At 43.8% G+C, this 1,100,217-nt stretch overlaps 7 protein-coding genes, 1 long non-coding RNA gene and 4 pseudogenes across 56 annotated transcripts; 6 read left to right on the top strand and 6 right to left on the bottom strand.

Annotated features, from left to right (window-relative positions):
- The first annotated feature begins 26,767 nt into the window (after positions 1 to 26,767).
- Positions 26,768 to 28,587, top strand: LOC101138940 (eukaryotic initiation factor 4A-II-like; annotated as a pseudogene).
- A 33,481-nt stretch (positions 28,588 to 62,068) lies between these two features.
- SEH1L (SEH1 like nucleoporin) lies at positions 62,069 to 99,143 on the top strand. 4 transcript variants are annotated; one of them, XM_055368403.2, is made up of 10 exons: positions 62,187 to 62,476; positions 66,075 to 66,125; positions 69,685 to 69,831; positions 76,900 to 77,111; positions 78,176 to 78,235; positions 85,229 to 85,327; positions 92,861 to 93,001; positions 94,149 to 94,306; positions 95,653 to 95,803; positions 98,467 to 99,143. In XM_055368403.2, exons 1-10 carry the CDS (start codon positions 62,366 to 62,368, stop codon positions 98,660 to 98,662), a joined length of 1,326 nt encoding a protein of 441 aa, XP_055224378.1. In that variant the 5' UTR covers positions 62,187 to 62,365; the 3' UTR covers positions 98,663 to 99,143. The 4 variants fall into 4 exon arrangements, with proteins under 4 accessions (XP_018869759.1, XP_055224378.1, XP_004059258.2 ...); XM_004059210.5 differs by having other exon boundaries at positions 62,190 to 62,476; positions 96,849 to 99,143; XM_019014214.4 differs by lacking the exon at positions 78,176 to 78,235 and having other exon boundaries at positions 62,069 to 62,476; positions 96,849 to 99,143.
- Positions 99,144 to 102,884: 3,741 nt separating this feature from the next.
- Positions 102,885 to 285,872, top strand: CEP192 (centrosomal protein 192). 13 transcript variants are annotated; one of them, XM_019014173.3, is made up of 46 exons: positions 102,885 to 103,034; positions 103,688 to 103,856; positions 111,319 to 111,486; positions 113,360 to 113,485; positions 120,368 to 120,543; positions 125,200 to 125,252; positions 127,553 to 127,673; positions 129,395 to 129,543; positions 130,677 to 130,812; positions 131,279 to 131,403; positions 141,914 to 142,253; positions 142,718 to 142,861; positions 149,176 to 149,240; positions 150,317 to 150,526; positions 153,080 to 153,206; positions 154,467 to 154,597; positions 161,130 to 161,952; positions 162,036 to 162,162; positions 165,196 to 165,367; positions 168,051 to 168,969; positions 169,853 to 170,001; positions 171,355 to 171,585; positions 180,136 to 180,261; positions 180,399 to 180,542; positions 180,664 to 180,727; positions 181,152 to 181,291; positions 181,389 to 181,481; positions 182,038 to 182,156; positions 183,342 to 183,515; positions 185,061 to 185,151; positions 185,315 to 185,491; positions 199,339 to 199,599; positions 199,853 to 199,968; positions 201,779 to 201,888; positions 204,692 to 204,842; positions 207,817 to 207,995; positions 208,498 to 208,621; positions 210,151 to 210,256; positions 210,980 to 211,187; positions 214,262 to 214,341; positions 215,735 to 215,830; positions 224,235 to 224,354; positions 224,781 to 224,902; positions 227,027 to 227,153; positions 228,234 to 228,292; positions 235,266 to 235,670. In XM_019014173.3, exons 3-46 carry the CDS (start codon positions 111,323 to 111,325, stop codon positions 235,402 to 235,404), a joined length of 7,614 nt encoding a protein of 2,537 aa, XP_018869718.1. In that variant the 5' UTR covers positions 102,885 to 103,034; positions 103,688 to 103,856; positions 111,319 to 111,322; the 3' UTR covers positions 235,405 to 235,670. The 13 variants fall into 13 exon arrangements, with proteins under 13 accessions (XP_018869718.1, XP_055224366.1, XP_055224370.1 ...); XM_055368391.2 differs by having other exon boundaries at positions 227,024 to 227,153; XM_063699366.1 differs by lacking the exon at positions 235,266 to 235,670 and adding an exon at positions 285,782 to 285,872 and having other exon boundaries at positions 102,909 to 103,034; positions 227,024 to 227,153.
- Positions 250,315 to 251,446, bottom strand: LOC101144827 (mRNA turnover protein 4 homolog; annotated as a pseudogene).
- On the bottom strand, positions 258,563 to 259,722 carry LOC101145203 (WD repeat-containing protein 89-like; annotated as a pseudogene).
- Positions 285,873 to 324,460: 38,588 nt separating the features above from the next.
- Positions 324,461 to 758,782, top strand: LDLRAD4 (low density lipoprotein receptor class A domain containing 4). Of its 27 annotated transcripts, none has more exons than XM_055368371.2 (8): positions 324,465 to 325,099; positions 384,701 to 384,784; positions 385,173 to 385,229; positions 494,218 to 494,639; positions 545,272 to 545,412; positions 727,134 to 727,288; positions 749,399 to 749,452; positions 751,176 to 758,782. In XM_055368371.2, the coding sequence occupies exons 4-8, from the start codon at positions 494,600 to 494,602 to the stop codon at positions 751,704 to 751,706; spliced, it is 921 nt and encodes a 306-aa protein (XP_055224346.1). In that variant the 5' UTR covers positions 324,465 to 325,099; positions 384,701 to 384,784; positions 385,173 to 385,229; positions 494,218 to 494,599; the 3' UTR covers positions 751,707 to 758,782. The 27 variants fall into 27 exon arrangements, with proteins under 27 accessions (XP_055224352.1, XP_055224346.1, XP_018869551.1 ...); XM_055368374.2 differs by lacking the exon at positions 324,465 to 325,099 and adding an exon at positions 325,334 to 326,003; XM_019014006.4 differs by lacking the exon at positions 385,173 to 385,229 and having other exon boundaries at positions 384,704 to 384,784.
- Positions 567,317 to 568,496, bottom strand: LOC129528330 (uncharacterized). The gene is made up of 3 exons (XR_008673575.2): positions 568,404 to 568,496; positions 568,064 to 568,320; positions 567,317 to 567,670 (listed from the first exon to the last, which is right to left on the bottom strand). It is a non-coding gene; the product is annotated as an uncharacterized lncRNA (long non-coding RNA).
- A 12,833-nt stretch (positions 758,783 to 771,615) lies between the features above and the next one.
- On the bottom strand, positions 771,616 to 837,153 carry FAM210A (family with sequence similarity 210 member A). Of its 4 annotated transcripts, none has more exons than XM_063699363.1 (5): positions 836,814 to 837,151; positions 801,925 to 802,052; positions 785,991 to 786,491; positions 777,794 to 777,905; positions 771,616 to 772,642 (listed from the first exon to the last, which is right to left on the bottom strand). In XM_063699363.1, exons 3-5 carry the CDS (start codon positions 786,461 to 786,463, stop codon positions 772,409 to 772,411), a joined length of 819 nt encoding a protein of 272 aa, XP_063555433.1. In that variant the 5' UTR covers positions 786,464 to 786,491; positions 801,925 to 802,052; positions 836,814 to 837,151; the 3' UTR covers positions 771,616 to 772,408. The 4 variants fall into 4 exon arrangements, with proteins under 4 accessions (XP_063555433.1, XP_018869687.1, XP_030859672.1 ...); XM_019014142.3 differs by lacking the exon at positions 801,925 to 802,052 and adding an exon at positions 792,123 to 792,262 and having other exon boundaries at positions 836,814 to 837,087; XM_031003812.2 differs by lacking the exon at positions 801,925 to 802,052 and having other exon boundaries at positions 836,814 to 837,153.
- RNMT (RNA guanine-7 methyltransferase) lies at positions 837,019 to 896,465 on the top strand. Of its 4 annotated transcripts, none has more exons than XM_063699362.1 (12): positions 837,019 to 837,217; positions 841,102 to 841,230; positions 841,955 to 842,413; positions 844,915 to 845,050; positions 847,448 to 847,573; positions 850,607 to 850,719; positions 851,958 to 852,139; positions 852,934 to 853,098; positions 856,182 to 856,299; positions 862,274 to 862,375; positions 864,060 to 864,093; positions 894,540 to 896,465. In XM_063699362.1, exons 3-12 carry the CDS (start codon positions 841,997 to 841,999, stop codon positions 894,611 to 894,613), a joined length of 1,467 nt encoding a protein of 488 aa, XP_063555432.1. In that variant the 5' UTR covers positions 837,019 to 837,217; positions 841,102 to 841,230; positions 841,955 to 841,996; the 3' UTR covers positions 894,614 to 896,465. The 4 variants fall into 4 exon arrangements, with proteins under 4 accessions (XP_063555432.1, XP_004059263.3, XP_004059264.3 ...); XM_004059215.5 differs by lacking the exon at positions 894,540 to 896,465 and adding an exon at positions 869,873 to 874,487; XM_004059216.4 differs by lacking the exons at positions 841,102 to 841,230; positions 894,540 to 896,465 and adding an exon at positions 869,873 to 874,487 and having other exon boundaries at positions 837,139 to 837,217.
- A 35,572-nt stretch (positions 896,466 to 932,037) lies between these two features.
- On the top strand, positions 932,038 to 936,001 carry MC5R (melanocortin 5 receptor). Its single transcript, XM_004059218.3, has 2 exons — positions 932,038 to 932,163; positions 933,614 to 936,001. The coding sequence occupies exon 2, from the start codon at positions 933,653 to 933,655 to the stop codon at positions 934,628 to 934,630; it is 978 nt and encodes a 325-aa protein (XP_004059266.3). The 5' UTR covers positions 932,038 to 932,163; positions 933,614 to 933,652; the 3' UTR covers positions 934,631 to 936,001.
- A 54,919-nt stretch (positions 936,002 to 990,920) lies between these two features.
- Positions 990,921 to 1,024,466, bottom strand: MC2R (melanocortin 2 receptor). 2 transcript variants are annotated; one of them, XM_004059220.4, is made up of 2 exons: positions 1,024,389 to 1,024,466; positions 990,921 to 994,533 (listed from the first exon to the last, which is right to left on the bottom strand). In XM_004059220.4, the coding sequence occupies exon 2, from the start codon at positions 994,403 to 994,405 to the stop codon at positions 993,512 to 993,514; it is 894 nt and encodes a 297-aa protein (XP_004059268.1). In that variant the 5' UTR covers positions 994,406 to 994,533; positions 1,024,389 to 1,024,466; the 3' UTR covers positions 990,921 to 993,511. The 2 variants fall into 2 exon arrangements, with proteins under 2 accessions (XP_004059268.1, XP_004059267.1); XM_004059219.4 differs by lacking the exon at positions 1,024,389 to 1,024,466 and adding an exon at positions 1,024,247 to 1,024,295.
- A 3,858-nt stretch (positions 1,024,467 to 1,028,324) lies between these two features.
- LOC101145935 (large ribosomal subunit protein eL42-like) lies at positions 1,028,325 to 1,028,694 on the bottom strand (annotated as a pseudogene).
- Positions 1,028,695 to 1,100,217: the final 71,523 nt, after the last annotated feature.

The following is a 1,100,217-nucleotide window of genomic DNA, read 5'->3' as shown; positions in this document are numbered from 1 at the left end:
TACCTTGTTAAGAAAACGCTCTACAACTTACGAATTAGATTTAACTGTAAAAAATAGCACGTCCTCTTTTACCAAACAAATGTACTAGTTAGGGAAATCATCTTGCTTCAGATTTAAGATAGTTCTTTTTTTAGTGCTTGTTATATCCTGCTATATAATCTTCATAAGAAACGTGAAGGGTTAGGAAAGGTTTAGCCGTGCTGTCGAGTATTGGGGTTTAAATTTTAAATATTAACTTAATTCCTCAGTGGCACCAGCCACATTTCAGGTGTGCCATAACCATGTATGGCTAGTGGCTGCTATGTGGCAAAGTACATATGTAGAACGTTTCTATCATCGAAGACAGTTCTTTTGGACAGAGCCGGCCGAGAGGATTACAATACTTGGGGCAGAAAAGTGTCCTTAATCACATAAAATAATGAAAACCCTAGCCAGAAAAAAAAAAAAAAAAAAAAAAGTTGGCTACGGAAGCTAGAAGAAATCGTATTAACAAAAAAGCAGTCAGCAAGCTTTCTACTTACATAGTGTGATTTAGAGATACAGGAAAGCTTCCCCCGAAAGACCTCACAATGTCTAATGGTCCTTGGTTTTGAAATTCTGTCATTGAATCTGATTATTTTGATTAAAGGCATGGTATCTCCCAGAATATCCTGTGAATGTTCGCATTAGTCTGCTCATCAGATTGCTTTCCAACCAAAAAATACTGTGTTCTGCAAAGGAGGGGCATCTTTATCTCAAAGCAGCAGTTCTTATCGCCAAGTATTCAGCATCTCTTTGGAATTCATTTGTCAGCCTCTCTGGTTCCGGGAGCTGTATTTGCCTATCTTAGTTTGCTGAGTGCAGCGAAGAATCTAGAACAGTGGTTCTCACACCAGCATCATTTGCATCCAGTGTGAGCTTCTTTGAAATGCAAATTTGAAGGCCTCACCCCAAACTACTGAATCAGAATCTCTGGTGTTGGGGCCCCGGGAGACTACTTAAGCAAGCTCTCCTGGGGATGCCTGTGCCCCCCCAGAGTTTGAGAACGATTGCTCCAGAAGAATACCTATACAGGGCTGCACTGAAGCCCGGGGGTAAAAAGAAAACAGAGGTTAACTTGCTTCGAGATATCCTGCTGACAAGATATGACTTGGTCTCTCTGACATATGTGACCCCCAACCCAACTAGTTCCTAGCTTGCTGTTTCTGAAGGACCCCAAATGTAGACTTTTGCCCCTTTTGACGTCAAGATCAGAAGTTCTCAGGATTTTAAAATGTCAAGCTTCCCTATTGCCCCCAAATTGTTCAAATTCCTTTGATAGTAGGCATACTTTTATGTGCATACTGTTTATATATTTGAGGAAATACATAATGAACAAAGTCTATTAATTTAAAAAATTACAAATTCATTTAAAAGAATTATGAAATTAAGTAGCCATGTGTATTTTTAAATAATAGTACATATATGTATGAGATACTCATTTTACAGATAATGCTTGGTGGATTATATATTTGGATTCATAGCAATGTCTTCAACTTACTCCTTGGCCCCTTCAATCCCTGTTTGGGAACCACTGCTCTAGACCGAAGGAAATGAAGCATAGCGAGAGTTTGGAGTCCCTTCTTTCACTGGAACAAGGCCTGCCTTCTGCACTTCAGTATACTGTTTAAGAGGCTCTCTCCCCTCAATGTATAATTTATACCCCTTTCAGAGAAAACTCTACTTACTACCCATAGCCCCTCCTGTGGTTTGAATAATGGTGTCCCCTCCAAAATTCACGTTGAAACTTTATCCTCATGGTGGCAATATTAAGAGGTTGGCATTTTGGGAAGTGATTAAGTTATGAGGGTTCTGCTCTCATGAATTTGATTAGTGCCTCATAAAAGGACTGGAGGGAATTAGCTTGGGCCGTTTTTGCCCTTCTGTCCTGCCATGTGAAGGCCCCTAGGTGGCACCATGAGGAATGGGCCTTCAGCAGACACCAAACCTGCTGGTGCCTTGACCTTGGACTTCTCAGCCTTCAGAACTGTGAGAAATAAATTTCTGTTATTTGCAAATGACCCAGTTGCAGCTATTTCATTATAGCAGCACAAACAGACTACCCTTATAGCTAGAACTTCAGAGGCACAAGCATATCAAAATACAGCCTAAAAGCCTAGTGTCTACAAGAGCTGTACATTTATAGAGCTGGGCAGATATTTGTTATACAAATTCAGATTGTACAGATTACAGTGAGAATGAACTTCAGTTAAATATATGTAGTTTTTAATAAACTTTTAATTGAAATATACACAAAAATGCACACAAATCACAAGTGCATAGCTCAGGGAGTTTTTACAGAGTGAACATAGCTGTCTATCAATACTCAGGCCAAGAACAGGAACTTTATCTGTCCTCCAGAAAGCCCCTGGAGCGCCATCCTAAATCCTCCCCCTTGAGTAACCAGCCCCATGCCCTCTAACACCGTAGATTAGTTTTGCCTTTTTTGAACTTTGTTTAATTATATAATATGTGCTTTTTAATGTCTGACTGCTTTTGCTCAAGTTAGTGAGAGTCATCCACGTTGTAGGAATAGTTTGTTCATTCTTGCTGCTAAATAGCATATGATTGTTTGAGTCTACTACCATTTATTTGTTCTGAATTTGGTTGTTTCCAGTTTGGCCTTATCATGAAGAGAACCATTAAGGACATGTTTGTCCTTGTCTTTTGGTAGACATACACTCATTTCTTGTGGGCATATGTCTAGGAGTGGGATTGCTGGATTGCAGTGTATCTATATGTTCATCATACACTGCTGAACAGTTTTCTGAGTGATTGCATCCGCACTTGAGCTTGGACACAGGATAAGGATGGCCACTATCATCACTTCTGTTCTATACTGTATAGTTATAGCAACAAGTGAGGAAAATTAAGAAGTGGTATAATGATTGGAAAGGATGAAACAAAGTTGATATTATAGCCAATATATTGTACACGTAGAAAATCCAAAGTAATCTACAGGTAAACTATTAGATTAATAAGTGAATTTAGGCTAGGTACAGTGGCTCACACCTGTAATCCAAGCACTTTGGGAAGTCAAAGTGGGAGGATCACTTGAGGCCAGTAGTTGGAGACCAGCCTGGGTAACATAGTGAGACTCCATCTCTAGAAATAAAAAAATTAGAAAAATTGAATTTAGCAATGTCTTTGAAAACAAAGTCAATATAAGAAAAAGCAGTTGTATTTTTTTTTTTTTTTTTTTTTGACGGAGTCACTCTGTCGCCCAGGCTGGAGTGCAGCGGTGCGATCTCAGCTCATTTCAACCTCCGCCTCCTGGGTTCACGCCATTCTCCCGCCTCAGCCTCCCAAGTAGCTGGGAATACAGGTGCCCGCCACCACGCCTGGCTAATTTTTTAGTAGAGACGGGGTTTCACCCTGTTAGCCAGTATAGTCTTGATCTCCTGACCTCGTGATCCGCCCACCTTGGCTTCCCAAAGTGCTGGGATTACAGGTGTGAGCCACTGCGCCTGGCAGAAAAAGCAGTTGTATTTCTACATAGCAACAGCAACTAGAAAATTTTTAAACATTGGAATATAAACTATTCTGAAAAATTCTTAACAAAAGATTAGCAAAACCTCTAGTCTGAAAACCACAACATATCACTCAGAGGAATGAAAGAAGAGCTAAATAAATGGAAGGATATATGATGTAATGTCTTGGAAACTTTAGTATTGTAAAGTTGCCAATGCTTCTCAAAGTCATGTATGAATTCAGTGCAATCTCAATCAAAATCTCACCATATTTTTGTAGTGGAAATTGACAAGCTGATGCTACCATTACAAATAAAAATGCAAGGGGCCAAGAATAGCCAAAATAATCTTAAGGAAGAAGAAAATGGAAGTTTTACCTCACCAGATAATAAGATTTACTCTAAAGCTACAATAATTAAAACAGCGTGTTCTTAGTGTGAAGATAGACAAATAGAAGAATGGAACAGAATAGAGTCTAAAGAGGAACTCAAGGGCCAAAAGTAGCCAAGAAGAACAGATCTGGAAGACATTATCCCTCCAGATATCAAGATCTCTTATAAAGATATGTGGTATCGATGCAAGGAAAGGCAAGCTGACCAAGGCAAGCTGACCAGTGGAACTAAACAAAGTCCAGAAACAGGTTCACACATATAGTCATCCAGTGTGTATCTTTGTGTGTGTGTATTTCACAAAGGCTAAAGTAATGTGTCTTCAATAAATGGTGCTACATCCAAAAGAGCATAACTATATGTTTCCATTTTATATGAAGTTCAAAAATAGACGACAGAATAGTGTTTACCTCTGGAGGCAGCTGGGGGCTGCCTCTGGTAGGGTGGGGGTGTTGCCTGGGAAGAAGCATGAGAGAATCTTCAGGGGTCCTGGAAATATTCCATATCTTGATTTGGTTGGTGGTACACTGTTGTGTATAATATACACGTATTTGTACATGTGTGTATAAAATGTCATTGAGCTCCACATTTAAGATTTTTTGGACTTTATTATATGTATGCTAACCTCAATAAAACTAAAAAATTCCTCACTCAAGAGTGAAAACTTTTTTAATTTAAATAAAAATAAACGCTATTTCATTTAGAAATGGAAACCAGGCACATTATCTTACACAGTATTTCATAAACTACCATCACCTAGTGAATATGGCAAAAGACTGTATATGGCTTCAAAGCCACATAATGCACCTAAATTCTCTAAAATTGCCAGCAATTACAAAGTGATAGATATGAGCCACATAGGATCAAGATGGGGATTCACTCATTCCATATTCTGGAGCCACAAAGTATATCTGCTGCCTAGGTTTGGACCAAATGCAATTAATGTATCAAACAAAAAATCCTAATATTTATTCAGCTTCATCCACAGCCTCCAAAAATGGTTTTAGTAAAAGACCAAATAAATTACGGTTTTTAAAAAAACTTTCGGGGCTGGGTGCAGTGGCTCGCGCCTGTAATCCCAGCACTTTGGGAGGCCGAGACAGGCGGATCACGAGGTCAGGAGATTGAGACCATCCTGGCTAACACGGTGAAACCCCGTCTCTACTAAAAATACAAAAAATTAGCCAGGCGTGGTGGCGGGCGCCTGTAGTCCCAGCTACTCGGGAGGCTGAGGCAGGAGAATGGCGTGAACCCAGGAGGCGGAGCTTGCAGTGAGCCGAGATGGTGCCACTGCACTCCAGCCTGGGCGAAAGAGCGAGACTCCGTCTCAAAAAAAAAAAAAAAAAAAAAAAAATTTCAGGCTCGGTGTGGTGGCTCACACCTATAATTGCAGCACTCTGTGGGACCAAGGTGAGTGAGTCAGCATGGCCGACATGATGAAACCTAGTCTCTACTAAAAATACAAAAAGAAGCTGGGCGTAGTCACGCGTGCCTGTAATCCCAGTGACTCAGGAGACTGAGGCAGGAGAATCACTCAAACCTGAGAGGCAGAGTTTGCCGTGAGCCAAGATTGCGCCACTGCACTCCAGCCTGGGCAACACAGCAAGATTCCGTCTCAAAAAAAAAGCTGGGTGTGGTGGCACATGCCTGTAATCTCAGCTACTCAGGAGGCTAGGCATGAGAATTGCTTGAGCCTGGGAGGCAGAGGTTGCAGTGAACCAAGACGGCGCCTGTTGCACTCCACCCTGGGTGACAGAGTGAGACTCTGTCTCTAAAAAAAAAAAAAACTTCCAAAAATAACTACCTAACCCAACTACACAGAATATGTGGTAGGCCTTCCAATGAACTATCATAGTCCCTAAATATGTCAGTTATCAATTTATTGACATTAAGCTCAAAGCTTACTTTTTCACCTTCTCTATGAAAATGGATCTGGGCCCTTTAAATATTTTTCCTTTGCCAGCTGACAGTGTTAAGCTTTGTCAGTAGGGGAAGTGGAGAGACACTTAAGGAGAAAGGGCTTGCTGGGAACCGCACGGGAACTGTGCTTGCTGGGCTGACTCCAGTGACCAGCAGCCTCCCCCAGCACCTTGCTCCTGGGGGTGCGTCTGTAGCAGAGTACCTCCCGTGAGACATCTCCCCGTGAGCAACTTTCCCATACACCCAGAGGGCAATAGAGTAGATTGAATGGGGGCCTCTCAAAAATGTGTCTGCCTGGAACCTGTGAATGTGACCTTCTATGAAAAAAGGGTATTTGCAGATTGAGCTACGAATCCTAAGATCAGATCATCTTGGATTATCAGGGTGAGCCCTAAATCCAATGACAACTGTCCTTCTAGAAGAAGGGCAGGGAGAGATTTGAGACAGGAAAGGGCCATATGAAGATGGAGGCAGAGGTTAGTCACTCAGCTACGGGGAACACCTGGAGCACCCAGAAGCTGGAAGAGGCAATGAAGGCTCCTCCCTGAACCCTTCCGAGGGAGGAGAGCCCTGCAGACACCTTGGTTTTGGACTTCTGACCTTTAGAACTAAGTGAGGATAAATGGTGTTGTCTTAAGCCACCAAGTCCATGGTCATTTGATATGGCAGCCAGCTGTACAAGGTTTCCAGCTAGTTCCACAAATGCACCCCCACAGGGAGGGCTCTCCATGCAGCGGGCTAGAGGCACGCCTTCTCTAAGAAGGTCTGGGACTCCTTAGAGCTTCATCCCTCAGCTTCTCAATGAAAAAAAATCCTTAAGCTTCTCAATGAAAAAACTTTTGAATGGAAGTACCTTAAAATTAAGGATTTCTGTTCAGCAAATGACAGCATTAAGGAAAAGGGTGAACTGCAGAGTAGACGTTTTGCAATGAATACATCCCCAAAAGACTCAGGCCCAAAATAAAGAACGCCTACAAGTCAGTATGAGAAAGATAGCTTAATAGGAAAACGGGCAAGAGATTTTTGAGTAGGCATTTTGTGAAGAGGATATCCAAATGGCCAGTAAGCATATGAACCTTACCCTCATTAGTCACTAGAGAATGCCAGTTACCCCTATAATGAGATAATACCTCACCCCACCAGAGTCGCAGGAACCGGAAGCAGCTATAGGTCTTACACCTGCGGGGTGAATGAATGTTGACTGGGGGAGTGAGGAGTGTAACCGGGCCCTTTGAGATTTCAGCACCCCACATTTTTAGTGGCTGAAACCATGAACATTCTGATCAGGCCCTTGCCTGCTTGCACATGTTAACTGCCCGCTTTCTGCCAATATCCCTTGCTCCCTCAATATAATGATAAACTGCTGATGTGCTGTTTCTTCATCAAGAGGAGAAGATAACTTCAAGGTCACAAAACATTTTTGCAGAGGGAATGGATGCTGTTAAGGATGTCATGACCGGCTGTTGATGCCCAGAAGTCTGGTTGTTCAAGGCACTATCTGAGACTGAAGAAACACAGACTTTCCCATCGGTTCCCTGAAACTCCCCCTCCCTTTTGTCTAGCTGCACAAAAACTCCCTGCTTCACCTTTTTGTTAAGACGGATTTGAGAGATACTGCCCTCCTGCCTTCTCGCCTTGGTCAAATTGAATAAAACTTTCTCTGTCTCCAAGCACCGGTGTCTCAGTGTTTGGCCCCAGCTGCTCATGGGGTACACAGGTCTGAGTTTGGGGTTCTACAATAGAAGTACAGTCCTAGCAAATCAAGCTGCATTGAACCATTCCAGAGGACAAAGGGTGGCATAAAAATCTGTTGGAAGAGAAGTTACCAGAGAGTGACAGATATATACTTTACCACATTGTTAAGATAAATATCACAATTTTGCCTTGATTGGTCTTGGAAGAAAGAATAAATAATGGATAAAGGAAGATGAAAACTAGGTGACTTTGATCAGTATTCTAAAAATCATTCATGTAGCTTTTGTTGTTGTTGTTTTAGAGACAGGATCTCACTCTGTCTCCCAGGCTGGGGTACAATGGTGCGATCATAGCTTACTGCAGACTCCAACTCTTGGGCTCAAGAGAGCCTCCCATCTCAGCCTCCAGAGCTGGGACTACAGGCATGTACCATGCCCGGCTAATTTTTAAATTTCTTTTGTAGAGATGGAGTCTCACTATGTTGCCCAGGCCAGTCTCAAACTCCTGGCTTCGAGTGATCCTCCTGCCTTGGCCTCCCAAAGCATTGGGATTACAGGTATGTGCCACCATGCCAGGCCCTAAAATGATTAGTTCTTGAGTACTTTGTTAGAACCATATTCCTTTGTATGTGTTAGGTGGTTCTCAAGTCTCCTTAATTCTTGAAATCCAGGGCTTTTTATTTATTTTGATAATTTTGAGTCTGCATCCATCACTGTCCCAGAGGATGTACAGTTGTGAAACCGTTGGCACACTAAGAAAGGTAATTAAAGAGAGTTTAAGGACAGAATGATTTACAGAGTTGTGGACAAGATTAGAAGAAATCAGTAAAGCAGGGCTAAACACTCAGGGTTAACAACTGTGTGGAAATTCTACCAATCCATGGGTCTGAAGGTGCAGGGGACAGGAGCAGTTACCAAAACCCAGAGAGAGGGCAGGAGAGGGCTACCAGATGGGCAATGTGGCTTTCTGTGAAGGAGCACAGCCACAGCAGGCCCATGGCTTTGGCAGGAACACACACTGTATTCCTTTCCTACTGCTGCTGTGACAAATGACCACAAGGAGTCCAGGGGCCCTGACTCATATTCAACTAGTATGAGGGCTCATAGAAGTGAAGCAGTGTTGAAGCAATTAAAGCTTCTCCAGCTCAGCTTATCACATCTGAATTCAAGACCTTGTCTATAGGCCAGGCACGGTGGCTCACGCCTGTAGTCCCGGCACTTTGGGAGGCCGAGGCGAGTGGATAACCTGAGGTCAGGAGTTCGAGACCAGCCTGGCTATCATAATGAAATTCCGTCCTACTAAAAATACAAAAATTAGCCGGGCTTGGTGGTACGCCCCTGTAATCCCAGCTACCCGGGAGGTTGAGGCAGGAGAATCGCTTGAACCTGGGAGGCGGAGGTCGCAGTGAGCCGAGATTGTGCCACTGTACTTCAGCCTGGGCAACAAGAGCGAAACTCCATCTCAAAAAAAAAAAAAACAAAAAAAACCTTGTCTATAAAACTGTCTTCTTTCCCTGTTTTCCCTATCACAGCTAATGGCATCACTTATTCAACCAAGCTACAAACCTGGAAGTCATCTTCAACATCTCTCTATCCTTTATCTTCTGTGTCTAATGGGTCGCTGGTTTCTGTTGCTTCTTGCCTCCCAAGAAATCTCTCAAATCAATGCTCTGCTCTCTGTCTCCCCCTGCTGCTGCCTTAATAAAGATTTCATCCTCTTCCCGTCTCCTGCTCTATCCTGATGCTCGACCTTCCCTTGGGTACCACCATTGGGTACCAGTATGGTGCCTGATTATAGTAGATGAAAAGTCAATGTGGCCGGGCGCGGTGGCTCACGCCTGTAATCCCAGCACTTTGGGAGGCCGAGGCGGGCAGATCCCGAGGTCAGGAGATCGAGACCATCCTGGCTAACATAGTGAAACCCCGCCTCTACTAAAAATACAAAAAATTAGCTGGGCGTGGTGGTGGGCACCTGTATTCCCAGCTACTCGGGAGGCTGAGGCAGGAGAATGGCGTGAACCCAGGAGACGGAGCTTGCAGTGAGCCGAGATCGCGCCACTGCACTCCAGCCTGGGTGACAGAGCAAGGCTCCATCTCAAAAAAAAAAAAAAAAGAAAAGAAAAGAAAAGAAAAGAAAAGAAAAGTCAATGTGATTGCAAGAATAACAGTGAATATTTGTTGGACATTCTATTGTTTCCAAATTTCCTATTACATAAAAATGTTGTAATATCTTTTTCAGACATAACTCGTCTCTTCTTTTTTTTTTTTTTTTGATGGAGTTTCGCTCTTGTTGCCCAGGCTGGAGTGCAATGGCGCGCTCTCGGCTCACCACAACCCTAGTCTCCCGGGTTCAAGCGATTCTCCTGCTTCTGTCTCCTGAGTAGCTGGGGTTACAGGCATGCGCCACCACGTCCGGCTAACTTTGTATTTTTAGTAGAGACGGGGTTTCTCCAGGTTGGTCAGGCTGGTCTCGAACTCCCGACCTCAGGTGATCCGCCCGCCTCGGCCTCCGAAAGTGCTGAGATTACAGGCGTGAGCCACCACGCCCGGCCCACCTCTCTTCTTTTGAAGGACTTTTCCTTTGGATAAATACCCAGAAGTGTAATTATTGGTCCAAAAGTTTATTAGTTATCTCCATTTGGGTTTGTCTAGAAGCAAACCCTGAGATGGAGATTTGAGCAAGTGTCTTACATGGGAGGTGATGCCGGGAAACACTAGTAAGGGAGAAGGGAAGGGAAACAGGGAAAAGAAGAAAGCGTGTTTATTAACAACCAGTTAGCACTGTGGGCAACAAGAGGACTTCCAGCCTGCTGGGAAACTCTGGGGGGTGGGGGACAGTAAAGAACATATTGTCAAAGTTTCCAGACCAAAGGGCAAGGAAACTCAGTTTTAACCACCAACTCCCCACCTGTCATGGTTTGAAGACTGTTTCTAGAGCTACTTAGCTCTCTGCCACTCCTACTTTGCCCTGTATGTAAGCTGAGCTTGTTTCCATGGCCAGAAAAAAAAATTAAAGCAGAAAATAGCCTCTGGATGTAGAAGTACATGCTGAAGGTATGTGGGAAAGGTGCTTAAAGCACCTGCTGCTTTTTTTTTTTTTTTTTTTTTTGAGACAAGGTCTTGCTCTGTCACCTCGGCTGGAGTGCAGTGATATAATCTCAGCTCACTGCAACCTCTACCTCTTAGGCTCAAGCAATCCTCCCACCTCAACCCCCTGAGTAGCTGGAACCACAGGCGTGTGCCACCATGCCCAGTTAATTTTTGTATTTTTTGTAGAGAGGGGATCTTGCCGTGTTGCCCAGGCTGTTCTTGAACTCCTGGACTCAAGTCATCCACCTGCCTTGACCTCCCACAGTGCTGGGATTACAGGTGTGAGCCACTGTGCCCAGCCAGATATTTTTATAGCTTTTGAAATCCACTGTTAAATTGCTGTATGAAAGAATAGAATCAATGTAATGCTATAGGCAGCGATTTAGAACTATATGTTTGCCCACATCCCTATGAACCCTCCCGCCTTGGCCTCCCGGAGTGCTGGGATTAAAGGCATGAGCCACTGTGCTTGGCCTCGTTCCTTTTTATCCACAACTACTTCCCACTTCTTACTATTTTATGCTTATGTGCATATCAGGCTGCTTCTGAAATGAAATACTATTATGTTAATAAAAAACACAAAAGAATTGATATTGTTGCAAAAACATACTTTCTCCCAGGTGAAACAGAGTCCAGACAGTTTTAATTAACATTTCTTTGACTAGAAAAATTTACATGAAGTATATTGTATATTCTTGTTATTAGAAGACACATTCAAATCCCTGAATCTTAATTAGTTCATAGCCGTATGAATGATCATCTCTGAGCACCTTTCACTTTCCGCTCTGGGGCTTCTCTGATGTTGTGACTTGCAACACCTAAACGAACACACAATTCACTGAAACATTCTTAACTCAGATGTGCAGAGGAGTTAGCACCAGTGGCACCACTCTTAACCGATGTTGATTTCCCCTTTCACACCCCAGGAAGGCAATTATTTGATTTTTTTTGTTTTGCTTTTGTTTTGTTTTGTTTTGTTTTGAAACAAGGTCTTGCTCTGTTGCCCAGGCTGGAGGGCAATGGTGTGATCATGGCTCACTGCAGCCTTGACCTCCCGGGCTCAAGTGATCCTCCCACCTCAGCCTCCTGAGTAGCTGGGACTAGGTGCATGCCAACATGTCCAGCTAATTTAAAAAAAGTTTTTTTGTAGAGATAAGGTCTCACTATGTTGCCCAGGCTGGTCTTGAACTCCTGAACTCAAGGGATCTTCCTGCCTCGGCCTCCCAAAGTGCTGGGATTATAAATGTGAGCCACTGCACCGAGCCTCCAGGTGGCCGATTCTCGGATGCATTTCTTATGGCTCCTTAGAAAGTCCCAGTGGGGGCCGGGCGTGGTGACTCATGCCTGTAATCACAGCACTTTGGGAGGTCAAGGCGGGTGGATCACCTAAGATCCAAGGAGTTTGAGGCCAGCTTGACCAACATGGTGAAACCCCATCTCTACTAAAAATACAAAAATCAGCAGGGTGTGGTGTCAGGCACCTGTAATCCCAGCTACTTAGGAGGCTGAGGCAGAAGAATCTCTTGAACCCAGGAGGCGAAGGTTGCAGTGAGCCAAGATCGTGCCATTGCACTCCAGCCTGGGTGACAGAGTGAGTCTCTGTCTTAAAAAGAAAGAGAGAGAGAGAGACAGACAGACAGAGAGAGAGAGAGACAGAGAGACAGAGAGAGAGAGAGAAAGAAAGAGAGAAAGAAAGGAAAGAAAGAAAGAAAGAAAAGAAAGAAAGAAAGAAAGAAAGAAAGAAAGAAAGAAAGAAAGAAAGAAAGAAAAGAAAGTCTCAGTGTGAACAAGCGTCATTTGTGCCTGGTGATGGACGTGACAAGGCTTTCTTATGTTTGCTTTTCCTCCTCACCTGTTCATCCTCCTTCCCTGCACTGCTGCTCTCTAGAAGCGCTTTCCCAAATAAAGTCCTTGCAACAAGCCTTGGTCTCAGGGTCTGCTTTCAGGGAACTCAGGCTAAGGTAATTAGTCACAGAAATGGGCCTAGGAAGCAGATTCTCAGGATGGGATTTTGGAGCTGGAAAACACAGAGCTAAGAAACACATGGCTGGAGTGAGTGGCATCTGGTAACATCACGATTGCTAAGGATCTCACCCTGGTGGCTTGGGATGAGGTGCAGGTGGAAGGTAAAGCCTTGGGCTGTGTGGCAGCTCCGGCACCTAAGTGGTATTGGGGCGAGGCGAACTATAATGATTTTGGAGGTTCCTGGTCTTTGTTAAATGCTCTGGACGTCTTGAAAAAAAAAGTCAAACAGGTTTCCACCTGCAACTGTCAGCTTGAGGCAGATTGTGGAAGCAAAGGGGCTCCATAACTGCATTCAAGGAGACGCTCATTTTATTCATAGAGTGTGTGGATGAAAATCAGGCACAGCACTGTGTTATTAGGAAAACAGAGATGCAAAGGAGCATGAATGCATAGCCATAAATGGTCTCGTCCTCAAATCATTGACTTGAGAAATACCTGGGTGGACTTGGACCAGCCTGAGAACCTTGCAACCCCAGGTTTTTTTGGCTCCCCCAGGCCAGCAGATGTGCGCCCCCATTCTTACTAGATTCACAGAAGCCCTCACATGAGAAAGTGTCTCAAAGGGCAAGGAAACTCAGTTTTAGCCACTAACTCCCCAAAAGCAACGTCTGCCACCACTTGTTACCTCCATACTAAGAAGCAGGGTCTGATCCCAACACAGCTTAGGTAAACAGTCCAAACTCCAGGCAGAAATCTTATATATCCAAAGAATTGTAAGACCTGTCTAATGTGGACCAACAGGAAGGAGAGGAAAATGGGCAATTATAAAGCTTAAGGTGTTGGGCCAAGGAAGAGACAAATATAAGGATGAGTAGAGAAGGATTTATTGATATAGGAATATACCCCTTGGTTTGGGAGTCCTAGTCAGGGCATCTGAATCCACTTCTCATCCACTGCTCGGATAGTTTCCTGAAGCTTGGGCAGGAAGATGACCTACAATGAATGAGGTGACGATGCTTTAATTTCCTTGGCAGAATACTAGACGAACTCAGGGAAATTGGACATTAGAATAGGCTTAGTATGTGGTATCAGAGAACCCACTTCCTGGCTGTGTTCTTTGGGAAGACTCAGAGGAGACTCCCTTCATATAGCGCAAAGACCCACTGGTGAGGGAGGCATGACCATCTTTGAGAAGCTTGGTAGGAATTGTCCTTTGTAGGCCAGAGCCGGCCAGTGGAAGATGCTGCCAATGGATGCCAGGTATCAATGGGCATGACGGGATTCTGAAATCGCAGAGAGGAGGCAGCAGCAGAAGGGGAATGAAGTTAGTATCATGGGCAGCAAGGCCAGCATGGCAGTTATGCTGCTGTGACCTGCTAGGATCTGTGGGCTCTGTTCCAGGGGCTGAGACGGGTGAACAACAATTAGGTTGTGACTTGACTTGGACAATTTGAAAAAAAAAAAAAAGAAGTGCTGGGAAGCTGAGGTTTGAAATTAGCCACTGCAATGGAAAATCGCGATCCTTCATTCAATTTCCAAAGCTAAGTCAGTTCACAGATCTAATGCACATTGATTGAAGGGAAGCCTGCCAGTTCTCTGTAATGAAAGACTCTGCACCACCACTAAAAATATAGATGATAACTATTACCCTAGTCCTTCACCAGTGGAACCTACAGCCACCTAGCAGCCCAATGGTGCCAAGGAAATGGATAGAAAATCTGAGTTGAAACTTCAGATACCACGGGACCTGAAATCCTGTTATGTTCCTCCAGTTACACTCAGAGCTTTTGAAGGGCAGATGATACATGGAGTTCTGACCCAAGTATACCCTGCAGTGGGTCCACTGGGTCCAGGAACATGGCCTGTGGTTATTTTCTCAGCTCCCACATGTATAATTAGGATAGATATATACCTAGTAGTTGGCAGAAACCTTACAATGATTTCTAGACATCTAGACATAGGGGGAAAGACACAGGGGAGAAGTCCCTGAAAAATCAGAAGCAATACTAGAAGGAATTGCAGAGATTAGCACCACCATAAGCAACTTCAAGGATGGAGGGTGGCAGTCCCCTTCAATTTACCCAAGTGGCCCTTACAAAAATTACATAGATCATGGCAGATAAGGGTGGACTACTGTAAACCTAACTAAATGGAGCCCTGCTGGGCGCGGTGGCTCACACCTGTAATCCCAGCACTTTGGGAGGTTGAGGCGGGCGGATCACCTGAGGTCAGGAGTTCGAGACCAGCCTGGCCATCATGGTGAAACCCCATCTTTACTAAAAATACAAAAATTAGCCAGCTGTGGTGGCGCATGCCTGTAGTCCCAGCTACTCAGAAGGCTGAGGCAGGAGAATTGCTTGAACCTGGGAGACAGAGGTTGCAGTGAGCAGAGATCGTGCCACTGCACTCCAGCCTGGGTGACAGATCGAGACTCTGTCTCAAAAATAAACAAATAAATGAATAAATAGGCTTGGCGCGGTAACTCATACCTGTAATTCTAGCACTTTGGGAGGCCGAGGTGGGTGGATCACGAGGTCAGGAGTTTGAGACCAGCCTGGCCAACACAGTGAAACCCTGTCTCTACTAAAAATACAAAAATTAGCCGGGCATGGTGGCGCACACCTGTAGTCCCAGCTATGCAGGAGGCTGAGGCAGGAGAATTGCTTGAACCCAGGAGGTGGAGGTTGCGGTAAGCCAGAATCAGGCCACTGGGATCCAGCCTGGGCAACAGAGCGAGACTCCATCTCAAATAATAATAATAATAATGATAATAAATAAATAAATAAATAGAGCCCCAATCATAGGTGGTATGGACTGTAGCATGGAGTACACAATGTGGTATACAGTATGAACAATCAACACAGTTTCCAAAGCTTGTTATGTGGCTACTGAACCATTAATATCATACTTCTCAATATCTGCCAATAAAGAGGATCAAAATAGTTAGTTTTTACTTGGAATGAACAACATTCATCACACTCACTGTCTTGCCCCAGAACCTCTACTTTCTGTCACAACATAGCCCACCAGGGTCTTGATCTTCTTGGCATCTGCAGAATGTCACATCAGCCCACTGTTTGAGGATGTCATGTTAACTGGACCTGGTGTGCGGGAAGTTGCAAGTCCTCTGGCTGCCTTGGTGAGACGTATGCATCAGAGTGTAGCAGGTACACTGTAAATATTAAGAAATCCAGGCTGGACGCGGTGGCTCACTCTTGTAATCCCCGCACTTTGGGAGGCCAAGGTGGGCGGATCACCTGAGGTCAGGAGTTCGCGACCAGCCTGACCAACATGGAGAAACCCCATCTCTACTAAAAGTACAAAATTAGCCGGGCATGGTGGCACATGCCTATAATCGCAGCTACTCAGGAGGCTGAGGCAGGAGGATCCGTTGAGCCTAGGAGGTGGAGGCTGCAATGTGCCATGATTGTACCACTGCCCTCCAGCCTGGATGACAGAGCGGGACCCTGTATTGAAAAAAGAAGATAAAAGAAAAGAAAATTCACTCCCTGTTAAAGTTTTTAAAAGATGAAATGGTCTGAGACATGATGAAACATTCTAGTGTAAAGAACATATCATTGCACCTTGCCCTCCCTACCACTGAGAAAGAGGCAGAGCATTTGGAAGTCCTCTTTGAATTTTGGAGGCATCATGTGCTACACTTAGAAACTTTGCTTCAACCCATTTATCAGATGACTTACAATTCTGAGTGGCACCCAGAGCATGACCGGGTTTTGCATCGAGTCGAGGTCCTGGTGCCCCTCCTCTCCTCACTGCTGGAGGTTTCTTAGCTGCAGTTCATGCCCTCCATCTGGTTCCCTATGACTCCTTTCTCAGCCCATCGCCATCTGACCGTACACGGTCATGTGTTGTTGTCGTTGTTGTTTTTTCCTGCTGTTGCCTCCTCACTCCTCCAGACATGATCTGAGACCACCCCAGCCAGCTCTCTCTTTCACATGGCCCACACTCTGGCCACAGAAAGCAGCCACGCATCTTTGCCCTGGCAAGCTTGAGATGATACTTAATTTTATGTGTCAATCTGACTGCACCATGGGGTGTGCATATTAAACACTATTTCTGGTGTGTCTGTGAGGGTGTTCAGGATGGGACAGACATTTGAATCGGTGGCTCAGAAAAGTCGATTGCTCTCCGTCCAATTCGTTAGGGGCCTGAGTGAACCACAAGGGGAGGGTGGGGGAACTCACCCATTTTTTTGGTCCTGCCTCACTGTTTGAGCTGGGACACAGGTTTCATCCTGCCGTTGGGCTGGAATTTACACCACTGGCTTCCCTTGTTCTCAGACCCTTGGACTTGGATTGGAATTACAGCCGTGGTTTTCCTGGGTCTTGAGTTTTCAGATGGCAGATCGTGACACTTTTTACCTTCATGCTCATGCAAGCCAGTTCCTCATAATCTCTCTCTTCTCTCTCTCTCTCTGTGTGTCTACAATATGTGCCATATAACAAGGTTTTGTTCAACAACAGACCGCATATATGATGCCAGTCCCCTAAGATTATAATGGAGCTGAAAAATTCCTATCACCTGGTGATGGAGTGGCCATCGTAACATCTTAGCACAGCTCATTGCTCATGTGTTTGCAGTGGTGCTGGTGTAAACACACCTGCTGTGCTGCCAGTCATATAAAAGTCTAGCATACAATTACATAAGGTATGGCACGGTGGCACATGCCTGTAATCCCAGCACTCTGGGGGGCCGAAGCAGGTGGATCTCTTGAGGTCAGGAGCTTGAGACCAGGCAGACTAACATGGTGAAATCCCATCTCTACTAAAAGTACAAAAATTAGCTGGGCATGGTGGAGCATGCCTGTAATCCTAGCTACTTGGGAGGCTAAGGCACGAGAATTGCTTGAGCCCGGAAGGCAGAGGTTGCAGTGAGCCCAGATTGCACCACTACACTCCAGCCTGGGTGACAGAGCAGGACTCTGTCAAAAATAAAATAAAATAAAGTAAAATAAAATAAATACAATATGTAAGGTACATAATACTTGATAATGGTAATATATGACTATGTTCCTGGTTTATGTCTTTACTTTTATACTTTTAATCATTATTTTAGAGTATACTCCTTCAACTTATTTTAAAAAAGTTAATTCTAAATCAGCCTTAGGCAGGTCCTTCAGGGGGTATCCAGAAGAAGGCATTGTTATCCCAGGAGATGACATGCATGTTACTGTCCCTGAATACTCCCAGTGGGACAATATGTGGAGGTGGAAGACAGTGATGATGATCCTGACCCTGTGTAGGGACAGCCTAATGTGTGTGTTTGTGTCTTAGATTTTTTTTCTTTTTTCTTTTTTTTTAAGGTAAGGTCTCACTATGTTGCCCAGGCTTGTCTCAAACTCCTGGGCTCAAGTGATCCTCCCTCTTCAGCGTCCTGAAGCTCAGATTACAGATACACGCCACCATGTCCAGCTTGTGTCTTAGCTTTTATCAAGAAAGTTTGAAAAGTTTAAAAGAATTAACATTTTTGAAAATAGAAAAATAAGCTTTCAGAATAAGGATATAAAGAAAGAAAACATTTTTGTACAGATGTGCAATGGGTTTGTGTTTTATTTGCTTATTCACTTTTTTTTCAGTTGCCCCAGAACTGAGCAGGTATTTATTCATTTATTTTTTGAGACAGGGTCTCACTGTGTTTCTCATGCTGGAGTGCAGTGGTGTGGAGATAGGAGTTCAGCAGGACTGATTTTGCAAAGTAGAGGTCACAAAGACCCCGATGCAGTAAAAAAGCTGGCCCAAACCCACCAAAGCCAAGACGGTGTGGAAAGCAACCTCTGGTCACCCTCACTGCTCATTATACAATAATTATAATGCATTAGCATGCTAAGAGACACTCCCACCAGTGCCTTGACAGTTTACAATGCCATGGCAACGTCAGGAAGTTACCCTATACGGTCTAAAAGGGGGAGGAATCCTCAGTTCCAGGAACTGACCGCCTTCTTCCTGGGAAACTCACGATTAATCCATTCCCTGTTTAGAATATGGTCAAGAAGTAACTGTAGAAATAGCTGACCAGCAGCCCTCAGGCTCCTCTGCCTACAGAGTAGCCCCCCTTTACTCTGTTGGCTCACTCTTGAATTCCTTCCTGTGTGAAGCCAAGAACCTACTGTGGCCTCCCAGGCTGAACCCCAATTTTGGGTTCGCTCTGTGACAGCACAACTAAGGCTCACTGCAGCCTTGACTGTCCGGGTTCAAGCCATTCTCCCACCTCAGCCTCCTGAGTAGCCGGGACTACAGGCATGCACCACCACACCTAGCTAATTTTTAAATATTTGTGGAGATGAGGTTTCACCATGTTGCCCAGGCCGGTCCCAAACTCCTATGCTGAAGGAGTCTTTCTGCCTCGGCCTTCCAAAGTGCCGGGATTATAGGCATGTGCCACTGTGCCTCATGGGTTTATGTTTTAAACTATTATTACAAGAGTCACAGAGTTTAAAAAGTGGCAGTGTGCGGTGTCTCACACCTGCAATCTCAGCACTTTGGGAGGCTGAGGTGGGAAAGATTGCTTAATCCCAGGAGTTCAAGACCAGGCTGGGCAACATAGGGAGATCGCCGTCTCTATAAAAAACAAAAACAAAAACAATAACTAGCCGGGCATGATAGTGTGCGCCATAGTCCCAGCTACTTGGGAAGCTGAGGCATGAGAGTTGCTTTAGCCCAGGAGGTCGAGGCTGCAGTGAGCCATGACCATGCCACAGTACACCAGCCTGGGCGACAAAGCAAGACTCTATCTCTACAAATTTTAATTTAAATTTAAAAGATGTTGTGGTAAGCTAAGGTTAATTTATTATTGTTGTTGTTGTTATTTTGAGACATGATCTCACTCTGGCACTTAGGTTGGAGTGCAGTGGTGCAATCACAGCTCACTGCAGCTATGACCTCCCTCCTCAGGATATCCTCCCTCCTCAGCCTCCTGAGTGGTTGAAGCTACAGGCACGCCCCACCAAGCATAGCTAATTTTTTAGTTCTTTTTTTTTTTTTTTTGTAGAGACAGGGTCTCCCTATATTGCTCAGGCTGTGTTGAACTCTTGGCCTCAAGTAATCCTCTTGCCTCAGCCTCCCAAAGTGCTGGGATTATAGGTATAAGCCACCGCACATGGCCTAGGCTTGAGTTTTAGCAGTTTCATTTAAATGTCCTGCTGCAATGTATTTATTCAATCCCCTGTTGTTGGACATTGAGATTGTTTCCAACTTTTCACTATTAGAATAACAGTACAGGGCCGGGTGCTCACACCTGTAATCCCAGCACTTTGAGAGGCCGAGGTGGGCAGATCACTCGAGGCCAGGACTTGGAGACCAGCCTGGCCAAGATGGGGTAACTCCGTGTCTAGTAAAAATATAAAAATTAGCCAGCCATGGTGACATGTGCCTGTAATCCCAGCTACTGGGGAGGTTGGGGCATGAGAATCACTTGAACCCATGAGGTGGAGGTTGCGGTGAGCCAAGATTGCACCACTGCACTCCAGCCTGAGCGACAGAGCAAGACTCTGTCTCAAAAAAATACAAAACAATCACCCCCTCAAAAATAAAGAAATAACAGTACAATTAAGAGCATTTGGATAACCGTCGTCCAGTTTCCTTACAGAGACACCATACTCATCCCTTTCCAATCAGTAGTGTGCTCTGTGTGACTAGGGCAACCAAGCCTGGAAATACAAGTCAGCCTTGAACACCAGGACTACTCCTGGTGCGCAGCATCCCGGACAAATGCACACAGCTTGTTCTAATACAAATATGTACACAACTTGTTTTTAAAATGTATTGCAACATTCATAGGCCCACATGATGTATATAGATTTATTGACAAATTATGATGGATTTAGAATAATAGAGAGATAAGAGGGACTTCTGTATTTAATCATCCAGCCAATGCACATGAAGGTTCTCTGTAGTGTCCAGGCGCCATCTCTTCTTGCTCTTTATTGTCAAGTGCCTTTCCTGGCTAAGGTCATATCTCCAGGAGGAAAAGGTAGCAAAGCTATCAGCACTGCCCATGCTGTGGCTCTCAGGAACCCGTTTGTGCTGAAGCAGTGTCGACCTTCCTGTCTCTGCAGCTGCCTGGGACTTATATACCCTGCTGGTGGCATCCCCTCTCGTGAGGTTGCAGCATCGCTTGCTGTCATGCATACTGGCTTCTGCTGATGCTCTCAAAGCTGCTTCTGGACTTCCTTGATTATCACCAATGCCAGTCCTACCTGCAGGGTGCATGAGAATACAAAGGCTGGTGCCACTTCTGGTCATTGTCAATTCACCACTGGGGATTTTATAGCATGAAGGTAGAAGAGAATCTTCCATCCATGTCTTTTGAACTCTTTAGCATAATCACTGCAGTCTTAGAAAGTGATCTCTCTCAAGGTGGAGCCCACCATGGTGTCCACACCCTGCCACAGTGCAGTGGCAGGTAGCAAGGAGCCTACACCTTCCCAGCAAGCCAGAAGCTCATCCTGAAGGACCTGAGCCTGACCAGGTAAAATGAGAGATGGTCACATTGACTGCAGGCAAGAGAGGACAACTGCAGGTCCCATTAGCAGTGGATAGCAAAGGTCACGCAAGTCCTCAGAGGACACAGCATGTGGCCTGCAGAGGGGCTGAAGCGACCCCTTTGGGTGCTAGAGGCAGGGGCATAGGGTATAGGACACTGCGGCCACCCCCGCCACCCTCAGGTGCTGTGGCCTATGGGCAGCATCGCACCCAGATGGGCCACGCTCGTCCACACACATGCCTGTCAGTAACTCAGTGCTCTGAGCTGGCCATGAACCTGAGGCAATCAAGAGTCACCAAAGCCAGTGTGTCGGTGACACTCCGGTGGCCCGGCCGCTTGAGATTCCAGGGGAGAGGCACTATGCCAGTAACAGCTTGCATGGACTCACTGCCCTCCAGGAACTGTCCGTGGACAGGGAGTCTTCCCCACCCTCTTCCCACCCCTCCAGCCCTGGCCAGCACTTTGGGCTGTGGATCTGCACTCACGGTGGGAAGTAGAGGGTCAGAGTGTGCTCTGAAGAAGAGAAATGGGTACAGAAACCCCTGAGAGTCCTGGTCTGGGCCTGGGGTGCCCACCCAGTCGTCCAGACCCAGTGGCGGCTTGGAACATGTTACGAAGGTGGCACAAAGCAGGCTTCTGAGGCACAGCACCTGCCTCTAAAGGCTGAGTCCCACCCGCAGCAGTCGCTGAATGGTGACTTTTTCTGTCTATTCACTGGAGCGAGGGGTTGTTCTTATTACCACTGTTGGTGGGGGGGGGGGGAGCAAATGTGGAAAGCCTTGTGCCTTCCAGCCAGAGGTACCCCAGCACTCTGTTTAGCCAGACTGCTGGTAAATGTACAGTAATGGCTTATAGAATAAAGAAACAGAAGTTCAGGAACACATCGTTCTCATCCACTAAAAATAACATTGAATGCTTATTTTTTTTAGTAATACTCTTTTAGCTATAGATTTGCTTCATAGGCTCTTGAATCCTTGACTCTCTCCGGCTAAGCTCTGAGACTAACTTTTAAAATGTTGTTTTAAGGAAGGCTAATGTTTTTACAGGGCTTGCCAAAATAGATAGGGATGACTTTTTAAAATAACAGTTCCAGGAAATATGTAATGACTTTTTTTGAACAAAGGATTCAGAATCTGGATTGTGGAAAATGCTGTATTGATGCTTCCTACAACATTTTTGGGAATCTTTTAAAATGAAAGTAATGATTTAATTAACAAAAATATGTGGCTTAAGGGACTGTTTGTGGGGCACTTTGGATTGTTTAAAGCTAATTTTTCGGCTGAGCGCTGTGGCTCACGTCTGTAATCCCAGCACTTTGGGAGGCCGAGGCGGGCGGATCACCTGAGGTCAGGATTTCGAGACCAGCCTGACCAATATGGTGAAACCCTGTCTCTACTAAAAATACCAATATTAGCTGGGCGTGGTGAGGGGCTCCTGTAGTCCCAGCTACTCGGGAGGCTGAGACTCAGAGGTGGATGTTGCAGGGAGCCAAGATCGTGCCACTGCACTCCAGCCTGGGCGACAGAGAAAGACTCCGTCTCAAAAAATAAAATAAAATAAAATAAACCTGATTTTTCATCTTTTACAAGCGGGAAAGAAATTTTCCATACATTATGAGAGTGAACAGTGATTGTTTCTTTATTACATGGATTTTTAAACTCGCTCAAATTTTAAGTATTTACCCATCCTGGGTTTTTAGACTCTAGCATCAGCTTTCAAATGAAAACTTTATGCAAGCAGTTTTGCCTTTCTAATGTTTTTCCAAGGAAGAAAGAAGAGAAGGAGATGGAAGGAAGGAAGGAAGGAAAGAAGGAAGGAAGGAAGGAGGGAGGGAGGGAGGGAAGCAAAGAAGAAGAGAGGAAGGGAGAGAAAGAAAATAGAAACTTCTGGATTCATAATTACGGACCACCTAGCTAACCATATCCACTTTATGTGTGTGTTTAAAGGACAGGACAAACAGACTATGCTTTCAGCCTGATTTCTCAGTGACACCGCCTTGCAAAGACTACTTGTATGTTACTCTCTGCTTTACATGGCTACGTTGTTTGAGGGCAGGAGTTGGTGAGAATTAGTTTGGAAAACTGACTTCTCTCATTCAGACATAGCTTTTCTGGAGCAGAGTTTTCCAGAACATTTACTGGCAGCATAACACAGATGATGTCACAGAAGTAATTCCCGCACTGCCAAGCTGCTTAATTCCCCTGTTAAATGCTGCCCTGATGTCAGCTGCCCACGCCAGGAAGACTGCCAGAGGTGTGCTGCATTCACAGACTCCTTACCACCCCCAGGAAAGCCACCCTTTTCACTAACATTAATTTCAAATAATAAGTTATATTTTTCTAATCAATATTTGATATATTTGAGATTTGAAATGTTAACTAAGACTTTTAGAAGTTAATTCATTTCAAATGATAGAGCCTGATCTCATGACACCAGTGTCATCTATAGTGGGGCTGGGAAAAGACATGAAGTTGTGGTTTTCGTATGTTTGCCACACACAAACATATAAAAGGCAAGGTGGTACTGAAAAATACAGAAGAATCAAGAATGTTAGCATTTTTTAGAAATGCATATTCCCCGCCCTCAGAAAGATGTTTTAAAAAGATATCTAATTCCCATATATATATATATATTTTTTTTTTTTTTGAGATGGGGTCTCGTTCTGTTGCCCGGGCTGGAGTGCAGTGGCGGGATCTCGGCTCACTGCAAGCTCCACCTCCCAGGTTCACGCCATTCTCCAGCCTCAGCCTCCCGAGTAGCTGGGACTACAGGCTCCTGCCACCACGCCCGGCTAATTTTTTGTATTTTTAGTAGAGACGGGGTTTCACCGTGTTAGCCAGGATGGTCTCGATCTCTTGACCTCGCAATCCACCTGCCTCGGCCTCCCAAAGTGCTGGGAATACAGGCGTGAGCCACCGCGCCCAGCTAATTCCTTTATATTTCTAGTCCTAACTTTCAACGTTTTGGATATAAAATGGCATTTTGTATAACAGAAGACCTTGAAGGTCTTTTTATAGTTCTGTTATTCTAAGAACTCATTGCTTCATCAAAGGAGAGAACTGGACACAGGAATTTAGTGGCCAGGAAAGACCTTCGCTATTAACACTCTTATTCACGTTATATTGCAGTACTGCGTGGGGATGAGTGAGTATCTGGGCTTACTTAGAAGGTACTCTGGTATTTATAAGAATGAAGAGCACCAGTTCATTTTCAGTAAATCTACTGCCATAAATCATTGTGTTCACATCTCTATCAAACATAAATCAAGCCAGGTGCGGTGGCTCACGCCTGTAATCCCAGCACTTCGAGAGGCCGTCACGGGCGGATCACGGGTCAGGAGATCGAGACCATCCCGGCTAACACGGTGAAACCCCATCTCTACTAAAACTACAAAATATTAGCCGGGCGTGGTGGCATACCGCCTGTAGTCCCAGTTACTCGAGAGGCTGAGGCAGGAGAATAGCTTGAATCCGGGAGGCGGAGGTTGCAGTGAGCCGAGATTCGGCCACTGCACTCCAGCAGCCTGGGCAACAGAGCAAGACTCCGTGTCAAAAAAAAAAAAAAAAGAAAGAAAGAAAGAAAAGAAAAAGTCCCAGACACGAGTGCCTTCTGTTTTTTTTTTTTTTTTTTTCTCGAGACGGAGTCTCCCACTGTCACCCAGGCTGGGGTGCAGTGGTGCATCTTGGCTCACTGAAACCTCCGCCTCCCGGGTTCAAGCTATTCTCCTGCCTCAGCCTCCCGAGTAACTGGGATTACAGGCGTCTGCCACCACGCCTGGCTAATTTTTGTATTTTTAGTAGAGATGGCGTTTCGCCATGTTGGCCAGGTTGGTCTCGAACTCCTGACCTCAAGTGATCCGCCTGCCTTGGCCTCCCAAAGTGCTGGGATTACAGGCGTGAGCCACCACACCCGGCCAATACTATTTTTTAATTCTAGCTAATATATGCAAATTTTATTGATCTAGATGTACTTTAGAGTAAATTTTAAAAGTCCACCAAAATCTTGTTGGTCGAAACTCTTTTAAATATATAGATTAATTTGGGGGAAATTGCCTTTACAGTATTGAATCTTCCTTTCCACTTGTTCAAATCATTTGTGCATAGTGCAGTGCTTATAGAACTCTCCACATATGAATTCTGCGTAATTTTTCTTAATAATAACAGCGAATACGAATTGAACTCTTACTATGTCAGAAACTGTTTTAAGTACTTTAAGTGTATTAACATTTTAATCCACAACCCTACAGATAGTTCCATTGATTAATATTATTCCTACATAAGAGCCCGCGCTGCTCAGCAGACTGGGAGGCCCGGCGTCCCCGGGCGAACGGAGGCTACAGATTGGGGCAGGCCGGGTGGGGCCTAGCGAGTGGGCGGGGGCGGGAGCGGGAGCGGAAGCGGGCCCGCGCCGCACTGCTGCCGCGTCTAGCCGCCTCCCAGGCTGCCTGCGCCGCGTGGCTCGCCCCTGGGACTTGCCAGCAGTGAGTGGGGCCCGACTAGCTCTTCACCACGCTCCACTGCATCGGCAAGGGCTGGTTCTGGGAGGGGCGCAAGGGCATCGACCCCCGCACCAAGCAGGTGGTGGCCATCAGGGCAGTGGACCCGGAGGAGGCCGAGGACGCCCAGCAGGAGATCCCTGCGCTCAGCTGTGCTACAGCCGCGAGTCACCGCTGCTCCTGCTGCCCTCTGTGAGTTTCCCCCGGAGGGCCATAGCGGCGGCAGCGCGCAAGACTTGCAGAACTCGGGCCCCCCAGAGGAGACCTGCCCGCCACGGTCTTGGGGAGATTCCAGAGGGCCTCGGTTGTCGGCACTCCCAACACCAAGAAACCCCTGAGACGCGAAGCCGCCAGCGTGCTGCCCTCAGAGCAGGGCGACGCAAAGCCAGCGGACCCCGGGGTGGCGGGGCAGCCCACAGACACGCAGGTCGACTGGAACAGTTCTTGGCAGCCTCTTCTGGAGGGCGTCTGAGGTCGTCAGCAGCGGCCTACGACTTCAAGGCAGGCTTCTGACCCCTCGGGATCACGCCCATCGGACTAGCCAAGGAGGAGCCTTCGCGCTCCGACCTGCACCGCATGCGCGCCCAGTTCCTGATCCCCAAGAGCAGCCCGTCTGCGCTGGAGGACCGCGGCAAGCCCTTGGAGGAGCTGGCAGGCCTGGCCCGACGAGGACCCCGCGTCCTGACACTGTCAAGGAGCTCCGGGAGCGCAAGGCGACCGCGCGCTCCGCCAACACCCTTTCTTCCGGGGTTCATGGGCGCTGCCGGCGCTGGAAATCCCAGGGGCACGGCGAGGAGCCCAGCTCCTAGGATCCCGACATCGCCAGCGCGGCAGAGGACGCGGATCAGGCCTCCCCCAACCCCGGCGTCCCTCCACAGTCCGGCCGAGTCCACGCAGCAAGCTGTACTGGAGGACGGCCCTGCACGGCTCGCAGAAGCCCGCGGAGCCCGTCGAGAGGCCCCGTGTTCGTCCACGCTGGGCGGCGCGCCTTCCGGGAGCGCAGAGAGAAGCGCAGGCAGAGCGGCGGCCGCAAGACCCGCCTTGGAGCTCCACGAGCCGGTGCTGCACACGGCAGAATCCCCTCGACGTGGGCCCGCAGAGCCGGGGACAGAGAGAGTCTGAGCTCTGTTAACAGTGGTGCTGACTTGGAAGGTGCCTCGTGTGCGTTGGGCCTACAGGCCACGTCTCCTCCCACCCCTGCGCTGTGCCGTCCTGCACGCGGGGATGCGGGTCCCTGCGACCATCTCCCCTCCCCTCCTGGCCCCACTGCAGCCACACCAGGCAGCGGAGCCCGACCCGTCTGCGGGCCCGCGCGGCCCAGTGGCTGCTCAGACTAAGGAGCACAGCAGCTATCGGGCAGCTCTGCCTCCTTCCACGGGTTACTGGGGAGGCGACAGGGCAGCCCCCAGAGGAGCGCCCCAGCCGGGCCTTCTTCTCCTGCCCCGGGCCGCTGTGCTCTCGGCCCGTGATGGCCATAGATCTGCCTTGTGGTGTTGTATCAGGAACTGTGTCTGCTCTTAAGTGCTTGTGTCATCCAGAATGTTTTGTTTTTTAAGAAAATTGGTCTTTTCAGTTGGGTGTTGAGTGGTTTTCCAGATCACGTCTGATGGATCCTTGGATTATAACAGAGAACATGGCGGCCCAGAGGGAATGGACCCAGATGGTGTCATCTAGAGCAACTGGGATGAGATTGTTGATAACTTTGATGATATGAACTTAAAGGAGTCTCTTCTTCGGGCCATCTATGCTTATGGTTTTGAGAAGCCTTCAGCTATTCGACAGAGGGCTATTGTTTTCTGCATTAAAGATCCAAAAAGTAATTCCGGCACCTGGAGACTATATGGGAGCCTGCATTGTCTTGCATCGGTGGAACAAATGTTCGAAATGAAACGCAAAAACTGCAGGCCGAAGCATCACATACTGCTGTTGGTACACCAGGGAGAGTGTTTGCTTTGTTAAACAGAAGATATTTTCTCCAGAATGGATCAAAACCTTTGTTTTGGTTGAAGCAGATGAAATGTTGAACCAAGGGTTTAAGAATCAAATAATGAGATTTTCCAAAAATTAAATACAAGTATTCAGGTTGTGTTGCTTTCTGCCACAGTGCCAACTGATATGTTGGAAGTGACCAAAAAATTCATGGGAGATCCAATTTGAATTCTGGTGAAAAAGGAAGAATTGAACCTTGAAGGAATCCGTTTTATATTAATATTGAGAGAGACTAATGGAAGTTGGATACACTTTGTGACTTGTACGAGACACTGACCATTACACAGGCTGTTATTTTTCTCAATACAAAGCACACTGTCAACTGACTGAGAAAATGCATGCCGCGGACCTCACAGTTTCTGCTCTGCGTGGTGACATGGATGAGAAGGAGAGAGATGTTATCATGTGTGAATTCCAACCAGGGTCAAACCGTGTTCTGATCACTACTGACTTGGTTTGTGGGACTGATGTGCAATAAGTGTCTTTGGTTATAAGCTATGATCCACCTACCAATTGTGAAAACGACATTTGCAGAATTGGCAGAGGTGGTTGATTTAGGAAGAAAGGTGTGGCTATAAACTTTGTTACTGAAGAAGGCAGGAGGATTCTTGGTGACACTGACACTTTCTACAGTACTACAGTGGAGGAAATGCCCATAAATGTGGCTGACCTTATTTAATTCCTGGGATGTGATAGTTCTGGATGCAGTACTCAATGTTGTTGAATGGGTGATCACAACCTGCATTATGCCTCTTCCTTTGGGAATATTTGAATCTTGTCTCAATGCTCATAATGGGCCAGAAATACAGATTTTGATAGCAAAGCGACATTAGTCATGAGGTCTTGTGAGGAAAGTCATTGGCTTTATCCTCTTTAGAGGTAGACTGTTGGGGTGGGTATAAAAGATGGGATTTGTAAAATCTTTCTTCTTTAGTAATTTATTTCTTAGTTCTGTAGAAATGGTTGTATTCAATGTTCTCTATCATTTAATAATATACTTGTGGACTAAAAGATACAAGTGCTGTATAAAGTCAGCTAACTATGTTAAATGACCATATCTGTCTTTACTGCGTTTGTCATTAGCCTGAGTAGAAAGGCCTTTCAAATTGTTTTTTAAGAAAGCATTTGAATGCATTTTGTTTGGTATTGTGTTTTTTGTTTTTTGTTGTGAGACAGTGTCCCGCTCTGTCACCCAGGCTGGAGTGCAGTGGTGCCATCTTGGCCCACTGCAGCCTCGACCTCTTGGACTCAAGTGGTCCTTCCACCTCAGCCTCCCCAGTAGCTGGGAATACAGGCACTGGCCACCACACATGGCTGATTTTTGCATATATTGTAGATACAGGATTTCACCATGTTGCCCAGGCTGGTCTTGAACTCCTGGACTTGAGGATCCTGCCCACTTCAGCTTCCCAAAGTGCTGGGATTACAGGTGTGATTACTGGCGCCTAGCCTTTGGTATTGTATTTATTCAATAAAGTATTTAATTAGTGCTAAAAAAAAATTGAGTTTGTTTCCTTAAATATCCTTAGGTTAAGATGTTAGTTTTCATAAAACATTGAGAAGCCTCTGCCAATTTCAATAAAGACCTGACTTGGAAAAAATATATGTGTATACACACACACACACACACACACACATATAATTCCTATATAATTTATATTTTTGTTGCTGTGTTGAGTGGGATGATTCCCCTTTGCATTTTCTAGCTGAATAATGATGATATAGGAAAGCTATTGATTTTTGTAAATATGTTTTGTGACTGGTGCATATCTCTTTTTTGTTTTAACAAGTTAAAGAAGCCTGGGCAACATGGCGAGATCCCACCTCTATAGGAAATTTAAAAAATTAGCCAGGCATGGTGGCATGGAGTGAAGTCTCAGCTACTCAGGAGGCTAAGTGGGAGGATTGATTGGATCCAGAAGTTTGAGGTTGCACTGAGCTATGATCACACCACTGCACACCACTTGCTCCAGAGCAAGACTCTGTTAAAAAAACAACAACAAAAAACAAATAAGTTAAAGTAACAGCCCTATAATCCCAGCACTTTGGGAGGCCAAGGCGGGCGGATCATGAGGTCAGGCGATTGAGACCATCATGGTTAACACGGTGAAACCCCGTCTCTATTAAAAATACAAAAAATTAGCCGGGCGTGGTGGCGGGCGCCTGTAGTCCCAGCTACTCAGGAGGCTGAGGCAGGAGAATGGCGTGAACCCGGGAGGCGGAGCTTGCAGTGAGCCGAGCTCTCGCAGCTGCACTCCAGCCTGGGGACCGAGCGAGACTCCGTCTCAAAAAAAAAAGAGAAAGTACCAGCTCAGCAACCACTTAAGAATGCTGCTCTATAATAAATAACGTATGATTATACACACTTATATTAACATAAGCTTTTTAGTAAACTTTATTTGAATATTATTAGCCACATATTGATGTTTTTGTCAAGAACAGACCACGTATACAATGGTGGTACCATAGAATTACAATGGAGCTGAAAAACTCCTTTTTTTATTTTATAATTTTTAAATCTTATTTCATTTATTTTTTATTATTTTATTTCTTTTACCTAACAGCAGTAACTTAAGCAGAAAAATTCCTAATGCTTAGTGACATCTTGATGATCCTGACCCTGTGTAGGTCTAGGCTAATGTGTGTATTGTGTCTTAGTTTTTAACATAAAAGCTTAAAAAGCAAACAATAAAAATTTCTTAAAATAGAAAAAGGCATATAGAATAAAGATATAAAGAAAAGTAATATTTTTGTACAGATATACAATATATTGTGTTTTAAGCTAAGTGTTATAAAAGAGTCAAAAGTTTAAAAAATTTTTAAACGTTTATAAAGTTAAAAAGCTGGCTGGGTGCAGTGGCTCACTCCTGTAATCCCAGAACTTTGGGAGGCAGAGGCAGGCAGATCATTTGAGGTCAGGGGTTCAAGACGAGCCTGGCCAACATGGAGAAAGCCCATCTCTACTAAAAATATAAAATATTGGCCGGGTGTGGTGGTGGATGCCTGTAATGTTGGCTACTCTGGAGGCTGAGGCAGGAGGATCACTTGAACCCGGAAGGTGGAGGTTGCAGTGAATCGAGATCCCGCCACTGTACTCCAGCCTGAGCGACAGAGTGAGACTCTGTCTCAAACAAGCAAACAAACAGAAAAACCCAAAAAGTCAAAAAGTTACAGTAAGCTAACGTTAATTTATTACTAAAGAAAGAAAAATGTTTTTTACGAATGTAGTGTAGCCTAAGTATAGGGTGTTTGTGAAGTCTGCAGTAGAGTACGGTGATGTTCCAGGCCTTCACGTTCCTTCAGAGCAACTTCCAATCCTGCGAGCTCCATTCATGGTAACTGCCCTATACAGGGTTATTATTTTTATCTTTTGTACTGTATTTTTACTCTATCTTTTCCATGTTTAGATATGTCTAGATGCACAAATACTTACCATTGTGTTCCAATTACCTACAGTATTCAGTACAGGCACATGCTGTACAGGTTGATAGTTTAGGAGCAATGGGCCATATCATATAGCCCAGGTATCTACGAGGCTATACCATCTAGGTTTGTGTAAGTCCACTGTATGGTGTTCACACAATGACAAAACCTCCTAATGACACATTTCTCAGAACATACCATTAAGTGACATATGACTGCTTTTGTCATTAATCATATTTAACAATAAGAATTACTATCATCTAAGATTCCACTAAGTGACAACACTGTATTTGATACATTACATATGCAATCTCATTGAATCCTTGCCACAACACTGTGTAGTAAGAATCGTCATATCCATTTTACAAATGAAAAACTGAGGCTCAGAGAAAATCAGTAACTTCTCTAAGATCATAAATATCTACTCTGTTGCTTTGTATAGAACTTGTAAACATACACCACCTGTTCTCAAGTTTTAAAATTTTTACCAGGCATGGTGGCTCATGCCTATAATCCCAGTGCTTTGGGAAGCCAAGGCAGGAGACTCACTTGAGGCCAGGAGTTTGAGGCCAGCCAGGGCAACAAAGCATTTGTCATTAATTATAGAGACCTCATCTCTACAAAGAAATTTTAAAAACTAGCTAGGCATGGTGGCACATGCCTGTGGTCCCAGCTACTCAGAAGGCTGAGGTGGGAGGACTACTCGAGCCCAGGAGTTCAAGGTTGTAGTGAGCTTTGATGGCGCCACTGTACTCCAGCGTGGGTGACAGAGTGGGAGCCTGTCTCTAAAAAAAAAACCTAAATAAATAAAACTGTTAATTATAAAAGACTGTAATTCGACTTTGGTAGTCTAAGATAAAGAGAAGTGAAGAGGGCCCAACGTGGGTGAATTTCTGCAGTGCTGTGTTCTTAAAACCTGGGTTTTAGCGTGCACATCTTCCTCTCTATAATTTGACTATAGTTTGAGACAGGGAGGTGCGATGTTGTTGTCTGAAGGTGGCTTCTGAGTCCATGAGTCTATGAATGTCTTATCTGAGTCTCAAAAAGCTTTAATTTCTCAGTGTGGTGAGAAAAAAAACTCAAAAGAAAATTATATTGATCACTTCCCAGACTCAAAAGTATTAATATTTGCCTTTTCTATCTCTTTTATTTTTGTCCAAGACGGAGTCTTCCTCTGTGCCCAGGCTGGAGGGCAGTGGCACAATCTTGGCTCACTGCAACTTCTGCCTCATGGGTTCAAGCAATTCTCCTGCCTCAGCCTCCTGAGTAGCTGGGATTACAGGCATGCGCCACCACACCCAGCTAATTTTTGTATTTTTAGTAGAGATGGGGTATTTTTAGTAGAGACCATGTTGGCCAGGCTGGTCTTGAACTCCTGATCTCAGGTGACTCACCCACCTAGGCCTCCCAAAGTGCTGAGATTACAAGCATGAGCCACCGTGCCCAGCCTGCCTTTTCTTTTAAAGTCTATTTTAAGTTGTGCTAAGGCTTTATTTCAAGGTGTCTCATAAACACTACCTTTCTCCTTAACGTTTTCACTTTGTTAGCTACACTAGAATTAACTCAGACCTGTTAGCAATGAGACTATCATGTTCTTCCATTCTCCTGAAGTTGCCCGTTCTCAGGCAGAGATTGTGACAGTTTTATGAGGTGGTGCCATTTCTGGTTTTGTTTGTTTGTTTTGTTTTTTATGAGACAGAGTCTTGCTCTGTCACCCAGGCTGGAGTGCAGTGGTGCAATCTCGGCTCACTGCAACCTCCACCTCCTAGGTTCAAGTGATTCTCTTGCCTCAGCCTCCCTGGTAGCTGGGGATACAGGCGTGCACCACCATGCCCGGTTAATTTTTGTATTTTTAGTAGAGATGGGTTTTACCATGTTGGCCAGGCTGGTCTTGAACTCCTGACCTTAAGTGATCCACCTGCCCCAGCCTCCCAAAGTGTTGGGATTACAGGCGTGAGCCACTGCACCCAGCCTATTTCTGGTACCTAAAGCTTTTGTGTTTCTTTCTCTCTCCTCCTAGTCTAACACTTTTAGAAATTTTATCATTTCTTTTTTCTTATAATGAAATACTTAACTCCAGCTTTTCATAACATGCCAGGTGTGTAACCAAAAAAAGTGCTTTCTCCTTCTACTTGGAAATTATAACCTTTCTTTCTTTAAGGCAACTCTTCTCACAGCTTATGTTTATGATCTACAGATCTTTATGGTAGTCTCAACTCAGAGTTGCCCTTAAAACAAAGTAGGGTCTACCAGTCATGTAAGTTATTTGACTTCATGTAGACACACAGGAAAGGTTGATTGTACTGAACTCAGGCAGGTCCGTTTGTTGAACTGAAAGCCTGAATCTAGCCAGTGATATTTCCAACCCAGTTCTGTTGAGAATTAGTTAATAACCTTCAGCTTGGTATAATGCTTATAAAATTTATTAGATTTGAATAAATAAATTGAAGAGAACCCTGGTTTGGAAATTCAAACATACATATACACGACTATGGGAGAGAAAGGTACAATGAACTGTGATTTTGTAAAATGTCACATTAAAGAATCATTATTTTATAACTTTAGTGGCTTTAATAAAAGCAGCTAAAAATAAACTCAAGATGGATCAAGGATTTAAATCTAAGACCTGAAACTATAAAAATTCTGGAAGATAACATCAGAAAAACCCTTCTAGGCCGGGTGCAGTGGCTCACGCCTGTAATCCCAGCACTTTGGGAGGCCAAGACGGGCAGATCACGAGGTCAGGAGATCGAGACCGTCCTGGCTAATATGGTGAAACCCCGTCTCTACTAAAAACACAAAAAATTAGCTGGGCACGGTGGTGGGCGCCTATAGTCCCAGCTACTCGGGAGGCTGAGGCAGGAGAATGGTGTGAACCCGGGAGGCGGAGCTTGCAGTGAGCCGAGGTTGCGCCACTGCACTCCAGCCTGGACGACAGAGCGAGACTCTGTCTCCAAAAAAAAAAAAAGAAAGAAAGAAAAACCCTTCTAGACATTGGCTTAGGCAAAGATTTCATGACCAAGAACCCAAAAGCAAATGCAATAAAAACAAAAATAAATAGCTGGGACTTAATTAAACTAAAGAGCTTTTGCACGGCAAAAGGAATAGTCAGCAGAGTAAACAGGCAATCAACAGAGTGGGAGAAAATCTTCACAATCTATACATCTGCAAAGGACTAATATCCAGAATCTATAATGAACTCAAACAAATTAGGAAGAAAAAAACAAACAATCCCATCAAAAAGTGGGCTAAAGGACATGAATAGACAATTCTCAAAAGAAGATATACAAATGGCCAACAAACGTATGAAAAAATGCTTAACATCACTAATTATCAGGGAAATGCAAATCAAAACCACAATGCAATACCACAATGTGATACCACAATCCTGCAAGAATGGCCATAATAGAAACAATTGAAAAATAATAGATGTTGGCATGGATGCGGTGAACAGGGAACACTTCTACACTGCTGGTGGGAATGTAAACTATACAGCCACTGTGGAAAACAGTGTGGAGATTCCTTAAAGAACTAAAAGTGGAACTACCATTTGATCCAGCAATCCCACCACTGGGTATCTATCAGAAGAAAACAGTCATTATACGAAAAAGATACTTGCACATGCAAGTTTATAGCAGCACAATTCACAATTGCAAAAATGTGGAACCAACCCAAATGCCCATCAATCAACAAGTGGATAAAGAAACTGTGATATGTATATATATATATATATATATGCAATGCAATACTACTCAGCCATAAAAAAGGATGAATTAATGCAATACTACTCAGCCATAAAAAAGGATGAATTAATGGCATTTGCAGCAACCTGGATGAGACTGGAGACTATTATTCTAAGTGAAGTAACTCAGGAATGGAAAACCAAACATCATATGTTCTCACTCATAAGTGGGAGCTAAGCTATGAGGATGCAAAGGCATAAGAATAACACAGTGGACTTTGGGGGATAAAGGGGAAAGGGTGGGAAGGGGATGAGGGATAAAATTCTACAAATTAGACCAGGCACGGTGGCTCACACCTGTAATCCCAGCACTTTGGGAGGCCGAGGTGAGGTCAGGAGTTCAAGACCAGTCTGCCCAACATGGTGAAACCCCATCTCCACTAAAAATACAAAAATTAGCCGGGCGTGGTAGCAAGCACCTGTAATCCCAGCTACTTGGGAGGTTGAGGCAGGAGAATCGCTTGAACCCGGGAGACGGAGGTTGCAGTGAGCCGAGATCGTGCCACTGCACTCCAGCCTGGTTGACAGAGCAAGACTCAGTGAAAAACAAACCTACAAACTGGGTGCAGTGCGTACTGCTCGGATGATAGGTGCACCAAAATCTCAGAAATCACCGCTAAAGAACTTATTCATGTAACCAAACGGCACCTGTTTCCCAGTAACCTATGGAAATAAAAATTAAAAAAATAAATAAAGCTGCTGAAACCACTTAGCCTCCTTCACAGTAAAAATGGTGCTATGTTTTTCACGCCTATTTGCAAACTTTGTGCCAAACTAAATGTTAACAAGAACTTTAAAGAAAAGTTTCACCTCCAAACCACAAACAGTGCTCTGAAAGTGCAAAAACAGCAAAAAGTCAAACACAAACAAGCCTAAAGCTTTGTGAGGTCAGAAGAAACCACAGGTCATAGAAAAATACACTTTCCCTTTCACACTCTCAGTATCATACTTGGGGGCTGTCGTGAGAGCGAGGGTGTCTGGGCTTAATACAGTCACCTTGCAGCACCTAAGCCATGACACCTCAGCCATCTGCCTGTAGCACAAGGAGGACACCGAACAGGGATGGAATGTGCACATCACTGAGAGCGTTTTTATGTTGACTTTCCCCTCTGTATCAGCACCAGAATGTCTTCCTGTTAGCTTCAGTGGTCTCTGTGTTGTCAAGGAAAATGACCCACAGTAACTGTCTACTCACCAGCTTCGCCTAAGTCACACTTATAAGGCTCTTGATGCATAACAGGTTTATTAGTTTCCAAGCAGGTAGCATTGATTGGTAAAGGAGGAAAAGACTCCATTTATACTATCAATCAGCCTCTCTTACAGTAATCTTTTAGGCATTTCAACAGCAAAATAGGCAAGCGTTTACCAAAAAAGCCTTCATAAGCACATCAAAGTTCATATTTTAGCTGCTTAAGAAAAAAAATTAACTATGGGACATTTCCATAAACAATAGACCAGGCACGGTAGCTCATGCCTGTAATCCCAGCACTGGGGGGCCGAGGCAGGTAGATCGTCTGAGGTCAGGAGTTCTAGGCCAGCCTGGCCAACATGGTGAAACTCTGTCTCTACCAAAAATACAAAACATTAGCTGGGCGTGGTAGTGCACGCCTGTAATCCCAGCTACGTGGGAGGCTGAAGCATGAGAATCACTTGAACCCGGGAGGTGGAGGTTGCAGTGAGCTGAGATCACACCACTGCACTCCAGCCTGGGCAACAAAGTGAGACTCCATCTCATAAATAAATAAATAAATAAATAAATATTTTGTCTTAATGACTCATTTGCAGAAGTCAATGTATCACTCAAGGCAATGAAGTTTAGCACTACAGAGTTCAAGATCATATACAAAGACCTGTCCTCAAATTCCCTTCAAATGAAAAACAGTATGCCAGTAAGCTTAGTAAATAATTTGTGGAAAAAAAATACATCTCTAGAAAATGATTTTTTAAAAATTTTTATTCATTAGATTGCACTGTTTATAACAGCAACAAATTGGATGCCCACCAGTAGAAGACTGGTTAAAATACTGGCACATAGTAAATGCTCACTAAATGCTTACTGAATGAATACATGAATGATAACAGTTTCCATTGCTTCCAAAGCTCCCTTCCTTCCCTCCTATTCTCTAGGCTCCTGTTGATTCTGTGAGCTCCAAAAGCTCTCCAGTAAATCTTGTCTCTGTTTATGATTGCAACCCAAAAAAGCTGATGGATACATAATATTAAATGTGGTAAAAAACCAAATTCACTTTATACCAATTCCATTCTATAAACAATATTATATTTCAGTTCAATATAATTATAAAGGTATAGCTTTAGAATTAGTTTGGTTGTTTCCTGATATACCAAATCCTACTTCAACCCTTAAGAGGTTTAAAAATAAAGTGAGGTCTCGTCACTTGACATATGTATCAGAATGGAACACTGGTAATTAGAAGACTTATCAGAGATCATAAGCTCCAATGGACAGAGATGTCCCAGACAGTCACAAGGTGAAAAAAGGCACACCAGTGACAATTAGGAAGACGCACAGGTTGGTGGTAGGCATATTGATTTAGTCGCAAGTAGAATTGGCCAAGTAGGACAACAAAGAAGGATACTGAAGGATATTGAAAGGATACTGAAAAACAGGATCAAGGAAAGCAGAAGGCGCTCTTTACTGGAGGACTTAATACAAAATAGGTAGCAGGGAAACCCAAGATTATCCTATTCAAAATATGGGACCTGAAGGACAGATCTAGTAGGGGAAAGCAGTTCTACGCTGTAACTTACACTCCACAAGTACTGCCATCCAAATAACCTGTATTTGGGCCGGGTGCTGTGATTCACACTTGTAGTCTCAGCGCTTTGGGGAGAATCATTTGAAGCCAGGAGTTAAAGACCAGCTTGGGTAACAAAGTGAGAGCCCATCTGTACAAAATAAAAAGTTAGCTGGGGCCAGGCGCTGTGGCTCATGCCTGTAATCCCAGCACTTTGGAAGACCGAGGCAGGTGGATCACCTGAGGTCAGGAGTTTGAGACCAGCCTAGCCAACATGGTAAAACCCCATCTCTACTAAGAATATAAAAATTAGCCGGGCGTGGTGGCGCACACCTGTAATCCCTGCTACTCAGGAGGCTGAGGCAGAAGAATTGCTTGAATCCGGGAAACAGAGATTGCGGTGAGCCGAGATTGCGCCACTGCACTCCAGCCTGAGAGACAGAGTGAGACTCTGTCTCAAAACAAAACAAAAAAAACAAACAACAACAACAACAACAACAACAAAACTTTAAGATAAAAGAATGTATGAGTTGGCTTTCATTCATTTATGGTTTGAACAAATATATTTGCATTTGCCAAGATGTGTTAGTCGCTTATTCTACCTTGACAAAACCATGATCCAGGTGCAATGAGGCATGAGAAACCTTGGCAGCAATTGCCTTCATGCTGTCCAGAGGCAGAAACATTGTTTCTAGATGGGAGCTCCTGATTCCAAACCTCTCACCTGGAAGTGACCTTGAGTGGGTGTTAAAATCTCCCTTCTCACCTCCATCTTTTACATTGAAAACACCCTTAATTTCAGTGAGAAATGGAATCAGTATAATGATGGATGAATCACAAATACACACACACACACATACATACACACACACACACGTGACCCTCTTGCCTCAGCCCCTCAAGTAGCTGGGATTACAGGCACCTGCCACCACACCTGGCCTAAAAAAAACTAAGGTTTGTTTTTTAATTTCATTTCATTAGTACTGCAGATTACTCCATGAATATTGAGTTACTATTAACAAGTTCTGTAAGTTGACTGGAAAACATCTATCATAAGACAGGGCAGCCACTAATGGGCAGAAACAGGAGCCATGCAGAAGAATCCATTATGTTGTCCTCCAGCGTCACTGAGAAAAATGCCTGTATGATAATTCATTGTGAAGGGCTGGACTCTACAAGGACTTTATAAATACCAATGTCAGCATATCCATTCATCACATAGAGTGGCTAATATATATTTTTCATGCAACTTTCTAAGAATTAAAATGTATTTGTATAGAAAAATATCTGTCATTTATTTTTGTTGGATTCTAATTTATAATCATGAAAATCAATAATCTAATTTGAATTTACTTGCTCTTCTTACCATCATCTAAATCATTATTAAATGAAGCCAAGTGATATGCTTCTCTTCATCTCTAAGTGGAAATGCACATTCAATTTATTTTAAAACATTTTGCAAAGCAACATCGCTTTCGGAAAACACTTAATAATTGCCTGGCAAATTATTCTCTATGGCCTAGTGCTATTCTTGTTGAATTCAAGAGCTCGATGCAGGAAAACCTCAGGGGACTGAATAAGGAGCATACTCCTGTTCTAAAGATGGGCCAAAGGGAAAGAAGCCCAGACTCCACAATCTTTCTCCCAAAACTTTGACGTTCAATTAGCTAAGTTTAGCTGTCCTGGCCCTTCTTGTGCTAAGCTTGGTTTGTTCCTATCTCTCTGTTGCACTCAGGAGCTGAAGATGCCCTTTTCCATGCAGCATAGACATAGTTGCGGAAGCACAGGGGAGACAGGGCACCCTGCTACGGGAGGGTCTGAGGACATAGTGCTGCCTGCAAAGCCTGTGCTCGGCATGGCTCTTCCTAGTTCAGCACAGGACCTGCTTGCCCTTCTTCTGTGTCCCCAAACCTAGAGGAGATATTCAAAATATGTAAGGGCCAGGACGGTGAGGGCACTGATGAATCAGAAGAGATGCCCACCAGTAAGCTGAACCGGGACTTCCCAGCTAATGGTCAGCCCTGTTCAGACCCCTAACCCCTAACCTACCTCCTCAGCTCTCCATCCACCCCAGCCCCTTGAGAGTGTTTCTAGATACCAAAGAGTAGCCAAATGTGTCAGGAGACATGGCCTAGGGCAAGACATGCGGGAGCAGCATTCTGGTCTGGACAAATGACAGGGGAGGATGAGCCTCAAGGAGGAAGGTATGAGAGAGAGAGAAGTGCCAAAGAAATTAGAATTAAAAAGAGACAGGCTGGGCCGGGTGCAGTGGCTCACGCCTGTAATCCCAGCACTTTGGGAGGCCAAGGCAGGCGGATCACGAGGTCAGGAGATCGAGACCATCCTGGCTGACACGGTGAAACCTGGTCTTTACTGAAAAAAATACAAAAAAATTAGCCGGGCGTGGTGGCAGTCGCCTGTAGTCCCAGCTACTCGGGAGACTGAGGCAGGAGAATGGCCTGAACCTGGGAGGCAGAGCTTGCAGTCAGCCGAGATTGTGCCACTGCACTCCAGCCTGGATGACAGAGCAAGACTCTGTTTCAAAAAAAAAAAAAAAAAATAGAGACAGGCTGGGCGCAGTGGCTCACGCCTGTAATCCCATCACTTTGGGAGGCTGAGGGGGGGACGGATCACTTGAGGTCAGGAGTTCAAGACCAGCCTGACCAACATGGAGAAACCCCGTCTCTACTACAAATACAAAAATTAGCCAGTCCTGGTGGTGCACGCCTGTAATCCCAGCTATTTGGGAGACTAAGGTGGGAGAATTGCTTGAACCTGGGAGGCAGAGGCTCCAGTGAGCCAAGATCATGCCACTGCACTCCAGCCTGGGCAACAGAGGGAGACTCTGTCTTAAAAAGAAAAAAGAAAAGAAAAAGGAGATAGACACACACCCCGCTGCTGGGATACATGCAGTTGGGCCAGGTCTGCAGGGACTCAGATGATCTGCTCTGGCTCTCGCCCAACAGCTTGGAGTGGTCCGACTCATCTCACAGGCAGTGGGCAGTTAAAGGGTCTGCTGTTTTGCATGTTTCCTCCTGGGGCATGGTCCTCAGAACACGCAGGAGTGCACAAGAGGGGGTAAAGCCCCTCAGAGTGCCAAAGGGTGTGTTCATATGCCTGACAATATGCTCTTCTGGCAGGGAGATTGGCAGCTGCATATGCCTGGGAGGATTTGGGGAACCCAGGGACCTGCATGTCCAGCTAGAAATGCCACACTTCTTCCTCCCCTGTGTAGCCTTCTCGGGGTGGACATGTTTCTGTGTCCGCCGCCATTAGAGAAACTTTATGCCATTTCACTGTTTGTGTTTTGTGAATCGCTGTCTATTGTGGCAGCAGCACACATACACATTTGCAGACAGATTCCAGAACAAGAGTGGTAATTGACCGTCCACAAAAGCACTTGGCTCCCAGGTTATAAGCCACATTTTCTATATTATTTATCTTTCTTCCAAGACAGAACTCCCGTGAGGAAAAGGCTGACTCACAACCATTTCTCCAGTCACCTCCCTTGAAGAACATTAGGGTAGGAAGCTTCCTGGTGAAAGGACCTTTGTTCACCTGGATGCAGTCTTTGGCTCTGTCTCCCCTAGACATTCCTAGGAAAAGGGGAGCACATCTAAGGAAAACAAAGCTGCAGTTTGGCTCATCAGTGGGACTTACCCTTGGAAGGTGATACCTAGCTGAAAGGCAACCTGGAAGTGATTTTTGTTCAGCAGTCAGCTGTGTATAATGGCAACTATTGAATAATGAGGCCTACGGCTAGTTGACCGATTAAAATGGAGCATGGTGTAGTGCCTGGCCACTCAAAATACGATCCATGGATCAGTATCAGCACTACCTGAAGCTTATCAGAAAAAGAAGCACTTGGTCCCATCCAAGACCTATGTGTGAGAATCTGCATTTTAACAAGACCCCCAGGTGAGCTGTAGAAGTGAGCTGCAGTTTGAGAAGCCCTGGTGTGGTGTGCAAAGGTGCTGGACTTGGAGTTGGAAGATCTGGTTCCTTGTGCCAGCTCTGAGCCTTACTAACCACGTGACCTCTGAGCCTCAGCTTCTTTATCTGCAAAATGGAGATGATCCTAATAATCTCTTCCAATATTTCCTTACACGGTTGTTATAAATCAGCCTAAAATAAATATATGAAGGCATTCTGTAAATGTACATCACTCTGATTAAAGCACTACGATAATAAGGCCACGTACGTTTAGTGTGGATTTGATTCCTGTGTTGATGTTACCTAAAGCTGTATGTTGTTGCAGGCCTAGACAGTTGCTTGCAGACATGAGCCTTGATTCTCAGAGAATCCAAGTATGAGAGTGAACTGATTTAGGATTGCTGAATATGTGACATGTCTCATGCCAATTTCAGCCTCGAAGTTTTGCGTTTAGGATATCTGCGATGCCAGACTGCGTGCTACTGCCAGCCCATGCTGCCTGCACTGTTTCTGTCCTCCATTCCTTTCTTTAACTTGCAGCACAAGGCATTAAAAAAACAAAGGCCGGGCGCGGTGGCTCACGCCTGTAATCCCAGCACTTTGGGAGGCCGAGGCAGGCGGATCACGAAGTCAGGAGATCGAGACCATCCTGGCTAACACGGGGAAACCCCGTCTCTACTAAAAATAGAAAAAATTAGCCGGGTGTGGTGGCAGGCGCCTGTAATCCCAGCTACTTGGAAGGCTGAGGCAGGAGAATGGCGTGAACCTGGGAGGCAGAGCTTGCAGCGAGCCGAGATCGAGCCACTGCACTCCAGCCTGGGCGACAGAGCGAGACTCTGTCTCAAAAAAAAAAAACAAAAAAAAACCAAAAACAAAAACAAATAAATACCCCATGGAGATATTATTTTCTACAATTTCCCCATATATCTAAAGCATTATAATAACCCCCACACTCCTAGTCTTTTATCTATGGCAAATATTGGTGACCTGAAAATTTTGCCTAAAATGGAAGATATTATACGTAACTGTGAGAAATTTTAAGTTGAAACCTGATACTGTCCTGCAAATATCATAATCTGTGCATGTAGTGACATCATAGACATCTGCTTATGATTACTTAATTATTAAAACACTCTTTCTAGAGCCTGATTATCAACTCCATCTTAGGGATGAGAAAATGGAGGTATGAAGCCATTTTAAGTGACTTGCCTGGGGTCACATGGTAGGCAAGTGTTGGAGCCAAGTCAAAGCCACGTGCTTTGATTCCCAACCCCGCATACTGGACCCCAGTTTTGTCCTTCCAGGAAAAGAAGGAAATAAGCACTAGGCCAATGGTCTCAACCTTGGCTACATGCTGCAGTCATCTGCGGAGCTTTGAAAACTACTAACATCACATAGACTGGGAAAAAATATTCACAGCTCATTTATCTGACAAATGTCTTGTACATGGAATATATAAAGAATTCCCACACATCAACTAAAAAAAGAGAAACAACACAGTGTTTAAAAATGGGCAAAAGACTTGAATACATGTTTCACAAAACACGATATACGAATAGCCAATAAGCAAATGAAAAGATGCTCAACATCATTTGTAATCAAAGGACTGAAAATAAAACGACAATGAGACATCCTTTCACACTCACTAGGAGGGCTAACATCAAAAAGATGATCACACCAATGTTGGCAAAGACGTAGGGTGACTGAAGCTCTTGCACATGGCTGCGGGGAGTTTAAAATAGGACAGCCATGTGGGAGAACTAGAGCAAATCTTTATAACAACATTAATCTTCAACCTTGAAATTCCTTCCTACGCACTTAATGGGGAGAGAAATGAATAGGTTCCCAAAAGAGACTTCTCTAAGAATGCTCATACAACATTGTTCCAGTTTATCCAGTGTGACTAGAAAAATCCCCCCACGTTGGTGAAATACAACCAGCATTTTTCACGCCCATCGATTCCGCCCGTGGTCAGGAACTAAGAAGGGGCATAGCAGAGCAGCTCTTGTCTGCCCCACGATTGCCAATGTCGGGCACAGCTTGTCCTCAATGGCCCTCCCACTCACACGCCAGCCTTGGGGCTGGGCAGCTGAAGACTGGGCCCAGCCAGGACTTCCATTTGGGGTGTCTGCAGTGGCCTCCAAGCATGGCGGGCTCAGGGCCCTAAAGCCAGTGTTCCCAGAGAACTCCCAGTTCTGGGAAGCTGCCTGGCCTTTTTATTTGCATGGCCTTTTGTAACACAGCCTCAGAAGTAACATAGGGTCTGTAGTAGTCTACTCAGGCTGTCATAATAAAATACCACAGACGGGTGGCTTAAACAACAAATATTTATTTTTTTCTCACAGTTTTGGAGGCTGGAAGTCCGAGATCAAGGTGCCAGCAGGGTCAGGTCCTAGCTTGTGAACAGCCACTTTCTTGCTGTGTGCTCCCAGTTCCTTCCCTCTGCACCTGTGCAGGGAGGGAGAGAGACTGAGCTCTGGTGTCTCCTCTTCTTCTTACGAGGACACGCCAGGCTTCTTGAATCAGGGCCCCACCCTTATGACCTCATTTAATTGTAATTGCCTCCCTAAAAGTCCTACCTGCAAATATAGCCACACCAGGGATTAGGACTTCGACATGGGAATTTTGAGGGACACTTCAATCTTTTACTAGTCTCCATTAGTTGAAGCAATCGCAAACCTGCCTGGCTCCAGTGGGAGGGGCTACAGAAACCATTTCTGATGAGAGTGTCAAAGACTGTGGCCCTGCTTCAAAACCTCAGCCTCATTCATAATAACCCCAAACTGTAAACAATTCAAAAATCCATCACCATCAAAATAGATAAATACATCACGATATATTCATGTAACCAAATGTTACTCAGCAATAAAAAGGAACATACAACCACATGGGTGAATCTCAAAAACATTGTTTTGAGCAAAAGAAGCCAGACCCACCAAAAAAACAAGCCATGTGATTCCATTTATATGAAGTCTAAGAAGAGATAAAACTCATCTATTGTGATGGAAGTCTGAAAGTGGTTGCCTCTTGGGGTTGGAGTTCATTGCAAGGGGCATTATAGAAATAACCTTCCGTTGTGATGGGGATGCTCTGTATCTCGTTTCAGATGGTGGTTACAGGGGTGTCTACAACTGTCAAGTGTCTTTGAAGTAAACATCTAATAATATGTACATTTCAGTGTCATGTGGATTATTTCTCTATTTACAAAAGTAGTAATGATGACGATGCTGGGTCCTGCTCCCAGAGATTCTCATTCAGTTAATCTGGGGCAGATTCTGGGCAAGAGGATCTTCAAAAGTTTTCCACAGGATTCCAAGGGAAAGTAAAGCTGAAGACCACCGTGCCAGGCCAGCACAGTTCTCAGGGGGAGGGGAGACCAACAGAGCATCCGTCATGAGAATCAAGGGCTTGCTGTGTAACAGATGGCCACGCACTTCGCTTAAAACAACTCAAATTTGTTCTTACAGTTCTAGAGATCAGAAGTTTAAAATTAGTCTTAAGGAGGCCCCTGGAGAATATCCATTCTGCTTTAGTCTATTTGGGCTACTATAACAAAATACCACAAATTGGGTGGCTTCTAAACAACAGAAATGTATTTCTCATAGTATGGAGGCTGGGAAGTCCAAGATCAAGATGGATTTGGTGTCTGGTGAGGGCTCATCTTCTCACTGGAAGGGGCAAGCTAGCTCTTTTGGTGGATCTCTTTTACAAGGATGCCAATTTCAATCATGAGGGTCCACCGTCACGACCTGATCACCTCCCCAAGACCCCACCTCCCAATATCATCACCTTGGGGGTTAGAATGAAACACATGAATTTGGGGAGACACAAACATTCAGACCATAGCACCTGCCCTGCCCCTTCCAGCTTCCAGGGCTGTCTATTTGCTCTGGAAAGAGCGACTCTATCTTCCAAGCAACTGCCCTTTGTTGTAAGCAGTGTAAGCAAACTGCCCTTTGCTTTGGAGAAAGACACTATTGTTTGTCTTCCAAGGCTGTTCATTTCACCAACATTCTTGAAAAGGTAACCCAGAACAAAGGGAAGCCAGTGTCCCACTGCAAGACATGGCCGCATCACTCCAATCACATCACCTCCTCTGACACTGACCCTCCTGCAACCCCCTTACAAGGACTGTTCCGTTACACTGGGCCCACCCAGATAAGCCACGACCATCTCCCCATCTCAAGGCTCTTAACTTGCTCACATTTGCAGAGGTCCTTTACCATGTAAAGTAACCTATTCACAGGTCCTGGGGATTGGGACATGGACATACTTGAGGGGCCATTATTCAGCCGCCACACTGTGATGCTCAAAATGAACTTTGTTGAGATGTCAGAGCGAGGACTAAATCTCCACCTAGAATATTGGAGCCCAAAGGGCTCAGAAAGTTTCCAGAGCCATCTGAAACTATTAAGAGTGACCTACAAAAAAATTTCCATATCTCCCTAGACTATAGCATTACACATCAGCTGTCCCAAATAAACGGGCCCTGGGGTAGTGGTTGCATTAACCGAAAACTATTTTCTTTCCCAGATCCCAGGACAACAAGCCCCATTACAACATAAGAACTTGGGAACAGTAACTGCCCTTTGTGACAAGGGGAAGAGGACATGCAAACATTAGTTACAATAGCAGTGAGGAGTACTGGTGGCGGCATGCATTCCTATTTCTCCCTTTACAGAAAGATTGAAGTGGATCCCAGCTGATTCTTACAAGTATGTTGGTAGGACTGATCGTGAAGCATTCTCTCTTCTTCCCTTTATCTCTCCAAATATTTTTAAGAACTTACTGTGTACCGGGCAAACAATGCTTGGGAAGACCCTGTGCTTCCTTCCCTACTCTCTCATTCTTCCAGTGTCTTCCAGAGGCAATTCCTGCAGTTCTTGCAGTGGTTGCCAGTTTCCTTGCTTATGGACTGCCAATTGCTCTCCTCTGCTTACAGGATGAAGTTCAGGGCCTCCAGTCTGGCACCTGGGGTCCCGTCTTGTCTGTGCAGTGTTCTGCCAGGGACTCACAAAATGAATCTCACACCCCAGCAAAGTCCATCTAAATAGGATCACCTAGCCATTTTTTATTGTGTTGCTTAAATACTAAATTCTTGACATAAGGCATCATAAAGTTTCCTTCCTGCAGGTTATAGTGGAGGACGCTGAAGCTGCTGGACCCCAAGGTTGCTGCCATTGCCACCACGATGCACAACAGCCTGAGAACTTCTCTGGCTCAAGGCCTGCTTCCTGATGCCCAGCCATGTCTGACTCTGCCTGGCTACAATGACTTCTTCTTGCCCAAACTCCAGAGACCCATCTGTTCTGTTACTTACCCGTCACCTAGGAATGGTTTGATCCCAGTCACCTGACAAACTTCTGGAAACTCACATGCATCGCACTAGGAGAAGGTTGGATCCCTGAAACCCATCCATGAAGGCCTGAGTAGTCCCAGGATCTCAGCTAAGAAACTACTGGACTAGGCCATCTCTGAGGTCCTTTCCTCCAGTGAAAGTCCGTAATTCTGTAATTTTACTCCAATTGTGTCCTTTCAATACATAATACAAATTATAGTGGGAAGAAAAGATCCCAGGGAAGTCAGCAAGGAAGACCCTCCCTTCTCTTATTCCCAGCCACTGCAGGCATCCCAGGCCTGCAACATACACTCTTCTTGGCAAGGCAATCCAAAATGCTCTCTGACCCCTTCACAGGAAAGAGATTGAGCCCTTCATCCCTGCCCCAACTGTTACTGCTTGGACACTAAGAGAGAGGCTAGAATAGCAAGGGTTTCCCTCAACAGCAGGACTGTTGACCTAAGGTAGAAAGGTGGCTCTCCTGGGCTCCTGCCACCTGGCTCTGCCCTTCTCAGCACTGCTACTGCCTCTGCAAGAGCCTTCTCTCGCCTTCGACCTCAATCAGAAAGGAAAACATGCACTCGGGGCTTCTTTTGGTTTAGATAGGCTCTCCCCTCCAGAGGACAGGAGTGAGGAGCAAAGGATGTCTGCATGACATTTTCTCCAGTGCTTGCTATGGGGAGACAAGAAGAACACCACTGCCGAAAAGTTCCAGAGGGGAATGCTACTCAAGGCCATGGGCCCCAGGCAGCCTGTTACTATGCAGATGGCAGCCTCCTGGTGCAGAGGACTGATGTGAATCCTCAGAAAGCCTAGAGGTGCCATTCTGCAGCCACCTTCTCCATTCTAGCAGCACATTTTTCTCCCCACCACACCTCCCAGAGGAAGAGGACCCTCCTCATCCTCTATACTCCTGTTGCCAGATGAGTCTCCCTGGGTGTTTCACATTTTTGCATGCCTTGCAGTCTTTGCATGTCTGCCTTCCCTTTGTTCTGGGTTACCTTTTCAACAATGTTGGTGAAATGAACAGCCTTGGAAGACAAACAATAGTGTCTTTCTCCAAAGCAATGGGCGGTTTGCTTACACTGCTTACAACAAAGGGCAGTTGCTTGGAAGATAGAAAGAGCAGCTCTTTCCAGAGCAAATGGGTAGGCAGGCTTACTGCCCATTGTCAAACATTCAGGGTCCCCAAGCTCAGAGATTGTCCTGAATTGCAAGCCACTGCTTGTGCAGGTGTCATCCGGCCCCACATGCTAGGACTTAGACAGGGCAAGGAAATGTGGGTACTATGGCTATAGTGGTTGTTGTAAATAATAACATGGCTTCTATCTAGGCACAGTGGTTCATGCCTGTAGTCCCAGAACTTTGGGGGTGCTGAGGCAGGAGGATTGCTTGAGCCCAGGAATTTGAGGCTGCAGTAAGCGATGATTGCATCATTGCACTCCAGCCTGGGCAACAGAGTGAGACCCTGCCTATAAAAAAAAAAAATACATAACACAGCTCCTGCCAGTATCCATATCCACTAGTCTGTGACAGCCCAACGCATTAGCTGGCAAGTAAAGTCCCAGACCCCTCCAGGGCGTTGACACTCCCTAGTGCTGGGCTGAGGGCACATCAGCCCCTCTCCTCTCCCCCTGCCACAGCTTACTTCTGTGAAGGCCTCCCGTGTCCTGAGCACTTCAATTTTATTTTTTTTTTTATTATTATCATTTCTGAGACAGAGTCTCACTCTGTCGCCCAGGCTGGAGTGCAGTGGCGTGATCTTGGCTCACTGCACCCACCGCTTCCAGGGCTCAAGCAATTCTCCTGCCTCAGCCTCCCAAGTAGCTGGGATTACAGGCGATCACCACCACACCCAGCTAATTTTTGTATTTTTAGTAGAACTAAACTACAAACTCGAACTCCTGACCTTAAGTCATCTAGTCTCGAACTAGTCTCGAACTCCTGACCTTAAGTCATCTGCCTGCCTCAGCCTCCCAAACTGCTGGTATAGGCGTGAGCCACCGCGCCCGGCCAAATTTTATGAACTCGATTAACATCAAATTTAGAAATGTAAAGATTTTATTTCCAGTTTGACGATCAGCTGCCTGCCCTGTGACAGACCACTGAAAAATTCAGCTGTGGCTGACACCTACGAATTTGCAGTTACAGGACATTTCCAAGTTCCATATGAGATGTCATAGTGCCACCTGCTGGCTCCCGTCTCACAGGAACGCTACACATGCAGACGGTGGGTCTTACCCCGCAGTGCACACACAGTTCACGGATGAACCTGAGGAAAGTAGGGATGAAGCTCACAAATGTCATGTAGAACAAAAGGAGCTGGGTAGGAAAAGTATAGATTGTGTAATTTCATGTACAGGAAGCACAAAACAAGTGAAACTTCACAAAACAAGTGAAACTAACTGTACCAGTCAGGGTTTCGCAGAAAACTAATGGGAGATATATGGATATATTTTAAAGGAATTTATTTAAGGGAATTGGCTCATGTGATTGTGGGGCCTGGCTGGTCTATAGTCTGTAGGGCAGGTCGGCAAACCAGAAAAAGTCTGGTAGGATTTCTGTGTTACAGACTTGAGGCAGAATTCCTTCTTTTTCCCTGCTCTCTTGAGAGTCTTTGCTCTCAAGTCCTTCAACTGAATGGGTGAGGCCCACTCTCATTATTGAGGGTAATCTCCTTAAAGTCAATGGATTGTAGATATTAATCATACCTACAAAATATCTTCACAGCAACTTCTAGACCTAGTGTTTGAGCAAACAACTGGGCACCATAGCTTAACCACAGTGACACATAAAATTAACTACTGCAGGCTGGGTGCGGTGGCTCACGCCTGTAATCCCAGCACTTTGGGAGGCCGAGGTGGGCGGATCACGAGGTCAAGAGATCAAGACCATCCTGGCCAACATGGTGAAACCCCGTCTCTACTAAAAATACAAAAATTAGCTGGGTGCGGTGGCGCGCACCTTAGTCTCAGCTACTTAGGAGGCTGAGGCAGGAGAATCACTTGAGCCTGGGAGGCTGAGGTTGCAGTGAGCCGAGATCATGCCGCTGTACTCCAGCCTGACAACAGAGTGAGACCCTGTCTCAAATAAATAAATAAATAAATAAAATTAACTACTGCAGTCAACTCTTTGTCAACGTGGCACCTCTACATATCTCCTTAAACTATACTTAATCTCCAGATAACAGCAAAATCATACTTGCCCCTCACCCAATTCAACTATCTTGGGTAAAACCAGAGACACACTAACCCTTCCCCAGAAGAGGACGTAGGGTTCTTGGGTCATGTTTACTCTTCTCTTTGGTATCCTATAACTGAAATATTAAGATATGTCTTATGTAATATAAGGGAATAAGAGAGAGAAGAAGACAAATATATTTTCTAAACACACACACACACAACACATTTGTAATGAAATAAGGAAGAAATACTCGTAACAATTACAGTCCCCATTTTTGTAACTGGCCATGTGGTTGTAGCTGGTATTTATAACTATCTGCTTCCACTACCCATTCCAGATTCCCTTTGCCCTCAGCAAGCACCTCAGCTGGTCATGGTTTGTCACCTGGTGGGGTGATCCAAACCTTCCTTCCTGAAGAGTTTGGACCATTTAGTAGTATGGCCTGAATTAGGTTGTTATAGTTTTCCATTGACCTGAATCACAGTGCAGAGTAACATTGAGATCTCCTGTACTCCAGATGCACTCTTACTTACCTCCGTGGGGGAGCAGCAGCCCAATTTTCCCTTGGTAGCCAGGACCAATCACCCCAGAAAACACAGCAGCTCCCTTCTTAGCCTGTTGACTCAGAAGCATGAGGAGCCCCAAGTGGCTGGGTGGCACGTTAACTGAGAGTTTGGTGGAATCACTGTTGTGTTTCCTGGTGGAAGCACTCTTCCCTTTGGAACTAAGACTTTTAGATCAGCAGAGCATTAGGTTACAGAACAGGAAGAAAACATTTTGCTAGTGGGTCAGTATAGGGGTAATAGTGAATGGTGCCAACTCCATTTCCATCCCTTGACTCCTGGACTTATGTATCATGGCTATTGGCGAAGCAGCACCCTATATTGGATGCTAACTTATATTTATTTATTTTGAGACAGGGTCTTGTTCTGTCACCCAAGCTGGAGTGCAGTGGCATGATCAAGGCTCACTGCAGACTTGGCCTTCCGGACCCAAGTGACCCTCCCATCTCAGCTTCCTGAGTAGCTGGGAGTACAGGTGTATGCCACAACGCCCAGCTAATTTTTAAACTTTTTTTTTTTTTTTTAAATAGAGACAGGGTCTTGCTATGTGTCTCAGGCTGGTTTCAAACTCCTGAGCTCAAGTGATCCCCCAACCTCAGCCTCCCAAAGTACTGGGATTACAGGCATAAGCCACCACCCCCAGCCCCTTGGGTGCTAATTCAGAGCATACACAACCTCCTGGAGAATATTGCCCCAGCCCTGCAAGGCATTACCACCTACCTGACACTGTATCTGAGTCTTCAAAATGGCGTTTCACTGTTCTGATCAAGGCACTCACTTCACAGCAAAAAAAGTGCAGCAATGGGCACAGGCTCTTGGAAGTCACTGGTCTCACCATGTTCCCCACCATCCTGAAGCAGTAGGCGGATTAGAACAGTGAATAGAATAGAACTGGCTGAATAGGATAGAAGCAATGCTTTGTGGAACCTACCACAGTGGTGAATATGGCATTCTGTGGCTCCATGGATAAATTTTGGCAGAGGCATTGTGTACAGGGAAAGCAAATCCATATTCAGACTAAGTGTCCACCCCAGGAAGGACAAAATACCAACCTACCATGATGGAAGGAGTCCAACGTAACCAACATGCCACCTGTAGCTGGCTGATCATCCCGGGGAATGGTGCCATATTGGAGCCTCAGTGTTGGTCTCTACCGCTGACAGATTGGGCACTCGGTGGTGGGTGTAGCCAGGTTGGCCTGAGTGGGTGGAAGTCCATGTTGCTGAACCCATGTGTAACCTCCATCCTGACACCATGGCCGCTTTGTTCGTGAACTCACTGGGCTTGACAGGGGTGGCTACGGAAAGAGACTGCCTCGCATCCACAGAACAGGTCATTCTATCCTATTATTAAAATTCTCCTCTGTAGATGTCACCGTTTGGTGGGCATTCATACGGAACACAAATATCTTCCATTTTTTGCTCATTCAGAGAGAGAGAGAGAGAGACATCAAATTTCCTTGTCACCAATTTCCAATAATGTTCCTTCTAAGTCCCTGACCATCAAGCAAAATCTCATAAGTGAATATACAATTATACCTCTTGCCATGTCTCCTTCCAAACAAAAACCACTGGATTCATTGCCCAAAGTTGGGGATTGCTCCCCCTGGGAGGAATTCCCTTCACCACTGTTTCTTGGGGATGTCCCAGAAAGGGACTATTATGCTGTAGTTGTCCATATTGGGGTGCCTGCATATCATGCAGAACCACCTATGTGCCTGGTATATCTCGTCTTGTCTTCCTCAGTCAACTGATTGTAGGAAACTCTGTATGAGGCCATAGATAGGGGCGGGAACAGATAAGATTGTGCAGCAGGACTAGAAGCCAAGGGCCCCACTCAGAACTAGCAGCTTTTTGGGTCACTTGGTTGATGAGCTGGAGTGGCACACCCAAATGAAGAATGTCTTGCCTCCAAAATCCAAAAGGGCATTGTACCTCTTTTTTGGTTATAGGCGGAGCCAAATGCAACAACTTGTCTTTCATTTTGTAAGGAATATCTTGACATGCCCTACACCACTGGATCCCTAGAAATTTCACTGAGGGAGAAGGTCCCTGAATTTTAGTTGGATTTATTTACCATTCTCGGACATGCACATTTCTTACTAATAAGTCTAGAGCAGTTGCTACATCTTGCTCATCAGGTCCAATCTGCATAATGTCATAAATGTACTAAACTGGTGTGATATCTTGTGGAAAAGAAAGGTGATCAAAATCCCTGAAGACTATACTGTGATAGGAACGGAGAGTTTAATCTACTCCTGACATAAGACAATTGTTAGGGACTGAATTGTATTCTTCCAAATTCTTATGTTGACGTCCTAACCCCTGATCTGACTATGTTTGGAGAGAGGGCCTGTAGGGAGGTAATTAAAATTAAATAAGATCATAAGAGTGGGGCCCTTATCTAATAGAACTGGTGACCTTATAAGAAAAGGAAGAGACAACAGAGATTTCTCTCTACACATAAGCATAGAACAAAGGCTGTGTGAGGACGCAGTGAAAAGGTGGCTGTCTACAAGCCAAGAACAGAGTCTTCAATAGAAATCAAATCTGCCAGCACCTCCATCTGGGACTTTTAGCCTCTGGAATGGTGAAAAAGTAAATTTCTGGGCCTGGTACAGTGGCTCATGCCTGTAATCCTAGCCCTTTGGGAGGCTGAGGTGGGTGGATCATCTGAGGTCAGGAGTTTGAGACCAGCCTGGCCAACTTGGTGAAACCCTGTCTCTACCAAAAATACAAAAATTTGCCAGGCGTGGTGGTGTACACCTGTAATCCCAGCTACTTGGGAGGCTGAGGGAGGAGAATCGCTTGAATGGAGGTGGAGGTTGCAGTGAGCCAAGACTGTGCCCCTGGACTCCAGCCTGGGTGACAGAGCGAGACTCTGTCTCAAAAACAAAAACAAAAAAAGTAAATTTCTGTTGTTTAAACACCCAGTCTGTGGTATTTTGTTATGGCAGCCTGAGCAGACTAATAAAACAGTAAAGATGTATTGCTGGCCTTGCTAGCTGGAAGCAAATTGCTTCTGGTAATCTTTATTAACAGATACTGAGGAAAAAGCATTTGCCAATCAATAGCTGCACACCAAGTACCAGGGCACCAAGGCATGTGTTAATTTACTCAAGCAGTGAAACCACATCTGAAACAGCAGTTGCAATTGGGGTGGCCACCTGGTTAAGTATACAGGTGTCATTCTCCAAGAGCCACCTTTTTTTCTGCACAGGCCAAATAAGCTAATTGAGGGGGATGTGGTAGAAGTCACCATCCCTGCTTTGTTCAAGTCCTTGATGATGACGCTAATCTCTGAAATCCCTCCAGCAATTTGGGATTGTTTTTGGTTTACTATTTTGCCTAGGAAGAGGCAGTTCTAGTGGCTTCCACTTGGCTTTTCCTACCACAATAGCCCTCATTCCACAGGAACCAGTGTGAGGATTCTGCCAGATGCTGAGTAACTGGTCTATACCAGTTATGCATCATGGAACTGCGAAAGTAACCACTGGATGGGTTTAGGGACCTGCTGGCCCAGAGTGAGATGGACCTGCCCTCCATCGACCATTTTACTTCCATAAGCCCCTACTCTGAATGGCCTCCTGGAATTAGTGTGAGTTCAGAGCCAGTTCAGTAATCCCACAAAAGTCTGATTATTTTATTTTTCACAATGTACAATCACCATGGTAAAAGACCGTTGGTCCCGTTGGGGACACCTGAGAGGAAGATTAATAGTATACATTTTTGACAGTGTATCAGGGTCCTTCCTCAAGGCGACCTTGATTTCCCTTCATTCAAGGGATTCTGGGTCTGTAAACTGGTTCAAGTCTGGGAATTGAGTGAAGAGCTGCGACTCTTTGTTTTTATGATTCAAGTTAGGTGTTTGTTCACTTGACCTAGAACTCTTCTAATTATACAGATCAAGTAAGAATTTAATAGGCTGTCCGTCTACTCTCTTCTATGGACACCACGATCAACAGCCAATGCCATAGGTCTCTGCCAGTTAGACTATTATTGCCGCTTTTACTCTACTGCCCATTATGGTGACCATGCTCTCTTTGCTTTTGGCAATTACATGTTGCCACTTGTCCCCTTCTGTCCCAGAAACTAATGATCTGCACTGCACCTAAGGATTCCCAGTTCTGTGACAGTAGATCCCACTGCAATTTCTGACCTACAAGGAAGAGCAACCACAGGAGCTCCTCAAGGATGCAGGGGCTCCCCTCACAAATGTATTTCTCAGTCATGGTGAAAGGTGTGTCCTCTGGATGCTCCTAGGGTGGGTGAGCAGGGGTCACATGTTAAATCTAATATTCCAACCTCCCTATACCTTCCTCTACAGTGCAAAAAGTCAGCTCTGCCATTTCAGCTTTATTTAGTGTGGGCCACCTTTTGGTCCATACTTCAGCTAAACCAAACTGTCAGAGCCCTTTTCTAAGCCCTGGAGGTACAGCACTGAATCCAGATCTGACTAGTGGGCCCATCTCATTAAGTTACCCCCAATCCAACTTCATGTTCCTTGCATCATTATCCCACACATTAATACTCATTCCCAAGATTTTGTCTGTACAAATTGGAACCACCATGCCGTTCTTTTGGATCTCAGTGAACCTCCTGAGTCACACTTTGTATCTCACCTTTTGGGGCCTGTAGGGACTTGAGTCTTGTCATAGTTCTAGAAGCAAAAAGGGGTTCCTAGGGTAGGTCCTGAGGAATCAGCAGCGTCTTCTGAGGCAACTACCTCAGAAGAGGCCACCACAGGCTCCCGCTTGATAGCAGAGTCAATATCCTCAGATGGGGTGGAAGGCTTGCTTCTACTGGCAAAGGAGAATCCACAGAATTTAGGAGCTCAATGTCGCCAGTTTCACCAGGATCTTCCCACAGGTCCCCATTGAAATTTTTAGGTGTACTTCTCATATGAAGGCACCAGGAGAGAGAGAAAAAATTCAGGACCCTGTTCCTTCCCAATTCCTGCCCTTACTTTATTTAACAGCAGAGGTTCCTGTGAGGTTGGGAATTCAATTTGTGTCATAATTCAACGACTTGCAGGATGAGACTCTGGATTTGGCTTTCAGAAACGTCAGCTCTGTGGCTGCAGTAGATGTGTTTTTGTTTTCTTTTCTTTCTTTCTTTTTTTTCAGGGCAGACACAGAAACTTTCCATTCAGTTATGTAATGGTTGAGCTGGGAGTTTGAAACCCTGAGTTCATCCTTCCTTTCCCTATCTTGTCAAGCACAATTAACAGCAACAGCCAATTTCGTTATACTCATTAATTTGATAAAAATGTTCTAAGGTGGCAAATATATGGTCACCCAGAACCTTGCCTGTCATGAATATTTGAGTAGGAGTGTCCAATGGCGGTATTTTGGGTATCTCTACTGCCATATCACACTATAGGTGCTCCCTTTACCACTGAAAGTAGAGTCATTAGTGCACTAAAATCCAACCAGATTAGAGAACCAATTCCAGAAACCACAGAACCAATTCCAAAAACTCATCCTTAAGATTCTGTTCTTCTAGGCTGGGCGTGGTGGCTCACGCCTGTAATCCCAGCACTTTGGGAGGCCAAGGCAGGCGAATCACAAGGTCAGGAGATGGAGATCATCCTGGCTAACACGGTGAAACCCCGTCTCTACTAAAAATAAAAAAGAAATAGCCGGGTGTGGTGGCGGGCGCCTGTAGTCCCAGCTACTCGGGAGGCTGAGGCAGGAGAACGGCGTGAACCCGGGAGGCGGAGATTGCAGTGAGCCGAGATCTCGCTGCTGCACTCCAGCCTGGTGGGAGACAGAGCAAGACTCTGTCTCAAAAAAAAAAAAAAAAAAAAAAAGACTCTGTTCTTCTAGAACCAATCTTTGTATAAAATCTGTAAAATCTGTATCAGTCAGGATTCTCCAGAGAAACAAGACAATATTTACATCTTTCTTTCTTATTTCTAAGAATACAAAAGGGTTTTTTTTAAGCAATTGGCTCATGTGATTGTGCAGGCTGTTAAGTCTAAAATCCTTGGGACAAACTGGTGGGCTGGATATGGGGTAGGAAAGGATGTTGCAGTCTGAGTCTCTCATATGTAGGGTAGGTTAGGAACTCAGGAAGGATTTCTGTGTTACACAGACTTGAGGCAGAATTCTTTTTTTCTTTGGGAAACCTGAGTCTTTTATCTTAAGGCCTTCAACTGGATGGATGAGTCCCAGCTACCTTATCAAGGTTAATCTCCTTTACTTAAAGGCAACTTGTAGGGACAAGAGTGACTTTTTATTTTTATTTTTTATTTTTTTTGAGATGGAGTCTTGCTCTGTCGCCCAGGCTGGAGTGCAGTGGTGTGCTCTCAGCTCACTGCAATGTCAGCCTACCTGGTTCAAGTGATTCCTGTGCCTCAAGCCTCCTGAGTAGCTGAGATTACAGGCGCCTGCCATCGTGCCCGGCTAATTTTTGTATTTTTATTAGAGACGGGGTTCCACCGTGTTGGCCAGGCTGGTCTTTAACTCCTGACCTCACGTGATCTGCCTGCCTCGGCCTCCCAAAGTGTTGGGATTACAGGCGTAAGCCACCGCCCCTGGCCAATTTAAAACGCCAATCTACCATGTAAGTTCCCACTAATCCTGAGTTTGAGAATGCCTCCAAAATGTCTAGTTGATGTATTACTCTTTATGTAGGAACACCTATTTATTGTAAGTTGCCTCCAAAACCACCTTTGTTGTTGCAGAAATCACAGGCTGTGATACCCACAGCCACCTACACATTCCTTGCAGAGCACGTATGCATTTTTCCCAAGCTGTGTGTCTGGGGGGTTGTGGAGTGGACATCTACCTATCTTGCAGCCACTCAAGACTGCAAGACCCAAGACTTCTGTCTGTAAGTTCCCCTAATAAGTCAATAAATATAATCCCCTAATAAATCCCCCAAAATATAATCCCCTAATAAATCATCCAAAACTGACCAACTGGATTTGTCTGCCTCTTTCTTTGGTTTCTCAGCTCCTTCGGCAGTTGGGGGTCGCTTTGTATATATTAATACGACCCTTTCACGGAACACAACTGATTGCAGATGTTAATCCCATCTACAAAATACCTTTATAGCAACATCTAGACTAGTGTTTGAGCAAAGAACTGGGCTTCATAGCCTAACCACGGTGACACATAAAATTAATCATCACACCAACCTATGCTGTTAGGAAGGAGATCGGTAGTTACTGCTCGGGGAGGGGTGTAAAGACCAGAAGGGACCACAGGAGAGCTTTAAGGGTGTGAGTCATGCTCCCTTTTTCGAGGTGATGATGGCTGCACAGATGTGTTCATTTTGTGAAAATCCAGTGAGCTGTGTACACTTGTGATACGTGTACATTTTGGAATCTATATTATACTTCATTAAAAAGTAAAATGTTAAGGACAAAGGCAGTAAGACAAAAAGCAATGGAAATAAGAAAAAAAGCCTTACATCAGTTATGGAGACTTTACAAATTGTAAGACATTAACATATATAACTCTATATTAATAAGTTTAAATATTTCAGTGAAATGGCTGATTATTTATTTATTTGAGACAGGGTCTCACTCTGTTGCCCAGGCTGGAGTGCAGTGGCACGATTTCAGCTCACTGCAACCTCTGCCTCCTGGGCTCAAGTGATCCTCTTCCTGCCTCAGCCTCTTGAGTAGCTGAAATACAGGCGTGCACCACCACACCTGGCTGATTTGTTTTCTGTAGAGACGAGGTCTCACTATGTTGCCCAGGCTGATCTTGAACTCCTGAGCTCAAGCGATGCTTCTACTTCGGCCTCACAAAGTGCTGAGATTACAGGCATGAGCCACCATGCCCAGCACAAAATGGCTGATTTTTTAAAGGAAGTTATAAATGATCAAAATTGTCTTGACAAAAGGTAAAAAATCTGAAGAGGCCATGAATAAAATAATTTTAAAAGGTAGTTAAAATTAACTATACCTATCATCACCCAAGGCATCAGGCTGATAAAATTTTGTGAACGTCATCTACAAAATCTTCACGGAATCTTCTACAAAATCTTCATAGGAATCTTTCAGTTCCTATGCTATTTAAACTGGTGCAGAGCAGGAAAAAATATGTGAAAGCTTCTTAACTCATTGTAGGTTATTTATGTATTTATATTTTTGAGATGGAGTCTCGCTCTGTTGCCCAGGCTGGAGTGCAGCGGTGCAATCTCAGCTCACTGCAACCTCCGCCTCCAGGGTTAGAGTGATTCTCCTGTCTCAGCCTCCTGAGTAGCTGAGATTACAGGTGCTCACCACCACGCCCAGCTAATTTTTGTATTTTTAGTAGAAACGGGGTTTCACCATGTTGGCCAGGCTGGTCTTGAACTCCTGACCTCAAGTGATCTGCCTGCCTCAGCCTCCCAAAATGTTGGGATTACAGGTGTGAGCTGCCATGCCCAGCCTTCATTGTAGGTCGTATTCTTTCCAGAATACGAACTGGAAACCTCCAAACTTGTTTTTCCAGACTCTTACTAGCTCTCTATCTCTAGTTAGGTTCTGCCACTGAGAGACAGTAGGGGATTCAGATGTAGGAGGAAGAAGACCTTTTCTCCAATTTGTGGAGGCAGCTCACATAGCTGAGTAGTGGTGGCAATGGGTGAGCCTGGCTTCCTGCTCAGGGGTGATTTGAACAGCAGCACTCAGCCCTAGCTCCAGCAGTACTAGCAGAGGCTCCAGGAACCTCAGCTGTTCAGAGCTTGTGGGCTCCCATGGCTGTTACTCTGTTGGATGCCTGCAGTGTAAGCTGGAGTATTGGCTCCTGGCTTTCTGCCTGCTGGTGGTAAAGGTGCCAATGTCAGCAGCCTCAGAGTCAATGATGGTAGCACTGGGTAAAACTATTTTCCCTTTCACGCTCCCAGCCCAGAGTTTCCCGTAGTTACTAGTCTCTGGATAATCTCACATGTTCCCTTTTTGCTCTTAATTAACCCCTTGGATATATATGTAACCAGTTTCCTGTGTTAAATTCTCTCTCTTTTTTTTTTTTTTTGAGATAGTGTCTCCCTGTGTTGCCCAGGATGGAGTCCTGTGGCACAATCTCGGCTCCACCACCACTCCTGGGGCATTTTTTTTGTATTTTTAGTAGAGACGGGGGTCTTGCCACGTTGCCCAGGCTGGTCTTGAACTCCTGAGCTCAGATAATCTGCCCGCCTCGGCCTCCCAAAGTGCTGGATTACAGGGTAACTTAGCCACCAGGCCTGGCTGACATGACCACTTTGGAAGACAGTTTGTAAGTTTCTTATAAAACCAGGCCAGGCACAGTGGCTCATGCCTGTAATCCAAGCACTTTGGGAGGCCAAGGCAAGAGGATCGCTTGAGCCCAAGAGTTTGAGACCAGCCTGCTCAACATGGTGAAACCCCATCTCTGCAAAAAATAGAAAAATTAGCTGGGTGTGGTAGCACTGTGCCTGTAGTCCCAGCTGCTCGGGAGGCTGAGGTGGGAGGATCATCTGAACCCAGGCAATTTAAAGCTGCAGTGAGCCATGATTGTCTGCCATGACAGAGTGAGACCCTGTCTCAAAAAACAAAACAAAACCCCAAAAAACAAAACTAAACTTACTCTTACAATATGATCCAGCAATCATGCTTCTTGGTATCTACCCAAAGGAGTTGCGAACATGTCCACACAAAAACCTGTACACAGATGTTTGTAGGAGCTTTATTGATAATTGCCCAAACACAGAAACAACCAGAATGCCCTTTAGTTGGTGAATGAATAAACACTGTTACAGCCTGACAATGGAATATTATTCAGCACTAAAAAGAAATGAACTCTCAAGACAAGACATGGAGAAAGCTTAAATGCATATTACTATAAGGAAGGAAGCCAATCTGAAAAGGCTAGCCACTCCAAGATTCCCATTATATGCCATTCTGGAAAAGTCAAAACCATGCAGTCAGTGGAAAGATCAGCGGTTGCCAGGTGTTGTCGGAAGAAAGGGATGAACAGGAGAACTAAGGATTTTCAGGACAGTCAAACTATTCCGCGTGATACTATAATGGTGGATCCATGTCATTATATATTTGCCAAAACCCATAGAATAAAACACCAAGAGTGAACCCTAATGCAAACTCTGAATTTTGGGTGATAATGATGTGTCAATGTAGGTTCACTGATCATAACGAAGGTACCACTTTGGTATGGGATGTTGACAGTGGAGGATGCTGTGCATGTGTGACAGTAGGGGTACATACGGGAACTCTATTTTCTGCTCAATTTTGCTGTGAACCTGAAAGTGTTCTAAAAACTAAAGTCTATTTTAAAAAATCCACTGTTTCACCTAATTCAACACTTCACTCCCACTCTGATAATCTCTGGCAACCAATGATCTGTTTACTGTCTGTATTTAAATTTAATTAAAATGATTTTTAAACTGTTTTGATATTTTTGTAATAATCAATATATTTGATTGGACTTTTATAGTGAGCACTTTCTTTGGAAATGAGTGTCTTTGACCTTCAGAAAAGTTATAGTTGTTATCAGTTATCATAAGAGGTGGGGCCCACCTCTAAAAGTAGCAATAAAATCTTATTTATGGTTGAAAAAGGTCAGGTCATTGCGCCACTTCTCTTTGCAGGTTTCTGTGCAATCCATCAGGGGACAGCTGGGACTAATCATTTAAAAAACTTTCCAGCCTGCTAATTTTACCATACCTCACATTTTTGTCATTCCTGGCCAAAATCCAAAGGGCAAGTCCCTTCTGCAGCCTCATTTTTTTTTTTCTGTACTTTCGCTCCCCTGACGCAAGCTTCCACTGTCTCCCATCCTAACTTTACCACTACGCCCTCTAGAATGCCTTTTCCTGATAAGCAAAACCCCCCGAGTCGTTGGCGTCTCGGAAGAGGCTCCTCCACTTTCCGGTTTTGGCAGAATCCTTGATCTGAGCCAGGCCTCTTCCCAGGGGCTCTGGCCCTCTTCACTTCCTTTTCCCCGGAGGACTCTGGCTCCCGGCTAGCAGGCAGCCCACTTCCCCGGCCGCTTCCTTCCCCCGGGATGACACGTTTCTACAGGCGGACTCTTCTAACTCATACTATTTCCCTACCCCCGTGGTGGCTCCTAGCACCCCCAGGCCTGTTCTACCTGTAAAATCTTGACACATTTAAACTACTACTTCTGATCCTTTCCTCCCCGTCCAGCCTTCGCTCTTAGGCTGCCGAGCCTGGACTGCTTGTCATCCCCTCAGGCGTCTCCCCGGCCCTCCCTGCTCTTCAGCCGTCCCGGCGGAGCGCGGCTCCTGACCAAACCCACGGTTCGCCTTCTCCACCTGCTCCGCGCGCCTCGCATGTGTCTGGGGGGAAACACATCCAAACGTCGACTTAAATGATTCAGGGCCGGGGACCGTGAGAGGCAGTCTTCACTTTTTCATCTTTCTTCATTTGCACAGTATACCAATAAGCTCTTACTACTTCTCAGCACAGGTAACTCGCCTTTTGCAGAGCAGCCTCCGCCGCCGAAAGGTCAGAGCCTGGAGGAACCCGCACCAGGCTCGTAGGGCATGACGCGCCGGGGGCGGGACGAGGATTGACGAGCCGGGAACAGGGCGGGGCTTGAGGGGGCGGGAGGGTGGGGCGAGGCATGACGGCTCTGGTGGGGGGGTAGGCGGGGCTTGACGGGCCTGGGGGCGGGGCGAGGCTTGAGGGACCGGAAGGTGGGGCGAGTCATGACGGGCCGGGGCGTGGGCAGGGCTTGAGGGGCCAGGGGACTGTGTGGGGCCTGACGGGCCGGTGGGTGGGGCGGGGCTTGAAGGACCGGAGGGTGTGTGGGCGGGGCTTGATGGGCAGGGGCGGTGCGGGGGCGTGGGCAGCACAAGCCGTGCGCTCCCGGGCTGCGAGGTCTGGCTAGGCTGCGGGCCGCGCGCCGCCGCCGCTGCCGCCGCCACTGTCCTCTTCGCAGGCGCGGGCCCGACGGAAACCATGTTTGTGGCTCGCAGCATCGCGGCGGACCACAAGGATCTCATCCACGATGTCTCTTTCGACTTCCACGGGCGGCGGATGGCAACCTGCTCCAGCGATCAGAGCGTTAAGGTGCGCGCGGCGCTTGCGGGCGGGGCCGACCCCGGAAGGAGGGGGAGTGGGTGGGCGGCGCGGGGAACGGGGCTGTGTCTTGGTTTCAGTGACGCCGCTGGAAGCTGTGGGGTGGCGGGCGAGCCCTGGATGGACTGAGCGGAAGCCCTCCCCGCCCGCGTATTGTGGGGTCACGGCGGCCTCGCGGGCCGCCCTCCCGTGCGCCTGCGCAGTTGGTGCCACGTGCGCGCTCCCGCCCGCAGGGTACGCCGGGCCCTCTCACAGGCCGCGCTGCCGGGGCTGCGGGCGGGAACCCAGGGGCATCCCACCGTCAGCCTCGGCGTCGTGGGTCTTGCCCGCGCTGTTCACCCGACGACCTGCAGTGGGACCTGGTGGGAGACTTTGCCTGGCTGGCGCTGCGTCGAGTTCTGTGCCCCGCCGGTGTTCTCTCACCAGGGCACATGGTTTTCTCCGTGGGTTCAGAGCAGAAGCTCACTTTGTCACGCCGAGGAAGAAAAATACAAACCATTTACATCCAATGATTTCCCTGCTTGCTGCCCAGGAATCGGAGGGTTTGTTTCTTGAAGTTCCCGTAAACGTCTGTAGACACTTCCGACAAGCAGAATTTCTTTTCTTTTCTTTTTTTTTTTTTTTTGAGACGGAGTCTCACTCTGTCACCCAGGCTGGAGTGCAATGGCACGATCTCGGCTCACTGCAACGTCCGCCTCCCGCGTTCAGGCGCTTATCCTGCCCCAGCCTGCCAAGTAGCAGGGATTACAGGTGCACGCCACCACCCCCGGCTAATTTTTTTTTTTTGTATTTTTTAGTAGAGACAGAGTTTCACCATGTGGGCCAGGCTGGTCTCGAACTCCTGAGCTCGTGATCCACCCGCCTCGGCGCCTCGGCCTCCCAAAGTGCTGGGATTACAGGCGTGAGCCAGCGCGCCCGGCCGACAAGCAGAATTTCTAATGTGGGGATGCTACATGAGATTTAGGAACCTCCCAGATGTGTTGCAGGATGAATGAAAGCTGGAGTGCGGATTATTTGGTTCTCGACAACTCCAGAGTAACTGGAAATCTAAAGGATAGTTTATCCTTTTTCACATTCGAGTTTGATACCAGTGATCTCTCAAAGATAAACTTTTTATAAAGTTGCAATTTTTAAAAGATGTAGTTTCTTTTTTAAAACAAGTTTATTTTTATTGTAATAAACTACGTTAACTGGTTTTTGTTTTTTTTTTTTTTTGAGACAGAGTCTTGCTCTGTCACCCAGGCTGGAGTGGGGTGGCGCAATCTTGGCTCACTGCAAGCTCCGCCTCCCGGGTTCACGCCATTCTCCTGCCTCAGCCTCCCAAGTAGCTGGGACTACAGGCGCCCGCCACCACGCCCGGGTAATTTTTTGTATTTTTAGTAGAGACGGGGTTTCACCATGTTAGCCAGGATGGTCTCTATCTCCTGACCTCGTGATTCGCCCACCTCGGCCTCCCCAAGTGCTAGGATTACGGGCGTGAGCCACCGCGCCCGGCCCGCGTTAACCGTTTTAAAGTGTAGAATTCAGTGGCATAGAGCACAGCATTCACATTGCTGTGCAGCGTCGCCCCTGCCCATCTCCAGAACCTTTTCATCATCCTAAACTGAAACTCTGTACCCGAGAGCACCCTGTTCCGCCACCCCATCCTCTGGTAACCTCTATTCTACTGCTTTCTATTAATTTTCATATTCTAGGTACCTCAGATAAATAGAATCATAGAATATTCGCCCTTTTATATTTGGTTTATTTCACTTAGTATAATTTTTTTTTTCTTTTTTCTTTTTCCTTTTTTTTGAGGCAGAGTCTGGCTCTGTCACCCAGGCTGGAGTGCAGTGGTGCGATCTTGGCTTGTTGCAGCCTCAACATCCCAGGTTCAAGCCATCCTCCCACCTTAGCCTCTCCAGTAGCTGGGACTACGGGTGCACGCCACCACGCCTGGCCAATTAAAAAATTTTTTTTGTAGAGGCAGGGTCTTGCTGCATTGCCCAGGCTAGTCTCGAACTCCTGAGCTCAAGTGATCCTCTCACCTCAGCCTCCCAGAGTGCTGGGATTACAGGTGTGAGTCACCTTGCCCAGCCCTCTTAGGTCCATTTATTCCAGAGTACTTTTTTTTTAAAAGGAGGAGCCATGTATTTATTTGTATATATTTTTAATTGAGCAAGTAATATATTTTTCTTTTTAGAAAGTGAAAAAATTATAGACTTATTGCTAATATGTGTTAATATTTATTGATTTCCTCTGTTTTTCCTTTAACGTTTTAAGTTGTCATGGTAGAGTGTGTGTATATACGTATATGTCTTGTGAGAAATAGTGTTGCACTGAAATTTTTCATTAGTTTAGCATTTTATGTATTTTGAATGATTTTCTTAGGCTAATTCTAGTAGATAAATTAGTGGATATTTTAAAACCCATTGAAGAGAATTGACAAATTGCTATTTTGCAGGTCGTACCGTTTTATACCGCCAGTGATAGTATTGATTTGATAGTGTTATTGCTTTCGTTACATTTTTAACAGGTGAAATTGGCACCTTCTTATTGTAATCTATATTTTTTCTGGGTAATAAGGTTTAATTTTTTTGTTTTGAGATGGAGTCTTGCCATGTTGCCCAGGCTGGAGTGCAGTGGCTATTCACGGGCGTGATCATAGCCTTAAACTCCTGGGCTCAAGTAATCCCTCCTGCCTCAGCCTCTTGAGTAGCTGGGACTACAGGTGTGCACCACCATGCCTGGTTTCAGTATTTTTGCTTTACCATGTGTTACATGTACAGTTGAACCTGTTGTTTGTAGATTCTGTATTTTTTGAATTTGTCTACTCTGAAATTTACTTGTACCCCAAAAGTCACACTGCTTTTGTAGTCATTTGTGCATGTGTGAGGAGTGGTGAAAAGTTTGAGTCTCAGGACAGACGTTTCCTGTTGAGGTGAAACCAGGCGATACTCTATTTTGGCTCATACTGTAAGCAGGTGTTTTTCATGATTTATTTAGTGCAATGATTATTTGTTCTTTCTATTGGTGATTTTGCTGTTTAAAATGGCCTCCAAGCGTAGTGACTGTAACTAATTGTCTCTGTTACCTAATAGAGCTCCTGAATCCCTTGGTGCTTGGCCCAGTGCTTGACACATTCAAGGTTCTCAATGTAAATTTTTTGAGATGGAGTCTCGCTCTGTCTCCCAGGCTGGAGTGCAGTGGCATGATGTCAGCTCACTGCAACCTCCACCTCGGGGGTTCAAACGATTGTCTTGCCTCAGCCTCCCTAGTAGCTGGGACTATAGGCATGCAGCAGCATGCCTGGCTAATTTTTGTATTTTTAGTAGAAACGGGGTTTCACCACGTTGTCTAGGCTGGTCTCGAACTCCTGACCTCAGGTGATCCGTTTGCCTTGGCCTCCCAGGGTGCTGGGATTACAGGCATGAGCCATCGCACCCAGCCTCTCAATAAATAATTGAATGAATGAATGTTTACTTGCTGGTTGTATTCTTTTGTTAACTATATGTTCACCCCTTTCCTTGTACACTGATTCAGTCTTATAGTTTTTGTATCAATTTGTAGGAATTTTTGTATAAAATATCTGCCTTTTATTTTCTTATAGGTCTGGGATAAAAGTGAAAGTGGTGATTGGCATTGTACTGCTAGCTGGAAGGTTAGTATTTATTTTTACATTTATTAAAAATACAGTAATATTTACTGTTTATTTTATAGTTATCTATGAATTGTTTTGAGAAAATAACATTTATACAGTAGTTCTTTTCCTGGGAAGACATTTTACTGTTTTTCGCTACTAAAGTAACGACTGTGTTTCTCAGAATTTGAGAGTAAGAAAATCTGTAGTTCTGTAGCATTCTAACATAATTATCTTAGTAATTCAGAATATTCCTTTTGCCTTTACATATTTTAATTGTTGTGATGTTTCATACATAGTTTTCTCTTAAAAAAACAAAAAACAAAACCTTTACTCAAGTAGAAATTTTCTTCTTTTTTTTTTTTTTTTGAGATGGAGAGTCTTGCTCTCTTGCCCAGGTGGGAGTGCAGTGGCGTGATCTTGGCTCACTGCAACCTCCGCCTGTTGGGTTCAAGTGATTCTTCTGCCTCAGCCTCCCAAGTAGCTGGGACTGTAGGCGTGCACCACGATGCCTGGCTAATTTTTGTGTTTTTAGCAGAGATGGGGTTTCGTCATGTTGGCCAGGCTGGTCTCAAACTCCTGACCTCAGGTGATCCGCCCTTGGCCTCCCAAAGTGCTGGGTTTATAGGCATGAGCCACTGTGCCCAGCCAAGTAGAAATTTTCATACCTTAAAAGTCATCCATTTTAAATGTACAGTTCAGTGAGTTTTAGTAAACTTACATAGTTGTGTAGTCATCACTGTAATCCAGTTTTAGAATATTTCTCTCAAACTCAGAAATTCCTTTGTATCCTATTCCCACTCCAAGCCCCAGGCAACCACTGATCCATTTTCTGTCTCCATAGGTTTCTTCTCTCCTCTGCCCTCCCTCTCTCCTCCCCTCCCACCCTCTCTTCTCTTCTTTTCTTTTTTTTTTTTGAGCTGGCGTCTTGCTCTGTCGCCCAGGCTGGAGTGCAGTGGTGCGACGTTGGCTCATTGTAACCTCTGCCTCCTGGGTTCAAGCGATTCTCCTGCCTCAGCCTCCTGAGTAGCTGGGATTACAGGCTCATGCCACCACACCCGGCTAATTTTTGTAGTTTTGGTAGAGATAGGGTTTCACTATGTTGACCAGGCTGGTCTCGAACTCCTGACCTCAAGTGATCCGCCCGCCTTGGCCTTCCAAAGTGCTGGGATTACAGGCGTGAGCCACCATGCCTGGCCTGGTTCATCCTTTCTAGAAATTTCATAGAAATGGAATTTTGAAATACATAGTCCTTTGTGTCTGGCCACTTTCCCTTTGCATGTTTTGAGATTCATCCATATTGTGTCATGTGTCAATTTGTTCCTTTGATACTGAGTAGTGCATTGTATGTATATTGCCACGTTTTGTTTGTCTGTTCACCAGTTGACGGACATTTGAGTTGTTGTTTTTGGCTGTTATGCGTAATGTTAAGAACGTGCCATGTAAGTCTGTGTAGACATATATTTTCATTTCTTTTGGATAGATGCGTAGGAGTGGAATTGAGGGGCTATATGTACTTAGCTTTCTAAGAAACTGCGAAACTCTTCCAAAGTGGCTGTGCCCACCAGCCATGTGTGAGGTTCCAGTTTCTCTACATCCTCACCTACACTCGATAATATCTGTCTTTTTTATTATAGCCATTTTAGTAGTTGAGAAGTGACCACAAAAATCATTGGATTTTGATTTGTATTTCCTTAATACCTCATGTTGATTATTTTTTCATATGCTTATTTACCATTCATGTATCTTCTTTTGTGAAAGGTCTATCCAAGGTCCCCTCCCTTTTAAGGTGAGGTTAACTTATAAAATTAATAATTTCAGAGTAAACAATTAATTGGCATTTACTTCATTTACAGTGTTGTGTAACTACCACCTTTTTCTAGTTCTAAAACATTTTTATTATTCCAAAAGGAAACCCCTATCTCTTGCTTTTAAGCCTAACATATTTCATATGTACTTTTCTATATCTTTAAAGGCTTTTTATTAACAGCCAATAAATATACCATTTTGCTTAACTAGTGGATATTTCAGTTTCCATTTTATTGTGATGAGCATCTTTGTGCAAACCTTATTCTTTAGATTGCATTTTACTGTAAATCTAATAAAACTTATGTGCCTTAGTGTGCGTTTTTAACTTTATAGCCCTGTATAAGTAAGAATTAAAGATGATACAGAAAAGACTGGACAAAACAAGGTTAAAAAAAAAGGGTGCAAAATGTACCTTTAGTTGGTGACATTGTTACCATGTAGAAGTTATTGGTTAAACCATTTTTATGTTGTTGAATGTAAAAAATGTTAGCTATACAGTGTGAAACACATTTTCTGAATGTTATTTGTTATTATACAGTATTTTCCCTGAGAAGCACCTAGCAAATTCTTTTGATGGTGAAATTCTTTAAGACCTTTGTATCCCTTCTCCAGCCACCTCCCCTCCCACCCCTTGGCCAACAGGAGGGGTGTAAGGATTTGGGCTTCCCCATATTTGCTCTTCCTACAATAGTCTGTTATCAATAGACTATATTGTCAGTTAAAATCATTTAAGCATTTTATGGCTATAATCTCTATATATTGTTAGACTCTTGAAGCAAATAATTTTTTTTTTGGAGACAAGGTCTTGCTCTGTCACCCAGGCTGGAGTGCAGTGGCACAATCTTGGCTTACTGCAGCCTCAACCTTCCAGGCTGAAGTGATCCTCCCACCTCAGCCTCCCAAGCAGCTGGGACCGTAAGTGCATACCACCACGCCTGACTAATTTTTTGTATTTTTTGTAGTGATGGCATTTTGCCATATTGCCCAGACTGGTCTTGAACCCCTGGGCTCAAGCAGTCTGCCCACCTCAGCCCCCTAAAGGGCTGAGAATACAGGCGTGAGCCACTATGCCTGGTTGAATCAAATGAAAAAAAAAGTATTTTTTTAATTGAGCTATAATTTACATATCATAATGTGCACCCATTTAAAGTGTACAATTTAGTGATTTTAAGTATATTCATTAAATTGGCAACCACCACCACTTCTAATTTCAGAACATTGTTTACCACCTCTAAAGGAAACCCTGTGCTCATTTAGCAGTCACTTCTTGTTTACTCTGCTCCCAGCTGCTGGTAACCACTAATCTACTTTCTGTCTCTATGGATTTTGGAGCAAATAAATCTAATGTTATTTATTTTATTAGGTGGGTATTTTCTGTAGAAAGAATTTGCAAGTAAAATGGTGGACTTGTAGAATCTTTGTTTCAAAGGTTAGTTACGCTAAACTCTGAAGCAACTTTCCAACTATCAGCACTGGAAGTAGTCAAGTTTATCTGGCTAGATTTTTCTTTTATTAGTAAAGTGTCAGAAGAACTGGACTTCAGAAGCATTACAATCCTAAATATAGAATGTCTTCTAAAGGTTAAAACATTCTGGAATTTAACTTTTTATTTACATGTTATGTTGATCAGTTTTCTTCTCTCATAGGAGTAAAACTATATTCTGTTTCCTGATGTAAAACCAGTGTTTATGAAATATGAATAAGTATTTAGGAAAAAAGAAGCCCTGGGATAATGAGTATCTGTTCTTTTCTTTTTTTTTTGATTCCCCAGACACATAGTGGATCTGTATGGCGTGTGACATGGGCCCATCCTGAATTTGGACAGGTTTTGGCTTCCTGTTCTTTTGACCGAACAGCTGCTGTATGGGAAGAAATAGTAGGAGAATCAAATGATAAACTGCGAGGACAGAGCCACTGGGTGAGACATTTATTAGTATTCTGGGGACCGGGAAGACATGAGCAGCCAAGGAGCATTAGTCCGAAGGCTACCTCAGATAATTGGTAAAATATCACCACTCCCCTCTAGTTTTACCAGTTCTAAAGTTCTTTCTTCCATGTTTTTTTCTTCCTTATTTCATTTTAACTTGGGTCTGAAGCAATACTTAGGAGCATGATTGCATTGTTTATAACTTTTATGATGAATCCAGAATATTTGCATTGTATTTGATTTTACCTATTAGTATATTTTATGATAGTAATATATGATTTTAAAGTATTCTGGCTCACTGCAGTCTCAAACTCCTGGCCCCACCTCAGCCTCCTGAGTTGCTGAGATTATAGGCATGAGCCACTGTGCCTAACTCTAAAATTCTTTTTTTTTTTAACTTTAAACTCTTAAGGGTTAATAACATTCTTTTTTTTTTTTTTGAGATGGAGTTTCACTGTGTCACCCAGGCTGGAGTGCAGTGGCACAATCTTGGCTCACTGCAAGCTCCGCCTCCCGGGTTCACGCCATTCTCCTGCCTCAGCCTCCTGAGTAGCTGGGACTACAGGTGCTCGCCACCACGCCCATCTAATTTTTTGCATTTTTAGTAGAGACGGGGTTTCACTGTGCTAGCCAGGATGGTCTCGATATCCTGACCTCGTGATCTGCCTGAGCCACCGCGCCCGGCCAAGGGTTAATAAAATTCTTTAAAGGCCGGGCGTGGTGGCTCAGGCCTGTAATCCCAGCACTTCGGGAGGCCGAGGCGGGCGGATCACGAGGTCAGGGTATCAAGACCATCCTGGCTAACATGGTGAAACCCTGTCTCTACTAAAAATACAAAAAATTAGCCCGGTGTGGTAGTGGGTGCCTGTAGTCCCAGCTACTGTGGAGGCTGAGGCAGGAGAATGGTGTGAACCCGGGAGGCGGAGCTTGCAGTGAGCCGAGATCACGCCACTGCACTCCAGCCTGGGCGACGGAGCGAGACTCCTCTCAAAAAAAAAAAAAAAAATTCTATAAAAATTGTTTCTTCTGTTTTGTGGTTACTTTTGTTTTCTTAGGAAATATACTGTCCTCGGCTGGGTGCGGTGGCTCACGCCTATAATCCCAGCACTTTAGGAGGCCAAAGTGGACAGATCACCTGAGGTCAGGAGTTTGAGACCAGCCTGACCAACATGGGGAAACTCCATCTCTACTAAAAATACAAAAATTAGCTGAGCATGGTGGCGCATGCCTGTAATCCCAGCTACTCAGGAGGCTGAGGCAGGAGAATCGCTTGAACCCGGGAGGCGGAGGTTGTGATGAGCCGAGATCGTGCCATTGCACTCCAGCCTGGGGGACAAGAGCGAGACTTCGTCTCAAAAAAAAAAAAAAAATACACTCTCCTTTATCTACTTCTGCTTTTATCGCTGTCTTTGCCTTATTGGATGTTTGAATTTGGGCAAGAACATAATATAATCTGTGTGCTGTTGAAGTTCCTCATCTATAAAGTGAAAACATTGAACTAGATTGTATTTAAGACTCTTTCCAGCATTTTCATATGAAGGTATTATCATCTGCATGCTTTTTTTCCCCCTTTATGATTTGTTTTTTGTAATAGATAATCATGCACGTGGTGTAAAATTCAAAAGAAACAAAAGGAAGTGTGTAGTGGGAGTGTCCTGCTATTACCCCTCACCTGCCCTCCCTAATGGCATGATACTACATTAGAGCCAGTCACAGCTCATTGCAGTCTCAACCTCCTGGGCTCAAGTGATCTTCCCACCTTAGCCCCACAAGTAGCTGGGATCACAGGCATGCACCACAGGCTGATTTTTTTATTTTGTAGAGATGGGGTTTCACCATGTTGCCCAGGCTGGTCTTGAACTCCTGGACTGAAGCAATCCTCTCACCTCGGCCTCCCAAAGTGCCGTGATTATAGGTGTGAGCCACTATGAGGGCCATGATGCAATTTTTTATTGTGGTAAAATATGTATAACATAATATTCCTCATTTTAACTTTTTTTTTTTTTTTTTTTTTTTTGAGACAGAGTCTTGTTCTGTCACCCAGGCTGGAGTGCAGTGGTGGGATCTTGGCTCACTGCATTCCCCGCCTCCTGGGTTCAAGCGATTCTCCTGCCTCAGTCTCCTGAGTAGCTGGGACTACAGGCATGTGCCACCATGCCTGGCTAATTTTTTTGTGTTTTTAGAAGAGACAGGGTTTCACCATGTTGGTCAGGCTGGTCACGAACTCCTGATCTCAAATGATTCGCCTGCCTTGGCCTCCCGAAGTGCTGGGATTACAGGCGTGAGCCACCATGCCTGGCCCATTTTAACTATTTGTAAATGGTATAATTCAGTAGAATTAATTACGTTCACAGTGCTGTGTACCCATCACTGTTATCTGTACTCAAAACTGTTCATCATTGCCAACATAAACTCCATATTGTTAAAGAATGCCTCCCCCTTCCTCCTCCCTCTACCCCCTATTCAACTGTCTGTCTATAAATTTGACTAGGTACTGCATGTAAGTGGAATCACAGTATTTGTCCATTTGCAACTGGCTTATTTCACTAAGTAAAATGTTTTCATGGTCTGTCCATTTTGTAGCATATATTAACTTTATTCCTTTTTATGGCTGAGTAATATTCCATTGTGTGTGTATACCACATTTTGTTTATCCATTCATTTGTAGATGGACCCTTGGGTTGTTTCTACTTCGTGGCTATTGTGAATACTACTACTATGAGCATTGTTGTACAGATAAATGTTTGAGACCGTGCTTTCGATTCTTTTGGAAATATACCTAGGAGTAGAATTGCTGGCTCATATGGTAGTTCTATGTTTCACGTTTTTAGGAACTGTCAGACTTTTCCATAGCAGCTACACCATTTTACATTCCTACCAGCAATGCTCAAGGGTTCCAATTTTTCCAAATCTTCATCAGCACTTGTTGTGGTGCTATTTATTGTAGCCATCCTAGTGACTGTGTTGTGAAGTGGTATCTCCATTGTGGTTCTGATTTGCATTTCTCTAATAATTACTGATGTTGACCATATTTTCATGTGCTCATTGGTCAATTGTATGTCTTCCTTGGGAAAATACTATTCATGTCCTTTGCCCATTTTTTTAAATTGGGTTTTTTGTTGTTATAGGAGTTCTTTATATATTCTGGATATTAATCCCTTATCTGTTATAGGTTGAGTATTCCTTATCCGTAATGCCAGGATCCAGAACTGTTTTGGATTTTGGATTTTGCAATGTTTGCATTTATACTTACCAGTTAAGCATTCGCCTACTTATTTATTTACTGAATACAGTTGCCCAGGCTGGTCTTGAACTCCTGGGTTCAAGCGATCCTCCACCTTGGCCCCCCAGAGTGCTGTGATTACAGGTGTGAGCCACCGTGGCCAGCCCCAGTTAAGCATTCTAAATCCAAAAATTTGAAATTCAGTATGCTTCAATAAGCATTTTCTTTGAGCATCATGCCAATGCTCAAAAAGTTTTGGAGTTTGGAGCATTTCAGATTTCAGATTTTTGGATTTGATATGCACAACCTGTAAATGATTTGCAAATATTTTCTCCCATTCTGTGGGTTGCCTTTTTCACTCTTGATGGTTTCCTTTGATGCACAAAATTTTAAAATTTTGAAGTCTAGTTTATCTAAATTTTTTTCTTTTGTTTCCCATGCTTTTGGTGTTATATCCAGGGAAGCATTGCCAAATCCAGTGTCATGAAGACTTTCCCCAATGTTTTCTTCTAAGATTGTTATAGAATCCTCAATTCAGGCTTGTATCCCCAATGTGGAGCTGAGAGCAAACACTGAGTCACCGGTACTTGGAGACAGAGAAAGGTTTATTCGATTTGGCTAAAGCAAGAAGATGGGAGGGCAAGATCTCTCGAACCCATCTAAACAAAAGGAAGCATTGGGTAGATTTTATGTGACTATATCTAGTAAGGGAGGGGGAGTTTCACAGAATCCAGTGGAAAAGTCTGTGTTTCTTTGGTCTCAGGTAACGCCTTGAGCAACCAGATGTCTGGTTGTTAGCAGCTGGTCACAGTGTCCTTAAAGGCATTCATTTCTTCTGGCAACATTTTTCTTTACATGACGCTGAAGTTATCTTCTCTTGATTGACAAAGAAGCAGTACATCAACAGTTTATCATTATATTGTGGCAACAAGAGATATTCAGCAAAAAGTGAGTGGTTAACATGTGCAAGCAAGCAAGGGCCTGATAAAAATTATTTATTTCAGTCATTAAAAAATGTTAGGGTGCTGAAATCTAGTTTTCCCAGCACCATTTATTGAAAAGACCATTCTTTCCCCTGTTGAATGGTCTTGACACCTTTGTTGAAAATAATGGCTATATATATGGAGGATTGCATTCTGGGCTCTCTTGTGGACCATTGGTCTGTATGTCTCCTTGTCCTAATAGCACACTGTTTTAGTTCCGGTAGCTTTGTAGCTTGAGTGGCTACTCAGACTGTTTTACAGCTCTTCTCAGGGGAGGAGTATGTCTGATTGCCTTTGCACTAGGGCTTCCCTAAGCCAAACAGCTGCTTATGGGGAGGAAGGAATAGAAATTTATAGAATTATAAAAGTTTTTTTGGCGTTAAGTCTGAGGTGTGTCAGTTCAGTATACTATAGATTGGATTTGGGAGTGGTGGCATAAGAGGGACTTTTCTTCGAATTTCAAGATACTTATTTGTATTTAGTTTAGTCACCTTTCATTAATATATTAGCAGTGGCAAATCCATATGGGTCTGCAGCAGCCTCATTTCTTGCCTCTTCAAAAGAAAGAATTCCACCTAGGGGCATAAGGCAGAGTGAGAGACTAAGATAAGTTTTAGAGCCAGAGTGGAAATTTGTTAAAAAATTTTACAGCAGAAATGAAGTAAAATACATTTGGAAGAGGGCCAAGTGGGTGACTTGAGAGAGTCAAATGCATGGTTTGATCTTGGACTTGGGTTGTTACACGTTGGCATGCTTCCCAGGGGTTGCATCTCTTCTCTGATTCTTCCCTTGGGGTGGGCAGTCCGCATGTGCAGTGGCCCACTAGTGCCTGGGAGGGGCTGTGTGTGCAGTGTGTTTACTGGAGTTGCGCAGATGCTCACTTGAGGCGTTTTTCCCTTAACAGAATGTTCCTAGAAGGTCATAGATCAGTTAAGCTCCGCCATTTTTCCTCTTAGTGCACATGCTTGAGCCCAGTCATCCAACTCCTCAGATCTTATCAGGAAGCTGCTGATCACCAGTTTCAGGTGTTTCTATCTGTTGGGAGACTGCCTTTCCCTGGCACTGGCTGCAACCAATGATTAGTTTAGAGAGAAAGTTTAACAACTGCCTGACCATCACCTGATGGTTGCTTGACATTCCTGGTGGGGTGGGGTCCTCTGCTGCCCTGCTCATGTCTGACTACCTACTGTAACAAATGCATTTATTTTCTCAACATTTGTGTTTATATTAATTATTCAGTGGTGTCTGTAGAGAAAAGTTTGCTAAGATGTTATCTTTGAAGTTTATGTAATATTATCCTTTTAATGTTGAGACTCTTTAAGAAGGATTTTGGTAACCATAGACAGTAATCTGTTGATTGCTAAACTTTATTGACTTAGTTTTTTTTTTTGAGACAAAGTCTCGCACCATCACCCAGCCTGGTATGCAATGGCATGATCTCGGCTCAGTGCCTCCGCCGACCACACTCAAGCGATTCTCCTGCCTTAGCCTCTCTAGTAGCTGGGGTTGCAGGCGCCCGCCACAATGTCTGGCTAATTTGAATATTTTTAGTAGAGATGGGGTTTCACCATGTTGGACAGGCTGGTCTTGAACTCCTGACCTCAAGTGATCACCTGCCTCAGTCTCCCAAAGTGCTGGGATTACAGGCGTGAGCCACTGCACCTGAGCTTATTGATGTTTTTAGTAAAGTTTCATCTTATCTATGTGCCAGAAGATAACTTTTAAATGTGATGTTGGAATTTTACAGTGATCATAAAGCTTGCTTTCTGCCATTTTTTGGTCCCTGTTAAAAGCCTTCACTTAAAAGTGCATGGTAGCTGGGTGCAGTGGCTCACACCTGTAATCCTAGCAACTCGGGAGGCTGAGGTGGAAAGATCACTTGAGGCCAGGAGTTTGAGACCCATCTGGGCAACACAGTGAGACCCCCATCTCTATAAAAATAAGAAAAATTAGCTGGGCGTGGTGTCAGGTGCCTGTCATCCCAGCTACTGGGAAGGCTGAGTCAAAAGGATCACTTGAGCCATGATCATGGTACTGTACTCCAGCCTGGGTGACAGAGCAAGACCCTGTCCCTAAGAAAAAAAAAAAAAAGAATAATAGTGGTCCAAATGGGATTAACAGAAAATTATTCTTGAGAGAAGAAATTGCATGCCTTTCTTAGTGTTATTTTTTTTTGAGAGAGGGTCTTACTCTGTCACCCAGGCTGGAGTGCAGTGGTGCGATCTTTGTTCACTGTACCTTCTGCCCCACTGGCTCAAGCGATCCACCCGCCTCAGCCTCTGGAATAGCTGGGGCCACAGGCATGCACCACCACACCTGGCTTTTTTTTTTTTTTTTTTAGTTTTTAGTAGAGACGGTGTCTTGCCATGTTGCCCAGGCTGGTCTTGAACTCCTGAGCTCAAGCAGTCTGCCTGCCTCGGCTTCCCAAAGTTTTGGGATTACAGGTGTAAGCCATCACGCCCAACTCATTTACAGTTAAAGGGTCTAATGCTTGCAGCATGCTTTGTATGACGAAACTACTTGTCTGAAAATTCTAACATTTTCTTTTTTTGTGTGATCAGTTTGCTTAAGAGAGATTACTTATATAACAAAGGTAGGCTTTTGGAGGTAGACTTTTTTTTCATTAAAGGGAGTAATTAATTATAGCTCACTAATTTGTTAGTGATTCCGAGCTATATATGTGGTATTTTGCCATGTACTTGTAGGAACTTGTGGCCCAGAGATGTATCCAAGCTTATATACCTAGTGAATGACAGAGGAGTTTCTGTGTGATTCCAGAGTCTGTGTGTCTTTTCCACTCTACCATGCTTTCTTTTTGTATATAATTTAAATTGTTTTTTTTTTTTTTTTTAGGTTAAAAGGACAACTCTGGTGGATAGCAGAACATCTGTTACTGATGTGAAGTTTGCTCCCAAGCACATGGGTCTTATGTTAGCAACCTGTTCGGCAGATGGTATAGTAAGAATCTATGAGGCACCGGATGTTATGAATCTCAGCCAGTGGTCTTTGCAGCATGAGATCTCATGTAAGCTAAGCTGTAGTTGTATTTCTTGGAACCCTTCAAGGTAAGTTTACATATTAAACCTCTGATAACATCCTAGTAAAATAAACTAGTAATTTTTAAGCTAACAATTTGATAATTCATTCTCTCAAAGGTACTTCTTCTCAAGATATATAGAGTATATGTTCTCCATTTTTCACCCAGGCATGTCATTTGTCCCTGTTTTCACTCAACAGAGGAAGCCAGCATTGTAAATATTTTCATGTGAACCTTTTGGATGTTTTCTATGCATATGCAAATAACTATTTAATGTTGTCATAAACACATATATGCAAACAAGCCCAGATATTTACTAGCACAAGTAGACACAGAACACCAGATATTGAAACCCATACATTTGATTGATTGATTGATTGGTTGATTGAGACAGAGTGTTGCTCATTTGCCCAGGCTGGAGTGCAGTGGCACCATCTTGGCTCACAGTAGCCTCCACCTCCTGAGTTCAAGCAATTCTCCTGCCTCAGCCTCCCAAGTAGCTAGAATTACAGGCATGTGCCACCAAGTCTGCCTAATTTTTGCATTTTTAGTAGAGATGGGGTTTTACCGTGTTGGCCAGACTGGTCTTGAACTTCTAACCTCAGGTGATCTGCCTGCCTCGGCCTCCAAGAGTGCTGGGATGACAGGCGTGAGCCGCTGCACCCAGCCAGAAACCCTTACATTTTCCTTCCTTGCAATTAGCTTTTTTCACTTAAAGATACATTGTGGGCATTTTTCCATATATTAATATATCTAGTCCTACCTCATTTCTTTTTAACTGCTGCATAGAGCATGACTACATGAATATTACCATAGTTGCTTTTTATTAAACTGTTCTTAAACAATTATAAGAATCACTTGGTGAAGAAAAAAATGGAAATAATCCATAAGAATACAAAAAGAAAGGTAAAGTTCCTTTACCCCCTAAAAACAAATGCTGTCAATAGTTCTGTTTTCAGACTTTAATTCTGGTAGTCACTAGTATATTTTTAAAGGATTTACTTATACCTCTGGTTCTTGCTATGTTATCTTTTTTTTTTTAATTTTTATTCTGCTATTTTTCCACATGTTCTTGCTATGTTATCATTAAAGAATATCCAAACTGATAGAAAAGATGAATAGAGCACATTTATACAACTTCCACATCCCAAGGTATGACTAGATAGATATCTTATTTGTGGTGATGTTGATAGTTCTTGGAGTTATATTGGTAATTATTATAATTTCAAATAATATATATATCTGTACACATATTTATCAATTTTTAGACTATATATTTACTCCCCTCTCTTTTTTTTTTTTTTTTTTGAGATGAAGTCTTGCCCTGTTGCCCGGGCTAGAGTGTAGTGGCATGATCTCGGCTCACTGCAAGCTCCACCTCCTGGGTTCAAACGATTCTCCTGTGTCAGCCTCCCGAGTAGCTGGAATCACAGGCGCCCGCCACCACATCTGGCTAGTTTTTTTTGTATTTTTAGTAGAGACGGGGTTTGTACATGTTAGCCAGGCTGGTCTTGAACTCCTGACCTCAGGTGATCTGCCCGCCTTGGCCTCCCAAAGTTCTAGGATTACAGGTGTGAGCCACTGTGCCTGGCTTCCCCTCTCTTAAAAAAGAGGGAATTAGTTTATTGCTTCCCCCTCACATTGCCCCTTCCATTTCCTCATTCTTTTTTTTTTTTTTTTTTTTTTTTTTTTTTTGAGACGGAGTCTCGCTCTGTCACCCAGGCTGGAGTGCAGTGGCGCAATCTAGGCTCACTGCAAGCTCCGCCTCCTGGGTTCAAGTGATTCCCCTGCCTCAGACACCCGAGTAGCTGGGACTACAGGTGCCTGCCACCACGCCTGGCTAATTTTTTGTATTTTTAGTAGAGACGGGGTTTCACCGTATTAGCCAGGATGGTCTCGATCTCCTGACCTTGTGATCTGCCCACCTCGGCCTCCCAAACTGCTGGGATTACAGGCGTGAGCCACCTCGCCCAGTCCATTTCCTAATTATATTGCTTGTATACTGGCAAGATTTATAATATTTACATTCTGTAAACATTTAACACATGTGTAAGTATTTTGTCTTTTGACTACAAATTGATTCTAAAAATTAAGTGGCAGCCAGCTTTACAATCTAGATTATGTAAGTATTCATTTGAGATGCCAATATGGAGATGGAATGGATGGCAAACTCTTCAAATACCTGAAAATGTCTTAATTTTACTCCATGCTTAATTGATAGTTTGGCTAGTTTTAGAGTTCCGAATGTAAGAATTTCAAAAGATACTGTTCTTGCATATTTTTAACTAGGTTTTATTAATGAGCTGTCGTCAGTCTGATGCTGGTTCTTTTGTAGGTAGCTTTTTCTTTTTGGAAGGTTTTAGGATTTTGCCTTATTATTCTGAGCTCTCTTGCACATATATTTTGACATTTTTTATGATGGATTTTGATAGCCAATGGAAATGAGTTTTAATGTAATCACATTTGTCAGGCTTTATTGTTGGAGTGCTTTTTGTGTTTTATTTGAGCAGTTTTTCCCACCTTGGGGTTGTCTAGTGTATTCATTAGAGAAAATTTCAGATACACCAGAAGTAACAGAAGTACAGTAGACAGACCCTTCCGTACTCATCTCCCAGCTACAGTAACCCAAAGCTGCTGCTGTAGTTTCCTCATTCCCCTTCTCCAGGAAAAACCCCAACCTGGATTATTATGTGTTGGCCTTTGTTGATTAATCTTACTTAGCACTTACGATTTGTTTTTCATTTTTATTTTTATGGTTCTTTTTTTTTTTTTGGAGACAGAGTCTTGCTCTGTCACCCAGGCTGGAGTGCAGTGGTGTGATCTTGGCTCACTGCAAGCTCCGCCTCCTGGGTTTAAGAGATTCTCCTGCCTCAGCCTCCTGAGTAGCTGAGATTACAGGCATGCGCCACCATGCCCGTCTAATTTTATATTTTTAGTGGAGATGGGGTTTCTCCATATTGGTCAGGCTGGTCTCGAACTCCTGAGCTCAGGTGATTTGCCGGCCTCGGCCTCCCAAAGTGTTGGGATTACAGGCGTGAGCCACCGCACCCAGCCACCATTTATTATTTATTATTTTTTATGTATTTGTTTTCGAGACAGGTGTCACTATGTCACCCAGGCTGGAGTGCAGTGGCACTCCCTGGACCTCCCTGGGCTCAGGTGATCCTCCCACCACACACAGCCTCCCAAGTAACTGGGACTACAGGCATTCACCACCATGCCTAGCTAATTTTTTGTTATTTTTTGTGGATATGGGGTTTCGCCTTGTTGCCCAGAATGGTGTTGAACTCCTGGACTCAAGCAGTTTTCTTGGCTTGGCCTCCGAAAGTGCTGAGATTACAGGCATGAGCCACTGCACTTGGCCAATCCTGCTTGACACTCAGTGGTCCCTTTAAAAATAAATGTTATTGTCTCAAATTGGGGATATCTTATGATCCTTTGATAATTTCTTTTTATTCTCTTGTCTCTGTTCTGTCTTTCTGGCACTCCTATTTGATTATTCCAGGATTTACTCTCCATTTAAAACAAAATTGTTTGGAGATTTAGTACTCTATCTCCCAGATCTCCACTTTGTTCTCCAGGTATACATTTTTTCCCGTCATTGAATTTTTGTATGAATGGCAATCATTTTTAATTGTTCAGAGTTTCTTTTTCTCTGATTACTTCTTTTTTATACCAGTCAGTTTTTGTTACATGTATTACACTATTTCCCTGTGGTTTCTAGTGAAGATTTTTTAAAATTTGCATTTGTTTGCTGAATTACAGTCAATTATCATTTGCACTGGCAATGTTCTATAAAGTTGCCATGAACACTGAATTAGCTAATACTGAATACCGAATTGCTCCTTGGGGAAATACAGGGTTTCCACAAGTCTCTCACTACATTTTTGTCAAGTGATCAGTGTATAACCTTTTTTGTGTGTCTTTCTTTTTAAAGACAACTTATGGGCCGGGCGCGGTGGCTCACCCCTGTAATCCCAGCACTTTGGGAGGCCGAGGCGAGTGGATCACAAGGTCAGGAGATCGAGACCATCCTGGCTAACACGGTGAAACCCCGTCTCTACTAAAAATACTAAAAATTAGCCGGGCGTGGTGGCGGGCGCCTGTAGTCCCAGCTACTCGGGAGGCTGAGGCAGGAGAATGGCGTGAACCCAGGAGGCGGAGCTTGCAGTGAGCCGAGATCGCGCCACTGCACTCCAGCCTGGGCGACAGAGCGAGACTCCGTCTCAAAAAAAAAAAAAAAAAAAAAAAAAAGACAACTTATATGTTGTTGATTCATTAACATTGAACTCATAGCCAACAACACAAACTACTCAGACCTGAATAAAGCATTTTGAATACACCTATTTTCTCCATAAGGCACATCCCAGCCTTCCTATGTTTAGGAACACCAGACAGCACTTCAGCAGCATCCACGGGGTTTTAAACTGTGAAATCACTTTTAAAAAACACAAAAATGTGAAAAACGTGAGGCGAACTGACTAAACTGCGTAAAGGACGTTCGTTTACCAATGACAGCCAAAGGAAGAAGGCACTTCTGCTGGGAAACTGCATCAGGCAACTGGATTTTTTTGCAGAGCTGCTCTGCACCTGCCGATGAATGACCATGAAAGCCTGGGCCGGGCACAGTGGCTCACGCCTGTTATCCCAGCACTTTGCGAGGCTGAGGCGGGCAGATCACTTGAAGTCAGGAGTTTGAGACTAGCCTGGCCAACACAGCGAAACTCTGTTTCTACTAAAAATACAAAAATTAGGTGGTCGTGGTGGTGTGTGCCTGTACTCCTAGCTACTCAGGAGGCTGAGGCAGGAGAATCGCTTGAACTTGGGAGATGAAGGTTGCAGTGAGCCGAGATCATGCCACTGCACTCCAGCCTGGGCAACAGAGCGAGACTGTCTCAAAAAAGAGAAAAAAAAGAAAAAAAAAAAAAAAGAAAGCCTGAGAGAATTGGGTTTTATGGTTACAAATAAATTTTAGGCCAGTTTACAAGTGCAGAATCTCTAAATAGTGAGGATTGGCTATATGTGTTTTCTCAAATATCAGTTCTTTTCGTGTGCCTTGGTCTTTATCTTCTGCGCCACTTGTTTTTCTTGGGTGTCTGCTGATCTTTGCTTATTTATATTTATGAGTGAGTGACTGTTACTGCTATTAGAGCAAACTGGTATTGACATTTTTCTCCTGCTGGGTGCTCTGTTGTGTTAACAACTTACTCTCTCAACTAGGGAGGCTGACTGAATTTTGTGGAATGGGTGGAGTGGGTTGACAGGGTTTCCTAAGGATGTGTGAGCCAAGAGCAGGCTGGGGCACCCTCAAACTGACAAAGCAAGAAAGATTTTCCATTGAGCATGATGAACCATTTGAGCGTATTTTCTTCCTCCCTGCCCTTTTCCCTGTTGGTTTTGGAGTACTCCTTTATTTCCAGCTCTTACCTTTTCTTTTTCAAGTTCTAATTGTCTCACTAAGACAATGTTTTTTGATCAAATCACTCCATGATTGTCCGTGACTCATTTATATTCTTTGCATTTATTAATTGGAGATTGGACCTTCTGGAATTTTCTACTTACTGATGGTGATACGGACTCTTTTTTCCTTTGTATTTTCTTTCTCAGTCTGATCTGCTTCCTGACTTCCTGGAAACCCTCCAAATTTCTTGATTTCTAATGGCACTCTTTCTAGATTTCTAGCCCTGTACGATAATATTCTTTCATCATTTCAGTGGGCTTTTGGAGGGAGGCGGAGATCCAGGTGAGCTGTCTACACTATTCAGTCAGAAAGCTGGATGGTTTTTCTCACTGTTTAGCTGTGACTCATACTTAGAAAGTGGTTTAAATGTGAATATCTTATTTCTGGTTGTACAGTTGAGGTAATCCTCAATTCAGGTTGCTGTCTGGACATTTCATGACTGGATTTAAAAATATTTTTAAGGCCAGGTGGGGTGGCTCACGTAATTCCAGCACTTTGAAAGGCTGAGGCGGGCAGATCACCTAAGGTCGGGAGTTCGAGACCAGTCTGACCAACATGGAGAAAACCCCTCTCTACTAAAAGTACAAAATTAGCTGGGTTTGGTGGCACATGCCTGTAATGCTAGCTACTCAGGAGGCTGAGGCAGGAGAATCATTGAACCTGGGAGGTAGAGGTTGTGGTGAGCTGAAATCACGCTATTGCACTCCAGCCTGGGCATCAAGAGCAAAACTCTGTACCCGCCCCCCCCCCCCCCCCCCCACTCACCAAAAAGAAAAAACAACAAAGAATTTTTAAAATCTCACATTTTTTTTAGCTGGGTGTTGTGGTGCACACCTGGAGTCCCAGCTACTTGGGAGGAGGATTGCTTGAGCCCAGAAGTTCAAGTACAGCCTGGGCAACATAGTGAGACTCCAGTCTCAATTAAAAAAAAAAATCTTGGCCAGGCATGGTTGTTTACGCCTGTAATCCCAGCACTTTGGGAGGCCGAGGTGGGCGGATCATGAGGTCAGGAGATCAAGACCATCCTGGCCAACATGGTGAAACCTCATCTTTACTAAAGATACAAAAATTAGCTGGGCGTGGTGGCGCGTGCCTGTAATCCCAGCCACTTGGGAGGCCGAGGCACGAGAATCGCTTGAATCCAGGAGATGGAGGTTGCAGTAAACCAAGATCATGCCACTGCACTCCAGCCTGGCGACAGAGTGAGACTCCATCTCAAAAAAAAAAAAAAAAAATCAAAACCAAGTATTTGTAGAACACTGAAAAAGGAAGTTTGTGGCCAGGTGTGGTGGTTCACGCCTGTAATCCCAGCTACTCAGGAGACTGAGACAGGAGAATCACTTGAACCCAGGAGGCGGAGGTTGCAGTGATCAGAGATCGCCACTGCACTCCAGCCTGGGTGACAGAGCAAGGCTCTGTCTCAAAAAAACAGGAAAAAAACGCAAAAGGAAGTTTGTGAGATACAGAAATTGCTGTGGAATTTACATCTATTTGAATGGCCAAAAATTATTATAAATAACTTATAATTTTATTTTATTACTGTAGCATTTTGTAGTTTGCCTGGTACTTTTCTTAATTAGATAATTTGATCTAATTACCTGAAGCTTTAGTAATAAAGAACTAAATTTTTTTGTCAGTTACCACATTTTGTTTTTAGCTTTAAGAGGTTAGTAGTGCACAATACTGAGGCGGAAGGTTAAGCAAGGGTGCCAGGTTTACAGAGATATTAATTAATCTGGATGAGGGAGGCAAAGGAAATTATGTTAATTAGGCATAGAAATTAAAAAGTCATTCAACTTATAGTTCAGGAGAGCCATTCTTTCATTGCTCATCTTTTGCCTTTTTCAAAATGAGGTTGACCACAGATGAGTCTAGGGAGGGGAATGACGTGGGGATCGTGACTTCTGCAGGGGTAGTCTTTTCCACTTTTCCCCTGTCCATCTGTTTTTTCTTCTTCTTTTCTTTTTTTCTGAAAGAGAATCTCACTTTGTTGCCCAGGCTAGAGTGTAGTGGCACGATCATAGCTCACTGCAGCCTCCAACTCCTGGGCTCAAGTGATCCTCCTGCCTCAGCTCCTGAGTAGCTGAGACAAACGGCACATGCCACCACACCAGGCTAATTAAACAAATTTTTTTTTGTAGAGATAGAGTCTTATTATGTGGCCCAGGTTCTTCTTGAACTCCTGGCCTCAAATGATCCTCTCTCCTGAGTCTCTCAAAATGCTCGGATTACAGGCGTGAGCCACCCTGCCCCAGTGTTTCTTCTTTTTGTTAAAGCACTTAAGATCTTTTTGTCATGAAGTTAGTCACAGTAGGGTTACTTTTTGTTTCATAGTTAATGACCAAAAATTTCAGGAGGAAAAATTACTAAGACCTCTTAAGTATCTTTTAAAAATATGTTGAATGCTTGAAAGCTTTTTTTCAGGCAAAGAGCTCCTTTCTATCTGAGCCATAAGAATATGCTAAAAACAGTTCATAAGGATGGAATCTTCAGTTCCCATGTGTGACATTCTCAGGTGCATATTTGCAGTGTGGCCATGTCAGCTATGTGGCAGAGACCTAGATGTCACTAGTAGTGACAGGCTAACTGTAAGCTGGTTGTCTGCTTGCCTCCAGTGTGTTCATTCTGTGAATGAAATGTGTATTTCTTTTGTTATCTAAAATGTTCTTTCTCCCTGTTTCTAGCTCTCGTGCTCATTCCCCCATGATCGCCGTAGGAAGTGATGACAGTAGCCCCAACGCAATGGCCAAGGTTCAGATTTTTGAATATAATGAAAACACCAGGTCAGTCTTGCTTTGGTTTTAATAATTGTTCAGAATTGCATTTAATTTTTTAAAATGTTATTTCTTTATTCATTTACAGAATTATGTGTGATTCATCATATGTTTGCTGATTTACTATAATATACCAAGTTCTGTGCTAGGCTGTGATAGCACAGGCATGAGTGATAAAGAGGAGAAAGTAGACCAGCCTGGCCAATATGGTGAAACCCCGTCTCTACTAAAAGTACAAAAAATTAGCTGGGTGTAGTGGCAGGTGCCTGTAATCCCAGCTACTCGGGAGGCTGAGGCAGGAGAATCGCTTGAACCCAGGAGGCGGAGGTTGCAGTGAGCTGAGATTGCGCTATTGCACTCCAGGCTGGGCAACAAGAGCGAAACCCTGCCTCAAAAAAAAAAAAAAAAAAAAAAAAAGAGGAGAAGGTAATTGATCTCCCAGTATGATGTACCATCTTGCAGTGAAACAAAAAATAATAGTAAAAAAGGGTGATGAATCTTATGAAGTGGAAGAATTAGGGTGCTAAAGAGCTTATACTTGGGGAACCTAATCTGGTTTAGGGGCTAGGAAGGTTCACCTAGAAGATGACCTATAGGGTGAGTAGAAGTTAGCCAGACAAAGAGGGCAGAAGCACTCCTGGTGGAGAAAACTGCATGTGGTAAGGCCGTGAGGAAGAGAGAGGGAGTATATTTATACTGTGGTTGGAACATGCTGGGCAAAAATGAGTGTGGAGAGAAATAGGTGAGACTTGTATCTATAAGAAGTAATGTCCATTGTTTCAGTTTTATCTTACAGGTGATGTGAATAGGGAATAATGGGATCAGATGGATCTTCTATAGGTGTGACAAGTGTTTTGGAGGGAAACATGGTGGATTCACGGCTAGGATGCTATGAAGACAGTCCAGGTGGGAGAGTACGTGGCTTTGGGATAGTAGTAGCAGTGGCATGGAGATAAGTGGACAACTTGAGAATAATTGAGAAGTGGTATCAATAGGATCTGGTGATTGATTGGATTTGAGAATTGAGGGAGAAGGGGGAAGGTGTTAAGATGATTTCCAAGGTTCTGGCTTAAGAGTTCAGTGTGTAATTTCAATGTGTGTAATTTCTTGAGATAAGGAACTCTGGAAACAAGGCAGATTTGGGTAGAGTGTGGCAGCATGTGAAGGTAAGGTAATTTTGGTCATGCCGAGATACAAGTGTCTGCAAAGCTTCTGAGAGCCAAAAGCAGTGTCTCAGAGGCACACTACTCAGTCTTACAGGAGAAGAGAGCACCTGTCAGGTGATCAGATGGGCTTCGCAGGTACTAGACAAAATTCTTGGGTCTAATAGTCAGATCTTAGGCAGGGCCAGCATTAGAGAAGGAACTAGTGTTACTCCCGTAGGCTCTGCAATTCCAAATGTTACCATCTGGGTTACCAAGGGGATCTTACACCTTCTACCTTCCTAGATTGTTGGTGTCTGCAGAGAGGCTCAGTCTTCAACAGTGCTGTCCAGTAGAACGTGCTGCAGTGATGGGAAATGGTCTTAGAGATTTTCATGGTGTTTTAAGCTGTAAAAACTATGAGCCCTATTAATAGCACATTTTATAGAGGCTTCATGAAGTGTTGGGCTTGTTAAAGTAAATTTCAACCTGAGCTGAGCAGAATGAATATGTAGACATAAGCCCAAAACGTAAAAGGTGTATCATTGGCCACGCGAGGTGACTCATGCCTGCCATCTCAGCACTTTGGGAGGCTGAGGTAGGTGGATCACTTGAGTCTAGGAATTCAAGACCAGCCTGGACAACATGGTGAAACCCTTTCGCTACAAAAAGTACAAAAATTAGCTGTGGGGATGGTGGCGCATGCCTGTAGTTCCAGCTACTTGGGAGACTGAGGTGGGATGATCACCTGAGCCTGGGAGGTCGAGGCTGCAGTAAGTCAAAATTGCACCACTTCACTCCAGCAGTGTCAAAAAAAGATTTTTTTCTAAAACATAGGAAAGGAAAATATTTCATAAATAAGATTTGAGTAAAAAGATAAATAACTTGCAGTTAGTTCTGAAAGAAAATACAGGCAAATAGAAATTACCTATTTTTTTTTTTTTTGAGAGTCTCACTCTGTCACCCAAGCTGGAGTGCAGTGATGCAATCTCAGCTCACTGCAACCTCTACCTCCCGAGTTCAAGTGATTCTCCTGCCTTAGCCTCCTGAATAGCTGGGATTACAAGTGCGTGCCACCACGCCTGGCTAATTTTTGTATTTTTAGTAGAGACGGGATTTCACTATGTTGGCCAGGCTTGTCTTGAACTCCTGACCTCAGGTGATCCACCCACCTCGGCCTCCCAAAGTGCTGGGATTACAGGTGTGAGCCACCACAGCCGGCCTAGAAATTACCTACGTATTTCTAAATTACCTAAATAATCCAATGTTAAAAATAATCTGAGATTGCATTTGAGTCTAGTCTCTTAGCTAACAGAATAAATCTAGACTGGGGCTGGATTCCCTCTATTATGTCATGTGACAAGGAGCCTGAGGGTGGAGCAGTTCTGGGGTTAGGTAGTGACTCCGTTGCTCAATGATGACATCAAGGACCTACCTAAATATTTTCCACTTTTTTCTTGCTGTCATGCTTAGTACATTGGTGACAGCTCCCTCTTATGATCACAAAAGAGCTGCACAATGTCAGGTTTTACATGCTAATACGAAGAAGGGTATTCTAGAAAAAAACACCTTTCCTAGAAGTATCTTAGCAGGCTTCTTATCAGGTGCTGGCGGCTGGAGTTTGGTCATCCAGCCATGCCTTAGCTGCAAGGGAGTGAGACAGCAAGTGTCTGGCATTTTCAGCATCAAAAACGAGGGGAAGTGGTATTGGGGAAAGAATGTCTGCAGGTGGGGGTGTGTGCTATTGACTTGGGAAGTAATCAAAACTATTAAGTTCAGCACTTTTTGGAGTTCTGTTGCTGGTTCTTTGAGGTAAGCATTGTTTGAAGGTTCTTATTTAGATTGAACGTGGAGGAGATGTGATAGTGGACTATGTAGTATTGTTATTAATACCTGCTTATCTTTTTCTTTCTTTTTTTTTCTTTGAGATGGAGTCTCGCTCTGTTTCCAGGCTAGAGTGCAGTGGCGCAACCTTGGCTCGCTTCAACCTTTGCCTCCCGGGTTCAAGCGATTCTCCTGCCTCAGCCTCCCCGGTAGCTGGGACTACAGGCTCCCGCCACCATGGCCAGCTAACTTTTGTATTTTTAGTAGAGATGGGGTTTCACCATTTTGGCCAGGATGGTCTCGATCTCTTGATCTTGTGATCCGCCCACCTCAGCCTTCCAAAATGCTGGGATTACAGGTGTGAGCCACCACGCCCGGCCTGTTTATCTTTTTCTAAGTAGTATCACCATTTAGTAGACAGGAGACATTTGCCAAATTAACCAGTGTTGGATATATTTGTTTTTATTTGTGAGTGAAAATACTAAAACAGATCTAGGATTGATAGTGATAATAGAAGTGCCATGTGTTTATATGGGTTACAGGGCATTTTTATGTGTGTTATGAAGTTTGAATCCTACCAACCACCTTGTAAGTAGGGGAGACAGCTTTTATTAACACTGTTTTACAAATGAGAAAACTGAGACCAACAGAGTGAATGACTAGTCTAAGGTCCAGAGTCAGGACCAGAAACGAAGTCTTTTTTGTTCATTCCCTTCATTTACACTCTCATTGAGGATCTTATTTTGGCTCCTTCTGATAGGAGAAGCTTTAGATAACCTTAATTATTTTTATTTTTATTTTTTTTTTGAGATGAAGTTTCACTCTTGTTTCCCAGGTTGGAGTGCAATGGTGTGATCTCAGCTCACCGTAACCTCCGCCCCCTGGGTTCAAGCAGTTCTCCTGCCTCAGCCTCCCAAGTAGCTGGGATCACAGGCATGTGCCACCACACCCAGCTAATTTTGTAGTTTTAGTAGAGATGGGGTTTCTCCATGTTGGTCAGGCTGGTCTCGAACTGTCGACCTCAGGTGATCTGCCTGCTTCGGCCTCCCAAAGTGTTGGGATTACAGGCGTGAGCCACCTTGCCCAGCCACCTTAATTAATTACAATATATAGCTTGCCTCAGGTAAGAAAAAAAAAATCTCACTTTTTCAACATTTCATAAGCAGCATGGACTGTACTAAGAGCTGAAGGAGCTTACAGCGCCTAGGATATGGATGAGGATGGTCACCTGCTAGAGATGGCAGCACATACCTGCCTGGTAGGGCGAGAAGTTTCAGCTGATGATGTTTGAGCATGAATCTTGAAAGACAGAGGGTGTTCTGCAAGCAGAGAGGAGGCAGGAGCAAAGACAAGGGCGTGGGGTCGAGGCGGTGGGTGGGGAGGCTAATGCAGGAGAGAGACAGGGGAGGGGCAGGCCAACAGGCCAGGCAGATTTTGGAGAGTGGTGCTTGCCAAGTCTGATCTCTATCCTGGCAGCATTTGGACTTTTGCAGGGTCCAGTAGAGTTACAAGGTTGTATTTACCTTTTAGGGAGATGACTTTGGCAGCTGTGTGGACTGGGAGCAGGAACTCAGGGATGAATGCAGTAGCCCACTATGATGTGGAATGAGGACATGCACTGTGGCGTGGGATGAAGAGGGACCGGGGAGACTTGTCTAGGAGGCACCAGCTGTAGGTCACGTGAGTCTTGGTTTCTGACCTAGCTGATGGTAGTGCCACTTGTTGAGATGGGGACTGAGCAAAGAGGAGTGAATGTGGTAAGCACAATTTATTTCAGACATACGTTTGAGGTACGTTTGGAACATCCAGGTGGGGATGTAAAGGCAGATGGATAGAATAGCTGAGATTAGTTGTCTATTGCTGCATGACAGCATTATCACTCAGTGGCTGAAACAGTACAGATTCGGTGTTTCAATGTCTGTGGGTCAAGAGTCAGGTCAGACTGGGAAAGACTCCACTTCGGAGCTCACCTGGTTGTTGGCAGCACTCGTGTTCCTGCCACAAGACCCTCCCTTGTGTCCTCACAGCATGGTAGCTGCTTCTGCAAGGCCTGAAAGCAGGAGAGTCTTCTCATGAGGCAGGCATCACAGGCTTGTGCGTTGTAGTCACACAGGTGTTGTCCCACCACCTTGCCATGTTCCGTCCCCTGGGTAGAAAACAAGCCACGGGCCCCACTCACACTCATGGGGAGGAGCCTCCACAGGGGCGGGACCACCAGGAGGTGCGGGTCATGGGGGCACTTAGAATCTCTCTGCCACAGTACTGGTGTTCCTCCCACTTTACGGAGAACTTGCTGAAGGTCGTTACAGCCTGGATTCAAACACGTTCTGGCTGCAGCATGTGTGCTCTTAGCTCCGCCTGTCCTATTTCTGGCCTTTGGTAGAAGGCCAGAATCTATCCCCTGAATTGCAGGGGATAGATTTAGGAATTATTGGTTTATAGGTACTGAAACCATGGGTGTAGAAACCATGCATATTCTGGCTGGGCGCAGTGGCTCACGCCTGAATCCCAGCACTTTGGGAGGCCGAGGTGGGCAGATCACGAGGTCAGAAGATCGAGACCATCCTGGCTAACATGGTGAAATCCTGTCTCTACTAAAAAATACAAAAAAAAAAAACAAAAAAAAAACAAAAAACATTGGCCGGGTGTGGTGGCGGGCCCCTGTAGTCCCAGCTACTCCGGAGGCTGAGGCAGGAGAATGGCATGAACCTGGGAGGCGGAGCTTGCAGTGAGCTGAGATCACACCACTGCACTCCAGCCTGGGCGACAGAGCCAGACTCTGTCTCAAAAAAAAAAAAAAAAAGCATATTCTGATTGTGTAGGCCCCAGGAGGGGGCTGAGATTCTGAATTTCCCAGAAGCTCCCAGGCTGCTGCAGACCACACAGTAGAAGCAAGGATGTGGATGAGATTGCTTAGGGTGATTGGATGGGTGAGAAAGATCAAGGAGAGAACCTTGAGGTGTGTACCAGCTTGGTAGAGATTTTAGGAAGAATGTTGGGATAAAAAGAAGGTCAAGTGCAGAATGCTGTAGAAAGGTGGGATGGGGAGATCTCTCCACCCAGTCTCCTACATGCAGGGGGATTAGGTGCTGCCGTTCTGTCCAGGATATTCAATCTTAGAAGAACCTAGTAGAAAACTCTGATCTACCACTGCCTTCATTATCCTCTTATTCTGTATTTATAGATAAAGAAATAGAATTGCGAGGATGAAATAGCCTTTGCATAGTTTCCTTTTATTATCACTTAACTCAATTCCTGCTGGGCGCAGTGGCTCACACCTGTAATCCTAGCACTTTGGGAGGCAGAGGCGGGTGGATCACCTGAGGTCAGGAGTTCAAGGCCAGCCTGACCAACATGGTGAAACCCTGTCTCTACTAAAAATACAAAATTAGCCAGGCGTAGTGGTGCACGCTTGTAATCCCAGCTACTCAGGAGGCTGAGGCAGGAGAATCACTTGAACCCGGGAGGCAGAGGTTTCCGTGAGCCAAGATTGCGCCATTGCACTCCAGCACAAGAGTGAAACTGTCTCAAAAAACCCTCAATTCCTGTTACCAGCTTTACTTTTTTATTTACATTCAAATACTTAGGCAATGTGTTACTCTTTTCCTAAGAAAGATGTTAGTGGCTAATAAATCAAGCCCTTTTTTATTTTTTATTTTTTATTTTTGCAATTGAGTCTTACTGTGTTGCCCAGGCTGGAGTGCAGTGGCGTAATCTCAGCTCACTGCAACCTCCGCCTCCTGGGCTCAAGCCATCCTCCCACCTCAGCCTCCTGAGTAGCTGGGACAATGGGTGTGCACCACCATGCCCAGCTATTTTTGTATTTTTTGTAAAGATGGGGTCTTGCTGTGTTGCGCAGGCTGGTCTCGAACTGCTGGGTTCAAGCAATTCTCCCACCTCAGCCTCTCAAAATGCTGGGATTACAGGTGTGAGCCACTGTGGCCAGCCAAGACCTTATTGTAATTAAATTTTTATTAAAGCGTTTCGAGCTAAATGTACATGATCAAAGGAGGAAACGTGGGAGGTTGTATTAATTTCCTAGGGCTGCCATAACAAATTACCACAAATCAGGTGGCTTAACACAGAAATGTATTCACTCACAGTTCTGGAGGTCGGAAGTCTGAAATCAAGGTGTTGGGGCTGTGCTTCCTCTAGAATCCTTCCTGGTCTAGTCCAGCTCCTGCTGGCTCCGGGAGTTCCTTGGCTTGTGGCAGCATAACTCCAATCTCTGCCTCTGTGTTCACATGGCTGCCTCCTCTCTGTCTCTGCGTTTCTTCTCTTCTTTTTAAAGAATACTTACTGCACATTGGATTTAGGACCCACCCTAAATCTCGGATGTCGTTCTGAGGTCCTTAATTACATTTTCAAAGACGCTTTTTTTGAATAAGGTCACATTCACAGGGTCTGGGGGTCAGGACTTGGACATATTCTTTTGGGGGCCGCTGTTGAGCCCACTACAGAGGTGAGCACTACATGATTGTGAGCAGTGTGAAAAAAAGGTGAGATGCAGTGATGTGTGGATTTTTGCACATTTTATTTCTAAAATGTTAATGTAAATTGTTTGTTTTTCCATTAGGAAATATGCAAAAGCTGAAACTCTTATGACAGTCACTGATCCTGTTCATGATATTGCATTCGCTCCAAATTTGGGAAGATCTTTCCATATTCTAGCAATAGCGACCAAAGATGTGAGAATTTTTACATTAAAGCCTGTGAGGTGAGTTTTAGAAGCATTTATGAATTTGAAAATACTCTTGCCTTCTGATTACCTTTGTTTGTGGAGGAGAGAGTAGAGGTAACTATGATTTGGTTTATATTTCTGCTCTGGAAGTTTTACTTAAAAATGTAAACTTTGAAATATTTTTAAAAAATGGTCTTTTACAGTTACTTTTAAATTAATGTCATTTTTGAAGAATGGATTATTTAATGAACATTTTATATATAAATATATGTCTTTTTGGAAAGGGGAGTTGAGTCAAGAGCAGATTTATATTCTCTTAACTGTGCTTTATTTAGGCTAATACTAACAGTTCTCCAAATATAACTGATAATCTATAAATATTTAATGACAAGTGGCAGTCTATTTAGGGAAAACTAAATTAGTATTGAGACAGTCTTGTGAATAACATATTTAACTTTAATTTTGAATTGTGAATTTCAGTTCTTTTCTTTCCATTCTTTCATTCTTTCCTACTTGCTGCCCTGCCCTTTTTTTTTTTTTTTTTTGAGGCAAGGTCTCACTCCGTTGCCCAGGCTGGAGGGCAGTGGCTTGATCTTGGCTCACTGCAACCTCCACCTCCCAGGTTCAAGCAATTCTCGTGCCTCAGCCTCCTGAGTAGCTGGGACTACAGGCGCCCGCCACCATGCCTGGCTAATTTTTTATTTTGTATTTTCAGTAGGGATGGGGTTTCGCCATGTTGGCCAGGCTGGTCTTGAACTCCTGGCCTCAAGTGATCTGTCCACCTTGGCCTCCCAAAGTGCTGGGATTACAGGTGTGAGCAACTGCACCTGGCCTTGCCCTGCCTTTTTAAATTAATTATTGTCATCTATTTTATTCTTCGGCCTTGTGTGGGAGAATAAAATCATCCTGTTTTGTTGTTTCTTTCTTCCATGAAACAGTCACTGAGTATCATTTATGTGCTGGGATCACTCCAGGTCTTGGCGAGTTAAATGAAAATGACATTGGCCCAGCTCAAGGGCCAAGGTGTGGGGTTTGTGCAGATGTGCACATTATTATAAAGTGATGTGGTGGTGAGACCACTTGTATTAATTTATAATTTTATGTGTGTATATATATATATGTGTATATATATATATTTTAAAACTTTGTTTGGAATGCCTCAGAAAATGTTTTTTATTAACAGGAAAGAACTGACTTCCTCTGGTGGGCCAACAAAGTTTGAAATCCATATAGTGGCTCAGTTTGATAATCATAATTCTCAGGTCTGGCGAGTGAGTTGGAATATAACAGGAACGGTGCTAGCATCTTCAGGAGATGATGGGTGTGTAAGATTGTGGAAAGGTAAGATTTCAGTGAAGGGGTTTCTGCTTTGCAATTTTTACTTAAAATGTAAACTCTGAAATATTTTTTAAAAATGGTCTTTTACAGTTACTTTTAATGTCATATTAATTTATGTTATTTTGAACATCTGTTTACCTAGTTCATAGCAGTTAATGACTGAATTGTTTTTTAAGTTATGTGGAACAGAGCAGCTTTCAAAACTAAAGTAATTACAACAGAATATGCAATATGTCCAATAAAAAGATACCAGTTGTCATATATGTACCTTACATGACTGCTCTACAAACTCAGGCTAGGACTGTAGTCGCTCCTATTTTATCAAATAAATTGCTTTAGACAATCCGTCCTTAATAGGAGAAAATCCAGTATCTTCCCTGCTTCTTCTCTGCAGCTCCCATAAGTTAAGAGCCTTGGGGGCCCTGATTGTAAGTTTCTTACAAGTGCCAGGCTGAGTGAGAAGGTCTGGTCAGTTGACACTGACTGTGGTCTCTGTAGCTTGGTTCTGCACTTCTCCTTGGATGATTATCCGTTAGGCAGAGATGTCTGTGATTTGTGCACCACCATAGAATGGTGTCCCATACTTAGCATTCAAAATTATAGCTATCTTCGTTTATTTACCATTTAGCAGTTATTGTTTCCCAAAGTGCAGTTTGGGTAAGCTTGAGGGCCTCCCATGTTCAATTTTGGGCTTTGGTAAAACCAGCCCAGACCTTTCTTTCCTCAGTGTAATTTGATTTTAGAGGCTTTGCTGTCCTTTTCTGCCTTTAGGCTTTATTCAGGACCACCTTGCCATGCTCCCCAGCAGGGTGCCTAACTTGATTTTCTTGGGCTCATTGTCTTCAGAGACCAATTTTTCATTCAAACTAATAAGGCCATTTTGGATAAGCCACTGAAGCTCCAAAGGTTTTGTTACCTACATCCATTTCAGAAGACATTAGGTACCCTTATAACTTATACTTGCATAATTAAGAAGACAACTTCATTACCTTACATACATATGTAAGTGAACTTCATTATAATGAAGACTTTAATATTATACTGAAGATTTTAATATTAACTTCATAATGTGGTAGCTCAGATAATTGTCTTCACTAATATCTGTAAGATGGGTGGTGAAAGCTTTATATTTTTAAAATTAGTGATACTTTGAAAACTTCTAAAAAGTTGTTAAAACTAAGATAATATGTCTTTCATTTAAAAAGTGTCTTTAATGTTTATCCTGAAAGAAATGTAGCTCATAGCCTCTGTCTCGTTTCTTTAATTGTAGTTTAAGGACATGAGTACAGATTTGTGCCCTTAGGCATTGGTATTAATCATGTTAATGTATTTGATTATTTTCCTTTCAGCTAATTATATGGACAATTGGAAGTGTACTGGTATTTTGAAAGGTAATGGGAGCCCAGTCAATGGGAGTTCTCAGCAGGGAACCTCAAATCCTTCCCTAGGTTCAAATATTCCAAGTCTTCAGAATTCATTAAATGGATCTTCTGCTGGCAGGTAGGCTGCTTCATGGGAAAACTGGAAATCATCTTTGTTTTAAATCGTTCTGGTAGCCATACTTAAGGTGGATTATTTCATGGATTATAAGATGGAGTGGAAATGTTCACATGTGCTTATATTAGCATTTAAGAATTCATTTTGTTAGCTCTGTATTTGGCTTACTTGGTCATAATATTTGCAGGTAGGTTATGAAGTCATTACATTATATTCTGAAGCTTTAGTCGTCTATTGGTAGCAATGTTTACAGGTTTAAGATTCAACTTTGCTTCTGCAACAGTGAGAGGAAGGTTATCTGGTTTAATGGTGAGAGTTTTAGTCCAAATGAACATTAGTGTTTTTTAGTGCTTGTAGTGTGGTCTTTGCATTAGGTCAAACTGAAATTTTAAATAAAATACATTTCTTAAGGCTTTTTAGAAGAGGGTACATTAAGTTATTTGGCTTTTGTGTTTAAAACTTTAATAGAAATAAGAGGAAATAATAAAACCCGAGATTTTTAGAATATTTAGCATAAGTTACATTCTTGTATATCATAATAAGGAATATTTGATGTCATCTAGAGTCTGTTTCCATGTTCAAATTTTAAATATGTGAATTTGTAAGATAAAATTATTTTAATATGCCTTTGTGAATAATTTGGAATAGAATTCAGGAAACGTCAAAACACAGCCTAATGAATTGTCCTGTGGTTATATCCTCTTGTTATCCTATATAAAAGAAGAAAATTGTATTTAAAATTTCAACTATTTTTATATTGTTATGTTTTCATAAAGAAGTTCTGCTTTTGATTTTGAGGTTTTAAGTACGTGCATCAAAACAATTTCAGGTTACCGTGGAAGATACCAGATTATAAAGATTATTTCATGAAACAAATAATATTAGAGTTGATTTTTTAAAGTCTGGTTTTTGGTCACTGCCTGTACTGCATATTTTCTTTTGTAAATAGCTTCTATTTTTTGATCTGTATTCTTATTGTGCCAATAACCATCTGTGTTAGATCTGTGATGCATTTTCCCTTTTCCATTTGTATTATGTCCTTTAACAGAAAGCACAGCTGAGTACAAGCTAACTGGAGTAACTTTGCTGTTTTGCTGCTTGTTGCATGCACACAGGAATGGAAAGCGAGCTCCTTTTCCCCTTCCCCAGCGCCGTTTGACCTCTCCCAAGATACACCAGCAGCCTGCTTACTACTAAACGCAATCCAAAAGGCCTTTAAAAATACAGTGTATATTTTTTTGTACTAGTCAGTTTATTGACACTATTTGAAACTTTTGAAATATAAACGGAGAGGCTTTCTGTTGAGACATTGTCACCAAAACAATTTTTTGAAATGTTCCTGAAACTAATTTGGGTTTAAAGATTAAAAGGGTTGTTACCATTCTTATCTGAGTAGTTGGGAGGAGGGGAATACCACTTCAGTTCATTTGGAAAATATAGACATATTTCTTTTGCTTTCTTAAAACAGCTTAAAATGATGAACTTTTATAATTTGAAGATTGAATAAATATTTTTTATAAAGATTGTTTTGAGTGCTGATTTGTTTACTTTTTGTAGATTTGCTTTATCCATGATATTCAGTACAACTGTGTCATTTCTTTGTAATATTTAAAAAATATTAGTAAAGGAGTGAATTAATAAAGTAGTAATAGTAAAATGAAAGGAACTTGACTGTACAGTTTGTAGCCAGGTTAAGCATTTGGTATTGTTTCATTTACAATTTGGGACTAAGATGGAAACACTTTTTTATAAGTTTTTAATTCATAGTCACTAAAGAGATAAATGTTTCTTATATACATTTGTATATTTTTATGGTGTTATTTATTCCATGGCTTAGTTTCCTTCAAATCAAAATTTGGACACACACTATTAAGAGAAGCCATTAAAATTTTACTAAAATTGTGCATGTAAATTAATGTCAGCATTCCATGTCTCAAGATTTTCTTAATTTAGTTCGCTGTTTAAATTAATTCATATCCTGTAAAGTTCTGACCTTGATAACAAAGCTATAAATATTTAAGTTTGCTAAGATGCGTAAGTATTATCGGTAAGTTACAAGATGGAAGAAGAATAACAGTAGGGCACAGTCATTCTGTGAATCCTTTTACTTATCAAAATTTGGTAGCTATTCTAAGGCTTTTGCAGAAAAATAAGTGTTCAATGTTTGTAGTTCTTCAAAAGCATGTTGCAGTAGCCAGCCATACTATGTGTATTCCCAGTATCATGTATGCACTAAAAAAAATGTGTGCTTGCTGCTGCTGTGAGTGAACCATTGCTTAAGATAAAAAACTTAACTAGATTTGTAAATGTACAGAATAGCATCAGATGTTTCTGAGAGATTAGAAAATGTTTTGAATTTATAAAATTAATGTTTTTCTTTGTAACATTTATATATATTTTTTGACATTTTAAGTTTAACAGATTGTATTCCTTTTAAGTTTCTATACTTGCTTAAGCAATCTTGATTTGAGTAAGGGTCTTGATTTGTGCTATTATGTTCTGTTAGTTTTGGCATGAATATACTAAAGCTTTTTTTTTTTTTTTCTAGCATGTGTTTTCTCCTCTTTGGTTCTCTTTGTATTTACTACTTTTCTCTTTTTCTTGTGTTTTTTTTTTTTCCTGTTTTTGTTTTGTTTGGTGTTTTGTTCCTGTCTTCATTGTTTCAGGTATTTCTTTCCCCCTCTGGATTCCCCACGGGCTGGATCGAGATGGTCCAGTTATGCCCAGCTCCTTCCTCCTCCTCCTCCTCCTCTGGTAGAGCACTCTTGCGATGCTGACACTGCCAACCTCCAGTATCCTCACCCTCGCAGACGATATCTCTCTCGGCCTCTTAATCCCTTACCTGAGAATGAAGGGGTTTAAAACACTGATTTAACATTGAAAGGCCTTATTCAAGTGCTTGTAAATGCTTTCATTTCTGGCTGCTTTTTGTTTTTCTTCATTTTCTTTCAGAAGATATTTCTAACTTAGGGTCTGTCTTGCATGTATTACAACCAGAATACAGTGTTTAGAACCTAAATCTGTTTGTGCGTCTGCATCAAAGGAACATTTGCTTCACTGGGTGATAACCTTTGATGAAATGAGATATGTCCAAGTAACGTTAACTGTGAAGTTACACACAGTAGCTGACTTCAAAGTGCCTGTTCTGTAAATTTTATTTTAAACTGTTACCATAGTCTTAAGTTGTTTATGCTTTATCAGACTGGCTAATGTGAAAGCATATTATTATGAAGTTTATTCTGCCTTTGAGACCTTAAAAAATGGATTTCATTTTACAGGCTAATGTTGTAACTGACTAGTATGTAAAATAAATCATTCCTGTGTATAAAGCAGCAAAACCTAATGTGGACTTTTTGGTCTTTTTTTTTTTTTTAAAGGAAATTGCCTTTCACTACTTGGAATTACTGTTTAAAGCTTTTGTAATTATTATCCAAGTAGGTTATGTAATAAAATATATTTAAAAATATACGAATCTCTTGCCTTATAAAAACAGAATGTATTTTATTTAAGATAATTGCTAAGGCTTACTCTTCTTTCACTATCTCACAAAAAACCCAAACAAAAATTAGGAGATGTGAGCAAATATTACATTTATTTAAAAGGTAGAAAGTCAGTATGTAGACTACTAACATTTAGAATGGACAGATGTTGACTTTCAATCTAATTAGTCAACATTAGAATATTTTCTAAAATATTTTAAAATGACAATGTACTTGATTATAATTGTGGTAAAATGGTTAAAACTAGTAATATGCTTGTTGGTTCAGTTTTGTCAGGAATTGTCAAGGGTTTAACCTCTTATCAGGGCTAGAGAGAGAGGTGTTTTGAACAGTATTTCATGTAACAGATTACATGAAATATCAGGTAATCACATAGGTGACATAATTATTATAACTATTCTAATTTTCAAAGACGCCTTTCTTTGAATAGTGTCATAGCTCTAGTACTTCTTAATATGCAAAGGATTAAGAGCTGATAGATTCTATTCATTTTATTTTATTTTTTATTTTTTAAGACAGTGTCTCACCCTGTTGCCCAGGCTAGAGTGTAGTGGCATGATCATGGCTCACTGCAGCCTTGAACTTCCGGGCTCAAGCGATCCCCCCACCTCAGTCTCTTGAGTAGCTGGGACTGCTGGTGCACGCCACCATGCCCTGGCTATTTTTTCAAAAATTTTTTTTTGGGAGGGGTCTCACTTTTTGCCCAGGCTGGTCTCAAACTCCTAGGCTCAATCCATCATCCCACCTTGGCCTCCCAAAGTGCTGGGATTACAGGCATGAGTCACCTCACCTAGCCTATTCATTTTAGTTTAAGGAACATTTGAGTTTTATTGTCTAATAATCAAAGTGTTTTGTCTCTAAAGTTAGCATTTCAATGTAAATATCTTTTTCAAATAATTCTCAAAGGTCTTCCTCTGGTTAAATGACTTGCTAGGCTTGTAGCCTTACGGAGGATCAAACAAGAAGTCTTAATGCTAAATCTAACTCAGAATTAAGAAGCCATGTCTTTGACCTTTCAGACATAGAGGTACCTTGGGTAAGAATGGAATAATGAAATTGAGACCATTCTCCAATTTAATTTAGTGAATCCTGAGCATCTACCATGTGCAAGATACTGTGCCAAACACAGGGGTATGTAGAAAAATAGGTAGTCTGCACACAAACTTACACTCGTGGGAGAAGGCATTTTTAGAATTTACAAAAGGTAATGGGTTCAGCTTTGTAATAATGGTAGAAATTGTATAGTAGGCATAAAAGAGACATGTTATTTGAGCTGGCAGAATTTGGAAGGGATGTCTGATTTCAATAGGTAAAAGAGGGCCGGGGTGTGTTTACGGAATAGGATATAAGTAACAGTCTGATGAAAGAGTAGGGTTCATTTAGGGAACTACTGGGACATTAACCTGAAATCATACCTTGTGGTTACATTGTAGAAGGTTTTGAGTGTTGGTGGCTGAGGCATACCACTTTAAGCAGTTGGTAAAAGGGGAGCTGAGAGATGTCTGAACTTAAAACTGGATGGGCCTCACTTCTAATTCCCTGGGAGGCACCCTGGTCATGGGGCCTCTGCAGGCTCTACTCAGTGTCTAAAGAGATTTGGAAATCACAGTGGGAGTTCTGTTCCTCCTTTCCAGTTGGCAAGTGAGGTGAGATACTGAGGTATAAGATAATAGCTAATGTTTGTTGAATATTTCCATGGGCCATTATTTTTCTAGATACCTTACAGAAGTAGCTTTAAATCCTCACAGTAAGCCTCTGAGGCAAGCGCTTTAATTATCCCCACTTTACAGACAAGGAAACCGGCTGGTTAAAGCTACTTGCCCAAGGCTACACAGTTTGGAAGAGGGAGGTAGAGCCAGGATTCAGATCCAGGCAGCCTGGCGTCAGAGTCCAGGCTCTCCTGCTGCCGAGACTCTGAATCAGAGATCTCTGTTAATAGAGTCCTATCAGGTTACTGAGTGTTGTGGGGAGTGCTGTGGTGACTTGAGGATATTTATGGAGGAAGGACATTTATTAACAAGGATCTGGTGTGAGTGACAGTCCGGAACCTGTAGACACATTTAAGCAGTTCACCTCCAATGTGTGACCGCTTTGTAGAAAAAGAGGTTAAGAGAGGTCAGCTCTAGGGCTAAGCATTTGGCTTACTTTTTTGGGATTCAGAAAATCTTGAGATTTTCTGCATTTATCTTTGCTCACTGAGTGTGGACAAAGGTAGAATAAAGGTAATTACTCTTTGCAAATACCAAGGCTGCAGGGTTCCAAGAAGAGGTGTAAAACTGTGGAGATATCACTGAGTTTGACAATTAGGAGTCTATTCCTGATAAAGTTTTAAGGACCCAGCTAGACACCATGAAATGCGTCAAAATAAGGGGTAAAAAGTGGAAGCCTGGCTTCCTCTATGGAAAAAAAAGTGGAGACCATTAAGGGAAGGAAACAAGAATGGTCATTAGGTGATGAAACAGAATCAAGGAAGGGGTGTGTGTGGGTGTGTGGTTTGAGTGGTGTTTGTGTGTGGAGGGTGTGTGTGGTGTGTGGGTGTATTTGTGTGTGGGTGATGTGTATGTGGGTGTGTGTTGTGTATGGATGTGTGTATACGTGTGTGTGGTGCATATGTGGGTGTGTGGGGTTGTGTGTGGTTTGTGGTGTGAGTGGTGTGTGTGTGGTGTATGGGTGTGTGGTGTGTGTGTTTGGATAGAGGTGCTGCATTTTTGTAGGCAGAGAGAAGGAAACCAGTGGAGAGGATATCCAAGAATGACAGGTGAGCCATGTTTGCAGGAGGTAGAAAGTGGTCAAGTAAACAGAGTAACCTCAGGTCTAGGGACTTCTAAACTTTGCGTTTTCCCTCTTCTTTCCTCCAAGGTGCGCAGGACATCTTTCAGTAACTTGAACGAAGTTAAGGAGTTAGCTTTGGAAAAGAGGGACTCTTTTCCCTCTGTGACTATATGGAATAAATTTTGAGATAAGGGACCTTACTGAAAAAGACTGAGATACATTTTGAGTGAAAGGCATGGTCTCAGTGAAGTAGTTAAGGGCCTGTGCCAAGCAGATGGCGGTGATGGGTTTTGTGGCCTAAGAAGGATGGGGAAAAGTAGGAAGCAATCGAGACAAAGCCTACTCTGTCACAAAGAGGCGACTAGATGTGGTGAAATGTCATGAAACTTGGATCCCGAGGAATTAGCTGATTGAAGGTGAAACCTGACGCCTTTCAGCGCCTACCAACAGGAAACGTCTGCATCTGCCCACGGAAGGACGAAACCTATCGGGGGGGATTTGTTGGCGGGGGATACTTCTTTGCGCATAGAGTGACTGGCGGTGCCCTGGAGACCCAAACTGAATAAAGTAAGCATTATTTTCAAATTCGCCAAGACCTTGAAGGCGGCGCCAACGGGAGCCGTTCCCCGGGTCCCAGGCAGCGCAGAGCTCCATTTCCTCCTCCGGACTCGCAGGGCGCGCGGCTTCCTCGCTTCAAATCCAGGAACGCGCTGTTCCCACCAATCACCGGGCTTCTTCCCGCCCCATGTCTTCGTGCTGTCCAATCAAAAGCCGGCTCAGTCTCCTCCCCTTGCCTGGTGCCGCGAACAGACGTAAACCAGAGGCGGGCGCGGTACGGCCGTTCCGGGCTCCAGCCGGTGCGGGGGCCACGCGCACGCGCACTTGCAGCGCCCTGGGACACTTCTTCAGTCCGTGGACCTTCCCGCTGCACACTGCCCTCGGAAGTCGGGGACGCGGGCTCGGTGAGGGGGGACGCTGGTGCCTCGGCCTGCGCCTAGGCGGGAGGCAGACGCATGCACCTTTGGTCTACGTTTCGGCTGCCGGACCGACGGGACAGTGACGGTTGGGCCGGGCAGGGGCGCAGGCTGTGGGGCGGCCTCAGGGCGCGAGCGGGGGGACTGCCGCGCTTCCCGCGCATCTGCGCCTGGCTCAGCCTCTGAGCTGAGCTCCGCCTGGTTGGGATTAATTGCACGCCTCTGTGTCATTGGGCTTTGGCCGGGCGTGATGAGACAGACTGTTAGGGGATCACGTCCTTCTTTCTTCCCCTGTTGTCTGGGGACTTCCACCTCTTGAGGGACAGGCCCTCTCCGTGCTACCCTCTGGAGTTTCTTGCAATGTGCTGGTGAAGTGACCGGTGGTGTTTCCTTTATGTGCACTGTGATGGGCGGTTCTGTTCCTCCTTTTTGTTTAAAATTCTGGCCCAGGAAGTAACCTTGTTAACTTAATGCTTAATGCCCTTGTCTTCCGTTTACTCACTTGATTTGGTTTCTGCTAGGTTGCGTTCATTTATTCCTAATAGTTTACCTAGATTCCTTGCCTGTGATTTCATTATCAACAGAACGTGAAATGAGACGAATGTTAATACACTCTACTTTTACTTTGCTGTTACTTTCAGAGTTTGTTTAGTAAAACATGAGGACCTCTTCAAGTCAGTCGTTTGGAGAACAGCTGTTTATATGACCATATTTCCATTTGCTGTTACTATTTTGAGGTCATTCGACTGGCGTTTTTACTGCTCCAAAATCAACTTTTTTCTCCAAATTTCAGTTTTCTAGGCAAAAACGGTAAGCCTTGAACAATAATATACCAAATGTCTACCTAGTTTTAAAGTATATCTTAAAGTGCCTAGAGTAAATGATGAGTTTTGGGGAAGTTTGACTCGGCCTTGGGTTCCACGGCGTGTGCTTTTAAATGTGTTTAATTGTATACATAGACCTACGATTAATGACTATAGTCAGTAATCTTTTATGTACCTAGGAATGTAATTAGTGAGTCCAGATGTGAAATTTGAGGTCACTACTTTAAGGAAATAGCAAGAGAAATTGCAAATATAGCCACTCAGTTCAAATAGGATAGAAGAAAAATATTGTCTTCACTTGAGATGATGGAGGAGGGGTGGGTAATGCAATAATGTGAGAAATTAAAGGAAATTTCCTTTAGGAATGTGTTATGTCCATGAATGGTTTACAAGTGTAATCTTTTCTGGAGAAGAGACTAGGTATTAGGTTACATCTTGAGGAATCTTCCCGTGAGTTTTGTTATCTTTGCACCCTTAGCAAAGCTCTGTTGAAGCACTAAACACTATCGTAGTTGACAGGGATTGTCAGCTCCCTGAGGGGGAGCGGCCTTATTTATTTTTGCATTCTTGGTGCCAAGTAGAGGGTTCTTCATGGTTTGTGTTTGATAATGAATGTTGCATGAATGATCTTTGCATAATTTCTGAGTTTTCTTTGGATTAGGACCTTCTAAATAGGGACAACTGTTGAAGAGTTTTCTATAAATTTTAATAGTTTACATGTCTGTATATGAATGAATAACTTAGTAATTACAAGGCTAGACTTGGGGAGGCTAGTTGGGAGACTTGTGTGATAGTTCAGAATAAAAAGTGATGGGCAACGGGTATTAGGAATATAGAAGTGGGTCTCGGCAGAAGTGTATTTGACGTTAGAAGCATTAGAATTTGGTGAGAGAGCAGGAGGGATCAGGATGGTCCTAGGTGTCTGGCTTGCATTGCCAGTTCATAGGGATGGATTTGGGTGAAGACTAAAGATAACGGCAGGAATGAATGGAGGAAAGGTAACAAGTTTGGTTTTGTATTTTGTATTGCATTCGGGGGGTAAGGTAGATGTCAGAGAGCCATTTGGAAGTATGGTCGTTCCCTCAAGTTATCCATGGGATTGGTTCCAGTACCTGCCCCTGCCCCAGGATGCCAAAATCCTCTGGATGCTCAAGTTCCTTACATAGATTGGTGTAGTATTTACATATAACTAATGCATATGCTCCTGTATATTTATTTAAGACAGGGTCTCACTTTGTTGCCTAGGCTGGATTGCAGTGGTTATTCACATGCGTGGTCATAGCTCACTGCAGCCTCAAACTTTTGGGCTCAAGCTGTCCTTCCACCGTGGCCTCCTGAGTAGCTGGGACTCCAAGGCATGCACCACCAGGAGGTGGAATTAGTGCAGAGGAAAGAATACCCTGGGGCCAGACTTGCCTAGGTGGGAATCCTCTGGCCTCATTTGTGCTGTGTGGACTGGAAACGTCTCTTAATTCTCTCTTTCAGCCTCAGTTTCCTCAATAATAGGGATGATGGCTACCTTACAAATTTGACATGGGGATTAGAAAAATGTATGTGAAATAATTAGCACATTACCTAATAATAGACACAGTATCAGCAAACTAGGGGTTATAGATTCTTTCTTACAACTCGTTTTTTTAATTGTGTTCCCAGTTCTCTGTCAGGTATTGGGAATATGTGGATGAACAAGATAGACATTTCCCCAAGAAGCTGCTCTTCTAAATTTATAGGGGTTAAAGTTAAAGTTGAGTTTACCCACTGACTGAGAATGTTGTCATTCATTCGTTTCACAGATACTTACTGAGTACCTGCTGTGTGCTAGGCATTGTTCTAAGTGTTAAGGAAATAGTGATGGACAGATAGGCAAGGCCCCTGCTCTTAGGGAGAAATTATTTCATTGGAAGAAGACAGATAAATACAAGACTAAATAGTGATAAATGCTGAAGAAATTTAAATGGATGTGATTGACTGTGGCGCTGTTTGACTTAATAATTAGAGATGGCCGGGCGCGGTGGCTCACGCCTGTAATCCCAGCACTTTGGGAGGCCGAGGCGGGCGGATCACGAGGTCAGGAGATCGAGACCATCCTGGCTAACATGGTGAAACCCCGTCTCTACTAAAAATACAAAAAATTAGCCGGGCGTGGTGGCGGGCGCCTGTAGTCCCAGCTACTCGGGAGGCTGAGGCAGGAGAATGGCGTGAACCTGGGAGGCGGAGCTTGCAGTGAGCTGAGATTGCGCCACTGCACTCCAGCCTGGGCGACAGAGCGAGACTCCGTCTCAAAAAAAAAAAAAAAAAAATAATTAGAGATAAACTTCTCTTAGAAGGTAACATATAAATTGAGGTGAACGTCAGGAAGGAAGGAGCTAGCTAGGCAAAGATCTGGGAGAAGAATATTCTAGACCCTGTGGTAGGGGTGGGCTTTGGGGGTATTACAAGAATAGAAAATCTAGTATGTGGTGAATGAGCCTGAGAGGGTGGGAGAGAGTGACAGGCCTCATAGAGTTTTCAGAAGAGGCACGGCACTTGATTCATAGTTAATGGTCTTTTTGCTTGCTTCTTGGATAATTAATTGTAGGGTGGCAAGAATAAAAACATGGAAAAGGGTGAGGAGGCTTTTCAGTAGGGTAAGGTGGTAGTAATGGAGATAGGAAGATATAAACTATTTCAGGGTGTGTTTGGAACATAGACATGTTTTGCCCTCAGGAATGGACTACACCAGTAGATGTGTTTTGTTTGACAACAGTGTATTGAATTTAACTAGTTTTAGATAAAGCCTGTAATTTCCAGCTGACCTCAGTCCTTATAATTCTGTTTTCTAACAATATTTGTTCCTGAAGACATTTGAGTTGAGATCCCTAGTGTGTAAGAAGTAAATTGCATGATGCAAAGTCTGAGGTCAGAATCCTGGGTAACCCTAACATATGAGGAGCAAATAAAGGAAGAGGATGTCAGATGAGTTGTGAAAGTATGGATTATGGAATATTCTTCTAAGATGCCTGGCCGTGAAGGGAAGGTGAGATGGTGGTGGCAGGACATGCAAATGAAAAATCAGGGCAGGTTGTTTCCTGCCTCCTCCATCCTAACATGGGAGGAATTTTTTTTTTTTTTTTTTTGAGACGGAGTCTTGCTCTGTCGCCCAGGCTGGAGTGCAGTGGCGCGATCTCGGCTCCCTGCAAGCTCTGCCTCTCGGATTCACGCCATTCTCCTGCCTCAGCCTCCCGAGTAGCTGGGACTACAGGCACCCGCCACCTCGCCCGGCTAATTTTTTTTTTGTATTTTAGTAGAGACGGGGTTTCACTGTGTTAGCCAGGATGGTCTTAGCCAGGATGGTCTCGATCTCCTGACCTTGTGATCCGCCCGCCTCGGCCTCCCAAAGTGCTGGGATTACAGGCGTGAGCCACCACGCCCAGCCTCATGGGAGGATTTTGAACATGTTTATGGAAATCAAGAAGAGAGAATAGTTGGAAATATCAAAGAGAAGAAAATGCTGGGGCATGATCTGAGAGCAGAGTGCTTATATGATGGTGATGAATTTGCTGTATATTGACATAATTTGAAAATTTTTATTCATTCATTCACTCAAGTTTATTGAGCGTCTCGTGCCAGCACTGTTCTAGCTGGGAATGCAGTGGCAAACCAAATGGGCAAAGTTCCTGCCCTCATAGAGCTTACATTCTAATGTGGGGAGAAAAAGAGATAACAAGTGAGTTACATAGCATGCAGGTGGTGGTCAGTACTATAGAACAGAGAAAGCAGGGAAAGGAGGTTGGGAAGTGCCCTGTTCAAATCTGTAGGTTGAGGAGGCAAGGCCTGACAGCTAAGTGAACATTTGCACAAAGAACTGAAAGAAGTGAAGGTACAAAATGTGTGAATAGCTGGAGCATCAGAGGCGGGGCAGAGGTCAGAGCTAGGGTGGAGGTCCTGGAGCGGAGCTGGCTTAGCATGTTTCAGGAACAGGGAGGTTAGGATGACTGGAATGGAGTGAGCAAGGGAGAAGAGTAGAGGAGACGAAGTCACAGATTATCTGGGCCCTGGTTGGCCATCGTAAAGACTGCCTTTTACTCTGAATAAGATGGGGAACCAGTGGAGGGAGGGTTTGAGCTAAGGAGTGAGGACGTTTCAGTAATGTTATAGGGTGACTTTCGTGTGTGGAGAGTAGACTAGGGGAGGCAGGGAGGAGGCCTGGAGACCAAAGGCTATTGCAGTGAGTGTCCAGGCAGGAAGTGGTGGTGGCCTGACCAAGGTCATAGCAGGGTTGGGGGGTAGGTTGGGGGGATGCAGCAAGGTCCTGGGCAGGTTGTTAATGTATAACTCTAGAGATTTGCATAGGGATTGCACGTGATGGGGTGTGAGAGGGATCTCAGAGATGACTACGGTTTTTGGCCTAAGCATCTAGGTGTTGGAGTTGTCATTTTCGCTGGTGGGGAAGGCTGAAGGGCAGGCATTTCTTGAGGGGATGGGAATGAATTGGAATCAAGATTCAAATGTAGGTGCTTGTTAGACATCTAAGTGGAAGTGTTGTGTAGGTGGTTGAATATCTGAGGTTCGGGGAAAGGCCCAAGATGGAGGTGTACATTTCACATGATATTTTAAGCTTTGAAATTGAAGGCAATCACCCAGAGAGGGTGAGTTGATGGAAGAAGTTGAAGATCAAGCCCTGGAGGCTTCCGCTCTGTGGAGGTCTAGGAGATAAGGAGGAACTGGCCAAGGAGAAGGGAAAGCAGCAGCTGGTGGAGTTGGAGGAGAACCAGACAGCTGTGTCTGAGAAATGAAGCCAAGAAAGTATTTCCCCAAGGAAGGAGTAATCACCTGAATGTTAGGCTACAGAAGAAGGACCGGAGGTAGATTGTAGTATGCTACGGCTTGGCAGCAGGGAGATCAGGGCTGATGCTGACAAGCATTTTTTTGGTGGTGTGGTGGGATGAAGGCCAGAGTGGGGTGCGTTCAGGAGAGGATGGGAGTGGAACTGGATGCCGGTCATGATTCCTCTGGAAACCTGTGATAAAGGGAGCATGGATAGGTGTGGTGGCAGTTCAGGGGGATAATGGGGGTGTGAGGTAGAGGAAGGCTTTTTTTAAAAGGTGGGAGAAATAACAGCATGCCCAGCGTGGGAGGGCTTGCACAGACAGAAGACTTGATCATGTTAAGGAAGGGGGCCGATTGGTAGAGTGGTTGTCAGTGCAGTGAGGGGTTGGGATCGAGTGCAAAGTGAAGAGGGGGGCTTCAGACAGGGGCATGGACACTTCATAAACTGTTGTGGGATAATTTAGGAATCAGACCGAGGGGTTGAGGAGGATATATTATTTAGGTGCACCGGCCCAGTCGGATTAACATCCAAAAAATCTGAGCCCTGAACAAAGAGTTAAGTTACCTTTTAAGGATTTTGTGGGGTGGCGGGGGGAATCTGTGCAGGAGGAAGCATGTTACAGAAGCAAGAAACAAAGACAATTATTCAATTAATTGAGACATGCATTATATCATTTCTTACTTTCCAAGGAAAAATGTGTTTTATGGCTTGAGTTTATCTGTCTAGTGACCTTGCAGCTGCACAGCTAGAGAAACAGGGTCTTCACAATGCCTGGGAAAGGAGGAGAGATAAGGCTTACTAGCCACAGAAAAACAGGCGGATAATTTTTAAAGGGCTCCAGCTCTTTCTCTTTCTCAGGGGGAATTGGATTTTCTTACATAGAACGGAGTTTCTGCTTACACATTCTTTAATTTCTTTTAACTCCTATTCCAAAACAAGTAAGTTCTTCTTATTTTTGGGGGGGATAGAGTCTCGCTTCGTCACCCAGGCTGGAGTGCAGGGGCACAATCTCGGCTCACTGCAACCTCCACCTCCCAGATTTAGGTGATTCTCCTGCCTTAGCCTCCCAAGTAGCTGGGATTACAGGTGCCCGCCATGATGCCCAGCTAGTTTTTGTATTTTTAGTAGAGACGAGGTTTTACCACGTTGGCCAGGCTGGTCTTGAACTCCTGAACTCAAGTGATTCGCCTGCCTCAGCCTCCCAAAATGCTGGGATTACAGACATGAGCCATCGCACCTGGCCTCATAATCTCTTTAGTGGTCATAAAACTTCTTCTTTTTCTTTTTATATTTTATAATTAGTCCATACTGTCTAAAATCTATGCTTTAATCCAATTTGTCATTGATCCTAGTATACTCCTTTATTACTGAAGTAGCTCTTTGAATAGTCTTCCAGGTTTTGAAGTCCTCTCCCTTCCTGTATGATAGGTTGATTGTGTCAGTACTTTGTTGGTTGCAGAATACAGTTCAAACTTTCCAACACACCATTTCAGACTTTTAGAATCTGGCTCCATTCTGTTATTCTAGCTTCGTTTACTGTGTTATTTTGTTCACCTGCTGCCAAAATGCATTGGAGTATTTGCTACTGCCAGCATAGACCTAGCACTTAGAGTGGATTTTCGAGTCAGACCTGGGTTTGAATCTTACTAATTGTAACTTTGGGAAAATTGAGCTAATTTAGTCTCTCAGTTTGTTTCTTCACCTGTAAAATGGGATAATACCTACATTGTAAGATTTTCTGTGGATTCACTGAGCTAAGTTAGTAGATATGCAATAAAATTTAATTCTTTTCCTTCTTGGCTCATGTTTGTCATCCTAAATAAACTCTCTCATCCCATACTCAGCCTGTTAAAGTTCTTCTCAGTCTTCAAGGCGCATTGCCAATATCCTCTCATTTTTTTAGCTTTTCCTGATTATTTATCTTTTTATCCTTCTGTCATTATTTCCTTTACTGATTTCCATGCAGTATGTATATGATACGTACTCTGAAAAATTGTTGAGACTAGCTAACATCTTCAGAGCACCGTGGTCAGGTTCTCTAGTAATAGCATAGGTTTTGTGCTGGTGTTTTCCAGATTTAGTCATTTGGGTACCCCTTTTACCACTTTTACCTTGTCCATGTGCCAACTATACTTTAACTGAAAATTTTTCTTTGAATGGGTTCACTTTTTAATTCAGTCTTAACAACACTGAGATCCGGGCTAGATTTTTGCTAGTTGTACTTTTTCTGTTCCGTATTAGAATGAGTATGTAACTACCAAACTTTTAAATATGTCCTCAAATCATTTGTATATACCATCAGTGTTATGCCATCTTTGCTTTCTTTACTAGATAAGTTTGTAGTAATTCATTTTCCTAGCTACACCAAGCAAAGGGCAAATTAAAATGTGTTGTATTGCATTATTATGTTAATTATAAGAAAGTAAGTTTAATGTTTAAGGTTTCTATTCTCATCTATAAAGTAGCAAAGTATTCTGAGATTTATTTTACCTCAGACTATTTGCCTATTTCCCCCTTACTGATGCTAAAAAAAGGATTTTTTTCCTAAGATTTATTAGTTTTCTAAGACAATGCTTTTAATCATTTAAAAACATTTTATAGTAATATGTGACCTATAGAAATACTTTTGTTATTGCAGTGAGATGGAAGATTTTCGAGGTATAGCAGAAGAATCATTTCCAAGCTTTCTCACCAATTCATTATTTGGTAACAGTGGGATTTTGGAAAATGTCACTCTTTCTTCAAATCTTGGCTTGCCTGTTGCTGTTTCCACACTTGCTAGGAATAGATCCAGCACTGATAACAGGTAAGATTTGTTTGAGCAGATTTTTTTCCAGGTCCATAAAGCCTATAGCATGCTGATATTTATGTTCTATTTCTCAGTCAAGCTTGAGCTTTTTGTTTTATCTGTGAGGGGGATGGCAAATATGTGAAATGAATATAGAAAAGACAGAATTTACTGTCTCTTTCCCCATTGCTTTGCCTTTTCAGTGGGTGGGTTTGGGTGGGTTTGGGATTTGAGCACCAGTTACCTATTTTGGTCTTTTTTTTTTTTTTTTTTTTTGTCTATAGTGTTTTGGATTTGTATTAGTTCAGTCACACTAATGGCTAGTAATGTAAAACAAGTTGTGTTAGCGAAGTTCAAAGGCAAATTAATCATAAGGTTATAGGAGTACCTCTTGGCATCAAGGGGAGGAGTACAGAGCTTTGCTGCAAGAAGGGACAGGAATTGAGATTTAGGAAGCCATCAGGACTTGGGTTTTTGTCATCCCACTCTATGTCTCTCTGTATAACTCATTCTCTTCTCTCTCTCTCTTTTTTTTTTTTTTTTGCTAATTAAAAACATATTTTATAGAGATAGGGTCTTGCTGTGTTAGCTAGGCTGTTCTTGAACTCTTGGGCTCAAGTGATCCTCCTGCCTCAGCTTCCCAAAGTGTTGGTATTACAGGTGTGAGCTACCATACCTGGCCTCTGCTCTTTTTTAATACACTGGTTTTATTTGCTTTTCTGTTCATTTTACAGAATATGGCAACACAGATTCTCAAAAGACATCTATGAATTACATTTCTAGCTACACAAGGAGACTACTGAACTGTCTCTTGATATCTCATGAGTTTCTGGTCCATCTTAGGTTAGGTGTCTGTTCCAAATCCAGTCACCTGTGACTAGAGTTTTGGGTCATTGGATCTATTTAGAGGTATGACAGAGCCTCACTTATTAATTCATTTCAGCCAGGTTTACTCTTTACTGGACTTGTATGGCTGTCTTTCTCTTTCTCTTTCTCTTCCTCTTCCAGCTTTCAATCTGTCCTAGGTTTCTGAGGTAACTTGGCTCTTGTCATTCTAGTAACTTTCAGCTCCTGAAGTCAAGTTTCTCTTTCTTAGAAACTCAACCAGGCTGGGCGTGGTGGCTCATGCCTGTAATCCCAGCACTTTGGGAGGCCAGGGCGGGCAGATCACTTGAGTTCAGGAGTTCGAGACCAGCCTGGCCAACATGGCGAAACCCTGTTTACTAAAAATACAAACATTAGCCAGGCGTGATGGCGCACGCCTCTAATCCCAGCTACCCGGGAGGCTGAGACAGGAGGATCGCTTGAACCCGGAAGGCAGAGATTGCAGTGAGCTGAGATTGGGCCACTGCACTCCAGCCTGGACGACAGAGGGAGACTCTGTCTCTCGAAAAACCCCCAAAACTCAACCAGCTTTTATTTTCTTTACTTTTAAAATTTCTGTTGTATTACCAGATTGATGTTTGGTTAAATACACCTTGTTTTGTATCTTCAACTGGATTGTGTATAGTTTACACATCCATTACATGTAGGGTCTTGCATAATATATAAAGTTTGCCTATGCTTAAACTGGCCACTTTCTTATCTTCTCTCAACCTAAACATTTAGTGAGGAGCACCATCTTGACCTTTGGGCTGAAGGGGTTGTATTAACACTCTCAGCTCTTTTAGCTTAAAGATTTTTGTGACTGTATTGTTGAATACAGATAAACTACCTATTGCCGAGCCACAGGTTTCCATGCTTTGTACAGAGGATGATGGTATGAAATACAGGGGCCCTATTTGTTTTTACCCCGGTGGTTGGTTTTACTGTCACGCAGCCCTATGTCATGATGACATTTAAATATGTGTAATTTAATTCTTAACAATTAAAACATATTTTTTTTGTATAGGTATCCTGATATCCAGGCATCTTACTTAGTAGAAGGGAGATTTTCAGTTCCATCCGGGTCATCTCCCGGAAGCCAGAGTGATGCTGAACCAAGAGAGAGGTTACAGCTTAGCTTCCAGGATGATGAGTAAGTTCATACCTTCATTTGCTTGTACTGTGTTAAAAGTGGGTCTTACGCAGTCTTGTGGAAAATGACAATGTGATTGTGTATGTAATTAATTCTGATTAATTCTAAGAATCTTGAAGAGTTTTCTTTTCTTTTATTTTGAGGTGGAGTTTCACTCACTCTGTTGCCCAGGCTATAGTGCAATGGTGTGATCTCAGCTCACTGCAACCTCTGCCTCCCTGGTTCAAGCGATTCTCCTGCCTCAGCCTCCTGAGTAGCTGGGATTACAGGCAGGTGCCACCAAGCCCAGCTAATTGTTTTTGTATTTTTAGTAGAGATGGGGTTTCACCACGTTGGCCAGGCTGGTCTCAAACTCCTGACCTCAAGTGAACCGCCCCACCCGCGTTGGCCTCCCAAAGTGCTGGGATTAGAATTGTAGGCGTGAGCCACCGCGCCCAGCCAAGAGTTTTCTTTATGCATTTTAATCACGTTTAATCTTTCAAAACATTTTTTTTTAGATTCTAAAAGTAACGTGCTTTTGAAAAAATACAGAATATAGAAAATTATTTGGAAGACAGTAAAGGTCTGTAATCCCACTAACTAGAGAACAGCCATTGAGTACATTTTTATTTGTAGTCTTCCATACTATTTTGTATGTGCATTTATGCCTTTAAATCTTCTTTTTACTTCTAATATGAGGCTATAGAAAAAGAAAAATGAAAATAAATTTTTTTTTTTACAAAATAAGATTAAACTCTTATTCTGTTTATTACACAAAAAATTAGATGCGGTATTATGTTCAGCTTTCAATTACAAGTAATATGAATCTGTGTCATAATGTTAATGACTATACTCGGGTCTATGTTGGTCATTTAGATTATTGCAGTTTTGCTATTATAAATGTAATGAACTTCCCTACATGTACATTTATATATACATTTTTCACACCTAGGATATTATTAAGATTTCTAGGGTTTAAATTGCTGAGGTAAAAATAGTTTATTTTAAAGACCATTACAAATTAACACATTGCTCTTTAGAAAACTTGTACCAGTTTATTCTGAATGCCGACTTCTGCCAGCCCTGCCCAACATTTGATGGTGCTATTTTTAATCTTTGATTTTTAGAGGTAAAAATAATTTATATAATACACATGTATATATGCATGAAAGAAAGTCTGGAAGTCTAAAAAACCAAAATGGTAATAGTGGTATTATAGACAATCTTGTTTTCTGTGTTTAAATTTGTATTTGCGTATTTATGGGATTGAACCTACTTTAATGTCTATTCATTACTTATATTTATGTTGTGAATTGCCTCTTGATAGCCTTTATATATAAGTGCTTTCTTTATATTAAAGATGTTAACCCTTGTGTATTCATTCCTTCAGTGTGTAATTTTGACTGAGTGCCTACTGTGTGCCACACACTTTTCCAGGTGGTTAGGAAATACCAGTGACTAAAACAGATGTTAAATAAGACACTAAAATATGCTAATTTTATAGTATATTGAAAGGGAAAAGTGCTAGAAAAAAATAGAATATAATAAGGAGGGTTATTAGGTAGGCTGAAGGCAGTGGTCAGTATGGGTCTCATTGTGGACATAAGATATGAGCCAAGGGCACGATGGCTCTTGCCTGTAATCCCAACACTTTGGAAGGCTAAGGCGGGTAGATCGCCTGAGGTCAGGAGTTCGAGACCAGTCTGGCCAACATTGTGAAATCCCATCTCTACCAAAAACACAAAAATTAGCCAAGCATAATGGCATGTGGCTGTAATCCTAGCTACTTGGGAGGCTGCAGCAGGAGAATTGCTTGAACCTGGGAGGTGGAGGTTGCAATGAGCTGAGATCACGCCACTGCACTCCAGCCTGGGCAACAGAGTGAGACTCTGTCTCAAAAAAAAAAAAAAAAAGATATGAGCCAAGACTTGAGGGAGGGAGTTAACTATGTGGACGCCAGGTGGAAGCAGACTTCAGGCCAAAGGTGTGGCCAGCCTGAAGGAACTAAGGCAGGAGCGTAGCCCATGTGGTTCACAGAGCACTAGGGAGGCTGGGGAGGTGGTGAGCAGGACCTTGACTCTGACTCAGAGATACGGGAAGCCACTAGAGGGCTCCATCTGAATTGTGTTTTAAAAGTCCCACCCTGAGAATCACTTGAGCCCAGGAGATCCAGGCTGCAGTGTGCCGTAATTGCACCACTGCACTCTAGCCTGGGTGACAGAGTGAGACCCTATCTCAAAAAAAGGCCCACTCTGGCAGTTATGTGGAAAAGAGACTGTAGGAGGCGAGAGTGGGAGCAGCATGGGCACAGAGCCTTGATTGTCTGGGAGTGAGGCAGATGGAAGAGGGCGACCAGGCGTGGTCCTCAGGATGCTTCACAGTGAGAAGCTGGGGACAGGAGGAATCAACAGCGAGATTAAGAGTTAGTGATCAGAGGAAGGAGAAAACAAGCATCCTGGAAGCCATGTCAAGAGCATGTATAAAAGAAGAGTTACCTAACTATGTCAAATAAAATGAGGGCAAAGAATTGACCCTTGGAATTAGCATAGATTAGGTCATTGGTAACCCCAATAAGTAGTTTGGTGTAAGTAGGGACAGGCACCATGGCCTACTCAGAATGAGTTTCAGAGAGAACGGGAGTTACTGTTTGAGGCAGTAGACAGCTTGTGGAGTTTTGCTGTGAAAGGGAGCAGAGAAACGAGGTTATGACAGCTGGATGGTTGTAGTGGGTGAAGAGAAGTTTCACTTTTTTTTTTGTGGTGGGAGAAGTTGCTGCATGTTTACGTGATAGTAGGAATAATCTCCTGGAAAGGGTAAAACTTGCTGATGTAGAAAGGGAAGAGAATTGCTGCAGCAACGTCTGTGTCAGTAAGAGAGGGTAGGCCACAATGTGTAGTGCGGGGAGTGGCTTTAGCTGGGTAGGACTGCGGACAGTTCCTCTGCGGGAACAGGTGGGAGGACGGCCTGGGTGGGTGCATGTAGTGGTAAGAATCTGTGGAAGTTACCTTTTCAGTGCTTCAGGCTGAAAGTAGGGTTAGTGAAGTAGGAAGCATAGTCATCAAGTCAGAGTGAGGGTGGTGGAGGAGGAGTTGGTGGTTTAAAAAAAAGATGTAAAATTATCACATGGGAGCACAGGAAAATGAATGGACAGAGTTGAAATGTTAGGATTCCTGGACAACATCAAGGGCCCAACTTGAGGGCCGTGGGCATGACTGTTCAGGGTGATTGTGATGTTTCCCCAGCCACATTGAGCTGTAGGAGTGCAGGTGAAGAGGAGGCAGAGAATTGGATTTAACCAGGGTTGTAGTTTATAAACGGAGTGAGGGACAAGGTTGCTGAGGATGTAAGACTGGCCATGTAAGATTGGCTTTAGGTTAAGGAGGAGGAGAGGGTATGGACAGGGGGAGGGAGAGTGATGTGGTAGTACAGATGGGTTGGAGGTGCAGGTGGGGTTAGCATCATATAGTTGTGGTACTAGAGGCAAGAGGGGTAGTAGGTGATTCAAAGCTGTGAGGCTCTAGGGAGAGCGACCTGGAAGTGGCACTGAGGGCAAGAAGGGCGTATATATTCCATCTCCACACCAGGTGATGATGCCACAGCTGTGGGAGAGATGAGGGTCCCCACTTGTCAGAGCTTGGGGGTAGCAATGTCCTCACAGGCTATTCAGGCTTTCATTAAAGTAGTAAGGTGAAAGGAATGTTCAGAGAAGAGATTCAGGAATGGCAGATCTTGTCAACCCAGGTCTGTAAATTATAGAAGGCACAGTAGAAGGATTTTGTTTGTTGGGGAGTAGAAGGGCTGTGCAGTCTTAAGGGGCTTGGAGTGCCCCAGTGAGGCCTCCTGGGCTGGTTTTAGGAGCTGAAAATCAGTAAAGGGCATTGTGAAGTTAGTCCGACTCACCTGTTGCTGTGAGGAAACCGCAAATGTCAGGGATGGGAGGGCATCTTGAGGGTATCCTCTTGACTCTTGCTGGAGGCCAGGAGCTCTGGAAACTGGTCTTGTTGGTCCTTGTTGATGGAAGACAGGAGGCTTGGCGAGGTGGAGTCTTAGACTCAGTGCCTGGGGAGAGGTAAGTGCTTAGAGCTAGCTCTTGACTCTTGAACAGTCTGAAGCCCTGAGTTGCTGGTCTGAGTATAGGGCTTCCTTGGACACTATACTGGAGGGTCAGCAACCTGGAGAGGCATGGCCTCAGTCTCCTGGTGAGGGATGGCTTCTTTGACCCCTTCTTGGGGAGGAGGGAATTTGTGTTTCAGAATGTCTTTATTCTAATCTTGGAATAAATTAATACTTTAGCTGAGTACAGAATTTTAGGATGAAAATAAGTTTTCACACAATTTTGAAGATATTGCTACATTGTACATGAAGTCTGGTATAATCTTGATAGTTGGTTTTTTATCTGAACTATGTTTTCTCTGGAAATTTTAGAATCCCGTCTGAGTCCCTTGTGGGTGGGGCTATTTTCCCCCATTCACTGAATTCTAATTGGCATTGGTTTGGAGATCAGTTCTGGATAATTATGGTTTTTCTTCTAGTTTTTCCTTTTCTTTTTCCAGAACTACTGTTTTGGATTGCCTGGGTTGTTCTATATCTACTTTTTTTTCCCTTTTTTTTCTGTTTTAGTGCAAAAAGACATTGTTCTAGGTAAGTTTCTTTTTTTCTCATGCTCATTAAATCATTTGGCAATCAATAATTTTAATCATGAGAGCTCTTTTTTGACCTTTTTTTTTAGTGGGCCCTTTTTGTGGATGTACACTTGACCCTTGAACAACCCGAGTTTGGACTGTGTGGTTCCACTTATAAGCAGATTTCTTTCAACCAAACGTGGATGGAAAATACAGTATTCGTGGATGTGAAACCCGAGTGTAGTCAGTGCTAACTGTAGGACTTGAATATTGCATATTTTGGTACACGCGGGGGTCCTGGAACCAGTCCCCCATGTATACTGAGGGTTGACTGTAACAGCTACATGGATACTTCTGAAGATTCTGATTAGAAATTTTGAAAGTTTTGTAAACTGTTCCTTTTCTCTGGGGCTGCTTGCGTAGTTTGTTCATTTGTATTTTTGTCTCTTGAACTACTCCTTTTTTTCTTGTCTGATTTGTGGCTGTCTTCTAGGCTGCCTAGTGTGGGCATCCTTATCTGTTGTGTATGTAGCTCTTATTTCTCATTGGCTTCCACACAAGAGGGACGTTGTTCCTGGCCGTTTACTGTAGAGTGTGCAGGTTGGAGTCTTCAATTTTATACCAGATGTTTAATGCTTTCTTCTGGGCCGCTGTAACTGCCATCGCTTCGTTCTCCACAGGCATTTTCTGTGCCTTGATTGCAGGCAAGCCCTTCCCTCCCCATTGTCAGGTGTTCACTGTCGTGTGTGCATGGCTGTTGTCTCTGGAGTGGGAAAGAAGGGTGGGTGCTCCTGCCATGCTTCATGCTGGGCTTTCTGTCACCGCTCTCCTGCCCTCCCCGACTCCCTTCTGCCCTCTTTCTGACTGTAGTCACGGAACATTTTTGTGTTTCTCCCTGGCAGATTTGTTTCCTTTTCTGCTTCTGGGCCCTTCTGTTCTTGGATTGTGGCTTTCTTTCCCCCTGCACACCCCATCTGCTTTTCAGATTCCAGAATCTGGGGTAAGCGTGGGTTAGGACTGGTAGTTCTTATCCAGATTGCTTCACTTTTATAGATTTCCTTACTGTCATTTTATTGGACACTTGGAAGTTGCTCTTGCCTCTTTAACTTGAAACTTATGACTTAGTTTGAAAATTTTTTTTGAGCTAATAAAAATATGGGATAGCTGTAGTTTTGAGGAAGTAGCATTTTTAGAGAGATGGTGGTGAATGTCGAGTGCCCTGCTCTCAACTGTCCCTGTCACTCTAAAGTTCTGGTGGTCATACTACATGCTTTTCTCAGGGAGGGCTTTAAACATGGAAATGGACCTAACTGTCCTGACTTGTTTATTTATTTCCTATCACCATCTTGCTCCCCCACCTCTTTTCCTTTCTGTCCTTGCTACCCCTTGACTTTGTAACTATGTGTAGTCTTTCCACCTATGCCTTTCCTTTCCTGTACTCAATGAAATTTTCCTGTACCTACCCATGAGTGCACCTTTGGCTTAAGCTAGTGACTTTTTATGTACTACAGCCCCAGTAAAGAGATGGAGAAACTGGGGAGTAAATTGTAGTTAGGGTTGGAGAGTTGCCTCAGGCATGAAAGGTTGGGATTTGAGAAATATGGAAGGACTTTTAAAAAAAAAATCCATCCTGGCCAAATTTGAGTCTGGCTCTAGGTATCAGTTTGTCATGTAATGAATTTGTTGCATTTAGAGGCTTTTTCCTGAAGTTCCGTTCCCACCCCTCTCTTTCTGTGGTGAGCTGCTCTAGACCCAAGAGCTTTTGGAGTAGGGTGGGAGGAAAATTGCATGTAAGAAAAATACTTTCATCCACACAGAAAACAGCAGAGGTAGAAAGAAAGATAAGGACAAGAACTAGGACTAGGGATAAAAGTAAAAACAATTGAAACCTTTATTAATTCAGAGATTTGCTATTTTGGCAAATATGCCAATATCCTTTAAGTCTGCAGATTTTAGAAAGCTGAATTATGTAGATTGGTAGTTTCAAGGATACTTATTTTGGAAGTAAAAAAACCACTTTTTGCTGCTTGAAAGAGTAGCAGTATGACGTTCTCTTTGATTTTGGTAGACTGTGTATCACTGGACCCAAAATGTTGGTTCAGTCCCCAGAATACAGTGCAGTGGTAGCAGTTGTAGTTTTCTGGCTAGGCTCAAATGTTTCTTTTTATTGCTTCCATTTTTTCTTTTTAAGAGGTGAAATACATAACTGATTAATAAATATTTTGTAGATTTACCCAAGGTAACTAACATTTTATCATTCTTCTGTTTCCTAATAAAAAAGTTCTATCTCTAGGAAAAAGAGCTATGTGGAAAGTCAGCGTTTGTCAAATGCTCTCAGCAAACAGTCAGCTTTACAAATGGAGATAGCAGGACCAGAAGAGGAGCCAGCCGGAGCTACAGAATCCTTGCAGGGCCAAGATCTCTTCAACAGGGCTTCACCACTGGAACAAGCACAAGGTACTGAACTATTTGAAACTATTTCTTAATGCATATGTTTTAATTTCCTTTTTCATTTCCTTATCTTTGGATTTTTTTTTTTTTTTTGAGGCAGGGTCTTACTCCTGTCGCCCAGGCTGGAGTGCAGTGGCGTGATCACAGCTCACTGCAGCCTCAACTTCCTGCGCTGCTCAACCTATCTTCCCATCTCAGCCTCCTTAGTAGCTGGGTCTACAGGCACACACCACCATGCTAGGCTAACTTTTTGTGTTTTTAATAGAGACAGGGTTTCGCCATGTTGCCCAGGCTGGGCTCGAACGCCTGGACTCAAGTGATCTGCTGCTGTGCCTTGGCCTGCCAGAATGCTGGGGTTATAGGCCTAAGCCACTGTGCCTGGCCTTTTTTTTTGCTTAATTTTGAGATGGGTTCTAGCTGTGTTGCCCAGGCTGGTCATGAACTCCTGGGCTCAAGCAATTCTCTCTCCTCAGCCTCTCGAGTAGCTGGGACTGGACGCATGCATCGTCACTCCTGGCTTCGATGTATTCATCTTGTACTATCATACCATGAACTGAAAATGCTTTGGTTTGCATTGTACCTATTAATATCATATTTACAGTACTTTTATAGGAAAGGTCTCCTCTTAACCTTGTTGACTCATTTAAGCTGAAATTCTCTTTGCTTTGAAAACCATGCTGTCGGATGGCCACAGCATACTTTATATTCAAGACAAGCCTATTTTTAGTGCATCTTCCACTTTTCTCCCACTAATTAATTTATATTCTTATCGAGAGTCAATTTTGTTTCTAAGCCTATTTTTTTATAAAACTGGTGAATTGTAAGTTCTGAAAGAAATTACTGTTTCTGAGAAAACTAGGTTGAATGCATTGGAAATATTCAAGGGTAAGTCATTTGAAAAATTGCCCTCATGCCAGGCATGGTGGCTTATGCCTGTAATCTCAACACTTTGGGAGGCTGAGGTGGGCAGATCACCTGAGGTCAGAAGTTCAAGACTAGCCTGGCCAACATGGCGAAACCCTGTCTCTCCTAAAAATACAAAAATTAGCCAGGCATCGTGGTGGCTACCTGTAATCCCAGCTACCCGGGAGGCTGAGGCAGGAGAATCGCTTGAACCCGGGAGGCGGAGATTGCAGTGAGCCGAGATCGTGCCACTGCACTCCAGCCTGGGTGACAGTGTAAGACTTCGTCTCAAAAAGAAAAATTGCTCTCAAATTAGATGTGGAGAAGAAACTACAAAAATATGGGGGGTCAGGCACTGTGGCTCATGCCTGTAATTCCAGCTGAGGTGGGTGAATGGCTTGAGCCCAGGAGTTCAATATCAGCCTGGGCAACAAGGTGAAACTCTGTCTGTACAAAAAATACAAAAATTAGCAGGGTATAGTGCTGTGCACCTTAAGTCCCAGCTACTTGGGAGGCTGAGGTGGAGTTGCTTAAGCCCAGACGGTCAAGGTGATCATGCCATTGCACTCCAGCCTGGGAGACAGACCCAGGCCCTATCTCAAAAATAAATAAATAAATAAAAATATAGGAAAAGTTGTTTAAAAAAATCATAGGCTTCTGCTGTCTGATTCCTCTTAAGTACTCCACATTCACTTTCTTTCATCAAAGAAATCAAAGCTGGAAATTGAAAAGTACATTCTATGCACTTATATAGTGTGATATTCTGTAACTCCAAACTAGTTCAGTACTCAAAAGGACTTGCCTGATTGTATGTTGTAAGATTGATGAATGAGTACACATTGTATGTTAGAAAAATTTTAAGGGAGGTTTGTATTTCTCTTGATGAAAAATGTTATATATATGAAAGAAAAGAGTGGTATTATCATTCAAATAAGCAATAAAAGAAAAAAATAGATGAATTGGATTTCAGAATTAAAAACTTTTATGCTTCAAAAGACACTATCAAGAAAGGAAAAAGACTGGGCCGGGCACGGTGGCTCACGCCGGTAATCTCAGCACTTTGGGTGGCCAAGGCGGGCGGATCACCTGAGGCTGGGAGTTCAAGACCAGCCTGACCAACATGGAGAAACCCCGTCTCTACTAAAAATACAAAATTAGCGGGGCATGGTGGCACATGCCTTTAATCCCAGCTACGCAGGAGGCTGAGGCAGGAGAATCGCTTGAACCTGGTAGGTGGAGGTTGCGGTGAGCCGAGATCGCGCCATTGCACTCCAGGTAATGCAATAATAAGAGCGAAACTCCATCTCAAAAAGAAAAAAAAAGAAGTTGTACAAATGGCCAGTAAACACATGAAAATATACCCAGTATCATTAGACATCCAGGAAATGCAATTCAAAACCACAATGAGACTGGGCGCAATGGTTCATGCCTGTAATCCCAGCACTTTGGGAGGCCAAGGTGAGTGGATCATTTGAGGTCAGGAGTTCGAGACCAGCCTGGCCAACATGGTGAACCCCTGCCTCTACTAAAACTACAAAAATTAGCTGGGCGTGGTGGCGGGCGCCTGTAGTCCCAGCTACTTGGGGGGCTGAGGCAGGAGAATCACTTGAACCTGGGAGGTGGAGGTTGCAGTGAGCCGAGATTGCGCCACTGCATTCCAGCCTGGGTGACAGAGAGAGACTCTGTCTCAAAAAAAAAAAGAAACAATAAAAACAGAACCACAATGAGATGCTGCTTCACACTCACTAGGATAACTATAATAATAAAAAAAAGGAAAATAACGTCTTTGTGAGGATATGGAGAAATTGAAATCCTCATACATTATTGGTAGAAATGTAAAGTGGCATAGCCACTTTGGAAAGCAGTTTGACAGTTCCACAAAATGTTAAACATTGTGTTACCATGTGACTCCGCATTTGCACTCCTAGGTATATACCCAAGAGAAAGGAAACCATATGTCCACACAGAAACTTGTTTTTGTTTTGTTTTGTTTTGCTTTGTTTTGTTTGAGACAGAGTCTTGCTCTGTCACACCCAGTGCGTGGTGTGATCTTGGCTCAGTGCAGCCTCTGCCTCTTGAGATCCAGTGATTCTCCTGCCTCAGCCTTGCAAGTAGCTGGGATTACAGGCATGCACCACTACACCCAGCTAATTTTTGTATATTTAGTAGAGACGGGGTTTAGCCATATTGGCTAGGTTGGTCTCGAACTCCTGACCTCAAGTAATCCATCCACCTGCCTCGGCCTCCCAGAGTGCTGGGATTACAGGCATGAGCCACTGTGTCCGACCTCACAGAAAACCTTGTACATGAATGTTCATAGCAGCATTACTCACAACAGCCAAAAAGTGGAAGTAATTCAGATGTTAATCAACTGATGAATGGACAAAGAAAATGTAGTATGGCCACATGAGTGGAGTATTACTCATCCACAAAAAGGAGCAAAGTACTGATACGTGCTTTAATACAGGTGAGCCTTGAAAACATGCCAAGTGAGAGAAGAAAGACACAGAAGGCCACAAAATGTATGGTTCTGTTTATCCATAGGGAAATCTATAGATACAGAATGGCAAATAACAGAAAGTAAATTATTGGTTGTCAGAGGCTGGAAGGTAGCGGGAATGGGGAGTGATTGCTAATGGGTATAGTGTTTCATTTTGGAATAATGAAAATAGTGGTGATGGCTGCACAACCTAGTGAACATACTAAAAGCCACTGAACTATATACCTTTTTTTTTTTTTTTTTTTTTTTTTTTTGAGACGGAGTCTTGCTTTGTCGCCCAGGCTGGAGTGCAGTGGCGCGATCTCGGCTCACTGCAAGCTCCACCTCCCGGGTTCACGCCATTCTCCTGCCTCAGCCTCCCGAGTAGCTGGGACTACAGGCGCCCACTACCACGCCTGGCTAATTTTTTGTGTTTTTAGTAGAGACGGGGTTTCACCGTGTTAGCCAGGATGGTCTCGATCTCCTGACCTCGTGATCCGCCCGCCTCGGCCTCCCAAAGTGCTGGGATTACAGGCGTGAGCCACCGCGCCCGGCCCTGAACTATATACCTTAAAAGAGTGAATTAATGATATATTAATTGTATGTATCAATTAAAAAAACTTCCCATGTACCTATCCATTGGTATAAGATTTTGTCATACTTGCATCATCTCTCCTTTTCACTACTTTTTTCTGATATTTTAAAATTTTTAGATGCCATTTGTGCATATTTCAGTATGCATCTCCAAAAGTGTGGACATTTTCTTACATAACCACAGTGCTATTAACACAGCTAACGAACTTAGTGATTCTTTTTTTATTATCTGATACAGTTGTTCATATTGATTTGTGTGAATGGGGGGGTCTGAGAGAGGTTTTGTTATGCTGCAGCACCGTTGTCGCGTCTCGTGTGTTAGTGCCTTGTTGAAATACTCTAGGTCAGTCACACTGTAGTTTGTCCCACTATTTGGGTTTGTCCCTTTGCTTACTCAAGGTGCCATTTCTCTTGTTTCTCTCTCCACATCTCCTTCAAAGCAAAAGTTAGCTGTAAAGTCTTGATTAGATACATATTCAAGTTCTTTGGTACAATTTTTTTTTATGAATTCCCCACCCTAACATTTAAAAACATGTAACTGACCTATGATGGATTCATATACATCATTTAAAAGTGCTTTTATTCTATTTCAAGAGAAAAATATTTCTTGCTATTTTTAGGTATCGTTGGGTATTTGGTTGATAAAATAACCTGGTCTCTCAGTTTGTTTTTGTTTTCTTATACAGACTCACCTATTGATTTTCATTTACAGTCATGGATGAATAATAAGGAACCCAAGGTAACCTTTTATATATTTGTTATCATTTTCTGGAGTATTATAGGAAAGTAAAATTTCATATTTCACATATATAACTGTTAATATTAGTTAGATGCCATCTACTTTTTTCTAGTAGAGCTCTAACTTATCCAGCTTCAGTAAAAATGGGAGTTTCTCTCAAGTAATGAGAAGGTTCAGGGGTAGTGCTGGTGCCTGGGACTGTATTCTTGGGCTTGGTGATGTCAGAGCTGAGTCCATCTGTTTGCTCTGCTTCACTCTGTACTGGCTTCATCTAGAATGTTAGCTCCATGAGGGCAAGCATTTCTTTGTGTGTGTGTGTATATGTTTCATTGTATCCTGAGTGCCTGAGTGTCTGGAATGGTTCTCGGCCCTTAGTTGTCACTTAATAATTTGTTAAATGATAGAGAAGCTGTCTCATTTGTTGGCAACACAAGCCTATACTCTTAACACTTGTGATCAGAAAAGAGAAAAAAGACAGGTCTAATGAGCTCACTTGGCTCATATGTCCTCCCCTCTGCAAATCACTGTGCCAAGGGGTGGGTTGGGATGAGCCTGGATCTTATGTCCACTTCTGTGTGTGTGCTTGTGCATGAGTGTGTATACATGCGCAGATAGAGGAATGCAAGTGACAACGCCACTGGACTACCTGAAGTATAAAGGATGAGCTCTTCAGAGGAGAGATGCTGAGAAGATAAACTGTTTATGCCCAACATTACCACCAAACCTGGATTTCAGGCATGCAGTCATGAATTTATGAGACTTACTTACAAAATATAAACTAAACACTGTTAAAACTTATAAAAAGGAGGTACACCTTTTGTAAGAGTTGTAAAGTTTATTTTTATAGAATGATTGCAAAAGGGTCTAAAGTAAAAGTGATTTCCCTGTGCCAGCGATTGGCAAACCATAGCTTATGGCCTGCATCCAGTCTGCTGGCTGTTTTTGTAAAGTTTTATTGGAATACGGTTGTGCCCGTTTGTGTATGTTTTGTTTATGGCTGTTATTTGTGCTACAACAGCAGAATTGAGATGTGACAGAGATTGTACTGCTCATAAAGCCTGAAGTATTTATTATCTGGCCCTTACACAAAATGTTTGTTGACCCTGCCCTATGCACTCACCCTGTATGTGACCCCTAGTAAGTTTCAAGTGCGAGAGATGCTTTTTAGAGGAAGTTAGGTGTAGTGAAGTTGAAATTAATTAATTTTTGAAATTAATAATATAAGGGACCTTAAAACTGGAAAGCAACAAAAGTATAGAAACATGAGATGCTTGATTAAAAAGAGGAAGAAATGAGAATGGGGAAAATAAATGTGTTAGAAAACAGACTGAAGGGAGCTGCTACTATGTGTAGGTCTCATCTCATCTGTGGAGCTATGCCACTTTATCAGAATGGAGACATTTTCCAGGGACCAAGCATGGCAGAGTACACGGTGTTCTCAGTAGCCAACATGACCAAAAAGACAGGGGTGTTTTACATATTGTGCTTTCCCATACAGATTTTTTCCCAATTTTTATATTATAAAAACTTTCAAAGCTCAGAGCTTATATTGCACAGCTGTTAACATTTGCCATGTTTTAAGTGATCGTCTATTTTAAATAACAGTAGATTATAGTAGTCCTTGATGCCCCTGGTGCTTAGATATTTGTGAGAATAGCTCAGCACTGTCCTCTCTAAATGTAAAATTGGATTAAGATTCCACGTTTCTGTCTTAAAAATCAGTGCGCATTTTCCAATATAATTCCTATGCTGGTGTTATTTACATATATATATGTAATATATATGAAATATAATCACACTTAGAGGGAAATGTTACATTTTCATTCTGGGCCTTGAGTATCATTAAATGGCTGCGTGCCCTTTAGGGTTACATGTTCCCTGGTTGAGGAGCAGAGAAATTGATTTTTCCAATGTAATGGTGCAAAGAGTTCCTTAGATACAGGCTGCCGGGTCTAGCTTTGCTGTTATCTTCACTTTCTCGTAAGCCTTGTGTTGCTCAAGTTCAGTTATGTATTTGTATACTTACTATATTACGAGCCTCTCTGAGCATGTGCACAGTTTGAGGGAAGCCTTAAGTTTTAAGGATGTTCTATTGGGCAGGTCAGGTGAGGGAGGTGGCGTGGGGGAAAGGGAAGTTATTAATACATGTACAATTGCTAGCCCTTTATTGCCTGAGCTGTGATTTACAGATACTGAACACATTGGAGGTTGAGAACATACTTGGTCCTTTTTGTAGCCTTGTACTATGCTCTTCAGAGCCCTGAATGTGCTTCTCTTACTTGCCATTTTGTTTCTTATAGATTGTTGTGCTTGATGCTGGAAAACATTTTGAAGACAAGACTCTAAACAGTGACCTAAGCCACACTAGCTTATTAGAAAATGAGAAACTTATGTTACCGAGAAGCTTGGAAGATTCTTCTGGTACTGCAGAGTAACCTGTGTTTCCCTGGTCTTCACCTTGCCACTCCACTTTATTCTTTTTTGTTGCAGTAGTTATGATGCCAACTTTTTGGGTTTTTTGTCCTTACCTTTTCTTCCTACCTGCCGGCACTCAAATGGCCACTTCTATTAAGTGATGGAATTGAAGAATTTATTTCTATATATCTATCCTGATATGATTATACTCATCCTCAGTTTAACATAGTTAGGGTACAAAGTAGTCACCTGGAGGTGCCCTTCGGTGTATAGCACTGTGTTTAGAAATTAGGGGAACCATGAAATTTTTTTTTTTTTGAGATGGAATCTCGCTCTGTCACCTGGGCTGGAGTGCAGTGGTGTGATCTCGGCTCACCACAACCTCCGCCTCCTGGGTTCAAGTGATTCTTCTGCCTCAACCTCCTGAGTAGCTGGGATTACAGCTGCCCACCACCATGTCTGGCTAATTTTTGGATTTTTAGTAGAGACAGGGTTTCACCAGGTTGGCCAGGCTCGCCTGGAACTCGTGACTTAAAGTGATCTGCCCACCTCGGCCTCCCAAAGTGTTGGGATTACAGGCGTGAGCCATCGCACCTGGCCGGAACCATGAAATATTTGGCCTCTGCTCTCGGACACCTTAGTCAGGTGCAGAGAAGAGATGCAGAGCCAATTGTCAGATTGGTTTTCATAAACCCAACAGGCCCCAAATGTGCCTGGGAATTATAGGGGGTGAGAAATTAACTCTGATTGAGGCAGGTACTGAAGCTTTCTAGAAAAAGGATGGAGCCTGTGCCAGGCCTTAGATATGGGAGGAGGAGGAGGACATGTCAGGAAGCAGGAACAGCATCAGCAAAGGCCCTGCTGTAAGCACGTGGGTTGTGTTTTGGGAAACAGCCAGGGGTTTTGTGTGGCAAGTTTACAGCACCTATAGGAGGCCACATTGGTAAATAAGCCCAGAAAAGTAGACTAGGGCCACATTATGCATGACTTTGAAAGCCAGGCTGATGAGCGGAGTGAGCATCACATCCATGGAGAGCAGGTTTTGCTATCAAAGGAGTTTTCAGACTTTTTTGGATTTTGGAATAGTGGATAAATAATCATTGATCTGAATGTATCCAATCTTTGATTGCTTTAGTATGCTGGATTCTTGTAGACAGAATTGCTAAGACATAGGTGATGAGTGTTGTTGAGACTCTTAATGTTGATTGCAAAATTGACCTCTAAAGTGACATTGCCAACTTAGAAGACCATGACTGACTGAGGGGTCATGTTTTATTTTGTGCTTGCTGAGCTGGGTGTTACAGTGTTGAAAACCCCTGCAGTGGCCTTTCTCCTTCCCTCCCTCCTCCCTCCTTCCTCCCTTTCTTTTACTTCTCCTGTGATAGGCTCATCTATACTTTTTTGATAGAGGTAACCATTTGCCACACCATTTTCTGGAAAGTCTGCTTTCTTCTCATTGATTTGTGATGCCACATTTATTGTACTCTGACTTTTGATAACATGCCAGGGTCTGTTTCTGTCCTGTCTTCTCAAAGAGGTTAAATATTTATCTTGTATTAAAATGTTCATAATGGTTTAGTTACAATAGTTTTCTCATGTCAAAAAAAAAAAAACACCAAAATCTTAGTCCATTGACTCATTTATGTCTTATCAGCCTTTTTAATTACAAATTATTGCTTAGTCACTACTTTAAAGCATGTCCTATTTTTTCTCGATTTTATCAATAGATGATGATATTGATGATGAAATGTTTTATGATGATCATTTGGAGGCTTATTTTGAACAACTGGCAATTCCAGGAATGATATATGAAGACCTAGAAGGACCAGAACCTCCAGAAAAAGGTTTTAAGTTACCTACAAATGGTCTTAGTCAGGTGTGTTCCAGTCTTTATGATTTTTCAGAAATTTGACATTAGAAAATTACTATTGGTGTCCTTGGATGTTCACATGAAATGTAAGCCTTTGGACTTTGGACTTTTCTTTGGACTCTGTGTTTCCGAGGTATGAATTGATAAGAAATGCCTACCCTTTCTTCCTTCTTGGTACCTTTCCCTCACCTACAGAAAATTAAAGGAGTAACACAATGGACATCTACACCCTCTTCCTCCAGTTAACCAATTGCTAAAGTTTGCCACCTTTGCATTTTCTTTCTCTCTCCATAAATACTTTCTTCTCTGAATCATTTGAAAGTAAGTCGCAGAGAGTATGACATTTCACTCGAATACTTCAGCATTTATCTTTTGTAGATAAGGACATTTCCACAATTCTGTTACCTAACTTTGATATAATAATTTAAATTACTGTACAGTCCATATTCACATTTACCCAATAATACCCAGAATATCCTTTATTCTTACTATTTTTTATCTACAATTTAATCAAAGATTAACCTTGCCTTTGGTTGTCCTGTCTCTTTATTCTCTTTTAATTTGGAGTAGTTCTTTCATGACGTGATCTATTTTGTAAAATCTAGGCCCTTTGTTTTGTAGAGTGAACCGTAATCTAGTCAGGAGGGAAAAATAACCATAATCTATTTTCCCTCCTGACTAGATTAGATTAAACATTTTGGCAAGAATACAGATTAAACGGTTTCTCATGAGTGGATTCATAGTAAACCAGGCAGTGTTGTGTACTTCTCATTGCCCTACACCGGGAGACGTTTATCTCTCCCGCAATTGGTGATACTGTTTTTGATAATTTTGGCTAAGGTGATGTCAGCTGGATTCCTCCTTGTGAAGGTAGCTTTTCCCCTTCATTATTAATAAGTCATCTGTGGGATGAGATATCAGCCCTTTGATCATCTTATTCCCCGGCAACTCTTCACTAGCTGGTTTCAGTGTCCTTGCTGACTCTTGGAAATATTGATTACTCGCGTGGTGACAGTGGCGATTTTTCTAATTCCTTCTACACTTATTTTCTGGCATCCTTCAGTAAAGCCACATTTTCTCCCTCAAAATATTTCATTTTAATTTAAAAGATTAATACAGCTAAGATATTCTTTCAACAGGCAAATGAAAACGGTAGCTTAAACTGCAAGTTTCAATCAGAAAATAACAGCTCTCTGATTTCCCTCGACTCACACTCTTCTGAAACAGCTCACAAAGAGTCTGAGGAAAGCCAAGTTATTTGTCTACCTGGGACTAGTAAGTATAGAAATATGATTCTTTTGTTCTTAAGTTCTAGTTTTGACTTTACCTTTTTTTAAAAAAAAATATTTCTCTGGTATGATTTAGCATATATTAACTCTTCTAGTCCCTCAGGTCTTTAGACAGTCTAAAACTTTTCAAAAGAGCTTTTAATAATAGCTGAGTAAATTAGTGTTACTAGAAATACCGTAGTATATATTTCTTGGATTGAATATTACAAATAATTGTATTCTATCCAGACATTGATAATTAAATATGAATTCTTTGGGTATGGTAGCAGTTTATCATGTTTATTATTGCCTCTTACTGTTGCTTATTTTCTCTCTATGAAAATGGCTAAATTTGTCATAGGAGTGCTAAGTATTAGGGTTACATAAAATAATTTCACTGGCAAGAATCAGTTATTATGTTAGATTACTCAGATTTGATGTGGCTCCGTTAACATTTTTCTTTATTTTTTCAGGTAATTCTATAGGTACTGGAGATAGTAGAAGGCACACAGATGGTATGTTACCATTTTCCTCTGGTACTTGGGGAACTGAGAAAGAAATAGAAAATTTGAAGGGTATTGTTCCAGATCTTAACAGCGTAAGTTACGCATTTTTCTTAGATTTCCTATAAAAAAAGGAATAAGGGGTCTTTTGTGTTTATATGATATCAGTTTTTTTCAAAGAAACAGTAACTGTTGACTTCTGAAAAATACAGAAAAAGTAAAGAACTCACTACTGATAAATTTTCGATATGTTTATAAGTATCTTTCATACAATTATATACATTTTCTTGTATTTAAATATTTATTGACTTGCATTTAGATTAGTCATTTGGAAAGTTCTTTAGCCCAGTGTCCAGTCATTACATGAAAAAGCAAATGGGTCTTTTACCTTGCTCAAACATATTTGTTTTTCATTGTTTCAGTTTTTTCTGTTTGTTAATAGTACCCCGTTTCTCCTGTGCCTGAAGCTTGGTAGTCATTTCTGACTCATACCTATTCATTATGCCCTTTTTAAATAGTGTTATTATAGTTTTATAAACTGTGATTTGAATTTTGCATGTAGGTTAATTTTTTCGCGCTTAGACCCACTTGTCCAGTATTGATTAAAATAATGCTTGCTTTTTTGCTTTATTCTGTGCATCTCTATTTTGTACATGTTAAATATATTTTTAATTTAAATTTTAACTTGTAAAATACATATAACATAAAATTTACTATCTTAATCTTTTTTTTTTTTCTTTTTGAGACAGTCTCACTCTGTCACCCAGGCTGGAGTGCAATGGCGTGATCTCAGCTCACTGCAACTTCTGCCTCCCAGGTTCAAGCAATTCTCCTGTCTCAGCCTCCCAAGTAGCTGGGATTACAGGTGCACATCACCACCTGGTTAATTTTTGTATTTTTAGTAGAGATGGAGTTTCACCGTGTTGGTCAGGCAGGTCTGAAACTCCTGGCCTCAAGTGATCTGCCCACCTTGGCTTCCCAAATTGCTGGGATTACAGGAGTCAGCCACCACACCCAGCTACTATCTTAATCATTTTTAAGTGTACAGTTCAATAATGTTAAGTACATTTACATTGTGCAGCCAATCTTCAGGACTCTTCATCTTGTAAAACAAACTCTACCCATTAAACAACAAACCTCAGTTCCCTCCTGCCTTCCAACTCATGGCAGCTACCATTCTACTTTCTGTCTCTATGAATTTGCCCACTCTGGGTAACCTCATATAAGTGAAATCATACAATATTTGGCCTTCTGTGTCTGGCTTATTTTATTAAGCATGTTTTCAAGGTCTGTTCATGTCGTAGCATATATCAACATTTCATTTTTTCTTGTGGCCGAATAATGTTCTATTATATATACCACATTATATTTATCCCCTCATCCTTCTGTGGACACTTGGGTGTTTCTGTCTTTTGGCTTTTGAGTGTAATGCTGCCGTGAACGTCAGTATACAAATTACCTGTTCGAGTCCTAGCTTTCAGTTTGTTTGGATATATATGTAGGAGTGAAATTGTTGGGTCATATGGTAATTCTGTGTTTAATGTTTTGAGGAACTGCCATAGTGTTTTTCACAGCAGCTGCACCAGTACATCCACCAGCAAAACACTAGGATTCCAATTTTTCCACATCCTATTTGACACTCTTTACTTTTTTCCCTTTTTAAATTATAGTTATCCTAATGAGTATGAAGTAATATCTCATTGTGGTTTTCATTTGCATTTCCTTGATGACAGTCATATTGAACATCTTTTTATGTGCTTCTTTTCATGTATGTCTTCCTTGGGGAAATATTCATTTAAGGCCTTTGCCCACTTTTTAATTGAGTTTTTTTGTTGTTGTTGAATTGTAGAGTTCTTTATGTCATCTGGATATTAAGTCCTTACCAAATGTATGAATTGCAAATTTTCCTCCCATTCTGTAGGTTGTCTTTTACTTTCTTGATATTGTCCTTTCACGTGCAAAAATTTTAAATTACGATGTAATGTGATCTATTTTTATATTGCTACCTGTGCTTTTGTTGTTATAGCTATGAAATTGTTGTCAAATTCAATGTCATGAAGATTTTCCTGTTTTATTCTAAGAGTTTTATAGAGTTAGCTTTTACATTTAGATTGTTAATCTGACTTTGTGAAAGAAAAAGAAAAAAGGGAAAAAGAAAACGATTGTTGATTTCTTTTGAGTTTATTTTTATATATGGTGTTAGGTAAGGGTCTAACTAACATCATTCTTTTGCATGTGGATATTAAATTTTCTCAGCACCATTTATTAAAAAGGCTGTTCTTTCTCCATTGAATGGTCTTGGCACTTTTGTCAGAAATCAATTTATCATGTATGTGAGGGTTTACTTCTGGCTTCTCTAGCCCATTGGTCTATTTGTCTGTCTTTTTGACAGTGCCACACTGCTTTAATCACTATATCTTTGTAGGACGTTGGGAAGTGTTAGTCCTTCATCCTTCAACTTAATTCTTCTTTTTCAAGATTTTTTTGGCTGAGGCCCTTTGCAATTCCATATGAATTTGAGGATCAGCTTTTCCATTTCTTTAGAAAAGGCTGTTGAAATTTTGAGAGGGATTTTGTTGAATCTACAGGTCACTTTGGGTAGTATTGATACCTTTGCAGTGTTAAGTCTTCATATTCATGAAGACACAGGATGTCTGTCCATTTAGGTCTTTAGGTCTTCTTTCTTTAAACAGTGTTTTGTAGCTTTCAGTATGTCTTTCACTTCCTTGATTAGATTTATTCCCAAGTACTTTTGTCTTTTAGATGCTATTGTAAATGGAATTGCTTTCTTCATTTACATTTTGGATTGTTTATTGCTGGTGTTTAGAAACATCTGATTTTTGTGTACTGATCTTGTACCTTCTAGATTTTTCTCCATTGTTATCTTCTAGGAGTTTTATAGTTTTGCATTTTACATTTAGGTCTGTCATCCATTTTCAGTTAATTTTTGTGAAAGGTGTAATGTCTTTTTTGAGATTCATTTTTTTGCATATAAATATCCAATTGTTCCAGCACCATTTGTGAAAAGACTATCTTTGCTTCATCGTGTTGCCATTGTTCCTTTGTCAAAGATTAGTTTGACTATATTTATGTGGGTCAGTTTTTAGAATCTCTATTCTGCTGATCTGTTTGTCTGTTCTTTCACCAATACATCACTGTCTTGATTACTGCAGCTTTATTAAGTAATGAAATTGGACAGTGTCTTCTCACTTTATTCTTATTTTTCAAGATTGAGTTGGTTATTCTGGGTCTTTTGCCTCTTTGTGTAAACTTTATTTTTTTTTTTAATTTTTCTTTTTATTGTTTGAGATGGAATGTCTCTCTGTCACCCAGGCTGGAGGGCAGTGGCATGATTATGGCTCACTGCAACCTCCGCCTTCCGGGTTCAAGCAATCCTCTCTCCTCAGCCTGCCAGGTAGCTGGGATTAGAAGTGTACGCCACCGTGCCCAGCTAATTTTTGTATTTTTAGTAGAGATGAGGTTTCACCATGTTGGCCAGACTGGTCTCAAACTTCTGATTTCAAACGATCCACCTGCCTCTGCCTCCCAAAGTGCTGGGATTACGGCATGAGCCACCATGCCCAGCCTGTGTAATCTTTAGAATCAGTTTGTCAGTATCCAAATTCAGAACTTGGCTGGGATTTTGATTGGTATTAAATTGAATGTATAGGTGAGGTTGGGAAGAACTGACATTTTGACAGTGTTGAGTCTTCCTATCCATGAACATTGAATATCTCTATCTCTCTGTTTATTTGGTTTTCTTTTATTTCTTTCTCAGAGTTTTGTAGTTTTCTCGCACATAGATGTTATATATATTTTGTTAGATTTATACCTATTTCATATGTGGGGATGTTAATGTAGATAGTATTGTTTTAAAGTTCAAATTCTACTTGTTCATTGCTAGTGTACAGGAAAGCAGTTAACTTTTATATAATAAACATGTATGCTGTCATCTTTTATTAGTTCCAGGAATTTTTTTGTCAGTTCTTTTGGATTTTCTGCATAGATAATCATGTCATCTACAAACAAAGACAGTTTTTATTTCTTCCCAATCTGTATACATTTTATTTCCTTTTCTTGTCTTATTGCATTAGATAGGACTTAAAGACAGCTTTTTTTCCTCCCAATCTATATACACTTTATTTCCTTTTCGTGTCTTAATTGCATTAGCTAGGACTTATAGTATGATGTTGAAAAGTAGTGGTGAGAGGAGACATCTTTGCCTTATTTCTGATCTTAGTGGAAAGGCTTCTAGCTTCTTACTATTAAGTATGATGCTAGCTATAGGTTTTTTTTAAGGTTTTTTAACTTATTTTATTTTTATCAAGTTGAGAATGTTTCTCTTTCTAGTTTACTGGGAATTTTTATCATGAATGGGTGTTAGATTTTTGTCAATTTTTTTTTTTTTGCAGCTATTGATATGATCACGTGATTTTGTTTTTTTTATAGTCTGTAAATTGATTTTTGATTGTTGAACCAGGCTTGCATACCTGGGATCTCCTTGGTTATGACGTATAATTCTTTTTATATAATATTTGATTTGATTTTCTAATATTTTGTAGAGGGGCTTTGAATCTGTGTTTATGGGAGAAATTGGTCAGTAGTTTTATTTTTTTGTGATGTTTTTAGTTTGGGTATTAGGTTGATGCTGACTTCATAGAATCTGTTAGTAAGTATTCCCTCTGCTATTTTCTGAAAAAGGTTGTAGAGAATTAGTATAATGTTTTCCTTAATTGTTTGGTGGAATTCACTGTTGAACCTATCTGGGCATGGTGCATTCTATTTTGGAAGGTTATTCATTATTGCCTTAATTTCTTTATCAGATAGGGGCCTACTCAAATTGTATATCCATTGCGTGAGTTTTTTTCTGATAAGAAGAATGTGTATTCTGCAGTTTTTGGGTGAAGTATTCCATAGATGTCCATTATATCTAGTTGATTGTTAGTGTTGAGTTCAACTGTGTTGTTATTGAATTTCTTCTCGCTGGATCTGTTTCTGATAGAGGAGTGTTGAGGTCACCAGTTATGATAGTTGGTTCATCTATTTCTCTTTGTAGTTCTATTAGTTTTTACTACCTGTATTTTGATGCTCTCTTGTAAGGTGTATACACGTTAAGGATGGTTATGTCTTCCTAGAGAATTGATTCCTCTATATCATTATGTAGTACCCTGCCTTATCTCTGATAACTTTCCCTACTTTGAAGTCTGCTCTGTCTGAAAGTAATATAGCTATTCCTGCTTTCTTTTGATTAGTGTTTTAATGGTATATCTTTCTCCATCCATTTACTTTTAATCTACATGTTGGTTTCTTGTAGACGTCACATACTTAGGTCTTGTTTTTTGATTCTCCTCTGAAAATCTGTTTCAGTTGGTATGTTTGTTTGTTTATTTATTTATTTATTTTTTGAGGTGGAGTCTTGCTCTGTTGCCAGGCTGGAATGCAGTGGTGCAATCTCAGCTCACTGCAACCTCTGACTCCCTGGTTCAATTGATTCTCCTGCTTCAGCCTCCCGAGTAGCTAGAATTACAGGCATGCACCACCACGCCCAGCTGATTTTTGTATTTTTAGTGGAGATGGGGTTTCACCATGTTGGCCAGGATGGTCTTGATCTCCTGACCTCATGATCCACCCGCCTTGGCCTCCCAAAGTGCTGGGATTACAGGCGTGAGCCACCGTGCCTGGCCTATTTATTTTTATTCATTTATTTTTTTGAGACTGAGTCTAGCACTGTTGCCCAGGCTCTAGTGCAGTGGTGCGATCTCAGCTATCTGCGACCTCCACCTCCTGAATTCAAGCAATTCTCCTGCCTCAGCCTCCCGAGTAGCTGGGATTACAATTGTGTGCCACCCCACCTGGCTAATTTTTTTGTGTTTTTAGTAGAGATGGAGTTTCACCACGTTGGCCAGGCTGGTCTCGAACTCCTGACCTCAAGTGATCCACCCGCCTTCGCCTCCCAAAGTGCTGGAATTACAGGCGTGACCCACTGCCCCCAGCCAGTTGGTGTATTTAGACCATTGACTTTGAAAGTGATTAATTGATATAGTTGGATTAATGTCTGCCATGTTGTTCTTTTTTTTTTTCCCTATTTTTTTCTTTCAGTCTTATTCTTCTCTTTGTGGTTTTATTTTAAGAATATTATTATTATTATTATTACTATTTTGAGACAGGGTCTCTATGTTGCCCAGACTGGAGTGCAGTGGCAGGATTATAGCTCACTACAGCCTCGAACTGCTAGGCTCAAGCGATCCTCCTGCCTCAGCCTTCTGAGTAGTTGGGACAACAGGCACATGTCACTACACCTGGCTAACTTTTAAATTCTTTGTAGAGCTAGGGTCTTGCTGTGTTGCCCAGTCTGGTCTTGAGCTCCTGGCCTCAAGTGATTCTCCCACCTTGGCCTCCTGAAGTGCTGGGATTACAGGGGCCAGCCACTGTGCCTGGTCTCTTTGTGGTCTTAATTCAGCATTTTATATGATTCCATTTTCTCTTTGTTAGCATATCAGATATAATTCTTTTTTGTCCCACTTTTTTTAGTGGTTGCTCTAGAGTTTGCAGTATATATTTAAAATTAATCCATATTCACTTTCAGATAACATTATACTGCTTAACAGGTAGTTTGAGTAATGATAATAACAAAATATTCCTAATTCCTCCCTCCCATTCCTTGTATCATTGCTATCATTCATTTCACTTACATATAAGTATATATAAGCATATATGTGTGTCTGTATATAGACACACACCCTCACCTGTGTATGCTCATACATACACGTAAGCATACATAATTGAATACATTGTTGCCATTATTTTTCTGAACAATGTTATTAGACCAATTAAAAATTAGAAAAATAAAATGTTTGTTTTACCTTTACTTATTCTGTCTTTGATGCTCTTCCTTTCTTTGTAGATTTAAGATTCTGACCTATATATTTTTCTTCTCTCAAAATAACTTTTTAAAAAATTTCTTGCAAGGCAGGTCTGCTGGCAACAAATGCCTTCAATTTTTGCTTGTCTGAGAAAGTATTTCCCTTTCATGTTTGAAGGATAATTTCTCAGGGTACAGAATTAGAAATTGATGGTTTCTTTCTTTCAACTCTTTAAAGTAGTTTACTTCACTGCCTTCTTGCTTGGCATGGTTTCTGAGGAGATGCCAAATGTTGCTCTTTGTTCTCTGTGAGTAAGGTGATTTTTTTCCTCTCTGGTTTCTTTAGGATTTTTTCTTTATCTTTGATTTTCTGTAGTTTGAAATGATATGCTTAGGTGAACTATTGGTTTTGGTTTTTATTTATTTTTTTCCAAGTACAGCCCTATTGCAGTATGCCTTTATCTTGTTTGGAGTTCTGTGAGCTTCCCGGTATGTGGCTTGTTGTCTGAATTAGTTTGGAGAAATTCTCAGTCATTATTGTTGCAAATATTCTGTTGCTTTCTGTTTGTCTTCTCTTTTTGATGTCTCTGTTATGCATATGTTATACATTTTGTAGTTGTCCTGCAGTTTTTTGAGATTGTTTTTTTCATTCATTGTTGTCTTTGCATTCAGTTTTAGAAGTCCATTGGCATATCCTGGAGCTCAGAGTATCTTTCCTGTGCTGTGTCCAGTCTACCAATGAGCCCAGCATAGACAGTCGTCACGTGTTACAGTTTTTGACCTCTGGCATTTCTTTCTGATTCTTTCTCATAAGTTCCATTTCTCTGTTTACATTGCCACTCCGTTCTTTCATGTTGTCTGCTGTATCCATTAGAGCCCTTAGAATATTCATCATAATTGTTTTTGATTTCTGGCCTGAGTATACCAACATCCCTGCCGTATCTGGTTCTGCTGGTTCTGATGCTTGCCTTGTCTCTTCAAACTGTTTTTTTTGCCTTTTAGTATGCCTTTTAATTTTTTCTTGTTAGCTGGACGTGATGTACCAAGTAAAAGAACTGCTGTAAATAGGCCTTTCATTATGTTGTGGTAAGGTGTTGGGGAGGGAAAGCATTCCATAATTCTGTGATTCAATCTCAGTCTTTAAGTGAGCCTGTGTCTTTAGACTGTGGACTCCACAAGTGTTTCTCAGTTTTTTCCTCCCCTTAGGATGGACAGGGTGGCTAGAGGGAGCTGGAGTTGGGTATTTAACTTTCCCCAGGCTACTTAGGCTCAGATAAAACCCCAGCAGGTTAGGTTTTCTTGAGGTTTGTTCTTGTTTTTTCTAAGAACAAAGTGCCCTGTTATATTTCAGAATTACCCCTTTCTCCTCCCCATACTGGAAGCCCAAGGGGATTTTTCTCCATTATTTGCTGTGAGAACTTGGTTGTGCTGCAAGTAAAACTCACAAAAGCATGGGGCCCACCTATGACTGGATCCTCTGGAGTTTTTAACTCTCAGACTTTTCCACACTGAGCCTGCAGCAATTCACTAGTTACATGTCAGGTATTCCTTCTCTGCTGGTTACTGTGGAGGTTTCTGCTTGGGAGTATATCCCCTGGTATGTTAGGATTCTCTGTATTTGCCTGTCTTTCCAGTTTTAGAGGCCCCCGTTTATCCTGTTACCTTCTCTTAGGGATCTAAGAAGAGTTGTTGATTTGTCAGTTTGTTCATCTTTTTACTTGTTGTCGGGATGGAGTGGCGACTTCCAAGCCCTTTATACTCAGAACTGGAAGCTAGAAGTTGTAACTGCCTTCTTTATTCAAGATTAAGTTGCTTTACGGATGAGACAGCCAGTTTTCCACATTATGTTTCTTTTTAATCTTTGCAAGTGTTGTATATGAAAAGCAGTTATCTCGTTTTATTTGACATTTTTTTTTCTATTGGGGTATTTGTATTTTAACTTAATTTTATAAGGTTTTTATGTTATGGAAATATATTGATCTTTATATGTTTTAGGCTTTAATGTGTGTATGAGCTTCCTAGGTTGCCAGAGCAAATTACCACAGGCATGCCTAAAACAACAGAAATTTATTTCCTCACAGTTATGGAGGCCAAAAGTCTGAAATCAAGGTGTTAGCAGGGTGATTCTCCCTCCTAAGGCTCTTAGAGGAGAATCCTTCCTGGTTCTCCTGGCTTCTGCTGGCTCCTGGTGTTCCTTGGCTTGTAGCAGCAGCACTCACATCTCTCTCTGTGTGTTCACGTGGCCTTGTCCTCTGTGTCTTTGTCTAAAATTTTCTTCTCTTGTCTGTGATACAGACATTGGTCATTGTGATTAGGGTCCCTAAATCCAGGATGGTCTTATCTCAAGATCCTTAAGTTAATTACATCCGTAAAGACCTTGTTTCAGAATAATATCGCAATTTATAGTTACCAGGCTTAGGACTTGGATATATCTTTTTGAGGGGAAACAATTCAAGACATCAGAGTGTTACACTTAGAAGATGTTATCCACTGAAGAATATAAGACAATCATCTGTGTTTTTTCCTAGTACTCTTATATCTAAATCTTTAAGTCATCTGGAATTTATTTTGATGTTTGTTTATTTATTTTATTTATTTATTTTTGAGACGAAGTCTCACTCTTGTCCCCCAGGCTGGAGTGCAATGGCGGGTTCTTGGCTCACTGCAACCTCCGCCTCCTGGGTTCAAGCGATTCTCTTGCCTCAGCCTCCCGAGTAGCTGGGATTACAGGTGCCCGCCACCACGCCCGGCTAATTTTTGTATTTTTAGTAGAGATGGGGTTCACCATGTTGGCCAGGCTGGTCTGGAACCCCTGACCTCAGGTGATCTGTCCGCCTTGGCCTCCCAAAGTGCTGGGATTACAGGTGTGAGCTACCGTGCCTGGCCTTGATGTTTATTTTTATATAATAATGTTGGCAAAGCACCCAGTTAATAAATGGTGACATTAGGATTTGAACCTATTGTCTTTCTTATTCGAAAGTTATCATTTATTTAGAATGACCTCCTTTTAGTGTTGTAACTTTCAGAAACTGTGCCTTACCAGGTTGTTCTTATTGCTTGTCTTACTATAGCAGAAAGGACTGCTGTTAATAAGTTTCATTGGCATGTGATACCATGGTGGCAGCCAAATGTCCACGAACAGTATTGAAGACACTTGAGCCACTTTTCAGCAGTTGTTATTTTAGGAAAGAATAAGAAGTGCCACTTGGAAAAATGTTTTGGAGAGCATAGTTTGAAGGCACTGGATTAATTTGCTCTGTCTGATACAAATTTTACTGGACTGGCCAGGGCCATTTGTAGTATAAACTGCCTTACTCCTATTAAAAGATATTAATATCTGATATTAATATCAAGGGCTGTTTATCCATATTAATTTTATGAGGCTAGTCACACTAATAAGCTTACCATGTTTGTGGAGACTTTTATTGGTAATGATAAAAGTTGGGCTGACAACATTTCTATCATCCTGTAATGTAATGCACACATAGAGCCCACTTTTGGTATGTAAATGTCTTGATGTGTTTCCTATGACCACATCACAAAGTCTGGTTTTGGTAAGTTGCTGATCATTGGTTCATATATTCACATATAGTCTAGAATACAGCGAATACTGTGTGTTCTCTTCTTTCATATAATAAACATTTTATATCAACTATATAATTTTTCCCATAAATTTTAAAATAAGTTATAAAAAACAAGACTTACTGTTGCTCTGTTAAAAAATCTGATTTTTTGTTTTAAAGGAATGTGCAAGTAAAGATGTTCTGGTGAAGACCCTCAGGGCTATTGACGTGAAACTTAACTCTGATAATTTTCATGATGCAAATGCCAATGGAGGTGGTTTTGACCTGACTGACCCTGTAAAACAGGGGGCAGAGTGTCCTCATCAAAATAAGACAGTTTTGCACATGGATGGATGTTTAGACACTGAGACTCCTACGGTGTCCATTCAAGAAAATGTGGATGTAGCCTCTTTGAAGCCCATTAGTGACAGTGGAATTAATTTCACTGATGCCATTTGGTCACCAACTTGTGAAAGGCGAACATGTGAATGTCACGAGTCCATCGAAAAGAATAAAGACAGTAAGTGGACTTTTTAAAAAATAGAGTGAAAGAAATAGATGTTCGTACATTTTGAATAGGACATATTTTCATGTGAAATGTGCCAGTCTTTCCTGTTGAAATATTTTAGTGTTTTTATAGTTTAAACAAAATTTTAAATCTACTTGTACAGGGAGGATTGCTCAGAAATGGTATCTTTTCTCACAGATCTAGTGAAAATGTACCTTTCTAGCTAACTCTTAGCATTCTTTCTCTATTCCTCATTCTCCATTATAGACTTTTTTTGTGAGTAAGGCTGGCTTGCTTTCTATCAAAGAGATACTTTTCTTTTGGGGAAATGGGTTTTCCTTTTTCTAACTAGCTTTGGCAAACTTCAGTACTGTTGATAACTAAGGTAGTCATCTAAATTTAAAAAAAATTGAGAATGTTTTGTCATTTTAGTTGTTACGTGTGTCATTTGATATTTTGGGAATTTTATTTTTTAGAAACAGATCTCCCACAGAGTGTGGTCTATCAAAATGAAGAGGGTAGGTGGGTCACAGACCTTGCCTATTACACATCTTTTAATAGCAAACAAAATTTAAATATGTCTCTAAGTAATGAGATGAATGAAGACTTCAGATCTGGTTGTAAGTATATGGATAAACATTTATTATAACATTTTCACTGTTTCTTATCTTTCTAAGATTACCGTGTATATGTTGGTCAGCCACATCAGATCCCTTCTGGACTATCATTGTATTCTGGAAGCACTTCACTTGTTTTTATAGGACCCAAGGTTTTAGTTAGCCAGTCTTAATCATTGTAGAATGAGCCAAGCCATTTCCTTAAGCAAAGCCAATGAGTGAGAATAGCATTCGTATACTACCATGTAGACCCCATAGTATTGCAGGGCTGGAAGGGACTTTAGGTTTTGCTTGTCCCTTTAAAATTTCTGACCTGAGCAAAGGAAATGTCCTGATAAATCAGCAGTTACAAAAACCAGTCCATGAAAGGTAGAAAGTGTGGTAGAAATGGTGGAAGAAAAGTAACCAAAAATATAATGAAATCTCAAGGGATAAAAGCGTGAAAAGAAGCAGTTAGGTTGTTGCTTAGCATCATCCCCGACAGTGAATACAGAAACTGGTTTAGTTCTACACAATGCCAGGTCACGAGATTTTGAGCTGGAGACTGTGAAGATGCTATGCTGCAACCCTCAGGGCTGAGCTCTTCTGTAACTGGAAGGAGCCACGCTGCTCAGGGGCCTGTCAAGCCTGGCCTTATTGTTAATAGGCTTGCGCCAGAGGAAGAAATTATCCCATCTACTGCTTGTGCTAAGCTTCTTTAAGAAAGTCTCGTAATGTGGAATTACAGCAATAAATGAGGTAGTATGCCAGTCCTTAAGAAACTGTTTATCAGCCCAGAATGATGAGACAAGAATGCAGTACACAGTCATCGGCATCATGACAAACTCAAACCAAAAGCACTGGAATTTAGAGAAGAAACAAATGTTGCACGAGTAGGTAGCAAAAGAATTTCACATAGGAAGCCACTTTTGAGGTAGAGTTTTCACAGGTAATCCTTTGAGGGCATGAGAAATTTCAAATGGAGAGAAAGCCCAGTTGGAAAGGAATGAGATGGTGAAGTGTGGGCATGTTTGAGAAGGTGCATGGTCCAGTGTGGCCAGCCTTTATGGCAGGATAAAGGGAGAGTGGCCGGAGGCTAGGAGGTGAAGCTGGAGAGGTCATTAGGGCCAGGGAGTGGATTGAGTTTTGACCACCATGCCCAAGATTGAGGCTTGTCTGGAAAGCGTCAGGACTCGTTGCTTGTGGAAGTTGCTTGGTGAGTCTTCTCCTGGTAGTTAGGGTTATTTGGGATAGTTCTTAGGATGTTGTAGAAATCTAGATGTCCCAGTGAAAATGAAGAGGGTAGCTAGTGAAAGACGTAGAAGTAAAATGGTTAGGATTTGATGGCTGGATTTCAGGGGATAGTAGAGAGGCAGGAAGAGAGGAGGGTCTGTGGTCTGAGTTACTTGGGGTAATGGCGATACCATTACCTGAGGCGGGGAGTCAGAAGAAAGTGTAGATTTTGGATGATTGTGGTTTGAGGCAGAAGTAGTCATTAGTGGAAATAGGGGTCAGAAGTGTGAAGCTGAGTTGCGGTTAGGACTTGCTCAATGATATCTTGATCTAAAAATGATGATGCAGACCGAATGGTGGATATTTATCACTTAAAAGATCATGGAATTCTCATGTGTTGCTGGTGGGAGTGTAAATTGGTACAGCCATTTTGGAAACCTGTTTGGCAGTGTCTTGTAAGGGTGAACTTTATGAACTTCATACTTAATGACCTAATAATTCTACACCTGAGTACATATGCAGCAGAACAGGGCATATGTATTCACCAAAAGACATACTAAAATGTTTATAGCAGCACTAGTTGTATCAGCCCCAAATTCTCAAACTCCCATTAGCAGTGGAAGTTTTCAAGTCACTGCAGAATCACCCTCCCCTCCCTCAGCCATCGAATGGATTATGTTTATTCATACCCTGGAATATTAGGTTGCAATGGGAATGAGTGATGTGAAGTTACATGCAACAACATGGATGAATCTCAGGAACATGTGGAATGACGTAAAGCTGACTAAGAACACACACTCTATAGTTCTATTTGTATACAGCTGGGCAGTGCACTCCTGCAGAGCCAGCCACAGGGCAGTGGCTACATGTGGATGGGCAGGTAGCATGGGAAGCAGGCTCGGGTGGTTTGGGTACTGGCAGTATTATGCTTCTTAATCTGTGCTGTTGGCTATGCAGATGTGTTCAGATTGTGAAAATTCCTTGAGCTGTACACTTCACCTCTCTATCGTAAAAAGTTTTTAAAAATTAGCAAACTGAGAATAAAAGATTTGCAATTCATATTACAGGTTTAAAGCCCATTCCCCTAATATATAAACAGTTCCAATAAACAATAAGAAAAAGACCACCTACCCCAAAATTGGAAACAATTTATAGAAAAAGAAATAAAAACGATCATTAAATGTACAACAAAAAATGTTCATTTTTAATCATGGAAAGAAATGCAGTGTAAATCCACCCAGTCATAGTATTTTTCAGTTATTTCCTTGGTAGTGATCCAAAAGTTTGGTGATAAAACTGTCTTAGCAAAGATGTGAGGGACACAGGTATGCTAGTCCATTTTTGGCACAGCATCTACCTATAATGACATTGTAGCATCTAGCAAAGTTACGCATGTACTATCCTGTAATCGAGCAGTTCTGCTTCTGGGAATTTATTCTTCAGATACACTTGCACAAATGATACATGGTGTATGTGCAAGCTCATTACTTGCAGCATTGTCTGTAATAACAACGTTAGAAGCAATGTAGATGGGCAAAATAGGGTATAAATTAAGGTGCATCCATACAAGGAGGTACCCTGTGGCTATACAGAATGGTAAAGGAGCTCTTTAGTTACTCAAATGGAATGATCACTGAAATAAATTAAAGGTAAAGTCCACCTCAAAGCACATAAAGTATTCTAACATTTGTGTAGAAAGGTAGGAGAGGGGAGGATGTACATACAGATATTTGTAAATACATACATTGGAAAGATAAAACAAGATACTGACTACAGGAATGTCTAGTTACTTGAACTCAGAAATCAAAAATTCAGATAGACATTTCAGAAATATTTTAGCTATTGGTTGCTTCTGGGGGTGTGGGAAACTAGGGTCAGGGATGGGGAGATAGTTTTCAGTATATACCCTTGTAAGTCTTTGGTTAACTTTGAAAAGCTCTTTATTGTGGTGTCATAAATACACCTTTTAAATTTGAATTATTAGATGTATTACTATTAAAAAATAAAAAATGATAATGGAAAGATTGAATGAAACCATCCTTGTGCTTAGGGAATGAATACTAGTCTGGTTGGAAAGGATGACTAGCATGGGTGGGGAGGAAAGGGAAACGGGGAGATGGAAAGCTATTAAAAAGGTTGGTGGACAGAAAACCTGATGGGTGCTGGGAAGGATGGACTAGATCCAGGGAAATAGGGGTGGAGGTAGCATTAATGAAATGGGAGACTTTTTACTGAAAAGGAGAAAGGAACTTTAAAAATGTAATAAAAGGAGATATTCAGAAAAGGAAGGTTGGAAAAAAGGGTGTAATCTTGTAACGTCCAAGTCATTTTAAATGAAAATTTGCCTACTTATAAACTTTATTCGGAACAGTTCCTTAAGAGAGCCTGCCTCGGCCGGGCGCGGTGGCTTACGCCTGTAATCCCAGCACTTTGGGAGGCCAAGGTGGGCGGATCACCAGGTCAGGAGATCGAGATCATCCTGGCTAACATGGTGAAACCCTGTCTCTACTAAAAAAAAAAAAATATATACAAAAAATTAGCTGGGTGTGGTGGTGGGCACCTGTAGTCCCAGCTACTCAGGAGGGGGCTGAGGCAGGAGAATGGCGTGAACCCGGAAGGCAGAGCTTGCAGTGAGCCGAGATTGCGCCACTGCCCTCCAGAGTAGGTGACAGAGCGAAACTCTGTCTCAAAAAAAAAAAGAGAGCCTGCCTCCTCTTCTTCCTCATGCCTGCCTTCCTCCTTGCCGATAGCTCAGCTCCATCTATTCAAGGTGCTGCATTGCTGCCGCTTATGACCTGAGAGTTCGACAGTGGGGGAAACACAAATGGGCTGCTTCCACGTTTAGCCTCGGAAGCATTCAGTACAAGAGGATTGTTGTTTTAGGTATGCCAAAGAATTGGCATAGATTCTCATAAAAAGTGAAGTTCTGCTTTCTTATTGGCTGTGATTGATTTCTGATGAGTAGACGAGATAACAGTGTTAATATAGATGTTTCTTTGAAGAATCCCTTATAGTTCAGAGAAAAAGCATTTAGGAATATAATAAATCCTATTTTGAGCTGTTTGGTCAATTATTTAAAAACCAGGTGATATTTAACTCCTCAAAGTAAATTAAGTTTCTCTTGAGTTACCTTCTGTATTAGTTCGTTTTTATGCTGCTGATAAAGACATACCCGAAACTGGGAACAAAAAGAGGTTTACTTGGACTTACAGCTCCACGTGGCTAGGGAAGCCTCAGAATCATGGTGGGAGGCAAAAGGCACTTCTTACGTGGCGGCAGCAAGAGAAAAAATGAGGAAGAAGCAAAAGTGGAAACCTCTGATAAACCCATCAGATCTCGTGAGACTTATTCACTATCATGAGAATAGCATGGGAAAGACCGGCCTCCATGTTTCAGTTATCTCCCCCTGGGTCCCTCTCACAACATTTGAGAATTCTGGGAGATACAATTCAAGTTGAGATTTGGGTGGAGACACAGCCAAACCATATTACCCTCTTTTGGGCCGAGTTTCCTACTTCCCTTCTCTTGGCTGTCAGATTTGGTTGGTTGCTCCTTTCATCTTTTAGGGCAGTGGTTTTTAACTTAGCTTGAGTCATAGATTCCACAATGAATCTTCATAGAAATATATGGAATGTATGATTTTGCATGTAATTTTGAGGGCTTCATGGTTCTCCTGATGCTCATTCCTAGGTTCTATGCTGTAGGTTAAGAATGTGTTTTTTCTTAGGCTGGGCATTTTGGCTTATGCCTGTAATCCTAGCCCTTTGGGAAGCCAAGGTGAGTGAATTGCTTGAGCCCAGGAGTTTGAGACCAGGATGGGCAACATGGCAAAACCCCATCTCTACCAAAAAATACAAAAATCAGCTGAGGGTGGTGGCACACGCTTGTAGGCCCAGCTGTTGGGGAAACTGAGGCAGGAGAATCGCTTGAGCCCAGGAGGTAGAGGTTGCAGTGAGCCAAGATTGTGCCACTGCACCCCAGCCTGTGCAACAGAGCCAGACCTTGTCTCAAAAAAAAAAAAAAAGTGTTTTGTTTTTTTTTTTTGTAATAAGAAATGGTCACTTAACAAGGTAAAGAACTAGCACTGTTCTGACAGGTAGGAAGCCTCAGTGGTCTTTGGTGCTCTGCTTTTCCTGAACAGAAATATCCTGTGTCTGCTTTTCTTTTGTCTTAGGTTGTGAATGTGGGACACAGTCTAGGGTCGCAAAGGAGCAGTGTGGATCTGATTGGTCCCTCATGGACACATGATAGTGGGGAGCCTCCGTCATGTTTGGGCCATGAGTAGACTGTGCCCTCTGGGTCACCATTCACTTTTCTCCTTTCTGCTCCAACCCTGCAGTGCCAGGCAGAGGCCTAGAGTGCTACAGCCAGGCAGTCTAGCATCTGGCTGGCATACATTTCACCAACACATTTAAAGTTCTTGGCGATTCTGATGCCTCAAGCAGGGTCTTGGGCCTCCTAGTTTGCCACAAATCCACCACTCCCAGTTGTGTTTCTGGCCCTGGCCCTCTTTGTCCATTTGCCCCATCCCTCTGAGGCATTTTAGTGATGGCCTTTGGCCTGAGGTTGAGTGTGCTTAGGCTGGTGTTCCTTTCCCAGGGAGAGCTGAGGTGCTCGGCAGCAGCCTTGAGGGCAGACATTAGGGGACTCCCAGTCTTTGTCCAGACCGGGGTTTCCTGGGATGGGGGGCAAGCGGTCCTGGGGCACGCTTGTAGCCATCTTCATGACAAGCTTATAGAGGGCTTATCAGTCTGATGACTCCTAATGAAATTCCACCAGCATTCATGGATGAGTGCCTCAATGCAAGAGTGCCAAACTCTCCAAAGCAAACATTAATTTTAGAGAGAAAAAGCTTTCATTGTAAAGCCCCTGAGTAAATTGGGGTAAGTTAGTGACAAAATCAACTACAGCAAGGTGTTCTTTAGCAAAAGTTTGACAACCACAGACTTAAGCATTTAATACAGATGCATGAGTCATAAGTGCAAGCTTTTACATACTTGTTAAAACTTTATTTCCTTAGTATTTCATTTTCCTAACTTGTATCTGTGTGCTAGTGTTTGTTTAGGCATTAGTGTAATGTATTTATATAAACATTCTTTTTTAAGCTGAAGCATTTGATTTGATTGCACAAGATGAAGAAGAATTTAATAAAGAGCATCAATTTATACAGGTTTGTAATTATTTGTTTTATCCAAAATTTAAAATTTTTCCTGTATTCATGTAAGTGTAGGCACAATGTTCATTTCTTTCTGAATATATGGTTAGTATAGAATTATTTCATATTTTTCTTATGACTAGACAACTTCTGCTTTTTCCCTTATACTCTAAATACAATACTCTAAATTATTAATTGGAGATCATTCACATACTGAAATATATCTTTAATTCACTTAGAATTGCTTTAATGGCATTAATGAATATTTCCATAGTTTATTTTTATTTTTTGAGACAGGACTTGCTGTGTCACCCAGGCTGGAGTGCAGTGGTGATCATAGTTCACTGCAACCTCAAGCTTTTGGGCTCAAGTGATCCTCCTGCCTCAGCCTCCTGTGTAGCTGGGATTGCAGGCATGTGCTACCATGCCTAGCTATTTTTTTATTTTTTATTTTTTGTAGTGATGGAGGCTTGTTACGCTGCCTAGACTTGTCTCGAACTCCTGGGTTCAAGCAATCCTTCCATCTTGGCCTCCCAAAGTGCTGGGATTACAGGTGTGAGCCAGTGTACTGGGCTGTATTTCTATAGTTTTAAAAATATGTTTTAAAGTGAGGTAATCCTGTTTGTTTTTTTATGAAGATTCTTATTTATGACAATCTTATTTCAATCTTATTTTGAAGATTCAAAATTTATGATAGTGTTTGATGAAGCAATAGATGAAGATAACATTCTTCTTATTATTTTTCAGATGGGGTCTCGCCATGTTGCTCAGGCTGGTCTTGAACTCCTGGACTCACACGAGTCTCCCATCTTGGCCTCCCAGGTAGCTGGGATTACAGGAAAGCACTGTCATGAGCAACTCATGATCGTGTGTATTATAACTCAAGTGTTCAAAAATACTCATTTTCCTTTTCTGGACTGCATTAGCTGTGGTAGCTGATGATGCTTCAGTGTGTCCAATTTTTTTTTGTCTAGTTTTTTCAAAATTACTTTTTAAATTTTCTTTGTAAGACTTTTTTAGTTTTTGTATATTAGAACAACAGAAAAGTGACTTGCTGGGGGAAAGAAACGAAACAATAACTTTCTCCCTAGGAAGAAAACATAGATGCTCATAATACTTCGGTTGCACTGGGCGATACGTCCTGGGGAGCTACAATTAATTACAGTCTGTTGAGGAAATCACGTAGCACATCAGATTTGGATAAAGATGATGCCAGTTATTTACGTCTGTCTTTAGGAGAGTTCTTTGCTCAAAGATCTGAAGCCCTTGGTTGCCTTGGTGGTGGTAACAATGTGAAAAGAGTAAGTATGGAATCTGTTGGAAGTGCTCACAGTCACCAGATTTTAGATTTTGAGTATTATGATGGCACAGTGACTTTAAAATGGAGATAGAATAGGATGGGACAGAAGAGTGGTAAAAAACTTAGGTTTCATCATCAGTCAGACCTTTACTGCAGTTCTAGCTCTGTCTTTTAGCTAATTCTAGGACATTGAGCAATTTAACTCCTCTGTGCCTTAATTTCCCGTTTCTTAACAGCACAGTTTTATAGGGCTTTGTAAGATTTAAATGTGACGGTTCATGTAAAGCATTTAGCACTAAACCAACATGTAGTAAGTATTTAATAGTTGTTCATTGCTGTTGTTATTGTTGGTTGGTGTGAAGAATTCTAAAATTGCTTTTAAAAACTATTGTCTAAAGAGATGTTTTGAAATATAGAAATGTTTTGATTTAATTAAATGTAATGCGTGTACAAGTAAAAAGTTATTCAGATAGTGGTAAGTCCTGTAAAGCATGAGTGAGGAGAAGGAGCTACTTTAGCTGTGCTGGTCAGGCTGACATTTGGTGGAAGACATTGAGTTGGCATCTCAGTGATGAAAAGGAGGCAGCAGGGCCGGCACAGTGGCTCCCACCTGTAATCCCAGCACTTTGGGAGGCTGAGGTGGGCGGATCACTTGAGGTCAGGAGTTCGAGACCAACCGGCCAACATGGTGAAGCCCTGTCTCTACCAAAACTATAAAAAATTAGCCAGATGTGGTGGTGCGTGGCTGTAATCCCAGCTACTTGGGAGGCTGAGGTAGGAGAATTGCTCGAACCCAGGAGGTGGAGAGTTGCAGTGAGCCAAGATCACGCCACTGCACTCCAGCCTGGGCAACAGAGCGAGACTCCATCTCAAAAAAAAAAAAAAGTGGTTTTTTTCTTGTGAGAAGAAATACGACTTCTCCCTCCATTAGTGACCTGGCCCTTGTCTGTGTGCAGGCCTGGAGGTAGGAACCAGGGTGGCATATTGGAGGAATGGAAAGCAGGCAGGCAGAGCTGCTCTGAGGAGCAGGGTAGGTGGGTATGAAGGGAGAATGGCAGATGATTCCAGGGGCCAAATCATGAGGGCTCCTGGTAGGAGGGGGGTTTTATCTCAGATGAACTGGGAGGAAGTGCTTAGAGGCACAGGGCAACTTTGTTGTGGTGCCAGCCCATCTCCAGGTGCAGCAGCCTGCCGCCATATGTCAGGTGCCCAGGTAGTGAAAGTCAGCAAAAGACAGAAGAGGGAAAGAAGCAGGCAAACACTTAGGAAATGGGAGAGGTGTGATGAAGGCTGGGGACAAGGATGACCTAGTAGAAGCAGAGAAAAGGGCAAGAATTCAAGATTTATTCTATAGAGTCAAAGAATTTGTTGATAAATTCCACAGAGGGTATTAGGGTTATTGGAGGGATTGTTTAGCAAAACTGGATTTCATTAAGAGTATGATTTTGAAATAACAGATGTAGTGTTAGAAGTCACAGCTGATTCATAGAAGTTGAAGAGTAACTGAATTCCTTATTAATGGAATTATAGTAAGGAAAGATAAGGTGGGCAAAGCACTGGATCATGAAAAAAATGGATCTATTATTTGGAATTTTTGTTGTGGTATAAGTGATGACGTTTTATTTGCATTCAAGTTACTGAATCAAGGGAAGAAATTAAGATATTAATCACAATTAATAAATTAATCACTTGGGAAAGTGAAGACCAATAAAAAATTGAGTGTATTTAATGAGTTCACATTTTAGTTCTGTCATGTGACTGCTGTATAAGAAAGACAAGTGGAAACTGCCTACCCTTTAGCAAGCTCCTTGAATGCAGACCTTCCAGAAACTTTCATGCAAGTTGGTAGGAGCGTCCCTAATCTTAATACACATTTTTCAAGGATGTGTTTATTCTATAAAATAAAGTACCTTTATATTGTAATTTCCAGGAAGCAGGAGTTTTTATCTTTTTTCTCATTAATATGTCACTGATGATTAAACAGTGCCTAACACATAATAGGTGTTCAATAATAATTATTGAAGGAATAAAGTATAATTTCTGTGTTGTTTTTTTGAGACAGAGTCTGCTCTGTTGCCCAGGCTAGGGTGCAGTGGCGTGATCTCAGCTCACCACAACCTCTGGTGTCTCAGCCTCCTGAGTAGCTGGGACTACAGGTGTGCACCACCATCCCTGGCCAATGTTTATAGTTTTAATAGAGACAAAGTTTTGCCAAGTTGGCCAGGCTGGTCTTGAACTTGTGGCCTCCCAAAGTGCTAGGATTACAGGTGTGAGCCACTGCGCTTGGCCTCATTTCTGTTGTTTTAATGTGAATTTCTTAGTAAGGGCAATTTATTTGACAATATGAGTTCTAATGATTAAAAGGTAGCTAGTATTAAGGAAATGAAAGGTTCTACCTGGACCTTTGAAGGTCATCTCTAGTAATTTGAGGTTAAGTGGGAAGAACAGTTTTTTGATGTCATTTAGCTGTTTTACCACTATTAGATAAAACAGTCTAGAATTTCTCAAAGCAGTTGAAAATCAAAGAAATAATTTACCTTTAATTATTTTGTAGCCATCATTTGGCTATTTTATTAGATCACCAGAGAAGAGAGAACCTATTGCCTTAATAAGAAAATCTGATGTATCAAGAGGTAATTTGGAAAAAGAAATGTCTCATCTTAACCATGATCTATATTCAGGTAATGGATTCAATGAAGGGGCTTTTAGGAATCTTTTTTTTCTTAAATGTGTAACTTAGGGGTTAAATATGTGACTGTGTTCTTTATGAGTGAAAATGTATATAACACTTTGTAGTTTCTCAGTGTTGGTTATAGATTTGATTCATATGTAACCCCATATATCCTTTTCAATCTAAAGTGGAAACAAGTCAGCCAAAATCTACCTAAATTTGTAAAAACCACAGTAAATGAAATAATTTCAGATGGGCTAGTTAATGTTGGCTATTGAATTATTGAGTTAATTAATCATAGATATAATTTATTATTTAGGATGACTTTTAAAGAGATGTTTTGAGATTTAGACTATGATAATCTATGATAATTTTTATGATAAATATCTATAATATTTTTAATCAAATATTCTTGGTCAACTTGGAATTATCAAGCAGCTACTTTTTGTTAGTACAATGTCTTGTGCTACATATCATATAAAGTTGTATAAGATATGCTCCATTCCTTAAAGAGCCTGTATTCTAGTAGGGGAGTTGGGACAAAGGGTCCATGTATACAGAGTCAGCTCATTTTCCATTTCTCTAAAGATGCAGTCACTTATTTCTTTCTTTCTTTCTTTTCTTCTCTTTTTTTTTGAGACAGTCTCTTTTTTTTTTTTTTTTTGAGACAGAGTCTCTCTGTCACACAGTGGTGTGATCTCGGCTCACTACAATCTCCACCTCCTGGGTCAAGTGATTCTCCCACCTCAGCTTCCCGAGTAGCTGGAATCACAGGCTCGTGCCACCATGCTCAGCTAATTTTTTGTATTTTTGGTAGAGATAAGGTTTCCCCATGTTGGCCAGGCTGGTCTCAAACTCCTGACCTCAAGTGATCCGCCCATCTCAGACTCCCAAAGTGCTGGGATCACAGGCATGAGCCACCGCACCCGACCAAGAAGTACTGAGTTTTAAATTCAACTTATTGTGTGTTTGTGAAATGTTTCAAGCTGAAAAATATTAAATGAGTTTATGTGTGTATTTGCAAGGGAGAGATTAAAATCCACAATCCTCCTTCAAAATTTGGACTCTGCAGCATTGAGCCAAATTAACTATGTTGTTGTTCTCTGTCCAAGTGACTATACGTTTAAACCGTTTTAGTGAAGGCAACTGACATTTGGAGTACAAAGACATCTTCCTTGGTAAATTAGTCATTTTGCCTGGTCCTTATTCCACAGACTGTGTTTGTCAAATAGTGTATACTTATAAGTTGAATATTATATATTTCCTGCAGGAGATTTAAATGAACAGTCCCAGGCACAGCTAAGTGAAGGATCAATTACACTTCAGGTTGAAGCAGTAGAGAGTACTTCACAAGTGGATGAAAATGATGTGACGTTAACGGCTGATAAAGGCAAAACAGAGGTAGCTTAAGCCTTTTGTAAGGAAATCTAAGATTATCTTGTTGTAGTTCTTATCTAGGATCAAGACGAGATCACCTGTGAAAAATATATGCCGTTTAACATCTTTTCTTTCCTGGCTTCAGATTTCTTGCAAGTGTCCTTTAAATTTTTCTTTTTAAGTTTTTGTGGCGATATAATATACACACAGATGAGTTTATAAAACAGATTTGTAGTCAATGAATGAATGATCACAAGTCATACACTTGTGTATACCTCAGATCAAGAAAGAGAACATTGCCAACGGCCCAGAAACAAGTTTTTTTGCCGCTTCCAGTTACCTGACCTTTAACCCTGTATTAATTTTATCTGATTCTAAACTTCACTTAAAAGAAACCATGTGGCATGTATTCCTTCTGTTTGGCTTTTTTCACCTCACCTTACATTTGTTAGATGAGTATAATAGAAACTTATTTTTATTACTGTATGGTATTCTGTTATATGAATATTCTGTTGCTTTTATATCCATTTGTATTGTTGATGAAATTTGGGATATTTCCACTGCTGGACAATTATAAAACAATGCTCCATGAACAGCCTAGTACCTGGGAAGTGTGCACACGTTCATGTGAGGTGTGTATGTCGTGGGGTTTGCGTACTTTCATTTCAGTGGTTTTGACAGTTTTCCAGAGTGGTTGTACCATGTAGATTTGTTCAAGAGTGTGTGCTTCCTGCCACCACATGTCCTCGCCAGCACCTGGCATTACTCGTTATTCTGGTAGGTGTACAGTGGGGTCTTCTTGTCTTCATGTGCATTTCCCTGATTACTAATAAAGCTGGTTCTTGCTCATGTTTGCTGGTCATTAGGAGGCTTATTTTGTGAAGTGCTGTCTAAGTCTGTTGCTCATTTTTCCAATGGACAGTTCGTTTTATTTGATTTGTAGGTGTTGTTTACGTTGGATAGGAGCCTTTTGTCAGTTATGAGTGTTCCATGTGTCTTCTCCCAGTCTGTGGCTTGCCTTTTCACTTTTTTAATGGTATTTTTATTTGTTGATTAGGCCATGCTTTCATTATTTCTCTAATGTGCTAACTTTGTCATAAATCAAATACCATGACATCGTGGGTATATTTCTAGAGTCTCTCTTGTGCTTCTTCGGTCTGTTTATCTATCTTGTGTCAAGATGACACTTGAATATTGTAACTTTATTATAATAAGTCTTGATATCTGGAAGAGTAAATCCTCTTGTATTTTTCTTTAAAAGTATCTTGGCTATTCTTGGCCCTTTATATTTCCATGTGTGCTTTACAGTCACATGGTCAGCTTCTACACACCAACCACTAACCACCAACAACCCTGTTGGACTTTTTTGGGGATTAAATTTAATTTATGGAACAGTAAAATTGACATCTTTATAATATTGAGTCCTCTAATCCATGAAACCAACGTATCACTTCATTTATATGTTTTAATTTCCCTTTGTATTTTATGAGTTTTGTGCAGATTTTTCACATCATCTTGTTAGATTTCTTCCTAAGTTGTTGAAACTTTTATTTTTAATTTTTGTGGGTACATAGTAGTTGTATATATTTATGGGGTACATGAGATGTTTTGGTACAGGCATGCAATGTGTAATAATCACATCATGGGAAGTAGGGTATCCATCCCCTCAAGGATTTATCCTCTGTGTTATGAACAATCCAATTATATACTCTTAGTTATTTGTAAATGTACAATTAAATTATTTTGACCCTGTTGTGCCATCAAATGAAACATTAATATTATGTTTCTTAACTTTATTTTCTGTTTGTTTTGGCTAAACAAATACACAATTGTATTTGTTTTTTAAATATACTCACCTTATATCCAGCAAATTTACTTATTAACTCTAATTATCTATCAACTCTTTGGATTTCCTGCATACATAGTTTTGTCATCTGAGAATAAAAGTTTTATTTCTTCATTTTTAATTTTTATACCTTTGTTTCTTTGTCTTGCTTTCCTTGACTGGATGGACCTCAAAAGAGTGTTGATGTCATGATGTTGGGTTTCCCTCGTTCATTGGGAACTCTTTTTGGTATTTCATCTTTCAATTTGATGCATGGTGTAAGGTTTTTGTTTTGTTTTGTTTTAAATTACTGGATCAACAACGTGGTCTTCTAATCTTTGTTCACTAGTTTTTTGTTCTGTTTTGGATTTGGTTTTCACCTTGTAAGAGGATTGAATCTTGCCGAGTGCTTCTCTAGATCTGTTAAGAAGAACATGAGCTTGCTCTGTTTTGTTGATGTGATGAATTTTGTCAAATGATTTTTGAATATTAAACTATTCTTTTATACTTGAAATAAACCTCACTAGGGTTGTAATGTGTTATCTTTTGATATATCATTGGATTTGGCGTGCTAATAGTTTGCTTAGAATTTTGCATTTTTGTGAGTGAGATGAATGCCCTTTCTTACAATGTTCTTGTCTGGTTTTGGTATCAAGGTTTTACTGGTCTCATTTTTTCTGTTTTCAGGAAGAGTTTTTGTAAGATTGGTGCTTTTTTAAAGATTTTGGTAGAATACATTGGTGAAATCACCTGAGTCTAGTATATTCTTTATCTAATGCCTTTACTTGCAGATTCAATTTCTTTAATAGTTGTAGTACTATTCTGATGTTTTAATTTTTTATGTCAGTTTTAGTAAATTGTAATTTAGATTGTAATCTTCCTCTACACTTGAAAATTTATTTTACTATCATGCTGACCATAATATCCTCTTGTGATTAATATCTGAGGTTGTTAAGCTATGTCTCTTTTGTTCTTTCTATAATTGACTATTTTCCCTCTCTTTTTCTTAATCTCACCAGATACTTTCAGTTTTGTTAATTTGACAATTTTATTTATTCTCAATTCTGTTTGTCTTTCTATTTCATATTTTCTGGTCTTCATTTCTTTCATTCTACTTTCTATGGATTTAATGTGTTATTTTTCTAACTTTTTGAGATGGATGCTTAGTGTGCTTATTTTTCTGCCTTCCTGCTTTTTCAGTGGTGTAAGTGCATGGGATGCGTGTAGGAGATTTTCTGGTTTTTGAAATAATTGATTTTAGGCCAAATGTACTGTAGTCAGAGAATTTTTAGTTTTAGGCCTTTGAAATTTGTTTAAATATGATACATAGCTCAGCATTTGTTCAATTTTTGAAAATATTTTCTGTACACTTGTAGGGAATGTCTGTTATGTGACTTAATGTCTGCTTCACTTAGGTGAGATTTATTTAAATCGGGATGCTCAAGCTGCCTGCATTCTTAAAATTATTGTGCTGTTTTAAAATCTCTCACCATGATTGTGGGTTTGTTAATCATTATAGGTATATCAACATTTGCTTTAAACATTTGAAGCTATATTTTTAGGTGCATACAAATTGTGCATAAAATTTGTTGCATTAAATTCTTCATAAAATTGTTTTGGTGCATAAAAATTGTTCTTGCTAACAAATCAAATCCTTTATTGAGCGTGTCTCTCCTCAGTGTGTAGTAATGCTTTTTTCCTAAATCTAGTCTGAGATTAACAATGTCAATACCAGCTTTCTTTGGTTAGTGTTAGCATGTTATATTTTTTGCCATTATTTTACTTTTAATCTTTCTGTATCCTTATATTTCAGATGTTATAGGGACATACTGTTGGATTTTGCTTTTCAACCAGTCTGACAGTCTGTATTAGCCTGTTTCTTGCATTGCTATCAAGAAATACCTGAGACTGGGTAATTTATAAAGAAAAGAGGTTTAACGGGCCCATAGTTCTGCAGGCTGTATAGGAAGTGTGGTGTGGGCATCTGCTTGGCTTCTGGGGAGGCCTCAGGAAGCTTGCAATCATGGCAGAAGGCAAAGCGGGAGCAGGCATGTCACATGGCCAAAGCAGGGATGGGGAAGGTGCCACGCACTTCAAACAACCAGGTCTTAGGAGAGCTCACTCACTACCGCAAGATAACACCAAGCCATGAGGGGTTCACCACTATGACCCAAACACCTCCCAGCTGGCCTCACCTCCAACACTGGGGATTACATCTCAACATAAGATTTGGAGGGGCATCCAACTATATCACAGTCTTTCTACTTACACTTAATGGAATTTCCAGCATGGGGGTTTGAATCTGCCCACTTTATTTGCTTTTTATTTGTTTCACCTAGACTTTGTTCTTTTTCTTTTGGCATTCTTTGAGATCGTTTTAAGAGTTTTATATGATTCCAATTTTCTCCTCTGTTGATTTGGTAATTATATATATTTATATTATTTTAATGATGACCCAAATAATTATAACCTGTCTCTTGGCTTACTGGCGTTTAGTAAGAATTCTTTCTTTTCTTTTAAATGTCTTATTTGGCATTCCAAGGATCACAAAATACTCAATTTACTCCATACTTAAAAAGCTTTTCTTGTTTTATGTTTTATTTCTATATTTAACCCAATAAGACATGATGATGATTTATAAATAACCAGTATTTCTGATCTTTCATCTGAGATTAGTTTTCTTCTTAAAGAATATCCTTACTTTTTTTTTTTTTTTTTGTAAGGGACTGCTGATAATGAATTTTGTTTGTTGTCTCTCTAAAATGTCTTTATCTCCCTGTTACTCTTGATGTGTATTTTTGCTTGCTATAGAATTGTTAGCAGCAACTTTTAGCACTTTGAATGTATTTTTTCATGTCATTTCATTTTAAAAGTTGGCTGTCAGTCTTTTGTTATTTTTCTCTTTGGTTTTTATCCATCTTACTGTGATGTGCTTGGGTAGCTTTTGTTTTACCCTACAGTTTAGAGGAAAAATCGTTGAAATAATTTGAGGCTAAGGGAGATGATATCTTCCAGACTGGATTTATGTCTGCTTCTGACAGGGAGCAAGGAACACTAGCAATTGCAGATCACTTTCATTCGTTTATTGGAATTGAGCTGATTGGAGCTGAGCCTCATCCTTATGAGAACCAGTTGGTTGCTGGTTTACCTTTACTGCTGGGGTGTATCCCTTTGTGGTCTCATCCCAAAGCATGGATGTTTTACTGTGGTATCTTTCTCTCCCTCAAACATACATACACACACACACACACACACCTCCTAACCCCCCAATGCCAATCATTCATTGGCAGACTCAGTTTTTATACCTGCACTCCCACAAGAACAACTTTGCTTAGCCTTTTCTTGAAGCAGCAGATACGCTTAGGGAACAGCATCCCCAGTGTTGGGCTTACCTCTCTGGGTTACTTTCTTCTCTTAGATTTTGGCCCCATAAATTTACACTGCTTTTTAAGCTTGCTGGTGCTTTCAAAGATAAGTTTTTGAATATTCTATTCAGTTCTAATTGTTTTTAGCAAGAGGTTGGTTTGCTTTACCTAGTCTGCTGTTACTGGAGGCAGAAGTCTTAACATGTATTTTTTGTTGTTGTTGTTAAATAGTTTATGTTTCTTAACTGTTGGGACCATTTCAGTTTTTTACTCATGGTTCCTATTTATGTCTTGCTTATAAGTAATTCTAACAGTTGAATGAAATTACCAAGAATTATACTTGCAATCACAATGACTCAGTGGCTTTTCAATCTCAATATCTTAAGTTTTTGGTTTTAAATTATTATCTGATTCAGTTTTACCATGTCTTTCGTTCCTGATGATTTTTAAAAAAACAAATGATAATAAATTTTGTAAATAACCTGGTACTATATAATTAAAGTTGATAGCAGCTGTCTTTTTCATTAGGATATTTAACTGGTATGCCCTTAATTTTTTTGTTGCCATTAGATCCTACATCATGCTTATAAAGATCAAACTAATACAGTAGCCTCCTCTTTTCCACAGTTTTGCCTTCTTCAGTTTTAGTTACCCATGGTCAACTGAGTTGCAAAAATATTCAGTGGAAAATTCCAGAAATAGTTCATAAGTTTTAAATTATATGTCATTCTTAGTAGCGTGATGAAATCTTCCCACCAATTTGCTCCATCCTGGTAGGATGTGAGTCTTTCTTTTGTCCAGCTTCTCCACCCGTCTTCACTTGTTGCCTGTTAGTCACTTAGTAGTGTTTGGTGATCAGATCGACTCTAGTGATATTGCAGTGCTTGTGTTAAAGTCACTCTTATTTCATAATGGCCCCAAAGTGCAAGAGTAGTGTTGCCTGCAGTTTGGATACACCAGAGAGGAGCTATCAAGTGCTTCCTTCAAGTGAAAAGATGAAGGTTCTCGACTTAATAGGGAAAGAAAAAATAATGCTGAAGTTTCTGAGGTCTGTGGTAAGAATGATCTTCTTTATGTGTAATTACAAAGAAGGACAGAGAAATTCATGCTTTGCACTCCAAACTTGAAACGTTTCAGCCACAGTGAGTGATAACTGCTTAGTTAAGATGGAAAAGGCACTACATTTGTGGGTGGAAGATAGGAACAGAAACATGCTCTGATTTACGGCAGTCAGATTTGGTACTATCTGAGGTTTCAGGTATCCACTTGGAGGTCTTGAAACACATCTCCCAATGATAATGGGGGACTAATGAATGTTCATGAAACTGGGGTAAATTTATCTGATGTTTAATTTTCTCACTTCTAGGACACTTTCTTCATGAGCAACAAACCCCAAAGATACAAAGACAAGCTACCAGATAGTGGTGATTCTGTGCTTAGGATCAGCACCATTGCTTCAGCCATTGCAGAGGCATCAGTTAATACTGATCCTTCCCAACTTGCTGCAATGATCAAGGCACTTTCAAATAAAACCAGAGACAAGACTTTTCAGGAAGATGAGAAACAAAAGGACTATTCTCATGTGCGTCATTTCTTACCTAATGATTTAGAAAAAAGTAATGGATCCAATGCATTTGATATGGAGAAATACCTTAAAAAAACAGAAGTTAGTAGACATGAAAGTGCATTGGAAAACTTTTCGAGGGCTAGTATGTCTGATACTTGGGATTTATCTTTGCCCAAAGAACAAACTACTCAAGACATTCATCCAGTGGACTTAAGTGCTACTAGTGTAAGTGTGAGGGAACCAGAAGAAAACACAGCAGCTATTGTTTATGTTGGAAATGGAGAGAGTGAGAATCAAGAGTCATTTAGAACCATAAACTCCTCAAATTCAGTTACAAATAGAGAGAATAGCAGTGCAGTAGTTGATGTGAAGACATGTTCCATTGACAACAAATTACAAGATGTTGGTAACGATGAAAAAGCTACCTCAATTTCCACTCCATCTGATAGTTATTCATCAGTGAGGAACCCCAGAATAACATCCCTTTGTCTGTTAAAAGACTGTGAAGAAATACGAGATAATATGGAAAATCAGAGGCAAAATGAGTGTGTCAGTGAAATAAGCAACAGTGAGAAGCATGTGACTTTTGAAAACCATCGCATAGTTTCACCTAAAAATAGTGGTAAGTGTCTGAGTCATTGGTCACATTCATAAAATTACAAAGTTTATTTTCTCTTCTCACTGGAAAATACCCCTTTCTGATAGATTTGAAAAATACCTCTCCTGAGCATGGTGGACGTGGCTCAGAGGATGAGCAGGAGAGCTTCAGACCTTCCACGTCACCACTGAGTCATTCTTCTCCTAGTGAAATTTCTGGAACAGGTTCATCAGGGTAAGTGTGTACCTTCTTTTTTAAAAAATAAAAATATGCGTTCAGTATAGGAACTGGGAAAAAAATGTGTAAAGAAGAAAAATTACTTATCTGTGCATTCGTCTCTCAAAGGTAACTCTTGTAAGCTGTGAATTTCTTTCCAGCTATTTTTCTGTGCAAACTTTTGTATATTGCTTTTTTTTTTACTCTTTATAACAATCATTCTCTGAATTTAAAAGAAAACTAGTAATGTTACAGACTGCATAATGGATCTGTCATGGTTCACTTGATACTTCTGGTGAATACTTTGTATCTTAACTGTTTTGCTATATAAATGATATTGGGATGAATAACTTTGTTCATAAAATTTTAATTTTATGAATGTCTTTTGTGGCTTTATAAAAGATCTTTAGTATGTTTATTGAAAGAGTCTAATAAATGGAAAAACTTGCCTAACCAGCAAAATTATCAAAAATGTTAAATGTAGTTTTGATTTGTTTCAAAATATTGGATTTCAAAGATACCTATTAACTACTTACCAAGCTGCCATTAAAGTTTTTCATGTTCATCTGAAGCAACATGGTATGGTTCAGCTAGTGCTAAATGTCAATGGAGAGCTTAGTTCCTTCTATGACTCCTTATGGATGCCTCAGTTTGAAACACTTTCATATACATATACACAGTCACTTCTTATTTAATAGTTAATTGCTTTTTTTTTTTTTCTTTTTTTTTCCGACAGAGTCTCGCTCTGTGGGCCAGGCTGGAGTGCAGTGGTGTGATCTTGGCTCACTACAACCTCTGCCTCCTGGGTTCCAGTGATTCTCCTGCCTCGGTCTCCCGAGTAGCTGGAACCACAGGCACGTGCCACCATGCCTGGCTAATTTTTGTATTTTTAGTAGAGATGGGGTTTCACCATGTTGGCCAGGCTGGTTTTGAACTCCTGACCTCAGGTAATCCACCTGCCTCGGCCTCCCAACGTGCTGGGATTACAAGCATGAGCCACTGTGCTTGGCCTGCATATTTTAACAGATGTATTACTAGTCATCCAGCCCAAAGCAAATTTGAAGATCATCTGGCTGTGACATGGTGTAGTATGTTTACAGTCTTTGGCTTACACGTTTTTTCCCGTATGTTTCTTGTAGGTATTGCTTTACTATCCCTATGGAAGACTAGAGGGATATCTGAGACTAGCTTGATTCTTTTTGCCTTTGAATTGACTTGATGTTTTTGCCAAAATTCTTTATTTTTCTAGTCTAATAATTGCATTAGGGTATATCTCTGTTTGATTCTTCATCGTTACTTTGCTCTGTCATACAGTATACCCTTACGGTATGTCTCCCCTTTTATTTTGCCTATGTTCTTGCAGTTCACTTTTCATTATTTGAGATAATTTCACCTAAAAGCATTTGTTCTTGTTAACCAAAGGAGTCAAACTAATACAACACATCATCCAGTGACTCAGAACATTTTCCGTGCTATATCATGCTGTGTGTATGTGTTTGTGTGTGTGTGCATGCGTGTGTGCGGGAGTGCATGTGGATATAGAAACCCATGTAGGTTCATGTCATGCGGGAGCTAAAGAAGGCCTGAAGCGATTTGGTTAGTAATACTTTGTTGCTGTTGGTTAGAAACTTACTAACTGGTATTTTGACAATACCGTCTTGATTTGGGACTTTTTATTTATTTTTTACTTTTTTGAGGCAGAGTCTCTCTCTGTCGCCCAGGCTGGAGTGCAGTGGCGCAATCTCGGCTCACTGCAAGCGCCGCCTCCCAGGTTCACGCCATTCTCCTGCCTCATCCTCCCGAGTAGCTGGGACTACAGGTGCCAGCCACCATGCCCAGCTAATTTTTTGTATTTTTAGTAGAGACGGGATTTCACCATGTTAAACGGGATGGTCTCGATCTCCTGACCTCTTGATCCACCCGCCTCGGCCTCCCAAAGTGCTGGGATTACAGGCGTGAGCCAACGCACCCAGCCAATTTGGGACTTTTTAAAAGTTCAGAATTCAAATTTGAATTTTCTGTGTACGTCCATTGCCTAGCTGAGTATTCTGAACTTTGTACAAAAAAGAAAGATGGTGGAATCCAGTCAAATGAAGGGCTGAATTCAAGCTAACTGGCAGAGCATAGGTGTGGAGACTGTTTCCAAATGTGGCTTGACACTTATTTCCTATCCCCTGTGCTCTTTTGCACTGTGACTTTGCCACTTCCCCTCAAGAGGTGCAGTCCGTTTCCTGCTCCTTGCATCTCGGCTGGCAGCCCTGTGAAAGGTGCTTAATGAACAGAGTAATGAGGAAGTAACCCTGGTGTTTGTGCAGATAGATGTGAGACTCACTATTTGTCGCTTTCTGATCTTTTCATTTTATGTTGTGTAGCAGGGACATCTTTCTGAACCAAGGCTAGAACAGCATGCTTTTGAATGGCTGCATAGTGTTGTATTGCATGTTTGTGCTCTAATTTCTGTAGCTCAGTTCCTCCTGTCTGATTTAAGCTTTCCCACTTTTTGTCCACAGTGATGTGGACATGTCCTTTTTGTGAAGTCTTTATATTTATCATTAATTTTTTTTCTCAGGATAAATTCCTAAATGTAGAATATCTGAGTCAAGAGGCCTTTGATATGTACTGCTTAATTGCTCAACCAAAAGTTGTACCACTTGATAGTCCCACAGTGGTATGTGACTGTTCCCATTTCTTTGCACTTATCTGCATGATTTTTTTTCCTCTTTGCTCGTTGAGGGTTGGAATCTTCTGTTCATTTCTCTATATCAGATACTTAGCAGATTTTTATAGAATGAATAGCTAATTGCTAATAATGAATTGCTGTGTGTCTTTATATGGTATCTATTAATGAAAATGCCACAATACATTTTACACTAGTTTAACAGATGCTTCATTCAATGGGAATATTCTTTACAATTTTAGATAATTAAGTGTAAACATTGAATTTGTGGTTGAGTCATTTGCAAGATTGTAGGCCCATAGGAATGGTTTTTTGCTAAGGTAGATAGTTGAAGGACTGGAGAACTCCAGGTGTGAGCTACTCTTCTCTTTCAGGTGTGCGTTAGAGTCCTTTGGTTCAGCAGCTCAGCAGCAGCAGCCTCCCTGTGAGCAGGAGTTGTCTCCCTTGGTGTGCTCGCCTGCTGGGGTGAGCAGGCTGACGTATGTGTCTGAACCAGAGAGCTCCTATCCTACCACAGCCACAGATGATGCCCTGGAGGACCGCAAGGTGGGCAGCCACTTGGATTATTTATTACTAAGGCTTTCAACTCTTAAAAGTGTTAACAGATGTTTGATTCAGACTACAGTTCAAGCCTATATAACTTCAGTGTTGGTCTTTTATCTTTAAAATGATTTTTGTATTTGTGTGCACATATTAAATACCTACTCATGCTGGTAGACACAGAGGTACAAACATTTTAGGATCTGCCCTTGAAGAGCTCTGTGGGGTGAGGCATGCTGTGTAATGAAGTGCATCATGCTGCGCGCATACTATGGGGACTCAGAAGGTGGTGGTTGGAAGTCTGACTGCCTTTGCTTCAGCAAAGGTTTCTGCAGGGATAAATACACTGAAGCCACACCGTGCAGGACTGCTAGGAGTTAGGCAGCTGGGAAGCAGAGTTAACACATGGGGAGGTGGAGAGTTGTAAGATACAAACTGCATCTGGGCACTCCAGGAAGTTTAGAACGGCCACAGTGGATCATGTCAACAGGGAGAAGTGGATGAGGCTAGAAGAGGGGGGACCAAACCGGGAAGGGTGCTGGGTTTAAAATACGGGAGTTTGAAGGCTTTTTAGCAGGTCACTGTCATGATCTGTTTTGATTTTGTTTTGTTTTTGTATTTTTTAGAGACGATCTCACTCTGTCACCCAGGCTGGAGTATGGTGGCACGATCACAGCTCACTACAGCCTGGGACCGCTGGTCTCAAGGGATCCTCCTGCCTCAGCCTCCCAAGTAGCTGGGACTACAGGTGTGCACTACCACACCTGGCTTATTTTTCATTTTTTTTTGTAGAAACAGCTTCTTGCCATGTTGCTCAGGCTGGTCTTGTACTCCTGGGCTCAGGTGTTCCTTCTGCCTCGGCCTCTCAAGTGGCTGGGACTACAGGTGCCTACCACCACATCTGGCTAATTAAAACAAATTTTTTTAGAGATGGGGTCTTGCTATGTTGCCAGAGCTGGTCTTGAACTCCTGGCCTCAAGCGATCTTCCTGCCTTGGCCTCCCAAAGTGGTGGGATTACGGGCGTGAGCCACCAAGCCCAGGCTGGTTTGATGTTTTAAAAGCTCGCTCCAACAGCAATGAGGAAAGAGGGAACAGTAGGAGCAAAATTAAAATCGGAGATTTGACATGAGGCCACTGTAGTGGTTCAGGCAAGAGACAGTGCACGCTTGGGCCAAGATAGTAGCAGTGGGAATAGAATAGAAGATCAGAGAGATTTATGTGGGAGAAGCTAGTATTAGCTGTTTTCGTGTGTGGACGTTGTGGATGTGACAGTGTGCAGTTTTTTGATGAGCTAACTATGGCTGCTGTGGGGATGCTGCATAGTCTTCCTGCACCAAGCCACTGAAGAGTTACTGAATACACAGCGTAGTGTGAGAGCATTACACCCCTTTCTACGAAAGCTGTCTTTTTCATGTTGTTGTTAGATACTGAGTCTGCATGTTCTTAGCGTAGTGGTTGAGAGCTGGGTTATGGTGTCAGATAACTTATCTTCTGCTGCCTCCTCAGACAGATTACTAAACCTCCCTCAACCTGTTTCTTCATCTGTAAGGAGGAATAGTATGTGAGGGCAGTGCTTGTCACCTAGTAAGTCACCACCGGATACAAATTATTTGTTATTATTAATTGGCAAATAATATAGTCTTTGTTTCTTAGTGTCTTTATTTCTGAAGCTTTGGCCAGGAGAAATTTATAAACCAAGTACCAAAGCAGTCAGTGAAGGTCACGTCTATCTAGTCTGTAAATTTCAGCTGGTCCATCCTGCAGAGCTGCAGATGTCACTCCTCAGATTATGCATTATGTACAAATAAATGAGTGTGGACATTTACCAGGACTGTTAACTTCATGCTTCATAGAGCCACACAAGTTTAGAAATGGGAGAGGGCTTAGAACACATAAAAGTTAGCATCTTTGGCCGGGTGTGGTGGCTCATACCTGTAATCCCAGCACTTTGGGAGGCTGAGACAGGCGGATCACCTGAGGTCAGGAGTTTAAGACCAGCCTGGCCAACATGGTGAAACCCTGTCTCTACTAAAAATACAAAAAATTAGCTGGGCATGATAGCGGGCGCCTGTAATCCCAGCTACTTGGGAGGCTGAGGCAGGAAAATGGCTTGAACCCGGGAGGCGAAGGTTGCAGTGAGCCGAGATTGCACCATTGCACTCCAACCTGGACAACAAGAGCGAGACTCTGTCTCAAAAAAAAAAAAAAAAGTTAACATCTTTGAATCTTCAAGCCCAGGCAGTAGCATGGACAGATGGTGGGGTGGGGCCCTGCCAGCCTGCTGAGCTGCCGCCTGACCTCGAAGTCGTTATCGTTTCAAGCTTGCTCAGCCCCCACTCCTTCATTACTAATTTATTTAGATTTTTATTGTAAAGTTTACAGAAATCCCTTAAATCTTCAAAAAGTTACTAGACTCTGGTCGTTTATCTGTGCAAAATTTTCAGATATTCTTAGTGTATACCTCCTATTTATTTTCCTCATGGTATAATTCTTTTTACAAAACAACAAACAGAAATTTTCTAATTTAAGTCTGCATTTCACAACTGCAAGACTACTATTTTTGTGTAAACCAATTTTTTTTCAAAGAGACACCTCATGCACATCTCTTTGTTACTTGAGCTTTTACCAGCATGTTTCAATTTGTTATATTATCTGTGGATTATTAAAAACAAATTTTGTTGCACTCAGAGTGATATCACCAGCGAGTTGAGTACCACAATTATTCAAGGCAGTCCAGCCGCATTGGAGGAACGGGCTATGGAAAAATTGAGAGAAAAAGTTCCATTTCAGAATAGAGGAAAAGGAACATTATCATCTATTATCCAGAATAACTCTGATACAAGAAAAGCAACTGAAACTAATTCTCTGAGTAGCAAGCCTGAATATGTAAAACCTGACTTTAGATGGAGTAAAGATCCTTCCTCCAAAAGTGGAAATCTGTTGGAAACCAATGAGGTAGGTTTGACATCAAACCCTGAGGAATTGGACCCGATCAGGCTGGCTCTCCTGGGCAAGTCAGGTCTGAGCTGTCAGGTGGGGTCAGCCACATCACACCCTGTGTCCTGCCGGGAGCCTATAGATGAAGATCAAAGAATAATTCCTAAAGATAAGTCAACTGCTGGCCGTGAGTTCACTGGCCAGGTTTCTCATCAGATCACCTCTGAAAACCAGTGTACTCCTATTCCCAGCAGCACAGTTCACAGCTCTGTGGCTGACATGCAGAACATGCCTGCTGCTGTGCACGCACTCTTGACACAACCCTCTCTCAGCGCTGCTCCCTTTGCTCAGCGGTATTTGGGAACACTCCCTTCAACTGGAAGCACCACCTTGCCTCAGTGCCATGCTGGCAATGCCACAGTCTGTGGCTTCTCAGGAGGCCTTCCCTATCCAGCTGTTGCAGGAGAGCCTGTGCAGAACTCTGTGGCTGTGGGAATTTGTCTAGGATCAAATATCGGCTCTGGATGGATGGGTACCTCTTCCCTCTGTAACCCATATTCTAATACCTTAAATCAGAACCTGCTAAGCACAACAAAACCTTTTCCTGTGCCGTCTGTTGGTACAAACTGTGGAATTGAACCATGGGATTCAGGAATGACATCAGGATTGGGTAAGATGCTTTTTCTCTATTATTATTGCTGGCTATTATTTTCTCAAATGACACCACAAAGCTAGTTTGTTTCAAGGAGTTACTGGTTAGCATTAATTCCTTGTAAGTTTTGTGCTTCTTCCTAAACTGAGAACACCGTATATTTCTGTGCAAGCGTCCCTAAAGTTGGCTTAGAAAAACGCTACACTTATGCAGGTGACAGGCTGCCTATGGCTCTGCCTTCCTTATCTCTCTTTTGCTCTGTCATTCCAGTTTTGTGATTATTTCCCTTAGGAAATGTCCAGTTTAGAATTGAATCCCAGAATGAGTGAGTGCCTCCACCTTGTGAGTCTCTGGGTGGCTGCTGTGGTGGAGAGGCAGCACTCTCGGGTGCATTTGTGGGGCAGCTTCTCTCTGGGAGCTGTGCTTTTACTGACATGGTGCACACGGCCACTGGGGTGCTGTCTTCTCTGCCCTCCGGAGCAACTGCGTGAGGATGTTGGAACATAGGTGGTAGTATTAAAATCTGATACGTGTCCACATCTGGAAAGTTAGAGCCTCTGGAGTTTTTTTTTTTTTTTTTTTTAAGGATAAGCAATGACTTACAATTTATGAGAGAAAAGGAGATTACTTACAGGCAGTAACCTCAAAGAATTGATTAGCCATAATTATGAGTTTGATCCAATTTTAATTTTTCTTTTCCTGGGCTGTATGGAAGCAGGAAAAAATTGTTGGCAGGCCTCTGAGGCTCATGCAACATCAAGGACTCCTTCATCTGGAGCACTTTGACTCTAGCTCTGTGTAAACAGGCCATCTTATAAACTCATTGCCATTTAACAGATTTGGCTTGTAATCAGGGGTTTGCTGTAACTTGCATTTTTGACTGTGCCTTATTCTCACCCAGGGAGTGTCCGAGTGCCCGAGGAGTTGAAGCTTCCTCATGCTTGCTGTGTCGGGATCGCTTCCCAGACCCTCCTCAGTGTGCTCAATCCAACTGACCGCTGGTTGCAAGTCAGCATTGGGGTCCTCAGCATTAGTGTTAATGGTGAAAAGGTAGCTTTCTATGTATTTCTCATTTAACCTAACGGTTGCATTGTGTTTAGGTGCTTGATTCCCCCCATCTCTAGTGCTAGGTTCTCCCTTCACGCCTTTATTAATGCACACAGTCATTGCCATGGTATCTTTCTCTCAGACCCCTTTTGTTGTAGTGCTTGTAGAGTGTAAAGTGAAACAGAGTTTTGCATTTTCCATCATTTATTATTTATATTTTATTGTTATTTATTTGTAAAATCCTATAAATTTGCTTTTAGTGCTATTATTTAAATCATCAAAAGTTCTGAGTTTCTTGTTTCTACTTGTCAGTTTTGTTAAAGGTGATTGAATATAAGTAACCATGACTTATAAAAAAAAAAAAGAAAGCAGTTACTCTTGGAGCTTATGCCTTCATTTGGCAAGGGAAGTCTTTTTGACTAATTTATCTGATGATTTTCTTACATGAGCTTTTGAAATACCTGGAAATGCAGTTTTAATATGAACTTTTAAGACAGATGTCTCTTACATGATCAATTACAGTTGCTGTAATTCTAGACTCTAAATCTTCTCTCCTGGTTACAGTGACCATTTGAACATGGGTGAGTGGGGAGGGGGGATATATGGTCAGCAGCTGTTTTGAAATGTCCCAGTTTTATGACTGTTACTTGTGAATCAGCATTGGTGGATGCTTCCCTCGTGCCTCTTAGTGGCCATCGTCTGCCTGGTAAAATAAGATCGCCTCCCCCTACGCCGTCTTGGCTTTTCCCCTCTACTTCCAGTCCTCAGGTTAGATGAAAAGTAGGTGATTGAAGGAGAGGATTGAGGGTGGAAGGTGGGCTGTGAAGACTTTTTGGGGGCATCCTGGAGTCTGTGAATGAAGCAGTGGTTGTCTGTGGAAGTGGGGAGTAGAAAAGAAGATCCCCATTGACAGTGAGGAGGGAGGGTGGCTGGAGTTGTCACTGCAGTCGAGGCGGAGTCAGGGCTGTGGGGGACCTCAGCGGTTAGCCTGACTCTTCTTCCCCCCAGCCCCCGCCCACCGCTGTGTTGTGGGTGCTAGAGAGAGTTACAGGGCTGTGAAAGAGTGACCCTTGTCAGTGTCCTTTTTAAGACAAGTGAGTGTACAGGTCAATGTGCTTGCTTGGAGGTGGACCGGGGAGACAGCCTTGGTGCAGCAAGAACATTCAACTCAGGAAGCATTTGACTCGTTGTACTTTAGAGACCATAAATGACAAGGTTTTGACATTTTTGAAGAGATAACAAATGTTTTAATTTGGCAGTTTGAGTGATTGGGAAAAGGAATCTTAAAACTAGGTGATTCTACTTGATTTTCAGTGTGAAGCCATTAATAACGAACTTTATGGCTCTTTTTTGAAGGTGGATCTTTCAACATATCGTTGTTTAGTCTTCAAGAATAAAGCCATCATAAGACCTCATGCCACAGAAGAGATAAAAGTGCTTTTTATACCATCCAGTCCTGGGGTTTTCAGATGCACATTCAGTGTTGCTTCTTGGCCATGTTCGACAGATGCTGAGACCATCGTACAGGCGGAAGCTTTGGCCAGCACCGTCACTCTCACTGCCATTGCCGAGAGTCCTCTTATTGAGGTATCTGTTTGTAAATGAATCTTTGTCATACCTGGCATTTTAAAGAAGACTGTTTAACCTTAGAAGTAAAATTTGGGAAAAAGAAATTTGTGGACGAAGGTGCCACAAAATTAGTTTCAAGCTGAACTTTGGTTCTTAATGTCTTTTTATTTCAAAATTTAAAATTATTTTTAGTTTTACAGAAACACAAGTATACTTGCTTAGATATCTATAAAGCAGAGTATAAGGTTAAACACTATTTTCCAACTGATTTCCATTGTATTATTAGATGTGCACTTAGCAACATGCCAGTGGTTCATATTCTTTTTATATTTCTGTACCTGGAGATTATTTGCCAGCTAGAAAAGTTTCCCTTCTCTAGTCACCTATTTTCTGGAAGCCAAAGAAATTAGGTCTGGCCAAGTTGGGATAATAAGTGGTCATTGGATTATATGCTCATTTAGGATGATGACTCTCAACCATGGCTGCACATTGGAATAACACTGGGGGGCTTCTAAATGTACCTCAATACCTGAGTCCCACTTAGACTGACTAAATCAGAGCGAGGGAGGGTGTGGCTGCCTCTCGGTGATTTTCAAATCTTCCCAGATGATTACAAATCATAGCCTTAGTTAACAACCACTGCTTTACAGGAGCTATCTCCTCCTAGTTGATAGTGAAATCAGAACTAACATATTGAAAAAAATTAAGGAATGTGAGAGGGAGAGATGGGAGGGTGCAGAACAGAGGAAAAGCAGAACAGGTCTTGATACAGTCCTGAGTCGCTTAACAATAGGGGTATGCCCTGAGAAATGTGTCCTTAGGCAATTTTGTCATTGTGTGAATATCACGGAGTGTACTTACACAAACCTAGATGGCACAGCCTTCTGCACACCTAGACCTTATGGGATAGTCCATTGTTCCTAGGCTATGTACCATTGTTCCCATACAGCTTGTTACTGTACTTAATACTGTAGGGCAGTTGTAACACCATGATAAGTGTTTCTATAGCTAAACATAGAAAAGGTACAGAAAAAATACATTATAAAAGATTTAAAAAATGGTACATTTTATAGGGCACTTACCAGAGGACTCGAAGTTGCTCTCTGTGAGTCAGTCAGTGGTAAAGGCCTAGGACATTACTGTACACTCTTGGAGATGTTATAAACACTGTACAGTTAGGGTACACCAAATTCATAAAAGAAATTATACTATGATGTTATGATGGCTATATCACAAGGTGTTAGGAATTTTCCATCTCCATTATAATCTTATGGGATCACTGTCCTGTATACAGTCCATCATTGACCAAAACATCATTATGTAGCATGTGACTTTAATTAAAAATTAGTTGATTTCAGCTGGGCACTGGCACACACCTGTAATCCCAGCACTTTGAGAGGTCAAGGTGGGTGGATTGCTTGAGCCCAGGAGTTCGAGACCAGCCTGGACAACATAGTGAGACCATGTCTCTACACAAAATTTTAAAAATCAGCTGGGTGTGGTGGTGCATGCTTGTGATCCCAACTACTCAAGAAGCTAAGGTGAGAGGATCACTTGAGCTCAGGAGTTTGAGGCTATAGTGAGCTATGATCACATCACTGCACTCCAGCCTGGGCAACAGAGCGAGACCCAGTCTTAAAAGGAAAAAAAAAATGAACTAATTTCCTAATATGTGAATTGAACTTAACATATTTAGCTAACCACACTTAACAGATGTTACTGATATCCTCCTAAAGTTAATTAGTTGTTTCAGGCCAGATGCGGTGGCTCATGTCTGTAATCCCAGCACTTTAGGAGGCCGAGGCGGGCAGATCACCTGAGGTCGGGAGTTAGAGACCAGCCTGGCCAACATGGCAAAACCCTGTCTCTAGTAAAAATATAAAAATTAGCCAGGTGTGGTGGCAGGCGCCTGTAATCCCAGCTACTCAGGTGGCTGAGGCAGGAGAATTGCTTGAACCTGAGAGGTGGAGGTTACAGTGAGCTGAAGTCACGCTATTGCACTCCGGCCTGGACAACAGAGCAAGTCTCTGCCTGAAAAAAAAATAAAGTTAATTAGTTTTTTCATTCCACAAAGCTGTAACTGTGACTTGCAGTTTAGAGGTAGGTGTTGGGGATGAGACACAGGGCAGCCACTCTGGGAGACGGGTGAGAATCACCAGTGTTTCCCCCACAATACACGTTCTCTAGGGGAATGCTTAGTAACCTAGCTCAATGACTTTATTTTCTAGGGCATGGAGGAGGAATTTGATTGGAAATGTTCTTTATAAAGTTTTTTTTCCATGTTTTTGTGTTCCTGTGTTCTTATGTTGATATTTGCACATATTATAAACTTTTAGTGATCTTTTTCTTTTTGGCTAAGTGCCATTTTATATACTTCTCAGTCAGCTCTGCTCTGCTTGCTTTTCTTTAGGTCAAGGATTTTTAGCATTAACACTACTGCCATTTTGGGCTAGAAGATTTTTTGAGGGTGGGAAAGGCTGTCTTGTGCAGTGTAGGATGTTTAGCAGCGGCCCTGGCCTCTACCCACTGGGTGTCAGTAATACCCTTTTCCCCACTGTGATAACCAGTAACGTCTCCAAACATGGTCAAGCCACCCCTGGTAGGAACCACTGAGAACTGGTGTTATTAACCTCCTGCATTTAAATACATTTCACTATATCAGACTGTTGAGCCTGCCTTTAAGCAGTTTACCTTTCTGTAGCAGACATGATAAATTACATTTATGCAATATTTGGCATTGCTGTGTCCCGAGCGGCTCACATATATCAGTGGTGTTTGGTAGTAGAAGGCAGTGGTTCCCTACTGGTGTGCTCATTGGAATCACCTGATGAACTTCAAAAACTACTGATATCTGTGCCTGAGCTTTGAGTCCAACAAACAGACAAGTTTGGGAACCACTGGTGTAGGGAATAGTTCAGTGTTAAGCCAGTTAAAAGCTGCCTTCTTGGAGGAGTGGAACTAGAGGAATTAGGCCCTGATGGTTCAGTAGGATTTGACTAGGGAACAACATTCCCTGTGAGAGAGCATTCAGGAATTTTATATAGAGGCCACATGCATGGAAACTGTTAGATTACTTTCTCAACGTGATAAAGCGTCTCCCAGGTACATAATGCAAATGTTACAGTTTAAAGTATATGCACCTTTATTTTGGCTAGATATTGCCAATTTGTTCTCTAACTTACATTCCTAGAAGAAATGTGTGCGCGTTCCTGTTATTGCTAACATTTGGTACTGTTAGATATTTTTTTTTTAAAATCATTCTGGAGTGGTATGGAATTTTTTTTAATTAAAAATTTTTCTTTTATTTAAAAAATTTTTTGTGGGTACCTAAATAGGTGTATATATTTATGGGGTACATGAGATGTTTTGTTTCAGACATGCAGTATGAAATAAGCACATCATGGAGAATAGCTTATCCCCTCAAGCATTTATCCTTTGAGTTACAAATAATCCAGTTACGTACTTTAAGTTATTTTAAAATGCACAATTATTATCGGCTATAGTCATCCTATTGTGCTGTCAAATAGTAGGTCTTAATTCATTCTTTCTATTTGTTTAGTACCCATTAACCATCCCCACCTCACCCCCAACCCCTACACTTCTGAGCCTTTCATAACCATCTTTCTGTTCTCTGTGTCTGTAAGTTCAATTGATTTGATTTTTAGAACCCACAAATAAGTGAGAACATGTGATGTTTGTCTTTCTGTGCCTGGCTTATTTCAGTTAACATAATGATCTCCAGTTCCATCCATGTTGTTGCAAATGACTGGATCTCATTCTTCCTATGGCTGAATCGTACTCCATTGTGTATATATACCACGTTTTCTTTATCCATTCATCTGTTGATGAACACTTAGGTTGCTTCCAAATAATCTTAGCTGTTGTAAACAGTGCTGCAATAAACATATCTCTTTAATATACTGATTTCCTTTCTTTTGGGTATCTACCCAGCAGCGGAATAGCTGGATCACATGGTAGCTCAATTTTTAGTTTTTTGAGGAACCTCCAAACTGTTCTCCATAGTGGTTGTACTAATTCATTCTCATCAACAGTGTACGAGGGTTCCCCTTTTCTCCACATCCTCACCAGCATTTGTTATTGCCCGTCTTTTGGATATAAGCCATTTTAACTGGGGTAAGATGATATTTCATTGTAGTTTTGATTTGCATTTCTCTGATGATCAGTGATGTCGAGCACCTTTTCATATGCCCATTTGCTATTTGTATGTCTTCCTTTGAGAAATGTCTATTCAAATATTTTGCCCAGTTTTTGATTGGATTATTAGATTTTTTCCTATAGAGTTGTTTGAGCCCCTTATATATTCTGGTTATTAATCCCTTGTCAGATGGGTAGTTTGCAAATATTTTCTCTCATTCTGTGGGTTGTCTTTTCACTTTGTTGATTGCATCCTTTGCTGGGTAGAAGCTTTTTAGCTTGATGTGATCCCATTTGTCCATGTTTGTTTTGGTTGCCTTCGTTTGTGGGGTATTGCTCAAGAAGTCTTTGCCCAGATCAATGTCCTGGAGATTTTCCCCAGTTTTTTTTTTTTTTTTTTTTGAAATGGAGTCTCGCTCTGTCACCCAGGCTAGATTGCAGTGGCGTGATCTCGGCTCACTGCAACCTCTGCCTCCTGGGTTCAAGCTGTTCTCCTGCCTCAGCCTCCCGAGTAGCTGGGATTACAGGCAGGTACCACCACGCCTGGCTAATTTTTGTATTTTTAATAGAGACGGGGTTTCACCATATTGGCCAGGCTGGTCTTGATCTCCTGACCTTGTGATCACCCCGCCTCAGCCTCCCAAAGTGCTGGGATTACAGGCGTGAGCCACTGTGCCTGGCCCCAGTGTTTTCTTGTAGTAGTTTCATAGTTTGAGCTCTTAGGTTTAAGTTTTTAATCCATTTTGATTTGATTTTTATATATGGCAAGAGACAGGAGTCTAGTTTCACTCTTCTGCATATGGATATCCAGTTTTCCCAGCACCATTTATTCAAGAGACAGTCTTTTCCCCAGTGTATGTTCTTGGCACCTTTGTCAAAAATGAGTTCACTGTAGGCCGGGCGCGGTGGCTCATGCCTGTAATCCCAGCACTTTGAGAGGCCGAGGCAGGTGGATCACGAGGTCAGGAGATTGAGACCATCCTGGCTAACACAGTTGAACCCCGTCTCTACTAAAAATACAAAAAATTAGCCAGACGTGGTGGCGGGCACCTGTAGTCCCAGATACTTGGGAGGCTGAGGCAGGAGAATGACGTGAACCCGGGAGGCAGAGCTTGCAGTGAGCCGAGATTGTGCCACTGCACTCCAGCCTGGGCGACAGAGCGAGACTCCATCTCAAAAAAAAAAAAAGAGAGTTCACTGTAGGTGTGTGGATTTGTGTTTGGGTCCTCTATTCTGTTCCTTTGGTCTGTGTATCTGGTTTTACGCCAGTACCATGCTGTTTTGGTTACTGTGGCTCTGTAGTATAATTTGAAGTTAGGTAATGTGATTCCTCCAGTTTTATTCTTTTTGCTTGGGATAGCTTGTCTATTCTAGGTCTTTTGTGGTTCCATGTAAATTTTAGGATTTTGTTTTTCTATTTCTGTGAGGTAGTATGGACGTTTTAACAATGTTGATTGTTCCAGTCTGTAAACACGGAATGTTTTTCTATTTTTTTGTGTCCTTTTCAATTTCCTTCATCAGTGTTTTATGGTTTTCATTATAGAGGTCTTTTACTTCTTTGATTAAGTTAATTCCTAGGTATTTAATTCTATGTGTGGTATTGTAAATGGGATTACTTTTTAAATTTCTTTTTCACATAGTTCAGTGTTGGCATATAGAAATGCTACTGACTTTTGTATGTTAATTTTGTATTCTGTAATTTTACTGAAAGTTTTTTAATCAGTTCTAATAGTTGTTGTTTTTTTTTTTTAAACATGGTCACTTACTTTAATAGCAGTACATATACCATGTTATCACCATGGGATGTAAATTGAGGTTAGACAAGATAATTTCCCAAGTGTAATAGCATTCTGTGGTATATAAAAGTTTGTGTATGCTCTCCAGCCAAACCAACTTGCTCAGAGGTCATTAATCACTTCCATTATAGGTAATTTGTTTAGTTTAATGTTTACAGTTCTTAGGGAGAAAATAACACACATTTAAAAATTGTTCATTTTTTCCATGAGTGCTTAAAATACATATTTCTATTTCAAGATGACATTTAAAAATTATTCTAATATAACAACAGCAAAAATATAGTCTGCAGTTACAAAAGAACTAAACTAGAATCCGTAAGTTATGCTCATGTGTACAATTGTGATTCTTTAATCAATACTATTCCTATGCAGCTCTATTGTAAGCTTTTGAGATTTGGTTTAAACACACACATACATACTGGCAGTTGTGGGAGGCTTTACAAGTTATATTCCATGCACTCTTTGGACAGAGTTCTAAAAGAGCCAGCCAGTCCACAAGACAGGCAGAAAAAAGTTAAATTAACTGGGGCAAATAGGACTCTTATATAACATCCAAAACATGAGATTCTGCAACAAACTGGGGGTACTACAGGGTTGGCCTGGTGTCTTCTCTAGAACTAATTTCATCACACAGTTTAAGATGAACATTTCAACACCATCAAGTGCATTTAGGTGACATGTTTCTTTTATGTTAACTCGACGTCCTTGAATGGCCTAGTTAGTAAACTAGTCACTAGTAATTCGGTCACCAGGCAAATCAAGCCTGCAAGAAAGGAAGTCAATATTCAAAATGCCATGTTACCATCTGAACTCACTCAAATAGTTTACTTTCAACATGAATATGTAACTTCAATAATGAGATGTCTAACTAAAGCAAACTCCTTCAACAAGACGAAGACAGCATCTCATTTAAATGCTCATCTTTTCCTTCCATATTACCTTTGACTAATGTTTTAGTTCTAAACAGTTTTTACAGTCCCAACATTAACATTGTTAACAGATTTATCAAGCTATTTATACATCTTTTTGCTAACCATTGCTTCATGAATCTCTTGCTTTTCCCTTTGTTACGGACTCTGTTATCTACATTTAAAGTGAATTTACTTCAAAGTTTATTTCATGTTTCTAGTTCTTGGGTTACTAACGCTTCTACTAGTTACTTTTGCTGAGTCTTCCTGATTTTCTTCTAGTGGCTTCTGATTTTTTGATATTTAAAAATTTTTAATGCGAGTTCACATTCATTGAGGCTGCTTTTTGCTTTAGGAATCCAATGATGTGTCCTAGTCTTTGGAAGCGTCCCTTGAGAGTACTTTTGCAGAAATGTTTGAGGTGTTAAAAGCCTTTGTGATTTTTTTCAGCTTGGGGCTCCCATGTCCCATGTGGCCTAGGCGTAGGCTTTCATGTTCTTGCAAATAATCTTCTATGCCACCCCTCTCTGGACAGGTTCCTTGTTGACTCCATAGACATGTGGACAGTTTTTTCAGTTCATTCCTTTGAGTTTCTGGGCTTTATATGCAGATTTCAAATTCCATTCGAGCCTCACCCTGCTCACAACAAGCTTGAAGTCACATCTTCTGTTCTCTGGAACGTATTAAAAGCTCTACCACCTTGAGGGCAAGTCTGGAACCCAGACCTTTCTGGGCCACCATGGAAATCAGCTCCTACTTACTGGTCTGCCTTTGATCTCTACTTATTTTGTGTTTGGCTAGAGCAAAACAAAATGTGAGCACGTCTGTGTGTGTGTGTGTGTGTGTGTGTGTGTGTGTGTGTGTGTGTGCGTGTGTATAATACAGTCTGTCTTCTGTATCTGTGGGTTCTGCATTCTTGTGTTTTACTAACCTTGGATCAGAAATATTCAGAATAATAAAAGGGGTAGTTGCATCTGTATTGAACATGTACAGACATTTTTTTCTTGTTATTATTCTCTAACAATAAAGTATAATGGCTATTTACATAGCATTTACATTATATTAGGTACTATTAGTAATCTAGAGATGGTTTGAAGTATACAGGAGGATGTGCCTAGGCTATATGCAAATACTATGACATTTCCTATCAGGGACATCCACGAGTTTTGATATCCGGTGGGGGTTCCTGTACTGTCAAACATTTTCACATGTGGGTGTGTGAGGGGTCTGAGTTTGGTTGGTTTCCCGCATTTAGGGAAGTGAGTCTGTCATGATCATAGGCACTTGTTTTAAACTTTTGATATGTCTGTTTTGATACCATTTTAACATTTGCAGATTAAATCTGAAAATGCCAAGATATTCATGATCTTTTTAAAAGGAATTGAGAAGTTATTATTCTAATAATAGAACTCATTGAAAAGGGGTCTATAATTTTATAAAATTATCAGTTCATCTTAAGATACAGTCTTTTCAAAGTAACAGCAGCTGAATTTTGTAGTATATTTGGGTACGTAGACTACCTCAAAAGAAGAATTTAACATTTATTTTTGTAGAAATTAAGCAATTGTTAAATAGCCTGGGAAAATGTAGGTAAGTTTTACTTACTGCTGACTCATAATTTGTGGCTAGAAATGGCAGTGATATGAACATACATGTTGTGCTATTAATATATTGCTTTTCATAAATCATTCCCTTTTTTTGGTAATTAGGTAGAAACAGAAAAGAAAGACGTTCTTGATTTTGGTGACTTGACTTATGGAGGCTGGAAAGCCCTCCCACTAAAACTGATAAACCGAACGCATGCCACTGTGCCAGTTAGACTGATTATTAATGCTGTAAGTATGAACATACAGTAAGAAACCATTTACAGAATGCACTGATCTTATGAAAGTACATTTTTTTAAGGATTTTGTTAGCAAACTTAGCATTACACTGTTGGCTTTACTGAACTGATTCTTGTATTTCTGAACAGAACGCTGTAGCCTGGCGCTGTTTCACGTTTTCCAAGGAACCCGTCCGAGCTCCTGTGGAAGTTGCTCCTTGCGCTGATGTGGTCACTCGGCTAGCAGCCCCTTCTGTGGTCAACCACATGATGCCTGCTAGTTATGATGGACAGGTGGGAGAGAACTGGCTTAGAATTAAAGAGGAAATTAAGCTTCTAAACCTCTTTTCTTTCATTAAGATAGTAATCTTAATACCAGTTTACATTAAGACAAATTTTTCTTTTAATTTTATAGGATCCAGAATTTCTGATGATTTGGGTTCTTTTCCATAGTCCAAAGAAACAGGTCAGCTCTTCAGGTATCGTGTTTACACTGTGTGGGAATTGCTTTAATCTGTAGCTAGATACAAACTTGAGATGTATTTCCTTTGTCAATAAATGTCAGTACTTCGAAATCTGTCAACTATTTTATGTTTTTTTGAAATTGAGGCAGATGGCATGCTGTTTTGGGTCAATCCTGTGTAAGTGTGGGTAACTCCTGCAGATAGCACTGAAAACCTTTTAGAATATTTTCTGTTAATTGATCTTATCACATTTACCAGTTGGATGTTTTCTTTCTTTTTCCACCTTTCTCTTCACTCATTTCTATTCTTTTAACTCTTTAAAAAATCTGCTTGCCTAAATTTTCTTATTGCCCCTAAGGGCACTGTGTGGGACTGCTGATGGCATTTAGAATTAAATAACTCTCTGGTCTCCAAGCTAAAAGAATGAACTTTTTTTTAGAGATTCTGGACTCAGCAGAAGAATTCTCGGCAAAAGTTGATATCGAAGTTGACAGCCCAAACCCTACGCCCGTTCTTAGAAGTGTGAGTCTCCGAGCAAGAGCAGGAATAGCTAGGATCCACGCTCCCAGGGACTTGCAGGTAGCCTCAGTCCTCCTTTCTGCCGTTACTGCTTTCATTCATGCTGATTTCACTTTGTGACAGTTCGTTGAAATGTCTGTCTTGCCCCATCCTCCAGACGATGCATTTCTTGGCCAAAGTGGCTTCCTCAAGAAAGCAGCACTTACCTTTGAAAAATGCTGGGAACATTGAAGTTTATTTGGATATCAAGGTATGCACTTCCATGAGAGTGCCATAAGATAGTCTTTCCTCAGACTGTGAGAGCTCCTTGCTTTCTGCAGGCTGTTGTGCTCTTCCTGGCCCAACAGAGTGCCCTGAACCTCAGATGAAAGAATCGCTGAGAGTTTTTAAAAACTGGGTGTTATATAGCATAAAATATATGCTGTGGTGCTTTTTAAGTTTAAAGTTCAGTGTCTTGAATATGAGAACCAAGTTCTTAGATTAGTTCCTGAAAAACATGCATGTCACCCTTTGGTTAGAGTTGGTGAAGAATGATCCGCACACGTTGACATCATTTCTGAGACCTGAGGGTGAGTGAGAGGGGGTTAGTGATCCAAAATTACGGGTGAGGTGGAAGATAAGGTTTGTTGTAGAAGAGAAAGAAATATCCTTTCCAAGAGAATAGGACAAGTTGAGACCATGACAGACAAGAAGGGGACAAACAACCTGTCCTGGTAAATGAGAAATGCACGTAAGGCAGGAGCCACTGAGCGAAAACTGCGTTTTTGTAAGTCGGCATTCAATTATGATTATGTAACTATATTTAGGTCCCAGAACAAGGAAGTCACTTTTCAGTGGATCCAAAGAATCTATTCCTTAAACCTGGAGAAGAATATGAGGTTATTGTTTCATTTACTCCAAAGGATCCTGAAGCCTGCGAGGAAAGGTAATATAAAAATGTTATAATGGACCGGGCACAGTGGCTCATGCCTGTAATCCCAGCACTTTGGGAGGCCGAGGTGGGTGGATTACCTGAGGTCAGGAGTTGGAGACCAGCTTGGGCAACATGGCGAAATCCTGTCTCTACTAAAAATACAAAAATTAGCAGGGCTTGGTAGTGTGCACCTGTAGTTTCAGCTACTTGGGAGGCTGAGGCAGGAGAGTCGCTTGAACCCAGGAGGCGGAGGTTGCAGTGAGCCAAGATCACACCTCTGCACTCCAGGCTGGGCGACAGAGAGTCCGTCTCAAAAAAAAAAAAAAAGTTTTAATGACAGAGTTTTACTTGTCTCTCAAAACAGCCACTCACATGTGCTTCAAAATTCCACAGCCTGAATGACAAAGTCCATATATTTCTTACCTAATACATGGTGTGACTCTGTTTAATCTCCTTTCATTTAGGTTCAGATTGTCTTCTCTTTTTTTGACTAAAAATCTTCTTTTAAACCAGCTGAATCGAAATGAATAAATTACTATTTTCAAGTATATTCTGACAAAAGTAAATAATAAAAGATCAATTTGATGTTTCTCACTTTTTCTCCTGAAACTATTAGTTGACCTTGTCAGCTATTAAGATATCTTTCTCCATTTCTTCTCCAAGCCCATGACTTCTTGGCACCCAAATCATAAGTGAATATCAACTTAGAGTCAGAGCCCCACTGTCGTGAGTACTGAGCTTGCTTGTGTAACCCTAGCTTAAAGTACACTCTCCTCTGAGACACACATGGCTTATCCCCCTGCCTGGGTTATAGAACACTTTATCATGTGCTCAGTCTGTTCTTGTGACCTTACAGAAGAGGAGAGTCAGGCCTGCACCAGTGTGAATGCCTCTGCCTGGAATGCTTGCCCTCAACCTCCCTGGGCTGGCGCCTTCTGGGAGACTTTCCTCCACTCCTCCCAAATGTCTCATAAATAGCATTCCCAAAGCACGATGGCTTCTCACACCCCCCCGTGCAGATGCCATTGTGATCATCTCTCTTCTTGTCTGTATTCTCTGCAGCACAAGCTCTAAGGGTGGGAATATCATCGTATCCCCAGCACCCAGTTCAGTCTTTTGGACAATGGAAACATATAGGAAATAGTTGCGAAAAGAATTGAATACAGGACCTTCGACTTAGAATTCTTTCTTTCTTAGGATCTTGAAAATATTTGTGCAGCCATTTGGACCTCAGTATGAAGTAGTGTTAAAAGGCGAAGTCATTTCTTCAGGAAGTAAACCTCTGTCACCTGGACCTTGCTTAGATATTCCATCGATTTTGTCCAATAAACAATTTCTGGCTTGGGGAGGAGTCCCTCTTGGTAGAATACAGTAAGTGTCAAAGACTGACAAATCGTCCACTATTTATACATATTTTGGAGCAGACTACAAATTAATGTTTGCAGGAAAATTTTGTCATAATAGACACTCTTCAGGCTCAATTGTGCAGAACTGGAAAAACCTCCTAGATGGGCACGTGTCCTGATTCAGCTTTTCTTTAACATATATTCCAGTCCTGCAAAGAGCACCTGACACATGACCAACAATACAGTTACTGCTGAGGAGGGAGTATCCCCTTAAATTCACTGCCACTCTGTATTTTTCAAAAGCCAGCTGAGAGAGAGATTTATGGAGAGCTGCATAGAGAATATGCAGTACATCCATTCTTCTAAATGATCTAAATTTCTCAGTCAACAACCACATGGTTTTAGCAAAACCCATGAAAGTGTTTTTAATGCACCAGACTTGGGTGTCATACTTCCTGACCACACCGAATGGAGCACCGAAGGGAGAGGGGTACCTTAGGAAATGGGAGGTAGTATTTACTGTAAAATTGTTTGTTGTTGTTTTTTTTTGAGACTCCCTGTATTGTACAGGTTTATCTTTAAAAGTATCTCTGGAAGAAACATCTCTCAGAAGCCTATGGCAGAAACAGTTACACTTCACTCAAGCAATAACTGGCTTGTTCTTGACTTTTGAGTACATTTAACTGATGATATGACTCTATGGAAACCTAGCCTCTCCCATCCCACCTGATAACTAACTCTATACTTGAAAATGATAACCACAGTGCTTTACAAATTATAAAATAAATACATGAGAATGAAAACTTTACAAAATAATGTTTCTTTCAGGTAATTCTTCCCCAGTCATTGTACCTGTGGAAGGCTTTTCCTGGAGATGTCAATAGCCAAAGTTGTCTGCGTTTCTCTTAACACAAGGTGGATGAGACGTAGACCTCAGCTGCTGATTTATTAGCTGCTGATCTTCCCCAAATTTGAGTAAAACAGAGATTTACTCATGTATTCTCTGTTCTCCAATGAAGACAGCATTCACATAGTTTCCACAATTGAAGTGTTTTTATCAGTCAGGTGCTATTTTATGTCCATTCTTTTGCATTGTAGCTTCTTTAAAAGTAGAGTTAATTCAATATACTGTGTAAAAGACTACTTTGTACAAATGAGCCTCTTAGCCTAGGACCTCTTGTTTCCCTGAAAGCTCGCTTGGTTGAGCTAGGTATTCCAGGTAGGTGTGATACTGACTTAATGACTCGATGAATTTCTTCACCTGGATTTTCATTGATTGATGTTTTATATGACAGATAATACCTATACACATAGTATAAATAATAAGGTCAGCTGCAGAGCTATAACTGGAGAGAGATTAAACCAAAAAGCCTCTATAAGGTGAGTCTTGAGCCTACAATTTCAGAAACGTAGAGCCTAGGACTGTGGGGAGACAATTCCAGGCTACTGAAATGGCTCATATAGTTAGTCCATCTCTAGACATTGTGGTTGGTTTTAATTGGCTTCATTCTTATAATGATAGCAATATCCATGGAGAAAAACCATATTTAAAATGTCTAATTGTTTTTAGGTTTCAGAAACTAGCTTTAAGAAATAATTCTGCATCTACAACTCAACATTTACGACTGCTTATTAGAGGACAAGATCAGGACTGCTTTCAGGTTCGTAGAGTACGTGGATTCTTGTTATGTCTTCTGACTGGGTCTGGAACACTTGCATATGCAGACCTTTTTGTGTTATTTAGCTTTTAAGAATCTGTGTTAATGGTATGTTTTATTTGTGCTACTGCTTTGTTTTATGCAGTTAACTGTTTTTAAATTGTAGCTTCAGAACACTTTTGGTTCAGAACAGCGATTGACCAGTAACTGTGAGATCAGAATTCACCCAAAGGAAGACATTTTCATCTCTGTATTATTTGCACCTACTCGATTGTCTTGTATGTTGGCTAGACTAGAAATCAAACAACTTGGAAATCGATCACAACCAGGGATTAAGTTCACAGTAAGATCATTTTATTGCCTTTCCCTTCCCCTGGAGTTTATGCCATTTTATAACTATTGGTTTAATGTTGTAAATTATACAGTCTGCCTTTTATAAGTGAAAATATGTAATTATCTAGACTTACAAACAAGTTAGGGAGTAATTTATATGCTTTGTAGAATTGGCAAGTTATAATAGCAGCCAGCGTAGTATTCCTATAAGTATTAGTCTTTCTAACGCTTTTAAGTTTCATTTTAATTTGGAGATTTTAAAATGTACCCAGCTTTTTAGGAACACATCTTTGGGTAAATCCATGTGGAGCTGTTTAAGATATTAACTTTCCCATTAAATTTTATTTTCTCAATTATCAGCAAAAATACTGTCTTTGTCTATTCAGTCGGCTATAACTAAATACCACTGAGTAATTTATAATAAACAACAGAAATTTATTGCTCACAGTTCTGGAGGTTGGGAAGCCCAAGATCAGAGCACCAGCAGATGCGGTGTCTGGTGAGGGTTGCCCTCTGCCTTTTTGTCCCCACACATGGTGAGAAGGATGAGAGTGCTGCCTCCAGTCTCTTTTATAAAGGCACCAAGCCCGTGCATGGGGCTGGAGCCCTCATGGCTTAATCACTTCCCCAAAGGCCCCACCTCTTAGTACTGTCACATTGGGGACTAGGTTTCAACATGTGAATTTGCAGGGGGACATCACCGTTTAGAGCATACCAAATACCCATTGACTGAATTTGCCAGCTCCAAGACAAGAGTTTTTATGCTTTTTAATTGCCAGCATAATATGTAAAAAGGATTTGAAGCCATTTGTATAGACACATTCAAAGCAATTAGAGATAAAAGTGATAAATCATAGAGGAAAGGAAGCAACGGCAAGGCAGTTGGAAGAAACTCCAGCTACATGGTTGTGCATGCCTTATAACTAACTGCACAGGTGTTTGGCAGTGGGGCTGGGGCTCAAATTTTGGTTCTATATCCTAGTGTTAAAGAGGGGATGTGATAAATTACAAGATTAACAATATCTAAAAGTTTTTAGAATTAGGTATGTATGACAAATACAGCTTTGACACTGGAGCTTGAGCTCTGTGTCCTGTGGGGTCACTTGATTGGCCCCATGAGATGGGGTGGGCAAAGCTGTTTAAAGATGTTAGTGTCATTTTAAAAACTGGCGTCCTTCCATGTGCACCCAGGAGACACTGCCAGAGCCTTTAAGCTCTCTGACGATCTGATTTTGTGTGAGGATGATGCTTGGTTTGTGGAGAGGACTACATGGGCTGTATTTTTCAGACTTCTTGAATATATTCTGATTTGTTTAGGTTTACTAGCCATGATTTTGAGGTTGTTCTCAAGGAAGAATCTCTAGTAAGTCTCTGGTGATTTAGGGCAGAACCCTTTGATTTAATAATCAACCAAGCAGGGGTTTGACATCCTTTGAAGACAAATCGGATCCTGGTGGGATTCCTACCCATATAGATGGCTGCCCTGTCCTCTCACAGAGGTGGGCTGGATGGGGTTTTCCTGTGGGCTATGGATAAATATGGCTATTATTTCACAAGAAGACTCAGAGTATTAACATTGCTGTGCCTTTGTAAAGATAAAGTAGCCTGCAGAGTGGCAGAAGAGCTGTTAACATGACAGGAGAACCCAGGGAGCCAGCCCTGTCTCTGTTACTTACCTCTCTCATCTCATCAGAAGCTACTTGCTGTCCCAACTTGCCAATTTGGTTGTGAGGAACAAATGAAATGATCTGTGTTTTGAATACCATAAAGCATGATAGGACTGCAATAAAAATGTATTGATTATTCCATGTTGATTGTATTCTGGGCACTACCCTCAATCACTAAGTGGATGCTGTAATCTGAATGTGTCTCCCAAATTTCTGTATTGGAAACTTACTCTGCAGTACAACAGTGTTGGGAGATGGATCCCTTTGGGAGGTGTTTAGGTCATGAGGCTCTGCCCTCGGGAATGGATTAGTGCTGTTATAAAAAGGCCTGAGGGAGGGAGTTTGGCCTTTTTGCCCTTCTGCCTTCTGCCATGCGAGGACACAGCATTTCTTCCCTCTGGAACACGCAGGATTCAAGGTGAGATCTTAGAAGCAGAGAGCAGCCTGGCTGGGTGCGATGGCTCATGCCTGTAATCCCAGCACTTTGGGAGGCCGAGGCAGGTGGATCACAAGGTCAAGAGATCAAGACTATCCTGACCAACATGGTGAAACCCCATCTCTACTAAACATAAAAAATTAGCTGGGCATGGTGGCGCACACCTGTAGTCCCAGCTACTCGGGAGGCTGAGGCAGGAGAATCGCTTGAACCCGGGAGGCGGAGGTTGCAGTGAGCCAAGATTGCGCCACTGCACTCCAGCCTGGTGACAGAGCGGGACTCCATCTCAAACAAAAAGAAGCAGAGAGCAGCCCTCACCAGAAACCAGCACCTTGATCTTGGACTTCCAGCCTCCAGAACTGTGAAGAATAAATTTCTGTTCTTTATGAATTACCCAGTCTATAGTTACTGTTATAGCAACACAAACAGACTAAGATGGTGGATTGTCACATTTTTATCTTCAAAACAACCATTCGAGATACTACTACTCTTGCCATTTTGCACATGTGTAAACTGAGGCTGAGAGAGATGCGTGGCCGTGATCGTGCATCTTACTTGCTGGTCAGTGGTAGACACAAGGTTCAAATTCAGTCTGGGTGAATGCAGAGCCCACGTTTATGTATTGTGCAGTCTCTAGGGTGCTAATAACAGCTCTGTGTATTGTCATCTGGAGCAGTGGTTCTCAACCAGAGCTTGTGTTACCCCCAGGGGACATTGGCAGAGTCTGGAGTTATTTTTTGTTTGTCATAACTGGGGGCAGGACAAGAGTGCTACTGGCACCAACTGGGTAGAAGCCAGGGAGGCTGCTGAACATCCGAGAAAGCCCAAGACAGTTCCCACCACAAAGAATCATACAGCTCAACATTTCAGTAGCACTGAGGTTAGGAGCAATAGTTTTTCCTGTTTAATCTGTGGATTTACGGTGTTAGATTTGTTTCATTTAATCATTCTTTTTTCTTTTTTTTTCTTTTTTTTGAGACGGAGTCTTGCTCCATCGCCAGGCAGGAGTGCAGTGGCACCTCGGCTCACTACAACCTCTGCCCCCCAGGTTCAAGCAGTTCTCTTGCCTCAGCTTCCCGAGTAGCTGGGACTACAGGCGCGTGCCACCACACCCAGCTGATTTTTGTGTTTTTAGTAGAGATGGGATTGTTGGTCAGGATGGTCTTGATCTCTTGACCTTGTGATCCACCAGCCTCAGCCTCCCAAAGTGCTGGGATTACAGGCGTGAGCCACGTACCCGGCCAATCATTCTTTTTTCTTAACCTTGTTACTCTGTAGTAATTTGTGATTTCTTAGGCTTTGAAAATATAGGCAGAATACTTATAGTGAGTGTTTTCAAAGGTACCTTTTCCCTTGTTTTTTGCTATTTAGTTTCATTGATAAAATTTACTCGTACGTTTCTATGGAAAAAGAAAAATTAGAAACATTTTTGCTGTTGAAACTACCAGAGGTCACTTTGAGTGAGGGAGGATTTGTAGGAGCTTCCAATCTGAAACCCTTTTAAATGCTGTTTATTTATTTATTTATTTTGAGACATCATCTCACTCTGTCGCCCAGCCTGGAGTGCAGTGGCGTGATCTCGGCTCACTGCAACTTCCGCTTCCCAGGTTCAAGCGATTCTCCTGCCTCAGCGTCTCGAGTAGCTGGGATTACAGGCACCCGTCACCACGCCCGGCTAATTTTTGTATTTTTAGTAGAGATGGGATTGTGTCAGTTGGCCAAGCTTGTCTCAAACTCCTGACCTCAAGTAATCCGCCTGCCTTGGCCTCGAAAAGTGCTGAGATTACGGGCGTGAGCCACTGTGCCAAGCCTGAAATGCTGTTTACTTGTACTAAAAGTCAAGACAGTACAAACTGATGAGGTGCCTGAAACTACTTTTTCAAAATGTTATTTTAGTTAAGTACATAACAACTCGGAATAAGTTATGATGGTTTCAAGTTTGCAAGGAAGTATTTGCAACCTATTTTAGTACAGATTGAGTATCCCTAATCTGAAAATTCAAACTCCACAATGCTCCAGAATCAGAAACTTTTTGAGTGCCAACATGATGCTCAAAGGAAATGCTCTTTGGAGCATTTTGGATTTTGGATTTTTGAATTAGGGATGTTCAGCCAGTATAATGCAGATATTCCCAAATCTGGAACACCTCTTGTCCCAAGCACTTTGAATAAGGGATACTCGACATGTAATTAGGAATGAAAGATAATTTTTAAAGGTGTGCATTTCAAAGAGTATGGAAAGTTTCCAGCAGGGTGAATATTTTCCTTACATTTGAATTTATGGGATGTATTCTGTGACGGCTTGCTTCCTGCAAGGGTTGAGCCCTGTGGAAGCAGCAGCAGATGGATCCCCAAGCCTGACTCTAGTGTGCTGCTTCCTCCGTTGACAATGTGTCTGTCCTTGAAAAGTTGTTTGAGTTCTTATCTTTAGCTTAGTCCCTTTTGCATGCTTGTCTCTGACACTGGCTAGACTGCACACTAAGAGGATTATAAATACAGTTTTCCCCAAAAACATTTTATTATGAAAAGGTTCAGAATTACTGAGAAGTTGAAAGGATTATACAGTAAACAGTTACATACACTATCACTTAGATTCTATAGTTAACATTTTGCTATATTTCTTCTCCCACATATCCATCCATCAGCTCATCTTTTTTTAATTAATTAATTAATTTTTATTATACTTTAAGTTCTGGGATACGTGTGCAGAACCTACAGGTTTGTTACACAGGTATACACGTGCCATGGTGGTTTGCTGCACACATCTACCCGTCATCTACATTAGGTATTTCTCCTAATGCTATTCCTCCCCTAGTCCCCCACCCCTGACAGGCCCCAGTGTGTTATGTTCCCTTCCCTGTGTCCATGTGTTCTTATTGTTCAACTCCCATTTATGAGTGAGAACATGTGGCGTCTGGTTTTCTGTTCCTGTGTTAGTTTGCTGAGAATGGTTTCTAGCTTCATCCATGTCCCTGCAAAGGACATGAACTTATCCTTTTTTATGGCTGTATAGTATTCCATGGTGTATATGTGCCACATTTTCTTTATCCAGTCTATCATTGATGGGCATTTGGATTGGTTCCAAGTCTTTGCTATTGTGAACAGTGCCGCAATAAACATACGTGTGCATGTGTCTTTATAGCAGCATGATTTATAATCCTTTGGGTATATACCAAGTAATGGGATTGCTGGGTCAAATGATATTTCTAGTTCTAGATCCTTGAGGAATCGCCACACTGTCTTCCACAATGGTTGAACTAATTTACACTCCCACCAACAGTGTAAAAGCGTTCCTATTTCTCCACATCCTCTCCAGCATCTGTTGTTTCCTGACTTTTTAATGATCGCCATTCTTTTGTTGTTGTCGTTGTTATACTTTAAGTTGTAGGGTACATGTTCACAACGTGCAGGTTTGTTACATATGTATACATGTGCCTTGTTGGTTTACTGCACCCATTAACTCGTCATTTACATTAGGTATATCTCCTAATGCTATCCCTTCCCCTGCCCCCCATCCCACAACAGGCCCCCATGTGTGATGTTCCCCGCCCAGTGTCCAAGTGTTCTCATTGTTCAATTCCCACCTGTGAGTGAGAACATGCGGTGTTTGGTTTTCTGACCTTGTGATAGTTTGCTGAGAATGATGGTTTCCAGCTTCATCCATCTTCCTGCAAAGGACATGAACTCATCCTTTATTATGGCTGCATAGTATTCCATGGTGTATATATGCCACATTTTCTTAATCCAGTCTATCACTGACGGACATTTGGGTTGGTTCCAAGTCTTTGCTATTGTGAATAGTGCCGCAATAAACATGTGTGCATGTGTCTTTATAGTAGCATGAATTATAATCCTTTGGGTATATACCCAGTAATGGGATTGCTGGGTCAAATGTATTTCTAATTCTAGATCCTTGAGGAATTGCCACACTGTCTTCCACAATGATTGAACTAGTTTACAGTCCCACCAACAGTGTAAAAGTGTTCCTATTTCTCCACATCCTCTCCAGCACCTGTTGTTTCCTGACTTTTTAATGATCACCATTCTGACTGGTGTAAGATGGTATCTCATTGTGGTTTTGATTTGCATTTCTGTGATGACCAGTGATGATGAGCATTTTTTCATGTGTTTGTTGGCTGCATAAATGTCTTCTTTTGAGAAGTGTCTGTTCATATCCTTTGCCCACTTTTTGATGGGGTTGTTTTTTTCTTGTAAATTTGTTCAAGTTCTTTGTAGATTCTGGATATTAGCCCTTTGACAGATGGGTAGATTAAAAAATTTTCTCCCATTCTGTAGGTTGCCTGTTCACTCTGATGGTAATTTCTTTCGCTGTGCAGAAGCTCTTTAGTTTAATTTGATCCCATTTGTCTATTTCGGCTTTTGTTGCCATTGCTTTTGCTGTTTTAGTCATGAAGTCCTTGCCCATGCCTATGTCCTAAATGGTATTGCCTAGGTTTTCTTCTAGGGTTTTTATGGTTTTAGGTCTAACATTTAAGTCTTTAATCCATCTTGAATTAATTTTTGAATAAGGTGTAAGGAAGGGATCCAGTTTCAGCTTTCTACATATGGCTAGCCAGTTTTCCCAGCACCATTTATTAAATAGGGAATCCTTTCCCCATTTCTTTTTTTGTCAGGTTTGTCAGAGATCAGATGGTTGTAGATGTGTGGTGTTATTTCTGAGGCCTCTGTTCTGTTCCACTGGTCTGTATATCTGTTTTGGTACCAGTACCATGCTGTTTTGGTTACTGTAGGCTTGTAGTATAGTTTGAAGTCAGGTAGCATGATGCCTCCAGCTTTGTTCTTTTTGCTTAGGATTGTCTTGGCAGTGCAGTCTCTTTTTTTGGTTCCATATGAACTTTAAACTAGTTTTTTCCAATTCTGTGAAGAAAGTCATTGGTAGCTTGATGGGGATGGCACTGAATCTCTAAATTACCTTGGGCAGTATGGCCATTTTCACGATATTGATTCTTCCTATCCATGAGCATGGAATGTTCTTCCATTTGTTTGTGTTCTCTTTTATTTCGCTGAGCAGTGGTTTGTAGTTCTCCTTGAAGAGTTCCTTCACATCCCTTGTAAGTTGGATTCCTAGATATTTCATTCTTTTTGTAGCAATTGTGAATGGGAGTTCACTCATGATTTGGCTGTCTGTTTGTCTGTTATTGGCGTATAGGAATGCTTGTGATTTTTGCACATTGATTTTGTATCCTGAGACTTTGCTGAAGTTGCTTATCAGCTTAAGGAGATTTTGGGCTGAGACGATGGGGTTTTCTAGATATTCAATCATGTCATCTGCAAACAGGGACAATTTGACTTCCTCTTTTCCTAATTGAATACCCTTTATTTCTTTCTCTTGCCTGATTGCCCTGGCCAGAACTTCCACCACTATGTTGAATAGAAGTGGTGAGAGAGGGCATCCCTGTCTTGTGCCAGTTTTCAAAGGGAATGCTTCCAGTTTTTGCCCATTCACTATGATATTGGCTGTGGGTTTGTCATAAATAGCTCTTATTATTTTGACATATATTCCATCAATACCTAGTTTATTGAGAGTTTTTAGCATGAAGGGCTGTTGAATTTTGTCAAAGGCCTTTTCTGCATCTCTTGAGATAATTATGTGATTTTTGTCGTTGGTTCTGTTTGTGTGATGGATTACATTTATTGATTTGCATATGTTGAACCAGCCTTGCATTCCAGGGATGAAGCCAGCTTGATCATGGTGGATAAGCTTTTTGATGTGCTGCTGGATTTGTTTTGCCAGTATTTTATTGAAGATTTTCCCATCGATGTTCATCAGAGATATTGGATTAAAATTCTCTTTTTTTGTTGTGTCTTTGCCAGGCTTTGGTATCAGGATGATGCTGGCCTCATAAAAAATGAGTTAGGGAGGATTCTCTTTTTTTCTATTGATTGGAATAGTTTCAGAAGAAATGGTACCAGCTCCTCTTTGTACCTCTGGTAGAATTCAGCTGTGAATCTGTCTGGTCCTGGAATTTTTTTGGTTGGTAGGCTATTATTGCCTCAATTTTAGAGCCTGTTATTGGTCTATTTAGAGATTCAACTTCTTCCTGGTTTAGTCTTGGGAGGATGTATGTGTCCAGGAATTTACCATTTCTTCTAGATTTTCTAGTTTATTTGTGTAGAGGTGTTTATATTATTCTCGGTGGTAGTTTGTATTTCTGTGGGATCAGTGGTGATATCCCCTTTACCATTGTTTATTGCATCTATTTGATTCTTCTCTCTTTTCTTCTTTGTTAGTCTTGCTAGCAGTCTATCAATTTTGTTGATCTTTTCAAAAAACCAGCTCCTGGATTCATTGATTTTTTTGAAGGTTTTTTTGTGTCTCTATCTCCTTCAGTTCTGCTCTGATCTTCAGTATTTCTTGCCTTCTGCTAGCTTTTGAATGTGTTTGCTCTTGCTCCTCTAGTTCTTTTAATTGTGATGTTAGGGTGGGCATTTAGTGCTATAAATTTCCCTCTACACACTGATTTTAATGTGTCCCAGAGATTCTGGTACGTTGTGTCTTTGTTCTCATTGGTTTCAAAGAACATCTTTATTTCTGCCTTCATTTTGTTATTTACCCAGTAGTCATTCAGGAGCAGGTTGTTCAGTTTCCATGTAGTTGTGCGGTTTTGAGTGAGTTTCTTAATCCCGAGTTCTAACTTGATTGCACTGTGGTGTGAGAGACAGTTTGTTGTGATTTCTGTTCTTTTACATTTGCTGAGGAGTGTTTTACTTCCAACTATGTGGTCAGTTTTGGAATAAGTGTGATGTGGTGCTGAGAAGAATGTATATTCTGTTGATTTGGGGTGGAGAGTTCTGTAGATGTCTATTAGGTCCTCTTGGTGCAGAGCTGAGTTCAAATCCTGGATATCCTTGTTAACCTTCTGCCTTGTTGATGTGTCTAATATTGACAGTGGGGTGTTAAAGTCTCCGATTATTATTGTTTGGGAGTCTAAGTCTCTTTGTAGTTCTCTGAGGACTTGCTTTATGAATCTGGGTGCTCCTGTATTAGATGCATATATATTTAGGATAGTTAGCTCTTCTCGTTGAATTGATCTCTTATGATTATATGATGGCTTTCTTGGTCTCTTTTGATCTTTGTTCGTTTAAAGTCTGTTTTATCAGAGACTAGGATTGCAACCCCTGCTTTTTTTTTTTTTTTTTTTTTTTTGCTTTCCTTTTGCTTGGTAGATCTTCCTTCATCCCTTTATTTTGAGCCTATGTGTGTCTCTGCATGTGAGATGGGTCTCCTGAATAGAGCACACTGATGGTTCTTGACTCTTTATCCAATTTGCCAGTCTGTGTCTTTTAATTGGGGCATTTAATCCATTTACATTTAAGGTTAATATTGTTATGTGTGAATTTGATCCTGTCATTATGATGTTAGCTGGTTATTTTGCCCGGTAGTTGATGTAGTTTCTTCCTAGCCTTGATGGTCTTTACAATTTGGCATGTTTTTGCAGTGGCTAGTACCAGTTGTTCCTTTCCATGTTTAGTGCTTCCTTCAGGAGCTCTTGTAAGGCAGGCCTGGTGGTGACAAAATCTCTCAGTGTTTGCTTGTCTGTAAAGGATTTTATTTCTCCTTCATTTATGAAGCTTAGTTTGGCTTGATATGAAATTCTGGGTTGAAAATTCTTTCCGTTAATATGTTGAATATTGGCCACCACTCTCTTCTGGCTTGTAGAGTTTCTGCCGAGAGATCAGCTGTTAGTCTGATGTGCTTCCCTTTGTGGGTAACCCGACCTTTGTCTCTGGCTGCCCTTAACATTTTTTCCTCATTCCAACCTTGGTGAATCTGACAATTATGTGCCTTCGGGTTGCTCTTCTCGAGGAGTATCTTTGTGGTGTTCTCTGTATTTTCTGAATTTGAATGTTGGCCTGCCTTGCTAGGTGGGGAAGTTCTCCTGGATAATATCCTGCAGAGTGTTTTCCAACTTGGTTCCATTCTTCCTGTCACTTTCAGGTACACCAATCAGATGTAGATTTGATGGTTTCACATAGTCCCATATTTCTTGGAGGCTTTGTTTCTTTTTGCTTTTTTTTCTAAACTTCTCTTCTTGCTTTATTTCATTCATTTGATCTTCAGTCACTGATATCCTTTCATCCAGTTGATCGACTTGGCTATTGAAGCTTGTGCATGCATCACGTAGTTCTTGTGCCATGTTTTTCAGCTCCGTCAGGTCATTTGTGGTCTTCTCTGTGATGTTTATTCTAGTTAGCCATTCGTCTAATCTTTTTTCAAAGTTTTTAGCTTCCTTGCGATGGGTTCGAACATTCTCCTTTAGCTCGGAGAAGTTTGTTATTACCGACCTTCTGAAGCCTGCTGCTGTCAGCTCATCAAAGTCATTGTCCATCCGGCTTTGTTCTGTTGCTGGTGAGGAGCTGCGATCTTTTGGAAGGGAAGAGGTGCTCTGGTTTTTAGAATTTTCAGCTTTTCTGCTCTGGTTTCTCCCCATCTTTGTGGTTTTATCTACCTTTGGTCTTTGATGCTGGTGACCTACAGATGGGGTTTTGGTGTGGATGTCCTTTTTGTTGATGTTGATGCTATTCCTTTCTGTTTGTTAGTTTACCTTCTAAGAGTCAGGTCCCTCAGCTGCAGGTCTGTTGGAGTTTGCTGGAGGTACACTCCAGATCCTGTTTGCCTGGGTATCACCAGCGGAGGCTGCAGAAAGGCAAATATTGCTGCCTGATCCTTCCTCTGGCAGCTTTGTCCCAGAGGGGCACCAGCCTGTATGAGGTGTCATTCGGCCCCTGCTGGGAGGTGTCTCCCAGCTAGGCTACATGGGGGTCAGGGACCCACTTGAGGAGGCAGTCCGTCTGTTCTCAGAGCTCAAACATCATGCTGGGAGAACCACTGCTCTCTTCAGAGCTGTCAGACAGGGACGTTTAAGTCTGGAGAAGTTTCTGCTGCCTTTTGTTCAGCTATGCCCTGCCCCTAGAGGTGGGCTCTATGGAGGTTGTAGGCATTGCAGAGCTGCGGTGGGCTCCACCCAGTTTGAGCTTCCCTGGCTGCTTTGTTTACCTACTCAAGCCTCAGCAATGGTGGATGCCCCTCCCCCTGTCAGGCTACTGCCTTACAGGTGGATCTCAGACTGCTGTGCTAGCAGTGAGCAAGGCTCTGTGGGCGTGGGACCTGCCAAGCCACGCGTGGGATAAAATCTCCTGGTGTGCTGTTTGCTAAGAGTGTTGGAAAAGCACAGTATTTGGGCAGGATTGTCCCGATTTTCCAGGTACAGTCTGTCACGGCTTCCCTTGGCTAGGAAAGGGAAATCCCCCAACCCCTTGTGCTTCTCGGGTGAGGCAATGCCCCGCCCTGCTTCAACTCACCCTCCGTGGGCTGCACCCACTGTCCAACCAGTCCCAGTGAGATGAACCAGGTACGTCAGTTGGAAATCCAGAAATCACCATCTTCTGTGTCAGTCACGCTGGGAGCTGCAGACTGGAGCTGTTCCTATTCAGCCATCTTGAAACGGAGTCTCTAATGATCTCCATTCTAACGCATGAGATGGTATCTCATTGTGGTTTTGATTTGCTTTTTTTTTTGAGACAGAGTCTTGCTCTGTTGCCCAGGCTGGAGTGCAGTGGCACAATCTCAGCTCACTGCAACCTCTGCCTCCTGGGTTCAAGCGATTGTCCTGCCTCTGAGCCTCCCAAGTAGCTGAGACTACAAGCGCATGCCACCACACCCAGCTAATTTTTGGGGGTTTTTTTTTTTTTTTTTTTTTTTTTTTTTTTTTAGTAGAAAAGGGGTTTCACCATGTTAGCCAGGATGGTCTTGATCTCCTGATCTCGTGATCTGCCCACCTTTGCCTCCCAAAGTGCTGGGATTACAGGTGCGAGCCACCGTGCCTGGTCGATTTGCATTTCTCTAATAACCAGTAATGATGAGCTTTTTTTCACATGTTTGTTGGCTGCATAAATGTCTTCTTTTGAGAAGTGTCTGTTCATATCCTTTGCCCACTTTTTGATGGGGTTGTTTTTTTCTTGTAAATTTGTTCAAGTTGTTTGTAGATTCTGGATATCAGCCCTCTGTCAGATGGATAGATTGCAAAAATGTTCTCCTATTCTATAGGTTACCTATTCACTCTGATAGTTTCTTTTGCTGTGCAGAAGCTCTTTAGTTTAATTAGATCCCATTTGTGAATTTTGGCTTTTGTTGCCATTGCTTTTGGTGTTTAGTCATGAAGTCTTTGCCCATGCCTGTGTCCTGAATGGTATTGCCTAGGTTTTCTTCCAGAGTTTTAATGGTTTTATGTCTTACGTTTAAGTCTTTAATCCATCTTGAGTTAATTTTTGTATAAGTTGTAAGGAAGGGCTCCAGTTTCAGTTTTCTGCATATGGCTAGCCAGTTTTCCCAACACCATTTATTAAATAGGGAATCCTTTCCCCATTTCTTGTTTTGTCAGGTTTGTCAAAGATCAGATGGTTGTAGATGTGTGGTGGTATTTTTGAGCCCTCTGTTCTGTTCCATTTGTCTGTCTTTCTGTTTTGGTATCAGGACCATGCTGTTTTGGTTACTGTAACCTTGTAGTATAGTTTGAAGTCAGGTGGCGTGATGCCTCCAGCTTTGTTCATTTTTCCTAGGATTGTCTTGGCTATACGGGCTCTTTTTTGGTTCCATATGAACTTTAAAGTAGTTTTTTTTTTTCTAATTCTGTGAAGAAAGTCAATGGTAGCTTGATGGGAGCAGCATTGAATCTATAAATTACTTTGGGTAGTATGGCCATTTTCTCGATATTGAGTCTTCCTATCCATGACCATGGAATGTTTTTCCATTTCTTTGTGTCTTCTCTTACTTCTTTGAGCAGTGGTTTGTAGTTCTCTTTGAAGAGGTCATTCACTTCCCTTGTAACTTGTATTCCTAGGTTTTTTATTCTCTTTGTAGCAATTGTGAATGGGAGTTTACTCATGATTTGGCCATGTTTGTCTATTATTGGTGTATAGGAATGCTTGTGATTTTCACACATTGACTTTGTGTCCTGAGACTGCTGCAGTTGCTTATCAGATTAAGGAGATTTTGGACTGAGACAATGGGGTTTTCTAAATATACAATCATGTCACCTGCAAAGAGAGACAATTTGACTTCCTCTCTTCCTATTTGAAGACGCTTTATTTCTTTGTCTTGCCTGATTGCCTTGGCCAAAAGTTCCAATACTATGTTGAATAGGAGTGGTGAGAGAGGGCATCCAACCCCTTGCGCTTCCCAGGTAAGGCGACGCCCCACCCTGCTTCGGCTCACCCTCCATGGGCTGCATCCACTCTCTAACCAGTCCCAGTGAGATGAGCTGGGTACCTCAGTTGGAAATGCAGAAATCACCCGCCTTCAGTATTGATCTTGCTAGGAGCTGCAGACAGGAGCTGTTCCTATTTGGCCACCTTGCCAGCCACCAGTTCATCTTTTTAGTGCATTTCAAAGTAAATTAAAAATATTTGAATATTTTACTCTATAAACTTCTTAATCAAGCATATCTGTACTAATCTTTGTATTATTCCTGTGTCATCTAAGCTTGACTTTTGAAATAGTTAATTCTTAGCATATCAGAAGCCAGATACTTTTGCAGCTCTTTGGTTTGTTTTTTCCTTAAGACAAAGTCTTGAATATACTGCTGGACTGGAAATGGGGAACTACTACCCAAAGTACACAAACATTTAAATTTTTAATTGTATTAAATCTTTCTGAATTTTCTTCTCACTGTAATTCAGTGTTTCGCTTTCTGCTTAACATTAAAATAATTTTGGATATGTATATCTTTTTTAGATACCTTTGTCTGGATATGGAGGAACAAGCAATCTTATTTTGGAAGGCGTTAAAAAATTATCTGACAGTTACATGGTAACAGTGAATGGCTTAGTACCTGGCAAAGAAAGTAAAATTGTTTTTTCTGTCCGCAACACTGGCTCCCGAGCAGCTTTTGTTAAAGCAGTAGGTTTTAAGGATTCTCAGAAAAAAGTTTTGGTGGATCCTAAAGTATTGAGGATTTTTCCAGATAAATTTATACTCAAGGAAAGAACACAAGAAGTAAGTACAAAAGTTTCTGTGCTAAAAACATCAACTCATTTTAAAATTATTAATAATTATGTATTTTAAAGCCAAAAGCTAAAATAATACTTGAAAATAATGTAGGAGTAGAAGTACTTATGTGATCTTGGAAATGCCATGCATATGCACTTGTGTCTGTGTCAAATTTTTAGGCTCATAAGATTGTTGAATCAGATTGAAATTACTTAAAAATATTTAATATTTACTCCTGATTTTTTTTTCTTGGCATCAGAATGTTACTTTAATATATAATCCATCAGACAGAGGAATCAATAATAAAACTGCAACAGAACTATCAACTGTATACTTATTTGGTGGAGACGAAATTTCAAGACAGCAGTATCGCAGGTAGATTACTTATCTTACACAATGTTGGGAACCATTCAGTAGAAATAATGAAGGCTTCTGTGGCTTGGGATTTGGAATTTTTAGAATATTTCACTATTTATTAGTGAACTGGTAGATGAAAAATCTCGGTAGAATTTATGTGGGTGATGAGCTACCACAATGTGAGGAAAAAATACCCATAGGAAATTCATCTCCTGTATTTCCTTAGAATGTGCCTTCTTTTCTAGATGAATGTATTGTGCCACTCTTCCCTTACTCAGTAGGTGCATCATACTTCATAATAGGACCATTTCCGTAATGTACTCTTGATGACATGTTAAGTGACAGTGTCAGTTTTATAAAAGATTTAAGAACTACTGAATGATTATATTGTATAAACACAGATGACTAGTTAGTAATATTTCTGGGCATGCTGTGAATTATTTGAAAGGATCAAGTTGAATGTTCGAAATGTGTAAGATGTTTAACTTGTAGATACTTAAAAAGTATGAACTACTATAAAATCTGATATATCTAATTTAAATATAGGGCGGGCTGCGTGGCTCATGCCCAGCACTTTGGGAGGCTGAGGTGGGAGGACTGCTTGAGGCCAGGAGTTCAAGACCAGCTTGGGCAACATAATGAGACCTTGTCTCTAGAAAAGAAATAGAAAATTTAGTTGGGTGTGGTGGTGTGCACCTGTAGTCCTCACTACTTTGGAGGCTGAGGTGGGAAGATCACAATCCCAGGAGTTCAAGGCTGCAGTGAGCTATGATTGCACTCCAGCCTTGGTGACAGAGCCAGACCTCTCTCATAAATAAATAAATACATACATACATAAATAATTTAAACATAGTTTGATATGCTGAACTGTTGGAAAATTTAGGATGTTGATTTAGGTTTAGGCGTGATTTAAAGATATGAATTCTCTTATTGTAAAGTGTAGCTTCCTAGATTAAAGGACCTAAACATAGGATGAGTGCAGCTCATGGTGTGTCATCTGCTAATAAAAAATAATTAGAAAGGGGGTGTGGAGGAATACACCTGTCTCCTTCCGGCCCTTTGTGCTTGACTGTGTTTTATTCTAATACAGAATTTGGGAAATTGTTTTGTTTTTAATTTGTTGAGGGTCATTGGAATGTTTTACAAGAGGGAATTTAATGGCGACTTGCTACATGATGTTAGAACAGACCAAATAAAAAGCTTGCCTTTGAACCTGGTTTTGTTTCTTAATTATTTTGGAAATAGAAACTGACATTTGGAGAAATCGCATTATGAGGTATTCTGATGTTTTTTTTTCTCTCAATTGGGATATAGAAGTCAGCATATTGTTTTCAAACTCTTTGCCATAAAATTAACAGTAGTGAGATTTTTTTTGTGGACATCTGAGTATTATAGAGAAATTTACATTTCAGTTTTCTCACCTCAGATTCTCTGGAAGGAACCAGATAAACATAGTTATATGGTAATTTAGGTATTCCCCTTCAAATGTTTCCATTTTTAGCATGTTCTTTTGTGTTCTGAGACAAATTTCTAGCTGTAACCAAATTATCACAAATAATGAAAATGTAGGACCTGAAAAGAATCTAATTTTACTCTTCTTTTAGGGAATTCTTGTTTGATGTTAATATTTAACTGAAACTGATAATTTTACTACCATGTGTAATTTTTGAGAGAACTTCCAAAACAGGTTTTTCTTTTAGGTGTAAGGTCTGTGTACTAATATATCAGTATTAGTGGGATTTGCCAAATGCATTAGTGAAAATCTAATTAAAGTTATTTTATATATAACGTCACTTTTAAACAATAAAAAAAAAATCTCTCCTGGCAGGGCCCTGTTACATAAACCAGAGATGATAAAACAGATACTTCCAGAACATAGTGTGCTTCAAAGCATTAATTTTGTTGAAGCATTTCAAGATGAGCTATTAGTAACTGAAGGTAAGAATTCCAGCATGTCTTGATGTATTAAATCTTTTGGGTCATTTATAGTATTATCTAGGTCCAATGATGTGATATAAGAAGGAAGTGTTAGTTTAGATATAGTGTCAGGCAGAGTTTGAGCCACAGCCCTGCTGTATGAGTTTGAACAAATTACATCATTGAATGTCAGTTTCCTTATCTTGTAAATGGAAAGAAGAGCGACATCTAGCTCATCTAGCTTTTCATCCATACAGAGTTGTTATAAGTATTCGATGAAAGAGCTTTGCTGCTGTATAAATGTTACATGTTACTTTCTGCACTTATTCTCTAGGCAACCTTGTAAACAGGAAGAGGAAAATGGTCATTATTAAATCAAATTAATTGCTACTTAGATTTGATTGCAAACTTGCACTCATTTTGAGGTTAGTGTGCTATCATGCCTATTGTAAGATTTATGGAAGATGTAGTGGTGGCAAAAAAACTTCAAAATAGATAGTAATAAGGTGACACTAACCTAGATGGTTAGCCCTGTTTAAACTAAACATTTCAAATATTTAACAATATTTATTATTCATACAAAATATAAATATATTGAGACATACAGACTGTGTAAAAATGTATATACAGATTTTCACCATAGTGTTGTTTATAATAGCAAGAAGCTAGAAGTAACCTTAATGCCCAAGAATAGGGAGTTATTTAATTATGTGGTAGAATATTTGAAGCCATTAGAACAATAATATGAATCTGTACTGAATGACATGGAAAGCTCTTCATTTATCACAAAACCTTTTTGAAGTTTGTATAGTAAGATCTCATTTTGCTAAAAATTATTACATATATATTTACATAAGTAAAATTACAGGCATCTACACACCAAAATAATAAGTGGCTAGTTTTGGTGGTAAATTTCACGTGGTAGCTTTTCCCTGTTTTTATTTTCTAGTTTTTTAGTGATGGAATATATTTTGCTTCTGGAATATGAAGTGATGAAAGGATATTTATGCCTTGGTGTAGGGGTGATGTTGAATAGTCTGTGAACTTTACATTAAGTGGGGGTCTAGATCATCTGCTCAAAGGGAAGGCAAGGATGAGTTGGTTAAAAATGACAAAAAGACTTGAAATGGACTTGTCAGGAGTGTGCTAAGGGACCAGAGCAAAGGAAAAAAACCTTGGACTTGGAGTTGAAACTGAAGACCCATCTGTCCCACTACAGCCCCACCTCTTCCTCATAGGAAGGATCCAAATACGAGATAAGCTGAACTGTGCTATGGAGATGGAACACTAACACTTAGTAACATGGTGCAACTGTGGTGAAGATTGTAGGGAACCAGAGTTTGCAGTGGTTCAGAAGCTGGCATAGCCCCACCATATAGCAACAGTCCTCTCGTTGGATGGTGGATGCATCCTGAGAGGACAAGATGCCAGTAGGTCTATGGACACTGGATGCAGAGGTACTGGATGCAGTCCTTGTCCATGAGGGGCTTACAGACTCAGGGGAAGACAGATGACTCAGGTGTGATGTGCTGTTACAGAGAGAGCTGTGTTTACAAATCTGGGAGGGCACCTCACTTAGAATGAGATGATTCTTGAGGTATACTTGAAGAAAGAGGAGGAGTTGGCAAGGTGAAGATGAGACCAGAATGAGGAAGAATGCTCCAGGTAGAGCTGCATGTCCAAAAATTAAGTATACATATTGTATTAAGAGTTGTGTTGACACAGCCAACCAAGAGCTCAAGTAGCCTGTCAAGATTGCCCATCTAAGGTGGGGTTGAGCTAGGACTCAGGCCAGGTCTTTGGGACACCAGAATTTCACCTCAAGGAATACTATATTCCTTGTGATTATAAGTTTATTGCCCAGAGGAATGGAGGAAACAGTTTCACTTTTTCGTGTTGGTTGGTACCATAGATCACCTGTGAGTATACTGCAGTTGAAGCTTTTATGTGATGAATTTCAGTAACATTTGCTTGAGCATGTTACTATTCCAAGGATTTGTAACAATCTTGCTTTTACAAAATGTGTAATTTGTGGCATATATTTTTGTAGATGATTTAAACTTTTTCAGTCAGGAGTCTTGCTTAAGTTATAAATTTAAATTTATAGTTACTGTGTTCTTTTAAAATTTCCATGTCAAAATATATGACTCAAAGACTATCTAATTTAACATTTCTTGTTTATACAAATTGGGTGGCCTAATCTAGAGAAGTTTATCTTGAGCACTATTTCATTAATCTATAAATATTTAATTAAATTAATAGTTCTAGTTTCTAGATTTACTTTAAATTGAATGTCTATGAGACTGCCACTTAAAAATCATGGACCCTTAATTTCTGTGCTTCAGATTTTTCCTCTTTGCAGTAGAGGTAATAGTACCTATCTCAAAGAATTGTTTTGAAAATTAACTAAATTAATATATATAAAGGGATTAGAACAATGTCCACATTAAGCTTCATATAAATGTTTGTTGCCAAATATATCTACAAAGGCATTCTTATTTTAATGCTCACAACCCCGATACAGATTGTTACTCTATATTATAGTTGGGGAAACTAAGTTCAGAGAGGTTAAGTAACTTGCCAAAAGTCACAAAGTAAATGAGTGGCAAAGGTAGTTCAAATTCAGGTTCCAAGTCTGAGCTGTCAGCCACTGGTGCTGAATTGACTGTAATTTTGTGCCAGGTGGTATACTACTAATCCAAATGTCACCTCCCCCAACCCAGGAAACTAATATTCTATAGCTATAAATATACAAATGTGTCTGTTACTTTGTGGTATGCTTGTGTGAACATTCATGTATTTCAAACATTATTTTCTATTTCAGTATATGATCTTCCCCAACGACCTAATGATGTTCAGCTCTTTTATGGAAGCATGTGTAAAATTATACTTTCAGTAATTGGAGAATTCAGAGATTGCATTTCTAGCAGAGAATTCCTTCAGCCTTCTTCCAAAGCTAGCTTGGAATCTACAAGGTAAAATAAATGAACAGAAATCTTTCACCAGATTTCAGGATGATTCGATTCATAGCAAAGCTGATCTTTTTTCCTGTACTTCACTATTATTATTATTTTGTCTCAAAATTTTTATTTCACCTTTATTTTAAAATTTAAGTTGAAATAATTTCAAACTTTCAGGAAAGTTTAGAAGTAGTGCAGAGAACTCCCATATACTCTGCACTCAGACTCACCGTTGTTAACAGTTTACCACCTTTACCTTATCATCCTCTATTTGTATGGAAGGTTTTTCTGGACCACGTAAGAGTAAGTTTCAGGCATGATAACCAATTAGCCCTAAATTTCCTAAAAACACTCTCCTATGGCCAGGCGTGGTGGCTCTTGCCTGTAATCCCAGCACTTTGGGAGGCCAAGGCAGGCGGATCACGAGGTCAGGAGATCAAGATCATCCTGGCTAACACAGTGAAACCCCGTCTCTACTAAAAATACAAAAAAAAAAGTTAGCCAGGCGTGGTGGTGGGCACCTGTAGTCCCAGCTACTGGGGAGGCTGAGGTAGGAGAATGGTGTGAACCCAGGAGGCAGAGCTTGCAGTGAGCCAAGATGGGGACATTGCATTCCAGCCTGGGCAATAACAAGACTGTCTCAAAAACAAAACAAAAAAAAAAAACACTCTCCTGCATAGCCATGGAAAACTCATCCAAATTAGGACATTTAATAGCAATACACTACAATCATTTAGTCCACAGGTTCCATCCACATGTTATTGTTTGCTCCAATAATGTCCTTTATATTATAGTTAAATGACAAAACAACAACAACAAAAATAACCTTCCTCTTTGCTGCTTCCTCTCTGGTCCGGAGTGTAATCTAACATCACATGATGCATTTGGTTATCCTATCTGCTTACTCTCTTTCAGAATAGAGTTCCTTAGCCTTTCCTTATCTTTCCTGACTGAGATGATACAGAAGGTTCAATTATTGTATCAGATCCACAGAATCAAAGACTTCATCCAGAATTAAGCTTACTAGTAATTTTAGGTGAAGCCTGGAGAAGTCTGGGACTGGCAGTGGCACTTCCTAGGTCCTTTTGGCAGCATTAATACTTGAGTTCCTGTTCAGATTTGACACAAGGTCTCTAAATTATGCATGTGCTACATGGCTTACCCGAAATGAAGAGCTATATTGAGCATGAAAGTTCTGTTTTGTACTTTGGTAATTACATAACTTATGTGGTAATTTTTCAAATAACTGCATCCCATAAAATCAGAAGCTTCAGGTTTTTTTACCACAAATAATTCTAGACAGAGCAGATACATCTTGCAAAAAGCATTCCATAGATAAGGACATTAGTACGTGTGCTAGGAGATCTGTCATTAGCAAGATCACCGGGAGATTTCACCAAATCACCTTTCTTTTTTCTTGAGCATTCCCTGGTAAAAAGGAGAAAATAGATTGCAGGCCAATTGCTAACCCCTTCTTACCAATGACCTTGATGTTTTTACGGAGTCCAGGCCAGTTACTTTGTAAAATATCCCGTAATTTCAGTTTGCAGATTCAATTTTCACACTTTTGGTAGGAATGATGCTGTTTGTTTTCTCGGTGCATCTTCTCAGGCAGTGTACAATGCTGATTTGTCCTATCACTAATACTATTTTCATCACTTAGTTAAAAATGGTGCCTGCCAGATTTCTCCACTGTAAAACTAATGAATATCTAAGAGGGAGTTCTTTAAAGATCATGATTATCTTGTTCCTCATCAAACTGTGAGCATCCATTGATGCTTGTTGCCTGAATTATTTTCATCATGGTTACCAAAGGGTGATTTCTAATTCCATCTTTCTGCATTTATTAATTGGCTCTTTACTATGAGGAAGAGGTTTGCTTTTGGCCCTTTCATGTAATTATTCACTGATATTGGAGTGAACTCTGGGTGCAGTGTTGATCCTTCACTGTCGTTATTTGGTCCTGCATTGCATTCTGGCTTCCGATCCTTTTGATAGGTCCCCCGTCCTTCTTTGTGCACTTTCTTACCCATTGGCACAGCAGGATGTTTAGGCTCATCGTATACTTTCCCTGCCCCACCCTGGAATAACCATTTCTCTCAGAAGCTGAGAGTAGAGAATGGTGTTAGAAACCAGGGTGCAGGCACTAGGTGTGCTCATGCTGTTGAGGTATCCTTGCTTCTAGGCCCTCCCTGTGGACAAACCCAGGAAACGTGGACTAATGTACAAATCCACACACTTCTGTATTTACTTCTGTTTATAAATATGTTAAATGAGCTTACTGTGAAGCCTCCAATTCTAACACCACAGTGCCTTTCCACGTTTATACCCTTTTCTCCAGTACTCGAACCCTAGCCCCATTATCTTCAATATATTTACATTTTTACTTAATCCTCCTATTTTTTAACTAATCTTCCCATTGCACGGCTGTCTCCCTGAGCCCAGTGCTGCTGACGCAGACTGGCTGAGTGTTCCCTGCAAGTCCCAGTGCCACCACCCACCCCTGTCACCCCTATACTTTATGTATTTTTTTTAAAAGACAGGGTTTTGTTGTGTAGCCCAGGTTGGACTCCTGGCCTCAAGTAATTCTCTTGCCTCAGCCTTCCTGGTAGCTGGGACTACAGACACCTGCCACCACTCCCAGCTAATTTTTCTTTTTTCTTTTTGTAGAGGTGGTGTCTTGCTATGTTGCCCAGGCTGTTCTCAAACTCCTAGCCTTAAGCAATCCTCCCGCCTCGGCCTTCCAAAGTGCTGGGATTATAGGCATGAGCCACCACACCCAGCCTGTACACATTGTAAACTATACACAATATGAATAACTTTTATTCACTAAAAAATACCTGATATGCACTTTTAACTTTGTCTTAATGTTTTTAGATTTATGAAGAATATAAAAATATGTGATACAATCTGGCCTTTTATCATTTTTAACTTCTCTCTCAGTCTCTTTCTTCTTGTCTAACTTTTTCATTTTTAAATAATTTTTTAGCGACTTGGGAGCTTCTGGGAAACATGGTGGCAATGTCTCTTTGGATGTTTTACCAGTCAAAGGTCCTCAGGGTTCTCCTCTTCTCTCACAGGCGGCTTGCCCGCCTCCGGATCAGCTGGCCTCCGAAGAGCCGTGGACTGTCCTACCCGAGCACTTGATTCTGGTAGCTCCTTCTCCTTGTGAGTATGTCAACTGTGACACCTCAGAGGTGTGTTCTGGCATCCGGGCCTGCACTCCCTTTGTGCCCATGGCCTATCCAAGACACACATGGGCTCCTGCACATTGAGCTGTGACTTGCCCAGGCCCTGCTTCCACTGTTGGAGACCCCACTCAGACTTGCCTAGAGCAGAGTCCTTGTCCCAGGGCCACACTCCTCAACGAGGCTCCCAGTTCCCCAGTGGCAGAGCCACACCTCTGCCCACAGAGATACAGCATTGGTTCAGAGTAGAGTGAATCTGCTACGTGGGTATGTGCTTAAGTTAAGACCAAGCAGTGACGATTTCCAGGATTCCTTTTTCCTCTTTGTTTACTACCAAGGATTGGAAATTTCTGTAATTGAGCAGTTGAGAAAGCAGTAGCATACTTGTGTATCTATTTAGGGTTCTGGTTTATTCGTTGTTAATATTTGTCTTTTTCACTGTTGTTAAATGTAAGTAACATTTTATGTATCTGACAAAATAGGTGACATGGCAAAAACTGGACGTTTCCAGATTGTGAATAACTCTGTGAGGTTACTGAGATTTGAGCTGTGCTGGCCAGCGCATTGCCTCACAGTCACGCCGCAGCATGGATGTGTCGCGCCAGAGTAAGTCTGACTTCTGTGTTGCTCTGCGTGTTACTTAGGTGCTGGCTTGGTGACTTTCTAAAGATCAAATAATATGTCATTGTAGTTTATCCAGTTAAATTTTGCACCGTGCTGACTCTGCACAAAGCACGTGCATGGTTCTGCAGGTCAGCTGTGAGCAGAGATCTGCACACAGCTGGTTATGCTGTCACCCAGGAGGGTAAAGGGACACACACATTTGAGGTGGAACAGAGTCTCTGGTATGGAAGACTTCAGAGCGTTTCCTTCTTAGGACTGCCCATGAAATCACAAAGCAAGGAATGCAACTGGACATGGGATGAGGCGTTGCGATGTGTCCCGAGCCCAAACACTTCTGCCATTTCTTACCTTGGTTTGGGTTGTGTGTTCTGCTGGCTTTTTCTGAATGATGTTTTTCAGACAAAGCTTCCTCAATTTTAGTATGTATGAGCCATAACCTTGCTTACTGTTTTCTATGTAGAATATTCTAGGACAGAAGGAAGTCTTTTGGGGCCAGCCATTTATACACAGCTGCCTGCCCTCTGTCCACAGCCTGGTTGTTGATAGGTGGGAAAGCCACAGTTCTGCAGCTTTTCAGGACTTCATCTGGCCAGCACATGACTCCCACATCTGCACGTTCCTTTATATCTGGGATTAGCAACTTTGCAGAAAGACAACTTGAAGTTTATTTAGTTTTTGCAAAATGATATGCTAAAATTTTAGGAGAGTTTACTTGACTGAGACTTTTAGCTGAGGCATGGTCAGGGACACTCCAGAGAGCGTTGCTGGGACCAGAGCAGTCAGTTTGGCATGCAGCAAGTGTTTCTCATGTGCCACACACCCATTCAGCTAATGGTAGAACAGGTTCCTCACAGCCCGCTTTTTCTGTAGCCCCATGTGTTTAGCAGGGGAAGACAATCTTGCCCTTTCATTTTTGACGTGTACTGAAACAGCTTTTCAGTCTGGTGATTTCTTTAAAATCAAATCTGATCCCACTGTCCACTTTTAAACTCTTCTCTGGCATCCCCTGGTTCTTGAAGAGAATATTGAGCCCAGAAAATATAAGCAGCCGTGTCATACAGAAACACGTTTTTTTCTTCATATCTTCTCCATCTCCCCGACCCTTTTTTACAGTTTCCTCTGCAACTGCTTCATTCTCCCCGTGCTGTACTTGCATTCTTCTTTATTCTCACGTGGCTCAGAGCTTTTGTAGTCTTGGTCTTTTGCTCTAGAAATTTTTACCGTGAGTTGCTTTTAAAATGGTATTCCTAAGGCATGGTTTGTTTTCGCATGAGTTTTGCCCTTGCGTCATGGGTTCATGCTGGTGAGTTCCTTGTAACCCGCTGAGTCGGGTGGAGGCGGGATGAACTTGTGGGAGCCACATGGGAGCCGCATGGGAGTGAGCTCTGTTCTCTGCTCTTCCTGAGCAGTGAGGAAATGGCCATTGGCTGGTAGACAGTATTTATAACTCCTGTGATTACTGCTGTTAAAATGCAGGCTCTTTTTAATTTTCTTATTAATTTTTTTTAAAGGAGTAAACTACAAATTCTTGTGAGTCCTAATTCCTCCTTATCCACAAAACAGTCAATGTTCCCTTGGAGTGGTTTGATCTATGTACACTGTGACGATGGACAGAAGGTACTTTTAAAAGTGGTTTGGTTTTTTTTTGAGTGACAATTCTGTTTGTAGCTTCAGTTTCATAATCCTTATTAGCACTTAATTTCAGAAATCAGATGAAAGCGTACTTGACCCTTCATATTTGTGGGTTCCACATCCAGGGATTCAACCAACCACAGATTGAAATTATTTGGGGAAAAAGTAATACAAATAAATACAGTATAACAAATGTTTGCATAGCATTTACACTGCATTAGCTATTATAAGTACCCTAGAGATGATCTAAAGTGTATGGGAGGATGTATGTAGATTATGTGCAAATACTGTGCCACTTTATATACAGGACTTGAGCATTGAGGATTTTAGCATCCTCAGGGGATCCTGGAACTAATCCCCCCCATGGATACCGAGGCATGATTATCTGTATTCTGAGGCCAACTAGTTAGAGCATTGGTATAGAATTTTTCCATAGTGATCAGAACAATTCTTTTGGGGAATGGGTGTGGAGAGTGGAGCCTAGAAGTGATTACTGATTTTCGAAATTTGCTTTAAAAACAAAGGTAATGGGAGAGAGGAGATAGAGTCACAGATTTACCTTGAGATCTAAATAAACTTTAATTCCTAAATTTATTGATGTTTCGTTTGTTTGGCATTTCTTTTCTCTACCATGGTTTAAAAATGGAATTGTTTCGTTTAAAATGATAGATACGTTTGTAGCTTATCCCTTTATTTGGCTCATTTCAGAAAATTGTGAAAGTTCAAATTCGAGAAGATTTAACTCAAGTGGAACTTTTAACTCGTTTGACCTCCAAACCATTTGGAATTCTTTCCCCAGTATCTGAGCCTTCAGTTAGTCATTTGGTCAAACCAATGACAAAACCGCCTTCCACAAAAGTTGAAATAAGAAACAAGAGTATTACTTTTCCTACAACAGAACCTGGTGAAAGTTCAGGTATTGTATCACAAAATCATGTAATTCAGATGTCTGCTGATATATTGAGTCTAATGCTTTATTCTTAGTTCAGGTATTGTATCACAAAATCATGTAATTCAAATGTCTGCTGATATATTGAGTCTAATGCTTTATTCTTAGCCATAAGTTGGTGATAAATACAGATTTCCTCCTGCTTCAGGAGAAAAGTGGTCATTAGCAATCATTTCAATGATGGGCTGGATTTGGGATCTGAACAATCTTAAAATGTGAAATCTTGGCATTTACTAACTCTGCGTATTCCAGGAATCCTAGGTTTTATTTGATGGTCAGAACCTTTCCTGTGCAACTGTCACCAGATCCTTGACCAGAATTGTTAATAAGTTAGCAGATGAAGAAGACAGGACAGTGGGTGGAGCCTGGCTTCATCACTTACTCACGTGACATTGAGTCTCCAGACAGGTCCAATAGACTTGCTCAGTTTCCCCATTTGTAAAATGGCCTTTGGAATTAACTTCTTCCACAGAGGGCTTCAAGGATAAATTTAGTAATTCCTGTATGGGCAGACCCTGACTTACGGTGGCTTGACTTACCATTTTTTGACCTGGTGATGGTGTGAAAGCCACGTGCATTCAGTGAAAATCGTATTTTGATTTTTGACCTTGCCCTGGGTAGCGAGCGACACAGGGTGCTGCACCCTCTTGTGATTCTGGGCGGCGGCAGCCCTGAGCCACAGCTTCTAGTCAGCCGCGATCACAAGGGTAAACAGCTGATACTGTATTCTGCAGTGCACTGTCTTCAGTAAATGACATGAGATATTCAACCCCTTGTTATAAAATGAACTTTGTGTTAGAGGATTTGCTCAACTGTGGGCTCAGGTAGGTGTTCTCAGCACTTTTAAGGCAGGCTCGGCTTAGGGTAGGTTAGGTGGATTAAATGCATTTTCCACTTAGGATAATTTCGACTTAGGATGGGTTTACTGGGACGTGAGGAGCATTCGTGTTCAGTAATGGTGATATATGTACAGCAGTTAGCAAGCATGGTGTTTGTTGTCTGTTAGGCACTCTGTATTGCTCACATTCCTCGAGAGTCCTGCGATCATTTATTTTTGTCCCTGTCTGTCTCCCTCACTGCTGGCTCAGGCTAAATGAGCAGTGTTGTCGGGGGACCTGTTAGAGAGGATATGGGTGCATCTCTCACCTGCCCTCTAGCTCCTTGCCTCTCCATTGATTTTGTCTATCCCCAGCCTAAGCCTCCTGCTTCCATGGTCTCCCTCCTGGACCTTGTTGTTCAGCCCTGAAGCTCCCCGCTCTGAGCCTGGCACTTGCTGACTGTCGCCCATCTCTTCAGCTCACCCACCGAGGGCTCACAGCAGTTCTCTGGCCTCCCTGAGACCCCCTGCCCGCTGGCCCTGCCTGTTTTGTGCTCTCTCCCAGCCCGCCCATGCCCCTCTCCTCTTGTCACTTCTGGACTCCTGAGTCTGTCCTTATAGTTGCTGTTTCACAGGCTTCCATGACTGCCGGGTGTTCCTCTCCCTCTCTGTTCCTTCCTGGCAAGATCCCAACCCTGGCTTGTCCCAGGAGCCTAGCTCCTCCTGCCTCCACCCTTGCAGTGAAACCACACTGGAGGGAGCTACTCCACCCTGCTGGGGGTTCCTAGTGCCCCTCCACATGAGGCTTTGCTGCCTCTGCTCCTCTGTGTGTGTCCTGCAGCTCCTGCCACCCCCCACAGCTGGGGGCCCTTCTTTCCTCTGGGAGCTCCTGCCACCTCCCCTGCTCCTGCTGTCACTCTTCCTAACTCTTGACTTTGCCTCACACGTGAAAAATAGACAGGCCCTGAGACTCAGTGAAAGGCTTCTGTTTCCATCACAGATGAACCCTCTGCCTGGAACCAGGCCTGTCCATTCTCGCCTCTCAGGGGGCTTCCTGTGGTCCCCTCTCTCTCCAGAGCCATCAGCTTCTCCCTCCTTGTTGATTCGTCTCCACCAGCACCCCGTACACTCCACCATCACTGGGTTAAGAAGCATCTTCCTCGGCCCCCACACCCTTTCCTTGTGGCTACCCCTGTCTCAGCAGCCCCCTGCCCTCACTTCCTTAGGCCATGGCTGCCGTCACCTCATGCCCGGAACCCCGTCCTGTGGAGGTCACTTACGAGCTCCATGTGCCAAATCCAGGGTCCGTTTTGTGTCTTGGTTGACTTGACCTCCCAGCACTGTCGACTGCTCTTCCACTTTGGAGGACTTCTCCGTGCAGCTGCTGTGCGCCAGGGCTCAAGTTTTCCTGCCTCACCTGCTCCTGCTCGGATCCCTTGCTGACTCCTTTCCCTGGTTTCTGAAGACTGGCAGGGTCCCGGCCCAGCCTGCCTGTGCCTTTCCTTCTCTCTGTGTTCTCCTGCGCGATGATGGCCTGTAGCCTGTGACTCTCATGACTTCCCGTGTGCTCGGGCCCAGGCATCACACCCCGGCGCCTGCTTGGCTTCCACATGTGGGCGTCTCATGGGCACATCAGATGTGATATGGCCAAGAGAGGCCCTACGCCTCCTCCAGGCTCAGCCTCATGTCAGTAAGTGGCACCACTATCCGTTCACTGGTTGTTATTTCTGATTTATCTTCTTCCTCCCTCCTGCCACTCTGTCCATCAGCAAGTCCTTTGAAGCCTGTCTTCAAAGTAGAGGCCACACATGCGCATGTCTTTTTCTCCCCTTTGCCACTGTCCAAGCTGGAGGCAGTCACCCTGTGCATCATCTCATAGCCAAACTGCTGCAGCCATGACTTACCTGGGCTTCCTCATCCCCTTCAATGCCTTGCAGTCTCTTTTCTACAGAGCAGTCTGTAACGCTTTAAAAATGTAAATCATCTTATTGCTCCTCTGCATAAGCTCTTCAGTATTTTTGCATTATACTTGTAATAAAACCTAAAAGAGAATATCTGACATGCCTGATTTTTTAAGAAAATACTGTGGTTCTTGTTGAACTCCTTTAGGGATCTAATGATTGGGGTTTTTTAACCCCAGTATGAGGTAGTTAGGCCTATCACAGTCATCTGCTTGTTCTCCAGTCTCTCCGAGTTTGAGTTATGATATATGTGTTCCTTTTAGAGAGCTGTCTGGAACTCGAGAATCATGGCACCACAGATGTGAAATGGCATCTGTCATCTTTAGCGCCACCTTATGTCAAGGTCAGTCATGACTGCCTCAGATATAATCGTTTTAATGTTTAAACTTTATCCAGGATGTTCTAAAAACTGACTATGAGCATAGGTTGATATTACTAGTTATTTGCTTGTTTGTTTTCTGAGACAAAAGTCTTGCTTTGTCGCCTGGGCTGGAGTGCAGTGGTATGAACACTGCTCACTGCAGCCTCAACCTCCCAGGCTCAAGCAATCCCCTGCCTTAGCCTCCCATGTGGCTGGGACCACAGGTGTGCACCACCATGTCCAGCTAACTTTTTGTTTTTTTGTAGAGATGGAGCCTCACCATACTGCCCAGGCTGGTCTCGATCTCCTGACCTCAAGCAATCTTCCCACCTCAGCCTCCCAAAGTGCTGGGATTACAGGTGTGAGCTGCTGCACCTGGCCTTGCTGGTTATTTGTTCCACCAATTCATTTAGTTGGTTTTCTCTTTAGATGAGGATGATATATGCCTAGTCTTTTTCACAAGGTGGTTTTGAGAATCAAATTAGAGAATATGTGTGGAAATACATGTTTGCTCCATTTAATGCTGTCTCCTAGCCCTGATTTTATCTGAAATAACTTTATTTTGAGAAGTATGTAAAAATTGTATTTCTGAGCATTGTATGTGCGCATGCATGGCTTTTCCCCTCATGTTCTGAGTGCTGTCGTATGTTCCCAGCCAGCGGTGCAGGAAACGGGGCTGAGCGCTCTTTGCCAGTGAGTCTAACCTGCTATCTATGGCAGTAGTCTCCACCAGGGTACCGCCTGAATTCAGTGGGTGTGTCATTGGTGGTGTTTAGAACACTGTGGTCTCTCTGCCATGTATTTTGTGTGATAGTAACAGTTTTGAGCCATAATACTACCAAAATGTGTACAAAAAAGAGTTTCTGGACCTACTGTGAAAAAATTAAAAACTACTTGGGAGGCTGAGGTGGGAGGATCGCTAGAGCCCAGGAGGTCGAGGCTGCAGTGAGCTATGATTACGCCACTGCACACCAGCCTAGGCAACAGAGCCAGACCCTGTCTTAAAAAAATAAATAGATAAAAATTAAAAACTGGTATTGCATAAGTTATTAAAATGCACATTCAACAGGGTCTTCAGAGTCTTTGAGGAAAAGATAGTTGTTTGACATTATGAGCCTCACTATAAAGATCACTATAGCCAGGGAAGTGATAAAAGTCGCCTTGTGTGACCTCTCCTTTGGTGATGTGAGTCCGCATGATGGCCTTCTGCAGAGCTCAGTCACGTAGCACTCCCATTTTGGGAATACCTTGTGTTCTTCTTGTCCACTGCTAAGTGTGTTGGTGTGTTCTCCGCAGCCATAGAGGTAATAGTGTCTCTGTGGGATTGATCCATTGGCTTTATGGTTTTTAATTTGTTTAAATGATTGCTTTGCAGGGAGTTGATGAAAGTGGAGATGTTTTTAGAGCTACCTATGCAGCATTCAGATGTTCTCCTATTTCTGGTCTACTGGAAAGCCATGGGATCCAAAAAGTAGGTTTTGATATTTTTTTCCATAGGCAGTTAGTGAGAACATCATGTAAATTGTCCAGGAGTGCCTCATTGGATTCCACCCATTTAGCTTGTTTCACCTGGAGCAGTGCTACTCACAGAGCCAGTCTGCACATGAGAGAAGAGTCTGCCTCACTTACAATGCGCTGTAGCAGATAGTCTTAGTGTGAAAAAGTGGTCAGCTAAACAAAACGGCACACTTAGCAATAAAGACCACAGACTGCCAGTGCTTACAGTCATACTGCACTGATGGAGACAAGAGTTTTGTCGATCAGCCGTAGCCAGAAAAACCTGCCATTACTCAAAAACAGCTCAGTATTTGTGGCATAGTCAACAGTATATCTTCATGGGTGACAGATCCCTCCAGGTACTATGACCCTCTTAAATGTTAATTCATTTCTATACCTGACATATTCCCTTCAAATGTCTCCTAATAACACTAATCACTCACTTGGCCTCAGCAATATACTTTTTCATTCTAATTGCCGAAACTTACTGGCTCATTTATTAGACATTCAGACTTAAAGTAAGTTATAGAATGTAGCTGTGAACTCAGAACTGACCGTAAAAGAATCTTGAAACAGCTGTAGCAGTTGTTGCAAACTGTGCACTTTACTGGGTCTGTATAACAGGCTTTCAGAGGGTTTCTCACTTTTTTTGGAAAGACACACAGTTCTACAAGTGTAGTTTAGTTCGTTCCCCAAACCACAACAGAAGCAAAGCAGAAGAACAGGGGATAAGCACATTGCTCAAATAAAGTTTAGCGTATGAGGCGGTATTGCAAAAAGAAGCCCAACAAGAAAGACATCCCATGTCAATCGATCAGAAGACTTAACCTTGTTAAGTCCCTAAATTGATCTACATATTCAGCACAGTCCCAATCAAAACCCCAGCTGGGCCCAAAGCAGTCTACAGTTAATGCTGTTCCTATCAAACTGCCAACGTCATTTTTCACAAAACTGGAAACAACTATGCTAAAATTCATATGAAGCTAAAAAGCAGCCTGAATAACAAAAGCAATCCTAAGCAAAAAGAACAAATCTGGAGGCATCGTGCTACCTGACTTAAAACTATACTATAGAATAATTACCTCTGCTCATATTTTTCCCACACCTCAACCAAATATATACAACTATGATCCCCCATTACTACTACCACTCATCACTACCATCACCATCTCCCACACAACCTTCAACTACAACACCCCACACAACTACCACCACCACTACCACTCCCACTCACAACTACCATCATCTCCTGCACAATGTTCAATGACAGCCACACCCCACACAGCTACCACCACCATCACCACCACTACTACCACTCACCACTGCCATCACCATTTCCCACACCCTCAATTACAACCACACCCCACAGAACTACCACCATCACCACTACCACCACTCACCACTGCCATCACCATTTCCTACCACCACCACCACCACCACCACCTCCCCCATCTCCCACACAACCCTCAATAACAACCACACCCCACACAGCTACCACCACCACCACCACCACTGACAACTACGATGATCATCTCCCACACAACCCTCAACTACAACCACACCCCACAAATTTTAGGGATCATATTGTATGATTGACTACGTTGCTTAAATATGACAAGATGTAGTTTAAAAACAGCTTATTATAAAACATCCACTGTAGCCAAAATTATCTGGGTTTCCTTCTCTTTGGATTTTTTCTTTCTGTCACTGAGGAAAATACACCAGCAAGACACAAGAAACTGTAATACTACTCCGATTAACAGTAATATTACCTACTGTATTATTAACGCAGTGTCTGCCATGTAACAGATGTTATGTGTGTGTGTGTGTACATATATAGATTTAATTTAATCTTCATAAAGGTACACATTATTCCCATTTTACAGGTAGTAAGGCTTAAACTAATCGAGCATTTTGCCAAAGGTCATACAATCAGGTAGCAAAGTTGGATTTAAAATTAATTCCAGAGTTGGGTGCTGTGGTGCATGACTCTGGTCTCAGCTACTCAAGAGGCTGAGGCAGGAGGAACACTTAAGGTCAGGAGTTTGAGCCAGGCTGAGCAATACAGTGAGACCTTGTCTCAAAAAAATTTTTTTAATAAAATAAATAAGCAAATTCCTGTATTCAGTTTTCACAATCTCTCTAACATAGTCAAATCCACAACCTCATACTAAAGAATGTTTTTGGAAAGCACTTGATATCCCTCTCTGGGCTGACAGTCTACTGACTGTCTAAATGAGACTCAGAAATCTGAAAGCTTGGTTTTCATTAGCTCCAAACTATCAGTTCATAAAAAGGCTCAGAAGACACGGAAGACAAAAGTGGCTATCCTTTGCTAGGAATTATCAGAATAATGTACCTAAATTAATCTCTCCATGATTTTTTGTTTTCTCTTCAGCATATGCCCAAGGTATGTATGATGTGAGCAGCCTGAAGCTATTCTGAATGACAAGGACTAGTTTTAGGTAACCTTCAATTGAATTGTTTTTATTTTTCCTATGGAGATCCAGAGACGTTTGTTTTCAAATGGAGCAAACAGCACTGTGATACTGACTTTGTTTATTAAAAAATAATTGTTTCCAAATTAATTTCAACTCATAATGAGTTAAAGCGATTAGAAATAAAGATAGTATCTCCAAAAAAAAAAAAAAAAAAACTATACTATAAGGCTACAGTAACCATAACAGCATGGTAGCAAAACAAAAACAGACATATAAACCAATGGAACAGAATAGAGAACCCAGAAATAAAGCCACACACCTACAGCCATCTGATCTTCAACCAAGTCAACAAAAATAAGCAATGGGGAAAGGACTCCTTATTCAATAAATAGTACTGGAATAGCTGGCTAACCATATGGAGAGGAATGAAACTGGACCCCTGCCTTTCACCATGTACAAAAATTAACTCAAGGTGGATTAAATATTTGAACATAAGACCTCAAACTATAAGAATCCTAGAGGGAAACTTAGGAAACACCATTTTGGACATTATTCTTGGGAAAGAATTTATGACTAAATTCTCCAAAGCAATTGTAATAAAAAAACACAAAAATTGACAAATGGGACCTAATTAAACTAAAGAGCTTCTGCACAGCAAAGGAAACTATCAACAGAGTAAACAGACAACCTACAGAAGAGGAGAAAACATTCACAAACTATTCATCTGACAAAAGTCTAATACCCAGGATCTATAAGGAACTTAAAACAATTGAACAAAGCCCAAAACAAATCACCCCATTAAAAATGAGCAAAAGACATGAACAGACACTTCTCAGAAGAAGACATACAAGCAGCCAACAAACATGAAAAAATGCTCCACATCATTAATCATCAAGAAATGCAAATCAAAACCGCAATGAGATACCGTCTCACAGCAGTCAGAATGGCTGCTATTAAAAAGTCAGCAGCCTGGGCAACATGGCGAAACTCTGTCTCTACAAAAAATACAGAAATTAGCTGGGCATGGTGACAAAAACAGAAATTAGCTGGGCATGGTGACAAAAAATACAGAAGTTAGCTGGGCATGGTGTCACGCACCTGTAGTTCTACCTACTTGGGAGGCTGAGGTGGAAGGATCACGTGAACCCAGGAGGCAGAGGTTGTAGTGAGCTGAGATTGTGCCACTGCACTCCAGCCTGTGTGACAGGGTGAGACCCTGTCTCCAAAAAAATAAAAAGTCAAAAAACAATAGATGCTGGCAAGGCTGCAGAGAAAAAATGCTTATACACTTAGTGTGAATGTAAATTAGTTCAGCCACCATGGAGACCAGTTTGGAGATTTCTCAAAGAACTTAGAGCTACTATTCAACCCAGCAGTCCCACTACTGGATATATACCCAAAAGACAGCAGATTGTTCTACTAAAAAGATACATGCACTTGCACATTCATCACAGCACTATTCACAGTATCAGAGACATGGATCAATCCACCGTTGATCACCGGTGGATTGGATAAAGAAATGGTGGATTGGTACATGTATATCATGGAATACTGTGCAGCCGTACAATCAAATCATGACCTTTGTAGCAACATGGATACAGCTGAAGGCGATTATCCTAAATGAATTAACATGGGAATAGAAAACCAAATACCACATTTTCTCACTTATAAGTTGGAGCTAAATATTGGGTACTCATGGATATAAAGATGATAGCAATAGAAACTGGGGACTACTGGAAGTGGGAAAAGGGCTGAAAAATTAACTATTGGGTACTATGCTCAGTACCTGGTGATGGGATCATTCATACCTCAAACCTGAGCATCGTGCAGTATACCCAGGTAACAAACCTGCACATGTACCCCCTGAATCTAAAATAAAAGTTGAAAAAGGAAAACGGAACAACAATAAGCCCATTTTCCATAGTGGTAAAGATACAGGTGTCATACATCTATTTTAAAAAGAAAAAAAATTGAAATTAATGAGCTAAGCAGTCATTTGAAGAATGGTGAAAATAATAAATCCAAAGAAAGAAGAAAAAAAAGTTCTAAAGCAAAACATAGTAAAATTAAAAACAAAGAAATGAGAGAAGATTAACATCTCCAAAGCTGCTTTTTTGGAAAAAATAATAATAGACAAACCTTTGGCAAAATTGACCAAGGCAGGAAAGAGACAATTTTACACGAAAAGCATTTGTCAAGTGAGAATCTAGCAGAATGAGATTAGTCAAAAATTCAAAAAAACTTTAAAAGAATTAAAGGTAAATAAATGTGTTGCAAAAAGAATGACTTAAATATCAAAGACTTCTAAAATGCCTCTTTCATGAACCCCTCAAATATGTTTTCCAAAATGGTCTTTATGGGTTGTCCTGATAATTTATACACCTTATACCATTGTATAACTTTGTCCCCTGCCCTGCAAAAAAATTGCACCAAAATCTAAGCCCACTTTATTCTTTGTTCATTCTAAGATTTAGTGCACAGTTGTAATTAAAATCTAAATTTCGTTAAATAAAACAGAAAAACTAATTTAGAAATAAATCCAGCTGGGTTTTGTTTTAAAATTGAAAGGCTGATTCTGAAATTTATATAGATATACAAGAAACCTAGAATAATCAAACGATCTTGAAATAGAACAAAATTGGAGGATTTACACTCCCTGCTTTCAAAGCCTACTACAAAGCCACATTACACAAAACAGTGTGGTATTGACAGTTCTACAGAACTATGGAATAGGATTGAGAGTCCCAAAATAAACCCTAATATTTATAGTCAATTGATTTTTTTTTTTTTTTTAAATAAGGGCACCAAGACAGTTCAATGGGGAAAGAATATTTTTCAACAAATAGTGCCTAGGAGAACTGGATAGCCACATGCAAAAGAATTAGGGTAGACCCTTACTGTATTAGGGTTCTCCAGAGGGACAGAACTAATAGGATATATGTATATATTAAAGGGAGGTTATTAGGGAGAATTGACTCACATGATCACAAGGCAAAGTCACACGATAGGCCATCTGCAGGCTGGGGAAGAAAAGCCAGTAGCAGCTCAGTCTGAGTCTAAAAGCCTCAAAAGAGGGAAGCCAACAGTGCAGCCTTCAGTCTGTGGCCAAACTGACTATCAGAGGGCCCCTGGCCAAACACTTATGTAAATCCCAGAGTGCAAAGGCTGAAGAACTTGGAGTCTGATTTCCAAGGGCAGGAGGAATGGAAGGAAGCATCCAGCACGGGATAAAAATGAAAGCCAAGAGACTCAGCAAGCAAGGTTATCCCACCTTCTTCCACCTGCCTCCTTCTAGCCTGCTGGCAGCTGATTGGATGTGCTCACCCACATTAGGGTGGGCCTTCCTCTCCCAGTTCACAGACTCAAATGTCAGTCTCCTCTGGCAACACCCTCATAGACACACCCAGAAACAATACTTAGCAGCCATCTAGGCCTCCTTCGATCCAATTGAGTTGACACCTAATATTTGTGGGGTTTTGTTGTTGTTTTGAGATGGAGTCTCACTCTGTTGCCCAGGCTGGAGTGCAGTGGTTCAATCTCGTCTCACTGCAACCTCTGCGTCCTGGGTTCAAGTGATTCTCCTGTCTCAGCCTCCCGAGTAGCTGGGACTACAGGTGCCCACCACCACGCCTGGCTAATTTTTTGTATTTTTAGTAGAGACGGGGGTTTCACCATGTTAGCCAGGATGGTCTCGATCTCCTGACCTTGTGATCCGCCTGCCTTGGCCTCCCAAAGTGCTGGGATTGCAGGCGTGAGCCACCATGCCCGGCCTGAGTTGACACCTAATATTAACCATCACACTTACCTAGTACCATATACAGAGATTCACCGAAAATCAACCATAGACCATAAACATTAGAGCTAAAGCTATAAAACCTCTAAAAGACAACATAGGAATAAATCTTCATGACCTTAGGTTAAGCATTGGTTTCTTAGATTTGACCACCAGTAAAGCACAAGCCACAAAAGAGAAAATAGGTGAATTATCAAAATCAAAAAGATCTGTGCTTCAAACAACACCATCAAGACAATGAAAAACAGAGAATAGGGACAAAAATTTGCAAATGATATATTTGACAAAGGACTTGTATCCAGAATACGTAAAGAACTCTTACAACCCAGTAAAAAGAAATGGCCCAATTTTTTAAATGAGCAGAGGATTTGAATAGACATTTTCCCAAAGAAAACATACAGGTGGTCAATAAACATGTGAGAAGATGCTTAGAATTCCTAGTCATTAGCAAAATGCAATCAAAACGAGAAATGAAGTATCACTTAATACCCACTAAGATGGCTGTGAGTTTTAAAAAAAACAGAAATTAACAAGTGTTGGTGAGGATGTGGGGAAATTGGAACCCTGATGCATTGCTGGAGGGAATGTGAAATGGTACAGCTGCTATGGAAAATAATTTGGCAGTTTCTCAATAAGCCAAACATAGAATTACTGCATGACCCAGCAGTTCCACTTCTGGATATACACTAGAAAAGTTGAAGCAGATTTTCAAACAAAAACTTGTTCACAAGTGTTCACAGCAGTGTTATTCACAATAGACAAAAAAGTGGGAATCACCCAAATGTCTGATGGGTCGATAAACAAAATCTGCTATATCTGTAAAATGAAATATTATTTGGCAGTGAAAAGGAATGGAGTTACTGCTACATGCTATATCCAGATGGGTGAACCTTGAAAACATTATGCTAAGTGAAAGAAGCCAGTCACAGAAGCCCACAGATGTGTGATTCTATCTATGTGAAATGTCTAGGACAGGCAGATCTAAAGAGAGAAAGTAGAGCCTGCTTGCCAGGGGATTAGCTGAGATACTGAATGTTAAAGTTCCCAGTATGTGCCTAGGGTGTAACATGCAGTAATACTAGTTTTCCCCTCCTCTGTTAATATTGTGTTTTTGGTATTTGAAGGGGTATAGTTAGGATTTCATAGTCCCGTAGTCCCCAGTGGTGGTTTTTACCCATTCCTTTGTTTTTCACCCTTTCCTTCCTTCATCTTCTTAGTGTCCAAGCCCCTGGTGGTGTAACTCTCTAGTCAGATGCTCTCCTCTCCCTGACCAGTCCTGCTTTTGCCTCCAGGCTCTCAAAAGCCTTGAGCTCAGGCTGGCTGGGTTATTATGTTTAAGGTTCTGCGTGGGCAGAAATTAGGCCACCTATGTGTTTTAATGTTTAAGTCCAGACTCAGGAATACTGATTCGTTGTTAACCTGATTCATTGTTAACTGATTCATTGTTAAGTGATCAGTATTATCAACACTAAATTATTTGATAAAGCTAAGGCTCTTAATATTGGTAATTGCTATAAAATGTTGTTTTTAAACATTACAGTTTTCTCATGATTGAGCTTTTTACAGGTTGTACACATGCAGGGTGTTTATCACTGAGCTATGTGCCCAGGGTCACTGGCTGTGACTGACATTTGGAAGCTAATCATAATGCGAGCTGCCACTGTGGAGCATCTGGCGCTTGTCTTGTTCTGCCTCCTGTAGCTGCCGCCCCCCTTACTGTTGTCAGTCCTCTACAGCTCCTGGCCGCTGTGAGGCCTTTTTCCTGGTACTGCTTGGCCAGCAGAGGGTTCCATAAGCACGCAAGGGAAGACAATTGCGGGTCTGTGGTTGGACCTTCCTCGTGTAGGTGTTGTGCTTCACAGCTTTAGTGCTTTCTGATAACATTTCCCCCCACAGTAAAGCATTTATTGTACATTTTAAGAAATATGTTATATAAAGCCTTAAGCAAAAATGTGTTTTGGATCTGGTATAGTAACCCACTAGAAATGAAATTGTCCAGATTCTTTCAATTAATGGCAAAACTAGCCAGTGCAAAAGCATTTGTTCCTTTAATTTTTTTCATACCAAATCTTTGAACTGGTGATCTAGCTACCACTGTGTTTAATGATCAGTGTCTAAATTTCTCTTCTGTATGTATTTTGTAGGTCTCCATCACATTTTTGCCCAGAGGTAGGGGGAATTATGCCCAGTTTTGGGATGTTGAATGTCACCCTCTTAAGGAGCCTCACATGAAACACACGTTGAGATTCCAACTCTCTGGACAAGTGAGTAGTACACTGAATTTAAGTAAATTATTGTATGTATTTTAAAAACAGAAAGGGAAATTAATAAGAAAAATTGGCCTGAAAATGCAGAATATAGCCCCATAATCTTAATTTTCTTGTTTGTCTTTATTAATTGGCATGTTTGAGGACTGGATTTGGCTGTATTGTTCATACAGCCCATGAAACCCATGTTTGACTTAGTATGTAAGAAACTCTTGTGTGCGTGTGCATCATGTATGCACGTGGGCACATGAGAGAGAGGAACCAGGCAGTACAGAGTACAGAGCTTGCAATTTAGGGGATTTAAAAATCTTAAATTGCCTTTTAAAAATTTTTAAAGGAAATGATAGAATTCAAATAAGTAAATGTCCATATGTTTTCTTAGTTTTTATTTCTTCTCCATTACCCTGTGATTTTTCTGTATAGAGCATCGAAGCAGAAAATGAGCCTGAAAACGCATGCCTTTCCACGGATTCCCTCATTAAAATAGATCATTTAGTTAAGCCCCGAAGACAAGCTGTGTCAGAGGCCTCTGCTCGCATACCTGAGTATGTTGTTTTTGTCATTCTTATGAGTTTTTTCCCAGTACTTTATTGAGGAATAGAGTCAGTAAAATGCTCGATGACTTTACCTGAGTTCACATGTGTTACCAGCACTCCAACCAAGATACAGAATATTCCTCTCGCCCAGAAAGTTCTTACGTGTCCCTTTGCAGTCAAGATTTGTCCTGTTCTGATTTCTGTCGTCATAGATTCATTTTGCTTGAACTTCATATATATACATATGTATGTATATATTCTTTGTGTCTGGCTTCTTTTTCTCAACATACTGTTTTTAAAAATCCATTCATGTTATTGAATGTACCTATAGTTCATTCCTTTTTATTGTTTAGTATTCCATTAAATGAATGTATCACAATTTATTCATTTTCCTGTTGACTTTTGGATGTCTTATAATTTGGAATTATTATTAATTAAGGTGCTATGAATATTACTGTAAGTGCATTTCTAAAGATGACATACATTTTTGTTACTTTTTAGTAAAAATACCTAATTTTACCCACAATTGCCAGGTCACATGATAACCATGTGTTGAACTTTAAAATAAACTGCCAAATAGTTTTCCCTAAATAGTTGTGCAATTTTATGTTCCCATAAGCAGCATATGAAAGTAGATTCTTAAAAAGCTTTAAAATGTAAAACTTATACCAGCCGCATATATAGCTTTAATGAGAATATTATTTAGTATTCTACCTTATGAAAATATTTCTTATAATCCTTAATTAACTAGTAATTAGGTCTAATTAAGTTCTTGAGGAGGATGCCTGGAAGGACAATATATGTTAAATATCTGCTGAATTTAATATAAATTTAGTCATTTATTTTTTAATGGGAGCCAATAATGCATTTGGAAGAAATTAGAGCCCTTTAATGAATGCATGTTCTTGGCACACTCCCTCCGGGCTGTTATCCCTTGTTTCTCTCTTGCTCTCTGAGCCCCGCGCCTCCACGGCTCCCTTCTGGAGACACAGCCTCGCCAACCCAGAGCCCACACGGGCTGCGGGGAAACAAACGAGAAACTGGGAGAAGTGACAGAGGCAGCTTGGTCTGTGAAACCTGGGAAGGAGTTTCCTGAAAGGGGACATTTAAGTTGAGGAGGATGAGTGGAAACGGCCTAGGTGAGGAGGGTGGGAGAAGTTCCCAGGAGAAGTTCAGTGTGAAAAGGGAGTGGTGGGGGGCAAGGCCAGAGCTGGGCCTAGGAGGTGGTTGCTCTTCTGGAGAGCTGGGAAGCCAGGGAGTGACATGATCAGGTATGCGTGTGTAGGACAATCCCCTGGCTGTGGTATGACTGATAAGGAGGTGAGGAGGGGCTATTTTAAAGGAGTCCAGGAGTAAAATAGTGTCAAGGAATAGGAAGAGAACGGGCAGACTGGAGATAGGAGGGCCTCTGCAATGGACTGGATAAAGGGGGATGGCTGTGAGAGGGTCGGCTCCCAGATACCATTCAGCAAACACAAGTGGAGGATCAGGTTTGAGGACAAAAATCACAAGTTCATTTTTGTATTTGTGGAGACTGAAGGTGTTTGAGCTATCCTGAGGGACCATTGTGTAGTGACTGAATAGATAGGGCTGCTGGGGGGTGCCGAGCTAGGTGTGAGGGGAAGGTCAGATGTGCAGAGAGTTGGGGGTGGAGGGGAGCCTGCAGAGACCCGGGAGTGGTCGGAGAAAGGGGAGGCAGCTGTGCAGGGTTTGGGAAGCCCAGGCAAGAGCCAGTGCCACCACCAGCAAACATTGCCTGGAGGCCACACCTGCATCAGGCACTTGGAGCAGCCTGTGTCCCTGTGATAGTGAAGTACAGTCGGTACTGCAGCGTGACGGGGCCAAGTGAAATGAACTGAGGTAAAGGGCCACCTTCATACAAACTGGGCTTCTGGCAGGTAGAGACCCAGGCTGTGAGGAGCGTGAGGCCTATCCAGCACCCTTTATGAGAGGATTCCTGCTGTCATCCTCTTCACATAAATTAGATAAGTCGTCATTACAAAACTTATATTTGAAAATAAATCACCAGGAAAAACATAAATTAATGCAATACTACATAATTTTAATATATAAAAACAGTTTAAGTTACTGTGGATTTCAGATTCTTAACTTTTACACCTATTCCCAAAGCAGGCAGCTTGATGTGACTGCTCGTGGAGTTTATGCCCCAGAGGATGTGTACAGGTTCCTGCCGACTAGTGTGGGGGAATCACGGACACTTAAAGTCAATCTGCGAAATAATTCTTTTATTACACACTCAGTAAGTTGGAAATATTACTATGGGTTTTGGAAAAATACATGCATTCAACTCTGATAACAAACATTTTCCTGATGATTCTATAGACTATATTTAAGTTGTAAGAATGAGGTAATTTTTCTTTTTTTGGAGATGGAGTCTCGCTGTCGCCCAGGCTGAAGTGCAGTGGTGCGATCTCAGCTCACTGCAAGCTCCACCTCCCGGATTCGTGCCATTCTCCTGCCTCAGCCTCCTGAGTAGCTGGGACTACAGGTGCCTGCCACCACGCCTGGCTAATTTTTTGTATTTTTAGTAGAGACGGGGTTTCACCGTGTTAGCCAGGATAGTCTTGATTTCCTGACCTCGTGATCTGCCTGCCTCGGCCTCCCAAAGTGCTGGGATTACAGGCGTGAGCCACCACGCCCGGCCATAATGAAGTAATTTTTAAAAATGCAATGTAAGGCCAGGTGCAGTGACTCACACCTGTAATTCAGGACTTTGGGAGGCCAAGGCAGGAGGATTGTTTGAGCCCAGGAGTTTGAGACCAACCTGGGCAATATAGTGAGACTCCATCTCTACCAAAAAAAAAAAAAATTAACCAGGCATGGTGGCAGGCACCTGTAGTTCCAGCTACTTGTGGGGGCTGAGCTGAGAGGATTGCTTTAGGCTGGGAGGTTGAGGCTGTAGTGAGCCATGATTGTGCCACTGCACTTCAGCCAGGGTGACAGAGCAAGACCCTGCCCCCATCCCCCCAGAAATTCCTTAATATTTTATTTGAACATAAACTCACTGGAAGTTTATAACCCTTTACTTGAAAATCAAAAATTTGTTTTATATTTTAATTTTTAACTTTTTCTTTTTCTTCTGTACTATTATACACACATATTTCTGGACAACCTTTACTTTAGTTAAAACTAGATTAAATTCATGTTAAAATTTTCTTAAATATGTTTTCATTACGTGAGCATTTATTGTCCTACCTAATTTTGTGGCAATACCTAAATTTACAAAATGTATCTGTAATAAATAAATGCTTGGTATGCTTATATATGCTAAAAGATCTAATTTTCATAACTTTATAAAGTGTTTTCTATTAAATTCCAGCTGAAGTTTTTGAGTCCCAGAGAGCCATTCTATGTCAAACATTCCGAGTACTCTTTGAGGTAAGTTTATCGCAGATCACAGTGTTCTCATCAGCGATCCAGGACTTTCGTCTCTTGGGAGTTGGGGCTTGTGAGGTCTCCTCTGCTGCAGGTCCTCCATATTCCTCACCAGCACCAAACAGCATTAGGCAGAGTCTCCGCAAGTAGAAGCAGAGAAAAGGAGCCTGCAGGGGGACAGCTCCTGACCGTCCGTGGTGCACTCAGCGGTTTCACAGTGCAGAGCATATGGGCTGGTGTGATTCCTCCCAGCCAGGATTTGCAGCCACATAAATCTTAGAGCTGTAATTATCTTAAGATTGACTTTTAGAGTAGTTCCTCTTTCAAATGTTATTTGCACTGGTATGCTGAGAGTCAAGGACTTAGATTTTCATTAACTGGGACAAAAACCTTTCCGGGTTAATTGGGAAAACTTTTATTGTGGTGTTTTCCAGTTGCCATTCTTTAGACACTCCTTACTGTTCTTAATCAGGGCCTCATTTTCTTGTCGCTCTTGCTAATTTTCTTTTCTATATGATGCACATTTAGGTTGAACCTCGAACTGGGTTGTCACTGTTATTTAGAACTTAATAGTTAGGGTTCTGTTGGGCTTAATGCTGAAGAATAATTTTAATTTCATCTTTGAATCTTTAAGTCATTTAATTATTGTAAAGTCTCTCATTTTAGCATTAGGAGACTATTCCAGAAATGTGTTCTATTCTATGAAAATTTGGACCACTCTGCAAACATTCTAGGCCTGCCATTTATGCACTTACTAAGAGCAGCAGTGCTGTACGGTTGAAGCTCACAGCCCTGGATACTGGAAAGATGGCTTGATTGAGGACTGTTCCTTCTACCTTACTCTTTCTTTTTATTCGTTTATCTCTCACACCACCTCTTCCTTCTCCTATGGACTGTAAAATGTTTTAATATGCTTGAGGGCTAAACCCTTCCTTTCCCTCCCAGGAGACTGACCTAAAGGCACAAACTATAGATTTTAGTTCTGAAAATTCAACAATGAATACATCTAAAAATTATCATAAACTTGATAAACTCTTTGGCCTCAATTTCCTTATTTGTAAAATGGAGATGCCACTGCTAGCTACTGACAGCATAGAATTGTGAGGAATGTAAGAGACGTGGTAATAATGCCCAGACATAGCAAGCGTCAGGTGTTAACATCATCATCATCATCATTAAATCTCCCCTGTAGGTGACCTTGGCTGGCAGGATGCATCAACACTCACTCTACAGATTTTGATAGAACCTCATTTTATTATCAGTGTGTCTTCATTTAATCCCTATGACAACTACATAGAAGAGAAAGGCCCAAGTTTAAAAATCAGCCAAATCCAAGTTTTCCAACTTCTGTTCTCCAAGTTCTCCTCTCATAGTAGTCTGTGGATCTCTCCAGTTATTGTAGGCTGCCCCAATTGATTTGAGACTAGTGATGCTCTAGTGTGCGTAATAATAGGTTGGAACTACTAAAATACATGGTAGCACAACTGCAGAGGCAATTAGTTTATTCAGAAAAAGATCATTTAAATTTCTAATTGTTGTAACTATTTTTAGTAACTGAGTACAAATAGATACTGAATAAATTTTCCTGAACACTGTTATTATCTAAACTCAAATTTTATCATAACTGCATTATTCATTCTGCTTCCTCAGATTGGTTCACATCCCACATCTTCACCAGCTTTTTGCAGGGTATATTTTTAAACATGCAGTGGATCAATGGAATACTTCTGTTCAAACTGGCATACATCTGTCACAAATTGGAGGGACTTTAGATTTTTATTTCAAGGAGCTCTTCTTACCTTAAAAAATATTTTTTTTAGGCCGGGTGTGGTGGCTCACACCTGTAATCCCAGCACTTTGGGAGGCCAAGGCGGGCGGATCATGTGAGGTCAGGAGTTTGGACCAGCCTGGCCAACATTATGAAACCCCATCTCCACTAAAACTACAAAAATTAGCCATGCATGGTGGCAGGCGCCTGTAATCCCAGCTACTTGGGAGACTGAGGCAGGAGAATCCCTTGAACCTGGGAGGCAGTTGTAGTGAGCTGAGATCACGCCACTGTACTCCAGCCTGGGCAACAAGAGTGAAATTCTGTCTCAAAAATAAATAAATAAGTAAATAAATAAAATATTTTTAAAAGCTTCTAAACAAAGTTTCATTTTAAAAAATTATCTTGAAGAGTCTAGTACCAACTTTAAAAAAAAAATATTTACATATACCTCATCCTCATCTGTAGTTTTGATAAAGCATCATTATTTAAAATAAACGTGTCAAATTATGGCTTTATGTCACTGTTCTCCATTTTATGGCTAGGTATGAGGCAGTCAAAACTTTCCTGCAGTTAAACAGTCATTTTCCAACTTTCATTATTGAATACGTTGTCATTTCAAATTCTTTTTTGATGTTATATTCTTTGCTTAATTTGCCTTCACAGATTTTTTTTAAAGAATTGCATTTCTGCCAAAATTTGTGGGCCAATTCAGATTTGACTCTTTCCAGAGAAAGAACCTAAACCTATTTCATCACAATAGTGCTACAGATGGCAGAGTCTATTTCTGATATGGAGTGTAGGGACAAGACCAACTGAGTGGAAATCAGATAAGGGGATTTTTGAAAGATGCCTAAAACATTTTTAATGAGAAACTCAAATTTTATAAATGAGATGACATTTTGCTTAGCTTCAACTTGTGTTCTATAAACCACTTTTGAGATATGAAATGTGTTCCTTGCTGGTCATGTAAAAGTAGACGTTTTTGTGGACGTTAACTTGTAGACTTGCCGTTCCAGTGCTTGAAATTAAGAGTCATAAATTACAGCCCTGCATTCCTGTGCAGCCTGTGTCACATTAATGGCATCTGAAGGAACTTAGAAACGTGAGAAAATATTTTTAAATTAAGCAAAATTTGGACAGTTCAATTAAGTTAGCATTTAAAATAGTATTGCAAGGTGCATAGTTTGTACTCTGAACATATTTAAATCTTTTAAAACTTTAATGCTTTGAAGATAAATTTGAATGAAATAATTTTATACTCTATTAGTGGCGGACACTTAAGTTATTCTGATTATGGTGAGTTTCCAGAAAGTCTTCATCGATATTAACTATCACTATAGGACTACAGGGTAAATGCATAATAGTACCGATTTCAGCAATAGCTTTAATAGCAGCAGTTCATTGTAAATTTGGTAAAGTATGAGTAAGAAAATCCTGTGTATAAAGCACTAATTCTGTGATCTGTTTAACTAAATGAACTAAACTCTGGGTTATAGGAAACTTTTTATTTTACGCAAAGAAAGGTGGAAACACTGGCTCCTTTGTAACAGAGAATGACCTGTGTTGACCTTGGAGAAGCAGCAGGACAGTAGAGGCAGATACCACAGGAACCCCAGTGACAGTTCTTACCACAGAACTGAAGTCATGGGGACTTACGGCATTGTGTGCTATTGTATTTGTCCCAAACACGAGACACTGTGACTTTAGACAAAGGTTCACAAAACATAATTGCCAGATGAGCGCAACAGTTAGCTTGCCTTGGCAGTGGAACAAAATCTGTGTTCTTAAAGCCCTGAGAAGCAATTCCCAGCCTTTAGTTAATCACATTTTTCATTTGTTAGATCACTGTGTGCTCTGTGACACCATTAACTACACATTTCCAAAGTAATAATAGGATTGTAGTCATCTGTAGGGTACAGGAGATGATTACTTACAAATATGCTCTTTTTCCAAGGCCACCGGAAGGCCTGGTGGGGCTGCTCTCCGAAAGCTCCAGCACTAGCACAGGAAAGTGGCTGCTCCTTATAGGCTGTAAGCTGATTCTAGCTTAAGGAGGCAGAAGAGTTCCCCCAAGAAGGTACAGGGGTTTTGCTCAGTGCAGAGGTGGGTGAACACGAATGTATGATAGATTATAAGTAAGGTAATAGGAAAAAGGAAACATTACTAACAGGTTTTCTTGTAAAGGTTCTTTTTTGAGGGTTCTGAGGGATCATCTCTTTCTTATATCTTTTTTAAAAGAATTTATGTTTCTACTTAGTCCCAAAAAGCATCTTTCTCTTAACCTATTATTTTATGAACATCTAACCCCAGCTGAGGTGTTGTAGCTAATAGGTTTCACCTCAACTGTGCCCTCATGTCCTTGCACAGTGCAAGGTGCACAATCCTGGCAGACCCTGCATGTCATTTGGGAGAGAAGGACAGTTCCTAGAAAAGTGATAAGCCAAGGAATAGAGTTATCATTGAGCTGCAGTGACTTCTCACCCATATGTGGGAACAAATTTTATTACCTTTTTCAGTTTCTTTGATAATGGTGGTACCTTGTATGTGCTAGTGTACTGGCTTTTTTTCTGTGGAAACTGTTCCTTTAAAAAAATGTTTTGGGCCGGGCATGGTGGCCCACGCCTGTGATCCCAACATTTTGGAAGGCCAAGACAGGCGGGTCATCTGAGGTCAGGAGTTCAAGATCAGCCTGGCCAACATGTGAAACCCTGTCTCTACTAAAAATGCAAAAAGCAGGCCAGGCGCGGTGGCTCATGCCTGTAATCCCAGCACTTTGGGAGGTGGAGGCGGGCGAATCACGAGGTCAAGAGATCAAGACCATCCTGGCCAACATGGTGAAACCCCATCTCTACTAAAAATACAAAAATTAGCTGGGCAAGGTGGCGCATGTCTGTAATCCTAGCTACTCAGGAGGCTGAGGCAGAAGAATCGCTTGAACTTGGGAGGCACAGGTTGCAGTGAGCCAAGATCGTGCCACTGCACTCCAGCCTGGCAAAAGAGCGAGACTCCGTCTCAAAAAAACAAAGTAGCCGGGCCTGGTGGCATATGCCTGTAGTCCCAGCTACTCAGGAGGTTGAGGCAGGAGAATGGCTTGAACCAGGGAAACAGAGGTTGCAGTGAGCTGAGATCGTGCCACTGCACTCCAGCTTGGGCGACAGAGCGAGAATCCGTCTGAAAAAAAAAAATGTTTTGAAAGAAAGGAAGGAAGTGTGGTTGCTAGAATTTGTAGGTTCCACTAAGCCCTTTCCATGTAGATGGGGCCTGCAGGGAGTTGGGGGCTGAGTGTGCACAGCCTGATGGCCTCTCTGCTCCCTAGATGCATTTCTGCTCTGCGTGCCTTTGCAATTATATCTATCATTAGCTAGAGAGAGGATCTGAACTAGACCTCCCCACTGGGTTCAGAGGACTTTCCTGCTACCTTTTCCCGTGTGTGTGTGTGTGTAGAGATTAAATTAGTTCTTAATAATAGTATTACAAAGTTCTTTTAAAAATATATCCATCTTGCTGGGAGTGTTCTATAGCTGTATTAAATGTTGTGGTTCTTTCTAAATTGCATTCCATTTTATTCAGTGTATCTGTAAATCTAAAGCAGATGATATATTTTTAATCACAATATACTTAAATTTTCAGGTTAAGATAGAACAATTCTATATTCTGTGATGAAATTTATTAATAATGAGTTCTTCCAGAGATTTTTTTGGGGATATTTTATTATTTTTAGTAATTCATAAGTTATAAAGCCTCTTAAATAGGCAAATGGTACTATATTTATCCAAGTATTGACCACCAACATGAAAGAGAAAATTGTAGCTAATGACATGGGCCAGGTTAGTTTTTTTAAAAAGTACATTATCTTTGACATGGTAAAACAAATGTAATGCATTTGGGGAAAATAACCCAGACTTTAAATAAAAACATATAGAGATACACATACACACCTTTGCTCTATATAGATATATTTAAGAACATACACTATTTGTGTTATCAGTTATATCCAGGAAAAGGGCTTTGAAATACTGAAGCTGTTTTCTAAACCTCATGCCCGGTGTACTCTTGTGCACCCAAGAGCGACACTGCTGGGATTTTCAGAACAGATGCTGGAAACCGAAACGTACATCACTTCTGGTTGCCAGGCTTTAAAACACACAGCTCTGAGACAAGACTAAGGGGTGAAGTACCTTCCCTGTGAGCTCAGAACTTTCACTTAAAAACGCCTAAGCCTAGAGGTTGATGACGTCACATGGGCTGTGTGTAATGTGTGTGTAGCCTCATTCACACTGTGAATAACTTGTTAAATTGCATATTTTGAGGTGTATTTTGAAGCTCTTAGAACATAGTTTTAGGGACAAAAACAAACCCCCTAGAATACTGTTTTTAACCATAGGGCACTCGTTACCTGCCTCTATATACTGTAATCTGAAAGTAAAGTTTCTAGAATATTTTTGATGAAAGTTTCGGGCTGGGCATGGTGGCTCACGCCTGTAATCCTAGCACTTTGGGAAGCCAAGGCGGGTGGATCACTTTAGGCCAGGAGTTTGAGATTAGCCTGGCCGACATGGTGAAACCCCGCCTCTACTAAAAATACAAAAATTAGCTGGGTGCGGTGATGGGTGCCTGTAATCCCAGCTACTCGGGAGGCTGAGGCAGGAGAATTGCTTGAACCTGGGAGGTAGAAGTTGCAGTGAGTCAAGATCATGCCATTACACCCCAGCCTAGGCGACAAGAGTGAAACTCCATCTCAAAAAAAAAGGATCATATGAATTTTAGAGCAAACACTGCACAGCCCATTAATGATAGGGACAAGTTGTTTTAATCTTTCCAGTGCAATATGCTGTCTGGACTGAGTAAAACGGGCATTTAGGGTGTTCCCGAACCCTTTCTTAGGTAGATAGTTTTTGCAGGCAGAATACAAAGCTGTATGTATGATAGTTTAGACCTCTTATTTTCCTTTTTATATATTAATAGTTACTGGATAGCCAGGAGTATATTTGTATGCAATACTGTTTTAATCCAATTTTATGTTTTCCTCTCCTTTGTGTTATTTTCTCATTAAATAATAGCATCCAAGAAATCATAAATACATTTAAGCTGAATGTGGCTTGACCGAGCTCTTTCCTCAACACCTGAGCCAGGCACTGTGCTGCCTGGGACAGGGTCACGGGTGCTGTCATGACATGCTGCTGTCATGTGCCTCTCTCTTTCCAGAGCCCAGCATTACATCAACATGCCTGTGCAGTTCAAACCGAAGTCCGCAGGCAAATTTGAAGCTTTGCTTGTCATTCAAACAGATGAAGGCAAGAGTATTGCTATTCGACTAATTGGTGAAGCTCTTGGAAAAAATTAACTAGAATACATTTTTGTGTAAAGTAAATTACATAAGTTGTATTTTGTTAACTTTATCTTTCTACACTACAATTATGCTTTTGTATATATATTTTGTATGATGGATATCTGTAATTGTAGATTTTTTTTTTACAAGCTAATACTGAAGATTTGACTGAAATATTATGTATCTAGCCCATAGTATTGTACTTAACTTTTACAGGTGAGAAGAGAGTTCTGTGTTTGCATTGATTATGATATTCTGAATAAATATGGAATATATTTTAATGTGGTATATCCAGAAATTTTTCAGTGAGCTTGTCTTTTTCTATGCTGTCATACAGAAATTAGAATATCACTTTATTCTGTTAAGTATTTTCCAGCTTCTGGGTCTGTTCTGTGATTTTTATCCTCCATCACACAGTTTCCTTTCTCCTAAGAAATTCCTTCTCTGTTCCTCTGTCGTTTAGCCAGTTGCCCAGAGTAAAAAGGACAACTTACTTTTCAAGCAGCTGGTTATTTTACTGAGGGGAAGTCTTCATAGTCTGTGCAAACACAGTGAAGAGGTTCCCACGTTGTTATCTCGAGTCTTTACCTCTCCTCTGAGCTCACATACTCTATGTAAAGCTAGACAGGACAACTGCTGCAGAAGCTGGTACAGATGGGGTAGATTCCAGCAGGATACAGGGAGGGAAACAGCAGGCCCCGAGAGCAGTCTGTGGTAGGCTTGAGGTCAAGGTGGTGACACAGTTTTACCCAGGAGGAACGTAGTTATTAATTGCTCTTCTCACCATTATTAGAGAGTCTCCTGATGAAGCTTTCTGACCCCCAGCTCATTGCCTTTGACTTTGAAGCAACAAAATCTCAGATTGTGTAGTAGCTCAGGGATGATCACAATTGGATATTATGTGGAGTGGAACGACCTCGGGGCTTGTAGAAAGCTGGCCGGATAACTTAAACTAATTACAGTTTAAGAGCAATGATTGTGAGCTTGATAGAAAAACAGATCCCTTTTTTCTTCTTCCACTTCACTTTACTTTTGCCAAGTAATTTTTGCTTAGAAATCAAATTTGTAAAAACATTTTTTTCACAAGTTAAACAGGTGGTACTTTTACTGATACTGCTTGACTTCTGTTCTAGATTTTGTGCGTCAAATATGAGATGACCTCATGCTTGAATTTGTGCTTATTTTTCAACAGTCAGCCTTACACATTTTAAAACCATGCTATTGCTTTTTAAGACTGTTTGCCATGGTCAGTTTCTAGCAGTCATAATAGTTTCAATTCTGTATAACTGTTACTTTGCCTTTCAATTTATACTCAGAAGGTCAAAAAACAGGGTTAAGTGATAAAACTGTAAAGGTGACTCTTATTTATTTATTTATTTTGAGACGGAGTCTAGCTCTGTCACCCAGGCTGGAGTGCAGTGGCGCAATCTCGGCTCACTGCGACCTCCACCTGGGGTTCAAATGATTTTCCTGTCTCAGCCTCCCGAGTAGCTGGGATTACAGGCGCCCACCGCTATGCCAGCTAATTTTTGTGTTTTTAGTAGAGACGGGATTTCGCCATGTTGGCCAGGCTGGCCTTCGACTCCTGACCTCAGGTGATCTGCCCGCCTTTGCCTCACAAAGTGCTGGGATTACAGGCATGAGCCACCATGCCTGGCCAAAGGTGACTGTTCTTTAAAAGTGACTTTTAGGGATCTGCAGTTTGTCCTGTGCCTCCGTGATTTGGAAACATGATGCTTGGCATTTTAAGAGCACGTGGATATGAACAAATGATGTGTGCAACCGGTCGCCACTCCTAAAGCAAATGCAGACTACGCTGTCTTCAAGACAGCTGCCAACGTGAAAGAGCAGTGCCCAGGCAAGGTTGCAGCAGAAGCTTGGCTTTAGCAAGGCTTCTATCGGAAATCTGTCTCCGTTCTTTCCCATCCCTTCCCACATTGATGTATTGAGTCTCCACCTCTCTTCTGAGCTCCTGACTCATGGGTCCAGCCAGATGTTTCCATTTGATTATCATGTAGGCGGCTCAAACTTCTGATTTCCCTCCCTGCCTCACGGGCGTCGCCTTGCTTTCCTCATTGTACCAACCAATTTCCTTACCCTCAAGCCCTCATGTTGTTCCCTCTAAATTGTGCCTCTAACAAATCCTCATCCGTCCGTCTCAGCGGTGGCCACAGCAGCCTGCGCTCAGTCATCTCTAAGGCCACTGCAGTCGTCTCCTCACCAGACCACCTGCTTGCTCTTAGCTCCAGAGCTTTCTCTCCAGAGAAGACAGAGTTACCTTTTGAAAGAGGTAACTGCTCATATGTGAGGATAGTTGCTTGCACGTGGCATAAAGCCCAGATTCCTCCCTGTGGTCTAGAGGTCCTCAACCCCGGCCACTGCCGTCCTCCCTGAGCTCCAGCTGAGTGGCCTCCCTGCTCTTCCAAGCCAGCTCGGTGCTCATGTCTCAGGTTCTTCCCCAGGCTTTGGCGTGGCCAGCTCCGCTTCTCAGAGAGGCTCTCCTGCCCCATCCAAGGCAAACTCCTCCTCCGCACATCACACTGTCCATTGTGATATGGCCCTCATGTCTGCTGCATGTGTTCCTGCTTGTTTGCTCTCCCTCCCGTGGAATGTGAGCTTTGCGTGACAGGACACCTGGCTGGCCCTGCTGACCCACATCCCCAGCACCCGGACAGCCTCGCGTGGTCTGCAGGAGTGTGACTGACCGCCCAGTGGCTCCGGTGCGTTTGCCACACTCTCCTGTTTTGGAAGGCTGTCTGCTCACCGCCCTGCTGCAGATGCCCAGCTGTTTCTCCCCACTCCCAGTAAACACTGTCTTCTCAGGACAGCCTCCACTCTTGCCCCAAGATTTCTTACCAGTTTCTTACGCGTCTCCAGGACATACTTCCTAGTAGTAACAGCTAAATGTTTACTGGTACCTCCCATGTGCCAAGCGGTGTCCTAAGTGCTCTGTGTCTGCTGTGGTGCTTAATTCTCAACAGCTTTATAGAGTGGGCTTTTTATGATGGAGGGACCTGAGAGTGGAGAGGAGGGACAGAGCCCTTCCTCCTATGGTGGTCCGTCCACAGTGGCATCTGTGGACAGACAGACGGATTTATAGGAGGCTGGGGCTGGGGCTGGTATGGCCCATGGAATTGATACTTGTATTATGTAAAGAAAGTAAGGCTCAGAGGGGTTAAGTAATTAACCAAAAGTCACACGGTTAAAAAGTTTGAGCTGGGATTCAAACCTTGTTTTTTTCTGACTTAGGTACCCAGTTACAGATGGTAGAAACTGTTCTTAGCGTACAGAAAATGTAATATTAGTATATGGCTGCTTTTAAAAGTTTGTGTTTGGTTGTAAAGCAGCCCTAAGATTGTAAATCAATGTGTCCTGCCAGCTGAGATTACTGGAGTCCACAAGAGTGAGGATGCTTCTCTTGTCAAGCAGGTAAGACATTCTCCAGGCAAAACTTAAAAGTTCTGTAGAGCTCAGTGATGACGAATGTGCATCATTACTGATTTAATGAGTCCAGAAACGAGACCGTGTAAGAGGGCATCTGTTTTTAGTTTTCAGTAAAGGCTGGGATGATTTTATATATGCAATACATAGATTTTATGGGGGACAGATTTCTGGGCAGAATTACACAAGTTCACAACTGTGAACTTGTTCTCTTTCTTAACTAACATTCCCCCTTTTCAATTCAGTATTAATTTTTTAAATTTTGATACTTAACATGATAGATTATTTTATAGAAGGTTGATGAAAGCCTTGCTCTAAAGAGAAAAACTATTTTCCCAGCCTTTTCCTGAATTAGATCATTTTTTAATATGTCTTTTTCATTAATGAAAACCCACTTGTCAGTTCTCTTAAAGGTGCATTTCCAGGCCACTGCACGTTTTTGCTACCCAACTCGGTTAGGATGTATGGGTTTCATATTGATGCTTCCTAAACTCTCAGAGCAGATTCACTTGGCATCTGATAAATTTTACTCACTCTTTAACTTTTATGCAAGTTTTTGGGTTTGCTAGTTGGCTTTTATTGAATTTCAGAATGGCACTTTGCGAACCCCACAAACACAGGCCCAGCTTCTTGTCGGTTCACCTGTCTGGTGTCACTGCCAAACACACTTAGGACTCCTTGCTCCACACCTCCTTCTAGGTCCAAAAATCCCACAGGACCACTTTTGGGGAAATTATTTGATACGAATTTATTTTTCTTTAAATAAGGATTAGTTTGTTGACTTTGTTTTGTGTTTTTACACTATTTCCTGTATTACCTGAGCATGGATAGGAGAATGAACAGGTAACTATAAAAATGTTCAGAGCAATGCCATTCTAAAAATAGTTCCTTTGTAAATAGGATTATTAGAGTAAGAAATAGGTGGATGCCTAGGCAGCTTCTAAGGGGGCCCACCATGTTCCCCACGTGGCCTTATGCAGTCCTTCCCTCCAGCCCCTTGTTTCCAGCCAACAGAAGGCCTCCACATTGAGGGAAATTTCACCTGCCTGGTCTCATCACAAAAGATTCCAACTCTTACCTGGCTACCAGACCCTCAGTAAAGCAAGCTGTCATCCTAGGGAGGGCCACATGGCAAGGAATCAAGTGAGGCTGGAATTGACTGGCAGCTAGCTGCGAACTGAGGCTCCCAGCCCAGCAGGCCAGAAGGAAGTGGATCCTGCTGGCACCAAGTGAAGGCACTTGGAAGTAGGTCCTTCCTCAGTCGGGCCTCAGATGAGACCCCGTTTCGGGTGACACCACACCTGCAGCCTGAGAGCCCACAACAGAGGACCCAGCTAAGCTGTGCCCGGATTCCCGATCCCAGATGCTGGAAAATCCATGCTTGTTGTTTGAAGCCTTGGCGCCTGTGTAAATTCGTTCCACAGCATCAGATAACTAACAAAGCGGGTGTTTAATTAAAGAGAAACATCACTGCAGATACAACCAGCTCTTTGAAATCAGCCACCTTGGTGGTAAATAGTTGCTTATAAAAGATTGAGACAAGCCAACAACTGTTGATGTTTTCATTAAAAACTCTTTTAACCTTTAATAAAACACACACTCCCATCTTTTGTTTCACTTTCACTATTTTTTTTTTTTTTTTTTTTTTTGAGACAGAGTTTTGCTTTTGTTGCCCAGGCTGGAGTGCAATGGTGTGATCTCAGCTCACTGCAATCTCCGCCTTCTGGTTTCAAGTGATTCTCCTGCCTCAGCCTCCCGAGTAGCTGGGATTACAGGCACCCACCATCACGCCCGGCTAATTTTTGTATTTTTAGTAGAGACAGGGTTCCACCATGTTGGCCAGGCTGGATTCTGGCCTCATGATCCGCTCACCTCAGCCACCCAGCGTGCTAGGATTACAGGCGTGAGCCATCGCGCCTGGCCACATTTTTAATTTTATGCCTTGGTGTAAACGTAGGCACACTGGTAAAAGATCCTGTAAATTAAATACATGCCAATGTAAAGGAGTAGAAGGATTCAGAACTTGGGGAACAGTAAGGGAGATTATGGAAATGAAAGTAAACGTGACCCATCTGGTCTTTAAGAGATTCGCTTGTCAAGATGGGAGAGGGGTGCAGTGAGGATGCTAGCACCCCTCAAAAGAGAACCCGACTCTGGAGGCTGACAGCCAAGGCCTTGGGCTTTGGAGAGTGGCACTGAGTGAAGGTAGAGTTGAGCAAGTGAAGCCGCGGTTGGAGCCAGAATCCTCCCTGGTGTGTTCATGACAGTTCTCATCCTGCTGTGTCCTGTACCCACCCAGAAGATGCACAGGAGCACATGTCACTGGCGGGTAGGTTCTGCGAGCATGTTGGCATGGAGAGCCAGGCCAGGCAGCCCTCTTCCCGGTATGACTTCAGAGGGGGAAGGACTCCCCCAGCCCCATCCCCACTGGGTGCAGCCAGATTCTGCTTACGTTTTGGTTGCCCCATGAAATCGCCCTTCTGTCGAATCAGTGTGAGGAGAGGCGGTCATTTATGCCTTGCCGTGCACGAGACGCTGAGGCAGGGCAGGGAGGGGAACGCACATCATCTGAGCAGACTCCCAGGGGCGTCCTCAGGATGTGTCCCACGTGGACAGAAAGGCTGCTGGGAGATCTGGGGAGGGTGCAGAGGCCAGGCCTTGCCGTATCACAGTTTTGCAGAGGCCACCTCTGTCTGTGGGACATGTACATTTTCAGTCTTGGAAGTTGGTCTTCAGCAGCCACCCTGGCCCTGTCTTTATGGAAGTGTCTGGAGAGCTCCATGTGCTCTGCTGGTGGAGCCTGCTCGCCCTCGTCCTGTGTCTCTGCAGCCTCGTTTCCCCTCACTTGCTCCTCATGTCACATCCGCCCTCATACCCCTGGAGTGGGGCAGCTTCTTCCTGACTTGGGCCCCAACACCTCCTGTCTTCTACCAGGACATCTTCCCCAGCAGGAGGATGTCTCCTTCCTGCCTGCCAGGTCCTCAGGGAAGATGGCCCACCCGCTAGTGAGGAACTGCTGGACGATTCTCTGTTGAGCATCTGTTCTGCTGATTAAACCAGAAGTACCGTGAGGTAGGGACCAGGGCTGTGGTCACCTCCAAAGCCTTGGTGCCCAGAGCAGAACCAGCGTGTGGCGGGGCTCAGACCTTGTGAGAAACTGGATGCGTTGTCCAGGGAGGCCTCTGTGTCTTTAGGCAATGGAAATGTCAAGAGGATGTGGACACTAGTTTAACATAGCAGTGCATTTGTATTTCAAGCCAAACGCACACCATGTGAGTGAAGAGACGCTTAAAACTGAAGTCGGGAGCAGGTCAGGACTGTTCACCACAGCTGCATACTGCATGGCAGGAGGGGCCTCTGATGGCCACCTGGCCCTGGAGGACGGGAGGAGATGAGCTGCGAAAGATCTGAAAGAGGGAGGTCAACATGTCATTCACAGCTGCCTTCATTGTTGATAGGGAATTCCAAGAGAATTCCTCCTGGAAATAAGCAGTAAGAGATGTGTACCTAGGAATGCGACAGTGCCTAATTGATATAAACAAATCAATAGTCTTCCTATACATAAGGAAATAATGAACGACCAGAAAACAGCGTAAGACAAAACAGCAGAAATAAGTTTAGAAATGTGTGAAGTGTATACAAAGGAAACTGTCAGGTTCCCCTGGAGCACATCGGAGACTTGAGTAGGAGTAACTTACCGGACTGCACCGGGGGCCTTCTTCCGTAGCATGAACAGCGCCCATGAGTGGGGATGGGGCTGGGGCCGCACCAGTCCAGGCAGCATTTCCCCCAGTGGAGGGGGAGCTCTGCAGGTGCCCAGCCTCCCACGCTGTTTCAGTAGCTTGTTAGGAACTCTCCCAGACATGGATAGTGGCCCAGCTGCCCATCCCTGCCGTCACTGGGTCTGAGCATGGCCTGTCCTTTGTTTAAATCCTACATTTAGCTGGCCGGACTCACACCTGTAATCCCAGAACTTTGGAAGGCCAAGGGGGGTGGATCACGAGGTCAGGAGATTGAGACCATCCTGGCTAGCACGGTGAAATGCCGTCTCTACTAAAAATACAAAAACAAAATTAGCCGGGTGTGGTGCTGGGCGCCTATAGTCCCCAGCTACTTGGGAGGCTCAGGTGGGAGAATGGCGTGAACCTGGGAGGTGGAGCTTGCAGTGAGCCAACATCGTGCCACTGCACTCCAGCCTGGGAGACAGAGTGAGACTCCATCTTAAAAAACAAAACAAAACAAAAACAGAAACACCCTACATTTAGCATATATCTATATTAAGATTTTACATGTCTTTTTAACTGTGCCAGAATTTTATGAGGGTTGGTATGGCAATTTTTCCTTTTTTTTTTTTTTTTTTTTTTTGAGAGACAGGATCTCACTCTGTGACCCAGGCCGGAGTGCAGTAGCACGATCATAGCTCACTGTGACCTTGAACTCCTGGGCTGAAGTGATCCATCCTCCTCAGCCTCTCAAGTAGCTGGGACTACAGGGGTGCACCACCACACCTCGCTGATTTTTGTATTTTTTGTAGAGAAGGGGTCTTGCTATGTTGCCCAGGCTGGTCTCAAACTCCTGGGCTCAAGGAATCCTTCCACCTTGGCCTCCCAAAGTGCTGGGATTACAAGCATGAGCTACCGCTTTGGCCCAATTCTTCTTGGTGTTAGTTACAAAGTTGCATAGATTTTGAGTAGTCAGCCCCAAACTCTCCTTTACCCATTAGCCCGATTTTACCTTGGGACTGTGAAGCTTATGAGGAACGCATATTTTGTGTTAAAGTAGAAGATAACAATAACTAAAGCTGTCAATTCTCCCTAAACCAATTTCTACATTTAATGCCATTCCAATAATGATAGCTACAAGTTGTTGATTCAAGTAGAAAAGTGGTTCTTAGGTTGGCATGGTGGTGCTAACAGGACAGCCAGGATGCGCTGCAGAGGGAGAGTGATGGCATCTGGTTCTCCCGGGCACACCACACAGGATATCACTGTCAGCCTCCTGGTGCTGACATCAAGGTGAGGAAATGTGTGCTCCCTCAGAGAAATGGTGGGAGCCTCCACCTCGTCCTAGGCTTTCTCTCTGGAAGGGACCAGTCCTCAGGCTTCACATGCGTCATCTTCTGCTGGTGGTCCATTTCTGCCATGTTTGGTGGTTGCGTTTAATTCCGGAGGGAAGCTATTACGAACAAACATGGCAACAACTAAGCTTGTATGTCAGCCTCTGCCTGCTGGAATCCCAGGTCTTCTCTCAGTGGAAACTCGTGGAGCCACATCCAGTCCTAACAGTAATTAAAGCAGCCTGGGTGAGACTGGCTTATGAAAAGATCAGTGAAACAGAATGGAATCCAGAAAGACCCAAATATACACAGAAATTTAGATGGTAAATGGCAACACTTCAGTGAGAAAGAGATGGGTTAGCCCAAAATATCTTCCAGGTGAATCGCATGTAGAAATAAAACAAAGAGTCCCAGAAGAAAATATGGGAGAACAATTTCAGTTACTCATTTCCAATTAGAAACAAAACTGAAGTTTTCTCTCACCAGCACAGCATGTGAGTTGTCAGAATAGCCAGGTAGCTTCACACAGGAATGTCAGCTTTGCACATGAAGTGTGTTCTAATTTGGTGTACACCGTGAGGCAACGTAGGCTGAGCAAGCAAAACAATGTAGTTACCTTCTGGGCTGCTCACCTTGGAGGTCCTCTGTGAGAAAAAGACCTGGACAGATTTCTGTGGTCGTTTTGTGTCTGGAATGGGTGGGCTCTTGGTCTCACTGACTTCAAGAATGAAGCCCTGGAATCCCGCGGTGAGTGTTACAGTTCTTAAAGGCAGTGTGTCCGGGGTTTGTTCGGATGTGTTCGGAATTTTTTTCTTTTGGTGGGTTTGTTGTCTCGCTGGCTCAGGAGTGAAACTGCAGACCTTCATGGTGAGTGTTACAGCTCATAAAAGCAGTGTGCACCAAAACAGTGAGCAGCAGCCAAGATTTATTACAAAGAACAAAAGAACAAAGCTTCTACACCCTCGAAGGGGACCTCAGTGGGTTGCCACTACTGGCTCGGGCAGCCTGCTTTTATTCCCTCATTTGGCCCCACCCACATCCTGCTGATTGGTCCATTTTACAGAGCGCTGATTGGTCTGTTTTACAGAAAGCTGATTGGTCCGTTTTGACAGGGTGCTGATTGGTGTGTTTACAATCCCTGAGCTAGACACAAAAGTTCTCCAAGTCCCCACAGAGCACTGATTGGTGCATTTACAAACCTTGAGCTAGACACAGGGTGCTGATTGGTGTGTTTACAAACTTTAAGCTAGACACAGAGTGCTGACTGGTGTATTTACAATCCCTTAGCTAGACATAAAGGTTCTCCAAGTCCCCACTAGACTCAGGAGCCCAGCTGGCTTCACCTAGTGGATCCCACAGCGGGGTGCAGGTGGAACTGCCCGCCAGTCAGGCGCCCTGTGCCCGCACTCCTCAGCCCTTGGGCGGTTGATGGGATAGGGCGCCACAGAGCAGGGAGCGGCACTCGTCCGGGAGGCTCGGCTGCGCAGGAACTCACGGCAGGGGGGAGGCTCGGGCATGGGGGGCTGCAGGTCCCGAGTCCTGCCCTGCAAGGAGGCAGCTAAGGCCCCGTGAGAATTCGAGCGCAGTGCCGGCGGGCCAGCACTGCTGGGGGACCCGGTGCACCCTCTGCAGCTGCTGGCCTGGGTGCTAAGCCCCTCACTGCCCGAGGCCGGTGGCTCCGAGTGCAGGGCTGCCAAGCCCACGCCCACCCAGAACTCGCGCTGGCCAACGAGCGCAGCGCGCAGCCCCAGTATCGCCCACGCGTCTCCCTCCACACCTCCACACAAGCAGAGGGAGCCGCCTCCGGCCTGGGCCAGCCCAGAGAGGGGCTCCAACAGTGCAGCGGTGGGCTGAAGGGCTCCTCAAGCGCAGCCAGAGTGGACGCCGAGGCCGAGGAGGCACCAAGAGCGAGCGAGGGCTGCCAGCACCCTGTCATCTCTCAGGTTTTAGCTCAGGGCTGCTGTCCAGCACCCGCTCTTGCTTGGATACTTTCGGTGGTGTGGCTGCTGGTTACTGTATTGCACGACAAATGTTTTTCTCTCTTTCTGTTAGTTTAATAGCAATCTTAAGCCGCCTAAGAGGTTTTAAATGTTTCCAGTTATTTAGACCATGATGAAGGCCATTGTTTTCTTGGGTGCTAAGGAGGGTGATGGGCCAGTTCCCTTCCAGAGCCTAAGCCTGAGGCTACCCCTAAAACTGATTAAAGATCAGTTACTAAAATATGTTAATCATGCAAAGATGACCAAGAGAATAAAATTAAAAAGGTGTAAACAGTATGTATAGTGTGATCCTTTTCTGTAAGGAAAATTACTCATGTTGGATGTAGGTGCACCAAGAACACTTCAGGGAACATCTGCAGGCAGAGAAAGCAGGGTGCCTTTGGGAAGGCGGATGGCAGGATGTTTATTGTTCACGTTATGTCTGTCACGTTTGATTTTTGAATAATATGTATCATTTCTGTGGTCTGAAAAGAGAAGGTGGAGGAGAGAACGAAAGTCAGAGAATATAGCCAACCCAACACACCAGAAGCTAGTGAAGCCCTGTGAATGGCTGATCCCAGGTAAGTTCCCATGTTCTAAGCTGGAATCAAAAGTGTGGGGTCTTCATGGGACCCGGTGCATGCACAATTGAGTGGATCTGCTGCCAGCACGTGTTGTGTTGTGCCTGCACTTGGCGTGGCTGCACAGGGCTTGCAGGGCGGTCGTGGGGAGGGCCTGGGGAAGGCTAACTAGGGCCTCCACTGTGGGACCCAAGTCCCCAGACCTGGTTGCTTTACTGTACAGTCACAAACCAAATGGGGGTGCAGGCGTTTTATGTTGGGCATCAATGGGGGAATCAGGTGGGTGTGCCCCGGCATCCTTGCTCCTCAGTGCGCAGGGCCCTCAAGTTAAAAGCAAGCATCCCCGCGGGTGGGGATGGTCCCTTGGCGGCTCTCGGCTACACCTTCCTGCCCGGCTTCCCTGCGAGGCGGGCGGCAGTGGAACTCATTCCACAAAGGCTGCCTCTCACTGTGGCCGCTGTGTCACCAGCCAGAGCTGTCAGGTACGTCAGTCATGCTGCTTTGTGGTCATGTCACTGGCATAATCCCAAGATTAGGTGGCCACAAAGAGCCATGAATGAGGTGGTAATTGCGTTCAAGGGAAAAAGAGTTAAAGAAAAAAAGACTTTACTTTCTCACAAGATCCGTGAAAGAAGTGACAGCTAATATTTTAAAGCTGGAGCAAGATAATTGTAGTGAGAGATCTTTGTGTGTTCTCTGGAAAACGCTGCATGCGCACAATGAATATTCAAATGCCATTTTGCGCTGTGAATACCAGATCGCCCGGCCTGAGGCCGTCTGCATGGGCCGTCGGCGGAGTCGGCCCGGCCGGCCGCGGGAATGAGCGGGCCACACGGAGGGCCTGGGCGCGCTGCTGCGGACGCCGGCTCCGAGCAAGAGGACAGCCGCCCCTCCGGAGTCGCTGGGAAAGGAGTCAGCGCCGGGCAAGCAGCCTGCAGCCTGTGCCAGGGAAACCTAGTCAGCCGTGCTCGGCTGGGGGGCTCGCTCCGCACTTTCGGTGCCAGAAAATGCCCAGAGGAGCGGGGCGGCCCCAGAGCCTCCTTTCGGGGCGCGAGGCCCGGCGCGTGTGTGCGGAGTCCAGTCCCCCCAAGGAGTGGGGTGCCCGCACCTTCCCCTCCGCGCTCGGAGCCACAGGGGAGGCCCGGGCAGAAGCGAACCGTCGCCACCCTGGCGGGGCCTCGTGACTGCGGGTGCAGAACTGGGGGTCCCCGCGGGCCCGTGTTTCAGGGGTCCTGAGGCGCGCGTCTGCGGGGTTCCCAGACAGCACCAGGAGGCGCCAGCCTAAGAGAAATCCGGATCGAGACAACTGTGGCGGCTGGGCCGAGGCTGCGGTCGCGGTGGGAGGCGGCGCTGCTGGCGAGTCCACGCGGGACGGACAGAGGCGAAAACAGCCCGCTTTCGCGGCGCAGGCAAAAGCAGGAATGGCGACCCCTCTGCGAGGGGACCTCAGGAGGAAACGTCTGGCTTGGGGAGTGCGAGCTGTGGGGGCGGCCGGGCGCTCTGGAGGCAGTTCGGTGCTCCGAGCTCAGCCTCGTCTTGCTTTTCAGGGGTTGGAGGCGGAAGGGAGCAACGGAGCGAGCCCACTTCCGATGCACAGAAGCGCAGGTGGGGAGGAGACCCGGCTGGGGAGGCTGGTCCCCGCCGCAGCCCCGCTGCCTCTATACCTTGGCTCCAGCGCCAGAGCTCCGCCGCTGCGCCCCTGGCTTTCTGCCTCTCCCCGCTACCCTCTGCCGTCTCTCTCCTCCTAAAGCCAGTCCTTCGCGTTTCTCCTGGGGGCTTCCCCAGGGTGCTCATATATGTCCCAGCACCCCCGCTCTGGCGTAAAAGGCGCCGCCGCAGGGCGGCCTGAGTTTAAGGGTCTGTCCACCAGACTTATGGTACTTTACCGCTCTGTGCCTCAGTTTCCTCATCTGAAAGTAGAGCTCATATTAGCCCTGGGGCCTTGTAGGTGGTGAACATCAAATGAACTCATACAAGGGAAGGGGTCGTGTTACCGGTTGAGGGTCCTAACTGCAAGTTGTCCAGGTGGGCGTTTTGAACAAAGAATTGGACAAAACGTGCTGCAAAGCAAGGAAAAAAGGAAGCAACTAAAGCAGGGATTTATTGAAAACGAAAGTACTCTCCACAGTGTGGGAGCGGCCTGAGCAGGCTCAAGGCCTGCTTTATACAATCTTCTCGGTCCAAATACCCGCTAGAGGTTTCCCATTGGCCACTCATGTGCTCCCTTCATGTAAATCAAGTGGTGGCCCATAATCGGTCTGATTGGTTGCGGAAAGCAGCCAACCAGAGGCTGAAGTGAAGTTACAAAGGTCACACTCCTGCGCAAACATCTGATTGGTTGCAAAAAGCTAACGTTAAGAGGCTAAAGTGAAAGTTACAAAGTTGGACTTCTATGCAAAGGAAGACTGGCGGCAATCAGTCTGATTGGTTGTGGACAGCCAGTTTCCCTTCGGCCCCACAGAAAAGGTGGGGGGTTTGCAAAGAGTAACCTCTGGTCCTTTTGTTACTTAGGCGTGGAAAGTTAAGAGTTTTCCTTTCAATATAGTTCTAGGAAGTCCGCGTGAAACGGCCTTAGGTTCTCTGCCTCCATACCCTATTCTCCTGCCTCAGACCCGTGAGTCCTAGAAAGGATGGCCATCGCTGGCCGCCACATCATCGGGGTCTCATGAATCCCTGCTCTTGTACCTCAGGAGGCAAGGCTAGGCTGCCCTGGATTAGGATCTGCTCTTTGGAAGTGCCGTGTTCTCCTTTGGTTGTGCTCCTTTGGTTGTTTGGTGGGAGTTGGCGGGGCAGGGGCAGGGGCAGAAAGTGGCGCCCCTGGAGAGCCGCGGGCCCAAGCACTGGGGTGCAGCCCGGCTGTGAATCCATGCATTGAGCCGCCGTCACCTGCCCTGGTGTGGGTGCCTGTGCGTCTTGCTTTGTGGTCATCCTGGTTGCTCCAGCACACAGGTGTCTAATCTTCAAGGCAGAAAGAAGACGTGGTCACCCCCCAACCCCTAGACTCTGTATGTGTGTGCAGTTTTCAGAGTGTTGTCTCAGGCGCTGATTGAGTGGGCAAGGAGAGGTGCTCAGCACGCAGGAACTGCAGCACCAGACAGGAAGTCACCAAAGAGGGAGTCCAGGTCAAAAGGGACTTGGAGACACAACAGAAGCAACCGCAAAGACCTTGTCTGAATCCTGACTCGAACAAGCCACCTGGCAAAAGACACTTTGAGACAAGAGAAATTGAAAAACTGAAAAGGGGTTAGTTATTAAGGGAGTACCGTTAATTTTGTTGGGCGTGATAATGATAATTTTTTAAAAATTTATTGGCTGAGTGTGGTGGCTCATGCCTGTAATCCCAGCACTTTGGGAGGCTGAGGCGGGAGAATCATGTGAGCCCGGGAGTTTGAGACCAGCCTGGGCAACATAGCATGACCTCAGCTCTACAGAAAATTTTAAAACCTAGCCAGGCATGGTGGTGCTGCCCGTAGTCCCAGCTACTCAGGAGGCTGCAGTGAGCCATGATGGCCATTGCACTCCAGCCTGGGTCACAGTGAGACCCCGTCTCAACAAAATAAATAAATAAATGAATGAATAAATAAAATGTCCTTATGTTGGTGGAATACAAAGAATCAAATACAGATAAAATGATGTGTTGTCTTCTGGGATTTCCTTTAAATACTCTAGCAAAGCAATAGACAAAAGCTGGGAGGGGAATAATATATGAAGCAAAACTGAACAACGTTGGTAATTTTTAAAAAAATTTTATTTGACATCCTGCAAAGCTTTATTCTTTACAGGAACAGTCAGTGCCCATCACTCCCTGTCAAAAGCCAAAGCTGCTCTCTCTAGAGGGGTGGCAGTAGTCCTGTGTGGTCCAGTGAGATCCAGAAGGTTCCAGGAGACCTTCAGTCCTGAGTCCCTTTCAGTCATCATCGTCTGAGTCTGATTCTTCTGCTGAGTTGGACGCGCTCTCTGGCAGGTCGTCTCCCATCTGCTGGACCCTTCCCGACTGTACATCCCACATGTATTTGATGGTCACCTTAAATTCAGCCATCTCATACCCAGAAAGCATCAGAACACCTGCCTGCTCCGGGGCCAGCAGGTGGCCCTCCTTGCACACCTCATTGTCGGACAGCAGGGTCACCACACCTCTCTCAAAGGTGGTGGGCAGGCCCGGCTGCCTCAGCTGTGGCTTCATGGGGTGGGGAACTGCTCCAGGGGCCCTGGGTCCAGGCTCACGGTGAAAGCTGCTTTGTTACAGCTCAGCTGTAGTCCATTTCCGTGTATTCTGTGAACCACTCATTCACCTCCTCCTTCCTGTGGTTGGTGAACAGGAGATCCGCTTCACCCCTCAACCTTTTGCTGACCTGGTGCAGGTTGTCTTTGCACTCACCCAATGGGCTCCAACCCAAGGCCGCCATCATCACCTTGTTTTTGCCAAAGAACATCCGGCTGTGCTTCCAGGCATTCCGGATGTCCTTCAGCTTGCTGTTCCACGTGTTGGCCACAGAGAGATGGAAAGGTACTTATCAGTGTCCACATGTTTCCGAAACTCTTCTATCAGGTGTTGTTTCAATTCCAAGCCTTTCTTGGCAGTTTTGGTTAGGGACTTCTGTAGGTCAGAAGGTTAGGGAGTTCTGTAGGTCAGAAGCCAGTACTGCCTGGCGGATTCTCTGCTCATGGTCTCAGGAGGCTGAAATCGAGGTGTCAGTCAGGTACATTCTCATCTGCAGCTTGGAATCCTCTTCCAAACTCATTCAGTATTTGGCAGCATTCAATTCCTTCTTGGCCATCAGCCAGGAGTCCCTGTCTCCTCCTAGAGGTTTCTCAGCTTCTTCAGCAGATCACAACATAGATGCGTCCTTTCCTGGTTGGTATCTGTGGGGGATTGGTCCTGGGTCCTGGGACCTGTGCAGATAGCAAAATCAGCAGGTTCTCCTGACCTGCAGTCGGCCCTGCAGAACCCGTGGGTAGGAAGAGGCAGCATCCACTCTCCAGATCTGCGGGTTCTGCATTCCACAAATACTGTATTTTTGGTAAGTAGTTGGTTTAATCCATGCATGTGGAACTGTGGATATGAAGAGCTGACTGGGCTTGTTTTCTTCCAGACCAGCGGAGTGCATCAAACTCCAGGCTTCAAAGGGCTCATCTGAATAGGTCAGACCCACCCTTTATGATCCCTCTTTTGCTATAAAATGTGACATGATCAAAGGAGTGACATCTGATTCTACTTACAGGTCCATCCTCAAAATCTCAAAGGACCCCAAATAGCCAAAGCAATCTTGTAGGGAAAAAAAAAAACTGGAGGCCTTACACCTTCTGATTTCAAAACATATTGCAAAGCTATAGTGATCAAAACAGTATGATACTGGCATAAAGACAGAATAGAGTCCAGAAATAAACCCTCACATATATTGTCAAATAATTTTTGACAAGGCTACACAGTGAAGAAATATAATCTCCTCAACAAATGTTGTTGGGAAAACAGGATATCCACATGCAAAAGAATGAATTTGGGCTCTTACCTTATACCATATACAAAAGTTACCTCAAAATGGACAAAATCCTAAATGTAAGATCCCAAACTGTAAAACCCTGAAAGGAAAGGGGAAAAAGCTTTATGGCATTGGAATTGGCATTGATTTCTTGACTATCACACCAAAACAGAAAATAGACAAATGGGACTATGTCAAACTTAAAAACTTCTGTGTGACAAAGGAAACAGTCAACATGGTGAAAAGGCAACCCACAGAATGAAAGAACACATTTGCCAATCATTTATCTGATAACACGTTAATATCCAGAATTTATAAAGAACTCCTACAACTCAACAACAACAAAAAAACAAACATGCTGATTAAAAACTAGATAAAAGACTTTAATAGACATTTCTCCAAATAAGATATACAAATGGCCCACAAACGTATGAAAAGATGTGCAACATCATCATTAATCACCAGGGAAATGCAAATCAAAACCACAGTGGGATATCACCTCATGCCCGTTAGGATGATCACTATACAAAATAAAAATAAAAAAAAACTAAAAAAAAAATAACAAGTTTTGCTGAGGATATGGAGAAATTGGAAACCTGCATTGCTGCTGGGAAAAAAATTGGTGAATGTTTTAGTCCATTTTGTGTGGCTATGAAGGAATACCTGAGGTTGAGGTTGGGTAATTTATAAAGAGAAAAGGTTTATTCGATTCACAATTCTGGATGGCGGGAAAGTGCAAAGCTGGGCATCTGCATCTGGTGAGGGCCTCAGGCTGCATCTACTCATAGCAGAAGGTGAAGAGCAGTCAGCATGTGCAGAGATCACATGGTGAGAGAGGAAGCAAGAGGGCAAGGGGGGGTTGGTGCAGGTTCTAGTTAACAACCAGCTCCCACAGGAACTAACAGAGCAAGAACTCATTATCGCAAAAATGATACCAAGCCATTCATGAAGGATCTGCCCCCATCACCCAAACACTTTTCACTAGGCCCCGCCTCTCAACACTGCCACATTGAGGGTTAAATTTCAACATGATATTTGACAGGAACAAACCATATCCAAACCATAGCAATGCAGCTGCTATGGAAAACAGTATGGAGATTCCTCGAACAATTAAAAATGGAATTAACATACAATCCTGCAATCTTAATTCTGGGTATATATCCAAAAGAACTGAACACAGACCTTGAAGAGCTAACTGCACACTCACATTCATAGCAGCACTGTTCACAAAAGTCAAGAGGTAGAAGCCGCCTAAATGTCCACCAATGGATGGTTGGATGGATGGATGAACAAAACGTGGTGCATAGGTACAACAGAATATTATTCCACCTTCAAAAAGAGGAAAATCCGGTCATGGACGAACCTTGAGGACAGTTCATTAAGTGAAATAAGCCAGTTACAAAAAGAAAAATGCTACAGGATTCCATTTATATGAGGTATTGAAAGTAGTCAAACTTTTAAAAACAAAGTAAAGTAATGGTTGCCAGGGTCTGGGAAAAGGGAGAAAGGAGAGTTTTTCTTCAGTGGGTCTAGAGTTTTAGTTTTACCAGATGAAAATTTCTAAAACTCTGATGCACACAAGGTACTTACAGTGAACACTACTGAACTGTGTGCCTAGAAATGGTTAAGATGGTAAAATTTATATGTTTTTGTCCACAGTTTTTAAAAAAGAAGTTTTATGATGACATAGACCATTACTATATCTCCAGGGTCTAACACAAGTCTGGCACATAATAGGTGTGAACTAAATACTTGCTAAATGAAGGAATTCATAACTATAAAGTCTATGGTCTTAATTATTGTGGAATATACTCTTTCTAAAATAGTAATAATCATCTCATATATATATATCTCTCTATATATAAATTGTTATTTCTAGGATGAGGGAGGGAACAGTGTATTGGAAACAACAGATGGAAGTTAGACTAATCGGAATGTACCTTCCTTTGTTGTTGATTTAGATTCCTTTGTTTTAGACTTGATTTTAGAACCATGTAAATATTTTCCATAATAATTATAAATGAATATTAAATAAAAAATTTAAAAGCAATCCACAAAAATAAAGACAAAAGAAATGAAACTAACATTTAGCATTTTTCTTTTTGTGACTGGCTTGTTTCACTTAGTGTACTATCCTCAAGTTTCAAGGATTGTATGTTAATTCCATTTTTAATTGTTTGAGGAATCTCCATACTGTTTTCCATAGCAGCTGCACTGCTATAGTTTGGATATGGTTTGTTTGTTCCCGTCAAATATGTTGAAATTTAACCCTCAATGTGGCAGTGTTGAGAGGCGGGGCCTAGTGAAAAGTGTTTGGGTGATGGGGGCAGATCCTTCATGAATGGCTTGGTATCATTTTTGCAATAATGAGTTCTTGCTCTATTAGCTCCTGTGGGAGCTGGTTGTTAACTAGAGCCTGGCACCACCCCGCTTTGCCTTCTTGCTTCCTCTCTCGGCCGTTCTTCACTTTCTGCTTATGATATTCTTCCCCCTGCTAAGTTTGTTTTTAGTTTGCTTTTGTTTTTCTAATTTCTTGAAGTGTAAAGTTAGGTTGTTGATTTGAGATCTTTGTTATTTCTTAATGTACATGTTCTGTGCTATAAACTTCTTCCTTAGTACTGCTTTTGTTACTCTCATAACTTTTGTTATGTTGTGTTTTTATTGTCATTTTTCTCAAGATATTTTGTAATTTCCTCTGTGTTTCTTCTTTGACCCATTGGTTGTTCAGAGTGTGTTGTTTAATTTCCACATATTTGGGAATTTTCTCCTTGTCCTACTACTATTGGTTTCTAGTTTCATTCCATTGTGGTTTAGAAAGATGCTTTGTATGACTTCGATCTTCTTAAATTTGTTAAGAATTTCTTTTGTGGCATAACCTGTGATCTGTGTACATTTGAGAAGAATGTGTATTCTGCTGTTGTTGGGTGGAGTGTTTTGTATGCGTCTGTTAGGCTTAGTTGGTCTACGGTGTTATTAAAGTTCTTTCTTTTCTTTCTTTCTTTTTCACTTAATATAATTGCCTCTAGTTCTATCCATGTTGCTGCAAATGACAATATTTTATTCTTTTTATATTATAAAAATACAATATAAATACTATATAAAATGTAATAAGCTATATAACGCATTTTCTTTATTAATTCTTTTAGTGATGAGCCTTTAGGTTGATTCCATATTTTGGCTATTGTGACTAATGCTGCAATTAACATGAGAGTGCAGATATCTTTTCAATATCTTATTTTCTTTCTTTTGGACATATACCCAGTAGTGGAATTGCTGGAGCATATAGTAGTTCTATTTGTAGTTTTTGAGGAACCTCTATACCATTCTCGATAGTGGCTATACTAATTTACTTTCCCACCAATAGTGTACAAAGGTTACCCTTTCTTCACATACCAACATCTGTTATTGCCTGTCTGTTTGATAAAAGCCATTTTAACTGGGGTGAGATCTGTAGTTTTGATTTGCGTTTCTCTGATAATTCGTGATGTAGAGCATTTTTTCATATACCCGTTTGCCATTCATATGTCTTCTTTTGAGAAATGTCCATTCAGATCTTTTGCCCATGTTCTATTGTAAACTTTTATTTTAGGTTCAGCAGTACATGTGCAGGTTTGTTATATGCATAAACTCATGTCATGGGGGTTTGTTGTACAGATTATTTAATGACCCCAGTACTAAGCCTACTATCCAATAGTTGCTTATTTTACTCCTCTCTCTTCTCCCACCATCCACCTTCAGGTAGGCCCCAGTGTCTGTTGTTCCCCTCTTTGTGTCCAAGTGTTCTCATCACTTAGCTCCCACTTATAAGTGAGAACATACGGTATTTGGTTTTCTGTTCCTGCATTAGTTTGCTAAGGATAATGTCCTCCAGCTCCATTCATGGTCCTGCAAAGAACATGATCTCATTCCTTTTTATGGCTACATAGTATTCCATGGTGTATATATACCACATTTTCTTTATCTAGTCTAGCATTGATGGGCATTTAAGTTGATTCCATGTCTTAGCTACTTTGAATAGTGCTGCAGTGAACATATGCATGCACGTGACTTTATGACAGAACAATTTATATTCTTTTGGGTATATACCCAGTAGTGAGATTGCTGGGTTGAATGGTAGTTCTGTTTTCAGCTCTTTGAGGCATCACCATACTGCTTTCCACAATGGTTGCACTGATTTACACTCCCACCAACAGTGTATAAGCATTCCCTTTTTCCACATCCTCACCAGCATCTGTAATTTTTTGACTTTTTAATAATAGCCATTCTGACTGGTGTAAGATGGTATCTCATTGTGGTTTTGATTTGCATTTCTCTAATGATCAATGATATTGAACTTTTTTTCATATACTTGTCGGCTGCATGTATGTCTTCTTTTGAAAAGTGTCTGTTCATGTACTTTGCCCACTTTTTAATGTTTTTTTTTCTTGTAAATTTGTTTAAGCTATTTGTAGATGCTGGATATTAGACCCTTGTCAGATGCATAGATCGCAAATATTTTGTCCTATTCTATAGGTTGTCTATTTACTCTGAAGTCAGGTAGTGTGATGCCTCCTGCTTTGCTCTTTTTGATCAGGATTGCTTTGGAGATTCAGGGACTTTTTTGGTTCCATATACATTTTAGAATTTTTTTTTCTATTTCTGTGAAGAATATCACTGATAGGGTTCACACTGAATCTGTAAATGGCTTTGGATAGTATTGGCATTTTAGTAATGTTCTTCCAATTCATGAGCATGGAATATTTTTCAATTTTTTGAGTCCTCTTCAATCTCTCATCAGTTTTTTAATAGTTTTCCATGTATAGATCTTTTACTTCTTTGGTTAAATTGATTTCTAGGTATTTTATATTCTTTGTAGCTATTGTAAATGAGATTTCTTTCTTTTTTTAATTTATAAAGGAAAGAGGTTTAATTGTTTAATTATCACAGTTCAACATGGCTGGGAAGGCCTCACAAAACTTACAATGATGGGGGAAAGCAAAGGGGAAGCAAGGCACCTTCTTTACCAGGTGGCAGGAAGTAGAAAGAGTGAGGAGCAAAGGGGGAGAGCCCTTTATACAGCCATCAGATCTAATGAGAACTCACTCACTATCATGAGAACAGCATGGGGGAAGTGCCCCCATGATCCAATCACCTCCCAGCTGGTCTCTCCATAGACAGGTGGGGATTATGGGGATTCCAATTAAAGATGAGATTTGGGTGGAGACACAGACAAACCATATCAGCCACTCATGTTATTTCTAATAACCCACTGCTCCCATTTCTTTTTTCTTTTTTTTTTTCCACTTTCTAAAACTGTTAGTCTGGTTTTAGGTCCATCTATTTATATTCTGTGGCTTTCATCTTTTCTCTCACTTTCTGTCACTTTGAGGAATATTTTGTCACCCACATCTTCCAACACTATTAATTACTTTTGAATTTTTGATATTTTTAATTTAAAAAAGCCCTATTGTTTTGATACTGTTTTATGTTTTGTGAATGTAATTGTTTTATGAATGTAATTCCTCAAGGAAATCTTTCAAACTAGTTTTTCCATTTACTACATAGCACTGACTTATATTTTAAAGATTCTGAAAAGCATAATTTTTTAATGTTTACGTAGTGCTCCATCAAAACATCAATGTATGAAGAATTTGAGCAGGATGAGGCATCATCAGATGGTTTTGTTTCTTCCCCCCCACTTCCCCACCTCCACCAGGTCTATTTTTTTTGGTTAGCCTAGAAGTAGCAAGGATAAACTGAAGCAGATTAGAGATGGAGTCTGTAATCTAGGTGGGAAATAATGAAAGTCTTCTCTAAGGTAATAGTGGTGAGGTAAAAGCAAAAGGGTAGCTGACAGATGTTAGGAGATGAAATGGCATAGGACTTGGTGAGTAACTGGTTAGGAGAAGAGGGAAGAGAGTAGTCCAGGTTATCCTCAGAGTCATGCTTTGGACAACAGGAAGAATAGGGATTTCTCCAAGTCAAGTCCTATTATAAATATATTCATTTTTATATTTCACTTTGAGTCTCAATTTAGCAAGATAACTTCCTTTTCATCAGCAAAACACCTGTTTACTGCTTACTAACAATATTAAGGGTGCAAATATTTACTAAATATATTTTTCTCATTTTAGATAGATGCCTATCATTTTATTTCTAAAAAGGTTTAATTCTATTTAGAGTCATCAAAATACTTACACTTAAATACTCAAACATAATACATTAGGTGTATTAAGCATATAGATGCTCCTCGAATGAAGAATATTATCTGATTGGTTTCATACACAATGAAGATAATTTAAAATATAAAAAATTGGGCTTAAAAATGCAGCCAACCACCTGTTTTATTAAATTTTGCCAGGTATCTACTTCTAAAAAGTCCTTATCAGTGCCATTTCTTTAAACCCAACATTTAGTAACTTAACAGATGTATTTTTAAAATTAGAAATTTTACTTTCAGTGTACTGATTTTATACTTAATTAGTAGCTTTAAAATTTTTTAGAATATGTGAAGACCTGCATTAAACCATTCTCGACATTTTTCAAGGATTGTTGGCTAACTGGCTTGTTTTTACATACAGTTTTAAACATGTCTACCATTGGTAGTAAACAAGAATGATCACTTGAAACTATGAAACCTACCAAAGTGCCAGTGTATTAACACTGCTTTTTCTTTCTTTTATAAGAATCATTACTATTAACTCGTACTTGTTGGTGTGCAGAGGATGCCATTTTCATGCTCTCTTTCTTTATAAAGGCCTTCTCTATAGCTCCAGGTTTCCAAAGTATAACTGTGCATCTTCTCCTCCAGTCAACAAAGGATCATCCTGCACATTCCAACAGAAAGAACGAACTGTAGCAGCATGCCCTCCCTGAAGGCTAGTCACATGGGCCAATCCTAATGTTCATCAACTGAATCCTTCCTTTGTTATCCAAAGGAAGGATAACAAGCAATGTTTCCATCTTTTCATGATATAGGCCACCAATCAAATAGTCTAAAATATCTTCTTTCACGTTAACCATTTCTCCGACATCCTGGATGTTCTAACATGTAATTGGTTCATCAGCATCCAGATGATTAAGATCCCACCAGTAAAATCTTTCATCATGTGTCACGCAGTAAATCTGTTTGTAACCTCTCCCAGACCAACTGATACAGCTGACTGATGAAATTGAGTTACAGGTTGTAACCAGTGCACCCTCTTCATTATCAACATTAATATCAAATACATTTACCAGGCCATCAAGTGAACCTGAGATTATCATGTTGGGATTGCTGGGATGGAAACGTACTTGAGTGACATCATTGCTATGTGTCTCTGAATATGCACCAATCGGGTCTTTAGTTGTAGATAAATCCTGAGAATTCATCCTTGCATCCCAAAACACCAACCATGCATCATCATCAACTTTTCTGTACCAGCACAAATAATATGATCATTACAGTTAATATCAAAATGGATAAAAATATTGGAAGGGTAATCTTTGAAGAGCTGGACAGGTTTTTCACCGGCTACTTGAGCTTCCCAACATTTTACAGTGCCATCAGTGTATCCTGGATATACACTGTCACAGGAATTCGCAAATTTGACTCCATTAAGAAGTCCGGGATATCCACTAAATTCTCAGAGTACATTCAGTCTTTCTCTATCATATATTCTGATTGATCCATTAGAATATAAAACAGCAACCAAGTTTTCTTTTCCTGCTTGCACAGTCTTCGATATATCTATGCCAAGAAGGTAAGTGTACGCTCTGGTTCCTGAGGAACGTTTAACAATGTGCAGATTAGTAAACTGTTCCTCAGTCTTTTCCATATCAACAGTAGCATCCAAGGGTAGTAAAAGTCCAGCAATCCCACTTTTAGGTATTTACTCAAGAGAAATAACAACTTATGTCCACACAAACATTTGTACACGTGTTCATCGCAACTTTATTTATAACAACCAAATACCTCAGCAGGTGGCCCCCAATGAGTACTGGAGAAAATGCAGCCTCCCAGATTTCTTTCTTGATTTCTTTTTCAGATTGTTTACTTTTGGCATATGTAACTGCTACTGATTTTCGTATGTTGATTTTGCATCCTGCAACTTTACTGAATTTGTTTATCAGTTCTAACAGTTTTTTGGTGGAGTCTTTAGATTTTTCTAAGTGTGAGATTGTGTCATCTGTGAAAAATGCTAATTTGACTTATTTCTTTCCAATTTTGATGTCCTTTATTTCCCTTGCCTAATTGCTATGGCCAGGACTTATAGTATTATGTTGAATAAAAATGGTGTAAGTAGCCAGGTGCAGAGGCTCACTCCTGTAATCCCAGCGCCCTGGGAGGCCGAGGTGGACAGATTGCTTGAGACCAGGAGTTCAAGACCAGCCTGGGCAACATGGTGAAACCCCATCTCTACTAAAAATATAAAAATTAGTAAGATACAGTGATGCATGCCTGTAATCCCAGCTACTTGGGAGGCTGAGGCATGAGAATCACTTGAACCCAGGAGGTGGAGGTTGCCGTGAGCTAAGATCATACCACTACACTCCAGCCTGGGTGACAGACCGAGACTCTGCTTCAAAAAAAGAAAGAGTTGAAAGTAGGTGTTTTTTGACTTGTTCCATATGTTAGAGGAAGGGCCTTCAATTTTTCCCTATTCAGTACCATATAAACTGTGGAATTGTTATATATAGCCTATATTATTTTGAGGTGTGTTCCTTTTATACTCAGTTTGATGATGGGTTTTATCATAAAGGGTTGCTGAGTTTTATTGAATGCTTTTTCTGGATGTGTTGAGATGATCATATAGTTTTTATTCTTGGTTCTGTTAATGTGATGTATCATATTTATTGATTTGCATATGGTAAACCATCCTTGCATCTCTGGGATAGATCCCATTTGACTATGGTGAATAATCATTTTAATGTGTTGTTAAATTCAATTTGCTAGTATTTTGTTGAAGATTTTTTTTGCCTCTACGTTCAATCAGTGATACTGACCTACCATTTTCTTTTTTTGTTATGTCTTTGTCTGGTTTTGGTATCAGGGTAATAATGCTGGCTTCATAGAACAAGTTTGGAAGTATTCCCTGTACTTCAATTTTTTTTTAGGGGTTTGAGTAGAATTGGTTCTAGTTCTTTGTAAAACGTCTGGTAGAATTCAACAGTGAAGCCATTACATCCTGGGCTTTCTTTCTTTCTTTCTTTCTTTTTTTGAGACAGAGTCTTTCTGTGTCGCCCAGGCTGGAGTGCAGTGGCACGATCTCGGCTCACTGCAAACTCCACCTCCTGCGTTCACGCCATTGTCTTGCCTCAGCCTCCTGAGTAGCTGGGACTACAGGTGCCCACCACCACGCCCAGCTATTTTTTTTTTTTGTATTTTTTTTAGTAGAGATGGGGTTTCACTGTGTTAGCCAGGATGGTCTTGATCTCCTGACCTCATGATCCATGCACCTTGGCCTCCCAAAGTGCTGGGATTACAGGTGTAAGCCACCACGCCCGGCCACTTTCTTTCTTTTTTTAACAGAAACCTTTTTATTATGGCTTCAATTTTGTTACTCATTATCGGTTTGTTGAAGTTTTCTATTTCTTCATGGTTCAATCTTGATGGGGTGAATGTGTCCAAGAATGTATCCATTTCTTCTATGCTTTCCAATTTGTTGGCATATAGTTATTCACAATAGTCTCCAATGATTCTTTGTATTTCTGTGGCCTAGTTGTTATGTTTCCTTTTTTGTTTCTAATTTTATCTATTTGGGTCTTCTTTCATTTTCTCTTAGTCTAGCTAAAGGTTTGTCAATTTTATCTTTTCAAAAAAACCAACTTTTCATTTTGTTGATTTCTGTATTTTTTTAAGTCTCAATTTTATTTATTTTTGCTCTGATCTTTATTATTTCTTTTCTTCTACTAATTTTGGGTTTGGTTTGTTCTTGCTTTTCTAATTCCTTGAGGTGTATTTTAGGTTATTTATTCGAAGTCCCTTTCTACATTTTTGATATAGCCATTTATTGCTATAAACTTCCCTCTTACTACTGCTTCTGCCACATCCCATAGATTTTGGTATGTAGTATTTCCATTTTCATTTGTTTCAAGAAATTTTTAAATTTCCTTTTAAATTTCTTCATTAACCCATTGATCATTCAGGAGCACACTGTTTAATTTCCATTTGCTTGTGAAGTTTCTGAGGTTCCTCTTATTATTGATATCTAATGTTAGTCCATCATGGTCAGAAACACATACTTGATATGATTTCTGCATTTTTGAATTTGTTTAGACTTGTTTTGTGGCCTAAGATATGGTTTATTTTGGAGATTATTCCCATGTGCTGATGAAAAGAATGTGTATTCTGCAATAATTGGGTGAAATGTTCTGTAAATGTCAGTTAGGCCTAGTAAGTCTTGGGTATAGTTTAACTTTTTTTTTTTTTGGCTTTCTGTCTGGATGATCTGTCCATTAACGAGTAGGGTGTTAAAGTCCCCTACTATTATATTTCAGTCTATCTCTCCATTTAGATCTGTCAATGTTTGCGTTATATACTTGGGTGCTCTGGTATTGGGTGCATACGTATTTGTAATTGTTATATTCTCTTGCTGAATTTACTCTGTCATTAAATAGTGACCTTCTTTGTATCTTTTTACAGGCTTTGATTTGTAGTCTGAGATAAATATGACTACACCTGCTCTTTTTTAGTTTCCAGTCCCATGAAATATCTTTTTCTACCCCCTCACCGTCAATCTATGTGTGTCTTTATAGGTGAAGGTGGTTTCTTGTAGGCAGCATATATTTGGGTCTTGTTTCTTTATTCATTCAGCCATTTTATGCCTTTTATCTAAGAGGACTGAGTCCATTTATATTCAGTGTTATTCATCATAAGTGAGGACTTCCTACTGTCATTTTGTTCCTTGTTTTCTGGTTGTCTTGTACATCCTTTCTCCTTTTCTTCCTTTCTTACTGCCTTCTTTTGTTGTTAACTTATTTTGTCTTGTAGCATGTTTTAATTTGTTCCTTCTTATTTTTAGGAAATCTATACAGGTTGTGGATTATGGCTACCATGAAGCTTACAAAAAGCATCTTATAAGTTATTTTAAAGAGATGACAACTTATCTTAGATCACAAAGAAAAAAACAAAATAATTCCGCACTTTAACTCCATACCCCCACATTTTAACTTTTATTTGTCTCAATTTACATATTTTTACATTACCTATTTCTTAACAGGCTGCTGTAACTATTATTGTTTTTGATATATTTGTCTTTTGGACTTCATGCTTGAGCTATGAGTGGATTGCACAGAACAATTGCAATATTAGGGTATACTGGGTTTGTCTGAGCTGAATACTTAATTTTACCTGTAGGCTTTATACCTTCAAATGTTTTTCATTTTTTATTTTTTTCTTTTGGCATTTTAGTATTTTTTTCAGATTAAAGATCTATCTTTAGCATTTCTTGTAAGACAGGTGTCGTGGTGAACTCTCAGTTTTGTTTGTCTGAAAAAGACTATCTCTTCTTCATATTTGAAGGATAACTTTGCTGGGTACAGTATTGTTGAATGGCAGGGTTTTTTTTTCTTTCATCACTTTGAAAATGTGGTCTCACTCTCTGTTGGCTTGTATGGTTTCCATTGAGAAGTCTGTTGTTGGACAAATTGTAGCTCCTTTATGTGTGATTTGCTTCTTTTCTCTTGCTGATTTTCGGACCTTCTCTTTGTTCTTGACCTTTCAGAGTTTGTCTTATTTGGGTCGAATCTGGTGATCTCTTACCTTCTTGTACCTGGTTATTTATATCTTTCTCAGGTTTTGGAAAGTTTTCTATTTTTCTTTTTGAATATGCTTTCTACCCTCCCCTTACTCTTGTTCAACTCCCTCTTGAACACCAATAATTCTTAAGTTTGTTTTTTTGAAGTAATTTTCTATATCTTATAGGTAATCTTTGTTCCTTTTCACTCTTTTTTTCTCTTTTCTCCTCATACTATGTATTTTCAAATAGGCTGTCTTCAACCTCATCGATTCTTTCCTGTGCTTCATCCATTCTGCTGTTGAGAGCCTCTAGTAACTTTTTCAGTTCAGCACATGTATTTCTCAGTTCTAAGGGTTATGTGTGATCTTTTTAATTATTTCAATCTTTTTATTAAATTTCTCAATTGCTTTTCTGTGTTATCATGAAGATCATTGAGTTTCCTTAAAACCGCAGTTTTGGGCTGAGCATGATGGCTCACACCTATAATCCCACTGCTTTGAGGAGCTGAGATAGGAGACCTACTTGAGGCCAGGAGTTTGAGACCAGGCTGGCCAACATAGTGAGACCCCATTTTTACAAAAAACTTAATTAAAAAAGAAATCAGCCAGGTATGGTGGCATACACCTGTAGTCCTAGCTACTTGAGAGGATTGTTTGAGTCCAAGAGTTTGAGGTTGTAGTGAACTAAGATCATGACACTGCATCCAAGCCTAGGCTCTGTCTCTAAAAACAAACAAACAAAAAAACCCTGCAGTTTTGGATTCTTAGAGAGCTCACATATTGCCATCTTATTAGGATCAGTCACTGGTTCCTTGCTTTTTCTATTTGGGGAGGTCATGTTTCCCTGTTCACAGTTGTTTCTTGTGGATGTAGTCTACATCTTTGCTTTGAGGGATTAGTTATTTAAGTCTTCTTTGTCTGGCTTGTATTGGGTATGTTTCTGTAGAGCTTCTTTACCACTAGGTTGCCTGGCTCCTTTACAGCTGTAGGTGGTGCCTTAAATCCAGGTTCACCAAGCTGTAATAAATGATATGAATGCTGCCCTTCTTGAATGGGGGAGGCCCCAAAGAGGATATTCCAGCAGTATCGGAAGGCTGGCAAAGGGTTTATGCCCAGGAGACCTGTGAAATCAATCTTTTACATGTGGTGCTGCTGAACAGCCTCTCTGATTTGGTGTCTTCTTTAGCCAAGTTACAGAGCAGAGTTTCCAGGGCTGGGGATGGTTGTCCTGCCTGCCCATTTTGTCTCTGCCTGTCCCCAAGGATATTTCTCCCTTCAGGCACTCATAATGCTTTCCATGGGCTAAGGAAGGGTCAAATGTGCCAGAGAATCCAAGATGGTGGGGGACCTGGTTGTCCACCTTGATCTCAGTTTTTCCAGTGTAGAAACTGTGAGTTGGGGGAAAATATTTCCACGTGCTTGGTGATAGGCCGAATGAGGGGACGGGCATCACAAATGTGGAAGTCCAGTTCTCTTTCTGTCTGCTCAGAGTATCTTTATTTATCTGTGGCCCTGGGAACTATCTCATCTTCATTTCTGAGTTCTGAGATATTGCTGATGAGACTCTCAGTGCTGTATAGATATATTTTTCAGTTTTCTGGGGCAGGGGGTTGAGGGGAGTGAAACCAGCTTGCTTCTACACTGCCATTTTGAAACAGGAAGTTCTTGCCTTCAAGTCTGAAGACAATTTTACTGGCTGTAGTATTCTTGGTTGGCAGTTTTTTCTTTTAGCACTCTAAATAGATCATTCTACTACTTTCTGGCCTATAATGTTTCTCCTTAGAAATTACTGATAGTCTCAAGGAAGCTCCCTTGTATATGACAAATCACTTTTTCTTGATGCTTTCAAAATTTTCTTTGTTTTTGACTTCTGACCTGTTTGGACCTGTTTATGTTCATCCAAGTTGGAGTCCTGTGAACTTCTTGAATTTGAATATCTGTTTCCTTCCTCAGATTTGGAAAGTTTTCAGCCATTGTTTTTCCAAATAAGCTATCTGCCCCTTTTTTTTTCTTATCTCTGCCTGGGACTTTCATATGACATGTATTGGTTGGCTTGGTGGTGTTGTATCATTCCCTTAGGCTTTCTTTACTTTTCATCATTCTTTTTCCTTTCATTTCTCTACTTTAATAATTTCAAAAAACCTGTCTTCAAGTTTGCTTATTCTTTTGTTGTTTGTTTGCTTGATCAAGTCTGCTGTTGAATCCCTGTAGTGAACTTTTCTTTTTCTTTCTTTCTTTTTTTTTTTTTTTTTTTTTGGAGACAGTGTTTGGCCCTATCACTCAGGATGGACTGCAGTGGTATGATCTCAGCTCATTGCAGCCTCCACCTCCTGGGCTCAAACAATCCTCCCACCTCAGCTTCCCAAGTAGCTGGGACTCCAGGCACATGTCACCATGCCCAGCTAATTTTTGTATGTTTTTGGTAGAGATGGGGCTTCACCATGTTGCCCAGGCTGGTCTTGAACTCCTGACCTCAAGTGATCTGCCTGCTTTGGCCTCCCAAAGTGCTGGGATTATATGTTTGAGGCACTGTGCCCAGCCCCTGTAGTGAATTTTTCAATTCACTTATTGGATTCATCAGCTACAGAATTTATGTTTAGTTCTCTCTCTCTCTTTTTTTTTTTTTTGCAGTTTTTATCTCTTTGTTGATAACCTCATTTTGTTCATGCATTGTTTTCCTGATTTAATTTAGTTGTTAATCTGTGTTCTCTTGTTGTACATTGAGTTTCTTTAAGAGAAATATTTGAAATTATTTTTGAGGTAATTCATAGACCTCTATTCATTTAGAGTCAGTTTCTGGAGATTTATTTTATTCCTTTGATTCAACCATGTTTTCTTGCTTCTCCATGGGTCTTACTATTTTATGCCGTGATTTGTGCATTTGGAAAACCAGCCACCGATTGCAGTCTTTTAGGACTAACTTGATAAAGGGAAAACTTTCACCAATCATCTGGGTTGGAGATTCCAGAGGCCTCTCAAACCTTTGGGATGTGTTCTCTCTGGGCGTGTGCATGTCATTTCCCAGTTAGAGGGGTTTTCTGGTTTCTTTTTCTGGAGCTTGTAATCTCTTACTCCATCTGGTGTCTGTACGAAGTATTGCAGGTTCTTTGGAGCTGCAAGAAGCCACTGAGCTCTTTTGTTCTCTGTGGCTCCCAGGATATCCAAAGTATATCAGCTCCATCAGTGATCCAATTCAAGTGAGACAAAAACCGTTGCCTCAGGCAGCCCCTGAAAAGTTGGACTGTTGGACACATGCTCCAGTCTTCTCTTTTTCCCTTGACGGAGAAGCTGTGAACGGGGTGCTTTCTGCTGATTGTGCTGCTTTGAGGAATGGCTTTTGGGGTTGAAATAAAATGGCTTTTGTTACCTTTTTCAAAGTGGCTGTTCTGGCTTTGAGTTTGCCTGGGGTGCTGCAACTTCTTAAATGGTTTCTGGAGTTCTCATGCAGACTTTTTGGACCATATATTGTTAAGTCAGTGTCTTGGGAGGAATGACACTTGAGGCGTCTTATTCCACCATGTTGGTGATGCCACTTCCTTGTGGTGACTTATATGACAGCAATAGAAAACAAATATGAGCGTCACAGGGAAGCAGTGAATAAAATTCACATGGTGAAGAGCTAGAGGACCACTACTTCTAAGGAGTCATGTCCTTCGCAGGCCTGAGCCTCATCCCCTTCCTTCACTGTGAACAGAGAAATCGGCCAATTGCCAAACTTACACTGGGTGTCTCTCTTGCATAAAGTGCTGCTGACCAGTGTTCCAGGGGTCCCAGTCTATGCATTCTGGCGGTGGCACTCTTGTTGGGGATGCAAAGGGTCCCCAGTTGTTGCAGTCACTGGGTGAGAGGTGTCCCGATGTGGGGACAAAGGAAGGGCCTGTGGCCTGATGCAGGCCGGGGAGGCACCATCGGAGGGCGGGGCTTGAGCCAGCTGCTGGGGGACTCCAACGGTGCAGGTATGGGAGGAATATTCCAGGGCGGGATGCGGGAATAGGAAGTGATGTGTGTGTGTGGCAGGGATGGTAAAATATACACCTCATACATTTACCGTTCTAACCATTTTTTTTTTTTGTCTTTTTTCGAGATGGAGTCTCGCTCTGTCGCCCAGGCTGGAGTGCAGTGGCAAGATCTCGGCTCACTGCAAACTCCGCCTCCCGGGTTCACGCCATTCTCCTGCCTCAGCCTCCCGAGTAGCTGGGACTACAGGCACCCGCCACCGCGCCCGGCTAATTTTTGTATTTTTAGTAGAGACGGGATTTCACCGTGTTAGCCAGGATGGTCTCGATCTCCTGACCTTGAGATGTGCCCATCTCGGCCTCCCAAAGTGCTGGGATTACAGGTGTGAGCCACTGCGCCCAGCCCATTCTAACCATTTTTAAGTGTCCAGTTCAGTGGTGTAAAGTGAGATGTGTTTTTGAGTAGGAAGTGGTTTATTTTGGCAAGGGTAATCCAGGGTTGGCTCTTTCAATGGCTAAAGGACTAAAATCCTCTCAGAGAAAAAAGTAAAAGGGCTGCTTACCAGGCAGTAAATCCTTAAACAAGTGTGCATTGCTTATAGTATTGGCTAAGGAGGTGAGAATTTGACTTGAATAATCTTGCAAAGTGAGATGAGATCCCCACTTCCCAGATAATGAAGCTGAAGGTCTGATTAAGTGACCTGCTCCAGTTGCACAGGAGGTGGGGGCATATCCAGTACCAGAGCCCAGGTCTCTACATCCTTCCTCTAGGCCTCTTTTCTCTCCCCCCTGATGGCTGGCCTGCCCCCTAGACCGACTGTTTCTTGGTCTGTGTACAAAAATACCTTCCGAGGAGAATGCAGGGTGCCAGAGCTGGTTAGCGGCAGGGAACAGCAGTGTTTGGACTCCAAGCTACTGGAGCCACGCATTCTGTCCTCAGGGTATCACCACCCCATTCTAGCCACCAATGAGGACAGGGCTTAGCATGTCGAGACAAGGGGTTTGAATTTCATGTTTGTGTGCGTTCCGTTTGTTGGGATGCACTGTCCCTTCAGTGTTGTCATTCATAGTGACACCCTCTGCATGGTGCTGGTTGCCACAGGCAACGTGGAGCCCTGGAGTCAGCATGTCACCGTTGGCACATGGTGCATGGGGAATCACAGAGAGAGTGAGCTGCCTGCTGGCTCAAATACCCTGAGTCATAAAAAGTCTCAAGAATAGATCTTGGGTGTCCGGGGGATGCGTGGCTGTTCTGTAAGAGCTGAGATGACCTCGAAGCCTTGTGAGCACGGGCTCCTTGGGACCCCTTTGTGGAACCATGCAGCGGGACGTGAAGTCAGCCTTGCCTTGGAGCCTGACCCTCTCAGCTCCAAGCAGCCTCCCCATGGCAGTCTACTCAGGTCTGTCTGTCCAGTCATAGCGGGAACCCTGGCTTTGAAGGGGGTGCAGAGTCCACGTGGCCCAGATCTCTCCCTAGGGAAATAATCCCCTCCCTGCCTCCCATGGGGGTCTTGGCCTTTGGCCAAATAGTCCCAGGAGTGAGAGACCCACTTTTGGAAGGCAAGCATTTTTTATGTTGGGTAATAGCTATTATCTATCATCACCATCCTCTTCTCCGCCTCCACCTCTTCCTCCTACCCCCCAGACAGCCAGCACCACCCGGTGCCTTGCAGCGCTGAAGGCTCTGCCTAAATCACACATCCCAGGAGGTGGAGGCAGTGGGGAGGGCTGAGGGTGGGACCTGGGTCCCCCACCTGTCGGGCTTTGTGCCCTGGCATCACTGCTATTTAAGCAGCTTTCTCCCACACGCAGACCCCATGCACCTGCCTGGAACCGAGGTCATCAGTTCCAGCTTGGTCCCCACAGCCACCAGGAATTGCAGGTGTTAAGAGAAGCCCAGAGAGAGTTAGGATTTCGTCCCAGCTTTGCCACTAACTGGTTGTAGGATCTCAGGCAAGTCACAGTACTTCTTAACAACTTCTTTTTTTCCGGTTGCAAAATGACAGACTTAGACCAGATTTGATTTGTTTGTTTTTTTAGCACAGTTGTGAGCATTTTCCATAGGTTGTGCTCTTTGCTGGATGCCAAAATGAGAAGACAATCAAGGCAGGGGACTGAGCCACACACCATGGTTATAAGTTGGATGGGGTAAAAGCACAGCCACGGAGGCCGTGGGGTCACAAAGCCCCTTCCACAGCAGCAGCCTGGTGAGGGAGTTGGAAATGTCTGTGCCAAGGAAGGGGCACACCGGGTGGGAGGTGGGCACTACAAGCCCTGAGGCCTAAAAGTGTGTGAAACCCCATGCCTTCTGGGAATGGAAGTGTCAGAGTCCAGCAGGAGAGAGGAAAGGCCGGGAGGCCACGTCAAGCTGGCTCTGTTGCCCAGACTGGAGTGCATCAGTGTGATCACAGCTCACTGCAGCCTTGAACTCCTGGGCCCAAGCGATCCTCCTGCCTCAGCCTCCCGAGTATGAGAAAGGGTTTTTCTGAGGCAAGTGGCTGATCTGATTTGCCCCGTGGGGAAGCTGGCACTCTGGGAGTCCCAGCACAAACGGCAGACCGAGGGTCTGCAGGAGAGGAGCCCAATTCAAAGGAACAGAAAATTGGATCGCCCAGATGTGTCCGGTGGGGAACACTGAAGGGCAAGGAGCCACCTCAGGGTGTGGCCCATGTGCAACGACAGAGAACGCCAGGAAGGGTTCCTCCAGCCTTACCTCTTTGAAGACATTTGCTGAGCCCGCCCCACGCCTCCCCTCCCAGGGCTAAACATTGCCCCTGTCCCCGCTGTTTCCCACGCACATGTGGGCCCTCAGCCTGCTCTGGGCAGAGGGAGGGGCTTAGGGGCGTGGACACCCGTCCGAAGTTCCACCTTTGGTCCTCCATGAGGCATTTATCACACCTGATCACACACAAGTTTTTCTCAAATATAACGCTATAAAAATCCAAACAATTTGGTCACACAATTTGTCCAATTATATCCTGATAAAAAAAAGGACAGATTCTTATTGAATCTTTGCAAATAATGCCAATTAAAGCAAAGAACCTCAAGAAAAATACTTACGAATCCTAAGAGATGAGTAAGATATTAAAGAATGTTTTGTTTCAGCTTGCAAAAGCATAGTTTATTAAGCTAAAGGTTAAAGACAGATCCAGAAGAAGGAGAAAGGCTTCATCATATACTGATCACAAAGAAAACACAAAAAATAACAGTGGCGAAGCTCAGATTTCCCTCATGCATCCACTCAATCCCACTTCCAAAGGCTCTCAAACCCGGCCTATTATCACTTCTTGAATATCAGACTAAATACTACAAGACCACTTCTGTCATTTTAACAGAGACAAGACCCAATTCTAGTCTGGCATTAATGTAATATTTGGCAGCAAAGGATTCATATGCTTTTATTTTTTCTTACGAACAAACCCATTAAGTATGAACAAATTTTGCCGAAATTGTAACACATTTCATTGTTTTTTTTTTTCAGACTCATTATTTGCAGATATTTGGAATCAAGGAAAATAAGGTTTACTTTCTTTAAAACTTCCATAATTTTCTATTTTCATTCAAGTTCTATCTTTCACTACTCTCTTTCCCATTCTGGAGCAAACAAACACTTTAGACAAAACGAATCTCTTTATCCTTGGTGAACAAAAGCACATCCCATTGAATGCACGATCATATTTCTTTGCCACTATTGCTCCTAGTGTAGTCTCAGTCACTAATGTTAGTTATAAATGTTAACCCAAGCCAATAACTTCCATTTGCAGGTAGAGCTGGGAGGTGGGGATAGAGAACCATCTGTTGTCACACAAGCCATTTTAGCAGACAGTGTCTCCCCGAAGGTGGGGGCCTCTGGAAGCAGTTGCTGAGATGGAGTGAGGGGTGCAGATGGTTTTTAAGGCACAAAACTTGGGCAAAGGGAGAAGTCAAGCCACAATTCAGCCCAGAGATAAGCCTTGGCCGGCCCAGCGGGGGACACCCAGGCCAGAGCTGACAGTGAGAGGTCCTGGCTGGCTGGCTGGCTGGCTGGCTGGTGGGGCTTGGTCGCAGGTGTGGCCCAGGCCATGTGGGTCTCAGGTGAGGCGGCTCTGTGTTGCTGATGAGGGCGCTGGCAGCAAGTCCTTCCTCAAAGGGGCACCTGGCCCGGCACCTCCGTGTCCACCACAGCCAGAGAAGTTCACAAACACATAGAAGAGGACCCCTTGCAACACGTACAGCAAAGTGGCAAAGCTGAACATCTGTTAACACGGCCCAAAGGTGTAGCTACACTACAGCATATAAAAATAAGAAGAAACGAGTATTTAGAGATTGTTAATTGAGTCAATATAAATCCAAGGTCTTAAGGTTATTAAGGACTTTGGAAATTATGTGTAAAATAACATACCACAGAACTTAATTACTATTGGTATAACAAAGTTTGTTAGAATTTTAATTCAATTTAGTTGAACACATTTTATTTACATTTTTCTAAATCTAAAAATTTGTATGGAAGTACTATTAGTTTATTTGAACAGAAAAATCAATATAGGAAGTTTAGAAAGATCAAGTTATCTGGACTATGCAAGACAAAACAAGTTTACATAGGGTCAAATAAAATGGCCGATAGGAGGCAGGAGTAAATTGCAGCTCCCACCTGGACAGACAGCGCAGCGTGTGGAGACTCACACCAGTGAACTTTTGCTCCAAGAACTACCGCAGGAACCTACCAGGAAAGCGAGAGAATCCACAGACCCTTTGAAAGAAGTGGATTGCTCCTGCAGGCCCCAGGAGACAGCCTCCAAACTGTGGGTACCCAAAGTGTGAAAGGGGGATCATCCACCCCTGAACACACACCCTCACTGGGGAGACTGAAGGTCCAGATTACAGGAGAAGGAATCGACCTTACCTGGAACTGAGATAATTTAGAGAGCCGTGCAAAATACAGGGGTTGAGGAAGCCGTGGGGAGAGGCCTGTGGGCTCCCTCGGTCCCCAGGGAAGCCATTTCTGACTTCATCTTCCAGAGGTCCTTAGGGAGGGCTGCCAGAGGAACTGGGAAAAGACCAAAGGAGAAGGAAACTTCCAGCTGAAGTTTGTAACAATTTTAACCAAACGCGAAGTTTCCCAGACAGAACTCGGGCGACGGGTGAATCGGAGCGCAGACACAGCACAGAAGCCGCGGCAGGCGGGGAAGCTTGAAACCTGAAAGCCCTGCTTGCTTTCTCAGCTGGGAGGCTGGTAGCCTGGGGCAGGTTCTCAGTCCTGTTCATCAGCTGCCTGGAAACAAACTCGGTGCTGTCCTGTGGGGGCTGGGGGCGCCACGGTGGGAGTGAGACTGGCCTTTTGGGCTGTGTAGGAGCTGAGTGAGGCCTGTAACTGCCAGCTTCCCCTCACTTCCCTGGTGACCTGTGTGACACAGCGGAGGCATCCATAATCCTCATGGGAACAGAAGGCCATGGTCCTGAGAACCATCCCCCATCCCTCACAGCAGCCGCAGCAAACCCCGCCTAAGGAGAGTCTGAGTTCAGACACACCTAATCCTGCCCCCACCTGATGGTCTTTGTCTATCTGCCCTGGTAGCTGAAGACAAAGGACATAATGTCTTGGGAGCTCTAGGGCTCTGCCCACCACCTGATCCTCCCTGTACTACCACAGCAGATGGGCTCTTGAAAATGCCACCTCCTGGCAGGAGGCCAACCAAGCACAAAACTAGTGCAGTAAACAGACTACAACTAAGGATCCTCACAGAGTCCATTTCACTCCCATGCCACCTCCACCACAGCAGGAGCTGCTATGCATGGTTGAGAGACCTGAAGATGGTTCACATCATAGGACTCTGTGCAGACACCCCCAGTACCAGCCTAGAGCCTGGTAGCTCCACTGGGAGGCTAGATCCAGAAGAGAAGTAACAACCACTGCAATTCAGCTCTCAGAAAGCCACATCCCTAGGGAAAGGTGGAGAGCACTACATCAAGGGAGAACCCTATGGGACAAAAGAATCTGAAAAGCAGCCCTTGAGCCCCAGATCTTCCCTCTTACATACTCTACCCAAATGAGAAGGAACCAGAAAAACAATTCTGGTAATATGACAAAACAAGTTTCTTTAACACCCTCAAAAGATCACACTAGCTCATCAGCAATGGATCCAAACCAAGAAGAAATCCCTGAATTGCCAGAAAAAGAATTCAGAAGATCAATTATTAAGCTATCCAGGAGGCACCAGAGAAAGGTGAAGTCCAATTTAATGAAATAAAGAAAAGATACAAGATATGAAGGAAAAAATCTTCAGTGAAATAGAAAGCATAAATAAAAATCAATCACAACTTCTGGAAATAAAGGACGCACTTAGAGAAATGCAAAATGCACTGGAAAGTCTCAGCAATAGAATTGAACGAGCAGAAGAAAGAACTTCTGAGCTCAAAGACAAGGTTTTTGAATTAACCCAATCCAACAAAGACAAAGGAAAAAGAATTATAAAAAATGAACAAAGCCTCGAGGAAGTTTTGGCTTATGTTAAACAACAATTATACCTAAGAATAAGTGGTGTTCCCAAGAAAGAAGAGAAATCTAAAAGTTTGGAAAACATATTTGAGGGAATAAGCAAGAAAAACTTTCCCAGCTTTGCTAGAGATCTAGACATCCAAATACAAGAAGCCCAGATAACACCTGGGAAATTTATCGTAAACAAATCATTGCCTGGGCACATTGTCATCAGGTTATCTAATAAAGTCAAGATGAAGGAAAGAATCTTAAGGACTGTGAGGCAGAAGCACCAGGTAACCTAAAAAGGAAAACTTATCAGATTAACAGCAGATTTGTCAGCAGAAACACTACAAGCTAGAAGGGATTGGGGCCCTATCTTTAGCCTCCTTAAACGAAAGAATTATCACCCAAGAATTTTGTATTCAGTGAAACTAAGCTTCATAAATGAAAGAAAGATACAGTCTTTCTCAGACAAACAAATGCTGGGAGAATTTGCCACTACCAAGCCAGCACTACAAGAACTGCTAAAAGGACCTCTAAATCTTAAATCCTCAAAATACACCAAAATAACACCTCCTTAAAGCATAAATCTCACAGGACCTATAAAACAAAAACACAGTAAAAAACCAAAACAAAACAAGGTATTCAGGCAACTAATAGCACGATGAATGGAATAATACCTCATATCTCAATATTAACATTGAATGTAAATGGCCTAAATGCTCCACTTAAAAGATACAGAATGGCAGAATGGATAAGAATTCTTCAACCAGGTGTCTGCTGTCCTCGAGACTCACGTAACACATAAGGACTCACAAAAATTTAAGGTAAAGGGATGGAAAAAGATATTCCATGCAAATGGACACCAAAAGTGAGCAGGAGTAGCTATTCTCGTATCAGACAAAACAAACTCTAAAGCAACAGCTGTTAAAAAAGACAAAGAGGGACATTATATAATGATAAAAGGACTTGTCCAATGGGAAAATATCACAATCCTAAATATATATGCACCTAACACTGGAGTTCCCAAATTTATAAAACAATTACTACTAGACCTAAGAAATGAGATTGACAGCAACACAGTAATAGTGGGGGACTTCAACATCCACTGACAGCACTAGACAGATCATCAAGACAGAAAGTCATTTATATCCTAAAACAAATGGACTTAACAGATATTTACAGAACATTCTACCCAACAACTGCAGAATATACATTCTATTCATGAGCACATGGAAAATTCTCCAAGATAGACCATGATAAGCCACAAAACAAGTCTCAATAAATTTAAGAAAACTGAAATCATATCAAGTACTCTCTTAGACCACAGTGGAATAAAATTGGAAGTCAATTCCAAAACGAATCCTCAAAACCATGCAAATACATGGAAATTAAATAACCTGCTCCCGAATGATCACTGGGTCAACAATGAAATCAAGATGGAAATTAAAAAATTATTTGAACTGAACGATAATAGTGACACCACCTATCAAAACCTCTGGGACTCACGCCTGTAATCCCAGCACTTAGGGAGGCCGAGGCAGGTGGATCACGAGGTCAGGAGTTTAAGACCAGCCTGGCCAAAATGGTGAAACCCTGTCTCTACTAAAAATACAAAAAAAATTAGCTGGGCGTGGTGGCGTGCACTTGTAATCCCAGTTACTGGGGAGGCTGAGGCAGATAATTGCTTGAACCTGGGAGGCGGAGGTTGCAGTGAGTCGAGATCTCACCACTGATCTCCAGCCTGGGCGACAGAGCAGACTCTGTCTCAAACAAACAAACAAACGAAAAAACCTCTGGATATGGCAAAGGCAGAATAAGAGGAAAGTTCATAGCCTTAAAAAATGCCAACATCAGAAAGTCTGAAAGAGCACAGACAATCAAAGGTCACTCACACCTCAAGGAAGTAGAGAAACAAGAACAAACCAAACCCAAACCCAGCACAAGAAAAGAAATAACACAGATCAGAGCAGAACTACATGAAATTGAAACACAAAAACAATACAAAAGATAAATGAAACAAAAAGCTGAAAAGTTCTTTGAAAAGATAAATAAAATTGATAGACTAAATTAGCGAGATTAACCAAGAAAAGAAGAGAAAAGATCCAAATAAGCTCAATTAGAAACTAAAGGGGAGATATTACAACCAATACCACAGAAATGCAAAAGATTATTCAAGGCTACTATGAACACCTTTATGTGCATAAACTAGAAAACCTAGAGGACATAGATACATTTCTGGAAATATACATCCCTCCTAGATTAAACCAGGAAGAAATAGGAACTCTGAACAAACCAAGAACAAGCAGCGAGATTGAAATGGTAATGAAAAAATTGTCAACAACAAAGAAAAGCCCTGGATCAGACAGATTCACAACTGAATTCTATCAGACATTCAAAGAAAAATTGATACCAATCCTATTGACACTATTCCAAAACACAAAGAAAGAGGGAATCCTCCCTACATCATTCTATGAAGCCAGTATTACCCTAATACCAACACCAGGAAAGGACATAACAAAAAAATAAAACTACAGGCCAATATCCCTGATGAATATAGATGCAAAAATCCTTAACAAAATACTAGCTAACTGAATCCAACAGCATGTAAAAAAGATACTCCACTATGATCAAGTGGGTTTCACACCAGGGATGCAGGGATGGTTTAACACATGCAAGTAAATAAATGTGATACACCACATAAACAGAATAAAAACAAAAATCACATGAGCATCTCAATAGATGCAGAAAAAGCATTGGACAAAACCCAGCATCCCTTTATGATTAAATCCCTCAGCAAAATAGGCATAGAAGAGACATACCTGAATGTAATAAAAGCCATCAATGACAAACCCACAGCCAACATAATACTAAATGGGGAAAAGTTGAAAGCATCTCCCCCAAGAATAGAACAAGACAAGGATGCCCACCCTCACTACTTCTATTCAACATAGTACTGGAAGTCCTAGCTAGAGCAGTCAGACAAGAGAAAGAAATAAAGGCATCCAAATCAGTAAAGAAGAAGTCAAACTGTCACTGTTTGCTGATGATATGATCATATACCTAGAAAACCCTAAAGACTCCCCCCAAAAGCTCCTAGAACTGATGGAATTCAGCAAAGTTTCAGAATACAAAATTAATGCACCCAAGTCAGTAGCTCTGCTATACACCAACAGCAACCAAGCTGAGCATTAAATCAACAATTCAATCCCTTTTACAATAGCTGCAAAAAATAAAAATAAAAAATAAAATACTTAGGAATATACCTAACTAAGGAGGTGAAAGACTTCTAGAAGGAAACTGCAAAACACTGCTGAAAGAAATCATAGATGACACAAACAAATCGTGCTCATAGATGATTTGGGAAACACATCCCATGCTCATAGGTGGGTGGAACCAATATTGTGAAAATGATCATACTGCCAAAAGCAATCTACAAATTCAATGCAGTTTCCATCAAAATACTACCATCATTCTTCACAGAACTAGAAAAAGCAATCCTAAAATTCATATGGAACCAAAAAAGAGCTTGCATAGCCAAAGCAAGACTAAGCAAAAGAACAAATCTGGAGGTATCACATTATCTACTTCAAACTATCCTACAAGGCCATAGTCACCAAAATAGCAGGTACTGATATAAAAATAGGCAAATAGACCAATGGAACAGAATAGAGAACCCAGAAATAAACCCAAATACCTGCAGCCAACTGATCTTTGACAAAGAAAACAAAAACATGAAGTGGGGAAAGAACACCCTATTTAACAAATCGTGCTGGGATAATTGGCAAGCCACATGTGGAAGAATGAACCTGGATCCTCACCTTTTGCATTATACAAAAATCAACTCAAGATGGATCAAGATTTAAATCTAAGACCTGAAACCATAAAAATTATAGATGATAACATTGGAAAAACCCTTCTAGACATTAGCTTAGGCAAAGACTTCATGACCAAGAACCCAAAAGCAAATGCAACAAAAACAAAGACAAATAGATGGGACTTAATTAAACTAAAAAGCTTCTGCACAGCAAAAGAAACAATCAGCAGAGTAAACAGACAACCCACAGAGTGGGAGAAAATCTTCACAATCTATACATCTGACAAAGGACTAATATCCAGAATCTACAAGGAACTCAAACAAGTTAGCAAGAAAAGTATCAACAGTCCCATCAAAAAGTGAGCTAAGGACATGAATAGACAACTCTCAAAAGAAGATACACAAATGGCCAACAAACATATGAAAACATGCTCAGCATCACTAATTATCAGGGAAATGCAAATCAAAACTACAATGCTAGTTTGGGGGGCCAAGGCGGGAGGATCACTTGAGGTCAGGAGTTCAAAACCAGCCTGGCCAACGTGGTGAAACCCTGTCTTCACTAAAAATACAAAAATTAGCTGGGCATGATGGTGGGCGCCTGTAATGCCAGCTACTCGGGAGGCTGAGGCATGAAAAATGCTTAAACCTGGGAAGTGGAGGCTGCAGTGAGCTGAGATCGTGCCACGGCACTCCAGCCAGGGTGTCGGATTGAGACTCTGTCTCAAACAAACAAACAAAAAGAACAAAACCAGAATGCGATACTGCCTTACTCCTGCAAGAATGGCCATAATAAGAAAGAAATAATAAAAAAAAAGATGTTGGTGGGGATGCGGTGAAAAGGGAACACTTTTACATGGTTGGTGGGAATGTAGACTAGTACAGCCACTGTGGAAAACAGTGTGGAGATTCCTTAAAGAACTGAAACCATCTGATCCAGCAATCCCACTACTGGGTATCTACCCAGAGGAATGGAAGTCATTATAAGAAAAAGATACTTGCACACACATGTTTATAGCAGCACAATTTGCAATTGCAAAAATGTGGTACCAGCCCAAATGCCCATCAATCAATGAGTGGATAAAGACATTGTGTTATATATACACCACGGAATACTACTTAGCCATAAAAATGAATGAAATAATGGCATTTGCAGCAACCTGGATGGAATTGGAGAGCATTATTCTAAGTGAAGTAACTCAGGAATGGAAAAACCCAACACTGTATGTTCTTATAGGTGGGAACTAAGCTATGAGGAAACAAAGGCATTAGAAGGATACAGTGGACACGGGGGAATCAGGGTTAGGGTGGGAGGGGGTGAGGGATAAAAGACTATAAATTGGGTGCCGTGTACACTGCTTGGGTGATGGTGCACCAAATCTCAGAAATCACCACTAAAGAACTTATGTAACCAAAACCACCTGTTTCCCAAAAACCTATGGAAATACAAAATAAAAATACAAATAAATTTATAAAACAAATAAATATTACTAATAATGATACTTGGATATTTTATTTAGGAAGCTAATGGGATTTATTTATTTATTTATTTATTTTGAGACAGGGTTTCTCTCGTTGCTTAGGCTGGAGTGCGGTGGTGCAATCTCAGCTCACTGCAACCTCCGCCTCCTGGGTTGTAGCAATTCTCCTGCCTCAGACTCCCGAGTAGCTGGGATTGCAGGTATACACCACCACGCCCAGCTAATTTTCATATTTTTTTGTAGAGATGGGGTTTCACCACGTTGGCCAGGCTGGTCTCGAACTCCTGGCCTCAAGCAATCCACCAGCCTCAACCTCCCAAAGTGCTGGGATTATAGGCACGAGCCACCGTGCCTGGCTGCTAATAGGGATTTGAAAACAGGAAATATACATGTTTAAATGTCTTGGTAAATATATCTAGATCATAATGGTATGTGTGAAATTGTGTATAGCTTTGAAAATAAAACAAAAAAAGACAGAGAAAAGAACTGGGGAATTTAAACCTAAAAACACAAACAAATTTACATCTTATCAAAAATAAAATGTATGCCTGCATTATATGCAGCATAGAAAAAAATGAAGGAAAAGGCGTATTTGCTGTCTTTAAATCAAATTTATCAAACTGGTCTGATTTGTTTAATCACTTTGATTATATGAACTTAGTTTCTTATAGAAAAAAATGCTATGAGGGATAGTAATTTTGAGGAGAAATATTTTTTCTTGAAAGGCTAACACATTTAAAATATTAGAAGTCCAGGTATGGTGGCTCATACCTGTAATCCCAGCTCTTTAGGAGACTGAGGTGGGAGCATCACTTGACGCCAGGAGCTCAAGACCAGACTGGGCAACATAGCAAGATCCCATGTCTAAAAAAAAAATAAAAATAAAAAATAAAATATTAGAAGTTCAATTTCTATATTTTCTGGGGATTTTGAGGATATTAAATTCATATAAGCACTTATCAGCCATTCAGGACAAAGTTCCTTTATTGTAAGAAACTTTGTAATCTAATTTATTAATACATTGTTGATATAAGAAAAGATTTCACACACGAGGAGAGGTAAAGGCTTTTCTCGGTTGGAGGCTCACAGACCCACTGAGTGCATGTAGCTTCTGTCATACATCCTCAGCCACAGGCCACAGCCAACCCAGAAGCACCACTCACGGGTCCAGATCCTAAAACCTGTTCTCTTTTCCAGGGGGCGCAGCACATCCTTCTGATGGAGTTGAGCTCACAGGAGGACAGGAAGGAAAGAATAAGCCAGATTTTCTGTCCTCTCTTAGTGGAGAATGGACCCCTCCTGCCCCAATAGGGACAGATCCCGCCAGGGCAGACCTGCAAACCTGGCTGTCAGTCATTGCTGAGAGGACTTGCACATTGGATAGGGCCAAACCAGAACCAGAACCGAAGCAGGCCCCAAACCAGGAAGGAACACAGCAACACATGGTCAGGAATAAAGCAGCGTGGGGAGTCAGTGCGGGGAAAGGGCTTGTGCCATGTGGGGCCCGCCGTGGGCCGAGACTGAGTGTGTCTGCAGCAGGTTCAGCAGCCTCGAGGCTCGTTGGCAGGTGGAGTTCTGTGGCTTTGCTGGGTGATGCAAAGGCATCTTGGATGCAGAGGCATCTTGGCGGGACCCCCAAAACCTTCAAACGAATTTGCAAAAAGATGAAAACATAACTTTCTACAAATATAGAGTGAACACGTGTCCTAGATTTAGTGAGCTCGTTAGTGAAGAGCCAGAAGGAGGCTGCAGCTCGTGCCCATGTTCCTCGTCTGAAATATCTTTCTGGTGGGCTGAGCTGCATTTGAGAGTTTACACAAGAAGTCACACTGACCATTCCTACAAGGTGGCAGAACATTCCGGAACTTCTTGACCACGTTCTCCACATGGGCCTGTGACAATGAAACAGCGAAAGAACGGACACAACTAGCTCCATTTTTGTTGAAGGGGCCTCTACCCACTCCTGCACGTAGGCTAGGATAATTTTAGAGCACTGAGATAAAACACAAAAACAGTAATCATGTCGTTTTTGAAACTAACTCTGGGATTAAAAGGGAAGTATGTAAACAGCTAACTATGTTTTGTTAAGGATTTATAGAAACAGGGAGGTTTAGCTACTGTCACATGAGAGACCATTATGCATGGACAAAGAAGTTTTACAAACTTCCCCCAGACCCTTGTTGGCGCCCAGACAATTGCGGTTGTCAGCCGCCTCCTTTCCCTCTCACAGAGAAGACGAGGCAAAGCCCGCATGATTCCGAGATGGATCTCTGGGACGTTAGTTTCCATGTCTTCTCAGTTTGCTGACTGTCTGAGATAAAGTCGCCTTCCTTGCCCCAACTCCGTGTCTCTTGACTTATTGGCTGCCGTGTGGCCGGCAGAGCAAGTTTGGACTCAGTCACGGCCTCTCCATGCACCTGACCTCAGTTAGAAGTGAAAGGGTTCCACCGTCCCTCATGGCTGCCCCTGCAGGAACAGCACGTGGAGGAACCAGGTGGCTTTGGATCCTGCTCTCTGAAGCCCGCGTGGATTCTGAGGGTCCATTTGGAAGAGGATGCAAAGACTGCGTTGTCCGTGGTATTTCCCATTTTCAGGGATATGAGGCCATCATCCAACAGAAGCACATACAGTCAGCCTCTGTCAGTGGAAAAGAGCCACAGTGAAGCGTGAAGCCTGCCCTGCTTTTTCACAGACAAATGTTAAGAACCCAATAAAGATCCTCTAAGTCTAAGTATTTGTAAGATGGGAAGTGCTCTCAAAACCTAAGGCTGAGGTCCATGGAGCTGGGAGAGAGGGGGCAGGTAGACCCAAGCAACTGGAAAATGGGAAAACGTCACTGTACTAACATAAAAATCCAGCATGTGGATACATAGAGAAAAATAAATTTATTTATACATGAAGTAATTTTATCCTTAGAGGCTTTAGCTGAGGCGTTCCTCCTGCTGTAGGGAGAAGGGGACTTGTTTCAGATGAACAGTGTCACTCTCTAAGGGCCACCTGGGACTCAGCCTCAGCCTCAGCCGGTGTCCATGGGCACTTTGAGCCCTGGAGAGGTGGCCCCTCAGCCACCCACACTCCCACAGGCAACAGTCACAAACTTGGGACCAAAAAATAAAAAACAACTGTGTGCAGCGCCAGAGAGAGCCCTGAGGAGGCTGACCCTGGACGGAGCCCACGCCTGGAGGAAGGGGCAGCAGAGGCCAGCCGCCTGCTTTCTGTTGCTTTTCTCTAGAGGGTGGCCTCAGTCCAAGCCAAGCAGAGGGAACAAGAATCTGGACATCTGGACAAAAAGCCACAGCTTATTGCCTCGAAGAGCCAAAGAACAGAATTTGGGCAGCTCAAAAATCCAGGAAAGGAGAAAGCCAGAGAAGGGGAGTCCTACCTTCCGTGGTCACCTAAATCTCCTGACACTAATAATCAGCACAGCCCTTATACTGGTTACCATTTTAATCCTAGGCTTGACTTATGTAGGAGGCCCCAGCCGGGCTGAGAGCAAAGTTGAGCAAAATTGGTCAGTCAGCCTCCCTACTGCCATGCCTCACGAGTTTCAAAAATCACATTGTGAGCCTGAGTCAATCCTTCAAGACAGATCCTGAGTGGCTAACTGGTCCTAAATTTAAAATAGAGCCATGGAGCCATTTGCTGGAAAACCCAGATGCTTGTGTAACTTTGGGACTTTCATAGCTCTCTGCTCTTGTTCATGTTACCTGAATCAACAGCTGCCAGGAAATCCCATGTCGCCTCCTGGACCTTAACCCACAGACAGTACCTATGTTGACCAATCATGACTAAACAAGCATTGGCCAATCAAAACTAAGCAAGTGTGCATCCCTCATTTGCATAAGCAGACCAGAGTGGGAACCTGGGTGGAAACCGTCTCTACAAGACAATGCTTCTCTTTGTTTTCTTGGAGCACACCGATGTTTTGTACCAAAGGCTGTGTTTCTCCAGTTTGCGAACTGCTCACTAGAATGAAGTCTTTCTTTTTTTAAAGAAAATCTTTTTTTGTAAACTTTTTGACAACATCAACATGGCCTAGCAGCATATCATGATGTGGTGATGTTATTTATTCTGAAATTAACTATGCTGGGAGAAACTGGTTATTTGCAGAAATTGAGTATATATACACATAGTGAAATGGTTACTATAGTCAAACAAATTAACATATCCATCACCTTACATAGTTACCCATTTTTTGTGTGGCAAGAACACCTAAAATCTACTCTTTCAGCAAAAATCCCCAATACGGTGTGGTCTTATTTCTCCAGCCCTCATGCTGCTCATTAGCTCTCTGGACTGGCCTCCTCCTTATCTGCTTTGTCTCCCTTGGCGTACGTCTCCCATTTCCTCCCCAGCCCTGGGAACCGCCGTGTTATTCTCTATCTCTGTGCATTCGACTGTGAGGAAACAGGCCACAGGAGTCTGAGTGACCTGCTGGGGTTGCTGGGTGAAGATGCTAGCATTTGGACTAAGGCCCTGACAGGGCTCCCGGGCCCCAGGAGATGGGATTTTGTCCTAAGCACAGATGTTGAAAGACAGTTTCTACATCTATATTAGATGTGTAAACTATATTTTATCAAAATACAAGGGCTGCGAGAAAATTAGTCAATGGTTTGGGCTTTAGCAGGCATGTTTGGGTGGCGTGCATCTCTATGCTAAGGTGGGAGCATGTCTCTGCTCAGTGTTGGCGGTGGGACCCACGAAGGCACAATCCTCACTCCGGCGAACGCAGAGCCTGTTGTGTGTGTGACGCCTGAACACTGCGAGTGGATTTAAAGGTGTAATTGTGAAACTGAAAGTGTTACTGTAGTTCAGTGATACATGAGGCAGGACTTGCAAAACAAATGACCAGCATGAGAAACCATTTCAGGATTCCACGAGGAGTGTGAGGAAGGGGCCAGCGACTGCTAGGCTGTGTGAGGTGGGCACAGGCATGCTTCACAGATTCTCACCTACGGGCAGTGCCTGGGACATGCGTTTCTCTATGCTGTGAGCTCAGCAGCACAGTCTCCACACTAGGGAATGGATCACTTAGCAAAATGTACAGATTTTTTTTTGACTAGGCCATATTTATAGTGGCTTTAAAAAATCATGTACACATCTTATACCTTTAATTAATGTAAAGGCGTCACATACATATTTAATACATGTGTTTAGTATTTACTGTGTGGTTATGTTTTCTCAACAACAGACATCCATATGTTGCTATTTCTAGCAGATCTGCGGGGCTCGCGTCTTCATTGCTGCATAGGTCGTTTGTCATGCATGCAGCTTTCACCTTTTGTGTTGACGGACAAACTCAATCTGTACCACCATTAAAGAGCAGACCATTTTGTTTTTGTGGTTGCATGTTCTCATGGAGTTCTAAATTTCTTGTAAAGAATATGATGTTTAAAATTTTATTATTATTATATTTTGACAGTCTCGCTCTGTCGCCTAGGCTGGAGTGCAGTGGCACAATCACTGTTCACTGCAGCCTCCACCTCCCAGGCTCAAGCAATCCTCCCACCTCAGCCTCTAGAATAGGTGGGACCACAGGCATGCCACTCCATGCCTGGCTAATTCTTTTATATTTTGTAGAGACGGGGTCTCCCTATATTGCCCAGGCTGGTCTCAAACTCCTGGGCTCAAGTGATCGAGACTTCCAAAATGCTGGGATTACAGGCATGAGCCACTGCACCCAGATGATATGTTCAATTTTATCATATTTTAAAAAGTTTCTTCCTAAATGAATTTAATTTGAAGTAGGACAAAGAGAATTGAGTCTACATGAGCTATTTTCTGTGTTCTCCTTTGTTTAGAGTTTCATAATTATCTCCCTGATGGAATACGTAAATAATACTGACCTTATTATCACATTGTAATTCTTCAGCTTTCATTGTTAATTGCATTTGTCAGTGCCTTCAGTATATGAGACTATTGATCAAGCCATATAGGACATATAAATATGACTAAAGCTTCCAATGGTTTGTGAATGTTATGGACAGAGGTTTGTTTCCAGGTTGAGATTATCTGTTGTCTGTCCCGGCAACCATGGGGTTGATTCGAACAGAAAGAACTTAGCCTGAGGCCTGTTCCAGGGGCCCAGGGTGGGTGGCCCACGGTGAGGGGGCTACGGAGAGCCTGCGTGCCCTGCCCGGCACCTCGCACCCTCTGGGGTCCCAGCAGGCCCTCACCCCCTCAGAGGCACATCTTCCATTCGGTTCTCTTATCAGGCCTATTTCCAAAAAATTTTCTGAGACACTTTACAGTATTAAGACATATAGGAAAAAGGGCTCTCAGACAAAAATAGTCCAGAGACTTTTTGGAAAAAAGAAATGTAATTATTCCAGCCCCCTGGCATGTGGTCATTATTGCTTTTCTGCAGCAGGGGGGAGTGGTTATTTGTTTGTTTGACAGCTTCATTAAGATGTAACTGATATACAGTCAACCTTTGCACAACACAGGTTTGAACGGCCAGGTCCAACTGACATGTGGATTTTCATTGGCCTCTGCCACCTCTGAGACAGCAAGACCAACCCCTCCTCTTCCTCCTCCTCCTCCTCAGCCCACTCAATGTGAAGATGAAGAGGATGAAGACCTTTATGATGGTCCACTTCCATTTAGTGAATAGTAAATGTATTTTCTCTTCCTTATGATTTTTGAATAACATCTTCTCTCTAGCTCACTTTATTGTGAGAATACACTATATAATCTATATGACATACAGAATGTTCATTGACTGTTTATGTTACAGGTAAGTCTCCTTGGTAACAGTCAGCTATGAGTAGTTACATTCTGGAGGACTCAAAAGTTATACTCAGATTTTCGACCACGTGGGAGGTTGGCGTCCCTAACCCCCACATTGTTCAAGGGTCAAGTGTACAATTAACTGCACATATGTAAGGTATGCAATTTGATGAGTTCTGACATTTGTATACACCAGTGAAACCATCACCACAATCAAGATAACGAACACAAACCACAATTACTCATGGCCATTACTACCAGATCACTCTTGCAGGAATACAGACGAGAGAATGATTAAAGCCAAGTCACAGTGAGTTTCTATTTCATACCCACCAGGATGGCTGTAATAATAATAAAAAAAAAAGCCAGATAATAACAAGTGTTGGTGAGGATGCGGAGAAATTAGAACCCTCGTACACTGCTGATAGGAATGTAAAACGGTGCAGCTGATTTGGAAAACAGTCTAGCAGCTCCTCCGAAAGTTAAAGGTGGAGTTACCATATGACCCAGCAATTTCTTTCCTGGAGAACTGAAAACATATGTCCACATAAAAACTCATACTCGAATGTTCACAGCAGCATTATCCATGATAGCCAAAAAGTAGAACAACCCAAATGTCCATCAGCTGATGAATGGATAAACAAAATGCAGTGCATCCATATTGTGGCATATTCAGCCACAGGCAGGAATAAAGGGCTGCCACGTGCTGCCACACAGACGGACCTTGAGAGCCTTGTGCTTGAGTCAATAAGCCAAAGTCCGCATGTTATATGTCCCCACTTCTGTGAAATGTCTGCAATAGACAAATCCAGAGAGAGTAAATTCGAGGTTGCCTAGGGTGGGGGTTGGGGAGGGTGGTGAGTAGGGGAGGTAGGTAAAGGGCACAGGATTTCTTTTTGGGGTGAGATGACATATTCTGAAACCGAGTGTGGTGCTGGTTGCACAGCTCTGTGATACAGTAAAAACAATCAAATTACATGCTTTAAATGCGTGAATTGTGTGGCATGTGAATTATAGCTCGTTAAAGCTGTTCTTTACAAAAGAGGTGCTAATGACCGATCACACCAATGAGTCTCCATGGTTGCTCTGCGAAGCCCTCTGTGCCCCATCCCATTTAGTGGCCCTAGTGATAGATGCTGCCATTTCTGTGTGAGAAAGCTTAGTGAGGTTCAGGAGCTTGTCCAACATCTTCCCATTTAGCCAGTAAGGGGCAGATCTGGTGATTAAAAAAACAAACCGAAAAAACCCTAGCTTTCTTGTGGTGTAATTGACATATAATAAACTGCACCAATTTTTTTTTTTTTTTTTTGTTTGAGATGGAGTCTAGCTCCGTCACCCAGGCTGGAGTGCAGTGGCATGATCTCAGTTCACTGCCACCTCTTTCTCCTGGGTTCAAGTGATTCTCCTGCCTCAGCCTCCCAAGTAGCTGGGATTACAGACGCCTGCCACCACGCCCAGCTAATTTTTATATTTTTAGTACAGATGGGGTTTCACTGTGTTGGCCAGGCTGGTCTCGAACTCCTGACCTCATGATCCACCCACCTCAGCCTCCCAAAGTGCTGGGATTACAAGCGTGAGCCACCGCGCCCGGCCAAACTGCCCCAATTTAAAGAGTACAACTGCCTAAGCTTGGGCACAGGTGTACCCCTGTGAAACCATCACCATAATCAAGACAGTCAACACGTTGCAAAAGGGCCCCCAATTCACTCTGCCAAAAGGAAAAATACCAAGCTGAAAGCTGAGTCATGCAAGAAGCTGCCTTTCCTTTTATTCCTAAGCAGACAGCTACAGATAACAGGTTAAACGTCTCTGCAGGGAGCTACTCTGTGTTCACCTTCTCTTATGTAAAGTGCTGGTTTACTTAGCAGGAGACCAATACATACTTGACTATTGCCCTACCTGCTCCTTTTCTCTTGCAACACGTGGATTACCATACCCCTCCTCTTTCCCCTCCAGCCCACTTTTCCCCTTTAAATATTAAAGCCTCAAAATCATCTTTGGAAAAAGGCACAGACCACGGACTGCTTCTGGGATTCTGTCTTTTCTTCTGCCAGGCAGGTCCTTAACCTTGGCAAAATAAACTTGTAAATTGATTGAGACCTGTTTCAGATACTTTTTCATTTACAATATCCATCCCCCAGAGTTCCCTCCTGCCCAGTCCTAATCTCCAGCATCTCCCTGCCCCCCACCCTGTCCCCAAACAACTGGTGGTCTGTTTTCTCTCATTAGAGATTAGTTGGCATTTTTATATAAATGAAAACATACAGCATATTTCTTTTTTGTCTGGCTTTTAAAATTCCGTGTTGTTGTTTTGAAATTCTTCCGGGCCATACACAATATGCATGTCAATAAATCATTCTTTTTGATGACCAAGTAGTATTCCACTGTATTGATTATACCACAATTTCTCTATTCATCTATTGATGAGCGTTTGGGTTGTCTACAGTTTGGGACTCTTACAAATATAGCTGCTATGAACAGTTGTGTACAAGTCTAAATGGATAAGCAGTCGTCCCCTCTTATCCATGGGGGATGCCTTCCAAGATGCCCCCCACAGTGGGTGGCTGAAACCTCCAGTAGTACTAAAGCTGACTGCCGTCCACTGGGACATGTCTCCACTCAGGACTTCCATCCACAAACTTAATGCTTTTTCCATCTTAGCCAAGCACTCACTATACACTGTGGCTGTAACTTTTGCAGTTTGAGGAGCAATAGCAAAACTAGCATGAATTTCTTTTTTCTTCTTCACAATTTCACACATAGACGCTTTGTTCTTACTGTAGAGCTCAGTGTGTGATTTTTTTCTTTCCTTATTAAGTCAAAAATGTTCACCTTTTCATTTGAAGGAAGCAATTGATGGCTTCTCTTTGGCGTATCCGAATTGCCAGCACTACTACTCTTGCACTCTGGGGCTACTCTGAAGTAAAACAAGGGTGACTTGAGCACAAGCACTGTGGTACCGTGACACAAGTCGATGTGATCCCGAGACGGCTCCTAGGTGGCGATGACGGTGCGGACATGCTGGAGAAAGGAAGGATTCACGCCCCACCTGGGACCGAGCGGGACAGGGCAAGCTGAGCGACGGTACTCAGAATGACGTGGAATTTAAGACATGAATTGTTTATTTCTGGAATTTTCCATGTAACGTTTTCAGACCACAGGTGACTGTGGGTAACTGAAAGTGCAGAAACAGAGATAAGGGGTGGCTGCTGTATGTTTCCTTTCTCCTGGGTAAATACCTGGGGGTGGAGTGGCGGGGTCATAAGATGAGTCTATCAGAACTTCTTAAGAAATAGCCAGGCTGGCTTCCAGAGTGGCTATTCCTTGTTGTAGCCCCCACAGCCGGGGGTGAGAACACAGCTAGCATTTTGAGTTCTGCTGCCCAAAAGCAAAGACCATGAGGGCTACGGTCACGTGTGTGGTGGGGCTGATATGCCACTGGTGTGCTGACCCCGCAGCTCCTGCGGCCGCTCCCCCGGACCCGCCTCCACTAGAAGCAAACAGCTGAGGCCCCACCCTCGAAGGGGATGATCCCCCTTTCTCAGGTGTCTTTCTTACGGCTTTGGTGGGAGCTGTTGCTTGTCTGTCACTGTCTACCAGAAAGTAATAAAACAAATGAGCCAGCTGCAAATGAAATGGAGTTGAAATTAGGAGTTCACTTTTAGTAGAATAATTTGTTATTTTCCATTAATGTATGCTTACGATTAGGACTTTATATTTCCACCTATAATATATTTGATCTTTAAAGGTGTTCCACACAGAGCTCCTTGATTTCCCATCTGAGCCTAGAGGGGGACACAGGAAACCACTGGCAGCTTCTGGGGCAGGGAGTGAGCTGGGGACGAGGAGATTGCCTCTCTGCCCTTGTTGTGATCATAGAACAGAGACCACATGCATGTAGGTGCTTGAAATAAAGAGACAAATACTGCCGGGCACAGTGGCTCAGGCCTGTAATCCCAGCACTTTGGGAGGCCGAGGCGAGTGGATTACCTGAGATCAGGTGTTCGAGACCAGCCTGGTCAACATGGCGAAACCCCATCTCTACTAAAAATACAAAAATTAGCCACATGTGGTGGTGGGTGCCTGTAATCCCAGCTACTTGGGAGCCTGAGGCAGGAGAATGGCTTGAACCTGGGAGGCGGAGGTTGCAGTGAGCTGAGATTGTGCCACTTCACTCCAGCCTGGGCGACAGAGTGAGAGACTCCATCTCAAAAAAAGAGAGACAAATACAACTTCTGTTGTCATCCTTTATTGGGGAAGCAGATGGTAAAAAATGAAAATGAATAGAGGTAGGCGCACATGACATTAGTTGCTGTGTAAAAGGAATAGGAAAGACAGATGAAAATTAGAGGAATCAGACAGGATGCTATTAAAATTAGGGTGACCATGTAATATATTTTTTTAACCAGGATACTTTTTTAAAAACTTTTAATTTTGAGATAATTGTAGATTTGCACACTGTTGCAAGAATTAACACAGACAGAATTCCATATGCCCTCACCCACTTTCCCCAGCAGAAATATTTTGCATAACTCATCTGCTACCACAACCAGATAACGCATTGATGCACTCCCAACCCCGCTCAGAGCTTACCAGTTTCACATCAAACCGTGATGATTTTGAGAGTGTAAGAGAATTATAATTTTTCCCAGATGACAGATGTGAACTATGACTGCCCATGGTCTCCCATGCTTTTTCTAGGAGCCTACAGAACCTGTTCAGGGAGATAGAAAGAAAAAGGGGACACAGACGGTTCCTGCCATGAGGACTTTCTGTCTACCGGAGGCATACCTCAGAATTCAGACAATCCTATGCAAAGGGGAATGTGTGAAGTGAATAACAGAGTAATAGGATGCAGACAGCATTAACCTCCACTTGAGAGGCTGGGGAAAGTGTCATGTTGGACAAGACAGCTGAGTTTGTCCTTGACCCCTGGGTGGCTGCCTCTTGCAGTTCCTGGCGTAGGTTAGTGGTTAGGAGCCAAACTGTCCAGGCTGAAATCTTGCCTCTCTCCTCACTGCCTGTGTAACTGTGGGCAAGGCGCTTGACCTCTGAGCCTCCATTTCTCCTCTGTAAGAATGAAGGAGTAACAGCGCCTAGCTCGTGGAGGGTGGGGAGGGCTGCCCGAAACACACACACACAGCTCAGAACGCATGCAGCCCTGAGGGCATGCGGATAAATGGCTACTTTGCTATCACCCACAGGCAGAAGATGCTTAATATGCATTCGTTGACTGGGCATGAAAGTGGAGAACCTGGCTAGCCATCGGGTGGGAGTGAATGGAATATTTAACTTGGGGTTGAGTTGGGCCTACAGAGAAGAGAGGTTGGGTGCATCGCGTGGAGCTGGGGATAAAGGCTGTGGCTGGAGGGTTATTCTTGAGGACGGGACAGTGTGAACCTCCAGGATTCAGGTGGCCAAGTCAAGTCAGGTGAGAAGAGGATGCAAGACGGGGCAACAGGCTCTACTCTCCTGGGAGTTAGGAAGGTCCTGCAAGAGCTGATACTGCCCAGGTGGGTTTTTTGGGAAGCGGCTCTGGAACTGACGCTGGTGCTCAGCAAGGGGAAGAGCAGTGTGGGCCGGGGAGGCTGGGCCACCTGCCATCTCCATGGTGGCCTCCGCCCATCCCTGCAGAATGCTGTGGGGTGGATGGCCTTTGGAATTGTCCTGGATGTGGTGAGGGGGCCTGGCCCTCACACTGCCAAGATGACAGACGGCTGGATGGGGGCTGCGCCTGGAAGGAGGGGTGATGGGGGTGTGAGGCCCTCTCTCCTGAGGGCAAGCCTGGTGTGCACTGAACATCTTTCACAAGGGAATGTGGCTGACTGCTGCGGGGTCTCCAGGAGGGGTGAAGGCAGAAGGGCCTGGCAGTGAGGAGCATGAGGACCTAGGAGCAATTGGCCATGGGGTTTAGGGATCTAAGCCTTTGGTGATGCCAGGGAGGCGGGGAGCGAGGGAGGACATTTCCTTGTCAGTACACGAGGTGAGGAGGTGGAGGCAGAACCGTGAAGGACTTGCGGCAAGGAGCCACGTGGCCCAAGGAGGCCTGGCTGGTGGAGTAAGAATTGATGAGAGGGCTTGCTAGGACTGGGACACAAGGCAGCGCTGCCCTCACTGGGGGGGTGAGACTTCTGCCCTGAGGCTTCTCTGTGCAGCCGGAAGGTGCACCCAGGCCTGCACTTCCTGGAGCTGCTGCCTCTCCCTGCAGGTTAGGTGCCTGGGCTCCGTGCCATGCTGGTGAGATCCTTGGCATTGGGAATGTAGTTTGTGCTGGAGCTGGATTCTGAGCAGCAGGAACTGGGCCTAGTCGGCTTCCCTGTTGCTTTCCAGAGCCTTCAAGGGCAGGGTGTCAGGCATCCAGGGAAAGGGAAGACACTTCCCCCGACTGGCGAGCCCACACTGCCACAGCGGAGAGCCAAGAGGGCCTTTGAGACTCAAACGGAGAGGCAAACGTGGATCCCTTACCTGCTCACTGGAGAATCCAAAGGCTTCGCTACAGCAGAAAAGCCCTGTGCGTGGCTGGGCTGAGCTTTGGTGCCACGGTCCCATGTCTGAAGCCTGGAGTGGCCACAGGGCACTTCTGATCTCCTCACAGGCCTCAGTTTCCTCATCAGTGAAACCAGCGTGGATAAGAATGGTGTTACCTGCAGAGATGTTGGGCTCAGAGATGAGCAAGGTCATGGAAGCAGAGCATTAGCCCCTAGGATGTTGGGCGCGTGTTTGCTGCTGTTACAACAGCTGCGGGTAGGTGAACCCATTTGTGTAAAGTTCAGCTGGAATTGAGCAACTCTGTTTTGGTCATGATCAGCAATCCTGCTCCAAAACACATGGCTCCCACCTGGGTACCTCCCCTCCCTTCCTCTGGCACTGAGGGCTGCCAAGGTCAGGGGTTTCAGAAGGTGGCAGGGAGAATCAGCAGAGCCTCCACTGCCGTCAGCCAGCACCGCCCTGCATCCAAACGACACAAGCAGTGGTAAGGCCTCCTGGGTGGGTCAGCTGGCAAGGAGCCCTGCCCTTGCTGTGGGCTCTGGGGGCGGCCACAGCCACTCTACAGCAGCCACATGCGGGCATCCTCTGGCTGTGGAGCAGCCGCTGGCCCATGGCCGAATGTGCACTCGGCTGTGTCTCAGGGGACAGCCTGGCCAGGCGGAGTCCAGGTCAGTGGAGGAGACAGGCTTCTGTCAGCCAGCCCAGGCCCAGGGAGAGTAAGGCATGGACAGGTGGCTAGCAGCCCCTACAGCAAGAGGCCAGGATGGTCCCCCTGTGCACAGGAGTAGCCTCTCTGAGGTCAGTTTTAAGCCACATATTCCCAAAAACAAGGCTGAAGGAGCCCCTCTGGGAGGCGGAGGCTCTCCCCTTATACCTAGGGGTCCTGGGCCCACCCCATCCCATCTGTGCCTGGCATCGTCCCCTCCTTGGAAGCTGCTATTCCCTGATTTGTCTCCCTTTGCCCTGGTGGCTCCTTTAGAGCTGGGTCACCTTTATTTTTGTATCCACAAGGCCTGCCACAGGTAGGGGTTAATAAGTCCACCTGGCTGTCCACCAGTGCCTTGGGCAGTGCTGGCCCAGGATGATCGCACCTCGCTGAGACCCTCCCGACAGCTCTGGGGCCCGACAGCTCAGCAAGTGTGCTTCAGGCTCTGCCCAGGGCCACGGTCGGGCTCAGGATGCAAAGACCTGTCCTCAGGAAGCCCCAGACTCACAGGAAGGTGTGAGGTGAAAACACCTTAGGTTTCCACAGGGACTTCATCCCAAAGATTGCCCTCGCATAAACTCTCCCACATTCAGCACCCAGGGGATGCTGCCAGATCAGTCATTCTCACCTCCACTGCAGGCCAAGGGCCCAGAGCTGCTGGACCATGGGTCAGAGGCGAGCAGCGCCTGGAAGCCACACCCCTCTCTCCTCCCCAGCACACCCCCAACTACGACACAGTGCCCCCCATGCCCCGGAAACCTGATGCATCTTTTCAAATGCCTGAAAGGCTCACCTTGCTCCCAGGGGAAAACTGTGAGCCAGGTACACTCTGGCAGGGAGAAAATAAATCCTTCTGAACTTTGGTGCCCTTATTTGTCGATCACAACTCTCATGTGTGCCTGTGGGTTTAAATGATGCCACTGTAAAAAACCCATTGCATATTTACTGATTGGTGTGGGAGGCACTGCGCAGGGAAGCCTGGCTCCTGGAGGCTGACTGTGGAATTACTGTGGAAGGAACTGGAGTTAATAGTTCTTACCTGTGACTTTTAAACAAAGGCCATCAGAGAAAGGGGAGAAAGGGAAGAAAGAGATTTCATGGAATAAAAAAGCAATACTATTTTCCAAGTCATGCTGTTAGCTAAGAAAGTTCTGTTTTCTATAACGTAACTCTTCATAACATGCAGGTATAAGGATGACATGCCAAATATAAATACCATGATGAAAATGAGATATTCCTCCATATGCATGCATTACATTTTGTGAATTGTATAGTATGTGTTTTCTTCTTTGTATTTATAGTTCTGCAATAATTATTACCTCACTAAAGGATGTGAATGACATAAAAGTTGTAACTTGATTCCTAATTTTTTTCAGCTTACTTCTTGTATTTAGGAGAAATGTTTCTGTGTTTTGCCACTGAGGCGTCCTCTAGAAATGAACTGCCCTTCTCGCTCCCCAGAGGAGACTGCGTCCTGCCCAGCCAGATCACCGGGCCACTGTGGTCCCTTTGTGCAAGGGCCCTGGGCCCAGAGCCCTGCAGGAGTCTGAGAAGCTGTGCATGCCATAGACAAGGCTTGGAGGGAAAAGAGCTAGGAAAATGTTTTAGGCTCATTTTAGTTTCAAAATTAAGTTTTGAGATTCTTTTAACTAGCAGACATTTCACTTAAATTTCATGTTAACAATGTTTTAGGACTCGATTCTAAAGCTACACAGGTACAAATACCAAGTAACTCAGGCACATGGTTATTCATCGTGGCTTCATTTGTAAACGCAAAAACTCTTTGTGAGCAGGGGTCTGGCTGGGTGAACCACAGTCTGCCCACAGTGGGGCCGAGACCCCGAGGTGGGCCAGGGACTGCTATGCAAGGACGAAAAGGGAGAGCTCAAGAGAAATCAAGATGCAGAAGTGTGTGTATTCGATGCTCACTTTTGCTAAGAAAGGAAGAGAAACATGAGTATGTTCTAGCAACTTGCTTGTATTCATAAAAAGAAACACTGGAGGATAAACCAAAATCTGCCCGAGAGGGAAGGGACAGAGTGAAGAGGACAAGGATGTGAGATGGAGGCTTCTTTCAATAGAGCGTGCAATAGGATTATGACTTTGGGGTCAGCTAAGTACCATATATATTTTTAAAATACAAAAAGCAAGAACAACTCCTAAAAATTAAAAAGAAACTGAAATGAATGAACCTGTGTGGTTGTTGACATATGCACCCAGAGAAAATGGTTATTTTAAGAGACTTTAGAACACAGTATTTACACTACCCATCCTTAACGGAAATCTTCTAGACAGCAGCAGACCTGCAAAGAGATAGAACTTTAACCTCATTCAGTAGTCTTGTCATTCATAGGAACATGGGATTGCTAACTGCTAAACCATTGCATATATAATAGATAAACCATTTTAGATATAAAACATATAATATAAATGCATGGGTACGTGTGTATTTTATATGTGTATTAAATGTATTCACAATTTTTACATATATATCTTGATAAAGCAAATAAATTAGGTTACAGTTCTTATCAAATAAGATTTTTAGAAGATAAAATATTATGATGCAAAGGTGAAATCCAAGTATTAGGTAAAGTCCTTTTGAAGTTAAATTTAAATCAGAAGTATTAGCTTCACTCATGATTTTGAAAAATTCATATTTCCAGCTCCATCTACTAAAAATGTCTGCAAGGAAATGTAACTCATTGACAATGGCCCCCCTAGAAAAAAATAGATATATGTACAAGTGTAGATATAACTGCTGTGTATCTATGATTTGGGGAATTATTTCAATGTTAATCTTGTTATATTAAACAATGTAATTAACAAAATAAAAACCAGAAACTTATATTCAAGTTATGATGTCATGTCTATAATATACAAATTGAACTGAATATCTGTAATTATTGTAGGTTAGTCAATATGAATAATTCAATCCTCAACATACATTGCATTTTATTTTTCATAATGATTAATGTAATTAATTATCAAATTTCAACGTTGTTTTTGTTGCATGGGTGGAGACTTTTACCACAATACTCTGTATTGCATCTGTAGAAGAGTGCAAGTTAATTATTTAAATAATCTCTTCACTGGGCATGATTTAATATATGTATGTAAGCATGTACACATGTATTTTCCTAGAAAGAATGATTAGAAATCTTGCTGACTCTAGAAATTTCATAGTCTGCTCAGAGAAAGTAATTTATTGACTTCAGTAGAAAATATGCAGCAGCAATTTCTTCTTCTTTTCCTTCTTTTCTTTTTTTGAGATGGAGTCTTGCTCTGTTGCCAGGCTGGAGTGCAGTGGCACAATCTCGGCTCACTGCAACCTCCGCCTCCTGGGTTCAAGTGGTTCTCCTGCCTCAACCTCCTGAGTAGCTGGGACTACAGGCACCTGCCACCACACCTAGCTAATTTTTTAATTTTTAGTAGAGACGGGGTTTCACCATGTTGGCCAGGATGGTCTTGATCTCTTGAGCTCGTGATCCACCCACTTCAGCCTCCCAAAGTGCTGGGATTACAGGTGTGAGCCACCGCACCCAGCCCAACAATGTTTAATTATTAGATAAAATAAAACCAGAAAGTAGACATTATAGTAATGAAAATGAAAAAGAATATCAAGATGATAGAGTTGATAAACAGCTAGAAAGCCGTCACCTCACAATTTAAAAGTAAATTCCAGATGGATTGAAAATTTTAGTGTAAAAAATAAAACTATAATATTAGAAGAAATTTTAGGGGAGTATTTCTGTAACTTTGGATGGGAGAGAGGCGCCTAAGCAGGAAAGGAAATCAAGAAGCTATCAAGGAAAAGACAGGCATTTTTTTATTTGGTAAAATATGCACAACACAAAATTTGCGATTTCTAAGCGTGTTTAAGTGTACAGTTCCGTGGCGGTAAGTACCATCACACAGCTGTGCAACCATCACCACTGGCCACCCCCGTAACATTTCCATATTCTCAGCACACAATGTTTGCATACTGCACAGCAAAAGATGTCAAAAGGAAAGGCAGGAGATACTATGTTGAGTAAAAACTTTAGCAACACTTGGTATTTCTGGCACACGAAGCTCTCCTATTATTTGGTAAAAGACATTCCAAAACAAAAATGGATAAAATAGCATGAATAGGCATTTCATGTACACAGAAATCTAGATGGCTAATAGATATCTGAAAATTGGTTGATGAAATGCAAATTAAAGCAATAAGAAAATACCATTTTAACCCATCAAACTGAAAAAAATTAAAATGAGTCTTCATCGTTATATTACTGGTAAGTATGAATAAATTGCTGAAAATTGATGTGGGGAATAAAATTAAAGCAATAATGTGATATCATTTTTCTTATAAAACCAACAAAAATTAAAATGAGTGAAACATCCTTGCATTATTTGTAGGAATGTGAGCTGCTAAAACTTTTGGAGAATGTAATCTAAAAATATCTGTTAAAACTTGAAATCCAGCCAGGCTTGGTGGCTCACACCTGTAATCCTGGCTACTTGGGAGGCTGAGGTGGGAGGGTTGTTGGAGCTCAGCAGGTTGAGGCTGCAGTGAGCTGTGATGGCACCACTGCACTCCAGCCTGGGCAACAGAGCAAGACCCTATCTCAAAAAAAAAAAAAAACCACAAACAAACCAAAACACAAAATTAAAATCATTTGACCCAGCAATCAACCTTTAAGAGTCTATCCTATAAAAATGAGAGAATCAGTGGCGTGTGTGTGTGTGTGCGCGTGCGCACGGGTGTGTGTGTGTGTGTATGAAAGTTTATTGCAGCATTGTTGCAGTGGCAAAAAAAAACCCAAATGACCTAATGTCCACCAATAGGGCTGTACAAGCTAGGATATACTACTTTATCCAAAGGAAATAAGCCAAATAGCTCAAAAAAATAAATGGCCTAAAACAGTTTTCCTTGCAAGACTGCAGAAGAGCTGCACAAATTGCCCTTGGGAGGCCAGGCAGAGGGTCTCTCCCGGGATGCGTGTTCACTCTTGCCACAGCTGGAGGAAGCAGGCCCTAAGGCTTGCACTGCAAAGTGATGAGAATGAAGCCCTGGTTATGCTAGACTTCAAGGCATGCATGCTCGGAAGGGTAACAGGATATTGATGAACAGTGAAAAATCTCTGCTACAAAGGGAATGGTTGGATAAATTGTAGTTCTAACTATGGAATATTATGTATTCCTAACAAAATGAGTTAGACTCATGCTGGGAAGATTGCTCGTGGTCTAGTAAGTGATTAGCAAGTGGCAGAGTGAGATGCATACAATTATCCCACTGAAAACAACAGCCAACAAACATCTGCCTGTACAAGCGTTTCAATTTGTATGAACGTGTGTGGAGGGACACATTGGGTACATCAGGGAAGGGGAATTGAATGAGGGCTGGGGATATTGCATTAACTTTAAAAATGTATATCTTTGGGTAGTCTCACTTGTTAACATGAGCATGCTTGATTTTCCTAATTTCAAAGGAAAGTTATGTAAAAAAGGTAAACATTATTAAATAAAAAAACCTTTAGTTTTTCTAGTTGAGGATCTCTTTACCCCAAGACGATTCCAAGTAATAAAAAGCAAACATTATTTCACAATGTGTCTGTGTGTATTTCTAAAGTCTGCTGGAATAATATCTATGTCTCCCGTGCTCATTTGCAATGTGAACTTGCCGCTTTCTCATGGAGAGGTGGAGTCTATCTCTCCACCCCCTAGAATGTGGCAGGGGGTCACATTCCAGGGTGATGCTGGGCCAGTGCCAGGCGGAGCCCTTCACTGGCCTGAAGCCCGGTGCCAGGAGAAAGGAGTGCAAATATCCTGAGAAGGCCCTGCAGCGAGAAGCCCAAGGCCTGTGGGGAAGCCCCAGAGGATAAGCTGCCTTGAAGGGAGGGAGGCTGAGGAGCCCACGGTGCCGAAAAGTGAGGGAAGAAACCATCTCACAACTAGATCCTGGCGCCCTCACCCTCGCTGGTGCCACGTGCATCAGAGACCAACTGCCCCGCTCAGACTTCCCAAATTCTTGACCCACAAAAATGTGCACATATAAAGTGGTTTTTTAAAAAAAATAAAATCTCATTTTATTAATAAAATTAATAAGTTGATTAACCTAGTTATAGGGCAATTTTTTATGCAGCAAAGCACATAACAACCACCTGGTTTCTACAGGGAAAAAAGTCTCCTCTACATTTCTTTACATAATTTATTTTTTATATTACATGTTAACATATTTTGTCTTTTTTTTTTTTTTTTTTTTTGAGACGGACTCCTTTTTCTTGGCACCCAGGCTGGAGTGCAGTGGTGCGATCTGAACTCACTGCAACCTCTGCCTCCCCAGTTCAAGTGATTCTCCTGCCTCAGCCTCCTGAGTTGCTGAGATTACAGGTGCTCACCACCATGCCTGGCAGTGGTGCGATCTCAGCTTGCTGCAATGTCTGCCTCCCCGGTTCAAGAGATTCTCTTGCCTCAGCCTCTTGAGTAGCTGAGATTACAGGTGCCCGCCACCATGCCCAGCTAATTTTTAGTAGAGATGGGGTTCCACCATGTTGGCCAGGCTGGTCTTGAACTCCTGACCTCAGGTGATCCACCCGCCTCAGCCTCCCAAAGTGCCGGGATTACAGGCATGAGCCACTGTGCCCAGCCTGTCTTTTTTTTTTTTTTTTTTTTAAACCAGAGATCTTTCTCCTTTCACTTACAGGATCAAAAAAGCAAATTAAAATAGGAGGTAAAAGAAAAAGCATTAAGTTTTATGTAAAAGGTATTATAATATTGGTATTTGTTTGGGAAAAACACCTATAACCAGAGACACCAAACTTTTTTTTTTCCAAATAAGCTACATTGCCCGTTATTTTAGTAAGTAGTACACTGTAATTGTTATGTGTTTTTTATTATTCTTTTACATGTCTTAAAATTTTCCCAGCAAAGCCTTACTAGTATTGCTGAAGAGACACTTTTTCTGCTTACTTGGGAAAGTTTGCTCTCTGAATTAAAAAATAAACAAAAGAGTGAAAGCTCTGTTATCCTTTTCTCTCTTTCCTCTCCTCTGTATCCTTACCCCTCCCTCATTCTGCTTTCTTCCTGCCCTCTTCTGCTTTTCCCCACAATCCATCAGAGTACTTCTGCATGAACAACAGGATCTGACTCCAGGTCTCCCAGGAAGGAAGGGTGCTTGTAGGCACATGTGCTCAATGGCAGGGTAAGAACAAGGGCTGGAACCCAAGCAGGTGCTATGTGTTCTCTGGAGGGAGGGCACATAGCATACCGACTCCAGCTTGGGCATCCCTTTGGGTGAATTTGACTTCCGGTAATTCCCACTTCTTTAAACCACTCTCTTAAGCCCTGCAGAACATCTCAGTGGCCCAGCCTACTTACAAGTTGTCCCCTGTTGAATGGGGTAGGAGGAGATCTCTAGCAGGAGGCACAAGGGAAGATGGTCCAACATGGAGATGGGGTGGCTGGTAGGAAAGGTTTGCATACTGCACACAAATGGCCACTACAAATTTAATTTCATCAAAGTTATGCTTTAAAAATGCAACAAAAATTCAAGATCAAAATACCCTAAGACACAGAAATCCCATTCTAATGCAGACACTAAGAAAAACTCTCACACCTGTGTACAAAGAGACAGGTACAAGGATGTTCATTGCAGTAACGTAAAAGACCAAAAATTGTAACACCTAAATGTCATCAACAGGATAAATGGTAAATGCATTGTGAAATATTCACATGGTAAAATACTATTGCCAGTTTAAATCAATGAACTTAAGCCACATGTGTCAACTTGAATGAATTTTGATAATGTAATGAGTGAAAAAGTCATACATACACTATGATTACGTTTATATAAAGTTTAAAAACCCACAAAACAATACATATGGTTTAGGAATATGTCATATGCAGCATAAGTATAAAAACATGGGTAGAAAGGAACAACTAATGTTGGAAGACAGCTTTCCCTTGTCAGCATGTCCTGCCAGTCAGTTACCGGTGTCCTTGGTTCTGAACCATCCCTTGAAGGATGTTCGTATAACCCTGGAAGATGGAGACAGTGATTCCTAATGGGGCAAGGGTCAGACATGGCCACTACCAAGGATAAAAGGCTCAGGTCCCAGAACTCAGGGCTCCTTTCTTATAATGCAACCCACTGTGTGTGTAGGTGTCATCTGACTCTCTTTGCATTGCCCTGTGGGAACTGGGGCTCAGGTTATTGGTGCAAAAATGCTGATGCTGCTGTTGCTATGGAACAAATTTTCCTTTGTTTCTGACCCAGGAGTCTCATGTCTTCTGCCAGCATCTAAGAAACAGTAATGGGCTAATTTATTAGTTTCAAAAATTAACTAGTAGGCTAAATTATTACGAATTTATTTGTAAAATTTTAGAATATTCATGGTTCTCAAAGCTACCTTCAGGGTAAGAATGATCTCTAGGAAGGAAGGGGAATAGAATAAGGGAGGGGTCAAAGGAGGGCTGCAGCATTTAATTTCTTAAGAAAAAGCCCTGGCCGGGTGCGGTGGCTCATGCCTGTTATCCCAACACCTTGGGAGGCTGAGGTGGGTGGATCATCTGAGCACAGGAAATCGAGACCAGCCTGGCTAACATGGTGAAACCCTGTCTCTACAAAAAATACAAAAAATTTAGCCAGGCATGGTGGTGTGCACCTGTAGTCCCAGCTCCTCAGGAGGCTGAGGTGGGAGGATTGCTCAAACCAGGGAGGCTGAGGCTGCCGTGAGCCAAGATCATGCCACTGCACTCCAGCCTGGGTGACAGGGTGAGACCCTGTCACACACGCACACAAAAAGAAAACGCTCTGAAACAAATATGGCAATGTGCTAGTATGTAGAGGTGTTTATCGTATTATCCTCAGTGGGTTTTTTCTTTCTTTTTTTTTCTTGCTATGTCTAAAACAATTTAAATAAAAACTGAAGGTATATATTTTAAAAAGGGAAACATCTTGGATAAATGAATACGTCATTTTTGTTGGACAGTGACTGTATCCCTGCAGAGAGGTGGGAAATCTGTTTTTCTCTAACTGCAAGCCATTTATTAACAGAAAAAAACTGAACCCAGAGCCAAAAATACACTTATTTGGGTGTATTTATCCACATCTCTTTAATATTAAAGAAAAATAATCTATTCATTTATTTGCTTTTAATCAATAAGATGAACATAAATACCTCACAATAACAAGTAAAGGAACATCTTCAGTTGTTTATGATGTCTAATGAAAGGAGAAAGGCATCATGGGAAGTAATTAGTAAAGGAAACTGAAAAATGAGGAGACGAAGAAGGAAACTGACAGAGAAAGGGAAAGAGAAGTACACAGTTTTTTTTTTTTTTCCTGGTGTCTCGCTCTGTCACCCAGGCTGGAGTGCGGTGGCAGGATCTCGGCTCACTGCAAGCTCCGCCTCCCGGGTTCACGCCATTCTCCTGCCTCAGCCTCCCAAGTAGCTGGGACTACAGGCGCCCGCCACCACGCTCGGCTAATTTGTTTGTATTTTTGGTAGAGACGGGGTTTCACCGTGTTAGCCAGGATGGTCTCTGTCTCCTGACCTCGTGATCTGCCCGCCTCGGCCTCCCAAAGTGTTGGGATTACAGGCGTGAGCCACCGCACCCGGCCAAGAAGTACATAGACATTTTTAAAAAGAGATAAGAGGAAAAAGATAAGCAGACATGGGAGACACACGGCTCCTACGTGTACAGAGAATCAGGCTGTTTGTTTACTTCACCTCCGTTGGTCTTTGGGGCTGCACGCTGCCCGCCTTTCCTACCCTTCCCCCCACCCTTCCTTGGCCTTTTTGCCGGGTCCTCCTCTGAAGCTTGAGTTCTTCAGGGTTTGAGTGGGGGTGCTCTTTTTTTAAGGGTTAATATTCATGCGGTTTATTTTTGTGTTTTTTCTTACATTTAAAATAATTTTTAATTGTGGTAAATACATGTAACATAACATTTACCTCCTTAACTATTTTTAAGGGTATAGTTGGCGGCATTAAGTATTACACATTCACATCACAGCCCTTCATCCGCAGAACTCTTTCCATCTTGCAAAACTGAAACTCTGTATCCGTTAAACACAAATTCTCCCTTTTGTCCTCACCAACCCCTGGCAATCTCCATTCCACTTTTTGTCTCTGTGAATTTGACTACTTTATAGATAACATCATATAAGTAGGATCATACGATATTTGTCTTTTTGTGATTGGCTTATTAGACTTAGCAGAATATCTTCACGTTTCATCCATATTGCAGCAGAATCACTTCCTTTTTAAGGCTGAATCATATTCTCTGGTATATTCATACAATATCTCATCTATCCATCAATCCATTGATGGACGCTTGGGCTGCTTCCACCTCTTGGCTACTGTGAATAGTGCTGCTATGAACATGAGTGTGCAAAAGCTCTTCAAGACTCTGCTTTCAGTTCTGAGTATATACCCAGACATGAGATTGCTGGATCACATGGTGATTTTATGTTTAACATTTTGAGGAAAATCATACTGTTTTCTACAGGGCCTATATGATTTTAAATTCCCAACAATGCACAAGGGTTCCAAATTCTCCACATCCTCAGTAACACTTGTTATTTTCTTTTTTTAAATAGTAGCCATACTAATAAGCGGGAAGTGGTATCTTGTCGTTTTGATTTGCATTTTCCTAATGATTAGTGACTTTGAGCATCTTTTCATGTGCTTGTTGATCATTAGTATAACTTCTTTGGAGAAATGGCTATTCAAGTCCTTTATCCATTGTTTAATCGGGTTGTTGTAATTGTCGTTTTGTTGTTGTTGTTCAGTTGTAGGAATTCTTTATATATTCTGAATACCAATCCCTTATCAGATAGATAATTTGTACATATTTTCCCTGATTCCATTGGTTGCCTTTCCACTCTGTTGTTTGTGTCCTTTCATGCACAGAAATTTTTATTTTTGATGTAGTCTAATTTGTCTATTTTTTTCTTTTGTTGCCTGTGCTTTTGATATTATAGCTAAGAAACCATTGCCAGATCCAATCTCATGAAGTTTTCTCATTTTCTTCTAAGAGTTTTATAGCTTTAGCTCTTACATTTAGATCTTTGATCCATTTTGAGTCAATTATTGTATTTGGTGTTAGGTAAGGGTCACACTTCATTGTTTTGTATGTGAATTTCTGGTTTTACCAACATCATTTGTTGAAAAGAACTGTCCTTTCTGCATGGAATGGTCTTGGCACTCTTGTTGAAATCACTTGACAATATATGTGACAGTTTATTTCAGGGATCTCTATTCTATTCCATAGGTCTATTTGTCTGTCTTTATGCCAGTCCCACACTATTTGGATTACTATAGCTTTGTAGTAGGTTTTGATGTTTCTTACATTTGATATGTTAATTTACATAATTAATTTTTGTTATATGGTTTGAGATGAGAATTAATTTACCTTTTTTTTTGTCAAATCACATTGGTAAGTGGAAACCATACATAGTGGGAGGTATTGCCCTTCAAAAATCAGTAAACATTACTAATCTGAGCTTTTCTTTGCACCCCAAAGAGACTGTTAAACCTTGAGGTGCAAACTACTCTTTCAGACTCTACACTTTAAATTGCTTTTGAGTTTTATTAACAATACCCACTACTGTAAACTTGACATTCTTGAGTTTTTGACTCTCAGTTATAGTACAAATTCATGATTCATATATACAATGTACATGCTATATATTCAAATAATTCAAGAAGGATATTTGAGAAATATATTTCCTGAGCCCTTGTGCTATATATGAATGACTACTAAGCTGCATAAAGAATTGTGCCTTTCAAATCCCTGTACTTAACTGTGACACTTCTCCTGAAACAATGCTATGAAGAAGTCTGAAGCCACCTTGATTCTTACTCCATTGTAGGTAACCTGTGTTTTGTTGACTGCATCCTTGTAGAATTTTTCTCTTTATTCTTAAAGGTAAAAATGGTGTCAGAAAAAGTCTAAATGTGGGTCTTTCCCATTAATTTTATCCGGAATGTGGTAGGTGCTTGTCACCTGTGAACCAGCTCCTGTTTCAGCTTCGGGAAGTTGTAGTTAAAACATTTTTTTCTTATTGGATCTCGTGTTTTATTCCTTCTTGATTATTCTTAGAAAACCCATACTCTCTAGGTAGATCTCCTTTTATTCCCTTCCATGTTATTTTTCATCATGTTCATCTCTGTTGTTCTCTCTATTTTTTTTTTTTTTTTCTGAGATGGAGTCTCATTCTGTTGCCCAGGCTGAAGTGTAATAGTGCAATCTTGGCTCACTGCAACCTCCGCCTCCTGGGTTCAAGAGATTCTCCTGCCTCAGCCTCCTGAATAGCTGGGATTACAAGCATGCGCCACCATATCTGACTAATTTTTGTATTTTTAGAGACAGGGTTTCCCCATGTTGGCCAGGCTGGTCTTGAACTCCTGACCTCAAGTGATCGGCCTGCCTTGACCTCCCAAAGTGCTGGGATTACAGGCATGAGCCACCCCACCCGGCCTCTACATTTTTAAAAATAAATTTGATTTGATTTTTTTTACTGAGGTGAAATTCACATAACAAACAATTTTAAAGTGAACAATTTAGTGGCTTTTAGTGCACTCACAATGTTGTGCAACCACCACTTTTATCTAGTTCCATAACATTTTCCTCATTCCAGAAGAAAGCCCTGTGCTTGCTAAGCCATTACTCTCCATCTCTCCCTCTCCCCCAGGGCCTGGCAACCATCAGGTGCTTTCTGTCTCTGTGGATTTACATGCTCTGGATGTGTCACGCAAATGGCATTATACAACATGTGACCTTTTGTGACAGGCTTTTTTCGTGTACTATAATGTTTCCAAGGTTCAACCACATTGTGGATTTAAATTACTGCTGAGAGTTACTTGATTTTGGCCTGAAAAACTTCCTTTATTATTTCTTGTAAAGTGGGTTGGCTAGCAATGAATTATTTCAGATTTTATTTCTCTGACAATGTCTTTAGTTTACCTTCAGGTTTTCAACATTTTTATTTTTATTTATTTATTTATTTACCTTCAGTTTTGAAAGATAGTTTTGCTGGATATAGGATTTTAGACTGACAGCCCCCCCCCACCACTTGCACCCTGAGCACTTTGAATATGTTTTCCATTGTCTTCTGGCTTCCATCGTTTCTGTGATAAGTCATCTATTAATCTTATTGGGGCTCCCTTGTAAGTGTTGAGTTGCTTTCCTCATGCTGCGTTCAAGATTTTCTTCTTGTCTTTGATTTTCAGCATTTCTACTACAAAATGTCTGTTTGTGGATCTCTTTGAGCTTGTCTAACTTGGAGTTTGTTGATCTTCCTCAATGTCTGGGTTAGTGTTTTTCAGCTAATTTAGGAGTTTTCAGCTAATACTTCTTTAAATATAATTTCTGCTTCTTTCTTTCCTCTTCTTCTGATACTCCCATTATACATTTGTGGTTATGCTTAATGGTCTCCCATGTTTCTCTGAAGTGTTGTTTATTTTTAATAATTACTCATTATTAATTATTTTTTCTCTTTGTTTTTGAGAGTATATAAGCTCTATCAATCTATCTTCAAGTCTGCTAATTCTTTCTTCTTCCAGGTTAGCCTCTCCAGTGAATTTTTAATTTCAGTTGTTGTGCTTTTTGACTCCAGAATTTCCATGTGGTTCCTTTTTTTTACAAAAAAATTTTCTATCTCTTTATCGATATTCTCTGTTTGATATAAAAATGCCAACGTACTTTACTTATTTCAGCATGAGTTCTCTTAGTTTTTTGCTTTTTTTTTCTTTATTGAGATAGAGTCTGTCTCTGTCTTCCAGATGGAGTGCAGTGTTATGATCATAGCTCATTGCAGCCTTGAACTCCTGTGATACTCAAGTGATACTCCCACCTCAGATTCCAAATTAGCTGGGACTATAGGTGTGCACCACTGTGCCCAGCCGATATTTTCATTTTTGTAGGGACAGGATCACACTATGTTGTCCAGGATGATCTTCAATTCCTGACCTCCTCCCACCTCAGTCACCCAACATGTTGGGATTACAAGTGTGAGCCATTGTGCCAGGCTTCTTTTAGTTTTTTAAAAGACAATTTCTGTTGCCTGCTTTTTTTTCTGGTCTCTGAGCCATGCTTTCCTTTTCCTTGCATGCTTCCTAACTTTTTGTTAAAATTGGATGTTTTAGAGTTTTGTTAAAATTGTACGTTTTAGATAAAATACTGCAACAACTCTGGATACTGGTCATCTATCTCTGGGGCTTGTTGTTGTTATTTCCTGGTTTTTTTCTTTAGTGAGTAGCTGGATTACTTCATTACTTCAGTGACGTCAGTTTCTCCAAAAAGTGTCAAACCTCTCACATTGCTTCTCAGGAGGCACAGGTTTGGGTGTACTTGGACACTCTTCTTCATCTTTTATGTCCTACCCTCAAGTCTGTTCTTTACTTAGCATCCAGAGTAATTTTTTTTTTTTTTAACAGAATCTCATTCTGTCGCCCAGGCTGGAGTGCAGTAGTGCAATCTTGGCTCACTGCAGCCTCTTCCTCCCAGGTTCAAGTGATTCTCCTGCCTCAGCCTCTGAAGTAGCTGGGACCACAGGCAAAAGCCACCATGCCTGGCTAATTTTTGTATTTTTAGTGGAGATGACCCCTATTGCTTCTTTAAATTCATCTCATCAGGCATTGCATGAGGATGAATCACCTCCATACATCCTGCACGTCCACCCCACTGCCCAGCTACTTGTTGCATACTCCAGAGGTATCAGTATGCTATTATTGCTGTAACAAGCTACCACAAACTTGATGGCTTAAAACAACACACATTCATTGTCTTACATTTTGGAGGTCAAAAGTCCGAGATGAGTGAGCACGGCTGAGTTCCTTCTGGTTGTTATAGGGGAGAATCTACCTTCTTTCCTTTTCCAGCTGCTAAAAGCTTCCTGTATTCCTTGGCTCATAGCCCCTTCCTCCATCTTCAAAGCCAGCAATGCAGCATCTTCAAATTTCTCTCTGTCTTTCCCTCTCCCCATTTTGCCTCTCTTTCCAACATCACATCTCCTGTGACTCTGACCCTCTTACTTCCCTCCTATAAGGACTCTTGTGATTACATTGTGCCCACCCAAATAATCCAGGATAACCCCCTCACCCCCAAATCCTTAATTTAATCGCACCTGCAGGGTCCTTTTCCCCATCTAAAATAGCATATTAGCAAGTTGCAAGGATTACCACATGGACTTCTTTGGGGGCCATTACTCAGCCAACCACACCAAGCATGCACATATCCTACAACCCAGCAGTTCCACTTTGAGCTGTCTGCCTTAGAGAGACTGCCGTATTTACACAAGAAGATGTGCACAAGGATGTTTACTACAGCACTCTGTATAATGGTGAAATATTGGAAATAACTTCTTTTACAGCACCGTACATGATTAAAAAAGCAATTCTGAAGCCAAACTTTTTTGATTCAAATTCCAGCTCAGCCATTTACCAGCTGTGTGACCTGGAGCAAGGTATTTAACTTCTCTGTAGCTGGTTTTCTCATCTCTAAAAGGGTTATCATAATAGATCATATATCACAGGCTCATTTTGTGGACTTTACTTAATGCAAATAAAGTGCTTAGATAGTACCTGGCATACTGCAAATGCTATATGAGTGTTTGATGTTGCTGTTATTACAGTAGAAGAATGTCTGAAAAGTGAGATTGGTTCATTTAATGCCACTCTCTTCAACAGCTAAAATAAGTAAGTCATCCCTCATATGAGATATATATAGAGAGAGTTTATTTCATTTTATGAGACGGAGTTTTGCTCTTGTCACCCAGGCTGGAATGCAGAGGTGCAACCTCAGTTCACTGCAACCTCTGCCTCCCAGGTTCAAGTGATTCTCCTGTCTCAGCCTCCCGATTAGCTGGGATTACAGGAGCATACCACCACACCTAGCTAATTTTTGTATTTTTAGTAGAGACAGGGTTTCACCATGTTGGCTAGGCTGGTCTCAAACTCCTGACCTCAGGTGATCTGCCCACCTCAGCCTCCCAAAGTACTGGGATTACAGGCATGAGCCGCTGCACCCAGCCTCAAATATATTATATTGAGTGAATAAAGCAAGATGCAAAAGATATATACTGTATAATATTATTTAAGTAATTTTGAGGACACAAAGCAATCATGTAGATTGTTTATAGATGTAATAATGTGTAATAAAAGCACAAAATGGGCATAATGCACACAAATTTCACAGTAATGTTGACCTGGGAGGAAAGGGAGAGAAAGAAGGACTTAAGCTACAGCTGTACTTTTCCTTATTAGTTCCCTCATTCCTTTTCTTTAAACAAAAAGATGTGAAGCAAATAAAGTGAAATATCAGTTTCTGATTTATCTTGCTGAGGATTTAGATGTCATAGTATTCTTTTACTTGCACGTTTGAACTGTTTCATAATTGAACATTAAAAATTCAAGAAGAAGCTTAAACTTGGAAGTTTTTTGTGTTGGTCTTTGCTGTCCAGCATACTGGTGGCTGCACTGTGCAGTGATCAGGGCTCTGTCACCTTTCAACTGATGCCAGGTGGGTGGAGCTCCTTTCCCCAAGGCCACTCATCGGTGCCCAAGGAGACTGCGCCTCCCTCCTGCCGGGCGTGGGTGGTGACGCGCAATGCTCTGCCAGTGGTGAGGCTGGTGCTCTGCGGCAGCCTCCTGACCAGTCTGGCTGCTTCCACACCATCCCCCTCCTCCCAAAATGATGCTTTTAGAAAGGACGTTGAGTGTTCACACGCCCAGTGACTTCCCATCTCCTTTGGAATCCAGTCTCAAGTTCTCATCATCATCTTCAAACCCTGCAGGACCTGGGGCCCATCAGCCTCTCCTTGCTCATTTCCTACTTTCCTCTGGATCACTGCGTGCCTGGCGCCAGCGAGCCTCCTCCCTGCTACTTGAGCAAGCCCAGCGTGCACCTGTCTCATGGCCTTTGATGGCCAGAATTCTTGTCCCCATATCTTGGAAGTTCTCCTCCTCCCCATGCAAGTCTCTGCTTCCAATTCACCTCCTCCGAGATGCCTTCCTGACTTCCTACCTATAGTAGATGGCCCTGTACTCTCTGTCCCAGCGTCTACTTTCATTTCTTCCAGGGATACCAGCACTTTTAATATTACCTGTCTGCCCTACTGGGATGCAGGCTTCATGAGATCAGAGACTTTGCCTGTTTGGTTCACCATCAAATCCCCTGAAAGAGTACCTGGTACAAAGTTGCACTCGATACATGTTTGCTGAAGAGCTGATTGAGAGCAGGGCAGAAGGCCCCACGGTCAGGTGCTTTGTCTTCCCGCCTTAGCACTGCTTCATTTGGTGCCCTGATCTAGAGCCTCTGGGAAGCTGCATCTCTGGAAGATGACCCTTGGTCTCCAGAGAGAGAGAGAGAATGTGGTGGGGGGGAGGTCTCTTGGCTGCTCACAGGGAAGGGGCCCAGTGGCCACATCACTCTCTGAGCAGCTCCTGCCCCATCTCACATCTCATTCCAGCTGCCTCTCATGGGTTTGCAGGGAGGGTCAACTCACACTTTTCTTTTCTTTTTCTTTTTTAGAGATGGAGTCGCACTCTGTCACCCAGGCTGGAGTGGACTGGCACGACCTCAGCTCACTGCAACGTCCACCTCCCGGGCTCAAGCAATTCTCCTGCCTCAGCCTCCCCAGTAGCTGGCATTACAGGCACCTGCCACCTGCCACCATGCCCAGCTAATTTTTTTTTTTTTTTGTATTTTTAGTAGAGATGGGGTTTTGCCATGTTGGCCAGGCTGGTTTCGAACTCCTGACCTCAAGCAGTCCGCCTGTCTTGGCCTCCCAAAGTGCTGGGATTACTGGCGTGAGCCACCATGCCCGGCCCGGGATGCTTTTCTAAGTCAAGTCCGTGCTCTTTCCACTCTCCAAAAATCCTCTGGAATCTTATGTCTGCCGTTGGTCTCTTCTCCCTTCGACAAGTGGGTTTGTATCTTTTCAATTATTATTTTAGCAGTTTTTTTGAAGGGAGAGCAACAAACACACACAGCTCATCTACCAGGTTTAACTGGGAGTTCTTGATCCACAAACTATCTTTTCAAAGAATATATATTATTAAGCTTGTGACAGGTTAAATGTGATAATTGAAGCAACAAATATGGCATTATAGATGATGAGTTCAACATCATAATAAAATAACTATTACTAACATTGACATTCGAGACAGCCAGGATGGCAGTCTCTTCAGTCCTGTATCTGCAATGCTTGGGCAAACCTCTTTGACATGGGACCACTCTTAATTTCTGGTTGTGTCTGCTAATAGGATATTGGCTTAGTCTCCCATCAGTCCATTTTATGAGATGAGTTGATAAGAAATTAGTTTTATTTTAATGAATATATTTTATTTTGAGACAAATTGAACAGAATGTACAGAGGATTCTCATGTCCCCTCACCAAGTCCCCATGTCCTGCACTGTAAACCTCTTGCATTACTGTGATATGCTGATGTTGCAACTGATGAGCCAAGAGTGATACTTTATTGCCAACTAAGGACCAGGGGCGAGCCTGGGTGATGGCAATCCCAGCAGTTTGGGAGGTTGAGGCAGGAGGATGGCTTGAGGCCAGGAGTTTGAGACTATCCTGGGCAACATAGTGAGATCCTGCCTCTATAGTAATTTTTTAAAAATTGGCCAGATGTGGTCGTGTGCACCAACAGTTTCAGCTACTCGGGAGGCTGAGGCAGAGGATCACTTGAGCCCAGGAGTTGGAGGTTCAGTCTTGGTGTTGTACATTCTACAGGTTTGGATGATTGTATAATAGTGTGTATCCACCATTATAGTATCAGACAGAGTAGTTTCACTGTCTGAAGAATCCTCTATGTTCTATCTATTCATCCCTCCCCAACATCCAACCCTTGGCAACCCCTGATCTTTTTATTGTCTCCGTAGTTTTGCCTTTTCCAGGGTGTCATAGAGTTGGACTCATACAGGGTGTAGCCTTTTCAGATTGTCTTCCTTAACTTAAATAATGTGCATTTAAATTTCCTCCATATCTTCTCATGGCTTGATAGCTCATTTCTTTTTAGTGCTGAATCATATTCCAATATTGGGATGCACCACAGTTTATTTATCCATTCACCTACTGAAGACATCTGGGTTGCTTCCAAGTTTCTGCAATTATGAAAAAAGCTGCTATAAGCATCCACATGCGCCGGGTAAACGCCATGGAGCATGAGTGCTGGGTCACATGGTAAGAGCAATTGTTCATGAGGGTTCACTTAGCTAATATTTTCTACACTTATGCTTCCCCTAGTGTTTGGATCGCTTCATCTCTACATTGCCAATGTCTTAAAAAATACATTTTGTCTTAAAATGAACAAAGGACATGAACACTGATTTTTTCAGCTTACTCTAGTGATATCTTTGTTTCTGCATATCATTTGAGATTGTTCCCTTGGGTTTAGCTGAGACTGACTCCTTTCTCGTACGGTTACTGGGACCTCTTCAAGGCTTCATGTGCTCCAGTGGACTGTGATGGGCACTTTCTTTTTGATACGCAACACATCACTTTGGCTAGTGAGGGTTCTTTGTTTTATGTAGCAAGATCTCACCTATTTTGAAAAACATTCTCTGGCAACCACAAGATGTGCTGGGCCCATCTTGATTTTCCCCGTTTTCACCATGGAAGCAGCGACTTTCCAAGGATTTCTGGCCACTGTTTGTGGAGAGGAGCATTAGAGGCGGAAATCCAGAGCTCTCTCTCTGAAGGCCTTGGGCTTCCCTCTGAGTCCAGTCTACACACATGTAACGAGGGAAGCAGGGGCTGTCCGTGCTCCGATGACAGAATCGGAAACCCTTTTAAAGTGTGTGAACTCACACTGATGTTCTCATTCAACTCCAACTTTACTAAGCCGCTCTTTATTTTGTTCTAATACTAAAATATGTTTTAAAATTGTAAATTTTATCCCTTTTGAACACAAAGATTTTTTTAAATAAAATTACCCCCTCCAAATAAATAAATTTAGAGATGCTTCGTGTCAGTTAAGTACCTTCGATCACCTTCTCAGAAGATGCCTTTTTCCAAGCCAACAGCCATTTCCAAGACCTTGAGACCTTCAAAGTCAATTTTTAAAGCTCAATTAATTACAATACATTTGCACAGATCACGCAGCCTGAAGCCACAGCTCATTGGCAGAGGGTATTCTCTTCTGTGAAGCAGAGGGCTTAACTCACACATACTGAGTTACTCACAGTCAGCAGTGATAATATTCAATCAGAGTGGCCATTAAGATGAAAATTTCCTGTAATTGGCCTCTCTTTTGTGGTCTATGGGAAGGATTTAATCTCTGGACCTGTGACGCTTTTCTTAGCCTCTCTCCTCCTCCGCCCTCCTAATTGAGGACTCTCGGGGATTTTCTGCTGTAGGCAAGTCCCCAGTTGCTGGAAAACCCTGGCTTCATGGCATGCGGGGACTGATGTGTCGTCCATACCTGTGATGTTTTATATGTTTGTTTAATTTTTATGTAGGTCATGTGTCTACTCATGCCTGTGAACCAATGATTTACTCTTATTTTTAATGTCTTTATACATTGAGTACAACAAATCCTCAGGAAACATCTTTCTAGAAGCTCCTGGAATTCCTGGGCAGCTGGACATCAATACCCCTGACACCTACAGGGCCTTGTCCTCCTTGCTTTTATATAATTTTCCAAATAGCATCGTGCTACCCCTACTATCAAACTGTAGTGGACATAGGACGGTTTTGAAATGGTTTGCATCAGAGAAGTCCTGCCCCCAGATTTAAAAAAAAAAAAAACCTTTCTTTTATTAAAGGACACAGCTGTATTGCAGGGCCAGCCAGTTGCCAGAAGGCACACTGGCTTCAGCTTCTTAAAGCTTCCCTGTCCCTTGAGTAAAGCAGTCTACTGAACCCAGGAGACTGTGCAAGGTGAGGCCAAAGACACAGGCAGAAGACCCAGACTTGGCCCTAATCCATTAGCCCACTTGTGTTTTTGCTTTGGTGTTGGGATCTCAGGGGAATGTGGGATCGACCCAGGCCAGTGTTCTCCCAGGACCTTTCTGCCAGCCTTCTTGGGAAAGACACACTTTTTCATTGGGGCCACTAGACAGGATGGGAGACTGGAGCACCTGGGGCCACTGCTGCCCTATGGAGAGGCCCCAGCTGAGAATCAGACTCAACTGAGGCAGCAGAGCGGGAATGGAGAGAGAGACAGACAAAGCCACAAAAACCTTCATTCGAAACGGGCTTCAGACCTGCCTAAAGCCACATCCACCCCTTGAACTTCACAGATAAAGTGAGCCAAGATACTCCCTTTCCAGTGTCGATCTGAGTTGTGTCTCACCACTTGCATTTCAAAGAATCCTGTTGAAACAGAACTTCGGGGTTTTAGATATGAAGTTGTAGGCAATTTGCGATAGGTGGCTAAAAGGAACTCTTGCAATATTAGTTTGTACTACCCCATCTGCCCTGGCAGGGAGGTGACCAACCTGGTCTAACTAGAAAAAAACCACATGTGGCATTGTACTTACTGTTGGCCACCACCCTCCAGGGTCAACTGGAAGTGTCCAGAGGAATGACAGAGGACTCAAGAATACAGCACATGAAAAATGGTTGGAAGTACCACGGCTGTCTGCTTGGAGAAGGAAAGCGTGGGAGAGAGCTGCTTCAAATAGTGATCTTCTGCAGAGGACGCTGGCAGCTCTGCATGCACAGGACAGCTGAACCTGGGCTGCAGGAGGCCACCTGCTGAACCCAGGTCTCAGCTCAGTGCAGGAATAAACTCCCGTAACTCAGCATGGTCCCCATTTAGTGTGGGCTGCCTGGGCAAGCATGAGCTCTGGGAGAGTTGGAAATCTGCTTGGCAAGGAGGTACTAGAGACATTTCTGAGATGGCTTCACCCTTGAGGGCACGTCCCTTGAGAGTCTAAAATGTATAAGAATGTCAAGCTATTGGCTTGTGCTTTAATTGAGATTAGCTGGCAGCTAACTCAGAATAAGTTGCCTGCTTCACAATTTTGGCCTGATTGAGGGTTGGCCTTGCTTCTAAATGTTTTTATCACACCTTCAGTGGCCAAGTGAATTGAAGGGAGGCTTCTGCCCGAAAAGCTGAGATAGTACGAGCCGTGTGATTCCTACCCTTTCCTCCAGCACTTGTTTCTCCAAATCCCACTTGGCTGTTTGGGCTTTCCTCTGTCTTTCGTGGGTGAAGACTTTGTGGTCCTGGAGACGTGGGCCCTGATTTGAGATTTTACCTAGGAAAGGCAGGATGAAGCTGGTAGGGACTGAGGCAGTCTGGAACACCTACTGACTTCTAAATGCGAACATTCTTTGCTGAAACCTCTTTTTTTCTGTGTTGGCTACCAGAAGTTCACATCCCATGTAAAATGTAAGCCCAGTGAAGCAGGGGCTTTGGTTCACAGCTGCATCCCAACACATCGTGCAGGCCCGGTGCACAGTAAGACCTCCATAAGTATTTGTTGAGTGAACGAGCGGAAGGTCTTAAAGGGCCTCTGAGATCACCTAGTCTATGTCTCTCCTTTTCTAGGATTTCCCCACCTCCAGAACTGTAAGAAGTACATTTCTGTTTTCTATAAATTACCTAGTCTAAGGGATTTTTTCATAGCAGCAGGAATGGACTGACAGAATCAGCACACACAAACATCAGCAACACTGATAAGAAATGTAACATATCCACACATTTACTTACGTAGGCACTTCATACTTTTAAAAAACTTTTATTTTTGGTTTAGTGGTACAAGTACATGTTTGTTACATAGGTAAACTTGTGTCATAGGGGTTTCTTGTACAGTTTATTTCATGATGCAGATACTAAGCCTAGCATGCATTCGTTGTTTTTCCTGATCCTCTCCCTCCTCCCAGCCTCCACTCTCCGAAAGGCCCCCATGTGTGCTGTTCCCCACTGTGTCCATATGCTCTCATCATTTAGCTTCGACTTATAAGTGAGAACATTCAGTATTTGATTTTCTGTTTCTGTGTTAGTTTGCTAAGACTGATAGCCTCCAGCTCCATCCACATCCTGCAAAGGACATGATCTCATTTTTTACAGCTGCACAGTATTCTGTGGTGTATATGTACCACATTTTCTTTGTCCAGTCTACCATTGATGGGTATTTAGGTTGACTCCATGTCTTTGCTATTATGAATGGTGCTGCAATGAACATACATATGTATGTGCCTTTATAATAGAATGATTTATACTCTTTTGTGTATATGTCCAGTAATGGGATTGCTGGGTTGAATGGTATTTCTGTCTTTAGGTCTTTGAGGAATCACCACACTGTCTTCCACAATGGCTGAACTAATGTACACTCCCACCAACAGCACTTTACCCTTTTTACTTCAAGCATTTAATTTAATCATTGCCATCTAACGGACTGCCCAACAAATAATTCAAACTTTAAACGAAACATGAGGTTCTTAAGTCTTGCAGGCTGAACTGGACAGAGCAGAGAAATTCCTGAGGCAGAATCTGTGACTCAGGCTTAAAATCTCACTATGCGTCCCCACCTTTCCAGGTGGAATCAGGTTAAAGAATGCCAAAGATCAGATGGTTGTAGATGTGTGGTATTATTACCTAGGAATCCAACTTACCAAGGGATGTGAAGGACCTCTTCAAGGAGAACTACAAACCACTGCTCAATGAAATAAAAGAGGACACAAACAAATGGAAGAACATTCCATGCTCATGGATAGGAAGAATCAATACTGTGAAAATGGCCATACTGCCCAAGGTAATTTAGAGATTCAATGCCATCCCCATCAAGCTACCAATGACTTTCTTCACAGAATTGGAAAAAACTACTTTAAAGTTCATATGGAACCAAAAAAGAGCCCACATTGCCAAGACAATCCTAAGCCAAAAGAGCAAAGCTGGAGGCATCATGCTACCCAACTTCAAATTATACTACAAGGCTATAGTAACCAAAACAGCATGGTACTGGTACCAAAACAGAGATATAGACCAATGGAACAGAATAGAGCCTTTGACAAACCTGACAAAAACAAGAAATGGGGAAAGGATTTCCTATTTAATAAATGGTGCTAGGAAAACTGGCTAGCCATATGTAGAAGGCTGAAACTGGATCCTTTCCTTACATCTTATACAAAAATTAATTCAAGATGGATTAAATACTTAAATGTTAGACCTAAAACCATAAAAACCCTAGAAGAAAACCTAGGCAATACCATTCAGGACATAGGCATGGGCAAGGACTTCATGACTAAAACACCAAAAGCAATGGCAACAAAAGGCAAAATTGACAAATGGGATCTAATTAACTAAAGAGCTTCAGCACAGCAAAAGAAACTACCATCAGAGTGAACAGGCAACCTACAGAATGGGAGAAAATTTTTACAATCTACCCATCCGACAAAGGGCTAATATGTAGAATCTACAAAGAACTTAAACAAATTTACAAGAAAAAAACAAACAACCCCATCAACAAGTGGGCAAAAGATATGAACAGACACCTCTCAAAAGAAGACATTTATGCAGTCAACAGACACATGAAAAAAATGCTCATCATCACTGACCATCAGAGAAATGCAAATCAAAACCACAATGAGATACCATCTCACACCAGTTAGAATGGTGATCATTAAAAAGTCGGGAAACAACAGGTGCTGGAGAGGATGTGGAGAAATAGGAACGCTTTTACACTGTTGGTGGGAGTGTAAATTAGTTCGACCATTGTGGAAGACAGTGTGGCAATTCCTCAAGGATCTAGAACTAGAAATACCATTTGACCCAGCAATCCCATTACTGGGCATATACCCAAAGGATTATAAATCATGCTGCTATAAAGACACACGCACATGTATGTTTATTGCGGCACTATTCACAATAGCAAAGACTTGGAACAAGCCCAAATGTCCATCAATGATAGACTGGATTAAGAAAATGTGGCACATATACACCATGGAATACTATGCAGCCATAAAAAATAATGAGTTCATGTCCTTTGTAGGGACATGGATGAAGCTGGAAACCATCATTCTGAGCAAACTATCGCAAGGACAGAAAACCAAACATTGCATGTTCTCACTCATAGGTGGGAACTGAACAATGAGAACACTTGGACACAGGGTGGGGAACATCACACACCGGGGCCTGTCGTGGGGGAGGAGGAGGGGGGAGGGATAGCATAAGGAGATATACCTAATGTAAATAATGAGTTAACGGGTGCAGCACACCAACGTGGCACATGTATACATATGTAACAAACCTGCGTTTTGTGCACATGTACCCTAGAGCTTAAAGTATAATTAAAAAAAAAAAAAAAAGAACGCCAAAGGCAGCTTCCAAAGGCGTGTCAAGGAATGGAGTGGAAATGAGCTGTTTAAAGCCTCAGTGCAGTGTGAGTGTCTGCAGGCAATGAGCTTCAGGCACTCCTCAGTGGCACTTCATTCAGCCCAGGGGAGTGAGCTGAGCCCTTTCCTGTGGAGGGAGGGAGGCCTGCGAGGTGTCTGGGGAGTCTAATCCAGTGGGCAGACTGCCTCTCTGCTTTTCCCCGCCTGAGAGAGCTGGCTCTGCTGCTGAGTGACCCCGCCTTACAAAGTCCTCCCACATCCAAGAGTTCCCTTTTTGCAAAACCTTAAAAATGTGGTGTATAATATAAATGTGTATGATGTTTACACACAGCTAGTGAATTCACTAGCATACAGCTAATGAATTTTTACATATGCATATACCCCTGCAACCACACTAGATGAAGACAGATCATTTCCCTCTCCCCCAAAGGCTCTCTTGCCCCTTCCCCCCCACTACCATCCTGAGTGACCATGGATCTAACTTCTATCATCATCGGTTAGCTTCTCCTGTTTTGGAACATCACACAAATAAAACCATATGTTACTATTCTTTTGAGCCTGAATTCTGTCATTCAAATAAATTTTTGTGGCATTTATCCATGTTGTGTGTGCCAGCAGTTTCATGGGTTTAAAAGAATTTTATTTTATTTTAATTTCCGGGGTCCATGTGCAGGACGTGCAGGTTTGTTACATAGGTAAATGTGTGCCACGACGGTTTGCTGCACCCATCAACCCATCACCTAGGTATTAATCCCGGCATGCATTAGCTATTTAACCTGATGCTCTTCCCACCACCCCCACCCGCTCTCCCCTGACAGGCCCCAGTGTGTGTGTTGTTCCCCTCCCTGTGTCCATGTGTTCTCATTGTTCAGCTCCCACGTATAAGTGAGAACATGAGGTGTTTGGTTTTCTGTTCCCGTGTTAGTTTGCTGAGGATAGTGGCAAATTTACAAGAAAAAAATAAATAATCCAATTAAAAAGTGGGCAAAGGACACGAGCAGACACTTCTCAAAAGAAGACACACGTGGCCAACAAATATATTTTAAAAAGCTCAATATCACTGCTCATTAGTTTCACGGTTTTTAAACTACTCTGTAATCTTCCATTACACGGGTGTACCAAAATTTATTTATCTTTTTTCCCCTGATGGACATTCGGGTTATTTCCAGTTTTTTTCTCTTGTGTTTGAGCAAGCCAGCATGAAGCTCCTCGTGGGTGCCGTTTGTTGGACATCTGCCCTCAGTCATCTTGTGCCCTCGCAGGAGGAGAATTGCTGGGATGCAGGTTCTACTGACTCCTTACCCTGGTGAATGTTTACAATTGTCACTGTTTCCAACCTCAGCCATTCTAGTGGGTGTGCTATTTCGTGAGTTCAGTGCAAACCGAGCGAGTACCTCTTCCCATGCTTGTTGGCTACGTAAGTATCTTCTTCCGTAAGAGACCTTTTCAAGGAATTCGCCCTTTTCTTATGGAGCACGTTCTGGTAAGGAAAGCCACATTGCTATGTTCTCTACAAACGACCCCTCTCCAGCGGGACAGGGAGATGCAGAGGCACACAATTCTGCCTCCGTCAGTGTTTGATGAAAAAGTGGAGCCTCTGAAAGCAGCCTGGGACCAGGGATTTCTGATGGGCCGCTGTGGCTGGTGAGAAGCCGTGGGAGGCCATGGCCCTGGGACTGGCAGGCCCGCAGGCAGAGTGAGGACAAACCACACTCACGGGGACACCTGGAGCCCTTGAGGACAGGGCAGCCTGGGCCGTCTCACACTCCTTCAACCTCAGGGATGCTGGTGACCTGAGGACGAGGAGGGTGCCCTTCTCCACAGGCGCCCTTCTCACATTCCTCACCCGGGACTGGGGATGCTTCGGGGGGAGGCCCAGTGGGGACAAGGGGACCTCAGGTAAAGGAGGTGTGAGGGCTTCACAGCACCTGGAACCCCACAAGACGCTGCAAACGGCGACTTGCCTTCCTCCTTCCAAATCTCACACAACTTTCTCTGCGGCCAACTGGACCTGGAAACTTGCAGGGAAGGAATTCTGGGAAGCATGGGACCCGCACGGCTCAGCTGACACAATATAAACCCACCAGAGCTTGTCCTTGCTTGTAAGGCAGTGAAAAGGACTGAAGGAAGCTAATATTTATTGAAAAGTAAATAAACATTTATTTATTTACCTTTTGGGCCGGGTACCTTGCTCAACACTTAACTCGCTGGCAATTTATACCCCAGTAGAGAGCTGACTGAACCATGTGTCAGAGAGAAATGGAGAATTCAGAAGGGAGGCCTCAGAGGCCACCTCACACCAGCAGCCATCACTGCAGCCTCAGAGACCCAGAGCTCAGGGAAGACTCAGCTACCCTGGGATGCTCTGTGGGGTGCAGGGGACTTGGGGGCCACCTTGTCAACAGGACAGATAGAGCTGTGGCTGTAAAGACTGAGATGCAGGAGGTGTGCGCAGGGCTGGGGAAACTTTAGGTACTGTAATATTTGTAAGAGATCTGACAGTACATGTATCACAGCTCAGGAAGCTCTTCATCATTTTTCAGCGATGTAATGTGTAGATACCACACACAAATATGTCTGGATGGATCGTCTTTGAGGTCACACATTTCTTTCTTTCTGGCTGTGTTTTCCCTTTGTCTTCACTCCCCGGCCCCTAAGGAGAGAGCAGGTACTGTGGCTTTTGCCCAAGGAGAGAGCCCTGCAGCCAGGCTGAGAGCAGAAGTTGCCTGCAGAACACTTCTCTTTCCATCCTGTGTGATTTTCAACCTGATCCCAAAGGAAGTGAATGAGGTTGGTGGGTCCCGGAGCAGCAGGGGCCACAGGATCCCAGGGAGGGGATGGGTATGCAGATGGGGACATGGCCAGTGTCACAGAAGACCCCATGAAGTAGTAACTATTACTTCCAGTGTACAGATAGACGCTGAGGGGTGGCGATGCTGCGTGTTGGGGCGAAACACGCAGGAGAAGTCGTCCAGGCTCAGGGACAGAGCCCTTGCTCCGGGGCTGCTCATCGTAGATTCTGGTCCTGAGAATCTAGAGTGGGGCTCCCACTTCTCCAGGACCAGAATTACCCACATGAAGCTTCTCTTTCTCATTTCCTTCTATTTCTCATTTAAATTAAAGAGTACAAGGCATAGGATGAATCATATTGGATAAATTTCATCTAAATGTTATGCATGAGATCCAAGAAACAAAATTGTGTTCTCAGATTCACATTCAACTTGAGGTCACTTGGCCCTCAAATTCCCTTTTTCTCAACATTCGTTCATGTTTCCCTTTTCTATTTATGTCTCCTTAGATGACTGACTAGCAAACTTCTATGGACTAAGTATGGCCAGGGTATAATTGACATGAGACAGGCTGCAAGGATTGACAGTGAAAAATAATCTTTTTCACCTCTCACTCTTTGAAACCAATTTCAGTTGATTTCCACCCAATTTTAGTAATATTTACCTCAATATTGTTTACTCATCTATCCCAATACTAAGGTACCATTCATTCCAAAAAACCCTTTGAGCCCCTTGTGTCAGGCACTATTCTGTGTATTGGGGTCCAAGTTCTCCACCAACGGAAAAAAACAAAGTCTCCACTCTGCTGCGCTTCAGTCTGGGCCCTTGGAATGAGGGAATGGTCAGGATGAAGCCGATGTAGAATCGTGTTGCATTTTACAGAGAGCAAACATACATCTAAGTACCTCGAACTCTTAGCATTGCTATAGGGAGAGTGTGTGTGTCTGGAAGGGTGTGGGAGGGAATAACTGAAGTGGAAAACAAATACAGGGAGGACTGAGTAGGAAACACAGGGACAGGCCGGGCGCAGTGGCTCACGCCTGTAATCCCAGCACTTTGGGAGGCCGAGGCGGGCAGATCACGAGGTCAGGAGATCGAGACCATCCTGGCTAACACGGTGAAACCCCATCTCTATTAAAAATACAAAAAATTAGTTGGGCGTGGTGGCGGGCACCTGTAGTCCCAGCTACTTGGGAGGCTGAGGCAGGAGAATGGCATGAACCTGGGAGGCGGGGTTTGCAGTTGAGCCGAGATCACACCATTGCACTCCAGCCTGGGCGACAGAGCGAGACTCTGCCTCAAAAACAAAACAAAACAAAACAAAAAAACAAAAAAAAAGAAAACACAGGGACAGGTTCCTCCCATATTTTCTAGAAACAGAAATACAGAGCTGCAGCAGTTTCTAGTTATAAATAAGACAACAAGAAAGGGCAACACGAGACTGAGATTCATCACAAATGGTAGAAATTGAGATTATGATTTTAAAATTCAGCCCTCAATTTAAGGGGGTTAAGTTAGACACAGAGAAATTATGTGCAAGTGAAATAGAAGGCATTGCTTTGTGGTTTTGGAAAAACTTTTCTTCTTCATTGTCCATGGGGCGTTTAGATGGAAAAAGTCATTTCTTTTTCTACCTAAAGAGGGCAAGAGCACAGTTTCTCCAACCCCAAAGCATGTGAGTTTTGCATTTGTGGACATTAAATATAAACTAAGTATATGCTTGTCAGATTAGGATAACCTGTGTGAAGCACTTATCTGCTTATTGCTCATTTAAAAAAGTTTACCCAGGCAGCCAGGTTCAAAGTTCCCCTGCTACAAGCTTCTCAATTAGACCAGGACCTGGGCATTCCCAGCTGGAGCGGGCTCATTGCCGGGCACAGGGCAGATGCTGGCTGGTTTGCCGGCTGAGCTGAAGAACTGTCAGCGCTGCTGTAGGTAGGTGGCAGTATGGCATGCTGGTTCAGCTCCCAGCTTTCTATGCAGCTAGTTAGGGATGTAAAACCATCTCTTTGTGGTCTGAGGACAAATTACTAAATCCTTCTAGCCTCAACTTCGTCATGTGTAAAATGGAGAAGTAATAGCTCCCAGTTATTGTGAGGACTCAGTCAGACAATCCATGTAAAGCGCTTAGCACAGAAGCGCTCCATGAATGGTAGTTATTATTACATCACATATGAGCACTGATCAAAGGCTAGCGGCAATTACCACCATAGCTGAGAGCTGAGGGCTTAAGGGAAACTGAATTCAGCCAACATTTCGCTAACTAAAAAGTCACTGACAAATTAGACAAAACGTAGGTTTCAAAAGATTCATTTCTCTGACATTATGGAAATATGAACTGGACAACTTTTTGGGGGGTGTGTGGGGACAGTTGAAAATGTTCACTCCTTTAATCAGCTGCATCTATCTTAAACCCAGCCTGAAACCCCTGCTTAGTGTAGTATTTTGATATGTCTGCAGGGGGGTTAATTTTGGCAGAGGCGAACTAATTTTGGTGACTGTAATAAAACTGGGTTAAAATGCCCATATGCTCTGGCAGTAACCAATCCCCCATCAAACATGGTAGGGGTGGCTGGAGGCAATGCGTGTACTTCTGAACAAAATGGCATATTGTCTGCACTCAGGTGGAGGTCAAGTCCGAAATGGTCTTCACAGGAGGTGTATGTCCTTCAAGGAGAAAGGGTCACAGCGCGAAGAATCCATCTGACCTTCTAGGCAGGAGCCATTTCCTTTAAAGAGGGCAGGATACTAAGGGGGCGACCAGGTGGGGTCCGGAGGCTTCTCAAGCTCCTCAAGGCTCCCCGAGCACTGATCCGTCCTACTAAGTGTCCTGCCGCCCGACTGCACGTCTCTAGGCGGCTGCCCGAGGTCCCGCGGCCCGTGGTGCACACGCAGCCCGCGAGGTACTCTGTGCTGGAACGCGCCCCCAGCCTCCCGAAACCGCCCCCGGCCTGCGGGCGGCGAGCCGGCTCCTCCGGGCGCCCCTGCCGCGGACTCTGCGCTCGGCTTGGAGTTCCCCGTGCGGCCGGCGGTGGGCGCGCGCCACGCGGGCCCGAGCCCTGGGCGGGAGTGCGGCCCCGGGTCCCGCGGCCTCAGCGCCCGCGCGCCTCCCCCACTGCCCACCCCCGGCCTCCGGGCCCGCCCCCCGCAGGGGTCGGCGCAGCCTGTGAGCCGGGGACCCCTGAGCCCCCGCCACGGCGGCCCCGGTCCCCGCGGCCTGGCCGCGCGCCGGGTCCCCAACGCGGAGTGGGAAGGAGGAGGAGAGGCTGGAGGAGTTGGAGACAGACACAGCCGCGGCGCGCAGTCACGGCTGGAGACAGACGGCGGCGGCGGGAGGCGGGACACTCCCCCCCTCCGGCGACTGGAGGCGGGACACCTCCCCGGCGGCCGCAGCGCCGCGTCCCCTCTCTCCCCGCGCTGAGGCTGCAGACCGGGCCCGGCGGGATTAGCAGGCGAGTGCGTTGGCCCTGCCCGCTCCGCGCGCCGCCGCGGCCGGCCGGGGATCCCCTGCAAGCCACGGAGCCGCTGCCGCCGCTGCAGCCAGACAGGCTGCGGGTGCCTGGGAAAGTGGAAGCGGGGCGGGGAGCGCGGGGGAGGCCCGGGGGTGAGGTCCTCAGCTCTTAAAGAACCCCGGCGCGCCGCGCTCCCCGCCGGCCCGCCGCGCGCCCCCTGCCGCGCCCCGCACAGCGCCCCTCCCCCTGGCCAGCAGGGCCGGTGGCCGCGGAGCTGCACTGCGGGCAGTCCCCGCCTCCGCTCCGGGGGGTCGGCCCAGGTGAGTGCGGACCCGAGGTGGCCGCAGTGGTCGCGGCTTCTGGCCCAAGTTCACCTCTGCGCTCCGGAGGGAGGGGTGGCGGAGGGGGGCGGGGGACTCGGGAACCGGACGCTTTGGGAACTGGACGTCCGCGAGCCTGCGCCGTCGGCTGGGGCCGGAGGGAGCAGCTGGGCGCCTAGCGCGCGAGGTCTGTGAGGCTTGGTCCGGGTGGGCTTGCCGGTGGGCACGGCGGGGGTCCGGCGCTGGCCCGCGGGCGGGGTTACGCCGGTGGAGGGACTTCGCCGACCCCCACCCCGTTTTCTGTTTCCTGGTGCCCTGGGGCGCAGGGTGTCCCGCGGTTGCAAGACTGAATTCTGCACCGCCCGGAGGCCAGGATGGGCGCGCGGATGGCAGCCCCAACTGTCTCCGCGCCCCTAGGCCTCGGCGAGCCGTGGCGGGCAGGGACTGGAGGTCAGCGGGAAGCGGGAAGATCCTGCAGGACCTGACCGGGGAGTTTGCGGGAAGGAGGGGGCGGGCCAAGCCTCGCAGCCCCTCAGTCCCGCATCCTGCACCGCGCGCTCCCCGGCCCCGGCCCCTCGGGCCCGCTTCACCCGGCGTCCCCCCGGGTCCCCCCGCGCGCGTTGACGTCGGTCGCGGGACCGCCCGGAGCTCCCGGCATTGGCTGGGAAGTCGATTGTCTGGGGCGGCTGCTGTTGCACTTAGGCTGGGTCTCCGAGCCCCGGAGGAAGCAGGCGTGTGTTGAATTTCTGTCTGCCCCTCACCGTGGAATAAACAGGAAGCGACGAGCACCCAGCCGGGCCCGGCACTTGCCTTTGTGAAGGGGTCTGCCCTGCACAGCCTTTAGGAAGCTTCCTCGGGACCCCTGCCCGGTGCGCCGCCCCGGGTGGGCCTGGGGGCGCGCCCTGTGAGTACACCGGTGGAAGACAGTGGGTTCGGTTTAGGTTAAATCGCTATCGTGGCGGAGAGGGCATTTGCTTGTTTTTAAACTTTTTTTTTTTTTTTAATTGGAAAAGGAGAAGGTTTCCCGATGAGGCAGAGGTTTTCAGGACGACAGGGACGCGTGGTGGGTGGGCGGCACTGGGGGAAGGCGCATCCGAGAGCACAGCGTTCATGGGTCACCTACCTGGAGGGACACCTCGTCGCCAGTCAGGGCAGCTAGAAGCTCTTTAAAGCAAGCAGGGCTCCTTAGCTCTGCCCAGGCACGGGAATGATTGCTGTGTGCCCATAGCCGCATGAACTAGCATGATTTTTGTTTTCCCCCAAAATTTTTTAATTAGCTAGAATTAGATAATTTTGATTTGCTTCTTTTCTTTTCCTCTGTGTCTTGGTCTATTCCCTTCTCTTTTTCTCTTTTCTAATTATTTTGGCATCTTCTCATCCCCGGACCAGCGCTGCTTTCTAAATGTTAATTACCATTGCAATACATATTTATTGAGGGCCTACTATGTGTTAGGCATTGTGGGATGTGAGGTAAGAGTAGCTGCACAGAATGTGGGTTCTGAGCGCTAGTGTTAGTAAGTTATTTGCAGTAGAGGTGGATAGAGATGGTGAGCAGCACTGACTCTCAAAAATAGGGTCCTGTGGCTGGTATGGAGGTTGGTGCCTTCTCGAAGGGCTAGTGCTGGGAAGCTTCCCTTTAAAAACGGCCCTTTCTGCCGGTTTGGCTAGCCAAGAATGGCATTCTCCTCTCTGTATCTCCCCTGGAGCTTCAGGACTGAGTATTGAATGACAGAGAAGGTTCTGCAAAGTCTGCACAGGGAGACTGCCATTGCATCAAGTCATGTCTGCATTCTAGTCTTTAACTCGAGTGTGTTGTCATCTGTAACTCTCCCTTTGTACTCTGCACAATTCTTCTGGAATATAGTCTTTGTGTTCAGTCAAGGATCATAGTGTCAAATCTGAGTCATTACATAGACAAATGAGGATGTCTGAATATTACCCATGTATATTTATTGAATTATATTTGGTTTCCCATCAACCCTTGAAATGTTATTTGATGGACCTTTCTAAGCAGTGCTTTTTAAAACGGGGGGCTAACTTCCTTATGATCTTTGAAAGCTTAATTCTTTTTAAGAGCTTCATTTTGCTATTGACATTGAACACAGTGTTAGGAATTAGGGCTGGGAATGTAAATGCCAGTAAGGGATTTGCTGTAATGGAATTGTAGCTACCTTCTTCCCTTGTTTTAAAAGACCTCTCTAATTTCTTAACATTCTGCTGTTACCCTTGGAAGGGCTTGCCATTGTTGGCCATGGTCCTGGTTCGTGTAGGTTTGTATTTACATTGGAGAAGACTCTTCCCGGCAGGTTTTTAGGGCTGTCTCTTGAATCCTCTCATGGGCTTGGTTTGCAAGACCACAATCCTGCAGTGGAACGCAGCCAGTGCCAGCTGCTTATTAAGGGATTTTGTGCCAATTTGTTGGCACATTATTTGAGACTCCTCCACCCCACCCCACCCCACTCCCACTGGAGTATATACATACATAGACAAATATTTATTTTCCCCCAACTGCTGACAGTGTTCTAAGAATAGTTTTCTTGCCTGGCACGCGGAGAGCAAGGGCCCGTCTGCAGAGGTGTTTACAGTTTGGGACTGTGCTGTAGTCTTGGTTGACTTAGCAGGCTGGCAGACCAGCCTCATAGCTCCTGGGACGCTCTCTGTTTTTGCTCTGGGCTGCTGCAGGGGTAACCTCCCTGACTGATAGGGAAGCACAGTCAGAGGAGAGTGACTTTTGCTCCTTGTGCATGGTTTCTGGCAGGCAGTCCAGCAGAGATCCCTGAGCTCCTGACGTCTTTGCATGTAGCCAGCATAAAGTCTCCTTGTGGTGGGTGGGAGGTGACTGCTCTACGTCATCACGTAAAACCAAAGCCACCTCAGGGCCATGGGCAGGAATTCTTGAAATTGTAGACTGCTCTGATCTTTCTGGTAGTCCTTGCCGTGTTTCTTCTCATCTTCCTTTGGAATCTGGGCTTATCCAGTCTCTATGATGTGTCCTTCTTTCTGTGTAAGAGTTAATAGAGAAGGAAAAATGTTATCCCTCAAGAAGTGATAAAACATTGTGAAAGAAGAGCGTACCATATTAACCTGGAAAAATTTTTGGAAATAGTTAACAGACTGTATAGCGGCACATGGATATTAAATACGAATAGTGGCAAAATTGCTGTGTAGTCCAAAATTATTCTTTTCTTTCTTCCTTCCTCTCTGTCTCCTTCCCTCTCTCCCTCTGTTCCTTCCTTTTTTTAGGTCTCAGAAAAAAATCTCCTGGAAGCCATTATTTTCTGATGTCAAAGAGACTTTCTGCCTATATGAACTGTGTTAGTTTAGAATTACATCTTGACCTATATTATGGGTGTACGTGGAAGATGAATCTTAAGTTTCAAAATAGGAATGCAAAGGTTCTGTCTACTATTTGAAAATTTAGGCCACAAGACCTGCCACTTTTTAGGGACTTTTTTTGGGGGCATTGTTTGCTTCATTGTTAGGCACAGAAAGGACTGAAGCTAGTACCTGTACTATTAATTATGCTGAAAATATTGGGTTTGAATTTTCAGTTAATGTCATTTTTTTCCATCACAGGAGGAATTGAAAATGATGTCTGTATTGTCACATATCCATGTGATTTAAGAATGGATTGCTTTTCTTTTGAGCTCTCACTAAAAATGGTACTTTGGCCTTTTAAGCTGTTTTTGTGAAGACTTTTCTTTCCACCAGGCTTGTTTTCCAGATAGGTCTTGGAGATTACAAAGAACATAGATATAATTTCTCCCTTGATTGGCAGCTGCGAGCTTTCCCGGACAAAAATAATGCTGCACTGTGCCAAATGGTTGACTTTTCTAGAATAAAAACTCTAAAGGGTATGCAAAAAGTCCTCTGGTTAATATATTGGCATTCCCAGAACCCACTAACACTCCGGCAGCCTGCCAGACTCCACTTAACGAGGACACAGAATGTCTGGCTCAATCCCCATGAGCAGACGGGGGTGGGGTCTGGATGTCCACACCCTTTATTAATTTTTAATGACTGTACTTTTGTTTTGCAGATTTTCCTCTGTACCCCCTTCTCAACCGTCTCCTACAACGTCACTCCCCCCATCCATTTATTTACTCATTTACTTGGCATCGGAAAAATGTCGAGCGGTTCAGGGTTAAGGATCCTGCTGAGGGATCATTTCTGTTTGCATGGGTTCTTTTGTTGTTGGTTTTTTATTCTTTTTCTTCCTTTTTTTTTTTTGGAAGAGGAAGAGAGAAAAGGAACAGAAAAGATGACAACTATTTTTTTTTAAGGATGCTTTATTGTCTGCTGGAAAAAGAGAAGCATTTACGAAACTTTAAGTTTGTCAGACAGTTTATGTGACAGTGCAAGTTGGTGCTTGCCAAGCTCCAGACAGATTGTTAATGTTACATGACAGGGATAAATAAATTACCGCTGTCTGCAACACGCTTGCACTGCAAACGCACTCTGCAGCCGGCGGCCGGCTGGGTGCCGCTCATGGGCCTGGTGTGCATGCAGCTGCGCAGAGGGCCTCTGCCTGCCGCCTAGAATGCTGTGCCTCGGTTCGGAAATGAAAAGGGTGTGCCTTGCTTTTATTTTTGGCTCTACTGCAGGGCAGTAGAATCCAAGGAGCAACTCTGTGTCCTTTATTTTGCTAGGCTGCTCCGCCTCCTCCCCTGCCCTGGCCCCACCTCTGGTCCACACTCGCGTTCTTCCTCTGAGCGGGGAAATCAGGCACCTAGCTTCTTCCCAGGAGACCTCAACTTTCTTCTTAGCTGCCCAGGGCCTAAAGTATCTCAAAGCCAAGTTTCAAGCTGTTTACAGTTGTGTTCTTTCTGCAGGTGCAGACACTGAGAACAAATTGTCTACGATAGATAAGGCTGTACTGGCCTGGGAGGGCCTGGGTGGCACTCCTTGGGCATAATGTACTTTCATCTGGGCAATTTGGAAGCTCAGCTGGCAGAGTGACAGGTGTAATGAACTTAATGGTCTTGCCCTAGTTGTTTGCGGACACACAGCTCATGTTACAAAGCCACCCCATACCAGGGGCCCCTGCCAAATGATTTGCTCTTCTCTTTGTGGATGGGACTTGGGGACTGGACGACTGAGTGGCGTTAAGGTAGGGAAGGGGGTGGGTGTGAGTGACGTGTGTTTGCCCTCATCTGCTCTGTTCCTAAAAGGACCTAGATAGTCTCCTGAAAGTAGGCCTTGAGAGAAAGAAATTCTTCCCGCTCACACTGGCTAGCCATCCTCCATGCCAGGTGTCGCGAGGACCCTCTGCAGATGTGCTTCGACTTCCTGCCTCTGGGGTTTGCAGAATGGCAGGCTTTCTGCCACACTGTGTGGCTTCCTGGTACACTGCTGGCCTGGCTGCTGGGATTCTTCAGAAGAGGGCTGGGCCGGCAATGCACAGCCAGGCATTGTTCTCGGAGTCCGTGGCCCCCCAGCAACCTGTGCACAGAGCTGCAAGGGAATTTCCAATGGAAAGTCTCTCTGCTTCTGAAGGCAGCCGCTGGAGAGGCTGTAGGAGGCCAGGCTGCTTTCCGAAGGGCTCCCTGACCTCTAACCAGGGCACGTGGGCAGATAATAATAACAGCAGCTCCAAGTGCTTCTGTAGCCTCTCCTGTGTGCCAGGCTCTGTTCTGAGGGCTGCCATACACTGATTCACTAATCTAATCCTCACAGCGGCCCTGTGACATGGGTCCTCCTGCCATCCGCATGTTACAGAGATGTCAAGACATTGCCCAGAGTCACCAACTTGTGGATAAAGGGTGGAGCAGCCTGGGCAGTATGGCTCCAGGTTCTGGGATCTGCCTCTGGAGCTAAATGAGGTGGGGCCTGGGTCAGGGATTCTTCATCTGGGACCACTTACTGGCAGGGTGCCATTCTCTTCTTGTCCCCATACAGGTCCCACTGGGACTGTATCCAGCCAGCAAGTTCAGGGTTTTGTCCTTCTTGCCTCCGTGCTGTAGCCCTCCCTCCCCAACTCCCTCCCCTGTTTTTAATCCTAATCTCTGCTCTTTGCCTGTTTTACCTGTGGCAAGAGCCTCAGTTATGAGCACTGGACCGTGGCAGCTTTGTCTCTGTCCACCTTATCCCTTGAGTTCCTTGAGAGAAAGACAAAGCAACAGTCAGCAGGAGTGCTGGTATTGCCAGATATTTCTTCTGCACTGGTCCTTAAAACCACTTCCATCAGCCTCCCCATGGCACCTCTGGGTGTAGCCTGGTGGAGTGTGACTGCCCGGTTCCTGGGAGCAGCTAACTGCCTGGGTCTGGGGGTGTGTGCTGGGAATGCCCCCACCAGCTGTCTCTTTACTCGGAGGGATCCAGTTCATCCCAGGACAAAGAGCACTATAGTTTCTTTCTTTCTTTTTTTTTTGAGACAGAGTCTCGCTCTGTTGCCCAGGCTGGAGTTCAGTGGCGCAATCTCGGCCCACTGTAAGCTCTGCCTCCAGGGTTCATGTCATTCTCCTGCCTCAGCCTCCCGAGTAGCTGGGATTACAGGCACGTGCCACCACGCCCGGCTAATTTTTTTGTATTTTTAGTAGAGACGGGGTTTCAGCGTGTTAGCCAGGATGGTCTCAATCTCCTGACTTAATGATCCGCCCGTCTTGGCCTCCCAAAGTGCTGAGATTACAGGCATGAGCCACTGCATCTGGCCTACAGTTCCTTTAAAAATGAAAAAAAGTTATCCCATCTTTAAGAGTCTCTTTTTTTTTTTTTCTTAGATAGAGTCTCCCTTTATTACCCAGGCTGGAGTGCGGTGGCGTGATCCATCTCAGCTTACTGCAACCTCCGTCCCAGGTTCAAGCGATTCTTGTGCCTCAACCTCCTAAATTGAGTAGCTGGGATTACAGGCATGCACCACTACACCTAGCTATTTTATGTATTTTTAGTAGAGACGGGGTTTCGTCATGTTGGCCAGGCTGGTTTCTCGCTCCTCACCTCAAGTGATCCGCCCGCCTCAGCCTCCCAAAGTGCTGGGATTACAGGTGTGAGCCACTGCGCCAGGCCAAGAGTCTCTGTTTTGCTCCATGAGGTATAGGTAAATGAATCATGCGTATTGACGTGTACGTCCTATGAAATGTTGTCCACCTTGGACAAGCTAAATCTTCGAGATTGTGGGACCTAAAGGGAGTACCCAAGAGATGCACATATCATGGGCCTAGCAGGACAGTCAGCTCTTTGCAAACTGGTCCACGGTATCAGGCAGGAAAGCGTGTCCCTCACAGCTCTTGAGCCACCCCCAGCAGCTGGGATGGATGCTGACCCCTATGTAGATACTACCCGGTGTCCCACATGTTGCAGGGCATTTCTGAGCCTTTGTGGCATGGCGCTAGCCCGGCATGGGGCTGATTAAGTTACGGTTGAGGAGGTGAAGACCTCTAGAGAGACTGTCCTGGTCTGGGCCCTGTCCACTCTGTCAACAGCTCTCAGTAGCCACGCATTGTCATGACCCAAGGGGCAAGGCCTGTCTTGGGGTAGCTGCTCCTAGCAGCATCTGTGGGACAAATAACGTTTTCTTTTCCTGATACATGTGTACTGAAGAGAATTAGGAAATAGGGAAAGAAGGAAGAAAATAAAAATCACTGAAATTATCTATGATCTCACTGCTAGAGATGATTAGTAGGTTAGTAGATTCCAGGTTTATTAATTAATTATAAAGTCATTTATGTACTTTTTAAGAAGCTTAGCATTCTTTCATGAATATTTTTCATGTGATTTAAATATTCTCCAAAAATCCCACTTCTAGATTGTATAATATTCTATTCTATGGTTATATTGTTATTTTTTTAAAACCAGTTTTAGGACATTGAGGCTGTTACCGGTTTTCTCTGTTATAAATATGATTGCATTGAACATCTTTAAACATTTTTTTTTAAGAAATGTATTACATAACTTGATAATTTAAAAAAATGGAGATAGGGTCTTGCTCTGTTGTCCAGGCTGGAGTGCAGTGGTGTGATCTTGGCTCATTGCAACCGCCATTTCCCAGGCTTGTGGCATCCTCTCCCCTCAGCCTCCTAAGTATCTGGGACTACAGATGCTGCCATGCCTTGCTTTTTTTTTTTTTTTTTTTGTAGAGACCGAGTTTCGCCATGTTGCCCAGGCTGGTCTCAAATTCCCGGGCTGAAGCAGTCTTCCCGCCTTGGCCTCCCAGGGTGCTAGGATTACAGGCGTGAGCCCCTGTGCTTGGCCTGAACATTTTTAAAAATATTATTTGGGTAGATTCTTAAAAGGGAAATTGGGGGCTATAAGACTTTTAAGGGTCCTCCAAAAATATTGCCAGATGGGGCTTTCAGAATGGGAGACGCAACTTACATTCCCACAGAGAAGAGGGTGACTGCACCCTTGTCAATGCCGAATATTGTTTAAAAAACCTTTGCAAATTTGGCAGTAAATGATATGGGCACATGACGTTTAAATTTTCTTTCCTATCTTTTTATTTTGAAAATCTGACTTTGTGTCATCTGGATCATCAATGAAAAGAGTTTTGCTGTTTGCTAGAATTTTGTTAAGGCCAAACATCATAATGTCAGTGGATGATCTCAGTAGGTGGGGTAAGACCTTTGTGCTTTTTAAAATTTGAATAAAATAAAATAAAATAAAATAGAATTAAATTCTACTCAGGTAGGTTCAGGGCAATAAACATTCTAATAACATGTCTTTTAAACAAATTATAGGATATGATGGGCATAGACTGCTCTTGGTCTTCCCCCAGGCTCCTCATCCTCCCTCTTTAGGGGTAGCCTTGAACTTGCAATGGAGAATGAGGGCCAGGAGGGGGTGGAGTCAGCACCTGGCTGTCTGGATAGCCCCACCATACCTTGTTCAGTCGCTTCTCTTCATTTCAAATAATCCCTATTGGACCTCACACTCTTTTCTAGTCTTGCCCCTAAGGATGCAGACAGAAAATTCATGATGGGCAGACAGAAAATTCATGATCCTCCATACTCCATTCTTGTGTCGTCTGTGGAGGACCTACACATCCTCTGCAAATGTGCTAAAGTTTTCTGCTTTCCTCCAAGGCATCAGCCCTTCCAGAGTTGCAACAACTATGAACAGTGCCTGACCTCTTAAGCTGTTGCTCCTAAAGCTTGAGAGAGATGAAAAAATCACTTTACTAGGTGGTGATGAACTAATTAAAGACAGTCTTTCACTGAGGGGTTGGAAGCAGCTGGAATGGAGGACGCTTACCGTGCTGGAGGGAGCAAGATGGCACCACTTTCTCTAGGGCTGGTCATGATCAGTGTGGTTTTGTTCACAGGCACCTGAGCGCATCGGGTGGGGAGACCCTCATGTACTGTGCAAGGTGCTCACCTGCTCTTTGGTGTGTGCTGGGGGTGCACCTCCACCTGGCATTGCCTGGTGGACAGTGAGTGGGTCCCACAGGACCTGGTGGGCCCATGTATTAGTCCGTTCTCATGCTGCTATGAAGAAATACCCGAGACTGGGTAATTTATAAAGGAAAGAGGTTTAATTGACTCACAGTTCCACGTGGCTGAGGAGGCCTTGGGACACTTACAGTCATGGCGGAAGTGGAAGCAAACATGTCCTACTTCACTTGGCAGCAAGAGAGGGAAGTGCAGAGTGAAGGAAGGAAAAGCCCCTTATAAAACCATCAGATCTCGTGAGAACTCACTATCATGAGAACAGCACGGGGGAACCACTCTCATGATCTATTCCCTTCCCATGAGGTCCCTCCCCCAACACATGGGGATTACAATTGGGATTACAATTCAAGGTGAGATTTGAGTGGGGACACAGAGCCTGAACGTATCAGCACAGTTCTGTGTTTTGTACCAAAGCTTTCAAGGAGGTGCCTAGGTGCGTGAGCCCGGGTACTGCAGGTGCAGACATCAGAAGCTCAGCTGGGATGCCGTGCCCCATCTCCCTGGGTTGAGACTGCAGACTGGGTCCTTCTCAGCTCTGCCTGGCCTGCCATCAGCACCACACTCTGTCCCAGGTGCACACCTGCCCTCACCTGTGGCAGTGCCGAGGGCTTGGAGATGGATTCCAAAAGGCTGGAGATGGGATGAGGCCTGCGGAGTGGAGATGGAGTGTGCTGAAGGCTGCTAATGGGGTGGCAGTCCTCCAGTGGTCTGGCCGGTGGGGTCCCTCAGTGTCTTTTGGGGAGCACGCCTCTGCCACAGTCCTTGGCGGTTCTCCATTTTCCTCAGTGAGGTGGTGGCTCTGATGTCACTGTGAGGGTGCTTGCCATTGACCCAGAGGGCTTTGGGTGCCTGACAAATCCACCTTGTGTTTGTTACTGGCTGAGGTGTGCAGAGCTGACCGATTTCTGTCTGATTTGACCTTGCTGTTTGGCTTGCTCCTGCAACACAGTCCCTGCTTTCCTAGTGGGGACAGGGGCCTTCTGGACACAATGTGTGCAGGACTCGAGGAAATGTCGGCAGTTGGTTGGCTTGGTTGAACATTTGTTTTTCTGCTACTTTGGCTATGAAGATAAATCTTGAACCCTAGGCCAGGCACAAGGCTGGAGTTTGAGACCAGCCTGGGCAGCATAGTAAGACCCCATCTCTACAAAAAAATGTTAAAAAATTGTGCCCCTAAAACACTTAGCCTTCCTCCTATTGGGTTTGAATATGACATTCAAAATTGTTTACTTCTAAACTAGACGTCCTGGGATTTTGCATTCATCTGAAGAGTAATGTAAAAATAATAAATTTTGTGTATGTACAGTTACGACTAGCTATATGTAGTAAATTTAGTCCAGAAAAATCATGACATTTGTTTTCTGATAAAGTTGAACTTGTAATGAAGCGGAGCAATTGTTATCTGATGGACTCTTGGTGCATTACCCTCTAATGTGAATCCTCATCCTTTGGTTGCTGTAACATTGTTTGTATGTTGGAGTTTTATAGCCGGGGCACATTTATGTTTCTGAGGGAATGGCTTCTGTTCTGCCATCTGCATGGAGGAAGCTGTCCCCACTGGACCCACCGAGGAGGCAGCGTCCAGGCTGCAGCGCCAGCCTGTGTGCCAGCTGCCACGGGGTGACTGCATCATCCGCGGTGTCCTTAGGACGATTCGGGTAAAGGCCTCCTAAGGGCTTGCCATGGGCAGTTGCTCAGTTATCCTTCTAGCTGTCCCTCCTGGGCCCCTGTGCTGCCGGGCCCCTTGAAGGCTGTGCAACCTAGGGAAGGTCACTGACTCTCTAGGTCTCAGTTCACCTTCTCTGAAATAGCTGTTTGCCCACCTTGTGGGTTTTTGAGAGGATTAGATAAGATCATATGTATGCAGATCAGGTGGGACAGGCCAGCTACCACAGCGAGTGCTCAGTAAAAGGCAGCTCGTGAGCCAAGTGTGTACTCGTGAGACATCTGCCCTGCACTGGCACAGTCAGAGACCCAGTTCCCGCCTTTTGGAGACATAGAGACCAAAGAGAAGATAGAATATGTGTGGTGGAAGCAATTAGCAAGTGAGAGTGGTTTTACAATCACGTTTTGAACTAAGCAGTTTTTCAAGAAAGGCTTTAGATGTGGAGGAGAGTGAGGCCCCCAGGCCCAGAGGTGGTGGCTCTGACGCCTCCTTCGCTCCCTCCCTTCCCTCTCCTTCTACTCTTTCCTCCTGTGTGCATTTTTATGGAGCACTCAGGACGTCCACGCACTAGGCATAGATAAAGACATGGCTTTGTCCCCAAACTGGTGGAAGACAGGTGTGCCCACGGTTGCCACACAGGGCTAACAACCGTACCAGGGAGACAGAGGAAGATGTGAGTAGACCTGCTGTCTCCTGGCTTCCTGAGGCCTCAATGTACTTTGGTCAATCAAGGGAGACTTCATGGAGGAGGCCAAATGCTGTTGTCTGAATGTTTGTGTGTCCCAGAAACTCCTCAATTGAAACATAGCTCCACTGTGATAGTATTGATAGTATTGAGCGATGGGGCTTCTAGGAGGGGATTAGGTCAGGAGGCTCCTCCCTCGTGTGTGGGATTAGTGCCTTTGTAACAGAGGCCGGAGGAGCTTGTTCACCCCTTCCACCACTCGAGGACTCACAGAAGGTGCCATCTTTGAAGAATGGGCCCTCACCACACACCAGATCTGCCGGCACCTTGATCTTGGACGTCCCATCCACCAGAACTAGGAGCAACACATTTTTGCTGTTTCTAAATGACCCCATGGAAGGTATTTCGTTATAGCAGCACGGCTGGACTGAGACATAGACCTCGGGCTGAGACTTAGCAAAAGAACAGATTTTTTTTTTTAAGGTGAACAAACGGGGAAAGAGTATTCTAGTGGGTTGCAGCGAGAAAATATTAGAACGCATATACTTATTTTTACTTCATTATTTCAAACTTTGTATATTATGTGTACAATGTACTATTACCATAGTATATGTATATAATTTATAATTTATAAATAAATATATATGACCTGTGTGCTTAGACATTTTTGCTTGTAGGAGTATATGCTTCAGAAAATTGGGGGCCCACAGGCGGGCAGTGGGAACATGTGTTAAGACAGGGGGAGGGCAGGGCAGGCATGCATGGCTGCAGGTGGGGGAAGAGGTGGGAGGGTGTCTGCGAGTGTCATGGGTAGATGCTACTGCTTACAGTGCCTGAAATTTCAAACTCAAACTCTAAATTACTTTTGTAGCTTTCAGTTGCTGTGAACTCAAAATCCACAGATCATATCTTGCTCCTTTGCCGCCCTGACTCTCCTAGGCTCCTCTTTCTGGTCCATGCTATCTGAACCCTCCAGGGCGAATCCTGACACAGGTCGGGGAGGGATTGAATACACCAGCTTGGTGATCAGAAATGTTGATAGGACTGCTTTATTTGTGTGGAGAAATCTTGCTTAGGAGGGTGAGATTATTTATTCATGCTCGGAGCAGGGGCACCCTTTTAGGGCCCACATGCATTTATAAGAATGGAGACTTGTAATCTGGTGAAGCTCATTCTGGATGTCCAGGGTGCTGCGGGGCTGCAGGGATGAGTGAAGATTCTTTCCCTGCCTGCATGGAATGCGCGCTACGGGCAGCATCGTCTTCGAGTTCAGAGGCGTATAGATGTCTATGGGTGAGGCAAAAGGCAGGTGGTATGGGAGGAAGCGGGAGGGAGAAGGGCAAGAGGGGTCTGGACAGGTTTTGCTTGAGAAGAAATGGCAGTGGACACATGGCTCGTGTGAAAGGTGGGTGCACGCAGACAGGCCAGAGGCTTGTGGGAGCGGGAGTGAACCTGGGCGCGGGGCGCTGCTCTTGGTGAGCATGTCGGGTGGCCCTTGCCCTTTGGGTCACCATTCCTCCTGATCGCGGCCCTGCCCGAGATCGTGTGAGTCTGGTTCTGGTGTGGAGCGTTTCTCCCCATCTTTGTCGCAAACCAAATCAACCAGCCACGAATGGTAAAGAAAAACAAGCCCGTTAGAACACCTACCTTGATTTCATATCGAATTGTTTGCAGTGGGGAGCTCTGTCTCGACCACAGTGCTTTAATAGTTGATATTTGTTTACATTTCACAAAACGCTTACATTTCATACTGCATTCAGTTCACGACAGGAAGCCAGGTTTATCACTTTCGCGTGGGAATAATAATGCCTTCTATTTGCAAAACGTGTAACTATTTAAAGCTTTTCACAGACAACATCTAATTTCATGTTCCTTGGCTTTAAGGAACAAATAATTAATGAAATGTACATAGAAGTATAATTAATGGATTTGTTTCTTCTTCTCTAATGTGGCTATTAGCTGAATGAGGAATTCAGGCCAGAGTTTATGTTATTTTAATGTGTGAAACCTAATTGGAATGTGATGCCCAATGGTTGTCCAAGCCACATGGCAGGCTGTTTTCTGAAGGTCATTGGTCCCAGGGATGGCAGCTTGGTGGCTGGGCAGGCACCCACCTAGTCGATGTCATTTTGGGAGGTCAAGGGTATAGCACTAAAAACTGAATTCGAAGATACACATAGTTACATCAAGGGGACTGAGGGGGCACCCCGTGAAGCTCTCTCCTGGTGGGCCATGCAGGATGGAGTGTGGCGCGAGTACGGTGCAGGCTGGGGCCACCGCAGGGGCCTGCTCTCATCTCCTCCCTGTTAGAGGAGCATCTTCTGGGCGCTCTTGTGGGACTTAGGAGTATGTCCTAGGTCCTGAGCAGTGCAGAGACTCGGCCTGGTGCCAGCGGTGGGGTGGCTCCGCCAGTGTGGCCCCTCTCCTGTCTGTCCCACTCGCCTCCCGCCTCTGTCTGTGGCCTGTGCCCCTTTTTGCCTGGCATGGTTTGAGCTTCTGTCCTGGTACAGTTTGTTCGGCTGTGGATGCAAGTTGACTTCAGTTCTGTTTCTCCCCTTTCAACAAAATCACCTTCCTTCCCCGCGTGGCCTTGTCTGGGGGCTGCTGCTGCCCCGTGCTGTGCTCCACAAGCCTCCGTGTAAATCGCCTTCCTTCCCCGCGTGGCCTTGTCCGGTGGCTGCTGCTGCCCCGTGCTGTGCTCCACAAGCCTCTGTGTCACCTCGTGTTGCCGCATCCCTTCCCCAGCTCAGCTATTCACTGTTGTCTGCAGCTCTGACTCTTCCGCTGTGGCTGCCAAGTCCCCTGATCCCCTGCTTGCGTTCCAAGTGGAAGCCGTGTGCGCCGTTCACACTGGCTTCGCAGCTTCCTGCTCTCTCCTCCGCAGCCCAGGAAGCGCCACCTCCAGCCATGCTCCCTGGAAGCTGCGTGTGGGAGAGGCGCGTGCCAGCTGTGATGCTCGTCCGAACTCAGCTCCGGACCCGAAGCTGGCAGCAGGGAGAGAAGGCTGCCACGTCTGCTGGCTCTCCCTGGTGTGGTCCTCCTGGTTCCCTGAAGGGAACAGGAGCCAGCGTCCTCATGACCAAGGCTTCAGCTCATTGTTAAAATGATTAGGTGGCAGGTGAGGCGCTTTCTGATCTCCCCTGGTCATGAGTTGTGTGATCAATGAGGACTCTAGACGATGGCAGAGGATCTGCTTGTCGCCACACACAGTGTGTTAGGGATGGAGCTTGCCACCAATGGCTCCACCTCTTCGCAGGCACCTGTCTTGAAGGACGTGAGCGGGCGAAGTGCTCTTGGGTCTGCTTAGACACGGGTCACTGGCTGCTAAGAAGGCAAATGCCATGCCGTTCAGATATATTCTCTGCTACTGGATGATGTCGTGCTGCTGTGATGTAGCAAATGCATTGGCTTGTTGACTGTTAAGAGGTGGCAAGACATCAAGGGACCCTCCGGCTTGCTCTTGGGTTGGCAGGGTTGGCAGAGGGGCCCACTGCTCAGAGCCCAGTAAGAGGCGGGACAGCTGTGTTTGGAAGTGGGCCGAGGAAGCCGGCACCCTCTTATTGGAAATATTCTCCATCCTGTGACCTGTTTGTCACTGTCTCTGGTGCTCCTGTGACCTGTTTGTCACTGTCTCTGGTGCTGTTTTATGGAAACCTTCTCTAAGCAAAGATGTCTTTGAGTATTTGTTCCCCTTCCCTCCCTGGGTGATGCAGCCTGCTGGTAAGGTGTGGCCAGCTTCAGAGCCCGGAGGAACGGGGTCTCTCCCTTAGCTGTCAGTGGAGAGAGGTTTCTGAGCCTAGAACCTTATACGCACAGCTGGAGAGCTTAGAGGCAGAGTTTTGTCGCAACTGTTGAGACTGATTATGTGTTTCCATAGAGGACCTCGGCCCAGAACTCCAAACCCTAGGCTCCTACACCTACCTGCCTACCGGGCATCTCTACTCATAGGCACCTCCAAGCCAGCATGTCTAAAACTGAACTCTTACTCCCCCAGCTGCTCCTCCCTGCCCCCCAGCCCCCCAGCCCTGTCACTCCCTCACTGTCCTATTCCAGTCACCAGCATCCTTGTCTGCCCGTGGTTCAGGCCACACATCTCAGACACTTCTTTCGTCACCTTTTCCCATGGCCCAGTGCATGTTTGAAACCTATTTGTTCTGCCTCCAGCGTTCGTCCCAATATGATCACTTTTCACTGTCACCACCAGCAGTGCTCGTGTGTTCTCTCTCCCTGCGTTTCTGCAGGGCCTCTGACCGGGTGCTGTCCTCCCCACCCGCGATGGTCTGGTCTGGATGCAGCAGCCAGTGACCCTTGTGATCCCTGATGGCATGCCCTGTGCCCCTCGGGCCTCCCTCCTGCTGAGGCTCCTCACCCACGTACCCCCTCACCCCACAGGCCTCTGTGGTTGCCCTACCCAAAATTCTCCCTGGGTGCGCACATTAGTCGCCTGGCTTTGCCCTAGGAGGCCTTCCCTGGCCCATGTGTCTCCTGCACGGGGCCTGGTCATTGTGAGCTCCAGGAGGGCAGACAATCGTCTTCTTGTCCCTGTCCTGGCCCAGCATCGGGCCGCCAGGACTGTTTGTTGAATAAACAGATGGACTGTGAGCAGGCACCTGTGAGCAGGCCAGGGGAGGATGGTGGGCAGGTCCACAGACTCGTAGGCCTGGATGGGGCTCTGGACTCCTCCCTTCTGCCAGCTTCTGGGTGGGCGCCAGGTGTGGGTGTGAGGCCATCTCACCTGAGCCTCCGTGGGTTGGGACAGGCCTCAGTGCAAACAGAAAGTCCTGCAGAAAGGCTGAAGTATGAGCAGCAGTGAGAGAGATGAGCCGGGGAGGCTGAGCATCTTCCGTGAGCCCCGCCCCACCGCAAGGACTGCTGCTCACCTACATTACATTCTTATTTTACTGTTTTCCTCTAAGTAAACTACCTACCAGAAACCAGGAGAAGCAATTGTTTTTCAGACCAACTTTTGCCCTTCCCTTCTCTCCTCCCAAATTTAACTTGCTGGCTAAATACATTTTGGATAAATTAGTTATTTATTTGCTTAGAAACCAATTTATCAAGCTGTAAAAAAATCACCAGATGAGGTCGGCACGGTGGCTTATGCCTGTAATCCTAGCACTTTGGGAGGCCAAGGTGAGTGGATCACCTGAGGTTGGGAGTTCGAGACCAGCCTGATCAACATGGAGAAACCCTGTCTCTACTAAAAATACAAAAAATTAGCCAGGCGTGGTGGCGTGTGCCTGTAATCCCAGCTACTTGGGAGGCTGAGGCAGGAGAATTGTTTAAACCCGGGAGGTAGAGGTTGCAGTGAGCTGAGATTGCGCCATTGCACTCCAGCCTGGGCAACAAGAGCAAAACTCCATCTCAAAAAAAAAAAAAAATCATCAGATTATTAAAGTTTATTAAATTCATCATATGTAGATGCTTTCTCTTTAGACAAGATGTCTCTATCATAACCTTGATTCTCCTAAGCTGTTTTCCTCTGTTCTTGGGATCAGGAAAAGTTCAAAGTAGAGAAAATTATGGTCTGTGAATCTTTTTTCCATCTTTTCAAAGAAGACTAAATGTTCAACAGCTACCTGGAAGTCTGACTCACCCTCCAGGCATCTGACTGTGCTTTTATTCTGGTATTAGTTTTGTTGCCTTGGATTTAAAATCCACGAGGATTGTGAAAACCAAGTGCGGAAGAAGGAGAAAAAACTGAAAAACCCCCGCATTCTAAATAGTGGTGAGGACTCCTAGCAATTCATTCCTACTGATGGCTTTTAGCCTATGTAATAGACCACTAGCCATGTTGCATATGCGATCGGCTTTGGTTGGACGAGTCGACTTTATTTCCCTCCCAGTCTGAGGACACATCTGCAGTCCTGCCCCTGGGGGAAGTGCACATCCAGCCCTGGGGTGGGTTGCTTTTCTTGCAGGCTGGGTGCTGATCCTTGCCTCCGTTAGGAATCTGTTTGAACCTCCACCCAGAGAACAGACTGGAAGGAAATACACCAGGACATTAAAAATAGAGGTCTTGGCATATAGTGCTAAGGATGGTTTAAAAAATTCTGTCTTTTCATCTTTTCCATATTTTCTACAATGATCATGTGTTCCTGTTTTTATAATGAGAAAATTCCCAGTTAACTAGATTTGCTAAGGGTGTGGAATAAAAAGTCACTTTCTGAAAAATTGTGGAAAACAATTTGATGTGTGTCTTTTTAAGCATTTTGGAAGCGCGGTGGAGTTGCTATGGGGATAGCAAGGTTTACTCTCTACAGAGAGTGGTTCCATCTGGCACCCGTCGCTCCCGAGCTGGGCTGGGCAGTTCTGTGCAGAGCAGTTTCTCGTTAGATGTGGAAACAGTTGCACAGAGAAGCACTGTTCCATCTTTTCCCCCTGGAACCATCATTTTGCTTTGATCTAACAATAGAAAAACTTTTTTTTTTTTGAGACAGAGTTTTGCTCTTGTTGCCCAGGCTGGAGTGCAGTAGTGCGATCTCGGCACACTGCAACCTCTGCCTCCCGGGTTCAAGCGATTCTCCTGCCTCAGCCTCCTGAGTAGCTGGGATTACAGGCATGCACCACCACCCCCGGCTAAGTTTCTATTTTTAGCAGAGATAAGGTTTCTCCATGTTGGTCAGGCTAGTCTCAAACTCAGGTGATCCGCCCTCAGGTGATCCGCCCTCCTTGGCCTCCCAAAGTGCTTGGATTACAGGCGTGAGCCACCACGTCTGGCCTAGAAAAATATTTTAAACTCCTTTCTGTACCCTCTGCTTCCTCTGGGTGCTGGCATTGCCTGTGTGGGGCTCGGTCCGTGTTTCTCCGTCTGGAGGGTTTCTGAGCTGCTGTTGGAGTGGGGGTGTCTCCTGCACCTGGTGTTCCATGTCGGACTTTCAGATCACAGTTGGAATTAATTTTCTTTTGCAGACGTGTTGACATCTTCCTCTGAGGTTACGTTTTAATTCCCCTTTGCTTTGTCCCTGGAACTGTGGACTCCCTTCCTCCATAGTCTTGCTTGGAACCAGCGTGGTTCCATCTCAGTTTAGAGATGAGGATTGTAACATTCCATAAGGGACTGTGCTTGGGGGCATAATGTGTGCAGGTAGAGTTCTGTTTTATATTTAATGGAGAATGAAACACAGTGACTTAAGAAGCAGCAGGCGTCTCTGTCTTTGTGATCTTGGGTTATCCCTGGAGGCTCCACTCATAGGACACCTGCTAGGCATGCTGGCTTGGGCTCTGGAGGCCAGCTTGCTCTTGTTCTGGGCTGTGGCCTTTGGCCAGTCCAAGTCCTGCTCCCTCATCTTGAAAATGGGATCATGACATCTGCCTGCTTGCAGGGTTACTCTGACTGTCAGATGAGATGGCGCAGGTGCCTGCTGGGAAATGCAGGGGACTAAGTGCATCACCCCACGTCCTGGGCACTGGCAGACTCACTGGTGTCCTGGCTGCTTCCTCCTGTGATCTGATAGGATGTGGCTCTCTGAGGCCACCGTAGATGGTCTCTTAGTTCCCAGAGCTTCTAGTTCATATACTTAGTACCAAGGAAGGTTCTGTGGTTCATGGGCTTGTGGACAGTGACTGCCGGGTGGCTGATTGGTTCTTGCATTGCAGACAGAGGTGATAATTTCACTCCTGGTCCCACGGCCAAGTGGAACTGGGGTGATCTGTTCAGTGGAAAAAGCAGTTAGTTCGAAGACATTCAGGGAACGTGGATTCTTGTTCCTAGCTCGGTCTCCAAGTAGCATTGACCCCCAAGCAACCAAAGATCCATTCCCTCAGTGCATACAATTGTGTGACAGCCCTGCACCAGTCACTATGATCACTCAAGACCTCTGGCCTCAGTTTCCCCATGGAGAACCCCCTTCATGGAGGCATTGCTGTCCAGCAGTTTGCATGTGTTCTTTCATTTGACCCATGTAATTCATTTATGAGGTTGGGAAGTGTAGTGATCAGTCCCATTTTACAGATGAGGAAACTGAGGTCTAGGGAATTTAGCACCTTGTCTGAGGTCACATGCTGTTAAGATCTTGTCTCTAAAATGTGAGGCTGGGGGAGAGTCTGATGGCCTCCTGGACGCCCACCCCGGTTCTTAAGGTCAATGTGTCTGCCTCCTTGCGAAGTCACGGTGCTTGGGCTGATGGTGAAGGAAATGGACAGTGGAGTGAGGCTGTTCCTAGCCATCCTTACCCGCAAGCTTGCTCTGAAAATCCACCTAAAACCCCAGGAACTATTGGGAACTGTAAACTAACAGCAGGTGCCAGAATATCTGCCTTTCCCAAGTCTGGAGGGCATGAGATCACAGAGCCATCTAAGCATGAACCCAGGATTTCTCTTCCTTATTTTCCAGTATTGGAACTGGAGACAGATTGCTCGATGACTGGATGTGGTTTATTGTAAAACGAGAAGAAGCCCCCTCTTAAAAACATTCTGCTGTTGGGCGGGTCCCCTTCATGCATTGCCTCTTGTTGATAGATTTTTTGCTCAACTGGAAGGATATTAGAGGTGCCTGTGCCACGCAATATTTTATGATTGATCAGTGTCTTGAAGCACTGTTGGATGCACCTGATGCCTTCTTTATTTGGGCTGTCAGTGTTCACACAAAAGGAAGACTTTTTTACATCTACTCTGTGCTCTTTCTGTGATAAGCTGGGTTATTTTGGAGGGCAGGTGGGAGAATGTGCAGATGTGGGACTCAGCACCCACAGAACTGAGGGGTGGTGTGGTGCAGGCCAGAGGGCGTGGACTGCAGAGTCCTGCCAGCCTGGGTTCACATCTCTGTGAGGTTTGCACCAAATCTGGGTTACTTTTAGGATCCTGGAGAGACTCAATACCTGGGAGGGGCCTACACATAGGCAGCCTCTCCCGGGTGGTGACTATGCCTGTGTTTCTGTGTGGAAATGTGATTTTATAATGTCACGTTCCCAGGGAGCTCACTGAGATGCCTCCTGCTCCTACTCAACAGCCCTAGCCCCTGTTCCTGCCGAGGTTCTGGTGGGAGAGGGGACATTAAGATTGCTGCTTGTAAGGCCAGGCGGGTGGCTCATGTCTGCAATCCCGGCACTTGGGAGGCCGAGGTGGGTGGATCACCTGAGGTCAGGAGTTCGAGACCAGCCGGGCCAACATGGTGAAACCCTGTCTCTACTAAAAATAACAAAAATTAGCTGGACATGGTGGTGCACACCTGTAATCCCAGCTACTCAGGGGGCTGAGGCAGGATAATTGCTTGAATCTGGGAGGCAGAGGTTGCAGTGAGCTGAGATCGCACCACTGCACTCCAGCCTGGGCCACAGAGCAAGGCTCTGTCTCAAAAAAAAAAAAAAAAAAAAAAAATTGCTGCTTGTAACTGTGGGCTCGAGAGAACATTTGTGACCCATGAAGCCTGCGGTTGGAGGGGCCTGGTGTTAGGGAGAGGATACTGGAAATGTTAATGCAGCTAATCCAATGAGATTAGCCTGCTGAGCTCAGGGATTTGAGGGAACAAAGGGGAGTGCAGGGGCCACTTAGAAGTTTAAACAGACTCCCTCTCCCTTTTCACCTACGTCTTGTGTGAGGATTTCAATAGCTCCTAAATGAGCTTGCCTGAATGGCTGTGGCACTCTTTTAAATTCTAATTAGCTAGTGAATTAACCAGGATGAATTTTGATTAGTCAGAATGAATTACAGGTATTAATGATCATACACTCTTAGAGCAAATGAAAGTAGCAGTTGTCCAGAGGGGGCTTGGGCCAGCCATCCCGCTGGAGAGACCTTCAGTAGGCTCAGAACAGCTGCGCTCATTCACTCTCTGTTCCACTTTCTTGTAATGCCTGCGCCAGTCACAGTGTGGACTGGGGACCAGACGCAGATGCCCTGGCTGTCCTTGGTGGGCCTGGAAAGAGTGGAGCCCCAAGTTGCCGGCTGGCAAACCTCCAGCTGTGGCCCGTGGGGTTTGCTCCATGGTGGCCTGGGCCACGCAGGCTGTACCAGCCATGAGATGCCATGGAGCCAAAGGCTGCGACTGTAGCTGTTTGTGCTGCAGCCAACCTTTACCCAGTTCCTGACCGCTGTTTGTTTGGTTTGCCATGGGTACTTCTGGGGACCTCCTGGCAGCATGCTGGCCCGTGCAACTCTCCTCATGCCAGTTGTAGGGTCCCTGTTCCTGTTTGGCCAAGGAAGGGATTTCCTAAGTGTATACATATTTCTTTAGCTTTGCCATGTTTTGGATGGCCTTGGACATAGAAACTCATTGCACATTAGTTAAATAACTAGACCAGCATTCTGAAAGACCCGACTCCAGACCTACTTCGGTGACGGAGGTGGGCACATGCAGGGTCAGGGTGCTTTGAAAGAGTCACACATTCACCTTCCAACAGAGCAGCCTGAGGCTTCCCTAGTCTCGCAGGGTCAACTTGCTGAAAGCTCAGCCCTTGGTCCCAAAGGAGCTCTGAGGCCGCAGGCCCAGGGCCCCGATGTCCCCGTGAGCTGGTGGCAGGGAAGCGGAAAAAGGCTTTCACACCGCCTCCTCCACATATGCCCACAGCCTCCCCTGGGCCCTTTCTTGCCTCTCCCATGGCCATTCTGTGGGTTCTTTGGCCTGGGAGGTGCTGCTTCAGCCTCCCTCGGCCTTGAGGCGCTCCAAGACAGCGTCAGCACCTGGGCTAGAGGTCCGTGCTGCCCTGTGCATCCTCAGAGTTTGACTGTAGTGTGCATGTGTGCACATGTGCGTGTGTGTGCATGTACATGCTTGTGTGCATGTGTGCATGCGCGTGTATGTGTGCGCACCGTTATTTTCTAATGGACTGTGCAGGCATCTGTTCTCCTCATGGACCAGGAACTGAGTGATCAGGGACTCCCCTGTTTACTTTGATATTCCAGGTGCCCCCCAGAGCGCCTAGCACATAGTAGGTCTTCAGTGACTGCCAGATGAGAGGATATTTAAATGAGACGGCAGCTTTGGAGGGATGACAACAGATTGTGGTCTAATCTCACGATTTTTGCCTGAGAGAGAATTGGCCCTACTCGAGGCGGGCTTTTTTTTTCTTTTCTTTTCTTTTTTTTTTTTTTTTTTTGAGACGGAGTTTCACTCTTGTTGCCCACGCTGGAGTGCAATGGTCCCGTTCAAGCGATTCTCCTGCCTCGGCCTCCTGATTAGCTGGGATTACAGGCATGTGCCACTACGCGGCCAATTTTGTATTTTTAGTAGAGACGGGGCTTCTCCATATTGGTCAGGCTGGTCTGGAACTCCTGACCTCAAGTGATCCACCTGCCTCGGCCTCCCGAAATGCTGGGATTACAGGCATGAGCCACCGTGCCAGGCCAAGGCGGGCTTTATTTGTGTCTGTTGGACACCTCACATGGCACCTCACAGGGCGCTGGTTTATAAAGACCCAAACCAGTGTCGAGTTCCATGCTGGCCCCGGCGTCTGCTGTGTGCTTTCGCTGTGTGTATACACGCGGAAGTTCATTCCGGAGGCTTCCAGGGTAGCCTCCCGGGTGCTGCAGCAGGTCTCCCGCTCATCATTACTCTGTACACAATGTCTTGATACGCTGAGGATTGAAATGGAGCAGTGATCCTGCCTCAAGGTAGACAGCAAAACCCAGGCTATGTGGGAGTCAGTGTGGTAGGACTGAGGGCGTGCCTGAGGGACGGATGCCGGGGCAGAGAGAGCAGCAGGTGAAGGCTGGGCCTCCTGGTGAAAGTCGGTATTGCTGAGCTGAGACTCCAGGGTCAGCCTTCCAGCTCCTCCTCCTGACTGACCGCTGGCAATGTAGGGGTGACTGTCCCAGCCTCCTGCTGCAGGGCGCTCTGCCGTCAGTAGAGAATCCTCCTGTGTCCCCACGGTCCCCTCCCCACTGAACATCCTGGATCCTGCTTTCACAGGGACATGCGTGAAATGGGTCCTGCGCCATGATTATTCCTGCTGGAGACCGGGATTGCAAAGATGACTGTCATGTTGTCTCGTGTATCTAACATCTTTTACTGTGATTAAAAATAAATGTCGTGGGGTTCACGTCCCACAGACCCTTATGTACTGCAGAGGTCAAACTGGGGCGGGTTTCTCACACACGTCATCACGCGAGGCCAGTGTCCGTCGGGGTGTGTGTCTACAAGCACGGGGCTTCGTGGCCTATCTTTATGAACCCTCCGGAGTGATGTGAAGCCAGCCACAAACAAACACACACATCATCTGAAAACAATAACAAAAGATTGGGGTTCTAGGAAAAAGAGAAAATAGTTTAACAGAGCTTCATTAAACCAAGAACGTGCTTCTGACTTGTTGACCTACTGGAATCGCTTGTTTTCACATCTGCAGGAAATTCATCAAAACAATTTTGTTTAGGATTCCAGTATTTCAAGTTTTACCCGGTCACCTCAGTGCTTGATTTGATCATCTGCATTTTCCAATTAAAGGTTAAGATTTCAGGAAGCTCTTTGAAGAGGTTGTTTAATTCCTGCTGGTACTTTGGTTTCAGGCCTGGAGCTGTGGCCGGGGTGATCGGGTGATTAGTGGAATCCAACTAAGGTAAGGCAGGCAAGACCTTCATGGACTTCACTTTGATATGGAAAAACCACCTTCACGCATTTACTAATGATAGATTTTTAGAACAATAGTAAAGAGGTTGGTAATATTTTACCCTTTAAAATCCCATGTAGTCTGTATAGTATATAGAAAAAGAAATAAGAACTAAATGCAAATGTGGTATTTTTTTTGCAAGCCACTCTGCATTGTTATTTTTTAATTAAAAAATTAAAAAAATAGATTTATGGGGTACAAGTGCAGTTTTGTTATATGGATATATTGCCTTGTGGTGAAGTCTTGGCTTTTAGTGTAACCATCACGTCAATAGGGTACATTGTACCCATTAGATGTACTGTTTTACTTAACTCTAATAAAGGTAATTTTGAAGTAGCTTATTTAAATCTTATCCAACAGCTTTGGCCTTTCACGCAGCTCTGACCCCAGCTGTTCGACCTGGGTTTCAGCTGTTACACAGTGGGCTTGTCCACCTACCCGTCCACCTACCCATCCACCCATCCATCTGTGCTGGCAGGAGCTTTCCCGGGCTGGGTGCTCTTTTCCCTGCCGGCCTGCTCTGCGCCTGGCGCCTGCTCTGCCCCTGTGCCTTCATTTCCACATCTCTCAGTTCTGCAGCAGCTTAGTGTCTTGGGGCTGTTTTGTATGCTGGAAGCACTTAAAGGCTTTATGTCTGACTCCAGCTGATCTTAGTTTTCCAGTCAGGCCATGTTTTCTTTGGGAGTGTTTTACAGCTGGACTTTCCAAGGGAGTAGGCCACCTTTCCATGGGCAGCATGGTGTGGGAGGCAGGGCCCCTTGGAGGTGAGAGCCAAGGAGCTGAGTTGTCCCCGGCCTCTTCCACTTCCAGCTCTTAGCCTTGGGCACGTTACTAACTTCTGTAGGGTGGACACTGGAATATCTCTCAACCTATGAGGAGGATCAATGAGACAAAATGTGGGAACAGCATTTGAAACTTTTTATCAGCATCCACCCATCCACCCACCCACCTATCCATCCATCTAGCCACCTGTACACCCACCCAGCCACCCACTCGTTCATCTGTCCTTCCATCCATGCACCTACCCACCCGTTCCTCTATCCATTTACCCACCCATCCATCATCCATCCATCCACTCACTCATTCATCTGTCCATCCATCCGTGCACCTACCCACCCGTTCCTCTATCCATTTACCCACCCATCCATCATCCATCCATCCACTCACTCATTCATCTGTCCATCCATCCGTGCACCTACCCACCCATTCCTCTATCCATCCACCCACCCATCCATCCACCATCCAGCCACCCACCCATGCACCCGCACATTCATCCATCGATTTACCCATCCATCCGTCTACCCATCCATCTGTCATCTCCCCAGCCACCACCTACCCATCCACCCATCCACCCACCCAGCGACCCACCCATGCACCCGCACATCCATCCATCAATTTACCCATCCATCCGTCTACCCATCCATCTATGATCTCCCCAGCTAACACCTACCCATCCACCCATCCATCTATCCACTATGCACTCACTCACCCACCCACACATCCACCCACCCACCCACTCATTCATCTCTCCATCCATCCATGCACCTATGCACCCATTCCTCTATCCATCCACTCACCCATCCATCCATCCATCCATCCATCCATCCACCCACTCATGCACCCACACATCCATCTATCCATTTACCCATCCATCCATATACCCATCCACCCATTCCTCCATCCATCCATCATCTCCCCAACCACCATCTACCCATCTACCCATTCATCTATCCACCATGAACTCACCCACCCACCCACCCACCCATTCATTCCTCTATCCATCCATTCATCCACTTACCAATCCACCATCCATCCATCCACCTACCCATCCATTAATCCATCTACCTCCTGTCCACTCACCCACTCATTCTTCTATCCATCCATCTACCCACCCATCCATCTATTCATCCATTCATGCACCCATTCATCCACCCATCCAACCCACTAATCCACCTACCCACCCATCCATTCATCCATCCATCTGTCCTAACATCTACCCACTGATCTACTCATTCATCTGCACATCCATTCATCCTGCCCACCCTCCACCATCAACCTTCCTATTGATCTGTCAGTTATTAAAGTTAATTGCCAAACATAAATATAAAATGTTAGGGTAAAGGCCCCAAGTTTTCTCTGTTACCTACCTACGTCTCTCTTTTTGTTATTATAATTATGAATGAATCCTTGAAATCTTTAAACATCTTTATTGACCCATGTGGGTTGTATTGTGGTTAATATTGTAGTCATTTATGTTTACACCTGCAAGTGTTGCCATCAAAAGCTTAGGCCTCTCCTTCCCTCTTCCCCCAAGGCACACCCTGTCACAGGCACATCCACATCCACACACACAGCAGGTCTTACTTCTGAATGTTCTGTGTGGAATTTGAGCTTTTGGCAGAGCTTGTGGATTGACCTCATGGTTGAGATTTGCTGTCTTCATGGACAGGTGGGAGTGTTCATTTTAAAGTTAAATTTAATAAATATTTAGAAAGCATGCATCATATGCCTCATTAGCAATTTTGTTAGGTACTCTGGGAGAAACAAACAAGCAAGAGCGCAGAATCATCTGGTCCGTCTGTGGCCCCTGCAGTTCCGTGAGGCACTGCTTCCTCTGCACATGAGGTTCCTGGGGAGCATGTCATCTGCCTTATTATGGTCGACTGCACCCTCTGTTTGGTGGGGGGATGGGTTCCCCTAAGTGGGAGCTGTGCCTGAGTCAGCGTCATGAGGGAAAATGTGGAGAAACCTCAGGGGCGACCATTCCATGTGGAGCTCCTGGGCAGGAGTCATCCTGAGTCTGCAGGACCCATGTGTACCTGGGCTGTACGGATGCATGTGTGACTTCATCCCAGCCCCTCTGTTCTTGAGAGCTTATTCAGTATCAGAAATAATGGGGAGACGAGGTGAGACAGGCACGTGAGGGCAGCCGTGTGTAGTCTTGTGTTGGATTCAAGTGATATCAATTTTGGAGGCCTGCCTGAAGTTTTTGCTGAGTTTATTCCAGCAGGAAATACTACCACACCTAATTAATCTTCATACAGGACTTTGCCAATTGCTATGATATGGGGCATTGGCATTATTAGCATCATCACTTTTCATATGTGAAACCGAGGATCGGGTAGATTAAGTGCTGTGCCCAGGTCAGCCCAAGTCAAAAGGCTCAGGGCTGGCTCTCAGGCCCACATCTTTGACCCTGGCTCTCTGTCCGTCTCACTATGGCCCATGTATCCCTAAGACATGTGGAAAGCAGGGTTTCTCCAGTGGAGGGAACCAGAGCAGACAGCATGATCATTTCTGCTTCAAGGGGGCAGAGGCAATTGGAGTTTCTCACATCACCCAGCTCAGAGTGGCAGCTGGTGGCCTGCAGGTGAGGGGCAGGGCCCTTGCAGCTCTGTCACCTGGTGTGCATGCTGGCTGTTCTCCAGCCTCTCTTCCTCTTGATTTTCTTGTCTCGGGTTGTTGACTTTTGCTTTTGGCCTGGTGGAGACTAAGGGGAACAGTGTGCAAAGTGCTGAGCCCGTGTCTTGCACAGAGCATCACTTGGGGCTCAGAGCACTGCAGCTATTATTACTCCTTTCTAAAGAGCCAGTATCTGCCTGGAATTACAAGGCAGGCACTGACAGATGTATAAGTAGATGCTCAAGAGCAAATTAAAAATGCATTGTTAAAAATGGATTCAATGTGTGAACAAAGATTGGCATGAAGGTTGGGTCCCTGTATTTTTAGAGGCTAATTAAAGTGTGCGAACAACGATAAATTCAGATAACCTGTATTGCCTGAAGTCACCACAAAGCATTCACTGAAGAGCTAATTGCAGCTTCCAGAGGTTTGGGTGGTCTGCGGCCATCACTGACCTCAGGCTCTGCCTGCTTTTGCCCATGCTGAGACTGCACTGTGCCCTTGGGGTCCCTGTGCAGCCCTGGGGATCTTGCTGCCCTGGCGCCTGGTGATGTGCATTCTGGTGCATTTCTGCAGTCCTGAGTTTGGGATAGACAGTAACACCGTCGTGTTACCACGTGCCACTTGTCTAAATCACTCACAGAAATCTGTGGTCAGGTTTCTATAAAGTGCTTGATTGGTGATGAGGAGAGGGAGAGTGATTTATGGCATGCTGGCCCTCCAGCTATTGATGGGTGTACACACGCTGAGGTCAGTGCCATATAAAATGCAGATACCACAGCCCCTAAGGGGTGGCTGGCCAGCTGTCATGGCTGCAGTCGGTATTGGAGTGGGCAGGAGTCTGTAAGGAAACGTGATCCATGGGCTTAGAATCCCCCGTTTTGTCAGTGTCTTGGAAAATTGGCCTCCAGAGATCAACTGTGGAGTGCGCCATGTCAGAGGCTGTCTTCTCCTGTTGCGACATTTAGCAGACCAGGTCTGCACACCTGATTTTCCATTAGTCACACTAGAAAGGAGAACATTTGTGCTTCATAACCTCAGGGTTAGACAAACAGCCCTGCAGGTAGATCATGATCAATAACAGGAGATCTTTGTAAACTAGGTTAATTTTGTTCCTGAAAATCTGTAATGTTTTTTTATCTACAAGGGTTTTTTTTTTTTTTTTTAAATTTCCTAATAGAACATGAGTATTCACTGCACACAGACACAGTGATGGTGGGCTAAGGACAAAAAAGACCTTGGGTAAACTCTAGACCTCTACATGTCATGATTAGAAACATATCCGTTCTCACCAGACAATCTTTTAAATTCCAACCAGGCTTGCTTTAGGTGCCAGGAGGTAGTAAGAATTACAGGTTCTGTTTTTAGGGCAACGGCAGGATTTTAAACTCTATATGCCTCCCCTTTCTGTCACTAAGCCACCACTTTTTTACAAAAAGCTTTGTTTTGAAATAATTGTAGATTTTCAGAAGACTTACGAAGATTGTGCAGAGTTCCTATATGCCCTGCTTCCTGTAAAGGCATTAACATCATATGTAATCATGGCACGCATATCACAACTAAGAAATTAACGTTGGTAGAAAACTGCTAATGAAAACCATAGACTTGACTTGAATTTCACTAGTTCTTCTACCAACTAATGTCCTTCTTCTGTTCCCAGGTCCAGTCCAGGATGCCATGTTGCATCTAACCACTGCTTTTTATTCTTTGTTCTTTAAATAATTTTATTTTTAACTTTTTATTACGGTAAAATTTTCAAACTCTGTAGTAGAGAGCATGCTAGTAGGTCCAGTTGACGGCCGCCCATTTTCAGCCATGTTCCGCTTGTCGTGTGAATGAAGGTGGTCTTAGTGAGGGGCCCAACCCTGGCAGCACCCTCCATGCACGCACAGGGTCTGCAGAGTTTGTGCTTGGTGGTGTGCTTGTCTTGCATCTCCAGTCACCGTGTTCTTGCTGATGGCGCTCCAGGGTTGCTACTGTAAGCGCCTGCGCTTAAGAACTGGATCTGAGCTTTTCCCGATTTCTGCCACAGTTTTCATAGGCCACAGGATTTGCTGGAGAACCCGCTCACTCTGGAGCCTTTAGTCATGATGTCCAGTTGAGATTTATTGTTCCGTGTGACCCAGTGGTTCAGAAAACCTGTCCAACTGCACACAGCGCCCCCCCGCCCCCGCCTTTTTTTTTTTTTTTTTTTTTTTAAGACAGAGTCTCCCTCTCTTGCTCAGGCTGGGGTACAATGGCACGATCTCGGCTCACTGCAACCTCCACCTCCCAGGATCAAGCGATTCTACTGCCTCAGCCTCCTGAGTAGCTGGGATTACAGGTGTGTGCCACCATGCCTGGCTAATTTTGGTATTTTTTTAGTACATACAGTGTTTCTCTATATTGGTCAGGCTGGTCTCAAACTCCTGACCTCATGATCCACCTGCCTCGGCCTCCCAAAGTGCTGGGACTACAGGCGCGAGCCACCGCGCCCGGCCATAGCCCCACTTTTTTGAGATGTGATTGTAAGAGCTGGACTAAAACAAAATGTCTGACAGAAGAAAAAGTACCTTATTTCCACATCATACTTCCCCTCGGTGCCCAGGGTCCAGTGTCACCTCTGGATGCCCAGTGTCCTCCTTTGCCCTGGCAGAGCTTTCTGTTTCTGTGCCTGTGCAGGTTATTGGCTGGTGTCGGCACAGCGACCACCCCATAAGATGTGATGTAGCAATTGTGGAATGAACCACTGGCCTGCTAGTAGGTTTGTAAGTTTAACTGCTAAGCTACTTTACACCAAGATGTTAATAGCTCTTAGTGTTTTTAAGTGTTAACTGCTTGTGGTTATTTACATTTTTGAAGTATTTTATTTTAAAAATGGACACATAATAATTATATATTTATGGGGTACATAGTGATGTTTTGATACATATGTGTCGTGATCAGATCAGGGTAATTAGCATCTCCATTGTCTCAAACATTTGTCATTTCTTTGTGCTGGGAACATTCAGTATCCTCCTAGCTAATTGAAATTGTATATTATGTTACTGTTACTTATAGTCATCATACAGTGGTATAGAACACTAGAACTCCTATCAAGCTGTAATTTTGCATACCTTAACAACTCTCTCCCTATCCCCCTTTCCCTACAACCCTTCCCAACTTCTAGTATTCTCTTTTCTACTTTTTACTTCTATGAGATCAACTTTTTACAGCATCCACACATGAGTGAGAACCTGTGGTGTTTAACTTTCTGTTCCTGGCTTATTTCACCTAACATAATGCCCTCTTGTTCCCTCTATGTTGCTTCAAATGATGGCTTTTCATTTTGTATGGCTGAATGGTACGCCATGGTGTATATGTTCCACATTTTGTCTCTCTGCTCCTCTGTTGTGGATCACCTAGGTTGATTCTGTATCTTGGTTATTGTGAATAGTGCTGCAGTAAACGTGGAGGTGCAGGTGTCTCTTCCATATCCTGATTTCCTTTCCTTTGGGTAAATGCCAAGTAGCAGGCCTGCTGGATCATATGGGAGTTCTAGTTGTAGTTTTTAGAGGAACTTCTATACTGTTCTATAGTGACTGTACTAGCTTACATTCCCACCAACAGCGTGTAACAGTTCCCTTTCTCTGCATCCACACCAACATTTATTTCTTGTCTTTTTGATAGTGGCCATCCTAACTGGGGTGAGATGGTACCTCATTGTGATTTTGATTTGTATTTCCCTGATAATTAGTGATGTTGCACATTTTTCATGTATTAATATTTGTTAATCATTTGTATGTCTCCTTTTGAGAAATGTCTGCACTCAAATTTTCCCATTTTAAAATTAGATCTTTTTTTTTTTGCTGTTGAAATGTTTGAGTTCCTTGTATATTCTGTATATTAATCCTTCATCAGATGTATTGTCTGCAGATATGTCCTCCGATTCTGTAGGTCATGTTTTTACTCTGTTGATTGCTTCCCTTGCTGTGCAGAAGCTTTTAGGTCGATATAATCCCATTTGATTATTTTTGCTTTTGTTGCCCATGCTTTTGGAGTCTTACTTATAAATTTTTTCCCTGGACCAATGTCTTGCAGCATTTCCCTGTGTTTTCTTCTAATGGTTTTAGAGTTTAGTGTCTTACATTTAGGTCTTTGATGCATTTTGAGTTGATGTTTGTATACGGTGAGAGGTAGGGGTCTAGTTTTATTTTTCTGCATATGCATATAGTTTTCCCAGCATTATTTATTTATTTATTTATTTATTTTACATTCAGGGGTACATGTGCAGGAAGTGCTGGTTTGTTACATAGGTAAACGTGCCCAGCACCATTTATCGAAGAGAATGTCCTTAATGAGTGCTCTTGGCCTCTTTGTCAGAAATCAGTTGGCTGTGTATATGTGGATTAATGTCTGTTCTCTCTATTCTGTTCCATTGATCTGTGTCTGTTTTTATGCCAGTATCATGCTGTTTGGGTTATTACAGCTTTAGAGTATATTTTGAGGTCTGGTAGTGTGATACCTCAAGTTTTGTTCTTTTTGCTCAGGATTGCTTTGGCTATTTTATAATTCCATATGAAACTTTGGCTTTTTTTTTTCTATTTCTGTGAAGAATGTCATTGGTATTTTGGTGCTTAATAGAAAGAAATAAGTAAAGATAAGAGCAGAAATACACAAAATTGAGACAAAAAAACAAAGATCAATGAAACAAAAAGTTGGATTTTTGAAGAAATAACAGTATTAACAAACCATTAACTAGACTAAGAAAAAAAGAGAAAAATACCCAAATAAATAAAATCAGAAGTGAAAAAGTGAAACATCACAATGGATACCAGAGAAATATAAAGGATCATTAGAGAATATTATGAATAACTACATGCCACTAAAGTCAAAAACCTAGAGGAAATGGCTGAATTCCTGGACACATGCAGCCTACCAAGATTGAGCCAAGAAGAAAAAGAAAACCTGGGCAGACTAACAAGTAATGAAGTTGAATCAGTAATAAAAGACTGTCACAGCAGAAAGGCCTAGGGCTGGATGGCTTCATTGCTGAATTCTACCAAACCTTTAAAGAAGAATTAATACCAGTTCTTCTCAAACTATTCCAAATAAATTGTATCAGAGATAATTCTTCCTGACTTATTCTACAAGGCCAGCATAACCCTGACACAAAAAGCAAATAAGAACACAGCAAATAAAACCACAGGTCAATATTCTTGATGAACATAGATGCAAAAATCCTACACAAAATAATAGCAAACCAAATCCAGCAACACTTCAAAAAGCTAGTACATGATGATTGAATGGGATTCATCCCAGGGATGCAAAGATGGTTCAGTATACATAAATCAAGAAATGTGATAAATCACATCAGCAGAATGAAGGACAAAAACCACATGAACATCTCAATAGATGCAGAAAAAGCATTTGATAACCTTTAGCACCCATTCATGATAAAAACTCCCAATAAACTAGGTATAGAAGGAATGTACCTCAACACAATAAGGGCCATAAATGACAAAACCACAGCTGACATCGTACTAAATGGGGAAAAGATGAATGCTTTTCCTTTAAGAACTGGAACAAGAAAAGAATGCCCACTCTCACCACTCCTATTCAACATGTACTGGAAGTCATAGCCAGAGCAGTCAGGCAAGAGAAAGAAAGGGCATCCAAATTTGAAAGGAGGAAGTCAGATTATCCCTGTTTGCAAATGACATGATCTTATATAGAGAAAAACCTGCAGACTCTACCAAAAAACTCTTAGAACTGGTAAATGAATTCAGTAAAGTTGCAGGATACAAAATCACCATACAAAAATCAATATTGTTTCTATAGACAAACAACTAGGTGAAAAAGAAATCAAGATGACAATTCCATTTGCAGTAGCCACAAAAAATTTAAAATACCTAGGGATAAACTTTACCAAGGAGGCGAAAGACCTCTACAAGGAAAACTACAAAGCATCGATGAAAAGAAATTGAAGAGGACTGACAAACAAATGGAAAGTACTTGGAAGAAGTACTGTATGGTTCAGATGACCATACTGCCCAAAGAAATCTACAGCTTCAATGAAGCCTCTGTTTGCATTTTAAGGAGATGATATTCTTGAAGAAAAATTGCTTATCCCAAATGCAGAGTTCCTGACTTGTGGCCCATTATTGAGGAGGCTATGGTGCTTTTCTCCTTGGTCTTCAAAACAAGTTAGTCATGAATATGGAAACTCAACCCTCATGACTAAAAGAAGCAAACTGAAAAGAATGTCATTTATATGGTTCTGTAGATACATGATTGTTTGGAGGGGACTTGGGTCCTCCCAGGAGAAACAGTCCGCATTGGAATGTCTCCTTGTATTAGAATATATCTCTTGCCAGCTTCATTGGTTTTTGTTTGTTTGTTTGTTTTTTTGAGATGGTGTTTTGCTCTTGTTGCCCAGGCTGGAGTGCAGTGGTGCAATCTCGGCTCACTGCAACCTCCACCTCCTGGGTTCAAGCAATTCTCCTGCCTCAGCCTCTGGATGGAGTAGCTGGGATTACAGGCGCCCATCACCACACCCAGCTAATTTTTGTATTTTTAGTAGAGACGGGGTTTCATCATGTTGGTCAGGCTGGTCTCGAACTCCTGAGCTCAGGTGATCCACCCACCTCGTCCTCCCAAAGTGCTGGGATTACAGGCGTGAGCAACTGTGCCCGGCCTTCCACAGTTATTCATTGTGCACACTTGGCCAGGTGTACCGCTAGGTGCGGGGACCCAGGGCGGGCCACAGCCCCATGTCTGACCAGGTGACTGACCTCAGGCAGCCTTTGATGCACAAATGATGAACTTCCAATTGCTTAATGTTATTACAATTACAGACTGATGATGAGGTTGGTGCTGCAGCTGCACCCTGGGAACTCGGTGGTGCCCCCCACCATATTGGGCATGGTGGGACTGCCGCAGATGTGATGGATGACAAGGGGTCCTGCCAGTGAGAGGAATGAAGATGCTCTTTGCTTCTGTGAGGTCAAGGCCTCATTTCATGTGACATGCAGAACCAGCCTCACTTGCCGTCGGCCCTCCACATCCACAGCTGTTTCTGTGCCGGGATGTCTGGCTCTGAGCCCTTCTGCAGAGCAGTGTTGCGCTGTTCCTAGAATAGTGTCCTTGTAGTCTCGTTAGGCTTTGCTTCTCTTTGTGTCTTGTTGTTTTGCTGGTTTTCCAGACCACTAGCTGCACCACGAGGCTTCTGTGAGCAGATGGCATGAGACAGGTGAGTGCTTGCGTGGAAACCGGGGCACCGGGGGTCCAGGGTGCAGGCCTGCTTCACTCTGGGCACCTTGTAACTGCTCCTGCTCCCAAGTGCCAGTGATATTCTGCAGATACAAATGTGTGATCACACTGCCTGGGCCCCAGTCTCCGAGGAGCCTGGTGGTGGTGGTGGTGGCCATTTTCAGCCTGGGTGTGCTGTCAGGACCCGAGAAGGTGACAGGAGAAGGTGGGAGGTGAGGAGGAGTGTCAGACGTGGGGTGGGGGGTGTGAGGCTGGAGACCAGGACCCTCTCCCGGAGCCTTGCTGTGATCGGCTGTGGTGGGGAAGCTGGACGCATTTGCTGGGCGCCACCGCTCTCAGCATGAATGTGCCCAGGCTGTTGACTGAAGGGTGTTGCTCTCTCTTTTTTAAGAAGCATGATATACATCTAGGAAGAGTAATATTTTAAAAGTCTTTTTCCCTTTTCCACACCTCCACTTGAAGGAACTCCAAAGCCTGCAGGGTAAATGAGCAGTGTTATGATGGCCAAGAGCTCTCAGGCTGATTTAGTACTTGTGGGCAGGGCCCCTTTTCGGATTGATTATGACACATGGTGCTAATGGGGTTGATTTCTAGTGGGAGGTACAGTATGTGTTACCCTTCGAGTTCTGCAAATGAAGTGGGGGGGGAGGAAGGAATGCATTCAAAGAAAAGAGAAAGTGGAATTCGGAATAATTTTTTTGATATTCTCTTAAAGGCACAATGATCAGAACCTGCCATGTTTTATTTCTTTTCATTAGAATTAAGCTTAGGTTCTGGGTGTCGGAGCATCTCTGGCACAGGTTGTACTCACCCTTTGGCCCTCAGATGTCACTGAACAGGAAGCTGCCGGGTGAGTTTTTGATAACAAATCTCATGGCAGGACGGTGGCACCTCCCTCGCCTGCTCACCTGCCCTCCAGGCCGGTACTCACTGAGTGCCCAGTGTGTGCCCAGCCCTAGAGCCGAGGCTGCAGAAGGCCCTGTGCTTGGGGGCTTGCTGCGACACGGGGCATCCCAGGAATCCAGGACTCAGATGAGTCAATGCAGACCTGCTGCTGGGAGATAGTGCTGGAGGGGAGGAGAGTGCTGGCAGAGAAGCATAAGCCCCGGCGAGATTCCACTGAGGGGAAGCCCAGGGATTTCTGGAGGCAGGTGATGGAGCTGAGGGCTGAACACGGACAGGCGGTGTCATGCCGTGAAGGCAGAAGAGCCTGTCTGGGTGGAGGGCACAGCCCGAGGCCCAGGGGAGGCAGGGAGCTTTTCGGGCCCAGAGCTGATGGGGTGAGGAGTGAGGGGCCCCAGGTGGACTCAGGGTTTTCTTTTCTGAGGCTGAGTGGGATCTTATAGGCCTTGGGGAGCTGTTGGAGTGTTTTCAGCAGCAGTGACAGGGTCTGTTTGCACTGGGTCACGGTCTGGAGACTGGGCAGTTTGGGGGTTGGAGGAGTTTCCCTGGCCCAGCTGAGCAGGGCTGGCGCGGACAGAGAGAATCCCGCCTCTTCAAGGTCGCTCAGCTGACCATAGGTATAGCTGGACCTAGAGTGCCAGCGACCCTCCATGCTTCTGCCAGGAAGTCCAGCGGCATCTTTCCATTCATGGTGGTTACGGAATTGGCTGAGTCCTTACTCTGACCTAGAGTGAGCCTCAAGAAACAAAAATGTCCACCTGTGTTCAACAAATTAAACATGTAAAAGAACACACTGGGCGTGGTGGCCCACGCCTGTCATCCCAGAGCTTTGGGAGGCTGAGGCAGGAGGATCATTTGAGCCCAAGAGTTTGAGACTAGACTGGGAAACGTAGGGAAACTCTTGTCTTTACAAAACCCCTCAAAATTAGCTGGGCGTAGTGGCACTTGCCTGTGGTCCCAGCAACTTAGGAGGGTGAGGCATGAGAATCGCTTGAGCCCAGGAGGCAGAGGTGGCAGTGAGCCGAGATGGTTCCACTATACCCCAGCCTGGGCAACAGAATGAGACCCTGTCTCAAAAAAAGTTAAATAAAAGAAAAACCCAATTCTTCTTATTTAATAGGGCACTGAGACTAAAACAGTAATCATCAGATGAAATGATAGTAGAAAATATGAAATATGAACAAATGATTGAACCTGTGAGGGCTCGAGACTAAGGGGCAGAGACACAGCCAGGGTGTCTGGGTTCAGCAGATACTTCCAGAGCCCTGCTGTGTGCTGGGCACAGGGGCTGCAGACAGATGCCCGCCCCCCCCCCCACCCCCGGGATGCTCCACACCCAGCAGGTGCTGTCAGATACACAGTGGGAGCTCCTCCTGGCCTAGGGTCTGTGCTGGGAGAGGCAGAGGCAGACAATGGAAAGGCTCCACTCTCAACGAAGAGTGGGGTTTGATGTGTTGGGGTCTGAGAAGGTAGCATTAGAGCAGGGAGTGACCGTATGGGTACTGGGGAAGATTCTAGGCTGAGGCAACTCTGTGCAAAGGCTGTGGGTGAGAGGTTGCCTGGAGTGGTCAAGGCCACATGGCTGGAGAGGAGCAAGGGGTGCAGAGGGCACATGTGCATGCATGTGCACATATAGGCATGTGTGAACATATGTGTGGGTATGTGTGATTTCCCATAGGGCCCAGGGTCCAGGTGGAATGGGAGCCCTTCCAGGTTTGGAGCAGAGCAGTGTCTGGGCGTAGGTTTCCAGAGGGTCAGGGTCTCTGGGGAATAGATCACGGTGGAGGCCCAAGGGAGAGGCAGGGTGCCATAGGGGCTGTTGCAGCGTTGAGGCCCTAGGGACGGCTCCCCAGGCCAAGGCTGTGGGGTGCTTGGAGTGGAGGAGGAACCAGAGGATGCACTGAGGTGGAGAGCTGGCCGAGGGAGATGTGGTGCATCTGAATTTCTGCTGAGCACTGGAATTCCATTTTATCAGGATGAGGATGGCTGGGGAAGGGATGGCTTTGATCATTGCTTTTATTGTGAGGAGACGATTTGTCATCAGCATTGGTGTTATTTTGGCCTGACTTTTATCACTCTTGTTCATCATGATCTTGTTTCTGCCTGACTTTCGTGCTTGCTACCCTCTTAGAAAATGATGTATCACTTATTTAGGATATTATGTGTTAATTGTTGTCCAGAAATCAAACTAAGTTTCTTTCCAAGAAAGACGTGATGTAAAGCACTTTGATTCCCTGGGAGAACAGGTGCTGTGTGTGCACAAGGTTTTGCTGCCTGATTATTCTAGGGAAAATGAGACAGTGATTATATATGTTGGCAGGACTCAGATCACAAACTGCCCTGGATGTGGGGGGAGGCTTGGGTGAATCTAAAAGCATCCTCCTGCCATTTGAGGTGAGTCCTCTCCATGTTGGGAGTAGAAATGGCTCTTCTTTTAAAATAGGGTCCCTTTCTTGGCTCTGTCTCTGAGTCACCCTCCTGGGGTCACAGATCAGCTGCATGGGCACAGGTTAGGAATGTGTTCTCAGCCTCAGCCTTGGACCCCATCCCCCCATCAAAATCTGCCTTTTAACAAGATCCAAAGGGATTCTTGTGCACCTTAAAGTTTGGGAAATACTGAGTTAGGACAGTTTTAAAACATTCTGAGGACTTCTTGCTTCGAGATCAGTATTGTATTAGGGCAGCTGGGTTTAAATCCCAGGAATGTCAGCAGGTGTGTAGGACTGGTGTGAACATTGCTGAGTACTTGGGTCAGGTTACAGATCGACCCCACTAGCATCCAGCAATCTGGCACCCCATGGATGTTTCCATAGAGAGCCCTTTGAAAACGAGAGCCCTGGTAAGCTGGTGTGTGTGCTGGCGTGGAAGAGAGAGCCTCTCTTTCCTAAGGAAGGCGTCAAAAGCAGGGGTTAGGTGAATGGAGGGAGCCCAGGCGCGTCAGTGCCCGGTGGGGCAGGTGTGTGTGCCGGGGAAGGAAACCTGTGTTTTTGGAATGAAGTTGCCATTTGGCGGAATTTGGTGCACTTACTTGGAAAATATTGCCCAAAGAACTCAGAACTGTCTGTTTTCTTTTCCTTAAACATTTCTCTTGTCAGAGTGATGAGAAAATTGCCTATGTGGGAACTTGAGAAGTGCAAATTTGTTAATACTTCCTTTGACAATGGTTTGTATTCAGAGCTGTTTATGAGCTGTCACAAATCATTTCCAGTTAAAACGTTTCTGCCATGGAGTCACGCCGCGCTGGAGGGTCCGGCGGGACAGACGTGCACAGCCTCGCGGCCCTGGCTCAGAAAGGCCTGAACCCATGTGCCGTGGGTCTGGTTTTTAAGCTGGTGAATTGAATCGTGGAGAATAAAAATGACCTGGTTTCTGTGGAAACCTCTGCTTTGAAAATGTTCTTCCTTTTAATGATCTTCAGAAGCCCAGTGTCAAGGCCTGAGTGTGAGATTTCGCCATTCTTTTGATGGCTGGGACAGAGCGGAATTCAGTGCCAGTCCTTGCGTTCTGTAATTATGATGTTTGTGAGACTTGGGGATGACACTTTTGGCTCATCCCTGGTAGGACGTGGACATGCGGTTGCTTTTCCATGAGCAGGGATGGGTTTCCCTGACCCACTGTCCTGCCCCATCCATGCTGTGCTCATGGGCAGGCGTGTGTGGGGTGGCAGCCTGAGCTTCAGAGTCTGGCCTGCAGCCTGGATGTGAGACACTGAGTGATCATATAGGGGATGATTTTATAGGTCTGGATGCTTTATAGCAGTGGCTCTCACCTGGGGGTGACTTTGTCCCCAAGAGGCCATTTGACAATGTCTGGAGACATTTTTGGTTGTCACAAGTGGGAGGTGGGAGGTGCTCCTAGCATCTAGTGGGGAGAGACCAGGGATGCTGTTAGACTGCCTACAGTCCACAGGACAGCCTCATCACAAGGGTTTGTCCAACCCAATGTGTCTGTCGTGCCCAGGTTGAGAAACCTGCTTTAACAGTAGTGGTAGTTTGGATAGATGGATAATGGTAAAGATGAGAAAAGGATACAATGGGGCTGGGTGCAGTGGCTTAGGCCTGTAATGCGAGGCTGAGGCAGAAGGATCGCTTGAGCCGAGGAATTGGAGGCTGTGATCACACCACCGCACTTCAGCCTGGGCAACAGAGCAAAACCCTATCTCAAAAGAAAGAAAGAAAGAAAAAAGCATACAATGGCCAGATAGTGGTTGAAAACATGTTAGATCTCCAATGTCTGGTTCCATTTCTTTTTGTTTTTCATTTATTTACTTAATATTCAGAAAAGAAATTTCACTGTCCAAAATCCATTTTTTCCCAACCAAGACAGTTGAAAATTCCTAAATTCTAAATAATCAGACACCTTCAGTAAGTACCCTTACTTTTCTTCCATGCTTCCATAGTATTTTGCTTGACAGAGAATGTTAGGGTTTTCTTTTTGAAGCTCCTGGTTTGTCTTAATGAGTTAATTCTACGAAATCCTTTTTTTTTTCTTTTGTTAGCATTAACATGGAATCTGCTAATGAATGGCCACTAGGGACGATGGTGAAAACACTTGAAATGAGATGCATCTATTTGAATATTTTATGGTCATGGAATTGGCGATTTATTTTATTTTTGCTTTTATGATTTCAAAATTCAAATTTCTTTGAGCAAATGTTTAGAGATGACAAGAGGGAAACTCAGGGAGTGGAATAATCTATTGAGTGTGAACCAAAGATTACATTCTTTTTCAGAATTGTTCTTCCTTCCTTTTTACTGGGTCCCGTAAAAGCTTTTATGATCTGATTGTACCTTATTGATATTTGCCAATTGATAAATTTCTTGTTCATTAATTCAGTATTTAGGTCAATGATGTTTCTTCCTGGCTTAGTATGAAGTTCAGCCTTTCATGATACATATTTCCTCTTTCTTTAGCTAGATTACCAATAATGTCCAAATGGGGCAGGGGAAGGATTACACCAGAAAAACTAGCCTTTTACCTCTGTGAAAAGGTGCCTCCCAGAAGCACCATCTAAAGGCAGGTCATGATTTTAATCCAGAATGGCCAAGTGCTGCCGCCGTGTACAACTTCCAACCAGCATGATGCTGGACAGCAGGCCTCTAGGTGGGTTCATTGAATATTTAGGTCAATGATCTTGTTGTGCTCCATTCGGGATGACTGAGTATTCCTGAAACAAATGCTATTTCTGGCTGCTGCCATTCCCGCAGAGCACTTGTGCGAGTTCATAAGACTTCCTAAGTGAAAGGGGAATTTGCATAGTTTGTGGATTCCTTCCTTCCTTCCTTCGTCCTCCCCTCCCCTCCCCTCTCCTCCTCTCCCTCCTTCCTGCTCTGTTGCCCAGGCTGGAGTGCGGTAGCATGATCATAGCTAACTGCAGCCTCATACTCCACAAGTGTATCCTCTCGCCTTAGTCTCCTGAGTCACTGGGACTACAGACACACACCACCATGCCTGGCTAATTTTTTTATTTTTTGGTAAAGACAGGGTCTCACTGTGTTGTCCAGGCTGGTCTCAAACTCCTGGGCTGAAGTGATTCTCTTGCCTCAGCCTCCGAAAGTGCTGGGATTATAGGCGTGAGCTGCTGAACCCAGCCCTCCTAATTTCTGATTGATTTTTGAGTAAGATGAGTTTTAGTGCTAAAACATCCCACATCGGTAGCTCTTAGAGAGGTACTTAGTGAAAGAAACCACATGCCTTCGAATGCTCATATATATGTATGTAAAGCATACGTTGGTATGTGGTTTTGGTTCATTTTCTTCCACTTGTTTCTTTCTCCTGTTTTCTGATTCTCCCCTATAATCCATCCATCCCTCCCTCCCTCTCTCCATTTGTGCTGCTCACAAACTCAAGGGGCATCACTTACATGGGATAATTTGCCTTTACAGCCACCCACGGCTGCTTTGAGAAAGGAAGTGTTGCCATCACCTGTTTTCCTTTGCTTGGCTGTACCTGTAATGACTGAGCCCCACTGGGTGTGCAGGGCAAGACCAGCCTTCGTGTCTCTTGGCCCGATGGAGGCCCCAGGAGGGGAATGTGTGGTTTGGAGAAGCCCCTTCTTGCACCACTGCTCCTGTAACTGACCTTGGGCTGTGTGGTCTGTCCAGCCTCGGTTCCCTGTCTTTAAGATGGGTGTAACAGGACCTCTCGGATTTCTTGGGAGGCATTGGGTGGAATATAGCAGGTAGATTTTGTAGGATAGTAGGTGCTAAGTTCAGGTCAGTTACTTCCCCTTAAATAGAGAAGACTCTAAGTGATATTTGGATAATCTCCTGAGAGCACACCGTAACTTCTGTTGGCGGTCATTGCCTTGACCTCCTTATGCCCAGGGGCAGCTGAGTGCCCACTTGCCAAGGTGTGAGCAATGCGCCCTGTTCTGCTGTGAGCCTTCTCGGGACCCTGTATAGAGCCTGTTCCCTTCCACTCACTGCTGGCTGGTGTCTGTGGAACAGCCTTCCCTGGCCTTTTGGCGGCCCTGTCAGGGTCTGGAAATCTGGCTTTGTCTCAGAAATCTGGCTGCGGAAGATTTTTGCTTTGTGTACTGTCATAAATGCCTTAAATGTATTAGGGTGCTTTGCAAATCTTTCTCTAATCCGTTTTGACAAATAGCTGAGTAGTATTGGTTTTATGTGAACTTGGCAAATTTTCTCCCGTTCAGGGTGACTGGGGCATGTGACAATTAGTGGGAGGTGGCAGGATTCTTGAGTGTAGCATTTCTCTGACTCAGCCGACTATTTCCTTTTTCCTGTTGCTTTATTATTTATTGTTGCTATTCTTTCTGCCACCCTCTCCCTCCCTCCTTACAGATGTCTGTCTTTCCAGGACTGTCCTTGTATTTTTTTATCTTCTCTCACATAGACATCAATGGCAGGTCCATCCTTGAATACCCACCCACTGTTCCTTCCGGTGACTACCATGGTGTGGCAGCTCTAAGGGCAGGGAGCTCATCTCTGCTGAATGCAGCCCATTTTGGGGATGCCATGGCACCTAGAAACCAACTGGATGCAGTTGAATGTGCCTCCCTATGGCCTCCCTGGGCTGGGATTCAGAGCAGGGCTCACTTTTCTTCCATTTGTTGGGACTAATGTGTCTGAAGACACTGCTGGTGCCCCACCTGGTTCCCTCTTTTCCAGGTCAGGCAGCCCAGCTTGCTTTCCCCATCCCTCCTCTAATGCGGTCACAGGCCCCTCATTCCTCTCCTAGGTGATGGTGCTGTGGGCTTTCAGAGCTCAGCTACGATGGACTGTGTCTTAGCACAACAGGCGTGAGGAACTGATGAGGGCATTGGGAACGGTGAGGTGCTGGGGCACATTAGTCCTGGCTCCAGGGAATAGCAGAACTCTGCCCCTAACATTCCATTTACTGGTGGAAAAATAGACCAGTGGGTTCTTGCTGTTCTACTTGCTAGATGATAGATTTTCTTCATCTTGTTTACAAGAAAGAATGTGGTTTCTTAGCCAAGGACTTGATTTCTGGTTCCTGGTGAACAGTTTTCAGAGCACTCTGAGCCTCTTCATTTGTAGAAAGGGAACTTTGAGAAAATGCCCAGCACAGTGCCTGCCTGGGACAGAGCGATTTCAGCAAATGTTTATAGAAATCCCAGTTTAGTTCAAGTTGTGAGCTGAGAATCCTTGCTGTTGGTTTTAGGTTTCCAGCCTCAGGCCTTCAGAACCTTTGGGGGTTGTATCCCTAACCTCAGCCGTACCCTAGAGGCCAGGTCAGCAGAGTGAGTGATAAGCGCACTCGTTCCATCAACCGTGCAGTTAGAAACGTAGAGGTTGTCATTAGAAAGTGCAGTATTTCTATCCTACTTTTGAATTTCAGGGAGGAGCTTCAGGATTTGTGAAGACTTCATCTATATTGAAGACGGCCCAAGAGTTATGGCTTACCCGGCCGCAGGCAGCATGCCACCTGTATGCAGTACCTGTGCTGTGTCTAAGGAGGAAGGGCGACTTGGTGGTGGGGGCGGGGGAGAGGCAGGACTGCGAGTGCCACCAGAGCTTGAGAGAGCAAAGAGGAACAGAGGAGATGGGGGTGGAGCTGTGCAGAGCAGGGCACACGTGCGGCTCTGTGTGTAGAAAATGAGTCCCGTGCGGCTCTGTGTGTGGAAACTGAGTCCCGTGCGGCTCTGTGCGTGGGGGCTGAGTCCCATGTGGCTGTCTGCGTGGAAACTGAGTCCCGTGTGGCTCTGTGTGCGTGGGGGCTGAGTCCTGTGTGGCTCTGTGTGTGTGGAAACTGAGTCCCGTGCGGCTCTGTGCGTGGGGGCTGAGTCCCATGTGGCCCTGTGCGTGGAAACTGAGTCCCGTGCGGCTCTGTGCGTGGGGGCTGAGTCCCGTGCGGCCCTGTGCGTGGGGGCTGAGTCCCGTGCGGCCCTGTGCGTGGAAACTGAGTCCCGTGCGGCTCCGTGCGTGGGGGCTGAGTCCCGTGCGGCCCTGTGCGTGGGGGCTGAGTCCCGTGGGGCCCTGTGCGTGGGGGCTGAGTCCCGTGGGGCCCTGTGCGTGGGGGCTGAGTCCCGTGCGGCCCTGTGCGTGGGGGCTGAGTCCCGTGCGGCCCTGTGCGTGGGGGCTGAGTCCCGTGGGGCCCTGTGCGTGGGGGCTGAGTCCCGTGCGGCCCTGTGCGTGGGGGCTGAGTCCCGTGCGGCTCTGTGCGTGGACGCTGAGTCCCGTGCGGCTCTGTGCGTGGAGGCTGAGTCCCGTGCGGCTCTGTGTGCGTGGGGGCCGAGTCCCACGCTGCTCTGTTTGCGTGGAAACTGAGTCCTGTGCGGCTCTGTGCGTGGGGGCTGAGTCCCGTGTGGCTCCGTGCGTGGAAACTGAGTCCCGTGTGGCTCTGTGCGTGGGGGCTGAGTCCCGTGTGGCTCCGTGCGTGGAAACTGAGTCCCGTGTGGCTCTGTGCGTGGGGGCTGAGTCCCGTGCGGCTCTGTGCGTGGAAACCGAATCCCATGCGGCTCTGTGTGTGGGGGCTGAGGCTGAGTCCCATGCGGCTCTTTGTGTGGAAACTGAGTCCCCTGTGGCTCTGTGTGTGGAGACTGCATCCTGTGCGACTCTATGTGTGGGGCTGAGTCCTGTGTGCCAGCCTTCCCGTTGCCATCTCAGGGATCCTCAGGGCAGCCTGGTGAGGACAGTGAGGGCACGGGATTGCAGCTGACACACAGAGCTGTGCAGTGAGGCAGGCAGGAGCTTGCTTGGGAGAGAGGCAGAGGAGTCGAGGGGCACCTGGCACCTTATCTGGGCCAGCTGTCCTGGGTTCGAGTCCCAGCTCTGCCCATTGGCAGCCATGTGACCTTGGATGCGTCACTCAACCCTCCTGTGCCCGAATTTCTCCATCGATAAAAGGAAGATGTTGGTAATCGTATTACCCACCTCATGGGTTCTTATAAAGATGGAAAGAATAAGAATCAATCATATTCTGAGCTTGAGACACAGCTGGCTGATTTTAAGTGTGTGTTATGGTTAAAGTGAGGGAGTCGGGCTTGGACTGTGGACCGCCTGACTGCATTGCTGTCCCTCTAAAGGTCATGATTGGATGGTAACTGAACTTCAGCTTCTCCTGGATTCATAATCTTATTTCATTTCATAAAGTACAATTATACAGTCAACATGACTTTAGAATATTGGAGGAAACTTTCTATGTTCCTCAAGTACCATTTAATTAAAGAAAAAAAAAGAATTTTGGATGAAACTAATATAACCCTGGGGCGGGCAAGTCTGTCGGGGGCATGGGAGGGGCTGTGACGGAGCAGGGCAGGACACGACCCGGCCCTGTCCCCTCTGGTGGATTGGGCCCCACCTGTCCCTTTCCAGGCCCAGAGTTGAGCAGTTGGTTGAGTGGGTGGGTGGGTACCGTTTGAAAGAGCGAGTGGGGGCTGGTTGCGGGATGGACCTGAGTGGCGAGGATGGGTCCTTTGAGGAGGTGGCCCTGCCAGGCGGCTGCTTTACGTCAACGGCCAGTGAAGCTGGGGCCGCAGACCTGGAGGGCTTCCCAGCCCCGCCCCCGAGTTATCCTCAGAGCAGGCCTTGCTGCTCTTTCTAAAGGGTGTCTGCAGACCGTTAGACAGTTGCTTGGCCAATGTTCAACAGTGTGCAGGAAAATGCTTAGAAAGCCAGGAACGAATGGTTTCTGAAGTATTCACCATCATTCAATTCCACAGTGTCCCTTTATGAGTTTAGCTAATGAGGAGTTGACTTCTCTGTGTAGATATTCTGAGCCCGATTGCTTAGGTGATGGCATTCTTGGCAGGGAAGCCGCTAGCCTGTTTTTCGGAGTAGATGTTGTCCTGTGCTTCCTTCCCATGTGGGACTGCCATGCAGGTTGAAGACGGTTTTGTTCTTTTCTCTGCAAATGGCTGTTCTTTGGACTGTGTGAGGTGATTCTGCGTAGCCTCTCCCTTCTTCCGGGATTCTGAATCTGGACTGATTTTGTTGATGAAGCTTTCTGAGATGCATTGCTGAAAAGAGTAGTTGAAGAATGTGTCTGGAGAAAGCATATGGGTGCATTTCACAACTGTGCTGTTTCATAAAAGCGTTTCAAGTACAGTCTTCCCGAACCTGGAGGATTCGCAACTGGCCTATAAACAGACTCCAGTATTTCAAGGTTGAGGAAGACGTTGGCAAATTGATCTGTAAAATTATATAAGAGCTCTCTCTTTTCTTTTACCTGAGTTAAAGCTGAGTTGCCCAAGCCAGAACCTGGTGCTGTTCTGACCGCCTCCTGGCTCCCTGATCCATCCACTGTGTCGCCAAGGCCTGTGATTCTACCTTCTAAGTGTTTTCCACATGGCTCCTTTCCTCCCGCTGTGGTCACTGCCTTCAATTCTCAACATTTCTTGCCTGGACTTTTGCAACAGCCTCTGAACAGACTGCCCTGCCTCCAGCCTCCGCCGTCTCTCCCCTCCTCATATCCTTCCCTGTGCCTTCCAAACTCCTGGTCTAGGACCTCGTTCTGAGAACCGCCTTACCACCTAGTGGCAGGGCTGACCTGTCACTGTGTAGCTTTGAAGGTCAACGCCAGACTTACCCTGTGTGGCCTGGACGGGGTCTCTGTCTCCAGCCCCCATTTCACTCAGTTCCTCCAGGGACACTCGAAGCCCTCCCCCTTCCCACTGTGCTGCCTGGAGCATGGCTTCCTCTATCCTGCAGCACAAATGTCAGCTGCCCAGGTGAGCCCTTTACTGGGCTCATCGCAGTTTGTCAAAACGTGGGACAGGGATGAATAGCTCCATGCACCCAGGAGCAAGGCGTGCCACGTCTCTTCATTTTTCTTGAGAAATAAATCTCCTTTGATCCCTGACTCACTGAGAAAGATGGGGTGGCTGATATCAGTCATCTGGGGACTGTCCTCCCCAGGCACGTTTCCGAGGACTTGTCACTCAGTCACACCTGGCCCCACTCCCCAGGGCTTCGTTGGCCATGGGTCCTGCTTGCCTGGTGCTGAGATCTTCTTCAAGGTCTGCTGAAGTCATCTCCTGTTGGGGTGGCCCTGGGACTCCACTCTGCTGCACACAGCTCAGGCCTCCAGGGGTCTTCCTCAGCCCCCTCCCAACTACTCCTGAGGTCTTTGCCCTCCCCTGGGTGGGTCCCTCTTCTCCTCCCACCCCTGAGCACTCAGCCTCCTCCTCACCCCTACGTGGATCTGCTCAATCTAGGTTTAGAGCTCTGGTTTTAAGCATCGATATGTTTAAGCATTATCTGGGGAGCTTGTTAAAAATACGGATTCCTGGACTCCACCCCAAGAGATTCTGACTCAGAAGCTGAGATGATGCCCGGCGGTGAACGTGTGTTTTAGCAAGAATGGCGGGCTCCTTGACACAGTTGTTCTGTAGTTTGGACAGTGAGTAGCACTCGCCCAGACCTTAAAAACAAAGGCTTTTTCGGGGCTTGTTTTTAGGGCTCCCCCAACTTCTTCCTGTGGACCCAGGAACACAGAAGGTCATTTTGCTACAGAGTCCCCATAAGCCCTCTGCCCTCCAGCCCTGCATTCACAGCTAACCCGGGAGCTCCTCGAGGGCAGGGCGTGGCTTCATTCCTCCTGCACAACTCCTGGTACCTCGCACTGGGTCTGTGGCCAGATGTGGGCAGGAGCAGTCTCGGGGACAACAGACACAGCCCGCTGAGGAAGGCACCCAACCCTGGGCTTGGCTTTCCTTTCCTTTCTGGCATGGGGCTCAGGTGTCCAGAGGCGGGAGGATTCCGAGGGTCTCTGGTGGCTGCCTTCTCCAGATTTGGGCTTGCACTGGGCACAGCTGGGAATCAGTTATGTTTTGTTTTGTTTTGAATTGGCATAGTGACTGTCTTAGGCAGAAGGCAGGCTGCCGCAGGGCCTCCACGCTCAGGCGCTGCCTGGCGATGGCTTCTCCGTGGAGGAGAGGGAACTGCTCTGAAGCAAGCCCAGCACTGCAGTCCTGGCCAGACCCGTGGGCAGATCCCTGGAGTCCTGTCCCCACACCACCCTTGGAGCTGCCTTCCGAGTGTAAGTTACAGTTTCAGTCACAGCCTCAGAGGTGGCAAGTCACTGACTAGGAAGAGAGTTGAAATGAACAGAATTCTGAGTAAGAGTAATACTAAGAGTTACAATTTTATGTTCCAGTGAGGTAGAAAATCTTTTACGTCAACTGAAGGCTAGATCTCCTTTCATGTGGAATCTCTTTGTGAAAGAACAGCATTTTCTGAGTTCAGGCCTAGGTCTTGGTTAGAATCAACAGGGTAATGGTGGCAAGGGGGAGGTTCGTGAAAATATTCTCAGACTGCACTTGTGAATTATGAATGCGACTGCTAACGTTGCTTTAGCAGTTCAGTGACACCTATCTTTGCAAAATGTACTTTCACTTGGAAGGGCCAAATAATTCTAATAGAAACATTTTTTGGTATGTAATTATGTAGATGTAGAGTGATACACTTTTTTTTTTGCTGTGCACTTAAAAATTATCAAAGTAATGTTTGGAACGTCTGGAAACTCTACTTCTGATCACTGGTCAGTTTCACGCGCGTGTGTGTCTGTGTTGTATTGTTTTTAGTGTGTGCACACAGGCCTGCAGCCTTAGCAGTTACTGGAAGAGTGGTCTATCCCATTTATTTTAAAACCAGCATCACCCGTTCCACCTGTCACATGTGGTGGTGGAATTTGAGAAGAATGGGGACAGTTTGATCAGGATAGTGAAGCTGCCCAGGGGCATAGCCTGTGAATGCTAATTCACTTTCTGTAAACAACCTCTGCAGTGTTTGGTGTTTGCATGTATGAGATCAGCCGTCAGTTTTCGCTCAGATCCAGCTCCTGCTGCTGTCTAACTGAGAAGAGCAAGCCTCACTTCAGACGTCGTGTGTAACCCAGCTACTTCATTTGTTCATTCTCATCTTTTGCTTTTCTGGAATGTTTCAGCCAGAGGCTGGGGCCCCGCATTCTGGCTGGCTGATTGGAAATCATGCACATGTAAGGATTGTCCAGCAGCTTTCCTGGGGCCCCTGGTGACAGCTTGCATGCCATGAGAACTGGCACAGACTGTGAGTCACCCACTGTCCTTCCTGAGCTTTGACTTAAGGTAACATGGGCAGACCAATGCATTGTTTCTTTTTCTTTTAAAACAATTTTTTAGAGATGAGGCTTCACTATGTTGCCCAGGCTAGACTTGAACTCCTCACTTCAAGCGATCCTCCCACCTCCCCTCTGTAGTAGCTGGGACGACAACTGCTACCCCCAGTGCACCTGGCTTGACACATTCTTTTTAGTCTTTTGAAACTCTTGTACTTTCCAAGATGTGCCTGGAGAGATATTTTCCTCTTAAGTTTAAGACTATAGTTTTCTACTGATTTCCTTTGTTTTCTTGTCCCAGGGCAGAATATTTTGTTCCTGTCGATGGACTGCAGATGGTGCCCACTCCGCCTCCCCTGCCAGTCAGTCCTGGACTCTCTATCCGTTTTCCTTAGTCTCAGTTCCTCCTTCACCCTCCTCCGCCCTCGGCTTGACTCCTCTCCCTGCTTCCCTCCCCTGTTGGGATTCTGGCCTAGTGGGAGATGGTTTCATCTGAGCATCTGAAAATATGGGGCTTCTTGGTCTTTATATGCACATCTGAGCATGCTACTGAAGGCAGAGGAAGGGAGATCTCTTAGGGAGTCAGCACATGCAAAATGCTGTGCCTTCAGACTGCCTCTGCTATCTCTTATAAGGAGCCTCACACTGCAGGCTGCCCTTTAGCTGTTCCCTCGGAATGCAGCCTTGTTAAGTCACTGCCAGCGTTTCCCCTCTTGGCGTCCCTTTCTCTTACCTAAGTTGTTAACTCCAGACTTTGCTGCTTTCTTAAAGGCTAAAGTAATGGGCAAAGTAAAACCCTGAAATGTTTAGAAGCTATGCAGTATTATATTGTAAACCTGTAAAAATTCTTAACAAAGTTAGTGGCTTGGAAAGATTTTCATGAGAACTTCAGCTAAAAGGCAGTAAAGTAAATGCCTTAAAATAACTAAACTTTGGCTTATAACAAGGCCATTGTTTGGCAGTGTCCACTTTTTAAAGACTTTCCAGAACTTGGAGGAGGAAATGATCCTGAGACAAAGTAGTGATTTAAAAAATGAAGACAGTAAATTAACATTGACATTATTTGCCAACAATTGATTTCTTGTCTTCCAACTTTTTACCCTGCATTCTGAATAAATTGGACCATGTGAGGAACTAGAAGATTAACCTTAGGGTTTTTGTTTGATTGAAATTGGTTTTGCAGAAGTGGAAATTTGGCAGCATGTATGGAAACCAGTAAATCAGTTTACAGTGTTCTGTGCTTCTTAGTTTATGAAACCCGCAAGAATGAGGAAAGGCTGCATGTCTTTGAATGCGAGAGGGCTGAACTAATGTAGGATTTGCCTTTTCTGGAAGTTTATTTTTACCCTTATTAATTTAGTAGCTTGTAGAGCAGCATGTCCAGGCTTTAACTAGTTAATAGTGGCTCCCAAGCCGAGCAGGATTTCAATGCCAATGGTTATTTTTCAGTGGTCTCATAGAGAAAATACTGGGAAATATTCTAAGAATGGTGTAAAATGAAGAGGAACTTGGTAATTTTTTAAAACACTGGCTCAATGAAATGTAAGCAGCTGGCTTACACACAGTGACAATCTTTACAATCAGATATTGTGCTCTGAACTAGTGCTCTGATGAGGTAGTAGAAGCATGTCTCTATTTTCAATTAAAATGATCCGTTAATGTGGGAATATTTGGAGCATCTGTGTCTTTTCAAATGAACCGGGGTAGATGATCTTTTTTTTTTTTTTTTCCTGAGGGGAAGCCCACTTGCGTGGTGGCTTCTGCTGGTAGCATCCGTGCCTGTTTCCCAGCCTGCTGGGGCCCTAGCGAGCTGTCTGACGTCATGTGCTCACACTTGGAGTCAGTCTGAGTCGGCAGTGTGGGAGTTCCTTCCAGAGAGATGTGTTCTTTTCATCTTGAACGGTTCATAGGTTTCTGCAGCAGGCATGGTCTCATTCTCAAACTCAGTGTCCTCACAGCCTTCTTCGACCCCTTCCTCCTGGTATCCCCTTGGATGTTCTGTCCTCCATCCTCCCATGTGGCCCTGTCCATCACCTGACATCCATGTTAACATGCTTATGGGTATCACTTGAATAGCTGCCTTCACAGCAGGCTCTTGCTGCTGTGGATTCGAACAAGTATTTGTAGAGGAGTCGAGGCAGGCTACCTTGATCTACAAACACACCAGGGCTGTCTAGAGCCGTGTCACTGGACTGCTGTGCTGGTGTCTCCTGGGGGCTTGCTAGAAATGTGGAGGCTGGGCATGGTGGCTCACATCTGACATCTTAGCACTTTGAAAGGCCAAGGTGGGATGATCTCTTGATCCCAGGAGTTTGAGACCAGGCTGGGCAACATAGCAAGATCCTGATTCTACAAAAATTTTAAAAATTAGCTGGGCCTGGTGGCGTGCCTACCTGTGGTCACAGCTGCATGGGAGGCTGAGGTGGGAGGATCACTTGCACCCAGGAAGCAGAGCCTGCTATGAGCTGTGATGGCTCCACTGTAATCTAGCCTGGGTGACTCTGTCTCGGAACGCAGTTAGCTGCTTTCTGCTTTCTGGACCCTGCATGGTTGTGCTGTGAAGGATCCTTCCTCAGGGCGTCGGCAGGTTCCACTGGGAGGCTAGAACTCTGCAGGAGCGGAGACCACAGCCAGCACTAAAGAAGTGATCTCCGACAGAAGGGAAGAGAAAATGTATTTCAAATAATGAGACTAAGTATTGTTTTTAGAAATTAAAAAGTTATACATGTGATATGTATGTGTGTCTGTATTTAAATACCACAACCCAGAGTGTGTTTGTGTACATATGTATTTGGATATTATCTGTGTACATATGGATACATGTGTATATATTGCATTTGAAATGTGTGAAAGTACACAATGACTACTACTATGGGGGATTTACAGAGGAAAGATCAAACATAGTTTAATGGAGGAGAACGACCAATAATATATGTTTATTATTGGCTCAGTTTACCTAAACAACAACTAAACACATACACCAGTGAGCAGTAAACATTTTGCCATTCAGAAATGTTGGGAAATAGGGTGTCATGATTTTTTTTTTTTTTTTTTTGAGACGGAGTCTCGCTCTGTCGCCCAGGCTGGAGTGCAGTGGTGCAATCTCGGCTCACTGCAAGCTCCGCCTCCCGGGTTCACACCATTCTCCTGCCTCAGCCTCCCGAGTAGCTGGGACTACAGGCGCCCGCCACTGCGCCCGGCTAATTTTTTGTATTTTTAGTAGAGATGGGGTTTCACCGTGGTCTCGATCTCCTGACCTCGTGATCCGCCCACCTCGGCCTCCCAAAGTGCTGGGATTACAGGCGTGAGCCACCGCGCCCGGCCCGGGTGTCATGATTTTTAAACCATTCTAGTTAATATAGAACTGTCCTATTATACCACTGACAGACTTAAATAATGAGACTCTAATGAGGCTTAGCTAAGACTCAAGTGACTGTAACCAAAATGATTTCTTGCTGCTGACGTAGACGACTGTAGGATCTTCCGTTTCTTTGGCATCGTGACGGTAGGCGTTCAGTGCCTGTGTGAAAGCGAAGGGTGGAGAGGGACCCTCTGAGCCTGTAGAAGGCCCATTTCCCAATTCCCACTGGGGGGCTTCGAGTGCACTTTCTGGGTACTTAGTTCACGAGGTCTTTCTGAGTCTGCCAAAGGAGATCTTAGCTACCAATGAAGACCAAAGAGTCCGGGTCGAAGCCCTCTTCTCAGTGTTCTTCCCCTTGTGATGTCCTCAGCATCTGACACAGGGCCTGGCATGTTCACTATCTGATAAGCCCCTGTTGCGTGAAGTCCTTGAATGCCGATAGCGTTCCCTGAGGTTGGCCTTGTCCTGTCTTCCTGTAGATGGCTCTGGAATTTTTGACGCGCAGGAGGTGGGGCCTCTGAACTTTGCTGCCTGAGCACTTGAGCCAAGAGAGTGTTAGTTGACATTAGGCACATAGACTGCTTTTGCTTTGACTGACAGATCTTGGTTGAAGGGCGAGGGTGGGAAAAGCTGAACCAGCCCTGGTACAGGGACTGCTCCCAGCAAGTCAGTTTCCACCCCACCCTCCTGTTCAGTGCTTTTTTTTTTTTTTTTTTTAAGACGAGTCTTGCTTTGCCAGGCTGGAGTGCAGTGGCACAATCTCGGCTCACTTCAACCTCTGCCTCCCGAGTTCAAGTGATTCTCCTGCCTCAGCCTCCCGAGGAGCTGGGACTACAGGTGCCCGCCACCATGCCTAGCTAATTTTTGTATTTTTAGTAGAGATGGGGCTTCACCGTGTTAGCCAGGATGGTCTCGATCTCTTGACCTCGTGATCCACCCGCCTCAGCCTCCCAAAGTGCTGGGATTACAGGCGTGAGCCACCGCACCTGGCCCTCAGTGCTGACTTTGAGGGATGCTCCTGACCTGTGTGTGGCAGCTGCTCGGGGCCTGGGTTGCCTTGGTCCAGGTAGAAATCCCCTAGAGGGTTGTCGTGGGACTCAGGTCTTTGAAGAGACTGGGTACTTGAACTGTGCCCCAGCAACGGCCGGAGTTGGTGCTCTGTGCTCCAGAAGAGGGGACTTGCCGGGTGGCCATCGCCATTCCTCGTTCGTTCCCGGCAAGCAAAATTGGACCACTTTACTGTTGCATCTGGTTTGAAGAGACTTTCATTTCTATTTGGGGAGAAGAACACTCAAACACAGCGAGACAGCTGCCAGACGGTGCCTGGCTTTCGCCTCCGTCTCGCTCCTCCTGGCCGCGTTAGTGTCCCTGGGTATCACCCCATGCCGCGTGCTCCGTGTGTGTTCCTCGAGTCTGAAAGGCGCTGATGAAATGCTTGCTGCAGCTTTGTTAGGACACAGGCGGTCATGCTTTAGGCTGCTGCAGGGACAGAGGCATTATGCAGCCTGTAGGAGCCATGGTCAGTGCATGGTCACTCTGCATGGCAGCCTTGTAGACCCAGCTGGGACACTTCAGGGACAGCTGGAGACCTCCTGTTGCTCTTGACTGGGGTTACCATGACCGCTGGCTCTTCACTGAGGCCAGACTCAGTGAGTGCAGATTCCTGGTGCTGGCCGATGAGGCCCTAGGAAAGACACACCTATGGTCAGTCTATCTTGGCTTCAATTTACTCAGAATAATGTAGTCCTGTGAGAGAGAGAGAGAAGCTAGGGAGCTGTGGTGCATCAGCTAGTAAAGATGTTAGAAAATTGTCAAAACAAAAACGATGTGGCATTTACAGGTTGAATGCATGAATGAATGCACACGTGCATTTTATGATGTGAAACTGTCCCTGATGCAAAAATCAGGTGGGTTACTGCATCTGTGGTGATGGGGTGGGTCCATCTGCAATGTTTCTGAAAAAAGCATCATAAAGCAAGGTTGGTTTTGGGAAGGGTGCCTTTCTTTTCTATTTCTTATGTCACCAGCTGCTCCGTGTGTTTTCTGTCCCATTATGATTTTCCTGAGATGGCTCTTCACTCTGTCTCTGGGCCTCCTTGTGTTTAATTTATTTGTTTTTGAGACAGGGTCTCACTTTGTTGCCCAGGCTGGAGTGCAGTGGTGTGATCATAGCTCACTGCAGCCTCAAACTCCTGGGCTCAAGAGATCCTCCCGCCTCAGCTTCCTTAGCAGACAGGACTATAGGCGCGCACCACCACGTCCGGCTAATATTTTCTTTTTTATAGAGACAGGATCTTGCTATATTGCTCAGGCTTGTCTTGAACTTAAGCGATCCTCCCACCTTGGTCTCTCAAAGTGCTAGAATTCCAGGTGTGAGCTGCCGGACCCAGCCCCTTGTGTTTTAAATGGCTCTGCTTCCCAGGACCCAGCCACCAGCTGGAGTGAGTCCTGCTCCGCAGAAAGGCCAGAAGCCTGCGGCCAGGCTTCTCTTCAACTTTTGCCCAAACAAATTTCCCATCTTCCTTTACCTTAGAGAGTAAGAACACCGTAAAGATGAAGAATAAGCGCGCCTGCTTCCCTTCAGGGTTTTCCATCCTCCAGCCCCTCATGCAGTCCTGTCCTGGTGCAAGGGCGGTGCTGCCTGTCCCTTTTCAGGAGTTCCACCCACTCTGCCTCTTCTTGCTCTGCTTCTTAGGGGCCCATGGCTCACAGCCGTGTCTGGGACGTGTCATTCAGGAGGTGGTTTAGGGTTAGTGAGATCGGCAGCCCCAGAGGACCCTGCTGTTGGAAACCCATGTGTGGATGCCCCGATGCCTGGTGCCATAGGGTGTGGCATGTGAGGAGCTCAGCCAGTGCCTTCTCTTCTCTCCTCAGCGAGCGGCTGTGCTTGCTGGCTCTCCTCGGTGGCTTCCTCTTGAATGAACCTTTCTTCTGAAGGCTTGATTTCCTTCGGGGAGGCTTAGTGTTTCTGCTCAGCCTTCTTTCTTGGAGGCCTGGGCTTGATGTTGAGTTGTGTTTGGTGAGGTTATGGAAAAAGCCTGTGTTTACTAGAACAGAGGGAGGAGGCCTGGATGGGGCATCAGGTCTGTCTTTGTGCTGTAACCTGGAGCGGTTGATCTCTTGGCTGGACCTGGGGAGGGGTCGGCCAGTGAGCCCTCCAGTTCCCTGCTGGCCCCTACACAGGGGATGCTAAGCAGCAGGTCAGTGGCTATTTTCACAGCTAGAGAGTTAAAGTTATGCTGAAAGGAAGAGGTGAATTTGTTGCAGTTCTCTGCCTCGTGTCATGGAACTGCTGTTTTTAGTTTTTCTTGGCTTGGGTGTGAGAATCCTGCTGCCTGCGAGGCTAAGCATGAGGGAGAAAGCGTGGAGACGATGATCACGTTTGCTGAGTGATTGATGAAGAAGTGGGAATATATCATACAGTCCTGAATATAGATTTCAGGGGAGTGTGACAGGTTTCTGTAATGAATAAAGTTTTTCTTTTGTACTCTTTTAAGTAATTGTATTGATTTAAATATTTTCAAATATCACTTTTATTAAAAGTAGTCCTTTCGGAATGTAAAATAGACACAATGTTGGGTAGCAGGAACTGTGTATGTGTTGAATTATTATTTTCAACAGAGCTTAAAGTCTTGATTAAAATAGTTAAAAATCATCGGTTTAAAAATGGAGTATCTTAAAGAGCTGGGCATGGTGGTGTGCACATGTAGTCCTAGCTACTGGGGAGGCTGAGGCAGGAGGATAATTTGAGTCCAGGAGTTTGAGGCTGCAGTGAGCTATGGTTGTGCCTGTGAGCAGCCACTGCACTGTAGTCTGGATACCATAGCAAGACCCTGTTTCAAAAAAAAAAAAAAAAATCCAGAAGAAATTTTGAAACAGGTTGCCAGGAAATTGGATTGGCATTTTGTTTTAGAATTAGAGCCTGGTCTTTTGACCCATACAGGATTTGTCACTTTAGTTGGGAAGGAAAGATTTATTGATACTAATGGAAAATTAAAAATGAGTCACAAATTCTTACTTTGGAAATTCTCTTAGGGAGCTTTTTTGTTTTTAACCTTGAACTGTAGATAGCTAGATGCCAGAGAAGTGGCAAGGATATTTGACAAAAGTAATAACTACTGAGTGACATTTTAAGCACTGACTCAGGTTCACTGGTAAAATGAAATCAGTGCTGGAGAAGTTGTGCGTTCATTCTTTCGGGGTAGAACATGAAGCCAAATATCTTCAACCTATTTTGAAATTCAGAGCTGTGGGCTCTGCTCTGAAGGCTTGAATAAGTTCGGTTGCTGTGGCCTTTTTGTGACTAGACATTGGCAAATCCTAGTTCTATTACTTTGGCTCACTTAAAAAAATGTTAAAGCACAACAAGCTGACTGTAGTCAATAATAATTATATATTTTAAAATTGAAGAGTGTGATTGGATTGTTTGTAACTCAAAGGATAAATGCTTAACAGGATGGACACCCCATTCTGCATGATTTACTTATTTCATATTATATGCCTGTATCAAAACATCTCATGTACCCTGTAAATACATATACCTACTATGTGCACACAAAAATTAAGAATAAAAAAAAATGTGAAAGGCCTCCCATGTGCCACATACTCTGCAAAGTGTTAGGGATGCCAGGATGACGGGGATGTGGTTTTTGCCCACAAGGAGCTCAAAGTTGAGTAGGAGAATGAATTTCCACTTTTGGTAGATGAGGCAGGGCAGAGGCCTGCTCTAATGTACAGTTGTGTATGCGTTTAGTATATGCATATACGCTTTATATTATGTAACCCATATTTAATTACTAAGTTATTTTATTTATTTATTTATTTTGAGATAGGGTCTTACTCTGTCGCCCAAGCTGGAGTGCAGTGGGTCGATCTTGGCTCACTGCAACCTCAGCCTCTTGGATTCAAGTGGTTCTCATGCCTCAGCCTCCCGAGTAGCTGGAACTACAGGTGTGCACCACCACGCTCAGCTAATTTTTGTATTTCTTGGTAAACATGGGGTTTCACTGTGTTGGCCAGGCTGCTCTTGAATTCCTGGCATCCTGATCCACCCGCCTTGGCCTCACAAAATACGGGAATTACAGACATGAGCCACTGTACCTGGCCTAATTACTAAGTTACATTTATCAGTTTTCTGTTGCTGTGTAACAAATTATTATAAACTTAGGAGTTGAAAACAGTACTCATTTGTTATCTCACAGTTTCCATGGCTCCAAAGTCAGGCATGGCTTAGTTGGTTCTCTGGTCAGGCTGTAGTCAGGGTGTTGGCCAGGCTATGTTCCCATCTGCAGGTTTGAGTACGGAAGAATCCACCTCCAGGCTCATTCATGTTGCTGGCAGAATTCATTGACTTGTAACTGCAGGACTGATGTCCCTGTTCCCTTGCTGCTTGTCAGCTGGGGGCTGCTCTCAGGTCCTGGGGAGCCCCTGTAGTGCTTTGCCAAGTGGCCCCTCACAGGCCCCATCACGAGGTGGCAGCTTGCTTCTCCAAGCCAGCAAGGGAGTCTGTCACTCCCTCATTGCGGAGATGGGATCCTATGTAGGTCACCTGGTGTGGGGAGAAGCATTCTTTGCGGTATTCGGTTGGGTAGAAGCCAATCACAGCTTCCACCTACACTCAAGGGGAGGGAGTTGTACAGGGTGTAAGCAATTTGGGGAGTCACCTTAGAATTCTGCCCACCACAGTACCTTTCTGGTTATTTCATGGACTTCCGTTCCCAAGAAATCTGAGCGTTTGCGTCCTAGGAAGACTGGTGAGAGCAGCCCCAGTGGAGGAATAAAAACTAAGATCTGGAAAATCAGCAGTGGGTTGTTTTCATCTCTCGGCAGGCAGGAAACAGGAGGAGAAAGGAATGTCTGTAGGCTCCCAACACTGATGGGAAGGAGGTGTTTGGCTGGGGTAGAGCTCTGCAGGAATCTCCCAGGCTCCTCTAGCTAGGTGCAGCCGTGTTTTATCCGGCTGTCTTTACGTGGGCTGATCACTCAGGAGTGGCATATGGCAGGAGCACGCTTTGGGGTACGAGCCTCCTGGAGAATGAACTGCAGCACACAAGCCAGACAGATGGTGGCTTAGTCCCCCTTGGACAAGAGTGTGTCCTGCACACTGGAGGGCGGGGTGCCTGAGAGGCGCATGTGGTGTCTGAGGCCGAGCTTTGCTGAGTTCACCTGAAACTGCTTTGGAGCTCGAGGCGGTCACCCGAGGATACCCGGCGCTCCACCTGGGACGGTGCGATGCCCACAGAGCATGCTCACTCAGTTGGGATGGGGATGCCAGTGACAGGTTGTATGGAATGGACAAAATCTGAAGCACCAGCTGGGAGGACACTCTCCTAACAGGATGGTGGGCAGGTAAAGGCAGCCTTGCAGAGTCACGAACGTTACCATCCCAGCAGTGTCACTGCTAGAGGGCTTGCCTCTTCCATGAAATCAGACATGTATTTCAGCAGAGGAATCACTGGGGCCTGCCCGCCTTAGGTGGACCCATGTTGTCTTGAGACTGGATTGTCGTGAAAGAAGATGGTCTTTTCACAGCCTTTAGGGTGTGTATGAATTTTAAGAAGACCAGTCCAACAGGGATACTATCTGTTATTTGGCCTCTCATCAAAGAGGAGGCCTGTGCCTCTGCAGGAACAAGCGTGTGTCCTTTGACAGATGAGGACTCGGTGCCCCTGTGGCTGAGTGGAGGCAGAGGGGGATTTTGTCCCAGTTTGGTAATTCTGTGCTGTAATTCTTCTCTCTTCCTTCCCTTTATTACTTGATGCCTATTATTGCATTTTTATTGGATTCATTTTGATATTTATGCCTCTTCTCGTGACAGCCCTCAAATATTTAACCGTTTTTGAAACTTGAGAGGGGCACACACAAAAAGAAACAAATGGCTCACAGAAGTTCTTCATCTTTCTTTCTAGCAGTTCAAGCTCTACGTTCGTGACATCAAACCTCCTGTTGGGCCATTTCCGAGAACTCCCATCAGTTTCTGTATAGTGTAAAAGGTAAGTGGAACTACTTGTGACTGTTCTTTGTGATGATGTCTGGGAAGCAGAGCTTGTCGCGGCAGGAGCTGCTCTGCAATGGTGGACCTGTCTGGCTGCGTTTGTTTTGACAAGGGTGCGCCTCATTTGTGTGTTTCTTCTTTGGGGCTGGATGTTAATGGCTGGGGCTTGGGTATCTATTCACAGTAGAAGCTTGGGTGACACCTGTGTGTTTTCAGAGCCAGCCCTGGTGGGGGACAGTCAGTGGCAGAGCTGGGAGATGCCCAGAGCCCCCTACCTGGCATGCCAGCGTCAGCCTCTGGCCTCAGGATGCCCTGCTCTGCTCGAGACGCCATGTTTTCTCAGTTCATCTGTGATTTTAGTGATGCTTATTCTGTCTCATTGTCAGGCTTCACTTGATGTCAAAGAACATGAAGTGAAGAAATACATGAGAATTTTCAGGAAGGTAAGACATTCTATAAAATATAAGGTCCATTTTTTCCCTATATTTTTAATGTGCCTGGTGGTGGGACTCATTGCTTATGGGAAATCCCTTTCTAGAATGTAAGCCTTATGAGAGCAAGGACCTCGCTCTCTCCCGCTTGTCTCCCTTCCTTCCATTTATTTTTTCTTCAGGGCCTAGAACAGTGCCTGCAGTGTCAGGAGCTCGACAAAACTTTTGGCAAATGAAACAACTTGATGAGGAATCCCCCCTGAAGCTCTTGGAGCATAACCCAACCTTTTCCTTTCTGGTTGCTGTTGCCAGCAGAGGAGGCACCTGGAGAATCCAGGAGGATTTGCGGTGCTTCCTTGCTGAGGCACACAGACCCTGGGATGTAAATGGACGTTTTACAGTTGGGTGCAAAGCAGTATGCATGGCAGAGCAAACCACGCCTGGGTTCTATGTGGGGGCAGCTCCTCCACTGCTGAGCTCGTGTGTTTCTCTCCTCTCTCCTGAGTGAATTTCATGCCCATTCGATTGGCTCTCGGGAAGCTGGGGTGGAAAGAGCTCACGGGGAACACCCAGACCGCACGCCTCGTGGATGTTCAGTGACTGACTAAATGCTTGTTATTCACACGATCCCTTTATTAACCTGACAGAACAGCACGGTGTTTGAAAATCGCTGCTCTTCGCTGGCTTGGTGGGTGTGGAGGAACTGTTTGTCTTCCATCGTTTGGCACACCCACCGCCAGCTTGAAGTGGGCAGCGGCAGCGCCTCTCTACCAGGGCTGACAAAAGCGTGGGCGCAGTTTCATTTCTCTTTTATTGTCTCAAATACAGTTGCCATTGAATTGACCCACCAAAAACTAGCACTGTCTTCAAGTAGAATTTTACTAGGTAGCGGAACACACCACTGGACTATGCCCCCGAAGACTGAAACTTGAGTTACAACATTTCAGCAAAAGTAAAAAGAATTCTTGCAAATGACATAAGTATCTGATTTTCCCCCTTATGTGGGGTTACCTCACTCATCAATTAGTTTAAGCAACTTTCAAAGTTGGTAATGGAAAACTTTGTCTTGACTCTACTGGTATATGTGGATTTTAAATTAAATACAGAGCTACGTTGCTTCTCCTGAAAATCAGAGCGGCTAAAGAAGAAATCACTCTCTGCAGAACTGCATGGTGCTTCATCGTCATGGGTAATTTTCAAGCACAGACTTAGATTGCGAGGCGTCGTAGGAACTTTCACACCTCTAAAATAGGTTCTTACAGCTGACTGTCCTGGAATTTATATTTGCTCTGTTACTTGCAAAATTTTGTCCCTTAAGCAGCTCACAGCTGGACTGTGAGACATCCCTAAGAGCTGATAAAATGGACAGGTGGTATTGCCTTCTTCTGCTTTCTGTCTGCTTGCCTGGGAGGGCCCAAGGAGGCCTAGAGCTTTGCGTTAACTGCAGGATGTGCCTGTCTCCTTGTACAGTGGATTTATTTGGACTTGGTTTTAAAATGCAGCCTGGTCCCCGTGTTTAGGTTGTTATTAAATGCACTTTTGAGTTTTTCCCTCCTCGATGAATCTGAAAACATATGCCCTTGCCATATTGCATTTGTGTGGGGAACTCAGAAGCCACAGACCTTGGGTTGAGTTCTGGCGTGGTAACTTTCATTCACTTTGTTACCTTGGCAAGTCTTAACCCTCTGTGAGTCTCAGCTTTTCTCATCTTTAAATGGGATAATATTTATCTCATGGAATTACTTTGAAGATGCCTAATTCAGCATTCCATGCACAGTCGTCACTCAACAACATGTTGGCTGTTATTTTCCACCCTAATGCTGGCTTTCTGCTGTGATCTGTGTGCTGGGGGGATTGGAGGAAAATAGCAGAGGTCCTGCTCTCTCTGTCCTCTTTCAGGACTACGGAAGTTTGCTAAGGAATTTCACACGGCATCCTGCTGGAGCGTGTGGGGGAGTGCTGCTGACGTGATTAAGCACAAAGCCACTGGGGTGTGGGCAAAGAAATCGTTAATTCAGGCTCCCTGCACCATTCCCTGACCTCCGCATAAGACAATGCAGCCTCAGACTGAGATCTGGCTGGCTGTCAGCACAGACTGGAAAGGTGCAGCTGGAGAAAACTCCACCTCTCTTTTGGTTTTCTTCTTGGTCCTTAAGGGATCTGAAGGCACCGGTGCAGACCAGGGACCATGCGGATGTCTTCCAGTGTGAGACCAGTGGTCCCTGTGGGGAGACACACTGGAACAATGAAAAAATAACCTTAGACCCAGGCAATGCATCCCGACCTGAACTTCTATCTTTGCTCAATTTAAACTTTTTAAGGTAAAATCAAAGAGGACCAATAGTACTGGGAGAAGCAATCATTACCTTTGAATATAGGTCCCTGCTGTCTACACTGGTAAATAGAGTCCTGCTTATTTTCACCAGATGTGTGTATAAAGTGGTCTTTGGCACCATGCAATAAAACAGATTAACTCGTGAAAATGTTATCAAACAAAAAGAATTGGAATCCCAGCACTTTGAGAGGCTAAGGCAGGAGTATCGCTTGAGCACAGAAATTTGAAACCAGCCTGGGCAACATAATGAGACCTCAGCTCTACTAAAAAATCAAAAAAATTATCTGGGCCTGGTAGCTCATGCCTGTGGTCCCAGCTACTCAGGAGGCTGAGGCAGGAGGATCACTTGAGCCTGGGAGTTTGAGGCTGCAGTGAGCTATGATCATGCCACTGCACTCTAGCCTGGGCAGGACAGCGAGATCCTGTCTCCAATCCCGCCCCCCACCCCCCTCAAAACAAAAACAAAAACAAAAAATACCCACAAAAGACAATTGGAGTTGTTATGTGAATGACCATCTAATGCTGGGGGCTTCTAATTTGAGGAGGACTGAAACTCAGCCTTGAAGGTGGTTCCTGCAGGGGGTGCCCCGAGGTTTCCCACCTGCGTGGGCAGTGGGGAAGCTGTGGGTCAGAGCCTCTGCTGGCCTTTCAGGTTGCTGTCAGGGAAGTGACACCAAGGTGGCCAGTGCTGGGATCCTGGGAGGGATCCCAGGTTTGGGGGTTCTATTCAGGGGTCTCCCTTGGCTTCTGAAAGAGTTTCTGAGATATTCAGCCTTATTTGGGACCCCTCTCTGTGTCTCCCATGTCTCCTCTTACCTCCTGTCTCCTCCCGGACCTCTGTCTACCCAGCATCAGGGGACTGGAGTCTGAAGCTCCATCTCACCATTGTCCCCGATTCTTCAACTTTAGGGTTGTATTAGTCTGGATTCATGCTGCTGATAAAGATATATCCGAGACTGGGAAGAAAAGGAGGTTTAATTGGACCTAACAGTTTCGCATGGCTGGGGAGGCCTCAGAATCATGACGGGAGGCGAAAGGCACTTCTTACATGGTGGCAGCAAGAGAGAATAAGGAAGAAGCAAAAGCAGAAACCCTTGATAAACCCATCATATCTCATGAGACTTATTCACTATCATGAGAATAGTATGGGAAACACTGGCCCCCATGATTCAACTACCTTCCCCTGGGTCCCTCCCATAACACGTGGGAATTCTGGGAGATACAAGTCAAGTTGAGATTTGGGTGGGGACACAGCCAAACTCTATCATCCTGCCCCTGCCCCCTCCAAATCTCACATCCCCACATTTCAAAACCAATCTTGCCTTCCCAATAGTCCCCCAAAGTCTTAACTCATTTCAGCATTAACCCAGAAGTCCACGGTCCAAAGTCTCATTTTAGGTAAGGTAAGTCCCTTCTGCCTGTGAGCCTGTAAAATCAAAAGCAAGCTAGTTACTTCCTAGTTACAATAAGGGTACAGGTATTGGGTAAATACAGCTGTTACAAATGGGAGAAATTGGCCAAAACAAAGGGGCTACAGGGCCTATGCAAGTCCAAAATCCAGAGAGGCAGTCAGATTTTAAAGCTTCAAAATGATCTCCTTTGATTCCAGGTCTCACATCTGCGTCACACTGATGCAAGAGGTGGCTTCCTGTGGCCTTGGGCAGCTCCACCCCTGTGGCTTTGCAGGGTACAGCCTTCCTCCTGGCTGCTTGCACATGCTGGCATTGAGTGTCTGTGTCTTTTCCAGGCACACGGTACAGGCTATCTGTGGATCTACCATTCTGGGGTCTGGAGGATGGTGGCCCTCTTCTCCCAGCTCCACTAGGCCATGCCCCAGTAGGGACTCTGTGTGGGGGCTCCTACCCCCCATTTCCCTTCTGCACTACCCTAGCAGAGGTTCTCCATGAGGGCCCCGCCCCTGCAGCAAACTTTTGCCTGGGCATCTAGGCATTTCCATACATCTTCTGAAATCTAGACAGAGGTTCCCAAACCTCAATTCTTGACTTCTGTGTACCCGCAGGCTCAACACCATGTGGAAGCTGCCAAGGCTTGGGGCTTCCACCCTCTGAAGTCACAGCCTGAACTATATTTTGGCCCTTTTCAGCCACTTCTGATGCTGGGACACAGGGCACCAAGTCCCTAGGTTGCATACAGCATGGGGACCCTGGGCCCAGCCCACAAAACCACTTTTTCTTTCTGTGCCTCTGGGCCTGTGATGGGAGGGGCTGCTGTGAAGGTCTCTGACAAGGCCTGGAGACATTTTCCCCATGATCTTGGAGATTAACATTAGGCTTCTTGCTATTTATGCACATTTCTGCAGCCAGCTTGAATTTCTCCTCAGAAAATGGGTTTTTCTTTTCTATTGCATAGTCAGCCTGCAATTTTTCCAAACTTTTATGCTCTGCTTCCCTTATAAAACTGAATGCCTTTAACAGCACCCAAGTCACCTTTGGATGCTTTGCTGCTTAGAAATTTCTTCCACCAGATACCCTAAATCATCTCTTTCAAGTTCAAAGTTCCACAGATCTTTAGGGCAGGGGCAAAATGTTGCCAGTCTCTTTGCTAAAACATAGCAAGAGTCAGTTTTGCTCCAGTTCCCAACAAGTTCCTCATCTCCGTCTGAGACCACCTCAGCCTGGATTTTATTGTCCTTATTGCTATCAGCATTTTGGGCAAAGCCATTTAACAAGTCTCTAGGAAGTTTCAAACTTTCCCACATTTTCCTGTCTTCTTCTGAGCCCTTCAAACTGATCTGATTTCTGTCTGTTACCCAGTTCCAAAATCGCTTTCACATTTTCGAGTATCTTTTCAGCAATGCTCCACTCTACTGATACCAATTTACTGTGTTAGACCATATTCACCCTGCTGATAAAGACATACCCGAGACTGGGAAGAAAATAGGTTTAATTGGACTTACAGTTCCACATGGCTGGGGAGGCCTCAGAATCATGGCTGAGGGCAAAAGGCACTTCTTACATGGCGGCAGCAAGAGAGAATGAGGAAGAAGCAAAAGCAGAAACAAACCTATCAGATCTCGTGAGACTAATTCACTATCACGAGAATGGCACAGGAAAGGCCTCATAATTCAATTACCTTCCCCTGGGTCCCTCCCACGATATGTGGGAATTCTGGGAGATACAATTCAAGTTGAGATTTGGGTGGCGACACAGCCAAACCAAATCAAGGGTTAAGAGTGGCATTGAGAAAATCAGAAATGCAGCAAGGGCATCAGGGATGCCGAATGCCCTTGTTTATAGTTTGGATTAGAGAATGCCAGCCCACAGGAGGAAAGTCCCGTGGTGGGAACACCACTTTCAGAGGTGGGAAAGAGAAACTTGCCACCTCTGCCACTTCTGCCCGTGGCCTGAGACCTGGGCCTTGTCTCCGCCTGCTTGTTGGATTCTGTCTTCTGTGATTAGAGTTTATTAGTTTCTCATCAAGCAGACCTGTGAAGTCATATGGGATAAATACTTCGACGCTTTGCTTTAAACTCAAATGCGCTAGCAGCTCCGTCAGTTCATGCCTAGCACAGCATTGTCAAACTGCTAAAAAGCTAGCAAATTTTCCACCTAAAATTTTGTGGGGGAGGCCAGGGTGGGGGATGTGGGGAAAAGATGTAAAAATAAACCCTTAGATTCTGGGTTGCTTGGTGGCGTGTGTATTTTTCCGTGGTGCGGGAGGTTAGAAATAGCATTGCTTTTTATGGGATTCTCAGCAGCAGCTTGAAAATTTGGCTTTGAGGGTTTGGTCTCCCTGTGTGGGTGAGGTGAGTCCTCTGGTGCGGTTTGGGGGGCAGTGCACCCTGGCACCTCCCTGTCCGTTTTCCGCCTTCCTGCCCCTGCTTGAGGCCACCCGGATGAACTGTGCTCGAGTGTGAAACACGCTTTGCCAAGGTCAGGTTCCTGAGATGACTCGCCCGTGGCAGCTGGTGCCAGTGTTAACAGACTGCATCGCAGCAGTCCCTATAAGTCACATCAGTGCATCTGTGAGGGCAGTCGCAGGGAGGGGCGTCCTTTGGGGATGTGGCATGTCGGACGGGCTGTGCCTCTCAAGCCGACGTGAGACGACCTCCCCTTGACGTCCTGACATTGGTGGGGGGCGTGGGCCGCCCTTTCAAAGAGAGTCCTGAGGGATTCTTGAAATTTGTTATATAGTTCTTACAAATGGAGGGAGGTTGCAGCGTCCCTCTCAAGTGCAGTACAGAAGGGAAATGTGAAGGAGACGGGCACTGGGACAGTGTTTGTAAGCCCCAGGGGCCCAGGGGCATCTGTAAATTCCTTGAAATGTTGCCAGTTCCTGGGGAGAATGCCAGGGCTTTGATAGGATTCTCAGGAGGGTTTTGACCTCCAGAAAGGGTTAAGAGCGCTTGCAGTGGAGCACAAGGTGTGTGGTTCATTTGGCTTGGGGCAGTCACTTCAGTGATGGTCAGATTGGAGGTGTCATGAGTGGGCAGAGGGTGACATGGACAGGCTTGCCGAGGACAGTCAGGGGACAGGATTCTGTTGTCAATTGTGTAACTTAACATGGGGGCCATTGGAGGTGTCTGCTGGGCTTTTCCTTTGTAGGCTTTCTTCTTGAACTTCATATAATATTTTAAAGTTGGCGTGCTTCCTGCAGGAGGCTTCGTGGCGATGCTGGGTTAGCTTAGTGAGCTCAGTGCTTGGGAGAGGGTTCCGCTGTGCACAAGGGGTCTGGGGTCTGTCTGCTTAGCCTGAAACTTTAACAGTTTCCCTCTTTTTCTCCTGGGATCTGGTTTGCTGGGGCTGTCCACATTTTTCCATGTCTTTCTTGAAACTCGGGGTTTGTGGTAGGGAAGTCAAGGCTGCACCCTTGTTAGAGAATGGTGGGGGAAACTCAAGCCAGCCCTTCAACTCAGCTTTCACAGCACACTGTTAACTTTGTTTCTCAAACTTTTTGTCCCTTAAAAAAAAAAAAAACTATGGTAAGATATACATAATGTGGAGAAGTTGGAACCCTTGTGTGTTGCTGGAAAAAATATAAAATGGTTCAGCTGCTATGGAAACAGTATATTTTAACCATTTTTAAGCGTACAGTTCTGTGGCATTAAGTACATTCACGTTGTGCAACCATCACCACCATCCATTTCCAGAACTCTCTCCATTTTCCCAAACCAAAACTGTGTACCCATTAAACATTAACTCTGCATTCCCTCTCCCTCCAGCTGCTGACACCCATGGTTCTACTTTCCGTCTCTGTGATTTTGACTGCTCTACATACCTCATAAGTGGAATCATGCAGTATTTGTCCCTTTGTGTCTAGTGTATTTCACTTAGCGTAAAGTCTTCAGGGTTCACACACATTGGAGCCTGTCTCAGAATCTCCTTCCATTTTAAAGCTGACTCATATTATGTTGTCCTTGGAACAGGAAGACGAGAGCTAGAGATACAGTTGGAAAAGAAAGTTAGGGCCAAACTATAGAGTTTTGTTATTTATTTATTTTTAGAGACAGGGTCTTGCTTTGCCACCCAGGCTGGAGTGCAGTGGCACAATCATAGCTCACTGCAGCCTCAACTTACTGGTTCAAGCAATCTTCCTGCCTCAGCCTCCTGAGTAGTTGGGAATACAGGTGTGTGTCACCATGCCCAGCTAACTTTTAAAATGTTTTGTAGAGATGAGGTCTCACTATGTTGCCTGGGCTGGCCTCGACCTCCTGGCGCCATGAGGTTTTGAATGCTCTGCATAGATTATCCCATACGATGTGGGAACCACTGCACTTTTCAGAGGAGACAGTGTCATTAGATGCGTGTTTAGGAAGCTGAGTCTGGTGGCCAAGGGTGGGAGTCAGTGGAGAAGGAGACGGAAGCTGAGAGGGCCAGCCAGGAAGGACAGTGAGGAGCTGTCCCTGGCCTGGGGGACAGGGCCTGAGCTGAAGCAGCAGCTATGGAGAAGAGGCCTGGGGTGGAGGGATCCGTGCGCCGATTGTGTTGGTAGCTGGAATGTGCAGGGCAGGTGGGGCAGAAGGTGGATTGCAGAGTGACTTTTGGGCTTCAGTCTTGGGTAAAGAGAAGGTGGTCTGAGCGGAGACAGCAGCCTAGGAGGTGGCGCTCACTCCGAGTGGAGAGCCTGGACTAGCCCGTGTGGCTGGACGCGTCTGGAGGGCAAATGTGGGGAAATGACCGGAGATTGGCTAGAAAGCAGTCAGGCTGGGAGAAGTCACCACACACAGAGACTTGGTGTCACCCACAACAGCACGATCCCCACCAGGACGTAGAGGAAATAAGAAAGCAGCCCTCTGGAGAGCAGGAGAAGTCTGCGAATATCTTAGTATATCTTTCTATGAAATACTGTCCCATAAAGTACAGAAAGATACACTCAGATGTCTTGATCTTGGTGCTGTAATGACATTTATTATAGTATAATCAGGATGATCTGTTCTGTTATCAAGTTTTTGTTTGTTTTTCATGATTTTTCAAAAAACAGTTGTTAACACTTTTTAACGTTTAGCCCAGGTAGGAGGATCACTGAAGGCCATGAGTTTAAACAGTAAGGTTGAAATGAGTTTGCCTTCTGTATCTCTTGAGTTGTATCTGATAAAGAGAAACTACCTGGTACTTCCCTTTGGAGAGTGGGTGCAGGGTGGGGACATCCTTTGGATAAGTAATTGGCTGGTGACTACGACAGCGCCACCCTATGGTGTGGGCTTCTGTACCCTTCTCCACTGTCTGCCCTCAGGTTATGGGGCGGGGCAGGGGGTGCCCAAATTCTTACTCCTACACTCTCCTGATTTCACATTGAACTTAGTGTGGATGGATGGAGAGAGAAACACTTATTATGAGGACTGGATTTAGTCCCAGTTGAAACCTGGTAATCAAATATTTATTTCAGAGAAAATGCAAGTAATTAATATAAGCTTCCTACAATTTAGAATAATTAATGGAAGACTGACTAGAAAATACTGACATTGGTTCAATACAGAGAAAAATGTTAAAAACCTTATCTCACAAGAGGCAAAGACATTAAGGCAAAATGTACCTGCATAACTAGTTTTAATTTAGTAATTTGGGTGTTTAGGTATTTTTAGAAAATCTCATATAAATGTAGAAGCCATCAGATAAATGACCAGATGCTACTATTATCCTCTCCAAAGTGATCACTCTATTCCGTGAAGAAGGTGGAATGGGAACAATTACCAATTTGTATTCCTTTCATATTTCAAACTGAGGATTTACTTCTGTAGTAATCCTAATTGTAATATTTGGGTGGTGGTTTTAATCAGTAAAATGTCTGGCAGTTTTATAATCCTCTAGATAAATGTGAGTTGAATGTAATGCAGAATGAAATAGGCAAATGTCCCAACCTCAACTTCAGGTGAATAAAGGAAAATGATATCCTTTTAGCCACCTTCCATTAGCTTAGCCAAAACTACACTGATAAAGGTCTCTTCCCTATCTGTTTAAAGGACACGTGTATTGAAACTGAAAGATTAGTTTAGCTATCCATATTAGAGTTGTTTATATTAAAATTGTGTCCAATTTATAGTACAGAAAAATTTAGTTGATAATAGGACCAGATACACAACTTTGGCTATTTCAAGTTAAAATATTGCTGAAAAATACAATTTCAACAATCTAAAAATAATCTGTAAAGGTGTTAGCGCAATATATAGTGACTATGAAAGAAAAGCCATGCAGAAGTCACTCTGCAAGGTGAGTCACGGGGCCACAGTAGCAGCCCCGCAGACTGTGGTCACTCTGCAAGGTGAGTCACGGGCCACGGTAGCAGCCCCGCAGACCGTGGTCACTCTGCAAGGTGAGTCACGGGGCCACGGTAGCAGCCCTGCAGACCATGGCACTTGACCGCACCTTCTGCACTGTGATGACACCCGCAAAGCATGAGGACCTCCTGATATGACTGTCCTACTTAGAAGCACTTAAAACACCACCTAGAAGAGAAATGAACAAGCACAGAGCTTTGGCAGGAGAACTTAGGCACTGTGGAAACAGCCTCATCCAAGCCCCAAGCCTTCAGGCATTTTGACATCTGGGGACTTTTAGAAACACCAGTCAGGCCTCATAAGGAGCTGGGACTCTGTTCCTATTTGCAACAATTCAGAAGGCTCCACTGCATGGTATTTTCCACATGGCTGTAAGGGTCCCAGCACTAGAGCTGTTTAGCAGTTGTTTTGAATATGCTGTTGTGTCAGTCTTCTGAGTTCTAAAAGTAAAATTGTTCAGTTCCAGCACACATAATTGTTTAGTTCCTAGGGACTTAAGTCACATCATATTCACTTTCTCATTTGTCTCATTGCATAGGTGTATAAACTGAGGAAATGAGAGATTACATGAGGCCTAGACTATTTGTGGTGACTAACAGTGTTAAAGGGAGTAAAAAGCATTTTGTAGACTGCAGGACATTGAACTGTTCAAGGATTCATAAGTGTGTAAATATAAGTAGAATTTAGTACTATATGGCCAGTTACTTGACTAATCACTTAACACGAAATCTTCAGGAGTGTCATCTGTCTTTAATTTACAGTTGAACAAAAACACCGACTCCATCTTTTGGGAGCTTCAGTGAAGAAAGCATAAATAAGACTGTGATGAAGTTTGCTAGTTGGCCACTGTCATACTTTGCAAAGTAAAAGAGAGATGAGTCATTGCTAAAATTGTGGGGCCGTCTGTCTCTATGCTCAGCCACAGACCCAGCTGTGTCCAGTCCTGAGCCATTGGGACTGCCGTGGAGAGATGGGAAGTGGAGAGAACACCTGGGTTGCAGAATGCCAGATGTAAATTCCTTCTTGCTGAAGTTGGGTGCTTGAGCTTCTAGAGGTGAAGAGTTGTCTTCAAGAATAGGCTTCCTCCTACATGAAGAATAATCTCACCATATCTCAGCCTTCCTCGTGATATTGGGGGCTCCTGGAAGAGGTTCAGCAGCCTCTAGGAGAACCATGGGAACATTCTGGATGTTCCGTTCAGGACAGCAGATTCCTGCCCTTCCCATACCCTGTTGGGGAGTTTTACTGTGTGGGCAGACGTGGTGGGCTCAGTAACTGTGTGGGGCTGTACCCTGTGGGGAGACCTCAGTCCTCCCATCTGAGCACAGCTGGAGGAGCCGGCAGGGCCTGGATAGTTGGTGCCTCCCCTTTGCTGATGGGGCACCCATTCTTCCCCCTGGTTATTGTCAAACTAGATGATTCTGTTTCCCCATAATTCTCAGGGTCCTCAGTGCCTTGATCCTTGAAGAGGAAGAGGGGCTGGGGATTCCTTCCTGTCCCTGGTTTTCCATAGAGAAGTATCAGTTAACCCTTTACATACCTAAAATGTTTGGCTTGCAGACAGTTTCAGAGTTTGTAGCAGCCTCCTGTCCATTAATCGTTGTTTATATCTTAAGCATTCTCCAACTATCAATATATCTTAACTTATTCTGGGTAAAATGATCCTGAACCATAGAACCCTAAATTATGCACTTTTTGCTTGGCTGGAAGAATTGTTAGCTATTGAAAGTTTCCACTAATTTGCTTTCTTCATTTGCTTGTTTTTCTTTCTTTATTCTTCAGACAGGTATTCTTAAAAAAAAAAAAAAAAAGATCTGCGTTTGTTTTAGGCATTTTTTGGCACCTGCTTCTTGTACATGTAAAAAATTAGGGTATCTTAAAAGAGTTTTGTTGTTTACCTTCCGACCTGTGAGCTACTCCTGATTTGTGGATTTAGTGAGATATAAAACTAAAGTAGAAGTAAGGTGCTAGTGGATTCTCAGAAGTTAGATTATACCAGAAGAACAGAAACACCTTTTATCCATTAATTTAAATCACAGTTCATTTATACCAGACTTTGCCTCTAAGATCATTGGCCTATAAGAATATCTGAGGGTGCAGTCTACATAAGGACCACACTTTCAACCCCAGTGAACAGACCTGGAGGCCCTGCTCTGCACCGTGGCTTCCTGAGAGAAAGGCAGCTCTGCCCAGGGGCCCAGTCAGCCCTTCTTTTGTGACACATGGGGATTTTAATTTCCTGGGGCTAACTAAACTCTGAAGTATTTTCTCAGTTTATGATCAATAACAAAACTAAATAAACCTAAAACAGGCTGTTTACCAAGTCTGGATGGAGTTTGGGCCTCTGAGTCACAGCACAGTATCTGCTCAGGAGCGTGTCTGAAGAGTGGCACACACATCCACGCCGCCTCTCCTTCCCCAGCCGGTCTGTTTGCTGACGTCTTTACACCTCTCCAACTGAGGCTCAATCTGTTGTGCTCCAGAAAACAAAATGACAAATGACATAATCAGCAACAAAGCCCTCTGCCACCAACAGAGGTGTTGGAAGGCAAAAGCAATTGTTAGTTTGGAAGCTCATTCACTCATTCACTTATTTATTCAATACATAGTTATTGTGTATTTGCTGAAGGAAACTATAAAATGTTGGCCCTGGCAAAAGCCTTGGACAAATCAAATTGTACACTTGCAGAGGGTGAGGTGCAGATGGCTGTGATGATCGGGCTGTGGTTGCAGAACGTGTAGCTTGAGTTGCGGGGACCTGGCCGGGTCCCTGGGTGTCTGGAGCGCCTCTCACCTCCTCACAGGCACAGCTCTTCCTTCCCCCACAGTAGGCTCTGCAGGCTGGCCCGTCTGAATCCCAGCTGAGTTACCCCAAAGCCACAACTAGATCTGAAGACTCTCAGGAACAATGAGGGTCTCATCAGTATAAGTGTGATCGATCTTTAAAAACTCCTGAATTTTAACGAAGCAATGTTTCTGAGGAATTAAAATGTGCCATTTCATGACCAATGTAATTTTCTCTTGCATTCTTGAGCATACAATTTTTCTTGAAGATTGTGCTTTTTTATGCTTAAGATTGACTGGGTATACCAAGCAGAGGTCCCAGCACGGGGCGTTTTCCATTTACCAGGAAAATATGGCCCTGAAATCTGTTGGGCTGACTGCTTGGTTACTTTTTGAGCCAATTTGATGAAATTTTGGAAGATGTCCCAGTGAAACAAAGTTTTCCCTTCTAGGCTACCAGACAGAAGTTGGGTGTTTTTAGTGTAGTCTGTCCGCATGCATTTGCTGTGTGCCCTTCAGAGGCGCAGCTGGGGTCAGTGAAGCACTGTGGGATTCAGAAGTTCCCTGGCCTCTAGGAGCTTGCCAGCTGTCTGGCTGTGGGGTGGATGGAGATAATGGTAGAGCATGTCTGCAGGCCAGATTACTCTCCTCATTCACTGGCTTGGGTGCTTCAGTGGCACGTGGCAAACAGCAGCACTGGGTGCACCTTGCTGTGCTCATAGACTGTCTGTGGGTGGGCTGCTGGCACAATGCCTGGGCGTGCCCTGGGCATATTTGTGGCCCTGTGATCCGCGCTCTGTTCCTGTCACTTTCTCCCACTAATTCAGATGGTTATGTGGCTTGAAATGATGGCAGGTCAGGAACATTAGAGTTATAAAATATTTTTGGCATTTAGAAACATTCTAGACATTCTCCCATCCGTAGGCTGTGGGTTAGCCCTTACAATATCCCATGAAGTGAAACATCTCCAGTACGTTTTGAGAAAGGAGAGAGGATGCCATTGGGGTGGGCTTTCTCAGGCCCAGTTCTACTCCTGAATATATCATGGAAATGTTGAAAACCTTTACAAATCATGCCTCTAGGTGCAGAAATTGAAGCATAAGGGAGCCCTAGGAGGGACTGAATACCATGAGGCGTGGAAAGATCTTTCTTGGTTTCTGCTTTCTTCACTTAGCAGCACAGTGTTTTCTGGTTATTGCATGGAGGATTTATTTTGCAATTAATGAGGCAGCAGTAGGTGGCCTTCTACTTTGTGGGAGATCAACACTCCTGATACAAGTTTTTCATTGGCGATCCCGTTACTGAATTGCCTCAATAATTCCAGGGCACAAAGGCCACTGGAGAGAGATCTAGGAGTTTTCCAACCTCGGGGATGCCTGGAAATGAGACGATGACGGAGGCCATGCGGATTCCACCAGTTCAGCGAGTTCAGCGCTAGGTCTTGGAGAGAATGCCCTGGAGGCAGGCGAGCTTTGGTTCTAGGGCTCGAGCACCACGTCCCGGGAATGCTGTGAACCTTCACTGCTGACATCTTAACTTAAAAGGTGGATGCATGCTGAAAACACAAACTTGAAATCACTGGTTGAGCTCTTGGCTACATTACAGTTTTTGACAGTCTTTGAAGCATTGAAATGTGTAATTTGGTTTTATGTCTTTCCTATGGCCTGTGGTCAATTTTTGGAAAACTCACCCTTTTCTAGACGTATTCATTTAGTCCTGGGTGGGGTAAAAGGAGAGGAGACAATATTCCAGGTTGCTGCTGTGACGTTTTGCCACATAGACGACCTGTAGCCAATCTCCTGTGTGAGTGTGTGTGTTTGTGTGCTTTCTCTAAATCAGCAGTATTTGACTGTGATTATTTTATGGCTTTTGTTTCCCCTCTACCATCTCTGAACAGATACCGAAATTATTGAATTAAGGATAGATGCATGGAGCAAACACCTCCTCATGTAGAAGTTATGCAAACCTATGCAAACCCCATACAAATGAGCTGGCCAGGCCAGTGTCTAGTTGGGCAAAAATATCGGAAATATTGTGCACACCAGCCTGTCATTGCTGTCACAGAAGGAGAGCAACAAGGAGAAGGGTTATCTCTGGTGCATTTCTGGATTAAATCATAACTTTAGAATACTTTTCTCTTTTACAAAGTCTGACTGTCTCTCTAAGTAAGACATCTTGGATAAATGTCCCTTTCCCTCTCCATGTTTCCGCATTGCATGTTAATTTTCAGGTGGCAGTTTTATCTCATTAGTCATTGTCACTTCCACTGATCACCCCTTTGAAGCCACATGTAAACTTTACTTTTAAACTTTCTAAAAATGCGGCCTTCCCCCCTTGCTTTAGGTTCCAGAAAACCCTTTGTTCCTGGCACTGTCCAACCTTAGGGATCACATAGGAGTCAGGCTCACAGGCTTCTGGGGCCAGAGGAGCACTTTAATACCAGGTCAGCAGTCACTCAGTTGTTTCTGAGGTTGGAATAGCAGATTTGTCTTAGTGGTTCTCCTTTTAAACCCTTTTATGCCGGAGGTTGCAATTTTTTGAATTGCAGACATGTGTGAAAAATCAGACCTTGGCAATGACCTTGAGCAGTAGGATATAAATAACTCCCACATGCTTAGCGTTCCAATAATGGAACACTGTGCATAAATGGGTTAATTAACCTCTGGTGATTTAAGTTTAACTCTGTAAAGTAAGCTGAGAAGTGTGCATGGGAAGTGCAGTTTCTGTCCACGATGAAAGGGCTGAAGGTGGTCCAGGTGGCTGCTCTTGGCAGCACTTGAGGGCTGGGGGCATGTCAGACAGACGGCCCAGCTGGTGTGCGGAAGCGTTGACCAAGATAACGGCCCCTTCTCCACAAGGCTTAATCACTCGACCTGAATGCATGGCAAGGCATTTTTGTCATCAGAAGGATGAGGTCTGTGGTGGCTTAAAATGTAGCTGTTATAGAAGAGTGAGTTACTTCTTTTCTTTAGAACAGAAAGAGACCAAAGCTATCTCATAGAACTAAAACCCCTCAATGACAAGTGAGGAAGTAGATGTGAAAGGTCACGTGACCTCCTGAGGTCCCAGCCTTCCTAGGTGGTGGAGCTGTAGAGAGGGCTCTTCACTGCTGCCTGGCCCATCTGGGGTGGCCTGTGCTCGGGGACACAGGCGGATGAGGAGGATGTTGTGGAGCCCACTGAAAATGAGAGTCTTAATGGTCACTAGGAAAATTCCGGTTGCAGACTTTTTACATCACACTTGATATTAGGACAGCCTACCTACTTGTTGGAGTGTCACAGCCTGATATGTAAAATAGTAAAAAAAAAAAAAAGTTGTCTTTTTAGCTTGTTTTTTATGTGGAATAGCTGAGATACTGTATTCTTGATGGACAGGAACATGAATTCTGTCATTAGAAAATGCTCAGGAAAAGGGAGTGCACTGGGGACCGGCTGGTCTGATTTTAGGCATATGCACAAGCACTTTGTAGTATCAAGCGCAATAAAGGTCATGCGTTGGATTCATAGGTAAACCCTTCTTGCCCTGAAAGAAGCGAATTGTGGAATCTCTGTTTCAGGCTGAGGAATTGGACCAACAGCATTCCTAAGGGGGAAGTTGCTTCAGCAAATATGGCAGCAGTAGGGAGACCCCATTTTGGCATCTGGACATTGTAGAAACTCAAGATACTTTCTGTCTTGCTTGGAATTTCCCCTCACACAGGGCTTACCCTCCACACACCAACATGCATATTCTTGCATGACATGCTCACATCCTGGAAAGCTGAGCTGGACCTTGTGGCTGGGAAGGCCTCAAAGCTGATTATGTTGTAGGGTTTCTTCTGTAGAAGCATCTGCTAATCAGCTGCACGTGTGGGGTCACACTGTGCCCGAGCCCAGGCAATACCAGTGGCTCCTGTGTGTGGAAGCCTGGCGTGGGTGCAGGGCTTCTTCACCATCTCCCTGCAAAGTCAGCTGCATCGTGCATGTCACCTGGACTTACTAATAACATCAAACATATCTTCCCTATCCAGTGGCTTGTACACAAAGTTAAATCTGTAGAAGAAGCAGAATGTGTTTTAAAGAATCACCTGGCACCCTGAAATGTTAAGCATTGTATACTGACTGAGCTATGATGGTGGTAGTCTGGTGACTCCCAAGGGGGAAAAGTAACTTTGTGTGGTTTTTCAGGGAATACATATTCTTGAATACCTGCAAGAAATAGCATAGCTGCTGTGGCTTAAATATACATGCTCCTATGAGGCTATAAGCCTTCTCTAGTAGAAATAAACTATCATGTATATATTTTGATATCTGTGCTTTTAATGTTTGTACAAAAAGAATTGTATTTGGGGTTTTGTGTGTGAGACTGAGGACTGTGTGCTGACGAAGGCAGAATTTGTAAAGTTGGAGCTTTGGGACTCCCAAGTACCCTGGAAGATCACTGGCTCCCCTCTCATACTGTGCAAAGAGAAGACCTGAGGCTGCGAGGTGGGGTGCCTTGCCCAGGACCCCACCGGCAGCCCAGGGTGGAGGCAGGAGCAGAACCAGCGCTCTTGCCTCTTCCATCAAGGGCTCCTGCGCCTGGCGGGCATCTCTCGTGCATCCCTCCAGCGCGGTTTCACGAGTGCTGTGCCCAGAAGCCAGGAGGCATGACCTGTCATGTTAGAGCAGGAACAGAGTGCCGTAGATGACTTCTGCTTCGCAAGAGGCGACCGCCAAATCAGACCGGGCTGTGATTCTTCTGTATAAGCTTGTGAGAAGTTTTAGGGTCCTCTGTCAGGATAGGCTGAGTTATATGAATCTGCTAGGGCTGTCCTAACAAAGTACCACAGACCGGGTGACTTAAATGACAGAAATGTATTTTCTGTCAGGTCTGGAGGCTCTAAATCCAAGATCAAGATGCTGTCAGGGTTGGCTTCTGGTCAGGCCTGTCTTCCGGGCTCAGAGACGGCCACCATGTCCCTGGGTCCTCATGTGGCCTCTTCTCTGGGCACACATGAGGGGCCTTTTCCTTTTCCAGTAAGGACACCAGCCCCGTCAGATTAGGGACTCACCCTAGGACTTCTCTTAACCTTTTTTTTTTTTTTTTAGAAAGAACTCTTAGGCTCAAGCAATCCTCCTGCCTCAGCCTTTCAAAGTCCTGGGATTACAGGCATGAGCCACAGAACCTGGCCATAAACAGCCTTTTATTATTTAATTTAAAGCATTTTAAAATAATAAAAACAAGAAAATTTAGAAACAAAGAAAAGAGCAGAAGCCATCCATGCTGCCAGTATTTTCACACAACCACATTTTCCTTTGTGTGCATTTCTTTTCAGCCTTTAAAAATTGTTTTAAGACCTGCTTTCCACAAGGTCATGACCACACAGCTGTGTGAGGAGGCCGTGAGCTTTGAGGGCAGGCTGACCAGGGTGGGTTTCTGGAGCCACCATGGACTCGTTATGTGCCCTGGGCAGTCAGTTCACCTGTCTGCACCCAGGTTCTTTGTGTAGCGAGGGGATTCCTTCCCCGCCAGCGGGTTCTCGTGGGTTTGTGGGAGATGGTGTTCATGAGAGCGCCCGGCCTTTCATGGTGCACCGTTCACCACCTCCTCTTCTCACCTGGGTACTTGTTTTTATTTTGCTTCGTGTTCCGAGAGGAAATCACTGCCCTCTTTGATAAGAGAAGGCCTCTGTCCCCGAGGATGTTTGCCGAGCAGGGATCGGGGCTAAGCCACTCTGGGTACTAAGGGGCCTCTGCATTTTGGAAGGGACTTTGCCACTGAGGCCCGAGGTGGGGATCATAGCACCGTTTGGTGTTTTCTGGCCAGTAGAGTCACACGGCCCTTTCTCTGTTGCTCTGTGGTGCACCTGTGGGTGCTGGGACCACTTAACCCTCATTACCTACCAGAGCTGCTGGCCAGCACAGGCACTTTCTGGAAGGGGAGCACCTGTTCCAGTCATCAAAACACTGTCTCCTGAATCCAAAGTCATGATGTTGGTGCCCAAATTTAAAGTTTAATGTTGGGCCCAGTGCAGTGGCTCATGCCTGTAATCCCAGCACTTTGGGGGGCTGAGGTGGGAGGATGGCTTGAAGCCAGGTGTCCAAGACCAGCTTGGGCAACATAATGAGACCCTGTCTCTACAAAAAAGTTTTTAAAGAAATTAGCTGGGCATGGTGGCATGCACCTGTACTCCCAGCTGCTTGGGAGGCCGAGACAGGAGGATCATTTCAGCCCAGGAGGTTGAGGCTGCAGTGAACTATGATCCCACCACTGCACTCCAGCTAGGGTGACAGAGTGAGACCCTGTCTCTAAAACAAAAAATAATAATAAGTCCAGTGTTGAAGTCCCTACCAGGCCCATCGGTGGTATCTAAGATGCTGGACAGGCCTTGCTTTGATGGCTCAGGTGCTAAGGCATGTGGCTGGGGCCAGGATTTGGACTGAAGCTGAAAGTGGAGGCTGGGCCCTCTCTTAGTTATAGATGCTAACCAGGAAGATGCATGGGGCATGCAGCAGGCAGAGCCTGGGTAAGACATGGACATGGCCTGACATGGGGACACCCTAGGGGGACAGGCCTGCCACAGTGATGGGTAAGCCAGATGATTACTGAGAGGCAGCCTCCCTGCTGCTGTTGAGGGGCAGGGCTCTGGTTCCAGGGTGCAATGGTGCACAAGCTGGGGGTGGGGATCAGTGTTTAGAGACCTTGGAGATTCCTGGCATCTATCACTAGGAAGCTAGCATTATGGTCCTGGTAGGAATCCTGGGGCTGGAGGCCTGCCTGGAGCTTAAATGGAAATGCACGATTATGGAGCTGCTGTGGGCATGGTGATGTTGCTGCTCCGGGCATGGTGATGGAGCTGCTCTAGGCACAGTGGTGGAGCTGCTCTGGGCACAGTGATGGAGCTGCTGTGGACATGGCGATGTTGCTGCTTCAGGCGTGGTGATGGAGCTGCTCTGGGCATGGTGATGGAGCTGCTCCAGGTATGGTGATGGAGCTGCTCCGGGCACGGTGATTTTGCTGCTCTGGGCACGGTGATGGAGATGCTCCAGGCACGGTGATGGAGCTGCTCTGGGCACGGTGATGGAGCTGCTCTGGGCACGGTGATGGAGCTGCTCTGGGCATGGTGATGTTGCTGCTCTGGGCATGGTGATGGAGCTGCTCTGGGCATGGTGATGGAGCTGCTCTGGGCATGGTGATGGAGCTGCTTTGTGCATGGTGATGGAGCTGCTGTGGGCATGGTGATGTTGCTGCTTTGGGCATGGTGATGGAGCTGCTCTGGGCACAGCTCCTTGGGGGTCACTTGATGCGGACAGGACGTGCTGCGGGGCCACTGGCCTGTGGCAGTCTGGTTGAAGTCCATCCTGCCTCAACTTGGGATTGCTCTGAGACATCCGTGGGCCTTGCCACACTCTGGGAAAGCAGGCGTCCATACGTCATGCATAGTCTGACCATGTGGGCTTGTCCAAAATTACTCCATTCTTGAAATTCTGGGGGAGCATCCACAGGCTACCTTCATCACTGCCTCTGACGTTCTGAAAGGGAGTGCTTAACTTAGAGTCATTACTTTACGTAGCATGTAGGCATTTAAGGGACATTTGTATTATAACAAAAAAAGGAAGAGGTGTTGATGTCCTTGGAAAAGTGACTATCATTTCTATAAATTCGTGCCCAGTTAGTGTGAGATCGGAGCACCCTTCCCTGCCAGGGGCTTGCTTACACTGTGCTGGATGGTGGACGGGGTGACTGTAGCTCCATGCTGGCGAGACCCTCTTTCTGAAATAGACACATTTTAATAAAAGTAGTGGAGTTTCTCAAGCATGTAGTGTGCCTGTTTGATATCTTAAAGCAAAAGCATTTAAAAATCTTTGTTTAGCGGTTTGGTTTTGAACATGCGCCCTTTCCTTGTCTCATCACAAGGTGGGTAGCATCCATCCTCTGCCTTACACCTCCCCACCTTAGAGGAAGAAAAGCCTGAGCAACTGGCTGCAGGGGCCAGACACCTATGGAACTGGGACAAGAGCACTCGTGAGCCCTGGGTTTGAGACTAAAGCCCTCTGTGACACAGCCTTTTATTTTTAGTGGGAAGACCAGGCTGGTGTGACACTTAAAAGTGAATTTCAGGACTGGGTGTGGCAACTCACACCTGTAATTCCAGCATTTTGGGAGGTCGAGGCAGGAGGATCACTTGAGCTCAGGAGTTTGAGACCAGCCTGGACAACACAGCAAGACCCCATCTATAAAAAAAAAATAGAAATTTAGTCAGGTGTAGTGGTGCACAGCTGTAATCCAGGCTACTCAGGAGGCTGAAGCAGGAGGACCACTTGAGCCTGGGAGGTTGAGGCTGCAGTGAGCTGTGATCATGCCACCTACCCTCCAGCCTGGGCAATAGAGCAAGACCCTGTCTCTTAAAAAAAAAAGGTAAATTTCAGGAAGCAGATTTGTGACTTCTACGTGGCTGCTGGTGGTGATGTCTGCATTGGTGGTGGCGGGTGTTTTAGGGTCCTCATGTCTGGAGGATATTTTTCCCCACACTGAAGGCAGCCCACCTGTGTTCCCCTGGTGCCTGCACACATCAGCCTCTCATGGCTCAGTTCCTGGCTTTGTGTGAACACAGAGACAATGTGTTTGATTTGGGAACAGCTGGTCACAGCCCATGTGGCTCTGCCCCATGCTTCACACATCTTGGTTCCTGCAAATTCCATGCCCCAGCCCTGGCTTCCGGTTCCTGCTTGTCTCTGGAGAGCCGTGGTTCCAGGACCAGCAGGTGCCTCCTTACAGTTGGAGCCTGTCCAGGCACAGCAGAGAGCCAGGCCCGCAGAGGCGGCCGGCAGCCTCTTCCCACTCTCCTGCCCACCCGGCGCCTGTGCTCTGCCTCAGCCACAAGGCTACCTCACCAGGCAGAACAGATGGCAGTGGTGAGGGCTGGAGCCCTCTGCAGGGCCTGGGAACTAGAGGGCAGGTTCTGTTCTGATGGCCTTTTTTCCCAAGGACGTGACATTCGCGGGGTCAGCCATGACTGCTGCCCCAAGGGAGGCCTGCAATAAGGCACCCGGTGCCAGCATGGAGCCCCATTGTCCTCTCTCTTCCTCCTGGGCCTGTCCCGGTAGAGATGCCCGGAACCCTCTCCTTCTCCTGGCTTATTTCGGGGTGGGTGTGTGAGAATTGGCTGTGAGTTGAGTGACAGCAGGATGAAGGAATTTGGCATCTTTAGTTCATCTTTCTATGATCAGCCCCTACACCCAAGAATTTCTTGGTGGCATTCACACTAAGAAGTGTCAGAGTGGGCAGAGGGAATGCATTGGGTTGTATTTCAGTGAGGGGTCTAGGCTGCTGAGGATTTCTCTCTGGAGGCCTCCATCTGGTCTTGCATTTCTGAGACTGAACAGACACCTCTCATGATCAGAGATGGGGTGTGGGAAGGAAGGAAGGGTGGTGAACTGGGAGCCGGTAGCGCGTCCCAGCGCTGAACCCATGGCACCTGGCTGCGTGGCTGTGAGGGCTGCTCTTCCAGCGCCCGAGTCCCCGCTGTGAGCGCCGTGAGGAGCATGTGTGTCTCCGCACTATGCCCTCAGCGGCCGCTGGAGTGGGGCTCGTGTGTGCCCTGCAGCTGAAGGGGAAGGAGGCCGAACTGGCCGGGGTGTCCGGGGTTGCGGGGGTACGGGTGTTGGGAGTGGGAAGCATTTCCAGCCAGTGAGTTTAGGGATGCTGCCTACTCGGTCCTATCCTGGAGAGCCTCAGTGTACCTTTAGTGTGCTGGAGACGCCAGTGGTCCTTCTGTACAGAAAACCTCAGTGTTATTTAACCCAGAATGTCCTAAATGTATGCGAACCCAGAACACTCTTTCCCCACAACTTCAGTCAGCCCAGAGTAACCTGTGCTGGACCAGATGAGCTTGAAGGAGGCTTCCCACTGGAACATTCTGGAACTTGAGAGTGGAGTAGAGGGTGCTGTTGCATATTTAGAGGGTGATAGGGTGACAGAAGGCTGGGGCTTGGGGCGGGGGGGAGTGGGGAAGATTCTCTTAACAGAGTTCTGGCTCCACATTCTAAAATTAAGTCCTGTGGGTCACCTCTGCACCCGCAGTGCCAGCAGGAACCGCAGGGGTGGCCTCATCTCTTCAGCCGAACTTGCACATGCAGAGACGGAAGCTCACCTCGTCCCCAGGAGCCAAGGGTGGTGTCACAAAACGACCACGTTTCTGTCATGCTCATGCACTTTTTCCTGTCCCTCTCCTTAACGGATTGTAAGTTTCTTGAAGCAAGATTCTTTCTGTCTGAATTCTGTGACCCTCACTAGGCCCCACTGCCCATCGTGCACCTCCTGTGGAGTAAGTGATGGATGGCCTAAAGAAACCATAGGGACCAGGCATCCTCTGTCCCCTTCCTTTCTCTGCAGGGTCTGAGGTGGGCGTCATTGGGCAGACAGGCAGGAGAGCTCCTGGGAGGTTTTATGGGTTTGATGGCAGGGGAGGGACCAGCCCCGCTGGGCAGCCCTCTCCTGACCGCCTACCAAGTGCCGTCTTACCCTGCCCCAACCCTCAGTTTCCCTCCACTCTCTCCCCCTCCCAGATACGTACATATAAATGTGATTATGTTTAGAAGCTGAAGCATTTGAATAAATCAGATGCTTTGCCCAACCCTGGGATAAAGGCTGTAGTTATTTTAACAACAACAACAACAACACAAACCCTGCAGTCTTCAGCTATTTCTGGATGTGGACTGGTAATTAGCATGCCACTTGTAATTCACTGCTGTCGCCGGCTGTTTGTTTCCTTGTTTCCAACGCAGCCCAGTTTGGGAGACTGGGTTTATTTCATTTGGAAATGTGATTCAGTGGAGACCTCTAAAATGCCATCACAAGATTAATGGTTTTCTGTAGCCAGAGTTTGCCAAACCTGGCGTTTGAAGCTCGATGATTAGTTTTCAGCAGCTCTGTGCAGGGGAGTAACAGCTTGCTGCGATGGTATTTCACTTCAGAGAAAACTGTTAAAAGCAACTGCTTCAAGAAGCACTGGCACTACCTGGGGAATGGGATACTTGAGGGGGACAGATTTGGGGATAGGTTAAAGGAAACTCACAGGGCTTTGCTGTTTCAGCCTCAGAGACCTTTTACATTTTCAGTTAAATACTTACTGATGTGCATGGAGGCCAAATGCAGATGAGTGTCCTGCGTGAAATTTATTCTGCCCCAAGTGGAAGGGGAATGTGTGCCCTGGTGAGAAGGTTCCTGGAGGCCAGAACTCCTTGCTAGCTCTGCAACTACAGAGGGAAAGGAGGAAAACATGCACTGCTGTTACATGCAGTTATGGTACATGCAGTTGTTATGTTTATGCAGTTATGTTACATGCAGTTACTGTTACATGCTGTTATGTTACATGCAGTTGTGTTACATGCAGTCATGTTTATGCAGTTTTGTTATGTGGAGTTATGTTACGTGCAGTTATGTTACATGCAGTGCAGTTATGTTATATGCAGTTACTGTTATATGCAGATTTGGAGCCCGACCTGCTGCTGACTGTAAAATGAGAACTTGGCCATGGTCCAAGAGGAAAGCTTTTGGTTCCTGCTTTTTAGAAAGATTTATTGGGGGTAGGCTTTAATGAATAGACAGATTCTCTAGACTTCTCCAGTGGCCTGGGGCTGTCTGCCCTGGGGCTGTCTGCCCTGGGCACTCAGCTGACCTCAGAGCTGCCCACAGGGAAGGCACCGGAGGGCAGGAGTGCACCCCTGCAGGGCACATGCTGGACAGCAGCCATGTGGTGCCGAGACCCCGGCCCAGATGTCTCCTCAGATCCGTTGAGGGGGAAATAGGTTAACTTTGTCTTCTGAAGACAATTTTTTTTTTCCCTAGAGGCAGGGTCTCACTCTGATGCCCGGGCTGAAGTGCAGTGGTACGATCATAGCTCATTGCAGCCTCAGCTCCTGGGTTCCAGCAATCTTTCCTCCTCAGCCTCCTGAGTAGCTAGGACTACAGGTGCATGCCACCATGCCAGCTAGTTTTTTTTTTTCTTTCTTCCTTTCTTTCTCTTTCTCTCTCTCTCCCCGTTTCCTTCCCTGCCCTCCTTCTCTCCTTTTCTCCTTCCTTCTTTCCTTTCTTGTAGAGAGGGGCTCTCGTTATGTTGCCTGGGCTGGTCTCAAACTCCTGGGCTCAAGCAGTCCTTTTGCCTTGGCCTCTCAAAGCCCTAGGATTACAGGTGCGAGCTACTGCTCCTGTCCGAGACTTTCCTTTTGATGAAAGAAAAAGGGAGTTATTTTCTACATGAGCTAAATCTTTTAAATGAATCCCCCTCCTCCTCACTCCCCAAGAAAAAGAGAAAGGAAGATGAAAAACCCCCAAAATAGAACAGAACCCTCTTAGGAATGGGAAGCCCATGCATCGTTCTGGGGACCTCTTGTTGAAGGCATTAGCTAGATAAGCACCAGGTTCTCCTAGTAAGAGGGCTAAGGAGGTCCTAGCTGCTCCATAAGATGTGATGAAAAGAAGGAATGAGCTTCAGTTATACAAAGGCCCACGAGTCATCTGCAAACTATGGCCTGAAGTGTTGGTAGACAGTGCAGTTGTCACCAGGAAGTCATTTCTGGAATTTTTCAGGCAAAGCAAGCACCTGGAAGGATTTGAGTAGAGTCCTGCACTGCCAGGGGTGGATCCAGGGTCCTGGGGTCTGGTCCCCCCGGGAGGCAGCCCTGCTGCTGCGGTCCTGGACTCCAGTGCACAGGCTCCCAGGCCAGGACCTGGGCGGCTTCCCGGCTTCCACACTCAGGGCTCATCTTGGTGGATGTTGCACAGGAGTTGGACCTTAGATATTCCTAGAGGTCTCCACCTCTCAGCATCTCTGGCTGAAAGGTGGTTCCTCTGTAGGATGTTGTGACTGTATGGTGTGGGCAGCGTGGGGAAGGGGAGGAGGAGGAGTTAGTTTTTCAAAGAAGATTTCCTGAGCTCACAGTTGGTTGGTACTCACATGTTGAAGAGTGCAGAGATGGGAGATGGCCCTCTTGGTGCTAGTGTCAGGTCTGTATCTCTGTGTTGGGCCTGGCTTGGTCAGAATGGTCTCGTGCAGCAGGGATGACTGCAGGGAGTCCCCAGCATGCTATCGCAGCACAGGCTGTGGGGCAGGCCACCTGGAAGCTGCTGGGGAGGGCTGGGAAGGTGGTTCTTTCAGACTCTCCTGAGGAATGAGGCCAGGCAGCCACTGCCCTGTATACACCGACACACGCTTCAATCCTTGTCATGGCAACATCAGCCCTTTTGAGTTTAACCTGCTGCAGGTTTGGGCAATGGGCCCCATTTGTTTTGGTTTCAAATTATGATATTCAAGAATAATTTCCATTTTATGAAACTCCTTGTCATGGACACAGACCTGAAGATGGGAGACTGCTAAACCTGGTCCTGCTGTGGGGGTGTAGGAGGGATCCCTAGGGATGGGGACAGGGAAGATGACACAGTAGACAGAAGGAGTGTGAGGAAGGCAGACTCAGCCTGCATGCCTCAGCCTGCTGACGGAGGGCGTGTTTATCATTTCACAGTTGAAAAACTGAAAAACTTAGTTGACTCTTGAACAACATGGGTTGAAACTGTGTGGGCCTACTTGTATACAGATTTTTTTCAATAAATATATTGGAAATTTTTGGAGATTTTCAAATATTTGAATAAACTTGTGTATGAATCTCATAGCCTAGAAATATTGAAAAAAATTAAGTTAGGCATGTCATGAATGCATAAAATATATGTAGATACTAGTCTATTTTGTCATTTATTACTGTAAAATATATGCATACCTGTTATAAAAAGTTAAATCTTATCAAAACTTATGCACACACTTACATATATACATGGTACCATTTGCAGTCGAGAAATGTAAAGCAAACACAAAGATGTATTAAATCATAACTGCATAAAATTAACTGTAGTCCATTGCTATACTACTGTAATAATTTTGTAGCCACATCTGGTTGCTATTGTGGTCAGCTCAAGTGTTTTCAGTATCCACTTAAGACACTGTGTGATCCTTATCATCTCCGCGTGAGCAGTTCTTCTCAACAGTAAATTTCATGTCACAGTGAAAAGGAATCTCTTGAGGTTCTTGCATATTTTCACTGTATTTCGTGCAATACCATAAGTCTTGAAGAGCAACATGGGACCCAAACCCATAGGAAGTACCCCTAGTGATGCTGGAAGTGCTCCCAAGAAGCAGAGAAAAGTCATGACATTGCAAGAAGAAGATGAATTGCTCGATTTGTGCTGTTGATTGAGGTTGGCAGCTGTGGTTACCTTGTGCCATTTCAAGATAAATGAAACCAGCATAAGAACCACTGGAAAAAAGAAAAGGAAATTTGTGAAGCCGTCACTGCAGCTATATGCCAACAGGCACAAAAACTTTGCACTTTTTGCAAAATACCGTTGTATCTTGTATTGAAAATGCAGCTTTTATATGGTAGAAGGATGGCTATTAGAAAGCTCACCTATAGACTCTAATAAGATTTGAGAAAAAGCAAAGTCGTTATATGACAAAGCAAAAGAAACGCAAAGGATCTAAAGATGGAGAATTCAGTGCCAGCAAAGGATGGTTTGATAATTTTAGAAAGAGATTTGGCTTAAAAAAAAGTCAAGATAATAGGAGAAGCAGCAGTTGAGTTCCCAGATACCATTAAGAAAATCATTGAGGAGAAAGAATATCTGCCTCTATAGGTTTATAAATGCAGATGAAAGTGGTCTATTCTGGAAAAAAAACCTACAAAGGACATTTATTAGTAAGGAAGAGAAGCAGCATGGATAGGCTAACTATCATTTTGCGCAAATGCAGTTGGGTTTATGAACAGGACGGCCCCTGAGCCTTGAAGGAAAAAGGTGAACACCAGCTGCCAGTCTTTTGATTGTAGAACAAGAAGGCCTGGACAGTGAGAACTCTTTTCCTGGATTAGTTCCATCAGTGTTTTGTCCCTGAAGTCAGGAAGTATGTTGCCAGTAAGAGACTGCCTTTTAAACTTCTTTCAATACTGGACAGTGCCCCTGGCCACCCAGAACCCCATGAGTTCAACACTGAAGGCTGAAGACTGAAATGGTCTATTTGCCCTCAAATAAGACATCTCATATCAGCCTCTAGATCAGGGTCTCAAAAGGACCTTTAAGGCTCATTACACACGGCGTTCTATGGAAAGGATAATAACGCTGTGAAGGAGAACCCTGATAGAGACAAGGTCAGGAAAATCTGAAAGGATTTCACCATTGAAGGTGCCACTGTTGTAACAGAAAAAACCGTGAGAGCTATCAAACCCGAAACAATAAATTCCTGCTGCAGAAAACTCTGTCCAGATGTTGTGCATGACTTCATGGGATTTGCAACAGAGCCAACCAAGGAAATCATGAAAGAGACTGTGGCTATGGCAAAAAATAAAAATAAAAAGGTGCGCCAGGGGAGAGGGGGAAGGAAGGATTTCAAGATATGGATCTTGGAGAAATTCAAGAGCTAGTAGACACCACACTGGAGGAATTAACACAGGACGACTTAATGGAGATAAGTACTTCCAAACCAGGACCAGGTGATGGGAAAAAAACATAGAAGAAGCAGTGCCAGAAAATAAATTGACATTAGACAGTCTGGCAGAAGGGTTCCAGTTATTCAGACTGCTTTTGACTTCTTTTATGACATGAATCCGTCTATGAAGTGGGCACTGAAACTAAACAAACAGGGGAAGAAGAACTGGTGCTGTTTAGAAACACTTAGATAAATGAAAAAGAAAAAAAGGCAGATGGTAATTGCAGTGTGTTTTGTGAAGTTACACCAAGTGTGCGTGCCTCTCCTGTCCCGGTTCCCACCTCCTTCATCGCTTCTGTCTCTGACACCCCTGAGACAGCATGGCCAACCCCGACTCTCCCTCCTCCCCTCAGCGTACTCAATGTGAAGATAACGAGAATGAAGAACTTTTTGATGGTTCACTTCCACTTACTGAATACTAAATATATTTTCTCTTTCTTATGATTTTCTTTTTTTAATTAAAAAAATTTTTTTTAAGAGACAGGGTCTTGCACTGTTGCCCAGGCTGAGTGCAGTGGTGCCATCTTGGCACCCTGCAGCCTTGACCTCTCAGGTTCAAGTGATCCTCCCACCTCAACCTCCCAGGTAGCTGGGACCACAGGGCATGTCACCACTCCTGACTAATTTTTACATTTCTTTTGAGGAGAAGGGGGTCTCACTATGTTGCCCAAGCTGGTCTCGAACTCCTGGCCTCAAGTGATCCTCCCCCTTCAGTCTCCCAAAGTGTTGGGATTACAGGCATGAGCCGCCATGCCTGGCCCCTAATTTTTTAAATAACATTTTCTTTTCTGTAGTATACTGTATTATAAGAATACTGTAAGTATATGCATAATACATATACCATTGAAAATGTGTGTTAATTGGCAGTTTATATTATCCGTAATGGTCAACAGTAGGCCATTAGTAGTTACATTTTTGGGAGTCAAAAGCTATACTTGGATTTTTGACTGTGGAGGGGGCTGGCATCCCTAACCTCTATTTAAGGGCAACTATCAGATGGTTCAGAAATAAAATCAATTATCAAAGGCATTCATTCATGCCTGCTGCTGTCCACTCTGTCCCTGCCTTGTCTCTGCAGTCGTGTTTCTTATATATCCTTCTAGAATTTCTGTATGCATTTATAAACAACCTTAAAAACAAATTAGCCACCTCCACCCTTCGTCAAGCCCATTTTTCTGTACCATGCTTTCCACACTCAGTGTGCCTTAGAGATCCTTCCACGTCCGCACACAGAAAGCTTCCCTTTTTCTTGTCCCGCCCGCCGCCCCACACCTCTCCTCTGCCTTTGTTTACAGCCATCTGGTGTCCCATTTAATAGACATGCCAGTTCACGTAACCAGTCCTCTATTGATGAACCTTTGACCTAATTCCAAATTTTGCTATTATAGACAAAGTACAATGAATAATATATTTTATTTCTCTTAATTTCAATTCTCAAACATGCACGTGTATCTTTAGGATGAATTTCTGCAATTGGATGTGCCAAGGCCAGAGCGTGTGCATTTGTGGCTTTGGTTGACATCACCAAGTCGCCCTTCCTGGGGCCTGTGCTGGTGTACTCTGAGGCGCGATTGTGTGAAAGGTGGGCGAAGGTGCCTATTCGACCACATCCTCACTGGTAGACTGGGTCACCACAGTTCTGGAAAGGTGAGAAATGGTATCTAAACATAGTTTGAATTTGCATTTCTTTTACTGGAAGGGAGGCTGCGCGTGTTTCACATCAGAGCCATGTGTGTTTGTGGTTGTTGAACTTTCTCTCTTGGATTGCTAGGAGTGCTTTATGTATTAGGGAAGCAGAGTTCCCTAATGCATGATAACGCATGCAGATACTGTTTCCAAGTTTTTGTTATTTGTCTTTTAAATTTGTTTTTGCATTTGTCTTTTCACTTTGATTTTTGCCAGGCTGGAGTTTTGATGTTTATGTGGTCATATGTATGAATATTTTATTTTGTGGCTTCTGGATTTTGAGACATAGTGGCTATAGAACCACTATAGCCAAAAGTTATGTTTGCTTTTGGTTTCATGTACTTTGCTTTGGTCCTGTCTTCTTGACTTTATTTAAAATAATAAGATATTCTTACAACATTTTTCCATTGCCCATAGCTGGAAGGAGATTGTAATTATCACCAAAGAGGAAAAACTAAGGCATGTTCTCAGCAGAGGCAGATTAGACTTTAAATTAGAGGCTTGTCCTTGGTGCAGAGGGCTGTGAGCGACCCGGCCCCACTTGCCCTGCACACCATGGCGTGGGTTGTGGAGAGTCACAGGTAAGACCTCTGGCTTTGCCGGGAGCTGGGGTACGGTTCTTAGAGTGCCATTCTAGAGTGCCTTCGCGTACTGGTAATGAAAGCCCATCAAGTGGCCTTGGGAATTCATGAGCCGGATGATGATGACTTCGCCAGTGAAAAGCAAATCCCAAATAGGTTGTTTTCTGTGCATTCCAGTCCCAATTTCTCTTCCAAGTAATTATTAGATGTGCCAACCCTGTTACGTTTATTACTTACAGAATTGTTTTTGTCTGTGTAAGTTTACTGAGGACTTAGGGGTTGGTATGTGAGGAGGGGAGCCCCCCTTCTCCTGTGGGCTCTCCAGCACTCTTAATAATCAGTATTAAACATGTTGAAGGCCATAAAAGAAATAACCTTCTCTTAAAAACAAGTTAGGGTCAGTCATAAAACTGTTTGCCTAGACCTTGATCACTTAAAATAAGATCTTAGATGTGATGTGTCTTTGTGGAGTATTTCCTGTGGCTCGGGAGGTGTGCATGAGAGTGGGGTCTGAGGGACAGTGAGGGGTGAAGGAAAGGTGGGAGAGAGGGCCTTCAGTGACTGTACCAAAGACTCACAGACACTGGGTGTCTTGGTGATGGGTGCACACAGCCCTTCATTTGTGACTGAAGCTGTGTGGCCTTCATCCCACAGGGTCTGCCCTCTCCAGATAATTCTGTCACTGAACTTCCAACTGTCAATGGAACGATAGCGCAGTCTCTTAACGATGCTTCAGGACAGATAATAGAGCTGTGCGGGCAGCCTCGGTGACAGTGCTGGGAATCCGCAGAATGGCTTTGTCCACTTCTTTCCTGTCAGAGCCAAGAGGAGACATTGAGGCTCGGCATGGTGTCTCACGCCAGGAATCCCAGCATGTTGGGAGGCTGAGGTTGGGGGATCGGATTGCTTGAGGCTAGGAGCTTGAGGTCAGCCTGTGCAACATAGTGAGACCCCTGTCTCTACCAAAAAAAAAAAAAAAAAAAATTAGCCGGGTGTGGTGGTGTACACCTGTTGTCCTAGACACTTAGGAGGCTGAGGTGGGAGGATCATTTGAGCCAGGAGGTCGATGCTGAAGTGAGCTATGATCATGGCACCACTGCCCTCCTCCAGCCTGGGTGACACAGTGAGACTCTGTCTCTTAAAAAAAAAAAAAAGGGAGATATTGGTGGGCCTGCAAGGACATGCAGTTGGATAGAATTAGGACCATGTGTAGCATGGTGATAGACGTTGTGGTTGAAAAGGAAAAAAGACACAGTCCTTGCCCTAGAGGTTTTGCGGTATAATCTAATCAGAGAGGCCAGCAGCATGGGTGTGGAAGAACCAGGAAAGCCAGAGCAGGGCTTTATGGATGCTGCTGGGGGTATGGAGCAGGCAGTGACAGCTGTCTGGACCCCTACCTGCCCCTTCACCTCCTCTTCCTCCCTCGGTCTTGACCTTAGCTCCTTCCCAGGAACCTGAGGGTTCTGAGTCACTCACTGTTTGCATCTGGAATAACAGCTTCCAGGTGGGTTTTGAGCATCAGTTTGGTTGTGTGCTTTGTCATGTTTTGGCTTATCTCATTTACTGTAGATCATCTGAGATTAAATCCATAAATTAATGTATTTATTTTTCCTTATTCTTATATTTTACTTGAGAAATTTTGCAGAGTCAGACTTTTGCTAAGGAGATGATTTGACATGTTGGAAAGATGCTGATTCTGGATCCAGAGAGACATAAGTTCAATCCCTGTTACATCCGCTAGCATTTCTGTAGCCTTAGGTATATCACATAACTCACAGAGTCTCAGCTCCCTCCTCTGTAAAATGCAGAAAGTGAGACCTCCCTCAAAGGGCAGATAAAGGATAAGGGCAAATAAAAACTCTATTGTTGGGGAAGACAGGATGGATATGGCCTTTCCTATCTTATATTTCAGATCCATTCATTCATCTGTCCATTCAGCTATTGAGTCCATGAGAGCTTACTGGGTGCTTCTGAGTACCAGGACATGTAATGGGTGGGACACAAACACAAATAAGACCCCATCCCACCCTCAAAAAGCCAGACAGGGACTGACTTCAGTCTTTGTCAGGGGTGGATGGTGGGTGCAACAGAGCCCACTCAGGCCTCCTGGCATCTGCCTACCGATCCACCCTCATGTGAAAGAGTCTTTGTGCATCCTGGTGGCAGTGCTGCGGGTGGCAGGAAGCTCTGATGTCCCTCCAGGCTTGGTTTTCGCCGCACTCCCAGGGACTGCTAAGGAGTCCCTTTCCAGCCGTGGGTGACACTGCTGGACACCTCTCAGAGTGTCATCTGAGGATGAGTGTCATCCTCAGAACGCCAGCCACACTGGGCAATGTTTCCAGCTGGTTGTCGCCATGTTCTCAGGGGATATTTCGTAGAGGTCTTTAACTGCTAAAGCATTGGACATTGTGACAGCTGGCGATGCTGCTGGCGCTGTGCTCTTGAGGGAAGGCGGGCCTGGATGTGGAGGGTATGCCCACAGGCCTGAGTCCGGAAAGGAGTTCTGCATTTCCATGCCGCCTGTGGCTCACCTGGAAAATAAAAACCTATAGGAATAGTTACAGGCTGAGCATCACTAAGCTGAGAATCTGAAATCCCAAACACCCTCAAATCTGAAACTTTTTTTTTTTTTTTTTGAGACGGAGTCTTGCTCTGTTGCCCAGGCTGGAGTGCAGTGGTGCGATCTCGGCTCACTGCAAGCTTCCCCTCCTGGGTTCACGCCATTCTCCTGCCTCAGCCTCCCGAGTAGCTGGGACTACAGGCGCCCACCACCATGCCCGGCTATTTTTTCTTTTGTATTTTTAGTAGAGACGGGGTTTCACCGTGTTAGCCAGGATGGTTTTGATCTCCTGACCTCATGATCCGCCCGCCTCGGCCTCCCAAAGTGCTAGGATTACAGGCATGAGCCACCGTGCCCGGCCAAATCTGAAACTTTTTGAGTGCTGACTGCAAGTGGAGAATTCCACAGCTGACCATGGTGCCGGGTGGCAGTTTAAACTTCATTTCATGCACACAATCATTAACAATATTGTATAAAATTATATGTGTAAGGTGTATGTGAAACATAAATGAATTTTGTGTTTAGGCTTCTGCCTCATCCTGAAGATATCTCATTATGTACATGCAGATATTCCAAAATCTGAAAAAATCCAAAATTCAAAATGCTTCTGGTCCCAAGCATTTCAAATCATGATATTCAACCTGTATATACTTAAAGGACCACAGGAAGGCATCATTAACAAAACGAGTTCAGGGCCAGGCGCAGTGGCTCACACATCAAAACTTCGGGATGCTGAGGCAGGAGTACCACTTGAGGCCAGGAGTTTGAGATCAGCCTGGGTAACATAAAGAGACCCCATCCCTACAAAATGTACAGAAATTAGCCTGGTATGATGACATGTGTCTGTAGTCCTAGCTACTGAGGAGGCTGAGGCAGAAGGATTGCTTGAGTCTAGAAGTTCCAGACTGTAGTGAGCTGTGATCGCACCACCGTACTCCAGCCTGGGCAACAAAGTGAGATCCTGTCTATAAAAAAAAGGAAAGAAATAAAAATACACACAAAACTGAGTTCAAGGTTAAATATAATACTACGTATTTTTCCTCTTGAAAGTATATGAATGAGATACCTTAAATAACCATAGCGAAACCACTTGGGAAAACTCTTCCTAAGCTTCAGTTGCATTATATGTTCTCTGTGATGTTTTCTGACCCACCTGGACTTTGAAAAGATGGTAAAATATAGTAAAAATAACACGGCTCTGTTTGTGTGTGCTTTCCATTTTTCTTCTTTACCTTTTGCCTGGTCACTGACTTCGTTAAGGGGAGGAGGGGCTGCTGTGCGTGCTTTGTGGCTTGATGTTTGTAAGGATTTTTGCGGGTCACATGCTAAAGAGGGTCCCACGCTTCATAGAATTTTGGGCGGCTAGAAGGATCTGTTATTTGTACGTGTTCTGTTATCTCTAGTCTTTGGAAAGAAGGGCAAGCTTGCAAACTTTTTGTGTCCTTATTTGCAGAGTCCTATTTGAGTTGGCGTTGTGCACGTGACCTATGGCTGACCTGCTTGGATTAGGACGCCAGCCTAGGTTAGCCCCATGGCAGAGGCTGAGGTGTTATTCCCTAGCTCTGACTGCAAGAAACTGATTCCTTCCCCACAGCCCACTCATACAGAGCACACTAAGTTTTCCCATACCTTGGCTGTGTAGACAAGGGCTTCAAGAACCATTCAGACGTGCCCTTGAACACTTCTTCCTGTTGCAAGAGCGTGCAAGCTTGAGTCGTTTTTATCTCTGGTGAACCCGGTTTCCCGTGGTAAACAGTTGTTTTAAGCACTAGCCCACAACCCAGAGCTTCAGAACTGCCTTCCCCCGCCGCCGTCCCCCTCACGGGGAACTCAAGTTAGGCTTCTTGGCACTTACATGTGGATTTCATTTGAACAAGAACGTTTTGCACCTATTGATGTACTGCGTTTAATTGTACTTAGCTGTTTTCTTCGATCTTTTTCTCTGTGAAATCATAGGGACTTTGAGGACAGTGACGGTTTCTGCCTTTGTTCCCTACACCTGCAAAACATGTACCTGTGCCTTGTGAAAATCCAGCCAACAGCCGTGTGCGGGGGGTGCTCACGCATCTCCTTGATGACATATTTTAGTGTTTGGATTAAGGAGAGTAGTTTGTTTGGTTTTTATTTTTATTTTTTGCAGTTTATGTGTTGTGATGTCAGAAAGGGAGGGAAGTAGAAGAAAGCATTATTATTTATTGCAATTAGATGTGACCGCAACACATTTTTCCCTGATCTCAGCACATGCCTTACTGATACTGCCTGAAGAGATTTAGCACAGCCAGTGTTTAAATATCGGTTTCTAAATGGTTGGTATGAGGTGAAGAAGCAACACCTTCAAGTAATTTTGGTAATGAGTTTGGCAATCAGTGGGGCCCGAGGGGAGATAACTTAGTACGATTTATGGTGATTTTGGCATGTTTCCTAATGGCTCTGGATTTCTCAGTTACAAAGTGGTAAATCAGAAAGGAGACTTTAAAAGAGGCAATTTTGTTCTGATTTAGTGGAATATTTTACAAATTAGAAGTAACAAAGTTCTGTGAGTTATTTTCTGGAAAATTGTGACTTATGTTTTTAGATTGTTAACTTGTGTCAAATAATTTATTGAAAAAGCGATTTCTTAATGTTAACATTTTTCTGTGATGTGGCTGCATGTACAGGCACACCTTGGAGATGTTGTGGAATACCCTGTAGACCAACATTCCCACACAGTGATCTTGAAAAGCTGGACAGAGTACAAAAGAAAGGTGGCCAACACTGGAGGGACCAAGTCCTGAAGAGGAGGGAAGCTCATGGGCTGAGCGCAGTGTTCTGTGATGCTTTTCCTCTTGAGATGTTTGCTGGCTCATAAGGGGCATGGAGCTGGATAGGTGAAGAACAAAACAGAAAGTGGTGTCCAGAAAACTAGGACCATGCATGGAGCTTGTGGCAGTCTTGTAGGGCTGGGAGACAAAACGTAGAGTTTTAGCTACAAAGGCTGTGTGAGTGTAAGAGACCGAGATCCTGGGGAGAAGGGAAAATATTAAGGTGAGCCTAGTAATCTGCACTTGTGTTCTCCTCAAGGCATTTGCTGATGTGTTAGCTCAGAGGCTAAGAGAAGGGAAAGCTATTATTATTGTTGTTGTTGTTGTTGTAGAGATGTTCTCATACGTTGCCCAGGCTGGCCTCAAGGGATCCTCCTGCCTTGGCCTTCCAGAATGCTGGGATAACAGATGAGAATTACCACACCCAGCCAGAAGGCTATTCTTAAAGACTAGGGGAACCAAAACTTGGAGTTCAGGGCATGCCAAGGAGGAGGAGCCCTGGAAAGCACCTAGACTTCCTGTTAGGTCCTGACCCCAACCTAGGAATAAGAGTAAACCTGAAATAGTTTAGCCTTCACAAAAGACCGGAACTCAGCCTTGAACCCACTCAGTTCAGAGAGGATTACAGCACCCTGCCCTGCTCTGCCTGCCAGAAACCAGAGTCAGTGCTCTCTGAAGGATGATAACATTGGCCAGGGCCTCCAGTTCTCCTGTTAGTTTGTAATATACAGTGTTCGGTTTTCAATAAAAAATTAAGGTCCAAATGATTAAAAGACGAAGAAGAAGGAGTAAAAGCCAACAATGGAAACAGCAACAGGTGATGTAGTTATTGGACTAATGAGATACGGATTTTAAAACATCATCATTAATATATTCAAGAAAGTAGAGGACAAGATGGAGAATTGCACAAATAAAATGGAATGTATAGGCCGGGCGTGGTGGCTCACACCTGTAATCCCAGCACTTTGGGAGGCCAAGGCGGGAGGATCACCTGAGGTCAGGAGTTCAAGACCAGCCTGACCAACATGGAGAAACTCCATCTCTGCTAAAAATACAAAATTAGCCAGGTGTGGTGGTGCATGTCTGTAATCCCAGCTACTTGGGAGGCTGAGGCAGGAGAATGGCTTGAACCTGGGAGGTGGAGGTTGTGGTGAGCTGAGATCATGCCATTGCACTCCAGCCTGGGCAACAAGAGCGAAACTCTGTCTAAAAAAAAAAAAAAAAAAAAAAAAAAAAAAAAAAAAAAAAAAAAAAAAAAAAAAAAAAAGAAAGTATAAAACTGGACTTAAATGGAAATTCTGGGGATAAAAAATACAATAAATGAAATGAAGAATTAAATATAAATTGGATAGCAGATTGCACATAAGAGAGTGAACTCTGCAATGTAGATTGACAGAAAATATCCAGAGTGAGGCATAGAGAAGAAAAGAATGAAAAAATAGAGGAAAGAGCATGAGAGCCACAGAGACATGGAGAAAAGGCCCAGCGTGCAAAGGTGAGGGATGGTGAGAGGAGAGAGATGGGGGTGCCAGCAGGATTTGAAGTGATACTGGCTGAGAAGTATCCCAAACTCTGTCAGACATGAAGCCATAAATTCAAGAAACTTTACAAACTCCAAACATGGCAAATACACAGAGAACCACACCTGACATGTCACTGCAAAACTAGAACACAAGGCAATGTGGAAATGTAGATGGAGCTGGAGGTGCATCTGAGTGAAAGGAGAGCTCTACGGCTGACAGCTGACTTTTCCACAGAGATCACAGAAATCAGATGACGATGAAATGACAGTCTTTAAAGTGGAGAAAGTAACTCTTTTCCTAGAATTCTATTCAAAAATGAAGGCCACCAAAGGGCATTTTCAGACAAACAGAATCAGACAGAACTTGTCACCAGAAGAACTATAGTAGAAGAAATTATTAGGGAAATTCTTCAGGCGGAAGGATAAAGGGTCCTGATGGAAGCATGGGAATGTAGGAAGGAATGCAGAGCCACGTAAACAGCAAAGCCACGGGCAGTTCTGAGCAGACAGCAACTACCTGTCACCAGCAAGTCACAGCAGTGCCTTGTGGGGTGTGATGTGCAGGCAGAATTAAAACACATGATGGTAACAGCCTTGAGGGTGGACGTGGAGGGTGGGTGCTGCTGTTGTTAGGGAAGCTGTTGGAGAACTAATTTCTCTTGGGCACTAGTGAGTTAGGACACATGTTACAATCTCCAAAGTAACCACTAAAATACTAATAATGCATGATGCATGTGGTGATAGAGGAGGGAAAACTGAACCGATAAGAAGTACTCAGTGAATCCAAAAGAAAGTAAGAAGGGAGAGATGTACAAATCAAACAGATGGGATAAATAGAAAACAGATAGCAACATGGTCAGTTTTCACTCAAACACTTCATAATTACATAAAATGCAACTGAACTAAATATGCCAGTTAATACCGAGATTGTCAAACTGAATATTTAAAAAATTGCTGCTTACGATAGATGTGCTTAGATGAAGGAATCCAGAAGGCTCGATAGTGAAAGGATGGAGAAGGATGCCCGGTGCACACACTAGCCATAAGGAAGCTGGCACACCAATGTCAGGTGAAGCAGACATCAAAGCATCGGGCATTGCCAAAGATAGCAGCTTCTCACAGTGGTAACAGGTGAATTCCCAAGGATGATAGTTTACTGTAAAGGCAGGGTCTATAGCCACAAAAAAGATATTTCTTAAATTGCCCCTACACTTATCCTAAGCTCTCAGGGATAGCTTCAATCTGTAGAGATTCCCAGTTTCTTTAGCCCGAAGCCTAAGGTACACATCCCCAAAGCAATTTGGATGGAAGATCCTGACCTGCTCAGCTATTCAGATGATTTTTTTACTGAAAGAGTATTTCATTTTTGTCTCAATGCATTTTGATGGACTTACAAATAAGATTTCTTCACTAGAAGGCATCCATCACTTAAAAAATTAATATTTGAAATTGGTTATCCTTTATCTTTTTAATAAATTGAACAATTAGGATTGGTAGAACAATGGTACACCTGTCTATTTTCTGTGGGTGCCACTGGGAAGACCTTACGGTATTGTTGAAGTGTATCTGTTGAACCTGGCAACATTCAAGGCAGGCTGAGTTAAAGAAAGCGCGTCACAAGACAGTATGTGCACTGTGATCCCACTTCAGTTAAAAATGTGTATGTTTATATTCATATAGAGAAAAGTCTGGAAGAATAACCGAAAATATAAGTAATGTTTCTGTCTGAGTGGTGGGATTATGGGTGATTTTATCTTCTCTGTTTATCTCTATTTTTGTATTTTCTCCAATGAACGTTTGTTACTCCTATAATAAAAATAAAAGCCATTTAAGAAAAAATTTTTTATCATATGACACCAACTGTTTCTACTAGAGGAATCTATGTCTTCTTTTAATCTTTATCAGTGTACACAGTTGAATTTCACATTATGTTAAATATTTGTCTCTCTGTGTCATCTGGAATAGAATTTTCTGCATTACCGTGTGGTTGAGTATACATCTGCCACTCTTCTGGTCCCTCGCTTCCTGTCCTTGTGAAGTCACTGTTCCCTGAGTGTTGTCAGCACTGGGAGCGTTCAGCGCAGGGGTCCCTTCAAGGCAGGACCGCTCACCTGGAGCTTCCGGCTTTCCCTGGGCACCACTCCCTCCTTCCCCTGCTGCCTGTGGCCATCGCTGATTTCTGGGGATGGAGCTTTAATTAATAGTGAAATCTTTTTTTTTTTTTTTTTTTGAGACAGAGTCTCCCTCTGTCGCCCAGGCTGGAGTGCGGTGGCATGATCTCAGTTCACTGCAACCTCCGCCTCCCGAGTTCAAGCGATTCTCGTGCCTCAGCCTCCTGAGTAGCTGGGACTACAGGTGCACGCTACCACGCCCGGCTAATTTTTGTATTTTTAGTAGAGACGGGGTTTTACCATACTGGTCAGACTGGTCTCGAATTCCTGACCTCAGGAGATTTACCTGCCTTAGCCTCCCAAAATGCTGGGATTCATAGTGAATCTTAAGTGTGTCCTCATAAAATAGAATAAATGCCCATCCATAAGACTAAAATTTCTTGTGTTTTTCTCCTTCTGAGTTTAAAATGGCACTGGATGACAAATGGAAAGCTTGATGCTGCTCTTAATGTGCCGCTAGGCATTCCGGGTATTTCAAAGCCAGTGGACGGGAGGTGGCCTCTGCCAGTGTCTGTCTGGTGTCTGTCTGTGTCACTGTGGTGCTGCCTGGGCCACAGACCTAGGCAGGACCCTGGGTGATGGAGCTCCTGTCTGGTGGGTGTGTGTGGGCAGTGCTGTTGCTGTCCACGTTAGAAAAGCCCTCTTACTTTACACTGAGTCATGCTCCCTCTCCACCATGGACTGCAGTCCCCTTCCCTAGTGACTCGCTGTCCCCTTCCTTCGTTGCGCAGCTTTCTGGCTTTAAATGAGGAAAAATTAAGAATGGATGGGGAGCTCAGCACTCACAGTAACTGTTGGTGAACTCAGGGCCTGCTGCGTCTGGAACACATCAAGCTATTTAGTGGGTGAGGTCATTCACTGTTTTTAAATGCTGCTGCAGCTCTTATTTCTCATGAAGCCCTTTATACCTATTAAATACTTCATAGTATTGATTAACTTAGCTGCTGCTCCTCTCTGTCATGGCACCTTTTGCTCATGTGGACTTTATGGTGTAGAAACGTGAATCAATTGTTGTAATGAACAACACCCCTCTGAAGTGGCCACGGCGGGTATGATTCGTCCCAGTTCATGGGTGAGTAACAGAGGTGCGCAGTGGCGGGGCGGCTGGCCCAGGTCGTGCAGCTGCTGTGCCTGAGCCAGGTCGCTCCTGAGTTTCCTTTTGTTTGACAGCATTTTGTTTACAGACACCACACCAATCCTTGGTCTTGGATACATCAGAAAAGTTGGAGTTTTGGAGGTGGGTGGAGGCAGGACTTGTACCCTCTCCCTGCAGCAAAGACAAGTTCATTAAGCATTTGGGACACTTGTTAAGTTCAGTTTGTCTCTCTCTAAAAGTTATCACTAGATGACTTTCTCGTTGTGTGTGCGTGTTTTAGATTTGCCTGTAACTTATGACTGGTGATACTGGCTTTCTATTTATGGTAGTAATAGCAGTTCTCCTTTTAAATAAACTTATTTTCAGCCAAAAGAGTGATTAGGTCTATCAAAAAATGATAAGGAAATAAACAGTACAGATTGTCTATATTTATGGCAAAAACCATGAAAAGGGCATTCCAGGGGCTGAATTTCGGAAACCCCGAATGAGATGACCTTTGAGGTAAATATTTCCGGGAACAGTTGCCTCATAGCTCTGAGACTTACGATTTAAAGCTCAGGTCATGAGACATTACTTGAGGCCACTATGTCTCATTTTTATTATAATTTTTATAATAAATGATTTCTTGACTGATATACCCAAGGGAAGAAAGGATGAAAAACCAAAACCAAAAAACTATGTGTGGCCTATTCACAGAGTATAAAAAATTATGTTTTGAGTTGAAAACAGTGTTGTCTGCATTGTTGCAGGAATCATAGTTGACTCCATCCTGAGATTTCAACTTTAGGATGAGATAACATATTTTATTGCATATCTGATCATAAGATCTTCTGTAGTTTTATACATCGTTTCTGTTTACAAGAGAGAATGCTGCGCCTCTGAGGGAAAAGAATCATTCGCAAGTCTTTTAGCTGCATCTCTGACTTGGCGAATCCTGCTTTCAAGATTGCATTAGTCGTATTAGGTGACTGACACTGTGAAGTCCTGTGTTGACGTAATCTGTTGCCTTTTCTTTATTTTTACGTTTCCGCTGCCTCTCATCTAGGAAGGAGCCTTATGAATGAACACATTGAAAAGTCATCCTTTAATTGAGGGAAGAGACTACTTTTAACCCTGTCTGAGCCTGCTGCTCTCCCCCTGGGACTGCAGTGACTAGTGCTGTCAAACTGCTTGGCATAATTCCTTATGGAAGAGTGAATCCCCTCTGATAGAGGGTAATCCTGACTTTGTTTGAATTCTTCCAGTAACAGAGAGCTCAGCCTGTAAGAAGGTGGCCCAAGTTGCTTTCTGGACAGTTGTAGTTTTGGAAGCATCTTCTGTCCTGTGACGGTGAGGAAGGTCACTGCAGTCCCCAACAGCGAGGCTCAGCACAGGCTGTGGGAATCCCGCTGCCAGGTGCAATGGCAGGGTGGAGCCGGGGAGCAATGGGGCAGCTCTACGTTTGAGTAACGTGTGACGTGTTGACCTCATTGTTCCCTGAGTGTCACAAATGCCCATGGCATCTGGTAGACCGTGTTCAAGTTTAATTCAGGAGTTCAAAGCCTAACAGGAATGTTGTCATTCCCTCCCAGTGGGACCCTCCAGAAGGTGGCTCCTCTCCGTGACTGGACATAACAAGCCACGCCTGTGTCTGCAGGTGGAGAAAAGTAAATTGGAGGCCAGGCGTGAATGCACTGTTTCAGTGAGCCCTAGTGAGTTCAGTGTGGAGAGCGTAGTTGGAGATACTTGGTTTTGCAGCCGCTTTTCTATAGCAGCTGTTTCTCCCCCGCCCTCTTGTGTTGATGAAGGCAGCAAGCAGAGGTGGTTAACTTCGGCCCGAGCATGCTGCAGGACTCCGAGAGACTGTCTCCCTGGGTCTTCTCTGGCCCAGCAGACAGGCTGCCTGCTGCAGACAGGCCGTTCTCTTGCCCCTACCCGCCATCTGCACACACAGCCCTGCATCTCCCACAGAGGTCTATGCGCGGTTTGGCTGCCCGGCCAGGTTCCTCCTGAACGTTGTGAGTCTGTGATTTCAGATGTAGCTGCAAACGTTTCCAAAACCTATCTCTGGGCCTATCGCCGTGTGATGTTTTAAAACCATAGTTTATTTGGCTTTTTGTGGCTATTTAATTCTCTTCGGGACTCATTCATCTCCCTCAAATTTTAAGTGGTTGTTTACAGCTCTGAATTATTTTCTTTGCGTCCTCTTGTTTCTAGTCTTTTCCATTCAATTTTACAGCTATCAGGTTTGGAGAATTATAATGGAGATTCTTCTTCCAAAAATAAGGTATTAAGAATAAACACACAAGGCTGGGCGTGGTGACTCACGCCTGTAATCCCAGCACTTTGGGAGGTCGAGGCGGGTGGATCACCTGAGATCAGGAGTTTGACCTGGCTAACATGGTGAAACCCCATCTCTACTAAAAATGCAAAAATTAGCCGTTGTGTGGTGATGTGTGCCTGTAATTTCAGCTGCTCGGGAGGCTGAGGCAGGACAATTGCTGGAACCAGGGAGGCAGAGGTTGCAGTGAGCCGAGATTGTGACATTGCACTCCAGCCCAGGCAACAACAGTGAGACTCCGTCTCAAAAAAAAAAGAGAAAAGAAAAGAAAAGAAAAGAAAAAGAATAAACACACAGACTTAAAAATCTTTATTTGTGCAGAAAGCAATTGAAAGCCAGAATAATTATATTTAGAATTTTTTTTTTTACAAAAAAACTAGCCATGCTTGTTCTTTTTATTGAAACACAGAAAATATTAATTCACAGCATAGAAAACTTTATCGTAAGAAAAAAAATCTAGTGGTGATCTCATCAGAGTCTGTGTTGTATTGCCACACACTTACATAATTTGAAAATTACTTCTTTGTGAAAAATTGTCTACATATCCCTTCTTAATTTTTTTATGTAAGGACTTTTACTTCACAGCTGATTTTTAAAATGGCTCTCACTTCTTTATTTCTATTATTTATTTAAGCCAGTCACTTTTCTCACTTTTTTTTTTTTTTTTTTTTTTGGTTTTGAGACAGAGTCTTGCTCTGTCTCCCAGGCTGGAGTGCAGTGGCACGATCTTGGCTCACTGCAACCTCCACCTCCCGGGTTCAAGTGATTCTCCCAACTCAGCCTCCTCAGTAGCTGAGACTACAGGAGTGTACCACGATGCCCGGCTAATTTTTGTATTTTTAGTAGAGATGGGATTTTGCCATATTGGCCAGGCTGGTCTAAAACTTCTGACCTCAGGTGATCCACCTGCCTCAGCCTCCCAAAGCGCCTCCCAAAGTGGCACAAGCCACTATACCTCGCCTGTCATCCATGTTTCTTTTCTTTTTCTTATTTTTGTGAGATGGAGTCTCGCTCTGTCACCCAGGCTGGAGTGCAGTGGTGCAATCTCAGCTCACTGCAACCTCTGCCTCCCGAGTTCAAGCAATTCTCCCACCTCAGCCTCCCCAATAGCTGGGACTACAGGTATACACCACCATACCTGGCTAATTTTTTTTTTTGATGGAGACGGGATTTTACCATGTTGGCCAGGCTGGTCTCTAACTCCTGTCCTCAGGTGATCCACCTGTCTCGGCCTCCCAAATTGCTGGCATTACAGGCGTGAGCCACTGCACCAGGCCATATTTCTCACTTTTTTGTACTCGGCTGTACCCCTTACAGATGGATAATGTAAATTTGTGTCACACAAACGCTTTGACTCAATTTTCTTTTTCTTCACAAATAGTTACAAAACTGGTAGCAGCATCTCTCTGGATTTCTACTTTTATGAAGCTTGCTCAGGGAGAAGCAGGTGGGAAGAGGAATAGTAGAAAGAAAACCACTTCCTTCTCACTCCACAGAAAAAGCTTTTGTTTTTTAGAAATTTGCCTTTTAAAAGATAGGTCTTTATCCATTTCACTTTTCTGCATACATTTCTTTTTGTAGACACAGGATCTTGCTTTGTGCCTCGGCCTCCCAAGTAGCTGGAGTTATGGGCGCTGCGACTGTGCCTGGCTGCAGCATGTCACGTATTTGCTTTCACCAGGGATGCCCCTTTTTATCCTCAGCTCCTGAAAGTGAGCGCTCGTGCTGTGAAAATGGCAGGACTGGTAATTAGGAGAGGGCTGGATGTGGGAAAAGGAATGAGGATAGTTTTTGCATCCTGAGCTGGAAATAGCAAATGTGTTCACATTCTTTGCTCTTTTCTTGCTTCCAAGTCAGGTCCTTATTTGACAGGGCCGTGACTCAAGTGACGTGCCACGTTTAAGGAGGCACCAAACTCCAAACAAAACAAAACACCCCTCAGTAACTGAGTTAAATAATAATTTAATGTAATATTAAAAGTACGGAAATTATGACAAATGTGCATGATGAACAAAGTATTCAGCATATGGGATTGTGACTATTGTTAAATATATATAAGGTATAAGGATTTCCAGTGAATACTCTGAAATGTTTGGTTAATCTATTCATACTGGTATTTTTCCTTGGTGAACATTTGTAATAAAGAAGGAAATAAGTTCAGAGAAGGATATAATCTTCAAAAAGTCATCAGAGTTATCATCTGAGGTCAGGAGTTTGACAGCAGCCTGGGCAACATGGTGAAACTCCGTCTCTACTAAAAGTATAAAAATTAGCCGGGTGTGGTGTCACATGCCTCTAGTCCCAGCTACTTGGGAGGCTGAGGCAGGAGAATTGCTTGAACCTGGGAGGCAGAGGTTGCAGTGAGCCAAGATCGTGCCGCTGCACTCCAGCCTGGGCAAGAGTGAGAAAAGAAAGTCATCAGGATTAGCATACCAAATCTCGACGATGAATTACATGTGCGTGGCTCCATTAACCATCTTGAGTTCAAGTGTCTATTTTTTTTTTTTTGAGATGGAGTCTCGCTCTGTTGCCCAGGCTGAAGTGCAGTGGCACGATTTTGGCTCACTGCAAGCTCTGCCTCCCGGGTTCACACCATTCTCCTGCCTCAGCCTCCCCAATAGCTGGGACTACAGGTGCGTGCCACCACAGCTGGCTAATTTTTCGTATTTTTTTTTTAGTAGAGACGGGGTTTCACTATGTTAGCCAGGATGGTCTCCATCTCCTGACTTTGTGATCCGCCTGCCTTAGCCTCCCAAAGTGCTGGGATTACAGGCATGAGCCACTGCGCCTGGCCTCAAGTGTCTATTTTTTGACAAGGTTCTGAAATTACTAACTCTCTGAGTATGTCCTGAGGACCTTCTATGTGCAGAGAACAGTGGCAGAACGGGGAAGAGGGAGAAGCGGCCTGTGGGTTTTTTAGCTGGTGGCTTCTCGCAGGAGCACGTTGACTCTGAGGCCAGGCATCCGGGCAGCAGGGGAGGGGCTGGCGTGGGCTACTGCTGATGATCTGGAACCTCCAGTCCCTGTCTGCTGTAAATGAAAAAGTGTCTGAGACAGGTCTCAATCAATTTAGAGGCTCGTTTTGCCAGGGTTGAGGGAAAAAGACACACACGTCACAGTAGGACCCAAAAAGGGTTTCGACAACTTCATTATTTAAAGAGGAAAGAGCAGACAGGAGGGGAAGGAGGAAAGAAAACAGCTTAGGTAGGTGGTGAGGTGAGTAGTCGCATTCTTGTGAGGCTTTGATTTTCGCTCACTGAATACATGTGACATGTGAAAGGAGGGGTAGAGGGACGTCAATTACGCATGCGTCTCTTGTTCAGTAAATCTGCATTTTACATGGGATAAAGTAAACATAGAGTAGAGGAAGAAGTCATGTACACATTTGTCTCAGGGCGGCAGAGGGATGATTTCTGGTCTTGTCTTTGTGCCATGCCTGCCAAGATGAGCTGTTAATTTACATTGTTAGGGTGAAGGAGGCCTCCTGGGGAGACATGTGGCCTTCTATCTTGCAGCAATCTGTATAGGAATAAAAGGAAAGTCAGCTTTTTGCATGACTGTTTCCCAGCTTAACTTTTCCCTTTGGTATAGTGAGTTCGGGGTCCCAGGATTTTATTTACCTTTCACATTTTGAAGTGACACTTGCAGTCGTGGCTGTGGACTTCTCAGGGAGGCCAACAGCAGAGCTTTGATCCCTCAAGGAAGACGCAGAGTAGGATTTCAAGAGGTGGAGATGCAGAGTGCACTAAGCCTTTGAGACGGCTACAACCAGAGTTCTGCCCAGTCCACTCCCTTGGTGGAAAACCAACTCCCAGACCCACCTGGCACCACACACACCTCCCCTCGCTGCCCGGCCTGACTCCATGACTTGCAGTCCGCCCACCCCTTTAAAGGGAGTTTTGGGGCCACTCCATTTCCTTGCTTCCTGTGGACTCCTCAGCTGCTCAGTGCCTCCTCTACTCTCCCTCTCCGCGTGGGCAACGCTGAAGGCCCTTTCCAGGCCAATCCTGGCACTCAGCTTCGCTGTGCACCTGCCCATCTCAGAACTGCCGAGTACTCTGGAGCCAACCCCAGTTTCCTCATCTGTAACGTGGGGATGGCAATATAAACTTTTTTTCCTTTTTTTTTTTTTGAGATGGAGTCTTGCTCTGTCGCCCAGGCTGGAGTGCAGTGGCACAATCTCGGCTCATTGCAAGCTCCCCCTCCCGGGTTCACGCCATTCTCCTGCCTCAGCCTCCCAAGTAGCCTGGACTACAGGTGCCCGCCACCGTGTCCGCCACCACGCCCAGCTAACTTTTTTTTGTTTTTTTAGTAGAGACGGGGTTTCACTGTGTTAGCCAGGATGGTCTTGATCTCCTGACCTCATGATCCGCTTGCCTCGGCCTCCCAAAGTGCTGGGATTACAGGAGTGAGCCACCGCGCCCGGCTGGCAATATAAATTTTATATGGTGACATGTGGCTGATAGCTGAGATGAGTGACTGAGGCAAAGGTCTCAATTGTTGACGTTTATTAAGCCAGCTTTAGGGTGCATCTGGAAAAACACCAGCCACAGACACATCTGTATCTGTTTTTCTCAAGAGGTTTTCAGGAGGCTTAGTATTTATATGTTTCCTTAAAGCGGGGAAGGCTCGGAAGAGGGGCAGGTGGGCTGTAAGGCGAATGATTACATTCTTGTGAGACTTTAGTTAGTGCCAGTAAATCTGCATTTTACATAAGATAAGGTGAATGAATGTTTGAAGAGAAAAAAGGGCGTAAAGGAAGAATCAATTATGCAGATGTCTCTGGGCAGGTGGAGGAATGACTGATCTCATCTTGTCTTTTTTCTGCACCTGGGAAGCGAAGCTTGTAATAGACATGATCAATGTGGAATGGAACAGACTTCAGTTTTAAGCTAGAATCAGATTGTAGACGTGAAGTTACAATGAGATGTTCTTGTTTATGGGATGCCAGCAAAGAATTTACTTAGGAATGATCTATGGGGCAACCCTTCCAGAGCCCTGAGGCTTTCACTTTTCTGCGGGGTTTGGCTGATGCCTAATGCTCCTAACGGCTGTTCCTGGGGAAGAGGGCGTTGCCTGGCTCACCCTCTTGGCTTAACTTTCCCTTTTGCATAAGGAATTTGGGGGTCCCGAGCTTTTTTTTTTTGTGAGATGGAGTCTCGCTCTGTCACCCAGGCTGGAGTGCAGTGGCACGATCTTGGCTCACTGCAAGCTTCGCCTCCCAAGTTCACACCATTCTCCAGCCTCAGCCTCCTGAGTAGTTTCCTTTACATGGTTAAATGAGATCAAGTGCTTACTGAAGTGTAAAATAGCAGGTGCTGACAGGAAAGGCAGACATCTTTTTCTTCTCATTGTCACTGTTACCATCATCAATAAGCTACTTCCTTGGCATCTGGGTCTCCCTTTGCTTTGGGAACCCTCCTCATGTGCTTTCCTAGAAGTCAGTGTCTTGTCCTGGGCTGTTGCTTTTCTGCTTGACTCCCTCTGTGGGCCGTGGACTCTGCGGCAGAGTCCTATCTGCAGGGCTTCTGCATGGTTATCCATTGTCTTCTGAAGAAATGATGATGTTAGTGATGGAGCCACTTTGGTTAGCGTTTTGTTAAGTATGAACTTGTGAATTCCCACAGCTGTGCAATATTATTACCTCCAGGGCACAGCATCTGGACTTTAATCGATGATGAGTGTTTGTGGCCCCAAGGGACATGGGGCCTCAAAATTAAGGAAGGAGCTGGAAGTAGTGGACAAGCAGCAGCACCACCACGTGGAAAGGTGAAAAGTTGGATAAGGACTGGCTGAGAAAATGCCATCAGAATAGCAAGAGGGGGTCATTGTTGAAGAGCACAGCTTCAGGCAAGTCTTTGAAATCAAAGCCAGATTTCAAGGAAGTCGGAAGGAGCAGATGGAGAGGAAGTGGAGAGATTTCCATATGGTGCGTGTATTTTTTTTTTTAATTAAGGATTTTGGTGTTAAATGGAAGTGGTACTTGATGGCCTAGCAGGATGAAACAAAGTTTGTTTCTAAAGATAGAGGGACATGGGCTCACTTTTAAAGAGAAAGAAAGTAGGTGGCCATTGAGTTATGAGAGGTTGAGAAGCTGGAGATGGTGGGCCCAGAGACCCACAGAGCAGGCTCTTTGAGAGCAGCAGGTCTTCCTGCTCAGGGCCTTGCTGGTGCTGTCACGAGCCATATCCCCTGGCCTCCTGCTTTGCTTCTGGGCTGTCATGAATCTGTTTTGTGGTGTTCTCTGAGAAATGAAATTAAATCCTAAGCTCCCAGCCAAATGAATGGACCCCCTCTTGGCCAAGGGGCACCCAAAGAAACCTTAGAACTGAGTCCTGGCTGTGACAGGAGGGGAAACACGCCTCATGAGACCCCCACCTCGCTGACCACTATCAGGCTCTCCTCCCTGCGGGCTAGAAGCTCCATACTCATTTCAGCAACGGCCTGATGCTGTCCCTCCCTTTTGTGGTTTTGACCAAACAACTAACCAGCATTCTCTTCCTGATACAAAGCCACTGACCTTGGAGTGGTTCTGGTGAGTCTACAGAGGAGGCTCAGTGAGGGTTCTCGTGTCCTCTGCTTCACCTTTTGACGTCACATGGCTAAAAACTCCATCCTTGGATCATGCTCATGCCACCATTTTTTAAACATGGGTCCCACAGACAGAGACGCATGAAGCTCAGTGTGCATGTGCCTGTTTCTCCTTTCATAAATATTCATGACTCCTCCTAGAGCTCATTGAATATGCATATTTGGCAGCCCCATTCAGCATAAATCCCTGTCTTATTCTTCCCACCCTTGAAGTGCCTGTTTCTGGCTTCTGGCCGGAGGCTACACTTCCCAGCCTGTCAGAAGAGCCACCTGCAGGCTGCAGCCCTTTCTGAGAAATAATGCCCTCCTTTCCAAATGCATGAACCTCGTCATTCTTCAGCTGATATGTCCTTATCCCATGTAGAAGGAAGGATCTTAGTGTTTATTGAGCATCAACTTTGTATAAGGCTCTGGGCTATCTTATATGATTGTCACAATAATTTTAGAATATATTAATGTGTTCATTTATACCTTTAATTTTTAAAATTTGCCTTTTTAGTCAAGCAGCTCAAAAACATATAAAAAGATGTTTATTGAAAAGTTTCCCTCCTATGCCTATTCTCCATCCATCCAGTTCTCCCACTTCCCAATATTTAGTTGTTTTTATTATTTTCTTGTGGACACTTTCCAAAATTTTAAGCGTATAAAATAAACATAAAAATATTACTTATCTTTTATGTATAAATTGTGGAGTCTATATACACTGTTTTACACCTTGCTTTGTTTCACTTTAAGTTTACCTTGGAAATCCTCACATATCAGTTCACAGAGAGCAGCCTCATTCTGTTTTACAGTTGCATAGTTTTGACTGCATTGAATGGATACACCAGATTTTTTAACCCTGTGTTGTATAAATAGATGTTTGAGTAGTTTGCAGTCATTATATATTATGTACACATATTTTCCCACATGTGAAAATGCATTTGTAGGATGCATTCCCAGAAGTGAAGTTGCTGGGTTAAGGGTATATTTATTTGCAGTTTTGAGTGATTATTACTGAGGCCTATCTTTAGGCTTGCACCAGTTCACACAATCATCAGCAACATACTAGAGGCCTGTTTCTTTGCATCTTTGCCAACAGAGCATGTTATCAGTTTTTTAAAGGTTTCTGTCAGCCTACTAGGAAAAAAAGTAATAGAGGTATTTTAATTTACATTTATTTTTATTATGAGTGAGGTTGTCTTTCCACAGGTTTATGAGCTGTTTGTATTTCATTTTCTTTTACTGTCTGGTCTTACTCCTTTCCTCTTTTCTGGCCAGATCATTGGTCATCTTGTAGATGATGTGGTCAAATCTATCAGTCTTTCCTTTTGTGACTTCTGCATTTACAGTTACAGTTAGGGAGCATCTTTCAAAATTATAAAGGAATTCTTCCAGGTGTTCTGTTACTTTTAGAAAGTCATTTTTTTCAAACAAGACAAAATACCCAAATCGTTTATCTTTGAAATTTATCCTGCTGTGGTATGAGTTACGGATCCAATTTTCTCCCCTAAATGTTACCAATTCCAATATCATTTATTGCCTAATCTATCTTTTACTCACTGATTTGAAATGCTGCCTTTACCATACACTGAATTTCTGTTTGCATTTGGGTCTAGTTTTAGATTCATTATTCTGATTAATTGGCCTGACTTCTTGTTATTTTAACCATTATTCTTTTAATTAGTCTATTAATTTTTGAGGCTTTCTACATGTATCCTTATCTGATGTAACTTCCACTCCCTCCAATTTTTTTTTTGAGACAGTCTCACTCTGTTGCCCAGGCTGGAGTGCAGTGGCGTGATCTCCGCTCACTGCAAGCTCTGCCTCTTGGGTTCACGCCATTCTCCTGCCTCAGCCTCCTGAGTAGCTGGGACTACAGGCGCCTGCCACCACGCCCGGCTAATTTTTAAAAATATTTTTTAGTAGAGATGGGGTTTCACCATGTTAGCCAGGATGATCTCGAGCTCCTGACCTCGTGATCCACCTGCCTTGGCCTCCCAAAGTGCTGCTGGGATTACAGGTGTGAGCCACTGTGCCTGGCCTCCCCTCCAATTTTTTTAGTACTACTTTTTAATTTTTCCACTTTAGCTTTATAATCAAGCTTGTCTAGTTTTCAAAAATGTGGTATTTTTTATTGTGATCATAATACATTATACATTTCAGAGAGTTGGCATCTTCAGGGTGTTGTCTTCCTGTCCTAATCCTCGTGTATCTTCTGTTTCTTCAAGTCTTCTTTTGTGTCTGTTGTTTCTGTAGTTTTCTTCAGAAAACTTTATTAATCTTATTGGTGGTTATTCCTGGAAACCTAATCTTTTTTATTGCTACTGTAAATAGGATCTGATTATTTGTAGCCTACAGCAATTATTTGCAAATAGCTATCTGTGATATTATAAAATATGTGTTTGGTCTTCGACCCCTTTTCCTGACATACAACTCTAAAAATCCTTAGAATCTCCACAGTGATGTCTTTTGTATTTTAATGACCGACTGATGGGTGGCAGCCCCTAGATAGCTCGAAGATGGGGCTGGTCACCAGAAAGACCAAGGCATTACTAGAAGATTGGAACCTTCAGCCCACCCCCACCCTCCAGGGAGGGGAGAACAGATGAAGGTTAAGTTGATCACCAGTGGCCAGTGATGTAATCAATTATGACCATATAATGAAGTTTCCATAAAAACCCAAAGGACTGGGGTCCAACAGCTTCTGGATAGCTAAACACATGGAGGTTCCTGGAGGGCTGCACCCCTGGGGAGGGCATGGAAGCTCCATGTTTCTTCCCCCATACCTATGCATCTCTTCATCTGTATCCTTCCTAATAAATGCTGTATAATAAAGCAGTAAAGGTAAATAAGTGTTTCCTTGAGTTCTGTAAGCTGCTCTAGCTAGTTAAACCCAAGAAGGAGGATGTGGGAATCCTGATTTATAGCTTGTCAGCCAGAAGGACAGGTCACAAGTTGAGGGCAGTCTTGGGGACTGAGCCAACAACCTGTGCGATCTGATGCTGTCTCCAGGTAGGGAGTGTCAGAACTGAGTTGAATTGGAGGACAGTTCACCCAGGGGGTGTCCATGCAGAACTACTTGCTTGGTTGGTGTGTGGGGAAGCCCCCTCCCCACATTTGCTCTCAGAAGACTTCTGTGTTGATTGTTGTGTTGTGAGAGCAGAGGAAAAATTTGAGTATTTTTCCACACCATGATGTTAAAAGAAAAAGAAAGAAAAAGAAAAAAGAAAAAATAAGCTCTCCAGTTTCTTTCTGTAACTGTTATCTGACCACATTAATTAGTACCTCCAGTGCAGCGTTAAAATACGGTGGTGATGGAAGTATTCATGTTTTCTTCCGAGTTTTGCATCTGGTGTTTATTAAACATGATCAGTGTAACTAATTTTGATAATAAATTTCTAATGTTGAACTATGTTTTCATTTCCTAAATAAACTGCACTTGATTACGTTTTGCCCTTAATGTTGGATTAATCTTGCAGTGCTTTATGATTTTTCTACTGACTATAACCATGAACAGTATACTTTTTGTTTGCTCTTTCTTAGGCTTTAATATCAGTGTCATTTGTACTTCTTGTAACAACTTGGAGGTTTCTCTGTTTCTCTTTGCTAGAGAAGTATAAGTATCTTCGGAATTTTCTTTTATTAAAATAATTTTTACTTAGAGCCAAGATCTTGCTATCTTGCCCAGACTGGTCTTGAACTCCTGGGCTCAAATGATCTTCCTGCCTCAGCCTCCCAAGTAGCTGGGACTTCAGGTGTGTGTCCTGGAACCTGCCAGATGGCTTTAGAATTGTAAGTGGTAGTTGACTTCTCCAGAGAAACTGTCTTAGCGCTCTTTGCAGGGGGTGGGTAGCCTTTGATAATCTTCTCTATTTCTTCCTGTGGAATTGAGTTCAAATAGCTTGGTACAGCAAGTTTTGGTAAATTATACGTTCTTAGAAACTTCATTTTATTCAGAATTTAAAATTTATTTGTAGCAAGGTGAGCAAAACACAAAACATTCTTTTTTGGGTTGAATTTTTTAAAAGTATTTTTTAGAGCAGTTTTAAGTTCACAGCCAAACTGAGCAGACACTACAAAAATTTTCTCATATACCTCTCACCTTCGCATAACCAGCCTCCTCCACTATCAACATCCCACACCACAGTGGTACATTTGTTACAATTAATGAGCCCATACTGAAACATCATCACTAAAAGTTCATAGTTTATGGTGGAGTTCACTCTTGGTGTTGTACATTCTGTGAGTTTGGACAAATGTTTAATGATGTGTTCACCATCAGAGTATCATATACAGTAGCTTTACTGCCCTAAAAATCCTCTGTGCCTCACCTGTTCATCTCTCCCTCCCCTCAACCTGTGGCAACCACTGATTCTCACTGTCTCCATAGTTTTGCCTTTTCCAGAATGTCATATGGTTGGAATCATAGAGTACGTAGCCTTTCAGTGTAGCTTCTTCATTTAGTAATATGCGTTTCATGTTCTCCTGTGCCTTTTTGTGGCTTGATAGCTCTTTTTTTTTTTTTTTTTTGGTGGTGAATAACATTTCATTATCTGGATGTACCACAGTTTGTTTATCCACTCTTCTACTGAAAGACATGGTAGTTACTTCCAGGTTTTGGCAAATATGAATAAAGCTTCTATAAATGTCCATAAGTAGGTTTTTGCATGGTTATAAGTTTTTAACTTTTTTTTAGTAAATACCAACGAGCGCAATTGCTGGATCATATGCTAAGAGTATGTTTAGTTTTTTTAAGAATCTGTCAAACTGTCTTCTGAAGTGACGGTACCATGTTGCATTCCCACCATCAATAAATGAGAGTTCTGTTGCCCTACATCCTTGCCAGCTTTTGGTATTGTCAGTGTTCTGGATTTTGGCCATTCTAATAGGTGTGTGGTGGTATTTCATTGTGTTTTTAATTTTCATTTTCCTGATGACCTGTAACGTGAAGCATCTTTTCATATGCTTATTGGCCATCTCTATATCTTTGAGAGACTGTCTGTTAAAGTCTTTGTCCTATTTTTAAATTGGGTTGTTTGTTTTCTTATTTTTGAGTTTTAAGAATTCTTTGTATGTTTTGGATAACAGTCTTTTAACAGATGTGTCTTTTGAAAATATTTTTTCCCAGTATGTGGCTTGTGTTCTCATTCTCTTGGCATTGTCTTTCACATAGCAGAAGTCTTTAATTTTAATGAAGTCTAGCTTATCAATTATTTCTTCTATGGATCATGCCTTTAGTGTTGAATCTAAGAAATTGTTGCCATTCCGCAGATCATCTCCTATGTTATTTTCTGGGAGTTTTATAGTGTGTGTTTTACATTGAGTTCTATGATCTGTTTAGAGTTAATTTTTGTGAAGGGTGTAAGGTATGTGTCTAGGTTTATTTATTTTTGCATGAGCATACCTAGTAGTTCCAGCACAATTTGTTGAAAATACTGTCTGCTCCATTTTATTGCCTTTGCTCCTTTGTCAAAGATCAATTGACTATTTTTATATCAGTCTCTTTCTGGAATTTCTATTATGTTTTCTTGTTCTGTTTGTCTATTTTTCATCAATACCACACTGTCTCCATTACTGTAGATTTATAATAAGTCTTAAAGTCAGGTAGTGCTAGCACATTGAATTTGTTCTTCTTCAATATTGTGTTGGCTACTGTGAGTGTTTTGCCCCTCCTTGTAAATTTTAGAATCAGTTTGTTGCTTCCCACAAAATAACTTGCTGGGATTTTGATTGCAATTGCATTGAATCTATTGATGAAGCTGGGAAGAACTGACATGTTGACAATATTGAGTATTCCTATCCATGAACATGGACCATCTGTCCATTTATGTAGTTCCTCTTTTATTTCTTTCATCAGAGTTTTATAGTTTTCTCCATATAGATGTTGTATATATTTTGTTAGATTTATGTTTAAGTATTTTCTTTTGGGAGTGATAATTTAAATGGTATTATATTTTAAATTTCATATTTCATTTGTTCTTCGCTGGTCTATAGGAAAGGAATTACTTTTTTTTTTTCTTTTTTTTTGAGATGAAATTTCACACTTGTTGCCCAGGCTGGAGTGCAATGGTGCAATCTTGGCTCACCACAACCTCCACCTCCTGGGTTCAAGAGATTCTTCTGCCTTAGCCTCCTGAGTAGCTGGGACTACAGGCATGTGCCAGCACGCCTGGCTAATTTTTTGTATTTTTAGTAGAGACAGGGTTTCACTGTGTTAGCCAGGATGAGCTTGATCTGACCTCATGATCTGCCTGCGTTGGCCTCCCAAAATGCTAGGATTACAGGCATGAGCCACTGCATCGGGCCTCAATTAACTTTTATATATTAACTTTGTATCCTAGAGTCTTGCTATAGTTGCTTATTAGTTTCAGAATTTTATTGATTCTTCTGGATTTTCTTGGTATCTGTACACAAAGACAGTTTTATTTCTTCCTTCCCAATCAGTGTGCCTTTTATTTCCTTTCCTTTTCTTGTCTTATTGCACTTGCTAGGGCTTACAGTACAATCTTGAAAACTAGTGGTGAGAAGGATGTCCTTTCCTTGTTTCTGATCTTAGCAGGAAAGTTTCTAGTTTCTCATCATTAAGTATGATATTAGCTGGTTTTTTGTAGATGTTGTTTATCAAGTTGAGGAAGTTCCCCTCAACTCATTCTTTTCTGAGAATGGGTTGAATTTTATGTCATAGCTTTATCTGAAAAGTTTTTAATTGATAAACTTAGCTCATTTACATTATTGATATGACAATTATGTTTTATCTAAGTTATGTCACATTTTATATTTTCTGTTTTATAGTTTTCAAGTCTTTTTCATTATGTGACTTATTATGCTTTCATGTTTTGTCTGAGTTCTGTCATGTTTTCTGTTTTTATAGTTTTTAAAGTGGTCTCTTATTGGGCCTATTTTAAGTTGGTAAGTCGATGTTTTTGATATTTGCGAATGTTTGTATTTTTCCTAGTAGTAACCTTTTTGTTTATAACTTTAGGGAATGTCTTCACTCCTCTGGTTCGTTAGAGGGAAGCTTCTACGATGAGCATTGGTGTCGAGCACATGTTCTCTTCCTTCCTATCCCCTCACTACGCTCCCTTACTTGTTGTTAGTCAGTTTATTAGTATTTACTGTCATACTGTTAGATATGTTCATATGTATATTACTTTTTTCATCACATTTGAATGATACCTGTTGATTCTCAGCCACTAGGGATAAGGCAGTCAGTGACATTACCCTGTCTCCCACCATCTTTTACTACTCTCCCCCAACACTACAATTTTTGCTGGTTGTATGATTTTTACATTGTCACTAGTTATTACATTTAGATTTGGTTGACCACTTTAATCATCACATTTGTTTTAATCTTAGTTCTATAGTTAAATGAATTCAATTGCCAGTTCTTTTGCTTTTATTTTCCTGATTGTCTCTTGGATTCATTGGGTCAAGAATTCCGGAATGCCTGTGTGTTCAAAACTGTTAGTCAGTGGTCTTTTTGCTTGAAGGAATGCCTGGCTGGGTATAAATTCTTGGCTTATACTTTATTTGCTTAAGTATTTTAAGTATCTTGAAGCAGTAACATATGGATTTGTGGCATAGAGTATTACTGTGAAGAAATACGTGGCTAGTTTAATGCATTTCCTTCTTATAGATGACTTGATTTCTTTTTCTTTTTGCCTAATTACTTAGTCTGTGTAGTGTTACTATAAAGTACTACCTGAGGCTGGGTAATTTACAAAGAGGTTTATTTGGCTTACAGTTCTACAGGCTGTACAAGAAGCATGGTGTCAGCATCTGCTTCTGGTGAGGGCCCCAGGAAGCTTCCACTCATGGCTGAAAAGCATAGTGGAGCTGGCGTGTGCGGAGATCACATGGTGAGAGAGGAAGCAAGAGAGTGCAGGGAGGTGCCTGACTCTTAACAGCCGGCTCCCAGGCAGCTAACAGAGTGAGAACTCACTCACTAGGGAGGGCATTAATCTATTCCTGAGATTCCAACCCGAATCAAATGTCAGCATGAGGCTCAGAGGGGTTAAATATCCAAACCATAAACATAGCCCAGAGAGTTGTTCTTTATCTTTAAAGTCAGATTTATTAAGTCCAATTTTACTAGGATATTCCTGGTTGTTGACTGTTCTGGGTCCATTTTGGAATGGCCTGGGTGCCTTTTCAGGATGTAGATTTAAATCTCCTTGTATTTGGGACATTTTTCTTGAATAATACCTTTAAATATTTGTTTCATTCTATTGCTTGTTTTTATTTTGTAGGAATTCTTTTTATGCATCTGTTGACTCTCATTTGTCATTCATCCAAACCTATCATTTTCCCCCATCCTCTTTTTCCTTTTCTTTTACCTAAGTTTCAATTTCTAGGCTTTTCTAATCCATTCCTCTACCCCTTTCTTTGGATTCTGCAATACCTATTCTGTCTTATGCTCATTTGAAATTCATCTTCATTTCTGTGACTTTTTTCCCCTAAGTATTTCTTTTCTGATCTCTTCTAGTTCATATTCTACCTTTTCTTTTTATCTCACTATTTTTTCCTTGAGTTCTTATATTTGTGCTCTGTGGTGCATCCCTCCCTCTCTTCTGTCTTCCTCCCCCTCTCTCTCTCTTTCAAGGTGATTGCCTCATTAAGTTTTAAAAAATGACAAAATTTTGGTCACAGCTTTCATCTACTCACTAGCAACATTCTAGGGAGTATTCATCTATTGGTAAGTTTTATGGCTTTCTTTCACTTTTTTTATAGAATAACTTTTTATTGCTTTTCCAATTCCCTTTTTATTACTCATCATTGAGTGAGCTGGGTTTTCCAAGACCAGCTTTATTCAAGAGATACTGTGATATGGAGAAGCTTCCAGGATGGCTTTCCAGGCTTTACAACCCAGAGCCTCTCTCCATCTCTGATGCACTAGAGAGAGGGCTGTTTTCCTACAAATGTAATCCATCTCTGAGATTTTTTAAATGGTATTGCCTCTGATTCTTCGAAATGATATAAGTCCTGGAGGGCTTCAGTCCCATGCGCGCACTCATACTTGCAATCATGGACTACAGCCGTGTCCTTCAGGGTGTGTTCTTCACCTTCAAGCATGCTTTTGCTGATGGTGCTTGGGATCTTTCATTTCTCTGTGCTCTTTGCAGTTTCTGCCCAATCTCAGCTGCCTCTGGCAGACCTTACAGGTACTTGGAATTCTGGAGATTATACCTGTCTCCTAGTTCCATGGAAAATGGAGTTCAAAAATTCCACGAAACTTTTTTCATTGTCTTTTTGCTTTTGTTTGATATTGAGAGGAAAGGAAAAAGTTCTGTTTGTCCATTTCATTACAGATAAGGAAAGTGGTTTCACAAAGGTTAAGCAACTTGATCAGTGTTACCCAGCAAAGAGCAGAATGATTTTCAACATTCAGTTTAAAAGTCGGCCGGGGGCAGTGGCTCACACCTGTAATATCAGCAACTTGGGAGGCCAAGGTGGTACGGTCGCTTGAAGCCAAGGAGTTCAAGACCAGCCTGGTCAACATAGCAAAGCCTTGTCTTTACAAAAAGTAAAAAGAAAAAAGAAAAAAGTTAGCCAAGTGTGGTGGCACGCACCTGTAGTCTCAGCTACTTGGGACCTGAGGCAAGAGTTTGAGGCTGCAGTTAGCTATGATTGTGCCACTGCTCTCCAGTCTGGGTGACAGCACGAGGCCATCTCTAAAAAAAAGAAAAGCTCATGCTCTTTCACTATACCATGGTTTCTTCAGTGTTGGAGATACAGTCATAGTGGAAAGCAGTTATGGAGTCAAAGCAACTTTAGTCTTACTGGGTATTTGTTATAGAGGTAGATGTATTTGAGTAGCAAGTTATGGTTACAGAAAATTTTTGTGCCTTTAAGAACTTTATGGTCATCTACAGCTTCAAGTTACCCCTTTTCCCTTCTCTTTCCCTTCTCCTTACTGCTGTGACCCCGAAGGGAGAAATGTATATAGGTAGACACGCTCTCTATTCTCATCTGCTGCCTTGCTCACAACTTCTCTGAATGCAACTCGTGCTTCATATCATCCACCATGTTTCCTTTCTATTCTCCCTTGATTTTTCTTTTTCAGAATCGCACCCATTGCTATATGTTCTCCCCTGTTTTGTTTAAGGGGTCCTCCAGTAGCACTGTTCTCTGCAGGTCAGGGATGAGTAGGTAAAATCAGGTATCTTTTCTATCCAGGTTCCCAAGTTGCTAGTGGCTGAGCTTCCTGAAACAGAGAGATCCGAAAACAGTTCCTGCTGTTGTTGACTCTTGACAGAGGATCCTCAGCTCTGACCACTGCTGTGCCCTTCTTCAGTGTAGCGTTGGTGGATTTGTTTGTGAATGTTTCTGAGAGTGTAAAGGTTACTATCACACATATGTTTACTCTGTAAAGATAAGGTTCTGGTGAAAATAGAATTGAACTGTGCCCCATCCTCTGTCTTTGCATTTCTGTGAAGAACACAGTTCAGTTTCTAAAAATCACTGGTGATGGCCCTCTGTATGAAAAAATAAGGCTTACTTCTTGACACTTAAGGTCATTGGAGGATCATACTTAATTGTTTGAACATATGAGTCCTGTTTACACATTCTGGCTCGTGTGTTTTTTTGTTTGTGTTTAGCTGGGTAGATTTGTGGGAGACTCAGGGTGCAGAAGAGAGGGAGAAGATGATGCTGTTTTAAAATGATGCTTTCCACTGGTTGTTTCCTCTGAAGAAGACAACGGTGAGTCCAGGGGAGCTGTTATTTTTTTGCTTAGGGTTGGAAGGAGGGAAAAGACAACTTCTTTTTAAAAATTTATAAAATGTTATGTATTTTTGTTTATGCTTAATTTATATCTGTGACATGGAATTTGAGCAAAGTGGCCACATATTTTTGTAGGGAAAAAGGAGGCATCTGATGGTTTTATTTTCCACATTTTAGGGACTACTTTCCATTGCAGCTTGAGGCTTTCACTGATTAAAATAATGGCTTTTCAAAAGTTAATGTGTTATATAGTGAGCACATAATCTCTTTAAATCTGTTATCGTTCTGTAGTATCACTACTTTTTTTTTTTTTTGAGACTGAGTCTTGCTCTGTTGCCCAGGCTGGAGGGACGTGGTGGGATCTTGGCTCACTGCAACCTCTGCCTACTGGGTTCAAGTGAGTCTCCTGCCTCAGCCTCCCGAGTAGCTGGGACTACAGACATGTGCCACCATGCCCAGCTATTTTTTGTATTTTTAGTAGAGACAGGGTTTCACCATGTTGGCCAGGATGGTCTCAATCTCTTGACCTTGTGATCTGCCTGCCTTGGCCTCCCAAAGTGCTAGCATTACAGGCATGAGCCACTGCACCCAGCCATATCACTACTTAAGCTTTGTGTCCTTTTCATATGTAAAGACAAAAAGTTAGCATAAAAACGTAAAGAAGAACTTTATATAGCCAGAAAAGGTACAGTGTAATGCTGATGTTTTTGCTTTAAGTAATAAAATAAAACTTTTTTTTATTATAGAGATGGTAATAAAATATTATGGAGAACAGTTTGAAAAGAGAGAATAATTTTTAAAAGGAGATAAGAATTGATCAGTCTAGATCAACCTAGAGGTAACCATTGTTAATGTTTTCTTCTTATTGTAGTAAAATATATATAACATTAAAATTGACAGTTTTAATAATTTTTAAGTGTACAGTGTCATGACATTACGTACACTCACATTATTGTGCAACCATTACCACCATCTATCTTCAGAACTTTTTCTTTTTTTTAAACTGAAACTTCATATCCGTTAAACACTAAGCCCTGGTTTTGCCCCCTCCTCAGCCCTGGCAACTGCCATTCTACTTTCTCTATGAATTTGATAATTCTAGGAGCCTTGTAAATGAAATTATTTGTCCTTTTGTGACTGGCTTATTTCAGTGAGCATAATGTTCATTTATGATGTAGCATGCATCAGAATTTCCTTCCTTTTTAAGGCTGAATGAAAACTCACTGTATGTATATGCCACATTTTGTTTATCCCTTCATCCATTGATGAACACTTGGGTTGTTTTCACCTTTGGGCTACTGTGAATAATGCTGCTATGAACATTGATGTACCCATGTGGGTTCGAGTCCTTGCTTTCAGTTCTTTTGAGGATAGCTCCAGAAGTGGACTTGCTGGGACATATTGTAATTCTATATTTAACATTTTGAGGAACTTCCATACTGTCTTCCACAGGGGCTGCACCATTTTACATTCCTACTAGCAATGCACGGGGTTTCAGTTTTTCCACATTCTTGCTAACTTTCTATTTTTTTTAAGTAGCCACCTTAATATGTTTTTGATTTGCATTTCCCTAGTGATTTGTGATGTTGAGCACCTTTTCATGTGCTTATTGGTCATTTGTGTATCTTCTTTGGAGAAATGTCTATTCAAGTCCTTTGCTGATATTTTATTTGAGTCTTGCTGCTGTTGAGCTTTAGTAGTTCTTTATAAATTCTGAATATTAAACCATAATCAGATATATGATTTGAAGATATTTTCTCCCATTCTACAGGATGTCCTTTCACTTTCTTGATATGTCTTTGGATGCTCAAAATTACTTAATTTTGATGAAGTTCAGTTTCTCTGTTTTTTCTTTTTTTGCCTGTGCTTTCAGTGTCATATGAAAGAAATTGTTGCCATATCCAATGTCATAAAGCTTTTCCCCTTTGTTTTTTCCTAAGAGTTTTATAATTTTAGCTTTCGTTTCTAGGTTTTTGATCCATTTTGAGTTAATTTTTATGTATGGTGTAGGATAAGGGTCCAGCTTCATTCTTTTGCATGTGGATATTCAGTTTTCCCAACCCATTTGTTGAATATTGTTCTTTCCCATTGAATGGCCCTGGCACCCTTCAAAAATTGTTGTATTGTATCTGTGAAGTTGCATTTCTGGCATCTCTATTCTATTCAGTTGGTGTATATGTCTGTCTTTATGCCAGTATCACACTGTCTTGATTATTGCAGCTTTATTCTAGCAAGTTTTGAAATCAGGAATCGTGAGTCCTCCAGCTTTGTTTTTTTTTTTCCCCCCGAAAATTGTTTTGGCTATTTAGGGTCCTTTGATATTTCATATGAATTTTTGAATGGATTTTTCTGTTTTGCAAAAACCATTGTTGGAATTTTGATAGGAATTACATTGAATCTGTAGATCACTTCAGGTAGTACTGATATCTTAAAAATATTATTTTCTAATCCATGAACATGGAATGTCTTTTTATTCATTGGTGTCTTCTTTAATTCTTTCATCAACATTTATAGTTTTTAGTGCACAAGTCTTTTCCTTCCTTGGTGAAGCTTATTCCTAAATATTTTATTATTTCTGACACTATTATAAAAGGAATTATTTTTAAATTTCCTTTTAGGAGTTTTCATTGTTAGTGTATGATAATGCAACTGATACTTGCATGCTGATTTTGCTTGTGGCAGCCTTGTTTATGTTTTATGTTCATTAATTCTAACACTTTTTTTAAAAAAGGGAATCTTTAGGGCTTTCTACATATAAGATCATGACATCTGTGAACAGAGATAACTTTACTTTGTTCTTTCTGATTTGGATGTCTTTTATTTCTTTTTCTTGCCTGATTGCTATGGCTAGGACATGTACTGTATTGAATAGAAATGGCAAAAGTGGACTTTCTTGTCTTATTCCTTATCTTAGAGAAAATGTTTTTAGTCTTTCACTTTTGAGTTTAGTGTTAGTTGTGGATTTTTCATACATGGCCTTCATAATGTTGAGGTAATCTTCTTTTAGTCCTAGTTTATTGAGTGTTTTTTAAAAAATCATGAATGGTGTTGAATTTTGTCAAATGATTTTCTGCATCAATTGAGATGATCATATGGTGTTTGTTCTTCTGTTAATGTAATATATTACGTTCATTGATTTTCGCATGTTGAACTCCTTGCATTCCAAGAATAAATTTCCCTTGATCGTATTGTATAGTCCTTTTAATATGCTTCTGAGTTTGGTTTGCTAGTATTTAGTTGGGGATTTTTATATTAATATTCATAAGGAATATTGGTTTGTAGTTTTCTTTTCTTATGATGTCTTGGTATAGCTTCGGTATCAGGGTAACGCTGGTCTCATACAATAAGTTAGAAAACGTTCCTTCCTCTTCAGTTTTTCAGAAGAGTTTGAGAATAATTATATTAATCCTTCTTAAATGTTTGGAAGAAGTCACCAGTGGAGACATCTAGTTCTTGGTTTTTCTTTCATAGGAGGCTTTGATTACTGATTCAGTCCCTTTACTAGTTAAGGTTTATTTGGATGTTCTGTTTCTTCATGATTCAGTCTGTGGTTCCTGGGCCTTCCTGTCTTTTTTTTTTTTTTTTTTGAGATGGACTTTTCCTTCATGGTTTATTCCTAAATATTTTATTATTTCTGACACTATTATAAAAGGAATTATATAATATTCTTTTTTGTCCCTTATAATAGTCTTTTAACTTAATGTACATTTTGCCTGATATTAGTATAGCCACCACTGCTCTCTTTTCATTACTATTTGCATGGAATATTACAAATAGTATTTTCCATACTTTCACTTTCAACCTGTATGTGTCCTTAGATCCAAAGTTAGTCTCTTTTAGACAAAATATAGTTGGATTCTTTTTTTTAATTTTTTATTCCATTCTACCAACCTACAGCTTTTGATTAGGGAGTTTAATCTGTTTATATTTAATATAATTATGGACAGGGAAGGATTTATTTTTGTCATCAAGTTAGTTGTTTCTGTTTTTCTTATAGCTTTTTTGTTTCCCATATCATCTATTACTTTCTTAGTGGTAAGTGGATTTTTCTGTAAAGACGTGTTTTGATTCCCTTCTCATGTACTTCTGTGTATAGTCTGTAGATTTTTTTTTGTGGTTACCTTGAGCATTACACATAATTTCCTAAATCTATTGTTTCCTAAAACAATAGATTTTTTTATTATACTTTAAGTTTTAGGGTACATGTGCACAATGTGCAGGTTAGTTACATATGTATACATGTGCCATGTTGGTGTGCTGCACTCATTAACTCGTTATTTAACATTAACATATCTCCTAATGCTATCCCTCCCCCCACCCTACAACAGGCCCCAGTGTGTGATGTTCCCCTTCCTGTGTCCATGTGTTCTCATTGTTCAATTCCCACCTATGAGTGAGAACATGTGGTGTTTGGTTTTTTGGCCTTGCGATAGTTTGCTGAGAATGATGGTTTCCAGCTTCATCCATGTCCCTACAAAGGACATGAACTCATCATTTTTTATGGCTGCATAGTATTCCATGGTGTATATGTGCCACATTTTCTTAATCCAGTCTATTGTTGTTGGACATTTGGGTTGGTTCTAAGTCTTTGCTATTGTGAATAGTGCCACAATAAACATACGTGTGCATGTGTCTTTATAGCAGCATGATTTATAATCCTTTGGGTATATACCCAATAATGGGATTGCTGGGTCAAATGGTATTTCTAGTTCTAGATCCCTGAGGAATCGCCACACTGACTTCCACAATGGTTGAACTAGTTTACATTCCCACCAACAGTGTAAAAGTGTTCCTGTTTCTCTACATCCTCTCCAGCACCTGCTGTTTCCTGACTTTTTAATGATCGTCATTCTAACTGGTGTAAGATGGTATCTCATTGTGGTTTTGATTTGCGTTTCTCTGATGGCCAGTGATGATGAGCATTTTGGCTGCATAAATGCCTTCTTTTGAGAAGTGTCTGTTCATATCCTTTGCCCACTTTTTGATGGGGTTATTTGTTTTTTTCTTGTAAATTTGTTTGAGCTCATTGTAGATTCTGGATATTAGACCTTTGTCAGATGAGTAGATTGCAAAAATATTCTCCCATTCTGTAGATTGCCTGTTCACTCTCATGGTGGTTTCTTTTGCTGTGCAGAAGCTCTTTAGTTTAATTAGATCCCATTTGTCAATTTTGGCTTTTGTTGCCATTGCTTTTGGTGTTTTAGACATGAAGTCCTTGCCCATGCCTATGTCCTGAATGGTATTGCCTAGGTTTTCTTCTCGGGTTTTTATGGTTTTAGGTCTAACATTTAAGTGTTTATTCCATCTTGAATTAATTTTTGTATAAGGTGTAAGGAAGAGATCCAGTTTCAGCTTTCTACGTATGGCTAGCCAGTTTTCCCAGCACCATTTATTAAATAGGGAATCCTTTCCCCATTTCTTGTTTTTGTCAGCTTTGTCAAAGATCAGATAGTTGTAGATGCGTGGCATTATTTCTGAGGGCTCTGTTCTGTTCCATTGGTCTATATCTTTGTTTTGGTACCAGTACCATGCTGTTTTGGTTACTGTAGCTTTGTAGTATAGTTTGAAGTCAGGTAGCGTGATGCCTCCAGCTTTGTTCTTTTGGCTTAGGATTGTCTTGGCAATGTGGGCTCTTTTTTAGTTCCATATGAACTTTAAGGTCGTTTTTTCCAATCTGTGAAGAAAGTCATTGGTAGCTTGATGGGGATGGCATTGAATCTCTAAATTACCTTGGGCAGTATGGCCATTTTCACGATATTGATTGTTCTTACCCATGAGCATGGAATGTTCTTCCATTTGTTTGTATCCTCTTTTATTTCATTGAGCAGTGTTTGTAGTTCTCGTTGAAGAGGTCCTTCACATCCCTTTTAAGTTGGATTCCTAGGTATTTTATTCTCTTTGAAGCAATTGTAAATGGGAGTTCACTCATGATTTGGCTCTCTGTCTGTTGTTGGTGTATAAGAATGCTTGTGATTTTTGCACATTGATTTTGTATCCTGAGACTTTGCTGCAGTTGCTTATCAGCTTAAGGAGATTTTGGGCTGAGACAATGGGGTTTTCTAGATATACAGTCATGTCATCTGCAAACAGGGACAATTTGACTTCCTCTATTCCTAATTGAATACCCTTTATTTCTTTCTCCTGCCTGATTGCCCTGGCCAGAACTTCCAACACTATGTTGAATAGGAGTGGTGAGAGAGGGTATCCCTGTCTTGTGCCAGTTTTCAAAGGGAATGCTTCCAGTTTTTGACCATTCAGTATGATATTGGCTGTGGGTTTGTCATAGATAGCTCTTATTATTTTGAGATACATCCCATCAATACCTAATTTATTGAGAGTTTTTAGCATGAAGCATTGTTGGATTTTCTCAAAGGCCTTTTCTGCATCTATTGAGATAATCATGTGGTTTTTGTCCTTGGTTCTGTTTATATGCTGGATTATGTTTATTGATTTGTGTATGTTGAACCAGCCTTGCATCCCAGAGATGAAGCCCACTTGATCATGGTGGATAAACTTTTTGATGTGCTGCTGGATTCGGTTTGCCAGTTTTTTATTGAGGATTTTTGCATTGATGTTCATCAGGGATATTGGTCTAAAATTCTCTTTTTTTGTTGTGTCTGTGCCAGGCTTTGGTATCAGGATGATGCTGGCCTCATAAAATGAGTTAGGGAGGATTCCCTCTTTTTCTGTTGATTGGAATAGTTTCAGAAGGAATGGTACCAGCTCCTCCTTGTACCTCTGGTAGAATTCGGCTGTGAATCCATCTGGTCCCGGACTTTTTTTGTTTGGTAAGCTATTATTGCCTCAATTTCAGAGCCTGTTATTGGTCTATTCAGAGATTCAACTTCCTCCTGGTTTAGCTTTGGGAGGGTGTATGTGTCCAGGAATTTATCCATTTCTTCTAGATTTTCTAGTTTATTTGCATAGAGGTGTTTAGAGTATTCTCTGATGGTAGTTTGTATTTCTGGGGGTTTGGTGGTGATATCCCCTTCATCATTTTTTATTACCGTCTATTTGATTTTTCTCTCTTTTCTTCTTTATTAGTCTTGCTAGCGGTCTATCAATGTTGTTGATCTTTTCAAAAAACCAGCTCCTGGATTCGTTGATTTTTTGAAGGGTTTTTTGTGTCTCTATTTCCTTCAGTTCTGCCCTGATCTTAGTTATTTCTTGCCTTCTGCTAGCTTTTGAATGTGTTTGCTCTTGCTTCTCTAGTTCTTTCAATTGTGATGTTTGGGTGTCAATTTTAGATCTTCCTGCTTTCTCTTGTGGGCATTTAGTGCTATAAGTTTCCCTCTACACACTGCTTTGAATGTGTCCCAGAGATTCTTGTATGTTGTGTCTTTGTTCTCATTGGTTTCAAAGAACATCTTTATTTCTGCCTTCATTTTGTTATGTACCCAGTAGTCATTCAGGAGCAGGTTTTTCAGTTTCCATGTAGTTGAGCGGTTTTGAGTGAGTTTCTTAATCCTGAGTTCTAGTTTGATTGCACTGTGGTCTGAGAGATAGTTTGTTATAATTTCTGTTCTTTTACATTTGCTGAGGAGTGCTTTAATTCCAACTATGTGATCAATTTTGGAATAGGTGTGGTGTGGTGCTGAAAAGAATGTATATTCTGTTGATTTGGGGTGGAGAGTTCTGTAGATGTCTATTAGGTCCGCTTGGTACAGAGCTGAGTTCAATTCCTGGACATCCTTGTTGACTTTCTGTCTCGTTGATCTGTCTAATGTTGATAGTGGGGTGTTAAAGTCTCCCATTATTATTGTGTGGGAGTCTAAGTCTCTTTGGAGGTCTCTAAGGACTTGCTTTATGAATCTGGGTGCTCCTGTATTGGGTGCATATATATTTAGGATAGTTAGCTCTTCTTGTTGAATTGATCCCTTTACCATTATGTAATGGCCTTCTTTGTCTCTTTTGATCTTTGTTGGTTTGAAGTCTGTTTTATCAGAGACTAGGATTGCAACTCCTGTCTTTTTTTGTTTTCCATTTGCTTGGTAGATCTTCCTCCATCCCTTTATTTTGAGCCTATGTGTGTCTCTACACGTGAGATGGGTTCCCTGAATACAGCACACTGATGGGTCTTGACTCTTTATCCAATTTGCCAGTCTGTGTCTTTTAACTGGAGCATTTAGTCCATTTACATTTAAGGTTAATATTGTTATGTGTGAATTTGATCCTGTTATTATGATGTTAGCTGGTTATTTTGCTCATTAGTTGATGCAGTTTCTTCCTAGCCTCGATGGTCTTTATAATTTGGCATGTTTTTGCAGTGGCTGGTACTGGTTGTTCCTTTCCATGTTTAGTGGTTTCTTCAGGAGCTCTTGTAGGGCAGGCCTGGTGGTGACAAAATCTCTCAGCATTTGCTTGTCTGTAAAGTATTTTATTTCTCTTTCACTTATGAAGCTTAGTTTCGCTGGATATGAAATTCTGGGTTGAAAATTCTTTTCTTTAAGAATGTTGAATATTGGCCCCCACTCTCTTCTGCCTTGTAGAGTTTCTGCTGAGAGATCCGCTGTTAGTCTGATGGGCTTCCCTTTGTGGGTAACCCAACCTTTCTCTCTGACTGCCCTTAAAATTTTTTCCTTCATTTCAACTTTGGTGAATCTGACAATTATGTGTCTTGGAGTTGCTCTTCTCGAGGAGTGTCTTTGTGGCGTTCTCTGTATTTCCTGAATTTGAATGTTGGCCTGCCTTGCTATACTGGGGAAGTTCTCCTGGATAATATCCTGAAGGGTGTTTTCCAGTTTGGTTCCATTCTCCCCATCACTTTCAGGTACACCAATCAGACGTAGATTTGGTCTTTTCACATAGTCCCATATTTCTTGGAGGCTTTGTTTCTTTTTATTCTTTTTTCTCTAAACTTCTCTTCTTGCTTCATTTCATTCATTTGATCTTCAATCACTGATACCCTTTCTTCCAGTTGATTGAATCAGCTACTGAGGCTTGTGCATTCGTCACATAGTTCTCGTGCCATGGTTTTCAGCTCCATGAGGTCCTTTAAGGACTTCTCTGCATTGGTTATTCTAGTTAGCCATTCGTCTAATCTTTTTTCAAGGTTTTTAACTTCTTTGCCACGGGTTCGAAATTCCTCCATTAGCTCAGAGTAGTTTGATCATCTGAAGCCTTCTTTTCTCAACTTGTCAAAGTCATTCTCTGTCCAGCTTTGTTGCGGTGCTGGTGAGGAGCTGTGTTCCTTTGAAGGAGGAGATGTGCTCTGATTTTTAGAATTTTCAGTTTTTCTGCTCTGTTTTTTCCCCATCTTTGTGGTTTTACCTACCTTTGGTCTTTGATGATGGTGACATACAGATGGGGTTTTGGTGTGGATGTCCTTTCTGTTTGTCAGTTTTCCCTCTAATAGTCAGGACCCTCAGCTGCAGGTCTTTTGGAGTTTGCTGGAGGTCCACTCCAGACTCTGTTTGTCTGGGTATCAGCAGTGGAGGCTGCAGAACAGTGAATACTGGTGAACAGAAAATGTTGCTGCCCGATCATTCCTCTGGAAGTTTTGTCTCAGAGGAGTACCCGGCTGTGTGAGGTGTCAGTCTGCCCCTACTGGGGGGTGCCTCCCAGTTAGGCTACTTGGGGGTCAGGGATCCACTTGAGGAGGCAGTCTGTCCATTCTCAGATCTCAAGCGGCGTGCTGGGAGAACCACTACTGTCTTCCAAGCTGTCAGACAGGGACATTTAAGTCTGCAGAGGTTTCTGCTGCCTTTTGTTGGGCTATGCCCTTCCCCCAGAGGTGGAGTCTGCAGAGGCAGGCAGGCCTCCTTGAGCTGCGGTAGGCTCCACCCAATTTGAGCTTCCCAGCTGCTTTGTTTACCTACTCAAGCCTCAGCAATGGCGGGCGCCCCTCCCCTAGCCTCGCTGCCACCTTGCAGTTTTATCTCAGACTGCTGTGCTAGCAATAAACGAGGCTCCGTGGGTGTAGGACCCTCTGAGCCAGGCACGGGATATAATCTGCTGGTGTGATGTTTGCTAAGACCATTGGAAAAGCGCAGCATTAGGGTGGGAGAGTCACCCGATTTTCCAGGTGCCATCTGTCACCCCTTTCCTTGACTAGGAAAGGGAATTCCCTGACCCCTTGCACTTCCCAGGTGAGGCGATGCCTCGCCCTGCTTTGGCTCATGCTCAGTGCGCTGCCCCCACTGTCCTGCACCCACTGTCTGACAATCCCCAGTGAGATGAACCCAGTACCACAGTTCGAAATGCAGAAATCGTTTGTCTTCTGCGTCGCTCACCCTGGGAGCTGTAGACTGGAGCTGTTCCTATTTGGCTATCTTGGCTCCCCAACAATAGATTTTAAATTAATATCAATTTAATGTCGATGTCATACAAAAACTACTCTTTTACAGCTCCATCTCCTACTATATGTTATTGTTGTCATAGATTATGTCTTTGTATATTGTGTGTCCATTAATATGCACTTATGATTCTTTTATGCATTTGTCTTTTAAGTCCTTTAGAAGAATAAAAAGTGGAGTTACAGACCAAAATTATAATAACCCTGGTTTTTATATTTGTCCATGTATTTACCTTTACCAGAGGACTTTGTATTTCCATGTGGCTCCAAGTTACTGTCTAGTGTCCTTTCATTTCATACCCTTTAGCATTTCTTATAGGGTAGGTTTAGTGGTAATGAACTCTCAGCTTTTGTTGATCTGAGAATATCTTAATTTGTCCCTCATTTTAATTTTCTTAAATTTACTTTAAGTTCTGGGATACAAGTGCAGAATGTGTAGGTTCGTTACATAGGTATACATGTGCCATAGCGGTTTGCTGCACCTATCAACCTGTCATCTAGGTTTTAAGCCCCACATGCATTAGCTATTTGTTCTAATGCTCTCCTTCGTCTCACCCCCCACCCCCCAACTGGCCCCAGTGTGTGTTGATCCTCTCCCTGTGTCCGTGTGTTCTCACTGTTCAACTCCCACTTACGAGTGAGAACATGTGGTGTTTGGTTTTCTGTTCCTGTGTTAGTTTGCTGTGGATGATGGCTTCAAGCTTCATCCATATCCCTGCAAAGGACACGATCTCATTCCTTTTTATGGCTGCGTAGTATTCCGTGGTGTATATGTACCACATTTTCTGTATCCAGTCTATCATTGATGGGCATTTGGGTTGGTTCCACGTCTTTGCTATTGTAAATAGTGCTGCAATAAATATACAACATGTGTCTTTATAGTAGGATGATTTATATTCCTTTGGGTATATACCTAGTAATGGGACTGCTGGGTCAAATGGTATTTCTGGTTCTAGATCCTTGAGGAATCGCCACACTGTCTTCCACAATGGTCCAACTAATTTACATTCCCACCATCAGTGCAAAAGCATTCCTATTTCTCCACAGCCTCACCAGTATCTTATTGTTATTTGACTTTTTAATAATTCCCATTCTGACTTGTGTGAGATGGTATCTCATTATGGTTTTGATTTGCATTTCTCTAATGACCAGTGATGATGAGCTTTGTTTCATGTGTTTGTTGGCCACATAAATGTCTTCTTTTGAGAAGTGTCTGTTCATATCCTTTGCCCACTTTTTGATGGGGGTATTTGTGTTTTTCTTGTACATTTCTTGTACATTTGTTTAAGTTCCTTGTAGATTCTGGATATTAGATGGGTAGATTGCAGAAATGTTCTCCTATTCTGTAGGTTGCCTGTTCACTCTGATGATAGTTTCTTTTGCTGTGCAGAAGCTCTTTAGTTTAATTAGAACTCATTTGTCAATTTTGGCTTTTGTTGCAATTGCTTTTGGCATTTTTGTCATGAAATCTTTGCCCATGCCTGTGTCCTGAATGGTATTGCCTAGGTTTTCTTCTAGGGTTTTAATGGTTTGAGGTTTTACATTTAAGTCTTTAACCCATCTTGAGTTAATTTTTGTATAAGGTGTAAGGAAAGGTCTAGTTTCAGTTTTCTGAATATGGCTAGCTGGTTTTCCCAGCACCATTTATTAAATAGGGAATCCTTTCCCCATTGCTTGTTTTTGTAGAGTTTGTTGAAGAGCAGATAGTCGTAGATGTGTGGTGTTATTTCTGAGTTCTCTATTCTGTTCCATTGGTCTGTATGCCTATTTCAGTACCAGTACCATGCTGTTTTGGTTACTGTAGCCTTGTAGTATAGTTTGAAGTCAGGTAGCATGATGCCTCCAGCTTTGTTCTTTTTGCTTAGGATTGTCTTGGCGATATAGGATCTTTTTTGGTTCCATATGAAATTTAAAGTAGTTTTTTCTAATTCTGTGAAGAATGTCAAAGGTAGTTTGATGGGAATAATATTGAATCTATAAATTACTTTGGGCAGTGTGGCCATTTTCATGATATTGATTCTTTCTATCTATGAGGATGGAATGTTTTTCCATTTGTTTGTGTCCTCTTATTTCCTTGAGCAGTGGTTTGTAGTTCTCTTTGAAGAAGTCCTTCACATCCCTTGTTAGCTGTATTCCTAGGCATTTTATTCTTTGTAGCAATTGTGAATGGGAGTTCATTTGTGATTTGTCTGTCTGCTTGTCTATTGTTGGTGTATAGGAATGTTTGTGATTTTTGCACATTGATTTTGTATCCTGAGACTTTGCTGCAGTTGTTTATCAGCTTAAGAAGTTTTTGGGCTGAGATGATGAGGTTTTCTAAATATAGAATCATGTTGTCTTCGGTTGAATCCCTGAATAGACCAATAACAAGTTCTGAAATTGAGGAATTAATAGCCTACCAACCGAAAAAAGCCCAGGACCAGACAGATTCACAGCCGAATTCTACCAGGGATACAGAGAGTATCTGGTACCATTCCTTCTGAAACTATTCCTAACAATTGGAAAGGAGGGACTCCTCCTTAACTCATTTTATGAGGCCAGCATCATCCTGATACCAAAACTTGGCAGAGACACAACAAAAAAAGAAAACTTGAGGTCAATATCCCTGATGAACATCAATGCAAACATTTTCAGTAAGATACTGGCAAACCGAATCCAGCAGGACATCAAAAAGCTTATCCACCACGATCAAGTTGGCTTCATCCCTAGGTTGCAAGGGTGGTTCAACATATGCAAATCAGTAAACATAATCCATCACATAAACAGAACCAATGACAAAAACCACATGATCATCTCAATGGATGCAGAAAAGGCCTTTGATAAAATTCAACATCCCTTTGTGTTAAAAACTCTCAATAAACTATGTCTTGATGTAACATATCTCAAAATAATAAGAACTATTTATGACAGACCCACAGCCAAAATCATACTGAATGGGCAAAAGCTGGAAGCATTCCCTTTGAAAACCAGCACAAGACAAGGATACCCTTTCTCACCACTCCTATTCAACATAGTATTGGAAGTTCTGGCCAGGGCAATCAGGCAAGAGAAAGAAATGAAGAGTATTCAAATGGGAATAGAGGACATCAAATTGTCTCATTTTTAGTTCAAGTTTTGGAACATACAGAATTCTTGGCTGACAGGTTGTTTTTGTTTGTTTTATTTTTCCCTTTCAGCAGTTTAAATAAATCTCACATTGCCTTTGGGCTGCTGGGTTTCTGCTGAACAATGTGCTGATAATCTTACTGGATATCTTTTGTATATGATGGTTCACTTCTCTCAGTACTTAAAAGATTCGATCTTTTGACAGTTTGAATATGTCTTGGTGTGGGTCTCTTTAATTTTATCCTACTTTGAGTTGTTAAATTTCTCGGATTTGTCAATTTATGTATTTTCTCAAAGTTGAGACATTTTCTGCTATTATTCCTTCAAATAATATCTTCCTCTTTCTCTCTTCTCCTTCTGGAATTCTCATAACCTGTATATTTGTTCCCTTGCTTGTGCCCCATAAGCCTCTTAGGCTCTGTTCACTTTTCTTCATTCTTTTTTCTTTCTACCTCTCAGATTCAGTAGTTTTAAATGACCTGTCTTTAGATTTTCTTATTCTTTCCTTTACCTGTTTGAGTTTGCTGTTGAGCTCCTGTAATATATTTTTGAAAATATAGTAGCATTTTTCATTCAGTTGTGTTTTTCAGCTCTAGAATTTCTGTTTGGTTCCATTTTATAGTTTCTGTCTCTTTGCTATTATTCTCATTTTGTTTTTAAATCACTTTCCTGATTTTCTTTAGTACTTAGTCCATTTTTCCTCTAGCTCTTTGAGCATATTTAAGACTCATGTGGTAAAATCTTTGTCTAGTATATCCAGTGCCTATGTTTCTTCAGGGAGAGTTTCACTGCTTTATTTTCTTCATTTCAGTAGGCCATGTTTTCCTGTTTTATCTTTTGTATGTTGTGTGCTTTTTTAAAATGGAAAATTAGGCATTTGAAAAAAAAATAACCACTTCCTCCTGTCTTTCTAGAGTGGCTTTGTGTTGGGGAGGACCTTTGGGATCAGCTGAGCTTTATTAACAAGCTGAGCTTTGGGATAGCTCACTGTGAAGGCTTAAGGCCTTACTAGGCCCTTTTCTGGGTATGTGTCTTATGTGGGCCTGTGTGTATGCTTTTCAATTCCCAGTATAGATGGTGGCTTTTAATTTCCTTAATTTCCCCAATACTCTCACCTTGGCTGCTGGACCTTATGTATTCTATTGTATTCCTCTGCCTGCAGTCTCTTGCCCTAGGTGTCTGTGGGTCTGTATTCTTACCGTAACTGTCACTGCTGCTTCCTGTTTCTTGTGCCTTTTCCTAGCCTGAGAGGCAAGCTGTGGTGGTTTTTGCCTTCTGAGCCTGGAGTTAGGCAATGCAGAGACCAGTCCTCAGGCAGTCCTCAGACAGGTTAAAATATTGCAAATTAGGTCAGGTCTACTCCCTTCAGAGGGAGGGAATTGGAAGCTTTGGCCACTGCCTCCTCCAGCCCAAGGCTACACCAGGCTGGGAAGTAGGGGAAAAAAGAGTGAATAAAAATGAAATGAAATGACAGACATTTTGAATGTGGCTTCTTCAGTAGGCATTTGCTTAATGACTATAGAACTTTGTTTTCCAGCTCTTTTATAAAGTTAATGTAGCTAGTCTCTAGTTGTTTTTCTTTAATGTTTCTTTGGGTGAATGAGGGCCTGGAGCCTCCTGGTCTGCTATTTTGCTGATGTCACTGCTCCAGATAATATTCTTTTTTTTTCCCTAGTTAATACAACAGTGATTTAACTCACAGGATTAAAAATGTTTAGAGTTTTAGATGGGCATGGTGGTGCACACCTGTAGTCCCAGCTGCTTGGGAAGTTGAGTTGGGATGATCAGTTAAGCCCAAGAGTTTGAGGCTGTAGTGTGCCATGTTTGCACCTGTGAATAGCCATTGCACTCCAGCCTTGGCAATATAGCAAGACCCAGTCTCTAAAAAAAGAAATAAGAAAAGCTTAGCATTTAATTTCTTCAAGTACTTTGGAGAATGCAATAAGAATTGTCAATTTTATGCTAAAATTTATCATATGGAAGTTCTTACTGTGCTGATTTGGTTGCAGCACAACTTTTTATTTATGAAAAAGGAATTTACTCTTTGAAATGGTAAGATTTTGGGGCCAACAGCATGAAATGGATATAATGGGAAATGTTCTTTTATTGCTGTTGGGTGCATTCTCTTGCCCATTCTGTAATTTTGACCTAGGCTACTGTGATTAGAAATTACATCATTTGTGTGATGGAAAAATATAGAGAACTAGAGGCAGTCTGAACTAAATTACTGCTCCATGAAAGCAAAGGGGCCTGAGATGACTTAGACACCATCCTTCTTGAGGATAGGGAATGAATCAGTGATCAGCTGAGCCTTCTGGTGCTGTGATTCAGACATTATTTAGCTGGGGTTCTGAACCCAGGATCCGTTAATGGAGTTAAACTTTCTTTTAAGATATATTCCAAAATCATTTTACAGAGATTTATTCTCATTCTCCTCAATGTGCAGTTTGGTCGGCACTGAGGGCAAGGGCTTGTGCTGTTAGATGAAGATAGATGTGCTGTGACCATTCATTGAGTCCTCTGGCAGCTTAGGGTGGACCTTGTGCCCCGGGGCTGTCTCCAGTGTCACCAACACCCATCTTCAAGGAGGTTCTGCTCTGGAACCTGTTGTCAACACAGAGGTTCCAATTTGATTTAATTGGATGCCTGAAAGGGAAATGAATGGAGAGAGGTGCTTGTTTCCACCCGATTTCTATGCCTGTTTGACATGTTGGTCATAAACAGGATCGATGGGCAGATTCAAGTTGTTGGGCTGTTACGCTGTGGCAAAGATGCCTGGTACAGCATTGCAGAGGACCTTTCAGATGAGGCGCGTGCTCCTGCACTTTAGTCTGTGTTGTTTTGTTTTTGTGATGTTTAATCAGATCTTACTAATTTTTTAAATCCAAGCTTGGAGTGAAACTTTGGCACCCTGACAGTGCTTATAACTTAGGAAACTTGAGGAATTGATGTATGTGGGGAAGTAGGAAGAGGCCAGTTGTAGCTTTCCATCTGGATAACTTGGTCAATTCCTGCTATGCTGTTGAACTACCGAGAGGATTAGGACACTTTGCTCTTTGTCCCTTCTAAGGAGTTTCTATCATAAGCCAGTGGTAGAATTTGTCATATGAGGGAGTCAGTGGCTCATTCACATAAAGTAATGAAATATTTGGGTACATGCTGATAGCATTTAGTGTTTCCAGAAGGGCAAATGCCTAGTTATTATGACTTACTAAGACCTATGCTATCTGTCAATAATTCTTTTCTGTTATGCTGAAATCGCTTTGGTCACTACAAAAGTGACTTTTCATTTCCAAGAGTCTGTTTTTTTTTTTGAAAGGCAGTCTCACTCTGTTGCCCAGGCTGAAGTGCAGTGGTGCAATTACAGCTCACTGCAGCCTCAAGCTCCTGGGCTCAAGGGATCCTCCCACCTTAGCCTCCAGAGTAGCTGGGACCACATGCATGTGCCACCATGCCTGGCTAATTAAAAAAAAATTGTAGAGACAGAGTCTTGCTTTGTTGTCCAGGCTGGTCTTGAACTCCTGGCCTCAAGTGATCCTCCCACCCTGGCCTCCCAAAGTTCTAGGATTAAGGCATGAGCCTCCATGCTTGGCCTCCAAGAGTCTTAAGTTGGGTTTTCTAGAAGCAGAGCCTGAGATCGCAATCCAGTTGCAGTGAGTTATTGAGGCCATATTAATAGGAGCAGGGGATTGAGGAGTGTGGGATTGGGCAGTGGAGGGAGGAGCGTAAGCAAGTGAGCGGGCTCAGCCAGGGTCGTGCTTCAGCACAATCCCATGAGGCCTCCAGAGCATGAATTGCTCTATTGATTTGGTCCCACTTTGAGAAATGCCCAGTATTAGGCACTGTTGGCTCCTGGCTGCCTGAGAGTGCTGGGGTCTGGGGCAGGCCACTGGGCATGACCTCTGTAGGGAGGAGGCTCCCATCCATCCAATGGGAATCTCCTTGGAAGGGTGGCTGTGAGCCTTTGGCAGCAGGCGCCCGCAGCTCTTGGGACAGGTGCACTGCCACCACACCAAGTGTGCAAAGGACCCGGGTAAATGCATTGCTTAAAGCTAGTGTAGCTTATTTGAGAAAAACAACTCTTATTACTTATTTTTAGTATCTATTATATTGCATCATAAGTCAGATTTAGAAGATGTAGCGCTGTAGAAAGATGAAAAAGTAGGACAGAACTTTTATTTGAAATTTAAAAGATTTTCCCATCTAATTAAAAGTTTTACCTTTTTATTGTAGAATAAAATACAGGTACAGAAAAGATAAGAAGCAAATACATAGTTTAGTGAATTATTTTAGACAGTTTCCCCTGGAACCACCACTCACGTCAGGAGCTAGAAATTTGCCGCCCCCAGGAATCCCCTCTGTGTGCTGCCCCTTTCCCGTCACACCATCTTCCTCCCTCCAGGAGCACCCCCTGTCTTGACCTTTATAATAATGACTTTCTAACATTTCTTTATGGCTTTATCATCCAAATTTGAGCTATAGTTTAATCTTCTCTAATTAGAACACTTGAAATGTCTTTTAGGTCAGGCGCATTGGCTCACGCCTGTAATCCCAGCACTTTGGAAGGCCGATGTGGAGAGATCACGTGAGTTCAGGAGGTCAAGACCAGCCTGGCCAACATCGTGAAATCTTGTCTCTACTAAAAATACAAAAATTAGCCAGGTGTGGTGGTGCACGCCTGTAATCCCAGCTACTTGGGAGGCTGAGGCAGGAGAATGGTGTGAACCCAGGAGGTAGAGATTGCAGTGAGCTGAGGTTGTGCCACTGCACTCCAGCCTGGTTGACAGAGAGAGACTGCATCTCAAAACAAAAAAACAGACAAACAACAACAACAACAACAACAAAACACTTGTTATATCTTTTAAGTTTCCATTTTAACAGGCAGGCTCTCTACTTCCTTCTTTTCCTTGAAGTTTAATTAATTAATTAATTAGAGATGAGGTCTTGCTCTGTTGTGCAGGCTGGACTCCTGGGCTTAAGTGATCCTCCTGCCTTATTCTCCTAGAGTGTTGGGATTACAGGCATTACACCCAGCTTGCTTGAAATTTATTTGTTGTAATGGATGGTTGGATGCAGGGAAAAAAAAAGGAAGTTTATTTGTTAAAGACGCTGGACCTGTTGGCCTCTAGAGGTTCCTTCACCCTGGATTTTGCTGACTGCAGACTTGTGGTATAATTCAACATGTTTGTTTATCCTCTGTATTTCCTATATCTTGGTAGCCATATTAGGAAGCTTGATCAGAATTTGGTCTTCTTTGGCAAGTGTAGAAGAAGTGGTATATTTTTTCATGAGGAGATATGTGTGCCTGTCCATATTTCTTTTAATGTCTTCCTAGTTGCATTAGTTCATTGGGGGGTTAGAAGATGGGCATCCTGCAGTTCTGTTATTTTGTTTTTACTTATTGGCTGGAACATTTTTGTAAGGACATGCTTCCTTTCATCTACCATTTGGTTACCCATGGTATATGGCTCATATAAATGGTTGATGTTCCTTTTAGTTACCAAGTTTCCCAGTCATCCTTGAGACGTGACTGCTTTTTTACATATAATTATGAACTCATGGATTTTAACATAGTTGATGTTTCGATCCATCACAATTATTATTATTACTGAAGTTCAAACTATCCTATCCCTGACCAGTGAAACCCTTTTCTGGTTGTTTCCTGAGGCTTTTGACGTGGCCCTAGTCTTCTTTGATGGCTTCTTTGCTATTGGGTATGACAAGATCATACCCAATCCACACTCATCTTGTATATTTTTTGCACCAGACCTGGAATCAGCCATTTGTTTCAAGAAGCTCTAGTTTTTTATAATGATAAGTTGCATTTCAAGAGCATGGTCTGTATACTAGGGATATTCACTGACACGAGGTTATTGTTTTTAGGACTTTTTAGTGGACAGAGCCAGGGATGTATGTGTGTGTGTATTTATATCTATGCATCTGTTTATCTATATATCTGTTTATCGATATAGATATCTAGATTATATATATATAGATTATTTTATATATATATAGATTATATAAGTTTTCACAAGATAAAAGATTTTGTGAATGCCTGTTGATATATCCAATTCAAACAGAAGATTATTGAGTTTTTCTATATTACATTTATCTCCTTCCATCTACACTGAGAATGCTAATTTTCAAGGACATGGGGGATGATGGTTAGAATATTTTATTATTACTCATTTGATTTATCCCTAAAATGTGATAAATAAAATTTATCCTATTTATCCCTCAAATGGGATAAATCAAATGTACAGAGTTAGATGAAAACTACTAATTCTACCATCACCAATTGTGATGACTGGAAACAGTTTGTTGCAGAGGAAAAGCAATTCTAACCCTGCTCTTTTTGAAGTTTTTCTGTAATTGATACTTAGAAAGTTGGCTTACCATATTTCCAGCTGGAAATAATTCATCCATATTATTAAAAATCATAATTCAGAAAGATACTGGGTGGCTAGAAAAATCAGTTAACACAAATATGATGAAATTTAACAAAGGTGAAAATTTTCATTCTGAAACTCCATTATGTAATTTTAGGATGGGAAAGTGAAAAGAACTCTGGATGGAGAAAAGAATAGTAGTAAACCAAAACACAACAAAACTCAAGACTGTGATGTACATCAGTAATATCAGGCGGCTGAAAACCAACAGAATCCCACCCCTGGCTTTTCAGGCTGTGTTCCTAGGAGCTTGGTGTTTTCATCAGTGCACGTGGTTACTCCATGGAATCCCAAAATTGTCATTCCAACCTGTGCTCAGCCTCAGGCTTTGTGCACAAGGACAGGCATTGACACACTATAGGTGGCTCTGAGGCAGGGACTCCAGGGAGCCAAGAATCTGGACATTGTGTCACACGAGAAGCAGCTGAGGAGTTCAGGGATGGAGAGGACTCCATGGTTGTAAGAGACCTTCAAGTAAATGGAGTAGCCTTTCTGTGGAGGAAGGGAGTGGGGTCTTGGCATAGCTTGAAATGATCAGTCTGGGGCCTGTGGGTGCAAGGTACAGGGAAGTAAAACCTCAAGCCGTGATCAGAAGGTGGTTTCTAACAGCAGGACTTGCCCAACAATGGAATGGGCTGCTTGTCACATGATGTACTTCCGTGCCTTTACCATTGTTTAAGACAACTTGGAAAAAAAAAAAACAAACCATATTCTTACCTGCTAACTCCAATACTCTGCTGTTCCATTTGCTATGTAATATTAGTAAGGAAGGGATTTAATTTTTTAATTGCAGATGAGACATGATTGTGAGCTCATTTTAGGGAACTTAATTTCCTGGGAGTTGTCTCTCACGGATGCCTAGTTAGGAGGCACTGCCAGTTGGATTTGGTCTTATCATCACAGAGATGATGAATGATTTGAACGTTGGTGGTGATCAGAAAGATTGCCCCTAAGAATCCAGCTTTCTGGTGACATCTAGATTGAGCACTTCTTGATACAGGCCAACCGCAGCATTGCAGAGGGTTCTGATGCCTCCAACCTGCTTTGCCCTCAGATGATGCTGTTCTTGGCTTATGTGTTTCAAAGATTCCCTTCCAGCCAACAGGCATGGCTAAGGCACAATTGGAAATTGATTAGCTTTGTTTCTGGCAATCTTTGGCTTTTGAAATCAATGTGACTGAGGTGTTTTCAACTTCAGACGGAGCACAGAGACTGTGAGCTGTAGGTGGGCCACAGAATGGAAAGATGAGAAACTTCAAGCTGTGGCGAACCTCGGAGAACAGTGTGTCTCCTGAGCAAGGGGCAGGCTTGGCCACATGGAATCTCCACCAAGCTGGCGTTGCTTGGGACCGGGGCTTCTGACCTTCTTGCAGGTCATTTTCTCTCATCATTGGAGGGAAAAAACATCACATCTCGGAGCCACTTTGGAAACAGGTTTATTTTAGTTTCAGACCAATAATAAAATATCGTGTATTCCCTTCTCAGAAAAGTGCTGTTTGCCCTCAGGGAGGTTGTAGTCAAACTGGGAGCGCAGCGAGATGAATCCAAGTGAGGAGATGTGTGGTATTACAGCACAGCCAGCGAGGATAAAGCAGCGCTCACCTGCCATGATCCTGGCTAGTTTTCACTCTCAGTGCTGTTGTGCATTTTGCCTGGTGACACCTTCTGCCCCTATTACAGATATCAACACTAAAAAAAGTATGACAAAAGATTCCTGGATTTTTAGGTCAATGGAATTTCCAGGTCATCAGTAATAACCATGGATAGTCTTGAAAAGAGCATAAGTAGACATGATCTGGATTTCCGATTTCTGCCTTCAAACGTACTGGCCATTTACATTTATTTGAAAAAATAAGTTGATGTAAGAGAAAATCTCTGGTATCATTTTTCAAAAGGCAAGCAAGGCCACTGAGATGCAGGGCAATTGGCCACCCTCTTAAACAAGGCTTCTCCCTGGTGTGGAAACTGAGTGAAGGAGAGGCATGGTATGTACCACTTTGACGCTATGCAAGTAAGAGGTGACATGAAGATGAAAATTCCTGGACCCTGGGAGAATTTCTGGTATTTTTCTGTCCCTTTTCTCCCCACTGATTTCTTTTTTCTCCAGAGGAGGAGGCAGATGAGTGGGAACTGAGTATAAAAACTCCACCACACTTTGCATTCAGAATTCAGAATAGTCTTTAAGGTTTGCACCAAATATTTGGGTATTGCATGTGCATTGTGATGTCAGCTTGTTGTGGGAGGGAATGGGGTCAGTAGCACATGTGACATCTGTGCAGAGCCCATCACTCATCAGGAAGACCGTCAGCAGGGGTCCCCTCCCGTTTTGACTCAAAATACACTTCTGCAAGCTCTGCCTCCTGGGTTCACGCCATTCTCCCACCTCAACCTCCCGAGTAGCTGGGACTACAGGTGCCCACACTCGGCTAATTTTTTGTTTTTGTATTTTTAGTAGAGATGGGGTTTCACCTTGTTAGCCAGGATGGTCTCAATCTCCTGACCTCATGATCCACCCACCTTGTCTCCTGTCATTTTAACATACATAATATACCAACATTTCTGGTGGTGATTTCTAGTAAGGGATGTTGGATTGGAAGAAGAGTATATATCTTTCCTTATACTATAAGCATTCTGAGTACTTCTTGTTGCACCTCGCTTTGTTTGGTGGTTCCAGGCCCTCAGTACAGTTCTCCAGATGGGATAGCCAATTTCACCATGGCCTTAAGCCAGATTTCTGTTGTCCCATCTGCTGGAAGATGAGGATGTCCTCCTCCTGGGCCTCTTCATGCTAGTTCTTTCATTGGCAGGAGTGCGTGTTGTCTTGTAGGGGTTCTGGATGACATCACTGCTGCCCACACCCATGCAGGTGTTAGGGCTGGAGGTGAGGCCATGCTGACAGCTGAGAAGGGACAGTTGCAACAGTTTGTAGGATGAGAAATAATGAGTTGCATGTTTTCCATGACGGGCCTCTCCATCCTAGCGTGATGTCAGCTGCATTCTTGGTAGGGTCTGCCCCCAGCCAGCCAGAGCAGGCTCATGGTAGAGCGACGCATGACTGCTTGGATCTGTTTGCAATAGAGTTTGACACAGAAGGCAAGTCTTGACTGCATGAAGGTTTAATAGGAGCGTACTTGACATAGGAGGCGAGTTTTGACTGTATGAAGGTTTGATAGGAGTGTACACTTGTGATTGTCACCCATCGTGGTCTGTGGGCAAAGGCACACATTTGGAAGGTAACACAAGCAGAGGCGTGAGCGAGAGGAGAGAGGCCGTCTTTTAGATTTGTCATTGTGCCTTTGTCTCATACACTGACTGTTCTGTTGAAGCTGGTTGTGGGTTGTACGAGTTTGTGTAGGACCGTTGGATGGCTATTCTAGTCTGATAGTCTGTCAGTGTGGACTGAAACCTCTCTCAGTTTATCAGCATGGGAGTGAAATTCGTGCTTTCATATGATTGTGCCAGCTGACTGTTCCAGTGACCTTATCATTCGTCTTTTGCAGTCCAAATAGACCTTGTAAATGGAGTTTTGGAATATGTCTCTACACGCCGTAGATGGAGGGAACTCACAGAGGAGACCAAGGTATGATGTGCAGCAGCCATTTAGGAGTCAGAGTCCACTAGGGGCGGTTGGATTCCAAAACCTCCGTGCCAGCAGGGCGGCCAGGCGGCCTTCAGATTGCAGTCTCCATGCTTTAGCTATGCATCTAGACATTTCTAGCTGGACCTTAATACAAATATGAACACATCTTAGAAGGCAAATTGAATAAAACAAGTGGAAAATTTAAAAGGTAAATGTAGCAGAAAACAGTGTGATAGATTAATGGTACGGAAACCAATTTAATAGGAATGAGAAGGGGAAGACAAAGATGATAAACGTTAAGTTATTCTTGAGTAAGAGTTAGTCTTTGGGTTGTGGGCAGGAAGGATCCTTCTGACTCTATGAAAATTACCCAAGAGGGAAGTGGATTGCTGGATATGAGCTTGTTGGGTACTTTTATGCCTATAGAGAAGAGCTAAATTAGAAAACTATTTTTTTTTCTCTGCTTGAGATATGAGAGCCCAACTCACCTTTGGGGAAAAATGGAACATATTTCTAACCAGTTCTGTGCTCTGTCGTTAGTTATCAGGTTAGTCATAAAAATGCCAACCGGCAGCAAAGGCTGGAGAACACTAAGAATGGAGAAGGGGGGCCGGGCATGGTGGCTCAAGCCTGTAATCCCAGCACGGCAGCAAAGGCTGGAGAACACTAAGAATGGAGAAGGGGGACCAGGCGTGGTGGCTCACGCCTGTAATCCCAGCACTTTGGGAAGCAGAGGCGGGCGGATCACGAGGTCAGCAGATTGAGACCATCCTGGCTACCACGGTGAAGCCCCGTCTCTGCGAAAAATACAAAAAAATTAGCCAGGCATGGTGGTGGGTGCCTGTAGTCCCAGCTACGTGGGAGGCTGAGGCAGGAGAATGGCGTGAACCTGAGAAGTGGAGCTTGCAGTGAGCCGAGATCACGCCACTGCACTCCAACCTGGGCGACAGAGCAAGACTCCGTCTCAAAAAAAATAAATAAATAAATAAAAGGAATGGAGAAGGAGGTGGTTAGGTGGGCAGGCTTCATGTTGTTTCCCTTAAAGAAGGTCTTCAGGCTGCGCCGGGGAAAGGGAGAGTGGAAATTCAAACAGATTTCTCAAGTGTGCAAGGGTGTGTTTTAATTATTCCAGTGCCAAAAAGAGCTTTGTCTAAACAAAGCCAAACATGTTATGCATCGTGTCAGAAGAGCCTAGGAGTCAGCTTTGAGGACAGTTTTGCATTTTTAACTATCACATTGTCTTTGGATTGGTGTTGGCTTATGACCTTGGCTTTCAGGGACTGTTTTGACAGCTGACAATGATGATGCTAGTTCTCATTTCCATGATAAAATATGTAGTGTCAGGAGGAGTAATGTAATAAAAATAAAAATAAAATAAATATTGGTTGTGGTCTCACGGATAGCTTGAGTCTTTATAATTATAATCAGTCTCATTTTTAAAGATGTGAAACATTTTAATTGGCAAATTAACAGCACTAGAGCCCTCTTTTAGTGGAACTGTAATGCAGCACCACCCTTGGCTTTTTCAGTGCTTGTCAGGTTCAAAAGTCTCTAAATAATGCCATGTACTATGCTTGTTTCTCTGCTAGACCTGATCTTGTGAGCAGGATTTAAAGTAGTAAACATAAATTTTAAAAGTTTGGTCTGAAGTATACTGAGGTCATAGAAATGGTCTGTTCTAAAGAATAAGTATAATTAGCATAAAACAAGTTTTAATATATATTAAGTGAAACTATCATATCATAGTATCTGTAACATGATACCGTTTTTGGCAAAAGATATATATGCAGAATCATCTGCTCTGAAGGAGACATGCCAAGCTACTAACATTGGTTAACTTCGGTCATGGGGTTATGAGTATTAATGTTTTAATTTACTTATCTGTATTTTCCATTTTTTTTCCACAGTGAACATCATTGCCATTATTGCTTTTTAAGAAAAATATTCTATAATGACATGTATTATTTGATTTTTTTTTAAAAGAGACAAGGTCCTGCTCTTTCACCCAGGCTGAAGTGCGGTGGTGTGGTCATAGCTCACTGCATCCTCAAACTCCTGGGCTCAAGCGATCCTCCTGCCTCAGCCTCCCAAGTAGCTGGGACTAACAGCATGTGCCACCACACCTGGCTTATTTCTTAAAAATTTTTTTGTGAAGACAGGATCTCACTATGTTGTCTAGGCTGGTCTTGAACTCCTGTCCTCAAGCGATCCTCCCACTTTTCAGCCTCTTAAATAGCTGGGATTACAGGTGCGAGCTGCCACACCCAGCTCTATTATTTGATTTTTGTGTGTGTGGAGGGGTCATGTCATGCAAGTAGCAAATAAATTTGAAAATCCTCAGTGGACGCACTTTGTTCTGTATTTCCTGCATACCTGAGGCTGGTGATGCTGTGAGTGGTATTATACTCATGTGTGCAGAAGTCTTTCAGTAGTTCCTCATGGAGGAAAGGAAGCAGCCAGCCTAAGCAGGCGGGAAAGGTTCAGCTCAGCGCTCAGTGCAGTTCCACTCGTGTGTTTGAAGTGTGCAAAGTGTGATGGGGGCGAAGAGCACAGGATAGTGTCCTTGTCTGTAAGCAACTTACAGGCTAGTTAGGGAGACAAGACACACCCTGAAAGCAGCTAGTGAGCGATGCAGGTGCTGCTGAGTTGTGCAGTACAAGTAACTAAAGAAGCTGCTCAGGCCGTGATGCAGACAGTGGGAGTGATGGAGGGAGACAGGGAAAGGTGAACGTAGCTAGGAGTCATCGGAAATGCGTTTGCATTGCTTTGTTTATTCTTTCCCCTGGAGAGAAGGAGCAGATGCCTGTCCTTGGAAGGAGCTCCTGTATGGCTACACCGTCCGTGATTCCAGCATTAATCTTTTGCTTTTTACCTTGAGAGCTGGTTCCATGAGAGTCTCTAAAATAGAAAGCTCCGTTAACTAAGTCTGGGTGCTGTCTTCTCACAGAGATGCTGGGAAAACTTGGCTTCCCTCATGTGTATTCATTAATGCCACCTGAGGATGAACCAAGACAGCTGAGTCTAGCACAAAGTCAGGCTGTTGTGGAAGTGATAATTGTCAATATTTGTAGTGCGCTGTGAGAGTGGTGAAATCCGTTATAAAGAACGTTCTCCACCTTTTGTGCATAAGAAAAATGGATAGTGTCACTTAGAAGACAGCCTGTGCATGTGAATCCCCTCCATGACGGTGTCCTTTTCTGCCAACACACAGATCTCACACAGCATCTTGCTGTGGGGAAATGTCCTAAGGCTAAATTGACCTGATGCTGAAATGTACTTCCTGTAAAAGCCCATTCGAAGGATGTGATTTCATTCAAGGCACTGCCTGTCTCAAAGTCACCAGGATTCCCTAGCTGAGTTTTATGTATTATTTATTTTGACCACAAGGATACACTGATTATTTGACTGATTGATTAATTTGAAACAGAGTCTCACCCTGTTGCCCAGGCTGGAGTGCAATGGCACGATCTTGGCTCACTGCAACCTCCGCCTCCCAGGTTCAAGTGATTCTCCTGCCTCAGCCTCCTGAGTAGCTGGGATTACAGGCGCCCGTCATCACACCTGGCTAATTTTTTGTATCTTTAGTAGAGATGGGGTTTCACCATGTTGGCCAGGCTGGTCTCCAATTCCTGACCTCATGATCCGCCCACCTCGGCCTCCCAAAGTGCTGGGATTGCAGCGTGAGCCAGCACGCCCGGCCCTTATTTTATTTTTTTAAAGTGACAGGGTCTCATTCTTTCGCCTAGGCTGGAGGGCAGTGGCACAATCATACCTCACTGCAGACTCGACCTCCTGGGCTCAAATGATCCTGCTGCCTTGGCCTCCCAAAGCCCTGGGATTACAAGTGTGAGCCACCACGCCTTGTCCGATTATTTGAAATTCAAAGTAAATGTCTGTGTCTGTAAATCCTGAGCTCACAGGAAATTATGTGTTGATCTCACAATGAATGAGTATTCAGGAAGAGACCCTGGTTGCTTCTCAGCAGGTAGAGAGGATAATCCCGGGCATGGTTTCCTCCTGGTATTGTTTCCCCAAAGACCACTAACAGGATGACTCTCAGGTTCTTCTCTCTGGAAAAACCAGGCTTGCCAGATGCTCAGCTAAATTTAAACACTGGATCTTTTGAAGATCGGTATTTCTTTGCCCTGAATTGACCACTGTGGGAGATACACTCTTGGAGATCAGGGTCTGGAATGTATTGATTTGATACTGAAACTTCAACAGAAAAAAATCCTTCTGAATAAATATGAAGGTTGTTTCATCTTTATCATCTGGATTCTGTCTTTGGTCTGATCCCTCTCAAAATAGAAAACTTCAGAGCTTCTTGCTTCTAGTAGCAAGAATACTTGGGATTTAAGTCCCACTTTTAAGGTACAATTGGTGAATATTGATTTGCCTTAGCTCCTGACCTCTGTCTGTAGATGGCCTCTGTGGGAATCTGGGTCCTGGCTAACCTTAAGGTTGGCATCAGAACCATTCATCAGGACGTGTCCTTGAGGTCACTGCTGCCCTCAGGGCTCTGAGGATGTAGCAAAGGTTAACCTGTACACAGTTACTGTTTCTGTGAAGTCATTCGGGGGTGGAGGGCGTTAGCTGCTGCGGTCGCATCCAATGGCTGGGTTCTTCAGCACCCACCACGGGCCAGTGGCCTCTCTCCAGCACCGCAGTGATGGGTGCTGACGGCTCATGAGGCTGCCCTTTCAGTCTTGCGTGGTTCTTAATTATTAAAGAACAAAGACACATTGGCGTGTTTCTTGTCAGTGCGTTGAAGCCTGTCTTCCCATATTTCTTGCTCGCTGGTCCTCATTCTGATCCTTGTGGTCAAAATAAATAAATACATAAAACTAGGGAATCCTGGTGACTTCTGGACAGGCAGTGCTTTGAATGAAATCACATCCACCAAATGGTCTTTTTACAGGAAGTACGTTTCAGCATCAGGTCAATTTACTCTTAGGACATTTGCCCACAGCGAGATGCAAACTGGGTGTCACACAGAACAGTCCTGTTTGCTGTCCACAGGGAAGTCCTGTGGCTGTGGGAAGGAGGTTTTGCAATCCCCTCCAGCCCCACTCCATTACAACCAGTAGAGGTGGAACTTGGAATCTTTGAAATAAACTCCTCAGATGATTTTGGTTCACACACAGTCAGAACCACTGTGGCAGCGTGAGGGAGTTTTGTCAGGTGGTGTGATTGGCAGGTGGGGCAGAGGGGCCTGGGAGATGAGGTCCCGCTGTGCAGAACACATGGGGACTGGCAGGCAGGAAAGGGGGCGAGGGGGTCTCAGGCGTTGAACTGCGTGGTGCACTCCATGGGGCAGAAAAGAGCCTGGCAGGTTTTGGAGGTGCACTGTATGCTCAGGAAGGATTCAGTGCACACCAGGCAGCTTCCGTCCAGGCGGAGAGCCGGGGCCCGGGTGCTGCAGCAAGGCGGCTGTGGCAGTGCGAAGCGAGTGGACAGAGGGTCTGCAGGCCACTCAGTGGCTGAGAGGGTGGGCAAGCAGCTGCAGGGCCAGGTAGCCCCATCTGCTGTCAAGGGGTGTGCCGAGAGGGGACAGCCGGGCACGGGGGCACACGTTGTCACACGTTGTCAAGGGATATACCGAGAGGAGACAGCCGAGCCCGGGGGGCATGCACTGTCAAGGTGTTTGCTGAGAGGGGACAGCGGGGCGTGGGGGCACGTGCTTTCAAGGGATGTACTGAGAGAGAGGGGACAGTGGGGTGTGGGGGTGTGCTATCAAGGGGTGTATCGAGAGGGGACGACTGGGCATGGGGGCGTGTGCCTGCGGTCACAGCTACTCAGGAGGCTGAGGCAGGAGTTTTGCTTGAGCCTGAGAAGTCGAGGCTGCAGTGAGCCATGACGGCACCACTGCAGTCCTGCCCAGGTGACAGAGTGAGACCTGAGACCCTGTCTCATAAAATAAAATAGGGAACAGATGTGGGAGGAAGGGTCTGTTTTTGGCTTCTTAGACCTGGGTATATCTGGAGGCGGTGCGAGTGAGCCTTTCTAGGAGGCAGCTAGCAGATAAAGGTGTGGAGCCCAGGGGATGCTTCCTGCACCAGGCGACAGGTTTGGTGGCATTGGCGCACGGTTGGTGTGGAAGCCAAGTTTCTAGAGGGAGCCGAGAAGAAGCTGAGTGTGGGACTTTGGGGGATGAGCTGAGGAGGAAGAAGGAACAAGAGAGGAAGAACAGAAGAGTCGGGGGCCCTGCAGAGAACGGGGGCCTGGGTGTCTGAAGAGCAGGCGTGGGCTCAGCACTGTGGGCATGTGAGGTGTGCACTGCCCTGGCCTGTCTCAGGGATGCCTGCTTTCTGTGTAGGGAGCTGCAGTTACGCACAGCCTTGCCTACACCAGAACTTCATATTTAAAGTGAACACATACTAAAATCATAGGCATAAAGCAGCTTTCCCACCGAAAGCAACTCTGATTTTATCCATCCATTACTCTACCTGTCCATCTCCCCTGGGGGTGAGCCTGCTGTGTGTCGGATGCTCTTCCAGGCACTCACAGAGTGCCTCCTGCACCTGCGTCATTGAGATTTCTCCAGTCACTTTTATGTGGGTTTGGGGGACCAGGTTGTTTGGGAGCACCTTCAGTTTTGGAGGATGCTCCTGGCCAAAGGCTCACCTGAACTTTGTGTAGGCCGTTTGATGACTAGCTTAATTTGCACTCTTCCTGAATTCCTTCTTCCATACACTTTGGCACTCTGATAGGTTTCAAGTCCCATCTTTGTTACCTGGGGACACTGGAGAGTGGAGAGGCCCAGGGCCATGGGGAAGGTGGCAGGAGCCCTGGCCTTCGTGGACTCAGCGGTCCTGGCCACAAGCGATTCTCCCAAAGTGCTGGGATTACAGGTGTGAGCCACCGTGCCAGGCCAAGCCATGATCTTTTTTGCCAGAGGCAGCTCAGTCATTGTCCATGTGTGGCAGCGGTGAGCTGGAGGTCAGGCTATAGAAGGAATGTGGAAGCTGACTATGGGAACTGGCTATGGGAGGACCGTGTGCTTTTACCCCAAGCTGAGGCCGGGCTCACAGGCAGGGGACATGGGAACTGATCATAGTGACCACTTACTCACCTTCTTAGGGTGATCTGGTCATTTTTCAGTTAGTAAGTGTTTATAGAGCACCTGTATTTGGTGCTGGAGGTGTAGGAATGAAACGCATTTTCTGCCCTCTAGGAGCTGTCCAGCCTGGTGGAGACAGAAAAGGGAAAAATATGCCCAGGTGTCAGGCGCTCTGTAAGAGGGCATGCGTGTGGGGAGCCTGGGGGCCTGTTGGCCTCAGTGGGCTGTTGGGTGGGCGGCCATGGTCTTGGTGAGAAAGTTGCTGGCAGGGGCACTGTGGGCATCTCCTGGTGTACTCAGGATGGCCAGAGCATGGCACGGGGTCTCCAATTGGGGTGGAGGGAGATGAGAGTGGAAGGGAGGCAGTGTTCAGACCGTGAGAAGCCACAGGTGCCCCGGAGTGTACACTGCATCTGAAGTGCACTGGGGAGCCTTTGAAGAGTTCTAAGCAGAGAAGCGATCTGAGCAGATGTGTGTTTTGAGAGCCGCCCCTGCACTGCAGCACCTTGGATAAATGCTCTGATTCCCTCTGAGTAAATATTGAGAGTGAACTTCATGCTCTTTAGATAAATATCCTTTCCTCGGTGTCTTTTCTTCTGATGCCAGGCGTCTGGTAATAAACGCCACGTGGGCTTACGCACACAGATGCCTCCTCCCATGCCTTCTGTTTCCTCTCAAATCAGAGGCAACTGGAAGGGTAATTCAGCCCCGCCCTGCAGCCTGGCCACGCCTGCCACCCAGGAGCGAGCCGTGGCTTGGAACTGTGGGGGATTCTGGGGAGGTTTTGCGCTCTTGCCACTAGAATGCGTCTCCATTAGCATGGAATAGTCAATGCATGGACATTTTTAATCCTCAGCCAACACACTAATTAAATTCCTGGTTGCAGGTGGCCTGCCACACAGGGAGCTGTGTCCATAGCAAAGTATTTTCCAGGAAGAAGTGGGTTTCATATCAGGACTGTGAGTCACAGTGCAAAATACATTCGCCAGCACACATTCATACACCACTGCACAGAAGTTTCTGGAGAAGAACTTGCTCTCACCTTCTGAGATGTATTTGTTCTTACTCCTGCATTTGCTTCATAGACCACTAATGGGTTGCAATCCGAAGTTTGGAAAGCATTGTCTTGTAGGAACATGGAGTCCAGGGTCCGGAGGTGGGGCTTGTGGTCTCTGCTGCTGTGCTGGATGGGCACCGAGGGGAACAGGCTGAGGATGGACCTGTGGAACCACATCTTAAATACATTATTTAATCTAATTTTCAGTTTGCCTTTATTGATTTGAGCTGACTGTGTTGATGCCCCTAGTGACTCTGGTGGGTACCTGCTCTGTGTCAGGGACTTTACAGCGGCACCATATAGTTTAATAAGGAGATGGCGCCCTTTCTGTTTCTTGCTCTGCAGAAGTGGCCCAGAGAAACCACGGGAAATGCTCCATGGAGACTGTCATTTTCTGTGACATTGGGCCTTATGCTGCCTTTAGATGTAGGCAGTGTCTCTTTCATGGTTTTTTTTTGTTTGTTTTTTGTTTTTGAGATGGATTCTTGCTTTGTCTCCTAGACTGGAGTGCAGTGGTGGGATCTTGGCTCACTGAAACCTCCGCCTCCTGGGTTCAAGCGATTCTCCTGCCTCAGCCTCTGGAGTAACTGGGACTACAGGCGCGCACCACCACACCCAGCTAATTTTTATATTTTTAGTAGAGACGGGGTTTCACCATATTGACCAGACTGATCTCAAACTCCTGACATCATGATCTCCCTGCTTCGGCCTCCCAAAGTGCTGGGTTTATAGGCATGAGCCACCACACCTGGCCCCCTTCATGTTTCTCAATCCCTACCTTTTCTCACCAGAAAACATTGCCAGAATGTTCAGACTAAGCTGTGGCTCCTGGCGAACTCTGTTCTGAGAACCCGGGTGCCGGTGGGCGCATTGGTGGGAAGCTGAGGGAAGACTCTCCTTTCTGGCACAGGTGGCTGTGGGACTGCTGTGCTCCTCTCATACCCAGGCTCCAGGAGGAGCAGCCACACAGAGGCTGAGATGGGGGGCCAGGGCTGGGAAATGCTGTGGGTCTGGACTGACTGCTGCCATCACCTCTAAGAATGGGGGGCTGCCCCAGGAAGCCCAGTGTTCCATGCCCTGCTGCTGCTGGAGCCCACCTCACAAATGTTATGCCCTTGCTGCCGCGTTGCTGTGAACCGTTGTACTCCCTAGCGTAAACCCTGTGAGTGCACTGGTGCACTGTCCACTAGGGAGGCTGAGTACATCAGAACCCACAGTTGGCCGGGCGCAGTGGCTCAAACCTGTAATCCCAGCACTTTGGGAGGCCGAAGCGGGTGGATCACTTGAGGTCAGGAGACCAGCCTGGCCAACATGATGAAACCCCATCTCCCTTAAAAATACAAAAAAATTAGCCGGGCATGGTGGTGTACACCTGCAATCCCAGCAACTTGGGAGGCTGAGGCAGGAGAATCGCCTGAACCCCAGAGGCGGAGGTTGCAGTGAGCCGAGATCACACCACCACACTCCAGCCTGGGCAACAGAGTGAGACTCTGTCTCAAAAGAAAGAGAGAGAGAGAAAGAGAGAAAGAGAACCCACAGTCAAGGAACTGCTGAATTTAGGAACAAACATCTTTTTACTAATTCATGTCTTTATTTATGAGGGAAGTTTCATTATAGGATTCCTTAAATAGCAGGAGTTTCTGTATCACATTTAGAACAGCATTAGGTTTACCCTGCTTTTACTGTGCTCTGGACCCAGCCCTTGAGTGTCTAGAGACACTCAAGCCATGGTTTCTACTTAGATGGGACAGTGAGTTAAAGTTGATGATATTTAAGAGCAGTTTTAATTCCTGAATGCCATAATTCTGCTCAAATGTAAGAGGTTAGTTTACCATATATTTCATCACACTTGATCTGTTGTCGAATTCACCAAGCACTGCCGTGTGCCCTTGCCAGGCATGCCATCAGAAAGGCCGGTCCCTGCCCTCAGGAAGTGCTGGCAGCCACACCCTGTGCACCTGTTCTTCGCAGGGCAGACCTGGAGGTTGTTCCTCTCTACCACAGTTGCCTTGAGGGTACACGTAAAGGTGGTGTAGTTTTTTTCCTGTTTAGCCTTACTTTTACCTACCTTTTGAAAGGAAGAGAGGATGTGCTCATCAGCAGTATCTTTTGCTGAACACTAAGCTAAATTCTAAGGGAAAATGCAAATAAAAACACCTTGCCCTTGAACTATTAGAAGAAATGAAAGAGACAAGATGAATGCAAGAAAAATACAGAGAACAAAACAGCACACAACAAGCAATTATTTATGTTAATTGGTGGCAGCTGTACAGAGCTTGGATGGGCGTGCTGGGAATGCTAGGCCGTCTGGGTGTCCTGGAGGTTCCTCCAGGGTGACTGAGAAACTGAAATGAGGCCAGCTCTGCAGAGTTTTTCCCCTCCCTTCCCTGAAGCTGTGGAATGGAAGTTGAATAAGACATTTCACTGAAGATGAGGAGGGTATGGTCCGGTACTCAGCACTTCATGTTCATGCTCCATGTCCTGGGCAGGGCTTGTTTGTGTTAATAAAGTTTTATTGGCATGTAGCCACACCATGTGTTTGTGTGTTGTCTGTTGGGGCTGCGTCCCTGTCTTCTCGGCAGAGCAGAGGAGCAGGGGCCGAGGCGGCATGGCCTGTGCAGAACCGTTCACCATCTGGGCCTTTGTGGGAAGCTTGCTGTCTGGGCTCCAGTTGCGTCTTCATGTAAACTCAAAGTAAACACATGTACACAATAAATATCAACAACGGATTTTCTGGCTAGGGTCTCGCAGACTAACAGATTTCAGTGGAGCTGGGTGTAAGCACATCTCTGTATTTATTCCCAATTATTTTTATCATTTTTAATGGAACTCTTAACAGCTCACACTCCTTTGGCATCCTCTACCACAACTGTTTAATTTGTTTGTGTGTGTGTGTGTGTGTGTGTGTGTGTGTGTGTGTGTGTCTTTTGAGCAAAGGCAGAAATCCCTTGTTTTGATTTCCTTTTCTCATCGCAGCAGTTGTAGCGCTCTGGCTTTATACGCTTTGAGAACCTAAAAAGCAACTGGGTCTCAACACCAACTCATGGCCTTTTTTTAAGTTTGTGTATGACATTATACACATATGTATAAATATATGTGTATTTTTGCTTCAGTGGAATGAAAATGTGCGTCACAGACTGTATGTTCAATGTTTTCTTTAGCTGCTCACAGTTATAGGATTGTGCAGAAACGCTTAGCTATCTTTGTTGCTTGTGTGCTGACTAATGAAATAATTGATTTTTCCTTTTGCATTTTTAGAATCAGAAGATTATTTTTTCAAGTAAGCTTATACTATAATTCAATGATTGATGGTTGAGATCTTTGCTCATATTTTCATTTTCAGAGATTAATATATGCTTTTTGAAGGAGACAGTGTATTTAATAAAACAAAGTGAAATAGCTCCCCTTTTATATTTAAGCAAAATGGATAGAAAATCAGTAACTTGCTTTTGAATAGTACCTGGCAGTTTATGTGGTATTTTGCAGTTCAGTGTAGAAATAAATGCTACTTTTTGTGACACAGCACACTTTTAGCTGAAACATGGAGTACACTTTTACCTTGTACATTTTCATTTAGACTGGATTTTAAAGCTACCTTCGTTATTTTTTATAATAAATTCCAGAGTTTTCCAAAATTCTCTCATTTCTTTTAAAATGACACGTGTACAGTTCCATTCTTCTTTGATAGTATGTCTACATTTATAAATATTTTCTAAATATTTCACATATTTCCACCATGCAAACGTGTGGAAATGTGTGAAATATTTAGAAAAAATGTGTGCATTTGATCCTCAGCCACGTGGAATTTGCTTTTACCTTTTAGAGAAATCGCACTTGGAGGTGATGTCATGTGTCCCTGATAATTACACGTAAATGTTGGCTGTTTTGTTACCTTGTGACCCACACAGTTCGTCTCTTGGGATAGCACAGGTAGCAGAGGATGCTGCAGAGGCCAGAGCCCTCCCAGCCCTGACCCCACACAGGCTCCTATGGAGGCCGGAGCCCTCTCAGCCCTGACCCCACACAGTCTCCTGTGGAGGCCAGAGCTGGGTCATGGACTGCAGGCTGCCGATGGGAGCAATCTGTCATGCAGGAGTGGCTGTCTGTCCATTGTTGGTCTGTGGAGAAGGTTCTAGAGCCAAAGAACCTGGAGTCTAGAATCTCACTAATTAGATGTGGTCCCCAGCAGCATCAGCATCCCCTGGGAGCTGGTTGGAAATGCAGCCTCTTGGGCCCTGCCCCGGACCTGCTGAACCGAATCTGCAGTCACCACATCCCCGGAATTTGCAGGCACCTTAATCTCAGGAAGCTCTGGTCTGGATCATCGCTTTCCCAGAACAGCCGTGCATCAGAATCACCTTTGGAGCTGATGAGACACTGCAGAGTCCTGCCCCAGCCCCCATAGATAGTGATTCAATTGGTCTGGGGTGATTCTGCCACCCAGCCAGGCGTGGGACCCCTGCTCTGAAATGGTCATCCCTGTTGGCTGAGGGGCAATTGAGAAGGCCAGGCACCTGCTGGGTGTGTGTCTGGAAGTCTGCAGCAGCTTCAATTACACAGCCCAGCTGCTGGGAGCCTCATCTTTAGGACTCTATCCCCAAGCGGACATCTTATTCCTAAAGAGCACCCCAGGCCCTGGACCTGTGTGTAGGTGCCGTCTGCAGCCCCATGATGGGGATGGAGATTTGCAGGCGTCTAGCCACCCAGCCTCCACTCCCTTCCCTTCCTGTTCCCATGGAAACAGATTGCGGGAACACTGGGCATGGTGCTATCTTTACCCGGTTTTTGGCGATCTGAGGTCTGTTTCCATGGGAACTAGAAGGGAAGGGGACGGTAGTGGAGCAGCTAGACTGCTTTTAGATTTTGATGGCAGCCTCTGTGCTCACTGTAAAACCTGCTTTGCCCAAGTTTACCTCTAGGCCAGGGGTCTGTACGACTCTGAATGCAGCCAGGACTCATCTGGAGGAGAAGCCGGTGGAAAAGGAGGAGAAAAGGAGGAGGTCTGAAAATATCCTTGAAAATGCCAGTCATTCCCTTTTCCTCCAGGAAGCCATTTTTAGGTGTTGGTATAAGTTATTTAAATGCCATCTTTAGTTATTATTTCTTGTATGGTTTTATTGAACATAATAACATGTTTTTAGTCAAAGGAAGTGAGGAGATGAGTCATTTCGATAGGAGTGATGTCTCCGACGTGGGGAATCCCTGTGGCTCGGCAGTGCGAGTGAGTCACAGCTGGCTCTGTGTGTTGGGCTGGAAATGAGGGCCTGCTGGGTCAGGGCAGGGCCGAAGCTGAGTGAGATGGGGAGGCTTGGGTTGGTGGTAAGGACAAAGTAAAGTGATGCTGACCTATTTAAGTATTTGAAGATGAAAAGCTAAATTCTAATCTAAGCAGGCCCTGGCCTGAGTGAATGCTCTGAGTGTTCAGTTATGGAGTGGAGTTTACTGGGGCAATCATGGTGCTCTGCTTTTCCCTCCCTTCCCTCTGTACAGTCAGGGAACGGCACCCTCTTCCTCCCTGCCAGGGAGCCTGCACCTGGTGGGAGGCCTTCTCCTCCTCGTTTCCTCCCGCCCGCCAGCGCCTTGCTCTTCAACCCTGGTCTTGTCCACTGGTGTATGTGTGTTTCCCGATTTCAAGTGTATTTGTTAATTATTTAGTTTTTAAGTAAAAATAGAGGGTAGTTTTGGTGATTGCCTGGGGTATTGGGGATATTTGGGGAACAGTGGCCCAGATTATCTTGGTGAAAGTGGCAGCAGCTTACTTTCCTTGGAGGAGTGAAATCAAGTCCTCGTTCTTGCCGTTTGAGGGAACTGTGTTCACTTCATCAGACTCTGGGAGGGAGGGTAGGCACGAGGTTGCTGTCTGTTGTGGGAAAGCTGCCCCTCCCTGCCTGTCCTCCCAGGCTCTGCGGGCACTGGCCTCTGTCTGAAGAAATGTGCTCAGGTCTCCATGCAGAGTAGGGGTTGGAATAAATCGATTCCTACTTGTCAACTCCAGTGGGGAAGGGAATAAATAAGGGCCAGATTCTGAGAGGGAAAAAGAAAAATCTAAAGAAGACATGACTTTCCGTGCAGAGGAAGTCGGCGGTCAGGCTGGCGCGGCCCACGGTCGCTTAGATCATGAAAGGCCTCTCAGAGCCTGTGCATCCCCATGAACAGCGGCGTCAGCTGCCAAGCATGGCAGTTATATTCCCTCTTGCCAGCAGCATCCTGTGGTTTTCTTTGGTGGATCCCAGGAATTCTCCTGCCTGGATCTGACGGTGGACATATAAGACAGACAGATCCTTTCAGCATCAGGTATACACAGGGGCTTCTTCTGTGGGTGAGGGCACAGCTCAGGATGAGACGGCTCCTGCAGTTGCCAATCAGTGCCTCTGAAGCCCAGCAAACTCAGCACACCCTCGGCGTCCGGTGCTGTGGAAGACTGCTCTATCATACGCGGTTCCAGAGGGGCCAGTTCTGTCTTCCAGGAGGGCATGTATCTTTACCGCTGCCTGGGCTGCCTGGTGGGATACATGGTACCTGTCTGTGGTGCTTTCCCCATGAATAACCCTCACTTGCTTTTCCTGTGTGAGAGCACACGCACGGGCCTTTGTTACCAAGGCAGTGGAAATTGGTCTAATGAACTCTTTCTGCTTGGCTGGAGGCCTCCAGAACACAGCGGTGGGGTTTGTAGCCCCATTAGTTAGAGACCAGGCAGCCTTCCCCTGGGTTCTCTGCCCTCTGTGACAACTGCTCCTGGGGACAGATGCACTTTCACATCCTGCCTTGCCTGGCCTTGCAGGAAGTCAGGAAGCTCTCGCAGTGCTCCCTGAAGGTGCATCGAGTCAGGACTACCCGTCAGAAGGCTTAGTATGCCGGGCCCCGCAGGTGGCGTTTGATGTTGTGTGTCACACCCAAGAGCTCCTCTGTCACACTCTTGGGCCTGCTCACTGCCGGTAACATCAACGCCAGAGCCATCCTCTGACAGCACTGTTTTGCGTTTTGTCCTTCAGACATCTGCTGAAATATGCATCTCCTTGGATTTCTGTGGCCAGATTAAGTTATTTCACCAACATGAACTGACTAGGCTGCGTCACGTCTGTTTCCATAACTTGGTCTGCCTCAGTGATGGCTTTGCTGCTTGAATTGCAAGTCATTCTTGGAAAGGCTGGTCTAGAGGTTATCTTTTAGCTCTTAGATGAGTGCCCGTGCCTTCTCCCAGGTGGTTGTACAACCCATGACTTTCCTAGGGTGGCACGCGATTAACTGCAAATTATTTCTTCTTCTGGTTCCCTTAAATGGGAGAAATAGCAGAGTGGTTGAACCGAAGTTTAAGTTCTAAGAGGATATCAGATGGGCCTGTATCTGTTTCTCCTCTGCAGGCAATAGAAACCGCTTCCTCTCTCCAGAGGAAAGTGGGACTTCCCCTACCTTTTGTCATAATGGACACACTCAGGCAGTGAGGAGTCATCATTCCGCCAGAGCACAAACTGCTGGCCAGTCCCAAGAGCTTTGTGGGCGTGACCCGCCATTGAGTCTACATTAAGTTGCATGGAGCAATAGGCAGAGCCTCGCAGGCCCATCCCAGACAACACAGACTCTCCCCTGGAAATATCTAAGAAAAGTCTTACTGGAGCATTTCTGTCCACCCCCACTCACCTTGAATTGGATACTGAGTTGTGAAAAATTATATAAAGTGGACAGTTTTTCTTTGTCCTAAGGGAATATATATTCCTCAGATAATGAATGTGAGCAAATGAGACAGAAGTGCTTCATGAAAGCTCAGCTGTTCCCTGTGTGTTTGATTTAAGAGGCACTTGTGGAGCTGGTTTGGAGCTTGGTGAACAAGGAATGCTTAGGAGGCTTTGTGAACGCAGGCGACTAAAATGACTCTGATCGTTCATTTCTGTAGGGAACATTGGCTGTTTTATTGCTGATCAGTTTGTCTGAGCCTTAAGGTGTAGGATGTTTTGCTGCGTGTCCTGATGTGGCCCCGTTAGTTAGGGACCAGGCAGCCTTACCCTGAGTTCCCTGCACTCTGTGACAGCTGCTCCTGGGGACAGTTGCAGGTTCACAGGCTGCCTCGCCCGGCAGAGGGGCATGGGAGCACCCTACTTGTCAGAAGGGTGGTTTGTTGTCCTCTCTGTGCCATCTTTAGTTCTCAGGGCTGTGTGGAAGCTTGAGAGGTGCATGTGAAGAACTTAAAAGGTCAGTACTTTACCAAGGGAACAAACCACACAAGAAAAGAGACGGAAGAACAGCAGACAGGACCCTGCGTGATGAGTTTCCGAGAAGGAGATGTAAAAACTTGGTCAAATTTATTATTTTTCTTTCTATTGCTGCTTTTTAAATGTTATATTTCAGTATGACAACATGAAAAAAAGCCAATCAAATATCAAGAGCCTCTATCTTTTTCCTTTTAAAGGCAAGTTTCTTTCTTGACATTTTTTTCCTCTTCTACTATTCTACCACATTTCATACCAAAAACCTCACCCACACACTTTCTCTAATTTTGTATCCTTTCTCCTGTTTCTCTCTGTTGTTAATTTTAGCTGGCATGGAATGATTTGAGCTTTGATTTTTATCTATTGGGAACTTTTTAAAAAAATCAAGACAAATTAGCAGAGGAACTAGGAGATGAATCCGACATTGTATCCAGTTGGGTCAGATAAGAACTGGAAGAGGGTGGGCTGAGCCGTGTTAGAGACGCGATTTCATCGGCCATCTGCTGAGGCAGGTTGTAGTAATTTGGGAGGGGTGGTAACTTCTCCAGCCCTCATTAGATCTAGGGTTTTGTTTGTGTTTTCTCATTAGATACACAATGGCTCTATCAGGCCAGTGCCATCATTGCTTCCATTTTACAGCCAAGGAAACAGGCTCAGGGGCTTTAAGTAACTGCCTAAGTCACACACAGCCTAGAATGAGGTGAACCCAATGTGGCCAGAGCCCAGACTTTTGTCCTCTGGCCCCTTTGTATAAGGCTCTTGTTTGAGCATGTTTGAAACAGTGTGGGGCTGGGCACTGCCTGTGCAGTAAACTCCCAGCCACGATGTCCCCCATGGGGCACCCCCAGGCCAGCAGCCACTTGTGTGTTGTGCCCAGATGCAGGACAGAGGCCATAGATTGAAAGGGAGGTGACCTAGCTGAGGCTCAGCTAGAATTCTGTGCAGTACAGTCAGCATTTATTGGGTACCTGCTGTATTCTACTCCCCATGGTCAATGCCAAGGATAATCAGGAAGCGTTGTCCAGAAACACCTGCAGAGGCAGACGAGACACGAGGATCTGGGCCCCATGGTGACAGGAGCTTGGTTTGTTTTGCTCACTGCTGTCTCCCCAGCTCCTAAAATAGTGCCTGTCAGAGTAATGACCCCACAAATAGCTGTTGAAATACTGAATGAAGAGCTGCAGCTTTGGTGGCGTCCTGCAGGCCAGAGAGCAGGGAAGACTGTGGGCCAGCACAGGTGTCCCAGGGAAGCCTGCTGTGAGCTGACAGCAAGGAGTGGCTTGGCAAGGGGGATGAAAATTGTTTCGTACAAACAGCTTGTCGGTTCATATTCTTTTCTACTCCCACCAAAGAATGAGACAGCTGCCCCTCCCTTCCTGCCCACACTTGTTAGCCTATGGTCTGACCCCCTTCTTGTTCGCCTGTCATGCCCATTTTAAGCTGATTTTATCTGAAGAAAGCTGGAGTGGGGGAGATCCCTGGGTGTGGAGGATTGCAGAGGCCTGCCCCTGCCTGCCAGCCCCCTGCCCGTCAGCCCGAGCCCTCACGCCAGGCCACAGTGGGACCAGAACCTCTACGGGGGTGGGGCTGGGTTGGGAGGGGCATTGCCGCTGCTTGGCTGGTGGCCACAGTGGAGGTGTCTGTGATGTGCTCAGACCGGGCTCAGACCAGAATGCACGTCTGCTCAGGAATCATCTGCCCCTGGGCCAAGCCCTGACCCTTTCCTGTTCCCTTGTGCATGTGGGTGCTGTGGGAATGGCCTGGTTCGGGCCCTGGAAAGTAGAGATCTTCCCAGTATTCCCTGATTCCCAGCGAGTGGCTGGTGCAGGTGTGCACGGCTGTCTTCCTAGCATTGCAGGCTCTCCCTCCTGAGCCAGTGTCTCCTGTGGCCGCTGTGTGTGGACAGTGGAACTGGAAGCTTGGGCCAGGATCCAGACACCTGGTTCCAGCCCTGGCTTGCATTCCTCCCACACTCACCTTCAACCTGTCCCCTCTCCCTGAGCCTCTGGATCGCCTCCTCCACAAAGCACAGGGGTCGGATATATGACTCCTTGCGGCTTCCTCTGCTGCTAGATCATATGAGTCGATAATTATAGACTTACTAATGCATTAAGGACAGTTATCCTGTTTATTTTGGGGGGAACTCTCTCCAACTTGGTTTGAATATAGCCTCAGGATTTATCAAGTGTCGGATTTGTCAAGGTGACATTTTAAAGAATGTTCTAATATAATTACTGCTTTTCCTGTTTGCAGCCTGTGTGTGTCTTTGAATCAGATGTTTTGGGTTTTGTACTTGCTTCCTGAATTGGTGACCTACAGCAAGGCACTACGCTACCCTGAACTACATTACCCTTAACAAGTAACCAGATCCCACTGAGCTACCCAGGGTGAGGATGGCTTGGAGGTTGTGTTACAAAAGCTACATGTTATTTTGCCCCCCCACATCACAGAGATGAAAAGTAGCATGAAAAATTCATCACACTCCAACTCAGTCTTCCCTGGCTATAGGCAGCCTGTTTCTCTGACTTGCTCTCAGATTTGCATTTCCATGTGGATTTTCTGTGCTTCTGCACTGTGTCCCTTTCTTTTGTTTCTCTTTAGTTTTTTTTTTTTTTTTTTGAAGAGACAGGGTTTTGCTATGTTGCCCAGGCTGGAGTGCAGTGATGCAATCACAGCTCACAGCAGCTTTGAACTCCTGGGCTCAAGCAATCCTCCTGCCTCAGCCTCCCCAGTATAGGTGTGCACAGCCATGCCCAGCTAATTTTTATATTTTTAGTAGATATGGGGACTTTCTATGTTGGCTAGGTGGGTTTCAAACACCTGGGCTCAAGCGATCCTCCTGCCACAGCCTCCCAAAGCACTGGGGTTACAGGTGTGAGGCACCGTGCCCGCCCACTGTGTCCTTTTTTATGCCCATTTGCCCTCTCTCTCGGCCAGAGACATGGCCATAGGGGACTTTTTGGAATGGGAGGGACCTCCAGTTTCACCTCCTCATTGTATAAAACAGGAGATGGGAGCCAGGGCCGGGAGTCACCACGGGTACCAGAAGCAGAGTGGGTCCCTACCTGGGGCTCCCTGCCTACGGCTGGCTGCCTGGAGGCAGAGGTGTTTTATTTGTAGCACCTCCTTTTCTTTACTGTTAGGAGATCTTGAGACTGACTGGCCGTTGCCAAGGTCTGCACTATCCATGAGCTCTGAGGGACTCACATGGAGATGTGTGACATCTCCCTTGGAGGGACACCTGGTCCCAGCTCAAGTTGGAAATAGCTTCTCAAGGGTCTTTTTCCCACTTTTTCTCCCATCTGTCTCATGACAAGCCCTTTGCCTCTTTGATCCGAAATGAACATAGGGTGAGATGATGCATAGGTGAGCTGTGCAGTGCAGCTCTCAAACATGGTCATTTTTATTTTTTTTAAATTTTGCAACAGAGCCCCAGTTTGCCAAGGTTTAGAATGACCTCTTTGTTTTGCAGTGTTCCTTTCTCCCTGGAACTTCTCTGGTGGGTAGAGTGGCCAGGGATCGGCATCCACAGGCCAGGGCTCGGCCCTGAGCGTCTGTGGGGCCTGGAGCAGTCGCCGCGGCTGTGGAGCTGTCACCTAGGTAACCGACATTCCGCCAGCGAAACAGTCTGTCCACAGCAGGAGGAAATAAAAAATGAAACTGCAGCGTCAATTCTTTATGCACTACGGTTTTTTGAATGCTACTTGATTTTTGGAAAAAAGGCTGTTTCACTTCTCTGTTGGATTTTAGCCTCTGTGCCCGTGTGTGACCCTCACATTTCCTGAACCCCATGTGTCTGTTTTTACAGTGTCTTTTAATGAAAGATATAATATGGACACAGTTCAGTTTTTATTCCTGAATGACTCTGAGGAGGACTGCATTTCATATAAGTTTTTGTGAATAACTGGTAAGGCAGACATACCCTGTAACTTACTTGGTTAGGTTTGTGAGTGTTCATGTTTTTAAAATGTCCCTTCCTGTGGGGGTGTTTTTCCATTTGACGTGCTCTATTTCCTTAGTAACTGTTGCTCTGTTATGGGAGGGACTTAATGACATTTTTCAAGTGCAATATTGAATTAATTTATTTCCTGGTTAGTCCTGCCCATCTTCCCAGTATAAATAGAACCTCCGTGTGTGTGTGTGTGCGCGTGTGTGCGTGCGTGTGTGTGTGCGCGTGTGTGCGTGCGTGCGTGTGTGTGTGTGTGTGTGTAGAATGATGACCATGTGCTTGCTGCCTCGGGGGGGATCTTGACTGTAACCTTGCGTCCTGGGTAAGTTGCCTCTTCCTGTATTCCCCCCTCTCCTTCTCTCTTGATTTAAGCCACTTGGGTTTAGGGAGCTTCCTGGGCCTCAGGAGTAGCATGGGAAGCAGTGCCTTCAGGGCAAGAGGCCCAGGGTCAGTCCTGCTCTCCTGCTGCCAGTGTTGGGTGCAGTTCTTGCACCTCCATGGGGCAGCGCTTGCTCTCTCTCTGTAGCCTGAGGGCATTTAAGTCAATGACCTCTGAAGGCCTTTGCTGGATAGGACTTTGTGGGAAGTGTAAGTGCAGCAGGCTCACCACTTGTAATCATCATCTCAACTCTTCTAGTGGGGTGGTGGGAAAACCAGCCCGGAGGGTCCCAGCCAAGCAGGCTGAGGAGCAGCACCTCCACCTGGGAAATGCCCCTTGCCAGGCGCAGCTAGGGCTGGGTTAATTGTGTAGGTGTTTGCTGAGCCTTCTCTGTGCTGGGTATAATACTCAGGGAAGCTTCACATAAGTGTCTTCCTTCACTCATGTGTTCGCTCAGGAAATACATATTCACTGGGCACCTGCTGGGTGCCAAGGGGAACTGGAGGATCTGCTGGCCACTGCCTTTGCTCTCATGGCACTTGTGGGGGAGACAGGCAGGCATGGTGCAATCAGGACACCCGTGTGGAGTCGCAACTGCAGATGTGTTGGGAAGCCGACCAGGTGCTGCGGGTTGCGTAGCAGGGTCTGGACTTAGACTGGGGGCCATCAAAGAAGCATCTCCAGGGAGGGTTGTTTGGGCTGAGACTGGAAAGCTGAGTGGCAGCTCATGAGCAGGAGGCTCACGAGAGCAGAAGATTGGAGGGACGGCCGGCAAGCAGCGTTTGTTCAGCTCCTCCAACTTTTACCCTTCCACGTGTTTGCTCCACAGATGCCCAGCATGGCTGTGCTGATTGCTGGTTGGTTTCTAAACTAAAAGCACACGTCTTGTCCAGAACAGGGCCTGCAGGCTTCTGCTGACTGTGCTGGCCCTCGGAATTTTCTCTGGGTCCTGATCACCCACCCTGCCCTGCCTGTTGGTCACCTGACACACTTACTGAGTGCCGCTGGGTTCTGGCCCCTTCTGGGTGGTCACAGTCTTTCACTGAGCAGAATGAAGCTTGCACCTCTGCTGCGTATTCCTAGAAAGGGTAGCTAATCTTTGTTGCTAGCAGTGAGAAAGAAGACTTTTTACAGCATTTATAATTGCATTTTACCTTGAAAATTGCATTGGGGGAGACTCAGAGTGTATATAGGAATAGGCACGTTATCCATTGATGCGGTAACACAGCTGGGTTCACCCTGCTTTTGTTGGGAACCGCACACATCACTGTCCTAAAAAGCCTGGCCATGACCATGCTTAGACCTCATGGGAGCTATTACACACCTGTGTCCAACCTCTCTTTTAGAAGATGTAAAGTTAAGGATTGGTGGGGGTGATTAAGCCAGCATAAGAAAACTGGGAAGTTGGTTGTTTCTTCTATTTTGATCCACATTGGCCTCAGTCTTTCCCATAGCCTTTTGACATGTGGGATGTATGATAACTTCATTTTTCTAATTGACTTTTTGACAAATAATAACTGCATATATGTGGGGTACAATGTAATGTTTTGGTATATGTATGCATGGTAGAAATATTCAATTCAAATGAATTAATATATCCATCACCTCACCAACTTATCATTTTTTGTGGTAAGAGTGTTAAAAATCTATTATTTTAGCAATTTTGAAATATGTGATACTTTTTTTATTAACTGTGGTCACCATGCAATGCAGTACGTCACTAAAACGTATTCCTCCAGTTCATCTGAAAATTTTGTATGTTTGATCAACATTTCCCTTTTCTTCCATCGCTCTTCCTCCTGCCTCTGGTAATCTCCTTTCTACCCTCCTTCTGTGAGATTGACTCTTTCAGATTCCACCTATAAGTGAGATCATGTAGTATTTGTCTTTCAATTCCTGGCTTATTTCATTTGGCATAATGTCCATCCGTTTCATAAGTGAGATCATGTAGTATTTGTCTTTCAATTCCTGGCTTATTTCATTTGGCATAATGTCCTCCCGTTTCATCCATGTTGTTGCAAATGACAGAATTTTCTTCTTTTTAAAGGTTGTATAGTACTCCATTGTGTATGCATACCATGTTGTCTTTATGTGTTCATCCACTGAAGGACACTTAGGTTGCTTCCGTATCTTGGTTATTGTGAATAGTGCCAAAATGAACACGGGAGTGTAGATATATTTTTGACATACCTATTTCAGTTCCTTGGATATGTACTCAGCAGTGGGATTGCTGGATCATATGGTGATTCTATTTTTAGTCTTTTGAGGAACCTCCATACTGTTTTCCGAAATGGCTGTACCAGTCTCCATTCTCACCAACAGTGTACACGGGTTCCCTTTTCTCCACATCCTTGCCAATACTTCTCATCTTTTGTCTTTGATAATGACCATTCTAATGGGTGTGAGGTGATAGCTCATTGTGGCTTTAATTTGCATATCCCAGATGCTTAGATGTTGAGCGTTTTTTAATATATCTGTCAGCCATTTGTATATCTTCTTTTGAGAAACATCTTTTCAGGTAATTGCCCATTTTAAAAATTGGGTTGTTTTCTTGCTACTGAGTTGTTTGAGTTCCTTACATACTTTGGATATTAGGCCCTGATCAGAAGTATGGCTTGCAAATATTTTCTCCCAGTCTATCGGTTGTCTCTTCATTCTGTTGATTATTTCCTTATGATAACCTGATTTTTTAAAAAAGTGAGGTAGCATAACTTCTGCAATGAAACAAATAGACAAAAATCCCACAATAAAACAACAGCAAAAACCTCCCTGCAGTTTGGTTTTCTCTCTGAGTTTAGAGAATGAGAACAAATAAAGTCCAGCATATTTGCACACCAAAAGCGGCATCGAAAAGGGCAGAGAAAAATCAGAGCTTTAGGGCAGGTGGGCTTCTGTTTTTATCTGGCAGGATAAATTCCATTTCCCAAAGTTCATGATGCTAGTGCAACTAGTTTTCTTCCGAAGTTCCTGTAGGACCTGCATGTTGGCCATTTTTAGATGGAATGTTAGAGTTCAGAGAAAAAATGTTTTCTCACATTTTCAAGCACTTCAAAGCCACCATTTACACAAATAATTTATTTTTTAATTAAAATGTTACCTGTTCTTTAAACTTGAGGACTCCTACTGGGCCATACCTTATTAACTGAGAATGTTACTATAGATACATGAAGGTAATAGAATTGGATGTCTTAGTATCATTAAAGTACTTCATTAATTTATAACGTACTCCTTGTAATTAGTACGTATCAGTGATGTGTTACTTCACTACCTTCTGTTTATAGCAACATGTGATTAACAGAGGGCTCCTTTCTGTTCTGTGCTCTGTTCTCTTAAGTTCTTTTTCTTTAGTTTGATGATGAAAAAGAAGAATGAGATTACATTTTCTAAAAATTGGTTATGAATTGATTAGGATGAAGTGATTACATAAAAGAGGTTTCTTTTCCTGAATATTGGAGATTGATATTCAGGATTCTGTTTTAAAAGTCTGATCCTTTGGGCTTCTGACATTCTTGTTAATATTGCTTTATGTTTAATGGAACATTAAAATATCTGAAAAACATTTTGTAAAATGCTTTTATTATTATTCTATTTTTTTTTTTGAGATGGAGTTTCGCTCTTGTTGCCCAGGCTGGATTGCAATGGTACGATCTTGGCTCACCGCAACCTCGCCTCCCGGGTTCAAGTGATTCTCCTGCCTGGGCCTCCCGAGTAGCTGGGATTACAGGCATACACCACCACACCTGGCTAATTTTTTTGTATTTTTAGTAGAGACAGGGTTTCTCCATGTTGGTGAGGCTGATCTCGAACTCCTGACCTCAGGTGATCCTCCCGCCTCGGCCTCCCAAAGTGCTGGGATTACAGGCAAAATGCTTCTATTGTTATGTAACATATGGAGCAGTTTATAGATTAAATTTGCTTTTCCTTCCTATTCTCACTAAAAAGTTAATGTGGGCATTTGTTTTCCTTTTAAGAATCCATTTTTAGGCCAGGCATGGTGGCTCATGCCTATAATCCTAGCACTTTGGGAGGCCAAGCCCTTTGTGAGGATTGCTTGAGGCAGGAGTTTGAGGCCAGCCTGGGCGGCTTAGTGAGACCCTGTCATTCATAGACAGACAGACAGATAGATAGATAGGTAGATAGATAGATAGATAGATAGATAGATAGATAGATAGATAGATAGATAGATAGATAGAATCACTTTTAAAAACTGCTCCATGCAAGTCCTGCATTTTCTTCCTGGAGTGCTGACCAGTGGCCATGCACCACAGACCCCAGTCTAAGGCCTTGGGAACCAGCTTGAGAAATGAGTTTCTTCCCCAGGGTGTCTGTGAGGGCCCAGGAGGGACATTTGAACCTTGGGAGGAGCATAGCTGTGGCCTTGGGGGCAGGTGGAGCTCCTCCCACCCTGGCAGCCCCTGTGGGAGCCCCCATGCCCACAGTGGGGTCGTGGAGGCAGCTCGGTGGCTTTTCCTTTCTGTCCTGTGTAAGCCTGTTAATTGTAATGCTTCTGCTGGTCATCAGGAAAGTGACGTCTTGCTTTTCAGTTTCAGAGGCGGAGCACAGAGAGCCGCGGCTGGGACCAGGAGCACCCGCGTGCAGGTGCGACCCTGCAGGATGCTGGCAGCGGCGTGGCCAGGGGCGCCCGTGTTCTGAGGGCCTAAGGGCCAGCCCCTCCACCCGCGCCATGGCCTCCGCGCCCTGGCTGGACGGCTGACGGGAGCGGGGACCGCCGCCGCCCAGGTGCCACACCCAGGTACCGCCCGCCCGCGCGAGAGCCGGGCAGGTGGGCCGCGGATGCTCCCAGAGGCCGGCCCAGCAGAGCGATGGACTCGGACAGGCTAAGATGGAAGTGACCTGAGCCTCGCCCGGCGGCTTCCTCGACGGGACAGCGCAAAAGTTGGAGCACAGGCTTGTCCGGGGAGCAGTATGCCGGAAGCTGGTTTTCAGGCCACAAATGCTTTCACAGGTGAGCATGCTCCAGGTAATCCGAGGCTTTGCCTCCACTCCTGGGAGGCAATAAACTCCCAAACCACTGCATGCAGTGAACCTACCTTTGCAGTCAGGAGCTGAAGGCCAACGCAGTCAAGGGCTCAGGCTGCTGTGGTGACTGATTCTGACAAAATAATAATGTGTTTTCCTTCGCTCTCTCAATAGCAGTTTGAAAAAGTGTTTGACACTTTTTGCTTCTGTTTTTGTTGAATGATAGGATACACACAATATCCTGCAGTATTTGCAGCGTCTTCCAAGTCTCTGTTCTCTAAGGAAATATGTCACTTGCTGAGCGAGGGTAGGGGAAGTGTGGTTTCTTTACAGAACCGGGAAGATTCTCCGAGGGAAAAGATTAATTGCCGATGTGTGCTTGGTGCCTCCCCATCTTTAATTTCTCACATTTATTTGTGTGCTTGGGGCAACTGGGCAGAACTCGTCTTGCAGTGAGCGGGGAGAAGTGGGACACCCCAGTGTGCTGGTGATTTGGCCCTGGCTGGCAGTTTGCAGGGAACCACACAGTCTGGCTGGTGCCCAGAGCCCTCGCCCAAGACACAGGAGATTTTGAATTCGGATCCTGGCTCTTTTGTCTGATTCATGTAACATTCCAGGAAGCCACTTAATCCTCTGGGCCTCTGGCTCCTCGTAGACAGACTGGGCTCTGTGACATTGAGGAACTTCATGGAATCCAGGGAGAATGTGTTTACATAAAAGAGGTTTTGTGGAGGTTGCCTTTCATTTAAGAGAAAGATGGTAGAAATAGTCACAAGAAGTGACCCTATTCTCTGGTTCCGTGAGTCCCAGAAGTTTGCAGCTTTTCAGATTTTGTGGAGGGAGCAGGTCAGGCTGTTGGGATGCCTGGAGAGAGGGGCAGGGGCTCAGGCTTGATTGGCATGGGCCTTCTCCTTGGATTAGATGTCAGCTCCTAGACAGCCTTGCACTCCTCCACAGTCGCCGTGGCTTCGGCGTGAAGAGATGGAGCGCCGCTGTGGTGCCTCTCCAAGGAAGAACGAGGGGACGGGTCTTCCCAACCTCGGCCGCTTCCGTGCGTACCTGCAGGCGACCTCCTGAGGCAGCTTGCACCACATAGTCTGTGACATGGGGTCTCAGTGACAGTGCCTTCCCCGAGTTGTGGGAGGTGGGTCAGGGCCCGTGCTGGTTAGCTTGGCAGCTGTGTAGATGTCTCCCTCTGGATTGTGAGGGGCTGGTTATTCTCTGGCCCATGTGGATGAGCTCCGCAGCTGTGTACACCTTCCTCCCAGGTTGTGGTGTGTGGGTCATGGCCCATGTGGATGAACTCTGCAGCTGTGTAGACGAAGGGTTGTGGGAGCACGTGCAAAGCTAAGCTCTCTTGAACCATCTTCATACCTGCAGCCCAGCTGTCTAGAAACCCTGTCCTTCCTCATCCTTACTGTGTGTGCTTCAGCTGTTTCCGTCTCAGGAGTGGCTCCCTCGTGGATACTCCTCCCCTCCAGTCGGGGGTGGGCAGCTCCCTCGTGGATACCCCTCCCCTCCAGGTGGGGGTGGGCAGCTCCCTCGTGGATACCCCTCCCCTCCAGGTGGGGGTGGGCAGCTCCCTCGTGGATACTCCTCCCCTCCAGTCGGGGGTGGGCAGCTCCCTCGTGGATACCCCTCCCCTCCAGGTGGGGGTGGGCAGCAGAAGCAACTGAGAAGTGGCTGGGTGTGTGCTCAGCCTCCTTGTCCCTTCTCCCCACACCCCAGGAGGCAGCTGGGGAGGAGCGGCACCTAGGAGTTGACGTAAAGAAGCTCTTCAGAGTAGTTCTGGGAGGAAGAGGGAACAAGAAAAGAAAAGGAAGTGAGCATGGGACAAAAAGAGCCCGAGGAAAAGTGGCACACTCTTAGGAAGCTGCCCTGTCCATGGACCTGACTGCAGGCTGGAGGCCGCAGGGTGGCCCACAGAGGCCAGGGTTCTGGGGCCGTCTCCTCACCCTGCTGCACCTGATGGTGGTCCACGTGGCTCCCACTGAGACACCCACGCCATCCTCACACTCTGGGGTGCTGGGGATACCTCTGCCCCAAAGGAAAGGGAAAGGCCAAACTGAGGCTCTGTTTAGAATACTCAGAATCCTGTGGTTCTGCCTGGAGGATTCTTGCAGGTAGGACAGTACCTCTCACATATTAAGCCGAGGTATATGGCAGCTGTTACCCCTGGGGCCTGTGTCACCCCACCTTCCTCCCCACTTGTTCACAGCCACCCACTTGTAGCTCCTCCCCAGCTCACGTTTTTTTTAATTTGTAATTTATGAATAAAACCTTTCTATATTGGTAGGTTCCAGTGAGATGTTTTGATACATGTATGTGTTGTAGAGTGAACAGGTCAGGCTAATGGGCTCTGCTCATCACTGCACATTTTATCATTTCTTTGTGCTGAGAATACTTTGGCTCCTCTCTTTCAGCTCACATTTATGAGTTTCCCAAGAATCTGTTTCCTTACTTTGGCCTCTTCCCCCCAGCGTCAGCCTGGCTGAGGAACAGGTGTGCCGGCGGCAGTGGTGGGGTGTTCGCCACAGCCGCCGTTTTGGAGCCACAGTGTGCCGGGAGCCGTGCTCCTGCTATGTGTCCTTTGCCAGGTGTCACAGCAACTCTGAGGCCAGCGCCGTCACGCTGGCCTTGCTCCCCGCGGGGCACACTCAGTGCAGGCAGGAACTGGCTGGTGCCAGTGGCCTCTACAGATTGTCTCACACTGTGTGGCCTTGGGTACACACGGGTTCCCTGGGGAGCTTCCCTACCACCTGGGTCTCACCCTCAGAGGCTGAGGTTTAATTGGTCTTGGCATCACCTAGACCTGCTAAATCAGGACTCTCATCCTCACAAGATCCTAGGTGCTTGGCTCGCTTTAAAGTCTGGGAAGTACTGGGAGCTGGCACCCAGCAGAGCAGTGTTCAGAGAGAGGCCAGGGTGCTTGAGGGGGTCATGTCTCAAAAAAAAAAAAAAAAATCACCTGACTTGTGCCATTCGTTCAGCAGGGGGGATCAAAATAATGGGTCTGCCTGTTCTCAGACCATCATGTGTTGAATAGTGCTCACACTGTTGGGTGCGCCAGCACCTGCAGGGCAGCAGTTTTAGCGTCCCCGTCTCTCTCTAGGAAGTAACCAGCAGTGAAATAAGGAGATGTGAGTGCCTGGCCTTCTCTGGAGCTGGGTCCCTGGAGACTTGGCTCATCATTTTTATTCTTGGTCTCCTTTCCCATCTGTCTGCCCACATAGTTTGCAAGAGTCCCTGTGATGTAGGATGCAGGGGCTGACACACTCTGTCTGCCCAGGCAGCTGGGTGAAGGTGTAGCTTTAGAGGGAGGCACGCAGGAGTCCGGTGCCCAGCCCACTGCCTTAGTTGGGTTGCTGTTCTTAAAGTTTTGGATTTTGCTGATTCTCTGGGCTAATGGAAAGGAGTCTTGCCTTAGATAAGGCATTGAGGCATCTTCCCTAGGCTTTAAATTTTGTTTTAGGGACAGGCAAACATCACTGGGCAGTTAACCATATGTCCACTAAAAGAAATTTGTCACTTTATGTTCCAATTCTCTTGGAGGGTAGAGGCTCAGAATTCCTCTTTAAGAGGGTTTTGGGCAGCACTCTGGCTGTGGGGGAGGGCTGGGAGACCTGCCATGAAGCTGCGTTTGTTTGGAGCGTGTGAAAGTACCATGAAGGGGGTGGGAGTTTGGAAGGCCCCTGTCCCCATGCCACGTTGGCAATCCTGTGTGATGGAGTTCACTCTGACCTCGTGCCTCCTGGGTGAGTGTGGGTATATTCACATAGATGCATATTTAACTTCTTAATTATGATCTTAGGTGAATGCTTGCATACAGGAATTGATACATTATTTTTAGTTTTCTCAGCATATGCAATTTAGAAATGATTTTAGTCATTTAGATACTATTTTATATCAAAAATTAATTTTTTCCTTTTACAAGTAGCATCTGCTCATTGTAAGCAAACTCGGAAAGCACAAGAGTCAAAAGAATAAAAATAATTTCCTACACGCATCTTTGCCATGTGACTCTTTCTTCAGGCAACATTTTAGTTTACATCCTTCCAGTTTTGTCTTTTGCAAATTTCTTCCTACAGAACTATGTTCATAATAGTATTTAATATGGTAACCTGATCATTCCCTTTTAACATTACATTAGGAGCATTTTTCTTATAAATACGATTTTAAATTGCTGCATAATATTTTCATGTACATGTACTTGAATTTTAAAATTGTGTTCCTGTTGTTGGATAGTCCACTTTTTGACAGTTTTCACCCTTATGAATAACGCTTTGATGAACACCTTTGTGCATAAAAGCTCTTCTGTATATTTGATTATTTCCTTAGGATAAACTCCCTGAGGCAAAATTATTGGGTCCAAAGATGTGAATTCTGTTACAGCTTATAATTAAATTTCCAGAAAGATTGATTGATCCTAACTTTTGAGGCTGTGCTGAAACTGGTTTCCTTCCGTTGCCAGTCGCCTATTCACAGTGACTGTGCTCAGAATTGGGTGTGTTCTCCACGGTTCAGCTGTGCGTGGAGCGGCCCCCGCCTGTCTCACAGGGCATTTGTGAAGCTCTTTGCGGCATGCGGCTCTAAAGGCTGCCTGAGTGCCATGTGTTGTGTGGAGCACCTTCATGTTACACTTGAGCATGTAAAAACACAGATGTCCTAAACTTACTGTTTTTGTGCTTCCAGGCCCTCTTTCTGCCTGGCTGTCATTCATTGAGGCAATGATATAGGTGAATGGACTTGGGAAAGATAAGACTCTGGCTGTCCTAAAAACAAACCCCCCAGTTCCTCTGAGCAGAGGGAAGCAGGGACCCTTCCAGGCTGGGTCCGCCGGCCTCTGTCCCAGGTGCCGTCATAGTGGTGGAGATTTCACCTGAGGTTTCTTGTGGATTTGACTGACTTGGAATGCATCCTTTCTGGGTGTCACCGTACACATCCTAAAGAGGTTGCTGGCTTGAGATTCTGCCTCTTCCCGGCCCATGGTACCACCCTTGGATACTGCAGAGGTTTTGCACAATTAATTTTCTTAGGCTTTTTAAATTATTTTAATGTTAGAGAAAAACATTTAACCTCAAATAACTAGGTAAGTGAACCAAATTCCTATAGAATTTATAGCGAGTCTTTCTGGTGAAAGGAGAATCAGATCTAATTGTTAAATAAATTAAGGTTATTTCGCTCATAAAGGAGGAGGAGGGTAGTTAGTAGTCTTTGTCTGAAAGTGCTATTTTGTGGATGTTGGTGACCAGGTTTTCTTAGCCACTAATGAGACTGAAAAAGAATCACTTAAATGGAATAGTTGGAGCTGTTTCCCCTGTGGGCTCCGAGTGAAGGATGTAGGCTTGCTGGGGGTGTGACTGGGCTGCTGTGTTCAGGAGCAGCTCCCGACGTGCCCTTCCCACCCCACAGACTTTCCGCGCGTTCCTCATCCCTCTCCTCTGCAAGGTTGCACCTGTGGCTGACCCACGGATGCCCTCAGCCTCTGCCTTCCAGAGCTGCCCAGAGAATGCTCGCTTTAGGACATATTGAGAGCTGTTCCTCCATAAAAGGAGTGGGGGTGAATTAATGGCCAAAGCTTGGAAGAAGAAACTTAAATCAGTTTCTTTACTACAGAACTTTTCAGTCTTTAATATGGGGCTGTGCAGTATGAAGGTCCCAGGTGGGCAGGCAGCGGGCAGTGTTTTCCAAATGACAAGACCTGGAAGGCATTTTAGAGAGAACAGCAGGCAGGGACAGCTTCTCATAGCACGCACTCTGGAGAAGCCGCAAATGTTTTGGGGGTCGCCTCCTGCCATCTGCAGCTCCCGTGTGCCTGTCCCACCTGCGCCAATGCAGTGGTCCCCGGCGGGCTGCTTCTGTTGAGCAAATATTGATGGACCTCTTGCCAGGTGTATGTCAAGTGCTGCAGAGAAACAGTGTCATGAGACCGTCTCCCTGCCTCCGTTCTCTCCTCTCTCTAGTTCTGCCGATGCTCTTTAGAGTGAGGTTTTAGTGATAAGTTTCCCTTGCCCCAAAACTTTCCAGGGCTGCTTCTTGCTTCATAACAGGAGTCCAGGCACCTCTTCCTGGAGTTCGAGGCCCCCAGAGTTGCCTTCCTTCATTCTTGTGTTGTGACCAAAGTTCCTGACACAGTGACTGTGAGCCCACCCCTCAATCATTTGTGCAGTTTTTAATGGGATGCTGTTGCTGATGCTTTCTCATCTCCTGCAGAGTCTCTCTTTCCACCACCTTCCTCTCCATCTTTAGGATCTGTCTTAGGTCCATGTAATCTTTTGTGATGTGTACAGGAGAAGCCTAGACAATCTGCCTATTTGCAATTTAGTAGGTGTAGAAATGATTGATAATGGCTTTTTGTAAAAATATCAAATGCTTTTTCTGCAGGGAAGTTAAGTTTGCTGAGAGAGCCATTTGCACATTCTGTGGTATGTGTACTTGGTTTTTCCTTCATGCTGTTAGCCTCGAATCTAGTCCTCAGTTATAAACCTAACCTTAATTAATAACGTTTCTGTGTGTAAATAACATATAATTTATGTTGTTATTCCCATAAGCACCAAACTCTTCTCCATTTTCTTCCTGGTAAACCATTCTATACTGTTTCAAGATAATCAAATGTGATTATCTTTTTTTTAGAGGCATCGTGGTAGTCTCTTGTCTGAGATGTGTACTTACCCTTTTAAATAAGGATGAGAAATAATTTCAGTATTGCCTGAAATTATATTTATTTTAAGTTTACTTGAGTGTGTACAACATAAAGATAGTTATAAATATCTTTTTATAGCTCTTAAATAGCTAAAATATCCAAAGATATTAAATATAAAAATTATGAAGTCAGAAACATTCCAATTAATATTTAATGTGACAGATGAGTTTGTTTGCTGAAAGCTTTCATTTTCCAGCTCTTTTTATTTATGCTCAGAGCATCCTGCAGGGAGACTTCGTGATGGTGACTGCTCATTGCTGGGTGTTAGGGCTGATAGCACAGCCAAGACCAGTTTGAATGCTGGCTCTGCTGTCAGTAAGTATGAGCATTGTTTGAGATGAATCCCCTGCCACAGAGTATCCAGGATCAAAGCAACTTGCATGTCTCATTAGGTTCTTTGGAAAATGGGGGCTTTTGTTCATTGTACATCTGAAACTTGGATGTTGTAGTTATCCCTGAAATGGAGCCACTTAGCTCTGGAGAAATCAAACATGTGCAGAAAGCAGGTGACTGCTTCCATACATGGCCTCTTGTACTTTCTTGGGTCCTAGCCTCTTCCTCTGTTAGCGTATGGATGTCTCTGGAGTCCTTAATACTGGATTCTCCTGTGCTCTCTGTTGGCAGATGAGCTCAGAGGCTGGGGAAGGCATTGCTTCCAGGAGGAGCAGCCTGCCCGGGTCACGCCCCAGTTCCTGCTCTGTGACACTGATGGATCAGCTGACCTCTCTGAAGTACACTCTTTACCACACTGAGGTAGAGATAATGGCCAGTGAGTAGGTTCTGTATAAAGATTAAGTGAAATAACATTTGTAAAGTACCAAAACACAGAGTCTGGCTTATAGTGGTGCTCGATAAGTGTTCTTCCCCGTCTTCTTTCATAGTCTTCTTGAAGTTGACTATACAGAAAGGCCTCATAAAAATCAGGGGTTCATTTAACAAATATTTAATAGTTGTCATGCCATACTTCTGTCCCAGGAGTGTACAGTCTGTGTGTCATCACGATCTGCACAGTTAGCTGCCATAGCTCTGATGACATCACATGCAGGTGTGGAGGTGGGGGCTGGCGTGGGGGTGGGGGCTGGCAGGGTAGGAGCTGTTGTGGGGGTGGGAGCTGTTGGGGTTGGAGCTGTTGTGGGGGCGGGAGTTGTTGTGGGGGCGGGAGCTGGCGTGGGAGTGGGAGCTGGCGTGGGGGCGGGAGTTGGCGTGGGGGCGGGAGTTGGCGTTGGGTGGGGAGCTGGCGTGGGGGCGGGAGTTGACGTTGGGTGGGGAGCTGGCGTGGGGGCGGGAGCTGGCGTGGGGGTGGGAGCTGGCATGGGGGCGGGAGTTGACGTTGGGTGGGGAGCTGGCGTGGGGGCGGGAGCTGGCGTGGGGGCGGGAGTTGGCGTGGGGTGGGGAGCTGGCGTGGGGGCGGGGGCTGGCGTGGGGGTGGGGGCATGGGCTGCAGAGGTTGAGGATTTTAGCTTAGCCCCCGGGGCCCTCTGCTCGTGGGAATGAATCTCCAGCACAAGACATCCCCTCTGGTTCCTTATATCCGGTTTGATAGGGCTTTTAGCTGAACTTCAGCCCTGCCACCTGCCTGTGCTGGGCTGATAATCGCCTCTCCTCCAGAGTCTCATGGAGTCGTCACAGGCCAAGGGTCTTCAAACTTGGCTAGAAGTCAAGTCCCGGGTCTTTGTGTTTTTTCAGGATACTATGTTTAAATGGGGGAACCCAGAAATGGGATGCAAAAATAAACAAGTGTAACGTCTGGATAGTGGTTTATGGTTCCGTTAAAACTTTTTAACCAATAATAGTCCGTATGGGAGTATGGACTCTTTTTCCTCTCAATTTATGTTGGCATTTGTAGAATACTCCAGGATGGTGTGAGAAAGACATCTCCTGGTTCAAGATTTCCTAGGGGCAATAAAAGAATACAAAATAATAACGTGGTGCCCTAGCTGGGCGTCTAATTCTGTGCTCTGTTAGCACAGTCAGCCTTGCTGTCCTTTGTGGATGCTCAAGTCCCTGATATAAAATGATGGTGCATATACTTAGAACACACAGACATCCACTCATAGACTTTACATCATCTCTAGATTACTTATGATACCACATACAATATAAATGTTGTGTAAATAGTTGTTATACTATATTTTAAAAATTTGTATTGTTTTTTATTTTTTAGACAGGGTCTTGCTGTGTCACCCAGGCTGGAATGCAGTGGCGCCATCATAGCTCACTGCAGTCTCAACCTCCTGGGCTCGAGTGATCCTCCCGTCTTGGCCTCTTGAGTAGCTTGGACTACAGGCACATGCCACCACATCTGGCTAATTGTTTATTTTTTGTAGAGACAGAGTTTGCCATGTTGCCTAGGTTGGTCTCAAACTCCTGGGCTCAAGCGATCCTCCTGCCTTGGCCTCCCAAAGTGCTAGGATTACAGGTGTGAGCCACTGCACCTGGCCTATTTTTTATTGTTTTATTGTTATTTGTATTTTTGCCTCAATATTTTCAGTCTGCAGTTAGTTGAATCTGCAAATGTAGAAACTGTGGATACAGAGGGCTGACGGTACAGCTGTAGAGATTGTACAGAAGAAAATACATTAATAAATGTTTCTAGATGCCATATTGTATTTTAAAGAATTCCTTTAAAGAAGCCATATTCCGGTTGCCAAGTAGACAACAGGCCTCCAGACTCCCTAAGGAGATGGGGGTGTGCCCATTTCACACGAGGGTTCTGTCCTAGGCTTGCTGGGTCCGCCAACCCTGAGGGAGAGACCAGCCACAGCTGCTGTTGGGTTTGCCTGACTTTTATTTTTTTGTTTTTGTTTTTTTTTAGACGGAGTCTCTCTGTCGCTCTGTTGCCCAGGCTGGAGAGCAGTGGTGAGATCTCAGCTCACTGCAAGCTCCACCTGCCTGGTTCATGCCATTCTCTTGCCTCAGCCTCCCAAGTAGCTGGGGCTACAGGCACCCGCCACCACACCTGCCTAATTTTTTGTATTTTTAGTAGAGACAGAGTTTCACCCTGTTAGCCAGGATGGTCTCTATCTCCTGACCTCGTGATCCACCCACCTCGGCCTCCCAAACTGACTTTTGTTTTTAATTTTTAAAAACTTTAATGCCCTTTTGCAGCAATAGGGTCTTACTGTGTTTTCCAGGCTGATCTTGTATTCCTGACCTCAAGTTATCCTCCTGCCGTGGCCTCCCAAAGCACTGGGATTACAGGCATGAGCCACTGTTCCCTGCTGGGTTTGTCTGACTTCTTAGGAAAATCATCCTGAGATCAGTGTTTCTGAATCCTACCACCTGTCTCTTGTTATCTTGTCTGTAGGGCCCTAGAGTAGCAGGACCCATGTCCTTGGCACTCACTGAAAAAGCCATGGGACCCAGCAGGCCCTGCCCCAGGACGACAAAGCACGGTGCTACCACGGCGCAGCACTCCTCGTACTGGGAGTTGGGGAGAAAACCAAGCTGGTCTATCATCTACACTCATTTTTTTCTTTTGTGATAAAATTGCAGAAAATTCAGGGTGTTTTCCCTGCCCTTTTGGAAGGATGCTATCTTGATCTCAGCGCACGCTGTTTCACAGAGCTGACATAAGGAGTGAAGATTAATTGTCTGCCACGGCAGGTGCTTTCGCATATGTGGCCGTGTGTGCTCCCTGAGACAGCCCCAGGAGGTGTGGGCGTGATCCGAGTTTGTGGCTCGGGATCTGCACAGGCCCGAGAGACCCTCCTCGAGGACGCACTGGCCAGTGGGGGCCACCATGTCAGGGTTGAAAGTGGGGCTGTCTCAGATCCTCCCACTGTGGCGTTTCCTTCGGAACCGAGTTGGGGCAGGAGGGGACAGAGGGAGAGAGGCAGGAGGCTGAAGCGCCAAACCGAACGCAAATACTAAGCATTTGATGGGGTTGTCTGTGTTCTAAGTTGGAAAATACAAACTTTTCCATGTCTACCTTAGATAACCTCACTGGCGTTTGTCATTCTGCTTTTGGAATGCTTAGGCGTGAAAGCAGCACAGCGTCACGGTGGTGATGCTTGCGTAGCAGTGTGAGAGTGCAAACCTGAAAATGGGAAAAAATGGGGCATTTTATGTTACGTACATTTTACCACAATGAACATAAACAGTTTTGAAAAAAAGAAAATTGCTTAAATACCATTGAACTTATCAAAAGAGCTCAGATTTGAGTGTAGGTCTTGATGGGAAGTAGGAGAGCAGAAAGATGGGTGGGAAAGTGGGAATGACTGTGGGTGGGTAACGAGGGTCTCAGTTTTGGCTTAAGGACAGGTTTTGAAGGAGATGGGCGGCCCCTCCCCCTAACAACTTGATGTGTAGTGATCAATGCTCTGTTGATGTGGGTTTGGTGCTCACAGGGAGGATAGGCAGTGTGCTGGTGGGCTGCTGGTGTCCTCACAGCCTCTGACCACCAGCCTGGACATGGGGATCCCTCTCTGCAGAACCAGGCCCTGCCAGTGACCAGCCCACCCTCCCCGGGGGCACTATAGCAATCGTCTGTTGTTGCCTGGGACTCACTTCCCTGCGGGGCATTGGTCCCAGTATTGTGTCCACTCTCATGGAGTATGCTCGTGCGCAGAGATGCAGCCACCCAGATCTTCATCGTTGTAACGATGTTTGGGGCTGGGAGCAGTGGCTCACACCTATAACCCCAGTACTTTGGGCGGCTGAGGTAGGAGCATTGCTTGAGCCCAGGAGTTCCAGTGCAGTCTGGGCAACATAGCAAGATGCCACCTGATGTGGTGGTGTGTGCCTATAGTCCTGGCTACTCAGGAGGCTGAGGTACAAGGATCGCTTGAGCCTTGGAGTTTGAGGCTGCAGTGAGCTGTGATCACACCATTGCACTCCAGCCTGGGTGACAGAGTGAGACCTTGTCTCAAAAAAAAAAAAAAAAAGAGAAAAAAAGAAAAAAAAGACGCTGTATGTATTTTGCCCTAGAGAGAGTGGACAGTGATGTGTTTATACACATGTGCATGTTCCTGGGCTCAAATCCTGGCCGTACCACACCACCCTGTGTGGCATATGGTGAACAATCTAATCTCTCTGTGCCTCAACTTCCTTATCTATAATGTGAAAATGACAATAACAATAGGTACTTTAGAGGTTTTTTGGGGAAAATACATCCGTTTATGCAGATAAAGCACTTGCAACGAAGCCAGACACATGTATAAACATGCAGTAAATAGTTATTGTTATTTCAGGCACACTGCTGCTACTCAAACATGACTTTATGGCAACAGGCAGTTGTTAGCCATCGACTCACTTTATTGACCAAACTTGGCCCCCAAATATTTGCTAACTCTGAGACCCCAGCTCGCTATCTGCAGAGCCACATGGGCGTCCCATTTGCCAGTGGCATCTGAGGACATCCTTAGAAGAACAGCTCCTAAGGGTTTCCAGGGATGGCAGCATTATCGGAATTCCTGCTGTAAACTCACGTGAACATATGCTCTTCTATTAATAGTTCATTTTTAAACAACAGCAAAACAAGCCTCGGATTCTTGAAGATGCCTTGGTAAGTTGATCTTATGTCCCTGCATGATGAATTGTTCTGAATGTATTCCGTGAAGATCGATTTCCCCACAGGAAGACCCTTTATTACCTATTTGTCATTTAGATGCAATTATTTTGCTGCATTTTATAACAAAGTGGAAATAGAATTTAAACAAACATGTCGCTGAGCAGTTTAGACTCCATATCTTTATCGTTACTCTTCCCTGTTATTTGTCTGATGCAAACATTTCTGGGCCTGGAGAGCCAGTCGGCGTTAGCGGTTATCGACTTTCATTGAATTTTATGCTGGGCACTGGTCTAGGTGCTTGGAAATGACAAAACTGGAAAATATCTCGTGGAATAAAATGCTACATAATTTGCTTGGATGGCAGGCTTCTTTGGGGCAGCTCATCCATGTCACATATACTTGCACAGTTAGGTTATTCTTTAGCATGGGGGTAAAAGAGAGGGAATCATGCAAGATGCGGCGATTTCATTTCTGCATGTAGAAAAGTGCCACGGAGTCTTTGATCCACCTCCTTGTGTCCTTTTAAGATCCTGGAGGCCTGAAGGGATTTCTGTTTCTGGCAGGAATTTGGGCTTGGGCCAGTGTCCAGGGGTGAGGGTAGGCCCACCCGTCATGGTACTGGGACTGGGCTGCTGGGTGTGGGGCCCAGACCTGCGGGCTCCAGACGGAGCCTTCTGTTTGTGCAGTCCGTGCACACGTGAGCAGCCCTGACTCTTAGAAACGTGGTGATGGGGAGGAGATGGTGAAAAGAGTATTTATGATTGGAGCTCAGGGCTGGAGAGGAACTGGGGCAGTGACGAGCCCAGCTATGTTCACACTCATATCTGTCATATCGTAAGTGAGCCCGTGAGAGGGAGCAAAGCCTTCTCTCACACATTCTTTCGAAACGCTTTGACCAGAAGAAGCCTTGCTGTTGGTGTAGGGATGACGGAGGAAAGGACGTGGTTCACTTACGGGCCGTGAGGTGAGCCGCGGAGGCCCACTCCTAGATTTATTGACTTCACATGTGTTCCTGGAGCACTTGCTGTATACCAGACACTGTAGTAGGCACTGGGGACACAGGGCTGAGTAAGGTGGAGGCACACCCCATGTTCATGGAATTCACACATGTCTGGGGAAACAGAATAGAGTAAACAAATGTATCCTGCCATTTCAGACAGCATTCAGGTCCCGTAGAAAATCAAGTATGGGAAGGAGGTAGGCGAGGGATGGGGAATGGCCGTTGCTGATAGGAGGGCAAGGCGAGGCCTCGCTAAGGACAAGGGAGGGCAAGGGCACATAGAGAGCAGGGAGAGTGGGCTCAGGAAAGAGCAGCCAGGGCAGAGGACTCGGGCTGGAACAGAGTTGGTGTTTGGGGAACAGTGTGTCAGCTGTCCAGAGGCCACACGCCCAGGAGCGGACAGGCAGGTGGGCAGTCACTGTAATTTCATTCATTTCCAAAGGAAGGGAGAAGCTGGGTAAGACTGTCAATTTTGGCTAGGAATGTTTGCTATATATTTAATACATTTATATTGTCTTTTTCTAAATCATCACTTTGAAAAAAAAAAAAAACAAAACTGTCCCTTTCTCCAACACTGAGTTTCACCACAGTAGGAGGGCTTTATATTTAGGGTTACTGCACTTTATGTATTTCCTGGCTCCTTGTAAGTGCATTGCTCAGATGTGTTGGTGTGAGCGTGAGAGGAGCAGGCGGGGGGCTGGGTGGACTCTCCTGTGCGTCCCCGAGGCCCTGGGAAGGAAGTCACCCACCCCGTGGTGGAGAGGATGCCCCGTGCTCAGGTCTGGACAGCCTGGGCCTGTCTTCAGGAGAGTCTGGTGCAGAAAGCAAATGACGATGTTTTGTCTAGTCTTTGTCCCCCAGATGCAGGCTGCAGCCATTTGGGGCCAGACACGTGGAGAATGGGGTCTGCTCCCAGCCTCGGTTCACTTCTAAGCTGGACCTGGCTTGGGGACTCTGAGGCTTTTTCCTTCTGTGTGGTTTCAGCCCCCCTCTGGCAGGTGACCAGCGCCACCAGGCCCTGCTGGAAGTTATCCTCACGCTTCCCTGAGGTTTGTGGACTGACTTCCCTGCTGGAAGTTACCCTCACGCTTCCCTGAGGTTTGTGGACTGACTTCACAGTTTCCAACGGTGGTTCCTCCTTATCCGGGACGATGGCAAGATGAAACAGCGCAGAGAATCAGCGGTGGCGCTTTGCCCAATCGCTCTTTCATCTGCCATACTTTGTCTCTTCTCACCTAAAATGAGAACATCTGATGCACTTTTCGTGATATTTCAGCATTAAATACCGTCTTTTAAAAAGATAGGAACCAACAACGTGCTTTTCCCTTCTTTTCCAACAGATCCTTCAGGCTGTGGGCCCCGTTCCTTTTTGTTTGTGCCCCTGGGCGAGTCCTGGTTTCTGTGCAGGTGTCAGCACAGCCCCTTGCCCTTTCTTCACAACCACAGCTGCTACTTGGTTATAGGACCCTGCTACCCTGACCTGAACTCACACTTCTCTTATAAACATCCCATTTTCAGAAACTCACTTCTGGCATTAATAGTTCCCCAGTAGCTAAATCTTGAATTACAGGATTGTTGTCTCCAATAACTTGAACAATTTTTATAATCTAGATTACCAAAACATGTTTCGGCACCTGCAGGGCTCTTCTTTTAATTAAAAAGAGACTTACGAAAAATTAAAGATCTCTTCGTTTTTAAGTGAAAAACATTACAACTTTTGGGATGCTGTATCTGGGTATGTTTATGTGACCAAGAGTCCTAAGAGTTCTCATTTCTAAAGCATTTCTAACACGTTGCATTTGTTTCTGTAGCTCCTAGGTCAGTGCTCCTTCTATAGACAGCAATTAGTAAACATATATTGAATGAATGAAATGGTATTTGTGATGATTTGGGGACTCTTCCATCATTCAAATTCCAAATTGCGAAACTCAAAGGAAGTTGAATGGATAAATGTCAACCAGGAAGGAAATCTAACAGTTTTGTCTCGAGATTTTATCAGGAACATGGGTAAAGGTGATGAAAAACATGCTTATCACATTTGCGAATGACAGGAGATTGGAAGGGGTTGCTCTCCCACTGGCCTTCACAATCAAAACTTAGAAACAACAATATTAAAACATTAAGCCAGTCTCCAAATGATATATGGTTAAATGATAATAGCATATTCTTATGCTGAAATAGTATGTAGCTATTAAAATGATATTGAAAAACAGTATTTGCTGTCCTGGAGAAAGGCTTACGATACATTTTTAAGTGGAAAAAAGTACATCCTAAAACAACATGAAGAGGATGATTCTGTTTTTTAAAATGAAGAATAAAGACTTAGTAGACGGATGCATGCCAGAATGCTAACAGGGACCACCCCTGAGTAGGAGCATGAGGCAATTTTTACTTTCTTACCCTTGTTCATTTATAAAGTTTCTTTTTTAAAGTAAGAATGGAAGTGTTTTGTCAAAAATGAGTTAATAATAACCATTCTTTTGTGGTGAATAAAATAAAACGTGGGGACTGGAGTCTCTCTTCTGTGGTGAAAAATATATCGAAAAATATATCGGTCTGGTGCAGTGTCATAGACTGACACTAGGACCCATGATCACTTCATGGCGTTATTATCAGGAAAGAGTCCATCTGAGAACAGATAGCAAAACTCTGTTTGCTTTCAGAATAAATGGCAGTGAGTGTATGTTGGCAGTTCCTGCATTGTGAAACCCCCAACGCTGTGTGACCTTGGGTGAGTTACTTCACCTCTCTCGGCCTCAGTTTCTCTGTGAAATCAGGAATTAACATGGTCTCTGAGACCCCCTTCTGATGGTGAATGTGTGATTTGGTGATTTTGTGGCCCTGCGTCATGACCTTATTTAGTTCTCTTTCAACAGGGGATGTTTTACTGCCTTGTAAAATCCTCGTGGGACTGCGTGTCTTTATAGGAGCCAGGGTGTAAATGAACAGAATTCAGATTGGTTCCAGTATATTTTACCTCTAAAAGAAAGGGCATGGGGAGGCTATGACCTTAAAGCAGGTTTTTTCTGTTGTCTGTGAAGCCTGTGATGATTGAGAGTGGCTGGGACTGGCGGGAGGATGTTTGGGTGGAAGAGGGAGGCCATCTGGATGCGCCCTGTCCCGGGGAGGCACCCAGCCTGTAAGGAGGTGATGTCTACACTGAGCGCAACGACCCTGAACCGGGGGAGGCTGAGGCAGGGCCTCTGATTCCCACCCTGTCCCCCGATGGCTAGGCTAGTGTGGCCTGGGAAATGACTTTCATCTCTCCCTCCAGGCATATTTAATAAGAGGCCAGTAATTTCAGATTCTGCTGCTTCTGGGTGAATGTCTCAGAGAGCTGGGAGGCGCCCTGGAGGATGGAACCCTTCCTTGAGCGTTGTTGAGGTGTGTCGGGGGTGCCATGGCACAGGCCCCCTCCCCTGGGGGGCATCACTGTTCCCTTGCTCTGCGTCCCCACTGTTTCCCCTGCCCCTAAACAGGCGTGGAGATGTGCACGGGACACTCGGAGGCCAGATGCTCGACAGAGTGGAGTGCCGCGACAGTGTGGCCGCAGCCTGGCTGTGCCTTCACAACGCAGCTGCAATCAGAGGAGCTGTGGGACACTGTCCCACATGGACACAGCCCACTCACTGGGTGCTGTTCCTGTGCTGGGCACTGCACTTTTATTGTCGTTTAAAATTTATATTAAGATGCGGCCGGGCATGGTGGCTCACGCCTGTAATCCCAGCACCTTGGGAGGCCGAGGCGGGCGGATCACGAGGTCAGGAGATCGAGACCATCCTGGCTTACATGGTGAAACCCTGTCTCTACTAAAAATGCAAAAAAATTAGCCGGGTGTAGTGGTGAGTGCCTGTAGTCCCAGCTACTCGGGAGGCTGAGGCAGGAGAATGGCATGAACCTGGGAGGCGGAGCTTGCGGTGAGCCAAGATCGCGCCACTGCACTCCAGCCTGGGCAACTGAGCGAGACTCCGTCTCAAAAAAAAAAAAAAAAAATTAAGATGCTTTAAAAGTAACTGTACAAATTCAGGACCTGTTTTAATATGCGTTTCAGCTGTCGGTGGTGTTTCAGAAATGCATGCAAAAGAACTGAAAGCGCAAATCTCTGTAGGTTGTATGAAGAAGGAGAGAAAAAAGCAGTGTGAGCGAAACCCAAAGAAGAGGTTGTAAAAGTAGGTGTGACCTCTGTGAACTCTGAAGCAGTGGGAATCCCTGGGAAGGTCACGGATCTCCTAAGGGAAGCTGCACTTTTGCTTTTTTGATAAACAGAAGGTAGTAATGATGAACAAATACAAAATTATTATTATTATATTATTATGTATAATATTAATATTATTAGTTAGCATTTAATTACGTACCATGGGTCAGGTGCTGTGCTGAGTACTTCGTATATAGCATCTCTTTAGTCTCCACAGTGACTTCAAGAAGTGAGTATTGAACCTGTTTTATACCCAAAAGACTGAGGCTTAGAGAGACAATACATCTTGTTGGTGGCAGAGTTGGACTTTGTACCCAGGTTATCTGACACTGAACCCAGGCCCTTAACCTAGTATGTGTGATCTTAAAATGGAGAATGTAAACTGCAAGTTCATTGCCACCATTTTTTTGTTTTGTTTTGTTTTGAGGCGGGGTCTCTGTCATCCATTTTGGAGAGCAGTGATGCAATCATAGCTCACTGCAGCCTTGACCTTCTGAGCTCAGGCCATCCTCCTGTCCTCCTGCTTCAGCCTCCCGAGTTGCTGGGACCACAGGCACAAGCCACCATGCCTGGCTAATTAAATTTTTTTTTTTTTTTTGGAGAGACAGTCTCGCTGTATTGCCCAAGTTGTTCTTGAACTCCTAACCTCAAGCAGTCCACCCACCTCAGCCTCCTAAAGTGCTGAGATTACTGCAGGCATGAGCCACCGTGCCTGGCCCCTATGCGAGCGTTTTCACCATTGGAATTGGAAGCGCTTCACTGTGGACTGATGAGCTCTGGCGTGCAGGGCCATGTCCTAGTCTGAGCTGAGGGTGTCTGAGTGCCACAGATGTATGGGTGAGCACCCAGGCTCCTGGGCCCGCTCCTGTTGCAGCTCACTTTCTGTCCTCTAGAGCAGGCAGCTTATCTTGCTGTGAGAGACAATTCCTTCCTAAGTCCGTTTCTTTAAACTCAGTAAAGGTTCCACGGTGATTCTTCCTGTGCAACTTTGAAAACACCGATATCACATTTCTTGATGGCCGAGAACGTTGCCTCTACTTGTGCAGCATATTTTACTCTGTCATCTAACAGTGCTGGGCACCCATGCTGGCAGCCCCTGTGCTAGGGGACCCACGCCCACACTCTTGTGTTATGCCTGGGCCCCCTGGGGAGCACTGTCCTGGATTCCTGCCTACTGGTCCTCTCGGCTGATGATGGACAGTGAAATGGCAGCCCCCAAATGACCTTGGTGCCTTCTAGCTGAGAGAGTCACGATCTCAGTTGGGAACACATGGTGCCAAGGTGCCATGGGCTGGCTTCTGCAAGTTGTTTGCAAGTCCTAGAAATGACAGTGATCTGTAAGCAAGAAGCTTGGGACCTCTGTATGTCAGGAAGTGACATGTGCAGTGCTCCCTGGGCATTTTCTTTGTTCCAGAGAAGCTGGAACGCCTGGCATCATGCAGAACCCCAACACGAGGATATAGTCAGGAGGACCTCATTCTCTGCCCCGTCGATGCCGTGGTGTGCATGATTATTATTTTGTTTACTGGGGAAGAGGCTTCCTCCTTGTGTTGGGCCTGCCTGCTCTGGAATTCTCAGAGGAGCCTCATCATTCTGACTATCTCTGCGTGGGAGCTACAGCGGGGGTGGGCAGGCTCCTGGGACCTGGACAAGGTGGGAGGCTGTTTCCCACGGTGCTGGCTGGGGCCGACTCCTACTAGGCCTGGTTGCACTTGCTCTCACTTGACATGGGTTTTTAGCACAGTGGTCCCCTCATGCACCTGCTGAGGGGCCTCTGCACACTCACGGGAGGAAGCCTGTCGTCCAGGGCTGCCTGTCCCTGAGTAGAAATGCAACTGTCAGGGTGCTTAGGATGGTGTGGTGTGGCGGGTGAAGGTGGACTTGAGTCCATAACCTTTGGAGAGCAGACACTGACTCAGCGATAAAATGAGGTGACTGTTTATTAATGGCAATTTAAGTCCAGGACTGTCGGCCTCTGCCCTTTCATATGTGCGATAAACTTAGCACGGCGTGGCGGGCTGCGGGACGGAATAGTAAACAAAGTACGTGGCGGTATGCATTTTAAGCTTTTCTTTTGATGGGTTCTCTGTGCACCGTGTGTAGGATGCCCCTGGGGTATCAGCTTTCCCTACCCTTGCTGTAAACGTGCGCATGAGTGTGCGACACTGCTGGATGTCACCTGTGCGACTCTGGTGCACCCCTCATAGAGGCTGCTCTGAATGTGGCTCCAGAGCTTCTCTCATCTCATTTATTATTAGAGACATAAAAGTAATTTAGCTGATAGGAAAATGTAATTTTTTCTTCATCATAGCATTAGATTAATTGACGGTGATGTGATTATCCCGAGTAAATCTACCCAGTGTTATAGAATGCCCATGGTGCTGAGGCACTATGTTAGCACCGCAGTTGGAGGCAAAGATGAACAAGACAATGCATTGTGCCTCAAGTCACTTACATATGTTAACTGACTTTTCTAATTTGTACCAAGGTCTATGACCATACCACCCTGAACACACCTGATCTCTTCTAATTTGTACCAAGGTTACCTGAGGGTACTAACACCGGTAGGAGCTGTATGAGTGCATCTTGTCCAGGGTTTCACCCCCTTGGGAGTAGATGGCCATTTGGAGCTCAGAGAATCTTTGCCTGGCCAAATGGTGGGCGTGGACCTGGCCAGCTTCTGAGAAAGGGAGCCAGGAGCTGATAGAGCAGTGGAACCGCCTGTCTGCCTTGGAGATATTTTCTTCACAGCCCTCACCATTGCTTTTAATGACATATTTGTGTGTTTCTTATACTAGGGTCTGTCCCACCACGTTCCTGAGGGTAGGACCTAGGTCCCTTTGTATTAATTGTTCTAAGAACTCCATGTTTAAGAAACCATAATTAGTCAGTTTGACAAACAGCACCCCCCTGCCCATTTCCACATCTTCAAAACTGGAATTTGGTTTATAATTGATCAGGTCTTACAACTACAATTGTTTGTATTTTCTTTTTCTTTCTTATTGGCACACAAAATATAGTGTGTTACAATTACTATCACCTTATATTCAATCATATATGAAATATAAAGTCCAGGCACAATGGCTCATGTCTGTAATCTCAGTACTTTGGGAGGCCGAGATGAGAGGATCACTTGAGGCCAGGAGTTCGAGACCAGCTTGGGCAACGTGGCGAAACCCTGTCTCTACAAAAAATACACAATTTAGCCAGGTGTGGTGGTGCAGGCCTGTAGTCCCAGCTACTTGGGAAGCTGAGGTGGGAGGATCACTTGTGACTTCAAGTTTGAGGCTGCAGTGACCCATGATCATGCCAGTGCACTCCAGTCTGGCTGACAGAATGAGACCCTGTCTCAAAAAAAAAAAAAAAAGAAAAAAGTGAGAGAGATAGAGTAGTAGGGTGTGAGCTGTAGAAAACCAATCAATAGAAGGCACATAGCTTTTTTTAAAAAATTTTTTTTATTTTTATTTTTTTGGCGATGAAGTTTTGTTCTGTCACCCAGGCTAGAGTGCAGTGGCGCGATATTGGCTCACTGCAACCTCTGCCTCCTGGGTTCAAGCAATTCTCCTGCCTCAGCTTCCCGAGTAGCTGGGATTACAGGCACCCGCCACCACACCTGGCTAATTTTTGTTATTTTAGTAGAGATGGGGTTTCACCATCTTGGCCAGGCTGATCTTGAACTCCTGACCTCGTGATCCACCCACCTCAGCCTCCCAAAGTGCTGGGATTACAGGCAGGCACACAGCTTATTAATCAAGCTTCCTTTTGGCTTGGAAGTTAGGATGCCTTTTCTTCTTCTCTCCCGTAGCTCCTTTTTTTTCTTTCTCTTTCTTGTCTTTTTCTTCCTTCTTTTTTTGCTTTTAGAAAGTTTGTTGGGTTTTGTAAATCCCATACAGTGAATATGGGTTACTTTTTAAGCAATGGAAATAAGTTTACTGAAGTGATGATGATTACGTCATTTGGCTTTGTGTGCACAGGGTGAAGGTCTCTAAGAACATCTTACTGAGACTTCAGAGGAGCTGTGTGATCCTGCCTTTGTGTCACAGCCCACCCCTGACCCCCAAATAGGCCTGCCCATGAGGACCTGGGTTCTGCCTGTTTTCCACATTACCTCCGTGACATGGTATAATCACACTGTTTATTGTTTTTTGTTTGTTGGTTTGTTTTTTCACTAGGGAAGTAACTGGCTAGTTTCATAATACAGATGAGACCGGGCCTCATGGCAGTGAGTGAGTGATTGAGGAGGGCCTGGAAGGGGTGAGTAGGCTGCTGCCTCCCCTTCCAGGGAAGGGGGAGATGTGTGGGGGCCCCCTTGGGGATCCTGTGTAAAATGCTTAATTGCCCTGTAGGGATCTGTCCTTAACTATAGATGATTCCTCACCATATTGTTTGTGGTTACCCTGCCTATAGATTATTAAATAACCTTGTCTCTTATTTATTGCCATTAGACACAGGAGGACTTTAAGCTACTGATAGGTTAGACTATTAACCTATTGTATCTTATGTGCAATTTACATTCTTAAACGTTTCTATCTTCAACCTGTATCTTAGTTTCTAGAACATATGCCAATTTTGTATTATATCTGACAGCATGAACATTCTCTAAACTAATTCTTAATGGACTGTTTCATTCTTAGATTAGGGACAGCTTGGGCCATTCGCAAGCTGGAGGAGAAGAATTTCAGATGAATTCCAGTTAGTACATGTAGAAGAATTGAGGAAAATAGAAAATCACCATCAGAACATCATAATAATGATGCTGTAGGTGAGACCTGATACTGGGTGCTGAAATTAGTCAATGAGAAAGGAGAAACAAGATATTTGAATAGTCTCAAAGTGTCTTTCCAAGTATAAATGTTTATTAATTATGAAAAGAAAATAGTAGGTTTAGAGTGAAGGAAACTGGCAAACACTGAGTGCTCAAGGTCAACATCAGCAACAATAAACATACCCACACGTGTTACCCCAGGGCACGACGCACTGAGTGGGCACACTGCCTCTGTGGTGTTCTTCCCAGTAATGCAGAATCTTATTCTAATCGTGATAAGACACCGCACAGACCCAAATCGAAGGACATTCTGCAAAACACTGGACCAGCAGTTTTCAAAAGTGTCAAGGCTCTGAAAGGCAAGGAGGGACTTCCGACCTGACATGGCATGGGGGGCGCTAAGGAGACGGGCCAAACACACCACAGGCTCCTAGATGGGATCCTGGGATAGAAGAGGGACATTATTCAGAAAAACTGGTGCAATTCAAATAATAATAGGAGTATGCCAATTTAATTTCTTAGTTTTGATGATTGCACTGCAGCTGTCAGATGTAAACACTGGAGAAGGTGGGTTAAGGAGAGTAGACAGGAACTCTAGTGATTTTACAACTCTTCCTCACATTTAAAATTATCTCAAAGTAAGAAGTTTACAGAAACCTTTATGGGTATGTGTACCCTTTTAATTGATATTCAGTTTTGCTATTGTTTACACAGTGAGGCTTAATCTGCGTTAATGGATGGAAACATAGCATATAAGGAGTCCAGAATGACAGATAATGGGCTACACTGGACTTTGAAATATGTTGTGTATACATTTCTCCTCCTTCCTCAGATTTGCCTTGTGATTAGGCTAACAAACTAAGAGATAAGGCCAATCAGGTTAGATGCTGGCAGGAAATTCATAAAACTGATTATTTCTTGGGGAACTGAAAGCTCTGTTTGTAAAAGGCTAGCTTGATTTCAGTGGGTGGCTTTTTGTTAGTGGGAAGTGGAGATTCAGGGCAAAATGCAGGAATGGGTTTTTAGGGTACAGTGGCTGCCCCTCCAGTTGAAGGTCAATGGGGTGCATTCTCATGGCCACCAGAGAAGATGGCAGTTAGTTATTATAAGTATCAATACGGGCCAGGTGCGGTGGCTTACGCCTATAATCCCAGCACTTTGGGAGACTGAGGCAGGTGGATTGCTTGCATCCAGGAGTTTAAGACCAGCCTGGGCAACATAGCAAAATCCCGTCTCTACTAAAAATACAAACATTTAGCTGGGTGTTGTGGCATGCACCTGTATTCCCAGCTACTTGGGAAGCTGAGGTAGGAGGATCACTTGAGTCTGGGAGGTGAAGTTTGAAGTGAGCTGAGATTGTGCCACTGCACTTCAACCTGGGTGACAGAACCAGACCCTGTCTCAAAAAAAAAAAAAGAAAGAAAGAAAAAAAAAGTGCCTCTATAGAGTCCTAAGAGCAAAATAATCTTTTGTTAGTATGCTTATCTCATAGTTTTGCCATAAGTGCTTAACAAATGCTTGAACAAAGCATTTGCTATTAGACTAATATGTTACTACTTCCAAGTATTTTACTTGGATACTGATATGGTTTGGCTGTGTCCTTACCCAAATCTCATCTTGAATTGTAGTTTCCATAATTCCTACCTGTCGTGAGAGGGACCCAGTTGGAGGTAATTGAATCACAGGGATGAGTCTTTCCTATGCTGTTCTCATGATAGTGAATAAGTCTCACGTGATCTGATGGTTTTATAAAGGGCAGTTCCCCTGCACAGGCTCTCTTGCCTGCTACCAGGTAAGACGTGACTTTGCTCCTCATTTGCCTTCAGCCATGATTGTGAGGCCTCCCCAGCCATGTGGAACTGTGAGTCCATTAAACCTCTTTCCTTTATAAATTATCCAGTCCCTGTTATGTCTTTATTAGCAGTGTGGGAACAGAATAATACAGATACTTTTGTTGAAATTGCCATCATGAGACCCAACCCAGTAGTCTGCACCCAAGTTCTTTTTTGTTTCTTTGAGACAGAGTCTTACTCTGTTTTCCAGGCTGGAGTGCAGTGGGGCAACCATGGCTCACTGTAGCCTTGACCTCCTGGGCTCAAGCAGTCCTCCCACCCCAGCCTCTTGAGTAGCTGATTACAGGTGCACATCACCAATGCCCAGCTAATTAAAAAAATTGTTTGGTAGAGATAGGGTCTCACTATGTTGCCCAGGCTGGTCTCAAACTCCTGGACTCAAGTGATCCTCCCACCTCAGCCTCCCAAGTGTTGAGATTACAGGCATGAGCCATCACGCCTGGCCTGCACTGAGTTCTTAAGTTAGTATTTGCTCAGGGCAATTCCCTAACTCTTTGACAGTAGTCAGATCAGTGGCATGACTTTGCCTCAGTTACTGCATTGTCTGCTACTTCCTCATATGTAATCTCTGGCCCCATCACACTGCCTGCTATTCCTAGAGCATGACATGTCCTTTACACCCAGCCTCTGTTCTTTCCAGCTCTTAAAGTATCCTTATCTTTCTTTTCTCTCTGAAAAATTTCTGCTCATTTTCAGCACTCAGGTCAGCTCATATCTCCCCTATAAAGAAGTATTATCATAAGGTTCCATATTTCTCTATTATAACATTTACCATGGTGTTTCTATTTGAATGAATGAGATTCATTCACTCCTCTCTCATCCATTCATATGATATTGATCGAGTGCCTATTATGGACTAGGTACATGAGGAACTAGAGAGACAGCAGTGAAGGTTCAGACAGGGTCCCTGACTTTATGGGCCTCCACTCCAGCAGGGCAGGTGGACTTAACTAGCTATATAATTACGGTGGTGAGAAAAGGATTTGTTTACCTGTTAGCATTTCTAGATTACGAGCTCTTGGAGGGCATGGATTTTTGTCTTCCTTGTTTTTGTAGCCCTAGTGTCTTAGAATAGCACCCAGCAGCCAGTAGGCGCTCCATAAGTGAACGAATGAACTGAGCACTTAATGTACCAATTTGTACATGATCTTATGGACGATCACTTTGCTCCCAGCAGCTTCTCAAATTTTTATTGATCTATGAACTGAGCTGAGAAGTTCATAGTTGAAGACTGTCCTGAGCTTCCTGGATGTGCTGCTTCCTTCTCCTGGTACGTAGTAAGGGCAGCATGTGTGACCCGACAGGATCACAGCAAGGCTGTGCATCAGTCAGGATTCTTCTTGCAGGCAACAGCCACCACCAGCAGGAAGGGCTCCTCTTGAGCCTTGCAGTCTTCTCATGTTTCCAGTGCCACGTCAAGCCCAGGACGGTGCTTTGAGTGGAGCTTGGGTCGCATGACTGTGCTTGGCTGTAAGGAAGGTTGGAATCCAGTGCTGTGCTTGTATTTGCATTTTCTGTTGCAAAGGCACTCCCTTTCCCACAGACCTATCAAGTGGGGAGGGAAGGTTTCAGTGCTTGGCAAGAAATATCATTGTACATGTTCACTACTCACTGAAATGTAATTGGTCAACTGTTTGTAAATTCCAGCTATTTTGTGTTTAAGCTGATAGAGAATTCTGACAAAGTAAATGTGAGCTTCTGCGGAAGTTTCTATCACAGTATTTTTAAACATGCATCAATATCTTTGTAAACTGAATTGCTCCGTTTAACCTCATCTCATAGTGTGATCAATCGAGGCCTCAGGTCTATGACCAGGCACTTGCAGTAATTTTTCAAGAACACTATATTTGACAGAAACAGCCTGGTAGAATGTGATTTGGGAAAAGGGATAATGTCTTCAATTGAGTAAGGAAATTATGTCTTTAAACGTCTGGGAATTCTATTCAATCATTCAGTCAACTGGCAACATTTACTGGATGTCCAGTGTTTGCAGTGACCTAACGATTGCTGTGTAGTGATTTGCATTCTTTAGTAAGTTTTTCCAAGAAGTTTTATATCTTCTTTCTAGGAGAGAGTATGGTTGGGCTGGGTGGGGTGGTGCACGCCTGTAATCTCAGCGACTGTGGGAAGCTGAGGCAGAGGAGTGCTTGAGCCCAGGAGTAGGAGTGCAGCCCATGCAACACAGAGAAACTCCAGCCCTAAAAAAATTTTTTTAAATCACTGGGAAAAGAAATAATTATAAGAGAGTACCTGTGTTTCTACCCATACCCAAGGTTTTCTTGTTTGTGATCATTAAATAAGTGGATGGTGTTGCTCTGGTGGTGTGCTGGACATATTTTCTCAAACCAGAGGTGCACTATAGTCCACCATGCTTTGTTCCAAAATTTGTACTGGAGGTCTACCTCATGCCTCGTTTTGTGCCAGGCACAAATGAAATCCAGAGATGAACATCTTGGGGCGCCTGCCTTAGTAGGCAAGACTCTTGGTTGAAGGGACAGCAGGTGGGCTTTGGGGCCAGGCATACTTGGGAGATGCCTCCATCCCCACCATTGCTTGGCTTTGTTGCTTTGGGCAAGTCACATGACCTCTTGGAGCCCGTTTCATCCTTGTAGGGTGGGGTTACTGATACCCACCTCATTGCACTAAGTGGGCCAGTGAATGTACAGTTCAGTACCTTCCTCATGCAGTCGGCATCTCTATTGTCACTGTCACTTAGAGGCCAGAGGACAGGCAGAACCCAGACACTGGAGTGCATTTGATGCCAGGCTGTGGAATTTGAATTTTACAAAGAGGAATCATGTTTCCATTTACTAATTACACGATTAACTGGAGAATATGCTAAAGTCCCCCATTGTCACAAATTACAGTTTCTTACTTACTTTTGCATTTCTGTGTTTGCTGCAGCCCAGCAGGAGGTCCATTAAACCAAAAGGACTCATTATCTCCTCAGGACAGGGATGGTGAGGGAGGAGGCTGGCTTGCAGACACCTGCCCTTGCTGTCCTCAGCAGGAAAGGGTGGGGAGCTCGAGAAGGAGAAGCCCACACGCCCTTCTGTCCTTGGACTGTGTAGACCTTCTTAGGGTGGCTTCATTATTTGCCAGGCAGTAAACTCCCTGATTATCAGACACATCTGTATGCCAAGCGAAGTATTAAAACAGACTCTTTGCAAAGCCTATGGAAGTGTTTTTTGGGCAACCACTCTTGGTACTGTTTTCATGCACGACCTTGGATAATTGAAATTTGTCTGTGGTTCAAACTGGAGATGTCCAGTGCTTACAGATACCTAAAGATTGCTGTGTAGTAATTTGCATTCTTTAGTAAGTTTTTCCAAGAAGTTTTATATCTTCTTTCTGTGAGAGTACAGCTGGGCTGGGCAGTGTGGTCCACGCCTGTAATCTCAGCTACTCTGGGAGGCTGGTTGGGGGGCATCTGTTGCCTGGAGGTCTCTGGAATAATACAACACAGGGCCCTGAGCCCCAGAAATGCTGGCTTATTCCTCTTGAGTTTCCTCCTCAGTTAAGGGATTATTCAGGTTTCCAAAACACACAGTCTCTTATGACCTGAGAAAGGTCTCTCATTTGCATTTGCTCATTACAGTGGGTAATAGACTGGAAGTATGACCTTTCTCCAGTTAACGATCCTTCCCCACAGGCAAGGCTTGCGTGCCTGTGTCTATAGCACATAGTGCGCCTGAGCTGATGATGTGGCTCTTCTGAACAGCTGCGGTGGCAGCCCTGAGGCCAAGGCCCCGGCTACTCTAGGGTGGGTGTGGGGTGGGAGGTGTGCTTTCCCACCGAAGGAAGTCTGGTTGTATAGGCAGACTTTTCTCCCTGGTGGTTAGGGCTGTCTGAGGAGCTGCTCTTGTTTCCAAGAGTTTCAGGTACGTAGTGTACTGAGGGGAGCCCCCAGGATTAATACACAAAGTGGATGACACCTCCAGGTTACTAGAGGGGCAAACCTCACCCCCCCAGGACGGTCCCTTGCAAACCCTTGCAGTCTGCCATATCCATCTTTCCCACTGGATTCCAGTTCTCCAAGGAAAAGCCAGGGCCTGGAGCCAGGGCCATGCTGCCCAGTGTCCCAGCCCAGCAGGCATCAGGGTGGATGGGGAGCCTGGGCTGCCTGGAGGGGTGCTCCCTCTATGCCCTTGTACCCCACGTGGCTCCTTCTTTGAAGCTGTGTCTCAGTCCCAGGGAAGAGCCTTCCAGGATGGAGGTTGAGAGGAGGGGAACGTGCGTGGCTCTGTCTTCATCTCTGCGGTGACTTGCATCATGGGAGAGCTTTGGTGTGGGCTGTGCTGGCCAGTCATCACAGTGCCCTGCAGGGCGCAGGGCTGAGGGCAGGCTGACCAGACCTTCCATGAAGAGATCGGGCTGGCGGGGACACTGGAGTCCTCACCCTGCTGAGTCCGGCTCTGCCACACGTGGGCTATTCTGAGCTATGGCGAGTCATCATCCTCAGTTTTCCTTTGGCGAAGTGGGCCCAGTGATGCCCAGGAGCACCTTTTGAGGGTTGAGTGTGCAGCTTTAAATGCGAATGCCCACGATTGCTGTGTTCTCCAGCCAAGTGTGGGGTGCCCAGACCTCTTCCAGTTCCTGCCCTTCTTTTAAGTGGTTTGCGTGAGATCCTCCAAGCACTGTCACCTTTTGAAACCCTGGGTTTTGTTTCCAGTTTCCTTTTCCAACAATAACAGGAACTTTGTGTTTAGTGGTTGGTGGTTCCACCTTCACTTAATGGGTTCGTTATCTCTCTGGGCATGTGAGCAGGGCTCGGGATCACGTCTGCTATAGAGACACACGGTGAAAACAGGCTTCAGCAGAGAACCACCGTTTGAATTATATGATGGCTTAAGGAAAGCTCTGTGTCTACTTCTGACGTCTGTGTTTCTTGGTATGATGCTGGCACCTTAAAACATTTTTGCCCGTGTCTAGTAATATAGGAATTCATTCACTCATTTATTTATTCAACAAAATTTTCTTTGCTATTTGCAAAAATGTTATTTGCTATAGCAAATAAAAGCTATGCTCTATGCAATGGAGGAACACAGGTATGAACTATACAAGATTAATTCCTTTACAAAACTCTTAATAAAGGGAAAAACATTTATGAAAATAGAAGGTATCATTAATAATTATAGCATACACTTACATAATACTCTCTGTGCCACACTATTCTTGGTGCTTTCTATTTATATTATTTCAATTAATCCTCATAGCAATGTGCGAGGTAGGTACTATTTCTGTCTCCTTTTTATAGCTAAGGGAACTGAACCACAGACAGGTTAAGTGGCTTGCACAAGATTGCACAGCCAGTAAGTAGTAGAGCCAGCTTCGAAATCCAGGCAATCTTGCAGCAGTATCCACTCTTAATCACCTGTGCTACACTGCCTTGGAAAGCAGTTGTTACATTAGAAAAGTGAAGGCAGATAATCCTGTGGGGAATGGCTTGTAGCTTGAGAGGTTCCAGAGTTCACATCTCACTGTAGTAGGGATACACCCAGCCAAAGTCTGAAAGTTAGAAAAATTATTTTAAGAAGTATGTTTGCATAAGTTGATTCCTTCTTTTTCAGGTTTATCTGCCGTAATTCATAAGGCTCATACAAAAATTCAATGCGAAAGTTAGGTCCTAAGGAAAACCACGTGATTTGTTTCACTTTGGTGCGGTGGTCTAAACGTCTCTATTTATTTGCCAGTAGAACAATGCTTTATTAGCTTGCTGTTTTTCTTTTTTTTTTTTTGAGACAGAGTCTCACTCTGTCACCCAGGCTGGAGTGCAGTGGCGCGATCTTGGCTCACTGCAAGCTCTGCCTCCCGGGTTCACGCCATTCTCCTGCCTCAGCCTCCCAAGTAGCTGGGACTACAGGCGCCCGCCACCACACCCAGCTAATTTTTTGCATTTTTTTAGTAGAGACGGGGTTTCACCGTGTTAGCCAGGATGGTCTCGATCTCCTGACCTCGTGATCCGCCCATCTCGGCCTCCCAAAGTTCTGGGATTACAGGCGTGAGCCACCACGCCCAGCCAGTTTGCTGTTTTTCAAACTACATAATCATGCTCCCTTACAGTGGCCTGGAGATGTCAGTATTCCTTTTTGCTCAATCAGTTTATTGTAGGTAAATGTGTGTGTGTGCTGTGTGTGTGTGTGGTTTGTGTGTGTGTGTTTCTTTTTATCTACCTTCTTTGCTATATACATTTTGCCATATGAAAACCCTGGTAACCACTGGGCACAAGTTTCTATTGGTAGACACCACTTATCCACGGAGGAAGTGAGGACCCGGAGGTGGGAGGCTTCCCCAGCAACATGGCTCACATCTCGTTTGAGGTGCTGACAGTGCTGGAGGCTGGGCTGTTTAAGGTGCTCAGCAGCACTGCACCTGCACTGAGCCCTGGAGCTCCTGCTCCCCACCAGCCCTCTGAGGCCCTCCCAGGCTGGCTCCTTTCTCCCTCTGTAGCTTCCTCCTCAATTAGGCTCTCTTCCAACTCCCAACTCAACCCTGGTTGTGCCAGAAGTGAACTCCTCTGTACCCCCTTCACCTGGGCAGGACTCTACACTGCCACCCCTTCTGGTCACCTGCCTTCAGGGCCTGGCTGGGCGCCATCCTTATAGGGAGCCTCTCATGGTTCCAGGGACCCAAAGTCCTTTGATCTGCCTCGCCCCTGAGACTTGCAAGTTCACACCATTGGGTCTGGCCTGAGGCAAGCCTCTTCCGGGTCCTTCTTCCTGCCTGATGGACCCTTAAAGCTGCATCTCCTATTGCTGCCCTGAAGACTCTGGTTGTGTTTTCTGTGTCTCCGGCCTCGCTGCTGATGGCTTCTGGGTCTTTATTCCATTGCAGGCCCTGTTGCTGTAGACAGCCCTTGGGTTTTATGTGTTCAACTTTCAACCAACCTGCACTTTGGCACATTGCATGTTGTGACACATAAACCATTTTTGGTGTGCTAAGTTCAAAGTTTTGAACAACAGCTGGTGAACAAATATTTTGAGCTATGATTTGCTGGCACTGCTTGCAAGTTTGGTTTCTGAAGCATTTATTTATTCAGTCTACATTCATTCCAAAATACTGGCGAGTGCCTATGGAGATCCAAGCATTGCTCCAGAGAATAGAAGCTAAGCCACCACACCTGGTTCCCACCCTTGGGAAGCTTTCAGCCCAGCCTCCCCTCCTTTAAAATCTTTGTGCATTAGGGACTGAAAACCAGGAAATAGAGATTTTATATAAATGAATACATAGATGATTGAATTTAGTGGTGGCTTGATTCTAGAACACAGAATACTTCTTCATGTACTTTTATCACCAATGATGAAAACTTGCGGTGAGTGCTTCAATTGGAATGTATTTGCTTGGCTTTACAAATGACCTTAGGGCTATATTTATAGAATCATTAAGGGTCTGAAGGAGTTCCTTAAATTTTTAGTTATACTTTGCTGCATTTTATTGGGAACATTATTTGCTATAATGGCATCTATGCAGTTGGGGATCCACATAGGTTTTGGGACAAGGACATCTGTACATAGACATCTACAACCCAGAGGTATGCTCATTAATGTTAGTTTTTGTGTCATTTTACAACATATTGTGCCATATAAATGATGATCCAAAAAAGGAAGCAATGAATTTGGAAGTCATCAAGCCATAGTTTTGGATCATGATTAGGTCCAAACTTTTGCAGATCTGATACCTATCTTGGAGATTTTTATTTTTTTATTTTTTAGAGACAATCTTGCTCCTTTGCCCAGGCTACAGGAGGCTGGGATGCAGTGGTACAATCATAGCTCACCACAACCTGAGAGTCTTTTAAGTTCTTTACATGAATGATTTAATTTTATTGTTAAAATATCCACACAAATAGAGACTGTTAATATCTGCCATTTATAGGTATCCAAACTGTGACCCAGAAAGGTTAAGTCACTTTCCCAAGATCACACAGGTAATAAGTAGTTGCACCAGGATTCAAACCTGGCAGTCTTATTCTAGTGCCACCATGTTATAGCCTCTCCCTTCTTTGCACCTGAAATTTCTCAGCTCTAAAATAGGGGAGTTGGTTTATATAACCTTTAGGGTCTCTTCCAGCCTAACATTATGTGGTCTCTGACGTATTAGCTGGTAGAAGACTGGATGTACCCTCACGTGCACATGTTCAAACACACCTCCACAGACACAGACGTGAGCCTGGTGGACTCCCGGAAGGCGTGCAGCAGGAATAAATCATGCCAAGAGCTATGGGTGAGGAGAGAACCTCGGCACCATTCTGCAGGCACTTTCAGGGGAGCAACACCTGTGTCTTGTTAACTGACTACTACATTTTGTGATTTATAATGGAAAAAAGTGACACCTACAATACTGAGAACCTTTTTAAAAGGGGGGTTCTCAGGACACAGCCTAGCAGAGCACAGAATGTCTTCACATCTCCATTTTTCACAAAAATAAAGCACACAGGCCTTAATTGAAGATAAGCTTCATGAAAGCATATCTGAGGTTGGTGGCAGATTGTGGAAAACTGACAAAGCATTGCTTTCTTTATTATAAACAAATAATCAACAAATACAAATAGTGGATTATGAATTAGAAATTGCTTGTGTTAGATTGTCCAGAATATCAAACACTACATTGATGCTGTTGCTCCTGAAACCTCACTCTAAGATGAGCAACAAGGGTGAGATTATAAGGAGGAAATTACATAATCATAGAAAATAAAATAACATTGCCACCAATAAAAGATGCCAGCACTAAATAACAGCCCCTGTCTAGCCCTGTCTCTGCCAAGCCCCACTCTGAGCGTTCTGTGGGCATTATCTCCCTACATGGCCTCTGGAAGGAATCTTACTGCCATTTTAAGCATAAGGAAAACACAGCTTAAATATGTGGCCCAGTCCAGCATTTATTTTGTAGTGGAATCAGGGTTTAAACTGCAGACCCTCAGCACTGAACCCTACTGTTTATCCTGCTGGAAGAAGTTCAAGGTAAAACTTTACTCAGGCTTTGGGGCCCAAGTGCAGACCTTCCATGCATGGGCAGAGAACACAGTGGTCCCTGGTCAGCCCTGAATCCCTGCTTCCTGGGTTTCACAGAGGGTAACAAATGACCACAGAATACTCGCTTCAGAATGGTCACGACACTGCACTGCAGAAGACTTTAGTCCCATTCACTGGTGCTGGAAGGCACCTCAGGACTCAGCGTCTCAGTGCACAGGGAGCCTAGGGTAGCTTGGGGTGACTTAGTTCAGCAAGGTGCCCTCATGCAAGAAGCCGCCCAGCTGTGGTAATGGGATGGGGAAGCCTCTAAGTCTCCTTTTTGTACAGAGAAAGGCACGCCAGGGGTGCTGAGCAAAATAGTCACGGCTCCTTGAAAGCAGGGAGAACATCCTTCCGCGCCGAGCCCTGCACACCCTCTTCTGCAGTCTCCGCGAGGGAGAGCCCTGCACACCCTCTTCTGCAGTCTCCGCGAGGGAGAGCCCTGCACACCCTCTTCTGCAGTCTCCGCGAGGGAGAGCCCTGCAGGGCGGATGGCCACCAGGCTGCCGGCTCCAGCCCTTGCTGCCCGTGTAGGGGTGTCCGTGGGCGCTTGGTTCTGGGCCTGTGTGGGAATAGTTTTGTACAGTTTGACTCTTATTTCCAGATCATTCGTGTCCTGGGCTGTGTGGGAGCCAGTGGTAGGCAAGGGGTGTGGAATTAGGAGGCCTACCTGGCTTCCACCCCTCTCCCTGGGTCTGTGGAGGCTGCAGCTCCATCAGGCCATCACCCGCTCACTGCAGCTGGGTGTGCCAGGCAGGGAGGTGAGCATGCAGGGTGGCCTCCCAGCCCTCCCCCAGGTGACCTGTGCTCATTTCCGTTTCTGAGTCCCCACTTCCTCCTCTAAGGTCATGGCAAAGAGCCCTGGCGGCTGCTGCATCCAGTCCCATCCCTGCCCTGCCTGGGAGTCCTCAGGGTTCCCTGAGTCTCCCTAGGCATCTGGTAGCCGAGAATAGAAGCTTCCGGCCTTCACGCGTCGGAAGGCACCCGTGGCTGCCCCTTACTTCTGCCTCCCAGCGTTTTGTAGACATTCTTCTCCTGAGTTCCCCCTGCCCCGACCCACCCGCCCTGCTGTTTCCCTAAGTGCCGTTTGTAGAATTAAAAGATGCCATGGACACTTAGAGGAGGCAGAAATACAGGTATTCCTACAAACTGGGTCCCCTGCAGGAAAAAACGTGCCCTTCAGAGTGCCAGAAAGCCAGCCTGGGGGACGGGCCTGGGGCTGGGGTGGGCAGGAGTCCTCGCTGCACCTGCAGCCTTGGGGCCCCTGCCGTGCCTATGCTGCAGTCATTGACTCCTTAGACCTGTGCCTAGTCTCCTACTGAAGGGCTGCCCCATGCGTCTGATGCTCATTACACACCAGTTACGGAACTCCCCCGGGGAGGAGCTCTGTTTCAAACACGTTAATTTCTGTTGTGAAGGGTCAATTACCGTTTATCTAAGTATTACTGAATTAATAGCAATTTTTGGCCAATATGTGTTTCTCGGATTCATTCCATTGTGCCATTCCTTTGGTCACTGAACATTCATGATTATGGAGCAAGGAGCTCAGTGCACATGTCACATGGGCTTACACTGTGGGAGGTCAGAGCTGCAGTGGAGACTAGACAGAGAGAAGACTAGAAGACTAGACAGAGAGAGATGGTGATGTGAGCTTCAGCCCCAAATCCGGAGAAATACTCTGTCTAGCCTAAATAAGGCTTAGTCATTGCCACTTGCAAATAAAGAGAGATATTCCTGCAAATATATGCTTGTTAAAAACCAGTAAGGCCAGGTGCAGTTGCTCATGCCTGTAATCCTAGCACTTTGGGAGGTGAAGGTGGGAGGATCACTTGAGGCCAGGAGTTCAAGACCAGCCTAGGTAACATATTGAGACCCCATCTCTACCAAAAAAAAAAAAAAAAAAAAAAGGCCAAGCGTGATGGCCTGTGCCTGTAGTCCCAGCTACTCGGGAGGCTGAGGCGGGAGGATGGCTTGAGCCCCGGTGTTGGAGGCTGCAGTGAGCCACGATCACATCATTACACTCCAGCCTGGGTGGCAGAGTGAGACTCTGTCTCAAAAAACAAAACCAAACCAACACCATCACCAAATTTAAAACTATGCTTTCTGCTTTCTGTTTATCTCTCTGCATATCTCCAGCAACAGATCTGTTTTTTCCTCTTCTGTCTCAGCAAGCCTTGCTCCAGCCTTCATAGTGCCATGTGCTGTGCCAGGCTGTGGGCTGTAGCTGCTTGCCGCTCAACCTTGGTGACATGCTCTCCAACTAGCAGAGGCGGAAAGCTGATGTCGGGAAGGAGTGTGGCACTGGAGCTGGTAGCAACTCCCTGGGGAGTCTAGCAGGCTCTGGGTTAATCCTGGCAGTCCTCTCAGGCTGGGCACAACTTAGCCTGCATTGAGCCTGGGTGAGTGAATGCCTGCCACACCACTGGTGTCCAGAAGCCTTTACTGTATTTCCTTAATATTGATGTAATCATGATGAGCCACCGCTTCTAGAAAACTCTGACCATTTTTGGCCTTTAAGGGAACAAGTTTCTAATTTTAAGACTAAAGAAGGCTGGGCTTGGTGGCTTGGCAGGGCGTGGTGGCTCATGCCTGTAATCCCAGCACTTTAGGAGGCTGAGGAGGGCAGATCACCTGAGTTTGGGAGTTTGAGACCAGCCTGGCCAACATGGAGAAACTCTGTCTCTACTAAAAATACAAAAATTAGCCAGGCATGGTGGCAGGCTCCTGTAATCCTAGCTACTCAGGAAGCTGAGGCAAGAGAATCTCTTGAACCCAGGAGGCAGAGGTTGCAGTAAACCAAGATTGTGCCATTGCACTCCAACCTGGGTGACAGAGCGAGACTCTGTCTCAAAAAAAAAAAAAAAAAAAAAAAAGACTAAAGAAAAACCCCATTTACTACATTTCTCATTGTGCTGTGTCTTGAGCATCTTCCAGTACTGTACCTGGGAGGGCTGAGTCCACGAGGCGCTCGTGCTCACTCACTCTCCATTTGTGCTTCTAGCTGCTGACCTCTGGAGTGAATTTTTCTGCAGAAATCCTTGGCTGCTCCCCATGTGTGCACCTGAAGAGTTATAGAAAGCCCTGTTCACATTTCTTTCACACATGTCCTTTATGTCATGGGCAACCTGTGTTCATTGAAATTTTATGATTTCTTTGTATCACGTGTGTATAATTTTCACTGTACAAGAAACTTATATACTTAAAACATCTTCCAGTGTTAGGCCTGGTGCAATGGCTCATGCGTGTAATCCCAGCACTTTGGGAGACGAAGCAGGTGGATCTCCTGAGGTCAGGAGTTTGAGACTAGCCTGACCAATATGATGAAACCCTGTCTCTACTAAAAATACAAAAATCAGCCGGGTGTGGTGGCATGTGCCTGTAATCCTAGCTACTCAGGGGGCTGAGACAGGAGAATCGCTTGAACCTGGGAGGTAGAGGTTGCAATGAGCCAAGTTTGCACCATTGCACTCCAGCCTGGGCGACAAGAGTGAAACTCCATCTCAAAAAAAAAAAAAAAGAAAGAAAAAAAAAACTTCCAGTGTTTTATTGGCTCCTGATTTGGACACTTAGTGGAGAGAGGCAGAAATGCTGGTTTGTGTGATTTATACAGCTGTAATATTTAATGGCTTTACACAGACGAATGGGCCCTCTGGTTCAAGGTGAAGCCAGAGGAGCAAAGTGTGTGCTGATTCTTGTCCATCTTCTTCTTTAGCTTGTGTGTCTGTGTGGACGTCTGTGACAGGAGCACAGATATCAGGTACAAGTGAAAGAAACAAAACTCAGCCCCAAAGTGCACTGACTTCTCTCTTCCCCTCCCTCTAGCACATTTGAGTCCATTTAAGTTGAAGCAACTATTAGCCACCTACTGTGCTGGCCCCTGGGGATGCAAAGATAATGACGTGGGTGAGCAAAGAGACAAGCAATGACAGCAAGGTGATTAGCACTGTGTTGGGGGATGCGCGGGTTGCCATGGGAACATGGAAGCGGTGGTACTCAGTTCCTGGATGGGGATGGGAATACTGGAGAAGGCTTCACAGTCTTGGCGGAGGGTTTTTCTGTTTTTGTTTTTTTGCTAAAAGGTCAGTAGGCATTTGTCACGCAAGGGAATGAGGAGCAAGTCATTCTAGGCAGGAGGAACCATGTACATGAAGGTGCAGTGATGGGAAGCCATGGTATGCCTGAGAGGCATTTTGGCCTCCAGGGGGATGTGTAGGATTTAGGAAGGACTCAGGCAGATGCTCGGGACCACATGGCGAAGGGCACGTATGCCTCGCTAATACGGACTATGTCCTGGAAGTGATGGACTCTATGGAAAGATTTGAGGTCGAGGAGTGACATGACATTTATCATCCAGAGATAACAGTTTGCTTAATAGAATAAACTTTCATTCATTAAGCAAATATTTTTGAGACTGCATTACATGCCAGAAACTGTTCTGGGACCCAGGGAAATAACAAATAAACAATACTGTGAACATTCCTTGTATTCAGGAGAACTTACATTCTAGCGATTGAAGGCAGTAAATACAATAAAAGTTAATTATATGATTTATTGATTTGTTTGTTTTTGCTTCATTTAAAAGTGGTAAGCGTTATAAGAAAAAATAAGGCGAGGAACATAGTCCTGGACCTGGGTGTGGAGAAGGCCCCATTTATCAATAGGTAGCTTTGTTATACTTAAATATAAAGAAAACTTGCTTTTATTTATATTTTTATGAATTTACTTTCAGTGTGCATTTTGGGACTAAGCTTCTGGGTTACATTTGTCTCATTTATGCCAATTATTCTTGCTGTTTTATGCACTTTTCCACAGAGATAGTATTGAGAAAACCTGGATTGGCTGTGGAGCAGAATTAAAGCTCAGCTGTCAGCCTACTGGGGCACTTCCTCCCTCCAGGAAGGTGGAGGAATATGACACGTCGGGGCTCCAGATGAGAGCTGTGTTCAGAGAAGGAAGTGGTTATTCCAGGTAGATGTGGCCATCCCTTCTCTCTTTAATGATGACAGAATGGGACAGAGCAGAGCTGGCCTCAGCAGGAGCGTTCAGGCTGGAGTGAGGACCAGCGTGAGTTTTCCGTGCTGGGGTTGACGGCCCGGGGAGGCAGCTGCATTGTTCTCATCCTGTGCTTCCCGAGGTCGAGGCTCTACCACCATCCTGCTGTTCATCTGACTGACTTGGGTCCAGCGATGGCATCAGTGAATGAGTCCGTGGGTGGGGCCTGGGTGGTGTTTGAGGTTTGTCTGTTTGGAGAAGGGGTGGGGACAGAAGGGAGGCTGGGGTGAGGGGTGAGGGTGATTCATACCTGTGAGAGGGAGGCCGAGATTCCCCGAGGGCAGGACGGTGGACCACAGTGACCCTGTGGGAAGAGGTCTGGGGACGGATGGCCCATGGCGGCAGGGTGCGCAGAGCTCCTGGGTGCTGGGCCATCAGGCCACACTGCACAGGTGAAACCGGCTCTCAACAGGACATGCCCTCGGGGAAGAACTGAACAGAAAGACAGATTCGTTGTTAATTTTGGAAGGTAGGGGATTTTATCAGCCAGTGTTCCATTGAGGATGATGGGTTTTAAGCCCCTGCTCCTGTTTGTTGACCGCGTTATTTTAAAGTCTCCCAAGTCTACTAGAAATATTCTCTTTTTGGTTACTGGGGAGATAGACAAAGGAATTTAGGAAATCCTTAACTGGCACATAGTACTATAAAGAAGTTCTTTATGAAAGGTCTGAAATGGGCATGTTCAGTCAAAAAATATTTTGTCTTTGCAGAGCTTGGAATTCTGGCCTGGCGTAGATTGTCAGAAATAGGTAGTTTCTCCTAATAAAGCTGTAACTTTCAGGGCAGGTGAGAGGTTCCCATCTCTCTGCCCAGTAGCGGGGCTGGTTCTAGGTCAGCCTGGAGCTCAGCCTCCTGCTGAGAACCCAACAGCCCCACCCGTGCCTCTTCCTACTGCAGCTTGGTGTACAGGGGAGTGCACGCAATAGCTTGCCACCCACTTTGATCCCAGCCTCGAGTGTTATCAGTTACAGGAGCCAAAAGCCATTCTTTTAAGTACCAAGTCTCCATCTGGGAATGAAGAGACAGTTTAGTTCACCAGCAGACCTTCCTTGTTTGGGGCCTGGGACATTCTCCTGCAGTAGAACATCCTGCCATCCATAAAAGAGGTATGAAGATGCCATCACAAAATTCTGGTGTGGGTTGGTTGAAGAATACAGGGAACATGGGTGTTTATGTAGCCCACACCCTTTGAGGTCAGTGAGGTTTGAGATCTCAGAAGGAAGGCCAGGTGCAGTGGCTCAACGCCTGTAATCCCAGCACTTTGGGAGCCTGAGGCGGGCGGATCACAAAGTTAGCAGATTGAGACCATCCTGGCCAACATGGTGAAACCCCGTTTCTACTAAAATACAAAAAAAAATGAGCCAGGCGTCGTGGTGCACACCTGTAGTCCCAGCTACTCGGGAGGCTGAGGCAGGGGAATCACTTGAACCCAGGAGGCGGAGATTGCAGTGAGCCGAGATTGTGCCACTGCACTCCAGCCTGGCAACAGAGCAAGACTCCGTCTCAATAAATAAATAAACAAACAAATAAATAAAACAAAAGGAAAGAAAAAAGAAAAAAGATCTCAGAAGGAAGACGTTTTCAAATTTCATAAAGTTGGGAAGGATTCTAGGCAGATGCCATGAGAAGCTCAAGGCAAGAAAGTCAGGCAGTTTTTACCCAAGTGGGAAAAAAATAGCAAGCTGTGACCCACCTGAGGGCAAGGCTGGGGGCAGCCGGGCAGCCATACATGGGCTGGTGGAGTCTTGACTTATCCCTGGCTCTGAGCTGGTTGCAGATATTAAGAAATAAGACAGGTGGAGAACTCAGCACTCACACCCAGTTCTCAGGGTGCCGGAGGCTGGAAGGGAAGGAGCTGGCTGTTTCCTGAATCAACAGTCCAGGGCTTCAGCCAGACAATGGATTTTCTCTCCAAAACACACAATGTTGTGCTGAGAGAGAACATTGTGATTTAGGAGCACAGCCAGATGACTGGGTAGGGACAGATGGAAAAAGCCTAGCTATTTATGACCTTGAGGACAGGAGAGAACGATTCCATAATGGAAGACCACAGGTAACTAAAAAAACCATGTGGCCAATAACTTTAACTAATTCTGCCTTTAAAAATCTTTCACAATTTGCTAATAATATATTATTTTCTTCTTTTATCTCCTTCCTGCCTCATTTTCCATATGTTTATTTCTAGTGATGAGGATATTTACTCAGCTAGAGAAAATTTTCTTCACCCAAAGGGACACCCATAGTTAACTGTGGTTCCTATAAGAACCTCTCCACAGGCTTTTACATCTATTCATTGATTTCTTTAATAATATTGATTGATTGCTTACAGTAATAATACTGATTGATTGCTGGCCATGTACCACACTCTGGGGACTCATTAGTAAGACCAGGCAGTCATAAATCCCTGCCCTCATGTAGTTTATGCTCTAATGGAGAAAAGAAGACAAGAAACATTATGTGTGTATTTGACTATCATGTTAGATGGAAATATGAGTAGGAGAGAAGAGTGAAGCAGGAAAGGAGGTAGGAGGAGCCGGGAGTCTGGGAGGTGAGATGGGGAGTGGAGTGAGGGAGGCCACGGCGATGGTGATGTTTGCACGAAGGCCTGATGAAAGTGAGGGAGTTGGCTGAGCAGGGGTCTCAGGAAAGCTCTGGGCAGAGGAGTAGCAGGTATGGATGAGCTCTGTGTGCAGGGAGTAGCGAGGAGGCCAGGCATCCAGAGCCAACCTCGGGAGGGCAAGGGGAGGCTGGAGAGCTGGTGGGGGCCACATCAGGGAGGGTCATGTCAAGTTCATTATGAGGACTTGGGTTTTCACTCTGAGTAAAATGAAAGCTGTTGGAGAGACCTGATCTGACTTCCATCTCAGCAGGAACATCCTGACTGCTCTCTTGTGAGTAAACCGTGGTGGAAGGACAGGGGAGGAGCTAGGAGATCACCATGGGGAGGGGAGATTGTACCTTGGAGGAGGGTGACTGTAGTGAGGTGGTGGGAAGGGATCCATTTCCAGTGGGTTTTGGAGGTGGGGCCAACAGAGTGTGTGGATGGGTTGGGATGTAAGAGAAAGGAAGGGGTTATGGATGACTGCAGTGGCATCTGTATCCCCAGTGCAGTTTCTGAGATAGGGAAAGCTACTGGGGGAGTGACTTTGGGTGGGAAAATGAGGTATTTGGCCTTGGACATAGTAAGCTGAGATGTCTATTATACATTCCACAAGGATATGTTGAACAGGTGACTGGAGGAGTCTGGGGTCTAGGGCAAGGTGGAAAGGTCAGGGATAAATGTGGGAGTTGTTAGTGTGAGACAGTGACTGCTAGAGATAGCAAAGGAACGGTGTACGCAGAAAAGAGAATGGAGCCAAGGGTGAGCTGGAGCACTCCAAGGTTAAGAGGTCAGGGAGTGGAGGAGAAGCTGAGAGGTGTGGAGAGGAGTGCAGTGCCGTGTGCGTCGGGACGTGGGAAGGATGCGGTTCCCTGTGGGAGGGAGCAGAGGTGTCAACTGGGGTCTGGTGAGATGAGGCCAAGTTAACCACATGGGGGTCTCCAGGGACCTGGCCAGGCGGTGTTGGTGCAGTGATGGGCCCCAAAGCCTGCTTCAGATTTGTTTAGGGGAGAATCAGAAATTAGACACAGTGAGTACAGAAAACTTGTTTGCAGCATTAAACTGTGGGAGCAGAGAAATGGGCCATGGGGCCCAGAGCATCTTTTTATAAGACCAGAAGTTAGAGCATGTTGGCCTTCTCGTGGGAATGGCCCTGTGGAGCTGTTGTTGATATAATCAGTGTGTGTCAAAATGTCCAGAATTCAGGAATCCATTTTTAAAGTTACCTGTCATTTGAATGTTCATTGGAATAATTCAGAGCAGGCGACGGAAGTACCAAAGAACTAATGTGGGATTTTATTTTTCAAAATCCCTGTCTTAAAAATTTATAGAATCACTGATCATAAGAATCAAAAGGACTTTTAGAACATAAGACTTTTAGGTGTGAGAATGCAAAGAGGCTTTCAGGCCTTTCAGCCAGGGGATGCCCTTGTCCAGTGAACCCTCCAAGGGAAGCCTCCCCTGCATGCAGACCTGAGCCAGCGCTCAGGGTTCCTGACGCAGCTCCCGCTTCTGCCACAGGTCACGAGGCCCCACAGGGAGCACTGAAGTTGTTCAGAGGAAAAATGAAAAGCTGCTGGTTTAGTCCAGGCACCTCATTTTATCATAGGAATCTAGAGATAAAGAGTTGCCTGAGGATACACAGAATATTGAGTGTAAGAGCTGGAAGGAGGCCGGGATCCTGGGTCCTGGGTCTCGGGGCGGTGGACTGTCCACTTCTCCCTTGCTCCTGTGGCCGTGCTCCTTGCCCAGGCAGTGACGGGCTCTTGGTGGGTGGATGCATCAATGAATGAGGGACTGACCAGAGGGAAAGAGCCTCCCGGCCCAGCCTTCATCACACCTGAGGATAAATGCTGCCAGGCACTCTTGTGCTTCCCATTTTGGGGCCCAGGTTTCTGCTGTCAACACCTGTGCATCTGCCTCTGTTGATCCTGCCAGGTGGATATGGTCCTTATCACCCACAAACCTCCAATACACATGGAAAGCACATCTGTCAGTGGGCGACGTGGAGCTCCTGTTGCACTTCATGATTGATGCTGCTTTCTCTGCAGAGCAAAATCATGAGAAGGTTACGCGAGGTTAGTCCCGATGAGGGTGTATTAAAAGCTCGGCACAGTTGACTTTCCATCACTGTCACTAAGTTTATTTAAACCCTGCAGATTGAGAGCTGTGAATGGGCCTCAGCAAGGCATACAAGGCTCTTCACAATGGGATGCCTTGGCCCCCAAAGTCTACCTAGCACGTTGCACACAGTGAGATCCCGGAACAAGCAAGTTAGGGCCCCCAGAGGTGCCTTTCTGTGTCTTGATCAGGGTGCTGGTTACTTGGGTGTTTTTCAGTCTGCATAGACTCATTGAGCTGGACTTTCTGATACACACACACATGCTGTATTTCAATCAAATTTTTTTTTAAAAATGAAGTATATTTGTCCTTGAATTCAAAATCCTTTAATGCCTCTGGTCTCACACAAAGTAAAAGCCACAGGTTGTCCAGAGGCCCGCAGGCTCCCTAGGCCCCCCAGCCCCCTCGCTGACCTCACCTTCTCCGCTGCCCTCCAGGATGTGTCCCTGCTGAGCAGGACCCCTGCCACTCCATGCTGATGGAGGAGCTCAGTACACATTTCTCGAAAGGAAAGGAAATGTGTCTGAAATAGCATTGATCCTCATGAAGAAGGACTCGTGTGTCAGGATTTCTGTTTAGATGATGCCATAGGGAATTAGGTACTTTATTAGTGCCTTTAAAATTATGAATTTTAATGGCTTTAGAGTTCTATAGACATTTGGTTTTCACAGAGATTTTCCCTGTTAAAATAGGATTTTTATTGTCCCTGATTATAAAATCATATATAAAATCCACAAGAAACTTGAAAGTTATTAAACTGACCCCACCATCCCCAGAGAAAGCCACTGTTGATATATGGGTGACATCGTTTCAAACTCTTCTCCCATGTGCATTGCACTTATTGATATTTCTGTTCTTCCAAGAGTTTGAAAGGGGGTTCTTACCTACTTTCGGTACTGTTCTACGTAAGAAGTGAGGAAGAATGCCTCCTCGCATCTTAGAGACAGAAAACCACAAAAGCAAATTCATTCATTCATTGGTTATAAACATAGACAAGAATCACTGTTATCCACCCTTTCAAGCCCTGAAGGACTTTTATGACTTTAAAATGCCGGGTGGTGTTTTGGTGGAAAGTTGGGTGATTTGTTCAAGCTGCTCTAAAGGGTAATTGTAGGTCTGCAAGTCCAAAGCCTGAGAGTACTTTGGACTTTTAAGAGCACGTTGTTGCATGTTTCACTTATGGTTCTCATAGAATTTGAGACCCATTAAAATCATCTTTTCAGCACCATAATGGGAGCGATAAGCCATATCATAAAATGGATTGAGTTTTTAAACATTTTTTATTACTCTCTTTGACGGGAGGCTCTTCTCTGGTAATCTTATTACTTGGGCAGATTTCCTTTTATCATGTCATATTCATCTTTCTGAAGGACAACTATGGTTTCAGCAGCACCACTTAAGATAGGACTTTTATTAAATGCTTTGGAGTTAACTTAATTCAGAATATAAACCTTCAAATTAAATTCCACTTTGTTCCAAGTTTATGATCAGGAATGTCAGCCCGTCTTTGAGTGAGGTCAGAGCATCACCGGTGAGGCCGGTGCCTTTACGCCGAGTATGGCTGAGCGTGGAGCTGGCCTGTGACACCAGGTGAGGCACGAGCACTGCTGCATTCTCCTCCCTCAGGTTCCCAGAGGGATTCACATTGATAACATGCTGGTGCAGTCTCGCAGCCTACTCAACATGTGCACCTTGCACTGCAGGTTTCCCCAGGGGAGTGACTGCGTGCATCATCCCCACGGCATTCCCATGCTGTCAGTTCCCATGCTGTCAAAAGCTGACGTTTAAGAAGAATTGCCCTAAGGATCGACTTTTCATTTCTGAAAACTCTCAAAGCTTTGTCTTCATAATTAGCTAAAGCACTACTTTCTAGATGCTGTGTTTTGGCAACTTTGTGGAAACCACTTTATGGAATCGAATATTTCAACCTCCCTGAAGGCTGATATAGGAAATTACAAGATGGGGAGTCCTTTTCCCTTTCTGATAAAATTGGTGTTTAGGATAGCCTCCTCCTTGCTGAACAGCACCCTTTAATAAAAAGAGTGACAGATCCTGTTAAGTTTTAGAGGCAGGAGAGTGGCTGTTTCTGGTTGATTGGAATGCCTGCCCAAGGGCCAGTGAGGTCCCATGACCATGCCTTTGGTTTCCTCTTGGCTGTGGTGGCTTGTTTGGTTGGAATTCAGTTTAGAGATGAGTTCTTTTCAGTCAGTTTTCCTCTCCTCTTTCCTCTGCATTTCCTGATTTATGTTTTGTGTTTTACTCATTATTTTCCATCTTCACTGAATTTTACTTCTATTTATTTATTTAAGAGACAGGGTCTGGCCCTGTTGCCCAGGCTGGAGTGCAGTGGCGTGATCTCGGCTCACTGCAGCCTCGAACTCCTAGGCTCAAGCCATCCTCTCACCTCAGCCTCCCAAGTAGCTGAGACTATAGGCTCATGCCACCAAGCTCAGCTAATTTTTTAATTTTTTGTAGAGATGGGGTCTCACCATGTTGACCAAGCTGGTCTTGAACTCCTGGCCTCAAGCTATCCTCCTGTCTGGGTTGCCCAAAGTTCTGGGATTACAGGTATGAACCACTATGCCCAGCCTGAATTTTCCTTTTATTATAGGATATCTTACACCTTGCAGGGGAATAGGCAGTGAGTATATAAATTAATAAAAAATTGTTGTCACCTCTGTACTAGGAAATGTAAACTTACATTGTTTATGGTAATTTATGCTAATCTTAGAACCCATTAATTCTTGACTTACGTGTCACTGGCAGCTAGATTTGACCTCTTTGCTATTTACAATGTAAGTACATGGAAAAGGCACCCGTACAGAGAGCAGGTTCTAGACTTTAATGTCAGAACTGATGGAGCCAGAATCACTCTCCATTTTCAGGTTTGTGAATGATAGAAGTGTGAACTAAATGAGTCAGTGTTGCTATATGAATTTTAACAGAAATAACTAATGTAGACTACTTTGCCAATTCACAAAAAAGGCTGATTTTACAGCTGAGATGTAATGCTGTATATAGGTCCTTATTTTGTGACTGAGATCGTATCTGTGAAAACTAAGGCTTTAAAGGAGTGTAGGGGAAATTGAAAACAACTTTTTGTTGCCTGTTAACTAGTAGAATGTTGACTCTACCAAGCAGATTAAATTTAGTCTCTGCGAGGCTTGATTTGTCCTGCTTAAGACTGAGCATTTATCATTGAATCCTGACCGAGTTTAGGTTTACATTATTCAAATTTGTTAAGCTACTGGTCCTTAAAATTTTTTTTTAACATAGCCTTTTTGTATATAAGTTTGGAATTCACAGAAAACCTTAAGATATTCCATTTTCCCCCTAGTTTTAGGGCTCCTAAAATTCCCTGTTTTTTCAAAGGTTACAAAATATTAGGACATTCCCTTTCTCTGAATCATTCTTTTCCTTTCTCCTCTCGCACATGGTATAACCCAACTGGCTGATGTTAGTTTGTACACAACTAGAATGACCTTCAGGACAAAAAGGGTTTCCTCTCAATCCGATGGAAATCTCGGGTTTTATGTTCCACTACAGGTAATTTGTTCTCCAGCTTCGGGTAAGTCAGGCATTATCCCTGGCCTGCTTCCTCACCTGGGAGGTGAGGGGTGGATCAGTGTGTCTAGGTCCCTCTCAGCATTAAGATTTGATGACTCTGGGATAACTCCACAACACAGAAAAACCCATCAGAAGCTTTATGTAGAAATGCAGAGAAGCTGAATACCCTAAATGTGGAGAAGATTGTGTTATTACCAGAAGTATGTACAGTGATTCTAAAGTCTATTGTTGACTCTGGAAGTTGTTTCTCCTAAGTTTTTTTTTTTTTAATAAGAAATCAAATAGGAAATTTTGGCAAAGAGGAATGCCACTTTCTTCACTTAGAAGGGCCTGACTTTTTTTTAAGAAGAGGAGTGATTTAAATCTTATAGGTTATAATGCGTCTATAGCTCCTGGAGGAGACACTGGTTCCTGAGCAGCTCATTCTGTATTCCAGTCCAGTATTATACATCTGAGGTTGCCATGAATTTGTCACCAAAATGTTTCTAATGTTTAACAGTCCATGATTTCCCTCAACTTCTAGCTTGGCAGAAATACTCAACAAGTTCCACAAAGAATAGACAACATATTTTTAAAAATTTTCCATTGTCTTTCTCTGACTTGAGTTTTACTTCATGGAGGACCCTCTCTGGTTCTAGTCTGTCAAAGTGTAGTTTAGGGGTCAAAGCTACATTGGTTGCAAAGTTTCCCAAATAGCCCATTGACAGAACAGAGCTCTAGCGACTGGGCCCTGTAGTCAGCAATTAGCCAAATACCTGCTTATTTTAAGAGATTGTATTTTAGTTTTCTTCTTTGTAAATTAGCAAATACCAAATAAACATTCCAATAAAATACCATTAACTAAAGAGGAGGCTTGCTGTATGTGAGCTACCTCTTTCTCAGTAGACAGTGGTTCTCCATCTGCGCTGCCCATTGGAGCCAGGCCAGAGGGTGCCAGAAACCCACGCTGTCTGACTGCACCTCAGGCCAGTGAGATAGGACCTGGCTGGGACTCTGACCCCAGCAGTGCTGAAAGATGTCCAGGTGATCCCAATATGCAGCTAAGAGGAGGGCGTTTCTCCTAGGGTTGTCAGTTTGTTTGAAATATCACAATAATCTCGTGATTAGAGGACCTGAATGCACTGGGCTTTTGGGTGGCACAGTGTGCTTGGGACAGCCTGTCCGGAGTTGGGATGGAGGTGGAAGCCTGCCTCTGTCAACACCAGTTTTGTTAACTTGGACAGATATTTACTGTGCTCTGCAGTTCTCATTCCAGCTTTAGCATTAATTCTTAGCACTTAATCACATTCCAGCAATTTTCTAGTATTTTCTATATCACATCAAGAAGCCAATAAATTAAAATTCTCAATCTGGTCATTCTGATTCCAGTGGCCATGTGATGGAAAGACCTTACTCTGATGTTGGGCTAATGACTCACTGCTGAGATTTAGATTTTATAAATTTGATTTTTTTTAATTTTTAATTTTTTAGAGACTGGGTCTTGCTCTGTCACCCGGGCTTGGGAGCAGTAGCATGATCATAGCCCACTGCAGCCTGGAACTTCTGGGCACAAGCGATCCTCTTGCCTTAGCTTCCTGAGTAGCTGGGAGTACAGGAGTGTGCCACTGCACTTGGCTAATTTTTAAACTTTTTTGTAGAGACAGGGTCTCGCTTTGTTGCCCAGACTGCTCTAGAACTCCTGGACTCAAATGATCCTCCTGCCTCTGCCTCCCAAGTGTGGAGAGTATTGGTATGAGTCACTGTACCCAGCTGAATTTGAAATTTAATAGGTTGATGTTGTTTCCGTTATCTAAGAAGTAAGAGCCAAGCACATTAGTAGCACAAGCCTTGTTAGTGTTTCCTGAGTAAGGTTGAGCCTACTTAAGACAACAAGTGATTTGGGGAACTTTGTTATGCATGGGGCCATGCCCATTACAAGTGAGTCTCTCACATTCCTTAAAGTGGATTTGGAAACTGAGGCAGTGCTATGAGATGAGGCAAAATGGAATAAAATGGGAAGAATAATATCTGCTCTAATTATTTCACAGGGTTCTTATGAGGCTCAGATCAAATTATTCATTTATTCAACAAATGTGTGATTCACCGAGTGCCTGTCACAGGCTGGGCGGCACTCTAGATTATGAAGGAGATAAAGAAGGGAAATGTTTGGCCTTGGAAGGAGCAGCAAATTAGTCACTGCTCATATTTTTAAAATAGTTCATGTCATAAGCTCTTTGAAGAGGGCTAGCTCATTCACTTCCGAGTTTCCATGTCTCAGTACCTAGCACAGAACATAGAAGCGGCTAATATATTGGTTATATGAACGAATGAATGAGCCACAGAATTCATTTCCTTGCAAGCATGTCGTGTCTCCCCCCAACAAGTTAAAATGAGTAAAGTGTGGATGTGGTTTCATTTCTTGGGTAGTTTAACGTTCCACACCAACTTGAATATGGTAGTCTAACCTCGGATCCTTTCAAACCACAGCAATGGTGAACTTTTTAGTTAGGAGTTTGATTCAATTCAGATTAGTATTCCTTTTTCCCAGTCACTGTTTTAGCAACACAGGGAGTACCTGTTTTCGGTTAATGTGCTTTTCATGTTTGGTATAAATCCATAGTCCAATATTTCTTTTGGAAAGGAAGATAAATTTTTCCCTTGACATCCCTTTTTTCCATTAAGTTAAAAAAAGTTACTTAGTAAATGTGATTTCAAACAGCTGGGTTTTAATCTTTCCACCTTATAGAAAGAGAGCGTTTGGCTCCAGCAGCACCCCCACCACGTGGCCCAGCCTCACTCTGCACACAGATTTTCTAACCTGGATGGCGCCGCTAGCGAGGCGCTCGTGGGTGTGCATTTGGGCTGTGTTCACATGTTATTCTAAACTAGGTCAGCAGCTCGGCTGGTTTCTTTTTCTATACTCTTTTAGAGAATGTAACAAATGGAGGATTATAATACCCTTTTTATACAGGTTCACAAAAATACTTTGAGGACTCTTAAGTTGTGTTTCTTTACAACAGGTAAAGGTTATTGTCTTGCGGGCCACAATTTGCCGCTGAGAGGCAAGCTGGGCTGGGGTAGCCCCACACATGGTTAGCATCGCTGGAAGAGGCCTTGGTGTGCCGATGCCCAGCCTTTTATTTGAATGATTGAAAATCTGAGTTGAAAGGACCTTGGACTTGATCCAGGCCTGCCACCCTTATTCCAGACAGACAGAACCAAGGCCTGGAAAAAGGAAGAGGCTGTGATGGTCAGTGGCAGTGAGGAACCCGGGACTCCTCCAGAGACTCTGTCTTCCCGCTGTGTACTGAGTGGGCCGTGCTGTGTGAATTCTGCCAGCTTCTGTGGTTTCCTAGGGCCAAGCCCACACTCAGAATGCAGGATGACAGTCACTGTAAGATGTAATGGACCTTTCTGTGCTCAAGTGTATATAATTGTGTAACTTCCTTTATTCTTCATTGCTTAAATGGATAGTAATGTGTTAAGTGTGCAAATTTATTTTAAAGTCCTACAAAACTGAATTCCATTTTCAAATATTGATTCATACAGATTTTAGGGAGCCTGTGTTCAGTGTGGCCTATAGGGATTTGGGTATGGGACCTGCCCTATTTTTATAGTTCACCAACATGGCCCTTTAGCAGAAAGCACACATGATTTTCCCATGTTTTACATTATAAGTTCACTGCTACCCATGCCTGGTATTATGCCTGATTTTTCTTAGGCATGAGACGAATGAACATCAGAGAGGTGAAATATGTTGTCCAGATTCTCACCACAAGACAGTGGCAAGTGGGAAATAAAATGTCTGAGTGTTCTTTTGTTAAGCCAGCGCTCCTGAGTTCTGACGGCCCCTGCCACGGCTGGCTGCACAGGCTCCCCCGTTCTCGGAGGTGTGGAGAACTGCCAAGGATGTTTTCAAACCGAATAATAGAGCCCCACAGCTACGACTTTTGCAGAGCAGGTCGTGGAAAGAAAGAGAGCACCTGTGCTACTGTGTGGGCAGTGCCGTAGGGTGAGGTGTGCAAGGCGGGCCTCGGCACCCCTGTGGAGTGCAGGAGGGCACCATTCTGTGTGTTTCAGATGAGGAAGGTCCTTACCCAGATGGCCCTTCTCTGAGTTTAGTGTCCTGGGCTCTCCAGATAGTCTGAGCTCCCAAACAATCATGGCATGCAAATGGGGGAAAGAAAAACCAACAACAGTCACAGCTCAAGAGCACCAAGCTTGCATTGACTGCTCCATGCTTTATATTGTACTTTTTCAGAGTGCAAATTCACCTGCACCAGCGGTAAATGCTTGTATCTTGGTTCGCTGGTCTGTAACCAACAGAACGACTGTGGGGACAACAGTGACGAAGAGAACTGTCTCCTGGTGACCGAGCACCCGCCTCCGGGCATCTTCAACTGTAAGTCTCTCCTCCCACCTGGGTGGCACTGTCTGATGTGGTTCTGAAACGGTTAGGAGGTGGGGTCACTGGGACATGGGAAGGAGGTTGTTTTCTGGTTAAGGAAAGAGATTTGCATTTTCACAAAGGAAATGTTTTCTTCTTTTAGGATAGAGGGACGGCATGTTTAAAAGTCAGAAATTTGTTCTGTTCTCTAAAGTGGTCAGCGGAGCTGTTTTGAAATAGGCTTTTGCTGTTTATCTGAGCAATGCCTGGATTCCAGGAAATCATGTATTGATTTAGTATTCTTCATACCAACATTATTACTTCAGAAGTAATTTTAAATAAGCAAAGAAAGATATGTGGAAGGTCCATAATTAATCATGCAACTGAAATATGAAAGTAGAAAAATTTACATGGGATCCTTAAAGGTTCTGATCATGTGTTTTTCTATTAGATACTGGATGGAAACAGCTTGAGTGAGGTTTTGACATGTGTGAATCCCCAAGGCTGAGGCTTTGAGCATTTCTTGAATTTGAAGAAGTGGAGTCAGAGTTTGAAGTTCGTTGGTTTTTGATCTCATGGTTTTTGTGACAAGGGAAGAGAAAGAAGGCAGCTTTGAAAGCCCGCTGAACTTCTCTTAGGAAAAGTGGCTTACTGTTTTCTGTGTTTCTCTGGGCTAAGTGAAAGGGGTTGAGGCTGAGGATCTTTTTGCAGTTGCACACCTTGGGAAGAGCGTTGGCCGGGCCGACCCTCCTCACACGGCCTTCTTACTGAGATCATTTTATGATGCATTGAGCTTCTCTCCCCAGTTTTACTGACATTATTTTGAGGAGTTATATTTGAGACAGATTTTAAAATTTTTGTTATGGAAATTAGACTACATAAATACCAGTGCTGCAAATGTGAAAATGGGAGGGGATTTAAAAAAAGAAACTATTTTCTGTATTCCTACTGTATTTTTTATATGGGGGGCAAGTTACGTATGTCCCCAATATAAAAATGACTGTGCTCTAGCAAATTTTAAGCCTGCTATTTATGCTTGCTAAATTCAAGAGTCTTATAGTACAAATAGTTTTTCTCAAGTTTTTCTATTGTATTTCCATTTGCATTTTCTCCTAACAAGTGCTCTTTGAGTCCCATCTCTATACTTTGCAAAGACAGTTCTCGGAGGTTCAGGCTGGGTGTGTGCTTGCCTGGCATTGGGTCCGTGTTTTGTGCGGTAGTCTCTGTGTAATACAGCTTGCCTCTCACCTGGAGTCATCTGGCCTGCAGGCCCCTGCTCCCCCAAGGCCCAGGATGGCCCGGAGGCACTCACTCTGGGTGTGCTACTTAGTGCATGGAACCAGGGCTGGGTGCAGGAAGAGGGAGGAAGGCTGCAGGTCAGGATGGGGGACTGGGAGCTGGGTGAGCACCTCCCTGAGGATGAGCAGGCAGCAGGCCAGAGGGTCGGGAGCCCTGAGGAACCCTGCTTGTTGGCCTTTCCACATGGATGGAACAATGATGTTTTCATCTCCTGAGCCTCAGTGCCCTCATCTGCACAATGGGGACATAAGAATGGTTATTGGAGTATCACACAGGACAATCCACAGCCAGCACTTAGAGCAGCATATTCCAGGCGCTAAGCACTCAAGATTACCTCAACCCAGGCTGAGGGTCTTAGAAGGAGGTGAGTACAAGCAGCATCTTACTCTGTTTTCTCTGGACTTGACTAACAGCAGACACACCATGGTAAGCTGTGTAGAGAATATCAGGACCTTGTGTGCTGCCTTGACTGGGTTCAGAGTTCTGGAGCCCTGGCCTCTGCTCTGGGGTGCTCCACAGGCTTCTTCTGGTCTGTGGGCTCCTCCTTTACTTCAGGGCCCTTTTGCCGAGGGCTTCCTTGTTTTCAACCCTCCTTCCTACCCTTCCCTCCTCCCTTGCTCCCTTTCTTGTCAGTATTCTTTCTGGGTTTTGAGGCCTATCTCCAGATCGCCTTTCCACTCATTTTTTAAAATGCGAGCACTTTAATTCTGCCTGGAAGCCGAGGGAGCAGTTACATCCATCAGTGGCTCAACTTTGCCCTAACAGAGGAGTCTTACGATCCTGTTGGCAAACTCTTGGCCCCCTACTGTTCAGATATGACTAGAACTTTTGTCTTTATAGCTAAAATGGGATATTATTTACAATATACTCTCTTCTAAGAAGACTGGAGAGCCAGGAGACGGAATGACAAAGGGCAGGACTGTGGCTGTGGCTTCAGATTGATCTGGGTTCAAGGTTCGGCCTAGGGGAGTGACAACTCCTTTCAGCTCGGTTTCTCTCCCTGTGGAACAGGCACACTTCCTGCCGTGTAAGCATCTAAAGGAAAGAACGTCCATGGGAAACACAGTCTATGTCATCGTGTTGCAGTTGCCATCTCCACTCCCCACGTGGCCTTTTCTGGGGAGTGCACTGCTGTGACTTTGTATGGTCCATCTGTAATGTCAGAGCCATTCCGTACGCGGAGCAGGAATTCACAGGTGTCCACAAGTGCACTTGCCCAGCGATCCTGGATGATTCTCCCTATTCTGTCCCCTGGGGAAGGCTGCGACCTGGCCTGTGGCTGCCCCCTACGTTCCCCTCAGGTTCTCTGCAGGCACCCGAGGGAGCTGGGCGAGTGGTCATGGGGAGACGCTCACGGCGCAGGTCGCCTCTGGATTGTTCTGTGTGGCTGGGAGCTCCGGGGCAGGTGGTGGTTTCTCTGTCTTCTGCTGCAGCTCACCTCTGCCAGGTGTGTGGCTTCCCAGGGGAGGAGGCCAGAGGGTGGCCTCATATTGAATGGCTATATATTCTCTTCCCCGTATTCTGTTGGGCAGCGAACAGGGATATTTCACTTCCTGTTAATAGCTGTGAACAAGCCTTAGAGCCTCGGGTGTTAGTGGATGACACTTTTTATTGGATCCTTCACCAGCCCGTTTCCTACAGCAGGCAGACAGCCTGCCTTTCATGGTGTGCTGCTCTGACGGTAAGGTCCCCTTCCTCTCCACCTGGACGGAATCAGAGTATCCCACGAACTCTTGTCTATGAAGTGCCATGCTTCAGAAAGGCGATGCCTCATTCTTCTTCCTGCTTAGGAGCAGGATTGGCTTGTGTGATCTGTGTCACCTTGTTCCCACCTGGAGAATATACTCAGTGTTCCGGATTTGAGGGCACTGAGGCTGAAGCGAGGTGAGACCTTCTGGATTTCCAGATGAGCTAGAATCAGTTTAGTTTCCTGTCCATGCCGTTAGCTTTGAGTATGCTCCACGGCTCAGATGTCTTGGCCATATCTCCCGTTTGATATTTGCTAAATTTCAGCATGAATTAAGGTTAACAAGAAAATGTTACTGTTATTTGTAAAGCCAGCAATACTAAGAATCACAGAAGCTCTGAAAGTTGCTCTAAGTAGCTTTTCTCTTCAAACAAAAATGTGTTTGGAGCCCAGGCTGAGGCATAGTGGGTTTTATCTGCCTTTTGCCTCTCCTCACCGTGGTCAGGTTATCGTTGGACCGAGGCTGCTTTATTCTGCTGAGAGACCAAAGGGTTTTGCATGGACGTGGAGGTCTGGGCTGACATCCATTATCTCCTGGGGAATGAGTTTTCCTGGCTGCATCTTTCTGTGGAAGAGGAAATATGCTGTCAGCCTAAGTTGCCAGCTTTTGTCACATCTTTTCTCTGGCTGCTCTATCAAAATATTGTACCCCGAGCACTAAACATACAAATTACACAAACACAATTATTTGTTACTTACACAAATAAAATAATTATACAAATTATTCCTTATACAAACAAAATTATTTGTGAAGTACCTTCTCTGGTCATTGTACTAGGCCTTGTGGAAACAAGGAATGAAGGAAAATATAGACCCTGCTATCAAGGTGCTGAGAGTGGGGAGGCGAATTCACACCTGCACAAAGATAACTAAAAATGGGCCCAGGGAGTGAGGGCCGAGCGGGTCCAGTCATTCGTAGTTCGGGGGATAGAGAGATTCATCCTGGTTGGATTAGTGGTCACAGTGGCTTCCTGGAGGAGGTGTGCTGGATGGCAAGAGGAGAGGACAGAGTGCCAGGGCCCAGAAGAGCATGAGCGTAGGTTAGCAATGAGGGTGGCACTGCCTTGGGACAGAAGGCCATGGCTGGGGCCCGCGTGGGGCACGGCTGAGAAAGTGGGTTGGGCCTAGAGAGACAGAAGCCAGTGTATAAGGCTGCACCTCCTGCCCTGGTCCTAGGACAGGCCACCTGCTGGCCGGCCAGCTGCGGGGAGCCTGAGGCTGGCATCCCACTTGGTGGACCTGCCACCTCATCATTCCTGCGCAGCCAAGCATGTCCTGTGGTGCTGTGTTTCCAAAGCCCCTTGGCCACATCTTAGTGGGGGACAGCAGCGTTCCTTCGACTGTCCAGAAGCGATAATTGAGTGGTCTGTGCAGCCTGGCAAGTGCCACGCCCTCCAAAAGCCTTGGTGAGCACAGACCCCTGAAGCCAGCGGCTGCTGAGGGATTCTCACCACTGGACCTTAAGAGTAAGGTCAGCGTCGACAAGAAGCCACAACTTTCCCTTTGAGCTTCAGTGGAATTTCCACTTAACTGAGAGAATCTGATTCAGGGAAAGCAGGGAGAGGAGCAGCTCCCCCTGCTACTAGAGGGTTGGGAGGAAGCTGCTTCTCTCTATATAGAGACCTCATCAAACTGACCCCAAATCAAATGAACTGGAGCTGATAAAGTACACCCAGTTATGCCAGGATTATGACTTTAGGACTTTTCCAGGAGGCAACTTTTTCCTCCCATTGCCATTTAGGGTAATAACAACCAAATAAAATAAAATCCAACTTATTAAAATCTGAGCTGATTATTTTACTTCCGAAACCAGCTCTTCCCACCTTCTTCATTTTTTCTCCCAAAGAGACTGGCATCCTACTTGTCACCTGTAGGCACCAAGCTATGACTGCCCTCCTTCCCTTAAGCCAGCAACTTCCCACCTCCCAAGCATTTTGTTTATTGAGGACTTGGGGATCAGGCTCATAACCACATAGGTAACCTGTGCATAACCCGGGCTCGCAAATGCCAGACGCTTCTATTTTTTCCCTATAATTATTGCAGTAAACCTTAACCATAATTCTCTATATTAGAGAATAGTCACCAAATGTTCTTTTCGAGTTCATATTTCTCCAGTTGTCTTATAAACATGTGTTTCGGTTTGTTCTGTTTATCATTTGTTTGCACCAGGATCCAAAGAAGCCCCAGGCATCGTAGATCGCTTTGCTCCTGAAGGATCTCTGATTCTGTAGTTTCTCCCTCCATATCTATTTCCCCTCCCTCCCTCTTCCTGTCGTCGTCATCGTCGTGGTCTCCTCCTCCTCCTCCCCCTTCTCCTCCCTTTTGTGACTTTGGGTGGAGGGGTCTGGCTTGCTTGTTCTGCAGTTTCCGTACTCTGGATTTTGCTGGCTGCTTTCCTGTGGAGTCACTGAACGTGCTTCTCTGTCCCACACCATTCCTGCCACGTGGTAGGTAATGCAGAGGTCTGGGGAGACTCAGGTGTGAACGCTGTGTGTGTGAAACTACTGCCTCGGTACAGCTCTTCCATCAGGAGCACATTGTGTCTGCTGGTCTCTTGTGTGATACCGTCAGGCATTTGGGGTTGCAAAACAGTCACAACCAAATTCTGTCCTTTTTTCTCAAGTAATTAGTGGGGATACATCTAAAAAGAGAAATTCCCCATCAACGATTTGATTACCCTGAAGTGTATATCATATAGGATTTATTAACTTAAGGATGGGGGTTCCCTGTCACTCTGCACGGGTGACCACTGAGATTTCCTCTGTGTGTTATGATGAACTGATGAATTGAAATATGTTTGATGCATACACTTAACATTTTTAGGAACCCCCTCTGCTACACTTGGATAGCCAACTCCCAGGTCGCATCTGTAATTTGGGGATTGTCAATGACCTGTTTAACTCCAGGTTAAACTCCAGGCGTGCAGGGGCTAAGCCCTCTCCCCTTCTCTTCCTTATGATCTTTCTTAACATTTTCTTTTCTCTAGCTTGCTTTATTGTAAGAATGCAATATATCATAAATATGACATACAAAATGTGTGTTAATCGACTTCTTATGTTATAGGTAAGGCTTTCAGTCAACAGTAGGCTATTAGTAGTTAAGTTTTCGGGGAGTTGAAAGTTATACACAAATTTTCCACCACACGGAGATCACAGCCCCAACCCCCAAATTGTTCAAAGGTCAGCTGCACATAGTGGACACTCAGAGTGTTGACTGGAGACCGTTGATCCTTTCTCTGCTGCCTCCCAGCATCCTATGAGCATAGCTGCCAGGTGAGCAGTGCCCATGAGGTCTCTGTGGTAGCCTTGGTGCCTGCCACAGTGCCTGGCGCATGTAGCATATGGGGCATGGCCCTGTAAATATTTGCTGAGTGTAGGGATGAATATTATTATTTTAGAAAACTCAAGCCTGACCGGAGGATGAAAAAGGCTTTTGCTTGCAAGGCCTAGTACCTTGCAAGTAGAAGCAGGGATTGAAAATATCCACGTGATGCTGGCAGCCTGCATGAGAAGACAAAGGAAAAGACTACATAAGGCTGGTGCCCACAAACTGCCTGTCCTTCCCATGTGTGTTTAGACTGCCATAAACACCCAAACCAACCAAAGTAGAAGCCTACTCTGGTAAGCATTTATTCTGGGACCAACAGTGTGATAGGCTTTTACTGTGCATGTGACCAGTCAGGGCTTCCCAGTGCCGCAGCCCTGGAGGGACAGACCTTTGGCCTCTAAATATCCATCTGCTGTATACGAAGGACCAGTCGTGCCAAGCACAGAGGAAATGTGGAGTGCTTCTGGCCGGCCCTAAAGACGTGTAAGTGTGTGAGCAGGTGTGAGTCTGTGTGTGTATGCATGAGATGTGAGTATGCCAGAGTGTGTGGGACTCTGTGTGGTATTTGTGCACAAGTATGTGTGAGAATGTGTAGTTGTGTGCACAAGTGTGTGGGTGTCGGACAGTGTGTGTGAGTCTGGTGTGTGCATGCATGTGACTCCGTGTGGTGTGTGCATGCATGCGTGGGTGTGCCATGGGTGGAGTGTGTATGCAGGTGTATGAATGTGTCCGTGTGTGAGGGTGAGTCTGTGGTGCATTTGTGCATGAATGTGCACGTGTGTGTATATGTATAAGAGTGCATCTGTGTACATGTCTATGTGTGTGTTTGTGTACGTGTGTGTGTATGCATGAGGGTCTATGGTACATGTATTCATGAGTGTGTGTGCGTGTGTGTGTGAGAGAGTCTGGTGCATTTGTGCATGAGTATGTTTGCGTGTGTGTGCATGTGTGTGTAGGTGAGGGTGTGTGATGCATGTGTGTGTGAGAATGTGTGTAGGTGCATGTATGTGTGTGGGTGTGTGCGTGTGTGGGTGTGTGTGTGTGTGAGGTTGAGTCTCTGGTGCATATGTGCATGAGTGTGTGTGTCTGTGTGTGAGGGTGAGGCTGTGTGGTGCATGTGTGCATGAGTGTGTCACCTGGAGTCACCACCACTCACTGCCTGTGGCTTTAGGCAAGTTGTTCAGCCTCTGTGTACCTCGATTTTCTCATTTATAAAATGAGGATAATATTGGTATCTCTTTCAAAGGGTTGTTCTGAGGATTTACTGAAATAGTGCAGGACAGGCAATTAGAGTAATACCTGGCCCACAGTACATGCTCAGTAAGCATCATCTATTGGAGGGTCCACTGCTTCCTGGGGATGGGAATTAGGTAGGAAGGGAGCTGCTGTTTGCCGAGTGCTCACTGTTTACATGCATCATCTCATTTATCTCTCAAAAGCACCCTAGAAAGGTCATAAGAATGCAGCGCTCAGGGCGGTGAGGTGATTTACTCAGAGTCACACAGCCACGGCGTGCCGCTGTTGGGGTGTCGAACTCAGGCCATGGTTTTGTTTGTCTTTGGAGGTGCTATTTTCCCCTCCCATGGTATTTTTCCAGTAAGATAGGGATTTACTCATCAGTTCTTAAAAGGCTTGAAGGGCTTGGGTGGTGGGGATCAAACCAACCGTCTTCTGTTCAGGAGGGCCACAGAGGATGATTGTTTTCAATTGATACGTAGATGGCGATTTTTGGTTTCATGCTGGATTTTCAAACAGATTATGAAAAATTAACCTAAGAGCCCCTGTGTGTCAGGGATCATTGATTCTGTTGATTCCTTGGGATTTCCTCTACAAGCTGATAAGCTATCCCTTCTTCGATTGTGTCCCGTCCAGGTAGTACTCGTATGACCCAGAAGCCAGCTCTCCTCTCTGACTCACTGTCTTGTCAGGAGGATGGGGATGATGACAGCTGCCCTGGGGAGGCGAGAGGCAGCGTGGCTTCAGCATGGGGGCGGCTCTGTTTCTGCCATCACCATCCCCGCTTCACCTGCTGCGGGCGCCAAGAGCCCGCCTCAGCCACATGTGGGCTTTTAGCCTCTGATCCCCAGTTTCCCTCTGACTCTTGTCTGAGCGCATTGGCCCCTTCAGCATCTCCAGCTGTGCTGGGAGGGGTGGGGCCTGCCTCGGGGGCCCTCTGGCATTCAGCAGATTGGACTTCCCATGTTGACGTTGCTGACTGCAGGGGGTGTGGGTCAGGGGTCTTCCAGGTTGTGGTGTTACCTTGGAGCGAGGCTGGGGTGAGGGGCTCTGGGTTTCCACAGACTTAATTCTGGCTGGCCTCCATCAAGGCCATGTTCAATGAATCAGGCTGTTGTGCAGAGCAGCCTGTGTGCTTTGGACAGGGCTCCCCGCCCGCCCCCCCTTATTTTCGACTTAAAGAATCTATGGCAAAGCAATTACTGACTGTGAGAGTGACCCAAGGTGGTATTTAAAACAAGATGTGGAGGGCAATATGCCTCTCTCTGGGTTCGCCACGGGATCAAGTTGCAGGGGCTGTCACTGGCAACACGCTTCTGCCTGAACGGTTCTGTGGGATGAGCCCCAGGGAGGCGCTGGCAGCCTCACACCCTCCCCTCCCAGTCCCGCCCCTTGTGTTGGCTGCCTTTGTTTCTCCAAGACGGTTTTCTGATCAATTAAAATCGTGTAGGGTCTTAAACGGTAATTCTGCCTTTTCAAATAAACAAAGGCGGAGAACAAATGGGAGGGTAAGTTTTAATAAACCTTAGGCATCATTTCCTCCTGCTGTGACACTAAATTTACTCGGATAAAAACAACCTCTTAGATTTACATTTTGATTCTGTTACTGCTTTCATGTGAGCGGGGCTGTCCCACTTCAGATGAAATTTATCCACTTCTTTAAATATTTAGTAGTCTAGCGTGGATGTTAATGAAAGTCTGGCGGTGCTATTTTGAGAATTGCAACAATGATAGTAATTTTCAGTGTCAGATTCCTGCTTCGCAAAGGGAAAGAGGGATGGGAGAAGGGGGAGGGAAAAATGGTTTCAGTTCTAATAGAGTTTGCCATCCGCTGGGCCGTGCCAGACAGATGGGTCATGAATACTGTCTAGACGCTCTCTGCCTGAGCGAAGCCCTGGTCTCTAAGGACACGCAATGAGACGCCGGCTTAAGTAACTGGGGAAAGTCAGGGCAAGCTCTCCTGTAATCAGATAGAAATCAATGTGATCCTGCTTCCTGGGGGAGGCCAAGGGGTGGCCGGGAGGGTGTAGGGAGAGGGGGTGCTAAGAGAAAAGGCCCGCTGTTACTGATCAATTTTAGTGCAAACTTGACAATTATTAGGCATTAGGGAGAGCGTGAAAGGACAGTTGTAGGATGATAACACTATTGATTTAAGCTGTACTGCCCAGAATGCAGAATGATATATTTCAGACCCAGGCTTCAAAGGCCGGAGAGGAGCTGGGGTGAAAAGGAGGATGTTGTCGTGTGTGGTTAAGATGGGAATGCAGCCCGCGGGGTGACCTGCGTTAATTGTGTATATTAACACACTCAGCACTGCTGTTGTCGAAACCGTTGGTCTTGACTGTTCATTTAGCCTCTTAATTTGCAAGGGTTTTAGAGGCTCACCAGGCTTGCTTTCTCTTTTTATGAATCTCTGCGAATTTCTTCATGCTGGGTCTCTTCCATGCAGCTCCACAACTGGCAGAGCTGTAGGAAAGCGGGTAAAAAAATCCCCAGCGCCTGCCTGGCTGCGCTTGGGTGCCTGTGTAGTCGTGATGCTTGTCTTCCTAATTATTTTCTGAGTGGCGGGGATGGAGTTTATGTGACGTCAGAAGTGAGTTTCTGCTCATGAAGACTCCCAGTGTGAGTGTGGTGGGAGTCGGGAAGGAGATATTGAGGTAAAGATGAGATTGGGGGGCGTAGGCTGGGGGACCACTGATAAGGCGGTCGCAGCAGCTTGCCGTTCGGCTGGGAGGTGCTTTGTCGCTTGGTTTGATGGCCGCTAATCACATCTTGGTCTTGAAAAAAATTATTCAAAAGGGTACTACAGTGAAACTTGGAAGGGACCATCTTTGAGTAATTGAAGAAATAAAGCTGAAGTCTAAAGCTGCCATGAGATATGTCGTGGACTGCAGAGGTGGGTGACCCTCTGAGGGCTGGACTTCTGAATTCATCCTCTGGGCTGGTGCCTCTTTCAGTTGTGGCAGCTTTAACATGGGAAAAAAAAACCCAACAACCTAAACTTTGCAGTAATCATTTTTTCACTCCTTCATCCATTCTTGTTCTGTCCCAAGAGCTAATAGCAGAGGGAAAAGAAGATATTTTTTGCTTCCTTCCCAGAAAGAAAACAGAGATCAAAGATAAAAAATATTTTCAAAGTAGACAATCACTGGAGAGGGAAGAAAGAAATCTTGTTTCAGGAGTTTGCAGTTGTGAGCAGTGAGTGAGTCTGTCCTTTTTCCAGACAGCTCCTAGAAAAATTGCCATGGTCCTCTGGAAGGTCCAGCTGTCCTGAGAGGGGCACCTTCTTACCCTAGACCCTTTGCTTGCTGTTCACACCAGGACCATCCACTCAGGGCAGAAACTTTTCATTCCCTGGGATGGCCTGTAGGGAAGGGGCACATGGCAGGGGGCTGGGCTGTGGGCATCAGCACTTCTGCTGCCAGCCATGGGGCCTGGAAGGGGAGCCTTGTGCTAAGTGACAATTTACCACCTCTTGGTTCTGTTCACTTAAAATCTTGGGACCATAAAGTGCATCTCCCCATTTCAGAGACAGGTGGCTCAGTGGGGTGACCCCCAGGCTCATATGTGTGCTTGGGAGAGGAGAATCTCAGATTGCCCTGCCTCCTTGAGAAAGGCCCCTGTCTTCCTGCGGGCGTGCACCTGTTCCGGAGAGGGCCCCTGAGCCAGGCTGTCTGCTGTGGATGGCTCTGCCGTGGCGCTATCTCCTTCATCCTTATCTATCTCTTCATTGTTAGTGGAGGGTGATGGGCATCTGTTATTTGCTTTATTCTAAAAATTCAGAGAAAAAGGAACTTGAGCTACACTTCAGGCCTTTTACCCTTAGATCTTGGGGGAAGGTCAGCTATGGTTCCAGGTAGGGTGTACCGCCTCAGACCCTTGCATGCTAGCTGTTCTCCCTGTCTGGGTTTGGGCAGGTGGTGGGTTCAGGCCCAGCCGCTCTCTCTATCATGGGGCCGGGGTGGTGGCTGAGCCAATCAAGCAAAATGATGGACCTTCCATCACGGGATGTAAGCCCGTGTCTTGACTTCACGTGACTTTTTGTGGAAGGACAGCCAAAGGAACACATTACCGAGAGAGTTCACTCTTCCATTTGCATAGGCTTTGGAGATAGAAGTGTTGAGTACTGTTTCTTCCTTGGTGAGAGGGGTTGGCATGAACCCAGAATTTTAAATGACAATCTGACCTTAAAAGGCTGGCAGAGACCCTGCCCTTCCAGGCCTACCCGTGCCTCCCACTAAAGTCCCATGAGGCCTCTAGATCAGCGGCTGCTGCCTCCTCTCGCCCTTCTGGTTCAGTGTCTGCTCTCATGTTAGGAGATGTTAACTGGAAATGACAGGACCTGGGGCCAGTGCAGTTAGCTTCTCTCCCCCCAACCCCCCCCCCCCCCCCAAAAAACACACAAGATCCCAAGACTGATTAGTTTTCATAAGTTGTTGAAGGAGAAATAGTTGTTGAAAGATTATGTCTGGACAGGGGGCTGGAGGGTGTTACAGAGAAAACATGTTTGGGGTAGTCACTTGTGGAAAATTATATGCTGAGTAATACAAAACATCCCATCTCTGGGATACTTCATGGAAGGTATTTTTCTGAGTATTGAATGCGTGAGAGGCATGGGCTGGGCTCTACGGGCAGGTGCAGGGCTGCAGGGGCTAGGTGACATGGGAGGGTGCCGTGTGTGTGAGACGGAGGCTTTGCCTCCCAGCTTTGTTCTGTCCAGTGCTAAATGGTGTCCTTGAGAAGGCCCACAAAGTTGTGGCACGTATCTGCAGTGCCAGTATGCAGGACAGAAGGAACATCTTCCTGAGCCTGGGTGCTCAGGGAGGCCACCATCATGGGCTGGCAGGGTCTGGAGAACCCCTGCTCTTCAGGGGGAGTGTCGTGGGGAGACGCCTGGGCAGGGATGCTACATAGGCTTGTCATGGAAGCTTGCGGGGAGGGGAGGGCTGACTTTGAGGAGCACCACTAGAAAGGTAGGTGGGGTCAGATTCTAGAAAGCCAGGGATGTCAGGCCAGATCGCTTTCATTCTCTTTCATGAAGGAAGTCACTGAAGGTTTTTGAGCAAGAGATGCTACGACACAAAGCTGTTGTATAGCCGGAAGCTCCTTAGAGATGGCTTAGTTTAGTTCTGCACTCAGGAAAGGAAACTGAAGCCTGAGATTACATGACCACTTCAAGGTCACAAAAATAGTCTTTGGCAGAAGTCCTAATATGTATGTTTCTAGTCTGTCTGGGCTACTATTACCAAATACCATAGACTGTGATATGGTTTGGCTATTTGTCCCCTCCAAATCTCACGTTGAGATGTAAGCCCCAGTGCTGGAGGTGGGGCCAGGTGGGAGGTGTTTGGGTCGTGGGGATGGATTCATCGTGGCTTGGTGCTGTCCTTGAGGTAGTGAGTGAGTTCTCACAAGGTCTGGTTGTTCAGGTGTACAGCACCTCCCCTCTCACTCCTTGCTTCTGCTTCCCAGTGTGAGATACCAGTCCCCCTTTACCTTGCATGATGAGTGGAAGCTCCCTGAGTCTCCCTGGAAGCAGATGTCGACACTATGCCTCCTTATGTAGCCTGCAGAACCCAGAGCCAATTAAGCCTCTTTTCTTTATAACTTACCCAATCTCAGATATTCCTTTATAGCAATGCAAGAGATGGCCTAATACAGATGGGATGGCTTATAAACAATCGAAATGTGCATCTTACATGTCTGGAGGCTGGGAAGTCCAGGATCAAGGTGCTGCCGGACTCAGTGTCTGGCGAGGGCTTGCATCCAGGCTCACAGACCGTGCCTTCTGGCTATGTGCTTACATGGCAGAAGGGGAAGGAAGCGCTCTGAGGTCTCTTTCCCATGGGCATGAATCCCAATCCTGAGGGCTCTGCCTTCATGACTGAATGCCTCCCAAAGGTCTCACCTCCTAAGCTTGTCACTCAGGGGTTAGGATTTCAACATATGACTTTGGGGGTGGGGAGAGAGTACAAAAACTTTCAGAGCCTAGCAGTGCTTCCCATTTCTTAGGACAGTTCTCCTTCCACTAAACCCTGTCCTCACACCAACTTGTCAGGTTAGGCAGCGTCAGGGTGGCAGGAGGAAATCACCCGGAAGGACCCTCCCTTGCAGAGTAGGCAGCCTATGGTGAACGTGGCATGTGCCCCTGAGAGTAGGGACTGGGCCTAGCTAGGAAGGCTGTCAGAGGGGCAGGTCTCCAGAAGCTGTGCCTTTGGGATTATGTAAAAAAGGGTTTGGAGGAATCCACATGAAAGCCACAGCAGGAGATGAATAGGGAGGGAAGTCAGAGTGTGCCCGGCACAGCAGGGTCCCAGTGTGGTGTCCCCAGTTTGGGGTTCACGGTGGCAGTGGTGGCTCCTGGCCACCCTCCTTGCTGTGCTCGGAGGATGCAGCGGGTGCAGACTGGGTGCCGTGGAAGGGGGCGAGGAGGAGTCTGGGGCTATCTCCTGGCAGAGGGATAGCTTAGCAAAGGTGGTGGGTGTGCTAGAGAGAGAGGAGGACCCCTGTGAGCAAGTCTCTGCGAGGGTAGGATCGAGCCTAGAGAGTGGAGATGTGGACGGGAGAACTCCAGTGCACAGGAGGAGACTCTTCTGGAGCTGGAAAGGAGGAAGGCGGGAGTCCTTGCTCCTGGGCAGAGCTGCTGCTATGAGTCGGCCTGGGGCTGGGGAGTTGGAAAAATGCCGACATAGGAGGGATCTGCGGTCCTGACAGTCAGCATCTTGGTCATGCTCTGCAATGTTCAAAAGAGCTTTCTGCGTGTATGAACTTCTCTCCACAATTCCACCAGGTCGCGTGTTTACTAATTGCTAAGTGCTTTACTTGAGTCATCTCATTTAATTGTTAGAACAACCAGATGTGATAAGAACTCATCGGACCCCTCCTTAGGATTAAGGAGGTCAGCGGCAATGAGTCCAGCCTCAGCCTGAGGGGTGACCCCCAGCGAGAACCTCCAGGAAGGCCAGAGGCAACGTCCTGGGGCAAGTGAGGGGGACCACGGGGGATGCTACGTGGAATGCCGCTTTCCAAGTGCAAATGACCAGGGAGAGAAAGGGCACAGAGATGGGCTTGTGCTCTGCTCAGCATGGGGAGCACCGTGGGGGTGCACATGAACAAGTGTGAGGTCACGGGATTTGCATCATGTGCAAATGAAATGCAGGAATCACAGGGACAGTCATCGTTTTAAAAGAAGCAGGACCCCGGTATCTTGCCCTTTGAAAACAGATGATGGTGGACTTTGTTTTGCATTGCTCCTGGTGTGCCTGTGGTTGCATGCACGTGCTCGCGTTTTGGAAATGAGGAGGCCCGTGAACTGGTGTCCTGCTGTGTGTGAACTTGGGGTGTGAGGTTCGAAAGGAGCAGGACCCTTCATGATGTTTTTCTTGGAGGCCCAGCCCTGAAACTTGTTTGTGTCATACATGACAATGGATTTGTGCACTTTTTGTATCACAGGAATGAGTTAAAATCAAGAGTCAGCAGCTCCGCTACTCTGTAGTGACCTTGGTTTATTAACACCTCAAGCCTGGTTTTTCGCAGCTGCCGGCAAGGAAGGCAGGTTTGATCCCTGGAGTCACTTGTGACGCAAAAAAAAAAAAAAGCATTCTGAAATGGTGACTTGACCTCTGTTATTAACTTTAATGAGATAAATATTAGATGGAACATTTAGCCAAGAGAGGTGTTTCTTTGTAAATAGTGTTATTATTTTCAGGTGTCTGAGAGAGACGTTGATCAGGGCATGCGATGTCTTTGAGCCCCCACTGACATGAGAGCCCCAGCTCTGAGCAGTGCCCACCCATCCTCTGCAGGGCGCCCGGTGCTCCACCTGCCCTTCCCTCTGTTGCCCCTCATTACCTCCCAGCCCCGTCCCCAGTACTGCTGTGTAATCTGTTCAGTGGGGACAATAATGACGCAATGTGTGATCCAGAGTCTAGCACCTCGTGGCGCCTTGATGGAAATAGAAAGCTGTGATCACAGCATTAAAATATGCTAACAGGCTGCGGGAGCTAATGGGCGCCGTGTTCACACTGCAGATGTTCATTCCGGCGCTGCCGCCGACTGCGGGGACAGAGCCGGAGGCTGCGCCGTGCACACCCAGCTTCTCATGGTGGTTTTGTTTATTGCGGGGGTGTTCTCCAAAAGGGGCATCCTGCCTCCTTTATAAGGTGTGCTGTCTTTCTGGCTCTGCGATGATATAAGACCCCTTTTTGTCTGACTGTTAGATGCGCAAGCAGACTCAGTGTTCACGTGGAGGGAATGTTAGCGATGATGACAGGGTGCAGTCGTTTGATGAAAATAAATTCGATTTTATCCTGTTTGTGGTTAATGTTTATCTAGTTGGAGTTTCTGAGCACTAGAAAGGGGTTCTAAATGCATTGTCTAAATTTGTGAAAGAATTCCAGTATACCACATTTAAAGGGATGATTTAAGTGCATTATATTAAGTTGTGAATAATATGGAATTTTGAGTGTCTGGCTTGCAGTGCTGTCTTCCATTTGCTTCCTGGGTCGGCCTGGCAAATGACTCCATTCTCTTCATCATCTTTGCCCTTATTACTAGCCAGGCACCTCACTCCTTATTTTCTTGCTCTTACTTTGGGGAAATCCATCGGATGAAACATACACTCAGCGAGTAGACAAGGCAGCCAGAGGCTATCTGCTTACAGGTGGGTGGCTTTGTCCACGCTGAAGGATGCCTGTCTCTGCAGAGAGGGTAGCAGCAGGACATGCCTGGCCCGGGCTGGCCATCCACCTGAGCCACAGGTCTGGGCACAGGCACAGATGAGCTGGGAAAGGGTCTGGCCTGGTCCAGAAGGTGCTGGAAGGCAGAGAGGCACTGTGTTGCTGTGACAGTCCCTGATGAATGGGGATGTGTGGGATGTCGTGTTGCCTTTGGAGATCAGACCACTCCAAGCCCTCAGCAGCAGCGTTGGTCCTGATGTGTTCATTCATCAGGCATCCCACTTGGCTGCGCACAGTGCTGGATCACCTGCGGCGGGAGCAGGGCATGTGCTCTGGTGGGTGCTCAGTCCGCATTTGTTGAGTGGATGATCACAACCCTGCAAACATGTCACCGAGCTAGGCAGTCCAAAGGGTGTCCCTCCAAGGGAGGTGAAGCTGGTGGATGCTGGGCACCTGTATGCGCAGGAGCTGGGGGCTGGGGAGGGGGCATAGGTGCTGCCTGGGAGAGGCACCAGGTGTCCTGGCACCAGGACCAGGGATGTTCCTCAGGCTGGGCTGGCAGGCAGGTCATTTTACCCAGTGGGCACTTAGGCAGGAGGCCTGGGGTTTCCAGGCTTTTTGGGGGCTTATGCAAATATTGGAGACCTGAAAAAAATTCTGCTTCCAAGATAGGAAGTGAAAACTGCCAAATTAAAACGGACACATTTAATTAAATGTTGACAAAACGTGATGGCTTGTCAAACAGTCACCTGCAATTCATTGTCTCAAGTGGGATGTGGTGCTTTTTCCTGGGTTTGATGTGACATCTATGAGGCCCGTAAAGGTCATGAGATCCCCTTGGGTAGCCATGGTGAGAAGAGGCTGGAGGCTGCGGGGGCACCTGCTCCTGGTGAGCAGGTAGAGGAGACACTAGGAGCAGCTCAGCATCCCCCCACAGCCTGGACGGCTCTGAGGGTGGGTCCTCATTCGCTCTGATGAGCTGGGCTGGATCACTTGAGATACAGGCAGAAGGTGGAGAGGGGGCCAAGTCATGTCCTCCCCGTGGCTGGGGCAGAGCTGTGCATCTGGCTTCCTCCTTCCACACAGCCCCAGGGAAGATATCCGGGGGCTTGGCAACCTCCCCTTCAGCTGCATTCAGCCCCACACTGGGTGCCATTTCTGGTGATCTAACATACAGTTGAGCAACTCTTGGTGGTGCTAAGATAAATGGATGATAAATTGCAGTTGTATATTTTTAAGATTATGAAGAAAGCAAACATTTAAAATACAAGCCTGTTTATTAGTCTGTTTTACTCAGAGCCCCAGCTTCCGAAGTCTGGTTGCCCTGAATTCCATGTAGAAGTCCTGCCGGGACTTCTGGCAGGAGCGCCCGCCATGTCCCGCGCTGTCTGCATTGTTAGGAAACGTGTCCTTGCTTGGCTTCCAGCATATGGGGGAGAAGTGAATGTGTCACTGCTGTGGCAGGAACACATCTTCCAAGAACTAAGGGACATCTTGTCACGGACTCCTAGGCAGAAAACAGGGCAGAGTTCCAGGTGTCAGGTGCTGTGGTTTGAGGTGTGAATAAATAATTACCAAAATGACTGGCTGTGGTGGGGAACGAGGAGCATGCACACGTTTTGCCTGAAAGTGGGAGCCTGAGTGTTAGCAGTGGTCCCCCCGCCGTCTGCCTGCCTTCCTGAGCATGCCACATCTACACGGGGGTGCCCCTTCCTGACCGGGGTACTCTATCTCGCCTTCCCTCCTGCTCCCTGTGCACCTTGCCAGGGTTTCCCTGGGCAGCTCTGGTGAAGGGCGTGCGTCGCGCTATCCGGGCCCTCTCCACGTCTCAGTGGCCAATTGCCTTTCCTTTCTCTTTCTATGATGCTCCTGTATTGCCTCTGGATTCCTCTAACCGACATAACGTTGGATTTTAATTACGTGTTTAATGACTTCTCTCTTACTAGATTATGAGTAAATCCCTCCGAGGGAGGGTCTGTGTTTTGTTTATTTTTGGTCCCTGAATGTCCAGTGCAGGGTCCATGTGCATGCACATATACACACAAATCCATCAGATACACATGTATTCATAATAAGTTTGCTTTTTAAAAGGGTATTTTATATAAATAGAAATGGGAAACTATTATATTTGCAGACATGAACCAATGTATGCTATCAGTGCTGGTTTGAGCCCCAGCTTCAGGCTCAGTAAATCATAGGTCAGCAGAATGATGCCACCCATTTTTCTTGGGACATGTGGTTTCTTCTAGATTCTGTGGCTTACAGTGCTATCCAAAATTCCTTCACTCCTCCTTCACCTCCTTTCTCAGCTCCCAGGATTTCTGTCTGTCTGGGGAAAACCCTCACCCTATGTTTTTCCTCTGGTGTGAGAGCAGAGAACAGTCATCCACATAGAAGAACACTTCTGTGGCCGAGTGTGTGGGGCTTCCCCACAGCCCAGCAGTGGACACCTGCTGTAGTGTCAGCTCCTCAGGCCGGGGGATCAGTCCCCAAGGCTGCCCCTCAGACTCCAGTTGCAAGTCCAGGCCTCAGGAATTTCTGACCGACTGGCTTCAGGTTGGGGTTCTCACAACCCCCTTGCTATGTTTGATTAATTTGCTGGGAGGTGCTCACAGAACTCAGGGAAACACGTTTACATTTACCAGTTTGCTCCAAGGATATTGCAAAGGACACAGATGAAGGGCTGCGTGGGGCAGGGCATGGGGAAGATGTGGAGTCCTGTGCCCTCCCTGGGCACCCCCCTCCAAGAGCCTCTGCATGTTCCGCCATCCAGAAGCTCCCTGAACCCTGTCCTCTTGGATTTTTATGGGCGCTTCTTGATGTCAGCTTTCTTCCCCGCTGGTGGGGATGGGGCCTTCTCTGAGGAGGATCATATGAGCAACAGGAAAGGCTGGAGGAGAGAGATGTTTTGCCTGGCAGCTGAAAGGCGGACAGAAAGGACAGGAGAAGGTTGGGGAAGTTCTGTTTCCTGAGGCCTGACGCACCCGACCTTCTAACAGAAGACTGTAACAGGGCTGTGGGGTACACAAGCCAGGTGCGGTGGAGGAAAGCCTGTAGATAGATCCACATCACGGCACCACCACATCTCCCCATGGTTCACAGGCCCTCCCCAAGCGTCCCAGGGCCCTCTGCTCTGAAGGCGGCTCCCCCTGCCTCGCTACCTGGGCCCCCGCTTCCCTGTGCAGTGTGCTTATTTCAGTGCTGGTCTGACTTGCTCTTCGTGGTGGTAAGCTCCATGACGGCAGGACCATGCTCAGGGAGTTTCCTGTCCTTCACTGCCCCAGGGATGTGGCAAATACTTAATCAGTGTTTGCCTATGGAGTGAACAGGTCCATGAATGGTCTTGGAAAATGTTGTATCCCAGCACCATGGTGGTGGTCGTTCATATGTGTTCTCATGACTTCTTTGCTTTTCCTAATGGTGAGTTTGGTAGGCCAATTCATTTCTTGCTGAAAAGTGTGGTAAAGGCAAGTCTCCTAACTGGACCAAGACTACAGCCTACAGAACGCGCAGGGCCTGGGCATGGGGAAGCACGGATGAGGAGCCCGCTGCTGATGCTGAGCAGGAGCCGTGGAGGGGTCTACACCACTCTGCTGACTCTGCGTGATGAGGATTCAAAATGCCATTCACGCAAAACAAGTTTAGCAACTAAGAAGTAGAGCGGCACGCTGCTTTAGCAGCACTGTGTGTTAGCAGGTGTGGTACACACCTGACTTTGCTTCTGTGGCTGAGGAAGGGGAATGAGTCTTCTGTGCATAAATCTTTCCACAAGCACCATCCTGGGTGTCCTGCCTGACCAGACTTGTGAGCCAGGGCCAGGTTAAAGCATGTGCCCAGGTGAAAATTATGCATTATTTATTCATGTGAGCAACTCTGCGCCTGTTTTGAAACATTCACTGCTTTGTTTTGTGTGTTTTGTCTAATTGCATGAAAGATGTGGTAGGCAGAATAATGCCCCCCAACAAAAGGTGTCCACTTCTTAATCCCTGGAACCTGTGAATGTGTTACCTTACTAGCAAAAGGGACTTTACAGATATGACTAAGGCTAAGGACCTTGAGTTGCAGAAATTATCCTGGACCATCCAGGCAGGCCTGGAGACATGAGTCCTCTAAAAACAGAGACTCTTTCCCAGCTGTGCTCAGAACCAGAGGTGACCACCAAAGAGAGATCAGAGCCATGCGATGTGAAAAGGACTTGACTTGCCATTGCTGGCTTTCCAGATGATGAAGGGGCCTCAAGCCAAGGAATGTGGGCAGCTTCTAGAAGATGGAAAAGGCAAACAAATACTCTCCCCTAGAGCTCTGGGAAGGAACACAGCTCTGCCACCTCCTTGATTTTCACCCAGTGAAATTAGTTTTGGATTCCCAACCTATAGAACTGTAAAGTAACAAATTTGTGTTTTAAGACCAGGTGTGGTGGCTCACGCCTGTAATCTCAGCACTTTGGTTTTGGAAGGCCAAGGTGGGAGAATCATTTGAGGCCAGGAGTTCGAAACCAGCTTGGGCAACATAGTGAGACTCCATCTCTACACCAAAAAAAAAAAAAAAAAAAAAAAGCCAGCATGGTAGGTTATGCTTGTGGTGCCAGCTACTCTGGAGGCTGAGGCAGGAGGATCACTTGAGCCTAGGAGCTTGAGGTTACAGTGAGCTATGATTGTGCCACTGCACTCCAGCCTGGTAACAGACTAAGACTTAGTCTGAAAAAGAAAGAAAAATTAAAAAATAACATTTGGTGTTTTTTTTTCTTTTTGTTTTTGTTTTCCTGAGATGGAGTCTTACTTTGTCGCCCAGGCTGGAGTGCAGTGTGTGATCTCAGCTCACTGCAACCTCCACCTCCTGGATTCAAGCCATTCTCTTGCCTCAGTCTCTCAAGTAGCTGGAATTACAGGTGCCCGCAACCACGCCTGGCTCATTTTTGTATTTTTTGTAGAGATGGGGTTTCACCATGTTGGCCAGGCTGGTCTCAAACTCCTGGCCTCAGGTAATCTGCCCACCTCAGCCTCCCAAAGTGCTGGGATTACAGCTGTGAGCCACCGCACCCGGTCAAATTCGATGTTTTAAGCCACTGAGTTTGTATAGCTTGTTGTAGCAGCAATAGGGAAGAGATACATATGGCTTTGCCTATAGAAAGATATTGCTTAAATAAAAAGAAGAAAACCCTTCCGGGTCTACATTTTCTCAGGCAGTGCTTGCGCTTTAAGGAGCACATGCAGGATATTTGCATCAGTGGCAAGTCTATGAATCGTAGCCTAGTTTCATTGTTAGAGGTGCATAAACTCAAGGTAAGCATACCCTAAGTTTCCGCTCAAGGTCATACCCTGGCTCCAGCCCTGTCACATGGTTAATGTTCCACAGCCAATGACTGAGCTGGAGCCAGGGCCACTGCCCCCACGTCGTCACGCCATGGTCATTGTCATTTCACTGCAGTTTCTCCAGCTTCCTTTTGAAGAGGAACACAAAGGAGAGGTGCTTTGCAAGGATACAGTATAAGAATAGGGACATGTTTGAAACTAGTAGTTAATGAACATTATTTTCCTAAATTCATAGCTTTTATTTTGTTTTTTTAAGAGACAGGGCCTCACTGTCTTGCCCAGGCTCGAGTGCAGTGGCGCTATCACAATTCATTGCATCTTTGAACTTCTGGGCTCAAGGGATCCTTCTGTCTCAGCCTCCTGAGTAGCTGGAACTACAGGCACACGCCACCATGCCTGGCTAATTTTTGTGTTTTTTGTAGAGATGGGGTCTCACCGTTTTGCCCAGGCTGAGCTGGAACTCCGGGCACAAGCAGTCCTCCTGCCTCAGCCTCCCAAAGTGCTGGGATTACAGGCATGAGCCATGCACCCGTCCTTAACTGATAGTTTTAGAGCAGTCCATTAGAGTGGACTCATGTCATCTGACGAAGCCATGTGTCTGTTTTGTATTTTCTAAGAGATTTGGTGCTGAGTAAAGAAAAAGAAAATTCTTCATATCTGATGAGAAGGTAGTGCTGTTGAGAGAGACCAAAAAAGGACAATTAGTGATGAGGGTATTTAAGGCAGACAGTTCATACCTCCTGAGTTTTTGGAATATGTGTCTCTCTTTGGTAAAATATTTTGGGGATAATCCCTATTATATGTGTATTTAATTATTTTAATATTATATACATATACTATTATAAACTTCCTAAGATAAACACAAAATTATAGATTTTGCTGAAGAGCAAAATAAAAATAAAATTGTTCTCCCCTTTTCTTCCAACACCAAATGAGTCAGCCCACTGGGGTGTAGTAGGCAGCTCTGCCTGGAACTGCCTGCCATGCCGCCCTCTGTGTGCCTGGAACAGCCTGCCATGCTGCCGTCTGCATGGCCGGGGCCCTTATGCAGCCCCCACTGCACCAACCTTTGTCCGCCTTTATTGGTGAACACAGTGCCCACCTCACCATGCTGGGGTGGCCTGGCTTGCTGTCTCCGAGTACCATGGGAACTGAGGCGGGCTGGCCTTATCTCCCCAGCGCCTGCTCACAGAAGGTGCCCCATGATGTCTGTCGTGCAGATGAATGTGTCCACGACGTGCTGGGCTAGTACAGAAGATCGGTAGGCAGGGGTCTTCGTGGCCAGGGCCTGAGGAGGCTTGGGGACTGCATGGGTTTTGAGAGTCTGGGGGAACCAGGGGGAAGTAGGAGGACATAGTAAACAAAGGTCAAGAAGAGCGAGGAAGACGTGGGGATGGGGACACGTACCTGACTGAGGGAAATGGATTCTAGGAACACAAACGTCATTGAAGAAGCATTGTGTGTTACTGGTTGAGGGTGTCCTGGTCCTTGGCATCTTGAACAAGTAATCAGACAAAACACACAAACAAAGCAAGGAAAGAATAAAGCAACAAAAGCAGAGATTTATTGAAAACGAAAGTACACTCCACAGGGTGGTAGCATGCCCTAGCAAGCGGCTCCTGAGCCCGGTTACAGAATTTTCTCTGCTTTAAAGACTCTCTAGCGGTTTCCCATTGGTTACTTGGTGTACACCCTATGTAAATTAACTAGTGGCCTTTGATCAGTCTGATTGGTTGCAGGAGGGGGCCAATCAGAGGCTGAAGCAAAGTTACAAAGTTACACCCTATGCAAATGTCTGATTGGTTGCAAAAAGTGACCAATCAGAGGCTAAAGTGAAGTTACAAAGTTATACTCCTATGCAAGACTTGGCCCCTGACCAGCCTGATTGGTTGTGGGAGGGGTCCAGTCAGAGAGGTACTTTCAATTTTTCATCTGCCACACAGAAAAAGTGGGAGGGGGCAGGGTTGCAAGGGAGTAGCCTCTGGTCCTTGTGTTACTTGGGCATGGAAAGTTGGGGTTTTCCTTTTGATTTAGTTCTAGGAAGTCGGTGTGAATCGGCCTTAGGTTCCCTTCCTCCAGATCCTATTTTCCTGCCTCATGGGGTCACTGCTTGCCTGGGTGGATGAGCTGGAGCTTCATTCTGTGAAAGCAGTGGGCTGGCTTCAGATCCCGTGACAGCTGCAAGCACAGCAGAACCAAGGCAGGCACTTGTGGAGTTCTTCACTGTCCTCAAAAAAGCAGGTGGTGTTGTCAACTGTGGTTGCACTGGACAGAAAGAACACTGTTACCAGGGGCCAGGTGTGCAACAGTTCTGACTAGGGCCGTGGGAGTAAGGCCAGGAAGCAAGGAGTCCATGCAGGCACTCTGAGCTGAGACGAGCAGGCTGACCGCTAGACCGGGGGCCACAGGGGGACGGGCCAGGGATGCATCCAGGTGTCAAGCCAGGGTGCATGGTGATGTGACTCTCCAGACCACACAGCCAGGTAGGGGGCTGGTTTTCAGGATGAGATGACAACTTTGGTCTAAGAAAGGTGACTTCTACATAGGGCTGTGACACAGGCACTGTTCAATAAGCAGTTGGAACTAATTTTTTTGGATTTTAATGATTCCAAAAAAGAAATCTGGGAGCTACAGAATTAGGATTTATCTTCTTCCCTTAACTGATACAAATTCTTCTATGCCAAGCCTTGAAGAGCGCCCAAGAAAGGCGTATATCAATGCAGAAGGTGGGAGTCCAGGAGGCCAGTGTGGGCTCAGTCATGGTGGCTGTCACGGGCGGAGCAGGGACAGCAAGGATGTCTCCCAGAAATGCAGAGAGCCCGAGCAGAGCCCCGCCTGGGAGCTTTTCTACAACAATGTAGCCAGAGAGGTTCAGCCTTTCCAGTGGGGGGAAGCTTGCGGCCTAGACTCGGTGAGGATAGTATACTCTCATGCGGAGATGTTCCTGGAAGCCTCACACACCTGTGGCCATGCTGTGGTGGCCTTTGCAGGGCTCTCTAGGGCAAGCTGAAGGCAGATCCTGACCGCCAGGGGCAGCAGCCAGGGATGGCTTACAGGGCAAGCAGAGCATTTTCCTACCTGTGGTCCCGCTGGGGGACCCGAGACCAAGAATCTCCATGAAACAATTGGTGACCCCTGAAGATGCCACACGGGGTTTCTAGAATCACACGTGATGTGTGTGTGCACCTAGGGAATGGAAGCTCTTCCTGGATGTGGCCATGTCCCCCCTGGACTCCTAAAGGTTGGCCTTATGGGATGGGTGACAACCAGCTCCCAGGCTCCCTCCCTCTCCCCCAGTTCTCCTTTTCTCTGTTCCCTTCCTGTACCTCTTTTGGAGGCCATGCTGCCTGCCCACCCACCTCCCTGGAGGTGTGCAGCCCCCTGAGCGTGGGGTTCAGAAGAGCAAACCCGCCAGCATCCCAGGGCACCTGCCTGATGAAGGGAACAGGATGCCTTCTCTGCATTCCCTTCATTGCCCTAAATTAACACTATAGCTCCATTCTGTTATTTTTGTGCTCAAACAGGCTTAAAAACAGTTGTTAACACATATTCTCATCTCCCAAATTGTCATTTTTTTGAGATGGCAAGGAATACATCACGCCTTTGGATGGCTTTAATTTACATCATCTAGTGTTCACCTCATTCACACGATTCTGATACTTATTTCTAATTCTGAGTAACTAACGGCAGGTGACAGGGCAGTCACCCAACAGCGCATAGCACCTTGGGGCTTCACAGAAAGACCCCTGCATGAGGACCTGTGTGTCACCCACACTTCAGGCCAGCTTGACAGCCACCCCCGCCTTTAGGGAGCTGCAGCAGCTAAGAAACATGTACTGCAGAATAAGAGAAAAGGACCCAAGATTGCTTTTTAAAAATGTGTTTCTTAACTTGTTCTTTGGCATAATTTCTGCATTAATGGATAGTACTTCTCAGCCTTTCATGAAATTTCTGCCTCTTATATGTGGAGAAAACAGAGGCTGTTTTAAATTATAAAGGAAAGCTTTAATCTAGTCCAAGAAACTGGGGGAAATAGACTTCTTTTCTCGCTTTCAGCCCCATTTCCCTACCTAATGTTAAATATGGCTATTTCTCCCAATTTAGAGGGTTTTCTTTGTAGAATATGAATGAGCTATTTACTGGGTAACAAAAAGACAAGCCTTTCAAGTACAAATGGAGCTTTGGAGATCTCTCAATTTGAAAGACTAATCTCTGCATAAACACAACTGTTTCTCCATATTGCTGGGAACACTCCATCTATCTGTTTGGCCACATTTTCTATTATGGTTTTTATAAAATGAAATGATGGCTAATAGCTCAGCAGAGAAGTATTTGGGCACAGTAGCAATAGGGATGTGTTTACATTGCTTTAAACTGTGTTGTGAGCAAAGAATAGTAATTTTCTATAGAAATTGCTCTAATCTGATCAGTAGAATTAGGCATTGCATATTTTCATTTCTGTACCTTTATCGGAGCTTATGTCAACTAATAATCTCATTTAGATCCTTGGGTTTTTCATATTAAATATCTGGTTATACCTGCTACATCTTTCAGCCTCAAAACTCTTAGATCAGGTCTTCCCTTTTCTTTACACAAGTGGATAGCAGATGTGACAATACCACTGTCTGCCACAGGGAATAATTTGAGGGGCCACCGTGTGTCTAGAACCTTCCACAGGGAAGTGCACCTGAATGTGGAAAGATGGTGCCATTGCTCTTAGAAATGCCCTTTAGGGCTGACAGAGCCTGACTTTTTTTTTTTTTTTTTTTTCACATCGCTGTAGATGGGGCTTTTGAAACCCTCCTTCCCTTCAGCCCCCACCCCCACCCCCACCCCAAGGTTTTAGGACAAAATGGGATGAGTGAATTCATGGCTTGACAGACTGAACAGAAAAATGAGGCTCCATGCTCCATATTCATGTGCATCTGCCCCTCATGGTGACATGCTAATTGGTTGGCCGGTGCACAAGACAAGGAAGTGCAGGTTTCCTGTTGCTCACACAGTGCTTCCTGTCTGCTGTGGCGGGAGCTGGGAGGAAGGGAGCGAGCCAAGAGGGGTGCTGCCCACCGGAAACGATGGCGCAAGGCCGCAGAGCTAAACGGGGGCCTCTCCAGGGAGTGCTCTGTTCACGGCTCCATCGCTGTTAATAAGTATCTTGTGATTTCGGAATTTAAATGAGGTTGTGTTTAACCTGCATAACATCTGGCTTTTAAAATCTGACTTTATTTTCCTTTTATTTCTGTGCATCGGCTCAGGCACACTTAGTGGTTGCTTAGGTGTTGAAGTCAGGTTACCAAACAGCACACCCTCTCTTTATTCTCAGGCTGCGTATTTCATTGATTCTGAAGGTCAGATGGCTGTGTTCAAGTTCTGTTAGTATATTGGTGTCAGAAATGGAAAGATGATGTAACCCTTTATAACTTCTTAAAGGCTCATATCATGTCAGGAAATTAACCTGTAGGAGTTATGGACAAATGCCCATCCTGATTATTTTCAGCCATGAAAATGAGTAAAGGGGAGATAGGCATGCGAAAGGCTGCATGTGTTGAGCATTTGATTTTGGAGGAGGATGCATTTGTTGTTTGATGGAGTCTACAACCTTGCCCTCATTCCAAAGGGCAGCCTTTGGCCCTGGGCATGCCCTCATTGGCTCACAACACCTACAAACCATACAACATTTGGCATCAGGGTTGTATCTGTTGGTGGAGGACACAACGCCAAAAGGAAATGGGATTTCCTGGTTAGGCCTGCGGCTTGGCAGATGATTGTTATGGGAAAGACACTGAGTCTGTTTAGGCAATTTCTTCCTCTTTACTAAAAGTGTTCCTATTTTGAAAGCAATGCTGAGTTGTGGACACGTGTATAAACCGTAATGCTGTAAGTTAGGCCTCTCTGTCTAGAATCTCAGCCTCTTCATACTCTCTCCCCCTTTTTTGCCATATTATTTTCCTTATCACTAGCTATATATTTTACCTGTCTCACTTACTACCTGTCTCTCCTCTCAGAGTGTTACTCCAGGAGGGCAGAGATAACTGTTTAGTCCAGCCTTCAGTGCTCAAAATAATGCCTGGGTGCAAAATAAATATATCTTGAATGAAATAATGAAGTAATCTTTAAAATGGTGCTCCGAGCATAATTTTCATATAGTAACACATAGTTTGCAATTAGTTGTCTCTTTCAGGGATAATGGAATTGTTCAACATAAGAAAATCAGGCCTGGGCACGGTGGCTCAGGCCTGTAATCCCAGCACTTTGGGAGGCTGAGGTGGGCAGATCACTTGAACCCAGGAGTTCAAGACTAGCCTGGGCAACATGGCAAAAGCCTGTTTCTACAAAAAATACAAAATTAGCCGGGCGTGGTGGCGGGTCCCTTTGGTCCCAGCTACTTGGGAGGCTGAGGTGTGGGAGGATCACCTGAGCCTAAGAGGTTGAGGCTGCAGTGAGCTGTGATCATGCCAGTGCACTCCAGCCTGGGTCACAGAGTGAGACCTTGTTTCACCAAAAAAAAAAAAAAAAGGAAAATCAAACAATATAATATACCACATTTATAGAATGAAAGAAAAAAATGAGATCTTCTCAATAGACACAGAAAAGGCATTTGACAAACTCTTAACCTTCTTTGATTATAAAAACACACAAAAACCTAGAAATAGAAGGAACTTCTTCAACAAGATAAAAGGCATGTCCTCGTCCAGCTGGGTGCCTCTAACAAAATACCATATATGAGGTGGCCTGTAAACAACAGAGGTTTATTTCTCATTGTTCTGGAGGTCGGAAGTCTGAGATCGGGGCACCACCAGATTCTGTGTCTGGTGGGGGCCTGTTTCCTGGTTCATAGATGGAACATTCTTGTTATATCTTCACATGGTGGAAGGGGCCAGCCAGCTCTCTGGGATCTCTTTTATAAGGACACTAATCCCATTTATGAGGGCTCTGCCCTCATGACCTAATCACCTCCTGAAGGCTCCACTTCCTAATATCCTCACATTGGGAATTAGGTTTCAACATGTGAGTTGTAGTGGGGCACAAACATTCAGTCTATAGCAGGGTATTTATGAGAAACCTACTAACACCATACTCAGTGGTGAAAGCTTTAACCCCTAAGACAAGGAACAAGAGAGGATACCCACTTTTACCAATGCTGTTCAACATTGTACTCCAGGTTCTAGCCAGAGCAACTAGACAAGAAAAAGAAATAAAAGGCATCCAATTGCAAAGAAAAGAATGAAAACTATCCCTGTTCAAAAAATGACATGATCTTATGTATAGAATATCTCCGAGATGCCACAAGAAAGCTACTAGAACTAATAGATGAATTCAGCAGAATTGCTGGGAACAAGATCAACATGCAAAAATCAAGTGTTTCTATACATGTGCCATGAACAATCTGAAAAGGAAATTAACAAAGTCATTTCCTTTAAATTAGCTCTAAAAGAATAAAATACCTAGAAGTACATTTAACCCAGGAAGAAAGATTTGTACACTGAAAACAATACAAAATATTGCTGAAAGAAATTAAAGAACACCTAATTAAATGGAAAGACATTCCATATTCATGCGTAAGAAGACTTAGTATAGCTAACACATAAATACTACCTAAAGCCGTCTACAGATGCAATACAATCCCTATCAAAATTCTAACAGCCTTTCACTTTTGCAAAAGCTGATCTTAAGATTCATATAGAATTTCAAGGCACACCTTACAGCCAACACAGTCTTGAGAAAGAACAAAGTCAGAGGACTCACACTTCCCAGTTTCAAAATTTACAAAAGTGCTGTAATCAACACGGTGTGGTGTGGACTTCAGGATAGATGCATAGACCTGTGAAGAGAACGGAGAGTCTGGACATCCACACAGCTATGGCCGGATGATTGGATGATTTTTGATAAGGGCTCCAAGTCCATTTAATGAGAAAGAATAGTCTTTTCAACAAATGATGCTGGGGCAACTGGGTTTCTGCATGAAAAGAAGGGAGTTGGACCCTATCTCATATCAGATACAAAAATTAGCTTGAAATGTATCAACGACTTACATTTAAGAGCCAACAGCATAAAATTCTTAGGAGAAAACATAGGGGTAAGTTTCCATGATGTTGGATATGGCAGTGGATTCTTAGCTATAACACCCAAAGTATAAACAACAAAAGAAGAAAAAAAACAGATAAATTTGACTTTATCAAAATGAAAGACTTGTGTGCATCCAAAGACATTATTAAGAGAGTAAAAAGACATCCTACAAAATGGGAGAAAATATTTGCAAGTCATTTATCTGATGAGGGCTTATTATTCAGAATATATAAAGGACTGCAAATCAAAACCCCAATGAGATACCATCCCACACCAGTCAGAATGGTGATCATTAAAAAGTCAGGAAACAACAGGTGCTGGAGAGGATGTGGAGAAATAGGAACACTTTTACACTGTTGGTGGGACTGTAAACTAGTTCAACCATTGTGGAAGTCAGTGTGGCGATTCCTCAGGGATCTAGAACTAGAAATACCATTTGACCCAGCCATCCCATTACTGGGTAAATACCCAAAGGACTATAAATCATGCTGCTATAAAGACACATGCACACGTATGTTTATTGCGGCACTATTCACAATAGCAAAGACTTAGAACCAACCCAAATGTCCAACAACGATAGACTGGATTAAGAAAATGTGGCACATATACACCATGGAATACTATGCAGCCATAAAAAATGATGAGTTCATGTCCTTTGTAGGGACATGGATGAAGCTGGAAACCATCATTCTCAGCAAACTATTGCAAGGACAAAAAACCAAACACTGCATGTTCTCACTCATAGGTGGGAATTGAATAATGAGAAGACATGGACACAGGAAGGGGAACATCACACACCGGGGCCTGTCGTGGGGTGGGGGGAGGGGAGAGGGATAGCATTAGGAGATATACCTAATGTTAAATGATGAGTTAATGGGTGCAGCACAACAACGTGGCACATGTATACATATGTAACTAACCTGCACATTGTGGACATGTACCCTAAAACTTAAAGTATAATAATAAAAAAAAAGAACTACTAAAAAACTCAACAACAAAAGGACAAATAACCAAACACAAAAATGGGCAAAGGGCTTAAATAGACATTTCTCCAAAGAAGATATGCAATGACCAATAAACAAATGAAAACATACCAAGTATTCTTAGTTATTTGAGAAAGGAAAATCAAAACCACAATGAGATACCACTTCACACCTACAAGAGGGGTTATGATTTTAAAAATCAGAAAATAACAAGCATTGGCAAAGATGTGGAGAAATTGGAACCCCTTTTTATTACTGATAGGAGTTTACAACGATGCAGCTACTATGGAAAACAGTTTGATGGTTTCTCTACAAGTTAAACATACAATTACCATATGATGCAACAATTCCACTCCCAGGTGTACAACCAAAATAATTGAAAACAAGGACTGGAACAGATATTTGTACCCACTGTTCATTACAGCATTATTCACAATGGCCAGAGGGTGGAAATAACTTACAAGTCTATCAACTGATGAAGAGATAAAAAATGTGGTATATCCACGTGATGAAATATTACTCAGCCATAAAAAGGAATGACGTTTGGATGAACCTTGGAAAACATTATGCTAAGTGGAATAAGCCAGTGACTAAAATATAAGATATGACAAATATATGATACTGCTTATATGAAATATCTAGCATACACAAGCTCAGAGAGACAGGAAGTGGATTAGAGGTTACCAGGAGCTTGGGGGAGGGAAGAATTGAGACTTTACTGCTTGATGGTTACAGAGTTTTGTGTTCAGGGAAGAGATTTGGAAATGGATGGTGGTGACAGTTGCACAACAGTGCAAATGTTAGTAACACCACTGAATTGTGTCTCAGTTACTGGGAGGCTGAAGAGGGAGGATTCTTTGAGCCAGGGATTTGGAGGCTGGCCTGGGCAACATAGTGAGACTCCATCTCTAAAAATAAATCTAATAATGATTAAAGTGGCAACATTTGTTATATATATTTTACTACAATAAAAAGTTAGAAAAAATCGTGGGACTATTTGGAGTGCAATTAACAACATTGAGTTTTATTTCTCCTTCTCCAGACTAACATCTAACAGGTCTGTGGATCAGAAATAATGATGGAACAGTTGCCCTCTGACATAGCTATAGACCGTGTGGAAATGGTATTCAGTAAGCCCTTGACGTCCAAAGGGGTGCACATGCAGACCTTTGCAAATCTCCAATAGAGGGCTGCAGAAATGCTTGTAGAGTCTCTTGACTTTCTTCAGACTCATATTTTCATAGAGAAATAAGTGTTTCCTGCGTATTTTCTCACCTGCAAGTTTAATCTCTCATGAATGGTTGTGTTTCATGAGGAAATAAAGTTTTCAGCACTTTGGAAGTGTGTATAAGGATGGTTAGAAAATCATACTGTCAGGTTAAGATGTGGATTCTTATCCTTCCGCCGGCACCTCACCAACCCAGCGCTTGGCCACCATCCTTGCGGCACGTAATTCATGTCTGCCACAGCAAAATAGCCAATGTCCTGGAGCCCTGAGCCCTGTGAGATGTGTAGGAAGTCACCCTGCCCCTGTCTGGCATCTAGTATGAGCTCTAGGCATGTTTCTTGATTGAGTTAGTGAGTCAGTCACTGTCAATCAGAGGCACATGCTGGGATGTGTTGTGGGAAGTGGATCGCTGGCCCTCTGGTCATGGCACTCCCGCCTTCCTGCTCTGGTATGGGCCTGGATGAGGGTGCAAGGGTGTCTGCTGGGGTCAGTTCTGCTTCCCCAGATCCCAGCCACCCTCCTCAGCCACACACAGCACTGACCTCACTCCCCATGCGCTGCCCTGCTCTCAACTTCCACTTCTCCCCAGTGTCTTGGGCAAGCAGAGTGCCCACAAAGACCCCTGTTAGGACGTGTGCCTAACAGGGGTCTTTGTGGCCCTGGTAACCGCCCTCTCCCTCTCCACCGGCCACTGCAGCTGCATTCACCTCTCCACGCCCAGGCTGCCCTGGTGAAAAGAAGCTCGTTTGTAGACAAAGTGTGGGAGTGTCTTTACTGTGGGTGAAAGAGCAAACTTGGGGATCTCTTTGCAAAGTGCTGGAGATTGTTAATGATGTCATAATTAGTAGGCAGCACTCAAAGTGTTATGACATCATTAACCAGTGATTGTTGTACTCCGTGGCCTTTCTAACTGGCTTGTTGTGATTGGGCCCCAAGGCTGCCTGGCCCTCCGTGAGACTATGTCTGAATAGGTACGTGAGAGTTAGACCCATGCGCTGGGTCTGGGTGAGGCTGTGTGTAGATCACAGCAGCGTGAGCACTGGCTGTACCTTTGCCCTGTCCTGCTGCTCTCACTGTCTGCTGTGTCGGGACACTGAGCAGAAGTGGAGGTGGAATGCACACAGCACAGCGTGTCACGGTGCGCATGGGCTCCCCACTGGAAGGGATGTAGCATTGTTTTTCTTTCGTAATGGAGAGAAGAGGGGAAGAAAAGGCCCAGGCACTGGTTCTCCAACTCTTGTACATCCGGTCACTGTCCTGAGATTCAGAAGGTCTGGGATGTTCTGAGAATTTGCATTTCTGACAAGTTTGCAGAGAGTAATGCTGATGCTGCTGGTTCAGGGACCCACTCGGAGAGTCAGTGGCCTGGAGCACTGGAGGGCTCCGTGGAGCTGGGGAGGATGGAGGGATGACGGCCTCGGGATGGCACAAGGAGGTGCCGGGTGAAGAGGAGGTGCCGGAGGCAGGATGGAGCAGCTCACAGTGGTACCTGGGATGGCCCCGTGGCTTCTGCCAAGCCAAATTCTCCTGTTTCATAAGAATTGCTCACCAGTGAGACTCCATTTTTCTTGAAGAACAGTGTTGTTCATTTTATTTTATTTTCTTTCAGGCATATATAGAATCTTTGGCACTATAAAAAGCATTTACCGCATACTTAATATCTAATTGTTCCCAGAGAAGACACAATCTTATAAGGGGAAGTCATGGGAAGAAGGAAGCTCTGGTCATAAAAACACGATTTCCACCTTCTGTGCAGAGAAACTGCACTCTTAATTGTAGGCAGAAGGGTTTTGTTTGGGTGAATTCATCTTCACCACTGGAAGACGCTGCCCACCTCCCAGCCAACCCCCTCCCCAGACCGAGGGTGGACGGGCCTGGCCGTCAGGGAAGGCCTCGCATTGTGCCATCCAGCCGGGGCTTGGCCACGGCCAGTCTGAGGCAGTGTGGGCTCCTGCGCCTGTTGTCTTTGAAGTCCCTGCAACCAGATCAGCTCTCTGCCCTCTGAGATCCCAGGGCTGTCGAGCTCATTGAAGCCTGCAAATGGGACAGCACTGGCCTTCCTCCTTTTCATTCAGCCACTGGACGGGGCTGGCCCATGAGCCAGCAGATAAAAGAAGTCATTTAAGCTTCGATTTCAGATAAAAGACTTGAGGTTCATGAAATGTTCCAGCATAACAGTGCAGCTTCTGTTCTGTGCTGCAAAACACATTAGAATACAAACAAAGGGGCTGCTCCGTGGAGCCTGCAGGATCCTGACCCTGTCCAGGCTGGGTGCCAGGTCTGAGGGTTTGGGCGTCCTCTCAGCCAATGAGAAATCCACCTGGCGGGCTCCTCTGTCCTGTTCACCCGCCCACTCCCATCCACTCTGTCTTCTTACCTTAATTTGCACCTACTTGGCCTTAATGTTGGCAGAAAGGTTACGGAGAGACAGTTTAAGGTCAAGTGCAATAAAATGATTTCATTTACACATCACAGAGGTCCCTGGTTAATACACTGCAGAATGTTCTATTCTCATGAATAATCTTGCTTCACAAACATACTCCTTGTTTGTTTTCACTGGGTAGAAAGGGACAGGTTTCATAGTTAGCAGGGAGCACATCTGAGCAAACACGTACCTCTTTTTCTTGAGTAATGTGTAGAGAACATTTTGTGGTAGTGTTTACGTCTGTCTTTTGCAAACGTTAGAAGATAGTGTTAATTCTTTACTCATCATCTCAGTATGTCATTATCATTCTTTGAACAGCATTTGTTTGTAGAAGTCAACATTAATTAATCTTCTCAACTGAAATGAAAATACTTTATGGGAATACACTGAGAACCCCCCGCCCCCGCCTGCCAGCACATCAGATGGATTGAAGCATTTGAAGGCAGAATATAGTTCACAGAAAAAGCAAACCTAATTATAACCTAAAGATCATACATCAGGTGAGTTATGTTCATTTCAAAACAGAGACATTAAAAATGTGTCTTCTTCTTGCCCAGGCAAAAATCCCACGAGGGAAAGAAAGAGCATGTGGCCTGGATTCTTCATCCCATCTCCAGCTTCTCTAGTTGTTTATTGTAGGCATTTATCCCATAGTCTAGGTGTTTCTGCATGAAAATCATATCACAGCCAGACAGATTCAAAAACCTAGTGGGGGCTGGGCACTGTGGCTCATGCCTGTAATCCCAGCACTTTGGGAAGCTGAGGCAGGATGATAGCTTAAGGCCAGGAGTTTGAGTCTCTACAAAAAGTAAAAATTAGCTGGGTGTAGTGATGCATCTGTAGTAGTCCCAGCTACTCAGGAGGCTGAGGTGGGAGGCTTGCTTGAGCCCAGTTGGAGGCTGCACTGAGCTATGATTGTGTCACTACACTCCAGTCTGGGCAGCACAGTAAGATCCCATCTCTAAATATATATATATATATTTACATGTTATATATATTTATAATATACATATATAACATTTACATGTTATATATATTTATAATATACATATTATACAGGGGCAGGGCTTATACACCAGATCCAAATTCAAACACTTTCTTTTTGAGAGACGCAACCTCAGGCCCCAAAGTGAAGTTCCTGAGAGCCTGTGGCATTTGTCTCTGATCCAGGAACCACCTTAACTCCAGACAAATAGGACCCATGCTCTTGCTGATGTGGTTTGGCTCTGTGTCCCACCAGATCTGTTGCTGAATTGTAATCCTCAGCATTGAAAGTGGAGTCTGGTAGGAGGTGGTTAGACCATGGGGGTGGTTTCTTGTGAATGACTTAGCACCATCTGTTTGGTGCTGTTGTCGTGGTAGTGAGTTCTCATGAGGTTCGGTTGTTTGAAAGTGTGCAGAACCCGCCTCGTGCTCTCTTTCTCCTGCATTAGCCATTAAGATGTGCCTGCTCCGCCTTTGCCTTCGCCGTGATTGGAAGCTTCCTGAGGCTTCCCCAGAGGCAGAAGCCACTATGCTTCCTGTACAGGCCCCTGCAGAACTGTGAACCAGTTAAACCTCTTTTTTAATATAAATTACCCAGTCTCAGGTATTTTTGATAGCAGTGTAAGAACAGACTAATACAGCCGCTAAGCCATGAGGAATCCTCAACCAGCCCAGCCCCTGCAGCCCTTGGGCTGCACATTTCCTAGGTCAGCCTGCAAAAACCCTGAGTCAGACATATCCATCCCAACCTCAGGAGTTAGACACGTGTCAGATTCAAATGGAAGCAACATTGGGAAGCAGCTTCCAGCCCACTGGGTGCAGATCCAAGCCATTGCTCCCTCCATGCAGGACAGAAAGTGATGGTGTGGCCAGTGCAGCGGTCCTGATACCCCAGCGAGGACTTCGGGGCCAGGTGGGTCTTGCTCCCTTCCTCCTGGACCCAGAGGATGGTCTGCAGGGGAGCAGAGGAACTGGGATGGAAGTGAAGCCAGTGCCTGGCCAGAGGGAGAGGGGCCACAGGTGCAGATCATGAGAGTGTCTGGAGACTCCAGAAGTAGAGTTGATTCTACCCCACACCCACCTGGCACCTTGTCTCAAAGACAACAACAACAAACAACAAAAAGGTCTTTGTCTCCCGAGGTTAGGATGGCTATGTCTGACTCGGGGTTTTTGGGTGGCAGTTAGAGAGGACTCAGGCTGACCCAGGAAATGTGCGGCCCAGGGGCTACAGGTGCTGGGGTTGGTGGAGGATTCCTCATGGTTTAGCATGAGCTGAGTCCTGCTTATCTGGGGTTAAGATGGTTTATGGGTCATAGACAAATGCCATGGGTTCCCAGGAGCCAGTTTGGGGCCTGAGGGTGCTTGCCCTGGGTCTGGGGTGGCTCCTCTTGATTGCTGGGAAGCACCCAAAGAAGCCTTAGTCACGTCCAGTGTTGACTTGACTCCAGAGAGAAGTGGAGCAGACAGGAGCCTCAAGGGTGCAAACGTTAAGTTTGCTGTTTTCAGTCTGTGCTTGGCACTTTCTTCACTAGATCTTTTTCACTTAGGTTAAACAATTCTTTCTCCCATTATGAGGAATGCCAGATTCACAGTGGTGGCTCTGTTTTTTGTTTTGTTTTAAGAGATGTCTCACTCTGTGGCCTGGAGACAACAGGATCCCTGGAGCCCAGGAGCTTGAGGCTGGTTCACTGCAGCTTTGATCTCCTAGGCTCCAGGAATCCTTGTGGCTCAGCCTCCAGAGTAGCTGGGACTCTGGTGCTCGCCACCACACCCGGCTGATTTTTTTTTTTTTTTTTTGTAAAGACAGGTTCTTGCTATGTTGGCCAGGCTGGTCTTAAGCAGTCCTCCTGCCTCAGCCTCCTAAAGTGCTGGGATTACCGGCATGAGCCACTGGGCCCTGCCTGGCTGTTCTGTTTTGTATCAATTAATGCAGTGTGTTTTGTGGCCAATGTCCTGGGTGTCTTTGTAGCTTATGGTGCACACGGACTCCCATTACCCTAAAACACAAGAAATCTTGTGAACAGCCAACAAGACCTGGCCTCTTCCCTCCAGAATTCACAGCCTCATCAGGAGTACATATGAAACAGCTAGCTCACAATAAGGAGCCGTGCATGACTCCATGCTAAACTGTGTGGTGCAAATAATAATAGACACAGTCATCAAAGGAGTCAAGGACAATGGTGTAGAAAGGTGGGGTATGACTGTGCTTCTGACTCTAAGGAAGAAGAAAGGACATTGCAGAGGAACGAAAGAATTTGAGCAAAGGGATGGAGGAGGAGATGGAAATGGTCTGATCACAGGTGCCCAGGAGATCGGCCTCATTGGAACAGGGTGTTTGTCAGGGGAACAGGAGGTCAGCCTCATTAGAATGGGGTGTTTGTCAGGGGAATCTGAGATATAGTTTGGATTAATCCGGGGGGACCAGACTGAAGGGTCTGTAAATCTGTAACAGATTTAAAACTCGGTATGTTGGCACATGGATGCCTTAAGTGCCTGTGGCTTCCTTATGGAAGGGGCTCTGCTTTGTGGGTGAGAGGTGGCAAAGTCATGTTCAGGGGTCACATCTGGTCCAGATGCATGTTTAACTTGGTGTGTACACCTCACTGTTTTAAAAATGAAGTCCTCAGTGTTTAAAAATTATAAATAAATTGCCAACATTAAGACTAAATTAGGAGACTTCATGTTAAAAATCCAGCCTTGTCCGGTGGCTCACATCTATAATCCCAGCACTTTGGGAGGCTGAGGCAGGAGGATCGCTTGAGTCCAGGAGTTTGAGACCAGCCTGGGCAATGTAGCAAGACCCCACCTCTAAAAAAAATTAAGAATTAGCCTGGCATGGTGGTGTGCACCTGTAGTTCCAGCTGCTCAGGAGGCTGAGGTGGGAGGATCCCTTGAGCCCAGGAGATCTAGGCGGCAGTGAGCTATGATTATACCACTGTACTCCAGCCTGGGCAACAGAGCAAGACCCTGTCTCAAAAAAAAAATCCGGTCATATTTCTTGCAAAAAATGGGAAGATGCAGTAGCAGGTGGGCCACGTGTCCCCTGTCCCTAGGCCCTCTCTGTCTCCTCCACACAGAGGCCAAGAGCCTCTGCAGGATCTTGAGGCCCATGATGTTGTTTGCTCACAGCCCACTTCACTCACTGTGGGACCTGCTTGGTGCCTGGTGAGGACTGTTCCTGCCCCTAGATGTGGTCTCCAGCAGATATTTGCTTCAGCTTATATTTTTGGACAAAGGAATGGAGTGACATGGATAATATTTAAATTGGAATGGACTATGCCTTTTATCTGAAAAAGTTCTCTAATTATATTTTTCTTATCCTTTTTGATGTCTCAAGAAAACTCACTAAGATCCGTTTATACAAACATGTTTGAATTTGACCTCACAATGGACTAGGCTTTGTAGGAGACTGAACTCATGGTAATGAATATTAGTAATTTTGGTGGAATTTTTCTGTGGTAAAGAATGAAACAAGGAATACCAGGAGGATTGGGCCCTAATTTTCCCCAGAGGGGTCCTTCTTTTAGGCCTCACTTTATCTTCTAGCAAGACAGCTGTGGTGTTAGACTTCTGCTCCTTGGCCTAAGAAAAGCTGGGGCCCCGACCTTCCTGGGCATGGGCGTTTGTTGATGGAACCATGGTCAGAAGAACAAGGAAGGAGGTCCGTGAGGTGGGAAATGCACGCTCACCTGAGAAAGCATCCAGCAGCAGGTCCTCTGTGGCCACCCAGCTGCCTCCATGACCCATGAGAAACAGTAGCAGAATGCTTCTAGAAGAGCCCTCCCACCTGCCTCTATCAGGCGGGATACTTGTCATGCATTTCTCTTCAGTACTGGCAGAAGCCCAAGAGGAGAAAACCTGACTCTGTGCAGGCAGCATGGCTTGGATGTTGATCTTTGGAAACAAAGAGGAGGCTTTCAAAGGCTGAGGGGAGAGCTCAGGTCATGGGATTATGGAAAGGCAATTAGAGGTGTTTTCTAGACCAAGCCCCTCTTTTCATAGCTGAGAAAACTACAGTTTGGAGAGCAAAGAAGTGAGCCCAGGGGATATCTAAGTGCTTATGTGACCCCGCACCTCTCGCTCCTTTTGATGAGCCATGTTCGCATTTTGGAAGGAGAAAGGGGGTGCAGAAGAGGCGTCTGATGCAGGCCCTGCTGACAGGCAGTCAAGGGCATCCCTCAAGTTGGTGTAGTCAAGGGCCAGAGCTGCAGGAAAAATCCACCAGGCGCATCTCACTGGTTAGGGGAAACTGGCGGCTTTTCCGTGGTCCCGGGCTCGGATAATGCATCTCAGATCAACGAAGGATACCTAAGGCAGGTGCTTTTTACTCATCTGCTCCCACTGACTCCTTCATCCCCCTCCTTCCTGCTTCGGACCTACTTCTGATACAGTGAGGGAGAAAGACAAGAGTGGCAAGACAGTGTATTTTCTCTGGAACATAGTCCGTCCTCCCCTCCTCATGGTCTCTGCCTGAGCTCAGAGCCTCATCTGCTTTCCCCTAGACCCTCTTGACTCAGGGTTGTCTGAGAGCCTGCAGCATTGGCATCACCTGGGGCTTGTTGGACATGCTGACTCTTGGATTCCACCCAGGCCTGCTGTAGCATATCTTCTACTGTAACGGAATTGCCAGGTGATGAATATACACATCCAAGTGTTGGTGTGCTGCCCTAGAAGGTCAGGATTAACAGTTGGTATTTTCCCGTTATCCCAAGCATCTATTCTCCTTTAATCCATTCTGAACATCAACTGGGTTCTAGTTTGAAAACAAAATTCAGCTGTGTCTGTTCTTTGCCTAAAATCCTTGCTTGGCTTCACATTGCTTTTTTCCTATATATCAACAATAAACAAGTGGAATTTGAAATTTAAAGCACAAAACCATTTATAATAGCATGCAAAAAATTAAATACTTAGGTAAATCTAACAAAATACGCATGAGATTTATATGAGGAAAACGACAAAACTGATCAAAGAAGTCAAAGAAGTCAAAGGAGAAATATTCCAAGTTCATGGATAGGAAGACTTAATATAGTCAAGATGCCGGTTCTTCCCAAATTCATAAATGGATTCAATGCACTCCTCATAAAAATCCCAGTGAGTTGTTTTTTGGATACGGACAAACTGATTCTAAAGTTTATATGGAAAGGGAGACTGCCTGGAGTAGCCAACACAGTACTGAAGGGCAAGAGCAAAGGAGGAGAAATGACGCTGCCTGCCTTAAAGACTTACCATAAAGCTACAGGCATCAAGATAGGTTGGCAAAAGAACAGACAGATGGATCAGTCGACAGAGCAGACAGCCCAGAAGCAGATCCACATAAAAATATGGCCTACGAATCTTGACAAAGAAGTAAAGGTAATACGGTGGAGGCAAGATTATCTTTTCAACAAATGGTACTGAAACAGCTGGCTCTCCACATGCACACACAAAAAATTGAATCTAAACATAGACCTTACAGTTTTCACAAAAATTAATTCAAAATAGATCACAGGCTTAAATATGAGACATAAAACTCCTAGAAGATAACATAGGAGAAAATCTAGATGACCTCAGGTTTGATGGTGATGTTTTAGATATAATACAAAAGGCATGGGGCATGAAAAAAATAATTGAGAAGCTGCACTTCATTAAAATTAAACATTTCTGCCCTGTGAAAGACACTTTTAAGTCATTGAAAAGAGGGCTGGGTGCAGTGGCTGACATCTGTAATCCCAGCACTTTGGGAGGCCAAGACAGGCGAATCACCTGTTGTCAGGGGTTGGAGACCAGCCTGGCCAACATGGCATAACCCCATCTCTACTAAAAATACAAAAATTAGCTGGACATGGTGGTGGGTGCCTGTAATCCCAGCTACTTGGGAGGCTGAGGCAGGAGAATCGCTTGAACCCGGGAGGCGGAGGCTGCAGCAAGCTGAGATTGCACCATGGCACTCCAGCCTGGGCAACAGAGTGAGACTCCATCTAAAAAAAGAAAGAAAAGAAAAGAAAAGCCACAGACTAGAGGAAAATATTTACAGAGACAATCTGATAATGGACCAAACTATACGAAGAACTCTTAAAACTCAACAGTAAGAAAAAAGAAAAAAACCTGATTAAAAAATTGGCCAAAAATTTTAATAGACACCTCACCAAAGAAAATATGCAGATGGAAAATAAGCATATGAAAAGATGCTCCACACCATATGTTATCAGGGAAATGCAAATTAAATAATGAGATCCCACTGTATACCTCTTAGAATGGCCCCAATCCAGAATACTGACAACACCAAATGCTGGGGAGGATGTGGAGCCACCGGAACTCTCATCTATGGCTGGGGGCAGCCACATTGGAAACAGCTTGACGGTTTCTTTCAAAACTCAGCATAATCTTACCATATGATCCAACAATTGTGCTCCTTGGTATTTACACAGAGGAGTTGAAACATTATGTCCACACAGAAACCTTCACATGGAAGTTTATAGCAGCTTTATTCATCGTGGCTAAATCTTGGAAGCAACCCAGATGTCCTTCAGTAGGAGAATGGATAACTAAACTGGTACATCCAGACAATGAAATATTATTCAGCACTAAAAAGAAATGTGCTTTTTCTTTTCAAGCTATGAAAAGACATGGAGGAAACTTAAATACCTGTGACTAAGTGAAAGAAGCCAGTCAAAGCTACGTACAGTGTGATTCCAACTGTGTGACATTCTGGAATAGGCAAAACTGTAGAGATAGTAAGAAGATCATTGCCAGGGTAGCGGGGAGGGAGGGACGATTAGGAGGAGCACAAAGGATTTTTAGGGCCGTGAGCCTATTCTGTATGGTACTGTAGCAGTAGATCATGGCAAAATACATTTGTCCAGACCTGTGAGAATGTATAAGAGTGAACCCTAACGAAGGCCACAGACTCTGGGTGATGAAGGAGTGGTGGTGTCGGTCCATCAAGTGTAATGATGTGCCACTCTGTGTGGGATGTGATCATGTGGGAGGCTGTGCGTGTGTTGGGGGTGGGAGGCAGAGAGCACGTGAGAAATCTCTGCATGTTCCTCTCCAATTTTGCTGTGAACCTAAAACTTCTCTAAAAATTAAGTCATAAATTCTGACTGGAGCTTCATTAAGTGGAAGAATGCTTTTAAAGTTAGATTTGGGTCATGATGACAAATGTTAGAAATAAGTGACCTGGAGTAGGAAGTGGAAGGTCATCCAGCCTCACAGACACCCATGACTCCCAGTGAAAACCCACATCATGGCTGTCAGCCGTGTCAGCCAGAGCCTTGACTAGTGTGTCAGCATCTAAGAAACATATAACATTGACCTAAGCAAAAATCCAGCGTTCTGGCCTGATCGTTGTCTTCCTGGGAACTCTGGTGTGGGAGCTGTGGACGCACATGTCCTAGGGACAGACGTGGGGTGGGGCAGACATGCATGCCAGACAGACAGACATGCCAGTGTGGGCTGCACAATGGCTGAGCCTGACCTGGAAGCTGAGAGCAGTTTGGAACATGTGTGGCTGTCCTCCCGTCATCTTCTGCCCTATCAGAAGATGGGCAAATTCTTCTGCCCTGTTGAGAGTGAGCACCCTGCTTTGAGAGGTTGCCTAGCTGGGGAAGCGGGGACAGGACAGGTGTCTGGAAGAGGACAGAGTCTTGAGGCAGACACTTCCCTCTCCTGTGCCTCAGCTCTCACCTTGATGCTCCAACTTTGTGGATGGCTTCCTCTGGACAGAAGGGGTGATTCAGGTTCAAAGCCTGAGAAGCGGGGCCACGTGTAGACGCTGACTGTGGCTTGACACTGACTGCTGTCAGCAACATGATTTCTTAGACATGTGCTGTGACATGGTTGTGCATGGCCCTGTCTGCTGGGAAGACTTCTGGTGGCCCTCGAGCTGTGATCACCACCCAAGACTGGGCCCCTGTTGTCACTATTCCTGTCCCCCAGTCTCCGCCCCCTCCCCACCGCACGCACCTCTTCCAGGGGCAGCATTGTTCTCTCGCTGGACACCATGGCTCATGTATTCATTCATTCAACAGGCGTTTATCAAGTGCCTGCTCTTAGGCAGGGTCCTGAGCTGGGCCTGAGGCTCTGAAGGGATCCAGGCAGGGCAGCCACGTTCTGTTCTCCATGAGCCCCTCTAGGAAGGGCGGATGGTTAGATTCATCATTATGGGAGTGTCTTGGACAGAAGGCTTCAACTTAGAAAAGATCTCCTGGAGGAAATGACAGGGAAGCAGGGCGTGAGAGGTGAGTGGAGTTTGCTGGGCAGGAGGGGGAAGGCAGAAGGCTCACAAGGCAGGAGGGCAGAGGGCAGAGCAGGGCTGGAGTGGGGCTGGGGGAGACAGAGTGACCGAAGTGAGAGGACTGGCGGGCCTGCAGGGGCAGTGAGGAGCTCTCCAGACTGAGGAGGGAGAGTGAGCGTCTCTGTGGCCGAAGTGGACAGTGGAGAGGCAAGCAGGGACAGGAAGGCCAATGCTGCCTTCCAAGAAGGAGACCCAGTGGGGAGGCCTGGCCTGTAGTGAGGGCTGGGGGCCTGCAGAGAAGGGCAGTGCCGGGGGGCATGTCAGGTGGAGAACCAGTGCCAAACTCACACCCCTGGGGACTGTTGCCTCTGAACCTGCTGCCCACCTCACCCCCCTACTTTCAGATCCTTCTGCACACACTTCCTCTGCCAGGGCCAGGACAGGAGCCCAGGCGGCTGCATAAAAAGGAGGCCCTGCAGACCGCGCCATGTGCTTGTTCTGTGCAAACCCCACCGTCCCACCTTCCCCACAGCTGACTCCCATGAGCGTGAGCACACGGAAGCTCTGTATTGGCAAAAAACACTCAGCTGAGCAATGAGACAGGGTGATTTATTTACAAGCATTTGAGTATTTCAGTTCCCCCCATCACCACTCAGAAACAAAAGTGAAAATTGAGGCCAATTGCATGGGAAGGAGCACAGCATGCCTGAGAGGGCCGGGTCAGAGCTGTCCCATGGGGACTGCAGGGGCCACCTCTCTGAGCCCCATCAGTCTGTGTGGAGAGGGACCCCTCAATGAGGAGATGAGTGGACTCAAGAGCAGACAATGGACTGGGACTAAGTTCCTATGGGCCCTGGGGGAGGTAGTGACAAGTTATGGGAAGGTGAGGGGTGGAAGTGCACTGTGAACAAAGGTTGTCTAATTATGCAGATTAAGTCTCTCAGGTAACAGCCCTTTAGTTGAAAGAATAGGTGAAGTCTGTCCTGGGCATGGAGACTTTGAGTTTTCTCTCCTATGTTAAGAGTTAATTTTCTGTGATTAATATAAATCCTAGGGAGGGGAGTCTAAGACAAATGCATTCCTTCCAGAGGAACTTCCCTAGGTCAGATGAGGGACCTTCAGAGAGAGCCCACCCCCATGCTTCAGAAGGGAAAGAGGGCAAGGAAGCAAGTTGGAGAGAGGCCTTGGTTCTGAGCTTATTTCTGAGGCCTTTCAATCTCCATTGTTCAAAGCAGTCAGCATGCCAAAGCACCATATCTTGGGGTGTTGTTTTCTGAGCCTATGTTTTCAGGACAGGTTTTATCCCTGGTCTCAAACCCATCTCTCCACAGAGAGAATATATTGAGCCCCAGTCCTTTTGGCTCAGCATCTAGCCAGACCTGCCACAACACGGCTCTGTAGTTACTGAGTTTCTCACTGTGTTCTTGGGCTCTCTCAGCTTTAACTGGTGTGCTGAGAACTGAGTTCTCTTCCTTGAAGCTCCCATCTCCAAGTCTAGTCCTCCATCTTTGCTGTGGAAACCTTTGTGAAACACTTGTGCTGCCCCTGCCTGGACAGACCCCTGGACCCGGGGGTCATGTCAGGCATCACGCAGCAGTGTGGCTGCCTGTCTGCTGTGCTAAGAACCCTGAGCCTTCATCCAGCATGGTGGGTGGGAGCCCTGGGGTTGGTCACATCTATCCTGAGTGGGGCTGAGGCATGTGGGTGCTGTGCCTCTCTTCCAGGCTTCTGGCCCCTAGTCGGCAAGCTAAGATGTGTTTGCCGAATGCTTACCAAACGCCAGATACTGTGCGTGTTGTATCATTTAATCTTCCCCATCTCTGTGAGGGTAGACGTTATCTCCACTTTGCAGATCAGAAAAGTGGGACTCAGAGAAATGAGACCCTTTCCCAAGCAGCTCAGACAGGAAGGTGTTGTGGGCAGGTCCTCCCAGGTCTTACCCAGCAATACTCACTAGCGCTCCATCTGTTCTGAGCCCCTCCTTCCTGGTCCTATGAAGGTCTCTCTCCTCTCAGTAGCAGGCCCCACATTCAGCTCGCTTGCTCTGTCTCCTGCCATCTGCTTCACAGCTCAAGACCCCTGGGCCCCCTGCTTAGCTTAACCCTGGTCTGTCCCTTTCTGACTTGGCCTGTGAGATGTCTATGTTCTCTTTCCCTCCATCCAGGGAAGGAGCAAAAGCCCCTTGCCATCCCTGTGTGACAGCAATGAGGTGAACCCAGGGGCCGAAGCCCACCCAGGGAGTTGATGCTAAGACTCACCTTCGTTTTCCTTCGCCTCCTCAGAAGTGTGGCTCCTTCCTCTGCATTCGCTGGGTGATGCTGGAGTCTGTAGGCTGAGAGGAGCAGGAGATCCAGTGGCAAGGAAGATGAAAACACAGAGCAGGCCAGGCACGTATTTTTGGATTAGTTTTAGAGAACAAGTTCTAAGCTGTGCTTTTTATGTTGCCTTTAGAAAATGTTAAAATACTTTCTAGGCTGGGTGCAGTGGCTTGCGCCTGAGGCAGACGGGTCACTTAAGCCCAGGAGTTTGAGACCAGCCTGAGTAACATATGGGGAGACCCTGTCTCTACAAAAAGTAAAAAAATAAAAAAATTAGCTGTGTTTGGTGGTGTGCCAGCTACTCCGAGCTACTTGGGAGGCTGAAGTGGGAGCCTCTGTTGCTGGAGCATCGAGGCTGCGGTGAGGTCGAGGCTGCAGTGAGCCATGATCATACCACTGCACTCCAGCCTGGGTGACAGTGAAACCGTGTCTCAAAAAACTAGACCAACAAATCACTTTCTATCTCACTATCTGTATTCTTACAGAAATTTTCTTCTGTAGGAATTAAAAAGATGTGACTCCCCCTGCCCCCACCTGGAGAGACAGGCACTAATGCACATATCTGACCCAGTGCCAGTATCTTCCTTGATTTTTCAAATGGGTGTCAGTAAATGTGAATTGATTTGGATATTTGGGGGTAGATTTAAATATCCCTGGTGGTTATACTAGCTTGCTTAAGCTCACCCTTGGATGCAGTCATATTATTAGATGTATTTAACACGGTAGAGGATCACTCTAAAACATTAGAATATAATTTGTATTTCTGCAGCTCTTCTGAGACTTGTAGACAGGCACGTCACCCAGTGGATGAGCTCTATCACGACACCATCTCCCTATTTGGAGAAATATTCTGCAGCGTATTTACTGACCAATATTTGCTGAATACCTGTTGTTTACTAGGACTTCGCTAAGTACTGGGCATCCAGGGATGTGAGTGGAGAGTGTCCGAGCTCCTGCCTTCCCTCGGTGGACCTGAGCTCCTCGTGGGGAGGACCTGCTTTGTGGGCCTGTGCTTTGCTCTCCAGGTGTCTGGCTGGCACAGTGCTGGCATAACTGTTACTGCTTGGAGCTGCCCCTTTTCCACTGACCCCACAAAGCCTCTGGTAGGAGTGTAGTTGGTGGTAGAAACACGGAGTTGGGAGCCAGGAAGGCCTGAGTGAGGGGCTCGGCCTCAGCCACCAGGCTGGGAAACTTGGCCACGTGCCCTCGTGGCTCCTGGGCCTCCGCCTGCTTCCTGTTGGGCATGATGACCCTGTCTGCTCTCCATGTCTGCAGGCCAGGGTCATGTATGGGGCATCAGTTCCATGGTGCGGCGTGACAGTAGTGACCGTCCTCATGCTGCTTGTGGCTGCTGCCCCTGCTGCTCTGAACCCACTCGTAGAACAGAGATGCGCCCTGCTGGGCCCGGGGCGTGGCCTGGGATCAGCTGCCCACTTGCTGCGTTCTTTCTGCTGGGTGCTTCAGTTTTAGTAACTTAATAATTATCCCCATACGTCACATAGTGCCGTCTGTGTGATAGAATTTATGTATCAAGAACCCAGGCCTAGGAGCGGTGGCTCACGCCTGGAATCCCAGCGACTTCAGAGGCTGAGGCGAGAGGATCGCTTGAGCCCAGGAGTTTGAAGCTTCAGTGAGCCATGATCACGCCACCACACTCCAGCCTGGGCGACAGAGCAAGACCTTGTCCCTAAAAAAGATGCCAGGGTAAATAAGTATTATCACTACAAAAAATAGGAATAGGAAGCATCAGCTGTGGTTAAAAATGCAAAAGGGTAAAGCTTTATTCATTAACTTGCTTTAAAGCGGGACTTTTCCCTTCTCTTCTGGTTTAGCTTTCTTCAGAAGCTGCCTCTGCTGAAGTAGCTCTGGGTTATTGATAATTGCTCATGGTTGTGGGGTGCATCCACCATCTGGAAATATCAAGAACTGAGAATTCTAGAAACTGGATTTTAACCCCGTTCTCTGCTCTTCAAACATTAATCATGTTGGTCTGCGGAACCCACGTAATGAGGACGTTACTGCAGACGTAGTTCCCTGGGATATGTCACATTGGAGGTGATTTTCTTGTGTCAAGATTATTTTACTACATATTTATTTTTGGTTTGTGACTTTCCCCCTTGCTGAAGTAAAACAGTTTCCTTTCTCCAAAGAGTTGGGAATGTAGCAGCTTGGCTAAGCATACAAACAAATAGCAAGTTACAATTTAAAGCCATCTGGAAAGGTTACCAATGAGTTTTGTCACATGTATAGATAGTGCATAAATCATCATCAGAAGGGAATCTGGTGATATGTAGCAGAAGCCACCAGGGCCCGCTCCACCAGGGAGAACGCGGAGCAGCAGAGTCAGCGGAAGGAGTGCCAGTGCGTACACCTCCTCTCTGTTTACAAAGCAAAGCTGCTCGTAAGAAGTGCGCTTGAGGAAAGAGTGCATTTTACATTTCATCACTTCATCATTCTGTTTATTAAAATCTTTGTTGACTTGATATATACATTCAGAAAAGTGCATGTATCAAAAGCTCACTGATTTTTTTATACACTGGAAACACTTGTGTGAAATGCCACTGAAGGATTCACTTTAAAATGGTTGCGTATTAATGCAAATTTCACCTCAACAAACAAAAAAAGCGCCAGAACTCAAGCAGCCCCGCAGAGCCCCCCTTGAACTGCATTTTGTTGGAAGTGTCGGGGTGGAATCACCAGGGTCAACGGTTTCCCGTTTCCACTCCCGCTGGCATGTCCGGAGACCCCTGCTGGTCCCACACGCGCCCCAACGCTTGTTGTCCTTTCATTTCTGCTGGGTGGGTGGTAGTATGATATTGTGGCTTTACTTTGCATTTCCTTGATGTTTAGTGAACCTGAGCACCTTTTCATATGCTTCTCAGGCATTTGAAGTTTTATAATTGTTTTAAATAGGGGTCTTTTTTCCTTACATAAAACTTTGATGAGAGTGATCATTTCTTTTTTATTCCCCAACCATGTTCCAGTTCAGAAAACATCAAGGACCTTGCTGCCTCTCCAGGAAGTGTAGCAAAAGGCACCTGCCTGCTGTGCTGGGGAAGAGCAGTGGGCCAGGTTAGCCCCCTGTCCCTGGTGTGCTACACTTACAGGTGGGCGTTGGGCTGAAGGACTCTCTGGCCCTTGCTGTTGGGTCGGGGATGCAGTCAGAAAGGAGCATGAAGGGCATCTGTCCCGGCAGGGCCGTGTGGCCAGACCAGGAAGGGCTGCTCAAAGAAGAACAAAGGCTTCTCTGCCCTGATAGAGATGCTGACACCTTCAGAAAGACGTGTTTGTGGCATCGGCGTCATTTCTTTCTGTGGCTACCGAGGCCGAGAACTTCTCTGTGCTCCATCTTATGGCCAGGGTTCTTACAGCCGCAGGCCTTCTGTGTGCATTAGCTAACTAACTTGTTTCTTCTTTCATTCATCCAGTAAGTATGACTAAACTCCTGCAGTATCTTCAGCATCGGCAATTCCACACTAAATAAGTAAAACCCGTGCCTTCACAGAGATCGAAAACAAACAGGAAAACTGTAATGTCATGTTGGGTGTCTGGAGCTGTGGAGAGAAATGAAGGGGGCCCTGGAGAGCCATGGCTGTACCAAGGCCAGGGTGGTGTCCTGGAGAACCTGCCTTGGAGTGGAGTGCTGGATCTGGGGAGGGGGGAGTGCTGCTGGACATTTCATGGACACATAGGCAGGGGGTGGGCAGGAGCACTAAGAGCAAGGGGGAGATGGGAGAGGGCAGGGGCCTGGTCAGGGTCTCAGGGTCCTGGGCGAGGAATTTGAATTTCAGTCCAGGTGAGAGGGATGGGAAGGACAAGGCTTTCAGTAAGCTGCCTGGGCTCTTAGTGACCCTGGTTCCCTCATGGAAAAGCAGCCATCTGGCCCTTGAGTTCAGCACCTCTCCAAGCTCCTTCCTGTCCCTAGACTGTCAGGGACTTCCAGGGACAGCCTTGGCCCCCTTTCTGCCCTGCCTTGCCATCTCCCATCGCTTGTCATCGCTTCTGTGTTGGGTTTGCCCTCTGGTCCTGTTCCCTAGAGCCGTGCCCTGGTCGTGAGTGTTACAGGGCCAGGGCAGGGCCTGTCAGGGGAACAGAGTGCAGACCCCCTCTGTGGGCCCCTCTGGGCCCTCGCATCCCACTGCCTTGGAGAGGAGAGAGCAAGATAGAAACAGGTCCTGAGATGAGGTGGCGGCATACAAGCTATCTCACACTTCTGCGCCCTTCCAGGTGCGTTTCTGAAATGCATCAATGCTGTGAGATCTACACTGACTTCAGGGATGTGGCAAACCCCCTATTTCTTGTAACCAGCCAGCGACAGTCATTGTGGAGCCCTGCCTGTGCCCCAGGCAGCCCTGTGCACTAAGAAAGCCAGGCCTGGGAGACACTGACTTGTCGTTTGCCTCCAGGCGTTTTTAGTTGTAACAGACTAGTTCTTGTTTCCTATCACCTAGAATCTGTTGATTTATCTGGATCTTAGCTCTTGAGTCTCCTGCTCTACAGACGCACCCTGCACATGCACGCTCACGTGGGGCACACACACCCAGGTGCCCGTCATGCCAGCAGGTGCACAGATGGAGAAATCGACTCCCCAGACCAGACTCCCCAGAGTGCGGGGAGCGGCCACGTGTCCTCGCACAAACTGGGGTGGAATTAATACAGGGGCCAGGGAGGTCCCTAAACACTAGTGGGACCCTGACCCCAGCCAGCATCCAGGCTCTTGACACTGTCGTGAGAAGGAATTCAAGGATGAGTCAGAAAACAGTGAAAGTACAAAGATTTATTGCAGAGTGAAGAATACACTCTTGCAAAAAGAAAGTGTGGGGGCAGACTCAAGAGAGCCACAGAATGGGGTTTGGGGCTTCTATCTTTATGGGTTTCTCTAACCGAGGCGTGGAATATTCATGACAATTCCTGGAAAAAGGTGGAGATTTATTGGAATTGTGGTGCCACCCATTCTTTCTTTCTTTTTTTTTTTTTTTTGAGACGGAGTTTCACTCTTGTTGCCCAGGCTGGAGTGCAATGGTGCGATCTTGGCTCACCACAAACTCTGCCTCCCAGGTTCAAGCAATTCTCCTGCCTCAGCCTCCCGAGTAGCTGGGATTATAGGCACACACCACCACACCTGGCTGATTTTAGTAGAGACAGTGTTTCTCCATGTTGGTCAGGCTGGTCTCGAACTCCTGACCTCAGGTGATCCTCCCACCTCGGCCTCCCAAAGTGCTGGGATAACAGGCATAAGCCACCGTGCCTGGCCCAGTGTCACCCATTCTTACACCAAATAAGGGTGTCCTGGAACTGTCATGGTGTTGGTGGTGTGTGATTGAGTGCGTCAGTGAGCGGATAATGAGGTCCGAGGTGAGACCTAGCTCAAATCCAGCTCTGCACTGGGTCCGGTCAGTCTTAGCCAGCTTGGTCCACCCCCTGTTTTTCAGGGTCAGGGCCTAGTCACCCTATAGCCTCTAGTTATATGAAACTGTTGCCTGGAATGTGTATTCTTCTGTGACCACCTGTATTATTCCTGTCACAGAATCGTGACACAGCAGCAGCCCTTTCCCAGTGTGTGGGGCATAGTTACATTCCTAGGTGTGGAAGGAAGACCTTTGCTGCATTAAATTATCCCCAGCATCTGTTTGCTGCTTTTAACACGAGTGACTTAAAGGGACATGGGTTAGAAGAAGGAGGGAGGAGATTTGTGCCAGGGATGAAAGAAAATGGCTAAAAGATGAATGAAAGTTGCATATATCTCTTTTTCTTCTGTAAATAACTCATGATAAAAGGGAATAAAATTTAGGTTTTCCCCACTTGGAAGAGACATGGCCAAACGGAGTGTGTGCTTTTCCTAAACCACCGTGAAGGTAGCATGAAAACCAGGCTTGCTCTTCAGAGACTAGGAGGCTCCTGTTTTGGGCACTCCATCTGCCCTGCTGCCGTGAAAGCTCTCGGACCCAAATGGCTTCCTGTGATCCACTGTGGTCTGCTTATTATATTCCCTTCAGCTATGTTTATAACTCTGTCAACAGCCACAGCGTGAGTATCCCAATTGGATAACAATAACCTAAAATTTTAAATGCTCAAAAGTCAGAAACATTTTAAGTGCCAATATGATGCTCAAAGGAAATGTCCATTGGAGCATTTCAGATTCAGCTTTTTGGATTAGGAAGATGGATGTATAATAGAATAACTGGTAAGTATAATGCAAGTTTTCAAGATCCAAAAAAGTTCAAAATTCGAAACACTTCTGACTCCAGGCATTTTGGATAAGGGATACCCAACCTATATTATGAAGTGGTAGCAAGAAAATTACATTGAAATGGAACATTTTTTCAGTTTATGTATCCTTTTGTGAGGTTTTTATTTCAAAATATCACAGTCCAAGCCAAAAAATATACATGGGTGTTTCAGTTTATGAAAACTGTAAGTTATGTTTACTTTTCTATATGTATATATATTTTTACCTCAATAAAATGATAGCCCCAAACTCTCTTCAACCTTACCTCATCTATGGTTTATAGACGTTTCCAGGGGAAGTTTTTTAAGATGATGTGTTCCAGAAAGGAATAAATGGAATATTAAAAGCATGCAGCATGGCCCATTCTGGAGGAGGGCCAGGCTTGTCAGGGAGATGGCAGGATGTGCATTTTTGCACATCCTTGGCTCATTGGCATGGCAGGGAGAGTCCAGCTAAAGCTTCTGCACCCCCTGTCCCCTTTAGATCTGGGCCTCTCTCTCTGGACGATATTCTGTATCTCCAGCCTGAACCTCTCAGATGTTGGAAATTAACCTCAGAGTGAATCACTGGGCTGCCATAGGGATTTAGTTGGACACAGTGGGTGGCCAAGTCATCTCTGCTCCTCTTCATGGTAGTGGGGGCTGCTCCCTACCATCTAGACCCACCCTCATGGAAAAGGCCGCAGACCCTTACTCAGCCTGTGGGACAGCAGGCAGAGTCCCTTGCAGCTGATGGTGAGCTGAGGTGCGCTATATTTCTGCCACAGGGATTTGTTAATGATTTACTTTAAATGTCCACCTGCAGGGCAGCTGGGACGATGAAAGCATCCCAAGACCTCCCTTTTCCATCTGTGGCTGATCACCTCTGGAACCCACAGCTAGCCGGCTGCTCCTCCACTATCAGATGGCGGCTGTCAGTCATGGGCTTGTCACCGAGTGCATCCGTCATGCTCGGGCCATGGGCCGGCACCTGTGTGTGTGTCCAGCTTAACGACAGAGATTTTTGGAAAGATGCCCTAAGATAGACATACTTGAAACTGAGTGAGAATAAGTTTGACTTATTTCTTTTTGAGATACTTTATATGTTTGAAATAATTAATAGCTGGCACCAGTGAATCTAGTTTCTGTCTGTTTCCTTTAAAGATTATATGTAGTGTTGGTGATTGGGATTTAGTAAGCTATATTGAAGATACTAACGTTTGATTTTATAGCAAAAAAAGAAGCATTTGTGTGGAGCAAGGACGTTTGAATATGAGCAGTCATAAAGTTAATGTCAAGTGGCCCGGCAGGGAGTTTTACACCCATTTTACAAAGAACAAGACCCAGAACTAGAGGCCAGGAAAACAGATCTTCTGTTTCTCATCCTGGTACTTTGCCCATCAGGTGACAGTGTTTGGGTCTGTGCCGCGTCAGGCCAAAGCTTTGCACGTTGGTGCTGTCTGATAATGAAATTTGCAGAACACCACCGGGAGGCTTGCACGAATTGGTGCAAGGAAAAGTAGAGGCGCTTCCATCATTCAATTGATGGATGACTATGAGGCTGGCTTTATTGTTCCTAGCACTGAAATCCTGTTTTTCTTGGGTATAATGAATACAGTAGCATGGTTTATGCTACCTTCATAGAGTTTTTGTCCCCCACTGAAAATGCAACTTGTCATTCTCTAAGATCCATGCCACCAAGACCCAAGACACCAAGACAAGACTGATTCGGGCAAGTCTAGCTGGAAACAGGCCACGCTCTTGTCCCCAGAATGGCCAGGACACCATCAGGCCTGAGGGGCACAGAGGAAGGATGCGAGTGGCCTGCCACAGGACTCATCCACCCCAGTGCACGGAAAGGTGAATCCTGGATTTCTCCCCTATTCCCGGGCTCTTGATGGGATCTCATCTTTGTAAAGTTTCTTCTGGTTCCGAGTTGCCTCTGCCGGAAGGGACGTCCTTTCACAGCCCAGCATTGCTGTAATCTGGTGGAGTGGCTGCAGTATTAACAGATGGAGTTGGTCCTCCCTTCCCCCCTGGGTCTGAATCTGCCTGCTCCTGTGCGTTCACTCTTCCTGCAGTCCGGCTGGGGAGTAGCAGCTCCTTGGCAAACACCTTCTTCCCCAGCCCCGTAGGATGCCTGGCCTCATCAAAAAGGCCACAGGATGGCCAATGGGCATTGTCAGACCCTACTGGGATCTCCACTGACTGGAGCGGCCCTCCAGCAGGTGTCCCAGGGCCTTAGATCCCTCCAGAGAAATGGTAGCTGCTCAGAAGATGGAGCTCTCCTGGAAACTCCTGAGTCACCTGGGCAGTGGGGTGCCCTGGGAGCACCAGGTCATGCCATACCCCCCTTCCTCATTTTCTCCATCCCCACAGCTCCACTCTTCCTGCCTTTCCCTTAAAAATGAGTGTGGTAAATAGAGGAGAACGGGCTGGGTGCAGTGGCTCACACCTGTAATCCTAGCACTTTGGGAGGCTGAGGTGGGAGGATCACTGTGCTACCAGCCTGGGCAGCATAGCAAGACCCTGTCTTCACAAAAATAAAAATAACAGCAGCTGGGCATGGTTGTGTGCGCCTGTAATCCCAGCAGTTTTGGAGGCTGAGGCAGGAGGATCACTTGAAACCAGGAGATTGAGGCTGCAGCGAGCTGTGATTGCACCACTGTACTTCAGCTTGGGTGAGAGAAAGATCTTGTCTTAAAAAAAAAGGAGAGGATCAAAACACAATCCTTTATCTTCTAAACACCTTGACATATTGCCTACAGCCAAGAAGTTACATTGTTTTCAAGCATTTAAATGCCATTTCCACAAGTCTGCTCATACTGGGAAAGTGTATGTCCTCACCCCAAGGCCAGGCTGACACCCTGGTTCTCCTTTTTAGTCGAGTGAGTCTGTCTTTATTTTTCTATTTTTTTGCATGACAGTTCTATGTAAAACATGGTCATGAAGGGACTTGTTAAATCATGGAGTCAGCTTTTAGGGCTGGAAAAATTGAGAGAAAATTTACCTTCAAAAAAGTAGGTTGTGGAAGCAATGATCACTAGAAATATTTTATGGAAAAACAAAGCATGTTTCCTCTTTTGCACTGTGGACCCCTGAGGCTTCCGGCTTTGGTGTTGCTAAGGTTCTGAGAAGAACGCTGTTCTTAGCTGGTCATTGCTTTATATGCTTTGGAAATATTTTCCAATATTTGAATGGCATCGTTTCATTAAGGCACAGGACACCGTGCCTGACTGGTCACATAAGATCTTTTCTTCTTTAAGCAAGGAACCAAGAGGGGTGGAGATGAAATGATGTTTTTTCTCCCATCTGGGGCTCAGAGTTGGACATGGCCTCTTTACTTCATCTGCGGCTGGGAAGAGGGGCACAGAACAGCAGAGGGAGGCGGTCAAAGCCCAGCCGTGCCGTCCCTGCCTCCAGCCCCGTGGTCCTTGTCCAGGACCTCACTCAGCCCGTGGGCCCTCTGCTTCCTCCCATCTGTGTGCGGGGCCACCCAGGGGGTCCCCGCTTCTGAGAATCCCTGGCAGGGCCCAGCATGGAGGCGCGTGGTCCAGGCACGGTGACGCGGTGCCGCAATCCTGCCTTATGGTGTGGAGGCCGCCTTCCTGGCCATCCCACAGTGCCTCCTCCTTCCTGGGCTCGGAGCACAGCTGACAGCCAACATGACCTGGACATGAGTTTGGGGAGAAGGAGCAGGGCGGTGGTGATGGCTCTGCTGAGAGGAGGCATCATGGTTGACAGGGTGGAAAAGGAAGGTGCAATTAAATATTGACATTCACTGTATCCCAACCTGCTGTCTAGCTTGTCTGACACAAAAGCATATATTCACTGAGAGAGGAAATAAAATCTTCATTCAACTTCTGCTTCAAGGGACATCAGTTAAGAAAAAAATAAAACAGCTTCAGGAAACATATTCATTTCCAGCGGTCTCAGGTGGAGAACTGAGGAACTGGAGTCTAGAGGGTTTTTCCTGATGAGTTCACACTGCAATGTGCCACCGAAACTCTAAAGCCCTTGTCTCAAGCCTACCTCTGAGTTTCATAAAACAAGTCAGATACATCTGCCCTCATAAGACATCTTCGCATTTGCCTGTTTTATAGAAAATATACATTGAGGCTGGGCATGGTGGTGCACACCTATAATTGCTGCAGTTTGGAAAGCTGAGGTGGGAGGATCCCTTGAGCCCCAGGAGACTAAGGCTGCAGTGAGAAATGATTGCACCACTGCACTCCAGCCTGGAGACAGAGTGAGACTCCATCTCCACTAAAATATATATATATATATAAAATATTATATTTATATATTATATATATAATATATTATTAAAAATATATATATTCAGTGTATATATACACATACACATTGAATAAATGACATAGTGGGAATTAAGGAGGTTTGGGTGCCCCTAGCGCCTCCCAGGATGAAGGCTTTATCAATGAATTACTAAATGATTGTTCACGAAGTCTTCAGCAATGGTCATTTGTAATTCACCCTCTCTTCCTATATGTGTGGTCCTTCAAGGCCGCTTTTTCCTGTTGTTACACTAGTGAGAGGGTACCGAACAGGCTCATATTCAGCTTAAGGCACAAGCGAACCCCGTTTGCCTTCACCCCTGCGACCCGCCTCCCAGCTTGGCAGTTAGGGTGGCCCTTAAGGTCTCATTTGGCATCAAGGAGAGATTTCCAGTCTGCCAAGTTTTCACAGTGAGTGAATCATTGTCTGAGAAAATGACCTCTGAATATACATGTATGGGACTATTCAGAAGGGCTATGCAGCAGGATTCAGAGGAAAGACTATTAAAATTCCAGTGTACACCAGTAAATCTAGAGTTTCATCATAAATTACAATCAGGAATCATTTTGTCTCACGGCCTCGCTCCCTGCGTGGGGAGGTGGTTTCAGTTCCAGGGCCAGCGAGGTGAATACAGTACGGGGAGGGCTCTGAGAAAGGAACAGAACCCAAATCACTTTCCTTCTTTAGTTGACGAATCTCAGGGCTTAAAATGCTACAAACAATTGAGATTGTAAATGTATCTCGTCTGTTTCTCTGAGCCTGCCTTCAGTCAACAAATGTTTTCTATTCACCAGCCTAAGAAGCAGCTTTGGTGCTGTCCCTTGCGGGATCCCACTTAGTTATCTTTTAGAGGAAATACCAAGGCATATTTCCCCCATTCCTGAAGTATAAGATGGTGTCACTAATACTGTGGCTTAGTAAAAAGGGAAGAAAGACACTGAGGATTCTGAAATCTTCCCTCAGCTGCCTTGAAGAATTGGGTCAATAACCTTTAGAGTGGTGAAGATGGCTCAGGAATAGGTTAATAGACTCACAAATTCTAGAACAAGAGAAGACTTCAAAGGTTGTAGGGCCCAGCCCTGTCTTTTGGAAGTCGAGTTACTAATTTTGTACTGAGATGGCGACTGAAACTCGGAGGATTGTTTCTCTGCCTGGATCATACGGCAACGTCACCAGCACTGCCACTGCGCAGTGTTCAGAGAGCGCGAAGACCTCCATCACCTTCTAGCTCAGTCGGGTCGCCTCGGCCTCCAGCTGCCGGGCCCTTGTGGAGTTTCTTCCCACGGATTTTTCATCCTCCCCAGCTCCCCAGGCCCCTTCTAAATCCTGTAATACACTGCAGGTTCTCCTGGCGCTCCCACCACCCACCTGGCCTCCCTTCTCTGCCTTGAGATTTGGCTGTGTATAGAGGAACAGGGAAGGTGAGTATGCAGGGGACAGGTACCAGCTGTTTGCCATGGGTACCAGTGAGGGCACAGGAGGAAGTGAGCGCTGTGGTGGCTTTGGAGATTTAGGTTAATCATAAGGAAATAAATCCTGAGTCATGGAGACTGTCAGGAAATCGTGTGCGTTGTTCAGGAAAATGGTGGAATCTGTTCCTCTGGAAACACAAAACATCCACCTTAAAAATGTGGCGGCCTTACTTGCCCAGAACAATTTTAGTGGGGTCTGGCCTGAAGTCAGGGGGTGGATTAGATGACCCCAGTCTCTTCTTGATTCTATTAAAAGATTTTCAGGGGATGAGGTTTCTACAGGCAATAGCACAGTCTAATGCTTAACAAATCTTTTGTTGAAGATTTTTAATACCATCTTTTCATCTGACCTAAATCTTTCGTGTGGAAGTTGAGCCATGTCCCCTGTGGAGAGGAAGAACGGAGGAGATCAAAATTCAACCTTTAAAGTACCCAGTTAAATTTAGTGTTTCGAGTTAGGGAGACTCAAGCATCAGCACCGAACTGGGTCACGTCATTTGATGTTTTCCGAGAGGAGGACACCACAGAAATCTGACTCTTGGTTCTGGTATCGGAGTCAAAGTCCCCCATACTCGAGGTTAATAAAGGGATTTGGAGGTGGGAGGGAAAGGGTGTGATTTCAAGGTTTGTGGCAGTTACCACAAAACCACTGCATTAATGCAAACCAGAATTAAAACCACATAGTATAAAATGTCATGCCCACACGTCTATTTGTCCAGCAAATCTCAAGGCAGCCAGCCCGAACCTGGGCACCCCAGTGGACTTGAAGACAGGTGAAGCCAAGCAACCTCAGAATGAGAACTTCCCCATTAATAACCTTTAAACATGACCTTTCATTAGCTTAACAAAACCTAAGAAATGTGCATGTATTCAAGAAAGGCAGTAAGTAAGATGAATTACTGTGTTTTAAGCCATAATGTTCAATTAATTAGTAATTTCCATCCAGCCTGCTGCCTGACTCATAATGAGCATTCTCTAGTCTAAATAAAGTGGAGACTGCTTAGTTACAGAGCATTTTATTTAGCTTCCTTTTATTTCAACTTAAAGAAGGGTTCTTTTTATTTTTTAGAGATGGGGTCTCACTCTCTCATCCAGGCTGGAGTGCAGTGATCACAGCTCCCTGCAGTCTTGACTTCCTGGGCTCAAGCAATCCTCCTGCCTCAGCCTCCGGAATAGCTGGGACTACCGGGACATGCCACCATGCCTAGCTAATTTGTTTGTTTTTTTGTAGAGACAAGGTCTCACTATGTTGCCCAGGCTGGTCATGAACTCCTGGCCTCAAGTGATCCTCCTGCCTCGGTCTCCCAGAGTGCTGGGATTATAGGCCTGAGCCACTGTGCCTGGCAAAAGCGTGGCTTTTTTAGTGTTTTTTTTTTTTCCTTCTTTTTTCACATGCCTGCTGTGTCAGTCTTGTAATGTTTTTAAAAGGCTGACTACTGTGTATTTTTAACCCTTTTTAATTATTACCATTTTTCAAAAGTAGTTCACTAAGACTTTGTAAGAAGGTGCAAGTGGCTTTCATGCCATAATACCAGGTCAAAACACATATGGGGGAGCCTTAATTTTCTTTTATGTGAGGAAAGCCCTCCCTTTGGGGAGGAAAGAAGGCTGACTTCTGAAAGCCAAAGCTACAATGTGAAGAAACACTTTGTTAGCTGGGAGTGAGGGGCCAGCGAAAACGACACCAGAGAATCCTTCTTCCCATACATGTCCCGCCGTGGACACTGGAGAATCCCTCTTGCCACACGTGTCCCACTGTGGACACTGGAGAATCCTTCTGCCCACACACGTCCCGCCATGGACACCGGAGAATCCTTCTTCCCATACATGTCCCGCCGTGGACACTGGAGAATCCCTCTTGCCACACGTGTCCCACTGTGGACACTGGAGAATCCTTCTGCCCACACACGTCCCGCCATGGACACTGGAGAATCCTTCTCGCCATACACGTCCTGCTGTGGACACTGGAGAATCCTTCTGCCCACAAAAGTCCTGCTGTGGACACTGGAGAATCCTTCTTGCCACACACGTCCCGCCGTGGACACTGGAGAATCCTTCTACTCACACACGTCCCGCTGTGGATACTGGAGAATCCTTCTCGCTACACACTTCCCACTGTGGACACTGGAGAATCCTGCTTGCCACACATGTCCTGCCGTGGACACTGGAGAATCCTTCTACTCACACACGTCCCGCTGTGGATACTGGAGAATCCTTCTCGCTACACACTTCCCACTGTGGACACTGGAGAATCCTGCTCGCCACACATGTCCTGCCGTGGACACTGGAGAATCCTTCTACTCACACACATCCTGCTGTGGATACTGGAGAATCCTTCTCGCCCCACACGTCCCGCCGTGGACACTGGAGAATCCTTCTCGCCACACACTTCCCGCCGTGGACACTGGAGAATCCTTCTCGCCACACACGTCCTGCCGTGGACACTGGAGAATCCTTCTACTCACACACATCCCGCTGTGGATACTGGAGAATCCTTCTTGCCACACACGTCCCGCCGTGGACACTGGAGAATCCTTCTCGCCACACACGTCCTGCCATGGACACTGGAGAATCCGTCTACTCACACACGTCCCACTGTGGCTACTGGAGAATCCTTCTCGCCACACACGTCCCACCATGGACACTGGAGAATCCATCTCCACACATGTCCCGCCATGGACACTGGAGAATACTTTTTGCCACACACGTCCCGCCGTGGACACTGGAGAATCCATCTCCACACACATGTCCTGCTGTGGACACTGGAGAATCCTTCTGCCCACACACGTGTCCTGCTGTGGACACTGGAGAATCCTTCTGCCCACACACATCCTGCTGTGAAAACCTCCACGCTCCCTTTCCGTTTTTGCTCTCAGCTGTCCTTCCAGTATGCTGCTTGGGTCAAGCAGCCGCATCTCCACTGTCCTAATGACAAAAGACACCAGCACTGTCTCACTTCCTTTCCTCCTCCTCTCCAGAGTGTTACCTTCCTGATTGACAGGGACTTTCGGTTTTCTATTTAGAAGCACGTGTTTGGTGCAGACATGTTGTCCAAGACTTGACACTGGGAAATGTTAGGAATAATCTGAAACTCCTTGCAATGTGATATTTTGGTGTTTAAAAAAAAATGTTTAGGAAAGGTTGCTGGGCTTTAAAAATATATTTATTTTGCTAACCTCATGGAGTCACTGTGCAGACCCTCTCAGCAGCTAGCCAGGCTGGCCTGGCCCTGACGGCCCGGGAATAGCAGCTGTCTTGTGACTTCCCGCAGCAGGCACATTGCGTCGTCTCTCAAAGTCCCTCCTCTGGAGCGCCTCCTCTGCCCATGGGGCTGTGCGGGACAGTGGCTGCATCTCTGTCTCATTGCAGGACAGCACTGGGTCTTAGGTGCTCTTTCATGTTGTCCACACCTAACGCTGCTGCTCCCCGGGGCCCGGTTTTGAAACTGCCCTTTGGCATCATGCTTTCCCGCCCCTCCTGGGAGCAGTGCCTGTGGGAGGGCAGCGTTATTCCCAGCTCCTCAGAGAGGAGACCACATCCATGGCAGTGTGTGACTGTCCCTTTCGGTGGTCCTTTGTGAAGCCCTCGGGAAGTTCTGCATTCAGTTCCTGACTCCCAGAAAAACGTCCTGTCTTTTGAACTGAAAGGAGGCTGATGTCAGAGCCTCGTTGAGTAACAATGGAGAAAATCTACATCAGAGGAAGGAAGCCCTGAGCTTCTTTAAATGCTTCTGTAAGATGATATGCCACAACACGAATGTGGATTGTTGACAGTAACCACAGAGACGAGATCATCGAGGGAACCAGCTGGGAGTTTGTGAGGCCATAAAACACATCATCAAAAATATGGTGAAGCAAATTCAGAATTGGTTTTTAGAAAGGAGAAGGAACCATTGGCAATCTGACCCGTAAATTATTCTACATTTTCAAATATTATAACTAGGAAGGTCGCTTCAAGGAGCCTTCAAGCCCCTCATGCCCACCCGCCCCAAACCCATTGTCACTGCTAGGTCCCAGATTTACAGCCACCTGGAGAGGAAGTTGCAGGGGGTCTCTGTGCAGCTGAGGATGATGGAAGGGATTGCAGAAGGCTGGTGCTGTAACTGTTGTTAGCGGGAGATTGAGGCCGGGGGGTGGAGTAGGGGCTACTTTCTTCCCCCTGCACCTGCTATCATGATTTCAGCAAAACCTTGCCTTTCTCCTCTTCAATCTTAAATAGGTACAGTGGCTGAGTATTAATATTAATGAGCATAATAACAATAATAAAACTGGCAGTAGCATCAAATGAATGTGGTCTCCTGCAGTAGAAATATTTACCCGATGTGTCCTGCCAGTGAGAGAGATTTTGGCATTAAACCTAGACATTACCTCATCCTCCTGGGCAGACAGCCGATTGCCATGCTAAGCAAGTCTGCAGCCGAGAAGAGCTGAGTACCTGCCGACGGCTGCACGGCCCAGACCCCAGGGAACACAGTTTCCTTGAGCCTGTCTGTCTGTCTGTCTGTCTGTCTGTCTGGGTCTCACCCTTAATTCCTTTCTTTCTCTTTCCCTCCTCCGGAGGTTGGCATTGTGTATTTTCAAATTGTGTTGCTTTTTTTTTTTGCAGAATCTTGTAGGGTGTGTTGTGAAAAGTCTGCCAGCCAGGTGGGTGGGTATTATTAATAATCCATAGAAACCCGAGGTGTCCGGAGTGAGAGGAGAAACATGACGTGCCTGTGTGTGCACAGGACGCCCGACACTCGCTCACACACGCACGTCCCTCTCTCTGAGAGCCAGGGAATGGGGTGGGGGTTGGTTTGGTTTAATGCATGATAAAAACAGGGGCATTCTGTAATAACAGAGCTTTCATTTCAAGATTTTTAACAACTAAAATAATATTTTGAAACATTTGGAATTGTACTAGAAATGTGTGTTTGATATGTTCAACCTAAGAAAACATCACACTTAAAATGCTTTTACTCCACTGGCTTCAGACCTCTTTGAAATTGGTGCCTACACAGCCGAGAAGTCCGGGTAGGCGCCGTAGGCAAATTGAGGGGAGAAAGTGACATCTTGTGTAACGCTGCAAATTCGCAGAAGGCTTTGAACCATCACCAGAGTAGCAAATACTCATTGTGAAAGTTTTTGCAATGAGGTACGGAAAACCATTTCAGCTGCTCTGATTGTCAGCTCTCCTGTGTTTTCTTTAGCTCCTGACTTAAAGTTACGTGTCCTGTCAGTTTTGATACTCTTACTACTTAGCGCTTTAGTTTTTATCAGCTGGTGCCACATCTTTTAAAATTCTGTCCCACTAGCCTCTGTGCTGGTCCTGACCAATTCACCAGCTCTTGGGACTGTGTCCAGATGCCTTTTGTGATGCCTCTTTTCTAAAATGCTTTTATTTGGGTTTAAGATGTACTAATTCTTTCACACACCCATAACTGAATGCCAAATATTGGTATGCATACTACCAAACTTTTGTGTATGAAGTTCGTACTAGGCACCAAGTGATTTAAAACATTTTAATTGTGTGCTGAGCTCATAAGTGTACAATATGACTGTCTAGTAAATTCTTAATTATTTGTCAACTCTTTATCGAAGAAAAAAGTAAGTAAGGGAAAAGATAAAGTAGCATTCAGCCGGTGGCAAAGGAACAAGCCGTGTAGCTCTGCTTCTCACCCACTCTCAGCTAGCTTGGGCCACGGCTGCCTGAAGTGCACAGGTTTGACACCAAACAGGAACCCCACTGGGAGGACTGTACGGGCCACACCCATGGACGTGATCTGTCTATGAAACAGGTCTTCTCAGTGCTTCGGGGTGAATTTTGACTTCTCCTGAGCCATCCTCAGAGCACAGCTGGTGGGGAACTTCACCCGTCTGGTCACTCCTGAAGCAGTCTGGCTGGCAGCCACAGGCTGGGATCCCAGTTGTTGGAGGTCAGTGCACACAGTGGCTATCTGCTGTAGCAGAAAGAATTTAGGGGAGGAAAGGCTTGAGAAGGAAGGGCAAGAGAGAGCAGACTTTGTGGCATCAGTCAGGTATATGTGCTTGTATTAACATGAACCTGAGAGGCTGATGGTATTACATGGAATTCCAAGTTTCGACTGCATGAATTCTGTCTCTTGTGGTTTGTCTATGGCCACCATCAACCGATGTTGTGTGATAAAACGTTTAAAGTATGTACACCTGAAAGTGGAGATGGATACTAAGGGCATTTAATGTTTTAAGCTTTCCTCCAGGGTTTTTTCCTCAGTTACATGGAGGATGGCCCTAGGTACTAACTGTTGGAAATGGCAGCATTGAAAAGTGCAGCACTTTCTGCTTCAGCAGCATCTCAATTCTGCGCAGGCTTTGAAAATCCTTTTCTACAGATAGCTGGCAACCTGCCATTGTTCCCAGCCGGCAGCGTGGTCCCTGCCACCAGGTGCTTGAACAAACGGCCATGTGTATGAGGGTCCCTTCTCCTAAGTAAAATTACCCTAAAGACTCTAAACGAGAATGGAGACTTTGAAAAAATCTTCTGTATTTTTCTACTTTAATTATCAAGTAGGGGAAACAGATCTGAAGGGGAAAGAGGAGAGAGGACCAGAAGGGGGCTTCCTTGCTGTGCAGGAGACCTGTGGATCCAGTGGAAAGCAGCCACGTGTGAGATGAAATTATCACAGGGGCGGGATGTGCCAGAGGGGAAGCAGGCAGCCCAGGCATGTGTGCGTGGATGTGGAGCCCCTTTCTGAAGTGAGTTTGGTTTTATTTTGGGCAGGCCTCATAGGCTGTACATCTGGCAGGAGATGAGAAAGGAAAGACTGGCTCTTGTTTAAAAAAAAAAAAAACACTAAGTAAAAAATAATTATTTAAAAATGACTCAAAAGAAATAATTATGAGACTAGTTATGATAGAGTAAAATGATTTGTTCATTTTCCAGATTTTATGTAACATGGATATACTATATTTAAAGATTTATTTTTTTAATAACATTACTAATGATAGGCAAGGCTCATATAGTACATAATACATGCCAGGCGCTTTGTAGAAATGAACTCATGTAGTCCTCCTCACAGCTCTATAAAGTTAGCATAATTACTGTCTCCACCCTAGAGCTGAGGGAGGGAGGCTCACGCAGGTCACATATCTCGCCTTGAATCACACAAGTGGTAAGCAGTGGAGCCAAGAACTGAGCTGGGCAATCTGGCCCCAGAGTCCGTTCGCTGACCCCCATGCTATACCCCCTCTCAAAAACAGAGACTTGGACACCAGATCCAAATTCAAACAAGACAGTTCCCTGCTTTTATCAACCTAAAGCATTACTAATGGGTTGCTCCGGTTCACAGGTGTGGCATTCACAGTGGCATTCGCCAGATGAAGACCATGGCTTTTAAGAAAAGTGTCCACGGTCTGTAGATGAACAGTTGCAAACTCAGAGAGAACTAAGCCATCTAGAATATTGCATTCATTCTATATTTTTATTTTTATTTTATTTTGTGTTTTTGAGACAGAGTCTCACTCTGTCACCCAGGCTGGAGTGCGGTGGCACGATCTCAGCTCACTGCAACCTCTGCGTCAGGGGTTCAAGCGATTCTCCTGCCTCAGCCTCCCAAGTAGCTGGGATTACAGGCATGTGCTATCACGCCTGGCTAATTTTTGTACTTTTAGTAGAGATGGGGTTTCACTATGTTGGCCCGGCTGGACCCAAACTCCTCACCTCAGGTGATCTGCCTGCTTCGGCTTCCCAAAGTGCTGGGATTACAGGCGTGAAAGAACCACCCCACTTGGCCATTCTATATTTTTAGAATACACACTTTCTCTTCCGAGAGAGGCATGGGTGTGGCTTATACTGCCAGCTGTTGGTTGATAACCCTGTGCCGCCATTCCCACAGACATGCCCCACTATTGTCCTTGCTGTTTGTGATGGATTCTGATTTGGGAATATCCACCCTTAGTAAGAAGCTTCACCTTCCCACTAGAGGACACATGCACCGACCAGGGGTGGATGGAGAGGGTGGCTTGAGTCTGGAGACCTGGAATCCAGCACTGCCATGAGGATGGGGATGGGGATGGGGATCTCAGGGGTTGCCATCCATTGTCCCCACACCAGACGATGTGCCAGCATTGTCCCTGGCATGCTGTGGGGGCTCTAAGAGATGGTGATTCCTTCTGAATAAGGAAATATAAAAATGTCTCTTAATTCCCCTAGGCAGTAGGAGCTGGTTACCCACAAGCGAAGCCTCAGTTAGATTCTCCCAGCAGAGAAAAGGAGATCTTCAGGCTAGTCCCAATAGGAACAGAACTAAGCAGAAGAACTTTGTACTTGGATGCTGGAGATGATACTGCGTATCTAATGCTCACGGCTCTCACTTTGCACAGTAATGTGGGACCATAAAAATGGCCCTGTGAATTGAAACCATGCAAAGTGATGTTAATAGCAGGAAAAATTATAATTGCTGCCCTGACCTTTAAGCATATTTTTGGTCACAGCATTAAAAACTTTTCTACCATCAATTGTAAATGCATAGGGAAATGGCAAGTGATAGTAGAACTGGTATTTACTTAGCATACTAATAATTTAAAACACTAGTGACCTTGCCAGGCGCGGTGGCTTATGCCTGTAATCCCAGCACTTTGGGAGGCCGAGGCGGGCGGATCACAAGGTCAGGAGATTGAGACCATCCTGGCTAGCACGGTGAAACTCATCTCTACTAAAAATACAAAAAATTAGCCGGGCGTGGTGGCAGGCACCTGTAGTCCCAGCTACTCGGGAGGCTGAGGGAGGAGAATGGCGTGAACCTAGGAGGCGGAGCTTGCAGTGAGCCGAGATCGCACCACTGCATTCCAGTCTGGGCGACAGAGCAAGACTCTGTCTCAAAAAAACAAAAACAAAAACAAAAAAACAAAACACTAGCAACCTTGAGAATGGAAGCATGCTGTTTCTTGTGAGACGGATCCCAAGTGGTCTGAGCGGTGCCACCTCCTCTCATCCTGTCACCCGCAGTGTGGGGTGAGCAGAGCAGCCTTCCTGCACTGCACGAGCTGTCACACTCCCTCCTCAGTGTGGATCCACTTCCCACTTGTTCTCCTGTGTGCTCTCAGCGTTGTAAAGCATCTCCAAGAGTTTCTTTAATGTGAACTTGTTTCCTGGCATTGCTTCCTCCAGGCCGTCTTTGTCCCGTTCCTTATAGCCACTTTCCTCCTAAGCTCACCTTCCCCTGGGCATGACAGGAGTCTCACTGCAGCCTGGCCACCAACCTGCGGGCAGCTGTTTCCTCTTTTATTTTTTTTTATTATTATACTTTAAGTTCTAGGGTACATGTGCATAACGTGCAGGTTTGTTACATATGTGTACATGTGCCATGTTGGTGTGCTGCACCCATTAACTCATCATTTACATTAGGTATATCTCCTAATGCCATCCCTCCCCCCTCCCCCCACCCCAGCTGTTTCTTCTATAACTCCGTTTACGGTAGGCTTGAATTTCACTTCCAGCAGGACTTTTTGTTTCTTTGCTGCACTTTTATCTTTGTTGGTGGTTTTCCTCTTTTGATGACCCGTTTTTATAAACATCACATACATTTACCCCTGGGTGACAGGGACCAACACAGCTACATACTTTGCATTCTGTACATGAAAAACAGCAGGTTATCCAGAAGCTCTAGCTAAGATCACTGATGAAGGTGGCTGCACTAAACAACAGATTTTCACTGTAGATGGAATAGCCCTCTATTGGAAGAAGATGCCATGTAGGATTTTCGTAGCTGGAGAGGTCAATGCCTGGCCTCACAGCTTCAAAGGACAGGCTAAATTTCTCATTAGGGGCTAATGCAGCTGGTGACTTTAAATTGGCATGGTAACCAGTTGCCAACAGACTTTGAGAGAAGTGACCTGCTTGGTCACTGACCATGGCACTCATCTGTCATTTGCATGGTGATCTGCATGGCAGAAGTGCTAGCTGTGAAGTCTGCAGTTTCGGCGCTGACGGTGACTATACAGGAGTACCTCGCTTTACTGTGCTTCACAGATACCGTGTTTTTTACAAGCTTAAAGTGTATGGCAACCTCACACAGAGCACGTCTCTCAGTGCCATCTTCTCAGTAGCATGGGTGCATTTCATGTATCTGTGCCACATTTTGGCAATTCTTGTGATATTTTCAACTTCTTATTATATGTTATGGTGATCTGTGACAGTGATCTTTTTTAAAATTCTTTTTAATTTTAATTTTTAAAATGTTTATTTCAATAGGTTTTTTGGGGAACAGGTGGTTTTGGTTACATGGATAAGTTCTTTAGTGGTGATTTCTGAAATTTGGGTGCACCCATCACCCGAGCAGTGTATGCTGTACCCGATATTTAGTCTTTTATCTCTTACCCTCCTCCCAACTTCCCTGCGAAGTCCCCATAGTCCATTATATCATTCTTATGCCTTTGCATCTTCATAGCTGAGCTCCCACTTATAAGTGAGAACATATGATACTTAGTTTTTCATTCCTGAGATACTCCACTTGGAACAATAGCCTCCATCCAAGTTGCTGCAAAAGACATTATTTCATTCCTTTGTATGATTGAGTAGTATTCCATGGTGTGTATATCTACCACATTTTCTTTATCCCCTCATTGGTCAGTGAGCACTTAGGTTGGCTCCATATCTTTGCAATTGTGAATTGTGCTGCTATAAACATGCATGCATATGTGATACAGTGATCTTTGATATTACTATTGTAGTTGTTTTGGGGCACCACAAACCATACCCATATAAGACAGTGAACTTAGTGTTGTGTGTGTTCTGACTGCTCCACTAGCTGTTCCCTCACTTCTCTTCCTTTCCTTGGGCCCCTCTAATTCTCCAAGACACAAGAATATTGAAATTAGGACAAATAATAACCCTACCATGGCCTCTATGTGTTCAAGTGGTAGGAAGAGTTGCACATCTCTCACTTTAAGTCAAAAGTTCAAGATGATTAAACTTAGTGAGGAAGGCAGGTTGAAAGCCTGGTAGTCTGAAAGCTAGGCCTCTCATGCCAAACAGTTAGCCAAGTTATGACTGCAAAGGAAAAGTTCTTGAAAGAAATTAAAAGTGCTACTCCAGTGAACACACAAATGATAAGAAAGCAAAACAGCCTCATTGTTGACATGGAGAAAGTTTAAGTGGTCTGGATAGAAGGTCAAACCAGCCACAACATTCCCTTAAGACAAAGCCTAATCCAGAGCAAGATCCTAACTCACTTCAATTCTATGAAGGCTGAGAGAGGTGAGGAAGCTGCAGGAGAAAAGTTGGAAGCTAGCAGAGGTAGGTTCATGAGGTTCCATGAAAGAAAACATCTACATACCATCAAAGTGCAGGGTAAAGCAGCAAGTGCTGGGGTAGAAGTTGCAGCAGGTTATCCAGAAGCTCTAGCTAAGATCACTGATGAAGGTGGCTGCACTAAACAACAGATTTTCAGTGTAGATGGAATAGCCCTCTATTGGAAGGAGATGCCATGTAGGGTTTTCATAGCTGGAGAGGTCAATGCCTGGCCTCAAAGCTTCAAAGGACAGGCTAAATTTCTCACTAGGGGCTAATGCAGCTGGAGACTTTAAATTGCAGCCAATGCTCATTTCCCATTCCAAAAATCCTAGGGTCCTAAAGAATCATGCTAAATCTGTGCCGCCTGTGCTCTAGAAATAGAACAACAAAACTGGATGACAGCAGATCTAAAATAGATCCATAGATGTATTTTTAGCCCACTGTTGAGACCTACTGCTCAGGAAAAAAAAAGATTCCTTTCAAAGTATTACTGCTCATTAATAATGCACCTGGTCACCAAGAGCTCTGATAGAGACCTACAGAGAGGTTAATGTTATTTTCATGCCTGCTAACACAACATCCACTCTGTAGCCCATGGATTGAGAGCAATTTTTACTTTTAAGTCTTATTCTTTAAGAAATAAATTTCCTAAGGGTATAGCTGCTATAAATAGTGATCCGTCTGATGGATCTGGGCAAAGTAAATTGAAAACCTTCTGAAAAGGATTCCTCATTCTAGATGCCATTAAGAACATTCATGACTCATGAGAGAAGGTCAAAATATCAGCATCGGCCAGGCACAGTGGCTCATGCCTGTAATTCCAGCACTTTAGGAAGCTGAGGCTGGAGGATCACCTGAGCCCAGGAGTTCAAGACTAGCCTTTGGCAGCACAGGGAGACATCATCTGTACACAAAATTTAAAACAAAAACAAAAACAGCCAGGTTTCATGGTGTGCACCTGTGGTGCCAGCTGCTCAGGAGGCTGAAGTGGGAAGATCAATTATGCCTAGGAGGTCGAGACTGGAGTCAGCCATGATCATGCCACTGCACTCCAGCCTTGACAACAAAGCAAAACCCTGTCTCAAAGACAACAACAAAAACACAACAGGTATTTGGAAGAATTGGATTCCACCCCTCCTGGATGACTTTGAGGGATTTAAGACTTCAGTGAAGAACTAACTGCAAATAAGGTAGAAATAGCAAGAGAACTAAAATTAGAAGTGGAGCCTGAAGATGTGACTGAATTGCTGCAACCTCATGATCAAACTTGAGTGGATAAGGAGTTGCTTCTTATGGATAAGCAAAGTAAGTGGTTTTCTGAGATAAAATCTACTCCTGGTGAAAATGCTGTGAATATTGTTGAAATGACAAAAAAGGATTAGAATATTTCATAAACTTAGTTGTTAAAGCATTGGTAGAGCTTGAGAGGATTGACTTCAATTTTGAAAGAAGTTCTGCTGTGGATCAAATGCTATCAAATAGCATTGCATGTACAGAGAAATCTTTTGTCAAAGGAAGAGTCAATCAATGAGGCACTCTTCATTGTTTTCTTATTTTAAGAAATTGCCACAGCTACCCCAGCCTTCAGCAACCACCACTGTGATCATTCAGCAGCCATCAACATTGAGGCAAGACCCTCCACCAGCAAAAGATTACAACACAATGAAGGCTCAGGTGATCATTAGCATTTTTTAGCAATGAAGTATCTTTGATTTAAGGTATGTACCTTTTTTAGACGTAATGATGTCACACGCTAGAGAGACTACAGTGTGGTGGAAAACTAACTTTTATATGCACTGGGAAGCCGAAATTATCTGTGTGACTCACTTTGTTGCAATATTCACTTTATTTTGGCGGCCTGGAACTGAATCTGCAGCATCTCCGAGTATGTCTGTGTTACAGTAACTGAAATGTGAACCGTATTGTTCAGAGGCAGGTGTTATTTAACTAAATCATGGTAACTGAGATGTTTTTGTATCTGAACTGCGTAAAGTGGGGATAGCCTCTCCGTGGTTAGATCTAGAATGGAAGAGGTAATATGTTTTTGTGGGAATGGGGACCTATGATTTTAGCTAAATCCCAGGAGTCAGCTTGGAGACTTTCTGCATGTCATGCAGCCTCCTGGGGCCTCAGTTTCTCTTCTGTACACGGCTGAATAACCTTCACAAAGTCTCTTCTAGCTCTAAAACTATTTGGTTCTATGATGTAGGAGTCCTTTAGAGAGAGTTCCAAAGAGAGTCATAAATATGATTAGAAATCGTCTTTGATATAATAGACTTTGGAGAGTTGGGGGGAATGTTGGGAGGGGGTGAGGGGTAAAAGACTACATATTGGGTACAGTGTACACTGCTTGTGTGATGGGTGCACTAAAATCTCAGGATTCATGACTATAGAACCCACCCATGTGATTAAAACCACTTGTACCCCAAAAGTATTGAAATAAAAAAATCATCTTTGAAAATATGAGGAAAGGCAAAGTCAGTTGGGTTGGCCTTCCTGGTGCAGAATGACAGTGTCAACACCTGTTAAGTTTCCCAGCCAGGGCTGGTGATGGACTGTCTGTCTCCACGGCAGAGTATGGGAGCAGAGAGGCACTGCCTGGGCCAGAGGGAGATACGGCTGAAAGCATGGAGAGGATTAATGTGGCTGGGGTGAGGAGTGAGAGGGAAACTTCAAAATAAAACAAAACAGGAAGATAGTGGAGATGGTGCTCAAGTGATCTTTTTATCTGCTTGGAAAAAAATGGAATTAAATTCAGATCTTCCAAAGAAAAGCTAATACATGTAAGTTAGGAAAACGGCAGTGATTTCTGGGAGCAACATTCTTCAAGCCTGGATTAGTTCACCCATAGAAGTCATGGAACTCATGTTCTCACACACAGGATCTGTGAGGAGCGGCCCAAGTGCAGCCTGCAGAAGGAAGAGGAGAAAACTGCACCTGCTCAGAAGGCCTCCGTCCACTGAGCTTTAGATCCTGTTTCTGAAAAGGGAAGGCAAAATGTGCTCAAAAAGAATCACACAGGGCCGGGCACAGTGGCTCACTCCTGTAATCCCAGCACTTTGGGAGGCTGAGGCGGGCGGATCATGAGGTCAGGCGTTCAAGACCAGCCATCTCTACTAAAAATACAAAAATTAGCCGGGCATGGTCTCGCACACCTGTAATCCCAGCTACTCAGGAGGCTGAGGCAGGAGAATTGCTCAAAGCCGGGAGGAGGAGGTTGCAGTGAGCTGAGATCGTGCCACTGCACTCCAGCCTGGGTGACAGAGTGAGACTCCATCTCAAAATAAATAAATAATCACACAGGTTATCAGTGTACTATTAATAGAAAATGGGCATATTCTTCGAAAATTATGGGTAAAGAAAGGAAATATATGACATGAATTCTGTAATCTTTTTCTGATAGGTAGAAATTTCCCTCAAGGACTGACTTGAATGGACAGGGATGAGAAAGACAGTGATTGTTTCTGGCCCCTCAGTCGGAAAGGCGAGGGCATGGGTACAGGTGCCGGAACAGCCCCAGCATTGGTTCTCCCTTGGGCGTGCTGGGCCAAGAAACGTTGGCTCTCAGGAATAAAAATCCCCGGACCTAAAACAAAGAGAAGACCTTGGCCTCCTCTCTGTTTGCTCAGCTTAATGCCCCCAAATCAGACTATATGAGGAAACACACAAGAAATGTATTTTTAACGTCACTGGCATGGGGCATGTTCTGGGGACCAGAAAGATGTACAACATCTGGGATGTATGTACCGTGACAGCTGATGTATGTAGTCGACATTTCTTTATGCATAGAAATTAAGTTTCTAACAAGGAGCGCTTGCGTTGCTCAGTTTATCTAAATCAGGTTGGAAGGCAAAATATTGTGTTTTGTTTTTAAATGTAATTTGCTTCCTGTTCCTTTTCATGGTTGTGTCTCATGCTGGGCCTACAGGGTAGATATAGGCTGAGTAAGAAAATGTGGCCATATTTTAGCTACGCCATTATTTTAACCCCTCAGCCACACATCTGCTGTGGCATGAAGTACCTGACTGAAATAAATCTCCACCAGAGTCATGATATAGGAATGATCTTCCTAAAACCCTACATAACTATAGTCACTCAGTCGTCTGTGGCCTCCTTTCCTTTGGGGACAACTTTGTAAGAAAATAATCTCAAAACAGGAACGTCCCTTGTGGTTTTGTGAGGTGCTCGCCATGAGCTCCTGGAGTGGAAAAGGTTGTGTGCTTACAATGTGGGTGTTGAGTTCTTTTCAAACCTTAATGCTTTTGGACATATATTATGTTCCTAATAGTTTTGCTGCTTTTGATGTTCACATTCTGGATTCTTACTTCCTTAGATTCATTGAGTAATTTTATGTAGTTCATAGTTCCTAGGTTAAATGGACTTGATCAATTCTTCCTTGAGCTTTAGAGAACTAATGACTACTGCATTTAATTTGAGAAAATTAGAGATTGATTTTTCCAGGTATTCTGCCTCCTCCCTCCTCTAACTCTAACTGCATTTATGTTTAACTTTAAAATGTACACCTATATTTTTGGGATAACTAGGTTCCGATACTGTCCTGGGTATTACTGGTCAAATTCCAGTTGGCTGTAATATGTTGGGATTTCACATTTTGCTTGAAAATAAATTTGGCAGTGGAGATTACTTGCACTGAAGAGTAAATTTTTTTGGCTTATTTTATACGTTACCCTATCCTGTCTTCTCTCATTGCCTTTTGGACTTCAGAGACTGTCTCTGAATTATCAAATGATAGTGCAGTGGATCAAGTTTGGCCACAGATGCTAGTTGCTCAGCAGCAGTTCCTTTAAACGAATAAGGGTCTAAGCTGCCCAGAGGGCCAGCACCAGAACAGGGTCTTGCACATTACATAAGCTCCATAAATGTGCACAGTCTGATGATCATGTCATCCAGCCTGCCCTACATTGCAGTTTGCTTTGTTCTGGGTGGCACTTGCCCCGGGGTCACAGAGCTGCCCTGACAGGTGACAGAGCCTGGCCAGCCCTCACTGTAATACACTCTGCACCCTTCCTGCCTCCAGGCTTACAGACAGCCTAGTAACGGTTTCTGTAATCTGAGCTGTCTGCTGCTTCAGAACACATTTGGAGATCAGTAAGCAAGTCACATTTTCCGTGTTACCACTGTGGGCTAAACACAAGATGTTTTTGTGGGTGGGCAACTTTGTGTCTCCATGGACATTTTTTGGCCATACTTATATAGTTAAGAAGTTATTAAATTACATGTTTTTTTCCCTTCTTTTGTTAGGGAAAATGCAAACTTCAGGAGCTTCAGATCTTCTTCTTGGGGATCCCGTGGGGAGCTGGATCCTCAGATATTTAGGAGCGGACAGGTCCTCACAGGCTTCCACCTTCATCGTCTTCATCAGTCTCCGTTTATTGTGAGCTTTCAGAGCTTATGCTGAATTTTCTTGCTATGTTCAAATCACCAGGGCCCCAAGCCTTGGACCTATGTTGGGCTTTGATTTCATGAGAGCATGTTAGAGGTTACTCATGGAACACCTGTCAGGCCAAGGTAAAAGTGTATAAGGTGGGTCCTACCCTGGCACAATTAGCCTGTCTTTTTAAGCTTGAAACATTTAAAAGTATTTAGAGATCTTGTTGATGAAGACTCTGATTCAAAGTCAGAACTTGGAGAAATTCAGAGAGACATCCTGAGAATTTTCAGCAGAAAGTAATATAGGCTTTTTCAGCTAGAAGGGCCATAGCACACCATTGTGGATCAATTCAGGGAACTGGGGTGCTGGAGAAAGGATGATCCATACAGTCCCAACAGACTTTTGCCTCTTGCCAGGAAGTTGGAGAGATTGGAGATTGTTGTTGTTGTATTTCATGTGTACTTTGTCGTATATGTTAACTCTTGTACTAACTTCTAGTAAACTGTATATAGGTCTCATTCCATCATAGGGGCCCACCCATTTTCAAAGAATCCATAATAACTCGTGGAGGGCTGAAGTCCTGGGTTGTATCCTGACTCTCTCTGTGAACTGTGACCTTGGAAGAGTAAACCGTTTCTTTAAACCTCAGTTTCCTCCTCTCTACAATGAGATAATAAACCAATTTCACATAATTACTGTGGGAATTAGATGAATACAAATAAATCACCTAGCACAGTGTCTAGCATATAATAAATATACAACAGATATCGATTCCATTTATAAAGCTTCCTTCCTCCATTTATAAAGCTAAGAGTTAAATAACCCATTCTGGTATAATTGACCATGGATATCTGAGTCAGGTGGGCCTCGCTGACAGGTGAGCCAGGATTCTAGGGCCAAATAGAGACAGACGAGGTAATGGGAAAGGCTGACATCATAGGCCGTAGTATCCCTCTCTGGGGGCTACTTGTTAACACTGTCTTAAGACTATTTAAATTCCATATTTGTGTCTATGTGTATATTTATTTAAAGAAGCCGTGGGTTCGCTTGGTCTTGTAACTTCCACCTTGGACAGCTGTGTCTCTGAGCTAATCCCAGGATCACAGGCTTAATGCAATGCAGCTTGATGAGCTAAGCTCATGCAGAAGCCCTGGTGAAACCCAGGCTGGTGTTGCTGCCCAGCCTCTGCAAACATCCTGGTGCGCAGGTGAGAGTTGTAGGTTCAACGTCTCTGCTCAAACCCACCTTCCACTATTTGTAGGTGAGCGAGCCATTGACAGAGGCTCTTTCAAGCCCTGGACTGTAACATCTCTCCATGCTTTCACTGAAAGGCATGTTTGCCCACCCCCCACCCCCTCGTCTCCTTCACTTCTTGCCACATTACCACTGTGGGCAAAGCATGGAAGGTATTTAGGTGGGTGGGCAACTTTTTTTCTTTGTGGACATTTTGCTATATTTAAATGGTTATGAAGTAACTGAATTACATAACTGTTAAAGGGTCAGCCTTTAGAGAAGACAAATGTAAGCGGTGGAGCATATGGTCTCGATAGGCTTGGGTTCTGTTCGTCTCCCGAACAAGCCTTCCTTGTGCACAACACTGGCGTGCATTCTTTCTTCTGCCTGCGTCTGTTATTACATTGGTTTTAAAGAAACCAAAATCCTTGGTGAGCTGCCTGTAGGCATGAGGGAAGGAAGGATGAGTATTTCTGACTTTGCTTTTTGAAAAGCTTCCAAATGTACAGCAAAGAACAGGAGACAAACAAGGAGTGGTGGTGGTTCTTGCATGTCACTTTGAATGTAACTTTGAAGCCAGGTTGTCCTAGATGGCTTATGGTTATAGGACAGTTGTCTTAAAAAACAAAAACTAAAACTACAGCACATAGACACCAACACAGATGAGCAAATGCTAAATTGTCATGTAATGCAAGTGATTGATCAGATGTATAGCACTGGTGAAAGGTTCCTCCTGTTTTGCCAACCTCTTGAAGGAATCTCAGTAGACTTACAAATTCACATGTTTATGTTTCATCATTTAACAACGGTTCTTTATTTTACCTTTTTAAGGACCTAATAAATAAGTCAGACAATGACACAAGATTTGGAGAGCTGAAACATTTCTAAATTATATTACAATCACTAGTGCTTGAGGTATTTATTTGCATTTTATGGGGAATTTCTTAAGCAACCTGAAATTTTTTGTTTTGTTTTGTTTCGTTTCATTTTGTTTTGAGTCAGTGTCTTTCTTTGTCGCCCACGCTGGAGTGCAGCCTGGAGTGCCACAATTATAGCTGACTGCAGCTTTGAATTCCTGGGCTCAAGGGATCCTCCCACCTCAGCTTCCCAAGTAGCTGCAACTACAGGCACATGCCACCATGCTTGGCTAATTAAAAAATTTTTTTTGTAGAGACGGGACCTTACCATGTTGCTCAGACTGGTCTTGAACTCCTGGCCTCAAGTGATCCACCGACCTTGGCCTCCCAAAGCACTGGGATTACAGGCCTGAGCCATTGCACTCGGCCTAAGCTGAAATGTTTTGGTTCCTAAAAGTGTCCATGTGTGAGAAAAAAGAACTGTAGGTCTTTGGACCATATCAAGGTTTTATTTACATATCCCCCTCTTCCCTACACCCAAAATTGAATGTAGAAAAAGTGAGGGTGTTGCAAATACAAGTGACAGTAACAAACTTCGAATGAGGTTGAACCTTTACAGCAGCAGTGAAGCCATGAACGATCTCTTCCGGATGTCCTAGAGGAGCCCTCGTGCCTTACAGGAATTTCTAGCCCTGTGCAGCCAACACACACCTGTATTTGTTCAGATGTCACCTTGGTGGCACAGTGCAGATCCAGGGGACACCTGTGCCTCTGAGGCCGTCAGGGAGGGTGTGCTGTGGAGAGACCTGAGGACTCTGGTAGCCCCTCCTTCACAAATGTGTGTACCTCGTGTGGCTCTTTATTGCTAGGGTGGCATTTGAAATTTCGTTTATTTCTAAAAACCAACAGAGCGGCACTTCAAGTGGACACTATTTTTGATTCAGGGATCAGCGTCTGAGAGCATCAGTGTATTTCAATCCTAAAAAGTTTTATAAATTCTGCATAAGGTCATATAAAGGTGTTTAGGTTTGTTACCCTGGATAATGGCGATTCATTTGGAGAAGAAGCCTTTCACGATGCTTCCTGATGGCACCTTCTTTGAAGGAGAGTGGCCTTATATCAGCCTGTGTTCCTTAGGTAGCTGGCATCCCTTCATTTCATTTTGTTCCTGTACTTATTTTGAGACAGGGTCTTGCTCTGTTCCCCAGGCTGGAGTGCAGTGGCACAATCCCAGATCACTGCAGCCTCGAACTCCTAACCTCAAGTGATCTTTCCGCCTCAGCTTCTCGAATATCTGGGACTACAGGCACATGCTGCCACACCTGGCTAATTGTTTGATTTTTCTGCAGAGACAGAGTCTGGCTGTGTTGCCTAGGTTGGCCTTGAACTCCTGGACTCAAGCCTTCCTCCCTCCTTGGCCTCCCAAAGTGCCAGGATTACAGACATGAGCCACTGCACCTGGCCTGGCATCTCTTTTAAAAATGGCTTATTAAATATTGAGTCGATATCAGCAAATATGTATAACCTATGTGTGAGGTATTAAGAATCATCAATTCCAGTGGATACTTATGTCCCCACTACCCAGTTCCAGCAGAAGAATGTTCCTATCATCTTCCACTTCCCTTACACAGACATATCTTCTTTCTCTAACTGGATGACTCCCCGTGTGGGATAACTGCCTGCACGATACACATGAGTAATGATGTGGTTTTCCCTCCACAAGGTCCTGAGGAACCAGAGGTAGCTCCGTTTTGGAAAGAGCTTCCTGGTTGCCCATGGGTTATGAAGTCTGCTGGTGAGGCTTCCTTAGATGTCTGAATGTCTCTGGTGGCCACCTGTAAGGTGCAGTCACTGTGTTCAGGGAGGGTGGCCCGTGGATGCCTGGCTTCCACACAAGCAGTGTGGTCCTGGAGACACACGTGGGGTCCCTGGAAGGAGTGCAGTTTGCAGTTGTTGAAGCCCCACAGGTGGGAGAATATTTCGCTCTAGCTACCTCTAGGTCTTTATATGACATTCTGTTCTTATAATATGTCTGGACATGACTTTCTTTTTTTTTGTTTGTTTTTGAGATGGAGTCTCGCTCTGTCGCCCAGGCTGGAGTGCAGTGGTGCGACCTCAGCTCACTGCAAGCTCTGCCTCCTGGGCTCATGCCATTCTCCTGCCTCAGCCTCCCTAGTAGCTGGGACTACAGGCGCCCGCCACCATGCCTGGCTAATTTTTTATATTTTTGGTAGAGATGGGGTTTCGCCGTGTTAGCCAGGATGGTCTCGATCTCTTGACCTCGTGATCTGCCCGCCTTGGCCTCCCAAAGTGCTGGGATTACAGGCGTGAGCCACCGCGCCCGGCCATGACTTTCTTTTCTTTTCTTTTTGTCCTGTTTGTTATTTTGTGAGATTCCTAGTCTGTGGATTGGTGTCTTTCAGCAGCTCTGGAAAACTTGCAGATTTTCAAGATCTCCTCAAACATTGCCTCCGCCTTGGTCTCGTTGTCCTCCTCTTGTGATGAGTTGTGGGTTAGACCTTCCCACTCTGTCCTCTGCACTCCTTCTCTCTCTTCTGTATTTCCCATCTCTCTGCTTTTACATTCTGGGTAACTTCCTACAGTCATTAGTTCACTCCTCAGCTGTGTCTCGTGTTATTAGACCCATTCAGTAGGTTTGTGTTTCTTGTATTATATTCTTCATTCCAGAAGTTGTATCTGTTCTTTTCAAATGGGATTGTCATTTTAAAAAGTCGTCTTTCTCCTTATACAAAGTTTCCAACGTCTTCTTTTCTTTTTACGCTATTAAACATACTTAATTTTACCCACTCTATCTGGTATTTCCCACATCTGAAGTCTTTGCAAGTCTCATTAAACTTCCTGTGTTTATGCTGGATCTCACTCATGGTGCTTTGTTTCTTGTTTGTTTTGTGATTTTTTTTTTTTAAGTGAGCTTATAATTCTTAGAAGTACATCTGTGGAAACTCTTGGCCTAGGTTGAAGGTGGGTTTCTCCAGGGGGTCCATGAGTTTATACCCACCAGATGTCTTGGAAACATCCCTAGCTTTGACTATTTTCTATTACTGGCTTCGGTGTTTTTGACTCACTCAGAGAGTATGATTTTAGTTTATAAACCTCCTTATGGGCAGACTTATGGTTACACATTCTCATGGGTGGAGATAGTTGTTCCCATCCTCTCAAGACTAGTCATTTTCTTTGCAGGCCGCTAGGGTAGGAAGGGTCTCGGGGATGGATTTATTCCTAGTTCACCATTCTACGGAGGATATAATTTTGTGAAGACTCAGCTTTCTTCAGCAGCAGTGTTCGTTGTGGGAGCCCCGCAGTGGAAATGCCCTAGGCTTTGTCTCCCATCTGCTAGATGCAAGACTGCATTAAAATGGAAGCTCAAATTCATTGCTTTGGCAAATACTTTCGAAGTGGAAACCTTGAGTGCTGAATGAACTCTCTAAGTTCCTGCTTTCCTTAGCTCATGGGCTCCAAGTATTGCTTACTTTTTCTTACTGTCATTTTAAAGATTACTTTATCCAGCGCTTTAGTTGTTTCCAGCAGACGGTTGCTCTGGGGATCTCACTCACTGTTGCCAGACATGAAACTCACCATCCTTCTAGTTCCAGAAACATGTGGCATCAACCTACGTGGCTCTCCCTGGTGTTCTGGAGGGAGCCTGGGAGCTGGGGTCAGCTCTTTCCCTGTCTGCCTTGGGTTTCCCTTCTTTTCATTGATTTCCTCAAGGGGATGCTTACCTTTTCTAAAAAGACTTGACAACTTCCAAAGGTTAGCAGAAATGGGCCAGGCACAGTGACTCATGCCTGTAATCCTAGCATTTTGGAAGGCCGAGGCAGGCAGATTGCCTAAGCTCAGGAGTTCGAGACCAGCCTGGGCAACATGGTGAAACCCCGGCCCTATTAAGAAAGTGCAAAAAAATTAGCAGGGTGTGGTGGCATGCACCTGTAGTCTCAGCTACTCGGGAGGCCAAGGCAGGAGAATTGCTTAAACCCAGGAGGTGGAGGTTGCAGTGAGCCGAAATCACACCACTGCATTCCAGCCTGGGTGACAGAGAGAGACTGTGTCTCTAAAAAACAAAAAAGTAGAAATGAAATTTTCCACCATACCTCATGTTATCTCAGGTAAATACCCCAAAAGTGCCGGTTTACCAGCTCATATTGATTTTTCATTTTCATGAGCTTCAAATTTTCTGAGGATATTTTGTAACTAAGTCCTGTTGCCTCAAGTCTATGCTGTTAAGTACAAAAGCTTAAAGTTTAAGACATATTTGGAATTTGCTATGTAAAATATGCACTAGCTACAGGTGCATTTAGGTAATGAATACACATGAAAAAGAGGGTAGACCTGTGTGTGCCCTTGAGAACAAGGAATTTTCTCAACCATGAGAATCCTTTATAGACCCTATAATTTGCCAGTTCTTTTTTATCACACACTTGTTAGGGGATTGGGCAATGAAATGTTGCTGGTAATTCTTCAGAAGAATTCATGGGGATGAGTCGAATTTTCACCGTTTAGTTGGAGGCAGCTTCCCAAGTCTCCTAAAGCCTGTCTTCAGCTTCCCCTGAAAGTTGGCCCTGTTGGCATCCTCTGATCGAGAGGAGGGAGAACCTTGAATAGTAGCAGTGGGGTATAGAATAACCATCACCCTAGGCTCTAGGGTGATTCTTCCTAAATTGTACTTTACATATCTTTAGTGCTCTGTTTGCTGAGACATTAATAGATGTCTCTTGACATAGGAAGTGACATATTCAGACAGAGCGGGAGGACATCGTGTACACGGCCCAGCTGCCTGGAATATCCACATAGGAAGTGCTCGGGGCAGCTGTTCTTTAGGATGCGAGACTCAGAGGGAACAACTTAAAAATACCCGCAGGCTGGGAACAGTGTCTCACACCTATCATTCCAGCACTTTGGGAGGCCAAGATGGGAGGGTCTCTTGAGCCCAGGAGTTCAAGACAAGCCTGGGCAACATAGGGAGACCTCGTCTCTACTAAAAATTAAAAAATTAGCTGGGCATGGTGGCAGGTGCCTGTGATCCTACCTACTCAGGAGGCTGAGGCAGGAGGATCACCTGAGCCTGAGAGTTAGGGGCTGCAGTGAGCCCTAATTGTGCCACTGCACTTCAGCCTGGGCATCAGAGCGAGACTCTGTCTGAAAAAAAAAAATGCCCTCACATTCACATGAGATTAAGAAGACAGGACAGGAAAGTCTTTTTCAGAGAATGCAAGGGATGTTGCTGTTGGAGAATACGTCCCCACCCTCGGCACCTCTTGGACAGGCCACTGGAATTCGTCTTCCTGAAGACTCGCCAGTGGAGGTAGCCTAGTGAATGCCTTGCAGAGTCAGAAAGCCCGTTAGACTTTGCTTAATGAGTCAGTCTCCCTACTGTTGTAGCCTTGGAGTCCTTTTTGTTTTTAGAAAAAGACCCATTAGCAGCTTGCAGAACACATATGTCCCATGAAGGGTAGTTTGGGAGAGGCTGACCCAACCGACTCTTGATCGCTGGCACTCGTGCAGCCTGGCTTTACAAGCTATGAGGACCTGCACACTTGGGAATTGTTCTGTGTCTTAACCATGAATATTTGTTTGCAAAATTTGGTTGAGAAGATTAATTACCTTCTTGTTAAGCATATTTACGTGATTAGACTATTTTGTGATTTGCTACAGGTGTAAAAATCAGCCTGTTGTGGAAGATCTGGAGTCATTAGGAGCTTTTGCACTTGCTCTCATTAGAGATGGGATAGAGCAAAACAAACCAGGAGAGTTGAAAGTATGACAGATTGCCTTATTAATGTCCTCTCTGAGTACCTGTGCTGGATGGATTGCCAGTGGAATAACTTGGGAGGTGGTACAAACCCACAAGATGACAGTCATCCTCTGTCATTGCTCTCTTTTGTGATATGAGTGGCGTGAGGAGGAAGAAGGGAGCAGTTGCTGCATTTGATTTGGAAACTGAAGTTGTCACGGGGTCTGTTCCATGAGCACGTGATGAGGAGTCATCTGAGCTTTCTCTCAGCCATGTTGCTGACCTGCTCTATTTTGGCATACAAAAATTATCTTAAATATGGGCACTCTTGTAAGATGAGAATGAGATATATGGAAAAATAAGGAAATTATAAAAAGAGTAATAGACATTACTGGCACTGTAATTTGAAATCTAGTAGCCATCTCTGTTTTCTCTAAGGCTGGTGAGTAATCAGCTCCAACACTTGGTTTTGTCTCCATGGCAAGTGGCTGAACGTGCAGTGCCCTGGTCTCCTGTCTGCAGGTGGGCTAAGGACACTAGTGCTTACTTTGCAGGGTTATGGTGAAGTAATTCACGTGAAGCTCTTAGTTAACAAATGCTACTTGTTGATCATGTTTGTTTATATCATTTTTTCCCCTAAAGCAGTATTTTGAAAACTGGAAAATATTTCCCATCTGTTTCTTTTGTTTAAGGTGATAAATGCTGTGGCATTCCATTGCCTTGCTTTTTAGCAGTGGCTGGCCAGGCTGACTTCTTGCTCTCTGGACAAGCTGCATAATTCTCTATTAGCCTGTAGCCTTGCTGTTTTCTAGAACCAAAGGACCTCTCCTCCTGCTATCCAGGCAGACCCTTGAAAGTGGAACATTATACATGATTCTAGAAAATCTCCTACAACAGACCTTTTTTTGTTTTTTGTTTTTTTAACATTTGTGTAGCATTACACTGTACCCTCATCGTATAATGTTGCTTAAGAGCATGCCTTTTACATATCTTTCCCCTGCAAGTCCTTGGAAGGGCTAGTCTGCATATCTCATATCTGCGCTGAGTGGTCCTAAGGGGTTGTTTGTTTGTTTAAACTGCAAATGTGATCTGTTTTCAGAGATGTGACTGACTTGCTGGGCTTCATGTCTGGGAACATGGCACCTGCTTGAAATCCTCAACAGTCTTTGTCCTGTGTCATCCAGGTAGAAGCTTACATGCTACAAAAAAAGGACTAGAATGATATGGCATCAGACACAAAAGCCATATCTGGAATGTTTAGCTCTGTCTTTTTTGTCTAAGCCGAATGTGTTTTCTACTCTTTTAAATGAACCTAACACTTAAAAACCCAGCAGTAAATCCTAGGGTGTTTTGGGGCTTGGGGGGGATTTTAGTCAGAAATTCATTGTCAGCTTTTTGCGAATATTTGATAGTGTTATCTTAAATGTATGTACGAAGTTTGTAAAGGTGCGTTTGATGCATTTACGAGGTGCTGAGAGTGGATGCGCCCACCTGTCATTCCAGCCTCACATCCCCACCTTCCCGGCTCTGTCCTTTAGCCCAGATCCAGCTGCCCAGGAGCAGGAACGCTGTGCCCCCGGCAACATTCTAGATAGCCTGTGCCCGTGGGGGTCCCAGTGTCCACAGCAGTCTCCTCTTGGTGCCCCCACTGTGTGCGAGGCAGACTCTGAGACCATCCCCAAGACCCCCACCCCAAGATGTGTACACCCTGGGTGGTCTCCTTTCCTGGGTCGGGTCAGATGGGTGTCCTCACATTAGGGCAAATTCAGTGACTTAGGTGAAGGGATTTGGTAGATGTAATTGACATCCCCGATCAATGCATGAGAATGGAGATTGTCCTGGGTGGGCCTGGTCTAATCAGGTGAGTCTTTAGGGGGGACATGCAGCAGTCTCAGACACCCTCCTGCTGGCCATGAAGAAATGAGCCACACTGTTGGGAGGGGAGTGGGCCACATGGCAAGGAAACAGCCACCCCAGCCCTGCAATAGCAAGGGACTGAATTCTGCTGACGGTACAGGCGAATGCTGAAGAGGACCCCAGGCCTGGGATGAGAGTGCAGCCCGCCTTGATCCCAGCCTCAGGAGAGCCTGACCCAGGCTGACGGCTCGGTATTGTTCTGAGCTGCTGGATTGTTGAAGTCTGCTGGGCTGTGGTGGAACATAGTCTCCTGGGCTCTTCAGAGCCACTGGCCAGAGCGTCTCCGCATTTCCTTGCTGTGTGCCATGCGCTTGCCTCCCTGGCCACTCCCCCTGGTATCTGGATGATGTCTGCCACAGACCTTTTCTATGGGGACCCCTTTTCCTTTCCAGGTGGGCCATTTGGGAAGGATTTGGACCGACCCCAGTGGGCTCTCCCTGGTGACAAGAACCTTTTGCTGTGGCTGACTCTAAGGTTAAGGTGGTCCCAGCCCCACCCTTTGCAGCGGGAGACAGCCCATCTCTCTGGGTCTCTATCATTCCTGGGTGAGGATCAGGCCACAATCCATGAGCCTCCCTGCCTTGTTAGGAGTTTTTTGGCTGGTGAACCTCTCTCTGCCTTGGCCTGGGCACAGGAGAGGGACCATTCACTCTGTCCCTGGAGAGGGGTCCTAGCGTGATCCTTGGCACAGATGCCTCAGAAGAGCTTCTCTTCACAAAGGCATCTTTGGCTGTCAGCACCTCGGTCTTCCAGGTCGGGACCCCCGACTTCCCTTGTAACTGAGAGGAGCCTCAGAGCACCAGGTAAGCCCCTTCTGAATCAGGACCGGGCCCTGCTGCATGGTAGAGAAGAACCAAAGGGTCTTGGGTTGGTTTTTATTTTACACTTTACTTTGAAAAAACACACGTTATCAGCACCCTCACTTTGATGTGTTATATTGATTGTATCTTGATGCTTGCTTCGAAACTTAAAATTACACATTCTGTTACACCTGTTTAATTTTTTCTAAAGAAAAATGCAGGTTTTTTATGCTTAATAAAATGAAGTTAGTTGAGTAGATCAAATATCTTCACCTGGGGCTTTGAAAAAAAATTTAAGCAGAGTGGTTAGTCTGTATCTGGGAACAGAGTTTGAAGGAAGGCCCTAAGTTACCTGGTCACCTTATTACTAAGAAGGAAAGTTACTGTCTGTATCAGTTAGGTAGTGCCTCAGTAACGCCGTGTAACAAACCACTCCCAAGCTCAGTGGCTTCAAACAATAACCATTTATTATGAATAGCTCACTAAACATCACTTTCACCTATCTTTGCTCCAAAACCTGCTCATTCCAGCAAAAGCCGAGACAACCAGATCACATGGAATGAACCGTGCGTATTTCAGCTCCCTGCAAAGGAGATGTGGCTTCATGCAGGGTCCCCAGAATGGAAGCCTTGCGTTTTTCTCCACATCAGAACTAAGCCTACGATTTTATCCTGAGCTTCTGAAGCTTTAAGAGTGACTTGATCTTCTTGATCTTAAAAAGAATTAAAATGCCAACTAAGTTGGCGTGTGTCACTCTCCATCTCGCCCCAGTTCTAAATTAAGGCTGCCCTAGTTAAAGCTGCTTATATCTTCACTGTGCCTGAGTGTTAGAAGAGCTTAATTACAATCCCTGCAATTGGTTTGGGAGTGTGCGTGCGCCTTTGCATGGATGTGTGCGTGCTTGCGGGCAGGCACAGACACACGTGTACTCAGGTCTAGGTGCAAGGACTAAATTCATCTGGATACGGTGCTTTGTGATGAAGTGGGAGTGGTGTGGGAGCTGGCAGACCTGTGTGTTGAGCCCTGACTCTCCCACATATGATTATTTTGACCTTCAGCAAATGACTTAATGTCCAAGAGCTTGGGTGTCCCTATTTGTAAAATAGAGACACTGACCTTAAGCTCTCTGTTTTTCTGGGAGAACGAAGAGCATAGACCAGCACCTGGCACACAGTGAGCATCATCCCCACGCCCTGAGTCCATTCTGCAAATCTCACATTTAAACACGCTAAAGTCAACCTCTGCCTTTCAGACCACAGAGCTGCTTCCAGATCCTGGCCATCCTGGACACCTGGAGAACTACCAGTCAGGATCTCCAGGAAAACGTGGGCATTCCCATAAACTTCATTCGTTTTGCAGAAATCTGACCAATGTCACTGGAAGTTGATGGGCATGCTTCAGGGGGCTGAAATCCTGTTTCAAATCTGTGTTGTGTCTAGGAAGGTCTTGGCATCTGCTGGGGTGACCCACAAAAGGCCCAGCCTCACTGGGCTTGAGGAGGCCCTGGAAGCAGAACATGAGCAGGAGAGCAGAGCTGGGTGGGAACCAGAACTCCCGCTTGCCTGCGCCTGGGTCCCAGGGAGAGTGGCACCTGTAAGTGGAAAACTAAAGCCCTTACTTAGCAGACTATGAGACGTGCTAGCTGTGCCCACTCTAGGGGGCGGAATGACCAGGAGGAACGGTTCTTCTCCCACCTGTACCCTGGGCCATGTACCCCAGCAGGGCCTCACCACCCCCTTTATCACTCTTCTCCAAAGGATATCTTGCCCCCTCCTGTGTGTCTATGTGAGGTTTCTCTCTGCATGCAGATTTAGAGCAGCTTTTTCTATTTCAGAATACTTTTTAGGTATTAATCATGCTTGAAATCTCATGGACTCAGTCGCGATTTGGGAATTTTATTATATTTTATTTTGGGGGGAAGGGAGCTAATTTCCTGTGGGAATTTTATGGCACTGTTATAAGCAAACACTCCCATAGGATGGATATGGGATATATCCTCTGTGCGTTTTCATTTCCCTTCGCAAGTTAGATGGACAGCATCTCCTGAGCCTTCAGGATTTCCGCAGGAGCCTACTAGGCCCTCCTCTTGTCAATGAGCCTGGAGTGACTCCTTGCACTGCATGTGGTGGGAAAAATATCCCCGGATAAGCTGGGGCATGTCATAAAGTGTGTGGAAGGGATTTTTATAATATTGGAAAACATATAATGCACTCTGAACAGCTTTAAATGTGTGAGAAGAGAAAAAGAGATGTGTCTGTAAGAGGGGAAATGAAGTTAGCTCCAAAAACAAAGCCAGAAGTATAAAAAAGCAATTAAAAAGTCTCTCACATTTTTGCATTTTCTGTATCATGAGATCACTTGTGATTGAGCCATACTTTTTAAATAATGGACAACATTTTCTCCATTGTCTTGCTTGAGCATTAACTACCATTTCTGTGTTACTCTTGTGAGGTTATTTTTGGTGTGATTTGATCCTAGTCAGAGCAAAAATAAAATGTCAGTTCTACAATGATGTACTCTATAATGTAGAAAGCACTTGCCATGTGTCATCGTTTCATCTTTATCGCATCCTCGAAGGTGTTTTTCCATTTATATGTGGGTGAGCTGGGCCTCAAAGAGGACGGGAGATTTGCTTAGGGATGTAAGGCTGAGAAACGGCAGACACGGTGTGAACTAAGGCTTCTGAGTGCTGGTCCAAGGTCCTACCCTCCTCTCCTCCTCTCTTCCCCTTCTTTTCCTCCCTTCCTCCTTCCCTCACTTCCTTTCCTGAGTGGTGTCCTGGCCTCTTTTCTGGTTACTGTCTGTGTCATGAATATAGATGATCTGGATGGGTGTATAGAATGCATGGGACTGTTATGTTTGTGCTGCAGGATGAAAAGCACCCCTGTCATTTGCAGCTGCCGTTGGCAGAGAACGTTGGGCGGTGATGCTGACTGGGCTGGAACCTCATGTCCTGGTGCAGGTTCCCTGTAAGACACCATTAAGTTTCATGCTTTTACTCAGCTCAGTGGAGAAGGCTGTGAGGCAGAGAAGCCAAATAAGTGAATTTAATGGTGCTCAGAAAATACCAGTTCTACAGACACTTCATGACAACCGTCACAGATCAGCCTTAGAGAGTCGTGCATGGGAAGATGTCTTAATATTGCTGACAGGGTTGTCGCTTGGCATATGCCCTTGTCCTTGAATGAGGCATGAACTGTGCCTTGTATAGGAGGCGGGCCTCCAGGCTGACACTTGGGTTTGCTGGCCTTCTGGAGACCGGGCCCTTATGGTGCTGGCCTGGGCCGAGGGAGCCTGCGGCGCACACAGCTTTTCCAGAAGACCTTATTCTTCCCACCTCTTCTCAGTCCTCACCAAAGACCTAGCTCCAGGCTGACCCAATGTGAGTCTCTCCCCAGCCTGCAGTCCCTCACCCGCGGGCTTTCCGGCTTCTCACCTTGTTCTGCTCACCGGCGCCTCTAGGAAATTTGTTAGGACTTGGCCACATGCATGGCTACTTGGAAGAGGCAGAAGAGAGAGCTCCGCTGGAGGGAGAAACAAGGCAGAGTGTGAGAGCAAAGGAGGGGAAGTAGAATGGCCCAAGCAGTCCTACATGGTCTAAATTGGTGGGTGAAAGGAATGGGAAGGACCCTGGGGACCTGCCCGAGTCCCAGGAGGCCACCATGGCCTTCACAGAGGCAGTCCATCAGGTCTGGGGCTGGAGAGCCCGGGCTGCCACTCCTGCAGCACCCCCTGCTTCCCTCGCCATGGACACCCATTCTCAAAGCTTGCCTCCTGCTTTAGCCTGGCTTGACGTCCTGGGCCAGCTGCCTCCATTTCTCTGTCGGCTCCTGCCCTCCATGTAGGAGGCTGGGACACTCCCTCCTGGCTTCCTAGTGACTGTCGTCTGCCTTTCTACCCAAAGATGTGGCTTCTGCACCTGGCCTCACACTTCACTGCCTGATATGCTGCCCTGGACAACCTACCTGGGCTTTCCTACAGCAGCCTGGTAGCAGATCCCTGAGACTGGGGGCTCTTCCCCACCTGAGTCTAAAAGTATATGGGGGAAAACACTGACTCCTAGCCCACATCTGCCAGTAGTCTTCCTCTGCCAGCACTGAGCTGGAGACGCCTTACCTGCGTTACCCTGTTAGTCCTCACAGCAGAATTGAGCACCATTATTACTATTATTATTTTGAGATGGAGTCTCGCTCTGTCGCCCAGGCTGTAGTGCAGTGGTGCCATCTCGGCTCACTGCAACCTCCGCTTCACAGGTTCAAGCAATTCTTCTGCCTCAGCCTCTTGAGTAGCTGGGATTACAGATGTGCACCACCACGCCTGGCTAATTTTCATATCTGTAATAGAGATGGGGTTTTGCCATGTTGGCCAGGCTGGTCTCAAACTCCTTACCTCGGGTGATCCACCCACCTTCACTTTCCAAAGTGCTGGGATTACAGGCATGAGCCACCACGCCCAGCCCAGAGTTGAGCGCTATTATTATCATCTGTTTTCAACCTTCTCTCAACAAGGTTAGTATAATTTACGTAAGGTTGCAAATTTATGCCACTTTCAAAAAGAATAGTTTGCTCTTCTACAACTAGCTTGTTGCAGAGTTGGATTCTGCAGTAACACCCGTGGTTCCCATTGCACACCCCACTGGCTCCTGCATAGCAGCGCTCCCCCAACTGTAGGATACATGACTCCCAGGGGGTTCCAGGAAGATGCAGATTCTGATTCTGATGTTGGGAGTGAGGCCTGGGCATCTGCCTCTCTCACAAGCTCCCAGTGATGCCCCTGCTGTTGGTCTGTGGCCCACGCTTTGGGTAGCGAGAGCTTAGATCCTCGGCCGTGGTTCTAGCTTCACAACGCTTTGGATCACAGGAGGCCAGAGACACTGGCCCAACTGATGTGAGAATGATGGGAAGTCGAAATAGCAGCATCTACTTGAAACCCTTGCTTAGAAAGTACGGAGATTAAAGATGTGTAGGGAGAACCTGGTTAAGGAGCTCACTGTCTGATTCTGGCTCTGAGCAAACCAGAGCTTGCCCCCAGCCACCCCCTCATTTGGCAGTCCTGGGCCCCCAGTTGCCCGGCACTGGCCAAATGCCCATGTACCATAGTGGTGACCTTTCAGAACTAGCTACTTGGGAGATTCAGGTTCTCTCTTTGATGTATTCCTCCCACATTCCAAAGGGAAAGGTATTCTGAAGATGGCCTTTGATGATACAAATGGTGGTGATGACTGTAAGCTACCTGGAACACTGATGCCTGTTAAAAGGAGGTCATCCACAAGTGGAAAATGAAAAAATGCATATGGAGACCTTGGCAACCTCAAAGGCAGGCTGTCGCGGTGCAAGACTTTTAGAAAGCCCTGTAGGAAGCTGGAATGCCACAGAGCTCACAGAACTAGACCCAAGTAAATAATACATGCTTTTAGGATGGGATCTATCAAGTCACTTTGTGAAGTGTGGTTTTCATAGTCATGTGGACATGGCAAGAAACAAAGGTTGAGCTGCTAACCCCTCCAGTGTGAAAAACACTGAAAAGAAAATGTAACTTTTGGATCAATAGCGATCCTATCCTTTCTCTGAATGTTGGCAGGACATTTGAATAATGTGTGCACAGAAGACAGCGTTCTGATGTGCTTAAACTTGTGTTTCATCCACATAGGCTGTCCACAGAGTGTGTCCTGTTGTTACGCTGTTACTGCTTTAGAGACTTCCTTGGCACCATCCCACCGAGATGGAAGAGGTTCCATTTTGAAGCACTGTCATCCTCAGATAATGTTTGCTTTCATGAAAAATGATGTGTTTATCTCCGTAGTCGGAAGCTTTCTCTTTTGAAATATCTCAGATAATTTGAGGTGACTAGGTGGTATTTCAGGGTGAGTTTCATCCTCAAATATGTGTCCTTAGAGGCCAAGTTAAAGGAAAAAAAGGATTGCCTGATCATAAAATTCACATTTGAGTCAAAAGAATTAAATTTGCCCCCTACCTGTGCTTCCAGCCATGTGTCTCCAGACTCCTTGATGGATGATTTGTGGAGTCACCGACCTGCTGCTGTAAAAACCATAAACCTCAATAAAGTGATGTGGAAATGTAGTGTACAGCTGCAGACTTTTAAAAGTAAGAAGAGGAAGGAACACATGTTCGTCTTCCTCCCCCAGAAGAAAAACAACATTGGCTTCTAAAAGATGGCCTCCTCCTTTTTGCTCCCACTGAATGCCATAGATGTTTATGGACAGTCTTAGAGGAGATGATGGGGTCATCAGTCTGTTTCTGGAGCATTCCGAGGCTTTAGATAGGGAGCAGCATGATTCTAGCAGTGCTGCGTGTTCTTGGGCAGCGTGTCCTTCTAGTAGGAGTCCAAAAACATCCTGGCCAAAATGAAATGATTTCCAGCAATATCTGCAGTGAAAGCAAATTGACCCAAGGATAATCTCTCTCCCAGCAGAGAGAGGCGGCAGGGTGGGGTCCGCTGGCTCAGTGAGGCACCCTGGACTCTCTGCCCACTGAGTGAGTGCTCTCGTGCCCTGGCACGAAAAAACATGGGTTCTTTGTTACAGCTTGGAGATGTGTGTGACATGCAGGGACCCTGCCAGGGCCCAGGGTGGACCCCCAGAGTGAGAGCTGTGGCTCCTGCTGCCTGGAAGCCTGCCCTCGAGCCAGGAGGAGGGGGATGGGGGCATGAGAACCATAGCATTTGGTGAGCAGCCCCGGCAGATGTCCCAGGGTCATGGTGGTGTGGGCTGGGGGTGGGGTGGGGGGTGGTCCCGGGCAGCGGAACTTCATTTGGAAGGACTTTATTCTAAACACTTCCAAACCAAAAGTCTGGATTTAGAGTAAAGTTAAGCTGCCTCTTAACACAGTGGTTCTCCTTCATTTCATCTGCTGACCGCACTGTGCCACCTGCAGGCTGGTCCGCTTGCTGGCTGTTCCTGCACTCTACAAAACTAGAAGTTGCTATTCCTTAACCCTGGGGCCTGCCTTGGGCTCAGGACCAGCCCAGTCCTGGAGGCAGCCAAGGGTCCACAAAGGTCACATGGGCACTGGGTGGCACCAGTTCCAACTCAAGATTAAGTCACATGCTTGATGTTCCTTTAATACAAAGTCTGTTAAGTACGGAGACAGATGTGTGACTGTCCTACTTGTGGAATCAGTCTTACGGCTTAATAATCACACTTTGGCCGTGCGCACTGTGTGATTATAGAATCACATCTATAATCTCAGCACTTTGGGAGGCAAATGCAGGAGGACTGCTTGACCCCAGGAGTTTGAGACCAGCCTGGGCAACATAGTGAGACCCCATATCTACAAAAAAAAAAAAAAATAGGTAGCCTCCCAGCTACTCAGGAGGCCAAGGCAAGAGGATCACTTTAGGCCAGGAGTTCAAGGCTCCAGTGAGCTATGACCGCACCACTGCACGCTAGCTTAGGCGACAGAGCAAGACTCCATCTTTTTTTTTTTTTTTTAAAGAAATCACACTTTGTGGTAACAATGTCATGGGGAGAGGTTGTCTGGCTCTGGTCTGAGGTAGGAGGAAGGCACAGTTCCTGGTGCTCAGAGATCTGCTCTTTGGGCTGGAACCCTGATGGGCCTCCTTTAGTAGGAAATGGAGATGGAGAGAAAGCGCTGGATCTTTCTCCTTAGAGAACTCTGGGGTTGTGCTGGCCTCAGAGACAGTGGAGGGGGTGAGGGTCCTCTGAGGGCGGGAGCGGCCATATGCAGGAGGCTGCGCTGAGGATGCAGGGTGGCTGGTGGCCCTGCTGGGGTTCGGCCTGGCCCTCTGGAGACAGAGCTTCCCATGCCAGTGGCTGTTTGTGCTGTGTGGAGTGTGATTTTCACACTGACCCCCACCATCCCCAATGTAGGCAGTGTGTGGTCCCCTGCCTGGTGGTCATGTTACTTTGGAGGATAAAGAGTAGGAACCCTGGTCCATGCAGGATGATGGGCACTGAGAGATGGGAGCAGGGCTGGGGACAGCCGATGCAGCCTCAGAGCTGCAGAGGCAGCTGCCGGGCTGTTAAAGTCACCCGGAGGGACGCACCCCGCCGTGCATGTGGTGGACGGCTCCTGCAATTTCCTTCAGAGGGTAAGAGCGATTGGGAGGGGCAGCGAAGCAGCCGACTTCTGGAGTATGTATTATTCCTCCCTCTGAGAAATATGTGACTATACATTCAAGTTTGCGGCTGAAACTTCGGTGGTAGTATTCAGCCTGGATGACCTGTGGCATTAAACTGATGCTTATGAAGTAGATGTGCTAGTTACTAGGATTTGGTGATCTGAGTTTATTTCCAAACAGGTCAGGCCCAGATACAAGCAACCGCGTAGTTGGGAGAAGAGCAATGCTGGAACAGTGGGTCCCTGTCTTCCACATTTCCTAAAGTGGGAGGGAGGTGGAGGAGTGGGATAGCTTTTGATTGAGGGCATTGGCATTTGTCTAAGGAATTAAACAACTGGGCAGCTAGATGACCTCAGTAATCAGTCTCGTCTCAGCCCCAGCCTTTTGAAGCTCATCATCTTGTCTGTGGTTTTATAAACAGGGAGATGAATCCACCTTCATCGGACTTGGCAGGACAGAGGCATGTTCATCTGTGTAATCAGGTTTAATAGCAGTGGCACTTGTGAAATAGTTTGCAGTCCTTGTGCCCAGGGTGGAAGCCTTCTTTGCTCCTTTGTGTTCCTGAGGTGTGATGGCATGCCCGGCCCTGTGCCTTCCATCCTCCAGGCTCCCAAGCTGAGGGTCAGGGGCCCTGTCCTGGGCAAGGGCCGTGGAAGGAGCCCTTGGTCAGGAGCTTGGAGTAGCAATGTCGGGTCTTCTGAATGAGAAGCAAAACAACACTCGGGAAATGAGCCTCGTTTGGCTGGAAATAGTGTGCCAGTGTTTTCTTGCTTCGGGTTAGATGCCAGTTAATTTACCCATTGTTTTTCATTAACTAATACATCAAATTTCTGAGCACCTACTGTGTGTCAGGGCTAAGGGATAAGCCAGCGACCAATAGACAAGGTCCCTGCCCCTCACAGCAACCATCTAGTGATGGGCTCAAGTCACAGGGCTTCTGTCTGAATAAACTTGTGTATCTGCACAAAGAGATGTTTTTCTTGCTGCAATGGATTTTTCATCTTGAAACCCCAATCACTTTGATGTATTTCTGGTCCCCAACTACTGTCAAACATTTACTTTTTAACCCTTCATGACCACTTTGAAGAACCAGAAAGGGAAGATAAAGAAAATAACATTGCAATTAGCAGATCTTTGGACTGTAGAGCATTTTAAGGAGAAAGGGCTTAATTTTGAAGAAAGTCAAAATAGAATTAAGCATTTACACTTAGCTTATGATCCCAATTTTTTTCATATTCTTTGCATTAACCATAACATTTTTCAGTGTGCCTGGCAAGAATTTGGTTTAAATATGTGGATTTGATTTAAATATAAATTGTACTTACAAACGGTACTCCAGTTGCCCATTACCATGGATATTTTGGAAGTGATTATGTACTGAATCTTACCATGAAGCAGTAGTCCATGTATCTGAATTACATTTAGGCCTTTTAAAACATATCACATTATGTGTATAGTTAGAAGGAGGGATGAGATGGGTATTTTTGAATTGAGTGTAATGGCTTACTTCAGTAGGTGAATAAGGTTCTGCTCTGGGAATTAAAGGGACTTTTAAGTTTCTCTCTTGACTCTGATGTGCCTTTCACTGAACTGTAAAGGACCGGGGAGACTTGCCCAGCTCTCCTACTCGACCAAAAGGTGAAATAGAATGATGCCATGAAATGCATCAATGTAAAATGCAGTTTTAAGATTGCATTTTAACTTGAGAGGGTCGTGAAGCTCTTGCCTTCCCATTAAGCCCCCAGGAATAATCTCCAGGTGTGTCTTCTGGCACTCCACGCTGCCTGCCTTCTGATGCTTCCTGTGAATTGTTGGAACCAGCCATATCCTTCTCACTTCTGCCACAGAAACTCCTGGTGGTTTTGTACTTTGTCACCTTGTTTAGGTTTCATAGGCTATTGGTTCAAGGCAGTGCCTATCTGCACTTCCCTGTAACTCTCACTTTTTTTCTTTAATGTGGCCTGCATATGAATATATCAACACTTTTTAAATTAAAGGCTAATGAGCTCACTGCACAGCCTGACTACGTTTGGTATTTGGCCTTCTTGGAGATGCTCTGCATGTGTCAAATGTTATTTTCAGAAAACTGGCTAAACTTTTAATGGGACCTGTTGTTAAATCACCCTGTGTTTTTCCCGTAAACACGAATGTTAATTTACATTTTTAACCTAACTGAATGAGTCGTTTTTCTTAAATTCCTTTGCAGTTTGAAGGAACATACCTTGCAACAGGAAAGCTTTAAGAAAGAGGACGAAAAGGCTTTATAATCTTTCTTGAAGAGACCCTGTTGCTAAAAAGAAAAAGAAAAGAAAGTCAAAGTAAACACATAGAAGAGAGAGAGGCTGCATTTGTCTGGTGTGCCCTGTACTTTGTTATACTCGTGTTTGATATTTGCTATCTATTGTGGGACATCTTTTTGTATGCTTTGCTGAGGTAGAATTCACATACTGTGAAAGTTACTCACTTTTGGTGAAGAGTTCGATGAATTTTGGTAATGACATACAGTTGCATAATCTACACCACAGTCACAGAACAGTCTCATCTCCCTGAAAAGTTGGCTCATGTTCCTTGATACCCAGTCCCCAGTCCTGACCCCAGGCTCCAGGCCACCTCGGACCTGCTGTCACTCTACTTTTTTCTCTTCTGGAATATAGTACAGTAGAAACATGCATTATGTCATCCTTGCAGTTTTACTTCTTTCATTTAGGGTAATGTTTTTGAGATTCATCTATATAATGGTGTGTTTCCATGGTTCATTCTATTGTACTGCTGAGTAGTGTTCTATGGTGTGGATGTACCCTACTCTGTTCATCCACTCATCCATTGACGGAACTGTTCATTGTTTCCAGTTTGGGGCTATTAGAAATAATATTTCTGTGAATATTCACATAGAAGTCTTTGTGTGGGCATATATTTTCATTTTTCTTTGTTAAATACCTGAGAGTTGACTGGCCGGGTTATATGTGTTTAATTTAATGGGTAACGCTATACTGGTTTTCAAAGTGGCTTTAACATTTTGTATTCCAGCCAGCAATGAATGGGGGTTCTGATTGAGCCACATTCTCATCAACACTTGATATTATCAGTCCTTTTACCTTTAGTCATTCTGGTGGTTGTGTAGTACATCTTACTGTTGTTCGAATATGCATTTCCCTCATGACTAGTGATGTTGAGCATCTCTTTATGTCCCTCTTGCTTATCTGTGTCTTTACTTTTGTGATATGTTGTTTTAAATCTTTTGCACATTTTTTATTGGGTTGTCTATTGATTTGTAAGAAAACTATATATGTTTTGAATATAAACTTTTTGTTAGATATATATTTTCCGCAAATATTTTCTCCTAGTCTGTGGTTTCCTTTTTGTTTTTCTTAGCTGTTTTCAAAGATGAAGAGCTTTTTATTTGTATGAGGTCCATTTCATAATTTTTCTTATATAAATTGTGGATTTCATGTCCTGTTTAAGAAATCTTTGCCCAACCTAACGTCACAAAGATTTTCTCCCATGTTTTCTTCTATAAGTTTAACAGTTTCAGCTTTTATGTTTAGTTCTATGATCCTATCAAGTTAATTTGTGGGTATGGTATGAGTTAAGAGTCAAGTTCACCTTTTGAAATAAAGATACAATTGTTTCAGCTCCATTTGGTGAAAAGGCCATCTTTTCCCCCATTGAATTACCCTAGTACCTTCATTAAACAATAAAGGACCGTATAACATTGAGTCTCTTTTTGGAGTCTCTATTCTGTTCCATTGATCTGTATATCTATCTGTATACCAATATCATTCTCTCTTGATTACTGTAGATTAATAGGAACTCTTGAATCAGGTTAAGTTCTCCAACCTTATCCCTTTTCAAGACTATTTTGGCTTTAGGTCTTTTCCTTTACATAGAAATTTTCAATTTAGTTTGTCAACTATTCGAAGAAGTATGCTAGGATTTTAATTGCAACTGCACTGAATTGAAAGATTAATTTAGGAAGAATTTCCATCTTAATAATAGTGAATCTCGCAATTCATTAACATGGTATATCTCTCCATACACTAAGGTCTTTGATTTTCCTTTTATAATTTTCAGTGTACAGGCCATACACACCTTTCATTAAATTTATTCCTAAGAATTTTTTATGCTCTTGTAAATGAAAGTATTTTAAAATTTTCATTTTAAGTCACTGCTGGTTTAAAGAAATACAGTTGATTTGTGTACATAAACCCTGTATTCTGTGACTTTGCTAAACTCCTTTATTTGTTCTAGCAGCTCTTTTGTGTATTCTCTAGACTTTTCTTGGCATAAAGTCATATCTTTTGAACAGAGACACTGTTTTACATCTTTTTTTCCCAGCCTGTATGCCTTTAATGTCTTTTTTTTTTTTTACTTTACTGCACTGTTCAGAACCTTCAGTACAAAGTTGAATAAAAGCAGTTAAAAAAATAGGACATGCTTACTGTGTTCCTCATCTAAGATAGAAAGCAAGAGCTTTTTATGACTGAGTATTAATATGAGCTGTATGTTTTTTGTAGGTACTTTTAATCAGATTGAGGAAGTCTCCTTCTGTTCCTACTTTGCTGGTAGTTTTTACAATAAGTAAATGTTGAAATTTGTCAAATACTTTTTCCGCATCTATTGAAATGATTATATGTTTTTTCAAATATTCTGTAATTATAATAAATTATATTGATTAAGTTTTCAGATATTAAACCAACCTTACATGTTTGGGATAAATCCCACTTGGCCATGATGTATTATTCCTTTTATATATTGTTAGATTCTGTTTGCTAAAATTTTGCTAAGGACTTTTGCATCTGGCTTCATTAGAGATATTGGTCTCTTTTCTTCTCTTTCTTATGATATGTTTATCTGGTTTGGTATCAGAGTAGTATTGGTTCATAAAATGAATAGAGAAATTGTCCTGTTTCCTCTATTTTCTGAAATAATTTGCATAAGGTGGTATTATTTCCTCTTTAAATACAGTCATGCATTGCTTACAGAAGGGGGTAGGTGTACTTACATAAACCTAGATGGTATAGCTGACTGCACACCTAGGCTATATGGCAGCAGTCCCCAACCTTTTTGACACCAGGGACCGGTTTCATGGAAGACAAATTTTTCCATGGACTGAGGGTGTGCAGGAGGATAGTTTCAGGATGAAACTGTTCTACCTCAGATAATCGTCATCAGGCATTAGTTAGATTCTTATAAGGAGCATGCAACCTAGATCCCTCACCTGCACAGTTCATAATAGGGCTCACACACCTGTGAGAATCTAATGCTGCTGCTGATCTGACAGGAGGCAGAGCTCAGGAGATAATGCTCCCTCACCCACCACTCACCTCCTGCTGTGCAGCCCAGTTCCTAACAGTCCATGAACCAGTACTGGTCTGCAGCCCAGAGGTTGGGGACCCCTGCCGTACAGTATAGCCTGCTGCTCCAACCACCATTATAAATGTGGTCCATCATTGACCAATACATTGTTATGAGGCACATAACTGTATTTAATAGGATTCATCAGAGAAACCACCTGGGCCTGGAATTTGTGTGTGTGTGTATGTGTGTGTGTGAGAAAGAAAGAGAAAAAGGGAGAGATTTAATTATTATTTAGATTATTTAACTGATACAGGGCTCTTCAGTTTTTCTGTTCTTTCTTATATTCGTTATCATAATTTATATCTTTCAAGAAATGTGTCCATTTTCATCTAACTTGTTAAATCTATTGGCACAAAATTATTTATAATACTGTTTATTAGCCTTTTAATATCTGTAGGATCTGTAGTGGTATTTCCTCTTTTGTTCTTGATCTTGGTAATTTATGTCTTCCCTGTTTTCTTCTTGCCAGTCTAGCTAGAGAACTTATCAGATTTGTTGATCTTGTCAAATACCCAGCTTTTCTCTTCATTCATTTTTCTCTATTACTTTTCTACTTTTTACTGAATTGTGTTCTTATCTTTATTATCTCTTTCCATTTACTTACTTTGGAGTTTGTTTTTCTTTTTCTGATTTCTTAAGGTGAGAATTTAGAGAATTGATTTTATGTCTTCTTTTATAACACAAGCACTTGAAGCTGTAGACATTCCTGTAAGCACCAATTTAGCTGTATCTCACAAATTTTTAACTGTTTTATTTTTACTGTGATTCAATTCAAAATATTTTCCAGGTTTCCCCATATTTTTTTCACCCATTTTAAAGAATGGGATAGTAGAGTATAAATGAGAGAAAAAAATGCAGCTTTCCATTCACATATTTCTTGGATGTGAAGAGTCTCATTTAAAATTTTGATGTCTATGAATTTTTTTTTTTTTTGAGACAAGGTCTCAGTCTTGCCTAGACTGGAGTGCAGTGGCACAATCTCAGCTCACTGCAACTTCCGCCTCCTGGGTTCAAGTGATTCTCCCACCTCAGCCTCCCCATTAGCTGGGACTACAGGTGTATGCCAGTATTCCCAGATAATTTTTGTATTCTGGAGTACAGACAGGGTTTCACCATGTTGACTGAGTTGGTCTCGAACTCCTGACCTCAAGTGATCTGCCCACCTTGGCCTCCCAAAGTGCTGAGATGACAGGCATGAGCCACTGTGCCTGGCCTTATGACTCTTACTGGGAATAAGCCTTCCTCAGGGAAGTCAGGCTCTGGTTAGGGCTTATGGCTCTAGAGTTTATCTGCTTAATGATGTCTTTGAAGAAATGATGAGTAATCTTTTTCTTATTTGTCCCTAGGAGGGAAATTAGGGTTAGTGTTTTTGTACCTCCATGGCTCTTAATGAGAAATTCAGTTTCCTTTGGTGTAACTTTTGATTTTGACTTTAATTCCCCTCCCCGCGTTACAAAGAAAAAACAGAGAAGTAGTTTCTGCCAAGTACTCTTTTTCTCAGAGTAGAGTGATTGCTTTTATAGGCTTGTTCGAGTGATAAAAGCTTGTTGGGAAATCATCTTTATGCCTTCCCTGCAATGCTGTATTTCGAGACCTCTGGGGAGACATGGGGTCCAGGAAGTGGGTGGGGAGCATGTGACTGTGTGAGCACAAGGACCCACGTCAGGGAGCAACTGTGTGCTTGTTTGAACACCAGCTAGCTGAAGGAAGAGGTTATTCAGGTAATTGCTCAGTCCCTAAACGTAGCTCAATTTCCTTTTGTTATATTTGCATAGAGAAAGCGCTGTTCAAGGGAGGAACCAGAACACGAAAAAGCTAGTATTTCTCTTTCGCCAATAGGAAAAACAGACGCAAGCTCTTCTTGACTTAGTATCCTTCACTACAGAAAGCTCTTTTGTGTTTTTGTGGATAAACATAGATTATTTTCCACCCCCTTTCCACCTCTTTCAAGATGGCTATCTGACTCCATGCACCTATTTAGTATTTATCACTGTTGTGATATTTGTGCTTTCTTATTTGCCCAAATGGGAGAAGCAAATGAAGTAGGTATCATGATCACTGTGTCTTGGTGGGAGGAAAGACATGACATCTGAAATTAATGGGACTAATGTAAGGATTGATATTTTCATATTTGCTCAGTTGCATCTGGGTTAAGTACATTCAACAGGTAAAGAATTAACTGTCTAATTATAATTCTTCTTTCAAAAAAGAAACCCATAGTGCATAAAAAAGAAGTGTAACCAATGTCAACACTGGAAGGGAGAAACAGGTGCTGGCAGACAAATGTCCTGACATGGGGCCACGTTGCTGTGCCTTGGGCTGGCTATGGCCACCTGGGTCCTTGAAGACCACTGTCAGCCCACAGGCAAAGTCCTGTAGGCCCTGACACCCCCAGGGGTGGGGCCGATGGAGCCAGGGTCACCCGCATGCCAAAGCTCCTTCTGGCCCAAGAACAGGGAAATGAGGAAAGTCCACAGTCAGAAGTTACGCAGCCAGATGCCAGGGAGGTTGAGTAAAACAGAATATTTTGTTTTGTTTGTTTTCATGCCAAATCTTCCCAATTTATCTGTGTTTGTCTTTTTTAAAAAATACAAGTTTTAAAAAAACCAGCAAAAGATATGGGCCAAGAAATTGAGATCCCCGTAATTCTTTGTTTAGTCTGTAAGGCAGAGTAGATTTGCATCTGAAATTAAATGGCCATTGAATAAACACAGGGACTCAATATTTGTAAGGGCACTAATGTTTGCAGATGTCTGCAGTTGTTAAGGGCAAGCCAAGGAAACAGGAAATGCTGGGACTCATATTTTTTTTCTGGAAGAAATGGGCATTCCAAATGCATCCTATACAACCTTTTTTTCTTCTTCTTCTTCGGGTACATCCATAATAGTTTCTGAAAGGTATTCAATCCTGGTGGAGAGCTGGAGATGTGTTTATGCTGGGGGTTGTTAAATATATTTACAGCCTTTTCAGAGAGTTCCGTGGGGGTTCGTCAGTGGTTATTTATTAGTCTGCTTCAGCATCTGCTGGCTGGAAAATAGTCTGTCCAAGGCAATTCACAGGAACATTATAAATTGCTTCCGATTATAATGAGCAGTAGGAAAGGTAATTTGAGGGAAATTCCACACATGTTAGTTACAGCGTGTCAGGAGCAAGATCTGGTGTGAAATGCCCAGAGAATCAGTGTCTGCTGATAACAGTTATAAGATGGAAGGTTCTGGGTGTCTCGACCGTGTTTTTCTTCCTGTCTCACTTCTGGGCTTGCTGGGCAACTTGCCTGCTTGCTGGGGTTCTTTGGAGCCTGTGGGCACCTTCATGTGGGCACTGAGCAGAGCCAGCCCTGCCCCTTCCTGCAGGCACTGCCAGCGGTCCCTGAGTGGAGGTGGAGGTGGAAACCTTGAGTGTTGAGGCCCCTGGGGGCTGCTGCATTCTAGTTTCCAAGACAGAGTCTGCAGAGCTGTGGCAACCCTCAGAGGGCAGGCAGCTGGGCCACACACCCCTCCAAAGCCAGCCCGACCCCGCAAGGCACTCTCACCGGGGTATAAATTGGTGCTGCCATTTTGGAAGACATTGGAGGAAAACGCAACAAAATGTAAAATGTGTAGACCATTCTCCTCAGCAGTTTAGACCAATGACAACAATAACTATTCAAGGACACTCATTGCAGCAGTGAAATGCGTGGTTCACTTTAAGTTGCTTATTATAATACTGAAAACTTGGACTGACATGAACCAGTGCCAACAATAGGGACTTGGTTAAAGAAATTACAGAAGGAAATTCACTCTATACTGTTCAGTGGAAAACGATCAGTGAGAAGCATTTGCTCATATATGCAAAAGGGTGTGCACACTTGGGTGTGTGTACCGAGATTACGGGAAGAACAGTGTGAAGAGTGGTCTCCTCAGGTGGTGGGAGTCCCAGCTTCCTTTTTGAGACATGAGCATGTGGAGACTAGAACTGGTCTTTCTCATAGAAAGACTGTTGGTTCCGGTGTTCTGCACTCTGCACGTTTCTACTAATAATTAAAATACTTACTGCCTCTGAGATGCCTCCGGACACCCTTCTGAATCACAGTGTTCAGAAATGCTCTCTAAATCAGGAAGGTGTGGATGACCTTTGGACCTTCCCTGGTGTGAGGAGTTTAGCACACTGAGTGTAATATATGAAAAAGACCCCAGGTGTGGTGGCTCACACTTGTGATCCCAGCACTTTGGGAGACCAAGACAGGAGGATAGCTTAAGGCCAGGAGTTCGAGACCAGCCTGGACAACATAGTGAGATGTTGTCTCTACAAATATAGCCCAAAAAAATTAGTGGGGTGTGGTGGTGCATGTCTATGGTCCCAGCTACTGGGGAGGCTGGGGTGGGAGGATCCCTTGAGCCCAGGAGTTGAAGGTTGCAGTGAGCTGTGATCATGCCACCGCACTCCAGCCCTGGCAACAGAGTAAGACCCTGATTCTAAAAAAGGAAAAAGGTCACTCTCTACTCAAGTTCTACTTATATAACAGCAATGCAGCTCTCTTCATAAAGCTGGCTGTTGTGTAGTTTATGTTGGGGAATCAGTTCATGGTTAAAAAAGTTCTGTCAATGCAGAGAACAAGCCAGTGTGTTTTATGGAGAGGCTGTTTAATCTCCACTGTGGGACAGTAAATATTTGGCTGTTGCATCATCGTGAAGCTTATGATCACAGTCTGGCGCCATCTCCCTCCTTGCCTGGAGTCTGATCTGTCCCGGCCCAGTGTCCTCCAGGACCCTGGCCCCTCATGCCTCCGTGCCTGCGCGTGTGCCATTTCCTCTCTCCAGAGGACCTTTCCTGCCTAGGACTCATCATTGTCCCCTCCCTGATAAGCCATCCCCGACCTTCCAGGCAGAACCTGCTGGCTTCTCCTCAGCACTTTGCATGGATTTCTATCACAGTCCTGGGTGCACTGTGTCGCCCTCTCTATGTGTCAGCCTCCCGTCCCCTACCGTGGGCTCCTCCAGGGAGGTGTGGACATTCATCCTCTTCCAGGCAGCCCTCAGGAATCCAGGGAGAAGATAAGGAGGTGGGGCGGACGGAGGGGGGTGCTCCACACACTCAGAACACTTTTCCTCTGCACTTACTTCATTCTGGTTTTTCTTTTGGGTCCTTGGTGTTTTTAAATAAACCCTTTCCTGTAGTTTGCTCCCCTTCCATGGAGGGCTGTTTCGAGCACAGATCTGCTGGGTGTCTGTATTTACAAAGAGAAGGGGCCACTCGTGTGTGAGCAGCACCGAGGGACAGAGGTACCTTGCCTGCCTGTGTCCCCTCCAAGTCCTTCTGATATTTTCCTTTCCAGCTGTTGCCTAGTTTCCTGGTATTAAGGAGAATCAACTCTCTGGATAAACCTGGTAAATATGGCCCATAGTCCCATCTTTTTACAGGCATTTTTTACACCTGGAGCAGCCAGAGGACGCATGCATGGCTCTTCGGAAGGTAATTTAGGGATCACCCATGTAAGTTTCCTAAGGATTTCTTTAACATGGTTCTTCTGATTCAGTCCGGCCAATTAAATCTAAATCCGCCCCTGAAAGCCATCTGGTGTGGATAACAAGCCCACAAATGAGCAGTCAGCTTTTTGTGCCCTTTAGGGCCTGGGACAACCACGGGATCTAAAAGGGGCTGGAACTAGAGGTCTTGAGCTCCTGTTCCTAAAATCATCTTCATCCTATATCTGCAGCCTTCTCCTGCCACAGCATGCACCCACACATGCGAGCCTCCCGGGTACTGTCATCCTGAATTCTGAGACCATCCAGCACTTCCTTTAGTTTTGCCCTAGTGCTGTTGACTTTTGTTTACTGAAGAGTGTGCTGGAGGCAGGACAAGGGACATGGAAGGCTGCAACTTAAGAGTCTAAAAGGTTTTAGAACCCTGAAGGAGGTTTAACAAGCTGAATTGAAGAATAAGACCTTTTTCAACTGGGGAGAATTTACATGATTGCATTATTGTTAAAATTAACATCTCATCTATTAAAAGCATTTGTAGATTATCTTTGTACCTTCACTTTCTTTGTCTGCCTTACATTAGGTCTCAGAGGTAGATTGGTGGAGTCACCTGGAGTTTGTTGGTGACTTGGGGTTTGGCTGGCCTGTGGAGTCAGCCAGACTCTAGCTCTGATCCAGATTCTGCCCTTTATCTCCTCTGTGCCCTTGGGGAAGTCAGTGAAACTTTCTGAGCCACAGTTTCTCCAATAAGGAAAAACGACCGCCAACGGGGCTACCTGTTGAGCCCTACCTCCAACAGGGCTGCTGGGAGGATTAGCCAAAGAGATGTCTGTGAGGGAAACCAGCACAGACTCTGGCATGGAGTATGTACCCGGGGATACCAGGACGAGGCCTGCCCCGAACAGGCATGCCCACATACGTGCATACGTGTGGACGTGCACATGCATGCACACAGTGTGCACACAGGGTGAGGCACCGTGAAGCTGAGGCCGCACTTCTGGGCTTTCAGCCTTGGCATTGTGGTTTCCATCGCTGGGCCTGCTATGAAGCCACGCTGCTTTTCAGAAATACCTTCAGAAATGAGATTGGGAAACTTTAGTGAAAAACGTGATTGCCTGAGGCACTGCTCTGCCTCCGGGCTGTTTTCCTGGAGTGTGATTTCCCCGTCAGAGTGCTGCAGTGGGCCAGGGACTTGTCTAGGGTGCCATGGAGGCACAACTGTTGATTATGTTAATAGGATAAACAAACCTTCTTTGACACCATAAATAGCAGACGCTGTGCTTTCCTCCCCACCTCCTGGGCAGGGAAAATATTTGAAGCTGGAAGGAATTGAGCCCTGAGCTTAATACAGTTACAGACCCAGAAAGAAAACAAAGATGGGTACAAAGATGTGTTTTCAGGAGACAGAAAATTGTGAAATCAACCCATCAGTCGGCCCAGGACTGGCTCACCTCGACTGGCTCCTGGTACAGTGACTGCTGTGGATGGCAGCCTGCATGGTGGATGGGAAAGCGGAGTTCGTGTGGGAGACAGAGCTCTCGCGAAGCTGTGCTGTTTTCTCTTAAGTAGGCTAGAATGGAGGACAACTTACAGGTAGACCTAACTGCAACCTGTTGACAGTGAAGCTAAAGTCCGAACACACCCATCACCTTTCAGAGGACAGACAGAAGCCATCTTTATAATAGTGATTTTGCACAGACCAAGGAGAGGCTAGGTCCAACCGTTTCAGATGCTGCCAGGAAAAAGGGTCCAACTCCCTGGAGCACATCAGAAGGTTAGACGTCATGGCAGGTGATGGTTTGTCTTTTTTTTTTTTTTAATGTGCTCCTTTTATTTTCCAAATTTTCTAAAATGAGCAAGTATTACTTTTATAATTGAAAGTATTATTAGAGAAAACATACATTAAACTTTCTTAGAATGTAAGCATCCACTGTGTGAAGTCAGTCCCAAAGTTTTAATGGCCACACAATCTAGCCTTATCCAGTGGTGCTCCCCAGAAGGTCCTCAGCTGAGAGAGTGGGGTGGCATTAGTGGCCTCCTCTTGATGGCCCAGCTGATTGCAGGGGATCTATGGGTTGCTGCTGATGGAGTACCTTGGAAGATGGCTCCAGGACTCTGAAGGGCTGCGTGTTTTTGATCTTGCTCCCCGAGCCCCAGCCTCTTTGACCACATCATTGAGCTGCGCACGTTCAGGGCAGACGCCTGGAACTGGAGAGCTCTAGGGAAGCAAAGGGGACTCCTCGGGGACTCTGATCTTTATGTCCAAGTTATATATCAACGAATCCTTTTGGCAACACCAAAATGTATGGTGAGCCCTTAGTTAAAGTGTGGGAAAACATGAAAATGATCAAATGTGAAGTTTGCAGATTAAGACCAATTCAGTGGCCCTCCATTGACCAGCGAGAGCATCATCCTGTGTCATCTTGTCTTGTCCTGCTGGGATCCACTAATGGCTTTCTCCTTTATGGAGTCCTGTGCTGAGGCCAGCAGTAGCTCTGGTTACTCTTCCACACACACACCTTCTTCTAGCAGCCAGCCATGAGCAGTGCTGTTTCTTAGCTGCAAACAGGCTGTGGGAACTGAGGAGGGTGGGAAACTGGCAGGGCAGGAAAGAGACAGGAGATGTTATGGAGCCAAGCAAGCTAATTTATGACACCAGGCATACTCAGTGCCTGCTGTGCACAGGTCACAGTGGGGTGGAGCCTTCAAGGGGTGGAACACATAACCACAGCTCAAAAGTCAGGGAAAGCCAATGGGGCAGGATGGAGGCTGGGAAGGACCCAACAGGTGAGAGTCAGTGGGCTTCATTTGGGAAGTCATAGTCGCAGAGCTGTCCTCAATCCTAAGCCAAGAGGGAGTTTCTTAGCAGCAGCAGTGAAGGATAGGGTTGGGATGCAGTGTCCATAACTGTGGGATCACAGGCCCATTACCTTCCCCCTCTGGACCTAAGTTCCCTACCTGTGAAGTGAGAGCCTGAGGCTGTTCGGGATTAGGGCAGATGGTTTAGCCCCTGCTTGGTGGGGAGTAGGTGGTAAAAGTCAACAACAGTTGAGGCAGGGGACTGGGTTTGTGTGCACAGATGGAGAGATGGGTGCATTCAGCCTGGACCCAATGGCTGTCCCTCATCAAGTGGAAGGTCAAGGGGTAAGGGAGGGGAGTTCAGTGAGGCAGCTCTGCAGGGGAACCAGCAGGCCAACTCCACCACTAACTGCTGCTCAGGAGCAATTTGTCTAACTGAAGTGGCTCAACAATAAAAGACTGAAGATGGCCTCCCCTCCCCTCCCTTCCCCTCCCCTCCCCCTCCCCTCCCCCTCCCCTCTTGCTTGCCTGACAGAGTCTTGCCCTGTTGCCCAGGCTGGAGTGCAGTGGTGCAATCATAGCTCATAGCAGCCTCAAATTCCCAGGCTCAAGCGATTCTCCTGCCTCAGCCTCCTGAGTACCTGGGACTACAGGTGTGTACCACCATGCCTGGCTAATTTTTGCATTTTTTTGTAGAGACAGGGTCTTGCTATGTTACCCAGCCTGGGTGGTTTTTTTTTTTTAAATACCACACACTACTGCCATGTGATGTCACTGAATAACACTGGTGGAATTACTCAGTACCCTGGCACAAAAGTAGTCCGTGTGTGCAGGGAACTTCATGCAAGCTCATTAGGCCTGATGCTGTCGGGCACATGGTTCCCCCATCCGCCATCCCCACTTCCTCAGCTTAGCGAAAGTGGTGATCTCTGAGGATTCTGTCGCTGACATCAGTGAGGGGCTTGCCAGATGATGAAGTGGCACAGAAAGGCAGTGTCTCTGTTAGGTTATGAAATAGCCACACGGAAAGCCAGTTGGCTTGGAGAGGGGGTTTCACTGATCTCCCTTGACAGAGGAGTCCCCTTCTTTTTCATTTACAACACTTGAGATGAGAACATTTGACATTTTGGCTGGTGAGGTGACACTGTGCAGCTGTTGTAATTTTTGCCATCTTGAAATTTATTGATGCTCGATAAGATTGCAGTGGGCCCCGATGTTGACAAGTAGAGCTCTTGTGCCAGTGAGAATTGTGCATCTGTCTCCCTTTGTTAACCTGCTTTCTGTTACTGACTTTATTTCCATTAAGTCATCCTTTGAGGTAGGAAGGAAGAAAATGTACCACTTCGTCATTTACTCGAGTAGCATCCATTAGGGTCCAATGATTTTAAAGTTACAGTCACAGATTCTGGGCTTCTTTGAAAGCTAAAACTATTTGAAAAATTAACTTTCTGCACAAGCTACTTGAGAGTAAAAACAATGTCTTAAACTTGTTAGATGATCCACCAGTGTCTAACTTTGTGCGTCTGCTGTATCAGTGTCACAGGATCCTTAGGGTGTTGCTTCACCCACTGGAAACCTTGTAGCCGGTGGTACCTTTGACTGAGTTTTGCTCAGGCCCACTGGGCTCGTTCTGCCCACTCGACCTGGCAGGCTGCACTTGGCTTTCACTCCTGGCCCAGATCCCACACCTGTCACGGGCGAGCCAGGCGCAGAGTGGCGAGGGGTGCATAAGTGAGTGAGCGTGGAGTGTGGCCACTGTACATGGCCAGGCATGCTGTCTGCAATGGGGTGGGCAGTTCCCTGCTGTGGCTGGACCAGGCATACCACAAGCGGCTTCCACTGCGGGCACCGGGGAAGATGGTGGTGCCCAGAAGTTTGGAAATGCTAGGAAGTGCAGAGCCCCAAAGAGGGTGTCACAGTCCTGGCTCAGGGAGCTCTCCTATGTCTGGGCTCCCCAAAGGGCTGCAGCTTTTCTCTCATTCTCTCTTCTCTCCTTCTTGTCACCCACAACATGGCAAGCAGGAGGGTGTGTTTCAGGCCTGTTTGTGTTACAGCTCTTTCAGTCCCACCATTCAGTAGGTCCTGAGTTCTTGTCCTGCATGCAAGAAGAATGAGGTACGCAGACAACTGGAGGGTGAGCAAGTCAAAGAGGTGCTTTATTGAGTGACAGTATAGTTCTCATGAGTCCCGAGGTGGGTAGCTCCTATCCACAGGCAGGTCGTTCTGACAAATGCAGCTCTCAGCAGAGAGGAGACCCAGAGTGGGTAGCTCCTCTCTGCAGGCAGGTCATCTTGTCATCTGCCTGAGTCTGGCTGAGTCTGGGGGTTTTATGGGCTTCAGAAGGGAGGAAGTAGATGCTGATTGGTCCATAGGCAGCCATTGGCAGGCCTGGAAAAAGCACCGTAAGTTCTCACTCTGGCCAGAAGGTGGGGTTTCACCAGGGACCTGCCCCTTTCCACCCAGGAGCCTGTCTGCCTCCTGCTGCTGTTCATGGCATTCATGGCACCCAGGCTGTTGGTGCCAAGGGGTGCCTGCAAGCCCAGGCTGAGCCACCTTCAGCACTCCCTTGGTCTCCTTCCCCTGCTTGTTGGCACCCAAAGTCCAGAAGGGGCCAAGGGTAAGGGGGCTGGGATGTCAGTGCCACTCCAAGTATGTGCACACCTGGTGAGGTCGCAATAGTGCCTGGGCTCAGCCACAAGTTTGCTTCAAAATTGGAGTGGGCGCTGGGAGTGGGGAGAGGCCAGGCAGTGGGAGCAAGCACTTCCAAGCCTGCTGGGGCACGGGGTGGTTTCTGGGCCTCCAAGAGTCCAGGGGTGCAGGGATGCCCATGTCCACAGCTATGGCTGGGGGGCTGCAGCTATGCCTGGGAGAGTGGGGCTCCTGCCACACCAACTTGGAAAGGGTTAGGGCTCCCACCTGTTCCTGGCTCCTGCCTGCTCCAGGGAGCACACGGCCCCACCCATGCCTCCCCTGCTGCAGCCAGCATCATGGCAGTGGCCATTCTAGACAGGCCATTGCAGCCATCATTTGTACCTAAAACATATGAGATGGGATAATGCAAGGAATACTTTTTTCATTTTACCATCTCAAGATGGGGAATCTATTAATTATTTCATGAGTCCTAAAGCAACTTCTTGAATATTCAGCTCCCCAAAAGCAAACAGCTACTTAGCCTAGCTGATTCTATAGGGAGTTGCATTTTGCTTTTGTCACAAATGGATGCTGGTGTGTGCCTCACAAAGTCATAGTTGCATGTGGTGTGGGGGTGGGCTGGTTGAGATGGCATTATGATGTTTCAGAAAAGCTGTGTAAAGATGAGAAATATTTGCATCCAGACACAGAGGGAGGCACCATGCCAGCATGTAATTTGCCAAGCTCCCTGCTGGCAGTTTAAATGCCCTGTTGATTTTATTAAACATTCTTAATAAGAAGTTGGAGTTTTGTTTAGGCTAAAACCATAATGAAAACAGCTGTCTTCATTTCTCAGAAACAGTGAGATTGTGCAAGGATGAGGAATCACGCTGGATAGTGGAGCTGCCATGGGCCCCAGCTGGGGTGCTGCCCATGGAAGGTACTGGGGATGTCCATCAGGTGCTTCTGGGAAAGGGCCCAGGAAGACCAGACGGTTCTGTTCAGTTTATTTTATTCACAGAGGCATTTTAATGGGAGAACAGATCTCTAATTGTGTTTTAACATTGTCTGAAAAAGGGAACTGAATCTGAGTGTCTGAGCTGTGAGCGTGAAACATAGAAAGGCCGTGGCTACCAAGAGCAGAGGACAGTGGGTTCTGCTGGAAGAGGGAGGAAACTTAGAGAACAGACAAAGAGTTAAAATTAGCCCCAGCTGGACCATGTGTGCCGTAGACCAGCAGCACCCTATGCAGCTGGGGCAGCCTTATTTTAGTCTGTCCAATTTTAAAGCTTCTGGCATTTGGTTGTCTTGCTTCCTTGTTTTTTCTGGGGAAGCCAGCAGCAGACAGGTCAAGAAGGCAATTTTGCCATCAAACAGAACTAGGTTCAAATTCTGGCACCACCACTTTAGAAGCCAAGGAAACTTGGGCAAGAGTCTTCATTTCTCTGAGCTGCATTTCTTCTGTATAATGGAGATGATAATTCTGCCTCGTGGATTCTTCTGAACTGCTGCCATCATCAAACTAGCATATTTTAATCCAGCAACCTTTTTCTTTCTTGGAACATTGGCCACGTGCCCACACAGGAAGAAAGCAGACACAGTTGCTGTCTACAAGGGGGCAATGGGCTTACTATCTACTTAACATAAGACTTGAAAACAGATTACCGCAACATGACAATGTAAGTTCTATCAGGGAAAAGGGTTCCAACAAAATGTTATAGTGGTCTTGGAGGGAGAATAAGGGGCAGCTTCATGAGGAATATAAAAACACAGAGCCCTGAGCTGACAGACACACACTTCACATGTAATAGGCAAATGGTTTCATTCACAGAATTGTTTCATTTCTGTGGAGGGAAAGCTAGCATAGGAAAAAAACCTTCAACTGGTTGGTGTTATGCAAATTATGATGGATGAAAACAAAATTCTTGAACCTGTCATGGGTCTGTGGAGAGATGTAATACTGGGAGCTGCAGAGGGCTCGGAATAAGTCAAAGCTCGAGGGGCTAGAGGGTGTCTGGACGGCTTACATCATAAACACATGCTGTGAGAATGAGAAGGCATCCCTGAGGACGGCCAGGAGGAAGGCTCAAGGCATGAGTGCTGGCGGTGTCGATGCCATCAAGACGATGAGTCCCGCCGAGCAGCCTTCCACAGTGGGCTTAGGAAATGGCAGCCTTGGGAGCTGACCCCTGCCAAAACGTAAGCCGAGGAAGATGAGAGGGGCCTGGCTGACAGCCCCCCGGCCATCCAGATCTAGGGGCAATGGAGAGAGCCTGGGAAGAGCGAGAACTCCAAGTCTGAGTCCCGCTGTGAGCGGTGTCCAGACCCTGGCTCCAAGTCCCTTCCTCTGCAAGCAGGCAGGGCCGACTTCTGTTTGGGATGTCCCATTCTTTGCCTCCCTTGGGCCCCCTCCTGTGAGTACAGATGCTGTCACCATGGGCAGGGATGGCTGGCCACACCACCCTCCCCTCCAGTCATTCCCCCTCTGTGCTCATTCTCATCGCCCAGCCCAAGGGCTTGACCTCTGCCTCTGGGGGATAGCAGAGCACTGGGCCCTTCTTATCTTCCGTGTGCCTCCCCAGCAATTTTCTATGCATCTCTAAATTACACCCCTACGGCCAGTGCCACTTCCTAACTTGCCTCAGGACCCACTGTTTGACTTCACCTCCAACAGCCACGAGCAAAATAGTGTCATCGGGCGCCAACAGCAACCCTCTTTCTTCCCACCCTCAGCAATGTGGGGGCCTGTCCGACAGAGCAGCAGCGAGGGTCCCCCACAACCCTGGGACAGCTGTGCTGACCTTCCCATCAGGGCCACCTTGTAGAGACATCTTGATTAAGTGCTCCTGTTGTGTGTCCTACCGAGGATCTGTTTTGTTTTTAGTCTGTGCACAGGCTCATTTGGCCCATGCTTGTGGGCCAGAACTGCTTGTTGACACAGAGCAAAGAGTGAATCCTGCCAGGCTGCCGAGGCCTCGGCTGTCCCAGGGCACGTGTGATAAAGCTGAGAGCAAGGAGGTACTCTGAGAGCTCTGGTTTGCAGAAAGAGAGAAAAGACAGGATAGATGAAGAGTAGCCAAAAGTCCGTAGAACTGGGGGGAGTTACTGAGCAGACAGGATGGCATCACAGAGTGTGCCATGGTGGGGGTAGGAGGGCGGCCAACAAGGACAGAGGAGGGTCCTCTGCCAGGGAGAGAAACAGAGGGAATTTGGGGGAAACCAGTTGCAGACACGGGCTGAGAAGACCCTGACCTGCCATGAATTTGGGCCTATCAAGTGAGCAGGTGTTCGTTCTTTTTGCACTGCTACAAAGGAATACCTGAGGTTGGGTAATTTATAAAGAAAAGAGGTTTATTGGGCTCATGGTTCTGCAGGCTGTACAAGAAGTATGGTGCCAGCATCTGTTTCTGGGGAGGCCTCAGGAAGCTTCCACTCATGGCATAAGGCAAAGGGGAGCCAGTGTGTCACATGGCAGGATGGGGAGCAAGAGAGTGACAGGGAGGTTCCAGTAGCTTTAACAACCAGATATCCTGTGAGCTCATTACTGCAGGGAGGGCACCAAGCCACGAGGGACCCACTGCATGACCCAGACACCCCCCACTAGGCCCCACTTCCAACACAGAGGTTCTCATTTCACATGAGATTTGGAGGAGACAGACATCCAGACCATATCAGTAATGTGAACAATATGAGGCACAGTGGGGTGCAGTGACCACCTAGGCCTGCAGCTCCCAGCGGCCAGCCAGGGTGAGCATCTGCATCCTTTAAACTGTCCACCAGCCCTTTCCATGACACTGTGCTTCCTACTTGCTGGGGCAGTGCAGACAGATTGCTACTGATGTCATCGAATCCCAGAGCTGCTGGAAGGCATGCCTGCATTTCACTTCTTTCAAGGCACTTACATTTTATGCCTCCCGATCTCCTCTGCCTTAGCTGGACCTGGAAGGACAGTGCACTATCTCTAGACCTGGGCTTATGCATCTTTGAAAATGCCTTTAAGGTTTCCTTAGCTCCTGAGGGTTCAGCTTCTGCCCAGCCAGTCACGATCCTTCCCCCTGGCCTCCTCTCTGGTTGCCGGTGCAGTTTGATTGTGCCTTTGATAGATGGCCAGGGCTCACCCTCCTCCCTCCACTTCCTAACGACGGGGAGAGGCTGATGGCTGAGGTAGTTCCTAGAGGACTGTGACTCTTCACTCTTTCTTCCATGTTGTATCCCGACTTTAGATGATGCTGTTCTAGACAGTACAGGGAAAGTGATAGGACCTAGAATCTGTCCGTCTCCCTCTTCATGGGCCACCCGAGTGAGTGCGTGTGCACGGTTCTTTACCGAGCTTCAGTTTGGGATTGCCTAGGGATCTCCTTTGCCTGGCTTTATTTCTCTCTTGTTAAGAAAAAGTCAGAGTTTGCTGCCCAAAAAAGTTCCTAGAGTTATTATTGGTTAGGTTGAAACTAACCAATACTCATTGTATCTGGTTCATTTACTTCCTTTATGATGTTGCTCATTTAAGACTTTACTCATCCTCTGCGTATTTTTAAGGAAGGATCTGAAAAATGATAAGAGGTTAGTATTTTGTTACTTTATATTTTTAGTAAATGTGACATTCTAGTTGAGACTAAATATGTACAGACGTGGAACAGAGTTAAAAGTGTTTATGAGTGGGAAATAGATGGAAATAAATAATAAAGACTTATAGCTTGTGATTTGTTCAGTATCACTTAGCAACATCAATATTTTTGTCTACAAATAAAGGTCTCCTGTTTGGTACATGTTGAAAATATTTGTACGCTTGCGTGTTTGTGACCTTGTGTACACATCATCTCCAGCAGAAGGATCATTTTGGTTGTGGCTGGGTTTACAGTACTTAATTTGGGTGTCTAGACACTGGTTATAGTGACAGAAAAACGTCTGAAGATGTGAGACGAGATTTTGAAGAATGGTGTTCTTAAAATATGTCTGTAAACTGCCTCTTAACACAGAAATAAATTAAATTACAGAGTTAGAAAAATCCTAAATTAAAAGGATGTGTTTCTTCTAAGGTAATTATTTGCGTGATTTGAAATCACTTTTTCCTTATCAGAAGCTGAAACATGATGTTCCCTGAGCTGTGCCAAGAACAGGGAGTGATTCCCATTAATAGCTGTGGAACTTAATTAATCTTTAGTTTTCTGACACCTTTATTTTCTAGTTCTTTCCTGATGCGGGCTTCCTGGCTAACCTCCATTTCTACTGCTGATGACCGCGTCTGTCCTTCGCATGGAAACATTCACCTTGCCCCGGCACCCTATGTTGTGCTGTGTGTTTTCTACATGTTCCCCCCTTTACTGTTCATCCATGAAGCAATCTGGATTGGCCTTGCGAGCGTGTCTATGACCTAGGAGAGTAATGTCAACCAACTGCCCCTTTTGTCAAGTGGAACCGATTTCTCTTCCGTGAAATTCTCATCTGTGCAGTTAATTAGTGAGTGACCTCCCCATCCAAGGCTCTCTGAGTGTCTCTGTGTAGCCCATTTTTAACTCTCAGTATGTTTTATTTCTTCTAATTATTCTAGGCACATAGCATTTAATCACATGATCCCACTTTTGTCTGCTTTGTGTTTGAATAGATAATGGAATGATCGTACTTTCTCTGCTTCCCTGGTTCCTGATACACAGTAGGCACTCTGCAAATAGTGATTGAGCCAACAGATCAAGGAATACTTCATAAGAAGTACAAGCATTAAAAATGTTTTTATATTCACCTTGTTTGCTAAAGTTCAGTTGTTTCAACTAAAAATATAATTTTCAATATAAAAATATTTTAAGTTATGGCCAAAGTCCAAAGTTAGCCCATAGCAATGTATAAAACTCAGAAGGTAACTGACTAGTTGTTTTTACGTGTTTTTCTAGGTCAAGGGAGTCAAATGAAATAAACTAGTTGTATATTTTGGTAGTGCTATTTTAAGCATTTACCTTAAAGTGTAGCTTTAAATGGAGCCTTTTCTGTTAATATTTTTTTTCACCTTTATGTGGTCAGGTCTCATGTGTAAGGGTTGTGTGTTGCATGTGTAGACGGCATCAGCATCTACCCCTGGCTCTCCGTATGAATACCTACACGCCTAAGACTCGGGGTCCAAAGACATTCTCAAACAGATCTTCACAATTTTTTGCTACAATAACCTATTGCCCTTTAATAATATTTTATTTAGGGAATACTAATATTCAGGAACATTATAGCAGAAATTATTTTAATACCTTTGACCATTAAAAATAAGATTTTAGTGATATTTCCACTCTCACATGTTTTCAAATGGTAATCTGTAATTTATGTAGACACTCTGCCCTCAAAGAGGGAGCCTAACCCTGGCTTCTGACATGCGGACTGTGCATTGTGACGCCCTTCCACATGTACAGCGTGAAAGGAGGAAAGAGCAGCTTTATGGTAGAGAAACCTGACACTCCAGGTGATCACGCCAACACTGACGTTGGCATTACAGTGCTATAATGTGCCGGAAGTGACACTCTACCCTGTGGCCCTCCTCTCCCAAACCCTTAAAGTTAGTCTAATCATGAGCGAAAACAGCAGACAAATCCCAGTCAAGGAGAATTCTGCAAAATACCTGATTGTTATTCCTCAAACTTGTCAAGATCATCAAAAACAGAGTCAAAGACACTGTCACAGCCAAGAGGAGCCTAAGGAGACACAGTGACTAAAGGTGATGAGACATCCTGGGTGGGATCCTGGGACAGAAAAGGGACATTAGGTGAAAACGCAGAAAATAGAAATAAACTATAGACTTTTGTTAACTTTTTAAAAAGATAATCAGCAAGAGGAAAGAATGTCATTCAGTGGAACCATTTAACCTCAACACTATCTTTCTGCATTAGTTGGGGATACATTTTAAGTCTGATTGCAAATAACACAGAAGTAAAATGAGTCAAAGCCTACCTTCTCCCTCCTTCCCCTCATCTCTTCCTCTTCTTTTTCTCTTTGTAGAAATGATTCAGCTGGTTTACTTTTGATTAAAGAGCTTATGTTCTCTTACCTATGGAATTCAATATTAGATAAACTGTTGATTTTCAGATCACTATTTTCATTTAAAATGGGCTAGAAAATGCAAACTATAAGTGTCCACTATTTGTTATTTAGCCCTATAAGGCATATAGCAGTTGCTACCCTAGGGTGCAAAGCAATGTGATCAGTTGGTTTTTGAGTTGAAAAATTACATGGTCTATCTCATTAAGTAAAGCCAGGTGTGTCTCAGAGAAACTCACTGTAATTAGTCAAAGACACAGAACTGCAGATGGAAAGAAGTTTATAAAGTATATAATAATTATGGTATAGATGAGGAATAATTGGGACTTCTTGGATTATTACTTAGAGCTTGTTTGGGAGTTGTATTATTTTCTAAGAAGGTGGGAAAGCAGTTTTTGTGTGTGAATTATTCTTACCTTATTTTTAATAGCTTCATTGGTGTCTTCCTTGCAGCTTATTGTAGAGAGAATGTGAATCTGTGGTAAGCATTAGATTTATTCTCCATCTAGCATGACCCAGATGGTAGTTTTGGAATGCATTCCTGCCCAAACTACTCGGAGTCACTGAGATTTATGATTTGTGAACTCATAAATTGGATAAATAAAACTCATCTTCTACAGCTTCAGTGTATGTTATTTTCTAGAGTTCATCGTGTCTGGAAACTTGATTTCAGTTAAGCTATGTATTTAAGTACTTGGAATTTCTGAGTCTATTGCATTGTTGTTTCTAGGAGAGTGGGGAACTTTTTTTGGTGAACAGAGCTTACCTTCTTGTGACTGGTCATTGTCATTTCTACATGTTATCAGGAGGCCCTAGGGCCTTGCTGGAACAAGTACTTCTGAGTTGACAGAAATTGGATTGATATAAACTCTGCTTTCAAGAGCCTTACCATCCAGTGAAGACACATGATTACCTGCAGTATATCTAAGTCTCTTTAATTGTTTGAAATTCATGGGTGAGGATTAAGGTGGGTGCATTGGGAGAGTGAGGCTTGGTGCTTGGCTATGCCCGAATCCAGAGAGGCTTTTATAAAGAAAAATCATGAGCCCAGATCAAATAACCACATAGACCAAGGAGAGAGAAATAACTTCTGCCTTAGAGAACAAGGAAAGCTTCACGGAACAGGGAGTACTTAAGCCTGGTCTTTTGAGGATGATGTATTTGAGGGAAAGGGAGTGTCCATGGGTAAACAAAGACTTGCTAATGGGATACACGGGAATATGTTTGGAAAAGGCCATGATGGGGGGTGGTTGTCACTGATTGTCCTTGTCCTTGTGCATCATATCAAGGGTATGTAGTTTCAATGTGATTTATAACTGCTGATGGTGACCTTGATCACCTGACTGAGGTGTGTTAGGTTTCCTCACTGTCAAGTTGCTCTTTTCCCCCTGTCTAAAGAGAACCACCCTTTAAAGGGTGATTAATGCTTTATAAAGGGTGATTAATAGATATTAGCAATGCATGGTGATGAAAACCAAGCTTGGATGTTACAGCACTTTCATCTGGCTTAAGAAGATAATAAGCACAGCCAGGCTCAGTGGCACACACCTGTAATCCCAACACTTTGGGATGCCAAGGCAGGAGGATCACTTGAGCCCAGGAGTTTGAGACCAGCCTAGCCAACACAGCAGACCCTATCTTTACAAAATTAAAAAAAAAAAAAATTAGTCAGGCATCATGGCACATGCCCATAGTCCTAGCTGCCCAGGAGGCTGAGCCAGGAGGATCACTTGAGCCCAGGAGTTCAAGCTTACAGTGAGCTATGATCACAACACTGTGCTCCAGCCTGGGTGACAGAGTGAGATCCTGTCTCAAAAGAAAATAAAAAGCAAAAAACTAGACTTTGTCTTCACTTTGAATATGATCCTAACCTAAACTTGACCTTCTCAAACACTAGTGCCTAAGGGTGGTTTCTTTAGACAAAGCTTTTTTTTTTTGAGATGGAGTCTCGCTCTTTCGCCCAAGCTGGGGCGCAGTGATGCGATCTTGGCTCACTGCAAGCTCCGCCTCCCAGGTTCACGCCATTCTCCTGCCTCAGCCTCCCAAGTAGCTGGGACTACAGGCACGCACTACCACACCCGGCTAATTTTTTATATTTTTAGTAGAGATGGGGTTTCACTGTGTTAGCCAGAATGGTCTCGATCTCTTGACCTCATGATCTGCCTACCTTGGCCTCCCAAAGTACTGGGATTACAGGCGTGAGCCACCACACCCGGCCTAGACAAAGCTTTTTATAGGGAGGCGAGAAATTGTTAAGAAGTGAGCTAAGAAATGTAAAACACTTAGTATGTGGCATTGTAATATATAAGTGTTATTGTCTGTTGTTACCATCATGATCATCACCATCATCACGTGCATTGAGTAGCTGAAGAACCTCGATACCAGACACCAGTATGTCCAAATTCTTGATGCCCAATCTCATTATTTTCACTTTGAATTTGAATTAGAAGTAAGTTGTTAAACAGGAACAAAATCTAGTCATTTTTTCAAGGTACAAGAAAATTCCACATATTGAAATATAATGAATGGTTTTGCAAACTTTGATTGGCACTTTAAAAGGTGTTGGAGTAGGGCGCTCTGGGAAACTGCCTATTGATTGCACTGTTGTCAGTTTCTAAGCAACCATTGCCAAATTTATCTTCATGTCACACAACTTGTGTGTTTATCCAAGCTGGTTGAAATTCTTATCCTTGTGCAAAAATAGACCAGGGTGAATATTGAGTGGGACTGTATCGGAGGAGTGGGCTGCATTCCTCCATAGTTCCCAGTAGGTGTCACTCTGGCAGAAGAAAACAAGACATGATGGGTTCTGAAGACACATCCCTGGGGATCCGCCCAGGCCACAGGGGCATGCAGAAGCACCACTTGCCTGCCTCAGTTCCCCTATTCGTACCCGACTTCTCTGGCCAGCAGGGGCAGGTTGCCCAGGCCATGTGGTGAAGAGCATTCCTGGAAAACATTGTTCTAGACCCAGCCCTGGCTACAGACATCCCAGCTTACTCATAAAGCATTAAAGCAGTAATAGAAGAAGAGCTATATCTATGTAGCTGTAACCCGAAGAATTGGCAGCACTTGCTGGGATATGGGTAGCAAATTTTTATTCCTAGTAGGATCGGCACATAAAGGCTCAGTCATAAATGTTTATCAGCTAGCTGAACGAGTCCCACGAGGATTTCATGTGTTTCTGGGTAATCTTCCATAGGAGTTACTGTTTACTCAGAAATGCAAAATCATTTTGCTATTAGCCAATGTAACTAAGAAAAATTTTTTAAAGTATGAAAAATATAAAACAGTAAGAAAAGTATAAAATATGAACACCCAAAGAGAACCTCTGCCATCATTGCTTTCTGTTAATAGGTGATCAAGAGTAAGCATTACATAACCTTGAATTCTCCCACCCAGCCCTCCCCCTGCCCCTCTACAAGAGCAAGTCATCAGGGGGCCACCTTGTGCACTAGGGCAATCACAGAAGTGGGAAGCACACCAGCTCCCCAGCTAATGCGACTCACAGGCACTGAAGTACTGTTACTGTCACTAGATGTGCCACCGGCAGCACCCCAGAATGTAGTACCCCACTGGCTGCAAGACCAGCATTAGATAAAAGTAAGCAGGGGGTCTCGATGGATCACCACTGATCTTTGGTGTCTGTAAAGGTGTCACTGTCTCTTTAAGGAAAGAGGGAGTCCCTACTTTCATTTTTCCTCAATAAATAATTTTTGACTGATTAATGACAAAGGGACACTTTAGTGGGTGATCAGCACAGCATCTGCATGGCTGCTTCCTTGTGGGGTTTCTGAAGTGTTACCAGCTGCTTCTGTAACTCAGCCCCTCACCAACAAACAAACAAATGAGCTAAATCCCAGAGACCTGGAAGAGGGAACCTGCCTTGAAATGGAATTCATGGAAAAGGTCTGGACACTTCAGCCAAGTTATTTGTATAATTTGTTAATTACATATAAGGCCCAATATGCTAAAAAATGCAACAGGATTATTAGTCTCTATTTGTCTAGAATTGAAATTTCTAAGTAGGTGTGTGAATTTATATGGGTATGTATCATATATATGTGTATGTATGTACATATACACATGTACACATATATATGACAAATAGCTTACATGTATATATACATATAGAAATGCAAGTATATCTGTGTACATATGTATGTATGTACATTTTATATATGTATATATATACGTGTAAGCTATTTGTTATTTCTTCTGTCTAGAGACCAACATCACACTCCCCGAGAGTCAGAAAACTGGGTTCAGACAGCAGCTCTGCAAATGACTTTTCCAGGACGTTCGCTAAATCACTGCCCCTCTCCTGGACTCAGTTGCCCATGGAGGAGTTGGCGGGAGATCTCTGATGCCTCTTCCAGTTCAAAGACAGCACAGCTGGTACAGCCTCTGCTTGTATCCAGACAGCACTTTGCTGCCCCTGACCAAGAAGTGCCTATCTTCAAACCAAGATGTTGGTCTGCCGTTGCATAATCAACAGGGTTGGGCGTTACTACCTAGCAACAAGGAGTCCCTAATCCAGGGCCTTTGCTCTGATAGCTTTTGAGTATTATATGGGTACTTTTTAGCTTTTGGATTAATTGGTAGCAGAAAAAGTGGAACTCTAGTTCCTGTCATGCTTTTATTTTTTTCTTTTTTTGATTTACATTGTTCAGAGCAAATATAGAAACCATGGAATTATTTTCAGGGAATTGAAGCCCTAGAGGGTGTCCCCCTGCTTTTGGGTTGTTGGCCTGAGCCAACCCCATCCTCAAAACACCCCAGGTGAGACTGCTGAAGGACGAATGTGCACAGCCCATGTCACAAGGAGTCTGTCTGGCTGCTCACCTTTTCTCTGACTTCTGAGCAGGTGTTTGGAAGCTGTAGGTAATGGCCCAATCTCAGAGCCCAAGGGGATTCAGGTCTTTCCCCTGCAGACTGTGCTGCTGTCCTTGGTTGGTCCTTGAAGGGACCTGCATCGTACCTGAGGCTCTGTGCCAGTGGGGATGACGGGAGCTGATGTCTCTTCCCATGGGCTCCTATGGATTTGCCCTTCAGATGACCTGGTAGGGCTCTGAGTGACTGACTTAAAGACCTTCATAACGCCAAAGTGGCAAGATTTTGGAGACAGATTTGTGTCTCCTCATCCATGATTTTTGACTTTAATCTTTTCTGACAAGACCAGAAATCAGAGAGTTTGTCTTCTCAGCCTCTCTGTGAAAGGATCTGCTGAGCTCGAGCTTCCCTTTTCAGCCTCAGCTTTTTAAGTTGAGAATAATAATTAAAGAAAACTCCAATCTCAATTCCAACATCAAGTGTCCACGAAGCTGTAGTTGTTGCTGTGGCTGAGAAGAAAGTAGAGAACAGAGTGCAGATCTGCGGTTGAAATGACTCTTGGAAGGGCTTGCAGGTGACCTGGGAGCTAGCAGGTGCCTAACACTGTGGCTCTCTTGGCACAAAACAACTTCAAGCCTGTGTGAAATAAAGGAAAACCAGGAGCCTCGTTCTGATTTTTATGCAGACACATCTGTGTGACCTTAGGAAGGTCTCCCAAGAGCTCTGGGTTTGTTTCTTTGCCTGTGAATTGGCTTATGATTGTGTCACTTGGCCTTACAGGTATGTAAAGCTCCCCAGTTACCAGATCTTACTGTCTCAGGGAACATCCTGCAGATATTCAGGGCCCCACACTGGAGCTATTCTTCAGGTTCCACGTTTGAAAGGTTGAAAGGCGTTAAGAGCGTAACATGAAATGAGCGGGTGAATTTTTTAGGGAACAATATATAGGTAATTAGTTTTGGAAATGGGCTTCCGTTAACTTATCACCCCTTACTCTTTTCTGGGGCATCATCCAGTTATTTTTCCTCAGTCATAGAATTTGGGGCTTTTGAAAATGTCTCTATGAGAAATAGACACACACCTTGCAACTCCTTAAGATCTTGCCCTTGTAATTAAATTTTTGAGCACCATTTTTATATAGGAGTAAATGAGATAATTAAGAGATATTTCAAGAAAGAGAAGTATATGAGAAAATAAATGGTTTCTGCTGCGTGATTAAACACTGCAGCTGAGACCTTGATGAGCAGTCATTTGTTGGAAGTGTACTTCATCATCGGGAGTGGTGTCCTGATTATCGTTCAAGAAACATGTTGAGAGAAGGCAAAGACGGACGTGATGACATGTATGCCGAAGCGTGTCTTGACTCAGTGTAGGATTGATACCAACATCTCTTGGATGTTGTGGGATATGGAGCATTAAAATATACAATAATTTATGCTAGTGGTGCAGCGTAATGAGGACTTGCTGTGAATCTCAAATCGATTTCGGAGAAGCTGAACCTAATGTTTTCCTGATTGTCAAACCCTCCAGTAATGATTATAAATAACCACTGTTTCCTTTATATTAGAGAAAACCTAAAAGAAAAACCAAATGTGTTCAACAATGAGCAACAGTACAAAAGAAAAAGTACAAAGTCTAGAATATCCAATAACAATTATTAGCTAATTAATTTTACTCAACCACCTGGTGTTGGAGGCATCCCTCTCCTCTCTGGCATGGTAGAGTGAGAACTTCCTGGTCCTATAGATCCAGGCCCAAATCGTGGTCCTGGCTCAATCTTTTAAAGATATGTGTCCTTGGACAAGTTGCTTGATGTCTCTGAGTTTCCATTTCCTCATCTGTGAAAGGTGACCATCACACCTGCTTTTATAGGTAGATGTGGCTTGCTGTGAGGGTAAATGACAGTGCAGCTGTGTTTGGTAGGGGGACTGTCATGGAATCACCATCCTTGATCCCGGTGACCCAGACTGGCCACCTTGAGGCTTTGAAACTCTCAGCCAGCTCTGCCAACCTACATCAGTGAGACCTCAGCCTGCCTCGTTTCTCCACTCCCTTAACTAGATCCATTACTTTGAAATTTGTTATCAATGAATTTATTTACATTTTTTAAATTTTAATATATTTAATTGACAAAGATTGTCTCTATCCTGGGTATACAATGTGATTATTTGATACATGCATATACATCGTGGACTGATGATGACAGTCAGGCTCACATGTTCACCACCCACGCGGTCCGTCAGAGCCTCAGAACTTGTTCATCTTATAACTGAAAGTTCGTACCCTTTGACTAACATCTCCCCATCGTCCCCAATGGCCCAGCCCCTGGAAACCCCCATTCTACCCTCTGCTTCCGTGAGTTCCACTTTTTTAGATGCAACATGTGAGATTTAAAAAAATATCCAGTGAAGGCTGTCGATGGGACATTGATGAACTTGGGGGCCATGTGAGCTCTGGGCTGGCGCCTACCCCTCCCACCCAAGGAATCTCTGCTTCCCGGGCTGTGCCCTCCTGTGTGATCTGAAGTAGGGAAGTGGTATACTAACTTTTGGAAACATTCAGCTGCCAAGTTTCCTCTGCTGCAGGCTTTAAATAGATCCAACTGAGAAAGGAAGGTAGAGCTTGAACCAACTGCCACCCTCTATATAGAGACGGTTGTCGCCTGGTCTAGTGTAACAAATAGAGTTCTTTGTTAGAAGAGGAAAGAAACTTAACCCCTCATTTCCCATTTCTGATGATTTAGGGACAGACCTGATGGTTTACCAAAGATGCACCTGAAGCTTCACTATTTCTTGTCACTCTATATTTTTTAGTAAAACTTATTTTTATCTTTGGAGATGACAGGCATCTTTGTTTTAGGGATAACTAATGATGCCTGTAGAGAACATGAGCATGTTCGCAACCCAATTAATCTTTAACCCAGAATCCATAGAGTGTTTTTTAGGCTGACAGACCCAGTTTAATTGTGGATGGATGGTAGGATTCCAGACACTTCAGATGAAAATCCATCCAGCCATGCCTGTGGATGCCCCTTGGAAGGAGGTTGGAGCTTGGGCCACTGAGAAGGTGGATATTGCATGTCCTGACTCCCCAGATCTGTTTACACAACAGCGATTTTCCAGATAGAGTAGCACAAGGAAGGAAGTGAAAGGGGGATAGTCTTCATTTGCGGAGGGTGAGTCTAGGGAGCAGAATGGACATGTTCTGCAGCTTTGCCATGTGACTCCTTTCAGCACAACAGAAAACATACAGGGCACAGAGCTTCCTTACTGAATGCCTCAATGGTCACGACATTAGTGCGTCAGCAGGACTGGAGGATGGCAGCTAGGAGTGCTGATAAACGGGAGGCTCCGTCCTTCTCATACATCAATAAACACTTAAGTGCTTGGCAAATGCCTGGCCCCACGGGAGATGCAGAAGCCACAAGACCGACCCCTGTTCTCAAGGATCTTTAAACAGATGGCCTCTAAAGGCCCCTCAGTGATTCTTGAGCTATGGTTTAAGCCCCCACAGCTAGGTTAGAGCTGGGCCATTTTCTTTTTAAAAAATTATTTTTATTTTGCTATTATTTACATTTTTTAAGAGAGTCTCTCTCTCTCTCTCACCTAAACTGGAGTGTGATGGTATAATTATAGCTCACTGCAGCCTCAACCTCCTGAGCTCAAGTGGTCCTCCCAAGCCAGCCTCCCAAAGAGCTGGGACCACAGGTATGCACCACCACGCCTGGATAATTGTGGTTTTTTTGTAAAGATGGGGGTCTCACTTTGTTGCCCAGGCTAGTCTTGAACTCCTGGCCTCCCAAATTGTTGGTATTATAGGCGTGAGTCGACAGACTCCGGCATAGGCCATTTTCAAACTCCCAGATTCTCTCCCTTTTGATGCTTTTTGCTGATAATTATAGAAATTTTACTTTCCTTTTTCCCTCCTAAATGGAGCAGTATTCTGGTTTGGAGGATGGCTGCTATTCAAGTAGTCCTTGTCAGAAGCAAGCCTATGTTGTTGTATCTAAAGGTAAATTGCACATCTCTGGCAATTTTCCTTGCCAGCGCGCACACTGAAGCCACCTCCAGCGCTCACCTTTGCCAGGTGGCCAGGCCTCAGGGTGGGGCTTGCTTGTCTTTCACCTCTGCTAAGACCTGCATACTTAGTGCTCTGAGAACCTTTCCTCGCCTCACCTGCTCTCCTTGGTTTTTCTGTTTTTGAGAATGGAAAAAGTTCATTTTTGTGTTCCCATTTTCTAGAAAAAAAAAAAAAAAAACTCACAAAAAAGCCCAAGCCTTTGTGGGGTCTGAGTCGTGGTGAGTGCGGCAGGTGAGGGTGCACAGACCCATGACCCCGCATCTGCGCTGCCGCCCCCCTTCCTCCTGGCGGGGCCGTGAGTCTGGAAACCATTTCCCTTCATTGCCTTGGCAGTGCTCCAGCCCTCCCGTGATGATTTCCCTGTGGCTGGTCGGGGGGGGTGGTCATTCAAGTCCAGGTGTGCCTTGCTCTTTAGGCGTGATTTAGATTGGAATCTCCTGCCTTCTCTGAAGAACGATTGCTTTCTGTCCATACCTCCTGCCTCCCCAAAGAAAAGAAAAAAACAGACATTAAAAGTGAGGCTCAGCCAGCAGGGATTTATAGTCAGAGTTGCCCCATGCATGTCAATTATGCTTACCTTACAATTTTAGAACACGGAGTATGTATTTCACCCTATATGCCCTTGTCTGGAAAATAAAGGTAATTAAATCTCATGCCGTCATGATTTGAACCCAAAGCAGCAATGTAAAACAAAGCCATACACCAAACAACTAGGTTTTCTAGGATTATATCTCCCCATAAAACATCAAGTATCCTCAGAGGGGTTTTGTAAAATCATAATACGTTGGCTTTTAGGTCGACCAGTTGTCCACAGTAGTGGGTTGGCCAGGGGCGTCCAGGAGTGGGATGAAGGCCACAGCTGAAGAGACCATCTTCCCTGATCCCAGACAGCCCCTCTGACGGGCCTTTGTGCTGTGAGGGCCTGAACCACAGAAGCGAACAGCCGTTGCCAGCGCCAAGCTGGGCCAGGGCCCGGCTGTGCTGGCCTGCGAGCAGCCCGGGCAGACCTCCAGGCAGCAGGACAAAGGGGCGCTGCGGTCCTCAGCCACACAGCCAGGGTGGCGGGGATAACAGCCCCTTGTCATTGCAGGGTTGTGACATTGGCATGAGCCGCCCTCACAGCTGGACCGTCCTGGCGCTTGTCTTGGGCTGTGGAACGAGCCAGCCCAGCTGTACTGAAATGCCCATTCTTTTCTCCTTTCTCGTGCCCCTGTCAACAAGCAGACAGACAAAAGGGTTCTATTGTGGCTCATGCCGTGAGCATAACCTTTCTCTGCCACGGGAAGGAGATGGGTGTGCTCAATGGTGGCAGAGCTCTGTACCTGCACCTCACTTTGTGTGCAGAGGGGAATTGGGATTTGTGTTTTGTAGCCTCTAGGACAGAGCTCCTCCATGCTTGCGGGATCGCACATTTTGGACAGGGCCTTAAGGAGTTTGTGTTGATATTCGAAGGAAGAATTCCATCAGCGTTGATCAAACGTGGCTCCGAAGACTGTGACGATGACGTCCCATGTGGCATTAAACACAAGCCGAGCTGCTGCTCTGAGGCACGCCATTCATTCTTTCATTCAGTCCAACAAGCCTGGGCCATGAATTTTCTCTGGGACCCGCATCATCTCATTGTGGGGACACAGAAACGCTCCCTCCCAGCCCCTGCTCCTGGGGCTGTGGTGTCTGGTAGAGAGGGCAGGTGTCTAACATGGTGACAGTTACATCCGCTTGGTGGGACTTGATGACAAGACTAATGGGCAGCCAGCGAGACCCCCGTCAGTGCTGGGGAGATAGTAGGGGAAAGGGCACTGAGCCAGGACAGTAAGCTGTCCCTTGGCTCCTGTTCCTGTCTCTGGAAGGTCAGTCTGTCCTGGAGGGGAAGCCAACACCCGTCTCTGCTCAGCACAACGGGCATGAGTTTTCTTATATTTTCAATAAAGAGTATGCCTTAGACTTTTTTTTTTTTTTTTTTTTTGAGACAGAGTCTCGCTCTGTTGCCAGGCTGGAGTGCAGTGGCGCAATCTTAGCTCATTGCAACCTCCGCCTCCTGGGTTCAAGTGATTCTCCTGCCTCAGCCTCTCGAGTAGCTGGGACTACAGGCGCCTGCCACCACGCCTGGCTGATCTTTGTATTTTTAGTAGAGACGGGTTTCACCATGTTGGCCAGGATGGTCTTGATCTCTTGACCTCATGATCCACCCGCCTCGGCCTCCCAAAGCAGTGGGATTACAGGCACGAGCCGCCACGCCCAGCCAAGAGTATGCCTTATATTAAATGACAGCAGGTGTCTCTTGGCCCAGTGGAAATAATTGATGTGGTGCTATACTATGGCTTTATGTCTTTATCCTTGACACATGGGTTCTCCCCCCAGTCCCCCAAAAAGAGAGGATTTAAATATATATAGGTTTACTTACAAACATCTGCCCAAAGGGTATTAGAGTAGCATGGAAAGTGGAAAATCATTTAGACTTGTTGAACTTCTGCTTTGTGCTGAATACTGTGCTAGAAATTCAATGGACTCAGTGTCCCTGTGAGGAGAGGGTCCTGCTGAGCTGATGGGGAAGCGAAGCCCAGCCTGGTGCAGCCTGGCCTGGAGTCACACAGCATGTGTGAAAGAGCCCAGAACCAAGCCGCGCCTGGCGCAAGGGGGAAGCAGCCCTGCCAGTGCACGCAGACTTGTTCCCGTGTCACTGACCTCATCTTCATCGTGGGTTGCTCTGGTTTGCCTTGGTCAATATTAATCATTTCCCCCTGCCTCCCGGCTTCACTAGTTTAACTATGACGTGCATGTACTTTTGTGGGTACCCTAAGTGTCCAGGGACGCTGCTAAGAAAGACAAATACACACACGTAGGGAAGAAGCACAAGTACCTTGCGTCTTCCTAATCTAACAGTATCTGGATTGCTTAAGATTCCTGGAGTAGCTGGACTGAAGGCAGAGATGAGGGGCTTGTTGACCTGGGAGCTCTTTATAGCTAATGCTGCTCAGCTTCAGTTCCTGAGGCCTGCCGCCGTAGGGCCTGCCTGCAAACGCACTGTCATCGCCCCTCGCCGCTGCAGCCCCCAGGAGTTACGCTTTTGCAGAAGACCCAGCTGCCTAAGTAAAATTAAACACCCTCAAGCTGTTTGAGGCTCTTAGAACATTTTCTCAGCACTGAACTTCTCTGAAGATCTGAGACTATTAGCACAAAACCAAGAGTTCTCTCCAAACTGCTTTTCTCTTTCCCCTGAATGCAAATGAACTTCCCCTGCTGGTTTCCATTCATCTGACAGGTCATAATTGTGACGTTGGTAAAATAGAGAAAGTTCCCTTTTGAAAATTGAGCTATGAGAACTTTTTTTGTTAAAAAAAAAAATAGAATATTTGCTTATTTTAAAAATAGAGTGACACAGTGATAATGGTGTCATCATTTAAACTCTACCCTGTAAACTCTAGTTTGGACATGTCTTGGCTTATTGGAAATAATGAAAGTATTAACGCTGTGGATTTTTTGTTATAGTGGGTGTCACTGTTAGGAATTGTGAGTCACAGACATCTGGTCATCGTGCCTTCAACGCACAAGCAGTTATTGCCTCACATTAGAAACAAGTTTGGCCGGGCACTGTGGCTCACACCTGTAATCCCAGCACTTTGGGAGGCCGAGGAGGTGGGGGGTGGGGGGGATCACCTGAGGTCAGGAGTTTGAGACCAGCCTAGCCAACATGGCGAAACCCTGTCTCTACTAAAAACACAAATATTAGACAGGTGTGGTGATGCGTGCCTGCAGTCCCAACTACTCAGGAGGCTGAGGCAGGAGAATTGCTTGAACCTGGGAGGTGGAGGTTGCAGTGAGCCAAGATCATGCCACTGTGCTCCAGCCTGGGTGACAGAGTGAGACTCCATTTACAAAAAAAAAAAGAAAGAAACAAGTTTGCAGAAGGCAGCATGGGGCTGGTATAGGGGCCCCACTAAGTCCTCGAGGATCCAGGTTATCTCTTTCGGCCCCACTCTCCCAGCACTTAGTGTCCAACTCTGAGGTTGTTTCATGGTCTAGAATGGCTGCTGGAACTCCAGCCAGGACACTCACACTGCAGTCTGGACCATGGAAGAAGAACTGAAGTCCAAAATGATACATGCCTCCTTCCTTTAAAGACCCTTCCCAGAAGTCCCACACACCGCTTCTGCCACTGTCTCCTGGCCAGAACCTCACCGTAAGGCCACACCAGCTGCAGGAGGAACTGGACAAGGTTCCAGTCTTGCTAAGGAAGAAAGGGAAGGCAGAATAAAAACGAGTGCACTTCACGCCCCACATCAGGACCTGTGGCCTTCGTTATAATTTAGGGTCTCTGTATCACAGTAGACACACCCCGTGGTTAGAGGCCTGCTGAGTGTAGGTTTCAGGTCTTCCTGTCTCTTACCTTATCAAGTTATTTAAATTTATAACATAGCCAAGCGTGTGTCTATCCAGGAAGTGTGTTCACATCTAGTCAGCATGGTCATCTTGAAGGGCTCAGGGAAAGACCTTCATACCCCGCCTTCACCAATCCCTCGGTCATGAAGGATGTTGGCTCCTCTCACCTGCACCCTCTACCCAATGTGATGTTTATAGGCAACCCATGAATAAACATTTTATGAATGAGTTGATATTAGTGGATTACATGAGCAACTACATCATTTGAAAAAAAAAATGATTATAAGAAGCTAAGAGAAGTTGTGACACTAATCCAATACTGAGATGCTTGTTTTAGATGATGTCATACTTTCATAGCAGACACTAGAGAAGCGCCCTTTGCCCTCCTCCCCACTGCTGGGGCCTTCCCCACACGTGGCCTCAGAAACTTCTTTCCCACGCTTGGGCCTCCCAGGGCCGCCCCATCCTGCAGGCTCAGGGGCTCAGACTCAGAACCGAACTATTAGCTCCATACTAGCCCTGCGCTATCCGGGGAATAAAACACTCTCTGTACTCTTGTCTCTATAGAAAAACTTTTTTTCAGTTGCAGGATAAGCCAATTAGAAATGAATTTTGGGCACCAAACTGATTCATAAGTCGGATGTTGCTTATCTTCACTTTACTTTAAAATGAATTGCTTTTATGTGTCTTTCAAGGAAAAAAATATTCTCAAAAAATCTGTAGCGCTAATGATTAGCCTTACTTTGGGCTAATTTCCCTTTTGATAGAAACGAATGATTGTACCAGCAACTTAAATTTCCCTTGGGGCTGGGCACAGTGGCTCAAACCTGTAATCCCAGCACTTTGGGAGGCCAAGGTGGGCAGATCACTTGAGGTCAGGAGTTCGAGACCAGACTGACTAACATGGTGAAACCCCCGTCTCTACTAAAAACACAAAATTTAGCCAGGTGTGGTGGCAGGTGCTGGTAATCCCAGCTACTTGGGAGGCTGAGGCAGGAGAATCGCTTGAACCCGGAAGGCAGAGGTTGCAGTGAGCCAATATCGTGCCACCGCACTGCAGCCTGGGTGACAAAGTGAGACTCTGTCTCAAAAAATAAATACATGAAAAATAAAAAATAAATTGCCCTTGGAAGAATAAGATGCTATTTATATTTAGTTTTTTGTTTTAAAAGTATGCATGGGGAAGCAAGACAACTGATCCCCATCAAAATTAAGCTGCTGGGCTTAAAAAGTGTTTTGGGGGAAGAGGTTGTATTTTATTTTGCAGGTGGTTTTTCTTCTTTTTGACAAAATCATTAGGCCTTTGAAGGACATTTTTGATCTAAGCAAAGCAAAGATAAAAGGTAGTGATAGAAGGTGACGTTTTCACTTGCTCCCCTAACACTCGTGAGTCAGGCAAGGAAGAATGACAGACGTGACTCGTCTGAGACGGTCTGCACCGGAGCATGTGGGGGGCCTCGTCTGTGCGCAGGTCAGCCCTTCTGTGGGTAGTGGTTTTCTCAAGATGCTACTACCTGGCTCGGGTCTCCGTGACCTTGTTCTGCAGCTCGTTGCCTAGACAACCAGCAGGCGGGAGCCCAGACGCCAGTCCACATAGGCAGTTATCAGGGCCAGAGGAGTGGCAGAGACTCCAGCGAGCACTGGGGCATCCATGGCACCCAAGGCTTCTGGGCGCCTCCTGCCCATTCCACACAAAGCAGAAATCTGGCAGCTGGAAGCAGCATGGTCTCAGCCAGGGACCTCCTTAATGAGGTACCTAATCAATGGGGAGGTGCTGCTGATAGTCACGGCTCCCGCTGCATGGAAAGGGCATGCTCTTGATTTTGTACCTGGAGAGGGAAACGAGGAGTCCCAGTTAATTGGGAGATCCAGCAAGAGCCTCACTCTGGAGCCTCATAGTCTCCTGTGCCAGGGCGAGCTCCACCTTGGTGACAGAAAGCGCAGCTCTCTGGCTGCCCTTTTCATTTCTTTTCTCTTTTTCGTCTTTTTCTTTTTCTTCCTTCCTTCTCTTTCATTTATTTCATTTTCTTTTCTTTTTGTAGAACAAGGTCTCACTCTGTCACCCAGCCTGGAGTGCAGTGGCATGATCACAGATCACTGCAGCCTCAAACTCCTAGGCTCAAATAATCTTCTTGCCTCAGCTTCTTGAGTAGCTGGGACTACAGGCGCATACCACCATACCTGGCTAATTTTTAAATGTTTTTGTGGAGATGGGGTCTTGCTATGTTGCCCAGGCTGGCCTCAAACTCCCGGCCTCAAGCGATCCTCCCGCCTCAGCCTCCTGAAGTGCTGGGATTACAGGCATGAGCCACCACGCCTGGCATGCCCTTTCTAAGTGTGGAGTTTGTGAATGTGTCCACTTTCCTCACACTCTCATATGCCTGGCCAGGCAGATTCTCATCAAAAATTAGAAAAGCAGATGTTTCCATTTGCAAATGTGTAAGTACGCTGTCTATGATCACTGAAGCTCTGACTCAGCCACTGTGGTCAGAAGCTGGGAGCCACTAAGTTCAGCACAGCTGCCAATCCCCGGTAGCTCCCAGTGCCTCCAAGAACCTTATAGAAAGCATGTGAAGTTGGTCACAGCCCATCACCCTGTTTCTGCCATCTCCGTCCACAGCCCCTGGATATTACTAAGAAGCAAGCACTCTTCATGCCACACTACTGCCTCTGGTAACCCCATAAGAGGAAGACCTGGGCTCATCCCCAGCAGGGTCAGAGAAAACATGTCCTCTAAGCTCATGGATGATGGCATTGGGTAGTTTGCCTGATACAATGCATAGGCCAGTGTTGCTTTGGATTCTGAAAAATGATATAGAGCAATTATTCATAAACTTTTTATTTATTTATTTATTTTGAGATGGATTCTCGCTCTGTTGCCCAGGCTGGAGTGCAGTGGTATGATCTCAGCTCACTGCAAGCTCCGCCTCCTGGGTTCATGTCATTCTCCCGCCTCAGCCTCCCAAGTAGCTGGGACTACAGGCGCCCGCCACTACGCCCGGCTAATTTTTTGTGTTTTTAGTAGAGACGAGGTTTCACCGTGTTAACCAGGATGGTCTGGATCTCCTGACCTCGTGATCCACCCGCCTCAGCCTCCCAAAGTGCTGGGATTACAGGCGTGAGCTACCGCACCGGGCCTATAAACTATTATTAATTAATCATTGCTAACCTAAGTGAAGAGTGTTCAGGATTCATTCTTTGGACCAGCCAGCATTTTAACTGTACAGTAAGTCCCCCCTTAACATTGTCAATATATGATTAGAAACTGTAATTTTAAATGAAATGACATGTGACAAAATCAATCACAAAAACAAAGTTGAAGGAAACAGCGTTACCCGAGGACTTGCTGTGTCATTTCGTTTACAGTTGCAGTTTACATGAACCTATCGGCAGCCTTAAGTGAGCATGTACTACATTGGGGGTAGTGAAATGGGTTTAAGTTTATAGTGCTTTCATTGATGGTTTTCAAGTAACAAAAGAAACAGGCCTGCTGCTGAGCCACCCCTGGCCCCCTTTGCAGCCGGCTGTCCTTCTGTGATCACCGTGAATGTGAATGTCCTCAGCTTCCCTGCTCCAGGGTCAGTGATCGGAGTGCCTGTGATGTGCTTACAGCCTGGGCTTGGAGTGGAAGGAGGCTCTGGTTTAGCAGATAAAGAGAATCCCTTGGCCTTTTTACTGATTTTTGTGTTTGCCTTAGAAGATTTAGGGATCCTTCAGTCCTTGTCAAGAGGGTTCCTGAATCTTTTATTTGGCTTCAATGCACATTGAGTAAGAAACCGCAGAAGGAAAGCAGGGAAGGGAAGAGTCAGCGGGAGGAGAGGAGATTTGCTTCTAGTTGTCTTACAATTCCCATCATGCTTCTGAGTAACATTCTCAATTCCCAGAGATCACCATTTTTTAGTTAAATTGGGGCTTCCGAATTCTAGCAACCAGCAGGTGTTTTGGAGGTAGCTTGTTGACCCCTCTTTCATCCAAAAGTGATCATTTTTATGGGGGTTCCTCACAGAGTAGGAATTTGTTAGCAGTGCGTACCCGTGGCAAGAGCTGTGGCTAAAGCACATGCCCTGTCCCTTCCCAATAGCAGCAGCGCAGAGGGCACAGAGTGGCGCAGGCGAGACTGGCACAGACGCCAGTGAGGCCAGGATGTGCTTGATGGCTCTGCATGCCTGCTCTGTGGGGCTGGAGGTGTGCCCTCCTGTGCTGTGTGGATGTTATTAGATGTTGGAAAGCTGCAGTGTTCATTTGGGAAGGAGTTACTGCTCTGAAAGGTTTGTTCTCCTTTATTTTATTTTATTTTTATTTTTATTTTTATTTTTATTTTTATTTTATTTTATTTTTTTGAGATGGAGTCTCGCTCTGTTGCCCAGGCTGAAGTGCAGTGGCATGATCTTGGCTCACTGCAGCCTCCGCCTCCCGGGTTCAAGCGATTCTCCTGCCTCAGCCTCTTAAGTAGCTGGGATTACAGGTACCCACCACCACGCCCCACTAATTTTTGTATTTTTAGTAGAGATGAAGTTTTGCCTTGTAGGCCAGGCTGGTCTCGAACTCCTGGCCTCAGGTGATCTGCCCACCTCGGCCTCCCAAAGTGCTGGGATTACAGGTGTGAGCCACTGGCTGCTCTCCTTTAAAGAGAAGGTTTGTTCTTGATTCTCCTGTACAGTTTTTTCTTAGAATTTGTTTAGAAATCTAGGAGCATGCTGGGCTCACATTACAGGTGACAGGAATAGGCTGACAAAACACACACCTTGCATAAGCCAACAAGCATTGGACTAGAATTCATTTGCTGTGAGATTTGGGGGCAGTGACAGTCTTTTGGTAGAATTATAATCAAAGGAACAAACTCAGAGAACAATCTGGGTAAAGAGACTGGTGTCAGGTTAAGTTCAGATCTGTAGACCCTTCTCAGGTGGTGAAGCCGAGACCACAGACACAGATCCTGGAGAGGGATTAGAAGCCAGACATTCCGTGGGTGACGCGCTCCTTCTCCTGTTCCCATCTCCGCATTTCCTGGTCAGGAACCTCATGAAAGACAGCTGCATTTTTTCCAGGCTGGTATCTCTCACCAGAGTGAGGCTTGTGGGCTTCATGCATAGCGATGGATACAGAAGCCTTGGCTGTTGGTGAAGACACTGAGGTGTATGGATATATTGACCACTGTGGGGAAGGCTCTAACTCTTGGTCATTCCACATGCTCACTGCTCTTCTTTGATGGTTGAGAAAGTGGTAGGATGACCAGATTTGCAAAAGCCCATCTCACTATTATCAAATTTAATAGTGGCTGTTCTGCTGTCTGCTATTATTACCCATGGTTTGCTTTTGTGTGTGGGTATTAGAAAGCCTTTTAGGGAAAAAGCAGAATGTGGCTGGGCTACAGCTCCTGAGGAAGCCGGCCATGGCAGCACTCTTCCCATGCTGTCCCTGGGCCTAGGAGAGCAACCGCTGTCTGTCCACAGTGTGCCGTCCAGACCCCTATTTAGATCCCTGTCATGTGGTAGTTCATCCACCTGGACATCTTCCTCACCATGGCAGCAGCTCCTTGGGAGCAGGAACTATGTCCTGTTTGTCTTTGTACCCCTAGCACCTGCTATTTAAGAAGGACTCCAGAAACCTCGATGTGCGGCAGGACCATGGCCGATGTGTCTCCGTGGCACCTCTGTCTCAGGGTTAACTTTCCTCGCTGCCTGAGAGCCCCCGGCTTTGACGCTCATGGAGCCCTGGCATTGAGTGTGAGCACTTCACACTCTACCTCTCTCAGTTGGCCCTCTGAAATGCCCCAATTTAGGAGTGGTGCCCCACTGTGGAGGGTATTTTCAGGACCATCTTACAAATTATTGTGAAGTGTTGGAAACAAAGAGCTTCCTGCTTCTTTTCAACCTGGTTCTACCATGTTCCAAGCTGTAGCCAAAAGGAAAATAAATCAGAGCTTGAAACTAGCCTTTCTGATGGGAATATCTATCTGGGACACCCCTCCCTTTTTGTCTCTTGCCCCCATACGTCTCCTCCTTACAGCACAGGCTGTTTGGGAAGAAGGACAGGATATGTCATCTAACTTTTTTTCCATCCCTAGCTGAGTCACTGATTAAAAACAAATGAACAAACAAAAACCTAAAAAACCTTCCAGAAATACAAAGGAAAAGGGTTTGTTTGTTTTTTATTTTAATTTTTATTTCTATAGGTTTTTGGGGAACAGATGGTATTTGGTTACAGGAAAAAGTTATTTAGTGGTGATTTGTGAGATTCTGGTGCACCCATCACCCGAGCAGCCTTCACTGTACCCAATATGTATTCTTTTATCCCTCACTTACCTCCCACCCTTTCCCCTGAGTCCCCAAAGTCCATTGTGTTATTCTTATGCCTTTGCATCCTCATAGCTTAGCTCCCACTTGTGAGTGAGAACATACGATGTTTGGTTTTCCATTCCTGAGTTACTTCACTTAGAATAATAGTCTCCATCCAGGTTGCTGCAAATGCCATTAATTTGTCCTTTTTTATGGCTGAGTAGTATTCCATGGTGTATATATACCACAATTTCTTTATCCACTCATTGATTGATGGGCCATATCTTTGCAGTTGTGAATTGTGCTGCTACAAACATGCGTGTGCAAGTATCTTTTTCGTATAATGACTTCTTTTCCTCTGGGTAGATACCCAGTAGTGGGATTACTGGATCAAATGGTAGTTCTTTCTACTTTTAGTTCTTTAAAGAATCTCCACATTGTTTTCCATAGTGGTTGTACTAGTTTACATTCCCACCAGCTGTGTAAACGTGTTCCTTTTTCACCGCATCCATGCCAACATCTGTTATTTTTTGATTTTTGGATTATGGCCATTCTTGCGGAGTAACGTGGTATCGCATTGTAGTTTTGATTTGCATTTCCCAGATCATTAGTGATGTTGAGCATTTTTTCCTATATTTGTTGGCCATTTGTGTATCTTCTTCTGAGAATTGTCTACTCATGTCCTCAGCCCAGTTTTTGATGGGATTGTTTGTTATTTTTTCTTGCTAATTTGTTTGAGTTCCTTGTAGATTATAGATATTAGTCCTTTGTCAGATGTATAGATTGTGAAGATTTTCTCCCACTCTGTGGGTTGTCTGTTTACTCTGCTGACTGTTCCTTTTGCTGTGCAGAAGTTTTTATGAAGCAAGTCTTTGGGAAGGATATTTTGTCTCATAAAAGTTGTTACAAACATCAAGAAAGTGGATTCCAGCCGGGCGCAGTGGCTCACGCCTGTAATCCCAGCACTTTGGGAGGCCGAGACGGGTGGATCACAAGGTCAGGAGATCAAGACCATCCTGGGTAACACGGTGAAACCTGTCTCTACTAAAAATACAAAAAATTAGCCGGGCGTGGTGGCGGGTGCCTGTAGTCCCAACTACTTGGGAGGCTGAGGCAGGAGAATGGCGTGAACCCAGGAGGCGGAGCTTGCAGTGAGCCGAGATTGTGCCACTGCACTCCAGCCCGGGGGACAGAGCGAGACTCTGTCTCAAAAAAAAAAAAAAAAGGAAAGAAAGAAAGTGGATTCCTCTTCCAGTTTCTTGCCTAGCTTAAAGCCATGTAATTCTTGCCAGCTCACATTGTGATTTTTCTGGCTTTCAACACTTTGATTGGGATTTACCATTTAATTAAATAAGCTTAGGAGCTGGAGGGTGGGTGCTGTCCGGGGTCAGTTCAGTCAACCCCTGGTTCTCTTTGCACTTCACAGAATGTGGATTGTCTCTCTGTTCATGGGCTCTGCTGGGCTCTCTGAGCTCAGAACCTTCAGATTTGTTGGGTGGGACCACAGATAGTCATGGTAAGTGCAGTCATCCTTCCCAGCTGTAGCAGGGGGATGTCCGGAGGCTATGGAAGGTAGAGTGTTAGGATAGCGATGGCGACAGTGTGGCCATCTCAGGAGGGCCTCGGGTGCCCATGAGCTCTGCTCAGAGAAACTGCCAGCTGAGCAGACGGGAGGACCTGGCTTTGAAAGAAGTTACAACATTAAGCAAAACAACACGTCGTTGTCTGTGGAAAGGAATCCTTAGCATAAGTTTTTGAAAATATGATCAGGTGTCTTGACCCAACACTTAAAAAGTGAAGTCCACAGTGTTTAATTTCCTGGTGATATTTTTGTTTTTATTTGCGGTTTAGCATTTTTTTTTTAAGTATCCGAATTTGCATGAGGCTAGTTTTGTATTTCTGCAAGTTTCAGTGCATGTGATTTGAAGCAGATGTCATAGTCACACAAACAGAGTCCATAATGGGAAAGTCAACTCCTGGGCATGCTGTTCCATGCCTACATGGACTGGAAAGAAATTTGATTACTTTGGGAAATTAGGCTAATATTTCAGGGGTTGTGTAATGGACAACAAAGGACATGTTCAGCAGCTTTTGAGAACTGAGAGAATGGAGGATTGAGGACCCTGAGTCTCCAAGCGCGGCTGTGTTGAGATGGGTTTGCTAGCTGCTGGGGAACATGCCTTTGCTCAGCCGAGGACAGCTTTTTACTGTGGTGATGTTAGAAATATGGGCAGAGTGAGTTATGACTCAGTCTATTGTAATTAGAAAAAAGAGCAACCACTGAGAAAAGTCCTCAGAGAAAACTTAAGAAATGGGGATGTTCTTATTCTCAGAAAACTAAATTGGTGATAGTGAGGGGAAACACAAAAGTGAAGGGAGAGGGGAGCTCTGTGTGCGGCGTCTCTAGCATCGCACAGTCCTCTTTAATGAATAAATGGAACCTTAATAAGGAAAAGTACCGGCTACATTATCGGTTGCAAATTGATTTGCTCTAGGCAAATTCTAATGTAGTTTGGCCATGTGAGGCATACCTCTTAAGAAAACAAAATCAGGTTGCCTGAAAATGGACCCTTGCTTTCCAGGTGAAAAAGGCACTGGAAACACCACACAGCTTTGTCCTGTAATGTTTCCTTACTCTGGAATCATGAATGGGCTTTTCTCTTGCTATATCTAAAACTCAGCTCTGATTATTATCTTTAAAAAGAGGCTGTGCTTACTTTCCACACCCAAATGAGGCTGAGAGTGGCTGTGAGGAAGGGAAGTCAGTGCCTCCTACTTCTTTTTGGTGGGGCAAGCAGGGGAGGGAGAATCCATCTCTGAAAACCAGTGGTTCTTAACCTTTGAGAATCTGAAGCAGACCGAAGACTTTCATCCCAAAGCAATGCAAATATACCAAGTCTCATGTGTAGTTACGGGGTTTGCAGACCCCTGAAGCCCATCCGTGGGTCTCAGCTAAAAGCACCTGCTACAAACTCAGTAAGTGCTTTTTCCCCGTTAAATAATTGGTGGCATCATCTGTCTGATGAATTACCACCTTACTACTTTATTTTCTAATTTTAACTGTTATTTATATTCCCCTGGAACACCTTGAAATTTTCCCTACAACTAGATTGACTAATCTGGGTCCCTCCTTGTCTCAGGAGATGGGGATGGTCTCCCACTTCCACCTGTGCCCTCCCTGGCCAGCACATCATCATTGTCATTGGAACCACCTTCTTTGTAACCGTCCTCCTCCAAGCAGTGTTTGCCAAGCATGGTGCTAGGTGCCAGAGAATAAGCTAGAGGACAGGAAAGAAGAAACACATAGAAGTATTAACCTTCAGCGGAAGAAGGCGTGCCCACCTGGGAGAAGTGACAGTGGCGATCTTATAGAGCCTGTGGCATGCCCTGCGGATCGTGCACACAGCTGAATAAGATGCTGGTGCTGGCTTCTTAGCGAACCATAATATATTTAGCTTGGAGCAACTTTTGTTTTTTGCTAGGATGAAAAACAACCTGAAACTCAGGATACATACAAGAGATCAAAATAAAAACCATGAAAGTACAGTGACCCATTTAAAAGTTGTCTGGGTCTTTTTTTTTTTTTTTTTTTTTTTTTGTCAGGGATCCTGGTAGACCACAAATCGCTGAGTTAATAATATAATGCTATTTGGCCGGGCACAGTGGCTCCTGCCTATAATCCCAGCACTTTGGGAGGCTGAGGTGGGCAGATCACGAGGTCAGGAGATCGAGACCATCCTGACTAACACGGTGAAACCCCGTCTCTACTAAAAATACAAAAAAATTAGTCAGACGTGATGGCACGTGCCTGTAGTCCCAGCTACTCTGGAGGCTGAGGCAGGAGAATTGCTTGAAGCTGGGAGGTGGAGCTTGCAGTGAGCCGAGATCGCGCCACTGTACTCCAGCCTGGGTGGCAGAGCAAGACTCCATCTCAAAAAATAAAAATAAAAAAAATATATAATGCTATTTGTTTAAAATGATAGTGCTGATTTATGAATGTGGGAAATATCTAAAAATATCTACAAAAGAAGTGATTATTGAATTACAGTCATTTGTTTATATGTAGTTATTATCAAATAATGATCAAGTTATCAGTCTCTGATTTTTATATGTAGTCATCTGTGACACATGGAAAATGTGTAAGTGGGCCTGTCCCTTTTTACTAGGAAGTGACTTCCTCCTACCTTCTGAGCCAAAGCTCTCCAGTCTCCACTGAGCCAGGGGATCTCTTTCTTCATGGATGACCAGTAAGGGGAGAGAATTCCTTATCCCCATGTAGTAGCTGAAGGGCATTCTCTTGGCTGGTGATTGGCATGGATGGGAAAGGCCAGTGTAGTTAAAGTCTTCCTGGGATCATAGTGAATTTCAGGTTTCAACTGGTGGAGACATATCACTGGACTTAGCTTCCCAGGCAAAGTCACCAAAGATTCTATGTAAATAGCGTTGAAATGCCACCTTTGCCTATCACAAGAATGTATGCATTAAAGAGACTGTTGCAAGTTATCCTGGACACCACCCTGCCATTTGCGGTATTCTTTTTCCTGTGGAAAAACTAGTGCCCAGTTCTGAGTAGCCGACTTCTATCTGAACTTTTGAAACGCAGTCTGTCACGCGTTGTCTGGGGGCCATAGACTTGCCCCTCTACAGTGTCCCTTCTCAGCAGGGCTGCTGTCCAATGCTGTGAGAGCCAGGGCCCCTGAGTCTCCCTTCTAGGGCCCCTAGTCACACTGCCTTCCTTCCTTCCTCTAGTTCACTGCATGTCAGCCATAAATGAGTCTGCATTATTAACGTGATGCTTTTCTCATGGTCTGTGCTCATCAATTTCTCATTTCCAGTGACACTTCTCCTCAGGATGACTTCAGGGCTCCAGGCTGCTCTTCTTGCTCCCACTTCCTGTGTTTTATTCTGTGTCTCGTGCATACTGTGCACACTCCCTGCTCAAAGCCTTCAGTGGCTTTTCCCTGAACAGGACAGGATGAAGCACCAGCTCCTGGCCTTCCCTGCTGCTCTGGAGAGCCTGCCTGGGTCTAGGCACAGCTGTGGGCACCCCACCTTGGCTTGTGACCCCACCTTGGCTTTCTTGGCTTGTGACCCCACCTTGGCTTTCTTGGCTTGTGACCTTTTCATCATCTCGAATCCTTTGGCTTTTCTGAATCACTCCCTGGGCTCTCTGTGCCTGTCAGGTGGCAGCACTGTCTCTGCAGCCAGAGGATGGGCCCCAGAGGCCCAGGGATGCATCAGGCTGCTCGGTTCTCCTGATGCTTGGTGAGTGTTGGCTGCTGCTGGGAGGATATTCTTGGGATCAGTTTGAATGACACTGAGAACGTCCCACCTCAGCCATCTGCAGGACTGTGCTGGAATGTGCAGGCGATGGCACGGTGGCCACTGCTGACAGAGGCATAGGGTAGCCATCCTGGTCCCCAGACTTCTCGGGGGACTGGCCAGCAGTCACTTCCTTTCCCGGGTGACTTGGCCGTGCCCTTGTCCAGAGGCAGGACTCCAGACTTCTTAATAGCCACAGGTCTAGGAATCTGCATTTTCCTGGCTTATGAAACTGTCAAGCTGTCTTTGAACTACGGCTCCCTTTCTAATCAAGCCTCTGGCAAAGAGAAAAGCAGCATCACTTAACTATTAGAAGCTTGCCCTTTTAAAAATAACCTCTTCAGCATCTGGTTTTGAAATTGAATAATTGCCAGGTTGCTGGTTGGTGGATACCTGGTTTGTGTTCTGTATACAGATTGAGTGTCCTGTATCCAAAATGCTTGGGACCAGAAGTGTTTTGGATTTTGCATCTTTTGCAGATTTTGGAATATTTGCATATACAGAATGAGATATCTCGGGGATGGGGCCCAAGCCTGAACGCAAAATTTATTTATGTTTCATATATATGTTATACACATGGCCTGAAGGTAGTTTTATGCAGTGTGTAATAATTTTGTGCATGAAACAAAGCTTGAGCTGCATTTTGATGTGACTGGCTCAGGAGGTCAGTGATGGACTATTCCACTTGCTGTGTCTTGTCGGCTCTCAAAAAGTTCGGGACTTTAGAGCATCTCAGATGTTAGATTTTCAGATTAGGTATGCTCAACCCCTAATACATTTCTGCTAGTTGTTTTTTTCTTATCCTGCAGTCTATGTACAGGCCTGTCTCTCATTTTCTGTCTCTACTGAACTGTCTGGAGACAGTCTAGCATATTCAAACAGCCGAGCTGCTGCATTCTGTTTTCCCTGGGTAGAATCTCCTAAGTTCTTTGGAGCCTTCTTTCTGGGAACATGAAAAAGGGACTCATGCAGTTATAAAAAGAAACTAGAGATCATCCAGCTATAAAATTGCATCTTAGCATTAGCTTCTGTTTTGTCTACCATTCATTTTCTATTCATCTTGTCTAAAGTTTGTCCAGCAATTTGAACCTGGTAATTTTAGTTCTGTGGTTTCTATTGGCTCCTAAACCCTTACCAGTGGTTAAAAATACAAATTGCAAGCCTGTCTTGGTGGGCATGTATGCAGACAAAGCTGAGGACTTTCTGCACTGCTGGATCTGAGAATCCTGAGCTGAGCAGCCATGCTTACCAGCACCTTGTGCGTATGGATGCGTGAGCTTGTGTGTGTGTGTGCACTGTACACTCATGTGCAGAGCTGTGCACACATGTATGTGTGTGCATGTATGTTCATGTGTGCATGTGTGTGGTAAGGGGTAGCAGGGACTGGACTGCAGCATTTGATGGTCCACCCCCGCCCATCCCTTACAAACATGCATATATCTTTCTGTGATTTATTCCACACTGAGGGGCTGTGAAAGGAGCATGGCCTTGGGGGCATTATAAATCCAGATTGGAATCAGCCCCTAGCTCTCATGCATCTGTAATCAAGTGACATTACCCCACCCAGCGTCAATATTTTCTACTAAAATGGGCATAGTGATTTATGCCAAAAATGAGGGAAAAAACAAAAAAACCTAAAGCAGTCGGCACAGGGCCTGACACAGAAGCACTCAGCAATGGCCAGTTTTCTTTGCCTTTGAATGGCCTAAAAGGGCAAGAGGTGACTGGGGAGTGAAGGAGAAAGATGAATGTGTATATCAGTTCTGTGTGCACTGTGCTGGACCATAAGTGGGCATCCCAGGCCGCAGCATGGTAGCTGTGCCATCAATCAAAGAACTGCATCTAAACCGCCTGGAGTGGGATTTGGCTTTGAGAGCAGCCTGCCTTTTCCAGGCAGATGCAGTTCTCTCCCAGGCTTGCCCGCTAAGGCCCCCAGCCGAGGGCGGTGTTTGCAGCTCCTCTGCTCTGTCCACTTGGGTTCCTTTGAGTGATGGGAGGAGGCATTTGACAACACATGGGCATCAATACCTATCCCCACTGGGCCCAGGAGAGATGCAGCATGGCAGGAGGCCCACACCCTCCTCAGCCTTGCCACAAGCTCTGTTCCTGGGTGGCTCGCCTCCCAAGTGGCTCCACTTCATCTCTGCACTTATTTATTTATTTTTAAGTTACTTTTCTAGAGACGACGTCTCACTCTGTCACCCAGGCTAGAGTACAGTTGCACGAGAATAGCTCACTGCAGCCTCGACCTCCTAGGCGCGAGCAAACTTCCTGCCTCAGCCTCCCAAGTAGCTAGGACTATAGGTGCATGCCGCCGTGCTGGCTAATTTTTAAATTTTACATTTTGTAGAGATAGGGTCTTGCTATGTTGCCCAGGCTTGTCTCCAACTCTGGCCTCAAGTGATCTTCCCACCTCAGGTTCCCAGTGTGCTGGGATTATAGGCGTGAGCCACCGCGTCTTGCTTGTGTACTCATCTGAATCAAACCTTAATAGGTTTCCATGCTGAAGAGCTCTTTTTGGTCTCTGGGTCTTTTTGATTATTTCACCCGCACCATAAGACTGTGAATTGTAGCTCTTATTTTAAAATTTATTTACTAGCCACAGTGGACTAGATGCTATCCAAAAAATTAGAAGCTTTTGTAATATTAGTACAAAATTATATATAAATACATGTAATTTAATATTTTAGTATTTCTTTTATATTCTCTCATTTTTTTCTAAAACACTGTGAAATTGTCAGGGCAATATTTGTAGTCTAAATCTGCAGATGACAAGGTGAGGTGGAGAGAGGATGGCTGACAGACTGGGGCGGCCTCCTGATGGCCACGTGTGTGGTGACTGACTTTTGTTACCGAGACCTAGGGGAGGGACGTGGTCACGGCACCAACTTTGAGATGCCTAAGATCTAGTTAGTAGTACTAGAATGCATGGGATTGGGAACTTTAAATGAGTTGTAAAAAATGAGTGTTATTAGAGTTCCAAAAAGAAAGAAACGAGTTTGGCCGCTGAGATATTTAGAGGAACATAATATCACCACGTTCAACTGATAAATTAAATTTTAAGAAAGATTGATATTTGCCAAAAGATATGAAGTTAGAGTAAAAGAGGCTTGGTGGCTTGACCAGGGTGTGGTTTTCACTCTTTCATTTACTGACAAGTAGTGTTGGGGGGGCCCCGCCGCACCGAAGCCTGCTTGAGTCACCGAGCCAGGGCGCTGCGGCTCCCCACTGCTGGCGGAGTCTTATTGTTGTGTCTCTCGCTTTGCCTTTCACAGTTCTGGCATGGCAGGGCTTAATGAATGTCAGGCTCAGAGGGAAGAGAATGGAACCTGCGAGCACTTTCTGCCACTCACAGAGCGAGGTCACCTTGCCCTGCTCCCCCAGCTGCCTACAGGCCTGCTGCGCCCTTCCCATCTCCGCAGCCTCAGCCTGGCTTCCCTTGAGGACCACCACCGCCCTTAGCCCATCTCCCACACCCGTCTCCCTGAGAGTGCAGGTGAGCCCGGCCCACCCGAAGCCACGCTGCCTCCCATCACCCTTCAGTGCTCCGGGGCCACAGGGGAAAGCCTGTGACCGGCGTCTGCCTCTGCCTGCCTTGGTCTCTTCATCATCATAATGCCCTGGACTCCAATTGCTTAGGGTTGTCCCAGACACACTGTGCTCTGTCATCTCTTAACCTCTGCTTCATGACAGTCTTTCCCCCTGGAATCTTGTCCCCTCTTTCTGTCATCTGACTAATTATTACTTATCCCTTAAGACTCAGATGAGTGGCCACCTCCTACAGGAAGCCTTCTTCCACTCTCTCTTCTTCCCACTGCTTGGGGCTTCCTCTCCTCTCCTGAGCTGAGCTGTGATGATTCTGTGATAGCCCTGCCCAGCTGGTTTGTAGCTATCTGCTATCTATCTCCTCTTCCTTCCCAGATACTTCTAGCTTGTCTGAGAACAGGAGCTCATCCGTGTTGTTCCCCTCGGTGACTAGCACTGCACCTGGCGCCCAGGAAGACTTAATCAATGGAGGAGTCATAGGATGGCTCGGTGGAGGGATGGTTACAAAACCTGTCTTTTCTCATACTCATTTCTTGTTAACTGTGCACAAATAATTCCATTTTACCACTTCTTATTGTGCTTAATCCTAGGGTAAATTTAAGTTAAGAGTGTGCTGTGGGGAAGAAAGGCAAGTTGTCTGAAGATTATTCTGCAGTGAGAACTTTGGATCTGTCTCCTGATACACTGTAGAACCAGGATAAACCATACTTGTCCAAATCCTTCAGGGCTTTCCTTCCAAATGAAGTGATTAACTTCTGTGGTAAACTTCCTCTTGTCCAGGCTCCAGGCTTCGTGCCGGGCCTGACAGCACTCAAGCTTTGCTGCCCACGTAGGCAATTAGGGTGTCCTTATCCTTCGATTCCACTGCCTGGTGAAATATTAGATAACGAGGACAGAGCTTATCTTACACGCGTCTGAGCTGACAAATATGGCAGCCTTTCAGCAAAAGGCAAATGCAGACGAGGTCTTTTCCCTGGCTGGAATAAGAATGAGCCTCATGCGTGTCTGGCCCCATTGCCGATGGTCAAATGCACTCGACATGATTTCCATAGCACCCAGACAGCCTGAGTAGCTCATATCTACCTGTCTAGTCAATACATCAGCTTTGCTGGGGAGAGAGCAGGAGTTTGTCACTGGGGCTCATTTCTAATGCATCAGGAACAAATCTGTTACTGGCTCTCTTTATTCCGGCATGAATACTGTAAGCTGCATGAATTTATCTTCGGTGATAAATAACAGTGCCTTCTGGGTTCTGTTTTTTTAAAGGGGTCTTTGCTAAGCCATTAATATTGAGGTGAAGAGAGAGGAGAAGAAATGGATTATGCCTGACCGTGGAGATTAGCAGCCTGCTCAGGTGAAGGGTGGCCATACTTATTAATGCACTAATGAGCAAGCAGGGTCATTCTGATGATTAGTAATTTTGGCAACATAACTTCTGCCCCAGATTTGATTAAGCCTTCATACAGACTTCCTCTTCCAGGAGATTATCTTTTCAAAGCACATTTGGTTTCCCACTCCCCCTTTCAAGCCCATTAGGAAAATTAAAGCATTTAATTTTAGTGATGAATTTTACTGATACAGACAACTGCTTTTCCAGATTTTCTCCAAATGTAAGCACAATTGCTACATCAACCAAAATACCTCTTACTGAACACAAACTGGCGTTGTGTAGAGATTGCTGATTCCTGGTAATATATTACAGAGTAATAGGCTCTGTGTTGGAAAAAATATATATATTTCAATATTGAACCAAGCCAGGGGAGCAAATTAAATAGGAGAACTGAAAGTTAGCTAATATCTGCAAACTTACTTCCTCTTAAATGAACTTGTCCATCGAACCTTCAGATTTCCCCTACTTTCTCCCTTAAAGAAACAGATCAAAAATATTTCGTGATGCACAAGCTAGCTAATGTCACACAGCTGAAGCACTGGAGTGAATGAAAGTTGAAGATATGGCAGACTCCTTGAGGCTAAAATTACTGCAACCTAGATGTTGAAAAAATACCTAGTAAAGAATAGAAACTGAGGGCCAGGCACGGTGGCTCACACCTGTAATCCCAGCATTTTGGGAGGCCAAGGCAGGCAGCTCGCTTGAGGTCAGGAGTTGGAGACCAGCCTGGCCAACATGGCAAAACCCCGTCTCTACTAAAAATACAAAAATTAGCCGGGCGTGGTGGCAGGTGTCTGTAATCCCAGCTACTGGGAGGCTGAGGAGAGAGAACTGCTTGAGCCCGGGAGGCGGAGGTTGCAGTGAGTTGAGATCGTGCCACTGCACTTCAGCCTGGGTGACAGAGCAAGACTCTGTCTCAAAAAAAAAAAAAAAAAAAGAATAGAAACTGAGAAGGGCTCTGAGGGCTCTGAGTCACAGCTACCATTTTACCTTTCCCCTGCCAACCAAGTGAAGTCAGATTATGACAGTTGCTGTGCCATTGTGAGAAGAGCCTAGGAGCCCTGAAACAGACACACATCCATATATACAAGGATCTCTGACTTTAAGGCAAGTCAATCTCAAAACAATCTGGATACCTTAAAAATCAGGGGGGAATTGTTGAGAGGCCAAGGTAGGCAGATCACAGATCACTTAAGGTCAGAAGTTTGAGACCCCAGCCTGGCCAACATGGCAAAATCCCATCTCTACAAAAATACAAAAATTAGCCAGGCATGGTGGCGCACACCTGTAATCCCACATATCAGGAGGCTGAGTTGGGAGAAACCCTTGACCCTGGGAGGCAGAGGTCGCAGCCAGCCTGGGTGACAGAGTGTGAGACTCTGAATCTAAAAAAAAAAAAAAAAGGAAAAAAAAATAAATAGGGGGGATCAGTATGTGTATGCACCCCTGTAACATCACACTGTACCTACTTGCAAAGAAAAAAGGGGTTGGGAGTTCCAAGTCATGGGAGTCAGAGACCCAGAGAAATCAGATTGCCTAGGAAGCTGGCAATATGAAAATATTATATGTGTATTCATTTTCTTCTTGGAGGTTTCCACTCTTGAAACACCACCACTTCCCTGGGTCAGAGGGTTCTCAAACTCTAACATACAGCAGAATCTCCTAGACGGCTCTGTAAAACCCAGACTGCTGGCCTCATGCCCAGAGCTCCCAGTAAGTAGATCTGGGTGGACCTGAAAATTTGCATTTCTAACAGGTTCCCAGGTGATGCTGATGCTGCTGTTCTAGCAACCACACTTTGAGAACCCCTGCCCTAGGCATTGCATTCCAGAACTCTCTCCATGTTAGACAGTCTCACTCTCATTTATTTTGTAAATATTGAGCCCTTACCAGATGCCAGGTACTGTGCTAGAAGCAGGGAATCCCAGAACCACCCTGCCTTGGTCTTTACCGAGAACAGTCGACCTGTCAGATTCCCTCACAGAAAGGACCCCAGTCACCCTCAGCCCGCATGCCCGCTGAGTGGAAGACCTGCTTATTCCAACATCCACACTTCGTTTCATAGGGTGGAATCTTCAAGACGTACAGGCTTAGACAATTTCAATTACTTGCTTTTCCTTATAAGGCAGACCTCTTTCCCACCTCCAATAGACACATGATAGTAGGTTTTGCAGACTAACCTCTCTCTTGGATGGCTGGGCCTTGCATAGACTTATGGGTCCTCTGATCCCTTCTGGGCCACTGTCCCAGTGGGGCTATTTTTCTCCAATCTTTAGGACTGTTGTTTATGATTGAGCCTTTGCTCATTCATAATCCTGCTTACTGGTATCCAATCCTTTGTTTATTTCCTTAGCTTTAGAATGTCTACAAAAAGGGGGGAGGTCACTTTCAATCTTGAAAAGTTAGTCCTCAAATAAGTTTATGTAGTAATAGCCGGTAGCTGATCTTGAATCTCTTTCATATAAATTGGATGGCTGTTTCTCTACATTGCCAACAATTTCTTTATTTTAGACTTCTGGAACACCCTGCATCTGGAATCCAGAAAGCCTTTTTGTATGAGTTGCACCATTTTCTTGGTTCCTGTAGAGGATGTGGTGCTGACATTATTCATATCGGGAAAAAAAAAACATTCTCAGAAGAATAATTTCTTTGTCCTCCTGTCCCATTGAGAAGCTTTGTGAAAATACTGTGAAAAGACAGAATTATTTTGGCTTGAAGCTGAAAGCTGGTGACATGTATGCTCTAAGTGGTCTCACTGTGCGTGGGTAAGGGGCCTGTGGCTTCTCTAGCACCTGCTTGGGAGGGGCTTTCTTCTCCTTCTCCTTTTCAATAATTTCATCTTGAGCCTCTCTATTCTGAATGGACCAGTGAGAGTGATACTTTTTTACACAGAGATTTATACATAAAATAACAAATTTGAAGGCTGGGAAATGAATCTATTGATTTCTTCATTTTCTGAAAATGTTTGGAATTTTATCTTTTTTCAGTGAAATATTACAAATAAATTTACAGATGGGGCTTCATTAAGGAATGTATTTTAAAATATGTGATCAAAGTGATTCATTATTTTTTAAATTTCAGTTTCCTCCCTTGCCCTTAGCATGTTTTTTTTTTTAGGGTCTCTGGTTGTTACCTCACCAAGCGAAGGGACAGCAAGTTCCTTTTCTCCCTCTGCTACTCGCTGGGTGTTTTTGTACACAGCTTCCATTTCTGAAAACACTTTTTGGCCTCTGTGTTCTTAGGATTGAATTGTTCTTGTGCTGTCATCACAATCCACTCATGTCACCGCTAGTTTCTTGAAACTATCTTGACCTTGTTTCAGAGAAAGTGGCTTCCCTAATCCTACAGTCTAGCAAAATTTACATTTCATGATGCACCCGTTCAGCTGTGTGCTCACTCAGAAAGCTCTGCGGAATCATCTAGCACTCTGCCATCTTTTTCCCTTCTTTTTTTTTTTTTTTTTTTGGAGACAGAGTCTCGCTCTGTCGCCCAGGCTGGAGTGCAGTGGCGCTATCTTGGTTCATTGTAACCTCTGCCTCCCAGGCTCAAATGATTCTCCTGCCTCAGCCTCCCGAGTAGCTGGGACTGCAGGGTTGCACCACCATGCCCAGCTATTTTTGTTTGTTTATTTTCAGTAGAGATGAGGTTTTGCCATGTTGGCCAGGCTGGTCTCGAACTCCTGGCCTCAAGTGATCCACCCATCTCAGCCTCCTGCAGTGCTGGAATTACAGAAATGAGTCAGCACGCCCAGCTTGCCATCTTTTTTCTTCTGTGGTTGGTTTCTGTCCCCAAACTGTGATGGGAGAAGACAGGTGAAATGATGGTTGGATGCCACTGCAAGCTGCCTTTTCTGTGTGTGCTCTTGGTCTGTGTACATGGGGCCCCATGGCACACTGAGTTTTACCTAGGGAGGCTTCAACTGTTCATTTTCGTTTGCAAATCCTCCGTGGAGACCCAGGGAGAGTCTGCAGGAGTTGCTTCTTATTTCTTGACCAGGGTTTCCGCTCCCATCACCGTGGCTTTTCGGGGAGCCTTGCTGGTGTGTTCCTGGGATGTCTGTGGCCTGCAACTGTGTCCTCTTACACAGGAGTCACCCCTGGATGAGACCTGCAGCCCTGTGGCCTTGGACTCCCACCTTTCCCCCAGGCTGGGTCCCTCAGGCATGGCCCTTTCCCCCAGTGTCCCCTTAGGCATGGCCCAGTTTGCTTGGTAGGGCCTGACACTCTTCAGATGGTGAAGTCAGAAAGAAAGGAAAGTCTAAAGGAGAGAAGCAGCTCAGAGAAGGGAGAAGAGGGTTTGGGAGGAAAGGGAAAGAGGTGTTGAGAGGTTATGATGCCCAGGAGAGGTGAATGCAGGGAGGGAACGGAGGGTCCCAAGGAGTGACCGGCAGACGGGGTCTCTGATCCGGGGGTGCTGGGCCTGCCCTGCAATCTGAGTCACAAAAGCCAGTGGGGAAAGACAAGGCAGGCATTGGGTGTGCGAGTGGGTGTGCATGTGTGTAGCTGCGTGTGTGTGGGTGCGCACGTGTGTGGCTGTGCATGTGTATGGGTGTGCATGTGTGTGAGTGTGCATGTGTGTGACTGCATGTGTGTGGGTGTGCATGTGTGGGTGTGCATGTGTGTGGGTACACATGTGCGTATATGGAGTACGGGGGAAGGAGGTGTGGGTAAGGGTTTGTGTATGGGAGGGTGTGTGGGTATAAGTGTGTGCATGTGAGGGGGATAGGTGTGTATATATGTGTGTGCATATGGAGTGTGGGGAAGATAGGGGTGTATGTGTGCGTGTTGGTATGTGTATGTGGGGGGTAAGTGTGTGTGTGCGTGTGTGTATATGCACGTGTTGTGTGTGTGTGCCTGCACACGGAGAGCCCACTCATACGTAGCAGAAAATCAAATGGCCCCAAATCAGAAACATGGCGCATGTGAACATGCCACTTCTTGTGTGCCTGTGACCGTGTTCAGAATGTACACGGCCCTGCAGCTCCCGAAGGCCAGCTCTGCTGCAACCCCTCCTCTGTCCAACACAGTCCTCACTGGTGTCTTTTCCTCTTCAAATCTACAGCATTTCTGATCTCTGCAAACAATTTAACCCAAAACCAAGTTCTGGCTGACAAGGCTACATCTTGTTTCTTGTGCGTGATTAGCCTCGAGACCCAAGGAGCTCCCTGCCCTTGACTGATTCATTCTGTACCTGCTGGACCTGGAAATGCATTAAAAGCTCAGGAAAGCTTACTGATCAATTGCACTGGAGATTGAGTCTGGTTTGGGGCTTTACATTTGTAAAGCATCTTATGTGCAAAAGTAATTTGAAAGACCAATTTATTATTTCTAATTCAGAGGTCTCATTATCATCAGATGGAAAGGAGGAAGCAGTGGCACGAGTTGGTGCCCTTGAGGCTGGTGCTTGTGTTCTCCCTGGAATTCCTGCTACTCTTTGTCTTCAGATGTTTCTTGAAGTATGAATTAAAAGGAGCAGGAGATCTTAACCCAGTATCATGTATGGGTTTTAGTTGCTTTTGATCAGGGAGTTTTGAGGCTGTTTTATTGTCCTTGAACAATTACAGTCTCTGAAAGCAGAAAGACAGAGCCCAAATCTTGTGCTCAGTTTGCTTGCTGTAGAATTCTGTGTCTTCTCTCTCTTAAAATAAAGCCATATAAATAAAAACTCTTGGGGATTCCTTAAGAATGTCAAAAGTAATGATTTGTCTAAATTGAAGACTGTTATTGTAGAAACTGGTTTGCTTTCAAAGATTTTTTGAGTTTCATATTTAATATCACCAGGTAGTTAGAATAGGAATGAAGAGATTAAGTCTACATTTGATTTTTCTTTCTTCCTGAAGTCAGCTGCAACATGAAGGGATGTATTCCAAAGAGATGTGTGTGTATGTGTGTGTGTGTGTCTGTGTGTGTGTGTGTCTCTGTGTGTGTGTGTCTGCCTGTTTATTCTCGAGAGAGGAAGACAGCGACAGAATGTTAAAAATAAAGAAAACAATCAGTAGTAACCCAGTCTAAAATAGTGATTCTTAACCTTGCCTACTAAAATCATCTGGGGAGTTTTAAAGTTAACAGATACTAGGTCTACCTCCTTCTGATTTAGTTAGCCTGAAATGAAACCTAGGTATTGGTATTGGTAAAATAAAATACTGCAGATTGGATGCAATCTGCAGCCAGTTAAGAATCACTGCTCTGAACAATACGTGCAGTGGAATTCCAGGATTGTGAGGCATGGAGCCAGTGTAGAACTAAGCTGTCACTTGTACGTGAGGCCAATAAAAAATAATGCACACTTTTTAATTGTATGCCACATGCACATGGATTGTTTGATTTGATTGTTATAACATCGTTAGGGCATTTGGGGGTAATCATAACATTTTATAGATGAGGAAACTGGGGCTAAGGAAGATTATGTGACATTCAGTCACGTAATTTACAGACAGGGTGTCGGGTTCCAGCTCAGCTCATTCAACCACAAGGACATCACCCTGGGTCCTCAGACAGAGCCAAAGGTGTACATGTGTCACCTTCTGAATTATAACCTTCGACCTTGAAAGATCTTCACTAGTGTATTGCTGGTTTGTTCCCAATACAGAATTGAGTTTTGTGGAAGAAGGTGGTTTTACCTTGTTGAATAGGAAGGAATGATATATTTGAATAGCTGGTTACTTTTTCAACCAGTGGCTTTCAAACTTTTTAAACCCTGACCCACAGTGAGAAATGCATCTTGCATCATAACCCAATATAAATACACATGTATTGTAATGACACCAAAAGTGTCTCACAATACCTATCTTTACTGTGCTCACTCAGATATTTCCTATTCTGTTCTTTCTTTTAAAACTGGTTGCAGTCTGCTAAGTCGACTGTCCTAATAGATTGCAACCCATGCTTTAGAAAATACTGTCCAACTTCCTTCCTGTCTTCCCTCTGAAGGCCAGAAAAAGGAGGTAGCATTACGATTAGGAAAGTGAATGACTTGTCTTATGTAGCCACATGAAAAGATCTGTGTAGGCCAAAGAATGATTATTATTGGTAGAGTGTATAGGAAATATTACTTTAAATTTGATAAGCCTGGTTCTACGTGGTCAACCAGGCTTTTAACCCTTTTAAGGACAAACCTTTCACAATAAAAGTTGTAGGTATGATTTATCCAAGGAGGGATAATCAATGTTGTGCTCCCTTAAGTTTTTAATGTTTCATTTAACTCTTGGAAACCCAAGATGAAAAAAATATAATTTGTAGATAACCTAGAAATATTTTAGAAGGAATTTGTAATTCCTTCTATAAATTGTAGTTCCCAGTTGGAAAGGGAGTGGAAAGAGACCAAAACTTTGTGGAGCAATTCAGTTTCAAGCAATTCTTAAGCATTTAGTATCTGATTCTCACTTTTGAAACCTGATTGTGTCAAATGAGGTTCTAGAAAGTGTATTCTTAAATTTACAAAGTACTATTTGCAAAATAATATTGTTTTATATTTTTAATTGCTTTTTTAAAAAATCCAGTCTTGGCCGGGCACAGTGGCTCACGCCTGTAAGCACTTTGGGAGGCCGAGGCAGGCAGATCACTTGAGGTCATGCATTCGAGACCAGCCTGGCCAACATGGTAAAACCCTGACTCTACTAAAAGTACATAAATTAGCCGGACATGGTGGTGTGTGCCTGTAATCCCAGCTACCGAGGAGGCTGAGGCAGAAGAATTACTTGAATCCAGAAGGCAGAGGCTGCAGTGAGCCAAGATTGCACCATTACACTCTAGCCTCTGCAATAGAGGGAGACTGCGTCTTAAAACAAAACAAAAAACAAAAAACAGTCTTGTTTCTCCAGCAAGACTGTTAGCTTTTTGCAAGCTGACCTGGGCATGGATTTGTCTTCCTGTCCTTTCCTCGCGATGCTTTCCACAGTGTTAGTTGCAGAGGAGACTCTGAAGAGAACTTCAGTCTGAACCTAGGAGTGTTTGACCTGTGGCTTATCAGGGTGTGAACATTGGGCAGCCTATTTTCTATTTTGTTTATTTCCTTTATCTGTCTGTCTGTCTGTCTGTCTGTCTGTCTGTCTGTCTGTCTGTCCGTCCGTCCGTCCGTCCGTCCATCCATCCATCCATCCTATTTATATATCTGTCTAGCTAGCTAGCTAGCTATCAGATAGGGGCTTGCTATATGGCCCAGGCTGGCCTTGAACTCCTGAACTTACACAATCCTGCCTCAGCCTCCTAAGTAGCTGGGACTACATATAAGCGTCCTTTATAACAGCTCTCCTTCCTACCCTCCTCCCTCTTTATTTGTTTGTTGACTTATTTTAGAGACAGGGTCTGTCTGTGTTTTCCAGGCTGGAGTGAAGTAGCTATGTACAAGTGTGATCATAGCACACTACAGCCTTGACCTCCTGGGCTCAAGCAATCCTCCCACCTCAGACTCCAGAGTACCTGGGAGTACAAGTGCACATCACCACACCCAGCTGAGCAGCATTTTTAAAATTTTCTTTTCCTCCAAAGCTTTCTTATATCCTGATTTTCCCTCACTATCCTCATGTAATATTTGCATATATTCATACACACGCACACACATGCAACTGCATTTTATACACATGTGTCTTGGGGTCCCGGAGAGCTCAACGTGCTGGTGGGGTTGGTGGGGCTGGTGTCTCCAGAGTGGTGATGTGAAGAGCAGCACCTCGCTTAGAGGTAGAGCAGGTGTGTGCCATGAGCTCAGGTGATGGCAGTGGAGCTTACAGGAGATGGCTTGTGGCTTTTCCCTCCGTTGGTCTGTCACTCTCAGCTGCCACTGTCTGCCACTGTAGGGATTCCACTGTGGGTTCAACTTGTTCTTATGCCAGGAAATGTTGTTTGTGTATACTCATAATAAGCACTGGTTAAAGAGGGAACATTAATGCTGAAATACTAGTGAGGGGTCGGGTGTGGTAACGCTTGCCTGAAATCCCAGCACTTTGGAGGCCAAGGCGGATGGATCACTTAAGGCCAGCATGGTGAAAGCCATCCCTACTAAAAATATAAAAATTAGCAGGGCGTGGAGGTGCATGCCTGTAGTCCCAGTTACTTGGGTGGCTGAGGCACAAGAGTCGCTTGAACCCAGAAGGTGGAGGTTGCAGTGAGCTGAGATCATGCCACTATGGTCCAGCCTGGGTGACAGAGCAAGATTCCATCTCAAAAAAAAAAAAAAAGAGAGAAACAGAAAGAAATACTAGTAAGAAGCATTTGAAAATGATAATCATAGTCATACTAGAATGAGTGGGGAAGTGTTGTCTTCTCCAAAAAGAAGTTGTCTGGAGGGATTGGTGGAGAATTAGTATTAACTCTTCTTTAAATATTTGGTAAAATTTACCTGTAAAGCCATCCTGGTCTGGGCTTTTATTTCCTGGGAAGTTTTAAAGTTACTAATTCAATCTCTTTACTTGTTACAGGTCTATTGAGATTTGTTATTTCTTCTTGATTTAGTTTTGGTCATTTGTGCTTTTCTAGAATTTTTTTTCATTTCGTACAAGTTATCTAATCTGTTGGCATACAGTTGCTCATAATATTCCATTATAGTCATTTTTATCATTGTAAGGCTGATAATAATGTTGCCCCTTTCATTCCTGATTTTAGTAGTCTTTTCTTTTTTTCCTATGTCAGTCTACTAAAGATTTCTTAATTTTTTCTGTCTTTTCCAAGAACCAAATTACGTTGATTTTCTCTATTTTTCTATTCTCTATTTTGTTACTGTAATCTTTGTTATTTCCTTCTTTTTTTCTTGATTTTGGTTTAATTTATTCCTTTTGGTCCAGTGTCTTATTATAGAAGATGAGGTTATTAATTTGATATCTTTCTTCTTTCTTAATGTAGGCTTTTACAGCTATAAATTTCCTTCAGAGTACTCCTGTAGCTGTATCCCATAAGTTTTGGTATGTTTTGCTTTTATTTGCCTTCATCTCAGAGTGTTTTCTAGATTTCCTTTTGGGGGAGAAATTTCCTTGTTATTCCATCTTTGACCCATGGGTTGTTCTTTTTTTGTTTTAGGGTGTTTTGTTTTGTTTTTGAGATGAGGTCTCACTATATTGCCCAGACTGGTCTCGAACTCCTAGGCTTAAGCCAACCTCCCGCCTTGGCCCCCTAAAGTGCTGAGATTACAGGTATAAGCCACCACACCCAGCTGAATCCATGGTTTTTTTAAATGTATATGTTGTTTATTGCTTACATATTTGTGAATTTTTGAATTCCCCAATTTTCTTTCTGTTATGATTTCTAGTGTTATTGTATTTTAATCATAGAGTATATATTGGGTGATTTCAATTTTGTTTCATGGCCTGGCATATGGTCTATCCTTCAGAATGCCATGTTCTACTGTTGTAGACTAGAGTGTTCTATAGAGGTCCATCTGTTAGGTTTATTTGGCTTGTACTGTGTTTAAGTCTTCTATTTCCTTGTCGATCCTTTGCCTTGTTGTTTTATCTATTATTGAATGTGGAGTATTATGGTATCCAACTATTATTCTTAAGTTGTCTGTTTTTCCTTTCAATTCTGTCAGTTTTTGCTTCATGTATTTTGGAAGTTTACTGTTGGATGTATATATGTGTGTAACTGTTCATTCTTTCTGATGGAATGAACTCTTTGTCATTATTAAATGTTTTTTATTATCCCTTGTAACTTTTTTTTGTTCTGAAGTCTGTTTTGTCTAGTATTAGTATGGTCACACCAGTTTTCTTATGACTGTTGTTTGTATATCTTTTTCCATGTTTTTTACTTTCAACCTATTGCTATGTTTGATTCTAAATTATTTTCTATACATAGCATATAGTTAAATCTTGTTCTCTTATCCATTCTGACAGTCTCTGCCTTTTGTTCATTTCACTCTTATGTAATCTTATTGATGTAGTTTGATTGGCATTTACCACCTTACTTTTTGTTTCCTATATGTCTCATCTTTTTTTCTTCCTCTATTTCTCCTATACTGCTTTAAGTTATTTTCTTAATGGTTGCTCTCAAGCTTAACACACATAACTTGTCAGAATCTACTTAAGATTTCCACTAAATTCTAGTGTGAGATATATATATAATTTTACTCCAATATAGCTGTTTTCTCTTTTTTTATGCTCTCCTTGTTATACACATTAGCTCTCTATGTTACAAACCTAACAATACATTGTTATAATTGTTACTTTGTGTCATTTTATGTCTTTTAAATAATTTGAAAGAAGAGATGAGAACAAGCATCTATTTATAGCATGTCTTGTATTAGCCTTCTAATTTACCTTTTCTAGTTCTCTTCATTTGTTCCTGTGGATTTGAGTTACCATCTGGTGCCATTCTCTTTGCCTAGTACAGCTTTGCTCCCACTCACCTCCTCTGTGATGTCATCATGAAATAAATTACATTTCTACATGTTATTGGGCCAGTGGCACAATTACTTATGCATAGATTTGTTTTAAACAATTGCCTTTTAAGTTAATTAAGAGAAGAATGAAGAAAAAATGTACATTTACACTATCTTTTATCATTATGCAGTTATCTTTCCTGGAGCTCTTTGTTCATGCAGATTCAAATTACTGTCTGGGGTTACTTGCTTTCAACCTAAAGAAATTCCTTTTGTATTTCTTAAGTGGGTCTACTAGCAACAGTCTTTCAGTTTTTGTTTACCTAGGAAGGTCTTTATTTAGTCTTAACTTCTGAGAGATAGTTTTGCTGGATATAAAATTCTTGGTTCACAGTCTTTTTAAATAAATTTCAGCATATCAAATATGTCATCCCATTGTCTTCTGGCTTTCATTGTTTCTGATGAGAAGTCAGTTGTTAATCTCAATAGGGTTATCTTGTAAATGATGAGTCATTTGTCTGTTACTATTTTCCTTGGTTTGGCTGTCAGCATTTTTACCATGATGTGCCTGTTTTTTGGTCTCTTTGAATTTATCCTATTTGGAGTTTGTTGTAATTCCTGAGTGTATAGATTAACTTTTTCAATAACTTTAGTACATTTTCAGCCATTATTCTTTGGATTTTTGTTTCTGCTCATTTCTCTCTCTCTCTGTCTCTCTCTCTCTCTCCTTTCCTGTGGTACTCCTAATGTGTATGTTGGTGTGATTAATGATGTCTTGTGTTTTTTATCTAAGGCTCTACTTGTTTCTCTTCAATCATTTTTCTGTTACTCAGAGTGCACAGTCTTTATCAATCTATAAGTTTGCTAAATCTCTCTTATGTCAGTTTAGATCTACTGTTAAACTCTAGTGAATTTTTTATTTTGGTTATTGTATTTTCAACACCAGGCATTCCATTTGGTTTTTTCACAGATAATTCTATTTCTTTATTGATCTACTGTTAAGCTCTAGTGAATTTTTTATTTTGGTTATTGTATTTTCAATACCAGGCATTCCATTTGGTTTTTTCACAGATAATTCTGTTTCTTTATTGATATTCTCTGTTTGATGCAACAATGCCATTTTACCTTGCTTTGCTTCTTTAATCATTGTTTCCTTGATTTCTTTGAACATATTTGTAATGGCTATTGTGAAGTTTTTGTTAAGCTGGATATCTGGGCCCTCCCACCGGTAGTTTCTATTGCCTGCTTTATTTCCTGTGTATGTGTCACACTTTCCTTTGCTTGTCTCATTTTTTGTTACTGAAAACTGGACATTTTGATAATATATTGTATTGACTCCTCTAGATACTGATTTTCTCCTCCTCCCCAGAACTTCTTGTTGTTTTCTCATTCATTCAGTAGCTTCGTTGGACTATTTTATTAAAGTCTGTTTTCCTTGCAATGTGAAGCCTCTGATGTCACTCCTCAGAGGGCAAAGCCTTGGATATGGCACAGTCACCCTGGGATGGCAGTGATTTTAGCAGAGCTCTCTTTGTTTCTTTGCTTCATATTTCTGTCAAGCTGTCTGCCTTAGTTGGTATCACACCCAGCTGTTAGTTTCCACTAATTGCTGGCTAACTGCTTTATTGTTTTCCTCTATACCTGGGGCATAAATCACTACAGAGTCTGATCCAACTAAATTCAGGCCCCTTTGCAGGGGTCATTTTTGAATCTAGCCTTTGAGGTTTGTTCTGACCCCAGAAAGGTTCTTCTTAACTGTCTCTCTGATTCTCTGTAAAATTGCTGACCTAGAGTTAAGCTTGTCACTCTCAAAGAGCTACTAGCTTCCTCTCAATTTCTTACTACCAAAATTTCTACTGTTTTTGAAAGCACCCTTACACTTGAGCTTCCTCGTATATTGTTCTAAATAAAGTAAGTTTTCGGTAGCAGAGCTTTGGAACTCTTTGTTCTTATGGCCTGCCTGTACACTCTGGGCAAAATCTCTGAGTTGATGCTCCACAGCTGGAGTGGGGACATTAGCTCACTTCTCTGAGTGAGCCCTCCTCAACTTTATGGGCAGGATGGGCAGGACACTGGGTAGAGGTAGTAGCCGCTGGTCTTTTTAGCTTGCCTCTCCTTACATGGAATTTCCACCCTGTGAATGAACTGGGCTAAAAGCAGTTGGGACCATGCTATCATTAGCCTGCCATTCCTCGGATAGATCTTCTGCCCTAAGAGTGGGGGTGAGGAAGGGGTAGAACAAGGAAGGCCAAGTGGTAATAGGAAGCCTATGGCCTCTTGACTGCATTCACCTGTAATTTAACCTCTGCAACAGGGACGTGCTGATGCTTGCCTTTCACAGGAGATGCCATAGGCTTTGTTGGGAAGTGGGGAGAGAGGAAACTCTTGTTTTTTTGCCACACCCACTCAGTGTAGATCTTCCCTGTGCTGAACTGGGGAAGGGAGAGGGAAGGAGTGGGTTGTGGCTCAAGTGCTACAGACTGTCACTGTTCTTACAATGGAAGTAAGAGATTTAATAGATTTTCTTGAAACAAGATATTTATTAATCTGCTGAAATTCCCTTGAACAATTTTCAGAGACTCAAAATGGTTACTCTTTTACATAATTTCAGCAATTATGGTTGTTTTCCTGGCAAGTGAGTCTGTGGAACTTCTCAGCTCACTATTCTTTGAGTCTCCAAGTTTTTTTTTTTTTTTTTTTTTTGAGACAGAGTCTCGCTCAGTCACCCAGGATGGAGTGTAGTGGCGTGATCTCGGCTCACTGCAAGCTCCACCTCCTGGGTTCACGCCATTTTCCTGCCTCAGCCTCCTGAGTGGCTGGGACTGCAGGCGCCCGCCACCACACCCGGCTAATTTTTTTGTATTTTTAGTAGAGATGGGGTTTCACCCTGTTAGCCAGGATTGTCTCGATCTCCTGACCTCGTGATCCACCTGTCTTGGCCTCCCATAGTGCTGGGATTACAGGCGTGAGCCACCGCACCCGGCTGTGAGTCTCCTATATTATATTTTAACTGTGTTAAAGTTTCAAACACAATATATATGTGGATAAATCATGTTTTTCTTACTAACTGATTGAAACTAAATTATACAGCAAACATTTCTTTTAAATGAGCAAAAGAAAGAAAATTATCTTTATATTCTGTAAATAACATTAAAGATTGTTTTGGATTTTATTATATATCTTTTAAAAATAGAGACAGGGTCTCACTATATTGACCAGTCTGGTCTCAAACTCCTGAGCAACTGAAGCAATCCTCTTGCCTTAGCCTCCCAGGTAGCTGAAACTATAGGCACATACCACTATACCTGTAATTTTATTATACAATTTTTAATAATATGCTTGCCTCAAATGTTTTATTTAAAATCTCTAGCATATCAGGCCTGTGATTTTTTGGATATTGTTACTTAGAGGTTAAATTTTTTAAAAAATGAATTAATTGAAGTCCAGTTTAAAATCAATATTAAATAAATAATAGAACATGTGGAGTGCAGGTATTTTAAGAATCCTTAGGGTCGGACTTGAAGGACTTGGACTGAAGTGTGCAAGACATTGATTTGGTCCTAGCAATGAAATGAGACATGCGAGGACTGCACAGCTGTGTGACTCAAGATGTCACTTTCAGCTAGCAGGAGAGGTGGCACTAGACCCTGGGTCTCCTGACCAGCATCCAACCGCATCAAGAGTCACTAAAGCCAAAATGTTCCAGGCATAATGACAGCAGACAGAATCTGTAGCCTAAGACTTCCAGGGCATTCAGCTGGAGTCTGATCAAAGTTCACCATTTGCTGTTTTGTCTCTTTGAGCTAAAAATCACCAAGAAGACCATGTGTGACCAAATTGCCACCCTGCAGCCAACCTTGGCCAGGATTTCTGCCTCTCAGAGGATGAATGGTGATAGACTGGTTTGGAAAATTTTTCTGTAAGATATATTATAGGAAACAAAATTGTAAAGGTATTTGCAGTATTACCATTTCTAATCTTGTAAGTTTTTTTAAAATTACTTTTATTTGTATAACCAAAATTAGATGGGTTTCTGCCAGAGTAGCATTCCTTCTATGAGGACTCTACATTTTTATTATTAACACTCTATTTTACTGTATTTGCTTTCCTGCTGTGGGTATTTACTATGTTGAGAATAACGGACTTAATTAAGGTCATTTTTAATCAAAACAAGACCATGTTTCTCCTTATCTGCATAAAAGGCACTATCAGGCCTTTAGGGAGGATGGGCACCTGTTCTCCTAACCCTTTGGCTTCTGTCCATTTCATGGTGGCAAGATGTCATCATAAAGTCCAGTCGATCCATCTCCATTATCTCTGGTTAACCAGGGGCCTCACATTCACAGCTAAGTTTGTCATGTTTCCATTTGTCAGCCCTGTAGAAATATTTTAAACGTAGAAATCTGATGTTATAATGCATTTAACAATGATCATTTATCCAAAATCTATGAGGAATGTAAACAAATCAATGAGAATAAAACAAATAACCCCACTAAAAACTGGGCAAAGGACATGAACAAACACTTCTCAAAAGAAGACTTACAAGTGACCAACAAACATAGGAAAAAATGCTCAACATCACTAACCATAAGAGAAATGCAAATCAAAACCACAGTGACCACCTCACAGCAGTCAAAACAGCTATTATTAAAAAGACAAAAAATAACAGATGTTGACGAGGCTACAGAGAAAAGGGAACACTTCCGGGCATGGTGGCGAGCGCCTGTAGTCCCAGCTACTCCGGAGGCTGAGGCAGGAGAATGGCGTGAACCCAGGAGGCGGAGCTTGCAGTGAGCCAAGATCGCGCCACTGCACTCCAGCCTGGGCGACAGAGCGAGACTCTGTCTGAAAAAAAAAAAAAAAGAAAAAGAAAAGGGAACACTTATACACTCTTGGTGGAAATGCAAGTTAGTTCAGCCACTATAGAATGCAGTTTGGAGATTTCTCAAAGAACTGAAAATAGAACTACCATTCCACCCAGCAATCCCACTACTGGATATATGCCCAAAGGAAAATAAATCAGTCTACCAAAAAGACACTTGCACCTGTATATTTATTGTAGCACTTGTTCACAATAGCAAAGACATGGAATCAACCTAGATGTCCATCCATAGTGGATGAAGAAAATGTGGTACATATGCACCATGAAGTACTACACAGCTGTGAAAAAGAATGAAATCATGTCCTTTGCAGAAACATGGATGCAGCTGGAGGCCATTATTCTAAGTGAATTAATGCAGAAACAGAAAAAGTAAATATAAGTATTTTCTCACTTATACATGGAAGCTAAGCACTGGTTACTCATGGACATAGAAATGGGAACAATACAAACTGGGGACTCCAAAAGGAAGGAAGGAGAGAGGTGGGAAAGGGCTGAAAAGCTTCCTATCGGGTATTATGCTCACTGTCTGGGAGACAAGATCAATAGAAGCACAAGCCCCAGCAGCATGCAGTATAACCTTGTATCAAACCTGCACATGTACCCCCGAACCTGATACTAAAAGTAAAAAAGGACTTGATCGTATCAGACAGTTTAGTAGGGGTTAGAATTTCAACCCAGGATATCTGACTGCAAATCCACATCCTTCCCAAAGCAGTATATTGGTTGCTTTGGGAATCATCATTGGTGGTGGGATGGGGGGAATTTTATCAGACATCATTCTTAAACCATGGCATTTAATTTTTTTTTTTTTTTTGAGATGGAGTCTCACTCTGTCACCCAGGCTGGAGTGGAGTGGCACAATCTCAGCTCATTGCAACCTCCGCCTCCCGGGTTCAAGCAATTTCTAACTAATTTTTGTATTTTTAGTAGAGTCTGGGTTTCAACATATTGGCCAGGCTGGTCTCGAACTTCTGACCTTAAGTGATCCGCCCACCTTGGCCTCCCAAAGTGTTAAGATTACAGGTGTGAGCCACTGTGCCCGGCCTAATTTTTTATTTAAAAAATAAAAAGAAGAAAAACTAGAAATTAAAAAACAAATAAAAATTTGTCATTTCAGTACTTTTTCAAGTCACGAATAAGTAAGATATTGAACTGAGCAATCCCTCCAGGCACATCATGGCTTTCAGCATTGGAACAGGTTCCAAGGAATCCTATTGGAGAGGACATTTAATGGGAGGACATCGCTATATTTTTCAGTCAGAAAGAAAAGAAAGGCTATGGACATAACAAATTTAAAACAGTGAAGAAGAAAAGTGTTGAGGGAGCTTTTATTCTAGAAAACTCTGATTTTTATAAATATTTAAGTTTTTAAAGTACCTTTTTATACTCTATTACAGAAGCAGAAACTTCATCTTTTTAGGGCCCAAGATAAGGAAAAGGATAAAAGACAATAACCTTAAATTTCCAGAACACAGGTTTACTTTAACATAAAGGAAAATTGCCTGGTGGTACAGTTTGTTTCTAGGACCATCTTCCCTGAGGAGTGAAGAAGTTCTTTCCTGATGGTCCACTTAAATGGTCTCTATGCACTTCCAGAGCTTCCTAGCGCCCTGGTCTCAGAGAAGTAAAATTCATTCCTCGAGCCTTTTAAATGGGACTTGTTGATCAGGAGCCTTCTGAAGGGTGGTCCTCGGATCGGCCACATTTAGAGTTGGACTGATGCAGTGGTGAGGAACAGGCTCTGGAGCCAGTCTTCCTAGTTCAGGTCCTGGCATTGCCACTTACTGCTGTGTGACTTTGGGCAAATTACTTAACCTTTCTGTGCCTCTATTCTCTCACCTGTGAGACTGGGATAATAACTAGAATTCATCTCATGATAGTTGTAAGTATTAAGTGGCCTACTTGAATGAGTTAGAGTGCCCTGGAGCACTGCCTGGCCCACAGGAAGCGCCATCTCAGTGTTAGTTGTTGTCAGTATTTAGGTTAGGCACCCCTCCTGTGTGCTCCTGCAGCACATCCGTCACTGGTGCCTTCACCCACTCCACGCTGAGCACGCTGCTGGGTGCCACGCCGAGTTGCACAGGCCTCACGACCCCGCTAGCTCTTGCTAGAGATGTGAAGTAGGGACAGCAGGGGCAAGGGCGGTTCCTGGCTCTCTTTGTCTCCTGCAGTGCATCGTGGTGGCCGGCACATAGTAAGCGCTTAGCATTTGCTGCCTGCAGCCCTGGAGCTGACATCAAAGAGAATCAACCTCAGGCTGGAATTTTCTAAAACACTCGGGCACTGGAGAGCCATGAATTCTTGTCTTCACAGCATCTGTGTGTCAGGCTAGTCTTAAATGCTGAAGATGAAAACAGAGTATAGTTATATAGGTCTGATGTCAAGGTTGACTTTGGACTAGCTTGGATTTTTGGGCCATACTTTCTCTGATATATGGCTTAGTATATGCTCCAGTATAAAACTAAAACCCTGGAATGTGCCTTGACTTTATCTCAACTTTTGAAGAAATGAATGATTTGGCCAAGCTAAAGGTCTTGGAGCCACCTGGACACATCCTGCAGTTTATAAGCAAGACAGAGAGGAGCTACAGAGATGACAGTATGTGCCGCTTAGGACGGGTGCAGGCCCGCTGCCCTAACAGCTATGGGAATAACGGCCCCAGGGGTGCGGTCACTTGGCAACAACCTGGACCATCATGAGCACCACCTATGTGTGCCATATACTGCGTGTGTGCAAGAATGCGTGATGTTTGCCTGGATTAAGGAGCTAATGAAACTGGGGTTTCAGTCTCTCAAGGGGCAGTTACAATTTTTATGGGGTTAAAAACTGAGAACTAGAATAGCAGTATCTAACTCCTGAGTTAATAAACATCTCGAGCCTCATTTTCTGTGGTGTACCCAGAAATAAGATGAATTACGAAAGCTATTCAGCCTTCCAGTTTGGGGATGAAAGTGAAAATTGTGATATATTTAAAAAGCAAAATAAAATATTTTCCTGAGTAACCACATCAAGCATTTTAAACAGTAAAATATCCAGTGTGTTTTTCTATAGGAAAAACATGTTTCACCTGATATATGCAGATTTCTATCCCCCTTCAATACCCTCCCACCCAGAAGATGTACTGGCAGTTTTCTGAAGGCACTCTCAGTATGCCTTGTTGATAAGGAAACATTTGGGGGCGTGCCAGCAGCCACCAGGCAGGCAGGACACATGTGGCAGGAGTAGGTGCTGCTTCCAGAATGCTCAAGGGCCAGGACTCTCTTCCTGGCATCTGGCTCTCTCAAGGAACAGGAAGGCCGAGGCGGGGACAGAGAGAAAGCGGGGCCAGGCTCATAGGGACGGAGGCTTGGCATCTTCATCATTCTGTCTTTACAAGAAGTCTGCTCCTGGCACTTGAGTTTGTCCAGAGCGCAGAATTAGAGTGTTCTCTTAACATATGGTGTCCAGAAATCCTGAAAGACTTCTTGAGTTTTTAAGAAGGATGCCAAATATTCTAGAAATAGTGTCTCAACACTAGAGCCTCTGTTTTAATGAGACAGGGTCTCATTCTGTTGTGCAAGCTGGGGTGCACTGGCACAATCACAGCTCACTGCACTCTCGACCTCCTGGGCTCAAGTGATCCTCCTGCTTCAGCCTCCGGAGTAACTGGGATGACAGGCCTGTGCCACCACACCTGGCTAATTTTTAAATTTTTTTTGAAGATGTGGTCTCACTGTGTTGCCCAGGCTTGTCTCAAACTCCTGGCCTCAAGCAGTCCTCCTATCTTGGCCCCCCAAAGTGTTGGGGTTACAGGTGTGAGCCACTGTGTCCAGCCCAGAGTCTCTGTTAACATAAGCCAGCTAGCTTTGCCATTCTTGGGGACCTTAATGACACTGTTAACCCCTGCTGGTTCTCCTGAAAGGTGCAGGTAGATCAATCATGACCCATCAGCACAGAGCGGAGGACAGCAGGAAGCACCTGCCATGCCCAGGAGGACAGTGTTACTGCTCTACCTACATGTGCACACAAACTCTGTTTGTGTTGAGGTTGAGTACTGTTCTTTAAAATCATTGTTGAATGACAATTAGCAAAAACAAGAGCCCTCACATGTCCTCGTGGTGGTATGCTCGCACCACGATTTCTCCAAGCCCCCGGCTTGCTCATTTCATCCAGGTGAGGAGTCTGGAGTAGAGCAGGGCTTCTGAAATGCTGACATGGACATCACTCGCCTGGGCATCTGGTTAACATGCAGGCTCCAGTTCCCCAGGTCTGGGCAGGGCTCAAGATCGCATTTCTCATAAGCTCCCAGGGGATGCTGCTGCTGGTGGTCTCTGGACCACACTCTGAGGAGCGAGGGTTGGATGCGTTATTTCATCCTCCTGACCACCCTGTGAAGTATTCTCAGCCTCATTTTATAGATGAGGAAACGCACCCAGCTCAACCTAACGCAGGTGGCAGGGTTGGAACCCAACGTTGGTTCTAACTGGCCTCTATAAAAACTTTATACTGCCTCCCATTTTCTTCTGGGGCTTGGAAGGGTAGCTGCAATTTCAGGCACAAATCCACTTAGGAGGTAGCTTAGCCATTATGAAAATCTATACCACCATAAATGTGGACTCATAAGTAATTCCTTTTTTCCGCTTAGTAGCATAGATAATGTGTAAGATAAACTCAAATCTGCTAATTCAGGGAGTCTTTTTGCATGTCAGGAAGCTATTTTAAAGCTGTTTAATCTGAACTAATTTATTTAATACATTTGTAATCCGCATTATTGGCTTGCTAGCTCCATGGGGTCACACACTTTTATATTTGTTAACATTCCTACCAGACGACAGGGCTGGTGGGAGCACACGCAGAGCATTTGCGTTTCTACATAAAGCTGTCTCTGTGCTGCGTTTTTCTAAGTTCCAAGCATACACTAGAAGATTATTCCATGTTATAGACTAATGTCCACAAATATCAAACTATTTCCATGTTTTGAGTCTGTGGGAACATAAAGTTTGTGTTCTTTTAAAATCCTCATTCATGACTTTAAGCATAACAAACTGACTTAAAATGTACTGTTTCTAAAGGCCAAATTCCAGGGATTAATTTTTATGTGGAAAATTTCATCTCAGAGCAAAATTTTATAGCATAGTCGTAAACCTCAAAGAATGGGAATTTGTAATGGACAGAGCCATCGATCCTTAACAAGAGCTGCATTAACGAGCAGACGAGACACATAAAATGGCTCCAAGAGCCTCGTGGCAACATGTGGAGATGTAGAATCTTTTACGTGGATTTGCAAGTAAACACATCCTCTTAGTGCCCCCAAAAATCGGGTAATCAGGCTAAAAAAATCAAAGTAAGTCATCATCAGTCCACTGGCATCCTTTGGTTAGTTTCAGTGGTTGCTACATTTGTTGACTGTTGGCTAATTAATTCTGAGCTTGCTACCACTGAGCAAAACAATGAGTGGGTGGCCGGATGGGAGTGTCAGAGTCAGACTATCCCGGCTCCAACTCCTAGCTGGCCTCTCACCAGCAGTTTGCCCTTGGACAAAAGACTCACCCTCTCTGAGCCTCAGTTTCCCCATCTGTAAAGTGGTAACAAGAAAAATGTGCCTCACGGGGTTGGCATGAATATAAGAGATATATAGTGCTTGAAAGTGCTTTGCATATAGCAGTAAACCTTTATGAATGTTTACAAATGCTAACTTTATGCTGCAGAACCATTGAAAAGGTATTTCTAATTCTTTTTTTCTTATTATTTTATTTTACTTTAAGCTCTGGGATACATGTGCTGTATGTGCAGGTTTGTTACATAGGTATACATGTGTCATAGTGGTTTGCTGCCCCTCTCAACCCATTATCTAGGTTTTAAGCCCTGTATGCATTAGTCATTTGTCCTATTGCCCTTCCTCCCCTTGCCTCCCCCAGCCCCCAACAGGCCCCACTGTGTGATGTTCACCTCCTTGTGTCCATGTGTTCTCATTGTTCAACTCCCACTTATGAGTGAGAATATGCGGTGTTTGGTTTTCTGTTCCTGTGTTAGTTTGCTGAGGATGATGGTTTCCAGCTTCATCCATGTCTGTGCAAAGGACATGAAATCATTCTTTTTTATGGCTGCATAGTATTCCATGGTGTATATGTGCCACATTTTCTTTACCTGGTCTATCACTGATGGGTGTTCGGGTTCTTTCCAAGTCTTTGCTATTGTAAATAATGTTGCAATAAACATACGTGTGCATGTGTCTTTATAGCAGAATGATTTATAATCCTTTGGGTATATACCCAGTAATGGGACTGCTGGGCCAAATGGTATTTTTGGTTCTAGATCCTTGAGGAATTGCCACACTGTCTTCCACAATGGTTGAACTAATTTACACTCCCACCAACAGTGTAAAAGAAAAAACAACCCCATCAAAAAGTGGATGAAGAATATGAACAGACACTTCTCAAAAGAAGACATTTATGCAGCCAACAAACATATGAAAAAAAAAGCTCATCATCACTCGTCATTAGAGAAATGCAAATCAAAACCACAATGAGATACCATCTCACGCCAGTTAGAACGGCGATCACTATTTCTAATTCTTCAAGTGATCTTTATCTGCGAGAATTTCTGTTGTGAGGGAAGCACCCGCGGTGGGGCAGGCTGTGGAGGGGGAGGCAACTGGAGGGGGAGGCAGCAGGGCACACTGAGAAGCCCTGGGGGTGAGAGCTGGGGCTGGGACCTGGGCTGGGTGAGATGCTAACTGGGCTTAGAGATGACAGTTACAGATTCTGGGCGAGCAGAGCCTTCCTTTACCACTCAGAAATTTTTTTCTGAAGCTAATGAGCTCTGAATAGCCGCTGACCTACTAACTTACCATACTTGGAGTGGCTGGATGAGAGCTGAAATCTCAGCTGATCACCTCCAATCAAATCCCTGGCCTAGGCTGCCTCTTTTTGGCCATTCAGGACAGCAAGGTTCCAGCCACCTTAGCTTCTCCTATGCAGGTCTCAACTGGTAGCCGATCCTTAAAGCCTGTTTGGTTCCTTAAATAAGCAACTACCTGCAGATGGAACCTAAGACGAGCACAGCCACACAGAAACGCTTATCTGTAGGACTTCACTGAAGGTCCAGTGCGTTTCCTCCTAAGGACTGTAAACGCTCAGGTAAATATTTGTCAGATGGATTAACGAACTGAAGACCTTTATAGAGGAAACCTTGAAGAGATATCGTTAGAATCTCAAGTCCTTGTTGCTACCAACAACTCTTGTGAAAGTCTTTGGTGTCCCTGCCTTGCTCCATTTTCAAGGCCCCTGCTGCACACACAGATGCCTCCTAAGCTCTGAGACGCGTTGGTGACTGCACAAAACTCATATTAGACGTGATAGCCATCAGAGTACTTACGTGAAAGATGCGATGTAAAGATGATGAGGGAGGAGAGAGTGCCGAATGCAAATGTTTTTACACTTTCATATTTGTGTGTTCCACAGACTTCCCTCTCCCATGTCCTTCTGCTGTGTGTGCTGCCATTTTCTCTGAATGAAGGGAAAAGAAATATTGGCAGCTCTCAGCTAAAATTCCCAGTGATGGACGTGCTGTCATGCAGCCAGGGTGAGCTGTGTATCAGGGCATGAACCCTGAGTCACGACTTGACCTCGGAACTTCCTTTCTGAAGCACCATCTTCAAGTGGTGCTTAAAAGGAATAAAAACAAAACTCAAGAGCACTATCTAGTACATCCGCCCAGACAGCCCCTCAGAGGGGCTGGGAGAGGCCCTGTGCCTGTGTTTAAGCCACACATCCCAAGACAGACTCTACACCATGTCCCCAGACACCCACAGGAGCGCTCATTATGCGTGTGTGTGTGCGTGTGTCTGTGTGTGTGTGTTAGGTGTGGGCAACGTTTTCAAAGTAAACTTGTATTCATAAAGTCAAAAGTTTTGAAAGTGGTTTTTAAACAGGTTGAACTGTGAGAACATTAAACTGAGTGGGCAAGGAGCTTAATTAAGATCAGCTCCATGGCCGGGTGTGGTGGCTCACACCTGTAATCCCAGAACTCTGAAAAGCCAAAGCTGGTGGGTTGCTTGAAGTCAGGAGTTCCAGGACAGCCTGGCCAACATGGTGAAACCCCATCTCCACTAAAAATACAAAAATTACAAAAATTAGCCCGGCATGTTGGCGCACGCCTGTAATCCCAGCTACTCGGGAAGCTGAGGTGGGAGAATCACTTGAACCGGGGAGACAGAGGTTGCAGTAATCAGAGATTTTGCCACTGCACTCCAGCCTGGGCGACACAGCAAGACTGCATCAAAAAAAAAGAAAAAAGAAAAGAAAAGATTGGCTCCCATGGCCAAGATGCCCAGTGACAGGGAAGCTAGCCAAACACAGTAAGTGTGTTGAGACATTGGGGAATAGCTGATGGCCGTTAAATGAAAGAAAAAACGTTGATTTTCTTTTTTTATATATGAAATATTCATTTTACACCATGTTAAACCCCAAAGCGGTCTATTTATAACCATTTCAAAATGCAAATATGTTCATTAGCAAAGGAGAGAAGAACTTTTCCAGTTCCATGAAGTTCACCAAAGCCCTAATTTTTTTTTTTTTTTTTTTGAGACGGAGTCTCACTCTGTCGCCCAGGCTGGAGTGAAGTGGCCCTATCTTGGCTCATGGCAACTTCCACCTCCCAGATTCAAGCAATTCTCCTGCCTCAGCCTCCCGAGTAGCTGGGATCACAGGCGTGTGCCACCACACCTGGCTAATTTTTGTATTTTTAGTAGAGACGGGTTTCGCCATGTTGACCAGGCTGGTCTTGAACTCCTGACCTCAGGTGATCCGCCCACCTCGGCCTCCCAAAGTGCTAGGATTACAGGCTTGAGCCACTGTGCCCGCCCCACAAAGCCCTAATTTTAAGAAACAGACAGGTACAGTGGCCTACAGCGCTCCTCACTAAGGCCCTGGCTTGAGGACAAGCCTACCATGTGACTGAGCCTGACCAGGAAGTGCTGGCCTAGGTGGCAAGGAGCCGTGGGGCTCCAGGGACAAGGGGCACTGGTAGCCAGGGAGGGGCGGCTTGAAGTGGCTGCAGCTTCTAATTCTTTCTGAAGCTGCCTCTTTCTGAGGGTGACTCCCTCTTCATTTACCCAGCAGGGTGACTCTGAGAAGTCAGGGAAAGTCTGGCACAGGGAGGGGAGTTCCATTTTTAATTTGGAAATTGCTCAGGAAGAATCATACCATCCGGATTTCCCCCGCGGCTGTATATTAATAAATGGTCACTTTCCTTGCTGAAATTCTCTGGTTTCCTTTTATCCACGTGAAGCTTCTGGAAACTCTTCTGGGTGGTTCTTCTGTTGCTTTTCTGCCCCTGCCCCCAAAAATGAGAACATGAGAAAGTGATGTCTTCTAGCCACCTGGAGGACCCTGCAGTGACATCAGGGCCCAGTCCCTGCTGTCATGCCCCAGGTGATGTGCTGGGCTGACAGCAGGGCGGGCCGCTAACGTCACTGTCCTGGCTTCTAACGCTGGTAGTCACCAACAGAGTTTAGTTTTGCTTTGACAACTCCTCCTACAGCCAAAACTATTGTTATGGCCCACATGTCATTCCTATTTACCCTAAATAAGGAAAAACAAAGGCTATTCTGGGCTCCCGGCAGTGCTTGTGGTGGGGGTTATTTGCAGCGTTACCATGGCAGGCTGCCCTTTCCACCACGGCCACCCCGTGATTTTCTCTGAAAACTGCGACAGACTCGCAGCCTGCCCTGAATTTTCTTCACACAGCCTGGGGGCATCCGAATGCACGGGAGATGTTTTACACTCAGATGAAACAAACTGTTTAGACCTCGGGGAAAAGAGACTGTGCTTGAACAAAATGAACCAGGAGAAAGCGCCCTCCTGAAACATGTCTCTGCTTTCATGTTTGAATTGCCTGGGATTCTTTTCTCTAATTTCTGATCCTTATAAACTAAAACTGCCTAGGAACATTGAGCATCCTGACTTTGAAGGAGTCTCTGTGGTGTTTTTGTGCTACCATACATGGGGAATAATGATGTGAGGCAGAGGGAGAGGGAAGGAATGGGAGAGCTAAGAGGGAAGAGCGAGCCGGGGGCAAAGGAGCACGCAGTGTTTCCTGCTGTGGTTAGGACCTCACGCCTTGCCAGTACAGAGCTCGGTGGCAAGAGCCGCTGGGAGCTGCTCCCATCAGTTAGAGGATGTGGAGAGGGAGCACCAGAAGAGGACAGCCCGCAGCCTGGCTCGCAGCCTGAGGGACGCTGTGGGTGCTCCCAGCCGGGCGAGCACGCTCTGGGAGCGGATCTGCAGGGGAGAAGCACGCGAGCCTAACGTGAGCGTCCCGCCTGTCGCGTGTCCTGCCTCGGTAAGCGCTCTCTCCGGTCCTTCCACACTGAAAGCTTCCAGCAGAGATCAAGGGAAGGAGTATTGTGTGAGACTTGCAGATTTCCTCCTTTCTGTCTGGACTGGTTTGATATTTGCCTGTTGAAAAGATTACTGAACGCAGTGTGACAAGATGAGCCGTCTAGCTGCGTTCTGCTTGCCTGTGTGTGTGACACGTCCAGGTGTGAGGCCAAACCTGAGAAGTGCAGACTGCTCACTGATAGACGTTGCTGTAAACAGCAGTGCCCTGGGTGTACAGCTGGTCTCAGGATCGGAGACCCCGGACTTATTCTGTGCTCGGTGACACGGCCGGCTTCCTGCCACAGAGCTCCTGGTTTCTGTTGATGGCAGTTGATAATTGGTAGCCACAGTCTGCGGTCGGAGCCACAGCATTTGAGTCTAGCACCTGGGGTGGGCCCTGCTGATACAGTAGAGAGAGAGTGAACGAGGCAGACAGAAACACACCCCCCCTCTCCACGCTCACACACTCTCCCACACCCCATGCCAGCTATAACTGCAGCTCTGAGCTGCCTGGAGAGGAGATTGCCGGAAGCTGAAGGGATGCTTTGAACGTGGGGGGGCTGCGTCACAGTTGGACTCCCACTTGCAGAGGACCTGATTATGTCCAGTGACCACCTGAACAACAGCACACTGAAGGAGGCTCAGTTCAAAGACCTGTTCTTAAAAAAAGGTACATTTCCCAAGAACTGCTGTGGATGATGCATGCTCTTTCGGGTTTGCTGTGGTTCTTCTTGGAGTTTGGTCTGAGGACAGAGTTGAGAAGAGGAGAAGCTCTTTCTCAAGAAGTTTCCTTCTACCTAAGAGGGGTCTGTCAACTCAGAACATTTCCGGGTGGGACTCCCTTTAGGAAGATGCATGTCAGGCTTTTTCATCTTCTTTCAAGCCTGGAATTAGTTTGTTCCTGTTGGAGGTGTTATGCATGAGTACACAGTTTGTTGCTTTGGAGTTTTGTTTTTTTCAAATGTCTGTATATGAGGCTGAGACCTCCCCTGGAAATTCTGCTACTTGTTAATAGTTCCTTTTTCTTCACCCTCGTGAGCTGAAAACTGCATTTTAAAGAAAAGGTATTTCTCAGGATGTGGCTGGTTCATTGAACACTTTCTTAGGTCATCCATGTAGTGACAGGAGCTATTAGGAAGGAGAACTGTGACTCTGAGAGATAGAGAGCCAAAGAAAGTGAGAGACAGACAGACTGGCTGTGGGATGAGAGCCTCAGAAGCCACCACTCTCCCCTGTGGAAATGAAGGTTCCATTCCATGTGCAGCTGTGTTTTTTTTCTGATGCACTTTCCTAAATTAATAATGTGGAGGTGGAGGTGAGGGTGGATTTTAAATGAATCCTATAGGGGGAATTATGGCTTATGTATGTATTTTTTTCCATTTATAGCATGGCAGAGGGATAGACTTTTAAAAGGTTTATAATTGCTCTTACTCCTCTGCTGATTTTTTAGAAAATCCTGTCAGTCATCTTTGATCAGAACATATTTAGGTAAATTTCTTTCTGCAGAGATCATGAAACTCTAGATTCTAAAATGCGTGGTGAGAAGTAATTGTAGTGGATGAAGGCTTGGGCTTTCATAAAGTGAGGAGATGCCACTCCAGCTGGACGGGCTCATGGAGTCTGCATTCGAGGGATTCCCTAGTCCGTCCAGTCATCACGGGCTGCTGCCCACCTGCCCGTGCCGTCCAAGGCACCTGGCCTTGGGCCGGTATCCGGTAGCCGTGCCTGGGTCACACCTGCCCTCCACGTTCATCTCTCCACCTACAGATCATAGGGACCGTTTCCTCATTTTATTGTCCTGCAAATGTTGTACATAAATACATGGCTATAAACAGGCAGCTCAGAGTAACCAGGAGGCTCTTTTCTCAGTGACAGATCACACCCTCTTAGGGTAGTAATTTTTGAATAATTGTTGCAAAATATGAAAACCTTTAGCAAAACTCCAGCACCACTGAAGTCATCATTGAAGTGTTTGGGAGAATACGTGTCTGTGCTGGATGCTGTTGAAGCAGGTCAGGCCGTTGGGGTCCCTTCGTTCTTAGGGCTTCTCCACCAGCTTCTAAATGGGGAATGCCAACTTTGTGCCAGGCACACACTACCTGCTGAGACACTGTGGATGAACAAGGCGTTGATCCAGGGCTCACTCTGTGGAGGAAGAAGACCAGAGAATGGATACCACCAAGACAGTGATAAGTGCTGCAACAGGGTTGAGAGCTGCACAGGAAGTCCCCAAGGGTAGTGAACCCATCATCGGGGCTTAGGAAAGAGCTTTTAAAGGAAGATAAAGCCAGCAGGTGACACCAAAAACTGGGTATTTCTGTAGGGTAGCTTTTTTCCCTTTCGTTCTACTTGTTGTACTATACAGTAGAGTAGCCAACCCACCTCCAAGGAAAATAAAATTCAAAATATATAATGTAATCAGTATGATGATAGCTCTTATTGTTTTGCTTCTGTACTTCAAGCTGTGAAGTCATTCTTGTAACACAGGCTGAATTTTCCCCCTCAACCATGGTGTTTAATGAGTGTGAATCTTCATTCAACCATTAAAATCTCCAAGAGTATTTTTATACTAACAGTTCACAAACTTGAGGCAATTATAGTCTAAGTAGATTCCAACTCCTGCCCCCACCCGTCTTCCTGCCACCACCGCCGCCCGGTCTCTGGAGGATCTTGGAAAGAATTTACCAGCCTTTAGGAACATTCAGCACTTTAAAAGTGTCACAGAGCCATAAATAAAGAGTAAGACACCCCTAAGACTGTCATCTCATCACCACACCCGTCTCTGCTGAGGAGGACAGAGACAGGAAGGAAATGCGACAAGTTCACTGTGCAGTAGCCAAGCAGGCCCAGCCACATGTGGGAGGGTGGGTGTCTGTCCCAGCGGTGGGGCAGGAGGTGTGCAGGGGAAGGGGCTGCCTGGAGGTAAGGCTCTGCGGTCAGCCAGCCCTGGGTTTGGTGCTCCAGGAAAGGCCAGCACGTAGGGGAGTGAGGTGGGGTGCTGCTGTTGGTAGGGTAGGAAGTGACCTCCCAGGGTGGGGCCAGGGCTTCGTGGCCAGTGGGCGGCCATTTCTGTGACATTGCAATGTTCTGCGTGGAACGTTTTCTGGATTCCTGCCAAGGTGTTTACTTGGCCTGGGGAAAGAGAGGAACGCATGAGGGGCCCAGACCTTGCCCCCTGCCCCATGATAGGGTCTTTGAGGGCATACATTACACATCTGGAGCTTAAAAAGAATTAAACTGTAGAAATAGGACTTCAGTGAAGGATAATATATTAGTGGAGGAAAGACCAAATGGAAGATGGTGTTAACCATCCCACAAATAGAAATGAGTGTTATATTAGGAGCCTAAGGTGGGACAACCACACTTCCCCAGAGCTCTTTAAAAATAGCGCAGACACTCATGCCTCTAGTATGATTCAGTTCAGCTCCTCATTGAACCAGGGAAGAGACCGACAGACTTCACACCACTTCTTCTGTTCCTGTAATTCTCCACTGTGCAGCTTGGGATTTCCTGGAGATGTTTCCATAAAAATAGAGAGATGCCATCATGACTGTCGTCACTGTCACTGCTGTACAATAATAAAAGAAGGTGCTAGGATGCCTTCCTGTAAGTTTTAGACTAGATGTATTAAAAAGTATCCGGTATTTCCATTGCGGTGACTCATCTGTTACAGCATCATGAACTACAGCGCCGTAGAAGGGGGATGTGAACGTTTGACTTTGGCCTCAACTTCTTTCCTTGCGTGCCCTGCTTCCTAGCACTCTTCTGTGGACATCTGTTACTGTTGAACAAGGAAACTCGACCAGTGGTCTGTGTTCAGAATCCGTGTTAGGCGTGTAGCATCTTGGAAACCCCAAAGCATCCTATTAATTTTATAAGAATGCTACTATTCCTGCAGGTTTTATTTTTCTAAACTTTCTGTTTTAACAGTTCTTCCAGAATTCATTTTCTTCTTAGCCTCCCCTTTCCAGCCCACTCCTCCCCAACCCCTAAAAACGAAACCCAAACCCCAGGTGTCTTTCCTTTCTGTGGATGCTGGGCTCCACGCACCACAGCCACCTCCCTGCCCTGCCACGTGAAAACAGGCTGTGGGTGTTTAGTGGAATTCTCCTGTTTAAAATGACTGAGAGGGTGTGGGAGGACAGGTGGGGGGGGGGTTGCCACACACCCCCTTGTGAGCTTGAAAGGGGGTCATGGAGGGAGAGGGCATCTCAGTGCAGGGCTCAGGGTCTGGGAATCCTCACACACGTTTCCAAGAACCTGTTGACTGCAGTTTTCACTTTGAGGATCTCCTGGGCCCTGCCTGGGGAGGCTTTGTGGCCCTGAAGAGAGTACAATGCTCATCTTTTCTGTTGCTAGTGTTCTGGCTCCTGTGACTTAAACACGAGAAGGAGGTCTGTTTCCACTTATGGGTTTTGCCCAGAGTCCCCAGAGCAAGGCTCTGCCGCACGTGTGGGCCCCACACCAGACCCTGACGCCCTCAGGGGAGGGCTTCGGGAGCACCCACCGGCCACCCTCACCTGCAGCCAGGGACCAAGCTGCTGCAGTGAGATGACCAGGCTGTGAGGATGGTGGTCTCTGGGACCCAGGTATCCCTGGGTCTTTGTTGCCTGCAGGAAGAGCTGCCTCCTGTGCCCAGGGCTGAGTGCCTTCATGGCTCAGGCCTCATCAGGCTGCCGCCACCCCAGGGCACCCCACGGGGCCACTCGATTCGGTTTGCAGGCTCCTGGGGACAGTGTTCCTGCTCCCACAGCCTCTGAGCATGCCAGTGAACTTGACCTGCCCCAGGCACCACGCCACTAGGGTGTCCATGAACCCCCAGGGCCGACGCTCATCCATGTGCTATAGATGCACCTGCCACGGCTGGGCATGACTCATATTTGGAGCCTCAGGGCAACAGCATGGTGCAGGTGTCCCAGCAGGGCAGGGCGGTACCTGTGTGTGGCAGGTTTATAAGAAAGCAGTCCCCTTAAAAAGAAAGATGGTGGGGCCTTTACTTTTTTTTTTTTTTAAGAGACAGGGTCTCGCTATATTGCCCAGGCTGATCTTGAACTCCTGGCCTTAAACAATTCCCCCGTCTTGGTCTCCCAAAGTGCTGAGATTCCAGGCACGCCTGGCCTGGAGTTTAGTTTTACAGAGAGTAATTCCATGCACTGTTTCATACAACTGAGATCTTTCTCATCCTTGTCTGAATTTTAAAATCAGATATATTAGCTCAGAAGATGCACACCTTTCAGTCAATATCACATGTTCCATGTGCCGTGTCAGACCAAAAGAGGAATAAAATCCAGAGCAAATAAAGATCTAACATAAAATTCAAACTCCAAAAATCTTAGGAAAAAAATATGTTTAGAATATTAAAGAGGACCTTCCCAATCAAACAGGATGTTTAGAGGCCATAAAGGAAAAAGAGAGTATTTGATGGCATAAAAATTTATAGCATCTATAGAGAAACTCATGGTGAAGTTTAAAGAAATGACTGGCTAGGGGAAATAGTTGCAACATGTAACAGACAAAGATGTGTAACCATAATATGTAAAGATTTCATATAAATACATAAGAAATAAATGAGAAAACTATAAATACACCAATATGATTATGAAAAAGAGAAACACAAATTACCATAACCATAGGGAAAGATCTGAAATTACCAGTAATTGGAGAAATACAAATTAAAATGAGATACATATTTTTGCCCATCAGATTGTCACCAGTTAAAAGGGCGAGTCTCCAGGATGAATGAGGGCATGGGGAACATGCCTTCTTCCTGGGACAGCCTAAACGAATGCAGCCTTTACAAAAGGTAGGTTCCCAGTAGCCATGAGGATGAAAAGTGATTATGCCCTGGGTCCAGAAATGTCACTTTTAGGAGTCTTTCCTGCAAGTATACTGACAAACATGTGCCAGCCACACACTTGCACATATACACATGCAATTTTGTGGTCATAAGAGAAAAAAGAAAAAAAGCAAGCCACCTGAACAGCCACCAGCTGGAGAAGGCAAATGCCAGTATGTTTGTACTCTGTAACAGACAGGCCAGTGCACGTGTGTTCTTGTTTAAAGAGGTCTGTGATGTAGTAAGTGAAAAGACACAAACAAGATATTTGCACATCGATTCCAATAACTGAAAAAAGGAAAGGCTTTATTTTGTAGCAAACACACACACATGCAACGGAGGCCTGGGCTTTCCCCCGGGATGGAGTGGGGCTTGGTGGAGTCAGGGGCGCTGTGGGTTGGGATGGGAGACTTTACACTGCACTGTTTCCTTCTATATGATTTAAATTTTCAAGAAGTTTTCATTATTTTTATAATAAAAATCCTTTTCAAATGAAACACAAATATGTAAAAAATGCCCAGAGACTTGTGAAAACATAATTTGATTTGCTTTGCTGCAAATGCTTGTCTGCATAGCTTTCCATAGTCAAGAACAGATGACCTAGAAAGGTGTCCTCCAAGGGAAGAGTTGATTCCTTGCAGGACTTTGTGCTGATCCTTCCCTGTCACCATGATTTTCCTCTATATCCATGTCCATAAAGCAGTGAAGTTCTCTTGTAAAGAAAACATTTGGAAATCCTAGGGCATGCTTTAATTTGTGAATACTCCGCTATTTAACCACAAAATAAAAACAAGCGTTGGTAAAAGAAGGCATTATTCGGGTCACAATAGAAATGTGACCTTATTTCTGCTCACAGGCCATGGGAAGTATGACATGCTTGTTTACCTAGGAACACAGTCTTCGACTTCGGGGTTCAGCCCTCACCACTGTGTTCACTGCCTTTGTCCTGAGCAGAATCTCTCTGCTTCCTTTCATGCTTGTCCCTGGGCTGGTGGCTGACCCCTGCACAGACCCTCAGGGCTGCTGGAGGCGCACTCGGGCACTCTGCAGCCAGTGCAGCCTTATCCTGTTGGCAGTGGCTGTCCTCACAGAGAGCACACCCATGCAGCTGGGCAGAGCCCACCGGGGCCACACATCCCAGCCCCTTCTCTCAGCCTGGGGGTGCTGAGTTGCTCATCAATTCACCTTGTACCAGTGAAGCCACTTAGCTGCCTCCCGTGTCAAGAGGGGCAAAGTAGGGGCTCCGGACTCAGCCTGGGAGACGTCACATGGTGTGTGGGGGTAGGGTCCTGAGAAACACAGGGTCAAGGCCACAGTGTCCCAGACACAGGAAGGTTATGTGCAGGGGCAGAGTCGAAGACTGTGTTCCTAGGTAAACAAGCGTGTCATACTTCCCATGGCCTGTGAGCAGAAATAAGGCCACTTTTCTATTGGAACCCAATTGCAAAGGGCCCAAGCCCCTGCTCGAAGACTCAGAGCAATTTCAGTCTTTTCCAGGAAGCCCCCAACATGAAAATTGTTGATAAGCCCTGGGGAGCGTTTTTGTGTGTGTGTGGGGGGGGGGGGGGGGCGGGGCCGGGGGGGCGGGGGTGGCACATGTAAGTGTGGCAGCTCCAATGGACATTTCCTCCCCATAGGAAGTAGACACTCAAACCCCAAGGCTGGGCCGGGCACCAGGCTCCTAGAGTCCCTGCCACTTAGCGGACAGGCCACGGGGAACCCAAGAGCAACAGCACCCCCTTGGCTGGGGCGGGGCCGGCAGGACTCACTGACTGCCAGCTTCGGGAGCTGCTCAGGGCATGGCCTCTGAGCCTCTGAGCATGGCTTTGTCCGTGTCCACAGGGAACAGTGATGTTCCCACCAGCCTGGCCTCTCCCTGCCTGCAGGGGCAGGGGGCACTTGGCAGGTCCACCTGCTCTCTGCACAGCTCAGCCACCAGCCTCCTACACAGTCTGCTCTCCATTCTCAAGACGCCAGCCCCTCTCCTATAGGCCCCAATGTCCCACTGCCCTCCACTCCCACCCTCAGTCCCTAGGGTGTGGGGGTCTGAGGGTGGAAGTGGAGGGCCGTGCTGAAGGGTAGGACATGTGGGGATCCAGAGAACCCCTCGTCCAGCCTCACCCTCGGTTCCCAGGGTGTGGCCAGCAGACGCACACAGTCGTAGCTACTGGGGAGGCACCACCTGATCTCTGCCTGCATCGCCCCACGTATGAGCGGATACACTGACAGATATGTCTCCCCACCGGCCGGGGCCTGAGCCCTGCTGTGGCACATGTACGTGCATGCATGTGTGTGCATGTGTGCTGTGAGCCCAGGGCAGCACAGTTGATGGCTTCTCTCCTCTTATTCCTGCCTCCCCAGATTCCTGCACTGTCTTCCTCTTAGCATCCCCGAGCCCCTTGTTCTGAATTTACATCACTGCATGGTCAGTCACTTCCTTCCAGCATGGGGGACAAGGAGTGAAGCAGGCAGCAGAGCCATGGGCTGGAAGAGGGGAGCAGAAAGTGGCTCCAGGCCGCCCGTGAGCCCTCGACCTGCTTCCTCTCCCAAAACAGGGATCTGGCTCACCTGCTTCCAGCTGCCGGCCCAATGTGCTGTGACTGGAAGTCACTCTGTGTTGCTGGACTCACATGTGAAGTGTGTGTCAATGGCATTTAGGGAATCTTTGGGGTGGTGGTGTCAGAAACCCAGGGGAGACCTGACCACTCCTGAAGTGCTGTGCCTGAAGGCCTGGAAACAATGCAGATGTTTCCTAACTCACCTGCAGAGCCACAGCCTTGGAGGCAAGGGGCTGAAGTTGATTTTTCCTTTCAAGTATGGGTCCCTAGGGGAATTGCTTTGAGAAACTCCACTCAACCATAAAGACGGGTTTAACTTCTCTAGAGGGGTGACATTGGAGAAATAGCTTCAGTTTGTGGAGACGTTCTCAGCTCCCTGTGGTGGGGGATGGCACAGGCTTCCCGCTCCCCGCAGCTGGTTTGCACAGCCTCCCGACTGTGCCGTGGTGTCTCCTTCCCTAAAGTGGGACAGTCGTTTCTGTGTCCTGCTGGCCTCTGAGGAGCAGATGTGTGTGCGAGGCCTTCAGGGCCTGATGGCTGGGGTGGTGACAGTGCCTGGAGAATGGGTGGGGACCAGAGGGGCCAGGTGGCTAACCACTCTCCTCTTCCATGGCAGCGGAGCTGGAGTTCGCCCAAATCATCATCATCGTCGTGGTGGTCACGGTGATGGTGGTGGTCATCGTCTGCCTGCTGAACCACTACAAAGTCTCCACGCGGTCCTTCATCAACCGCCCTAACCAGAGCCGGAGGCGGGAGGACGGGCTGCCGCAGGTGAGTACCCTGGCCGCCCCGGCTCCAGAGTCAGGCAGCTGCAAGAGGCTTAGGAGCCCATCAGGGTTCAGAGGCCGGGAGTGCTTTCAGTTGACATGTAACAAACGGGGCAAAGTGCACCTCGTAAGTGTTCCACTTAGTGAGTCCCCACAAACTGAACACACCAGTGTGACCAGCACCCAGTGAACATACAGACACGGCAGTCCCCCTAGAAGCTTGCGTGGCCCCTCCCAGGCCTCCCCTGGATCTTTGCTGCCCGACGTGGCTTTGCCAGCTTCTGAGCTGTGCACGAACGGGACCGGCCCTGGGTGGTCCCTCGTGCCTGGCTCCTCTGGCTTGGCAGTGCGCTTGTGAGATTCATTGTGTTGTAAAATTCTGTCCTGAGCTGGGTCCTGGAGGTGCTGCAGGGACAAATCACGCGCTCATCGTCACTAAACGTGCCAGCAGCACATGGGTGCCATGAGCTGGAGGACGCCCGGAGCTTGAGGCCGCGGGAGCTTCCTGGGGATCGGCAGTGGGGTTGTTGGTGGTGGGCTTGTCGGCGGTAGGGTTGTCGGCAGTGGGTTGTGGAGGGTGGAGTTGTGGAGGGTGAGGTTGTCGGCGGTGGACACTCAGCCAAACTACACTATGATCAAACTTGAGAGACCAGGGTCTGCTGTCCCAAGCCTGTTTTACAGGCTGTGGTTTTGATGGCTTCCAGCCAGAGGGTTAGGAGCGGTGAGTTCAGCGAGTGTATAAATCCTTGGCTTCCGTGATGGGCAGCGAAGCCGAGTCCCCACAGTGTAGAGCCCTGCGGTTTGCTGAGCACAGGAGCCGGTCCTTACGGAGCATCCCTCTTCAGGAACAGGGCTGTGCAGTTCCGGCCCCCGCCCTGACTTACAGAGCCTGTCCAGGGTATGGGGTGCAGCTGTCCAGGTGGGTTTCCTGGGGTGGCCGCTGGCCCTGGGACCCCTGGGACCCCTCTCAGGAGTGCAGGCTCACACTTCACTAGGATCATTGGTGCAGCCATCCATATGGGCAGAGCTGAGGTTTGCTGTCTGCTCTGCAGCTCCTGCAGGTAGTGGGGAGAGGGAAGGGGTGGGTGCTACCGAGTGCTATCTTCAGACCGTGGTGAGGGCTAGACGGGGCAGCCTCCGGGAGGAGATGGGATGCCAGGGGAAGGCGTGCACCCTTGACAGCCATTTCCTCCTCTTGCCCCCTGCATCCTCTCTTGCGCCTTCTGTCCTCTCTCTGGATGCCCAGTTCAGTCCACAAGCCCCTCTGGCCCTGTTGTGTTACTTTCCTCGAGCCTCCACAGCATCCTGGGGTCCTTTGTCTGGTGTCCACAGAGCTGCGCCATCCAGACGCACTGAACGCTTTGGCATCCTGATGCCTGTAGATTGTTGGACAGAGGGAGGACTAATTCTTCTGAAGTTCTAAACTCACAGTGTATGGGATTCACCTGTGTTTTGAGAGAGGACAGGGAGAAAATCTCATCACAGCAGCAGTTTCAGAACCGCAGAAGGCTCAGACATCACTGCTTTGCCTTAATGTATTATGGGCTGTGAACGCCACCCCTGGACTTGGTGGAAACAAGCCCAGCCTTCCTTGGCCTTCTCTCCAGGAGCTCCAGAACGCTTGGGGTCTCTGTGCGCAGGCACACAGGGAGTTTTCTGTCCCCTGCCTGGGCGCTCCCCAGTCTTCCTCCCAGACTTGCCCCGGTGTTGGCTTCTCCCTAGTGTGGGTCAGGCAGCTCCTTGCTCTGTTCCTGGTGCAGACCCAGCCCCGCTTGCTGTCCCTGTTCATAGCACCTTGTGTCCTGAACACCAGCACACTGGCCACACCCTTACCAACCAAGAGGCCCAGCAGAAAAGCAAAAAGTGTCAAAAAAGTGTCTTCTGTGTCATGTGGCGGCAGATTTGTGTGATGCCCTTTCCTGGGAAGCGCCGGCTGCCCCACCTGCAGAGCCTCCCTTCCCTGAAATCAGGAAGGTGACAGAGCGACGTTCAGAGGTCCCTTCAGGGCTGCACGCTGCGTGGCAGGTGAAGACATTCGGCAGCCAGTGAATTGTGTCCACAGTGGTCCACATCCCTGTCTGGGCCTCGTTTTGTTAATGTGCACATACAGTGTTCCCCCTGAGAGCTCTGTTCTGGAGCTGAGCTGGGGCTTGCAGAGATCTGGCTGCACGCAGCGTGGGTTTGAGGTCCTGAGCTGCTATGCTATTTCTCCTTTTTTTCTGAGTAACCTGGAACTGGGAGCTGTCCCTCCTCGAGGTGTGGCTGTTCCTCCTACGGCTTCAGCATAGCTTAGCAAAGGACTCTGTGTGATGTTTCATAAAACACAAGATGCATTCCAGCACGATGACCAGAGGCAGCTCGGCCCAGGCCCTTGCTCCACTTCCCGATCTGGTCTATTAGCCCAGTTGATGGTTCCCCAAAAGAGAAACGAGTGGCAGCTGACGAGGAAGAAACCTCCATTCTGTCCTGGACACAGACTCAGGCCTCGCTAATACTATGGGTGTGGCCATGCTGTCCATTTCCCTCTCTCTGCCCTGAGGGTCCCCTAACCCAGGTCCTCTCCACCCAGGAATGCCCCCACGCAGCCAGGCTTCCTGCCTCCTAATTCCCTACTTCTAACTTCTTTTAAGAAATGCCTGTTCCCCGTATACAGTATTAGGGGAGCGATCTGATTCATTTACACTCAGCTCAGGAGTCTCAATCAGGGCTGATTCTGCCAAATGTCTAGGGGACATTTGCAGTGTCCGGCATCATAAGGGGGAATCCTACAATGTGTCCTACAGTACGCGGGCGGCCCTGCAACAAAGACTCATCTGTACAGTGCGTCCTACAGTGCATGGGCAGTCCTGCAACAAAGACTCATCTGAGTGGATGTGAGCGGTGCTGAGGCGGAGGAGCTGGCCCCACCAGGTGCTGAGCACTGCCAGACCCAGGGGCACTTCACTGTAAAAGAGGCTGCCTGTTACCATGAGGGGGTCTCTCTAGGCTGGCTGTGAGGCATCCACAGAGCGGAGAGCTCTTCCCAGCAGTACGAGTTTGGCGTCTGGTCTGGGACTCTGCCTTGGGAACAGTTTCCCCAGTGACTCCTGCCTCCTCTGCTCATCCAGCCATTCAGTGGACACTCCGCAGGAGCCAGGCACTGAGTAGGAGGGAGAAACAGTGGCCATGCCCCGCCTCCGCCACCAGCAGCACCTGCAGTCCCCTGGCGGAGGCCAAGACCCCGCTGCCATTCTCTCCATCTTCTTGGCGGAGGCTAGGGGTCTGGCTGGCCGATTGTGCCTTTGGAATGGGGGAGTGTCAGGCGTGGGAGCTGTAGGAGGTATTTGGGGCAGGTATGAGGACCTGTGTCTCCTCCGTCCCCATGCCCGGCCTGGCCCATGTGCAGTTGGCGAGGGCAGTTCCAAGTTCCCCGCCTTCCCCATCCCTTGGTGACCACCTGTGTCAGGAAGCCCCCTCCCAAGGGGCTCAGAAGGGGCTGGGAAGGCACGGCAGGCTGGTCAGCATGGCAGGGAGGGCCCTGTGCCCCCTGGCAGAGCCTGGCAGTCCTCTGCCTCCTGGGCTCCCTGTGCTGCTGGGCAGGCCTGTGCTCCGGGGCAAGGCGGCTGAGGAGGATGAGTGTGTCTGGGCAGATGCTGCCATCCTCATGGCTTCTTTCCAGTTATCAGGGCCCCTGCAAGCCCCTAAGCACCTCTTCCTTTCTCAGCACCAATGTCCGAGGCCTTTCTCCTGCAGCACCCGAGGCCCTGGGAGTCCAGGCCCTGGCGGCAGCTCAGCACCCTCCAGTCAGCAGCTGGGGTTGGATGCTCCTCCTGTCCCCTCTGTGGAGCGCAGCCTCATTAGGAGCCTGTGCATTGTTGGGGAGCCTCCTGAGAGGGCCTGTTAGTAGAGACCCACCCCAGGGCTCCGTGAGCACATTAGAAAATGATGTTCTATTTAAACCTGGTGCTTCTCGCGAAGTGCTGGGCATTGATTAACCAACTTCTAGGTGATTAGGCTTCACACTCTGATTAAACTTACTGTTACGTCTTTCTGCTGGAAGCCTGGAGAGCGGAGGTGGAAACATAGCTTGGGGTAATAGGATGGGAGTGAGTTTTGGCTTTGAGGAGGAGGATGAGCAGGCCAGCAGCCTTACTTGGTTGAGGAAGCTTCCCGCCCTGCTATGAGCGGCCCCTCGCCTCCTCTACAGGTTTTCCACTTTGACCACAAGGAAGGGCCAGACCAAGGTTAACCAGACAGCATCGCGTTGGCCCTGGCTTCCCTGCTTCTTGCGGAGAGTCCCCTTCTGAGAAGTGGTGACTGCCCCGCTGCCTTCTCTGGCCCCTTCCTGAGGGAGTGCCCAGCTCAGCCAATTCTGGTCCCTGTCCCATAGGGTGTGCTCCTGTGCAGGTGCAGGTGAGGAGCCGCAGCCGGTGCCCTCCTCCCCCCACCAGAGGCCTCCTCCCCCTGCCAGCACCCTCCTCCCCCCACCAGAGCCCTCCTCCCCCTGCCAGCATGCTCCTCCCCCTGCCACCACCCTCCTCCCCCCGCCAGCACCCTCCTCCCCTCAGCCGGCGCCCTCCTCCCCCCACCAGAGCCCTCCTCCCCCCACCAGAGCCCTCCTCCCTCCACCAGCAACCTCCTCCCTCCACCAGCATCCTCCTGACACTGGCACCTTCCTCCCATGTCCCTTGGCCTGGGACAGTGCATGCTGCATGAACGTGATGGGTGTCCCGAAGCCAGTCAACCTTTGTCGCCATGCGGTATAGACACTGTGTGTCCCAGGCGGGCCCAAGGAATGGATATTACTGGGCCTGAATGTGGTGGAAGTAGTGATTTCTGGATGAAAATGAAAACTAGCAACCCAGGTGTAAATTACATCACAGACAAAGCAAATGCTTACATCATAGCAGATAGCAGCGGCGGGTCCGGATCTGAATCCTTGTGCATTCTTGCTGAGGTAGCCTGAGCTTTGTTTCTTTGGAGCCTGGTTTGTGTGACTTCTGAGCATTGAGACTGTCTAGATTTCTTTTCATTATCTTAGACCATTCAGTAATGGGAAAGCAGTAAAGGGGCATGAATATTCTAGACACAGCCCAGAGAGCTATTTGAACAAGTTGCTGGAACATTTCTTGCTGGAGCTGAGGGAGCCCAGGTGACCTTTTCTGACTGCCAGCAGCCTGGCCCAGAGGGTCCAGCCTGGCCTGTGTGGACAGCCCAGGGGTAGGGGATGGCATGCAGGCAGAAGGGTCTGGCCATCAGCGGATGGAAGGAGAGGCAGGAGAGGGACAGGGACCTTTACCCAGATTGAAGCATATGAAATTGTTAACATTCAGCCATTTTGACCTATAGAAACAGCAATTTCAATTTAAAAAATTAACAAAAGGAATCACATCACACATCTCTTCATTACCAACTCCTACAGGGATTAAATCGGTTGTGAAAATCCAGGTGCCCATTCTTCATAGCCAGGAGGAACAGCCAGGCCCCACCCAGCACAGCTGGGCTCCTCCAGCTCCCTGGGGTTGACACTGGGAGGGGCCCTGGCTGTTGCGGAGGAGGACAAGCACTTGGTGGCTGTCAGCCCTCTTGATGCAGAAACTCATGCTCCTCAGATCCAGTGCCCTGACATGGGGTGAGCTCTCCCAACAAGTCCCTCTCTGCAGAAGCCACAGAGTTAGCCTAGAGCATGGCTGTGTACCTGGTTTGCCTCACAGGGTGTCTGAACCTAAGTTGATCTAGCTTTTAAAAATTGGGGCTGGGTGCAGTGGCTCACGCCTATAATCTCAGCACTTTGGGAGGCCGAGGTGGGCAGATCACTTGAGGTCAGGAGTTTGAGACCAGCCCAGCCAACATGGTGAAACCTTGTCTCTACTCAAAAATACAAAAGTTAGCCAGGTGTGGTGGCACGTGCCTGTAATCCCAGCTACTTGGGAGGCTGAAGCAGGAGAATCTGGAGGCAGAGGTTGCAGTGAGCTGAGATCACGCCATTGCACTCCAGCCTGGCTGACAGAGGGAGACGCCATCTCAAAAATAAAAAAATAAAAAATAAAAATTGTGAGATTTCACATGAAAATTGGAGTTTCCATCTTCTCTTGAAAAAGCAGCCTATGGGGCCACACCCTGAGGCTGGGGCTGTGAGGTGGCTGCCATGGAGCGGGCCTGTGCTGCCCGGGCTGTCACCTGTCTCTCGCTGGGGACCCTTCAGTGCCGGGCAGCAGCATTGCCATCTGTGGGTTTGCACGTGGGGGTTGTTTTTCAGAGAAAATTTTCTTCTGCACTCAGGCTTCTATTGCAAGGCTGAAGACCAAGATAGACTGAGAGGGCCACTGGTTCCCAGAAAAATGGGTGAGAAGGTCCTTGTGGAAGTAAATACTGTTCCTGCCTGGTTAGGAGTTCAGACACGTGTCTGGGTCAACAGTGCTGTGCGTGTCCTGTGCCCAGCCTGACATGGTCACTCGTGGCGACTGCTGTCCAGTCATCTCCCCAGGCAAGGCCCTCCTCTGTGACTAAAGCTTATAGCCAGAGGGACAGAGGTGGCCATGGGCTCCCCGCTCTCTGAGGCTCGGCCCTGCACCAGCAGCCTCTCTGCTGGCCTTGGGAGCAGCAGTGGCCAGAGGGCAGACGGTCCTGGGCAGGTGTCTGACAGCCAGGAGCCCGCTGTGCTGGGGCTCAGAACTCACGGTGAGGGGACCTCTGGGTGTGCCATATGTGACGAGTGCCTTTCTCTACCTGGGCAGTGTCCCTCTACCCTCCCCTGCAGATAGAGGCTCTGAGGTGGGCCCCAGGCTCAGGGGTGTTTGAGAAACCCACAGGCAGTGTCCTGGGATCCCTCGGAGGGCACAGGGAGCAGGGGTTTCCGCGCCACACTGTTCATTCCCACTGCGGCTAGAGCGCTGGCTCGCTGTGCCCTGCTGCTCTCACTCCTGCCCACCTCATACGTTTAGAAAAGCATGTGGAAAACGATGGAAAGGAATGATTTTCAGTAAGGCTTGAAGGAGTGGACTAAAGGGCTTACTGATGCAGTTGTACTCGGTCTGCCTCTGACACTCCAGACTAAAGAAAAGAGCCACAGGCTTCCTCTGGCATCATTGTGGGGATGAACCGCAGGGGACCGTTTCCCTGCAGGCAAGGCAGACCCTGCTGCACCACAGACCAGATGTGTGTGTTTGTCAGTTGTCCAATGACAGCTCTCCGTTACTGCATTTCACGGAAACTGCATTTCCAAGAGCTTAGGGTCCGGCGGGTTGGCCGCAGCGTGTCTGTCTGAGTGAGCAAGGACTTCCAATTATCAGGCTGCCCAGGTGGTCATTTGAAAGGTTTTGCCCTTTGCTATGTCTAATTGAAGCATTAGAGGATAGACAATTTCACATCACCTCAAAATGAGAACATCTCCCTTCAATTAAGGGAAACAGGAGGCCAAGCGGCCAGGCAGAAACTGCATAAGGATGCTGGACCCCGGGTCCACGCAGATTCCCACCTGAACCACAGTGGACAGAGCTTTGGAAGAGTCAATGCTTATCTTTAAAGTGACAGTGTCTCAAATAGTCCTTCTACTGATGTTGGCACTGCTCAGAATGTTTGGGAATTACCTTCAGGTTTTGGGGTTATTTTTAAGTGACAAGATCTCACTTTATTGTGCAGGCTGGAGTATAGCGGCATGATCATAACTCACTGCAGCCTCGAACATTTAGGCTCAACTGATCCCCCTGCCTCAGCCTCCTGCATAGCTGTGACTATAGGCACGCACAACCATGCCTGGCTAATTTTTAAATTTTTTGTAGAGACAAGATCTCACTGTGTTGCCCAGGCTGGTCTTGAACTCCTTGGCTCAAACGATCTTCCCACTTCAGCCTCCCAAAGTGCTAGGATTACAGGCCTGAGCCACTGCACCTGACTGGGTTGTTTTTATTTGTTTGTTTGTTTTTTTAATCAAGGGAAATTTTTTAAAAGCTTCTCCACAATGGCAAATCTTCCTTTGCAAAGAGCAAATAGGAAAACTATTGCTCTTTGGGGATAGATTTGATTTTTGGTACCAGCCAAAATCCATTTAGAGTTAAGTCTTGTTCATTATATGGGTGATCAAACCAAATGATACAATTTTGGTGCAAAGGCAAGCACGACTCAATTAGTGAGATTGACGTCCGAGTTACAAACTGATCTGTAGAGAAAGGTCAGGAAGGACCCACAGCAAACTGACAGCTGTGCCTGGGAAGGAAGTAAGGACAAAGGAACCCTGATCTGTGCAGTAAAACTTTTATGGTAAGAATGTATTCATGTATTACCTTTGCAATTACAAAACATCTTCTGATCATGTAAACTGATGCTGAAGGCAGTAATGTTCTGGGCATCTATAGACTCCCAGGGTAATTCATTTTAACATGGTTTCTATGGTGGCTAAAATAATAATTTTAAATAAAATGTATCAACATTTTTATCAACAAATTTATAGTAACCTTTTAAATGTATAAGGTATTAGCATTAATAATCTAATAGTAAAATCTGTTGGTTTATTTTTTGCTTAGTCCTTGAAAGTTGATGTGGTTTGTTCTGAAAAAAAAAAAAGAGAAGATTAAAAATTATCTTAATGATCATAACTCTGGGTGGCCCTTGTTGGGGAGGCTCACCAGGCTGGGGTCTGGCTCTTGGCGAAGCCCCAGCAGCTCTGTACCTTGGGTGAAGGTCACAGAAAATCCCCTCTGAGCCCTGACTTCTTCTCACATGTGAGACGAGGCAACTGGGGCTGAGATCAGGATGACGCCTGCCTGGATCTTGTGTGGTTCCACATTTTCCTGCTGCCTGGAACTTTCTCATTCCCAGGCTGATTCCTCTTGAAGTCCGATTGCTCACTAACCCCAGCACCAAGCTGGGAGAGGCACCTCATATTGCTTTTCCCCCCTAGCCCAATGCATTGTCCTAGAAATAGAAAGGATTCCCTTCCTTTTCTTCCAGCAGACCTTCCTAGATGATTTATCTTTTCTCTTAAGGGACGTGCCCTAGATTGAGCAGAGTTGGGGGATCTTGAATCTGAGAAGTCTGATGATGGATTCCCCAGGAGGAAGAAAGGGGGAGGTGCAGTCTCTGACAGCCAGGGGTACTGGCCTCACATCCAGGCTGTGACTGCCATCTAGAGTGGAAAGGACGGTAGTGATAAAATATCAGGATGGTGGAACGGCTGCATGAAAAAAGGGAGAAAACAGGGAAAATTGATTTTATCAGAAGGCAAAGGTGTTGCTGAATATCCAAAGATCAATTTCACCTCTTCTTTGAAATTCTCACTGTGGAACAGGGGAAAAATAGATTTCCTGAAAAAAGGGAGAAAACAGGGAAAATTGATTTTATCAGAAGGCAAAGGTGTTGCTGAATATCCAAAGATCAATTTCACCTCTTCTTTGAAATTCTCACTGTGGAACAGGGGAAAAATAGATTTCCAACTATCTGAGGCCATAAAATACATTGATTCACTGGGAGGTTAGCCCTTGGGTAGAATCAGAATACCCAGCAGTAGTCTTGCTTTACCGCAGAGTGACCGAGGCACCTAGAGAGGAATATGCCCTCTGTCCTCAGTTTCCCCCCATCTAAAATGAGGGATAACTGGCTTCATTCGGAGGCCTTCAATCTGTATTTCGCCATGAAGAACAGTAAGAAATACATTTTATATCACAACAAAAAAGCCTCCTATAATGCAATTAAGGCAGAGGTTTTACAAAACAATACTTACAGTGTGCTCAGATCATTTCTGTTCTGTTTCAGTTTTTGGAATGCTGGCTGTGACCCACTTAAATGGATTTTCCAGCTCTCTAAGAGGCTGCAAAGCACATGCTGGAAAACACTGTGTTCAGTGCTCTCCCTGGTTGTTTCCAGTCCCCACATCTGATCATTCCTGGGGTCCTCTGTGTGTGTGTGGAAAGGAGAGTGTAGCTGAGAGCATAAGCCCAGGAGGGTTCGGGCGTGGTGTGGCCTTGCACACGTGGACGCATGGCAGCAGGCGACAGCCCATGGCACAGTACAAGGGAACCCTCAGTAAGTCATGGCTGCAGATGACTGTCCTTTAATAATATGAGATGTACTGGTTGGAAGAAAAATGATCCAAAAAATACAGAAATGAAAAGGATTATAAAATAGTGCTACGAACAATTGTATGCAAACCAATTGGATAACCTAGATGAAATGAAAAGATATTAGAAACAGCCTACCAAGACTGAATCATGAAGAAATAGAAAATCTTAATAGATCTATAGCTAGTAAGGAGATTGAACCAATAGTCTAAAATCTCCAGCCTGGACCACATGGCTTCAGTGGTGAATTCTACCAAACATTTAAAGAATTGACATCAATCCTTCTTAAACTTCTAGAAATTTCAAGAGGTGGGAACACTTCCTAACTCATTATGAGATGAGGCCAGCATTCCTGATACCAAAGCCAGACAAAGACACAACAGAAAAAGATAACCATAGACTAATATTTCTTATAAATATTGATGCAAAAGTCCTCAACAAAATACTAGCAAACTAAATTCAGCAGTATATTAAAAGGGTTATACTGGCTGCGCACAGTGACTCACACCTGTAATCCCAGCACTTTGGGAGGCTAAGGGAGGCAGATTACTTGAGGTCAGGAGTTCGAGACCAGCCTGGCCAACATGGTAAAACCTGTCACTACTAAAAATACGAAAATTAACCAGGCACGGGGGCACGCACCTGCAATCCCAACTACTCAGGAGGCTGAGGCAGGAGAATCACTTGACCCCAGGAGGCGGAGGTTGCAGTGACCTGAGATCATGCCACTGTACTCCAGCCTGGAAGAGCGAAACTCTGTCTCAAAAATAATAATAATACTAAATAAAAATTAAATTTAAAAAAGTAAAAGGATTATACATCATCAACGAGTGGGGGATTTATTCCCAGAAGGCAAGGATGGTTCCATACGTGAAATTCAGTCAGTGTCATACACTACATTAACAGAATGAAGTTGGGGGTCCCGAACTTCATTCAGCAGGTCCCAAGTTCTTGTCCCACAATCATCTCAGTTGATGCAGAAATAGTATTGTCACAGGATCGTTAGGGTGTCACTTCGCCAGTCAGAAACCTTTGTGGCTGGTGGTGCCTTCTGCCTGAGTATTGCTCGTGCCCACTGGGCTCATCCTGCCCACTTCCCGTGGCAGGCTGCGCTCAGCTCACATTACTGGCCCAGATCCCACACCTGCCAAGGGCAAGCCAGGCACAGAGTGATGAGGGGTGTGTGAGCAAGTGAGTGCAAGGTCCAGCCACTGTGCACAGCCAGGCGCGCTGGTTGCTGCAGCAGGGCAGGCAGCTCCAGTTGCTGGCACAGGTGCTTGCTCTGTGCAAGGCTGCAGCTGGACCAGATACACTGCATGCAGCATCCACTGCAGGCACTTGCGTCTGGATGAGGGGAATGTGATGGTACCCGGAAGCTTGGAGACACCAGGAATTGCAGAGTCCCAAAGATGGTATCACAGCCCTGGCTAGGAGAACCCTAGGTCTGGGCTGCCCTAAGGGTCACAGCTCTTCTTTCCTTCTTGTCACCCACAGTGTGGTGAGTGGAGGGGCATGTTTCAGCCCTGTTTATGTTACAGCTCTTTTAGTCCCACCATTCGGCCAGTCCCAAGTTCTTGTCCCACATCCAAGAAGAATGAGGTACATGGACAACTGGTGGGTGAGAAGTTGGAGAGAAGCTTCATTGAGCAACAGAACAGCTCTCAGGAGACCCAGATTGGATAGCTCCTTTCTGTAGGCAGGTCATCCTGATGTCTGTCCAGCTCAGAGCAGAGAGGAGACCCACAGTGGGTAGCTTCTTTCCCCAGACAGGTCATCCCAATGTCTGTCTGTCAATGGGTAGCTCCTTTCCTCAGGCAGGTCATGCCAATAAGTGTCTAGCTGTCAGTGGAGAGGAGACCTGCAGTGAGTAGCTCCTATCCACAGGCAGGTTGATCTGACATCTGTTCAAGTCAATCTGAATCCAGAATTTTTAATGAGTTCAAAAGGGAGGAAGTGCGTGCTAATTGGTCCATGGACAGCCACAGGCAGGCCCAGAAAAAGCATCCTAAGTTCTTACTCTGGTCTGTGGACTCCACTCAGAGCTGACAGCTTGGCCCCCATGCTTTAGGCCATTCCTGGCTTGAAGGTGGGGCTTCAGCAGGGACCTGCCCCTTTTTGCCCAGGAGCCTGTCTGCCTCCTGCTGCCATCAGTCATGTACACGGCGCCCAGGCTGTTGGTGTCAAGGGGCACCTGCAGGCCCACACCAATCCACCCTCAGCCCACCCCTGCCTCAGCCTCCCACTGATGCTCATCAGCATCCAAAGTCCAGAGGGGGCTGAGGTGGCAGGGGGCTGGCATATCAGCACTGCCCCGAGCAGACACACACCTGGCCAAATTGTGACAGTTCCCAGGCTCAGCCTCAACTTTGCTCCAAAACTGGAGCAGGCACCAGGAGTGGGGAGAGGCCAGGTAGCAGGAGCAGGCACTTCTGAGCCTGCAGGGGCAGGGGACTTGGCTAGGCCCCTGAGAGCACAGGGATGCCTGGGTCTGCAGCTGCAGCTGCAGCTTTGTGACTGCAGCTGCACCCAGGAGGGCAGGGTTCCTGCCCTACCAACTCAGAAGAGGGCAGCGCTCCCACCTGTTCCTGGCTCTGACCGGCTCCATGGAGCACACAGCCCTGGCCATGCCTCCCCTGCTGCAGCCAGCATCTTCGCAGCAGCTGCTCCAGATGGGCCACCACTGCCATCAGTGTTTGATGAAATTCGACATACTTTCATGATAGAAACCCTCAACAAAGTAGGATGGAAGGAAGCTACTTCAACATCATAAAGGCTATCTATGAAAAGCCCACAGCTTACATCATACTTAATGGTGAAAGACTGAAAGCTTTTCCTCTAAGACCAGGAACAAGACAAGGATGCCTGCTTTCACTACTTCTGTTCAACATAGTATTAATTAGACGTTCTAGCCAGAGCAATTAGGCAAGAAAAAGAAATAAAAGACATTCCAAGTGGAAAGGAAGAAGTAAAAGTATCTCTGTTAGAAGATGACATGACCTTATGTGTAAAAACCCTAAAGATTCTATTTTAAAAATAACCCAAAAAGTGTCAGAACTAATGAATTTGGCAAAGTAGCAGGATACAGAATCAACATGCAAAAATCAGTTGCATTTATTTTCATGTACAATGAACAATTCTGTAAGGAAATTAAGAAAATTCCATTTTCAGTAGCATCAAAAAGAAGAGAATACTTAGAAATATACTTACCCAAGGAGGTGAAAGACTTGTGCACTGAGCAATAGAAAACATTGCTGAAAGAAATGGAAGAAAATACAAATAAATGGAAAGATACCTTGTATTCATGAATTGGAAGACTTAACTATTTTTAAGATGTTAGTACTACTGAAAGCAGTGTACAGACTTCAGTGTAATCGCTTTTGAAATCCCAAGGAGGCTTTTTGCAGAAATAGGAAAAATAATCCATCCTAAATTTTATATATTATCTCAAGGGACCCTAAATATCCACAATAATCTCAAAAAAAAAAAAAGATTTGAAAAGTTAAAGGTCTCACAATTCCTGATTTCAAGACTTACTACAAAGCTGTAGTAATCAAAACAGTGTGGTGCTGGGATATAGACAAATATATAGACCAATGGAATAGAACAGAGAGTCCAGAGATAAACCCTCAAATATATGGTCAAGTAATTTTCAGAAAGGATGCCAAGGCCATTCAATGGGGAAAGGACAGCCTTTTCAGAGTGGTGATGGGGGACCTGGATAGCCACATGCAAAAGAGTGACATTGGACTCTTATAACATTCAAAAATTAACTCAAATGGACAAAAATGTAAACATAAGAGCTAAAACTTTGAAATTCAGCCTTAGTTTGACTGCTAGAACAAAGTACCGTAGACCGGGTGGCTTATAAACAGCACACACTGATTTCTCATTCTGGAGGTCAGACATGAGAGACCACAGTGCCAGCACGGTTGGGTTTGGATGAGGCCACTCTTCCCAGTGGCAAACTGCCACCTTCTCTTGTGGAAAGAGCTTGCTAGCCTCCAGCCTCTTCTTATAAGGGTACTGGTCCCATTCATGAGGACTCCACCCTCATTACCTAATTACCTATCAAAGATTCCACCTCCAAATACCATAACATTGGAGTATTTCCCTTCTCCCCCCAAAAAAGTGCCAAATGGTCTGATGTAAAAGGAAAAAAATTCAGTCACTGTGCTCCAGATCTGCAAATAGCACATCTTGATTTTCAGCACCATAAAGACAATCATTTGGAAGATCCGGTGATATTTTTTCTCTTTAATGCAAATGTTTTGGTATCAAGCAGATTGAATTTGTGGGGAGTTTTCCTGTTAGTGTGGCTGTTCACTGACCATTCAGAAGGAAGAAAATATGAAACAGATTGCTCAAGTGTAAAGGAGTCTGAAAATGTCTGTCCTCAAGCCTGCAAGATTTGGAACCGTTCTGCATCCCTTTTCCATAGATACAGGAATAAAAAGTCTGGATTCAGTAGAGCCATTTGACCAGCCAGCCCCGCAGGGTGGTCCCTGGGTCTGGGCAGCCATGCTTTCCGGAGCTTCCCAGGGGGGAAACTTCCAGGGCCAAGCCAGAGAGGCCAGAGCACTAGACTAACGTTACAGTTCCAAGTGTACGCAGCAGAGAAAACAGCTATGCTCTGTGTGTGTGTGTGTGTGTGTGTGTGTGTGTGTGTGTGTGTGTGTGTGTGTGTGATTGTGCCTTCTGTGGATATCGGCTAGGGACTGTCTCAGGAAAGCCTCTGCCTTTGGCGTGTTTACTGCTGTCAAAACCCTGCCCACAGCCGTATAGACCCCAAAGAAAAATGTTCTCATCCTACTCAGAGATGTTCAAACAGGAGTGATTATCTGACAGTGACTACACTCACAGGAGAATGACAAACAGCAAGGCCCAGCTGTCTCTTGGTACCCTCAGGGGATTGGTTCTAGGACCTCCAAATAACACCACAGTCCCAGCATGCTCAAGTCCCGCAGTCTGTCCTGCCGAACCCATGGACAAAAAAGGTCGGCCCCTCCGTATGAGAGGCTTTTCCATCTCATGAATACACATTGGGTTGAAAAAAATCTGCGTTTTAGTGGAACAGCCAGGTTTAAACACATGTTGTTCAACAGTCCACTGTATTCATTCACAATACAGATTTCATTTTAGAAAAAAAAAAAAAAAGCCCAAAGGAAAATAAAGACTTTTCACAAAGTTGAATGTTATAAAGTTGTTTTTGTTTTTGTTTTTGTTTTGAGATGGAATCTTGCTCTGTCGCCCAGGCTGGAGTGCAGCGGCACGATCTCTGCTCACTACAACCTTGGCCTCCCAGGTTCAAACAATTCTCCTGCCTCAGCCTCCTGAGTAGCTGGGATTGTAGGTGTGCACCACCGTGCCCAGCTAAATTTTTTTTGTATTTTTAGTAGAGACGGTTTTTCACCATGTTGGCCAGGTTGGTCTTGAACTCCTGACCTCAGGTGATTTGTCTGCCTTGGCCTGCCAAAATGCTGGGATCACAAGCGTAAACCACCGCACCCAGCAATTTTTTTTTTTTTTGAGATGGAGTCTCGCTTTTGTCGCCCAGGCTGAAGTACAGTGGCATGACCTCGGCTCACTGCAACCCCTGCCTCCTGGGTTTAAGTGATTCTCCTGCCTCAGCCTCCCAAGTAGCTGGGATTACAGGCACCCACCACTACACCCGACTAATTTTTGTATTTTCAATAGAGTCAGGGTTTCACCATGTTGGCCAGACTGGTCTTCAACTCCTGACCTCAGGTGATCCACTCACCTTGGCCTTGCAAAGTTCTGGGATTACAGGCATGAGCCACCGTGCCTGGCCTAAAGTTTGTTTTTTGTTGTTGTTGTTGTTGTTGTTTTTTACCCCATCCACTGCCTCCCTATGTGACCTCATGACATCAAGAAAACAGTGCATGGTGCAGATAATCTCTGCTGAGGTTTGTAGTCTTGGTGACTGCCTCGGTGGGAAGCTGACTGCCATGCTGGGCTAATGTTTTAATAGCGCAGATAGTCTTTATGCAGTGGTGGGCCATTGGTCTGTGTAGCACTTGGAGTTCTTCTGAAACCAAGTAGCCAGAGCCAGAGAAGAACTTGCCTGTAAGGAGACTCTTGGTTAATGAGTCCCAACCTTAGGAGAAAGCTCCTGAAGAAATCTGGAATTAATACAACATTGCTTAAGCTGCCCCCATTCCTCAACCTTTCCATTCAAAACACCACCTTTGGAATACTGTTTAAAAAAATAAGGAAATGTCAATGAACTTGTTGTCTTTAAAGGAATATCTTAAAAGAGATAATGGAAATTAGGCTGGGCGTGGTGGCTCACGCCTGTAATCCTAGCACTTTGGGAGGCCGAGGCGGGTGGATCACTTGAGGTCAGGAGTTCGAGACCAACCTGGCCAACATAGTGAAACCCCGTCTGTACTAAAAATACAAAAATTAGCCGGGCATGGTGGCGCATGCCTGTAGTCCCAGCTACTCAGGAGGCTGAGGCAGGAGAATCGCTTGAACCCGGGAGGCAGAGGTTGCAGTGAGCCAAGATCATGCCACTGCACTCCAGCCTGGGCAACAGAGCAAGACTCCGTCTCAACAAAAAAAAAGAGAGAGAGAGGTAATGGAAATTTATCCCCCTTTAACTGTGCATAACAACAGCAAGTAACCATTACCTGTGATGAGAAGAGCTACCGTTTGCTGAAGCTTATTTAAGGCACTGTGCTAAGGAATTCTCATAAATGGTATTTGAGCCTCATGACAACCTCTTTTTACAAATAAGGGAACTGAGGCTGGGAGAAACTAAATGAGCTGCCTGAGATCACAGTTTGGAAAGTGGCAGAAGCTGAGCTCGGTGGCACACACCTGTAGTCCCAGCTATCTGGGAGGCTGAGGTGGGAGGATGTGTTTGAGGCCAGGAGTTCAATGCTATGAGCATATTTATGAAAATGTGCTGCTCTCCAGCCTGGGCAACATAGACTTTGTCTCTTAAAAAATAATAAATAAAAATGTTTTAAATTTAAAAATGAAAAGCATGGCCAGAATTCTAGCCTATGCAATGGCTACCTACCTCAGAGACTTCTTACCCTTACAGATGTATACCTATGCTGATAGTGGTAGCCTCCATCTGTATAATATTAAATTGTCATCAGATAATTCTTGTTACCTTTTTTGTTACTGCCTTTGTTCCAGGGAGAAAGTAAGAGAATAAAAACATGCTTGCAAGGCAGTGCACATACAAGAGGCCTCTGAAAGCTGCTGCCAGACCTCTGTGCCCCCAGAGCAGGTGCCCTCCCATAAGCATCCTGGGGCAGGTATAACAGCCCCTGATAAGTCCTGCTCAGTGCGATGTGGGTCTCAAGGAACTGGTCCTTATAATGGTCAAACATGAGTGATTTGAGAGTAATGTAACTTAAAAAGTAAACTAGAATTCATTCAAAGTGATCCCTAGAGTAATGTCCGTCTAACCCACTGGCATTCCAGGATGCTTTCTTGAGTTTCTTGGGTTTGGAGTGACTCCATGAGCCCTGGGAACTGTGCAGAGCCCCTGTCTCCCAGCCCTTGGGGACATGCAGCACCAGTATCTGTTGGACATGTGCACATCTGCTCACATGTTGCAATGGAAGAGGACTGAGACCCGCTGCAAGGAAGTATTCAGTACATGTATAGTGAGGTCATTAATGAACAGCTGGGTGAATGGCTGCCTCCCTTTTGGTTGTTCTTACAAGGAAATAGCCTACAAGACAGGGAATGCATTTCAGCCTGGATGAAGTTATTAACAAAGTTTTGTTCCTATTGCTTAAAATTCTGTGAACTACTTTAAGTATTATCTTATTTCACAGCTTATTTTGAGTAATACAACAATGTAAGCATTAGCCGAGAACATCAGTGCCTTCATTGTTGATTAAAATTGGCCCCATAATGAGGATGCGGGAATGCTGCCATCTGAGCGGCAGCCAGCTGTGTAGTGAGCCCCCTTCTCCCTGAAAATGTTCTCCATAGCATGTGGGGTGAGTGAAGAGACCCCCAACCTAGACAAGGGAGACACATCTTTGTACTCAGCTATCTGCACTCTCTCAGTTGGCACAAGCCCCTTGGAGGACACCAGTCACAGAGTCAAATCCTTGTCTGACAGAGATGGAGCAGGAGCCAGCAGGCTTCACCAGCAGCATGAGAGGTTTAAGGGCTAAGGACGGTGACCTTGCCAACAATCAGCATGTGACAGCCTTGGTGGAATGACCAGAGAAGGCTGTGGAGTGAGCATCAGCTAATGGTACGGGGTGGTTGGGATTCAGCCTTTCTAGAACTCCGGTCAGTCTTCCCATCTGGGTTTTCTGGGTAGCAGCCTGGGGCACAGAGCTGGAATGCCAGCCTTCTCGGGTTTTGGCCTCAAGCTGTTCCACCACAGCATGTTGTAGTTATAATGTCCCCATGTACTGTGTGGGTGAAAGGCCTGGGAAAAAAGTTTCCTATAAAAGTAAATAAATTGGGGCAGGGGGCAATTGTCAGTAAATAGTTAAATAAATTATTATGTAGTCATAATTTTTGTTATATTATTATACCTCAATAAAGCTGGAAAAAACTGGTGGTGATAGAGGAAAGTGCTTATGTTATACTCTGTGAAGGAGAGAATACACAACTCTGGCCACATTATGGTTACAACTGTATAAATTTAATATATGCAAATGAACAAGCATTAGAAAAGCACTTAAAGAAAGAAATTGGCAAGGTGCGGTGGCTCACGCCTGTAATCCCAGCACTTTGGGAGGCCAAGGCGGGCGAATCACAAGGTCAGGAGATCGAGACCATCCTGGCTAACATGGTGAAACCCCGTCTCTACTAACAGTACAAAAAAAAAACAAAATTAGCCGGGCGTGGTGCCGGGTGCCTGCAGTCCCATCTACTCGGTAGGCTGAGGCGGGAGAGTGGCGTGAACCTGGGAGGCGGAGCTTGCAGTGAGCCGAGATGCCGCCACTGCACTCCAGCCTGGGCAACAGAGCGAGATTCCATCTCAAAAAAAAAAAAAAAAAATGAAATCCGTTCAAGTATTAGGATGATGGGACTGTAGATGCATTTCCTCCCATTTTGGATTTTTAATTTTGCTGTTACATTCCTGCAAAAAACAAAAGCCAGGCAGGAAAAGTTCCCATCTCCAGGCCATCCCGTCTGGCAGATGTCCCAAGGCAGGAATGGCCTGAACTCCTCTCTACCAGTGGCCAACTCTCCTGCTCCAGGCTTGGTTCTCAGGCTTTGAGAACCTCAGGGCAGAACACCTTTTTCCACCCCAGCAAGCAAAATGAATAGGTACCAATTGTGCCCTTGTTTTGAGCAACAGGAGCAGATGGGACCTACACTGGTGGGCTGGCCCGGGAAAGGTCCAGGGCTGGCTTGGCCCGGGCAGCAAGGCTGAGGAAGGTGGTGTGGCGGGGAGGAGACCCCAGGGCTGTAGGCATGCCCTGCGTTACCCTCTGCACCCCTTTCCTGGCCTCAGGAACTCTCTGTGGGATGTGTTAGAAGACCTGCTGACAGGCCGGATAAGGCCAATGAGAGAGAGAGGGAACGGAGAAGAGGGGCACCTGGGTTCACAGGCCTTAAGAAAGAATTTAGTTACTTATTTAACAAATTAAACAATGTGTGTCACACATGTAGGTCTGGGAAATGCATTATTAAAAAGACACAGTGCAGAGGTGCAGCACCAGGATACGGGTGGATTTGGGACTCTAAAATGGCTTTGGTTGTGTGTGGTACAAGGGATAATGTATACATGTATTACGTGTGTAGTTTTTTAAAGTACACATATAGAGGAAAAGATGAGACAAGTCTGATGAGATGTCAACAGCAACAATTCTTAGTTGTGGGTGCTGTGAATTTCCCAGAGAGGAGGAGAGTCCTTTAGCTGGGCATGGTGATTTCAGCACTATAGCAGGCTGAGGCAGGATCACTTGAGCCCAGGAGTTCAAGATCAGCTTGGGCAGCATAGCGAGATCCCCATCTCAACAGATGGATTAGATTGATGGATGGATAGAGAGAGAGAGAGAGAGAGAGAGAGAGAGAGAGAGAGATACAGATATTTAGATAGATAGCCTAGATTGCTTGATGAATGGATAAGTTGGATAGGCAGAGACAAATGGATAGAGATAGATTAGAAGGATAGATGGATAGATTAGATGGATGAATGAATAGAGAGAAACAGATTAGGCAGAGATAGATTGATTAGATAGGTTAAGATAGTCCTTGCATTCAGGGAAGCCACAGCAGGTGCCGCCTAGCGCAGCGGCCTCTGCCCAGACACTCAGTGCTGCAGAACAGGAGGGAGGCCGGGGCCTGTGGCGGGCGAGGGAAATGCGGGGCCCGAGGACTGGGGTGAGGGAGAGAGGCGGCGGCCCAGAGGAGCAGCAGGCGCGCCTCTGGCGGTTTCCTGTCCGGGGTGGCGGGGCCGCCAGTCGGCGTGGGGTGCGGCGAGGGGAGCGGGGCGCTGGGTCAGCCGAGGGCCGGGCCTCGGGGGCGCAGCCGGACTGGACGGGGGCTCCTGTGGGCACTTGGCCGGGTTTGCTTGTTTTTCGGGAAATAAGGCCACTGGGGACAGTCACTACGTTTTCAGGAACCGCTCAGCCCCTCTGAGTGCCCCGCAGATGGACCCGGCGGCGTTCCTGGCTACGGCTGACTGGGCTCCCGGAGCGAGGAGCGCCCCTGCGGGCCCAGCCTGGGCCCTGGGCGGTGGGAGGGCCTCCGCCCCCTTCCCGCTTCCGCCCCGCTGGCGCCGGACCCCCGCCCTCGTCTGTGCCTGCCAGGCCGGGCCCTTCCCTCCCGTCACAGGCGGTCCCTGAGCCCACCCTTCGTCTCCGAGCAGCTGGACCGCCATATACGTTTGCCACTGATCCCAGGATGTCCCCGAGTATCTTAGGAAAGGGCCGTGTTGGACAAACGCGGGGCTCGGTGTTTCTTCCGCGCCGTCCCTCGCTGCTGGCGCCGGGGCCGTCGGAGGCTCAGTGATGGCCCAGCCCGCCCGTTTCCGAGAATTCCCCAAACGCGGGCCCCTACACGCTGAGTTCGCGCTCTCCCGTGACGGCCGACAGCCCCGCGGACCCTGCTGACAGCCACACTCTGGGCTGAAAAGGGTACCACGCGTACTTTTTTTCCCAGCACGCGTGGGGCCTTGGAAAGAACCTTTACTGAGGCCTGTGGCTGGCCTGTCACCTTGTCAATCTGGCCAAACGTTTTTGAAAAAAGATACTAACTCACCAGATGTGAAGTTGCATCTGCCCTGTGAATAGGCGGACTGGAGAAGACACTCGCTGGAGGATCCTGAGCCCAGGCTCAGAAAGGGCCGTCCACCTGCGAGCGCGGACTTGCGCTTCTGCTGGAGGCCGGGCAGGGCACGGGCGGGCCCCGGGCCACCTCTGCCAGGGCTTCCTCAACCCAGCCTGCCCTCGTCGGGCGGCCACTGAATGCGGTTGGACAGTCATCTTGAATGCATTTCAAGCACTCAGGTGTAGAGAGTGAGCCATATGCCACTTCAAATCTAATCTGGCCAGGAGTTCAGCTTTTCCATGTTTCCTTTTGTTCACAGCCCTCCATGTAGACAAGAGGTCTGAAAAGGGACGGGCTCTTTCTCGCTCCACGTTTTTTGTTTGTTTGTTTATCTATTTTTTGGTTTGTTTGTTTTTTTTGGTTTTTTTTTTTTTTGCTTCTGTTTTTTTGATACGGAGTCTCACTCTGTCGCCCAGGCTGGAGTGCAGTGGCAAGATCTCGGCTCACTGCAACCTCCGCCTCCCAGGTTTAAGCGATTCTCCTGCCTCAGCCTCCCGAGTAGCTGGGATTACAGGCACCCGCCACCACGCCCAACTAATGTTTGTATTTTTAGTAGAGATGGGGTTTCACCATGTTGGCCAGGCTGGTCTCGAACTCCTGACCTCGTGATCCATCCGCCTCTGCCTCCCAAAGTGCTGGGAGTACAGGCGTGAGCCATGGCGCCCGGCCTCGCTCCACGTTTCATGCAGATCCCCGTTTCCAGAAGTTGTGCTTCATGTTTTTAGGTGCTGCGGGGCTAATGATTTTCCTCTGTTTCTTGTTCCCCCCACTCTCCTCCCCTTCCCCTCCGCCAGGAAGGGTGCCTGTGGCCTTCAGACAGCGCCGCACCGCGGCTGGGCGCCTCGGAGGTAAGGGGCCCCAGGAGGTGAGGGCTGCGGGGGGCGGGGGCGTGGGGGGATGAAGGGGGCGTGTCCCTGCCACGTGGGGTGGAAGGGGAGGGGCCTCACCACGTGGGCTGACAGTTTTGGAGGAAGGCATTGCCTAGAACTTTGGTCAAAAGCGGGAGGGGACTTCCCCTAGAATCTTCCAGGGATTATTCCTGCTAGTCTAAAGCTCCTTATCAAAAACAATTTGAGAATCACTTATCTTTACATGATCCCGTAAGCTTCTACTAATGTGCCTTGGCAAGTGGGGGCATGGTTTATAAATATCATAGCATGATTCATTCCCACATCTCCAAGTGTAATAATGTGGATTTTAAAATAACATGTTTTTGCCTTTAAGTTAAAAATAATGGTGTGAGAGAAATCAATATCTGTATGTACGTGTGTAGATATGTGTGTATATTAAATGCATGTATATACACATATATGTATACACACATACACATCTATGCATATATGCGTGTGTGTGTATATGTATGTATATAAAAGAGCCGTCTCCTAGAAGAAACTGGGATGGTAGAACAAATGAGAAGATTTTGTAAGAAATGTACTACCTGGATTCATTTTGAAAAAACGAATTATACATATTTACTTGAGTAAAAAATATTTTTCATGTCAGTGACTAAAAATAACTACAGGAAACTTTTATTCAGATTCCAAATAACTGGAAAAGTCTAGGAGCCACAAAGAAAAAACAGTCATTTTGGGGGGAATTTCTTAAAAAGTAATTGGCAATGATCTTCTCTAAGTAATTAATAAATCGACCCAATGCTTTGTATCTGCTCCACGTACCACTGTGTGAAGTTATAACTTCTGCTTACTCAGAGTCCTGGCCGGCGCAGTAGCTCATGACTGTAATCCTAGCACTTTAGGAAGCTGAGGTGGGTGGGTCACTTAAGCTCAGGAGTTCAAGACAAGCCTATGCAACATGACAAAACCCCATCTCAAAAAAAAAAAAAAAAAAAAAAAAAAACTAGGCATGGTGGTGTGCACCTGTAGTCTCAGCTACTCAGGAGGTTGAGGTGGGAGAATCACTTGAGCCCAGAAGGTTAAGGTTGCAATAAGCCAAGATGGCGCCACTGCACTCCAGCCTAGGTGACAGAGCCAGACCCTGTCTCAAAAAAAAAAAAAAAAAAGATAAAAAATTAAATAAAAATAAAAACTCGGAGCCCCTCCTTACTTTTCTGAACCATAGGTTCTAAGTTCTAGAGCTGGCAGGGACCTGAGAAAGCAGGCAGCCCTGTCCTGTCCTTGTAAGTTATAGAGAAGCCGAGGACTGGACGAGGTCACTGGTGACCAGATCCAAGTGCAGGCCACGGTGCTCTTCGCCCTGTGACTCTTGGAGTTCCTAGTGTGTTCTGTTTCCAAGGGGAAAATGCACACGTAGCACGCACAGAAACTCCCAGGAGCCCAAGCTTTCCATTACCCACAGCTCTCCATTGCTCAGCCCTCCTGGATGCGCTGGGATTTGGCAAGGTGAGTGGTCTGTCATAAGGAATCAGAAAAGTACACTTTTTTTTCTGGAATTGGATTTTCCTGTTTTTTTGTTTTTGTTTTTGTTTTTTCCTGGGAGATGGTGTTCAAACTGGTAGGAACACAGACCAAGCGTAACTTTCCTTGATTCTAACACATTTATGGTCATCAGTGCGCTCAAACCGTCTTCAAGCCTCTCCTCTTTTTCTTCCAGATCATGCATGCCCCGCGGTCCAGGGACAGGTTCACAGCGCCATCCTTCATCCAGAGGGATCGCTTCAGCCGCTTCCAGCCCACCTACCCCTATGTGCAGCACGAGATTGATCTTCCTCCCACCATCTCCCTGTCCGACGGTGAAGAGCCACCTCCTTACCAGGGGCCCTGCACCCTGCAGCTCCGGGACCCTGAACAGCAGATGGAACTCAACCGAGAGTCCGTGAGGGCCCCACCCAACCGAACCATATTTGACAGTGATTTGATAGACATTGCTATGTATAGCGGGGGCCCATGCCCACCCAGCAGCAACTCGGGCATCAGTGCAAGCACCTGCAGCAGTAATGGGAGGATGGAGGGGCCGCCCCCCACATACAGCGAGGTGATGGGCCACCACCCAGGTGCCTCTTTCCTCCATCACCAGCGCAGCAACACACACAGGGGCAGCAGACTGCAGTTTCAGCAGAACAATGCAGAGAGCACAATAGTACCCATCAAAGGCAAAGATAGGAAGCCTGGGAACCTGGTCTGATTCCTTCCAACGTGCACTTCAGCTGGAGAAAGAAACCAAGAAGGGAAGCGGCCGCTGGGCCCCTCCTGCGCACAGTGTTGTTCAGTTTCACATGGTACAAATAAGTAAAACCAAATGAGCAAACACGGTCTTTGTTTCTGATTCCTTTTAGGGGAATTGCATGCAAACTAGACTGAAATGATACAAACTTCCATCTGGTCTGACCGCAAACAGTGTTTATTTGGGGACAGGGGTTGGGATGGGGGTGTGGGCAGGGGAAAACAGAGAACGGGATGCTTTGAAGATATCATGAAATAAAACCCACAGAGGTATTTGATTTATTTAATTGTGAAAGGAGACTTTGCAGATAAATGAGGCCAGAATGGCGTGTTTTATAATTAACTGAATAAAGAAGGAAGCATTATTATATATTATTGTGGAGAAGAACCAGCCAGTTCGCTTTTTCTCCTAAGGTGTGGAACTTTTATTTTGTTTTAAAAATATGAATCAAAATTCCTGTGTTGTGTGCCAAGGTATAAAGTGGAGAAGTTAGATGAGTGCAAGGAGCTCCTTTGTGTTGTGATGATGTGTTTTAAAAGTTGCACTATCTTAATGTTGAAAATATTTACAAGGGAACTGTTTTACGTGAAGTTCTGTATGTTGTCTTTTCACCTGTGGATTGTAATCAGGCCCAAGGAATATCCTGGAGTGGTCCCCAGAAGCATCCAAGAAAAGATATTTGGGGACGTAGCCTAACATTTTACCAACTTATGTAAATCAAAAAAGTCATTGTTGCAGGAGTTTGCATCAAATAGCAGTGCATCGCTGAAGCTTTTGGAGACTTTTGGATGGAAGATAAGATAGGGAAGATTAAGTTCCAGCGTTTCTGACTTGTTATTTTGAGTTACTCTGCTAATCTTAGGCTGCATAGTTTATGAGAAAATGAACACATGCATTTATGGATCCAGTATCATGCAGTGCTGCCTTCATCCTCCAGCAGTGCAATTTCTTCAGTAATTTAGATTTTTTTCATTATAGCATGAAATATATTCAAATACATACCTTATTTTATGCAATAAATTGTTTAAAATGCAAGGTGGTTATTCTGCATACTGTTGAAATATGTGACTCCTCAGTATATTCCCATTGCCTCTCCCCGTTCCTCGACAGCTTAGTTCAGTTCTGCAGGGCTGCTCAGTTCACAGGAGGCTCCCAGCAGCCACCCCACATCCAGCCTACCCAGAACTTCGTGTGGGAGTGGTGTGGGTGGTGGTTTCTTATGCTTTGGAAGCCCCTAGAAAAGACGGAAGAATGCCATGTTGCTGATCGTGGTAATAAGCCATTGTGGGTTATTGTATGTCACTAGTATTAGCATAGCACTCTTAAAGGAATGCAGTGCTCAAAACCTACCCAAATTCCCGCAGGATTCTACCAAACCCTTCCCCAGGCCAGCTTTTGTACTGAAGGCAAGAACTGGACAGTCAGAGAACAGTGGAGGGGGCAAGTGACTGAAGAGCACCTGGTAAAAAGCACAACATGCAGTTAAAATGCAACTAGAAAACTAATTTTAAATATTGTTAGTTTTAATATTCCTGATATTTACAAATATTCATTCTTATATACAATGAAAAAAAATAACTTTCTTCTGCAGATGTAAGCACCGGCTTTTATAAGAGCAGCAGCCAACACGTTTAGCAGACACTGCGCGTGGAGAAGGGCTTATCTGCAGTACAGTCTGCCATGTGGAGGGTGGGCCTCTGTGGCCTCTTCACATAACAAGATGAGCTGGAATGATGATTCCATGACTCCCATCTATGCAGCTTTAAAGCCAAATCCGCGTGTGTGTGTTTGTGTCTGTCTGTGGGTCTCGAAGGTGATCCGTCGGTGCGGTGGCTCTGTGCTGTAACTGGAGAGACTGTTCCAAACCCCAAGAGTTGTCTGATCCTAGTCTGTTCCCTTCTGCTTCTTACCTCTGTAGATAGGTCACTGGTTTTTGTTTGTTTGTTTTGAGGATTGGAATTTCCATTACATTCATCCTTTGCACACAGTAACATCCACAGAACTAGTCCAACTCTTAAAAGGAGAGAGGAAAAACACAGGCACCAGTTGTCAGCTCATGCTTACAACCCTTTGTGGAAGTATACACAGTTGAGAGTCACAGTGGAGGTTCTGAGACTGGATTCAGTCTTGTTCCAGTGACACTTGGAAGCCCTCTGCTGGAGAGAAACCAGCTCTCAGGGCAGAGATTGGCTTGGGGCCAGAAGGACCCTCCCCAACCCTGGAGACACCCTGAAGGTTCACTGGCTCTCCAGATTAGCCTCTCTTCCTCTGTCAGGCAAAGATGAGGAGCCCGTGTTCCCATCGGGCCCTGCTGGCAGGGACTTGCAGTGGATTCTTGGTCAGGTGTGCCCACAGATGCGGAGGCAAGGTGAGTGATTCCATCATTTCAGTTCTCACCTGCAGTTTTGGTGAAGCAGGAGATGCACCCCACAGCTCTAGCTCTCAAATGGCTTCACAGTCCTTACTTCTCTACTTGCCTCAGGAAGGGGCTCAGAGCAGAGACTTGTGAATTCCTTAGTAACTGTGAGTATATGAATGTTTTGCACATGTCCACAGTATTGGCGAGATAATTACATAATTCAGATACCTTTAATCATCTTTCAAGACAGAGGCTCCTCCCATTCAACCACCCTAGAGAATTGCCTTTGTTAAATAGTTATTTAAAGACACATACATATCAAACCATGACTTTGAAAGGTCTTCGAGGCTGGGGCTCTGTAATGAATTAGTTTAAAAGCCAAGGTCATAACATGAATTGATGGTCAATTTCCCTTCAGCAGAAGGAAAAGGTGATTTAGATCAGTAGCTCTTTTGAAGGTTGTGGCTGACCTGTTCATACCGTGTCACCTCATGGCTAGCGTGGCGTTGAAAGAGTAGCGATTGGGAAGATACAGCTTACACAGTGGGGCCTATTGTTCTTTCAAGAACGCTTTTTTTAGCTTATAGAACCCATGGGTCCAGTTTAGTAACCAGTGATTTGGGCAATCAATGATTGATAGGTTTATAATCTTAGATTATTCCAGCAAAGTGTGGATTGCATTGTTAGGAAGAACATTTGGTGGGAATGAACACTCCTGGGCATACCGCTGACTTTTGTCCCTTGTTCCCGGTGTAGGAGACCCAAGGCATCTTGAATCTCATCTATAAGAACACAATCTTCCAGCATACATTTGCTTTTTCAGAAACTCTAGCATTCTCTTTAAATACTGATGCAATCCTTAATGGAAAAGAGATTTCATGAAGCAAATTATGTATTTCAAGTTCATCTATTTTTGGTGTCCAAAATTTACTAATACAGAAGCTTGACAAGCATGTCCTCACCTCCCCCCCCCAACACGTAAACACATGGACACACACCCAAACCACAAGAAATCCCAAGAGAGCAGAAGAGAATTTTTAAAAGATTTATCGTGAGGACTGCATTTCCATTCACTAATTTTGGCTCAAACTTATGAGGCAGGAAATAGGGGCCAACAGTAAATGGGGGAGGCCTCCTGACACCAGCAGAGGAATTTTGTACCCAGGCGAGGACTTCTTGAACTTCTACGTATCTCCGTTTGATCTCTTTCACCTTTATTTCATCTTCATAAGAATGAGAAAGGCTCAAAAGGAAGCACTTTTAGAAATCTTCTCTGACCTAGAAGAATCCATCCAAATCCCTGCCTTCCTCTCTGAACCAACAGTTCCCTTCTCTGACAGGGGCCATCCTCTATCTTCCATCCAGTGGCTCTTCTTTTTAGGAAGGCTCTGGTGCAGAGCACTTCAAATATGTCTTCAGGCCAGATACTGATTGCTAGTACAGAGACACACAGCACCCAGTCCCAAGCCCTCCCTCAAAGGACTGGCTCATGGCGTTGGTCACTGGCAGGTTCAGAGACATTCTGCTGTGGGCGCAGGGAGCCCGGCCCCCCATGCAGCCATGACTGGATGCGCCCCCATCTCGGGGGCTTGCTGCACTGCTTGTTTATTGAATTTTGCTACTTAGAATGGCAACATTAACTTTGTGTACCATTCATTTTTTTAAAATTTTCCAAAGCTCAGCAGTGTATGAAAGAAAAAACTGGGAAAGATACTTGGTTTCTGTTAACTTTTGTGTTGCTTGCTTAAGTGATTAGAGCCAGTGCTTGGAGCCAAGCCTTCATGCCACGAACATGCCCCACAGCCTGCCCTTTGCTCTCCTGCTCACACTGACCAAGAATGCCGCGTGCTTGGCCTACTGAGGTGAAAGGACAATTGAATGACAGGTGGGCAAAGGGAGAACTTCCCCTTCTTGGTGCGAGGAAAGTCACAAATTTAAAAATGTTGCTTCCAGCCCAGATCCTAAATGCTAGTTCTCAGCAGCTGCGTGGCTTACCGTTCACCATTTCCACCACCGCCAGCTGCCAGCACCTCCACAGATCACAGAGATGTGAACAGACAATGGAAAGCACTCTTAGCCTCGCAGTGGTCTACATTTTTTAGGAACCAAGATTTCAGCATTCTTTATTACCCAGCACGCTGTGTCCTTTGCAGAGTTTTTATGTTACTGCCAGGGTCAGACAGTCATTTGCTGCTGCTGCTGCTGCTGCTGCTTCCCGAACTGGATGTATTAGGAAGCTGCTGTCTGAGTGTAGGAATGTCTTGCTAAGAAAGCAATGTCTTCCTTCATCCTTTTCTTTCTTCCCTCTGCTTGTCCTTGTTTTTGTGTAATGCGGGAGAGGGTTAGAGCTATAGAGATTATATATACACTATCCGTGCACATTATATATATGTAGATATACCCCTATCATGTCAGAGATCTGCATGTCAGTTTTTCAGCAACTAAGGTGCCTCATGTTCTGAGTTCAGCAGATATAGGAACCAAGCCGCCCCCTCCTGCACTTGATGCTCCCACCTTTGTTGTGCCTCACTTAAAATGGTGCTTTTTTCAGTTGTCTGTCTTTTCTTATGTTTTTATGTGTAAGGTGCTGTATATAAGTTGAATATATTATGCACATATCCTACCCAATGGGTAGAACAAAAAGTTGTTAATACTGTAATATAGTGTATAGATGATACCAATTTTAACAGAAATGGCATAGAATTTGTGAATGCCTATGTGCTTTGTCCTCTTTTGTAAGGAAATTTGCAAATGGATGCATACAGATTAAAGTCTATGTAGTTTATTTTCCTATTAAATATCAATATTATAACACAAGAGAAAGAAGTGTGAACAAACAAGCAACAGTTTATGACCAGCGTATATATAGCAATGGAAAGTTGCATCTTTGCTGTGAAAACACTTTAAAGAAAATACTTTTTAAAAAATCCCACAGCTTTTTGGTTGCCACTAGACGCTTCTTATTTTAATCATTTTAGTAATGCTCAGCTGGACCAGTGTTAGTTATATTTGAGTCAGAAAAATGTTGTTTTTCAACTTGCTTTATAATCTCCTGCATCTATCTCCTGCTGTAGCATCACGAAGGTGTCAGGCAACAGTGAAAAGTGCACATTTTTGTTGTTGCAGAAACTGTGTCAGAGGAATAAGTAAATCAGCCTGCAGCAGAGGACTTTGTTCAGCTCCAGAGGCATCTGTGACCGTCTGTGTCCAAGTCTCTCTGTGCCTTTTTCTTTTACAAACTGAAGCTGTGGAGCCAATGAAGTAACAGTAGAGATTGTAGGGAAAGAATACCTCAGGAAAAACAAATCCACTTACAAGAAGACCCTGTTCTTAGAAAAAGTGTTTAGTTATGGGTTAGCACTAGAAGAGACTTGGCTGTCAGCCAGCCAAGTGAAGGACCTCTCATCCATTCCCATTCATGTCCCATCATAATCCTGACCCAAAAAGCAAACTCGGTTTTGCTATCAGTTAGAAATTACGTTTTGAATTGTATATTGTTACATCTCTCTTCCAGCTTAGTTTTTAGTGTCTGCATTTATCTTCAAATACCCTAATTTTAAAACAAAAGAACAAGAAAAGTTTATAACACCATGTTCACTAAAACCACGGTTGAATCTTGGGTGTGGGCATCCTTTCGAGTGTTGTCCATAAGAGCAGTTCGTGGAATTTTGCCCATCTGACCCATATTATCAGCTTATTCTGCCACCAGAGTAGAGTCTAATAAATTCCAAAGTTTTTATTTGCTCCATGGTGTATGCTCTGACTTTGAAAATGTCAGATTCTATAATCATACCCCTAACATCCAGGAAACAAATGACCGATTATCCTTAAACTGAAATTGACTCTACAATGCAACCCTTAATGCTGAATGGATTAAAAGTCAGCCCTTTTAGTATCTGTTTGAAAGGGCCGTAAAAAGTTGACACTCTTGTTGTTGTGGATCCTGCGTGTCTAGACCCACGTGTTGTTTCCATCGTATACCGTAGGGTGCACCCCTTGGGATTCAGCATTAAGAACTGAGGCTCATTGTTGTCAGAAACAAAGCTCCCACCCCCCAGGTTCAACCTTGTGGGAGAACTGTTGAGCATGAGAATGTTCTAGACTCAGAGGTACTAACATTTGTTACCACATCATTGCTTCCTTTCTACAGGACGAATTGAGGCTTAAACTTTACTGTTAATGATACTGGTTCATTTTAATGTGCTTGTTGTTATGTTGCTATTTTTCATTTCATAGCTTTCAAAAATCATGCTAATTGTATACTTGTCTAGTTTAAGGCTATTTTAAAATATGTACAATACTATTCACAGCATTTAGTTCATTTAATTTTTATTATAAAGCAATCTACTAAAAAAGTACAACTGTATTTGAACTTTTCAATAGTTGTTTGTGAGCTATGATAATCAAAAGTCATTAAAGTCTTTTTTAACAAACATTCGTGCTTACTTTTCAACATAATTCCCAGTTATATACAGAAAAAGATTTCCACCTGTCACGTATCTGCCTCTTTTACCTGAGCAATGGTGTAGTTCTTAGACCTAAGGTCTGTAATTGCAATACTTTTAAAGAAAGATGTTGCTCTAAGTGCTGTTTGTTAGTTATGAAATCAGATTTTTCTGCTTGTTCTTAATGCTGTGGTCAAACCATAGCACAAAATCATTAAAAATAATCAGCAGCATACATTTGTCCCTTGGGTTTTTGTTTTGTTTTTTCTTTGTCTTTCAGCAACAAGGCACATGCATGGGGAAAATGCTGTGTGTTTTAAGACCTGTCTCAAAGAAATACTTCCTGTGGCTCCCTAGCTAAACTTCCCACTCAGCTTGTAGTCACTCTGACTTTTCAAAAAAATCACTACTTCATATTCTACTAGAAGCAATTCTGGTCAGATCATGATTCGTTTCCCAATGCTGGGTTCTACACAGGTCATTCAGACAGTCATCAGGTCCCCTCATGCAAGGAGTCCCCAGAGAAACTGCTCACCCCGCCTGAGGCGCCCAGGGAGGACTTTCTAGACACCTCAAAGTCTTTGGGTGGCTGTCACACAAAACCGAAATGCTCAGCCCAAAATATGAACAAGATTCCTAACAATGACAACTATTCCACAATGGAACAGACCCCCTCAGTGTGTGTTTTAAACTCCTTGGCATTGGAGGTCTCTAGTCAGTGATAATGTAACAACAGAGAGGCTCTAAATTTCCTACACCGAGAGACTAGAATAGTATTATCTCTATGCTCTAAATAAGAATATGGGTTCACAGATGATGACTGTGTGTGCATAAAACCCCACACGATCTACCAAACTACTAAAGTGGATTTAGCATGGTTGCAGGATATGCAATTTATTTTTGCATTTCTATGTACTTATAATGAGCAAATGGAAACTGAAATTTTGAAAATACTATTCAAAATGGTATGGGCCCCAAATTCTGGTATGGGCCCTAAATTCTAATGGTACATCCATTTTGGATTCTGAATTAAATTCTTTAAGATTATTTTGGAAAGGGGATTTGAAGAGAGCTATAAGAAGGAAGAGAGCAATAGGAAAGTTTATTTCCTGTCAGACAGCAAATAGTCACTAATTAACCGCACCACACTCTGGAATAAATTCTGTAATCTCTGAATTTAGCAAACCATTAGAGAAATATTAAAGATACCCCCCAAATTTGCTAACGCTAACAACTATGCAAACTTTGTTCCTGCAGACAGCTCTGCACAGAAGGAATGAGGGGAATCCAGCCTTGGGATCCCTGCTTATGCAGACCTTAAGCAGCAAATCCAGTAAAACCTGGGACTGGCTTCTCACAACGGAGACACAGGGCTCCTCTCTCCCCCACTGTCCCTGGGAGGCTGTACCAGCTGTCACTTTAGAAGCTGTCTCAGAGCCAAGGATGTGGGAACTGTTAGCAGAGGAAACAGGCAAATGAGAGAGGAGAGAGAAAATACAAAAGGTGTATGCTGAGCTAGTTCCCACTATGGGCCAAGGGGTTCAACCACACTCGAGAAACCATGCAGGCTGTGCCTCTGAAGGACAGGAGGCTGGGACATCTCATCTGCCCACTGCTGAGGAGTGCCCTTACAGGTTCATCTTCCCAGCCACCCTGGCTGTAGACTGAGCAAGCTCAGAAGGCTTCAGCAAAATACCTGAGACAGAAAAACAAAGGCTTGGAAGTGCTTGGAAACTGCTGGTGCACAAAGGAACCGCCCGCTCTGGCTGGAGCTGAAGTGTGGGAGCCAAGAAGCACCCGGCTCAGATGCCTCAGAGACAGTGCAGACCAAGCGACAGAGAGAACGGGCGGGGGTGGAGGGCAGATGGCAGCGAGAGAGGGCAAGCGCTATGTCCAATGCCCACACCATTGCCTTCTGTCTGAACCCCCCTCCTTGACGATGGTCTCGACACCACCCTGCCCTGGGCCTCCTTAATGCTCCAAAGCTCGTGAATTTGGGTTCTCCATTGTACTTCAGTGCCACCTGACTGTTCCCAAACCCCTCCAACTTCTGAAGCTAAGCAATTCCTGGCTTTCTTTCACCCACTTATTTTAGTCATTTGTTTTGCAAACAGAAGTGTCAACAGCTGAGCAGAATCCACCTGGCCACACACTCACCTTGTTGCCCTCTCCCCACGGCCAGGGGGACTGCCAGAAAGGCATGCTTGAAATAATCCCTTGGAACCTTCCAGAGACCCACCCAGAGTGGGCCATGGAATAAAGCCCCTATTCTGCTCTCCCATGATGACATGTGCACAGCGTATGAGTCTGTTGCTGATAACATTCTAATTAGATTTCCTTCACTACACTGCCTTGATGTTTTGTTTGAATGGATTCTAATTCAAACACACATTTTAAAACAGCTTCCCAAAAGTCTTAATGTCATGTTTCTGTCAAGACTCTAGCTTTTGCCTTACTAATGCAAACCTCATTCACCCAACTTTACCCTTTCATGCTAAAAAAATCAGAAGTGCAAAAGCTCAGTTTTTGAACATAGCAGAGTGGTGACTAAAAATACTTTCAAAAGGACTTACTAGTAAGCACATACATTTTTTTTTATTATTCTAAAAAAAAATGCAGCTGTATATAGCGGCTCTTATATCACTTTCCCTGCTTATGAAGCCATTTTCATTTACAGAGTTGCATTTGTCTCCACTGTTACCAGTCATCTATAAGCACAAAACGTTCTGGCAACCTACACCAGCACCTAGAGCAAGCCACTCCACGCAGGCCCGGGGGCCAGGGCTTCAGGGCAGTAGGTGAGGCGCTGTAGTTGGCGTGGGATTCCCAGGTGACCTGGCTCCTTGAATATTTCCCGCTTACAGTTAAAGGGCAGCACAGGCTTTGAATCTTAATAGACCTGGGTGGTCCGAATATTAGCTTCATCTCAAATTAATTAATGTCCCTGACAGGTTTTAAAGTCTCATCTATAGAACAGCAACAGCGATACTTACCTGGCAGGACAGTTGTGAAGACCCAAGGAATGTGCACGCCATAGGGCCTGACATGTGGGGCTCCTCATGAACCATGGCTGTTATCGCTAAAACTTTCTTGTTCTAGGCTGGGCGTGGTGGCTCACGCCTGTAATCCCAGCACTTTGGGAGGCCAAGGCTGGCGGATCACAAGGTTAGGAGATCGAGACCATCCTGGCAAACACGGTGAAGCCCCGTCTCTACTAAAAATACAAAAAGTTAGCCGGGCGTGGTGGCACACGCTTGTAGTCCCAGCTACTTGGGAGGCTGAGGCAGGAGAATCACTTGAACCCGGGAGGTGGAGGTTGCAGTGAGCTGAGATCATGCCACTGCACTCCAGCCTCAGTGACAGAGCAAGACTCCGTTTCAAAAACACAAAACAAACAACTTTCATGTGCGAGATTTAATTTAAAATTTTTTTGCCTGAATACAACAGATTTGTAAATGCCCTTTGCCTTTGGAATGCCCTCCACACTAAATGGCTGCAGCTTAAAATCTCAATGAAATAATCACAGCACTCTGGGAGGCCGAGGGGGGCAGATCACCTGAGGTCAGGAGTTCGAGACCACCCTGGCCAACATGGTGAAACCCCATCTCTACAAAAATATAAAACTTAGCCGGGCATGATTGCGGGTACCTGTAATCCCAACTACTCAGGAGGCTGAGGCACGAGAATCGCTTGAACCCGGGAAATGCAGGTTGCAGTGAGCCGAGATCATGCCATTGCACTCCAGCCTGGGCAACAGAGGAGACTCCATCTCAAAACCAACCAACCAACAACAACAAAAAAAATCCCAGTGAAATGAACAGGTGCTGAGTTTTATGCCCAGCAATGAGTACCACAGGGGCTTAGAACACCGAGTGACAAGGCAAAGACCAAGTCACTGGGCCCAGAACTTCCTTTCCATGAGTTTGAGATCAGCCTGGCCAACATGGTGAAACCCTGTCTCTACAAAAAATACAAAAATTAGCCAGGCATGGTGGCGGGCGCCTGTAAGCCCAGCTACTCGGGAGGCTGAGGCAGAAGCATCACTTGAACCCGGGAGGGAGAGTTTGCAGTGAGCCGAGATGGTGCCATTGCACTCCAGCCTGGGCAACAAGAATGAAACTCCATCTCAAAAAGGGCATTCCTAACTTCTGAGGGAACACCTATCAATCATCAGAAAGCCATTAGGAGATTATTATTGGCTGTACAGAAACCTAAAGAGGTGGCAGTCTTACACTGCTGGGGTCATCAGAAGGGAAAGGAAAGAGAAATAGAAGGGAACCACCAAGTGGATATTGAAGCCAAAAGAGCCGCAAGGCAGGACCCTCCATTAGAAATGCTTATAGAAGGACCCCTAGTATGGGGTAATCCCCTCTGGGAAACCAAGCCCCAGTACTCAGCAGGAGAAATAGAATGGGGAACCTCACGAGGACATAGTTTCCTCCCCTCAGGATGGCTAGCCACCGAAGGAAAAATACTTTTGCCTGCAGCTAACCAATGGAAATTACTTAAAACCCTTCACCAAACCTTTCACTTAGGCCTTGATAACACCCATCAGATGGCCAAATTATTATTTACTGGACCAAGCTTTTTCAAAAATATCAAGCAGATAGTCAGGGCCTGTGAAGTGTGCCAAAAACATAATCCCCTGCACTGCAGGCTATACATTTCAATCCCTGTATCTTTAACCTCCTTGTTAAGTTTGTCTCTTCCAGAATCGAAGCTGTAAAACTACAAATAGTTCTTCAAATGGAGTCCCAGATGCAGTCCATGACTAAGATCCACCGTGGACCCCTGGACCGGCCTGTTAGCCCATGCTCCGATGTTGATGACATCAAAGGCACCCCTCCTGAGGAAATCTCAACTGCACGACCCCTACCATGCCCCAATTCAGCAGGAAGCAGTTAGAGTGGTCATTGGCCAACCTCCCCAACAGCACTTGGGTTTTCCTGTTGAGAGGGGGGACTGAGAGACAGGACTAGCTGGATTTCCTAGGCTAAGAATCCCTAAGCCTAGCTGGGAAGGTGACCGCATCCACCTTTAAACATGGGGCTTGCAACTTAGCTCACACCCAACCAATCAGGGAGTAAAGACAGCTCACTAAAATGCTAATTAGGCTAAAACAGGAGGTAAAGAAATAGCCAATCATCTATCGCCTGAGAGCACGAGGGAGGGACAATGATCAGGATATAAACCCAGGCATTCAAGCCGGCAATGGCTACCCCCTTTGGGTCCCCTCTGTTTGTATGGGAGCTCTGTTTTCACTCTATTAAATCTTGCAACTGCAAAAAAAAAAAAAAACCTCCATCTCAAAAAAATAAAATTAAAAATAAATAAATTACATCTGTTTCTTCTACTTCATTACTTTAGTTATACAGTTGTTGTTTTAATGAAGCACACTGCAGTGGGGGCGGTGTTTATTATAGCCTTTGTAACAAAATGTGAAAACCCAGAAGGGCCTAAGGAGAATAAATGGTTCAAAATCATTTGGCTTCTTGCCTTGCTTCCCCCACACCCTCTCCTGCCCTTCCTCCTTTCCTCTGGCTTTCCTTGTCTGAAGGATTCAGGGAAAGCACACATGGATCTGGACACTGTCACTCACCATTCTCTTCATTTGCCTAGCTCAGTCCTGAAGCAGCCCTGGATGCATCCAGGGTCCTCGGGCAGCCTCTCCTGTTGACGGGCCTTCTCCTTCTGCGTCCCTCTGCTGACACTGGCCGACCCACCTCCTTCAGGAATGATATGTGCAAGCACTTAGCCTTGTGCCTTACTGACAATGCCACTGTAAACCCCAGAACACTTTCCTCCTGCCTCTCGCTCTGATACTTCTTTCACCATCTGCTGGTCTCCCTCTGCGAGGGTTCCAGCCAAGGAGAACCGGAGATGGGAGAGGCAGGGTGCCTCAACCTGCTGGGTTCTCAGCAGCCTGATGGAGGGGCCACTGCTTCTACAGGGTTCTCACCACACTTGCTGTTTAACCACCATGAGTGACAAAGGCAAATGCCACACAGCAATTCTAAGCCCATCAGGTGCATGAGACACCAAACACCGGTCACAGACACTGCGGAGGGCACAGACTGGCTGTGTAGCAGGCACTGCAGTGCAGAACTGCCCACACAGTGTATGAGGGGCCAGGGTTTTTGTTTGATTTGCATTTTATTGTGGTAAAAATACTTAACATGAGAGCTACCCTGTTACCACATTTTTAAGCATATAATACAGTACAGGTTTTGTTTTAAGGTTGGTAATTTTCATGGAATTCAGAGGCCAACCTCTATATTTTGGTGAAAACTAACAGTTCTTAATCTGAACTACTCAACACTAAAATTTTCCACAAATGGCAGCTTCTGATCACTTCAGATGTTCCAGTGATTGGCAGCAATTAAACGGAAAATTCCAATCTGAGCTGGCTCCAAGTATGCCACAAGTACAGGACCAGAAGCTATGACCACTGTCTGACCCTCCTCACAGCAGCAAAGCAAGAAACAGCAAACTCAGTTTGTACCAACGGGGCAATGGGGAATTTCCTGAGGTCAAATCCTCCTTGGATGTGTGAAATATTTAAGCTTAGACGCAAAGAAACTAGATTTAATAACTGTTGCCATTACTTGCCTTCTAGTACGGATTTGGATGTTTCAAAATAGTGGCCGAACACAGGGGTTCACACCTGTAATCTTAGGGAGGCCAAGGTGGGAGGACTGCTTGAGGCCAGGAGTTCAAGACCAGCCTGGGCAACATAGTGAGACCCCCCCGGCTCTACAAAAAACGGGCAAAGAAACAAACAACAAAACAAATTAGCTGGGCTTGGTGGTGTGCACCTGTAATCCTAGCTACTTGGGAGGCTGGGGTGGGAGGACTGTTTGATCCCAGGAATTTGAGGTTGCAGTGAGTTACTATCCTGCCACTGTGCTCCAGCCTGGGCAAGAGAGCCAGACCCTGTCTCTAAAAAAATAAATAATTTTTAAAAAAAAAGAAAGGGGCTGGGTGCAGTGGCTCACACCTGTAATCCCAGCACTTTGGGAGGCTGAGGCGGGTGGATCACGAGGTCAGGAGTTCAAGACCAGCCTGGCCAAGATGGTGAAACCCCATCTTTACTAAAAATACAAAAATTAGCCAGGCACGATGGCAGGCACCTGTAATCCCAGCTACTTGGGAGGTTGAGGCAGAGAACTGCTTGAACCTGGAAGGCAGAGGTTGCAGTGAGCTGAGATCGCACCACTACACTCCAGCCTGGGCGACAGAGCAAGACTCCATCTCAAAAAAACAAAACAAAACAAAAAAAACCACAAAATATATATACATGTAATTTATATATGGAAATAGCTACCTAATGGCTTTGCCAACACCAAGCCCACCCAGAAAGTGACAGACATCACTGAACTGGCTCACATAAGTCTCCCATCTCATAGTCCATCCCAGGTGAAGGAGAAAATGAAGCTGGAGCATGAGAAATTTTAATAAATACACGTTTCCTTCCTGCAGTCAGAAACTGAGGTCACAGAAGTGACTATCGTCCCATCCTATCACTTTAAGGACAAAAAGATGAAAAGAGATCTAAAAGAAGCTGAAAGGCAAAGAAGATGAAAGCACCAGCAGAGGAGGAAGGAAAGGAATATTTATAATAAATTGACTTGAGCTTCTGTCTCCAAAAATACAAGGGATTTCAGAAGTCCCAAAGCCTGGCCTCTTACCTGAATAATTGGCACCAAAGGAAAGCACTAAACTGGAAGTTGAGATCCGAATTTTAAATCCAGTTCTTTTGTATTTCTTTCTTCAACTAAAAATACTGGTTCTAATGTGACCCATGAAATGTCAAATTCATTGGTTCTATAGGCGTAGGGTTTGATTTATGTTGCAAAAAACTATTAATCTAAAATGTGTTTGAAATGCAATTAATGAATGTTTCTCAACAAAAATTGCATTAGGTTTTGTGGACATATTTGTTCAATAATATTCTCAACTTTTTGTTGGAATATGAGACTTTTATTTCGGGACCAAAAGAAGTGAGGAATGCAAACTGCGACCCACTGTATCCTGCATCTTCTTGAATAATGAGAGGATAAGAAGTGCATGTTGATGCAACACTATGGCAACAAAGCCCTGTAATTCCAGCTCCAGGCTGCAGCTGAGCACGTGAGGACTTTTGGCACCCTTATCATAAGTAAGAGAACCAGAGTCGCCACTATTCTTAGAGAAGCAAAGCAACTGCACTAATTAAGTCACCATATTAAGTGTCCAAAGAAAATACTGACTCAAATGGAATAAAATACACACTAGTCAAAATATGCTTCAGCCATTATAAAGTCACAAATCTTGTCCATAGAGGAGCACAGACGGTAAGGCTGAAATACACGTGTATGAGAAAATGCCATGTGTTCATTAAAAAAAAAAATCAACAGGTTTTAGAGTTATACATCTAATTGGTATAACAGAAGATACAGAATTGCCATCACTTCTTATCACATGCTTAGAATAGCCTTTACGGAACTATCAAAATAGAGGATAAGGCTGACCTTTGCCATGTATTTGATTAAAAAATGAGGGGAAGTTCGTTTTATCAAAATAAAAAGGATGAAGTTTAGGTTTTAATGTTGTTTCTCTAAGAACTAAAAATGGCCTAGTATCAGTCAAATGCAGCTGGAAGTTCACTGTCCTCTTTCTGGAGACAGTGTGCCTATCCTCCCCTAGAGACTGCAACAGGGAGGCCCACACAGAAACGTCAAGCAGAACGTGTACCTGACATGCTCAGGGCAAATTTGTCTTTTTCTTTCTCACTTCAAAGTTTTTCTAACATTTACATTGTTCAAAATCCAAAAGAGAAGCTGGACAGAGGGAGGGAGAGGGAAGGAAGAGAGTTGTGTTCAATCCTCACTTTCAAGGACAGTGAAAATCTCCTTTGGCTGCAGGCAGGATGTGTTTAATTGTATTCAACTTTTCTTATGGGGCATGTTGTCCCAGAGAAAACGCACTGAAACATGCTTCTCCACAAGCACCCTTCATCTGTAGAGACTTGATACTCTGAGAATGCCTCTGGCGGCCTGTGCATCTCTCCACTATGACTGTCCAATCAAGTCACTGGAACAAAGAACAGGCTTCATGTTATACACTGCCCTGGAGGTTTCTGAAATCAGGATGCATTCTTTCTACTAAGAAAATAATTCTTATCATAATTGCCACAAGATAATTATGATCTGTAATTATTATTGTTGGTGACTGTCAACGATGCATAAAGAAGAATACAGCTTGATTTTCAAAGCCTAACCCTGAAGAAGCAAGACAATTAAAAGCTTGTTTTGACTATTTAAAATGAACAAACTTGACACAAAAGTCACAAAGGAAAAATTCTAGAGGGAAAATATCAATTGGCCTGACTCAGCATTTCTCAAAGACAAGTTACAAGCGCCAAATGCAGGGGAAAGATGTTTCAAGAACCAGAAGGTCAGGCCAAAATTCATGATTGCAGATGAATTCTGGGAAGGAGGTGTGGTCCCCCAAACCATTCAAGTCCAGAAAGGAAGAATGAGGTCTTGACTCCCATTGTCCTCAGGGAACATGATGCAGTACGTTCTGCAATCTCATTTAATACTAACTTAATACTACATAACATACAAATGATCCAAAAGAGAACAATGTTAACATCTGCAAAATGAATAGGTAAAATTCCCCACCTCTGGTTCTACAGATTTCTGGCTCAGGTGGTTGAATTCCAAGGCAGGCAGCAAAGAGGCTCCCACTTCTCTGAGTGCACATGTGCCACTCAGACATGTGGGCCAGTATGATCTGACGCACTGAGACACCTCCATGCTCATAAGGACAATTGAGTAGTGAGCTTTCAGTACCAAAAAATGTAAGTGGCTTGCAAAAAAGATATTTAAACAGGTGCAAACAACTTTGGTAACATTTAATCTATTTTATTTTAGGCCTTATAGAAACTCAATTTTGAAAATAAAAAATAAATGAAGGCCCCCATTTCAAAAAATGAACTTTGGCCAACAGAAAAAATATGTCCACATTACCTAACAAGTTATATTTTCAGAAGGAATCCTTTAATTCAGAAATGTGTATCTCACAAAAACATCTTCTCAACATATCATTTCAGAAAAAGCAGGAAAGATGACTTTTTTTGCCTCATTGGCTAAAAATCATCTTCTGTCCATTCCATTATAATTACTATCTTCTACAGCAGCCTGATTCATGTCTGAATTGGTTAAGAAATCCTGAATGACCCAAACCCAACACTAAGAACACAGAAAGAAGCTCAATCTGTCAAATATACAATTTCCTTCTTTTCTTCAAACACCTTTCTGCTCATACTATTAAGATCTTTAAGGCCAGGCGCGGTGGCTCACGCCTGTAATCTCAGCACTTTGGGAGGCCGAGGTGGGTGGATCATGAGGTCAGGAGATCGAGACCATCCTGGCTAACACGGTGAAACCATCTCTACTAAAAACACAAAAAATTAGCCGGGCGTGGTCGCGGGTGCCTGTAGTCCCAGCTACTCGGGAGGCTGAGGCAGGAGAATGGCGTGAACCTGGGAGGTGGAGCTTGCAGTGAGCCGAGATTGTATCACTGCACTCCAGCCTGGGCGACAGAGCGAGACTCTGTCTCAAAAAAAAAAAAATATATATATATATATATATATATCTTTAAAATTCCTGGAATTATCGTCTAAGATCACTGAAACAAGAGAGCCAGTATCTCCATTTCATCCTGAGCATAAAGCATTTGTAAGTAAGTGTAGATTCTGTGACAAATAAACACACGATTATATTTCAAGGGATAAATTTATTATTTTCACTACTGGGAGGTAGGTAATCTCAGTATAAGCATTCTTTTTCTCCTTTCTTGAAATCTGTAAACAGCACCCTGTTGTATGTACAAAAGGCTGTCTCAGTGAAATACATTTTTTGATGTGGTTGGTTTTGCTCTTATTCCTGAATAAGTCTCTCACCTAATCCATCTTTCATTTCAAATATCAATTTGCTTAGCAAACCCTTTTTGTGCATTTTACATAGGCGAATCTCAGTCCTAGCTCCCTCCCCACCCGGTCAACACACCTCGCATAAATGCAGACATGCCTTTAGCCAGGCATGGTGGTGTGCACCTGTAGTCCTAGCTACTCAGCAGGCTGAGGTGGGAGGATCACTTGAGCCAGGAGTTCAAGACTGCAAGTGAGCTATGATCATGCCACTGCACTCTAGCCTGGGTGACAGAGTGAGACTCTGTCTCAAAAAAATAAATATAAATATAAATATAAATGTAGACATGCAAGACACAGGGCTGCTTCTGCCGAGCGCTCGCAGTTCACAGAGGTTATAGGTGAATTAATCCCAAGTGTAAGGTGTACTGTAAATGAAATGAGGTCTATTATACATAGCAAACTATACTGTATATATTCTCAATTATTTAACTTGGCATATTGGTACTGTATTCTGTTAGCCTGCTATTAATACTCCAAACTCAACATATTACAGGGGTCCCTGAAACTTAAGGACTAGGTTAGCAATATGCTAGCAACAACATTTTTGTAACATTCCTGGTGCCAAGTAATATAACAGAGCTTCTCACATCTTCAGAGAATTTTTTACTGGAGAATTTCGTATCACTCAAGCAGTAACTCATTGTCCATTAGACTAACACAACATGATCATGAAACTGGATGGCAACAAAACTCAAATGGACTAACAAAAGATGTCTATGCAGGAAAAGCAAATTTTAGTTTCAGGATTATTAGTAATAAGAACCTCCAATTTAACCCCACTGGAAAATATGCAACATGAAAAGTAAAAGGAAATTGTTTTAGAAAAATTCCATATAACACAAGATTTTCACATAGTCTCCAGTGGTTAAAAAGAAACAAGGAACATGTTTAATATCTTAAAAAACAGCACTTAAACCTGCAAAAATGTGAATTATTTGATAAATACTTAAAAAACATGTTAATCATGTTTAGATTTGAAAATGTGGCATCAATGTGAAGCAGCGCATTCAACCCTCTGTATCAGGAGACAGCGGTGCTGCCTGCCCAAGACTGCAGAGAGCAGAGACACAGCTGCATCTCTCAGCACTCTCCCCGGCCCCCAAGAAGAGATTCCAATCACAGCATATTCATTTAAAAAGTATTCTAATATAGTAATTAGACTCATCAAATACAAACTTTTTTTCCCCTTTAAACTATTCTCTAAATTTGGCCAAACTAAGTACTTGGTATAAAATCCTGGCAAAGAGCAGGGGTCCCTGCGGGACTGTGTGGCAAACCCAGACATTCTCTTGCCTTAGCAGATAAGTCAAAACAAGGACAATCTAAGAGGCCATTCCCTCATCCAATTAGCAATTGAAGGGTTAGAACTGAAATAGTCACTGTTAGAGCACAGGAAACAGACACTTACATACTCAAACACACCCCACCAGCCCTGCAACGCTCACAGCTGACAACGGCTGAATTTCACTACAAGCAAATGATTTAATGATGGCTTTGTTAAGACGGTGAAACCCCATCTCTACTAAAAATACAAAAAATTTAGCTGGGCGTGGTAGTGGGCGCCTGTAGTCCCAGCTACTCGGGAGGCTGAGGTCAGGAGTTGGAGACTAGCCTGGCTAACATGGTGAAACTCCACCTCCACTAAAAATACAAAAATTAGCTGAGTGTGGTGGCACACGCTTATACTCCCAGCTACTTGGAAAGCTGAGGCGGGAGGATCACTTGAACCTGGGAGGCAGAGGATGCAGTGAGCCGAGATCGTACCATTGCACTCCAGTCTGGGAGAGAGAGAGGGAGGCTCCATTTCAAAAAAAAAAAAAAAAAAAAAATCAAGTAGAATGCTCAAACAAGGATATTTCCCTTCAATGTAAGACAAAAAAGCAGCAGCCACAATTTAAAACTTTACTCCATAATGAAATCAGCATGAATTCTGAAACTAAGACATTGGGAAATTGCACTGGTTTGCTGAGGGAAGGCCCATGTCTACCCCAAGGAGTTAGCAGTCTCCATGACAACCTGACTCCAATTTTAGTCTCCCAAACCTTTTTCTGCTTGAGAACCATGAGCTTGAGTTACTGCTGACAAATATTTGATTTTAACAATGAATTTAAGGTTTAATGATTTTGAAAAGGACACAAATGATTCACAACAGAGGTTTATGTTTGAGGTGATCACCACCAATACACACTTTGAAAAGTACCATCACCATATATATATTTGCTTTAAAAAAATTACGACAAGCTTCAGGTAAAAATAATTTTTAAAGGGTCCATTTTTCATTTACGTACAATCAATACATCTTATTTACATACATGACTGAATCTTTATTCTATTTTCTTCATATAAGATATTTTAACTGGTAGGTAACTGCTCTATTCTGTTTTTATAGAACGACTAAACACCTTCTTATTTACAGGCAGTTTTGATGATGCTAGTTTGTCTCCAAATTACGTACTGAATATAGTTAAAATCTTAATGAATAACATAAAAATTAAGATCCGGTATTAACAGCCTATTTTATGGGTCACACTGGATATTCAAGGAGTCAGCTGCCTAGTGTGTGTCAATTACAGCTGCAACAAAACAGAAATCAAGTGTGGTTCTGAAGACCTTGAAAAAGAAGTCTGACTTCTAAGACATTAACCACTGCTTAATACTGCTACTGATGGCAAATTCTTACACTGGGTTCATTTCTTCCCTTGTAATAACACTGATTTTTCTAGTGATATTTAACTTTAAAAAGGTATTTTACTTCTTTAACCCTCAGAGAACTAGTATATTTCGGCAACTAACCAAAAAAATAATCAGACACATGTATCTTTGCCCATAGTTTCCAAAGGGTTAAAGTGCAGGAATTTTCTATACTGCTATATAAGGCACCTTATTCCACTTTTTTCTTAAAGGAAACTTTTTCTTTGGTTTCTTGTAACTTTTCAGTGAGTCTATCTTTTGTTTCTTCCATTTTCTCTGTGATAAGCTCCTTTGTCTCTTCCATCCGGTCCTGCAGATACTCCTTGACGGGTGGCGGCGTGGACATGTAGCCATGACTGCGCAGATACTTCACAGTGACAGATGTTCCTCCCAAAGTCACGGTATACCGAGCAGGTGTTGCAATCTTAAGCAAAAAGCAAACAGAGGCAAATCAAAACCTGGTTATTACTGTCATCTTAAGCAAAAACAAGTTAAAATTAAAATTCTTGGTAATAACCCATCAGAATAAATTGCCTCATTGTTTCACAAAGCTAATGTAGTAATATCCTATATGGTTTTCCCTCCTAACAAGAGATATTTCTTCTGTAAACTCATTTTATGAATGTTTGTCCTCTACACAATCCTGACCCAGATAACAGAATCATAGCACTGATGTCCCTAATCGCATGCTAGTAAACTTGGGGGACAGGTCAACCTGGAAATCAGAAAGAGGACTCAGTACCAGTAAAAATAACAGAGGAACACATGCTTCTGTTCCTTAAAAGCCCTGCCATCCTGCCAAATGCTTTCTATCTGGAGCTAAACTAGAACTGAATGTCTTCAAATGGTGAGAGGCAGAGCATGAAACCACTCTCTGCTGGATTTAGGTTAGCTTCACTTCCAAATCCCTTTCCTTTGACTTTTCTAAACCTATGCTACCTTCTCATCACAATCTACCCTGAGTCTCAAATCCTAGCCACTAATTTACACGAGGCCAAAAGTAGTAAAATGGCACACCTGCTGCAGACATGCACAGGTTTAACGTTAATTGGAACTTTTAGGACCAATACTAAATAGCAGATGGATGACTGGTCAAAGAGAACCATAAAAGTAAAAAGGCTGCATCATATTCTAAGTCAAAAATCAGGTTGGGTGCAGTGGCTCATGCCTGTAATCCCAGCACTTTGGGAGGCTTAGGTGGGTGGGTCACCTGAGTTCAGGAGTTCAAGACCAGCCTGGCCAACATGGTGAAACCCAGTCTCTAATAAAAGTACAAAAATTAGCCGGGCGTGGTGGCAGGTGCCTGTAATCCCAGATATTTGAGAAGCTGAGGCAGGAGAATCGCTTGAACCCGGTGGCAGAGGTTGCAGCGAACCGAGATCGTACCATTGTGCTCCAGCCTGGGCGACAAGAGTGAAGCTACCTCTCAAAACAAAACAAAACAAAAAATATAGGTGTTGGCAGGTACAATGGCTCACGCCTATAATCCCAGCACTTTGGGAGGCTCAGGCGGGAGGGCTGCTTGAGCTCAGAAGTTGAAGACTAGTCTGGGCAACATAATGAGACCCTGCCATCTCTTAAAACAAAAAGAAAAAGAAAGAAGAAAAAGAAAAGAAAAATACTTAGCCGGGAGTAAGTGGCATGTGCCTGTAGTCCCAGCTACTTGGGAGGCTGATGCAGGAGGACTGCTCGAGTCTAGGAGCTCGAGGCTGCAGGGAGCTGTGATTGCACGACTGCACTCCAGCCTGGGAAACAGCAAGATCCTGTCTCAAACAAAACAAAACAAAATGCATAGGTGTGTTGTATAACAAAACTCTGAAAGAGCTGTCTGCTCTATCTCTAATTTCTCTCCTAAACTCACGTTAAGCAAGCTTTCACCCATACCTCTTCACCAAAACTGCTTTCAAAGTCACAGTGACCTCTACAAAACTAAATCCAGTTGTCAATTTGGAACCAGCCCCTGAACCACTGGAACCATCCCACACAGCTTTCACCTTCCCTTCACTTGGCTCCAGGCCCTCAACTTGCTGGGCTTCCTTCTAGTTCATGGCGGCTTCTCATTTTTGCCAATTCCTCCCCTTTCACCCACCTCTGAACATGGTGTGACAACAATCGATCCCTGGACCTCTTATTTTCTCTACCTATCTCACTCTCTGGTCTTTAGTGCCAACTATACATGGATGATTCTTAACTTTAATCTCCAGACTGAACTTTTCCCCTGAATTCCAGTATATACAACCACCTCCATTTGCATATCTAATAAGATCTCAAACTTAATGCAGGTGAGTCACTTAATAGGGATACGGTCTGAGAAATGTGTCATTAGGTGATTTTATTGTTGTGTGAAACTTCACAGAGTGTACTTACACAAACCTAGATGGTGTAGCCCTCTGCACACTCAGGCCACAAGGTATAGCCTATTGCTCCTAGGCTACAAACCTGTACAGCACACTACTGTGCCGAATACAGTAGGCAATTATAAGACCACAGTAAGTATTTGTATACCTAAACTATCTAAACGTAGAAAAGGTACAGTAAAAATATGACATTCATAAAAACATGGGACCTACGGGACCATCACTGTCTGCAGTCCATGGTTAACCGAAATGCTGTTGGGTGGCACATGACTGCATGTTCAAAACTGACCTTCAGATCTTCGACTGTCCTACTTCAAACCTGCTTCTCGCAAAGTCTTACTCATCTCAGAAAATGGCAATTCTATTCTTCCAGTTGTCCGGGTCAAAAACTTACAAGAAAGCTTCAACCCCCCTTTCTTTTCCATAATTTATATCCAAACCATCAGAAAACCCCAGCAACCACGTCTTTAAAACATATCGAGAATCCAACTACTTCCTGCTACCACCTGGGTTCTGGCCACTATTGCCTCTCAACTAAAATACTGTAATCACCTCACCTCACACCAGGTCCCTTGGCTTCTCCCCTGATCCCGCCATGGCCTGTTAATAGAGCAGCCAAAGTGATTTTGATGGAACAGAGGCAGGATGCTTAAAATTGTCCAGTGGCTTTCCATGTCCTCAGGGTAAAAGCAAAGTCCTTTTAAGGGCCAACAAGGCTGTCCTGATCTGATGACACGCCATTCTCTGCCCTGTTCACTGATTCCAGTCACACTAGCTTCCCTGCATCCCTCAAATACTCCCAGGATCCTGCAGCCTCAGAACTTTGTCTTTCGGATTTTCTCTGTTTGGAATGCTCCTCCCTCTTGGAGGAGCAACTCTCTCACCTTCTCAGCAAGGTGTGCCATCTCCCATTGAAAAACAAATCCATACCCCCATCCCTGGTTTCCTTTCTTAGCAGTTACCGTCATCTACGTACACATACTTTGTGTGTGCATGCATTTCTAACTTTATCTTGTCTCCCCAACCCACTACCACTCACTACACTATCAGCCCTATGAGGCAGGTATTTTGCACTGTCTTCTTTGATTCGTTTATTCCCAGTACCTAGAATGGTACCTGGCACACAGCAGAGGATGACTAAAACTCTGGGTGTATTTCAAAGAGATTATGAGGCAGTCAGTGAATACATCCCGTAGCCAACTGCCACCAGACCATACATGCCATACTTCATTTGGGGACTTTGTCTTGTTGAAGCAATAAATCTGTGTCTGTTGCTCTATTTGAGAAACTGGGGGGTTACAGATAATACATAGGAGAATCCCCTCCATATCTCCTACTTCACAGAGGAATAGTGAGGGGGAAGAAACACCACTGGCACTCATCTCCCTACCATGACGCCTACAGCTTCATTTTCAATCCCAACTCCACAAACACGTGCTGAGCATTTTATTCACCTACAAAACATAATACCAGGTGCAGTGAAAAAAAAACAAGAAAGAAGACATGATTCTGAATTCCTGGGAGCTCCTAATCAAATAAAACAAACACTTAACACCTAGCACACACTGTGCTATCAACTGTCATGCTATGGGAGTGGGATAAGGAGCAATTAAATTAGGGAAGGTTTACATCAGCATGATAGTTTGACTTACTCGGGTTAAAATTATACCCACCACAATTAGAAACTTGATAATTTTTAAATTTAATACACTTTAATGTAGAAAAACTCAAAAATTAAATGTTAGCCCTCTCATCAAAATTATAATAAAAGAGGAAATCTACCAAGATTTCAGAGGATGCTAATGAGGATGACAGAATGAAACAATGCTACTTTTGAGTAATGCTGTAAAACTGTAATTCTTAGATATTCTTATACAACAGAAGTAAAATAAAACATCTAGTTTCTGTGTTTTCAACTTCCTTAGGTAGAAGTTTCAAAGACCCTCATAAATATTTGTCAGTTTAGAAAATGAGATTAATATGGCTAAACTCCACAATTTACAGTGAGTCTTCCCTTCCAAAATAAACACCCATAGGCATAGAAGCTATCAAGATGATGCTGTCAGGCCGGCTGCAGTGGCTCTCATCTGTAATCCCAGCACTTTGAGAGGCCGAGGGCGGGCAGATCACCTGAGGTCAGAAGTTTGAGACCAGCCTGACCAACATGGAGAAACCCTGTCTCTACTAAAAAAATACAAAATTAGCCAGGCATGGTGGCACATGCCTGTAATCCCAGCTACTTGGGAGGCTAAAGCAGGAGAATTGCTTGAACCCGGAAGGCAGAGGTTGCGGTGAGCCGAGATCGCGCCATTGTACTCCAGCCTGGGCAACAAGAGTGAAACTCCGTCTCAAAAAAGTTGTCTGAATCCGGAGAATAGTTATAAAGATTATCAACTTTTAAAATGAAACATATGTTAGGTTAAAATCTAACAGAAAAGGGTTTATCATATAAGACAATTTGGATTAAACCTATTTTACTTGCTAAGTAAAGATGAATTATTAAAAACAGTAAAATAGGGGGACCTCCTCTTTTGGCTTTGGAGGCCCCCCTCTTCTGTCTCTGTACAGGGGAGCTTCTTCCTTCTCCCTTCCTTCTTGCCCCTTCTTGCCTATTAAACTCTCTGCTCCTTAAAACCACACACAAAACAAAAAACAGTAAAATAAATGCTAAATTTTGCTAACAAGTCAGGTGGCATGCAGATCACTGAATAAGAAAAAACAAATATAATTATACTTAAAATAATTATATCTCCATTTATCAACGGGAGCAATGTCAAACAGATGACTACTACCATGGAAAATCACATAAGTCTAACAATTATCTGACCACAGGAAGTTATGAATGATCTGCCAATTTTTAAGGCATTTCTTCCTAAAACCACATTTTTACTTCCACTTTATTTTGTTATCTTGTACTCCCAGCTACTCAGGAGGCTGAGGTAGGAGAATCACTTTAACCTGGGAGGCGGAGGTTGCAGTGAGCCGAGATGGCATCACTGCACTGCAGCCTGGCAAACAAGAGCGAAACTCCATCTCCAAAAAAAAAAAAAAAAAAAAAAAAAAAAATTATCTTACATTATTCACCAGACATATCAGAGAAGAAATACAGCGTTTCAAGTTACGAAATACAATTGGAAGCGAACATGGAGTCTCATGGGAAAGTGAGCAGGTCACCACCAGTGAGTTCTGAGGAGCAATGGGTTTGTTACAGTACCCACCTTAAACAAGGCATATGCTGTGAGGGCATTTCCACTCTGGGAGTTTTTCAGGATGCTTACCACACTGTCAGGTAACCCAATGAGTTCTAGAAAAGGAACGACATTCACTCCTCTACAAAAAAAAAAAAGTAATTTTCATATGTAGAAACTTTTAATGATATTTTCAAAAATTATCTGAAAATACCAAAACCACACTATAATTTTATTAAATTTGCTCAAAAGTTGATTCTACATTATCAAGCACTTTACCTTCACTCTAAGAGAACATCTTACTTGATGTACAATATGCAACATGCACACAAACATCACATCACACGGTATCTTACTGCCTACAACTTCTATTTGCTTCATGTGGGCATCCTAGTATGTTTAGAAAAATAGAGGCAGTTATTAGAATAAAATTAACAGCTTTAAGTAAACTATGAGAAAAGGATCAGAATCATTTGCCTGGTCTTAGTTTCCCCAACCAAATACCACTTCCTTAGAACGCTCCAACTCACATTTTAAGACCTAAAATTTTTACCTTTAAAATTACATGGTTTGTTTGTTTGTTCTGTTCTGTTTTGAGACAGAATCTTGCTCTGTTGCCAGGCTGGAGTGCAGTGGCGCAATCTTGGCTCACTGCAACCTCTGACTCCCTGGTTCAAGCGATTCTCCTGCCTCAGCCTCCTGAGTAGCTGGGATTACAGACACGCAACCAACACGCCTAGCTTATTGTATTTTTAGTAGACATGGGGTTTCATCATGTAGGCCAGGATGGTCTCCATCTCCTGACCTCATGATCTGCCCGCCGCAGCCTTCCAAAGTGCTGGAATTACAGGCATGAGCCACAGTGCCCAGCCAATTACATGTAATTTTATGTGTAAAATTGCACTGTAAAAGCAAGAGATATTTTAACATCACTTTAGTCTGTTATTATGCAAAGAATAAACGACACTATGGGTTTGATGAAAACTTCAATTACTCTAAAAGGATGCTTCTATTCTATTAAAAGACTTAAGGCAGGTGAAGGAGCAATTAACATATACCGCGACAAATTTCTGGAGACAGGAGAGAAGGCAGAGAAAGTCTCCAACTTGAGCCGTGACTTCTTCGTTTCCAGCTTCCTGATTATTAACATTCCTGAGCCCCGACTTCTTTTATTTCCAGTTTCCTGATTATTAACATTCCTGAGCCCTGGCTTATTTCCAGTTACATTCCTGAGCCCCGACTTCTTTATTTCCAGTTTCCTTATTAACATTCCTGAGCCCCTGACCTATTTCCAGTTTCCTGATTATTAACATTCCTGAGCCCCGACTTCTTTATTTCCAGTTTCCTGATTATTAACATTCCTGAGCCCCGACTTCATTTCCAGTTTCCTGATTATTAACATTCCTGAGCCCCGACTTATTTCCAGTTTCCTGATTATTAACATTTCTGAGCCCCGACTTCTTTATTTCCAGTTTCCTGATTATTAACATTCCTGAACCCCGACTTCTTTATTTCCAGTTTCCTGATTATTAACATTCCTGAGCCCCGACTTCATTTCCAGTTTCCTGATTATTAACATTCCTGAGCCGTGACTTCTTTATTTCCAGTTTCCTGATTATTAACATTCCTGAGCCCCGACTTATTTCCAGTTTCCTGATTATTAACATTCCTGAGCCCCGATTTCTTCATTTCCAGTTTCCTGATTATTAACATTCCTGAGCCTTGACTTCATTTCCAGTTTCCTGATTATTAACATTCCTGAGCCCTGGCTTCTTTATTTCCAGTTTCCTGATTATTAACATTCCTGAGCCCCAACTTATTTCCAGTTTCCTGATTATTAACATTCCTGAGCCCCGATTTCTTCATTTCCAGTTTCCTGATTATTAACATTCCTGAGCCTTGACTTCATTTCCAGTTTCCTGATTATTAACATTCCTGAGCCTTGACTTCATTTCCAGTTTCCTGATTATTAACATTCCTGAGCCCTGACTTCTTTATTTCCAGTTTCCTGATTATTAACATTCCTGAGCCCTGGCTTCCTTATTTCCAGTTTCCTGATTATTAACATTCCTGAGCCGTGACTTCTTTATTTCCAGTTTCCTGATTATTAACATTCCTGAGCCCCGACTTCTTTATTTCCAGTTTCCTGATTATTAACATTCCTGAGCCCTGGCTTCTTTATTTCCAGTTTCCTGATTATTAACATTCCTGAGCCCAGGCTTCTTTATTTCCAGTTTCCTGATTATTAACATTCCTGAGCCCCGACTTCATTTCCAGTTTCCTGATTATTAACATTCCTGAGCCCTGACTTCTTTATTTCCAGTTTCCTGATTATTAACATTCCTGAGCCCAGGCTTCTTTATTTCCAGTTTCCTGATTATTAACATTCCTGAGCCGCGACTTCATTTCCAGTTTCCTGATTATTAACATTCCTGAGCCGCGACTTCATTTCCAGTTTCCTGATTATTAACATTCCTGAGCCGCGACTTCTTTATTTCCAGTTTCCTGATTATTAACATTCCTGAGCCCCGACTTATTTCCAGTTTCCTGATTATTAACATTCCTGAGCCCTGGCTTCTTTATTTCCAGTTTCCTGATTATTAACATTCCTGAGCCCCGATTTCTTCATTTCCAGTTTCCTGATTATTAACATTCCTGAGCCCCTGACCTCTTTATTTCCAGTTTCCTGATTATTAACATTCCTGAGCCCCGACTTCATTTCCAGTTTCCTGATTATTAACATTCCTGAGCCCTGGCTTCTTTATTTCCAGTTTCCTGATTATTAACATTCCTGAGCCCCGATTTCTTCATTTCCAGTTTCCTGATTATTAACATTCCTGAGCCCCTGACCTCTTTATTTCCAGTTTCCTGATTATTAACATTCCTGAGCCCCGACTTCATTTCCAGTTTCCTGATTATTAACATTCCTGAGCCGCGACTTCTTTATTTCCAGTTTCCTGATTATTAACATTCCTGAGCCCCGACTTCATTTCCAGTTTCCTGATTATTAACATTCCTGAGCCCTGGCTTCTTTATTTCCAGTTTCCTGATTATTAACATTCCTGAGCCCCGACTTCATTTCCAGTTTCCTGATTATTAACATTCCTGAGCCCTGGCTTCTTTATTTCATTTCCTGATTATTAACATTTTGCCATGATGGCTCTTGCTCTCTTTAGACACTGTGACCCTTCGCCCCTAAATCAGAACGAAGACATTCACCTACATAAGCATCACATTTATAACATACACAATAGTCTACAGTTAATATATAATCTAGATTACAGTTTCCTAAATTGTCCCAGTATGTCCTTTATGGCTATTTTTCCTGTCTCTCTAGTCTGCTTTTCTCTAGAAGTGCTTCTCAGCATTCTATGGTGGAGGAGGGCAGCATGCAGGCTGGCTACTTGGAAGGACATCTCTCAACTTGGGTTTGTCTGATTGTTTCCTCAAGATGAGATTCACGTTAAGTACTTTCGCACAGGAAAACGACAGAATGGACACTGTCCACCTCAGCACATCACAACAAGGGACACATAAAGCCAGTCTGTCCATCCTTAGTGCAGCAGGACGAGCTGCAGACAAAACCCCTCAGACACTGAGTTAAAGAAGGAAGGGCTCTATTTGGCCGGGAGCATCGGCAAGACTCACGTCTCAAAAAACCGAGCTGCCTGAGTGAGCAATTCCTGTCCCTCTTTTTTTTTTGTTGTTTTTTTTTGAGACAGAGTCTCGCTCTGTCGCCCAGGCTGGAGTGCAGTGGCGCAATCTTGGCTTACTGCAAGTTCCACCTCCCGGGTTCACGCCATTCTCCTGCCTCAGCCTCCCGAGTAGCTGGGACTACAGGCGCCCGCCACCACGCCCGGCTAATTTTTTGTGTTTTTAGTAGAGACAGGGTTTCAACATGTTAGCCAGGATGGTCTCGATCTCCTGACCTTGTGATCCGCCCACGGTGGCCTCCCAAAGTGCTGGGATTACAGGCGTGAGCCATCACGCCCGGCTCCTGTCCCTCTTAAGGGCTTACATCTCTAAGGGGGTCCGCATGAGAGGGTCGTGATCGACTGAGTAAGCAGGGGGTACGTGACTGGGGGCTGCATGCACCAGTAATCAGAACAGAACAGAACACAACACAACAGAACAGAACAGGGATTTTCACAGTGCTTTTCCATACAATGTCTGTAATCTACAGATAACAGATTAGGTTCGATCTTTAACTACCAGGCCCAGGGTGTGGCGCCGGGCTGTCTGCTTGTGGACTTCATTTCTGCCTTTTAGTTTTTACTTCTTCTTTGGAGGCAGAAATTGGGCATAAGACAATACGAGGGGTGGTCTCCTCCCTTATTAGTATTACTGAGTTTGCCTCTTGGTGAAGGCAGGGTCGGTAGACCTCCACTGCAAAAGCAGCTTTCCCTATGTCATTAAGAAAGAGCATTGCCTAGATCTATTATGATAACGGTAGCGGTAAACTCAATTTATTTTTAATATTAATTAGGGAAAAGATGTCCCACTCTGTGACTTCACCATAATACTAAGCAGTCAGGGAGCACCCTTGGTAGATATGGCTGATCATCCTCAAGAAAGGACTATTAAAATTACTTATCATTAGAAGTCAGAGGAAACCAGAACAACTTAAGGGAAGTTTAAAGAGATGAATTAAAAAACAAACTATGAGTCCAATCTCATTTCTTCTATCTTCTATCTTCAGTTTCAATTCTTTTTCAAATCTCTTTCTAGATAACAACTAAATCTCATTAAGATAAGGTTTAGGCCAGGCATGGTGTCAAGACTTGTCTCTATAAAAAATTAAAAAATAAAAGATCATACAAACAATGGACTGAGACTCCAAGCACAAGCTGTATTGTCACTGGCCTGCATCCTTTGTCAGATAAAGAAGCAAGCATCTAGTTCCAATTTTTTTTTTTTTTTTTTTTTAGATGGAGTTTCGCTCCAGGCTGGAGTGCAATGGTGAGATCTCGGCTCATGGCAACCTCTGCCTCCTGGGTTCAAGCGATTCTCCTGCCTCAGCCTACCAAGTAGCTGGGATTACAGGCTCTGTAATTCTGTAGTGTAATGCACCACCATGCCTGGCTAATTTTTGTATTTTTAGTAGAGATGGGGTTTCTCCATGTTGGTTAGGCTGGTCTCGAACTCCTGACCTCAGACGATCCACCTGCCTCAGCCTCCCAAAGTGCTGGGATTACAGGCGTGAGCCACTGTGCCCTGCCCCACTTATTTCTAAACTGTTGATGACTTTTCTTAAAAATAACTTTCATTTCCTCTGGAATTACTGAACGTGAAGTATTAATGAGGGTCTGATTCAAACAGAAACATCTACTGTTTGTCACTTTCTACTCTGAAGTGCCCACAGCCAGCCAGGAATCTGTGCTTCTCAAACTGCCAGCTTTACAACTGTTTCCACAGATGAAGAAACACACAAGGACAAAAGCACATTCACCGTCTGGATAAAGTGCAGTAGAAATCAATCAGGGTTTTGCCTCACAGTGGATCTGTAACTTTAGGAACTTGAGGTCTCAAACACAAGGCATCTAAATGCAGGGACCACATCATCATTGCTGAGCCACACTTGATCAAACTAAAGCACTTCTGGACATAAGACACCAGATCTCTGCAAGGCTTTGCCAGATAGGAGCGGCAACAAAGCTCAGTTTAAAATAAAATCTATTAGCATGCACAATTTAGAACTCCCTGGAATAAAGTATTTCAAAAACCTGAGAACTTCATCACTCTGTCATTCTAAATATAGAATGACATTTTCCTCTACGGTGCCTAGAAAGGCAGTAATGCGAGCTGTCAGAGTAACCAAGACAAACACTGGTCAGTAATGAGGCATGATGTCAAATGCCCATCTTTCCAGCTACAAACTATTTTTCTCCCTTTCTTTTAACAGTAAGTAGGCAACAAGCAAATAACACAGAACTTTTTCCAGTTAAAACAAACAAACGAACAACACTAAAATATAACTAGCCTCTTGTCAGGTGAATTGACAATCTGTATTTAGTATAATCAACTTCAATTTTTAAATACAATCATCCTACAGTGAAAATATTCGAATTCCTTTTTCTTTCATTCATGAGTTTGATTTTTTTAAGCATTACTTGTGATTAAGATCTTCATTCAGAATAAATTGACTTTCAAATTTTGAAGGATCTAATAAAAACCCCAAGGAGGACTGTTCTGGAAAGCAACCCAGCCTGCCCATTATAAATTCTCTACGTGATGCTATGACAGAATTCACCCAGTGGTCGTGGCGGGGCAGTAGCGGTGGTCTGGCAACCCGATTCCTATGCTAACAAATAGCCCCAAAGCAAGGTGTAATGGGGAAGGGTATTATTTTAAAGTAGACAGTTGTATCACCATGTTTACATATAAGCATTCTGCAAAAAAAGAGGGAGGAAAATAAAACTAAGAAAGTTGCATTTTACAGGGGATAACAGAGCATCACCCACAACTGCTTTAGATGCCCACAGCACTGAAGAAATCTTAAGCATTATTAAGATCACTAGATTATTCTGGGTCTACTTTTTCAGTTACAGAACTTTTACCAGAGAATAAGGAAAAGTAAAAGGAACAAAAATATTATTCTTAATAGCCTAAATGAGAATCTCATATTCAATTAATTAAAAGCTTGAATTTCTCCCTCTAAGGCCAGCCAGGAGGCCGAATGCCTTGCCTTATCATACATGGGCAACCTGACGAGGGCAAAAGAAACATATATGTATTTTTCATGTCATCTTTCACAGACTGAATCACAAAAATCCTCCATGACTCAAAAAAGAAAATTTAATATGTAGAAATCCATTCATTACATAGCAGGACTGAATGCCTACAATAACTTTTGATCAAAATGGTAACTTTATTTTCTGTCAAAAAACCAAGGGCAGTTTTGAAGACTTCTATAAATATTAAACATGTCCAAAAATGTCGTTAATAAACCAAGAAACAATTCCATAAAATATACACCTAAAGAATCTTCTGCAAGGAAAGATACAATTCTTAAGAAGGATATAATTAAATAAGAGGAACATTAATGTAAAGATACAAAGTGAAACAGAACCGCATCAATTACACAAGGTGAAAAAAAATCCTTTTAGAAATTTTGTCAAGAAACCTATGTGGTCCTGTGTTCCCAAAAATAGGTAGTTTCTATTCCATCATCCTGGAAGAGCTACTTATAGCTTAGTCTGCAATAAGCCGCTTCTAAAGAGTGAGCTTTACGTACAACACTAACCATATTTTGTTAATGTCTTGATATCAAGCCATTAAATATAATCAAGCACTGAAAACCACTCAACTCTGGAAAGTATAAAATAATTCTCAACCAATTAGGAGAGTTTACTGAAGTGTCTAAGTCCTTCATGCACACCAGGCCCGGACACTGAGGAATGGGCACTCGGCCGACTAGTGGCAGAAATGGGAAATCACTGGTCCTCCTGCGCCTAAAGCAGTGTGAAGCAAATAACTTACCTTAAGGGGAAGGCACAGTATTAACAAGAGAGATGCACTTTAAATTGTATGTTTCAAAACACTGGGAGGCTAGACCTACTAGATTCATTTCTGATCAGAACAAAAGACCTTTCCTTGACACTTACTGGACTTGGGTAATATCAATGCAAACAAATTAGCCGGACTTTGGCAAAATCTTGCGAATTTCCCACCAAAACCATACATATGGCAAAATAGATATCTTTTCACATTTATGAACATTCTAAGAAATATATAATTATGGAGTCATGGTGCTGCCAAATTTCTGAAATTTGATTATTTTATGTCTGTGCTTTCCTGAATGCCAGGATGAGATCTGCATATAGGAGAGTGTATGCTTTGAGATCAGACGCACCTAATTGGGTTTTTAGTCCAGGCACCACTTCTTAGCAACTGAGTTATTTTGGGAAAAGCTGAACTATTTTTACTTCTCCTTGCCTAATCTGTTTTCTCATTCATAAAATGGGTGTAACTGTGTAACTTGCTTTATATGGTTGCTGGGAGGATTAAATAAGATGAAACAGTTAAAAACCGCACCAGATGCTTGCTCCAAACAGTAAGCAAATGTTAGCTATTATTATTAAAATGTGAAAAAAGCTATGAAAAACAGTTATCCTCTATTGATGAAAAACATTAAAGCATTTAAAAATCTAAAGCTATCATTAGTACAATTAAAAAGATTAATATTCTGGTAAGACAGGGAAAGACATTCAACTAAGCAAAAACTTACTTCAAGGCTGCATAATAAAATGTTCCAAACCAAACACCAGAAGTTATTAGATGCACTGGAATCAGAACTTTTCCATACTGTCTAAATGTCTTCTTGAATCGTTGATAAAGACTAATAGATTTGTCTTGCAAAGGATCAGGCTCTTCCTTTTTTTCCGGAGTTCCCTGAGCTGTGGCACTGGATGAAAAAACCCTCCTGAATGAAACATGTTGCTTCCCTTGCTTATGGCGAAGGACTCCTGGTTGGGGTGGATGAGCATCCAATGGCCTCCTTTCCTTTGCAACACACTGGGCAGCAGATAAATGCAACCACTGTTTTTGAGGGCCTTGTACCAAAACCACTTTGGATTCAGCATTGTATAAAAGCAAAGGTCCCTTTACATTTTGACAGTGTCCAAAGAGACCAGCATTATGTGGTTCCAAGCATGTCCTGCGTGCCAGTCGAGATACAGTCCGTGGTACATTCCATTGCATTTTGAAGAGTGTTGATAGGTTTCAGCTTCTACAAAGACAATTTTTCAAAAAAATTAGGTAATACTTAGGTTTCCATTTTAAATCAATTCATTTGAAAATCAATCATTAACCATTAGGAAGTAAAAAGACAGACACTGCTACATAATCCACAAAAACTGATGTTAGGGTATAGAGTTTAAGCACAGTGTAATTTTAAAATCTCATAAAGGCCAGGTGTGGTTACTCATACCTGTAACCCCAGCACTTTGGGAGGCCAAGGCGGGTGGATCACCTGAGATCAGGAGTTCCGAGACCAACCTGGCCAACATGGCAAAACCCCATCTCCACTAAAAATACAAAAATTAGCCAGGTGTGGTGGTGGGCACCTGTAATTCCAGCTACTCAGGAGGCTGAGGCAGAAGAATCACTTAAACCCGGGAAGCGGAGGGTGCAGTGATCTGAGATCGCGCCACTGCCCTCCAACCTGGGTGACAGAGCAAGACTCCAGCTCAGAAAAATAAAATAAAATAAGCCAGGTGAGGTGGGTCACGCCTGTAATCCCAGCATTTTGGGAGTCTGAGGCAGGCGGATCGCTTGAGGTCAGGAGTTCAACACCAGCCTGGCCAACATGGCAAAACCCTGTCTCTACTAAAAATACAAAAATTAGCCGGGTACGGTGGTGTGTGCCTGTAATTCCAGCTACTCGGGAGGCTGAGGCATGGGAACTGCTTGAACCCAGGAGGTGGAGATTGCAGTGAGTTGAGATCATGCCACTGTACTCCAGCCTGGGGGACAGAGCAAGACTCCATTTCAAAAATAAAATAAAATAAAATAAAATAAAATAATAAAAATCTCATAAAACACACCATTTAAATATGATATGGTAAACTAGTCCAGCTGACACCATGGGGAATAATGTTTTGAGGCTTCTTGTTCTATAGAAGCAGTGTAGTATAGTGGGGGAAAAAAATAAGATCTGGGTTCTGATGCTTTGGGGATATAATTCCACATAATTCCCTTTCAGACTCCAAGCCCAGGTCCACTACTAAAATGAAGATGACTTTACAGGATTGTTACCAGGAATTACACAAAATTTCTGATGTAAAGACACTTTTGTAAACTAATGAGCACCATAAATGTTATTTATGATTACAAATGTTAAAATCTGATGAATTGTTGATATTAGTATTATTTACACTATAATGCCTTCGGACTAAGTTATCAAGTTATAAATCACTTATGTTATTGAATGGTGAGAAGAATTGCCTGGTATTTATTTTCTTCCCCACCCCCATATCAATGGTGGAGAGAAAAAAAAGTGTACAGTGATGTCTCACTATTTGATCTGGCATCAGCATAGAACAAAGATTTACAAGATGGCGAGACACAGTGGCTTCGGCTTGTGGTTCCAGCTACTCGGGAGGCAGAGATGGGAGGACACTTGAGCCCAGGTATTTGAGGCTATAATGCATTTGTGAACAGCTACTCCACTCCAACCTGGACAATATAGCAAGACTGCAAGCCTTTTTTTTTTTTTTTTTTTAAAGAATTATAGAGACTTCCAGATAATTACTTAGCCTCTCTAGACAAAGGTTTTCCCAGTGGTAAATGTAATTATAGTCGCCATTACCATATAGTCAATCAGTCCCCTTCCTTCAACATCAGGTGGTACCACACATGCCTTCCCACTCCCAACGCCAGCTCTACCTTACTACTAACATGTTGAGAACAGACAATTTAACTATATCCTAAATAACAGACAGTGAGATCTGAATTAGCACCCCTATAAATGAGCACTGCAATAAATACAGATACTCCATCTTAGACGAATATTCTTTATCTGGTGTACAAAGTTGACTGGCAAAACAAAAACTGTCATCATATAAAAACATTCATTAGTAATTATCCACCTACAAAAATTAATCCCCTGACTCATCCCTCCCAAATGAATAATTAACATCAGCTCCTAACAGACTCTCACAGATAATCCAACAACAGTACAAATGAGTTGATAAGGGAAACTGCAAATCTTGCAAAATAAATAGGCTCCCAAGAAGTCCTTTAAAAAGTGATACTGGGCTGGGAGCGGTGGCTCACGCCTGTAATCTCAGTACTTTGGGATGCCGAGGCAGGCACATCACCTGGTGAGGAGTTCGAGACCAGTCTGGCCAACATGGTGAAACCCCATCTCTCCTAAAAATACAAAAAAAAATTAGCCGGGCATGGTGGTGCACGCCTGTAATCCCAGCTATTTGGGGGGCTGAGGCAGGAGAATCATTTGAACCCCAGAGGTGGAGACTGCAGTGACCCGAGGTCGCGCCACTGCACTCCAGCCTGGGCAACAGAGTGAGACTCGTCTCAAAAAAAGAAAAAAAAAAGTGATACTGGAGATTAATTTCAGACAAAGCAGACTGCAAACATTCTTTGATTATAAGAGTTAAAGAGGGGCCTTGCATAATAACAAGAATGAAAAGAAGACATAACAATCCTAAACATGTATATACCTAACAAGAGAGGATCAAAATAAATGAGGTGAAAACTGACAGAACAGAAAGGAGGAAAGAAATCCACTCTTAGAGACGTCAATACTCCGGTCAACAACCTTGATAAACCCAGCAGGCAGAATGTCTGTAAGGATAGAGTTAAACTAAACAACAACGTTAATCAATTTGATCTAATTGACATTTATAGAATACTCCATTCAACAACAGCAGAATACACATTCCACTCAAGTTCACATGGAACATTCAACAAGCAGACCCCATGCTGGGCCATTAAATATACTGTAACAAATTCTAAAAAATGAAAATCATGCAAAGTTATGTTCTCAAACTACAAGAGATACTAGAAACCATTAACATAAAGATAGCCGGGAACTCCCCCCACCCCCAATTATGTGGAATTTAAACAACATACTTCTAAAAAAAAAATCTTCAAACTTATAAAAAGAAATTTAAAAATATTTTGAATTGAAAACAAAAATACAACTTAACAAAATCTGTGGGATGCACTTTGAGGACTAAACTTTGACCTTTTTCCTCTTGCCCAAATTCCTATCTAAGGGGTCTGGGGAGTCACACCCTGCAAACCATGAAATTCCATCAGAGGGGTTTTATTTAACCCTATATAAATGGCTACTTTCCAACTTGACTCTGGCATAACATCACATGACAGATAGAGAAGGAAATCAAAATATTTTACCTCAAAACATGTTTCTTTGCCATATTTTGAAATGACCCTGCAAAGCCATTTTTTTTTTTTTTTTTTTTGGTGGAGAAAAACTGCATTTGTAAAGACTCTATTAACATAATCAGATCCCTGCTTCCAGGTCCTCTCAATCCTGAAGCGGTTAACTGAGAGTCTAGTACCTTTTAAAGGTCCGAATAGGAAACATTTGCCATCTATTGTCTCTAAGGGCGGCCACCTTTGAGACTTCATCTATGTATTAAGAACCTTGGTATCCACAACCCCTTATCTTAATTCAGACACTCTTCTCTATTGATTCCAGGTCTTTAGATAATAACTCTTCCAACCAATTGCCAATCAGAAAATCTTATAATCCAGTTATGACCCATATGCCCCCACTTTGAATTGTCCTGCTTTTCTAGGTGGAACCAATGTCTGTGTATACCCTACATATACTGACTGATGTCTTATGCCTCCCTAAAACGTTTAAAGCCAAGCTGTAACCCAACCACCTTAGGCACTTGTTCTCAGAACTTCTTGAGACTGCCTCAGACCCTGGTCACTCATTTGGTTCAAAATAAACCTCCTTAAACATTTCACAGAGTTTGACTCTTCCATCAACAGTTTACAGGAGGAATGCACATATTAGAAAAGAAGTAAGATCTAAACTCAATAAACTAAGTTACCTCCTTAAGAAACTAGAAAAGAGGAGCAAGCAGAAAGAATCAATAAAAATCAGAGCAGAAAGCAACGAACATGAGGAAAAGAAAACAAAAAAATCAACAAAACCAAAAGAATAAAATTCATAAATCTCTAGCCAAGATAAACTAAGAGAAAACAAATGACCAATATTAGAAATAAAAGAGGAGTCATAACAACTGATCCCACGGATATTAAAAAAGCAATAAAGGAATACTATGAATAACTTTAACTCTATGCCTGTGAGGAAAGATCTTATCTGAGGAATGCAAGTCTTTTTAACTATCAGGCCCAAAGAGACATTAAAATGAGACCAAAATCACGCCCCACCTCCCCTCACCAACCCACCTCCTCTGAGCTGTGTATTCACCTCTTGAAACTGCTTGTTATTGCCATAAGTAACTATGAATTAACCTAATAATGCTATAATTCACAATCTATAGCTTAACGTATAGCCAATAACTCAATGCTACGTCTGTAAACCAGTGAGAATTCCTGACAAACAACTCTTTATTAGTTCATTCCCTGTCCCCCACAATTTTGCCTTTAAAAATCCACTTACTTATAACTGCTGCTAGTAAGTGTGTATATTCAGGGCAACTTGACTCTATGCTCCTGGGTTGCAATCCTTAGGCTTTGCCCAAATAAACTCTTTACTTACAATAATTTTGCTTCAGCTTCTTTCAGGTTGACACCCACAAATTATCAAACTTAGATGAAATGGACCAAGTCCTCAAAAAGACAAACTGCCAAAACCCACACAAGGAGAAATAAAAGACTTTACTAACCCTATATTCATTATTCATTAAAGAAATGGAATCAAAAATCAATATCCTTTCCAAAAACAAACAAACAAAAAAAGATCCCAGGCTGAGATTGATTAGTGAATTCTACCAAACATTTAAGGAAAAAATAATACAATTCAGAAAACAGAGGCAGAGAAGACTTACTAACTCATTCCATGAGGCCAAAAGTGGCCCTAATACCAAAACCAGCTACATATAATCCAAGAAAGGAAAACTACAGACTAATACTTCTTATCAACATAGAAAGTAAAAATCCTCAACAAATTACTAGCAAGTCAAATCCAACAATGTCTAAAAACTATCATACACCCAGACCCAGTGGGATTTAATCCAGATATGCAAAGGTATATCTAAGAATCAACTTAAAGGTATATTTAAGAATCAACTGGGAATAAAAATGAAATTGTAATCTCCCAACTGACTGAATGGACCTCTCTTGGCCAAGGGGACCCTGGTGAAACCTTAGAAGCTGAGTTCAGGTCACACGCCTGTTACCAGTAGTTAGACAGGTATGGCGGGGGCAGGAGAGGGCTCTTTCCCACCCACTAGAGATGTCAGGTGATGGTTCAGCAATTATCACACTACCTTTCTAAAAGCGATAAATTGGCAGCAGGGGCCAGAGAGAGGCCATTTCCTGATGGCCCACACCTGTTACACTAAAGTGTTAATTGAATGAAGCACCAGGGAGAAGCAAAAAGGGCTTCCAACAAAATCTCAGGTATTGGACGAGTGAGCCGGGCACATGCATTAAGAGACAAAATGGCAGAGTATGACCTTCCAGGGGCACTCCACAAGAAAAAGGAAGAAAGCCTCAGATGGACGTGCATACAACTTCCTAAACACACTGCTCGTGCTCACTTCCCAAGTGTAAGGAGGGCACTGTACATGCAGGTAGCCCACCCTAAGGAGAATCATGGGAAAAGTGTGCAAGACACTGGAAGTGGGTAAGCCTATAAAGTCCTAGGATCATGGTTAAACACTGCACTTACCCTTCACATGCCCGCTTGGGTCTTTCTCAAGCATACTTTCTTTCTTGTTCTAAAGCTTTTTTGAAAAATCTTCCACTACTTCTCTGAAACTTGCCTCGGTCTCTTTTTCTTCCTTATGCCCATCAGTCAAATTCTTTCTTCTGAGGAGGCAAGAAATGAGATTACTGCAGACCCGCATGAATTGGCCACTGGTAACTTTTGGATACCTTCCACCAGTAACACACCCTTCAATATACCCCATCTCACTAACCTCCATTAGGCTTTCTTCCCTAGGAGATAAACAGAAACCGGCTCTCCAAAAGACTCCACACTGATAATGTCGATTACTAGCTTATCTTCCCATGTACAGAACAAAGACAAGATGAGATTAATTATTCTGATACAATGATAGGGACAGGAGGCAGAGAAATTCTAGGCAGACAGGGACAGGTCCCTGGCAAAATCCCACCTTTGAGCAGGAAGCCTGAAACCCACAGCCCAAAGTGAGAACTTCCAAACGTGTGTGCCCGCTCTCTCCCAATTGGTGCTTTCTGAATGTCTTTTTACCAATCGAATGTTGTCTTTTCCAAAACAGCTCGGCCCCATCCTGTGCCTACAAAGACTCAGACTCAGCTGACAGAGGGGAGAAGTGGCTGGACGTCAGGAAAAAACAGCTGGACATCAAGAGAGGCACCTTGACTTCAGAGACGATGGCTGGATGAGGCAGAGAGGCAACTTAATTTCAGGCTGCCCTTCTCAGCCCCTTTCCAGCTCCTCTCCCCGCTGAAAGCAGCTTTCATCACTCAATAAAATTCTCCATATTCATCATCCTTCAATCGTCTGCATGACCTCATTCCTCTTGGGCACTGGACAAGAATTCAGGAGGTGCCAAGTGTGGGTGCCCAAAAAGGCTGTCACTCTGGCTCTTTGCCCTCACTGGCAGAGAGCAGCCACCCCACGTGACAAGCCAAAGGGTCCACTGAGCGGATAACGCTGCTGTCTGTAGATGGCGGAGCTAAGGCAGCACTGTATCACGGCCCCTGGGGCCTTGGGGTTGCAGGCACCCCCACCTAGATGCTACCACAAGGCCTGCACGGAGTTCGCTCCAGCTGGTGCTAAAGCAGCCGGTTCCTGCACTCACTTGCCTGCATGCTTTCTCCTGTGTTGGGTGGAGCACAGCAGACCTGAGTGAGCAGAGTTTGCTCCTGCTGGCACCAAAGTGGCTGGCCAGTTCCCACGCTCATTTGCTCACATGCTCCCTCCCGTGAGGGTTTGAGTGGGGCAGGCCGAGTAAACAGGGCACCCCTGTCGCGAGTCCTGTGAAGGGGTCAAGAAAATATCCTGCATCACTTCCTTCATCCCTCCCTGAGGCATCTGCTTCCTCTGTTCCCTTTTCCTTCAGAGGTTCACCTTATCTTGTGTAAAACGTACATCTACTGGGCACTAACTAAAACCTCACAAATATGCAAGTATTCCTGTCACTAAACCTCCTGAGAACCAAAAAATCAGCCACAGATGTGTCTGTAACTTGTGTTTTTTCTGGGCACGCCTTCGAGATGGCCCAATAAGCCTCCACTGACTGTGACACCTACCTCAGTCACTCTTTATGGTTATCACAATCAATATAACCCACCATATCAACAGGCTAAAGAAATCATATGATCATATGAATTGGTGGGGCAGCAAAAGCCTGACAAAATCTAACACCTATTCCCAACACCTATTCATGATTAAAAACAAATTTCTCAGCAAACTTGGAGGGGAACTTCTTCAACCTGATAAAGAACATGTACAACAAACCTATTGCTAAACTCATCCATACTTAATGGTGGGAGGCTGGACACTCACCCCCGTGGCTGGGAACAAGGCAAAGATGACAGACAACCTCTACTGCCACCGTGATTCAACATCACAGTGCAAGTCCCAGCTAGTGCAACAAGGCAAGAAAAAAAATTTAAAAAGTATACCGATTGGAAAGGAAGAGGTAAAACTTTTTATTGCATATGGTATGATTGTCTTTGTAGAATAGCCAAAATAATCTATTAAAAGACTCCTAGAAGTAATTAATTGGCTGTGGTTCCAAGACGGCCGAATAGGAACAGCTCCAGTCTGCAGCTCCCAGCAGTGACGCAGAAGACGGGTGATTTCTGCATTTCCAACTGAGGTACCGGGTTCATCTCACTGGGGCTTGTCAGACAGTAGGTGCAGCCCATGGAGCAGGGCAGGGCATCACCTCACCTGGGAAGTGCAAGGGGTCAGGGAATTCCCTTTCCTAGCAAAGGGAAGCCGTGACAGACGGTATGTGGAAAATCGGGACTCTCCCACCCTAATACTGCGCTTTTCCAACAGCCTTAGCAAACAGCACACCAGATTATATCCCGTGCCTGGCTCAGAAGGTCACACCCCCATGGAGCCTTGCTCACTGCTAGCACAGCAGTCTAAGATCAAACTGCAAGGTGGCAGTGAGGCTGGGGGAGGGGCATCCACCACTGCTGAGGCTTGAGTAGGAAAAGAAAGCAGCAGGGAAGCTCGAACTGGGTGGAGGCCATCACAGCTCAAGGAGGCCTGCCTCTGTAGACACCACCTCTGTGGTCAGGGCATAGCCGAACAAAAGGCAGCAGAAACTTCTGCAGACTGAAACGTCCCCATCTGACAGCTTTGAAGAGAGTGGTGGTTCTCCCAGCACGGAGTATGAGATCTGAGAACGGACAGTCTGCCTTCTCAAGTGGGTCCCTGACCCCCGAGTAGCCTAACTGGGAGACACCTCCCAGTAGGGGCCGACTGACACCTCATACAGACGGGTGCCCCTCTGAGACAAAGCTTCCAGAGGCAGGATCAGACAGCAACATCTGCCACTCTGCAATATTTGCTGTTCTGCAGCCTCTGCTGGTGATACCCAGGCAAATAGGGTCTGGAGTGGACCTCCAGCAAACTCCAACAGACCTGCAGCTGATGGTTCTGACTGTTAGAAGGAAAACTAACAAACAGAAAGGACATCCACACCAAAACCCCATCTGTACATCACCATCATCAAGACCAAAGGTAGATAAAACAACAAAGAAGGGGAGAAACCAGAGCAGAAAAGCTGAAAATACTCATCAGAGCACCTCTTCTCCTCCAAGGGAACACAGCTCCTCACCAGCAACAGGACAAAGCTGGACGGAGAATGACTTTGACAAGTTGAGAAGAAGGCTTCAGACGATAGGTAATAACAAACTTCTCCAAGCTAAAGGAGGATGTTCGAACCCATCGCAAAGAAGCTAAAAACCTTGAAAAAAGATTAGACAAATGGCTAACTAGAATAAATAGTGAAGAGAAGTCCTTAAATGACCCGATGGAGCTGAAAACCATAGCACGAGAACTACGTGACGTGTGCACAAGCTTCAGTAACCAATTTGATCAAGTGGAAGAAAGGGTATCAGTGATTGAAGATCAAATGAATGAAATGAAGCAAGAAGAGAAGTTTAGAGTTAGAGAAAAAAGAATAAAAAGAAACGAAGAAATCCTCCAAGAAATATGGAACTATGTGAAAAGACCAAATCTATGTCTGATTGGTGTACCTGAAAGTGATGGGGAGAATGAAACCAAGTGGGAAAACATTCTTCAGGATATTATCGAGGAGAACTTCCCCAGCCTATAAAGGCAGGCCAACATTCAAATTCAGGAAATACAGAGAACGCCACAAAGACACTCCACAAGAAGAGCAACTCTGAGACACGTAATTGTCAGATTCACCAAAGTTGAAATGAAGGAAAAAATGTTAAGGGCAGCCAGAGAAAAAGACTGGGTTACCCACAAAGGGAAGCCCATCAGACTAACAGCTGATCTCTCAGCAGAAACTCTACAAGCCAGAAGAGAGTGGGGGTCAATATTCAACATTCTTAAAAGAATTTTCAACCCAGAATTTCATATCCAGCCAAACTAAGCTTCATAAGTGAATGAGAAATAAAATACTTCACAGACAAGCAAATGCTGAGAGATTTTGTCACCACCAGGCCTGCCTTACAAGAGCTCCTGAAGGAGGCACTAAACATGGAAAGGAACAACTGGTACCAGCTACTGCAAAAACATGCCAAATTGTAAAGACCATCAATGCTATGAGGAAACAGCACCAACTAATGAGCAAAATAACCAGCTAACATCATAATGACAGGATCAAATTCACACATAACAATATTAACCTTAAATGTAAATGGGTTAAATGACCCAATTAAAAGACACAGACTGGCAAACTGGATAAAGAGTCAAGACCCATCAGTGTGCTGTATTCAGGAGACCCATCTCACATGCAGAGACACACACAGACTCAAAATAAAGGGATGGAGGAAGATATACTAAGCAAATGGAAAACAAAAAAAAGGCAGGGGTTGCAATCCTGGTCTCTGATTGACTTTAAACCAACAAAGATCAAAAGAGACAAAGAAGGCCATTACATAATGGTAAAGGCATCAATTCAACAAGAAGAGCTAACTCTCCTAAATATATATGCACCCAATACAGGAGCACCCAGATTCATAAAGCAAGTCCTTAGAGACCTACAAAGAGACTTAGACTCCTACACAATAATGGGAGATTTTAACACCCCACTGTCAACATTAGACAGATCAATGAGACAGAAAGTTAACAAGGATATCCAGGACTTGAACTCAGCTCTGCACCCACCCAATGGACCTAATAGACATCTACAAAACTCTCCACCCCAAATCAACAGAATATACATTCTTCTCAGCACCACATCACACTTATTCCAAAACTGACCACATAGTTGGAAGTAAAGCTCTCCTCAGCAAATGTAAAAGAACAGAAATTATAACAAACTGTCTCTCAGACTACAGTGCAATCAAACTAGAACTCAGGATTAAGAAACTCACTTAAAACTGCTCAACTACATGGACAACTTGCTCCTGAATGACTACTGGATACATAACCAAATGAAGGCAGAAACAAAGATGTTCTTTGAAACCAATGAGAACAAAGACACAACATACCAGAATCTCTGGGACACATTTAAATCAGTGTGTAGAGGGAAATTTATACACTAAATGCCCACAAGAGAAAGCAGGAAAGATCTAAAATTGACACCCTAATATCACAATTAAAAGAACTAGAGAAACAAGAGCAAACACATTCAAAAGCTAGCAGAAGGCAAGAAATAACTAAGATCAGAGCAGAACTGAAGGAGATAGAGACACAAAAAACCCTTCAAAAAAATCAATGAATCCAGGAGCTGGTTTTTTGAAAAGATCAACAAAATTGATAGACTGCTAGCAAGACTAATAAAGAAGAAAAGAGAGAAGAATCAAATAGATGCAATAAAAAATGATAAAGGGGATATCACCACCGATCCCACAGAAATACAAACTACCATCGGAGAATACTATAAACACCTCTACACAAATAAACTAGAAAATCTAGAAGAAATGGATAAATTCCTCGACACATACACCCTCCCAAGACTAAACCAGGAAGACACTGAATCCCTGAATAGACCAATAACAGGCTCTGAAATTGAGGCAATAATAGCCCACCAACCAAAAAAAGTCCAGGACCAGACGGATTCACAGCCAAATTCTACCAGAGGTACAAAGAGGAGCTGGTACCATTCCTTCTGAAACCATTCCAATCAACAGAAAAAGAGGGAATCCTCCCTAATTCATTTTATGAGGCCAACATCATCCTGATACCAAAGCCTGGCAGAGACACAACCAAAAAAGAGAATTTTAGACCAATATCCCTGATGAACATCGATGGAAAAGTCCTCAATAAAATACTGGCAAACCAAATACAGCAGCACATCAAAAAGCTCATCCACCACGATCAAGTTGGCTTCATACCTGGGATGCAAGGCTGGTTCAACATATGCAAATCAATAAACATAATCCATCATATAAACAGAACCAAAGACAAAAACCACATGATTATCTCAATAGATGCAGAAAAGGCCTTTGACAAAATTCAACAGCCCTTCATGCTAAAAACTCTCAATGAACTAGGTATTGATGGGCTGTATCTCAAAATAATAAGAGCTATTTATGACAATATCATACTGAATGAGCAAAAACTGGAAGCATTCCCTTTGAAAACTGACGCAAGACAGTGTGATGCCCTCTCTCACCACTCCTATTCAGCGTAGTGTTGGAAGTTCTGGCCAGGGCAGTCAGGCAAGAGAAATAAATAAAGGATATTCAATTAGGAAAAGAGGAAGTCAAATTGTCCCTGTTTGCAGATGACATGATTGTAGATTTAGAAAACCCTATCGTCTCAGCCCAAAATCTCCGTAACCTGATAAGCAACTTCAGCAGGATACAAAATCAATGTGCAAAAATCACAAGCATTCCTATACACCAATAACAGACAAACAGAATGCCAAATCATGAGTGAACTCCCATTCACAATTGCTTCAAAGAGAATAAAATACCTAGGAATCCAACTTACAAGGGATGTGAAGGACCTCTTCAAGGAGAACTACAAACCACTGCTCAATGAAATAAAAGAGGACACAAACAAATGGAGGAACATTCCATGCTTATGGATAGGAAGAATCATTATTGTGAAAATGGCCATACTGACCAAGGTAATTTATAGATTCAATGCCATCAAGCTACCAATGACTTTCTTCACAGAATTGGAAAAAACTACTTTAAAGTTCATATGGAACCAAAAAAGAGCCCGCATTGCCAAGACAATCCTAAGCCAAAAGAACAAAGCTGGAGGCATCATGCTACCTGACTTCAAACTATGCTACAAGGCTACAGTAACCAAAACAGCATGGTACTGGTACTAAAACAGAGATATGGACCAATGGAACAGAACAGAGCCCTCAGAAATAATACCACACATCTACAACCACCTGATCTTTGACAAACCTGACAAAAACTAGAAATGGGGAAAGGATTCCCTATTTAATAAATGGTGCTGGGAAAACTGGCTAGCCATATATAGAAAGCTGAAACTGGATCCCTTCCTTACACCTTACATGAAAATTAATTCAAGATGGATTAAAGACTTACATGTTAGACCTAAAACCATAAAAACCCTAGAAGAAAACCTAGGCAATGCCATTCAGGACATAGGCATGGGCAAGGACTTCATCACTAAAACACCAAAAGCAATGGCAACAAAAGCCAAAATTGATAAATGGGATCTAATTAAACTCAAGAGCTTCTGCACAGCAAAAGAAACTACCATCAGAGTGAACAGGCAACCTACAGAATGGGAGAAAACTTTTACAATCAACCCATCTGACAAAGGGCTAATATCCAGATTCTACAAAGAACTTAAACAAATTTACAAGAAAAAATCAACCCCATCAAAAAGTGGGCAAAGGATATGAAAAGACACTTCTAAAAGGAAGACATTTATGCAGCCAACAGACACATGAAAAAATGCTCATCATCACTGGCCATCAGAGAAATGCAAATCAAAACCACAATGAGATATCATCTCATGCCAGTTAGAATGGCGATCATTAAAAAGTCAGGAAACAACAGATGCTGGAGAGGATGTGGAGAAATAGGAACACTTTGACACTGTTGGTGGGACTGTAAACTAGTTCAACCATTGTGGAAGACAGTGTGGCGATTCCTCAAGGATCTAGGACTATAAATACCATTTGACCCAGCCATCCCATTACTGGACATATACCCAAAGGATTATAAATCATGCTGCTATAAAGACACATGCACACATATGTTTATTGTGGCGCTATTCACAATAGCAAAGACTTGGGACCAACCCAGATGTCCATCAATGATAGACTGGATTAAGAAAATGTGGCACATATACACCATGGAATACTATGCAGCCATAAAAAAGGATGAGTTAATGTCCTTTGTAGGGACATGGATGAAGCTGGAAACCATCATTCTGAGTAAACTATTGCAAGGACAGAAAACCAAACACCGCATGTTCTCACTCATAGGTGGGAATTGAACAATGAGAACACTTGGACACAGGGTAGGAAACATCACACACCGGGGCCTGCGGTGGGTGGGGGGAGGGGGAAGGATAGCATTAGGAGATATACCTAATGTAAATGATGAGTTAATGGGTGCAGCACACCAACATGGCACATGTATACATATGTAACAAACCTGCGTTTTGTGCACATGTACCCTAGAACTTAAAGTATATATATATAAAAGGACTCCTGGAACTAATACGCAAGTACAGTGATTTTATAAGATCAAATATATAAAAGTTAACTGTCTTTATAGATACTAGCAATGATACATAAGAATTTGAAGTTAAATAATACCATTTATATAATAATATACTCTCCCAAAATAGGTAGTATAAACAACATATGTATGAGACCTATATAAGGAAAACCTCAAAACTCTGAAAGAAATCAAAGGTCTAAATAAATGGAGAGATAGTCTACATTCATAGATAGACTCATTACTGTTAAGATAGCAGTTTTTGTCAGTATGATCTACAGATTCAACAATAATATCTTAATCAAAATCCTAGCAAACTGTTTCTTGTATCAACAACCTGATTCTGAAGTTTATATGGAAAGCCAAAATACCCAGAAGAGCCAACAAAATACTGGAGAAGAACAAGGATTGACATTTATTAGCAGACTCACATTATTAGACTTCACCAAAAAGCAGGATCTATGAATGAAAAAATTGGTAAGTTGGACTTCACTAAAAAAACATCTACAACTCTGCAACACATACTGCTAGGAAAATGAAAAGACAAGTCACTAAGCAGAAAATATTGTTCACTAAGCAGAAAATATTGTAAAACATTTATATGATAAAGGACTTGTATCCAATACAGTCATGTATCACAGAGCTTCGGTTTCAGCCAGTGATGGACAGCATGAAAGATGGTGCCATAAGATAAAAGAGCGGAAAAATTCCTATTGCTTAATGACATCATATTCACGTGTTTGTGGTGATGATGGTGGAGGTAGAAGACAGTGATACTGATGATCCTGCCCCTGGGTAGGCCCAGGCTAATGTGTGTGTGTGCCTTCATTTTTAACAAAAAGTTTAAAAAATAAAATAAAAATGAAAATATTAATAGGCAAAAGCTTATAAGCATAAAAATAAAGGTAAGCTAAATAAATTTTTAAAAATAAACTCAGTGTAGTCTAAGTGTACAGTATTTATAAAGTCCACAGTAGTATACAGTTATGTCCTAGGCCTTCACATTGACTCACTGACTCACCCAGAGCAACTTCCAGTACTGCAAGCTCCAATTCATGCTAAGTACCCTGGTATAGGTGTATCATTTTTTATACTGCATTTTTACTGTAACTTTTCGCAATTTAGGTATGTTTAGACACAAAAATATTTACATGTTACAATTGCTTACAGTATTCAGTACAGTAACGTGCTGTACAGGTTTGTGGCCTAGGAACAATAGGCTGTACCATCTAGGTTTGGGTAAGTATACCCTGTGATGTTCTCACAATGACAAAATTGCCTAACTATGCATTTCTCAGACCACATCTCTGTTAAGCAACGTGTGACTGTATACAAAGAACTCTTAAAATTCAACAATAAGAAAACAACCCATTTACAAAATGGGAAAAAGATCTGAACAGAGCCCTCATTAAGATCTACAGATGGCAAAAAACACAGAAAAAGATGTTCAATGCCACATCATTAGAAAATTGCAAATTAAAAACACTAAGACACTACTACAAACTTATTACAATGCCTAAAATCCAAAGACATTAACACCACCAAATGCTGGTGAGGATGTGAAGCAACAGGAACTCTCACTTATTGTTGGTGGGAATGCAAAATGGTGCAGCCACTTTGGAAGAGAGTTTAACAGGTTCTTAAAAAGATAAACATACTCTTACCATACAATCCAACAATTGGCCAGGCATGCTGGCACACACCTGTAATCCCAGCTACTGGAGAGGTTGAGGCACAAGAATCACTTGAACCTGGGAGGTGGATGTTGCAGCCTGGGAGACAGAGTGAGACTCTGCCTCAAAAAAAAAAAAAAAAAAAAAAAAAAAAATTCCAACAGTTAAGTTCTATTCACCCACATGAACTGAAAACTTATGCCCCCAAAAAACTGTACATAGATGTTTAAAGCAGCTTTATTCATAATTGCCAAAACTTAGAAGCAACCAAGATGTCCTTCAATAAGTGAATGGATAAACAAATTGTGGCACCTTCATACAAACAGAACATTATTCAGTAATGTGCTATTAAGCCATGGAAACACATAGAGGAACCTTAAATGCATATTGCCAACTCAAAGAAGCCAGCTTAAAAAGGTTATTCTGGGAAAACACACTTTCTATACTCTCACACAACACCAAAACAGTTTTTAGTCAGGTACAGTGGCTCACATCTGTAATTCCAGCTTAAGAATTAAGAACTGGCCAGGCGTGGTGGCTCACGCCTGTAATCCCAGCACTTTGGGAAGCCGAGGCAGGTGGATCACCTGAGGTCAGGAGTTCGAAACCAGCCTGCCCAACATGGTGAAACCCTGTCCTTACTAAAAATACAAAAATTAGCTGGGCATGGTGGCGGGCGCTGCAATCCCAGCTACTCGGGAGGCTGAGGCAGAAGAATTGCTTGAACCCAGGGGGCGGAGGTTGCACTGAGCCGAGATCACACCACTGCACTCCAGCCTGGGTGACAGAGTGAGACTCCATCTCAAAAAAAAAAAAAAAGAATTAAGAATTAATTCAGATTAAGAATATCTGAATATCCTAGGATCCTGAGAATATCCGAGGATCCTAAGATCAAGATCCTAAAATCAAGAATTAATTCAGAGTAAGAATATCCAAATATCCTAAGATTCATTCCTTTCCACCTCTTTTTATTTATTGCAGAGACAGGTTAGTCCAAACTGCTTTTGTAAGCCCCCCCGCCATTTTGCAGACCTTGGTCAGAGTGAAACATTCCACAGGGGTTCAGGCCATGAGAAACACCCTGCCTAGCCACCTGACCACAAGGCACAGGAACATTTTTATCATACCATGTCAGGTAAAGGCCCAACTGAAGGAACATCCCTATCATATCTTGCTGGGCAAAGGGCCCAAGGAATATCCTCGGCCAAACCGCCAGACCACAGAAACATCTTATCGATATTCTCCGGGGCAGCAAGGCATACCGCCCAGACCCCTCCCCCCGATACCTATAAGTACTCCAGCCTGTAAGCGGCAGTGAGCACTGGCATTAAACTGGTCCCCAACCTCTCAGGTTTATGCTGGACATAAATGCCTGCAGTTGCTGTAGAGCCGCCCTCTTTCTCTGTGTGTGTGTCTTTAACTCTCGTCTTCCCTTCAAATCCTAACAACAGGGACTCGCTATGTTGCCCAGGCTGGTCTCAAACTCCTGACCTCACGCAATCCCACTTCAGCCTCCCAAAGTGCTGGGATTACAGGTGTGAGCCACCGCCTGGCCTCAATCTCTTTCTTAATCATACTTTGGCTGCTGTTTTAAATCAAATTCAGTTTGCTGCTCAGAGAAAGTAAAAAGGTGTGAAAGTCTGCTGACAGTACTTTCTGGGTTCTTACTTTCCTACTCCCTAATGCACTGATGGCTCCAATTTAATTTCTACTATATAATCCATCTCCTTCAGCCTATTCTGCTTTGGGGGCTTTCTAACACCACATTTGAACCACATAAACAAGCTGAATTAAGGATGAAACCACTGCCAAATTCTTAATTTTCAGAAAAGATTAAATTATGCCCCCCCCTAGTGAGTTCCTATGGACGTTCATTAATAATTCATTAATTTCCAGAGCAGTCTTAAATGTCAAGTGTACCACTTAAAAAAAATCAATGATTTTTCCAAAATCACTAGATAAATTTACTCATTTATACAAAATATTTATATCTTTGTATCTTTTCAGAGGATCTAAGCCATGGTTATTATCTGTAATGGTGACATAAACCCAGAATCCACAGCTCCCTTGCATCCTTTCCTTTTCATTTCTGACAGGTTGCAGGAAGAATGGAGGCTTTGCCACCAGAAAGTCCTGAGTGCTAACATTTTCTTAGCCTTCTCCTTATCAGTAAAATTAAATTATCCTTTTATCACGTGGTATTTCTGAGATAAATGAGCTGGTTAAGTGTCTAGCACTTACTATGCTTTACCAATAATTATTAGTTCTAGCTCCCTTCTTCATCTTCTCATCTATGACCTAGTCAAACCAAGCTCATATTCTTCCTTCATCTAAACTTTTGCCATTATTTAATTTGGGTGACCATGCAAAATCCTACACTATGGGTAAAAAAACTCTTTTTCTCTCTCTACTCTCACACTCAATGTAGAATACTTCTACAACTAAATGTGAAGGAGTTTTCTCCACACATCAAGCAATACTCTAGAGGACACCAACTGGGTACCCTATAATTCAATTTAATTCTAACACTGTCTTATTTGAGTTAAGAGTCAGAATCCACAGATCAAGGGCTCAGTCCCACAAGACTACTCCTACTCCCCACTTCAGATGCAAATCACAAGTAGTAAGTTGTCACCCATACTTCTCAACAGGCTATACATTCAAGTTCCCACCTTGGGTTCAATTAATTTGATAACCCTTCCATTGGAGAAACTAATAAGATTTACAAGCCAGATTTTAGGCAGAATTATAGTTAGGCCCTGACCAGGATGTATGCACTGGTGCACTCTGGCCCACTTCCCTGTAGCTGCTGAGAGTCACATAGCATGCTGAACCACCTACTCCCTGCTGTTCCTATAGACAGAATCTCTGACACCGGACCTTTTAACCTAAGAATTGGTTAAGGTGTTTTCCAGATCCTGAATTCCAGCAAAACAGCTGACACCAAACTGTCTGAAGACCCCCACCAAGGAACTAACTCAGCAAAGGAATGTAGTTTCTTCATCTCCCTGTCACCAGACTTTACCTCTCACTTCTCGATTAATCAGCAATCCCCACACTTTAGCCCATCACTTGTCCAGAATCCTTAAAATCTTCATCTCCAAACCTCTCGGGAAGGCAGATTTGAAGTTCTTAAAGCAAACTAAATATGGCCTAAGAAGGACTCCATACTTCTATATTTAAGTCCTTGTGGATGAACTGTAACCTAGCTTAAGAGGCAGACAAGACTGAAAACCAAACTTAGGAGTATGCACCTGTACAATAGCTGAGTCTTGACCAATTCCAGTGGCCAACCATACTTCAACCCCTCATAGACTGCTAAGTGTTCGAATAAGGCAAATGCCAACCTATAGCCAATCCAGCTGTTTCTATACATTGCTTCTGATTTCCGTATATCATTTCCCTTTTTTTGTCTATAAATCTTCCACCACGTGGCTACATGGGAGTCTCTCTGAATCTGCTTTGAGCCTGGGGGCTGCCTGATTTGCAAATCATTCATTGCTCAATTAAACTCCTTTAAATGTAATCCAGCCTAAGTTTTTAACAGATGGTGTCAGAAGTGGGATCTGAAATAGAGCTTCTAATGATCTCCAGGAGCTCCGAATGAACAAGCAAGGTACCTGCTGGACCCACTTGTGTCCTTTGATCCCTCAGAGCAGCTGGGGATCATGGTAAGTTCTCTCTCAGATTTCGGAGCTCTACAGATTTGTGTTTTGAGCTCTTGAGTTTCTCTGAGCAAATTTCTGGTCCATACTGGGTTTGGAAATCGCAACAGAAATCGAACAAGGTTCAGGATCAGATTGGATCTGGTAATTAACTGGTTTGGATCCAGTTAGAGGCCTCTTACATCTGACTGGGTCAGAAAGAAACTGATAGTAAATGGTAATAATATTGCAGGGGGTGTAAAATTTGGCTTTTAAAAATTTGCAAGGATTTTTGTGTTCTACCCCTTTGTTTCATTTTTCTTGTGTGTTTAAGTAGGGAAAAAAAAAATCATTGGCTAAGTTAATCAAGGGAACCCGAGACTAAAGCCAACATTTTAGGCAAAAATAGGATCATCGAGGAGCCAAGATAGCTGAATAGGAACAGCTCCGGTCTACAGCTCCCAGCGTGAGCGACGCAGAACACGGGTGATTTCTGCATTTCCATATGAGGTACCGGGTTCATCTCACTAGGGAGTGCCAGACAGTGGGCGCAGGCCAGTGGGTGCGCGCACCGTGCACGAGCCGAAGCAGGGCGAGGCATTGCCTCACCTGGGAAGCGCAAGGGGTCAGGGAGTTCCCTTTCCGAGTCAAAGAAAGGGGTGACGGACGCACCTGGAAAATCGGGTCACTCCCACCCGAATACTGCGCTTTTCAGACCGGCTTAAAAAACGGCGCACCACGAGACTATATCCCACACCTGGCTTGGAGGGTCCTACGCCCACGGAATCTCGCTGATTGCTAGCACAGCAGTCTGAGATCAAACTGCAAGGCAGCAGCGAGGCTGAGGGAGGGGCGCCCGCCATTGCCCAGGCTTGCTTAGGTAAACAAAGCAGCCGGGAAGCTCGAACTGGGTGGAGCCCACCACAGCTCCAGGAGGCCTGCCTGCCACTGTAGGCTCCATCTCTGGGGGCAGGGCACAGACAAACAAAAAGACAGCAGTAACCTCTGCAGACTTAAATGTCCCTGCCTGACAGCTTTGAAGAGAGCAGTGGTTCTCCCAGCACACAGCTGGAGATCTGAGAACCGGCAGACTGCCTCCTCAAGTGGGTCCCTGACCCCTGACCCCCGAGCAGCCTAACTGGGAGGCACCCCCCAGCAGGGGCACACTGACACCTCACACGGCAGGGTATTCCAACAGACCTGCAGCTGAGTGTCCTGTCTGTTAGAAGGAAAACTAACAAACAGAAAGGACATCCACACCGAAAACCCATCTGTACATCACCATCATCAAAGACCAAAAGTAGATAAAACCACAAAGATGGGGAAAAAACAGAACAGAAAAACTGGAAACTCTAAAACGCAGAGCGTCTCTCCTCCTCCAAAGGAACGCAGTTCCTCACCAGCAACGGAACAAAGCTGGATGGAGAATGACTTTGAGGAGCTGAGAGAACAAGGCTTCAGTCGATCAAATTACTCTGAGCTACAGGAGGATATTCAAACCAAAGGCAAAGAAGTTGAAAACTTTGAAAAAAATTTAGAAGAATGTATAACTAGAATAACCAATACACAGAAGTGCTTAAAGGAGCTGATGGAGCTGAAAACCAAGGCTCGAGAACTACGTGAAGAATGCAGAAGCCTCAGGAGCCGATGCGATCAACTGGAAGAGAGGGTATCAGCAATGGAAGATGAAATGAATGAAATGAAGCGAGAAGGGAAGTTTAGAGAAAAAAGAATAAAAAGAAATGAGCAAAGCCTCCAAGAAATATGGGACTATGTGAAAAGACCAAATCTACGTCTGATTGGTGTACCTGAAAGTGACGGGGAGAATGGAACCAAGTTGGAAAACACTCTGCAGGATATTATCCAGGAGAACTTCCCCAATCTAGCAAGGCAGGCCAACGTTCAGATTCAGGAAATACAGAGAATGCCACAAAGATACTCCTCGAGAAGAGCAACTCCAAGACACATAATTGTCAGATTCACCAAAGTTGAAATGAAGGAAAAAATGTTAAGGGCAGCCAGAGAGAAAGGTCGGGTTACCCTCAAAGGGAAGCCCATCAGACTAACAGTGGATCTCTCGGCAGAAACCCTACAAGCCAGAAGAGAGTGGGGGCCAATATTCAACATTCTTAAAGAAAAGAATTTTCAACCCAGAATTTCATATCCAGCCAAACTAAGCTTCATAAGTGAAGGAGAAATAAAATCCTTTACACACAAGCAAATGCTGAGAGATTTTGTCACCACCAGGCCTGCCCTAAAAGAGCTCCTGAAGGAAGCGCTAAACATGGAAAGGAACAACCGGTACCAGCCGATGCAAAATCATGCCAAAATGTAAAGACTGTCGAGACTAGGAAGAAACTGCATCAACTAACGAGCAAAATCACCAGCTAACATCATCATGACAGGATCAAATTCACACATAAAAATATTAACTTTAAATGTAAATGGACTAAATTCTCCAATTAAAAGACACAGACTGGCAAGTTGGATAGAGTCAAGACCCATCAGTGTGCTGTATTCAGGAAACCCATCTCACCTGCAGAGACACACATAGGCTCAAAATAAAAGGATGGAGGAAGATCTACCAAGCAAACGGAAAGCAAAAAAAGGCAGGGGTTGCAATCCTAGTCTCTGATAAAACAGACTTTAAACCAACAAAGATCAAAAGAGACAAAGAAGGCCATTACATAATGGTAAAGGGATCAATTCAACAAGAAGAGCTAACTATCCTAAATATATATGCACCCAATACAGGAGCACCCAGATTCATAAAGCAAGTCCTGAGTGACCTACAAAGAGACTTAGACTCCCACACATTAATAATGGGAGACTTTAACACCCCACTGTCAACATTAGACAGATCAACGAGACAGAAAGTCAACAAGGATACCCAGGAACTGAACTCAGCTGTGCAGACCTAATAGACATCTGCAGAACTCTCCACCCCAAATCAACAGAATATACATTTTTTTCAGCACCACACCACACCTATTCCAAAATTGACCACATAGTTGGAAGTAAAGCTCTCCTCAGCAAATGTAAAAGAACAGAAATTATAACAAACTATCTCTCAGACCACAGTGCAATCAAACTAGAACTCAGGATTAAGAATCTCACTCAAAGCCGCTCAACTACATGGAAATGGAAACTGAACAACCTGCTCCTGAATGACTACTGGGTACATAACGAAATGAAGCCAGAAATAAAGATGTTCTTTGAAACCAACGAGAACAAAGACACAACATACCAGAATCTCTGGGACGCATTCAAAGCAGTGTGTAGAGGGAAATTTATAGCACTAAATGCCCACAAGAGAAAGCAGGAAAGATCCAAAATTGACACCCTAACATCACAATTAAAAGAACTAGAAAAGCAAGAGCAAACACATTCAAAAGCTAGCAGAAGGCAAGAAATAACTAAAATCAGAGCAGAACTGAAGGAAATAGAGACACAAAAAACCCTTCAAAACATCAATGAATCCAGGAGCTGGTTTTTTGAAAGGATCAACAAAATTGATAGACCGCTAGCAAGACTAATAAAGAAAAAAAGAGAGAAGAATCAAATAGACGCAATAAAAAATGATAAAGGGGATATCACCACCGATCCCACAGAAATACAAACTACCATCAGAGAATACTACAAACACCTCTACGCAAATAAACTAGAAAATCTAGAAGAAATGGATAAATTCCTCGACACATACACTCTCCCAAGACTAAACCAGGAAGAAGCTGAATCTCTGAATAGACCAATAACAGGAGCTGAAATCGTGGCAATAATCAATAGTTTACCAACCAAAAAGAGTCCAGGACCAGATGGATTCACAGCCGAATTCTACCAGAGGTACAAGGAGGAACTGGTACCATTCCTTCTGAAACTATTCCAATCAATAGAAAAAGAGGGAATCCTCCCTAACTCATTTTATGAGGCCAGCATCATTCTGATACCAAAGCCGGGCAGAGACACAACAAAAAAAGAGAATTTTAGACAAATATCCTTGATGAACATTGATGCAAAAATCCTCAATAAAATACTGGCAAACCCAATCCAGCAGCACATCAAAAAGCTTATCCGCCATGATCAAGTGGGCTTCATCCCTGGGATGCAAGGCTGGTTCAATATACGCAAATCAATAAATGTAATCCAGCATATAAACAGAGCCAAAGACAAAAACCACATGATTATCTCAATAGATGCAGAAAAAGCCTTTGACAAAATTCAACAACCCTTCATGCTAAAAACTCTCAATAAATTAGGTATTGATGGGATGTATTTCAAAATAATAAGAGCTATGTATGACAAACCCACAGCCAATATCATACTGAATGGGCAAAAACTGGAAGCATTCACTTTGAAAACTGGCACAAGACAGGGATGCCCTCTCTCACCACTCCTATTCAACATAGTGTTGGAAGTTCTGGCCAGGGCAATCAGGCAGGAGAAGGAAATAAAGGGTATTCAATTAGGAAAAGAGGAAGTCAAATTGTCCCTGTTTGCAGACGACATGATTGTATATCTAGAAAACCCCATTGTCTCAGCCCAAAATCTCCTTAAGGTGATAAGCAACTTCAGCAAAGTCTCAGGATACAAAATCAATGTACAAAAATCACAAGCATTCTTATACACCAACAACAGACAATCAGAGAGCCAAATCATGAATGAACTTCCATTCACAATTGCTTCAAAGAGAATAAAATACCTAGGAATCCAACTTACAAGGGATGTAAAGGACCTCTTCAAGGAGAACTACAAACCACTGCTCAAGGAAATAAAAGAGGATACAAACAAATGGAAGAACATTCCATGCTCATGGGTAGGAAGAATCAATATCGTGAAAATGGCCATACTGCCCAAGGCAATTTACAGATTCAATGCCATCCCCATCAAGCTACCAATGACTTTCTTCACAGAATTGGAAAAAACTACTTTAAAGTTTATATGGAACCAAAAAAGAGCCCGCATCGCCAAGTCAATCCTAAGCCAAAAGAACAAAGCTGGAGGCATCACACTACCTGACTTCAAACTATACTACAAGGCTACAGTAACCAAAACAGCATGGTACTGGTACCAAAACAGAGATATAGATCAATGGAACAGAACAGAGCCCTCAGAAATAACGCTGCATACCTACAACTATCTGATCTTTGACAAACCTGAGAAAAACAAGCAATGGGGAAAGGATTCCCTATTTAATAAATGGTGCTGGGAAAACTGGCTAGCCATATGTAGAAAGCTGAAACTGGATCCCTTCCTTACACCTTATACAAAAATCAATTCAAGATGGATTAAAGATTTAAACGTTAGACCTAAAACCATAAAAACCCTAGAAGAAAACCTAGGCATTACCATTCAGGACATAGGCATGGGCAAGGACTTCATGTCCAAAACACCAAAAGCAATGGCAACAAAAGACAAAATTGACAAATGGGACCTAATTAAACTAAAGAGCTTCTGCACAGCAAAAGAAATTACCATCAGAGTGAACAGGCAACCTACAGAATGGGAGAAAATTTTCACAACCTACTCATCTGACAAAGGGCTAATATCCAGAATCTACAATGAACTCAAACAAATTTACAAGAAAAAAACAAACAACCCCATCAAAAAGTGGGCGAAGGACATGAACAGACACTTCTCAAAAGAAGACATTTATGCAGCCAAAAAACACATGAAAAAATGCTCATCATCACCGGCCATCAGAGAAATGCAAATCAAAACCACTATGAGATACCATCTCACACCAGTTAGAATGGTGATCATTAAAAAGTCAGGAAACAACAGGTGCTGGAGAGGATGTGGAGAAATAGGAACACTTTTACACTGTTGGTGGGACTGTAAACTAGTTCAACCATTGTGGAAGTCAGTGTGGCGATTCCTCAGGGATCTAGAACTAGAAATACCATTTGACCCAGCCATCCCATTACTGGGTATATACCCAAATGACTATAAATCATGCTGCTATAAAGACACATGCACAAGTATGTTTATTGCAGCATTATTCACAATAGCCAAGACTTGGAACCAACCCAAATGTCCAACAATGATAGACTGGATTAAGAAAATGTGGCACATATACACCATGGAATACTATGCAGCCATAAAAAATGATGAGTTCATGTCCTTTGTAGGGACATGGATGAAATTGGAAATCATCATTCTCAGTAAACTATCGCAAGAACAAAAAACCAAACACCGCATATTCTCACTCATAGGTGGGAATTGAACAATGAGATCACATGGACACAGGAAGGGGAATATCACACTCTGGGGACCGTGGTGGGGTGGGGGGAGGGGGGAGGGATAGCATTGGGAGATATACCTAATGCTAGATGACGAGTTAGTGGGTGCAGCGCACCAGCATGGCACATGTATACATATGTAACTAACCTGCACAATGTGCACATGTACCCTAAAACTTAAAGTATAATAAAAAAAAAGATTAAAAAAATAATAAAATAAAATGTGCTTAAGAAAGAAAAAAAAAAATAGGATCCTCAATTTCTGGAAATCTAAGTTCCTTCCAGCTTATACATTAGGCAGAGAAAGCAGCAAAGTCTTACAGAATGGCAAAATCTTACTAAAGCTAACTTACAGTAGAATGTTCTGAATAAACCACAATGCATTGAAGTGCATTTAAAAATGAGGGCTCTCAGAAATTAAATCTACTAACCTTTTAGCTTAGTTATTATCCAGATCCAAAGGAAATAGACTGCAGTACCAATTGGCTGACTTTGGATAAGTTATGGGGTACATTTTACTTGAGTAAAGGATGGAACTGGGTTAGAGGCCCTCCTGTCAGTAAAGTCTCTCTTGGATAAAAAATGGGTTAAAGATGACAGGGCCCAATCAGGGGCAAATTTGAACCTTGCCAGTTCGATAATTTGGCGCCCCCATGCAGCTGGTTGGGCGGCAACTTGCAAAATCAAGAGACTTTTACCCGTGGTTCCACAAAACAGAAAAAGATGATTTTGCTTTGTGTGGCGGCTTGGCCCCCAGGGCTGTGGTGCAGCCAGCCAGGTCACAGGGCCACTCAGAGGAAGGGAACTCAGAAGCCTGGCATGCCAGCAAAAGGGTAAGACTGTCTTACCAGTCAGACTTCTACCTCTCTCTCCCTGTGCAAACTGGTTGAATGAATGGTAAAAATCACTATCTCCTGTAAAGTTTTGAGTAATGGGAAAAAGGATTTATGAGGCTAGTCTTAAGCTGTAGCCAATTTGGTATGCTTGCTTTATGTCTTCCTGTATCATTCTGTCATAAAGACAGCTAACTTAGAATAGAACATGGGCTTGAAACCCCATAAGCCCGCTGCTCAAGATGGCCCAGCAAGCTGGTCAGTAACGAACTTTGCTGCAGGTCCCTCACACAAACAAAAAAACTGTACGAGGTCTCCATCGTGTTTTATTTCCTTGGGAGCTTGATCTTGTGACCCACATGGCTACACTTACTCTTGGTCTCTGCCTTCCAGGGAACAGGAATTTTAAGGTTCATGTCACGGGTAGCTCTAAAAATCATCCTGAGTAGTTAAAAGCCTTTGCAAGCTCAAAATTAACTACTCTAGACTCCTTCTGGAAAGGGCAATGGAGGCTGCCCAGTGCTGTAGCTCAGTAGCTCATGTTTTCTCTTTCATAGTGGTGATCTGGGTCCAATACCTGGCTTAGGGAATGAGTTCTTTCTTGTTTGATATCTTCATAACCGTTACCATTTGTTGATTCTCTTCCCCTCCAGGAACTGTGGAATTCTCCTTTCTAAGAGCACCTGTGAGGTTACTTTTGATAAAGTTTAAATGCCAACAATATCAGCCATTTGGCCTGGCTAACGTTGGGTAATAGGAAATTTAAAAGGACTTTAAAAAAAAAGAGCACTGTGGTTAAAAGTCAGCTTAATTACAAGCAGATATTCAAGCTCTAACAGCATGGGACCACTTGGGAAAAACAGGAGGAGGCACCAGAGACCCCATTTTGGGAAAAACTTGTTTTCCTTATGAAATCCCAGGAATTGGAAGTGGATAGATTTCTTTCAAAATCTAAGGCTCTGTACTGTTTTGCATTGCAGTATCTAACATTTTTTACTTTTGGGGGTATCAGCAATTACTTCACATTATGAAAGAGCTTTTGGTATGTAATAATTAGGTAGGAAATACACTTTTAGGGATGTCTAGTGCCAGCTATGGGGAAATACTGAGCTCTGCATGTTTGGATCAGAGAAGCATGCTCTGGGCAACCTAGGAAGTATGGAGATGTCCCCAACCCCACTGAAAGATAAGACTCCTATAGGGGATGGGCTAATTACAAATGGGCTGATTGGTTTTGGGATGCCATACAATTAAATGCACAGTAAAAGCATTGCACCGTCTTTTCCAATAGTATCTCCCTCTTTCAGGGGACTCATAAAAATGGGACCCTTAATTTTGGGGATCTGTTTTTGCCTTCCAGCTGTGCCTGCTTATTAGGCACTAGAAACTGCATGTTTCCCTAGCCAGTTCTTCCAAAGACTCCACCCTAAAGCCAGTAATCCAATTAAGAAACTTAGAAACTAGGAAATAAAAAAATCTTACAACTACTTAATTTTTTTCCATCTGTCTGTGTAGTTATATATGTGTTGTGTGTATAGCCTTTACGTAAAAAAGCTCTAATTAATTGGCTTAAAGAAAAACAAGCACTTAAACATTTTGAAAGAAAAATAAAAACTGTAGTATCTTTTACTTCACATAACTTTAGTGATCTTTGGGAAATAAAAACAGCTTGGAAGGTTATTGTAAAATAAAAACATTTGGTCTAAATTGTGCAGGTCAGATGTTAGGTTTCCTAAATGCTTTAAGGTCATAAACCACTTCTTTGACTTTTAAAAAAGAGATTTTATATGAGAAACAATCTTGTATGGTAAATTCTTTTCCCAAAGTAAAATAACCAGTTGTTTTAAAAGAGGCATGTTTAGGACAAGTCAAAGTCCAAGCATGCCATAGATGGTCTAAGTCATGAAAGAAATTTATGCACCAAAAGTAAAAGCTGCTAAGAGTTACCATAATAACATGTAATTAAAACTACTAAAAAAAAATAGTTTTACATGCAAGGCGTGTGAGGAAAGTGAAATGTGTTTTTGATAAAAGATTATAAGAAGGCATGGGAGTGTAAGTTTTTGCCTAGAGGGTGAAGGGGTTTTTTAATTAGATAACATAAAACTAAATGTTTAAGTTGCATAAGGTTTATAAAAACTAATCTTGTAAAAAGAAATTCTGTTTGTGAACATATTGACTAAACTTAAAGGGGTGTTATTCAGCATTCCATAAATTAAACCTTGAAATAAAAGCACAATAGGGTTTTCTTAAAGAACTGATCTACTCTTTCACAAAAATTGCAAAGGGTTATATAAGGTTTATAAAAATCTCACCTCATGGTCAAACTGGTTAAGTATAATGTAGTGTTTTAAACCTTTAACATATTTGATAGGCTTCCGAAAATCAAATTTCAGCTTCAAAATTGTCTTTTCTAACTTCTAACTTTGGGATACTACAGAGGGCCCCCGAAGCATCCAAAAGAGAGGTAAGCACAGGATTATTTGACATGTTAAGTTACATGTAAAGAACTGTCAAAATAAAAAATTATGTTTAACTCTTTCAAGTTATATTTTAGTGAATGTTAATATATATTCCAAAATTGTATGGGATTTCTAAAATTAATATGTCTGTGTATATGCTATCCATAATTACAGTTATTATGTCGTTATAGACCACGGAAATAACCACATTTCCTTGTCATCTGTGTCTTTAACTATAACTATTTAAAGTCATTTCCAGTTAATTGCTTAATGCAGTTTCTAAAAACTTCATAAGCATGTAAAATCCTAGAATATGGTGTCTTTTAGGAGATTCATGAAAGGATGGAAAGGACCCTAAAAAGCACTCTTGAATACAGGTTTCTAATAACCTTAGAATCATATCATTTAATCTGGGTAAGAATTCCTGGAACTTTAATAAAAAGACTGACTGGTTCATAAAACTGCTAACCCAAGTAGACAGAAATTAATTGAACACCAAGAAAATACTTTGCCAGATTTTCACGTTAAATCAGCTGGTACTGAAATTGTTTAAATATACAATTTAAATGAACTCCATAGTCTAAGTCGAATTGCCTATGATAACCCATCAGTTATCAGTGCTATGTACCTAATTTGGAAAAACAACTGGCATTCAAGAGGACATAAGTCTAACGTTAATTAAGCACGGACACATGGAGAACCAGGATAGCCACCTTGTCCTTCCTGAGTCCTTACAGCTTTTGTTACTAAAAGTTATGCTTTCCATGACTCATCATGGAAAAGATAAAATAATTCAAATTAAATATATTGGTGTGGTACCTTATACATTGCTAAAATAATTTTTTTTTTCTTTTTAAGACAGAGTCTCACTCTGTCACCCAAGCTGGAGTGCACTGGCATGATCTCGGCTCACTGCAACCTCTGCCTTCCGGGTTCAAGCAATTCTCCTGCCTCAGCCTCCCAAGTGGCTGGGACTACAGGCGTGTGCCACCATGCCCGGCTAATTTTTGTCTTTTTAGTAGAGACAGGGTTTCACCATGTTGGCCAGGATGGTCTCGAACTCCTGACCTCAGGTGATCCTCCCACCTCAGCTTCTCGAAGTGCCGGGATTACAGGCATGAGACACTGTGCCCAGCCTGCTAAAATAATTTCATAACCAATGTTTAGTTTGTCAAACCCACGTGCCTGAGAAGACCATGAAAGCTTCAGGTATATTTGGCTACCTGATGGGTCATTTAAACATTTGTAGAGGGATTTCATTCAATTGTCATTTTCAATGCATGTTTTCTGGTTGTATAAAAGCTTTCCCATGCAAGAGGACTGATGTTATAACACTAAGTTATTATGCCACAGTGTATTTTTATGGTTCACTGAGGAAAATCAACCCTTTCACAATCTAGAACCCAAAGACTGAATATTCTGAGGACATCAGAGAAAGATTGTCCTTGCTATCCATACTGCAGCAAAACTTCAGGACCTTGTATTTTGGCTTCATAATCTCACAATAGAGAAGGGTCCCTCCACAATCTTGGAACTGTACACCCATTGGAACCCTCAAGGTAAAGCTAACCAGGGAAATTTCTCCCCAGAAAAAGATGGCATCCTTGATGTGAACAGCTTTTCCCAAGATCACAGATCAAGAGTTCTACTACCATGAGACTCTTATCTTTAAATACTTTTCCCTTTTTTATGCCTCTATGAACAACAGAAATGAAAATAGGGGGGGCGGGTTCGTCTGTTGTGTGAACTTATGGGGTATACTTTTATTTGAAAATGATTTTGCAGCCAGCCTTATATATGGATAACCTTATACCTTCATAGATAAAACATGAAGCCCCAATGTAGGTAAGAAACTTTAATGGTACATATGTTGCCTCATAATCAGTCAGAAACAGCACATTGATTCACTCCTCTTAACCCACATAGGTTAAAGAGAACATTGCCAGGAGGCCTTCACTCTTCTAGAAGGGCAACGTTTGTTAGGTCCTTTTTTCACGGTTTGGAATAAAAGAGGGAATGATTTAAAATGTGTCCTTCATGATAGGCTTTATAGCAGTTTCTACTGTAAAGGCTATTGTTGCACAACAGACTTTAAATTCTCTTGTGAAGGTTATGCTAAAAAACAGAATTGGCTAAACAGAAAAGTATCTGTGCAGCTGCTGGCACTTGTGGCCTATGAAGAAATACGTCAAATGTAGATTATAAAAATTCCGTTGTAGGGGATTAACAGAAAAAACCACTTAGTTAAGCGAGCAGACTCTTCATTTAGCTCATTCTTTGATCTATTTGATTTTAGGTCGTTTGATTTACTGGGACCCTGGGTAAGAAGCATACTCCAAACTCTTGGTATTATCCTCCCGACAGTCATGATAACAGTCTCCCTGGTGTGCTGTATTCTCTCAGAGGTTTTAAATGTTTTCATGTAGCCATCTCTAAAACGTCACATGGTCTCTCTTCAACTGGAATGACAAGAGCTGAAAGAAATGTGCAGCCATGAGGACACCATAACCTATAAATGACATGCTGAATCTCGAAACCCAAAATAATGGTAACTGAGAGTGGCACTAAGGCCCTAAGTTTTGGTCACACTCTCACCTAAGTGAGAACCAGAACAGAAGGGGGAATTTTTTAAATTATAGGAGGCCATTGTTTTGGACTGAGCTCATGCACTAGGCCCCAACAGACCAAACCAAACAAAAGTGGAGCCACTCCTGTTAAATCTGACATAATCAAACTAAAACTTTAAGGAAACACATAGATCCTAGACCAGAACAGACCAGGTTTTGTTTTTCTCCTATAAACAGGACATTCTGGCATAAGGAGGTACCCTCTACTCAGTCCTTGTTCCTGCCTTTGCAAAACTCAGTTCTACTGTTTCCCAGTGGTTTTCAAAACCAAGTAAGTATATTTATGATGGTAATAGTGACATCAAGGACTAAAGTTTTGGTCAATCTCTCAAAATTGAAAGAATGACCAAAAGAGGGGAACTGTTAAAGCAAACTAAACATGGCCTGAGAAAGACTCTGTACTTCTACATTTGAGTCCTTGTGGATGAACTGTAACCTAACTTAATAGGTAGACAAGATTGAAAACCTAACTTAGGAGTATGCGCCTGTAACAACAGCTGAGTCTTGGCCAATCCCAGTGGCCATACTTCAACCACTCATAGACTGCTAAGTGCTCAGTGTTCAAATAAGGCAAACGCCAACCTGTAACCAATCCAGCTGTTTCTATATCTCACTTCCGATTCCTGTACATCATTTCCCTTTTTTTTGGTCTATAAATCTTCTTCCACCACATGGCTGCGCAGGAGTCTCTCTGAATCTGCTGGGATTCTGGGGGCTGCCCAATTTGCGAATAGTTCATTGCTCAGTTAAACTCCTTTACATTTAATTCAGCTGAAGTTTTTCTTTTAACAAGGTTTCATCTTCTCATTTTGCTGCCCTACAATTATTGAACTCTTTCTCTGCTGCGGTTCCCATTGTTTCTGCATATTGGTTGTCGCCTTGCAATGGGCAATAGAATCTGGTAGTCCTTTAATACTGGGTTTGATTAATTTGCTAAGAAGGATTTACTGGATTATTATAAAAAATATTGCAGAGGATACAGATGAACAGCCAGATGGAAGAGATGCAGAGGGTAAGGTATTAGGGGGGTGTCTGGATGTCCATGCCCTCTCTGGGTGTGCCACCCTTTCGGCACCTCCATGTGCTTAGCAACATAGAAGTTTATCAAGTCTGTTGTTCAAGAGTTTTTGTAGAGACTAATCTCCAGCCCTAGCCTTTCCTGGAGGATGGTGGGGTGAGTCTCAAAGTTCCACCACTCTAATCCTCTGTATTTCTGGTGAGTCGCCCCATTCTGAAGCTACAGAGGCCCTACCCTAAGTTAGCTCATTAGCATAACCTGTTACGGGGATTGTTATTAATAAAACGTACTCCTATCACTCAGGAAATTCCCAAGGGTTTTAGCAGCTCTGAGACAAGCATGGGGGAAAAAGACCAAATATATTTCATATTATACTATACCTAGCTTCTTCAGCAATTCATTTCACTGGTCATGCCTTTGGCCTTGAAATCATCTGATACTGCTCTACAAGTGAAATTCTGAAAACTACACTATCTCATTTTTAGCTACCAGCCTCCATTCCCTTTTCTCCAGAGCCTAGTACTAGCGCCTTGCCCGACCCTGTCCCTTTTCCTAGTTCAAATCTAACAGTTTCTCCTGGTTTCACGCTGAAATCTTTAACCAGCCTAGATTCTACAGCACATTACTTGAATTACTACCTTGTCCTTCAGCAAATCCAGTCCTATTATCTGTTTCTTCCACAGCCACATCTCAATAACTAATCACTGCCAACAAAATAACAGAGTAAAATAATGCCAGCATACATGATAGTACATCATCATATCTCAGACTGGCTCTGTCTGCTCCGTGACAGTCCATGACAATTTCTGATCAGATTCCTCTCACATTCTGCTCAGAAACTATTCCATACCTTTCCAAATCTCTTCAAGCCTCATATATAAGCTGACCATATATATGGCATCTAGGTCAGATCATGACTCTCCTCTTTTTAAAACTTTCCCATTTTTCTTTGAGTAACAGCCAAAGTCCTTAAACTGTAAGACCAGGTTCTAAGTAATCTGTACCCCCTCCACACACCCCTACCCATGACGGCATCTCTCTCAGTGTTCTTGCTCACTCTGCTCCAGCCACACTGGGCTTGCAGCTCTGCCCATAGGCTGAAAAGGTGCCTGCTTTAAGACTTTTTGCAGTTCCCTCTCCTTGGAACAAGTTATTCTCCAGATACCTACATGGCCAACTGCTTCGCCTCCTGCAAGCCTTTGTTCAATTGCCACCTGCTCTGTAAAGCCTACCTTGACCATCTTATTTACAACTATAGCACCACTCATTTCTGGCCCCAATATCCCAGTCTTCCTTACCTTGCTCTATTGGTTTCATTTTTCCTACACCACTTATCTTCTAACTTCTTATATAATTTACTTATTTATTATGTTTACTACTTATGGTCCCCCAAGAGTAGAGCTTTTTCTCTGTTTTTTTCATTGCATCCCAGGTGCCTAAAACTAAGGCTTGCTGGCACACAGGAGGCACTAAATAAATGTTTGTTGAGGGAATAAATAATTAGATGAAACTATTCCCTCCTCCCTTTGAAAGTGAACCCAAGTTATTGACCCCATTTTCCTTGTATTTTTCTACTGCCATTCTCTTTCCTGTCCCTTCAACTGCTCACTCCATCAAAAGTGTCTGTGCAAAGATTATGTCAGTGAGAGAAATCTAGCATGGCTGACTCCATCTTGCTGCTAGCCTTACTAGCTGGCTGTCTTCACTTGTTCCTGGGTGTAGAGCAAGCTAACCAGGGGAGGAATTTAGTTGACAGTTTAACTTTGAAGCCAAGATAATATCACTCCCTAAAACTGATGTCCTCCTTGTTTGGGTACTGAAATTGCCTTTGTAAAACCAATGAAAGGCCACAAGATTAGAATTATGGGAAGGGCCTAAATTCTGATTAAATGTAGGCATAGTTTCTTTTTTCTTTTTTTTTTTGAAACAAGGTCTCACTCTGTTGCCCAGGCTGGAGTACAATGGTGCGATCTCAGCTCACTGCAACCTCCACCTCCCAGGTTCAAGCAACTCTCCTGCCTCAGCCTCTCGAGTAGCTGGGACTACAGATGTGTGCCATCGTGCCCAGCTAATTTTTGTATTTTTTGTAGAGACAGGGTTTCACCACGTTGCCCAGGCTGGTCTTGAAGTCCTGAGCTCAGGTGATCTGCTCACCTCAGCCTCTCAGAGTGCTGGGATTACAGGCACGAGCTACCGTGCCCGGCCTAAATGTAGGCATAGTTTCTATAATCCCTTACTTCATGAGTCATGGGGTTCAGCAGTCACGGGGCCAGCGGTCACAAGATGTGTGACTTCCCTAATGGTTTCTATGGATAACATCATTATTGTACAACCTAAGATTGGTCTTCCTAAATATTTTTTATACTGACTCCACCTGGACTTGTGACTCATGACTCAACCAGTCCTACTGCCCCCATCCAGAGACAGGCTGGGCACACAAAGACCGTTTTCCACACCCTATGATTTCATCCTCAAAGCAATCAGCAGCACCCATCCCCTAGTCTTCTGCCCACCAAACTATCCTTGAAAAACCCTAACCTCTGAGCCTTCAGGGAGAATGATTTGAGTAATAACTCTATCTACTGTATGGCCAGCATGACATTAATAAAACTCTTTGTGTACTCCAATAGCACAGTCTCAGGAAACTGTTTTCCATGCAGTGGGCAGGAAGAACCCACTGGGCAATTACACTACTGGCTTCTTTCCTTCATTGTTGTATAGATACGCCATCAAGAAAGTAGGTCTTTATGTGATGTTTGCCCAATTTCTCTTCTTCCTGTTACCAGCGAAGTGTCTTAAAACAACAGCCTTGGCCTGGCACGGAGGCTCACGCCTGTAATCTCAACACTTTGGGAGGCCAAGGCAGGCGGATCACCTGAGGTCAGGAGTTCGAGACCAGTCTACCAACATGGTGAAACCCTGTCTCTACTAAAAATACAAAAATTAGCCAGGCATCGTGGTGGGTGCCTGTAATCCCAGCTTCTTGAGAGGCTGAGGCAGGAGAATCCCTTGAACCCAGGAGGCAGAAGTTGCAGTGAGCCAGGATTGTGCCACTGCACTCCGGCCTGGGGAACAGACAGGCTCAGTCTCAAAAATAAAACAAAAACAAAAACAAACAAAAAACAACCCCCCCAATCAAAAAACAAAATAAACAAAACAAAAAAACCAGCCTCCTCTTTTTCACTACCTCCCATACCAAAATGCTCCTATTAAAATCAGCAAGGAGCTTCTATTGATACCTTTTGGGCCTTTCATTCTGTTACACATAATTACCCTCACTACTTGCGTCCTACTTGTTCAAAGTCTTTCGGACTTTCCTTTCTATAACTCCAGCTCCTTTCTTCTGCTTTTCTTATCACGGAGGTTCCTTCCTGGTCTTGGTAATAGACTCCTTTTTCTCTTAAATCTGAATGCAGGCTCTATACATTTTATCTGGGCAATAACTTTTATATCCATTAGGTGATGAACCCCAATTTATGTTTCCTGTCCAGATCTTTTTCTGACTCTCAGCATCCACCTGGATTGCTCAACATCTTTTGTATCTGGGACACAAAAGATCCTACATGGTACTCAATGACTACCTCTTCCTCCCACTCCCCAAATATGTGCCTCCTTTGGAGCCCAAGTTGTCCAAGACAAAAAGCTGTATCAAAGTCAGCCAAGGATCTTCCTATTCCCTTGTACTCAGCAATTTATCAAGTCTCCTAAAATCGGTACTGTGGAGAGTACTGTGCAAACTAGAGAAGCTGTGTAAGAATAAAAAGAAACTGGTCAAGAAGATGAAAATGACAAAAAAAAGTTCACAAATACACAGATTCAAAAGAGATCTTAGGTTTCTAAAACTACAATTAGAAAAATAATGGTGAAAAGACCCGAGACTGCAAAATCAACAGGTTCAATATGTTTAAGGCAAATTAAATTCCTTACATGAACTTGTTTAAATTATAAGAAAAATATACTATTAAGACACAGGGAAAAACAGCTTGTCTTCATAGACCTAACTGTCATGCTGGCCTTAGACTTTTCAGGTTTATTACAAACCAGAAAACAACAGAGCAATTAATTGCAGAACTTAAAGAGAAAAGCATGTGACCTAAAAATTGTAAGAAAATTCAATTTGACAGTCATGTTAAAGACATTTTCAAATATTTAAAAGCTCCTAAATCCTGCACACATGCTATGATCTGAATATTTGTGTCCCTCCACATAGGAAGTCCTAACCTCCAAATTATGACATTAGGAGGTCGGGCTTCTGGGGAGGTGATTAGGTCATGAGGGCAGAGCACTCCTGAATGAGAATAGCGGCCTTATAAAAAGAGACTCAAGAGAGCTCATGGACCCTCTATCATGCGAGGTTACAGTGAAAAGAGGGCTGTCTGTGAGCCAGCAAGTGGGCCCACACCAAACACCTTTATCTGCCAGTACCTTGCTCTTAGACTCTCCTGCCTCCAGAACCATGAAAAATAAATTTCCATTGTTTATGAGCCACCCAGTTTACAGTATTTTGCTACAGCAGCCTGAACAGACTCAGACACCACATATCCTTCCTGAGAAATTCCATCGATAGAAGGACTCAAAACTAAGTACTTCAAAACATGAAAGCTGCAGTATACAAAGACTGATAGCAGTGTGCTAACCTGAAAAAGGACAGATAGTGCTTGTGGACTTGGAACAGACAGGTCACCTACTGAAGTAGCTCATTTGCCGCCCTGGCTTTCCTCCAGCCCAGCTCTATCTTTCGTTGTTACAAACCCCGGAGATGTTAACAGTTAAGATGCTCAGATCCTGAAGGGATGACTTGGAGATACTCTTATCTCTACTTACAAGTTTGAACTATACATCTATAAGAAAGCCTCTTTCCTTACAGCACAACTTTTTTTACCAATAAAAAATTTAACTTTTTTGATGTTAAAACCATTACCTTCTCCTTAAAGCATAAATTAACTTTTGCTGTTCTTGCCTAAGTCTAGAATGTATGTTTGTATGTTGATACACAAATTCAACATAACTTAACAACATAACTTACAATTTCCATACCCGAGATAAGATTTTATGTTCTGCCACTCTCATCCTTTATGGCCTTTTGTCCAAGTTAGCATGATATATTTCTTCTATTCTTAGTCCTCCTCTTCCTTACTACTGATGTAAAATCTCTCAACCTTCAGAGTACTTCTTAAACTAGGTAAAATTCACACCAATACTAAAATCACCCCATGTGTACACATACATAAATAATCCTGAATAAATTTAAACATGTGAATTAACAAAAATATATTTGCAGTTTCTGAAGGTAATGCCTGGTGAGTGAGCACAGACCATCAAACGATGTCTGAGGACAGAGGAAGCAGCTCCACCTCTTTCCTATCATCACAGTGAAAGGACAATGATTCCTCTACAGTCATTCCATCTTCCACTGCTTCCGTGATTAGTAGCGGGGAAGTATGTCACTATAAAACACACACACACACACACACACACACGTTTAGAGACAGGGTCTTGCTCTGTCACTTAGGCTGTAGTGCAGTGGCACGATCATAGCTCATCAAAACCTCTGACACCTGACTCAAGCGATCCTCCTGCCTCTGCCTCTCAGGTAGCATACCACAGCTCCTGGCCTGAAATATTTACTAACCATCTCCCAGTTGCCCAACATTACTCCAGGAAATTTAACTCTTAGTTTTCTCAACTAAATTATAACTCCTCCAGGGGTACGAACCAGGGGATTTTCTTCCATATCTTCAGAGTACCTAAAATCTACCAACGTAAAACAGTTACAAAAGAACTTAACAGTGGAGCTTTTCACTGACCCCCTACCAAAGGGTGGACATCACACGGAACTGTAACCCTTTTGGCACCTAGAACAAATTAGTATAATATGTGTTTTCACTGTCTTTAAGTAGCTTACAATCTAGTTATAAAAGGGTAATTAAATATTCCAAGACAGGAAACATGTCAGACATGAGTTACAAGTTTATAAACATACTATGTATTAGGGGAATACTAACTGAACTACAGTGGTCAGTTGAAGGCTGCAGGATACCTTTGAAAGAAAAACTTCAGAGCATTGGAAAAGAAGATGGAAAGTCATTCTAGGTTAAAGTGGAAATGGTACTTGGAAAGGCACAGAGTGTCAATATGTAAAGATGGGCCTTTTCAGGGTAATGAGAAATGAGGCTGGAATTCTAGAGGATTTTTTAATTCCTAAGGAGTAACTGAAGTTTTGAGCAAGAAAGTGATATGATAAAAGCAGGTTAATATACAGCAAGAAGCATAAAGTGAACTCAGTTGCTTCTGAAACTGTATTTTACTTTATAGAGAAATCTGCTCAAAACAATTCGGCTGTTCAGTCTTCTTTGACCTTGGATTTTGTACACAGGAGCCAGTTGAGAACTACATGAACTTAATTTAGATCCTGGATTACCGCTTTCTGTATTACATGTAATTTTGCATTCTTTACCATCACCTTACGCATACACCATTAAAGAGCTACCAAAAATATGAGTCTGAACAGCTGGATAAGAAATAATTCATTATCTTGGGGGATTTAACACCCTATAATTGATTTGGTTATTCTTTTACTCTTAGAAGCTTAGATTGTCCCCAGTTTTAATGCATTATGAATAGCGTCCTCATATATAACATTTTTGTCCATATTTTAAGTTCTTCAAGCAATTCCTAGGAGTAGTATTACCAGGTTATTGAAGATATATTGGTTACTGGATATATATATATGTACATCTCCAATAACCTAGTTATATAATGTACATATACATATAACCTTATACATAAATATTTATTTATTTTTTTAGAGACAGGGTCTTGCTATTTTGCCCAAACTGGGAGTACAGTGGCTATTCACACGTGTGATCCCACTACTGATCAGATGAAAGTTTTGACCTGCTCAGTTTCTAGACTGGGCTAGTTCACCTCTCTTTAGGCACTCTGGTGGTCCTCTGCTCCAGGGAGGTCACCATATTGATACTGAACTTAGTGCAGACACCTGATCAGCACTGCACACTACAGCCCAGAACTTCTGGGCTCAAGTGATCCTCCCACCTTCCCACTAGCTGAGACTACAGGGGGACATAACTATTTTTAAGATACTTAATATAATAATTCTTTAGCCCTAATTCTGGTTTGACAGATACGGCCTCAGAATAGTGGAGACAGGATTATATCAAGCACATCTGTGATTGCACTAATACATATTCGTCTACATTCCCTGAAAAGTTTAGCATACTCTACTAGAATGACAAACTGGGCAGTCACTTTCATTATACTGTGAGATTCATTATCATGGGTATGTTACCACCATATAAAGTTGTTCACATTACAACATTTTCCATATTCCGAACTTCAAGATATCACCAAACCTGCAGAGTGATAACACAACAAAAAATAATTTGTACTTTCTTAATGGAAAAAAGTATATTTTTAAAAACAGCTCTGATATTTTTAAGTCCTAAGTAGTATCAAACATTATATTCAATCACCTCAACATGAATGAATTCCTATTTCCCATTTCGGCTAAATTTCAGATCCTATAATCCCCAACATAAGATGAAAACCTAGTAAGTAGGTGCTATCCTTGTTTCTACTGCGGCTCAATGCTTACACAAAATCTTTACCTGAAACAATTTACAGCAGCTCTGTTCAACAGATTTTTCTGAAATGATGAAAATGTTCTACATCTGTGCTGTTCAATAAGGTAGCCACTACACACAGCTGCCTACTCAACACCCGAAGTGTAACTAGTGTGACTTAAGTACTAATTTTTCTATTTTAATTTTAATTACTTTAAGTTACAATAGTAACAAGTGGCTGATGGCTACTGTATTAGACAACATGGCTTCACAGTATACAGAAAGACTTTCACTTTAAGATTTTCTATAGTTACAAAAAAGAATAATAGATAAAACAGTGTTAACTAAATTACTGGTTAGATAAGGTAATGGAAAGTGTTGGCTGCCTACTAAGCATCCTCTCCCCTCTTCCCTCTTCAGAGGCCCTGTTCTGCTCAGGTAGCTGTCTACCAGAGCCCCCAGCTCCAATGATGGATCCGGATCAAAAGGACAGGGCTCATAGCATTGTGTGGCTGGCTGACTGTTATTGGTCCAGGGACGGGCATGTGACTTAGAGGAGTCTAAGGATTTTGAGAACTTACATTCCATGGTCTGGGGACCTAATTCTCTCTCCTAAACTGGGGGTGAGCAAGGAAACATATGGATTCTGGGGGTTCCAGCAGCCACTCTGTAACCTTAAAGTGACATAGTTTGGCTCTGTGTCCCCACTCAAATCTCATCTCAAATTGTAATCCCCACGTGTTAAGCGATGGACCTGGTGGGAGTAATTGGATCAGGGGGCAGTTTCCCCCTTGCTGATCTCATGATAGGGAGTTCTCATGAGATCTGATGGTTTTAAAAATGGTACTCTCCCCTGTGCCCTCTCCCTGCCTCCTGTTGCTGCCTTGTGAAGAAGGTGCCTGCTTCCCCTTGGCCTTCCACTACGATTGGAAGTTTCCTGAGGCCTGTCCAGCCATGCTGAACTGTGAGTCAATTAAACCTGTTTTGTTTATAAATTACCCAGTCTCAGGTAGTATTTTTACAGCAGTGTGAGAATGGACTAACACAGGGAGCCCGCCTAAGGACAAAGCTGACATGGACAAGGCAGAGCGGGAGCTCTGAACTGAGGCACTAGAGTGTGCTCTGCTTGCAGACTTCTTGTTACTATGTCCCTCTTTATTGTTAATGCCAACTTGAATCCAGTTTCTGTTACTTGCAGCTGAAAGCAGCTTACTGATGAAGCAAGGCTGGGGTGGATAGATAGCATCCAATACTCTTAAGGCTCTCCAGAATGCAGGAAATACCATCTGCCCTTTCTTACATTATATGTTAATCCCTCCAAGCAATGTTTACTATATGAAGTCTTTCATACTTGAACTGATATAGGATCATTTTGAACTAGAGATTAGTGCCCGAGATTAGTGCCACTTGTCACCTACATTCAAGTCTAAGTTATTTTGTTTGTTTGTTTTTTAGAGACAGAGTGTCACTCTGTTGCCCAGGCTAGTCTCGAACTCCTGGGCTCAAGTGATCTTCCCACCCTAGCCTCCCAAAGTGCTGGGATTACAGGTGTGACCCACTGTGCCCAGCCCAAGTCTAAGTTTTGAACTTCACCACTGCACCGCTAACTACAAAGCAGGGTTTGCAGAATTACTCGAATTCTAAAGCACTTTGGACTTATGTTGGTCAGCTGCGTGACAGACTGTGACAAGAAAGGAAAAATACAGAATGTTTAGAAATCTACTATCAAAAGTCTGCCAAAAAAAAAAAGTACAGAGAGGTGAATAAGAGGAAGATACATTTTGAATTATGGATTAGAGAGCAAAAAGCATACTCCAGTGAGTCATTTGGTAACATAAAGGTTAATCAACTTGCATGAAAACTGCGAGGGCCCAATGCACCAGAATGTCAGGTTTAAAAAGCAGTCTAACAGGCTCGAGAAAAGACTTATGGTATAGTAGACTAAATGGTAGAAAAGATGGAAAGGACTTCATCTTAGCAGACTGGAGACAGAGTTTTCTGCTGGCCTCAAGGAAACAAGGTACCATATGATGAACTGCCTACAGACAGGGCCGCATACAGGGAACAGCCTCTAGTCCCTGAGGGAAGCCACCAGTCAACAGGAAGAAGATAGCGCCCTCACTCATATAGGCACAAAAGATGAACTCTGCCTACAACCTCAATGAGTTTGCAAACAGATTCTTCCACAGTTGAACCTCCAGATGAGAATGCAGCCTGCTTGACACTTTGAGATGCTAAGCAGCAAACCAGTTAAGATGTGCCCATACTCCTGACCCAGAAAAACTGCGAGACAATAAACCTGTGTTGTTTTAAGCTGCTAAATGTGGGGGTAATTTGTTACACAGCAATAGAAAATACAAGCCTACTCTCCTTAAGAAACCTTCCCACTGCATGAGTAAGGATTATTTTTACCTTCTCAAAGTCTTTGTTATGGGGACTACAAAAATGGAAGGCCGCACAGACCCTGAGTACAACTGTATAAAAGCAGCAACCTTAGGTTTAGTCATAGTTGTCTGCATTAGAACTACAGAATGTTAAGAGTTGGAAGGAAACTGAGAGGCCCCTTAGTATCATCCTTTATGTTTACAGATAAAGAATGCAAGGACATGTAATAGTTCATAACTTGTTCCTGATCACATAGCTGATTAAAGGCCAAAAAAAAAAAGAAAAAAGAACTGCTAATCTAGTGAATTTCCCACATCTTCACAAATTGCTCATGTGTATAAACTGTGTCTTTTCCCTGAAAATAAAGGATTGAGAGCCAAACTATATAAATTTCATTTCTATCTTCTATCATGAAAATCAGTTTTAACATAAATTTATTGTTACTAGTTAACTAAAACATGCTTAGCAATAGGAATTTACTTGATAAATAAGGACTATGTTTGTTAAACCAAAAAAAGACATATGAGAAATTATACATATATTTTACACCAAGTAAATCGCAATAGAACCTGTTTCAGCTTGGCTTTGGTGAAAAATACTAGTAACCTTCTCTGTGGGGTTAACTAGTTTTGTCAGTGTTTACTGTATCAAGCATATTTCAGAAAATGTCATTTGATCATCAGAGTACCAGAAGCCATTGTTGCAATAAAGAGCTCTTGTATTCTGGGTCCAATTTTAAAATATCTTTTTAAAAACTTGCATTTACAGTGATGAAGATGGCAAGAAAAGTAAAATAAAAACTTGCATTTAGAACTTGACATAGGTCTGCTTTATTTTATAAACTGTGCCACACAAATAAAATTTTTCTTAACATTATATATGACATTCATTTGGCAAACACTACATTGCAAACCCATCACTGTTTATCTAATTCCTCTAATTTTAAGAAATGACTCAAATTACAATGCAGCTTACTAATCAGCTCAAACTAGAACAAGAATTGCAGTATTTCAGATAGCAAGGAAGAGTTACTATAATTCATGCTTATGTTAAAAATCAAGGAATCCAAATAAAATACCACGTTTAATTCAATTTATCAAGTCCAACAAGTTACAAAGGCAATGTAGAAGAAGTAAGTAAAAACAGGGAAGCCCTAATTTTTAAGTCTGCCTTGAAAACAATTTTTTCTTATCAATGAGACTTTCTAATAGGACTCATCTTGCCATTGGCACCCACAAAATCTAACCACCCACCTCCACTTCTCCGGGAGGATCCCTTCCTAATGTCTGATGCGTCTTCCCTCACCTCCATTCTTTGCCCACTGCTGCACATGCTTAAAGCCCAGCCACCCTTTCACCCACAGAGGTCATAGACCACTGCTACTATGGTTAATTCTCAGAAGTAATAAACTCAGAACCTGAAAGCACATAATGCCTACAAGACTGTTCACTATTTCAAACTTCTGCTCTGGTTTACATGAATTAAAAAAAAAAAAATCACTCTATTTTTTCTGCTGTACCAAGGCAAAAAAATTCTACAATCACATTTAAAGGCATGGACTAATGACTTCACAAGACATTGCAGTAGCAGTTTCAGTTGTGTTAAGAGAAGCTAAAAATTAGCAGGTTCTGTGCTAAGCACTGTATCATCTCATTTATTCTATAAAATCACTCCATGAGGAAATCAAAACACAAAGTTTGGTCACTTACTCAAGGATGACATGCTTAGTAAATATAACATAACCAGGATTTGAACACATGCCATCTGCTTGTGCTTTTAACTGCTGAAATATTCTAGTCATTTTTCTAGTCAGGTTGCATAACTTGGTGGCCCACGGTTAAGCGTAGAGTTTCTATTAAGCCCAGTAGCAAGCCCAAAAGCTGTTTCTTAAAAGAGCGGTTACCTGCAAAGGATGGAAAGGCTTTGCTCCAAAATCCTAAGGTTCTACACTGTATCTCCTATAGGGCCTGCAAAAGGTTCCTAACAGCATTTCAATCTGCCACTGACATTTCAAGCACCAGAAGATCTGCTGGGTCATATGGCCTGAGTGGCAGAGCAGTTTGCACAGCAGCCTGTACCTGTTGTAGAGGCGCCTTTTGTTCTGGGATCCACTCAAAACTAGCAGCATTTTAGGTCACTCAGTAAACAACCTGAAGTAGCACACCCAAATGAGGAATTTGTCATCTCCAGAATCCAAAGAGGCCCACTAAACCTTGCTTCTCTTCTTGTTATAGGTGGGAACATGCCCTACACTACACCAGTGGACCCCTAGAAATTTCACAGGTGGAAGGCCCCTGAATATTTGTTGGATTTCCCACCCTCTGACATGCAAATGTCATACCAGTAAGTCTAGAGTAGTTGTTCCTTCTTGCCCACCAGGTCCAATCAGCATAATGTCATCAATGTGATGGGCCAGTATGGTGTTTTGTGGAAGGGAAGGGCAATCAGGGTCTCTATTTGTTTGCTACAGCTGCTGTAATAGAGAACCACAAACTGAGGAGCTTACAAAACAGAAATGTACTGTCTCCAGCTCTGGGGTTAGAAGTCCAAGATCAAGGTGTCAGTACGGTTTGTTCCTTCAAAGGGGGTGAAGAAGAATCTGTTTCATGCCTACCCCCTTGCTCCTGATGGTTTGCTGGAAATGTGTGACATTTCTTGGTGTTCCTCTACTTCAGTTTCATATGGCATTCTCCCTGTGTGAATGTCTGTGTTCAAATTCCTCCTGTTTATAAGGACACCAGTTGTGTTGGATTAGGGGCCCAGCCTACTCCAGTATGACCTCATCTTATCTAATTACATTTTTAACTACCCTATTCCCAAATAAGGTCATACCCTGAGGTACTAAGGGCTAGGAATCCAATACATAAATTTTTAGAAGACACAATTCAACTCATAACAGGAGATCTTGTTATGACATAGTGTTGGAGAGTTGACATTCCCGAGGTAGGACAGTGAAGGTGTATTTTTGGCTTTGTTAGTTGAAAGAAAACTGCTTTTGGTGATCTTTACTAACAGATACTAAGACAAAGCACTCAGCAGATCAATAACTGCATGCCAGTTACTAGGGGATAGGTTCTCAAGTAATGAAATGACATCTGGAACAGCAGCTGCAATTAGTCACCACTCAGTTAAGTTTATGATAATCCACTGTCATTTTCCAAGATCAATCTGTTTTCTGCACAGGCCAAATAGGAGGGTTGAATGCGAATATGTCAGGAATCATCACCCCTGCATCCTTAAGTGCCCTAATCTCTGCAATTCCTCCTGGAATGCGGTATTGCTTTTGGCTTACTATTATTCCAGGAAGAGGCATCTCTAGTGGCTTCTACTTGGCCTTTCCTACCACAATCGCCCTCACTCCACAGGTCGGGGAACCAGTGTGGGGATTCTGCCAGTTGCTGAGTATGTCTATACCAGTTATGCATCCTGGAACTGGCAAAGTAACCACAGGATGAATATGGGGACCCACCGTGAGGAGGACCTGGGTTAAACTTCCATTGACCACCTAACCTCAACAAGTCCTTACTCTGAATGGCGGGCCAAAATGACACTTTGAGTGTCCTGGAATTAGTGTCAGTTCAGACTTAAGAGTTCAGTAATCTGTGGGAAGTCTAATTATTTCCTCTTCTCCAATGCACACTTATCCTGATAAGCCATAGGTCCCTTTGGGAAAAGCTGAGAAAAAAATTAACGGTATAAATTCTTAGCAGCGCAATGGGGTCCTTCCTCAAAAGGATCCAGCCTCCCCTCAGTCAGGGGGTTCTGGGTCTGTAAAATGACTCAAATCTGGGAATTGATTGAGGGACCATGACTCTTTCTTTGGTAATTAAAGTAAGGCTTCCATTCAATTGACCTAGAACTCTTCTGCTTATAGAGATCAAGTCAGAATTCAGTAGACTGCCCATCGAGTTCTCTTCTAGGGACACCATGACCACCTACCCAATTAGGACCCCCAAGTCAGGCTGTTCAGATTGTTGCTTTGACTCCGCTGTCCCCCATGATGGCAACACACCTACTTACTCTTTGGTGATCACATAGCCCCTGCCATCCTAGATCCAACCATCCCTGCTGCAGCTAAGGACCCCCAGTCAGTGGCAACAGCTCCCACTGCAATCTCTGACCTGAAGAGAAAAGCAACCCCAGAGCTCTTCACGGATTCCTGAGGAGAACCGGCAATGTCTTGCAAGGTAACTACCTCAAGGGAGGTCATTACAGGTTCTTCAGGCAAAGCAGAGTTAACCTCCTCAAACAGAGGTGGAAGAATTGCTTCTATGGCAAAAAAGAGTGAGTCAAATTTAGGAGTTTAACATCCCCAGCTTCATCAGGATGTTCCCATATGGCCCTATTCCAAATGTGCAGATCCCATTCCTTCCCAATCAATGCCCTCATTTTAACAGCAGACCAAGGTGAGAAGGGAATTCAGTTAGCACTGTAATTCAGCCACCTACAGGGTGAGACTCTGGATTTGGTTTTCACCAACCTCAGCTCTGTAGCTACAAGAGATACGGGTTTCTTTAGGGCAGACACAGAAACTTTTCAGGTCACTTATGTGGAGCTTCAATCGGGAATTTGAAGCCTTAAGCTCCCCTTTTCTTTCTTTTCTTTCTTTCTTTTTTTTTTTTTTTGAGACAGTCTCACTCTGTCACTCAGGTTGGAGTGCAGTGGTGCGATCTCGGCTCACTGCAACCTCCGCCTCCTGGGTTCAAGCGATTCTCCTGCCTCAGCCTCCCGAGTAGCTGGGATCATCCTTTTCTTTTCTCACTTTACCCAGCACAGTTAAAAGCAACCAGCCTATCTTATTGTACTCATTAATTCGATTAAAATGTTCTAAGGTATCAAATACCTGATCATTCTGAATCTTGTCTATAAGCATGAGTGGGAGTATCTAATAGTGATCTTTTGCATATCTCTGTTGCCATATCACACCAGGGACTATCAGTGCCCTCTTTTCTACTGGGAATACTCATTATTGCCTTTGAATCTAATCAGTTTAGAAAACCAATTCCAGAAACACTATAATCAATTCAGAAAACTCATCCTTAAGATTCTGCTCACTAGAAGCACTCTCAGCACCCAAATTTGAATCAGTCAGGGCTCTACAGAGATACAGAACTGATAGGAAAAAATATATAGATGTAGATAAAAACATAAATATCTTCATCTACATATAGACAGATACAGAGATATTGGTATTTTAAGGAACTGGCTCACACAACTGTAGGGGATAGCAACTTCAAAATGTGTAGGGTAGATCTACAGACAGGAAACTTAGGAATTGATGCTGCAGTCTTGAGGAAAATACTGTCTTCTTCAGGACACCTCAGTTTTGGCTTTTTTAGCCTTCAATTGATTGAATGAGGTCCACCCACATTATTTAGGGTAATATCCTTTAGTTTAGGTCAACTGATTATAGATGTTAACCACGTCTGCAGAATACCATCATAGCATCAACCAAACTAGTATCTGATTAAATAACTAGGTATTATAGCCTAGCTAAGCTGACATAATAAAACTAATCATCACACACAGTATTACTCAACAAAATCTTATTTTCAACTGAAGGAAAAACCTTTTAAACAATAATATTTTATTTGTTCCAGAAAGACAATGAAATTTCAGTAGGAACACTTTCCTGAGTGGAACAGAGGAAAAGTCCTTCATCCAAAACTATTTGGAGGAACAAAGCTTCCATGAACCACCTCTCTTCACAGAACACTATCTTAGGAAACTATAACATTGTTTCTACATTTTTAAAACAATCTCTATGTTTCAAAAATATGATCTTCAACTCTACAACAGAAATCACACTTTAAAATTATACCTCTGAGAGAAGTGCTCTCACTTTCTTACAAATGGGTTGAAATAAATCCTGCACGTCCTTTCCTTGTCTTGGTGGAGCTCACATTCCAGCAAGATAACATCCTTATCTAACTATTTTCTCTCGGGACATCATAACCCAGGCATTAAGAAGTATCAAAACACTTTCTGAAAATCTACTATTTGCTAGGCAACGTCCAGTTCTGAGTATGATCTTCTAGCCAGCACTGTTTCATTATTAGAAGAGTCTGGTCAATCAGCCAGACTGCCTGGGTCCAAATCTTGATTCCACTACTTAACAAGCTGCATGATCTTGGCCAAGTTACTTAACCCTCATCTGTAAAACAAACACTCATAACTATACCACTGGGTTCGGTTAGAATTAAACGAGTGCAAATGAATAAAGCACTAACCTTGGCACCTAAAAGGTACTCGAGTATTAGCTAGTATTATTTTAATGTCCAGAAAACCAGAGATTACTCAGGTAATAATGAGGGAAAAATAACACCAATGGTAACTTTAAGATCATTTTTATCTGGCTCATTTACTTACATTAACTGCTTTCAAGAATCCTTCCCCTCTATTCTCAAATGAATTTACACGACTTCTAGTTAAGTTTTATAAAAACTGAAAAATGTAATCTCTATATATCCCATCATCATGGAGTTTTCATAAACACATAGTTAAGAGGCTTTTAATCTAATAACATTTTTTTGTTTTGTTTAGTTTTTTTTGAGACAGTCTCGCTCTGTCGCCCAGGCTAGAGTGCAACGGCGCAATCTCGGCTCACTGCAACCTCCGCCTCCCGGGTTTAAGCGATTCTCCTGCCTCAGCCTCCTGAGTAGCTGGGATTACAAGCACGCGCCACCACGCCTGGCTAATTTTTGTATTTTTAGTAGAGATGGGGTTTCACCATGTTGGCCAGGCTGGTCTCAAACTCCTGACCTCCTGATCCAACCGCCTCGGCCTCCCAACGTGCTGGGATTACAGGAGTGAGCCACTGCACCCGGTGTTTAAAAACATTAATACACGTTTTTAAAAGTCAAAATTACACTCATTTTCTGTAAAATTACAACAGCAATTATCTCAAGAAACTTAAGCATCAGGAACAGGGAATGTAATTGCCTGGTTCTAATGCTTGTATATGCCTATAATGCATTCGATCTGTAAGACCTACACTTTTGCAGTTGTCAATATTCATGAAATGAGATTAATTCTCAACTTACCTCATTTCATATAATAACAAATACAAGCAGTCATCAGAAATTGATGGGTCATCCTTATTTGTGAAAAATAGGCCTCATTCTTGGTTCAAAGTTTGTAACCTCAAATGGGCTAATGCCCACAATTTAGAAGTGATTAGATTGGAAAGCACGACGCTGCAAGTGCTGCCTTCCCCAAAGCCAGGTCTATTCATTAATATACCTGTGCCTACTGACAAGAAGGCAGGCTGGTAAAGCACATTTTCAAAGCTGTTTTAAATGGATCAATTTTGGTAAAGAGTAATTCAAGACGGATTGTAAATCTGATCAGTTTTACAATCTTGGAAGGTGGGGACTTGACGCACGACGTTAATATGCACACGCTTCAATAATCTATCCACAGGTAGTTTTGACCCTGATCTCAGGTTGAAAGTCCTCAACTATGGAGCTTTCGAGTTTCAGTACAGTAGGCGCTTTCACTTCCCAGTAGAAATCTGGGGTGATGGCCAAAAAAAGTGTGTTGTCTCCCCCAAACCACACCATGCCAAGTTCAGCCAACGCAGACTAATGCATCCTTAGGTATTTGTCAAGAAGAGGTATAGGCTGTCCCTTTTCTCAGAATCTAACAGGTAAGAATGGCCTCTTGTAGCTTCCCAAATACGGCGGTAAGGACCAGTCTGCCAGTCCCTAATAAGAAATTGCTAATTTTAAAAACCATTCCGAACGCGGGCGCTTCCGGGCCCCTCTTCAACTGGCTTCGGAAGAAGGGAAGAGAACACGGTGAAGGGTTACAGCAGGGGAGGCTGAAAAACAGTCCCAAAGCAAGATTTGCCAGGACACTGGCTCGACCCGGAAGGGCGGGGGTCCTCTCTCGGCCGCCGGGGTCTGTGGGGTCGGCGAGTGTGGACGACCCCAGTCCGGCAGTCGTACACTGCCACAGCCCGAAGAGCGGCGCACGCGGAGCAGTTGCCGGGTTCGCGCCGCGAGTCAGCTCCCGGACACACGCCCAGGGTTGAAGGTGCCCTCTAGACCCCTCCCGCTGCCCCACAGAGGCCTGGGGCCCATGCTACCTCTTAGGACGCTGGAGCCGCCGCCGCCGCCGCTTCCCGCCGCGCAGGCTGGACCACAGCTCCTCGGATGCCACGGCGGTGTCACTCAGCAGAGCAGCCCGACAGAGCGTGGGTCCGCGTGCAGGAACCCGCGGTGCTCAGCCGGACGCTAGCCCCCTACCGCCCCCGGCCCCGCCAGCCGCGCCCACTAGCAACGTGCTCGCGACCTCCAGTGCCCGCTCAGTGAAGCTTCTGCATGCCGCGCGCAGCACGTCGGGACTCGTAGTTCCGTCGCAGAGGACGTGCGTCGCGGCACTCTCGCCTGACCGTCGCCACGTGACTCTCGCACCTCCGGAAGTGATGTAAGCAGACACGCGTGGCGCGGACCGCCGTTTCCGCAAACAGAATCGCGTTTGGCTGTGCTGGTGAGTGTGATGGCTGGAACTCCGGCCCTTCCTTTCTTTGTGTTTGTCCCTCGGCCGCCGTGGAGGGGTGGAAGTGGCACTCCCACCCCTGACATGGGCTCACTTCGCATTAGCCCTGTACTTCACTACCCAACGCGTGGGTCTATTGCCTTGTGTCCTCAGTCCCAAGCAAAATGGGAACTCCTTGGGGTGGGCGGGCGCTGTTCCTCCTCCAGACTGGGCGAGCCCGGGTGGGAGAAGCAGCTCGAAGAGCTGCTCCAGCTCGCGCCCCAGGGCCGTGCTGGGGAGGGGCGTGGGGTCCGCAGGTTTGTTTTCAGCGGCGCTTCGGAAACGTGAACCAGAGGTTGAGTAACAGGCCGCGCTAATGACGGAGGGGGTGAACTTGGCTGGAGAAGTTCCTTCTCGCCTCTTCCGTCCTCTCGGGCCCCGTAGTAGAGGGTCAAGCGGGCGGGTCGGGGCTTAGAGCTTATCCCGCTTGGGCTTTATCCCGGCGGCCCTGGCGGCCTGCTCGCTCGTACCCTGAGGAGCTGAAATGACGCAGAGACATAGCTTGCTTCGGAGGTGTGACTGGAAAGCCGGGTCGAAATGTTCGTGTGGTTATTTATCGCGTGTCCATCTCCATGTCAGTCGACCACCTCTCGAAGGTTTCTTCTTGAAGATTCTGAGGGACAGCTCTCTTCCCTATGGAGTGTTTTCATTATTCCACTTTGAGTTTGGTTTGGGTTTTTTTTCCCCCAGTTTGTTAAATTGATACAAAGAAGTTGCACATATTTGCAGGTACAGGTGATACTTTGATACATGCATACAATGTGTAACGACTAAATCAGGGCAATTGGGATATTTGTCATCTCAAACATTTATCTTTATGTTGGGAACATTCCAATTTTTCTTTTAGCTATTTTGAACTACACAATAAGTTATTGTTAACTGTGTCCACCCCACTGTACTATCAGGCACTAGATTTTATTTCTTCTGGGGTTTTTTGTACCCATTAACCAATTTCTCTTCTTCATCCCCCTCCTCTTCCTGCTACCCTTCCCAGTCTGTGGTAACCACCAATCCACTCTTTAGCTCCATCAGGTCCACATTTTTAGCTCCCACATGAGTAACAACATGATATTGTCTTCATGTGCCTGGCTTATTTCAGTTAATATAGTGACATCTGGTTTCATCTATGTTGTTGCAAATGACAGGATTTCATTCTTTTTAATGACTAATATTCCATTGTGTATATATGCTACATTATCTTTATTCATCTGTTGATGGACGCTTAGGTTGATTCCATATCTTGACTATTGTGAATAAACTTGAGACTGCAGATATTTCTTAGATATACTGATTTCCCTTCTTTTGGATCTGTACCCAGATTTGCAAAACTATTCATCGGACAGGGGATTAACAACCAGAATATAGAAGAAACTCATCTCAATAGCACTAGTTCTATTTTTTTGTTTTTTGAAGAACCTCCATCATACTTTTCCCAGTATGTAAATTAGTGGCTGTGCTAATTTACATTCTCCCTAACAGTGTACAAGTGTTCCCCCTTTTCTGCATCCTGCATCCTCATCAGCATCTTTTTTTTTTTTTTTTTTTTTTTTTTTTTTTTTTTTTTTTTTGTGACGGAGCCTTGCTCTGTCGCCCAGGCTGGAGTGCAGTGGCTTGATCTCAGCTCACTGCAACCTCCACCTCCTGGGTTCAAGCGATTCTCATGCCTCAGCCTCCCGAGTAGCTGGGATTACAGGCGCACATCACCATGCCCGGCTGATTTTTGTGTTTTTGGTAGAGACGGGGTTTCACTATGTTGGCCAGGCTGGTCTAGAACTCCTGAACTCAAGTGATCTGCCCACCTCCGCCTCCCAAAGTGCTGGGATTACAGGTGTCAGCCACCATGACGGCCTCAGCATCCATTTTTTAAAAATCTTTTTGATAAAAGCCGTTTTAACCGAGATGAGATGGTATCTCATTGTGGTTTTGACTTGCATTTCCCTGATATTACTGATATTGAGCATTTTTTACATATATACCTGTTGGCCATTTGTGTGTCTTTTAAGAAATGTCTATTCAGATCTTTTGCCCACTTGTAGTAGGATTGCTTCTTTTTTTTTGCTATTGAGTTGAGTTTCTTCTGTATTCCGGTTGTGAATCCCGTCAGATGAATGGTTTTGCAGATATTTTTTCCCATTCTCTAGGTTATCTCTTCACTCTTGTTTCCTTTGCTGTGCAGAAGTTTTTTAGCTTGATGTAATCCCATTTGTCTGTTTTTGCTTTTGTTGCCTGTGCTTTTGAGGTCTTACCACAAAAATCTTTGCCCAGACCAGTGTCTTGAAGCATTTCCACAATGTTTTCTTCAAGTAGTTTCATACTTTTGGGTATTAAATTTTTCAGTCCATTTTGATTTGATTTTTGCATATGGTGAGAGAGAGTGGTCTAGATTTCCCAGCACCGTTTTTTGAAGAGACTGTCTTTTCACTATGTACGTTCTTGGCACCTTTGTTGAAAACAAGTTGGCTGTAAACATGATGCTTGGTTTTAAACATTCTTACTCATTTTTGTGGTCATCTGGAATGCTGTGTCATTTCTTCTGACCTAATTATGTTTTTGTTATGTCACATCTGTGATATCATGAAAGTGACATAAGTAAAATTCATGCTTAAATCTCAATATTAATTTTAGGTAGTAAATATAGCTAAAGATAAGTCACATTTCTTTATTTGAATTTAAAGCCAATTTCCATTAGGAAATCAACGGCAGAGGAGGAGAAATAGGAATTTGATAAGTTGGTATCCAGTTTTTCTAGATAATCATTTTAAGTATTCTGAAAATTACTTTTCTGGTTTGTTGTTGTTCTCTGATTCAGTTCTTTTTGGTACCTCTTGGTATTTTGTTACCTTAAATAGTGGGTCATGAAAACTAATAACCATTGAAACCCTTACCCGTTCATAGTGAGTGACTTGTTGCCCATTCCTTTAAGCAACTTGATTTCTTATTCTTTTTCATTATCCAAAAGGCTTTTTATTTATTTACTTTTTTTTTTTTAAGCACAAACACTTCTTTCATGAAAAAGCTTTTTTTTTTTTAAGTGGGGTCTCACTTTGTTGCCTAGGCTGGAGTACAGTGGCGCAATCATGGCTCACTGCAGCCTGGACCTCCTGGGCTCAGGTGATCCTCCTACTTCAGCCTCCTGAGTAACTGGGACTAAGGCATGTGCCACCATGCCCAGCTATTTTTTGTAGAGACGGGATTTTGCCATGTTGCCCAAGCTGGTCTCGAACTCCAGAGCTCAAGCAGTCTGCCCACCTCATTCCCCCAAAGTGGTGGGATTACAGGTGTGAGCCACTGTGCCCAGCGAAAGCTTAACATTTTAATGGTGGTATATAAGCTATAAACATCTTGAAAACATGATTTACATTGAGCTTCTCCATATTAGGAGGTCACTAAATTTGTTGAATGGCTTAATAAATGAACCACCATAATTCTTGCCCAATAGATAGTTCAGTTATTTCTCTCACTTTCCTATCTTAATGTAGGTCTAAAAACATATTTGAAAGAGACTTAATGGTCATCAAACTGCAGGCCGAGTCCTGAAACTTGTCTACAGCCATTTCTACTCTCTTCACTTTCTACCTAATTGGAACACCCATTATGAAATATGATTTCAGAATTCTTGCTGTAGAATCCCAAACTTTTTCTGTTCTTGATGCCCTTAGTGTCCATAGGCCAAAAGAAATATAACAGTTCCATTTATTAAGTAGTTTACCCCAAAGAATTTAAAAGTATTTATGGTCTAACAACTTTATGTCTGTTTAAAAAATTAACACACATAAATTGGGGGAAAGGTAATGTTTCTGTTTTATTCTTGATTAATCACAATCCCTTACTAACAGGATGTGTGAACCTATTGGGTACTGTACAACTTCAAGCCTCGAAATCAGATAGGCACCACCAACCTCATTTCCTGTTTCACCTTGATTTTCTGTGATACCAAAATCTCAGCTTCACAAAGTCATTGAAAGGTATGTAGTGCAATCTATTCAGCTGGAACTGTGCTGTACTTAAAGCTGGTAGTTTCTGTGATATCTTCCACATTAGGTTCTGTGGTGCCTGTTTGTTATGGTGCCAACCATGCAGTTTGGGAACCAGGGTTATAGAGTAAGGATCAGAACCAAAATGGAACTAGTGCATGTGTATCCCCACTTCATTTGTCAGCTTTAATGCCAACAGTGACTTTTATGAATAAGATTATAGAATTTTGGGGGGATTATAATTAGTACTGCCATATTCAGAAATTCATACATAGTATCAGTTAACATTTTTTAATATGCTCTCTATAATGAGATTTTTTTAAACTCCTAGTTGATCAAATTCTAGTTAAAATTATTTTAGGCCAGGCGCAGTGGCTTACGCCTGTAATCCCAGCACTTTGGGAGGCCGAGGCAGGTGGATCACCTGGGGTCAGGAGTTAGAGACCAGCCTGCCCAACGTGGGGAAATCGCGTCTCTACTAAACGTACAAAAAATTAGCTGGGCGTGGTGGCAGGTGCCTGTAATCCCAGCTACTGGGGAGGCTGAGGCAGGAGAATCACTTGAACCCCTGAGGCGGAGCTTGCAGTGAGCCGAGATCATGCCATTGCACTCCAGCCTGGGTGACAAGAGTGAAACTCCGTCTCAAAAAAAAAAAAAATAAATTGTTTTAAAGTCTTAGTGTTTACAAGTAATACCAATTTTTTTCCCATTCTAGTGTTAGTTCATGAAGTTTTACCATCAATTCAAGTAATCATAAATGGCAAATTCTACAAAAGCAGAAGAATATGAAAAGATGTCTCTTGAACAGGCAAAAGCGTCAGTGAATTCTGAAACAGAGTCTTCATTCAATATTAATGAAAACACAACAGCTTCTGGGACCGGGCTTTCTGAAAAGACTTCTGTCTGTAGGCAAGTAGACACAGCAAGAAAGAGAAAAGAGTTTGAAGATGATCTTGTAAAGGAAAGTTCTAGTTGTGGGGAAGACACTCCATCCAAGAAGAGAAAACTTGATCCCGAAATTGTCCCAGAGGAAAAAGATTGTGGTGATGCTGAAGGCAATTCAAAGAAAAGAAAAAGAGAAACTGAGGATGTTCCAAAAGATAAATCTTCTACTGGAGATGGCACTCAAAATAAGAGAAAAATAGCACTTGAGGATGTTCCTGAAAAGCAGAAAGTATGTTCAGTGTATTTTCATTTATTCATAATAGAATATGTAAGTTTGAAATGTGGAACACCTGTGGATTCATACTGGTTTTTACATAATAGCTTAAGAATGTTCTATTTTTAATAGATATGGTGTTAAGACAAAGTAGGCTTTTAACTCTTATGATTTCTGTTAAGGTGAAACATCTCCTGCTAATGAGATTTTTTAGTTTTTGTTTGTTTTTATTTTCTAATGAGATAATGTTTATCTTATTTTAGAATATTTAACTAGAAATTTTTTTTTCCGAGACGGAGTCTTGCACTGTCGCCCAGGCTGGAGTGCGATGGTGTAATCAAAGCTCACTGCAGCCACAACCTCCTGGGCATAAGCAGTCCTCCGGCGTTTTTAAAAAGACTAGAGTATGAGATCCAAATGATTTACCTATTTTTCTTTTTTATTAGGTGTTCAGCCCCAGTTTTTTTGTCAGAAGTTATCACTTAAAGGGATAACTTTTAAAATTAGCTTTACATCCCTTTATTAATGTAATTCCTTAAACTGTTTTCAGCTTCTTATTAATGTATTTTACATACTGTTTTAGTTAACTGAATGCAAATGCCTAATATTTAGCAAAGATATTATAGGGCAAGTTGTTTTCATCTGGAAGTACCACATTAGAAAGGAATTTGAGGCAGAATCTGGAGTTAGAGGAAAAGATTAATGAGTAAATAAAATTCTGCCATTGGCCCTTATGAGGAAAGTGACTGATAGTGAGGCTTTTGTCGTCAATGGAATGTGAATTCTTGTAACAGAGGGGAGCCTTTTTTTTTTTTTTTGAGACAGAGTCTTGCTCTGTCTCCTAGGCCAGAGTGCAGTGGTGTAAACTCGGCTCACTGCAACCTCCACCTCCCGGGACCTCCACCTCCCGGGTTCAAGCGATTCTCCTGCCTCAGCCTCCCGAGTAGCTGGGACTACAGGTGCCCACCACCATGCCTGGCTAATTTTTGTGTTTTTAGTAGAGATGGGATTTCACCATATTGGCCAGGCTGGTCTTGAATTCCTGACCTTGTGATCTGCCCACCTCAGCCTCCCAAAGTGCTGGGATTACAGGCATGAGCCACTGCGCCCGGCTGGGAGCTTGTATTTTAAACATAGTTTTCAAACTTTTACTAGCCCCAGAACCCCTTTTTCAACTGAAAATCTTACACTTAAACCTGTTACATAAAATAGGTCAAGGATTTGCTGAAAGGCCTTTCGGCACATCAGTGAGATTCAGCACTTTGGCTGAAAAGGGAGGTAGGAGGATCCGAAACCCTTTACCTATCATGGCATTTTTACAGGATTTCTAGGGCCTCAGGAAGCACAAATTGAAAACTGTTGGGTTACATGTAACATATATAATAGCATTATTACAATAGAAATCACTAACACTGCACATAGCCTACTGAATTCTAATCCCTCTTTTTTTTTTGAGAGTCTCGCTCTGTTGCCCACGCTGGAGTGCAGTGGCCTGATCTCGGCTCACCGCAACCTCCACCTCCTGGGTTCAAGCGATTCTCCTGCCTCAGCCTCCTGAGTAGCTGGAATTACAGGTGTGCACCACCATGCCCAGCTAATTTTTGTATTTTTAGTAGAGATAGGGTTTCACCATGTTGGCCAGGCTGGTCTCAAACTCCTGACTTCAAGTGATCCTCCCACCTGGGCCTCCCACAGTGCTGGGATTATAGGTATGAGCCACCTCACCCAGGCCTAATCTCTTTATATACATTATCTTATTTAATTTTCACAACAGCTTTATAATAGTAATGTAATTATAGCTTATTCCTAACTTATTCTTTTGTAGAAACACCAAACATTGACTGTCATTTATTGAACTGAATAAATCAGAACTCTGGAAGAGTACTGGGTTTATTAAGACATTGACACTAAAATTATGCAGATGAAATATCACAATGAAAATTTTAAACCTAGAGATGTTTTTCAAAATAAGGTGATATGGTTTGGGTGTGTCCCTACCCAGATCTCATCTTGAATTATAGCTCTCATAATTCCCACATGTGTGGGAGGGACCTGATGTGAGATAATTGAATCATGGGCGCAGTTCCCCATACTGTTCTCATGGTAGTGAATAAGTCTCACGAGATCTGATGGTTTTATAAGGGGTTTCCCCTTTTACTTGGCTCTCATTGTCTCTTGCCTGCCGCCATGTAAGACCTGCCTTTCACCTTCCACCATGATTGTGAGGCCTCCCCTGCCACGAGGAACTGTGAGTCCATTGAACCTCTTTTTCTTTATAAATTACCCAGTCTCCAGTACGTCTTTAGCAGCAACATTAAAATGGACTGATACACAGGGACACAGAAAACAAATCTTAGGTCTAATGATAATTAGTGAGACTTCTGTGGTTAATTGCCATTGTTTAGTGAAGTTTACCAATTCTAATAGCATTTTATCCATTCACAGCTCAAATGTTCTGAGGCTTATTTTTACCATGTTCTGATCCTTGATTTTTTTCTATTCTCTTTTATTTTCAGAATCTGGAAGAAGGACACAGCTCAACAGTGGCTGCCCATTACAATGAACTTCAGGAAGTTGGTTTGGAGAAGCGTAGTCAAAGTCGTATTTTTTACCTAAGAAACTTTAATAATTGGATGAAAAGTGTTCTCATTGGTATGATCCAACACCAAGCTACTGAGTCTTTAATTCCTATTCATTTAATTATCAAACCTTGACTTTATAAAGCTAGAGCCAAGACTAGGTCTTGAAGACAAATTCTTCTAATATTTACTTTTGGTTGACTGTGTAAGATTTTAATGAGTGTTTAATTATTATGTTAATCAGGTTTTCAGAAGGCAATTTTTTTTTAATGCACAGAATTAAGGTTACCTAGTACTATTAAGTAATGATTCTATTTTACTCTAATAGTTTTGGAGCAACTGCATATTGTTGGTTAAACATTCAGGTTTCATTAAGTCAAGAAATAGGCAGTGTCATGATTTGTTTAGGCCTTCAATTAGTTGATAAAGATCATGTGTATTACACTGAGGATAGATACAAACATTCAACTTTTTTGAGCCAACATTTTATCTATGGAAACTCACCTTTGAAATTAAAATGAAAGTGAACAGAGAAAATATGATTCAGAATACAATTCTTGTTGGCACCATAAGATAGGGTAAAAAAAAGAATATAATTATTGCTCCGTATATTTAGTGCATTAAGTAGACTCTTAGATAAATTTAGAGAACTTTAAAAAGTGGTTTGTTTTAAAATTTTTCATAAATTTTTTTTTAAGCCAGTCAAAGAAGAAGTGAGAATGCTTTCTTAATTACGCTAGAAAGAATAAAGTGCTAATTATGGGTACTTCCTACTAGTTTTGATGATAATTTACTAATTTTCAAAGATAAATTACCTATTCTGAGAAGTATTAGCAGTAGGAACTAACTAGGCTTACTTTGAACACATTTTAACATTTTGTATATCACTTGTTTTTAACATTCATGTTCTGTTACAAAAATATTTATTTGACTCTGCCATGTGTCAGCTTAGGCTAAATGAGTGTTCACTTTTTTTTTTTTTAAGATTAATGTAATGGCATTTTCAGTCTCTACTCACAAGGTTCTCTCCTTACCCCAGTCCTAATTTCTTTTCAGCCTTTCTCTTCCTTCATTATCCTCAATGATGCAGATAACTTATTGGATTTTTTATGAATTCTTATTTATTCATGTATTTTTTTATTGAATAACTTTTTCGAGTCTATATTTTCCACATTGTTACATGTATTATTTCTGTAATCAGAAAAGAGATTTTTTTTTAAAGGACTGAAGTCAGAGTTGGCAAAATTGTCTCTTGGCATATACAGGGTATTCTTTCCTTCTTCAGCTGTTCTAGCAGCTCTCTTGATGTGTGCTTTGCACCTGTCTTTAACATCCTAATACAATCAGTGTGATCTGTGCCAAGCTTTCTCTCTGGCTTTTTCCTTTCTCAACACTCATTCTTTGTCACTCATGTTCTCTTTCTTCTTGGTGCTTGTTTACTTGGTAAGTAAACAGTTGAGTATAGTTCTTGAATGTGATAAAGGCTTTTTAGAAATTGTTTCTTGATGATTTCCTCTCTCGTTAGTCTTACTGTATATAAATGCAGAGATTTTATAATTGTTTTTCGCTCTTTCAGTATTTTTATGCTATTAAGATTCATGGCAGAAAGTTAAATATTATGGAACACTTGTGCTTCTGTTGAAGTTACTTTAAGTTCCTGCAGAAGGTGAAAGTACTTGTACAGGATATTTTAGCCATCAAAATAATACACACCTGAAAGTGTCCAGCTCAGTGATAAAGACAAGGAGAATGTATCTAGGATTCAGTATTGTATCAAGTTTTAGAACTGTTGAATACTTAACTTGCCTGAGAATATTAATATGCTTTTAATCAACGTTTGAACAATTTGCCTATTGATGTTTGGTTGCCTACTGATTTTATCTGTTGGCTGTTAATGTCATTTAGTAGACTGGGGTCTACCAAATTCTGATGATGCTAAAACTAAAAGACATAGTGCTTTTTTTTTTCTAGTTTTTATATTTCTCTTGGTGGTAAGCCTGACATCTTTGATAATCAGGCTCTTTTATCGTTCCATAACAACTTTAATTTACTTACGTGTCTACTGTTAAACACCTAGCTATGGAAAGAGAAAGCTACAAAAAAAATTATGAATAATTAGTTTTTCTAATCCTTACTTAGCTTTTTCTCTCATCCTGAACAAGTGTTGTGTTGTCTTATATTAGAATTTTAAATATCTGCTATTTAAAATTCATTTTTGAAACTAACATTCAAAATGCTGCCTTTATTCTCCAAAACACCAGACACGTACTCTTTAATGATAGAGGATCAGATTAATCAACTCTTAGTCATATTTTTAGTTACTTATCAAAAGTTACAAATTACATAAATGGATGTGTCATAGTTTATGTTACATATTGGGCAAAAGATAGTAGGTTATTAGAGGTAACAGTTTATACTTCAGTAAAATTGAAGAAGAGGTAGTTTATTGTGACTGATTTCTCTCTTTTAGGAGAATTTTTGGAAAAGGTACGACAGAAGAAAAAACGTGATATCACTGTTTTGGACCTTGGATGTGGTAAAGGTGGAGATTTGCTGAAATGGAAAAAAGGAAGAATTAACAAGCTAGTTTGTACTGGTAAGATAAATAATGATATGGGAAAGAATAATTTGTAGTCAGATAAATGGAAAATAAGAAGGATTGTCTCTAATTGCAAGATATCTGGGACTATGCATGAGATGGGTTTTTTTTAAAATTAATTACGGCCTGACGCGGTGGCTCATGCCTGTAATCCAGCATTTTGGAAGGCTGAGGTGGGTGGATCACTTGAGGTCAGGAGTTTGAGACCGGCCTGGCCAACATTGTGAAACCCTGTCTCTACTAAAAATACAAAAAATTAGCTGGGCATGGTGGTGCACACCTGTAATCTCAGCTACTCAGGAAGCTGAGGCGGGAGAATCACTTTTACCTGGGAGGTGAAGGTTATAGTAAGACAAAATCGCACCACTGCACACCAGCCTGAGTGACAGAGCAAGACTCCATCTCGAAAAAAAAAAAAATCAGTTACAAGACTTTCCTGATAGTTTCATAGTAAGATTAATAAGCCTGGGATAACGTTTCCTTCCCAAAAGGAAGGAAGCTATCAAAGATGGACGGAGTCATGTCTAAAGGGCAGACTTGAAAAGGTTTCCATTGGCAAAAATAGGACAATTTTAACATAAAAAAAAAAATAGCAGTTGGACACATCAAATCAGAAAAACACATTGTTCACCCTTGAAGGTTGCTAAGAAACTATTCTGAAACTTATAAATTAAGGGGAGGAAATCAAACATTTGTAATCAGATGATTGAAAAGGGCAGTTCCTTTTTTTTTCAATCAGATAAAGAGGAATTATAGAATTAGAAAATCATTATTTTTTTCATTCTTTATGAAATAATAGATCTTGGCAATAATTTTTTTTTCTTGCTACCAAAGCCATTAAGGGAAAAGTCGATAGTAACGCAATGAATCAATCAATCAATCACCTTAGCCTGGTGGTTAGTCTTAACACTGAAGTGGGACAAGCAGACATCAGCGTCTTTCTGATGTGGTGAGTTAAAAGAGATACATACCCCCACTACTGAAGTACTGCCCAAATTAGCAGTTCTCAGATTTTTTGGTTTTATGAGCCCTGTATACTTAAAAATTATTGAGGACCCCAGAAAGCTTTTTTGTATGTAATAATGGTAAGTAGCTACTGATATTTACTATATTAGAAATTAAAGCTGAGAATTTTGAAAATATTTTTTAGTTCATTAAAGTAAAAGTAACAAGGCTGGCTTTTACATTTTTGTAAATCCCTTTAGAGTTTGAAATTGCAGGAGACAACTGGATTCTCACACCTGTTTCTGCATCCAATATGTTGTGATTTTATTTTGGTTGATAAGTAGTTGTAAAATAAAGAAGTATTTTAATAGCCTCTTTTGATAATTGTAGATATTCCTCTGTTACTACATCAAAACTCAGTAAGTGATAGTTTCTTAAAGAGTAGTTACAATATGGAATCTGAAACCTTAGTGATGAACTTTTTATACTGTGTAACATTGAGATCCATTAATCTGTCTTGCACTTCCTGCATGATTTTATAGTACTTGGAAAATACTGTTCACTAAAGTTATGCAGATCTAATTGTTGAGAATCAAAAAATCACGTGTTTAATATCACTGCCAATCAGAAAAGTATTGGGAAGAAGTCCAGCCCACAGTGATCAATACGAGTTTTTCAGGGTTGTAATTCTTATTTGAAAGTCAATTTTATTTTTGGCAACAAATACACTGTCCCTTTTCTCCCTTTAAATTAGCGGTCCCTAACCTTTTTGGCACCAGGGGCCGGTTTCATGGAAGACTGTTTTTCCACAGAAGCGGGGGGATGGAATTCTACCTCAGATCATCAGGTGTTAGATTCTCATAAGGAGTATGCAACCTAGCTTGCCTGCCACTCACCTCCTGCTGTGCAGCCTGGTTCCTAACAGGCCGTGGACCTGTACTGGTTTGTCACCCAAGGGTTGGGGAACTTTAAGTGATAGGTTCACTTTGTTCATTTTCAAGAAAATACGTGCCAGGTACTCAAGTCTGCATAACCGTAGTTTGTCAGTCATTCAAGTCAAAATGATTTTCTCAGAAAAAGAGTGGCCAGTACAGCTCAAAACTCAGAACAGTCATATCAGTACTGTTCTTGAAGATGACCATCATACTTTGTTAGGTAGCAGAAATGTTTTATTACTTCCCATTTCATCACACAACATTTTAAAAAGTGTGTATTCAAAAGCCCAGGTTTAATAAAATTAATTTTCACTATTTTATAAAGGGTATTCTTAAATGAAACTGTTTTTCTCCCCCTGCATATTGTATGGTGGTGAAGAATACATGAAGTATTGCCAGTACCATTTAGTGCTGCTACTTTGTATTTGTGATAAGATCCCATTGCCTTTGCATTATCAGTGTGAATCTTTAAACAGGGAAAAGGGCAGGCTGGGCACAGTGGTTCATGCCTATAATCCCCAGCACTTTGGGAAGCAAAGGAGGGTGGATCACTTGAGGCCAGAAGTTAGAGACCAGCCTGGCCAATGTGGTGAAACCCCATCCTCTACCAAAAATACAAAAAATTAGCTGGGCATGGTGGCACACAACCTATAATCCTAGCTACTCGGGAGGCTGAGGTATGAGAATCACTTGAACCCTGGAGGCAGAGGTTGCAGTGAGTGAAGATTGCACCACTGCACTCCAGCCTGGGCAATACAGCAAGACTCTGTCTCAAAAAAGAAAAAAAGAAAAGGGCAAATAACATTTTATTATAAAAATATACCCTTGGTATTTCCAAAACTGGGCTTATTGATAGTGTTAGGTTTTATAATTCAGATTGGAATAAAACTTTCTCCTTTTTACTTTGAATAAGCATTTAAAAATCATGATAGAACTTTTATAGCGTCCGTACCTATTGAGACGCTTTTAGTTCCTTTTGAAAACTGATAGGGTATTTGCGTCGGAACAAAGCCCTTTTCTTTTCTTTTAAAGGAAATAAAACCTTTTCACTGGTACTAAGGCCGACTTTTATGCCAGAGTTTGTCAGTTGAGATCAATGTCTAGATTTCTGGCATTCTGTGTTGATACTAATACCCTTCCATCCTTCCAGATATTGCCGATGTTTCTGTTAAACAGTGTCAGCAGCGGTATGAGGACATGAAAAATCGTCGTGATAGTGAATATATTTTCAGTGCAGAATTTATAACTGCTGACAGCTCAAAGGTACAGTTTCTTTCTTTGGTCAATTTATTTTTTACATTTTTAGTTTGGGTAAATAATTTGTTTTAAAAATCAACTCAATTTTTACTTTTTAAAAAAAATTTACTCTATTTTTTGAGACAGGGTCTCACTCTGTCACCTAGGCTGGAGCACAGTGGCACGATCTCAGCTTACTGCAACCTCTGCCTTCCAGGCTCAAGTGATTCTCCTGCCTCCCAGCCTCCTGAGTAGCTGGGACTACAGACACATGCCACCACACCCAGCTAATTTTTATATATTTTGTAAAGATGGGGTTTTGCCATGTTGCCAAGGCTGGCCTCAAACTCCTGAGCTCAGGTGATCTGCCTGCCTCCCATAGTGCTGGGATTACAGGCATGAGCCATGGTGCCCGGCCACTCATTTTTTAAAATGTGTTTTGAAACTTTAAAAACCTTGGAACATGCATTTTCACTTTCGACTGGAAATTCTATTATGATAAATTCCCTTGAATGACTCACTGAATACTTGTAATTTTTTGCTTTTAATAATTTGAATTGAAATTAGCTGTTGCTTTTCTGTATGTACATCATTTATTTTCCAGTATTTTGAAATAGAACTGAACTTATACTATGTTTTGTTCACCTTGTAATTTATTAGTTTCCCAACATATCAGAGCCTGTTTGGTTTTTTCCTACCTTCCACCTGTTTCTGAATTTCTTAAAAAGAACTGCTTCAAGGGCGAAAGTCTCACCATGAACTTTTTGTTCTTCATTGACTTATTGGCTCACTGAACTGTTATAGATACCTTTAATCATACACATTTTGTTTGAAATTTGAAAGTGGAAAAGATAAGTGGGAGTATACTGCCAGAAAGTTGTAATACCTTTAAAACATTTTTGCATTTTTTAAAAAATGCCAAACGCCAGATATTTTTTAACTCAAGTTATTGAATGTCATTTTATTTTAGCTGTCAAGTAAAGTGATGAAAGGATCAACTTGAAATGTCATAATTGACTAATATATTTTAAACATGATTTCAGAATTCCTCAGTTTTTAAATACTGTGAAAGTGGGAATCAAATTATTCTGTTAAACTAGAATACATGCATGATTTCTGTGTGTCCTTTATTGTACAAGGGAAAGAATAGGTTGAAGATTGTGAGGGAAAGGAAGAACCTTACATTCTAGAAGTTAATTTACTAAAAAGTTTTTAATCTTTGTTGTAGTTACCTCACAATCTTAACTCATTTTAATTTGTTTCAGGAACTTCTGATTGACAAATTTCGTGACCCACAAATGTGTTTTGACATCTGCAGTTGTCAGTTTGTCTGCCATTACTCATTTGAGTCTTATGAGCAGGCTGACATGATGCTGAGAAATGCGTGTGAGAGACTTAGCCCTGGGGGCTATTTTATTGGTACTACTCCCAATAGCTTTGAATTGATGTAAGTACTTTTAAATATATTGTGGTTTATAAAATATTCAGTATTAAGTAGCAAATGTTTATCAGAGGTAGGTTTTATTAAAATACGCTATTTTAATCTTATAAGTGTTGAACACTTTCATAAGATGTTTGAGTAGACATTCAAAATTTAAATTCAATAGACAAATTTACAGATGAACTTTTAACAGTTCATCCTTGTGTGTAAGTTAGAGACTGAAGCTATAGTGATAGACAAACTGTAGGTCAGATAGACAGGCACAGAGATGAACCAGCTGTCATGAGAGTGATACCTACTTCCAGCTTAATTTTATTGGTGTGACTGTTGGTGATCTTTTAGTATATTGCTTCTTAAAAGTAGCTCAAATCAGGAGAGTGCAGTGGCTCATGCCTATAATCCTAGCACTTTGGGAGGCCAAGGCAGGAGGATTGCTTGAGGCCAGGAGTTTGAGACCAGCCTGGACAACATAGTGAGACCTTGTCTTTACAAAAAATTTACAAATTAGCCAGCATGGTGGCACGCCCCTATAGTCCTTGCTCAGGAGGCTGAGGCAGGAGGATCACTTGAGCCCAGGAGTTGGTGGCTGTAGTGAGCTATGATCACACCACCACACTCCAGCCTGAATGACAGATTAAGACCTTGTCACTTTAAAAAAAAAAAAAAGGTAGCCCAGATCTAATTAAAAAGCTAATCAAGTGTGCATCATGTAGTTTTTCACATGCATAATCTGATCAAAATAAGTCTACACTAATCACAATTTTAATCTTTTTATTTTGGTTGGGGGATAACCTTGATAGAAGACGCCTTGAAGCTTCAGAAACAGAATCATTTGGAAATGAAATATATACTGTGAAATTTCAGAAGAAAGGAGATTATCCTTTATTTGGCTGCAAATATGACTTCAACTTGGAAGGTGTTGTGGATGTTCCTGAATTCTTGGTCTATTTTCCATTGCTAAATGAGTAAGAAGTCATTAATCTGTTCACTCTTTTCTTTTTGTCTTAAGGGAAAGAAAAGGAGAAAAGCAATATTTATTTTACTCTTTATTTTAAATGAGGGCTAAAGAAAAACTATAATCTTGTTTTTGTGTTTTTGTGTTTTTTTTAAAAAAAAAAAAAAAAAAAGACTAGCCTCACATCTAGGGGATTATTGCCATAGGTCTCATAATAGCCTAACTTAGTTTTCTCTCATTCCTGGAATTTTTTAATCCTATGGGTGAAAAAGGGAACCAGTTGCGTTCAGCTTGTGGCACAAAATGCCTGACACTGCAAATAGCAAACTTTTTTTTTTTTTAAGTGACTGCTGGTAACTTTGATGATAAACAATGAGTCTTCATAAATCAAAGATCCTCCTATTGACAGAGATGAGTATTAAAAGTTGTTTGCATTTCACTATAACTTTGAAATTGCCTATGTCTCACAGGCAATGTTAATGATAAAATCCTGATTCAGGAATGTATTCTCCCATGTGCCTGAATTCCTAGGAGTCCTGGCAAACTGTAGACACAGGAAAAGCTGGGGGTAACTGGGCCTTACCAGGTAAGGCTTCAAGGCCTTGTGATACACCTTGGTTTCCATAGTTTCCCCGGTGGGGAGAGTATAAAAGTCAGCTTAAATGTAGGCCATGTCATGATTGATTGAACTTGATTTTCTACTTTTTAGAAACAAAAATCTTTTGTTTTGAATATTAACTGAGAAAAAGAAGAGGTATATTGTCTGCTTACTTCTGCTTGGTGCTTATTTTAATTGTAACTCAGTCAGTCTGTAAAATTAGGGTTACAGTATTTTCAGGAGTTCTATAATAGCTTATTCAATAATATAAGAAAGCCAAGTAGCATTGTGACTGAACATGAGGAAAATACTGTGCATAATTTTATAAATATAAACCATTTACAAAATTTAAAAATATCAATTACATTTTGCTTTTTAATTTTTAAAACTAATAAACTGGGGAAATGTTACTGCTCTTCAACTTTATTTTAAAAAGAACTTAATTGTGGAATGTTATTGAGTGTGTTTAATATGTTAGCTTGAGATTTTAGTTAACAGTTTGGTGATTTTAGTATAATCAGAAAGATAATAAAACAAAAGATTTGTTTTAAATGCTAAACAAGACCTAGTGGTCTTCTTTTTTTTTTTTTTTAACTTAAATTGCCTAATGATGGTAAACCTAAGTCATCAGTTTAATATCTAATTTTTTAAAAGATTATTTATTGAAACAGTATTGGATGAAATAGAATCTGAAAATGTGTGGGGGTTTTGAGATGCCTTTTTGCCATTTCATTAAGAAATTTAACAGAAATAAGCTTTTTGTGTGGCAAAACTTGTTCAAATTGGGCCTCAATTCTTTGAATCATGATTTTTTTAGGTGTAAAACTTGGTTTCATTTCTAAAGGCTTATTTTAGAGATTTACAAAAGAAAATGAACTGCCTGGAATAAAAGACTTAATTTTGCTCATGTTGCCTTTCCAAGGAGGATTAATTGAAGTAACAGAATCCTACCTTATGTATATACCTCTTACATAGAAACCTCAGTGGCCCTCCAGTGTTTGCCCTTACCCTATCCCCTCAAATGCCACCCTGTACACGAGCCCTCCCACCTAATTTTCAGGGTTTCTCCCCTTCCTTCTACTCTTCCTTTAACTGCTGCCTGAAGTCATCTCCAGGCTCCCTCTTGGTTGTCTACAGATACATGATTATAAACTTGGCAAATGCAGTGAGGAAAAAAACTACCTGAGAGTCTAACGGAGAGACCTAATATAATTGAAGATTTAAGGAAGGTACCTGTAAAGAAGCGATGTTTGAGTCAGGATCTAAAGGATGGAAAAGTAGGTGGGCAGCTGAGGACTGGAGGGAAGAATGCTCCTGACAAGAGGACAACGTGTGTGAGGGCCCAGCAGTGGGAAAGCTAGGCTAGTCCAAGATGTTGAAAGAAGGCCCATCCTGATTTATATCGGGGGCTGTCCCAAAATGAGGCAGCATTCCTTTACAGATGAATGTCTTCGAGACCATGTTCTGTGTCCTAAGTGCACTGGAGCCCAGTGGAGGGTGTTAAGGAGGGTAGTGACATGACTCAGGTCCGCATTTCTGAAAGCTTAATCTGGCTGCGATTGGAAAATTCATTGAGGGAGAATAAGAATGGAAGCAGGGGACAAGCAAAGTGAGTTTATGGACTGGTACCACTGAGTGGTGATGGTGACTGAAGCAGCAGGATGGTGCCAAATGCAGGAGGTAAGAAGTGGACCTATTTGAAATTGATGTTTTCTAGGTAAAATAGAAAGGACTTAGTGATGTGTATTGAGCACAGTGGGTAAAAGAGAAGGGGAGATGGCATGGATCACTAGATGGATTTACTGAAATGGCAAAGATTGGCAGAAAAAGAGCAGTGATGTTCAGCCTTAGATGTGGGAAGTTAGAGAGTGCCAGTGACACATGCAGGTGAAGATTTCTAATAAGCAGTAGAATCCATGAGTGATGAGAGACAGCTGAACTACCGATAGCTGGGGGGTGGAAGTGAGTAGGGCTCTGGACTGTACTCTTCAGAACCTTGAAGTTTAGAAGTTGGGTAAGAAAAAACCTGTAAGTAAAAAGGAAAAAAAAAAAACCTGCAAAGAAGCAGTTCATGATGTAGGGGAAAAATTAATAGTGTATCTTGCCAGAGAAGTCGAGATGAAAGTGAATCTTTAAGAAGGAAGTCGGCAGCTGTTTGCAGTGCAGCTGTGAGAGATCAAGTAAAGTGAAATGGAATCAGTAGAAAAGAGTTTCCTATACTTCTTCCACATCTCACAGCTCCGGAGACTCTCATTTACTTCTTGACCTTTATGTTATACTAATAGAGCCCTCTGAAACCCCTGAGATTTAGAATGCATGTTTCTTTTAGGTGTGATATGTTACTCTTGATTCATTTTGTATTACTCTATTGTGAATTTATCAAGGAAATGGTAGCTTGTTTAGTTAAGTCCAGAAGATGTCATTGCTGTACAAAAGTAAGTTGAGGAATTACAAACATGTGGAAGCTTTTTCATTAAGTATTCTTTTTTGGACAGAATGGCAAAGAAGTACAATATGAAACTAGTCTACAAAAAAACATTTCTGGAATTCTACGAAGAAAAAATTAAGAACAATGAAAATAAAATGCTGTTAAAACGAATGCAGGCCTTGGAGGTGAGTATTTAGAAAAGATGTACAAATTTCAGTCATGGTGAACTTGTTTGGCTGTTCTTGAGATCCTTGCAAGGCCATCTGAACATGAAATAGTTATGTGTATTACGCTCTTCAGCACCTAGGACGGAGCTTGATACAGAAACTGCATGGTGAGTGCTCAGTAAATACTTGATGAAAGAATGAGTACTGCTGTTACCAAATTCTGTTTTCTAGATAGTACTGCTTTAAAATAGGATTTCTCAGCCTCAGGACTGTTGACATTTTGTTCTGGATAATTCCTTGCTGTGGGATGCTGTGCATTGTAGGATATTCAGTAGCATTCCTGGCTTCTATGCACTAGATGCCTTCCAGTAACACTCTTGTCCCCAGTTACAATAACCAGAAAACTCTCTCCAGACATTGCCAAATGTTCCCTGGTGGGCAAAATTGCCCCAAGTTGAGAACCAGTTCTTTACAACAGTGCCTTTTGGTTACGACAGTAATTTAGAACCTTCCTGGCCAGTGTCCAGACAAGCTCAAACCATACATAATTTTATTGTATGGTAATTCTTTAGCAGGGTTCCAGTCTTTTAGACTGTGTTGTTGCTGAGACCTCTCCTGTCCTAATGCAGCAGTGAAGGTATCTATATAAGCTTCAATTACACAGCCATTGATTGTTTTTCCTTTTTCTCCTTACCAGACAATGTTTGGTTGGACAGACCTAAAATATTCAGTGAGCATTTTTATTATTGATCAGTAGAATCATATTCATCAAATGGACATTAAACTTCCTTAGAGAGTTTATTCAGTTTAAGTACTTTAAGCATACTCTGACTTATTTATCCTTATAATTACCTCCGTGAAGTAGGCAGAATGGTAACTTTTCACTAATTTTTTTCCAATTTTTTTTTGTTGTTGTTAATGACAGGATCTCGCTCTGTTGCCCAGGCTGGAGTGCAGTGATGTGATCACAGCTCACTGAGGCCTTCACCTTCTGCAAGGTGATCCTCCCACCTGAGCCTCCTGAGTAACTAACTACAAGCGTGTGTCACCACACCTGTCTCAGTTTTAAACTTTTTGTACTGATGAAGTTTTGCCGTGTTGCCCAGGCTGGTCTCAAACTCCTGGCCTCATCAAGCAGTCCTCCCGCCTTGGCCTCCCAAAGTACTGGGATTACAGGTGTGAGCCACTGCACCTGGCCAGTTTTCACATTTTTTTAATGGGCAGCCTGAGGCTCAGAGGATAATGACTTCCTCAAGGCATACTAACCTTTAGATTTTCTTCAGTTTTTGTAGACGATACTCAAACAGAAGTCTCCTGTTGAAGTTGCACCTGCACCCAGCCACTCCCACAATGTTGAGTGGGAGGACTTTTTATAAATTCTAAATTGTCTTTTAAGAGACATAATCAGTAAAATTTCACATTCCTCATTAGTTATATTTCCTATACTTTAGATCTAAGAATGTTTTTATTGGCTTTATATTAGGAATGGATGCTTGTTTTGTTTGTCTTAAGGAAGAGGAGAAAACTAGCAAAACTATGTGTGGATAAGTCCCCCTGTCCCACATATACAGCATATCTTTAGCATATTGCCTTTATTTGATGGTGCTTTGCATGATAGTGGTCAATTATTTAGCCTTTCTCTTAGCATATGGGTAATGAATTCACTTGTGTAATGTATGTCAAAATCTACTTAGGTATGGTAGGGTATGGGATAACAAGAATTTTATGGCATGTTATTTCAGTGAATAATGCAGTCCATGATGGGAACTGCAGTATTGAAGCATTCCAAGTGCAGTGAGTTTATAAAGGGCCTTTTGGGAAGGAAGAAGATTGGTAGAGGACAGGCAGAGAAACCAGAGTGCACAGGGGATGTTTGAGGAAGTAGTACTAATGGCCTTCACAGTTCTTCAGCAGTCTTCCTTCTCTCCCAGTACTGCACTTGGGGATATGACCTGTTACCATGGCTGTCTGGGGACAGAAGCAGTAATAGCATGTAGTTTGAAAAATCCTTTGGTTTTCCTACTTCTTGACCAAGTCACTCTGGTGGGCGTGTAAAGGACTTGGAGCAGGAAAGGACATGACCAGATAAGAGTTAGGACACTACTTGGGTGGCATAATGGGGGATGGTTTGGAGGGACTTTGAAACCAGACCAGAGGTGGAAAGAGCAGTCGGATGCCACTGCTTTCGACCAGGTCAGAGGTTTAAATGGATCTGTTCTTGATATTTGTCCCAAAAAGTCTTTTCCTGAAGCATCCAGCTTTTATCTGGGTTCAGCACTAGAACCAGTACAACTTTTCTGCTTTCCTGGAGCGTTGGAACAGAGAGAAGAAAGAATGAAAAGACGTAGGCCATGGAACTGTAGGTCCTGACACCTCTTTTCTTTTTTTCACCAGCAAACATATTCTAGGGACAGTTCTGGAAAAGTAACTCCTTTTAGAGGAGACACTAAGATATATATGTTTTAATAAGTTTTGGTCCCGGCATGGTGGCTCATGCCTGTAACCCCAGCACTGGGAGGCCGAGGCCGGCAGATAACCTGAGGTCAGGAGTTGTAGAGCAGCCTGGCCAACATGGTAAAACCCCGTCTCTACTAAAAATACAAAATTAGCCAGGTGTGGTGGTGCATACTTGTAATCCCAGCTACTCGGGAGGCTGAGGCAGGAGAATCACCTGAACCCGGGAGGTGGAGGTTGCAGTGAGCGAAGATCACGCCACTGCACTCCAGCCTGGGTGATGAAACTGAAACTCCATCTCAAAAAATAAAATCAATTTTAAAAAATAATGATGTTTTACAGCTTTATAATCATGTATTGGTTGGTCTTTCAAAATGATCAGTAGAGAAGAGAAACTGGGTGTCCAGTGATAAGCAGATAATCACATGGAGGATAAGTTGAAGAACAAGTTTACAACAAAATAGTTTGGCAGGCATTCAAAAACGAAGTTCTGAAGCTTTGTGATATGGTAAAACTACAATATGTGGAATTAAAGTTCAAAAAAAACGGATTGGTAATCTGTTCTTTCTTAGAGCCCTGTGTTGGGATGTGATACAAAGTAAAGTGGTTTATGCTAATGATACAGCAGTCTCAAATAGCTGAGTACTTTTAAAACAGCAAATAAATAGGTTAATTTCTAATGCCTAAACTTGCTGCAGGATGTTTATAAAGAAAAGAGACAAAGAAGATTGCAAAGCAGATATTCATAGATCATTTTCTTAAAAGTTTATTAGGGAGTTGTAAGTTTAAAGTGCCTCCTTTCTAGCTGGTTTGTTGCAATAAGACAAAGAATTATAAAGAATTATAAATGAATTATTAAAAATATAAACTTTGTAGAGTAGATGGTTCTATTAAATGTTTTATGTAATTTATTGTGTTTTGATTTGCATGTATCTGGTTTGTTTTTTGGTGAGGGAGTGGGGGAGACAGAGTCTCGCTCTGTCATCCAAGCTGTAGTGCACTGACACCATCTTGGCATCTTGGCACACTGCAACCCCTCCCCCCCGACCCTTCTCCCCCAGCCTCACCCAAACCCGGCCTAAGTGATCCTTTCACCTCTGCCTTCTGAGTAGCTGGGACTACAGGCGCGTGCCACCACACCTGGCTACTTTTTGTATTTTATGTAGAGACAGGATGTTGAAATGTTGCCCAGGCTAGTCTCGAACCCCTGAGCTCAAGTGATCTGCCTGCCTCGGCCTCCCAAAGTGCTGGGGTTACAGCATGAGCTACCGAGCCAGGCCTGATTTACATGTATTAAAAGGCAAAATGCAGGTACTATAAAGGGATATCACTTAAAATGAATTAAAAATGGCACTTGAAGTAACTTGGATAAACATTTGGCCAGCATACCCTTAAAAACACAGCATGTTTTTCTGACCCTTTTCCAGAGTCTTAGGTAAATATGGGAAATGTCTGTATTTTGGAGGCTGGATTATTAAACAGCGTTCTATGTTGGCTTGACTTTTTCATTTGTATTATTTGTAATTGCTATTTATGCTTTTCATGGCTATTAAATTGCCATCATTTTAATATTTAGCTCTTTTTATGACATCTTTAAGCTTTGTATTTATATACAAAGCCTTTGGCTAACAGTAGAGAAGGTGCAAGTGTTTGCTGCTAAATGGTTCTTGGTGGTGATTAAATTATGTAGCTTCTTCCAGCTGTGAATATCCTAAGATTATGATAAAAGTTGACCGTAAGGCTGGATGTGGTGGTTCACACCTGTGATCTCAGCACTTGGGGAGGCTGAGGTAGGAGAATTCTTTGAGACCAGAAATTTAAGACCAGCCTGGGCAACATACTGAAACCTCGTCCCTACAAAAAAATTTTTAAAAATTAGCCAGCATAGTGGCTTGTGCGTGTAGTCCCAGCTACCCAGGAGGTTGAGGTGGAGAATCACTTGAGCTCGGGAGGCCAAGGTTGCAGTGAATGGAGATCCTGCCACTGCAATACAGCCTGGGAGACAGAGCAAGACTCTGTCTCAAAAAAAGAAGATGCTAGTTTACATCTGATCTTTTACAAACCTGACAAAAACAAGCAATGGAGAAAGGATTCCCTATTTAATAAATGGTGCTGGGAAAACTGGCTAGCCATATGTAGAAAGCTGAAACTGGATCCCTTCCTTACACTTTATATAAAAATTAACTCAAGATGGATTAAAGACTTAAATGTAAGACATAAAACCATAAAAACCCTAGAAGAAAACCTAGGCAGTACCATTCAGGACATAGGCATGGGCAAAGACTTCATGACTAAAACACCAAAAGCAATGGCAACAAAAGCCAAAATAGACAAATGGGATCTAATTAAACTAAATTAGATGTACTTATGCACAGCAAAAGAAACTATCATCAGAGTGAACAGGCAACCTACAGAATGGGAGAAAATTTTTGCAATCTACCCATCTGATAAAGGGCTAATATCCAGAATCTACAAAGAACTTAAACAAGTTTACAAGAAAAAAACAACCCCATCAAAAAGTGGGCAAAGGATATGAACAGACACTTCTCAAAAGAAGATATTTATGTAGCCAACAGACACATGAGGAAATGCTCATCATCACTGGTCATCAGAGAAATGCAAATCAAAACCACAATGAGATACCATCTCATGCCAGTTAGAATGGCGATCATTAAAAAGTCAGGAAACAACAGATGCTGGAGAGGATGTGGAGAAATAGGAACGCTTTTACACTGTTGGTGGGACTGTAAACTAGTTCCACCATTGTGGAAGACAATGTGGCGATTCCTCAAGGATCTAGAACTAGAGATACCATTTGACCCAGCAATCCCATTACTGGGTGTATACCCAAAGGATTATAAATCATGCTGCTATAAAGACACATGCACATGTATGTTTATTGCGGCACTGATTCACAGTAGCAGAGACATGAAACCAACCCAGATGTCCATCAATGATAGACTAGATTAAGAAAATGTGGCACATATACACCATGGAATACTATGCAGCCATATAAAAGGATGAGTTCATGTCCTTTGTAGGGACATGGATGAAGCTGAAAACCATCATTCTAAGCAAACTAACACAAGGACAGAAAACCAACCACCACATGTTCTCACTCATAGGGGGAGTTGAGCAATATGGACACAGGAAGGGGAACATCACACACCGGGGCCTGTCATGGGGTGGGGGCCTGGGGGAGGTATAGCATTAGGAGAAATACCTAATGTAAATGATGAGTTGATGGGTGCAGCAAACCAACATGGCACATGTATACCTATGTAATAAACCTGAACGTTTTGCACATGTACCCTGGAATAATATACCCTAGTATAATAAAAAAAAAAATTGGTTTAAGAGAGGATTCTTCCTTTTTTTTTATTTTTTTTCTGTATTTCAAAAGTATGTATAGTTTGTATTCCTGAAGTAGTACTTAACGGATTATTCTCCTAATTATGTTATTTCAGTGATTTAGCATGTTTAATTCTGAATTGTAAATTTCAGTTATTGTAACTAGGACTTTCATTTCTATCCCCAGCCATATCCTGCAAATGAGAGTTCTAAACTTGTCTCTGAGAAGGTGGATGACTATGAACATGCAGCAAAGTACATGAAGAACAGTCAAGTAAGGTTACCTTTGGTAAGTTTTAATTTATGAAAGTATTTTATAGAGAATGAAAAAAAGAACATGCTTATATGGAGACATAGGAAATTATTTCACTTGTTTACAATACTTAGGCTCACTGACTTACAAATCAGTTGTTTCCACTAAGTGATGTTGACTTGTTATAACCACAGAATATGGAATAAAATTTATTTCAATGGACTGAGAATGGAGTGCTATATCTAAGGCAATGAGGACAGTGAAAAAATTACAGGCTTGGTATGCAAGTTCCCTGCTAATGTAGGCACCAATGAATCACAGCATTTCATACATAGAATGCAGCAGTCCAGGAATTTAAATGGGAAAAAATTACATCTTCACCTATACTAATTTCTGTGTAAAAGTTTACATTTTAAAAATGATTGCTACAATAGTACCACAGTGGTATTAGCTGCTGCTGTGACTTTGTCATCAGTAGAAGTTACAGATATTTTCATAGCACATTTTTGCTAGTATCTTAGAATATTGTTTTTATTTATCACATCTGGAAAAATGACATCACTAGAACTGCCACTAGATCTTGTTATTATAGTTAATGGTGTGTGCAAAGCAACACATATCTTTAATATTTTGATAGCTACATAAATATAATTTATTTCCTTTGTGTAATATGTACTTTATTTTGTTATTCCTTTGAAAAAACACAAAAATTGTATTTTTTCCACCAGTGCTGTTTGATATTTCAAGATAGGCCTTTTTTATTTTTTCATTTTCCAAATTAAGAATACAAGATAGGGCCGGGTACAGTGGCTCACGCCTGTAATCCCAGCACTTTGGGAGGCCGAGGCAGGTGGATCATGAGGTCAGGAAATCGAGACCATACTGGCTAACAGTGAAACCCTGCCTCTACTAAAAATACAAAAATTAGCCGGACGTGATGACGGGCCCCTATAGTCCCAGCTACTTGTGAGGCTGAGGCAGGAGAATGGGGTGAACCCGGGAGGCGGAGCTTGCAGTGAGCCGAGATCGCACCACTGCACTCCAGCCTGGGCGATAGAGCCAGACTCTGTCTCAAAAAAAAGAAAGAATACAAGATAGGCCGGGCGCGATGGCTCAACGCCTGTAATCCCAGCACTTTGGGAGGCTGAGGCGGGCGGATCACAAGGTCAGGAGATTGAGACCATCCTGGCTGACACGGTGAAACCTCGTCTTTACTAAAAATGCAAAAAATTAGCCAGGCGTGGTGGCAGGCGCCTGTAGTCCCAGCTACTCGGCAGGCTGAGGCAGGAGAATGGCATGAACCCAGGAGGTAGAGCTTGCAGTGAGCCAAGATCATGCCACTGCCCCCAAGTCTGGGCGACAGAGCAAGACTCTGTCTCAAAAAAAGAAAAAAAAAATAATACAAGATAGATGCATTTTCCAGTTGCACACATACACACACACACACACACACACACTATGCCCTCTTCACACACATTCACCCTTTGGATGAGAATTTGAGAATTTGGCAGGAGGATAAAAGTGTGAGAAGATGACTTTCAAAGTGAATCTCACCGATTTTTTTTATATGCTCAGGTCACAATATGATTAACAGTGAATCGAATGTGTATTTACAGTGAAGTTAGGGTCTTTTGGCCACCTCTGCCCATTATTTAGAAATATGCATATGTTTACTTCCATATTGAATCTAAAATTTTCTTTCTCTCTTTTGTAATTTTAGGGAACCTTAAGTAAATCAGAATGGGAAGCTACAAGTGAGTATATCATCAGCATAGATTAACTGATAATTTCAAAGGTCCTGTTTCAAAGTGATCATTAAAACCTGAAAAAAGGCTGGGCACTGTGGCTCACACCAGTAATCTCAGTATTTTGGGATGCCGAGACAGATTCCTCGAGCCCAGGAGTTGAGACCGGTCTGGGCAACATGGCAAATGCTTGTCTCTACCAAAAATACAAAAAAATTAGCCAGTCATGGTGGCATGTGCCTGTAGTCCAGCTACTCAGGAGGCTGAGGTGGGAGGATTCCTTGAGCCTGAGAAGTCACGGCTTCAGTGAGCTGTGATTACATCACTGCACTCCAGTCTGGGCAACACAGCGAGACTCTCTCTCAAAAAAAAAATCTGAAAACTTTGAGTTTTTCTGACATTTTAGGTTGTGTTTGTGTTTACACACACACACAAATACGTATATCTCTACATATGTCTAATCCTCCTTTCTTGCACAGCTGTATAGTGCCAAGAGAAGATACACTGTACACAGGGTCTTCCTCAGCATAAACTTTAGTGAGCATGTGTAAACATTCTCATTGCCTATTTGTTACTAAGTAGCCATCTCCATTTGAAGTGTTTACCTCAGATTTCTAGTGGAATTTTTGGCCTATGGAATACTTGCATGTCTTTTTTTTATTTGGCCACTCTGATGTGACAGTGAAGGCATAATAATACTAGAACATTCAATGAAACATCCATGAGCAGGATGCGTTAGAGGTGTGCATGATAGGGAACAAATGTGGTGCAAAGATATTCTGAAGTGAAGTTCCTGTGTTCAGAAGAGAAGCCAGAAGCACAGCAAATCTGTGAAGGCCTGTGGTTCTTCAGCAGTGGGTGTTGAGGAAGTCAGGTTGCAGAGCCTCATTGTTACTGTAGGAATCCCCTTACATGGTTGTTGGTGATGTTGAGGCACAAGTGGTCATTAAGGACAATCCATTTGATAAACATTATTGATTTACGTGAAGTTCTGTGAAAGGTAAAGTAAAATAAAGATGTTAAATCTCTACCTTCTAGAAGTCTACACTGTAATGGAAGGAACAGTCACAAATAAACACTACTAGGCAAACTTTTAAGTGCTAATGATACTGTAGTGGGGCACAAAGGTGAAAGAGAGCTTAATGAAAACTAATGACATCTGAGATGTAGTAATAATATTGATATTACTGAGTGTTGAACACGTGCAGCTGCGTGTAATGTTTTTAATCCTTGTAATAACTCACATGTTATAACTCATTTAATCCTCACAATGACTTTATGAGTAGAGTATTATATCTCCTTTCACAGATGAGAAGACTAACAACTTAGCTAAGATCACAGAGCTAACCTGTGGTTAGCTTACTTAAGTGATCTGTCATTTTAACTATGGTTTCATGGAAGCCTGGCAAAAGGAAAATCTAGTAAGACTTCCTGAGTTGGATAGAGAAGAAGAGGAAAGGAGTCAAGCAAGACCAGTATTTTGAGGCTATTTGTCTCTGAACATTGGTACTATTACTAGAAATCGGACTGGAGGATGTTATACACATACGATCATGCTTGACACACTGGTGAGCATGTGCATAAACTATGGATTTTATTTTTCCCTTCAGTGGAGACTGGTTGCCTGTCTTAGACATCCTGCTGGTCCCAAAGTAGAGTGTAAATTTTGATCACGAGTCATCATGATGGCAGTACTGGCTGTGGCTTAGAACTGTATTTTTATATTATTAAGTGTGGACTTTAGTCATCATGTACAAATGAAAAATTAGATGGCCCCAGACAATTGGAAGAGATGGGCTGGACATGCGAAGAGAGCAGTGGCCAAATTGCACCTCGGGTGTAGCACCCCAGGATTGTTTGGCTGTTTGATGAATTGCTCTGTTCTAAGCTAGGGGGCTTCGTGGGTTGAACGTATTTTACATGCCATCACGAGTCTAAAAGGCCCAGGCTACATTTTAGACTTCTACTGGTCTGATCATTAAGCTATCACCAGAGCCGCTGCTCCTCTAGAAGATGGCTTTAAATGAGAAAGGAGAGAATTGCTATTGATTTATTTCTGGAAGTGGAAGTGGTTCGCGATTTGATTTTTTAAATCCCAATTGAAATGCCTGCATAGAAGGCATTTTATACAATAAGTGGGACTTTTTAGGAGTTTCAAGTTAGAAAGGAAGTTGCTATTATGTATTGAAAATCAGACTCTAGCATGTTAGTGGTTTCAAATGACCCTAAATGAGGACAGGACAGGACTGAGGGGTTGTTTGCAATTGGTGTGGGTGTGTGGGGGGTGGGATTTGGCAGGGCTGGGCTGCACAAAGGTCACACAGAGTGGGGGACAGCATGAGTGATACTGGCCAGCTGTGAGTGCTGACATGCTGTGCACGCTGATGTGTTGCAAGTGCTGGGGACTGCTTTGTCTCCTTACCTTCTGGCAAGAACCACAGAATTGATGAACACCCTGCCTGTTTTCTGTCCTATCACTGTGCTACTAGCCACATTTCATTTCAACTAAAAGAAATTGGAAACCGGTAAATAAGGTGACCAAAGTAGTATTTTGGAAAAACTGCTATGGTATTCCTGTACAAGTTGGGTTGGAAGAGCAAGAAGCTGGAGTCTTGGGAGGCCATCAGGCAGTTAGCTGTGTTCATCTACCCTCCCTTCAAAAGAAGTCATCTCAAGGAGTGAGGCCTCCAGCTTAGATGGACTTGATCTTGACTCACTGTTGAGTATCCTAGCACATGCCCCAAACATCCTTGTGATGTTTGCAGGATTTGTCACCTTTTCAGGTATTTTCTTGCCCTAAAATCTATTGGTATTTTATTAGAAGATGTACAGGCATACCTTGGAGATACTGCAAGTTCAGTTCTAGACCACCACAATAAAGCAAGTCACTCAGATTTGTTGGTTTCCCAGTGCATATAAAAGTTATGTTTACTGTAGTCTGTTAAGTGTGCAGTAGTGTTGTGTCTGAAAACAATGTACATACCTTAATTTAAAAATACTTCATTGGTAAAAAAAATGCTGATGATCATCTGAACCTTCAATGAATCTGAATCTTTTCTGCTGGTGAAGGGTCTTTCCTCCATGGCGGAAATACTCTTGGTGGATGGTGGTTGCCGAAGATTGGTGTGGCTGTGGCAGTTAAGACAATGAAGTTTGCCTCATTGATTGACCATTCTTTCACAGAAGATTTCTCTGTAGCATGCAGTGCTGTTTGATAGCGTTTTACCCACTGGAGAACTTATTTCTAAATTGGAGTCACTCCTCTGAAACCCTACTGGTCTTTATCAACTAAGTTTTTGTAATATTAATTATTCGAAATCCTTGTCATTTCAACAGTGTTCCCAATGTGTTTACCAGAAGTAGATTCTATCTCAAGCTCATCCATAAGAAGCAGCTCTTCATTTGTTCAAGTTTGATCATGAGATTGCAGCAATTCAGTCACATCTGCAGGCTCCACTTCTAATTCTAGTTCTCTTGTTGTTGCCATCCCGTCTGCAGCTACTTACTCCACTGATGTGTTGAACCCCTTGAAGTCATGCATGAGGGTTGGAATCCAGTTCTTCTAAACTTGCGTTCATGTTGATATTTTGACCTCATCCCATGAAGCATGAACATTCTTAATGATATCTAGAATGGGGAATCATTTCCATCAGGTTTTTAATTTACTTCATCCAGATCCATCAGAGGAATCACTATCTATGGCAGCTATAGCCTTACAAAGTGTATTTCTTAAATAATAAGACTTAAAAATGAAAAGTACCCCTTGATCCATGGGCTGCAGAATGGATGTTGTATTAGCAGCCATGAAAATAACATTAATCTCCTTGTACATCTTCATCAGACCTACTGGGTGACCAGGTATATTGCCAATGAGCGGTAATATTTTGAAAATAATTTTATTTTTCTGAGCAGTAGGTCTCAACAGTGGGCCTAAAATACTCAGTAAACCGTGATGTGAACAGATATGCTGTCATCCAGGCTTTGTTCCATTTATAGAGCATGAGCAGAGCAGATTTTACATAATTCTTAAGGGCCTCAGGATTTTTGGAAGGATAAATGAGCATTGGCTTCACCTTAAAGTCACTAGCAGCATTAGTCCCTAACAGGAGAGTCGCCCTGTCTTTTGAAGCTTTGAAACCAGGTAGTGACTTCTCTCTAGCTATGAAAGTCCTAGATGGCATCTTCTAATAGACTGCCTCATCTTCATTGAAGATCTTATTTAGTGTAGCCACCTTCATCAATGATCTTAGCTAGATCTTCTGCATAACTTGATGCAGCTTCTACATCAGCACTTGCTGCATCATCTTGCACTTTTACATTATGAAGGTGGCTGCTTTCCTTAAACGTCCTGAACCAACTTCTAGTTTCAGACTTTTGTTGTGCAGTTTTCTCACCTCTCTCATCCTTCATAGAACTGAAGAGAGTTAGGGCCTCTGAATTAGGCTTTGGATAAAGGGAATGTTGTGGCTGGTTGATCTTTGCAGACCGCTCAGACTTTTTCTGAAAATCAGCAGTAAGGCTGTTTGCTTTCTTACTCCAGTGTGTTCATTGGAGTAGACTTTTATTTTAAGAACTTTTCCTTTGCATTCATAACGGCTGATTTCAAGCCTAGCTTTTTGCCTATTTTAGCTTTTTACATGCCTTCTTCACTAAGCTTAATCATTTCTAGCTTCTGATTTAAAGTGAGAGATGTGCAAGTCTTCCTTTCAGTTGAACATGTGGAGACCATTGTAGGATTATTAACTGGCCTTATTTCAATATTGTTGTATCTCCAGGAACAGAGAGGCCAAGGAGAGGGAGGGAGAGAGATGAGGGAATAGCTGATTAGTGGAGCAGTCAGAGCACACATGACATTTATGAGTTCTCCATCTTATAAAGGCACCTCGATAAAGTTTGTGGCACCCCAAAACAATTACAGTAATAACAGCAAAGATCACTGATGACAGATCATCATGACAAATAATAATGGAAAAGTTTGAAATAATGCAAGAATTACCGTAATGTGACATAAAAACCCGAAGCGAGCATGTGCTGTTGGAAAAATGGTGCCAGTAGACTTGCTTGATATGGTATTGCCACATACCTACAATTTGTAAAAAACACCAATTTGTAAAGCTAAATAAAGCTAGGTATGCCTTTAATAGGTTTCAACTTGATTCAGAATAAGGAATCCTAAATTCATTTAGCTGTCTTTGAGTCAAAGCAGGAAACCTTATTTCAGGGAGAGAACTCTTGGGGCTAATACATGTAGAAATAGAAATAATATCTCTGAAGTATTAATTGTCGTAGAGCTTTTGGCTTGCTTTCTTCACAAGGCCCTACAACACAATAATTGGATAATTGGGTGAATTGTTAACATGTCATGTTATGTACCTTTAATTCTAGTTTTCTAAAATATCTTTTAATATTTTTAATTCTAGTTTTCTTTGTTATACTTATTTAAAATTTAATTTTATTATAATTTTAATTTGTTATACTTTTAATTTAGTTATACTTTTATTTTTCTTACCTTAAACTGATTTTTAGAGCTGTTGAACTGGTTTTCCCATGGGCTGCAATGTCACTGAGTATTATAGTAAGTAGATAATTGTTTTAAAGTAAGCAAATACCATCTCATGTCTGCCTAAAAATGATTCAAATAATAGAGGAACTCTTAGAATTAACGGGGATTTTCCTCTTCAGAAGCTGCTTGAGAGCCTAAGAATTTTCACCAAATTATGAACAAGACAGATTGTTTTATTTATTGTAATCATATGAGAAACTGAACTCTTATTTATTTCTTCTTTAGGTATTTACTTGGTGTTTGCCTTTGAGAAACAGCAGTGAGCACATAGGCAGTAGTCCCAGAGGGGCCGTGTTCTGTCCTGCACAAATTTGAACAACTCATCTCGATATATTTGATATTTCTCTGTCTGTTGATTTTAATTCTAAATGTGCAGGATGCTGGCAGAAACTCCAATGTAGAAATTCAACATTTGCTGTCTGTGACAGATGAACTTTTGCATGTGTATATAAGAATGAGTTGGGACCTCTGTCTTTAAAAATCTATTTTTAGGTAATGTTCTTAGAATTCCATTTGCCTCTATGATCTTAGCTCATAAAAATATAATATGACTTGATAAAGCAACTAAACTCTTTCCAGTGTTCAGATTTGTCCTGTGTGTGTTTACAGTATTCAATTTATTGCAGTTGTAGAATTGGTCAGAGAGCATTTTCATAGTGTGCTCATTTCTATGGTTTTGTTATATAGCATTTTTCAACATTTAATGGTCTGTACAGTTGAATGTAAGTGTTCAATATGTATTGCTAAAGTTATAAGTTTAAAACTCAATTTCAGATGCTCATAAAAGTTACTTAGCTAAAATTTTAGCAATTTATTGCATTTTGAAATAATCATTAACATGCTGCAATTCAGGAGCTGGTTAGAACATTTTAAGTGGCAGCATAGAATTTTGGAATTTTGGGGCTTTCTTTTGAGAAATTGCTACCATAGCAATTAATGTTTCCAGTTATCAAGATTGTGATTAGACACATTTACCTTTCTTCATTGAACAAATGGTGCCATAGTTATTTTTCTCAAAATTTAGTGAAAATCCCTCCCATGTAGACATGTTGCACATTTTTTCCAAATTTATACATGGAACTGCAGTAGGAATATTCTCACCATCTGATGCCATGTACCCACTTCAGAAATAAGCAATACTTGTTCCTCTGTTACAACCTCAGCACTTTGCACCATAGGAGCCATTGTTAAAGTTGTCACTTGTGTAATTGACTGCTTTTCCAAAACTGGTACTTATGTGAACTGTTGTCCTTGCTTTACACCACCATTTGGAAAACTTGCCAGTTTTTAGATGTAGATGTAGTGAAAAACTTCAAGAATGAAGCAGAGCAATTGAGTATTCTTTTTTAAATTATTAAGCCATGATTTACAAAAACATTACTTTCTGTAATTCACAATACTTGTTTTAAAAACATAGTGTCTTCATTAGTGTACATCTATTAACTGTTCATGGTGTTAGAGTTGCAAACTTTTTAGCAAGAAAATATGGATTTCCTCATTTCAGTTCCTTCTGCAGCCTGTGAATCTCCACAAAGTGTTACCAGTTTACAAAAATAAGTCTTTTTGCCTTAAGTCATTTTGGAAATAAGTAATACTGCATCTGACTCTGGTGGCTGTATTAGCTAGGAAAGGTTTGTAAATGGTGTCGGTGAGGTGGGGAAAGGAAGTCTTCCTGTCACATATGCAGGTTCGTTTTCATTCTAGGGCAGTGCCAGGAAGTATATTGATAGCTTTGTAGGTACAGGAAAAGCATCATCATTATTTCCTCTGTTCACATTTACTGGTCTTAATTAACAGGTAATAATAATACATGTACTTTTAGCCTGAAACCTCTTCCACGCCATGGGTAACTTGGGGGAGAGAAGAATCCTCCAAACGATGGAGTAGCCAGTGGTAATACAAAGCAGGGAGAACAGAAAGGTAGAGTTACTAAGGCCTTCAGTGAACAGAAAGGAGCAGAGAGCAAGATTAGATCTGAGAAGATGCTCTGGGGACTGAGCCCACTGTTGCTGGTGTCAGGGAGGCTTACTGGAGCCACACCTGCAGGCGCTGTGTTCAGGCACCACCTTCCTCCTTGAGCTTTGCCTGTCTCTTGCCTTATCAGTTCTTCCTCCACCACCCTACACCCCCCTCCCCCCGGCCCCAAGCCCCTGTGTCTCCTTGTTACAATTAAGTTTCTGGATATTGACTTAAGAACTGTTAGGAAGAGGACTAGAAAAGTCTTCACCTGCCTATCCTCTCCAATCACCAAGGTGGAAGGGAGCTAGTAGGACTCTTCCTTGACACACCTTGCAGTCTAAATGTTCAGTATTCTATTCAGGACTTACGGTAACTATTATGAGGGGGGCATGGCTTTCCACCGTCGGGCCAGGAAGAGCACCTGTTGCCGCAAGCTCAGTGAAGTGGGGCACTCCCAGACCTGCCATGCAGTTTATTCTCTGAGAATGGAATTAGAAATGAAGACCTAACCAGCTATTGGTGGGAATGACAGAACTGGGGATTGCGATGATTGATCTGGGAACATGGCTGGATTGTGATTTAACCAAGAATGCTGATGTTGAATTATTTGGGCCTAGAATATACTTGAGAAAGCACTAGTGGCTTGTGTTCAGGGAGAGGAGCTGGCAGTTTTTAACCACTTCTGTGGGAGCTGTGTTCTAACCTGCGGAAGGTATTGCAATTCTGTGAGAGTGACTCTCTGCAGAGTCACTGCACCATCAGGCTTGGCCCTGCTGTGCCTTCAGTACCCAGCCAGGTTCTCTGGATCCAGGGTGACTCTCCAAAGAAATTGGCCTTCAGCTGGAGAAAACATTGGGTGGAGACTCTCACTTATGTTAATGCAGTCTTGAAATGACTGAAAGGTAGATTGCCAGCACAGTGAGTTTCCCAGCCTGCTCCCCCATCCACACTTGGAAATTGAGGGAGCATGACCGCTCTCTGACTTCACATGTTAATAGAGGATCAGAGCAGAGTTGGGAGTATATTGGTCAGCATCATAGAAAAGAAGACAAAGCTTGCTCAGCCATGAGATGGCCAGGTATCCAGTTTTGTTAACTCTCTTGGGAATTTCTTTTTCAGCCTGTTTTTTAGCTTAGTGCCATTATGTCATTTTGATTTGTATTCAAGTACTCTTCAAGTATCTTTGTAATGAAGGTTTGGCTACTTGTATAGGTCTGCCTGCAGGGTGAAAATGCCAGTGTGAATATTCTAGCTACCAAACATTGTTTTTTGTTGAAAAACTGACTTTCTGTTGTCTACCTCAGGCCTTGTGCATTTGGGTTATCTCGAGCCAGTCACCACAGAGGGTCTCTAGGGTCTGCAAAATAGAGGCCAAATCCAGGGACCAGGCCCCAATAATAGAAGTTGTACCAAAATGCCTGTGGTACTTGATGGCCTGTTGGTCAAATAGGAAGTACAAGTGTGTGATGTTAGAACCTCCCTAGTTGCTGCTATATCAAGCACTGCATACTTGACAAGTGTTTTCATTCCCCGCCCTCTGACAGAACAACATTCCTAATTCTTTGAAGGCAGCCAGTGCAAAGGCTGCTACACTTGTGTAATGATATTTAGCAGATACATACAGGACTGGATCCCAGGGCACTGTCAGTTCTTCCCTCCCTCTTGTGCTGCTCAGTTTGTCCTCTGCTCCCATGTAGGCCTAAAGTCACCCCACTCTTTAGTGCCTGCGCCTCACCACGATATTGAGGAAGCGCAGGACATGCAAGGGTGCTCTCCAGTTTGGCTGTGGAGACTTGAGCAAGCCCTAAAGTCCCCTGCTCCCTGGACTTCTCCTGGGTTGTGCTTTTTTGGGGGCAGCATACCTTGGACAAAGCTGAGCTGACAGCTAATGTTTATTAGCCTCCTACCTAAGTCAGTCACTTTGCTAAATTCTTCACCTGTGGTAACTCATTTTGATTGTTATAACATCTCAGCACCATTATTCCCATTTTAATGATGAGGAAACTGAGTCATAGAGGATACAGACTTGCCCAAAGGAGAGCCAGGATTTTCACACCCCCTCCTCAAGCTGGGCCTGCCCTCCAAGTGCTTGTTATATACCTCCACGGGTGTCAGCCCAGATGACTCCTCACCCATCCACCACCTGCAGCTTGAGATGTTAACTATTAGAGCTCCATTCTTTTGGTTCAAAATGTTGATACTTACTTAGATGTTCCCTGAGAGGAGTGTTTATTTCTGAGTAAGGGGCTTTGTTGAAAGAGGGGGTTAGAGAGAGCAAGACAGCACTTGAGTGCACTGGCAGGAAGCAGAGATAAGACTTGAATTTCAGTTTGGTAGACCTCCTTCTTTAGCAGCCCAACCTGTAGCAAATCTAGTTTAGCCTGCATGGCAGGGAGAGGGATTCTCTTCCCACCCTCACCATTTGCAAGTGGCAGGAGCTGAGAATGCCAGTACGAGAGTCTAGCCAAAGTGAGAGGCTGAGAGCAAAGGAGACATTTTTTTCAGTTTTGAGTTGAGTATCCAGACAGAGGCAAATCATTTTGTTTAACTTTTTATTAAAGTGTAACTATAGAAACACATCAATGATTTTTCACAAGTGGAGCACGTGCATACAATCGGCACCCCAGAAGCCCCCCCGTCAGATTCCCTTCCAGTTAACTACCTCTCCAAGGGAAACCACTATCCTGAGTTCTAAGCGCATAGATTAGTTCTGTCTGGTTTGGGGAGATATATAAATGGAATTATGCATTCTTCGTATCTGGTTTCTTTTCACCAATATTATGTTTGTGAGATTTTTGTTGTATGTATTTGTACATGGATTTTCATTCTCATGGTTGTATAATATTCCATTGTGTGAATAAACCACATACTATTTATCTGACAGCTGTTTGGTTCATTTACCATTTGGAAACTAGTACTGATCCAGATATTCTAGTACATGAATTTTGGTGCACATAGGTACATACTTCTGCTTAGGAATGTGCTACAATTTGAATGTTTGTCCTTCTAGATCTTATGTTGAAATTTGATCCCCAGTGTTGGAGGTAGGGCCTAATGGGAGGTGTTTGGGTCAGGGGGGCGGGTCCCTGATGGATAGATTAATGCCTTGTCGTGGTGGGAGTGTGAGTTCTCGCTCAGTTAGTTCCCAAGGACAAGTTAATTGTTGTTGCCGATTAACAACAATGACACCTGGTTGTTTAAAAGAGCCTGACACCTCCCCCATTTTTTGCTTTCTCTCGCCATGTGATCTCTACACAACCAGCTCTCCTTTGCCTTCCACCATGAGTGGAGGCAGCCTGAGGCCCTCATCAGAAGCAAATGTTGCAGGATCTCACTGGGCCTTTGTCTTCTGTGCCTACATGTCCGCTGCTCGGTTACTCTCTACTGCTCCTTAGCCTTTGCTCTGTCACCCTGTTACCTGCAAGTGTTGGGAGATGTGTAGGGAAGATACCAGTACACTCCAGAACCAGGAAGTGGAAACAGGAATACCAGAACATTGAAGATCAGTACAATAATGCTTGGAGAAATCTAAGAGAGTTGGGGAGGGAGCTAAGATGGCTGACTAGATGGGGCCAGGAAGAGCATCTCTCACCAAGAGACCAGACCATCAAGAAAACTGGCACGCTCTGAGCAGATCTTTGGAAGGAAGGTGTTGAGAGTGGACAGAGGGAAAATACAGACACTGGGCTCAAGGGGAAGGAAGCTGGGAACCCTGCCCAGGGCAGGTGAGCACTAGGATTTGTTCCTGGTCCCCAGTGGCTCCTGGGTAAGGGGTGAGTTAAATAGGTGAGTGACCCACTCTCACCATGGACCTCCGGAATCCTAACTGCAGGAAACCCCACAACACCTACGGACATTTAAGCTGACAGGGAGAGTTGTTTGGAGCAGTGGCAGGGAAAGGACTCCAGTCTTTGCAGAACCCAGAGGGTTTGGCACGGGAATGGCTACAGCAGAGTGCAACCAAGGACACCCATCCCCTAGGGCTCACCACACTCCTCTGGGTGACTTTGACTTTGTCAACTGTCACACCTGGACAGAGCCGGGTGGTCTTGCCCTTGGGACAAGGCCAGTCTACCTGAGTGCCCCTGCTCCTCTAATCTGCTGGCCTCTCTGGGGGTCCCTGCCTGGCCATGCCCATTTGCAGTGCAGCCACAGATGCCCAACCAGGGTGCTCCCCAGTGGCGGCCAACAAAGCTCCTTTACAGGCAGACCATACCTAACTGCTAGAGAGCTCCAGCAGACTGGCCTGTACCGGTGGGCACCCACGCACCCACAGCCTCCTCCCACCACAACCTCCCTGCACCATTTGCCGGCATCCGCGGGTGGTCTCACTATCCTGCTCCCACCAGTACCCGACCTCTGCTGATACACGCACACCCCACTGCACTGCTAGTTACACCACAGTCAAACCCTCAAGGGCATCAAAGAAGATAAAAGCAGGCCGGGCACAGTGGCTTACACCTATAATCTCAGCACTTTGGGAGGCCAAGGTGAGCGGATCACAAGATCAGGAGTTCGAGACCAGCCTGACCAAATGGTGAAACCCCGTCTCTACTAAAAACACAAAAATTAGCTGGGCATGGTGACGCATGCCTGTAATCCTAGCTACTCAGGAGGCTGAGGCAGGAGAATCTCTTGAACGTGGGAGGTGGAGGTTGCAGTGAGCTGAGATCACGCCACGGCACTCCAGCCTGGGCAACAGAGCAAGACTCCGTCTCAAAAAAAAAAAAAAGAAAAGAAAAAGATAAAAGCAAAATACCCTATCAAAAAAAAACAGCAACTTCAAAAGATTAAAGGAGCATCAGCACATACAGGTGAGAAAGAACCAGCACAAGAATTCTGGCAACTCAAAAAGCCAGATTGTCTCCCTACTTCCAAACAACCATGCTAGTAACCCAGCAATGCTTCTTAACCAGGCTTAAATGGCTGAAGTGACAGATACAGAATTCAGAATTTAGATAGGAACAAAAATCATTGGGATTCAAGAGAAAGTCAAAACCCAATCCAAGGAATTGAAGGAATCCAATAAAACAATATGAGACCTGAAAGACAAAATAACCATTTTAAGAAAGAACCAAACAGATTTGCTAGATCTGAAAAACTCACTGCAAGAATTTCATAAAATGATCAGATTTATTAATAGCAGAATAGATAAACTGAGGAAAGAATCTCAGAGCTTGAAGACCAGTTGTTTGAAACTTAAACAAAAATAGAGAACAAAGAATATAAAAGAATGAACAAAACCTCTGAGAAATATGGGATTATATTAAAAGACCTATGACTCAAACCTATGGCTCACTGGCATCCCTGAAAGAGACCAGAGAGTAAGCAAGTAACTTGGAAAGCATATTTGAGGATCTCATCTACAGAAATCTCCCCAGCCTCACTAGTGAGGTCAACATTCAAATTCAGGAAATGCAGAGAACCCCTGCAAGGTGCTATACAAGACAACCATCCCCAAGACACATAGTCATCAGATTCTCCAATGTCAAGATGAAAAAATATTAAAGGCAACTAGAGAGAAGGGGCAGGTCACCTACAAAAGAAACTCCATCCGACTAACAATGGACCTTTCAGCGGAAACCCTACAAGTCAGAAGAGATTATGGCCTTATATTTAGCATTCTCAAAGACAAGAAATTCCAACCAAGAATTTCATATCCAGCCAAACTAAGCTTCATAAGTGAAGGAAAATTATTTTCAGACAAACAAATGTTAAAATTCATTACCACCAGACCTGCCTTACAAGAGGTCCTTAAAAGAGTACTAAATATGGAAATAAAATATTGTTAACAGCCACCACATAAACACACTTAAGTACATAGCCCATTGACACTATAAAGCAACCACACAAGTCTGCATAACAACCAGCTACCAGCATGATGACAGGATCAAATCTGCACATATCAATAGTAACCTTGAACATAAATGGGCTAAACACTCCACTTAAAAGACGCAGAGTGTCAAGTTGGATAAAGAAGCAAGACCCAATTGTATGCTGTCTTCAAGAGATCCACCTCATATGCAAATGACACCCATAGGCTCAAAGTAAAGGGATGGAGGAAAATGTATGAAGCAAATTTAAAAAGAACAGGGGTTGCTATTGTAATTTCAGACAAAACAGACTTTAAACCAACAAACATGAAGAGACCAGGGCATTACACAATGATTAAGGGTTCACATCAACAAGAAGAGTTAACTATCTTAAATATGCACCTAACACTGGAACAACCAGATTCATAAAACAAGTTCTTAGAGACCTTCAAAGAGACTTAGATAACCACACAATAAAAGTGGGAGACTTCAACACCACATTAACAGTATTAAACAGATCTTTGAGGCTGAAAACTAACAAAGATATTCCAAGACCTGAACTCAACACTTGAGCAAATGGACCTAATAGACAACTACAGAACACTCCACACAACAAGAGAATATACATTCTTCTCATTTGAACATGGCACATACTCTGAAATTGACTATACATTGGCCATAAAACAATTCTCAGAAAGAAAAAAACATGAGAGCAAAAACCTATCAATTACACTCTGAGGCCACAGTGCAATATAAATAGAAATCAATATTAAGCAAATCACCCAAAACTATACAATTACATGGAAATTAACCTGTTCCTGAATGACTTTTGGGGAAACTATGAAATTAAAGCAGAAATCAAGAAATTATTTGAAATGAATGATAAAGATATAACGTAGCAGAATCTGGGACAGAGCAAAGAGTGTTAAGAGGAAAGTTTACAGTGCTAAACACCCATATTAAAAAGTTAGGAAGATCTCAAATTAACAGCCTCACATCATACCTAGAGGACCTAAAGAAACAAGGCCAAACCAACCCCAAAGCTAGCAAAAGACAAGAAATAACCAAAGTCAGAGCTGAACCGAATGAAACTGAGATGTGAAAAACCATACAAGAGATCAATGCAACCAGAAGTTGGTTCCCTGAAAGAATAAATAAGACTGATAGACTGCCAGCTAGACTAATAAAGAAAAAGAGAAGATCCAAATAAACACATAGATGATAAAGAGGACATTACCACTGACCCCACAGAAATACAAAAAATCCTCAGAGACTGTTAAAAACACCTCTACGTACAAAAACTAAAAAACGTACAAGAAATGGATAAATTCCTGGAAACACACAACCCTTCAAAATTGAACCCGGAAGAAATTGAAACCCTGAACAGATCAATAACAAGTTACAAAATTGAATCAGTAATAAAAAGGCTGCCAACCAGAAAGTCCAGGGCCAGGTGGATTCATAGATGAATTCAACCAGACAGATAAAGAAGGGCTGAGTGGTGGGTGGTGGCTCACACCTGTAATCCAGCACTTTGGGAGGCCGAGGTGGGCGGATCATGAGGCCAGGAGATCAAGACCATCCTGACTAACACGGTGAAACCCTGTCTGTACTAAAAATAAAAAAATTAGCCGGGCGTGGTGGCAGGCGCATACAAAAAATTAGCCAGCATGGTGGCGGGCACCTGTAGTCCCAGCTACTCAGGAGGCTGAGGCAGGAGAATGGCGTGAACCCGGGAGGCGGAGCTTACAGTGAGCTGAGATCACGCCACTGCACTCCAGCCTGGGCAACAGAGCAAGACTCCGTCTCAAAAAAAAATAAAAAAGAAGGGCTGGTACCATTACTACTGAAGCTATTCCAAGAAAAACTGAGAAGGAGGGACTCCTCCCTAATACATTCTATGAGGCTAGCATCATTCCAGTACCAAAGCCTGGCAGAGACACAACAACAAAAACTTTAGGCCAATATCCTTGATGACTATAGATGCAAAAATACTGAACAAAATACTAGCAAACCAAATCCAGCAGCACATCAAAAAGCTAATCCTAATCCACCACAAAAATGGAGGCTTTATCCCTGGGATGCAAAGTTGGTTCAATGAACACAAATCAATAAATATGATTTATCACATAAACAGAAATGAAAACAAAAATCTTACGATCATCTCCATAGGTGCAGAAGAGGCTTCCAATAAAATTCATCATACCTTCATGTTAAAAACCCTCAAGAGACTAGGCACTGAAGGAGCATACCTCAAAATAATAGAGCCATCTATGACAAACCCACAGCCAACATCACACTGAACAGGGAGAAGCTGGAAGCATTCCCCTAGTGAACCAGAACAAGACAAGGATGTCCACTCTCACCACCCTTATTCAACATAGTACTGGAAGTCCTAGCCAGAGAAATAAGGCAAGAGAAAGCAATAAAAGGGATCCAAATATAAAAGGAAGTCAAACTATCTCTGTTTTCAGATGATGTGATTTTATACCTAGAAAAGCCCATAGTCTTTGCCCAAAAGTTGCTTGATCTGATAAGCAACTTCAGCAAAGTTTTAGTTTGCAAAGTCAATGTACAAAAATCAGTAGCATTTCTATGCACCAACAACATCCACACTGAGAGCTAAATCAGTAACATAACCCCATTCACAATAGCTACAAAAAATTAAAATACCTAGGAAATACAGCTAACCAGGAAGGTGAAAGGTAGCTACAATGAGAAGTAAAAACCACTGCTGAAAGAAATCAGAGACGACACAAATGGAGAAACATTCCTTGCTCATGGATAGGAAAAATCAACACTGTTAAAAGGGCCATACTGCCCAAAGCAATTTACAGGTTCAGTGCTATTCCTATCAAATGACCAATGACATTTTTTACAGAATTAGAAAAAAAAGTATTCTAAAATTCATATGGAACCAAAAAAGCCTGAACAGCCAAGGCAATCATAAAGAGAACAAAGCTAGAGGCATCACATTACCCAACTTTATACTAGAAGGCTACAGTGACCAAAACACCATGGTGCTGGTACATAAACAGACACATAGAGCAATAGAACAAAACAGAGGACCCCAGAAGCAAAGTTGCACATCTACAACTACCTGATCTTCAACAAACTTAACAAAAACAAGCAATTTGGACAGGATTCCCTATTCAATAAATAGTGCTGGGATAACTGGCTAGCCATATGCAGAAGATTGAAACTAGACCACTTCCTCACACCATATGCAAAAATCCACTGAAGATGGATTAAAGACTTCAATGTGAAACCCAAACCTACAAAAACCCTAGAAGAAAACCTGGGAAATACCATTTTGGACATAGGCCCTGGCAAAGATTCCATGATGAAGATGCCAAAAGCAATTACAAAAAAAAAAAAAGACAAATGGTAACTACACAAAAAACTTTCTGCACAGTGAATGAAACTATCAACAGAGTGAACAGACAACCTACAGAATGGGAGAAAATATTTGCAAAATATGCACCCAACAAAAGTCTATTATCCAGAGCCTATAAGGAACTTACACAAATTAACAGGCAAAAACCAAACAACCCCATTAAAAAATGGGCGAAAGACATGAACAGACACTTCTTAAAAGACATACAAGAAGCCAGCAAACATAAAAAAATGCTCATCATTACCAGTTATCAGAGAAATGCAAATCAAAACCACAATGATATATCATTTTCACACTAGTCAGAATGACTTTTGTTAAAAAGTTAAAAAAGAAAAAAGATGTTATGAAGCTGCAGATAAAAGGGGGCACTTATACACTGTTGGTGGGAATGTAAATCAGTCCAGCCACTGTGGAAACCAGTTTTGAGATTTCTCAAAGAACTACCATTTGACCTAGCAATCCCATTACTGGATATATGCCCAAAGAAATATAAATTGTTTCACCATAAAAACACATGCATGCGCATGTTTATCATAACACTATCCATAATAGCAAAGACTTGGAATAACCTAAATGCCCATCAATGGTGGACTGGATAAGAAAAATGTAGTACATATACACGATGGAATACTATGCCGTTATAACAAAGAATGAAATCATGTGCTTTGCAGCAACATGAATAGAGGTGGAGGCCATTATCTTAAGCAAATTAACACAGGAACAGAAAACATGTTCTCACTTCTAAGCAGGAGTTAAACATTGAATACACATGAATACAAAGAAAGGAACAAGTACATACCAAGGCCTACTTTAAGGTTGGGAGTGGGAGGAGGCTCAAAAAACCTACCTATCAGGGAAGTCCCATTCTGGCTCCCCTCTCTCTTGCAAGAGAGAGAGCTGTTCTCTTTTCTTTTTCTTTCACCTACTAAACCTCCACTCTTAAATCAAAAAACAAACAAACAAACCTACCTATCAGGTACTATGCTTATTACCTGGTTCACAAAATAATCTGTACACCAAACCCCATGACATGGAATTTACCCATATAACCTGTACATGTATGCCCTGAACCTAAAATAAAAGTTGGAATAAAAAAATGAGCAAATATTGGTACCATGCATCTTGTACAGACTGCAGAACCATGAGCCAAATAAACCTCTTTTCTTTACAAATTACCTAGCCTCAGATATTCTTTTATAGCAACATTAGATAGATTAAGAATGGAATTGCAGGGTCATAGTACATACATCATGTTCATTTTTAATGAATACTGCCAAACAACTTTCCAAAGTTCCAATTGTCCAACATCTTCAGCAAACTTATTGGTGTCAGTCTTTCATGTTATTCTGGTAGGCATGTAGTGGTACCTTATGGCATTAGTTTTCATTTCACTGATTATTAATGAGGTTGTGCACTTTTCAGGTGATTATTGGTTTTGTCCTGGTGTGAAATAGCTGTTCAAACTCTTGCTCACTTTAGGAGGCTGAGGGTTGCTTGTCTTTTTTATACTGACATGTTAATTTTTTAAAATATATTTTTGTGTTCTGTGTACAGTTCCTTTGTTGAATATATTGTGTTGTGAGAATATGTTTAATGAAAAAAGCTCTTAATTTTAAGGTAGCACATTTACCGATGTTCTTTATAGTAAGCATATTTTGCTTAAATGTTTTTCTGCTCCAAGGTCATGAAATGTTCTGTATTTTCTTCTTTTTTTCATTTTTTTTATTATTACTATTTTTAGACAGTGTCTCGCTCTGTCACCCAGGCTGGAGTGCAGTGGCATGATCTTGGCTCACTGCAACCTCCACTTCCCAGGTTCAAGCGATTCTCCTGCCTCAGCCTCCCGAGTAACTGGGACTGCAGGCGCATGCCACCACGCCCAGTAATTTTTTGTATTTTTAGTAGAGATGGGGTTTCCCCGTGTTAGCCAGGATGGTCTCGATCTCCTGACTTTGTGATCCGCCCACCTCGGCCTCCCAAAATGCTGGGATTACAGGCATGACCACCGTGCCTAGCCCTCTATGTTTTCTTCTGAACTCTTGTTTTAAATATTTAAATATGAAATCTTACTGAATTGATTTTTGTTGATAGTGTGAGGTAGGGTTTAAGCTAAAAGTTTTCCCTTATGAATTTCCAGTTGGCCCAGCATCATTTTTTTTCTCCAAGCAGCATCAGAACAGACCAGCACCATTTGTTGAGAAAAATCATCCCTTCCTTGCTATACCAGTTTTACCTTTGTCATGTGTAAGGTGATCATATATGTGTGAGTATATTTCTGGACTCCATTGTGTTCACTGATCAGCTTGTTTCTTCTTACACCAGTAGCATACTATCTTAATTCGTATGTTTTTATAATCAATCTTGATAGTATATTGTGTAAGGCCTCCATATCTGTTTCTTGGTTCTTTGCATTTCCTTCATGATTTTAGAATCAGCTTATAGACAGGGCAATCTTGATATGCATTTGCTGCCACCCACCAAACGCATCATTCAACTGCCTCTGCAGTTTTTACCAGACAACTAAGAGTAATTTATTCCTCTTTTCACCTTAAATGTGACCACTTAAATGAGGCATTCTAAGCTTCCTAACAACACATGAACAAGCAGGACTGAAGCAGCCTCTTGAGGCACAAATCCATAGGTACTTAGGAAATTTAGACATACTTTCTTTATAAGGCCATTCTTGCATGGCTATAAAAAAATACTCAAGACTGGGTAATTGATAAAGAACGGAGTTTTAATTGGCTCACAGTTCTTCAAGCTGTATGGTAAGCATGGCAATGGTGTCTTCTTGGCTTCTCAGGAAGCCTCAGGGAACTTTAAATCATGGTAGAGGGTGAAGTGGGAGCAGGCACATCACATAGCGACAGCAGGAGCGAATGAGAAAGAGTTGGTGAAGGGAGAAGTGACCCACATTTTTAAACAATTGCATCTCATGTGAAATCAGAGGGAGAGCTCACTTATCACCAAGGAGATGACCCAAACCAGTAATGAGGAATCAGCCTCCGTAATCTAAACACCTCCCACCAGGCTCCGTCTCCAGCATTGGGGATTACAACTCAACGTGCGATTAGGGCAGGAACAAATATCCAAACTGTCATTCTGCACCTGACCTCTCCCAAACATCATGTCCTTCTCACATTGCAAAATAAAATTATGCCTTCCCAATAGTACCCCAAAGTCTTAACTTACTGCAGCATTAACTGAATTCCAAAGTTCAACGTCTCATCTTGGACAAAGCAACTTCCTTCCAACAGTGAGCCTGTAAAATAAAAAACAAGCTATTTACGATGTGAGTATAGGCATTGCATAAACATTCCTGTTCTAAAAGGGAAGATCTGGCCAAAAGAAATGGGGCTACAAGTCCCACACAAGTCTGAAACCAAGCAGGGCAGTCATTAAATCACAAAGCTCCAAAGTCATCTCCTTTGACTCCATGTCCTACATCCAGGGCACTCTGGTGCAAGAGGTGGGCTCCTGTATTAGTCCATTTCTTACACTGCTATAAACTTACTACCTAAGACTGGGTGATTTATAAACAAAAGAGCTTTAATTGACTCACAGTTCTGCATGGCCGGAGAGACCTCAGGAAACTTACAATCATGGCAGAAGGTGAAGGGAAAGCAAGGTATATCTTACTTAGTGGCAAGAGAGATAGCGTAAGGGGGAACTGCCAAACACTTTTAAGCCATCAGATCTTGTGAGAACTCACTCATTATGATGAGAACAGCAAGGGGGAAACTACCCCCATGACCCAGTCACCTCCCACCAGGTCCCTCCCTTGACATGTTGGGATTACAATTCAAGACGAGGTTTGGGTGGGGACACAGACCAAACCATTCCAGTTCCACAGGCCTTGGACAGCTCTGTCCCTGTGGCTTTGCAGGGTGCAACTCTCCCAGCTGCTCTCACAGTCAGGAGTTGAGTGCCTGTGACTTTTCCAGGCACAGAGTGCAAATTGCTGGTGGATCTATGATTCTTGGGTCTGGAGGGTGGTGGCCCCCTTCTGACAGCTCCATTAGGCAGTACCCAGTGGAATCTCAGTGTGGGACTCTAATCCCACATTTTCCCTTGTCACTGCCCTAGTAGAGGTTCTCTGTGATAGTTCTGCCCTTGCAGCAGGCTTCTGCCCGGACACCTAGGCTTTTTGATACATCCTCTGAAATCTAGGTGGAGGCTGCCAAGCCTCATTCACTCTCACATTCTGTGCACCTGCAGGCTTAACACCACATGAAAGCCATAAAGGCTTATGGCTTGCATTCTCCAAAGTGGCAGCCTGAACTGGCCCCTTTAAGCCCTTACCGGAGCTGCAGTCGCCTGGATGCAGGTAGCAGTGTCCTGAGATTTCACAGTACAGCAATGACCTGGCTCTGGCCCATGAAACCATTCAGCCCTCCTAGGCCTCAGGGTTTGTGGGGGGGGGGGGGGGGGGGGGGGTTGCTGCTGCCAAGGTCTCTGAAATGCCATTAAGACCTTTTCCTTATTTTCTTGGCTATTAGCACTTTACTCCCTTTTAGTAATGCAAATTTCTCTAGCAAGTCGTTGCTCCACAATCTGCTTGAATTCCTCTCTCTCAGAAATTCCTCTCTCTGTCTGAGAAATTCCTTCCAATGGATACCCTAAATCGTCATTTTGAAGTTCAAACTTCCACAGATCCTTAAGGCATGAATGCAGTGCAGGCAGGTTCTTTGCTAAGGCCTAACATGCACGACCTTTTCTCCAGTTCCCAGTAAATTTCCCATTTCCATATGAGACCTTGTCAGCCTGGAGTTCACTGTTCATATCACTATCAGCATTTTGGTCACAACCATTTTACCAGTCTCTAAGAAGTTGAAAACTTTCCCTCACCTTCCTGAGCCCTCCAAACTCTTCCAACTTCTGCCCTGTACCTAGTTCCAGAGTCACTTCCGCATTTTAAGGTATCTTATAGCAATGCCCCACTCCTTGGTACCAATTTTTTATGTTAGGCCTTTCTTGAATTGTTATAAATACCTGAGACTGGGCAATTTATTTTAAAAGAGGTTTAATTGGCTCACAGTTATGCAGACTGTACAGAAATCATGGCAATGGTATCTGCTCAGCTTCTGGGGAAACCTCAGGGAGCTTTCAATCATGGCAGAAGGCAAAGTGAGAGTTGGCACATCATATGGCAAAAGCAAGAGCAAGAGAGAGATAGTGGTGGGGAGGTGCCCCACACTTTTAAACTACCAGATCTTATGTGAACTTAGAAACGAGAGCTCACTTATCACCAAAGGGATGGCCTAAGCCATTCATGAGGGATCTGCTCTTATGATCCAGTCACCACTCATCAGGCCCCATCTCCAACACTGGGGATTACAATTCAACATGAGATTTGGGTAGGGCAAATATCCAGACTATATCACTTTCCCTTATCAACCATGGCTTCTCAGATTTAAAGGTAGATTTCCTACCACCCTTATCAGTGGGATACAATTTACTTTGTAAAAGCAAACACTCGGTGAGTAGTCAGCAAAGAGCAATTGGCCACTTACATAAAGGTTAGATGTCAGGAGGTAATAAGCCTGCAGAAAGAATTGTAAAGGTAGAAATGTCACAGCCTGGCTTGTAACTCTTTTTTTTCTTCGAGACGGAGTTTCACTCTTGTTGCCCAGGCTGGAGTGCAATGGCATGATCTCAGCTCACTGCACCCTCTGCCTCCCAGGTTCAAGTGATTCTCCTGCCTCAGCCTCCTGAGTAGCTGGAATTACAGGCACGCACCACCACGCCCGGCTAATTTTTTGTATTTTTAGTAGAGACGAGGATTCACCATGGCCAGGCTGGTATTGAACTTCTGACCTCAGGTGATCTGCCCACCTCGGCCTCCCAAAGTGCTGGGATTACAGGTGTGAGCCGCCATGCCTGGCAGCTTTTCTCCAGACAACTTTTCATATTATTTATAACTATTAATTTTTCCAGCAATGGCAATCCAATCATACCAGTAAATTGAATGGAATTTTTAAGAGTTTTTTCCTAAGATTTTTTTCTTTCTTTCTTTTTGGCATGTATCACTTCTGCTAAACTGGTAATAAAATGAAGTTACCACTATGTGCAAATACATTGCTCTTCTCACAAAAGCGAATATATCACTTTTAATCACATGGTAAATGTTTTCACTATTCTTTTTTTTTTTTTTTTTTTTTTTTTTAAGAGATAAGGTCTTGCTCTGTCACCTAGGCTGGAGCACAGTGGTACAGTCATAGATCACTGCAGTCTTGAACTTCTCAGCTCAAGCAATCCTCTTGCCTTAGCCTCCCAAATAGCTAGGACTACAGGCACATGCCATCACACCTAGCTAATTCAAAAAATTTTTTGTATAGACAGGGGTCTTGCTATGTTGTCCAGGCATGTTGCAAACATCTGGCCTCAAGCTATGCTCCCACCTCAGCAGTTGAAAGCACTGGGATTACAACCATAAGCCACTGTGTCAGGCCTTTTCCGTTATGTGGTGATAATAGTGATAGCTAATATTTTAAAGCAGATACCATTAATTACATCATCTTTTAACTCTTGCCAGCATTAATACAAAATAAATGCTGTATTATTATTATTATTATTATTATTATTTTCTTTTTCTTTCTGAGACGGAGTCTTGCTCTGTCCCCCAGGCTAGAGTGCAGTGGCGTGATCTTGGCTCACTGCAAACTCCGCCTCTTGGGTTCACGCCATTCTCCTGCCTCAGCCTCCTGAGTAGCTGGGACTACAGGTGCCTGCCACCACGCCTGGCTAATTTTTTTTTTCTTTTTTTGTATTTTTAGTAGAGATGGGGTTTCACCGTGTTAGCCAGGATGGTCTCGATCTCCTGACTTCATGATCCACCCGCCTCAGCCTCCCAATGTGCTGGGATTACAGGTGTGAGCCACCATGCCCAGCCTATTATTATTTTTTTAATGATGCTGATGAAGAAAACAAAGTTGAATGGAGCTAAATGGCCCAAATTCAATGAATGAATGTTGATGCTGAACTTCCATCCAGACCTGTGAGAATACAAACCCAAATTTCCTAACCTCACTATATTGTGTGTATTGACTATGTATTTATGGTCATCTGAACTCCAAGAAACCTTTAGAAATTATACAGTCTTGCACCTTTACTAGGGAGCATTTGAAAGTGAACACTTAAAGCATCAGGTGGATGAACATGGATTTAAATTTAGCACCAGATATTGAGATCTCTTGGTGAACTACTCATGATTTATCAAAGAGGCATTCCAAGAATAATTATTGTTATTTACATTAAGTCTTCATTCTGGAATTTTACTGTACATGGCAGATAATTAATTTTGGCTGAATGGTATTAGAACTTTTCCAGATTTTTCTTTTTTAGAAAACTTAAACAGAAATATTTTGAACAACACAGGTTTGAACTGTGAGGATCCACTTTCCTGCAGATTTTTTTCAACCAAACATGGATTGAAACTACAGTATTCACGAGATGTGAAACCCACATATACAAAGGGCTGACTTTTCATGTACACAGGTTCTACAGAGTTAACTCCAGGACTTGAGTATGCAGGGATTTTGGTATACTTGAGAAGTCCTAGAACCAATCTCCCATGTTTACTAAGGGATGACTGTATATAGTCTTTCAAATTTCTTATATGATAGAATATAATTTTAAGTTATGTATGTTTAATTTAGATCAACATATTAAAGTCCTATAAATGTTGTTTATAATGTCTTTCATATATAGAAGGATATTTTTTTCTAGTTTTTTTCATTTACTAAGTCAAATGCCTTTATTTTAAATCATGAAAATATTAGTATAATTTGTTAGATATCATTTGAAATGATACAGTGTTTGGTTTGGGTACAAAATATATATTAAAATATATTTAACTTTTAATTTTTAAAATATATTTTACAGGTTATGCCATTAACTTAACATATATTTTTTAAGTTAATGGCATAACCTGTAGAATTAATGGCAATTTCAATCTGTCCACATATGTTCTAAAAAACACACAGGTGGCCAGGCGCAGTGGGTCACTCCTGTAATCCCAGCATTTTGGGAGGCCGAGGCGGGTGGATCACAAGGTCAGGAGTTCAAGACCAGCCTGGCCAAGATGGTGAAACCCTGTCTCTACTAAAAATACAAAAATTAGCCAGGCATGGTGGCGGGTGCCTGTAATCCCAGCTACTTGGGAGGCTGAGGCAGGAGAATCGCTGGAACCCGGGGGGCAGAGGTTGCAGTGAGCCAAGATTGCACCATTGCACTCCAGCCTGGGCGACAGAGTGAGACTCTGTCTCAAAAAAAAAAAAAAAAAAAAAAAAGAACAAAACAAAAAACAAACAAAAAAATCCTCCACATAGGCTAACAAGAAGAGTAAATAAAAATTACCCATAGCTCACACATACAGCTTAACTAGGAGACAGAATACTATAAACTACAGTTTCCATTGAAGTAGTTGGAGGTTGGGGTGGCGTAAATAGAAATAGCTCCAGAGTCTACTCCAGAGCAGTTTCAGAAGGAGACAGTACATAAAATAGAGAGGGCAGTAATAAAATAACCATCAGAAATTGAGAGTGCCACCCTGAGTAGACGAATGATGAAAACAATAAATTTTTCCCGTGGACTCATGAAAACAGCTATTATCTGGCAAGCCCAGCAGGTGGGCCAGGGTACAGAATGACCACTGGTAAATTTAGATAGTGACAACGCATAAAGAAGGTCATCAGAATGATTTGATAAAAAAGACTTAGTGGAGGCGGAGTAGAAAACAGGTTTGAAGCTGGGCGCGGTGGCTCATGCCTGTAATCCCAGCACTTTGGGAGGCTCAGGCAGGTGGATGACGAGGTCAGAAGTTTGAGATCAGCCTGGCCAACATGGTGAAACCCTGTCTCTACTAAAAATACAAAAATTAGCTGGGCGTGGTGGTGCGCATCTGTAATCCCAGGTACTCAGGAGGCTGAGGCAGGAGAATTGCTTGAACTGGGGAGGTGGAGGTTGCAGTGAGCCAAGATTGCACCATTGCACTCCAGCTGTGGGCGACAGAGCAAGACTCCATCTTGGGAAAAAGAAAAGAAAGAAAGAAAGAGAGAAAGGAAGGAAGGAAGGAAGGGAGGGAGGGAGGGAGGGAAGAAAGAAAGAAAATAGGTTTGATTGTTGGAGAAGATCTCAAGAGGTAGCATTTGAGCTCAGACCCGAATAATCATATAAGGCAAGAATGCCCCAGTCTAGGAGAATAGCAAATGCAAAAGCTTAAGTCAAGAATAAGACTGCAATTTCAGAAAATGAGAGTAAGTTATTTGAGTTAATTGAGTAAAGTGATGAGTGTTATATAATGGATGCTTAGAGATAGGCAGGGACCAGGTAATGTAAGACCCTGTAGGTGGTGGAAAAAGTCTGGATATTTTTCTGAAGTCAATGGAAAGCCACAAGGGGTTTATGAGATATGAATGTAATCATCCATTCTATATTTTTGGTAACCAAAGCAGCAGGATATTGGTATAAAAATAGTTACATTGACCAACGGATCCGAATGGAGAACTGAAAAATAAAGCCACATATTTACAGCCAACTCATCTTCAACAAAGCCAACAAGAACTTACATTGGGGAAAGGGCACCCTCTTCAATATGGTGCTGAGAAAATTGGAGAGCCAGTTGCAGAAGAATGGCGCTGGACCCTTATCTCTCATCATATACAAAAGTCAGCTCAAGATGGATTAAAAACTTAAATGTAATAACTGGAACTTTAAAAATACTAAAACCTAGGAAAAACTCTTGGACATTGGTCTACACAAAGAATTTATGACTAAGACCTCAAAAGCACAGGCAACAAAAACAAAAATAGACAAATGGGACTTAATTAAACTAAAAAGCTTCTGCACACAAAAAGAAATAACAGAGTAAGAGACAATTTGTTGAATGGGAGAAAATATTTGCAAACTGTTCATTCAACAGGATGCTAATATCCAGAATATACAAGAAACTCAACAGGAATTCCATTAAAAAGTGGGCAGAGGGGCCGGGTGTGGTGGCTTATGCCTGTAATCCCAGCACTTTGGGAGGCTAAGGCGGGTGGATCACGAGGTCAGGAGATCGAGACCATTCTGGCTAACATGGTGAAGCCCCATCTGTACTAAAAATACAAAAAATTAGCCGGGCTTGGTGGCGGGCACCTGTAGTCCCAGCTACTCAGGAGGCTGAGGCAGGAGAATCGCTTGAACCCAGGAGGCAGAGGTTGCAGTGACCTCAGATCATGTCACTGAACTCCAGCCTGGCAACAGAGCAAGACTCCATCTCAAAAAAAAAGTGGGCAAAGGATATGCCTAGACATTTCTCAAAAGAAGACATACAACTGGCCACCAGGTATATGAACAAATGATCAACATCACTATCAAAGAAATGCAAATGTCAATAAATTTTAAAGTATTAAAATCATATACAATATTTTTCTACCACAACAGAAATTTATAAAAGAAGAAAATTTGGGAAATCCACAAATATTTGGAAATTAATACACTTTTATTTTCATGGACCAAGAGAGAAATCACAAAATATATTAAGTGGAATGGAAAAAACACATCAAGACGCATCGGATGCAATGATAGCAGTACTTAGAGGGAAATTTATAGCTACAAATACATATTAGAAAATACGGATGTCACATCAATAAACTAAGCTTTCACTCAGTAACTGGGAAAAAAAACTAAACTCAAGAAGAAAGAAGCAAATAATAAAGATTAGAGTGAAAAATCAATGAAATAGATAACAGAGAAGCAATAGAGAAAGTTGGTGAAATTAAAAATTAGTTTTTTAAAAAATTCAACAAAACTGACAGATCTTTAGCTAGACTGATCAAGAAAAAAAGACAAATTACTAAAATGAGAAATGAGAGGACTTCACTATGAAATTTATAAAAATTAAGGGACTATAGTGGAATAACATGAACATATTTAGGTCAGCAAATTGGACAACTTAGATGGAATAGACTAATTTCTCCAAAGATAAAAATACACTCAAAATACTAAAAATGACTCAAGAAGAATGAGAAAATCTGACTAGTAAAAAAATGTAATTAGTGCCTTAAAATCTCACCAAAAAAGCCCAGGCCCAGATGGTTTCACTGGTGATTTCTCTCACATTTAGAGAAATAATACTAACCCTTTATAAACTCCTCCAGAATAGAAAGGAGAAGGGAACAATTCCCAACTCATTCTATGAGGGTAGTATTTGCATATCAGAGGCGAAAAAAGGGCATTATTTTTTAAAAACCTACGGACAAATATTTCTTACAAATGTAGATGCACAGATCCTCAACAAATCACTAACAAGCAGAATGCGGCAGCATATACAAAGAATTGTACACCATGATCAAGTGGAATTTATTCCATAGTGCAAAGGTGACTTAACATCTGAAAAGTAATATATTGCACTGTACTAATAGAATGAAAGATAAAACCACATAATCATCTCAATAGATGAAGCATTTTTACAAAATCCAACATCCCTTCATGATGACACTCAGTAAAACTGGAATAGAAGGGAGCATCTTTAATCTGATAAAAGCATCTACAAAAATCTACAGCTAACATTATAACTAAAGATAAAAGAAAATAAGAAACGAGGCAAGGATGTTCAATCTCATCACTCCTATTTAACATGGTACTGCAGGTTTTAGCCAGTGTAATCAAGCAAGAAAATGAGATATGTATAGGTAATCCTTGGAAATTCACAAAACTGTGAGTTCAGCAAAGTTACATGATACAAAATCAATATGCAAAAGTACTTGTATTTCTGTGTCTTAGCAATGAACAAATTAAAGATGAAACTGAGAAAAAATGTAATCGACAATAATAATGCAGGAATAAATGTAACAAAGTTTAAGTCTTGTACACTGAAACTATAAAAAGTATTGCTGAGGGAATTAAAGATCTAAATAAGTGGAGGGATATTTCATGTTCGTGGATTGGAATGCTCAATATTGTTAAGATGTCAGCTCTCCTCATATTAATCTATGGATTCAACATAATATGCATAGAAACTCCAGCAGGCTTTTTTTTTTTTTTTGCAGAAATTAACAACCTGATCTTTAAACTTTATAAATTAACACAAATGACCCAGCATAGTCAAAACAATTCATAAAAGGAACAAAGTGAAAGAACTTATACTTCTTGATTTAAAAAATTACTATAATTCCAAATAAGACAATGAGTGTGGTATTGGAATAAAGGTAGACATCCAGATCAATAGAATGAAATGTAGAGTACAAAAATAAACCCTTATATTTAGGTCCATTGATTCTCAAGAAAGGTGCCAACACATATGGGGAAAGAATAGTCTTTTTGACAAATAATGATGAAACAGTTTTAAATCTTACCTCACACTATATGCAAAAATTAATTCCAAATGGATTTAAAACCTAGTTTAGGAACTGAAACCATAGGATCTTTAGAAGAAAACATAGAGAAAAATCTTCATGACCTTGGGTCAATCAAAGGTATTTTGGATATGACACTAAAAGAATACATTATAAAAAAATTGACAAATTGGACTTTGTCAAAATTTAAAACTTTGTGCATCAGACAATGTCATTAAAATAAATAGACAATCTACATAATGGTAAAAAATATGTGGAAATAATATTTATGACAAAAGTCTTCTATTCAGAATATACAAAAAACTTTTACAACTCAATAATAAGGCAAACAGTCTTGTTTACAAATAGCCAAAATATTTGAATAGACATTTCACAAAAGATATGAATGGCAAAAGGCACAGGAAAAGATAGTCAACATCATTAATCATTCAGAGATTCAAATTAAAACACAACACAATACCACTTTTCACCCGTTAGAATGGCATAATCAAAATAAACAGACAGTACTAAGTATTGGGGAAGATGTAGAGAAAAAGGAGCTCTCGGCTGAGTGCAATGGTCAAGCCTGTAATCCCTGCACTTTGGGAAGCTGAGGCTGGAGGACCACGAGGTCAGGAGGTCGAGACCAGCCTGGCCAACATGGTGAAACCCTGTCTCTACTAAAAATACAAAAAATAGCTGAGCGTGGTGGCGGGCATCTGTAATCCCAGCTACTCGGGAGGCTGAGGCAGGAGAATCATCTGAACCCCGGAGGCAGAGGTTGCAGTGAGCCCAGATCGCACCATTGCACTCCAGCCCGGGTGATAGGTGATAGGGCAAGACTTCGTCTCAAAAAAGAAAAAAGAAGAAGAAAAATAAAAAGGAGCTGTCATACACTGCTGATGGGAATGTAGAATGGCACAGCCACCACTTTGGAAAGCAGTTTAACATTTTCTTAAAATGTTAAACATAAATTTACCATATGACCCAGCAATTTCACTCCTGGATATCTACCCAAAGAAATGAGAACATATGTCCACACAAAGACTTGTTTAGGAATCATAACAGCTAAAAGCATTATTCACAACAGCTAAATGCACATGTCCATCACGTGGTGAATGGATAAACAAAATATGATATATCCTTATAATGGAATATCATTAAATAATAAAAAGGAGCTAACTTATCCACGGGTGAACCTCAAAAACATGCTAAATGAAAAAAAGTCGGATTTGAAACATTACATATTATATGATTCTATGTACAGGAAATGTCCAGAAAGACAAGTCTACAGAGCAGATATCAACAAACATTTGGCATAAAGGGCAATACAGTAAATATTTTAGGTTCTGTTGGCCATAAAACAAAGCTCTCTTACAACTATTCAATTCTGCATTTTTCAGGAGAAAGCAGCCACAACATATATGTAAATGAATGGGCAGAACTGTGTCTCCATAAAACTACAGTTGATCCTTGAACAACACAAGTTTGAACTGTGTGGGTCTACTTATATATGAATTTTCTTTCACCTCTGCTACTCCTGAGACAGCAAGATCAACCCCTCCACTTCCTCCTCTTCCTCAGCCTACTCAATATGAAGATGACAAGGATAAAGACTTTTATGATAGTCCACTTCCACTTATTTGTGATAGTCCATACTATTATGAATAGTAAATATATTCTCTTCTTCGTGATTTTCTTTATAATGTTTTCTCTAGCTTACTTTATCTAAGAATATAATAGATAATACATATAACGTGCAAAGTGTATGTTAATCAACTATTTATTTTATTAGTAAGGCTTCCAGTCAACAGTAGGTTATTAGTAGTTATGGAGTCAAGTTGTATGTGGATTTTTGACTGTGCATGGAGTTGATGTCCCTAACCCCTACGTTGTTCAAGCATCAATTGTATTCATAAAAACAGGCCACAGACTGGATTTGGCCCATGACAGTAGTTTGCAGACTCCTGCTATAGAGGAAAGAGTACATTAATGGTTGTCTGGAGCTGGGTGGGGGTGAGGAGGGTGACAACTGCAAGTGATTGAAAAAGGTGAAGGGGAATATTTTGCAGATAACAGGAGTTTGCAAACTACTATTAAAGAAGAGCAAGAGGAGAAAAGTCAAAGAAGAATATGCAACAGAGAGGATTCTGTGAAGACAATGGAGTAGGAAGCACCAGGAGTAATCTCACATGCCCAGGGAAAGGCACAGACTCAGAAAATACCTAAGAAATCTTTAAGTTTACACCTCAAGCTAATCCTTGGCACAGAGACAGCCTACAATAATAAAAATCAATACACAAATAAAAACAATAACAAAAAAACCCCCACAGTTCTCTCTCTGTGCAGCAGTCTCCTCTCTGGTGCTGTGCCTGGAAGTGCTCCAGCCACTCTGACTCCCAGCTCTGCCTGACTCCTGGCTAGCTGGCTAGCCCAACTAGCAGCCTGCCTCCCTGAACTTCCAACTCTGCTCCTCAACTCAAGGAGGCTGCCTGTGTTCCCAGCTCTGTGCCATATCCTGGGAACTCTCTAAGCAATAAACTGAGGCAATCATAGGACTCACCCGGATAGTGAACGTTGTACCAAATAGGTAGTTTTTCAGTCCTTGCCCTGGCCCTCCCTCCCTCCCTACTTTTGGAATCCCCAGTCTCTACTGTTCCCATCTTTATGTCTGTGTGTACCCAAGGTTTAGGTCCCACTTATAAGTGAGAACATGCAACATTTGGTTTTCTGTGTCTGCATTAATTCTCTTAGGGTAATGGCTCCCAGTTGCATCCATGTTGCTGCAAAGGACATGGTTTCATTTTTTATGGCTGCATAGTATTCCACAGTGTATATATACCATATTTTCTTTCTTTTTTTTTTATTATTGTACTTTAAGTTTTAGGGTACATGTGCACAACGTGCAGGTTTGTTACATATGTATACATGTGCCATGTTGGTGTGCTGCACCCATTAACTAGTCATTTAGCATTAGGTGTATCTCCTAATGCTATCCCTCCCCCGTCCCCCCACCCCACAACAGTCCCCAGTGTGTGATGTTCCCCTTCCTATGTCCAAGTGTTCTTATTGTTCAATTCCCACCTATGAGTGAGAACATGAGGTGTTTGGTTTTTTGTCCTTGCAATAGTTTGCTGAGAATGATGGTTTCCAGCTTCATCCATGTCCCTACAAAGGACATGAACTCATCATTTTTTATGGTTCCATAGTATTCCATGGTGTATATGTGCCACACTTTCTTAATCCAGTCTATCATTGTTGGACATTTGGCTTGGTTCCAAGTCTTTGCTATTGTGAATAGTGCCACAATAAACATACGTGTGCATGTGTCTTTATAGCAGCATGATTTATAATCCTTTGGGTATATACCCAGTAATGGGATGGCTGGGTCAAATGGTATATACCATATTTTCTTTATCCAATCCACCATTGACAGCCACCTAGGTTAATTCCATGTCTTTACTTGCTTTTTAGAATCAATTCCTTACCCATACTTTTTCAAAGTTGTTTAGTTTTTTTCTAGCCTTTTGAAATGAATGCTCAATTCAGTGATTTTAATCTGTTGTGTATAAATATTACCCCCTTTAAGGCTATGAATTAGCCTCTGAAAACAGCTATATAGTCAGCCCTTCATATCCATGGGTTCTGCATCTGTAGAGTCAACCAATTGTGGATCAAAAATATTTGGGGAAAAAATGATGGTTGCATCTGTACTGAACTTGTACAGACTTTTTTTTCTTGTCATTATGCCCTAAATAATAGAATATAGCAAATATTTGTAAAGCATTTACATTGTATTAGGTATTATAAGAAATCTAGAGATGATTTACAGTATACAGGAGGATGTGCATAGGTTATATGCAAATACTGTACCATTTTACATCAGGCACTTGAGCATCCATGGCTTTTGGTATCCATGGGGAGTCCTGTAACCAATTCCCCATGAATACACAGAGACAACTGTATTAGCGTATTGGTTGTTATGCTTCAAGCTACAAGGAATGGAAAACAACTACAAGTAGCTTAAACAAGAGAGAATTATTATCCCATTGTATTAACTATATTTTCTTATCTTCTGCATTCATGATAATCTGGCATTTGAAGCCTTGATGCTGGAGAAACTGCCCCTCCTAGGATTAGCTCGTTCCTAAAAAGCAAATGACTCCCCTGCAATCACACCTTTTTTATACAAACCAACCGATCCAGAGCCCACAGTTATACCTACTTCATAGGACTGGTGTAAGGAGTAAATGATTATGTATGTATGTATGTATGTGCGTATGTATGTATGTATGTATGTATCTGTCTATCTATCTATCTATCTATCTATCTATCTATCTATCTATCTATCTATCATCATCATCATCATCATCTCTATGTATAGGCCAAGTTAAAAACATATAGTGGATTCTCAATGTTTATTTCATTCTCCCTTTTATAGTTGTGGCTAATATAAAATCAAAAACTTTTCACATTTTGATTCTTTTTAACAACAGTTATTTGAGATATACTCCACATAATAAAAATTCACCCTTTTAAAGTTTATAATACAATGTTTTCTTAGTATATTCACAGAGTTGTGCAACCATAACCACTAATTTTAAAACATTTTAATTACCCCAAAAAGAACCCTGCACCCATTAGCAGTAAGTCCCTTTTTTCCCCTCCCCTAGCACCCGGCCACCATTAATGTACTTTCTGTCTTTATGAATTTGCCTATTCTGGACATTTTATATAATTGGGATCATACACTATGTGGCCACTGTAACTGGAGGAGATTTTTATTGGACTTGTGCTGAGTCTGTAGGTCCATTTGGAGAGGATTGCCACATTGGTAATATTGTGTGTTCTTATGCATGCATGTGGGATATCTTTCCATTTATTTAGATCTTTAATTTCTTTCAACAATATTTTGTAGTCATTAGTGTACAAGTGTTAGACTATTTGTTAAATTTATTCCTAAGTGTTTTATTCTTTTTGTTGCTATTGTAAGTGTAATTGTTTTCTTAAATTTTCAATTATTCATTGCTAGGATACAGAAATACAATTGACTTTTGTATATTATTTTGTACCTGCACTTTTGCTGGACTTATTTTTTTAGTTCTAATAGCTTTTTAGGATCTGTATACAAGATCATGTTATGTGTAAACAGAGATAGTCTCACCTCTTCTTTTCTTATCTGGATACCTTTTATTTCTTTTACTCATCTAATTGTCCTGGCTGGAACCTCCAGAGCAGTTTTGAATAGAAATGGCAAGGGTGGACATGCTTGTCTTTTTCCTGAGCTTTGGGGGAAAGCATTCAGTCTCATCATTAAATATGATGGTGGCTGTTTTCATAGATGTCATTAGTGAGGCTGAGGTTGTTCACTTGTCTTTCTAGTTTGTTGAGTGCTTTTGATCATGAAAGGGTGTTGGATTTTGTCAAATAGGTTTTCTGCATGGATTGAGATGATCATTTGATTTTTTTCCTTGTTCTATTAATGTGGAATATTGCATTGATTGGTCTTCATATTTTGAACCACCCTTGCATTCCTGGGATAAATCCCACTTAGTCATGATGTATAATTCTTTTAATATGCTGCTGGACTTGGTTTGCTGGTATCATGTTGAGGACTTTTTATGTCTTTATTCATAAGAGATATTGGTCCATCTCTTATGTTTTTCTTGTGATGTCTTTGACTATCAGGGAAATATTAGCTTCATAGAATAACGTGGGAAGTGTTCCCTCCTTTCTTATTTTTTTGAAGAGTTTGTGAAGGACTGATGTTAATTCTTCTTAAGCCATTTGGTATAATTTATCAATGAAATGATCTAAGCTGGGGTGGGAAGTTTTTTGATTACTATTTAAATATCTTCACTCATTACAGGTTATTCAGATTTCCTATTTCTATTTCTTCTTGTGTCGATCTCAGTAATTTGTGTCTTTGCAGGAATTTGTCCATTTCATCAAGGCTATCTAATATTTTGTCATGTGTTGTTCATAGTATTCCTTTATGCTTCATTTTTATTTCTGCAAGGTTGGTAGTGATGTCCCTCCCTTTCATACTAATTTTAGTAACTTGTCTTTTTTCTTTTTCCCTTGGTCAATCTACCTAAAGGTTTGCCAATTTCATTGCTCTTTTTAAAGAACCAACTTTTGCTGTCATTGATTTTCTCTGTTTGTCTAGTCTCTAGTTCATTTCTTGTCACTCTAGCCCTTATTACTACTTCATTATTTCCTTCTGTTTATTTTGGTTTTGTTTGCTATTTCTCTAATTCCTTAAGGTACAAAGTTAGGTTTTGTTTTTTTTCCCTTGGTCAGTCTACCTAAAGGTTTGCCAATTTCATTGCTCTTTTTAAAGAACCAACTTTTGCTTTCATTGATATTCTCTGTTGTTTGTCTAGTCTCTAGTTCATTTCTTGGCACTCTCGCCCTTATTATTACTTCATTATTTCTTTCTGCTTATTTTGGTTTTGTTTGCTATTTCTCTAATTCCTTAAGGTATAAAGTTAGGTTTTTGATTCCCAAATCTTTCTTTTCTAATATAGGCATTTTCAGTTATAACTTTTCCTATCCTAATTACTGCTTTTACTGTATCCCATAAATTTTTGTATGCAGTGTTTTTGTTTTTATTCATCTGAAAGTATTTTCTAATATCCATTTTGATTCATCCTTTTATCCATTGGCTACGGAAGAGTGTATTGTTTAATTTTCACATATCTATAAATTTCCCAAAATTTCTTCTGTGATCAATATCTAATTTTATTCCATTGTAGTTGGGCCATATACTTGGCATGATTAAAATCCTTTTAAGTTTATTAAGACTTGTTTTATGGCATAACATATGATCTTTCTGGAAAATATTCCATGTGCACTTAAAAAGCTGTGCATTCTGCTATTATTGTGTGAAGTGTTCTGAATAGGTGTGTTAGGTCTAGTCAGTTGATCGTGTTCAAGTCTTCTACTTCCCTGTTAATTTTCTTCCTAGTTGATCTATCCATTATTGAAACTGGGGTATGGAAGCCTCCAACTTTTTTTTTTTTTTTTTTTGAGACAAGGTCTCACTCTGTCCCTCAGGCTGGAGTGCAGTGGTGTGATCATGGCTCACTGCAGCCTCAACCTCCTGGGCTCAAGCGATCATCCCACCTCAGCTTCCCGAGTAGCCGGGACTACAGGTGCGCACCACCAAGCCCAGTTAATTTTTTGTATTTTTTGTAGAAATGGGGTTACACCCCCCGTTTCTACTAAAAATACAAAAAAATATTAGCCAGGCGTTGTGGTGGTCGCCTGTAGTCCCAGCTACTCAGGAGGCTGAGGCAGGAGAATGGCGTGAACCCGGGAGGCGGAGCTTGCAGTGAGCCAAGACCACGCCACTGCACTCCACCCTGGGTGACAGAGCAAGATTCCGTCTCAAAAAAAAAAAAAAAAAAAAGAAAAGAAAAGAAATGGGGTTACACCACGTTGCCTGGGCTGGTGTTGAACTCCTGGGCTCAAGTGATCCACCCACCTTGGCCTCCCAAAGTGCTGGGATTACAGGCATGAGCCACCACGCCTGGTGCCTCGAACTATTATTGTTGAATTGTGTATTTCTCCCTTTATTTCTGTGAGTTTTGCTTCATGTATTTGGGGGCTCTGTTGTTAGCGTGTAAGTGTTTATGGTTATGTCGTTCCAATAGATTGACACCTTTACTATTGTAAGATGTCTTCTTTGTCTCTAGTAACAATATTTGTCTTAAAGTCTGTTTTGTCTGGTACAAATATAGCTACTGTAATTCTCTTTTTCCTTATAACAGCTTTATTGAAATATAATTCATATATCATATAATTCACCCATTTAAAGTATACAATTCCATGGGTTTTTGTTTAATCTGTGCATACAGACTTGTGAAATCTTCACCAGGTTCAATTTTAGAACATTTGTATAACTCCAAAAAGCAAACCAGCTCACTGCCGCCTCGACTGCCAGGGCTCAAGTGATACTCCTGCCTCAGCCTCCTAAAGCACCAGGATTACAAGCATGAGCCATCACGCCCAGCCAAACATAAAGCTTATGCTAGGTTGCTGGTTTCTGACAGCATTTCAAGCAGCCCTCAAGCTGCTGCCGCCATACCATGACTGTGAGGGGAGGGGTGTTTAAAGCTAAATGAAGGGGTGTGAGATTCCATTGCGTCACAGTCCATTGAATGCAATGAAGTGTCATAAGTGTAACTCAGTGGATCATCAAGCAGAGAACACACCCATGTAATCACCCTCGTCAAGAAACAGAACACCAGAAGCCTCCCTCATGCACTCCCACAACCACTATTCTCTTTCTGCCAAAAGTTACTCTACTCTGACTTCTAATGCCATAACTTAGTTTTCCCTGGTTATTAACTTCGGATAAATGAACCATATGGCGTGTAATCTTTTAAGTCTGGTTTCTTTTGTCCAATATTATGATTGTGAGATTCATCCATATTGTTATGCGTACCTACATTTTATTCATTTTCTGTGATAGAACGTGCCATTGAATGAATATCACAATTTTTATCTATTCTACTGTTGATTGATATTTGGGTTACAGTGGGCCCTCCATATCCACAGGTTCTGCAAATTCAACCAACCAAGGATGGAAAATATTTGGAAAAATAACAATACAAAAATACAAATTTAAAAAATACATTATAACAACTATGTACATGGCATTTACGTTGTATTGGGTATTATAAGTAATCTAGAGATGATTTAAAGTATACGGGAAAATGTGCATGTGTTATATGCAAGTACTATGTGATTTTATATGAGACTTGAGCATCTGCAGATTTTGGTATCCTCAGAGGTCCTGGAACTAATCCCCCAGGGATACCAAGGGACTACTGTATTTCCATTTTCTTAGTTATTACAGTTATTACAAGTAATGCTGCCATGATCATTCTTATATATTTGCTGTATATATGCACAGTGTGCATTCTTTTTTTTTTTTCTTTCTTTTTTTTTTTTTTTTTTTTTGAGATGGAGTCCTGCTCTGTTACCCAGGCCGGAGTGCAGAGGCATGATCTCAGCTCACTGCCACCTCCGCCTCTCGGGTTCAAGTGATTCTCCTGCCTCTGCCTCCTGAGTGGGTGGGATCACAGGTGTGTGCCACCACACCTGGCTAATTTTGTTATTTTCATTAGAGACGGGGTTTTGCAATGTTGGCCAGGCTGGTGTTGAACTCCTGACATCAGGCGATCTGCCCGCCTCGGCCTCCCAAAGTGCTGAGATTATAGGCATGAACCACCCCGCCCAGCCCACAGGAGTGCATTCTGTTTGGTGCACTCCTAGCAATGAAACTGCCTGACTGTTGGGTATTGTATATTCCACTTTGGTGACTGGACAAATTTGCACACTCACTGGAGCTGTATAGAAGTTCTTGTTGCATTACTTCTTTGTCAACACTTGGCATTGTCAGTCTTTTTCATTTTAACTCTTTTGGTGTGTGTGTAGTGGAATCATTGTCAATAGTGTCTTTTAAAAACTTTTATTTTCTATTTGTTGCTGATACATAGAAATACATCTATTGTTTGTATTTTGACCTTTCATCCAGCAAGCTTACTAAACTCCCTTATTAATTCTAAAAATTCACCTGTAGATTTGTTGGCTTTTCCACATACCTAATCATACGACATGTGAATAGTACCATCTTTATTTTTTCTAATTTTTATTTCTTTTTATTACCTTATTCTGTGTAGGGTGCACAGTACAATGCTGCGTAGAAGTGTTGATAAGAAAGCATTTGATAAGGTTGCATTCTGCCTTTCACCATTACACGAGACAGCCACTTCAGGGTTTTTGTAAAACATCCTTTATGAGAATAAGGAGGTTATTTTCTATTTCTTGTTTTCTAAAAGTTTTCATCATGATGAATGTTAAATTTCAAGTGCATTTTTTGATCTACTGAATGTAGACCAAAAATAAAATTTGAAGGTCCCCTGCAACCATCTAAATGGACTCCCTCGTTGACCAGGACACTCTAAAATTTAACCTGAAAGGCCGATGCAGGCCATGGCAGGAAGTGGGGGTCTGACATGCCTCATGCTACCCTCCTTCCTTTTGGATTTCAGGAAAAGGCGATCAGCATTGAACATCAACACAGACCTTAAGTATGATAAGAAACATTTACAAAATCTATTTTTTCTGAAGCCTGCTACCAGGAGGTTTCATCTGCATGATAAAACTTTGCTCTTCAAAACCTCTTTATCGCAACCCAGACATTCCTTTCTATTGATAACCAATTGCCAATTAGAAAAATTTTAACTCTACCTATAATCTGGAAGTCCCCCCGCCACATTGAGTTGTCCCGCCTTTCTGGACCCAACCAATGTGTACCTTAAATGTATTTGATTGATATCTCATGACTCCCTAAAATGTATAAGCCTGAGCTGCGCCTTGACCACCTTGGGCACATGTTCTCAGGACCTCCTGAGGGCCGTGTCATGGCCCATGGTCACTCATATTTGGCTCAGAATAAATATCTTCAAATATTTTATGGAGTTTGACTCTTTGTCGATAGTTTGTTGTTTTTGTTTTTGTTTATTTGTAGTCTTTCTCATCAGATTTGTGTTCCTTGACAGAGTTGGGGAGAGGTGTGCTTTATTTAGGGTGTGTCTGGTGCCTGGCATTTTTATTTGGCATTTAATAAATACTTGACAAATTAATAAGAATAAGAGCTCTCTGGACAGATAAACTACAAGGAAATGTTTGAGATCGTTGCTAAAAGAGAGGTCCTTAAGCCGTGGGTCCGGAAAGAAAGCTCCCCTGGGCAGGGACCCTCATCCTATTGCAAGCAGAGTTTCTTGTGAATAGGCTGCCGTCTGCAGGGCCCTGGCCCACTCTCTTCGTCAAGATTTCCTCACAGCCCGTTACCTCCCCGTCCACCTGCTCCTCTTGCTCCCATTTCCGCTTCTTCTGAGGTTTATCCATGTGGCATTGCTAATGTTCTCCCTGCTAGTGGGAATTTTGTGACAATGGGACCTTGTTTATTTTACTGCTGTATCCTGATTACCTAGAGCACTGCCCAGGTGGCCAGCACACACTTGCTTAGTGCATCATGTGCTATTTTTCCCCAGGGAGAAATGTTCAGATTTTTTTGTTTTCCTTTTTTTTTTTATGGCTTTCTTTTTTTTTTTTTTTTTAAATATATTGTACTTTAAGTTCTAGGATACATGTGCACAACATGCAGGTTAGTTACATATGTATACATGTGCCATGTTGGTGTGCTGCACCCATTAACTCGTCATTTAGCATTAGGTATATCTCCTAATGCTATCCCTCCCCCCTCCCCCCACCCCACAACAGGCCCCAGTGTGGATGTTCCCCTTCCTGTGTCCAAGTGTTCTCATTGTTCAATTCCCACCTTTGAGTGAGAACATGCGGTGTTTGGGTTTTTGTCCTTGCGATAGTTTGCTGAGAATGATGGTTTCCAGCTTCATCCATGTCCCTACAAAGGACATGAATTCATCCTTTTTTATGGCTTCATAGTATTCTGTGGTGTATATGTGCCACATTTTCTTAATCCAGTCTATCATAGATGGACATCTGGGTTGGTTCCAAGTCTTTGCTATTGTGAATAGTGCCACAATAAACATATGTATGCATGTGTCTTTATAGCAGCATGATTTATAATCCTTTGGATATATACCCAGTAATGGGATGGCTGGGTCAAACGGTATTTCTAGTTCTAGATCCTTGAGGAATCACCGCACTGTTTTCCACAATGATTGAACTAGTTTACAGTCCCACCAACAGTGTAAAAGTGTTCCTATTTCTCCACATCCTCTCCAGCACCTGTTGTTTCCTGACTTTTTAATGATCGCCATTCTAACTGGTGTGAGATGGTATCTCACTGTGGTTTTGATTTGCATTTCTCTGATGGCCAGTGATGATGAGCATTTTTTCATATGTCTGTGGCTGTATAAATGTCTTCTTTTGAGAAGTGTCTGTTCATATCCTTTGCCCACTTTTTGATGGGGTTGTTTGTTTTTTTCTTGTAAGTTTGTTTGAGTTCTTTGTAGATTCTGGATATTAGCCCTTTGTCAGATGAGTAGATTGCAAAAATTTTCTCCCATTCTGTAGGTTGCCTGTTCACTCCGATGGTAGTTTCTTTTCCTGTGCAGAAGCTCTTTAGTTTAATTAGATCCCATTTGTCAATTTTGGCTTTTGTTGCCATTGCTTTTGGTGTTTTAGACATGAAGTCCTTGCCCATGCCTATGTCCTGAATGGCATTGCCTATGTTTTCTTTTAGGGTTTTTATGGTTTTAGGTCTAACATGTAAGTCTTTAATCCATCTTGAATTAATTTTTGTATAAGATGTAAAGAAGAGATCCAGTTTCAGCTTTCTACATATGGCTAGCCAGTTTTCCCAGCACCATTTATTAAATAGGGAATCCTTTCCCCATTTCTAGTTTTTGTCAGGTTTGTCAAAGATCAGGTGGTTGTAGATGTGTGGTATTATTTCTGAGGGCTCTGTTCTGTTCCATTGGTCCATATCTCTGTTTTAGTACCAGTACCATGCTGTTTTGGTTACTGTAGCCTTGTAGCATAGTTTGAAGTCAGGTAGCATGATGCCTCCAGCTTTGTTCTTTTGGCTTAGGATTGTCTTGGCAATGCGGGCTCTTTTTTGGTTCCATATGAACTTTAAAGTAGTTTTTTCCAATTCTGTGAAGAAAGTCATTGGTAGCTTGATGGGGATGGCATTGAATCTATACATTACCTTGGTCAGTATGGCCATTTTCACGATATTGATTCTTCCTATCCATGAGCATGGAATGTTCTTCCATTTGTTTGTGTCCTCTTTTATTTCATTGAGCAGTGGTTTGTAGTTCTCCTTGAAGAGGTGCTTCACATCCCTTATAAGTTGGATTCCTAGGTATTTTATTCTCTCTGAAGCAATTGTGAATGGGAGTTCACTCATGATTTGGCTCTCTGTTTGTCTGATATTGATGTATAAGAATGCTTGTGATTTTTGCACATTGATTTTGTATCCTGAGACTTTACTGAAGTTGCTTATCAGCTTAAGGAGATTTTGGGCTGAGATGATGGGGTTTTCTAAATATACAATCATGCCATCTGGAAACAGGGACAATTTGACTTCCTCTTTTCCTAATTGAATGGATTTTTTTGTTTTCTTTAAATTCTTCAGTGGGGTGTGACCTTCTCCCCAAGTCGAGAGCCATTGCTTTTTCTCAAATCACCTCTTCTGTCCCTTGATCCTCCCAACTGGTGTGCTACTTGCCACAGTGAGGGTGACTGGTTTTGCTCTGCTTGGCTTCTGGAAGGGCTCAGGGTGCCCCCATGAGGGTATGGAAGTGGGATCAGTGAAAACCAGGCGGGGAGTTGCAGCCATTCCCAGGAAGGAAGGCAGAAAGGCCCCGGGCCATGTGAAAGAAACAAGTAGGGTGCAACAGAGACGGTTGTGCAAGCCTGGCTGCAGTGTGGGAGCCCCGTGAGGCACCTTGCAAGGACAAGTGGAGGCCGCTGCAGTCTGACGTGCCTGCGGGGCTGAGGTCCCCCGGGGTCCTCCAGGGCCGGTAGAGGGTGCTGCTGCAAGCTCCCGCAGAGTGTCTGTGGGCCTGGCCACCACCCTTCAGCTGCTCCCCTAAGACGCCGTGGTATACGTTTTCCTCTTAATTTGTGTTGTGTTGGTGACAACTGCATGCACAGTACCACCTCCCTGACTCGTTTTCTCCTTGGCTGCTGACTGCACAAACCGAGACTGGTGGCAGAAAATGGCAAATTCTGGGAGAAAAAAGTGTTTTTCTAAGTCAAACTTTCTGCCATTTCCACGGAGTTTTCTATGCTACATAAGTCAATCCATTTATATTTTGAATTTTAAAAGATTTTGGAATGTTTGAACAGAGAAGCTTCCTTGCACACATGATTTTTCAAGATTCTAGGGAATTTTTATCTACCATAGGAGAGAGAAATATTTCATACGTCTAGTCAAAATGAAAATAAATACTAATTACCCATGTATCTCTCTCGCCCAAGTTCTTGTGAATCTTAATGGAATTCTCCTGGCAGCGTGCAGCTTATTGGATCTTTGGAGGCAGGAAATACTCAACATATTTAAAGCATTACATTGTCCAACAGGTGAGGAATGGGGGAATACTTATATCCGTTACTTGGACACAGTCCAGTTAACTAGAGAGGCTCTATGTGTTTTGAAGATCTAGTTCCTTGAAGCTATGTAAATGTGTTTTAATAATACCAAGACGAGCAGATGGCATTTTTTTTCTAAGGGTCAGGGGCCAGGGTGGTACAGGGAAGCTATTTCCCCACAAGGGAAAGAGGGGGTTTGTCAGAAAACCAGACAATGGCCAGAGGCCAGGGACCTATTGTTTTCCAGTCACAGGACATATATCCTCTTGGGCCCAGGTTGAATTGCTCAGGGTCTCAGTATCCAGGAAATGAAGCTGTGAGAAGAGTGAATCTGAACATGAGCCCAGGACTTCCAAGTTCATTGAGAATTCACCAAGGAGCCCCGGAATTAGACAGGAGCAGTAAGGAGTAAAAAAAAAGAAAAAAAAAAAAGAGGTGTTCTTCAGCATTACGGACATTGCATCCATAAGGGGGCTCTTGGCGACAAAGGAGGCTTCACTTGTAGGCAGCGTGGGGTGTCATTCTCAGGGAAAGAGCTGTCTGCATCAGCTTGGTAGAAAACCCACCTGAACTTATCCAGATAGGTTCTACTAGGTAAGGTTGTCAGTCTTTCTCCCCCCTTCTAATTTTTCCCCCCTTACTGGCTCTTTCTGCTATCAGAACCCTTCTTGATCAAAGCAATGAACCCGAAACCAACAACTTCTCACCCTCCCCACCTGCAGCCACAGACCTTGGCCACCACTGCCCTCTCACCCTCATTCAATCTTCTCTTTTCCTCTATCACTAAGACTTTTGGAAAGAGCTGTGCTGCATGAATAAAACTGGAGTTCTGCTGTTGAAGAAGAGAGGAAGGGAATGATTAAGACCTACCATTGATAGCACAATAAGGTGACTGTAGTCAATAAAAACTGTACATTTTAAAATAAAGAGGCCGGGCATGGTGGCTCATACCTGTAATCCCAACACTTTGGGAGGTCGAGGCAAGTGGATCACCTGAGGTCATGAGTTCGAGACCAGCCTGGCCAACGTGGTGAAACCCTGTCTCTACTAAAATTACAAAAATTAGCCAAGTGTGGTGGCGCATGCCTGTAATGCCAGCTACTCGGGAGGCTGAGGCAGAAGAATCGCTTGAACCTGGGAGGTGGAGGTTGCAGTGAGCTGAGATTATGCCATTGCACTCCAGCCTGGGAGACAGAGCGAGACTTCGTCTCAAAACAAACAAACAAACAAGCAAAAAACCTTAAAGAGTGTAATTGTATTGTTTGTAGCTCAAAGATAAATGCTTGAGGTGATGGATTCCCCATTCTACAAACTGTGCTTATTTCATGTTGCATGCCTGTATCAAAACATCTCATGTACCCTATAAATGTATACACCTACCATGTACCCACAAAAACTAAAATTAAAAAAGAAGAGAGGAAGGGCAGCTGCTGCAGTGATGCAGAAGCTCCTCGCCTCCAAACTGCAAGCGGCTTCTCTGCTGTGCCTTGCTTGAGCTTTTCAGGGGCATCTGTCTATGGGAGCTTCCCTCCTCCCTTGGCTTCTGCGGGGCACCTTCTCATCCTCCTCTGTTCTCTCACCTGCCTTCTTCACACACAGTGGCTGCCAGGCTCCTGGAGGTGCTGGCCTGGTCCTCTGCTCTGTTTCTCGGTGGCTCTTCCAGAGTTCCCATTGTTCACACCTTTGGCTTCAGGGGACACTGCCCTGCTGATGACTCTTTCTTTCCATCCTTCGTCTCTGCTGAGACCTCTATGTCCATGGCCTTCCAGACATCCCCACGTTCTGGCTTTCAGGCAACTTCAACTTCACATGGTCAATCGTGGCCCTTCTCTTTTATGCTGAACCTGCTCTTCCTCCTGCAATTCCTCTTCAGGTGAGTGGAGCCAGGATCTTCCCAGTTGCCAGGGCAGAATACAGAGTATCATTCCTTCACTGAGCCCACACCCAACTGGTCACTGTAGGAGACACCCCTGTGCCGCCTTTAATGGCTGCTGCACCCATCCCCCAGGGAGCTGCCTTCGGGGACCACGCCTAGGAGACTGCATTTTCCCTCACCCTGCGGTGGTCTGCAGCCGTAACTGACCCATGTGGAGGGCACTGCAGCCCAGGCTGCTCGCCTCGCACAGCACAACCTCTGTGGTGCAGCAGACCTGCTCCAGGTCTTCCCTGAAGCGGATGGAGGCTAGACTTCTCCCAAACCACAGGGGTGCTGAGCTGCCTTGCATGCTCGCCTGCTCCTCTCACTCCCACAGGGGGTTCTGATGAGAACCTACCTCTTCAGGCACTCACCTGAGCAACCCCATCCCAGGCTCTGCGTCTAGGGAGCCCCGACCTAAGGCCGTCATGGTCTCACAACGCTGCTTCACTGTTTTGCATCTGCCCCACTTGGCATCCCCTCCACCATTGTCTCATCCAGGCCGCACTCATTCACTGAGCCCAGAGGTGCAAATAGAAATAGAACGCAAGCCACATTCACCATTGAACATTTTCTAGCAGCCACCTTTAAAAAGTAAAAAGAGGCCAGGCGCGGTGGCTCATGCCTGTAATCCCAGCACTTTCGGATGCTGAGGTGGGAAGATCACTTGAGTTCAGGAGTTTCACACCAGCCTGGCAACATACTGAGACCTCATCTCTTTTTTTTTTAATTAAAAAAAAAATAAAAAGAGTCAGGTGAATTTAACTTTAGGAATATATTTTATTTATCCCAATATATCCAAAAATAGTATACTTTTAACATGTATTCAATATAAGAATTATTATTGAGATATGTCACATTCTTTTATTTATTCCAAGGCTTTAAAATCCGGTGTGTATTTTACAGCACATACAATTTGAATGCTAAATTCTCAAAGAAAATGCTCGATCTTTATTTAGATTTCATAACATCTACAATTGTAAAAAATGAATTCACATACTCAAGTTGTTCCAACCATACACACGTTTTCCAATCACTGAATTGAGTATCAGTGTTAAAATTTAAGTTAATTAAGGTGAAATTAAATTAAGAATTTAGCGTCTCAATTGCTGCATTTCAGGTGCTAAATGACCACATGCAGCCGCCAGCCACTCTGCTGGCAGTGCAAATGTATGCTATGAAAGCAGCTTAGAGTTGGTGTCCACTCTGGGTGCAACTCTCCCAGTCGGCCCGCCGCACTGCAGTCACTTTGCCATGTTAACACGCACATTACACAGGAAAAATCAGTAATGCTGATACTGTCTTCATTTCGAATTTTGATATTATGTTCATCATGAACTTTTTACATTAATTTTGATTTTTAAAAAATATTGGATTACAGTATTATTTATCTCGATTATGGAGGTTTTGGGCATTCTCTTACATTTTGTGCCTGGGGTGTTTCTCATTTGCCTGGCCCTAGTCCTGGCCCTGCGTACTGATTGCCTGTGTGCACAGTGGGTCAGATTCCAGTTTCCTAAGGATTGGTGGGCTCTCCCTCCCTAAAGTCACTCCTCACCATCTAGGAGCAGGAGCCTCGCAGTTCCCTGCCTTCAGTCATGCTGTTTACTTAGTCTGAGAGTCACCTTTCTATTTTCTTTAACTAGCTATTTCCTACTCAGTCTGCAAACCTCCTCTCTGGGGGCAGGTTCTGGTGTTGCCTGGTTTTGTGCAGTTTTTTGCGCAGTCTTCACCTTCGCTGGCCATGCAGGGCGGCCACGGCTGGGTTAGATGCAGTACTCTCTGCTCTGTCCAGTTCAGATACCGGGAGGCGTCGCCTGGAGCCCCTTCCAGCTGGGTCCCCGCTGGAGGCCCCGGCAGGCGATGCGGAGGCAGCCGGAGAGAGGCTGGGTGCTGCCCGTGGCCACTCCCTGCGCTGGTGCAGCCTTGGTTCTGGTGGAGCGCTAGGTCCCCGTACGCAGGCCCGGGCCGGCGGGCTTTCTCCATGGCGCCAGCGCCCCCGGGCCCGCAGGTGTCGGGACAGGAATGCTTCCCGCTGAGGCCGGTTTCTGCGGCCTCAGCGCGCTCCACCTCCGCTCTGGATAGTCCCTGCCTCTTCAGTTGCGCCTTTTGAGCAGAACCCCGCCTTATGCTGAGATTTTGCCCAGTATGTTAGACATGGGCTGGTTTCCCTCTCCGACTCCTGTAGTCATTCTTACTTCTCTTTTGCTACATTCTGGGTTATGTGATTTTCATTCTGGGCTTCTCTCTTTCTGCTTCGTTTCTCTGTAAACGGCCTGAGGACAAAGCAGGTCTCCCTGACGTTTGCGCCCCTCGGGAAACCCAGCCCTTAGCTGTGCACAGGAGCCCAGTGAGCGCTGAAATCGACACATTCATGGAGAAAGGCAGATATAGAAAGTGTCTTAACTCATGGCTACCTGCGACTTCTTGTAGAACGTCTATGAAACAGGTATTCTGAAATTATTCCCAAGATGAGGAGGTTTTAATATTAGGAAACATTTTCTAAATATTACTCCATTCTTATTCACTCTGGAAATAGCCTCTCCTTAATCTCTATTTTCTGAAAATAGAAATTCATGTCAAGATGCTACATTATTAAACTGATGTAGCCATAGTCTTTTACTCCACAGAAGACTTACAAGTTCAACTGGAGAAGGGCATGCCATTTTAACTTCCATCCACCAGACAAGAACTATTTATATACATGGAGGTTGCTGCCCTTAACTTCTTCGAGATATGTGACATTCCATTTAAAAAGAGATTGTTCAGGCCAAGCGCAGTGGCTCACGCCTGTAATCCCAACATTTTGAGAGGCCATGGCGGGCAGATCACCTGAGGTCAGGAGTTTGAGACCAGCCTGACCAACATGGTGAAACCCCGTCTCTACTAAAAATACAAAAAATTAGCCTGGTGTGGTGGCACACACCTGTTATCCCAGCCACTTGGGAGGCTGAGGCAGGAGAATTGCTGGAAACCAGGAGGTGGAGGTTGTAGTGAGCCGAGATTGCGCCACTGCATTCCAGCCTGGGCAACAAAGAGTGAAACTCCGTCTCAATAAATAAATAAATAAATAAATAAAATAAAACAAAAATAGGTTGTTCAGAGTAGCAGAAACTGAAAAGAATTGAAGGAGAAAAGCTAGGTCCAAAGTTTAGATTCCCAGTGCATCTCCTTTGAATTTTTTTTTATTAAAAATTGCTTGTTTTTTCACATGCCGCTTTGGAGTGGGTCTTGTAGAATCCTGGGACCACCGCTTTCTAGCCATGTGACCTTGGGCATTACTGAATCCCACCAAACCTCAGCTTCTCCATCTAAAAATGGGGATAATCATACCTTCCTTTTATATATTAGAAGATACTTAGCTGGCGTCTAGCAGGTACTCAATATATATTCTCACACTGTAGTGTACCTAAGAACAGATCATTAAAAGCTGACATTCCTAGGCCTCTTCCTTCTGAGGTTCTGGGCTAGCCTGTGGGTGCTCTGGCATATGTATTAGTCACAAGCCCCTTAGGTAACTCTTATGCAGGTGGTGTATAGACTGCACTTCAGGAGATGCTTCTGCAGAGCTCATCTTCTTGGGATGATAAATGCATCACGAGGAGTCCTGGACCTCCATGGCCTGCTCAGGATGTGTGTATGCAACATGGTCTTACAACGCTCGAGCTCAAACTCTCCCAGCCGCTTAGAGTCCAGCTGCCTTGATGTCCACTCGTCTCTTGGCTGTACACAGATGGTTGGAAACTGGATCCTAGGTCTCCTAGGCCTCCAAGTCCTTGTAGCCTTCAGTAGGGATTAAAAGCCCTGTAGAGAGAACCCATTGGCCATCCTGCATCGTGAGCTACTCTCCCCTGGAAGGAGAAGGAGCATCTGCTCTCCAGGTGGAGATTCCTCCTCTTCTCATTTACATCTGATTGTTCTTCAAAAACTGGATCGAGGCCCGCACTCTCCACTGTTAGAGTAAAACCCTGAGCAAGGAATCAGGTGGAGGGGTAGCACTGATGCAGGGCAAGGAATCAGGTGGAGGGGTAGAGCGCAGATGCAGTGATGCAGAGAAGGGTAGAACCCCATCCTCCAGGGAAGGAAAGGTTAGGAGGTCCACTCTCAACACGTTGCTACCAGCTCACGCTCACTCTCCAGACCTCTACCCCTCCTCCCTTAGTTGTTGTCCCCTGCCCACTTTCTCCGTCACATCCACATGTAGATACATGTATATCATACATATTTTTAAACACAAGGTCTCAGTATGTTGTCCCAGATGGAGTGCAGTGGCTATTCACAGGCATGATTGTAGCTCACTGCAGGCTCCACCTTCTGGGCTTAAGCATTCTTCCCACCACAGCCTGCCAAATAGCTGGGACCACAGTGTGTACCACCATGCCCAGCTACCATGTCCATATTTCTAAGGATTGTTTATACATATATAATTTTTTTTTCATTTCCCTTCCTGCATCCCAAACCAGATTTCTCTGAGGTTAGAAGGGGTCAAAAAAGAAATGCCCAGGTGGTGTCTCCAGGGTTTAGATCCTAAAGAAGAGGAAAATTTAACTTCTTTCAGTTGGCAGCTGAAATAGGACCTATTTATGCCTAATTTTCTCAAACACTGGACTTTGGAGAAAGGACTCACAGGATGGCAGAAGCGACTATTAAGTATCTCATGAATTCATTTCTTTCTCTTTTTTGCTTTCTTTAATATTTTAATTTTTTTAATAGAGGTGGTGTCTCGCTGTGTTGTCCAGGATGGTCTTGAACTCCTGGGCTCAAGCGATCCTCCCACTTTGGCCCCCAATGTGCTGGGACTGCAGGTGTGAACCACTGTGCCCAGCTCTAAGAATTCTTTTCTTGTGTGTGGCTGAGCAGGAGCGGTGAGGACTTGCGGCTGGGAAGGGCCTGGTTGCTGAGCTTTCATCTAACTGCTTGTCTCCTATCTGAGCACATGCATGGAAAGAGGAAAAATCAAGTTTGGAAAAATGTCTGGGCCCTTCTCTCGGAGGTGTTGGCAAGCAGGAAAGATATTCAAGCATTGATAGACTTGCAGCGAGACATTGTTTTTGTCGAGATTACACAGAATGGGAAACTGAAAGGATTAGCATCCGGTTTCTAGTCCAGTGAGTACAAGCATGCACATTGTCACTCCCATTGTCACAAGAAAAAAGCCGAACAAACAAGATCAACAACTCTTCTTGGGTCCTTCAGAGAATTGAGGTTACAGGGCAAATGGCCACACTGCAAACTGGAGAGACTGGCAGATACCAAGAATCACAGCTAGCCTTGAGCAGAAGCTGCAGCTGGAGCCAGAAATGGGAAGAAATGTAACCATAACAGGCTTGTTCTCAGATGCATGGCCGGTCAATATGCCAAACACTGGGTTGCAGCAGAGGAATGGGTTTCATTGTAAGGAAACTGAATGAGGAGGTAGGAGGAACCGTCAAATCTAGCTCCCCAAGGAGTTTGAGGCTAGGGATTTTAAGGGGTTTGGAAGAGTAGTGGGCCAAGGTATAGGAATTATTGATTGGTCAAAGAGTATAGGGTGAAGTCATGGGATCGAGAGATGAAGATTTTAAATAACTGTGATTAACATGCTAAGGGCTTTACTGGAAAAAGTGGGGGACAGGAGGACAGGTGAGTAATTTAATTAGAGAGGTGGAAACTACAAAAACAATCAAAAGCTCCATCCCTGTTGCTGCAAAGGTATGATTTCATTCTTTTTTATGGCGGCATAGTATTCCATGGTGTACATGTAACATATTCCCTTTATTCAATCCACTGTGGATAGGCACCTAGGTTGATTCCATGTATTTGCTATTGTGAATAGCATGGTGATGAACATTTGCGTGTTTGTGTCTTTTTGGTATAATGATCTATTTTTCTTTGGGTATATGCCTAGAAATGGGATTGCTGGGTCAAATGGTAGCTCTGTTTTAAGTTCTTTGAGAAATCTCTAAACTGCTTAATCCTTAGCAAATTAATGCAGGAACAGAAAACCAAAAACTGCATGTTCTCACTTATAAGTGAGAGCTAAACATTGAGCACCCACAGACGTAAACATGGAACACTCTACACCGCAGACCACTAGAGGGGGAGGCAGCAAGAGGGCGTGGGTTGAAAACCACCTAGTGAGTACTATACTCACTATCTGAGTGCAATATACCCATGTAACAAACCTGCAAGTGTACACCCAGAATCTAAAATTAAAGTTAAAAAAAAAAAAGGGAAATGGCAGAAGTCAAAAAAACACTGTGACAGAAATGAAGAATGCCTTTGATGGGCTCGTGGTCAGACTGGACATGGCCAAGAAAAGAATCAGTGACTTGATATGTCAACAGACAGTTCCCACACTGCAAAGCAAAGAGAAAACATAGAATTAAAAAAAATGGAATGGAATATCCAAGAACTGTGAGACAATTATTAAAGGTGTAACATATGGACAACAGAAACACTGAAAGGAAAAGAAAAAGAGAAATGAGCAGAAGAAAAATTTGAAGTAATAATGGCTGAGAATTTTCCAAAATTAATGACAGGCACCAAAACACTGATCAATGAAGCTCAGAGAACACCAGGCAGGATCAATCACAAAAAAATCCACACCTCGGTTTTGTTGACAAAAAGAGTGAAACTCTAAAATATTTGAAGAGATTTATTCTGAGCCAAATATGAGTGACCATGGCCTGTGACACACACAGCCCTCAGGAGGTCCTGAGAACATGTGTCCAAGGTGGTCAGGGCGCAGCTTGGTTTTGTATATTTTAGGAGGGCGTAAGACATCAATCAAATACATTTAAGAAATACATTGGTTTGGTTCAGAGAGGTGGGACAACTCAAAGCAGGGGCTTCCAGGCTATGGGTAAATTTAAACATTTTCTGGTTGACGATTGGTTGAATTTGTCTGAAGACCTGGGATCGATAGAAAGGAATGTTCAGGTGAAAGATGAAGGATTGTGGAGACCAAGTTTTATTGTGCAAAGGAAGCTCTTAGCCAGCAGACTTTAGAGAGAGCAGGTTGTAAATTGTTTCTTATCTGACTTAAAAGGGTGCCTGGCTCTTAGTTGATTATCTCCTGGATCTGGGAAGGAAGGAAAACAAAAGGGAAACGGGATTCTCTATAGAATGTGGATTTTCCCCACAAGAGACTTTGCAGGGCAATTTCAAGGTATGGCAAGGAAATACATTTTGAGGTAAAACATTTTGATTTTCTTCCTTGTTATGCCAGAGTCAGATTGGAAAGTAAGTCACGATATACAGGGTTAAATAAAACCCATCTGGTGAGAATTTATGGTTTGTAAGGCATGACTCCACAGACCCCTTAGAAAGGAATTTGGGTAAGATAAAAAAATCAGAGCTTAGTCATATACATATATATATAATTATATATATATGTATATGTAAATATGTATATATTTATGTATATGTACATATATAAAATTATATATTATATTATATATAATTGTATATATATTATATATAATTGTATATATATTATATTGTATATATTGTATGTATATACATATATTGTGTATATATAATACAATATATATTATATATATGGTATGTATATACATATATTGTGTATATATAATACAATATATATTATATATATTGTATTGTATTATGTATATATATAATTGTATTTTATTTTATTTTTTTTTGAGGCAGAGTTTCACTCTGGACCTCCTGAGGCTGTGTCATGAGCATGTCCTTAACCTTGGCAAAATAAACTTTCTAAATTGATTAAGACCTGTCTCAGATACTTTTGGGTTCACACCCTTTTGTCACATAGCCAAGCCAGTCTGGCTAACCGGTTATGCCATGTGCAAGCCATCTGGTTAGTAACCTGGCCCAGGTGCTGCCAGGCAAATTGTGAACTTTAAACAGCATACAAATCACCAATTAGCTCACCTATCCTTATCTTGGTCAGGTATCAGTGCAGACTTCCAGGTATCCCCAGAGAGAAGTGCAGAGCTGCCCCAGGGCAGCTGTAAAACCCTTAAACACTCTTTATACTTAGACATCCTTTGATTGCTCTTGATGAAAAAAACTGAACTCTGTAAACTATTTGAAGAGATTTATTCTGAGCCCTATGTGAGGACTGTGGCTTATGACACAGCCTCTGGAGATCCTGAGAACATGTGCCCAGGGTGATTGAGTTATAGTTTGGTTTCATATGTTTTATGGAGACATAAGACATCAATTAATACATGTGGGGTATACATTGGTTTGGCCCAGATGGCAGGACAACTCGAAGTAGGGGCTTACAGGTCATAGCTGGATTCAAACATTTTCTGATTGGCAGTTCGTTAGAAGAATTAAGTTACATCTAAAGACCTGGAGTCAATAGAGAGGAGTGTCTGGGTTAAGATAAGGCGTTGGGAGACCAAGGTTCTTATTATGCAGATGAAGTCTCATGGGTGGCTGCCCCTAGAGATAATAGATGGCAAATGTTTCCATTCAGACCTTTAAAAGGTGCCAGGCTCTCTGGAAAAGACCTAGTAAGGGAAGGAGATTCTCTGAATAATGCAAATTTTCCCACAAGTCACAACTGTGCAGGGCCATTCTAAAATACGTCAAATAAATAGATTTTTGGGAAAAATACTTTGATTCCCTTCAGGACCTGCTATCTGTCATGTGATGCTGTACTAGGGTCAGGTTGGATTTGGTATCTTATTGCTATGAGGAGTGTGTTCTGTCAGTCTTAAGACCTCTGTTTTAATGTTAATGCTGGTCAGTGGTGCCTGCACTCCACAGGCAGGAGGGTATAATGAGCATGTCCGGCCCCACCTTCCCATCGTGGCCTGAACCAGTTTTTCAGGTTTCTTTGGAAGTTCCTGGGCAGAGACAGGAGTCCATTCAGTTAGTTGGGGGGCTTAGAATTGTATTTTTGGTTTATATTACAAAGCTATTTTACAAAACATTTTAAAGTATCATATCCCTCCTCATCCTTTAGCACCTGAAAAAACTTGCTTTAGTTCTCAGCTATAGTAACGGAAGAGAGGCAAAGTCGCTCACATCAAATCACAGCAACCTTTTGCATACAGAACACCCTCCGCACTTACTTAACCACATTCTGTTGAGCAGAAAAACCCTCTTTCATGAAGATACATGAATGGGTGTAGGTATATTAGGGGCCCAGTTCAGCAGTGGTAAGAGCCCCATAAGCCCTCATGGCTCTGGCGAGTCCCTTTCTAGGGGTGTTGACTATAGATAAGTAAATACATGTCTGCTAGTTTTAGAGGATGTGCATCCACAGTGCGAAGACATCCTTGATGAGCAAGGCATTGACACACAGGCTGTCTGTAACCCAGGTCTGGGACCACCCGGGCCTTCGGACCTCAACTGCAGTAGCAGGAATCTATCTAGGTTCAACTCTGTAATATCCACTAATGATTAGTGATCAAGGACAGGTGGCATTGGTCCAGGGTCTAGAATTTGTTAATAATTGTCTCAGACATCGGGGCATTCCAAAAATGCCTGATGGATGATCGGTAGAAGTAGCTTCCATTTGTATTGACAAAGCTTGGTGACCATTCCAGCTGAGCTCTTCTAAAGGAAGTGAACCATCTCCAGTCTCTTGGATAAAAATAACTCTATGGAACTGTGTTGCGTACCATGTTCCCCACCTACGAAAATTGCCACGTCTTCGTCAGCTGTTATTTGGACGACAGGTTTCCCATCCATTTCAGCCAGCAGCCCCAAAGGGACCTAAGGTCAATTGTTTTGCTTTTCCTGGTTCCAGGCATTTGAATCCTTATGCTAAACATCCAGTAACTTGATATGATTTCAGGCAATCCTTGTAAACAAAAGGTTTCTTAGAGAACGTCTATGGCATGTATTTTGCTGCACCAGGGCCACAGTTGAGAGAGTAAACGGGAGCCAGTCTCGATGCTCTGCCTCCCAAGCTGTGTGCCTGGGCGGTTTGGGAGCGAAGTTCTCCTGCAGGAAGAGGTGAGTCAGGGTCTCATCACCAAACCACATGCCAGCGGGGCTGTCTGCCCCGAGGGGACCCCTTTCCCTAACTCACACCAAAGTGCCGTATAAACTGGCTCTGGCTGAGTGAGGTATTCAGGGATGGAAAATTTGATATGGCACCTTGTTCAACATTGTGTTTCAAAATTTTGATTCAGTGTATATTTAAAAAAAAAACAACAGCCTGCACTATCTTTTCAGCCTTTGCTTGAAAATATTGGACTACAAAGGTGCTAGCTCAGAAAAGTTCCTTTCTTCAAGTTATTTAACAGGATGAAGGAAAAGGAAAGCTGTTGTTAGAAGCTGCAGCAACTAGCAATCTGTGCTGAAAATGACCAGCAGAGGTACTGTCCTAATGGGATTGGACCTGGGAGTGCCATGAACCATGCTGAGCAGTGCACTTAGACAGCCCCTCCTCTAGAGTGGTCTTGTATTTCAGCCACTCCAGGAGATTCCAGATGTTGGAGCAGACTTCTGGGATTCTTAATGACCACTGCCTCAAGATATCTGCAATGGATACTGTTCTAACTTTGTGGGTGAGTGGGCACTTGAAAGCACTGGGCAGGATTGGCTTCCTCTATTTTATGCTGTGGGTGCCGACCTGCAGGGGTGTGGATCTGCTCTTCCCATGGGCTTCCCCACAGCCCTGCTGTGATTCCAAGTGGTACCTCTTTGTGGGGAACTTTGCTCATTCATAGCACATCTTGCACTGTCTCAACACTGAAATCACATACGTTTTGAAGGACATGGGGGCATCAGCAGCTTGGGGAGAGGACTGTACTACTTAGAATGAATCCCACAGCAGCACAAGGAACCAGACTGAGACAAGCCTAAGAATAAGAATTAATTCTCCCCTAAGCCACAAGGGGGCCAGTGGTAGAAAGGCCCTCAGAGCTGGTTGGTTCAGAGGTGAATCAAATTCCTAGGTTACTTCCAGCCCTCTGCTCGGCTACACGCCACGATGGCCCATCTTCATACTGGAAGAGGATGGCTTTGTAGTCCCTGGAGTTCTGTGCACACTTGGTGACTCCCAAAGGAAGAAGAGGACTGTCATCATATAGCTCTGGAAGGAACCATCCCCAGAAGCCCCTCAGCAGGCTCCTTTTGTATTGATCAGAATCAGCAAAACCTTGCGGGTGGGCTGGTGGGGGTCGGAGGTGCATTGGCTTTCTCGGAGGTGGGCGGTGGTAGGGGAATGGATCCCTGAACACAACCTAGAAGCTGGAAGGAAAACACAGGGAACCCATAGAACCCCCCATAAGAGCAGACTGAGACTTTGCTGTGGAAGATTCCTATCCCAAAGCTAATAGCATCAGTGCACTTGATTTCCATCTCGTTCTCACAGCCTTTTATGAACATCACTGAAAAGGCTGGGCAAGACGAAACCTGTGAAGAAGGAAGATCTCCATGGCTGCCCTTAGCGTGGAATGTGTTCTTCACACCCTTACAAACAGCTTTCAAGTATTCAGCCTGTGGAGTTGAAGCAGGTACTGTTTGATCTGAGCTGATCTGTTTCGGGGGTATGTGTACTTATGTTGTTCTGCCGACCCTGAATGCAAGAACACCTGCTCTGATGTGTGCATCGTTTGTAGCAGGCATTGTCCTTTAATATCTGAGACATGTAGCAAAGCATCATCTCATATCAGGATGTGTCTCTGGGTCTTTGTGAATGTCTACACTTGGTTCAGCCAAGAGGTTTATTTGGAAAGTGTCAACATGAGCTTTGTTTTTGGCAATTTGTTGGTTGGCCTTTCAAAATTCTCACATTCCTGTGCAAAGGTAGACACTGCAGTATCTGATCCATCTGTGAAATTTAAGCCTAAGAACAATCATGAGCTGCTGAAAATTGCAACATCAGTAATCCCAAAAGTTCCAAGTATACCAGTCTGAAGCTGTGATGAATAATAATTTTGTTATGGCTAATGAGACCCACACATTGACAGATATGCAGCAGGCTTTTGTTCTGTTATTTCTATCTTGGTTAAGATAGAATAAAAGTTTTCAGCATATGAATTCTACAGCTGCCCTCCTTAATTACCAGAGCCTAATGTTGTAATGTTTCTTCTGAATATTGGATGTTGGTACAATAGACTTTCATGGGGCAGCTGAGGTAGTGCCATCTATGATCAGGAGAGGGCAGCAAAGAGCCACATGAGTCACAACTCTGTGGGCTGGGTCTGCCCAGGAATCAATTAAGGCAATGTAGGAAGCCAGGGAGAAAATCCCTGCTTGAGTTGATACCAGCTAAAATTGAAGGTGGTAAGAGTTGAAGCAGAGGCAAATGCATGTTGATTGCAACAAAGTTGGAGTTAAACGGCGCTAGATTCTAGAGGGATTGACTGTGTCAGCAGGGGCTCGAATTTCTGGAGGAGAACCCAGTGAGCAAAGCAAAAGCTAGCAGATTAGAGTAGGATAGGAGTCAGGCCCATTGGGGTGGGCCAAAGAGTTTTGCAAGGTTATCCATACTGACACATTGCTGAGAGATGCAGCTTTTTTATTTTAAAAATAATGTTTATAGCTTACCATTACAAATATAAAATATATTTATTGTAGAAGATCGGAAACCAGAGAAAAGTATGCAGAAGAAAATAAAATTCATCAATAATTGTACCAACCAGAGGTAACAATTTTGGTTATCTGTGGTCTGTTTGCTTTGATTATAAAAGTCCTATCTGTTGTTTTCTATCAATCATCTATCTACCTAAACAAAATTGGGATCATACATTTAGCCATAGGCCACCAATATCATTCCCTGCCGATATGTAAAAATTTTAAAAACCATGTGTGCAATTTTCCATCAGATGGGTGCACCACTAAGCATTCTGTATGCCTTGTCCAATCTTAAAGGGACTAGGGTCACCTTGGAACTTTGCACTGTCTGATGTCAAACTTCATTATGCTCCAGGTCGGACATCATAAAATTAATAAATTCAAAGTTTGGGAAAACAGGGAAAAACAATGCCCTAATCCATTTTCATTTTTATTTCCCACTGGCCTTTGTCCAAATGCATAAATATTCTAACATGATTACAATCATAATGTACATTTGCATCTTATTATATTGTAAACATTTTAAAGCTGATTAATGATTTTCTTTTTTTTTTTCCGAGATGGAGTCTTGCTCTGTCACCCAGGCTGGAGTGCAATGGTGCAATCTCGGCTAACTGCAACTTCTGCTTCCCGGGTTCAAGTGATTCTCGTGCCTCAGCCTGCCAAGTAGCTGGGATTACAGGTGCGCACCACCATGCCAGGCTAATTTTTGTATTTTCAGTAGAGATGGGGTTTCACCACATTGCCCACACTGGTCTGAACTTCTGACCTCAGGTAATCCACCCACCTCAGCCTCCCAAAGTGCTGGGATTACAGGCGTGAGCCACTGTGCCTGGCCTTGAGTTTCATAATTTTTAATGACTGGGTAATAGTCCTCTCAGTAGACATAATTATTTAATTTATCATTATCCTATTGTTACTTTTTTGAAATTATGAATAATTCTGCAATGACTGTCTTCATCATGATAGCTTTATCCTTCATTTGGACTACTTCCTTAGATAAAGTCTCAGCAGGGGGTAATAGGGTCTGCTTAAACTGTAGCAGTAATGTAAATATCAATTGCTTGCCTTAGTTTCTGGGAGTGGATTTACATTCAGTCTGTTATTGAGTACCTTTAAAAAAAACTTTTTTTTTTTTTTTTTCAGAGGCAGGGTCTATCTGTGTCACTCAGGCTGGAATGCAATGGTGTGCCCATAGCTCACTGCTGCCTCAAACTCCTGGGCTCGTGCAATCCTCCCGCCTCAGCCTCCTGAGTAGCTGGGGCTACGGGTGCATGCCACCTCACCTGGCTAATTATTTTATTCTATTTTTTGTAGAGATGGGGTCTTGCTTTGTTGCCCAGGCTGGTCTTGAACTCCTGGCTTCAAGGGATCCTCTGGTTTCAGCCTCCCAAAGTGCTGGAATTACAGGCATAAGGCACCATGCCCAGCCTGTTATTGAGTATTTTTTAAATTGAACTTCACTTTTATTAATAGAAAACATGTTGACTTTGATAGTAGCATAATTTAGACAAGAATTAAGCAGATTTTAAATGAGACACTGCTTGATTTGTGTGGAGGTATTTTTGAGTAAATGCTTCTTTTTTCCCTCTAATTCATCCACACGCAACTAGAAACGTGAGAGGAAGAAGAAGCATTCATGGAAAACTAACAATGTTAGTTTTTAAGGCACGCAATTGATATTTACATTACTGCTAGAGTTTAGGCAGACCCTATTACCCCCTGCTAAGAGTTTATCTAAGGAAATAGTCCAAATGAAAGATAAAGCTATCATCCTAAAGATGTTCATTGCAAAAAAACAATTAACTATGATGATTAGCATCGTACCTGGCAGAGCCTCTTCACATTTGTGGATTTCAGTGGCTATGTGAGTTTTGAAAGACCAGTATCTTTTTTTTTTTTTGGAGATGGAGTCGCACTCTGTTGCCCAGGCTGGAGTGCAGTGGCACTATCTTGGCTCATTGCAACCTCTGCCTCCCGGGTTCAAGTGATTCTCCTGCTTCAGCCTGCCAAGTAGCTGAGACTACAGGTGAGCACTGCCACACCCGGCTAATTTTTGTATTTTTAGTAGAGACGGGTGTTCACCATGTTGGCCAGGCTGGTCTCAAAATACTGACCTCAGGTGATCCACCCACCTTGGCCTCCCAAATTGCTGGGATTACAGGCATGAGTCACCACGCCTGGCCAAGACCAGTATCTATTTTATGTGTGTCTTTGATATGTGTGGAAATGAGGAAATTCAAGAAGTAAATGGCAGGACCATGAAAATTCTTCCTTAGTTTCTACTTAAACAAATTTAGATTCAGCACGGTATTTAGTAAATGGTGCATGATGGCAGGAGTCTAAAAGCTAACCTACATTAGCTCAGAAGGTGTGGTCCACAGAATGGACCTGGAATGCTTTGGGCTACTGCCCTCAGTTGCATTCTCTCCTATGAAAGAGCTCATGGCTCAAGCTTTCCAAATTAATAAATACAGAGTTTCTAAAAATATAAAATAAATAAGAGCAAATCGCAACAGTAAAACCTTAATATCAAAAATCTGCTGTGGAGACTGAACAAATATATTCTCCATTACTGACATATATCTCATTTCTATTAGCAGACAATGAGTGAATGCTCATTGTGATTGTCATTACATTGCAGACTTTTACTACCCACTGTGGATACTTTTGAAAAATATATCTTGATTGACTGATATTTCTTTCTCTCATTTACCTCCTCTCCATACCTAAAGAAGCTATCCAGGGAAGAAAGAAAACTGGATGTGTAATTCTATTTAATTTGTTTTATATTTATTCCTCAAATCACTCGTTTCTTTGAAATAAAACACATTTTTAAACATGATTTTTTTAATTGTTCTCTTAACTGTCTTCTTGAAATAAATGGGTTATACCAGAGTCATATGTACTCTTGTCACATGCACTGGGACTTCAGTGTGTGGCTTTCAAAGGTCAGAACTCTTCTCTCTTGTCCAGATGCCAGTGATGAAAACTGAGGAAGGAACTTTCTGGTGGTGGCCTCATGCCTGCCCCCTTTCTGGGTGCTGCATGCTCCTCTATCCTGGAGGAAGAAGGAAGAAGTGGGTCCCTGGACTGAGTGTGGAACTACGTGAACACCCGACCTGGCCAAGGTGATTGGCCTATGCCTGATTGGTGACTCACGAGCTGGGCCAGTCAGATGAGCTACTGAGCACTTGGACACAGAGACTAGCTGTGATGGTCTGGATTACTGCTTGGGAAGTGTTTACTCCATGTTTCCCTCCCCACTCTGGGTGGAGTGCTTCACCGCCCATGGAGGTTGGGCTTGGCCATGCAACCTGCTTTAGTAGATGAAACGGTCCCAATCATAGGCCTCAAGTATGGTGCCTAGTTCTCATGGTCTGGCAGGAGAATATGCCCCAGGCCGCCACTGTCCCCTCATCTTTGAGCCCCAGTGAGGTAGGGACTGCACCTCCTAGCCACTGGGCCAGAGCCTAAGCAGACTTCAAACCGCCTTCAGTCTGGGTCTTAGAGCTTAAGGTCTGGCATAGCCTTGCTGAGTTGCGGTTGAATTGAGCATGAGAGTAGGTCATTTTCATTTTAAGCCCCTATACTTTAGGGTAGTTTATTATGCAGCATTGCTGAGGCCACAGCTGACCCCTACACTAGCAATGGTTTGGTTGTGGTTCTTGCAGACAGCAGGTCATGCCGGTTGGGCTTGGGGTGGCTGCTTTGGGGCCCTAGAAGCTAGGGAATAAGTAGAGGAGACTGCAGACACCTCTTGCTCATTTCCCTGCTGCAGTGTCTTCCTTGTTTCTTGAGGACTGATTTCTAAGTGGTCTGGAAAGAGAGAATGGTGCTCAGTCATACATATCACAAGTATTTTTCCCAGTGTCTTCTGATGTTATTTTTTGCAGTCTGGAATTTTGTAACAAGGAAGACTGATATCCTGAGTAGAATGTGTTGATCAATGTAGGGAAGGACTGTGTAATGACAGAAAGAAAAGTGGATCTGAATGTTCATAACCAACTCAAATGGGCATTCTTAATACACAGTCACACTGTACAATGAGAAGGAGGCGAGAGCTGTTCAACTTGAAAGATGAACACTGTACTGTTAAGATGGCGACAACTGTGTGTAAGAATTTGATGCTCTGCTAGGCTGTGATACAATAGAATAATCCAGAGAAAAGTAAGTGTGCAGTGGGATTTGAGGACTAGGATTTTCTTGGTGGCAAGAATAAGAAAACCAAATCCAACTTGTTTAAATGATAAAGGGAATGTATTAACTCAGGGAACTGAAGAGTCCAGAAAAACTCAGGCTTGTGAAGGGCTGGACCGGTGGGGTCAGCAGCACCAGGTCCTGCTTCTGCTCCCACCTCGAGGCTGGTCCTGCATGACGCTGGCACAACCCGAGGCTTGGCTGTCCTGGGGTGGAAAGCAGGTGGTCAGCAACAACCAGGGCTCTGTTAGGCTTTAAATCACTCATAGTGGGAGAGACAGTGCACCTCTGTGGTAGCTGCCACTGAAGAAGGAGAACATTCCTTCTCAGAAGTTCCTAGAAGTCTGCTTTAATCTCGTTTAATCTCGTTTGCCTGGATTGGGTCATGGGCTGACCCTCAAATGAATCCTTGTAGCTAAAGGACTGTGCAGGCCACACTGGGTCCACATGGCTGGGAGGGGTCAGCCTAATGCTGGTTGGTCACTGGGGCCACCACTGGGAGTCCTCTGCCCAGCAGGATTCACAGTGCCCCGAGGCAGGAGTTGAGACAGGCAGATAATTACCCTGTAGTGAGATCGGAGCTGGGGTGGGGAAGTGAAGGGGGCTGCCACTCAGGCAGGTGTAGGGGTGTCCACAGAAGAGTCCCAGCAGGAGCTACGGGCCTGGGCCTAAAGGATGAACAGGAGGTTAGAGGACAAAGGAGAGGAGAGATGGAAAGAATTTTGGGTAGAAGGAGCATCAAGAAGTTTTTCAGAAGCCTGAAGTAACAATTAGTATTGAAGAGTCTTCTTAACAAAAATTGGCTAAGTAACTACAAGAACTGCAAGATTGAAATACTGGAAAAGAGACTTCCTCTCCAGATCTTGTGGCTGACTTCCCAGTGATTACCTGGGTGCTGGACTATGGCATCTCTGAGTATCTCCCCCGTGAACGATTCCACACCCTTCAGCAGGAGCACAGTGAGTTCAGTTGCTTATCAGGAGCTATGTGCTTCTGGAAGGAAAGGACTGTCTGTTTGGTCTTCAGTCTAACATCCATTAGCTTTTTCTCTTTTTTTTTTTTTTGAGATGGAGTCTCGCTCTGTCACCCAGGCTGGAGTGCAGTGGCATGATCTCGGCTCACTGCAAGCTCCGCCTCCCGGGTTCACGCCATTCTCCTGCCTCAGCCTCCCGTGTAGCTGGGACTACAGGCGCCCGCCACCACGCCCGGCTAATTTTTGTATTTTTAGTAGAGACGGGGTTTCACCATGTTAGCCAGGATGGTCTCGATCTCCTGACCTCGTGATCTGCCCGTCTCGGCCTCCCAAAGTGCTGGGATTACAGGCGTGAGCCACCGTGCCCGGCCCCTAACATCCTTAGCTTTAAACTAAGTGCAAAGGTCCTATTCAAAGATGTGAGGTGTGTACAGTTTCAAACATAACCTTCCCCAGGGACTTTCAGAATCTTGACCTACATGGCATTGCAGAGATTACGTCTTTCTAGCAGTCAAAACAAAACAAACATTAAATACAAATGAGAAACCAAAATAGAAATTTGAAAATTCCCCCAAATCCCACACCAAACCCCAAGTCCTCCTTTTCTGGCTTGAGAGGGAATATTGGGGGTTGGTGTGGAAGGGTCCCACTGTGCCAACAGTGTGTGAAGCCTGCTTGTCCAGGGCCGGTTTTCGTTTTCGGCCTTGACACCCCAGAGTCAGGATTACTTGGTAATTTTGCTGCAGCTGCAAAGAGCTGGGCCTGAGCATGAATTGGCAGCATGCCCAGGCAGGGGGTGGAGAAAGGGATTCAGCCCAGGGGCCTGTTCATCTCGTGAGGTTCTGCCAGTGATACACAACCTTCTTCCCAGCTGAACTCCTCCAGTGCCATCTCCTCGCCGTGGCTGGGCTGCTCTAACGCTACAGATGTGAAAGTGTTGTGCTGCTGCTTAAGCCCTGGCAAGGCTTCTCCTTGCCTTAGCCTCAGTACCTTTGTAGAACCTGCAAAGCCTTGGGTGCCCTCACAAGCTCTTTCTCCAGTCACTGGCACTCTCTCTCTCCCTCAAAGAAACCCACCCCTCCCGCCTTAGCGCCCTAGCTGGACGTTCCCCAGCCTCCTCCCACCTGGTGACCGCGTTTCACCCTTCAGCCCTCAGCTTCCATCTCCTGCTTTGGCCCACCCTGTACCCATCACGGGCCTCTCTGCATGTCCAACTCTCTTCCCTTCGCTTCATGCTCTCTCCCTGTTCCTCTCTGCCTGCCTTTGGGATCCCAGGGCACCTGCGTTTCCTCCTCTGTGGCAATAGGACTGAGGCACAGGACTTGAGTCCTTAGACTGTGATTAAGCACAGATACCACCTGGAAGTCTGGATTCAGATCCTGATCCTGCTTTCATCACCAACTGAGAAGTCACATGACTACTCAGAGCTTCAGCTTCCCCATCTGTAAGATGATGGGAAGAATGTCGACTTTATAGGGCTGCTGGGAGAATTCGCTGAGAATACGGACATGCAGACCACAGTATTGGACACTGCAGGCTCCCAGCAAATGTTCATTTCCTTTTCTCTAAGTAAGGTGGGAAACTCGTGCATATCTAGGATTGCATTGCCCAATGTTCATGTGTGACGTGGGCAAGTGAATCTACATAAACGTGGGCTTTGGATTGAGAAGATTTGGATCAACAGCTGGTGGCACCACTGACCAGCCAAATAGTGTCAGAAACTCCATGAGCCTCAGAGTCTGTGTCTATGAATATGGTAATAATGTTAATACCTTCCAGGGTTGCTTTAAGGACTACCTAAGTTAATATATGAAAGTATTTTGTAATCCTTGGAGTTTAAAAATTGTCATAACCCAGCACTTGTGATTATCTTGCTTTCTCAGCACTCACTTGGGTGAGCTTTGCCTTGCAGCAGGTCTTTTGGTGCCTTCGTCCAGACCCTTGGTGGCGTTGAGCACAGAGATGACATTTGATAAGAGTTTTCTGGCGCCATAAGAGCGACAGACACAGAGCTGTGCCAGACACCTCAGGGGAGGACCTGCTGCCCAACTGTAGGGGTGGTCTGCTGCCTCCCTCAGCTGTCAGCCCCTCCGGTTTGGCCTCACACCTTCCCGGAAGCAGCTTGCTTCTGGTGACTGAGCTGGGTGGGGCATGAGGGCTGAGGTTGTTGGAGCTGCCTGGCAGCTCTCTTCTCTCCCTCCCCTCCCATCCCTCCCTCCGCAGGCCTGCCCCCAGGAGGCTTCCCCACAGCATCCTGCACGGTGAACTCTTCAGAGCCTGTGACTCAGAGAACCCATGCCGAGACATCCAGTGTCCAGCTAGATTTGACCCTTGCAAGCCTTCACAGATATGACTCCACGGGTTGTCTCTGTGCACTTGAATTGAGAATCCTCTTTGTCGTCATTGTTCAAGAAATAAAACACCTCGGTTGTTGCATGTTATGCTGGTCTTTGACAGGGAAAGGAACATTCCTTCCTGGGTGGCTCATGTCATCGTGTGTGTCCAGCATTGTCATTAGGCTGCTGTTTGGGAGAAAGTTTCCAATGACAGGAACAGTTGAAGAGCTTAGTGTCTATTCTCTTAACTCTATTAACCTTAATTCAATTATTTTCCTGCAAGAAACCCAGAATTCCTACATCACCTAAGGTGTTTCGGAATATAAAAATAATCAAAATATTTCCCCAGTTTATTAAACAAAGTTAGGGTAACTTATATACCAAAATCTGATAAAGACAGTATGAAGACAGGAACACTGCACATCAAATCCAGCAGCATTTTAAAAGAATAATGCCCGGTGGCACCAGGGCTCTCAGAGAGGCTGCGTCCTGCAGGGGAAAGTGCTTGGGCTCTGAGTCAGTCGGGGCTCAGCTATCTAGCGCTGGAAGCTGGGGCTTGCTAAGTAAGCTCTCCCAGCACCGGTTCCTTCCATTGTGAGAGGAGAAACCCACTTCTAGGGTTTTGTAAAGGTTGAGGAAGGTAATTCCTGTGCAGCACTCAGGGTCGCCCCTGCACATAGGGCCCCTGGGCCAGCCGCCCTCACCACTGTGGGAGGCTGCCTGCTGCGGTCCAACTGCTCATCTTGCACAGAGCCCTCCATTTTGAGCACTTTCCTGGGACACCAGGACCTTTTGCAGAGCCCTCTCTGATCTGATCTTGGATGTGAGGACTATATGTGGGAGTGCTTGACCCTGCCGATGTTTTCAACACGCGGAAATGGGTTCCCTCCCTCACACCACATTCCCAATGTGTATTCTCAACATTCAGAACCTCCTTCTAGAATTCCACCCTGTGGCTCCCAGCATGGCTTGGGACTCCAGTGGTGTGAGGCCAGCCAGACTGTGGTCCCCACACTTGAAATACTGGAAGGTTGTGATCATCTGCAAAGCCCAAGGAAAGCTCTGGTAGTGATATGGCCCCGTGCATCCTGCCCTGGCTTGCAGGGCAGTGGCACTTCTGCTTATTGTGAGTATAATGATTCTTTTGGGGGTTGAAGGTCAGTTTTAGGTGTCAGAGAAGGAGTGGGGTCCAGAAACTATTGCAAAAGGCCAGGATATTTGGTGAGAGGACATCCTTTGTTCTTTTTTGCTGGAGTAAGGAAAGCCTGTGTGGTTGATAAAGCCTGGCATGGCATGTGCAGTCCTGGAGGAGGGGTGAGAGCCTCGGGCAAAGAGGGGCGTGGTAGGGCCACAGATGAAGGCTCCCAGGCACTGGGCCTCCTTCCCAAAGAACAATCATCAGGACATCCCAGAGACCACTGTCCAGGAGAAACGGGGTGACAAGCCCTCTTTGAGCTCGGGAGCATTTTAATCAGTGCTCAAGAGGAAGAGAAAAGAAACAAAAAGTGCAACCAGCCAGAAAAACAACCAAGCAGCTACCCACCCAACCACCCATCCACCCACCCACTGACCCAACCAACCAACCAACCAAGCAACCACCCACCCAACCACCTATCCATCCACCCACCAACCCAACCAACCAACCAACCAACCACCCACACAACCACCCATCCACCCAACCCACTGACCCAACCAACCAACCAACCAAGCAACCACCCACCCAACCACCCATCCACCCACCCACCGACCCAACCAACCACGCAACCACTCACCCAACCACCCATCCATCCACCCACTGACCCAACCAACCAACCAACCACCCTCCCAACCACCCATCCACCCACCCACTGACCCAACCAACCAACCAAGCAACCACCCACCCAACCACCCATCCACCCACCCACCGACCCAACCAACCAACCAAGCAATCACCCACCCACCGACCCAACCAACTAACCAACCAAGCAACCACCCACCCAACCACCCATCCACCCACCCACCGACCCAACCAACCAACCAACCACCCAACCACCCATCCACCCACCCACTGACCCAACCAACCAACCAACCAACCACCCACTTACCCAACCAACCCCCACTTACCCAATCAACCAACCAAGCAAACATCCACTCACCCAACCAACCACCCACCCACCCAACCAACCAATCAACGAACCAAGCAACCACCCACCTACCCAACCAACTACCCCCCACCCACCCACCCAAGCAAGCGAGCAAGCAACCAAGTAACCATCTACTCACTCAACCAAGCAAACACCCACCTACCCAACCAACCAATCAACCAACCAAGCAACCACCCACCTACCCAACCAACCAATCAACCAACCAAGCAACCACCCACCTACCCAATCAACTAACCCCCCCACCCAACCAGCCAAGCAACCAAGTAACCATCCACTCACCTAACCAACCAACCAATCAACCAATCAAGCAACCACCCACCTACCCAACTAACTAACCCGTAACCACCCAACCAACCAAGCAAGCAACCACCCGCTCACCCAACCAACCAATCACCAAACAAGCAACCACCCACCCACCCACTCAACCAACCAACTACCCAACCAAGCAACCACTCACCCAACCAACCATTCAACCGACCGCCCGACCGACCGACCGACCGACCGACCGACCGACCAACCAACCAACAAACCATCCAACAAACCATCCAGCCAACCATCCAACCATTCAAGAATGTGTTCGGGGGATTTTCGCTCGGGGCTGACGAGGTTCTCTGGCCGCTGTGCCGTGCTGGGCCACTAGGTGGCAGCGGAGGCCGCCCGGAGCGACAGCCGGCGGTGCGGAGGCGGGCCCGGCGCGGGCAGACAGGAGGCTTAAAGCCCCGCAGAGCCGTAGCCGCCTAGCTGGGGGAGAGGCCCGTCCGGGGCTGGCCCTGAGCGCCGAGCGGCCGTCAGATCCCGGGGACGCCGGGGGCCCGGGCTTAGCGCCGCGGCCCGCGAGGAAGAGCACCGGTAAATAGCCACAACTTTCTATCTCCTTGAGATCCCGAGAATAAGTGCAAAATCGCGCTTCCGCTGCATGTGGAAGTGAGCGGGGCGACAGCTAGCTTGCCACGTGAGTTTTTAACACAGCTCGATATGATGTTTAGTATAATTGCATAATTTACCGATATATCTGAGCTGGAACTCAGCTGTAACAAATGATTGTAGTTCAATAAATGCTTATGATTACCAATTTTTTCCTTTTTTATTTTTATAGATTTAGGGGGTACAGGTGCTGTTTTGTTACATGGATGTATTGCATAGTGGTGGAGCCTGGGCTTTTAGTGTAGCCATCACCCCTATAGTGTACATTGTACCTATTAAGTAATTTGTTGTCCCTCACCCCCTCCCTCCCTCCCAAAGTGATTACAAATATTAATAATGACAGTTATGACAGAAATTCTCTCCAGATGTGATCTGAGTTTGGAGGGCAAAGGGATTTTTGAAAATGAATCATAAGAGAGAAATTTTGCAACAAAGGAGTGTGGTACATTTAAATTGCTGTTTTTTTTTTTAATACTGTGCTCACGCGGACCTAATAAACTATCAAGCAGACCTCATGGAATTCCACATAATGCAGAAGCGAGGGAAAAATAGGTATTGAGGGAAAAGCAGCACCGTTTTCCTCAATTTTAACATGTGTGTGCAGCCTACACTTACAAACTTAAGACAGTAGCTTTTAACATGTGACTTTGCTCAGGGTAACAGACCATTCTGGTTATAGCCTTACTTACAGCTGTGGAGGCTGAATCCTGGTGGGTCTAAGAAGTGTCAGGACAAGTGTTGGGGATGCACCTGTCTGTCTGTCTTAAGGGAATACGGGTCTGCGCAGTCTTAAATCGGAGCTCCCTTGAGGAGAATGTTGTGCAGTAGCCTTAGGAATGTGAACATTGGGAGACTGGCTGGGATTTTGTAGGTTATGAGTTGGGGACACTTATGATAGTGAACTTGAGCCCAGGAGAGAAGCCATAAAAAGTGAAACTGTCCTGGGCACATGGAGGTGAGTGTCTCTCTAGTAAGATGCATGTGAAAGGCTGGGAGCTGAAAGCAAGGAGAGCAGAAGAGGCTGGTGAAGATTCTAATCTGCGTGTCCAGGGGCACTCTTCCAGGTCTCAGGAACGCAGGTCAGAAGGTGCAAGCCAGCTGCCGGGCACGTGGCTCACCCCTGTAGTACCAGCACTTTGGGAGGCTGAGAGAGAAGGATCGCTTGTGGCAAGGAGTTTGAGACCAGACTGGGCAACATAGGGAGACCCTGTCTCTTAAAAAAAAAAAAAAAGGATTGAGTGAGCCGAGCCCAGTCCTCTGATGCACTGTGTCATTCATCCCCTTTCTTAGGCTGTGTTGGTTCTAGGCAAGCTGCTGTCTTTCTTTGGTAGGCTGCTAACCTCTTTGGATTGTGAATTTAAAACATGTTTTACAGTAAATTTGCTGCCAAGACAAGAGGTGTATTTCTCCGGCAATGAATTCCTCATTTCACCTGCATTTCATGGATCTCAACCTGAATGCCACAGAGGGCAACCTTTCAGGACCCAATGTCAAAAACAAGTCTTCACCATGTGAAGACATGGGCATCGCTGTGGAGGTGTTTCTCACTCTGGGTGTCATCAGCCTCTTGGAGAACATCTTGGTCATAGGGGCCATAGTGAAGAACAAAAACCTGCACTCCCCCATGTACTTCTTTGTGTGCAGCCTGGCAGTGGCCGACATGCTGGTGAGCATGTCCAGTGCCTGGGAGACCATCACCATCTACCTACTCAACAACAAGCACCTAGTGATAGCAGACGCCTTTGTGCGCCACATTGACAATGTGTTTGACTCCATGATCTGCATTTCCGTGGTGGCATCCATGTGCAGCTTGCTGGCCATTGCAGTGGATAGGTACGTCACCATCTTCTACGCCCTGCGCTACCACCACATCATGACGGCGAGGCGCTCAGGGGCCATCATCGCCGGCATCTGGGCTTTCTGCACGGGCTGCGGCATTGTCTTCATCCTGTACTCAGAATCCACCTACGTCATCCTGTGCCTCATCTCCATGTTCTTCGCTATGCTGTTCCTCCTGGTGTCTCTGTACATACACATGTTCCTCCTGGCGCGGACTCACGTCAAGCGGATCGCGGCTCTGCCCGGGGCCAGCTCTGCGCGGCAGAGGACCAGCATGCAGGGCGCGGTCACCGTCACCATGCTGCTGGGCGTGTTTACCGTGTGCTGGGCCCCGTTCTTCCTTCATCTCACTTTAATGCTTTCTTGCCCTCAGAACCTCTACTGCTCTTGCTTCATGTCTCACTTCAATATGTACCTCATACTCATCATGTGTAATTCCGTGATGGACCCTCTCATATATGCCTTCCGCAGCCAAGAGATGCGGAAGACCTTTAAGGAGATTATTTGCTGCCGTGGTTTCAGAATCGCCTGCAGCTTTCCCAGAAGGGATTAAGCACAAAGTGCTCCTCTCTGTGGCTCTGTTCTCCTTTGTTTGCTCACCTATGACAAAGCGACAGCCAAGGGGAGGCGGGAGTGCTAGCATCCCCTTTTTCTCTTTACCAGCTCAGACATGGGCCTAAGAGGCTCTCTCTGTTCAGTTCCTGGTGATTATGTCCAACATGCAAGGGTTGCTTATCCACTCTGGGAACAGTCATGACAATTTCTTACTGTCCTTTTGTGTCCTATGGTTTCTACTGCTCCCACCCATTTCTGGGGGCCCCATCCACCCTCCACCTAGCAGGCATGTGCTCGGGGAATGCACAGCACCCTCAGTGCAAGCCAGGCATGATGAAACACGTATTGTGACGGGAAGAAAACCGTGATATCGACGCCAGGTGGGATTGCTTCTTCTCCCCAGAAGCAGGTCCACACTCTGCTGGCTGCACTCTGAGCTATGCATGCTTTTCAGGGAAGAAAAGAGTGGCCAGATTCTTTCCATCAGAAGCAATCTGTTCATTTGTTCTGAAATGTCTTCTTTGCTCCCCTTGCCTGAACTTTTGATTCATGGCTTTTGTTCATAATTGTCCGAATAATTGTACTTCTGTCAATCATGGTGTTGCGCTTACCCAGACATAAAACCTTATGCTACAAACCCTGCCTCATGTGCTGTGGAAGACTCTGTGACTCTTTCTTACCGTCTTATTTGGGCTCAATCTGGGGTTTCCAAATGGGTGTTTGGGGGCATTCCAGGGGCTCAAGGAGTTCAAGGTGCCCAGTGCTGCATGTAGCACACGTCCACAGCCAGGCTTGCTTTGAGTGGCTCACACCGGATCTGTGTTGGAGTCTGAACTCTGGCCTGTGTACTTGGAGGCATGTCAATCTCATTTCAGCAGCCAACAAAGGTCAGGGCCCAATCTATAGCCCAGGGAGCCCCATCTTCTCCCAACCTAGACTGGAGCAGAGAAACCTGAGTTCAGGTGCTAATTCTGCCTTTCACTGCTGTGTGGCGTGAATCATCTCATTTCAGGTTCCACATCTGTGCTGACTGTACACGATGGCCATGAGAACTGCAAAATTGTGAGAGCTTCTTGTAAATTTGTAAAGCACTGTAGGGTTTGCTTTTTATTTTAAAGAAATGCTCGGGTTAGAGGCATGAGCCAGAGGTTGCAGTGAGCCAAGATTGCACCATTGCACTCCAGCCTGGGCAACCATTCAAGACTCTGTCTCAAAAAGAAAAAGAAAAAGAAAAAGAAATGACTAGATAGGGTAAATACTAAGGAAGGACACAGGGGCCAATGGTCAGAGCAGTGGCCTGGACACCAGGAGGTTTGTGTGGTCCTTCTCTGAAGCAAAGGGCTGGAGTCCTTGCAGCTCTCACAGTCCACTCTTGTAATAACTTTTGGTATGATTCCTATTTTCTGCTTTGTATTGGACATTCACATCTAGACTGCACCCAATGAAAAAAATGTAAATAAAGCAGAGGACCATTGGGTCACACAACAGTGAGCTGCTAGTGCAGAAGAGGGACCCTTCCTGTTGAGGCCTGCCAGGACAGAGGGGCTTCCTGGGTGTAGCCATATCAATAACTTATGCACTTGACCCGTGCCCCTGGGAATGCAGAGTCCAGGAAAGAAACGGTGCTGGCATGAACATGAGTGTGCATAAGACATCCAAATCATTTGAAAACTGGCAAATTAGCAGGCTGTTGGCAACTGAGTTTTGAAGGGGCAGCTATCTTTTCAAATGTTTCCTGTTCCTTGTTGCTGAAAATTCATGTGTGTATCCACGAATGGGCAGTAAGTGGTTCCGTGTAACCACCATGGGGAACCACAGTGCATTGTTCCCATGGGACGTGTCTCAGGAGCCTGGCTTCCGTGAAAGCTGGCCTCTCTTCTGCCCCACGCATCTCGGTGGCCCCATGTCCTACAGCAGCTTCAGGCATGGAGCAGGTGCACCAGGAATGCTTGTTATTGTTGCAAAACAAATGTGTATCGACTCTTCTGCCTGCTAGACCTGAGTACTAAATGAGTTCCAATCCTATGGGCAGAAACTTCAACCCTGTGGTTGACACTGGCCCCGTCTGGGAACCCAATTCTCTTTAGGCTAATTTTCTGCTCTGGTGCTTCATGAGTTGCTACAAGATCTGACCTTTCATAAAAAGGTCTTTATGGAAATGCTCAAATGCCTTTTAATCTTTATAAATAGTGCAGAAATAACCCTAGTATTTAGATGTGTCTTCATTTGGAAGGAATACATGTGTGTAGTGACTTGGTAAATATCTGTACATAAATGAGCCAACCCCTAGCACCCAACACAAAGTGTCTCCCCCAAAAAGAATACATATAACTGTCAAATATTGTATGATATGGTATGTTAAATATCTGCTTCTGTAGGAAATTTGTTTGATGTAAAAACATGTGTTCAAGGAAATGGTTAATAAAATGGAAGGAGCAAACCACCTGTTTGAACTGGTCATTCTGATATCCAGAATGGTTTTGGTCTTTCTGCCAATTCGTTAGCAGCTACTGCAAAATGAGAAGGCACATTCATTGGTGACTTGTGGTGAAGTCTCCTTGACAATATTTATTGCCTGTAGGATGGCCATGTCTCAGATCAAAATGATATAACACCTACAAATAAAATAAAATTGCACACTTGACCTTATATACTGTGCAAAAGTCTGTGTCTTAGTGAGCAAGCATTTTGGGGATATCACCTAGCATGTGCTCCCAGTGGGGCTAGAAGCAGTGGCCATTAGAGAATCTCTGCCATCAATGAGTTTATAGGACATTAGTTATTTCAAGACATGACAGATTTCCAGATCCTACACATCAATAAAATTAGATGACTCTGAGCATGTCTTGTGTTTTTCTGCTTCCAGATCGTGTTGAAGCTGCACAATCTTCAGGGCACACCCTCTATACCCATATGAGTCTTAACGTTCATCCCAGATGCCTTTCTTCTAGGAGGCCCTTTTGACCCCCATAATTATACCTCACAATGGCACACATTCTGCTGGGTACTCCGGAGAGTAGATTGTTTTTATGTCCTTTGCCAGAACACAAGCATCTTTGTGAGAAGGGATTTGTGTCAGGGCAGTGCTGTCCAACAGAACCTTCCACGATGATGGGAATGTTTTGTCTCTGCTTTGTCCACTATAGTAGCCACTAGCTACATGTGGCAGTTGAGCTTTTAAAATGTGGCCAGTGTGACTGAGGACCTGAATTTTTTTTTTTTTTCTTTTTGAGACAGAGTCTCGCTCTGTCACCCAGGCTGGAGTGCAGTGGTGCTATCTTGGCTCACTGCAAGCTCCACCTCCTGGGTTCACGCCATTCTCCTGCCTCAGCCTCCCAAGTAGCCGGGACTACAGGTGCCCGCCACCATGCCCGGCTAATTTTTTTTCTTTCTATTTTTAATAGAGATGGGGTTTCACTGTGTTAGCCAGGATGGTCTCGATCTCCTGACCTCGTGATCTGCCCGCCATGGCCTCCCAAAGTGCTGGGATTACAGGCATGAGCCACCGCACCCAGCCCTTGAATTTTAATTTAATTTAATTTTAGTTAATTTATATTTAAATAACTGCATGTGGCTAATGACTACCATATTGGACAGCACAGAGTTAGAAGCCGGTTTATTACACGTAACAGAAAACCTGCAGAAATCCAGTGACGTGGCCAAGATGAAAGTTTATTTCTCTTTTACAGAGAAGAAGTTGGGAGGTAAGGATTTCAAGGCTAGAATGGAGCTCAAAGGCACAATAAAAAATCCAGACTTCTATCTTTTTTTTAAAAAAGAGATGGGGTCTTGCTGTGTTGCCCAGGCTAGTCTCGATCTCAAGTGGTCCTCTTGCCTCAGCCTCCTGAGTAGCTGGGACTATGTGTACCACCATGCCTGGATTCTATCATTGTTAAGGTCAATTCCTGGCCCAAAAGGGCTGCTGGAGCTCCAGCCATAATAGCTGAATTACAGGTTAGAACAGGAGAGGCAGTCAGGAATGGCAGCTTTTCATCACAGGTGTTCTTCATAATCCTGGGAAATCATCTCCTCTTATTTCTTTGATTAATGTTTTTTTCTTTTTCCATTTCTCTTTTTCTCTTTTCATGACTCGTATTAGTCAAACGTGGGTCCATCAGCATCCATCTTCCATGTCCCTGAATCTTTCTCGTACTACCTTCTTCCTCTCTTGTCTTTTTTTTATGCGTTCTGAAAGACTTCTTCAACTTTGTCTTTTCCCCCACCTCTTCTATTGAATTTTAATTTGGTAACTATATTTTTAATTTCTGTGACTTTCTATTTATCCTTTCCTTGCCTTCTTTTTATAGCAAGCTGTTCCTGCATTCATAGACCCATATGTTGTCTATTTTTTCTGAAGACTGTCATTAGATTTTTTAAAACTCTGTCATCTGACTTGAATCATTTGTTTCCTCCAAAGTCAATTGTCCTGTTTATCATGCTCCTTCTCATGGGTAAGGCTCATTTCCCTCAGCTGCTGGGTGAACCTGGATTGTCCACGAAAGAGTGGGTTTGATTGATTTAGTACTTGCATGGGTCCGTGCAGCTCTGCTGGATGAAAACAGCTGGTTGTGCAGCTCTCTGGCGGTGTGTGGAGCCCATCCGGTGGCAGAGGTTACGTGAAGGGTGTCTAGCTGCACCCTGTCTGCTAATAGAATAGCCTGTTCTATTAGCCTGTCTGAGCTAAAATGAGAGAGAATTTACTATGGGGATCGGCTCTTCATGCTGGGAATGCAGCTCCCCCTAGGCATCCTCCTGGGTGCTTTGGGGGTATGATTTTGCATTCACTCTGAGAGCACCCTGGGGAGATCTGTGTGGAATGGCCATGCCACAGTTCTGCATGTGCTTCTTCTGTGGGTCCCCTCAATTGTTTCACATCCTTCCATCCTGGCTCTCAACTGCTGACCCTGACGTCTCCCTCCCTGGTTCTCTCTTGTGTGCCTTGGGCTGGGGCTTCCTTTAGTCTGTTTTTCTGTCAATCCACCCCACCCGCACTCCAGCTTCTAAAATTCTTCCTAAGTTTAGTCCTCTGTTGTCTCCTCTTCTGTTCTCAGAACTTTTATAAATTAATTTTCCTTTATATAAACTTTTTACTGTCATTTCTGTGGATTTTCAGAAAGGAGTGGAGGTAGAGGTATAATCTGCAATGAGGAGTGAGGAATCCTTTCAGTACATTTTTAGAAGATGGTTGGGGCTAGCAAGATCCATCCTGTAGGCAAAGCAGAAAGGCAGGAGACCACCCAGGATCCAGGCCTAGCTCTAAGCTGGCTCTATTTAGAAGCACAGCCATGCCCGGGACGGGAGCCTTTGCCAATGTCAACAAGGGGAAGGAGTCGTGCCTCACCAAGTCTTTCTTCTTGTCCTGGACCATAACTGGAGAGAGCAAAGCAATTGGTGACTTCAAATGGAGATCATAACCCAGAACAGAGAACACAGGCAGGCAGCGCCACATCTCAGAGTCCCTGTCAGGAGACGTCCACTTATCTGTTCAGCACAGACTGGTCCCTTTAAAGTTAATGGTCAAACTCTTTTTCGCCAGCAGGTGGTGGTAAACTTACCTCAAAATTTTTGTTGTCTTCCACTAACCCTCTGACCAGCCAGTTAATGAGTTAAAACAACCCCAGGTGAGAATTCTTTCCAAGGCCTCAGTGCTTAAAAACTGCTTAAGTCCGGGCATGGTGGCTCACTCCTGTAAACTTGGCACTCTGGGAGGCAGAGGCGGGCAGATCGCTTGAGGCCAGGAGTTCGAGACCAGCTTGGGCAACACGGTGGGACCCTCACCTCTACAAAAAATAAAATAATTACTGGGCATGGAGGCATGTGCCTGTAATCTCAGGTACTTGGGAGGCTGAAGTGGGAGGATCACCTGAGCCTGAGAAGTCGAGGCTGCTCCAGCTTTGGTGATGGAACAAGACCCTGTCCCAGGAAAAAAAAAAAAGCTATTCAAAAATTTTTTTGAGTGCAAATTGCAATGTTTTGAAAGCATTATCTCATTTAATCCTCTAACCATATTAAAAATAGATAAATATGGCCAGGTGCAGTGGCTCATGCCTGTAATCCCAGCACTTTGGGAGGCTGAGGCGGGTGGATCACCTGTGGTCAGGAGTTTGAGACCAGTCTGGCCAACATTGTGAAACACTGTCTCTACTAAAAATACAAAAAAATTAGCCAGGCGTGGTGGTGGGCGCCTATAATCCTAGCTACCTGGGAGGCTGAGGCAGGAGAAATGCTTGAACATGGGAGATGGAGGTTGCAGTGAGCTGAGATCATGCCATTGCACTCCAGCCTGGGCAACAAGAGCGAGACTGTCTCAAAACAAAAACAAACAAAAACCAAAACAAAAACTGATAAATATTACTATTCCTAATGCCTCCCTAAGGAGACTGATGCTTATAAAGATTAAAGAACTTGTCTAAGCTTCTACTCCTAATTTGTAGTTGTCTTTTAATTCAAATTTAGGGGTTTCAGAAGTTGCCCCATTTCTTTGTTGAGTCCATGGATTTCTATGCTCTCTTTGGGTTCCTGCTGCTCTCTGCATAGGCCCAGTTTGATTCCTTCATCAGGACTCTGACCGCATAGCCTTCCATCCCCTGCCGTGTGTGTGTGTGTGCGTGTGCATGTTTGTGTGCACATGTGTGTGTTGGAGGGGCAGGGTCGAGACGGGGATGAGAGGTGACAGGCAGTTGAGGTTCCAGATAAAAGTGACTGGTAAGAGCAGGTGCCAGGGGTGGCTGTAAAAATTCTGGTCTAGATCCAGCTTCCTCCAGAAGCTGACAGTGTGGCTCCCTCGTGGCTAGCTGTTCAGGGTTGCTACATTAGATGGCATGGCCTCTAAATAGTGGTTCCTCCTCAGCATGTGGGGGAGGCTGGTGCTGTGCTGACTCCAACCCCTTCTTCTGGGGTTGCCTCCCCAGCTCATGTCCCCACCAGACATGAGTGATAGGAGGAGGGTCCTTCATAAAACCCACTATGCAGGGGCTGCAGCTGGAGGCACTGTGGCTGAGGCATCTTTCCAAGTCTTTCCTTGATGGCCCTGGGTGCAATACTCCTTACAGATGGCTAGAACATCGTGAAAATATCCTCTCAGTATTTTTTTGAAGTTTCTGCATTAATGCCACTTTTTTGGGATGACACTGTCTTCCAGGGCCCACAATCATTTATTTATTCATCAAGTAATTATTGAGTACTGATATTAGGAGCATAGCAGGAAGTAAGATGCAGCTTCTTCCCTGAAAGGGTCCATGCCTGCGTTAAACTGGAGCAAAGAAGTGGAACTGGAAGAGTTATTTGTTATTCAAATAAATGATTTGAAGAAACAGTCCATAGGCATTTGATGCAAATAATTCTCAATCATATGAAAAGATTTACGACGTTTGTTTTTGTTTTTTTGTTTCAAGTTTCTGGTGAGTTTAATTTTATACCAAGCATGGATCCACGACATTTCTTATAGAAAAATGGAAGTCCAGATTACTTTGTGATACCATTTTCAGCAATCAGAAGTCAACAATCCAAAGGTTTGTTAACACACTGCTGATGAGGCTGTCGGGAGCTTGGCCCACTTCTCTGTTGCTGGGAGAAGTGTAAGTTGGTACAATTACTAAAATGCAAAATATGGCAACATCTGTAGCCATAAAATTGATCAATGCACATGCCGTTGGACCCAGCATTTCACTTACGGGAATTCATCCTACAAATGTAGTAGCACAGAGGTGAAACTACGTATGTAAATGGTTGTTCATACAGCACAGACTGTAACAGCAAAAGACTGGAAGCAATCCAAATATTAATCCTGCATTTTCTGACCCTTGTCTGAATGTCAGTTTAATTAAGCCTTATGAATGTTGAGTAAGGTTTGGGAACACAGGCTCCTTCTACTTCATTTAGCCTTGGGTTAACAAGTAGCAAATGAGCGGATGTCTCACTGATTTCTCACGCTGCTATACTTCCAAGAAAACACAGATTCTGAGATTAGGACTGAAGTCACAGTCAGAGATTTGTAACTGTATGTTTTGGCATTTGGTACTAGCAAATCAAACACCTGCCTGAAAACCACGAATAGAGCTCTAATTACTGAGCCCATATTGGCTTGCTTCCTCTAAGTACTGGCTTTTTATTGCCTGTCGGCTTAATAAACATCCAAATTCCTCTGTGAGTAGGAGTAACCCAGGTGAGGGTGAGGAAAGACCCCGGGCAGGAGAAAGAGTGGGTGCAGAGGTCTAGAGCAGCAGTCCCCAATCTTTTGGGAACCGGGAACCTGTTTTGTGAAAGACAATTTTTCCATGGACAGGACTGGGGTTGGGAGGTGGGATGGTTTTGGGATGATTCAAGTGCATTACGTTGATTGTGCACTTTATTTCTATTATTATTACATTGTAATATGTAATGAAATAATTATACAACTCACCATAATGTAGAATCAGTGGGAGCCCTGAGCTTGTTTTCCTGCAACTAGATGGTCCTATCTGGGGGTGATGGGAGATGGTGACGGATCATCAGGCATCCGATTCTCATAAGGAACACATAACCTAGATCCCTCACATGTGCAGTTCACAGTAGGGTTCACGCTTCTATGAGAATCTAATGTTGAGGAGGCTGATCTGACAGGAGGCAGGGCTCACGCAGTAATGCTCGCTTGCCTCTGCTCACCTCCTGCTGTGCGGCTTGGTTCCTAACTGGTCTGGTCTGTGGCTGGGGGGATGGGGACTCCTGGTCTGGAGGGACTGCACGTGGCCAGAGCAGAAGTCCCCACAAAGTGAGAACCCGGCCCACGGCTGTGCAAGACGAATCCCTGGAGTTACAGAAGGAAATATTATCTAAATAGCTATGCTTTACTGATTTAAAAATAAAATCAGCAATAAGATGTGTATATAATTGGTAAATACGCACTCAAAATATATGACTGGAAAAAATACACAGAAAATTATCTACTGATAAAGATTCATGATGGAAGAGTTTGGACACCAGAAGAAAGAATGCGGAGACGAAAGGAGAGTCCATGGGGCTGAAACCGAGACAGACGGGTAGCAGATGCTACCGTCCCCATTTTAAAGAGGTTCTATTTCCTCCTAAGGGTAATAGGAGCTTATCAAGTGGTTTTCCGCCAGGAAGTGAATAACACGACAAGAGTTTATATTAGAAACATCTCTGGCTCTGGGGTGGCTGTGAGAGTTCAGCCGGTGTCAGGAGGCATCCAGATAGTGTTTCGGTTCCTTGGGCAAGAGGGATGCTGGCCTGGGTGGCTGTGAAGGCGGCAGAGACTGGAGCTGTCCAGTCTGGGGGTAGAATGTGGAAAGTAAGGGGTAGAAAGAAATCAAGACAGCCTGATTTCTGACTAGAGCCACAGGCAGGGCGTCTCCGGAGATGGGGAAATTCTGTGTAGATATCAGACAGGCAGTTGCGCAAGAGAAGGGCACAGCACGGGCAGTGCCCGCAGTCACAGGGTAAGGCTGCACGAGGAGCGACTGCAGGGCGAGGAGCGACAGCTAGATCTGCGGACAAGCTTCCAGAGCCGCGTGCCTGGGGCTGCTACGGAAGCGGGCAGACTCCCCGCCCTGGGCTCCGTCCTGCCCTTCTTGTGCCTGGCCTCTTTCTAGGGAGCCATGGAAACAGTGCTCCTAGGATCCGCCCTCCAGTCCTGCTCTCAGTGAGAACTCAGCGCAGGGCTCCGGACACGGGCAGACGCCGCGCTTTGTCTTCCCGTCTTCCCCTCACCTCAGTGTCCTCTTTCTCTCACATTCTTTTTTTTTTTTTTTTTTTTGAGAGGGAGTCTCGCTCTGTCACCCAGGCTGGAGTGCAGCTGCGAGAGCTCGGCTCACTGCAAGCTCCGCCTCCCGGATTCACACCATTCTCCTGCCTCAGCCTCCCGAGTAGCTGGAACTATTGGCGCCCACCACCACGCCCGGCTAATTTTTTGTTGTTGTATTTTTAGTAAAGACGGGGTTTCACCGTGTTAGCCAGGATGGTCTCTTATCTCCTGACCTCGTGATCCGCCCGCCTCGGCCTCCCAAAGTGCTGGGATTACAGGCGTGAGCCACCGCGCCCCGCCCTCTCACATTCTTAAGAAGGCACAGTTCCTCCTACTCCTTCAACCCCAAAGAGAAGCCCTCGGGAATATCAGTAATGAAAACAGCACGTTCCCAGGAACTCCCTGGCCCCGCTCCTCCCAGGAACCCTCTCTGCGGTGCTGCAGGCCATGAGCTCCGCTCTGGGTGGGAAATCCAGCCCCTGCCGCGAGGGACCTGGGCCGCTAGGCCAGGAGGCCGTGTCATCCCATTCACAACAGCAACAACGCACCCTTTCCACCGAGGCCTGTCCATGTTTGGGGCTGTTCTCTGCCTCATACAGCAAAGTGTGGGGAGGTGGAGATTGTTTTCTAGGAAGACAAGGTTCTTCCTGGGAGAAAAAAACCTCCTACGCAGTTGGCTTGGGCATTTTCCAGGAAAAGGAGGGCAGGGCTTGAGTCTGGGTTTTCTGTTAAGGCCGAGAGAGAAGGCAAGGATTATAACCGGAAAGTTCAGAGTGGGATGTAGCTACCCCTAGAACTCGCGCTAATAACAGTCTGGGCTTCATAACAGTTGTCAAAGTGAATTCCTTCATAATAAAGAATATATAGTTGCCCTCACAAATTAGATAAATAAGCCTTTCCTCATTTTGTAGGAAGAACTGTGGGGCAGTAGAACACATACTGAGCCCTGGAGCAGAAGACCTGGGTTCTTGCAATTTTTATTTATTTATTTTTTTTGAGACAGAGTCTCACTTTGTCGCCCAGCCTGGAGTGCAGTGGCACGATCTCTGCTCACTGCAACCTCCGCCTCCCGGGTTCAAGCAATTCTCCTGCCTCAGCCTCCCAAGTAGCTGGGATTATAGGCATGTGACACCATGCTTGGCTAATTCTTGTATTTTTAGTAGAAATCGGGTTTCGCCATGTTGGCCAGGCTGGTCTTGAACTCCTGACCTCAGGTGATCTGCTCGCCTCAGCCTCCCAAAGTGCTGGGTTTACAGGTGTGAGTCACTGCGCCCGGCCGCAATTCTTGTGATATGAAGTAACTGCATATGTTTTGGAAATTCCCTCATTTCAGCTGCACTTGCTGTAAAGGGGAGTTTGACTAGGCCTGGTGGTTTTCAAACTTCAGGTGGAGTCCTAGGAGCTCCAGGCGCCAGGGATGTGCCAAGAACCTGGGCAGGAGGAGCCTGGACTCATCAACTCTCTCTGCGGAATGGTCAGTTTCACGGAGAGCAGCTAGGAGCCAGCTGGTCTGTAGATTGTTGAGGTTCCTCCAGTCCTGAAGGCCATGATAGATCTTTTCCTAATATTCTTAGGTACAATTACCACGATACTTAATATGAGACACTGAGAAAGAGAGAGATCCAATACAAATCGATGGCGACATGAGAAGCCAGCTATGTCTTCTGATTCAGGCTACAGGATCACAGACCTCTTATATTTGGCTCCATTGTAGAGTCTGTGTACATAGAAAGGCAACAGGCTCTTCAAAATGATAAGAAAAAGGGCAAGAAAGGCTCTTCCTGACAGTGCTCTAGCCTCCAGACTCAGGTTTACAAGGCAAGAATGACACAGCCTCTCCCACACCATGTGCATGGACGGAACAGTGCCCGAGGTGGCAGAACAAAAGGTGCAGTGGCACCCATGGCATAGCTGGCGGGGCACCAGCCTTCCCCCACAGTGAGAGGAATGGCCAAGGCTTCGGTACACGCCAAGGATACGAAGGACGCTGCCGGGGAAAAGCAGTTTACAGGAGGCACCGCTCCTGTGGGTGTCCAGGTTTGTCTGCCTTACACAACGCCCTTCGCAGTAGAAAGGATGGATGCGCTCCCACCAACCAAAGGAATGCTGGGGACACGTCGCCTGGATTTTTAGGGCAGCGCCCCAAAACCAAGCAAAAGTCTTCTCTCATGGGGAAAATACCTCACTTTTGTGTCCCTGGCACCAGGCTCAAGCCAACTAGACTGATCACCACAGACCACCCAGGGGTCTGGTGGGTGAGCTAGGTGACTAATTGAGAATGTGTTCAGTTCTGGCCTTTAAAAAAAAAAAGAACAGCTGGAAGGCACAATTTTAGAAGCAGGTAATTTTTATTTTATTCCTTTTGATTAAAATGGCCTGAACTGAACCTCAAAGGGGTTCCACTAATGTAGTCTAATTAAATTCATTTGACAAAAGCCTCACTTATTCCTCTCTTCACAGAATACTCTGGATGTGGTGAAGCTAAATTTGAGGCCTCTGGAAGGACCTATGTATTAATTCAGTAACTTAGTGTTTGTATGCATATCGATCTAAGCAAACATACCTAAAAGAAGAATGAGTGTGTAAAAATTGTGGAATATTCCAGATAAAATGGACCTGTTCAAGCATTGTGTAAAAATACACCCATCTTATCCATTCTAATGAATCCAGCATGTTCAGACACTTGTGCCTTCTTCATTCAATCCTTCAATACTTTTAATATTTAGTATTAATATAACAGAAATGACACATTACAGATAATATTCAGATACATGTCTCGTAAGATTTTGTGGCTACTCATCAGCCCCTCCTCGTCAGCATGTTGGTGAGAATCTTGGCCAGGAGGGTCTGGGATTCCATGGCTCTGGTCCCACCTCACCTTCTTCCTGTGCCATGGTTCTCATCCAGCCAGACTTCTCATCATGGAACCCATCAAATGGGCCACTCCTCTGCATCACAGCTGACACATTATGCACAGAGATTGTGTCTTCTTTCTGTTTGCAACTGTTCAAAGGACAGTCTTTAAAATTCAGAGGCCTCTACCTCAACTGCACAGATTTCTAATTCTACTCCTCATGTTATTTCGTATCTTTTTGCTAAATAACAATTTTGTCGCTAAGATGCTAGTGATACATTCCCTTTTGAAGCAAATAAACTCTGCCCAGTGTTCCTACCAAGCGCCCTCCTTTGAATCTCTGAAACCTATCAGCAAATAGTATTTTGTGGTTTAGTGGTTTCTTACCAAGTACCTCAAAGGGAAAGTACGGTGGCATGGATAATTCAAAAGAGTAAATGTCTCTATTTGACTTTGGAATATTGTTTCATTCCAACAGTATCCTAGTTGCTGCCTAATTAGTTATGGGCCATGGTTAATAGTGAACTAGTTTTCATCTCTTGAGCAAATAAACGCTTTCATCTTCTCTCCCCTTTGCATTCAGATTCAGTTAGCTTCCCTCTCTGGGTGTGGATGAATTGAAATTCTGCAAATGATATTTTCTTTAGGCAGAAATGCAAAAAAAAGAAAAGGTAGAATTAAATCTTTCTGACCATGGAAAGATTTAATTCTACCTTTTTGTGCATTGAGATCAGCCTGGGCAACATAGCAAAACCCCATTTCTACAAAAAGTACAAAAATTAGCTGGACATGGTGTCGTGCCTGTAGTCCCAGCTACTTGGGAGGCTGAGATGGGACCATCTCATGTTGGCTTCTTTTTAAAAAAATCCCTGTATTAATTAAACATTTCAACTCTACACAGTTTGGAGTCAACAAAACTGATATAAATACCACCCAGCTTTATCAAATTGTAACATTTGTCTACATCTGCTTATTTTTTATTTTTTGTTTTTGAGACAGTTTTGCTTTGTCATCCAGGCTGGAGTACAGTGAGGCGATTATGGCTCACTGCAACCTCCACCTCCCAGGCTCAAGCAAGCTCCCCGCTCAGCCTCTCAAACAGCTGGGACTATAGGCTTGACGCCATGTCTGGCTAATTTTTGTACTTTTTGTAGAAATGGGTTTTTGCCGTGCTGCCCAGGCTGGTCTCAAACTCCTGGGCTCAAGAAATCAGCCTGACTTGGCCTCCCAAAGTGCTGGGATTACAGGTGAGAACCACCACGAGTGGCCTCCTGATGGCATATAAATACATTATAAATGAATATTAAATTTTATTTAATGCTTTTCCAGCCTCTATCAGCTGATCATTTTTCTCCTTTAATTTGTTAATGTGATATATTACATTAATAGATATTTAAATATTAAGCTGTCTTTGCAAACTACAAACAAATGTTGATATGTATTATTTATGGCCAGAGTTATAAAGCTATGTTGTTTGACCAAATACTTATTCTGAATTATACTTTTATATATTTAAAATTATTAATACTGATATAATCTAATATATATTTTATAAATGACCTTTAATGAATTTCAAGAGAAATGAGAACAGCAGCCAAAAAGTTAAAACTTAAGATATATGGTTTTCCTAAATATACCTTTTGAAATAGAGGAAAAAGAAGAAAGTCTTCTTGTACTACTTACATGGGTACTGCTTTACCTGTATTTAGTGAGAGAGGTTTCATAAACTTTGTGCAGATCCGTATTTGCTACATATGCCACAGTTTGCAGCTAGAGCCTCTTACGCTCAAGGGTGCTGATCTCCTTTTGACATTATCATCATTAAAGAAGTAGCAAACAACCACAACTGTTATATACTTTGCCAGCATGTGCTGAGTATTTAAGATCTAAATATTATTTACGCAGAATTGCAGAGAGAATGATCTAGTTGTTTCTGTTTGCAAACCCATATAGATACTCATTTACTGATGCATATAGTCTGTAGTATAATTGAAAAATTTGATAGTTTTGTTAGCAAGTCTTGAAGAGCCTCTAGGTATGCATATACCCTCGTACAATGAAAGTTCATCTTTCTTCACATTCCCTAGTATCTCAACGTCAGACTTTGACCATGTTCTCCAGAATTCTGCCAAGATAGGGAGATCAGGGAGCAGGAAGATCAACCACAAAAGATTAAGAACTGGCCGGGTGCGGTGGCTCACGCCTGCAATCCCAGCACTTTGGGAGGCTGAGGCGGGTGAATGACGACGTCAGGAGATCGAGATCATCCTGGCTAACACGGTGAAACCCCGTCTCTACTAAAAATACAAAAAATAAAAAATTAGCTGGGCGTGGTGGCACGTGCCTGTAGTCCCAGCTACTGGGGAGGCTGAGGCAGAAGAATTGCTTGAATCTGGGAGGTGAAGATTGTAGTGAGTCGAGATTGCGCCACTGCACTCCAGCCTGGGTGACTGAGCGAGACTCTGTCTCAAAAAAAAAAAAAAAAACTAAGAACTGCCTCTAGAAAAGCAGGGGACTTTTTGTTTGCATTATGAATACATTTACCTAATTTAACTCATTAAGAAAGTGTTATATTGGTAGAAATTATACTACACTTTGAGCTAACAAAGTCTAAGAGCTTACAAGCTGTTAACATGCTTCATTTTATGTACCCCTGTAAATTTTCTAGAGGTTTCAGCAGTGTGGGAATTTTTGGACAAGGATGTGATGTTATATAGACTTTAGTGGTGGCCCCTCCCAGCCCCTGCTGAAGAGTGCTACAACTCTTTGTTTCCTTGTAGCAGTCTACCTCTTTGATGATATTCAATCAGAGAGAGTTGGGACACATGAAAAATTGTCCTTATACCAATAAATCTAAAATGTTAACCAAATAACTTGATGGAATATGTCTAGGAGGAAGCAAGAACTTCCTTTTAGAGATAGGGACAAAACCCAGAAAAGTACTGTTATGAGAGGTGATGCAGTGACTCAGAATTGAAGTCACGGGGTTCAAATCCAGCTCCATGCCTACTATTTTTATGGCCTTGGACAAAATACTTAACTTTGATAAGATCCCATAATCCCACCAGTTACTCAGGAATACTTATTGTATTTATTTATTTTTTGAGACGGAGTGTCGCTCTGTCGCCCAAGCTAGAGTGCAGTGGCGTGATCTCGGCTCATTGCAAGCTCTGCCTCCCGGGTTCACGCCACTCTCCTGCCTCAGCCTCCCGAGTAGCTGGGACTACAGGCGCCTGCCACCATGCCTGGCTAATGTTTTGTATTTTTAGTAGAGACGGGGTTCACCATGTTAGCCAGGATGGTCTTGATCTCCTGACCTCGTGATTTGCCCACCTCAGTCTCCAAAGTGTTGGGATTACAGGCATGAACCACTGCACCCGGCCAGGGTTACTTATATTACCTCCCTCATAGTGCTGTTGTGCGAGATAAATGAGATAACTTTCAGCACCAAGCTGGGAACATGGAGAATGCTTAATAAATGTCAGTATCAATTATTATTATTATTAGTCTTTGTTTGGGTTGCTGTAACAAAATGCCATTGATTGAGTGGCTTACAAACAACAGAAATTTATTTCTCACAGTTCTGGGGGCGGGGAAGTCCAGGATCAGGTGCTGCCAGGTTTGGTGTCTGGTGGGGACCGCTTCCTGGTTCATAGACGGTGCCCTCTTGCTGTGTCCTCACAGTGTGGAAAGGGAGAGGTGTCCCTCTTGAGCCTCTTTTATTAAGAGCACTAATCCCATTCATGAGGGCTCCACCCTCATGACCTAATCAGCTGTCAAAGGCCCCACCTCTTAATACCATCAGCTTAGGACTTATGATTTCAGTGTATGAATCTGGGAGGACCACAGCTTATTCCAGTGGCAGATGACAAGTGAGCAGAGCCACTGGACCACAGTGGGTTAGTGCTTCCACCAATGTACAGGTTAGCTATGCTTCAGTAAGTGACATAGTGAGGATTCGATATGGTAATGCATTTAAAGCACTTGGCATAAAATCCAACACATCTGTTGACTAGTAAATAATCAACAGATGGCAGGATATTTACATATTGTTATTATTTATAACATTTCAGACAATTAAACAGGGATCTGAGAGGTTAAGCCAACAATTCCTAATCTCAAGTTGTGACCAAATTTATTGCAAAAGATCTTCTGAAAGGGTCATAAAAATATTTGAAACAAACCCTCGAGCCCTCCACCAGATAATTATAAACTCTGGACACAATTTTTAAAATACCCAGATCTCTGAGAAGGGAACAAAAGCAGGCAGAGTTTGGAGAGGAATTGTGTCTTGGAGGAAGGGGCTGGCACAGTGAGTCTCTGTTTCTGTGGCTTTGGTTTGAGAGCAAGCAGCCGTCTCTGAGACAGTGCAATGCAGGGAGATTAAAATTCTCATCTAAAGGCCACCGTCTTTCTTGCTTGAGCAGCCAGGGTGACCACATCTGTCAAAAAGTGAGGTAAGTGTCACAGAGGGAATGAAACAGAAAAGAGGAGACCCAGATTTTCTAAGCGAACTCTGCCCAAGTCTCTGGCTGAATGCTGAACCAAGCCTGTAGAAGGCAGATTCAATGTAGCTTGCATACAAGGTTTACAGAACTAACTGGAGATTTGCAATGATAGCACGACAGGTGGCAAAGAGCTTACAGTTTGAATCTAGGAACGTTAGCTGCATGCTAAACAAAATTATCACAATTCTTTAGAGACATATGACAGAATTCAGAGTGTCTACAATATAATGTTAATTCTGTCTGGGACCAAATCTTTAGTTAATCAATATATGAAGAACTAGAAAAATTTATCCTCTGAGGCAGGTGGATCACCTGAGGTCAGGAGTTTGAGACCAGCCTGGCCAACATGGTGAAACCCCATTTTTACTAAAAATACAAAATTAGCTGGGTGTGGTGGCATGTGCATGTAATCCTAGCTATTTGGGATGCTGAGGCAGGAGAATCTCTTGAGCCTGAGAAGTGGAGGTGGCAGTGAGCTGAGATTGTGTCATTGCACTCCAGCTTGGGCGACAGAGCAAGACTCTGTTTACTCAAAAAAAAAAAAAAAAATATCCTCATTCAAGGGAAAATTCAATCAACAGAGGTCAACCCTGAGATGACTCAGATGTTATAACCATCAAGAAAGGCATTATAATAACTATTAGCTCCATGACATGAGGGAAAATATATGCATAATGAATGAAAAGATAGAAAATATCACTAGAGAAATCAAAACTATAAAAATGAAAAATGCAAATTTCAGAAATGAAAAATTCAATATCCAAAATAAAAAATCCACCAGATGGACTCAATAGGGAATGGAGATGACAGAGGAAAAGTCAGTAAACTTGAAGCTATTCATTAGAAATCTGGGAAGACAAAGAAAAAAATGCTTAGAAAAAAGTGAATAAAACCTCAGAAATCGGTTAAAGGACACCCAAAGGTCTAACACAGTAATCCAAGTCCCAGAAGAAGAGGAAAGATAGAGTAAAGCAGACCAAAAGAAATGAATACTGGCCAAAAACTTTGCAAATTTGGAAAAAGCTATCAATTTACAGATTCAAGAAGCTAAGTGCACTCCAACAAGAAACATGAAGAGGCTAGGTGCCTCACAGTCAAACTGCTGGAAAGTAAATATCAAGAGAAAAATCTTGAAAGGAAACAGAATAAAAGAATGCATTACACAAAGGGCAACGCTGATTCAAATGACTGTACACTTGCCATCAGGAACAATGGAAAAACTGCAAAGTCCACCAGCATAGACTGACTGGAGAGCCAGAAATTTCCACCCTGCCTGGTGATAAAGAGCCCCCCTCCTCACACCCCAGGTTGTGTCAGTGGAGACAACAAAGGCAACCTGGACCACCACTCCCACTCAGCACCAGCAAGAGGTCACTCTCCTTTCCCCTTGAGGGATGTCAGAGGATGCCTAGACTCCAGCCAGGATGTTCACCACAATGCAGGGGTAACGAGGCGACCTCCGTTGTATGGTGAGGACAGTAGGGACCACGTGAGGAGCAACAAGACACCCCCACCCATGCTGGACAGGGGACAGCAGAGGTCAAGGGAGGAGTCAAAATTCTCTATTGTTGACAGTTCAACAACATCTTGAAATTTCTGAAAGAAAAATCTGTCGAGGCAGAGTTCCAGAGCCAGTGAAAATATCTGTTAAAGAAGAAGGAAAAACAAATTCATTACCGAATAAAAGAAAATAAAGACAATTTCTCCACAGGAGAACTGCACCTATAAGAACTGCTAGAAGATGTTCCTCAAGTTGAAGGGAAATTATATCAGAGGAAAATTCAGATCTTCAGGAAAGAAGGAAGAGCGTTTGAATTCGTAAATATGTGAGTAAATGTAAAAAACAGTACTCCCTTAATTTATTTAAAATACACAACTGCTGGCAGGGCGCGGTGGCTCACGCCTGTAATCCCAGCACTTTGGGAGGCCGAGGTGGGCGGATCACGAGGTCAGGAGATCAAGACCATCCTGGCTAACATGGTGAAACCCCATCTCTACTAAAAATATAAAAAATTAGCCAAGCGTGGTGGCGGACGCCTGTGGTCCCAGCTATTGGGGAGGCTGAGGCAGGAGAATGGTGTGAACCCAGGAGGCGGAGCTTGCAGTGAGCCAAGATCGCGCCACCACACTCCAGCCTGGGCGACAGAGCAAGACTCTGTCTCAAAAATAAATAAATAAATAAATAAAAATAAAATAAAATACACAACTGTTTAGAGAAAAATCCATATAACATTTTCTTGTGAGACTAATAATATTTTTGGATATAATACATAGGATAACCTTAGCATAAAAGAGTGGGGTGGTAGATGGACCCCTGCAGTTGCAAGACTGCTGCATTTTATGTAAAATGTTGCTACATTAATGCTAAGTAGATTATGAGAAGCTAAGGATGTATATTGAACTCCTAAGTCAAACACTGAAAAAATAATGCAAAGAGAGCTAAAAATGGAAAATTAAGTAAAAGAGCATCTTAAAAAATAATAATCCACAAGAAAGTGCAAAAGGGTGACCCATGGAAGAAAGAAGAGGAATTATAAAATAGAAAAATAATAAAATGGTAATATTGAATATAAGCATATCAATAATTATATTAAATATTAATGGTCTAACCACACCAATTAAAAGGCAGAAGTGATCAGAATGGATAAAAAAGTAAAACACAGCTATGCGTAGTTGAGAAGAGAATCTCAATTTATAGACACATGGAAGTTAAAAGAAAATGAATGGGTGGGACGCGGTGGCTCACGCCTGTAATCCCAGCACTTTGGAAGGCCGAGGCAGGGGGATCATGAGGTCAAGAGATTGAGACCAGCCTGGCCAACATGGTGAAACCCCGTCTCTACTAAAAATACAAAAATTAGCTGGGTGTGGTGGCGTGCGCCTGTAATCCCAGCTACTTGGGACGCTGAGGTAGGAGAATCACTTGAACCTGGGAGGCAGAGGTTGCAGTGAGCTGAGATTGCACCACTGCACTCTAGCCTGGGCGACAAGCGTGAAACTCCATCCCTAAAAAAAAAAAAAAGAAAATTAATGGAAAAATATGTAGCGTGTAAACAGCGAGCCTAAGAAAGATGGAGTAGTTGAACTGCTATTAGAAAAAATAAGCTCTAAGAAAAAGTGTATGACAAGATAAAAGTGAGATGTCATGTAAATTAATAGGTCATATACTTCCCATCCTGGGAAGATAGAATAGTGTTCTTTTTCTTTCTTTATTCTTTTTTTTTTTTTTGAGACAGAGTCTTGCTCTGTCGCCCAGGCTGGAGTGCAATGGCACGATCTCAGCTCACTGCAGCCTCCGTTTCCCAGGTTCCAGTGATTCTTCTGCCTCAGCCTCCCGGGTAGCTGGAATTACAGGCCCAGGCCACCACGTCTGGCTGATTTTTGTATTTTTTTTAGTAGAGACGAGGTTTCACCATGCTGGCCAGGCTGGTCTTGCACTCCTGACCTCAGGTGATCCGCCCACCTTGGCCTCCCAAAGTGCTGGGATTACAGGCATGAGCCACCATGACGTGTTCTTGTTCTTATTCCTCCTGCTAAGTACAACCACAACCCCTAGAGATTGCATATGACTCAAGCAGGTGAAGACTCCGCAAGATGGAAAGAAAGAAAGCCAACTAGAGACCTCAGGACCCAAGGCAGGCCGCAGAGAGGAGCTCCCTGCCTTAAAATTCCCAGACTTGAGCTAAAGAAGCCAGTAACTAGAAAATTCCAATGGTCACAGAGCCACGCTCCCATCCAAAAGCCTGTTCTTCCTAACCAAAGGACCAGGAAAGGGGACAACCTAGCAAGAAGGAAAATTTTAGATGTTAGCCAGTTTATTTCAGCAAAAACACAACAGAAAAAAAACATGATTCCACCCGCACCACCACCAGCAAAGACTCACTAGGGAGCCAGAAATTTCCACCCCAGCTGGTGATAAAGAGCCTCCCTCCTCACTCCCTCAGTTGTGTCAGTGGAGACAACAAAGGCAACCTGGACCACCAACTCCCACCCAGCACCAGCAAGGGGTCACTCCTCTTTCCCCTTGAGTGATGTCAGAGATGCCTAGACTCCAGCCAGGACGTTCACCACAGTGCAGGGGTAATGAGGCAACCCCCCTTATATGGTGAGGACAGTGGGGACTATGTGAGGAGCAACAAGACACCCCCACCCATGCTGGCCAGGGCACCATCAGCAGAGGCCAAGGGAGGAGCCAAAATTCTCAACTGCACTAAGAAGTAATGAAAAGACCCTTCCCAGTGCAAGGGTCGGTAAAGGCAGGTGGGGACCAAGGACTTCTTCCGTTACCCAACAGTGCTGAGGCAGCATCTCTCCACTTCTCCCAAAGTGAAGTATTAGAGAACGCAAGGTAAACCAGGTTTAAATAAGATCAAAGTCACATAAACCAATACCCAGACATTCAGGTTGCAATCCAAATTATTCATCACCCCAAGAACTAGGAACACCTCAGCTGGTTGCATTTCATTTCCTAAAAGTCAGGTAGGGACTGTGCAGGGCCGTGAAAGACAAGGGCGATCTGCGGCTTTCCCTTTGGCTCTCTCCATGCCCTCTGTGGCTAGGGTCTTTGTCTAGTCTTCCTTGCCATTTCTGTCTTTTCTATGGTCTTTCTTGTCATTTCTTTTTTTCTAGGGTCTTTCTTGCCATTTCTGTCTTTTCTGCACTTCCTGCTTGCTGATTACCTTTCCTAAACCATCACTTTCCCCAAGAAAAAGACTCGCCCCACCTCACAGACTTTCTCAGGGCCTTGCCAGGTGATCTGCCCATGAATTTGTCCATCAAACCCATTCCAAACAATAATGGAGGAAGGGCTGAGTGGGTGATCCCTCTTAGGTAATATAGATTACACATTTGTAAAGCAACATGAAATGCCAAAATCCAAAGAAGAACAAATAGGGACATTTGCTAGGATACTCAACCAATTTCAGAAATCTTGGGACTATGCAGTAGTTTCAGTAACTACTCAGACTGAAGGCCAGTCAAGAGCTAATTCTCAAAAAGTAATCACTGTTAGCCTCTTAATGTGATACACTCATGGGTCTTCAAAAACCTTCTCCTGGCTGGGCACGGTGGCTCAGGCCTGTTATCCCAGCAATTTGGGAGGCCAAGGTGTGCAGATCACTTCAGGTCACGAGTTCAAGACCAGCCAGGCCAACATAGTGAAACCCCATCCCTACTAAAAATACAAAAATTAGCTGGGCGTGGTGCCATGCATCTGTAATGCCAGCTACTCTGGAGGCTGAGGCAGGAGAACTGCTTGAACGTGAGAGGCAGAGATTGCAGTGAGCCGAGATTGCACCACTACATTCCAGTCTGGGTGGCAGAGCAAGACTCCGTCTCAAACAAAACAAACAAAACAAAACACCTTCTCCTTGGGTCTATTGTATCTTTATTTCCCTGTGTATTAATTACATTTCCAAATCAGGGTGATTATCAACGGGAAATCATGAAGGAGGTTCATATTCAAGAATTGCATGAAAAGTGTGTGTGTGTGTGTGTGTGTGCATATATTGGGGGAAGGGTAGATAGGTATCTTCAGATTCTGAAATTTTATCGGTGACTCATAAAAGGCTGAGCAATCCTGCATTTGCTCCCCTTCCCTTCTGGGGCACAGCAGGACAAGACTTCTAGGAAGCCCAGTGCTCCTGCTCCCATGCCTGGGCTGGAGCAGCATCCAGTGCTCCTCATTGTGCAGAAGGAGAAAACGCAACAAAGAAGAGGCTGAAAGCTGTTGGCTTAAGCCTTTATTAAAACACTACAACCAGGACAACAGCTGCCAGGACCAAGGAGCCTGAAGGTTTTATGGGCTAGATTGAAGGTAGTCCGAGTTCAGTTTTGTTCTGAGAATTGTTTACTGTTTATGTTCTTATAAAGTTTGGGGAAACTGAGGTTGTTTTAGTCCAGAGACCATAGGTGGGAACAACAAGACAAGGGCAGTGGATGAGCGGCCATTGGTTGGCCAATTTGGATTTAGCAAGAGGGGCGGGGAAAAGTAGTTAGGGCGTAGGTCTTGCTCAGGTCAATTGAAAATTTCAGTTCTCAACATCCCTCACACTAGCATGATATAAATGAGTTTAACTTTTTTCTTAAAAGCCTATTTTGCAAAATAAATCATTCTATCAAAAAGACATATGCGCTCAAATGTTCACTGCATGACTGTTCATAATAGCAGAGACATGGAATCGACCTAGATGCCCATCGATGGTAGACTGGATAAAGGAGACATGGTAGTATACACCATGGAATACCATGCAGCCATGAAAAGAACAAAATCATGTCCTTTGCAGTAACATGGATGCAGCTGGAGGCCATTATCCTAAGTGAAACACAGGAACAGAAAACCAAATACTTCATGTTCTTACTGAGAAGTGGGAGCTAAATAAAGATGGTAACAATAAACACTGGGGTTACTAGAGGCGGGAGGGGAGAGAGAGAGAGGGTGTGGGCTGAAAAACTAACCAGTGGGTACAAGGCTCAGGTGATGGGATTATTCATACTCCAAACCTCAGCATCACACAATTTACCTGTGCAACAAACCTGTGCATGTATCCTCTAAATCTAAAGATTGACATTGTTTTAAAAATACTTACAAACCAAAAATAAAAAGGCAAACAATCCAATTAAAAACTGAAGAGCTCAGTTTTAACTTTAGATATAGAAAACCAAAAGAGAATGTCACTCTAACATCAAGAAAAAAAAAGATAACATAAACAATTATACATTTTGTTTGAGTCTATCAGAAAACCGAAGTCACAAGTCAAACAAGTGAACTGACTCACACAGACTGGTAAGAAGTCTCTTTCTTTTGGCAGAGCACAGGAAAGGAAGAGGTGGCTTCCATATGAGTGGTAAGAAGCAAACACGTTAAACAAACAACAACAAAAAACACAGGCCCAGCGCGATGGCTCACGCCTGTAATCCCAGCACTTTGGGAGGCTGAGATGGGCAGATCCCTTGAGCCCATTAGCGACCAGCCGGAGAAACATGGTGAAACCCTCTCTGTGCAAAAGAATACAAAAATTAGCCAGGCATGGTGGGGTGTGTTTGTGGTCCCAGCTACTAGGGAGGCTCAGGTGGGAGGTTGAGGCTACAGTGAGCCGAGATTGTGCCACTGCACTCCAGCTTGGGTGACACAGTGAGACCTGGTCTCAACAACAACAAACCCCACAAAGGGGCACAAAGAAACACTTGGAGGTGATAAATATGTTTATTACCTTGAGTGTGGTGATGATTTCATGGGTGTATGCATATGTCCAAACTCATCAAATTATATACATTAAATATGTGCAGTTTTTGTATAAAGCTGTTAATAAAAAATACAAAGAAGCAGCCAGGTAGAAGTTCAACAAAATCTTAAAGGCGAAGTGTGGGTCAGTATAACTATTTAGAATAACTCACTCCCAAGCTTTGTCCTGGATTCTACCAGGATCTCATGAGAAACATTGGTGGCAGATGGAAGGCTGGAGCAAACCCCCTTGGGGTGGGGCGAGAGGCACAGCCCACTTCCCTGGACTCTTCTCTTACGAGAAGCAAAATTCTTAAGCCACTGGGGTAAAGACTGGAAGGATACTCCCCAACCAACAGGCCCCAGGCAAAGGCCCACTAATTCTCACGGGGATAGAAACAAAAGTCACCTGCCTCAGTCGGGGAGGCGGCAGGAAATCCTCTTCAGACCAGGATCCTGCAGGAGTACAAATCAGAGGCCAGCTGCTCCTGAAGGAGGGGAAGGAGACTCACTCTCACACCACAGCTGTCACAAATGCTAGGCAGAGTTTGGTTGCCACAGGCAGGAGAGGGAAGAGAAAGCCCACCTCTAAGGCTCAAACTCACAGGCTGAGCCTTGGCCAGGAGAACCACTCCCTGCAGCCCCCACCTCAAGCCTGGCACTGAGTGCTGGTCTTCTGCTGTAGAGGAGGTAAGACAATGAAGAGATGCACCTTCCATGGCATAGGCATGCAGGATGGCAGAAACTTGGGCATTGAACAGGAAGACTGAGCAAAGCCCTCCAGCACTCCAGGGCCAATGTTCAGTGCAAACTAACAGGAACGAAATGCTGCAGGATGCTGACGTCTGTGGTTCTTCAGTCCTTCAGTGTGGTGTCACACCGAAGATGATAATAGTAAGAACAAACCTAAATCTAGCCCAATTACTCAATAGGTTGAATCAATTTTCCACAATAAAGGCCCCATGGAAGTACATGCACACCCTTTTCTGTATATAGGTACTATTTACATCAGTCTTCACTGTTCTATGCCTGCTATCCATTACTCAATCAAAACTCATAAAATACACCACAAGGTAAACAGATCAAGCAACCCATGTCGAGAGGTAAAGCAAACAACAAAACCAGACACAAAGATGACCAAGAAGTTGGAACAATGGAACTGGAAGTTTAAAATAACATGATAAACATGTAAAAACATGTTAAACAGAGACAACGTGGATAAACACTTCAGAAAATTTAGCGTAGAGAAAACCCTGAGTCAAATGGAAATGTTAGAAATAAAATACATACAATCGGAAGTGAAGAATCCCTTCAGCAAGTTTACCAGCAGACTGGAAACAATTGAAGAAAAATTCACTGAATTTGAATATAAATCAAATAGAAATTGTCCAAACTAAAAACCTGAGAGAAAAATGTGCATAAAAAATAGAACAGAGCATCCAACAGCTGTGAAACAGAAACAAAAAGTCCAACATAAGTGTAATAAGAGTTCCAGAAGGAAAAGAAGGCATAAGAAATATGTTGAGGAGTGGCCAAGAATTATCCAAAATTGCTAAAAGGCACCAGAAAAAAAAAATGAAGAAAACACCTAGATACATCAAAGTAACACATCAAAGAAAACCAGAGACAAAAATAATATATTTGAAGCAGCTAAAGTAAAAAAAAATAAACATTACATAGCTATGAACAAATAAATGGATTACACAAGATTTTTTCCTTTCTTTTTTTTTTTTGGTCAGAAAATACACCACAAGATAATTGAGTGCCAACTTTAAATTACTAAAACCAAAACACTGTCAGCCAAGAGCTCCATACCAAGTGAAAAATACCACCCTAAACTGAAGGTAAAATAAAAACATTTTCAGCAAACAAAACTTGTAAGAATCCATTGACACCTAACATGCTAACTGAAATGGTAAAAGAAAAATGTTCAGGAAGGAGTAAGATGCAAGATGGAAAGCTGTGTGTATGAAAAGAAAATGAAGACTGGAAATAGTGAAACTGAGGACAAATATAAAATATATGTTTTCTTGACTTCAGTTGCCTTAATATATATTTGCCAATTAGAAAATGGGCAGTTGATTGAACAATTTCACTAAAGAGATGAGTGGAAAATGGAGACATGAACGACGTTAACAATGTTAGCAATTGGTGAAATGCAAGTTAGAGCTATAATGAGATACCAGGACACACCTATTAGAATAACTAAAATCATAAAAACTGAAAATGCCAACTGAGAACAAGGATGGAGAGCAGCCGAATCTCTTCTGCCTTGCTGGTGGGTGTGTAAAATGCCAGAAATAGTTTGCCAATTCCTTATAAAATTAAGTATATACTTACCATATAACAAAAAGTATGTTCACACAAAATCCAGGACATGAATGTTCATAGCAACTTTATTTGTTACTACAAATGTTGGAAACAACACAAGGGTCCTTCAGTGGGTAGGTAGACTTAAAAAAGTGACACATGTACACACTGGAATACAAGGCAGCAATGAAAAGAGCAAATGATTGATTCATGCAACGATTTGAATGAATCTGAAGAGCACTGTGCAGAGTGAGAAAATGAAATCCCAAAGGATTACACACCGTATAACTCATTGATATAGTATATCCTAAAATGACACAATCACTGTGGCACAGAACAGATTAGCGGTTGCCAGATTTTAGGGTTTGGGAGAGGGTATTAAGGGGTGAAACAAGGAGTTTGTTTGTAGTGAGGGCCTGATTGTGTTTATGATTATACAAATCTATACTTGTGATAAAATTTTACAAGTACATAAAAACTAGTGAAATCTGAAGAAGGTCATGCCTGAGTTAACAGTATCATGCTGATGTCAATTTCCTGGTTTTGCACATAGACTATGGTTATATAAGGTATTATCACTGTAGTACTGGAGTAAGCTGGGTGAAGGTGCATGGACACCCCCTGCACTTCTTTTTTTAAATTTTTTTTACATCTTTTTTTTTTTTTTTTTGAGACAGAATCTTGCTCTGTCACCCAGGCTGGAGTGCTGTGGCACGATCTCAGCTCACTGCAACCTCCATCTCCTGGATTCAAGTGATTCTTGTGCCTCAGCCTTCTTAGTAGCTGGGACTACAGGTGCACACCACCATCACGCCCAACTAATTTTTTGTATTTTTAGTAGAGACAGGGTTTTGCCATGTTGCCCAGGCTGGTCTCAAACTCCTAAACTGAGGCAATCCGCCCACCTCGGTCTCTCAAAGTGCTAGGATTATAGGTGTGAGCCACCGCACCCGGCCCCTCTGCACTTTTTTTCATTTTCTTGTGTGTTGTTATCTTTCAAGATAAAAAATTATAATGAAAAGTCAAACAAAAAGGTAACTACTTAAAATTAAAATATTAATAAAATGACCAATGACTAATAATTGATGATAATAACAGTGTGGGGCTTATTACATGTGCAAGTGAATATATGACAAAAACAGCCCAAAGCCTGGGAAGGAACCCACACTCTGTATGAAGTGGTAAAGTATTTGAAGAGATATTGTGAAAGTTAAGATGCATACTACAAACCTTAGGATAAACACAGGAAAGAATTTAAAAGGTATAATTAATGGCAATATTTACAAAAAATGAAATAAAGATACTTATTTGAAATGAAGCAGAAAGGGAAGGGGAAAAGAACAGATGGAACAAATAGAAAATAACTAGCAACATAGTAGATTCTAATTCAACCATATTAACATTTACTTGTTATGTAAATATTTAAATGTGAATAATCTAAATAATCCAATGTCAAATTAGAGAAGCAAGCCTCAAATATATGATTTAAATATCAAGACATAGATAAGTTAAAACTAAAATGATAAAAAAGAAACTCTATGAAACACTAATCAGTAATTGGAGTGGCTATATTAATGTTAAAAAGTAGACATCAAAACAGGAATATTACCAAGGATAGAGAGGAACATTACACAATGATGAAAGGGTCAAGTCATCAGGAAGACACAAAGGATAGAGAGGAACATTACACAATGATGAAAGGGTCAAGTCATCAGGAAGACACAGTAATTCTAAGTGTGTACCCACCTAACAACAGACTTTCAAAATCCAGAAGCAAAATCTGACAGAACTGGACGGATAAATAGAAAAATGCAAAATTAATTGTTGGTGGGAATGTAAATTAGGATGGGCACTATGGAAAGCAATATGGAGATTCCTCAAAAAACTAAAAATAGTGCTACCATATGATCCAGCAATCCCACTGCTGGGTATAGATCCAAAAGAAGGGAGATCAGTATATCCAAGAGATATCTGACTATTCACAATAGCCAAGATATGGAATCAACCTAAGTGTCCATCCATCAGTAGGTGAATGGATGAATAAAATGTGGTACATATGCACAATGGAATATTATTCAGCCATGAAAAAGAATGAAATCCTGTAATTTGCAGCAACATGGATAGAACTGGCACAGAAAGACAAACATTGCATGTTCTCACTCATATGTGGGAGCTTAAAAAAATTGAACTCATGGAGATAGAGAGTAGGATGATGGTTATCAGAGGCTGAGAAGGGTACTGGAGGGGATAAAGTAGAGATGGTTAATAGGTACAAAAATACAGTTAGAAAGAACAAGATCTAGTATTCAGTAGCACAGTAGGGAAACTACAGTTAATAATTTCTTGTATATTTAAAAATAACTAAAAGAGTGGAATTGGAATGCTCCTAACACAAAGAAATGATCAATGCTTGAGGTGTTGGATGTCCTAATTACCCTGATTTGATCATTACACAATGATCAAAACATGACATGCACCCTATAGGTATATACAACTATTATGTACCCATAATCATTAAAAATAAGAAAAACTTTAAGAAAGAAAACAAACATGCAGAATTATACTTGGAGACATCAACATTCCTCTGAGTAATTGATAGGATTAAAGCTGAGGACTTCTGTAAAATCTCACTTTGGTGAAAAAAAAAAAAAATCTGCATTTCCCTCGGGAAATGAAGCCGGTAATTGAATTGGGTGGAACACTCATTCAGTGGTACTTCTGAAAGTCATCTAATCTCTGTAGTGTTTACAGTTTTCGGTAGAGGTGAAACCAGTAAGACGCCCTTGGCTACAACTCCTGAGCATTGCAGATCAGGCTTCTTTTTGCCATTATAGTGTTGATTTTTCTCAGTATTATTGTTGTAGTATTAGCTAACTTCAAAGCAAAATCAAGAAAAATATGGCCTTCACTATTATGCTAGTATAATGAAAAATTTGACACAAAGAGCTTTTAAAAAATCTAATCCGATTCAAAGAATACAATAATAGATTGTTAAAGACGAAAGAGATATGAGAGAATCTGATTATATGTGGTTGCCTTTGTCACATTTCATATTTTAAAAAGGTATAAGGACGAAGGAAAAATTAAAATAAACATTCCTGAGGTTTTCTCTGGATAGGCAGAAAATACATTTTCTGTTTTCCCTTCTACCTACAGAGATCCCAGTCCTAGCAGCTGAGCCCTCCCAAGGAGCTCTACCTGGACAGGTTAAAGTAAAACTGTTTTTAAAGCTTCTGCTGGTTCCTGTTTTTATTTTTTATTATTATACTTTAAGTTCTGGGGCACATGTGCAGAACCTGCAGTTTTGTTACATAGTCATACTTGTGCCATGGTGGTTTGTGGCACCCATCAACCCATCACCTACATTAGGTGTTTCTCCTAATGTTATCCCTCCCCTAGCCCCCCACCCCCCAACAGGCCCCGATGTGTGATGTTCCCCACCCTATGTCCATGTGTTCTCATCGTTCAGCTCCCACTTGTGAGTGAGAATATGTGGTGTTTGGTTTTCTTTTCTTGTGATAGTTTGCTGAGGATGATGGTTTCCAGCTTCATCCATGTTTCTGCAAAGGACAGGAACTCATCCTTTTTTATGGCTGCATAGTATTCCATGGTGTATATGTGCCACATTTTCTTTATCCAGTCTATTATTGGTGGACATTTGGGTTGGTTCCAAGTCTTTGCTATTGTGAATAGTGCTGCAGTAAACATACGTGTGCATGTGTCTTTATAGTAGAATGATTTATAATCCTTTGGGTATATATCCAGTAACGGAATTGCTGGGTCAAATGGTATTTCTAGTTCTAGATCCTTGAGGAATCACCACACTGTCTTCCACAATGGTTGAACTAACTAACTTACACTCCCACCAACAGTGTAGAAGAAACCCTATTTCTCCACATCCTCTCCAGCATGTGTTGTTTCCTGAGATTTTAATGATTGCCATTCTAACTGGCATGAGATGGTATCTCATTGTGGTTTTGATTTGCATTTCTCTAATGACCAGTGATGATAAGCATTTTTTTTCATATGTCTGTTGGCTGCACAAATTTATTTAAGAGAAGTGTCTGTTCATATACTTTGCCTACTTTTTGATGGGTTTGTCTGTTTTTTTCTTGTAAATTTGTTTAAGTTCTTTGTAGATTCTGGATATTAGCCTTTTGTCAAGTGGATAGATTGCAAAACTTTTCTCCCATTCTGTAGGTTGCCTGTTCACTCTGATGGTAGTTTCTTTTGCTGTGCAGAAGCTCTTTAGTTTAATTAGATCCGATTTGTCAATTTTGGCTTTTGTTGCCATTGCTTTTGGTGTTTTAGACATCAAGTCTTTGCCCATGCCTTTGTCCTGAATGGTATTGGCCAGGTTTTCTTCTAGGATTTTTATGGTCCTGGGTCTTATGTTTAAGTCTTTGATCCATTTTGAGTTGATTTTTGTATCAGGTGTAAGGAAGGGGTCCAGTTTTGGTTTTCTGCTTATGGATAGCCAGTTTTCCCAACATCATTTATTAAATAGGGAATCTTTTCCCCGTTGCTTGTTTGTGTCAGGTTTGTAAAAGATCAGATGGTTGTAGGTGTGTGGTGTTATTTCTGAGGTCTCTATTCTGTTCCATTGGTCTATATATCTGTTTTGGTACCAGTACCATGCTGCTTTGGTTACTGTAGCTTTGTAGTATAGTTTGAAGTCAGGTAGTGTGATGCCTCCAGCTTTGTTCTTCTTGCCCAGGATTGTCTTGGCTATATGGCTTCTTTTTTGGTTCCACATGAACTTTAAAGTAGTTTTTTCCAATTCTGTGAAGAAAGTCATTGGTAGCTTGATGGGTATAGCATTGAATCTCTAAATTACTTTGGGCAGTATGGCCATTTTCATGATACTGATTCTTTCTATCCATGAGCATGGAATATTTTTCCATTTGTTTGTGTCCTCTCTTATTTTTTTGAGCAGTGGTTTGCAGTTCTTTTTGAAGAGTTCCTTCGCATCCCTTGTAAGTTGTATTCCTGGTTATTTTATGCTAATTGTGAATGGGAGTTCACTCATGATTTGGCTCTCTGTTTGTCTGTTATTGGTGTATAGGAATGCCTGTGACTTTTGCACATTGATTTTGTATCCTGAGACTTTGCTGAGGTTGCTTATCAGCTTAAGGAGATTTGGGGTTGAGATGAAGGGGTTTTCTAAATATATAATCACGTCATCTGCAAACAGAGACAATTTGACGTCCTCTCTTCCTATTTGAATACCCTTTATTTCTTTCTCTTGCCTGATTGCCCTGGCCAAAACTTCCAATACTATGTTGAATAGGAGTGGTGAGAGAGGGCATCCTTGTTTTCTGCTGGTTTTCAAAGGGAATGCTTCCAGTTTTTGCCCATTCAGTATGATATTGGCTGTGGGTTTGTCATAAATAGCTCTTAATATTTTGAGATACATTCCCTTGATACCTAGTTTATTGAGAGTTTTTAGCATGAAGGGCTGTTGAATTTTGCCAAACGCCTTTTCTGCATCTGTTGAGATAACCAAGTGGTTTTTGTCACTTGTTATGTTTATGGATGGATGAAGTTTATTGATTTGCATATGTTGAACCAACTTTGCATCCCAGGGATAAAGCCGACTTGATCGTGGTGGATAAGCTTTTTGATGTGCTGCTGGATTCGGTTTGCCAGTATTTTATTGAGAATTTTTGCATCAATGTTCATCAGGGATTTTGGCCTGAAAATTTCTTTTTTTGTTGTGTCTCTGCCAGGTTTTGGTATCAAGATGATGCTGCCCTCATAAAATGAGTTAGGGAGGATTCCCTCTTTTTCTATTGTTTGAAATAGTTTCAGAAGGAATGGTACCAGGTCCTCTTTGTACCTCTGGTAGAATTCGGTTGTGAATCCGTCTGGCCCTGGACTTTTTTGGTTGGTAGGCTATTAATTACTGGCTCAATTTCAGAGCTTGTTATTGGTCTATTCAGAGATTCAACTTCTTCCTGGTTTAGACTTGGGAGGGTGTATGTGTCCAGGAATTTATCCATTTCTTCTAGATTTTCTAGTTTATTTGCGTAGATGTGTTTATAGCATTCTCTGATGGTAGTTTGTATTTCTGTGGTATTAGTGGTGATATCCCCTACATCATTTTTTATTGCATCTATTTGATTCTTCTCTCTTTTCTTCTTTATTAGTCTGGCTTGCGGTCTATTTTGTTTTCTTTTCAAAAAATCATCTCCTGGATTCATTGATTTTTTTGAAGGTTTTTTGTATCTCTATTTCCTTCACTTCTGCTCTGATCTTAGTTATTTCTTGTCTTCTGCTAGCTTTTGAATTTGTTTGCTGTTGCTTCTCTAGTTCTTTTTATTTTGATGTTAGGGTGTCAATTTTAGATCTTTCCTGCTTTCTCTTGTGGGCATTTAGTGCTATAAATTTCCCTCTATGCACTGCTTTAAATGTGTCCCAGAGATTCTGGTACATAGTGTCTTCATTTTCACTGGTTTCAAAGAACATCTTTATTTCTGCCTTAATTTTGTTATTTACCCAGTAGTCTTTCCAGAGCAGGTTGTTCAGTTTCCATGTAGTTGTGCGGTTTTGAGTGAGTTTCTTAATCCTGAGTTCTAATTTGATTGCACTGTGGTCTGAGAGACTGTTTGTTATCATTTCCATTCTTTTGCATTTGTTGAGGAGTGTTTTACTTCCAATTACGTGGTCAATTTTAGAATAAGTGCAATGAGGTGCTGAGAAGAATGTATATTCTGTTGATTTGGGGTGGAGAGTTCTGTAGATGTCTATTAAGTCCGCTTGGTCCAGAGCTGAGTTCAAGTCCTGAATATCTTTGTTAATTTTCTGTCTTGTTGATCTGTCTAATATTCACAATGGGGTGTTAAAGTCTTCCATTATTATTGTGTGGGAGTCTAAGTCTCTTTGAAGGTCTCTAAGAATTTGCTTTATGAATCTGAGCGCTCCTGTATTGGGTGCTTGTATATTTAGAATAGTTAGCTCTTCTTGTTTCATTGATCCCTTTACCATTATGTCCTTCTCTGTCTCTTTTGATCTTTGTTGGTTTAAAGTCTGTTTTATCAGAGATTAGGATTGCAACTCCTGCTTTTTTTTTTTCTTTCCATTTGCTTGGTAAATATTCCTCCATCCCTTTATTTTGAGCCTATGTGTGTCTTTGCTTGTGTGATGGGTCTCCTGAATACTGTACACTGATGGGTGTTGACTCTTTATCCAATTTGCCAGTCTGTGTCTTTTAATTGGGGCATTTAGCCCACTTATATTTAAGGTTAATATTGTTACATGTGCATTTGATCCTGTCATTTCGATGCTAACTCATTGTTTTGTCCATTAGTTGATGCAGTTTCTTCATAGTGTCAATGTTCTTTACAATTCAGTATGTTTTTGCAGTGGCTGGTAATGGTTGTTCCTTTCCATGTTTAGTGTTTCCTTCAGGAGCTCTTGTAAGGCTGGCCTGGTGGTAACAAAATCTCTCAGCATTTGCTTGTCTGTACAGAATTTTATTTCTCCTTCACTTATGAAGCTTAGTCTGGCTGGATATGAAATTCTGGGTTGAAAATTCTTTCTTTTAAGAATGTTGAATATTGGCCCCCACTCTCTTCTGGATTGTAGTGTTTCTGCAGAGAGATCCACTGTTAGTCTGATGGGTTTCCCTTTGTGGGTAACCCGACCTTTCTCTCAGGCTGCCCTTAACATTTTTTCCTTCATTTCAACCTTGGTGAATCTGACGATTATATGTCTTCGCATTGCTCTTCTCAAGGAGTATCTTTGTGATGTTCTCTGTATTTCCTGAATTTGAATGTTGGCCTGTCTTACTAAGTTGGGGATGTTCTCCTGGATAATATCTTGAAGAGTGTTTTCCAAGTTGATTCCATTCTCCCCGTCACTTTCAGGTACACCAATCAGATGTAAATTTGGTCTTTTCACATAGTCCCATATTTCTTGGAGGCTTTGTTTGTTCCTTTTTATTCTTTTTTCTCTAATCTTGTCTTCTCTTTATTTCATTAAGTTAATCTTCAATCACTTGATCAATTGATCAATTCCATTATTGATACTTGTGTATGCTTCACGAAGTTCTTGTGCGTGTTTTTCAGCTCCATCAGGTCATTTATGTTCTTCTCTACGTGGTTATTCTAGTTAGCAATTAGTCTAACCTTTTTTCAAGGTTCTTAGCTTCCTTGCATTGGGTTAGAATATGCTCCTTTAGCTTGGAGGAGTTTGTTATTACCCACCTTCTGAAGTCTAGTTCTGTCAGTTCATCAAACTCATTCTCCGTCCAGTTTTGTTCCCTTGCTGGCGAGGAGTTGTGATCCTTTGTAGGAGAAGAGGCGTTCTGGTTTTTGGAAATTTTAGTCTTTTTGCGCTGGTTTCTCCCCATCTTTGTGGATTTATCTACCTTTGGTCTTTGATGTTGGTGACCTTCAGATGGGATCTTTGAGTGGATGTGCTATTCCTTTCTGCTCGTTAGTTTTCCTTCTGATAGGCCCCTCTCTGCTGGTCTTCTGGAGTTTGCTGGAGGTCCACTCCCGACTCTGTTTGCCTGGGTATCACCAGCAGAGGCTGCAGAACAGCAAAGACTGCTGCCTGATCTTTCCTCTGGAAGCTTTGTCCCAGAGGGTCACCTGCCAGATGCCAGCCAGAGCTCTCCTGTATGAGGTGTCTGTCGGCCCCTACTGGGAGGTGTCTCCAAGTCAGGATACACGGGGGTCAGGGACCCACTTAAGAAGGCAGTCTCACCCTTAGCGGAGCTCAAATGCTGTGTTGGGAAATCCGCTGCTCTCTTCAGAGCTGTCAGGCAGGGACTTTTATGTCTCCTGAAGCTGCACCCACAGCCGCCCCTTTCCCCAGGTGCTCTGTCCCAGGGAGATGGTGGTTTTATCTATAAGTTCCTGACTGGGGCTGCTGCCTTTTTTTCAGAGATGCCCTGCCCATAGAAGAGAAATCTGGCAGTCTGTCCACAGCAGCCTTGCTGAGCTGCAGTGAGCTCCACCCAGTTCAAACCTACCCAGTGGCTTTGTTTACACTGTGAGCGTAAAATTGCCTACTCAAGACTCAGCAATGGCAGAGACCCCTCCCTCCAACAAGCTCAAACATCCGGGGTCAATCTCAGACTGCTGCTGTGCTGGCAGTGAGAATTTCAAGCCCGTGGATCTTAGTTTCCTGGGCTCTGTGGGGGTGGGACCCACTGAGCTACCACTTGGCTCCCTGGCTTCAGCACCCCTTTCCAGGGGAGTGAATGGTTCTGTCTCGCTGGCGTTCCAGGCGCCACTGGGGTATGGAAAAAAAGAACTGCAGCTAGTTCAGTGTCTTTCCAAATGGCCACCCAGTTTTGTGCTTGCAACCCAGGGCCTTGATGGGGTAGGCACCAGAGGGAATCTCCTGGTTTGCAGGTTGTGAAGACCGTGGAACAAGCACAGTATCTGAGCCAGAGTTCCTCAGGCTGAGTGCCTCAAGGCTTCCCTTGAGTGGGGGGGAGAAAATTCTCTGACCCCTTGTGAGGTAATGCCCATCTGTTGGCTCGCCGTTGGTGTGCTGCACCCATTGTCCAACTTGTCCCAGTGAGCTGAACCAGGTACCTCAGTTGGAAATGCAGAAATCACCCACCTTCTGCATCAATCTCGCTGGGAGCTGCAGACCAGCGCTGTTTGGCCATCTTGCCAGCGATCCTCAAATACTCTCTGCTGGTTCTTTGTGTGGGAAATAGTTTTTCCATACAGGATAGAAAGCAACTTTATTCAGAAGATCATTACATTGTCCATATTATTCTTTTTGTTTTTGATTTCATTTAAAATAAAACAGAACTCGAGCTAGTCAAAAAAAGAGGTTGAGCAAAAGATTGCTGATATGATCTGCGCAATAAAATTCACAACTGTTTTGACGCTTCAAGTGGCAACCTGGGGCATGGGGTGGGTGGAGGGGTGTGGGGGTTAGACCAGGGCAAAGGCAGTTAAGGGAAAGTTTCAGACTTGGGAGGGTGAGAGTGGAATTTAGGAAATTGTAGCAAACTATTTTCATAGAAGAAAGTGGATCAATGAGAAATATCGTTTTATGACAAAGATAGACAAAGAAAATAGAGATCCCAAATACTCAATTTTAAATAGTTTCTTGTTCTATACTGTGATGTCAAACTTCTCATTTGGCCCAAGTAATCTGGAACAGACTTGCACTCACAGCTTTGGTGAATGAAGTAAGAGGCAGTGACCACAGGTACAAAAGCAAGTCCAGGAAGGGTACTGGAGAGGAAGGTGGGGCATCCAGGAAAGCCAGGGTTCAGGGCGGCAGTGGCCACAAGAATGGGAATTCTCCAAAAACCGTTAGAAAGTTTGTAATGTGTTGGATTTCCCACAGGATGTGGGGTGGGAGATTAGTGCTGTCTTATTAAATACCCAAAGAAAGATGATGCCCCAAAGCTGGAGAAATTAAGACCGGAATTTATAAGAACATAAATCTTATTGGAAAATAATTTTCTAAAGAGTTCGTTGAAATTTAATGTAATATTGTAATGGCAAAACCGAAATGTTTATTTAGTTTCTTGGCTTTAAAAATATAAATACCATTTTTAAGCATAGACTCCTCCCAATTTTCCATTTCAAGTAACCTGTGTGAAAAGATACTGTGAAAGCAAAAGTTTACTTCTACTGAATTTTTATAATCAAAGTAACACTTACTTTCTCAACCCTGACCACTAGAATCTGAACGGCTATTGCTCAGAATTTCCCAGTGGTTCTCAAACCAGTCACCAATCCCAACTTCTAACCTAGCCATATCCCTACTGATCATATTTACATCTTAGCAAGACTTAGGAAAGAATTAAATCTCTTGGAAACATTTAACCATAGTTGCTAACTTTTTAAAAAGGCTAAATTCCTCATGGTAAAATAAAAGTAAGAATATATGAGGAAAGCATTCTCACTTAAGAATTTTCTGAAGAAATGTTCATGCTGTATGGTTTGAATGATGCATCTGAGATCAAGCTGGGAACACAGTCACCTATTTCCTAGGGAGGTCAACACTTCTAAGAGGGCCTGGGACTCTTATGTAGATTTGCCAACTTTATACAAATACAGCATTTTTTTCCCAAGATCTCTCATGAGAATGATGGTGCTCATCTGCAAAAACACACTGAAGCTTTTACTGTGTGGGCACTGGGTGCCAAGAACACACAGTTTCTCTACAGATGGCACAGTTGTTCCTAAATGCAGGCAACCTCATCGTGCCTGACCTTCTGCTTCTTGGCTTTACCACTAAAGCCTTGTCAGTCTATGTGCCCTCTTTTCTGCCTTTCCATTCTTCTTTCTGACTTCAAGCCTTCATGCTGTTCACACGCCTGCCTCCAGGCTGCTGAGCCCTGTGGAGATGATCAAGTATGGAGGGCCATCAGGATGAATCTCCATCCCAGCACTTTTGGCAGTCATGGCAGTATTTGGTTCTTGGAGAAGGCTGGGGACTTGCTCTTGCTCAACTTTGGTATACATTTTATTTATTTTCATCACCAGAGTCACTTTCATCCAGCAAAGAAACAGGACTTAAAGGCTCAGAGATTTGGTAATTTCCCTTAAGTGGAGCTCCAGCCACTTATCATCAACAAATCAGAATAATTTTTTTTTTTTTTTTTTTTGAGACGGAGTCTCGCTCTGTCGCCCTGGCTGGAGGGCAGTGGCACTATCTCGGCTCACTGCAAGCTCCGCCCCCCGGGGTTCACGCCATTCTCCTGCCTCAGCGTCCCGCGTAGCTGGAACTACAGGCACCCGCCACCTCGCCTGGCTAATTTTTTGTATTTTTAGTAGAGACGGGGCTTCACCGTGTCAGCCAGGATGGTCTCGATCTCCTGACCGCGTGATCCGCCCGCCTCGGTCTCCCAAAGTGCTGGGATTACAGGCGTGAGCCACCGTGCCCGGTCAACAAATCTGAATAATTTTAAAAAATGCCTTTTGATTGGGAGGCCGAGGAGGGTGGATCACGAGGTCAGGAGATCAGGACCATCCTGGCTGACAAGGTGAAACCCCGTCTCTACTGAAAATACAAAAAAAAAAAAAAAATTAGGTGTGGTGGCGGGCGCCTGTAGTCCCAGCTACTCAGGAGGCTGAGGCAGGAGAATGGCGTGAACCCTGGAGGTGAAGCTTGCAGTGAGCTGAGATCGTGCCACTGCACTCCAGCCTGGGCGACAGAGCGAGACTCCGTCTCAAAAAAGAAAAAAAAAATGCCTTTTGAGAACTCATTTCCTGTGGGGGAGTGGTAAAAGGAAAATCAATTTTCTAACAAGTATCTAGTGACTCAAGAGCAGAAATAAACTAATCTCGAAAATTGACAATAAATATAGGAATATTTTCTGAAGTTGCCTTATAGAAAAGTTGTAAGTTGCAGAATTTATAATCATAACTGTGTTCAACTTAGACATGTTTGTGTACATATTCAGGGAAACACTAGCTGACTGGTGGATTAATATTTTATATTTTTAAGGGTACTCAAAATCATATACCATTAAATAATTGTGCATAGAGAAATTAGCAAAATTCTCTTTAATTTGGAGAAAGAAATTAACACTTTGCACCTAATGTTTTTACTGAAGAATGGCTCCTTCCTTTGCATCTGGGCTTGTATCTATTCCAACCTGTAGAATATGGCAGAAGCAATGCTGTGTCCCTTCTGAGGCTAAGTTCTCAGACTGTCTTTTCACTCTATATAGTCCCCTTGCACGATCTCATCAAGTCTTTGATTTCATTTCTACCTATATCGGAAGACATCAAACTGCTTATCTCCAACCCAAGCTTTTCCACTGGATTCATTCTTGAATATACGGGTGTGGAATGGGCATTCTCCCTGAAGTCCCATAAATATAGTTGGCTTCAATGAATCCATAGACTTCCCAGGCTTGCTCTTCCTCCTCTGTTCCTCTGTCTGTGAAAAAATCCCTGCCGCACCATCTTTCTAATTATCCAGGACTCTTCTCTCTTCCTCACCACTCCCCACCACCCCTGCATAACCCACCAGGCACCAATTGCTACTGACTCTGCCCTTTCTTTCAAACATGTCCACTTCTCTGTGCTCCGCCACCACCATCTGGTCCAAGACATCACTAACTCTCAACCAGAACACACCAAGAGCCCTCTACTTGGCATCCCCTGCTTCACTTGAGTTTCTTCCTCCCTGAATTAGCGAGAGACATCCTCAGGAAATGCACATCTCATCATATCATTTTTATTTTTAAACCCTTGAAAATTTCCCGTGCTTATAGAATTAACATACAAGACTCTTAACATGACACATGGCTAGGGAGACAGGTCTCCTCTCCAGCTTCAGCTCTTGGCACTCCTGCCTTGCAGCCTACATCTCCATCACAAGACTGCTTATCTTCTGCATGGTGCATTTCTATGTGTTTGCTCCTATATCACTTCTGCCTGAAATGCACTTCCCTCCACTCTCTGTCACCTACCTTTTCTGGAAGATTTAGTTCAGGCACCTTCTTATCCAGGAAGCTTTTCCTAATCCTCAGTGCCCTCCAATTAAGGTTATGATCCATCTCTTTGGTGCTCCCATCATCCCTATGAATAGCTCTATCCCTCTCATTAGACTTGGAGTTCCTCAAGGACAAGTACTTATCTCTTTCATTGGTGCTTGATAAGTGGCAGATGCTAGGTGAATGTTTGATGACTAAATAAAAGATAAGAAAAGCATATTTGGGGGAATAATGAAACATCATGTAATCTATAAGAAGAATCAAATTATAGTTTTCTACCACTGGCACTTAATATAGATATTTTATGGTCTATAAAACTCTCAGTAGTCACAATTAAGAGTGAGTCATAGTATTTCTAAATGTAACTCATACAATGATTTTCTAATGTGAATAGCCAAAATCATTTCATTTTACTTACTTGTAATTAGAAAACATTTTTGTAGTATATACCAGAGTGCTATTAATAACAAAACACATAACATGCTTTTGTAGAATATTGATCTCTAAGCAGTACTTGTTATGTTTACTTGAAGGTATCACAAATACCGATGGTCTACTGATTGGGACCATGTGCTGAGTATTGTGCTAAGTGCTTACACCATTATTTTATTCAGACTTAGCACATTGGATGTATGAACTCATTTACAGAAAAGGAATTTGAGGCTAACAGAAGTTAAATTACACGTCAAAGGTTACTGGAACTAGTAGGTAGCAGAGACTGGACATGAATGCAAATCTGTCTGACTTCTTGTCTTTAAACCACTGAAATATGTGAATCTTCCTGAAAGCATCATAACCTCAATATAATTTAATTAATAAGTAATTTTAAAAACCCCAAACAGTTCTATCTAGAATCAGAATACATGGCATATTAAAATACATCTTCAAAATCCTTTTTTATACAACTATAATAAAATTTAAAAGTGTTGAAAATACCAAAGCCAAAAATGAAAATAGTTAAATGAAATTATTAAATAATGTTAAGAAGCCATAATCCTGATGCTCACTGACAGCCATATGTTGTTACTTATCTGCCTCAATTCTGAGAAATTCTGAGAAATCCCAGCACCTCTCAAAGGACAAATATGGCAGCTCCTACACTCACATACTAAGGGTCTCCCTACAGGCTTGGCATTTTCATTAATATGTTCCGTGAAAAGCCAGGCCTCAGGATAGAGGCAAGGAAATTATCCGTCTTTAAGTTACACATTATGGAATCTTTGGTGGTTTACGTAACAGACTTGCTTATTTGGAAATTAAGAATTTTTCATAAATAATCTCTAAGGTCCCTAATAATCCTGTGATTCTATAAACCTAAGTGTTTTAGTTGAAAACGTAGAGTGTCATGGTCACTGAAGGTCAAAAGGGACCAAATTTAAGCTGGGCACAGTGGCTCAAGCCTGTAATACCAGAGCTTTGGGAGGCCGAGCTGAGAGGATTGATTGAGCCCTGGAGTCTGAGGCTGCAGGGAGCTATGATTGCACCACTGCACTCCAGCCTGGGTGACAGAGTGAGACTCTGTCTTAAAAAAAAAAAAAAAAAAAAAAGAGGGAGAGACAGAGACCAATTTTGAGCAGATATTTGATAAAGAAAACCAGAATTTTCAGTCATGAAAAACTGAGGACACTGTCTCACTTCCGTATGTTAAGTCTGATAGTTCCTCATGCATGTTTTAAGAAGCATTCAGGAATAGGCTGAAGAATCAGACATCCAATGAGAGTGAGGAGGGGGCCAGTGAAGAGCCCTTCAAACTTCGTATTCAGAGATCCCGTGACTGTGATTCATTTCAGCTTAATTTAGAAAATGCGTTCTTCTTACAAAGAGAAGCAATTATATCTTCTATATTGTATTCTGGCATTTCCATCTTCCCCACTACCTGTTTTTTTGTTTACTTTTTGCTGCAACAGATAGACCAGAAATAACATGACTGTTTCGGTAAGAGAGGAAGGGGCAGTCCTTTGAGATTATGTTAACAGTGGGATTTAATTACTGAATGTCAAGCAGCATGATCAGTAGAGACAGAAATTAATTTCCTGTCAGCTTATTTTCACTACCAATCTTAAGTGTGGCTGTGAACTAAACAAATTTTATGCACCCAGCAAAAAACTTCGTTTTAAAAATGTACTTTCAAGTAAGTTTGTGCTGGATTACCTCTTGTAGCAGCGAAATAGTAAATTATAATTTTCGAAGCTATGAGAATCTTGGTAGAGCAAATAGATTATTGGTTCATGTAAATAATGGGGTGTTTAGGTCAAAATGCAAAGGTGATTGTAAACCAAGACCGTAAGTACAAAGCAATGCAATATTTTCTCGGGCAACATTTTTATTCTATTTGAGAATTACTACCTCCCGCTGGGGAGTGACAGGTGCCATAGCAGAGACGCAGACAGCGATGAAGGACTGAGCTGGCCACGTTCCTCCTGCCTGCTTTCCTAACAGGAAAGGAGACTCTTCATTTCCATCAAACCACAGTGAATCAATGCGCCCTCTCAGAGGCCCGGGCAAGCGCACAAGCAGGAATGCAGCACGGAGCGGAGTCCAGCACGCTCAGCGTGGGCCTCGGAGTCTGTGTGCGATCAGCCGGAGTCCAGGATGCTCAACGTGGACCTCGGAGACCGTGTGGGCTCTGCGCTCTGCAGCTGAGACACAGTCACCCGCCCGATGGGCGGAGAAAGGGGCAGCTTTGAAAACAAGCGCAAGGAGATGCATCCAAAAGACAACCGAACCCATCAGGGTAAGGAGCGCAGCGGTGGAGTGTGAGGGGGAACCAGAAGGGCGGCCAGGGCCGGCGGCATGCCATGCCAGGCAGTCCCGCGCCACCCCGGAACACTGGGACACTCTCATATTCCCAAAGGGACTTCTCCATGCGGCGCTCTGACCAGGCATCGCCGCAGGACGCATAACAGAGAGAGCGAGAGCAGGGCACGCGGCCCATCAGCTCTTCCTTCACCTGAACTGCCCCGGCCTCGCTGAGACGCGGATTTTAAAACCGCCCTGCACCTATGTGCTGGCAGCCAGGCCCTGGGAACTTCCTCCAAACACTCCCATGAGTTCGGGATGACTAGCGTCAGTTTTCACATGGAGAGCAGACGGCAGCTGAACGCTGCGAAGTCCCACGATGGGGATGAGAGGACCAGAGCCCCGAGGCCAGTCGCCCCCCTCCCGCCCATCCGCCCGCCCGCCCGCCACGCAGGGCTGCTCTAGCGCCTGCCTCTTCCTCTTCCATAGAAACAGGGTTGGGGAGAGAAATGTTATGTTGCTGGCCCAGGATTGGCATTGAGCGTTGTTCAAGGAAGAAGCCAAAACCTGTAAGACCATGGAGCTCCACACAGGACTGAGGCGGCCGCGATTTTGTTCAATGACACGGAGCTCGCTGGAATCCACGCCCCTGAGTTTGATCGTGGTCACTGCTCAACCAAGCCCCGCCACCGTCACCCGCCGCCTTTTTCTTCTTTGCGGTGCAGTCTCCCGAGGGCGGAGAGTTAATGTAGAAATCCTCTTCCAAGTTATCTCACCCGATTACTCTGTTTTGGACTTCTCTAGGCAGTTCACTGTGTTGAGCCCAATAATTCGCAGGCTGCTACACGGATCTAATATTTCAGTTACAGGCTTTCATGCTACTCAGATGTATAGAATTGTAATTTTTTGAAAACTACAACTTAATTTCGGATTGCATGCTTGTTATGTCCGAGGTAAAATTTTAATCTGGTTCTTTGCAGAAAGATTTGGTCAATTTGTCGATGTCTCTGTCATGTCAGCTATAAACTTGGTCCAATGGCTGAGCCCTGCCCCTCACCACCACTTCTTCCCAGGTGGCACCTAGATGCCAGGGGATATCAAGGGATCAGGGAAGAGGAGTGTCTGCCTACACCTGTCAATTGGCACCAACGGGTGTCCTGGTCATGGTCGTAGTCGCTACCTCTGTCCCTGCCACTCCTTGCCCCTGTGACTTTGATGGTTAGGGCCACAGAGGAGGCTGGTGTCTGAGTCTGTCCCCTACTCAGTTACTGGCAGTGCTCATTCTCCTGTCACTGGGAATCAGCTGTGGTCTCCTGGCATGCCCTACAGAGTGACTGCAGAGGGACGAGTGCTTCCCTCGAGGTTTCCCTGCACTCAGTGGGCACAAGGAGGCTGGGTGTGCAGGCTAAGCTTCCCCTTGCCTGCACTCAGTGGGCACAGGGCAGCTGGACATGCAGGCTAAGCCTCCCCTCGCCTGCTGGAAAGTGGCAGCCCCCTTCCTGTCAGCCTCTGTCTGGGTCTCAAGGCCTTCCTTTCAAACCTATAAGGGTTGCTACCAGACAATGGCAAGCCACATCTGGTGATGCAATCTCTTGGCATTCCTTCCAGAAGTTGTTATTACCACCATCGCTGATTTGAAACAAGTTTCTGGTTGACATTTTCAGCAGAGGTTATCGGTGAGGCATGCTGTTTTCAGTACTTTTTTGTTTAGAAGGCTTTGTCACTCCAGTGACTCTCCTGGACAGATGTTGCATTTATGCCTAGACTCTGTGTGAGGCCCACAGCAGATGTCTCCAGAACATGCCCCTCCATTCCCTGCCCTGGGCTGCTCTGCTTCCCAAGGGAGATGGCTCATCCCACCTACTCCTCACACCAGATTGATGGGGACACATATCCTCGAGATGGAATCCCAGGGGTTTACCTACAGCCTTTCACTGGAACACAGGCTTTTTATCTGTTAATGCCAGCAGCATCCTAAATACAAAGCCTGAAATGACCGGATTTGAACAAATGGTTTGCTGATGAATAGTTGTATCTGAAATCCTTGTCAAAATTTCTATTAGTTGAGAATTTTCTATGTGTTGGGTTCTTTCATATTTTATTTTATTTTATTTAACCCCTACAATCATAGATGAGAAACTGTTTTACAGCATAAGAAAATGGCATTTATTTTACAGGTGACAAACCGAAGCTCGAGGTGTTTTGCTGCAAGTGTGAGGTCTCTGGCCCAGCAGGCAGTGAATGGGGTTTTGAACTCAGGACTGTCCTTCTAGCCATGCTTTCTCCATTGCAGCCTTTGGGCCCCAAGGAGACCAGGTTTCCCCTGATCACGTTTTTGTTATTGTTTTATTTTTCCTCCTGTATACTCAAGGGAGCATGTTCAATCGCCAACCTTCTATGTTATGTTTTAAAACTGTGTCTAGTCAGCCCTGGGAATGTGAGGGAAGGGGGCTCCCAGAGCCAGGGCAGCCCCGGGGGCCAGGACCTGTGCCATTTCAGCCAGAAGTCTCCTCCTTTATCTGACTTATTTATTGAATTTCCACATATAAGAAACGTTTCTACCACTTAAAAAATGTCAGGGATAGTGTGAATGAAAGAAAGGCACAGGTGATTTGAAACCTTCATTTTAATCAGTGTTTTCTATTTCTTTTATTTTCAAAGCCTAGGATTGAGCCAGTAACAAATTGCCTACATAAATCAGCATTATGGAACTTCTGTCTCTCTTTTCTCAACTCTTTTTGCCTTATATTATAAGAAAACGTAAAAGGAGTCAGAAGAAAAGCAGAGAGCTTGCATAAATAGCTTGCCACTAGCAACTTAATTCAGCCCCCAAAATAGGAAATTCACAGCTGGTTAAACATCTGTGGGCCACTGGCGGCTGAGAATGTTCAAACACTTAAACTGTGTTTTCCAGATCAAGCCAATCCAGAAGTCTTTAAATCACCATAATAACCAGAGAATAGAACTTCCCTGGCTGGCTGTGGGCTCTTTGGGTACAGTTAGCTCGTACCCTCAGCTGCTCAGAGTGGCCCCAGGGCCTGCTGGACTCTCAGGGCCTGGTGCTGGCATCTGTGTTTCCCTCAGGCTCCTCTGCAGGACACGCCCGCGCTGCTGGGAGTGGTTCTGCTGCCGGTCCCCACCGAAGTCTGGGCACCACGCCGGCTGATGACCATCTGAGCACAGCCTGCAGTCACCTCCTCTCCCCAGAGCGGAATCCTGAGGGAGGTGCCACCTGGGTCCCGCTGCTTTCCTCTAAAGGAATCGGTCGGTGTTCCATGGAGAGGAAAAGGGAGAGGAAAAGGAAGAGGAGGGAGTGAGAGGGAAGAAAGGTTTTTGTTTGCCCTTTTGTTTCACTCCTCGCCTTGCGGCCAGGGCACAGCTATGGAGAGGGTGTGTCAGGGACTACCTAAGCGACAGACACCTGTCTATAGTCACAGCATCTTCACCTCTCCCTTCTCCTTCCTTCCACTATCCTTCAAGCCCAAGGAGCATCTTGGGGTGACTTTTCTTTCCAGGAGAATCCTCAGGACTTCGTCTCAGAGCTCCACGGAGCACTCTCCTCCAGACAGCGAGAGGTGTGGGTGTGCCGGATCCTCAGGGAACACGGGACGGGAACCTACCTCCCGTGGGGAGTCACAACCGAAAGAACATCCGCCAACTTGCAAAGCTCATCTTTCCCTAAGGAAGCAAGCTGTGTACTTCAGAACCCACGTGCAATCCAACCAAGAACAAAGGGCCACGGTGACAGAGGGAAGGCGCGCAGCAGCACGGATCTGCACCCCGGATGCATCTGGTGCAGCTTGTGCCGGGCCTGCTGCATGTCGGCTCGGTGATGCCCAGACCGAAGCTGCCCCCCTGCACCGCCACTACACAGCGCAGCATGGCCCATGGGGCGGGGACTTCCTGCTCAGCCCGCCTCAGGTCCCATTCCCGCCCCGCTCATCATTTCAGTAAAGGGTTAGTCTCTGGCAGACAACTGGGGAGAACACAGATGTAAGAACGAGACACTGAGTTTCCTCTGAATTTTAAGACAAAATTTTAAGAACAAACACAATCAAATGAAGAAAGTAAGTTTTGATTAGAAAGTAAAACCGTTTTAATAACATAACAGGTGCTTTTATTACAAAAATGAACACTAATTTATTGTGGTAAATTTAGAAAGAAACATTAAAATACAAAATAAAATAAAAGCATTCATAATCCCACAATGCAGATATATGCTACTAGCATTTTGTTGTGTTCCTATTCTAGGCCTATTAGTTAAGACAGCCCAATTAATTAACAAACAGTCCCTAGGTCCTGGGGACGTCACATAACAAAGCGTGATTTCTGTCCCCTGCTGCAGTCCAGTGTGGAGGGGTGGAAAGGGCAGGAGGGGCCTCTCCTCCATGCAGCCATTCAGGACCCAGCCTCCTGCCTTCGGGTGGCTCCATCACACCCCGGGTGTGGAATTCCACTCTGGTTCCTCAGCATTGGCAGCTGAGAAGGGAATAGAGGTTTAGAGAGCTAAGTATATAGGTATTCTGACCACCTTTTCCTGGCCATACTGGACACATGGCTGCATCCAACCACAAGGGAGCCTGGAAAATACAGTGTGCCCAGGAAGGAAAGGGAGCTGGTTAGGCAAGCACCTAGCTGGTTTCTGTGATATAAACAGATATAGACATAGGTCTGGAGATGAGCATGGGGAGAGGCATGGGAATGAAAGTGGGTGCCAATGTGGGCATGGATGCTTACAGGTTTGAGTACAGGAAGATATTTTTCATGCAAATGTATTTATATTATTGATTCTTTTGTCACTTAAGATATTATGAATATTTTTCTGTCATCAAACGTTTAAGAAAGCAGACATTGTAATAAGTGACTGTGTGCAGAGCATCTCTCTTATGTAGGAAAGACCTTGCTCATGCTGCCTTCCAGGCTTGCACTTGCCTTGTCTGCCAATCTAGATATTGTGATGGTGTTAAAAGATACACTTAGGCGTATTGGATTTTATAGAGTTTATCTGAGCAGACATCGATTCATGAATCACACAGCACTGGGTGGTAAGTGGGTATCACTCCACTGTGGGGTGGAGAGAGAGACGGTGAGAGGTGTTTGTGGAAGCAATACAAGGAACACAGCTTTGACTAGGTAGTGACAGCCCCTAGTTAGAGGTCAGTTGGTGGTTTCCAGTTGCCAAAGTCTCTAGTTTCATTTTACTCCTTACGTTGGGCTTCGGTTTGCTTACAGAGGAACCTAAAACCCTGGGTCTGCCTCAGTCTAATGGTCTTCCAATTAATTTTTTTTTTGCAAGTGTGACTGCAAATGTTTTTTGGGTCCACCTGGACCAGAGAATTAATGGATTTTTCTGATTCAGGATTATGTAAAATCAAGAAGATTAGGTTAAAAGAAAACAATCCATCAAAATAGGATGGACTCAATAGAGTCTGTTAATAGTTTTGACATATAGAGGTGACATATATACATAGTAATTAAGAACATGAATTCTGGTCTGGCACAGTAGCTTCCACCCATAATCCCAGCACTTTGGGAGACCAAAGTGGGAGGATACCTTGAGGCCCGGAGTTCAAGACCAGCCTTGGCAACATAGTGAGACCCTGTCTCTACAAAAAATTGTTAAAATACAAATTAAAAAAAGAACATAGACTTGCAGCTAGACTGCCTAGCTCCAAATCCTAGGTCTGCCACTTGGCAGTTAAATGACTTAGACAAGTTACTTAACTTCTCTCTGCCTTCATATCCTCATCTCTAAATGGAGACAGTACCATGTCTAGGGTTGTTAGAATGATCAAATGAGTTTCTATATGACAGGGCTTAGACTAGTGCCAGCCATGTAGGAAGTACCCTATTAGGTCTGGCAGTCTTCCTTTACAGAATGCCGCAAGAGGCAGGAGTAATTAATTATAAATGCAGAATAAATATTTGCACATATATAGATTAGAAATAATGTATAGATATAACTATGGTGGAATTCTGGTGTTACCCACCCAGTTCACCTCTCTGAGGTTAAATAACTTATGGCATATCTCCACAAGAGGCTAGTATGCTGCTGTACAAAAGAATGAGAAAGTTCTCTATATACTAATGCAGAAAGGTCTCCAAGATATGTTGAGAAGTGAAAAAAACAAGGTGAAAAAATGTTATTTGTGTAAAAAAGGGTACGACAAGAATATATATATATATATAATCTACATTTTCTTATGTATGCAAACACAGAGTCTGGAAGGACACACAAGCAACAAATAAATATCATTACCCATGGGAGGTGGGAAGGTTGGGAAGTTGGTGATGGGAACATGGGAACAGCAGTGAGAAAAACTCCACAGTGCTTTTTAAAATATCATGTGATATGTTACTATTAAAAAATAAAATTAAAACAAACAAACTGCACATGACATTTGTCTTGAAAGTAGTCTGAATGCTGAGAGTCACAGTCTTAAACTCTAGGGCAAAAGCAAGATAGCCAGGACCCCTGGCTGTATTCCTTCTTGTGGAGGAGGGTCTGCAGATGGTGAGCGGGTAGTGACACTTGGGTCTTGGAGATGGAGGTGAAGCTTTGAGATTGTTTGCCAACAGGATGAAAAATGTTTTCACCCATAGAGTGTGTTCAATTTGGGCCCTTATTTGAGGATGTCAACACTTACTGAGTGTGCGATGTTTGCCAAGGGCTCTAAAAGGATTAATCCTCAAAGTAAACAAAAGAGGAAGGTTCTATGGTTATCTCCATTTCATGTGTGAGGAAACCGAGGTGCTGAGCCTTCGCCCAAGGGTCTCAGGCGGCTGGCAGCCAAACCCTGACAGCCTACTCTGTACTTCTTTCTTCTCCTAAGAAGCAGTGCAGTACAAGACGTGCTGCACCTGTCTCCAAACAAGAGGAGCTGCATTTCTCATGCCCAACTCCCTCTCCCCTTCTTAGAAGGTCAGGTGGCCACCAGGACGGAGTCCAGGAGGAAAGAGACTCCATGCTGACTGGCCAGGGGTCCCACAGCCCCAACGGGAGAGACCTTCTCAGCCCACACGTGGTCCAGCAAGACCCCAGGGGTGGGGCTGCGGAAGCTGATGCCAGGGCCCTGCACTAATCAACTGTCAACACTTGGACACTTGTCCACACTGTGCTCTTGAGCTGCCTTTTTAACCTGCACTGAGAGAGTAACTGTTCAACAATTTGAAAAGAAAGGCCCAGGCAACATCCATGTCTTCTCCTAAGAGAGATGGTTAACTTGAACCTTGAAGAAAGAATATTTGCTCCCAGAGTTTCCTCTGTGATGGGAGACAGATCTAGCCATTTCTTCCCTGCTCGTGGTAACCCTGTGGGGAACCTTGTTGCTTTAGCCCAGGAGCCGACAGACAACAGTGCTGAGCTCAGAATACTCCCCCTGCTCACAAGGATGCCTCTGTGCCAGGGAACTTCCGTTGCTACAGAGATTTTTCTGCCTGCAATCCTGTAACTACGTAGAGCATGGTAAAGACCAGCCCTTCTCCCAGCAGAATGCTGGCCACGTGTGGGCAGACCGTCTTTTTCAGGCCTGAGCTGTTGGGCAATGAGGGTTTGAGAGCTGTTGCAGGTTCTGCCACTTCTCTACTTGGAAGATCCCCCCAGCAACCCCCATATTGCATCTTCATCCTGTGACCCTAATGGAACTTGCCCAGGACTCTTCCACGATAATTGTAAAAAGTGCACTTCATTTATTAAAGTTTTCTTGCTACTTCTGTATCCCAGAGAGAGAATGATTCAGTGGCATTTTTCCATGTTTTAGTATTTGGAAGGCAAGATGCTCTGCAGAGAACTCATGCTTAGTGGAGCTGATACCATTGGAAATTGGGCCTCACAGAAAAACCTATGTGAGCTTTGTTTGGGAGAAGAGTCTTAACATAGGAGCAAATTAACTTTCTTCCACCACTAGGGATCACACACACATACTGTATGCTGGCCTGTTTAAAGAAAAGAATCACAAATTGAACATAAGTAGTCTCTTTGTAAGGTCTTTAAAAAACAGCTTTATTTTTTCACACACCATACAATTCACCCATTTAAGGTGTACATTCAATGGTTTTTAGTATATTTACAGATATGTGCATCAATTACCACAGTGAATTTTAGAACATTTTTACCCCCTGAAAAAGATATCCTCTGTCCTTTAGCTATCATTGCCTATTTCCCCGTTCCCCAAACCCTAGCCCTACGCAACTACTAATCTACTTTCTGTCTCTATAGATTTGCCGATTCTGGATATTTCAAGTAAATGGAATTGCATAATACACGGTCTTTTGTGCCTGGATTCTTTGACTTAGCAAAATGTTTTCAAAAGTTCACCCACGTTGCAGAGTGTGTCAGCACTTCTTTCCACAGCCGAATATTATTTCATTGTATGGATATACTACATTGTGTTTTTCCATTTGTGAGGTGATGGGCATTTGTGAGGCAGGAGAACAGGGTCTGGAGATAGGGAACCTAAGGCCAATTCACACTGACTTCCTGGAACTGGCTCAAAAGGAAATCCCACCTCTTCATACCCAAGAGACAAGGGACCATAGGCCATTCCTCCTACAGACCCTTCCCCTCCACTGCCACAATTGGGCAGTACCTCTGATTGGCTGTGGGCTAGTCCTTCATTTGCATAAGATGCCAACTCACTTCAGCCTCTTTGCTTCAGCTTCTAACTGGCCTCGGGCAAATCCTTCATTTACATAGGGTGTAACCAACTGGAGACCTCTGTTACCAAACTCTTTTAGCTTAATAAAAACCCTAAAGAGCATCGCAATTGGGGCTCTTGTGCCACTTGCTCCAGCCGCTCCCACCCTGTGGAGAACACTTTCACTTCAATAGTCTGGGCTTTTGTTGCTTCATTCTTTCATTGCTTTGTGCATTTTGTTCAATTCTTTGTTCAACACGACGAGAACCTGGACAACTCACCCTCAAGACTATCTATCTGGTAACATTTGGATTGTTTCCACCTTTTGGCCATTATAAATAATGTTGCTGTAAACATTTATGTACACATTTTTATGTAGACGTATGTTTCAATTCTGGAGAGGCATTGTTGGGTCACACCGTGGCTCTAAAACCATCTCAGGAACCACCAGTCAGTTTTCCAAAGAGACTTCAACATTTTCCATTTCCACCAGCTGTGTATGAGGGTTCTGATTTTCCCACCTTCTCCCAGCATTTGCTATTGTCTGATGTTCTGGTTCTGGCCAACCTCGTCAGGGCAAAGTGGACTCTCATTGTGGTTTTGGTTGCATTTCCCTGAGTCTGATGATGCTGAGCATCTTTTCAAGTGCTCATTTGTGTATCTTTTTCGGAGCATGCCATTTCAGATGCTTGGTCCATTTTTTAATGTGGTTATTTGTCTTTTTCATGCCACCGTTTCTGTGGTACTGCTCCTGCATTCTTTTTTAATTGTCCAGTGACTGTACTTTAATTTCTGGAAATTACACTTGGTACTTTTCTATGATTTCTATCTCTTTATTGATATTCTCTATTTGATGGGATATTGTTTTTATACTTGACTTCTTTACATTACAATAGCTGTTTTAACATCTTTGTCTGTTAAATCTGACATCTGGTTGCTCTCACAGGCAGTGTCTGTTGCAGCTCCCTGACCCCCATGCTGTGGGTCATTCCTGTTTTTTTAGCATGTCTTATAATGTTTTGCTGGGAACTAGGTGCTTTAGATAATACATGCTTTTGAACTAGATATTTTAGATAATAAATTGTACCAACTCTGAGTACTGGCCCTTTTCCTCTCCCTTTCGGGGGCTTGTTATTGCTATTTGTTTATTTGTTTAGTGTCTGTCTGAATTTTTTTTTTTTCTTTTGAGACAGGGTCTTACTCTGTCACCCAGGCTGGAGTGTAGTGGCTTGACCACAGTTCACTGTAGCCTTAAATTCATAGGCCCAAGTGATCCTCCTGCCTCAGCCTCCTGAGTAGCTAAGACTACAGGCACATGCCACCACACCCAGCTAATTTAGTTTTTTTGTAAAGATGGGGGGGGTGTCTCACTATGCTGCCTATGTTGGTCTCGAACTGCTGGCCTCAAGGGATTCTCCCATCTCTGCCTCCTAAAGTGCTGGGATTACAGATGTAAACCACTGCACAGTGTCTGGATTATTTTAGAGCAGTCTCTTCCTCCATCCCAGCCAGGAGTGTTCTGTCTCTAATGTTCTCAGGGGGTACAGACTTGGGTTTGCCCACTGTCACTCTGGGATGACAGTGGTTTTGACAGGGCTGTCTGACTGTCTCGGTCCCTGAGTACACTCAGCTCTTAAGCACCAGTAATTGCTGACTGATTTCTCTATTGTTCTCAACAATGCCCCGGGGCATAAATTGCTCCCGAAGGGAATCTACTCACATTCTCCTCCTTTGAAGGATTTTTCCCAAGGTCAATGACTGAGAGTAATTCCAAACTTCAGGAAGGCTGGCCCTGCCTCTCCCCTGGGCTCTCTCAGCCTACACGGCTGCGGGAAGTTGTCATTCTCCCAGTTACCTTTTGCTACAACTTCCATTGTTCTTCTTCTTAATATATTTATTATTTTAAAACATTTTTCAGTGACTTCGAAACTTCGCTGTTCTTGAGAGTACTTGGATTTCTCTGCACTCTGTTGAAGATGCAATCAGTTTCTTTGGGACAAAAATTAGGAGATATTTGTTTAATGGGTTGCTTTTCCCTCCAGGCAAAATCTCTGAGCCACGGCTCTGGTTGTTGAGTAGGGACAATGGTGAATTCTCTCTAGATTACCATCCAATCTTGGAGCTGAGTGTGCAGGGAGGGAGAAGCAGTGACAGAGAAGGGACAATGGCTTCAGGTGTTCTTGGGCTGCCTGCCCAGGCCTGGAACAAAGCTGAGCAAATGGGCGCTACCCCAGACATGGCCCTTTGTTTGCATGTGGAGCTTCCCAGCATCCCAGGGCATCAGCATCCCAGGGCATGAGCTCTGGGCCAGACAGTGACTTGAAGCGGACTACGGACTCGGGCGCTCACTCACCTGAGTTGGGTAAGTTTATTAGTCTCCTTGTTGCATAACACAGTTCCAAAGCTTAGCTGCTTAAAACAACACACATTTATTATCTCAGAGTTTAGTGGGTCATAAAACTGGACATGGCTTCGCTGGATCCTCTGCTGGATCTCAGGATTAAAATCGAGGTGTGGACTGGACTCCGTTCTCATTTGAGGCCCAGGATCTGCAGGATTGAGAACTTCGCATTCTTGCACAGGAAATAGAGATCCCCTTGCAGCTCCCAGAGGTCCCCCTCAGCTCTTAGGGGCCCTGCACATGTCCTAGAGGTCCCTGCAATTCGTAGAGACCCCTACAGTCCCTAGAGGCCCCTCTGCAATTCCTAGAACCCCTCTGCAGTCCCCAGAGGCCTCCTACAGTCCCTAGAGGCCCTCTGCAGTTCCTAGAGGTCTCTGCAGTCCCTAGGGGCCCTCTGCAGTTCCTAGAGGCCTCTGCAGTCCCTAGGGGCCCCTCTGCAGTTCCTGGAGGACCCAGCAGTTCCTAGAGGCCCCTCTGCAGTGCCTAGAGGCAACCCCCACTGCCCTGCAGTTCCAAGAGGTCCCCCTACAGATCCTAGAGTCACTTCTGATAGAGGCAGGAGGCAGAGAAATTCTAGGCAGACAGGCGTGGGTCTCCGGCAAAATCCCACCTTTGAGCCAAAAAGCCCGAAACCCAGGACCCAAAGTGAGAACTTATATCCCCATTTGGCTGCTCTCTCCCGATTGGTTCTTTCTGAATAATGTCTTTTTACCAATTGAATGTTGCCTTTTCCAAAACTACCTGCCCTGCCCCTCACCCTTTACCACTGCAGACTCAGTAGGTAGAGAGAGAGAAGCTTGACTGGAGAGAGGTGACTTGACTTCAGAGGGACTGCTGGACTTCAGGGGAAGATTACCTGCCTGTCCCATCCCTTCTCCAGCTTCCCTGTCCACTGAGAGCCATTTCCATTGCTTAATAAAACTCTCTGTCTTCACCATCCTTCAAATGTCTGGGCAACCCCATTCTTCTTGGATGCCAGCCAAGAGATCGGGAACCCCCGAGTGTGGATACCCAAAGAAAGGCTGTCACACTGGTCTTTTGCCCTCACTGGCAGAGGGCAGCCACCCCACACAGTGAGGCAAGGGGCCCACTGAACTGATAACACACCGCTGTCCACGGAGTGGAGCTAAGAGAGCATTATAACATGCCCTCAGGGGTTTTGGGGATCACAGGCACCCCCACCTGGGCACTACCTCAGGGTCTGCATGGAGCTTGCTCCTGCTGGCACCCAAAGCAGCTGGCTGGATCCTGCACTCACTTAATCACGTGCTCTCTTCCACAAGGAGTTGAGCGCTGTGGGCCGAGTAAATGTGGAACCCCCATTGCAAGTTCGACAAAGTGGTTGAGAAAAATCCTGCATCACTTCTGTAGTAGCTAGAGGTCTCCTGCAGTCCATAGAGGCCCCAGCAGTTCCTAGAGGCCCCCAGAAGTTCCTAGAGGCCCCCAGCAGTTCCTAGAGGCCCCCAGCAGTTCCTAGAGGCCCCCAGCAGTTCATAGAGGCCCTAGCAGTTCCTAGAGGCCCCAGCAGTTCCTACAGGCCCCAGCAGTTCCCAGACGACCCCAGCAGTTCCTAGAGGCCCCCAGCAGTTCTTACAGGCCCCAGCAGTTCTTTGCCACGTGGGGTTTCCCAGCATATTCACTTATTTCATCAAGTCAGAAAGCAGAGGCTCTCTAACAAGTCTGCTAGCAAGATGATGCTTTTTTTTTTCTTTTAGTAACAGGGTCTCTGAGTAGTCTAGAGCACATGCCACCATAATCAGCTAACTTATTTTTTTATTTTTTGTAGAGATGAGGTCTCCCTATGTTGCCCAGTCTGGTCTTGAACTCCTAGGCTCAAGCAATCCTCCCACCTTGGCCTCCCAAAGCACTGAGATTACAAGTGTGAGCTCCCATGCCTGGCCAAGACAGGGTTTTAGATAATGGACTGTAACCATGAGAGCAACCTCCCATCACATTTGCCACATTCCATGTGTTAGAAGCAAGTCACGGTCCTATCCATACTTCAGGGGGAGGGGTTCTGAACATCACCTTAGAGTCTGCCTGCCGCAGAAGTTACTATCTCTGAACTTCAGCTTTTTCACCTAAAAACATGAGGCCAATAATACACCTGCCCTTAGGGTAGTCGTGAGGATTAATGCATGTAGAGCTCTTTGAACAATACCTGGCTTGTAGCAACTGCTCCGTAATAGATAGGTACTATTATTATTGCTGTTATTATTTGTATTATTATTACTAGATATCTTGCTGCAGCCACAAAAACATCAGCAACTCTGACCACGTTTCAGAATTCACTGACTGGTTTGCTCGTGCTTCTCAGGGACTCCTAACCCATGCTCTTCTCACCATAGCTCAACACACGTGTGGCTGCAGGGGCAGCTGCGGTGTTTGCTGAACTTCTCTTGTCTGTCCATGACCTGATGGCAAAATGAGGAGAGGAAGAGGAAACATCCTTCCTTTTTTATTAGACAGGGCTCAGAATTACTATCAGCTTGAGTACACATCCTGAACATTTTCAGCTATCTGGTCCAAGGCTAGGTCATCGATAAAGCTGAACACTCACAGTATCCACACAGCAGTTTAAAAACTGGGTAATTTGATAAAAGAATTAAGTCCTCATGGGAAAAGTCTGAACCTTGTTGATCTTCCTCACACAAATATGTGTAGTTTGGTGGTGCTTTCATTTGGAATTCTATATGAAGTTAGAGGTAGAAAAACCTGAGTTTTCTCAATAACTATGAGCCCTGAAGCTTCTGTTCTGATTGGAATATAGCAGAAGACCTAGAATTGAAAATGTCTAGAATTGCAAGTTCTCTGAATTAGCACTCAGACTTCATTTTTCTTTCATCCATCATTAGACTAGCCATCTTCATTTTGTTTCTTAGATTAAATGCAACAAATCAAAGGCAGTGAGAGGTGAAGTTTCTTGGTGATTTTCCTTCTGACAACAGTCACATGCACAGCAGAGAGCTTGAGAGTGAGTAGGAGACAGCAAAGCTGTTGACAAAGGCAGAATTTTATAGGAAGAGCAGTTTGGGACTATTTATGATAGAGGTTAAGTGGCATTGCTTACCTCTGTGGTATCACAGAGCATTGCAGCATCAAAAAAAGGTTACCTCTTATTGAGAATACGCACTTTAATCACATAAAATATGTTATACATTACTTTTTCAATGGCAGAAATAACACTTTTAAAAATTAGTTCTAGGGTTGTGCTTTAGATTTCATGGAAAATTAACATATATATCTCGTATATTAATTAATACAGGTTAGTATTAGAGTAGCATAGTTCATTTGGCAGGGGAAGGATCAAACAGGGAAGGATTTCTACAGAACAGAGGACAAGAAGGTGCACCTTTCACCTCCATCTGTGGGACAGGCCATGTGAAAGCACGCCTGCCACTGTCCTCACTTGACTCCAGCTGCCTCCTTTGCTTCTGAAGTTCCTGTCCCTGCCACTTCTAATATCAAACCCATCACCAAATGGTCTGTCCTGTGTGTGGCTCTCTTCTCCCCTCAGCAGCTCTGGGAAACTCTCCTGAGGGCAAAGCATTGCCTGTTCTGGAAGATACCATCCATCCTGCAGATCCCAAGCGTGGTGGCCCCTGAAGCCCCACTGCTCTCCTCTGTCCCTTTCACCTTTCACCCCATTCAAGTCACCCTCCAACTTAGTGGGGACTTACAATCAGGATGTGCTTCTCCTTTAAGCTGATTTTTAGCTATTAAAAATGAATGAACTTGCAAATTATGTTTCTTTTATTCCTACTGGGGTTGCCACTCTTCCATTGCTGGCATCTTGGCTGATGGGAGGATGACATTTCCCAGTGACTGGCTCTGCTTTCACATTCATCTGCAGAATGAGGTGGTGTTTGCCTCCCTCAGGTCTTTGACTTGGGGCTCTAATAACAGCACCGTTGCTTGAAGTCTTGTTTTGGTTTTGGTTTTCCCCATAGTCCAAAAGCATGGGGAAAATACACACACACACACACACACACACACACGCACACACACACACACACGCGCACACACATGCACACACACACACACACACGCACACACACACACTCTCTCTCTGTCTCTCTTTCTCTCTATTTCTTAAAATACATATTGGGGCTCTTTTCTTGTACTTCTACATTTTGGCAAACACACATAGTTTGGTTACAGCTTTTTCAAATAGTGACAGTTTTCATCTGGCCTTTATGTATTCCCACATGGGAACTAAATGGATTAAATTTTCATTTCTTCCTTTGAAATGTATGCTCATAAAGCATGAGGAAATGTAACAGGAAAGGGTTTTAAGGCCAGTGGGATACTGAGTGAGCAAAGAAGACTAACAGAGAAGGTCCATTTATTATTGGAAACTCGAAGCTCATTATTTGACATTTATAGTTTATACTCAGCCTGCTTTCTGAAACTGAGGTGGCATCAATACATCAGACTAACAGGGAGAAAGAGGAGGGCGGAGATTCCACATGGCTGTGGGAGACAGACAAATTCAGCTGCAGCAATGCATTCCTTCCAATTTATTATTGGCTTACAAAGACCCTACATCTTCTGCCTGGAGTCGCATGCCCAGGTACTTAACTTCTGGAAATCGGCTTCAATGGCCTCCACCTGGAAAGGCCACCTCAGAACTGGCTTGTTAGATGTCCACAGGAAAGCAAGCCTTTTCCTTAGCCCAAAGCCCTTGAGTTTTTATTGCTGTTTTTATTAGATTGGTGGAAAAGTAATTGCAATTTTTGGTCATTGAAAGTAATGGCAAAAACCTTAATTACTTTTGTACCAACCTAATACTTTGTATTCTATCCTTCTTTTACTACATCGTTTTATCTGTCCAGTCACAAAGTTAAGAAGTTGCCCCTACAATAAGACTGTTCACATAGAACCTAGCTATTAGAAACACTAGCCGGTGGGATCATCCTTGCATCCATTAGGGAAGGAAGGCCAGTGAGGAGCACTGGCATTTGTTGGAATGTTACATTATTCTGGCACTTGGCAATGTTATTCCCACGGATTCTAAAACCAGGGATCAGTCATTCTACCAGTACCTGCTGCAGAAGATCATCTTTTTGAATGCGTCCCTGAGCTCTGGGCTCCGGAAGGCATATATGAAGGGGTCAATGACGGCATTGCACATGATCAACATGCCGTTCACCTGGAAGAGAGACATGTAGCAGGCACAGTAGGGGTTACTTGGGCAGAATGTCATTAAGAGGACATGAAGGACAAAGGGGGCCCAGCAGAAGATGAAGACCCCGAGCAGGATGGTCAGTGTGATGGCCCCTTTCATGTTGGCTCTGGGGAGGGTGGAGATCTTCCTGGTGTGGGATCGAGCCAGCAGGAACATGTGCACATAGAGGCACAGGATGAAGACCAGCATCAGCGGGAACAGTGACGTGAAGGTGATCACTGTGGGCACATGATGGGAGAAGATCACCATGGTGATGCCAGTCCCCGTGCAGAACGTCCAGATGACCGTAAGCACCACCACAGTGCGGCGCATGGTCACGATGCTGTGGTACCGCAGTGCATGGAAGATGGTGATGTAGCGGTCGGCAGCAATCACAGACAGGCTGAAGATGGAGCCAAGCAGGGAGAGCACAAATAGGGAGTCGATGATGTCATCGGCTGTGGTTTCGAAACTGCCACGTGGCTTGAGATAGCCCATGTTTCTCAATATGATCAGGATATTTTCCAAGATCTTATATAGGCTGCCCAGCATATCAGATATGGCCAAGCTACAGATGAAAAAGTACATGGGTGCCTGGAGATTCTTATTCTTGAACACAGCCAGCAGGACGATCAGATTCTCCAAAACTCCAACAATGGAAATTGTGAAAAATATCTCCTCCGGCAAAACCACACGAGGACAGTCGGAATTATTTCTTGCTGTGTTGTTGATATTTTCATATGAGTTGATAATGTGCTTCATTTCTCTTCCTTGTGGTTAAGGCAGGGATGTTACTTGGACTTGACTTCACGGAAAACTTGATTGATTCTTCAGGATCTTTTCTTCCATGTAGCACTTGCTGGAGATCTAAGTTAAAATCTCCCAATCACCTAAAAGAGAGTATACAGAAATATTAGTTGCAAAGTACACTAGAAAATAAAAACCAGCCACACTCGCTTAAAGAAACTCTATTCCCTCCATAAAATATAAAGAAATCAGTGTATTAGAAAGAGCCTGCACATGTATGTTTACTGCAGCACTAGTGACAATAGCAAAGATATGGAATTAACTAAAGTGTTCATCAATGGGTGAATGGATAAAGAAAATGTGGTACATATACACAATGGAGTACTCCCCAGCTATAATAAAGAATAAGGTCATGTCTTTTGCAGCAACATGGATGGAAGTGGAGGCCATTATCAAAGTGAAATAACTCAGAAAGAGGAAGTCAAATACTACATGTTCTCACTTATATGTGGGAGCTAAATAATGCGTACACGTGGATGTAGAGTGTGGAATGGACATTGGAGACTCGGAAGGGTGGGAGGGGGTGGGTGATGAGAAATTATCCTATGGGTAACATGTATGTTATTCTGATGACAGATACACTAAAAGCCCAGGCCTCACAACTACACAGTATATCCATGTAACAAAATGGCACTTTTGTACCCCTTACATTTATAAAAAAAATATATAAAGTATTGTAATTTAGGTAAAATAATATACTGGGCCCTCATCTTAAGCACTTTATGAGAAACAGCTTTAGTGGAATTTTGAGCCGAGAGATGATAGCAAAGATTATTCTTTGCCGCCCCACTTTCCCTCCCATCCTTCTCGTGAACACACGTGAGTGTGGGATGAACAGATGAAGAGCAGCGGTGCCCTTGATGAAAAAAGAGGTAAAGCAAGGAAAGGTCCGTGTGGGAACAGGAGAGCCCACAGCTGCCTTCTCTGACTGGGAGGCGGTGGCTGGGCTCGGTGGACTCGGGAGATGTTTAGGTCCATTCCTTCTCACTGCTCGTCTCCCTGGGTCACTGCCTGACCCCACAGCCTGTGGGATAATGGCAAAGGTGCTGATGTATCATTCCCAAAGATGACTGTGCAATGAGAGTCAGCACTTCTGTTTCAAAGGTGGAACTCCTGGGACTGGCATTTCTGGAGACTTCTTATTTTCGGTGTCTCTGGGGTGAAGGCGGACTGCGGCAGTGCAAGAGTGGGGAAAGCCAGCACCACATGGCGAGAAAGACACTTTCTAAGGAGGACAAATTTGGGAGCGCAACCATGATCTGAAGTCCACGGGGAGCCCATCACAGCCTCACTCTAGGGACTTGTCTGGAAAGGAACTAATTACCTTGGAAAGGATTGGGTCAGAGGTCAAGTGTTCAGAAGGAGGTTTGTGGGTTCGGTGGATGCGGAAGGAGGGGGTTGACAGGGCGTAGCTGCTGCGAAGGTTCTGCCTGGAATGGCCAATTTACCCTGTTTGCCTGAAACATGGACAGGGTTTAAAAGCCGGAAGTTCTGCATCTCAGGAACCACCTCAGTCCTGGGCAGACAGGGATGAGTCACCTTCGTGCCTCCTGCCCAGGCCCGGGGAAGCCTGTGTGCTGTGTCCCACCTGCTGGGGAAGCCTCGGGGATGGGAGGGGAAGCCTGTGTGCTGTGTCCCACCTGCTGGGGAAGCCTCGGGGATGGCAGGGGAAGCCTGTGTGCTGTGTCCCACCTGCTGGGGAAGCCTCGGGGATGGCAGGGGAAGCCTGTGTGCTGTGTCCCACCTGCTGGGGAAGCCTTGGGGATGGCAGGGGAAGCCTGTGTGCTGTGTCCCACCTCCTGGGGAAGCCTCAGGGATGGGAGGGGTCCTGTGTGCTGTGCCCCACCTGCTGGGGAAGCATCGGTGATGGGAGGGGGCCTGTGGTGGTTGGTGTTCATGTATCAGCCTGACTGAGTTTCAGGGTGCCAGGTATGTGGTGAGACAGTGTTCTAGGTGTGTCTGAGGGTGTTTCTGGGTGAGATGCACATTTGAACAGGTTACTGAGTAAAACAGAGGCCCTCTGGGATGGGGGAGGGCCTTGTCCAATCAGCAGAAAGCCTGAGGAGAACAGACCTCGACGACTAGGGGGCTCCTCCTGCCTGACTGCCTGATGGAGACACTGGCCTCTTCCTGCCTTCGGACTAGCACAGAAGTGTGAGCTCCTCTTAGGTCTCACGTCTGCTGGCTTTCAGACCAGAACACATCATCTACTCTCCTGGGTCTCCAGCTTGCTGAGTGTAGAGCTTGGGACTGCGCAGCCCCATAACTGTGTGTGCCAATTCCTTATAATAAATCTCTTTATGTCTCTACCCATCTCCTGTTGTTTCTTTTCCTCTTCAGAATCCTGGTTTATACAGGGCCCAACACCTGTGGCCAGCATGGGCCATGTATGGAGACTCTGCTGGGACAGATACTCCCATCTCATGAGTCCATTAAATGTAATCATAATTAGTATGTATTTCCAATTTCAGATGCATTTGATGGTAAAATTCATAAAAAAAAAGACATGTTGAAAGTGGTTGTAATATTTTTTTAGAAACAGGTGGTTTGGGAACCCAGCTTCAGTTGCTGTGCATTGCTGACCTGCAGCTGCCAATCCTATAAATCCATGGGGAGCCCTGAATTTGGACAGATATACAGTGTGCCCATGGGGTCCCTTCAAAAGGCCACCAATCAAGCATTGCTACTGCACATTTGTGGATGCTGCCAAGCTGGTGGTGGGGGCTGCAGGTGGTGTGCGGCCCCATTCTTGGTTGAAGGGACAGTGACATGAATTGGTGGCCTTTATGAGGGCTCAGCATGCCATGGGCACCACCTAATACTCCACATGCATTCACTCACTCAACCCCCAGAGGAAGCTACCCCAGAGAGGTTGGGCAACAGCCCAAAGCCACAGTCTAGAGAGGATACAGCAGAGCCCGCCTTGTGACCACCGTGTCACACTCCTTTCACAAGTGGCAAGGGTAATAACAACAGATGCAAAAGACCACACACAGCACCCCCTACTCCAACACAAACTGGAATAAAATTGACACTAGCCATTTTCCTCTCGACTTGGCCTTTCTCAGTGCCAAGTAGGATTTGTAAATTCTGCTGCATTGCTATGCTCCTGTTGTTCCTGCTTAGAGATTGCCTATAGAACACACTAAATGACAATTAGAAGAAGCAAAACTCACTCCATTTAAACTTCACAAGGACCTGCTGTGAGATGGCGTCAATGATCCAAATATCTCAACAATGTCTTTGGCTTAAAGAACTTGGATAGGGGTCTGCACCTGCCATGTGTCTGGCTCTCATCCGTTCAAAGCCGTTCGCTGTCCTCTCCCATTTGCTTTTTTGTGTCTTGATTTCTTCACTGCAAACAACACAGGTCTAGAGGCTTTCCACCTCCTTCCAGGGTTTGTGGTTTGCTGGGCAATAAATGTCCACCCTTCAATTCCATGCTGCTTTCCTCTGTCCATACCCTATTGAAACCTGTCTCAAGCTCCTGGGCTCAAGGCATCCTCCCACTTTAGCTTCCCAAGGCACTGGGGATTACAGATATCCCACCTGGCAGAGTGATCTTTAAATCTCAGTCTTTCTTATGTTATTGGAACCTCTGGAGTTAACTCCTGGCCCGAAGACCAAGCTCCATCACCTTGAGCTTGCAGTAAACAAGATCTTAGAAGGCTCTAACTCTGCAGTGCTCCCCAGGAGGCAGAGATGGGGTGGTGGATGAGAAAGGAGAAAAGAGACAAGTTTTTCATAGCTTTATAATCTGTACCCAGAAAGAAACTTTGTTGATTCATTTGCCTGAAGGCGTAGGTCTTGGCAGGCAGAGCAGACAATTGGGGTAGTTATAACTGTTCAAGGGACTGCAAGGAAAAGTAAAACCGACTTTTGTTTTTTGGCTGGGAGGGGCACACAAATCATCGAGTTAACAGCATCACAGGGCACAAGAACATGGCCCCAGATAACTCAAATGTGGCCCCAAATGGGGCTCACTCTGTTAGATGCTCTTTGGAAAGTCCAGGGAGCATGGGCCTAAAGTGAGATTTTTATATTGATCATCATCTTTGACCAAAAAAAATATATATAATTTTTATATTTTTTAAAGGCTCCAAGGGTAAGGAGAAGGCTCTATTATGTGTTAAATTCTCATTATGTGCCAGCTGGTCCTGCATCCTGTGCTGTGCATGGTGGGTCTCATTTTAATTCTCTTGATGACAATACAAGGGAGTCCTATTCTCTCTGACTCACCCCTGATCTGACTCACCCCTGAGGAGTTGAGGCCCAGAGACCAAGAGACCGCTCTAAAGTCCCATAGGCTTTGCGTTGCACAGCTGGGATTTAAATCAAGATCTGTTTGGCTCCAAAAATGATTAATCTTAGCGCTTCCATGGATATTCATTTGATAAGGAAGTTTTAATGGCTTTAGTAAAAAAATGAACACAAAATAACTTAACAATCTTAAACCTCTGTATCTGACCAAATCAGGATGGTTTTAAATCTTTCTGTTCTCTAAATTTCATTTAGAGAAAAATCTCTCTGAAATTTAGAGAACAGAAAGACCTGTAGACCCCACTTGTGGTTTAGGAAGGGCGTTAATGCTACAGAAAGCCTTTGAGCAGCAGGGCTGCAGGCATCCTGGGGCCCATGGGCTGTGTTTTTGGGGTTCTGTGGATCTTGCTGAAGATAAGTTAGCAACACTGTGCTGCTTTCCTCTGTGCTGCTGGGTGTTTTCTCGGATTGCTCTTCTGGAGAAGAGCTGGGGAAGGAGGACTGAGTGGCTGAGTACTGTTTACCAGAGGCTTTCAGGCTTTTCTAGAGGGCAGTCCTGTAACCCAGGCTTTAGAGAGAGCCAGTGTAGGAATGTGCTCCTGAGCTCTGGGTTCTGGTGGTGGGAGCTGTCACGCGGCTGAGGCTGATCTGTGTCGGGGTGAGGTTCTGGGACCAGCTCTGAGTGAATCAGGAGCTCCTCTCCACGTCCCAGCTTCTGTGCTGCCTTTTTTCTTTGTTTTCACTAGATGCATTTAAGATTTTTATGTCACTCTTTGCATAAGTTGTATGGCCCAATACACTTATGTCTGTGTGTCTGTATGTGTGGATATGTATGAATAGTACAAGGGCTCCCTCCCCATGCTTTATCCATCGGCCCCATCGCCACCTTCAGAAGTCCGGTCTCCTGGAATTTCTTTATGCATACACCAGCAAACATGAATATCCATGTCTTCTCTCAGTTGTTAGGGTTTCTGGGAAGCAGGTGCTGAGATGGGATTAGCAATGCCTGTCAAGGATGAAGAGGAGCCTGCGGACTGGAGGCAGGCATGACTCCTGGGCACACAAGGAGGAAGAGGATTGAGTAGGGCAAGTCTCAGACTGCAGCACAGTTCTGAGAACATTTCATCTGGCCATGGGGAGGCTTCAAGCCAAAGCTGCCCATGAATATTGGTGGGGGAGGGATTTGGAAAACTGGGCTGTCAACTCTTTTCTAATGGCAGGAGATCTGATTGGCTCACGGCCACGGCCAGCATGCCTCCGCTTCCTGTGTATTCAAAGAGATACTGTATATCATGTCTGTACCTTACTCTTATCTTGGAGGCTTTCCAAAAAGTAGATGGATCACTTCCTCCTCCCTCTTCTTTCTTTCCTTCTTCCACTGCATGGTATTCCATTGTATGGATGTATCCCAAGTTATTTAATCTATTCTGTATTGATAGTTATTTGGTTTCCAATATTTTGCTGTGTAAATAATGCTATAATGCATAATCATCTACTTATATAGTTTAGTGTGAACCTACATGAGGAGGATAATTTTACAAAAATGGAATTGTTGAGGGCAAATGTGTATGCATGGGTGGTTGTGATAGATGTTGTCAGGCTGCCTTCCATAGGAGCTATCCCGGTTGACATCCTCACCAGCAATGCCTGAGTGCCTGCCCTTTCCCTAGCCTCTTCAGTGCAAAGTGCTGTCAAGCTTTTGGATTATTGCCAATACACATCTGGGTGGTGTTTCAGCATCTTACTTTTGTCTATATTCTTGCTGTGGTGTCTGTGAGCCCTCCTTTTGGTGGCTTTGACATCCCAGTTGAGGCAAACACACTGCCATTCCTGCAGGCTCACAGCATTTTGGCGCTTCGGGTCGTGGCCTCCTACTTCTGTTTCAGTGCCCAGGAACACATCTGACCCGTCCCACCTCAACATTTGACAGAGGGAGGCAGTGGCATTTTCTCTTTGTGCATGACCTGTCTTTATTACTGATTAGTGCTTCTATTTCTTGGTCCTGAATTCAAACAGAGAAGAAAAAGACTGGAAAAACTAAGCAGCAAAATAAGCTAAAGATGATCTAATAAAGAAGAGATAAAAAATGGGAAACAGGATGCAGTAGTCAAGTACAAACAAACACACAGGGCCAGGCAGGGTTTTGCATAATTTAAAAGGGCCAGTGGTGGCCTGTGTCCTGAGAGGCCCAGAGTCTGGGGTCAATTCAGGGGCCCTTCACCGTCACGCAGGGTCGTGCTGGGGGCTAGGGAATGGATGACTCCCTCTCGCTGATGGTTCAGAGCCCCTGTGGCAGCTTTTAAGGATGTTGCATATTCCTCTGGTGGCAGGTCAGGATGAAGGTGGTCTGAATGTTGAAAGCCACCCTCTAAAAGGGGAAGAGTTATTGTGACTTTTGCTAGAGATTACTGGCTTTGACTCAAACTTAGAAAACAGAGGATGAAGTATGGTGGGGGGCGGGTTGGAAGATGTGGGCCCTCAATAAGCCTGTAGGACTGGCTGCCCCTTTCCCTTGAGGGCCTACCAGTCCTTCCCCACCGGCACCCATCCCTGCTCAGCACAGGCCTCTGGGCAGGGTCTGGTGATGGTTGGAGCATGGGTGGCCGATGAGCCCAGCTCAACTTGGCTCATGTGCCTTCCTTTTCTGCCAGGGCACCGCTTCACTCCTAGATGCTTGGCTTGAACAGCGTAGAACACTTTGAAGGACTTGTAATAAAAGTGACAATAAATGAACTTTTTTTTTTCTTCAGACAGGGTCAGAATAATGTTTGGCCAAATGTCTTGACACCCCATGGTTCAGTCAAGTTGAGATAAAATTAACCATGACAATAAAGAAAAAAAGAGAGCTATCAACCTTATTTTGAAAGAGAGATACAGAAATAGAGATGGTGATAGATATAATCTGTTACACACACACACACACACACCACACACACACACATATCTGTTGCCCAGGCTGTAATACAGTGGTGTGGTCATGGCTCACTGCAGCCTCAACCTCCCGGGCTCAAGTGATTGTCTCGCCTCAGCTTCCCAGTGTGCTGGGATTACAGGCGTGAGTCACCATGCCTTGCCCCAAATGAACAATTTGCAAAGATTCTTGTGCTTGTTTTGGTGCCCTTTCATAACAGATCTCAATCTTCAGTTCATGTGCAGTGAACTATTTTCTCCTTCAGGAGCCGCCACTGAATATCCTCTTTTTAGACATGCATATGATTGACTGCTGTGAAATTCTCTGTGATGGCTTCCACCCAATTTCTTATTTGGTTGAATTCTGAACGACATCCGGAAGTTTACATGTCTGCATGATTCACGAGTAGTCCTGAATCAAGCATTTGTCTTGTTATCCACTGTGGCGTGGGGTGGCGAGATGGCTAATATGGAAGAGTATGAGTATTGATAGTGAAAGTCAGAGAGTAATTTTTTACCACTGTGCCTTTTGGTTTTTTAGACTCATCTGAAGTGCAGATCTTCTGCTTTGAAGCTGGTTGATGTGTTTGCTTTGAGTGCTTATGAGTATTCATACAAGCTGTGAAGTAGAAGGGTCTTGAAGGTGCCCAAGCTCATCAGGTGTGCTGCTAAGAATTCTTTCACTAAGGGATTTATTTTTTGCTTGTCTTACCCTCCACATGAAAAAAAGTCTTTATATTAATCACCAAGCTTTCACTTCCCTCTTGAGGTAATGGAGATCTCAGCCGGCCCAGCTGTCGCCTGTGCCTCCCCAGTCACTGTTAGTTACTTTGGGGTTCGTGTTGCTTGCTGGCTAGAGGGAAGCTCGATTGAAATCAATAACAAAAGAGAAGATTTTGAATGTTGTAGACAGCTCTCAATGGATATGGATTTTTCTCAAATTATATAGTACAATGCAGAGGGTGAAGATGAATCACTGACGTGGAGAGGCTGAGTCTGCAGATATTCAGCTCTGTGATTGCATTTAACTGTATTGCACAGGAGTGATACTCTGCTCTGGAAAGGAGCTGAATCTGTTCTAAGAATAGATTTGAGGGTGTTCACCAGAGGGATGGCCTAAGCAATGTTACATTGGATCCCAACACCTCTTCATGAGGAGGCACTGGCTTCTGGAAGTTTATATTTGAGTGATAATAAATCTCTGTGTCTCACCTCTGCTCACTCATCTTTCCCCTTAAAAAGATTCTGATATTTCCTGGAAATTTTTCAATAGTTTTGGAAGAGAAATGAGAAATAGAAGCATGTGTGTTTGTGTGTGTGTGTGTGTGTGCATGTGTGTGTGTGAGAGAGAGAGAGAGAGAGGATATATCAATATCAAAGTAAAGTTTGATTAGTGACAGGTGACCTTTTGTTCTTTAATTTTCTTTTCTATTTTTTCCCACAACATAGCTGTGAGACAGGCGATCTTTTGGGTATTACTAGAGAGTCTCATATCCAATTTATCCCAAACATATGAGAGCTTTTCGTGGAAGTTAATTTTTGCTTTGGTCTAAGAGAAGTAATCATAGAAATCCAGAAACAGCATCAAAGAGGTAGACCTCCCTAACTATGGTTATCTTCACACACATGTAAATAAATGAAGATAACAACACTCAGTGCATAGATTTTACAGGCTGTGGTCTGGATTCTATGTGATAACGTATGTAAATTACCAGCCCAGATCCTGGAACACAGCATGGGTTCAATAAAGGAAATTATTCTTCAATTAGTTTTCATTGCCTAAAGTATAAAATTCCATTAAAATAAAACTTGGCACTTACAGCTCTGTACAATCTGTTTCCATGCTGTTTTCTCACTGTATTTTCTAGCATTCTCCTATGTAGAACATGCATTCCAGCTGGCCCAGGCCTCTTATTGTCTCTAAGATGCCTTGCTCATTTTTGCCTGTCACATTTTTTAGTACTGCTCTCCCTCTGAACTTTTCGAATCTTTCCTCTGTCTAAATCGTATATTTGTTTAAGCCCAAACAAGATCAAATGTCTTGAAGGTCTCTGGCTCCATATCAACCCACGCGACCTGCCTGTGCCATCACAACACCACAGCGTGTTTTGTTCTTGGCTTGCGTGTGGCAGGCGACACTCTCTGCTCTTGGGAAAAGTCTACTTTAGGTGTAGATGTCTTGTCTCCTGAGCAGCCGGGCAGTGCCCTGCAAGGTTGGCAAATTTGACACCCTCTTCTTTATATCTTCCTGGGTAACTGAGGTGCACGGTAATAATTTATGGATGCCTTGGGATGTGACAATCAGCAACTTGAATAACCCAGGGTAATCTGAATAATTCACAGCCTGTGCTTCTAAACAAATATGTTTGGGGGAGATATAAAGCATACAAGAAACAGAGTTAGTGGTTTCATTTCATCATATGTCAGAGCTTACATTTCAGTGGATAATACTTGAGCTAAAATTTTATGGGAAAATAAGTGTTTCTTCTAGAGATCAAAATGTTGCCTTCTGCTTCTTTCAAAGTAGTACCAGAAAAACGGACAGCCTTCACTCTCCTCCTAGACAGGGGGAAGTGTCAGGTTCTGCAGAGTCCCTGAAAAGAGCTTTATTTACAAGAGCAGTACTTGCAGGGTCAGAAGTCTCCAGGTGGTGAGGGCAGGAAATGATGGGACCTTTGTGCAAGAGAGTCAGGAGAGGTTTTTATTCAGCAGGAAGGGGCAGGCGAGGACCCTCTGCCTGTAGAAAGCAGCTGAAATCAGACATCTTAGTTTTTGAATGTTGAAAAAGAAAAAAAAGGTCAACTTTTGGGAATGTTTACTCTCAGGAAGGGGAGTGGATACAGTCTACCTCCAGGAAGGGTGGGGAGGTAACGTCAGACCTGGTTTTGGCCCGGAGCTCCAGGGGTGGTTAGCACCCTGGGAAGGATGCATGTGGGACTGAAAGTGCAGGGGACTAGGAGCTGAACTACCACTGGCACTAGCAAATTCTGTGAGAAGGTGGAGGAGCCATCCCCAACAGCAACACTATGAGGCAGCGAGAAGCAAGGACAGTAGTAGATCAGATACCAGACTGGTCTTGCTCAGATTTGGACTCCATAAGTCTCTAGGTTTTAGAAGATTCAGGGGGACAAAGGCAGCCCAGAGGAAGATACCGGTTCTTTTTTTCTCACATATTAGATTGGTATTTGAATATTTAATTTGAATATTAAGAGATATGACTATTTTACCACTACTTTGTGGAACAACTCATATTGGTTACATAAGGTCTATGTCAAAATGTGAAATCTATGAGGCACACAGGATAAAAAGCACGATGTTGTTCTAATAAATAAGAGTTAGTATATATCATGATTAAAAAGTATAAGGCCAAGATTCTCAATGTAAAGGGATGAAAATTTTTACTAATGTCAGATTTCTGGGGTTCCATTTGGTGCAAATCAAAAAAGTAGCACAGGGAGTTAAGAAAGGTGATGTGTCACCTGGAAGCAGCCATTCCCTCCCTGACCCTGGCACAAAGATTTCTCAACCAGGAAAAATATATGAGAATTGGCTGAAAAGTGTGAGAGGTAACTATTCTCTGCTTTGGGTAAAAGTTGGAGAAAGAATATAGAAGTACAATGATTAAGCAAATAGTTTTCTTTTAAGATTGGAACCTAATGTGAACAATGACAGTTCAGAGAAAGGAAAATTGAAGAAAAGAAGATAAAAAACAGTTAGAAATAAAATAAGCATCTGTGATTTATTTAAATTTAAATAAATATAAATTATTCAAAATCCAGGTAGCAATTTTTATTAAATATAGGTATCTAATATTACTTTAGACCTTGTAGCTATGAAATGTGTTATCACTAAATATCTGGAGCAAGGAACACACTCTCTGCCTTTAAGACCTAAAAACATGACTGATTTATGACTCAGTGGCCTTGAACAAATAATCAATGATGTTTACAAAGATGCATATACAATGATATTCACTGACTTGTTATATCAAGTAGTGAAAAACTAAAAACAACATAATAAACTGGTGATTAAAGATTAGTTAAATATACTAGGCAAGTCCATACAATAGAATGCTACACGACAATTGAAATCACAGCTCAACATACCTTGAAATAATAAAGGCAGAGGCAGAACAGAATGCCAGGATAGAAGGCTCCACTGATTGTCCCCCTGCAAGGACACCAATTCAACAACTATCTACATAGGAAAAACAGCTTCATAAGAGCCAAAAATCAGGTGAGCCCTCATGGTACCTGGTTTTAACTTCATATTGCTGAAAGAAGCACTGAAGAGGTAGAAAAAACAGTCTCAAATTGCAGACACCACCTCCCCACACCCCCCAGTGGTAGCGTGGTGTGGAGAGCATCTCTGGATGCTGGGGGAGGGAGAGCACAGCAATTGTGAAGCATTGAACTCAGTGGTGTCTTATTAGAACAGAAAAGATAACCAGACTACACTCGGCTGACACCCAGCCACGGAGCAAGCCTTTAGACCAGCCCTAGCCAGGGGGAATCGCTGACCCCAATGGTCGGAACTTGAGTTCCTGCAAACCTTGCCACAGAAAGCTACAGTGCTGTCAGTCTGCAAGTAAACTTGAAAAGGCAGTCTAGACCACAAGGACTGTAACTCTTAGGCGAGTCCTAATGCTGAACTAGGCCCATAGACAGTGGACTTGGGGGGTGCACAACTTACTGAGATACCAGCTGGGGTGGCTAAGGGAGTGCTGGCATCACCTCTCCTCTAACTCTAAGCTGCACAGCTCATGGCTCCAAAAGACACCCCTTCCTTCTGCTTGAGGAGAGGAGAGGGAAGAGTAGGGAGGACTTTGTCTTGCATCTTGGATATCAGCTCAACCACAGCAAGATAGGGCACTGGTCAGAGTTGTGAGGCTTCCATTCCAGGCCCTAAATCCTGGACAACGTTTCTAGACACACCCTGGGCCAGAAGGGAACTTGCTGCCTTGAAGGGAAGGAACCAGTTCTGGCAGCATTCATCACCTGCTACCTGAAGAGCCTTTAGGCCCTGAGCAACTAGCAGCAATACCCAGGTACTACGTTGAAGGCCTTGGGTGAGCCTGAGACTTGCTGGCTTCAGGTGAGACTCAGCACATTCCCAGCCGTGGTAGCTATGGGGTGAGATTCCTTCTGCTTGAGAAAAGCTTAGGGAAAAGTAAAGGGGACTTTGTCTTGCACCTTAGGTACCAGCATAGCCACAGTGGAATAGAGTACCATGCAGGCTCTTGGGGTCCCCGATTCTAGGGGTTGACAAATGGACAGCATTTCTGGACCAGCCCTGGGCCAGAGGTGAGCCCACTGCCCTGGAGGGTGATTCCCAGAGCAGGCAGCATTCGCCACAACCTGATTGAAGAGCACTTGCAAACAAGGAAACATCGGTGGTAGGCTGGCAGTGCTCCCTGTGGCCTTTGGTGATGTTGGCTACAGGGTAAGGCTCCTCTGCCTTTCGGAAAGAGAGGGGTGAGTGGGAAAGACTGTGTCTTGTGGTTTGAGTGCCAGCTCAGCCACAGACAATAGAACACTAGGTAGACTTCTAAGATTTGTCACTCTAGTCCCTGACTCCTGGATAGCACCTCTGGACCTAACCAGGACCTGGGGGAACTTCCTGCCCTGAAAGGAAAGACACAGGCCTGGCTGGCTTTTCCACCTGCTGATTGTAGAGCCCCAGGGCCTTGAGTGAACACAGGCAGTAGCCAGGGAGTGGTTACAGCAGACCCGGGGTGAGACTGAGTGCTGTGCTGGCTTTGGGTCTGACCCAGCCCAGTCACAGTAGTAGCGACGAGGTGCTTGCGTCACTCCACCCCCAGATTTAGGTGGATCAGAAGAGAGAGAGAGACTCTGTATGTTTGGGAGAAAGTAAGGGATGAGAACAAGAGTCTCTGCTTGGTAATCCAGATAATTCTCCTGGATCTTGTCCAAGACCATCAGGGTGGTACCTCTACGAGTCTGCAAGAACCACAGTGTTACTGGGCTTGGAGTGCCGCCTAAAGCAGATACAGCTTAGATCACAACTCCCAAGTTCTTTTAAATATCTGGAAAGCCTTCCCAAGGACTGGTACAAACAAGCCCAGCCAGTGAAGACTACAGTAAATATCTGACTCTTCAGTACCTAGACACTGATGAACATCAACTAGCATCGCCATCATCCAGGAAAATATGACCTTGCCAAATAACTAAATAAGGCACCAATTCTGGAGAAAAAGAGATATATGACCTTTCAGACAGAGAATTCAAAACACTTGTATTGAAGAAACTCAAAGAAATTCAAGACAACAGAGAAGGAATTCAGAATCCTATCAGATAAATTTAATAAAGAGATTGAAATAAAAAGAATCACACAGAAATTCTGGAGCTGAAAAATGCAAGTGGCATACTGATGAAGGCGTCAGAGTCTTTTAATAGCAGAATTGATGAAGCAGAAGAAAGAATTAATGAGCATGAATACAGGCTATTTGAAAATACAGAGTCAGAAGAGACAAAAGAAAAAAGAATAAAAAAATGAAACATGCCTATAGGATCTAGAAAATAGCCTCAAAAGAGCAAATCTAAGAGTTATTGGTCTTAAAGAGGAGATAGAGAAAGAGATAGGGGTAGAAAATTTATTTGAAGGGATAATAACAGAGAACTCCCCAAACCTAGAGAAAGATACCAATATGGAAGTAAAAGGTTATAGAACATCAAGCATATTTAACCCAAATAAGACTACCTCAAGGCATTTAATAATCATACTCTCATAGATCAAGGATAAAGAGAGGATCCTAAAAGCAGCAAGAGAAAAGAAACAACAGTGGAGTTTCAATACACCTGGCCCAAACTTTTCAGCAGAAATTTTACAGGCCAGGAGAGAGTGGCATGGTATATTTAAAGTGCTGAAGGGAAAAACTTTTACCTGAGAATAGTATATCCAGTGAATATACCCTTCAAACATGAAGAAGAAATAACAACCTTCCCAGACAAACAAAAGCTAAGAGAGTTCATCAACACTAGAACTGTTCTACAAGAAATGCTAAAGGGACTACTTCAATCAGAAAGAAAAGGATGTTAATGAGCAATAAGTAATCACCTGAAGGTACAAAACTCACTAATAACATTAAGTACACAGAAAAGCACAGAATATCATAACACTGTAACTGTGCTGTATGAACTACTCTTATCCTAAGTACAGAGACTAAGCAATCAATAAAATATAATAACTACAACAAATTTTCAAGATATGGACAGTACAAAAATATGAATAGAAACAACAGAAAGTTAAAAAGTGGAGGATGAAGTTAAGGTGTAGAGTTTTTGTTAGTTTTTGTTTTGCTTGTTTGTTTATGCAAACAATGTTAAGTTGTTATCAGATTAAAATAATGGGTTATAAGATAGTATTTGCAAGCCTCTTGGTAACCTCAAACCAAAAAACATACAATGGATACACGAAAAAACCAAAAGCAGGGAACTAAATCATATCAGCAGAAAATCATCACTTTTACTAAAAGAAGACAAGAAGGAAAAAAAGAAGGAAGAGAACACCAGAAAGCAAATAACAAAATGGCAGGAGTAAGTCCTTACTTATCAATAATAATATTGAATGTAAATGGACTAAACTCTCCAATCAGAAGACACAGAATGGCTGAATGGATGAAAAACAAGACCCATTGATCTGCTGCCTACAAGAAACACACTTCACCTATAAAGACACACATGGACTGAAAATAAAGGGAGGGAAAAAGATATTCCATGCCAATGGAAACCAAAAAAGAGCGGGAATAGCTATACTTACATCAGACAAAATAAATTTCAAGACAAAACTGTAAGAGAGACAAAGAAGGTCACTACATAATGATAAAGGTGTCAATTTAGCAAGAGGATATAACAATTTTAAATATATGCACCTAAGACTGTAGCACCTAGCTGTATAAAGCAAATTTATTAGCACTAAAGAGAGAGACAGGCCCCAATACAATAATAGCTGGAGACTTCAACACACCACTTTCAGCACTGGACAGATCTTCAAGGCAGAAAATCAACAAAGAAACATCAGATTTAATCTGTAGTATATACCAAATGAACCTAATAGATATTTACAAAACATTTCATCCAATAGCTACAGAATATACATTCGTTTTCTCAGCACATGGATCATTCTCAAGGACAGACCATATGTTAGGTCACAAAACAAGTCTTAAAACATTCAAAAAAATTGAAATAATGTCGAGTATCTTCTCTGACCACAATGGAATAAAACTAGAAATTAATAACAGGAGGAATTATGGAAACTATACAAATACATTGAAATTAAACAATATGCTCCTGAATGACCAGTGAATGAAGAAATTAAATAAACTGAAAAATTTATTGAAACAAATGATAATGCAAATACAACATACCCAAACCTATGGGATACGGCAAAAGCACTACTAAGAGGGAAATTTATAGCTATAAGTGCCTACATCAAAAAAGAGGGAATGTTCCAAATAAACAATTTAATGATGCATCTCAAAAAACTAGAAAAGCAAGAGCAAACTAAACCAAAAAGTAGTAAGAGAAAAGAAATAATAAAGATTAGAGCAGAAATAAATGAAATTGAAATGAAGAAAACAATACAAAGGATCAAAGAAAGCAATAGTTGATTTTTTGAAAAGTTAAACAAAACTGACAAATCTTTAGCCAGACTAAGAAAAAAGAGAGAAGATATAAATAAATAAAATAGGAAATGAAAAAAGAGACATTACAACTGATGCACAAAAAATCATTAGTGGCTACTGTGAGTAACTATATGCCTGTAAATTGGAACATCTAGAAGAAATTGACAAATTCCCAGATACATATAACCTAACAAGATTGAACCAGGAAGAAATCCAAAACCTGAACAGACCAGTAACAAATAGCAAGATTGAAGCCATAATAAAAAGTCTCCCAGTAAAGAAAAGCCTGTGACCTAATGGCTTCACTGCTGAATTCTACTGAACATTTAAAGAAGAACTAATACCAATCCTACTCAAACTGTTTTGAAAAATAGAGGAGGAAGGAACACTTCCAAACTCATTCTACAATACCAGTATTACCCTGACACCAAAAACAGACAAAGACACATCAAAAAAAAGAAAACTGTAGGCCAATATCTCTGACGAAGAAATCCATCCCCCCCACTGACTGCCCCACTGCCAAATACTGGCAAACCAAATTCAACAATATATTGGAAAGATCATTCATCATGACCAAGTGGGACTTTTTCCCTAGGATGCAAGGATGGCTCAACATATGCAAACCAATGCAAAATAATACAATGTGATATATCATATCAATGAATGAAGGACAAAAACCATATGACAATTTCAACGATGCTGCAAAAGCGTTTGGTAAAATCCAACATCTCTTTATAATAAAACCATCAAAAAAACTGGGTAGAGAAGGAACATACCTCAACATAATAAAAGCTATACACAACATACCCACAGCCATGCAATCCCTATCAAAATATTAAGGACGATCTTCACAAAAATAGAAAGAAAATCCTAAAATTTATATGGAACCACAAGAGACTCAGAATAGTCAAAGCTACCCTAAGCAAAAATAACAGAACCACAGGAATCACTTTACCTGACTTCACATTATACTAGAGAGCTGTAGTAACCAAAACAGGCATGGTACTGGTATAAAAACAGACACATAGACCAATGAAACAGAATACAGAACCCAGAAACAGATCCAGACACCTATGGTGAACTCATTTTTGACAAAGGTGCCAAGAACATGCAATGGGGGATAGACAATCTCTTTAATAAACGGTGGTCGTAAAACTGGATATTCATATGCAGAAGAACAAAACTAGACCCCATCTCATGCCATACACAAAAATCAAATAAAAATGGATTAAAGACTTAAATATAAGACCTCAAACTATGAAACTAGTACAATAAAACATTGGGGGAAATCTCCAGGACATTGGTCTGGGCAAAAATTTCTTGAGTAATACCCGACAAGCACAGGTACCCAAACAAAAATGGGCAAATTGGATCACATCAAGTTAAAAATCTGCACAGCAAAGGAAACAACCAACAAAGTGAAGAGACAGCCCATAGAATGAGAGAAAATATTTGCAAACTACCTATCTGACAAGGGATTAATAACCAGAATATATAAGGAGCTCAAACAACTCTACAGGATAAAGTCTAATAATCTGATTTTTAAAATGGGCAGAAGATTTGAATAGATGTATCTCTAAAGAGGACACACACATGGCAAACAGGCATATGAAAAGGTGCTCAACATCATTGATCATTAGAGTAATGCAATGCAAAACCACAATGAGATATCATCTTACCCCAGTTAAAATGGTTTATATCCAAAAGACAGGCAATAACAAATGCTGGTGAGGATGTGGAGAAAAGGGAACCCTCATACACTGTTGGTGAGAATGAAAATCAGTACGACCATTATGGAGAACAGTTTGGAGGTTCCTCGAAAAATTAAAAATAGAGTTACCATATGATCCAGAAATACCCAAAGGGAAGGAAATCAGCATATTGAAGAGATATCTCCACTCCTATGTTGTTGCAGCACTGTTTACAATAGCTAAGATTTGGAAGCAACCTAAGTGTTCATCAACGGATGGATAAAGAAAATATGGTACATATACAAAATGGAGTACTTTACAGCCATAAAAATAATGAGATCCTGTCATTTGCAACAACATAGATGGAAGTGAAATAAGCCAGGAACAGAAAGACAAACATCACATGTTCTCACTTATTTATGGGATCTAAAAATCAAAACAATTGAACTCATGGGCATAGAGAGTAGAAAGATGGTTGCCAGAGGCTGGAAAGTTAGTGTATGTGTGGGGTGGTTCTGGAGGGAGGTGGGGATGGTTAATGGTACACAAATAGTTAGAAATAATTAATAATACCTACTATTTGATAGTACAACAGGGTGACTATAGTGAATAATAACTTAATTGTACATTTTTTAAAATAAAAAAATGCAGCCTTAAAGGAAAATTTTAAAAAACAACAAAAAAGAGGAGGATGAAAATGCAGTTTTAATATCTCTATTAAAGGTATGTTTAAAGCTGTGCTGTTTCTTAGATCTCTATATGATAACATCCTTAAAAGAGAGTTTAGGTTTTTAAGAATTGTAGATTTTTTTTTTTCATTTCCACAGATGTCTGCTTGTATTTTGAGTCACCCTGTTTCTTCTTCCAACAAAATAAACCCACTCAAAATGTTTTAAAAATCATAATAGGCCAGGCACCGTGGCTCATGCCTGTAATCCCAGCAGTCTGGGAGGAAGAGATGGGCAGATCACAAGGTCAGGAGATTGAGACCATCCTGGCTAACATGGTGAAATCCCTTCTCTACTAAAAATACAGAAAAAAAAAAAATTAGCCAGGCGAGGTGGTGGGCGCCTCTAGTCCCAGCTACTCCGGAGGCTGAGGCAGGAGAATGGCGTGAACCCAGGAGGCAGAGCTTGCAGTGAGCTGAGATAGCGCCACTGCACTCCAGCCTGGGTGACAGAGCAAGACTCCGTCTCAAAAAAAAAAAAAAAAAAAAAAAGTCATAATAAAGGCCATACATGGTAAATTCACAGCTAGCATCATAATGAATGGGGAGAAATGGAAAGCCTTTCGTCTAAGATCTAGAACAAGACAACAATGCCCACTTTTACCACTTTTGTTCAATATAATCCTGGAAGTCCTGGCAAGAGCAATTAGACAGGAGAAAAAAAGGAAAAAGCTGGAAGTATCATGCTACCTGACTTCAAACTATACTACAAGGCTACAGTAACCAAAACAGGTACAGTAACCAAAACAGTAACCAAAACCGTACCATGGTACTGGTACCAAAACAGACTTATAGACCAATGGAGCAGAACAGAGACCTCAGAAATAACACCACACATCTACAACCATCTGATCTTTGACAAACCCGACAAAAACAAGCAAGAGGAAAGGATCTCCTATCCATTAAATGGTGCTGGGAGAAAACTGGCTAGCCATATGCAAAAAGCTGAAACCGGGTGCCTTCCTTATACCTTATACAAGACGAATTAAATACTTAAATGTAAAACCCAAAACCTTAAAAACACTAGAAGAAAACCTAGGCAATGCCATTCAGGACATAGGCATGGGCAATGACTTCATGACAAAAATGCCAAAAGAAATTTCAACAAAAGCTACAGTTGACAAATGGGATCTAATTACACTAAAGAGCTTCTGCACAGCGAAAGAAACTATCATCAGAGTGAACAGGCAACCTACAGAATAGGATAAATTTTTTGCAATCTATCTATCTGACAAAGATCTAATATCCAGAATTTACAAGGAACTTAAACACATTTACAAGAAAAAAACAACCCCATCAAAAAGTGGGCAAAGTATATGAACAGACACTTCTCAAAAGAAGACATTTATGCAGCCAACAAACAAATGAAAAAAAGCTACCATCCTGGCCAACATGGTGAAACCCCGTCTCTACTAAAAATACAAAAATTAGCTGGGCTTCGTGGCGTGTGCCTGTAGTTCCAGCTACTCAGGTGGCTGAGGTAGAAGAATCGCTTGAATCCGGGAGGCAGAGGTTGCACTGAGCCGTGATCGCGCCACTACACTCCAGCCTGGCAACAGAGCGAGACTCCCTCTAAAAAAAAAAAAAGCTCAAGATCACTGATCATCAGAGAAATGCAAATCAAAACCACAACGAGATACCATCTCATGCCAGTCAGAATGGCGATTATTAAAAAGTCAGGAAACAATAGATGCTGGCAAGGCTGTGGAGAAATAGTAACACTTTTATACTGTTGGGAGTGTAAATTAGTTCAACCATTGTGAAAGACAGTATGGTGATTCCTCAAGGATCTAGAACTGGAAATACCATTTGACCCAGCAATCCCATTACTGGGTATACACCCAAAGAAATATAAATTATTCTGGCCAGGTGCGATGGTTCACGCCTGTAATCCCAGCACTTTGGAAGGCGGAGGTGGGTGGATCACGATGCCAAGAGATCGAGACCATCCTGGCCAACATGGTGAAACCCCGTCTCTACTAAAAATACAAAAATTAGCTGGGCATCATGACGCACACCTGTAGTCCCAGCTACTCAGAGAGCTGAGGCAGGAGAATTGCTTGAATCCTTGTCTTGTTCCAGATCTTAGAGGCAGAGGTTGCAGTGAGCTGAGATTGTGCCATTGCACTCCAGCCTGGTGACAGTGTAAGACCCCATCTCAAAAAAAAAAAAAAAAGAAAAAAGAAAAAAATATATAAATCATTCTACTATAAAGATACATGCACACGTATGTTTATTACAGCACTATTTACAATAGCAAAGACATGGTACCAACCCAAATGTCCATCAATGATAGACTGGATAAAGAAAATGTGGTACACATACATCATGGAATACTATGCAGCCATAAAAAGGAATGAGATCGTGTCCTTTGCAGGGACATGGATAAAGCTGGAAGCCATCATCCTCAGCAAATTAACACAGGAAAAGAAAACCAAACACTGCATGTTCTCACTCATAAGTGGGAGTTGAACAATGAAAACACATGGGCACAGAGAGGTGAACAACACACACCAGGGCCTGTTGGGGGGTGGGAGGTGAGGGGAGGGAACTTAGAGGACGGGTCAACAGGTGCAGCAAGCCACCATGGTACATGTATACCTATGTAACAAACCTGCACGTTCTGCACATGTATCCCATTTTTTTTTCTTAGAAGAAATAAAGAAAAAAAAAAAGAAAAGAAGTCAAATTAGCCTTGTTTGCAGATGACATGATGCTATACTTAGAAAAACTTAGACTCCACCAGAAAACTGTGAGAGCTGACAAACAAATTCAGTAAAGTTGCAGAATACAAAATCAACATACAAAAATTAGTAACACTTATATACAACAACAGTGAACAATCTAAAAAAGAAATGAAAAAGTAATCCCATTTACAATAGCCTCAAATAAAATTAAATACTTAGAAATTAACCAAAGAAGTGAAAGATCTCTATGAAAACTATAAAACACTGATGACAGAAGTTGAAGAGGACACCATAAAACGGAACAGTATGCTCATGGGTTGGAATAATTAATATTGTTAAAATTTCCTTACTACCCAAAGCAATTTACAGATTCAATGCAATTCCAATCAAAATACCAATGACATTCTTTGTAAAGATAGAAAAAAATCTAAAATTTATGTGGAATTGCAAAAGACCCTGAATAGCCAAAGCAGTCTGGAGCAAAAAGAGCAAAGTTGGAGGAATCACAGTACCTGACTTCCAAATTTACTACAAACACATAGTAACAACATCAGCACGGCATCAGCATAAAAACAGTTACACAGATCAATGGAAGAGAATAAATAACCCAGATATAAATCCATGCATTTACAGTCAACTCACCTTCGACAAAGGTGCCAAGAACATACATGGGGAAAGGATAGTTTTTTCAGTAAATGGTGCTGGGAAAACTGGATATCCATATGCAGAGGAATGAAACTAGGCCTCTATCTCTCACCAGACACAAAAATCAAATCAAGATGTATTAAAGACTTAAATCTAAGACCCGAAACTATGAAACTACTTGAAGAAAACATTGTGGAAATGCTTCAAGACACTGGTCTCTGCAAAGATTTTTGGAGTAAGATCTCAAAAGCATAAGCAACAAAAGCAAAAACAGGCAGGTGGAACTATACCAAGATAGAAAGCTTCTGCACAGCAAGGAAAACAATCAACAAAGTGAAGAGACAACTCACAGAATGGGAGAAAATATTTGCAAACTCTCCATCCAGCAAGAGTTTAACAACCAGATTACATAAGGAGCTCAAACAACTTAGCAGCAAAAGAAAACCAACAAATAATCCAATTTAAAAATGGGCAAAATATCTGCACAGACATTGCTCAAAATAAGACATACAAATGGCCAAACAGGTATATGAAAAATTTCAAAGCATCACTAATCATCAGAGAAATGAAAATCAAAGCTACAATGAGATATAATCTCACCCCAGTTAAAATGGCTTATATCCAAAAACGGGCGATATAGGATGCTGGTGAGGATGTGGAGAAAGAGGAACCCCCGTACACTGTTGGTGGGAAGGTCAACTACTATAGCCACTGTGGAGAACAGTTTGGAGGTGACTCAAAAAACTAAAAATAGAGCTACCATATGATCCAGCAATCCCACTACTGGGTATATATTGAAAAGAAAAGAGATCAGTACATCAAAGAGATATCTGTACTACCATGTTTATTGCAGCATTATTCACGAAAGCCAAAATATGGACTCGACCTAAGTGTCCATCAGTGAATGAATGAATAAAATGTGGTATATAAACATAATGAAATATTATTCAACCATAAAGAAGAATGAAATCTTGTCATTTGCAGAAACATGAGTGGAACTGGAGGCCATTATGTTAAGTGAAATAAAGCAAGCACAGAAAGACAAATGTCCCATGTTCTCACTCACATGTGGGAGCTAAAAAAGTAAATCTCATGAAGATAGATAGTGGTGGTTACAAGAGCCCAGGAAGGGTAGAGGGGAGAGGGAGATGAAGAGAAATTGACTAATGGGCACAAATACATGGTTTGATAGAAGAAATAAGAGCTAGTGTTTAATAAATCAGTAGGGTGACTATAGTTTACAATAATCTATTGTACATTCCAAAATGGCTAGAAGAGAAGAATTTCAATGGTTCTAGCATAAAGAAGAGACTTTAGGGTGATAGATATCCTAAGTACACTGATTTGATCTTTACAAATTATATGAATGTATCAAATTATCACATGTACCCTGAAACTACATACAGCTATTAAAACTACATACATATACCAGTTTATAAAATTGCAGTTCAATGGTGCAGGAGCTTCTTTGTGTGTGTGTGTGTGTGTGTGTGTGTGTGTGTGTGTGTATTTCAAGCAAAGGCATAGAAAAATCCATGACATCAAATTTTAATGGTGGTTATCACTGGGTGGTAGAGCTATAAGCTATTTTTTAAATAAATGTTTTATTTTAGAACAGTTTTAAATTTATGGAAAAGTTGCAAAGATAGTACAGAGTCCCCACAAACCTCACACCCAGTTTAACATCTTGCATCATGTTAACATCTTACCTGAGTATGGTGCATTTATCGCAACTAGTGGACACACTGTTATTAACTAAAGTCCATACTTTATTCAAATGTCCTTAATTTTAACCTAATGTCCTTTTGTGTTTCTGGGTCTCATCCAGGACATGGTATTATTACCTTTAGCCATCATGTCTTCTTAGGCTTCTCTTGGCTGTGACAGTTTCTCAGCCTTCCCTTGTTTTTGATGACCTTGAAATTTTTAAGGAGTACTGCTCAAATATTTTGTAGAATTGCCACAATTGTGTGATATTTTTCTCATGATTAGACTGGGGTTATGGACCTTGCGGGAGGAAGACCACAAGATGTAAACTATCATTCTCATTACATCACATCAAGGGACACGCTATCAAGGTGACTCATGACTGGTGCTAACCATGGTCACCTGGCTGAGTTCATGCTTGCCAGGTTTCCCCACTGCAGTTAGTGTTTCCTGCACACTGTTTCCATAATGGATTCTTTGGAAGGAAGTCAGAACGCATAGCCCTCACATGCAGAGCAGAGAGTTCTGCTCCACCTCTTTGAGGGTGGAGTGTCTACATAATCCATTTGGAGTTCTTCTGCATGGGAGATTAGCCTATCCTTCCCTATTTATTTATTTATTCAATCCTATGTTTCTATCAGTATGAATGCATGGACAACTATTTTATACTTTAGATTATAATCCAATGCTATTTGATTTGTTTCATTGCTTAAATTGTTCCATCTTTGGCCACTGGGAGCTCTCTCAGTTGGCACCTGTGTCCTGTGCCAGACCTGCATCACTGTGGCTTTCTGGAACACTTATTTACTCTCTGGCACTGCAAGATGTTCCAGGCTCAACTTGTTATTTCCTGACATAGTCATAGAATCAGCCACTTCCCCCAGGGATCCCTGATTTCATCCAGTGCAGAATGGTATTAGAAACCAAGATCAGAGTGCTCAATGTACTTGTTGCTACTGGGGTGCCATTTACATTTTAATAAAGTCTATTATTTATTTTTTCTTTCATGGATGATGCTTTTCATGTTATATCTAAAAACACCAAATCCAGTGTCATGGAGATTTTCTTCTATGTTTTCTTTTAGAAGTTGTAAGTTTTGTAATTTTCATTTAGGTCTATGATCATTTGGAGTTAAGTTTTTTCTGTAAGGAATAAGATCTATGTTTAAGATAATTTTTTCCTCATATGAACGTCCAATTGTTCCAGCACTGTTTGTTGAAAAGTCTACCCTTTTCCCATTGAATTGCTTTTGTGCCTTTGTTGAAATCAGCTGGCTATATTTGTGTGGGCCTGTATTTGTGTGGTCCTTACTGTTTCATTGATCTATTTGTGTATTCTTTTCCTAAGCACATGCTGTCTTGATTACTGGCTTTAGAGTAAGTCTGAGAGTTACTCAGACTTACTGTGAAGTAAGGAGTGACAGTCCTCTGACTTTGTTGTTCTTTTTCACTGTTTTGTTGGCTCTTCAAGCTCATCTGCTTTTCCACAGAAATTCTGGAATAAGTTTATTGACATCTTCAAAATAGCTTTCTGGACTTTTGACAGGGATTGTGTTGACTCTGTTGATCAAGTTGAGAAGATTAAAAAAGTGTGTTTCTTGCTGTTTTGCAAGTTTTCTGATTTTGGTATTTAAAACATATACTACAAAGTGCCTGAGGGGGAGCTTGTACAGCTTCCTGCAGCCTGCCTGGAGGAGAGACAGCTGCTGCCAGAAGGTTCCCTGACCAGGAGCTGCTGGTCCCTGGTCTAGTCCTGGCTGGGCTGAGGCTGCTCCAGTTACGCTCAGCACTAGGGCTCCCTTCAGGGCACCAGGCATCTGGAGGACAGAGAGGCAGCTTGGAATCTCTCAATCCATCTGCTTCTCATCACAACAGTGTTTGCCCCAGATCATGCCAGCCACAGTGCGGGAGCTGGCGGATGCCCCTGTGTCCCAGTGTCTCTCCTACAAAACCAACACCAGTCACCACCCCATCATGGGTGAAAGCATCATCCCCAGAAAATGCTTCCTTTTTGAATTCTTATCTTTTACACCTGACACCAGGTTGACATTGGCTCACTTAATCCCATGATGTATGATTTATAAAAAGCAGTCAGCGTGGCTCAGCAGGGAACACAGGCAGGTGCAGTTGCCTTAGGTGAGAGTGTGAAGCAGCAAAACCCCAGAGCTGGGGTGATTGCTAGAGCAAGGAGGCCAGTGACAGTAGCAGGGACTAGGGGCCAAAGGACACAGGGACAGGGGAGGAGCTGAGGGCCGGGCAGCCGAGAGCAGGGGCCGGAGTGTCAGGGAGCAACCCAGGCAGCCTGCAGCCTCTCCTGGAGCTCCCTTTTTATTAGATAAAGAAACTCCATCAAGTCCTTGTTTAACCTTAAAAATGAGTACTAAATTCTTCCCTGCACGGTCCCATTTTCATTCTCATCTCTGAAATGGCTCAAAATTTCCCCTTTTGAAAAAGCATAAACTAGTTTATAACTGGTTTAGTTAGCCAAACAAATGCCATGAAATAAAAGGATATCAGTAAAGATCTGCTTTTTCTCCCAGATGAAGGCTTTAAAATTTACTGGGTATCTTTGGACGAGTGCCTGGCAGACTTCTCTGCCTTACCTAGCTCCTATTCGCCCCACCTTTAAAAAGTGGCCGAGTCCAGCCCAATCAGACCCCAGGGCCACCATGAGTGCAGCGGGTAGCTTTGGCTTCTGGACCTTGCTCTGGAGTCGCTGGCTTTGCGCCATCTATGGCAGGGTCTCCATCCTAGGGTCTGGGGGATGTTAACTGGGAAAAAGGAGATTGGGGCATATAAGGAGGGCAGGAGGAAGAAAGATTTAAGATCTTTTGGGGGCTTTAATCCAAGTAATCACTTAAAGAATTGGCAGTTTTTAGCACCTCTAGGATCCAATTTTAGGTTATATGTCATTGGAAATCCAAAAGATACAGGAAACACCGTACTGCCTATGAACATCTAGCTGAGGAGGTAAGACATGCACAGCTGAGAAAGAGGACAGGTGAGCCTTTGGTCACTTGCAAATTGGGGTCAGAACTGCTCCATGGTGTGGATGGCATGGAAAAGAATTGGCTTCACTTACGAGTGCTTTAGGTAATTCATTCTGTACTGTGTTGGGCCCACAACGCATGTTCAGCAATTTTACTTAATACTCAACCAGGTAAAACAGCAGATTCCAGGATACCTCAGCACATCCTTACAATTCTGCACTTTAAGGGCAATTTGATTTTGCCATGGTTTCTCTTGCAATGTTAAAGGTTGGAGACAGGGCAGAGTGAAAGGCATTCTCTCTTAATGCTCCAGTTACACATAAAGGGTAGGTGTTCCTATTTCCTGCTCCCCTGCCTATATTATAGATAAGAAAAGGGAGGCTCAGGGAGGTTGGGTTTCTTGCTTAAGGTCACCCAGCTGCGAATCTGCCTCATTCCAAGGTCTGTGCTCGCTTGGTTATTCCAAAGAGCCCGAGAGGCTGAGTGTTTGGAAGCAGGACAAGCCTAGCTCTGAAACAGGTATGGGTAAGGAGGACCGGGTCAGGTTGGGCCAAGAGCTGTGGGAGGAGCCGGGAACTGAGGGGCTCAGGACTCTGAGGCTGTTTTGGTGCTAAATAAAACAAAATAACAACATAGCACCATAATAAAACTTGTAGACTATTATTAATCAGTTAATCAATACTCTGTTGAAATAGGAAAAATTCAAGGACAGATGAATTTCTACTTTGTTTTCTGCTCCCGGACCGTCCCAACTGCTTTGCTAGGGCCCAGTCACTGTCTCCAGCTGAAGTCAGTTTTCCTTGAACTTACTGATGTTGATCTTACAGAGTTATAAGTTACGCTTATCACTGTGAAGACTGGCTGCAGCCAGCAGAGCTCGTTATGGTAGGCAATGGCTCATCTGAATCCAGCGCACATCTTGTTTTGAATTCTGCATAGGCTCAATTATGAGAGGCCTTCAAGGGAGCCTTATTTTGGGGGTGGCTATATTCTTTTTCCCCATGCCGGGCACAGGCAGAAGCATCTCTCGGTGTGATCATCTTGCAGGCCGCTGGGCAGGTTTACAGCTTTTCCGACACTTCACAGAGCACTGCTGCTTACAGTATAATTTCTTTTTTAATATACACAAAACTGGAAATTAGGCATGAATGACAATGTGATCACATCTTAGGACGAGCAAAGGAAAGTCCCGAGAATGGAAGCTTTTGCAGGAGCTCACAGCTAGGGAGGCATGAAGCCCAGGCTGGAGTGTTCTGGTTGGAAATCAGTGTGATGCTCACCTCCCTGCACAGCCTCACCTGGACCACCACCTTCCACCCGCTCACATCTCCCATCCTCTGAGCTTCACTGCTCATGGCAGGCTTCCTCCACGGTGCCTTCTTGCCAATGTGACCCACTCGGACCTTTCCCTGCCATGGCTGTGCTGCTCACACAAACGCTTGCCGCCCCCAGGTTTTGATGCTGGGACGCCTACTAGGTTGACTTAGTCTCTATAGTTTGCACATGTTGTTTTCCCACCAAGTCAGGCTCTGTGTGTTACCCATGCTGCTAGCACAGCGCTTGGCACACACATATTTTGAGTTGAGAACTTACTTTAAAACCATCTTCCAAATTTTGTACCCTGGCAGCTCATAGTCAGAGAACAAAGAAGTTAAGACTTTAGGACTCCACCACACTTTAAGGCCCACTGGGTGGGTCTGCACCAGCGCTTGCCTGTCTGTTCACACATTCTCTCCCTGGGCCTGGACACGTCCTTCCTCACTTCTCACACTCAGCACTGTGTCCTTGCCCCAAGTACAGGCTCTCCTCCACTGCCCCCGCAACCCAAGGGAGCCCAGGATCGCTGCCCGTCTATGCACCTGTAGCCGTTTGTTCTCATTTCTACAACGGCATTATTCACATGAAAACCCTGCAGATGGATCTGAGTTCCTTAGGATAAGACCTGCCCTGACCATGTCTGAGGCTGAGCCCTGCAGACAACCTGGCCCACAGCAATTATATTTGCGTAATGAAGGCAAGGAATGTGGCTTACACAGACAAGAAAGCTCTCATTAAAATGTATTAGACACTAAGGATTCCATAGGAAACATACCTGGGATCATTAACAAGGTAAAGAATAGGATTTTTTTTTTTTAAGATGTCTTAAGTTGCTCTGAGGCAGTGAGAGGGCAATTTGCTGCTGAGCAAAAACCTCCTCTGCCAGAGATTCAGGACCCACTGAGAAGTCAGGATGGCTTTGGAGCTATCTACCCCATTACCCTGGTTCATGCCCTCCTCCACCCCTGCCGCGGCCTAAGCGGTGTTCCAAAGGCAGGGTGAGGGCTCCCATCTCCCTGCTCCCACAGCTTTTTGTGGGTGTGTGTCCTGTCTGGGAGCTAGTGTGAAGCGTTGTCTCAGCGTGCACTGTCCTCAGCCCCAGGGCTCCAGGAGTCTCCACTCTGACTTAGGCTAGCAACAAGGCCCAGCACATATGGGTTTGGTACAGCTTGATCCAGGCATGAATGTGTGAGCAGAGCCTGTGACCACCGCTTCACTCCCACTCCGGGGATGGGGTGGGGAGGGCATGTGAGGAGCACTCCTCCTTCTGATCTGCTCAAGGCTGTACTCTCTGGACCCCTTTGTACCCCTTTCCCATTCCTATCCCTTTTGGACTTTTTGCATGCATGTATGTATGTATGTTTACAAGTGTGCACATATGTGTGTGTGTGTGTGTATGAGTGTGTGTGTGTAAGTGAAGAATGGGGACAGTTATCTGAAGGCAGCTTAGACAAACTGAAATATGAAGAAGAGCTGTTTAATCGAAAGCCTGGGCCTCTTTTCTAGGTAACACGTGCCCCCCGACAGAGCCAGCCAAAGGAAGGTGTGAGCCCCTCATGATGGCAGTGACTGCATGCTTTCTGGGTGCAAACACTTTGCAGGAGTATGTGATAATCAGTATGCTTTTAGTTATTGTTTATCCTGCACCCCATGTTGCTGCCTAGGAAGGTGGAGGACGACTGAGCTAGTGGTTGAGAAAGGCACAAAAGTGTGCATCTCCCAGAACTGTAACGTCACACGTGTGGATGGTGGAGTTGCTTAGACACCAATGCCTGAGGTTCAGGAAGCTGCCGCATGCCCACGTCTTTGTGGCGCTAAAACCCCCGCACTCTTACACCTAGAAAAGCTGATCAGGTGAAGAGGCTAACTCCAGAAGTGATAATAGAGGCATGATTTGTTTCACCCCTAATTCTATTAGGAAAAAACTGGCTGTAGTCCTTGAATAGAGCTCAATGACAATTTGAAGAGTACTAGAGAAGCCAATAAATTCATTAATAGGGAAGATTGTTTTAGCTAGACAAAAAGGTAATAGCCTTCATTGTAGTAGTTTAATTAGAAAAATAATAAACTCCCTTAGGAAGGATGAAAGCCCATAATTAAAAAGATGAGCTATTTGGAGGAATTCTGAATAGTACCTCTTCTCAGATTTGTTCCTAGCTGCTCTATTCATGGTCCAAAAGCACTTAACAAGCTGAGGAATTAGTGGAAAATGTACTTACCTTCAGCTCTGAAGCAGGAACTTTCTGGGCAAAATGAATGAGAAGGAATGAGCTCGGAGAGAAAAGCAAGCAAGTGGACCTTGGGCCGGGAAGGGCCGGAACACATGCATCACCGGAGAGACAGCTAGATTGTTATCATTACCTTGAATAAATGTCATCCCACATGAACTGTGCATTTCTGGTAATGTGAAGTTAGAGAAATGGAAAGACACAGGCAGATGAAGACATAATTTCCATGAGCTCAGCTAGTCAAGGTTACTTCGAATGTTTATGACAATGTTTCTAGCAGATTATGGAATTGTCATCTTGCTCTTTTTAAATGCCACTTTAGAGTTGCATTTAGTTCCAAAAAGAACTAAGGAATTAAATAAATCAGGTTTTTGAGAAAATGGTTTTGGAAGAATTTGTTTTAAACTTCTAGCAACCTTCTTGATATATCTTGCAAACATTTGGCTCATTAGTCTCATTAAGAAGAAGGGAATAGCCCCATTATCCCTATTTCACAAGACTAAACAATGAGAGTGAGGAAACTGTGTGCTCAAGTGCACATATGACGCATGGGTCCAGACAAGAAAAAAACCCTGTGTTCTGCCAATGCTTCTCCGTCCAAAAACTTCACAGAAACTGCCATAGATAAGAGCCATCATTCAAAGCAAAATTCTTCCGTTTTAGGGTGCAATGCTGTGTGTTTTCTGCCTGCCGGGGCCTGCAGGGAAGGGCTACTGTTGGTGTCAGTCACAGCAACAGGAATGCTGAAGTGTGGAATTGGGCCAAGTTTCCAGATGGTCCTGGGTTTTTGGGGCTGGGGCCAAACCAGTGGCTGTTTCTGAAATGTGAGCTTCCGCCCCAAGCTAAAAAGTGTTCACACGTGGGTGGTCTGGAAAAGACCAAAGAGAGAGGCCTGAGTTGAATTTGCCAGGCGGGTAAACACAATTTTATAAAGTGGCTTTTCCTGGCCTGTCACTGAGGCAAAGCATGTTGTCCCCAGGAACTCATGGATCCAGGATCATCCCAGACTTCGACTGTTTCTGAGTAGGTGTGTGCCTCCGCAACATGCCCTGCAGCTGAAACCCGGCGTTCCACAGGCCTCTTTCCCCTCCTGAGTCATGTAGTTGAGATAACAGAGAAAAGCAAGGCATTGCCTCCAGAAAGCTACTGTATTATCTGGAAAAGTAGAGACAACTCGTCCTTAGCCCTTGTGCTTGCAGAAGCAGAGGCCCTTTGTCAGAGATCTGTGGATCTGATTAGCTGATTGGGAAAACCGGTGGCCAGCCCCGGGGAGTGGGACATCAGGCAGGCTGCAGACGATGGGAACACTGTCTGGAGGAGGCAAGCCTCGGCCAGTCCCCTGGGTGGGACCTGGGCCACTCTGATTGGGAGGGACAGAGAGAGACTTCCAGCAGGGGGAAGGTTGCCTAGGGGTTTGGCTAAGCCCTGCAAAGAGAGTAGCTATTGCTATTTTAGTTCTTCCATTTTGGGGGCTCATCTCTCTCCAATTTTTAGAGGAAAGGGGGCAAAAATCTCTTGGAAGGAGCAGAGTAGAAATGACAAAGGGTTTAGAACCAGAAGACATGGGGTCAGAGTTCTGAGTGCCAGGCCTCTAGGACTCCATTGCCTGGTGTAAAGCAGGCTGTTGTGAGAATTCAGACCAGGTTTGTAACAGTGCTTAGGGAAATCTAAAACCATATACCAATACCTATGGTTTTTGTTACAACCCTGTCCAAACACTCTTGAAATAGTGGTATTTTAAAAGAAATATCTTTGCTGTAGGGAAACCCATTCAGCTGGTGATCATTGGAAAGCAAACTTGTAAGTGGAGATGCTGGTAGATGAACTCTGATGACCATGTTACAACTGCGCCACCATTCTGTCACCAGCCCAGTCTCTCTCTCATCCCAAGAGATACGATGGAAAAGGGGAATTTTAGGGAGCATTCAAAGGGCTTCTGTATGCACCCTTTTTTCTCTTCTCACACAATCGTATACAACTCGGTCACTTTCACAAATACATCTTCCTCCCTAGTGCTTGTCCCTCTCATGGAAAACCTAAAGAGGCAGAGAGAGAGAAAGAGTGAGAGGGTGGGGGAGGGTTGGGAGGCAGAGCAAGGGGAAAGGAGATGCAATGGGGAAACAGAAGGGGACAGGAAGAAGAGACAGGGCCAGGGATCTGTCTTTTGTGTTTGCAGGACTGCCCCATTCTGACATAGAAAATGCTGGGGTTGGAAGGTAACTCACAAATGTCTTTGCTGAAATCTGCAGTGGAAGCAATGGTAAGAATCCACAGTGGGTTTCCTATGTGCCAGCCATGATGAATGTTCTCAGAGCTGTACATATCTTGACATTTAATCTTCTCAGCACATGTGTGAAGTCACCTTGCAGACCCCATTTATAGATGAGGATCTGAGAAGTTCAGTGGCTCTACAGAGGCCATGATAGCACTTAAGACTTTCCTGTAAGAACGATGAGGAGTCAAGACTAGGATGACATGACCTGATTCAGGCTTTAAAGGATCCTCTCCACGGGTTGTAGGGGCCAGAGGGGAGACGGGACAGTGGTAGAGGTGGGTGCCTGGTGGGAGCTGCTTGAGGAGGAAATGGGAAGTGAGGAGAGGAGAGAGCAAGCATAGACAAGCTCTTATGAAACATTTACATTTAAATTTTAAATAAATATTGTATATATTTAAGGTGTATATGATGTTTTGTGTGTATACTTAGAGTGGACTGCTGACTGCAGCCAATCTACTGAACATACCCATCTGCCTGCAGTTGCCTTTCTGTGTGTGTGGTGAGAACACTTCAGATCTGCTCTCTTTGCACATTTCCTTTTTTTTTCTTTTTGTTTTGTTTTGTTTTTGAGATGGGCTCTCCCTCTGTTGCCCAGGCTGGCGTGCAGTGGCGCCATTTTGGCTCACTGCAACCTCTGCCTCCCAGGTACAAGCAATTCTCCTGCCTCAGCCTCTCAAGTAGCTGGGACTACAGGCGCACGCCGCCATGCCCGGCTAAGTTTTTGTATTTTAGTAGAGATGGGGTTTCACTGTGTTGCCCAGGCTGATCTCGAACTCCTGAGCTTAGGCAATCCACTCGCCTCGGCCTCCCAAAGTGCTGGGATTACAGGCGTGAGCCACCATCTCCTGCCCTTCTCTTTGCACATTTCAAGCATACAACACATGATTAGCTACAGTCACCATGCTGTACCTCGGGCCTGCAGAACTTACTCCTCCTGTACCCCTGAAACTTCATGGCCTTTGACCAGCATTGCCCCAGGACCCCACCCCGGGCCCTGGCAGCCACCCTTCTCCTCTCTTCCTAAGGATTCGGCTTTTTAATTATTCTACATAGAAGTGAGATGAAGACACGGCGAGGGCTTTCAGAAGTTTTGATGTGAGAAGGTGCGGAGGGGGAGTGCATAGGGAGTATTTTGACGTGAGAAGGTGTGGAGGGGGAGTGGATAGGGAGTGAGTGGGGCCTGTCTTTTTGGAAAAGACCTAGTGGGTAGGTAACTTGTTTGTGGATGACAGTATCCAGCAGAAAGCGTGGGCTCGGTCAGCAGGTCACAGTGCAGCGGAGATGGACACACATTCCTGAGCAGGCAGGGGGCGGATCCTGAGCACTAGAGGAGAGGGTGACCTTGGCCAGAATGGCGAGACAGCAGGCACAGCTGTAGGGAGGCCATAGCCTGGTGGAGGGGAGATGAGGGCCTGCCTCTTGATTGCATATTTTCTCACGGAAGTATGAGGCAATCTTATTTTAGTCTGATATATAAACAATTGTGTAACTGCTCCAATATCTGAGCTACCCCAGTGAATTAGGAGAGTGTATTTGACATATGAGCATGACTGACAGGGCTCACTAAAGCCATGCCACCCAGCCTAAAGAGGACCAGCCAAGGACTCAAATGTAGCTCCCACCCATAAAGTCAAAGGAAGCACATTTCCAGTCTACATTTCCCATTTGGGCCCACTTTTCAGTCTTCAAGGAAATATTTTGAAATCCATTTGTAGAACACCTCCACTTGCACAAAAAGCCCCACAGTAATGATTGGCACAGAGCTGGTGCTCAGTAAGACTCTCCTTGAGATTTTATTGTCTTCATAATAAAAGATGACACTTAGAATGGGATCACTTGGCCCTTTCTCTTCTTATCTCCTCCCAGTTCAAAATGCTTGCATCTTTTAATAGCCAGCATTCTCTTGGATCTGCAGTTGGGCTCAACGCACTCAAGCCTTAGCACAATCTTCTTTGTAGTTTTAGCCTTTTTCTGGAAATCGGCTTAGTCTGCCCACCGTAGCCACTCTGCTTCCTGTCATAACGCCGCTTTCCCTGGGCATACAGAGAATCCTTGCCCTTCTTGTACTGTGTCACTTTGTGGGGTTGGTGCTTGCCACACTTCTTACAGAAAGTCCGGTGGGTTTTAGGGACGTTAACCATGCTTGCGTGAGCGCTATCAGCACGGAAAGAAAGAAGAGGTGCCGGAAACGGAAGTATCTTCTTTTGCTTTTTGAGACACAGTCTCACTGTGTCACTCAGGCTGGAATGCAGCAGTGCAAACTTGGCTCACTACTGCGTCGACCTCTCAGGCTCCAGCAATCCTCCTGCCTCAGCCTCTCGAGTAGCTGGGACTACATGGATGTGCCACCATGCCCAGCTAATTACTGTATTTTCTGTAGTGATAGGGTTTTGCCATGTTGCCCAGGCTGGTCTTGAACGCCTGAACTCAGGTGATCTGCCGCCTTGGCCTCTCAAAGTGCTGAGATCACAGGTGTGAGCCACTGCACTTGGCCCCTGTTCCTGACTTCCTGTCAGCCCTCTGTTAATTTCCAAATGCATTTGCCTTTTCATCCTCACACCAATCTCATGCATTGCATAAAGGATAATGAAGATTTATCCATTCATTTCCTCACTTATTCAGCTCTCATTCGATGAGTATGTACCACGTGCCTCGCACCATGCAGGTGCTGGGGATGCAGGTGTGTATGACACAGCCTCTGACCTAGAAGAGTTCAGTATCTAGTTGGGAAGAAGGACCACATAGGTGTAAGTGTGCCACACAAGTGATAAGGGCTAGATCCAAAGTCTATCTAAAATATTTGGGGAACTCTGATGTAAAAGTACCCATTCCTCCTTTAGGTGAGCGTAAGGATGTCTTCCTATGTTGTTTAAGTTGCATTGTGAGGGGTAAATCGAATTTTGCTAAGCAGATATGGTTGGGAAGAGGATCGCAGGAGGTGCAGGAAAGCAATTATGAAAGTGCGTGTGACAGGATCTAGGAGTGGAGAGTGAACGGGGAAGGGTGAGGGAAAGGACGTGCCAGTCATGGTGGTTCACAATATGGACTGTGGAGCCAGACTGCCCGGGTGTGGATTTTGGATCCGCAGCTGATTTTGAACCAGTTACCTCACCTTTCCAGGCCTTTGCTTTTTAGTTTCCTTCTCACTAAAAGAATATGAATACCTCCTAGCTGTGGCAGAGACACTGTGCTCACCAAACATCACATGTGATCCTCCAAATTTCTCAGTTTTTCTTTCTTTTTTCTTTGAGATGGAGTCTCGCTCTGTCGCCCAGGCTGGAGTGCAGTGCCTTGATCTCGGCTCACTGCAAGCTCCACCACCCGGGTTCAAGCCATTCTCCTGCCTCAGCCTCCCGAGTAGCTGGGACTATAGGTGCCCGCCACCACGCCAGGCTAATTTTTTGTATTTTTAGTAGAGATGGGGTTTCACCATGTTAGCCAGGATGGTCTCGATCTCCTGACCTCGTGATCCACCCTCCTCGGCCTCCCAAAGTGCTGGGATTACAGGTGTGAGCCACCGCGCCCGACCCACATTTCTCAGTTTTTCTTATAGTTGGGTTACGAATGATCATGTGACTAGTTCTGGCCTTAATGGACTGTGTGTGGAGTGTCAACTCCAAGCTGAGCTGGTGAAGTGCCTGTGTGTCTCACCTGTCACTTTTGTTTTTCCTTGTGTGGGTACCTTGGAGGCCATGTGTTTCATGTGATAAAACTACGGGGGCTTCTCTCAGGCTGGGTCCCTGGGTGACAATGTGGAGCAGAGCCCTCTTGGATCCACATTGCACACATCATGAAAAATAAACCTTTGTGTGGTAAGCTATTGATACTTTAGGATCAGTTTGTTACTGCAACTTAGTTTGCCCTATCCTAACCAGTACATTACTAGTTAGTGCTGTTTAAATGAGTTAACTTGTAAATCATTTAGAACAACACCTGGCATATAGTGAGTGCTACACAGGAGACTGTTAAACTAAATACAAGGATAGAGGGTGGGGAGTGCTGAGGACATGGCAGGAGTTAAGCCAGCACAATTTGGATCATAAAAATATCTTGTATACCATATAAAGGAACTTAATTTTTAACTAGAGGAGTATATTAAAAGTAGGTAAGTGCTTTGTCAATGTGGACAGAGAGAGTAAAGGCAGTGCGTAGCACATATAAATGCTTGGTGATGACTGCTTTAGTTGTTTCATTGTTGTCTTGTAATCGCAGGAGTTCCCTGACTGCTGGGTAGGGGCAGAGCGGGGGGCGATTTTGAGAGTGCAAGTTACTCATCGAAGGAGAGGTGGGGACACCAGCCACAACCTAAACCTGAAGGCTGTTTTAAGAATTGTGTTTATTAGTTTATTAATTTAGGGAGGTGGGTGGTGGCTATTTATGAAATAGGGTTTGTGCCTTAGCCCCACTGTGTGCAGATCACCACCACTGGGGCTGGAGAAGCTATAAAACAAAGAGTGGGTGAGACCAGGTCATGGAGTCAATGTCAGAGCCTGGGGAGAGCTGAAAGCTACACTGGAAATCTTCTATCTCTGTATAGCCCTCCTTGCCTCACCAATGAAGAAACTGTCCCCAGAAAGGCTGACTTGCCTTCCTGCCCAGCAGCTGCTCTGAGGGGATAAAAGGCCAAGGCTGCCTCTCCTTGCCTGTGCCTGCTGTCTGCACAATAGCAAGCACTTTCTCTCTGCCTTCTCTGCTTCAAGTAATCCTTAGTTCTTCTGACTTCTATATTTTCATCCCAATAATCACTTATTGTTTTCTCCTCCCGAACTTTTCTAGTATTCCCACATCCCTTCCAGATTGGAGCTTTGGTTAGACACAGAGACAGTCAATGTCCTGCAATGGATGGTTCACTCAGACTGGATTATTTGAGACAAGTTTAATAAAAGGGTCATTTACAAAGATGTAAGCAGAGTAGAGCAAGCCATACCGCAGAGCACAGAATCTGGACACAGCCATGCCTCTCAGCTGCCCTGGGTCTGAGGCATGTATCCAGCCTGTGGTGACCTGCAGGGGAGAGCTGGGAGAATACCCTGTCTCCCCTCTCTCCTGTTCGACTCTTGGGTTTAATCCAACCAGAAGCCAGGGCAAGGAAGTTACTGATATATCCCTTGTGCTCAGCCTCCTGGGCCACAGAGCTGGAGGGAGAGGCTGGACAGGGGATCTGGAGAGGCAAATGGTAGATTTCTGCACTATTAAATACAATGTGTGGAGGCCATTGTTTGGACTGAGCTTCTGCACCTGGCCACAACAGATCAGATGAAACCAGAATGGAGTCATTTGTGCCAGGTGCCATATAACCAGATTGAGCCTAGAAATGGGCCTGTTTCCCCCAAAAAACTGGGAGATTCAGAGCAATCAGTCCTAAGGGGCCCAGTCAACCTAAGTCAGTGACTCTATAAGGAAAGTGACTCTGAAACAACCCATCTGCTTTTTGTTCCCTCTTTTTGCTTCTTCAGCCTCTTCTGCCTATAAAGCCTACATTTTCTGCCCAGCTATCAATGGCCCTTTCATAGATGGGGTGCCACCCAACTCATGAATCATTAGTAAAAGCCAATTAGGTCTTTAAACATAATTTGTTGAAATATTTTCTTTGACAGCACAGATGCACACAGTACATAAAAGCTGGCTCAGAGAGGAGTTTGCAGAGATGGCAATGTGTTTGCCACCTGGCAGATGCCATCATCCTGGGCCCCCCAGCACTGTGTTTGGGGTCTCAGCTGTGGTCCCAGGCTCCGATTAGTGCTTATGCAGGGCCCAGGTTTCCCAGGGACTGGGCCCCTGTGTCACTGAGCAGTGGCTCTGGTTACGCAGGAACAGAATGGCTCTGCGACAGGAATGCCCGTGCAATCCACCAGGCTTAACTTCATGGCAGCGCTGCGGTAGTTTACAGCTGGGGAGAGGGTGCTTTGTGCTCTTGGAAGATATGTGTAGAGTAGGGTTTCCAAACTTCAACAGCCCAGAACGCCAGAATGCTCCTTTCATACTTGGCCAAGTCGTCTAAGATGCTTCCCTTGCACTGCCTGTCTCCATCGGGGAGATAGTATAGCTATTTGTGATCATTTAAATGGAAAAAGAATAAGTTTCCAAAACCTTTAGAAACAAAAACAAACTGGAGTTTAGAAACTCCAGTTTGGGGCTGACCATTCTGCCAATTCCTTTTGGTTTTAGAGCCTCCCTGGAAAAGGAGAAGGAAAGCATTTAGTTTTGTTTCCATCCATATGCACAGGACCGATTGTGATTTCTTTTAATCAAAAACCTCCAGCAAATCCCAGGCTCTTAGAACTAGAAGGCATCTAGAGGTCCATGGGTTTAAACACACGTGCAGAGAAGGAAACTGAGACCCCCGAGAGGTGAAATGACACTCTCAGCGTCACCCTGGGAGGCTGTCTCATACCAGACATGGTTTGTTCATGTCCCCCGCATTTCCCTCCTGTTCCCTTTGACATAGAAATGAAATAACTCGAGTTTGCTTTCTGTGATGCTGTGGGAGTTTAGCTCCTTCCCCCAGGTGCTGCTACAATCTCATAACCAGTGTCCGGTGGCTGCTGCCAGCCTCGGAGTGTGGGAGCTGCTGCCCCTGGCATCTTGTCTTTGCCTTGGACCATGCCTGGTCCCTGAGGCTGGAAGCTGTTCCCACGCCTCTTTGCTGGCGCGCACGTGAGCCTCCCCTTTAGTCTCCTAGCACAGAGGACTCAGGGAGGTGATGACAGTCTCCAGGCACAGAGACCGGCTCATGGCCACACTGCACTGCAGGCTCACTCAACATCCGCTACAAGTTTGGGTGCTGGCAATTTAACAATTCACAGAACAGTCACTGCTCTACGACTTTCCACTTTAGGACCAGTCCTTTTTATCCACAAGGTGCTTTCTCTTTCCTTCTCCTCCCTGACCCCACCTTGAGAGGAACCTGGGTCTCCAGAGCAGAGTCTTTTCTGTTACATCCTCTGCAACTAGGATCCTTGGTGTCTCCCTTTTATTCTCATCGGGCCAGAGGAAAACAGAACATCCTTTTAAACAAAGAAATCTGTCCAAGAAAAATACCTCTTTACTTGATTTTCTTGAGCAGCGATTTTCACAGTGTGGTCAGCAGACAAGCAGCTGGAGGATCGCCTGTACATGCATAGGACAGCAGCAGACCGGTGGTCAGAACTGGGGTGTGGGTGGGGGACCGCCCTCCAGGGGCTTCCGAGGCCTGGGAGTCTGAGAATCTCTGTTGCACAGCAATTAAACTGCCTGTCTCAATGTTCCATCTCTTCTAGGTCTGCGCATCTCTGCTTAAGCAAGAGGCTCAATAAAGTGCTTTCCCAAACAAAAGAAAGTTACTCCCAGTAAGTTCAAGGAAAAAACAAAAATAATCTAAGATTTATGACTTTTGGAAGACATTGTATTTTAAAAATGGATCATGGTGTAGATATCAAATTGTATAGTATTTAGACTCCATTGAATGTAATAAGTGATGTAACAGCTTAAAAGAAACATTTACAGTATGCTGAGAATGACATCCTTTGCATCCTTTACTTAAGCCTATAATGAAAAGTGCTGGAAGTCACCTGGGAAGTGTACTCATTGAGGAGGGAGGTTTCCTAAATCCTTTTGGTGGGGACCTGAGCACAAATGTTTGAAGACTGCTGGTCTATCCCATCCAAGCTATACTCCGTAATGTAAACACTGTTTGTGCCCTGTGGCTGGCCTGAAATACTGTCTTCCAAGCTGTGTGGCATCTCCCATCCATCTGCAGCCTCCATCAGCTCCCGTGACTCCACCCGGCTCCCTTCCAGAGGGAGGGGATTGCTCTGCTGCTCTCTCCTGGGACTCTCCTTGTGCTCACCTCGTGGTAGTGTGATGGCTTCCTGCAGCGTTTTCTCTGCTAGCACGTGAGCTCCTCAGGGGCAGGCACCTGGGCCTCCCTCATTTTGCCCTCTCTCCCTTGCAGGTGTTTTTGTTTAAGTTATCTGGTAACTGGTTTCATTTCTCCTTGGGTAGCAGCTTTAACATTTTTCTTGTTCCTTAAGACATCAGTGTATGTCACATTGTCACTATGCTATGTGTCTGTGCAAAGCATGTAATGCACATTTGTCAAAATAGCCTACTTTGCTGAATGCTTATAGAAAGTTGGTATGCACATTTTCCCCTCTAGGACAATACTCACCTCAGGCTTGAGCTGCACTGTCCCTTCCCCTCTCTGAGCACATGCTGCTCCTTGGATCAGCCAGCGAGGCCCCCATGTGCCAATGGAGCCAAGAGGCCTCCAGAGACTTACACCAGAAACGCAGAGCTGCTCAGCCACCCACAGACAGAGTTCCACTCTTGGATGGAGACTCAGAGGAATCCACACACAGCTGTTGGCTGAATTTTTATTTGACTTTACCAAGCAAGTAAAAAATTATGATTCAATGCCTTGCATAGTGACTTCAGGTGAGAAAAGATGCTGGCGGGATACCCCCCATTTGTTAGGGGCTCTGCACCCCAGTTGTCACTGAGTTCCAACTTCTGCCACTTCTGTGGATGGTTCATTGATGCTCACATCTTTCCTGCTTGTGTACATGTTTTTTAATATATGTACACAATTATTGAACAATCTCAGATCACCGTGGATGATAGTGCCTAAGATCTAAAATAAATGCCATGTTCCTTCCAAGATACAATAGATATGGTGGCATGCCCCATCAGGACGTGTGGGATTTGATATCATTACTTGTGTCCTATCCTAAAAAAATTGGATTATAGGTGATGTAATAAGGTTGTTCATAGGAAGTTCCCAGGTAATAAGCTCTATGGGGCTGCAGAGAGAAGAATCTGAACTGAGGACCACTGGTAGCTGGCAGCTGGCAGTTCTGAAGTAGATTTTACAGTGTGGGGACATTAAACTACAACAGAACCTGCCTTGGGAACTTGGATCATGCACCTGAACAAGATCCAAAATCAGGTTGTGGAGAACCAGACTGTGGTGTATGGATGCATGTACATGTGTGTATATGCATGCGCACGTGGTGTGCAATTGGAGTCTCTGTGAGATCTGTGGATGTGTAGCTTCCTCAGTAGCTTTCTATGGGCTGAGCTGTATTGTTGTGTGTGGTTAGGCCAGAGTGTAATATGGTAGTCACCAGCATGGCAAAACTTAATAATAGTCTGGAATTAAAAAGAGTAAACTATATCAGCCAAACCCAAATGTTTAGGGGATAAGATAAGTAATAAAGACGTTTAAATGCTCTTCTTACTGAGGAAAGGGAAAACCATGGGCAACAGAGGATCTTCAAAGAGGAGCTATTGAGATCTTTATAGTAGAAGAACAAATGTTGAGAAAGAGCAGGAACCATGAGTAGAATTAAGAATTACAGAAGAATTTCCAAATTAAGATAAGGTTAAAAATGAGAAGGATGGCCAGGTGCAGTGGCTCACACCTGTAATCCCAGCACTTTGGGAGGCCATGGAAGGTAGATCACGAGGTCAGGAGATTGAGACCATCCTGGCCAACATGGTGAAAACTCGTCTCTACTAAAAATACAAAAATTAGCCAGAGAACCTGGGAGGCAGAGGTTGCAGTGAGCCGAGATTGGGCCACTGCACTTTAGCCTGGGCAAAGAGCAAGACTCTGTCTCAAAACAAAAACAAAAACCAAAAAAAAAACAAAACAAACCTCATCTAAAAGGAAAGCTATGTTGTCACTTGTAAGTGGGAGCTGAACAATGAGAACACATGGACACAGGGAGGAGAACAACACACACTGGAGCTTGTTGGGGGAGCGCAGTGGGGGCGAGAACTAGGAAAAGAGCTAATGCATGCCGGGCTTAATACCTGGGTGACGGGTTGATGGGTTCAGCAAACCACCATGGCACATGTTTACCTACGTAACAAACTTGCACATCCTGCACATGGACCCCGGAACTTAAAAAATAAAATAAAATAAAATAAAATAAAGAAGGAATGTTAAGTAAAAGTGGAAAATAAAGTGCTTGAAACACAGATACCATATAAATGCACATAAAAATGGCCGTGACAATATCAGTCAATATGAAACGTGTGAATGGTATTAAGAGGAAAAAGATGGATGTCATCATTACCGAAGGAACGATGTAGATAATATAATATCCAAAAACATGTATAAGCAACACAAAATACTAGCTGAATAAATAATGGAAAATCTATTAGAACCGCAAAGAAAACTTAAAAATGACAGAAACATAGTGGGAGATTTAATACTCATCTTGTGAACAGTTCCGCTAAGCGAAACACAAGGAATTGAGTGATGTGAAAAATAAACTTGAGTATCTGTGCTTTTCATGTGTGTATACATGGTGTGTTTGTGCAAAAAAGTATATGTATGTATAAACTTTGTATCTCAAGCATAGAAAGTATACATTTCATATATCCATAATATATTTTTTAAAAATCATGTTAGTACATAATCCAATAAAATTTAGTTTATTGGTATAGTTTGTAATCCAATAAAATTGCCTCCCCAGCAATGCAGAACTGTGAGTCCATTAAACCTCTTTTCTTTACAGATTACCCAGTCTCGGGTATGTCTTCATAGCAGTGGGAAGATGGACTAATACACCAGACTCTCCAGATAGCATGACACTCTGAAAGTAATATATGGCCTTAGGCAAAAGAAAAAGAGCACCTTCAGCATAACACGGTCTTGGAGTAAGGTAGCCTTAAGGTGGTGCCTTTAAGCTAGAAAAAAATTATCCCAATAATACTAAGGGTGTGCTGTGTACACCTGCCAGCTAGGCAATTAGGCTTCTAAGAATCTCAGGGGCATTCTCCCATATCAGTCTCACATGGGACTTAAGGTAGAAATACCCATCCTGGAAAGAAATGTGGTTACCATTTTTGTTTAATGGGGTGTGGTTGTGACTTTTGTCTAATTTGATACATAAGAAACTCACAAAAGTTTGAAAGGAAGCATGTCATCTTGGATTGAAAGGGACAAAGACAAAGATAATAAAAAGAATGTGGGCCCTTATGTTCCTATGAAAGGAAGCAGGCTGAGAATTTCTTCGCTATATACTTGGGCCATTTCTTATGGGAAAAGAAGGGTGATTCAGAGCATGGAGTCAAAAATCACTGGGAACCACTCCCAGCTAGTGGAACTGGAGCCACTAATCAAGAAACTGGTGACGTGTCCATGGATTTGACAAGTGCCCTGGGCCCACGACTACATGCTTCCTCCCTCCCCCTGCTTTGAGATGGGAGGAACTACAGCAATGATCTGATGCTTGTCCCAGGTTGGGTGTATGTGAGGCCCATGATTCACAGATCTTCAAACTGAGATAAGCCACCCAAGAAGTTGCACTCAAGGAACCCCACTGGAGGAGAATTATCTTGTGATTTGGATGACAATATCCTGGAATCTGAGTTGATGCTTTCATGAGATAAAGAGTTTTGGGGTCTTTGGAGAGGTTCATGTATTTTTTGCAGGGGGAGAACATGGATTGTTCTGGCCAGAGGGGAGACTGTGTTCAAACATAACCTCAAGAAATTCCATTCTGCTCTGTATGTTCATGATGGTTCTCTCCTCAGGAGCTTATGTCTCTTCCGCTTGATTATGGGATGGGTCTATGACTACTTCAACTAATATCAATATGAAAGAAGTGGGTGTGGGAACTTTTGAGTTAATATTGAATGAATACCTGCAGTGGCAGCTTATTCCCTCTGGAGGAAGCTGTCATGCTAGGAGGAAGCTCTAGCAGCTACATGAAGGGGACAACATGAAGGAAAAGTGTGGCACCTAGTCAGCAGCCCCGCTGAGCTCCCCACCCTCAGCCAGCAGCACCTGCTGGCCACATAAGTGAGCTATCATGCAAGTGCCACCACAGGCCCAGCTGAGCTACTCTGACAACAGAAGTGCGAAAAGCACAGGCAAGTCCCCACCACGCCTGCTCACATTGCAAAATTGTGAGCAAAGAAATGACTCTTTTTTTTGTTTCAATCCACTAAATTTGGGGATGATTTGTTATGCAGCAATTGATAATCTATACCAGAAGTAATTTTTTTCTCTGAGAACTTAACTTGCTGCTAGAAAGTCTCAATGATGAATTTAAAATGGAAAACGCTGACAACAAAAAGGGGATTGCAAGAAAAAACGGATTAAAAACAACTAGAGAATGGAGGCAGGTAGAGGGAGTTTGAGTATGTTTTTGGAACGGAATTATTTTGGGGATCTTAAAAAGAAAATGTTGAATATATAATTATAAAATCTGAATTGGGTTAATTTGAGAATTGAGATCTATTTAAAGGCAAAGTCTTTGAAAACTATGAAAAAGTGTAATCATTTGAAAGAAAAAAAGGGCAAAGTATGACGTCCTTTTTGAGAATAAATCACAAACCCAGACAGTGGAAGAGGCTGGTTGGGTTGATCCAGAACTAGTTCTGCACCTAAGCATTGAAAGAGCACTTTTCTTATTTTAATTGCATGTGGTTCTGGTCTAGCGGAAAAACAGAATCTTAGCAACCAAAATCTATTCATTTTGGTTACATTCACAGCTGATTCTGAAGCCAGGCTGAATCAATTAAGTGTTGAACTATTGGGAAGGATGGGGATATCTATCCATATATAGCATGCATGTAACATCATGTGGGGATATTGGTTTTTTACTTCCAGCCATATCCATATGTATAACATATGGGAAGGATCCATGATATTGTGGCATCATGGGTATGCTTAGGTAGAATATGTCATCCCTCTTCTAATTTGACCTCATTTTCTACTTATTCATTGTTTCTCCTTTGAAGAGACCACTTGGTGAAAGCTTGGGCTGATGTTCGTGGCCCCTTTGGGCCTCTAGTGAGGTCCAGGTGGCTATTTTGGCATGAGGCCAGAATCCAGGACAGCTGCAGCTTCCCTGGGCTTTTCTGTGCCTTGTCTTAGGGCTGAAGTCCTTCTGTAATGACAAGCTCTCTGTAAAGACAGCAACTGTAACTGGCTTTAAAATGAACTGGAGCGGGTGGCAGCATGCCTCACCCCAACCTGGAATTGTAACTAATTTAGGGTCTGGTGTATCATGCCTCAGCCTTGCAGGCAATGAGGATGAGCCTTTACAAACTGGGGCAGAAAGTACTGCTCACTGGGCTCAAGTGGGGTGGGACCTGGCCCCAGCAGGGCTTAAGTACATTATGATTGGAAAGGAAGGGCATTGTTTCTAAGCAGGAGGTTAAAGGTTGGTTTCCAGATGGGTGTTGTAGCAGGCCTGGTTGCCATAGCCACCAGCAGGGGTCCTGGGGGCCAAGTGGACTAAGTCTTGGTTGATGAGCAGAAGTCAGAGTCAGTGTAGGGCAAGGTTGGGTCTGGGGCTGGGATTTGAGACCACACTGACTGAGCTTGTAATGTGACTGACAGTGCCACAGAAACCTGTGGCCAATGGTTTTATCTGCTCCAAGTGAACCCCTTCCTGGAGAGGGTGAACCTGTCTGTGCCAGTCCTGCCTGGCCTCCAGGGCTCAGATATCAGAGGGAGCTTCTGGTAAGTCGCATGTCAGGCTGCCTTCTCATCATTTGGCGGTCCCTCAGTGGGACTTCTCTGGATTTGGGTCTTCCTTACAGGATGGGTACATGGTTGTAAGAATTTTCTGTCTTCCTTTCCTCCCTCTTCCCCACTTTCCCTCACTCTGGGGCCAGGGCAGGCATCATCACCCTGGGCTGAGATCTTGACTGTGATGAGATCAGCAAGACAACACCTGTGCTGTCTAGTATGAAAAGCTGTCTCCAAACAGATAAGCCACTGTCATCGTTCCAGATGCTAGTTGTCAGTAGAATCCATGTTTAGGCTGAGAATGTTTAGGCAGCTTGGAACAGGGTTATATCCCAGAGGATAAAAGGGGGTCTCCCAGCAGGCTGTGACTCTCGCTGTATATTCTGTAAGTCACTAAAAAGTCGTGGCATCACACAACGCAGAATCCACAGTGGCATCGTGGCCAGTGGAAAGGGGTTCGCTAGTCCATACAGATGCCTCCCTTGGCACTCTTCAGCTGTGACGCTCCCTGCCTGCAAGCTGGGCTTATGTGCTCATCACTTTGGGAACTGCAAGCCACAGCTACAGGCAGCTCCTGGGGAGGTGGGGGTCGGGGGTGTCAGAGAGCAGACAGGAATGTTTGCTTATTGCCTGAGGAAAGGCTCAGGAGTGAGGGGAGAGTGGTAGATGTCATCGTGGGTAATTGTTATGAGGCTTGCATTGGCAGTAGGGTGCCCCCTCCCACTTTCTTGGACATGTAAATGAAGCGGAACATTCTCTTTGTAGTGTGTGTGTGTGTCAGGTCCTGCCTACTCCTCTGGAAGACCCCCTCTGCATGCGTGGCCACTCCATGAACACACACTCAAGGCATCTATAGTAATGGGCAGCCACACAGCAGTCGCAAAGCAGAGCTGACAGGTATTTGGTTTATCTGATTAGTCTAGAGAGCCATATAAAAAGCTTTCTGGACAACAGCATCCTGAAAACACAGTGACCAGTAGGATACCTGTGGCCTGTGTGTGTGTCTACACTGTCAGGGAAACGTTGGCAGGCAGGGACTGGGCTGACGCCCTTTGAGGGCTGAGCATGTGGAAGGCACTGTGCTGAATACTCTTCACACACCTGCCAGCCCTTCCCTCACTGTGCATACACAGGAGCTTCAGGAATCGATTCTTTCATTCTCTATAATACTGAGGACACAGGTGGGAGTGGAGGTGCGTGGAGCTGCCTGTCACTGCCGGTGGTGTCCCCTAGAGCAGCAGCTCTCAGACTTGGATTCTGATTTGAATAAAGTAGGGATCATTTAAAACTTTCCAGGCTGGGCGCGGTGGTTCACGCATGTAATCCCAACACTTTGGGAGGCCGAGGCGGGCAGATCACAAAGTCAGGAGTTTGAGACCAGCCTGAGCAATATGGTGAAACCCCGTCTCTACTAAAAATATAAAAATTAGGTGGGTGTGGTGGCACACACCTGTAATCCCAGCTACACAGGAGGCTGAGGTAGAATTGCTTGAACTCGGGAGGTGGATGTTGCAGTGAGCCAAGATCGTGCCACTGCACTCTAGCCTGGGCGATAGAGCGAGAGTCCGTCTCAAAAAAAAAAAAAAAAAAAAAATTCCAACTACTCCTTCCTCTCCCTGCAGCAACTGAGCCAGAATCTCTGGGAGTGCCCGTTAGGAATCTCTCTCTCTGTCTCTCTGTGTGTGTTTCATGCTTCCCTGGAGATTCATGTCCATGGTGGTGAGATGGAAGACCTTCATCCAAGAGGAAGCATATGCTGGGTGGATATAATTATCTCTGAATCTTTTACCTGTTCTGGTTCTTCTGCCTCTTTTCCTGGTCTTTGTAGGTTGGGACTGGTGGTTCAGGACAATCCTAGATTTCTTATTTGGAAATTCTGTGAATATATCTACACAGACAGGTGGATTTGGATTTGAGTCCTGGCTGAGCCTTCTAAAGCTCTGAAAGTGAAATTAACCAGTGCACTTGGGGTAGAAACACAGATTTATCTTCTATCTGCTCTTCTTAGCTATGTTCATTCTGGTTTCCAATTGTCTAAGATCCCCAGTGCTTACTCACTCCAAATGGCAGGTGCAGAGAGGACTGGAAATACAGATGGGTTCTTGTGCCATGGCTGTGCTCTCCTTGCCATATGGGGTTGCTGTTGAAGGTAGGTCCTGCACACTCACTGGGAGCTGCCATCAGCACCGATGGTCTTCTGAGATGAGACCCTGCACTGGCTTCTGTGGTGCCCCACACTTGCTTCCCTAAGGCTTTACTTATTTTCATTCACAGCTGCATGCTAAGCCATTGTCCCTCTGAGGATGCCACCATGCCAGGCTAGTTGAGTTCCCCAGGGTCACCCACCCTCAGGCACACACTGCCCAAACTGGCAGTTCCTACCTGTCCTCAGTTCCCAGGGGTGAGCTCAGGCCACCAGCCCACACTGCCTTGTCACCACCGTAGGCTCTTGGGTCAGTCTATTTCATAATTCAGGATCTCAAGGCCAGGGATTGGACTTGATCCCTTTTCTCTCAAAAAACCCTTGGACTTTAGTCAGTGGGCCCCTCCCCTCCCCAGGGCTCTTTACCCAGAGGAGAGGTGACTTTTGCTTAGCTGAATGCACATGCGGTCCTGTTACAACTCCTGCCCTGGGGCAATAGATCCTATAGGGGATATGTTTTAAAACAAAGTGTCTCTGAACAAAACCAGCCCTACTTCATCCTCTTGTGGTTGGCAGCCTCTGAGATGGGACCCTGGCAGGCTGCCATTATACTCTGGGTAACCCTCTTCTCTGCAGTGTGGGCAGGACGTGGTGACTCACTTCTGATAGATGGAATATGACAAAACTGGTGGGATATTGCTTCTGAGATGAGGGTGTAACGAAGAGTGTGGCCTCCATCCTGGGGTCTCCCCTTCCCTGTCCTCTCTCACACACTTGGTGTGAAGGAAGCAGCTGCCATGTTTTGAGTCACCCTGGGAAGAGGCCGCATCCCAAGGAACACACAACTTCAGCCCACGGTTGACAGGGTTTGAGTGCTGCCAACAGCCTTGTGAGTCAGCCAGAAACCAGATCCCCTCAAGTTGAACCTTGAAACAACCACAGCCTTGGCTGGCCTGATGGCAGCCTGCGAGGGACCTGAGCCAGAGTCATACAGCTAAGCTGCAACCAGACTCCTGACCTGAGACCCCCGGAGACAACGAGTGCTTGCTTTAATCTGCTAAATGTTGGGGCCATTTGTTATACAGCACTAGATAACCAGCACACTAGCTATCACTTTGGGCCTACTGAGTATTTGGGGAAGCCGTTGGCAGCTTATCTTTACCCCACTCCCAGCCACCCAAATTGCAGTCTCCATCCCAGGCGTCACTCTGTCTTCATGAACACCCAGTAGGACTATGTGATTGTACAGAAGACACCTACACTTCCTGGCCCTCCATTCCTTCATCTGTAAAATGGCAACAGCAGTAATACCAACTTCGCCAATTCAGCACCCTGCAGGGGCGCAGGAAGGAGCTGACTATTCCTTTCCTCTCCCTTTCCTCTCCTTAGTATAAGTTATGACTTAAGACAAATCACAGATTCACCAGAGAATTATTAATCATCCAGAACATATTTCTGAAGTGTTTGAGAGGCTCGATGCTGCACATTGGTAGAATGTGTTAGACTGAACCATGAGACATTACCATTTTTGTAGGTCAGAGATGTTTACTGCTGTCTCGCCACTGCTGGCTACAACGCATGGCACGAAGAAGAGGCCAGGAGCATCCGTATGGATTTGCTTAACCCCTGAGTAATTGACTGTCTTCTTTGTACTGGATTATAAACATCTGTCTACTGGAAAATTCCTGTGTGTCCTTCAAGGCCCAGCCCAAGTATCACAGCATCTGGGAAGCTTCCTCTGACCTTCTCAGCAGGACTGACTGTGCCCTTATCTCAGCTCCCCTCTACTGTGGCTTCTCTGCACCCACTTGTCACGTTGTTGATTTGCATGTCAGCCTCCCCCAAGGTTGGAGACTGACCCAATGACAGAGCTAGGCCATGCGTCTCTGCACCCTGGGCCCAGAACATTCTCCATGAATGTTTGTGAACTAACTGAATGTCAGAAAACTCTCCACTTCATTTTCCTCCCAAGGAAACAGCATACCATTTTCTTCTACTTTTTTTTTTTTTTTTGAGACATGGTCTTGCTCTGTCACCCAGGCTTGAGTGCAGTGGTGAGCCACCACACCTGGCCCTGCATTCTTTATTAACAGTGAATTATCTTCTCATGGTCTGACAGAGTAATCATCTATATATTTTTAATTACACAATTCCTAAGAGATTTTCCTCCTAAATTCAGCAGCCTCCTTGGGTAGGAGAGGACAAAATAAGTCATTTCACATTCTGTCCTCAGGTGCTTCCTGACGAAGCCTCTTTTGAACATTTCTGTCTGTAGCATTGGTCTTAAAGCCAGAACACAGGGAACAATAGGAAAAATTGTGATGAAAGACACATTTCCGACATGACTGTGAAAGGAACAAAATTATAGTGTAACTGGATGCTTCTTTCTGATACGAAGAGCAAACTGTAAAGCCATCTCTCAGATCCATGTGGGTTTTGGCTGGGGGCGCTGATGGACATAAGGCCAAAGATCTGGAGGTGTAAGAAAGTAACACAGAGCTTCTGCCCCATGCCAAGGAGAGTGTTCAGGTTCTGTCTCTTCCTCTAAGCTAGTGACCCAGAGGTAGCTCTCTTGGCCTTGATTTCTAACCTTAACACTAGTATGGCTTTTCTTGCTACCTTGTAGCGTGGTTGGAAGAATGAGACAATGGCATGATGCTGTCAATGGAGGGGTTCCTGATACATTCTTATTGCTTCCATGATTTCACCCCCAATTCAAATTATTAAAATCAACTGGGAGGAGGGGCGGAATCCATCAAATAAAGAGCTTAAATGCTTACTTCGCTTTTTTGCAAATTCAAACAAAGTGAGAGGTCGTATGATGACCCATAGGCTGGGGAAAATGCTGTGTCCCATTCAAGCTACTGCTTGTGGCTGCTGGGTCTTCCAAGGGCACTGTGGTGAAGGCTCTTGTCCGGCCTCTGCCCAGCAGCTCAGGGAAGGGCCACCACACAGATGGCTTTTGGAAGGGTTTTGTTGTATGACTCCTAGTGAAAATTTAGGCTTTGCGAGTATGTAGCCCTGTGCTGGAGAATGCACTGGCACATCCCACGGGGCACGGCCCCTTGCTGGGCTGCTGCACAGAGGCAAGACAGGAGCTCTCGCCAGCAGCCTCATGGGGACAAAGAATCATAGTTGTTTTCTGAGGGTAGATTATCACTCTGCAGGCAGAAATGAGGCCCAAGAGCCATGGGAACCAGTGCTACCCCAACTGATAAGCTTGCATGTCCCTGAAGCATGTTTCAAAGAGAAGTTAAATTGATGAAATGTAAGCTGCGTTTTTCCCTTAAGGCAGCTCTACCTGTGTTAGGTGGTGAGTCTTACTCTTTAGTGCCCAGGATGGGTGAGAGAAAAGGCCATAACTCCTTTGAAATTGTGATGAAAGCATGGACCTTCCAAGGCTCCAGAAAAATACACTCACATTTGCAATTTTGCACACAGACTTCAGGAATCCACAGAACTACTGGGCCTCTTCTGTAAACCACCTAAGCAGTGGTTCTCACCCTTGGAGTCACATTAGAAATCGCCAGATGCCTGGGCCCTGCCTGGACTACCTACTAGATGAGAAGCAGCAGCAATCAATCCTTTCTGAGAGCTCCAGAGTGATTCTATGCATAGCAAGTGATGAGAGCTACTGTTTTAGGCTGAGAACCAGGCTTAACCATGGACTTGCATGTCTCTAAGCTATATGTTATGTGTTGGTTTTTTAAATGAATTTTTAGTTTATTGACATTGCCTCTGCCCAAGGTTTAATAAGTTCCTTAAGAAAAGCATCAGTCCTCAACAGTAACCATTTTTTAAGTTGTTTCTTGTTATTTACCTCTACGTAGCAAAATGGTAGGCACATAGTCCTATGTCTTCATTCATTCTTTTTAGCGATTACCTGCTAGTTTCCTTTTAGGACAGATGAGCAGCCTTGTCTGCCACCCGTCCTTGCTCTCCTCCACCCTCCTGGTGTAGTTAGCTGGCCTCTTCCGGTTACATCCATCCTCAGTGTTTTGATTCTTGTAAGTAGGTTGAATATTGGCTGCTGAATCATTTTGTGTGTTGTTATTACATTTCCTTTCTTTTTACCATTTTTTCTAGGAATTAATAAAGTCCTCATTTTAGAATTTGTCTTGGATTCTTGGGTTCTGTTTAAGTGGCCCATGCCCTTAAGCATTCTGTGAAATGCATCATAGTGCAGTTGGTCGTGGGTGCCCTGTCCTCTCCTCCACCACCTCCAGTCGTCTTCAGGCTGCAGGGCAGCTGCTCTCCTGGGACTTCCTTTCCCTGCTGTCTGCATAGCTCCTTTCTTGGTCTCTGGAGTTGGATCCCTTCATTCCTGGATCCCATTTTTTCCCCTTCACATACTCTCTTGCTTTGATGGAACAGAACTTTCAGTAATTGTCTGAGAAAGTGTGCGTGAAGACTACATTTTTTTTTTTTTACTTTTCGTTTCTGAAAATATCTTTCTTGTATTCTCATATTTGACTTATATTTGTTGGACAGAAAATTCTAGGTGAAAAGTAATTTTCTGTCTGAAATGGGAGGTATTGCTCTTCTTCTCTCCTGTCCACCATGGCTCTTGAGAAGCCTGATCTCATTCTGATGCTCATGCCTTTTATGAGAATTTCTCTTTTTTCCAGTGCATTGTGCAGTGCACTTGAAGAATCCATTCACGGCAGAGACCCATTTCCTGTAATGGAAAAATGTAATACATTAGTTATCTGATAACTTCCTCCTTTTGGTTTCCTCTTTGCTGTCTTTAAAAAACTGCTGTGAGATTGATATTGGGCATTCTGGATTGATACTCTAATTTTGTTTTCCTATGTTCTTGAGGGAAGAATGGAGAAGGCCCTCACTGCAGCCCTGCAGCTGTTCATGCAGCATGGGGCCACATTTGCTTATGGAGAGAGCTGTTCTTCCACTCCCATCAGAACAGCAGGTACGTACTAGGGCCCCCCTGCTCCTCCACAGCTCCCGCCCAGCTTGAGGGCCCAGAGCCACACTGGGCAGCAGACACTTTCCATATAATGCTGACACTGTTTTCACCACACAGGTAGGCTGGCAAGGGCTCCATTTCAACCCTGGGAAATAAGCAAGGAAAGAGCTAAGGTGTGAGCTCTTGACAGGGGCCTGCCAAGCAAGTGAGATGCTCAATTTCCTTGAGCTTCAATCATACAGTTCTTCCTTGTAAAAACATTTTCACCTTTAAATCTGAGCACAGTCTTCTCTATTCTTTATATCACTTCTGTATGAGAAAAAAAAGCTGAACCATGAATACTGCCTTAAACCTTGGTTTTCATGAGTTATCAAGGACTTGCATGTGGCACAGGTCATTGCTTAGAGACGATAACATCTTGAAGGTGACATAAGGTGTGGCACTCATTGAATATCCTTAATGATCTTATGTTTAGTTACCTCGAAACAAGCCATAGATTCTGAGTTAAGAGTATGGATCAATTTCTTTAAGTAAAGCTCGTCTCTTAAATACCTGGCAATAATCTATTTCTTAATAGAATAAATTGTTTCCCTGGCCATGCCAGGATCAGGAGAAAAGGCTGTGGTTACCTGAAAACAAACAAACAAACAAACAAACAAACTTCAAAGGCTCTGATTATCATCACAAATGTTTTGAATCCAGTCTGTCTTTTGTGAAGGAAAAAAATATTTTGTAATTCTTTTTGAGACAGAGTCTCGCTCTGTTGCCCAGGCTGGAGTGCAGTGGCACGATCTCGGCTCACTGCAGGCTCCGCCCCCCAGGTTCAAGCCAGTCTTCTGCCTCAGCCTCCTGAGTAGCTGGGACTACAGACACCTGCCACCTCTCCCAGCTAATTTTTTGTATTTTTAGTAGAGATGGGGTTTCACCATGTTAGCCAGGATGGTCTCAATCTCCTGACCTCGTGATCCACCCGCTTTGGCCTCCCAAAGTGTTGGGATTACAGGCGTGAGCCACTGTGCCCGGCCTTGTAATCCTTTAAGCATGTGATTTCTAGTCTTACTGACAATCAGTGACTATTTAGGTATATTTTGAAAAATATTTTAACTAAATTCTCCACAGACAATCAATATTTAAGATGGAATAGTAGATTGCTGAATTATTATTATTATTATTATTGAGACACTCTTACTCTGTCGCCCAGGCTGGAGTGCAGTGGCACAATCTCGGCTCACTGCAAACTCCACCTCAAGCGATTCTCGTGCCTCAGCCTCAAGTAGCTGGAATTACAGGTGACTGACACCAAGCCTGGCTAATTTCTGTATTTTCAGTAGAGACAGGGTTTCATCCTGTTGGCCAGGCTGGTCTCGAACTCTTGACCTCAGGCAGTCTGCCCACCTAGGCCTCCCAAAGTGCTGGGATTACAGGCTTGAGCCATCGTGCCAGGCCTGAATTATTTAACTATATTTGAATAGTTAATTTTTAGGTGCGTCCCTGGCCTTGAGGAGAGGGATGGCTGCAGAGGGCATGTTCAGGGATAACGCACAGCTGCAAAACATATCTATGCCTAGTGTCAGCCTCCCTTCCTGGCGTGACTGTGAATAGATGTGGATATTGTGGGTAAAATCCGTACCTTCCTGCTGTGGGTACCTGGCCGCTGAGTGTACATGATTTCATCGTCGTTTGCCTTAATTCTTTTCTGTCTGTTGTTTTCTTTATTTCTATATAGTTCAGCTGAGCATCGTGAATGCAAACAGCAGTGAGCCCGAGACCCGCGGGAAGAAGAAAGACAAAGGAAAAGCAGCAATGTCCGAGAGCTGGGAAGCAGCCAATAAACAGAGCAGGAGCCTTTCATCAGCACTCCCTTCCCTGAGTTTGTATGTGTCCAGCTGGATGGTGGAAGAGGTACAGCTTAAATGTGACACCTTAGAAATAGTTTGTACGAGATCTACCATTGTGGTGCCATCCTGTGGTACAGACATTTGATACAATGGTTGATTTGTGAACTTTCTGATCTTACTTTTTAAGGAGTTTTATTTCATGTTATTTTATTTTTATTTATTTATTTTTTTTGAGACGGAGTCTCGCTCTGTCACCCAGGCTGGAGTGCAATGGCGCGATCTCGGCTCGCTGCAAGCTCTGCCTCCCGGGTTCACGCCATTCTCCTGCCTCAGCCTCCCGAGTAGCTGGGACTACAGGCGCCCACGACCACACCTGGATAATTTTTTTGTATTTTTAGTAGAGACAGGGTTTCACCGTGTTAGCCAGGATGGTCTTGATCTCCTGACCTCATGATCCGCCTGCTTTGGCCTCCCAAAGTGCTGGGATTACAGGCGTGAGCCACTGCGCCCAGCCTTTTTAAGTAATTTTAATTCGAGATTTTATTTTTATTCTAGAGTCACAAACTTTTAGTGCAGGAATGGATTGTACTCACCCCTGAGTCCCACCCTCATTTTGCTGAAGGGATGGTGGGTGTGGAGAGATGTAATTGCTCACCTAACATTGTGCACTGAGCTTGCGCGGGGTCGAACGCATCTCCCGAAGCCCCCAGCTTCTCATCCAGGGCTTCTCACGGGCTGTGTTGTCTCAGGGAGGTCTTGGGTTTCTGGCTAGGCACCGGCATAAACTTGGCTAAGGACAGTAAATCGACTCACTATAGGAATTTATTTCAGGACATTCCAACCAGAAAAATAAGGGGTGTGTGTGATCTTGGGGTTTAGTGTTGGTTGTTACAACTTTCTTTTCATGCTTTAAATTATTCTAAAACTTAAAAATATATGCGGAATTGCTTTCAGATAAAAAGAAATTCATAATGAGTAAGCACAGAGGTGAAAGGCGGACGACAGGTTTGAGGGAGCAGCTGTTACGCTGGCGCTCCACACTTCTGGCCTCAGCCAGGCCTGAGGCTCATGAGGAGACAGAACTCATAATCATTTTACATAATGCCAATTGTGATGTAGGCGTGGAAAAGAAGTCAGTCCCAGCCTAGGCCTCGATTGACACACACAAGGCACTACTCTCCCAGAGGGGTTCAGCATGGTGCCCTCAGCCGATCCTAGAGCCAAAGGGCCCATGGACGAACGTTGCTCAATGTCTGCAGAGTGCTCCAGTAAGGTTCCCAGCTCAGACTCCAGCTTTGGATAAGGAACACTATTTCTTTAGCTCTTTAGCAAAAATAAACTTTGTGTTATCTGCTGCAAGAGCATCAAGGGGGAGAAATCAGTTAATTTTTTTTAAATTTTGAGATGGAGTCTTGCTATGAAGTGATGTGATCTCGGCTCACTGCAACTTCTGCCTGCTGGGTTCAAGTGATTCCCTGCCTTAGCCTCCCGAGTAGCTGGGACTCCAGGTGCCTGCCGCCACGCCCAGCTAATTTTTGTTTTGTGTTTTGTTTTGTAATTTTAGTAGAGACATGGTTTCACCATATTGGCCAGGCTGGTCTCGAACTCCTGACCTCAGGTGATCCACCTGCCTCGGCCTCCCAAAGTGCTGGGATTACAGACGTGAGCCACTGAGCCTGGCCAAATCAGTTAATTATATTAGTATTTACATGGTCTTAAGATCTTAGCTTAATGAACCAAATGTGATTTGTCAAAATTGACAACTGGGAAGGAAGGCCAAGAATCTGAAAGAAAGACCAGAGATTATGCAGAAACTGGAACAGCAGAGTAAGTGATGGTCAATGAGTTCTATTATCATACTCTTCAAGTAAACTACCTCAGAGAAACTTTGTTAGGATTTTTAAAACATTATCACTATTATTTGTTAAGACTAACACAGATTTTATGGAGGAACAGATTATATCTGTAGACATTAGCTTAAAACATAATGCTAAACTATTGTTTCATAAGTAGTTCTCACTTCTTGACTGTGTCCTGATGGTTTACTCTGCATTTGAGGTGTATTTTCCAGTAAATGGACTTTATTTTACTAAGATCAAACATCTTAAGAAGTGTGATTTATGGGGCAATAGAAAAGGTCTTTCCTCTAAAAGTATCTGCTCTACTTGCTGTGAATATTCTTCCCTTCTCTGCTTTTCTGCTTTAAATTTCTCCTCATAAAGGTTCATTATGTTAACCAAGTTGTCTTTCAGTGAATACCCAAGTGGACAAGGCAGACTTCTGATCATGCAGCATCCACATCTTCATGTTCATGAGGCAAATCACCTCCTCTTTTCTAGCACTGGGGCACTGGAGTAAGGGTGAGTCCAGAAGGAAGGGATGGGAAGAGAGATAAAGTAGACATCAGAGAAAAAAATTATCAGAGACATAGAGGAGCATTATACAATGATAAAAGAATCAATCCAGCAAGAAGATATAACAATTCTAAGTGTGTATGCATCAAACAACAAAAATGTAAAATATGTAAAGCAAAAACTCATAGACTTAAAAGGAACAATAGACAAATCCATAATTATAATTTGAAACTTCAGCACCCCTCTCCCAACAATGGTGTATACATACAATGGAATATGATTCAGCCTTAAAAAGGAAGGAACTTCGGACACATGCTACCACATGGATGAATCTTGAAGACATTATGCTCAGTGAAATAAGCTAGTTACAAAAGAACAAATATTGTATGATTCCACTTATATGAGGTGCCCAGAATGGTCAAATTCAGAGAGACAGGAAGTTGAATCGTGGTTGCCAGGGCTGGGGTTTTGGGATGGGGGTGATGGGGAGTTGATGTTTAATGAAGACAGAGTTTCAGTTTGTGAATAGATAAAGTTCTGAAGATGGATGGCAATAGTATCACAACAATATGCTTAATGCTACTCAACTGCAGACTTAAAAATGATTATGATGGGAAATTTTATGCTATGTGTATTTTACCACAATTTTTAAAAAGTACATGTAGCGATCACTTGGGTTCTCAATAAAGGCCAATTGAATAAAAAATAATAAATCATAACATACCGTTCGGATTATTAGCCAGGCAACACTGCCTCTGGGGAAGGTAAGTGAGTAGTTGGAGGATAGTCTGTGAAGGAGACCATTGTGTGTCGTTCTCCACCTTTTGAATTTTGAACAAGAGGTTACTTATTCAAAAGTCCAAAAATTAAAATAATAAAAATTACAAATATGCATTTTGAAATAATTGCAGTTGTTTGCTGTTGGGCCAGAGAAACTAGAAATAAACATATAATTGAAATATGTATCAGAAAAGGAAATATGAATGGTTCTTAAACAAATAAAAATGTTGCACTTTATTTATGATGTGAGAAAGGAGTATTAAACCTACATGGAGAAGGCATTTTGCACCTTCGAGATTGACAAAATCAAAAAGTTCGGTAATCCGTCCTCTTTTTGCGATGCTCTGGTGAAAGAGACATCCTCATAAATGTCTGGTGTGAGACTCAGTTGGTACAACTGTCTTGAAGGAAATTTGGTTATAACTGCCAAAACTAACATATGTGGCACACCCAAAATAGAAATGGTGAACCTTATGCACTTGATGGCAGCATCAACCCTGTTGCCCAGGCTCAGAGCTTACGCACTTCAATTTTACCATCATTGCTTATGAACTTGGTATTTGGTGACCTGCTTGTTTTTCATTCCACTGCTGTACATAAATAGAAAAGGAAGATTAATAGAGACAATGTCCTTGTCAGCAGCAAGAAGCAACGGCTCACAGGCAAATAAATACTAAAACCATAAGTACATTCACACATCATAGTTGCTTAACACAATGCTGTTGGATGAATGGGTGAATAACCAAACTTAAAAACAAGTCTATCCACAGTCAGTTTCACAGCAGTTCATGTGAAAAGACTTGGATGTTTTAGTTATCTGAGTGCAGAATAAGAGTCAAGAATTAGCGCTACATTAGGTTAAGTAAACTGTTTCATCCAGTGATGGTTTGATTGCAAGGAACAGAACTAATCTTGGCAACTTTCAGTAGGGGCATGTGTGCATGCTTTGAAAAAATGTAGGGCTCATTGAACTAGTTCTTCCACTTCTAGAGATTTTCTCAGATATGCTTTCACATGTATGAGATGGAGTGGGTTCAGGTTATCCATTGCAGAATTGTTCATAAGAGCAAAGGATTAGAAACAACACAAGTGCCCATTGACAGGCTACTTGAATAAATCAGGGTGCACCCCTGCAGTGGTGACAAGCCAGTCATGAGAAGGAGTGAGAGTTAATGCAGAAAGATATGTAATACAAAGATCTGCACATGAGGAAAATAAAAGTGAGGAAGCGTGTGTAAGAAATGCCATCTTCTGCCTATAAAAGGGGGATAGTCATTTATTTTTTATAAAGCTTACATTTGCATAAGAAAGTCTGAAAACATGTGCTGTGGTCTATTTATGTGTCTGAAAAAGTCATATGTTGAAACTTAATCCCCAATGTGAGGGTATTAAGAAGTGGGGCCGGCAGGGCACGGTGGCTCATGCCTGTAATCCCAGCACTTTGGGAGGCCAAGGAGGGCAGATCACGAGGTCAGGAGATCGAGACCATCCTGGCTAACACGGTGAAACCCTGTCTCTACTAAAAATACAAAAAATTAGCCGGGCGTGGTAGTCCCAGCTGTAGCCTGCCTGTAGTCCCAGCTACTCAGGAGGCTGAGGCAGGAGAATGGCGTGAACCCAGGAGGCAGAGCTTGCAGTGAGCCGAGATCGCGCCACTGCACCCCAGCCTGGGTGATAGAGTGAGACTCTGTCTCAAAAAAAAAAAAAAAAAAAAAAGAAGTAGGGCCTTGGGAGGTGGCTAGGCCATGAAGGTAGAGCCCTTATTAATAGGATTAGTGCCCTTATAAATGAGATCCAAGGAGTCTGTTCACCCCTTCCACCATATTAGGATGCAGCTAGAAGGCGCTATCTATGAAGCAGAGAGAGCCCTCTCCAGACACCAAATATGCTGGTGCCTTGATCTTGGACTTCCCAGCCTCCAGAACCGTGAGCAAGACATTTATGCAGTTTGAAAATTACCCAGTCTAAGGTATTTTTTTATAGCAGTTCAAATGAACTAAGGCAGTATATATAAGGTAGAATTGGTCACATTGGGAGAGGACTGGGTGGATAAGGTCAAGATGGAATTAAAACATTGCTATTTCTAATAAAAATATAATACAAATATATTAATATTATTTATTAATATTTATTATTAATATTATTAATAAACATTATTAATACATAATATTTATTAGTATTGATTCATTTGAATATAATACCCAAAACTAAATACATTTCAAGAAAGATTTAAAGACTTGGGTTTTAGAAATAATCTTAACAGATGAGGAACCAGAGGTACCAAAAACACACGATTTGCCAAAGCTCACTGAAGTTAACAGCTAGTACGTGAAGAAATTGAGGTAAGCCTTCAGGTCTTTTGATTCACTGTGGTTTTTTTTCCTGCATGGACAATTTTCTATTATTCTATGCCTTCCTTTCCTGGGTGCTAAGTAATCATTTAATTTAGTAATTAATATTATTGATTTTCTGTAAGATATATTATTGATTTCTTGTAAACAAGTTCAATTTACTCCTGTGATCAAATTCCTCTGTTGAAGAAAATAGAACAAAATCCAAATTCCTAGCCACAGCCTATCAGGTTCCCATAATCTGCCTCTGTCTCCTCACCGACCTCATCTCCAGTTGCCTTTCTCTCTGTTCGTTTGTTCTCTTTCTTTCTTTCTTTCTCTTTCTTTCTCTTTCTTTCTTTTTTTTCTTTTCTTTCTTTCTTCTTTCTTTTTCTTTCTTTCTTTTTTCTCTTTCTTCTTTCTTCTCTCTCTCTTTTTCTTTCTTTCCTCTCTCTCTTTCTTTCCCTCTGCCTCCCTCCCTCTCTCTCTCTTTCTTTCTTTCTTCTTTTCTTTCTTCCCTTTCCTCCGTTTCTTTCTTTCTTTCGACAGAGTCTCGCTCCGTTACCAGGCTGGAGTGCAGTGGTGCAATCTCGGCTCACTGCAACCTCCACCTCCCAGATTCAAGCAATTCTCCTGTCTCAGCCTCCCAAGTAGCTGGGACTACAGGGGTGCACCAGCGTGCTAATTTTTTGTATTTTTAGTAGAGATGGGGTTTCACCATGTTGGCCAGGATGCTCTTGATCTCTTGACCTCATGATCCGCCTGCCTCAGCCTCCCAAAGTGTTGGGATTACAGGCGTGAGCCACTGCACCTGGCCACTCCTTTCTATTCTCATTGTCCTTCCATCCATACATTGACTCGTCCAGCTCATTCCTGTCTCAAGACCTTGGCACTGATTCCACTTGCCTGGAACATGCTTCCTTCTGATTTTCAAGTGTCCGATGCCTTTTCATTCAGATCTTGGCTTCAGTGTTACCTCAGATATGGCTTCCCTGACATCCTACCTAAAAGAATCAACCCAAACCATCCCCACCTGCAAATAACTCACTCATTACTCTGCTTTATTTCTTCATCACATGCATTTTGGTGAAGGAATGGATTAATAAATTGGTCATTAACAGCCACACTTTCTTTGCAGATGATAATCATTTTATCTCGTGGATCTGGTCCTGTTTCCAGTAGTCACACTGCTCTGGCATGGTGCTGGCATCAACTCTTCATAAAACTGCCAGATCCTGATCTTAGCCAACGTTAAATTCTTGGCGAGGGCCTTGCGAACCTTCTTAGAAATTACCTTACAATCTTAACAACCAGAAGAAAAAAAATAAAGGTGAACCTTGTTCATGATGATCTGAATGAACAGAATTATTTCACCATATCCTTTCTGGAAATTGTTTCATTATATTTTCAGAGCAACTAGTATTCTATGTGTAATTTTTATAAAACAAAACAAAACTAAATCAAAAGTACAGGGCCAAATAAAAAGAGTTGAAAAGAAAGCTTGGCCTATTTAACTTTGGTTATAGATGGGCAGAAGATAAGAAAAAATGTATTGGGTTTGCTGTCAATGTGAAAGGGAACTAATTCCTTATAATAAGGAATTTTATGAGAGAGAGAGAGAGAGAGCACTTAAAACTATATTCCTGGTTGGTGTGTGGGGAATGAAGCTCACTGATTAATTTTTTTTTTTTTTTTTTGAGACCAAGTCTCGCTCTGTCACCCAGTCTGGAGTGCAGTGGTGCAATCTTGTCTTACTGCAATCTCTGCCTCCCAGGTTCAAGCGATTCTTCTGCCTCAGCCTCCCAAGTGACTGGGATTACAGGCGTGAGCCACCACGGCTGGCTAATTTTTGTATTTTTAGTAGAGACAGGGTCTTATCATGTTGGCCAGGCTGGTCTCGAACTTCAGACCTCAAGTGATCTGCACACCTTTGCTTCCCAAAGTGCTGGGATTACAGGTGTGAGCCACCATGCCCAGCCTCATTGATTAAATTTTAATCAAAATATGTATTTATTAATATCTGTCGAGTCCTACATGCATACACTAACCCAATCCATCTTAGATCATCCATATACATGCATACATTTCTTTTGCTATAAAACCTTTATTAAAATGTTTCTCCACTGGGTGAAATCTAGAATCTATATTGAGCTTTAAGATCTTTATGTTCCAATATTTCCAATCCTATCACTTCCCTACACAAATCCGCTATTTTATTCTGTTCATTTCTCCTAGAATTTGCACAGTACTTTTTTTCCCCCCTGAAATATTTTCCTTCTTCGTCAGTTCTTCAAGTTCTGTTCATCCTTTAGGACTAGTTTGATCCACAACTTTCACGAAAAGTGGGGTTTGACACGCACTTTTCATGTGGGGTTGATGTGAAAACTCTTATGTCTACCAACATACTCCCAACAGAACAGTGCTGTCACCCCACAGAAGTGCCGCGTGCTGCCCCTGTGCAGTGCCCCCTTCCTCTTCTCTAACTTGGACAGTAAGGAAACTGGGTTCTGTCCTGTCCTTTTGCCATTTCCTGAATGTCATGTGAAAGGAATCATACATGTGGTTCTGACTTCCTTCACTTTGCACAATATAGTTTCACTCATTCCATTATATGCATCAAAAGCGTATTCCTTTTTATTACTCAGTACTCTATCGAACAAATGGAACACTGCTTATTCATTTAACTGTTGAAAGGCATTCGAGTAGTTTCAGTTTTTAACAATTATTAATAAAACTGCTATAAACATTTGTATATGTGTGTATGTAGGTCTTTGTGAGAACAGAATTTTTCATTTCAGTTGTGTAAATATCTAAGAGTGGGATTGCTAAGTGGTATGGAAAGTGTACGTTTCAGTCTATGGGAAACAGCCAACAGTATTTCCAAGTGGTGTACCATTTTGCATTCCTATCAGCAAAGTGTGAACATCCCAGTTGCCTGGAATCCTCATCAGCACTTGGTATTGTCAGTTTTTATTATTTCAGCCCTTATATTAGGAATGTAGTGGTATCTCATCACAGTTTTAATTTGCATCTTGTAGTGACTAAGAATGTTGAGTATCTTTCCACATGCTTCTTTGACAACTGTATATCTTTGGTAATGAAGTATATGTTAAGACCTTTTGCCAATTTAAAAAAAAACTTGTTTCCTTTCTTGAGTTGAGTTTGGAGATTTCTTTATGTATTTTAGATACAAATTACACATGTGATCTGTAAATATTTTCTGCCAGTCTATGACTTGTCTTTTCACTTGACAAGCTATCAGTTTTTCCGTTTATGGATTATGTTTTTGGTGTTCTAAATTTCTTTGCCAAACTCAATGTGAATCATATTTTCTCCTGTTTTCCTCCAAAAGTTTATGGTTTTATGTTTTATATTTGGGTCAATGATCCATTTTGAGCTAATTTTTGTATAAGTTGTGAGGTACGTGTGAAATTTATTTATTGATAGCATATGGATGATGATTTTTCCAGCACTATTTGTTAAAAAGACTATCCTTACTCTACTGAGCTCCCCTCACTCTTTTATAAAGAATCAGTTGATCATACCTGTGTGAATCAACTTCTGGCTCTCTTTTTAGTTCCACTGGACTATGTGTCTAATCTTTTGCCAAAAGCATATTGTCTTGATTGTTGTAGTGTTATAGTACAGTATATAATATAGTATAGCCTTAAAATTGAGTAGTGTGTGTCTTCAGCCTATTTTTGTTTTATTTCAATATTGTTTTGACTATTTTAGGTCTTTTGCCTTTCCTTATACATTTAAAAATCAACTTGTAGATATTACAAAACTGTTGGGATTTTGACTGAGATTTCATAGAATTTATAAATCAAACTGTGAAATTTAACCTCTTAACAATATTGAGTCTTCCATTCCATGAACATAGTATATCCCTCCATTTACTTAAGTCTTTTGTGGTTTTTTACACCAATGTTTTATAGTTTGCAGATACAGATCCTGCATATGTTTTGTTAGATTTATACTTAAATATTTAGTATTTTATTTTGGGAGTGCTATTTAAAATGGTATTACTTTTAGAATTTTAATTCCAATTCTTTATTGACAGTATAGAGAAATTTATTTGATTTTTTAATATTGATTTGGTGTTCTGTGAACTTACTAAACTCACTAATTTGGTAGTAATTTGTATATTCTTTGAAATTTTTACAGCGATAATTACATCATCTTTGAAACAGTTTCATTTATTTATTTCCAATCTGTCTGACATTTACGTATGTATGTATGTGTGTATGTATATATATGTGTTTTGCATTATTACATTGACTAGAAATTCCAGTTAATATTGAATCTTAGAGAATTTATGATGATAGCTATAGGGGGTATGTAAATGTCCTTTTTCAGGTTAAGAATGCTTTCATTTTTCCTAGTTTGCTGAGAAGTTTTATCATAAATAGATGTTGAATTTTGTTACATGTGTTTTCTGTATCAGTTGAGATGATCATACGTTTTTCTTTTTTGTCTGTTAGTATGGTGAGTTACATTGATTGCTTTTCAAAAGTTTAAACTGCCTTGCCCTCCTAGAATAAACCTCAGTTGGTTATGATGTATTACCTTTTTTTTTTGAGACAGTTTCGCTCAGTCCCCCAGGCTGGAGTGCAGTGCCTGCGATCTCAGCTTACTGCAACATCTGCCTCCGGGTTCTCCTGCCTCAGCTTCCTGAGTAGCTGGGATTACAGGTGCATGCCACCACGCCTGGCTAATTTTTGTACTTTTAGTAGAGATGGAGTTTCACCATGTTGTTCAGGCTGGTCTCGAACTCCTGACCTCGTGATCTGCCCGCCTCAGCCTCCCAAAGTGCTGGGATTATAGGCGTGAGCCACCGCGCCTGGCCGATGTATTATCTTTTATGTGTATTGCTGGATTCAGTTTGCTAAATACTTTGTTGAGGATTTTTGTGTCTTTGTTATGAAGGATATTAGTTTGTAATTTTTTTTCTATGGCAATATTGTTGTATGGTTTTGGTATTAATATAATGTTGGCATCATACAGTAAGTTAGTGTTCCCTCCTCTAGACTGTATAATAGAATTGGTATTATTTCTTCTGTAAATGTTTTGTAGAATTCATGAGCAACAGTTTTGGGGGAAGATTTTCAACTAGGAATTTAAAGTATTTAATAGATTTAGGACTATTCAGTTTATCTATTTTTCCTTAATTGAGTTTTTGCTTATGTCTTCAAAATAGTTGTTCTGAATCATGGACATTTTTGTACTATTGCATTGGCTAGATTTGTGAGTATAGAATTTTTTCTAGAATATATTTATAATCCTTTTTCTATCTGAGGGGGCCGTAGTGATGACATTCTCTCCTTCCTGATATTGGTTAATTTGTGACATTCATTTTTCTCCTTGTGGTTAGAGTGTATCGATTTTATTGATCTTTTTCTTTCAAAAAACCAAAAATAAATTTCACTTTCATTGATTTCTAATCTTTTCTATTTTTTTTCTGCTTGCTTTAAATTTAATTTCTCTTTATTCTCTACTACCTTAAGGTGGAAGCATAGACTGCTGATTTGAGACCTTTAATCTTTTTAAATGCAGGCATACCTCATTTTTTTGCACTTTGTTTTATTGCACTTCATAGATATTGCATTTTTTATGAATTGCAAGTTGTTGCAACCCTGCTTTGAGCAAATCTATCAACTCCATTTTTCAACAGCATGTGCTCACTTTGTATTTCTGTGTCACATTGTGGTAATTATTGCAATATTTCAAATCTTTTCTTTACTATTGTATCAGCTATGGTGATCTGTGATTAGTGACCTTTGATATTACTATTGGGGGTACCACGACCCACTCCCATCTAAGATGGTGAACTTAACTAACAAATATTATGTGTGCTGATTACTCCACTGGCTGGCCATTATCTCATCTCTCTCTCCTTGGGCCTCCTTATTCTCTGAGATGCATTAATATTGAAATATCTTATCTTTAACATTTCTTATGAAGTATATATGCTCGTGATAAATTGCCAAGATTATTGTTTGTTTGAGAAAGTCCTTATTTTTCTTAATATTTGAAAGGTATTTTTGCTGGTCATAGAATTCTGGGTTGACAGGTTTTTTTTTTTCCTTTTCAGTGCTTAAAAGATGTTATTCCATTGCCTTTAAACTTCGATGGTTTCTGAAGAGAAATCTGCTCACATTCTTATTTTTGTTCTTCTGCATGTAGTGTGTTTCTTTCTTTGGTTGCCTCCAAAATGTTTTCTCACTTTTGCTATCAGCAGTTTGAATATGCCTGCTGTCCATCACTGGGCTGTATTTTCCTGGTATTTATGTTGTTTGCTATTTTCTGAGATTCCTGTGACTGTCGTTTAATGTCTCTGATTAACTTCAGAAAATGCTCAGCCAATATTTTTTCCTAATATTTCTTCCACCCTATTTTTTCTGTCTTGTGTCCTGGGATCACACAATTGTGTGTGCTAATGTGCTACAGCTGGGAAACTCTGAGCCTGAGGAATAAATCTCTTTTTTCGTTAGAAGTAAGCAAGTCTGCTCTTTGTCTGAAAGGGAGACATGATATTATTCCTCAAGGCTTCTGACTGCAATCCCAGCCCTGACATATGGCCTGGGTGAAATGTGAGCAAGCCCGGGCATTCTTGGCCTTGTAAGACATGTAGGAGCAGAAGAGACCAATAGAGGACTGGCTCTGTGTGCCATCTACCCTTTGGGCCTTTAGCATTTTGGCCTCTGTTCAATAAAGTTGTTAAACTTGATTTGGGTCATCATGACACATGGTTTGATTAAGCCACATGGGCAATGCAGCTTTGACCATTATACGTGGCATAACCAAGGCCACTTGAGCATCAGGATAAGCATATGAATTTGTATCAGTTATACTGAAACAAGGTTGTGCTGGTCTATGTGTTTGTACAGGTATGAGGGTATCTACATTTGGGAGCTGAATTGGTGGCATCAGACACACCAGAGTAGTTCAGGATTGACCATGTCACCGTGAATTTTTCTCTTTTCATAGTGTGTTCTTAGAATGAGAGAAACAGCAGTGAATCAGATTGCCAACTGCAACTACTGTTTGATTCAGGCAGGCCACATAATTGTTTCACCAAGCTTTAGTGCTGAATCTGGAGGACTAAGAGATCATTAATTATAACTCCATCTTCACTTTTCCAAGGGTCTTAAGTGTTTTCTTCTTGGATGCCGGGATTGTTGTTCTTCCACTGTCACAAAATTGGTTTGCCCTTCCCAGTAGCAACAACTTCACATTTTTCCTAATTACCTCCTGCTTATACCCAGAGTATTTTCCTGAAAGGATCAAGTATGAGACAGACAAGGATATTTTTTACAAAATACATAAAGACTCATTATGTCTCTCATCTCAGCCCAACTGGAACACCTTAGGAGGACTCAGCAATGTAACCAACCAGTTGGATGTCATCCACATGAACCAAGGCTTTATCAAACCAGCAATAGAATCTACATAACTGAACCAAAATTATGTTTGAATTCCCTAGACCTCTTGTCTGGGCTGCCAACTAGACTGGCATGGGGTTGCTATTAGAAGAAAGAAAAAAAATCATGTCTATAAACATTCAGGATGGAATCTGAAGTTTTCGGTATTATCTATATAAATTCCCACCAGTTTTGTTGTGATCATTATGCAGGAAGTAGCCAAGAGGAGATGAACTCATTCTACTGATGTCAATATTCATCAAACTACCTTAATTTAGTGTGTTAAGAGAAGGTGTGGGAGAGTCAGAAATAATTTGCCAATGACTTTTTAAAAGTCAATTTCACCTCTTGATGATATACGCCAGTAGCCTGAGCGTAGTAAGAAAGATAAAATGCCCATCAAATACTTTGATTATTGGAACATTGTTGGGTAGATTCTGTGACAAAGGTATACCACTGGCCTGTGTACATGACCCTGAAATCCAAAAATGTGACACAGTTTAGTTTAGAGGGCTAAAATTTTGTGAGCAGAGTCAGCTGATCAGTTTGAAATAGCTACAACCTATGTTGTAGCAACATAGGTTGCTATTGAAAATTAGGATAAAGTCAAAGACCACTATAGGTCAGTAAATTACTTTCAACAAGAACCTAGTAGTAGGTTAACAGCTGCTGCTTCTTCTTCATCTTCTTCTTTTTCTTTTTTTTTTTTTTTGCAGGGTACTCAGTGGCTATTGCCAGACCATTGTATTTGGCCTCTTTAAGTACTCTGGCAGTCACAGTCTTTAAAGCTACAATTTCCTTTCTCAGCATGAGATTCTATACTGTTTCTGCAGAATTATCCAGGCAGAAACAGGGATAATATCTCTACAGCCTGCAGTCCCTGAATTTGAGAATCTTTTTTTATGAGTCAGAGTTCAACCAGGAAGCAGAATGATGGATTCAAGGAACACCACAAACTTGTTATTTTTCTCATTTTTTTTTTATTTAAAGTGTGGGAGTGATAATATTCCTGCATTGTAGATCCCTGAGAGGAAACTCCTGGCTGATTTTTAAATTACACATTTTTAAACTACACAGTGATAATATTCCTGCTATGTAGATCCCTGAGAAGAAAACTCCTGGCTCATCAAACCTTGCAGATTTCAGACTGAAGCATAAGCTAAAGACATGTAAAGTAAGCAACTTTAGATGTCTTTCTCAACCTTTATACAGCCTATATAGAAGAGGATAAAAACTTATAGACAGCCAATTGTGCTGCTGCTGACATGCATGAGTGAGCATGGATCCCACTGCCAATGCTCTGATGAAGTGCTTGGCTGGCACCCCCCTATCAGAGTGTTGTTGTCAGCGGACTGGGAACACCTTGGCCCCTCCAATGAAGCTGGTACTAACCTTGAGAGGCCAGAGAGCAAAGCCAGGGTTGTAGACTTTTTAGCAGAAACCCTACACGCCAGATGAGATTAGAGGCCTATATTTAGCATTCTTAAAAAAAAGAAATTCCAACCAAGAATTTCACATCTGGTCAAGCTAAGCTTTGTAACTGAAGAAGAAATAAGATCTTTCTCAGGCAAGGAAATGCTAAGGGAATTCATTACCCCCCAGACCTGCCTTACAAGAGACCCTTAACAAAGTGCTAAATATGGAAATGAAAGATCAGTCACCACAAAGACACACATAAGTGCATAGACCATTGACACCATAAAGCAACTACACAATCAAATTTGCATAATAAGCAGCTAACACCACAATGACAGGATCAAATCCACACATATCAATATTAACTGTAAATGTAAATGGGCTAAATGCCCATTAAAAGGCACAGAGTGGCGAGTTAGATAAAGAAGCAAGACCCAGTGGAATGCTGTCTTCAAGAGACCCAGCTCACATGAAATGACACCCATAGGTTCAAAGTAAAGTGATGGAGGAAAATCTGTCAAGCAAACAGAAAACATAAAAAAGCAAAACAACTTTAAACCAACAATAATCCAAAAACACAAAGAAGAGCATTACATAATGATAAAGGATTCAATTCAACAAGAAGACTTAACTATCCTAAATATATGTGCATGTAACACAGGAGCACCCAGATACATAAAACAAGTTTTTAGAGACTTACAAAGAGACTTAGATAACTGCACAATAATGGGAGACTTCAACATTCCACTGACAGTATTAGATCATTGAAGCAGAAAACAGTACTAGATCATTGAGGCAGAAAAGAAGTAGAACATTGAGGCAGAAAAAAGATATTTAAGACCTGAACTTGACACTTGACCAAATGGACCTAACAGACACGTACAGAACTCTCCACCCAAGACAACAGAATATATATTCTTCTCATCTGCATGTGGCACATACTCTAAAATCCACCACACAATCAGCAATCAATTTTCAGCAAATTAAAAAAAATTATACCAACCACACTTTAGGACCACAATAAAATAAAATAAATCAATACTAAGAAGATTGCACAAAACTATACAATTACATGGAAATTAAACCGCCTGCTCCTGAATGACTTTTGGGTAGACTATGAGATTAAGGCAGAAATCAAGAAATGTTTTGAAACTAATGAAAACAAATATACAACAAAGCGCAATATCTGGGACACAGCCAAAGCAGTATTAAAAGGAAAGTTTATAGCATTAACTAAATTTCCACATCAAAAAGTTGGAACATCTAAAATTAAATACCTAACATTAGACTTAGAGGAACCAGAAAAACAAGAGCAAACCAACCCCAAAGCTAGCAGAAGACAAGAAATAACTAAAATCAGAGCTGAACTGAAAGAAATTAAGATGTGACAGTCTATGTAAAAGATCAACAAACCAAAAGTTTTTTTTTTTTTTTTTTTTGAGACGGAGTCTTGCTTTGTCGCCCAGGCTGGAGTGCAGTGGCGCGATCTCGGCTCACTGCAAGCTCCACCTCCCGGGTTCACGCCATTCTCCTGCCTCAGCCTCCCGAGTAGCTGGGACTACAGGCGCCCACTACCACGCCCGGCTAATTTTTTGTATTTTTAGTAGAGACGGGGTTTCACCGTGTTAGCCAGGATGGTCTCGATCTCCTGACCTCGTGATCCGCCCGCCTCGGCCTCCCAACAAAAGTTTTTTTTAAGAATAAATAATATTGATAGACCACTATCTGGATTAATAAAGAAAAAAAGAGAGAAGATCCAAACACAGTCACAAATGACAAGGGTGACATTGCCACTGGCCCCACAGAAATACAAAACACCCTCAGAGATTGGTATAAATACCTCTATGCTCATGAACTAGAAACCTACAAGAAATGGATAAATTCCTGGAAGTATACAACCTCCCAAGGTTAAACCAGGAAGAAATTGAAATCCTGAACAGACCAATAACAAGTTCTATAATTAAGTAATAAAAAGCCTACCAACCAGAAAATGTACTGGACCAGATAGATTCATGGCAAATTCTACCAGATATATAAAGAAGAGCTGGTAACATTCCTACTGAAACTATTTCAAAAAATTGAGGAGGAGGCACTCCTCCCTAACTCATTAATGAGGCCAGCATCATTCTGATAGCAAAACCTGGCAGAGACACAACAAAACAAAACAAAACAAAACAAAACAAAACAAAACATCAGGCCAATACCTTTGATGAACATAGATGCAAAAATTCTCAACAAAATACTAGCAAACAAAATTCAGCAGCACATCAAAAAGCTAATCCACCACAGTCAAGTAGGCTTTACCCCTGGGATGCAAAGTTGGTTCAATGTACACAAATCAGTAAATGTGATTCATTACACAAGCATAACTAAAATTTAAAAACCACATAATTATCTCAATAGATGCTAAGAAAGGCTTTCAATAAAATTCAACATCCTTTCCTGTTAAAAACCCTCAACAAACTAAGCATTGAAACAACATACCCCAAAATAATAAGAGCCATCTATGACAAACCCACAGCCAACATCATATTAAATGGGTAAAGCTGGAAGTGTTCCCGCTGAGAACTGGAACAAGACAAAGATGCCCATTCTCACCACTTCTATTCATCACAGTTCTGGAAGTCCTAGCCAGAGCAATCAGGCAAGAGAAAGAAAAAAAAAGGCATCCAAATAGGAAAAGAGGAAGTCAAATTATCTCTGTTTCCAGATGATGTAATTCTATATCTAGAAAACCTCATAATCTCTGCCCAAAAGCTCCCAGATCTGATAAACAATTAAAGTTTCAGGATACAAAATCAAAACAAAATCAATGCAAAAATTCAGTAGCATTTCTGTACGTTAACAGCATCCAAGCTGAGAGCCAAATCAATAATGCAATACCATTCACAATAGCCACAAAAAGAACAAAAAAACCTAGGAATACAGCTAACCTGGGAGGTGAAAGATCTCTACAATAAGAATTACAAAACACTGTTGAAGGAAATCAGAGATAACACAGACAAATGGAAAAACATTCCATGCTCATGGATAGGGAGAATCAATATAGTTAAAATGGCCATACTGCCTAAAGCAATTTACAGATTCAATGCTATTCCTGTCAAACTACCAATGATGCTTTTCACAAATTTAAAAAAAAAATTCTAAAATTTATATGGAACCAAAAGAAGAGCCCAAGTAGCCAAAGCAATCCTAAGCAAAAAGGACAAAGCCCCCGAGGCATCATGTTACCTAACATCAAACTATTCTACAAGGCTACAGTAACCAAAACAGCATGGTAGTGGTACAAAAACAGACACATATACCAATGGAACAGAATAGAGAACTCAGAAAGAAAGGTGCACGCCAATAATAATCTGCTCTTCAACAAAGTGGACAAAAATGAGTGATGGGGAAAGAACTTCCTATTCAATAAATAAATAAACAGTGCTGGTATAACTGGCCAGCTGTATGCAGAAGATTGAAACTGGACCCCTCCTTACACCATACACAAAAATCAACTCAAGATGAATTAAAGTCTTAAATGTGAAACCTCAACCTATAAAAACTCTGAAAGATAACCAGGAAATACAATTCTGGACATAGACATGAGCAAAGATTTCATGATGAAGATGCCAAAAGCAATTGAGACAAAAGCAAAAATTTAAAGTATGGTCTAATCAAACTTAAGAACTCCTGCACAGCAAAACAAACTATCAACAGAGTAAACAAACAACCTACAAAATGGGAAAAAAAATTGCAAACTATGCATCTAACAGCAGTCTAATATCCAGAATTTATAAGTATGCAAATTGATAAGTAGTATGCAGCTGGAGGCCATTCTCCTAAGTGAAATAACACAGGAACAGAAAAGCAAATACCAAATGTTCTCATTTGCAAGTGGGAGCTAAACATTGAGTACACATGGTCACAAAGAAGGGAATAATAGACACTGGGGCCTTTTTGAGGGTGAAGAGAGGAAGGAGGATGAGGATTAAAAAAACTACTTATCGGTTACTATACTTATTACTTGGGCGATGAAATAATTTGTACACCAAATCCCCATGACATGCCATTTACCCATATAGGAAATCTGCACACATACCCATGAACCTAAAATAAAAATTAAAAAAAAATCTTACAGGTTTCAAGTGTCTGAGCATAACTTCTTACCAAATAATTGGCTGTCTACCAAACTGTGGAGATACAGTGGTGAGCCCTAGGGAACAAGGCTAAACAAAGTTTAGTTGAGACATCACAGGCTGCACATTTAGAGAGATACAATGTTCACATTTGAGGCCAGGCAGTTAGTGGACCTTAAATATTCAGCTACTTTCAAAAGGACAAAGAAGAATTCAGAGTCTCTACAACAAATTATATACAATATCCAATTTTCAACTAGAATTACTAGGTTTTTAATGAATGAGAAAAGTGTAACAGTTACAGAGGTGAAAAAAGCACCCACTAATAACCAACACTAATTGAGTGCGAAAGTTGGAGGTAGTAGATAAAGCTTTCAACATAGCTATTATAAATATCCAAAAAAGTTAAGGAGAAATATGTTCAATGGATTAAAGGGAAATATACTAATAATAAGTGAACAAATATGGAACATCCAGAGTGGTACAGGAACTATGACATGAAATTAAATAGAAAATCTAGAGCTAAAAAGTAAAATAAATGACAAATTTACTAAAATGACCTCAAAGTAGATTTGGTATGGCAGAAGAAAAAGCTCATAACATGAAGCTATATTAATAGAAATTACCCAATCTAAAGAACAGTGAGAAAAGTGGATAGAGCCTCAGAGACCTGTGGGACAATGTCAGTCATCCCAACATCCATGTAATTGACAATCCAAAAGGAAGGGGGCAGAGAAAATAGGATAAAAAATATGTGGAGAAATAGTGGCTAAAAATATGTTAAGTTTGGCAAAAAATTTTGAGTTACAATTCCAAGAAGTTCAACAAATCTCAAGTGAAATAAACAAGAGAAAAATTACAACTTTTAGTCAAATTGCTGAAAAAGGATGAAGATAAAATATAAAAAGAGATACTAAATGCACTGAGAAAATCATGACACATCACATAAGAGACAAAAAAGATACATTAAATTGCTGACTTCTCATTAGAAATAATATTAATAGAGTCCCAAAACATTGGAAAGTCATATTCAAATTAGTACACGAAAAAAAATCTTTTGACTAAGAATTTTATATCCAACAAAACTATCCCACAAAAAAAGGAGGGGCAAAAGAAAGGCATTTTCAGATAACCAAAAACAAATAAATTATTTTTAGCAGACCAGTTCACTTAGGCATGAAGATCTTTATGTAGCATTTCTATATTGAGGAATTTTTTTAAATGAACAAAAGAAAAATTACAACCTTTAGTCTAATTGCTGAAAGATAAAAAGATAAAGATAACAGATAAAAAAAGAGATACTAAATGCACTGAGAGAAAAATGACATATCACATAAGAGGCGAAAAATGTACATTAAATTGTTGACTTCTCATTACAAATAATATTAATAGGGGTATCACCTAGGGTCAAATCATGAGACAGAATCTATACAGTAATTTGAGAAGAGAAAGTTTAATATTAAGAGTTATTAACTATCACAAAGGATTGGAGTAACAGGGTATTGATGAGTAAGAAGTAAAGTAATATAAGGAGCAGCCACTACTTCTAAGGTTGAGATAGAATATCCAAAGAAGAAATCCCCTAGCCAGGGCTGAAATCAAGACTTGTGACCTTTTGTGTTTGGTTGCTTTCAGTTAGCATAAATTCTGTCAGCTTATTCATATTCAACCATGTATAATAGTGTATAGTAGGAATAACAGAGTCCCAAAACATTGGTAAACCATATTCAAATTGGTAAATGAAAAAAACATTTCAACCAAGAATTTTATATGCAACAAAACTATCCTACAAAAAAGAGTTTATTCCTTTTTATGGCTAAATAATATTCTATCATATGTATACACTACAATTCTTTTATCCATTCATCCATTGATGGACATTTAGGCTATTTCCCACTTTTGGCTACTTGGACAGTGCTGCTATGAACATGAATGCACAGGTATTTCATTGAGTACTTGTTTTCAATTCTTTTGGGCACATACCTAGGATCCTTCACTTGTGTTGAATAATTTTGCTGAATATAGAATTCCAAGTTTGTGGAAAATTTTTTTCCAACACTTTAAATATTTAACTTCATTCTTTTCTTGCTTACATGGTTTCTGATGAGGAGTGTGCTGTGATTCTTATGCTTGTTCCTCTGTAGGTAAAGTATTTTCTCCAGCTTCTTTCAAGATTTTCCCATTGTCTCTGGTTTTCTGCAATAATTTTAGAAAGTTCACAGCTATTATTAAAATATTTCTGCTGCTATGTTCCCTTCTTCTAATATTCCAGTTACACCTGTTATACGTTTTGAGATTGTCCTACAGTTCTTGGATATTCTGTCCTAGCTTTGTTTTTTATTATTTTTTTCTCTCTACATTTAAGTTTGGGAAGTTTCTATTGGTCTATCTTCATGTGTACTGATTCTTTCCTCAGCCAAATAGTCTACTAATGAGCTTATCAAAGGCAGGCTTCATTTCTGTTACAGTGTTTTGATTTCTAGTATTTTCTTTTTTGTTTGTTTGTTTGTTTGTTTGTTTGAGACGGAGTCTCGCTCTTTCGCCCAGGCTGGGGTGCAGTGGCGCGATCTCGGCTCACTGCAAGCTCTCCCTCCTGGGTTCACGCCATTCTCCTGCCTCAGCCTCCCCAGTAGCTGGGACTACAGGCGCCAGATAATTTTTTTTTGTATTTTTAGTAGAGACGGGGCTGTGTTAGCCAGGATGGTCTCAATCTCCTGACCTCGTGATCTGCCTGCCTCGGTCTCTCAAAGTGCTGGGATTACAGGCGTGATTCTTTTGATTCTTATGTTCAGCTTTTTGTTGTTGTAAGGATGGGACTGGTGGCTTCTTAGGTAATTTAAAGACCTGACCTTTTGCTTAGCAGAGTGCTTTGAGATTGGCATTAAAGTGTCTATCTTTTATTGTTACAACCTATAGCTTAACACTTACACCATTAGGTTCTATAAGCAAAATGGGATGGTGAAACAATTAGCAACATTAGTGTCAAAAAGCATTTTTGTTGCCTTTAATAAAGGACTTTATTTTCTATGTTGGTTGAATCAACTCATCCACAAACTGAAGATATAGTTGTTGAAAAGGTCCAAAAGTCACAAAGACATTTCATAGACACATATATTTTTCTCTAGAGGCAGTAGAATTTTTGTTTACAAACCAAAAGTTTTTTAAGATATTGAACTTTTACAGGCAAGGATCTTTATATAAAATATTTATGTAAAAATCAAAGTCATATATTGAACTGAATGTGGTTGAAAAATTACTTTAAAATTTACATAGTAACTGTCAACTATTTGCTTAAATTAACAAAATACTTGTTTTTTATGATTCTGATGACTTCATAATAGTTTTTGGGTTTTTAATCCTTAAGAATATTATATCAATACGCATTAGTTAAATCAGCACTATCCTAGACGTTTGGAATAGTTTTTTACACATTAAAATTTTCTGTTATTACTTTGACATAACAGCTACAATCAAATATAACCTTTCAGAAACTACCTGGTAAACATTGTGACATTTATTCCTGTGGCTAAAATTTTTTTTAAACAGCTTTTAAATAGTAAAAACCATTAAGATGCTTATTTGAGTTTTGACCAAAAGGCCTTCTTGTTATGCAAAAACTCTGGACTGACAGAAATATCTCTGCTTTCAAAATTATATATGGCTACATTAGGGAATTTTTAAAGTGTCTCTTGTAAGCAGTGAAAAGGCTATATGTGGTTGCTCATTAATCTTTGCTCCTGTGTGTATTTTTGTGTATGATGTATGTTGTGTGCATGCATATGTATGTCTGTGAAGTTTTATCTTCTTGATTGTTTTGTAGAAAATTATTTTAGTAGTTTCCAATATGAGGCATTTTTAGAAGCTCGTTTATGCCATGTTTAGATTGCATAGTGGTTTGTTATTGAATATGATGATATTACATTATTATTTATCTCATATAATTTTGTAATTATAATGCTTATTCATCTTCCCAGCTCTCTCTTTGAGGTCACCAACTGTAGCTCTATAAAACCTCAGCTTTCTATCATAAAACTGCATTCATTTTGAACATATGCACACAATCAGTTTACAGACATGGTCACGTCTTTTTTTCCTCAACTTTTATCTGCTGGAACTTTACAAGCCAGATTAGCCAGAATTCCAGAATTTTCCTTATGGTTTTTTCTTCTTGATTTTATCATCCAAAAACTCTGGTGGCTTAAACAGCTGGTGCATCCTTACTTTTTGTTTTATTATTATACTTTAAGTTCTGGAATACATGTGCAGAACATGCAGGTTTGTTACATAGGTATATACGTGCCATGGTGGTTTGCTGCACCCATCAACCCATCGTCTATATTAGGTATTTGTCCTAATGCTATCCCTCCTCTAGCCCCCCACATCCTGACAAGCCCTGGTGTCTGATGTTCCCCTCCCTGTGTCCATGTGTTCTCATTGTTTGACTCCCGCTTGTAAGTGAGAACATGCAGTGTTTGGTTTTCTGTTCCTGTGTTAGTTTGCTGGGAATGATGGTTTCTAGCTTTATCCATGTCCCTGCAAAGGACTTGAACTCATCCTTTTTTATGGCTGCATAGTATTCCATGGTGTATATGTGCCACATTTCCTTTATCCAGTCTATCATTGATGGGCATTTGAGTTGGTTCCAAGTCTTTGCTATTGTGAATAGTGCTGCAATAAACATATGTGTGCATGTGCCTTTATAGTAGAATGATTTATAATCCTTTGAGTATATACCCAGTAATGGGATTGTTGGGTCAAATGGTATTTCTGGTTCTAGATCCTTGAGGAATCACCACATTGTCTTCCACAATGGTTGATTGAACTAATTTATGCTCCAACCAACAGCGTAAAAGCTTTTCTATTTCTCCACATCCTCTCCAGCATCTGTTGTTTCCTGACTTTTTAATGTTCGCCATTCTAACTGGCGTGAGATGGTATCTCACTGTGGTTTTGATTTGCATTTCTCTAATGACCAGCGATGACGAGCTTTTATTCATATCTTTGTTGGCTGCATAAATGTTTTCTTTTGAGAAGTGTCCATTCATATCCTTCGTCCACTTTTTGATGGGGTTGTTTGTTTTTTTTCGTGTAAATTTGTTTAAGTTCCTTCTAGATTCTGGATATTAACCCTGTGTCAGATGGATAGATTGCAAAAATTTTCTCCCATTCTATAGGTTGCCTGTTCACTCTGATGATAGCTGCTTTTGCTGTGCAGAAGCTCTTTAGTTTAATTTGATCCCATTTGTCAATTTTGGCTTTTGTTGCCATTGATTTTGGTGTTTTAGTCATGAAGTCTTTGCCCATGCCTATGTTCTAAATGGTATTGCCTAGGTTTTCTTCTAGGGTTTTTATGGTTTTAGGTCTTACATTTAAGTTTTTAATCCATCTTGAGTTAATTTTTGCATAAGGTGTAAGGAAGGGATCCAGTTTCAGTTTTCTGCATATGGCTAGCCAGCTTTCCCAACACCATTTATTAAATAGGGAATCCTTTCCCTATTGCTTGTTTTTGTCAGGTTTGTCAAAGATCAGATGGTTGTAAATGTGTGGCATTATTTCTGAGGCCTCTGTTCTGTTCCATCTGTTTGTATATCTCTTTTGGTACCAGTACCATGCTGTTTTGGTTACTGTAGACTTGTAGTATAGATTGAAGTCAGGTAGCATGATGCCTTTTTATTTACTGTGAAAATGTAATGTTTATTTTTAAATTTTTAAGTTATTTTAATTTACTTAAAAAATGATCTCTAATTTTTACTTTCAAGGATAATAAATGGAAAGTACTATTTTATGTAGCTAACTACTGCTAGACCAAAATCTATATATTAATGGGATATATTCAAAGCCAAGTCACTATCACTTTGCATTTGAATTTGCATTTTAATTGAATTGAAGGGGCAATAGACAATTCAACAATAATAGTTGGTGCCTTCAATATCACATGGATCACATTGCTAGGGCTACCATAATAAAACACTGCACTGAGTGTCTTAAACCACAGAATTTTATTTTCTCATGGTTCTGGAGGCTGGAATTCCAAGATCAAGGTGTTGACAGGGTTGGTTTTTCCAGAGGCTTTTTCTCATTGGCTAGCAGATGGCTGCCTTCTCTGTGGGACCTCACTTTGTCTGTAGGTGCGCATCCCTGATATCTCCCTCTCTTCTCATAAGGATACCAGTCACAGTGGATTTGGGCTCCACTACTACATTGTAACGTACCCTTGGTTACCTCCTTAAGGATTCTGTCTAAATATGGCTACATTGGAGTTAGAACTTCAAAATATGAGTTTTAGAGGAATACAATTCAGCCCATAATACTCAATTTTCGATACCTGATTGAACAACTAAATAAAGATAGAACAGTTAGACAGTACTGCAAACCAACCAAACCTAAAAGGCATCTATAGAACATTCTACCTAACAACAAAAGAATGTAAAGGGAAATTTATAGCTCTGAATGCTTATATCAAGAAAAAAAGAAAGATCTCAAAGGCATAAGCTAATCTCCCACCTGAAAACACTGGAAAAAGAAGAGTAAACCAAACCTAAACCAATAACAAGAAAAGAAATAAAGATCAGAGTAGAAATAAATAAAACAGAATTTAGAAAAGAGTAGAGAAAGCTAATCAAACTAAAATCCTGTCAAAACAAAATTGACAAACTTTTAGCTAGTTGATGAAGAAAGAAGAGAGAACACTCAAATTAGTAGAATCAGAAATGAAAGTGAGGACATTTTGTTTTCTGCACAGCTAAGGAAACAACAATATGAAAAGGTAACTACAGAAAAGGGTCAAAAATTTCCAAACTAAAAAGTTAATATCCAAAATATATACCCCATATCTATAAGGTTTTAATCTCCAATTCTATAAGAAACTTATACAACTCAATAACAAAAAAACACAAGTAACCCAATTAAAAAACGGGCAAAAGACCCAAATAGACATTCTTTCCAAAGAAGACATACAAATGACCAACAGGTATATGAATAGATGTTCAGCATCACTAATCATCAGAGAAATGCAAATCAAGACCACAATGAGATATTACCTCATACCTATTAGGATGGCTATAATAAAATATCAAAAGATAACAAGTGTTGATGAGGATGTAGAGAAAAGGGAACCGTTGTATACTATCAGTGGGCATGTAAGTTGGTACAGTCATTATGGAAAAGAGTATGGAAGTTCTTCAAAAAATAACAAATAGAACTATCATATTAGTTCATTTTCATACTGCTAGAAAAAAATGCCTGAGACTGGGTAATTTATAAAGCAAAGGGGTTTAATTGATTCACAGTACAGCATGTCTGAGGAGGCCTCAGGAAACTTGCAATCATGGTGGAAGGTGAAGGAGCAGGAAAGCACCTTCTTCACAAGGTGACAGGAAGGAGAAGGGCCAAGTGAAGGGAGAAGAGCCCCTTATAAAACCATCAGTTCCCCTGAGAACTCACTCACTATCCTTAGAACAGCATGGGGGAAACTGCCCCCATGATTCAATTACCTCTACATGGTCTCTCCCTTGACAAGTGGGGATTATGGGGATTAAAAGTCAAGATGAGATTTGAGTGGGGACATGAAGCCTAACCATATCATATATAATTCAGAAACCTTACTTCTGAGTATATGTCCAAAATATATAAAATCACTATCTCAAAGAGATATCTGTACTCTCACATTCATTGCAGTGTTATTCACGGTAGCCAAGATACAGAAACAACCCAAATATCCTTCCACAGATAAATGGATAAAGAAAATATGGTATATGTACACAATGAAATATTATTCAGCCTTTAAAAAGAAGGAAATCCTGCCATTTACAACAAAATGAATGAACCTTAAGGGCATTATGCTAAGTGAAATAAGCCAGATAGAGAAATAATGCATGATCTCCCTTACATGTAAAATTTTTTAAAAAGTCAAACATATTAATGGAGAGTAAAATGATGGTTACCAGGGGCTGGGGGATGGGGAAAAGGGGATATTGGTCAAACAGTACAAACCATCAGCTGTAAGATGAGTAAGTGCTGGAGATCAATGGACAGCACTGTGACTATAGTTAACAGCATATTGTATACTTGAAATCTGCTAAGAGGGTAGATATCAAGTGTTGTTATACACACACGCAAGTAACTATGAGCTGATAGACACAGTAATTAGTTTGGTTGTGGTAATCATTTAAAAATGTATACATATATAAAAGTATCTCATTGTATACCCTAAATATATGCAATTTTCATTTGTCAATTATACCTCGATAAAGCCAGAAAAATGAAAACAAACCAAAAAACTAATACAGCAATATAGGAATAAAACTATACATCATGACCAAGTGGGATTTATCCCAGGAACATTAGTTTAGTTTAACATCCCCAAATCAATTAGTTATATATTTTATTTTACAATATATTTTATTATACATCATATAACAAAATAAAACATTTGTATGATTATCTCAATAGTTGCAGAAAAAGCATTTGACAAAACCAAACCATTTTGCATGATAAAAAACACTCAAAAACTAATAGAACTTCCTCAACCTGATAAATGGCATCTACAAACAAACCCATTGCTAACATCATACTTACTTAATAGTGAAAGGAGGGTGCTTCTCACTGAGATCAGAACAAGACAAAGATGTATACTCTCACTACTTTTATTCAACACTCTACAGCAGGTTCTAGCCAGAGCAATTAGGCAAGAAAAAGGAAATAAAAGATATCCAGATTGGAAAGGAAGAAGTAAAACTATCTCTATTCACAGGTGACATATTACTGTTTCAAGGAAATTCTAATGAATTCACCAAACAATTATTACAACTAATAAATGAGTTCAGCAAGGTTATAGGATACAAAATCAATGCACAAAACTCAGTTGTATTTCATAAATTTACAATGGACAATTGAAAAAATGAAATTGGCCAGGTGTGGTGGCTCACGCCTGTAATCCAAGCACTTTGGAAGACTGAGGCAGGTGGATCACAAGGTCAGGAGATCAAGACCAGCCTGACCAACATGGTGAAATACTGCCTCTACTAAAAATACAAAACTTAGCCAGGCCTGGTGGTGGGCGCCTGTAATCCCAGATACTTGCGGGGGCTGAGGCAGGAGAATCACTTGAACCCGGCAGGAGGAAGTTGAAGTGAGCCAAGATTGTGCCATTGCACTCCAGCCTGGGTGACAGAGCGAGACTCTGTCTCAAAAGAAAAAAAAAGAAAAAAGAAAATTAAGAGGCCAGGCACGTGGCTCATGCCTGTAATCCATCCCAGAACTTTGGGAAGCCGAGGCGGGCGATCACGAGGTCAGGAGATTGAGACAATCCTGGCTAACATGGTGAAACCCCCCGTCTCTACTAAAAATACAAAAAAAAACATTAGCCAGGCGTGGTGGCAGGCGCCTGTAGTCCCAGCTACTCGGGATGCTGAGGCAGGAGAATGGCGTAAGCCTGGGAGGAGGAGCTTGCAGCGAGCCGAGATCGCACCACTGCACTCCAGCCTGGGGGAAGTTGGGAGACTCCGTCTCAAAAAAAAAAAAAAAAAAAAAAGAAAATTAAGAAAACAATTCCGTTCATAATATCATTAAAAAGAATAAAGTACTTAGGAATAAATGTAACAAAAGAAGTGCAAATGTATACTCTAAAAGCTATGGAACATTGTTGAAAGAAATTTAAAAAGTTTTAACAAAACAAAAAATATATATACTGATCTGATAACTTAACATTGTTAAGATGACAATACTCTCCAAATTAACCCACAGAATCAATGAATTCCCTATCAGAATCCTAGCTGACTTCCTTGTAGAAATTGACAAGCTGATTCTAAAATTAATATACAATTGCAAGGGACCCAGAGGAACTGAAACAATCCTGATAAAGCAGTACAAAGTAGGAGGACTCACACTTGTCAATTTCAAAACCTCCTGCAAGGCAATGGTAATCAAGACAATGTGGTTCTGGCATAAGGATAGATACATAGGTCAATGAATAGATTTGAGAGTCCAAAAATAAACCTATATGTCTATTCAACAACTTTTGAATGGCTGCCAAAACCATTCAATGGGGAATGAATTGCCTCTTCAACAAGTGGTGCTAGGACAACTTGATAAGCACATGCAAAAAATGAAGTTGGACCCATACCTCATACCATATACAAAATTTACTAAAAATAGACCAAAGATCAATATGAAGAACTAAAACTATAAAGCTTTTAGAGGAAAACATAGGTGGAAAATCTTCATGGCCTTGGTTTTGACAAAGACTTCTTTAATATGACAGGCTATGCATGAACAACAAAAGCAAAGTAGATAAATTGGACTTAATCAAAATTAAAAACTCTTGTGCATCAAGGGACACAATTAAAAAAGCAAAGGATAAAACACAGAGAAAATATTTGCAAATCATATATCTGATAAAGATTTAATATTCAGGATATATAAAGAACTCTTACAAATCCATTATAACCAACCTAATTAAAAAATGGGCAAGGGATTTGAATAGATTTCTCCAAGGAAGATATACGAGTGGCCAATAAATACATAAAAGAATGTTTGACATCATTATCAGGGGAAATACAAATCAAAACCTCCATGAAATACTTCTTCACCTTAACTATGGTGACTAGAAAAAAAAGGTCAGATAACAACAAATGTTGGTGAGGATGGGGAGAAATCAGAATCCTTATACCCTGCTGGAGGGATATAATGGGCGCAGCTGCTTTGGAGAACATCTAGCAGTTCCTCACATCATTAAACATAGAATTACCATATACCTTAGTCCCTTCAGACTGCTATAATGAAACACCACAGACTGGGAGGCTTATAAACAACAAAAATTTACTTCTCACAGTTCTGGAGGCTGGGAAGTCCAAGATCAAGGCATCACCCAATTCTGTGTCTAGTGAGGGCCCACTTCCCTCTAGACAGCCATTTCCTCACTGTGGCATCACATGGTGGAAGGGACAAGAGTCCTCTCTGGGACCTCTTTTATAAGGACATGAATCCCATTAATGAGTGCTCTGCCCTCACAACCTAATCACCTGCCACAGGCCCCAGCTCCTAATATCATCACCTTTGGGATTAGGATTTCAATATCTGAATTTGGGGCAGAGGTGGGGGGAGATAGATAAACTTTCAGGACACACACACACGGAATCTAAAAGAAATGAAAACATCTATCCACACAAATACTTGTACATGAATGTTTATAGGAGTATTATCCATAATAGCCCAAAAGGTAGAACCAACCCAAATGTTCATTAACAGATGGATAAACAAAATATGGTGTTTCCACACCATTAATATTATTCAGCCAAACAAAGGAATGAAGGTGCTAAAAAATGGATGAACCTTGTAAACTTTATGCTAAGTGAAAGAAACCAATCACAAAAGACCACATATTGTGTGACTTCATTCACATGAAAGTCCAGGTCAGGGGGAATCTATAGAAAGAGAGGTAGATGAGTGGCTGCCTAGGTTGCGGGGTGGAGAGTTTAGAGCAGAGGAAGGTGATGGCTAAAAGGCTTTGTGAGGTGATGAAAGTGTTCCAAAACTGACTATGGTGATGGTTTCACAAATATATTAACCCATTAATCTGTGCATTTTAAATGGGTGAATCGTATGGTACATGAGCATAAATCTGCTTTATAAAAAGTGATAATTAGTACAAAATCAATTCCAGAAAGTTTTTACGTTTTTATTCTTCATATGTAATAAGCAGTTGCACCCAACACTGCCCAGGAATCACTGGTATCTGTGGGTTTAGCTGTACCTTTATGGTAGAGCAGTGGCAGACTCTGACAGGACTGGCCACACTAAAGCAGCAGCCTCTCATTCTGCTAATTGCATGTAGGACTCATGTGTGAACTGCCAGACTCACCTCCTGCGAGTTATGTGTCTTGTCCACAAGGGCTTCAGAGCGACCCCCCATTCCCCACTTTATTGTCTTGTCTTCACTTGGCTCCAAATTTGTTGATCATAAAAGCTCTGATAATGACTTTGTGCTTTAAAGAAATAACTAAATTGTGGACTCACCCATAGATGGGTGGCTCATTGTATTAAAAAATAAAAAGGCATGAGCACCTTTTTACACAAAAATAAATTGAGACAAGATTTGTTTCAATAGTGGATACGTTTGGAAGACCTAGAACCTCTTGACTTCGTATTTCTTACAGGGGGAGGTCTGCCCTCCCACCCAACACAAAATCCTGAGGAATGCATTAAAAAAAAAAAAAAAAATATATATATATATATATATATATATATTTGCATCAGGAAGATAAAGGAAAGGAGAAGGAGAGTAACACGTGGTGCAGGAAACAGCTGCCTGCGGTAGAAAGTGGGCTAACTTGAGGCAGGTGTAAAACTAAGAGAAACTCAGAGTGAGACTTTTTTGAAGGAGTGGAGTTAAAGCAGCAGGGAACAAAAGGCGGAGCCTCGGCCGGGCGCGGTGGCTCACGCCTGTAATCCCAGCACTTTGGGAGGCCAAGGCAGGCGGATCACAAGGTCAAGAAATCGAGACCATCCTGGCTAACATGGTGAAACCCCACTTCTACTAAAAATACAAAAAATTAGCTGGGCATGGTGGCGGGCGCCTGTAGTCCCAGCTACTAGGGAGGCTGAGGCAGGAGAATGGCCTGAACCCGGGAGGCGGAGCTTGCAGTGAGCCGAGATCGTGCCACTGCACTCCAGCCTGGGCGACAGAGCGAGACTCCGTCTCAAAATAAATAAATAAATAAATAAACAAACAAACAAAAGGCAGAGCCTCAAGACTGCAGTAAAACCCACAGCGCGGGAACAGGTGCCCAAGGCCTGGGACAGTCCAAAGCTGAGGACAAGCCTGAGGGCACAACAGAGATAATTGTGTCCCTAGGATGTGGGTGTCAGGAACGTGGGCAGCTCCTGTCCAGGAGCTCCCCAACTGAAATGAGAATGAGGACCAAGGAGCAGGTTTCAAAAACCTGAAAAACGTTCATTGTGAGCAGCGGTGCTGCTCTCCCAACAGCTGTTGACCAGGGAGGCTGGCGAGGAACCTGCACAGGACGGACCCGTGCTCCATCACACTTGGATGCCCGACGTGTGGGCCTAAGGGGCATAGAAAACATGAGGTTGTGAGGATGCTCAAAGGGGAAAAACCGCCCTTGAGGTAGGAGCCCATTTCAAATTTCTAAATTTCCAAGCTGGTAGCATTGTTTCAAGGGCCGTTCTTTGGGAGAGCAGGGTGGTGCCTGGGTGGATCCCGCCTCCGCCCAGTTGTAGTGAGTGCAGGAAGCTAAAACTGACCCCTTAATTCCCCCCAGCTACATTCAAGTTCATGGTTGGCGTTGGCCGACTGGCATCCTGGGGGTCTGGAATGAACTGCACTGTCTCCCGCACAGCCCATCTTTGGGAAGCTACTGAGCACTGCCGGGAGCTTTGACCGAGCCCAGGCCTCTTGTGAAAGCGGCTATGCCAGCTGCTTGTGGAGTGAGGGCTCTGTTCATCTTACCTGCCCTCATACATAAATCACTTGCAGGGCTTGTTAAACCTTATTTATGTGTAGTTTACACATAATGAACTTCATCAATTTGTAAGTGCACAGTTCCATGAGTGTTGAAAAATTCACACACCTGTATAGAGTTTATGTATTTGGCTCAGTGTTCTAGTTCACAGCAAGAGGCCACACTTGGCATAAATACTGTGACATGTAGAGTCAAATCTTTATTTCAGAAAAATATTCTTGAATTGTGGGATCTCCTTCATCTTCTACGTTTTTCTTTCTAATCTTGTTAATGTATTTCTTTATTTCTTTTTCATTGTCTCACTTTTCTCCTTTGTGTTTTTCTAGATGTTTTACTTTTCTCTCTAGTGAGTTTTATCTTCCTTGGGATCCCTGTCATTTCGTCTTTGTATCTAAAGTGGTTCTATCTTTGTGCCCCACCCCTTTCCACTTCCCATTCCCCTCCTGCCATTCAGCCCGTGGCTCCTCCCTCAGGCCGTGTCCTTCTGGAGTTTCTGTATTTCTGCGTTGTGGTGATCCTTCATGCTGCCGTGGTTTCATGACAATGTACACATGTATGGCCCGCAGCTCGTCCATCAGGCCATGTCCTTTTGGAGTTTCTCTATTTCTGCATTGTGGTGATCAGATTAGATTAGCTTCTGGACATCAAAGGTGGGTTTTCTTTTTCCTCATCTTTAATATTAGCATATCAAGGACCTACAAAGGGGAGAGTCGAGTCATTTTGTGGACTTCCCAAAAACAAACACTTCTAAGAGAGGACAGAGCTCACATTTGTAGATTCCTGCTCCCCTTCTCTCCTGATAACATTCCCATGAATTATCATGGGCTATAAATCACCTCCTTCCATGATGCTGGTGTGTACTGTTCAGTCCTGAGGCTTTTCAAGGTTCCCAAGTCGACAGTGTCTTCACCAAGTCCTACAGGCTCCCTCATGGCAGATACAGCCCAAAAGGAATGTCTACTGTCATAACGAATATAGGACCAGATGCCATCAGGAGAGGTTCATAAAACCTGGAGAGTAAGGTGAAGACATGAAGACATTAAAGAAATAATAGCTGTCTTCAGATTTTTGAAAAATGATCTTCTGGACTGCATGATGGGTGGCATTGGAGGCACTAAAGGGGGACCTGTAGGACGTTTCTACGGTGACCAGACTGTTCCTTGGCACAGTGCAGCCTTCATCATCTCTCACAGTGACTGACAAAAGCAACTCTGGATTCTGATAATTCTTTACAACTGGGCAGCTAAGAAGTCAGGGACTCTGTTGCAAATGATTCATATCTCATTCTTTTTTAAGTAGTGAGATCTTGGTCATATACTTCATGTAAACTTTGTCTTCAGTATTTTAATCTGTAAAATGTAGATAAATAATTCTAACAGATCCCATGGACTTATTGGAAAAATAAAATTGTGCAAGCAATTAGGTAATGCTACTAGCACTTGCTCACTTGTATTTGGGTTGAGGATTTAGAAGAAAAATAGATTCTGTGGTAGGTTTCATTGTGCCCCCTTCTCCTAAAGTTCTGCAAATCCCTGGAAGCTATGAATTGAGAAAAGGGTCTTTGCAGATGTAACTAAGTTAAAGATCTCAAGATGAGATCATCCTGTTACCTGCGTGGGTCCTAAATCTTACAAGAGCCATCCAGAGGGAGATGAGGCAGACAGAAGGGAGGACACAGGAGACAGAGATGTGTGAAGACAGGAGAAAGGGGTGGAGTGGTTCATCCTCAAGCCTGGGAACTCACGGATTGTTGGCAGCCACTGGGAGGCAGGAGAGCGACCTGGATTCTCTCTAGAGCCCTCAGAAGGAGCCAGCCTTGCTGACATCTTGACGGGACTGTATGGCCTGGGGACTCGGGGATATGAGAAACTTGGGAACAAAGGCTCCACATGGCCAGACCATGTGATATCTCCACTTCCATAGTAAACACATTTTGTTGATGATATTTCTTAGTCTTCATGGTTGCTAAATTATTTCACTTGCTGTCTCAGAACTTGCAGCATTTTGTTAGAAAATGGTGCTGACAGCCACTGTGAGAATGCCTGGAGGGTTTGTAGCTCAAAACTGGGCAATGTGACTTTAGTCTTGAAAATACCTTTTTAATTAAAAAGAAAATGTCAGTGACGGATTTGATAACAATGTTTCATATGAAGACTAGTAATGAAATTTTGCTTTATCTAAACTGGAGTTCAGTTAAATATTTATACAAACCAGAGGGTATGAAGAAGGAAGTTGGAGAATTAAATATAATATTTTATGAGCTAAAGTTAGCAGCACAGAGATGCTGTGACAAAATATAAATAACAGAATTTCAAATACTCGTAAAGCCAGGAAGGAGAACCTTAGTTAACATCCCAGGCAAATCACCAAAATCCTCCTAGAATTCTGTTCCTGTTTCAACATTTCCTTACTGTTAAAAAAAAAAAAACCTTTTAAAAAATATTTTTATGCTGTAAATTAAAATCATATTTTTCTTGCTTTTTTAGGACTGTGTCTAGTGAAAATACTTTAATGGGGATGAATAAACAGAGGAATATATAATTATGCATGTGCATTGAGTAAAGTATATTTTCATCCATAAAATACAAGTTGAGCTGAGATTGTTGTATTAGTTTTCTCTCATTGCATAACAAATTACTCCAAAAGTTGGCTGCTTACAATTGACAACATTTCTGAGGGTTGGGAATGCAGGAGCTGCTCAGCTGAGGGGTTCTGGCTCAGGGTCCCTTAAAGGTCATGGTCAGCTCTCAGTGGGGACTGTGGTCAGCTGAAGGCTCAGCTGGGGCTGAAGCATCTACCTCCAGGCTCTTCACATACCTCCTCATCTCACAAACCTCTCCACAGGCTGCTCCTAAAGGGGCAGTATGCTTTGCCCAGAGCAAGAGACATGAGAGGGGAAGAAGAGGGAAAGAGACAGAGAGAGAGAGAAAGAGAGTCAACAGGGAGCAACTAAGACAGAAGCCACAGGACTTCATAACCTAATCTCCAAGTGACATTCCCTGGACCCTGACCAGCCTTGCAACACTATGGGAGCAGCTGACCCAGGGTGTGGTGTGGAAGCCAGGAGGGGGCCCTATGGGCCATCTTGGAGGCCACCATCATTGTTAAGTGTCTTCTAATTTGAAATAATCTCTTCCATTTTTAGATGGTATACTGTCTCTGGATAAATATTTCATCTAGTTTGTGATATTCACATTCACTCTGTACATTAATTTCCCTGGTTTCTCTGGATCTTGCATCCCACCTGGTCTGCATATTTTACCCATTTTCTTCCTCACTTTCCCCCACCCCCACCATTATTTCTTATAACATTAAAATGTGGTGGAGGAAACCTGCCAGGGGTTGAGTTGTGTCTCTCCCTCCAAAGTTCATATGTGGAAGTCCTAACCCTGGGTACCTCAGAATATGTTTGTATTTGGAGATAGGGCCTTTAAAGAGAGGTCATATGGATGTGCCCTGATCCAATATGACTCATGTCCTTATAAGAAGAAGAGATTAGGAGACAAACAACAGAGGCCAAGGGATGGACACGTGAGGAGACAGCAAGAGGATGGTCATCTGCAAACCAAGGAGAGAGGCCTCAGGAGGAACCAACACTGTGATCAACTTGGTCTTGGGCTTCCAGACTCCAGAACTGTGAGAAATAATTCTATTGTTTAAGCTGCCCAGTCTGTAGGATTTTGCTGTGGCATCCCTAGAAGACTAATACAAAACCTTATCAAAGTTTACATTAGCAAATATGATTGACATAAAGCAGCAATGACTCAATGATGGCTGGTCAGGTTGGCTAATCCCCAGCCATTTCCCCACGTCACAAAATATTTGACCTTATATGAAGTATCAGGTGACTTAGGTGAAATAAGCCATCGGATTCTTCCCATTGGAGATCCCTTTCCTCTGCTGCACAACTTCTTGATATTTTCCCTGAAATTCTCTGTTATTTTCTTACCACCCCTTTGATGGATTTTTGCACTTATGGCACTTCAATATTGTAACAGAAAGTCTTGGCAGGATCACAAGTGGCTTTATTATGCAAGAACCAACATTTTAGAGGTTTCAGAACATCAAGATATTTAGGGAGCAGCCAATGTATAGTTTTATTCCCATTTATTCTCTGCCTAAAACAACAAGTAACACCATTCCCGGCATCACAATTGTTCTGGCCCTATGTATGTTGACATTTCCTCCTCCTCCTCCTCCTCCTCCTTCTGGTCTTCTTTGTCATCATCCTCCGGCTCCTTCTTCTTTTAGATTTCTGATAGGAAATCAACCTCCCCTCCCACTTTGGAGAAGTGGATACAGAAATTTTTACCTGAAACAGGGTCTCTGTTAATAAGTTTTCTTTCTTTTTTCTTTTTTTTTGACCTTTTTTATGATCTCCCTTAGGGAACAAATGTTGGCTGTAGTGAGATCATATTGTACACAACCATACTTCATTATGTTTCTTAATAGCACCATCAAACAGTAAGCTGGCAGTTTGGGGGCACAACCAGGTTTCCTATAGAACTTGGTAAGAATTACACGTGCATTGGCTACAACACATGGAGCTTATTCTCTGAGAAAGCCTCATCAATGTGGTGACACATCCTTCATTTTAACAGCTACCATATGGCTAATTCCATTTGCTTTTTTGTTTTGTTTTGTTTTTCTAGAGGAGAAAACTATCAGCTATATGGTGAATATTAGAGGACTTCAAGCCTATACAGAGAAATTTGACCTACAGGCTTCTGGCAGAACTGTCTCTGAGAGCAACAAATACCGGTTCCCCTGGAGGCCTCCTCTCTCCATCCACACTGCATGTGGAGTCTAGTAGGATTTCTTTTTACTGCTCACTGTAATGCTATTCTGGGCTGTAAGAACTTTGTGCTTTGTATATCCTTCAGCTGCTGTGAGATTCAAAACACTTCTGCTGCTATGCTGAATGTTCTATTCAAAGCTAGCAACTGCAAGAAGGGGAGTAGACTATTAACCTGGTACCTTAGCAAAACGCTTAGTGTATATTCTTTGATTTTCCCTAGCTGGGGAGAAAGAAGCAAACCTCCTGGCAATAAAGAGAACTGTCTGCCACACAGTGTGGCGTTGTAGAGATCTTGGGCACATTAGGTTGTATCCACATTTCATTGTCCTGTTGAAGGCACAGTGCAGGCCTGTGGCCTTATTGGAAGGGAGGAGATGGGGACTCCTCTAAATGGGGAAGATCTGCTCAGCAACAGACCTGGGGCAGGTCCTTAGGCTTCCATGTGAGAGGGGACTGCTATCTCTGAATCTCACTCTGCTCTGAACTTCTAGGAGCCTTGCCAAGCCTGAGACCCTCTGGTGGTGGGAATTACAAACAGCTTCAGCCAGGCTGCAGCCAAACTGGAGAAACGCTGTGAGCATCACAGTCAGAGCCTCAAAGAGGAAGTTGTGAGAAGGCGATCCAAGTATTTAATTGCCAATGATTTCAACTGTCCGTTTGCCATTGGCTTTTTGGGTCTTGATAGTCTTTTTCCAAGCCTCAAACTTATCTTGCCATGCTATGAAAATCAAGGGAAGAGCTGTGTGTTCACTCTTTGGCTGAAGTGTTAAAGAAGTACCTTCTCCCCTTTAATTGAGAGATCCTCAAGTGGCTGGTGTGTACGGTGGAGTAGCTGTTAGGACCTCCTCACATGAGGACTTTTCCTCTGACACCAGGATAGCTTGAGGCTGGCAAAAGTCCTTATGCTTCCTGACTGAGAATTATCTATCAATTAATTGGTTAATTTAAAAATATTCTTGAGTACTTACTATATTTTAGGCACTGTGGGGAATGCAAAAAAGCAAAAGCAGATGACATGTTAGTTTGTCCTCCATTACAACAAAAGATAATTGGAGAAATAAAATCTGATCTTCTTGACTAATAGTAGATCCGTGATAGTAGAGAATCGATGTCAAATTGATAAAGCGCAACAGAGAGCTCTTTGGATGACCAGTTCTAGATATCACTGAAGCTGTACTCATTTTGCTATCTCCACATGGAGAGTTCAAAGAAAAGTATGGATTATTTTCTGATCTGATTCATCAAGAACTGTGGCCTTTCTGAGGCTCAGTGCGGGTCCTTGGCACTCAGAATTGATCAACACTTTCTCCAGGTCAATGTCACCATTGTCCCTTGTGGCTGTGCTGTCCCACACATGACACTGCATTCCTTGAATTCTATAGGCACTGTTTCCCCACCACTTAGCTCATGGGAAGTGGGAGTGAGAGCAGAGATTTGGGTGGTGATGAGAAAGGTGTTAGTCTGACATGGCATTTTGGGTTTGTTTGTTTTTTTTTTTTTGAGGGACTACATTAATGATTTTGTGGTTTTCTGACTGTTTTACTTTCCCTTAAAAGTACCATCTTCATGAAGGTGTTTCCAGTGTTAATCCTTTGATGATCTATTTTGATGTATGGGCACAGTCTTGTATTAGAAATATGTGACTCTAGTTTACCAAGAGTAAACTTCTTTCACCCTCCAAAGCATCTTGGTCTGGATGAAAATTATATGGCAAGCCTAGCTTGTCTAGTATACATACCTTTAACCGCACACTCAGGCATTATGTTACAATGAAGGTAAATTTCAGAGCAAATTCTGGTATATGTAGACCCACAAGCAAGCAGACATAAAGCTCGTCACAACCTGTTCTGTATGTTTGATAAAATCTCAGCTCTGCCCTCAGCTGAACCTTGATGGTTTATTTAAGTCTGACGCTACAGGATTTTAGTGGCATGCTTCAGCTAACACTCTAGATAGAATTAGTTAATAGCTTCCTCAGGCAAGTGACTGGGACTCAGAACCTATGTAATCTGAGCCCAGGACATGATTCCAAAGTATACAGGATATTAAAAATCACTAAATGTTATACTCTGTTCATATAAGGGGGCAGTGGGTGCCTGTGCCATATTTCTATCCAACTCACATGTCTTGGGCATTACTAATATCAACAACAAAAGACCATTCTAACACCCATTGTGCTCATTAATAACATCACTGGTGTTGACGGAAGAGAAACTTGGCTGAAATACCAAGGAAATAGAGCCTGTGCAGATGCTAAGATGGGCTTTGAAAGGGAATCAGAATAGTAGTGTCTCAAATTTAGAAGACACAAAGCAGCAAGTGTTCCAAGAACTGGAACTTCAGAGAGAAGTCAACAGCATCAACTGTGGCAAGATGTCTGCTTTATGTGTCAAGAAGATCTTGGTGACTTGCCCAGTGGGGTTGAAGGGAGTGCAGAGGGTGGAAGCTAGACTGTGAGAGCTTGAAGAGTAAGTGGTTGGGGAGCAAGTGGAAGTGGCAAGTATAGACAAGTCAGTCCCATTTGTGCTGCCACTTAAGTTTCATGGGCTGTTGTGTTACAGAGGCACTGCCTGAAGATTGCACCTTTGCATTGAATTTTGCAAGTGTGATGCTAAGAAGTCTTTCTCTGATGGGTTATTGTGAGTCTGAGCAGGAGGATGAGGCTGTGCAGTCCATCTATGTCATCCTGTGTGAGATAGGTGTGTTAGTGTGTGTGTTGTGGGAGCAGGTATTTTGCTGCCCCCTTCATATACTTCCCTTTCTCTGGTGCCCTGGATATTTTAGCCTTCAAGAGCTCTATCAGTGGCATTTTTGTCTTCTTCCTAAGACTTCTTGGGAGTTCTCTCTTTCTCTCTCATGGTATCAACAATGTATTTCTCAAGTCTGCATCTCCAGCTCAGACCTCTCCTTTAAATTTAGACTCACACATCTTATTGCCTACTGGATATTCTACAGACACCTCAAAGACTATGAATAATTGCATTGTCCTATGACTTTATATGTTATAACTTATTTAATCTCCATAATGACCCTATGATGTAGATTCTGTTACTATCTTTATCTTATGGATGAGGAAACTGAAGCATAGAGAGGTTAAATAATTTTCCTTAAAATACATGGCTCAAGAAAAAAAATGGTATCCAAATAGGAAGAGAGGAAGTCAATCATATAATCTGTTTGCAGACGGTATGATTCTATACATAGAAAACCCCATAGTCTCTGCTCAAAACTCCTTGATCTGATAAAAACTTCAGCAAAGTTTTAGAATACAAACTGAATATACAAAAATCAGTAGCACTCCTATACACCAACAACATCCTAGCTGAGAGCCAAACCAAGAATGCAATCTCATTCAGAATAGCCGCAAAAAGAATACAATACCTAGGAATACTGCTAACCTGGAAAGCGGAAGATTTCTTCAACAAGAATTAAAAAACACTGCTGAGAGAAATCAGAGGTGACACAAACAAATGGAAAAGCATTCCACATTCATGGATAGGATGAATCAATATCATTAAAATGGCCATACTGCTAAATGCAATTTACAGATGCAATACTATTCTTATCAAGCTACCAATAACATTCTTCACAGAATCAGCACAAAACCATTCTAAAATTTATGTGGAACCAAAAACAGCCTAAGTAACCAAGACAATCCTAAGCAAAAAGAACAAAGCAGGAGGCATCATGCTACCTGTCTTAAAACTACACTACAGGGCTACAGTAACCAAAATACCATGGTACTGGTACAAAAACAGACACATAGACCAATGGAATGGAACAGAGAGCCCAGAAATAATGCCACACACCTGAAATCATCTAATCTTTGACAAAGTTGACAAAAACAAGCAATGGAGAAAGCACTCTCTATTCAATAAATGGTGCTGGGACAACTGGTTGGCCACATGCAGAAGACTGAAATTGGACTCCTTCCTTACACCATATACAAAAATCAACTCAAGATAGATTAAAGATGTAAACACGTAAAACCCAAAACTATAAAGACCCTGGAAGACACCTGGCAATACCACTCTGGTCATAGGATCTGGCCAAGATTTCATGACAAAAACACCAAATGCAATTGTAACAAAAGCAAAAATTGTGAAATGGGACCTAATTAAACTAAAGAGCTTTTGCACAGCAAAAGAAACTATCAACAGGGTAAACAGACAATCTACCGAATGGGAGAAAATATTTGCAAGCTATTCATCCTATAAAGGCCTAACATCCAGAATCTATAAGGGACTTAAAAAGTCAACAAATGAAAGACAAATAACCCCATTAAAAAGTGGGCAAACAACATGAACAGACACTTTTCAAAAGAAGACACACACATGGTCAACATGCATATGAAAAAAATGCTCAAGATCACTAATCATCAGAGAAATGCAAATCAAAACCACAATGAGATACCATCTCACATTAGTCAGAATGGCTATTACTAAAAAGTCAAAAAATAACAGATGCTGGCAAGGTTGCAGAGAAAAAGGAAGGCATATACACTGCTGGTGGGAATGTACATTAGTTCAACCATTGTGGAAAGCAGTTTGGTGATCTCTTAAATAACTTGAAGCAGAATTACCATTCAACCCAGCAATCCCATTATTGGGTATGTACCCAAAGGAATATAAATTTTTCTATCATAAAGACACATACATATGTATGTTCAATGTAGCACTATTCACAATAGCAAAGACATGGAATCAACCTACATGCCCATCAATGATAGACTGGGTAAAGAAAATGTTGTACCTACTTCTTTACTATGGCTGCATAGTATTACATATACACCATTTAATGCTATGCAGCCATAAGAAAGAATGAGATGATGTCCTTTGCAGCAACACGGATGGAGCCGAAGGCAATTATCCTAAGCGACCTAACGCAGGAACAGAAAATCAAATACATTATGTTCTCATTTACAAGTGTGAGCTAAACATTGAGTACATGTGGACACAAAGAAGGGAACAACAGACTTTGGTGCCTACTTAATGGTTGAAGGTGGAAGGAGAGAGAGGATAAAAAAATACCTGTTGGGTACTATGCTTATTACCTGAATGGTGAAATAATCTGTACACCAACTCCCGTAACATGCAATTGACCAATATAAAAACCCAGCACATTTACCCCTGAGCCTAAAATAAAAGTTAAAAAAAATGCATGGCTAACAAATGGAGAAGCTGGCTATGTACCCAGGCTGCAGAGTTGGTGTTCTCAAATAGTACACTATGCTGCCTTTCAACTGTTCCAAACAGAATTCATCAGTGTTCCCCAATCTATTTCTCCTCCCCGTATCGCTATTTGAATTAACATCAGTATTATCTATCTTTTCTTCCCTTGCTCTTGCTAAGATCACCTTTTCCAGTTGTTCCTTTATGGGGTCAAAAGTCTGTGGGACCAAAAGATGTTCCCTTGGAGGCCATGCCTATATCTAGACCTCATTCCCTGTACCCAAAACCTTGGAATTCTCCACCCAATGACCCAATTAGCTTCTACAGTTTGCTCAGGCCTCCTCTGCAGGTCTGTCCTTGTATGGCCAGACCACATGATTGGTATTTGCACACTTGGGCTTGAAGCATTTGTGAGGCTGTGGGTAGAGCTTAGACATAGGAGCTATGGAGTCCATACCATGAAAAGCCACACCTTATGGTGTGTGATTGAGCTGATGCGGGTGACAATTAACCTATGTCTTTCCACTTTCAAACCTACTGTACTCTGATTTGTGATGCTGGGCCTGGACTCTTCAAATCACATTTCTGCTCTACCAGCTGGCCCTCTATGAGGCCTTACCAAAAGGGACATAGAGAAAGACCATGAGGATGGAGGAGAAATAGAAGACTTGCTCCTTCCTGTCTGTTGTCCTTCCTGTTGCTCCTTCCTGTTTCTATGCAACATCAGTTGAATCTAGGTGGCAGTTTTTCTACCTTCACAGAATCAGCTTCCTGAGAGACACCAGCATAAACTGACCATGACCACCTTCTTGGAGGTCTGGGTTTCAGCTCCGTGGAGTCCCTTCACCAAGCTTTTAAGTTGTAACAGTCCTAATGGTCCTAGGAATGGTAGCTGCTTCTTTCAGTTGCTACCTCCATGATACATTAGTGTTTTATTTTTGTCTTTTCAATCCCTAGTTAACAACTTCATACCTAGTTAATAATTCCTTATATTAAATTCTCTATAAAAAGCTAGCTGGTTGGGTTTCTCTCCTCTAACTCACTCTAGCTGATAAATCAGCACCAAGAGTGTTTCTAGGAGACAGATTCTCAAAGTTAGGATTAGGGGATTGGTCTGCTCACACCTTGGGCTTGAGCACAGTGCTGAGCTCCTTATCAGTGAGACGCTGGGATCCGTGGCATGCAGCAGCATCAGGCTTCATCACACTGTCATCAGTTGTTGATTGGTGGTGAAAAGCCTGTAGATTCAAGTGTTTTCGGGGGACAAATGGCAGCTGCATTTGTCTGTTTGGCAGGAATGATGAGCACAAAGACTATTTTATTGAGCGAATTTATCTCAGAGCACTAGAGTGTGGACAGAAAGAAGTTTTGGTGGAGAAGGTGATGGGAGGTTGGTGGTTTACACAGGCAGAGCTATATCACTTAACACCTATGTAAGGAGGGGAAGGACTGAAGACAAGCGTTCAAATATGAGGACCTCTTGACTTTCAAATGGTGAACAGCTCAGCTCCTTCCTCTGTGCCCTGTTCCCTGCAGGTGACAGTAGGGTGAGCTGAGCTCAGGGGAAGTGAACTTAGCCATGGAGACCTGGGGAGAAGTGGGCAGGTCTGTCTTCCCCATCTCCTCTATGTGAACACCAGGTTGTTTCTGCCGCCTTACCTAAGATAAATTTATGTTTCAAATTTTAAATCCGTTTGAGCCCAAACATTTTATATTTATAGCCCTTAAAAATTGGAGAGACTGGTATTCCAGAAAAATGAGAAGGCTGCCTATGGAGATAAACTTTGAGAAACATCTGCAGCATATAAAGTTGAGATCTAGTCTTGCCAAAATCCAGTCATCAGGAACTTCAGAATTTCCACACGAAATAGAAAAGAAGATATTAACTCACATATTTCACATTAAAATGCATTAAGAGTTAATTAGGCTATTGACAAACTTAAAATCCAGTTTTGCTATTTTTAAATGTTTATATAAAATAATAGCTATTCCCATTCAATGACCCTAAAATATTTAAAAAATAATTTTTCATTAATTAAAAGCAAAATCTACACACATCCTAAAGAGTACAGTTTACAAGCCTCATTATGTACATGTGACACAAGACATTCAGAAGTAAAAAACAGAAAGTTGGATGAGAAATTAGAGAAATGTGAAATTACAATATATTTAGAAATTAAGGAAAAATTATGACACCCTACCACGTTTATCTCAAAGGTATTTCAATTTATAAGTCATCTCAGGAATAGTAAAATATTATGAATTAAATATAAAGAAGGTGAAAGAAATTTATATCTACTCAATCAGAAAAATCTTGTTCTTTTAAAGCAATGACTAAGCCTTCTACTTTCATAGCCTGGGTCCTGGCTCCATAAAGTCCCTGGCATTGAGCCCAGGGTTGCATATCTTCCTCCCAGTGAATGGGGCATAGAAATGGAAATCAGGTATCCTACTGGGGGTAATGCTGGTCTCATTATATGAATTTGGAAGTTTTTTCAGTTTTTTTGAAGCATTTGAGAAGGATTGCTAAGAATTCTTCTTTAAATATTGCATTTCTATATGCCAGCATGAACTATCCAAAATGGAAAGTAAGGAAACAACTTCATTTACAACAGCACCAAAAATAATAAAATACTTAGAAATAAACAAAAGAGGTGAAGGACTTTGAGAACAAGTCATTGATAAAAGAAGCTAAAGAAGACACAAATAAATGAAAAGACATAGCAAGTTCACAGATTAGAATATTGTTAAATTTAATATTGTTAAAATGTTCATACTACTCAAAGTGATCTACAGATTTAATGCATTCCCTATCAAAATTTTGATAACATTTTACCCAGAAATAGAAAAAAAAGTCCTAAAATTTGTATGGAACCAGAAAAAGCCTGAATAGCTAAAGTAGTCTTGAGCAAGAAGAGCAAAGCTGAAGGCATCACACTTCCTGAATTGAAATTATATTACAAAGCCATCGCTTTGACCTATGGCACTGACCTAAAAACACACACATGGACAAAATGGAACAGAATAGAGATCCCAGAAATAAACCCATGCATATATAGTCAACTAATCTTTGACAAAGGTGCTAGGAATACACAATGGGTAAAGTATACTCTCTTCAATAAATTGTGTTGAGACAATTGGATAGGTACATGCAAAAACAAACAAACAAACAAAAAAGGACCCTTATCTTATACCACACACAAAAATCAACTCAAAATGATCTTAAATGGAAGACCTGAAAATATAAGAATACTAGAAGAAAACGGGGAATGCCCCATGACACTTTTTATTTGGAAAATAATTTTTGGATATGACTGCAAACGCACAGGCAACAAAAGCAAAAATAGAGAAGTGAGATTACATGAAAGTAAAAAGCGTCTGCATAGCAGAGGAAACAACCAACAGAGTGAAGAGACAACCAATGGAATGGGAGATAATATTTGCAAACCATACATCTGATAAGGCGCCCAAATCCAAAATATATAAGGAACTGAAACAAGTCCATAGTATGAAAACAATCAAATCTAAAAATGGACAAAAGACCTTGATGTTGTTTGGATCTGTGTCCCCGCCCAAATCTCATGTCAAACTATAATCCTAAATGTTGAAGGTGGGGCCTGGTGGGAGGCGATTGGATCATGAAGGTGGATTTCTCAAGAATGGTTTAGCACCATCCCCTTGTGCTGATCTTGTGATAGTGAGTTCTTGTGAGATCTGGTTGTTTAAAAGTGTGTAGCACCTCCCTTCCCCTCTTGCTCCTGCCCCTGCCATGTAAGATGCCTTGCTCCCCCTTTGCCTCTTGCCGTGATTGAAAGTTTCCTGAGGCCTCCCCAGAAGTGGAGCAGATGCCAGCACCATGCTTTCTGTACAGCCTGTGGAACCATGAGCCAATTAAATCTCTTTTCTTTATAAATTATCCGGTTTCAGGTATTTCTTCATTGCAATGCGGAAATGGACTAATACAGACCTGAGTAGACATTTCTCAGAAGAAGACATACAAATGGCCAACAGATGTATGAAAAAATGCTCAACACCACTAATCATCAGTGAAATGCAAATTAAAACCACAATAAAATATCACCTCACACTCAATACTGTTGATGAAGGTGTGGAGAAAAGGGAACCTTTGTATGCTTTTGCTGGGAATATGATTAGTACAGACATTATGGAAAGCAGTATGGAGAGTCCTCAAAATATTGAAAATAGAACTATTATATGATCCAGCAATCCCATATTGGGTATTTATCCAAATGAACAAAAGAAACATATTGAAACATATTTCAGTATGTCAAAGAAATATCTGCATTCCCATGGTCATCCCATCAGCTAAGTTATGAAATCAGTCTATCGCTGATAAATGGTTATGAAGTGTCCATCACTGATAAATGGATAAAAATAATGTGTTGTATATACAAAATGGAATACTACTCAGCCTTAAAAAAGGAAATCTTTTCATTTGTGACAACATGAATTAACCTGGAAGACATTACGTTAAGTAAAATAATCCAGGCACAGAAAGACAAGTACTGTAATGGCCTCACTTATATGTGGAACCTACAAAGTTTCACAGCAGCAGAAAGCAGAACAGTGCTTACCAGGAACAGAGGGTAGAGGGTGAGGAGGACAAGGGAGAGGCTAGTCAAAGGGTACAAAGTTCAGTTAGACAGGAGAAATAAATTCAACTTGAGGACCATAATTAATAACAATGTGTTGTATACTTGAAAATTACTAAGAAATTAGATTTTTAAGTGCCTTATCACAATAAAAGAGAGATAAACATGTGAGGTAATGCATATGTTAATTAGCTCTCTTTAACCATTCCACAATGTATAAATATTTCAAAACATCATGTTTTACCATAAATATATATAATTTTTGTCAATAAAAAATAAATAAAACAACCATTAATGATTAGACTTATTTATAAATGTATTTTATTATAAAAATTACCAATTTTACTTTTAGAGGAAACACCTAATATGTCTATTAATCATACATTTGATACAGCTACATAAAACTACCAATGGCTGAATACATGCTTTTTGAGGTCTAAGTATATTCTATATAAGTTCTATCCTTGGTGATGGACTCAAAGGCACATGCAATTCTTATATACAGTTTCGTGGGCTGCATTAAGTTAAACATGGTTATTCCATCAAGTGTGTGGCAATCTAAGCCCTTCCCTGTGAGTACCAGTGTTTTCACCTGCTCATAAAGGCTCAAATGTCAGCCCTGCTGCTGCTGAGACTTCATAGACACCTGGTAAGAGGCTGCCCAGCTCACTTGAATGACAGGATCAAATGGCCTGCCTGTCTATGTTATCCCAGTTTACCACTTACCAGCCATGTGATCTTGAATATTTGTTTGTTCCATCCAAGTGGTAGTTTCCTCATGCGTAACATGAAGATAATTAGAGTATCCCCATCTTCACGTTTTCCAAAAGATTAAGTCGACTCGTGTCTATAAACTGCTGCTTAACACAATGTTTGGCACAGAGTATGCCCTTAATAAAGAGTGTGTATATCTTCTTTTGGGTATACCAGACACTTAAATGTGCTTCCTCAAGGTACTACTGAGCTGGGTCCTCGTGTATTTCCTGGGGCATTGGGTCATTGCCTGAGAAAACCACGTCCTGCCAAACCTTGTGGTGAGACAGAAGAGCACCAGTTACACAGAGCAGGGAAGGGCCGTCCATACTGGTTTCGTCTGCTCTCCACTGCCTGGTTGCTCACGCTCACTGCCTCTATCCATCAGTCAAAGCACGACCATGCTTGGCCTTGGCCTGCTTCACAGAGGTGCCTTGAGAAGGAAGGAAAAGAGTACTGGAGTTGTGCTTAGAGCTCACTGGAATATGTGCTTCTATAAATTCAAGACATGACACCAATTAAAATCCATATTTAGAAAACCCTCATTGTCAATATGTTCATCCCACAAATTTGTGATTCCTTATGCAGAGCCATGAAGCACTCCCGGGCTTCTCTGCTGTTCGTTTCAGTTGGCAAGCTGGCCTCTACCCAACAACTACGAGGGAAGATTTGCTTTCAACTGATAAGACAACAGCAACATTACCACCCATCCCTGAAGTGAAGCATGCTTCCCCCAGACCATTACAGTTGGCCTTCTGTGTACATGGGTTCCACATGCATGGATTCAGATAAAAAAGCAGAGTTGTGTTTGTACTGTACATGTACATACATATTTCTTTTCCTTGTCATTATTCCCTAAACAATATAGCATAATGCTATTTGCATAGCATTTGCATTATTTTAAGTATTATAATCTAGAGATAATTTAAGGCACATGGGAAGATATGCATAAGTTATATGCAAATACTATGCCATTTTGTATGAGGGACTGGAGCATCTGTGGATTTTGTTGTCTGCTGGAGATCCTGGAACCAAACCACTACAGTTACTGAGTGATGACTGTATTTTCTCGTAGAATGATGTTCTTAAGCCTAGAGTGATACCCCTTGGGTGGGATATGCTGGAGAATTAATCATTGTAATAAGATCTTGAGATCTTATTTAGTTACAGAGCTATCTGATTTTTAAAAAAATTTATGGTTACATAGCTATCTGATTTTCAAAAATTCTTTATGTTGGCTTGTGGTTGTGGCTTATTGTAACACAAAACATAGTTTCCAAACACGTCACAGTACAGCACAACAGAGGAATTAATTAAAGACCCAATAAGCCATAGGAAGTGGGCAGCCAGTGTTGGGGTTACGGGTTGCGTGTGGTCAGGCAGTCAGCCCATGCAGTAGCTGCTGGGTGATGGTCACTGTGGCTCTTCCAGGGAAGCAGCCCTCCCAGGCTCTTTCGGTCTCTCTGTATGATCTCTGACATGAGGCTTGGAGGTTGAGCTTTTACGAGCCTGTTGGGTAGCCATCTGCAAGATCACACAGGCATGGGAGGACTGGGCAGAGAGACACTGTCATCTGCTTAAGAATTGTGCTTCAAGAGAATGACGTCAACAAAGTCACAGAGGAGGCAGTGTCAATCTCCCATTCTCCCACAGAAACACTGCCAAAGAAGAAACTGCAGAACCAGCTTTGTCTGAATGGTGGAAAACAATCGCTGGTTACAGTAACCAATTGAATGCTGAACAAACGAAGTCAACTTAAAAACAGAAGGAAAGATAAAAAGAAGAACACCAGCAAAGTGACACAGTAGATGGCCTGCTGTGCCCTCCACAGAAACATTGAAAAACTAGCAGAAATGGTCAGACCAAACTTTGTGAGAACCCTGAAAAAGTCAAAGGTAAAGCCATGAAACACACTGAATCAAGGGATATTTTAAACTCTTCAGCATTTTTAACTTTTGACTGTAATTAATGATGCCAAATATGATAAGATGTTTCCAGATATGGTGTCTTAGAACTTGTTTAAATAATGGTTACAATATAATCCCCATGAATGTATACTATTGAAATGAAGTATTTTAAATTCAATTATGTACAGGCTAAAAGCTATGGTTTATTTTTAGGTACTTTAAAAATGTTCAATAAAGCAAAGCCTATCACTCCCCAATGGAATATGTATTCAACAGTGTACATCATAAACTTTTTATTACATATTATTATTACAAACATATTACATATTACACTATCAGATGGAAAATAGGCCATTGCCTGGGAGGTTTTAGGTGATCACACTAAGTCTTCATATTTTTAGGCTTCCTTCCCTTTCTCTAAGGACAGAATAACGACAGTGTCAGTAACGATGTAAATTCCACCAGATCATTATCAACGTGACTTTTTAAATTCAGTATGGAAAATAATTTCACGAAACTCTGGGATAGAAGGCCAGATAACAGATAATCAAGGAAACTTCTGCTAGGCTTAAATGAACAGATCTGAGACCTCATGCACAAGGTCAGAAATCCCAGTCTGTCCAAGTAGGACTGTCTGACTGATGGTCAAGCTGTGGGAAGAGGATCTGAAGTCTATCTGCACAATGTTCATGTGTACTTTTTTTTCTTGGCGTAAAATCATAGTAAAGGTTGAAATATTTCATCGTTTATTTTAGTTCACTATTGCTAGAACACAGGAGATCCATGATCAGACTTAAGATTTCAACTTAAAAATCATGCACGGGACTCAGAATTTACTGTCATGGGTTTTCTTTTTTCTTTTCTATGGTTTCACAATATCACCTATCATAAGCTCAAAAATATAAAGCCTTGAGCCTCAAATAAATGGCAAACTGGGTCCTTTGGGTGTGTTTGAAAGGAAGTTTTGACATGCAGCTCTGATAGTGGCCATCATCCCAAAGACTGCAGTCAAAATATCCAGTAGCGAAATATTTCTCACCAACTGTCGTAAGCCATCACTTTCAGCCAGGCTCAGGAAGTGCTGAGAGCCTGGGACGCTAAGGATAGATGGAGTATGTGGCAAGTACTACTGAAGACAGGTGCCAACACCTGCTTCCTAGTGTGATCCATCCTTGGTTGTTCAGAAAAAGGAAGAAATGCATTGCTTTCAACGACAAAGTCACCAAGCACTCACAATGTGTATTATATGCCAGATCTTACAGTGGAAACACTTACTAGCATTTCTACCTCACTACTCATTTTGACACTAGCAGTCTCTGGTGGTTTACATTGTTCCAAATATAGATTGATTTTCTTTGCAGAAAATTCCAGAAACATGATTTGGAGAGAATGGAAGAGGGATTTCCTCAGCTGAATCTGGAGGGAGAGCAGGGACAATGTGTAGAAATGTGTCTGGGCACAACTCTCTTCAAAATTCAAGACTTTCCAAAGGAAACCGCCTTGATGGACAGGACTCCAGACAGAAGTAAACTGTGCTGGTAACTTATGGAATCGAAACACATTTCTACATTTGCTTTGAGCCTGCCTAGCTCAACAGGGCCAGCAGAGCCTGGAACCTGTTTGAGCTGGTCCTGGCACACAGAGACATGTGTTTCCTTTGACCTTTGACCATCATTGCCAGAACAGATTGTAATAATGGTTGTGGTCTCACCTGAGTTGTATAGTGAGGGTAATTGTTCAAACTATTGCCAGGGCAGACAGACCTGGCTCTTCGATGGTCACAAATCAGCTGATCACAGAGGCGAAGGGGATAGCTGGAGCTTTCCATTTTCATATTTATTCTCTTTGAAGTTTCTTAACTATATCTTGTTATTGCAGCAACCTCAAGACAGAGCCAAGGAAGAGGATCTTCCAAGCACATTCAGTTTTATGTTAAGTGGCTTAGTGATCTCCCAAAACCCACCTCTGAACCTGACACTGACCTGACTAACTTTAGGATCCTCATATCAGAAATCTGGTCAGATAGTGCATAAGAGACTCTCATCTGCCATCCAAGACCAATAAGAAAAAATGAGATGGACTGGGGAAAGAATAAGAAGAGAGACTGAGATGAGGAGTGACTTAAAGATGGACCAAGGCAGAGATGAAGTTTAGAGCCAT

The sequence above is a fragment of the Gorilla gorilla genome, chromosome 17 (genome assembly GCF_029281585.2).
Source record: "Gorilla gorilla gorilla isolate KB3781 chromosome 17, NHGRI_mGorGor1-v2.1_pri, whole genome shotgun sequence".
Taxonomy (NCBI): domain Eukaryota; kingdom Metazoa; phylum Chordata; class Mammalia; order Primates; family Hominidae; genus Gorilla; species Gorilla gorilla.
Note: the sequence above shows the minus strand (reverse complement) of the source record. Positions and strands in the feature narration are given on the sequence as shown.

What these genes read in the sequence shown, in the direction of transcription:
- RNMT (XM_063699362.1), top strand. Translation starts at nt 841,997, where the DNA reads ATGGCAAATTCTACAAAAGCAGAAGAATATGAAAAGATGTCTCTTGAA. An exon ending in TAACAAGCTAGTTTGTACTG is followed by an intron (nt 847,574 to 850,606) that starts GTAAGATAAATA and finishes CCATCCTTCCAG; the next exon opens with ATATTGCCGATGTTTCTGTT. An exon ending in ATCAGAATGGGAAGCTACAA is followed by an intron (nt 864,094 to 894,539) that starts GTGAGTATATCA and finishes TGCATTTTTCAG; the next exon opens with GAGAAAGCAGCCACAACATA.
- FAM210A (XM_031003812.2), bottom strand. Translation starts at nt 786,463, where the DNA reads ATGCAATGGAATGTACCACGGACTGTATCTCGACTGGCACGCAGGACA. An exon ending in TTTTATTATGCAGCCTTGAA is followed by an intron (nt 777,906 to 785,990) that starts GTAAGTTTTTGC and finishes TTTTTTTTGTAG; the next exon opens with AGGAGTGAATGTCGTTCCTT. An exon ending in CAGCATATGCCTTGTTTAAG is followed by an intron (nt 772,643 to 777,793) that starts GTGGGTACTGTA and finishes TTTTTGCTTAAG; the next exon opens with ATTGCAACACCTGCTCGGTA.
- CEP192 (XM_055368391.2), top strand. Translation starts at nt 111,323, where the DNA reads ATGGAAGATTTTCGAGGTATAGCAGAAGAATCATTTCCAAGCTTTCTC. An exon ending in AGATCCAGCACTGATAACAG is followed by an intron (nt 111,487 to 113,359) that starts GTAAGATTTGTT and finishes TTTTTTGTATAG; the next exon opens with GTATCCTGATATCCAGGCAT. An exon ending in AAAGCCATGGGATCCAAAAA is followed by an intron (nt 215,831 to 224,234) that starts GTAGGTTTTGAT and finishes TGTATTTTGTAG; the next exon opens with GTCTCCATCACATTTTTGCC.
- MC5R (XM_004059218.3), top strand. Translation starts at nt 933,653, where the DNA reads ATGAATTCCTCATTTCACCTGCATTTCATGGATCTCAACCTGAATGCC.
- SEH1L (XM_055368403.2), top strand. Translation starts at nt 62,366, where the DNA reads ATGTTTGTGGCTCGCAGCATCGCGGCGGACCACAAGGATCTCATCCAC. An exon ending in TACAACTTCCACATCCCAAG is followed by an intron (nt 78,236 to 85,228) that starts GTATGACTAGAT and finishes CCCTGTTTCTAG; the next exon opens with CTCTCGTGCTCATTCCCCCA. An exon ending in AATGGATCTTCTGCTGGCAG is followed by an intron (nt 95,804 to 98,466) that starts GTAGGCTGCTTC and finishes TCATTGTTTCAG; the next exon opens with GTATTTCTTTCCCCCTCTGG.
- LDLRAD4 (XM_019014006.4), top strand. Translation starts at nt 494,600, where the DNA reads ATGCCGGAAGCTGGTTTTCAGGCCACAAATGCTTTCACAG. An exon ending in GGCCACAAATGCTTTCACAG is followed by an intron (nt 494,640 to 545,271) that starts GTGAGCATGCTC and finishes GTACTTTTTCAG; the next exon opens with AGTGCAAATTCACCTGCACC. An exon ending in GCCTCCGGGCATCTTCAACT is followed by an intron (nt 545,413 to 727,133) that starts GTAAGTCTCTCC and finishes CTTCCATGGCAG; the next exon opens with CGGAGCTGGAGTTCGCCCAA.
- MC2R (XM_004059220.4), bottom strand. Translation starts at nt 994,405, where the DNA reads ATGAAGCACATTATCAACTCATATGAAAATATCAACAACACAGCAAGA.